This window comes from Odocoileus virginianus, chromosome 27 (assembly GCF_023699985.2).
Source record: "Odocoileus virginianus isolate 20LAN1187 ecotype Illinois chromosome 27, Ovbor_1.2, whole genome shotgun sequence".
Taxonomy (NCBI): domain Eukaryota; kingdom Metazoa; phylum Chordata; class Mammalia; order Artiodactyla; family Cervidae; genus Odocoileus; species Odocoileus virginianus.
In genome coordinates, this window is record NC_069700.1 from 9,194,460 (window position 1) to 10,301,389 (window position 1,106,930).

The following is a 1,106,930-nucleotide window of genomic DNA, read 5'->3' on the forward strand; positions in this document are numbered from 1 at the left end:
ACTCATCACTCCTTGGAAAAGCCTGCTCTAGGCCCACTTAGGAGACTGAACTCTGAATATATCGTGCCGCTTTCCTTTACATTTAACAAATGTGTAGCACTCATTTACTTTTGTGATCGTTTGCTTATTGTCAGCCACTCTAATAATCTGAATTCCATTAAGAAACCTAATTATACCTTGTATTCCCAGAGTCTGGCAAGTACCTGGTGTATAAATATTTGTTGAATCAATGAATTAAGAACTTATAAGTCAGTAAAAATGGGGTTAACTGATACTGATAATATAGATATTCTTGTAGATATTGACAGGTTTTGCCAGTTCGCTTCTATAACCTGAGAAGTCTGAGACGATCTAAAAGAAATCTCACCATTAAACATTTTCTAGTGTTTCTTCTCAGTTAATAATTTGCTCAGTGCTTGGCATTCTTCTGTTTGCTTGCTTCCTTCGTTTGCCCCCTCTACTCCATTCAAAGCCATTTGTTCTTTGTGGCTATTTGTTCTTATCAAGGATGAACTACCACCCACTTGGACCTTTTAGGAAGTTCAGATAGTTTTCAAGCTGCAGGCTAGCTTTATCTAATTTCAGCCAATTTGTAGGTCCTTGGTACTTATTAAATTCAGTTTTTCCCTGTCACCCAACAGAAATCACTTAGACATGTGAAAGATCAGGAATGATGGCATCACTGAAACCCACAAAGCAAATACCACATGTAAACTATAGGCAGAGATGAGGTAATAATCTCAAATCGGTCCACAGCTAAATCACATTGACCCTAGCCCATGCCTGTAATCATGTTCAGAATCTTATAAAACATTGTCACGAGGGTAAATGTTGATTCTTATGTATAATGTAAACTTACCTTTGTGTGATTCAGGATGGGTAAATTCCATAAGATGCATTGTAGGAATATGTTCTTCATATCAACTGCATGTCTGAGAGTGGAACAACACATTCTTTTTTTTTTTTTTTTTAATGCACAAATATAACATAGGCCCCAGGAAAGTAAAAAAGGTTAAAAACAGACATGTATATTATTTTCAAAGAAAGTATTAATTACATTTCTGAATTCTAATTTATTACGTCTTTCTGCTCAGTATATGGGATGTTTATGTGGTTTTATGTTTATTTTAGCCACAGGATGCCCACCTGGGCACCTTCAGTCTCTTTTTGAACTTCTGATACTTATATATACATATAAAAGATCAGAGAACATTGAGAAATTGATTTTTATGTAGCCAAAATGAACTTTTCATTTTGAATGTCATTATAAATAAAATCTGATTATTTAGAGGGCACTAGGGGGTCAGACCCAGGGTGACCAGTAGGATTAGGTTCCAGGTATGTTTATTCTCTGAGTCGTGTCCCTGATTCCAGGCCTCTAATCTAGATTGCTGAGAAAGAGATCATAGTTGACACTATGAAACTCTGCGATTGCCTGGATTGTTATTTGCCCAGGGACAGCTATCTCCAGTGAGTGAATAATCATACCTTTTAGAAATGAAGTTTTATGCTTCCAGGTATTTTTCTGGAGTGAGTTGTAATCAATTTGAAGCTCGGAATTTCTTTTACCTGTACCCTCCTTACCATTTAACTGCTTTGGAGACTGAGAAGGAAGCAAATTTATCAGTGATTCCCATTTTACATTTTGGGCTTTGAGAAAGATTTCCTTAAGCCTGAATAGAAACCTGACTTGGTAATTATTGGCTGTGACAGGTTTCTCAGTTGCTAGCTTTCCGTGAAGTGTGTTAGATTTGCTGGTTCATTTTAGTTATGGCTCCTCATTTGAATTCTGAACCTTGACCCTAAGGGATTTTTACTAGTATTATGTTCTCAACCTCTTACCATAAAGATTTTCAGATGTACAGATCAGTTGAAGATTTTTACATTGAACACCAAAAACACCTAGATTCTGCTATTAACAGTTTAATATACTTGTTTTAGTGCATATTTATCCACTTATTGGTCCCTCTACCCATCTACCAGTCTATTTATTTTTGATGCCTTTCAAAATAAATTGTAAGTACATATCCCCCTAAATACATCACTATGCATACCATTAACTAGAACTCAGTCTTTGCCTCCAGTTCTTTTTTTCTTTTGATATAAAATGTATATATGATGAAATGCATAAATCGTAATATTCCACTTAATGAGTTTTGGCAAATAGATGTACCTGTTTAAACAAAACCCTTATTATTAAGATTTAGAATATTACCATCACTCCAGAAAGTTCCCTCACGACCTTCTGCAGTCCTTCCCCACTCTCCTTCCCTACCTCCACCCACCTCACTCCACAACCAGGTTGTATGTTTTTCCAGCGAAGATTAGTTATGCCTGTTCTAGCTCTTGTCAGTGGAATCACACAGTAGGTATTCTTTTGTGTCTGGCTCCTTTTGTTCATCATAAATTTTTTGAGACCCATCATCTTGTTTTATACATCAGTGACTTATTGCTGTTTATTGCTGAATAGTATCCCATTGTATGTACTGCTATTTATCCATAGTCCATTGATGAACACCTGTTTTCCAGCTGTCATGAAGAAAGCTGCTATAAACATTCACGCACAAGTCTTTTTTTGTAGACATGTGTTTTCATTTCTCTTGAGTAAATAAGATTGAAAAGCTGGGTCATAGAGGAGGTAATTGTTTAACTTATAAGTAACTGCCAGACCTTTTCCAGAAGCAGTTGTCCCATTCTGTGCTCCTGTCAGCAGTGTATGGGGGGCCAGTTCCTCCACATTCCTGCCAGCCTTCTGCTGGGTTTGCAGTGCTAGCACATTGTGGTTTTAATTTCTATTTCTCTATTGATTAATAACACTTTTTCATCTGCTTATTGGCCTTTCAAACATCTTTTGTGAAATACCTGTTTGGGTCATTTGCCCATATTTATTGAGTTGTTGCCTTTATTTTTGAGCTGCACACATTCTTTGTATATACCAGTTTTTTGTCAGATATTTGTTTTATAAAGTGTACTTTTTTCCGTGATTTGCATGGTCTTTTTTTCTTTTATGCCTTTTGACTGGAAGAAGTTTTTAATTTTGGTGAAGTTTCACTTATGCACTTTTTTCTTTTATGATTTTTGCTGACTGCGTCCTGAGAAACCTTTGCCTGACTCCCAAGTCATAAAGATAACTCTCCTGTGTTTTGTTCTAAAAGCATTGCCATTTTAGCTTTCATATTTAGGCCTGGATCCATCTTGAACTGATTTTTGTTGCACTGGAGTTTAAGATACAAAACAAACGTATAGCAATTCTGTTCTGGTTTGATAATTTTTAAATATAACCTTGCAGTTAGAGCTTGTGGTTTAATGACTCATTGAACTGAGGCAGGCATTCAGGTGACCACAGTGGGTGTCTCACTCTGTGAGGAACTAATCAGCTGTTAAAATGGAGAGCCAGGTTCAGTCAGTCTCTTGAGGAGAGATTCACTTCAGTTATTGGGACTGGAGAGTTTAAAAAAATAACAATTTAGCAATTTGCCTGCAATGCAGGCGACGTGGGTTCAATCTCTGGGTCTGGAATATCCACTGGAGAAGGAAATGGCAACCCACTCTAGTATTCTTGCCTGGAGAATTCCATGGACAGAGGAGCCTGGTGGGCTACAGTCCATATCCGCAGAGAGTCGGATGCAACTGAGCAACTAACACTTTCACTTTCAGTCATTTTAGAGATGTTTTAGTTGGTTACTTCATCTGGAGTGTAATAGTGAGTGTGGATATAGTTGTCTTATATTTGTGTCATGAAAAACTTTTCAAAATTACATAACCGGCAAGATAACTGGAGGGCAGTAATAGAGAGTAGCTGTCTGTGATGAGCAGATCCACAACTCCCGATTGGTTTGCAGAAGATTCTGCTTTGATTATTAGATGATTTCTTTGTGAGACAAGCCAGAGTTTAGAGGAGAATACTCTGATTACAGTTCTTAAAAGATAAAAGACCTGATGTTATGGCTTAAAATTGTGGAAAGGAATTCATTTTAAACATAGAGGAAATTCTAAGTATGTACTTCAAAACCAAACATATAAAGGATGTGTGGCTCTTTCTTTTAAATTAAAATATGATATATCCTCATATTTATTCGTATTTTCTTTTTTTTAATCTTCCCTAATGCTGCAGTAAGTGTGAATTCATGAATGCAAAGACATGAATTAGCTAGAACTTTTCACTTTGGGCTTCCAAGCCCCATCCTGTGCTGAAAGTATCCAATTTCTTAGTAACTGAGTAAAACTGGAAGAATCATGAATTTCAAGGTTCAGCTAAAGGAATGTTTAGAAAATGAGCTTATGTCTGTTAGGATGTAGTCATAGACATTAAGACAAATTATTTTTTCAAAGGCTTTCTTTCTGTTTATGCTTCTAGCATGTAGCCTAAATTGAATCAGATATGCCAATCACGTTTGATCTTTAGTTTAAAAAAAAAGCAATTCACTGCAGGTCTGACTCCTTTGAACACATCTACTTATTTTGATACTATTGGTAATCTTTAAGCCAGCCTACAGAAAAGGAGAGGGTGAAATCCATGAACCAGTCAGTTACAGGCCAGATGATTCAAGGAAAAATAATAGAAGAAAATACTTGATTTAGAACCACACCTAACTATTGAGCCATCCCTGGATTTGCTGCTGGCAATGGTTCTGCATGCTCTGTCATCCTCCTTCTTGGGAAGAGCACATTAAATAAAGTCTGCCGCCGGCCTGCCGCCACTGTGACCTTTGCTGTTGCTGCTCCACTCCTGGAGAGCATAAACTTGTCACCTGAGTGCCAGTTTGCAGCCAGAGTTATTGTGATAGGATACTTTCCTTCACACCAAAAGGCTGTAAGTTCCATCGAAAAAGGAACTATCAGATATATTCACCCTGGAACCCCAGAACTCCAGCATAGGACTTGGCACAGAGACGATGCATGACAGACTTGTTGACTTGAAAAGTTGCTTGATAGCCGTGAAATGGCAAAATGCAGGAAGCGCCCTGCCAGAATGTTTCTGTACAGAGGGGGGTTTTTGTACTTAAGAGGGTAGCAGTTGCAGTACAACCTAAAACGTGGAGTATGTAGAGAAGGCTATTGCCCTCCACCCCCTTTTTAAAAATTCCAGCTCACATGCCGAGGAAGGATCAGTGTTACTCTCAGGCCGCTGACCACCTGTTAGTATTTTGTTATTGCTTCTCTGCCTTTGATTTTGGCAGCTGTCTGTCTAGAAGTTGGCATGGATAGTTTAGAAAAAGAAATTGGATTGATTTTGAACCTCTTCTTTTGCTGGCTATACTAGTCTCTAACTTAATACCTAGGGAATCAGTTAAAAGACACTTTCACATAAGCAGTGATTAAATCGAGAAGACTTAGTTTGGGTGATACCCTTAAAAATCTTTCAGCACATACTTTCTTGTTTAATGTAAGCATATACTGAGGTTTTTCTTCACTGCTAGCATGTCCTCTGATGACTGCAGAGACAGAAGTACATAAACCAAGATGAAGTTTACTGAATGATTGTCTAAAAAGCCTTCTGGGGACTGAAGAAGTGTTGCAGCACCAAGATTTTGTGGGACTGCTAGATCTGTCTTTGGATATTTCAAAACGAGTTATTTTTGTAGTCATTTCTTACCCCCAGTAGGGACCCCCTTCTCAGTTTAGCAGTATGTCAGAAATACTTTAAAGACAAGCACATGTTTGGTTTAATAAAAACCATGCTTATCTTCTCTCAGTGCTATTATGCTCTCTTACTGTGATTTCTTCATAGGGGGCTTTGGATGAAAAAAAAAAACTGCAGTGTTTGGCAGAGTCTGATAATTTTAAACATTTCCTTATCGTTGTAGAAGGGACAAAACGTTGAATTTAAGCATTTTTTAAAAGAGGATTAATGGCTCTTGTCAGCCCAAAGTTTTGAGACACTCAACAGACCCCCTGCTTGTCTTTTCTAGCCTCAGGTTCTCCTACCTCCTTTTCTTGCATTGTTCTCATTATCCCTTCTACCTGGATGTCAGACACAAAACTAACATAAATAAAAGTGACTTGAGGGCTAGAATAAGGATATCCAACTGAAGGGGGAAGCTGAGTGTAGGAACCCTGTTCAGAGCTTTACAATGATGATCATAATTCATTTGTTAATGGAGGGAGTAGTGTGGCATTTCAGCATGTTTGAGAGGAATGTATTGAGTCATCAGGGAAAGTTATACTTCTACATTTGCCAGAGACAAATTTCATAACCCTGGCCAATCTGTCTATGACAGTTTAAACACTCTGTTCAGAGTCTTAGGCAATACAAACTGTCAGGTAACAACATCTGAAGTTTTCAAGGATTCTAAGTTTCACTTACTTTTTGGTAAATGTGGAATGCAGTGTTGTACAATTAGGACAGGGTCAGATGGAATGAAACTAGGATGGGAATATAAACTAATTGCAGACAGTGTGTAGTTTTATGTACATTTATAGCACTCTCTGATGTTAGACGCACTTAGAAAGTCAGTTTACATGCAGCTAAATGGTTTGTGTGTGAATTAGACAAACAGGTATCCAGATGAGGGGATAGGAAGAGTGGCCTTCAGGACAGAGGAAACAGCAAGACCAGAGACGTAGGAGTGTGAATAAGTTTGGTTTTTCCAGAAAAAAAGAGTTGTCCCTTTCCTGGGGCATAGTGGCTGGAGGGAATGACAGGAGTGCACATGTGTTTGCTCAGTTGCTTCAATTCTGTCTGACTCTCTGCGACCCTACTGACTGTAGCCTGCCAGGCTCCTCTGTCCATGGACTCTCCAGGCAAGAATACAGGAGTGGATTGCCATGCCCTCCTCCATGGGATCTTCCTGACCCAGGAATCGAACTCGCGTCTCTGATGTCTCCTGCATTGGCAAGCATGTTCTTTTATCACTAGTGCCACATGAGGTGGCTGCAAATCTGGGGCAAGACGTTGAGAACTCTGGGTTCATGCTGACAGTGTGCTTCCTTGGCAAACAATGGGGATGTCTTGAAGGATTCTGAGCAGAGGAGTGGCAAGTCTATATCAGAAGCAAGCAGCTTGGAAGATGGATTCATGCAGAATCTAGAAGAGAGATCAGCTTAGGGGATATTGTAAATTCTCTGACAGTTGAGAGCTACAATAGGACAGAGGAAGTAAAAACGGGGAAAATGGAACTGGATTTAAAGAATTTTCAGAGACAGAAATTAGGCAGAAAGAAAATGAAGAATTAAAATTGAGTCTGTCGTAGAAATAGCAAATCAGTCTCTGGTTTCCACTGGGAGAAAAAGTGGATTTGGGGAGGAAGATAGTGTTTGGCTTCGAACAAGGTGAAATTGGGATGCTGAAGAACATCTAGGGGAGAAGTCTATAAGCTCTTGCACATTTGAGTATGATCCTTAGGAGAGAAGTTAGGGTGAAAATGAGAGATTTGAGTGTTATTTGAATAAGATATCAGTTACACATCAAGAAAAAGTTTTTCTGATTAAGATCATTTCTTTTGAAATGTATAATGCAGAGACGTGTATATAGTTATTATATGTGAATGTAATCTTTAGACTTATTTTGCCTCACTACTCATGATTTTAATAAAAGGTCTGTAAGTGTAAGCATTTCCCAGGTAGCTTTCTCCCCTGCTGTTTTCCTTACTTAAAAGGGATTATGGAATTGCCAAGCAGTGGGTCTGATAACCATGTTAGTCCCCCAGCATAACCTCATTCTCATATTACTTTGTAGGCATATCTTTTTCTTGCATATCAAGGAAGCCCTCCTGGCAGGCCACCTCCAGTGTTCCCCAGAGCAGGCAGTGGAGCTCAGCGCCCTCCTGGCCCAGACCAAGTTTGGGGACTACAACCAGAACACAGCCAAGTACAGCTATGAGGAGCTGTGTGCCAAGGAGCTCTCCAGTGCCACCTTGAACAGGTGAGGCCCCACTTCAGGCTCCTGTTTGTTGTCATGGATCTAGCAGATTTATAAGTATCTCCAGGAGAAACATCAAACTATGATAGATACAGGTATTTTGTAAGGTTGAGACTAGACCATTGCCCATTCTAACCAACTGTTTTCTAAAGATTCTTATCCTTTTCTTTGAGAAACTAATAAACACAAAATATAATCCACAAAAATAAATGCCCTTATACAAAATGCTGTATAACAGAAATTATAAAGTCTCTGGCCTTTTAAGAATGTAAGTCTCTTAAATTAAAAGTCTATCAGGTATGTTGACCTTTTCTTCATCCCAGAAAGGACTAAACCAAGAGACTAACATAGGTGTTTTAATTATCTCTTCCTGGGTAATGAGTTGCCCTCCAAAAGTTAGTGTTTTCAAACAAGAAACATCATCTCACAGTTCCCTGGGTCAGGAGTCCGGCCGTGGCCTGCCTGGGTTCCCTGGCTTCAGATCTCTCAGGAGGCTGCAGTCAAGCTGACTGTGGGTTTCAGCCTCATCTGAGGGAAGGATCTGCTTCCAGTTGGGCTCAGGTGGTTTGTTGTTGCCTGGCCTGTGCCCTCACCACATGGGCCTCTTTCCAGGGGCTGTTTGATAGCATGGTGACTTGCTTCCCCCAGGACAGGCAATCGGGTCAGAGCAAGAGCGAACACCCAAGATGGAGTCTATAAATTAATCTCAGAATTGAGTGACAGCCCATCCCTTCTGCCATAATCTGTTCATTAGAAGCAGGTCATTAATCCAGCCTATACTCAAGGAAGTTACACAGGGGCGTGGATACCAGGGGGTGGGGATCTTTAAGGACTATATTGGAGGCTGTTCACCCCAATAAATAAAATAAGTCCTGCGTAGTTCAGTTGCAAATAACCTAATCAATGCCGTATAATGCTATATTATAATGAAACTTAGAAAGTAAACCTAGACAAATGCATGAGACATTCCTACGTATAAATTTCTTACATATATTTTTAGAGATTTTCCATAGTTCTTTAAATTCATCCTCATATGGCATCCCCAATAGTTTTTTCTACTAAATATTTAGTAGTTGAGATCTTGAACGGTGCCTTAAAAGTATTTTACAATAAGTTTGCTAAATAGATGAAACATCAATAATATATAGCTTTTAAGTTTTTATGATTCATAAATGACAGTGTCAGTCTAATTCACTAATGAAAATAATAGATTTCTCTCTGAAGACTGCATCAGTTAACCTCTCGGTACTCTCTGGCTTTTTGGTGTCTTACAGCATTGTGGCAAAGCATAAGGAGCTGGAGGGGACCAGCCAGGCTTCGGCCGAATACCAAGTTTTGCAGATTGTGTCAGCAATGGACAACTACGGCATTGAATGGCATTCTGTGAGGGACAGCGAGGGGCAGAAGCTCCTCATCGGTGTTGGACCTGAAGGAATCTCCATTTGTAAAGATGACTTCAGCCCAATTAACAGGTATCCCAAGTCTTAACATTTGTTTAGACCCAGGTGTGTATATACTCTTGTAGCTCTGATCGTGAAAGTAGGAAATGGAGAGGAATTTATTAGACAGTCATCCTTTAGGGATAACATGTTTCATTTGGGGTAGGTGCATTCATTTTATTCAGGCCTTGATAACCATTCCATTATTTTTTTTTTAATGCAGGCCTAAGTGTACTGATGTGGCAGAGTTAATATTTCTCAAATGTCATTCACGGCTATAAAAATCTCATTTCACCTACACACAGTCCCCCCAAACTCACTCCAACGCTCCTCTTCACTTACCCCAAGTGCTTTTCAATGATCCTTTATAACTTGCGAGCAGAGTGCTTATCTGACGGTCTTATCTGAACATCTGGTTTTATGGCTGGGCCACAGCACATGGGAACCTCACTAGGTGTCTGTGCAGTGGCGGACCTCCCCTGAGCTCGCTCACTTTTCTCTTACCCCCTTTCAGGATCGCTTACCCCGTGGTGCAGATGGCCACCCAGTCAGGGAAGAACGTGTACCTGACCGTCACCAAGGAATCTGGGAACAGCATCGTGCTCTTGTTCAAGATGATCAGCACCAGGGCGGCCAGTGGGCTCTACCGAGCCATCACAGAGACGCACGCGTTTTACAGGCACGTACACCTCTGTGCTCCATGACCCCAGTGTCTGCCTCGGGGCTGAGGTTTCCAGGTGACAGCAAGCCTCCTACAGTTCCTGGGATCATTGTGTCAGTGAACTGTGTACAGAGTTTAAGAAATCGGCTATTTGTGAGCCCTTTGTTTCTGCCCTAGCAGGGGTCCTTCTCAGCATCATCCTGCTTTCCTTCAGGACGTGTGCATGTGGCGTGGAGGGTATGAGTGTGAGCTGCACGGACTCGCTCCACTGCTCAGCTCTCAGCCCTTTTCCTCACCTCGCGCCTGCCCCGCCGAGGTAACCCTGAGTGAGGGCTTGTTCAGCCGCTCTTTTTGCCCTTTCCCTGCAGGAAGACCCAAGTTGTTTTTCCTCCCTGGGAGGGTAGCTGCCATGAGTCCTCGGTGTGTGGTGAGGATCCCTCGATAACCATATTGATTCCCTCATTTCTGAGGGTGCTTTAGCGTTGTGATTTGACTCAAATATTTGGAAAGTCAAAAGCTACAAAATGTAATTGGCAGGCAACCGAACTTTTTTATGTTAAAATAGACACATTGTGAAGCAGAATGGAAAATTTGTAGAAATTTTTAGCATAAATCCAGGGTTACAAAGAAAAACGTCCCTTTTCTTGCCATAAGCTGCTTTGGACTGTAGCTGCTGTCCCTGGAGGGGGAGGTGCCCTCTGTGTCCACCACTGCCAGACCAGAGGTCCTTCCTCAGGAGACATTTGAGGAGACAGAGGTGGCATCATTGAGATGCTTAACACATATGAGACTGGAGGGATTTATTTTCAAGCATGCAGACAAGTGTGTTAAATGTCCGAGGACGTGAGCCGCCCTGTTCACTGCAGCATTTAAGTTCCGGCTTGTGGGGACCCCCAGGCCTGTCAGCACTGAGTTGGGTGTTGCGTCTCTGTAGGTGTGACACGGTGACCAGTGCCGTCATGATGCAGTACAGCCGAGACCTGAAGGGCCACCTGGCTTCTCTCTTTCTGAACGAAAACATCAACCTGGGCAAGAAGTATGTCTTCGATATTAAAAGAACCTCCAAGGAGGCATATGACCACGCCAGGCGGGCCCTGTATAACGCGGGTGTGGTGGACCTCCTGCCCAGAAGCGACCCCAGCCCCCCGAGCTCTCCCCTGAAGTCCTCGGAGAGCAGCACCAGCTGCAGCAGCTGCGAGGGCCTCGGCTGCCAGCAGACCCGCGCCCTCCAGGAGAAGCTGCGCAGGCTCAAGGAGGCCATGCTGTGCGTGCTGTGCTGCGAGGGCGAGATCAACTCGGCCTTCTGCCCCTGCGGCCACACCGTGTGCTGCGAGAGCTGCGCCGCCCAGCTCCAGGTGAGGGTCCGCTGGCTGCAAGGGAGGGGGCCGCCTGGCTCCAGGTGAGGGGGGCTGCCCGGCTCCAAGTGAGAGGGCCGCCCGGCTCCAGGTGAGGGTCCGCCGGCTCCAAGGGAGGGGGCCGCCTGGCTCCAGGTGAGGGGGGCTGCCCGGCTCCAAGTGAGAGGGCCGCCCGGCTCCAGGTGAGGGTCCACCGGCTCCAGGTGAGGGGGGCTGCCTGGCTCCAGGTGAGGGTCCATCTGGCTCCAGGTGAGGGAGTCTACCTGGTTATAGGTGAGGGCGCCGCCTGGCTCCAGGGAGGGTCCACCCAGCTCTAGGTAAGGGGGCCACCTGGCTCCAGGTGAGGGTCCACATGGCTCCAGGTGAGGGGCTGCTGCTTAGCTGGCTGCCACGGGCCAGGGGCTGACCTGTGTGGAGGCACTGATGGAGAATGTCCATGTCCACCCAGGGAAGGTCTTTGTATTTGGTGACTAGGAGGGTGTGGCCCTTAGGAAACCGTATAGGTTAGCACACTCTTCTCGACAATGTAATTACTAAACCACAGGCTTCTTTCCAGTCCTGGAAACAAGACTCAGATTCACACAGTAAGACATCTAGTTGGTTGGCTGAGCTGGGTACTGGGTTCCAGGCCTGTTGGGCTGGTCAACTTCTTTTCTGTTTCATGTTTTCTCTGCTTCCTGACATTTAGGAGGATGGTGTCTTTTACTTATTATTTGGGTAAGAATTCTTAAGAGTTTTGGGTGATGGTTAACTCTCAGTAGGTTGTTGCCTGATTATTTATGATTCATTTCCTTTTATTACCAACTGTGCCTCTCAGGTCCCCTTAGATTGGCTCTCAGTTAGCAAGTCAAACTACTTTTAAAATTTGTACACAAAATAAAAGTACCTCTTACATAGTAGGTTTTCCTTTCTTGCACCTTGTGTTTCCTTTTACAATAATTTTTTCAGTTTGTTTTCATCCCCCAGAAATGTTAGCTACATGTCGCTGTAGTTTTATGTAAAATTAGTCCTAAATAACTTCTAGTCCTTAAGAAGCTGCTAATTTCAGAACTATTTTTAGGGCTACACATGAGCCAAGAGTATGCCTGCGTCCTTCCTTAAACTATGCAACACACTCTTCCCAGAAGTGGTCATGAATTTGCCTTTTTCTGTCCACATAGTCTGACCCTCACACCTAAGGCTCCCCCTGTGGTTGAGAAGGGGATCTGCTTGCTGAGAGGCCAGCCTTGGGGTGGGGGTGGCGGTGGGGGTGGGGTGGTGTGTGACTGTCCTGTGACTGGAGCAGCCATGCTCCCTGGCCACGTGGCATCTGCCCAGTGATGTTGCCCAAGCCAACTAGCCAAGGACAGTCTCTGGAAGGGTCTGACTGAAAACCTGATTAATTTCCTTCAGTTTATACTTTTTCATAATCTTTAGTTTTATTTACTTTTTAAACTTTTTATTTTGTGTTGGGGTTTAGCCAGTTAATAATGTTGTGATAGTTTCAGGTGAACAGTGAAGGAACTCAGCCATACATAGATATGTATTCTTTCTCCCCCAAACTCACCTCTCATCCAGGCTGCCACATAACGTTGAACAGCATTCCCTATGCCATACAGTAGGTCCTTGTTGGCTATCCATTTTAAACATAACAGTGTGTACATGTCCATCTCAAACTCCCTGACTATCCCTTCTCCCCATTTTCCCCCCTGGCAATCATAAGTTCATTGTCTAAGTCTGTCTCTTTCTGTTTTATAAGTAAGTTCATTTGTTATCATTTCTTTTAACTTTTTACCTATAAAGGATGTCAGACTTCCCTTGTGGCTCAGATGGTAAAGAATCCGCTTGCAATGCAGGAGACCCAGGTTCGATCTGTGAGCCAGGAAGATTCCCCTGGAGAAGGGAATGGCAGCCCACTCCAGTATTCTTGCCTAGAGAATTCCATGGACAGAGGAACCCTGGTGAGCTACAGTCCGTGGGTCGAAAAGAGTCGGACACCACTGAGCAATCACACTTTCACTTTCATAAGGAATGTCATATGATATTTCTTTGCCTGACTTAGTGTGTATGACAATCTCTAGGCCCATCCATGTTGCTGCATATGGCATTATTTCATTCTTTTTAATGGCTGGGTAATATTCCATTGTATATGTGTACCATAATCTTTATTTTCAGTCCTTTGTCAAGTGCAAACTTACAAACTGGTCAGAAAGCAAAGATCTCTCCCAATGAAAAGCTAGAAATAATTGTGACCACAGCGTATTCAGAAAATGCACTGTAACAGGTACCACAGGTAAACACTGAAGACCCAGATCCGTGAGGGGGTCCTAACCTGTAGTACCGGCTTCTTTTCCAGTCGTGTCCCGTCTGCAGATCACGGGTGGACCACATCCAGCACATCTACCTGCCAACGCACACCAGTCTTCTCAACCTGACTGTGATCTGATCTACTGTGCACTTACCGGACATGCCATGTCTGCATGAACTGCACTAGTATAAGCTATAAAAATGATAGATTGTGGAGAGAAAAACTACTCCAACACCCATCTGCCATGCAACGTATAGGGGGAAAAAAAAGGAAGAATAGAAAGAATATAACTACTACTCACCGCCAAAATGTACCATGTGTAGAATCAGCACCTGTTGGGTGGCGACCAGGAGGAGCTCTGGGACCCAGACACATTCCTTGGACTTTCCTACTTTTTATGATCAAGTAAGGAATCAGGAAAAATCTTTGACATCAGTTAAGTGGCAGCCTAACCCTAAAGTGGGTACCTTTTAGAAAATGATGTTTTAAGTCTCCTTAACGTATCCCAAGGTAAGTTTCCTACCTGCAGCCAATTTTGTATGAATTTGTTTTAAGGATTTACTTGGTTCTTTTTATACGGGTCATGGAGCTCCGGACGTTTTTAATAGGAAAATTTTTCTTAAGAGATAGTCATCGTTTTAATGTCATTTCTGTTTTTTCTAACTTGTTCAAGAATGATTGGGAGGCAAACAGATTTGAAAATCGATTTGGGGACTTTTTTTTAAAGTGGGCAACATAGTTGTCAGATTTAAACCAGTCTGGCCAGTGGAAAACAGATCACTCCACATGGATGGTTTCCTATCCCTTCTCCCTCCCTTCTTCTTACCACGTCCCCAAGCCTTTCAGTGATAAAATGCTACCAGTTTAGTTAGACAATTTCTGTGTAGTAGTTGGCACTCCTTGGACCTCTTGAGTTGGGGGAACATTTTATTTTAAGATTGAAAAGGGAGCCCATGTTCCTTGGAAGGGAGAGCATTGCTCACCAAGACAAAGCTTCGTGGCATACAAACTAGGGGTGGTTTGTGACTTCTCCCGTGCACCCTGCTCCAGCTTCACCCAGTGGGGTTGCTTTTGCTTGAGCCATCAAGCCTTTTACAGCCTTATTGTAGATGTCCTAGATATTGTGTGCTTTTTTCTTTTTTGGTAGTAAATGCTTAAGTATTAACTTTTTGTTGACCCTCTATCTTATAGAGGGATTTCGGGGTTTTTGTTTGTTTCTGTATTCTTAATCATGTTTTTCCACTCCCACTTGGGAATTTTGGACGCTGGTCAGCTTGTGGGTTTTCTAGGATGTTGGGAAACCTAGATGACCTTATCGGGTGCAATACTAGCTTCGTTAAAGCTAGAAACCTACACTGTCACTTTACTGAGATTTCTGAGTATACTTTCCATATTGCCTTAATGTAGCAGTAATGTGTTTATGCATTTGTTTCTTTGCACAGACATTTTGTCAATATTAAAACTCTACTTTTTTATGGCACATATTAGCATATAAGCCTTTATTCCAAGAGGTATTTATTTTTTCACTTGTAAAAAAATAATGTTTCCACATAAAGAACTCTGTTATATCCTAGAGGACGTCTGTCTTTTATATTCAGGATAATAAAGACTTTAAAGCAAACATGGGTGCTTGTATCATCATAGTGATTGTCATTTAAGCCAGTTTTTAATCATTTAAAAAGAACATGGATAACATCCTGGTTGGTATCTACTGTGGTCTTTCATGGAAAGTTTGAAAATGTTCAGGGTATTGGCTCTAACTGACGAGACTGTTTACCAGTTACTCATTCATCTGTTTTCTGGTTTATAGGATTGGAATGTAGGTGACAGTGGGGTCATATGCACAAGCAGAAAAGAAGTTGGAAAAAGGACTTTAAAGTATTGGAGAAGGAAGGGAGTGGCAAAGTCAGAAGTTAAAAATGTAAACCCGGGTGGTACCACTAGTGTGTGGCCTAGTCAGGACAGGTGTCTTCTTGAGTCCCAGCAGAGACAGCCCCAGACTGCAGACCCAATGGCTGCCTTCCGTAGGACAGCTTGCCTGCTTCTGCCAGCACCTCGCTGCCCTACGTGTGCCAGTGTGTGCTCACGAAGTACATTGTGGAGCAGAGAACAGCACATGTGATATAAAGAACTCAGAACTATCTGTGGCAGTTGAGTAATTTCAGCTGCTGCAGAAGTTCAGTACAAGTGCAGTGACTTCAAGTAAATAATTTTCTAAAAGTCAAGAAAAGCAAGATTTGTTTTCCACAAGTCAGCCCCCCATCAATTTCTAAGAATTAACTCATTTGTTCAATCAATATATTTATTGAGCACCTGCTAGGTTATTATGCATCACTGGAAATTTAATAATGATCACGACATGAATGATATAGGACTTATAATTTACACTGTTTTCTCTATATATAGAAATTTAATATTCAGAATCATAGACTATTAACACTGGAGGGAATCCTAAGGGTGGTAGTCTCAAAATGGTGGCCAGAATAATGGATGGATGGATGGATGGATGGATGACAGGCCAAAAAATGGATGAGACCTCCTCTAGACCATGGACTCCTAAAGTTTAATGACTAACATGGAAACCACTGTTATTACAAGGTGACTTAATAGAGCTATAAGGAAAGTGCCATGGAGGCACAGAAGTTGATGGTTAATTCTCCTTAGGAGCCAGAAACCCTTTAAGCTAAGCCTCAACATTATAGTGGAATTTTACTAGGTGGTAAAGTATATGGTGCACATGGGGTTAGAGTGCAGTTTGGGCGTCTGGACCATCCGCTGTTGTCAATGATGTGGTAAGAAAAGAAGCTCAGAACGGAACGTGGTTAGAGTTACAGTAGTGGACGACATTGAATTTTAGGCTTCATTTGGACTTGCTTCTCCACTGTGTTCAGAACCAAGAACTTTTGGGGATGAGAGGGTGGCAGTCAGATCTTGTTCTTGTACAGGGAACTCCCACCTCAGAGGAAAGGATGCACAAGAGCAGGAAGAGAACAGAAAACTCAGTTTTGATTATCTGACGACAATTACTTTGCCAACAAAAATCAGTATAGTCAAAGCTAAGGTTTTTTTCAGTAGTCATGTATGAATGTGAGAGTTGGTCTATATAGAAGACTGAGCATCAAAGAATTGATGTTTTTGAACTGTGGTGTTGGAGAAGACTCTTGAGAGTCCCTTGGACTGCAAGGAGATCCAACCGGTCAATCCTAAAGGAAATCAGTCCTGAATATTCATTGGAAGGACTGATGCTGAAGCTGAAGCTCCAATACTTTGGCCACCTGATGCTAAGAGCCGACTCATTAGAAAGATTAAAGGCAGGAGGAGAAGGGGACGACAGAGGATGAGATGGTTGGATGGCATCGCCGATTTGATGGACATGAGTTTAAACAAGCTCCAGGAGATGGTAAAAGACAGGGAAGCCTGGCATGGTGCAGTCCATGGGGTCAAAAAGAGTTGGACATGACTGAGCGGCTAAACAACAGTTAATATGGAAATGAGACAGATAAGAAACTTCAGAAGTATGATCAGTATTTAGTGAGATAGATGAGTCATACACCAATTCTAATTTGTATAAAAACCTGGGTTGGAACTTCCAGAGGATGAAAATGGTAAAGAGAAGCATTTGATGACCATTACATTTAATTGCTATTTGAAGACATGACAATTTTAGAAGTCATGCACAGGAGAGCCTTAAAGGGAGGAAAGAATAACGCTGGAGAGGACCCTGAAATTACCCAGATCTAAGGTGAACAGTGAGACTAGGAAGGAGTCTGAGAAAGACAAAGGGATGAGGAAAAATCAAGAGATTGAAAGCTTTGCCTGGAGACAACTTCAGTCAGGTCTGCTGCATCCAAACAGGCCAGCAGAGTCAAGGAGCTGGGGAACCGAGAAAGGTCCATACAGATGTGGCAGTATTAGGTGGTCCCAGGTCCCAAGAAAGAATTGGTGCATTGTGAGACTGAGGGGATACTCCAAGGTTGCTAAGTTGTGGTGAGCTGAGTACAAATGAAAGAGACATGGCAGCAATACAGTGGGGCCGACATGCACTGATGGAGAGGTAGAGTCAGTCAAGGTGGTACCATAGGACATAAAACTTTACAAGGGAGTATGAATCAGCGATGCCACATGAAAGGATGGTTGTTCCATAGGTTTCTCTCCTGTCACTGCTATTTGACACTCCCAGTAATGCAAAAGCAGTATACCATTCTTGCTTCACTGGGTTGTGTGCTTTGAAAAAAGTTGCACCATGCTATTTCCTTTAGTGTTATAAAGCATTATAGAAAGCACTTTTTACAAAATCTAGGAAGGGTCCACTTTAATTTGGAAATCGGTGTGAGCTAAGAGCCAAGTTACTGCCTCTTTCCAACTTTTAAGTTTATTGTTAAAGCATCTTGCTTAGAAAATTTTAAATATTTATGTCTGAAACAGTTTTCCCAAAATAATGAACTGTGCAGTTCTGGACATTAAAAAAAAAAAAAAAAATGTTACCATAGGAGGAGGCAGGCTCCAGAGAAGCATTTGGGTTTTGCATTTTAAATGGGAGGGTGTGGAAGGCATAGAGGAGGGGGCCCTAGAGAGGGTGAGTCAGAAGGTACAACAGAGAGGAATCAACTTTGGAACTCTGGAGAAGCTGTGGCTGTTCTGCCAAAAGTCACGGTTTATGAGGTGTTGAAAAAATAGCATTCTTTCATCTTTTTATTAAGGGCCACAAAAATTAGCGGAGAGGCTAGACCCCACTTGAACCCATTCCGGTAGGTCTGCACAGATCCTGTTGCAGATGTGGAGCTCAGATGCAAAGCGGGTACATTCTGGGGTACCCTGCCAGTGAACACTAAGTATTGGAAGCCCCACAGGTTCCTCCTGCTGGGCAAGGCATGAACTATATTTCAAGAAAAACGTGAGAAAGAAATGCCCCATAGACAGGAAGTTTGCGCAGTTTCCAAACTCAAGCACGGGGAAGGTGTGTGTATAAGCTGCTGCAAGTTTGCCTAAATCAGGGAGGCGCAGAGGGTACTCAGGTTGAGAGAGCCCAGAATAAACCAGGAAGTCAACATTTTTAAGGGAGGTTTTTCAAGCAGTGGGAAACGAAGCCTAGATGGAGTCTGAGCACAGTCAGAATTTAAGACAAAATGCAGCCATTGTTGCCTTTATCGTATTTAGTGCCTTCTGACAGAAATCCTACAGCACTGCAAACTACTTTTATTCACATTTGCAGAATCTCCTTGAAATGAGTTTTAAAACTACAAGATGAAAAAAAAACACAGAACTACAAGATGTTAAAGATGGAGCCCTATGCCTTTTAAAAGCAAAACTATGTCAAGACCACACCAATTATACAGAGTTAGCACACCTGCCAGAGATTTATGGAAAAAAATTCACTTCAAACATAAGCTAAACATCTGTTGCTCATAAACTTGGGCTAATGCTAAGGGGAAGGAAAATCTCAAAGGCAGAAGCAGGCGAGTCATTCTTCTAGTTGAGAGGAAATTTCCTGTACATGTGTGTGAAACAAAAAGATGATAATAGCTCTAAGACCAAAAATACTGCACATAGAAGTATGTATATATATGTATGTATGTATATGTAAGCATATATACGCATATGCATATAATTTTTCATCAGTGAAATAGAGTCACTGTGGATTGGGTACACTTGGGGAGGCTTTTTGAAGTAGACAAGTTGTTCTCTGTCTTGCAGTCAGTACAGAATTTGGATTGGCAGGAAGGAAAGCAAAGCATGAAGATCTGGAAGTGCCTGCAGATGAGGGACAGAGGATGTGAGATGAAATAGGAAGAAAGTAGAACCAGTTCACGCAGAGACTTCTGGAACAAAGATCTTAAGTTTGATTTGGTGAGTGTGTCAAAGATACCGAAAAAGCCTTCCTTATCTGTGGTTCGCTCGGTTTCTATTCATTAATTTGGACGTTGATTTATTAACTCGACAAATATGTATTAAGCACTTGGTACATATCAGGCTCTCAGTTAGGGCCAGAGCTGTGGTTCTCATCCGAACTAACTTTCTCCCCCAGGAGGCGTTGAGCAGTCTCTGGAGATAGTTTTTTGTCATCACATTGAGGATCATGTGCTACTGGTATTTAGTGGGTGGAGATCAGGGATGATGCTAAACATCCTACAGTGCACAGGACAGCCCCCACACCAAGGCGTTTTCTGGCCCGAAATGTCATTATCGCTGCTGTTGGGAAACACTGGGCTGGAGAGTTCAGATATCCCAGGGAAGGTCCTTGCCCTTTCAGGATCACAGGGAGAGCTGACACTGTGAAATATTCATGATAATCCCGCTGTCCTAAGCGCCACAATGAAGTGGGTGCTGGGTGCTATGGCAGAACAGAAGAAGATGTCACTGACTGTGCTCGGGGTTGAAATGATTTTTGGAAGAAAGCCACATTGGAGATCAGTGGCTTAAAAGATAAGTTGAAACTTACCAGGAAGTTTGGAAGATAGGAAGCGTGGGTGGAAGGAGAGTATTCAAACATGTGGCACATTTGGGACCAGTGGCTGGTGTGGCGTAACTGGAATACAAGGTGTGTAGTTGGAGGTGATGGTGAGTGATGGGGCTGGGCAGTTAGGTTGGGGCTACATCCAGGAGGGTGCTCCAGGCCCTATGCCTCTCTTCTCCAGTGTCCACCAAGGTCACGTAAGGTAAGCTAGAAGGTGCTGGGTTCCACAGTTCTCTTCACGACACTCTTGTCTGTAGATTTTATTTCCTCATCTGGGCTCCGGTAAGCATGTGTCCTCTGAGTTTTGAGTAAAAGTAATAGAGAAATAAAACCCTTGCTAGTAATTTGCCCTAAAGATGGAATCTGTCAGATAATCATTCAGAATTTAAAAGCTCCTCTCAATATTCCTTCAGATGAAGAAAATGGTAGGATAAAAATATAGCAGAGCTTATTAGTAACATCTTACCCATTTTTTCCCTAAATGGTTAGAACATACTGCCTTTCCCTGCTCTTTACATCAACGTTCCTGTTATTAAAGCTGTCTATATTTCAGTTCTAAATCCTGGGAGGATTTTCCCCATGAATTTAACATGACTGAGGAAACTTGCTCCAGGGTAGAAACCTTGCTGCAAATTATCTAACTGAGACTAGGCTGCTTAATAAAGAGACTAAAAACGAATCATAGCCTTTTTGTAGCTTCAAATGTGGAGTTATCTTTCTCCTTCACCCTCAATTTCATGATTATTCATAATAGAAAGAGACCACCTTTATACAGTGATTGCATGGAACAAATGTCCTTTGTGTTCAAAACCAGAGGCTGCTGCTGATACGGGCCAGGAGGGAGTATGTGGTAGAGAGTTAGGGGTACTATCTAGTTATAGTTAGGGGAGCCACCATTTCTAAGATTCTCCAAAGACCATTCTTGCCCATACAGCCTGATGCTTATAGGGGGGCATGTATGACACCTCTAGGGTCAGGCATTGTCTTCTGAATGACCCTCAGGTTATCTGTTCAACCCCAAATCTCTACTAGTGTATAACCATGACTTTCCTGGGTTTGAAACTGAAACTGAAGTTGCTCAGTCGTGTCCGACTCTCTGCGACCCCATGGACTGTAGCCTACCATGCTCCTCCATGGGATTTTCCAGGCAAGAATACTGGAGTGGGTTGCCATTTCCTTCTCCAGAGGATCTTCCCAACCCAGGGATCAAACCCAGGTCTCCTGCATTGTAGGCAGACGCTTTACCGTCTGAGCCACTGGGGAAGCCCTTCCTGGGTTTAGATATTATGTAAGTTCTGCCAAGAGTAGGTGTATACAAATAACCCATTATGCTGGAAAAGGAAACTTAAAGCAGCATTACAAATGTTTCTCAGTGCCCCCCTCTTCTGCCCTCTGCATCTTTGCAGGGGAAAGTGTAAGGTACACCCTACACTCCAGTTTGTGGGAGCTGTGAGCCCCACCCTCATTTCAGTCACTGATTCTGGAAAGCTTTTCCCTCTTCATATCACCCCAATATTTGAAAGGTGTTTATCCTTTGGATAAGCTTCCCACCAAGCTTCCCATCTCCCCGCTGGTATTTAACCTCAGTTTATATACAGTATCACCTAAGACTCTTCGGAGGGTCTTAGCACAGGTGTCAGCAGCGGTCCAGTGTCTGATGCTAGACGGTACTAACGGCTTTTAGGGGAATCAACTCGTTTCATCCTCACAACGTGCCTGTGAGTAGGTACTCTTTTTGGCCTAATTTATAGATGAGAACCTGAGGCCCAGAAAAAGGAAGTGACTTCTCAAGTTCACACAGCTAGAAAGACGGAGAGCCAGGAGTCAAAGTGTGATGTTGTGATTCATAATAAAAGTATATATTTGGTCTTTGTCACCATTTCTGGCACGGAGCCCCCAAAGCCCTTGGGATTTCTTCAGTGATGAGAGCAATGAAGATGTCTTCGGTTTTGTTAATGAGGTAATGTTGGAACCACACCTTGCCAGGGGCCCCAACCTTGAGATTAGAGGGTCAGAACTTTCAGTCCCATCCTCCAGCCTCTGGGGAGGGGAGAGAGACTGGAGCTGGTATCAATTACCAATAGCCAATGAATTGGTCAATCTTGCTGATATAATGCCAAAAGGAGAGCTTCTGGTGGTGAACGTGGAAATAAGGGAGATTCACAGTGCCTAGAGAGGGCATGGAAGCTTGGCACCCCTTCCCACACACCTGGCCCTATGCACCTCTTCCATCGTCTTGTTCCTGAGCTATGTATTCTTTTTTTATAATAAACCAGTGATCTGGTAAGTGAAATGTCTCTCAGAGTTGTATGAGCTTCTCTAGCAAATTAACCAAACCTGAGGAGAGGGTTATGGGAGCCTCTAGTTTGTAGCCAGTTAGAAGCACAGGAAACAACCTGGGCTTTCAACTTGCATCTCAAGTTGGGGAGAGCAGTCTTGTGGGACTGAAGCCTTACCTTGGGGGATCTGACGCTGTCTCGGGGTAGATAGTGTGAGAACTGAGTTGGATTCTTGGACACTCTGCTGGTATCTGAGAATTTCTTGATGTGGTGTGGGAAACTTTCCTCCATCCCCAACACCCACCTTGGAATTGGTGCACAGATGCAGGCCAGGGGAGTTCTGAAGCCCCACCCAACACTGCTGCAAAGGCACATAAGGCCTCAGATGCTCTCTCCCAGAACATCTGAAGGGACTTAATGGGCAAATAAATGGTTTTGTGTCTCTGTTTTTGTTTTTTAATGAGCATGACTAACAGTCCAAATTCTCTCCGCCCCCTTAAGTTTGAGGGTACAGCTGTTGATTACAAGAATCCTCACTGTTAATGATTCTTATGCTTTGAAGCAGCCTAGTTCCACACCATGAAGCAATTTTTTTTTCTTTTGAACTTATTTTGTATTGGGGTATAGCCAATTAGCAATGTTGTAATGCTTTGAGGTGAATAGCGAAGGGACTCAGCCATACATATACATGTATCCATTCTCCCCAAACCCCACTCCCATCTAGGCTGCCAGGTAACAGAAACAATTTTGTGTGTGTGTGTGTGTGTACACGCTTTATTTGTTAAAATACCATTAGATTATTCCTCAGGACAAGAGCAAAGATAATCCCCTGCAGAAACTTAGGAACTATGTACAGCATTTTACAGAACAGAAGACAACACTTTAGCTGAAGGCTGCCTGCTGACCAGAGAAGGGTGTTCTGAGTGGACTCAGCAGAGAGAAGGCAGGCAGGCAGGGAAGGGAAGGTGCCCTCTGGATCAAACTTCAGCCGCCAGCAGGGCAAGTCTCGTGATGGTCACAGATTGGAGGCTGATTTTGAAGGGGTCGAGTACAGCATAGGAGTTCCACGTGTCTTCACAGGCTAGACCCCAGGCCGAGGTGCCATTAGGTCAATGTCACTCAAATTTCTGGCCAACCAAACTCCAGCAGCAAAGAGTTCCAAATTGAGAATCAAGTTCCTCCAGAAGTCACTCCTGTCAGTGGCGAAGCGGTAGACGCCCCTAAGCCAGTCCCCACGTTGTCTGGAATTTCGGGAGCTTCATTTGCTGATCCCGCAGCGGTCATGCCTGCCCCACTGTGCTCCGTAGGAACGCTCACCACGCACCGGGCGGGTGCCCACAATTTTTTTTTTTTTAACACTCCTGTGTTTTCTAGGAAATAAAAAAATTTTAGAAAGTATACAGGTAGAATCAAATGGGATTAGGAGTCTGGGATTTCTAGCACTGTGTTTTTTGACCAACAGAAAGGATTGTTGAAAACAACTGAAGGACTTAAATCTTGGCTGGCTTTTTCCCTTTCAAAATATCAGTGTTAATACCCATTTCTTTGCTAGCCCTCCTCTACTGGCTTCATGTTACCACCACTAATCCCGAGGAAAGAACAAGAGCCTGGGCGTGTTAGGCCTTCCAGTTGGAGGGGAGAATGTGTACCTTGCATCCTCTTTCTGGAACTAGCACAGTGGACCCCCGGAGGGTCGCCCCTACTCCAAATCCACACCCACCAGGAAGAAAGCCAGCATACTAGAGCCAACTCCACAAAGCATTCCTGAGACATGGATACGTCCCTCAAGACCGAGGAAAAATGGAAAAAGACTCTCATCACATATACAGTGTGGCAAAAACGTCTACAAACCCTCATCCGATCGTTATACCATAAACAGCAACAAAGAGAGGAAGCAAGAAAATGAGCCTCATAAATTTAGGGAAGGAAACTGTGGAAGAAGAAAGAACAAAGAAATGAAAAATATTTTTCTTTACTCAGGTGAACCAAATATATTTGTTTGTCTGAGTTAGCAAAGGAGAGTCAGCTGCGGGGCGGGTGATCGTGACATAAGCTTATGAAATGGAAGTACTGGTTCCTTCTGTTCGCGCGCGTGCTAAGTCGCTTCAGTCATGTCCGACTCCGAGTCTCATGGCTCCTGCGTTGGCAGGCAGGTCCTTTACCACCAGCACCACCTGGGAAGCCCTCTCTTCTCTTTAGGGCTCCTTATTACTTATGAACCATGACGGTCAAGTCCAATGTCAGGAGAGGAAAGATGGTAGAATTCATTGCTTATCATATGTCTCTGACCATCGACAGCCATCCCTCAGTATCCACAGGAATTGGTCCCAGGACCCTCCACAGATTCCAAAGTCTGCACATACTCATGTTTGTTATGGTATCTCAGGTGGTAAAGAATCTGCCTGCAATGCAGGAGACCCGGGTTTGATCCCTGGGTTTGGGAAGATCCCCTGGAGAAGGGAATGGCTACCCACTCCAGTATTCTTGCCTGGAGAATTCCATGGTCAGAGGAGCCTGGCAGGCTACAGTCCATGGGGTTGCAAAGAGTTGGGTGCAACTGAGCCACCTTCACTTTTAAGCACACCTTCCTGTGTGCTTTAAATCCTCTCTAGATACTTATAATAACTAATGATGTAAATGTCATCTAAATAGTTGTCAGCATACAACAAATTTCAGTTTTACTCTTTGGAGTTTTCTGGAATTTTTTTTTTTCAAAATTTTTAAATGTTTTATTTATTATTGGGAGTATAGCCAATTAATAATGTGATAGTTTCAGGTGGACAGCAAAGGGACTCAGCCATACATATACGTATATATATTTCCCCCCAAACTCCCTTCCCATCCAGACTGCCACATAGCAAATATTTTTGATTCACAGTTGGTTGAATCTTACGAATATGGAACCCACAGATACGGAGAACTGACTGTATATGCAGTTTGTCAAGAGAAGCCGCACCTTTTATTACAGGCCACCTCAGAGGCTTGGTGTAAGAAATCAGTAGGCTATCAGTAGATCTCAGCTTTTCAGCTCCCTAGTTGCTCAACTGCCCTTTAAAAGAAGAAGCTGTGAGTCTGTCAGGGCCTCAGTGTGTACTGCCCTTAAACTTGGATATCCGTGGCTTAGGAATGAAGGAAAGATCATGTTTGAATGTAAATGTCTAACTTGTTATCCTGAACCATCTGAGTCACAAGATAATGTCATCTGTTTTTTAAGGAAAACCAAAGACTGCTTGTGCTTCCTGGTGGTTCAGTGGTAAAGAATCTGCTTGCCAATGCAGGAGATATGGTTTCGATTCCTGGGTGGGGAAGATTCCCTGGAGAAGAAAATGGCAACCCACTCCAGTATGCTTGCCTGGGAATCCCATCAGAAGATCCTGGTGGTCTACAGTCCATGGAGTTGCAAAGAATCAGACATGACTTAGCAACTAAACAACAAAGACTGCTTATCTCAATGTTACTGGGTATCAGCCACCCAGCAGGCACCAGCCCAGGTATCTCCTGCACCTGGTCAGTGCATCTAGCTGATGTATCACTGTGTGACACATTGCTATCTGTAAACATATTAGCTCAGGGTACTCTCCGCTGCCAGCCGAGCTCAACCTATACTCCCTGAAAGTCAAAATGCTTCATCACTTGGCCTCTACATACCTTTCCAGACTGTGTTCCTGTCCTACCTGTTATCCCACTGGTGCTGAGACTGGACTAAACTATTCAGCTCTTCTGAATGTGGTTTGCATCCCCTGTCTTCTCACTCCTGGACCTTTGCTGAAATGTTTCATAATGTCTGAAAGCTTTTTCTTCTTGCCTATTTGCATTGTGGCTATATTCACCTGATCCAAACTTTCTTCTGAGTCCAGCTTAGATCTCCTTGCTTGCACAAAATCTTCCACAAATCTCCCCTCCTCTGTCAAAGTGAATTTCTTCTTCCATTGTAATTGAGAGCACTGTGCACCAACAGATAGCATCAGGGTTTTGGTTGCTTTCCAGTATAAATGCCTGGATTACAATAGTTCCTCCTTTGTACTTATTATCTAGCATGCTTTATATTTTGTCTGCGTCACCAGAAAGTACTGGGACTTGATTGGCTTTTTAAAATGCTGTGTCCTCATTGCCTGAACAGGGCCTAACAGGTAGTAGGTGCTCAATAAACATTTATTAAGTTAATAAGGGCATGACTCATGGGAGCCTAGAGGTCCCAGAGTGCCCTCATCTTTCCATCACCTCAGAGTGGCTGGCAAAGTGCTTTGCACATGCTTCTCAAATCCAACTGCATTCAAGAGCCAGCCACCTGGATCTGGCTATGTATATCTCCTCTGCTTTGAAGAGAGGATGTGGATTTAACTGCAATTATACAGCTGTGGTGCTGTGAGGCAGGCAAACACGATGGAGGACGAGTCTTTTATAGGAAAATTCTAGGTTAATGGGCAACCCTAATTGCAAAATCTAATTAGGAAGAGGAAATCAGTTAAATTAAGAATCCTTCATGTAAGAGAACCAAATAAGCTGTTGGGCAAAATTTTTCATTCCTCGTTCACTTCAATCAGCTTCCTCAGAGAAGATGGCAAGACAGCAGGACTTCTGCAAGAGGATTTTATTGGCCCAAAAACTATACTCTCATGACTACAGAAACTAAGAAGAAAAGAAAACCTGGCCTTTGGTCACCAGATTCCTCTTCGGCATGTGCTCAGGAGGAAGCTGCCATGTCGCCTCTCCTAAGATCGAAAGGATTATCACTGTGAAAGCCAAGGCTCTCATGCTTGAGTCTCTGCCAGCATGCTTCCAATTTGAAGAACTAATCCTCCTAATTGGTCACAATCACACCCATCTCCACTGAAGCAAGCAACACAGAAGCCCCATGCAATTCACCTCTATTGCTGAAACAGTTATTTGTCTTCTTCAGTCGTTGGTCTGAAAAGACAGATTTTTTTCCCCCTTAATATTTGCAAGTATAAAGTGTTTATATCCTCATCTTCTGTAGCACCTTAAGAATCACGGAATCTATTCCTTTTTTCCTGAGAAATCCAATGGAAATACATTAAAATAAAGAGATATGATTAGATGAATGTAAGAATTACCAACATCAATTCCAACAGAATTATTTTATGTAAATATATGTAGTCAGAAGCAGAATGGTAACCTTAATATCAGCTCCATCAAGACTCTAGCTAAGCTTTATCACTAATGGTGTGAATTAGGGCAAGCAATAACTCTGATTTTGTCATATGTAAAGCAGGGATAAAAATAATACTTGTTCACAGTTGTTCTGCAAAGATTAAATGAGATGACACTCACATAGCACTTAGCACTGCACCTGGAATATAGTAACCGGTCCATTAGAGCTGAATGAATAAATTAATAAACTTCCAGGTATCCTTCAAACCACTGATCCAGACCTGCTTTGTTTCTGAAACAAGACTTATTCTCATACCCCAAACCAAGTAGATCCCAAGGCTTCTCTTTACAGCTCTGCTACTTGTAACTTAAGGGGCACCATTCAAAGTTCACACCCCAAGGATTTGTATATTGACTGTTACAAGTTTACTGCATATTACAATGCTTTTCTAATAGATGGGGAAGTATTGTGAGGAAGAGGAGACTTTTTCTACTTTGCACAAAGGCACTGTATGGACAAGGGCTGGCCCTGGATAGTAGAGACAAGCAGTGGCGCCAGCTCCCTGGGTGAAAGCAAGCTGGGTTAGATGACTGGTTTTAGCCATAGTTGGGCTCATTCACAGGACTCTAAACACTGTAAGTATTGTTGAGAAGAGCTGAAAAGCTGCTCTTGCTGGTCAGTCATTTGGTTTGTAAATGTTAGCTACTGTGTTTGCTGTCCTTATTATAATCATCATAGCATCTTACTGTGTGATTTATTATGTTCAAATTCATCACAGAGGCCATGCTTCTCTTCTAAAATAGTCTGCCAGCATCATCTACCTGCCATATTGAAGATCAAAAGGCAAACCCAAGTCAGCATCATGTTGTCCTGAAACCAGTCATTCCTCCCTGGAATCAGACCCTCTGCAGATCCACTTCCCTCTTTGAACTGAAAACAGGTCCTGAGTCTGGACAGAGTACTTGAACTACCCCCAGCTGCCTAACTGGTTGATGACAAGTTCAGTTCAGTTCAGTCGCTCAGTCATGTCCGACTCTTTGCAACCCCATGAACCACAGCACGCCAGGCCTCCCTGTCCATCACCAGCTCCTGGAGTTGTCCATTGAGTTGGTGATGCCATCCAACCATCTCATCCTCTGTCATCCCCTTCTCTTCCTGCCCTCAATCTTTCCCAGCATTAGGGTCTTTTCAAATGAGTCAGCTCTTCACATCAGGTAGTCAAAGTATTGGAGTTTCAGCTTCAACATCAGGCCTTCCAATGAACACCCAGGACTGATCTGCTTTAGGATGGACTGGTTGGATCTCCTTGCAGTCCAAGGGACTCTCAAGAGTCTTCTCCAACACCACAATTCAAAAGCATCAATTCTTCTGCACTCAGCTTTCTTTATAGTCCAACTCTCACATCCATAAATGAAAAGAAGGATGGGCAAAATTAAACAAGGGTTGTGAGTTCTGGGAAGCCAAGTTAGCCCTCAGGACAACCACAGGGCAGCAACCAGAGATGGCCTTCTCAGTGGCTACCTGAGCACGGTGTCCCGGGAATCAGAAGTAGTCACAAGGACAGGACAGGCTATAGCTCCAGAACCAGGAGTCTCTCCCTTCTTTAAGCCCCCATGACACGCTATTTGTACCTCCTTCTATCAGACTTGTACATGGCCTGGTCATCTTCTTGGAAGTGTGTTCATGAAGGACAAAGGTGGGAAGAACCATGACTCCTCCTCCTCCTTGCTGCTACCATGATAGCAAGTCCATGCTGGTTGGTCAACCCACTTTTGTAATGCACTTTTCTATACCTTGATTGTCATGGTGCTGGTTACACAACTCGATGCACTTGTGAAAACCCATTGAACTGTACATCACAAAGAATGACTGTTACTGTGTGTAAATGAGGAGAGGTGATGACAGACACCATGGTTGCCTACCCAGTAACCTTTCTCCCGCACCATGCTTCCTTACTAATTTTGTTGTTCAGTCGCTCAGTCGTGTCTGACTCTTTGAGGCCGCATGGACTGCAGTACACCAGGCTTCCCTTCCTAATATACCCTGATTGTATTCAGGTATCTATTGGATTTAGGGGAGGCTGGACCCTCCCAACCTCCCTTGGAGATAAATTGTGATTAACCTAAAACAACTGGGAATCTAATTCCTCTTGTCATTGGTTGGTTTAAGAATGATCTTTGAGAATGAAAACACTATGTCAGAGATATCTGCACCTCCACATTCACTGCAGCATTATTTACGATGGCCAAGACATGGGAGCAGCCTAAGTGTCCAGCAACAGATGAATGGCCGAAGAAGATGAGTTCCGCCATAAAAAAGAAGAATATCCTGCTATTTGTGACAACATGGATGGACCTTGAGAGCAATATGCTAAGTGAAATAAACCAGACAGAGAAAGGAAACTACTGTGGCATTTGACATAATTCTTACCAATCTAATATGTGAAGCTCTGTAAGCTTCTGCTTGAGTTCTGCCTTTTCTTTAAAAAGGGGTTTAGGGTGCTCCTGTACCCTCTTCTTTTGTGACTTTCAGTTGTGTGAGGATGTGATGCCTGGAGCTGCTACTGCAATCTTGCGAAGATGAGGAGAACTAGCACACAGGCAAAGGATGGCAAATCGGACAGATGGAAAGAATCTAGGTCAACCTGACAAGCACTGAGCAGCTGAGTTCACTGCTCCTGAAGACCCAGCCCACCCCACCACCCCCTGACTTAACCACTATGGAAAGTAATACATTTTTTTTTCTTATTATTAAAGCTGCTTTATTTGGTTTTCCTATTACCTAGAGCCAAAAACATCATGATTAATACACTGGTGCCATGCTGCTAGAAATGGGTCAGTAGTTCTCCTGTGGGTTGTATCCAACAATAAACCCATGTCAGGTGTCTATTACACCATCGCCAAGATGCCTTGTTTGTTTTGTTGCAGAATTGTCTCTTGATTACAAGTTGACTTTTGCTACCTAAGGAGCCACTTGTAACCTAATTCAACCAATGACAAATGCTAGAAACTAAAGCCAAAAGCACCTTTAAAGCTGTCGAAATTTGTCTTCATTTCTATGATGATCTTTTTCTTCTTTTTTTTAGGCTCTTTCCTGCTGGATAGAGCATTTTCAGCCCTTCACATGCACAGTGTCTGACGAGTCTGCTCTTAATGAGACTTTCTGAGGACTTTTTGTTGTCTTCTGTCTAAAGCTTCATCTTTCTTTAGCATTCATTTTCATCTAAAAATTCTATATTCTTCCTTTCCCTACATAAAATCAAGATTGTCCACTGAAAGTAATGTTTAAGAATAATGTAAAGAAAGCAGTCTTTAAATCCTTGATGTCTTTTTTAAAACCACTTTATTCATCACCTTATTATTTTTGTTTTTCATATTCTTCTCTTGGTTGAAAATGTTTATCATCCAGGAAGCCTTTTTATTCCCCTTGAACTCTTTCAGATTTGACACCTTTGTCCTTAATTAACTCAGATTTGATGATTGCCGTATTAATCCAACAGAAAGGGTTCCTCCCATATCCTTCCAGCTCCACAATTGCAAGATAAAAAATTATCTGCTGCTGGCATCTTTCAAGCAGTGTGCCAAGCAAGCGAAATATCAGGCAGCCAGCATTTTTCATCAGAACTCAGAAGTATTTCATCAGAACTATTTCATAAAAAAAAAAAAAAGAACTATTTCATATATCTCTCCATAAAATACCTAGTGTAATAATTTGTTAAGTAGATGCTCAATAACTTAAATTTTTTTAATAAAACAAAGTTGAATGTTTATAGTCACTACTAGATGACAAACAACACGCGTGAATTTTGGCTGTTTTGGAATGCATAGTAAAAGGACCTCAACACTGGCAGCATCTTGAGACCCCAATATAATTCAAGCAATTCAGGACCATCAAGGTCTGAATATTTATGATGTGAATTATCTAGTTCTAGTTACTTCACCTTCTGTTGCTGACACCTCTCGCACATTTTATTCTAATATTTAAAATATCATCTGGACTTCCCTGGTGGTCCACCAGTTAAGACTTCGTGCTTCCACTACAGGGGTCACAGGTTTGATCCCTGGTTGGAAAACGAAGATCCCACATGCCATGTGGTACAGCCAAAAAGTAATAAAAATTATTTTTTGAAATTATTATAAAATATCTAGAATGTATAAATTAATTAGTTAGATGCCAGGAGTTTGACCCTAATAGTAAAGATTTGGGAATGTTGGAATTGCAATACCTAGGATCTTAGTCTTCATGTGGAAGGAGGCAGGATGAAATTTGTATGAAGATTCTCAAAATGTCGACTCAGTTTATAATATTTTGTTATTGCAATATGATATCATATAGCCTTTTCATCTCTTAGTTTTTATTCCTTCTTACCTTTGATGGCAGCTGGATTTCATTTCATTCATTCATTTTTGTCCATTCATTCAACAATTATTTTTGTGCATCACCTGGGGGACCAACCACAGTTCTGGGTGCTGAGTACATAACAGTGAATAGAATAGACAGAACCGCAGCACCACTGGAGCTTACATTCTAGTTTTGGAGACAGTAGAATGTAACACAACCATAAACTCATGAAGTGCCCTGTTCTTTTCGGATAAATGAGGCTGAGTAAGGAATGGAGCGATGGCCTCTCTAAAGAGGTGCCATTTGAACTAAGGCCTGATTTTAAGAGATTTCTTGTTTTTTGGACACTTTTTCGATAATCCCTTCTTTTGTTTCTATTACAAGTATCTTGCAGCAAGGAATAGAAAGACTGAAGTCTAGTGATGTGATATTCTCTGGTCCCATGACAGCAAAATAAGGAGCCTGGATCATCCAGAGCCTGTTTGCAGCTCTGAAATAATAACACTTTGTTCCCACAGAACACACGCAAGAAATCCATCTCATTACTTTTTCAGTATCAGAAATCTAAGTGGCCAATACTCTTTTAATGACTTTATCTTTGGGATCACTTTGTTTTGTAAACTGTGTAATGACAAGTTGGTACTACCCGAACATTTTCATGACATAGAAAACAGGATTCAGGCATGTTGGCAAGATACCCAATACTGGGGATATGTCTTCCTTTGGGGTTTGGATTGTCAACTAACTAAACCAGAGACCTATCTAAAGGGGTTCTGATCTTGTCTACTTCCGCTTGCTCTATTATTTTAAGGGATAAAAAGTTCAGAAAACTCAGGAGAAAAATAAGTGAAGAGATAAATATTCAAATTTCTTAAGGCAGCTGTTTCTGATCAGGAAAAACCACCATTAAATGTTTGTCAGTGCAGGGGTCAGTGTGGGCAGGGGAGGAGGGAACAGTGTTGCTATTTACAGACCTCTGATGCTCATTTTACCTCGGGGAACTTTATGGACAGCAGATGCCAATACTCAACAACAGTCAGGACTGCCTGGTTAAAAGTCAGGTCTCATTATCTCCTGGTTAACAATTCACATTTTGAATCAGACGACCTAGACTCAAATGTAATCCTGTCTTCAGGCTTGAAAGGAAGTAAAACGCTATTTTAATCTAACACGTAAGTAAAAGCAGGAAAATCCTCGCCAGAGAGTGGAAGAGGTTCATGGTTCTATTGTACTTCCTGACTGTAAATGTGTGAAAGAAACCTTCAGGAGAAGATGTTCCCCAAAGCAGCCTTTTTAAATGTTAAACCACTGCACTTTGGAAACCGAGATAAAGAGCTTTGTACGGGGAGCTGTTTCTCTGTTCCTTTCTCCCGAGCTAAACCTCCTGTGTAATAGCTTCTTCAGCGTGCTTTGTTCTGCAGAGACGTTTCATATTGCTGCAGTGCCTTCTGTCAGTTATCAAAGGCACACTGAGTCAGACTTGGCCTTTGGAAAACAAGCAGGATAATGACTGCCTGTAATTATATAAATGTTTAAATAACAATGGGTTTTTAATTTAATTCAATGAAGGCAAAACTGAGCATATTCTAACACAATGTCTCTGCTTGTCAGTGGCTACCTTGTCCTTTGGGTGATCTTCGGATAGAACCTGGTGGCACAATTAGAAACATAGTAGGTGCTTTAAATATATATATTTTTTAATGAATAAATTAATGAATGCTTAATAAATGTGCTTGGTCTGATTCTGAAACACACTTATCTTCCCTTTAGAAATTTGGCCTTTTAGTCATCACTTTTTTAAGTGTTTATTTCAAAAGCATGTGAATATTGAAGAGTAATTAACAACTGAAAGTAACATACAATATGCCTTCTTTAATGCTGCTACACCCTCCCACATAAATTCATGTGATATGACTCTCCAGAGATTGTTGTTGTTCAGTTGCTCAGTTGTGTCCAACTGTTTGCGACCCCTTGGACTGCACCAAATCAGGCTTCCCTGTCCTTTACTGTCTCCCGGAGTTTGCTCAAACTCATATCCATTTGAGTCAGTGATGCCATCCAACCATCTCATCTTCTATCGCCCCCTTCTTCCCTTGCCCTCAATCTTTCCCAGCATCAGGGTCTTTTCCAATGAGTCAGCTGTTAGCATCAGATGTCCAAGGCATTGGAGCATCAACTTCAGCATCAGTTCTTCCAATAAATATTCAGGGTTGATTTCCTTTAGAATTGACTGGCTTGATCTCCTTGCTGTCCAAGGGACTCTCAAGAGTCTTCTCCAACACCACAATTTGAAAGCATCAATTCTTCAGTGCTCAGCCGTCTTTATGGTCCAACTCTCACATCCATACATGACTACTAGAAAAACCATAGCTTTGCCTATACAGACCTTTGTCAGCAAAGTGATATCTCTGCTTTTTAATATGCTGTCTAGATTTGTCATAGCTTTTCTTCCAAGGAGCAAGCGTGCTCGCCTAGGCAGCACATATACTAAAATTGTAACAGTACAGAGAAGACTTTAGGGGTATTAGTTCTACAAGAAAGAGGAGCAGTCCCTGACATTTGAGAAGTGGCCTGCCACAGCTGGACCTCAGAGCTACCAGGAGTTTGCCTGGTACTGATGGCTAGATGGGTGTCCCCTCATTGGATATAAAAATCACAAAGAACATTAGCATCAGATAGAGTCACTTTGCAACCACGACAGAAAAAGCAAACCAAAACAAAACACCATTTGAGAATCTTGTTTAAGCACAGACAAAAATACAATTCCTGTGTAAACCACAGAAACAAAACAAAAACCAAAACCCATGGACATCTTCCTATACTGGCTAAGACGAGTAACTGCTGCTTCTCTAACAATTATGGCTTTAGCCTTGATTCATTTCTCCTGCCCTAGAGATAAGAGTTTAATAGGATATTCAGTAATAGATTTGCTACTGTTTCCTGACAGGATCCAGTGCAGAGCAAAGCTCCACTTTCTTGAATGTTCTCCAAAGGTGCCTAACCAAAGCCCAACTCCTACAAAAAGTCACTTTCAAGACAGTCTTCCTGAATCCCACTGTGGTGGCCCCTGGCATACAGTCTCCATTGTTACAAGGGGCTTAAATCCTAACTCATTCATCTGCAGATGTGTGTTCTGTGGTCTCTGACTGGAAGGTATTGATTACATTTTGTGATTTCAGTTGTGATATTTTCCCCAGTTCGTCATTTTCCATTTTACTTTACCAAAGTCATCTTTTCACTATGCAAGTCTGTATTTCTAAGAAGTAAAAAATACTTTTAAATGCTCTGGATTCTGAATCATAGCAAAGGAAAATTTCCCCACCCCCAAGCTATAAAGATATTTATTCATTTTTGCTTCTAGTACCTGTATGGTTTCACTTTTTACATTTAGATCTTTGATTCAGTTGGAATATATCCAGATATGTGATGTGAAAAAGACATTAACTTTTTCTAAGTAGTCATTCAATTATCCCAGTACCACCAATAAAAAATCCAACTTTTCTTCTCTGATTTGAGAGGCCACCCTCATTACATCCTACATTTGTGTATATAATTAGGTCTATGTCTATATTTTCTATTTTCTTCCACTGGTCTATCTGTCCATTCTTGTGCAATATCACATTGCTTTAAGACAGAAGCTTCATAATAGTTATTTCTGGAAGGGCTAGCCCCATGCTATGCATTATGAGATTTGCCTACTATTCTTGTTTTTGTATTTTTCCCCTTCTAGATGAATTTATAAGCAAGTTGTCTTGTTCTAGGGGAAAGCCCTAATGTTAACTTTATTGGGATTACATTAAATTTATAAACTAACTTAAGGGAAATTAGCGTGTTTATGCTGTTGAGTCTTCCCACCCAAGACCATAGTGTGCCTTTCTTTTTCAGGTCTTTTATATCCTGAGCAGAGGTTTAGAGATGACCTCACATAAGTTCTAAGTGTAGGTTCATACCTAGTTCTTTTTGTCTTTTTACTGTCAAAAATAGTATTCTCTCTTCCATTGTGTCTTATATTGGATTTTAATTAGCATATGATGTGGTTATTGGTTTTATATGTTAATTTTATAACCTGAAACTCTATTTTTATTGTTTAGGGTAGTTTTTCACTGGATCTTTGGAATTTGCACATAGGTAAAATCATCACCTGCAGAGAGTTTTGCCTCTTCCTTTTCAATTTTTACCCTTCTGACTGCTTTTTCTTATCTGATTGTATAGGCTAGTACCTCCATCCCAGTGTAAAATAGTAGTAAAGACAATGCATCCTTGTCTTCTTAATCATGTTATTGAAGAGTTTTTAGTGTTACCACATTACTAAAATTTTGGCTTTCTATCATAAAAAGGAAGTATTCATCAATTTCTATTCTATTGAATACTTTTAACAGGAGTGAAATTTCACATAATCAGATGCCTTATATACCTCTGTGGAGATGATTTTATATAATCTTTCTTTTTAGGTCTCTTAAGATAAAGAATTATATTATTGAATTTTCTAATAATGAATCACCCCTGCTTTCTCAGAATAAATCCCAGTTGCTTGTTATATATTTTTAATGAGCTGATATATTGTGTGTTTTAATATTTCATTTAAGATTTTTTCCTATGATATTTGAAAGTGATATTGGTGTGGCGTTTTCTTTTTGATGCAATCTAGTGTACTTACTAGTATAGTCTTTCCAGATCTGGAAGATACAAAAACAGTACTGGGAAACAGTGTCAAAGATAAAACCTGATTCCTGTAGCAATTAAAATTAAAAATGGAAAATGACACAAATTATTTCAGAAAAAAATCCATATCCGATATTTGACAAGGAAAGAGAATTTATATACCATTCATGTTTGTGACTAAAATAATCCAATGCTACTTTAAAGTTTTTAACTCTCCCTGCACAGCAACTATAATTAGAACTGAGTTCTATACACACCTTTTTTTTTTTTTTTAACAGCTATCACCAAGCACATCTCCAATTTCTAAATCTGCTTTTATTCTTTAGCTGAGTAAACAGCAAAAAGTGCTGGAAGGCAAATAATAATAAATGTTCAGGGCACAGATCAGCAGCCGCTCTGGGTTAAGTTTCTTGCTGTGTAAAACAGTTTGGTGTTGAAGAGAGTTAAAGAAACAAACATCTGATGTTCAGAAGTTAAGATGAAAAAGTTAAAGAGCTGCCTCCCCCAAACCCATAACCCCAGTCTAAACATAAGTAAAGCATCAGTTGAATCCTAATTATGGGACAGTCTACAAAATTCCTGACCAACACTCCTCAAAACTGTCAAAGTCGTCAGAAACATGGAAAGTCTGAGACACTTTTACAGCCAGGAGGTGCCTAAGGAGTACTGAAGACTAAAGGTGACCTAGATGGGTTACCGGAACAGAAAAAAGACATTAGGTAAAAACTGAGAAAACATGTAAATTATGGGCTCTACTTAATAACAATATTATTGCTTCACTAATTGTGACAAATGTGATATAAAAATGTAAGATGTTAATAATAGAAGAAAATGAGTGTGACGTACAAGGCAACTTTCTGTACCATCGTCACAATTTTTCTGTAAAGCTAAAACTATTCTAAAGTTAAAAGTGTATTTTTTTTTTAGGTTAAAGGAGCTTAAAATATAATATAGGTGTGCCTTTTCTCCTGCTGCCCAAAAAGTACAGAATTAGACCAACAGGTACATACAGAGGCGCTCATCACTAATCATCAGGGAAATGCAAATCAAAGCCACAATGCCATATCATCTCACACCTCTTAGAACAGCCATCATTAGAAAGACAAATGATAAATGTTGATGAGGATGTAGAGAAAAGGAATGCAAATTAGTGTAGCTACTATGGATAACAGTAGGAAGTTCCTCCAAAAATTAAAGACAGAATTACCATATGATTCAGCAATTCCACTTCGGGTTATATATCCAAAGGAAATTAAAACAAAATCTCAAAGCGGAATCTGCACTTCCATATTCATAGCAGCAATATTCCATTGTATAATGGACTATTATTCAGCCATGACAAAGAAGGAAATCCTACCATTTGCAACAACATGGATGGACCTTGAGAGCAATGTGCTAAGTGAAATAAGCCAGACAGAGAAAGGCAAAATAAATGACATTGCTTGTATATGGAATCTTAAAAAAAACAAAAACAAAAACGAATCAAAACAGATAACAGATTAGTGATTGGAGAGGCAGGAGACTGGGGTAAGAGAAATGGATGCAGGTGGTCACAAGGTACAAACTTCCGGTCATAAAGTAAATAAGTTCTAGGGATGTAAAGTACAGTTTGTTGACTACAATTAATAATACTGTTTTGTATTTTTGAAAGTTATTGAGAGGATACATCTTAAAAGTTCTCATCACAAGATAAGAAAATCGGCCACCAGGTGAAGCAATGGATGTTAACTAGCCTTCCTGTAGTGACTACTTTGCAATATGCACAGGTTTCAAACCATTATGTGGTATGCCTTAAACATATACAACTTTATATGTGCATTATATCTCAAAAAAACCTGGAAAAATGTAGAATCATATTCTCCAGTTCTCTACCAGGTTTTTCAAACTACTTACTAGTGTCAGCTCAATTTGCAGTTTGCTTTTTCACTCAGAAGTATATTTAGGCTTGTTATGGTGAAGACGAATGGTGGGTGGAGTGAAATGGGGAAGTGGTTTATTTGGAAGAAAATCAAAATGCAGAATCAGAGTCCCAGGAGGGACAGACTCGTTTCCTTCCTTTTACAAGAATTTGTTGATCAACAGCCCTCTCTCTTTTCTTTCCTCTGATCCTTTTCTGCTTCTCCTTTCTTTTTTCATTCTGGGGACTTGTTCGGTCAAACCTGCAAAGTAAAACAGAAACAGTCCCCTCTCCAGGACTTGCTAGCTCATAATCATGAGAATGTGGAAGCCTGCCTTGAGGCCAGTCTGGTGGCTTCAGGTCATGACACACTTTCTGCGTTCCTGTTTATCATTGGCTCTTGTTTTCCACAGTCTGTCCTAGAAAACAGTCAGTCCTTAACCGTGATCTCTGAGTTAGTATTTTCCAAGACCCTTAGTTTTGATTGTCCTTCTATCCTGCCCAACATAGAGATAAAGCTCTCTTGTTCTTTTGGAAGCAGCTGGAGTCACTACCAAGAAGATGTAATTGCGTCTTCCTCAAGATATCCATAAAGAGGAACCAGGCCCAATTCCTCAGATGAATTTCAAAGACACGCAAGCCACTTTTGCTCTAATAGCCATTTAAGTATATGGTGCTTGTTCAGGAAACCTGGGACAAAATCCATTGCAAAGGAGTTCATTATTTTAACTAGGAAGCAAAACTATCCTGAGTTTTGTGACATATCGAAGTACACAAGAGAAAAGATAGAAACATGAGGCAGGTCTAGACATCACCCACGACGGCTGTTGTCCAGACAGCTGCGGGGCCTGGGGCATAGCCGGCTGCCCAGGCCAGCTGTACATTTCAGTCCCCTGGGGATCTTAACCTTGGCCCTAGAATATCCTTACTGTAGTTTGGTTCCCTTTCCTTTGCATTCAGATTCCATTCAGTTCCTTCTTATCATAGAATAAAAAAGAGGACTGCTTGTGGTTTGATTCTGGAGTGAGACGGAATTTGTTTGAGTTAACACAAAAATGATGTTAGAAGGGGAACGTTCTGTTAGTCTTTGGGGATACCTACCCAATACCATCAGGCTTTTAGAGAGGATGGCTCTGGTGTTCAAAAGATCACAGCATGATATAACGGGGTTTTGCCATTAACATTTTATTATGGAATATTTCAAATATATACAAAAATATGTATGATTTGATTGTGCTGTTATCCTGGCCAACATAGAGATAAAGCTCTCTTGTCCTTTTGGAAGTTGTACCTATAAAGAACCCCCAACCTCAACAGTTATGCTCTTAAGGCCAATCTCATTGAACATATACTTTCAATCACTCCCTGAAAGCCTCCCTCCCTCTCCACCTGCCCCAGTATTCTGAAGCAAATCCAAGACTGTAATCTCTTCTAGAAAGAGTAGGGCTCTTTTTCACAGCATAACCACTATTCTGCTATCACATCTCACACATGGACAGTAATTCCTTAATACGATCACATATCCTGTCAGTGCTCACTTTTGCCCATTGCCTCATAAGTATTTTTTGAATTATTTAACTCATTTATTTTAATCTGGATCAGAATAAGATCTATACTTTGCAATTGTTTGGTATGTCTCCAGTCTCTTTGATGTACAAAATTCTCTCTTTGTACCTCTCTTGCACTGGGCACAACTTTTTTTTTTTCTAAGTGAAACCTGATCATTTCTTCGCAGTCTGGACTAGCGGAATTTTTCTACAGTCTAGATTTTGCTGTCTACATCCTGACATTGTTTAACGTTTTACTCCTTTCCCTTGCAGACTTCCCACCCCCACCCCCACATACCTGTTTCTTCTTTTTTAACTTGGATTCAGTGAAGTAAAGCTTTTGAGCTTAAACTCAAGGACAACAGATTGCACTGAATACGTTCTCCTTTTGAAAAAGGCAGGGCTTCCCTGGTAGCTCAGCTGGTAAAGAAACTGCCTGCAATGCAGGAGACCCCAATTCGATTCCTGGGTTGGGAAGATCCCCTGGAGAAGGGAAAGGCTACCCACTACAGTATTCTGGCTTGGAGAATTCCATGGACTATACAGTCCTTGGGATCGCAAAGAGACACAAGTGAGCCACTTTCAGTTTTGAAAAAATGTTTCACTTTTTTCCCACAGACCCCACCGGTCTACCAGGTCACCCCTTAATTTGTCTGGAGGGTTGAAAGGAGATCAGTAAATCCCAGAACACAAGCAAATCTATTTATTTTCCAGAGTTTTAAATAGAAGCACTCAGGTCCTGAGTTTCAAGCAATCAGCATTTGTCTATACAAAGTGTACTCTTCTTTATGGCAGCATTTGGTTTTTTAAAATAACCTGTTTTAACTCACTCCGCCCCTCTCCTGCTTGCCATTCATCCAGCCACAAGGGGGGTGGGGGGAAAGGAGAGAAAAAAAAGTTGAAATATTTAGTTTGTTGCCACCTGAGTCCATTTTAGTTACATCACACAAACTTAACACAAACAACCTGCAATGTTGATCTTAAAACAGCACAACAGGCTCCTTCCAGAAAACTCCCTGCCTCTCTTTTCCTTTCCCTTCCTGTCCCATCTGCCCCTCAATCCCCAAATGGCTTCATGGAAAAGCAGTGGACTAGCACTGTTGAGAAAGAAATGCCGAGCACTTTCCCAACTTGAGATTTGATTCAGATACCTGTTCTACACTCCCTGACCTGACAGAACACTGACCTCAAAAAATTAGGACTGCTGTCCAAGCACCTGAGGTTTCCTGTTCCATTACAGACTGATTATTATTCAGTTCTCTAAAACTCCAGGGAATGATTTTTTTTTTTTTTTCCTTCTAAAGCAGGGTCTGGCTGGAAGAGGAACTTTTCTAGAGCACTTGGCATGGCCTTTAGTTATGCCCACTGCAAAGCAGATTAACTACATCCTCTCCAAGGAGCCCCACCTGGGGGCTTCTGTGCCCTCTTCCTCCCCACCTTCCTCAACACCCATTGTCTCTACTCTCCCTCCCCACTGGGCTGCACTTTGGATGAAAGATTCTTGGTTAGTTGAAGGAAAATAGTAGCTGGTCAAGAAACCTGACCTCTGGTGTTTCTTCTAAAACAGAGAGCAGCTCTTGAATTAGAATAGGGGAGATAAAAGAAATGGGTTTCTACTAAGATCTGCTAGTTCAGGGGAATTATTCAATGAGGGGTGTGATCCCCACTCTAGCCTGCCCTCTTGTGCTGGGGATTCCAAGACCTTTGTGATCAAAGCCCTGACTACTTTTGTAGTGTGTTAACGCCTCACACCGTACAATGGTGAATGCTGTATGTGATCTGGAATCTTAAAAACCTGAAATCAAATTCTGCCTCTGCTATTTATGACCTTTCCTACTTTGGGCACCTTTACCTCTCAAAAGTTGAATTCATACCGCATGCCTACTTTTTGGAGTCTTTAAAAATTATACATGAGCCAGAAAGAAAAAAATACTCTAGTTGACATATTGCCATAAAGACAACTTAAGATAGATGTTTAATGCTTTCAGCTAATTTTCCTAGGCAAATGAATCTTTCATATAACAAATGGCAATATCAAAATCTTCTGGCTTGAATTGGAATAGCTATACCTGATTTTCTCCAGGGGAAAAAATAAGTTAACTCTCCAAAGGACCCATCTTTGAGAAGGAGCCAGTCCAAACCTGAGGATATGTAAAGTTGCACCCTTCAAGCAAATAGGGGAGAAGGGAACTAACCCAAGTTTATTTCCATGAAAGTAGAAATATGTTGCGATTGAGTTTACTGTAATGGTTGCAATCTACCGTTTAGTTTATGTAGTCTCATTAGAGCTGTAGATTGGTTGTATAAAACATACATATGGAACCTATAACACATCCTCTATTTCCTCATCAGCAAAAGGAAATAAAAACAAAATTGAATGCCTCTTAAGCACTCGATTCTTCATACAACAGTATGGAATTAGATTGTGGTAAGAATCCCATTTTTCAGCCAAGGAATCCTATGTCCGAGAGCAACTTGCCTGAGGTCAGTAGGTTAGTAGGCAGCTGAATCAGGAGTCCAGCTCCAGTGTGCCAGTTCCAAAGTCCATGCTCGTTTTGTTGCCGTGACACAAATGAACAACACACCGGAAAATTGTGAGTAGGCATTTAGTCCTCTCCTGGAAAATCCCACGGACAGAGAAGCCTGATGTGCTGCAGTCCATGGGGTCGCTAAGAGTCGGACACGACTGAGCGACTTCACTTTCACTTTTCACTTTCATGCACTGGAGGAGGAAATGGCACCCCACTCCAGTGTTCTTGCCTGGAGAATCCCAGGGACGGGGGAGCCTGGTGGGCTGCAGTCCATGGGGTCGCTAAGAGTAGGACATGACTGAGCGACTTCACTTTCACTTTTCACTTTCATGCACTGGAGGAGGAAATGGCAACCCACTCCAGTGTTCTTGCCTGGAGAATCCCAGGGACGGGGGAGCCTGGTGGGCTGCCGTCTATGGGGTCGCACAGAGTCAGACACGACTGAAGGGACTTAGCAGCAGCAGCAGTAAATGTAAATATGCAGTAAAAACACATTCTACTGAGAATCAGGGGGAATAAAGGTGATACTAAACCACAGGAGAGCAGTCCACTTCCTCCAAGTCCTGTCAATTAACACTTTAAGACCCTGTAGAGCAATCGGAGGACAGCCATTCAATCTGGTCATAAATACTGGTTGGAACATTTACCACCACCTAGAGGTCATTGGACTGAACTGCAAAAACAAAGGGAAAATGTTACTGAAGTGACTGTAAAATCGTGTGCATGTTATGGTTTTTCTATTACCATGTTGAACTGGCATAATATTAGATCCCTGGGAGAACCAGATGATCCTCAGAAGAGAGATAGTTTCCAGCCTCCGGAACATAAGTAGGTCAAGGAGTGGGGAAGACCATCTGGAGAAAGAGGTTGTTCCAAGAATATTCCTGCCTTAGTTTAAGTTGCCACTTCCTGTACCAGCAGCTACATTTTGAAGAGCATATGTTCAACACGTGCTCTAGAGAGGCAGCCATTAATACCGTCATCTTGCTTCCTGGAAAAGATGATGTAAGGGGCAAAGAGAAAGGAATACATGGGAATCCAAACTTTTACATTACATATACTCCTTCATTCTTGATGTATTTAGGCAAGATCAGAAGAAGCAAGTTTAATATGTATTCCATGATTTTATTTCCTTGAAAAAATTTTTATTTTAATATTTGTGGAACAGATCAAAAACCTCCCATCTGATACTTGAGAGAAAGAAAAGGGAAAAGAAAAAGAATAAGGAAGGGTCTCATACTACTTTAAAAGAAATACGTCTTGTATGATTCAGACTTTGCCTCTCAGTAAGGGTCTCAGTCCATTTTGTATCTACACAGCCAGGGTGCTGGTGACTCTGAAACCACCTTAGACCTGCTCTGGGTTTGGTTTGACTTCTTCTCTATGGCACACCAGCGGAAAGTTTGGTTGTGAGTCATTGCATACCAAGACCCTTCACACAACCAAACAGGCCTTCTGGTGGAGGTTCTGGAATTGACTCCTTCTAGACTCACACCTACACATTTTATAATTAAATTATCAAAATCTAAAGACAGGGAAAGACTTTTAAAAGTAGCAAGAAGAAAGCAACTTATTATATACCTGGGAATCCTCATAAGACTATCAGCAGGTTTTTCATCAGTAACTTTACAGGCCAGAAGAGAGTATGATATATTCAAAATCTTGAAAAAAAAAAAAAACTTGCCAATCAAGAATACACTATCAGACAAAGTTTTGCTTCATAACTGAAGGAGAGATAAAGAGTTTTCCAGACAAAAGCTGAAGACAAGTTCATCACCCTTTGACTAGCCTTCAAGAAGTTGTTAAAGGGATTTTTTCAAGCTGAAACAAAGACACTAATTAGTAACAGGAAAACAAAACAGAGTTATAACTCATCTGTAAAGGTAAATATATAGTTAAGTCCTGAATATGCTAATGTCATAATAGTGGTGAATAGATCATTTACAACACTAGAATGAAAGTTAAAGGACAAAAGTATTAACTAAAACTATAATACAATTGGTTAATGGAAATACAATTTTTTAAAAGTTGTAAATTGTGACATCAAAATCACAAAATGGGGGTTAGTGTCTAAATGTCAAATTTTGTTCAAAATTAGATTGTTATCAGCTTAAATAGACTTATTAATATAAGATGTTTTATTTTAAAAATACAATAAAAATACATGACCATCAGCAGGCCAACATCATTAGAGTACCACCTAGTGGTCCAGCCTCTTGCCCAGAGCATCCTACTGTAAGTGGAACTGATTGAAGCTATGCCTATGGATGGGCTACTCAGAGCGTGAAGAAGGGGAGAGCACACAGAATTCCTCATGTCTTCTGGGTGCTGTGTGTGGTATAATGAATAACTGCTCGACATCCAAAGTGTTTGAGGTTAGTGAACAAAATTAATAAGTTAGACTTCAAAAAGAAGTTTACTTCTCAATTGGATGACGTCAAAATGAACTGCCTGCAGATGGTTTTCATTGCAAGTAACTGGAAAGTGTATGCTTTTGCCAGGTTTGCCCAATTTTGCATCTGGGGACTGTAGTGGGGTATGTAGTGGTCTTCTGTGGTTAGAAGCACTCTCCTTTTATAGTGATGCCAGAGGCAGAGTTGGCTCCAGGGATCGCAAAGCATTCATCTTTCCACTCAAGAAATTGCCTTCCACCCAATGTGCTCCTTTGAAACGCAAGAACAACACAGTTCCCTGAAATGCTCTGCTAGTAATTAACTGCCTTGGGGCCCAGGATTCTCAGATGGGAGCTCAGCATCCTTCTTTCATTTACAGGGAAACCATTCAGACCTCCTTAGATGAAAGCAACCAGAGTTGGCCATGAAAACAATTAGTGTACTTCAGAAATAAGCAATTTAGAAAAACAACAGACAGTAGGTTTGAGGCATCTCTTTAAAAGTAATCAAAATGGGAATGGTAAGGAAAATGCCATGGGAAGAGTTTGGGCATGTTGTATGTTTGTGACAAATACAGGGCAACAGGGGGAAAAAGTGTCACATGGGTGTCAGATGGTGTCCAGTGAAATCTCGGCTGGGTGAGAATGGCATTGGACTAAGCTGGAATCCTGTGACGGTGGGAGTCTCTTGAGTTAGAATGTGGTGGTTCTAAGTGTAGAACTTTCCTGGTGGCTCAGACAGGAAAGCATCTGCCTACAATGCGGGAGACCTGGGTTTGATCCCTGGGTTGGGAAGATCCCCTGGAGAAGGAAATGGCAACTCATTCCATTACTATTGCCTGGAAAATCCCATGGATGGAGGAGCCTGGTAGGCTACAGTCCATGGGGTCGCAAAGAGTTGGACATGACTGAGCAACTTCACTTAAGTGCAGACTAGAGCAATGACAGAAAGACCAGTGTTATACAAGAGAGATTCTCAGGGAGGTCTCTTCAACCATGGATAAGTCAAGGAACTGGACCGAAGGTAGGTTGTTTTGTTGAAAGGGAAACTGTACAACCTTTACGGGAAGTTAGAAGGGGAAAACTAGGAGAGGGTTGGGGCCCAAAGCATCCATTGTCCTGGTGGATACACCCTGATTAGAATAACTCCTTTTCACTCTCTAAGAGCTCTCCAGGCTGTGTTTTTCATTAAGAAAAGTACAACTCAGAATCTATTTAAATTACGCTGTGAAACTTGAGGCCCTTGAACTAAAACTTACAGAGGCTTACGTCTAGTAAAGTGGTTCCAAACATAAATGCCTGAGAAATTTGATTCTTTTTTTTTGGAAGGCTTGGGGGTAGGAGGAAGCAGAAATAAGAACTCTTAAAAAGTACCTGGGACTTTATTATATGGAGCTCTCACTTTCCTCTAGGGTTTCAAATGGAGTGTTTGCTCTTATATTCTTGATGGTGATTGGTAGTCAGGATTATTATAGCTAATTATAACCATTTTGGGGGATTGCTGGGCATGAATTGAAGTATCAGATTCATGGGCTCTGTGGTACACCCAGCTTAAGGAGTTTGGTGTTTTCATCTTTTGCTTTCATAGTACTTTAAACTGCATCAGTCCCCAGATACCCCGTGAAAACATGCAATCAGAAACACTGTTTACACATGCAGAAACGAAGATGTGCATTGTTAATGGAGAGATTCAGGGGAATCCATGGTGTCCTGTTACTGTGGACATTGCTCCTGATTCTTGTCCTGTTACAACCACTGCAGAATACAGCTCTCTCTCAGCCCTCTCCCTGCCTATGGTTCTGGGTCAGTGAGATCTACTCTCCTGTGGAATTTTAATCATGCTTGTTTGAGTCTATGCTAACCTCCTGTTTGTGCAATGACCTGGTCTTGAACATATAAAAGACTAATGTCCCTAGGAAGGGGGTGTGCTTGGGTGTGCTTGGATGTGCTATGTCCACACGCTCCTGCATCACTGAAAAACTGGATTCGCAGATGGGTTTTCCATTTTATCATTTAGCTGTCCTTCTAGAAGACCAGTCTGTTTTTTCACTTCCACACCACAGAAACCACAAGTTATAAATTCTTTAAGTTAAAAATTGATACAAAAGGACAATTTTTGTACATTCAGTCAAAGCTATGGTTTTTCCAGTAGTCAAGTATGGATGTGAGAGTTGGACCAAAAAGAAGGCTGAGCGTGGAAGAATTGATGCTTTTGGACTGTGGTGTTGGAGAAGACTCTTGAGAGTCCCTTGCACTGCAAAGAGATCAAACCAGTCAATCCTAAAGGAAATCAATCCTGAATAGTCATTGGAAGGACTGATGCTGAAGCTGAAACTGCAATACCTTGGCCACCTGAATGTGAAGAGCCGACTCATTAGAAAAGACCCTGAAGCTGGGAAAGATTGAAGGCAGGGGGAGAAGGGGATGACAGATGGTGAGATGGTTGGATGACATCACCGACTCAATGGACATGAGTTTGAGCAAGTTTTGGGAGACGGTGAAGGACAGGGAAGACTGGCATGCTGCAGTCCATCGGATCACAAAAAGTTGGACACGGCTGAGTGCCTGAACAACAACAAACATTCTCAACCTGAAGGCTGTCCCATTCCTCCTGTACCTCAAAGTCTACGTGCTTGACCAGTAATAGTGACCCCTAGGCTGTTCTAATGGCAAAATCTTCCCAAACCAGGTCTGGATACCTGTGGAGTTAAAGTATGGTCACTCTGTCCAGTTTCCCATTCTTTGACTGGTTTATAAAAATTAAATTGGAATTGAGTTGAATGGAAATGAATTGAAATGTTTAGAATGATGGCAGACTCATACTTAGGGGAAAAACATGTATTCATTCATTTATTCATGCAACAAAATTCTGCCATTGTGAAGCTCACGGCCAAGCAAATGTCTCTCAAAAAATATGCCCAAGGTTACAATGAGTATGGAGAAAGCACTGAAAAATCCAAAAATGAGGAGCCCAATCTTCCAAGTAAGAACGACAGTCTACCTTATTATAGCAATGGAGAGAGAACTATGTCGGAAACAATAAAAAATTACATCTAAAATTTAGCAATTTGAAAATTTTTTCAGTTTTATTTATGCGTATTTCTACACAACCAAAGAGTTTCAAAAAAGAGCTACATCAGAGGAATCTTGGGGAAATGCTTTAAAATAATGAGGCTTTTGAAAGCAAAGTACGTGTTCCAGAACTGGCTATTCATTTTGCTTTTGGGTGGAATCATTTCCAGAAACATGGACCATCTGAGTTCATAAAACAAAAACTTGCTTTCCAGCAGTATGGACTTTGAGCAGATTTCACTACTCAGTTCACATAAACTTAAAAGGAAACAAGTGAGGCTCAAGGCCCAACTTCAGGCTTTCCAAAGACAGCCATTGGTGCTCAGAGATCTGAGATCGGAAAATGGAGTTCTCTAGCCTGAAGTACCAAGTGTGCTGTGACCTCTCCCTGCAGGGGAATGAGCTATTCCTTTGACCTCAGCCTGCCAGCTTGATTTGGGACTTTGGCAGCAGTTACTGAATCCTGGCATCATCAAGAAGCCCAAAGGAACAACTGCTTATTCAGTGCAGATGGCATAAAGACAGCTCAAAGGTCAGAAAGGAGACCCACTCTAATACCCTGCTCATCGACTCCAGTAGAATTTCCAGAGCACTTAAGACAACGTGCTTTCCCCTTTCTTGGTAGAAGCAATGTCAGAGTCTGCGGGCTTGAGATACTTGTACAATATGAGAAGAGGGAACGGTGTCCCTGAACTAATAGTCTTAGAATATCAGGAAACTCAAGAACAGAAACCAGTGAGGCCCCAAAGGCCTGGGGCATTTAGTTAGGGTATGGCAATCTCTCTGGCTCTTCATGTAAACTGTGAGCCACAGTTAATACTGCCCTCTATATAAATTAACAACATTTAGACTCAATAAATAAGGTCAGTAAATATTTGGTGAATGAAGGAATGGTGAATTTTGTGTGATAGAAGCCAGTCAATTATGATAAGACCTCAGTGGGTGTTCCAGGGAGTGTTTTGATCCATTCTCCCCCTCCAGCTCCAGAGGTAACAAATCCAAGAACTTAAGCTTAGCTTGAAGGACACGGGTGAAATGAACTGAAAATAAAGGCACAGGTCTAGGTCAGGCACAAAGTGAATAATCAGCACAGCCACTGGTATGTGCTGGCCATAGCTTGGCAACCATTGTGGCTGGGCTTTTCTGAGAAGCAGGGATAAGTAGATGGTTAGACTCCCAGAGTCAAGAAACAGAAGGAGGAGGGAAGTTAAGGTCCTTCTGCTCCACCCAACAGATCTGCACTGCTTTGCTCCTCAGACCATATGCCACTTCTCATCCCCATCTCTACTCTCACTGTCCCGGACTTGAAATGCCCTCACTTAAACCCTCTACCTGTTGAAATTCTACTCATGCTTTTTCTTGGAAATCCAAAAAGATGGGGTATGTGTATATGCAAAACTGATTCACTTTGTTATACAGCAGAAACTAACACAAGATTGTAAAGCAATTATACCCTAATTTTAAAAATTCATTTAAAAAATAGAAAACAAAAAGTGAAAAAGATAAACAAAAAACCCTAAAAAAAAAAATAAAATAAAATAAGTCCCACGCCCGGCACAGGGAAAGACCAGCTGTTGACAGGCTCATTCAACTTTCCTCCAAGAATGTAATTTCTTGGACCCACTCATGTAATCAAGATGTCAGCAGTCTCCCTGCTCCCTCAGGTCTGATAACCTCATCAAACTCCTACTTATATGGCCTGAGATAATGCAAAACCCACCTCATAATATCTTCAAATACGTGCATCCTCTTTCCTTTTGCATCTCAGTCTCAACAGTCTCACCACCTCCAGGCCTGTGTGTGCATGCTAAGTCACTTCAGTCATGTCTGACTCTCTGCCACCTCATGGACCGTAGCCCCCCCAGGCTTCCTTGGCCGTGGGATTCTCCAGGCAAGAATACTGGAGTGAGTTGCCATGCCCTCCTCCAGGGTATCTTCCCGACCCAGGGATGGAACCCGCGTCTTCTGTGTCTCCTACATTGGTAGGCGGATTCTTTACCACTAGAGCCACCTCCAGGCCTGCTGACTCCTAAACAGCTTGCCAAGCTGTCTCTTCTCATTTTAGCCAGAAGCTCAACCACAGCAAGCAGCCCTGGTTGTTTTGCAGACGTCCTGCAGTCCCAGGAGAGGGGCATTCTGGCAAGTCTGGGCTCCTGGACATGCCCCACACTGCCTTTTCTCCTCCCCTGACCATCCTGGAGTTATCAATAAATCCCTCCTCTTACCACCGTGCCCATCCCAGAGGCCTTGGGGCTCTCACCTACTACCTCAAAGGACTTATTAATGTATTTCTTCCAGACCTATACAGTGGTTTTATATGAAGAATTCTGGAGAATATTCTCTCCATTCATTGCCTAACTGTATGGTATGCCACTGTATAGGACTATGATATAAGGAGCCTATTTGAGGTCTTCTGGTTTTCCATATTCTTAGAACCAGATCAGTCAGTCTTGTGTGCTTTTTTTTCTTTTTTGCTCTTTCACTTCAGTATTTCTTTTTTCCAATTCTTAGCTCCTAGTTCTGTTTTTGTTCATTCATTTACCTCCCTGAGATAGATTTATTGAGACTCTACTATGCGCCATGGGGCTCTCTGGGCAAGAATGCTGGAGTGAGTTGCCATTTCCATCTCCAGGGATCTTCCCAGATCAGGGATCAAAGCTGTGTCTCCTGCATTAGCAGGTGGATTCTTTACCACTGAGCTGCCAATAGCAGCTGGTAAAATCTATCATTTTGAAATTCAAAGACAGACATCTTCTAGTCCAGTATTTCTCAAAAGTGGTCTGTACACAGGTTAATCAGAATCACTTGGTCAGTGTTGTAAAAATAAAGATTCCTGGGCCTCTCCCAGGTCTTCTTCAGCAAAGTCTTCAAGGCAGGATTCTGGAATCTGTATTTTAAAGTTTCTAATTTGTTTCTCCTCATGGCCTGCTTTTGGAATCACATTTCCAAGGCTGTCTCCAACTCAACAGAAGAATCCACCCAACACATTTCTGATGTGTAAGCAAGCAGCCTCATCCTGGACATATGCAGAGATAGAGCATTTACAACTTCACAGAGAGGATTTTTTTGTGCGTGGGTTTTTGTTTAATGGGATAACACTATTAGTTTCTTGCGTGCTAAGTGCTTCAACCGTGTCCAACTCTGTGCAACCCCATGGACTGTAGCCCTCCAGGCTCCTCTGTCCATGGAATTCTCTAGGCAAGAATGCTGGGGTGGGTTGCCATGCCTTCCTCCAGGGGATCTTCCCCACTTAAGAATCAAACCCACATCTCTTATGTCTCCTACATTGGCAGGCAGGTTCTTCCCACTAGCTCCACCTGGGAAGCCTTTAGTCTTTCTTATCAGTCACAAATCCAATAGCCTTCCCTCTATCAGAAAGACAATCCGTAGGAGATCAAATCCAGGGGCCACAAATATATAAACATTAATAGTATGGAGTATAAGTTAAAATAACATTTTATTTTATACCCATCAGAATGGCAAAAATTAAAAAGAGCAATAGTGTTTATTGTTGGTAGAGATGAAGGGAGAAGAGTATTCTTTTATATTCTTAGTGAAAATGTGCAGTTATACAGACCTTTTGGAAAACCTTCTGGTCACATCTGTTAAAGTTAAAAACACATACACACTTTGACTTGGTAATCTCACTTCTGACAATCTATCCCACAGAAATTTTAAAAAACAAAAACTTATGTACAAGAAAAATGTCAACTTTTGGCAAAAGCAGGGAACAAGCAAAACTATCATATACTCCTGGTAGAAGTGTAAACTGATACAGCCACCTTGAAAACCTGTTTGTCCCTGTCTTCTAAATCTGAACTTATGTATGTCTTGTGATGTATTCATACCACCCTTGGTATATGCCCACCGGAAATGTTTACATATGTTCACCAGAACAAGTGTAGAAGAATGTTGACCACAGTATTGTGCATACTGGAAGCTACACAAACAGTCACGAAGAGTAGAATGGGCAAATGAATTGTCATATCGATTTACTGATATACTGTACAGGAATGAGAATGAACACATTATAACACCAAACATCAGTGTGGGTGAATCTCACAAAGGAAGCCAGGTATGACAGAGTCATAAAAACCCTACGATATTGTAGGGTTATTATTCCCATTTACAGATGAAGAAAGAGGCAAGAAAGATTAAGTGACTCACCCAGAGTCACAATGCTGGCATATGGTGGAATTTCTGAAGCTAGAAAAAGCAAAATGGTGGAAATTTTCAGTGACAGTAGAGAGAACCACACAGAGAACTCTCTATCAATATTTAGTCACAAACCAAAACTCTTTGGAAATGAATGTTCTATAAGGTGCAAAACCATCTGACCACGTTACCATCCAGTCAGTGTTTAAATATCTTCTCACAAGACTAATAATAAGTTAATATTTGTGGAGCACTAACTGACCAGGAGTCAGCCACGGGTCTGAGCCCTTTACCTACCTTTTCATTAAGCAACCCAACCACACACGAGCAAGTACTCCTGATCGTCTGCATCCTGTTGATCAGCAACAAATTTCCGGGCCTTGTCTTCTCTAGCCCATGCTCTTTGCCTCTGAAGTGGGTGATCTGGGTCTGGATGAAGTCCCAGGTTTTTACCAGCTGTAGGATCTAAAACATGTTATTCAGCTTCCATGTAAAATTCTGTAACAAGACCTTCATGGAGCTGTGAGGAACTGATGAGCTGAGGAGTATGAATTAGGAGCTCCCCAGCTGGGACACTGAAGGCTCTCTGTAAAGGCTGATGTCCTTTGGAACGTGAAATACCCTTCCATTGCCATATTCCACCCCTGATTTTTTAAAAATTGTTTTATATTAGACTGTAGTTGATTTACAATGTTGTGTTAGTTTCAGATGTACAGAAAAGAGATTCAGCTGTACATGTATGTATTCTTTACCAAATTCTTTTCCCATTTAGGTTTTTACAGACTATTGAGTGAGTTCCCTGTGCTATATAGTAGGTCCTTGTTGATTATGTATTTTATATACAGTAGTTTGTTAATCCCAAGCTCCTGTTTTGTTCCCCCACCTTTCCCCTTGAAGTAAGAAATGGCAACCCACTCCAGTATTCTTGCCTGATAAATTCCATAGACAGGGGTGCCTGGCAGGCTACAGTCCATAAAGAGACTCACAAAGAGTCAGACATGACTGAACGACCGAGCATACACACACCATTCCACTTGTTGTTGTTGTTCAGTCACCCAGTCGTGTCTGACTCTTTGCAACCCCATGGACTCCAGCACTCCAAGCCTCCCTGTCCCTTCACCATCTCCCAAAGTTTGCCCAAGTTTGTGTTCATTGCATCAGTGATGCTGTCCAGCCATCTCATCCTCTGACGCCCTCTTCTCCTTCTGCCCTCGATCTCTCCCCGCATCAGAGATTTTTCCAACGAGTCATCTGTGTACACCAGATGACCAAAATACTGAAGCTTCAGCATCAGTCCTTCCAGTGAATTTTCAGGGTTGATCTCCATTTAGATTGACTGGTCTGATCTCCTTGCTGTCCAAGGGACTCTCCAGAGTCTTCTCCAGCACTGCAGTTCGAAGGCATCAATCCTTTGGCATTCTGCCTTCTTTACGGTCCAGTTCTCACGACTGTTATTGACCACTGGGAAGACCATAGCCTTTGTCAGCAGAGTAATGTCTCTGCTTTTCATCACACTGTCTGGGTTTGTCATTGCTTTCCTGCCAAGAAGCAATTGTCTTCTGATTTCATGTCTGCAGTTACTGTCCAGTGATTTTGGAGCCCAAGAAGAGGAAATCCGTTACTACTTCCACCTTTTCCCCTTCTATTTGCTATGAAGTAATGGGGCCAGATGCCATGATCTTAGTTTTCTTAATATTTTGTTTGAAGCTGGCTCTTTCACTCTCCTCCTTAACCCTCATCAAGACATTCTTTAGTTCCTCTTTGCTCTCTGCCATTAGAGTGGTATCATCCCCATTTCTGAGGTTGTTGCTGTTTCTCCCGCCCATCTTGATTCCGAGTTGTAACTCATCCAGTCTGGCATTTCTCATGATGTGCTCAGCATATAGGTTAAACAAGCAGGGTGACAGCAGACAGCCTGTCGTACTCCTTTCTCCATTGGTTGTTCTCCATGGAACAACCAATCAGTTCTTCCATTCCGGGTTCTAACTGTGGCTTCTTGACTCTCATACAGGTGCCTCTTACCTTTCCCCTTAGGTAAACATAAATTTGTTTTCTACACTTCTGACTCTATTTCTGTTTTGTTCATTTGTATCACTTTTTGATTCTGCATATAAGTGATATATGATATTTGTCTTTCTCTGTCTGGCCTACTTCACGTAGTGTGAAAAATCTCCAGGTCCATCCATGTTGCTGCAAATGGCATTACTTCATTCTTGTTAATGGCTGAGTAATATTCCATTGTGTATATATATACCACATTTTCTTTATCCATTCATCTGTCAATGGACATTTAGGTTGCTTCCATGTCTTGGCTATTGTAAACAGCATTGCAATGAACACCTGGGTGCATGTATCCTTTTGAACTGTGGTTTTCTCTAGATATATGCCCAGGAGTGGGATTGCTGGATCATATGGTAGCTCTAGTTTTTGTTTTAAAGTTCATCTTGATGGGAAAAGCACCATTTTGTTTAATTTTGAAACCTATTGTAGTTAACTTTGCAGCACAAAGATGCATATCCAAATTCTGCAGATTTAATATTAATACTACTGTGTGGTAGACATTGAGCTATGTACTTGCTATACATTATCTCATTTTTTAATGAATTAATTTTAAATATTTTATTCTGAAATAATTTTAAATTTACAGAAGAATGTCAAGAATCATATCAAGAACTTTCCTATACCTTTCATCCAAGTTCTTGAGTTTTTAACCGGTTTCCAATGTCTGCCACATTTGAGTGCTGTCTGTCCTACACTCCCCCTCCCTCCCTCTCTGCACACACATACATTAATCTTCTCTGAACAATTTGAGAGAACTCTGCAGACATCATGTCCCTTTACTAGTTCAGTGTGTATTTTCTGAGACCAAGGCAGCTATCAAATTCAGGAAATTTAATACTGATGTAATACTTTAATCTACCATATTATGTGAATTTCATCCGTTGTCCTTATATTCTGCAAAGCAATTTTGGGTACATTATCCAGTCCAACAACACATTGATACTTTTTAGGATAGCTAAGACATCTGTATATTATTTTGAAAATATTTTGTTGTCATGAATTTATTTTTAGTGTGGGATTTTCATCAAGTTTCTTCAAAGATTAATTGACCAATTCCTCTTAAAGAGATCAGTCCAATCTCGAAAGGACCAGGTTTGTGAAGATAAATTCGCTTACCCATTCACTGAAGCATCAAGGCAAAAATAAATAAGTAAAAAATTCAGAGGGAAAGATTTGGAACTATCTGTTTGCTATGTGCCTGTGGGCCAAGGGGTGAAGGAAAACAAACCCGTTTTCCACTTCTCTGTCAAAATCCTGGTATGTGGTAGACCCTCTGTTTTCACAATTAGCTGCAGAATCTTGACTGATGAATGGCTATTTTTTAACCCATTTCTGATCATTTCAAATTTAGAGATAGCAGCATAACTCCATTTAGTGGGCCACTGATTGAAGGGAAATTGCACTCAGCTGATGAATTTCCATGTTGCAAAATGGGTCATAGCAGCAGATGGCCTTCGAAGAAGCAAAAAATAACTTTGGAGTTGGTTGCTTTTTCTCCCAGCTTCCTTAATTGAACCCTGCTGCCTGGGAATGTAACTCCTCAAAGTAGGTCAGGGGAGTTTGGGGTGTTGGATAGTCAAAGGGAACTGTGAGTTGTCAAAGAATAATAATTTGACCTTAAAATAAATCACCATATGTTGAGATCTGAGTACAAAACTAATGCTAAGTGTCAGATCATAATTAATGTTTATTAAGTACTCACTATCACTGGCGCTACTCTAACAACCACACGTGTATTGACTTGTTTAATCTGTAAACCTATGAGTAAGGATTACCATAGTCTGCATTTGACAAATGAAAAAACAGATTTGGAGAGTACACTGGTCAAGTTCAGAATAAATGCTTTTCTCTTTTGTCATAGGAAACATTTCATTGAAGGACCAAGAGATCTATGTGCCTGCGTGCTAAGTTGCTTCAGTTATCTCCGACTCTTTGCGACCCTATGGACTGTAGCCCACCAGGTTCCTCTATAGGATTCTCCAGGCAAGAATACTGGAGTGGGTTGCCATTCCCTCCTCCAGGGGATCTTCCTCACCCAGGAATCAAACCCGTGTATCTTACATCTCCTGTGTTGGCAGGTAGGTTTTTACCACTAGCGCCACCTGGGAAGCCCAATGTTTTTTAAAATTGATACTATTGATATAATTTTATCTATATTAAGCTCCAAAATATATTTATACTGTGTTTTCTAAATACATTTCCCAGTTGAAAAACAGAAACAAAACAAAACAAGGACACCTTGAAAAAAAAGATTCATTCCAGGTCTGGTGCTGGAAATGTACAAGAACCTGGTATATCGTACCAAAATACCAGAAACAGATCAAAGGTTACGTGGATTGTGTGAAAAAGACTTGGGAACTTTGTGCAAAAAGGGACAAATTTGAGCATCAGTAAGTGTGATAATTTTAAAAAATTTTAACACATAGAATATGTTTCTATAAACACATAAGTGTTAGTCACTCATTTGTATCCAACTCTATGATCCCACAGACTCTAGCCCACCAGGCTCCCCTGTCCATGGAATTCTCCAGGTAAGAATACTGAAGTGGGTAGCCATTCCCTTCTCCAGGGTATACAGTGGTTCATAATAATAAGAAAACAGTAACATACTGATAATTCTTTAATGGCTCATGGGAGCCAATACAATATTTTGAAAATTTAAAAGTAGAAAGAATCTGATTTTTTTTCTTTGCCCTGTCTATAGAAATTGTATCTCAATGTAACCAAGTATTTAAAAAGAGGGTGTTTATTTTTGCAGAAGTAATCTAGATAATAAATGAAGAAGGGATGATAGAAACATCACGAATTGAAACACCTAATGAATTAGTGTTTTTAGGCAATGATCAACCGTGGCTGATAACGTCAAAAAAGGAACATTGCATGTCTCTCAGTGGAAGTATTCCACCTACCTATATGAGAGTGTTGCCAAAGAAATCAAACCAGAATCTGTGTAAGTGGCTGTGTCTTATAGGAAATACAGAGGACAGAGGAATATACTAAGAGACACCATGGGGATGTCATCTGGACTAGGGAAAACTTAAGACAAAGGGGCCAGTTTTGTTTTTGTTTTTTTAAACAATAACAAAAGCAGAAGTATAAAGGTGGCACTAGTGGTGTAGAACCTGTCTCCCAATGCAGGAGATGTAAGAGACTTGGATTCGATCCTGGGTCAGGAAGATCGCCTGGAGGAGGGCATGGCAACCCACTCCAGTACTCTTATCTGGAGAGTCCCATGGACAGAGGGGCCTGGCGACTACAGTCCATGTGGTCACAAAGAGTTGGACATGACTGAAGTGACTTAGCACGCACACATAAAGTGTAAAGAGGGAGAATCTTTACTAAAATAGACTTAAACAATTATTAACCAATAGTAACATATGGACCTTTTGGTATCTTATTTCAGACAAACTGTAAAACAGAACACAACAAAACATGCTAAACACAGAAGTGTTAGAACATTTATAGACAATCAGGAAAATAAGAACAGTGAAATTAAGGATTAGTGTTGTCATTTTCAGGGTGTGCTAATAATTGAAATTGTGTTTAAAAAAAGAGATTCCTTGTCTTTAGAGATACATACTGAAATGTTCTCAGATGAAATCATGTGTCTAGGATTTGCTTCAAAATAATCATGAGTGGTTGGGGAAATGAGTGGTGGTATGAAGAAGAAGGATAACTAATTACAAGTGCTGAGTTAGGTGATATGCACATGAAATTTATTATACTAGCCTCTTTGCTTTTGCATACAGTTGGACTACTCCACATCAAAAGCATGTTTTTAAGTTGCCTCATACATCTAAAATTGAAAGCTTGTTGTTTATTTTGTTATATGATAAAATGCAGCCATGACATTAAAAGATGTCGCTCCTTGGAAGGAAAGTTATGACAAACCTAGACAATGTATTAAGAATCAGAGACATTACTTTGCTGACAAAGGTCCGTATAGTCAAAGCTATGGTTTTTCCAGTAGTCATGTCCGGGTGTGGAAGTTGGACCATAAAGAAGTCTGAGCGCTGAAGAATTCATGCTCTCAAATTGTAGTGCTGGAGGACTCTTGAGAGTTCCATGGACTGCAAGGTGATCAAACCAGTCAATTCTAAAAGAATCAACCCTGAATATTCACTGGAAGGACTGATACTGAAGCTGAAACTTCAGTACTTTGGCTGCTTGATGCGAAGAGCTGACTCACTGAAGAAGACCCTGATGCTGGGAAAGACTAAAGGCAGAGGGAGAAAAGGGTGGCAGAGGATGAGATGGTTGGATGGCATCACCAACCTAATGGACAGAAATTTGAGCAAACTCCAGGAGGTAGTGGAAGACAGAGGAGCCTGGCATGCTGCAGTCCAGGGGGTCACAAAGAATTGGACACAACTTAGCAATGAACAGTAACACCACCAGCATGATATAATGCAATGTTTCTTAAACTATATTCTTTGTAACATTAGTTCTGAAGATGTTAATAAATACCCTTCATGTAATAGATTCTGCTGTTAGATTGTGTGCATGTGTTGTTAGCCACTCAGTCGTGTCCGACTCTTTGCGACCTCGTGGACTCTAGCCTGCCAGGCTCCTCTGTCCATGGGATTCACCAGGCAAGAATTTTGGAGTGGGTTGCCCTTGCCTACTCCATGGGATCTTCTCAACCCAGGGATCGAACCTGGGTCTCCTGCACTGCAGGCAGATTCTTCACCATCTGAGCAATTAGATTCGCAAATACCAAACTAAACAGATTTCTTAACTGCTCAGAATCTTAAAGATGTGAATGTAATTCTTCAAGAGGATATAATGTGTAAAATTTCCTAACTTTACTTGGTCCATGTAAGTTTTGTATATCCTTTTATAGAGTTGTGTCCCACACAACGTATTTTAGTAAACTCTAGTGTGGTGGGCTGAACCATAGATGAGGAGTCATTCAGAGATCTGAAGTTGAGCTGTTAGGTGCAGACTCAGCACTATCGTTCTGGAATGAGCACAAGACAGAGGTCAGGTCTAGAGTCAGAATAGTTATAGAGCTTCTGATTACTGCAACAGTATTTGTGCTGGCAATTATGGTTGTGGTCCCACTCTAGGCAATTTAAGGATCTCAAATTCCAGCAGTGCATAAAAATGAACAAAGCGTGCAGTACAAGCTTTCTTTCCCCTGTGAAAATCACCTTTGAAAGGAAAAATGGCAGCCCTGAGTGCTGTTTGGTGCTGTGAGCTTTGACCACTCCAAGGTTTTGCCTCTCAAGGTGAGATGTTTGCAAAGCTCAACTTCTCACTCTCCTCAGAGATTCCTCACTGTCCTGTCTTCAGGAATGACTAAAACAGTTTAATGAAACCTCATGTAAAGTGTCATGTGATTGTATTTTAAATTGATGTCGGCTTTTGTTGCTGTTTCTTGGGGTTTGTAGGTCTATATCTTTAGTGTCTGGGAGTCATGTACTCACAGGAGGTGCAATGCACTTCATAGTACCCCATCCACGCCTCATCCACACCAATGATCTTGGGAATTGACCCAACTCCAGACATCTAGGGCTTCCCTGATGACTTAGATGATAACGAATCTGCCCACGATGCAGGAGACATGAGTTCGATCCCAGGGTCAGAAAGATCCCCTGAAGAAAGAAATGGCCACCCACTCCAGTATTCTTGCCTTGAGAATTCCATGGACAGAGGAGCCTGGCAGACGACATCCAGGGGGTCGCAATAGAGTCAGACACGACTGAATGACTTTCATTTTCCAGGCATCTAAGTTAATTATAGGAAACCAATTTCCTATCTTCAAGTTTGGGATGGTTACGGGGTCCAGAGATGGCAAGTGATCCATGTTGGCTTTATCAGATTTCAAGGAAGACCCTTTCTTCCATGATGACAAAGAGCCTCCTTTTCCCGCTATGGATGGGAATTACGGAGCTTGAGCCTCACATGCTGCTGACAGCCCTCCTCGAAAGGTGCCCAGCCATAGCGCAAAGCTGACTCTAGAACAGTGTTAACAACAGGGGCCAGTAACAGGATCCTTTTAAACACCGTTGTTTGTCAGATGGATCCAAAAGCCTCCTCATACTTAAAGTAGTGAAAGCTAGAGCTGGGTTTGCAAACTGCAGTTGGCAAACTATTCTTCCTATGAGATACTCTTGATAATTAGCTGAAGGAACCATATCCTTGCCATCACATAGAATTATAAGAATTTTTCATTTTTTTGTCCATCTCCTCTAATTTACATTTCCCTGATTATTAGGGAGGCTGAAATTCCTTTCTGTATGTGTATTAGCCAATTGGATTTCCCCTTCAGTGAACTGCTTAATTGTATCATTTGCCTATGTTTCCACTGCATAGTTCTTCTTTTTCATGTTGATTTTTAAGTTATATATTATTTATATAATTCTTGGTATTTATTTGTATTCATTGCAAATACCCTCTCCCACTCAAAGTTTGTTTTGACCTTTGCTCTTGGTCTTTTACCATGTAGAAATTTTTAATTTTAATGTAGTTGAACATATATTTTTCTCTGTAGTTTGTGCTTGTCTGATACATTGCTTTAAAAAAATCATTTTGTATTTATAGAACATAAAGATGTTCTTTTTCTTTCTTTTTTTCCCCTTTGACTGTGCCTCAAGGCTTACAGGATCTTAGCTCCTCAACCAGGGATTGAACCCTAGCAATGAAAGCTTGGAGTCCTAACCACTGGACTGCCAGGGAATTCCCTTATTTTCTTAATAAAAATAAGCTTTTGCTTGTTTACCATTATATATTTATTGTACCAGGGATCTATTTTATATTTAAAGTTGGATGGAGTCCCAAGTTTTTTTCTACGTGGATTACCCATTTTTCCACAACCATTTATTTAATTTGTTGTTCAGTTGCTAAGTCATGTCTGACTCTTCTAGACACATTGGACTGCAGCACACACGCCAAGCTTCCCTGTCCTTCACTGATTCTCCCAGAGTTTACTCAAACTCAAGTCCATCGAGTCAGTGATGCTATCCAACCATCTATCCTCTGCATCAGGTGGCCAAAGTATTGGAGCTATTTATTCAATAGGCAATCCTTTTCCCCACTGATATGTAACATTAACTCTGACAAATACATTTTCCACATAGGATTGTCTTTTGTTTCTCGGTTTCTATTCTGTTTCTTTAAACTATTCGTGTATACCTATACCTGTGTTACACAACCATAATTAAATATCAGGGCTTCCCTGATAGCTCAGTTGGTAAAGAATCCACCTGCAATGCAGGAGATACTGGCTCAATTCCTGGGTTGGGAAGATCCCCTGGAGAAGGGATAGGCTACCCATTCCACTATTCTTGGGCTTCCCTTGTGGCTCAGCTGGTAAAGAATCTGCCTGCAATGCGAGAGACCTGGATTTGATCCCTGGGTTGGGAAGTTACCCTGGAGAAGAGAAAGGCTACCCACTCCACTATTCTGTTCTGGAGAATTCCATGGACTACACAGTCCATGGGGTAGCAAAGAGTTGGACACGACTGAGCAATTTTCACTTTCACACTGAACATCTGTATCTTGATCTCTTACTTTTCTATATTCATTTCAGTATCTATCAAAACCATTCTGTTGGCATACAAAAGCCATCCTTGAGGACACTAAAAATTCACATCAATGGTACAGTTTAAAGAATAACAATAAAATGGGGACTTCCCTGGTGGTCCAGAGGTTACTATTCCATGCTTCCACTGCAGAGGGCACGGGGAATTCCTCTCAATTCCTGGTTGGGAAATTAAGATCCAGCATGCTGCAGTGCCAAAAAATAAAATTTAAAAAGAAAAAAAACAGTGCACCCATTCTTCCTAAGATTTATATATTGCTGAATTGAATCTTCATATTTTATTATTTCGTATATATCTTTATGCATATGAAATGTACAAAGGCTAAAAGAACAGTGGTTTAACAGTGATAGAAATGTATTTTCTCTCTCCTAACAGTTTCAGCATTCCAGGTAAACCTGGAAGCTTCATGGTGTCAGGATAAGATGGACTCTGTGGTTTCTACCATCCTCAATGTGTGGCTTCTATCCCAGGCTCTCAGATACTGTATCCATGTCCACTGTTCAGCTCAATATTCCAGCCAACAAAAAAGAATGAAATACACTCCTTTTGTTTAAATGACATCACATGGTGGTAAAAACATTTCCGTTCATGTACTCTCCTTCATTATTTCTTTATTCTACTAGGAAAGCAGTAACCAACTTCAGCTTTATTCTATTATTGTTTTCCTACCCTCTAGAGTTAAATCTTATTTTCAGTCTTTCTTGTTTTCTACTTAGTATATTTGTGTCTGCCACTTAAATTACATCCTCAGTCCTTAAGATGCAGTAATTTCACTTTTTAAAAAACTCCCAGTATTTGCAAATGTTTACTGATAATTTTTGTTTAAATTAATATCTATCTATAAAATTTTTAATTGATTCTCTTTCATACCTTCCCAGTTTATATTTGGCTTATTTTTAGAAATATGATTTCCTGTTCTAGTTCGTGGATATAATTTCCTTATCTCTATGAGTATTCCAGGCATAACATTTTCTATTCCTGATCAAGACAAGTATTAACTGCACAGAAATATGAAATGGTGTTGTCATTGAAAACTCATAACATTGTTACTGTGAATTTTATCTCTACCGCTATAATAACACACTGTACCTGAAGCAAAGAATAACTGTTAGGAGATCTTGATTCATTTGCTGCTATTTTAGGAAGCTTCCGGTAACAGACTCCTCAACACAAACCTATCAATTTCAAACTGCTTGACTAGACATGTTTTTGCCAAACCCCTTTAATATATATTATTGCTAGACCATTGGCTAGCATTTGGAGAGATCCCAAAGTACAGTTTGTCTGAAGGCAGTAGGCACTCGCAATGCATCTTCAGTCAACCTGTATTTAACCAAGCCACCCCATGGCAGGAGAGAGCTGCCCTTGTTTCATTAGGAATAGCAAAGAAGTCTGAGTCATCTCAGCCACTCATAGCAGGTTCTCCCTTGTGGCTTGACCATATGCCTTCTCTTCCTTTGACACACGGTGGCATCTCAAGAGCATACTAAATATGTCGTCTGAGACTTCTGTTTAGAGATGACAGCAGAAGTAAATGCCTCTGCCTGTCAAGTCTGATTCTGTCACAGGGCATCTCCTGCTGGGGTCTTTTGAATTCAGACTTTCCTCTCCCAGCTGTCTTCTCACATGCTTGCTTCAAAATGTCAGCTTCCAAAAAACAATTTTGCAGATCATTTTATTCTGGGGTCCTCCCTTCCCGGGTACTGATGAGGTCAGGACAGAATGAACTCCCAGGTAATGTTACCACAGGACGTTTCCCATAATCTTTTTGCAGTTTTTCCTATGTTTGCTTATTTTCATTTTTGGCACCTCGGCTTCCTTTGAGTTCCCCTACTATCTTCCTTTCCCAATTTTTTGGGCAAGCTTTCATTTCTTTATTTCAATTATAAAGAAAAAAAACTTCTAAATCCTCCTTAAAAGTTCAGAGCTTCCTTGGTGGCTCAGCAGTCAAGAATCTACCTGCCAGTGCCAGAGACACAGAAGATGTGGGTCCAATCCTTGGGTCAGGAAGATCTCCTGGAGTAGGAAATGGCAACCTGCTCCAGTATTCTTGCCCGGACAATCCCATGGACAGAGGATCCTGGTGGGCTTCAGTCCATGGGTTCACAAAAAGTCGGACATGACTGAGCAACTGAGGATGCACCCACTTAAATTAAAGCTCATTTCCAAAGATGCTGCTGTAGAACCACAGTTTTGCATCAGGAGACTTCAACCAATCTGTTCTAGTTCCATAGAATAGCTTTAGGGAATCTGTGTTTTTGTGTTCATGTAGAATTTTCTGGGACGAAGGTCCATAAATTTTATTAGAATCTCAAAGTCAACTAGAACTAAAGAAACTTAAGGACTATTATTGTTGTCAAACTAGCTTTTTCCTGCAGCATCCTAGTAGTGAGAGGTGGAGAAAGTTTGTAGGACCAGTTATTCTGGTTTACAATACACCTTGTCTTTGGTGGGTTCCTCTGTCAACCACACCAGTAAAAATAATAGACATTTGAGCCAGAAGTCTTGAGCTTTCTTAAATTTGATAACAAGGGGGAGGGGGCGGGTAAAAAACAAGAGCAATGTCAAAGACTTAAGACTGAAAGATAATCCCTGTTCTGTTTCAATTGCAATAAAAACTCTTGTGTTTTGAATTAAGTGATGAGATTTAGAAGAAGGGAAAAGAGTGACAGAGCAGGGAAGAACTCTTTGAAAAGCTCAGTTTGAATTGTTTAAAAATCCTAATTATAAATTTAAAGTATAATTGCAATCATTTCATTACATGTATACAGTAAAGATACAAACGGTCACTCATAAAGGAAAGTGAGAGAGGTTAATAGAGATATTACAGTCCAATGTAATAACATTAATCAGTCTTAAACCTTCAGTATATTAATATAAAAGTTCCTTCTAAGAAACCTTTATTAAAGGAAGGTATTTCTTAAGTCATAAGACTCTTCTGCCATTAATTCTATGAAAGTTCAGCCCACTTTCCTCCCCAGTCGTTAAGGCTCCTGTGGAGTAATATCTTCATTTTCCATTTCCTTGACTTTCTTGGTTTTTGGCTTCACCAGATGTCCTCACCGATCTGTAATTCTACTTCTGGCCTCTTGGCCTTGGTTACTGACCCCCCTCAAATCATCGTTACCAAGTATCTGATAATTTGGTGTCAATAAACTGGATGGAGCCTGCATCCCACAGCAGTGCAGGAAATACAGGAAACATGCGTTCAGTCCTGGGTCAAGAAGATCCCCTGGAGGAGGGAATGGCAGCCCACTCCTGTATTCGTGCCTGGAAAATCTCACGAACGGAGGAGCCTGGCGGGCTGCAGTCCATAGCACCGCAAAGAGTCAGACACGACTGAGCACACACGCAGTTGGAGACACATGAGCAGCTGTAGGCCAAGCACAGTCAGAGCCCAGATGTTTCTTCAGGGTCTGTTGCCTTGCTTGACTATCTGCAGTCAACATTCCTTACTGTGAGCCTGGCTGGCTGCTCTCTCCCATCCTCACTTCATGAGCACTGCCTTCCAGAGCTTTGCCCAGCAAATCTGCTATGGAGTCTCAACAGCAGTAGGGGCCCAAGACAACACATACAGAGAACAGAAAAGGAAATCCTGCCCCCCACCAGCAAGCCCCAGATTCTATTTTAACCACAGAATTTGCTCCCTTTTCCTGATCAGATTGCTTACAGGAATTGCTCACATATGGTAAAAATATTTTTAGTCTCTTTTTCATTCTTTCTACTCTTTGGCCTCAGTTGAACAGCAACATCCCTAAAAGTCAGAAAACCCTTTAAAAGGAGGAGAAGCCCAAGGCCAGTGAATCCATGAAATGGATAATCAGCCCCTGAATAATCAGGATCTGACTGTACCGTAAACAACTCCTGGCCCCCTTTTCTGGGAGCCAAATCAAAGCACAGCCAAAAACTCTCTCTGCAGGAGATCCAAGAGATTTCCTTCGGCATGCACCCTGCCCCCCACCCCTCCAGTGCATTCAGGGCCATAAACAATTCCCCTTCAGCTCAGACATATCTTTCCCCACATGAGTAAATTTTCTGGACTTGAACAGGAATGCAATTGACTGCCTTAGAGTTTGCATAAGCACCGCGCCGTGGTTCTCTGAGTTTGCCCCAGTGCACAGATTTTACATCTGCCGGCAAAGCTGGGCAGCGGTACTCAGAGGGGCATTTGGAACCACATTTTTTGGCTCATTAAAGCTATTCTACCGATGTTGCTCCCCATGTCATTCAACCTATTTTCAAGCCGTTTTCTCAATGGGGCACTTCAGGGAGGTTGGGCATGGATTTTGCTAAAAACTGGATTGTGTCCATAAGCTGCATCAAAGCCAGTTTATTCCCGAGCTCTGGCAGCCTTTGAATAGCTCTTCCACCTTTGCAGGCTCCCCCACAAAGCCGGCTCTGCACAGTTTGCCCACGAACCAGAACGCTGATTTCATCTTGTTGCTGAAGTTGTGGGGGACAAGATGTTGCCTCCAGTGAGGGAGAAGGATCTGTGACCACCTCACAGCAAACAGCAACACTCCCCCCACCCCCCGGCAAAGATATACAATCTTAGCTTTCTTTGGCTATCTTCCTGAGCCCAGCCAATCAGGGAAGTGTTAGGAGCACAGAATGCTTGAAAGCAATAGAAAAACATGCTTGGCTTGGCACTTTCCTCATTAATTAGGATGGCTTACAGAGTTTGTTGACTCCATGTCTGAGAAGAAAAGAGCCTACTTGGTTAGTAGCCTGAAAAATCAGTGATTTTATTTTCTGTTTCGACCTGCAGTGGGCAGTGCAGACGGCGAAACCTGGGAGGTTTGTCCAGGCCATGGCTGCAGTTCTGTGTATATGTGTGAATCCCAGTCTCCTCCTCTGTGAGCTCCACATGTTATAGTTCAGCCACTCAGTCATATCCGAGACTTTTTGCTACTCCGTGGACTGCAGCACGCTAGGATTCCCTGTCCTTCACTATCTCCAGGAGTTGCTCAAACTCATGTCCATTGAGTCAGTGATGCCATCTAACCATCTCATCATCTGTCGTCCCCTTCTCCTCCTGCCCTCAATCTTTCCCAGCATCAGGGTCTTTTCCAGTGAGTCAGCTCTTCCCCCAGGTGATCAAAGTACTGGAGCTTCAGCTTCAGCATCAGTCCTTCCAATGAATATTCAGGGTTGATTTCCTTTGGGATTGACTGGTTTGATCTCCTTGCTGCCCAAGGGACTCTCAAGAGTCTTATTCTACAGCACCACATTTTAAAAGCATCAGTTCTTTGGCAATCAGCCTTCCTTACGGTCCATCTGGCCCTTCAAAAAGGGCTCCCTGTCCAAAGCTGTCCCTCTTCTCTTTCTTTTCTGGTGTCCCAGCATCCCACCTAGGAACATGGTAGTAAACTGACCAAGCATGTGTCTGATTAGTGCAAGAGCCTTGTTTTGCTCTACTGAAATATACCCTGAGAAGTATCTATCAATTTGGGTGGTAGGCTAAATATTAAGCATTAACTGCCTGGTTGAAGGAGCTGGAGCATCTAATTCATCCTCTGTGATGGCTGATAACAGAAATCCAGCTCCTTGGACAGCTGAGATACAAAAGACCTTGGCCAGGGCAATTAGGGAAGAAGGAAACAAAGAAATCCAGATTGGAGAGGAAGATGTTAAACTATATTTTCAGATGACCTAATCCTGGTGATAGAAAATCCTAAGGAATCTGCTAAAGAACCATTAGGATTAATAAATGAGTACATCAAGGTTATGCAAAAATCAATTGTATCTTAATGCAGGAGCAATGAGTAAACCAAAAATAAAATGAAGAAATTAATTTCATTTATAGCATTAAGGTAATAAAATACTTAGGAGTAAATTTAACCTGCCAAAAAAGATAGAACCAGTATACTCTGAAAACTACAAACACTGTTGAAACAAATAAGATGTAAAAAGATACCCTTTGTTCGTGGGTCAAAAGCCTTACTGTTGTTAAGATGGTCATACTACCCAAATTGATCTATAAATTCAACACAATCTATCAAAATCCCAGCTGACTTGTTTTCAGAAATTGACAAGCTAACCAGAAAATTCATATTTAAATATAAATTGTAGGTATCCAGAACAACTATAATCATCCTGAAAAAAAGAACAAAGTTGAAGGAATCATACTCCCAATTTCAACACTTATTACAAAGCTACAGTAATCAATGCAGTGTGGCACTGGTTTAAGGACAAATGTATAGATCAATAAAACAGATTTAAGAAATAAATAATAACTCTTACATTTATAGTCAGTTGACTTTCAACCAAGATACAAGACCATTCAATGGGGAAAGAAGAATTTTTCAACATATGGCACAGAGACAATGGATAGACATATGCGAAAATAAATTTAAAACAAAAATTTGGACCCTCTCAAACACCATATACAAACCAGAATGGATCAAAACCTATGCAATAGTTAAAACTAAAACTTTTAGAGGAAAACATAGGTATAAATTTTTGTGACCTTGAGGTAGGCAGTGGATTCTTGGATATGATACTAAAAGCGTAAGCAATTAAAGAAAAGATTAACTGGATATAATTAAATTTTGAAACTTTTGTATTCCAGCTGATATCATCAAGAAGGTGAAAACAAACCCACAGAATGAGAAAGTTTTTGCAAATAGTATATACAATAAGGGACTCGTATCTATAATATACAAAGAACTATTGCAACTCAACAACAAAATGACAACTCATTTGAAAAATGGACAAAATATCTGAATAGACATTTCTCCAAAGAAGATATAAAAATATCCAACAAGCAGATGATGCTTTACATAATTAGCAATCAGGAAATGCAAATCAAAATTATAGTTAGATACCAATTAGCACCCACTAAGATGGCTGCAATTTAAGGGGAAAAAAAAAGCAGAAAATAACAAATGTTGTCAAGAATGTAGAAAAAATTGGAACCCTCATATACTACTGGTCATCGGAACATAACATGGTACAACTGCTTTGGGAAACAGTCTGTCAGGTCCTCAAATAGTTAAACAGAGTTATCACATGATCCAACAATTCTACTCCCATATATATCCTCAGGAGAAATGAGAACGGATGTCCAGGGACTTCCCTGGTGGTCCAGTGGATAAGACTCTGTGCTCCCAATGCAGGGGGTGCAGGTTCAATCCCTGGTCAGGAAACTAGATTCCACATTCCACAACTAAAGAGCCTGCATGCCACAACTAAGACCCTGTGCAGCCAAATAAATACATAAAAATAAATATTTTTTTAAAAATAAGTAAAATAGCCAAATACAGGAGGCTCAACGCTCCTAAGACCTTAGAAAGAGCAGCTTGAGGGATAAGAAGAATATCAGGTAGACACAGTGTTTGGGGAAAAAAAAAAGGTATGTCCACATAAACAATTATACACTAATATTCAAAGCTACATTGTTCATAACAGTTAAAAGTGAAAACAACCCAAACGTCCATTGCTAGATGTATTAGGAAAGGTTCTGAAGAGAATAGAAACAATGGAATATATAAAGGTGTATATATGTAAGATGAAATTTATTATAGGAATTGGCTCACTTAGTTATGGAGGCCAAAAGTCCTAGAGCCTGCCATCTGCAGACTGGAGAACCATGAAAGCTGGTAGTTAATTCAGCCTGGGGCCAGGAAGCCCTGAGAACAAGGGGGCCACCAGCATAAGTCCCAGAGTCTGAAGGCTTGAGAACCCAAAGTTTGAGGTCCAAGGGCAGGAGAGGATGTCGTCTTAACCCAGAAGAAAGAAAAAAAAACATGTGTCCTTCCTTTGACTCCTTGTTCTGTTTGGCCCTTCGATGGATTCAATGATGCCTGCCCATACTCGTGTGGACCAGCCTTCTTTACTCAACGGAAGCCAGGCCTTATTTGATTTTTCTTTTTCTCCTCTATGCCTCGAAAATCCTTCTGGTTTGTAGAGAGAGTGGTCTCACTTTTGGCTTGTAAAAGCCAAAGTTGATGTTTTCTGTTGTGTTTTGTTTTCAGGGCTCAGACTAGCAAGCAACAAAGGCTTGCTGGACCTCACTTCCTGTCTGGTTCCCCAGCTCCCTGGAGACTTGAATCTCAAATAAATGTTTCTGTCAGGAGACTGAGCTCCCAGCTGTGTAAATTGGTCACAGATGTAATTGCATTTGCCCTCTGCCCTGGAGGAACACAGGCCTGTGGTTGGGGGGTTTAGGCATCTCAGAATGAAAGACATTACTCCTGACTCTGGGTAATAGCCGTGAAGCCCAAAATCAGCTGCCCCAGAGACTAGGCTGCAGTGTGGCCAGATGTCCAGGGCTGTTGCTAGCCAGACTCCAGGCCTACAGCCTGTTACCCAGTTGGGACCATTCCATTGGCCAGTTGGGCACAGTAAAAAACACCAAAACAAAAAACGGCTTTTCCATTGGTTCCTCTTTCTTCCAAACGTGACTCCGGCCACGCTTCGTCCCCTCCCTACCTAAGGCCCACAGGACCTCTGCCAACAGCTCCAATCCCCATTTTCTTGAACAGTAGGCAACTGCAGCCCCAGTACATCCACACTGCCTATGGGGTAACTGCAAGAATCCAATGAAAATAAATAGAGAAACATGCAGCTGACCTCCATCCAGTACCTCGAGATCCTAACACAAGGTTGACTTAACCGACAGCATTTCAGTGGGGCCTGGCAGAGAAACTGAAACCTAGAGACTTCAGTAGGAGGCAACGAGGCTGCGTTAGGCCAACTCTTTGGGCATTTGAAGCCCTGGATTTAGGAAGAAGGCTATCCAGGATGGAGAGTCAGAGCCAGTCTGTACTTTGCTGGGACAGAAGGTGAAAAACACTGCCTGACAGTCCCTGAAAATACTCTTACCTCACGGCAATCCCTCCAGCTAGCTAGCAGTCTAAAGATCACCGGCCAGGCAGCTAGGTCTTTTGTTCAGGAGCTGCTGGGTAGCAGATCTCCGGGAGATTGAAGATGGGTTGAATGAACTTTTGAACAACGTTTATGGAGCTTTCCTATTTCTGGGGTTTTTGCCTTCATTAGAGAACCAGACAGCAAAGATGTGCTTCAAGTGCTGGGACAGAACTGGACTCCATTGTGGCACCTGGTGTGATGGGTCGTGGCTGGGAGGGCAGGCTCCGGGGTCATGCTGCCTGGCTTTGAATTTATGTTCTGCCATCTATTAACCTTGTGACTTGGAGAGTCAATCTTCTCAATTTCTTCATTTGTATAATGGGAATAATAAAAGGCCTTACTTCATAGAGTTGCTAGGAGACTACATAAAATAACTCATGTAACATACTTTGGAGAGAACCTAGCATATGAGACAGAGAAAGAGTGAGAGAGAGGAGAAGGGGGAAGGAAAGAGAACATTATATGATTCTTAGCATATAATTCTATTTTCAAAAAACATGCAATTTGCTATAACAGAAGTGTACCAATTCTCATTCAACTATTTTTATGAGCTAGTTATTCAGTGTTTACATTTAGTTATAAAAGAATAGGAATAGAACTAATGTTTAACTGTGTCTGAGAGCTCTAAAAGTAATATTCATTCGTTGATATATGACTAAGTGGAGGAAACACACATCTCATTAATAGATGAATTTCTAGTAAAATTTTACTTTTTACATGTAGTTATCCTTTTCAAAACATACTAAATTTGTAGATTGTTTTGATCAGTTGTGTAAGAATAATAAATTAATAATAACTCAATCCAGATTACAGTTTAACACTTTAACCATTAGCCACAGAAATTTAAAAAAAACTAATTTCAATTGTTTTGTTGAAGAAAAATATAATAGGGTGATCAGTAAATGACTCTGAAATATAAAATGTACTATTACAATAGGATGTAATTATTTGGGGAAGTGGAATTGAGATACAATTTCAAGGAGAAAAAGGAGCAATTTACAATTTATATTCATTAAAAAAGAACTTGTATTTTTTAAATGGCAAATGAGCGATGTTCTTACTTCTATTTTAAAATTTCAGTGTTCCCAATACATCAAACCAGACATTTAATCTTTGGCAACAACTTAAAACTTATGATAAAACCTTTTAAATGACAGTCTAAAAAATGCAAGAAATTGGATAGCATTACTATTACTATCAAAATTACTATGGTCTGTGTGGAAAATGTTTGAAGAAGACCTATTCTATGTGTGCATGTGCATGTAATTATTTCATTGAGACAGTTTTTTACCTTCCTTGTGTTCACAGTCACTTCAGTCATGTCTGACTCTTTGTGATGCCATGGACTGTAATCTACCAGGCTCCTATGTCCGTGGGATTCTCCAGGCAAGAATACTGGAGTGGGTTGCCACTTCCTCCTCTAGGGGATCTTCCTGACCCAGGGATTGAACCTATGTCTCTTGTGTCTCCGGCATTGCAGGCAATTATTTACCACTGTCCATGGAAATAACAGTTCAGTTCAGTCGCTCAGCCATGTCTGACTCTGTGACCCCATGGACTGCAGCAAGCCAGGACTCCCTGTCCATCACCAACTCCCAGAGCTTGCTCAAACTAATGTCCATCAAGTCAGTGATGCCATCCAACCATTCCATCCTCTGTCATCCCCTTTTTCTCCTGCCTTCAATCTTTCCCAACATCAGGGTCTTTTCTAATGAGTCAGCTCTTTGCATCAGGTGGCCAAAATATTGGGGTTTCGGCTTTGACATCAGTCCTTCCAATGAACACCCAGGACTGATCTCCTTCAGGATGGACTGGTTGGATCTCCTTGCAGTCCAAGAGACTCTCAAGAGTCTTCTCCAACACCACAGTTCAAAAGCATCAATTCTTCAGTGCTCAGCTTTCTTCATAGTCCAACTCTCACATCCATACATGACCACTAGAAAAACCATTAGCCTTGACTAGACGGACCTTTGATGACAAAGTAATGTCTCTGCTTTTTAATATGCTGTCTAGGTTGGTCATAACTTTCCTTCCAAGGAGTAAGCGTCTTTTAATTTCATGGCTGCATTCACCATCTGCAGTGATTTTGGAGCCCAAAAAAATAAAGTCAGCCACTGTTTCCACCGTTTCCCCATCTATTTGCCATGAAGTGATGGGACCAGATGCCATGATCTTAGTTTTCTGAGTGTTGAGCTTTCAGCCAGCTTTTTCACTCTCCTCTTTCACTTTCATCAAGAGGCTGTTTAGTTCTTCTTCACTTTCTGCCATAAAGGTGGTGTCATCTGCATATCTGAGATTATTGATATTTCTCCCAGCAATCTTGATTCCAGATTGTATTTCATCCAGCCCGACATTTGACATGATGTACTCTGCATAGAAGTCAAGTATTACTTTCTAGATCCTTTTTCTTTTCCTGTGTCAGGGCTCCCCAGTCTTTTCCTGGTGTTATGGATGAATTGTATCCTCAACAAATGTGTATGTTGAAGCCCTACACCCCAGTGTGATAGTATTTGGAGACAGGGCTTTTAGGGAGGCAGTTAAGCTTAAATGAGGTCACAAGGATGGAATCCTAACCTGATTGGATTGATGTCCCTGTAAGAAGAGGAAGAGATACCAGAGATCTTTCTGCTTTCTCTGTCTCTCCCCACACACATTCAGAGGAAAGGCCATGTGAGATCACAGCCATAAGACAGCCACCTGCAAGACCAGAAGGGAGACCTCACCAGAACCCAACTCTGACAGCACCTTGATCTGGGACATTCAGCCTCCAGAACTGGGAGAAAAATACGTATCTATTGTTTAAGCCTCTCGGTCTGTAGTATTTGGTCTTAGTAACACTAGTAGACCAATAGACATGGTGATGATCCTTTAAATGATCACTTGGAAAGATATGTTGATAATTCAAGCTGGCAACAGTTGTAGGTGAGGCAGGGTTATGAGATAGGCTGCAAGACCAAGATGACCCTGGCAGCTGGTGATCAGACTGCCAGCAGATACGCAATGACTTCTGTATGGTGAGACTTCCTTAAAGACACAATAAGAAGAGAGCACTCACTGTGGGCAGGATCACTGGGGAATATTTCATAGAGGATGGAGGTGAGCAATGAAAGGTGGGAGAGTTATGGGGTAGCATTTAGGATGGAAGGATAGTATGACCCATGGCTCCAAGGAGGCGAGGCCATGACTGCGCCAACTGTGAGTAGACATAAGGTAAATCCGGTCAGCTGAGTGGTGGGCTCTGTCTCTACTCTGAGATTCACCAACACATTTACACAGAAGGACCCCCAGTTGCTTTGTGCATGAATATGCTTTGCTCTGCAATTGGATTTAAACTCTTATGAGGCTAAAGACCCCTTGACTGACTTCTTCCACCTGCTGGACCTTCTGCTCTCTGCGTGTCCGTCTTAGTATGGAGGGATCACACACTCCCACAACTTTCCTTTTCACCTCTGCACACTCTCCTTTATTTCTCTATCCTTTAGGACGTCATTATACGGCTGCCCACTCTCCCAAACTCCACCTGCATGCCCTTCATTCATCAACCCCCTGAGTACCTTCATGGACCTCACGTCACCTGTGAGTATGCTAAAAACCATTGAATTGTGCACTTCAAAATGGTGCATTTTATGGCATATTAAAGTTAGACTATGGGCTTCCCAGGTGGATCAGTGGTAAAGAATCCACTTGCCAGTGCAGGAGCCACAGTGGCTAAGACTCCTTGCTGCCGATGCAGGGAGCCGGGGTTTGAACCCTAGTCAAGGAGCTAGATCCCACATGCTACAACTAAAGATTCTGCATGCTGTAATTAAAATAAGTAATTAAAAAAAATCTTTCCTATACTAAGACCTAACACAGCCAAATAAATAAGTAATAAAAAAAAGTCTTTCCTATAAAAATGCAACTAAGAAACAGGTTGAAGTACAGAATAATTATTATTCTGTTTAGACTAAATGTTGGTGTTAGATAATCAATATAAAGTTTTATTATATTTGTTTTATTTTTATTTTTTTGATATTTGTTTTAATTTTTAAAACCCAGTGGTAAATAACTAAACAAAAATAGTAGAAACATGGGAGAATGAAGGGAATGGAAGGCATTTCTGTAGGAATGAGAGAGCTGGGTGGGAGACCAATCTGGAAGGAGAATAAATGCTGGCTGAATAAATAGTTTCACATTTTCGTATTAGGGTAAACAGCAAATTAACAGCAATCGCTTGCATTAACATTTGAACAAGTTCTAACACTGCCATGCATGCCAATGGAGCCAATTTCAAAGACTAAACCATCTTTTATGGGACATGAGCTTGCAAATGGAATGAAGAAGAATTCTGAAAACATATGCCAGTGTCAGATTTTACAGGCAGTGTTTGAATTTGCATTTTAATGTCATAAGAAACATCTTTAGTGAATAAAACCCGTGCTTCTGGCCAAAGGGTATCTTTCTATCAGGGGTTTTCAGTTCTTTGACTGTCTTCATCTGGGAGTTCCTGGACTTTCTACATTCTAAAGCCTGTTCCTCCCCAAAAGATTACCATCTCATAAAAAGTACAGTGGGTTGATCTTTCCATTGAAGGGAACAGTGATACCATCTCAGGAACTTTCTTTTGTTTCTCCCCATCCAAGCAGAAATCATGTGGGGGTGAGTAGATACAGTATAAAGTTGGAACTAGAAAACATGTTTCTGGCATAATGATTACATCTCCCAGGAAACACAAATAAAGGGCAAATGAAGATTTAATATATCACGGAATAATATACTGAGCTTAAAAGACCTTGAGAGAAACATTTAAAATATGAGAAAACTGAACTCTGATGACTGCCAGTTTTATGCCTATGTCAGATAGAGCTTACCCTTTAGTCTGTGCTGTTTGGTAAATCATAGTATTATTCCAGTGCTTTCCTACTAAGGCAGACAGCCAAAGCATAGGCACCATCTCTTCTGAGTTTTTTCCCCCTAATTCCTGCATTTAGAATTCTGCCCACCACTGGAGGGTAACACTTATCACTTTCCTCTTAATAAACTAGAATCCCTTGCAACTATCCCCATCATCAACCAATATTTGTTAAGAATCACAGAGTGTTATCTTGTAGAGGGAGAGCATTTCACTAGAGCTGCTACAAAACATTACTAACGTGTAAACACAACAGGTACAGATGTTTGCAATTCGGGGAGTCTGAAAAATTGTAGTCAAAAACAAGTGTCAAAGTGCCCTCTAGTGGTAAATACGGCGCACTGACACAGTGCCCTTTCTCCAGAGCAAAGGAAAGAGGTTGTAAACGATACGGGAGGGTTGGATGCCTGGCTTCTTGAATCCTATTTTCTTCCAGAAACCCTGAGGTTCAGACAGGATGTGACACACACAGATTTAAGTTAACTGGAAGAGACTTCCAGTACCCACGATCAGGAAGAAATAATGAATACTGAAAGGCGGCAGAAAACATTCATTGTACCCTAAGGATAAGCCTTCTCAGTGTCTCTTGCAGTCTGTTCAGAAAAACTGAGTTCTGGTTAGCAGTTTTTCATTCAGGAACGACACTCTTTGATTGGTTAATGATGCACTGCTTCATTACACGTTGACTTAGAGGGAGTACCTCCTCTAGGCCATTTCTTCAGTTTGGTGACAAATAACCAAGAAATATTCCTTTCTGAATTCTTTGAGAAGAATGCTTAATTTCAGTTATTCAAGTTCTTCTGGTACAGGTAACAAGATTGTACCATTTTCATTAAACCTTAAATCCAGTACAAATCATCTAGGGTTGATTAAAAACCCTAATCTAGGGTTTAATAGAGTAACTGAGTTCTTACCAAGGGGCAACACAGTCTTCTGGAAACAATACTGGCCTGAAGACAGAGATATGGACCATGGCATTGCCTCTACCTCTAACGAGGTGACTTTGAGCAAATTCTTTAACATCTCAGGGCCTCAGTTTTCCCATAAATAAATGCAAGAACTAGACTAATAATTGGTTACCTTTTTCAGCTCTAAAATAGTAAAATTTCTAAAATTCATTTGGCAGGTGATATTTTGAAGCATTAAAACTTCCCCGGTGGCTCAGATGGTAAAGAATCTTCGTGCAGTGCAAGAGACGCTGGTTCAATCCCTGGGTTGGGAAGATCCCCTGGAGGAGGGCATGACAACCCACTCCAGTATTCTTGCCTGGAGAATTCCATGGACAGAGGAGCCTGGCAGGCTACAGTCCACAAAGTCGCAAAGACAGACAAGACTGAAGCGACTGAAATGACTGAGCAAGTACAAATGCATTTTGAAGTATTATGTTTGTCTCGTGTGTGTATTTTTCCTTCCTTGATTTCAGGAATCCTCTCCTAGCCTGCTCCTCAGCAGAAACCAAGATTCAAAGAAGCAGCTGACTAAGAGGGAGACAAAGAGTAGGATGCCAGCCTAGAGAGACAGCTTTCCTCTTCCTGAACCTAGAAAACACAAGGGCTGGGGAAAGGGGAAGGAAGAGAGACAGTGATGAGTTACTCAAGTGAGAACAAAAGGCCAGGATGGGTGGAGCCAGGAGATAGAAAAGAAGAGCTGGAACTTTTCAGCATTAGGGTCAGGACCCAGCAGGAAGGGACAGCAGGAAGGATCAGCCTCCTGTGTGTGAACCCACAGACTCACCACCCCATCCTGGACTCGGGTGTCATTCCTGAGCAGAGGTGGGGCGTGGACGCTACATGTGGGGTCACGGCATAAAGGGAGCACTTCCTTCAGCCCTCCCCCAACTGCAGAAATGCTGAAGAGGGCAAGTTGGGCAGATGTCCATGAGAGGGACCCCCGTCCACTGCAACTGACCCACGACAGAGCCCGTGACAGAGCCCGCAGGTTTGCGCAGGTGTCCTTGGCAACGCCAGTAATGGACATGGAGATGTGTGCACATCAGTTTTTACCAGTCTGTCCTGTTTTAGAGGAAATTTCTATTTCCTTTTTAAAATGGGAAGCAGGTTTGGCTATAGAGTTGATTTCCCCTCTCAATTGAATGAATTGTCCCGCAAGAAACTAAGGCTTTGGTGATCTCTGATAACACTTTCACATGTGAAATAGAAGTATTCTAGGTCTTCTCAAAGCTTAGGTTGTTATATGTTGGGCCTTAAAGTAGGCTTACTCGTACCAGAATTTTACTATATGAGATATTACTTAAGATGGGTCACTCACCACCTGAAATGTGGAATTCTTTCTGTCATATGGCAGAGTTGTATGTGGTCAGGTTTATGTATTATAAGTTTCTATATGAAGCTGTTGGTCAGAGATGGAGCACATGCCCCAAATTAATTTAAAGATTAATGTAAATGTACTAAAGAACGGGTTTCCCAGGTGGCTCAGTGGTAATAAAAACAAAACAAAAAACAAAAAAATCCACCTGCCAATAAGGGAAACATGGGTTCAATCCCTGGGTTGGGACGATCCTCTGGAGAGGGAAATGGCAGCCCCCTCCAGTACTCTTGCCTGGGAAATCCCATGGATAGAGGAACCTAGTGGGCTACAGCCCATGGGGTCGTAAGGAGTTGGACACAACTTAGCAACTGAACAACACCAAGAGCATAACAACCAAAAAATTACATTCCATCAATACACTAGGTACCACAAACAAAAATTACAGGTGGCCTTGAATTTTATTAGAAACAGAGAAAACAATGCACCAACAAAAAAGATAAAAAAGGAAGAGTCTGATTCATTCCTAAAGTAAATAGGCATATTTGTATGTGTTTGAGTTTTTCAAGGAAGACTTCTTAGGATGCATTTGATGCCATTTTTATTTTTAAAAAGAGGTTGAAAGAAGGCAGAGAGATCAATAAAACCCTCTTGGCTGGAAAAGAGGAGCTGTTTCCAGGGCAACAAGGGAGGATGAAATGTTATGGATTTGAAGGAGACAGCATTTGACTAATGCAAAGAGAGAGGTGAGAGAAAACAGACCAGATGCGGGGCCAAATGGAGAATAAGAGACCCGTGACTCAAGTTTCTGCCGCTTCTCTGTTTAATGCCCCAAAGTGCCCTTCCCCAGCTCCCAGCGCCCGGCTCCCCTCCCAGCTCACAGGCCTGTCAGGCTTTCCCTCCTGGGAAACCTCACCGCAGAAAGGGACCAGACCCACTGAAACTCTCGACTTCTTGCAGAGGCTGTGGGGTTGCAACGTGAAGTCACATCTCCTGCTAGAGTTTCTTCAAGGATGGCAAACACTTCTCAGGAGCTGGGGTGGCAACATCCAAGACTGGGGAAGAGTGAAATGTATGTGAAAGTCTATGGTCAGCCATTTTTTTTATTCCAATTTATTTTTTAAAATGTTATTGAAATATAGTTGATTGACAATGTTGTGTTAGTTTCAGGTACACAGCCAAGTGATTCCTAAATATATATATAGGATGTGTGTGTGTATATATATATATGTATGTCTATATATAGGATTCTTTTTTATATTCTCTTCCATTATAGGTTATTATAAGATATTGAGTACAATGCCTGTGCTATACATACACAGTAGGTCTTTGATGGTTATCTATTATATATATAGAGTAGTATGTATATTTTAATTCCAAATCCCTACTTTATCCCTCCCTTCCTACCCTTTGGTAAACCTAAGTTTGTTTTCTATGTTTTTGAGTCTATTTCTGTTTTGTAAAGAAGTCCATTTGTGTCATTTTTTTTTTTAGAATTCACATTTGTCTTTGTCTGGCTTACTTACTCTGATGATCTCTTGGTCCATCCATTTTGCTGCAAATGGCATTATTTCATTATTTTTAATGGCTGAGTAGTATTTTATTGTACATATATATATACTACATTTTCTTTATCCTTTCATCTGTTGATGGACACTTAGGTTGCAACATATGTTTAGTCTTTAACATGTACACACAAGTCCACATTACTCATTAATTAGTCTGAGTTCATTTCTACATAAATGATATTAAAAATAACATATTATTACAGCTACTGTTTATTAAATTATATGTTCCAAGCACAGTGATGAAGAATATATATACATTATCTTACTTAATCCTCTCATTGAACTGGGTATCAGTATTATCTGAGTGTTTACATGAGCAAACAGGCTCAGAACAGATGAAAAACTTGCCCAGGAACAGTTGACAAGTGGCGATGCTGGGTTTCAAACCTAGGTGTGTCCTGTCAGCAGAATGACCTTGAAAGCTGGGATTCATCAGTCAGATAAAGTTGTGAGAGAAATCCAAAAGTCAGCTCGCTACCATTAGTAATATCTGTGAGAGCGGCATGACCTTAAGAGGCAGGAAGTTTATAAAAACATTTCAGGATTCCATCAAGTTCAAAGATTTTAAAAGTTGGCCAGAATAGAGATCATATGTTAGACAACAAAATATATTGAAAAGGTCTCACTTAGCCAAAGCCGACATGATTTAAGCTTCAAAAAGAGAATAATGACTGTGCCCTCTGATATACATTAAATTTGGAAAGCCATGGGGTCCAGAGTGAGATGCAAAAAGTGAGAATTAACAGGATTTTAAAAATTTGTGTAAGCAGGTGAATAGATGCATTTTTATTGAGCCTTGTTGCTGTTATTGGCTCATTTATTAAATCAATGAAGAATACAGAATGTGGAAAATTGAACATTAAAAAACATCATCTGGCTGACAGAGAATATCAGTTAGTTAGCTTCATAAGTAATAACTTCCAGTGAGTGAAAAACACCTAAAAATACAAAATTTAATTGATAATGTTTCAATGTCTGAAAGGGTTATAACATCTCGTTTTTAAATGTGAAAGAATAGAAGGTTCTGTGAGGCCTGGAGATCTTTAAACCTGGTAGGGTCCCATCATGTTCAAGGTCTCCAGGGTTACAGGAAAAAAAAAAGAAAGAAAGAAAGTTCACTTATCTAAAAGTTTATCAGTGAGGTGGAACTGGGGTCTCCTGCCTACTCCTGAAAAAATTAGGTCAGGTGCATAATTTAAACCCAAGGAAGGGGGTGAGTGACCACTGCTCTGTTGTTGCTGTGGCATCATATAGAAGTAGCAAGAACCATGCCCATTTCGTCAGGGTCCCAGATGAGAATCTGGGAGCTTCAGCTGTATGTCTTGCAGTATAGAACTTGGGTTAACTGGTAACAAAACCATCTTCCTTGAACAAATAAGTGTTTTTCAACCTGGGGAGATTCAGAGTTAAATATAGAAATGCTTAAGAGAACTGGATGGAGAAGGCAATGGCACCCCACCCCAGTACTCTTGCCTGGAAAAATCCAATGGACGGAGGAGCCTGGTAGGCTACAGTCCATGGGGTCTCGAACAGTTGGACACGACTGAGCGGCTTCACTTTCACTTTTGCAGCCCACTCCAGTATTCTTGCCTGGAGAATCCCAGGGACGGGAGCCTGGTGGGCTGCCGTCTATGGGGACACAGAGTTGGACACGACTGACGTGACTTATCAGCAGCAGCAAGAGAACTGGAACACTAGTGTTAACACCCTTATGTTAAGAAGGTGTCTGCATATTTGGTATTTTGCCTTTTGACTATAATTTGAAATGTGTGTTTGTGCAACTGATTTCAATAGAAATCAGTTTTAAGGTGAAATCTTCCAAAGTCATTTTCAGTATTGAAACATCTAAGATAGCGTCATTGTCGTTGTTCAGTTGCTAAGTTGTGTCCGACTCTTCTGCCGCCCCAGGGACTGTGGCCCAGACTTCCCGGGTGGCTCAGATAGTAAAGAATCGCCTGCAATGCAGGGTACAAGTGTTCGATCCCTGGGAAGATCCCCTGGAGAAGGGAACGGCCCCCCACTCCAGTATTCTTGCCTGGAGAATTCCATGGACAGAAGAACCTGGCAGACAGCAGTCCGTGGGGTTGGGAAGAGTTGGAGACAACTGAGTGACTAACACATGCACCTTTGGCATACGCAGACTATAGCCCACCGGGCTCCTTCTGTCCATGGGATTTCCTGGGTAAGAGAACTTTGTTTACTTTAGTTAAAGGATTTTTGTTAATAACAGTTCCTTAGTGTTCAGGAACGTTGTGTTTGGAAATCAGGTCACTGATGACTTAAGAGGGAAAAGCTGGGGTTGATGCAGTTGCTAAAGGCACTTCCCCCACAGAGCATCAGCCCTCCACCTCGGCACCTTCGTCATTTCCTGGTCCAGTGCCTGCCTCCAGGTCCTAGAAGGGTGCCTGTGCTTCAGCGGGCTGCTTCCTCCATGCGGTCATAAATTCTGACCATGACCAGGTGGGTTTTCCACGGCCCCATGTCCTCCTCCCTGTCCGAGACAATGCATAACACTCAGCAGCATGTTTGGGGACAGAGAGGACAAGGGAGCAGATTAAAGACACTTGTTTGTGTCTGATTTTTCCAGTTATTAACTCATCATTTGCTTTGGCCTGTTTGTGCCCAGTGTCATCCAAGGAACCCAGTCCCACCTGGCAAAGCACCCAACAGTGACATTATCATACCTGCCCACCCAACCTGACAACTAACTCTATTAAACTTCCTTGGTCAATGTGATATTCCCATGTCTTAGTTGTAATACTCGAGAAGGCAATGGCACCCCACTCCAGTACTCTTGCCTGGAAAATCCCATGAACGGAGGGGCCTGGTGTGCTGCAGTCCATGGGGTCGCTAAGAGTCGGACACGACTGAGCGGCTTCACTTTCACTTTTCACTTTCATGCATTGGAGAAGGAAATGGCAACCCACTCCAGTGTTCCTACCTGGAGAATCCCAAGGACGGGGGAGCCGGGTGGGCTGCCGTCTATGGGGTCGCACAGAGTCGGACACGACTGAAGCGACTTGGCGGCAGCAGCAGTTGTAATACAACACTTCAGTCTGTATGGCCTGAGGCTCTCCCCTGCAGGAAGGCAATGCTATTATTACAGCAAAAAATTGCTCCAGAAATAGTCTCACTAGGCAATTTCCTTGCCTGGGAATTTCTCTTAACGTAGGCTCAGCCCACGGTTCTCATTCTAAATAGGTTTTCCAACATGCATGCAAATGTCAACCATGTAACCTGTACCACCCTCAGAGCCCTGGCAAGGGAGAAAGGAAAAAAATGAAACCTGAAAACAAAGGTTAAGTAAACATGTTTTAAATCACCCTTCCAATGATCCTGTTGAACAGGGAGCCACAATTCAACTGCCCAAATGACTCAAAATGCACGCAGATAACACGAGAGGAGCCGTATCCTCCAGTTCCTCTAGCACTTGGAGGACACCCTGCGGTCATGACCATAGGTCATTTGTCCTCCAGGGATTTTAAAGAGTGGTGTGGGTGTCCCGACTCAGTTACTCCTGCCAGGAACTAATGTGAGTTAGGATTCTTTTTTTTTTTTTTTTTCTTTTTTTTCATGGCGGCGGAGTTAGGATTCTTACCATCTTCACTTCATAATGTGCTCCCGGGGCCAGGGTGAGGCCAGCAAGCCACCTCCAGTGCAGACGTGAAGGGGGCTCTTGGGGTCAGGGTCCCGTGTGCTGACCCCACCCTCCTTCCCCCCTCCTCTCCATGTGTGTTGTCTTCAAGACTCTCTGTATTCACTTGCTAGGGTTGCTGTAGCAAAGTGCCACAAACAGGGTGGCTAAACACGGCAGGAATGTATTCTCTCACAGTGCTGGAGGCTGGTGCTAAGTTGCTTCAGTCACGTCCAACTCCTTGCAACTCTCTGGACTATAGCCTTCCAGGCTCCTCTGTCCATGGGATTCTCCAGGCAAGAATACTGGAGTGAGTTGCCTTGGCCTCCTCCAGTGTCTGAGTGAGTTTCTGAGGACAGTCATCAGCGCTCAGCATTCTTGGGCTTGGAGATGTATCACTCAAGTCTCTGCAGCCATCCTCACCCTGCATTTTCCCTGTCTCTCTCTCTTTTTCTTTTCTTTTCTCTCTCTCTTTTTTTAAGTTCACCAACTCCACTGGATTAATGACCTCAGCTTAACCTGATTATATCAGCAATGATCCTATATCCAAGGAAAAAAAGGTCACAGTCATAAATTCTGGGAGTTGGGACTTCAACGTATCTTTTGGGAGAATCTTAGTTCCCGACCCAGGGATCAAGCCTCTCAATTGGAAGTGCGGAGTCTTAACCACTGGACCACTAGGGAAGTCCTTTGTTTGCTGACTTTTTGATGACAGCTATTCTGACTGGTGTGAGGTGGTATCTCATTGTGGTTTTGATTTACATGTCTCTAATAATTAGCAATGTTGAACATTTTTTCCTGTGTCTGTTGGCCATCTATATCTCTTCTTTGGAGAAATGTCCAGACCAATGGTTTTAATAAAAAGTACATCTTAATGATATTTTACTTTTGATCCTTATTACTTACATACATAATTTGTTTAGGTAGTTTTGATCAGTGGCATCAAATAAAGGTTATAACTCAACCCATAAGAAAACATAGGTGATTAAATCATTACAATCACAGGAAATAATAAAATATAAATTTTGCTGGCAGATATAGATTTTTCTGATGGAGAAGCATAATGGGGTGATTGAGAGAAGCCTTTTATCCCAATTCAGTTCATTTCATGAAGCTTAAAATGGGTTATACTAGGATAAATTCTTGTGGGGAACATGGAATAGAAATAGGAAGTCAAGGACAAAAAGGAACAGTATGAATTTTCAACTCTAAAAGCAGAATTTTTTTCATGTATTTTGCAAGTGAATAATGATAAACCCTAAGTAGTCCCAGTGTTGTTTTCATTTGATATGTTTTAAAATAATATAATGTTTATACTTGAAATAAGCTAGGAGTTACATCTTTTTCAACTAAACTTACAATGAAAAGTTTTAGATTTCAATTAAAAATATGCAAGAGAGGGACTTCCTGGTAGTCCAGTCGCTAAGACTCTGTGTTCCCAATACAGAAGGGGGCCCAGGATCAATCTCTGATCAGGGGATTACATACCACATGCCACAACTAAAGATTCCATGTACTGCAATGAAGATTGAGGATCCCACGAGCTGCAAATAAGACCTCGCTCAGCCAAATAGATAAATATTTAAAACATACGAAAGAGAATAGTTTTGGAGGGACACTTGGGGAAAAAATTAAAGGCGACAATCTGTATCTATCTAGGGCAGGGTGTCTAAACCTCAGCACTACTGAAATTTTAGTTCTGGTAATTCTTTGTGATGGGGGCTGTCCTATACATTGCAGACTATTAAGCAGCACCCTGGGCCTCTACCTACTAGATGCCACTAGCATCTCACCTTCCCAGCTGTGGCAACCACAGAGATCTCTAGACATTGCCAAATACCCACTGGGAAAGCAAAACTGTTCCCACAGGAGGACCACTTGATCTGTGGATAAATGCTCTTCTGTCTTTCCATTTCCACTCTCTTCAAAAGCATTGAAAAGTGAAAGTGAAAATCGCTCGGTAGTGTCTGACTCTTTGCGACCCCATGGACTGTATAGTGAATCTTCAGGCCAGAATACTGAAGTGGGTAGCCTTTCCCTTCTCCAGGGGATCTTTCCAACCCAGGGATTGAACCCAGGTCCCCCGCATTGCAGGTGGATTCTTTACCAACTGTTGTCCCCAGACACTGACAGCGATCCTAGAATCCCCTCAACCTTATTTCTATTCTTGTCCAGGCTTAAGAGAAATGGCTAAGAAACGACAACTTATACCAGGATTAGTAACTTATTTATATTTCCTGCCTGCCTCTGCCACACATGTGTGTGTGTGACCCCTGGTATAAATTGAATCCAGTTTTGGATGAAGAATGAAAAACTTGAGTTAGCATTGCTCTGGGCTGTTCCATGCCAACTGCATTATGTCCAATATTACATTAGCTATATGAACACACACAACAATACACAATAATCCAATATGTCCAGGAGAAGAGAGATTCTGATTTTTTGGAGATCTTACTGATTCTTGAAAATGGGATCTTTTTAGCTCTTGAGGAGTAATAGGTAGGGGAAAAGAGATTTTATAAATCAGTAGAAGCAAAATAAAGGCAGTTCAGCACAGGAAGAAAATGGGCTAAGGGTCAACAGCCAAATAGAAGAAAAGAGTGGCCGTCACCTTGTTTTGTACATTCTGCACGTAAACCAGCCTGAAGCCGAGAGCCGAGGTCTTCATTCATTAACACAGGAGGAGGGAACATCGTGGTCTCATTAAACGTCTGCAGAAGCCAGATGCTGTGTGGATAGTTAGCTTTTTTGGTCTGAGTGTGGGGTTGTTTTTCTTGCCACCCTATTTAACAACTGCAGTCCTGCAAGGACAAGAAAAACAGGGAAGAAATTCAACTCTTGGTTTTGGAAAGTCCAGAGAACCTAATTGTTTTGATACCCAAAGGGTTATGGGAAGAGCCAGAAGAATAGATTTGATTTGAGTTTGCCCCCTCTGGTACTGGAAGAGACAAAATTCTGCTGCTTAAGGTGCCCAGCATAGCTCAGTGCTTGGTTTCTTAACTGCTCTCTGTTCTCAAAGAGGACCCCTTCCCTTTAAAAAGTATAACGGGACTCCCATGGTGGTCCAGTGGTGAAAACTCAGTGCTTCTAATGTGGGAGGTGTAGGTTCAGTTCCTGGTCAGGGAGCTGAGATCCCATGTGCCGCTTGGCATGACCAAAAAAAAAAAAAAGTTAAAAATTATAATAAATCAAAAGTATGATGGGGGTGCTATGAGAAAAGCATGCTGAAATGCTCCCTTGTGCTTGCTCTCCCTCCATTTTTTTCCTACAAATTTTCATAACTTCAAGGGAATAAAAAAAATCCCTTGGACAGCAAGGAGATCAAACCAGTCAATCCTAAAGGAAATCAACCTGAATAGTCATCGGAAGGACTGATGCTGAGGTTGAAGCTCCAATATTTTGGCCACCTAATGCGAAGAACTGACTCATTGGAAAAGACCCTGATGCTGGGAAATATTGAGAAAAGAAGGAGAGGGGGCAACAGAGGATGAGATGGTTGGATGGCATCATCAACTCAGTGGACATGAACTTGAGCAAACTCCGGGAGATGGTGAAGGACAGGGAAGCCTGGCATGATGCAGTCCATGGAGGTGCAAAGAGTTGGACACAACTGAGTGTCTGAACAACAACAAATGAGAAAAAAAAGCAAATTAATTATCAGTTTCTCAGCTGTAGGAGAAGCTTAATTCTTCCTACTGGTGGTCCCAGGCCACCTAGTCCTGGAGACAAGAGTGTAGCCATCTTGGTAGCCAGCTGATAGCAGATGTTAGAAATTAGGTGATTTTCTCCTTTCATTAAAGCTAGCAAGAACACTAAACAACGTTTTTAAAAATGAGGAGAGCCTGGGTATTCGCCTAGGACACAGCATTGAAAAAAACTGAGCCAATACAATCATCCAGTCTCCATGCAACTCAGCTGGAAGTCCTCCTCACCAAGAGATTTAACAGCACCTTTCACTTGAAGAGATCCTAAAATATTTTACACGGTGTACCAAAGATGTGTCACATACTTATGTTACATACTTAGAGCCTTTGTCATTCTGTTTGCTCTTCCTCCAAGGCACACTTCTGCCTAAAATAGCTCTCTGGTGCTCCTGGGTTCTGTTACAAACCCCAGAGAAACATTCTAGAAGTAGAGATCAAATTAGATGGCCTTTTGTTTAAAGTTTCTTAGAAGCATTGGAGAATGATGCCCTGTGAATTCAATGAATCAGTAGATGTGGAATGAGATTGTCATTATCATCACAAACGCGTAGCTAATGAGGACAGAGGCCGTGGGAGAGAGGGGATGTTGGACACTTTTATTTAAGCCCAACTTCTTATAGTAATGGTCAATGAGAAAGAGAAAAGCTTATCTCCTATGAGAAGATCCTAAGGTCTGCAACACTGAAATAAAACAATCTCAAACCAAACGTGATGCCGAAAGGTCACTGAGCATTGGCTTTTGTATCACACAAACCTCAGTGAAATCCTCAAGGTGATGAAGCAGAATAACCCTAATCAACTGAGTAATAACAGTAAAAGCCAGGGTGAATTATTTTTACAGCAATAATTAACAGCTGTGAAGTCTTCGAACAGTGCAAGTAAAGGTCTGCAAAGGTCAGGCAAGCAAGATAAATACATAAAGCAGGCTGGGGGTAATATGGTGGAAATCGGTGGGATCTGCTCTGAGTCAGAAAATGCATCCTGTGCTAACAGCATGCACTTTCGATTGAAAGAAAGAAAATAAATAAAAGCAAAACAAAAAAAAAAAACAAAAACACAGTACTAGTTAAACCAGACAGGTGAAGTTTAGGTGAGAGGGCAAGTTTGCAAGCCCTTAAACAGCACTGGCTCTTTCTTAGTCACTAGTTTCTACCCTGGTCCCTGGATGAAATCTTTGAGGATAGGTTGCGAATTTGTCATATTGATGCAAACAGCTTAGTGATTCAAGAAATATTTGTTGACTTATATAACATAAACTTTTACCTACAGAATTGCTTCCCTTGAATTATTGCTGTGGGTTTACCTATACAGGCAAAATGTCATAAGAAAAAAACCATGGGAAATTCTCACATTTCCATCACACAATGTTCTCTTAGCAGAGACCCATGAGAAAAATGCCTTTTAAATCTCAGTTCAGGAACAGGAAGAATCTGGGACTTGGTTTTCATATTTATGGACATTGAATACTGTAGCCACATTTTGATCCTAGAAATCTGAATGCCATATTTGGAGGCCTTTTTTTTAGCTTTAGGACCATGTAATGCATTTCTATGTCATGAATTTACACTGGCTTTTTTTATTCTCCTAATACAATTTTCCTCTCTCCTTAATACCCTGATCTATATATCCTTTTGAGTAGAGGTTTTTGTTTTGTTTTGTTTTGTTTTTTGGTGTGCCATTTCAAATCCATTGAGAATTGAGTATACATTAATTGAGTTACAACTGGAATATGGTAAATCTACATAGAAAATCTACCAGAAAACCTCAGTAAATGGTTTTAGGATTGGGACCATGTTTTTCCATAACCCCAAATGACATTGCTTTAGAAGAACTGAACTAAGGTAAAATATGGTGGGGTTGGGGGAATGAAATATTTTATATCAACAAAGTACTTAAAAAAAACATGATTTACTGCATTTTTACATTTTGGTGACTTTTTACAAAATACACATAACACAAAATTTACCATTTTAACCATGTTAAAATGTACAATTTGGCAACATTATGAACATTTATAATGTCATGCAACCATCACTACTATCTCCAGGAAATTTTTATCACCCAAGCAGAAACTCTGTATGTACCTATCAAACCCTAACTCCCCTCCTCCCAGCCCCTCGTAACCTCTATTCTACTTTCTGTGTCTGTGAATTTGTGTACTCTAGATTCCTCCTGTAAGTGGAATCTTACAATATTTTTCCTTTTGAGATGGGCTTATTTCACTTGGCATAATATATTCAAGGTTCATTTATGTTAAAGAATGTATCAGAATTTCCTTCTTTTTTAAATGTTGGATACTATTTCATTGTATGAATATAGCACATTTTGTTTATTCACTCATCTATGGACAAGTTATGTATTTTCATCTTTTGGCTACTGTGAATAATGCTACTATGAACACTGATGTTCAAATGGCTCTTTGAGTCCCTACTTTCAGTGCTTGGGGTATATACCCAGAGCTGGAATTGCTGGGTCATATGGTAATTCTGTGTTTAGCTTTTTGAGGAACTGCCCAGTTGTTTTCCACTGCAACCTCACCATTTTGCATTCCCACCAGCAAGAACTAAGTGTTTCAATTTCTCTACATCTTTGCCAACAATTTATATTTTTAAAATAATATCTATCGGTGGGAAGTAATGTCTCCAAGATATAGTTTTAATTAATGGAGTCTCTCTTGAGAAATCTGTATGCAGGTCAGGAAGCAACATTTAGAACTGGACATGGAAGAACAGACTGGTTCCAAATAGCAAAAGGAGTACGTCAAGGCTGTATATTGTCACCCTGCTTATTTAACTTAGATGCAGAGTACATTATGAGAAACGCTGGATGAAGCACAAGCTGAAATCAAGATTGCTGGGAGAAATATCATTAATCTCAGATATACAGATGACACCACCCTTATGGCAGAAAGTGAAGAAGAACTAAAGAGCCTCTTGAGGAAAGTGAAAGAGGAGAGTGAAAAAGTTGGCTGAAAGCTCAACATTCAGAAAACTAAGATCATGGCATCTGGTCCCATCACTTCATGGCAAATAGATGGGGAAATAGTGGCTGACTTTATTTTTGGGGGCTCCAAAATCACTGCAGGTGGTGATTGCAGCCATGAAATTAAAAGACACTTACTCCTTGGAAGGAAAGTTATGACCAACCTAGACAGCATATTAAAAAGCAGAGACATTACTTTGTCAACAAAGTTCCATCTAGTCAAGGCAATGGTTTTTCCAGTAGTCATGTATGGATGTGAGTTGGACTCTAAAGAAAGCCGAGTGCCAAAGAATTGATGCTTTTGAACTGTGGTGTTGGAGAAGACTCTTTTTTTTTTTTTACATTTTTAATATATGAAGTTTATTTGTTTACTGTAGTAAGTTACTTTAATAAAGCTATAGAATTTCTATCATGAGAGTCCCTTGGACTGCAAGGAGATCCAACCAGTCCATCCTAAAGGAAATCAGTTCCAGGTGTTCATTGGAAGGACTGATGTTAAAGCTGAAACTCCAATATTTTGGCCACCTGATGCAAAGAGCTGACTCATTTGAAAAGACCCTGATGTTGATGAAGATTGAAGGCAGGAGGAGAAGGGGACAACAGAGGATGAGATGGTTGGATGGCATCACCGACTCAATGGACATGAGTTTAGGTAAACTCCAGGAGTTGGTGATAGAAGGGAGGCCTGGTGTGCTGCAGTTCATGGGGTTGCAAAGAGTCACACACGACTTAGTGACTGAACTGAACTCTCTCAAATTCAACAAAGACTTTTGTTTTTCTATAGGTAAGACTGTTTGCCTAGGGGAAGTCTGAAGTCAGGCAGATCCTAGTTTGAACAGCTCTATTTTACTTCGTTTCTTCAACTGTTAAACGGGAATAAAAACAGACTGTATTTCATAGCTTTGTTTCCACAATCCAAGGAGACAATGCACCTCAAGGGCTTAGCATAGGGGCAGGTGGAGAGTAATCACTCGAGAAACGGAAAGGACCCATGGCCATACTTTACCAAATGTGACTTTCCTTCAAACTTGTGTCTGACAAATGACAGCTGGCCCAGTCACTGTTAATCCATAAACCTTAGTGCTTTTTAAAAAGAATTTTATTTATTTATTTATTTTTGGATGTGCTGAGTCTGTCGCTGCAGTGGGCTTTCTCTAGTTGCAGTGGGGGCTGCTTTTTGTTGTGGTGTGCAGGCTTCCCATTGCAGTGCCTTCTCTTATTGATGAGCACAGGCTCCAGGGCATGCCAGCTTCAGTAGTCGCGGCTCCCAGGCTCTAGAGCACAAGCTCAGAAGTTGTGGCCGTATGTGGGAACTTCCCAGACCAGGGATCGAACCTGTGTCGCCTGTGTTGGCAGGCAGATTCTTTACCATGAGCCATGAGGGAAACCCTAAACTTTAGTGACTGAGCGACCATTGTCAAGTTCTAATTGCTGGTTAATGATGGACTAGGTCATACAGATCAACCCTCCCTCTGAAAACAGTGAAAAATATCAGATGTCACAACTTGAAGCCTATTCAGCATCGTAGAACTGAACATGCCGGGAAGCTCACAGGCCAGTGCTTGGCCAGACATCAGTATCTGGAGAGATAAACACATTATTGGAGCATCTGCTGACACCCCTCACCTCTGCTTTGGGTCAGTGTCTGTGTCAGGGGAAAGTGAACTGTCAGAGCTCAGGTCTCATGCAAGGAAGAGGGTCTGATAGAAGACCCTGCCAGCACAAAATGGGGACACCCGAAGGTCCCCCAAAGCTTCAATACAGTACTGCCTCCATTAAAGGATGTACAGGTAGATTTACAACTGACTTCTTCACAGCAATAATGGACACCAAAAGGCACTTCTCAGAGAAAGATTATCAGTGTGCTGATGAAAGTAACTAGCAATCTAGAATTCCATACCTGGGAAAAATATTATTCAAAAATGAGGACAAAATAAAGACATGTTCAGATAAACAAAAACAGAGTTCATCACAAGGAAAACCTCACTAAAAAAAAGAATCCTAAAGAATAGTCTTCAGAATTAGACAGCCATCCCAGCTAGCAGACCTGAGATCAAAACGACTAAAGTGGTAACATGGGTGAAACTAATCAGTGATTTAAAAGTAGCAATAGCAATGACATTATCTACTGGGGTAAAATAAATAAATATTAATAACAAAGAGACTCAAAATATTGTGCTAAAAATAGCATGTAAGTCAGGAATGTGATGAATGGACTTGGAGTGTTTTGCAGTACTTTTACTATTTGGGGACAGGGGTAAAGATTTTAATAATTTAAGAACTTAATAAGCCAAACAGATGTTATTCAGTTCAGTTCAGTTCACTCAGTCGTATCTGACTTTTTGTGACCCCCATGGACTGCAGCACGCCAGGATTCCCTGTCCATCACCAACTCTTGGAGCTTGTCAAACTCATGTCCGTCGAGTCAGTGGTGCCATCCAACCATCTCATCCTCTGTCATCCCCTTCTCTTCCTGCCCTCTTTTCCAGCATCAGGGTCTTTTTCAATGAATCAGTTCTTCGCAACAGATGGCCAAAGTACTGGAGTTTCAGCATCAGTCCTTCCAATGAATATTCTGGAGTGATTTCCTTTAGGACTAACTGGTTTGAGCTCCTTGCAGTCCAAGGGACTCTCAAGAGTCTTCTCCAGCACCATAGTTCAAAAGCATCAGTTCTTTGGCACTCAGCTCTGTTCATAGTCCAACTCTCACATCCATACATGACTAGTGGAAAAACCATAGCTTTGACTAGACAGACCTTTGTCAGCAAAGTAATGTCTCTGCTTTTTAATATGCTGTCTAGGTTGGTCATAGCTTTTCTTCCAAGGAGCAAATGTCTTTTAATTTCATGACTACATTCACCATTTGCAGTGATTTTGGAGCCCAAGAAAATAAAGCCTGTTACTGTTTCCATTGTTTCCCCATCTATTTGCCATGAAATGATGGGACTGGATGCCATGATCTTAGCTTTTTGAATGTTGAGTTTTAAGCCAGTATGAAAAGGCAAAAATATATGACACATGTTCTAGTTTCTAGGAACTGAATAAAAGAATAGAAACAGAGACTTCCTGGTGGTCCAGTGGTTAAGACTTTGACTTCCAGTGCAGGGGATGTGGGTTCCATCCCTGGTTGGGGAGCCGAGATCCTACATGCTTCACAGCCAAAAAATCAAAACATGAAACAGAAGCAATACTGTAACACATTTAATAAAGACTTTTAAAAAACATAACAGAAACAGAGAATATAACTTTAATATTAGTAGAGGAGAAAAAAAGCAAATAGTAAAAAATTTTCAATCATGAATGCTAAAATTAATAGAAGAAGCTTCAGTGAGAAATAGGATAGTTGTACAGCCTCAAAATATCTCCCCAAATTTATTTACTAATTACTGAGCAGTATTAAGGACTTCCCAGGTGGTGCTAGTGGTAAAGAATGCACCTGCAAATCCAGGAGACGCAGGAGACACAAGTTTGATCCCTGTGTCAGGAAGATTCTCTGGAGAAGGAAATGGCAACTCACTCCAGTATTCTCACCTGGGAAATCCCATGGACAGAGGAGCCTGATGGGTCCCAGTCCATGGGGTCGCGAAGAGTCGGACATGAGTGAGCACAGGCCATTAACACACATCATGAATTTTTTGACACTCTTCCCTCCAAGAGGTGGAGCTAAATCCCCTCTGCCTGAGTGTAGACTGGCTTAGTAACTCGCTTCAAAAGGAGCATGAAGAATGGAAAATGATCACTTTACAGTATAGAAACCTGGCAGACATGACCTTATCCAAGCCATCAACTTCCACATCACCAGTAACAAATCACATTAATATCATGAACCCCTGACACAATACAATGAGACGAGTGCTTCACATCTGTGGTATTCTTCACACACACATACACATCCTAACCCAAGTCTTATGTTAAGAAAACATCAGGTAAACCCAAACTGAGGGAGAAAATACATGACCAATTCTCTTCAGACGTGTCAAGGTGATGAATGATAAGGAAACCCTGAGAAACTGTCACAGACTGGAGGAGACTAAGGATGCTTTTGGTGCTGAGAACTAAGTGAAATACAGTTCAAAATTCTGGTTTGAATCCTGGAATGGGAAAAGAAAAAGTAGAAAAACAGCTATGACAGACAGGCCCTAAAGTTCCCTCCATGCCCCCCACCTCCTGGACCTCATGCCCTTTTAATATCCCCTTTGTTGAGTATGGGCAGGACCTGAGCTTCTTTCTAACAGAATATAGCAAATTAATGAGACGTTACTCTAGTGATTACATTTGGTTGAACAGGACTCTGGGCTTCCCAGGTGGCTCCAGCGGTAAAGAACCAGCCTGCCAATGCAGGAGACATAAGAGACGCGGGTCCAATCCCTGGATCAGGAGGATCCCCTGGAGGAGGGCAAGGCAACCCACTCCAGTATTCTTACATGGAAAATCCCATGGACAGAGGAGCTGGCATGGTGGTTATAGTCCATAGGGTTGCAAAGAGTCGGACACAACTGAAGCAGCTTAGCACACACGCACACATGCAGACAGGACTCCATCTGGCTAGTAAACTCAAATTCTATTTCCAGTTTTGAAGAAGCACACTTTTAGGAAATACGCGGGTATGTTGGAGAAATCTATATGGCAAGAATCTGCAAGCAGTCGTTAGGAGCAGAGGGGTTTCTCAAATGGAGCTACTGGTAAAGAATCCATCTGCCAATTCAGGAGATACAAGAGACATGGGTTCCATCCCTGGGTAGGGAAAATCCCATGGAAGAGGAAATGACAATCCACTCCAGTATTCTGGCCTGGAGAATCTCATGGACAGGAGCCTGGCACGCTACAGTCCATGGGGTCATAAAGAGATGGACATGACTGAGCGACTGAGTATGAGCAGGAACAGAGAAAGACCTCTGAAAGATTGAAATCCTGTTTCACAGCTGCAGGAAATGTATTCTTACAACAATCTGAGAAAGTTTGAAAGCAGGTCTTTCCCCAGTTGAGGTTCTTATGAGATCACAGTTCTGGCTAACACCTGGATTGTAGTCTGATAAAACCTTGAAGTAAAGAAACTGACTAAGCCAGATGCAGACTTCTGACCTATAGAAATCGTGTTTTTAAAACTAAATTTTTTTTGATAATTTGTTAGACAGCAATAGAATTGAAGACAACTGTTAAACCTACCCCCCCAAAAAAGTTGCGCTTTTAAAACCTCAAATTCTTTAACTTTTCCAAGTTAGGTTCCTAATCATCTTTTTCTAAAGTTAGTAAATTTTACCATCAAGAAGACTTTGAAAGTGTTTAGCCCTGTCCATTAATGTAACTAAATTTCTATAAACATGTTACACTGCATATTTAAATTCAATATATTCATTTTCCTTTTAGTACTTCAATTAAGTCAAATCTTCCCCTGTATTTAAATAACTTGTAAATCTATTACGTTTAAATTATAAATAGGTTGAACCTTATGTTCTCCTATTTCAACTCTGCATACAGACTTGGTTAGACTATAACTTAAAATGACACATTTTAGAGGAGAAGAAATAATTGTTTCTCTGCCCTTCTGAGTTCTTAGCTGAGACCCCTGGAACATGATTTTGTGCCTGGGAAGAGGAAAGGTATGATGGAACATTCCAGAAGGAAAGGAAATGGACTGCACAAAGTGGGCTTCTGTCTCTATCCTATAAAAAGGGAGTGGGCAAGAGACCAAGAGGAGAGGTACCTTCCTGGTTAATGAGCAAGGTCACCAAAAGGAGGCTTTTCCTTTAAGATGTGAAAATGTAGTTGCTCAGTTGTGTCCAACTCTTTGTGACCCCGTGAACTGTAGCCTACCAGGCTCCTCAGTCCATGGGATTTTCCAGGCAAGAATACTGAAGTGGGTTGCCATTTCCTTCTCCAGGGGATCTTCCTGACCCAGGATCGAACCCAGGTCTCCTGCATTGTAGGCAGACGCTTTACCGTCTGAGTAAGATGTGGTAGGTAATAACTATAAAGCCCACATTCACCCCTGTTACTGTAACCCCAGGCAGATCCTTCATAAGCTTAGTTTCTCTTCCCTGTTGGGAGTATCGTTTTCAAATAACCATACCATAGATAATTACATTTTACCTTGTTTTTAGTTAGGAACTTAAGATCAGAATTAAGACTTTGAAAATAAGCAGCCCATCTGGCTGGCTCCCAACAAATGATTCCATAAGGGTCATAAATATTTAGCCTGCCCAGCTAATTGTGGTGACTTTCACTCTCTCCCTGATAACTTTCATTTCCTTTCATGAAACTTCAGGAACTTCCTGTGGTGCAAAGGTGTTGAGAGCAAGTGGAACTGGCTGAGAACTTTATCATTTGCAGACATTTGTGTTAAATGAACATTGTGATGTTTCTTTATGGTCGGCTGTACCAAATATGAGTTCCCTGAGAACAGGTCAAGTCTGTAGACAACTGAAAGAAAGTGAAAGTTGCTTTTGCGCAGTTAGCAATCCAGTTTGAGGATGCAAAGCAAAAAGCACATGATGTAACATGTGACCCCAAATAAACAGTTCCCAGGTATTAATTATGGGAAACCCCCCCCCCCACACACAATTTAATTCTCTCCCAAACGTGGGAGAGGATAGTGTTAATGTTTTTCTTCATCTTTTAACTTATGAGAAAACAGGTTTAGATAAATTATTAGGTGGTTCCACCAAGGTCATCCAGCTAGAATGTGGTGGGGTCAGGTTTTGAACCCAGGCAGAGAGAGGTCCCAAGACAAAAGCAGCTTTAACTAAGGTTGTAATAAGTTTTAAGGACTGAGAGATTTATATCTAACTTTACTGTAACCTTGGGCAAGTTATTTCCTTTATATGTCCTCAAGTTCCTTATCTGCAAACCTGCTCCTTCTTCATTGGGTTGTTGTGCAAGTGAATGAGCAGGTGCAGGGCGGACACTTAAGCACATTCCTAACGTATAATGACCGCTCAGCGTGGTCAACAACTAAAAATAAACTGACATCCCTCATTCTCAGAAGGACTAAGGTCCCTCGAATCTCAGCATCTCCTCCGACTACAGACGTCACGCTTTTATATTAATACAAACTCTTGAAATCCAAAGGGAACGCAAAGATTGCCTCAGTAAGTCCACTACGGCTAAATAGAGTCACCTGCCCACTCTCTTTTTCCAATTCTCTCCAACTTCCCAGGGGTTTCTTCGATTTTGGCATGTGAGAGGTGTGACTCAGCACCTGACGGGCACACGGGACTTGAAATGTAGGGAGAAGGGAAGCCTTTCAAGGAGTGGACTTTTCCGTGGGTGAGGGGGTCACAGGCCAAGTCTCCTCCCTACAGGGGACGTCGGTGACAGACGAGACGGTGTGCACTCCTCCCCCCCCCCTTTGGTCACCGCAATAAGCAAGCCCGTAAACAGGGACGGGCGGCGGCTAGAAGTGTCACACGAGCGGACTCCTTAGCGTCCATCTGATCTGTCCCCACCGCGTCAGTCCCCGGCTCCGCTCTTCACCTCGCCGCCGCCGTTGGGGGCGGGGCCTCCGGAGCGCGGGGCGGGGCCGAGAGCGGCTGGGGGCGGCCCGAGGCCTTAACGGGGCCGAGTCAGCGCGGGCAGAACACCCGCCGCGGCACAGCCTCCCACCCTCGCGCTCCCGCTGCACCGCCCCTGCCAGCCGGAGCCCCGCCCCACCCGCCGGAGGCCCCGCCCACCCGCCGGAGGCCCCGCCCCCGCCCTCCGGAGCCCTGCCCCTCCCGCCGTAACCTTCCCGGCTCCCCGCACACCCCGCTGCTCGCGTCCCGCGCCGCCAGTACTGCAGGAGGGAGCTGCGGGCTCCAGCCGCGCCGGCCCGAGCGCGCAGCCCGCACCATGCCCCGCATAGATGCGGACCTCAAGCTGGACTTCAAGGATGTCCTGCTCCGACCCAAGCGAAGCAGCCTCAAGAGTCGAGCCGAGGTCAGGGCCTTCGAAAGCCGCATTGGGGTGGGATTGTTTGTTTTTTTTCCGGGGTGGTGCGGGGGAGGTGGGTGAGAGGCGCTGTACTGTGCGCCCACCTCGCCTGCTTTTCGGTGTGTCTGGGGGCGAGCGGGACGCGGACCCCCTCTTGCTCTTCTCACCACTGGTGAGAGGGAAAGCCAGCTGGTCCGCTGCCAGGACAGAAGGTGTCTGTAAGAGGTCCGAGGCGTCCTTAAGAGGTCCGACTCCGGCCTGAAGTCCTCCATGCGTCCGGTTGGGGCGGCGAGGGGAAGCGCACAGCGGAACGAAACCCCAGAGGAGCGAAGGCCAAGTGGTCAGCTGATTCAGAAAGAGTGACGGCGAGGCCAGGGGCTGTTTGAGGGGTGCATATAGGGTGAAAAGGACGCGGCGGAGCCCGGGTGTACAGGGACGGGGATTTTTTTTGGCAGCGTCTCTCTGCGGAGAACTCCGACTGCTTTAGTATCAGGTCCAGCCATGGAATTTATTTTAGGAGGTCTGCAACACAGGGAAACTCCAGGGCAAAAGTTCAGGGTTTACTTTCTGCGTTTCAGTGACTTCTGGGAGTGAGGCTGGGGACCTTTGTGCCTGGCGGCATCCTCTTACTGGACAGCTGGAGTCCAACCCAGTCTTCCAGAAGCTGGAAACACTGGGGTGCGGGTGTGGGGGCTAATGGGACCTCTGGGGGGCAGGGGTGGGGGCAGTTTGGCCCATTCTGCCTTAATAATGAGAGCAAAGCCCGAGGAACAGGTGGAGACCAGACTGGAAAGAGCTAGAGGTTGGGGGCAGGAGGAAGGGCAAGTCTTGAAGGATAAACTAGTTGCACAGATAGGCAGAGTCCCCTGGAGACCTGTGTATGGGTGATGGTGGCTTTGCTTGTGGCTTGGAGCTGGAGAGGAAGGTGAGGAAACTGCTGTGTCTGGAGGCAGGGGTTGCAGAAGTAAACAGGGGGAGGCTGAGCCAGCATAGGTTTCTTCCCCCCGCCCTTCCAGGACCATAAATAAATCCCCTTGTGAGGATCTGGGCTGCCTGCCTGCCTGCCTGCCTGCGCTGGGCTGGGACTCCTAACTGCAGTGCCTGGTGCTGCCAGCTGAGGGCTTGTTTGAATTAACTAGAAGCCTCCTGCTTTAGCCAATAATCACAACCAATCAACTCACCTTCTCAAGCTGGAGGGTTGGCAGCTGGAACCCAGACTGGAAGAGGCGGAGAATGAGTAACCCTTTTCACTCTGGGTTGGTCAACTCTGTTTGTTCCTGCCCTTCACTTTGTCACTTAGAAGAACAATGAACAGCTTGGATGGCAGACCCAGACTCCTGAGGTCTCAGCAGTAGCTGGTACCTGAGTCCACACTGAGACGAGATGTGGGGATTTGGGGCAGAATAATAATTTGGTGGCCGCAATAATCTAAATATTGGGTGGCAATTCACTTAGTAAAGAAAAAGTTGTTTTGAGAAAAATCATATATTCAAAGCAAGGATGTATTATGTGTATTTTCTGAAGCAGGAAACCTCTTGTAAAGGTAAAACATTCAGAATTTGTTAGTTGTTGTTGTTCAGTCACTTAGTTGTGTCTGACTCTTTGCAACCCCACGGACTGCAAGCTTCCCTGTGCTTCACTATCTCCCAGAATTTTCTCAAACTCATGTCCCTTGAGTCGGTGATGCCATCCAACCATCTCATCCTCCGTCACCCCCTTCTTCTCCTGCGCTAGAATGAATTACCCTTATCCAGGGAATAGTATGACGTTGTCTTGGGTCACTTGGTTTCATAATTTGGGCTGACTGAAGCTGTTAAGGTCCCAGCTTCCCATGATACATTGCAATCTACATGCACACACAGCAGTGAGATCTCGGTGCCCTTGAGAAGTGTTTTCATATTTCCACGTTTGTGGGAGTTTACCAGCTCCCTTCTTGGAAACCTGAATTAACTGGCGTTGCCTTTCCGTTTGGTTCCCATCATGGCTTAGCTGCCTACTGGCCACCCCCATCACCTGACTGCCTGTTTCGTTGATATTGAGGGATCTAGGAAGTGAAGTTGCTCAGTTGTGTCCTACTCTTTGCAACCCCATGGACTGTAGCCTGCCAGGTTCCTCTGTCCATGGGATTCTCCAGGCAAGAATACTGGGGTGGGTTGCCATTTTCTCCTCCAGGGGATCTTCCTGACCCAGGGATCAAACCCGGGTTTCCTGCATTGCAGGAAGAGTCATTACCGTCTGAGCCACCAGGAAAGCCCATTTGGATCCCATCATGGTTTAGCTGCCTGTTGGCCACCCCCATCCCCTGACTGCCTGCTTCATTGATATTGAGGGATCTAGGAGGACCTCTAACCCCCTCTCAAGGCATGCTCAGTTGGCTGTGGATGCCTGTGAAGTTTCCCATAGGCAAATGAAAACTTTGCATTGTACGACCAGGTAGAATCCTGAAGTGTATGCCCCCAGGCACGGAGATACCTGAATGTAAATTCAAAACTAAATGTTAAATGGCCGGACTTTGAGCCCAGCCTGAGAGCAGAGGTGAGTGGAGCCTGCAGAGCAAACACCCGCCGCGAGAGCAGTCTGGCTGGGAAGGGAGCCTGGTGACTGTTGACGAGATTCATCACTGCAGCAGTTTTGCTCAGAGCTGGGCCAGCTGCTGGATCCGCCGGGCGAGTGAGCAGGAAATGGAGAGAGAGGCAGGGTGCCCTCCCACTCAGGTTTAGTGCTCCTGCCAGGGCATTGCCACAAGTGTCACATGAAATGAGCTTGAGATCAACTCCCGGAGGCTAAGGGTACTGGAGGTCAGGTGACCTTTCTGTGGCTGTACCACATCCACAGTCATCGTCAACTGTCCCTGCATTGTCTGTGTTCCTGTCTTCACAAGTCCTCGGGCCACCAGAATGGAGGGCCGCGGGGCTGCATTTAGGTATATTTTCAGAGGAAGTGACATGTGGGTTGGGCAGGGCCTCCAACATGCTGAGGGGGTGACCTCATCCCTGACTGCCTGAGAATTCTCTTCCTTGGGACCCATTCCTTGCGACTCATTCCTTGCTCCAGTGACCCACCCTTGTCCTTACGCCAGTAAGATGTTTAAAGAAAACCACAAACCTCACGGCACAACTATAATGTTGGAAGTCGGAGTTTGCAGCGGAAAACTGGTCACTTGGGCTGGGACAGAGATGACAGGACCCAATGAGTCTCCTAAAGACTCTGTAGTCTTTTTCTCACCAGAGGTCCAGTGAGAAATGGACCAGCTCCAGTGAGTTCTGGTCCAACTTCAGTGGACAGCAGGCTGGCCTGAGGGGAACAAGACCAGAGCAGAGTAGAGAGGAGATTGGCTGGAGGAAAGGAGACCTGGGTTCTTCCAGGCTCTGAGCCAATTGTGTTATTACCTGGGTCCTGTGCTTGCTGGGGCTGCTGTAACCAAGTGCCACAAACTGGCTGACTCATGCAACAGGGGTTTATTGTCTCTCGGTTCTGGAAGCCCTACGTCAAGATGTCGACAGATTGGGTTCCTGCTGAGAGCTCTGAGGGAGAATCTTCCGTGCCTCTCCCCTACCTTCAGATTGTTGACACACAACCTGGATGTTCCTTGGCTGCAAGCATTGTTCCAGTCTCTGCCTTCCCCTTCAATCAGCATTCTCCCTTGCTGCGTGTCTCTGTCCAAATTTCCCCTTTTTATAAGAACACCGGTCATACTGGAGTGGGATGTACCTTAATGATCTCATCTTACCTTGATTACCCACAAAGACCTTAACTCCAAAAAGGTCGTGTTCACAGGTACTGATGGCTGGTATTTCAATGCCTTTTGGAGGAGAGACAGTTCCAACTGTAACAGCCTCTGTAAATGTTGCTCTGTAACATTGGAGGGTTTGACTAGGCTTGCTTTTCATGAATGCATCAGAATTACCTAGGAAGACACCCCTAAATACACTGTCTCCATCACAAAGGTTCTGATTTATGAAGTTGGGGCGGATTTTGGGGTGATATTTTGCAAATCATCGTACGTGATTCTGATGTGCACACAGGTGCCGGGGCTGGCCACTGGAGCCTTTGCGCAGTGGAGCACCGTGGTTCTGTGGTGGTATGCGACTGCATGTGCTTTCCTGAATCCTGACACCTGATGGTGAAACATCCAGGGGACCAGGCACGTTCAGAGGGCCGGGCTGGGGCCCACCACACATTGCCCTGAAAGGCTGGCAGCCAAAACACAATCCCATCCTTACCCTTAGCCAGACATTAATTCTTTGCACCCTTTTTGAGCCACCCACAGAGGGGAAAGGCATTGCCCCTGCACTTACAGTCTACACGTGAGACCGGTACCGAGTAACGTAATCACAGAATTGCTTTAATCGGCACCATCCGTAGGTTTAGGCAAACGAGGCCCCTGCCCCAGACCCCAGTTTTGTCCCCTCCTCATGGGACAGAGCTGAAGGCTGGGCCTTTCCCTCTGGGCCTGCTCTAGATACTCAGAATCCTGGATTTCCTGCCCAGATGGCTTCGAACTGATTCCAGGGTCTGCACAGGGCAGGGGGGTAGGGGTGGAGGGTCTTCCCCAGGTATGTTTTCTAAGGGCCAGCCATGCTGCTCAGATGCTTGCCTCTTTATCTCAGAGAGTGGCCAGGTCACTGCTGTTTGAGGGATAGACGTGTGGACATGGAGGTTAGCATGTAGGCTGAAGTGTCGCTGTGTGCACAAAAGGATGTGTGTGAGAAGAGATAGCCAGGACCGGCTCCCATGACCCCATGTTCTAGTGCTTTCCCTCCCCTTAATGAAACTTGTCCAGGAAGGACCACAGAGCAGAATTTGTGTAGCAGCTTCTTATACGTTGCTCATGACATTGAGGTATTTAAAAACGTGGCAGATGAGCTTCTGGTTGTAGTTTTGGGGCCCTCAAACACTGGGCTATAGACTGACTGTGACAAAAGTGAAAGTGTGTTGTTTGCCCAGTCGTGTCTGACTCTTTGCGACTGCATGGGCTATAGCCTATCAGGCTCCTCTGTCCATGGGACTCTCCAGGCAAGAATACTGGAGTGGGTTGCCATTCCCTTCTCCAGGGAATGTTTCTGACCTGGGGATTGAACCTGGGTCTCCTGCCTTGCAGGCAGATTCTTTACCGTCTGAGCCAGCAGGGAAGCAAGAGCAGTGGAAACGTGTATTTTTGAGGCGGAGGAGGGGTGGCTTATTACTTTCTGTGCCCTTTCAGATCAGGCTTAGCAGAGAGGGAGTTTGGAGGTGCTATATTTGGTGCCTTGACCAGCTGTGGCAGATTAAATGCCAAGTTTAGTTGCTGGTGACAAGGATATTTAAAATATTTCTCTCAGTAAACAACTGGTCTGTTTTGGGGTGTGTGTTTGTGTGTGTGTCTTTCTGTGTACATAAGATCGGAGCAGATATTTTATTTCTCATTCCTAGAATTAAGGATTGCATAGACTCTGCCATGTGGAAGAGACTAGACGTGAGGGGAAGAGTTCCTTGTCAAGGCTGACCTCCTCCATGGAGAACAGTTTTTTGCCTACTGCCTATAGGTTTTTGGAGTGCCCCCCCCCAAAAAAAAAACCATTGTGAGCTCAGCTGGGTGCAGAGTATAGCTGCTCTTCCCATGCATCTTGGAAGCAGTATTAGTAATTTGAGACCAAGAAATCCTGATTGTTGTGAGCCTGCGGAGCCAAAATGTTAGAAGGCCATTAGCAGCCCAGAAGGGTGCAATTAATAGTTCCCCTCAGTTATCTTTTAGGATGCAGATCGAACTTGCTTCACTGAAGTAGAACCAAGCATGGTAATAAAGGAAGTGGGGGAAAGGGATGTGCTGCCTCCCACCAGTGCCCCCTCGGTCACAGCATCTCTTTTCCCCTCAACTGATGCTGTTTAAGGCCGGTGCCACCGTGTTGATGACCTCATTCGCTCAGGAAGCCTTCTGTGTGTAGAAGAGCAGGAGATGAGAAAAGCCCAAAAGACCTAGGTGTCCCCTGGTGTCTTGACATGCTGATGGCAAAGTGAGAGTTACTTCCTAAAAATCAGTTCATAGGTACCGTTTTTTTCCAGATTTCATGTATACGCGTTACTGTGTGATATTTGTTTTTCTCTTTCTGACTCACTTCACTCTCTAACAGGCTCTAGGTACATCCACCTTACTGCAACTGACTCAGGTACTGAGGAACCTATTTGCAGGATAGGAATGGAGACACAGATGTAGAGAAGAGGCTTGTGGACACAGCAGCGGAAGGGGAGGGTGGGACAAACTGAGAAAGTAGCATTGACATGTATACACTGGTGGTGGTGATGGTGGTTTAGTTGCTAAGTCGTGTCCAACTCTTGCGACCCCATAGATTGTAGCCCGCTAGGCTCCTCTGCCCATGGGATTCTCCAGGCAAGAATACTGGAGCAGGTTGCCATTTCCTTCTCCAGGGGATCTTCCCAACCCAGGGATTGAACCCAGGTCTCCTGCATTGCAGGCAGATTCTCTACCAGCTGAGCCACAAGGGAAGCTCAAGAATACCGGAGTGGGTAGCCTATCCCTTCTCCGGCGGATTTTCCCGACCCAGGAATCGAACCAGTCTCCTGTATTGCAGGCGGATTCTTTACCAACTGAGCTATCAGGGAAGCCATGTGCACACTGTTATGTGTAAAACAGATAGCTAGTGGGAAATTTCTATATAACACGGAGCTAAGCCTGGCGCTCTGTGATGACCTAGAAGGATGGGATGGATGAGGGGAGGGAGGATATAATTATGACTGATTCATGTTGTATGGCAGAAGCCCACACAACAGTGTAAAGCAATTTTTATTAAAAAGTAATAATAAAAAAAAGAAAGTTACTTCCAATGAAAAATAAAAGGCTCTAGATAAACACTGGTAGGAAATGATTATTGCCATGGTCCTTAGTAAGCCGGGATTAATGTGGGTCCAGATTCTTGCAGCAGCTTAAGATTCACACCTGGGTTTGTGCTACCAGTTCTCCTTGGGGAAGCGCCCCCTTCCACGAGGGGGCCATGTCCCGCAGGGTCCAACTAAGGAAACAGACAAGACTGAATATTTAAAACAGGAAATTTAATACAAGGCAGTGTGGCTCAGCGGAGATGCCAGAGGGGATACCACGGACCCCAGGGACTGACTGCAGAGAAACCACTTCCAAAGGAGAGGGTCCCAAGGCCTGGGATCACTCTGTGAGCTAGACCATGACCCAGCAGGCCGTGGCCGAGGGGGTCTGCAGAACTACTCTGCTTGGACCCAGGCCCGTCTCCTCCCTTGTCCCACCAGTGGCCCCATTGGCCAAACCCAGCCAGAAACCAGCCTGGGAAGTGGAGCCTGGTGGGGTGTGTGTGTGTAGGTCCTTAGATAAGAGCAGAGCAGGCGTAGGGTGAGCACTGCATCTGGGCATATACATGGCTGTCTTTGTTTGGCAGCTGGGGATCTGCCCCGGGATAAAGCCATGATTTTGATTCTGCTAGCTCTTGGCGAACACCTGGCCCTACTGACTGCTTTTGCTGAGCCCGCCTTCCTGGCTTAGCTCTGTTCTGGATTCCCAATCTCTTGAGTTAGTCATAAATACCCTGAGGTTGGAATTAGGGTAGAATTGGAGCTGTGTTTGCAAATCAGAAACCAGTAGTCAGGTGCACAGACCTGGCTATCTTTGAAAGATGCTGGTAGTCACGAAACAGTGGAGAAGGCTGAAGGGCACAGGGCTTAATGGGGGTTGCAGCTGACTGCAGGGTGAAGGTGGAGTGCCTGGTTCTCTCAAAAGGTGGGATTAAAGGGAGGGCCTTGGGTGGCGGGGAAGACTGGAGTGGATTTTCCCAGAAGGGGAACCATCCCTCCAGAAGTGGAGAACGGTGACTTGTGTGTGGGTGTTTGGGGCTGGCATGAAGCAGGCTGGGGACAGAAGGTGGCTGGGGGGAATGGGAGAAGCTATTAAAAGAGAGAGCTTCCAATTTGGAGGCTGGGCTTGATGGCAGAACACGTGGTGCCTTGACCTGGTTTCTTGAGGATCAGAAGGATCCAGGTTCAGTTTTTGCGCCTGGATAACAACCCGTGTTTCCATTTCCTCAGGGACTCGCTTGTGTTTGGAACCCCTGGCCCAACCCCTAAGAGGACCCAGGGACATACACTTCCTTTGTGTCTTTTTCATTCGCTCCAAACTCTAGAAATTCTGCCCCAATCACGTAAAGAGGACTTCTTTCCCCTCTTGCAATAGGTGGACCTTGAGCGAACCTTCACATTTCGGAACTCGAAGCAGACCTACTCGGGGATTCCCATCATTGTGGCCAACATGGACACCGTGGGGACGTTTGAGATGGCGGTGGTGATGTCACAGGTAGGACGGTGGGCTGTTTCCCTCTGGTGCTCACACTGGACAGGTTGTCATACACAGGAGAAAAGTGAGATATTTCAGGTCATTCACTGTGGCCAAACTAATTAGTTCTGCATCTGATTGTTGCTGGAGGCCCTTCTTTTTCTGTCTTCCATCAGAAGGTAGGTGGAGTCTGGACTTGGCATTCAATGAGATGGTCTAGATCTGATGCCCAAAGCTCAGCTTCTCTGTACACTGGTGCCAATCAAGTCTTGGAGACCATCCTTAATCATTAACTTCTCCCACCTGGAGGGTGTTTCAGTATCTGCAAAATAGCTCAAAGATATTGTTGTGTGTATCCCTTGATGGGGAGTTTTGGGTGAAGTAGAAAAGGATAGCTTTATTGCTTTGCCATTGAATCCACCTGCAAAGCAGGAGACCTGGGTTCAATCCCTGGGTCGGAAAGATCCCCTGGAGAGGGAAATGGCAACCCACTCCAGTATTCTTGCCTGGAGAATTCCATGGATAGAGGAACCTGGGTTTACAGTCCATGGGGTCGCCAAGAGTTGGACATGGCTGAGCGACTAACTCACTCATTGCTTTGCCAGACAAAGGGGCACACAATGGGCTAACGTCTTCAGAACTGTGTGTCTGCACTTGGGAAAGACAGTGACAAGTTGTGTAGTCATTGTTCTGAGGGTGTGACCAGCTCGCAGACATTCTTCTGATGGGTTGGTGGTGAAGTAAGTAGGAGTCAGTGTTTTCAACCTTCAGGGCCAACTGTCTATGGTCTACAGGCTTGTGGGCAGCATGAAAAGTAGTGTCAGTCACTCAGTCATGCCTGGCTCTTTGGCGGCCCCTGGACGGTAGCCCACCAGGCTTCTCTGTCCGTAAAGTTCTCAAGGCAAGAATACTGGAGTGCGTTGCCATCCCTTCTCTAGGGGTCTTCCCAACCCGGAGATCAAACCGGTGTCTCCTGCACTGGCTGAGCCATCAGGAATGTGGGCAGCATACCATCCTTAATCATTAACTTCTCCCACCTGGAAGGTGTTTCAGCATCTGCAAAATAGCTCAAAGATATAGTCATGTGTATCCTTTGATGGGGAAACAGGACTTTGCTCCCAGGCTGCTCTTCATTGTTTCTTACTCCCTGGTCTCCCCTCCTTTGCCTAATTAATAACTATTTCAATCTGCCCGTTGGAACTCAGGGAAGGTCATGGAGGCTAAGTAAAGGCTGTTTCCTATAATCAAAGCAATGGGGGGCGGGGGGCGGCACTGAAAACCTGTGCCCAGGAGCCTCACAGGACCCTGCTCAGTTTCAGACCTGTATCCATTTCTTCCTTGAAAATTCCTGTGATAGTTTTGGAAATTAGAGATTACAAAACGAAGTTGGACGTCATGCCATATTATAATGTTAGAGAAGTGTCGTATTTAGTAGAAGAGTGACAGCACCTTTAAAAAGACAGAATCACTTTGTTCTATAACATTTATTATATCACAATATAGGAAACTTCGGTGCCAAGCACTGGACGGAATGTGGATGAAGAGGTCACAGCTCCACCAGATGGTTTCCGAGGAAACCAAGGCAGAGACAGAGGAGAGGTCACTTGGCCCAAGGCATTTGGGCAAATAGACATAGAGCTGAGATGCAGACCCAGACTGACTCCAGCATAAAGGGTCTGCCTCCCAACTTACTCTGGCAGATAATAGTGTAAGCTCAGGGTCCCTGGAGTCGGCTGCTGTCTTTCTGCCTATAAAAGGAGTCATATCCTGGGCTTGGGAAAATAAAGGCAAAGTTACTGTGGGCAGAACCTTCATCTCACGCATCTGTGTCTGCATTTGGATTCAAGGTTCAGTGCATCTTAACTCATCATCGATGTGAAATGTGTGCTTCTGATGCTCAGAGTCTGTGCATCTATTTCCATAGACAATGCCTGCCAAGTGAAAAGATAAATCCAATTAGTTGAAAGAGCTTCTTGCTGTGGGCAGCACGTCTAACCTCAGGAGGTGCTGGGATTCATTATTAGCCAGTGATTAGAAGGAAGATTTTCAAACAAATTATGAACTCACCAAATGGTGTAGGGGGTGGTCTGCCTGAGGTCTGAGTCCAGGATCAGTTGCATCGTCTGTCCGCACTCAGCCCCCATTGAGCTTTGGGCCGAAGGCTAGCAAATTAATTGGAAAAGGAATTTGTGTTTTTTTTTTTTTCTCCCTATCTTTCCCTCACTCTGCTGTGATCAGCCATTGCTCTTCATGAATTATGTATTTGTGTAAAAGTGCATGAAATCAGGGAGGGATTAATAGCCCTGATTAATTCACATATCAGATTACTGTTTCATGAGAAACAGAGAACTTGCTAGGCTCTTCCCATTTGCACAGGAAAGACTTTCCGTAAATGAAAATAGCTAATCATATGTGGGTCCTATGAATTTTCCATTTCTAGAATGCTGAGTTAGTTCCATGCATCAGTAAAGTCAGAGAACTTTTTATTGGGGGAGATAGACTGAGAGAAGTTAGGAGTGAGGCCCCTATACAGGAGGTGGAGGAGCCTGGGTTCCGCATTCAGATTTGAGTTTGATTCTGTCCTTTGCCCGCTTTTTGGCCAAGCATTTGTTAAATTTCTTAAATGTAAGTTTTTCAAGCCCCATCTTTGCCTGTGAAGTTACTGTTGTACAAAGTTGTTCTGAGAAGTACATGAAATAATGTATGCAAAATTCTTGTGCAAAATAAATGTTCAGTAAACCCTTGCTGGGTTGATGTTCGTAGTTTTAGAATTAGGATTTATGTACTTCCTTCCCTCAAGAATACCAGCTGCCTGATGGGTTTAAGTACATGAAATAATGTATGCAAAATTCTTGTGCAAAATAAATGTTCAGTAAACCCTTGCTGGGTTGATGTTCGTAGTTTTAGAATTAGGATTTATGTACTTCCTTCCCTCAAGAATACCAGCTGCCTGATGGGTTTAGCTTTTAGCAGGAAATGTTTAGGTCCTGAACACAAAGAGCTTTCAGGTAGAAGCTGAGGTTCTTTTGGGTTGACTAAGCATCACTAAGCACCGATACTTTGGCCACCTGATGCGAAGAGCTGACTCATTGGAAAAGACCCCGATGCTGGGAAAGATTGAGGGCAGAAGTGGGCAGTGGAAGAGGATGAGATGGTTGGATGGCATCACCGACTCAATGGACATGAGTTTGAGCAAACTTTGGGAGAGAGTGAAGGACAGGGATGCCTGGCGTGGTGCAGTCCATGGGGTCGCGGAGAGGCAGACATGACGTAGCGACTGAACAAGAAGAAGCAGCATCACTTTGCCTTCGGGCTGTGCTGCTGACCAGCAGGAGACCAGCCCTCTGTGCTGCTCTTGGCCTGTCACATGTGGGCTGGACCAGGGCTCTCAGAACCCTCCCTCCTCTCCCACCCCTGCCTCTTGGCATTGCCTTGTCAATCTTGAATGCTGTGTTGGCTAATGAGATTAGAATGGTCCTGTGATTTCCCCGGTTACACCTTCCTCTGTTTGGGGCCCCTCGGAGCATTTTCAAAGCAAATGAAGCGTGAAAGGCTGGAACACTGGATGGTTTTGTGTTGGTGGTTTAACCTCACCATGTGGAGGAAGGCAGGGTGGGGCGCCCTTGACTTCTTGTCCTGATGGTGCCTTTCCGTTTTGTTTCCTAGCACGCCATGTTTACAGCGATTCACAAGCATTATACCCTGGATGACTGGAAGCTCTTTGCAGCTAATCACCCAGAATGCCTGCAGGTAAGACTCTATCCTGGTTATAAATGACCTTTGTTGCCCCGGAAGGGAAATGCCAGGGTAGTCAAAAGGATTTGAGTTGGCAGCAGATAGACACACAGACTCCCAGGCGATAGTGAAAGACAGGGAAGCCTGGCGTGCTGTAGTTGACTTAGCAACTGAAGAGTAACAACAGACACACAGTCCCAAAGAGAAATTGGGGAAGGCAATAGGGAACCCACAGCCCTTGATCGTTGCTAGGAATTTGCCAAGGAAACCTGTTCTGTACTCCTTTTTAAAAATATGATGATTTACCTGTAAGGAGCATATTTTTTCCCCTTGGAAAGTGAAGTGTTTTGTCATGAGAGCTAGCAGAGGTCCCAGCTAGGTCAGTCCTGCCAGGGATTGAGTCCATTCCGAGCATGCCTTTTATCTAGAAAAAACATCTAATTATAATAAGTTGTTATAATTGGAGCTGAATATGATGGAGCAGAATAAAGAGTATGCTCTCCAGGATGACTTTAATAAAAAAGGCAGATAATACAAAGTATTGGTGTAGATGTGCAGAAATTGGAACCCTCTGACATGGCTGGTGGGAATGTAACATGGTGCCGCTGCTTTGGAACACAGTTCGGCAATTTCTCAGAAGGTTCAACATAGGAGTTACCATATCACCTAACAATTCTATTTCTAGAGTAGACCCAACAGGTATAAAAATATATGTTCACACAAAACCTTATACAGGGATATTGATGCATGCTTAGTCACTCAGTCATGTCCGACTCTTTGCAACCCCATGGACTTCAGACCACCAGGGTCCTCTGTCCAAGGGGATTCTCCAGGCAAGAATACTGGAGTGGGTTGTTGTGCACTCCTCCAGGGGATCTTCCCGACCCAGGGATTGAACCCAGGTCTCTCATGTCTCCCGCATTGCAGGCAGATTCTTTACCATCTGAACCACCAGGGAAGCCCACACGGATGTTCATAGTAGCACTATTCATGGTAGCCAAATGGTTCATGTGTCCGGCTGATGAACAAACAAAACCTAGTATACCCATAGGGTGGAATATTCAGCTGAGAAGGGCAATAAAGTACTGATTCATGCTACAACATGAATGAACCTTGGAAATGAAACTGTTCATCTCAAACTGGGACTTGGACCCACATGGCTGGGACTCACGCCCAACCAAACCCATGGTCTTTCAACTGATCTCACACACTGGGGTTTCAGGACCTAATTAAGCTCAGGTTGTTGATGTTTTATCGCAGAAAGAATTCAGTGAGAGACAAAGTGATAGGTGTGCTGCATGCTAAGTGGCTTCAGTTGTGTCCAACTCTTTGTGACCCCATGGACTGTAGCCCACCAGGCTCTTCTGTCCATAGGGATTTCCAGGCAAGAATACTGGAGTGAGTTGCCATGTCCTTCTCGAGGGGATCTTCCTGATCCAGGGATCAAACCCACATCTCTTATGTCTCCTGCATTGGGAGGCAGGTCCTTTACCACTCATATCACCTGGGAAGCCCAAAGAGATAGGTAAGAAGCGGGTTTATTTGAAAGAAACACATACTACAGAGTGTGGGCCATCTCAGAAGGCAAGAGTGACCTTGAAATGTGGTACGAAGTGCTCAGTTCCCTCAGTTTTGTCTGACTCTTTGCAAGTCTCTGGACTGTAGCCTGACAGTCTCCTCTGTCCAGGGGATTCTCCAGGGAAGGATACGGGAGTGGGTTGTCATGCCTTTCTCAAGGGGATCTTCCCGACACAGTGATTGAACCCACATCTCTTATATCTCCTGCATTGGCAGGCAGTTTCTTTTACCACTAGCATCACCTGGGAAGTTTGAAATGTGGTGTGGTTAGCTTTTATGGGGCACTTCCCTGGTGTCTCAGTTGGTAAAGAATCTGCCTGCCATGTGGGAGACCCAGGTTTGATCCCTGGGTCGGGAAGATCCCCTGGAGAGCGGCATGGCAACCCACTCCCGTATTCTTCCCTGGAGAATTCCATGGACAGAGGAGCCTGGTGGGCTGCAGTGCATGGGGTCGCAAAGAACCAGACGCGACTGAGCTGAGTGACCTAACACTTTGAACTTTTCACTTTCACTAGCTTCTATGGCTTGGGTAATTTCATAGGATAATGAGTGGGAGGATTATTCCAACTATTTTGGTGAGGGGGTGGAGATTTCCAGGAACTGGGCCACTGCTAACTCTTGGGTCCTTGATGGGCGGCCTTGGAACTGTCATGGTGCCTGTGGGTGTGTCGTTTAGCTTGCTGATGTCTTACAGTGAGCATGTACTGAGGCTCAAGTTCTAGCTGAAGTCTGCTCATCCTCCGACTTGAACGTATTTGGTTCTAATCAGTTTATGTGGATGGGTTCCAACATCCTTCTGTCCATGGTTAGTCAGCAGCTAGTTGTGATTTTGATGTTCTCGCAGGAGAAGATAAGCACACGTCCTTTTACTCCACCATCGCCGTGGCGTGCAAAGTCCAATTAGTGACGGAACAACAGCAATGACTGTTTACGTTGTGTCCTTGGTCTGTGTCATTCTTTTAAAGGTTGTGCCCTGCCCGCTTCACTCCTGTTTCAAAAACATTTTTCTAAGTGAAAAAGCCAGACACAAAAAGCCCTGTATATGATTCTATTTCCATGAAATGTTGAGACAAGGGAAACCTATAGAGACAGAAGTGGATTAGTTGAGAGTGAGGGCTAAAAGGTGTGGAGGTTTCTCTTGGGAGCTGATGAAATGTTCTAGAATTGATTGTGGTGACGGTTGTACAACTCTGAATATACTAAAACCCACTAAATTGTGCACTTTAAATAGATGACTCATATGTAACTACATCTTAATAAAGCTGTAACTGAAAAACAGAAAGGTGGTTTGAAAATAATAAAGGCCCCAATAGAACATGCCAGTCTTCGATCCTGGCACCCTTGGGTGGTCCTGTGTCCATGTTAAAGAGACATCTCTATGCTGGGGATGATTTCCTCCATGGTCAGATCATCTGGATTTGGAAAATGACATCTTAATGTACTGCTTTTGAAGTTATGCTAGTTTCTGGCTATTTTTCTTTGCTGTGCCATGACTGTGTGTGGATTTTGATTGGCGAGGGAGGTGGTTACAGAGGTAAAATAGTTCTGGCTCACACTTGAGTCCTTTCTTTTCAGCATAATTTATTCTAATGGATTATCTCTGTTTCACCTTATCCCCCTCTTCTCTGGAGGAAGTGTGGGGAGCGTGAGTTTCCAGCAGTGCACTGTGGATCAGAACCGTGGCTTTCATTACTAAGGGCAGGCATTTCACTTATTACCCCACTGCCACCGAAGTTAAATCTCATTAAAAAGGGAACGCATGACAAACCCAGTGGCACTGAGAGAAACTTAACCAGTCTCCAGTTCCACCTGCCAAACTTTAACAGAAGTGAAAGGAAAGGTAAAAGAGATAGCAGAGCTGAGTGGGAGGGAAAGAGCTTGTGGACTTGGGGAACCAGTCAGACTGTCATCAGGAATGAAGGTGGGAGTCAGTATGTATCACATTATCAGTCGGCTTACACTAAGTCTGGATGTGAGAGTTGGACTGTGAAGAAAGCTGAGTGCTGAAAAATTGATGCTTTTGAACTGTGGTGTTGGAGAAGACTCTTGAGAGCCCCTTGGACTGCAAGGAGATCCAACCAGTCCATCCTAAAGGAGATTAGTCCTGGGTGTTCATTGGAAGGACTGATGCTGAAGCTGAAACTCCAATACTCTGGCCACCTCATGCGAAGAGTTGACTCATTGGAAAAGACCCTGATGCTGGGAGGGATTGGGGGCAGGAGAAGAAGGGGATGACAGAGGATGAGATGGCTGGGTGGCATCACCGACTCGATAGACATGAGTTTGATAAACTCCGGGAGTTGGTGATGGACAGGGAGGCCTCGCGTGCTGCGATTCATGGGGTCGCAAAGAGCCGGACACGACTGAGTGACTGAACTGAACACTAAGTCTATGGGGTGTAGCTACATTGTTGTGATTTGTGGTTTGGGGGAGTAACAAAGGAGAGTAAGATGTGCTGCTCACCAGCATTTATAGTTTAGAGGTGTGAGTTAAAATATTGAATTTACACATTTTAAATTTATAAAAAAGTAAATACATCATAGAAGGTGAGATGCTAACTCTGGGCACAATCCCACAGGCTAGTTTTAATGAGGCATAAACTGCTAAAACCCTCAGAGCAGATTTCGAGAGCAGCAGAGGGGTGGGTTGGAGGCACCGGTGCTGAGGAAGGTTAGGGGAGAGGGTATCACGGAGGAGGAGGTGGCGGCATCAGATGTAAACACATCCCAGCGCAGACAGGAAGGATCCTTTCAAGCTTGTTCATTCTTATGCTTCGGGATATTTATTGGAGGCATTAAGACTTGGATGTCATCTTCCTTTCTTTTATTTTTAATATTTACTTATTTGGCTGCACTGGGTCTTAGTTGCGTCATGTGGGATCTAGTTCCCCTGACCAGCGATCGAACTTGGACCTCCTGCACTGGGAGGGTGCAGTGTCTTAGCCACTGGACCAGGGAAGTCGCACAATTTGCATACTGTGATAATGTTGTAGTGGGAGTAAAAATGAAAACAGGAAGGAGTTTTATCAGAGAGGTTTTAGACATCTTTCCCTCTGTCCTCTCCCACCCCCACCTCAGTGGGATGCTCGGGGTAACGGCCACGGCTTTGGCATGAGGAACTCGAGCAGACCAGCCACCCTGGTTTTCCTCTCCTCTCCTCTGCTCCAGGAGGAGAATTTGCACCAGCCGCTCCATGGTTCTGCATTCCACGTGGCGTTGTTCAGTTGCCAAGTCATGTCCGACTCTTTGTGACCCCATGGACTACAGCACGCCAGCCTTCCCTGTCCCTCACCATCTCCCAGAGTTTACCCTGGCTCATGTCCATTGAATGGATGATGCTAACCAACTACCTCATCCTCTGCCATCCCCTTCTCCTTCAGCCTTCAATCTTTCCCAGCATCAGGGTCTTTTCCAAGACTGGCTCTTCACATCATGTGGCCAAAGTATTGAAGCTTCAGCATCAGTCCTTCCAATGAGTATTCAAGGTTGATTTCCTTTAAGATTGACTGGTTTGATGGCCGTGTGAAAAGCTTGAGGAAATTAAAAGCCATGGATGAGATTGTGTGGCCGAGGTTCAGGTCCCAGCTTAGTGTTTATGTGCAGTTGAGTGCTGGAAAAGACAACAGTCAGTTGAGATAAATGACCGTGAGACTCTCCTTTGCTTCTGCTGCTGCAGGTTTCTTGAGTTGGTCCACTGTGTGTGTGATCAGGGTGAACCTCAGGGGGGCACGGTACTGTCCCCAGAACTGGCGGGTGGATGGAGGCAGGGTCTGACCTCTGAACGCCACTTACCGTTCCTGTCTTACACCTCTTGCTTTATTCGGTACAGCATGTAGCTGTGAGTTCGGGCAGTGGGACGAATGATCTGGAAAAGATGAGCAACATCCTGGAAGCTGTGCCGCAGGTCAAGTTTATTTGCCTGGATGTGGCCAATGGGTACTCGGAGCATTTTGTGGAGTTTGTGAAGCTGGTCCGGTCCAGATTTCCAGAACACACCATCATGGTAAGTGTGATGGGATGACCCTCTAGATGGGGAAGAAGAGAAGAATTACATGGTGTGTTGGGGCAGCTGTGTTCTCCTGGGAGCTTTTGGTGCCTTCTTTCTAGAAGAATAGTTGAGAATCAGTGGGAAAAGGACAGGCAGCAGCTGCGAAGATCTGAAAACTGGCTCAGCTATAAAAAATAAAATCCAGATCAACGTCATAGGGTGTTGGCTCCTTGTCTCTGCTAGATATCATCAAGTGTTTCATACCATGTGAGACCTTTATACCAAGGTGTATGTCACTGCTTAACAGAGTCTATTTTAAAAAATAAAAACAACACAGTTGACTTTCTCTTTATCATATTTGTCATCTCTGCCCCACTCTCCTTGCTAGTAGAAAAGTCTGCTGTGAGGGTTGAAATCCACAATATGAACATTTTGCAATAGTCAGCTATTTGCAAATCAATTGGTGTATTGTTTTATCTAGGATCTTTATCTTTGAACTTTCCTACCTTTTAAGGGGGTTATTTTCACTAATTTTTAACACTTTTACTGGTGAGAATGTATATGTGTTATCCTTGGGAAACATAGATTTATAGAAAAATGAACTAGAAGCTTTAGGGTTAAATTCGGGCTTCTGGAAAATCTATATTGTAGTTATGTATCTTTATTGGTCTTAATTAACATGGTGATTATTGATTGATCACTAGATAATTTACCTAACTCTCCTAAGTTTTTTTGAACCCAGTTCTTTTTTTGAATTTATTTTATTGTATAGTTGATTTATAATGTTGTGTTAATTTTTGCTGTATAGCAAAGTGCTTTAGTTATACATATGTGCATGCTACTGCTACTGCTAAGTCACTTCAGTCGTGTCCAACTCTGTGCGACCCCATCCCTGGGATTCTCCAGGCAAGAACACTGGAGTGGGTTGCCATTTCCTTCTCCAATGCATAAAAGTGAAAGTGAAGTCGCTCAGTCGTGTCCGACTCTTCATGACCCCATGGACTGCAGCCTATCAGGCTTTTCCGTCCATGGGATTTTCCAGGCAAGAGTACTGGAGTGGGGTGCCATTGCCTTCTCTGACATATGTGCATATATACATTTTTTCCATAGTCTTTCCTGTTATGGTATATCACAATATGTTGAATATAATTCCCTGTGCTATGCAGTAGGAGCTTGTTGTTTATCCGCTCTGTACATAATAGTTTGCATCTGCTAATCCCAAACTCCCAAACCATCCTTCCCCAGCCCCTCTTCTACCCTGACAAGCACAAGTCCGTTCTCTGTGTCTTCCTTTTACAAATTTTTAATTTATCTTCATATTTCATCATTTTAAGGAAGTTGGAAGACAGGAGTTAGTATTTCTTTTGACAAAGACAAATCACCTGTGAAGGATTTCCAGAACATTTAAAAGATGCATTTTTATTTATTTCTGGGCGTGCTGGGTCTTTGTTGCTGCTCGAGCTTTTCTGTAGTTGTGGCCAGTGGGAGCTCCTCTCTAGCTGCGTTGCACGGGCTTCTCATTGAGTGGTTTCTTCTCCTGTGGAGCAGGCGCTCTAGGGAACGTGGGCTCAGCAGTTGCAGCTCCCGGGGTCTAGAGCACAGGCTCAGTAGTTGTGGCTCTCAGGCTTAGTTGCTCCGTAGCATGTGGGTCTTCCTGGACCGGGAATTGAACCCGTGTCTCCTGTATTGGCAGGCAGATTCTTTACCACTGAGCCACAGGGAAGCCCCCCAACATTTTTGAGATAAGTACTTTTATGCTTTCCAATCAAGTGAGAAGAAAGCATCAAGTATTTTCCCGAAGTCAACCAACTGTGCCATGTTTGAAGTTGGGGGGGGGAAACAGTAAGATTCATTTCACCCCAGTAATAGTGCTACCAGCATTGTTGTGTTTGATAAAGAAACACCATTTATTGAGTTCCTCTCATGTTTTTCAGAAGGTCGAGAATTCACCTGCAGTGCAGGAGACCTAAGTTCAATCCCTGGGTTCGGAACGTCCCCTGGAGAAGGGAGTGGCAATGAGCTCCAGTATTCTCGCCTGGAGAATCCCATGGGCAGAGAAGCCTGGCAGACTATGGTCCATGGGGTTGCAAAGAGTCAGACACGACTGAGTGACTGACACTCTCACTCCCATGTTTCAGGAGGCTTCCGTCTGTTCTTTCTTTTTACATCTCTGTAGAGTAGGAACTGTTGTCCCAAGTTTATTGCAGATGAGAAATCCTTGTTCCTGATCCTTCGACTTTGGGATTTTCACAAGGTCACACCCTTGTGAGTGTGGCACGCCTTGTGGAGTGGCCGAGCTGAGGTTTGAGGTCAGAGTCCAGAGTCCAGGCTCTGCCCCTGACGACCTGTAAACATGCCCCATCCTTGTTTACTTTAGTCATGAAGCTGCCTCCATCCACTGGGCCATACACGTGACCAGTTTCCTGTTTCTCAGTCCTGAGCTGGGCAGCTTCCTCAGGCTCCTGTCATGACCCAGCAAGGCATATGTCTCTAGTCCTGAGGCCCCAGCTGGCTCTTGTGCCCCAGTCATCTGTGGAAACGGAGGAATGAGAAAGCTGGCCTCCTGGGAGGGCAGAAGCCCCCTCCCCTCAGCTGGGACCTGGGAGCCCTACAAACATTTGGTGTTAAACGCAAACTCTGTGCAGTGAGGACTGAGATGGTAGGAAGAGCAGGACAAATATTTGCGCAGGAGGAGTCCTTTGTCGATTCCTTCTGGTGAGTACTTCTGGGTTGCTGTTGACGTTTCCTCTGATCTGAGGTAGTGGGATATAGATCTTTCCAGATCATTCCAGTTCACCTCCAGTTGTTAGGGACCAGAAATTACACTTATTGAATGAAGCAACCTCGTGACTCTACTTCTTTGTCTTGGATAATTGACGTATTCAGTTGTGAAATATGACATACATACAAACAAGTGCATAAGACACGGGTGTTTAATAAACAGTCATAAAAGCAGGGGCCCTTCAGCATGCCTCTGCAGCGCCTCCTCCCACCTCGGACAAAAGCCCCTCTCTGCCTGATGCTCATTTCCTTCCTCGAGTGTCCCCGGTTTTGCCATCTACCAATGCATGCATAAACGACACCGCTTCAGTTTTGCCCATTTTCGAACCTCATGTAAATGGTGACTCTACTGCATATCTCCTGGGTCTTCTTTGCCTCTGTAGTCCATTGCGATGGCCCACATCGTTTTGTGGAAGCTGTGGGGTCATATACTGTTCCTGGGATGAATCTTAACCCCATTTCCCAGATGCCTCCCTTGCCCTTGACCTCGTGCTCTGCTTCGATGCTGGTTGTACCAGCATTAACATCGCTGAGGGTGCCTGGTGTCGGTGTGGCCGCATGAGCAGCATGGTTCGGCTGAACCACGTTGGGGACATCACCTACCTTCTGAAGCTCATTCTTCTCCCCTGTGAAAAGCTGGTCGAGATAAAAATGCTTGGAGCATCATCATGGGGATCAAATGGGCTGATGGCAAGGGTGCACTAGTCACCCAGTGGCAAGTGGGCAAGTACTGAGGGCACGTGCTCTGGGAACTGAACCAGAGGCGGAAGGCTGATGGAGAAGAGAAATAGGGGTGGGATGGGGGGTGTTATATGAGTTTTAAGAAGGAGAAAACATGAACCACTTTTTGAAACAGGACAGTGAGAGCAGAAATTCCCCAGCGCCCCAGAGTTTGCCGTGCACCCTGCACACAGTTGCCGGGGAGTTTTAGCTCACAGCTGGGTGTACTCACGGCTGAGCGGGCTGCCTGGTGTGGAGCCTGGGTTCCAGCTCCAGGGAGAGGACCAGGGAGACGGGCGGTGCAGGAAGGAGGTGGGCTGGCAGGGCAGGGGAAGGGCGTCAGCAGTGCCTGGGGGCTGCTGGGGTGGGGGTGAGGCGAGGAGGGGGAGATTGACACTGAGTTCCCAGGCCCCCTGGGCGTCCAGGAGTGCTGAGCCACATGGAGGCCCCGCCTGCTCTGTGCATTTTCCCCGGGGAGGCAGGGGTGGGGTGGGTGGGTGGGGGGTGCGGGGGTGATGCTTCTCAGTGTTCCTCGGCAGCTCCTGCTGACTGCCCAGGGGGTGTGTTCCCAGTGTTGGGATTGGTCTCCCCAGTGATGAGCAGGAGGCTCTAGCCTTTCTCCCCCAGCTGCTTTACCTACACTGACCCCTCAGATTCACGTGGAAACCTCCAGTACTCTTAACACCCTTGGTCTTTAGGAAGATAATTTTCCTTGTGGCATTTGGAGGCATTGTGAGGATGCGTTTGTCCACTGATGGGGAACTGAAAGGTATATAACTCGGGATGCCGAGTGCTGTCCTGACGGCTTCTCTGCAGTGAATGGAAGGGCGGCTCAGAAGCGTCTTGGCAGAGCCCCAGTTCCAGGCTTGCTGCTCCCATCGCCCAGCACATCTTGGATTCGCATGGACCCTTTGCCTCTTACCTTTCCCCTAAGGAAAGCACTGCTGCAGGTCAGGAGGGAGGAAGTGAGGTGTTTAGAGAACGTCACTGGCAGAAAAGGGTCTTGTGAAGGTGCTGGGTGTTAGAGTGGGACACGTCCTCTGGGCCTCTGCCTGGTGGCTTTCCGAGAGGAATGGGAATGGTGTGTTCTTGGGTGGATTCCAGGGACTGTGGAAAGAGGCACTAACAAGGACCAGGCACTTGTCTTTTATGGTAACTCGTGCTCGAGTAAGGCTAAGAGCACCTACTTTAGTTGGTGGGAGGCTTCAGCCTAGAGGGGTCAAGAAACTTTTTGATGTTCGCGCAGCCAGTGAGAGGTGGGACTGAGTTAGATGGTGTGTCCTCAGGGTCTGGAATCCTCCATTCCAGCCCCCCCCCCCCATTACACCATGCTGCAGCCAGACCCCCTACCAGCTCAGGCTCCTTGTGGCAGAGAGGTTCCTATGTTGGGTCTCTTGTGTGTGTTCAGTTGGGTCCGACTCTATGGACTGTAGCCCACAAGGCTCCTCTGTCCATTCAGTTTTCCAGGCAAGAATACTGGAGTGGGTTGCCATTTTCTCCTCCAGGGGCTCTTCTCAACCTAGGGATCGAACCTATGGTGTCCCCTGTCTCCTGCATTGGCAGGCAGATTCTTTACCACGAGAGCCACCTGAGAAACCCAGGTTGGGCCTGGAAAGTGCTTTTGTGCTGGTGGCTCTTTCTGATCTGGCCCTCAGGACACAGGCTTGTGACACCTAATCTGTTCAGAGAGACTAGCTCTGCTCCCCTGGGGAATGTCAAGTCAGCCACTGTTGGCAGACCCCTGGGAAGCTGTGGGCATGTCCTTGGCCTTTCTGTGTGTGGCCAGTGGCTCAGGCACCTGTCTGGATCCTTTCTCCAGCATTTCATGGTCAGACGAGGTTCTGAGTCACATGGAGGCCCCGCCTGCTCTATGCCTCTTCCTGGGGTGGCGGTGGGGTGGGTGGGTGGTGGGGAGATGCTCTTCGGTGTTCTTTGAAGGTGGTGGCCGTGGGCACCCGAATTTACCTCCCTGAAGTGCAGACACCCTCTCAGGCCAGGTTAGCCTAGATTTTTTGGTTCATCCTCTCTCTGGAACTGGTGTAAACTGAAACTGCGGCAGAAGCTAGGAAGGGCCCCCGAGATGCAGCTGATGTGTGTCTCTGAGAGTCACACAGTAAATTCAGTTGCTTGTATTTTTCACGTGAAAGGTGGTTATTGCCTTGGTGGCATCTCCTCCTCCCTGGAATGCCCAGGTAAATAGAGGGATATCCTCGGGTGCATGAGGGGAAGACTTTGGCATTAATGTTCCAGCCCCTTCTGTTAGGAGTTGGCCCTTAGGCCAGATTCAGTCTGCTGCTGTTGGCTTGTTGTTCATTTGCTCAGTCGTGTCCAACTCTTTGCGACCTCATGGACTGCAGCACACCAGGCTTCCCTGTCCTTTGCTGTCTCTCGGAGTTAGCTCAAACTCATGTCCATCGAGTCGGTGATGCCACCCAACCATCTCATCCTCTGTCGACCCCTTCTCCTCCTGCCCTCAGTCTTTCCCAGCATCAGGGTCTTTTCCAATGAGTCAGCTGTTTGCATCAGGTGGCCAAAGTATTGAAGCTTCAGCATCAGCATCAGTCCTTCCAATGAATATTCAGGGTTGATTTCCTTTAGGATTGACTTGTCTGATCTCCTTGCAGTCCAAGAGACTCTCAAGAGTCTTCTCCAGCACCACAGTTCAAAAGCATAATTTCCTCTGCACTCATTCTTCTTTATGGTCCAGCTCTCACATCTGTACATGACTAATGGAAAAACCATAGCTTTGACTATATGGACCTTTGTAGGCAAAGTGATGTCTCCGCTTTTTAATATGCTGTCTAGGTTTGTCATAGCTTTTCTTCCCAGGAGTGAGTGTCTTTTAATTGCAAGGCTGCAGTCAGCATCTGCAGTGATTTTGGAGCCCCCCAAAATAAAGTCTGTCACTGTTTCCATTGTTTCCCCATTTGCCATGAAGTGATGGGACCAGATGCCTTGATCTTAGTTTACTGAATGTTGAGCTTTAAGCTAACTTTTTCACTCTCCTCTTTCACTTTTATCAAGAGGCTCTTTAGTTCTTCTTTGCTTTCTGCCATAAGGGTGGTGTCATCTGTATATCTGAGGTTATTGATATTTCTCCCGGCAATCTTGATTCCAGCTTGTACTTCATCCAACCCTGCATTTCAATGATGTACTCTGCACGTAAGTTAAATAAGCGGGGTGACAACATACAGCCTTCACATACTCCTTTCCCAGTTTGGAACCAGTCTGTTGTTCCATGACTGATTCTAAATGTTACTTCTTGACCTGCATGCAGGTTTCACAGGAGACAGGTAAGGTGGTCTGGTATTCCCATCTCTTCTAAGAATTTTCCACAGTTTGTTGTGATCCACACAAAGGCTTAAGCATAGTGAATGAAGCAGAAATAGATGTTTTTTTCGAATTCTCTTGCTTTTTCGTGTAATCCAGTGGATGTTGACGATTTGATCTCTGGTTCCTCTGCCTTTTCTAAATCCAGCTTGTATATTTGGAAGTTATCAGTTCACATGCTGATGAAGCCTAACTTGAAGAATTTTAAGCATTACCTTGCTAGCATGTGAGATGAGTGCAGTTGTGCAGTAGTTTGAACATTCCTTGGCATTGCCCTTCTTTGGGATTGGAATGAAAACTGACCATTTCCAGTCCTGTGGCCACTGCTGAGTTTTCCAAATTTTCTCATTCTATAGAAAGGAATTTTTTTGGCAAAAGACTTCTGAAGAGCCAGTAAAAAGTGGGTAGAAAACTTACTGTTTAACGGGTACAAAATTTCAGTTTGGGATGATGAAAAAGTTCTGGAGATGGATATTGGTGAAGTTCCTTTGTAAACCTTCCAGTGACAAGGACAGGTGGATCTGATCCGCCCCACTTTATAGCAGGATAAATGGAGACTCGGAGTGGATGTGATATTCTTAAAATTACCCAGTAAGTGGGAGGGCCGTCAGTCAGGCCCAGCTTTCTGAAGTTATCTTGCCATAGATGTCTGGGTCCAAAGGAGAACTGGAAGAATTGGGGCTGGTTTTTGCCCAGAGGACTTTTTAAATTTATTTTTAAAAGTTTTAATTTTTAAAAAAAATTTTAATTTTTGGCTGTGCCGGGTCTTTGTTGCTGCACGGGCTTTCCTCTAGTTGCAGCTAGCGGACGTCTCCTTCTGGTAGCTTCTCTCGTTGCAGAGCATGAGCTCTAGGGTGCTCAGGCTTCAATACTCGTGGCGCAGAGGCATAGTCACTTGTCAGCCTGTGGGATCTTCCTGGACCAGGGATGGAAGCCACGTCTCCTGCATTGGCAGGGGGATTCTTAATCACCGAGCCACCAGACAGGCCCCGAGAGGCCTTTTTAAAATGATACAGAAGTACGTAAAGTGTTCGTTTTGTCCATTTTCTGTGTGTTCTCTGGCCCCTCCCACCTGCCCTGGACACGGAGGAGCAGGAGGTGGTGCCCGGACAGCGCCTGGCCTCCCTGGGGAGAGGGGGGCCTAACAGAAACCTCCACCTGTGCGCTCTGGGACCCAGCTGGGGGCTGCAGCTTCTCTTTGTCCTGGCTGCCCCGGTCGTGACCGAGCCGGACATGCTGCCACTTCTGAGCCTGTGGTATCCACTCCCCACAGGAGCTGTTTCTGGTCAAGATATGCCGACTGCTCGCTAATCATCCCCGGCCAACTAACGCCGCAGCCCGAGCCCGCCGGCTGCCTGCGCTGTGGGCTGGGCTTCCCCCAGAACCTAACCATACTCCTGGAGCTTCTTGCGTTTCCGAACTTGACTTCTCCTTTCAGCTTTTGTGTTTGCCCGTCTTGGTTTCAAACTTGGATAGGTTTTTGTTCCTGCCAGTGGACACTCACCGCCCTCTCCTAGCCATTGGCAGCCTTGTTGTGTGGTCCTCGGGCTGGAGGCGTTTCGTCATCGCTCTGGGTTTATCCATGCTCAGCCCTCAGGTGCCTGCCTCTGGTTCAGGAGCCCCGGCGGCAGCTCAGGGGACGTGGGGACACCTTGAGAAGCCCCTGGCCTCTTACAATGGCGTCAGCTCCCTCCACACTTTTAAACTTACCTTGACCTCACATGGTTATATTTGCTATGTCCATCTGAGGTGACTTGAATTGACTTATTTGGTATAAAGTGAACCCTTTTAAACTGGTCTGTAGGCAGTACCAGAATGGAGAGAAAAATCCACAATGACAGTGAAACCTTGTGAGGAGCTTCGAGTAGCTTCTTCAGGTGTTTTATTTTTAACTTATAATTAATTTTTATTTGTAAAATTTATTTTGAATTTTTAGCAAGTCAACCAGGGAGGAAGAATGAGAGCTTGGCGTGCCGTTTCTTGGGTTCCTGTGTGCGTGCTAAGTCACTTCTGTTGTGTGTGACTCTCTGCGACCCTGTGCGTTGTATCTGCCAGGCTCCTCTGTCCATGGGATTCTCCAGGGGAGAGTACTGCAGTGGGTTGCCATGCCCTCTTCTAGGGCAATCTTCCCGACCCAGGGATCGAACCTGTGTCTCCTGCAGCTCCTGCACTGAAGGCGTTCTTTACTGCTGAGCCACCAGGGAAGGCCTTCTTGGGTTCCTACTAAGTTCTTTTCCAGGTTCAGAGCTGTATGCTTAGGAGGAAAAAAAAAACAACCCTAAGAAAACAGAAACTATAACTTTCAATTGTAAGAGTAATGCAGTTTCTACTGTCAAATCCAAGAAATTGTAAGGAATTATTGATAAAAGTCAGAATATTCCCTCACCAGGACATGTTTTATGTTTTTTATGTTTTTTTTTATGTTTACATGTTTTTTGGTGTATGTCTTCATCTACACATATACTTGTTTAACAAAACTGAGATCTTACTATTTCCTTCTGTTTCTCCTAACATTATACTGAAAGCATTTAAACATTTTCCCATGGCATCAAACCAACCTTATAAGCATCACATGGGTTGGCCAGAGCTTGTCGAACTATTACCATTTGGGGGAATATATTTGCAGTTTTGCACTGTTAACAGTGATACATGTTTGTAGTTAAGTCCTTGACCTCATCCATAATTATTGCCTTGAGAGAAAATCCTGAAAGTTATTGGATCAAAGGATATACATACTTTTCATTTCTGTATACGGGCAAATTATTTTCTAGGAAAACTTGTACTGGAATAGGCATTCCACTGGCAGAGAACGAGTGTCTGTTTCCAGCATTTAGTTTTTATAATCACTGACAATTTGTTAAGTGAAAAGTGGTACCTTGCTGATAGCTTCATTGAAATTTGATTGCTGGTGAAGGTTAAACACTCTCCCTGTGTTTATTGGCCACTTTTATTTCTCTCATTAGTTCATATCCTTCGGAAGTTATTCTGTGCGGTGCTAGCATTTTTCTTGTAGATTTGGAAAAGCTCTTATAATGTTAGTCTTCTTCGTAATTTTAAATCTTTTTCTCCACCAGGTTGTTTATTAGTTTTGTTGATTGTATGTATGAGTGTGTGTTTATGCAGGTTTTTAACTTTCATGTAGACACATCTGTCTTTATGTTTCTTCACTTGTATGTGTATTATAAGTAATTCAAAGCTTTCCTCTAAATCTGGGAGGAGACAACTTTTAATTTATCTGAAGCTTATTTTGGTGCAAGGTATGAGTGATAATCCATATCTGTTTCTGAAAGCTCCCTTCCCCCCCAAATTTCAATATTTATGTCTATTGAAATATTGTTCCTTTCCTCTGTGACGTGAAATGCTGTCTTTATCATGTACTGTATTCTCATATCTTCCTATCCTTTCTCTAGGCTATCATTTTCCATTGTCAAATGCTGTTGGGATTAAAGTAACTTTGAGCCATCCTCATCACCCCTTTCGAAGATCCTTTTATACAAAGTTAAAAGTCATTGTTGTCTAGGCAGAGAAAGAAAAATTCTCCTTGGAATCAATTCAGTGAAAAGACACTTGGGGCTTCAATGCCAAAAATGAAGTTGTATGAGTTAGGGATACACTGCCCAAAATAGGACTTTGCACAGTTGTGAAAATTCAGACAGGCATCCTGCCAAGTATTCTATGTACCAACTGAAGAATCCACAGGCTAGTGAGTTGTAATAAAAAGGGCTGTTTTTATGTTCTCAGGCTCCTGCAGTGAAAGAACATGCACTGTTTTCAAACCAGATGCATCCTTCTGGTTTTTAGTTTCTACCACTTCCTGGCTTATGGGTTTATTCTTAGGACCACAGTTTCATGTTGCTCTGAAAATGAAGTATGTTCCAGTCCCCACGGTGCCTAGGGTTCATCTGCCTTTTCATATCTCAGCGGGAGCCACTTGACCCTAGGATGGGTTTAGTTCAACCCAGTCGTTCAGTTGTGTCTGACTCTTTGCAACCCCATGGACTGCAGCGTGCCAGGCTTCCCTGTCCATCACCAAGTCCTGGAGCTTGCTCAAACTCATGTCCATCAAGTCAGTGATGCTATCCAGGCATCTCATCCTCTGTTGTCCCCTTTTCCTCCTGCCTTCAATCTTTCCCAGCATCAGGGTCTTTTCGAATGAGTCAGTTCTTGGCATCAGGTGGCCAAAGTATTGGAGTTCCAGCTTCAGCATCAGTCCTTCCAATGAACATTCAGGACTGATTTCCTCTAGGATGGGATACCCAGGTATTTCCCCAGCTGTGAGGTGGTCAGTAGTTCCCTAATTCTGGGCTCTATTGGTTCCATAGAAGTTCTCCAGGGGTTTTACACACTGTGAACCACAATTAACATTTTAATCAGCTCAGAGAGTGTTTCATTGTGTTTATTTTTTTTCATTGTGTTTATTTTATATATTTGTGTTCCCTGTAAGAGTTTGTCTTGCCTGACCTAGAAAGTCTTAAGGTCTCTTGGAGTTCTAAAGTTATGTAGTGCTGTAAATTCCTCATGCTGTCAGCTCACCCAGCCTGGGGTGTCCAGTTCTGTGTTCTTGTTAATTGTTGTTATTTAGGGTTGTTTCCAAATTTGCTGGCGCACTGAGTGCAGCACTTTAACAGCATCATCTTTTAGGATTTAAAATAGCTCAGCTGGAATTCCATCACCTCCACTCACTTGGTTGGTGGTGATACTTCCTAAGGCCCAGTTGACGTCATACTCTAGGACGTCTGGCTCTCGGTGAGTGATCACACCATCACAGTTGAGAAGAAAGGAAACCTGGAGAAAACCCTAAGCCACCAGTTGGCTGAAAGTTGATTCAGGGATTGGTCCCTTGTCTTCTCCCATTTTTCACTTTTGTCCCCTTGGCTGCCTGATGGCCTCAGAACCGGCTCCTCCTTGTGTTCAGGTGTGGGGCTCCCCCATCACTCACCTTTGTTCCTCCCGGAGTAGTTCCTGATCATGAACTGTATTCTTTCTATCCCAGGCAGGGAATGTGGTGACGGGAGAGATGGTAGAAGAGCTTATTCTTTCTGGAGCAGATATCATTAAAGTGGGAGTTGGACCAGGTAAGACTTGCTGGGAGCACAGCGGAGGGTGTGTTGTTGGGGAGGATTGGGGTCTAGCACTTGTGGGGACCAGAGATGCCCAGAAGGGACCTCAGGAATGATCCGGCCACAGGTTTAAAGCACATTTCTTTTGGAAGTATTGTTGAGCTTCTGATCAGAAGAGGCTCCTGATTGGAAATATCACTGAACTGCTTTCTGATGCCTCTGGGAATTTCTGAATGAACTTGAATGTGGTTCGGTTCAAATAAGGTCTTGGTGAGCTCATGAGTGATCCCATTCACCTTGAAGGGAAAGGTGAGGGATGAAGAGCTCATGGGGACAGTTAATGGATGTGAATGACTCCACTTTATGTGAATGTTTGAGGGACCCCAAACATTGCAAATAAGCATGCAGCTGAGGCTCCGTGTGAACCTGATTCATGGCCCAGGCAGTTATCACCTTTGGCTCTTCAGCTGATCCATATCCATCTCAGATTTTGCTGCATCCTCCCAGGCCTTCCCTCCCAGGACCACCAGTGGCATTCTGAATGGAAGAATAGATCTCCCCTCTTCTGGGTAGATCTATTTCTCTCGGGGCCACTTGATGCTGACTTTCCCTTTTGGCCAGACAGGTGCATGAGCTTCCATATTTTTAACTTCTTCATATTAAAAATTCCTCCTTGCACATCCATGATTAACCAAACACTAAAATGGGAGAGGAGGAAAAGAGATATACATTTTCATCTGGGAATAGAAAAACAGCAAAGCTTTTTTTTTTTTTTTTTTAACAAATACCATGCTCTCAGAAGACACTACCAAAAAAGGAAGCAAACCATAATCTAATATGAGAGGGAGGCAGAAAAGATGGTTGTGTTGTGACCCGGCACAGTCGTCAGCCTTGAGGGACTAGGATCGGCAGGAAGAGACTCTAAGGAAAGGAGAGCCCTGTAGGCTTGTAAAAGGCCCTAAGCATTTTTTTAAAAAATGATTGTATCTATTTATTTTTGGCTGTGCTGGGTGTTCATTGCTGTGCAGGCTTTCCTCACATTTTGGTAGACGGAGGCTACTCTCTAGTGTGATGCAGGGGCTTCTCATCGTGCTGGCTTTTCTTATGGAGCACAGATTCCAGGCCCGTGGGCACAGTAGTTAAGGGCTCCCGGGCTCTAGGGCTCAGGCTCAATAGTTGAGTCACATGGGCTGAGTTGCTCCACAACATGTGGGATCTTCCTGGACCGGGGATCAAAGTTGTGTCTCCTGCCTTGGCAGGTGGATTCTTTACTACTGAGCTCCACCAGGGAAGCCCAGGCCCCAAGCTTTTAACACACAGCGAGGTTCTCAAGGGTGGGCTTTTGATATTGCCACTCACCCAACAGTCTCTAATAGTCTGAGCAAGAGGAAAGAGAGCTGTGGTCTTTACTGAGTGTCTGTCATTATTAGAAACTCAGTGCTTAAGGCCTGTTCTTGCTTACAGGGCACTGTCCTCCACTTAGAATGGGCTGTAACAGACCAGGCTTGTGATGGAGTCAAATAGGCTAACAGTTAGACCAGGAAGACTCTTTCTCTCCCTTCAAAGTAGAGCATGCACCGATCACCTATTTCACCACATAAATGTATTGAGTGTCTCCTAGCTGCCATAGAGCTGGGTGGGTGCTGTATGTACAGGGTGTGAGGTTGTGTAAACCATCTTCTTGTTCCTTAGGGCTGTTCTCCATGTAATCTTGAGTATCCAGCTGCCCTTGCTTCCTTCCCACATGTCCTCTATGTACACAGTCTCTTTCCCCCGAAGATTTATTGTCCTTCTGCTGTCAATGTGTGCCTCCCAAGCGGTCTGTTTAGAACAGAGGTGACCAAAGGGAGTAAGAAGCTTTCTTTGAGCCTGATGTATTGGAGTCATTTCTATAAACCGATTGGAGATGATGTTTACATTTCATGAGCTCTTGAGCATAAAAACAGTGGACTTTGGCCATCTAGATGACAGCATTAAATAAGGTTCGTCATGGAACAACTCCTGGGACCTGGGGGAAAAAAGCATTAAAAATGTGCCCCATGGCCACCAGGGCTGGGAGGAAGTGGGTACCCAGTTTCTCCTTTCAACTTGGGGGTTCATCAGGACCACTCCCCCGCCTTATCCCTCACCCATGCAGAGCTCCGGGCCACTGCAGCTGAGTCCCTGCCCGCCCTCGAGGATCTGGCAGTGGAGTGGGAAAGGAGGAAGGCCGATTCTGAGCCAGAGGTTGTAAAGCTCCACTTGTGCCTCGCACAGTGCGTGTCTGGGGCAGGGCTGCCTTGGTTGGGAGGGAAGCTCCACAGCCCCCAGGGAGCGAGTGGCCGTGTTGTGAGGATGGACAGAAGGAGATGGGTCCTCCCTGCAACTGGATGCGGGAGAAAGCGGCTCCCCTGGTCCCGGTGTCCCTGCGGAGCCAGGCCTCAGAGTATATATATAGCCTTGACTCTCGACCTGTCGGGAGAGGTTTGTGGGCAGCTGGGAAGCCACTAGTGATGGTGGGGAAAAGGAGAGGAGGCAGAGGCTTTGCGCAAGTCTGGTGGGAGTGGAGGAGTTCACGCTCAGCCTTTACACTGGCCCATAGGCGACACCCCCAGACAGGCAGGAGCGACGGAGTGAGTGAGTGAGTGGTGAAGCGTGGAGACAGAGATGTGACTCATTCATTCTTGAGTTCAGGCATTCTTTCAGTGACTATTTATAGCGGCCTTATTATGCACAAAGGTCTGTTCTCAGCGCTGGATCGACAACAGTGAACATCCATGGAGCTTACCCTCCAGCGGAGAAAACAGATCCTCAGTTCTTACACAAATAATGACTTAAATGCTCTTTTTGAAACGAGCCGCTGTGACGAACAACGTCCCTGAGGCAGTGACATTGAAGATGAAGCCTGGAAGATGAGAAAGGCTTGGCCAGACCAGGGGGCTGGTGCAGAGGGGAGCGCTCGGGAGACAGAACGTCACATACAGGGGTTCCCTGAGGTGGGAGGAAAGGAAAGGTCAGTGAGGCTGGGGGGTGCCAAGTGGGGCGGGCGGAGAGAAGAGGGGACAGGCGGGTAGACAGTCCAGAGCTTGAGCTGGCTGGCCTCGGAGCAGGCGCTGGTGTGCTGGGAGGGAAGGGGAAGCTTGGGCACGGAGACGTGCTGGACAGGCCCGTCTGATTCGGCCTGGACCTAACTGGGCTGATGCACTGCAGACAGTGAACTAGGACTGGGGTTGACCATGGGGAGGGCAGAGGTCGGGGGGAATGAAGGCATCGGGGTGGCTGGTTTGAGTTCTTCAGTGGAAGCTGACCTCAGTGGCTGGGCTGGACAGGGTGAGAGATGGACCAGGAGAGGGTGAGGACCAGGAGGCTGGCGTGTGTAGAGGCAGAGCCGAGGCAGAGGGCGGCTGTGAACATGCCCTGGGCACCGGCCCCTTTGCTCAGTGGCTTACTGGAGGCCGGGCAGTCTTTATCCCCTCATGTCATTTCATCTCCATCACAGCCCCATGAGGTCAGTGCTTTCATTTCCACTTTTTAAGCGAGGCACTGAGGCTTAGAGAAGTGAGTCATTTGACAGAAGTTGAAGGTCAAGGAGGCTCAAGGCCATGGGAGGCGTCTGAAGGTCCCTTGTGGTTGTGTGGGAAGTGAGGGAAGGTGGGAAGGAGTAGAGTTGAAGGTTGGGAAGTCAAGGGAGCTGATGTCATGGAGAGTGATGGTGACCGGTGTAGGGGGGAGTGTCCCGGACCTGAGCAGATGTGGGTGATGAGGCCTGGAAAGGATGAGTGGTCAGGACGGTGGTTATAGCCACCTCCGCTGAGCTTCGGGGGCCACCCCGCCCCGCGCCCCGCCTCCGCCCCCCTCCCCCACCCCCAGGAAATGGGGGTGTGGCTGCGTGATGGGAGAGAAGGCTCATTGTGTCGAGTCCTGCTCAGTCCTAACCATCTCTCTCTGGGGTCCCCCTCCTCCTCCATTCAGGTTCCGTGTGTACCACCCGCACCAAGACGGGGGTGGGCTACCCCCAGCTGAGCGCCGTGATCGAGTGTGCAGACTCGGCCCATGGCCTGAAGGGGCACATCATCTCGGTAGGTGTCCGAGGGGGGCTGGGGGGGCTGTTTCCGGGAGGCCCTTGCTCCCTGGCTGCCCTTCACCTCGTTGGTGACCCTGTGGTCTCGGGAGCCAGCTGGGGACCATGCTCGCAGCATTCGGTGACACTCAGCAGAGGTACAGGCCCTGCTTCCTGGGGACTGCGGAGAAGGGGGCAGCTCCTTGGTCAGTAGCTACTCTGTAATCAGTAATAGCTGGAGGCGGTGCATATCATGACGGGGTACATGGGGAGCTTTGAGAAAATGGGAGGGTCACGTGTTCTCTTGCTAGGGCTCACTGTAACAAAGTTCCTCTTACTGGATGATGCACAAGCTGGAATCAGGATTGCTGGGAGAAATATCAATAACCTCAGATATACAGATGACACCACCCTTATGGCAGAAAGTGAAGAAGAATTCAAGAGCCTCTTGATGAAAGTGAAAGAGGAGAGTGAAAAAGCTGGCTGAAAGCTCAACATTCAGAAAACTAAGATCATGGCATCTGGTCCCATCACTTCATGGCAAATAGACAGGGAAACAGTGGAAACAGTGGCTGACTTTATTTTTGGGGGCTCCAAAATCACTGCAGATGGTGACTGCAGCCATGAAATTAAAAGACACTTACTCCTTGGAAGGAAAGTTATGACCAACCTAGACAGCATATTAAAAAGCAGAGGCATTACTTTGTCAACAAACGTCCATCTAGTCAGGGCAATGGTTTTCCCAGTAGTCATGTATGGATGTAAGAGTTGGACTATAAAGAAAGCTGAGTGCTAAAGAATTGATGCTTTTGAACTGTGGTGTTGGAGAAGACTCTTGAAAATCCCTTGGACAGTAAGGAGATCCAGCCAGTCCATTCTAAAGGAAATCAGTCCTGAATATTCATTGAAAGGACTGTTGCTGAAGCTGAAACTCCAATAGTTTGGCCATCTGATGCAAAGAACTGACTCACTGGACAAGACCCTGATGCTGGGAAAGATTGAAGGCAGGAGGAGAAGGGGAAGACAGAGGATGAGATAGTTGGATAGCATCACCGACTCAATGGACATGAGTTTGAGTAAACTCTGAGAGTTGGTGATGGACAGGGAGGCCTGGTGTGCTGCAGTCCATGGAGTCGCAAAGAGTTGGACAGGATTGAGTAACTGAACTGAACAAATAAGAACTATATTGTCTCACTCTTCTGGAGGTCAAAGGTCCAAGATCAAGGTGTCAGTAGGACCATGAAGCCTCCAGGGAAACCGCCGTTCCAACCTCCAGAGTTTATGGTAGTTGCTCCGCTAAGGACACCAGAGCTCCAGTTTTCACAGGGCATCCTGCCCGCATGCACGTCTGCCTTTGTGTCCAGATTTCTCCTTTTTATAAGAACATCAGTCATATGGGACTAGAGCCCACCCTTCTCCAAGGTGACCTCACCTTAGCTACTCACATCTGCAAAGCTCTCAGTGCTCTGGCCGGTCACCGGTTTCTGTAGTCGGCGTGGGTTCGGTGCGATGCTGGGGGCAGAAGTTAGATTATGTGGGTGGAGGGGTATATGGATGGAGGTGAAGAGAGTCAGTGATCTAACAGCACTGCTATGGAGCTCCTGGAAGGACAACACCCCAGTACTCAGCAACTAACTATTACAGATTGAATGCGTGTCAATTTAACCCTCAGTTTGTCTGTCATTCTTCTCTACCTTTATCGACATGACCATCATTCAAGTAGTCATCACATCTGTCTCCTTCTAGGTGAGATGCCCAGAACAGGCAGAACTTGTCAGATATAGCTGGATGGACTTGGACAGAGCTATGGCTTCAGCTTATGTGGGTGATATATATATATATATAATAAGTCTCTCAGTCATGTTCTCCTCTTCGCAACCCCATGGTGTGAACAGTCCATGGAATTATCCAGGCCAGAATAGTGGAGTCGGTAGCCTTTGCCTTCTCCAGGGTATCTTCCCAACTCAGGGATTGAACCCAGGTCTCCCACATTGCAGGCAGATTCTTTACCAGCTGAGCCATAAAGGAAGCCCATGTATATCCTATAAACATTTGAATTATATATATTTAATAATACATATCTAAATTCCGAACTTTTGCCATGTTTTTAGTGGTGCTATAACAATGGACTCAAATATAGTAAATTAAATCTTCAGTCCTTTTCACTTGTTCAGTTGCTAAGTCACATTAAATAATTGACAGGCTATTTTGGTTAAAAAAATGGATGTAGTAAATTAACATTCTGGTGGAATGATCTGTTATTGGTTTTGGTTCAGCATTGAAACTAGTGAGATTTTATTTCTGGACTTGCTTTGAGGACATAATTTTTTGTTGTTCAATTACTCAGTCATGTCCGACTCTTTGCTACCCCATGGACTACAGCACAACAAGCTTCTCTGTCCTTCGCTGTCCCCTGGAGTTGCTGAAACTTACGTTCATTGAGTCGATGATGCCATCCATCCATCTCATCCTCTGTTGCCTCTTTCTCTTCCTGCCCTCAATCTTTCCCAGCATCAGGGACTTTTCTAGTGAGTTGGCTCTTTGCATCAGGTGGCCAAAGTATTGGAGCTTCAGCATCAGTCCTTCCAATGAATATTCAGGACTGATTTCCTTTAGGATGGACTGGTTGGATCTCCTTGGAGTCCAAGGGACTCTCAAGAGTCTTCTCCAACACCACAGTTCAAAAGCATCAGTTCTTCAGTGCTCAGCTTTCTTTATGGTCCAACTCTCACATCCACACATGACTACTGGAAAAACCATAGCTTTGACTAGATGGACCTTTCTTGGCAAAGTAATGTCTCTGCTTTTTAATATGCTGTCTAGGTTGGTCATAACTTTCCTTCCAAGGAGTAAGCGTCTTTTAATTTCATGGCTGCAGTCACCATCTGCAGTGATTTTGGAGCCCCCCAAAATAAAGTCAGCCACTGTTTCCACTGTTTCCCCATCTATTTGCCATGAAGTGATGGGACCAGATGCCATAATCTTTGTCTTTTGAATGTTGAGTTTTAAACCAGCTTTTTTACTCTCCTCTTTGACTTTCAACAAGAGGTTCTTGAGTTCCTCTTCGATTTCTGCCATAAGGGTGGTATCATCTGCATATCTGAGGTTATTGATATTTCTCCCAGCAGTCTTGATTTAAGCTTGTGCTTCATCCAACCTGGTATTTCACATGATTTACTCTACATATAAGTTAAATAAGCAGGGTGACAATATATACTCTTGACGTACTCCTTTCCCCATTTGGTATAGTCTGTTGTTCCGTGTCTGGTTCTAACTTGCTTGACCTGCATACAGATTTCTTAGGAGGCAGGTAAGGTGGCCTGGTATTCCCATCTCTTAAAGAATTTTCTACAGTTTGTTGTGATCCACACAAAGACTTGAGCACAGTCAATGAAGCAGGTGTTTTTCTATAATTCTCTTGCTTTTTCCATGATCCAGCAGGTGTTAGCAATTTGATCTTTGTTTCCTCTGCCTTTTCTAAATCCAGCTTGCACATCTGGAAGTTCTCGGTTCACGGACAGTTGAAGCCTAGCTTGGAGAATAGTGAGCATTACTTTGCTAGCATGTGAAATGAGTGCAATTGTGTGGTAGTTTGAGCATTCTTTGGCACCCCTTTCTTTGGGATTAGAATGAAAACTGACCTTTTCCAGTCCTGTGGCCAGTGCTGAGTTTTCCAAATTTGCTAGCATATTGAGTGCAGCACTTTTACAGCATCATTTTTTAGGCTTTGAAATAGCTGAGCTGGAATTCCATCATCTCTATTAGCTTTGTTCATAGTAATACCTCCAAAGACCCACTTGACTTCAGACTCCAGGATGTCTGGCTCTAGATGAGTGATCATACCACCATGGTTATCTGGGTCATGAAGACCTTTTTTGTATAGTTCTTCTGTGTATTCTTGCCACCTCTTCTTAATATCTGCTGCTTCTGTTAGGTCCATACTGTTTCTGTCCTTTATTGTGCCCATCTTTGCATGAAATGTTCCTTTTGTATCTCTAATTTTCTTGAAGAGATCTCTAGTCTTTCCCATTCTATTGTTTTCCTCTATTTGCATTGTTCACTTAAAGCTTTCTTATCTCTCCTTGCTATTCTTTGGAACTCTTCATTCAAATGGGTGTATCTTTCCTTTTCTCCTTTGCCTTTCCCTTCTCTTCTTTTCTCAGCTATTTGTAAGGCCTCTTCAAACAACCATTTTGCCTTTTTGCATTTCTTTTTCTTAGGGATGTTTTTGATCACCGCCTCCCATACAGTGTTATGAACCTCCACCCATAGTTCTTCAGGCACTCTATCAGATCTAATCCCTTGAATCTCTTTGTCACTTCCACTGTATAATCATAAGGGATTTGATTTAGGTCATACCAGAATAGTGGTTTTCTCTACTGTCTTCAATTTAAGTCTGAATTTTGCAATAGAAAATTTGTGATCTGAGCCACAGTCAGCTCCCAGTCTTGTTTTTGCTGACTGTATAGAGCCTCTCCATTTTCGGCTGCAAAGAATATAATCAATCTGATTTCGGTATTGAGGGTATAATAATATACTTTAAAAATCCCTATAAGCACACAATCTCTTTCAAATTTTACTACAGCATCTGAGCCTTGCTGCCAGTGCTTCCCCCACATGACTTGATAAACCGAAATTAAGATCTAGGTCTTTGATTCGTGGTCCCACGCTCACTTCCTGTGTTCCTTCTGGTTTCTCATCCAGGCTTTCCATCCATCCATCCATTCAGTTAGTTCATATTCATTGAGCATCTACTGTGTGCTGAGGCTGGAATAAATGACCGAAGATTTATCGGGTGCTGACAGAGTTCTTTCCCAGGTGGTGCTAGTGATAAAGAACCCGCCTGCCAATGCAGGAGGCATAAGAGATGCAGCTTCAATCCCTCGGTTGGGAAGATCCCTTGGAGAAGGGCATGGCAACCCACTCCAGTATTCTTGCCTGGTGGGCTATAGTCCATAGGGCCACAGAGAGTCAGACATGACTGAAACGACTTAGCACGCATGCATGACAGTTCTAAGGTCTTCAACTCAGTATCTTTCTCTTTTAGCTTTTGCCGCAGTGAGCAAATTAAGACCCGTCTGTTGAACAACTTGTGTATAAAAGGCTGACAGAGAGCCATCAGCCTACATTTATGGAGTGAGTTGATTGACATCATTGGAGTTAACAAACAGTGCAGTCCTCCAATGTGGTTCTTGAACGCTCACCATAGCTGCCTCTTGGGCTGGTTGTATGACAGTCACCAGGGAAGCTTTTCACTGTACACATTCCTGGCCCCCATTCTGTTTAATTAAAAAAAAAGTTTTTATTGAAGTACACTTGCTTTATAATGTTGTGTTTCAGTTGTACAGCATAGCCACAGGTATACATATATCTCCTCTTCCCTCCCGCATAGGTCACCACAGAGCATTGGGTAGGATTCCTTGTGCCGTACAGTAGGTTCTCACTAGTTACCTATTTTACGCATAATAGTGTATAAATGTCAATCCCAATCTCCCAATCCATTTCACCCTCTCCTTTCCCCCTTGGTCTCCACTCCATTTGTTCTCTACATCTGTGACTGTTTCTGCTTTGCAGATAAGTTCGTCTGTACCGTTTTTCTAGATTCCACATATATGTGTTAAGATATGATATTTGATTTTCCCTTCTGACTTACTTCATTCTGTATACAGGTCCATCTGTGTCTCTGCAAGTGGCACAATTTCATTTCATTTTATGGCCGAGTAATATTCTATTGTGTGTGTGATTGTGCATATGTACCACATCTTTGTCCATTCATCTGTCGATGGACATTTAGGTTGCTTCCATGTCCTGGTATTGTAAATAGTGCTGAAATGAACATTGGGGTGCATGTATCTTTTTGAGTTATGGTTTTCTCTGGTATGTGTCCAGGAATGGGATTGCTGGATCATATGGTAGCTCTATTTTTAGATTTTTGAGGAATTCCCATACTGTTCTCCATAGTGCATGTATCAATTTACATTCCCTCAATCCTGGTGAATGAGACTGTTCATAGTTTGGCCCCTAGAGCACTATATGTAATTAGTCATAATTCTCCACTCACTATCAAGAGTCTTAATAACAATTTAGACCTTATATATATTCCTTCAATGACCACCATTTCTAAATTGGTAGAGGTCAAATTAATGAAGTGTTACTATGGACTTACTCTGAGATCCCATATTTGTGTCTTTCTGGAAATTTTACACTTGCTTAGTTTACAGGATTTTGCAGGGGGAGCAGGGGTGGAGGCTGTGTTTGCACCACAAGTCACTCTGAAAATCAACTGGGGATCTCCTTACCCAGCACTCTCTAATTTATAGCTTATGTCAGCTGTTCTCTAAGTGTGTGCCCAGACCAGCAGTACCAGTATCAGCTGAGAACTTGTGAGACGTTCTCAGGCCTCATCTCAGACCTAGTGAATGAGAAGCCCTGAAGGTGCAATTAACAAGCCCTCCGAGTAATCTGGGTCTGTTCTCAAGCTTGAGAGACACTGGCTTCTAGAGTCGAGGCTCAACACACACAGGCTGGGTCCATGTGCCAGAGCCGCCATCTGACACCCACAAAACAGTTTCTCTGAGTTTGCCAGGGACAGTGACAGCCCAAGCTGGTGGTCCGGATGCTCTGAGGTTCTTATTTTTCCATGGGTGGCCAGAGCTTTCCTAGATAGGGCTAGAAGTTCAATTTGTAACCAGCAGAGACCCCGTGAAGTTCACAGACTTACATGGGTTCTGCATCTCTGACTTCAGCTCATTCCTCTGATCAGCTAAGTATCTTGTGGTTCAGAGCAGCTGTTTTTCTTGCTGTCCATTTGTCTAATGGAGTTTCACAAACAGGTTTCCCCCACTTGCCAAGAGACCTAAACCCAGTGGAAACCTGTCAGTTGTTTGGATCCTGCCACTTTGTCCGGCTTCCTTCCAGCTGCCTTATTTTATACTCTCATTGCTGAATTTGCACATCTTTGCTACTGCAGTTCAGAAGGAAGCTGTCAGGGGGTTGGCCACACCCAAGAGGCTGGACTTGAACTGAATTTCTATTTATTGTGATTCATGTGGGCTTCTGAAAGGCAGAGGGCTAAGAAATCCAAGACACCCCCTGAAGAGTAAGGTGTGACCAATTCATTTTGTCTTGTCATCTGCTGGGGACGTGACGCAACGGAGAGCATTTTAAAGGTAGAAACAGCTTTCGAGGTCATGATGGCTGTCAGGTATTGAACATCTATCTTCTGGGCACGGTATACCTATAATCTCTAATCCCTGGAACCATCTAGGTATGAGGTAGCTGTTATCTTCTTTGGACAGGTGTGTTAGTCAGGGTTCTCCAGAGAAACAGAACCAGTAGGGGGTGTGTGTGTGCATATGTGAGTTTAGATAGAAGTAGATTTATTATAAGGAAATAAATTGGTTCACATGACAATAGGACTGAAAATAATTGCAAGATCTGTAGGGCGAATTGGCAAGCTGCAGACCTCGGAGGGCTGACTGTGTGGTTCCAGTCTTGAGTTCCAAGACCTGAGAACCATGGAGAGCCTGTGTTTCAGTGGGAGTCAGTGGCCCAACTCTAAGGCAGTCATTGAGGAAGAATCCTCTCCCCTGGGGAAGTCTCAGCCTTTTCGTGCCATTCAGGCCTCCAGGTGATTAGGTGAGGCCCACCCACATGCGGGCAAGCAGTCTGCTTTACTGATTTGCATATTACTCTCATCCACAAAGGGCTTCCCAGGTGGTGCCAGTGGTAAAGAATCTGCCTGCCAGTGTAAGAGACATGGGTTCAATCCCTGGGTTGGGAAGATCCCCTGGAGAAGGGCATGGCAATCCACTCCAGTATTTTTAACATGGAGAACCCCATGGACAGAGGAGCCTGGTAGGCTACAGTCCATAGGATTGCCAAGAGTTGGGACATGGCTGAAGCGACTTAGCATGCACACACTCTTATCCCCAAAACACCCTCTCAGAAACACCCAGGACAATTTTTGGCCAATCTACAGCCCAGTCAAGTTGACATATAACATCATCATACCTGGTGAGGAGACTGAAGCTTGGAGACCGTAGTGATTTGCTCAGCATCACACTGCTGGTGGAGGGCAGAGCCAGCTCTGAAACTGAGGCCTGTTCACCTCCTGTGTTCCACGCCTTCCCTTGATCACCCTCATTTAGAAAACATGGAGACTCAGAGGATTAGGGCTCGCTGAAGTCAACAAGAATGCAGGGTTGGCCCAGCGTTCCCGGTCCGCCCCTTCCCGACCCCGGTGCTTTGGGGGAAGCTTCAGCTTAATCTGTGCTTATAGCTCGGCCTTTCCCCTCAGGGCTCCGAAGCCTGTGTTCCAGTGAAGGGATCAGAGTCAGGACCTGGTGAACCCTGAGGAAGGTGAGGGATTGGACCAACCAGATGAGTTCACTGTCCATACCCAAAATAGTCTGGACTCTGTAGTGCTTCCCAGGACCTAAAAAAAAAAGTCCTGTGATGAGGTTGGCTGGAATCACTTTTGTCTCCCTACTCAGGGCCAAAATTTTAACCACTGTATTTGATAAAGACCTACAGAGCATGCTTCCCCAGTTTGAGGAGAGAATGATAGAGGTGGGGCTGATTCAGAATAACCTCCAACCCCTGGCTCATCTCCACCCAGTCAATAGGGCTCTCATCCACTCCCTGACCCTCCACAAAGAGGGATCCATTGATCCGCAGATTTCTTATTTTGTTGATTTAATGCATTAGCTTATGGTTAGTTTAGGAATGGTCAGACCATTATTTGAAAAGATCTAAACAAAGTCATTCAAAAAATTTAATCTTTTTGAGGCTTGAAAAATCCCTCAACCAAATACGTTTAGCCTAATAAAAGTTAGAAATATAAAGGAAATAAAGACTACGAGAAATGCCATCTTTTAAAAAAAACTTATTAAAGCACAGTCGATTTACAGTGCGTTAATTTCTGCTGCACTGCAAAGTGATTCCGTTACACACACACACATACATACTTTTCCATTATGATGTATTGCAGGATATTGAATATAGTTCCCTGTGCTATGCAGTAGGACACTGTTTACCCATTTTACATATAATAGATAGCATCTGCTAATCCCAAACTTCATTCTCGCCTCCCTTCGACCCCTCCCTCTCGGCAAGCACAAGACGTCTGGTTCTCTATGTCTGTGAGCCTGTTTCTGTTTTGTAGATAAGGTCGTTTGTGTCATATTTTAGATTCCATATATAAAGGATACTGTATTTGTCTTTTAAAAAAATAACCTATTTCGGGCTGTGCTGGGTCTTTGTTGCTGCGCGGGCTTTTCTCTAGCTGTGGCAAGCAGGGGCCCTCTCTAGCTGCGGTGTGCAGACGTCTCATTGCGGCGCCTACTCTTGTAGGGCGTGGGCTCCAGCGTGCGCAGACTCAGTAGCTGTGGCGCCCGGACTCTAGAGCGCAGGCGCAGTACTTGTGGTGCACGGGCTTAGTTGCTCCACAGCATGTGGGATCTTCCTGGATCCAGGACTGTACCCGTACCCATGGCAGGTGGATTCTTTCCCGCTGAGCCACCAGCGAAGCCCCTGTCTTTCTCTTTTTGACTTGCTTCATTTGGTATGATAATCTGTCGGTCCATTCATGTTGCTGCAAATGGCATGATTGCATTCTTTTTAAGGCTGCGTAATATTCCTCTGTGTGTGTGCGTGTGTGTAGAGAGAGCTTTATCCATTCATATATCAGAGGACAGTTTAGGTTGTTTCCATGTCTTGGGTATTGTGACTAGTGCTGCTGTGAACATAAAAGTGTGTGTTTCTTTTCAGATTAGAGTTTAGTCTGGATAGATGCCCAGGAGTGGGACCAGCTGGATCACATGGCAACTCTATTTTTAGTTTTTTGAGGAACCTCCATGCTCCATATTCTTCCATAGTGGCTGCACCAATTTACATTCCCACCAACAGTGTAGCAGAGTTCTTTTCTTTACACCCTCTCTATCATTTGTCATTTGTAGACTTTTTAATGATGTCCATTCTGCCTGGTGCAAGGGGTACCTCATTGTAATTTTGATTGCATTTCTGTAATAACTAGAGATGATGAGCATCTTTTCATGTCCCTATTGACCATCAGTATGTCTTCTTTGGAGAAATGTCTATTTAGGCCTTTTGCCCATTTTTTGATGGGATTGTTTGTTTGTTGTTGAGTTGTATGAACTATTTGTATATTTAGAAAATTAAGCTCTTGTTAGTTGTATCATTTGCAAATATTTTCTCCCAGTCCATAAGTTGTCTTTTTGTTATGATTATGGTTTCCTTTGCTGTGCAAAAGCTTAGAAGCTTGATTAGGTCCCACTTCTCTATTTCTGATTCTATAGAAATGCCATCTTAAGATAACCACTGCTAATGTTTTGATATGTATGCTTTTAGACATTTTTAGAATTTCGTCTTAACTAGGGTTCTAATCTCATTCATCCATTATTATAGCTGTGTGACCTTGAACAAGTCACTCCACCTTTGGATTCGTAGAAATAAATGGTTGTCTTTGCCATCCCGACATGTAAGGGTTTCTTGCCTACCAGGTTGTAAATGTTATTGCAGACTTCTAGCTAGGGTTACCCCTATGCGATGGTTATGGGGTCTAAATTATCCTGTTTTGAGCCTTGTTGCATTCACAAATCCCATGCACAGTGAAGATCGAGGTGCAGTAGGTTCTCTCCAGCACACTTCGAACTTGGCTCTTAACATCGTGTACTATCCTGAGGACAAGAGCCTTGGTTTCTGGGGTACCTGAGAAGGTTCAGTCAGCCTCTTACAGTGACATTTGCAAACCTAGCATGAGCGAATATTTCACAGTTTGACTTGATCGCTTTTGTCTGTGGTAGGTGCTTACAATTTTTAAGTAAGCCCTGCTGCCTTTATTCGAAGCATTTATTTAACTTCTTTTTTTCTGGCCTTACTCATGGCTATGGTGAAATTCCTCGGCCTGGTTATCTTAATAGGACTGCCAGGCAGTTCTGAGCCTCCCTCTTTGTTTTTCCCCACCTACAAAATATCAGCCTCTGGTACTTGTGGTGTTTGAATAGAAAAATGGAATTTGTAAGAACCCCTTGTTCATAGTTGGTGCTTGATTTAGTTCCCTCTGTCCACTGCATGCTTGTTTTCACTGCCTCTTCTTTTAGGGCTGGGCAGGTATTTTTAAGAAGAGGACATGCTGACAGTTCACAGATTGAATCACCACTCATGTCATGTGATACCCTTTCTACTTAAATACTTCAACACTCTTGGAAAACAAGTAACCCTTGAAATATTTGCATGTTGTTTTTTTTCCCTGCAAGTGTGTGTGTTCATGTATGAAAGTAAATGGATGTCTTTGCCTCCTGAGAACATGAAGGATGCTTTGACCCTCCTTTGGAGGTTACCTGTAAATGTAGTTGGGGGCAGACTCCTTTGCCCTAAGGCGTTATGTGACGTTGGGTTGCACTGGGTTAAACTGTAGTCCTGCCTTTTGGCCGTGCATTGCCTATTTCATAAATCCCACCCTGACACAGTGAGTAGACGAAGTGCTATGTATGGTTTCCTCTCCCAAGCACATCATGAAGTCCTGTTAACTGTGGACATCTTAACATCTGTGTACATCCTGGGAGGAGAAGAGCTTGTTCTCTGGGGGTCCCTGGAGCGCAGGCTTTCTGAGTCAGGCCTCATCACTGACCACACAGGTGTGACATTTGCAGAAGCCTGCATGAGCAGTCACAAACTATTCACAAGTGAATTAAGACTTAAGAATACACTTTTGTGTGTGTGCGTGCAGGTGTGTACACATCTTTTAAGTCAGACCCTGCTAGGGACCTTTTTATTGGAAGCATGAGTTTATTTAACCTTCTTTTTTTTTCTGGCCATACTGCATGGCATATGGGACATTAGTTCCCCACCCAGGGATCAAACCCATGGCTTGGGAGTCTTAACCATTAGACTGCCAGGGCCAGTCCCTATTTATTCTTTTGAGGTTATAAGTTTGAAACCCTACTGTGGAGAACTGGTTTTGATAAAAAGATAAAGCAATTTAAAAATAATTAGCAAGTCAAGTGAAGGGCATAGAGGGGTTGCACCTTTGAAAGAGAAAGTTAAAAAAAATTTTTTTAAAAAAAATAAAAGAGAAAGTAAAAATATGTGGGAAATTTGAAGCACCAGCCGGACACACGGCTGTGTATGTGACTGTATTCACGTGAAGGGCTATGGCCACATCCCTTTTATGGAGAGCCTGCCTCTGAAATCAATCCTTGCTTGTGACCCCATGGTCCTCTGGGGTCAGGAAAGCCAGACATGAGTGATGCACTTGATGGAGGAGGTAACTGCAGTCAGTAAATATTCATAAAAACAAGAGATTGAATCCCCACCCCTGCCTTTTGATCAGAATTGCAATGAAGCAGTGTTTGAGATTCAACCAGTCCATCCTAAAGGAAATCAGTCCTGAATATTCATTGGAAGGACTGATGCTGAAGCTGAAACTCCAATACTTTGGCCATCTGATACGAATAACTGACCCATTTGAAAAGACCCTGATGCTGGGAAAGATTGAAGGCAGGAGGAGAAGGGGACGACAGAGGATGAGATGGTTGGGTGGCATCACCAATGCGATGAACATGAGTTTGAGTAGGCTCTGGGAGCTGGTGATGGACAGGAGGCCTAGTGTGCTGCAGTCCATGGGGCTGCAAAGAGCTGGACACAACTGAGCAACTGAACTGAGTGTTTGAGGTCTAGCTCCTGGAAGGACAGGCTTAAAAGCAGATCGGAAAAGGAGGGCTGAGTCACAGGGACCCACGTCCTCAGTTAGAGACGCTGTTTTGTAAAGTTGTTCCATGGAGATGCCCTCCACCTTCCTGCCATCACCACGTGGGTAGCTCGGGTGGCCTGGGTCTTCTGCATCTTTCCCAAAGTGGGTCCCCTCTCCTGGGGACAGGCACTTCCCTTCAAGACCGGCCCTGGGCTCTGTCATGTTGCATCTGAGCACTGACCTGGATTCCCAGGGCCGCTGCTTCTCTGCCTTTCTCTGTTGGTTGGGCGGCTACCCCAGGCCACGTGGCTGGCCTTTTCCTCCTCGAACCTCACACAGGCCACATTGCCAACAGCAGGTAGCAGCCTGGTTATTTTGTGCGCCTCGGGCTTGTAAGCAAACCCAGTAGGTTTTGTCCTGTGGTTTTGTATTGGGTCCCTGGTGTTGAAACATAACCCTCACAGCCAGACTGTGCCGGCAGCCCACAGTGACGGGCACTGAACCAGTGCAGGGCGCTCTGTGGGTCACGTGGGTGTCGGGAGCCTAGGTTTGACTTGAAGGAAACTGGGGACCTTATAAGAAAGTGACCAGGAGACACAAGGCTCGAAATATAAAAGAGAAAATTCATTGTCCTTTGTGGCTCATAAAATACTTGTGCTCTTGTGCTAAATAAATCTCACTTCATGCCGGGCAGCGGGGAGAGGTGATGAATGATAGTTACGTGGGAATGGCCATTGGCCAGCCATGTTGTGCAGGGGCTGGTGGAGATGAGGTCCGGCCCCCCGGTCCTGCCTGCTTAGTGGCCCCTGCATCCTAAGTGGAGTACTGATGCCCGGTGGGGGAGCGGGGGTCTACTGGCCTGAAACAGGACTGATGGGGCCTGGGAATGGCAGGTGCAGTGGCGAGGGTATTAGCACAAGTTGCAGTGCCTGATGCAGAAAGGCCAAACAAACTGAAACATTGGAGTTTGGAGCAGAGAAAGGTTAATTGCAGGGCCATGCAAAGAGACAGTGGCTCATGCCCGAAAAAAACCCTAAGCTGCTGGAAGGGTTTTGGCAAAGCACTTTTAAAAGCCAACTTGGGGTGGGGAGGGCGGAGATTGCAGGGTCACGTGATCAGCTTGTACACAATTATCTGATTGGTTGATGGTGAGGGAACAGGGTGATGTCGCAGGGGTTCATGTTATCAGTCCTTAGGTTCCAGGAAGCCTGGGGCTGTGTGCTCATGGTCATCAGATATTAATAGAGTAGTTAACATCTGTTTGGTGGTGGGTTTTCATATCTGCAAAGCAACTCAACAACTGTGCATCAAATAGGGGCTTCCCTGGTGGCTCAGATGATAAAAAATTTGCCTGCAATGCAAGGGACCTGGGGTCAATCCCTGGGTCAGGAGATCCCCTGGAGAAGGGAATGGCAACCCACTCCAATATTCTTGCCTGGAGAAGTCCATGGCCAAGAGGAGCCTGGCAGGCTACAGTCCCCGGAGTCACAAAGAGTTGGACACGACTGAGCAACTAACACTTTCATTTTTCACTTTCATATCTGCAAAGCAACTCAGGAACTGTGCATCAAATGCTATTATCTAGGTACTTCAGAGAGGAGCTTGAGTAGACAATACCCCGGAAGGCCTGTCTCCCAGGAAGGGCCCCATGGGGTCCTGCTGGGTTGCAGTTCCTCTCTTTTTTTCTGATACTCCTCAGTCTTGAGGAGAACAAGTTTTTGAACAAGAAAAGGAATAAAAGTTCAGAGAAGGAGGTTAATCATAAACTTGACAGAGGTACCCGCACGGTCTAGCTTCGTTACAAGGGGAGTGTTGGGCCTGGGCTCTGCTGATAGCGTGCTTGTCTGCAGGTGAGGTGGATGGACGGGGCTAGGCCAGCAGATACCATCTCATTTCCCCGGCGGAGATGGGGGACTGCGGGGAATGGCCTGGACAAGCTCCCACTGACCTCCTCTGTTTGCTCTTCCCCTTTTTGAAGGACGGAGGCTGCACGTGTCCAGGAGATGTCGCCAAAGCCTTTGGTAAGAGGCCGTGGAGGGGAGGGAGCATGCAGGGAGCGGGGAGCTCCCTGCGGGGGTGCCGGAGGGAGGGGGCAGACACATTGGGAGAGGATTGGGGCCAATCCTGAGTTTCCTCTCCCTGGATCTCAGCCTCTGATTGGCCCACATCCTGGCATCGTTTGGTTCTAGCTGGTGGCAGAGAAGGCTCAGGGGACTCATTGGAAGAGGACTGTACCAGGTCTGATGCCCCCCAAAACTTCAGCGAGAGGGTGTTTGGAGCCTAACCTGGGGTTAATATCCCCAGGGAGGGACTGAAATCCCACCGCAGTTTCACAAGCCAGATGCTGAGGAGCCTGTTTCCCACTAGGGGGCAGCAGCGTCCGGCTGTGGTCTGGTGGGGCTGGACCACGAGGCCTGGCTGGCCAGGTGTTTTCTTGGGAAGGCACTGGGCCATCCAGAGTCTCTGCGGGCTGTGCCCTGTGCTCGCCACTGAACCTTTGCCAACTGCGGTCCACAGCTGTGAGGTGTACCAGCCGGAGGCGGCCACTCCCTCCTTTCCTGATGCCAGGACATGGTTTGCTGCTGGTTTATTTTTCCTTTTTCACTGGAGGGAACTTTTCTGCCTTGGGCACCCCTCAGAGATGCCGCCGGCCCCTCCTCTGACCTGTAAGCGGTGACATCCCCTGCTGTCCTTCTTTATCGCTGTTTCGGTTCAGCCTGTAGAACGTCTTAAGTTCATTTTTAAAATTATTTTTTCTAAATATTAAGATAATTCTAAATATTTAGAATTTCATCTAAATATTTAGATAATTCTAAATTATCTAAAATGGTTTTTTTTTTTAATTGTTTTTTTGAACGCTGCTCATGACAATACAGGGCAGTGTTCTTAGCAGTTAGGTTTTGTAGCAACCCTGGAGAACAGGGGCCGGAGGCCCCCGAGGCGAAGTAAGGGTCCTGCACTCGGGGGCAGTCGGGATTCCTGCTCCACTGGTTTGTTCACTCACCTCTTATAATAAGGATCACAGCAGCCAAGGACGTTTCTCCTGTGGGGTTTTCAGCTGCAGGGACTGAACACTGAGGGGTGTTGTGTCTTGGGCTCCCCTCTAACAGTGCACACGGACACCCTGCGCAAAGTGGTCTCTGGACTCTGGCTCTGAAGGCTTGCCCGCACCCCCCACCCCCATTCCAGGAAATGTAGCCATGCCTTCGGACGGAGAGGAACCACTTTGGGAAAGAATGCTGGTTGGGAAAGGACACAGGAACGTTCAGAAAGGGACGTGATTGGAAGCCTGAGTGGTGGTCATCAGGAGGCCTGACCGGACACCAGTTGTCCTGCCCCCTTATTATCCTGGCAGGGGGACCGAGGAGCTGGCATTTGTGTTGGGGACCCTGCAGGGAAGCCGTCGACGCTTGCTGCCAAGTCGAGAGGCCCTGTGTCTTGCTTGCCTGATTGCCAGGCCCAGGGTCCAGCCTTGCAGAGCCAGCCTTCCGAGATGCTGGACGGAAGGGCCTGGAACACCTGATGCACACCTCGAAGTCCTCTTGCAGATATTTAAGCGACCAGCTGGAAGCGGTCAAGGCCACTTTTTAGGGGAGTCTGTGCTTGCTGCTTCTGATCCTTCATCCTGGTTGTGTAACACTTCTGTACTCTGATATCCTCCGATTCTGAATGTAAACCCTCAGTAGGACTGATCAGGGTGGCAAACGGTGACTATTTCTATTTCTTCCATGTATGCCTCTACTTTCTTGACAACTAGTCACGCCACCTCTGCTGTGTGCTGTGATAAACACTAAGGACAGAGCAGTGAGCCAGGCCTGGTCCTACTGCTCCTGGTTTGGATCCAACATAACCTTCAAAGGCAGCTGCAACACCCCCAGTCTCCTCTGTACCTGTCCTGGAAGTTTCATGTCATTCGGTGACTTATATGGGGTGTTGTTTACTCTAGAAGTCAAATGGTTATCCCAACAGAGGTGTGAGTCGAGTTTTACAGGATATATCTATAGATATATGTGTGTATATGTGTTTGATGTACACAGACATACACATGTGTACACACAAATGCACAGACATATACATATATGTACACACAGATTTCTCTCCTTCAAGCCCAAGCTCTCGGGGAGGAAGTTCTGTCTGTTCTGAGGTCCCTTTATGTCTATACAGAGTGTGAGTGTGCTGAGACCTTCATGTAGACCAGATGCCCAATGGGGACATGGCGGAGTACTTATTGCATTAAGTATGAGATTGGAAAACACGCTGAGGTGCTGCTCACTTCTAATGTTCCTCTGATTTTAACACAGTTAGACCTGTGGACGTTGGTCATAGAAAGTCAACAATAACCGTTAAGGATTTCCCAGTGTATTAGTCACCAAGCTTCAGTAGGCTGTGTTGCTCAGAATGTCTGGTGCCTGTCTGCCTTTAACTTTTTTTCCTGAGTGGGCAAGTTGGGCTTTTTCTTGCTATAACCAGGAGGAGAGAAGGGGAGTTGGTAGTACTTGCATCTTTCTGGAGCTGACTTTTCCCTGACCCTTTTCTCTGCTGCTTCTTTTTGTCCCCACTTTGGGGTGCAGGAGCTGGAGCAGATTTTGTCATGCTGGGAGGAATGTTTTCGGGCCATACTGAGTGTGCCGGAGAGGTGATCGAGAGGAACGGACAGAAGCTCAAGCTGTTCTATGGGATGAGCTCAGAGACGGCAATGAAGAAACACTCGGGAGGGGTCGCGGAGTATAGGTATGTGGGGGTGGGATGGGGAGTGGGTACAGCACCATCACTGGTGAGGTTACATTCCCTTGATTCTTATAGAAGTGGGATGGAAGTAGGTCTCAAAGAGTGCAAGTTTGTTTATATTATTGTGGCTTCCCTTGTCGCTCAGCTGGTAAAGAGTCCGCCTGCAATGCAGGAGACCCTGGTTTGATTCTTGGGTTGGGAAGATCCCCTGGAGAAGGAATAGGATTCTTAAACTACCCTAGTGCCTCAGCTGGTAAAGAATCCACCTGCAATGTGGGAGACCTGGGGGATGGAAGTAGGTCTCAAAGAATACGAGTCTCTTTATATTATGGAACCATGGGAAAGGCCTGGGAAACATTTTTAAAATTAAGATATTTAATTAAAGAACTGTATGGCTTACATTTTTTTAAATTGAGGTATAGTTGATTTACAACATTGTTAGTTTCAGGTGTATAGCAAAGTGATTCAGTTGTACATGCATATACTTTTTTTTCAGATTCTTTTTCCTTATAGGTTACTGCAAAATATTGAGTAGAGTTCCCTGTGCTATAGAGTAGGTCCTTCTTGGTTATCTGCTCTAAACATAGCAGTGTGTACATGTCAATGCCAGACTCTGAGTCTGTCCCCCCATCTTCCTTCCTGGTAACCATAAGTTTATTCATAAATTCATTTGTATCATTCTTTTTAGATTGTGCATAGAAGCCGTATCATATATTTGTCTTTCTCTGACTTCTTAGTAGGTCTATCCATGTTGCTGCAAATGGCATTATTTCATTTTTAAGGGCTGAGTAATATTCCATTGTGTACATGTTATATATGTACCATATATTCTTTACCCATTTATCTGTTAATGGACATTTAGGATACTTCCATGTCCTGCCTATTATAAACAGAGCTGCAGTGAACACAGGGGTACATGTATCCTTTAGAACCATGTTTTTCCCCAGATATATGTCCAGGAGTGGGGCTTGAGCATAGGGTAGCTCCATTTTTAGTTTCCTAAGGAGTCTCCTTACTGTTTCCGTAGTAGGTGTACCAGTTTACGTTCCCACCAACAGTGTAGGAGGGTTCTCTTTTCTCTACACCCCTTCTAGCATTTACTCTTTGTAGACTTTTTGATCATGGCCACTATGACTGGTGTGAGGTGATCTCTAATATTGAGCCACAAGAGCTATTTGTAAATTGTGGAGAATTGTAATCCCTTGATAGTGGCCATCATTTGCAAATAATTTCTCCCATTCTGTGGGTTGTCTTTTCATTTTATGGTTTCCTTTGCTGTGCAAAAACTTTGAGTTTAATTAGGTCTCATTTATTTTTATTCCTGTTACTCTAGGAGATGGATCAAAAGATACTGTTGTGATTTATGTCAAAGAGTTTTACCTATGTTTTCCTCTGAGTTTCATAGTATCAGGTCTTACATTTAGGTCTTATATCCATTTTGAGTTTCTTTTTGTGTATGATGTTAAAGAATGTTCTGGGGTTTTTTTTTGTTTTTTTTACATTTTGCTGTCGTTTTCCCAGCCCCATCTATTGAAGAGGCTGTCTTTTCTCCATTTAGAGTCTTGCCTCCTTTGTTATAGATTAATTGACCATAGGTGTGTGGACTTATTTCTGAGCTTGCTGTCCTGTTCCATTTACCTACAATTGTTTTTGTGCCGGTACCATATTGTTTAGATAACTGTAGCTTTGTATATAGTATAGTCTGAAGTCAGGGGGCCTGATTCCTCCAGCTTCCTTTTTCTTTCTCAAGATCACTTTGGCTATTTGGGATCTTTTGCGTCTCCATACAAATTGTAAGAATTTTTTTGTTGTTCTGTGAAAAATGCCATTGCTAATTTGATAGAGATTGCATTGAATGTGTAGATTGCATTGGGTAGTATAATCATCTTGACAATATTGATTCTTGCAGTCCAAAAACGTGGTTTCTTTCCATCTATTTATGTCATCTTTGATTAGAAAACCCATCTTGGCCTCTTTCAAAACAGCCATAATTTTTATTCAGCTAGCATTGGCAGTGTTTGGGGTCAAGGTGGAAATGGAATTAGGGGTATGTGTGAGTAGTTATGACTCTTGTTCAGCCAGCCCTGGAGGGGACCAGCTAGGCTTCCAGGGGGTTAGGCCGGAATGTCCCAGCCTTGTCCTGAGAGAACACCTGTGGGGCCTGGCATGAGTCAGATGTGCATGTGAGATGGGGTGGGTGAGACCCCCTCACGGGGGTCAGACCTTTGGGGAAGAATGCCCTGCGTCACCTGCAGCAGCGCCCATAGGACTCGCCCTTGCCTACAGGCTTGGACAGTTGACAGGCAGCATGTGTAGGCATTTAATCATATCAGTCTGCGGAAGGGATGCTCACTTATCTGTTCCACTTCCGTTTTAATTGTGTATACGTGTGTTTGAAGAACGTTGCGGCTGAATTTACTCACCACCTCACCCTGCTCCGTAGAGTCCGCCATTGCTTCTCATCAGAGTTGGCAGTGATGAAAAGCCCGCGCCACGTGGACAGGACAGGAGCTCCTGAATCCTTAGAAGGATGGGAATTCAGGCCACCTGCCATGGGCTGATACCCTCCATTTCCTACCACTTATTCCACACCCAAAAGCTTTCATGAGAATATGGGATTTGGATGCATTATGTAAGGTCTGAGGCAAGCTCAAGGTACACAATTCAGTCACTGAGATATTTCAGGTGGGCAGGCTGGTGGGAGGGGTGGGGTCCCCCACCAGAGCTGTGTTCCTCGGGTACTGGTAGTCTAACTCCACTCCTCTTTCTTTGCAGTCTTTTTCTCTTTTGGGGGGAATCTCAATAAGGAAAAGACGTTGTAGTTATGGGGACAGTGGGGTGGAAATGAGGAGCCGGGGGCTACATTCATACCTTCATCCTAGAAGTTGCAGACAGTTTAGGACAAGAGGGACACCCTGTCCCATGCAGCCTCCAAAGGCCTCTTTCTCCTGTGTGATGACTGGTGGAGGAGGCCAGACAGTGTCGGGGGAGAGACAGAAAGGGGTTTACCACCTCCCCTTCGACCTGAACCTCTGCCAAGCAGCTTAATGCTTTACTAGGACCATTGTTCAAGGGCCTGTGCCTTCTCCCATGTGCTGGTCTGGGAGAGGAGCCCTTGCGATTGTGTGACAGCCAGATGCTTTGCCTGGAGGACTTTTTTTGCCCTCTAGCCACTGCATCTGTTTTGGGTTTCTAAGAAAAGCAGGTAGGGAAGGCCGGACCAGGCTAGAGCATGAACAGAAACCAAGGAGCTGAACAAAAAACCATCTTCTGTGATTCCAGCAGGTTTTAGACAAAACAGAAAATAGATTCAGGAGTACCAAGACTCAGTTCCGGAAGTAGATTCAGTCAAATCTTAGACACGGAAGGAAAGTGCTGAAGGAGTGAGAAGCGTAATCAAGAGGCAGCGTGGGCCCTCTAGGCTGCACCCGTGTTGTCTCTTTGCACCCCCCTGCCCCCCACCATCTGATCTCCTCCTAAGACTGGTTCTCCTACTTTGACATTGTATTTAATTAAGGCAGAGTTATTTATGCTTTGCTAGTTCCTTCCCAGTCATTACCCACTTAGTTCTCACGCTGTCCTTGGGAGAAACATCAAAGCCCTTCATTTTACAGATGAGAAGACTTGGGTGTCAATGATAAATGACTTGCAAAAGGTATCATCGCCACTTAGAGAAGAAGTGATGCTGCAGATCTGGAGGGTGTGTGTAAGCCTGGAGAGGCCATGGAAATGTTTATTAAAAGATGAAATTGTCATCATTTCTGGCGCATCATGCACATGTTGGTCTGCGGTCACAGAATACAGCCGTATCAGTCATCTTGGATGTGACCAGTGACCGGCTTCATGAACTCAGTGCTGTAAAATAGCCACTAGGCCAGCCCTTGGTCTGGTCAATGGGTTGTGTTTTTGTTTTTTTTTTTTTCCTTAGTTTTTATTGGACTGTAGTTGTTTGTTTACAGTGTTGTGTTTCTGCTTTGCAGATAAGTTCCTTTCTACCATTTTTCTAGATTGCACATATGTTATTACATATTTGTTTTTCTCTCTGACTTCACTCTGTATGGCTGTCTCTAGGTCTGTCCATGTTTTTGCATGTTGTACAATTTCATTCCTTTTTATGGCTGAGCAATATTCCATTCTGTATATGTGCCACATCGGTAGCCACTCCTCTGTTGATGGACATTTAGATTGCTTCCATGTCTGGGCTGTTGTAAACAGTGCTGCAGTAAACACTGAGGTGCATGTCTCTTTTTGAATTAAGGCTTTTCTCTGGTATATGCCCAGGAGTGGGACTGCTGGGTCATAGGGTAGCTCTACTTTTAGCTTTTAAAGGGACCTCCATACTGCTCTTCTTTACCCGAGGAAAGGTCTTTGCCTCAGGTAGGTTTATTCCAAGGTATTTTCACTTTTTGTTGCAATGGTAAAATGGTATCGTTTCCTTAATTTCTCTTTCTGATCTTTCATTGTTAGTGTATAGAAATGCAAGAGATTTCTGTGCATTCATTTCGTATTTTGCAGCTTTGCCAAATTCATTGATTAATATCTGTAGTTTTCTGGTGGCCTCTTTAGGATTTTCTACGTTAGCATCATGTCATCTGCAGTTTTACATCTTCTTTTCCAGTTTGGATTCCTTTTATTTCTTCTCTGATTGCAGAGGCTAGGACTTTGAAAACTATGTTGATTGACAGTGGCGAGAGTGGACATCCTTGTCTTGTTCTGGTCAATGGTTTAAATTGCTAGATCTTACCTGAGGGTAGTCTTCCATGTGTAGATTTCAATGCACAAGAGTTAATACACTTTTGAAATTCTAGGTAATGACTTTTTGATCAAGAGATGCTGGTTTTTCATGTGAAGAGACCAGCTAAAGTTCCAGTATTTAGTAAATTGTTTGGGCTTCTCTTGTAGCTCAGTTGGTAAAGAATCTGCCTGCAACGCAAGAGATCCTGGTTTGATTCCTGGGTCGGGAAGATACACTGGCGAAGGGAAGGCTACCCTCTCTGGTATTCCTGGCCTTCCCTGGTGGTCTGCTGATAAAGAATTTGCCCACAATGTGGGAGACCTGGGTTCAATCCCTGGGTTGGGAAGATCCCCTGGCGAAGGGAACGGCTACCCACTCCAGTATTCTGGCCTGGAGAATTCCATGGACTGTATAGTCCATGGGGTGGCAAAGAGTCGGACACGACTGAGTGACTTTCACTAGAATTTCCAGGTTTCCTGACCCTTGGATGGGGGCTAGTTTTGCATGGACTGGAGATTCCCTTCTTGTAATGCCCCTTCTAACCCCAAGTCTAGATGGTATCTTTAAAACCTGTAGTAAGGGGGTGTGATGCGGAATCTGGCAGTGTTGCTTGGTGGCCTTAGGAAGAGTGGGACAAGGACTCAGAAGGACAGTTTGATGTGGTTTAACGTTTGTGCCATGAGCCAGACCTGAATTTCTGAGCGTCACTCAGAAAACGTGAAGGATGCTTACCAATGCCTTGGGTGCTGAGGAGGTCCTTAGTTCTGCTCTGGGTCCACCTTGCAGAGGCCCCACACCACATCTAGGCATGGGGATTTGTGCAGACACACAGGAAGGTAAGCGGAGGGGTGCTCAACAAAGGCCGTGTGAGTGGAGACACTGACTTCACTCGTGGAGGTTTCCATGTAACCTCGCAGTGCCCACTTGTCCATTTTCTCTGTCCCTTCTTCCTCTCTCGATCATCTCCTGTGAAGATGCTCTGTCTGATGCTGATTGGAGGGCTGGCAGGGGTGCGGGGGAAGGGGACACACTGGGCTTGTTCTGTTATTGGTTAGGTCGGGCCAGCAGGAGAGGCCATGCTAGGAGGTCTGTTCCCCCACCCCGCCGGTGTTCTGGACTCTGGGTCAGGTGGAGGCCTGTGTACGGATTAGCGGAGGATGGAAAGGTGGGGCTGGTTTCTGATGGAAAGATTGGTGTACCTGCAGGAGGTGGTGGGATGCTGGCTGGGTCTGCGACTCTTCCAGGAGTTGCTGATGGAGACTTTGTGTTCCTGGCATTCTGAGCAGTCAGCAGCCAGGCTGTGTGTCTTGGGTGGGAGGAGTGTGTCCACCCGAGATGCTGGCCTGACCCACGTGGCGTGTGCAGCAAGGCCGAGGTCCTCCCAGCGTGGGTCAGATCAGAGGGTGGCATGCAGCCGCCCGAGTGCCTTGGGGTGGGTTCAAGTGCCAAAGCTGGGGATCCTGGCTGGGTACTTCAGGGAAAAGAACCAGACTGAAACAAATACCTCCTTATTCTTCTAGAGCCTCTGAGGGCAAGACTGTGGAAGTGCCTTACAAAGGGGACGTCAAGAACACTATTCTGGATATTCTCGGGGGACTGAGGTCTACCTGCACCTACGTGGGGGCCGCCAAACTCAAAGAGCTCAGCCGGAGGGCCACGTTCATCCGAGTGACCCAGCAACACAACACCGTGTTCAGCTAACCCCGAGGACGAGGACGAGGCCACCTCCGGCCAGTGGAGGCGTCCACACACGCCTGCTTTTCCATCTCCTTGTGTTAGGGCAGAGGTTCCAGCAGGTCCTGGGGTGTGGGGGCTGCCCCCTCTTCTCCTCCTGTCACCTGGAGGCCACAGGACTCCCCTAGGTCAAGGGGCCCAGAAGTTGGGCACTCAGAGGGTTCGCGGTTGGAGCTTACCTGCCCGGAATGTGTAACCTCATTGTTGAAACTAATATTCACGCCTTTTTCTTTTTTTTTTTTTTTAAAGAAAATGGTTTCACTTTAATATAATGCTACGAAGACTTGCTTGCGTGCTGGAGTTTGCATTTACAGGACCAAGTTGTTGGGGGAGCTGGGGGTTTTCTGCTTCCTTCCCACGATTGGCTCTTGGTGGTCAAGGTACCTGGGTGGGAAAGGCAGAGGGGCAGGGGGAGGGGGCCGCAACCAGAGGAACCAGCCCCTCCTCCATCCAGCTCACAGATGCTGCAGAAGAATGAGAGCAATCAACTGGACAGGTGAACTTGGTTTCCTGCAGGTGTCCCCAAGGTGCGGGGACACCCTTCCGCCACATCTCTTACACATGCCTTTGGGGACGGGTCCTCTGTCACTGTGCTCATGCTGTTTCTAGTCTTGTCCTGGGTTTTCGTTTGGTTCATTTTCCTCCATCTCTTCCCTCTCCTCCTCTCTCTCAAAGAGATAACATATTATTTTGAAGAAGTTCCAGGGATCTTTCAAGGTTATCCGCTGAAAAGCAGCTGAAGCCTTGACATTGGTTTAGAATCGGAGATAGAAGCGTCCCCTCATCACAGTGATGCATACTCTCCAGGAGGGACCATGGGCACTGCTGTCTAAGGGTCCATTCATTCATTGATGACATTTGTACTTTCTTGGAGAAAAGACTCACTGCCTTGGTGGGAGTCCCACCCCAGTGCACTGTGACACTTGTCTAAACAGTGAACCCTCATGCATTAATGACGACCGGCCACTTCTTTTGAAGCATTGAGTATTAGGATTGGGAAGTGTATGTAGCCCAGGATGTTTATTTCCTTTTAAATGAGGCTAAAGAAGCAGATACAGGAGTTAATTTTTCTTTGAAGAGACAAGTGACGGCCCTGGAGAAGAGAGGAGCCACTCACTCCTGCTGCGTGAGAGCGAATTAACAGTCTGATGTTCATGGTGACTGACAATGTGTGAAGAATCCGAACAAATCACCACACTCCAGGGACTTACAGGCCTGAATTTGTAGTCTTTGTTGTTCATGCAGTTGCTCAGTTGTGTCCGACTCTTTGTGACCCTAAGGACTGCAGCATGTCAGGCTTCCCTGTCCTTCACTATGTCCCGGAGTTTGTTCAGATTCATGTCTGTTGAGTCAGTGATGCCATCCAACCATCTTATCCTCTGTTGCCCTTTTCTCCTGTCCTCAATCTTTCCCAGCATCAGGGTCTTTCCCAGTGAGTCAGCTCTTCGCATAAGGTGGCCAAAGTATTGGAAAACTTCAGCATCAGTCCTTCCAATGAATATTCAGGGTGGTTTTCCTTTAGGATTGACTGGTTTGAGCTCCTTGCTGTCCAAGGGACTCTCAGGAGCCTTCTCCAGCATCATGATTTGAAGGCATCAGTTCTTCAGCGCTCAGCCTTCTTTATGGTCCAGTCTCACAGTCTTAGAAGAATACATTTAAAAATCCAGCAACTTGAGCTCCGTGGTAATACGTTTTCCTCCTAAATCCACCCAGAATAATTCTTATAGGAACACGAATGCCCACACACTTGAGATGAGGGTCTGAAGGATACTGAACCTCTAGCTGGCTGTGCGTTGCTGCTAGAGGTACCCCACCTTTTCTGCCTGGTTGTCTGAGTTGTGAACCCCTGTACCTGTGGTAGATGTGTGTGACACTTGAGCCCTTGAGTTCATTAGTTTTAAGAGATCCTTCATGGCAAAAGAAGGGAAAGAAGTAGAGGAGAAGTCTTAGAAAGCTCTTAAAAAGGGACTGCCAGTAAGGTAGTCAGGAAACTTCCAGAACAGCATTCTTCATACTCCTGTCTCGCTTGGGGCTGTCCAGTCCTATCCGTGAGGACGTGTGCCTGCTTTATCCATCTTGTGCAAAGACTTTCCAGACTACCTGCTCTGTTTCCACCAAGGGAGTGAGGCAGGTTCCTCCCTCACCTGGTTTTTAGGGAAGTGAAAACATGATCGCAGAAGCCAGAACCTCATCAGGACCATGTTGAAGCAGAGGCTTCACTTCTAAGGCTCCCTGGCCCTCTGCAGGTTCATCCCTGCCTCCAGTAGCGGTGGGCGTGGGGGAGCCTGCCCTGGACGCCCTCAGACCTGCTGAGTGGACACGGCTTCCTGTGCACTCTAGGCTCCTGGTGGTTTCAAGGTTGACCTCGTCACCACCTGCAAAGCAAGGACTTTCTTCTCATCAACCGGACTGGTTCAGGTACGACTCGCAGCTCTTGGAACCCAGACTTGTCAGGACCATTAGCAGCTACTATTAACAACAGTAGAGCAGGCGGTGGTTCAGACTGCTGCACCAGAGCGGCCCACGTCTGCCCAGACTGTTCTGGAGGACGAGGGCTTGGACAGCCTTGTTGTCTGGGTTTCAAGTCTCAGTGCATCACTAATTTACACACCAACATTCGTTCACACTAGCATTCTTAGTACAACAGGACCTCGATGCCGCAGGCCTAACAGCAGAGTCCTGGTGAGATGTCCCCATACACCGAAGCAAGATGACTAACCGGAAAGGAGATACCCATCCCTGCCTGGGATAAGCGACAACGCTGAACTGGACGCCAAGAGTTCTCTTCCAGCACTGCAGAACCTGAAGGCTGGAAGGACTGGACAGCCACATGTGCAGATGCAGGCAGAGGGCCTTACCTGACTGGGTCCTGGAGGAATTCCCTTCTGGGGCAACTGCCAAGCCTCCTCCATCTGAGAGTGGGCACCATGCAAAAACAGGCGTGAACTCCAAGAAACACAGATGAACTTTCCACCTTCAGACCATTAACCAGTGTGCAGCAAAGCATACAGAAACATATCGATAATGCTACGAGCTCACAAAGATGCCAAATACTGCTAAGAAGCAAAAAAAAAATCTCTTGTAAAAACAGCAATGTGCAGAGAGGAGAAACAAATGGAACAAGCTGAAACATCAGATGTTGAAACCTGCCTTTTATCTGATTCTCATCTCAAGCACGATGGACCTTCTTCCCACTCCCCAAAATTAGTAAGAAAGGCAAAGCCTTATGTCACCCTTGCCACCACAAACCTACCCAGGGATCACAGTGGATCAAGAAGGAAGAAGGACCACCACTTCCTCAGCCTCCCTGGTTTCCGAGGACCTGACACACGCACAGACACATTTGCAATTGGCACGGTTATTTTATTAGTACGAGTATACTGAAACAATAAACTTGTACTGGTTTACAGACAATTTATTTAAAACAATTTTGTTCAAATTTTGAATCAAACATTGTTTTATTATAATAATGAAATAATTTCTACCTAGAAAACCTGCAAGCACCATCAAAGAAAGGGACCATAAAATTCAATAAACAGACTCGAGTGTATCCTACAAATAGACACACCACGATTAGAAAATAGAATAGGAATTCTTCCATTTTTTTTTTTTAATATTTGTTTTAAAAAAGCTAGTGCAAGTACAATATTTTACACTGGAATTACAGAGAGTATGCACGCATATGGAAAAAAGTTCTCCTGTCACAATAAAAGCTCTTAACTATGTATGCACTTAAATTTTTCTTTTCAATAAGGTGCAAATCATCATCCCTTCCCTAGTTCTCCTCTGTACTGGCCATGTCAGTCTGATAGTGCCCTCAAAGTTCTGGTGTCTCTTTTTCCTTGGCCGGTGGGAGGCATACGATTGGAAGGTTGGTAGGTCGTGAGCTGATATTAGAAAAACAACATCAGTGTGACTCTCAGAGATGGCCCCGGGACCAGGACCCCACTGGCTAGAAATTAGGACTCTTGTCTTAACCAAAGGCCACCAGAAAATACTGGCAGGGCGCTGCTAGAGCCTTTCAGCTGACACTAATTTGGGTATACAGGGAACAGTGAAGGCTGAGGAGGAAAAAAAAAACCTCCCCTAAAAGGCCAAAAGGGCAGTATTCACAGAACTGATGCACACAGGTATCAAGTTTAATGTTCACTGACAATAAAGAAATTCACCCCACTCCTGAACTGGATTAATTGAAGAGTAGGCGGTTCGAGTTAGGAACCAGAGAAAACCTACACACCCAGCTTGGTAACCGTTCAGACTTGCCATTTATTCCAGAGGACAGTTACTGTTACCTCGGCAAGGATGACTGTAAACAGCACTTCCAAAGGGGGCCTTCAGACTGGCCATGGAAAAGGAGACTGGCTCATCAGCCATCCCAGACAGCAAATGAACAAACTAAAGGGAAAGAAAACTTGGGTGAAGTCTCCAATTATCTGCAGTGGAAGACTGGAGTCCTTTCAGGTAAGAAAAGTGACGGAAATCCTTAAGAGAAGGTTACTGGAGAGCTACTACCTATTGGCCAAAAGCACTTAATTTTAATACAGCTGAACCATTTGTATGCAAGTCGTGAGGACATGAGAAACTGAAGCCGCAGTTCCCTCCCACCATCGTACAGGTGAATGTCAGCTACCAGAAACATCGCGTGTAATGTGAGGGAGGGGCTCAGATTCTGAATTTTAAGAATTGGAGGGGGGATCTGCTCAACATCCTGCCCCTCCCCTGCCAGCTGTCCAGTTTCTGCTGGCTGGCTTGATTTCTGGACAGAATATGACTTCTGAGAAGTTGCTCCACATTAATTTTGGCCTCTTAATGGTAAAGAAAAAAAAAGTCAAAATAAAAGTCAATGTGAAACGAGGCATCTCAACTGAAATTCTTGCTTATCCCCCCCACCCCCACCACCACTGAAATGAGGTGTCGGGGGGGAGAGAAGGCGGAACATTTTTGTGTGTGTGTGTCCTTGTGATGAGTCCCATTTTCTTGGTAGCCAGGATCCCTTGTTACAAACACTTCTTGTTCAGAATTATATTCTTTGGGTTTACTGGAACAGGAAGTGCTGAAAATGTCAAACATCATCTCTGGAGAAAAAGGAGTTGCAATGGCTTAAAGAGTTTAAACTAAGAAGGGAGCTCAGAGAAGTACTTCTGGCATAGGAATGAACAGTATTCTCTAATTGCAAAATACAGAATTACTCTCCCTCAGAAGAGGGTTCTATGTAACAAAAACCTAGAGGAAGCATAGGTATAGTTGAAGAGCCTTTTAAGTAGTAATTCTTTCAGGCCATAACCATACAAATCTGATCATTTAGACATGACATATTTCTATATACAAAAAAACATGTAACTTTCAACCTTTTTTTTTTTTTACAAACAAGGTATGAAACTCATTGTTTCAACAGATCCATATCTTTCAAACACTGAATGAATCATTTTGACATTCATTTTTCTTTTGTGCAATTTTTTAAAACATTACCTGTACTCCTCAAAGTGAGTGCTTCAAAGTTTTTTTTTTTTCTTCAGCTTCTCAAATTAGGTGTACATTAAAAAAAAAAAAATTCCCACAAGGTATAGTGCTACAAGAAAAGATCCTATCATTAAGGTAACTTATTTGAAGCGAGGTCATCTATGTAAAAGAAATCTTAGCTCCGGAGTAGAGGTGTGCAAACAGTTTGGAGTTCCCCTATCAACAGAAACACAACACTGTCCGTGGAGAAAAAAAGAGGAAACCAATGTAACACAATGGCATAGGCATGTGCTTTATAGAAAAGTATGTTCTCTGTATAGTTATTACTGGATGTATTCTTAAATTTTCTATTTCAGAAATTCTGGGTTGAAAACAAAGATGGAAGCAAAGACTTCTGCTTCACTTGAAAAGCCACACAGTGTAATTCCCCTTGCTTTCACATCACCCTGAAGAAGCACGATTGGACCACAGAGACTGCTGGCCCTTTTTTCACCTGGGATTATCATGGGTGACTAGGAGACAGGACGTGCAAAGGGTTTTAGGAGGAAACGGACCACGGTTTGTCGAGCTGCTTACAGTTCATCAAACAGTAGCCATGACAACCAACACAGCTCCAAAAGCCTGGCCTTCTGTCCTCAGAGCTCTGCTTCTTCACCCAGATCTGAAATAGCATGGCATTTAGTGTCTTCAAAAGCATTTGAGATTTTTTTTCTCCATGAAAGAAACAGGTTTCCTTAGTAGTCACAGATGTTAAAGGGTATTGTCAATTGTTTCCTTAAAAAAAAAATTCCAAAGCTATACAACAAAAATAAATTTTGGCAACGTATTTCAGTAAAGATCGAACTATGTGCAAAGAGTGGATTTTATGATTTCTAGGAGCTACTGTTCATCTTGAACATGCAGCATTATATTGCGATCTATGTGGTATCTAAGGAGAAATCCACTAGATGCAGGAAATCCAAACATTCCTTGAAGTTGTACAACCCTACTCCCAGAACAGTCAAAGTGCTGCTTCTGGACACGTCAGTGTACCACACACACGCCAGCCCCGTCCCTGAGTTAGAGGTGTGAAAGGTTCTGCAGAGTTCCTTGGGGGGAGGAGGAGTGCTGCCATTTCCCGGTGGGCGAGAAAACCCAACGCGCTCACCTAACAGGACACACATAGGGTCATGATTCAGGGTGAGAAATGGGATTGAGGACAGCAATGGGGGGAAAAAAAAAACATTCCTCCCAAAACAAACGGGGGTGAGTTGGAAAAGACACAAAATTGACTGACATAGAAAATCATCCTGAACATCCAAATGAAAAAAGCAATTTTGGATTTCCACTTGAAAAGATTTGAGGTAAGTGGTATCCATCTCTCTAGCCGCCCCGCCCCGCCCCCAATGTGGCCCAAACTGAAATAATTCTGAAGTTGAAACATCCTAAGGAACAGTCATTTTATATATTTAGAAATCCCTAGAAAGAGAGGTCCTTGTTTGTTGGTGTTTTTTTTTTTTTCTTTTCGCCCTGACTAATTTGGTGATTGTGTTCCACTGTAAACGCAAAAGGCCTGCTGTTACTAGTTTAAAAATGGAAAATGGGTAGGAACAAAAGATGGGTTAGGTAAATATTGCAAAGTGGACACAGTACAGAGGCACATGGCTGCTCCTCGCAAGCTGCGCGGCTCCGGAGGGTTTCTACGCCCGGCACTGCTAGGTGGGCTACGCGGGCGCGGTGACTGGGCTGCTCTGGGGGCCTCGGGGCTTGCCCACGCCTGCCAACGACAGGAGGGCCTCTGTCCTCCGGATGGCCTTCCTATTTGGAGGCGAGAGCTGCCACAGAGGAGCGGTGGCCACTGTCCGCAGGAGGCCCGGCCCCTCCGCAGCCACCCGCGCCAGAGGCTCGGAAGGCGCGCACGCGGTGGACCACGCTTCCCGCCCAGGCTCGGAGGAGGCGCGGCTCCGAGTCTCCAGGACACAGACCTGGGGGTGGGGGTGGGGGGGCACCTACTCGAGGAAAGGACCGTGGAACAGGGGCTGATCCTGGCTCGATTGCTCCAGAGTGCGCCTTAGAAACGAGTCTGCCTCCTTCCTGTCTGCGCGCCACTGTTCCTCGCGGTGAGGAGGGGGAAGAGTGCGTTCTTCCCTTCCATCTCTTTTGTTTGCTCCTTTCCGCAACAGGGCGAGGGAAACGCGGGGCTCCCCCCAGAGCTCCCTGCCCCGGGGCCTTGGCTTCCCGAAGCAGGGCAATCGCCCAGCAGGAGGCTCTCCCCTTCCTGGCTCCTTCCTTCCAGCCCTTCTCTGGCCGTCACAGGAAAAGGATGGAGAGAATAAGGAAAAAGCCAAGAGGGGCCTACCTACACTTTCTCTAGAGCGCACACTGATCAGACTCTATTGGCACGGAAAGTATTGCACACGCTAAAGAAGCAAGAAGGTAAATGGGACAATGTTTAGAAAGAACCGATTCTTCGATAATTCCTATACCTGAAACAGAAGCACGAAAAACAATGATGATGTTCCTATTGCTCCAAACCACGCATGTTTTCTCGTTTTAGTGTTGGAGGTGTGGATCCGGTTAGTTCAATACTCAAAAGAAGCCAAAAGGTGGTGGGTGTTTCTCTGAGTCCACGTGAATCACTGTCGTTAGTGGTACTGATGAGGACAGTCTGTATGGCAGCCCCGTATTCCTCTTACCGTCAAAACAAAAAAAGAAAAACAAAACCTAATAATTGCAAGTGCCCTGAGCAGAATATATGGAAGATTAAGCAAGTTCTCTGAACAGAGACGTTTAAAAAAAATACAGCACTAAATAAGCAATATGACTGCAAGAATGGACTCACTCAGCTCTCTGCTAGCATGCTGAGAGGGTAATGAAAACCAAAGAAAGTCAAGGACTGGATCTAGCAGTTCAAAACCTATTCCAATGTTTTTGGTACACCCCAGAAATGGTTTCTAAAAATCATCAGTTCTGCTGAGAGCTAAATGTGAAGAATATTGGAAAGCCAGAATGTGGGCTGACGAGAATTTTTTAAAAATCTGTGAAATGGAAAAAGTACTATTTTCAATGGTAAAAGAAAAATCAGGTATTTGTTCAGATTCGTTGCAGCCATTCCAAGTAAGAATATTTAAAAATTACTCTCTCTTTATAAAACTTTTAAGCACTTGAAAATGCACAATCAAAACCCACAAACAATATTTCAGATCTCTGGGGATAAAAGGTCTCAACTGTGAAAGACCCTTTCTGGGTTTGTACCAAACATTAAATCTTGATTTCAGATGGAAAAAGAAAGTCATTTTGAAAATAACATTAATAACAACAATAATAATTGTTTTCTTAGAAAAAAAAAAAAACAAACTTGCTCACATATATAAATGTCTTCATGGAAAACTCTCTCAATGAATCTGAAGAAAATTCTCAGAGTTGTCCTGCTAAGACCTGGTTTTATGTGACAGATACGGTAAGAAGACCAAAAATGAATCTTGAAAGGAACATAATCTTATAAAAGGCCTAGAGTTTAGGCAGGTTAGAAAGTAATTTTGCTACATTTATTTATGCTCGTTCAGTCCCCCAAGCCTTTCCCACAATGTTATTGAATAAAAACTGCAGGAATTATCACACAAATTTATAAACTCAAGATGTGCAAATCGCAAGGTTCTTTAAAAGTTCGTCTTAAAAAGAAAAACACTGGACAAAAGTGAGTATTCTTTTTTTTTTCCCATCCCTTCCCTCTCAGTTCGTCTGCCAGCTCTGCATATGCTTTTTAAATCCTTTCTGAGACATCAAAGTGAAGAGTGCCTCCTGTCAGGCTGTTTACTTGGTGGTCATTCACTGTCACATACAAGTTCATAATTCACATTCATTCCTTGAAACCACTTTGAAACTTTCAGCATCTTGCTCCGTGAGAAACTCTGCAGAGCTGAAATGTAGTTACAGTGTTTAAAAAAAAAAAAAAAAAAAAGAAAGAAAGCAACTTAGTTTTTTTTTTTTTTTCTTTTCTGTTTTTCTTCCCAAAGAGTTTAAAGTGAGATACAGTACTTGTTGAATGAGAGACCAAGATGCTTGGTAATAAAGTGTGAACGGCATTTTAAGTACTTAGAGATAGTAATATATATGCTTATCTTCAAAATCTTAATTCCTCACGTCACACTGGAATCTGAAAAAAGTGGCACCCGAGTTGTCCATTGTCATGAACTATAAACAGTACTAGAGTTAAAAGACAAAAGATTTGCAAACCCAAAGCAAAGAGCTTCTGCAGCTCTTTTGAAGGGCAGTTTGTGTCTTATCTCTTGGGAGCGAAGTCAATGCAATTAACCTGATTGGTTCTCCTAACACTGCACAGAGACCGGAGGGGATGTTCACTCTCCCCACCCCTGCTGCCCAGCGCCCCCCCCCAACCAGTGCGGAGCGAAGCCAGCAGGGGCCGCCTGCCCACCACGACGCCCTGGAGACATCACTTACTGCACTGGTAAAGCAGAAACGAAATCCCATGGGTGGCAGTTGCTCTTTAAAAAAATATCAGTGCAGTCAGGCCCCATAGGGGGAAATATATATATATTTATCTCTACGATTAAAAGTTGCTTTTATTGTAAAGTAAGTTGGGGGGGGGGGGAAATGTTCTTTCACACGGTTAACTTTCCATCTGCTGTCTGGTACCTCTCTCAAGAGGCCCCGATGCTGACTTTGCACAGGGGAACCTCCTGAGGACATTCCCCCAGACCTCCAGTCTGGTGCCGAGAGCAAGACAGAGGGAGGCAGAGAGAGAGACGCCCTCACGGAAGTGCCACCCAGGCACCCGCCCTGGCACACAGGCACGCGCACACGCCCCTGACGCAGCTCCCTTCCCGCAGACCAGCCCTCTGAAGCCAGTGGAAGTCGGTGCCCCCGGGGGTGCATCCACGATGCCAGAAAAGGTGGGTGCCATGGGGCCACCTTCATCTCAACCAGGATGCCCACCACCTGCCTGGAGCCTGGGCTGGACCTACCCTGGCACCCCACCTACCCACCCGCTGAGAGACATGCCCGGAAAAAGCATATGCACCAAATCACCTGCCCAACGCCCGCTGTAAGTCTAATGACAAGGTTATAACAGAACCCTAAAGTAAGAGGATAACATGTAAATACTGAGTTATTTAGCCTACAGTACATCTGTAATCTGGATACAAATGATAAAGGAGGGCCAGCTTTCCCTTCCCCACGCGGCTTCTACTTGCCTACGTTCGAGCGGCCTTCGATGCAAATCTTAACCTCCTGAGAAATGAGAGAAGGCTTGGGAAGAGTCAAAGGTGGTTCGTCTTCCGACTTCTCCAGTTTGCGGGTCTCGGGCGCTGACCACCTCCTCTTCCTCGTGGCCGCGGGCTTGCTGGGTTCTATTTTGGTGAGCAAGGGTGCAGCCGGCAATCCTATTTTTTCAGGAAACTTCAGTTCGCCGTTCTCAGAGAGCATCTGGGCGCTTCCCTGACTGATCCCGTTTTCCTGCTCGGCATACCTGTGTCTACTGCCCGCGAGGCCGTCGGCCTTTGAGTGCTTCAGCAGGACGCTGGCTGGATCCACGGGCTGGCCCTTTTTAACAGAGCCGTTCTTCAGGTTCTTGAGGGTGAGCGAGATACAAACGTCCCCGACGGAGAGTTTGGAACACGGCAAATCAAAGAGCTGGCTGGTCCTCTCTGGGCAACAGGATGACCAGCCCTGTCCGAACACAAAAAAAGGATACTCTACCAAAACTTCCACGCTGACCTGTGGGAACAGTAAGAGACAGGGAGAAGGGAAAGAAGGGAAAGATGAAGACGTTTTATCCTTGTTTTATTGCATATACACATGTACACAAACATACATTTGCACATAAGCTGATCGGAAGAAAAGACTCAGTTCCCCAATCTGCCTCTACCAACACATGTAAGTAAGCCTCCTAATTTTCTGCTATACCTGTGTTTATCATATAGAGAAGCCAGTCAAAGTCCATTCAGTATTCAAAAATATAGTTTTACTGGGTATCCGCTCTGTAGCTGGTCTTTGTTAAAACAAGTCAATGCCACCCCCCCCACCCCACCCAGGATGACGGAACACCTGGTTAGTGTTCAGGCGCTGGGCGCTGCATGTGACTCACACCCAAAGTGTGTTCCTGTGCTTTATTAACTCACTGGACAGATGCTATCCTCACCGATGACAGCGCTGAACAGGCATCAGAGTTAAGACTGTATTTTAGCTTCATGAGGCAGGCACTTAAGTGTTCATCACTGTGTCCCTGGCCCCGAAAAGAATACCTGGCATGTAGTTGAAAATAAACATTTGTTGGACAAATGAAGGCGTATTCTAGGAATTTAGGAAGAGGAGAACCAGAGAGAGCTGGAGAAAACAGGGAGGGCTTCCCCAGGACCTGAAACCTGGGCAACACTTCAAGGGGTTTGAGGGTGCAATGAATACACAACAGTTCACGTGCTTGGCCCAGCTACATGGTCAAGCCCCAGGTATTCCAGTCAGCCTCTCTTTTATCTGGAAGACAAATATCAAAAGCAGGGGAAGCCCAGCATCCTTTCAGTAGCTATTGTTTTTTCTAGGCTGCTTATGTGCCATGCAGGCTTCCCAGGTGGTACTGCTGGTAAAGAAACCACCTGCCAACACAGAAGCTGCAGGATACCCAGGTTCGATCCCGGGGTCGGGAAGATCCCTTGGAGGAGAGCATGGCAACCCACTCCAGTATTCTTGCCTGGAAAATACCATGGACAGAGGAGCCTAGCAGGCTGCAGTCCATGGGTCACAAAGAGTTGGACACAACTAGAGCACGCACACGTGTGCCATGTACTACCATAAATTTCAATAAATTGAAATGATTGAAAGGATACTCAAGTCCATATAAAAGGGCACAGTATTTGCATATAACCTACACACATTGTCTGCACACATTAACTCATCTACATTACTTGTAATATAATGTAAATGCTATGTAAATTGTTGCCTGGAAACTACTCAAGTTTTGCTTTTTGGAACTTTGTAGAATTTTTTTGCCCATAAATATTTTCAATCTGTGATTGGTTGACTCCACAGGTGTGGAACCCACAGATATGGAAAGATGGCTGTATTGACTAAATACAATAATATTGAAAATGTTCTGTTGAATTTCATGCACAGGCACACACACATCCAGAAACACATAAATAATTAAAATATCTCACTTTAAAAGTAGTAAATTTTCATGTAATTTACATGGACTATGGCTTTTCTACTTAACCTATTTTTTTTGATAACTGTGATTTATCTTGTTTTAGATGCATTTCTTGAATGATATAATTTTATTTGCTCCATAGAAGACTAAGTGTTTTTTAGAAAAAACAACTGGAATGAATTTATATGAAAGCCTATTACTATAGTATGTGTGTGGGCATGGTGGTGGTTTAATCACTAAGTTGTGACCGACTCTTGAGATCCCGTGGACTGTAGCCTGCCTGGCTCCTCTGTCCATGGGATTCTCCAGGCAAGAATACTGGAGCGGGATGCCATTTTCTTCTCTAGTGTGTGAGCATGAGCCCATATAAATGTTCATATTATCTGGGGAAAATTTCATTGTTATGGATTATCTGAATAATGAAAAGAGAATTTAAGAAATTTTGAGTTCCAACTATCTGTTGAACATTTAGGTACATACTTCACAAAAACTATTTTATTTGATACTCACAGTAAACTAGTGAGAAAAATTCTGTTGTTCCGATTTTACAAAAAAGGAACTCTAAGTGTCAAAGAGATTGAATCAGTGACCTAATGTCAGTACTATACCCTGATGGAGCTGGGATTTAATCCCAGTCTCTGTGGCCCCCAAACCCGTTTTCTTTTTTCCTATGTTACTGATCTCTGTCCCTGTGAACAAAGATACTGTAGTATCACCAGAAGAGATGAACTTAACATTTCCACTATCCCAAAAGTGGTGAGTGTTACTTGGAATAAATAGAATCCAATGACCCCAGGTTATGGATTTGTTCCATGATACGAAAAATTGTGAAATAGCATCAGCCTTACATCTGCTAGGCGAATCAAGTGTCTCTCTATATATGCCAGCAGATATTCAATTACAGAGCGATGATCCCAGCATGCAGACATATACAGACATACCTACAAGTTACGTATCAGATGGGGACGCCCACTGAGTTCCGAGTGGGAGGACCAGTCCGGAGCTGGCTCCATGAACCCTGTCCCAAACCGCTGAAAGCCATGAGCCTCACACACAGAGTGGAGGGAATAAATCCGGCTTCAAGTGGGGTCTGCTAGCTGCATTTCCTAGGTGACCCTCTGCTCCTGGGCAGAGCTGTGCTGCCAGTCAGCCCAACAACTACTAACCAAGAGGTTCTTGCGGTGTCAGCCATATTACACACATTCCTCAGAGCAGCCAATATTCACATTCTGAAAATAACTTCTACTGTGTACAAATCTATCTGAAGACTTTTACATGTTGCCAAGTGCGACAGACTTAAGACAATGGCTTCAAAGCCTTTGTGATGAGTAATGTTACTGATGACTCCATGAGAAATGATATAGATGTACCTGCTCCCCCATTATATACACCATATTTGGGGGCATTTTAAAAGCCCTTCATTGTTCTATCATCTCAAAACTCCGAGAGCAGGTCTTAGAATGAAATTCTGTGAGGTAGTTGATAGCTTGAACAGCTTACCTAAAAATGCATGAAAGAAAAGTGAGGAGGAGAGAGGAGAATATTTGAGAGGTATGCTGAAAAGGGCGATGATAATGGGATTTATTTTAACCTAGACAGCTTTGGGGAAATCTTCCCTGTCACTTCAAAGGCTTGCCTTTGGTCCCTTCCTCCTAAAAGCTTGCTTTGTCTTCTCCCCAGAGAGCTCTGCCATCCCAGGAAAAGATGCCACCCCTTCAGCTGGGTCCATACAAACTAGGAGCAAAAGATTCAGGTCATCTGATCACAGTAAGCAGTTGACTGCATGGCTCAGGCCCCGTGTTATTTTTCTCCTAATTATTTATCCTCGCTAATACTTATCCTCATGAATATTCTTCCCTCCCTAATGCTGTAGCCTGAATTATCTAGATAATGTACTTTTTTGGGGGGTCTGGATATACATGAACTAAAGTAAGGTTTTGCCTGTCCTTGGGTGAAAGTTAAACTCTCATTGTACATATCTCAAATAAGCACACTGAAGTAGTCATAGCAAAAGTATTTTCATTTTGTAATTAGGTTTGTGAGAAGGACGTAAACATTCTCAAAGGTTAACTGATCATTAACAGTTAATGAAATCATACTGACAGATTTTTCAGTGAGAATGTATATGGCTGGGTCTGCCTGCTTGAAATTCCCTTACAGAGGAGCATTATCTGCCTCAAAACATGCTGTCAAGGCCAACAGGTACTACTGTGGATATGAAATGGACATGGTGGGATTTTGTGACATGATGTCGCTTTAAACCAGAAATGAGTCTGAATTCCTTGAACTTGAGGCCCATGTGGGGCTCCCTCTGGTGCTGAGAAATATTAAGTGTTTCACACTCCAGGTTTTGCAGTTTGAATCAAGTTCAAAATATAACACTGAGACCGTGAGACTTACTGTTTAAGACCTAGTTCCTGCCGTCAATGAGGAGCCAGAACATGCATGCAAAACCAGTAATTTCACCAGGGCCTGTTTGGATACTGGCAACCACGTCACCTGGCGATGTCCACTTGGCTGTATACTGGCAACTAACTGAACGTGTCCCAAACAGACCCCTGATACGCCCCTGCCCACTGGCACCTCCTGGGTTCCTCCCCACCTCCAAGAGCCGCGTCCCTACAGTTTCAGCGTTCAAGTCAACAGCCTGGGCATACTTTCCTGGGCTCCTCCTCCCAGACCACATGCATCCAAATCACAAGCAAGTCCAAGGGGTTCTCTCTTCCAAATGCAGCTAGGATGAGACTATTTCTCATCCTCCACAGCCACAGTCCTGGCCAAGCCAGCTTCCCACTGGGAGAAAAAGCCCTGTGAACAAACCCGGCGTGGTCTGCATCCCACCCCTTCATCCCTGCACCGCAGTAACGCTGGTCTTCTCCTTGGTCCTTTCACTCCAAAAGACACTTGTGCCTCTGGGTCTGTGCGTCTGCTATTCCCTCCATTTGAAAGCCTTCTTGCTCTGTGTCCTGTCGCCTCCTGCTCCCCCTCTCAGAGAGAGTGCCACCAAACACCCTGTTTAACTATTCCCCATCCTCTTTGGCCTGCTTAATTTTTTCCCACACCACGTGTTATCTTTTGATGCATCATTTTCTTTCCTTCCATATTTCTCTGTTTCACCTCTGCCCAGGAACTCCCAAGAGATTGTACGTTCTGGAGTGGGGGTGCTGTGCTGAGACACTGCCTGGTTTGCTCACCGTTCTATCCCCAGGGTGCAGGACGCCTCCCTGCCTATAATGGGTGCTCAGGACAAATCTGAGACTGGTTCTGTGTTTGCCCTCCACGAGTGAAAACACCGCAATGTACCACTGGCCAACAGAGGCCAACGTTTAGATGCTATAGAGAGACTGCCTGGGCCTGCGACCCCAGCTGGGACTCCACCGGGCTCACGCTCCTCGCCCAGAGAGGAGCTGCACCTTCCCTGGGTCCCGCTAAGCCCTTCACAGGCGCCGTTCCAGGAGAACCACAGCTGCCTCACTCCACAGCCCCATCAGACGTGGCGCTCACCCTGATCTCACTGAGTCATACTTGAGTTACTTTCTCCCCAGGCGTGAGGTTCCTTTCTGCGCTAATAACCATGAATTCATTTTATGGCCTTGTCGAGGCTCAAATGGGCTCTGATTAAACCCCAATGAAAATATATTCATGAGGGCAGGACCATACAAGACCAAAACCTGTTATATAACTCCTGGCAGCTCAACACAGCCAGTTTCTCTTTTTTCATCACATAAATACATCCTTTTCCAAACACTTGAAGCAAACTGGAGGATGAAATGGGAGCATGAAAAGCCTTTGTCCTGGTATCAGCTTGAGGCCCCCTCTGCCTTTCATCCCTGGATGCCTTGTATCCAGCACCTCTTTTTTTTAGGGGTGGTCACCTTCCATCCTCCTGTGCCCTTTCCCGCCCTCCTCCCGTGGCTGCAGACACACCCACTGCTCCCCACGGCTCCAAAGAGGAACCTGCCCTCCCCTCCCCTCCCTCTCTCCATCCCCACTAAACCAGCTCCTCTAAAACGATCGCCTGCAACTTCTATTCAAGAGGAAGAAACCAAGACAGGGAGGTAACATCCTCACTTTGGGCTGATAATTATTTAGTGTTGCCTCCTGATCTGGCTAACGACCGCCTTTTATGATCATTCTTAGCTCTTGTGTAAGTTCAGTAAAGTACCTTTAGCTACTTAAAGACCACCATATCTAAACCGTGCATGCCTATACACACATCTATGCTGTTTGGTTGTATTTTTCAACAGTAGATTAGTGCTCTGTCTATACACACACATATGTATGTATCACCAAAAGCAAGATATAAAGAAAACAAAACGTCTGTTGTTTAAATTTGTCTCCCTTTTCCTTCATGAGAATCCCTGTTTTCACAAATGTGAAGGGCATCTGTTTTACAAAGCATTTTCTTCTCGAGCCTATTGCAAATGTACACATTCTGCCTGCATCCAGGAGTGAGGATATGACTCAGAAATGGGCGTCAGTGAGGACCTCTCACTTTTGGTGACATGCTTATACTGGGAATCCCTAACTTTGTCTGCAAGTGAAGTTCTGGGTCCTGTTTCACCCATAGAGAAAAGTCCGCCTGCTCTCCTCGAAGGCTAGTTTGCATGACCACATTCTCCATGTCAAAAAAAAAAAAATTGAAAACACTGGAGCAAAGATGGAGGGGTTGACAGAGGCCCCATTTACTTCACTGTTGAAAAATCATTAATAAAAACAGTCACACCTCTTCAGTCGAGTGTAAGAGAGTCTGTGAGTGTTCTATTTAAAACATTTCATCACGTTCACGCTAAGCCTGACTCAGTCTTTGGTGGAAGCTGTTTCATTAAACCCACATCCCAGCACAGAGACGCCTCCAAACACAAGCCCCACATGACGGATGAGCAGAGTTCTCGCAATGTCGCTTGGCTCCCAGAGACCCGACTGGCAGGTGACCGGGGCGGCTCTGGGGCACACGGGTCTGTCCCACTTGCCTTCCCTCCCTACCAGGGTCTGAAAATGCGTGCCTTAAAGAACAAACATGTACTATTCAGTTCTATAAGGAAATGAGCTTTCAAAGCCACAGAACAACATGAAGGTACTATAAATTTATGTTCCCGAGTGACAGCAGTCAGTCTGAGAAGGCTACACACTACAGGAGTCCAACTGCATGACATTCTAAAAAAGGGAGAATTACAGAGATGGAAACAGATCAGTGATTGCCAGCGTTGGGGGTGGGGTGGGGAACACCTATAGGTAAAGCATGAAGGATATTTAGGGTGGGGAACTATCTTCTAGGACACCGGAAGGCTGGATATGTGATATTACACATTTATCAAAACCTACAGCATGTAGAGTGCAGAGTAAATCCTAATATAAAGTATGGGCTTTAGTTAATAATAATGTATCAATATTAGTTCATCAATTACAAGTCACACATGTACCATTAAAATGCAAGATTTTAATAACGGGAAACTCTAGGTGTCTGGGAACTCTGAACTTTCTGCTCAATTTTTTATAAACCTAAAACTACTTTCAACAATAAAGTCTACTTAAAAAAAAAAAAAGCTATAAACTACAATGGTCCCAGATAATCTGCTTCAATAACACATGTAAGATCCCCAAGCTGGGGGCACTTATATCACACACATGCTAGAGCAGAGCATTTTTCTTCTTTTGAGGAGAGGGGGAGGGAACACAGACAAAAATGTGTTTGATATTGCTTCTCTGCTGGAGCCTTTCTGGCATTAGAGCTGGGAGGATTATCACCAATCACTGGACCCCAGGGCCAGCAATGAGCTTTGCATTGAGGGCGGCCGCAACCCATTTTCTGATTCATCAGGGTTCACATCCACCAAGCCCCAAGTGTAAAATGCTTGGCAATCGGTCTGCCTTGGCTGCCTAGGGACTATACAGGCGTCTGTGCTGCCTGCAGGAGGGCTCTGGCTATTTTAAGGCACCAGTTAACCCATTAAATGCATAATGCAGCCAATGATGGCTCACAGAACACGGAGGTCAAATGAAAAAATAGTGGAATATGAAACAGTCATTTCCTAGGCAGGTTGATAAGAAGTCTAGGGGTCCCCAAGGAGAGAGGGGTCTGGAATTCTCAAGGAGGAAGAAAGGACAAACATTTTCCCTCTAAATTCCTTAGGATTATATAACAATAATGTATCCTGCCTGCGGACAGTCTCTGGAAAAAACCTGGCTAATCCTATTACCTTAAAATGTAAATTATGGGAGTAGGTCTAGTGAGGTCTTTACAACCTCCAGACATTCTTTTAGATTCATTGTAATAACTAATTAGAGAGTGTATAACTCCATGGCTAACAGTAGCGAGGGGGTACTCTTTCTGCCCCCTTCTGATGCCTATGTCAGAAGCTTTCTCTATCTCCTTTATACTTTAATACAACTTTATTACACAAAAGCTCTAAGCAATCAAGCCTCATCTCTGGCCCCAAATTGAATTCTTTTCCTCTGGAGGCCAAGAATTCCAGTGCCTTTGCGTGGTTCAGCAACAACCTTTCATCTTGGGGGACTCATTTGGGATTTGAACCTGGGACTGTGCAGTGAGCACGTCATTGTAACATGCTGTATGGGTGTGTGCGTGCAAGCACATGCGTGCGCGCACACACACACAGACACACGAGTTGGGAGAAGAAAATGACACGGAATATTAAGCTGCCACCGAGGAGATAAAAGGAGGCAGGCAGCTCCTGACTCTGGGAGGCGACAGACAGCCCTAACGAGACACAGGGCCCAGCGCTAAGGGAAAAAAGCAGCCTCATCACAGAGAAAACATCCTGCGATCATACTGACAAAATGTCGAGCACTCTTCAGAAAAGTCGAGCCTGGGAAGCATGAGACGGAGGGGTGCGGCGGCTGCTCAGAGATGGAAGCCCAGGGCTCCCCAGGGGGGCCGTCCCGGGCCGGGGGTCCCTCAGTGGGCAAGATGCCCGGATCCTTTCTGCAAAGGAGAGGTGCATGAGCCCTCATTTCTTCATTGGTCACTGATGTGCAGGGCTCAACCGTCAAATGACCCCTCCAGTCCAGCTCACACTCAGGAAAGGCAGACAGTGTTACGTGCACACAGGCCAGCGTGAGATCATGGACCTTCCTTCATAGAAACAGTGATGGCGAGGGATGCTCCTGGACCTCTCCTAGGGAATATGCCGCAGGAACACAGGCAGAGTGAAATGGCTTATGAGGCTCACTGGAGAAGTTCAGCCTCCTTTTCAGACTTTGCTAAACTGGCCCTCCTTCCAAAAGCTCTTGTAAGAGCCTGAGGCCTTTTACTCATTCACTTTTCAGGACCTAACCTTTCTCTTCTCAGGGTCAAAGTCCCACCCAAGCGGAAGCAAGGAAGTAAAACTAACACTGCTGAGGACCTACTACCCACCTACTGAACTGGTTCTTTTGAGCTAATTTTCTTTCTTCCCTGGTGGCTCAGAGAGTAAAGAATCCGCCTGCAATGCAGGAGACCCAGGTTCAACCCCTGGGTTGGGAAGATCCCCTGGAGAAGGAAATGGCAACCCACTCCAGTATGCTTGCCTGGAGAGTTCCATGGACAGAGCCTGGCAGGCTACAGCCCACGGGCTTGCAGAGAGTAACACCACTGAGTGGCTAACACTTTGGCTTCACTTTCCTTTCATTCTTACAACCACTTTCATTCTTCACACTACAACATGAGCTGGATGGAGGGTGCATGTGTCATCTGCACCGCGAAGCGTGTGTGCACCAAGTCCCAAAGCTCAGGTGCTGGAGGACAGATTCAGCCTCGGGGCTTTTCAGCTCCAGGTCTTGCATTTTCTGACCAGTTAACCTGCTTCCCACCCAAGCAGACGATGCTCTGCCCTCCAGTTGAATCACACTGGCTCCCATGTGGATGTTATTATCATCTCAGGATCCCTTCTGGGCTCACCATAGACTCAGGAGACCATGGGTGACTACTGAGAAGCTTCGTGTGGTGCACACAGGCTAACAGACAATGCCTGAGATGCCCCTTTAATTCTCCTGGAGGAGAACCAGCCTGGGAAAACTGGGATGCAAGGACACTTTGCCTGGGCCAAGGAATACTGCTCTGGGAATGACGAAACTACAGGGATGGGGACGAATATGCAAAAGGTTTTTTCTCCTACACTGCCTCACACGAAGCTTCAGATCCACCACCCTGGAGGTCTCTTATCACAATAATAATTAGGAATTTGGCTCCTAAAAATAATCCCTCAGTGAAAATCCCCTCGTTTCTATACAGGGTGGCTTTCCTTCTCACTGGATCTATATGCTATTAGCATGAAGTCAGGTAACTTTCCCTGTATATCCCCTCCCCCTTTTTATTATTTTATTTTTGCTTAGTGGGTGCCAGTAAATTTTACAAGGGCTGTTCTGCATGGCAGGAAAACAAAGGAATACAAAAACCAAGAGGATGCTGAGGATATGATCTCATATAAGGAATCATTTGCCCATTTTAGTTATTAGCAAAACCCTAGCTCAGAGAGAAGTGGGACCATTTCCTCCTACCGTCGCCCAGACCCCAGGCTCGGGGCTTCTCCCACCAGCCACACCGCGTTCACCCGGGACGCCCGGGGTAGGTTATGAAGTCAAGCGTCCCTGTGGTCCTGCTTCTATGCAGGATTTACGCCAGGGGTCACAAAGCCATCCATCCTTTAGAAAACTACCCCCTTCCTCCCACAACTTCCCCAGTCAAATCCATGATTTGGCTAATTCAGTGAAAACGCTCTGCACATCTCTCAACCTCCCTAATGGGTGCAAGTGTTAAAGAGATTTCTAATCGGTTGAGAAGACCGAGAGGGGATCTCCAGGCCAGGGGAGAAAACCCCTCAGAGACCCCCTGGGGAGGAAGGGAGGCCCTCAGCCCTTAAGAGTGTAAATTAAATCCGGACCTTCCTTCTCTCGCCCGCCCCTCTCCCCGCTCCCTTTCTCTGATTCCCCCGTCACTTGTGGCAAACACAGCTGGTGGAGTATTTTAGCTGGGATGATGTCAGCCTGTTTCTGATAGGCTTCTGGGTAAAGTGACACATCACTGGCGTGCCGGGCCCTGCACTTGTGTTTCTGCAGCTTGGAACTCCAGCCACCCTTTTGAATACTTCCCAGGGGGCGGCCGGGCCACACAGGGGCGGCCTGACAGGCCTGTGAACAGGCCCTGACAAACCCGCTACCTTCTAATTTGCACCTTGGCCGTCAGTAAAGAGACCGGTGGCCTGGCGACAGGAAGGAAATGAGACTTCACACATGGAAGCCGATCGTTTAAGCATTCACTTTGCAGAGGATCGGGCAGGACGAGCACGCAGAGATGCTACCTCCCTCCGCAATGCCAGTCAATCTGGAACCTAGAGGTCTGTAAGGCTCTGGTCTGTGGGGGCTCCTGCTGCCTTGGAGATGAGCCTGCAGCTCAGAGCTGTTCTTTACTGAAAGCTGAAAAGAGGTGCTGGGTAGGAGATAGTTGCATTTCAAAATAACCCTCTTCCTCTGCTTACCTCTGTTCACAGTATTGCTTTAAGGATTACAAGGATCATGAAAAAAAAAAAAAAAAAAAACATTTATTTTTCCTTCTTTTTTATTTCCCAGGCTTCACTTGGGGTCTGTTAAATGACAACTTTGCTAGTAAGTCAGCTCATTCTTTTTTCAATGAGGATCCATCCACTCATAATCCATGTAGGATGCGGATAGGGAGCAGAAACTCAGACATGGGTAGGGAGTTCTACATAATGATGCCCTTTTCCAAATATCCTGATTTTTTCTTTTTTTTTTTTTTGGCATCAGAACCCTGAGAAATTTTTCTTCGGCCTCACCAAAGTTCACAGCGACATCTCACCATTAAAAAGAAAAGTCTTCGGGGCTAAAAGCTTCTGGCAACGCAGGCCATCTGATATTGTGCAAGATCCCACATCCGGACATTCACAAGCAGTCCTGGAAAACGCTTTGGAAAATCAGACTCCCCCACCTCACTTGATCTTTTTAAAAATATTCTAAAAACAATTCAAACCATTAACTAGTTTGTTTATCTTTGACTGTCCCAAATACCAGCTACGCCCTGACCATTTTTCAACTCATTTCAAACTGAAGGAGGTGCTGTCATATCCCATTCCCAGAGGCACTGAGGCTCTATAGCTTGGGAAGCTCCCCCCTGGGGGCCAAACCTGACTTCAAGCAAGTTGGGCAGTGAAACTGCCATTTCCATACACATGAATGCGGAATAAATGCATTCAAGTGATTTAAGAAGCTGGAAAAGAGTGGACTGGAGGAACGCATGGAAATTAAGAGCTGACCACGGTTCCAGTTTTAACATGACTCAGCTTGGCTGCATCTGGCCCTTGGGGCTCCTATTTATCAGAAGTCCAGATCACCTGGGACAGCCTTGACCTTCCAGATTATATGAACCAGGCCTTTTATTCTCTGTATCTGATGCTTTGACATCTTGGGGTCTTGCTGAAACTGGAGAGACTGTCCCTCCCTGGGTTAGCTAATTCCTAGACATAGCTAATAGCGCCTCTGCCGGGGATAATGCTCTTCACCTGCAAAGAAAACACCCACACCCGAGCTTCCTCCTCACTGAATGGGACTTTCACTCTCTGGGTCACTATCAGACACCTAGGATCAGCTCCTGTACCCAGAGCCTGTTGAAATGATTCCAACTAGCCAAACCTATGCTTGCTGCCCTGCCTCACCCACTTCTTCCCACAGAAACAACAATAAGGGCTCTTGTCCACGTTTTCTCCTCCCCTCTAGTGCCTTGTAACAGACCCTGGGCTGCTTCCGCACGTCAGCCCACTTGGCCTGGCATATCCCCTCTTCTTGGGATCTGAATATAACACACCACCTTTTCAATGGCAGATGTATTCTCCTCTGTTGGCCTCACCACACCTAAATGATAACAAAACCTACACGTTACAACATGGATGTTGGGACTTCCCTGGTGGTCCAGCGCCTAAGACTCCAAGCTCCTGATACAGGGGGCCTGGGTTCGACCCCTGGTCGGGGAGCTAGATCCCACATGCTGCAACAAAGAGTTCACATGCCACAACTAAAGGTCAAAAATTCCGAGTGCGGCAACTAAGACCTGGCACAGCCAAGTTAAATAAATAAATAAAAACAATAACAAAACACTGTTATTTTGTTATTACAACACTGTTGTAATGGGATATCGCAACTCTGGGCACCTAACATTCTCCCCTGAACCAGCAGTGCCTTTTCCTGACCGAAAAAAAAAGGGTGGGGGGGAGTGGAGGTGGAAAATGGCTTTTCTTAATCAGGGTTACTCATCTAAACCACAGAACATCATCAGCAAAATAACCTGAGTGGTGATCTTCTTAACTGTCCCAAGCATGGTACCTGACCAGCCCCCATTGGAGAAGCAGAGAAATTAATTCATTACAAACAGCGAATGCTTTGGGGTGCATTAGGGCTTAATTCTCTTAAGAGAACGGTGGTTGGGGGTAATGTGAAAAGTCTAACCTTTAGGTACAAAGTGAAAGTGAAAGAAAACCCTCAGTCACCCCCACAGCTGCAGACAGGCCTGCCGCTTGGAAGAAAGTCACGGTGCCAGGAGGTAAGGGAGGTGGCATGGCGCGGTGTACCCCTACCTGCGTGATGCGGACGCAATGTTACCTGCGCTCGGTGATCCCCGACGGCAAACTGGATCACGGCGACGCCGGGGCTGTGGCTGTCCGCGATCCTCTCCACCGTGCTGGAGTCGATCTTCAGGTCGGTGCTGATCTCCGCGCTCTGGATGAAGTCCTCCGTCTTCAGGTCCTCCACTTTCTTCAGCTCCCCGTTGGCCAACTGGATGATGGAGCCTTTCATGAAGTAGGGCGGCAGCGTGGGGGGCGCGGCGGCGGCGGGGGAGGCCACGGACTGCGCCACGGGCAAGTGGATCTGGGCCTGCACCATGGCCGGGTAGGCAGCCTGAGTGACCAGGGCCTCGGGGCTGAAGTTCTCGCTCTTGGGCAGGGCGGTGGTGACGAACGTGTGAGGCACTGCAGCAAACTGGGGTGACGACGTGACGATGGCCGAGGCGGCGCCCGACCCCTCCAGGTCAGCGCTGCCCACCGGGATGAGCAGGGGCTGGGTGCCTGGGATGACCAGGTGCGGGGGCAGGCCGCCGGCGTAGGTGATCGCTTGCTGCTGGCCGCTCAGGTAGCCGATGACCGGCGGCTGCGTGCCCGCGTAGAAGGCCGTGGCCGGCAGCCCGACCGGGAGGGCCTCCGAGGCGCTGTGTGTGGTCTGGATGACCGTGTGCGGGGACAGCGTGGCGACGGCCTTCACGCCTTCGGGGCCCAGCGCCTGCTGCGGGGACAGCGCGTAGGAGCGGTGCCCGGGCTTCCCCAAGTGCAGGCTGCTCTTGTCATTGAGGGCGGACGGCGAGTTCTCCCGGTGGGTGACCTGCTGCCCCTCGAGGTCGGCGGCGGGGGTGCTGCTGTTGGGCAGGACCATCACCGAGGCCCGCACCCCCGACGCGTCGCGGACGCTGTAGTCGGCGGGGCCGGGGTGGACCACCACGTGCCTGGACTCGTACGGGTGGGGCACGGCCTTGCCGGCCGCCTTCACCAGGCCCAGGTCGGCCGCGGGGGGCGCCCCGTACCGGCGGCCCTTCTCCACCTCCCCGTTCAGCATCTCCTTGGCCTGCATGGCCTGCTGGAGCCGGCTGCTCTCCGCCTTCTTGGTGGCCTCGCGGGTGACAAAGTGGCTGCCGGAGTCGGTGTACTGCACGACCACCTGCGGGGAGGGCCCCAGGGTGAGCGTGTGCGGGATCATGGTCGGGTGCGTGTGCAGGTGGACGGGGAGGGCCGGCGGCGAGGCCGGGCGCGCGGCGTTTTGTGGCGAGCTGGAGATGCGCACGTACTGGCTCTGCTGCGGGGGCGGTGGGGACCCCGGGGGGAGGAGCCCCGCGGTCCGGCCTAGGTGCTGCGGCGGCGGTGGCGGTGGCGGCGGCTCAGCTTTGTGTCCGGAGGCTCGGCTCAGCCCGCCCATGTCGGCCAGCAGACTGCTATAGGCCTCCAGCTGGGAGCGCTGGGCGGGCGTGGCGGCGCCCACGGCCGAGGCCACCGCGCTGGTGACCGGGCTGGCCGTGGGCGAGATCAGCTGGGAAGGGATGAAGCCGGCGTAGGGCCCGCTGTACTGGGAAGACCCGATGAACTGTAACGTGTGCGGCAGGTGGGCGTACTGCACCGGGGACACGGGGGCCCCGGACGGCGGGGGCGGCGGGTATGCAGCCGGCATCGTCGTGGTGGACGCCACCGCCGGGACGGACCGGGGCGCGCTGGGCGGAGAGTAGTCCAGCCCCGTGGACAGCGCTTTGTGTAAACCTATTCCCTGCTGTAAACCGAGCTCCGCCGGGGGCCCCGCCGGCCCCAGCCGCCCGCCCACGTGGCTCCGGGCGCCGGGGAGCCATGCTGCGTTCTCCGCGCGGTGGTTGTCGCTGGGCACCGCCTTGTCCTCCGAGGAAGGCCGGCTGGTGGCGGGGATCTCGCGCTTCTTGGGAGGCAGGCATTCGTTGCTGCGCTCTTGGTTGGATTTCATTTTTCGCCGTCCCCCCTCCACGGTGACCGTTTCACTGTCGGACTGGCTCTGGTTTTAGTCTGATAAACGGAAAGTCACATTTGATTTCTGTAGGGGATCCAGGCTCTTCATGAGGAATCATCTCCCCGTGGGTGCGATCCTCCAGCAGCTGCTCTGGAATCTGGGAAAAGGCAGAGGGTCGGGACCAAGGGGGAGAGGGGTGGGGGTGGGGGGAACAGGGCGTCAGAACATCAACACCGGAAAAGAACACCCTCCCGCGAGATTCATGTGAATCCCTCAAAATCCTGCCGCCAGCCCCACTATTAGAGCAGGTGAAACGCTGGCCGTGTTGGGTAGGACATCGGGAAGATCATTAAGGCATGGAGCAAGTCAAACCTTTTTTATGGATTTAATAAGTCTTCTAAGATCTCTCTCTCAATGCCCTCTTTTCCCCCACCCCCCCTTTTCTTGTTGGGCTTCCCTGGTTAAAGCGGTTAAAGCGTCTGCCTGCAATGCGGGAGACGTGGGTTCAGTTCCTGGGTCAGGAAGATCCCCTGGAGAAGGAAATGGCAACCCACTCCAGTATTCTTGCCTGGAAGATCCCATGGACGGAGGAGCCAGGCGGGCTACAGTCCACGGGTCGCAAAGAGTCGGACACGACTGAGCGACTTCACTTTCTTTTCGGAGGGCAAACAATGCATTTCTCAGTTTCCCTCCCAGAAGTGGCCCTCCCACTCCTCAGCTCTATGTTTACCCAGCCTCTGGAGGATCAGATGCAGCCCACAAGGAGGATGGCACCAGCGAGTGTCAGCCGTCCTCTGAGCCAGCGCTGAGAGGACCAGGTTAGGAACGGAGTCCCCAGGGGATTTCACAGGGTACCTGAGTCCTCCTCTGCCATAGTGAAAGTGAGAGTGGGAATGGCTCAGTCTCCTAGGACTCTTTGCGACCCCTTGGAACTCTCCAGGCCAGAATACTGGAGTGGGTGGTCTTTCCCTTCTCCAGGGGATCTTCCCAACCCAGGGATCGAACCGGGGTCTCCTGCATTGCAGGCAGATTCTTTACCAGCTGAGCTATCAGGGAAGCTCTGCCATCGGCGCTACTCAAAGATTCTAGTGGCTCTGGGTCCATACTGGATACACAACAATTCTCTCTTGCCTAACACATACACACAGATAAAAACACAGACACTATATACAGGCCAGCTGAGCAGGGGAGCCCCCAATAATTCTGTTCTCTACACGTTTCCAAACAGCTCCCAGTACAGCTACTCATATGGTAACAGCCAAAAGGAATCTAGGAGACAGTCAAAACAGGAACATGGTTTGGTTTTTAAAAATGCAATAATCAGGCATTGAGGGTGTCCTTAATGAGGGCAACATGCTTGCTTCATCTCTGCCTCTTACTTCCTTTCCAAGTGCTCTTTGAATTTTCCGTCCATACGCTCCACCCTCTTCTCCTTGGAAAGGGCCAGTCCACCATGAACCCTAGAGATGAAGCCTCCGCTAGACCAATCAGGCCTCTGTGTTTCAACCTGGACATACAAGGAGGGATCCAGTTTTCATGGACACCTATCTCAGTCTTTGGGAACCACTGAACTCTGTTACCAGGACTGTGTAGGCAGACAGATGTCCACCTGAGAAAAGGCAGATCATCAGTGGAACCAACAGGAGTTAGGCTAACAGGAGGCGGATGTGACGGCTGCCTACAGGCTGTGAGCAGTCTTGTGCTGTGATCCTGGCAAGTTGCTCAATCAGGCTCTGGGAATTCTAGGACCTGGGTTTTAGCATTTCTTCTACCCAGACTCACTTTCTATAGTCTGCTGTTAAAACAGACACAGTAAAGCAGCAGTTTTCAGCGTTACCCTCCCAACCTCCGGCTTTATTAAGCCCCAGGTAACTGCATTCTGTATAGTCTTCTCCTAGGAAGTGCGTGGCATGTAATTTACACCCAATATACACAAATCTCCTGAGATGCCAGTGCTGTTTTCAAACCAACGACAGAATAAAATTAAACTACCAAAATTGAAAACAGTTGACCCTTTTGAGTGCTTAAAAAGTGCTGATACTGATCTTTTATCTCTAGGTTTCAACTTACTCTAAGAGAACTGCATAAGCTCTGGCATTCCCACTGGGACTAGCAAAGGAAAGTAATTTAGGAGATGGACTCGACGTGAACTGCTCCATGCGCCCCCTGCTGGCCCCACAGTAGCGCTGCTCCAATAAAACCCCACAGGATTTCATTAGCGATGTTCATGTAAGAGTAGTGTGTCAGAATCCAGAATGAGGGTATTTGCATATAGTAGGCCCAGCCAGTAAGGGAATAGGTTAATTAGCCCAAGGCAGCTCTAGGGAAGAAAAAAATAGCAGCATAAAAGTCCTTTCAAAGCCAAGTAAAATGTCAAACACGTTTGCAAAGAGGGCTATTAGCAATGCAAATGTAAAACTGCTGCACAATGGAATGCACCATACACAGAACTAGAAAACCCCTCTGAAGGTACTTTTTAAAACAGAACTCAGCTTTAGTGAATTTGAAAAAACAATGCCGACTTGGTTCTTAGCAGTGCCTTGGTTTATTTACACTTTTTTTGTTTGTTTGTTTTGAGAGACACTGGGTGGCTTTGTTGGCCTTAAAGATCTCATTATAGATTCCATGGCTGGTTTTTCTGCTAATGGACCACTAAAACATATTGGCCTTAACAGACAAATTCAAATGCACTCTTCTAAAAAGTGGTCCACTGATAAACATCTTTTTCCAGATAATACTGACAATAAGTGAAGGATACAAAGATTAACTGGAGCAACCCTGGGGCCAGACTGATACAAATTTCAACTCACCCTCCTACATTTAGAAGGACCATATTTCCTATTTACCAGTGCAGCTACAGAGTTGGGTCTCTTAATTCTGGGGCACGTGCCCCTGTCCTGTGCTTCACTGGCTCTCTCTGCTGTCTGTATCTCTCAGCAGGGGAAATCATTGTGAGAGTAGGGACTGTGTCTAGCTATCTTTTCAGAGAACCACGAGAGGGCGCCACAGGATGCCACTGTGTCCCTGGTACATCAGATGGTGGTACACGGGATGAAAAAAAACAAACGGAGAGATAAACTATGAAGGTGGAAAGTACAGGAGGGAAAAAGGAGAGAGAAAGAGCCTAGGAAGAAGAGATGAAGAAAGGAGAGTGGATGTCTGCTTTTAGAGTTTCCTTCTAGCTGCAGACAAGTGGCTTTCATGTCCCTAATTGCCTTTTCAGTGCTGAAACACACCAATGGTTCATTCACCTGAGTCCCCCAGAGGAGGCGTGCGCCTCCGGATGCACCTGCCGCAACAGAAACATGGGCTTGCGCACGATTACATCACTGCAAAGTTACCAAAGAGCCACACATGCAGATCACATTTAAACATTATTATTAGGAAAGGGGAAGTGAACAGGGAGTCAATAGATGGATCAAGACAAACTTATATAAGGTTTACTACATATGATTTGCCTGCTAATCACTGTTCTTTTTTTTTTTGTCCCCACCCCCCTAATCACTGTTCTGAATAGATTCATCTTAAGCATCTTCACATCTACATTTATAGCTCTCTCTCCACCAGTACCTTAAAATTTAGCTCAATGGCATATGGCCTTGCTATTCCAAGTGTGGTCCTCAGACCAGCTCCCCCAGCAGCTTTAGAAATGCAGAGACTCAGGTCCTACCCAAAGCTCCTGATTCAGAGTCTGCATTTTAACAAAATCCCCAGATAATTCATATGCACAGCAAGGTGTGAGAAACTCAGCCTGTACACCTAAGCTCCTAAGTAAACATCTCAGCCTCTTTCTAATGGAGTAGGTGCTGGGAAACCAAACTAGGTGCTGTGAGCAAACAGAACTGATGGTGCCTTGGAGACAAGCAGCTAATATTTAGGGTTATTCCCCTGGTGGCTCAGACAGTAAAGAATCCACCTGCAATGCAGGAGACCTGAGTTCGATCCCTGGGTCGGAAAGACCCCCTAGTGAAGGGAATGGCAACCCACTCCAGTATTCTTGCCTGGGAAATCCCTTAGACAGAGGAGCCTGGTGGGCTATAGTCCACGGAGTCGCGAGAGAGTGGGAAATGACTCATCGACTAAGTACATACAGGAATATTTAGGGAGAACTCAGCTGTTTCCTTTGGGGTCACCTAAACCTGATACAGTTCTAAATAATAGATGCTTCTTTTCTTCTGGTTCTTTCTGTCTTCAAAAACTCTAAGGAAACACACTTTAAAAAGACTATTATTGTAAATTATACATATGATTCAGTCATCTCTGGGAGGAAAAACAAACTTTAATAAAGGAAGACACTTCTATCTTTGCTATCATTCAAAAATCCCTGTAACCCCTACCCATTACCATGGATTCAGCTTGTTTCAGAAGTGACAGGAAAATGAGATGATCCCGACCAATTCCAAGTCACATAAATAACAGCTAACTGCTCTGAAAGGAAGACACGCCTAGAATCTGATACATACAGTCCTAAACATGCATTCCAAGGTCAGGGCGATCCACTGGGCTGCTCGGCCCAGCACCCTCCATCCTGCAAGATTCTCAGCTTGAGTGAAACCCCTGACTGACTGGCATGTAATGTCCATGCACAACATAGTTTCATTTAAAGAAGAGGAAATAGAGCCTGGTGAGCGGCCATTTAAAAGGCAGGACAACTGGACTGGATGGGAGGGGCCACTAGGACTTGGCAAGGATTCTTTAAGTCCTGGCGTGCAGATCTCTTGTTTTACTGAATTATTAAACAGGTTGGTCTGTGTAGTGCAAAGGCAGAATGCCTTTATTTATTAGGTTAAATGTCAGAAGTAGGCCCAACTCTGACATGCTCGAAATTTCCTGAATGGAGAAAGGTCTGCGAGATGATAGCATAATTAGATAGCTTCATGGCTGGCTGAACAAGTATACCTCAAAAGAAGTGTATCACATAGTCATTCATCAAACACTTAGTTTCCAGTATGTACTATGGGCCTTAATTGTTCAATGTCAGTGTGGGGCAAATGTATGCAAGAATTCTATTTTCAGTTCTATTCTGCTCAACATTTTATTAAGCATTTTGGTTATCATATTTAGAGGTAACAGAAGGCTGGAAGGGGTGCCTACTATATTATATGGAATAATGGAGCGGGTAGCCTATCCCTTCTCCAGTGGATCTTCCCAACCCAGGAATCGAACCGGGGTCTCTTGCATTGCAGGCGGATTCTTTACCAACTGAGCTATCAAGAAGCCGGCTTAATATATTACCTGAAATTAATATTCAAATATATTCTAGGAAGTTGGAAGTGATGGCACAAAGTCAAAAATACTAAAATGAACAATAAATGAATAAATGCCCTACCCTTGGTTTCAACAGCTCAATTAATAGTAGGGTTAGAGAGATCTGGTCGAAGAATAGTTCATTTCAAACCACCCAGGAATTTTGTTTGACTGCCCATTCAATCTGAACCAACAGTTGGGTTTGGTGCCTAAAAGTTGGTATAGCTTCGTTTAAAAAGCACAGTATTCCCAGTAACAGAATAAATAGTGCGATAGTGTACAGCATTGGTAAGGTCACAAAGTCCTGAGGCAAGGGGATACTGGCGGGCATGCCCAGGATGGAGTGATGGGGTCATCAGGAGGTCTGGACCCAAGACAGGTAAGTAACAGCGGCAGCAACTGAAGATGTGTGGCCTGGGGAAGGACACGAAAAGCCGGAGCAGAGATGTGATGCTCAGATCTACGAAAGGCTGTCTGTGAAAGACAGCAGAACAGAACTGAGCTCCAAATTACATTGATATACACTTTGCGCTTGAACAATGCGAGTTTGAATTGGGTCCGTTTACATGGGGATTTTTTTCCAATAAAGACCTGTCGTGTGCTGTGCTCGGTCATGTCCGACTCTTTGTGACACCATGGACTGCAGCCCACCAGGCTCCTCTGTCCCTGGCATTGTCCAGGCAAGAATACTGGAGTGGGTTACCATGCCCTCCTCCAGGGGATATTCCCGACCCAGAGATCTGAACCCACGTCCCCTGTATCGCAGTACTACTTAATCTTCGGTTGGCTGAATTCCAGAATACAGAACCACTTATATGGAGGGCTGACCATGGGACTTGAGCGTCAGGGGCTCCTGGAACCAAACCCCTGCAGATACTGATGGATGAGTGTATACAGTAGAAACTAGAAACTAATCAAATGGGCTGGGCTGCCTCATGAGGTAGGAAGTCCCCGCGCCATCCTAAGCGTTGCGGCAGAGTTTGGAGACACTTGCCGATGGTCCCATGTGGAAAAGAGAATGCAAAGGGATCAGAGGGGGAGATGATTGTCCAGGGCACCGCGGCATCCCTCCTAGCTCTAATCACGGACTGTAGCAGGTGTCGGGTGTGGCATTCCAGATTAGAGGTTGAGTTCAATAAGGAAGACAGCAGGATCTTTAGCCTTCCCGGGCGAGGGAGCCAGGGACCCTCAGCCTCACCCAGCACCAAGCTCAACACTCTCACCTAGTGGTGATCCAGGGCACAGCAGTGCTGAAACTCCCCCAGAAGGAATGTCCTACAGATCAGGCTTGGAGAACCACGGATACCATCATGCGGTTAACAAGCTCTCTCTCTCTAGGGTCACCAAAAGCAAGTTTGGTACCAGGGTCTGTACCAGGGTGCAGGACCCTTCAGTCAGAGCAGTGATGCACGCCACACAGGGCCGGGGAAGCCCTGGCCTGCCACTGCCATCCACACTGGGATTTCAGGGGAATGAGGACTGGCAGGAGAAAACAGTCCCCTTCTTTCTATTAGAACCAAGAATAATAGTTTTGGAGCAGCCTGTTCATCTATAGGGTGGCTCAGATGGTAAAGAATCTGCCTGCAATGCAAGAGACACAGATTTGATCCCAGGGTCAGGAAGATCCCCTGGAGGGAAAAATGGCAACCCTCTCCAGTATTCTTGGGTGGAGAATTCTATGGACAGAGGAGTCTGGTGGGCTACAGTCCATGGGAATTTGGGGGCAATGAATACAATGACTCAATGTCATATGTTAATGCAAAAATTTAAGTCTACCCAGAAGAACACAGCTGCATTTGGGGGCTCCCAGGCTCAGGGAAGCTCTAAGGGCAACAAACGGACTCACAGTCTTGGTTCTGATCAAAAATCCACCTCCTCGACGCAGACGCGGAGGGGACTGCTTCCAGACACACTGCTGCTCTGCTCTCCTCCTTCCACTGAACTCCTCCGCTTGGCGTGGAGCTAACCCCCATCCCCCTCCTCCCCAAGTCGGGCTCCGTCATCTGCTTCTACTGTCCGCATCACAAGGGACAGGCTTCATCAAGCCCAGGCGAAGCTTTCTTTGGCTCCTGGCTTCTGCCATACCCGTATCACATCCATGTGATAACAGTGTGACACTGGGAGTGTTTCTAGCGGGTTCTGCCACCTCTGGAAAAACAGGGAGGTCTGTCCTGTGGGTGGGGCGCACGGTATGGGGATATGGTCCGTGTCTCTGTCTGCAGGAGGCCAGGCCCGCAGCTGGGCTGGCCTGTCCCTGGCTCACGTGGAATGTCGCTGCAGCATCTGGGCAGCCAGTGTCCCCTGGCAGCCTGCCCATGCTGGAATTCCTGGAAAGGCTGAAGATGGAAAAATAATCACTTGGAGGGATCACCATCTGGATTGAAAGCGGTCCCAAATGAGCTGTCCAAAAGACGTTTTTAAGAAAAGCTGGAAATGCCTTCCCTGGTTCCATACATGAGCAAATACCTTTCTTCTCTCAAGTGTCCTGTGTGGCAGGTAAGCTACCCCAGGAGCGACGCCCGAATCTCCATTTACCCACCGAAGGCTGCGAACCGTTCCCTGGGTGCTTTCCACAACCCTGCAGCAGTTCTCACCCCACTCCAGAGTGACCCGCTTTAAGGACAGAGGGACTGTGGCGACAAGGTGCAAAGAACCAGCCATAGTAACACGGTGAGAACTGGGGTTAGGAGACAAGTTACTTCTGACTCTCAACTGAATGTGCTTATTAGCACGGCAGTGGAAAATCTCACTATGGAAGTCATTCCGCACTCACTTCCACTGGCATTTGGAATACCAGGATAAAATATTATTACTGATAGGAAGGTAACACGCATATTCTTACTAGCACTAATAAGGAGGAGAACACAGAGAGTAGCAGGAAGAATAGCCTCCTCCTGGGGTGGAGGGAAAGGACAAGTTCAAAGCCTGGCTTCATCCACAAGTAACAAACGGAGAAAGGGAACCCTGGTGCACTACTGGTGGGAATGTAAATTGGTGCAGCCACCGTGGCAAACCCCTGGAGTAGGAAATAGCAACCCGCTCCAGTATTCTTGCCGGGAAATCCCATGGACAGAGGGGCCTGGCGGGCTGGAGTCCATGGGGTCGCGAAGAGTCAGATAGGGGCTGAGCATTCACACACGTTATGACAAGCAGTAAGGAGGGTCCTCAAGAAACTAAAAATAGGACTACCATATGACCCAGCAGTCCCACCCCTGGGCATGTACTGGGGGCAAAAAAGCAAAAACACTATTTGGAAAGGTACATGCACCCTAATATTCATACCAGTATTATTTACAATTGCCAAGATGCAGGAGCAACCTAAGTATCCCCTCAACAGATGGATGGATAAAGAAGATGTAGTGTGTACATATAATGGAATATTACTCAGCCATAAAAAAGAATGAAATTTTGCCATCTGTAGCTACATGGATGGACTTGGAGGGCATTATGCTACATGAACTAAGTCAGGCCAAGAAAGAAATTCAGAATGATACTTCTTATATGTGGAATCTAAAAAATACAACCAACCAATAAATACAACATAAAAGAAGCAGACTCACAGCTAGAGAGAACAAACTGGTGGTTACTGGTGGGAAGGAAGGAAAGGAAATATAGGGGTGGTGGAAGGGGAGGTACACCTGGTGGGTGTAAAGACAGGCTCAAGGATTTATTGTACAACATGGGGAATAGAGCCGGTATTTTGTAAAAAACTAAATGGAAAGTAACCTTTAAAATTTTTATTAAAAAAAATTTTTTTTAAAAAAAGACCCCCAAATTGAAAAAAACAATGGCAAAAACACCCTGGTTTCTCTGCTACTGCCCGTTTTCCTTCTTTTAACGTCATCCTTATTTTACTCCAAATTATATATGTGTCCCTACAAAGTGTCTCAATACCGTGTGATCTTGTAATGAGTATCTCTGCCTATAAAAGGGGGAGGAATTAACACGCCCGGTGCCTGGCATAATGTACACACTCAACACACGGTCGCCCTCCTAACTGTACTTCAGCACACGTTTCCTGTGGAATCCCTTATTTTCACCAACACTGATTTGTCACTAATCTCTCCTGGTTCCATGATCAAATCAACACGATACCCTCAGACTCTCAATCCTTTCTAGCATCTGGGTCTTTTTTTTTTTTCCCCCCTCACACCTGTGGTTCACATAAGAAAAAGTCATGGAGCATTTATTCTCTTTCTTCAGCTGACAGAAGAGATTATACTGATCACAGCTCCCAGCGCAAAGGCCCCCACTCCCGCCCCAGAGCAAGAAAGCCGCTCAGCCTACACAAACAGCATCCACAGCAGGGTCAGCCCGCGAGCTGGAGCCTGGCGTGTCTCCGCGAGGGTTAACCATGATGCTTCCTGGCTCCACGTGGTCCGCCTTTCCACAACACGTAGATGAGTAATTCCCCAAAGGCCTGGTGGGGAAACGCGGAACCTTCTCTCCCCACCCCACAGGGCAGGCTGCCAGCTGTCTTCTGACACATGCGCTCAGCGGCCCTGCTACGCAGCACACAGCAGAGGGCCCGCGGGAGCTGGAGGAGGCTTGGTCAGATCCCACCAGTGACCAGGGTGCCGGGGGGCTCCCACGCTGGCAAATGGAGAGCGAAAATCCCCATCGGGTCAGAAAAATGCCTTTCTGGGACTAAGGCATTCTGAGAGCGTCTTGAGGCATCTGCTGCCCTGGGATGTGGCTGAGTCAAAGGACAGTGGGACGTTCTAGATAACCATGAACTAACAAGTCACTCCCCCCTGGGAGTTCCACGGCAGCGTCCCCTCTGTGGTTGTCTTCTAGTCTCTGGGACGCTATGCCACTCTGCCATCCTTCTTAGCGACAAAGGCCCTGAGACCTCCTGGGACCCAGCGGCCCCCAGCAAAGCAGGTTATGACAGAAGCCATTGAGGTGTGTGTGTGTGTGTGTGTGTGTGTGTGTGTGTGTAAAACAGAGCAACACTTTTTCCTGCAAGCTACAACCAGTGTGTGATCATCCCATTGTAAAGACCAGGACACTGAGGCTTAGCATGTTAAATGACTCCCCTAAGGTTCCAAGAAGGGCTTCCCGGGTGGTGCAGTTGGTAAAGAAACTGCCTGCCAATGCAGGAGACCTGGGCTTGATCCCTGGGTTGGGAAGGTACTCTGGAGGAGGAAATGGCACTCCAGTATTCTTGTCTGGAGAAACTCATGGACAAAGGGGCCTGGAGGGCTACAGTCCACGGAGATCATCCACGTGCGAGTCTGTTACTTGGCTCATAAATGACAGAAATAAGATGAAAATCTTGGTTCATCTGATATGAACACCGGGGTCCCAGTGCTCAGACCACGCAGTGAGCCGCTGGTATGTAGTGCAGGATTAATTTCAGCCACAGAGACGTCTCACCTTTGCCTTTGGCTACTGGGAGGTGACCTTTAGGCCTCTGGAATGTCCTGCCTAAGGGACTATGTTTGCCTGGGGGCTTTGACCACTGGACTGTCTAAAATATCATTTATGATGGGGGCTTTGGGCCGCAGGCGGTAACAGTGCCAACCTCTGGAGGAGGTACTAAAGGTACTCACGCAGCCTCCGGGAGGAGCTGGGGGTAAAGACAGCCATGTGCTTGGTTTGCGACTGGGCTGCAATGAGTCTCCAGACACCAGGGCTCGGGGAAGCCTCGCTGGGTGACTGTACCGCACGTGAGCTGTCACAAGTAAGGGGTGGGAGAAGGGGACACCCTCCACGACCCGCCCCGCCCGAGGAGAGGACGCCCGGAAGCCTCCAGACCTCTGCCCTATATACCTCGTCCTTGGTTGATCTTTTTTTAAATTGTGCTACAAGTCCCCTAATATAAAACATACTATTTTAATCATATTTAACTGTACATTTCAGTGGCACTAAATACGTTCACATTGTTGTGCAGCTCTCGCCGTCAGACATCTCCCGAATTTTCCCTTTCCTAAGCTGAAACGCTGCCCCCATTAAACACTAAGTCCCCATTCTCCCTCTCTCTCCCTAAATCCCATCCCCACTCCTGGCCCCTGACCTCCACCACCTACTGTGTGTGTGTGGTGTGTGTTGCTTGCTCAGTAGAGTCCAACTCTTTGTGACCCCATGGACTGTAGTCCACCAGTCTCCTCCTCTGTCCATGGGATTCTCCAGAAAAGAATACTGGAGTGGGTTGCCATTTCCTTCTCCAGGGGATCTTCCCGACCCAGGGATTGAACCCACATCTCCTGCACTGCACGTGGATTCTTTACCATCGGAGCCACTATCTACTGGAATCACATCCCCTAAAATCCTGGCAAAGGCACTTAAGGCACTGCAGCGTTGCCCAGCCCTTCTTCTGAGTCTCTCCATCACTTATGTAACGTGTTCACTGCGTTCGTTACCTACTTCCACGCATCTTTCTCACTAGATGGTCAGCTCCCTGGAGGCAGACTGAATTTCATAACCCGGTGGGATGCTCTGGCTGCTGTCCTTTCTTCGTCAGCTGACTGTTCTCATCCTGTGTCTGTCTGCTCTCCTTTAGAAGCTGGCTTCGAAAAGGCAAAGTGCTTCTGGATCTTCTTCTAAATTTCTGGACGTGATCATGCGGTGTTGGATTGAAAGTGAAACTCATGACAGAGGGACGTAAAATACTGTGTATCCGAAAAGCATCTGGCCTGAGAGATTCCATTTCTAAGCACAGATTCCCATGTGAGATTATGAACCCCGGATACTTCCCGGAGCTAGGCTGCAGCCTCTTTAACCTCTAAAAATCCACATCCCATGATCCAAAACTACGTCCAGATTGTCCCCCATTTATCCCAGGGGAATGCCGAGGATCCTCTTTGGATTTGCTGGGAGGGATACGTGTTTACAAGGACAATGATCTTCTTGAAACCAGCTTAAATCAAGCATAGAAAAACCAGGGCGAGGAGCTAGTAAGGATCAGCCAAAATAAGAATTCTCCCTGAAATAAACGTTTGTTTTAAAATGAGGGCTCTGACTCACACTCACTGAATGGGTAGCTGAGTTCTGACCCTCAAAAGATGAATGGTTCATTTTGAAAAGCGGAGCAAGTGGGAAACCTACTCTCTACCTTGTTCCCCGCATCCCCAACCCCCCCTCCCCGGAGTGAGGCTGCGCAGTGGAGACCAAGATGCCCCCAGTCATTTCCAATCACCAGCGAAACGGACAATGGGATGACGTGCTACCTGCAGCTGTTTTCCATCAAAACGCTGAGTAATTACCGGCGGCCCCTCCCGGGGGCTCACAGGCGGCCCAGCGTGAAGCTGGTGGAACATTAAGGACGTTGAATGAGCTGCCAGGAATTCGGCTGCCAAATCGCTCCTCCTCGCCCTGGCTCAGCACCATTAACTTAATCAGGTATTCATTCAATGAGAACAGTTTACACTCGCCCTGGAAGGATGCCGCCACCCTCCGAACGAGGCACACGGTCAAGTCGACAGCTTTCAGCAGGAGATGTCAGGGACGGGTTTTAGATTCTTTTATTCAATCTCGAAAGAAGGGAACCACCACCCCCCGCCACCCCCCACCCCCCCCCCCCTCCCCCAGGCAGGACTTCTTGGATATGCCATGAAGGGAAGACTCTGATAAAAAGCTGGTCAACGACGGAAGAGAAGACTGGCTTTGCTTATTTCTCTGTTCTTAGAGACATCCCATCCGGCACTTTAGACTACAGCTTTGACTGCTGGGCAGCCCACCGATGATTGACTTTGATGCTGCAGAGACCTGGGAGAGACTTCTGGCATTTGGTAACTGGTGACTTTAAGGAAGATATTCAGCTTTCTAAGCTTTGGTTTCCTCTTTAAGAAAACGGAGGTAATAATGAACTCTATTTCATGGGGCCGTTAGGGAAATGGTGTGGGATCAGGCAGTGCCCAGCAAGCAGGCTGAAGCAGGCCAGAGAAGGTCATCCCCAGCCATGAACTGCTTCCAGGCATCAAATGACCTCCCCTTATGGATGCTGAGGGTGCAGGCTTGGGATCCCAGCTGCTGGAGTGGGAATCCTGGCTCCTTCACCCACCAGCTGTGCCTCAATTCCCCCATCTCTACAGTGAGACTAATACCAGTCCTCAGCCCACACGGGCTTCCCAGAGGACACAGTGGTAAAGAACCTACCTGCCAATGCAGGAGACCCGCATTCTATCCCTGGGTCGGGAAGATCCCCTGGAGAAGGGAATGGCTACCCACTCCCACTCCAGTATTCTTGCCTGGGAAATCCCCTGGACAGAGGAGCCTGGCGGACTGCAGCCCATGGGGTCGCAAAGAGTTGGACATGACTTAGCGAATAAACAACAATAAATCAGCCCATATAGACTTGTTGGGAGTTCACACATTCAAAGAACTCAGACCAGGGCCTGACGCGCTACACGATCGATAAAGACTGTAGGCTGAAGTGATGGTTCTCTCTTGAGAAGGGCCCTCCTCCTCACTTCCTTCACTGGGGTGATATTTTCATCTTTATTAAAAATACACACTTTCTTCCTTTGACTTCTTTCCTGGATTACTTCAGGCAACACAGGTGCCAGTGAACTGCAGCAAAGATGATGTGTGCACAATCTCTGATTCCTTGCCTCACCTCCACTAATGAGGAATTTCAAGTCTTAGCTGCTTAGAAAGTTTACTATTAGTAAGCCTCTAAAACTTCTTCTAGAAAATAATCGATATGAGTGCATTGATATTTTCCCCCCAACTGGACTAAAGCTTTGCCTGCAGAACAAATGATCAATCACATCTGCATTCAAAAATAAAATTCAAATTTGCTCATATTTAAAATTTGGAGTTGTTTGTGTTATCTGCTTTCTCCCCACAGTCATCAACAGAAGCTTTCTGGTTTCTTTGAATGTGGAGCACGGTACCTATTTTACTCACAATTACTCATTACAAATGAAATAAATCCCTTTCCTATTTAACCTCTTTAGAATACCCAGGCCCCACTGGGCCACAAAAATTGGCCAGCTATTTTATTTAAGACCCTCATAGCAAATGAAAGAAAACAAGCGATGCTGCTGGAAGCTGCGGGCATCGAATGACTATAATCTAAAAAGGCAATAAAATGTGTACTGGAAAAGCAGAAACGCAAAAAAGCAAGTCAGCGTCCTGTTGACAACAAAGCTCATTTTCTTCACTAGCTCTGTGACCTCTCTGAACCTGAACTGAACTGAAATCTCTCTGAACTGAAAGACAGTTCACCTCTCTGAACCTCCATTTCCCTCATCTATAACATGGGAATGATGATGATAACGTTTCCAAAAGATTGCTATGAGATGAAATAAGATGACGGATGGGAGAAAGTGCAACATCTATCACAAGAAATGCAAGTATGTCTTCTTTCCTGAATGTTGCTTTCAGCTCCAACTGCCTCTTGGGAACCTTCATGTAAATGCTCCAACTTTCTGTCCGACTCTTTGTTACCCTATGGACTGTAGCCCACCAGGCTCCTCTGTCCATGGAATTCTCCAGGCCAGAATACTGGAGTGGGTAGCCATTCCCTTCTCCAGGTGATCTTCCCAACCCAGGGATCGAACGTGGGTCTCCTGTGTTGCAGGAGGATTCTCTACCGTCTGAGCCAAAGGGAAGCCCTTCATGGGAGAAAGTGCAATGTCTATCACAAAAAATCCAAATATGTTCTGTTTGCTGAACATTGCTTTCAGCTCCAACTACCTATAAGACAGACACCTCCATGTAAATGCTCCAATTTCCCTTTATCATCCCTCTCAAGCCAGCATGCCCTCTATATCCATGCTGGTGACACAGTTCTGCACTCTTTCCCTAAGTCTAGAAGCACTGATTTTGAAGCCTTCTTGCCACTTAACCCCTATACCCAGCTACTCCCCTAGAAGGGTCAATCTTTCTTCAAAACGTCTCAACCATCAGAGAAAAAAGCCCCCATCTATCCCTTTTTTCCCATCTCACCACGGAGAAAGGAATTTAGTCTTGTTCCTCCCTAAATGGACTAGGCTTTGCCTTAGGCTTCTGGGAGATAATCTATGTTATACCTGATGGCTATAGGGTAGGCGCCTTGAGTCACAGCAGGTTATTTAACCCAGGGCTCTGCTTCCGCATCTTAAAATATCTATCTGCAGGATTAAGTAAAAGTGTTAAATGCTCAGTCATGTCTGACTCTTTGTGACCCCATGGACTGTAGCCCACCAGGCTCCTCTGTCCATGGGATTCTCCAGGCACGAATACTGGAGTGAGTTGCCATTTCCTCCTCCAGGGCACTTTCCCGACCCAGGAATTGAATCCTGGTCTCCTGCATTGGCAGGTAGATTCTTTACCATTTGAGCCATCAGGGGTGATCATGTATATTAATTAACTAATGAGATCATGTATATTAAGCATTCAGTGCAATGTCCAAATTCAGGGTATGATGCAATATGTTAGCTAAGAAATGCTCCTTATATTCAATAGGAACTACAGGCATATTAGGGCTTCCTTTGTGGCTCAGTGGTAAAGAACCTGCCTGCCAATGAAGGAGATGCAGGTTTGATCCCTGGGTCAGGAAGATCCCCTGGAGAAGCAAATGGCAACCCGCTCCAGTGTTCTTGCCTGGGAAATCCCATGGACAGAGCAGCCTGCAGGGCTACAGTCCATGGGGTTGCAAAGAGCTGGAAACGACTGAGCAAGTAACCACCACCACCAACAGTATCCACATTAACTTCTTTTCCTCTATGAGAAGATGATGGAAATGGTCACAACTCTTGAAAAATCTGTCAGCATAGTCAGTAGTTGCCTTATCTGCCACAAAGGATTTTCATTTTGAGTTTTGCCTGTGTTCTTTTCTAGGAAGTCTATTTTTCCCAATTGATTTTTTTTTTAAAAAGTTCTGCCTTCAGTCTGGAGAATGTAGGACCGATGCGCTTTCCTTACAATGTAATTCCAGCAGAGCGAAGGGAAGCCATGCCTCATTTCAGGGGTTTCAGCTCCTATCCATCAGTGTCCCCTGGCTTCAAGGTGTGGGCTACACACAGTCCCAGGTATGTGCAGAGGACCACTATTTCTCCTGACCTCTTGGGGGAAAGGGCCTTTATTTCACTAAGAGATAATTTCTTAAAATAAGTTAGGCTTTTCCTAAAATAAACAAAAATATAAATAAAGGAGCCTTCCATTAGAAAAATGTCTCAATGTTAAGTAGAAAAATGCGCCCCTTCCATTTTGAGACATATGATCTCCTTGTCTGACACATCTTTCCCCCACCCCCCCAAGAGCATATTTCAAAAATTGGGATCTTTCTCCCCTTTGTAGGTTTGAAAAATATATAGTTAGCTTCCATTTTGCTGGGGTTACCTCATGAAGTGGTGGGTAGCCTGGTGAAGACCAACAGGAAAGCAGTGACCAAGTCGATTGATAATGTTTCCAAATCAAATAAAAACGAACCCATCCTAAACATACGTAGTAAAACATACAAAGTGTTAACTCCTGAGAACTTCACAGAGAGCTCTCAATGGGCGATCAGGACCGGCTTGGGAGGCTGACATGAGACCCAAGCAGCCAGGCAGGAATAACACTTCAGATGGGTGGGTCTTGTTTTCTATTTCAGAGCTGTCTTGAAACTCTCCTCAAGGTCAGTGTGGAAGACATTTAATTAAATGCATGGATTTATCAGCTCCCCCACACTGACTGCCAGGATCGCTTTGTGGTCAATGAATCTCAGGATGGTGGGAGATCTTTAGAGGAAATGACCATAGCCAGACACATCCCGACGACCGGCTTTGTGGTTCCACAGATGTGAGACAGGAAAGTTACAGATTCAGTAACAGAGGAGGGCTGTAGATGCGTCTAGATGGGGACAGAGGAGCCTGGTGGGCTATAGCTCGTAGGATCACAGAGAGTCGGACACAACTGAAGCAGCTGAGCATGCACGCACACAAGAAAACACCGCGCTCAAAAGGGGTTATTTTAACAAGGCTGAAAACAAGTTCCCTGACAGACACATGGCGGAGAAAAGAGCTCAGAGAACGGGGAGAACTGTTGGTGAACTGGTAGCTTTAGAATTGTGAAATTCTCATTAAGAACCACTACAAACGCTTGGCCATTATCCAAAGGAGTAAAAATGGCTTTGTCTATGAGAATAAAGGAATCAAAACTGTTACAAGCATTATGTTTCTAGATCACAATCATGCATGAGGCCATCACAAGGGGGCGGGCTCCCCAAGCTGGTTATCAGAAACACTGGTGACTCTAAAAATACACATTCCCTGTAGCTTTCGAAGATTTAGCAGATTCACGCCATGACCCAAGAATCTGCATTTTAAAAAACTCTGGTGATTCTGATCAGCAGCTCCGTTTGGGAACTTACTCCACCAGACCCACTGGCAGCAGGTTAGGAATGTTTGGGGAGCTTTATAAAAATCCTGCTGGTAAGGCTACACCCCCAGCACATCATGTCATAAAGCCTGCACCAGGAATCCGGAATTTCAGCTCAGATTGAGAACCATCACTCAGAGACTAAGTTCACATTCATTTAAGTACCAGCCACTCCAGTACCTAGGACAGTGGCTGACATACAGCAGGTCCTCCACTATAAAGCCAGACATGCACTGTTCTAAAGTCTACAAACGTCCCAACTTCAGAAAAACATAAATGAAATGCTGAGTTCCCGAACAATCTATGAAGCTACTGAGCTCCAATTTTATTTGTCAGCCCATGTGGCATTTGCTTTTATTGAACCATGCTTTTCCCAGAAAACAAAACCTAGGTTTTTGTTTGCAGATTTTTTTTTTTTGAGATGTTTATAGAACATTTTCTGTGACTTTGTGGGGGCAGAGCCCCAAAAGAAGCACCGAGTTGCTCAAGGGCCAGCCTCGAGGTCAAGAGGAAAGACTGGCTGGAGCCTGATGTCATTTGGGCTGTGATAGGGACCACAGATACTCCTCATTGACATCAGGCCCCCAGTTCTCTGATAACCAGGAAGCTCCGTGTGGCCAGGGCCACTCTGTTCAGCTCACATCTTACGATCAGGGCCACAGCCGGCCTCAGCCACCAGGCCTTGCCAGCCGCATGCTCCCCTGTGCTGGGACGTGTCCGACTTTAGCGCACCTTGAGTCTCCAGTTACCCTTCGTGCGCGCATCTCCTCCCTTTCCCTCCCTTCAGAGAAGACCTCGGTTGTGTATAGCATCTAACAGCCTCTTCCGGGCTGCATAAAAGAGAAGGCAGGTCCACAGCTTTTTTCCCTTGGCCTGATCCAGGCTTGCTCCAGGTCTGAGAGCAGAATCCAGTCTGCTTTGCTGCCCACAGGCACCACCAGCCTCAGGACAGATATCTGTCACTCGCCTGGGAGGACAGAGCAGGTGAGGGGAGCAGAGATTTCAGAAGCAGAACCATTAACATCCCAGGGTGGAGGTTGAGGCTGACAGAGATACCCAAGAAGGACAGTTTAAAAAAAAAAAAGCAAGGTAGGAGAGCAAACATCCAATTTTGGCTCAAGAGAGGAAAAGCGGTCAAGGAGGTAGAAGAAAACTAAGACATCAATTTTATTAAATGGAGCCAAGAAACTGAGCAAGACATGAATTAAGGAAGGCCACTGATTAGCCCAGTGGCTGAGTCCATGCTGAACATGAGAAGCACTGGTGAGCTTCCAAAAAGATATCTACTCAGAATCTGGGTTAATGACCATCGGATTAAACTGTATGATTGCAGATGATTTCAGAGAGAACACTTTATAGTCCTCCTGAAGAGGAGGGGAATGGATATATGTACTAAGTGACGTCTTAAATGTGTTCTCTGGCCCATAGGTTCAATGGCGACATTGCCATTATTGATTATCTTAGTTTAAATTTAGGTATGTCAATGGGAAATAATGTCCTTGAATAACATACTCAGCATTTGGAAACCTCATGCCTGGGATTATTCTGGATGAGCCTCCCACATCATCAAGCAAGTGCTTGAATAAACAGATGGGCTTTGTACAAGTGCCCCAAGAGCTACAGAACATGATTATGCTTCAATTCAAGGGAAGTAAACCTCTTGGAAAATACTGTTCTTGTGGTTTGCTCCCTCTTCAACCGAGTTTTAAGCCTAGGGCTCAATCATGGGAGCCCCTTAGCCAATTTCAATTCCTCTGATGGTAAACTTGGTGAGAGGTAATGCAAATTATGAGTAACATGATCTCGCAGGTTTACATTTGAAGAGAGACAGTGGAGACCACACACACACACACACACAAAATCTTATCTCCATCATCTCAACACATCACTAGAGTCCTTCCTTAGAGTTGAAAACTGGATTCTAGAATAGCCCTGTCAAACTGTGATGGACCAACACGCCAAGGTAAGAAGTTTGAATCCAACAAGTGAGAATGTCTTTACCTATTCAGCACAGGTAATAAATGACTCCTAGGGATCAGGATGCATGTGGATAGCAGCTTCTTCAATGCTGTTGTACATTTATAACAAGCATTTGTTTAGGGTAATTAAAATACTCGATAGTTAATATTTCTCTGGAAAGCAAATTGTGTAATACCCGAAGCCATAAAGCATTCTAAAAGGCAAGAAAAGTGAGGAAGATGGCTCTATACAGGGACATTAACTTCATAGCCTAGAAGGTACTGGCGATGATTATAAAATCTGGAGTAACATGGGAGAAAAACAAGGAGAGAGAACTTAATGTTTCATTCAAGTTCTGTTTTGAAACAGGATTCAGAAAGGATATTGTACCATTTGGTATTAATTATTTTGGTTCGTGCACATGGCTAATTATTTCTACAGCATCTAAGATCTCTTTAAAACAAACATAGTTTGCACATACACACCCACCTCTTAAAATATGCCTTTTATCCCCCTTTCCAGAGCCTTGAGGAAATTTCTGATGGACTGTCTCAAGGGCAGCACTCTGGGAGTAAGTGTGGATTGCAGACTAAAACATGTAACTGGCCCCTAACACATGTATAAACAAATTAACTAAAAGGACATTGCAGCATTTAGGATATAAACAAAATGACTCTCAAAGTTAATTTGCAGGTTTTTTTTTTTAATGTTCCATAATAAATTTTACTCCCTGAACATTCCACCGACCTCTCTCTTCCCAAAGTTCTTCTCCTCCATTCCTTCCGTTGTCTTAATTGTCAGACTCACAATTCCATTGTCCAATTTGAACTCACTGCATGAATCCTTATATTAGATTTTCCTGTGAGGCCAATCTCGAGTGAGGATCTTCTGATCCTAAATGATTGATGTTTCTGGAGTCCTAGGAATCATTCATTTAAAGTGTTTCACCTTACTGAGGCTGTGTGCATGCAGGTGTTAAGAAAGCAGTATTAACATTGCATAATGACCTGGTGAATTTGGGCAACTCTAGAAAATCCATGGATCCCTTTACCTGAATTGCCTGATCTGACCCGTGGATGCCCTTAGTTTCTTTTAATAAGCTGGCCAAGTGTCTGGTCATACCTGCAGACTGCCAGTTCCTCATGCCCTCCCAAACTGCTAAAGCTTGCTTCAGACCAATGCACAAATTGGAGACAACAGAGGCCATTCTTATCTATTCACCCCTCACTCCCCCAACATTAATCAGCTCAGGATGATAGAGAAACAGGGCAATTAAATCTCCTGATCAGATAGCATTGGAGGCTGGCTCACAAAGCTATTGGGTTGGCCAAAGAGCACGGGTTTTCTGTACAATGTTGTGGAAAAACCCAAATGAAGCTTTTGGCCAACCCAATGTTTGTAATCATCTGGAGCATTAGGCTTCTAAAGCAAGAAGCTAGCTCTCGTCTGGGCACTTCGGATCAAGGATGGTGCTGGCATTGAGAAGCATTCCAGGTAGTCACTCAAGTGCCTACCTGTCAGCCCTGTCTGCTGGTCCACACTCTCCCGTGCCGCTCCTGGTCCACACCCTCCCGCTTACCGCCTCGGCCTCCATCACCACCGTCACTCATTCCTGCCTGCTTCCTCTTCCATTATCACCTTTCCTCTCCAGAGTGAAACAGAAGGACACTTTCCCATGCCTCTTCCTGCCAGCAGCACCTTGGAGATGCTGTCATTTTTTTTTTTCTTTTTAAAATGAAAGCTGATATTGGACAGAGAAACATGTTTGAAGCCTGTGCAGTTATATGAAGATTTCTGATCATCTTTGTCAGGGTAGAATGTGAAAATCTTACTCATACCATACAAGGTTCTCTATTCATATAGATATCATACTCAGTTTATGTACAGGCTTAAATTCCAGTGCTTAATTTCATCTCCTAGTCACTCATTTGACAAGTTTTATTGAGTGTCTACAATGTGTTAACAAGAAGGAATAATAGCTAATATGTATAAAGCACTTAGTACATGCTAGCATTTTATATGGAATGTCTCATTTAAGCAAGCACTTGCCTAGTTGCCATTATAATATATGATTAAGTGAGATGATTCATGGGTACAAGTACAGACCTATATCATATAAATATGTGTAGTTCCTTTGTAGGATTGGGCTTCCTTGGTGGCTCAGTGTTACAGAATCTGCCTGCCAACGCAGGAGATGCAGATTTGATCCCTAGGTTGGCAAGATTCCCCAGAGAAGGAAATAGCAATTCACTCCAGCATTCTTGCCTGGAAAGTCCCATGGAGAGAGGTGTCTGGTGGGCTACAGTCCATGGGACTGCAAAGAGTCCAACACGACTTTGTGACTAAGCAACAACAGGGCTTCCCTGGTGGCTCAGTGGTAAAGAATCCGCCTGCCAATGAAGGAGACACAGGTTCAATCCCTGATCCAGGAAGATCCCACATGCCGTGAAGCAACTACGCCCATATGCTACAACTATCAAAGCCCACGCGCCCTAGAGCCGGTGCTCTGCACCAAGACAAGTCACGGCAGTGAGAAGCCCGTGCACCACAAAAAAAGCCCACAAAGCAATCAAGACCCGCACAGCCAAATTAAATCTTTAAACAACAGTTTCTTTGTAACTATATCTCCCCCATTTCCAGCCCACCCCTGCCTATTTTTTCTCATCTCTCTTACTACATTATTTCATCCCTAACAGAGTTTTTCTGGAAAAATGAATGCTTACTGGATGTCAGTTGGCTGTTCAGCTTCAGAATTAGAAGCGGAAAGACACAGAAAACCTCTAGACTCTAAGATCCTCAAGGGCCAGCAAATGTTTTTCTTTTTCCCAACCTGAAGGCCCTGGCATAGTGCCTGAAACATACTTGATAGATGCATGCTAAATATTTGTGACACAAATCAGTTCCCTGATGTGCTAAGTGTCATGTCTTGTAAATAATCCTGAGTGTTTCATAGTGTTTGCTGACTGGGCTTTTCTGTTGCCCCATGTGCCACTGAAAGATACAGAAATTTTGGATCAATTCAAGGTTCCACTAAGATTAAATCAGGTATGAAGTGGGACTTAAGCCAAGGTTTAAATAAGCAAAACCTGATGCTCTCTGATAGAACCTGATGGTCAGTTTAACCACAAAAGAAGGCAAAGTTTTTCCTCCACACAGAGAATTGAGTTCCTACTGAGATTTTTTAACATGGAACAAAACCAGAGGCAGGGACATGTTTCTACCTCCACCACCTAAAACTATTCTCAAATTTTCCCCATTTTCCCCTTGCCCTTAGCCACTCCTCTTTCCATTCTAGTTTATTTCTTGGATTGATGTGGGGAGTGAAGGCATGATTTGAGTTTGTAAGCTTTTCATTTCACCCCAGGTAAAGGGGACATGACATAATCTGTGGGCCTGCTGAGATAACCACCAGAACAAGAGTTAACGGATAAATACTGCAGTCATGACAGCTGGTGAAATCTTTCTATTAAGTGACTGTGAAATACAGTTACAACCTGATCCTGCCATGTCAGTGGGAGTTTCTCGGTGTATCCGCCATCAAGTAGGCCCTAGAAATAATTTTGATTATGAGACAATGCATTCTGGCAGCAGGGGCTAGCTTTAATTTCCAAGCTTAGAGCTGAAGAGTGTCCAGTTTACTAAATCCACCATAGAGTCTATTAAAGGTAGATCTCTAATAATGACCTAAGACCTCCTGGCATTTTAATTCCACTCAACACTGGCACTTGGGCAGCTGATAAAACTGAAGTCATACTATCAGAAGTACCTTCTTTACAAAAAATAACTCCCCAAGTTGAACTTATTTTATTTGATGGGGGGGTGGGGGTGGGGGGGCGCATTGTTTTTAAATTGATTTCATGATAACGTTCTGGATATTTTTAGGTTGTAAGACACAAGCATGGTTTCCCCCACAACAGCCCAATCAATAGAAAGTGTGGTGCTGCATGAACCACACTGTTCACGAATGTAACCTTCTACTTACACCCCACTATGCATAGGGCTTCCTCGGTGGCTCAGTTGGTAGAGAATCCACCTGCAATACAAGAGACTGCCTGCAGTGCAGGAGATGCGGGTTCAATCCCTGGGTCAGGAAGATCCCTTGGAGAAGAAAATGGCAACCCACTCCAGTATTCTTACCTGGGAAATCCCATGGACAGAGAAGCCTGGCAGGCTACAGTCCATGGGGTTGCAAAGAGTCGGATACGACTTAGCAACTAGACCACCACCTCCGTGCATTAGAAAGTGATCCATTCACTGAGATTATTCAATCACCAGGGGAGGGACCAGGAAGAATAGGGTCATGGGAAATGAGGTGGAAGAGGACTCCTTCAAAGAGGTTCCCATCCAGAAGTGGGGACAGAGGGCATGACTGCCAATTACAACCTGAATCTTTTCAGGACGATCGTGTGAAGCTAGGGCTGTGCACGATGTGGATCAAAAACACAGAGGTGTGTCGTAAACCAGCACTGAGTTTTTTAAAAACAGTGGGAACGAGGAGGACTAACTCTGAACTGTTGGTTTTCAAAGTGCTGTGTCTTCCTTCTGCTTGGCACTAGAGAGACGACCAAATGACGCTGCAGGGGCTTAACCTCCCCAGATCTGTTAGTGAAAAAAATCACAACATAATCAAATAGAAGAGCTCTTGAAAAAGTATTTTCTCATTTTTTCCAATTCGAATCAATTCACAGTACATTCTAAAGTCAAAGAGTACATTCAAACTTGCAAACTGTTTACAAGCAGTGTTTAGGTAAAACAATGGGAATCCTACCATGTCCAAACAACCTGTAATGACCTCATATTGTATTCTCTTTTCTTTTCCTTCCCTTCCTCCTGCTGTGGAAACCTCCTGCTATTTCTCCACACTGAAGTAGAATTCCTTCCGTCCTTGTCTAGCTACTAATCATCTCCACTAATACACCTGCCTCTGGTGGGTCCATTCAGTCTCCCATATGTACCATCCCCATCTACACCAAAAGGGAAAAAAAAAATAATTTTCTACTTACTTATTTGTTCCCCTGACTTTCAACTTATTCTGACCTCGTCTCAGCATCAGGGATTAAATTTATTTTTATTGCTAAATCTTGGTCAGACCAATAGTGGCATTAAAAAAAAACTCAGCTGTCTACCTTTTATTACCTATAAAGCCTTGTTGATATATGGAAAGGGGACCTTTGTGGTGAGTTTTCATAACATGTCTGTCTGTTAAAGACAACAATAAAAACAGTTCTAATACCACCTCCACTGACTTGACCACTTGTGCTCCTGGAAGTTAGCCGGATACTGGCAGTTTCCTAGGAAACGACATTATACCACACAGCAACACCACATTAATTCAGAACCTGCCACCTAGCTAAACTCAGGCTCTAGCATCCTATGGAGCTACCCCTTTGCTACCATTAGGAGCAGAAACAGACTTAACAAAAACAGAATATAACAAAAGAGACTCCAGGATGTTGTGGGTTGATCAAGAATCTGAGACACTTAAAAATATGAATGCATTCAATAAAACAGACCCAAACCTCCAGGCAACCCACATATGACATATTCACAAATGTCCTGTGGCGATTCTGTCACAGAATAGAAGAGTCCTGGTTTTAATTAGCTATTAAAATAGGGGACAGATTTTATAAAAAGTACAAATGTGTGATTTCTTTTTTTCTCTTTGATTTGCAAGAATGATCTTGTGCATAGAGCCCAAACCAGAGTTGTAACTCTTGTTGACTTTCTCCCTTGGTAATCCCAGGGGAATCTTCTCTTCCTCCTTGGCCACCATGCTTGTTTTAACAGACAAGAGTGCTGTAATTACTAGTAATCTTAGCAGATGGGTGCAACTCTCATGGAAAGCATACATTTCCCAGTCACTATTAATCATGTGAAGTGTTGACAATGTGGGGTGAACATCATGTGTTCTAACCTGGAGAGGGAGGTAGGACAGCTCTAGACTGCTGAGTAATGGTGCATATACACATCACACCTTGCAGGACAGATTTCATTTCTCCCTCCTACACTGTTGGTGGGAGTGTAAACTGGTACAGCCACTATGGAGAACAGTATGGAGGTTCCTTAAAAAAACTAAAATTAGAGCTACCATATGATCCAGCAATCCCATTCCTGCATATATATCTGGAGAAAACCACAATTTGAAAAGATTCATGTACCCCAATGTTCACTGTAGCACTATCCTACAACAGCCAAGACATGGAAGCAACCTAAATGGCCACCGACAGATGAATAGATAGAGAAGATGTGGTGTATATATACAATGGAATATTACGCAGCCATAACATGAATGAAATAATGCCATTTGCAACAATATGGATGGACCTAGAGATTGTCATATTGAAGGAAGTGAGTCAGACACAGAAAGACAAATATCCTATGGTATCACTTACATGTGGAATCTAAAAAAATGGTACAAATGAACCCATTTACAAAACAGAGTCACAGATGTAGACAGCAAAATTACAGTTATCAAGGGTAAAGAGGGAAGGGATAAACTGGGAGATTGGGATTGCATGTACACACTAACTATTATAAAATCTAACGGGAACCTACTGTGTAGCACAGGGAACTCGACTCAGTACTCGGCAATGGCCTCTGTGGGAACAGAATCTAAAACAGAATGAATTAAAAAAAAAAAAGGATTTCATTTCTCTCTCTCTCTCATACACACACACACAACCAAAGAGTCAACCAAAGGATTCTGAACTAGGGCTAAAAATACAATCTCAAGTCTAAAAAAGGGGCAGAGCTAATGAAGGCAAATAGTGCAAGTTGCCTGATTGGTATACACTTGGTATATATTCACCTTGACTGAACAGGTCAGATTATGAGATCAGTAATATGAGATTGCACCATTCTGAGCCTGAAATTTGTGGTTAATCATCGTTTCTCCCAATATCCATTCTCCCCCCTTTTCTCAGAAGTAGAAACCTTGAGGCCCACTGTGCTACATGTGGAACTCTGCTGAATGTTATGTGGCAACCTGGATGGGAGGGGAGTTTGGGGGAGAATGGATACATGTATATGTATGACTGAGTCTCTTTGCTGTTCACCTTAAACTATCACAACATTGTTAACTGGCTATACTCCTAATACAAAATAAAAAGTTTTTTAAAAGGAAGTAGAAACCTTGATTTTTGAACTGCACACATTTCCGCTTACCTGAAAGGCTTATCTTCATCATCACTTGCAGCTAAGGTTACTGAGACTAAATTCTGGCTGATATGCAGTAAACAAAAACATGTTATGATACCTCTTGCAAGGATCTTTGAAAAGGTGGCTAGGCCTTTCTTTTCCTTTCCCTCTTCCTGGAATGCAAATGTAATGGCTGGAGCTTACGCAGCCATTTTGTACATAAGAGACACACTAAGGGTGGTAAAACAGAAAGATAGGATTGGGTCCCCACTCCTGGTGAGCTGCCATATCTGCCCTGGAATCCTACCTCCCAATCTCTTTTTTTGTGAGAGAAAAATAAGTGTCTAATTTTCTTAGCCTGTGTGTGTGTGTGTGTGTGTGTGTGTGTGTGTAGGAGTGGTGGTGGCATGGAACTGCACCTAATCCTGTTACAAACAGACCTAAACAGTCATAACAGACTTCATTTTACACATAAGTAAATGAATGATTAAAGATCCACATTGATAAATGTCTCAATCAGGGAAGCAGAGTCGGCAAATTAATTACACTTCTGTTTAATCTTCTACTTCTAAAGATAGATGATGGAGGTTCTATTATATATGCCCATCAGTATCTGTTAAATGAATATCATTTTATATTTCACATCTTTGAATTTCTGAACCTCCAAGGTTTTCCAATTGGCACATCTAATCCCAAATCACACATACTCAAGGAATGAGATATTAAACAATAAAAAATGTAACAAGGCATAGGAATGAATAGACTTGAGAAATTTTTCTTTCCTGTTATATTCACTAGCTGGCACATGTCTTAATCTGCATCTTAGTACTTAAATTGATAAAAACTCTATTAATTTGCGCTGATATTTTAGAGAGGGCTAAATGAAGATTTTCAAATTTGGGGGATGAGTCAGACTCTGGAATGTTAAAAAGTACATTTCAATATGTATGCAAGATAATCAATACACCATAGCTTTAAAACACACTCCTAGATGCATTTACAGAACAACCCTCTGAAAGTAATGGATATGACTAAGCTGACAAAGCTCTCTAAAATTCAGATAGTGAGAAAAGATAAGCTAAATGCTTCTACCTGGGGTACCCCCATGCCTCATCCTACAACCTTCACTTCCAGAAATCACTCTATGGTCATGACAAATGGAAAGAAGCCTTCCCCCTTTACATTACAGTAACTTCAGACTGTCTACCCAGTCTTCTAAAACTCTTTAATATGCAAAATGAAAATGGTAACACAGGGACAGGCAATATGCAGTTCCCCCATTCTGCTCCACCTCCAGTAACATCTCTGCCCAGTCCCCAAGGACAAATAAACCTGGTATCCAGCAGAGTTCTTCTGCTCCCTAGTTACTGTCCTGAGGTGTAGCCTTAACAATGTGCATCCTTGCAAATAAGAAGCATGAGCCATGGAGAAGCCGAGTCAGAATCTTGTACTGTTTGATCAATTTTACTTACTTGGTGAATGCCTGCAGGTGGGGTTAACCTGTAACACTTGAGTGTATCTACTGTTTCACTCCTGGCTTCAGAGCAATTACAGACATTTAAAGATGTACAAAAGGTCATAGTCTACAATCCCCCCCTGCCTTCCACAAGCATGTCTGATAATCTCCAGCATCTGTTTAAATGCTAGCTTACCTTTAAGATAAACTGCCTTTCTTTAGTTCATTCCACCAGGACTGACTCCTTCACTGGAGACTATCTGCCTTGGAAAATGAGTTTTCCTACCTCCGTACAGGATGACTACTGTGTATAATGGTCTCTGAAATGCTAACGGAAACCAAGAAATCACCTGTCACGAACTCGGAGGCTATTTAGTTATGAAGAGCAATATTGATATTTACCTTCTGACTCGTCATGCTGGAGGGCAAAGCAGAAAAAAACTTGGGTTTCCCTAGTTTCTATGCCAAGATAAAGAAAACCTCTGCATCTCACCTCTTCTACCTTTTCAGATGGGGAAATAATGCCAGTGGTGATAATAATGTCATGATTGTCATGCAGAGTACTTCCACCTGCATTATTATCTAACTTGCTCCTCACAGGAATCCTGCGCGAGATGGGTATTACGAATACTATCATGTCCAGAAGAGAGAACGGATGCAGAAGGTTAAATGATTCGCTCCCGGCAACCCAGATGGAAAACAGCAGGGCTTCTGCTTCCGCTGTCAAGTTCAGGAGGAGCTGTTCTTTCCACATTAACTATTCCCCCTGCCCCCATCTCCCCGCCAGACATACTTTTTAAATGCAACTGTTTCTCATTTGAGTCCATTCTTCTCTTCACTAATAACAACCAAAGCTCTGAAAGGTAGAGCTCTATGAAAGAACAGAAGCTACTCAAACTGCTTTCCCATTGGTTTTATAAAGTTTCAAGAGCAAACATTAAAAACTGAATAATGTCTAAAGAGAACAAGCATACAAAGGTGGTCTTAAGAAAAGTCGAGACAGCCATGAGAAAATAACAATTTTTTTCATATACCTAGATTATCACCAAAACTAATATTTGTAATGTAGGACTAAAATATTTTTGCTTTTCTGATACAAAAACAAAATGGGCTCATATTTAGAAATACAGAAACTTTAAAAATAAAAAAATTGTTCATAACTCCAATCTGATATATCCATTATTTACATTCCAATTATTTTTGGCATGTGTATATATATGTAAAACATATTAAGTATACATGTAATAAATATACTCCATGTATATTTAAAGCTCACATTTACCCATGTATTTTTTAAAAATTAGAATAAATCTGAATATATAGTTTTAAATACTACCTTCACTTAATACTGTATTATAATTCAAATTATAGGATGGAATCAACTATTTTTTAAAACTAGTTAAAGACAAAATAAAATTGGAAAAACCTTACAGTACAGATTGCAACTAACTTTCAAAAGCACTTGGTAAGTGATTTTGGCATATAATTTAACGGAGCTAAATCTTAATCAATCAGCAAATACTGACTGAGTCCTAAGTAGCTGGAATCCTTGTGGGAGGCAGGCTTGGGGATGTGATGGGTAAGACTGAGTTCCTGATGGTGGGAACTTACATTCTAGAGTCTCAGAAATCAGAGAATTACAGTAAATTTGAGTGACCTGGGCTCAATTTGCCTTCACATTCCCTAGAAAGAATGATTTTGCAAAGCAAATTAATGATGTAAATCATGCTCTAAGAATAACACTTAATTTACCTACAAGAAGGAACCATAATCACTTAAAAAATATCCAACTGCATACAAATATTTTATTAATTAAAACTGAGTACCATTCAAGCATCTGTTGGAGAAGGAAATGGGAACCCACTTCAGTATTCTCGCCTGGAGAATCCCATGAACGGGGGAACCTGGCAGGCTACAGTCCATGCGGTTGCAAGAGTCAGACATGACTTAGCGACAAAACTACCACCACAAGCATCTATATATGCTAAATATGAGCTAATACAGGAACTAAAAGTGATGTAGTTATATTCTTTTTATGTTTTTGACTTTTTCTAAGCACGTGTGAATAAGTGGGGATTTACTGTACCAAGAAAACTTATGATTTTTGAAGATGTATTTCTAATTAACACTAGTCCCATTTTTAGCAAGGCAAGTAAAAGGAAACATGATAGCAAAAGATATACAATATGCTGATCTATTCTTCAAAACACCAATATTTAAACTGAATTGACAGAAATGTTTTAACTTGGTTTAACCTCAGGTGTCTAAAGATGTCCTAGAAATTTACACATTTCTTTGACTCCTTTCTCTACTGGACCCAGTGATTTTTTCAAAATTTCTTTAATAAAATGACTGATTAAACCCAGGGCAGGCTAGAGTCAACAGCCAGTTATCTCTACATTATGTTGTTGATACACATTTCCTTAAATCACATTTTCTTAACATCAACCAGTCAAGGCATTTTGCAAATCTGACCTACTTCTCTTTTATAAAACCGGAAGGGATATTAGAAAAACAGAAAGTCGAGCATCTCAGTGAATGCTAAGAAGAAGACTATGCTTTGGAAGAAAGGTTGGCATGGAGCCTGAATCCTCCCACATCCCTGGGCTCCTCAGATCCAGGGCCAGACCAGTGAGAACGAAGAGAATGGCAACTAAAAGCAGCAGAGGGTATGGAGAGAAGAGAAGGAAAGAAGCTGAGAGAGAACAGGAGAGAAACTCACAGGAGGGACAGATGGGTGAGCCAGGAAGACGCCACAAAGAGGGAAATTCCCCCAGCACAGAGGTACAGTAACTCCTCTTTGTCCACAATACATGTAGCTCCAAGCCTGTCCATCTGGAGAGGGTGAACTCCAACTGGTGATGGAAACGGTTATTTCTGAGGTGCTGGAGGCCCATTATGCAATTCACTGACTCCTTCGTAGTCTTCTTAACATCTAAGACCCTGAAACTGTGGCTAGGGTGGAGTGGAGAAGGTAGAGATGAGGGCCTTCTATGGCAGGAAGGCAGCGTGTGATATGATGCTGGACAAGAGGCTTGAGTGAAAGTCCTGATCTCGCCACCTGAGCCGCCCCTGTTTGAGGCTCACTCAGTGGAGGACAGAGAAGCCTGGTGGGCGACAGTCTGTGGGGTCGCCAAGAGTCGGACAAGACTTAGCGACCGAACAGCAGCTAGTCCTGGAAGTCTGCAACCATTGCTTGTAATCATATCTCCACTCTGGCTTGACAGTATGGTTCTACTTACAGATGATCCGGCCACCACTTAAAAAAGAACCTAACATTTCTTATTTGTGCCTTAGTTTTTCCATTTATACAACTGTTAATTTTTTTTCTATCTGCCTCATGGGCATGTTGATGTGTACCAACGAAAGGCAATTATTAGCTAGAGAAAGGTAAATGACAAATAGACCTTTTGATGGGTTCTCCCCTTATTTCTGGTAGAGCAATCCAGCTCATTCTGGGAGGCAGTCTGGAAGCCACTTGTTTATCAGGTTAGTGACAACACACCCAGGTTAGATCTGTTTATCCCCTCCACATCCCTATGAACTTTGTAGCACTTTCCCTACTGTGGATAACAACCTAGGTACACATCAACATGCGCTTTCAGTGTTTTCCTCCAAGCACACACAACCCTCATGTGCATCACGATGACATAAACCATGTGATAACACTGTGGTGATATTCAAACGATATAGCAATCACTCAATAAACAAATTCCTAAGCAGCTGCTCAGCACCTAGAAAGGCATCAGAACCTGTTAGGATGGGAGCAGGAAAAAAAGACAGTGTCCCTGCTAAAAAAGAATTTATGACCCAGTTGGAAAAAAATAATGCTCACCCATAACAAAATTAGAGGACAAAATCATATTCAGTTAAGTGCAAAATTGCAGAGTGCAGTCAATTAGCAAGCTAGAAGGTTTATTAGAAGAAACAGTAGCTTAACAACTTTTCTTACTATAAAGCCATAGTGCAAGTCGGCTTACACATCAAATCTGGTTTCCCACAACTGATTAACCTGAAAATGGTTTAGCACAACACTAATCCTTTAATTTAACAATCTATAAATGCCTTCTCTAATAAGTTCCGCAGAGCCCTTCCTTGGATTCATAGTGACGAGGCAACTCTAACAGGTTCTCCAATGCTTGTTTTAATGAGCACCTCTGGACCTTAATAAAATATCACTGGTCCAACTGAGCATCAATTAAAGAGAAATCATCTCAAAAGGTATAAATGGTGATGCATCAACAGTGGCACACTGCTCCAGGCTAGCGGTGTTGCAAGGGTGCTGTGAGGTCAGAGGGTAAATGTGCCCCAGAGATCAGCCGCTTCCACCTCTGCCTGACGTGGACATAAGGTGGGTCATGGGATAAAACGAGGAAACCCCAGCACATAAGTATTATGGGAATACTATGGAAGGAGAAACTCTGAAGGAACAGAAATACATCTGTTCAACACAGAATACCTTTGATGCAACCTGCATGTTTTCTTCTATTTTCCCAAGGCAAAGAGGAGAGCATGGCATTAGCCGGAGTCCCGGAAAAATGTCCAATTTTTGCAGAAATGCAAAAAGCCTGTGTGGCAGCAGTGAGCCCTGCTTAACGCTGCTTCCGGAGAACACTTCTTAGATGGGCAGAGAGAAGGCGCCCACTCCCCCACGAACCTGGTGACTTGGCAGAAGTGCCGCGGAGGACAGAGGATTAGAAAGGTTGGATCAAGTCAGGACGGTTCCCTGCTCCCTGCAAACAGAGACCAGATGTGCCCAGACCCCAAGACCACATCAAAAGAACTCCAAGGAGAAAGGCGTACTAAGGAAAGCTCTGGGATTAGCAGGAAGGCAGGAGGATTTGGAAATAATACATTATTGCCCAGACTCAACTTCTCTGATTCCCACGACTAAGCCATCTTCAACAGACTACTCTCCCCACCGACCCCAAGCACAAATAGTTAAACTTGAAGATCTACAGCCCTGTTGCTTAGGGTCCAAAGCAAATATCTGCAGGAAGTGTCTCTGAGGACACAGCTGTCAACGATTCTGCAATTCCTTTATCTACTACAGATGCTACCCCCAGCTCACCAAATGTCCCTCTGTGTCTGGTTACGAAAATAGGAGAATTTAAAAATTCTTTTTTCATCCTCATTCTCTCACCCTGAAGATCACGGCAGTTTCTGGGGGAACATGGATGGAACCCTCTATTTAATTTTGGGTCCTGGGAAAAGGCTTGGCAGTACAAACGCCTTATGATTTGTAAATGAATGCTGTGAAAATTCCCCTGATAATGTTTGTAGCTTTGGTTTTTTTCCTGTTTCTTGCCCTCCTATGATGGTTAAAAACTTAAGGGCTCTCTCTAACCCCAATTTAGCCATCTGTGCCCTGTTCTGATATGGGTCGGGCACCATCCGTGTTAGGTCAACACTGATTCGAGAATCCAAACAGTTCAAGCTACTTGCTTTGGAAAATATACTCCCTTGTGAATAGATTCCATGGCCTCTATGTTTCCTTCTGCTACAAGAAAAAAAAAAAAAAAAAGACTGAACAGGAAAAGGAGAAAAAAAAAAAAGCCTGACAAAAATGGACTCTCTGTCCAATTAGCTATAGAGTTTCCAGCAGGGTTTTGCTTCAGACACTGTGTGAGTTAAATATCTGCACCAACCCTGGGCACGGGTGTTCCTAACCCCCACAGCAAGGCTGCCTGCAGGATGGTACATGGAACACTAATAGCACACTTATTATTAGATTTTCTGCATGGTTACATAAGCCTACAAAAGGGGAAAATGTAAATGATTCAGGAAGATATTCTTCATGTGGTTCTCATGAAATCTTTAATATCTTAAGACTTAGGAAGAACTCTCCTGGCAAGATACAATCAATTTTCATGCTTCATTAGGGGGGTGAAAAAAAAAAGTCCTTCCAGTAATGTCAAGGAAATGGCTATAGACCAAAAAAAAAAAAAAAAAAAAGGGAAAAAAAAATTACACCCTGGACTGAACAAAACCCCAAGGCACTTTGGACTAAATCTTTCCTTCGTGCCCACAGCATAGTGGAAATGAAAAGGAATATTCACTTGGGGTCTGTGGGGATTGTCTTTGGACTAGCCTGTCTACCCAGGATTTCACTTCATCTGGCAGAACTCATTATCGATCAGCCAGTTTTTTCATGAATCTGAATAGACTGTAGGTTAAACCGACCACAGTGCCCCCTTCCAAAAAAACAAAACATACACACACATTGCAATGACAGGAAGGAGATAACCAACGTGGGGCCTGAGGAGGTGAGGAAGGACTGGAAGGGAGATCCCCAAACACCGAGTTTCTTCAAAGGTAAACTAGTAAACCATACCAGTGTATTACTTTCATTTTCATTTAAAAAACAACAGCTTTTCAGACAGTTTTCCTTCATTTCTTAAAAACTAAGGATACAAAAATACATTTTTTAAAATGCATTTCTTAAGAATGCCACTTACCTTATGTTTTCTACCACTTGAATAATAAATGGCAAACTCTAAATTCCCTCCTTTTTCTAAACCAGATGTTGACCAAAGTAGAACCAAATTCTAATTTTTAGTCTCAAAATAACCCATCTTTGGAACTGTTCAATTTAAAAGCACTGCCATTCTGTAGTTACACTAACTCAAAGAAGTCACTGTGCAAAAGGAATAGTTTTTCCTGAAAGGTGGAAAACATACACAGAAATACCTGACATCTAGGCTAGGGACCAAGCCAGCTAGTTTCAAAATGGTTTCATTCATTCATTCACTTACACAAGTGCTTTCATCAACTTATTTCCAGTATCCTCAAGAATTATACCATAAAAAAAGGTACATATTTAAATAAAATAAAAACAGACCCTATTTATAAATGCAAATAAAAAAAGCAAGATGATCACTATTTCTGCCAAAAGCCCCAAAACATGTCAACTGCTTCCCTGCTGGCTCAGATAGTAAAGAATCAGCCTACAATGGAGGAGATCCAGGCTTGATTGCTTGGTCAGGAAGATCCCCTGGAGAAAGGAATGGCTACCCACTCCAGCATTCTTGTCTGGAGAATTCCATGGACAGAGAAGCCTGGTGGGCTATACAGTCCCTGGGGGTCACAAAGAGTTGGACACAACCAAGCAATTAACACTTCCACTTTCAAAATAAGGAAGGCTGAAGCCATTCCACAGGACTGTAAACGGCAGCTGCTTAAAAGGCTGTTGTGGATACAAGTCAGCTGACTGGTCACATGATCCCATTCAATGCTTAACATCACTGAAGCCATTCCTGGTGGTAATTCAGATACTCCTCATCCTATTGGCAAAGATCTCAAGCCAAAGCACTTGCCTTTATTGAAAATTAAGCACAGAGCTTGAAATGCATTTCCTGCCTCCCGCTGTCCCTCCAATCACTGAGCACCTACCAGTGGGCTGTGCTCACTCGCTCAGCCGTGCCCAACTCTGTGCGACCCCACGGACTGCAGTCTGCCAGGCTCCTCCGTCCGTGGATTCTCCAGGCAAGGATACTGGAGCAGGTTGCCATTCCCTTCTCCAGGGGATCTTCCTGACCCAGGGATCGAACCCACATTTCTTACGTCTCCAGCACTGGCAGGCGGATTCTTGACCACTAGTGACGGGAGTCAGATTATACTGGCTCCTGAGGCGCTGGAGGGTCCCAGGTGGACAAGTAACATTCCCGGTCCTCCAGGAGCCTGAAGTCCTGTGGGGGAGATACACGCTAATCAAGCTGTCCCGGCACACCGTCAGCTACACTGCTGCAGGGCAGTGGAGGGGAGCAGTGCTCAGAGCAGAGAGACAGACTTGTCTCTGCAGAAGCAGGCAGTCACAGAAGCTGCCATCGGAAACAGAGAGGACAAGACCTCTAGCTGAATCTGGAGAGATGAGCAATCACCAGAGAGAGGACTGCATTTCCAAACCGGGGAGCATGCATGTTAAACAGTGACGGCAGAAGAGGGTGCATGGGCGTGGGGGACGGCCTGTGATTTCCTAGGGCTCGGAGAGTTACAGCTCCAGGCAAAGGCAGCAACACCGTGAATCACAGCAGGAAGGGATGAGCAGTTTAGCTCATCTGGAGACAGTGAAGCCCTGAGCACCTTCCTCCTCCTCCGTGATGGGACAGCGACCTCGGGGACCATCCATCAGCCCTCTGCTCTGGCTACGGGGGGCTTGCCCCTGGCCCCTTACACACATGCTCCCTGCCCGTGGCTTGCTGAGTGTTGCTACTCAAGCCACTCCCCTCCGCCTGCCCATCCAAGATGGCCTTAGTCTAGCAAGCTCAGGTCAAATTCCTCTCCCCCTATATTACTTGAAGTTCAGACCATTTACTGCCCATACCTCTCTGCTGACCGGTGCTAACCTAGATGACACCTCGTGTCATAACAACAATATACCTTATATTTACACATCATTTCATCACTCACAAAGCTCATATATGTCATTCCTTTTAATTTTTTACCCACCCAGTAATCCTTTAAAAGTGCCATCAGGCCCATTTTCCAGACCAGGAAACTGAGGGTCAGAGAGGTTACATTGCATGGCTGTAGAAAACATAACTTGTGGAGCCAAGACTGGGCTCTGAATTTCTGGAGTTTACATGCAGTGCTCTTTCCATTATACTACTGGGCCTGCCTACCAACCTATTAAAGTATTAGGATGCTATTTGCTTGCAATATGTCTATGTTTTATCTTTCGGTGTAAGCAGTCTGGAAGAATGCCCTCCCGCCAATTACACTTCTTTGAGTCCTCCGCAACACGATTCGATGCAAGTGCACAGCAGGGACTCATTCATTCATTTAGTCAGTTTATCAATGACCACGTACGCAACACCTAGCTTGTGCTAGCCACGCACTATTCTAGGTATTAGGAAAACAAAGCCTCCCTCCCCTGCTCCCGCCAAAATGCAGCTGAGACTCTTGAGTCCTAGTGGGAGACAGGTGTGTGTAGAGGTCACTATAGTGCAGGCTGATAAGTCTCCTCAGAGGCCTCCACGAGATGCTGGTAGGACAGGAGGCAGCAGCAGCTGACTGTCCCCAAGGATACAGGCAGACAAAGACGGGTCATTTCTGAAGATCCCCTCAAGATGGGGCTTGAAAGGATAGACGTAAAAACTGGCTTAGGAAGTAAAGAAAGAGGGAGGAAGGGAAAACAAGAAAGAAAGAAGGAATGAATGGTTCTGCTTTCCTCAGGCAGGCCTCAGTTATGCTGCAGAATTTCTGCCAAATCAGGCTGTGGATGTCTCTGACTGCATTCAGGATGCAATCCAGGCTTCCATCACTGACTCATGAGCAAACAGCACGCCCGGATTGTGTGCACAGGGTGATGCAACCCTGGGTGATGCGACATCAGGCTGCCCCCTCCTTAGAAGAGAGGCAGGAGGAGGGAGCAAATGCAGGGACCTTTACCATCTAAGCCCAGGGGACAGAGACCCCAGTTGTCAACTGTTCACAAACTTCCAGTGGGTGTCTCCTGCATGCCAGGTGGACTAACAGTAAGAGAAACTAAGCTTAATGGTCCTTAAATATTAGGAGGCAGCAGACACTGTGCCCTCATTCTAGGCTTATTCAGAGGCTTGATGATGGTCTGAGAGCCCAGCAGGTCCTGGTGTCTGGATCTCTGTGTTTGGGCTCTTGCAGGGAGACAGTAAGGAACTGGCATCCTCGTGATGTTTTTTTAAAAAGGTTTCTCTACCTGAAAATGCCAGACACATTTCAGATGTCAAGTCTAATGCGATGCTCGGGGTGGGTGACTGATCCATGTGAGGGCTCTTAAGTGGGAGTAGAAGCCTGTCTGGCTGATTGTCTTTCCTGCACACGCGCATTCCGGTGTTCACAGACTTGTAGGCCATAAATAGCTCTTAGGGGAGTATGAGAACACATCACAGACTCGAGAGGGCCTTGGCACCTGAAATCAATGAACGCCTGACACGCGTCTCCTTGGACGCTGTTGAGCTAAGGGCCACTAGACTCAGCCTGAGCCCTCTAAACCATCACTTGGGAGCATCGTTAGGGGCTGAATTGTGACCCCTTAAATGCATATGTTGAAGTCCTGACCCCCAGCATCTCAGAAGGGGACCATATCTAGAATCAAGGTTGGCACAGATGTAGTTAGTTAAAACGGGGCTGGACCAGAGTAGGGTGGGCCCCTGACACGGAGCAGCTGGCATCCTTACAAACAGGAAAGTCTGGAGTTAGGCTGCCATAAGTCAAGGGATCACAGAGGCCTGGGATGGATTCTTCCCCAGCACCTCCAGAGGCAGCACGGCCCTGACATCACCTTGATTTTGGATTTCTAGTCTCCAGAGCTGTGAGAGAAAACATTTCTGTTGTTGAAGCCACTCAGTTTGTGGGGCTTTGTGAGAGCATCCCCGGCAAACTAATATAGGGATGTGATGCTCTGTGTGTGTGAAGGAAGCACTTGAATCATCGAGCGACTGAAATTCAGTTTTCATGCAATAATATTTAACATCACCGAAGTCCTCTCAGCTTATATTGTGCCCACGCACCCAAACCACAGAATTCCTACCGAACACTAAAGACAGGTGTATTATATAATACAATAACCTGAGCTGTCGCCCTTCCAGAATGGACAACTCTGTCGGCCAGGTTTATCCACCCTGGATATCACAATGCACTGCACTGTCTCTGGTAGGGACAAAACCTCCCGCAGAAGTTCCCGGCGGTCAGACCGATACGGAGTATCATTATTAATGTATTCAATCTAAGAGCTGCTGACATTTCTATGTTGATTACACTTCTACACTTACAGCTTTACAACACTGAGTCATACGGAAAGGAAGCTTATTCAAAATAGACCAAACAGCCTGAACTGAGGCTCCACTATCGGTAATTGACTATTATTAGTAATTTTACCCAATGAGGAACTAAGAATTCGCTCAGAAGTTTGTGCTTTTTCTGGAAACAGGATGGACTAAGAAAGTGAATAATGCAAAGAAGATAGGGATAGGGTAGGCTAAGAGGATAGGAATGTTTAAACTATTATTTACCTATATATTCTTAAAAATGCAAAACTCTTTTAAAGTTGTCTTCCCATTTCCCATTCATCCATGGCCGTGGAAATGCTGACTTTCAATGTCTGTGACTTAGCCCACGTAGAGATGAAGGCTGGTCTTCCACAGTGTGTATTACACGTAATTTTTCTTTAGTGCTCAGTCATGTCCGACTCTGAGCGACCACATGGACTGTAGTCCACCAGGCTCCTCTGTCTATGGGATTCTCTAGGCAAGAATACTGGAGTGGATTGCCACTCCCTTCTCCAGGGGATCCTCCTGACCCAGGGATTGAACTCGGGTCTCTTGCATTACAGGCAGATTCTTTACTGTCGGAGTGTTACATGTAAAGGAAACATAAATCTGACACCAGGAAGCGCTGGTTTCAGGCTGTTGGGTAGGTCTGAGCCCTGTCTTCCGAGGAGGCACGGAGGAAGCAGGAGTGGATGGAAAGGTGGGGAGTAGGGTGGAACCACTCTAGGGTGCCACGTACAGAAAGACTTCCTGAAAACCCTTTTCACACCTCTCTTCCTCAAGTTTCAGTTCACACGGTAACTGTTCCTCATCTCGCCTCTCACCTCCCCCGACGGTCTCTCGGTGGCCCCCACGCGAGCTGCTCTCATGGCCCTCCCTCAATGGTCACGGGACTTCTCTCGAGGAGCAGTCTGGCCTACTCTCAGCTAAGCCATTCAGAACTTTCTGATCTCACGGCAAAGAGCACGGTAGATAAGCAGGGAACTAGTCCTCAGGTGGTGTGGGATGGAGAGGACTGTGGATGTTATACGATTTGTCCTTTTTCTTCTTTTACACGTGGCACACCCCATATTAATACAAGCAGAGCTGGGAGGGCGTCTACTTGGGAAGACTCTGTCATACCAAACTTATTCCACTCGAGCTCTTTACGCTACTAAATGCACTTTTAAATTATACGTCCTTTTCTTTCTCGAAACTATAAAATTTAGTCTTTCACACTTAATGAGAGATGCAATAAAGCTTAGTACGCACAGCAAATGCTCAGTATATTTCATCCATTATTGATGATAATTAACACTGGATTTACACCCCAATAATTCACCACTTATTAAAACATAATTCTTGAAATATAAGTTGCCCCCACACACTTTCTTATTTATGGTCATTAGATCATTCTGCTAACAGCTTTGCCTGAACAATATATTCTTTTAACATCAAAGTGCCAGGCATTCAGCTAGTAACCTGGAGGCAGAGATGGTTAAGATCCCATAATTCCTGCCCCACAGGGATGATGGACTTGATACACAAGGAAATTAGTTTGACTTGGGTCAACTGTCTTTTGGCCAATGAGGTAAAGGCCAGTGTGCTAGTATACTTAAAAAAAAAAAAAAAAAAGAGTAAGTTGCCCTTGAAAGGTTTATGAATGCAATAACAACTATAGGATACTTCAGTTTACTATCATGAACTTGAGTCTATAAAGGAATTCATCATTTAAAATTTAAATTTAATTAAATTTAAATTAAAAAAAATAAAAGCATAAAAGGAAAACCTGGGGCAACTTCGCTACTCTGTGAGCAGAAAATTAGCCAATGCCACTTTGTACCAGCAATTTTCAAGTGGTCATGCCAAGGTTATACGTGGACTGGATTCTCTCTGTACTCTGTCTTAAATTCTATTTTGCACTTCCAGGTAATTCAAGGGACTCATGGACCGTACTGCAATTTATGTAACACTTTTACTGTTTATGTAACAATATTTTTATTATTTATATAGCAATACAAAAGATACCACTGTTTGAATGGCAAGATGATTCCATCTCTTTCACTATCAGAAAGTTGTATCTAGGCTGCTTCAGATACCCTGCCTTTTCTGATTTTCTCCATGTATCCAAGACAAGTGAAGCTTTCAAAAATATTCTCATTGACTATTTGGGACATGGACCCCATATAGAGAGAACTGTGATTAAAAAAAATAAAACTGAACATGAGTGAATCCCCAGAAGGTTCTCTAAATATAGTGTACAACCTTCCTTGGGACGAAGTGACTATGAGATAGGAGAACGAATGGTGCAGGTACCCAGGAATAAAAATGTGTGACATCTCTTCATAGTCAACGCCACTTGCATTCAGACTCAAGACCTCATCCACTCACTGAAGGAGTAAGTGCTCGCGGACTGCCTCCTCTGTCCCAGGCACATGAAAGAGAAGATCTAAAAGACATGGTTCTTACTCTCAAGTCCACGGTACCTACTACGCAAACACTCTCAAGAGAACAGACAGTAGAAATCCTACGTGGACAGGAAGCACACACAGCCTAGTTCAGTAAGACCACCAGGGGGCAGTGAAGCTGGACCCCTTGGAGGAGATAGCAACGATGGGTTTGAAGAACACACACCAATTACCTATCTTATATGAAACTAAGGAAAACAGCTCTAGACAGAGGAAGGAGCATGTGCCAAGGCACACGGTGTCACACAAGGGATCACAGCACACGGGGGAAGGTACAAGAACACAGTGTCAGGAGGGGAGGAAGGAAGACAGCAGGCCCCTCCCTACACAAGGTGTCTCCTCCTAAAGGCCACGAAAAATCTTCCAGGGGCTAAGAAGGGTCATTTTCATATTAAAAAGGCCCCATATGTACACTGCAGATGGTGACTGCAGCCATGAAATTAAAAGACGCTTACTCCTTGGAAGGAAAGTTATGACCAACCTAGATAGCATATTAAAAAGCAGAGACATTACTTTGCCAACAAAGGTCCGTCTGGTCAAGGCTATGGTTTTTCCAGTGGTCATGTATGGATGTGAGAGTTGGACTGTGAAGAAAGCTGAGCGCCGAAAAATTGATGCTTTTGATCTGTGGTGTTGGAGAAGACTCTTGAGAGTCCCTTGGACTGCAAGGAGATCCAACCAGTCCATCCTGAAGGAGATAAGTCCTGGGTGTTCATTGGAAGGACTGATGCTGAGGCTGAAACTCCAATACTTTGGCCACCTCATGCGAAGAGTGGACTCATTGGAAAAGACCCTGATGCTGGGAGGGGTTGGGGGCAGGAGGAGAAGGGGATGACAGAGGATGAGATGGCTGGATGGCATCACCGACTCGATGGGCATGAGTCTGAGTAAACTCCGGGAGTTTGTGATGGACAGGGAGGCCTGGCGTGCTGCAATTCATGGGGTCGCAGAGTCGGACACGACTGAGCGACTGAACTGAACTGATGTACCCTGTGTGTGTGTGTGCGCCTAGTCACATCCAACTCTTCGGGACCCCCCAGACTGTAGCCTGCCAGGCTCCTCTGTCCATGTGGATTCTCCAGGCAAGAATACTGGAGTGGGTTGCCATGCCCTCCTCCTGGAGATCTTCCTGACCTAAGGATCGAACCCAGGTCTCCCGTATTGCAGGTGGATTCTTCACCATCTGAGCCACCAAGGAAGCCCATGAATACTGGAGTGGGTATCCCTTCTCCAGGGGATCTTCCCAACCCAGGAATCGAACCGGGGTCTCCTGCACTGCAGGCGGATTCTTTGCCAGCTGAGCTACCAGGGAAGTCCATACGTATATTAGTACGTATAAAATAGATAACTAAGGAGACCCCACTGTTCAGCAGAGGGAACCCTACTCAAGGCTCTGTGGTGACAGAGGGGATATATACATACGTACCGCTGATTCACTTCGCTGTATGGCAGAAATGAACACAACATTGTAAAGTGACTATACTACGATAAACATTTAAAAAAACAAACAAAAGGTCAAAACAAACAAGAAAAGGGTCACTCTGGTCACAGCGCCGAGGAGGGTGGGAAGGGCCCATGCTCCGCAGGCAGGGGAACGGCTGGGAGGATCTTGCTCCAGTGTTGCTGGAATATCATGAGGTCCAGCCTGGTGCTGGGCAGTGAGGGTGGTGAAGAGGGGCCGGGGGAGAGAGGTTGTGCAGGTGGACATGCACACGCGCAGGAGCAGGAGGGGGGTTTGGCTTGGCCACTGCCACTCACACAAGGGACACAGGAGAAGTGATGCAACAGCTTCTTTCTAACCCCAGAGCTCTAATGTCCCATTTTGACTCTAGGATAAAGTTAAAAGATGTTAACTTTGCATCGAAGGCTCTCTCCAGTCCTCTACACACGGTGAGTACTCAAGACACATCAGCTGAGCACTCACTGGAGACTTGAACAGACAACACAAGAATCATTTTCTCCACCTGACAACACATCTGCCTTTCCTGAATTACTCTGCCTTCGTGAAAGACGAGAGACAGTTTGCAACTTATTCAAAGAATAAATGCAAATATTCCTCTGATAACCCTCTCATTTCCAACACATTTTCCCTCCGAATGCAGGATTCCAGTCCATTCATCTGATTATCACCAACAACCCGGCTGATCTTTTTCTTGGATAGGGTCTCTGTCCTCTCCTTCACCCTGAAGGCTATTTATCTTCCATGAGATACAGGGTTTCCTTTATCCAGGTGGCAACAAACGCTGGGTCTCAGAGAAAAAGCCGTCATCCCCAGACACAATGACACTTCCCAGGCTCTTAAAGCAGTCTGCATTGCTGGGTTTTTTTTTTTTTTTTTCTGGCAAAGAAGCCACAATTCAGGAATCTATGCAAAAATCATTAAGTGAAGGCTGCTCCTCAAAGGCCCCATCCATCACTCCTCACCCCCATCCTGCCACTCCTGGGATGACAACACGCTGGCTCAGTCACTCGTGCGGATGTCTGCAGCAAGGCTTCTGCCTTGCATCTGCAGCTGCTCTGCAGACTGCTGGGGAGGGGCGAGAGCTCGCTTGCCACCAAAAACGTGAGTTCGGGACTGGAGGTGGCTGAGAACATTTTAACATATTGGCAGAGGCATCAGAGAGTGAGAATAGTTATGCTGAGAATGTTCACATTCTCTTTCAGATCCTCTGAGCCCTCAACTTAAAACTTTTTCACAAAAGAAGGAGACATGGATGATAAAGCAACATGTGGGCAGGGATGCTGTGATCTTCTAGAAAGTCTAGAGAGGCAAATGGGAGAACTCCCTGACCTGCTGCCTCAGGCCACCTGGATATCAGCTCCCTGGTGAAGAAGCATAGTGGGAGAGTAAATAAAAGAAATATAAAGAAACGTCCATCATGACTAAAAGAGATAAGCATAGAGCAATTAGCATAACCCATTAGGCTGACAGACTGAATGCCACCAAATAGGAATGGAACACCCTCCCCCATATCATTTACACTTTCCTATTATTTGGGGACAAGGGTCACATCTTAGTCATTTTAAGTACGACGTGTTTAACAGCACCTGACATATAACAGATGCATAGTAAAGTGCTTTCGGAACAAGGGAACAAGCAAATCCCTGAATTACAGATTGATTAGGAAGATCGATGGCTCGATGGTGGTCAAGGACTCGCACTTGAATGAACCAAGAATCCTGCTCAAAGTGTGTGTACAGATGAAGCAGAAGGAAAGTCGTCCCCCCCACCCCTCCACTGCACTAAACTGCCTCTGTTCTCTGCAGGGTCATCAGAAAGCTTAGCCCTAGCCCCTCCGGAGGTACAGAACAAAAAAGACAAGTCAGAGAGATCAGAAGGTCCTGTCTTTTAAGCTCAGAATGGAAGACCTCTGCGCTGGCCGCTGGGTGGGGGTGGTGGCCACGTCACTTTGGTTCAGAGTCAAGCTCAGACTGTGCTTGCCAGCGATTCTCAACCAAGGAGGGACATCTGAGGAGGAATGGGGGCTTTCTGGATTGCTACAGTAACTTGGGGACAGGACTAGAATGTCAAGCCTGGACCAGGGGTACTAACGGCATTATAATAAGCGAGAGGGTGTTCATCACTGAGGACTGCCTGCCTGCCTCCCTTATGATACGCAGACAGTATAAACATTCTCTAGAACAGATGGCACTGTCCTAGGGTCCTTGTCTATTTAATTCTCTCTGCATGGAATATCGAATCAGGTTATCCAACATCCTCTGTCCGAGTCTTCTATCTGAGGATATCTAGGAAGCCTGGCGTACTATAGTCCATGAGGTCGCAAAGAGTCGGACACAACTGAGCAACTGAACCATGTAATAGTAATGTTGGTAGCCAACGCTTATTTTGAGCATCACTGCATGCTGGTGGTGGCTATCTCACACACAACTGAATCTTCACAGCAACAAATTTGGTGGACACTGTTTTTTAATTCCCAGATGAATAAACTCATTCTGAGAGAAAAACACAACTTACCAGTAAGTGGAGAAGCCCAAGATGTGAACCCAGGTTCCTCGGGTCCCCAAGTACACATACTTAACCGTCCGACAACCATCCTGGATCTCAGTTCAGGCAAGAACCCAAAGCCTGGTACACGCAGTCCAGTTCAGTTGCTCAGGCATGTCCGACTCTTTGCAACCCCAGGGACTGCAAAACACCAGGCTTCCCTGTCCATCACCAACACCTGGAGCTTGCTCAAAGTCATGTCCATTGAGTCGGTGATGCCATCCAACCATCTCATCCTCTGTCGTCCCCTTCTCCTCCTGCCTTCAACCTTTCCCAGCATCAGGGTACACATAAAGGAGCCTGAAGATGGCCAGGAGCTGGGGCTGAGCCGGAACCACTGAAAAAGTCTCCTGTGCAAAGAACCTGCAGGCAGGGTGAAAGGGACTGCAGGCGCCCAGACAGTGCTGACCTCTGGAGTCCTGGGGAGAATCCAGGCAGCAGCACTGGTGCTCTACTCATCACGTGCATTTGACTCACTTCTTGCTGAGGTCTCTGCTACCAAAACATAGAACTTGCCTGAAAGCAATTCTTCACATAAAATAACACATGAAATTCCTGGAAACAATGGAGAATCCAGAGGTTTTTCTTTTGAGGAGCACTAGAAGAAAAGACCCTGATGCTGGGAAAGATTGAAGGCAGGAGGGCAAGAGGATGACAGAGGAAGAGATGGTTGGATGGCATCACCGACTCAATGGACATGAGTTTGAGCAAGCTCTGGGAGTTGGTGATGGACAGGGAAGCCTCGCGTGCTGCAGTCCATGGGGTTGCAGAGAGTCAGACACAACTGAGCGACTGCACTGAAGTGAGATAATATCTGGGCCTCGCAGGTGGCACAGCGGTAAAGAAAATACAGGAAGCATTTTCTTCCTGCAAAGTGCCAATGCAGGGAAAGCAGGAAACATGGGTTTGCTCCCTGCGTTGGGAAAATTTCTTGGAGGTGGAAATGGCAACCCACTTCAGTATTCTTGCCTGGGAAATCCCATGGACCAGAGGAACCTGGCGGGCTACAGTCCACGGGGTCACAAAGAATCAGACATGACTGAGCGACTAAACAACAGCAGCAACAACCTTCATTTACGTAATTACCATTTATCATCCTTCCCTTTTCCTGAGCCCAGTGTGCCCAGGTTAAAAAGACCTTAGCATCCCTCGGCGGCAGCTATACAGAAAACCTCCACAAAGACTTGCATTGCCAGCAGAGACTGCAGAAGGAACTCTAAGTGGCAGGCACTTTACACAGCACTGACGGTAAAGCCCCTTCCCAGGTTCACTGGACTTACTTCCGTCTTGACAGCCCTTAATTTTCTTGTCACCTTGAGGCTGTAAAACTACTGAATGAATGAAGAAGAGGCAAGAGTCATGGTTTCTGGGTTTATTGGAAATCCTTTCCCTAAAACTACACAGCAGATAATATGCAAGTGTGTGATGTACCTTCTGTTCACCTTCCTTCTCGTGAAAGAGAAAACAATGGCAGCAAAGAGGGTCAACAGGGTCATGACCATCACAGGCATTGCGTTGCTCTATTCCAGATGAGTGGGACCAGTCCACGGGGCTTACGGGCTGGCAGTGCATTCACTGGGCTGCAACTAACTGTTCAAGCTGTTCTCCACACATGAAAGGAGATGCCCCTTGCAATAAGGCCAGTGTCCCAGGATCAGTGCTGAAAAGCCCTGGATATGGGTCACCTTCTGTCAACCCCCCTCACCCACTCACTGCCCTAAGCTACATTCTTGCTATTCATTTACCAAAGATAGATTTCTTCCCTGTGAGGCATGTATACAGACTATTAATTTGCCAGCTCCTTATTTTGCAGCTGGGGAAAGCAAGGCTTGTTCAAGGTGATGTAACAAAGTATATGCAACATCTTGGCTAACCTGAGCTTCCTGGACTTCAAAGAAGAGGTGGTACCAACCTGCTGGCACAGGACCACCCTCATGCTAGTCCTCTCAGTATGAGATCCTTGACCCAGAACCCCCAAAACTCTGGTTTTACTTCCCAAATGCTGGTAATGGAAATCCTTATCTCTGAACTCTGGTGTCCTCATTACTATGTCGTCAGTATCTGTTGCTCTATCACCTTCCTAACTAAGCTCCATCACCCTCCATGGCCTGGATCTTGGGCCTTACTGGACCCCACACATGCATACATTTTTCTTGTACATTTCTCTGGATGGTATGCGTGCAAATAATCTCCTCTCCTGGACCCATCTGTTTTTTTGATGCTTGCTTTTCCCCTATACTCACGATAGCCCGGCTATGCAATAGATGAAGTCTGGCCTTGCTCCCTGGCTCAGAACCTGGGCTGTGAGACGCTTGGGAGTCCCTTAGCCTCCAGCTGCATTCAATCTGGCTTCTCCACTTTGATCATCTCCCTGATGATCCGTGTTAATGGCAGTCATCCATTCGTGGAAAGCAAAATGACAGCCTCAAGGTATCAAAAACAAATACCCACAAGGGCAAGCAACAAAGCTGCAGTCGTGGAAAGTGCACAAGACAGGGAGCAGCAGGGTCCGCGTCTCACTTCGGCTCCTCCCTGCAGAGGCATCTCAGACCTACAGTGGTGCCAGGAATACATGTCCTGTCCTCCCCCTCCCAGGAGCATTGGCAGGAACAATAAAACAATCATTACAAAGGCTTTTCAAAAACAAGAGAACACTATTCAAATGAAAACAATCAGAGTTATGGATTCTGGCCCTTCCTAAAGAAAGAAGCTTTTCTCCTTTGAATTTCCCATAAGGCAGAGTCACCATCACCATCAAACCTGAGCACTGCTCAGAGGTCTCACCCATGACTGCCCTTCAGAATCAGGGCCACGCCTTACAGGGAACACAGATGCTCAGACAGCCCCGAGGACCTGTGGAACTTGAATTTTCTGGCTAGGTGCAAAGGAACTTTTAAAAATTCCCCAAAGGATTCTGATCAACTAAGTTTGGGATCCCCCTTTTAAAAATAAGTTCCTTGGGACTTCTCTGGTGGTTCAGTGGTTAAGAATCCGCCTTCCAATGCAGGGGATGCAGGTTTGACCCTGGGTCGGGGAACTAAGATCCCAGAGGTGGCAGAGAAACCAAGCCCACCCACTCTGGTGCCCACACGACACAGAGAAGCCTGCAGCTAAGACCCAACACAGTCAAATAAATTAATGAAAAACAATTAAAAAAATAAGTTTCTCTGTAACAGAAGAAATTTAAGTGTAAATGTGATTCATGAATTTGTTTCTTCCTGCAGAGGCTATCTGTTTAAGTATAGGTTTTCTAACTGGAACTCTGGAGTTGAACAACTTCCCTGGCTAAAGTTTTCAGGAAGCATGCTGGCTCTGGAAGGCACTGGAAAAGCAGTGTCTCTGGTGAATCAAACCTTGACCCACAGGTATGGTAGGAGGAGTGTGTACATGGCAGCCGATGACCCCAGGGGCTTCACTGTGGCCTCCAAGCTTCGCATCCCTTTCAGATCTCCTTCCTTCTCTGCGGTCCAGGCCCAGCGACCCAGAGAGGAGAAGTTAGCGTCCTTCGTGGCTTCCTGATGCTTCCGCCCACCCCGGGTGTGGCCCTGTGTCTCCTCCACCTAGCAGTCTAGGGATCAATTCTTGCAGTGAACACCCAGTAGCCAGTTACCAGGATCAGCAACATCTGAGAGATGGTTTGAGAAGCAGCGGCCAGGAAGGGGAGAAGCTGCTCAGTGGCAGAAAACCCTCCGATCCCTCCAAGGGAACCTGCACCTCATCCCAGAGGTGAGCAAGTACGTGCCAGAAAGCTCTGTGCCTGCCTGGCAGTAGAAATGACGCTCGCCAGCAATCATCAGTAACCTCGCTGCCTTCTCCTTTTCAGAGAGCTATTCTGTCAGTCTGTTCAGTTTGAGGGAAATCCCAATGCCACCAACAGAGGCACGCCATGTGGAGGGGGCAGCTACAAGCACAGACAGAAATAGGGCTTCCCAGCTGACACCCAAGGATGCAGAAACGGGCAGTCTTAGAAGTCCCCTAGAACTGAGTTTAGCAGCAGTTGTGAACTGGAAAACTGCCAGGTATAATAAATTAAGTGTTTCTAAAATAGCCTAATACCTTCCCTTCCTCCTTAGAGTTCTGAATGCCTGATGAGCTAGTAATGGTCATTTTACGCTTACTGATTTGCTTGACACTTCTCCAACCCATTCATTATCTCTAAAATCACTAGTCAGTCGTTCTCCACGTGTGGTCCCCAGGATAAGGAAGACCACCATCACCTGGAAACATCAGAAATCCCAATTCTCAGATTTCATTCGGACACATGGAATGAAGAAGCGCAAGGCTGGGGTCCGGAAAGCTGAATTAAGGAGCCCTCCAGGCAGTGTGCTGATCCACTAGAAATTTGACAGCCATTAGCATTGAAGTCCCCTTAGTGTAAATGCACCCGAAAGAAGTAAGAACCATTTTCTTTCAAGAATCTTCAAAATCTTAGTTGATCTGAGTGAATTTGTAAGCAAAACAATAACAGACTGACATTTTTGCTTGATGAAGGTTATTTCTTTTTAGGATGACTAAAAGATCGCATATTTCCCCAATACAAAAAGTGCCTATGATTTACAAATTTTCAGATAGGAGAATTATGATGAGTTGTTTCATTCTAAAATGCATGACTTGACCACCACATTATTTGCCTGCAAACAGGTCTACCAAACTCATGATAGGCAATTTATGTGTTTAAAAATAGTGGGCCTATGGCATTAATGTTTTAAGTCCTGTTCAGGAAAACAAAATGCAGTATTTCACATGGGACTGAATTTTAAAATATATTTTTTTTTTTTTGCAATTCACCTACAATATACTCTATATATTGGCCTCCATCAAATCACCTTCTGATTAAAGAAGCAGGTACAAGTCATCTGAAGGTCTCTTTTCAGGATGAACAATATACTTTATATTGTAGGTTAATTGCAAAAAAGAAAAAAGAAAAAAAGTTATTTTAAAATTCAGTCCCATCTGAAATGCTGCCTTTTCTTGGGCTTCCCTTGTGACTCAGCTGGTAAAGAATCCGCCTGCAATGTGGGAGACCTGGGTAGGATCCCTGGGTTGGGAAGATCTCCTGGAGGAGGGAAAGGCTACCCACTCCAGTATTCTGGCCTGGAGAATTAAACCAACGTCTTTTGCGTCTCCTGCATTGGCAGGTTGATTCTTTACCACTGTGTCACCTGGGAAGCCCGAGGCTTTTAGGTCTTTTGATGTTAACTGTAAGGCTGCCTTTCCTCTGTGTTAGCCCAACTTCTCAAATCCTCCAGAGTCACAACATGGCTGGTCAGACATGAGGCCTCCATCAAATCACCTTCTGATTAAAGAAGGAGGTACAGTCATCTGAAGGTCTCTTTTCATGATGAACATGTACATCACGGATGGGCTAAAATCTTAACCCTTTGTTCCCCCATGGCCACTTCCTCCTGGACCTTTAGGGAGAGCTTAAAAGAAGAAAACAAAATTACCCTTTTCTCCTTGGGAATAGTTTCTAGATTCTTCTTTCAATGATCAACAAAAAGATCCTGCTCTAAGTCTTCACTAATCTTTCAAATAATTAAACAGTTGAAACGTTCAAATACTAACCCCGATAACTAGACCCATAGATCATTCTCATAAACCAATACTCACTTTGTCAGCTGAAGGGAAATACAATATAAAACTGTGAGACCTAGAGTAGACGGCTCATCCAAAGTCCACAGAAATTAAAATCCATTTATGGCTGCACTTCCCATGCCAATTTTCCAAGACGGTCCTTGCTGAACTTGCTGACTCACGGTACGAGATTGTGCTTTCACGTAACTGAAGAGAAGCAGTGGCATGTCGGAGCCAGCTTGTACCAGCTGGTTACTAAATTTGCGAGTGTCAAACAGCTAAACACCACAATTATTAAACATTAAATTACATGTAACTTACAACTTAACAAGTGATATTCAAAACTCATCACTCCCTCATTATTTTACCCTGTTTTACTATTATCTATATGATTGAGGTTAATTCCATCATCCTGCATAGTGGAAATACTGCATAGTGGTGAATCACTATGGAGCCTTTCCTGAACTCTCACTGGGTGATGTCCTGTTGATGATGTGAAATTGGTCACTGTGGAAGTATTAATATTTACATCACAGAAATGACCAAAACGCTACCAATCGGAATCTCTGTCATCTCCAAGCTAGGAGCCAAGCTTGGAATTGCTGTTAGCAACTAATGGCATTCACTCTAGCTTTTTCTTAATGGGATGAGAGTTAGAATTCTGAAGGTGAGAAGAGACGGGCCAGTGGACTTTCCATCCTAACAGGTACAGGCACATGCCAGCAAACCACCTACCACCAGATCATTACCGGTCCAGAGTTTCCAATTAAGCTATTGCTGATTTACTCTTTCCATAATCTGCAACAAAAATTAGCCTGACTCAGCACGGTAGCTGTGTGTGCATCACCAAGACCTCACTAAAGAATAATATCTGCAGGAAAAAAAAGGTCACTTGACAATTGTACGGTCTTTCTCCATGCTCATAGAATTTGATGGATTAGCTCAGTGAGTTCCTATAACCACTCTTAGGTTGGGTTTCACTATCCCTATTTAAAGGTGAGAAATAAAGGAGAGAAATAAATAAAGGGGTCAGGTGGCCCACCCAAGGTCACAATCTAGTACGTTGCACAGCCAGCACTCAAAGCCAGAAACCCAAGTCTAGTCAGTGTTCCTCAGTCTCTACCACAGATTACTGCTTTTCCGTCAGTCTGTTTTGAAAATAGGAGTTTTCCTTTTCAAACGATTAACATCTGGGTTCACTTTCCTCCTGCCTTTGATTAGCAATGCAGTCAGCCGGGACAGTGCACCCATGTCTCCGCGGATGGATAACCACCCCTCACAGCCCTACTCTCTTCTTGACCACACACAGAAACTATGTCCACACTGCCATATTCCACATAAATCAGACCCAAATATACTTCAACTTGAATTCCTAAAGATGCTGTAGGCAGGTGGGAATGATAAGGAAATGTTCCATGCTTTGGATCTGACTTATTCAAATCTAGGGGAAAGATCTGCAGTATGTACTTTAAGTAAAATCGTAACAGTGAATTAAAAAGCCAGATTCTCAGTGGTAAAAATGGATGCATATGTATGTGTGCAAGTATAGTTTGTTTTATATAGTTTATTTTATGCACACACATACATACTCCATACACATACATATACACAAGTATGTGTACACATGTGCATACACACACACACACACACACACATATATGCTAAGTTGCTTCAGCCATATCCGACTTTTTGCAACTGTATGAACTGTAGCCCACCAGGTTCCTCTGTCCATGGGATTCTCCAGGCAAGAATATTGGAGCAGATTACCATGCCCTCCCCTCCAGGGGATTTTCCCCACCCAGGGATCAAACACACATTTCTTATGTTTCCTGCATTGGCAAGCAGGTTCTTTATCACTAGTGACACCAGGGAAGCCCCATATATATATACATATACCTGCTTTTCCCTAGTTTTTTCCCATCCTTATGGAGCTATATAGCAGAAAAGAAAAAAAATTACTGCCTTTATCAGATATGTACACATTTTATCCTTGCAATATGTTTAAAATGATTTTATGACTAAATCCTGGGAAAAATGTGAAGAATGCCTGGCTAGATACATGCTTTTCCAGTAAAAACACAGCATTGCTTATTAACTGTAGCATTTGGAAAAGCCTTTTCGACATGATGTACATTTTTGTTTTAGCTTGAGACTAAATCCTGTTTGGATTTAAGTTTTCTTTGGCTTTAAGAGAAAGTTTAACTGATTGTACAAGATGGGCCCTTGGGCTCTCCAGGGCATGTTCACTGGTTCCCCCCTCTCCCCCCAACAACCCCCCCCCCATCACCCCCCAAGGCCAGATAAAGTGCTAGCCTATTAAAGTGCCTCTCTCCCAAGACCGAGCCAGGGTTAAAACCTTGAGATGTTTTCTCAACACATTAAGCAGAAATAAACGCTAACAACGGGGAAAAAAGCAAACCCATCTGTCCCCTTGTCAGGATTTTTGAGATTGTCAATTGACTGACCTGGGACTTGGAAAGCATTTTAGAGGCAGTGGAAGAAAAGTTCAATGTGGCTGGAGATGGATACAGAAACATTCTTAGAGGTCACAAGTGAACCATGAATACTGGGATCCTGAGAACAGATGATGGAGTTTCCATTTTATCTCACAATTTTTGGTGGGTGTGTGGTGATGACTTAAAATGATGTTAGGTTACTGAGCCAACATATTCTTGGAAAGAAATTTCCCTACTGTTTTACTCAAACTGTAAGTAAAGGGGGCCGAGGTGCGGGGTCTGAGCTGAGGACACTTTAAAGTAATCAGGCTGTCAAATTAAAAGCAAACACTTTCTCAGCATTTCTGAAGACTGAAATAGTGAAAAGTGCCTTGCCTTCTAAGTATATCAGAGTTAAGTCATTTCTGCCTCGTGGTTCTGGAAGAAAGAAGATGTGCATGTACAGGATGGCCCCTAATTCTCCTCCTAACTTACTGAATCTCAACCGGGGAAAACTCTGTCCCCAAAGGAGAGGGCTCTTGAGAGTCCCTTGGACAGCAAGGAGATCAAACTAGTCAATCCTGAAGGAAATCAACCCTGAATATTCATTAGAACGACTGAAGCTGAAGCTACAATACTTTGGCTACCTGATGCTAAGAGCCTACTCATCGGAAAAGACCCTGGTGCTGGGAAAGACTGAGGGCAAAAGGAGAAGAGGGCAGCCGAGGATGAGCTGGTTAGGTAGTATTACCGACTCAGTGGACATGAGCAAACTCCAGGAGATAGTGGAGTACAAAGGAGTCTGGCACGCTGCAGTCCACGGGGCTGCAAAGATTGGACACAATTGAACAACAAGGGACACTTGGCAATGTCTGGAAAGGTTTCTGTTGTCATAAACATGGGGATGGAAGGTGAGATGGTGCTACCAAGCATTCAGTGGGCAGAGGCCAGGGATGCTGCAAACATCTTACAAAGCACAAGACAGCCCCTTGCCTCCAACCTCTCACTCCTACAAACACTTATCATGCCTCAAATGTCAAGAGTACTGTTGCGATTCCCTGCTCTAACGGGAAGCAGAAATGATCAGTTGCAACAGAACCTTCCATCGATATTCAAACTGGTTCCCCGGCTTCCTGGGCCCCCTCAACACCCTTCTCTCCCACGACCTAAAGAGATGCTACTCACAGTGTGGTCCACAGACCAGTACCACCAGCGAGCTTCCTACAGATGTAGGACTTCGAGCCCCATGCAGGCCAATGGAACTAGTATGTGCATTTCAGTAAGAACTCCAGGGGACTCCTAGACATTTTCCAGTTTGAGAAGCACTGTGGAAGTAGAACCCCTTCCCCCTCTCCTTCAGTCCCTCCCCACAGGGCCGTCTGTCCTTCTCCTGTTCACTCAGCATTAACTCTGCACTCTGCCCTCCAAGGAAGCAGATCTAGTAAAAAGCAGCTCTCCTCTCCAACACTTTTTTTCTGAAGACTTCCCTCCAGCAGAGGCTCCCCCTGGCCCCCTGCAAACACCAGTTCATTCTACAGCCCTTTTAGGAGAAGGCAGCTCATCCCCCACAGTCCCTTTGACTAGTCAAGGAGCATGCCATTTGGAGAAAAACACCAGAAGGCAAAATCATTAAATTTAAGAAGATATCAGGTAAAAGCCAAAAGAGAACTTTTGAAAAACATCTGTAAGGTCAAGGTGCTCAATATCTATATTCATCTATTTATCTGTCTAATGCTGGATACAAGGCTTCCCAGGTGGCTCAGTGGTGAAGAATCCACCTGCCAATGCAGGAGATGTGGGTTCAATTCCTGGTAGGAAGATCCCCTGGCGAAGGAAATGGCAACCCACTCCAATATTCTTGCCTGGACAGAGGCGCCCTGGAGGGCTACAGACCACAGGGTCGCAAAAGACTTGGACACGACTTAGCAACTAGATGATAACCATGTTGGATACATGAATGCATTTTCTTCTCTGGATGCATGCTTTATAGAAATTTGATTTTCTAACTAGAATCTAATGTAGAAGGTCATCCTTGAGTCTCATGTGAAGCAAGGTATCAAACAGAGAAAGGAAAAAGGAAAGAAAATTCTTGGCTGAAGCACTGAGAACTACGTGAACTTCTGCGTTCTCTTCCTTGGATACCTTTGCCAGGTCATAAAAGCATAAAAATTGGTCTAAAAAGGACTGGGAAATAACTGCTAAGTTATCAAGACAATAATAAGTCTAGTTAGCTAAACAGGAAGCTTCTTTCATTAATACCATACTTTTGTGAACAGGGGGTCAATTTCTCTTTTATGAGGCATGTGAAACATGCTGTCATAATTTGGACAGTTAAGTTTCCCGAAAGTTAAGCAGCTGGTGAGGATGACCAGCTGACAAGAGTTTAACACATTACATGTTGGTATAAACTACTTATCCACCAGTTAAGACTGTTTTTTAGGAAATGACACTGGTATGGTTGCAAAGCTGTAAAGAGTGGAAACAGAGCGAGCTGTGGCTGAGACTTTTATCTCAGTTGGAGCAGATGAGATGGTGTCAAGAAAGGTTACATCACCAACAAAAACAACCTCTACAGATTTTGCCTCTAGTAGAAGGAGCGCCCTGGCTTCCGTGGTGACTCAGCTGGTAAAGAATCCGCCTGCGATGCAGGAGACCCTGGTTTGATTCCTGAGTTGGGAAGATCCCCTGGAGAAGGGATAGGCTACCCACTCCAGTATTCTTGGGCTCCCCTGGTGGCTCAGATGGTGAAGAATCCAACTGCAATGTGGGAGACCTGGGTTCCATCCCTGGGTTGGGAAGACACCAACCCAGGTGAACACGGCAATCCACTCCAGTGTTCTGGCCTGGAGAATCCCCATGGACAGAAGAGCCTGGGGGCTATGGTCCATGGGGTCGCAAGAGTCAGACACAACTGAGTGACTAAGCACAGCACAGGAGAAGTGCCCACTGGTAGAAACCCTTCGAGTCTCTGGTTAAAGAGGAAAATAATCAATATCGACTCTTAACAGGTCAACTCTCAGTGGCTGCAACAGAAGTACAACTGACCCTTGAACAACATGGGTTCAAACGCATGGTTCCACTTATATGTACATTTTTTCCCCCCAACAAATATGCAGACAGCCCTCTGGGTTCTCAGATTCGACTAACCTATATGCTATCTGGACGAACCTGTGGGTAATGGTGGGGGTGGGGGGGGGGTGGACCACAGGACTTGAGCATTCCTGGAGTTTGTTATTCATGGTGGAACCAATGGAACCAGTCCTCCACAGATACGGAGGATTGACAGTACTGTGTTTAAATCTCATGAATGTAACTGAGTCCTTTTCCCCTTGGAGGGCCAACAGCTCTGCCCCAGGGCTCACTTGATTCTGAAATCTCAGGCTGCTACATTTTTCTCAATCACCAGTTGATCCATGGAGTTGAAGAAAATAAGCTCTTCCTATGTTGCCCATTATTTGTTTCTAGGCCTATCACTTACCACTCATGTATTTCCTTAGAATTTAGAGTATTTTGTGTGCACGCTTCTGACTGCCTCCCTTTCTTTTCATTTGCCCTTTTAATGTAGTTTCATAAAACAGGGACAGTGTATATTGCTCATGGAGTTTTTATGAGTTTTCTAACTTTTTTAAAAATTGAAGTATAGCTAATTTATACTGTTTCAGTTGTATAGCACAGGGATTCAGTTATATAAACTATGTTCTTTCTCAGGTTCTTTTCCATTAACTTGGGCTGTTACAAGACATTGACTATAGTTCCCTGTGCTATACAGTTGCAGGGTGTTTAGTCACTAACCCATGTCTGACTCTTTGCAACCCCACAGACTGTAGCCCGCCAGACTCCTCAGTCCATGGGATTCTCCAGGTAAGGGTACTGAATAGGTTGCCATTTCCTTCTCCAAACCTGCCATACAGCACTCCGCAGTAAAGAATCTGCCTGCAAAGAGGGAGATGTGGGTTTAATCCCTGGGTTGCAAAGATCCTCTGGAGTAGGAAATGGCAGCCAACTCTAGTATTTTTGCCTGGAAATCCTATGGACAGAGGAGCCTGATAGGTTACAGTCCATGGGGTGCAAAGAGTCAGACACAACTGAGAGACTTCACTTCACTATATACAGCAGGTCCTTGTTTATCTATTGCATACATAGGAGTGTATATCTGTTAATCCCCAAATGGTTTTTAAAATGTAGAGATGACTGGCTTATAGCAATGTTCTGGGTGACAACAGACACAGCTTCATGAGCTAAGAACGAAAGAAGAGGAGAGACAGAACACACTACTTCTGAGACTCTTGCTGCCCAGGATCAGGACTATAACGCATGCAAGGCTTAGCTGGAACAAATTTGGAGAGCTGGGTCTCCTTTTAAGTGAGAACCATTTCCATAGGCTCAGGCCTCTCCTGTTCTCATTAATCCAACTTCCAGCTCTCACCAATGTGAAGCAGGAACAGATATCATCCCTGATGTCAGAGCCGGCTCCTGCCCACCCAGGGCTAGAGTCTCCGCACTGCAGAAAGCAAAGAGGACGCCGGTGCACATGGAGGGCATGGCCTCAAAGTCACTACGCTTTGAAGGAATTACCCAAGAGAACTCCCTTCCCTCCACCCCACATCAAACGGTATCTAGAAAGATTTTACAATACCTAAAACCTTTCCCTCCCAGCCAAATGAAGGAGGTGGTTTGACCCTGGGCTGAATTCAGATTTGCTGATAAAGAATTTTTAATAATTGTTAGAACAAGGTTTTGGATTTTGAATGTCACGTTGGTTATGTATGCATGTGCATACATAGGTGCATGGGTGAGTCTGTATATAAACATATCTATACACCCACACATGCAAGTACAACACAGAAAGACTGGGACTCTAGAGGGAAGCAGAGCTTTGCCACATCCCAAACCTAGAAGACATCCAGCTGCGGACAGGCCCTGCTGCCTTCACAGCAGAGTTGAACATGTGAGACATTTCATGTGGCTTCATATAACGCCAGGCAAGAGGACGGAAGCCCAGGGCCCTGGCTTGTCGGCTCAGAGATGGTGCTTCTGCCACTCCCTACGGCGGGGAGAGCTGCTCGGCTCTTTAAGCTATGCCCCTTGGACAGCACATTTCTGCTGTGTTCCTTCTCAGCACCATCCTCTGAACACCTCTTCATCCCCCTCTGCTCTGCCCCTCAAGCTTGCCTGATCCTGAAAGAAGCACAGACAGCAGGAATAGCTGGTCTGTTGGTGCTGGGGAAACACAGCAGGACCCTGGGATCCTTGGCCCCCCATGCCCTCTGCCTGCCTTCTGTCCGCAGAAAAACTTCAGTTTTTCTGATTAAAAGAATAAATTTAATCAGAGAAGTGAGAACATGCAGGAACAAAGGAAAACAGTCAAAGGAAACCAAATAATACTTTAGTCATTAAGCATAGTTGAGGACTTCCAGTTACTTCTCAAGGGCTGCTGCCGCCACTGCTGCTAAGTCGCTTCAGTCGTGTCCGACTCTGTGCAACCCCATGGACAGCAGCCCCCGAGGCTTCCCGATCCCTGGGATTCTCCAGGCAAGAACACTGGAGTGGGTTGCCATTTCCTTCTCCAATGCATGAAAGTGAAAAATGAAACTGAAGTTGCTCAGTCGTGTCCGACTGTTAGCAACCCCATGGACTGCAGCCCACCAGGCTCCTCCGCCCATGGGATTTTCCAGGCAAGAGTACTGGAGTGGGTTGCCATTGCCTTCTCCTCTCAAGGGCGACAGACAATATTCGGAGCCATATCCTGTGAACTGTTTGGCAGATACTGAAACCCCTACCAGGGAGAACAAGTTAACTGCATGATGACCAGACTGCAGCCATGATATAAGCTGCCACTATTCTGAGAATTGGCCACAAAGAAATAGAAACAAATCAGTGCTGGAACTGAAGACTAACTGTACTTAAAACAATTAAGATGATGCTGATCAGACCACCGATGACCAGTTTCAAGATGACTGTACGCTGTTTCTGCATGTAGACCCCTCCCTCTGCCTGTAAGAGCTCTGGCCCATTGATGGTCAGTGTGGGGGGAGATGGCCTCTGGACAGGTGGCCGCCCTCCTCCCTGGGTGCAGGCCTCCAAAATAACACAGACTTTCCTTTCCACCAACCTGGCCTCTCTAATGACTTTTGAGTGGCGAGCAGTCGGACCGCACTTTTGGTTACACTAGGGATGCACGAGACACTTCCAGGCATCATGTGCAGCTCTTGAAATGAGTATAAAGAAAATAAAAATGCTCTCCCTGATATTGTTAAATTAATATGACAACATAGTGACACTGGAGGGAGCTCTAAACATCTAGTGATAGAAAAAATACTGAAATTATATACTTTTAAATTTTAAAAGAGATGTTTACATTTAGGGGATTGATACTGTGCTGAATTCTGGCTTTTGCTGGTCAGTGTATGCATCTTTGATATGGATTCGGAGCAGCTGACTGTTAGTGATACGAATATACACGTGTGCACGGGGTTGGGGGGAGCAACTCAAACTTGCCTTGACTTCAGTCCTCGGCCAAAAAAGGAGGCCAATTATTCTTGGCTTCCACAGGACCTCTAAAAAGCATTCCCTAGAAATCTTTTCTTGGAGAGTTCTTTTAAGCAAGAGTATTTAAGAGACAGAGGAAAATGACAACAACAAAAAAAGGATCAGAGAAAGTGAAACTTGTTGAACCTGGGCATGTTTTGGCTTCTCCATTTTCCAAAAGAAGATCGTGCGGGAGGAATGTGCCCTCTGGCCTCACCTATGCCCTCCCAAAGCCTCCAGGGATGGAAGGACATGTGGCCCACATCTGCCCTAGGGGCCAGAACCTAACCAGATACAACAAGTTCCAAACCGGCAGGCCACATGAAATACTGGGCAAGGGGCCCTTCCAACATGCTGGGCGTCTCACACTCAGCCACCTACTTGACTTTAATGTCCAAGCTCACCGGAGGAGGGCAGAGGCCGCCTGGTGCTGTCTAGTTCCTGGGTTGTCATCAAGCTGTGTCACCAGCCCCCCACCCGTACGGATGCTTGTATACACACGTTCCAAGTGGGCTGTTTTCTGATCCACACCCTGTGAAATGTCAGTGCACCCTCTCAAGCAGCTCATCTGTCAGCCCTACGAGTGTGACTACAAGCAAAGGGCTGCTGGTGCAGGTTGGAACGTCTGTCCAGCCAAGAAACACAGACTCTATCTTATACGCATGATGATCACTTTTCCAGTCCCCGTCTCTGAGTCTAGGAAATTTTCTTCCTTCATTTAACAATATTTATTGAACATCTGAGACATTCATCCACCGTGCTAGGCTTGGAAGATGTCCTGGGATTTGTCTAATTTCTCCAAAGAAAGCCGTTCGCACTTGGATCTTGTGGAATACCAACTGCCACCTGGACACAGAAAGCCACACTCCAACCTACTGCCCCACCCTGCCCTGGAATAAGAGTCGGATCCACATGTGAACTGCATTTGCATCAGCATTCCCCTACACACACATCAGAAGATAAATCTGCTCCAAAATAAGTACATCGCAGGCACACAAAACTTACTAGTCAACATTTGACTCAAGACAGTCTCTACTCTTAAAGAGTCATCTATTTATATCATACTGATAAAAGTCAAAAGTCCTTGCTTGGGCTATAAATGACTATAGAGTGAGAGTTCGGACCCACATGATATTTTGTATTTTAATCCGGAAACACCTTTCTTTGAATTTCCCAGCCTATCTCCTCTCAATTTCAGTTAACATGGGTTTGACACCATTTCACCAATGTCCACTATGATGTCACAAACCTTGTAGATGGAAATCACCCAAGCTATAATTCAAAGCGCTCTCAGGGAGCTGAGTAACAGAAATCCAGCAGACTGGTCATACAGGAAGCAATAAAACAATCTGGTTTAATAAAGCCTGGGTTTCATAAAACCAGATGAGAAGCGATCTCAGAGGTGAACCACGCCAAGTGCTCCTCTTGGCGGCTGAAGCACCAGGCTCCTGGTTGCCGTGGTGGACTGGAGGAGACGCAGTCTTCAACCACAACTCCTGCCCTCCACCCCTCCCGCAGACCACTTACAGCACATCCTGTCCCTCTGTCTTGGCTAATGTTCATGCATTCCATGTGCAAAGTCTGCTGATGTCCTTTACAGAACATTCATAAAAGCGGCGCTCGAATGGCAGCGTTTAGTTTACTGGAGGTGATAGAAGAGACAGCAAATGGGGAAAGGCACTGGCGTCAGGGGGCTGAGAAGGCAATCTGGGCTTGGGAGCCTAAACCCTGCTACCTACTACTTCGTGAAATGACAGTGCATCAGCTAGCACAGGAAAGAGCATTTACCCCATGCTGTCCATTTGGGGAAGGGAAAGACTATAAGCGTGTTTGGGATGTTTTCTTCTACTTTAAACGCAGACAAAGCTGATGGTCCACAGCCGCATCTTCTCTTTCTTTCCATCCTCCAGAGGTTTCCCTCACTCAATTAAAATGACAGGACACCCAAGAAGTGGAACCCCTGGAGGAATGGTGAGGTGGCTAGAATTTTTGGATCTGTTTTCTCTCTAAATTAATCATATACCAAAGAACCCAAGTGAAATAGCTTTTCAAGAATCTAAAGGGAACTCCAAGCAAGCCTTACTATGATTCATTCCTAGTCCATTCCTAATGGAGCCATTTCTATATTCAAGGCACTGGGAAGATGGAGCTTGAACTTAACACATGTACTGCATTCATAACCTTTGAAGGCATGATTAAATGTCCTGCTTCCTTCATTATCTGCCACAGGGAATCAGGTTGGTACAATTTCACAGCAGGAGGTCAGAGGTCGTTCACGGGGAGTTGTGGCTCGGACAGAAGATGGGACGTGCCCAAGGTCACAGAAGAAGTAGCAATGATGAGTTAACTTGGCTCAAGTTTAAAAGAAAACATTCCAAATGTACTATCCTTATCTGAAAGTTTTAATTTCAGGTTAAGGACAAAACACATTATTAAAACGTTTTTTTTTTTTTTTTAATTCTAAGATTATGTTTTAATGATGCAAAATAATATGGATGGAATGACTGGAATGTGATATTGCATGCAAACCAATGTCTAGGTCAGTCCGTCCTATGAATACATCGATACACGCTCCTCAAAAGTGTCTATATCATCCTTTGGATACTGAAGATGGTTTCATTTACAACATTTTATTTGCTTATATATCACTTTCAATTAGATATTGCAAGGTGTTTAGTAAAAGCCATGCTTTAGTTAAAGAAGTGGAGAAGCAAGGAGGTGACTAAAATGCCAGAGGGCACTATACTGTTAGCAAGTCAAAGAATTAGCCAGAAACCTCTGCTCTAAATCCCAGGTCAGTAGCTTCTCACCATTGGCTCACATGTAGCAAGAAGCCCCATGCTGCACACCCACCATGAATCTGGGGGAGTCTGGGTGGTCTGTGACGTAAGTAGAAATACTCTCTATCTGTATAGCAGCCTGTCTGATGAGGCTCATGGCAGAAAACCAACAGTGACCAACGCACAGTATCTGAAGGTCAGTATTTCCTGTACGTTCTCAGGACTGAGAGTCTAAGGAAGGAACTGACTCTGAGCAGAGGGTCAGGTGTATCTGCGAGGGATGCTGGGGGAAGGCAGAGTGACGTTGATAAAAAGGGAAGTCATGGTGGGAGCACCACCAACCCAGGCTCTTGGGAAGGCGGAAGGAAGGCAGTGGGGTCACAGTGCTGTGCTTCATGGTCTAAAAAGATAAATTATGACACGCAGGAGGGAGGGGACACATTTCCCTGTCTCTGCTTGGCCAGAGAACAGAAGAATGGCCCATCACCAACCCTTCTGACATCAAAGGGCAGAAACAGGAGCTGATGAAATATTCCAGAAGGGTGTCTGGGGGCCACACCATGAATGTACAGGGCAGGATGGAGGGAGGAGGGGGTCACTGCAAGCCTGCCAGAGAGCAGGGCTGGCAGGTGCTTGGGAGAAGCTTGGTGACATCCCCGGGACGGGGAGGACAAGCAGACTAGGGGGTGGATGGGAGTTTGAGGAGGAAGGTATTGACTTACAGGTACCTTAATGCGTACTCCTCGAATGCATCCTTAGGATGGCATAGCCCTATGAAATGTGAGTTACTGTCTGTTCTAGATTTTTAAATAAACTGTAGTTATTTTAAATAATGGCTTTACCAAAGCTGGCTTTCACATTTGCTCCCCCTTCCCACTTCTAAATCCAGTTCGCTGTTAAATGTGTTAATGTTAAGCTGCTGAGTTAAACATTTCTTTCACCAAATTGGTACCCTGAAGATAAAAACGAAGAGTATGATGAGAAAAAAAGAATATGATGATGATGGTAATGAAAGTTAATGATAACTTAGGCCTTGCATTCTGATAGGCAGACATGCATTTTGTCATTTAATTTTCAGAATAACCTCTGTGGCTTTAACGTAAGGAAAACAAGGACAGTGTGGTTACGTGAACTTGCTCAACTTCTCACAGCTAATTGGTAGTGGCAGTAGAATAATTTGAACCTGGGGGTATCCAATTCCAAAACCGATTTCTTACCCTGGCCCTTAGCAGAATGTCTGGCACACAGTAGGTGCTTAATAAATATTGGTGACAGAACAAATGAACCGGCTAGAACAAAACATGGCTTTCTAACGTTTAGCCAATCAAATGGCACAGTGCACTTCATTCTTCATTGAAATTGGTTAAATATACCTCAGTCACTTAACACAATAGAAACAGTTATTATAATCGAACAATGTCACCAGATCAATATTTCCTGCCAAGGAATAAATGACTCTGACTTGCTTTGATGTTTATTTCTCAAAAAACGAACTCCACTTTGCCTCGACATTTACAAACCAGCAGGAGATGGGTACCCTGAGAGGTTGCCTGTTCTCCAGAATTGCCTCCGCTTTTGTCTTCTCTATGCAAAGCACAACAATAATAAAAGGAAATTTTAAAAAGAAACAAACATAGTAATTGTTGTTATTGTGTACCTACTTGTTAAACCTAGTTAAGAACCTGACTTGCAGTTTGTATAATTTAAAAAGCCAGTTGATGGAGGTCTAGGGTTGTTTCAAGACCATTTTAAAAAGCTCTCAGACATGCAGAAGCCAGGCCCTTCTTGGCCCCTTCACCTCACATAGCGTGGTCTGTGGTTTGGTTTTTTGTTTTTTTAACACAACAGTTGGTTTTGTAGACGGTCCACACAAGTGGACTCCCCCTGCTGGTCTTCTGTGGAAGTGCTAGCTGGACTGACTCATGCTGAATGACAAAGGTAAAGCAAAGAGCAGGTTGAAACTGGCTGTACAAGGATGCTTTACAGAAACCCTTCAAGAACTAAGCCTGGGCTCATGCTCTTTGGCTGGAGGGGGTATGCGTGTCAAATTATCAAAAACCTATGACGACCCTGACATGAAAGTGTTCTTATGTTGCTTCCCTCTCTTATCTTCTGTGACCCTGGGCAAGTCACAATCCCAAGTCACCTTCCTCTCTCCTGATTATACTTTCTATTTTGAAATACTATGCATCCACTGTGTGCTTAATTGAGGTCTCTTCCCTGAAGGAATTTATAATCCAGCAGATGATTTAAGACCTATTATCATAAGCCAATTAGAGAACCAAACAAGTGATGAAAGGCCTTTCAGGGAGGAGGAGAACCCTAGATGACCTCTGAAGAATGCATCTGATTTACGAAGATGAGGAGCAGGAAGACATGCCTTGCTGATCTTGCATTGGGATTTCCAGCTGAGACTCACTTCACAGGCTCTGCCTGGCTTTTTTTTTTGTTTTGTTTTGGTCAGGTAGCAACATTTGAGAGACGACAATTTAAACAGTGGTTTGTTGAAACCCAAGTAAGGGTATGCCTTCTACCATATGGCCCCTTGCTTTCAGAGAAGATGACGTGCACAGAAATCAGAGACTTTAAATGGTGCAATCCTTTGCTTTGCTAAATTTTTCTTTATTTTCTAAAGCCTTCATCATGAGCTTCCTTTAAATTGGGAACCTCCGAAGAATGACAAATATATTGGAATCACGTATATTCAGGTCATACACGACATCTGTGGAACAGAATGAATTGAAGCATTCTCTGAAGTCTAACAGCGGTTGTTTTGAATGAGAATGACCAATGCTAAAAGGTGTGCCATATTTAGAAAAGAAAGTCTAAAGGATGCGTGCTGATATTACCCACAGTCTATGCTCTTGAAAATGACTTCTATCAGGCATAATCAATAATACTTAAATCAGGCATAATCAGTGATAGTTATATATCACTAGTTTTCATGTCTTATTGACTCTAGGTCTGGCTGTCTCTGTTCATCTTACTAATATCCCGTTGCTGATACTGAATTAAAGTCAAGGGTAGATCTGTAATAACTTAATAGGTACATAGGGAAATGGGAGATTGAGACACTTACTCATGGGTAACGCTCAGTGAAAGCCCCTGACCATGTAGTTACTGCTGAGCTAGCACCTGGAGCTAGTGCCCTCAATCATAGCAACGTGGACCTGGCATTTTCCTATGAAGACAAGCAGAAATCCTAGCGCCTGGAGCTAGCACCCTCAATCGTAGCAACGTGGACCTGGCATTTTCCTATGAAGACAAGCAGAAATCTAGGAGCCCTCACCCAGATTCTCCTTGAAGGTAAAATACAAAACAACCCTTGCTGACTGCATCAGGATTTAAGGAGCCTGGAGGGCTCCAGTGCATTGGGTCGCAGAAGAGTCGGGCACGACTGGGCATCTGAGCACACGCTAGGGAGGGGGTGAGGCAAGGTCAGGAGGGGATGAGAGGAGGGATGCAGATCAATGATGAGGCTCAAGGATGAGGAAACTCCTGGCCATTATTGACCTGGGAGAGAAATGAATGTCATCACAGTGTGGAGGTTGCTGGTCCACAGTGTGGAGAGAGGGGACCCGGTTTCTAGTGAGTCAGAGCCCCGACTCAGAAATACCTTCTGCCTTTCTCTGATTTCCTCAGAGAGAAGTAATTTCTCCACCCACTAGAATCCAGTTTCTCTTCATTCATAATAGGATTGCATATCCCTGTGTTTAAGCTGTTCCTACAAGAGTCCTCCCTCCCTATGTAGGCTGTCAGCCTTCTCGAAGTCAGCTTATATGTTTTAACTCATTTCTCTCAAAGTTTAATATATGGAGATAATAAATATTAGATGAACATATAACTAAATGCATGAAATACAGTTTTGCTAAATCAAGGCAGCGGTGGTGGTTTAGTCGCTAAGTTGAGTCTGACTCGTCTGTGACCACATGAACTGTAGCTCACTGAGTCTCCTCTGTCCACGGAATTTTCCAGGCAAGAACACTGGAGTGGATGGCCATTTCCTTCTCCAGGGGACCGTCCTGACCTGGGGACTGAACCTGGGTCTCCGGTGTTGCAGGTGATCTCCTGCATTGCAGGCGGGTTCTTTATTCTGAGATGCTGTCACCTAAGTTAATGTAAATGTTGACTCCCGGAATTGTGAACTACAGAATACAAACTCTGCCAAATAGCAGAGAACTTTCTAAAAGCCTTCCTTGTTGCTGGGCTTGCTCCCTGGCATCCAATCCAGACCCTGCCTCCAAACACTCAAAGGTAAGAAAAACGTAGCTTGTAATAAGTCAGGTCTTCATCGGGAGAGACTATTAAGATGAAAACGCCACCGTGGGCAGCCTCCTGTGTGCCCTCATCTCTTAAGGGTTTACTAACACTGTTACCTCATCTTCCTTATTGCAGGAGACCATCAGATTGTTCTAACTCCATTGCCCACATTCCTCTCTGCCCTGACTTACCCCAGTTTAATTTTCCCTTTCCAGAAAACAAAACAACAAAATCAAACTCCACCAAGTACTTAACTGTATTCAAATATCCATACAATTCTATCTATGGCAACAGTCTCTGTCTTCCAGAAATTTAATTGCCAGCATCCCCCACCTCCACGGACAATAGAAGAAAATGGGCCTCAGTCTCACAAACTTCGGCACCTCTCAAGGAACTAATTAAATCTCCTAGGACGCCCTCACCCACACCCTAAGAAATTTGAAGGGTGTGCAAAATCCCAACCCAATTCAACACTCTTATAATAAAAGCCCTTTACTTGATATAAAGCTTCAGCTTGAATTTCTTTGTCTCTCTCCCCCCACAGAGTAGTAAATTTCCAAATTCCCGAAAGGTCATGCGTTTGGCAATGGAACAACAGCGTCCTGATGGGGAGAGTGTTAGTCAGTGTACTTTTCTCCAGGCCACTCCGCGGGGCTGCTGTCTCTCTTGGGAGCTACAGGCGTCATCAAAGTGGATGAACTCTGGGAACAGCGGGAAGTAGTCTCTGGGGGTGATGGTGGAAAACTGGGTACCTGCACCCAGTGGGGGACGAAGCGAACCAGACCTTCTGGCATCAGGTGCTGCCCCCTGGGGGCTGCTGAAAGTCCTACCCAGCTCTCAAGTATTGGGGTCATGAGGTGTCTATTCACAAGAGGAAAAGGGCTCTCCCAACTCCTACCTTGGGGAGCTTGAAAACAAAGAGGGAAGGGAAACAGCACTTGCTGAAATGGCTTAAATGCGCCAATGATCATGCCACGTGTTTCATCCTCTTCATACAACCCTACAAAGTAGGAACCATTACTCCATTTTAAAGATGATCTGAAGCTCAAAAGAACATCCTCAAAATGACACAGCTAGTAACTTACAGATGCAGGATTCAAACCAAGGCCTGTGTAGGTCTTTAACCCCTGTTCTTACCACATAGCATGTTGCCTTTCCAAAGGAAAACCTGGCTTTTAGGTGCAAAATAGAATGTGTTCATTTGGTAGAAGGTAATACTCCGAATTCATCCTTTTTGTTATAGACTTATCACACCCACTTATTCATACCTGACCCTCTTGTACTGTGAGCTCTTGCCCATGAAATAGGAACCCAGTAATGGAAGCCGATCTTACCATTTTATCTTATGCAACAAATGTTTAATGACTGGATGAATGAATGTGAGTCAGTGGGTGAAAGAATGAATGAATCTGACAAGTCCATATGGGGACTGAATCAGCAATCTTGGTCTTTTTAGTGCATCTTAATCACTTTTTTTTTTTTAAACCCACATGACATGACATTTTGGTGTCTAAAGAGAAAGCCTGGAAGTATGATACTGGTCTGGGCTTTTTCATTGACACAGCAGCCTGCCTGACACAATGCTGATTTCTACAAGACATTGAACTTAGCCTCAAGCCATGATGTCCTTTGAAAGGATGGTGCCTGAGGAAATAGATATTAAAGAGGTGGCAAAAAAAAAAAAAAGAGGTGGCTATCTAGGCAAACGAGTTAATTCAAATTCCTCTCTACATTCTAAGAGTGAAACACAGTCTCAAAAAGTCAGAGAGTCAGGAAAATCAAACATGGTTTCATTTTGAAAATAAAATGCTGTTTATAGAAGAGATGTTTAATTCAGGGGATAAAAATTGAACTGCTTTTTGGGGCCTCAAGGAGCTAATTAAAATGTGACCAGGCGGTGATTATATACTCAGAGGTGTCCCATGGGCCCTTAGATTTCCACAGCTCAGATAATCTCACTCACAACTATCATTCATTTATACCAGATGTCGGATACTTGATACAGAAATGGATTTCTACCGTCTCATCTCACTGTTCAGGGAATCCTGGTCAATTCCTTGATACGTTGTACATGAAATGAGGTGGTGAGACACTAGATCTAACTAACTGAACTGTCAGAGAGTGAGGTTATAAGGCTTATTCAACCAACTCATTTAGGTATGATCCCTGAAGCTCCTGACTGAAGCCCTGGCCTTCATTCTCTCTCTACTCAGGATTCACGCGAAGCTATTATAAGGAAGCCAAAGATAAAACAGCTTCTGCATAATGAAACGCTAATCCCAGGAGTGTGACGCCCACGACACAAATGAATGCTAGACAGAAGATAACCAAATGTCTAGACTTATTCAAACCTGCTTCTCAGAGTTCAAACTCCTATTCCAGGCTTTATCAGCTTATGAGGCGTAAACTGGTTTAAAAACACACAACTAAACAACAATAAGAAGCTAAATCCTGCAGAACCTTTTCAGTGAAGAGGTTTTAGTCAGTGATTTTAGTCATTTTAGTGATTTTATTCAGTCTGTGTTTATCTATCCAAACATAGTAACACCATCTGAAACTGATAGCCATTTATTGAAAGTAATACACAGTTTGAGGATGATGACTTTTGTCCAGACTTTTACTAAACATATTGGTGGATGGGAATATTCTCTGTTAAGTCTGTTTTTCTGGCTCCTTAAAGTTAACAAAATTGTACCATTTAAGGGTCTGTGGCTTTGTGTTCAGTACAATGGACTGAAAGTATGGCTCTCTGAGTTCTAGAATTATACTGTTAATATATCTCAGACATTTTACCAGGAGCCTCATTTCATTCCTATTATAACTCTCCCAGGGACTCAATTTCCTACCTAGGATACCAATCATGTCCTCTGGCAAATTACCTTATGCTTTGATTTCTCCAACAGAAAATGATAATTTTAAAATAGGAAGGATTATGTGGAATAAAAGGATGGCCAATTCATATTAAACAGCAAAACAGTTGGTATATAGGTATATATAATATATAATTTTAACATAAGTAATATTTTTTTGAGCTTCCAGCACAGGTTCCCACTAGCTATCTATTTTACACATGGTAGTGTATACATTGGAGAAGAAAAGGCAACCCACTCTAGTATTCTTGCCTGGAGAACCCCATGGACAGAGGAGCCTGGCGGGCTACGGTCCATGGGGTCACAAGAGTGGGACATGCTTAGCAACTAAAGAGAGAGAATATATATGTGTCAATCCTAATCTCCCAGCCATCCCACCCTTCTCTTCCCCCTCTCTGCATCTCTAGTCCTTCTCTACAAATAATTTCATCTGTATCTTGCTTCTAGAATCCACATATGTGTTAATATACAATATTTGTTTTTCTCTTTCTGTCTTACTTCACTCTGTATTAACATAAGTAATTCATTTTTCTTTTATGCCTTTGTTAAGGCACCTCCTAGAACAATTTCTAATAAACGTAAACACTGTATTTGAATTTTGGAGATCACTTTGACAGAGATTAGATATTAATGTAGAAGGCCTCACTGATTTGTACCCCAATGGAATGTACTCATTTATGCTGGGGCTTTAACATTTACCTTTCATTATGTACAGAAATAAAATCCACTAAGAAAAGTGACAAGTTAACTGTATTATCTACCTCTTTGGCACAAATATTTTTATTGTACAACTGTAGGTTCCACAGGAGTTATTTCGACATCTAAGTCCTGGTTTTCCCTAGGTAGGTGGGAAATAGGGCTCCGTAGGAAGCAAAAAGCAGAAGCAACTGAGAAAAGCGTCCATGAGTGAATTCTGCCCAGTTTGTGACTCCCTCGACTCCAGCGCCTGGGAGGACTCACTCAGGACAGCACATGTGAGAACCTTAATTTACCCTTTGCCAGTTGAAGTCAAGGTACAGTTAAGTAACTTTGTTTTTTTATCCTCAGCTTACTGCTTTTATTTTTGCTTATTTATGTTTTTAAAATTTTATGTATTTTTTAATTGAGGTAGAATTGATTGACAATATTATGTAAGTTTCAGGTGTACAACATAGTGATTCACAGGTTTAAGGGTTATTCTCCATTTGTACTTATCATAAAACATTGGCTATATGCCCTGTGCTGTATAGTATATCCCTGCAGCTTACTTGCTTCATATTACTAGTAGTTTTTACCTTTTAAATCCCTCATCTCTATCTTGCCTCTTCCCACTTCCCTCTCCCCACTGGTAACCACTAAACATTATTATTCGTGGGGAAAAAAAAATCCCTTAGTTATAGCCAGAATAAATACTTAAATCTCATTTGTTCCGCTCTTATCTAGAGCCTTCCTGCCTTAAGTATGGAACAAAATGGGGTTCTGAGAGCCCCTCTTCCCATATCTCTTTTGGAAGCAAGAATTATCTCAAGGCAGGAAAAATAAAGTGAGGATATTTTTAATTGTTTTTGTTCCCCTCCTCTCAAATGAGTGAGGGGAATTCTACACAGTGAGGGGAAATAGGACCAGTACCTAAGTCAATAATGTAAATAGGATTGTAGATAAATGTTTAATTTATTCATGGGGAAAATACCAGACTTTCTTTCGCATCCATTTTTGCACCCAGTGTGCTGATAACAAATAGTCACTATCTAATTTCTATAAAGCAGTGTTTATGAATCGGAAAAAAAAAAAAAAACTTTAACCAATAATTTATATGCCTGGGGTGTACATGAAGTAACACAACTTATTTTTTTAGGAGGATCCCATAATTTAGATCAAATGAATGTAAAATGATTTTTCTCCCCCCAAACTTAGAGAGATTTTCCTGGCCCAATAATTAATACTGCATTACATAAAATGACTTTCCTTTGTATCCTCTACCTGTGTGGCCTTTTAATAGAGACAAAGCTTTTGCTATAACCATGGAGCATACAAAAGAGCAATCTGTAAAATATCACAAAGAATAATGTCTGTCTTACAGGGTTGTTGTGAGGATTTAATGAGACAATTCACAAAAAGCACTTAGTGTAATGCCTGGTACATATTAAATATTCCATAAATGTCAACTATAATTATTATTCCTCTCAGTGTATAAACTTCTATTTAATAGAGAGCTATCTTCTAAAGAAATCTCCAAGTTATCTTGCACACCCTAAATTTTAAGAGAGTTTCTCTACATATAATAGTTCAGACCCCCCGAATCCCATCCCATTTCCAATGTACTGCTTTCTGAGTTCCTATTTTGTTCTCCTTGTATTATGGCATGTACATATCTGAACTCCTCTATCAGAGCTTTAGTTTCTAGAAAGCAGAAACACTACTTATTATCGTATACTCAGTAGACTATGGTTTAGCGACATGTACAGTATAAGTTTTTAGTAAGTATTTATTGAATGAATAAATGAATATGAGTGAATATTTAAATATTCGATGACATAAATCCTAGGGTCCAACAGCCAACTACCCTACCAATATTTATATTTTTTGTCAACTTCTTCTAAAATGAACATTTAGTGTTCCTTTCGCACATCCCAAATTGTTAATTCTCTAGGATATACCTTTAAAAGAAAAAAAAAAAGTTTGCCTGTAAAAAGGAGAAGGTCCATCCCACCTTGATTAACTTTTGTACCCAATGTACTAATCCCATTCCCAGTTTGGTTCTTAGACAACACTGCTGGGATTTGGGGAAGGTTTTTTGTCATGAAGGCAAGGCAAACACCAACAATAATTTCTAAGCCATAGTTCCATAGGAAATCAGAATAAGAAAGCATTTGATTTGCAAATCAAAACCACAATGAGGTACCATTACACTCCAGTCAGGATGGCTGCTATCCAAAAGTCTACAAGCAATAAATGCTGGAGAGGGTGTGGAGAAAAGGGAACCCTCTTACACTGTTGGTGGGAATGCAAATTAGTACAGCCACTATGGAAAACAGTGTGGAGATTTCTTAAAAAGCTGGAAATAGAACTGCCACATGACCCAGCAATCCCACTTCTGGGCATACACACCGAGGAAACCAGATCTGAAAGAGATACGTGCACCCCAATGTTCATCGCAGCACTGTTTATAATAGCCAGGACATGGAAGCAACCTAGATGCCCATCAGCAGACGAATGGATGAGGAAGCTGTGGTACATATACACCATGGAATATTACTCAGCCATTAAAAAGAATTCATTTGAATCAGTTCTAATGAGATGGATGAAACTGGAGCCCATTATACAGAGCAAAGTAAGCCAGAAAGATAAAGACCATTACAGTATACTAACACATATATATGGAATTTAGAAAGATGGTAACGATAACCCTATATGCAAAACAGAAAGAGACTCAGATGTATAGAACAGACTTGTGGACTCTGGGAGAAGGTGAGGGTGGGATGTTTCAAGAGAACAGCATTGAAACATGTATATTATCTAGGGTGAAACAGATCACCAGCCCAGGTTGGGTGCATGAGACAAGTGCTCGGGCCTGGTGCACTGGGAAGACCCAGAGGGATCGGGTGGAGAGGGAGGTGGGAGCGGGGACCGGGATGGGGAATACATGTAAATCCATGGCTAATTCATTTCAATGTATGACAAAAACCACTGCAATGATGTAAAGTAATTAGCCTCCAACTAATAAAAATAAATGGAAAAAAAAAAAGAAAGCATTTGATTATATGCCTACTTTAATCAACAGAGGGAGTTACACTCTTTTTTTTAATGGCCCACCCTGCTTTTCAGTTTATGAATACTATATCTAGCTATCAAACAACTGATGCCCCTTGGGTTCAAAGAGCAAATCCATACCTCTGTCCCTAAGAAGGCTAACCATAAATTATCACCATCTTATACTTTAAGGATATTGCCATTCATGCAATAGTACTCTGGACATTGAGATCTGAGCCAAATAAGTATATGTTCAGTAGAACAATATAATCAAACTCTACACAGTGTAATTGAGAAGTACACCAGCAACGATGATCCATTCAGGTAGAATTATATTCAGTAACAATAACTTACATAAATGTGTACTTTTTGCCAATTTACAGGCTCTTGTAGAAGGGCAGGACGACACAAGTCTAGCATGGGATGACTGGCTGCCACTGGTGTGGGGTTTCTAAGTTTTAGCTTTTTATCAGGAGGAGACAAATTGGAGGAACATGTGACTTCCATGTTTAGAATACGATTCTCCAGTTTGGAATACCTTTAAAGACTTGGTTCAAAAGCCAACTTCTCAGAAGCCCGCCATATTAATTCCATCTTTAACCTCAGGGTTCTTGAGATTAAAAACTGTGTGAATGAATGAATAAATGAATAATTAAAAGGAAAGAGTAATGACCTAGAGTGATTAATGGGAATGTGCATTCATTTACTCTGGTACAGCAAAAGACTGAGAAAAGATATTTGGCATATAACACATGCTTAAAGTGTTCATTAACTGAAAAAATTAATGACTAATTCTCATTTGAACTGTTTATGTGTAGAAGATGCAATTTCTCAAATTATTGCCACTATCAAGGTAGATACTGTTCCCTGTGCTATTATTTTCTTCCTCTCATCTTTGAATCCCTGGTTCCCTGTAAAAAGTTCTTATAGTCATACAAAAATGGAATTGTTGGGGCGGCAGTAATACTAAGTGGTACCTCTCTCCGTAACATATTAACTTCCCCTCCACCGCCTTCAATAGAGCACTTCCAGAAATGCTTGGTCTCTGGAATAAAGTGGCAAGTGCAGAAATCCACTGCAATACAGGGCATGGTGTACGTCCCACCAACGACGAAACAGGGAAGCATGAGTCACTCAAGGGCCTGGGACAGTGTGACCACGCAGTCCTCCGAGCACTAGTAACTGCAGGTATTAACGGTAACGACTTAGTGGAAGTGATATTACAAATTTCTATTTCTTTCCCAGGTATTTGATGTGGACATCAGGCATGGTCTGGACCTGACCAGTACATTCCATTTCAAGATGTTTCAGAGTAGAGTATGTACCACATATCATCTATGTGGGAACCCCATGCTGTCCCCAGCCTGGACATGTCCACAGAGGGTTGCCTAGTTAGTCGTCTTCAATCGGCTCCTCCATTTACTACCCACCCTAAGCCCTTAACAAGCCTCAAAGCCTCATTTCTACTGAATAAGGCTAAGAGGATGTCATGAGCTTCTGATGAGCTGATGCTCATAGATATTTTAGCACAGTGCTTGGCACATAAGAAATGCTCAGTAAATGTTATTATACTCAATTATTACTTTACAAAATGATTCTCACTCTAAATTTTAAAATATTTAGAATCAATGAATGAACGAATCACTATGTCCAATTGCTTTGTAATAAGAAGGGATATTTTCCTCCATGGGAGAGGATCTGAGTCTTGGGAGTGCCATTTTCAGAGGAGTGACACCCAAGCTGGACCACAGAAATCAGCAAATATGATGATCAAAGGTGCACAGGGAGCTTTGAGGGGGAAAGCACCCAAGGGAAACAGCTGGATGTGTGTGGTGAGCGGATTCCCAAGGCTGCCACTGAGGTGCTAAGGGCAGGTGAGGTGAGGCTGGGAGGGGAAGAGGCGGTAACACATCTGATGGACTCTCAAGGCTTTCTGCCAGCATTTGGCAAAGTCCACTCTCCTATCCCAGCGGAGGGAATGTGTGGGGGCTGGTGACAAACAAGCCACTGCTGGTTCTATTATCTACTGAGCTTCTAAATGGTGAGCCCTCAGTCTTTGGCCCACTTGGCCATAATCAGAACACACGTGGTACAAAGATACAAGGATGGAGGATGGTTTGGGAGACCAGTTACTTTTTATATAACACACACACACACACACTCTTGGAAGATACAGCCGGCAAGTACTCTGTCGCAACATAAATGTACTCTTAAAGCGATAGAAAGTCGCACATTAATGCAAATTATGTAAATCCTCACTAAGTAACTTGAATCCAATGGAAATTACAACCACACCAAGATCCTCTATAAACGTTGAACTGGAGTATTCTATGCTGTATTTTGCTTCTGTGGTGTGAAGGTGGCTAGAGATATGGTGGTATGACTGTCACTGTCCCCAGGGACTTTCAAACAAATGAGCTGTCTGGTGAAACAGTCCCAGGATGCCAGTTTTCTAAATAAATATTAAAATGCATTTACTGTCTGCATCACTTAAGAGGTTGAGGATGAGGGGGGCATGCACTGAAAGACTCACATGGTTTTATTTGACAAAAGCTCAGCTATTAGACAACCAAGAGAATTAGGAAGATAGTCTCAGAGTTATGCTGGTGTTCTGAGGGTATCATCACAGCATCCATGGACTATATCCATAAATGATCTTGTTGTTGTTTAGTTGTGAAGTTGTATCTGATTCTTTCATGACCCCATGGACTGTAACCCGCCAGGCCCATCTGTCCATGGGATTTCCTAGGCAAGAATACTGGAGTGGGTTGCCATTTTCTTCTCCAAGGGATCTTCCTAAGCCAGGGATCGAACCCCAGTCTTCTGCATTGGCAGGCAGGTTCTTTACCACTGAGCCACCAGGGAAGCTCCACATGATCTTGTTATTCTGCCCCAAGTGGTTGAAACGCAGACTCAAACAATTCACAGTTGACTAATCTGTATTCACTGTGACAAGTCCTTACTGTCAGACCTGAAGTAATTATCAGAAAGTGAGAAAACAGACTTTCCTTTTGGGAAGCTGGGAGATGGCTTTCTACTCTAAGTTGGCACTAAATAGAATGACCCATAAAAATAACTTGGAAGGCTACTACCTTACAACCAGAACTTATAATATCTAACAGTTACAGGCGGTGTCTTTCTCCTGTGTGTTTTAATTAAAGATTTCAAAGACACAGAAACTGAAAACGTGTATATAACCCATATAATTCTGCATAATCTCTCATTAGTTGCATAGCGGATTGTCACCCTGTGTGACCCTGATTTATGTGTGACACACACACATTTACAAGCTGCTGGCATTAAAAAATGCTCTGGATGGGTATCAGTGTCCTCTTTTTGATTCACACATGAAACCATCAGGTTCCCAGCTGGAATTGAGTAGAAGCACATTTGGAGAGGGGACAGTTTTGGATTAAGCTTGTCCAACGCAAGTTGCCAAGGGAGCATGCGCTTTTTAACAACTGCTGTTTCTGGCCTTGCTGATTTAGAGTTTTATCTACTACAGTGTGAGAAGGCAGAAGTTCACAGGCATCTAAGGGTGCGATTATTCAAACAAAATGGAACACAGCACACGGCTCCCACATATCAATCAGTAGTGTCATTTTAACAGTGGCAAGGACACAGAAGCGAAAAGAAGCAAAATCATTTACTGCACTAACAGTTACATTTGCCTGCCAATCCTTGGAGAAACAATGACTAAAATCAGTAATTTTTAAATAATGGATGAGTACAGCTCTGAGATCAAGGGGATGGAAAGTAAAGTACGAATGCTCAGACTTGTGAGCATTGGAGTCTTTCCTTTTCATCCGAACAAGCATTTTTCAAAAACATTTTGAACGTGAAAAGCCTATAGAGTTAAACACTGGGCTGCCTCCTACTTTATAGTTATACACAGGCCCAGGGCGAGGTCAAAGCAGACACGTGCAAAGCTTCACACATGTGCTGGGGAGGGGCATGAGCTTGCACACATACACACACATACTTGCATACCAAGGTAGGAATTAGGACAACCACTGTGACAAATTCAAATCAAGCACAGTTAAGTCCCAAACTGATAATTTTCTATGGAAATTAACAGGGAGAACAAAGTTTGGCCAAGACTGACTTTTAAGCCTATTTCAAGGCTATGGCACATGTATTTCTTCTAATATTCGAATCTCAGCACCTGTTGCAAAGTCAGAGCTTACGCAGGATATTCATTTTCTGAAGGACATGAGGGCTTGCTTTTTACCTCTGTGTGCAAAATGAAAGGCAAAGTCCTATTCCTGCTCGTACCCAATTGGAGCAGAGCCGCCTAGGTTTGCTGCCGTGCTTCTCCTTAGAGAGACCACGCAGCTGGAGCTGGGCGGGGACTCGACTCTAGTCTGATACACGCATCAAGATACATGACATTCAGTGGCTTTGGCAATGCACTGAACAAACGCTTCTGTCAACAGGGGGGCTTCAGTGGGCTCACCACGTGGGTGAGGGGAGGGGTTGTCCACAGTAATTGGGGCCAGGAGAAGTCCAGATCACACTGCTCTCCTTCACCTACAATACGTTCATCTCTCATCTTCTGATACCTTCGAAACCTTTGCCTTCAATGAATGGAAGCTCTGAGATATCTATAACCTTGTTGGGTAAGGTTCTTATTCTTTGACTTGAAAAGATCCCCCATTCTTAGAGTGAGACTTAGCAGACAGGGGTTCCAAGTCCCTCCAGTCCTGGCTGGCAATTCTGCATCAGTGAATCGTATTCCTAATTCTACAGTGAAATCTCCCTAAGAAATTGAGGGGCAACAATAGAAAAGAATGAAACACTGCCATTTGCAGCAACATAGATTGGACCCAGAGACTGTCGTACTGAAGGAAGTATGTCAGGCAGAGAAAGACAGAAACTATATGACATCACTTGTTTGTGAAAATCTGAAAAATAATGCAAATGAATCTATATGCAAAACAGAAATAGACTCACAGATACTGTAAACAAACTTATGGTTAGCAAAGGGGAAAGGAAGTGGGGGGAGAGATACATTAGGAGTATGGGAGTAACAGATACAAACTATTAATACTATACATTAAATAGATAACCAACAAGGATTTACTACATAGCACACACAGGAATGGTCCCCAGTATCTTATAATAACTGATGAAAGTGAAAGTTGCTCAGTCATGTCTGAGTCTTTGCAACCCCACAGACTATACAGCCCATGGAATTCTCCAGGCCAGAATACTGGAGTGGGTAGCCATTCTCTTCTCCAGGGGATCTTTTCAACCCAGGGATTAAACCCAGATCTTCCACATTTCAGGCAGATTCTTTACCAGCTGAGCCACCAGGGAAGCCCATTTGATTATAAGTAACACCCTGCTTACTTAACTTATATGCAGAATACATCATGCAAAATGCCAGGCTGGATGAAGCACAAGCTGGAATCAAGGCCGTTGGGAGAAATATCAATAACCTCAGATATGCAGATGACACCATCCTTATGGCAGAAAGCGAAGAAGAACTAAAGAGCCTCTTGATGAAAGTGAAAGAGGGACTGAAAAAGTTGGCTTAAAACTCAACATTCAGAAAACTAAGATCATGGCATCTGGTCCCATCATTTCATGGCAAATAGATGGGGAAACAATGGAAATAGTGACAGACTTTACTTTTTTGGGCTCCAAAACCACTGCAGATGGTGACTGCAGCCATGAAATTAAAAGATGCTTGCTCCTTGGAAGAAAAGCTATGACCAATCTAGACTGCATATTAAAAAGCAGAGACATTACTTTGCCAACAAAGGTCCATCTAGTCAAAGCTATGGTTTTTCCAGTAGTCATGTGTGGATGTGAGAGTGACTATAAAGAAAGCTGAGTGCCGAAGAATTGATGCTTCTGAAGTGTGGTGTTGGAGAAGACTCTTGAGAGTTCCTTGGACTGCAAGGAGATCAAACCAGTCAATCCTACAGGAAATCAGTCCTGAATATTCTTTGGAAGGACTGATGCTGAAGATGAAATTACAACACTTTGGCCACCTGATGCAAAGAACTGTCTCATTGGAAAAGACCCTGATGCTGGGAAAGATTGAAGGCAGGAGGAGAAGAGGATGACAGAGGATGAGATGGTTGAATGGCATCACCGACTTGATGGACATGAGTTTGAGCAAGCTCCGAGAGTTGGTGATGGACAGGGAAGCCTGGCATGCTGCAATCCATGGGGTCGCAAAGAGTTGGACACAACTGAGCGACTGAACTGAACAACTTATAACTGAACATAATCTATAAAAAAAACCCACAAATGAATCACAATGCCGTACACCTGAAACTAACACAATACTGCAAATCAACCATACTTCAATTTTTTAAAGTTACTAAATAAAATTAGGCTTTCAAATAGTAAAATAAATATTTGGATTTATGTAAATTTTTTAAAACATGAGGGACAGTAATAGTAAGAGGTCCTACAAGTTGCCAAATCAAATATGGAATTCATTCAACCAGGCACACCCTATCTCTCATTATAAAGACCCAGCTGCGAATTCTTTCCTTCCAAAAAAGTCTCCTTAGGTGGGGACATGCTACCCAAACAAATGCAGGGCACTAGTAGGGGTTGGCAGAGGGTGGGGGCTCCATTTTTTACAGAGACATGTTTCTTCCATCTGTATTATCTCTGCACTTTACATTGTTGAACTTGGGCCAATGACGTCTTATTTTCATTTTTTTTCATATTTTTCTAAGGTAGAGGGAAACCAGAAATGTTAAAGTTTTACTACTGAAAATTACTTTATTTTTAGTAAAGTGCTTCAAAAATTGCCTTAGCACTTTTGAAGTTTATAACACAGTGCTGTTGACTATAATCACTGTGCTGTGTATTAGATCTTTAGGATTTTTATTTATCTTCTAGTTATAGGTTTGTATCTTAGATAACATCTCCCCAATTCCACCCCCACCAAGACCCTGTTAACCACCACTCTCCTCTCTGCATATCCTAACTGCTCTTACCATGAAGAAGAAATGATAATTATGTGATGAGACAGAAGTGTTAGCTAACATTATGGTGGCAATCAGACTGCAATATATAAATATATCAAATCAACAAAGTGAAGTGTTAGTCGCTCAGTCGTATCCAACTGTTTGTGACCCCATGGACTATAGCCCGCCAGGCTCCTCTGTCCATGGAATTCTCCAGGCAAGAATACTGGAGTGCGTAGCCATTCCATTTTCCAGGGGAACTTCCCTACCCAGGGACTGAACCCAGGTCTCCTGCATTGTAGGCAGATTCTTTACTGACTGAGCCGCCAGGGAAGCCCATCAAATCAACACGTGTGAGTTAAACTTACTGTTACATGCCAATTATATCTCAATAAAAAGAATAACACTGTCAAATGACATCTGATTTAGGTAACGGATTTTGGAGAGGGAACTCAAATTCATTTTTAAGGAAGGGGCAATTAGTGACAAAGCTGGGGCAGGGTAGGATACTTATAAATACTTCTTTTGTTAATTCACAAGTCTGAGGGTTGTAGGGATGCCCCTGATCTATTATCTGTTTAAGAAGGAGCTCAACAGTCCTGAAATTTGGTGGTGAGCTCAGTCTGGAACCCGGGGGTTCTGACCTTCAGTTCCATCTGTAACTGTTGCTACAATATAATTGCTCCTAGAAGCCAAAGCAGAGGTAGGCATTCAAATGAAGGCAGAAAAGAGGCATATAAGTGTGTGTGCACAAGTGTGGGAGTGGGCTGCAGACACCATCATTCCGTGATTTAGAACTGTCCACATGACTCACGTGGAAAATAACTACGGCAGAAAGGTGACTTTTGAACCCTGTTGGGAGCCTGACCGCTGATTGTACCTCCCTCTACAACCTGTAGTGGCTGCATCAGCGAATCCTGGCTATTTAACATTGGTATGGCGTTGACTTACTTCCAGAGTCTGCCCTGTGTTCTAAGCACAAGCACACATCGGCTCATGCTCCCCCAAGAAAGTGGCCATTTCATGGAGAATAAACCAGAATTCTCCTCATTGTTCTTCCTCCCTCACCAATTTGAATGCTGGTTTGAGGGATGTTTGTGGAAGCCTCTCAAAAATCTTGCTGCGTGTGGCTTTGATAGGATCGCCTGGGATCTCTGAAAGGGTTAGGAATCAAGGGGTTGAGAAGAGAAAAGTGTCCTAGGGACTAGGGAAGTGTGGGTGCTCTGTGACTAACCATCGAGAAGATTCTGAGCAGCTCAGGTCGGGCTGGACACACCCAAGCCCTGGTGCTGTGTCTCCTCTGAGGACCTTCCAGAATCTTCTGACAGTGCTGGGTCTGGGCAGGGACTTTCCACTTCATTGTGGGCCTGAGGTCTTCTATGAATGGCCATTTCTGGTGCCTATGCAGACAATGTCACCGTGTGCCGGTGAATAAAATGAACAACCAAAAGCAGAGCAATATTCTAGCTACTGTTTCCCTTCCCTCTAAAATGCTTCCAAGTACTAGCTCTCCTTAATTCCTTCCTATTTTAGACACACAGATATGCTTGATTTCAGGGTCTCATGGAGCAGAACAGAACAAATATCTATGGGTGCTGTCTCTGGACCTCTCTGAACTCACAAACCTCATATTCGGGAAAAGAAGGACCCCACGTCACTGTGCCAAGCTGTTCACCCAAAGTAACCCATCAGGTGCTTGCAGTCCTCACTCAAGTGTATTAGTTTAAAATGTCTTTCTGTACAGCAGCATTTTAAGCATAATTATCCCTTATTATCTAGAAAAGCTCTGAATATATTATACTGGAAAACAAAGTCTAGTTACAGGTCACAGAAAAGCATCATTCCCATCCCCTGCGTTCTTCAGTTTTCCTACCTTCTTAATCATCCTTTAGATTTTCCCCCTTTCCTTCAAAATGGCTTTTTTTTTTTTTTTAAACAAAGCCTTTCCATTATAATCTGGGTCTGTAAGGCTTCTGGCTTGAACATTTATCTCCTAAACACCAAAGAGTTTATCATTACATTTACTTCTTGGTTCTCACGATATCCCTCCCTACTCGTGCTACTCGCTTTTTCAAAATTTAGGAATGAGAAGCTGTTTGGGAGGTCTCTCCCATGCCCATCACACGTTCCCTTGCTCAACCACAAACACGCCTGCGATAGCGGAGTTAGTGGGCCACGTCCCACACCTTGTTGGCCAGTGAGAGCTGACCCTGCGTGTTAGAACGAGGCATGTGCGCTTGTTTTGACATGACCACACTGGAGTCAGACTTCAGAGCTAGCCTCGAGATGCTCACAGACTGATATTAACCACGGTCTGCTGCAAGCATATGGGGAAAGACAGGCTGGAGCAGATCCCAAGGAAAAGACGCAGTGGCATATTTGCCCACATTACTGCTACGGTGGCAGAGCTTGGAGAGAGTGAGAGGCAGGCGCCCACCCGCTGCGTCACCCTGGAAGGGGGACCATGCGTGCGGAGAGCGGTCCGCAAACCTCGTGAGGACCGAAGGCAACACTGCCTGAAAGTTGGGAGTCATGAGCCGTCGGGGCGGGGGGAGGAAGTTGCTTCTGTCATTCATTCTGACAGGGCTTCTTAACGGGCATGCAGAGGGCTGAGGGTGGGGGGCGGGCGGGGGAGACACAGAGAGAGGACAGAAGGGTGAAGCCAGCCAGGCAAACGAGAATGAGAAATTGCAATTACGGACCTTATGGAGGAGCTGCTGGTAAGCTACTCTGGCCAAAGGAAAATGTTGATTGGACCGGTTTTCTGAGGGAAACAGACAGCCCTTCTGCAAGCAGATGGATGACAAGTCTCTGGGAGGAGGCTGTGTTGTTCATGTGTGAAACGGTCTCCGCCGAGGAGTAAAAGCGCCAAGCCATGTATGTAAGCAGGAACCACCTGGCCTGCGTGTGGCGGGGTGTGTGTGTGTGTGTGAAGGATGGAGACGTTGGCAGCCAGCGCTCTAGCTGAGAACTGTGGCGGGGTGTGTGTGTGTGTGTGTGTGTGTGTGACCTGGCCTGCATGTGGCGGGGTGTGTCTGTGTGTGTGTGTGTGTGTGTGACCTGGCCTGCATGTGGCGGGGTGTGTGTGTGTGTGTGTGTGTCTGTGTGTGACCTGGCCTGCATGTGGCGGGGTGTGTGTGTGTGTGTCTGTGTGTGACCTGGCCTGCATGTGGCGGGCTGTGTGTGTGTGTGTGTGTGTGTGTGACCTGGCCTGCATGTGGCGGGGTGTGTCTGTGTGTGTCTGTGTGTGTGTGTGTGTGTGTGTGTGTGAAGGATGGAGACGTTGGCAGCCAGCGCTCTAGCTGAGAACTGTGGCGGGTGTGTGTGTGTGTGTGTGTGTGTGTGTGTCTGTCTGTGTGACCTGGCCTGCATGTGGTGGGGTGTGTGTTTGTGTGTGTGACCTGGCCTGCATGTGGCGGTGTGTGTGTGTGTGTGTGAAGGATGGAGACGTTGGCAGCCAGCACTCTAGCTGAGAACTGTGGCGGGTGTGTGTGTGTGTGTGTGTGTGTCTGTGTGTGTCTGTGTGTGACCTGGCCTGCATGTGGCGGGGTGTGTGTGTGTGTGTGTGTCTGTGTGTGTGTCTGTGTGTGTGACCTGGCCTGCATGTGGCGGGGTGTGTGTGTGTGTGTCTGTGTGTGTGTCTGTGTGTGTGACCTGGCCTGCATGTGGCGGGGTGTGTGTGTGTGTGTGTGTGTGTGTGTGTGTGTGTGACCTGGCCTGCATGTGGCGGGGTGTGTGTGTGTGTGTGTGTGTGTGTGTGTGTGACCTGGCCTGCATGTGGCGGGGTGTGTGTGTGTGTCTGTGTGTGTGTGTGTGTGTGACCTGGCCTGCATGTGGCGGGGTGTGTGTGTGTGTGTCTGTGTGTGTGACCTGGCCTGCATGTGGCGGGGTGTGTCTGTGTGACCTGGCCTGCATGTGGCGGTGTGTGTGTGTGTGTGTGTGAAGGATGGAGACGTTGGCAGCCAGCGCTCTAGCTGAGAACTGTGGCAGGGTGTGTGTGTGTGTGTGTGTCTGTGTGTGTGTGACCTGGCCTGCATGTGGCGGTGTGTGTGTGTGTGTGTGAAGGATGGAGACGTTGGCAGCCAGCGCTCTAGCTGAGAACTGTGGCAGGGTGTGTGTGTGTGTGTGTGTCTGTGTGTGTGTGACCTGGCCTGCATGTGGCGGTGTGTGTGTGTGTGTGTGTGTGAAGGATGGAGACGTTGGCAGCCAGCGCTCTAGCTGAGAACTGTGGCGGTGTGTGTGTGTGTGTGTGTGTGTGTGAAGGATGGAGACGTTGGCAGCCAGCGCTCTAGCTGAGAACTCCAGGACCACCCAACCAGGCGAGTCTCCATTTGTACTCTGCTCTTCCTCTCTTGCCCCCGCCTCCTCTCTTCCCACCACCCCCACCCACCCAGCACCCTCCTGCCATTTTAACCCTTCTCTAACTTCTATGCGTCTCATATCTCATGGCGCTATTCAGTATAAAACTAAGAAACTAGAAGCAACTCAAATACAAGGCAGGAACTGAGATGAAGGGACCAGAAATGATCCGCCAGCCAAGAACAGAGTCAGAACCAGCCCGTCCTCATGGACTAGGATTTCCTGGGGAGCAAGACCAGGACGGGGCCTGTGTGGAAGTGCTCAGTCTGGGTCCAGAGGTGAGCCCCACGTGGCCTGCAGTGAGGTCCGTGGCTCTCTTCTGGGCAGATCCAATAGCCATGCCTCACCAAGAATTCCTATGGTTCTTTGGAGGCTAAAAAGTAAACCAGGCTACTCAAGAAATTCTTTGATGGACTCAGAGCTTTCATTGCCGGCCTGGGTTCAATCCTTAACTGGGGAACTAATATCCCACAAGCCATATGGCCAAAAAAGAAAAAGTAAAGTAGGCTTCTCAACCTCAGACGTATTGGCATCTTGTACTGGATAATTCCCTTGCAGGGGGGTGTCCTGTACTTTATGGATGCTAAACAACATCCAGTAGCCAGTTTCTACTCCCTAGATGCTGATAGCACCTCACCAAGCTGTGACAATGAAAAATGTCTCCAGAGATTGCCACCTGCCTCCTGGGTGGGGCGAGATCAGAATCACAGAGGTAAACATTACATAGGGTTGGCTGGTTCCAAGTGGAGATACCACCTTGCTCTGTGCGTGAAGGTTAAAAACACACACACCAACACACTCATAAACACACCCTCACATAATATTACATACAAAGACTCAGGGCAGGTGGTTCTCGCTTCTGATTTTTTTCATACTTTTATCCATCTGATTTGCTGTAAACGCTTCCAAAACTGGAGAACAACTTCCAGGGCTCCATTTTCAAAGTGCCCTCCAGTGTTTACAGCCTCGAGCCTTGGAAACTGGGAAGGAAACACTCATTCTTTCATTCGGCTTCTGCAAAATAACGCTGCACACAGACGCTTGCCTTATTGCCGGGCTCTGCCGAGTGTCTGCACCCAAAAGAGAAAGCAGACGCCTAAAGACGGCTGGAGATGTTCCCCACAGGGCTTTGCGCCTGTTTTGAGATACCCTGACTCTGCACAGATTTTCAGTGACTGGAAGGATCGGGCTGTGGGAGGGGAGGCTTGCTGCACTCTGAATTACTTAGCTGACTCAATGGAACAGATTCACATATGGTCAGATGTACCTGAACCAATGTGATATGTATGGATTGGGTCTTTGCTATGTGTAAAGTCCAGTTACAAGGGCTAAAGGCATGTACAAGACATCGGGTCTACTACTGCTAGTATTTAAGTGCTTACACAGTGCTGTAAGAACAGTACATGCGTTTAACCCCCACAACGCCCTTTGAGAAGGAGCTACGGTGGCGCTAGTGGTAAAGAACCCACCTGCCAATGCAGGAGACATAAGAGACGGGGGTTTGATCCCTGGGTCGGGAAGATCCCCTGGAGGAGGAAATGGCAACCCACTCCAGTATTCTTGCCTGGAGAATCCCATGGACAGAAGGGCCTGGTGGGCTACAGTCCATAGGGTCCCAAAGAGTTGGACATGACTGAAGCAACTTAGCACGCACATTAGTAAGGCACGTCTGCAAATGAGGAAACTAGACAGAGAGGTTAAGTACTTAGCCCAGTCACAGCACTAGTAGATGGCGAGTGAAGGGGCATTTGAACTCAGGCAGGCTCATGCCAGCGCCTGCACATCTAGCCAGCATTCCGCGCTGTCTTTTCTGCTACAACAGTTATACAGAACCACACGATCAGGCAGGCTGTGCTAAGTATTATAAATAGCAAAGAAGTACAAATAATAAAGGGATCTGGGAGCCCAACAAAGAGGCAGACTAGCTGGCTTTGCAGTTGGAAGTGTTCCTGGAGGAGACGGAGTGTGAGTGGAGTCCGGAAGCCTGGGGAGGATTCTGTGATGGGCTGGGGTCAGAATGAAGGGAATGTGGAAGTGAATATGCAGGGAATGTTGGAATTATGATGGGAGTCAGGGTTGGCTGGAACGTGGGCTACCAGTGGGGAGAGGAGAGAGAAGGAAGGCTGGGGAGGGCGAACAGAGGTCACCTTCGCCCTTGTGCCCGCCTCGTCATATTGCTGAGAGCTTAGGGGTTTCTGAGAAGAGGAGCGGCACTTTCTGAACTGTCTCTCTTCCCAAGAAACTGGAGTCTGCCTAATACTTCTTCTCCTATAAAGAGGTGTCCCTCTCCCCCTTCTTCCGAACACCTTTTTCTCTATTGACCAGGGACTCCCCAAGTTTCTCACATTTTAAAGTACACGTGCCTGACAGACTTGCCACTCCGGCAAAAATCACGAGTCTCAGAAGAAGTAAAGCAACTAAATCCACCTGGAACGACATAATTTTCATGGTGGGTGTTGAGATTGAGAACAGTTAAATGCCGAGAAGGGAAAGAATTCCTGAAACTGAGTGGCTTGGACCCGCATTTGCTGCACCCCTGGGACCAGCACTAGATGGAAACGATCCAATCAGGGAGGTGGGGTGGGGTTATAGTAGGGTGGGGAGGGGGGGCTAGTACATTTCAAGATGTGAGCCCCCAAGTCACCCACGTTTTTGATGTAGCTTTCCAAATCACAGCAACTAGTGTAATAAAGCTATATGGTTTGTTCGACAAGAGCCACAAAGAATAAAGGAAGGAGGGAAGGAAGACAGAACAAAAAAGGAAAGAAGAGAAGAACAAGAAAAGGCGCACCCTGCGGAGGCCACAAGGTATTGAGGAGCCCAGCCTGCAATCCCCAAAGCTGACAGCTATTATGCATAATTAGCACAAAGCAAGATTCTGTATATACACACTATCTCCAGACATGTTTTTAAAACAAGGGCTCTGCCTTTTACCACCAATAATTTGTCTTGTTGTATGTTGTTACTTACACAGATGTTCCATAATTTTTTGCATATGGCTCAGCCAAAGAAAGCTTTTCCCCCTTCCCTTTTTGGGAAAGATGCAAAGATGCAACCGCCTGTGTGAGGGAGAGGAGGATGACTAGTTTTTACAGAACTTTCATGGTGATGATAGGGGTGGGGGTGGCTGGGGCGTACATGTGCGCGCCTGTGTGTGTGTATCTGTGTATATAGTAACAAGATTCTCTACCCAATCCTGCCAACTGCACTTTATCTGACTCTCTTTACTGAGTCATTCCAATGGGATTTGGGAGTACTCAGTACATCCAGGGTTCATGGCATTTGCCTGGGATAAGACATTATCAAAAGCCTCTCTAAAAGGGTTTGAATATTTACAGAAGAAAAAAAGAGGCGGGAGAGATGCAAATATATTTGAGGTTTTTTTTTTTTTTCTCTTTCTTGGCAGTCTTTGCAACTGAGAACAGCAGAGCCCGCTCATGTTTCTCTGACCTTGCTCAGCGCCGTCCAGTATGCACATATACGGTATCAGAGAACGTCCCTGCTCCATGCTTTCTTGGGAAGGACAGTCTGTGCGGATGTGGTTTATTTGGGGTGGGGGCTGGGAGTGCAGATATCAAGGGGAGGGATGAGGTCAAATCCAAGCAAACTGGGTTTTTAAGATAAAGAAATACAACTGGTTGAAGAGAAGAGGAAGAAAGGCAGATTTAAAAAGATACATCTTTTTTACTGCGATACCACCAATTGAGAGAACATTCTGCTGGGTGGGGAGGGGGGGGGGATGTCTGCCAAGGACTTCTAATTCAGTTTGTTCCACCGTTTTATTTTTAAACTCAAGTGCAGATTTTATTCCTGGAATGTTATAGGATTGGTGTGGGCAGAAATGGGCAAATTTACTTCAGAGGTGTTTTATAACAACTTGGAAAAGACCCTCTAAATTCCTCCAAGTCCGTTTCAGGGGTGAATTTCATTTCCTTTCTCTTCTTCGGAAAGTTACCTTGACGGTTTAAAAATTTTATATTACAAAGGAAAACCTGATTATAATTTGGAAAGCATTTCAAAATTCTGATAGTATCTATTAGACATTTACTACGAGCCAGGCACGGTAAGAATTTGCCTTCTCTCTCATTTAATGTTCACAGCTCTCACATACGGGTGAGAAACCAGGTGGGAAGGGATGTCAGAGCCTATAGTTCAAATCTCAGTCTCAACAATAGCAAATCCTTCTTGGTCACCATGCAATTATGCTTCCATGTGTCAAAGTCTGGCAAGACATACAATTAATCAAATATATACACAACTTGGCCAGTAGGCTACCATCTCTTATTCTAATAAGATGGTGGCAAAAGCAGATTCCTTAGCCTGCTTTTCTGGTGTTGATACAGCCAACAGAGGCTTGCAAAATCTCTCCAGTCTCTGAGCAAAAGTTTTGGTGGTGGGCATGTAGCGCTCTCAAAAGAACAGAGGAAGGCTTCCCAGGTAGCTCAGTGGTAAAGAGTCTGCCTGCAATGCAGGAGATGAGGGTTTGATCCCTGGTTCAAGAAGATGTCCTGGAGAAGGAAACGGCAACCCACGCAAGTATTCTTGCCTGAGAAATCCCACAGACAGAGGTGCCTGGCTACAGTCCATGGGGTCATGGGGTCAGAGATGACTTAGCAGCTAAAACAAAAGAGCAGAGGAATTGGTGGGTATATATTTATTTCAAAATGCACTGGCACCAGTACCAAAACTTGCTCATCCTACCCTGGCAACGTTAAAGACTGATAGAACGTCCCTCCCCGCCCTGTCTGCCAAAGCATTTACTTCAAAAATCGGTTTCCTCTGTCACTATTTATTGCCGCATTTTGCTCAGTGGTTCTGAGAAACCTCATGGAAAATCACAATGTTACACTTGTTAAATTGACCCTGCAGGGCGCTCTACCACGAGTACATGCCACATCCCAAGAGGTAAAAAGGCAAGTCAGCCAGGCTCACGCTGAGAATATCATCATGAAACCAACAAGGATATGCAAATCTGTCTGCTCTAGCTCATTTGCATAGCCTTTCATTGGTTTTGTGGAACCTCTATACTAAATGTCAATTTCCTTTTCTTTCCTAAAGCTTATTAGCTGCTTGTGATGTTTACAGCTTGAAGACCAAACAGATTTAATAGGTAAATCATTTAAGCTATATAATTAAAAAGCATGTGAAGAAGAGGGGGAAAAAAGAGGTTCTGATATACATCAAACACAGAGAACTACTTGGGCTGTTAAAATATGCTTTCCAAGTTTGGAAGCTGTAGGGGCCTCATGCATGTCTGTGCACGCATAAGCACCACCACAAAATTTGCTTAACCTATTTTTTTTTTTTTTTGGCAATGATTTAGGAAAAGTAGAAAGATTTGCTTATAAACGACCAAGGGCTTGAACCTAGTCACTGAGTACACATTTTACTCACGACAAAATCTGAATGGAAGTCTGCCAGCATCTGGGCTGACATTCAAACATTCTGAGTTTCTATGTATCCTGATCCCTCAAAGCTATGTTTTAGAACTTAAAAGTTCTGATCTTTTCTGAGGCACCACAGAACTCAGCCCTCACCTCTCAATGCAGATTGAATATATAGCAGTAATACTGGGCTCCAAAGAGGTGCAAAGAAGTCCTTTCCCACATAGCATTTATTGACAGCATCAGTTCAACTAATACATGATGGGTTCTGTACCAAATTATTTTCCCGTTTGGGTGTCAGATTTAGGAACTGGGTGAAGGTTTGGAGAAACCTTGGCAAAGTCTATAAATATTCCTTAAAGTCTATAAATATTCTTTAAAGTAATCACCTAAATAGGAAGCAGTATCATTCAGACACACTTCGCGGAATCAAGTGTAGAATCTTTTGTACTTTGAATGCAGCGGCTGAGGTCAGTACCTACTGCTATTAGTCCTTAGTTCAGTAGCTCCTCCAAGAGGTAACTAGTGATTCACACTTTCAAAGTGCTTCTTTTTTTTTTTCCAAAGTGCTTCTTTACTGGCAACTTTAACACAATCAGCTGACATCCCAAATTTCACATGGGCTACAGGAGAAACAACTATTCCATCTCAAATTAAATTTTATGATTGGCTTTACAAAAAGCCACAGTCTTAGGAGGTTCTGGAGGTGGGAAGACGAGAGCAATCTATCACTACAAACAGAGAGAGAGGTCTTTCCAGGTTGGACCCGTCCTTGCCACATGGAGCCCTGGTAGAGCCATGATAAAACATCACCGGAATGTTTTAATACCCCCAGGGCTACAGGTACTTTTATGTCTTGATGGAATTAGCTCTGCAGCTCCTTACTATCACACACAATCCATCCTGTTGTAAATTCCTTTCTGCCTCTAACAGTGATGGGCAGCAGGGTGAAACAGGTTGCATTCAATGGCATGAAAGAGAAGGGAGGCAAAGAAAACACTGAAAGTAAAGGCAGAAATGGTGAGGCTTCAACCACAGTCCACAGACCTAGGTCTCATTGGCTCTACTGATGAGTTATTTCCAAAGCTCAGGCAAGCCAGTCATCAGCTCCACGCCTCCATCCTCATCTGCTAAACAAGGGTCACCACACATCCTTTGACCTCAAGGAATTTTTGTGAAATTGAGAATCTTACAAAAAGCACTGCAAGCACGGATGCCAAACTATTATCTCATAATTCAGCATGCCCACATCAGACCGAGACAAGTGAAACCCCAAATTAATTTGATACCATATGCTATGGGTTGCATTTTCCAACAGCCTTCAAAAATTGGCATTTATAATATTTGTGGGTTCCTCCTTTTCTGTGTACAGAAACATGTGCACACATCAAAACAGACCCAGTTAAATCTTAATTATCTGGTGAAGGATTATCCAAGAATCTTACTGTTTCTTCTTTTCCCTTGATGCCCATTTTTTAGCCTTTCTGGCAGTTCTTATATGAAAGGAAAAGAGATGGCATGGAAATCAATAAATCCCTTTCCTTATTCATTGTAATTTCAATGTTCTGTGTTCCCTCAGCCTCCATTGGCAGAAATAAGGGGCTCACAGTGGGATGAAAACATTTATCTGCATTATTGGGAAATGAAGTATTTACAAAAATTAACTGCTCTTCACTTTCTAAAAATTCACTTACCAAATTGAAATTTTTCTAAGATCTGTTTCCTTCATAGTGTTACATCTAGGTATCTCTCTTTTATTTATTTTTTAAAAAATATGTATTTATTTGGCTGCTCCAGGTCTTAGTTATAACATGTGAGCTCTTGGTTATAGCATATGGGATCTAGTTCCCTGACTAGGGATCAAACCTGGACCCTCTGCATTGGGAGCTCCGAATCTTAACCACTGAACCACCAGGGAAGTCCCAGTATCTGCCTTTTAAAATAAAGAATAATAATTTTAACCTTTCTTTGATGACTCAGTATTATCAATAACCATCCACTTATTATGATGCTATACTTCACAGCATAATTTTCTATCTGCTCTTGAACATTCTTTCTTCTCCTCTGATCTCAGTCTATCATGTGATACATGTTATTTTTTTCATTCAACAAACCAAATCTTATGCAGTGTCTCCTATATGCCAGGCACTCTGCTACTAGGAGCTAAAGACTTAATGAGAAAAACAAGCATGGTCCCTACTCTTGGAGAGCTTGCCTTCTCTTTGGGGAGAAAAGACATTAATGATGTTATCACACAAATACATATGCTTATATGTGAAAACTGACCTCAGAGAAAGGTATAGGATGATGTGAAACACGTGAAAGTGGTGTAAGGAGGACAGGAACTTGGGGCTCCGAGAGAGATGGGGGTGCATTAAGGGTATTATATTAAGGAAGGTATCGTAAACATTCAGAGAGGAACTGTTCCAGCTGACCCCAGCACACTATGAAGTAACTTTACATCCTTAGCCCAAAGGACTAAAAACCAAAACCAAAGTGAAAAGATTTTAGTAAACATATTGTTGGGGTGTCACTGGTATTTTTATTCAGAAATTATGGTGAGTGTAGTGGGGGTAAAATGAGTAAATTGTGTTGGTGTGATTGAGAACTGCTATTTTCAGCTTGAAAATAGAAAATACTGGAGTAAGACAAAAGAGATCAAGAAGAGCTTGCACACCAGTATAAACTCATGCTGTATTTCACCTTAAAAATATATAAATCTATAAATACTTAAATGTATATATATATATAGAGAGGGAGAGAAATTGATTCATTTCCTAACTCTGGCTGTACCCACTGAAAAGGCTGAGAAACAATGACAAACCCAGTCATAATGAGAACACCTGAGCCCAGACTGTGGTCTCCAAATGCCATTGCTCACTAATAGGAAGTGAGCCTTTTTCCAAGGCTTCCTTGGAAAAAAAGGTGATCCCAGGTCCGAGGCAGGAAATGTACAAGAGGAGTCTAGAACTTACTGTCATATTAGAAAGCAAGACAATTATATATATATATAAATCCCCCCAAACAAAAAAACAACTAGTATTACATGGAAAGAACTCAAGAACCAAACTGAATAGTGAGCAGTCAATAGTCAAAATGAGGCCATTTGAGTATCAGTTAATGGTAAAAACTACAACTGATTGAAACACACCAGATATAAATCATTTAACTTCGAGAGTTTATAGTAATACTTTTAAAAATGATGACTAGGGGGGAAATTATGAACAAATTTTATGTTGAAGACCGGTAAATAAAAGAGTCAAGTATTCATCCTGCTTTTCACACAAAACTGGAAGCGCTGAGTAAATAAATAGTAGGTGAGGGGAAGTTTCTCATCTCGAACAACGGGTCCTGGTAACAAGTGAACAAAGAATAATAGAATTAGACTAGCATCATTTCGCAATCCCCTGTAAATTTAGGAATTTAAACAAAGGATCTCATTGCAAAAAGATACACTACTAACCAATGACCTCCTAACACAAGACCAGCTATGAAGCTGTCAGGCAAAACAAAGCGAACCAAACAATGCCTCTAGGGCTTCCCAGCAGTTCCCTCGGAAGACAGACGACAAAGGAGCATGCCCAACACCACCATAGAAATCCACTATCGAAGTCCAGACGGTGGAAATTCTACTGGACAAATGATCTGGTTTCTTCTACAGAAAAAAACTATAACATTAAAAAAAAAAAAAAGGTAAGAGATGGCACCAGTAGCTTATAAGAAGTTTAAGGGACATAAATAGACTATTTATACTCTGATTCGAGTAAACTCAGTGAATTCTGGCATAAGAAGTAAGTGTGTGGCAGAAAATGGTGGAACAAAATTGATGTATTGGCATTGCAGTGACTATGTACAATAGCAAAATGCCAGCATGAAATTCAAAGATTGGACTCACCATGCCAAACAAGGTAAATTGTACCTTCTGGAATTGAATAGACAGAGATGGGCCCCCAGGTTTGTAAATTTCTTCTTCTTCTTCTTTTTTTTAAAGACATCAGTGAGCATCTTATTAATGTTATGATTTGAAAAATATTTTCTGCCTCTAATGGAAGATTTGGACTAGCCGAGGAAACGACCATTGGTTCCCCAAATTGCAGCCTTTCCAATTAAAAACTGCAAATTGTTTCATATCGTTAATGATTTCAACTTTGAAAGAAGCCGTTTCTACTCTTCCTTTTGTTTTAAGTGAATAAGTTCTAAGTGGAGAAGTTTAAATGTACAAATACCCTGAGATTGCAAGGTAGCTCTTACAAAAAAAACCAACAACAACACAATACCCTATCATTACTTGCAACTCATTTTTTTAGGGAACCAAGATTATTTTCTCAAGACTGTGCAACAATATTTAAAAAAAAAATCAACGACAACAAAAGGGAATAAATTGGAAACTGAAGTTAGAAAAGCCTGCAGCTGTCATCCGTAACACTGATTTTAACTTTCTGTGTTCATCCACAAAGCCTCATTGTTCTTTTTTCTGGGTTTTATAAGTCAGCATTATACATTGAAATCTAACAAACATTATACTAACAAATTTTTCCTTTATTGCTTTTATATATTGAGGTTTCACACCAGATTGTGTTTGAAAAAGGAGTTGATACTAAAAATCAACAAAGTAAAGAGGGTCCTGAGTGTCGGTGGGGTGGAGGAAATCTTAGAATTTGCAAAGTGAAAAAGAGAATAATGTTTGCTGATCTGTTTATTATCATATTAAATTCTATACTTGTCTTTTTAAATGGTTCATCATTGCATATAATGTATTGAATACTATACATTATATGGATAGCCTTTCCCTTCTCCAAGGGATGTTCCCAACCCAGAGAATCGAACCCAGGTCTCCAGCATTGCAGGGGATTCTTTACCAGCTAATCCAGCAGGGAAGCCCAAGAATACTGGAGTGGGGAGCCTATCCCTTCTCCAGGGGGATCTTCATGACCCAGGAATTGACCCGGGGTCTCCTGCATTGCAGGCGGATTCTTTACCAACTAAGCTATGAGGGAAGCCTTATTGAATACTTATACTATGGAAAATATCAAATCAATGTTATAAAATAAATATTTTGGATTCAACTGCAAAAAGGAAGAGAAAAGAAAAAACGTAATAAAAATATTTGTAAATCATCAAATAAAGGTAGAGGATGATATTTGTACCTGTGGGTGATTATTGCTGTAACTCTACAATGCCTAAATACAGGAAAGAAAAGGAAAAAAAAGAAAATGGAGTTCTTGTATAACTTTCCTCCCACATGATAGCAAATACTTGGATGGCCAAATAGTGTCTCCATGGTCTCTTTAATCTTTTTCACGTGTAGAGTTATGCAGGAGAAGGGCTGGAACCATCATGGATGCAACGCATTTGCATACGTGAATGGGTTTTCAGAGAACAGGAGGAGGGCGGCATAAAGCATTTCATCTACCTGTGGTATCATGGCCCCTGCCATCACTTGTCCTGCCGGGTACTTTCTGATTCAAGGGAAGGAATGTGATGCAGCGGAGAGGGCATGGGTTCTCAGACTTACTTAGGGTCAAAACCAGCATGTTTATTATTAGCAGGGTAGCTTTGAGCTGACTCACTTCCGTTTTGCACAGGCTCTCTTATCTGCAACATAGAGATAGCAATATCCACCTTGTCAAGATGTCTGTATATCTTCTAAGAAATAACATATAAAATTCACCAGACTCAGTGTTCAGTAAATAGCTTCCACTCTGTTCTTGGGACCTTGCAGGAATGCTGATCAGCCTATTGGCAGCAACAGGGATCAACGTTCTATCTTGGAAATGGACTTTCCAGGCCACAGATGTAGCTCATCCTGTTCCTGGGAGTCATGGAGAAGCTCTGCCAGAAATCCAGCCTTGGATCTCATCCTAGCCTCCCTCCCTGAGCCCCACTTCAGTGGTCATCTGTGAACACACCTGATACAGAAGAGAGGAATAAAAAAAATGGGAGGGAAAGAGGAGCCGACTCCTCCAAAGGCCAACACCAGGAAAACAAAAAGTCTGCTTCTTAACAATACCAATCCCCATCACTAGGCCCTAGAGACTTTTCTTTTGTTTAAATCAAAGTCAATATTTTCTAAGCCTTAAATGAAAAGTGAAAGTGGCTCAGTTGTGTTTGACTCTTTGCGACCCCACAGACTATACAGTCCACGGAATTCTCCAGTCCAGAATACTGGAGTGGGTAGCCTTTCCCTTCTCCAGGGGATCTTCCCAACCCAGGGATCAAACCCAGGTCTCCCCTCTTGCAGGTGGATTCTTTACCAGCTGATCCACCAGGGAAGCCCAAGAATACTGGAGTGGGTAGCCTATCCCTTCTCCAGCGGATCTTCCCGACCCAGGAGTCGAACTGGGATTTCCTGCATTGAAGGTGGATTCTTTACCAACTGAGTTATCAGAGAAGCCTAAAATGAGAGGGCACCTTCTCTCCACATTTAAAAGCAAGCACTTGCCACTTCAGCTTTCAAATTATGTAGCATTGAAAATAGTATAGCTGAAAGAAACGTGGCCTTTGTAATTAAGAGCTCCTCTCTTTTCTTCCCCCTTCTGAAAGCCAGCAGGGGAACAACTGAACTGAAACATGGTTGCTGAAAAGGTTCAGAGGTTTTCATGCCCCTGTGTCCTATCTTTAGCGGTGCTTTCTTTGTGTAAGACACAGAAGATGTCGCCCCAGTGTGTGGCTGTTGCAGGGGCAACAGCAATCCCAGCATCACCGGGGCAGTCCTCGTTCCAGGAAACCAAACAGCACGCTCCTCACTGATCCCTTTGCCTTTCTCCCTCAAACTCTCGAGCTTATACAGGGCCTAATGAGCAAGATGGCTGCTCACTATAAGCAGGAAGAATTCTGCAAACAGCATTCAGTTGTATCCACACAGAGAGAAAGTCTGGAATTTGGTGGAAGAGAAACAAGGTGTTTGGTTGCATCGAGAACCAGTTCACAAGACTGTGAGCTTCTTTAGGCCAAAGATTCTGTGGCTGGCATTCAATAAATATTTGGAGAATTACTTAAATGCAGGGATGAATATGGGATGTCCAGAACTGCTCATGAATTATATGAGAAAACCTTTCCAGATTTTGTAGATAGTGTAAGATTAAACTCAGCTGACAAAACAAGAGGATTTAGGAGTATCCATCATGTCCCAGTGATTGTGTCGGTTTTCAGAGAAAAAATTAAATATTTCATTAAAAAAAAACAAAACAGGAGGGCAGTTTCTGAAAACTCATTTGTGAATCAAAACCGAAGTAGACCAAAGTGACTAAACATTCAAATGAAAGGGTAAAAAAAGAAGAGAGATTGCCGATTTTCTTTTCCTCTTACCAGTGTGAAATTTTAAAGGCACTTCTTCCTGTCAAAAGGATGGCATCAGATGCATTTCAAGGGTCCACATAAGCCTGCCTCTTCACATCCTTCTTGCTCTCATAGTACACCATCTATTCTCATCTCATCTCACCTCACCAAGTTCTATAACAGCTGGTAGCTTTATGCTCTAATCACTTCATTCTTTGAAAATGCGACCATTAATTCACATTAAAACTCCACTAACTCAGACCTTAAAGAGTGAGTTAGACCTGAAAAACTCTCACTAGCATTTAGCTTAAGCCTACATTTTTCAAAAAAGGTTTAGAACTGTTTACCTCATTTAAGCATTCCTAAGTTTACTTTATCACCATCATTTGTATCAAATAATATGATAATTGAAGGTGATCTAGGCTTTAAAGTGAGTCTGTGCTGTGCTTAGGCATTCAGTTGTTCGGACTCTTTGTGAACCCATGGAGCCCGTCAGGCTCCTCTGCCCATGGGGATGCTCCAGGCAAGAATACTGGAGTGGGCTGCCAGGCCCTCCTCCAGGGATCTTCCCAACCCAGGGATCGAAGCCAGGTCTCCCTCAGTGCAGGCGGATCCTTTACTGGCTAAGCCACCAAGGAAGCCCTAAAAGTGAGTCTAGATTAAACCTCATGATGTTTGGTATAGATGAAAAGCCCCTGAGATTTGAAGCAAAAAGTTTAAATGTCTGGGCTCAAGTTCCATTTATGTTATGTACCATTCGTGCAATCTTCCACAACCATTTAACTTTGCTGAGTACCAGTTTCATCATTTATGAAAATGGGAATAGAAAGAAGTACTTCTCTCAGAGTCGCCCTGAGGATTACAGTGATGTAAAGCAAAAAATTTTATGAGCTGTATGCAAATTATATAATTATCATCATCACAATTGTCATCCCCACAATTGTCCAGACTTAAAAATCATTCAAATGAGAGAGGGTAAGAAAGAACCAATGGTTCCTCAACCTCCTTACCCAGCACCATGCTGTAGTAAGCTGTAGACTGCACCACTTTAGGTCACAAAAAGAGCCATATTATGTACATATAAACTTCTACTTGTTACATACAAATAAATTGGTTCCAGCTCTAGAAATTGAGGAACAGAGAGGGTGAAGCAACATGTGTGATGCATTTATTATTCAGGTATGTTTCATGAATTAAATTGATACATGTTTATTGAGCACTTATTATATACCAAGCACTGTTTCAGGTGTGAGGACAGAGCAGTGAGCTAAGCAGACACAATCTCTGCCACTGGAGAGCTGACAATGAACTGATACTTGTGAATTCTAAATCGCTATCTTCCCCACTTCACATTATGCCAATGAGTGCTGGGGCTCTCTCCTCCACGTGTTTTCTTTTTCTCCCCTTCCCTCTCTCTGTTGGCACAACTTACAGAGAAACTAACACCTGGCCAGCAACATACCAGCACAAGTGGTCAAGCCCCTGCCTCCCGCCCCCACCAGGGGCTCTATAACCTCAGGGTTCAAGGATGCCCAAAGGCTGACGCATCGGTAGCCCACTGTAACACATGGGCTGGGAAGCTCTGCATTATCTATAATGTAGTCAGTGATTCAGAAATTTCACTAATTAATACGGACTTCCTCCCACATTAACTATTACTGTACACAAAGAACATGCAATTCCTCATATTAGATACACAGCAGCTTATATCTCTCACTTATTGCTGTCAATTTACTGCTTTTAGAAGGTCAGAAAGATGCAGTTAAAATGACTTTTGTAGTCTGCAGGGAAAACTAAACAGGCATCCGAAATAACATTTTAAAAATACACTATTAAATCATTACAGCAAAGAGTAAAATTTAGGAATTAATGTAAAAGAGCCAAGGAATTTTTCTTTTTTTTTTTTAGGAATTTCTGAAATTTAACACCAGCTTCAGAAATCGACCTAAACACTGTGATCTACGTTATGCAAGCTACATTCTTGATTCTTGCTCTTGTCCTGGATATTTCTAACAAAGCAGCAGCCAAAAGGAGGTAGATAAGTTCACATGCAGGAGGACTCAGAGTGAACACCACTCTGGGAGATACACGGGATATACATGGGATACATGGGAGATACATCAAGGAAGGAGATTGTGCCTTCCAGTAGCAAGCAATCTAATGAGCAATAAGAACCAGGTTGAATTAAAAAAGAAATGACAGCAAAAATAGAGCTACAGGAAAAATGACACTATTAGAAAACAAACAATCTAATTAAAAAAAAATACATAAAAGACCTAAATACACACCTTCCTACAGAAGATCTTTAGAAAGCAAGTAGGTTATGAAAAGATGCTCCAAATCATATGTCTTTAGGGAATTTCATGTTAAAACAACAAAATACCACTCAACACACTGGCCAGAATGACCAAAATCCAGAATACCAAATGCTTGTGAGGGTGTGAAGCAATGGGAACTCTTCCCTCATTGCTGGAGGGAACACAAAATGGTACACTCACTGTGGAGTTTGGCAGTTTCTTACAAAATGAAGCATAGTCTTACCATATGATTCAGCAACCACACTCCATGGTATTTCCCAAAGGAGGTGAAAACTTAGGTCCATATAAAGACTTGAACATGAATGTTTATAGCAGCTTTATGAACTGCCAAAACTTGGCAGAAACCTAGATGCCGTTCAGCAGGTGATTGGATAAGTTGCAGTAATCTGTGCAATGGAATATTATTCAGTGATTAAAAAAAATAAGTTTATTGAGCTATGAAAAGATATGGAGGATCCTTAAATATATGTTACTGAGTGAAAGGAGCCAGTGTAAAAAGACTGAGTACTGTACTGGTCCAACTGTCTGACGTTATGAAAAAGGCAAGACTATGATGATAGTGAAAAGGGTTTTGGGGTTGGGAGGGAGATATAAATAGATGGAGAACATGGAATTTTTAAGATGGTGAAACGATTCTGTATGATACTGTACTGGTAGATACACATCATTATGCTGTTTGGTTGTTGTAGTTGCTAAGTCATGTCCAACTCTTTGCAACTCCATGGACTATAGCCCACCAGGCCCCTTTGCGCATGGGATTCTCTAGGCAAAAATACCAGAGTGGGTTGCCAGCCCTTCCTCCAGGGGATCTGCCTGATCCAGGGGTTGAGCCCCTATTTCCTGCATTGGCTGGTAGATTCTTTACCACTGAGCCACCAGCGAAGCCCATATCATTTTACATACGTTAAAACCCATAGACTGTATCAGAACAATGGAAAAATCCAGATGACTTTTATGGCCAAGGCAATACAACAGAAAGAATGAACTCAACTGTAAATCTTGGACTTCAGTTATAACCAATACATCATCATTGGTTAATAACAGAGGACACTGGCTTGGGGCGGGAGTGGGGCAACACTCTGTACTTTCCCATCAACCTTCTGTAAACCTAAAACTGCTTGAAAAAATTAAAGTCTGTTAATTAAAAAAGCAAAACTGGTTTGAGGTTTTTCCTTCCAGATTTGATTGGAGCCCTATGGAAGCCATCAAGATGACCCCTGTCCAGGTTTTGAAATCCCAGCAGGGACAGGTTTGTGGGTCAAGAACTAGGAGGACACGATGTTTCAGATGGAGGTGACGGCACAGGCAAGGCTTGGCGGTAGAACCCACTGGGAAGTGGTCAATGGCACTGCACTTGACCGCAAGACAAAGGTCACAAGTTGACAAGTAACTGGAGATCAGGTTGGAGGTGCTGGACTTTGCCTAGGAATTCCAAATGGGATCTGAAAGGTGAGTGAGGTCACTCCAGACAAACGGAAAGAGACACGATGGAGTCAAAAAGAAGTCTCTCTGCTTGATTCAGGCCAAAGGAGAGACCCAAGAGAAAGGGAACCCCACTGCAGGTGAGGTAGTGAGTCATCAGTCCCGAGGGGAAGTCAACAGAAGGTACTGGGAATCTAAGGGAAAGTAAAATTCCCAAGAAAAGGCATGCTGAGCTATGTCGAGGAGGCCAAGATGGAAGAGTAATACTTTCTCAGAAGTCCTGATTCAGAGATGAGAACTCAAGAGCACAGCTCTCTATCAAGTACGGGTCCTAGATCTTGTCTTCACTCGGGTTTTTCATCTGACCATAGTGAAGAGCAGAGCAAGGGGCATGTGATGGATCCTGGCGGAAAAACAAAAAGGGCACATAAAATTGGTGAAGTCAGAGAATCTTCACTCTTACATCTGTGCACCAGAAAGCTCAGAAGCCATAAACATATTAAAGACCTATATTTATCAACGAGGAAAGATGTTCCCAATGGACGACAGAATGAGAAAAGAAGGTTCAGAAGTGTCTATCAATTACAATTCCGTTTTTGTAAAACTGCCCTTCATTTGTACACATACCCATAGAAGAGATTCTGGAAGCAAACACTCAAATGCCAACATCTATAGGTGACAACCTGAAGGAAATCAACCCCGAATATTCATTGAAAGGACTGATGCTGAAGCTGAAGCTTCCAACACTTTGGCCACCTGATGCGAAGAGCCAGCTCACTGGAAAAGACCCTGATGCCAGGAAAGATTGAGGGCAGGAAGAGAAGGGGATGACAGAGGATGAGATGGCTAGATGGCATCACTGAGTCAATGGACTTGAGTTTGAAACGCTCCAGGAAATCGTGAAGGACAGGGAAGCCTGGTGTGCTGCAGTTCATGGGGTCACAAAGAGCTGGACACGCTGAGTGACCAAATGACTACAACATGGCAGCATTTTCAAGTTGCTACTCTAGTTTAACTCCTCTTCAAGCTACTGCAGAGATTACTTGTAAGACACAATTGTTTCAAAGGAAAGAGGTAACACTCCATCTCATAATTCATTTCCAATAACGTTCTCCTTGTTAAGGGCAGAATAGCTAGTGCCTTACACAAAAGTCACATTGGCTTCAGATCACCATGGTGCAGCCTCTCATGACATAAATTACTTCAACAGCCACGTTCTGATGTCTAAGGAAAAAAAAAAGAAATGGAAATTCCAAAGAACTAAAGTTAAAAAAGTAATGGCAAGAGCAGCAAGAACAGCAGCAGAGGGAAAAGTCTGAGGAGGAAAGGAGACAGAACCCCCCCTGACATATTCTCAGCACTTGTTTCCTTGACTCTGGAGGAGGCTTCCTGATTAGTCTATTCAAAAAACTGTTATTGTAAAATAAAAATTCCTGGCTAAAAATAGCATTAAAATGCACAAGATATGCAGAAACACCCCACGAGGCAAATTATTTATGAAGATAATGTAGCAACATGACCAGAAATTAGCATGACTGAGTTGTTTTACAACTGAACTGGGTTCTCCATCCACAAACCAGAGGGATGCATGAGCCAATCACCAACGTCGGATTCAGTGTTTGTTCTTACCCTTCAAAGCTGTTTTTATATACAGAGGAGGGAGTGGTGGTACTTAGGGTGCGGAGGAATCGTATAGAAAAACTGGTACCCCAGCACCAGTGTTTTTAAAGACTTTTCATCTTTGCTAAACTAACAATTTCATCTTGAAATATGTTACAGGAAATACCTTTAACCAACAGCCATCTGTTTCAAATTCTTCCTTTCTATGGGCATAGATTCACTATAGCTATTTACTGTAGTTCAGTATTTAGGCATATTGCTATTATCTCTTCTGTAACTTTCACTTCGACTGCATTAAAGTAGAAATATGAAAGAGCCAGAAGGGGAAATGTCTTAAAAACAGCTGACTTTAAACTTTATTACCTGCTAACAACTCTGTCCAAATGTTTAATAGAGGAAAAAGCCAAACTATGGTTTAAAAAATTGTCTGAAGATTCCACTTATTCCTGTTTTTTTCTGTTCCTTATAAAATGAATCCTATGAATCCTATAAATATGTTCTTGGTAAAGATGTCCAATTTGTTTCAATCTAGTGACCAACGAATTTTTAACTCTGTTTACCTACCAAATAGGGAACTGTACGAATAATCACAATTTCATCTTGAAATCTGTCACAGGAAATATCTTTAACCTTTAATGTCACTGTTAGAATAACAGTGACAACAACAATATAAACCCAGATGATAATTTATCTATTAGCCTTGATAGTAACATCAACTGAGTACTAACAGACTCTGAGGCTAGAGCCTAAAGTCGTAGTTTAGTCTAGGATAGATTCATTTACAAGGTAATAACCATCATCTGATGAAGGGGGACATACCTTAAGGGAGTGCATGTTATCCCTGGGCTGTGAGTTGCTAGTATACAGTTACAAGTCAACACAGAGCATGCTAACCCAAGGACTGGAACCCTGGCCCCCATTCTAAGGAGATTACTATTAACAACATGCTAAGTGAATGCACACAGTTATAAAATGTCCATGCTTGATGTTGTTTGGAGATAGGGACACGGTCTCCTCATCTCACTGTCTCAATTTTGAACAGAAGAATGTAAACTTACTTAGATTGATGTTGCTTCTCAACAGAAGCACAAGAAACTGGGGAGATTTGTGATAGAAAACAGTTTGAGGTTGAGTGACTTATCTGGTGCAAGATTCTGTACCAAAAAGTGTAGAAAGGCAGATCTGAAGGTTTCTAAAATCTTCCAAAACTGTATGGTTGACAGAGTTGATCTTTGGCCACCCAAAACTAGAAAGGCAGAATTTTAAGGTTCACTTGAAGACATAGAGTGGGTACTCAATAAACGCCTGGTGAATAAATAGATCAATTTTTATTCAGAGGTATCTGTGGGGAACATTTACTAGGGCCTGAAAAACCAACATAAATTGTACAAGGATCTTGTCCTTAAGAAGCTTCTATTCTATCAGGAGAAGCAAAATAATATCAAGGAGTAATTTTAATATAGTGTGATACTTGCAGTAATAAGGCAAACCTATATTTATTGGGCTTCCCAAGTGGTAAAGAACCCGCCTGCCAACTCAGGAGAAATAAGAGACACAGGTTTTATCCCTGGGTCGGGAAGACCCCCTGGACAGAGGAGCCTGACAGGCTACGGTCCGGGGATCACAAAGAGGGGGACACAGCTGAAGGGACTTAGCAAGCACACACAATAGGGAACCAACAGTTAAGAACTAGGGAGAGGGACAGATAAGGCTTCTAAGATCAGATCAGACTAATTCACGCCAAGGTGCTAACAATCTTATCTGTAGCTTCAGTCCCAGGGTTATCTGCATTTTAATGCAAAACAAGAGGAAGGCTTTGCTCAATTCTGGAGGAACAAATGAATGAATGTGATAGTGGTGCAGTTGTGTCTGACTCCTTGTGACCCCATGGACTGTCTGTAGCCCATCAGGCTCCTCGGTTCATGGGATTCTCCAGGCAAGAATACTGGAGTGGGGTGTCATTCCCTTCTCCAGGGGAGCTTCCTCACCCAGTGATTGAACCTAGGTCTCCTGAATTGCAAGCAGATTCTTTATCATATGAGGCACTAGCGTTGAACTGCAATTAGTGGCATTTCAGGTTATCAGGTGAGATTTAGCAGAGAAGATACTTCAGGTAACACTCCTGGGCAAAAAAGCTACCTAGTTCTATTCATGAAAAAGATTCATTGAGGGTAAATGCATGTCTTCTTCAAGCAACTGTATACAGCAAGCACGTAAAAGAAAGTTGGTGAAGTGTCCTGAACAGATATTTGCACACCCATGTTCACAGCAGCATTACTGAAAATAGCCAAGAGGTTGGAAGCAACCCAAGGGTCCACCAATGGATGAATAAATTTAATATATATTCAGTAGGCTACATATATTCTATATGTTCAGTAGAATGTTAACCAGCCTTAAAAAGGAAGAAGATTCTGACACATGCCCCCAACATGGATGAACCTTGAGGGTATTATGCAAGATGAAGTAAATTAGTCATAAAAAGACACGCATTGTAGGATTCCACTTGTGTGAGGTACATAGAAGACAGAAGGCAGAATGGTGCTTGCCAGGGGCTGGGAGGAGGGAGAATGGAGAGTTAGTGTTTGATGGTAAAGAGTTTCCATTTTGCAAGGTGAAAAGCATTCTGGGATGGTGGTGATGGTTTCACGACAATGCTAATGTACTTAATACCACTGCACTATACACTTAAAAATGGTTAAGAGGATACGCATGGCCAGATCCCTTCACTGTTCATCCGTGACTATCACAACATTGTTAGTCAGGTATACCCCAATACAAAAAATTTAAAAAAATTTTCTAATTTACATAACAAAAAAATGAAAATGGTTAAGATGGTAAATTGTGTTGTGTGTATTTTAATCACAATTTTAAAAACTGGAACAAAAGAAAGTTGGTGAAGCATACCATAGCTTTGAAATTTATATGCAAAGTTCTTAGAGTATTATAAAGATTGCCATCAGTTATGATGCATGGAAATGTATAGCATAGAAGACCAGAATGGATAGCATGTATTGACTAGATGGGCAGGTGCTTGCTTCCTAATATGTTTGAAAAAATGACACCTAAAGGACCTCCTCCAGAATCAACTGAAATTCCACCATTAAAAAATTCCAATCCTGGATCCCTGAGCTTTTGTAAAGTGTGACTACTCTGGCTGAGGTCCCTATCAGCTTAATACGTTGTTACCAGACTATTTCTCCTCAGCTCAATCAAGGTGCATGAGCTGATTGTAGGCATCTGGGAGAGAGAAAGATGAGATCCGAAATGGAAGAGGGAGTCCAGACAGTGAAAACCGCGGGTCCGCAGAACTGCTGGAATCCAGATGTGTTACTGGGAAATTCTCCCCATGACACCTGTGACCTTTCGACACAGGTGTTTATGGACACCTAGCTTGGCTTTCTCATCCTGTCTCTCTCCCTTCTGTCTGAAAAGGCTCTCAGCAATGCAAAACGTCACAAGGCAGAACTTGGAAGGAGTTTTATCCAAAGACTGAATGTGGCCTCTGCTAAACAATTTTCAACTCTGGCCATATATTTCATCATGGAAACTTATTTGGAGTTTTCAGTTTCGTGAACTGAAGTATGGCCAGTAAATCTAAGATTGAGATGGAATAAGTAAATACATAGGCTTCAGAGCTCTGCATTTCTGAGTCAGCTGCAATGAAGAGGTTAGGTTCAACGAATCCAGATCTGTGAACAGTGTAACAGATAAGAAACTGAATCAGAAGGGCTTTAATGTGAAGATAAGCTATGACCTTATGCCCGTTATCCTAAAATCTGGGCCTAAAAAGTTAGCTGTATGCAAGGCTGCCATGCTCTCTGTAGCTGGTTAGCCTTCAGTAGAGCATACCAGGGGAATAGGTGTCCATGTACGTTTGTGTTAGAGACAGAGAGAGAATCTACTGTGATTACAGAGAGTGTACCCAAAATGGGGAGAAGCAGCCATATTCTGAACAGGATAGCCTGTTTCCCATTATAAGACATTCAGAATGTTACCAGGCATCACAGTCTCCACACCCGCTGTCAGACCTTAGCTGACTACCTCTGGAAATTCATCAAGGAGCTTCAAAGAAAGTTCCACCTGTTCAGATTTCAGCGATATTATTAAAACTTCTCAAAAAGTCTTTAACAGGAGGTGGTTTTGATCAGCGTTCATTTTAATTGCGTACCCATGTCCCTGGTGGCTTCCTAGCCTTGTTACGTTGCTTAAGGTACTGGAGAAAGCACAGCTGGGTGAGAAAATAAGCTGACAAACCCTGTGAAATAAAACACAGGTGGCAGCGACACACTGCCATCTTCATCCCATTTAAAAATAAGATTCTATTTTCCTCCTCCATACGCTACGCGTGCTCAGACAGACTGAATAGGTATCTGTAAAGAGATAAACATTATTTTGATTAATATTTCATGATAAACCTCCTAGAAGGTCCTGTTTGTACTGAAAGAATACAGGAGTTGGACCTTCCTTGATCCACACGGCTGGGCTCCCTCCCTCACCTGGCCTCACTCTAGACTCTGTGACGTCACCAGGCTGAGCACAGTAATCATATCTTCCTCTCAGGATCAGATACAATCAGTTAGTGTGTGTCCTGTGATCCTCCAGTAAAGCAAGTAAGTAGGATAGAGAATTCCCCACTGGGACTTTCCTGGCGGTCCAGTAGCTAAAACTCCACACTCCCAATGCAGGGAGCCTGGGTTCAATCCCTAGTCAGGGACCCCACAGGCTGCAGCTAAGAGTTTGCATGCCACAACAAAGGTCCAGCGCAGCCAAATAGATAGATTTTATATATAAATATATATGTTTATATATTATATATAAAGAATTTCCCAACACATCACATTTTCATTTCCATTTCACAGAACAGTGAAGCTCACCCCACTGCAACATTTTAAATCCTGAGGTTCCCTTCCTTTACATAATTGTTTGAGACTTTCTGCTAAAAACATCTAAAATGCTAGCTGTTTCTCAGGAGCAAACAAATGCCTTTATTGCCTCTGACCCCGCATCGGCGCTTCTGAAATCCTCTCCTGTTTGAAAATGCGTCCCATTCAAGTAGCAGTGCCTGGCGATCACGCCTGCCAGGCACAGGGGCTAATTCTCCGGTCCCAGAGGGGCAAAGCCGTCCCCTCAGTAGACTTCAGTGGCTACCCAACACTTGTATCAGAAAGCACAAAACAAAGAGCTAATACCATTAAGTATCCTCACCAGAGGTTGGTTTTGGAAACTCTCTAAGTGGAGAAAATATAGGACTCTGAGCTACAGAAGTGGCCCGCCTGCTCCCGGAGGACCGGGCTCTGGGTTTTCAGTCCTCCTTGTCTGACTTCCTTTCTCGCCTTGACTTGCTGTCAGCGTGACGGTCAGGGAAGGTGGCCCTCAAGGCACAGAACAGAACTCAGAGGCCACCCCCACTGCAGCCTGCACCACCCTATCTATGCTCTTCTTCCCATTTTTTTTTTTGCTGGAAAATTAAAAAGAAAACATGGCAAATAATATCTGCTTAATGCACATTTAGGTGTCCCCTGCCTCTTTTTCTTTTTGTTTAAAAAAAAAAATTCTATAAAAGATAGTACTTCCCACATCGGAGCTATAACCTCCAGGCCTGAACAGGATCGTGCCAGCTCCCACCCGATATCACACAGTTTCGGTGACAACAAACTGGGTCCCAAACGGCCCGGTGAAAACCACAAGTTCTCGGTCTCGGTGACTCGAATTTAGTGAAATGAAACAGTCACTTCTATTTTAGTATTTTTAAAGAGTGACGCTGAATAGCATAGTTAAAAGGTCAGTTCTTGAAATTAATGAGCGAGCCCTGGTCCCGTCCAAGGATAGAGACGGATTTTTTAAAGGGTCCGAGAGCCCTGCAAAATACTACCTATTTTGAGGTAACAGGGAAACCAGTTGGAAAGAAGAGTCTTCAGCTGGGGTGATGCGGTAATATTACCTACCAGGCAAAGACACACATTTTTTTATGAGTCTTTCAATCAACCCATCAGTAACCCATCAGAAGTCAGGCAGGATCCCACCAGGAAGAGATGCGATGAACACTGCCCACAAGGTCCAACCCCCTTCACAGGTTCCGAGCCCTCCCGGCAGACTTCGCCGGGACACTGCCCACGACCTGAGCCTCTGACCTTCCTGACGCAGCAGGAGGCTCTGCACCCTCTTTTCTGGTCTCTGTTTAGAAAGCACATGTCAACTTGGAACCACCTCTCAATTGCAGTATTTCCGTCTTCTCCAACGATCCCTGGGACGTCTAGGTTGGGATTAGAAAGTTTAGAAACTTCCCCAAATTGTCTAGGCTGACAAATGCTTTTAGGCATTTGCCATCACCCATGTTTTTACATATGGAATTGATTATGTCCACATCCTGCTTACCAATCTTTCAAGGACTCCTGTCTTTAGGATAGATTTCAAACTCCTCCACAGAGCTTCCCGAAAAGAAGCTCTTGGTGATCTGGCTCATCCCTTGACACTGCTTCGCTCTAGACACTCTGGACTCTGCACACTTTTCCAAGAAGGCACATTCTCTTTTGTCTGAGCTTGGCACACCGTGTCCCCCATGCAATCAACTAAAGTTGATGCCCATGTTTCCCCCATCCCTTGAATCTGAACTTATCATATGACTTGCTTTGGCCACAGGGAGATTAGCAAGGATTTTCCAAGGAGCAGTTTAAAAGCACTTGTGTACTGGACTTTATCCTCTCTTGCTGCTCCTGGAAACCCTGAGACCAACCCTGAGACCCTGGGAACCCAATATGAAAACTCAGACTAACCACCTGGCGGATGAGAGACCATGTAAAGCAGGGACCAGCTGTCCCAGTGGACGGTCTTGCCCCCCAACCAGGCTTACAACAACTGGACATAAGAGTGAGGTCATCATGGACCAACCAGTCCTAGTCAAGCTACCCAGCCTAGAATAGCCCAGCTGGCTCACAATACTTGTTTGTTGTCTCAAGTCATTAAACGTTGGGGTGGCTTGTTACATATGTATGCCAAATGATACACCCATTTTGTTTCCAAGTTAAAACTTGTCAGTTCGTCAGGTCTAGGGGTAAAGGCTTCTCTGAGCCCAGAAGAGGCCACACCGGTTTGCATCCATAGCATCCTCTGGGTACCACTAAAAGATAGGAATTGCCTATCTTCTCACCTCTCTTTTTCCAGTGACTGGAAGCTCTTTTTAGCGGTTATGGAAGCTTTCCTTGGTGCACACACCAGGTAAATATTTGCTGAAAGAAGATACAGGAATGTATACATCCATCTTCTGACGTATTCTGTCTTTAATGTCAAAGATTTAACCCAGGTAATTTTCACCTATTTCCACCTAGACACGGTGACTACATCAAAATATTGAGTTCCACTCATATCAATAGCTTTTGGGAATCTCCCCACTCTTTTTAGAGACGAGACTAGTGTCTCTTCCAAACTCACTGTGCCTTTCAGTTTGACTAATGCTAAAAAATTTACCTAAAATACCAAGGCCCCTTAGACTATGCACATGGATAATTCTGACAAATGCTGCCACCTTCACTGTCATAATTACTCTACTATACATGTCAAAGCAGCAGAAGACTTTGACAAGACATAACCAACTTCACTGGCAATGCAAAGACACTGACAATTCCCATTACAGAGAAATATCTCCACAACAAAGAGACTAGCAAGTTTCAACTGCTCGCCTGTTCTGTTCACCTGTTTGTTTCAACAACACATCATGATACATTTTTTGTGCAATTTATTATCATAACAGCATTATAGCTGCCATGGTTACTAGGGAGCAATCTCTGGGCTAATATTTAGCACACATTATCTCATTCAGTTCTCTCAACAATTCTGCGGCATAGGTATGACCAGCCCTATTTTATAGATGAGGTAAGTAAGACTTGGAGAAGGTGGGCAGTTTCCTCAGGGACACACAGCTAATGAGCGGCAGATCTAGGATTTGAATCCAGCTATGAGTCCCTGTGGCTTATATGGCAATGAATCTGTCTGCAATACACGAGACCTGGGTTCGATCCGTTGTCAGGAAGATACCCTGGAGACGGGAATGGCAACCCACTTCAGTATTCAAGACTGGAGAGACGAACCTGGCATGGTACAGTCCATGGGATCACAAAGAGACAGAACTGAGTGACTAACACTACACTTATGAGTCCAAAAGTCCTTAGTTGGATGAATACCTTTAAATCTGATGCTGTCAAATGGAATAAAGAACTACCTTCCTTTGGAAGACATGGGAATAGGAGCACAAAGAAAGTGGCTTGCCCTTGGTCTCACAGGGGTGGAAGCGAAAGAAAACCCAGGTGCCCATTCTTAGTCTGATGCTTCTGCACCAAGCCCCAAGCATCCCCATCTTCTCCTTGAGTTATTAATATTTAGATTCACACCTACTTCTGTGACTGACAACAAATTCAAGAGGAAGAGATAACCCAGTCTTTCTGTACTAGGTGTGCTTCCAATTACTGTATATCTAGATAGGTTGTGAAAAAAAAATGTAGCATGAAGCTCATGAGTCCTAATTGGGCTCTCATCTGCTTTTCCAGATTTCTTTTAAAAAAGCAACCAACCTAGAGAAGGATTTTAATCTTCCAACTTTAATGTGATTCACAGTCTGTATCTATTATTCATATCAATATGAGAGAGCTGATTTCATTGCCTGTGTACCATGAAGAATGATGACTATTTAGCATCAGATATTGAATTAAGAGTTACATAATGATCCTTTAAAAAAAAAAAATCAACCTTGCTTCTCCACTGTATCAAAATGCACCTAAGAGTTATTTATTGTTCGAGAAACACAATGTCTTCGAGAATGTAAACCATTTCAACAACTTAAAATAATGACCTGGTTGAGCACACCACATGCTTGTTAAACAAAACTGATTTATTCAAGAAACATCTTGGAAACACAGGATGCTCTGAAAGTACAATCAACTCCCGTGGAGTTTCTTTTTTCCTCCAAATAGTATTTCTGTTAATTTCAGTTCCAGATCTTCAACATTTATCCTTATTCTAGCTATGAAAGGGGGCATTTATATATGCTGAGTATAAATGTGCTGGGCTTCCCAGGTGGCTCAGTGGTAAAGAATCTGCCTGCCAATGCAGCAGACTCAGGTTGGATCCCTGTCCAGGAAGATTCCTTGGAGAAGGAAATGGCAACCCACGCAAGTCTTCTTGCCTGGAAAATCCCAAGGACAGAGGAGCTTGGAGGGCTATACCCCCCTGGGTTGCAAAGAGCTGGATGAAACTAAGCATGCAAACAGCAAACAATAAAGTGTGCGGGAAATATCTGGTTACACCCTAACTGGCTTCCCCATCCTGAAGACACAGGTACGTGCTATTATCTCAGCAAATACTAAAAGATCTCTGTGAATGCAAAAAAAAAAAAAAAATTCTTTAAGTAATGAAAGGTACTAATAATATTTTATGTCATTGGTGGGTTTCAACTGTTCTGGGGGCATCTTTCACCAGATTCCCTTACTCCCCAGCACCCAAATTTTGTGGGTAGACCCACCTTTGATTTTTTTGTGTGTGTGTGTAAAACATATCCTGACATCTCCATGCCAACAGAAACAGATGCATTCCTGAGGAGAAAATGTCAGTCACAGGCACTGGCCAGTGGCTTCTCTGATGAAATGGTTATAGCATGCAATCCCCAAGACATCCACTGTCAGTTGACTGCCCAATTTTAGACTCAATCAAGGCAAGGCCAACTAAATGAGGGACTTTAAGATAGACAGCTTCTGTGTTCTTTTGGATCCAAATCAGGAGGGAGGGGCAAGTCATTTAGTGCCAATTCAACTTGACATCAAGGGAGGAGAGGAACTAAAGAGAAGAGGACCAGGGGTGCTCCTTTGCAATGCTGCGAACACGGATAATTACCGGAGCCCAGTCAAAGAGCTTTAGTTACACTCAACTGCTTTTAGGCCAGACCTGTCAACAGGACAAGTACTCACGATCCACTGTGGTGTATCCCTTCAACCTTCCTCTCTTGACCTCTGACTCTGCCCAAACATCTACCCATGTCCCCAACTCCGAACACCAGTGCTGATGAACAACAGGAACATTAACCCAATTCACAAGAAAAACTGGTACCATCTAACGTCCTGAGATCACCTAGCACCCTGGTGCGGCAGTCCCCACACCCTGCCTGGATCAGCCACTAATCAGTCTGTTATTCTCCACGGGATGCTATCTGGATGAGAAAGACCACGTGGTTCACAGTCCCAAGTGACACTCCCATGATACGGACATCCTCTTCCTGGAGGCCGGCCCAGATGAAGAAAATGGAAAATCCTCTCTGAGCAAGGTGACTGCCAACTCCCTTCCAACCCTCTGGAGGCCACCCTGGTCCACTGCCATTCCTCTGGCCTTCAGGGATGCGCCAGCCAGCAGGCTGCCAGGACAACTGGCGTCATCGCTCCGAAATAGATCACCAGCAGAGCTGGGGACCTGGACTGCAAACTCCAATGACAGCAACAAGATACCAATTGGCAGCTAATCTGCTCCACGAAAGGAGCGACAGACTAACATAACCCAGCAGACAGCTCTCACCTCGACGTACTACCCTTAAATCTACACGTGTACTTGATGCGGTGGTGACAGAGAAAGGGCAAAAACCTCACTGAAGATGGAGGCTCTATTCTGAATTATGTGAGCTGGTAGATTCACAGGAACCAACTGACACTTGTGTATTTAATTTATTAGTCTCCTGAAAGTGGGGTGAGGGAGAAAGGTTGTTCACAGCAGAAAAAGGAGAGGCAGAAACAGGTAGAACAACTGCAGTTGCCAAAGAAAGGGAAGGGAAAAAAGTCTGTTTGCACAGGCCAGAGCTGTCCCCGTTCTGAACAATAGCATCCTAATCCCATCCCTCCCTTTTCTTGGAGAACAAAGAGGAAAAGACAAAGGGCCCTGGGAAAGGAGGGCTTGCCAGGTCAGAAGAAGGGGACGGTCTTTGGGTCCAGTTCTCTTTGTTCTGCAAGGTAAGTCTTACGATGCTTAGAATGGGCAGCAACTCATAGGAGCCCCAGGCATTAAGACTGCCTATCAAAGTCTTGGATGTTAGCCCTGGAGAAATTACAATTTTTCAGTTGTATGTAAGCTGCAAAGGCTTCGGGGAAAAAAAAAAAGAAAAATGAAATGAAGAGCCACCTAATACAAAATTTTTAGAAAATAATTTTAGCAAGAGCATTTTCATTTCCAATATGCAAAACATCGACGTCCCGATGTGAGGATGGCTTATGTCCAGAATGAAAGATGTAGCTCAGCCCAGTACCTGTGTGGGGGTCTCAAGCAGTGAATTCTGTTGGCATTGTGGACATGTCCTAATGCTAGACACTCATGGCCAGAAGGGCTAGAAGGTCATAAGATGTGTGTGATAAATATATTGGGAAAGATGTGTGAGATAGAGGTGGAATAAGATGATGAAGAGTCCAAAGAGCATGACTAGAACTTAATTGAGTTTTAGAAATAAAAAGATTCTGAAGGAGTTTGCCATTTGTATCCTATTAAGGTTTCTACTTTGGGGGAGTCTACTTAAAGAAGTAGTTTCAGAACAGAAGCACAAATAGAAAACTGGGGACTTCCCTGATGGTTCATTGGCCAAGACTCTGCGCTCCCAATGCAGGGGGCTCAGGTTCAATCCCTGGTCAAGGAACTAGATCCCACATGCAACTAAAGATCACGCTGGATGCAACCGAGACCCAGCAAAGCCAAATAAATATCTAAAAAAATAGAACTGACACTGAAACACTAACATCCTCCAACACAGATGTCAAACAGCTAATTTTACTATCTCACCTTAAAAGTAGCTTATACTTGTTGCAAAAGACGTTTTTGTTTTTTTTTTAATTATATAACATTCTTATTCAGGGGTCTGCAAAAGGTTAACAAAATCCTCAGGACACAGAGAAGATGGATTCATTCTTTCACTCTACAAGTCCACTTACCATCATTTATTACATAGCTAGCACTGGAAACTTAATATGAATATATGTTGAGGGAGGGAGGGATAAATGATTTTCTTTAAAATATGACTGTTTCACAAAAGTTAAAAATGTGGGAAATTAAAAGAGTGAAATTATTCTTTTGTCTTTATACATTTGTCCCCAAAATTGATATGTTTGCTGGTAAGAACCATCAGATTTTGTTTTGGCTTTATGACAAAACAATGTCAGTTAGTCCCTATCTGTGCCTCACTCTTTCCTCTAAGAAAACAAAAGAGAAACAACAGTCTTTTAGAGGAAGAATGAAAACAATACCATGATATGATATACTTGGAGAGAAAGACATACATCAGTCATATTTATACATGACCATCATGTTCATATATATTTATAACAACGATGGTAGAGCTGATCAGTCTCCAAGTTATTGAGTAGGAGAAAGATGTGATCTCTGTCTGGAAGAATGTGCAGTGGTTTAAGACTCCCCGTCTTGGCATCACCCCCACCCAGTCACCCTCGCCCTGCCTTTGGTGTATACACTCTTCCACAGCGAGTGCTTCAAAGGCACTCCACTTGAGAAACACATTTTTAGCCCTGGGTGTGGATTCAGTCTGAAGTTCAGTTGAAAACACTACATTTTACACGGGTTGGGGAGATACCGCTTCTTTAAGTGGCCCAAATTCTTGCTTTAGCTATTGCTTATAAACACACAAAATGACTCCGAAGAGGAATGGGTCCCACATACCCTAAGCCCCCACTCTACGTCTGGATCAGTGGTCATGGCACATCAGTGGACAGATGTGGACAGATGCTTCTGAGGTCTCACCTGCCCAGGTGAAGAAGCAGTTAAACAAAAAGACTTGTATTATCTTCTCTCGCTCTCTTGCCTTCTCAAAACACACACAAATATGGGGTTGAAATCCAACCCCTGTTTCAAGGCCAAATTCAGATGCTCAGCTGTCTGTGAATCCTTCCTTCTCTGAAAACCCAAGTCTCAGGAATCTTACTCACACTGCCTTCGGAGCACTGACTCTGCACGGACCAGCAGTGACCAGCGGAGTGGGAGGGAAGCCCCAGAGGGCAGTGAAGGCAGATGCCTCACCCCTGCCTCCCTCACAGACTGGAGCACACCTTGGCACACACCAGTCTTTTCATAAATAGGATCCGGTCAGTGAATTCCAAACAGTAAGTAGAACATAAAACCTTTTTACTTCAGCACTACTCCGTTAGAAAGCGGTCTGACCAGGCTGTGGACACGTTCCTTTACAGGACAGAAACACTGCAGAAGATCCATGAATGTTTTTCCTACCACAACTCCTGAGCACTCTGGGTATTTCTCCTTTCCTCTCTGAGATGCTAAGGCAAGGAGACTGAGCCGGTGGGGAAGATGATATCGAGGGAAACAGGTGTGCCTGGGATAGGCTGCCCTCGGCCAAGCAATTCAGGAAGTAGGGCCAACATCAATTCTTAATTCTTAGCAGCTCACGCAGAGCCCCTACCACCACCACCTGCCGAAAGGCAGCAATGGCCAGGAATGAGTGAGGCCATCGATAAGAAGCAACAGGAGGAAGTTTGGAAAAGGGAAAGAAATGGGTGAAAGAGAAAACTCTAGAAGACTTGAGGCTACATAAAGAACACCCAGAGTGCTTGCATGAAATATGAGAGACTCTTTGCCTTTATAACACTCAGATCAACTTGTAGGGTCATTATAAGCAAAGATTTAAAAAAATGAGACTTTCCCTTCATTTATGTAATAGTAAAATCTCTTCCCTTGTGATCCCTTTTATCGACTTTATTTTTTTTTCTATGATAGCACTAGAGATCATAAAAAAAATTGGTATCACAGATGGCAAATCTAAAAGGTACAAATTGACAGACACATAGGGAAATTCCCAAATCGCTCTGATTAGAGTGTGTATGTGTAATTCTCTCACTCTGGAGACTAGAAATTCAGTTCCCATTTTTCAAAGCTTATAAAGACAGCATAATGCTGTCTAAATAGGCACAGAGGTGTTTATTTTAGTCTTTCCATTTCTCCCCAGGAATAATGTAACTTCTGCACTCTGAAAAGGGAGTTGACAAACAAAATATTCAAGAAACCTTGATACCTGCTATCCTCAAAAGCCAGAGAAGATGATGCCTCCCTAAGAAAGTGATTGTCAGTGTCTCCCTTCCCACCAGAGAGACATTCGATGGACTCAATTTGTATCAGCTCACTATTTTTTCATTCCAAAGTATGCATCTCTCAAAAGGAAAGAAAATGAAAATGATGCTATTCAGTAAATGGTGAGTTTCTAGGTAGACCGGACGTGCCAAGTCCATCTCTCACTTTGGAAATCAAGGAAAACATGAACGGTGATAAAATAATGGGATTGTAAAACACAACACCCCACCTTTCACAGAATGCCAGGGCAGGCTGCTCACAAACAACCCATAGAGCAAACCACTCAAATGGAAGAGGAGAGGAAACACACACAGGGCAGAATTTAAGTATCAGAAAATTCCCAAAGGCTATTGATAGCTCCATAAAGCCTTTTTGAAAATAAACAGCTTCCCTTCCCATACTGACTTATATACATTGTAAACATTTGACATCTACTTCTAAGGAAAAGACAGGAACTAGTTTTTGCATGTCACCCTCTACCTGACCAAACTATCAGATTGAAGCCGTTTGCATAAGAACAATGTTTTTGGTTCTTTTCTGAATGGCTTAGGCTCACACAGGAGAAACCCAGGCAGAGGCTCACTCTGTCCTTAGTTGCTCAACAAATATTTACTGTGTGCCCCGCTATAGGACAAGCAGCATTTTTAGGTGTTGTGGATTCACCAGGAAAATACTAAGAACAACATCCCTGTTTTCATGGATCTTCTAGTCTAGTTGAGGAGATGGGACAATTAACAAATGCATGTATACAATGTAAGGTGCTTAAAAGAAAAAAGAGAAAGTAGGCTAGAGAAGCAGTCCCCAGCCTTGGTGGCATCAGGGACCAGTTCGTGGAAAACAATTTTTCCACAAACCGGGGAGGGGGTGGGAGATGGTTTGGGGATGATTCAAGCACATTACATTTACTGGGCACTTTATTTCTATTAATATTATATCAGCTCCACCTCAGATCATCAGGCACTAGGATCCCGGAGTTTGGGGACCCCTGGCCTAGAGGACACAGAGGGGCAGGGTGATGCTTTATATAGGCTGGGGAAGGCTGCTGACAAGAGGCAGCTGGAGAAGATCTACCCAAGAAAGCAGAGAAGCTCAGAAGAGAATTACAGATCACGGCCTCCTTGCTTCTATACTGAGTAATATCTGAGAACAGAGGTGGGTTATTTTTCAAAACTTAAATTTCAAAAGTGGTTCATATTTAATTTTCAAGAAGACCAATAAGTATGGGTCCTAAATTTAAATGACTAAAACTGCCTTCTTAGAAAAAGTGCTCAAGTGAACACCTTTCGACTGTCGCATGGTCCCTGGGAGGGTCCTCTGCTAAGGGTCATGTCGTTCTGACACACACAGTAATTCTGTTTTTGGTTTTTTAACTACAAGACTGTGCTCAATGTTTTAAATGCTCTTGTATCAATAAATTGAAGTTGTACCAGATCACTGACTCTTAGAGGCCAAACAGGGGAAAGTGAACTTCCAGCCTGCCTCATCCAAGGCTGATATTTGAAGCAATGTTAGAGTCTTTAAAAGACTCATCAGAGCTCACTACATTCAACCTTCTCATATTACTCAAGATAAAATGGGTTCTCAAGGCTTTAGGGTTAATTGCAGCACCACGGGTAAAATCCAGGTCTCCCAACTCCTACGTCAGTTTTCTTGCCTCCCCTCTCTGTACAAGATACCACACCTTAGAGTCAGTTTGAGACACTTTGAGGAGCAAAGTCCATCTGCAAGAACCACAGTGGCATTTGACAGGTGGATAATGGGGACAAGCAGAGAGCTACAAAGGTAGTGGGTCTGAGGCAACAAGCTGCTGAAGACGGACACCACTAATTCCAGTGGCTGCCATGATTATCACTAACATGTTCATCTACCCACCACCATCTACATGCAAGCTCATGTCCTTTGAAAAATCTGCCTTCTCTATTATGATGGCATAGCCTTGGGGCACCAGGATACCAAAATAAGGAGAAAATATTAACTCGGTGCTGTAAAAATATAGCAAGACTGCAAAAGGTTACTAACTTCAAAATTTACTAAGAAAACTGGGACTTCCCCCTACCTCCCCAAGCGAATGCAATTTGGAAGAAAAAGTCCTTTGGAGTTCAAAAGAATTTAGCATTTTCTTCCTCTCGCTCAACCCATTCCGTTTACAGAAGGATTTTTAAATGACTTTAAGTTGTGGCATCTGAAGGTTTACACTCGAGAATGTCTTTGAAAACCTCACTTAATGTTTGAGGTCTGACAGGGTATCACATGAGCAGTTCAAAGCAATGGTTTAAGACAAAAACAAACACCACCAGATTCGAAACAAAAGCTGTCTTGATTATAGTTCCTGCACTGTTCTTTTAAATGTAACCTGAAACCTACAGCACTTTTCTGTAAGATACTTGTTTCCTAGGATAAAAGATGCTTAAAAAAACATCATTAGAAGTGCATTCTGTTGGCTACCTGATTAGGAAATACTTTCTAGAAAAACATACAGCTATAGTAGCACCCAGATCTAATAGGGCCCCCTGAATTATTCCTTAATAGTGATAGAAACTTTTTGAATATGAGTTTTTTTCTTTATAATAAGATTCTGCTGCTTGTGGGGACCCCAAACTAAGATGTAGACTCATCAATAAACAAGCAGCATAGAGCAACACAGACTTATAAACCAACACTTCGCAGGGGTCGGTGACTTGCCCGAGGTTGCAAACTTACTTGACCTTAGGACCAGGAAGAGAATTGAGGTCAATGATTCTAAGAGCCCTGTACTTTCCACCAGAACCAATGTGATCATATGTGCAAAATGAGAATCCATGAAAACACCAGCATTCCCCATCACCCACTTACCCTGAGGCACTGGGAGTTCCTGAGTTCAATAAGCTTATTTTAATATGACTATTTAACCCTCGGGGAATATGGATAAACATGCATATTTAATAAAAAGTTTTAGAAAACCAAGAAATAAAATTTCAGTGGGAATTTTTCTTTTTAATGGTAAATGCTTTTTCTCCCTGATACATGCCCTCATATCGCTGCACCTTGCTCTCTCAAAATTGTTTATGCAACTGGAAAAAAAGAAAAGGTAATAAGTGCCTGGAAAACTTTCCTGACCAAATTAAGAAACTGAAAACTTAATACAGTTATTTATATATATATACACACACATACATATGTGTGTATATATATATATACACATTTATACTTAATACACATACACACAAATATATAAAGATGTGTGTGCACAAATATATATGATAGATATTTCCACATACAAAAAAAAGCCTAGTCAAAGATGGCTCTTTATGTTCTAAAATTTGAAGGTGATATGTTCATAGGCCAGCCTGGACTTCCTGTAGTTTTATTCTTTCCTGGTCAAAACTCTTCTAAGCATTTTTTTCTTATGACACAGTCTAGCAATGAGGTAAAATCTCCAGAAAGCAGCAGAGCTGAGCAAACCCTTAAGTTTTGTGTTAAACTAAAGCTTCTGGAAGCCCACAGGGTGCCTTCTCTTCAAGTACTGGATCCTATACCTCCTCATGAAAGGTGACCAGCAGCTGACATGCAGAAACCACTAATCTCAAAATCTCAACCCAGTAGCCTGACAAAAACCAATAAATCAGCCAATTTTAAGCAAGAGAAGCACCCTGAAGAGCTCACTGTACTAGCTTGCATACCTCAGATTTTTGAACGCCAGAAACATATTTCCTTCCAATCAAAAACTCCATGTAAATAAGATAATGACAGGGTGTGATTCCCTGGTTGGGAATCCTTACCCTGAAAGGTTTTACCCCATACCCACTAACCTAAAAGAACTGCAGAGCCGGATTTAAAGAGGCTGCTATAAACTTGGCTCTACACTGAAATAATCAGTCTTCCACGCTTTTATTCCAGAAGGAGAGAATGAGCAGTGTCCAACAGAAGCTAAGAAAGTCAAGTTCACAGCAAATAACAACATAACCTCTCCCCTAAAAAAAGTAAAAAGAAAAAAAGAAGAAGAAGAAATTAATTGGAGGATCACCTAGAGCTAACGCTAACACGTCTTCAGCACCCTGGCTCGAGCATCCAGTGATTCACAAACCGTTGCAAGGCAAGCCAGTGCAGATTCGACTCTTGTTAACTTACAACATTCACTGTGCGCGGTTCACAGGTAGCCCCGGCTTGCACTTCACCATGGAGACTTCCCACAAGAAGCTGGAGTGCTCCTGGGCCCAGGTGTGCTCTTTCTTCCTTTCACAGAGAAGGGAGAAGTATCTAGCGTGGGAACGCAAGAAAAAATAAAAAGCTGAATACTCCGTCAAATCCCTTGTTATCACAACAAATGAAGATCAATTAGACTGATGGGTAATTCACCAAAGACCATTTTCCAGTACACTTTGCTTAAAAAGGAAATGCGATATTTTTGCTCTTGCCCCAGGAGACGGACGGCATGGTGCAGCCAAGCCTTTTCCCCACCCCCACCCCAAAGTTGAAGCCAATTCTGGGAGACTTCAGATGCAATCCCAGCAGAGATGCAAACTTGCGAGTTGACACTCTTGCAAAAAGGCGGGTGCACGGACTATGACCTTTTGTCATTTTCATACCTCACCAAGTTATTGGGAAGATCAATAAGAACACTTTGGCAAGGCACTCCAAGTTCCCAAGAAGAAAGGCGCCCCGTAAACACAAAGGATTATTTGCCGTCAGAAGGCTGTAGCTTAGCTTGGAGCCAGAATATAAAAGTCAGCTTTGGCAAGGCAGCCACAATCAACCATCACCGGCACACCCAAGCATCCAAATGTTTCTCCTTCCACCTAGCGGTCAAGGGGTTCACAGGGCAGGAAACAGAGCTGTCTGGAATCTCAGGGAGAAAGAAAGTAAAGCCTTGGAACAGGAAGGGAAGAGGAAGAGGAGACCAAAACTAATGAGGAAGGCATGTGCAGGGGACACGACTGTTTGGTCCACACCACCCAGCTCCCCCGCACTGCTGGTCTGCAGTGTTTAGTGTGCTGATGTTTGCAGGGCTGGGAACTTTTCCACTTGGCCATCTGCCATTTCCACCCACCAAGGATAACACGACAGAAGTGGCACGTGGAGTTCTGCTGACCACTGCCAAGGACGGACCCTCCAGTCATCTGTTGCAATCCAGGGAGGCCCGTCCACGTGGTAGGCAACACCGAGTTATCTGCTGAGTCAGAGATCTCCGTTGTGTTCTTGAGCACTGGTTTTTGGAACTCAAAGGCCCTTTCATTTCAGGTGAAATTCCTTTTGGTAGATTGGACCTAGGCTGGTCTTTGGAGAGAGATCAAGCCCTGAGCCTTTGAAGTGGAAGCACTGACTCCAAGACACTAGACAACCAGAGAACCAGCCCTAGGGGGTATCAAGTAGTGAGAACTCACACAGAGGAAACCACTTGAATACAAGACCGGGCATCACCCAACCACCAGTAGCACCTGTGCAGGACACCTCATCTAAACAACAAACAAAACAAAACTACAAACCCAGTCATCAGCAGACAGGATTACCCACCTCACTCAGCCCTGCCCATCAGAGGAAAAGCAAACAAACAAAAACCCAGCACAGATTTCACCCTACACAAAGCTTACACAGACCAATGGACCAACCTTAGGAGGGCAGAAACCAAAAGGAAGAAAGAATTTAACCTTGAAGCCTGGGAAAAGGAGACCTCAAACACAATAAGTTAAAAAAAAATAATGAAAAGGCAGAGAAATACTATGCACATGAAGGAACAAACCAGAAACACAGAAGTCCAAATAAATGAGGAGGAAATAGGCAAACTACCTGAAAAAGAATTCAGAATAATGACAGTAAAGATGATCGAAAATCTTGAAGACAAAATGGAGAAAATTCAAGAATCAATTAACAAACACTTAGCAGAATTAAAGAATAAACATACAGAAACAAACAACACAATTACTGAAATTAAAGATACTCTGGAAGGAATCAATAGCAGAATATCTGAAGCAGAAGAACGAATCAGTGAGCTGGAAGATAAAATGGTGAAAATAACTTCTGAAGAGCAGAATAAAGTAAAGAAGAATGAAAAGAACCAAGAACAGTCTCAGAGACCTCTGGGACAATATCAAATGCATCAGCATTCGAATTATAGGGGTCCCAGAAGAAGAAGAGAAAAAGAAAGGGTTTGAGAAAATATTTGAAGAGATTATAGTTGAAAATTTCCCCAACATGGGAAAAGGAAACAGTCAATCAAGTCCAAGAGGCACAAAGAGTCCCATACAGGATAAACCCAAGGAGAAACAGGCCAAGACACATACTGATCAAACTAACGAAGATTAAACACAAAGAAAGAATATTAAAAGCAGCAAGGGAGAAGCAACAAGGAACATACAAGGGAAACCCCATATGCTTAACTGCTGATCTGTCAGCAGAAACTCTGCAGGTCAGAAGGAATGGCAGGATATATTTAAAGTATTAAAAGGGAAAAATCTACAACCAAGATTATAGTACCTGGCAAGAATTTCATTCAAACTTGATGGAGAAATAAAAAGCTTTTCAGACAAGCAAAAGTTTAAGAGAATTCAGTACCACCAAACCAACTTTACAACAAACGTTAAAGGGACTTATATAGTCAAGAAATACAAGAGAAGCAGTAATGATGTAAAGTAATTAGCCTCCAACTAATAAAAATAAATGGAAAAAACAAAACAAAACAAAAAAAAAACAACAACAAAAAAACAAAAACAAACAAAAAAAAAAGAAATACAAGAGAAGCAAAAAGATCTACAAAATCAGCCCCAAACAATTAAAAACATGGCAATAGGGACATATATATCAATAATTACTTTAAATGTAAATAGATTAAATGCTCCAAACAAAAGACACAGACTGGTTGAATGGATACAAAAACAAGACCCATATATATGCTGTCTAAAAGAAATCCACTTCAGACCTAAAGCCACATATAGACTGAAAGTGAAAGGATGGAAAAATATATTCCATGCAAATGGGAAGCAAAAGAAAGCTGAAGTAGCAATCTTCATATCAGACAAAATAGACCTTAAAATAAAGATTACAAGAGATAAGGAAGGACACTATATAATGACCAATGGATCAATCCAAAAGGAAGACACAACAGTTGCAAATATCTATGCACCCAACATAGGAGCACCTCAATACATAAGACAAACACTAGCAGACATAAAAGGAGAAATTGACAGTAAAACAATAATAGCAGGAGACTTTAACACCCCACTCACACCAGTGGACAGATCATCAAAACAGAAAATTAAAAAGGAAACACGTCTTAAATGATACATTAGATGAGATGGATCTCATTGATATCTTCAGGACATTCCATCCAAATGCAGAAGAAAACACCTTCTTCTCAAGTGCACATGGAACATTCTCCATGTGATTCTTGGGTCACAAATCAAACGTCAGTAAATTTAAGAAAATTGAAATTATATCAAGAATTTTCTCTGACCACAACACTATGAGACTAGATATCAATTATAAGAAAAAAACTATCAGAAACACAAACACATGGAGATTAAGCAACACATTTCTAAATAACCAACAGGTTACTGGAGAAATCAAAAGGGAAATCAAAAAATTTCTAGAAACAAATGACAATGAAAACATGACAACTCAAAACCTATGGGATGCAGCAAAAGCAGTTTTAAGAGTTTGTAGCAATATAATCCTACCTCAAGAAACAAGAAAAAACATTGAATAGACAGCCTAACTTTCCATCTAGAACAACTAGAAAATGGACAAAAAACCCCCAAAATTAGTAGAAGGAAAGAAATCATAAAGATTTGAGTAGAAATAAATGAAAAAACAAATGAAAGAAATAATAGAAAAGATTAATAAAACTAAAAAATGGTTCTTTGAGAAGACAGACAAAATTGACAAGCCTTTAGTCAGACTCATCAAGAAAAAAAAAGAATCAAATCAACAAAATTAGAAATGAAAAAGGAGAGGTTACAAGAGACAATGCAGAAATACAAAGGATTATAAGAGACTTTTATGAACAACTATATGGCAATAAAATGGATAACCTGGACGAAATGGACAGATTCTTAGAAGAGTTCAATCTTCCAAGACTGAAGCAGGAAGAAATTATGAACCCAATTACAAGCATTGAAATAGAAGTTGTGATCAAAAATCTCCCCCCAAAAAAGCCCAGGACCAGATGGCTTCACAGGAGAATTCTATCAAACATTTAGAGAAGAGCTAACGCTTATCCTTCTAAAACTCTTTCAAAAAATTGCAGAGGAAGGAACACTTCCAAACTCATTCTACAAGGCCACCATCACCCTGATACCAAAACCAAAGACAACACACAAAAAGAAAACTACAGGCCAATATCACTGATGAACATATAAGCAAAATTCCTTAACAAAATTTTAGCAAACAGAATTCAGCAACACATCAAAAAGCTCATATACCATGATCAAGTTGGGTTTATTCCAGGAATGCAAGGATTCTTCAATATATGCAAATCAGTCAATGGGATACACCATATTAAGAAACTGAAAGATAAAAACCATATGATCACCTCAATAGAAGCAGAAAAAGCCTTTGACAAAATTCAGCACCCATTTACAATAAAATCTCTTTAAAAATGGGCATAGAAGGAACCTAGCTCAACATAGGAAAGGCCATATATGATAAGCCTATAGCAAACATTATTCTCAATGGTGAAAAACTGAAAGCATTTCCCCTAAGATCAGGAACAAGCAAGGGTGTTCACTTTCACCACTATTATTCAACATAGTTCTGGAAGTCCTATCTACAGCAATCAGAGAAGAAAAAGAAATAAAAGGAATCCAGATTGGAAAAGAAGATGTAAAGCTCTCACTGTTTGTAGATGACATGATACTGTACATAGAAAACTCTAAAGATAGAATCAGAAAATTACTAGAGCTAATCAGTGAATTTAGCAAAGTTGCAGGATGCAAAACTAATACACAGAAATCACTTACATTTCTATATACTAACAATGAAAAATCAGAAAGAGAAATTAAGGAATAAATCCCATTCAGCATTGCAACAAAAAGAATTAAATATCTAGGAATAAACTTACCTAAAGAGAGAAAAGAGCTGTACACAGAAAATTGTCAGTCACTAATGAAAGAAATCAATGACGACATAAAACAGATGGAGAGATATTCCATGTTCCTGGGTAGGAAGAATCAATATTGTGAAAATGATTATACTACCAAATGCTATCTACAGATTCAATGCAACCTCTATCAAATTACCAATGACATTTTTCACAGTACTACAACAAAAAATTTCACAATTCATAGGGAAACACAGAAGACCCTGAATAGCCAAAGCAGTCTTGAGAAAGAAGAACGGAGCTGGAGGAATCAACCTTTCTGACTTCAGACTATACTACACAGCTATGGTCATCAAGACAGTATGGTACTGGCACAAAAACAGAAATATAGACCAATGGAACAGACAGAAAGCCCAGAAATAAACCCAGGCACCTATGGGTACCTTATTTTTGACAAAGGAGGCAAGAATATACAATTAATTTTGGAAATTAATCCTTTGTCAGTTGTTTTACTTGCTATTATTTTCTCCTATTCTGAGGGTTGTCTTTTCACCTTGCTTATAGTTTCCTTTGCTAGGCAAAAGCTGTACAAAAATAAGCCTCTTTAATAAATGGTGCTAGGAAAACTGGACAGCTACATGTAAAAGAATGAAATTAGAATACTTCCTAACACCACACACAAAGACAAACTCAAAATGGATTAAAGACCTAAATGTAACTATAAAACTCTTAGAGGAAAACATAGGCAGAACACTCGATGACATAAATCAAAGCAAGATCCTCTATGACCCACCTCCTGGAGTAACGGAAATAAAAACAAAAGTAAACAAGTAGGACCTGATTAAACTTAAAAGCTTTTGCACAGCAAAGGAAACTATAAGCAAGCTGAAAAGACAACCCTCAGAATGGGAGAAAATAATATCAAATGAAACAACTGACAAAGTATTAATTTCCAAAATATACAAGTGGCTCATACAACTCAATGCCAGAAAAACAAACAACTGAATCAAAAAGTGGGAAAAAGACCAAAACAGACACTTCTCCAAAGATGACATACAGATGGCTAAAAAACACATGAAAAGATGCTCAACATCGCTCGTTGTTAGAGACATGCAAATCAAAACTACAATGAGATATCACCACACACCAGTCAGAATGGCCATCATCAAAAAGTTTACAAACATTAAAAGCTGGAGAGGGTGTGGAGAAAAGGGAATGCTCTTGCACTGTTGGTGGGAATGTAAATTGATACAGCCACTACGGAAGACATTGGAGATTCCTTAAAAAACTAGGAATAAAACTACCATATGACCCAGCAATCCCACTCCTAGGCATATACCCTCAGGAAACCAAAATCGAAAAAGACAGATATATCCCATTGTTCACTGCAGCACAATTTACAATAGCTAGAACATGGAAGCAACCTAGATGTCCATCAACAGATGAATGGATAAAGAAGCCGTGATACATATACACAATGGAATATTACTCTGCCATAAAAAGGAACTCATTTGAGTCAGTTCTGATGAGGTGGATGAACCTAGAACCTATACAAAGTGAAGTGAGTCAGAAAGAAAGATAAATATCATATTCTAACACATATAAATGGAATCTAGAAAAATGGTACTAAAGAATTTATTTTCAGGGCAGCAATGGAGAAAAAGACAGAGACTTTATGGACATGGGAGAGGGGAGGAGAGGGTCAGATATATGGCAAGAGGAACATGGAAACTTAAATTACCATATGTAAAATAGACAGCCAACGGGAATTTGCAATATGGTTCAGGAAACTCAAACAGGGGCGCTGTATCAATCTAGAGGGGTGGGATGGGGCAGGAGATGGGAGGGAGGTTCAAAAGGGAGGGGACATATGTATACCTATGGCTGATTCATGTTGAGGTTTGACAGAAAACAACAAAATTCTGTAAAGCAATTATCCTTAAATAAAAAAATAAATTAGAAAAGAGGATCTAAAAAAGAAAAAAAAAGTGGCACGTGGAGGCCCTTCTGGGAAAGGGCTGGGTGATTTTTGTTTGTTTGCTGCTTTTAAAGAAAAGACCTGATTGCGTTTACTCTCAGTATCTGATTATTTCTTGAATCTGGAGTTCTTGCTCCCCCACCCCCCCTTCTGTAAGACAGGGCCAGGAACAACTTCTCCTGGGCCAATATTATTCAAGGTATTTCGACGTGTGTACTTTTGCAGAGTGCGACTTACAAGAGTGGCTTTGGGGATGACAAGAAATAGAAGTTAAATACTACTCTAGAGTCTTGTTTGCTTCCCAGATAAATCATTCACAAGTACCAGCTATATTTTTCTTTCAAAGTCATAAGTGCTCAGTGAATAAAAATTGGAATCCCATCATTAGCATGGTCAGTAAAGAATATTTTCGAGGGAAAAATGTGATCTCTTGTCTCAAAAAAAGGGCAAGAATGAAAAATACCAAGTCTTAGGTTTGGAACTGGCAAAACAATGACAAGCAGACCTTAACGAAGTAAAAAATTGGAGAGAAAAAAAGTGAGGATTAAAGAGAGAAAGGTGTCTTCTGTGAAAATAATTAACCATGACTTTTATAGTGAATTCAGTTTACAAAGTGTCTTCTTTTAAAATAGAGGTTATAATTGACATAAAACATTGAATTGGTTTCAAGTGTACAAAGTGCTTTCTTATTAATTCATTCATTCACTGGACACATTTTTTACTTAGTGCTTACTATCCCAACAAGTTCTTTATTCATAATGGTGAACAAAACAGACAAAGGGCCAGGCCTTTAAGGACCTCATTGCCTCAAGAGGAACAGACATTAAAAAATCAGAGTATATTATTTTTAACATATGCATACAATTAAAAAATCAGATAGGTATCAAGAAGGACAAATAAACACTGTGATTTGCAATCACCCTATAATGGGTTATGTCACTTAGAAGGAGGGTCTTTCTTACAAAAGCAACACTTAAACAGAGAAGTAAAAGATGAGCAAGAATTACCAGGCATCAAATTTCTAGGCAGAGGAAACAGCCTCTGCATTATGTGATCTCACTAGACCTGTACTATTAGTTTCTGTTATTTCATCCTTTTCCCCCCTGGCTATTTCAAATGAGTCTCCTTGATCAAAAGATAATCAACAGAACTGTTCTCAATACCTTCAAACAGGAAACGATTCTTCTTTTCAACTACTGGGCCATCAGAGCAACAAACGCTAGTAATTTTTGCTAGGGGAACATCATTCAGTACAGATATTATACTTAATGTGGCCTCCTAATGCATCATAAATAACCCCATTATCACAATGAAGTAAAGTGAAGCTCCCTCTTCATACCCACATGCCACAGCTGGAGTTAAGAACTACCCCCCAAAGGGCTAAAATCAGATCACATTACATGTAAACTTCTTAAAAAACAAAACAAAACAAAACACTTCTGACCACCTTCTATTAGGTTCCAAATTGTCTGGCTTCCTCTTGACTATTACAACATCTTTATTATTTCTTTCCTGGCTAAAATGGCATTTTTAGAGTGTCTGTGTGCCTTCTCTTTTGGTTCTCGATTTGGTATCTGTTTATTTACCCAGGTAAGCAGCATGGTATATAGAAATAAAAAGCCTCAGAAATACTGTGTTCGTCTGAACCGTTTTCTTGTTCCCTACCATCCCAGAACGGCATGGTGTATTGAACTAAAAAGCCTCAGAAATATTGGGTTCATCTGAACTGTCTTCTTGTCCCCTACCACTGCAGAACTGGTACCACTTAATTTTTTCACTAAGGAAAATCAGTAATTTGCTTTCTTCATCCTACAAAATGAAGGCGTCCTCAGACAGGCTCACTCATGTTCTTCCATGAATGGAGTAAGTTTGAAAGTCTGTTTGAAACAAATAAGCCTAACTTCTGTTTGAGTCTCTTTTTACTAAAGACACCAGATAAAATGTAGTATCTCCTACACATTTGGTTTTTCCTATAAACCCAAATATCAACAACCTCTCAAGTTCAAAGTCATGAAGTATAAACCCTCACTTTGACTCAGTAGTTCTGACAAGCTTTCACAAATTCGGGAATAAAAGAATGAGCAAGACTGTTATACTGTCTTTTCATAGCCCACTGGATTGATTTAAGTCTTGAAAGGCGCAAAAAGTCTACAAGCTCCCTGATGAAAGAAGCCTTGCCATGCCCTTCTTCTGCAGTTTCCTAAGAGTGTCGAGTAGAAGAGCCTGAATTTAAATTAAACGATCCATATCCAAAACCAGTTCTACCACTTCATCCTTACGCCAAAGGAAGCGCCGCTCTCAGCTATTATGTCAACCCTTCTCACTCTGTCCTCCAGGGAGGGACTTAGGAGGTCCCATGTGCCTGTCATCCAAAGAAAAGCCCTGCATGAACCTGAGAACAATTAAATTATAACTTACCCTTCTCTCTTCTATTCTTCAAATCTATTCTTAGTCACTAATGGCTTTTGAACAGTTGCCATCTCCTTTCAAGATCTGCAGTCCCCTCCCCCACCACCAGGAGCCTTTATCCTTGATTTTCCTAGCTTCTCAAAAGCCATCGTTAAGGAAACCCTTGTAGTATATGAAGAGAATCACTACTCTAAGCCTAAGTCTTTCTGTCAATGACACAGCCGGACAGAGACTAAGGATTTTTTTTTAGTATATTTAATCACTATAAGATGATTACGTTGGAAGGAATGATACCTGTGTATTCCAAAGAAGTGACAAGTGACCAAACCACCCCTAAACCCCATACCACTTTAAAATCCGGGAAAACTTTAGGGGGCTCTTTGTCTCCTACTGGCTCAGGTCCTGTTGGGGTCAATTCTGCCCTCTGTCCCTCCTCCTTCACAGCCTACAAACATACCCAATCATTGCTCTCTGCAGACTCTGATACCTTCCCAAATCTTCCCCCATTCACCATAAAGCATGTTAAAGTGTAGTATAAATTCCACACTGTATTTCATCAGGTACCTCTTAAACCCATATAGTTTGATTTCAACACTTTAAAAGTAAACTTCTCTTTTAAAGGTCAGGAATGCTTTCCTGTCCTCTAAATGTAGTGGCCTTTTCCTGACTCTCTTATAACACTTGATAAAGGAATTCTTTAAAATTTCATTTTATTTAGGACTAGAACTTTTCCTAAACAGCATCTTTCTAGAATATGACCTTTACCTCATTTTCTTTGTTATTTGGGCTGGGTCAACCTCAAGCCTTGGGTCCAGAGATGGTCATATGCAAACTATCATATACAGGATGGATAAACAAGGTTCTACTGTATAGTCAGGGAACTATATTCAATATCCTGTGATAAATCATAATGGGAAAGAATATTAAAAAGAACATACATATATGTACAACTGAGCCACTTTGCTATACAGCAGAAAATTACAACACTGTGACTCAACTATGGGCATCCCTGATAGCTCAGTTAAGAATCCACCTGCAGCGCAGGAGACCCCAGTTTGATTCCTGGGTTGGGGAGATCTGATGGAGAAGGGATAGGCTCCCCACTCCAGCAATCTTGGGCTTCCTTGGTGGCTCAGATGGTAAAGAATCTGTCTGCAATATGGGAGACCTGGGTTCGATCCCTAGGTTGGGAAGATCCCCTGGAGAGGGAAAGTATTCTGGCCTGGAATATGTATATAAAAAGAATATACACGTATGTACAACTGAGTCACTTTGCCATACAGCAGAAATTTAACACTGTGAATCAACTATACTTCAATAAATTTTAAATAAATAAATAAAGACAGGCACGTGATCTAGGCTTGGAGAATCAGAATATGTATCTCTCTTGTGATGATGACTGGATCTAGGTAGGGATGGGCGTGAACCAAAGGCCCCTCTCAGACTGACTGGAACTAAGAGGAGTCAGGAAGCCAGGTCTACTCACAGAGCTATTCTTTACCACCAGTGAAGCCCGCATGAGGATGAAGTTCTGCAGTATGGAACGAGGTTGAAAGCCAGGACGTCTGAGTCCTGGGGATAGTGAGTTCCCTGGGATTTGGCTGTGCCAAAACTCAGATTCATCCCTGGATTTTTTAGTTGTGCTGTGACAGACAAAATTCTAAAGTAGCCCTCAAGATTGCCCGGTCCCCTAGTGCACATGTACCCTGAGTTATTTAATCAAACACAATCTGGGTGCTGCTGCTGTGAAGAATTTTGCAAATAAAATTAAGGCCATAAATCAACTGACCTTAAAACAGAAAGCCCATCCTTGGTGGGCCTGACCTAATCAGGAGAGCCCTTCGAAAGAACAGGCTCTTCCAGCAATGAGGTCCAAAACACAAAAGATCACACTGAGGGAGGGGGGAAACTCCGTGTGGCAAGAAACTCGAGATGGACACCAGGAGCCAAGAGTGATGCTCAGTGCATTACCAGCAATAGAGTAACAGTCTCAGTCTTACAACCTACGAGTGAGAATCCACGGCATACCTACCAAGACCCACTCAAGTCCTACTTCTTCCATCACTTTTTCCTCTACATCCTCCTGTGCTACAACTTCCTCTGTCAGAAGTATCTTCTGTTTGTTTTTTTGGAGGAGAACTCCTCTCGTTTTGATTTCTTTTCCTGAGGATACCAACCACTTTATTCTTTATCCTCACACAGGCACCAGTTCTCTAGACAGACTGTAGTGAACTCTGAGAAGGTGGGGTAAGTGACATAATGCCTTTGCCGATGGTAAACCTTTGACACATACTTGGTGACTTCACTGAGAACGTGTTTTCCTCTGACATGTCCTCAAGTCTCCTCACTCTGTGAGTTCCTCTCTGGTGCCTTGGAGAAAAGTCACGACATGAATCAATATGGAAACTGCCCCATCAGTCAACCACAGAGCCTCTTTTCCCAACTCAGGACTAAAGGCTGACTCTTGGTATTTTCATCCTGAGGGAGGAAGAAGAACAGCTACTAACTACAGAGTTCAGAAATGCCTCTTCCGGGTGAGCTCAGACCAGCAGGTCCAGAGCTTCCATCTGCACCCTGCTCACAAAGGAGCATCTTTGGCGGTTGTGGGGGGGGGGGGGGGGGTGCCCCATGCTCCCCTTTCCCAGGGATGGCAACAGAACTTCCCCGAGAGTATGGGTGTCCAGTCAGATTTCAAGTAGAACTAAAGGGAGCTGACTGTAGCTCAAACCTAGGGTACTCTGAAGAATATGACTCGTTCATCACATCATGCCATCCTTTTCAATCAACCGATCAATAATTTGTTTGATTTATCCATCCTTTTCCAAACTGGCAGTCCATGAATATCTAGCATGCACTTGTGGACATTCTCCCTGATATTAACTGGTTTGTGCTTAGGTAAAGAAAACTAAAATTAGCATCTACCGAAAGAACACATAATCAGAGAGAGAAACATGCTGGGAAAAAAACCCACGATGAAACTTAAAAAAAAAAAGCCAAAAAACTCATGTTGATCCATGCCACTGTTTCCTAGGATTAGCACAGCTTATCACAAAAGGTAAGTCTCTATCCACACACATATAGACCTGGCAGGTGTCTATATTTGTATGCTGGTTATATCTCCTTACTGGTATAAAGCAAAATTTGCTAAGAAATACAATTATGCATCCAGAGAAATGTATGTCTGCATATCAAGAAGTAAAGGAAAAGAATATGAGAAATATCTAATCTGCACTGAACAGCCACAGAATGATGTTTCCAGGAAATTAGGATTTTAAAGATCAAGATGGCATGTGCTTCTTATTAACAGTTCCTCCCCAGCCTTATTTGTCTAATACTCTGCTTTCAAAGGGGGTTGCTAAGACCCAAGAGAAGGCACTGTGGCCCAGGAGACAGAACAATCTAGATGAAGAAACTTAAAGACCATACTGTAGCTCTGCATCCCCTGGGTTGCAGGTCCCTTTCAGGCTGCCAAGAGCCATCACACACCTTCTCCCAGGAGGAGAGTTTTATTCACACCTGCTGGAGAAGGTCAGTGAGAAGTCTGGATGCATGCTGCAAAAGTGCCTGATAAAAATGGCAAAGGCAGGGACAGAAACTGTTTGATACCCTGATCACTTATAAACCATTTATAAACCATGGGCTTCCCTGGTAGCTTAACTGGTAAAGAATCTGCAAGCAATGCAGGAGACCCCAGCTAGATTCCTGGGTCAGGAAGATCCGCTGGAGAAGGAATAGGCTCCCCACTCCAGTATTCTTGGGCTTCCATTGTGGCTCAGTTGGTAAAGAATCCTCCCGCAATGCGGGAGACCTGGGTTTGATCCCTGGGTTGGAAAGATCCTCTGGAAAAGGGAAAGGCTACCCACTCCAGTATTTTGGCTTGGAGAACTATACAGTCCATGGGGTTGCAAAGAGTCAGACATGACTGAGTGACTTTCACTTTTTTCATAAAACATGAGCTAGCTATCGTGAAGAGTCCCCCTGGCTTTACATTTCTTTCTGTTTCTGCTCTATTTTCTCTCCTTGATAACAAAATCAGTAAAAATCTCAAGAAAAAAAAAATCCAATATGTTGCTCTCATTCTCTCCTCACCATAATATTAAGAATAGTAAGACAGTACCGTCAAGTATTTTATCTGGCCTGACTTCTCAAAATATCAAATTTCAAGTCATAGTAATAACGACAAGACAGAATTTGCATACACTCTCCAGCCCATCCTTTTGGACAGAAACAAGGAACAGAATTCACCACAGGTATTAAAATTCTGGAAGCACCCTATTAAAGCCATGATTTCATTTTCATTTAATTTCATTTAATGAAATGTTTTACACAAAAGCAAAGTTCCAACTAGAACCTCCAACTATGCTTTGGATACATGTCTACATATGGCTGAGTCCCCTCATTGTTCACCTGAAACTATCACAACATTGTTAATAGGCTATACCTCAACCTCAACACAGAATAAAAAGTAAAAAAAAACCAATAAAAATATATTAACCTCTTTTTTTCACAAGCCTCTGATGCAAAACAGAGGTACTTCTTGACAAAGACGCTATTGAAAACCTCTTCTTTTGGAGGAGGCTTAATAAAACTATGCTAGCTTAAAACTGAGATTTCAATGGTTTCATCTGAGATACCATGAAACAGAAATGCCACTTGGCATTAAATCTGGGGATTACCTGTTGAAACACCAAAGGCAGGTAGACTTTGATGTGGGTTACTTGGTACTGAGAAAGTACCAGTAAACACAATTATCCTTTTCTTTTTATTAACATGTAGTTGAAGATTTGATACGATATATGGAGCTAAGATTTGTTGCATGGAGGGTGGGGGGAGGGATGGGGGGAGCAAGCATACACACACAGACACATGCCTGCTTCAACTAGCTACAAGTAATGTTGAATAACAAAGTACCTTCTATTCTGTAACTGGGAAGAATCTTTGTATTTTTTTAAAAAAAACTCTTCATTTTGTATTGGGGTATAGCTGATTAGCAATGTTGTGATAGTTTCAGGTGAACAGCAAAGGGATTCAGCTATACATATATATATGTATCCATTCCCTTCCAAACTCCCCTCCCATCCAGGTTGTCATATAACATTGAGCAGAATTCCCTGTGTTATACAGGAGGTTTTTGTTGGTTATCCATTTTAAATATAGCAGTGTATACAGGTCCATTTCAAATTCCCTAACTATCCCTTCCCTCCACCCTTCCCCATTCCCTGGCAACCATAAGTTTGTTCTCTATGAGTCTGTTTCTGTTATGTAAATAAATTCATTTGTGTCATGTCTGTTTAGATTCCATGTATAACTGAGGTCATACGATGTTTCTGCTTCTCTGACGGACAGACTTCCGTCAGAATGACAATCTCTAGGTCCATTCAGGAAGAACCTTTATGTTTTATTACAAGTAAGTGACTAAAGATGTATTGCCTATAAGCTTAAAATATACCTAACGGGCCATCCCTGAGAATCCTGCCTCCCAGGTAATGAGCATTAAGCTAAGCTCACATGAAACAGCCAGACCAGGTCCTCCTGTGAATGACTGCAGAAAAGACAAAATTAACACATCCCCTCCAGAGGCTGACCTAAACCAGGAAATGTTTGACTTTACTTCCTCCCTTTTTAGTGTAAAAGAAGTCTGAATTCTAACTCAGTCAAGATGTTTCTTTGGGACAGGAGTCCACCATCCTCTCCATCTGCCAGTTCTCTGGATATCAAAGTAACTATTCCTTTCCCCAAAAACCCATGTCTGAATTTATTGGTCTGTTGCCTATGGAGCACTAGGAGCTTGGACTCAGTAACAATTCCATTGGCTACAATGTCAAATAAAGGGCAACTGTCAACTACTCTTTTCTAAGCAACAGGACCCCAGCAATCCCAGCAAGATACAGTCACAGCTGGCTTTCAGAGTCCTGTACCAGATGATCACATTTCATGAAAAATTACAAGGAATTTCTTAGATACTGAGCATCTTAAAAGGGTCCTACATCTCTTTAAAATCAAATACTTAAAACTGCTTAGAAGGAGCAACAGCTGGGGACTTCCCTGGTGGTCCAGTGGCTAAGACTCTGGGCTCTCAATGCAGGGAGGGTCCTGGGTTTGATCCCTGGTCAGGGAACTAGATCCCACATGCCACAACTAAAGATCCCACATGCCATAACTAAGACCTGGCACAGCCAAATAAAATAAATAACAAATATTAAAAAATAAAGAATTAACAACACTTGGACACATGCCTCTGGAACCCACATGCTAGGTAGTGGCGCACCCCACTCTTACTAGAAGAAAAAGTAACAGACATTCTACCACCACCTTCGTCTGCCAGGTTTATGGGTTTATCCTAATATCAAGGCTCAGGGGATTCTCACACTTAGAACTCCTCACATATCAAAAGAGGAGAAAAATCTCTCGCTCCTTAATTGTTTTGTCGAATGAGCTCTCCGAAGTTCATTTCTGTTACCTTTTTCAGGCAAAATAAGAGGCCTTTTACAAAAATTCTATTGCTAAAACAATGGAATTCTCCTAGGAATGACTTCGTTATGGAAATGAAGTGACAGCTTCTTTTATCTAGCCAGGCAGAAAGTCTGCATTTATAAAAGGCATTCAGAGCACTCAAGTGCTGTGTGTGGGAGGACAGAAAATGCTATTTTTAATTCAGATCGCAGCATTCCTCCCATACAGGTCTTTCAGTATAATCAGAATCATAATAATACTGATCTAAAAAGAAAAAAAAAAAAGATTCCCATTTCTGCTGACCCCAGCAGAAAAAGAATGTGGGGAGGGGAGGAAAGGGGGAGAAAGAAATTAAGAGAATGTTGAATACAGCTTCCTTCCACTTTTAGACCACTCTGTAGGCTCTGAAATCAACCTCCAAGGCTATCAGAGCTATTATCCAAAATGAAAAGGACTAAGGCTCTGTGAGTAACAGCCTTAGATCTTCTCATACAAATTTACATTTTGCTACCTGTGACTTTTACTGTGCTGAGCTTGCAGGAATCACCACCGGCCTGCCAGGAAAGGTTAGGTGGGTTTTCCCATCTGTCCCTAAGAGCTTACATTCTGTGGGGATGCTGTGGGGGATGAGTCCATTGAAACCCAATTTCCAGTTTTAGAAACTGGAAGGCCTCATGGGCAATGCAGGAGGCACCCGAGCTGCCGGGTGGGGGTGAGCAGATGCAGAACTTCCCAGGTGGGGTGTGGAATTGGCAGAGGACCCTTATACACGGCTGCTGCATTTCCGCTGGGGACCAAAGCTTGAGGAGTGATGAATGAGATCCTGGTAAGAAGTGAAGACCAGTGTTCTGGTCCCTGCAGAAGCTGACATTGGAGGGGGGAAAAGCATAGGATGAGAGTAGAATTACAAAGGACAACTGATGGAAAAAGACCCTTCAGTAATAGCTAAGCTAGGGCTTAGGTTTGGGCTACCAGATTTGCGCTTCCCTGGTAGCTCAGCTGGTAAAGAAACCATCTGCAAGGCAGAAGACCTGGGTTCAATCCCAGAGTCGGGAAGATCCCCTACAGAAGAAAACGCCAACCTACTCCAGTACTGTTGCCTGGGAAATTCCATGGACAGAGGAGCCTGGCAGGTTACAGTTCATGAGGTTGGCCATGACCTAGCGACTAAACCGTCACCACCACCAAGGTGTTGGTTTACAATCAAAAGTGCAAAATTGAAGAACAGATGGGGTCAAATAGAGAGTTTTTAACTGAGGTAAAATTCACTTAATATTCGCCATGTTAATCATTTTTAAAGGGAACAATTCAGTGGTTTTTTATTACACTCATGATGTTGTACAACCATCACCATTATCTAATTCCAAAAGATTTTCATCACCCTGTCCAATAGCCATAAAGCAGTCACTCCCCATTCCTTCCTCCCCCAGCCCCTGGCAACCACTGACTTGCTTTCTGTGTCTAAGGATTTGCCTGTTCTGGATACTGCATTTAAATAGAATCATACAATACGTGGCCTCTGGTGTTTGGCTTCTTTCACTGTGCATAACATTTTGAGGATTCATCCATGTTGTTACATGGATCAGCACTAAATTCCTTTTTTGGCTAAATATTGGCCACATTGCATGTGTATACCATATTTTGTTTATCCATTCATCAGTTGATGGACATTTGAGTTGTTTCCACTTTCTGGTCATTATGAAGAATGCTGCTATGAATATTCCTGGACATGTTTTTGTTTGAATTCTCCGGTTTTCAATTCTCTTGGGTATACACCTAGAAGTGGAACTGCTGGGTCACGGTAATTCGGTAACCTTTTGAGAAACTGCCAAACTGTTTTCTATAGTGTTTACACAATTTTACAGCAGTGCATGAGGGTTCCAATTTCACTATATCCTTGCCAATATTTGTTATTTTCTTAACTTTTTATTACGGCCATCTTGATGGACATAAAGTGGTATCTCATTGTGGTTTTTATTTGCATTTCTCTAACCACTGAAGATGTTGGGCATCTTTTCAACATGCTTATTGATCATTTGTATTTCTTCTTTGGAGAAATGGGGCTGCCCTCAAGGCGCAGGCAATAAAGAATCTGCCTGCAATGCAGGAGACCCCAGTTCAAACCCTGGGTCAGGATGATCCCCTGGAGAAGGGAATGGCTACCCACTCCAGTATTCTTGCCTGAGAATCCCACGGACAGAGAAGTCTGGTGGGCTAGCTGCAGTCCATGGGGTCACAAAGAGTCAGACACGACTGAGCAACTAACACTTTTGCTTTCGGAGAAACGTCTATTCAAGTCCTTTGTCCATTTAAAAATTGAGTTGTGTTTTGGTTGTGCAGTTCTAAGAGGTCTTGACCTACTCCAGAAACTAGACTCTTATCAAATACATGATTTGTAAGTATTTTCTCCCATTTGTGGGTTGTCTTTGGACTTCACAGTGTCCTTTGATTCACAAGTTTTTTTTTTATAATGAAGTCCAATTTATTATCTTACACTACTTGTGCTTTTAGTCTAAGAACCCATTATCAAATCCAAAGTCATGAAGATCTGTCCCTATGTTTCATTCTAAGTTATATACTTTAAATAAATAGGTTAACAACTTAAATAGGAGGACCAATTTTTTGCACATGGTGTTGAGTCCAACTTCATTCTTCTGCATGGATCCCACGTGTTTTTCCAGCTTTCCCAGCACCTCTAGTTGAATAAAGGTCACAGAGATTTGAATATGGAGTGATTTTAGTTTTTTCTTTTTCTTTAAAAAATATGTCATTTTGCAAATTTCCTTAACTGACTTTTGGTTACAGAGAAGGTAAGTGAATACATTTGTTTTCCTCAACCCACATTCTGAAGATATAGCAAGTTTTCAAGAACCTTGACTCCCTAGGGCCATAATCCTGAGCTTTCCAGGAAGCCAACCTGTTCTTGGGTGGTGCTTTTGCAAGGGCCAATTTCCAAAAGCAACAAGTAGCTTGAAATTGCTGGGTTTTCCATTATTTTCATTCCATTTGTCACCTGTTTCCTTGGCTCTAGTGAGCTGCTTCTGTCTTTTCTAGATTCAGAGATCTAGAGATCTCTGTTCCTCTTAATATTGGCTCCTTGCAGAGAACTTAAGTGAATTCACACTAAGTCAGATATAATATTCTTTCAACATGATGTTCAAGTCCTTGTTTTGTTGTGTTGTGTGTTAGTCGCTCAGTTATGTTTGACTCTTTGCCACCCCATGAACAGTAGCCTGCCAGGCTCCTCTATCCATGAAGAATACTGGAGTGAGTAGCCATTTCCTTCTCCAGGGGATCATTCCGATCCACGGATCAAACCTGGGTCTACTGCACTGCAGCTGGATTCTTTACTATCTGAGCCATCAGGGACAGATACAATATTTTTTAAGCATGATGCTCAAGTCCTTGTTTTGATAAGCCAAAAGAATGAAGTATAGGTTGCAGCAGTCCGGACGTCATCCGTTCAGTCAGTAGCGGAACTGGAGACTTTCAAATCCCTCTAAAGCGTCATTTCTCAAGCTTGGCTGCACATTGAGATCACCTAGGAAGCTCTAAAGATGCTATTGCCTGGGAACCCCCAGCAGAGATCTGCACTTAACTGAGCTAGGGTGTAACCCAGGCAAAGGGATTCTGACACGCAGGCGGGGGGAAGCCAGTGCCCTGCAGTTGGGCACCTGGGGTTGCTACGTACACCTCGGGGTCTCAGAGCCCGCTCTTCCAGCCACTTCCCACTGCTTGCAGACAGTTAGGGATATACATTCATTTTTTTTTTTTTTAAGTTTTATAGTTGCAGATTAAAACTAACAAAAACAGTTCTCTGTATTTGCTCTCATTTAACCTTCGTAAAAGCCATGGACAAGGAGGGCTTCTCTTATTTTTATTCTCAATGATCACTGAGGAATCACACTCCGACAGATTAAGCAACATACCCAGATCACAATTTCTGAAGTGGTAGGGAAGGGATTTCAGTGCAGTTCTTTCAACCCAAAAGTCTGTATCCTTTATGTCCTGTCTCTCAGTAATTTTCAAGGTGGTGGAAGTTATGGATGTGGTCACATCATTTGGTACCAGGGCCCACAGGGGAAACAGCAGCTTTACATCTTGCAATATATCCATCAGTATCCATCTTGCAGGATATGTGTACTCACCGAAAAGAACAGTGGGCGCTGCCTCTGCTGTTAACTGCTCTTTCTTGGTTGTACGTACATGGGTGTGTGAGGATGTGTGGGTGTGTAAAGATGTGTGGGTGTGTGAGTGTGTGTATCCATACAAGGGAAGCGGGCCTCGGGGGTACGTCTGACTTCAGGACAGTGCGACATGACTCCCAAACTGTAATAACTGCGGAAGGTTTTCAGAGATGGTGGGGGAACAGTAACTCTTTTCCCAGTGTAGGATAAGACTGGCAACACGCCATGAAACACCTTTAATCAGTATAGAAATAACAAGCACAGAGGAAGCTAACACTTGGTTCACTTGTGAATTTAATCTCATGCCTACATATGATTACAAAGCTCAAGCAGCTGAAAACCACAAGAGTCAAGAATATCAGGCAAAAACACCAATACTTAAATATTTAAATTCTTATAGCAGAGAAGACACAATAGCAACATAACATTGTCTTGCCTATCAAAGCACAAGGCACATTCACAAACCTTTCCACCACAATAGAAAAAAGTCAGAATTGACAGAAACATATTAGTTATGGTGGGAGAAGCTGAGAAGTGAGTTTCAAGTTACTTTTTCCTCCTTTTTCTAACTGGTGCACTCAAACAAATGTGTGGGTCTATGCATGAAAGTGTGTGCACACACACACACACCAGGCCTGTAGAAAAAACACATTTCAGTCTGATCATTTTTCATAGATCTAATTTATTCATCCTTTTAGACTAGGGGCAGTGGGTTCCAATGCTATTATTCTATATCTGTTATTACTACATAAGGAAATTGGGCGAGTTTCTATACAACAAACTTGGAGCTGGAAAGGAATAAAAATTTATCCGAGGTTTTCTTAGGCCAGTGTCAGAAGTTGGCTAGAAGAGAAAAAGTTCTCACAAGTGGGAGTCGTAGCTGCTTGTCTCTTAATTGTAGTGAATCTGACAAGTTTCCTTCCAGTGTATCAAGACTTTACTCTTCAAAATCATTCTGTGTGCTCTGAATTGCTACACTTTTAAGCTAACTACTTCTCAAAGCGCTGTTTAAAAACTGACATTTTCAACCACATCCCAGGCTTAGAATATATCTAAATTTGCAAAGTCTCATTGGCTCTTAGGAGAGTGCTACTTTAAAAAATACACTTGACAGCCAATCTCTTGAAAATGATTTGTGCAGAAATTGTGTTCAAATTACTTTATATCAAGAGATTTAAGAGAAAATGTGGTTTTCTTTGTAATCGGCTAAAAATAATGATATCCTTTATCTTCAACTGAACATGTACATATGTTGTATAAGCTGTTGCGTTTAAACAAATTGAAAAACAGTAGGAATCTGGCTATCGTCCATAAAGAAACAAAACTTGCCCGGAATATCATTGTAAGCATTAAAAAAAAAAATACAATTAACTATTATTTTCCGCTAAATTCAGTCCCACATACAGAATCAGATTGTCAGCTGGGTCCAAGGCATCAAATTACAAAAGCTAATGTCTCAAAAACAGAAAGGAAACTCAGTTAAAAGAAATGACTCCAGTACAATTTTTACATAAGGAAAAGAGAATAAGGGGAAAGTGCATTTATATTTCTACAAATTCCTTTTGAGTTACTGGGCAGTATGTTATTAAAATTCACCCTTATAGACACAGCACACAAGTCACATCCTTAAAACATTCCCAGTGAACATTTTACTGAATATCAAGTGCCAAGTGCTGCCAGGTGAGGTTCAGACATGGAGAAAACATGTTCATCACTCTGAATCCTGAATACTGATTTTTAAAACATAAAACTAGTCGTCACCAACTTTTATCATTTTGGAGGATTTCTCATCACCGTCAGTGATTTTCAAAAGTGTTTTTTTCTTTTAATCAGAACCCTGCCTTCAAATGAAATTTTATCTAGAAATCTAACACACACACAAAATAAATAAAATTGAGACTATTCATAGTGACCTACTGGTTTCTCCATTCCCTACACATCCCCTCATCACCACCAAGGACTTCTGGAGGCAGCCCCACGGGGGTCTGGGGGGTGCTTTGAGAGAGCCTTAGGCCACTGGTCTGAGGGGTCTGAGCTCCTTAACATGGCATATGGAACCCTCTACACTTGGCTCCTTTATTTCACAGACTTATGGCCTCACCACCCCACCTGTCACATGATACGTCCTCATGTCATCATGCCTACTGCTCACTGCACGCATTATATACCACGCTGTTTGCTCCCCACGTTTGGTCTAACCTGTCAGCGGCATTCGGTACATTCATACTGCATATAACCACTACCATCATCCATCTTCAGGACTCTTCATTGTGCTAAACTGAAATTCTGTACATAAATATGTTATTTAAGAAAACTCTTAATCATGTGCTTTAATGATCTAGGGTATGATCTAGGGTGTGGAATACCCAGCTTCTTCACTTCCCCTTTGCCCCCACCTGCTGTATCTCTCACCCCTTCTCATCCACACTTGGGACCTTCTTTAGTGAGAAATGTGGTCAATGTGGTTAAGACATATGGTCAGTGAAACTCCTAGTTACCAGCTTAGCTACCAGCTAGCAGTTCAGGTTGCTAGAAATGAATATTCTGGATTTTTTTTCTTAAGCCCTCACTGATCCCTATTAACATAAACTGTTAGGAGTCAGTCTGCACCCCAGCACTGTCTGGGCTCCACTGGAAAGTACACCTTTAAGGAGCAGATGCATCCGGGTCCAAGAGCCTATGGCTAACACATAGCTTATATATGAAACCCATGCAATTTTATGTTCTATATTTTAACACCTCTGAACTTGGGACTTACTTTTTTATAACCTCATGAGCTCATAAAATAAAGTGATAGCATTTCTTTTATTCCCCCAGGAAGCTAATCATTACATCTATCATGCATCTTATCACCAGAGGATCACAGAAATTAGAGAAAACTGGTACATGTTTTACTTTTGAACAGAGAGACTTTTAGTTTAAAATGCTTGCATGAACATGATCATATCTCCGATCTTACAGTCAGAGGACTACAAAGCAAAGCAAAGTAGAAAAGACTTAAAAAGGGTGACAAGTCATTTTAGTGGCTGGCAGAGGCCAGCGGGTGACCTGGACGCCAGGCTGGGACCCCATGCTAACTGCTACCCCATAAAAGTCTCCACTGCTTGGCCTCCGGTTCACCATGTGTAAATTACACAGGGCAAACTAAAATTCAAACTGTGTTAAGCCAGTCCTGAATTCTTTCCTACACCAGCACTCAACAGATCTCTGACCTCGCCAAGAGTCCTCAAGGCGAAGAGTCCAAGTCTGAACCACTTTGCACGGCTGGTTGAGGCGCTAGATGAGGGCAAGAGCCCACCCCTTCCTGTGTTCAGCTCCCCCGCTCCCACTTCTGCAGCTCTAGTTCTACTTCCCAACTTGGATCACAGTTACTGCTTTCTACTCCATATCAGCTCTGTACCCCTAGACCGCTGAGCAAGGGGCCCAAGCCCAGCCAGACACCATCTATACAGCTCTCCCTCTCAGCTGTGATCAGCCTGGATACCTTGAAACACACAAGGTGGGCCACCAGTCCTCACAGCGAACACGGCGAACACATCAGTAACCCAGATGCCAACCTTGACTCATCAGCACGCCTACCATGTGCCAAGTTTAACCAGCCAGCACCAATGCCACCAGACTTTTTGTTTTCACCAAGAAGTTAAAAGAGCGTGGAAAAGGTCCTTCTATCAGGTGTGCCTGGGGTGCTGGTATCAGTCCTATTTTTGAGTTTCTATCATTAGGTTAGGCTGGGCATCCCCAATCTTATCAAAGTTAATAAGGTAAAGAACGCCTGTGGGCTTCATCAGAAGGGAGAAGGGTACCTACAGCCTTCTAAAATAGGAAGTTACAGTCAGCAATGAGGTCTGGAGAGTACCCCTTCCAAAAAAGGGGAGGAGGAGGGTGGCATTTAATATGAACTCAAGAGAGATTTGCTGAAAAAGCAGGCTTCATTCCTTAACAAAACGGCAGCTGACTGCTTACCAAGTACTTAAATTTCCTGAAATACTGTACTATAACTGACCCATGGGCGTTGTCACGAGGCCCTTATTCCAAAAGCACAGTCAGGGGCAAAGCAAAGTAGGGTCTTAGTGATAACTTCAGATGATGGAGAACAAACTGCTATGCTCCTATCTTTCAGACATTTAAGGAATTTCAGTGTTGCTTCACTTGCCAGACTAAGTGAGTTATAAAAAAATCCCTGCTCTCTCATAAAAGCCTCCACAGACCCAGGCACGATGAATGCTGTCCCAGGGAGGAGTGCTATCCCATTTCCTCCTGGAACAAATAATCCTTTTTTTGTGATTCTCCTTTTCGCTTCATCTGTGGGACAGTGCCTACTCCCAGGCTGAGAGCATCATGCTTTTGGCAGGGAAATGACTGAAAAATCTTGGCATCAGAGTTTATTACAAACTGGTTACACAGGACTGGAAGACCATCGGAAGCCCTGGAAAAATGAGAACTATTATTTCCAGGGTAACAGAGAGGTTGGGCCTTTTAGCTGGAGATTTGTTTTCATTTGTTCACATGCTGTGATTCATCTTTTGGGTGACAGCAAGCAGGCTGTATCATTTTTAAGTTCATCATTTTATAAGGAACCAAATCCAGTGGAGAAAGTGTTTTAAGGAAAATGGTCATTTGGGATTCTAATGATTTTTTTCTAGTATGGTCTCTAATATTTTTACAAGAGCAAAGTTGATGTTTGCCCACCCCTTCCCCCCTTTTTAATTTCCAGAAAATAAGACTTTTTTTGTGTGCAGGTCAGGCCACCAAGCAGTAGTTTAGAAATGGAGGATTTTAGCTTTAATTCCCCTCCTCCTTCCTTATTTAATGGTAGTAGCTAGGCCAGTCCACAGAACCCATTTTTATGCTGAGTTCAAGAATCCTGACGTCTTGTTCAGAAGTGTTGGAGGATTGCTAAGTTAATGTTGGTAAATCCCTTGCAATTCCCAGGTCAAAGATGTGAAATGAGTAATACCAGTATTTGTTTTAGTGGAGTCAAGGTGATGGATTCAGTCCAGTGGGCCTAATTAGCATACAAAGCTTGTAACTTAAAGGTAGGAGAAAAGTCTTTTGCAGTACTTACTTTTACCCAATTCTCTTCTATGCTCAGAGCACATGGTATGCTATGAGTAAAGGGCATGCTCATGAGTATTGATAATGCTGTATTAAGTTGATGAAGGTAAAAATAAATGAAAGGATGAGTGGATGAGTAGATAAATGACCCACTGGCAATCAAATATATATACTCCTTCCAGGTTATACATGAAGGCTGCTTCTTTAGAGTCCTGTCTTCCTCACCCAAATTAGCCCTGCAGAAACATATCATAGGGCTTAGAGTCTTAAAATATAATGAAACTCCTTAAGTCAAATCTTTAAGATTTGGTTAAAAACTTTCCATATGGATTTGTCCAATATTTTAAGTAATACAAACATTTTTGGTTTAATATTTGTTACTATTCTTCCCTCTGTTGCCTAAACTGATAAAAATAAAGTTTTTCTATTACATTGTACTTAGAAATTCTCTACACTATAGAAGGTACTTGAAATTAATGAATAAGTAAGTGGATGGACAAATGGGTACGGGATAAGAGGCATTACCCAATCTCAGCTTTACAAAGTCAGAATGAGCCTTGAAGGCTTTCTTATGCCTCGAGGAAAGGCTGAAGATGTACTGAAGACAGCTACTATCAAAAACACAGAAAATAACAAGTGCTGGCAAGGATATGGAGAAATTGGAACCCTTGTGCACTGTTGGTGGGAATGTAAAGTGATGCAGCCACCGCAGAAAACAGTATGGAAGTTCCTCAAAAAAAAAAAAAAAACCAACAAAAATAGAACTACCATACTATCCAGCTTGTATTTTTCTTAACAAACCTTTATGAGAAATGGGCTCAATCATGATTTTAGTGTTTAAGAACTTCTACTGTGTGGAAACTCTTCTTTACACTGAACACTCCAAAGCCAAGTTTATAATTTACTATGTATGCCCTGAATACAAGGGGAAGGCTTTTTCCAAATGCACCAAAGATGGAGTTCCCTTAATTTCTGAGTCCACAGAAAGCTTATCTTACTGTTGCTCTCCTAAATTTTAAACAGCAAAGTACTCTCTATGGAAAACATATTTTCTTGAAACCACCTCCGTCAAAGCTAGTTTTTGAATACTTACAAAAGTCACCTAAAAAATTTGTTTTTTCTTTTAAAGGAAGAAAACAGATTTAGCTAGTAATTATTCTTGGGAGTATGACTTTACAGTTTCAAACACTGGATATGTCATTATAAATTTAAAAGCATTTTAAAGATTGCTTTCTAAAGCAACACAGTAAGAGGTTAAATTGTATAGTTGTGAATACATACTCACTGGAAGAATAGAAAAAACTCTCCATATTGTTTGGTCCCCCATATATCATACCTTCCTATATCTATGTTCACATTAACTGAGCTTGGTTATGTGGTTTATTTTGGCTGGGAAGGTATTTAAAATGTAACCAATACATATAGACCCAGGTATACTTGTGACTTGGGATAAAATTCCTGCTGACAACAGCATCTCACACAGATTCAAAAGATATTGTATCTTAAATGACTTAAATGGAAGTTAAGATCATCTGCCCTCAAAAAGTATTTATCAGATGACTTATAAAGTGGTTCAAAAGATGATAATGATACTGTAGATTAAAGTTGTAAGTAAATTTTACATAATATGAAAGTAGAAAAGAAAGAAATGTTTTTAAGTTAATCTCCTCTGACTCCAAACATACTTGTGAGTTTAAGTACAAATCTGATTCTTTGAACTGAATCGCTAAGTCCTTAAAATGTTTACAAGTCAACTTGGCAAAGGATAGAAGATAGCTTAAATCTGAACCTATATCTCAGATCCAAATCTCTTTTTGATCTGTATATCTGAAAAGATACAACATCCTACCTGAGATATCTACTAAAAATAATTTTCACCACCTTAAGAAAGCTACTATCCAAAACTGAAAATAACAAGTGTTGGCAAAGATGTGGAGAAATTGGAATCTTTGTGCACCATCGGTGGGAATGTAAGATGATGCAGACACTGCAGAAAATAGTATTGAGGTTCCTCAAAAAATTAAAAATAGAATTACCACACAATACAGCAATTGAACTTCTGGGTGTGTACCCAAAGAATTGAAAGCAGGAACTTGAACAGATATTTGCACACCCATGTTCATAACAGCATTATTCACAAAAACCAAAAGATGGAAGTCACTCAAATGTGAATAAACAAAATGTATACATGTACAGTGGAATATTATTCAGCCTTAAAAAGAAGGAAATTCTGACATATGTTACAATATGGATGAACCTTAGGAAAACTGCGGTAAGTGAAACAAGTCAGTCACAAGGACAAATATTTATATGGTATCGAGAATCCATTTACATGAGGTATTGATAGTAATCAGCTTCATAGAGACAGGAAGTAGAATGGTGTTTGCCAGGTCCCCAGGTGGAAGAAGAGTGGGAAGTTATTGTTTAAAGAATGTGATGTTTCAGTTTTACAAGATGGAAAGAATTCTAGAGACTAGTTGCAAGACACGTGTGTGTTGATACTTAATACTACTGAGCTGAACATCTAAAAATAATCAAGATGATAAACTGTAGGAGTATTTTACCACGATTAAAAAAAAAAGAATATATCTTAAACTCAACATTTTCAAAACTCTGTTCTGTGCTTCCTCGTCCCTATGAATAACACATTCCTTTCCTTTCTTGCTCAAGCCAGAAATCTGGGAATTATCCTGAGACCACCTCCCTATCCTTCATCCACATCAGAAACCTACAAGTCCTACACAGCTGACCTTGAGAAGACATGCATCTTGAACTCCTATACTTCTAATGTTGCTGCCACCATTCAAGTCTAAACCACTATCACTTCCTCTCTTGTCAGCTGCAGGTTCCCCCCAGCCCCCCAGCCCCCCAGCCCCTGTTTTCTTGCCATCCTCCAATCCACCTGTCTACCAAGGCCCTCATGTGACTTTCCAGGTACTTACAATAAAATCAAACCTCCTTGTCAAATCCAGGGCTCTTCATTACCTGTGGCTTGCCAGCTCTAACTTAATCTCCGTCTCACTCACCCTGGCCTTCAGTCACTTAGGTTCAAGTTCAGATTCTTTGAAAGTGCCAAGCAGTTCTCACCTCAAGGCCTTTGCATATGCCACTTGCTCTGCCTATCCTCAGTTCAATGTCATCTCTTAAGCACATAAGCTCCTTGAGGGCAAGACTTTGAATACTTAGCACAAATTTTAAAAATGTCAGATAGCAAAAAGTATCATGAAAAGAAGCAGAGCAGGGTAAGAAGCCTGAGGTGCTATTAATATTTTAGATATAAAACACAAGGACGGCCTCTTGCAAGTGGCCTTTGCATATTCATCCAGGTCATTTTCCTGTTCAAACATGCTTAAGAGCTCTTTCTGACTTTCCTATTTATGGTGATTATGCAACTACATTTCTAATCATCCAGGATTCAAACCCTGATGTCCAACTTCTGACCCTTCTCTATCCAATCTATTCTCTAGTCTCCCTACTGCTAATTTTAATCACATTATCTCTCTTATCACTTCCTGTCTGGAAAATGATGTCCCTTCCCACTCTACTCCATCCTTTACACATGCTAGATTAATCTCTTTAAACTACAGTCCCAATCAACTTACTTTGTTGTTGTGAAATCTCTTGTTGTCTGATTTAAGTCCAGACTGTCTCTGCCTGACAGTCCATAGCCCCACTTCTATTGACCTTTCCAGCTGCATCTCCCATCTTCCCCATCCCAGGCAAATGGGCTGCTTCTTCCTTGGACATACTCTTTGTTTCCTAGAATCTGTGCTTTTTGACTCATTGGCCTTCACCATCCTACCCACCCCTGCTGCAGACTAACCTAAACCTCAAGTCCACTTTCAAAAATCACCTTCTCCATGAAAAATTTCCAGATCTTCCCAATCAGAAATGATCACTTCCATCTCGAACTCCCTAGGACATATTTTTTTTATCTTAATTATACATTTCATTACATTGCCTTTTATGCCATAATTACTTGTATACTTTTTCCTGTCACTTTTCAGCTCATAAGATTCTGGAGGCCACAGCCTGTATCACCCGCCACCTTGTTTGTTGTGAAGTCACTAGCTCTTGTCTGACTTTTTGTGACCCCCATGGACTGCAGCATGCCAGGTTTCCCTATTCTTCACCATCTCCCCGAGTTTGCTCAAGCTCATGCTCATTGAGTCAGTGATGCCATCCAACCATCTCATCGTCTGTCATCTCCTCTCAACTATTATTTTGTTTCCCTGAGTTCAGTCCTTGGACCAGCAGCACTAGTATCACCTAGGAGTTTCTTAGAAATCCAGAATCTTGGCCCCACCCTCAGTCCTGGGTGAGGGAACCCAGAACCTGCATTTTAACAAGTGATTCCTATGCATTTGATCAAGTTCACGCTAGCCACTCATTTCATATCTTATTGTCTTCAGATATCTTCATATCTTATTGTCTTCATATCTGACTGTCTTAACTGACTAGGGAAAAAAATGATCAAAAACAGAACATAACTTACACAATCCAAAGATAATTGTGAATGAATAAGGCTTTCATTATGTAAAACTGTATTAAAGCTCCACAGTCAGTGGAAGGTTAACTATCAACCTTCTGAGTGAGGAAGACAAATCTTGCCTTGGCCAACAGCTGAGAAGATTTTGTGGTTATATAAAGCTCGTCCACTTGTGAGTAGGAAGCCAGCTGAGGATTTGACCAAATGCTCCCCTGGTGGCTCAGCTGATAAAGAATTCTGCCTTGTTACTATGTGGGAGACCTGGGTTCGATCCCTGGGTTGGGAAGATCCCCTGGAGAAGGGAACAGCTACCTGCTCCAGTATTCTGGCCTGGAGAATTCCATGGACTGTATATAATCCATGGGGTCGCAAAGAGTTCGGACACGACTGAGTGATTTTCACTGGCCTAACTTCACTGGCCAACATTATAATTCTCCTGTAACACATTGGTTGTGAAAATATTTACATTAAAGCTTTGAGGAGTTTTCCATCACATCCGGTAGATTATAACACAAGTGCGCTGTAGATACAAGGTTTCTCATTTGGAGGAACAGCAGCACTAGTTTTCTCTGCTCTGTAATAAAGCTTTGGATTTTTTCCTACCTGGTAGACAAAGCATAGTAAGGAAATACAGACGTGATGTGACACGTACTCGGCTCCTGGGAAGTAGGTGTTTCCTGGGGGATGGGAGGCAGTGGCCGTGGGGACGGGCCTTCTTCAAAGGCACCGTGCTGGCCACTAGGGGGCATCCGCGTGCGAGTCAAATCAGCCTGACCAGATTTCAAACAGGAGCTACTGGGCAGGAGAACTGACAGGGCAGCCACCCTCCACGCCCCCTCATAAACGGGCAGGGAGCAACTTCCGCGGCGGGAACGATCCCTAGCCTCCTTGTAGCAGAAGAGACACTGTGATGAGCTGGCGTCTGCTGCAGGACGAGAGGATGACTCGTGATACTCTTGCCTGCAGGTCGCTCCATCTCTGTTGTTGGGGTGTCTCAGACCTTCCGCTCTCCCTTTCTCTCTCAGAACCATCCCAGCCACACAGAGAGCCTGGGCCATCCCCCTTCTTCTCCAGACTACCGTCTCGTGATCTCGGAAGTTCAAATTGATAGACACCGCTTGCAAAAGTGGCCTCCAGGGAGCGGGAATACGAGACACGAGGCTGGGGAGGCCTGGGGCGAACAGGATCGCCTCTGAGGGGGAGCAGCAGCGGGAAGTGAGAGGGTCAGTCTCAGGCCACCGCGCTGCCCGAGCCGTTAACCCACGGACAGAGGAGCGGCCCAGGCGGCTGGCTGGCCCCCTGCACCTGTGTGGCTCAGAGTGGGCCGCGGCCTCGCCCCACTTCTCCTCACCCGGTCCCTCTCATCTCTGGGCAGACTCCAGGGTGGGTCTAATTACAGGATGGGACGCCCGGAGGCAGCCAGGTGTGAGCTGGCAGAACACAAGGGGCCGCCCCTCCCCGGGCCTCAACGACAGGGATGCTCTCACCCTCCAAGCCGCTCCTCAGCAGCTCTGCCACCCGGGGCTGATAGGAAAGGTTTTTACCGCAGAGTTTTCATACATAGCCCCCCTTCCTCAGAAAGCCCCACTGGTTTGCGTGTCCCTAAATAACTCCCGCAGAAAACACCAGTGTCTCTGATGCTGTGGAGCTGTGGCATCTATGATCACAGAACCAGGAGACAGCTGGAAGCGACGAAAGGACGACCTCCAATCCTGTCCCCACACCCTCAACTCTGCGGAGAGTAATGCACTGTAAATGAAAAGGGAAGCGATGGCTTTGTTTACTGTTTGTTCTCTTGCAATTAGGAGCCTGTACTCCATGGACACCCATTTTGCAAATACTTATTTTAAAAAAAAGCACTCCCAAGTTCTAAACATTTAAAAGACACCCTCTTTTAAGACAGAAACAACTTTAGAATGCAAGCCCTATTTTTTCCCCAATATGTCAGTAAGCAAAGAGCAACAGAATGGGCTGAGCACCGTCTATGGCCGAGCCTGTGATGTTTGCCTGTAGGTTTTCAGACACCAAGAAGAGCAGTGATGGCCTCCCTCCTGCGAGTCAGAGAGTCAAAGCCCAAGTCAATTAGCAACAGAAGAATATGCATTACAACAGTGACCTGAAGAGTGGCTCAGGTCCTCCCGCACCCCACTGCCACCCCCTAAAGAACAACGAACAGCCAGCATCACTTTCTAGGAATTTGTCAGTGGCTGTGATCACATGTCCTCCTTAAACGTAGATCTCCTTTGACCAAATATTGCATAGCAACGATGTGGTTAAGAGGCCCCTGGGACTCACCGCTGACACGGAAGGCTTTGTAAGTGACATATCTGTTCAGTATCTGTTCTTTTTAGCAAAGCACATTTCCAAAGTTCAGCCAATGGCTAGGGAAACGTTTGGGCCGTTGAGAATCCCCTCTCTGGCAACAGAGAGCTAATCTCATGTATGAATTTTTCAGTCCCTGCATTGGGAAGATGTCTTAAATACCCAGCAACATGTTTATCTTCATTAAACAGTGAACGCCCTTTCGAAATCTGCCAGGACAGAGATTATTGTTTGTGCTAATGGAAAGTGATCAAAAGCCCGCAATGCTTTAGCTAGCTTACTCTGAAGCCTGTTCCTGCTTGAGTTTCTCTGAAAAGTACATCAAAAGAACATAGATATCACTGGAAACTCAAAATGTTTACAATCTTCTAGTAACGAGTGAGACACTACACATGAAACTCTACAAGATGGGGGAACAAAGTGGATCTCCACCTTTTCCCTGAAACACAATACATTATAATCTATACGCAGTTCAGCCTTTCTGTCTAAATGTACTCTCTCCCCCATCCCAGACATATTCTAGGCCATCTTGCTATATCCTATCCTGACCATCTTGCTATATCAAATGAATATTGCTTAAGAATCAATCTAACAAACTGGCAATTTTATGGTTTGGCAAGAGGGCTTGAAATGAGGAGGAATGCCAGGTATCTCCCATGTCAAGTGGGACCCTTGAAGTTTGAAGAAGGGGCAAAGCTTTCACAGAGAGGCAGTACAGATGTCAACGAGGGCAAGCAGGAGGGTCTAGCTAGCAAGGGATGCATCAGGAAGGTCAAGGGCTTTCGAGGAAGACGGACGGCAACCTGAAGGCCTCCTCCTCTATCACACTTTCTGCATCCCTGGCTGGAGATGCCTGCTTCCAAGAACCACACAGAAAGCAGAGAATAAAGGCAAGCGATTAGGAGTTTTCTTCTCCCCTGTGAGCATCTCTCCAGCCTATAGTCAAGGAAAAGAGACTGGGGCTGATGAACTCCTGAGTCCCAGGAATCTGGCACCCAGCCTGGTTCTTGGGAGCTGAGTTTAAATTGTGTGCAGTTCATGCACTTTGCTCCTCTCATTAGACTGTCCTCTACCATTAGAGACAGGAGCCTATGAAATGTGACAGGACGAATCCCAGGAAGTAAAAGGGGAATGCAAACTGTTTCTCCTCTCTCCCATCAAACAGCCTCCTTTCTCCTCTCCTTCAAATCAAAACTGGCACTCTCCTGTTAGACCAAAAAAGAGAAAATGGTGTGCAGTGACCTGGTGAAGCTCAGATGAATTGTCAGCTTACAAAAATTTGACCAGCCAGTAAAATGTTACCACGTACCTCCCAGAGCCGTGGGAGCTTGTGTCTGGTAATGAGGCAAACCAGCAGGAAAGAGAGACACGGTTCTGAGTGTGGACCACAAGCCCTCTCTCATCAGCGACGAGATGCCCCAACATTAAATTCTACTTTTTTGCTCATGTTTAAGCCATTTGATCTCCACCAGAGGGCCAGGATGGAGATAAAATTGTAATCTGATGACTTTGCTGCTGATTTAAGAACTGATCCAAGACCTTGGGGAGGGCAGGGCAGCGAAGGGAGAGAGATGTGAAAAAGTTAGGGTCAAGACAACACTCAGTTACTCAAAGGGGGCTCATCTTAGTCCAAGGTGATCTTCCAGTTCTACCCAAGAAGCCTCAACTCACAGAATGACATTGTCATTAAAATAAGCTCAATATATATATTGCTCTCTCTCTCTCTCTCTCTCTCTATATATATATATATATATATAAAACACATAGGATACCTTCAATGGCTACTTGGGCTCAGAAAAGTCCATTATCTCCGACTCCTTCCACTGCTTCTTACATCCAAACAATCACCCTGTCCTGGTCAAGTCTTTCCTTGTAGAGTCGACCATATCTGCCCCTTCAAAACGCTCCCAAGTTTCCAAAATCTTATCTCCTTTTCCTGTAATAACCTCCCAACCATGGCCCCCATCTCTGGTTTTCTCCTTACCACCTCCTACGCTGTGAACACAGCTATAAAGCTAATCTCACTGAAACAGGAGCGGTTCCACCACCAGCTTGCTGAGAACACCCAGTGCCTACCAACCTCCACTTGAAGACTGTGCCCATAAGCACTGCCCCGTCCATGCTGAAACAGCATGCACTCAGAGCCCGCCCTCTCCCCTGCATGACCTGTCCCTACCCCCAGCCCCGAGACAAACAAGCACCATTTTCAAGAATCTGTGAGTGAGCACAATCATGGGCCCTCCAACACTCAGGCTTCTCTGGATCAAATACTACATCTGGAGACGTGGTTGAAAGGCACATTCTTCACATGCATAGTATGAACCCACCCTACGTTTCCAGTACAATCTTCCCACATCTATGAATGCACCACTTTCCATATGGATTCACACCCAGAGCTTCCAACTCATTGTTCACATTCAGCTGCTATGCCTTGCTCAGCTATGTTTTGCCCTTGGCTAGATATCTCTTCTGGGGAAGGAAATGACAACCCACTGCAGTACTCTTGCCATGAATGGAGGAGCCTGGTATGCTACAGTCCGTGGGGTCGCAAAGAGTCAGACACGACTGAGCGACTTCACTTCAGATGTCCCTTCTCCATTAACCTGGAGCAGGATGCTGCAGTCTGCCAACCCCAGGATTGGGGGGTGGGTAGCAGGTACACCCTTGACAGCCTGATGCCAGAGTGCAGTCAGATACTGCTGGGCTGGAATTCCAGCAGCATCCCGGACAAGCTAACGTCTCCTGAATTCAGTGTCTTCATTTTTAAGGGAGGATAGCTATCTCTACCTTGTTCAGGAGGAACCAGGCTAGGAGGGCAGCCAGATAACACATGAACCAAGAGGTCGGGCTGCAGATAGACAGTGACTGTCTGGTCCACTGTCCAGATGTGGCCGAGACAGGGCTGAAGCCTGGAAGGCTGGGGAGTGGAGCTCAACCCCCAGCTGACTTGGATCTAACCTGCCCAGGTCTTCATGACTTTCCACTCACTGTGATGAACTAACGTTAGCTCTGTTACTTTATTATTATTATTAATGCTCTTTTGAGTCAATAACATTGAGGCAGGCTTAACTTCATCAAGTCTGGGTTTGGGGGCTGGCATGTGCATTCCTGATACAAACATGATCAGGGATGAGTGACACCTCATCCCTAGGTTCACCCACTCCTTCGCCCTACAGGTACTCATGAGACACCTACTGTGTGCTGGGTGAAAGAAAACCAAAAATGAATGAGCAGACTTGAAAGATGGGAGCTTATGTATAAAAGACTGAATGCCACGTTTAGGACATAGCAGGGGGCACATGCCTCTTGCAAGGCAACGCTTTCATCACTGGTACAATTCTGCAGGTTTTCTCTCTCCCCCTGTGATCATGAGGAAGGCCTCCAGGATGAAAAGATCCACGCAGCCTGCACTGGGGAGCTATGTGTGGAGAACAGGGTCTTGCAGAGACACCAGATCCACAGTGCACACTCGATGAGGGAGGAGGGAACTTCTACTTTAAGCCAGTGAGAGGGCAGGACAGACTGTCTGCAGCGCAAGCCCATCCTGCCCTGACTAATATGATGGCTTTCATTTCCTCTATCACCATTTGGCAATTAATCATGTGTAATAATGCCTTGTGATCATCCTTATACTCATTGCCCTTTACTTTCTTTAAAATTTCCTTAACTTTATCTGTCATCATGCCTCTTTTAAGCAAGAGCCCCTTAAATATGGTGACCTTCGTTTCTACTCACAGGGCTCTCCTCTTCACCCTCCAATCCCCCTAAATTTAGCAGTGAGCCTTCCCATACAGCAACTGTTCAACTCATAATTGATGATTTAACATTTTCCCATTAAGAAATAATCCCCCTCATATAATGACAATTATTTACTCTCAGTAACTAATGCCACTCCACTGGCATGGATAATTAGGAATTAAGCACAACAGCTACTATAAAACTTTAGGGACTCACCTGGGGCCTATGTCAGCATGGTCTCAGGATTCTTTGTCAACTAATCCTAGGTTGGCTTGGTGATCATCTCTTATTTGTGTTGATCCCAGCATCTGTGGCCCTGTTTAATGATATGTTTCTGGGCTTCCTATTCATTCATCTGTACATTTAAACAGTCCTAAGGACCAGCAATGATAACAGCTATGGAAACACACTAGCCGTGAGACCGTAGGCTAGTCACCTCATCTCTCTCTGCCCCAGTGTCCTTATCTGTAAGGTGAGAGTAAAAAATGTATCTTGTAAGGTTGTTGTGAGAACTGCATATGTTAATATGCATAAGGTACTTAGGAAGTTAAGTACTCAGACACAGTGGTGGGGCTTCCTAGGTGGCACAGTGGTAAAAAACCCACCTGCCAATGCAGAAGACACACGAAACGTGGGTATGATCCCTGGGTTGGAAAAATGCCCTGGAGGAGGAAATAACAATGCCTGGAAAATTCAATGGACAGAGTCTGTCGGGTACAAAGTCCTGCAGGGTCGCAAAGAGTCAGACACAACTGAGCGCGCACACACACTAAACGCTAAAATCATTTCCTGAGCACCTGCTGTGTGGCAGATATTAGAGGAACAGGCATGAATAAGAGGCTCCCCGGTTCCTAAGGAGTTTACAATCCAGTAAAGGTGATTAAATATTGATACAAGTAAGTGAATTGAAGTGTTACAGAACCGGATCCAGAAAGTACACACATACACACACAGAAAAGGCAGACTTGCATGCACACACACAGTCGCACACACTCACGTGTACACAACTCCTGGAGACTGCTTACAAATAAGACAGTGCTCCTTTCCCCTGGAAGAAAGGAAATTGGAAGGTTCCATGGAGAACTGACAGCTGACCTGAGTTTATGATATGAATAAGGTACATGCCAGGCAAGATAAGACACAAAGACATTCCAGTAATTAAATGTAAGAAGAGGCAAAAAAACATTTATTCACGTATTCATTCAGCAAAGATTTATCAAATGCCTCCTCTGTGCGTGTATTGGTTTAAGTCCTGGGACACAGCAGTTAATGATTCTGGCAAGATTTCTGCTTTCGCTACCTTCTAACAGAGGAGACTAACAATAAACCAGTTAACAGATACACAAACCAAGGAGCTAGGAAGAAAACCCAATGGGCTGAGATGGCCAGAGGAAGACTGGGGACACACCAGACTCCCTCCCTCCATCTGTAGAAGTGTAGAGAGTGAGAGGCGAGAGCAGAGCCACGGGCCAACACCTGACTCTATCCCTTTGTTTTTCCACTGGGAAGAATTTTCCCTAAACCCTCCTGGCCTCCCATTCCATCCTTTTTCTTTCCCAGGAATGTGGAGTGAGGTACCTGGCTGGGGGCTAAAGCCAGGGTGGACCACACCTCTCCCTGGGAAACCATAACTTCACTGGGTAGAATTACGCTACCGCAGGGGTGGGAGGGGGAGAGTTAGGTTCTCTTTTTCCTTCCTTCTTCACACAGACAGTAGCCCACAGGCTCAAACCTTTCCTGCAGGTAGACTATGACCCAGCCCAGACCAGAGAAGCTCTTTGAGATTCTCATCCTAAGATACAACTTCTCAGTTAACAGTTGCCAGTCCCAGAAGTCCACCCTGGCTCCATCTGCCTTATTTCACTTGTCTTATTTCTCAGTTGGCTCAGGACTTGGGAAGGAACGAGTACTCTTTGAAAATAAAGGTTTTCATACAATAAAAACCTTCCCTCCCTCAACAGACCTCAAAACTAAATTAGGAAGCACTATCCTCATCTATCAAACCTGTCATCTTAATGAAAAATCCTTCAAATCTCTTACTTAATAGCTCCAAAGACACGGTTGGGGTTTGACTGAGAGTTCTAGCTCAAGAGGTATAATAAGGCAAATACAACAGAAATAGCAAATATTGGGGGAGAAGGGAGATGACTTCAGTGCCACTGTGAAACCCTAGGGTACACAGTTCATGGTCTGTAGCCACAGAGAGGAAGAGGAAATGTGAAATCTTTAGATAGTCTTACCTTGTGATTTCATATCTGCATGTTTTTTTTTAAAACCACACCAGGAAACGAAATTTTTGAATGTATCTTTTCTCTTTTAAAAATTTAAAAACATTTAGTATTTACACACTTGCCTCATTGCTTCCTTATGAAGCTGGATAAGACCAAAACATTATCATGAAGAAATATCAATGGTATAGTTACTATCTACAAGACCCAGTTCTGAGCATTCGAGAGATAATAATTTTTAAAAAGATGAAGAGTAAAAAGGATGGCTCCTAGGTTCTTTACCTAAAAAGACTGCTCAGGCCCCCAAGGTGTTATGTATCAAAAAAAGGAGATACAAATCAAATGTCAAATAGATGGTAAAGATTTTTTTAAATGAGTCAGGAGTTTGGTGGGGGGAAGCATCTGCTAATATCTGGAGGGATTACAATGGTATCATGGACGACTTTTTTTTTCGTTTTTTCCCCACACACATGGCATGTGGGATCCTAGTTCCCCGACCAGGGATTAAACCCACACCCCCTGTATTTTAAGTACAGAGTCTTAACCACTGGACAGTCAGGGAAGTCCCCATGAAGGATTTTAGAGATGAGAAAACGCCAAAGAAATGTGAAAACCCCACCCACACACACACACGCTGGAGAGACTGCAGTTAGAAACTGCACCTCTCGTGGAAGCCCCAAGAAGATACGCCATGTGCGAAGGATTGCTGGGGCCAGCCCTACAGGGCCTGGCCTCGCACAGACCCGAGGGGGCTCTCCTCAACCCCCCGTGGACCACGTTAAACGTGGCCCGCTTCTCTGGATTCCACCCCGCTCCGTTTCCCTGTCCACTTCCAGCCAGGAGCAGCTGAGCACCCCGTACAGGAAGCACTCTGCCCACCATGCCCCTGTGCCAGGGCCGCCTGGCCAGAGGGCTGATTAGGAGAACAGGCTCTCACCGACTCGGGCTGGGCGGTTCTCTGCCAGCACACTCGGGGACCCGCAGAATTTTACTACAGACACCGCCTTCCCCTCGTCGAGCCCCCGGCTCGGCGGGGACAGGAGGCAAGTGTTGATAGCAGAGACGGACAGCAATGACCCAATCCACACGCCCTACAGGAGAGGAAAGGCGGGCCGGGATAACATGGAAAAAAAGGCGGGGGGCACGGGGCTGTGTTCATCCTGCCCAGGACACACGGGCTGCCTCGGCCATGATATTTTTTCTGGCTGCAGAGACATGTTGCTATGTAACCAATACATGCCACTGCTACTTGGCCTCTGGCAAATAAAATCGCAGTGCTGGCGGGAGTGTTTCCCTTAAAGGGATACCATCGAGTCGGGGCTCTGTTCCAGCCCCACCGAATACCGTGAGCTGGAGCCCACTGGAGCCCTGTTTCACAAAGTGGACACTTGTACGGCACATGAGCCTGGATGGTACCAACACGAGGCGTGGGGATCAGCCTCTGAGTTGCTTTTTAAGAAACTCACAGCTTCGGTGTATTTTTGGTTCCCCACAACCAGTAAAAGCAAACAGCGTGTAGTTCTGGGGAATAATGATTTGATGCCTCCTGACTGTGGACTTCAAACCCAGCAGGAAACCGAAGTTGCCGTAAGAGGCTCGGCGTGGGTTCAGGTGGTCCTTATTTCCCTGCTTTGCCATTCCTCAGTTCATACCCATCTCTACCAGTTTTTTACTTAAAGAACAGCACAAAATAGGCAAGGAATTCGGCACTTTCCCCCTTTCCCCAAGGCCCTTAACTGTCTCCTGTTCTGGTCATGATCAATCTCTTGGTTCCACCGAGAGCCTCCAATCTCCCCAGGGAGCAGCAGACCTCAGCGTTCCACGTTACGGGGGTGTGCTCTGGGGGATAAACCTTCTGAGCTTTTCTTGGATAAGATGAGGGAATGGAAACCCTCACAGTTCTAATGATGCACAGTTCACGCACAGGGAGTACGTGGGGACAGGAGACATCAATTCTAGAGTAATAAGCAGGCGAGATAGGCAGCCCCTCAGTGAGTCAGCAATCCATGTTCTAAATTCTATACAGTACACGGGTAGAAAGCGGACTGTCTCTGTACCCTGATGAGCAGAAAAATCAAGTTCCTTTTCAAGGACTCCAGGAAGGGCCAAAGAGAAGCCCTCTGTCTGTCAAGATAAAGTGATTAGGTTGAGAAGTGGGATACAATGAGGGACGTGGGCTCTCAATACTAGGTTTAGACCAAACTCTAGAGGTGATGAGACGTTTCAGAAATAAGTGCACTTAGATCGTCCACCTTCTGGGATTCCACATTTGTACATCCTCCATAGTACCCCCCAATGCACTCTCATGTAAAAAGCATCCCCTTTTTTTTTAGAGAAGGAGTGCTCCTCTGAGAGTCTATGACTGCAGGCCAAATTTGCACAGCACCGCCAGAAAGCTGCTCCGCCCCGCTCTGCAGGTGCGGGCGGTCCCGGGCGGGGGCGGGCCGCTCTGCAGCTGGCCTGCACGCACTGCAGGTGCGCCTCGGAGTCTAGCAGCAAAGCAGGTGGACCACGGAGCCCCAGCACGTGACGGGGTGTTGCAAATGCGGTGGTTTGGGAAAGGGGCAAAGGAAACAAAAAACAGGCCTTTTCAGAAGAGGTCCCAAACAAAATGGTTCTGGATACCGCCATGCCATCAGCTTCTCTAGGTAGTAGCCAAGTACGAGAAAGTTAAACAGGAGAGAGTGCTCCTCCTGCCACTTGTCTTGAAAGACAGAAGCTAACAGCAACAAAGAAGACCAACTTAGAGGAGACAAAACCTGTGAACAGCCAAAACAAACGGCAGGAAAACACCAGGGGGAACCGCCCCCTCGGAAGGGAAGAGGAGACGCAAGGAGTAGGAAGAGTATCTCGGCCCCAGGTGGGAGAAGGTCTACGGTTTATGAGTGCCTTCCGAGCGAGGCAAGTAAAACACACACGTGAAGGAGTCAAAGGATCACTCACCCTGTGAAAACAGCAGTCTGGTCTCTCTTCACCCAGAAAACGGACTAATTTCTTTGGAAAACTGGAAGAGAAAAAGAGATTAAAAATAAAACGTTAAACCCATCCGATAAATTGGCTCGGGGACGCGAGCCAGGGAGATGAGACCCCCCAGCCCCGGGCCCCTGGTTACTTACTAGGCACACAACTAATGTCTGAAGACCGTGGACCTCCCACTGCTTGGCTGACTATGCGGATTTTAAAGATGGAGCTCTGAACAATTAATATGAAGAAAACAATCGCGTGCATGATTCCTTTATCTCCGGAGGAGTGAACCTTTGAAAAAGGAGTGTCATGGGGCTGCACCCTGTGGGTCTTCAAGCCGTGTAGTTGCCCAGGCTCGAGATGGGAGGAAGAGCCCAGCGACAGTGACATCTGGTTTACTGGACAGGGGGGTCCTCCACCGAGGCCGTGGAGAGACAACCCCACCGTGTACGATAGACGGTGAGCAAGACACAGACATGGCCGCACTCATTAATTGGGGAGGAGGCTACCATTTATAGGGGGAATTGAGGGCAGGTGGGCTCCACCAGTTACCAGGGAAACCCAGAGGTTAGGGCAGAGCAAGCACGTAGGCAGTTACTGATTAAGCCCTGTAATTAAGGGATTGGAGAGTCATGTGAGTGAAGCTGAGCCTGGTCGGGCAGGTGATGTAGAGACCAAGGGAACTGCCATCTTGATCAGCCTGACCATACAATACATAGTCCACATATATCATGGTGCCTGGGAAATCATTTTTAGGTAGACCTTTAAAAACCCCATATCTGCACCCCCACAATGGGGCTAACTGAAGATGTCTTCAGAGTAACCAGAGCATCCCATCACGTCACTCTGCCTTCTCCCAAAATGGGGCAGCCACAACGCCAACCACCCCTCCCCCGTCGCCGCCACTGAAGTCCATGACCCCAACGGGATCCATAATTAAGCTCCTACGGGAAGGGGGACTTGGCAGAGAGGCGCCCACATATCAGGCGGACTGAGTAATCCCGTGAGGAAGCCACGGTGTCTGAGATAAAGTGTGGGAAAGAACCGAGATGATGTGAGTGTTGGAAGAGGAAGCCTGGAAGACAAAGGCAGATAAGGCGGTGACAGCCACAGACCGTTTAATCTGCATCACCCAAGGAACTCGGCGCAAGATCCAAGTTTTTAAATATTTCCACAGGCTGCTTTCAAGACGGCTTTGCAGGCTCAGGAGGGGAGGAGGCAAGGCGAGCCTAGGTCCCCAGCCTGGTAATTTTCACACGATCCCAGAGTCCCAGGGATCCAGTCTCCGGCCACTGCTTTTGCTCCCTTTTCCCTAAAAGGAAAACAGCACTGTGACCTCCAGGGCTGGATGGGGAGTCTCCTCCCAGAGAGGTGTCCACTGGCCACAGATTCCCAGACTCGGTGCCTCAGAATCTTCTAGGCTGCCTTCACAGCCCCGGGGAGGAAGCCCCCTCCCCGACTACCAGCCTGTGCGGGGAGAGGAGAGGGCTACTGAGACCACTCGATCCTGCCTCTTGGGAAGTTCACACCCTGAAACACTGCAATCCCAGAGAGATGGTCCTGCCCCCACTGGTGAAATCTCTGAGCGCCGTCTTTCGAAAGCAACACGCTATAATTCACTCGCATACATTAACCTTTTCCTCCTCAAGGCAGACAGGAGGTTGAGAGTGAGATTCACCAGGACCCCACACACTGATTTCAGAGTCAAACCCGAATCTGAGTCTCAGATGCGTCACCCACCACCTGTGCGATGCCGGGGACATAAACTCTCGGAACCCTTTCCTCATTTGCATTGATGGCGGTCATAATACCGACTTTACATCATGTCTCAGGTTCTCAGCATGGTGCTTGGCACACAGAAGAGACTTAATAAAAAGAAAATCCCTTAATGCCATGCAGCACAACACGTTTACAGATCTGTGACAACAGACTAGAATGGCAGAGAAAACTGTGGGTATCTGTATTGTATTCTCTTTTTCTCCACCCGCCAAAAACAAGATGAGAAAAATGAAAACAAAATAAAACCATTTACTGTGAACAATTAGGGCTTGTCAGGTGGCTCAGTGGTAAAGAATTCATCTGCCAATGCAGGAGACTTAAGAGACTCAGGTTTGACCCTTGGGTGGGGAAGATTCCCTGGAGAGGGAAATGACAACCCACTCCAGTCCGCTTGCCTGGAGAATCCCATGAACAGAGGAGCCTGGTGGGTTAGTGTCCACGGGGTCACAAAAGTCGGACACAACTAAAGCGACTAGGCACATGCCCATGGGAACAATTAGGTAATACACATAAGGAGGGAAAAAACCCCAAATAATACAAAGCAGCAAAAGTTCCACTAATAACACTTTGAACATTTTTACTTCTACAGCGCCAAGCTCTCAGCTATGCTCAAATATACAGAATATAACATACACATACTTATATAAATAAAATTATATACATACATACAATGTATTCATAACATTCTATGATACCATTCATATTGTTCTTGTCTAATATCTTACTTGTTATATTGCAAACCTCTTTTAACATCAACAAATCCATCCCCATCATAATTGTTTAAGGACTACAAGAGTATTGCGATGAAAGAATGAACCACTAAATCCATATTTGTTGAATTTACAGAATTTATCAGTATCCCACATTTATGAGAAACAACTACACTTGTGGGAGTGTGTGATTCTTTTGCTTCTACATCTTCAAGATTGAGAAAGGCAGCATGCATAAATATCAGAAGCCTTAACAACAAAAAATTGTTTCGGTTTGAGTGGGTGTGGCTGAGAAGACTACAAACTAGTACATTTACTGCAGGGAATAATATCACAAATCACAATATTCAGTGAGTTTCCAATATATCGAAAGGGGACGAAATTTTAAAGACTAGGACTATCAGTGGATATAGATGCCTCTTTCAAGTGTGAAAATTGTTAAGTCTGAAGTTCAAGAGGTGTCCTGTTTGCGGCCCGATTGTGGTGGAGCGACTTCATGATACAGAGAGAAGTAAACTGGAAATTGTAGACTCCTGTGTGAACCTAAAAATTATAATCACATTATATTAACTAGAAAACTTTTTTAAAAAATCAGAATTTACCATATTTAGAAGATATCAAGAACGCGAATGTTTGTGCGGTCTTTATAGTTCTAATCTAATTTCCTTCTGAAGGAGAATGGTTGGTTTGGTAAAAAAAAAACATGTGTGATACAGCTTAACTGAGTTGCACCACACACGCTTGTCCTCAACTGAGAAACTTGTAGCTGGGAAGTGAAGGTATCCCCACAATCAGCAGAGTGTAGAGTGAACTCTTCCTCCAGTTATGAATGGAACCCTTTAATGCATTGCCAACCCTGCTCCTACAAGCAGGCAGGAGGTGGGAAATTGCCAGGGAGCACAGAGAAAGAAAGACAGGACGCATTGTGGCAGCAGATTAATGCCAAATCAGATACCAGCTGAAAAATTCTGGTATCTGAGACCAAAAGTGGAGAAACACAAGAGTTCGGCTTGTGAAACCGGAACCTGCAACAAATGCACAGGTGATAAACCCTTCACACGCTACGTTCTAAGAAAAGTTCATGCTTTGTCCAGCTTATGCGACTTTTAGGGGAAGCAACAATTTGTGGTGGGGAGCATGTTCTTAGAAGAGATTTCTACTGTTCTATGTTGTCCATGAGTAACAGCATCAACACCTGGAGATAAGAACTTAGATCTTAAATTTTAGCACTGGATGGAAGCAGAGAAAGTTTCTCTTTGACAACTCCCACTAGGGACTTTACTGTATGGAAGAATATGGACTGAGCTATGTTTAACAGATCTCTTTTGATGGTACAGTTCAGGAGCTTGTGAGAAGTTCCTAGATCTAACCATGAACTTCTTACAGGAACAGAATTTCTGCTTTGCTTCACTGTGTCATGGTCCCTGGTTTCTGCATGAGAGAAAACCAGATGGTCAGGCTGTGTTGTGCACTATCCAGTATAATGTCTCTTTTATGCAGTGGAACCTAAATGACACAGATTCTTAAATGTGCTTTCAAAGGGACCTTTGCATCCTTTGATGGTGTAGGTAGGCTGGCCCAGAGAACATCCTTTGATGGTGTAGGTGGGCTGGACCAGAGTACATTCTGTAGGGCAGACCCAGCCATGGAAAATGAGAGTTTAGAGTCTAAGACACCCCCATCCCATTGTGTGTCTCTGGCAAATATGACCTAGCTAGGAAAACTGGGCTGTTACTCTCTATTCCACACTTACAACATATTTCTGGACTACTGATTTAGAAAAGTTCTGTGTTGCCATTGTATAATGTCATCCTGAGTAAGAACTGTTTTCCTTAATATTAACTATTCCCATTTACTGGGTGGCTAATTATGCCAACAGGGGCTTCCCTGGTGGCTCAGTAGTAAAAAATATGCCTTTGATGCAGGAGATGCAGGTTCAATACCTGGGTTGGGAAGATCCCCTGAAGAAGGAAAAGGGAACCCACTCCACTGTTCTTGTCTGGGAAATCCCATGGACAGAGAAGCCTGGCAGGCTACAGTCCATGAGGTCGCAAAAGAGTGGGACACGACTTCGCGACTGAACAACAATACTTATGCCAACAAGTTTTATCTACTATCTTTAGTCCTCACAAAATCTCTGTAAAACAGGTTCTCTTAGACCCAGTGTGCAGATAAGGAAAAGAAGGTTCAAGGCAAGTGGCCTATCCAAGGTTACATAACCAGTAGGTGACAAAGCAAGAATTCTAAGCCAGGTCTGCCTGGGTTTCCTGGCCAGAAAGAAAAAGAGAGAAGCACTGTGGCAAGAAGCATGTGGATTTCTGTATGGAAGCCCTGGTACGCAGCATTCTGTTGAACACAAAAGACAGCACTTGCTCCCATTAAATAAGCAGACATTTCTTTTTCAGGTTATAAAATAGATGGGGGCAGCAAGTGAGGTTGTTAGAACCAAAGTCACCCACAACAATGAAGGGTGACTCGTACCATCCAACAGGCGCTGGGCAAACACACTTCAGGCAGAGGAGCAGGACCAAACTGCTGACAGTTGCAATGACACAAAACATAGCCATGGCAAGTCGCTCGAACAATTACTTCGCATCATTCTGATTATGAGCCACAAGCATGCAATCAACAGCACAGAGACGATCTCAAATGATCTCCATCAGCATTTTACTTCAGCTATCAAAGCAGATGGAACAGACTCTCATCTGACCTAAACACAATGTTAATGACCCACATGCAAAGAAAGTGCAGGCAGAATAGTGGCAAGAGGGCAGTGGCCTTGCTGGATGCCAGTGGTCATAATAGATGCATTTTATTTCGTTCAACTTTTCCATTTACTACCTCAGAGTAAATAAATACCATTTATGTGTTTCTCATCTGATACACTTATCCACAGTCTAACTCAATTGAAAGACTTAAGTAAGCTTACAAATTCCCCAGACTTAATAATGCATGTGGTACACATCTCTACAATCATATCCCATTGTACATTTTTGTGAGTTTGCATCTCCCCCGCTCAATTGTGGCCCAGCCCTGAGAGCAAGGAATTGACATCATTTATTTCTGTATTCCCAACATCAAGCCCAGTGTCTGGCATCAACAGTTGACAACCAAAATATGCAGAAATGAATGAAGTCTCATTGGACCATAAATAAGAAGGTACACTTACTGAGTGCATGAATGACCCCCAGGTTGTTCTAAGGGCAAGATCTGAATTCCAAAATGTGCCTACAAATTGAAAAGATGATGGTACAAGTTGAAAAGATTTGAGGACATATATACCATGAAAATCTGTTCTTAGGGGGAAAAAACCACACAGATACAAAAATAAGGAAATACTGCCCTCATACCAGCTGAAGAAAATCATTTGCAAGGGGACTGTCACCAGACTGTGCTCAAATTAAAGCCTATAAACTCATGGAGGAGAGAGTATTCTGGGAGCGGTTTCCAAGGAGAGTAATTAAAATCACTATAGGTTAGGAACCACATCTGGAAGAGAAATACTGATTATTAGATTATGGTGGGATGGGGAAGAACTCAACTTTTCTCTCAAAAAGTAAAGGAAAACGGCTACAAAATTTTCAATAGGTCAGCACTAAACCAATGGGCTTTCCTGGTGACTCAGTGGTAAAGAACCTGCCTGCCAATGCAGGAGACATAAGAGACCTGGGTTCGATCTCTGGGTCGAGAAGATCCCCTGGAGAAGGAAATGGCAGCCCACCCCAGTATTCCTGCCTGGGAAGTCCCGTGGACAGAGGAGCCTGGTGGGCTATGGTCCATGGGGTCGCAGGAGTCGGACATGACTTAGCAACTAAACAGCAACAAATGAAAACTAACACTTTCACTATGAGTTGGGGCTGTAAGACTCATGAAATGGGATAAAGCCTCTATTTTGCCTTTAGATAAATACGACAAAATGTAACATCTCACCAGATTCATCCATTATTGAGATCCTGTTTGGATTGTACTGAGTGGTTACCTGCCACTCTGTGTGATAAAGCATTTTCAGGTAGACGTTACTCCGAGCTTTATGATTTCCAGGCAGCCTGTGTTTGTGGGTGATTATGAGTGTATGTTGAGAGTCCCTCGGACTGCAAGGAGATCCAACCAGTCCATCCTAAAGGAGATCAGTCCTGGGTGTTCATTGGGAGGACTGATCTTGAAGCTGAAACTCCAGTACTTTGGCCATCTCATGTGACGAGTTGACTTATTAGAAAAGACCCTGATGCTGGGAGGGATTGGGGGCAGGAGGAGAAGAGGATGACAGAGGATGAGATGACTGGATGGCATCACCGACTCGATGGGCATGAGTTTGAGTAAACTCTGGGAGCTGGTGATGGACAGGGAGGCCTGGCGTGCTGCAATTCATGGGTTCACAAAGAGTCGGACATGACTGAGTGACTGAACTGAACTGAACTGAACTGATGAGTGTATGTTGTATGTGTGCAGGTCTAGAATTTCCAATGATCTCAAAGGGTATTATAAATAATCTTTTTTTAAACTTTTATATTGGAGTTTATTAATAATGTTCTATTAGTTTCAACTGCACAGCAAAGTGATTCAGTTATACATATACATGTATCTATTCTTTTTGGAATTCTTTTCCCCTTTAGGTTGTTACATAATATTGAGCAGAGTTCCCTGTGCTATAGGGTAGGTCCTTGCTGGTTATTAAACAAAGGAGGGATATAGTTTGGGAGTTTGGGATTGAGATGTACACACTGCTATGCTTAAAATAAAAACCTTTTAAATTGAATATTTAATATCCTTGAGTTGCTAAAACATACTATATAAGCTCCTCAAAGTATGTACCCATACACTGTAACAATTCTCCTAGTAATTAGTATAAGTTCACTGCCTGAACAGCTAAAGGGTTGAACAGAGGGCAAAACAAAATCAGCAAACCAATAGTACCTCAAAATTCCAAAATTGGCCATTACTACCTTAGCAAGGCTGCACCTCTGGCTTGGAAGGAGGGGGTAAAAGAAGCAGGATGCTATTTTTACAGTAAAAAGCCACAAGTTTTCTGTGCTGTACACTTCACAGCCCTGTCCCTGCAGTATAACTCCTCTTACTGCAGGTAAAGATCAGAGCTACTTCACCAAAGTTTAGTATAAATAGGAACTTTCACGGGGCAAAGGCAAGCGTCAGATACTGTGACTTTTTTTTTTTTTGGCTGTGGCGTGTGGGATCTTAGTTCCCTGACCAGGGACTGAACCTGTGCCCCTTGCACTGGAAGTGTTGGAGTCTTAAACCACTGGACCACCAGCAAAGTCCCCTAGATACTGTAACTTTAAAAACGGCTGCCTGTGTTAGAAACATTTCAGTCACCCTGGGCAGGAGTCCTGGTGGTTCTAGATGCAAAAGTTATGGCCCCAGTCAAACAAAAAAGGCTTAATTAAAGAACACATCTGGACACAAAGTTGGAGTTCAGCAAATTCTCAAAAGTCATATTCTGTTACATCTACATGAGCTTTACAGTTTTCAAACTACTCGAGTGTAGAGTGAATGGTCAGCAGTCAACACCACTATATTGTATTGACTGTTTGGAAAATGGTACTTCTTAAATGTCTAGAATAGTCAAGGGCTGGCAAACTTTTTCAAAAGTAAAAAGAGCCAGATAGCAAATGTCTTAGGTTTCGTGGGTCCGACAATCTGTCACAACCACTCAGCTCTACCACTGTACCACAAAGGCTGCCATAGACAATACTATACAAATGGGCATGGCTATGTGCCAATAAAACTTTATTTGTAAAAGCAAGAGAAGGTGGCATATGGCCCATGGGCCAGAGTTTGTCAACCCCTGGTCTAGAATATCACTATACTGGGAACTTGAAAAACAGAATCTGTTTCCTCCTTTTCCCCAAAAGAGATTTTATTTTTACATAGTAAAAAGTCAGATGACAATATCACACACTATTCAAAAGCAATAACTGGCTTATTTTTGCAGCACTCACCACTGAACTTCCTTTACAATAAGCAGGAAGGGCAAATCTTTCAATGTCAGATAGAATTTCCCAGAGGGGCATTTATCTCTGCATGACATACATGTAAAGGGAAGAGGGTGCCCCAGAGAACCCTGGGTAAGTGCCCAATAGCCTCGAGAAGCAGGGAAGAGGCTGCCCCAGAGAACCCTGGGTAAGTGCCCAATAGCCTCGAGAAGCAGTGACCTTTCTAGGCAAGCAGGGAGACACCTGTGCCAGGGCAAAAAACAAACCACCTGATTAAAACTGGGCAAAGGACTTGAACTGACATTTCTCCAAAGAAGATACACAAATGGCCAACAAGCACACGAAATAATGCTTAGCATCGCTAATCATTAGGAAAAGGCAAATCAAAACCATACTGAGATACCACTTTGCACTTCTTAAGATGGGGGCTATTATCAAAAACAACAAACAAAACCAGAAAAATACCACATATTGGCCAGAATGTGGAGCAACTGCAACGCTTATGCATTATTGGTGGGACTGTAAAATGGTGCAGATATAGCTACTGTGGAAAACAGTATGACAGTTCCTTAAAAAAATTAAACACAGAATTACCATATGATCCAGCAATCCCACTTCTGAGTATATACCCAACAGAAATGAAAGGAAGGACTTGAACATACATCTGTACATGCATGTTCATAGCAGTCTTATTCATTAAAAGCAAAAGGTGGATGCTCTCAAGTGTGAATGAGCAAACGGTAGTCATCAAACACACAGTGGAATATTATACAGTCCTTTAAAATGAGGAAATTCTAACACGTTACAAGATGGAGGAATCTCGAGGACATCATGCTACATGAAATAAGTCACAAAGGGACATACACTATATGATTCCACTTATACAAGGTACCAAGAGCGATCCAACTCATAGACAGAAAGTAGAATGGTTGTCAGGGGCTGGAAGGAGGGGTAATGGAGGGTCTGTTTCATGGGTACAGAGTTTCAGTCTGGAAGACAGAAAGCGTTCTTCAGATAAATCTATGATGATAGCTGCACAACACTGTGAATGTCTTTTATGTTAGTGAATTGTACACTTAAAAATAATAAATTTCATTTTATGCATACTTAACCACAAGTTTTAAAAATATATATATATATTTTAAAAACCACATTTTTCAGGTGATCTGTTTGGACCAGGTTATCCCAAGGAGGTCCAAGTCTGTCATGCTTGAGAGGGCTGGTTTACAGGAAGCAGCTGAGGAATTGCAGCTGGGTTTGAAAATTTGACAGTTCTTCTTCCCAGGTGGATCAGAATGGTAAAGTGTCTGCCTGCAATGCGAGAGACCCGGGTTCAATCCCTGGGTTGGGAAGACCCCCTGGAGAAGGAAATAGCAACCCACTCCAGTACTCTTGCCTGGAAAATTCCATGGATGGAGGAGCCTGGTAGGCTACAGTCCATAGGGTTGCAAAGAGTCAGGCACGACTGAGCGACTTCATTTTCACTACATCTAAAATCATTTGGACTAGAAGAAAATACGAGGGTTCCATTAACATGGAATAGGACTCTATGGTCCCATGGTCCCTGACCGCCCCACCCATGTCCTCCACCTACTTTTTGTCTGCAGAAAAACTTTAACCAAAAAACATGTTTAATCAAAGAAATGAGAAAATATAGAAACAAAAGAAAACAGTCAAATGAGACCAAATAATAATAGTTCTGTCATTAAGCAAAGTCAAGGACCTTTTAGTTCCTCTTCAAAGGCTGTAGATAATATTCTGAGCTGTGAGAATATCCTGTTAGCTGTTTTGCAGATACTGAAACCCCAACCAGGTGGAAGGAGCTAACTACATGATGTTCAGACTGTAGCCATGACATAAGCCGCCACGATTCCAAGAACTGAACTCAAGGAAATGGGAACAAACCGACCTGGAACTCAAGATTAGCTATACTTAAAACAGTCAAGATGACATAGATCAGGCCACCCCATGGCCAACGGCAAGACGAATGTCGGACCTGATTGTACTGTATCTGCATGCACCCCCCTCCTTCGTTGACACATCCCTGAAACCCCCATTAAAGGCTCTTGCCCACTGACTGCCGGGAGATGGGAGAGAGTCAGCCTTTGGGCACAAGTCTCTCTTCTCCTCCACCTGCACGTTGCAGGCCTCTGAAATAAAGCAAACTTTCCTTTCCACCAACCTTGCCTCTTTATTGGCTTCTGAATGGTGAGCAGCCAGACCCCACTCTCGGCAACACTATGACTCAGAGTGAACTTAGCATCTAAGATCTGTGATGCGGCCAGAAGACGTGCACTCTGCTCTCTGAATGCTACACCCTCAGAGATTCAATATGACAGCGAGTCAGTCAGTGACAGCTAAGAAGAAAAGGGAACTCTACCTATCTACTTTATGGAAGGATACAAGAAAGAAGAGAGAAGTAAAAGAAGTCCCTGTAATTAAGGCAAAGCAACTCCTGAGGATGAAGGTGATAACTCAGAATTTCCAGCTACAATAAGAAAAGTCTTTCCCTCCCTAACCCTGCTCTCCTTGGTCACACCCATCTGACCACTTTTAGTTGACTCTCTTGAAATGTAAGCTCCTCTAGTTCTGAACAACGCTCAATACCATAGAACCATACCCAAGAGGTGACCTTGTGAGAATTGTCTGTATCTGCACAGCGCTCTTCCAGGGATTACTAGGGTATCCTTCCATTCTGGCAAAGTCAAGCTAACAGAGGGCTGCATGACCTACTACCAGCAGGGTGATGCTGAGTCATGGTTTCTCAACTGAAGGAAAATGATACTTCTTCCCATATTCTTGATAAGAAACAGGAAGATCCAACTATAAGGAAGGAGAAAAATCCTACAGCCACGCTGCTTATATATGACACAGAAAACAACCTACTAGTGATGATGGATCTTCTCCCACCCAAAACAAGGAGGAAGGCTGGGTCATCTTCCAACTCAGTTATCCAGGATGGCCATCTGAGGGCCTCAAATATCCCCACTAACTACAGTATTTTCTAACTATCAGAGTTTTAGCCAACATGATGGAAAATGCAATTTTTCTTCAAGGGCACACATCTCTGTTGTAACCTTGTTTTTGGTTTTTTTTTGCCAGTTCTTGTCAGAGAATTCAAAGCACTCTGTATATGCGGGGGGTGGGGGGGGGACTGCTGGAGGAAAAAAATAAACTCTGAGCAGGGGTATAGACAAGATTTTTAGAGAGCAAAAGCCATTGGTAAACAGGGTAATGTTGAATAATCAGCTGGAGGGGAGAGAGAAGCCCTGATTTGTAGCGTTTGCAGATTTCTGTAAACTCTCTCACCATGACTGACTTCTGGCTAGCAACATGATGCCAACTTGTCCTCAAAATTCCTAAAAATTTAACAACTAACTTGTGAAAGCCAATGCAAGCTGGCTCCAACACACCGCTGGCTGAAGCCCATTTCCCTCATCTCACCAAAATCAATTAGCCCTGTTTCATATTGGAAATAAACCCCCAAAGCTAAAGTCCTGTCTTAATGTCAGGCCTCTTCTTATCTTTGTTGTTTTTGTTGTTGAGTCACTAAGCCGTGTCTGACTCTGCCACCCCATGGACTGCAGCACACCAGGCTTCTCTGTCCTCCACTATCTCCCGGAGTTTGCTCAAACTCATGTCCATTGAGTCAGTGATGCCATCCAACCATCTCATCCTCTGTTGTCCCCTTCTCCTCTTGCCCTCAATCTTTTCCAGCATCAGGGTCTTTTCCAGTGAGTTGGTTCTTGGCATCAGGTGGCCAAAGTATTGGAGCTGAAGCTTCAGCACCAGTCCTTCTGATGAATATTAAGGGTTCATTCCCTTTAGGATTGATTGGTTTGATCTCCTTTCAGTCCAAGGGACTCTCGAGTCTTTTCCAACACCACAATTCAAAAGCATTAATTTTTCAGTGCTCAGCCTTCCTTATGGTCTAACTCTCACATTTGTACAGGACTACTAGAAAAACCATAGCTTTGACCACATGGACCTTTGTAGGAAAAGTGATGTCTCTGCTTTTTAATACGCCATCTAGGTTTGTCACAGCTTTCCTTCCAAGGAGCAAGTGTCTTCTAATTTCACAGCTGCAGTCACTAACCACAGTGATTTTGGAGCCCAAGAAAATAAAATCTGTCACTGCTTGCACTTTTTCCTCTCCTATTTGCCATGAAGTGATGGGATCAGATGCCATGATCTTAGTTTTTTTTTTTAATGTTGAGTTTCAAGCCAGCTTTTTCACTCTCCTCTTTCACTTTCATCAAGAGACTCTTTAATTACTAAAAGATATCTGTTGGGATTTCCCTGGTTCAGTAGTTGGGACTCTGCCTTCCAATATAGAGGACATGGGTTCCTACCCTGGTTGGGGCACTACCCCTACATGCTACAGAGCATGGAAAAAAATTAACAAAAATAATTTTTTTTAAGATATCTGATGACACTTTCATATCTTTCCTTCCGTCTCCCTATCTGGAATGAAACTAGCTCAAGCCCAATAGTGTATAAGAAGCCTTCTTCAAATACTCTTTGATTGCACTAGCTTTTCTCTGTTCTGATTTTCTACAGCACTTTTATATTACTCCTCTTGGATTCTAGAGGGTTGGGTTCCATGAGGGCAGAGGTAGTTCTCACAGCACTTCGCCCATCCACAGACTGTGACCTGGGTTGAGCTGAATGAAATCCTGCTGACTTTTCCAGCTGGGCTGATGCTGTCCACTGAGTGAGGCTCACCACCTAGGAGCCACTGGCACAAGGGTGCTCACTACTGCACATGCCAAACTTCCACGGCAGGAAGGGAGGAAACTAATATTTGTTGAGCAGGAAATTTCTGTAAGTCCTAGTGCCCAGACTTTGGTTTCTAACACCGTTTTGTAGTAAAAGGAACCAGGGTTCTTTGGAGAAATAGCGAATTCCAGAACTGGGGCAGGGAATATTCAAGATTAATATGAAAGGGATGCTTTAAAAAAAAAAAAAAAGCAAAACAAAACAAAAAAACACAATGATGAAGGCATATCAAAGCGAAACAGGAGTCAACATTCCTAACACTCCCCATGGCCAAAACTGAAACAATTTAAGAAACAAGATAACTAGTACTGGATTATAACCTAAAGAATAAAAGTACTCATTAGTTTATACTGATATAAGAAATGAGATGGCTGGATAGCATCACCTACTCAATGGACATGAGTTTGAGCAAACTCTGGGAGAGAGAGAAGGGCAGGGACGCCTGGCGTGAGGAAGACCGTGGGGTTGAAGAGTCAGGACACGACTTAGTGACTGAACAACAAAGAGATGAGAGTCAATAAATAAACGGAGGAGACTACACAACGCCGTGCAGAAGAATTCATGAAGATACACTGCTCTCAAGGACGGGGAAGGCAGCTCCCCACTCCTTAGGTGTGGTTCTTTCCAAAGAGTGTAACGTGGAAGGTGGGCAGGTGGGGGTGTGTACGCCAAGAGTAACTGACATGGGGAAAGGGCACAAATGCCACCTCAGACAGGTGATCAAGGTCAGCATCAACAGGGATAAGTCACTTTGATAGCATGTGTCCCTGATAGATATGATGTGACGAAAATGGCAACTTACCAATTTTGAGGAGTACTGATCAGTTCTTTTGCTGAATGTCCTCCAGCTGGGGTTTTTCTAATCCTAACAGAAACAGAGGGAAACTCCCCAGTGATCAGCACTCCTCAGAACTGTCAAGGTCATGTCAAGTCTGAAAAACTGTCATGTTCTAGAGGAGCCTCAGGAGAGATGACAGCTAAATGTAACACGGCGTTCTGGATGGGGCCCTGAAACAGGAAAAGGACATTGGGTAAAATCTAAGGAAATCTGAATTAACTATGGACTGTAGTTACTATGTATATATAATTTTACTTAATACCGCAAGTGCTGTTCAATGGTTTCATTTTCATTTTACAGATGAGGACAATGAGGAGAAAAAAAAAAAAGATATAACTATTTTGCCCAAGATAACAAAGTTAATAACTGGTGGAATTCAAGTTGAAACTTGACTTGTTCTAAGAGATTTAGAAGTTTTAACTCATTAATCCTCACAACAGCACAATAAAGCAAGGAAGACTAAGATTATTCCTTTTCCTGGAAAGGAAACTGAAGCTCAAAGAGGCAGGGTGAGTTGTTCAGGGTTGCAGAGCTAAGGTTGCTCACAGTAAAAAAGTTTCTCAGGAATTGTTTATTTGACCCAAATGTAAATGTATCTGATTATTCTGGAGCATCTCATTTTAAAAAGTTAGTTTCATGATTTCTCCTTTTAACCTCTTTTACAGAAAATCCACCCCCAACCCCACCATCAGCAGTGAAAGCTGCACTTTTGCCAATGTGCTGCAATCAGGCCATTAAGTAACAGACACGAGGCCAATGTTTGTTAATTAGCCAAAAGCCATATAGGATATGAGCTCTAGACTCTGCAGTTTTATATTCCACATGGACCCTCCAAATCATGCGTGTGGCTTGGATGGATTCCAGTACTTGCCCTTATCACAGTTTAAAAACATATCATTATTGCTCTGGTCAATAAACATCTTGAATAGTGCATTCATAATACATCTACTTCTTTGATAATTTCCATTTACTTGGTTATTTACTCACTTGATCTTCAATTCTTAGTTGACCTTACCTACCTTAGGACTTTTTTGTGTGTTTGTTTCATATGAAGTTTTTCTTGAGAGACAGGAGTTAATTAAATGATATAGGAAAAGCGTGCCTCTTCTGACTTGAATACTGGATTGTTATTATATTTTAAGAAAGTTAAAGTTTACTCCAGATCATTTTAAGTGTGCACTGTCCTGAGTTTAGATGCCTGACAGACTCACGAGTGCCAGCAAACATTTAAGCTGTCTAGAAGGTTTCCCTGCTCTCCTCTTCTGCGAATCGACAGCCTTGCCAACTGCCACAGGAAAAAAGATGTTTCTCTTCTGCCACGTGATTCGACCAAGGGCGAAAGTCAGTTCTCTGCTTACCCTCAGAAAAGGGCTCAGTGCCTGAGTATCTGTATACTAGCAATGACTTTCTAATCAGAATAAATACAATTCAGGCAAAAAAACAGATGCTTGACTAGGAAGGGACAAGTCTTACTTCCCAGAAGTGATGCTACAATCACTACATTCTTCCAATCAGATACAATGAATTTAATGGCAACATGCCAGATTAGGACATTTGATGAAACCCTTTGAAAGAATTAAGTTCCTTCCTACCTGCATAAGAAATCTACCCTGGGACAGGTATTCCCTTCTTCTCTACACCCCCAACACCCTGCCAGCCAGTGAGAGACTATAAAGTGGTCAGGGCACCAACTCTGGAGCCAAAGTCTGGGTTTAAATGACCTTGGACTAATTACTTTACCTCATTGTTCTTGAATGCTGAATTTGCATAATAATGGTTATAAGGATTAAAGGATTAATATATTAAAAAGCACTCAGAAGAGTTTGGCACACAGTTAAGTACTATATTTGCTGTTTCTTGTTTAGTCGCTCAGTCGTGTCCGACTCTTTGCAACCCCATGGACTATAGCCTGCCAGGCTCCTCTATCCATGGGATTTCCCGGGCAAGAATACTGGAGTGGGTTGCCATTATGGATAAACAACAGAACAGCTGACTGCTGCCCAATGATTCCAAAATAAGTATTATAACCTACCCTCTCCCCACTACCTCCCCCTCACCCACCCACTGCCCTTCACCTGCCCACCTGCTCTCAAAGTTTGTTCATTTAAGACCTGTATCTATTCCAAAGCCATTAAGGCATAGTCTGCAACCACAGGGATGTTGGCAGATAGAAACCCCTATTTGCATGGCTAATATATTTATCCAGATTAAACGTATGGCTAACTATACAGTTCACTTCTCCTTTTTTAAAACTCGGGTTTTTTGCATGCAGATTTTATCATCATGCTTACTTCCTCTCTTTTCTTGTATTAAAAAATCTCTTCATCTTCTGCTCTGTCCCACCCCACTGTTGAATTTTTAAAAAAGGAAAGAAACAGCCAACAGACTCAGAACCCTAAGTATTTTGCTCTGAACTTCACACTGACAGTATTATACACTGTCATGGCCGTTTAACAGAGAATTGAAATTTAATGAAGAGAGATAAGAGAGAAGTACAGATAAAGGAACTCTTGAAAATCAGCCCTAACAGTCCCACGAAGGCCTGGGCGGCCTCAGAGCTTATTAATATAGACTGCCTCTCACCAAGGGGCATGTAATTTCACTTTGCAGTCTTTTCTTTAAAACACCATCATACCGCTTTACCTTTAAACAAGGACATTCTGTAACCAGGGATTCACCTATGGGGCTTAGTCATCCGATGGGCCTCAAGGTCGCCGACTTGAGTAACACGATGAGAATGACCTCATTCACCCACTATAGAACCGTTATATCACCGATCGATACAGGAGGCCTCTGCGCATTGTCAACAAAGCCTTCTCGAGGGAGCGCCCTGCATACATCAGAAACAAATTACACCCTTAAAGGCAGATGACACACAAACGCAGAAAGATCCTTTCTGCAAGGCAAAGCCTTTGTTCAGTGTGAAAGGAGCGCCAATCCAACCTCATAAAAGGGTGGGGGGTGGGGGTGAAGGAAGAGAGAGAAGAGAGAATTTTTGTCATACTTCTCTTGCCTTGCCTCTTGGATGCAAGATGCATCTTCGAGGGGCTGACGAGGCAGGAGGGGAGACAAAAATGGGAGTATGATTACAAGGGACTGCAATGTTCAGGACCAAGAACCAGCACACTTGGCACACCCATTGGCAACAATTTCACGAGGCATGGTGTGAAATAATAACAGTGTCAATAATAAACGTGGGAGATGGGTAACCACATATTAGTTGTTATTCAAATTAGTTTACAAGTATTAGCTCTAATTTTAGCTCTCGGACAACCCAGTGCCCCAGGGTCTAATATCATTCCCATAGTACAGATGGGAACACTGAGGCACAATAAGGTTAAGTAGGAGTACTGAAGTCACACTCCTAAGTGGTGGGAGTTGGGATTCAAGCCCAAGCAGTTAAGACTCTGGAGTCACCATATTAAACTGGGTAGTTAACACCAACATCACCAGCACCAAGAAGTTATATTTGTACTTTTCCTGCAGGTGCTTCTTCCCTCCTCTTGGAAGAACAGTCCCATAATTTGCTTATGGATTTCTCTCCCAGCAGAGCCTCCCCGAGGAGGTGTTCTGTACATGGCTGTGGAATGAAGGAATGAATCATTGACCCTAGTCAATCCTTCTTCACTAATTTTGTGAGACAGGCTGAGGATCTTCAATTAACTTTGTTTTCAAATAAGGAAAGTGAGGCTTAGAAATCAAGTGACTTATCCAAGGCCATATTGCTTTGAACATGGTTCCTTGCACAACTTAACAGTGGTTTTTAAATTTTAAAAACCATGGGACATTTGTAAGAAGTCAAGATCTACATAATCTCAGAATACAACTATATAAATATAGTTAATGTAGAATATTCTATTTATAGACTGTAAATATATCCCTTCAGAGATGAAGGAGAGGGGCCAAGCCCAGTGCACAGGTCTGGTCTCTCTAGCGACTCAGAACAAAGCCCACTGGAGAGGGCACTCTGCCCGAAGCCCCCGAAACTCCGAGACAAGGCAACCCACCTTTTCCTTCACATTTCACGGAACTTCTGACCCACAGAAGGAGGCCCAGGATGGCATTCCTTCTCCTTCCAAAGCTTCAGGGTCCGGTTCTTTTCCCCTTCAACGGGGCGAGGCTCAGCTTTCTCAGGCACCTCTTAAGCTATTTCCTTCTCTGGAGTTGCTCTGTATCTGTTCCTGTTTCAGCCCTGGGGGTCTCCCCTACTGATAACTGGAAAGGGGGCAATCCCCTGTGACCTAGGTTTTCATCACCAACCAGAGCAGAGGAGGGCAAAGCACGCTCAGGAGTTTGACAAGCTGCTCCCAAGGGCCGGACACCTTCGACCAGACCTGGAGCCCTTCGCTGAAGGACCTGGCTCCACAGCGGTGGGAAAGCTGCTCAGGCTGAGGCAGCAGTTTTGCAAGGACGGTGCTGAAGGCTGACCCGCATCCAGTCGCACCCCATAGTGCTGAGTCTCAGCAGGCAGGACGTCCGAGCTGAAGGGAACCTTCGAAAGCCTTGGGTCCAGCCTCCCATTTAACAAATAGGCAGCCCGCGTCTCACTCATAAAAAGTGACAAGACCAAAGCTAGACACTGGCATGGCTCACACTAGGGGACTTCTGACCTCCTGCCCCATGCACCCAAAACTCTAAGGAGAGATAGTAGGAGGTGACTCGCAGATGGAAACCAAAACGATTTTCTCCCAATGTCAAATGGCGAAGTGAAGCAAAAGCCGCTCAGTTGTGTCTGACTCTTTGTGACCCCAGTCCATGGAATTCTCTAGGCCAGAATACTGGAGTGGGTAGTCTTTCCCTTCTCCGGGGAATCTTCCTGACCCAGGAATTGAACCAGGGTCAATGCAGGTGGATTCTTTATGTATTGAGCTAAATGAGAGACAGTAAAATGCTTAGGATCTAACTGAATTCATGTGTGTGTGTGTGCTAAGTCATTTCAGTCATGTCCTATTCGTTGCAACCCTACAGACTGTAGCCTGCCAGTCTCCTCTGTCCATAAGATTCTCCAGGCAAGAATACTGGAATGGGTTGCCATTTCCTTCTCCAGGGGATCTTCCCGACCCAGGGACTGAACCTTCATCTCCTGCACTGCAAGCAGATTCTTTACCACTGAGCCATCAGGAAGCCCACTGTCAAGTAAAAGCTAACCCTTTCCCAGGGCCTCAGTTGCTCTGGAACATCGAGTGGATGGACGAGGGAGACGGGAGAAGCACCCAGGTTTCCGCTGGGCTCCCTGTTTCTGCTCCACTGTGAGAAACGGCCCCACGATCGTTAGCATACCCGATTTGCATTCACTCCAGATGAGATTTCATCACTGCATCCTATTTATTCATTCCTTAATATAAATCTAAATTGCTCTCTTCAAATAGCGGAGAGCACTCTTGCCTCCATCAGGGGAAAGAAACCATCACAGCAAGGGATGTGCCGCGTCGTCATCTTCTCCCCTCCCCCACACCCGCCGCGGCTCAGCCCAGGGCTCAGAAAACACGCCTCTGTCTCGGGCGTGTCATACTGGGGCTCTCGGCGGACAGGAAAACTGGTGGCCGGCCAGGGTTCCAGACACCTTGGGAGCCTCTGCTTGGTCCTGCTCTAGGTGAGCCCTGGCAAATGCAGTCATTCTCAAGGAGGAAAAAGTCTACAATCAGGTGTTAGAACCTGGAAAAGGTTGGGACTTCCTTAGGGTCCAGTGGTTAATTCGTCTACCAGTGCAGTGGGTGCGAGTTCAATGCCTGGTCAGGGAGCTAAGATACCACATGGCTCACAAAACACCAAAGCATAAGACAGAAACAATATTGTACCTTTAAAATTGGTCTGCATTTAAAAAAAATCTAAAGAGAAAGGAAAGACCCTGGAAAAGGTGGCTGGGAAGTCAAGAGGCAAAATCTTTAACAGAAAGTGAGGCAGTGAACTATGGCATGTACCATCTTCGGGGAACGACGTTCAAACACGTGGGATGCACCAGCACACGGGACCACAGAAGTTCCCGCTCATTCCTCCCCACCATGGCCACCCCTCGTTCAGCTATGGAAGCAGCACATCATCACCTGAGCACCAGTTTTCCTGATGGAAAACAATTTCTGATGCCTTTTCCTATGAAAGGAAAGTTGATCCCATCATCTAGAAGTTTATATGCAAACGAGCCGCTTCTAATTCTTTGCCCTTTAGGATCAGACACGTTTTCTCCCTCCTCTGTGTGTATTTATAAAACAGCAAAAATATTAAATGAAAACCTTGTATCAGCTTGCACCTATGCCAAAGAAAGTTCCCGCGAGACTCTTTGAAGGAAAACATGCGAAAAGAAAAAGAATGCTCGATTACCTATAAATTCAACTCCTCAATGCCTCTCCAACCAGGGTATATGTGACAAATTTTATCCAGTCATTCTGTTTTCCTGGGTCCTAACCACAATATTTTTAGCTATTTTCTAAAGAAAGAGTTCAAGTGTGGTCAGAACTCAGAGGAATTGAGCTGTTTTCAAGCATTACTACTTGAGTGCTTTTACAGCTTCATGCTTGAGTTAAAGATGAGCACTTAGAAATTAACTCTCACTTCTGGGCTTGGGGCTGGAAGCCAATGACATCCCCGAGGGTCACCAAAGATGAGCTTGCTGGTGAGACTCTGTCTGGTGGCGCTTGAGCATCTTGGCCCAAAAGTAACAGAGATGGTCACTCCTGAACCTGATTCAGTTATGGAATGTAAAGACACAGAAAATATAATGCCTTTACCAATAATCTCTTCTCACCATGAGTCTGAAACAATCAAGACATGCAAAGAAACATTAGGGCCTTGGACTTTTTTTTTAAATATATGAATCATTTTTAAAGTCTTTATTGAATTTGCTACAACACTGCTTCCGTTGTTTATATTCTGTTTTTTTGGCTCAAAGCATGTGGTATTTTAACTTCCTGACCAGGGATCGAACTGGCACCCCCTGCATTGAAAGGCAAAGTCTTAACCATGGGACTCCCAGGGCAGTCCCAGGGCATTGGAGCTTGAGTTAGAAAATTCCAGTCCTGGGTCTGCCATTGACTTGACAAGGGGAAGTCACAGAACTTCTCTAGGTCTCAGTTTCTCAGCCAGTAAAACAAGGGGGGTTAACAGATTTCTAAAGCCCTTCGCGTGCTCCCAGCCCCTGCTTCCACGCTCCTCCCGCTTTCCCTTCACCAGCAGGGACTGAGCGTGTTGGGGAGGTTGTGCCTTTGACCCGGGAGGAATGTGACAACGGCCTTCCTTGCATTGTTCCCACAGTAACCAGAGCCAGCTGTCTCTGCTGGCTGGCCAAGTTAGGGTGCAGGATCGCATACAACTTGGAACTCTGCTGGCAAGACCAGGCCTCCAGAGTCCCCACCTTCCTCGGGGCCCTTGTCTGCAGGTTGGTACACCCCTAGGAACACAAGAGTGGGTCTGTGATCTTTATTAAGTAACAAGTGATTTTTAAAAACTGGAGTGTCGCCACCAGCACTTGGGACTTCCCCCAATCACAGCTGGACGATTCAGGTATGTCTTTACCTTCCTTGGTCCATGAACCTCTCTCTGGGGTGCTCTGGAGTTGGTATCACCTAGAATCAGTTGGGACTTTCCAAGCCTGTTGGCATGGTCTGACACTAAGGCAAAGATCCTGGGATTCAAGTGAGACTGAAAATCTCAGATGACATTTTTCATCTGAAAATCTCGGGGTGAGCCAAGACTTAAAAACACACACTTCTGAGCAGGACCGACAGTGAAGGGTTTCCTTTTTGCCTGCATCTCCGATACTAATAAGGGAGGGTCACTGGAAAGCACAGACATTATTTTTAGCTTTTGTAAGGAGGGAGGAGCTTCTGAAAGGGCAAAATGGAAAGGAATTTAGGGCAAGGGTGGAGGGAGGAGGAGAGATTAGGAAAAATCAGGACTTTCAGGAGAGATAAGGAGCTTCCTCCTCCTTTCTTAACCGACTGGCTCCAGCATCAAGGATTTTGGGTCTAGATAGCTGGAGACAAAGAGGCTGCTGGAAGGAAATCATTTTTTTCTATGAGTGTGGTGAATGCGCCCTTCACGCCCTGGGATTTTTCACTTTCCAAATGTAGCAGATGAGGCCACTCGTGGAAGCTTTCTTGGGAAAGAGTTTGGAAATTCATGTTGGATTTGAACGCCGCTTTAACTTTCACAGGCCCCAAAGAAACACACGCTTTGGATCTGCAGAGATCATGAAAGTTCCAGATTAAGAGGAGATGAATTCCTCTTAAATGGCCTTGTTACTTTAACAAATAGCAAGGTAGAGTCCAGAAGCTTCTGGGGAGACCATGGTATGGGCCAAGAACATACTATTTTTTTTAAATTTGTTAGTTTATTTATTTGGCTGCACCAGGCCTTCAGTTGCACACATGGGATTTTCAGCCTCCATTGCAGCCTGTGGGATCTAGTTCCTTGACCTGGGATCAAACCTGGGCCCCCTGCATTGGGAGCATAGACTCTGTGCCACTGGGCCATCAGAGAAGTCCCAAGAGCATACCATTGTGAGATTTCTTTTTTCTTCTTCTCTCTCTCCCCCACCTTTTTTTTTTTTTTTGTCCCCACAATAAAGTGGTAAAGTGGAAGTCGCTTAGTCCTGTCTGGCTGTTTTTGACCCCATAGACTACAGCCCGCCAGGCTCCTGTGTCCAGGCATGAATACTGGAGTAGGTTGCCATTCCCTTCTCCAGGGGATATTTCAGGGGATTGAACCCAGGTCACTTGCATTGCAGGCAGATTTTTTACCATCAGAGCTACTCTGCTAGATAGTAAAATATCTCCTTAAAGAACTCCAAAAGTCAACTCATGTATTCTTCAATTCAGATCTCCTGGTAAATTGCTAGCACCACAAGTCCAAATGCCATTGAGTTCATAAGAATCCTTAAAAAACACAAACCACTTCATCACAACCTATCTGCCTGCTGAAATTTTGAAAGCAAGACTGCAAAACATTCAAGTAATCACCCTTGTGGCATGACTGACACCAGCCCAGAGCTAACAACAAGGGAACACTAGAATTAGTTCCCCACTTCCAGAATAGGACCTAAAGAAGTCTGTGCTACTTCTCCCGTAGCTGTGTTTTGTTTAATGGAACTAAATTTGTGCCCATTTAAATCACAAGCAGGTGGCATTTGGTAGCAAAGAAAGGCCTGAAAATATTCGCATTTAGTGAATGCAGTTGTATGTATAATTAGCCGAGATGTATTTTAAAGTACGCTAATCCTTTGTACTCTTTTCTACAATTCAAACTGGTGAGGAACAGAAAGCAGATTTTGAATTTATTATGAAAGCACAGCCATCGTATTACCAGTTACAAAATAAAAAATGAGAAAAGCATCAGAAAGTCTTATTAATATATGAATGTTTATATAATATATATGTATATAATAATACATACATTAAGGTAAGTGTAAGTGGCTCAGTCGTGTCCGACTCTCTGTGATCCCATGGACTGTAGCCCACTAGGCTCCTCTGTCCATGGGCTTCTCCAGCCAAGAATACTGGAGTGGGTAGCCATTTCCTTCTCCAGGGGATCTTCCTGACCCAGGGATCAAACCCCAGTCTCCCACATTGTGGGCGATTCTTTACCATCTGAGCCACAGGGAAGGCCAGTATATACATTAGGATTTATTAATATATACATATTAGTCAAAAGAAGAAGAGGGCAGCAGAGGATGAGATGGTTAGATAGTATCACCGACTTAATGGACATGAGCTGGAGCTGACTCCGGGAGATGGTGAAGGACACGGAAGCCTGGCCTGCTGCAGTTCACGGGGTCGCAAAGAGTTGGACATGACTTAGTGACTGAACAACACATTAGCATCCAACCAAAGAGAAAAGCTTGCTTGCTTGCTTTCAAAGGACTTTGTGTTCAGGAGAAATGAGCGAGCTAAACAATAGCATCTGGTAGCAAAGGAGATGGGAAGAGCCAAAGGTACACATTTATTTTGCTTTTTGGCCATGCTGAGCAGCATGTAGAATCTTAGTTCCCCAACCAGGGATTGAACGTGTGTCCTCTGCAGCGGAAATGTGGAGTCTTAACCACTGGACCACCAGGGAATTCCCAAAAGCACACATTTTAGAAGCATAACATTTTTTCTGAACTTTTTCTATAGAAAATGTCAAACATGTATAGAAGACGTTCAATAGAACGCCGGATATTCACTACCCAGCATCAATACTCGTCAACTCACAGTTCATCTTACGTCTTCAAGCAAATCCCCGAAAAATCATTTAATCCCTAGATATTTCAGTATGAAGCACAGAATTTTTAAGCACCCTCATTGTCCTGAGATCTCTGAGAAGCTGAAGGCCCCAGGGTCATGCAGTCAGACAGTGACAGAGACAGGGCTGGAACCCGAGTCTTCTCACTGGAGACCGAGGGGTCTCCGTTGCAAGTCCTCTGGCTCTCTTGCCCCTTACACCCCCCACTATCTGTGTTAACTGAACCCTGGCCCGCAATAATATTAGCATGGAAAACAAGCGTTATACTGGTTGGAAATCAGGAAATCCCGAATTTAAATCTCAGCTTTGCCATTTTCTCTGAACCTTAATTGCCTCAACTACTAAGTGAGTGAGTGAAGTCGCTCAGTTGTGTCCGACTCTTTGCGACCCCATGGACCATAGTCTACCAGGCTTCTTCGTGCATAGGATTTTCCAGGCAAGAATACTGGAGTGGGTTGCCATTTCCTTCTCCAGAAGCTCTTTCCAACCCAGGGCTTGAACCCAGGTCTCCCACACTGTAGGCACTTCACCATCTGAGCCAGCAGGGAAGTCCTAAGTAGGGATATGAAATTGCCACTACTCACAACACACTAATGGGCTTCCCAGGTGGCGTTAGTGGTCAAGAGCCAGCCTGTCAATGCAGGAGACTGAAGAGATGTGGGTTCAATCCCTGGTGGGAAAAATCCCCTGGAGTAGGAAATGGCAAACCCACTTCAGTATTCTTGACTGGGAAGTCACATGGACACAGGATCCTGGTGGGCTACAGGGGTCACAGAGTTGGACATGACTGAAGCCATGTAGCATGCACACACAACATACTTATAAAACTAGTGAATTTTCAACTTATAACAGTTATTTTTAACATGTTTTCATGGAACTTTGGGAAAAGTTGTTAGAATCCATGAAATCTTAGAAAACTATTAATACGGGGAGGTGGGGTCTACTATGTGAATGAGTTGGGGTGGGCATACATAACTATTATGTAACTGTACCCTCAGAGCATTTCCACGACAAGTTCATTTCTTTTCCACATATAAATTAGAACCAACTATTTCAACATGTTGAAATGGAAGCTTCTATGAAAAACAAATGTTTCATGTAATACAAATCAACATTTCCCAAAGAGGAAAGAAGTTGCTTCCTTCCCCTCCCCGCCCCCAGAGGAGGGGAGGGAAGTTCTAGCATCCTTTAGAGAAGGAACAGACAAGCCCAGGGAAAGTGAAAAGAAATAAGAAACACTCCCTCTTTGTTGTGGACTTGGCAAAACTCTAACCAAAGCAGATTTACAATAGAACACAAAATACTCCCAAGAAAGCACCCGAAGCTGGAAAAATAATAACCGAATACAGGACTTTAAGTAAGTGACCATAAAACACAACTCAATCACACCCGTTTTCTGTCTCAACACACACAGAGGTACCGTATTTGAGGAGATAACGAAAGTGAGGTAATGACAACCTTTAAGCAGCCCCATTCTAGGGACTTTCCTGGTGGTCCAGTGGCTAGGAACTCCACACTCAAAAAGCAGGGGACCCAGGTTCGATCCCTGGTCAGGGAACTAGATCCCGCATGCATACAGCAACTAGGAAGTCATCACACTGTAGCTAAGACCTGGCACAGCCAAATAAATGCACATTTTAAAAAAAGAAAGAAAAGAAACTCCGTTCTAAGTCAACTCCAATCCTTGAGATTAGACATTAAACGTACTTGCTGCCAAAAGCCAAACCACAGGAAATCTTGTCATTTTTAAAATACACTGGCAGCAAATGCGTACCATGTGTAGCCTCACCATAAAACCCAGGCTGTGGACCAAGTGTCACAGAGAAGCAGTCGGGTCTGGGGAAATGGCCCACATGCTTGTGTTAGTTTCCTGGGGCTGCCAAGATGAAGTCCCATAGACTAGGGGCCTGCCTTAAACCGCCAGTGTCTACGGCCTCACATTCCGGAGGCTGGAAGTCCAAGATCAAGGTGTCAGTAGGGCTGGCTCCTTCTAACAGCCTTGAGGGAAGGTTCTGCCCTGTGTCTCTCTCCTAGTTTCTGGTGGTCTGCAAGGCATCTCGGGCTTGTGACAGCAGAACTCCAATCTTAATACGGCATTCTCCCAGCATCTCTGTCTTGGTGTCCAAATGTCTTCTTTTCATAAGGTCACACTGGATCAGTGCCCATCACAGTGACCTCATCTTAACTTGATCATCTGCAAAGACCCTATTCTAGACAAGCCACAGTCACAGACACTGAGGGGGAGGACTTCAGGATCTTTCTGGAGGGACATGGCTCAACATATAACATCACTTCATCCCCACCCAACTTGAGAGAGGTAAAGCTGAGCCAACTTCCATGGAGTTTCCAGTGGTCTCACTGAATACATCACCAGTGCCCCACCACTGCTTAGAAGGAACACTCAAGAACAGGCATGCCATGCCCATGGACACCCCTGGCAAACCAGCACTTGGCTTTCACATGCTATCATGGCCCCTTTCCACTGCCTTCTCTCCCATGCCCATCAGCTTTGGCCATGTGGCTCCCATGCAATCCACATATCAACTTGGCCCCTTTCAACTTCAGGGTAGGAGGGACATCCATCAGAGTCTTCTGCCAACTTTGCATCCTCTTCTACATATTCAGCTCACTTTTGTTCCTCCTCCTTTTATCCCTTGCATGTTTGGGCCAAGTTGAGAGGTATCTTAGGTTTCCCAGGTGGCGCTAGTGGTAAAGAACCCTCCTGCCAATGCAAGAGACATCAGAGTTGGGGGTTCAATCCCTTGGCTGGGAAGATGCCCTAGAGGAGGAAACGGTAACTCACTCCAGTATTCTTGCTTGGAAAATTCCACAGACAGAGGAACCTGGCAGGTTACAGTCCAGAGGGTCACACACAGTCAGACATGACTGAAGTGACTTAGTATGCATGAGAGGTATCTAATAAAAGAAAATCAGAATATATTTTTGACCTCTTTCTAGCCGACATAATTATTAGGCCACAAGAGAAGTCATGATGGTTATGCTGAGTATGTTCTTTGGCAGTTTAAAAAGTATTTTTCAAGCATGATAGTGGCAGACCATAATTATTCAACAACCTTAATAGATAGCAGCAACATCATTATCCCCAATATACAGAGGAGGAAAATGAAGCTCAAAAAGGTTAAGTAATTCAGTAATGGACACACTGCTCATAAACCAGAACCAAAACATGGATTCATCTCATCTGATGTCAAGTTCTGCAAAGCTATATAATAAATAATATGACATGGTCTATATGAAATCATCAAGAAGGACTAAAGGTTTTTTTTTGTTGACTAGAAGCAGTATGGTAGCAAAAATAAAGCCTTATGTTTACATCCATGTTTTAAAACATTTTCCGAAATGTTTCAATGCTAGGTTTTACGCATCCTTATAAAAACCAGATGCGTTATTCTTAGGCTCTTTTCACAGATGATAAATGAAGGTAGAGGTTATATAACTTGCCTAAATGAACCAATAAGCTGAGAATGCAGCTAGAGTAAAAATCTCTGCATCCTAAGTAAAAAATGGGCATGCCTTTCCAAAGAGGAAAATTCAATAGAACTTCCTTGGAAAGAAAACATCTGAAAAGAAAATAATGTAAATGAAGGACAAGTAGAAAATTGGATACGTTTCCAATGTATAGACACCTATTTTCTTGCAAGCAGAAGCAGCACATGTATGTGTCATGGATGTCAGGATGAATCCCTGAGCCCTGAGCTCGGCCAGTCCAGTGGTTACTCATGTCCCTGAGAACGCATACAAGGCTATTCTAAGCAGGTCACACAAGACTTGTGACTAGTGATGAAGGAGGAGAAATATTCTTTCTCGTTCATCACAGGCCTCGGGATTCCTTTTGGTTTTTTACCACCTGAATGCATGAGAGAAGGCTTTCAGAAGGAAGGGAATCTGAGCTAATTCTAGAAGGATAAACAGCTTTAGAAAACAGAGGTAAGAGGCACACGTGTCTCAACGTGGCCAGTGGACCATTGTGGTTGGAGGTGCGTGGGTGGAGATGCAGCAGTGGATGACGAGGTGGGAAAGAAAAGTGGGGGCCAGATAATGAAAGACCCCAAAGGCCTTTCTGAGTAATTGAGATGATTCTGTAAAATGAGAAGGGGTTTAAGAAGGTTTGGAGCAGGGGAATGACTATCAGAAGTACTCGGTTGCCTCTACATGAAAAACTCTGAAATCCACAAGTCTAGCCCTGCCCTCTCTTCCGAGATCCAGATGTGTTTTCCAGAACACCTGCTGAGCATCTCTAGATGGGTCCTGCTGGCATTTCCAACTGGGCACGTTAGATCTCTACAGTCCCTTTCAGACCTAACAGTCTGTGATTCTAGTTAAAATTGACATTTCCCTTGGAGGGACTGAAAATGAACAAAAAGCACAGAAGCCATATTCAAGAAGCAGGGCAAGAAGAGCAGTGTCTTTGAATCGAAAGGAAAAAAATCTTTTAATCATCTCTCTCTGACTGCCCAGGCCCTCAGAACTAGGTAACGCATCTGAGAGTGTATGTGAACCTGCGGTGTGCATCCGTGGTGGGGTACCCGGGAGGTAGAACTAAAGCGTTCTCCAAGGATATACGGTCTCGATGACAAGCCAGAATAGCTTTCTGGCCACTCAAAGCTGCTCCCTTGCACCCAGAGAGGTTGGTTCTAGAAACAACAATTAAAGTTCAGAATAGGAATCCTGCTTTGCAAACTATTTTAAGCATTCCACACTTCTAGACAACTCATGCTCATCTCTAGCCAACTCAGGCCATTTCTAAGTCACTCCTGAATTCCTATGAGGTGGTAGGGCGTATCCTGCCAGAGACGGGTGAAAAACCTCCAAGATGGCCTTTTATGAGGAGTAAATATGTTTCCCTGTTAAATTTGCCCTCTGCCATTGCAAAAGGAACAATATTGTGAAAACCATTCCTTTAGTAGAGAGCAGTAATTCACACAATGTGTTTTGAATAAGGTGTAATTAAAAAGGTAGAGGCATTTTGCTTCTCTTTTCTGGACATAAGTTCTGAAAGCAAAAATTAAGAGTGCAGATGGGTTACCACGCCATGCATGTGTGTGTGCTAAGTCACTTCAGTCGTGTCTGACTCTGTGTGACCCCATGGGCTGCATGTAGCCCGCCAGGCTCCTCTGTCCATGGGATCCTCCAGGCAAAAATACCGGAGTGGGTTGCCATGCCCTCCTCCAGGGGATCTTCCCGACCCAGGGATTGAACCCAGGTCTCCTACATCTCCTGCACTGGTAAGCAGGTTCTTACCAGTAGCACCACATGAGAAGTTCTTCTACTCCATACTCAGAATTTAGAAAAGATACACTTCGCACAAGCCCACATCCAACAGTCTGCTTGGCTGTGACAGAAACCATCCTTATTCACTGGCCAGTCTTGACTAAAGGATTAGGTCAGCGTGAGGTCTCCTTGGGCCCTGTTACCTTGATGCCTCTGTACCTGCTGGCCTACATCAGAGCTCTTCAACTCAACAGAGCACCTCAATCATACACTGAATTCTCACTGAGTCGCTTGACCTGGGCTCTTCTGCCTGAAGGTGGGGCTGTTCCATGTATTCCAGAGGATGTGATTCATTGTTGTTTAGTTGCAAAGTCGTGTCCAGCTCTCTTGTGACCCCATGAACTGTAGCCTACCAGGCTCCTCTGTCCATGGGATTTTCCAGGCAAGAATACTAGGGTGGGTTGCCATTTCCTTCTCCAGGGGATCTTCCTAATCCAGGGACTGATGGAATCAATCCAGGGATCTGGCTCCTGCTTGGCAGGCTGATTCTTTTTTTTTTTTCAGGCTGATTCTTTACCACTGAGCCACCTGGGAAGCCCAGAGGATGGGATACTAAGTCACTAAAAGCGCAGACAGCAAAATGGCTTCAACTTCAGAAGCTGCTGTGGGCAGCTGTGCGTGTGTACCCTGACCTAGAGTCTCTCCAGAGATATTATTCAGATTCCATTTTCTTTCAGGTGTCCCTAGGATCCTGAAGGGATCTGTGTCCCACAGATCCTGTAGGATCTGTGCTTCTTGGCCAGCTGGCAGTGCTGAGACACACAGGAAAGAAAACTATGCATCTGATAAGAGATCTGAGCCAGCTGACCTACACGATGGTGGCCTAGCACATACTCCAAACACTGTGCAGCTCAAAGGCTATTTTGCTGGATTTACTAAACTTCTGTAAAATATTCATAATAAAATCCATGATACTCCAATGTTTCCTTACAGATAATAACTATCACCCCCAAGCTCTCTAAGATCTATTTTACTCCTCTTCCTGTTCATTCTCTGGATCATCACGGCAGTCTTCCCTGGCCTCCCAAGTGGGGCTCAGGTGCCCCTTCTAGATGCTTCCTCCATATCCTGTATTTCCCCCACACCCTGCTTATCACTGTGGATTGTAACTGACTAGTCCCTTTTTCATCCACAGTACTAACATAACTACAACCTAGCATGATGGGGAAAGAACTCTTTACTCTTGTACTAACTTAGTATTTCAGTACTTAAAACCCTACTTGGTACCCAGTGGAATCTCAAAGAATGTCAGTTGAATGACTGATGGAAAACAGAATCCAGGCTCTGAATATCTGCTATTTATTCAGGTGACACTAGTGGTAAAGAACCCACCTGCCAAAGAGACGTGGGTTCAATCCCTGGGCCAGGAAGGTCTCCTGGAGGAGGGCATGACAGCCCACTCCAGTATTCTTGCCTGGAGAATCCCATGGACAGAACAGCCTGGGAGGATGCAGCCCACAGAGTCACACAGAGTCAGACGTGACTGAAGCAACTTAGCATGGATGCACATTCACCCGGTACACGACAGGAACACTTATGTCTCCCTCCATTCAGCGCTATCTGTGGCCCTCAACGGCTGGCGGCGCGACCACAGTCACTGCTTTGGCCACCTTTACTAGAAGGGTATCATGACTCCAAAGTAAGACCGTGAGCTTGCTCTGTTTGAAGTCAATCAAGAGCTAAAAGCTTTTCGAGTTTTCCCCTTCAAGAGCACCAGGAGGCTTGAAAGAATCTTAAAACAGAGAAAGCTTTGAAAGAGAGTTATGGGCAAAGCCTAAAGTGTTTAGGGCTGGAAACAATTATTCCTCTGCACAGAAACCATTTCAGGGTGGTGGCGGGGGGCGGGGGGGGGGGGGGAGCATTAGCGAGACTGGTGATTTTCACACAGTTCTAGGCCAGTGCCCTTTAAATAAGAAGACATCATTCATGAGACAGATGCTTGCACAATAAATTAGAAATAGATTAGGGTAAGTTTATGCCACAACACACAGTTGTTTAATAAGATAATTTAATCGAGGGTCAAAAATAATTGGGGGGGAAATGATCAAATCCACAGGAGAATCATCTATGAATGCTAAAACAAACGAATCGTGGAGAAGACGATCTTGGCCAAACAAGCACTTTGGTCCGAGTCTTTCAGGCAGCTTTTCCTGACCACCTACTGTGTGCCCGGCATTGTGCAGGGTTTGTGGGGGATGTGGCAGGAATCACTGCCACGGCCCAGAGTTCATTTCCTCCTGTGGTCTCTAAAGACACCCCACTGATGCTGCTGCCATCTCTCCAAAATGCAGACGCAGTGGGGTCCCTCGGGGTGACAGCCACCGTCGGCGTGGTCATGACTCAACAGAACAAACAGGACGCTACTCACTCCCAGGGTTGAAGACCTCTCCTGACCTTTACTCACAGCACCCCCCACCCGTAACCTGAGACTCAGCCATACGCTCTTACTGCCCTAGCGCGACCTGTCCGCCCGGGCTTCGTGGCTCACCTCTCTGAGACGTCTTTCCTAGAAACACCCCTTATCCCTGGCCCTGGTGTGATATTCTTTAAGAGTTTCCCCAGGACTCTCCACTTATCAGGATTGTGGAACTCGATACATGGACTTCTCCCTTCCTTCCCTCCGCCCTTGCTTCCTCTGGTTCATCTCTGTCCATCTGGAACACCTACTTAGCAATTACTCTCTACCAGGCCCCCTGCGATGCTAGGTGCTTTGGGTCCAACACCTCTTAATAAATCCACACGAATTGTAAACATGCCTTGCAGATGAGAAACGCAGCTCAGAACGGTTCGGTAACTCGGTCAGGTACACACGGTCAGCAAGTGGCAGTGCCGGATGCCTCTGTTCCAAGCCCGAGCTCTTTTCTCCTCAACACATCAACTCACAAGAAGGCAAGGGGACCCGCCCAAGACGCCCACCCAGACCCCAGTGGTTCTTGCAAGCTTCAAAATCACACACGTGGTTTTGACAGGTACAAGCTGAAGGTGTGCACGGCCAAAACCAACCGATGGGCACACCCACACAATCTGTGTGCTTCCCCAAACTTTCTCTTTCCTGCATGTCATAGAAATGAATCCCCAACACCACCCATGAGCCCTCCACTTTATGGAGTCAGTCTAAATGCCTTTTGTTTATAAACCACAACTGCACCAACTCAGGGTGGTAGATGTTTCCAAGAAGCCTCAAAGCCTCAATTGTTACTGTCTTTCATTTTGGTTTCGGGTTCTGCTCATGTAAGGGATGCCCTGTCCTATTTACTACCATTAGAATAATGTCAGGTTCCGGGTTAGCACATAAAATAGATGTTTCTCTGATTTCTATTTCTGTGCAAAAGATCAAAATGCTTTTTTTTATGGCAACATCAAAAAGAATCAACATGTAAACATGCTTCAACAGGCATTCTTTTCCCCTTCGGTGGTTTCTCAATATTTGGAAGGCTTTATTAGCCTGTTTTGCTTACTAATGGTAAAAGAGTTCACTACTTCTTCTAAGCCTTTTCTGAGACTACTGTATTTGCTGACAATTCGTGTTCGGTGCCTTTCTTTTGGTAATATTTTGCGGGAGAAAACTACCTGGGAAATATTTTGGCTTATCACACGACCTGATCTGGGAGGACAGTGAGGAGAGTGGTGTATATTTTTACCTCTTTCTTTTCATTAATTCTCCCTTCCTGTCCTTCTTTTCCCCTTTGTTGTTCAGTTGCTAAATCACGTCTGACTCTTTGCAGCCTCTTGGACTGCAGCACGCCAGGCCTCCCTGTCCTCCACTATCCCCCGCAGTTTGCTCAGATTCATGTCCATTGAGTCAACGATGCTCTCTACCCATCTTATTCTCTGATGCTCCCTTCTCCTTTGGCCATCACTCTTTCCCTGTATCAAGGTCTTTCCCCCTTTGTGTGATCAGTCACTTGTGTCCAACTTTTTGCAACCCCATGGACCATAACCCACCAGGATCCTCTGTCCATGTGATTTCCCAGGCAAGAATACTGGAGTGGGTTGCCATTCCCTCTCCTAGGAGATCGTCCCAACCCAGGGATTGATCCCAAATCTCTTGCCCCCTGCATTGGCATGTGGATTCTTTACTACTAGCACCTATTGGAAAGCCCAAAAGGAAATTATTTAATTGACGATAGCTTAAAGCCAAGTTAACCATTTGATCAGTTGTTCTTAGTTGGACACAACTGCAGCGACTTAGCACGCACAGTGTTCTAAGTTCATAACTTTGAGGCATTAACAGGCTGGTGTGTGTCCTTGGTCATGGGCTGCAGCCCACCAAGCTCCTCTGTCCATAGAATTCTCTAGGCAAGAATACTGGAGTGGGTTGCCATTTCCTTCTCCAGGGGATCTTCCCGACTCAGGGAAGATTTTTTTTTTACCATTAATGTCACCTGGAAAGCCCCATCTCATGGTGCTACCTATAGCTTCTTCGACTTTTCACTTGATTGGCAAAATAAACATAGCATGAGATTCAAGTATAATTGCTGCCTCCTTCCTCTAGAGCATGGACTTCCCACTCACACGCCTGTCAGTGCCAGTGAGGAAAATCAGTCTGCTATTTTATCACTGCAGGAGAACTGGCAGAGCAGGCCGCTATCTCTGCAAACCATTCAGTCAGCTCCAGCATTTCCAAAAGGCTTTCTGCTCATGATAAAGCCCTGCAAATGCCCAATGAATATTACACATGCCAACCCCAAACTCAGCCTCACTCTGAGTGGTGACACATAAGAAGCGTTCTATTAAACTTAGAACCTACGCAAGGCTGTCTACCATTATAGCTGTTAACACCATTCTGGTGGAAGTAGCCAATTAAATTATGTAAGGGAAAGAGATAAGAAGTCTAAAAACTAGCAAAGAGCAGCAAAATGATCATTATTTGCAAAGGTTGTGGCTGAAAATCACATGAGCAAGTCAGCTGAACAACTGTTATAGACAATTAGAGAATTCTATAAGGTAATTCACAAGTGCTGGTTTAATTGTTAAATTGTGTCCGACTCTTGTGACCCCATGGACTATAGCCTGCCAGGCTCCTCTGTCCATAGGATTTCCCAGCCAAGAATACTGGAGTGGGTTGCCATTTCCTTCTCCAGAGGATATTCCCGACCCAAGGATCGAACCCTGGTCTCCTGCACTGCAGGTGGTCTCCTGGATTCTTTACCAACAAGAATAATATGCAAACGTCAGTAGCCTTCCTAAGGAACAACCAGTAAGAAGACATCCCATTCTTTAAAATTGCAAATAAAAATGAAAAATGGCTAGAGATAAACTTAAATAAAAATATGCAAGAACTAGGTAAAGAAAGAAAACTTCACACTATTGAAGGACAAAGAAGGTATATTTACCCTGCTGGTCTTTGATGAGGAAATCACTAATTCTTCCCAAAGTAACTGATAAATGTGATATGATATCCAAGAGTACCATAAGAAAGCGAAGTCTGAAGTTTATCTGGAAAAGTGCATAGGAAGGAATAGCCATAAAAATGAAACAAGAAATACGGAAAGAGGACTTCCCAGGTGATACCGTGGATAAGAACCCACCTGCCAATGCAGGGGACGTGAGTTCAATCCCTGGTTCGGGAAGATTCCCATGCCACAGAGCAACTAAGTCTTAGCACTACCACTAACTGAGCCCACAAGCTGCAAGTACTGAGGCCCAGACACCTAGAGCCTATGCTCAGCAACAAGAGAAGCCACGGCAGTGAGAAGCCTGCATAGCTCAACTAGAGAGAAGCCCCCACTCTCGGCAACTAGAGAAAGTTGCCGAAGCACAGCAACGAAGACCCCGTGCAACCAAAAATAAAAGAAAGAAGGAAAAAAATGAATAAGGAAAGACTAGCATACCAGATACGTAAAATACTTTAAAGCTCCAAATATTAAATCAGTATGCACTGGCACCCAAATAGAAAGCAAGATCGATGGAAAAGGAATAGACCCAAACACATACTGTGAGTCAGTGTATGACAAAGTTGGCAGTGCATGTTATTGGGAGAAGAAAGTCTTTCAATAACTGGATGGCCCCCTGGCAGAAATAAAGTCAGATCCCTAGTTCAGATCCTACACTAAAATAAATTCTTGAGCGACCAAAGATTTAAACGTGAAAAATGCAAATGTCAAAGCCTTCAGATAAACCTTGATAACATGACGCTAGGTGGAAGAAGCCAGTTACAAAAGACTATGCATTGTATGAGTCAATTTAAATGAAACGTCCAGAACAAGAGAATCCATAGAGAAGTAAAGGAGATTAGTGGTTACCAGGGGCTTTGGGGTGGAGGGAATGGAGAGTGACTGCTTAATGGGGATGGGGTTTCTTTTTGGGGTGATGAAAATGTTCTGAAATTAGACTGTGGTGATAGTTGTACAATTCTGTAAACAGACCAAAACCACTAAACTGTACACATGAAAAGGATGAATTTTATGGTATGTAAATTATATCTCAAAAATGCTATGATTTTAAATGTACTAAGAAAAAATATAAGACAATTTTTAAAATATAACATTTGAGCAGAGAAGCCCTAAGTATGTCAAAAAGTTAAAAGTAAAAAAAAAAAAAAAAGTCTGATGAGTAAGGCTACATAATTTTAAAAACAAATCCTTCAAAAAAAAAAAAGGCCTAAGAAGTCCAAAACTAAATGGAAAAATTAAAAAACTCAGGACAAAAGGACTAGTTTTGGGTTTTTTTAAGTTACTTTGTGCTCCTAAAAATGAATTAGCTGGAAAAGACCAAAAACCTAGGGAAAAATGGGCAATAAAAGTCAAGTCAATACACATTTCTCAGAAAAGAAAATAGGACTGGCTCTTAAACATATGAAAAGATATTCGATCATTTGCTTGTGAGAACAAGCAAAACTCTATATTAAAGCTACTAAAAGATAGAAGTTTGCACCTCTTAGATTGGCAAAGATCATGCCGTTTAGTAACACTGTCTGTGGGGAAAAGGCACAAGCCCACGGTGTTAGTGGGAGCATGCATTAGTACAGATGCCAACTCTGAGGGCAATTTGGCAAGGTTTACCAAAATTAAAACTGCACATTCTTCTGATCCAACAATTCCACTGTAGCAATTTCTCCTCCAGAGAGCCTCGCTGACATAGAAAATGCTATTTATAGATAGTAATTCACTGGAGCATCGTGCCTAGTATAAAATGATTGGAAACAAGCAAAAGTCCATCAATGTGGGGCTGAAGAAATTAAGGCAAAACCCTTACAATGGAATACTATTTAGGTACTAACAGGAATGGGTTTCCCTGATGGCTCAGTGGTAAAGAATCCGCCTGCAATGCAGGAGGCGTGGGTTTGATCCCTGGGTCGGGAAGATCCCCTGGGGAAGGGCATGACAACCCACTCCAGTATTCTTGCCTGGAGAATCTCACGGACAGGGGAGCCTGTCGGGCTACAGTCCATAGAGCTGCAAAAAGTCAGACAGGACTGAATAGACAGCATGCACACACTAAAAAGAATAAGACTACTCCTTATGTTGTGACAAGAAAGATTTTTGAGGATACAGGCTTAAGTCAAAAAAGGTAAAAAAAAAACCAGAACACTGTGCATGGTGCAAACATTATGCTGAAAAAAACCTGTACCAGAACTTCCCTGGTGGTCCAATGGTTAATAAGACTCTGTACTTCCAAGGTAGGGGGGCACAGGTTCAATCCCTGGTCAGGGAACTAAGATCCCACATGCCATATAGCCTGGCCAAAAAATATATATAGATTAAAAAAGACTCTGTATTTTTTCTCCTGTAGTTTGCATAGTTATAAAATATCCCTATATTTATATTGTGTTTATATTATGTATATTTGTATTTTCTATTTTCTTTATATTTTATAGTTATAATTTAGGTTTTTATATTTTTAAAATATCCCTAAACAGACCCACAAGAAAATGGTAATGAAGCATGCGACTAGGAGTGAATTTGGGTGACTTGGGAACAGAAATGAGAGACTTACTTTTCTTCTACCTCTTATTTTATCCTTTTGTACTTTTAGTGATTTAAAACAAATTAGCTAATTCTTTCAGTTAAAAGAAAATAAAGAGAAACAAATATGACAGAGATACTGAAATACAAAATGAATAAAATATGTGATCTAATTCTAGAAAACTCTGTTGGTTATTTTTAATATAGGTACATTCAAGAAAGAAATTAATAACTTAAAAAAAAATCCCTCACAAGGGATCACCCATCTGCAAAACAGATGCATTCAGCAAAGCTTCCTGTATGCCTGCCAGTGGTGAGGCCCCACCCTACTAACACACCCACCTCGAGTGGGAGGACTGTCTCCAAGACCAAGGAGCTAATTCAGTCTTCATAATTCACTTAAACTTGAACTCTGCTGCAGCAGGAGACTTGCCAACTAGACAGGTTTCTCTGGATTTATCCTCAGCTCATAAAGAAAAAGACCAATTTTGCCTATTTCTATTCATTGAACTGTTAGGTCTCCCATTGACCATCAGCTGAATTAAGAAAAAACTAGCTGTAAAAATGTCTTGACAAACACTACAGTGACTTCAAAAGAAGTTCCCTTAAGTGTTTGTTCTAAGAAGGGTGGAGGGGAGGAGGTGTGACGATGAGAGAGAGGAGACGTGGCCCCCCAGCTCCCCTTTGAAGGGGTCCTGGGTGACCGGGCGGAACAGAGTGGTCCATGGTGTTCAGTTCAGTTCAGTTGCTCAGTCGTGTCCAACTCTTGGCGACCACATGGACTGCAGTATGCCAGGTCCCTGGTGATGGGTCAGCAAAAGGACAGGATTCTGGGCTCACACAAAACTTTTCATGTTAACCCTCTCATAGACATTACAGCACATCTGTGTATTTTCAATCTCACCGGTCAAGCAGAACTTTTTTGGATTCCCTTGAAGACACACGTCTATTACAGCAAGAGATGGCAAGGCTTACTCAGCAACCCCCATCCAGCCTTATAATGTTCCCGAGCCATTACAGCCATCTTCCATTGTCCGGTGGATAGAACGGAGGGCAGGGTTGTAGACTGGCAAACCCCAACTCTAGTTTAGTCAAAAATGTCAAAAATGTACAGGGTGGCCTGTACACGGCTTAGAGAAACTGCTGAAGAAACATAATCAAAAGAATTTTGAGAAACGTTCTACAAGACGCAGGCTTCCCAGCCATCTGGCCTTCAGAAAAATTTCTCTGAATTCTTGATGTTGTGGTTATCTAGCACTTGGTAACATCTGATACTAAAGACCAGATCCACTTGTGGGTCTAAGATACGCAGGGCGGGGACGATGCACAAAACTCAAGGCGAAAGGGGAGAAGTGGATGAGTCATTCCAGGGCCCCTCGAGAGTTTCACAAAGCACAAGGAACAAATGTTCGTTCACGGAAAGCGGGAGACATGGTATGTTTTGAAGAGACAAGAAAAGTTAGGAACAGGTTCCACGGGGAAATGTGACAGTGTGTCTGCTGGAGAAGAAAACCATGGGGACCTGTCTCAAGTGAAGAGCAAGGACTGACAGCAGGCCCAATCCCCCGGGTGTGGGGACCTCTGGGCAGCTGTGTGAGTGGCGGGGATCACCCAGGGTTGGTGTTTAGAAAGGACTGTGTGACACTCAACTGTCGGGAGACTATAGTTCAGCCGCTCAGTCGTGTCTGACTCTGCAACCCCATGGACTGCAGCACGCCAGGCCTCCCTGTCCATCACCAACTCCCGAAGTCCACCCAAACTCATGTCCATTGAGTCGGTGATGCCATCCAACCATCTCATCCTCTGTCATCCCCTTCTCCTCCTGCCCTCAATCTTTCCCAGCATCAGGGTCTTTTCAAATGAGTCAGCTCTTCGCATCAGGTGGCCAAAGCATTGGAGTTTCAGCTTCAACATCAGTCCTTCCAATGAACACCCAGGACTGATCTTCTTTACGATGACTGGTTGGATCTCCTTGCAGTCCAAAGGACTCTCCAGAGTCTTCTCCAACACCATAGTTCAAAAGCATCAATTCTTCGGCGTTCAGTTTTCTTTATAGTCCAACTCTCACATCCATACATGACTACTGGAAAAACCGTAGCCTTGACTAGACAGACCTTTGTTGGCAAAGTAACGTCTCTGCTTTTTAATATGCTGTCTAGCATATATTGTTCATAACTTTTCTTCCAAGGGGTAAGCGTCTTTTATTTTCATGGCTGCAGTCACCATCTGCAGTGGTTTTGGAGCCCAAAAATTAAAGTCAGCCACTGTTTCCCCATCTATTTGCCATAAAGTGATGGAACCGGATGCCATGATCTTAGTTTTCTGAACGTTGACCTTTAAGCCAACTTTTTAGTGAACCTTTTAAATCATGAGCCAGGCAGGGAGAAAGGGAACCTGAAGGCAGCTGAAACAGTGAGCGTGGCGGCTGGATGCAGAGGAGGGGAGGGAAAGCAGGGCATCCTGTGACCAGAGAAGGGAATTGCAGAGTCTGAGATTTCAAGACACAGAAAGGCCCAAAGGTCTTTCAAGGTGATACACAGGTGATGAAGAGTCTCGGAACCACGTTCCTCACTTCTCACAATCACATCAGAGTAAGGCCCGTATATAGAACTCTCTGACAGACAAACAGGTACATGACCTGGGTTAATATTATCCTGAGGGACGCAACAGAGAGCAGTGCGACTAAAACAGTGGTGGGTTCAAGTTCCAGCTCCCCACCACTGACCGGCTGGATGCTTCAGGCTTCATGGAGCCTCTTTAAACATGAGCCATCACCTCGGTGGGCTTTCCTGGTAGCTCCGACGGTAAAGAATCCGCCTGCAATGTGGGGGATGTGGGCTCAATCCCTGGTGGGAAGATCCCCTGGAGGAAAGCATGGCAACCCACTCCAGGATTCTTGCCTGGAGAATCCCATGGACAGAGAAGCCTGGCGGGTTACAGTCCACGGGGTCACAGAGTCAGACATGACTGAGCAAATAAGCACAGCACATCACATTGGTAAAGAAGAAATGCTGCAACATGTCCATGATGCTTAGATGAGAAGCTGGTGACAGGGGCTTTCTTCAACATCTTGTAATAAACTATAATGAAAAATAATCTGAAAAATTATAACAGAACTACTTTGTTATATACCAGAAAGAAAGCCACGACAAATCTAGACAGTGTATTAAAAAGCAGAGACATCAATTTGCCAACAAAGGTTCACATAGTCAAAGCTATGGTTTTTCCAGTAGTCATGTGTGGATGCAAGAGTTGGACTATAAAGAAAGCTGAGCACCGAAGAACTGATGCTTTTCAACTGTGGTGTTGGAGAAGACTCTTGAGAGTCCCTTGGACTGCAAGGAGCTCCAACCAGTCCATCCTAAAGGAGATCAGTCCTGAATATTCATTGGAAGGACGGACGCTGAAGCTGGAACTCCGATACACTGGCCACCTGATGAGAAGAGCCGATTCACTGGAAAAGGTCCCGATTCTGGGAAAGATTGAAAGCAAAAGCAGAAGCAAGTGGCAGAGGATGAGATGGCTAGATAGCCTCAGCGACTCATTGGACATGAATTTGAGCAAACTCTGGGAGAGAGCAGAGAACAGAGGAGACTAGAGTGCTGCCGTTCGTGCGGTGGCAAAGAGTCCAGCATGACTTAGCAAGTGAACAGTAACAAATACCAGAATTAACACAATACTGTAAATCACTATACTTCAGTTTTTTTAAAAACAGCTTCAAAAAAGAAGAGATGCTAGGGCTTAGTGATTAGTAAAGGTTAATTGATGTTCTTACTCTTCTACAACAATGTTCTCAAGGAAAATTATTTTTAGGAGAGCGAGATGGGTAAGAAAAAAGAAACAGTAGTGAAGCAAACAAATGTATGAAAGGGGAAACAATCATTTGCTCTCTCAATTCCTAAGTGTTTAAAAGTAAGCTACCCAGAGAAATAAAAACATGGCCCCACAAAAGCTTGTTCAGGAATGTTCAGAGCAGCATTATTCATGACGGCCAAAAAGCAGAAACAACTCAAGGGACCACCAACTCACGAGTGGATAAACAAAACCTGGCCTCTCCACACAATGGCGTATCATTATCACAACACGCACCGAACACTGATAACAAGCTTTTAACGAGGATGGACCTTAAAAACAACAGGCTAAGTGGAAGGAGCCAGGCACGAAAGTCCACACAGCGCATGATTCCATTTATAGGAAATGTCTAGAACAGTCAAATCTATATGTAAAGAAAACAGATTCCTGGTTGCCAGGAGCTGGGAGCGAAGGGTCGGAGGAAAATGGGAATTGACTGCTAACGGATATAGGGTTCCTTTTGGGGCTGATGCAAATGTTCTAAAATGCATTGCGGTTAGAGAGGGGCACAATTCTGTGAATGCAGTAAAAAGCACCAATTGTACAGTTTTTAAAAGAAAAACGTTAGCTGCATGTTCTGAAAGCGTCCCGCTTCCCCTCTCTGAATAAAGACTCTTGGTCTGCCCTGGGTGAGAGGCCCTGATGGGCAGAGCGTAGGAAAGGCAGCATTCCAGCAGTTCCCTTCCTTATGAATATCACAAGATATTGATCCTCCTCCTCCTCCAGAGACATTCTCAGGTGGGTGCCAGGGAGGTTATTTCTCTTCTTTCTCTCTGTTTCTTTCAATCTTGGCTACTGCCTTCTGTTTCCCCAGGCGCACAGTGGGTAAAAATCAATCTCTGCTTGATCTTTCACAGGCAAAAGCTTTAAGGTGGACGGGCCTTTTATCAGGAGTTTAAAGCTCCTGAAAAATACCGAGGAGGGTGCTCTGAAGCACTGGTTTTGGTTTCTCCACACCACGAGGACAGGGTCCTTAAAAGCAACGTTTACTCCAAACGACTCCACTGAACATCATTTTCTTTGGGGAACAAATTGCAAAGAGAAAGTATTGAAAAACCATTCCCCACCGTGCATCTGAGGTTTGATTTACATGCTAATAATCGCCTAAAAAGTGGCCTCATAATATTATTGGTTCCAGGAAACCAAGCTTTTTCATAAACGTCAACAGTGTTTTTAAGGGAACACTGATGTTAAAAAATCAGAAGGCCAATTTACTCATTTGCAACAATAATAATCACAACAATAACAATGATAATTATTATTATTATTATTAACACTTCCACATGACTCTGAGGGTCTCTGGGTAATGCTGGCTTTTGTCCACACACAGAAAACTGCCTTTATTATTTGAATGGTCCAGGAATCAAAGATGGAAGCATTGCTCAAAGAATTCTCATGTAAACTGTCTTAAAACATAGGCTTAATAAAGCCTTTTTAAAGTCTCTTCATGTTTCGGCTTTAATGCTCAAGGCTGAAGACGCAAAACAAATGATAAGCATCATTTTTATAACAAGTTACTGTGGTCAGTGGCATGTCAGTTACAAAACGTCAATTTCTACTGAGGCAAGCACATTAGGAAACTGTGAAGTCGCCCACTGAGCCCAATTTCCATGAAGAGGTGCCAACCCCATTACGTCTACATAATCTACAAACGCATCCAACTCCTCTCGGAGCCGGAAACTTCAGGACTCTCCCTGGTAGGGGGATGGGCATAGGTGTCTAGAAAGACATTTTTTCATGACACTTTAAGAGAAATTTATACAAGATTTAAGTTTACATAAGATTTAATAAGAATAAACCTACCACGTATCTCTAGGTATCTAGAAATCTGTAAAACTGGAGATGGCCATAAAACATAAACCCATTGAACTTAACAATTTATATTCTACATTCAGCATTCATGCTTCTGCATCCAGATATAAAAAGCATGACATTCCGTTTTGCTTTTGCTTGGGTGAGGTTGAAACATTCAGATGGTACCGTGTTTTAGAACTCTTCAATTCCCCTAAACGCCCACTTGAATATTGGAATAACTTCTAGCTACTCTTGTAACATTATCAGCGGAGTACTTACAGGAAAATATATGTCTTTTATATGTTTTGACAGTCAACGTTCCGTAAAAACCTAAGAGTATTTGATTTTAATGCCTCACTTTTATATAGTACTCCACTGTTCATAAAGTGCTTTCTTTCACAGTCATATGGGCTTCTTTGTACTAAACCTCAGCTTTCTGTCATTCAATTTCTATAAAACACTTTCAAAAGTATTAATTAATGAATATTTGGTGGTGGTTTAGGCATCAAGTCCTGTCTGACTCTTGCAATCCCATGAACTGTAGTCCGCCAGGCTCCTCTGTCCATGGGATTCTCCAGGCAAGAATACTGGAGAGGGTTGCCATTCCCTTCTCCAGGTAATCTTCTGACCCAGGGATCTAACCTGCGTCTCCTGCATTGCATATGCATGCTCTTTACCGCTGAACCACCAGGGAAGCCCAATGAACGTTTAACATAAAGTTAACCTGGAATCTATGAGGAGAATTTGGGGGACAGTGACCGCAGCCTGGGGATGGCAGAAAGATCATGACATCAAAATTATTCTCATAGTTTCAACAGAAAAGAAAAACCATCAAGAGATACAATAAAGTACGTAAACTTAAAACTAAAAGAAAATGTTTCTTGCATGGGCTGCAGTACGGTTTTAAATAGAAGGGAAAGATCATTACATGTGACTGCTATTCACTAAATGTTAACTACGCTAGCATCAAAATCTGAGCCTGCGAGGAGAAGTCAGAGTAACAGCCGAAGCAGTTGCTTAACATTACTGGGGTGCATGTATGTTCAAAGGTGGGAGGGAGACACAGTATTCTTTTTAATATGGAAGCAATTCACTCTGACAATCGTAACTATGACAAGCTTACACAGTTCTCAGCATACCTCAGAACAGAACAGCATCAGTAACATTTGTGATCATATTCTGTCAGCTGCTCTGCTAACAGTAGAAATTTTTACTTGTATATGGATAGCAAGTTCTCCAAAAAGAAGCATTTCTAAGATCAGGGTTCCACGATACCAGAATATTTCTGTGCTCATGTTACACATACTACAGATTAGAAATAAATGGGTTTGTAATCTGCAAATGAGCTCCATGGAGCAAATAACTGATTCATCAGATATTAGAGAAAGCAAATATAAAATCCATGAATTATGTCTCTAGTAGACAAACTGTAAACTGCTCAGAACTTTTATGTTAACAAGGCATTTTGCAGCGATCTGTCGGATTTCTCCCTTTATGTGTGAAACACACATGCAAAAGAGAATTACAAACTTCAGAGTTCTTTAACCTTTACAAACCAACACAGTAATTACATTGCAAGATATTTGACAGCCCAGGGTAATATGAGAAGAAAATTCCTCCCCCCCCCCCCACTTCCTTTAAATAGCTCTCAATTTTTCTACAATTTAAAGACTGCCTGAGCAAAAGACTTTCACAGCCATGAATCCCACTAAAGATAAACAGGGAGATAAAATAAAATCACTATTCCAATACACAGAATATTTAAGGCTCCTCCAAAGAACATGTTTCTCAACACATAAAGACAGTATTAAATTTTAAGAGGGAGGCTATCAACAAAATGAAGGCAGAGAAAAGTAAACATAAGTTAACTTGACAAGCCCATACTGATAAGGCACAGATAGATGTTATCTCTGGGTTACACGCCTCATACGGGCAGTCCTCAATTTATGAATGAGTTGTGTACAGAAAGTTCATTTCTAAGTCAGTTGTTTGCAATTCCAGACTCATTTTCTCAGAGAAATGATGCTATAAATAAGGCTTGATTTTGTAGAAAGGCAAACAAGATCTAGTAAGCCCATAAGGTAGACAAATTCTAGTGCAGACAGTTCTCAAGCAAGTTGTCTCTATGCTGAACAATAGGTTCCAGAATCAGGAGGAGTTGGGGGAGAAGAAGATTTCTTCTTCCTTACCTGGAACATTCAAGTTTTTTCTGGCAACTGCCTTTTTTATATGCTCCCCACCCTCTTCCATCTAAGTGCCTAAGTAATAGAGCATGAGAATAATTTTAAAGTTAACCCTCAACTCCTCTCCCCAAGCTCCCCTTCTTGTGTTCAGTCATCTGATAATCAAAGGCCAATAAATAGCTCTGCTTAATCAACACTTGTTTCAGAGTTTTGATAGGAGATGCAATCTTAGGAGAGAGGACTGAAAAATACAACCACACTCTGAGATTAAAACATGGACAGTGAGCCATCTGGAAGGACTGGGGTAATCTCAGGAATTCCTTTGGAATTTAATAACGTTAACAAGAACATGACTAGGAAGCTCAGGTGGACAAACTAAAGTAGACACAGGTTTCTGACCAATAGGCATGGATAAAAGCCTGGGATTGTGGAGGGGGTGCCATCTCCTAGGGGCAGCATGTACAAAGGTCCTTGCTTTTCCTTCTGAAGCCACACAACTGCCTGCTCTTCTTTCCACTGAAGATAATATCAGGGAATGTACGTTCAGATAGCGATGGTTTAAAAGATGAAGAGTCCTGCTCTGTGGGAGATGGCGAGGGTGGGATGTTTCGAGAGAACAGCATCGAAACATGTGTATTATCTAGGGTGAAACAGATCACCAGCCCAGGCTGGATGCATGAGACAAGTGCTCGGGCCTGGTGCACTGGGAAGACCCAGAGGAATCGGGTGGAGAGAGAGGTGGGAGCGGGGATCAGGATGGGGAATACATGTAAATCCATGGCTGATTCATGTCGGTGTATGACAAAAACCACTACCGTATTGTAAAGTAATTAGCCTCCAACTAATAAAAATAAATGGAAACACACACACACACACACACACACACACACACAAAATAAAATAAAAGATGAAGAGTCCTGATACACTGACTCGTGAGACCCTGATTTTCATACAATGGATGTGTTGTGATATCCTGCAAATAACTGTGTATTCACTGGGGTATGTAGCCACCCCAGGGTGTGGCTAGGATAGGGGTAGAGGATGATATCCTGCTCATGAAGGTATTCAATTGAAGCAGAGGCTGGTGTGTGTTCAACAAACCAACTTCCCTGGCATATAGTTTGACATTTCCCAGTTTTAGTTGCAGTTAGGTATGTCCATGGTACTAAATTCTGACCCAGGGAATGTAAACAGAACCACATGTGCCATGGCCACTAACAAACCTCCAGTAAGAATAGTCACACTCTCTCTTCGCCCTGGCTGTTGGCCAAAGAGCTGCAGAAGATGGCTGAAGTCTCCCACTGACCCTAGGGAACAGCTGAGCCATGAGATGGAAGGACTCGGGGTCTGAGAATTACCACTATGTGGATATCTCTACCACAAGCTGTGGAATCCCCCAAGTTAGCTATGCGTGCATGCATGCTCAGTTGCTTCCATTGTATCCAACTCTTTGAGACCCCATGGACTGTAGCCCATCAGGCTTCTCTGTCCATGGGATTCTCCAGGCAAGAATACTAGGGTGGGTTGCCATTTCCCCTCCTGCAGGGATCTTCCCAACCCAGGGATCGAGCCCGCATCTCCTGCATTGCACGTGGATTCTTTACCACTGAGACACCAGGGGAGCCCCAAGTTAACTATAACATGACTGAAAAAGAAACTCCTATTGTGTTCCTCCTTGAGGGCTGGGGTATCTTACCACAATAGCATTGCCCTCTGCACCTTACCTTTTCGTTGCATCTCAGGAAAAGTCTTTTATGTTTGCCTACCCTGAATAATCCACCAAGTTGGTCTGCCTCCAAACTAAATGGCCCCACCCTGCTGAGATTTATATTGCTTCTAGTTTTACTTCTTCCTTCACTGTGGTCTGTATATTTACACTAGAAAGTCTTCTCTTTTTAATTTACTTGGGGAACTGGATAAGCAAACGTGGTAAATCATTAACCTTATGTTGAGTGTCCTTCTAAGTCAACAGGGCTCTGAGTATCTCAGGGCCTCACCTACAGGGTCAAGTGCAGGATTTCTGATCTGTCATTTTTGTCTTTGCTGAGACGGCTTTTCCCTATTATTTCCAGATTTTACAAGTGGATTAAGTATGTGCGCTGGATGGGAAAACGAGGATTATATAATTTTTAGACAAAATTCACAGGAGTGGCATCACTCGAATTTTGTTTAAAGCAGCTTGTTCACTACATTCACTTATTCTTTCCTTCAGTTTACTTTTAATGGGAAAGGGGAGAAAAGAGACTAAAGAAGGAAAGATGAGAGTGAAAAAGGGAAAGAATTTTAACTATCTTCCACCTCTTGCTCTGTAAATATCCTCCATATTTCATTATTGAGTTGTTATAAGGTACAGTAAAACTCTACTATCAATTTAAACAGATTTGGTCTAATCCTAAAAATTGGCTTTCTATCTTTGCTCCTTCCAACAGCAATTATCTGGCACATTCCACGCTCATTTCTTTGTTGTGTCTCTGAAAGGCCCATGAGGTTAAATGGTCATGTACTTCCCACGTGGCACCTTAAGAAATAATGAATTACCCTGTATGGTATGTGTGCACCACCTCGTTGACAGGGGATGTCTTGATGGGTTTCCCCATCCTATGGAACTCCACTGAGGGTTACAGAGCAAGGGTCTCGCTCGCCTTCGCCTTGCAACATTTTTGAGAACAAGTTCAGAATGGTTCCCTGAGCTCAGCATGTGACTTCCACCTCGGCTGCCAAAAGAAAATGAGACACCCACTGCAGTAAAGGCACTCTGAGAAGGGAGGAAAACGGACTGGCATCTATGGGACTGTAGAAAGACCCACTGCACATATTTTTCTATAAAATCCTTACATAGAACCACTGACTACAATTTTGAAATAAGTTCCCTATGAAAAAATCCTGAAGTCGGTACTGGAGTTAAAAAGGACATAAAAGACTTTTTATCCTGCCAGTTTGAATATATGTGCCCCCACAGCAGGCCCATAAAGGGGACCCAGTAGTCACTTACCCGAGTGTTCTGCCATTGCCAAAAGATATCATTTCTTTTTACATTCTCCAAAAACACCTATTCATATTATTCAACACACTGCCATTTAAGTCGTGTTTTGAATCCACCATGGGCAAACTCACATTCCATGGAGAGTTCTCATTGTTAGAAACACATGTGAAAGTTAAGTTTACATGCTGCGGGAACGTCTCTGGTGGTCCAGTGGCTAAGAATCTGCACTCCCAATGCAGGGGACACAGGTCCGATCCCTAGTCAGGGAACTAGATCCCACATGTCACAACTAAAGATTCCAAGTGCTGCAACTAAAAGCCAGCACAACCAAATAAAAATTTTAAAAATTTATTTTTTCTGATACCCCCATCCTTCCCAACCCAGGCCTCAGACGTATAAGCTCTCATCACCTATTTCTAACTCCTAACCTACCGACCTCCATCGTTCCCAACTCCAGTCACTCTGGATATCTTGTCACCAACTGCATGTATATATCATGTCACTGAGTCATTTCCTTTAACAAGAACTTGCAGTTCTGCATCAACCGCCCTATTAACTTCAAACTCCTCCGCAGAGTCTTAATGATGCTCCGCTCTGTCTTTCCCAAAGCTGCCCAACGCGCTTTCACACTGATCTCCAGGAAAATGCACACATCACTCAGCCACACAGTTCACCAGCATTCCCGCCCCGTGCCTGTGTCCCCGCTGTGCCTGCAACTAGAACAACTTCTCAGCAAGCACCATCCGTCACGTCCGCCCCGCCTCTCAAGGCGCAGATCAAGTTCTCCTTCTCTAATGCAGCTCTTGCTGGCCACTCAAATCCCAAGCCTACTCTCACTCCCCTCAACACCAACTCAGCCCAGAGCTGGCCCCTCCATCCCAAGCCGTCAGCTGGATACTGTCATGTGCGACTCTCTACTTGCTTCCTGCGGGTCGGTTTTGCACCTTCAACTAAATTTTCATAAAGATAACTTTAGACATATAGGGCGCCTGATGGGAAGAGTCAACTCACTGAAAAAGACTCTGATACTGGGAAAAATGGAGGCAGATGGCATCACTGACTCAATGGACATGAGTTCGAGCACACTCTGGGAGATAGTGAAGGACAAGGAAGCCTGGGGTGCTGCAGTTCACGGGGTTGCAAAGAATCAGACATGATTTAGCAACTGGAAAATGACAAGATACACAGAGAGCTGCCAGACCAGGAGCGTTCCCTTGCACCCATCACCCAGCTTTTCTTTAAGTCAACATCGCACATAACCAAACGATCAGACTCTAGATCGACAATGATCAAAACTAGAAATTAACTTTAGTCTATAATCCCATGGGCAGAGGAGCCTGGTGGACTACAGTTCATGGGGCTGCAAAGAGACCCAACTGGGCAACGGGGCACACACACAGTACTGCTAACTAAACTATAGAATGTATTAAGATGCCACCAGTTTTTCCAAACACCTTTTCTCTGTTTCAGGATCCAGTCTCAGGTTTTACCTTACATTTAGTTGCTATGGCTCTCTTCCAATTTGTGGCCATTCCTCAGTCCTTCCAGATCTTTGAAGAATCCTGATACTTTTGAAAAGTAGGCGTTTGATACATCGATTGAGTCATTCATTTATTCATTAAACAAATTATATTTAGGGCCTTGGCTTAGGTGCTAGAGGAACAGCAAATAAAACAGTTCCTTTTTTCAAGATGTTATAGCCTAGTTAACAGAAATTCATGTTACTGTCTATACATCTCTGATAAAAGTATTTGGAGAATACAAGTATTGCCCACTTCTCAAAAGTCATGATACCTCCTTTTTACGAAAGGCCTATATTAGCACCTATTTTTGCTAATGGAAAGAAATCCGAAGAGGATTTTGGCTTTCACGAAAACAGCTGAAAAGTGAACACAGTTTCAACACTGGTTTTGCCGCAGCAGTTAACACCCCCAGCAAAAGAGCGGCACTGCCAAGCTCCTTCCTGGGAACTACAGTCAGCACCTTAGCATCCCCACCCCAGAGATCTGAACTGCATCTGTGAGCATCTGTGCTTTCCCTCCATTTATTTTGTGCAGCCGTTAGCAAGATGTGTCCTAAGGTAATAGCTTCTTCACTTTAAAGCCATTTCAGCTTACGTAAGATTTTTCACAGGCACTCTCTACTTGCGGGTAGTGGGGGAAACCTGTATAGTGATGGGTCAAATGGTAAGACTGTAAATTTTACCTGCAGAAGAAAATGTGGGGTGACAGGTAGACAGGAAAGACTTGCTTAAGAAAAACAGCATTTTGTCTTCCCTGTTACTGCACTGCTCACTCTATAAAAATAGTAGGTATATGAAATAAATAGAGACAAATACCATCACACAGTTACCAGATACACTCTGCCTCTGCATCTTCCAAACTAATTCCTAAAATCAAACCTCAAGGACACACTGTTTAGGAAGATCTAATGTAGTAAACATAGACTCTTTATATAGTGACTCTGTGCTTTACTAAAAAAAATTGCAAACAGTTAAGGTTAAAAAAAAATCTGAGAAGCCATTTGTCTTAATCCAGTTTTCAAATCCAATTTCATAGTTTTTATTCCTTCACAGGGAATAATGAAGAGCAAATAAGAAGCATCATCCATCAAAGATGGTCTCCCTAAGTTTCTTTACTTAATTCAATTTTCTTGTACTGCTCCTACTGCATTTTCCAAACAAAGCTGTTCTTTTCTACATGTGATAGTTCAGTCCTGCAAACATTCTCAGGAATAATAAACAAACAAGCAGGGCACATTTTCTGCCACAAATTGCACTCTGCAACATTCTTTATCCAAAGCATTTTGAATTCCAAGCAAGCAGACACGTTTGTATTGCAAGACCTGCACACAATAGGGAATGCCTATTTTTAGACACTTATTGACACTTAAATCTGTTAATATTTAACTCCTGCTATTGTTCTAAAAAATGAATAAGCAAACTCTACTGCGCACACAATGTTGTATCAAGCACTTTAATTCTAATAGTAACGGCTGCTAAAAGGAATTCTACTTTCACTATTTGGTATCATCCTTTCTAATTAACATCAATGTGTCTTTTCCACAGAAGGTGTATAGAGCAGATGCACCTATGTGCCGTGTCTGTGGATATCCACACAAATGCACGCGTGTACATGAGTGCAATATACAAATACACTCACATGCATACAGACTGGCCCCTATGGTAATATTCACTTATAAATAGAGCTCGTTCCACACCCCCAACTTGCATGGGAATACACACAAACAGCATCTAATCCAGTTGATTTCCTTTCATTAAATTTTGTAGCAGATTAAGACAAAATGCTTTAAAAGAGCCAAGTAGACACTTCATGGAGTCTGTGATTAAGAGACACAGAAGCTAATGAGACAGATGGGCTGCTGCATAAAGGGAATTTCAGCATGCCAGCCCAGACTGTGGAGAAATTTACTGTGCTTCACCTTTTCCATGGCAAAGTCTTCATCACTTATCACCCTACTTATTTAGCTCTTGTCTCTCTCACAGACCTCCTCCTAGTTCTGCCCAAACCTTCTAAGATGCTGCTGCTGCTGCTGCTAAGTCACTTCAGTCGTGTCCGACTCTGTGCGACCCCATAGACAGCAGCCCACCAGGCTCCCCCGTCCCTGGGATTCTCCAGGCAAGAACACTGGAGTGGGTTGCCATTTCCTTCTCCAATGCATAAAAGTGAAAAGTGAAAGTGAAGTTGCTCAGTTGTGTCTGACTCTTAGCGACCCCATGGACTGCAGCCTACCAGGCTCCTCCGTCCATGGGATTTTCCTGAGATGAGGATTATTAAATAAAACAAGACAACATTCTTTTTTTTTTTTTAGTCTGTTATTCAAAGTTTACTCAGAAGCAATATTTACTATAAAATCATGTGGTTTCTAGCTCAACAGAAAGTGGACAACTCTGTTAACAGAGCTAGCTGGAAAATTTTTAGAAAAATACCGTAAACATAGAATTTCTGGGCCAGAAAAATGAGGAGTCGAAAAAAAAAATTCACGTATATTTTTAAATTATTCACAATAGATTTTTCCTCCAAGTGGTTGGTCCCCTAAGTTATTCTTGTACACACAGGGGATTACTCTCCCTATCAGCTTCTCCATAATAATGCCACATATTTACAAAATAACATATGCAGAGGGCCTTACAACTCACCATACAGTTTTTAAGCATTCCCACACTTGATCACAGCATACCTGTTAGGTATAATTATCTCTGTTTCATAGATTAAAAAAAAATCTCAGATTTTTACGTGCTTCTAAATGAAACTGCATACTTTAAAATTTTCCCTATATATATATATATATATATATATTTTTATTTTAAAAGTTCCCTCTTCTTTTCCCTGGTTCCTTTAGTATCTGCTTCCTTTATTCCCTGGAATCTCCCTCTCGAGAGATCTGATGTCCTATGAACTGATGATCTGATTATTTCTACGTTGACAATTCTATCCTCTGGAATTTAAAAAAATAGTTTTGTGCACACTGTTGACTATTTTTCAATTTTTTCAATTTTACTACGACTTCCATGATCTTATTCTAATATTTATCACAATGGTAACTTGCACCCCTAGAAAAATCTGAAGAAGTTGCCATTTTTATCCAACTGCATTCGTCTGCCAGGCCCATTTCTTGAATCTTCTTCCCAGTCACTGTTACTGCAAAGATCTTTGAATTAAATATAAGGGTTGTCCTTTCTTTTTTGGAGGTGGTGGGGGCTGTCCTTTCTGATCTGCAAGACCATTTTGCCTGAGCCATTTAAAAGGTGCTTTAATATAACAACTGTTCAGCATGGTACATTCTGGTGTCATAAATACTGCACCATGATATTATCCTATGCAGGGGGCAAAAGGAGGAGGTGGCCCTAAAAGACAGATCTATTTAAGTGCCAACACAGCCTAATAATTAGACCACTGGGAATAGAGAGAGAAAAATCATAAGATTATAGCCCACTGGCCTAGCAGACAAGCCCCCTCTCCAGCGGGTGTAGGAGATTTTTGAGTGTGGCCACCATTGAGCTTCTGGACCTGAAGTCTATCCTTTCTAACCCACAGAGATAATCCACCTTCGGGGCATCCCATCCTCCCTTTCTGTTGCCCAACTCCGCTTTCCCGGCTCTTTTAATTGGATTATTTTGGAATCTGCTATTTCTGTCTCCCTCCTTTCCCCAAACTGTCATATAAGTGCTGCAGCTCGACTGTTACACAGCTGCCAAATTTCACTCCAGAGATGGCTGTATTTCAGTGGCAAGCGAAGTGCTTGTCCTATGCCATCTGAATACCCGTTTAAGAGGTTCGGCATCTGGAGGGGGTTGCCTTGATGCTGGAAGGCAGTGATTTGTTTGGCTTTATTTTGTATCACCATCGCCACACTGGAGGAGCAGGTCATTCTTTAGCTCCACCTGAACATGAAGGAGGAAAAAAAACCAGAAAACACTCAATACATACACAACAAACACACGGCGAGAACAGAAACGGTGACTGGGGCTTTTCACAGGTGCTTTTCTAAGGGGACTTCAAAGCCTTAAAACATCAAGGGTGTCAGCTGACGATCTTTTTCAGAAGTGGAAGACGCCTCAGAGAGTAGCCCACTCACGAAACAGATATTTCATAGAAAACTTGGAGGCACAAAGTGAGTACTTTGTTCAAAGCTCCCCTGATCCCCAGACCCAGGGCGTTCCACTTGAACTTGAGTTCAGCCATAGATGCACTCAGAGGTTCACATCTCTGCCAGGGGAACAAAACGTGCCCCCAGCTTATAACGCATATGATATCAGCACTCAGTTGCTTGTTTTGTTCCGTTATATTTATTTATTTTAGCTACTCAAGAAAAATCTCTACCAGAAAAAAAAAAAAAAAACCAAGAGTGTGAAATAGCACAGAGAAACAACAGAGGAGAATTAGCAGTAGCAGATGCTTTAACCAGGCACCAGGACAGAAAATGTTCTAAAAGTTTATATGCATATAATCCTCACAGTGACCTGTTGTCCTCACTTTAAAGAAATGAAAAATGAGAAAGAAGAAAGAGTACTCCCAAAGAGAAAACAGGAGGCAGGGTAAATTGCCAAGTCCTAGAAACAACCTTCCCAAATTTTATTCAGACAGTAAAAATCTAAAAAAATATCACTGATATAGTTCTCATTTAATCTAAAGAGATCATCATAATCCTTCTTGATTCCGCTTGGCCTCTAGAGATATGAGTCTTCCGTTTCTTGCTAACTCAAGAAAGTACATTATTTCCCCAAATGTCTGTATACTATATATTTCTAAATCTTATCATGATAATGGCTCTTTTAACAATCGATGAACAATCAATGACTCGGTATTTGAACCTTGGTGAAATGAAGGCACTAATGAGTTTTGAGGGGGTCCTGAGTTAGTGGGGGAAGGGGTCTAAATGATTTTCATGTTCCCTTCCATCTCTAAGGGCTTCCCTTGTGACTCAGCTGGTAAAGAATCCGCCTGCAATGTGGGAGAGCTGGGTTCGATCCCTGGGTTGGGAAGATCCCCTGGAGAAGGGAAAGGCCACCCACTCCAGCATTCTGGCCTGGAGAATTCCATGGACTACATAGCCCATGGGGTCGCAAAGAGTTGGACACAACTGAACGACTTTCACTTTCATCTTTCACTTTTCACCTCTATATACTCTAACACCAAAGGCTACAGTAGGTAATAGTCTAGAATTTAGAAAACATATTTAAAAGCTTCATCTCACTTGATAAATTCTAAGAGGAAAAATGAGAGTAATTCGAAAAGTACCACTGAATACTGACACTTTGATATTTTTACGTTTAGTCATCACTCACACTTTGGATAGTACAGTTTGCCAACACTGAGAGCAGTGTTAGTATATTAGAAGGGAAGAAATTTCTGCAGCATTCTACTTTAGCATCCCAACACGGAAAGCAAAAAAAAAAAAAAAGGTAGGCTTTGGTATCAAACATTTTCTCATGTGTTTCACTGTCATATGACAAAATATTCTACCTCATTTCAGGAAAGGTAAAAGAACTATGTGAATGCTTGCACACTGACACAGTAAATTATATTATTTATGAGACTCTTGAAAGAATAAAATGCTTTATACAGAAGTCTGGTAAATTATTTTAGATACTCGAATACACTCCAAAATAGTTTTGAAAAGCTATGCCTACATATAAAACACTATGTACCCTGGAGTCTTTGTCTCTACGTTTTCATTTTGCCATGAAAAATATCATTAAGTGGCTCAAAGTAATTTTTCGTTGTCTAAGTTGCTAAGTTGTGTCCAACTCTTTGTGACCCCATGGACTGTAGCCTGTCTGGCTCCTCTGTCCATGGAATTTCCCAGGTAAGAATATTGGAGTGGGTTCCTTCTCCAGGGCATCTTCTCAACCCAGGGATCAAACTGGCATCTCCTGCACTGGCAGGGGGATTCTTTACCACTGAGTCATTGGGAAAGGCTGTCTCAAAATAATACCTTTCCCCAAACTGGCTACAGGTTATGGAGACTACCTTCAAATGGAAGAAACCAGTATAGAGAAAGGAAGAACATATTTATTCTAAAAGATAATTTAGGAGAAGATATCTATTTTAAAGATTTAATAAATATCCATAGGGTTTTCTTGACCATGGAAATGGACATTGCAAATCCCAGTGTGTGTGTTGGGGGTCTGGGTGGGTTGGGTTAGGGAATGGGGTGGACAACTAAACTAAATGAACTGGGCTTGTCAAAGAAAGCAAAAGTATTTGAGTCATATATATGACAGAAGTTTGAGCACCAGAATAAGGTGACTAGGAAGGAAGAATACAGAGAAAAAGGGTCCCTCCATGATAGTAAATCCAAAGCCAAAAATGCAGCCTTTACCAAACCCCTGTTGAAGGTCAAAGGAGCTAAAATAAATCTCTGAGTGGATTTTATTATTTAAGAGACCACTAAAAGCATCCAGGAATGGAGGGAGGAAGGTAAAAAGAACCACAATCCCACAAACAAGCTGAGGGGAAGGGTATCGAAAAACCAAAGAGGCCAAGAGGTGACAACTGGAGACTCTTTGGATCCAGAACTTGAACCTGTGTAAAGTTAACTAAAACTAATGGCTCTTGCCCACAGAAGGGAAAATTAATTATATCATGTCTCCCTCTCTAAGGATGCTGGATAAGGTGGGAACAGGGAAATAATTAGTCAAAGTTAGAGTAAGGTCAATGTGTTCTGGGACAATGCCACCTCAGTTCTTCCTCTGAGTGGCAGTTGAAAAAAAGAAATACCACCCTGCACTGTGAGCCATCCACTCTTCTGTCTACTGTGTTTATACAGTCATAAAGTAAAATGTACCCATTGCACCATTTGTTAAAATACAGATTATTGACAGTGTGCACTACTTCTAAAGCAATGACAAACCTAAACAGTGTGTTGAAAAGGAGAGACATTACTCTGCAGGCAAAGGTCCATATAATCAAGGCTATGGTCTTCCCAGTGGTCACTCACAGGTTGTAAGAGCTGGACTGTAAAGAAGGCAGAAACACATCAAAGAACTTGATGCCTTCAAACTGTGTTGATGGAGAAGACTCCTGAAAGTCCCTTGGACAGCAAGGAGATCAAACCAATCAATTTTAAGGGAGATAAACCCTGAATATTCACTGGAAGGACTGATGCTGGAGCTTCAGTATTTTGGTCACCCGATATGAACAGATGACTCACTGGAAAAGTCCCTGATGCTGGAAAAGATTGAGGGCAGGAGAAGAGGGCATCAGAGGATGAGATGGGTGGAAGGCATCACCGATGTAATGAACATGAACTTGGGCAAACTTCAGGAGATGGTGTGGGACAGGGAGGCCTGGTGTGCTGCAGTCCATGGGGCTGCACAGAGTCAGACACGACTGGGTGACTAAACAACAACTGCTTCTGTTACCTACACTGAGAGACTTTTTTGCCAGCAAAAGTCCATCTCATCAAAGCAATGGTTTTTCCAGTAGTCATGTATGGATGTGAGAGTTGGACTATAAAGAAAGCTGAGCACTGAAGAATTGATGCTTTTGAACTGTGGTGTTGGAAAAGACACTTGAGAGTCCCTTGAACTGCAAGGAGATGGAACCAGTTCATCCTAAAGGAAATCAGTCCTGAATATTCACTGGAAGGACTGATGCTGGAGCTTCAACATTTGGCCACCTGAGGCGAAGAACTGACTCATTTGAAAAAACCCTGATGCTGGGAAAGATTGAAGGCAGGAGGAGAAGGGGACGACAGGAGACGAGATGGTTGGATGGCATCACCGACTCAATGGACATGAGTTTGAGTAAACTCCGTGAGTTGGTGATGGACAGGGAAGCCTTGTGTGCTGCAGTCTACGGGGTCACAAAGAGTCAGACACAACTGAGCAACTGAAGTGAACTGAAACTGAGAGATCAATGGCCACAAGATTTTTACAGACCCTGACAACTGGGCATCCAGCCAAGTTTGACACTTGTCTTCTCTCTGCATTTCCCAATCTGGTCCTGCCGTCAATAGTCACAGCCTCACTGCTGGTCCTTATCCTCTGGCTCTTTTTGCCTCTGCCTTCCAGATCAACAGGTCTTTCTCCACTGGTTTCTCCAGTCTCTCATTTCAGATGCACTCTAAACCTTTTCTTTTTTCAATTTTTTAATTTGTTTCAAAGTTAAACCCAAGACACAGCGACATCATAAGAAATCCATTAAGAAACATTTTTCTAGGTTGAACACCTGTTGCCCCAACAGAGTGTGCACCTGTTAATTACTTTCATTTTACAACCACTGTTGCCTCACCACTATACCAACATCACCTAAACTGTATGTGTGGTATTCCCAATATTATCCATTATACCCTAACTTCACTAACTGCAGAAGGTTTTCTGGCACAACCTGTCACTTGGATTCTTTGGCTACTTTTGAAGATGAAGTCCAAAGAACTCTTAAATGATTCTCCTTTGGAAGAATTTATTTCACTGGTATTAGCAACTAGCAACTGGTCCAAGCCTCCTTTTGAATGGTCCAGATCATCTCCCCTCTTAACCCAAACCAGGTTCAGATGCCATCAACAGTATCTCCCTTAGATTTGTAAGCTCCATCAGGGCAGGCCCCGTGCGCACATTCTTCCATTCCATATCTCCAGTGCTTAGAACTCTACTAGTACCCGTGTGCGTGTGCATGCGTGTGCTGTCACTCAGCCATGTCCAACTCTTTGCGGCCTCATGGACTGTAGCCTGCCAGGCTCCTCTGTGCATGGAGATTTCCAGGCAGGAATACTGGAGTGGAGTGCCATATCCTCCTCCAGGGGATCTTCCCAACCCAGGGATGGAACCCACTGCTCTTGCATCTCCTGCATTGGCAAGCGGGTTCTTTCCCACTAGCGCCACCACCCAGTAGCCCGCAAAAAGGTATTTGAATGAATACATGAGGGATGAATGACTAAATGAGACCAGGATTGAAAGACATCATTTCAAATTGCTTTCAGTTCAAAACTTGCACTCTCGCTCTGCACTGGTGAAGTCTGAAGGCACCCCCAGAGGCCCTAGGGGACTCTATGCATTGAGTTTTCAGCAATGATTTGTCCTGGCCTTGCAGGGAAGTGTCTCACACGACTGCAAAAACGGTTTGGTTATGGAGGCAACCCAAGCTGCTGTGAAACGTGGTTAAATATTCCCACTCTTCTGTCTCCCTAGAGAAATTCATCCGTAAGCCCCTAATAATCAACGTGCCTGCGTTTCTGCACATCAGCCAGCAAGGCACAGCAAGAGCATCCTTTCTTCCTCTCTGTCTGAGTCCCTGTTGCTTCTGCAATTGGGGAGGAATTGAATGCTGTCCAAATACCAAACCTCCCATATGGCCGCTGCCGAGATGCATGGCCGTGCTACCTCCGCTCGCTGGAGTCTGGCAGAACACGATGCACTCCTTCCCCGACCTATATTTGCTGACACATTTGTTGTACCCTCTCCCTTTATGAACTTATTAATTTTGTTGGGATAACATATGTACGTGCATAAATACAAGTTTCGTTTTCTTAGGCGTCCTCATAATCATTTGGAGGAGAATAATTTATGGCCCACTAAAGAGGAGTTCTTAAGCTAAACTGTCTTAATTAGGAATTCAGATGTTCCTCTCTTTACTGAAAAATACAGAGCTGTGCAAATGAGACTGGAAACCTGGGCCAAAACAAATGTACATACACAGGACTTGCGGAGTCTCCGGTGTAAAGCATTAGCTTTCCTGAAGCCAGACCAGTCGCCGTGGGTTTGAGTCCTTAATGCCAGATCTCACTCTGCCTCTTTTTCCCTTCTTCGTTTCAGCCCTGTGCTGTGGCTCAGAGGTTGAGGGATTCGCACCTCCACAGTTTTCTCATACGCGCTTATGAAGGATAAAGTATATATTTCCTAAGAAGTATACATTTCCTAAGACCTTCTTCCTTCCTAAGAAGGTCTCTGATTCTACCTTCTCTTGCATTTTTTTTTTTTAAGTGAAAGGAAGCTTATTTAACACCACTGAGGGAATAAGATGAGCCTAGCACGGCAGCATGCATATGTGGAGCTGAATGGTTGGGGATTCGGTGCAGCTCCAAGAGGCCAGAAAGCTGGCCTGACCCAAGGTCCTCGCTGTATCTCAGGAGCAAGGCAGCCCAGGGAGCGGGAGCGGGGTTCGAGGCCCTGCTCGCACACAGGGCTGCTCCAGGGACCCACTGGCCGGGTGTCGTAGCAGTTCTGAGACTTCAGAGCTTTGTGGGAAGTGGCAGTCTGACATGAAGACTTCAGTCAGCCAGTTTCTCCAGAACTAGGATTACTCCATGAATTCTAACTAAGACCATTCGGAAATATACTATACCCTTTCTGCATCCCAGAGGAGGATGAAACAATAGAGGAAGAAGGAAAAAAACCAATTTTACAGGAATGGGATTACACTACGGTTACTCTCATACTTTGCCTTTTTTTTTTTTTTTTTTTTTACTTTGATCATGACCCATTTTCTCATAGCATTACTCTTTTGGAATTACTCAAATGATTTCATGCTTCTTGATTTAGTCTTATTTCTCAAATGTCAACTGTTCGTTAAGTTTCAAACATGTTACTATCTACAGAGAACGATCCTTCAAAATGGTATGATTTACAAATAATGCACTGCCCCACGCCCACCCCACCCAAAATAACCCAGCATGTGGAAAGACACTGGTTCTCATAATCAACTGGCAAATATTCTTCCTTTTTTCAAAATTCTGGGCACTAGCAAAATTTTATGGAAGTAGGTCTCTCCTACACTGCACCTCTGGAAATATAAACTGGTATGACTTTATTGGAAAGTAATTTGGCAACATGTGTCAAGAGTCTTAAAACTTGAAAATGCTTAAATTCAGAAATTTACCCCTAAGGAACTATCCCAAGGAAACCATCAATAATGGCAACTAACATAAAGCCATAAGAACATTCTTGGTAGCATAAAGACCAAAAAAAAAAAAAGAGAAATAAATGTCCCACTAGAGGGGATCAATTAAATTACTTTAGGATACGTATTCAATGGTATACTGTATAACCACTAAAATCATATTATAGATAAATAACTTGCTATGAAAAGATGTGCATCACTGCACTGTGAAAAGGATCAAAAAGATTATATAACAGCATATATTGCATTGCTCCCTTAGACCATCTGATAGGACATGGTCTCTGTAGCTGAATTTATAAACACAATTGCCAGTTATCCCGTTTCTTATTAATGGCTCGTCATCATCCTAGTTGATGATCTCAAAATAAGTAGAAGTTAATTTCTTTCCCACAAAAAAGGAAGAGTTCCATTTTTATAAAGAGATGGAAAGAATACAGAGGTGGAGAACACATGAATCTACAGATGTATGTTTATATTTTGTGTCTGTGTGTGAGTGTGCACAGGAATAGGTATGTAAACATGCCCACGACTCCCTTGGATCTTTTACAATTAAATGAGAGCTATTTTTGGTTAAAGATGTCAGAGATATTTACCTGTACCATGTGCTTTCATCACAATGGAGAATTCTAAGCAGTCAGTTCCTTCCCATCAGATCTTCTCAGACAGAATTTGCTTGAGCAGAAGGGCAGGCAGTAGAGAAAGTCAATGTGAAAAGCCTAGACCTGTAATTATAAAAACAACATTCCCACTGAGTTAGGCCGTTTTCTGCGGTCTTCATTCACATTAGCTGAATTCTCAGAAAAGAGAAACATATTTGCATAATCTCTCTCGCCCTCTCTCTTTCACACACACACACACACACACACACACACACACACACACACATCCCACAGTTCTTAATTCAGAATGCCAAAAGCTCAGCAAGCAGACCCATGGCAGGTCCTCATCTCCGGGGTTGAGAGGGTTGAGATTGTTTCCCACCGCATCTCCTGACCTTAGGAACAACGCCATCAAAACACTCTTTTCCTTCCCCTCCTTCTCTGCCTATTGATCTCAAAACTTCAGAGAAATGAGAAACAATTCTTCTGCAGAAAATGTCATAAACATTACTGAATCTGATGCTCTCCGAGATTTTTTTTCTAACCACAGAGGTAAGCAAGTTCAATATATGTATTTACATAGCAGCCTGACTTTCACTTTCAAAACTCAACAGTGCCTCTCTGTTGATGACTCAGGTGAAGCCTGGAATCAGTGATCATCAAAGTCATCATGGACATTTATTGAACACTGACTATATTCCTGGCACGCCACTTCACCACACCCTGTGAAGTAGTGAAAAATCGTTATTACCTGTTATTGACAAGAAAACAGGGCATTTGTATGGCTAACAGATGAGAAAGGCAGTATTTTAAGCCACTATTTTTCACACAAGCCATGCTCATAATTTCAGTGCTATAGATTTCTCCAAAACTGATCTGACTATCAACACTCTTACTATAAACACGTCAAGCATTAATTCAACATCACCTTATTTTTCCCCAGAGTTGATATGTCACCTAAGTTTTAGCATTACTAACTCTTTTTGGATTGGATTGTCCTTTGATTTTAGTTTCCAAGCAAAATCAAAATCAACATGTTCCTATTTCCATCAGAAGTAAATTCATAGTTATTTCAATAAATTTAAAATGTCAATCAATCCCTAATCCAGATGCCAAAACATTAAGGAAAAACCTAAACTCTTAAGTTCTACCCAAATGACTAGATGACTAAATTTGATTAGAAAGAAGGCAGATAATAAAATCAAGAGCCATATGTGAATTCCTCATTTAAAATATGGAAATAAAGACAGGAATTTCTGTACATTATGCCTATGGAATAAAAATAAAACATTTAAACATTTTAACCTATGTACAAATTCTACCTACTACAGGTCTTACGATGACTGTGCACAAAATAGAGACGAGCGTATCAAAAAACCAACACAGTTATTTACGGGTCATATTAATTTCCCTTTCGTACCTATGAACATTTGCAGTTACTTGCTTGTGCTATTCTAGTTATGCCCCTGGGCCTTTGCACATGCCCCGCCCTCGGACTATCATACCTTTTCCCTCTTGCCAACTAGAAAATGCCTACTCATTCTTCAAAGGCCAACCTCCAATCTCAATCCCTTTTGATGACTTCTTCATTCTTCCCTGACGTCTCCTGGAGATCCAAGCAGAGCGGATTCTGCCCTCTCCTGTGTTTCCTTAGCAATGGTACCGGCGGAACGTTAACATCTTCCTTTTTCAAACTATACCCCATATCCAACCATCCAGTCATTGAATCTGCCACCCTCCCCTTCTCCCCTGACCACCACCTCTACTCCAGGCTGCCCACCATCACGATTCATCTGGCCTCTCAGGTGGTCTCCTTGCTCCCACCCCACCACCCTACAGCCCATCCTCAGAGCCTGCCTAAAGCATGGCAATGGCTTTCTACTGAGCTTGGATTCTGACCATGGCCCCCAGGGCCCAGGGTGGTCCAGCCCTTGCATTATTTTCCAGCCTACATGCAGCTTTCCTGGCTTACTTTTAATTCCTGGGAAGTACCTTGCTCTCCTAGACCTCAGGGTCTTTGCACATGTCCTCTTCCTTGCTGAGACGTCCCCTCAAATCACACATATTCTTCACCAAATAACCATGTGCTCTTCCGTCCTTTGGCTCAGTCCTTTTCTCCTCAGGGGTGCCTTTCCTCACCTCCTCGGCCAGCTCACTACCCCCTTGTTATTGTTTAGTTGCTAAGTCATCCTGACTCTTTGAGACCCCAGGCACCGTAGCACACCAGTCTCCTCTATCCTCCACTATCTCCCAGAATTTGTTCAGATTCATGTCCATTGAGTTGGTCATGCCATCTAACCATCTCATCCACTGCCACCCCCTTCTCCTTTTGCCTTCAATCTTTCCCAGGATCAGGGATCAGTACCAGTAGCCCTTGCTACATACTTTACAGAATCACTCTCTCCTTGGTTACACTGATTACATTTGTCATTTTACTTTTTAAATTTTTAATTAATTTAATTAATTAATTTTTACTAATTCAGTAAGCTGTTAAATTCATTGATGAATGGTTGTTTCCCTAAACAATTAGTAAGTTCCAGGAAGGCACAACTGTGTAAGTTCTTGCCCATGCTTTTATCCTATTTCAACACAATGCTGCATACATTATAGGCATTTACTAAAAATTTGCTGAATCCTCTGTCCTCCACTGTCTCCCAGAATTTGCTCAAATTCATGCCCAATAACACCTTGTACCTACTCCTATTAAAGCAATTATTATATTTTCTTGTACTTGTGTCTTAGGCAAGTTCACCACTCCCAGAACACTGTTGAGTTTCTTAAAGGCAAGAGGTGGGGGGTTGGTACCGCCTCGTTCCACCCTCCCCATGAGCTTAGCACGGCAGCCTGGCACATAGATATTCAATAAATAAGTATCTGTTGAATGAACAAAAGAAAATGTGTGTGTGTGTGTGTGTGTGTGTGTGTGTGTGTGTGTGTGTGTATTCAGTCATGTCTGACTCTTTGCAACCCTATGGACTATATAGCCTGCCAGGCTCCTCTGTCTATGAGATTCTCCAAGCAAGAATACTGCAGTAGGTTGCCATGCCCTCCTCCAGGGGATGGTCCTGACCCAGTCTCTTATGTCTTCTGCATTGGCAGGCGGGTTCTTTACTACTAGGGCCACCTGGAAGCTCCATATATATATATATATATATATATATATATATACACATATATGTGCATATGTATATACATATATATGAAATATGTGTGAAGCTGCAGACTTGTGTATTTTAAATAAAAACACTATGGATATAGTATATTTAAATTATTATTATATGTTGTGATGCATAATGGTTACAAATTCGTCTGTAAAATGGGCATTAAAACACTCACATAGTAGTTGGGAAAAAATATGTGTAAGTAAAAATTATATATGTGTATATATATAAAATATGTGCAAAGCTCTAGAGTTATATGTTTAAAATATTATCATATATTTTATATATACAGAGAGAGAAGGAAGTGGCAACTCACTCCAGTAATCTTGCTTGGAAAATCCCACTGACAGAGGAACCTAGCAGGCTATATTCCATAGAGTTGGACATGACTGAAGTGACTAAGCAGCACTGCATATATTACATATATATAAGTAAAATATTTGGCACTGACTTCAGAATACTGGAAGCACTTTATGGACATTATCATTAGGGCAACCAAGTTGAATTTACAATTCATGCTTCAAATTTAACAGTTTTACTCACTAACATTTTTCCCTATTAAACCATTCATTAGCACTAGCATCTCCATAAGGCCATAGAGAGATTATCAGAGAGGCCCTCAGTAAACTAAAGATAAAGGAGAGTTTTACTGTCTGTAGCTGAAGGGCCAGTATTGTTTCAGTAATCTGCAATGTATGTGTAGAAGTATAGACACTCCAACAGAAAAGAAGTGTGTCTGTCCAAAAGTTATCTATAAAATCTAAATGACAGAAACAACAAATATTATCATTCAAGTACTATAAATATTTAGCTGAAATAATTAGAAACACTTACTGTGAATTATTTCTTTTGCTAAAAAAAACAAGAAAGTGATACATATTCATCTATTTCTTTTAATTACTAAACAGACTTTATAAATATTATGTATTTCTCTAATGAATACACCATAAATGTTCATGCTATTCTGGTTTAGAATTGCTAAAATTTAACAGATTATGCAAAGAGGGAAAAGAAGCAAGAAAATTTTGCAACTGTTTTCTTTGAGGGGGAAAAACAACATAAGAATGAACTGTTTACAAATGCTACCAGTACACAGTAGAGCAGAATGTACTGATAATAGTTTATTCTACAAAACAAACTTATAATTTAGTCTTATATTGCTCTTTCTGTTGCACACTGGCTGAAGTTAAATAATAAATACTATCTTATATATACTGTGTGCTACTGAAATATAAAGTACTATTGTATTTTGCACTATTGTATTGTATTTTGAGATTTCTATTCTCAATTCATTTTTATCTCCATGATAAATAATAAAACTCAAAGCAAGTCAGATTTCTAATTGGGGCTTACTGTCTTCTGAGAAGTAACAGAGTTACAGACGGGAAACGTCATAACAATGCTAACTTCCTTTTTTATTGAAATACAGTGGATTTACAACGTTGTGTTTGTTTCAGATGTACAGCAAAGTGCTTCATTTACACACATACATAAACATATCTTTCTCAGATTCTTTCCCATCATTATTACACAGTAATGAATATAGTTCCCATTGCTCCACAGTAGATGTTTATTACCTATTTTATATATAGCAGTATGTATCTGTTAACCCCCAACTCTAATCTATGCAAATTTATCTAAACACTAAACTACCTACATTTACTTAAATGCTAAGCTCCTAATTGTTTTACCAGGAGGATTTTAAACTGAGTTATAATTCTACTCGTTGGCTACAACTATCAACCAGTTTAATATGATGCAAATCTAGTGTACCTTGCCACATAATTATAAGATGAAAAGGTAGGACAGAAAAATTTAGCAAAAAAGAAAAAAAGTCTTAAATCTACTTAGATAATTTTTCTCTGAATTTCTGAATAATTTCATTATTGTGATGCTCGTGTTAGTGTCAAAATCTAGAGAAATCTTAGGAATTTACAAGGCAAAATTTCTTTTTACTTATGCTGGTCCTTTAATTGGGAATGCCCTTCTTATTCATTCAAATGTTACTCTTCCTTTAAGATTCAGCTCAGATGTCACCTCCTTGGTGACATGCTTCCACATATACTGGATTTGTCCTACCATGTAATGAATGATCTGTGTCCCTCTCTAGACTCTGAGATGCTTAGAGTCACTGATCAGGTCTCGAATTTTTCATAACAACCTGCACAGTCCTCTGCACATAAAAATTCTCAGAAAAGACTGGTTTGATGTGTCAATGAACACACACATCCCGATACTCTTAAGACTATGATGAAAATGTCCCTAAATTGTGATCTAAAGTTAGAGGTTAAAGTAAAAAGAAAAAAATTCACTTTTAGTGAAATGAAACTCTTAAGCATTTTCACTTCCAGATGCATCAGCATGACATAAAAGATGTTGGAACTATTTTAGAAAATAGACATTCTGCACATTTTCCCGTCTGAGAATCAGTCTGAAAAATACCAAGCTACACAGGGGGCCTCTGGGTGTTCTCAGGACAAATGTTCAGCTGGGTATTGATTTCACACACTCGTTTAATGGAAATCCAGAGGAAGACTCAACATCCACCATACTGGCACATCACGCTGGAGAGTAAGGGGGGGCAGGGGGTGGGGTGGGGGCAGAGAGGTTCCCTGGAGACGTCTGTCCTCCCTTCCCAAGACCAGCCAGCACTTCGGCGATGATGCATCCGAGCAAGAGAGAACGTAGGCGCTCAGAGAAGCCCCACACCTGGCCTGATGGACATTTTCCACCTTCATGGTCATTCTTTCTCCCATGTGGATCAATTTCTCACATATCCCTTTTAATTTTTCAAGACTGAGCCTTTGCAAATATCTGCCTGGCTGCATTACCTAAGACATCATCATACACATGCCAAGTCCCACCTCACTCAAGGCTAGTTCTGCTCAGAAAAGCACATTGGGCAGCAAAAGAACAAGTTCCTCCTAACAAGGATCCAAGCTGATCGTCCACATTCAGAACCATTCGTCACCATTGGGACAACAACTAAGGATTTTCCAGGAGGTCAGGCCAAGCCTCCCTTTATGGTTTCTCCTTCCTCCACGGCCCAAGATTTTCTAGGCATTATGCAGGAAGAGGAGCAGAAGGCTTGTCAGCCTCATCTTATATCCTCAGCCAGCCAAAACGACCCCAGGGATTTCCCCGTCGGACCACATCTTTTAAGCACTCTGTGTGATGTCAAAACACTGTGGATGATGAAAATGGACTATGATATGAAATGGGTAAAATATGGGAGCAACAGAGAGATTTCTGACTTACGCTATCACCTTAAAAATTTTGTATTTTACAAAGGTGATAATGTACAACAGGATGACTGAAGTTCACACTAGTGTATGATATAGATGAAACTTGAGAGTAAATCCTCAGAGTTCTCATCACTAGCTTAAAAAAAATTTTTTTTCTCTTTTTCTTTTTTTGTGTCTATATGAGATGATGATTGTTAACTAAACACTGTGGTAATCATTCCATGATACACGTACAGTCAAACCATTATGCTATACACCCTAAACATACATACTGCTGAAAATCAACTATATCTCAAAAAGCTGGAAAATAATGTTTAATCCCCCCATCTTTAGTATTATGCAAACTGTGGAACCCACATGGTTAGGGAACTGGATCCCACATGCTGCAACTAAAGATCTCGCATACCACAAAGAAGATGGAAGATCCCGAGTACACCAACTAAGACCAGCAAAGTCAGGAAAATAATCTTTACTTTCTTTTTTTTTTTTGGCTTTACAATGTTGTGTCAGTTTCTGCCATATGTCAGCATGAATCAGCCACATGTATGCCTATGTCCCCTCCCTCTCGAGCCTGCCTCCCATCTCCCATCTCATTCCAACCCTCTAGGTTGTCACGATGCACCAGTCTGAACCCCTTGAGTGATACAGCAAATTCCTATTAGCTGTCTATTTCACGTACAGTAACGTATGTTTCCATCCCACTCGCTCCATTCGTCCCACCCCGTCCTTCCCCCACTGTGTCCACAGGTCTGTTCTCTAGGTCTCCGTCTCCATGGCTGCCCTGCAAATAGGTTCATCGGTACCGTCGTTCTAGATTTCATATATATGTGCTAATATACGATACTCGTTTTTCTCTCTCTGACTGACTTCACTCTGTATGACAAGCTCTAGATTCATCCACCCATTAGAACTGGCTCAGATACATTTCCTTGTATGGCTGAGTAATATTCCACTGTATTCACATATGTGCCACAGCTTCTTTACTCATTCATCTGTTAATGGATGTCTAGGCTGCTTCCATGTCCTGGCTATTGGAAATAGTGCTGCACTGAATATTGGGGTACATGTGTATTTTTCAATTATGGTTTCCTCAGGGTATAAACCCCGTAGTGGGATTGTTGGGTCATATGATAATTTTGGGTTTCCCTGGTGCCTCAAAATATAAAGAATCCACCTGCAATGCAGGAGACTGTGGTTTGATCCCTGAGTTGGGAAGATCCTCCAGAGAAGGGAATGGCTACTCAGTCCAGTACTCTTGCCTAGAGAATTCCAAGGACAGAGGAGCCTGTCAGGCTAGAGTCCATGGGGTCACAAAGAGTCAGACACGACTGAGCGACTAACACTTTCCCTTTTACTTGATGGTAGCTTTATTTATAGCTTTTTAAGGAAACTCCATAGTACTCTCCACAGTAGTGGTATCAATTTACATTCCCTCCAACAATGCAAGAGGGCTCCCTTTTCTCCACACCCTCTCCAGCATTTATTGTTTGTAGATTTTTTGATGATGGCCATTTCTGACCACTGTGAGGTGATACCTCATTGTACTTTTGATTTGCATTTCTCTAATAATGAGCGATGCTGAGCATCTTTTCATGTGTTTATTAGCCATCTGTATGTTTTCTATGGAGAAATGTCTGTTTAGGTCTTTTGCCCACTTTTTGATTGGGTTGTTTATTTTTCTGGTATTGAGCTGCATGAGCTGCTTGTATACTTTGGAGAAAAGACAGCCCTCAGAATAGGAGAAAATAATAGCAAGTGAAACAACTGACAAAATAAATATTTTTTTAAATAGCCATTAAAACCTCATGAGCTTTTATGTTAGAATAGCAATTTTTTTTTTTTTAAATCCCTGTAATTACGTTTTGCTAGACTTAGGCTTAGAGGAAAAGGCTTCCTCCCTCTCCCAAAGACCAAGGTCAAAGCTGGAGTCTACTGAACTCCAAGTCTGAGGTCCAGATCATCCAGTTCTAATCTTTCTCCCACATGTATCTACAGATCTGCTGGGTCTCAGGGTAGACTTAGCAAACCGAGGGCAAAGAGTACAATGAACAGAACCTCATCCTGGTACAACGGCAACAATGGCGGCACACCACTGCAGCGGACCGGGAAGTTAACTGGAAGGGAACTAGTCTACCTTCTTTGACTAACAGGAACAGAGGCCAGGGCAATGGTCAGTGAAACCCAGCCAGCTTCGGCCAATATTGTTGCCAACTGTTTCAAGTTTCCTCCCCATGGCCTTTTACTATTGGCTGTAACCACTCTCTGAATTTTAAATCATCTTGACCATGTTTTCACATCCCTTCTACATTCTGGTCTCTTTCTTACTGGTTAACCCCAACAAGGGCTTCCCAGGTGGCGCTGGTGGTAGAGAACCCGCCTGCCAATGCAGGAGACTTAAGAGAGGAGGGTTCGATCCCTGGGTTGGGAAGATGCCCTGGAAGAGGACATGGCAACCCACTCCAGTATTCTTGCCTGGAGAAGCCCATGGACAGGGGAACCTGATGGGCTACAGTCCATAGGGTCACAAAGAGTCGGACACAACTGAAGTGACTTAACATACATGCACACAACCCCAACAAGCAGGGATGTGTATGAAAAGCAGACGGTGAGGGAAGGAGGAGGAACTGCGCACCTTCACCTACGCCAGTGGTCCCCAAATTTTCTGGCAACAGAGATCGGTTCCATGCAAGAAAATTTTTCCACAGACTGGGGTGGAGGGGGAATGGTCTCCGGATGGCTCAAGTGTGTTACATTTATTGTACACTTTATTTCCATTATGATTAGATCATCGCCACCTCAGATCATCAGGCATTAGATCCCAGAGGTCGGGGACTCCTCACCTATACAATGAGTGTCTCTGAATGTCTAGATGTGATTAAAAGTCCAACAAACAATTTAGTGTTAGTAGTGCCCAAGCCACCTATTTGAGAGATTTTGTTGTCTATCGGTGAGGTCTTCTGCTTCTTACTAAGTTCTTACACTGTTTAAATTAAGCAGGGCCACGGGGCCTTACATTAATCACACTAGTGATGCTGCCTCTTTTTAGGTCAGAGAGCTGGAACCTAGCCAGGCAGTGTTAAGAGAACAGTCTTTCCTTCTTGGTCAAGAAACCTCTCCCATTGATTTTCTACTAAGAACATGGTACTGGATGCCCACAAACAGGATGGGGGAAAAAATGTGTCTGTAACCGCAGGTGAAATTCCAGATTATGAGACAGCTCTCCAGATCTGCAAAAATACTAAAATCATCACATTTTACAGGATCCCTTTGTTACACTGCTATGTAAAAATCCTATTAAAACATCATCATTTGCCACAACGACAGAAAGCTTTTATTTCAAATGACTTTGTATTCTGATGTTATGATAAAAGTGCGTCTGGCTTTCTATTCAACGACTAGATCATCTTTTCAGGAGAATGCCTGTACTTCAGTTGTAAGTGCTTAATGAGGGACTAATTAGTGCTCCCCCTCCATCCCTTTAAGCTCCGATGGGAAATGAGGTCATGCCCAAAGCGCCAGGTGGAGATGCCATCAACTACTACAGCAGCACAAAGGGCGGCCCTTTCCCGAGGCAAACAGGTGTGAGGTCAAGTCTCCCGCAAGGGCTCTGTTCTCCACTACCAGGCACAGAGTACAAAGAAAGCTAAGTATTTATTATTAGACCTTGCGAAGGCACTGTTGCAGCGCTGGACCAAGGTTCATTGATCTTAGCTCCTCCTCTCCGTCACTTACTGCCACGTGACCCCTTCCCGCTCCCTGGCTGGCTATCCCCTGGGCCCAGACGCACACCTCCAGGGAGCCGGGCAGAAGGCGGGACTGTGGGCTGCTGTTCCAACCTGCATCCCTCCTCCTTCCCATCTGCATACCAGCATCCTCTCAGCTCTAAGACACCATCCCGAGGCGGCTCCGTGGCAGCCTGCCAGTGGTTTGAGCTCCTTCCTACTCCCTTCTACAAAAGGCATGGTGAGCAAATTAGAGGTTATAAGCACCTCCGGAGGAAGGAGGAAAATTCCTTCGGGCTTTGTAAGGGAACTTCGTCAGCGGTGTCTCCAAGGTGGAAGACGGATGTGTTCACCCACGCCCCTGAGCCCTGCCGACATGGGTGGACCGCCCCCTTTTGTTGGTTACAATCAAGGGAGTAGGGCAGGAAAATGTTTTCTTTGAGAAGAATGTCTTTCATGTACAAGGTCACTGCGGACCCAGATAAGCAACATAAATCTATTTTCAAAGTAAGGTACAGCATATTCCTAAACGGCGGTGTTGCCAAATTCATCCTGAAAGAGATGATGTTGGTTCAGTTGCTAAGTCATATCCGACTCCTTGCAACCCCCGGAATGCAGCACACCAGGCTCCCCGTGTTTCGCCATCTCCCCAAGTTTGCTCGAACTCATATCCATTGAGTCGGTGATACCATTCAACCATCTCATCCTCTGTGGCCCTCTTCTCCTTTTGCCTTCAGTCTTTCCCAGCATCAGAGAGAGATGGCTGGGAATAAAATATTCAGCTCCCAACATGGGTTAAAGTTTTATTAGAAAACCAGGAGAGCACACATCCTGGGCAACAGGCAGCAAGTGAAGCTGGTGAGTTCTACACTGTGCTGGAAATAGCACCAGCGGGCAGTCTAGGATTAAGTAAAAGCAGCAGTTAAGAACGATGCTTTGATGCCTGTTACATAGCTGGTCACACCCTGCAGGGGCTGGTTGCCACTGGGGTGTGGCTTTAAGATGACAGCCTCCCCAAAACTCAAGGATACCTGAAATTCCATCATTGGAGTCTTTCCTTTGGTTTAAAGATCCCCTTCCTCTCTCTCTTCAAATTTCAGGATAATATGCTGTCTTGGAAGTAGACTATCCAGACATCCAAAAAAAGAAACACACACACAAACATACATGGAAAGAACAAGTTTTGAGTTAAAGCTGAGTATTAAATCCTAGCTTTACCACTTTCCAGCTCTGTAACTTTGGGGCAGTTACTTATCTGCTTGACTCTCAAGTTTGTCAGCTGTGAAATGGGACAAACACCTGTCTCAGAAGGTTGGTGCAAAGATGAAGTTCCATTAAAAGTACATAAAAGTCCGTGGCTCAGACCACACACATAGCAGACATTCAGACATTAGTTTTCCTCTGCTTTTTTTTTTTTAACAGAGCAGGTCATAATAGGGGAACAACTGAGGACAACATGAGGACACTAGCTTCCCAATGTGGAAATAACAAGGAGGTCAGCAAAGATGGAGAAGGAGGTGGACGGAGAAAGACTCACTTGGGACCCAGGACAGGACCTGTTTCACAAATGTGCTCGAGTCAGCTCTGCTCAGGCCATGTGGTGGCTGCAGACCGACATTCGTTTGCAACGTAGACTGGCTGACAAGACTGTTAGCCTAGAAATGGGCCTTCACCAAAAGCCACACCTAGCCCCTCCCAAGGCTCTCCATTGCTTGGTGTCCAGCTGGGGAGATGAAGTATCAGGGTACATATGAACAGCTGTCCTTTAGGGTCACCTGCAAGGGTGTAGATTAGGTGAAGCCATGAGCAGGTGGCAGGCAGGCAAGACAGTAGAAGAGATTAATGTAGCTTCCAACTTGCTGAAGCCCAATGATGTCAATCAGACCCCACTGACCCACAGGCCAGATCACTGAGGCTAGAGACTTTCCTGCCAACTTACTGAGGACAGATCCCACACCAAGGTGTACATCCAGAGATGGTTCTCTTTTCCTAGACATCAGCACCTCCACACTTAGGGATCGCCCCTTACTCACCCTGGAGAGCCAGCCATCCTTGACTTACAAGGCATGAGCCAAGCCATCTCACCAATCTCTCAGGTGAATGGACCAAACCAAGGCCTAAAAATGGCAGGAGGTGAGGGGCTCTAGAGCAGGCTGATGCTGAAATACATTTTTAGGCTAAGAAGACTTCAGAAATCCAAAAGGCCACTATGTGACTTCCCTGGTGGTCCAGAGGTTAAGAATCCACCTGCCAATGTGGGGGACACGGGTCGGATCCCTGGTCCAGGAAGATTCCACATCAGTTCAGTTCAGTCGTTCAGTCATGTCTGACTCTTTGCAACCCCACGGGCTGCAGTACACCAGGTTTCCCTGTCCATCACTAGCTCCTGGAGCTTATTCAAACATGTCCATCGAGTCAGTGTTGCCATCCAACCATCTCATCCTCTGTCATCTCCTTCTCCTCCTGCCTTCAATCTTATCCCGCATCAGGGTCTTTTCCAAAGAGTCAGCTCCTTGCGTCAGGTGGCCAAAGTATTGGAGTTTCAGCTTCAGCACCAGTCCTTCCAATGAATATTCAGGACTGATTTCCCTTAGAATGGACTGGTTGCATCGCCTTGCACACGTGCCACTGGGCAACTAAGCCCATGCGCCGCAAGTACTGAGCCCGTGCCCTAGAGCCTGTGCTCCACAACAAAAGAAGCCACCGCAGTGAGTAGCCTGGGCACTGCAGCTAGAGAGTGGACCCTGCTCTCTACAACCAGAGAAAGCCTGCACGCAGCAATGAAGACCCAGAGCAGTTCAAAATAATTTCTTTTTAACAAAAGCACAAAAGGCCACTATGCAGAACATAAACTTTCCCCAAATTTCCTTCTATAATTGCTGCCCATAAAAATAAGCTTAACCTGTACAAATAGGAAGGAAAGAGGGATTTTTAATAATAAACAGAAATAGCTAATACAAGTAACAGGGACATTATTTAGAAACATTAATAGGTCAGGATACCAGCCCTTCTGTTTCCCCAAAAGGCCTCCGTGGAGCACTGCTAATGTGCAGAACACATTTTGGAGATCACTAAGCTGACAGTGTTTACTGCTGGTAGTGGTTACTGGAGTGTGACTTCAGCAGATTCACTTTTAGAAAATTTCACAATGCAGAACTGGGAAACAAAAATATAGGAGCATGGAAATCTGGTTAGTGGTTTATTGTGCCTTTTTCCTTATGCAGCTGAAGTGAATTACTGGCCATTATTTTCTATCTAATAAGCAAGATGAATAACCTTGGGTTGATTCCTTCTGTGTATTATCAGTAATAAATGAAAAAATTCCAGTTGACCTTTCCTTAACCCTTAGTATACTTTTGGCCCATTCCTTCCTTCCTTCCTTTGACTAGTTGTGCGCATGAAGAATTTGGGCATCATTTCAATACTAGTTGAGCAGAACCATTATGGAAAGTAAATAAAAACATCATACAATGATTCCCAAAGCCAAAGGAAATTATTTTGGAATATACACATCACTGATTATATTCCATCAGTACAGATAATTAAAAGTTGACTATAGAATAATATTAAACAGCAGGTACAACTTTTTGAAAATTTCTCCCTGGTTTTAGCTATGCAAAAACACCAACTGAATTGTTCAACGCTAATCAAATTCATCTCTTCTTAAGAGCAGAGTATAATAAGTGGGTAGCCTAAAAGGAATGCTTTGAACAGAATGCTTCACGATTGTCTGATTAGTCTAAATTTAAAACTCAAACAAAGGCAAGATTATTCTTCTTGAGGTTCAAGATTCACGAGGATTTGGTAATGAAATTCCTTTAGGAGAGCAAATTTTTTTTAAAAAAAAAACCTGCTACCTACAAGCTGCCAGTGTTTTATGTTGGTAGAGTGTTTTTAAATCAAAGTCACCATTCATTCAATGACAAATGTTTGTTTGAATAAATGAATGAAAAAAAAAGGCCTCAAAATACTTTACAAGTTCAATCACCTCTAAGTTATGAATCAGTCAGGAACTTTAATCATCCCCAAGCACACAGGATGAAACGGGTTAAATGTCAGCACTCACCAAGCCAGCCAAAGCCAAACCTGGAAACTGAAGTCATGTCCTTTGATTCTTAGAAAATGACCCAGCTGTTAGGGCCCGTTGCTTAGCGGCCTCACTGCAAACTCTCAATACAATTTGGAATGCATATTATCTAGGCCAGGTGAGGTAAGATGAAGGAAAACATAACAAAGCCAGCCTTGTTCTGGAAATTATTACAGGTAGTGACCAAAAAAAAAAAAAAAAAAGAATCAAGGGGAAAAAAAGGCAAAAGCTCCATCAAAATGCTAAAATTAAAAATGAAATTCTTAATATTGACATCTTCACTCTAATGAGACACCTAGAGTGAATTACTAAGTGCTAGAATTGATACTATACCGAGAGTGAGGGAAAAAAAAAAAAAATGAGACTGCAGGATATCGGATAAGAAGTGGAACCCAGAGTCTCCCCAAGGACTTTCGAGTTTATTCTTCCAGGAACACTGCTAACACCCATCTTTTTTCCATTCTGACCTTCTAACAGGATGCAATCCCAGAGCCAGCCAGACATTTAAAATCTATTTGTTTCAATAACTCAGAGGAGAAATGTAACTAGAAGATTGTTTTGCAAGTGGAATCTATTTGGCAAGAGGAATCTGTTTCTATGAGAAAATTCTCATGCATTTCAAGAGCGAGGGTTCTCAAATCGTAAATCTTTAAGTTTTCAAAATTCATGCCAGGGGAATGAATATTACCCCCACTCTAAACTATCTTTGGTGAGCTAAGCCTAAGCAACAAAGCAAGTGCCCCAATATCTATTTCTCTGATCTCAGAGGAAGGTGAAACAGTGCTGTTCAGACCCCAGTTGTCTGTCACAGGATCCTTCCTTAAGGTGCCTCCCCTTAGGCCTCAGGAGTTTCTGCTCCATCCTTTCCCACCCCTACCCTGTGGACATTAACACCAGTGAGACATCATATAGTTTCAAAATGAATATTCATCATTGTTTTGCCTCCGAAAAAATTTTCGTTTAAACCTTTTCATTTTTAAATTGAGGAGTCAAAAGCTGTACTTACCTTTAAATTCCAGCATCAGCTAGCAGCCAACCTTCAGATCTGGGAGACAAGATAAGGTAACTCCCCTATTTTTAAAAGCTTATTTTGTTTCGTGTGCAGGCCTGCCATAAAAATCGCTGAAATCGCAGGCCGGGTTCATACTCCACTATGACTGTGGGCAAAAACTCTGTAACTGAGTCTCAGTTACCTGTGTATGAAGTAGGAATTCTTATCACCGAATATAATAATAATTAGGAGACAATGATCATAAAGTGGTTGGCACGCTGTTATCTTGAAGGCTAAACCACGCCTGGAAAGGACACAGTGGTTCCCAAGCGTAGCTAAATGTGGCCCAGGGCTGATCCAGCCACTTTTGCTAAGGGCCGGAATCACTGAGAACCTAAGAGCCTGTTTCTTACCGGTTTCTCCAAGCTGGTGGCCTCGGGCCATGGAGCCAGGCGCCCCCTAAAGGCAGGCTTGGGATTAGTCCTTCTCTGTTACTCTTTTTCTCTGGCCTGCCTGACAGCATCTCAGCCCTTCCTCACTCCTCTCCTCTCCTCCCCACACCTTGGTCCAAGAAATCCAGAGATACCCTGCCATTCCGCACTGTGCCCCGCCTCCCAGTCTCCACCCTCCATCCTGTAGCAGTGGAGACACAAATTCAACATGCACTTTTGAGTGGGAAACCCAAAAGTCCGTGTGACTGGCTTTACTGCAATATTCGCTTACAGACCGAATCCGCAGACTCTCTGAGGTCGGCCTGTAATGGATTTTTCATGGGGAAACCTCCAACAGCCCCCGCAGTTGAGTTTACACAGCCTTGAGCCCCTGGTAGCCAAGGGCCTAATTTAAAACAAATTTTCCACAAGGAAAGGCACATTGTGAGAAGGGCAGAGAGGACCCAGGAGAGAGAGAGAGACAGGGCCCCACCCCACCGTAAATGGGGGAGGAAGGCTTGCAAAAACACTAGGTTTGGCTCAGGCCTCTTGAGGCAGTCTGAGCTTGATTTTGTTTTCTTTTTTGACCATGCCACATGGGGCAATCTCAGTTCCCTGACCAGGGATCAAACCCATGTCCCTCTGCATTGGAAACACACAGTCTTAACCACTGGACCACCAGGGAAACCCCTGAGCTGAATCATACAAATCAAATATCACCATTCTGCAAGGTTTGGAGAGGCAGGAGAGGAAAAAACCACAACAGAACAGGGAGGCTTCAACCAGAAAGGGGAGGCAAGGATGCTGAGAGAGGAAGCTGCCGAGAGGGAAAGAAACAAGGGGACTCAGGCGGGGGGCGGGGGAAGGGGAGGGCACCCCGAGGTGAGACTCCTGGAAGGCAATGCAGGGGACGCTTGCAGGCAGCAAGCTCTCAGGTGGCATCAGGGATGCAGGCTTGGACCCCAACAGTCCCGTCGTCTCTGCCAGGATTATGCAGCTCAGCATCTGGAGGCACTTCCCTGGAAGCATCAGAACCTGGTGGGAAGGGCCACAGAAGCCAAATCCACAAACCAGGCGGCTCCTTGTCCGGTCCTGTCCTGGAACAAAACCTTGTGGACTGGAGATCAGTCAAGGGCCTTTGACCAGGTCTGAACACAGAAAGAGGACCGTGGGGAACAGCTGCAGGCACTTCCCTCAATAGAGAAAGAAGAGTAGGATCACAAAAATGCTTCACTCTCAGGTTTTTGGAAGAGGTGGATTCGGGGAAGCCCAGCTGTTTCAGGTGGGGCTCAGGTCGGGCACACGTGATCCTACATCCACACACGTGTATGTATCATACAGTGTACTGTGTCGGGAGAAAGAAAACCACACTAATTATAGACATTAGGAAGTAAATCAAGGAGTGAAAAATTATCCAAATTACTTTAATGGTGTAAGAGTAGTATAGATTAGAGTCATTTACAGAAGAACTGCTTCCACTAATGCCCCAAGACCATGCAGCACAATACCAATAAATGTATCATGAACTGCGTGTGCGATCAACTCACTTGTGTAAGTTACATTTTATGACAACACTAAATTCTGTTTTATGTGTTCAGGCTTCCAATGTTGCAATGTATATAACTGCAGAGTCCGGGAGTCTGCAGAGTCATGGACCTTAGGGATAGCCCTCACTTTAACCCTTTCGTTTGAGATGAAACAGAGGTGAGATGAAGAAGCCAGGGCTTACAGAGGGTCTGGCTTTCTCAAGGCGGCAGGAGGGTTTGTTGAGAGCAGGGGATATACGAGCTGCTCTCGATCCCTGCCCTGCTACGGTGCGTGCTACGTGCTTAGTTGGTAAATCATGTCTTTGCAACCCATGGACTGTAGCCTGCCAGGCTCCTCTGTTCGTGGGATTTTCCAGGCAAGAATACTGGAGTGGGTTACCATTCCTCTCTCCAGGGGATCTTCCCAACCCAGGGATCAAGCCCATGTTTCCTGCATTGCAGGCAGATTTTTTACCCGCTGAGCCATCTGGCAATCCTGAAAATGCTGTGTTCTTGGACAACACAGCAAGGTCATAGTCCCTTACCTTTCATTCTGCAAGACCATTTGCTCAGAATTCAGAGTTAATTCAAGGACCTTGAGAAAGAGGCACGATGCTTGGAGGGATGGGGTAAGCTCAGAGAGATGTTGGGAGCTTTCCGTTAAGCAACTTTGGGATGATACGACCTTTGGAAGAATTTACAGTCTCTGTTAAGAAAATCAATTGGAGAGTAGCATGAGTCAGTAGGAACAATATAGTTTAGCCAGTCAAATATCACAGTGCGAGCCTCCAAGCTTACTAGCTATGTGGCCTAGGACAGTTATAGAAACTTTTCAAGCCTATAGTCTCTTTTCCAAGCCTATAGCCATAAACTTTTCAAGTCTTTAGCCATAAAATGGGCCAAAACGGTCATTTATTCAAAGAGTTATGAGTAGACGAAATTATATATTAAGAACACCTAGGGAATTCCCTGGTGGTCCAGCGGTTAGGACTCTGTGCTTCCACTGCAGGAAGCATGGGTTCAATCCCTGGTTGGGGAACTAAGGCCTTGTATGTTGCAGCACAGTCCAAAAATAATAATAATAAAATAAGATTAAACATTTAAAAAAAGCACCGAGCACAGCTAGGTGAAAGGGAGAGAAGACAGACGTATACCTGGATGTTCTGGCAAGCAAGCAAGCAAACCAGTTCTACCTCTGTCTTCTCTCTCTTTCACAGTGTCTTACACACATACACACACGCACACGCACACACAGTCGCCATGGTCTTCCTTTCCTGAATCACCTTTGCTGTCAATAATTGAAGCTCCGCCAGTGAAAAGGAAGAAAACGCAAGCCAATAAATGAGACTCCTCCAGATCCATTAAGCCCCGGCCCACCTTCTGCCTTATGTGCCCTTCGCTTCTATTTGCTTGCTTCTGATTATGCTATGTTCAGATGTGGAGAGAACTATTTTCTTTCACTCTTACTCAAAGACATGGGACATTATTGTTCTTTGTTTCCTTAAAACATGTTGGCATTCTTGCTCTTCCTTCTAGGAGAGGGACTGCAAGGGTCCCTGAAGCTTCTGGGGTGAAGCAATCATCTGCCGGGCTGCAAAACCAGAACCCAGCTGCCACTCGCCACCAAGAAAAGTACACAGGGTAAAACCAGCATCCCTCGAAGTCATCAGTGTCAGTGAAGGTGCGGTGACTGGTGCTACTCAGATGTGCTGCGTATGACTGGACCGCACAGCCTGAGCCTCTTGGGGACCACCATAAGATACAGGATGCAGGGGGCTTCCCTGGTGGTCCAGTGGGTAAGACTACGCACAGGGGCCTGGGTTCACTCTCTGGTCACGGAACTAGATCCTACACGCCACAACGCAGTCATCGCTTCAGTTCAGTTGCTCAGTCCGTGTCCGACTCTTTGCAAGCCCAAGGACTGCAGCACGCCAGGCTTCCCTGTCCATTCCCAAATCCCGGAGCTTGCTCAAACTCGTGTCCATTGAGTTGGAGATGCCATCCAACCATCTCATCTCACAACACAGACATACACATAAATTTTTTTTAAAAAAGATACAGGACACAAATGTGGCTCTTATTTTCTTCTCATGATGCTACCATTTCAAGAAGAGTCACAAATCACATGGCTGCATCAGCCCCCTATGTTACGCTTTCTACAGTCTTTTGAATGATGATGGCCTATGTCTGTTGCCCTTCTCTGTTTTCCAGCCCTGATGCATATTTCCCCCTATATTTACAGTCTTTTGTTACTGATATTGAGATTGGTGATCGGCTTCAAAGGCAGCAGATACAGAGGAGCAAGGTAAAATAATAAATAAGGCTGATCTGATGATTAGATAAACTCGATTATCTGAGCATGCATGGTCTGTACAGGGACCCATGGAATGTCAACAAAAAGTAAGCACCTGTCAGGACGCCAAGGAAACTTTACTACGTCTTGATATTCTGTGATCCTAATGCAGAAAAACTCTCCAGTAATAAATGGAAGCATAGACAATTCAAATACATTTGTATACACTTAAAAAATACCCTTCGAAAGAGATTTAGAGTCTGAGAAACACTAAATTATGTAACTTCAGCTTGAGACAATAAGGATAAAGAGAACATAATGTAACCAGGACTCAGAGGCAAAGACCTGAAATATTTTCAATGTTAAGGAAAACCCAAAACTAAAGAATAATTAACTCAAGAAATTAGAAAAGGGAAATGAACCTAGGGAAAGCAAAATGAAGGTAAAAAAACACAAAAATAATGAAAGACGTTCAAATTTTTACATAGAAAAAATTTCAAAAGGCAGTCCTTAAAATCCCTAAAGAAAATAGATTTACTGCTAGCTAAATGGATGCTCCAAAGAATGAGCAATTAAATCAAATTGAAAATGAGAAGTAGGATAAAACTAAAAATATTGAGGGTATTCATAATTTTAAGAATGTGTAATATTTTTCTATGTTAATAAAATTTTAAATATAGAAATGGCAGATTTTCAAGACAAATTGAAATCTCTAATATTAATTTCAAAAGTAAAAATCTTGATCAGAAAACTTCCTGTGGAAAAAAATTGTAGGTGGTCTTGCATTAATTTGTTTTTTTTAAAGGACCTGTGTCAAATAATTTGGAGGACAAATAATTTCAAAGCTTTCCAGAATGGACATGATATGTGAATTACATTATGCAATTCACAGCATTGCCAGGTTAAAAGAAAAAAAATTATTGTATTAAAAATGTTTAAAGACATTTTATAAATAAATTCTGTAGGAAATGCTATTAAAAATTCAAATAGAAAAAAAAAAAAGAAAATTCAAACAGAATACTATTTATTAGCCACAATATAGGATGCTTGCCACAAACCAATAACCAACATCTCATTAGAAATTAGTCAATAAAGAGTTAATAATTAAATTCAGGAAGTCAAGTATAACTTGCCTACCATTGTAATTTAACATGGCATTGGGATGTTCAAGGAGAAATGAAAATTAAAACACTAAAATGTAGGAGACAATATCTTCATTAGTAGGAATGCTGTGCTGTGCCTAGTCACTCAGTCGTGTCTGACTCTTTGCGATCCTATGGACTGTAGCCCACCAGGCTCCTCTGTCCACGGAATTCTCCAGGCAAGAATACCAGAGTGGGTGCCATGCCCTCCTCCAGGGGATCTTCCCAACCCAGGGATCAAACTCAGGTCTCCTGCACTGCAGGTGAATTCTTTACAGTCTGAGCTACTAGAACATCTAAAGGAGTTAGCTGAAAGATTACCAGAATTTAGCAAGGCTGATAAGATGGCCAGTTATTAGAAGATTCACAAGTGCGTGCACATATGTGCACACAGACATATGTGTGTATATACACACACATATATACAGTTTTTTCTATAAACTAGCAATAAGGGAAATATAGAATATAGTATAAAAACATATATAATATATAAAAATATAATGGAAACAAAGATCAAATGCAATATTATAACCAATACTGTAAAATCCCCAAGGAAAACTTATTAAAAACTCAAATCCTATGAAAACAGGAATGTAAACTAAGGGACAATAAAAGTCTTGAATAAGACTATATACGTGGATCAAAAGTTCCAAGCATGTAAAGACTTAAACACTCTCCAGTTTAATATGTAATCTATGACAATTAAAATTATTCTGAAAAAAAGTTTTAAAATCTGAATGTAAGGGCCAGTTGGTTCAATTTGTTAGTGTGTGGTGCTAGTAAAATCTGACCAAATTAGTCTTATGTTCACATGGAAGAATAAATGAATAGGCTTAAAATAGCTCTTCGGGAAAATTTTGGGAAAAAATTATATGGAAGAATCTAAGACTACTTATGCTAAAAATATTAAAACTATAGAACCACTAATGTGCAAAATCACAAAGATCAAGAGAACAAAATATAGTGCTTAGAAATAAACTCAAGTCATAAAAGTATTTATTACATGATAAAGGTAGTGTTTCCTACCCATTGGGAAAAGAGTATGAAATAAATGACATGCGAAGAACCAATAAACTACTTGGCAAAAGTTCATTTGATTCTCACGTCTGAGATCACACATCAAAGATTCTAAATATAAACTATGGGGTAGTAAAAAACCATAAGAAAGTTATAGGCTATTATTTGTCCGATTTCAGTGAATGGAATGCTTTTCTAGGTTAAAAAAACAAAACAAAATCACTAATATATTTCACTACACAAACACTTTTAATATTTGTTACATCAAAACCACCACAAATAAAATTCAAAGGAAAGTATCAAAGTGAGAAAATACTTGTAACACCGAGAGTTAATATCCTTAATATAAAATGTGTGTCTATACACAGACATCTTATATATGTACACTTATATGTATAATGAGTAAACGAGTTCAAGATATATGTCCTAACACAAAAACAAGCAAAGAACATAGTAAATTTAAAAAGAAATATAAAAAAAGAACAAATGTCCAACTTCATTCAAAACCACATCAAAAAAAAAAAAAAGCAAATTCAAACAAGATGCAATTTTTAATTTATCAAATTGGCAAGGTTTTTCCTTGTTTTTGTTGTTTAATTATAGTACTTGGCATTGTCCAAGAGTGCAGACACATGGACACTCTTTATCCTGGTTAGTAAAGGATAAAATATAGTACTTGAATGCTATATATCAAAAATCTTATAAAGACTTACTATTTGAGCCAACAGCTCTAGTTCTAGAAATGAATCCCAAGGAAACAATCAGAAATGTCCAAAAAAGATAGACGTCCAAGAAAATTCAGCACAGCCGTACTAACAATAGCAAAAAATCTGGAGAAGTAAATGTTCAGCACACTAGATTGCTTATGTAAATTACAGTATCCATAAGAGATGTGGAACTCTATAGCAATAAAGTCATGCTATGTGGGATTGAAAAGACATGGCAACATGTTTGTAATATATGGACCACTGATAAAGGCAGTTCACAAACAGTCCAATCAGCGTGATCCCTTAGTTATAAGATGTGTATGCCTAGAAACGCTAAAAATGGTCGCAGTTATCTTGCGGGTGATTTGCCCTTCGTTTTCTTCTCGTTTTTCACTAACTGAATATATATCACTTCTGCAATCAGAGGAGCCAGAGATGGAACAGGCTCTTCAGACTGCTTCGACTCAGATCACAGCTCTGCCATGGAGGCTCTGCAACCCTGGGCAAACTACTTCCCCTCTCTGAGCCTCAACTCCCTCATCTCTCGATGGGACTAGCATCAGTACCTACCAGGCTGGGCTGCTGTGACCATCGAATTTTACAGTGTACACAGAGCACTGAGTACAATATCTGGAAATAATAGTGCTCTATGAATATTATTGGTTTTAAACATTTTCGTTTTAAAACAACAATTACATACACACACCACCACCCGCCCCCCACCCCCCCGACAACATTCAGAAAACTCAACACTCAGAAAACTTAACATTTAGAAAACTAAGATCATGATATCTGGTCCCATCATTTCATGGAAAATAGATGGGGAAACAATGGAAACAGTGCCAGACTTTATTTTTTGGGGCTCCAAAATCACTGCAGATGGTGACTGCAGCCATGAAATTAAAAGATGCTTGCTCCTTGGAAGAAAAGCTATGATCAACCTACACAGCATATTAAAAAGTAGAGACATTACTTTGCCAACAAAGGTCCAACTAGTCAAAGCTATGTTTTTTCCAGTAGTTATGTATGGATGTGAGAGTTGGACTATAAAGAAAGCTGAGCACTGAATTGATGCTTTTGAACTGTGGTGTCAGAGAAGACTCTTGAGAGTTCCTTGGACTGCAAGAAGATCCAACCAGTCCATCCTAAAGGAAATCAGTCCTGAATATTCATTGGAAGGACTGATGTTGAAGCTGAAACTCCAATACTTTGGCCACCTGATGCAAAGAACTGACTCACTGGAAAAGACCCTGATGCTGGGAAAAATTGAAGGCAGGAGGAGAAGGGGATGACAGAAGATAAGATGACTGGATGGCATCACTGATGCAATGCACATGAGTTTGAGTAGGCTCCGGGAGTTGGTGATAGACAGGGAAGCCTAGTGTACTGCAGTCCATGGTGTTGCAAAGAGCCGGACACAACTGAACTGAACACACCACACCCGCCTCCAAACTTTTATAATACGAGAAACCTTGTCTGAATTTATTTCTACGTCAGAGAAAAAGTAGAAACCTTCAAAGCTTGTATAGTCTTTCTCTCTCCTTCTCTCTCTCTCTCTCTCTCTCTCTCTCTCTCTCTCTCTCTCTCTCTGTCTCTTTCTTTTCTCACACACACACACACACACGGTCTCCATGCCCTAGGATCCTGAGAAGTTTGGGCCACAGTTAATAATGCAGCCCTAATGGAGACCATCTGAGCTCTGCCAACTGTCTGCCATGGTCAACCAAGGTCAAAAAAAGATGGCTTTGATAAAGAAGCCAGATGACCTAGGAGAACAGAGGCTGCTGATAACCAATTGGCCAACATGTGATCTAAGAAGAGGCTTTTACTGTTCTGCGGCACATTTGGCTTTACAGCTGAAGGAGCAAAGCCCGGGGGAAGGAGCCCCAGACATGCAGTCAGGACACCCAGGTTCTAGGACCCTCACCAGCCTGCAGGACCACACATTCTCACTGACCAAATGAGAATGCTCTGGGCCTCCATCAAGATCTGGGGTTCTATTAAAAGGATGACAAGCTCAGATTAGAACATTAGTTATTTTATAGGTAACTTCAAATCTGGCTCCTGGATCCCAAAACATGCCAAAGAAAAGTAAAAGAATAAACAAAGCAGCCCAGGCATCCTAATTTTTCATTCTGCTTTCCCCGTCTGTGTTATTTCCCTAAATCGAGCAGGGGTGGAAAAATGACAAATGAGTACAGATTACAAGGCAGCACATGTTCAGGACAAGGCCATTAGATGCCATCAGAAACGGTCTAATGACACATGCATTTGAGAGATAACACAGCTGGGTGGGTTATCTACGAACCCTTCCCACTCAAAGTCTCGTCTGTTGCACTCACAAACCCACTGTGGTCTCCAAGCCTAGACAGTGGCATTAAACGGGACATGTGATGTCAGCTGGAGAAGGCAAGACAATCCAAAGAAAAATAAATGGCTGACTCTGAAATGGGGTGGGGAGGAAATCTTTGCACACAAAAAATAGTCCTAAAAGGGGACACAATGATTTGTTATAAAGGTGCATCCAGGTGCATTCATCTGAAAAGGAGAGATGCTATATGCAAAAGAAAAAAAAAAAAGCCCCATCAGTGACAGATGATAGAAGGCAGCAAACTGGAGCATTTAGAACAGGCTTTGGAGTCAGACAACCTGGCTTTAAATTCCAGTCACCACCACTCATCTCTGAACCTTCATTTTTTCAGACCAACAGAATGGTTGTAGCACTATCTATCTCAGAGTTACTGAAATGATTCACAGTCATTCACTCTCAGTGCGTAATTACTAAGCTTCTATATGGGGTAGGCCCAAATGCTGGAGTGAAAAGAGTGAGAGAGACAGGCAGGGCCTCCACTTGCATAAACTCTATGTCTTTCTTAGATTTGAGTGGAAGAAGAGAGTCAAAGAAATATATGTAAGGGCAATAAGGAAAAATTAAACCAGTTACAGGGATGGAAAGTGATGGGGGTGTTATTTCAGTTAAAGTGACATTTGAGCAGACACCTGGATGGAGAGAGAGAGAGTGAGTCATCAGAAGGGGGAAGAAATCAAGTAGTGGGACCAGTAAGGTAGAGACCCTGAGGCAGGAAGAAGTTTGCATTCAATGGGATGTTTGTAAGCAGCGAGTGAGCTCAGGGCTCAAAAGAGCATGTGGTCCAGATGGTGAGGGTGGTGATGGTGATGGTGATGGTGCTGATGCTGATGATGGCTGTCATGCCGGTGGTGATGATGGCGATGTTCATAACGATAACCAAACAACAGAGTTCAAAGGATGTGAGAATAGACACAGCCCACGTTCACTAAAGTAACAGAGTGACAAAATTAGTATTGAACACAGGAAGTACTGATTAGGATCCGGACTAATTTTCATTTATTAAAAATTGCAGCTCTATTTTTAGTTATATCCTTTAATCTGACTTCATTCAAGAAAAGCTTCTCTCTGAACATTCTATTTCGGGAATGCAAAATTTTTTAAATAACAATATTCTTTATGCATGATTTGTTTTTTACTCAGCCATCTTTCTGTTGGCTTTGAGTCTGCTAGTGTAGCATGTATGTGGTGTTTTAAAGAGTTATTATGCAGGGTACTTAGAAATTTCATAGGAGCATTTAAATGGCAGAAAGAGCTGGTAGCTTTCATTTCCACATATATACTCTCCCACAGAAGAGTTTTAATATACATCCTTTGAGGCTTTTAGTCTTATCTGAACTGTCTCAGGGTGAAATTCTACTTGACATAAGTTATGGATATTTTTGAAATTTTAGAAACAGATTCATTGATATTGTAAGAATTCTTCTGCAACCATTTTTTTTTTTTTTTGCTTAATATCAGGTTGTTGAGATTTATTTGTATCACTCAGTCTCGTTTTAAGTCATTTCATTTTCACTGCTCTACCATATTCTATTATTTGATCATATTATAGTTTGCTGTTCTGCTTTGATAAACATTTGGGTGGTTTGCTTTTATTTTGTAAACCATTATTAATGTCAGAAGAGCTATAGTGGACAGCATACATGTTCTCTGGTACATGTGTGCCAAAGATTTCCTTGGGAAGAGACTTAAAAGGAAAACTGCCTCATCACTATATATATATATATACACACCCATCTTCACTGGATAATGCTTAACTGTTTTCCTAAATGTTTGCACCAATTAACACTCCCACCAGAAGTAGATAAGTATGAAATGCCATTTTTCTAACTTAGACCAAAATATCCTCTTTGCCACAGGGGATTCCAGACCTCAAATAACTCAAGTGCCTGTTCCATCTACAGCCTCAGTCAATTCAAAACTGGTCTTTGAACAAATCTAGACTTAAGGAAATTTCAGTTCTGTTGAATTTCTGGCTCACTCATTACAATCAACTTTGCAAGCAAACAATATCCCCACAGAAACAATAATAAATAATCACATATTGCTGATGCCAAGATGCAAAATGAAGATGTTTCAAGGAAAACAAACATGCTTACAAAAATATTTTGGTTATGTGAATTAATCTGAACCAAACTAAGCATCATCTAGATATTTGTCCCTAACCCTTTATTAAATAAAGTTGCCTTTATTCCATGGCATTTTTATAACTGAACTGACCAGATTTTTTTTTTTAAGTGTGCAATAAGGAAAAAAGTATTGAATTTACTCTCTTCAAAAATTTATCAGTTATGAATATACTAAAACTATATAGGGATGCACTTATGGTATGTGGGTTATATCTTAAAACTGTGGTTAAAAAGTATATCAACTAAGCGAAATAAGTCAGTCACCAAAGGACGAATACTGTATGATTCCACATATATTAGATACCTAGAGCAGTCAGATTCATAGAGACAGAAAGTAGAACGGCAGTTGCCAGGGGCGGAGAGAGGTGCGAATGTGGAGTTATGGTTTAACGTGTACAGAATTTCCGTTTTGCAAAACGAAAAGAGTTCCAGAGATGGATGGTGGTGATGGTGCCACAACACTATGAATGCATTTAACGCCAATGAACCTTACACTCCAAAATGGTTAAGATGGCAAATTTTATCTTGTCAGTATTTTACTACACATCAGAAGTGAAGTGGCTGTGTTTTGTTTCAGTATCAGGTCAAAGTCAAGCAAAGATAGGAGTTCTTTTTGCATAAAGTCATAGGGATTGTGCACCATAGATTGGCGACTGCATTCCTTTCTTTAATTTTCATAAGCAATGCCAAATTCCAGCGCACAAATGCTACAACAGCATATACTGTGGGTGAGAAGAAGGTTTAAAAAAAATGGTGAGAGTCTAAAGTTACTGCTCACATTGCAACCTTGACATGACAATTTTGCAAAAAACAAGGGCTTAAATTTAACAGAATATGCCACGATTCAGAAAACGCTACTACCATATGCCCGAGGGGACTGAGTCACGCCTGCAATTTAACTTTAACTCCTGAATTTTTTGACTTTCTGTATGTTTAAATTCTCATCACACCGCAGCTTCGACCTTTGTTTCTGTCACTGATCGTATAATGCCTCTCTTATCGTTTGACATAATCTCTACCATGCCATGCTTGTTTTTCAACAGCCCTGAGGTTCAGAGGACACCATGAGAAATGTTAAACAATAAAAACTGTCAACGATGACTGGAAATGGAAAAACAGCCCAGCCTTTTTTTGATGCCATCTTTATGCCTAGAACAACCTTCCCACTCTCACCCCCACATCCATCAAGTGAGCTGTATCTCTTCCTTCTTGCAAAGTTCACCTTAATTCACTTCTCTGGGATTCTATAATGAAGGCAGCTGTGATTACAGCCGAAGCGGAGAAGAGAATCCTATCCACCCCTGAGGGGGAAAGAAATGAGTGCTAATTTCTGTCCATAAGTCTAACAGGGGTAAACTGCGCAGATGACATTTTTTTTTCCTTGAGATGATTTTTTTAATTACATTTTTTATTGAAGTATAGTTGATATACGATCTTTCAGGTATACAGCAAAGTGATTCCGTTATATATCATATGCTATATATATTCTTTTTCAGATTTGTTTCCAATAGAGGTTATTACAAGATATTGACTACAGTTCCCTGTGCTATATGTAGGTCCCTGTTGTTTATCGCTTTTATATATAGTAGCCTGTATCTGTCAACTCCAAATTCCAAATTTATCGCTCCCCACACTTTCCCCTTTGGTAACCATAAGTTTATTTTCTATATCTATTTCTCACAGATTACATTTTTAATGTGCATGCGCATGTTCTAAGTAGCTTCTTCAATCGTGTTCAACTCTATGATGCTATGGACTGCAGCCCACCAGGCTCCTCTGTCCATGAGATTCTCCAAGCAATAACACCGGAGTGGGTTGCCATGCCCTCCTCCAGGGCATCTGCCCAATGTGGAGATCAAACCCACATCTCTTACATCTCCTGCATTGGCAGGTGGGTTCTTTACCACTAGCACCACCTGGGAAACCCTTTTTAATGATGGCTGGGCAATAACTTATATCTGTTTTTTCCATCTTTTCTCTAAGAATCTTCCATGATCCCCAACAACTGGGCATTCTTTAGGATGGCCTATCTGTCACTTACAAGGCACTGAGTCAAACAAACAGTGTGTGACTCACAGTGTTCCTGCTCGGAAGCCCACAAGCTTTCTGGGGAGGCAAGGCAAGCATCACATGCAGAGAGTTAGTAATAGTAGGCGATTTTTCAATTTACACACACTTATTCAGCAAATATTTACTGAAGACCTACTAAATGCCAGGCATCCCGCCAGACGTTTGGGACAAAAATATGACTAAGATGTGGGCCCAGGAGAGAGACAGATGGGGTTCAGTGTAGAACCGTTTTATCATGGAGCCATCAGAACACTAGTAGGTGGTAAAATTAGCAGCTTCCCTCTCTCCAAAAAAAAAGCATTGAGCACTTAAGTAATCCAGTTACTGACTGAGTGAGCATTCTGGCCATGAAAGAACATATTTGGAATGAACATAGTGATGCTGAAGCTTGAATACTCGGACCACTTGACGTGAAGAGCCGACTCACTGGAAAAGACCCTGATGCTGGGAAAGATTTGAGGGCAGGAGGAGAAGGGGGCAACAGAGGATGAGATGGTGAATGGCATCACCGACTCAACAGACATCAGATTGAACAAACCGTGGGAGATGGTGAAGGACAGGGAAGCCTGGCATGCTGCAGTCCATGGGGTCGCAAAGAGTTGAACACAACCGAGTGATTGAAAAACAACAGGGATACCTTCTGAGGCTTTCCTCTCTAGAACCAGCATTCCAGGCACACGAATGTTCCAAATATCACTGAGAGGCAAATAACCAGCCACCCCTGATGCAAACTTGCCCCCATGGAAGGACAGGAACTCAGGTTGGCACATGGACTTCCTCTTTCATAACAATCTTCAGAAATCCCATTTTTCCTGTCTTCCCTGAAAGGTCCTAACCTCAAAGAAGGCAGAAAGTGAGTTCTGTGTGCATTTTCCCCAGCAGCTAGCAGGATGCATGATACAGAGTGAGCAATTAAAAACATTTATGACATTAGCTGGAGAAGAAAATGGCTACCCATTTCATAACTCTTGCCTGAAGAATCCCATGGACAGAGGAGCCGAGTGGGCAATATATAGTTCATGGGGTCGCAAAGAATCAGACTCGACTGAAGCAACTCAGCACGCATACACGCTCAATAGCGTATATGTGTATCTGTTTCATCTGCTTCTTGAACCACTGCATCAACATCACCCAACATCCAAGTCCAAGATCCTCTCCCAACAAATCTTCTAACTCAAAAGGGACAGACGCTACCACTCAGCTCCTCTGGACCACACAGCATCTGAGGAAGATCAACTGTTGGGAGTAAGTTGAAGGAAGGTGAAGAAGAAAAAAGGACAGGCTGATGAATGACTCTACATATTGGGTGATTTTAGCATATTCCAACCAGAAAAGAACTGATCATTCCGAGCAAAGATGTTAATGAGCCCTGCAAACAGAAATTACCACAACAGAACCATAGACATCTTAATTAATTCTTCTCCTCCGGCAGCATTAGCACTAATGATCACAAAGTCTTCAACAGCAGTACAAGCGAAGATACAGACATAATCACACACTTTTGGTACAACTTCAGTACAGACACACACACACAGGACTGTTCAACATCCGTTTTTCTGAAAACTGCCTAAACACACAGGTGGGAGCAGTCCTGTTCATACTATATGATTCAAACCCCAGAAACACTGTGGGTGGGTAATTTTGGGAATTTGTTTGTTTTGTCTTCCAGCACTGAAGGCCCATCTGCCCCACCCTTTACTAAAGTTCATGAGACATCCTTGTGTTCTTATCAAAATCCTCCTTTCTCTGAAGCTGACTCTAATGAGGCAATAAAAAGAGAACTAATTAGTAACACCAGATTTCAAAAACAAACAGAAAAGCAGGACAAATTTCTTGAAAATAAAAACCCAGTTTTTCAAAAGTTGATCAGTGTTGTCTGCTTAGAACCTCTATAACCCTCTAGTGGAAAGAGGAATTTATTTTTTCAAGTCCTGACCAATTATTAGATATTTTTAAGGTGACAATGAGAAAGCTTCCTGGGAGGGTGTCCGCCATGTTCTTCCTGTCCAATAAGCCTGTCTGTCCCTGTGGACAGAATCACGGACCTAGACTGGATCTTAGCACTCCTCTTACTGGGGCAACTTCCTTCCAACTATCGGTGTTTCAACTCAGTTCAGTTCAGTAGCTCAGTCATGTCTGACTCTTTGCAACCTCATGAACTGTAGCATGCCAGGCCTCCCTGTCCATCACCACCTCCCGGAGTTTACTCAAACTCATGTCCATTGAGTCGGTGATGCCATCCAACCATCTCATCCTCTGTCATCCCCTTCTCCTGCCTTCAATCTTTCCCAGCATCACGGTCTTTTCCAATGAGTCAGTTCTTCGCATCAGGTAGCCAAAGTACTGGAACTTCAGCTTCAGCATCAGTCCTTCCAATGAATATTCAGGACTGATTTCCTTTAGGATGGACTGGTTGGATCTCCTTGCTATCCAAGGGACTCTCAAGAGTCTTCTCCAACACCACAGTTCAAAAGCATCAATTCTTCGGCGCTCAGCCTTCTTTACAGTCCAACGCTCGCATCCATACATGACTACTGGAAATATCATAGCTTTGACTAGATGGACTTTTGTTGGCAAAGTACTGTCTCTGCTTTTAATAGGGTGTCTAGGTTGGTCAATAACTTTTCTTCCAAAGAGCAAGCATCTTTTAATTTCATGGCTGCAGTCACCATATGCAGTGATTTTGGAATCCAAAAAAATAAAGTCTGTCACTGTTTCCACTATTTTCCCATCTATTTGCCATGAAGTGATGGGACCAGGTGCCATGATCTTAGTTTTCTGAATGTTGAGTTTTAAGCCAACTTTTTCACTCTCCTCTTTCACTTTCATCAAGAGTCTCTGGGTGTTTCACCAGGTCTTTCTCACTCATTCATTCCTTCAATAAGCATTTGGGCCTCTCTGTATTTTGTGACTCGCTTGCTGGAGGTCAGAGCCAAACAGGAGAAAATCATATGCCACCAACGGGAGTTCTCCCCAGGGAAGGACACAAGTCATTCTGTTGTTAAGTTAAAGTGATGAGGCTGACTTAAAGAATCAGTCTTATCACTTAACAATATACCTCATGTGTATGTGTATGTGCTCAGTTGTTAAGTCATAGCTGAGCAAAGACTCAGTGTCCAAGTATTTGTGATCCCATGGACTGTAGCCCGCTAGGCTCCTCTGTCCATGGAATTTTCCAGACAAGAATACTGAAGTGGGCTGCCATTTCCTCCTCCAGGAGATCTTCCGAACCCAGAGATCGAACTCGCATCTCTTGCATTGCAGGCAGATTCTTTACTTCTGAGCCACCAAGGAAGCCCATATCTCACATACAGATAAAGAAACCCAAGGGCCCAAGTGAGTACAGGACAGTGTGGGCCAAATGTCCACACAAACATGTGCTGAAGTACTGAATAGCGTGACTCACAAGGGATTCATTAGAAAAAAGCTGATAGAAGCAATCACTTCAATACATAAAGGTAGAGAGCCTCATTCTCCAAGCACCATGCTGACCAGAGCATTTTATGCTCATCTGTAAATCTGCACAGGAGAAAATAAGCAATGATCTTAGATCTTACCTCCTAAGCACTGACATTAAAATAATGCATTATTTAAAATGAGCTGCTTAGGTAGTAAACTAACATTCAATGAGCTCATGAAATTAGGAACACTAGAAGAGGAAGTAAGATAATGATACTTGTCAGAAGATATTAAGAAGACAAGTCAATAAAAGGGGTCTGTTCACAGAATGATTCTAAATACAAAATGGTCAGATTGATACTCAGAAGTATGGCTTTTAACAGAAACAACAATAGAGAGGTTTCATTATGTAAATGGCTTATATGTCCGCCCAAAGTGCATGAAGAGGTAATTTGCATCTTTGCTAATTTGCATTTTTGTTGTCACAGAAATGTCAAGGATTTCTCTTGCTGACTTACGAGGGAGGCTTTCATTGGTATACCTTAGCCTTTAGTTAGTTAGCGTTAGTTCAGTCATGTCTGACTCTTTGCAACCCCATGGACTGTAGCCCATCAGACTCCTCTATTGAATTCTCTAGGCAAGAATACTGGAGTGGGTAGCCATTCCCTTCTCCAGGGGAACTTCCCAACCCAGGGATCAAACCCACATCTCCTGCACTGAAGGCAGATTCCTCACTGTCTGAACCACCAGGGAAGCCCATTGCCTTTATGACAGCAAAAAAAAAAAAAAAGAAAAAAAAAAAAGACCACTGTGCTCTCAAGTTGCTCTTAGATAATAACATATGCTCCTGGATGACGATAATAACATCTGTGCTGGACACTGCTCATTGCAGCAGAAGCAGTCATACGAAGCGTGATTATCATCCCAGGTTCAATGCTGAGAGATGGAAATCGCTTGCCCAGGGTCTCGTGGTCACTAACAAATGCAGGCTGGATTTGAATTCCCGTCTCACTCATGGACCCCCAAGCCCAGGCTTCTTTCCACAGTGCCCTGCATATCCAATGGTGCAAACTCTGCAGGTATCATGACCATAACGCTTCAGAAGTTATACAGAAAGATGGCTACATAAGGTCGGTCCTGTGTGTGCATCTTGCTACTTGTCCCACTCGGTGGCACCCATATTTGCCAGCTGAGACCCCTGGATAATTGGTGCCACACTCTGGTCAGCTCTGGAAATGATGCAAATCACACTGATCACATAGGGCTCACAAGTCCACATCTCACATCAGTCCAGAGCTAAATCATATGTCTCACATCTCTTCTGGAGGTCTCGCTGGACTTTCCATCAACATCTTAACTGGATTTCCTCCTCACCACTCCTCAGTCAGACTCTTGGTTTCATGATCCACATTTCATAGGACCCTCCTCTCCTTAGTTCTCAATTATGATGATGATGATGATTAAAATCAGTGCTCTGAAATCCCAAGGTGATGGGCTGTAAACCTCTCTTCTTAGTCACAGACTTGCATTAGAAAGGTCAGTCAACAAGTTTCATTTCAGCTACCTTGACTTATTTTCCCTATCTATCTGCTGAACAATTCTTCAGTTCTCCATCAAATAACTAAAAACAAATGGAAACCCACTCCAGTATTCCTTCCTGGAGAATTCCATGGACAGAGGAGCCTGGTGGGCTATATATAGTTCATGGGGTTGCAGTCTGACATGAGTGAGCACACAAGACATCAGAAGGAAAGAGGAAGAGAGGAGAAGCTCTAATGCTTGAAAGAAGAGTGTGAGTTTAACTTCAGACTGCGCTGGTTTCGAGTCCTTATTCTATATCTCAAGAGGCAGCTATTCATCTTATTCCCTAACCTTGGTCTTGTCAGTCCTCTCTAGCGGTGAAGAACTCGCCTGTCAATGCAGGAGACATAAAAGACATGGGTTCAAGCCCTGGATTGGGAAGATTCCCTGGAGGAGGGCATGGCAACCCACTCCAGTATTCTTGCCTGGAGAATTCCATGGACAGAGGAGCCTGGTGGGCTGCAGTCCATGGGGTCACAAAGAGTTGGACACGATTGAAGCGACTGAGCGTGAGCATGATGAATGGTCTTGTATCATCTGTAAAACAAAAGCAGTAAGGCTCACCTCCTGGGGCGGGGCGGGGCGGGGGGGGGGGGGGGGTTCAGGTTTAAATAGGTCATGCTCCCAGTGTGGTACTCAGCAAAGGATAAAGTTCCTTCCTCTTCTGTTTTCTTTGGTTGAAAAGGAATAAGTAAGTGTTGGCTGCTCAGTCGTGTCGGACTCTGTGCAACCCCATGGACTGTAGCCTGCCAGGCTCCTCCATCCATGGGATTTCCCAGGCAAAAATACTGGAGTGGGTTGCCGTTTGCTTCTCCAGGGGACCTTCCCCACCCAGGGATCGAACCCGGGTCTCCTGCACTGCAGGCAGATTCTTTACCACCGGAGCCACCAGGGAAGCCTTTGACAAGGAGTCGATTCGCCTTATTCGCTCAGCCCCCTTCACTGTCTCCCTTAGGGAACCCCCAGCCCCTGGCCTGCATCCTGCAGGCTGGAAGCATCCTGGGACAGTGAGAGAGGGAGTGAGTGTCTCGTCACCCAGCGAGCGTGGCCGGCCAAACCTGCTCCTCTGTCAATACTGCCACAGGCACACAGATGGCTGAGACAAGGACGTGTGGGGCAACACGCCTGCAAAGGGAGAAGGTAAATGCTAGTTGACACTCTTATTTCCATGAGATTAGGGGGAAGACACTGAGTCTCTGCTCTCTTGAATGTCTTCTGAGCTGAATTCCTACAGGCAAGATTTTTGTCAATGACCCAGAACCGCTTAAGCTTCCAAGAAGCCAAGCAACAAAACACCGCCAGAGCAGATAATAAAACCCGGGTAGCGGGGGTGGAGGAGGCAGTATGGGTCCCATTCACAGGGCTCCAAAAGGCAAGAGGGGCTTCCAGGAAAACAAAAACCAAGAGTTACCATGTCAGCACTACAGCTTCACAAACACCAGCCTCAACAGCAACCAGAAAATGTGAAGCTGCTAGACAATCTGGAGTTTAAAGGAAAAGCATCTTTTTTAAAAATGGAAAATAGGTGAGAACTGCCAATACATGCTGCTGCTGCTGCTGCGGTTAAGTCACTTCAGTCTTGTCTGACTCTGTGCATCCCCATAGACGGCAGCCTACCAGGCTCCTCTGTCCCTGGGATTCTCCAGGCAGGAACATTGGAGTGGGTTGCCATTGCCTTCTCCAATGCATGGAAGTGAAAAGTGAAAGTGAAGTCGCTCAGTCGTGTCCGGCTCTTCTCGACCCCACAGACTGCAGCCCACCAGGCTCCTCCGTCCATGGGAGTTTCCAGGCAAAAGTACTGGAGTGGGGTGCCATTGCCTTCTCCGGCCAATACATAGGGCACTCATTTTTAGAATATCTTCCCAGGTGGCGCTAGTGGTAAAGAATCCACCTGCCAATGCAGGACACCTGGGTTCGATCCCTGGGTCAGGAAGATCCCCTGGAGGAGGGCATGACAACCCACTCCAGTATTCCTGCCTGGAGAATCCCATGAACAGAGGAGCCTGGCAGTCCACGGGGTTGCAAAGAGTCAGATACAGTTGAAGCTATTTAGCAAGCACGCACATTGATACTGAATTTCTTATTAAATGTTTTCATTATGAAGACACACCTAAAAAGAGGCATAGATAGCTCGCTAGCCCGGCCACTTCATAAGATTTTCTTGTTTGATAGATTTAAGAGATTGAAGGCACAGCCATAAATCTTTTCCAAACAAGGAGGATTATAAGTAAAGTAATTAGTTCATTAATTAATTAGACAAACCAGCCATTGACAAGCCTGGGGAAATTCCTCCCACTGCTTTTTTTTTTTTTTTTCCTTTTTCCAGTTTAGGAGGGAAAAACCTGGGAAACAAACATGACCTATTGTAGCTACAGCTCCTCTTTTTACTTTTTTTCCCCAAGCACCCACAAATCCGGGTCACCCGTTTGCTTCCAGGTCTTGCCCAAGTTTAAATCTCTTACCTGCTGCCGACCATCCGGGGCCCTCAAGGGGCTGCCACCGTATCCTGTGTTTGCCCACAGATGCTGCTACACGTCCCGCCCCCAGAGGCACCTGCCTGACCAGACTGTGTCACAGTGGCTGCCAGGGCAAGAGAGATATGTCGGAAAAGGCAAGTGTCTCCCGCTGTCCAGGAGGGGCTGGAGCAAGGATCCCGAACAGCTCCAAGTGATTACAGACCTAAGACTCGAAGCTAATTAATGGAAACTGAAGGGAAGATGGTGACAGCTGAAAGCTAGAGTGTGAAGCTCATGTCATCTGGTGGAGAGAACCCAAGGAGAAATCTCCTAAGGGCAGGACATTAAGGCTTGCACTTGATTTGCTTTGCAGACCTAACACATTGCTGTTGGAAACATGTCTTTACACCCTGGAGAGACTTCATAAGGTGCTGACCTGCTACTAATTCCGGCAGCGCCTGCGCTACAGCCCACAAAGTAACTCTTTGCTCACTGAATTCAAATCACCCAGCTGTCGTCACAGGGAGGGAGGCCCTTCACTCCAACTAAACAAACCGATTTGTTGTCCAGCTTCTGGATCTCCGATCCTCACAAGCAGTCATCTCTAGCATCAAATGCCCCTTTGTCTTCCACATGACACCATCAGGACTCTTTCCTCCTATAAAACATAGTTTAAACCACCCTCTCCCTTAATCCCATCTAAACGAACCCTCTCTCACATCCACACAAGCAATAGACTTAGCTCTTACTTCCCACTGACATAGATGTTTCTATAGTGAAAACATTAATCCAGGGACTTCCCTGGTGGCCCGCTGGTTAAGAATCCATTTGCCAATGCAGGGGACATGGGTTTGGTGCCTAGCCCAGGAACTAAGATAGCACATGCTGCAGGGCAGCTAAGCCCACATGCCACAACTACTGAGCCTGTGTGTTCTAGAGCCCATGCTCTGCCACGAGAGAAGTCACTGCAATGAGAAGTGTGCACGCCACAACTAGAGTAGCCCCCACTTCCACAACTAGAGAGAGACTGTGCCCAGCAATGAAGAGCCAGCACAGCCAGAACACATCAATAACTAAAATTACAAACACAAGCAAAAAGACACAGTCATCCAACTCATGCTTAATGTATAAATCTGGGCAATTGACTTCTTTTCCCAGCCTTAGTTTCTTCGTCAGTAGAAGGCAGATATCAGCAATACCTATATCAGAGAGCCATTGTGAGAATGAAACATTTATTTTTAATGCGTGTATGTATGCAGACATACACACTTAGAGCATGCAAAGTGCTTAGCACAGTACTTTGGGTACATGGTAAGCACTCAGAAAGTGTCTATGCTTTCAGTAGCGTGACTGTTATTACTGTTACTCTGTCACTCGTGCTCACATTTGCATTGGTCTCCACCACTTGATTACTAAACTCTTGAGAAAAGGAGCTATTCTTACACACAGCCCAGAAAATGAGGACGTGACAGGAGTTCAGTACGTGTTAACTGAACAACTAAGCAGCAGCTTGGCAGGGATTCAGGTATTTCAGACTCAACCTACACTGCTGATTACAAAAGCTCATAACCATGTGTGAGTTTGGGCAAAAACAAGTACAATAGTATCTGACTATTTAAGGAGGACAGTGGCAACATACATAAATACTCCTGAGTCTTCAGGGAAATGAATTGTAAGAAGGATTTGGAATAAGAAAAAAGGTCTACTAGGGCCCCCAGACATCTCCAGAAGCATCCTGAAGATAAAGACTGAAGAAAAAGTGAGAAGGTGGCACGGGAGCCACCCAGTCCTGGGCACAGGGACAAAGCTCAGCCTCATGTGCTGGGGGAAGGGAAGGAGCATCTCCCGTGCAAGAGAAATACAGTTCCCTGAAAGGTGTTTTCCAGGCGTGAGTAAGGTAGCCCAGGTCCCAACCCTAACCCCAGCAGTGCTCAGTTCTCCTGCCCCTGGAGACAGACATCCACCTGAATTTACACGGACAGTATTTCCACCCCATGTTCTAGACCACCCTCTCCGTTTCTGCCTGCCTGCCACCTGCTTCGCTTCCACCTGCTTCACAGAGACTTTCTCTGCGAAGTCTCTTGTCTCTCTTAACCTTCAGATACAGACTGTCCCAGGCCAAGGCAACCTCCCAGAACTATCCAGGCTCCTACTGACCTCCCCTCTATAGAGGAGGAGATTGTTCTGGAGAGGTTAGTCATTTTCCAAAGGTCACAACAGTAGGGGCAAGAACTGAGCAAGAATCAAGACCTGGACTGTGACCAGTGCCCTCTTCCCAAAGCAACCTGGTTTCCAACTCTGCAGCACCCTGCCTGCTTGCTGCTTCCATTCCCAGCCCTTCCCAGACTTAGAGATTGCTAAGTCATGACGATAAGCTGCGTTGTCAAGTAGGCCACTGAAACAGGCATCCTTGCTCTGGGAGGACTAAACGATTCGGCTGTTTCTACTCCGTGGTCCCCCTTCTCTGCATCACACATAGGGACCTCCTGCCCATACCAACTGCTGTTCACACGTAGTAGTCCAAGACATCACATCTCCCTAAGATTTCTGAATAATAAGCAAGTTAAATGGCTAATCAATAATATCATGAACTGATTTAAAACTTTTCTTACAGACAGATTTGGATTGGCCAAAAAGTTCATTTGGGTTTCTCCATTAAAAAAATCCAAACAAATTTTTTGGCCAACACAATACTTAATTCTTTTTTTTTTTAATAGGTTATATTTTGCTGGGGTCTTTTTCTCTCAGGCCATGACAATGCTAGTTCAGCAGGAAATATCATACTTTGAATGCCAGAGGCATTAAAAAAATAATCTAAACTAAATTAGCTGTTTTACTCCTAACAACAGACTGGGAACAATAAAAGAACTCAAAGAAAGAAACGAATTTAGCACACTAGAAATCAACAGCTGCTTCTCAAATCAAAGTTACCTGGAACAAGAAACTGCTTAGCAGGGAGAATAATTTACCTTCAACTAACCATGTCAAGCTAGGGGAAAAAAAAAACATTTTGCAAAATAGCCATTAAATTAAATTTTCTTTAGGTGGCATGGGGAAAAGAGAAGAAGGTATATAGTTCAGTTTTACTAAACTCCTAAGAAACTCTGATATACTGTACATACTCCAGGCAAATGGCAAGCTGGGGGGAGGGAGACTCCCAGGAATATATGAATCATAACTGTTAGTCATCCGTTTGGGAAACTCAGGAACAGTTCCTATCAGTTAAATGCATTATTATTTGCTTAGTGGCCAAGATGTAAATTTCCTTGGAAACAACTGGTGAAGACACTACAGACTATGCCCAGCCTCTTCACTGTCCTACTATGTGGCCTGGCAGATTCAGGGTAATTTCATATACTAGTGTGAAGGAGAAATGAATATATTTAATTAATATACACATACACATAGGCACATGCATGAACACAGAACTTTGGGCTTCCCAGGTGGATCACTGGTAAAGGATCCACCTGCTAATGCAGATGTGGGTTTGATCTTCCTGGGGTGGGAAGATCCCCTGTAGGAGGAAATGGCAACCAACTTCAGTATTCTTGTCTGGAAAGTTCCATGGACAGAGGAGCCTGGCGGGCTACAGTTTACGGGGTCACAAAGAGTTGGATACAACTGATCACATGCACACAGATAGGCATGTGTATACATTCCTAATCAAGAGGAGGATCTAGTGTTTGGGGTCTGAAGCTGATAAAGTTAGATAAGGGATGGAGGGGTGAATAGGGACAGGAGTGGGTCTTTAAACAAAGAGTTCACAAAATTATCCGCATAAAGTTCGATACTGGGCCTTAGACGGGGTCTGTACAAGTGAGACACTTTGAACTTGAAGTGGTATTAGCTTGCAGACAGCTGTGCCTGGTCCATAACACACTCACGTGTATTCGAGCAACTCAGGGTGGGGGGCGCCTGTCAGAGGCCAAGTTCTACATCGTTCATTACAGTCCTCTTTCAGCATCAAGTGTATCGTAAATACTTTAGCACACATTTTTGCTGAGTTCAGGTGGCCATGGGAGAAATGTTTACACAGTGTGTTTTAGACAAGCTGCTAAGTGAATTCCAGTATGCAGCTTTCCTACCGGCAGGAAAACCTGCCGTCCACAGTAATGGATTGGGCAGCCATGCCTACTGTCTGGAAACTCACCTAAAGGTACCTAAGAGAGTATCTTGGACCAGAGTCACCGTGTAGCTAAACACAGTGGTTACAATTAAATGTGGACGGCGTGGGTTGGAACGGCACCCCTGAAATCAATGAGCTTAGGTTGGGGCTCAGGCGAAGCTGGGGAAATGACCATTTGCAACACATGGTTTTCCGCCTCCGCCCCACACTGGGAACCCAGGGCAGGGAGAGTCTTCTATTATAGCCTCTTAGTTATGGCCGGAGAAAAGGAGAAGAGAGAAAAACTCTGAGCGCCTCAGCATGAAATCAATCCATAGAGCTCTTTTTCACCATAAGAAAAACATGTACCCTGAAAGAAGATTCGAGAATCACAGGCTTCTGGGATTTGAGGCAAATGTCCACCTTAGGCCAGCAGAAGGTCATTCCTGTTCCATTAACTTTCAGGAAGTAGATTAGCCCCTTCCGGGCTTTCTTTGTTCAGGCTCTCGGAGCTCCAGGGTGCCAGTGGAGTGTCGCTTAGATCAGCAGCGGTGGCTAGAATAGAAATCTGAAAATAACACGATCGCTCCGCCACGCCAACTCACTACTTTTAATTGTGGCTTATTAAAGATGTAAATAGAAGAAGAATTATGTTCACCTCTACTACAATCTCATTGCTGCAGTAAAATGACACTGCTTCTGCTTCTGTGCAAAAAGGAATACTTCTACTTTGCGTAATTATCACCGCAAGTGGAAGGCAATGATTCACCAATTTTCCAACAGCAGCATGATTCACATGTTTCTGCCTGTTGTTGGACAGAGGCAGGTAGACAGAATGATTCATTTAAAAATCGCCCAAAAGAAGAAAAGGCACGTCCGTCAAAAGATGAAATCTAAAAAATTCTGAACCCTTCTTAGTAGGTAGTACAGAAATGCAAGCCTGCTTGAGGAAATTCTGCAAAGAATTTAAGCCAAAAAGGGGCTAAAACCAAAGTGAGAAAGAATCAAGAGGGAACGTGAAACTAACTACCCAACAGGAATTGAATTTTGTCTTAGAAATGTCATTTTCTTCAGTTACTAATGAGAAAAACAATTTCCCAAATCTTCTTTTACCCATATTCTCACAGGACCTAGTTTGTGAAATTAGAATGAGACTTATATCTTGTGGATGATTATTGATACAATATAAGATTGCAAACAAATACACAAGAAAAGTATGCTTGAAACACCGTGTTAAAAATTAAACTAAGGGCCAGACACAAAAGGACAAATATTATATGATTCCAGGTAGACGTGGTACCCAAAGTCGGCCAACTCTTAGAGGTGGAAGTAGAGTAGAGGGCACTAGGGGCTGGGAGAGGAAGGAACGGGGAGTTCACGCTTAATAGGTACCGACTTTCTGTTTGGGGAGATGAAAGAGCTCTGGAAATGAACAGTGCCGATGGCTGCACAATATTGTGAATGCACTTAATACCACTGAGTCGTTACACTTAAAATTGGTTAAAGTGGCCAATTTTGTGTTATATATACTTACTGCAATTACATGTATATATGTGTGTGTGCGAAGTTGCTTCAGTTGTGTCTAACTCTGTGCAACCTATGGACTGTAGCCAGGCTCCTCTGTCCACAGGATTCTGCAGGCATGAATACTGGAATGGATTGCCATGCCCTCCTCCAGGGATCTTCCCAACCCAGGGATCAAACCCACCTCTCTTACCTCTCTCTTGCATGGCAGGTGGGTTCTTTACCACTGGCGCCACCTGGGAAGCCCTATAATATATATATATATATATATAATAAATATATATATCTCATATTTAAACATAAAATTCAGGACACATGCTGGATTTATGGCTGGGTTCCCAGGAGACAGTGCTGCTGCTTCCCTGACTCTCTCAAGTGGATGAGGGTAGGACAGGCAAGGGAAGGGATGAGGCCAGTGTGGATGCTCACCACTCCTGCAAAGCGGGGGACAGCTGCAGCTGAGATAAGCCTCTGAACATTGGCACCAGCATGGGAGCCAAGCATTCAGAAGTCCTGATTTAAATGCATTAAGCGGATCTGATCTTTTGCAGGCTCTTACTCAATTTCATAGAGCAGACAAGCACTCCAAAATTTGTCAACTTAATAAATACAGATTTGGGTTGAATTTGTACAGTATGCGCTTGTAGGTTCACTGGCCATGACCTTTGATGGTCGGAACTGAACTTCCCCTTTCACTAAATGTCACTCCAAGTTCCAGACGGCATTTGGAAGCAAACGGCACTCTGTGCCCATTACTAAGTGTTTCTTAGTATCCTAAGTTTGGTTTCAAACAGGCAGAAGAAGCAGAGCATTTAGCGTTCCTGCAATGTACTCACTCCCAAACTCTGTTTTACTATGAAGAGCAAGTTCCGTCTACATGACCGCCCAACACAGGGAACAGGCCCTTACACAAGTGGCTAATTTGATGACCTCCCAGTATCACTGAAAAAGGATGCTGGTCCTGAAGACAGTTGAAAATAATCCCTTTCTCATCAACTCCAACCAAGTAGATTAGGTCCTTGGAGGGCTCTAGTTTCTCTGAAAGCAGCAGAGTGCAAGCCAAGTGCCCTTAAACCAGTGGAAGAAACCACCCGAGTGGAGATTGGAAATCAGAAGTGTTTGAAAGAGGTAGGGGGTGATGGCAGGGTACAGGCAGGGGGTCGGGGAGAGACCATGGTTGGAATGCTAGCTTTATTCCTACAAGCCCATGTGATACCCTTCAACACCAATAACCTCATCCTTTATAATAACATATAATTTGAATGGAAAAGTCACACCCATTGTCCTTCAATTTTGTGTGTGTGCATGTGAGGATCAGATGAGATGAAACAGGTACAGACACAAAGAAATCGATGTATAAAGTATTCTTAAATTAATTTTCTCCTTAAAGGGGAAAATGTACAAAATGTGTCTCCCAGGTTTTGCTGAGGAAGCTTTTAAAAAAGACTCTACTAGTATTTATGGGATATCCACCATTTTAAAGGGTTACTGCTATTGCTCACAAGCAACACAGGGCAGGTAAGACATGTCTTTAATTTTGAGAAACTTTGAGTCTTAACAGCAGATAAGTAAATCTTGGCTAAGTCTGATCACGACCCTCTCCCATCCCCAGACCTTCAGTGGCTCTCCACCATTTCAGAATATATTCTGACCTTAATATGAGAGTAATTCAATTGTTCATCTGTAAAATGGGGATACCTACGTTGCAGGGAATTGTGATCAGAGCTAATTTATGTAAAGCACCAATGAATGGCACAGGCTGGTGTAAGGTGGCTATTCAATTAGTAATTCACATTAATTAGTATCATCATCATCATTATTAAATCAGCCTCTTTCCTCCTAAGCTCTCATTATTGCACCTCACATACCTTACCCTGGACCCAAAGCAGTCCCTGGGGTTCCTCTGGCACACAAGGCCCGTCCCTTCTTACCTCTGCCATCTGGGATCCTAGCTCGCTTCCATGTCGGGCTCAGAATGCCTCCTCCAGATCCTCACCACCAGCAAGGAGACCAAGTCTGTCACTTCTCTGTTTTCTCACAGCATTTCCTCACCTTCCCTAACTGAACTCACTCATAGTTTCCCCTTCCGTAACTAATCATAAATTCATAAACTCAGTTTGAAGGAAGGCAAAGGTTGGAAAAGTTTGATTACCAAATGAGGACCAGTCCAACTGAATACCATTGACAGTAACATGATGACATTGTTTAGTCACTAAGTCATCTCCAACTCTTTGTGACCCCATGGGCTGTAGCCCTCCAGGCCACTCTGCCCATGGAATTCTCCAGGCAAGAAGACTGAAGAGGGTTGCCATTTCCTTCTCCAGGAGATCATCCCCACCCAGGGCTTGAACCCACATCTCCTGCATTGGCGGGCAGATTCTGCACCACTGAACCACCAGGAAAGCCCGACATGATAATAACAGCTAACATTTTGTCACAGCTTTAACTTTTCATTTCATTCTCACAACTCTGATAGATGCTGCGTAATTTCTCCTAGTCCACGGATGGATGAACCAAGACCCAAGGAGGTTAAGGAACTTGCTGAACATGACACAGCTGGTTAGGGGCAGATTTGTATTCAGACTCGGGCACTTTGTCTCAAGAACCTCTGCTCTTACGCTGCATGACATTGTTTGCCAACAGCATTATAGCAATTTATTATGTCCTATTTTAAAAAACCTCTAAGGACCGTAATCAGTTCTCTCAGGGCTGGGTTTTAAAACTTTAGATCCATCAAGGTGTCCTGTTCTGTACTGAGATCCTTAAAGTCTCAGGAACGGACTTTCTGATTGGGCTACTCTAGCTTGCAGACTCCTCCGCGTGCACGCACCAACACTAAACCACCTCAGGGAACTGGGGCCACAGGATCAGCCGGTGGACCCACACTCGTGGTCTGCAGAGGGCAGTTCAAGATAAGCACCTACCACCCCAAGGAGCACCCGAAGCTGTAATGAAACGTACAGTTGTCTGTTGCCTACTGGAGTTTCTGTCACAAGGTAGTTAGGATGCTTTCGAGTACTGGCTCTCACAAAAGGGCAATTCGACAGTCAGTACCTCCTGCTAAATGAACCGGAGCAGTCACTGCGCAAGGCCGCAGCCCTGTTGCCAAGTGCACCAGAGAATAACCAACACTGTGCATTCATCCACCTAAGCCCTGGTCTGTTTCTTAATGCGTCTTCTAGAGAGCCGAAGGGTCTGGCTTTCACATGAACGCGATGCTCAGGACAGGAAAAGAAGAAAATTCAGTAAAGGTTTCTTCACTGTGGCAAGCAAAGATCAACTCACATGCAAGGCTGAGAAGTGATGTGGTGTTTAACGCATCTCATCAGTAGCCAACGTTGTTGACTGGCCAATTTCTTAAAATCTGCTCATCTAACGCTGGCTCAACTTTTAGCATAATTTTATATACAAGAAAACAGAAAGCTGGGTAAGAATAGCATGCAAAGAAAAAAAAACTGGCAAATATCAATCTTGCTGAAGAACTCGTTAATTCTAATAGTTTTGTCTATAGATCCTCTTGGACTTTTATGTAGACAGCTATATCACTTATTCAATATTAATGAAAATATTTTGGTTCCTTTTTTTAAAAAAAAACCTGGCAAACCTCAAATTGAAATTCTCTATTCCCAGCTTACTGACTGTAACTAAAACATTAATAAGAAAAATTATGTTATAAAATAATATACAGTATTAAACATTCTTACCCTGATGACAAAATATTCTTTAAAAAGATGTGTAACATGCCTCACACATTCATCTCCAACAAATCCCATTCTGAATTCCTTGCAAACAAGTGCCAATGATGATGGTTTTAGTGGCATTTTTAACACGTGACACTAAAAAAACCATTCTACTCCCCCATTTGAAAAAGAAATTTTGAGGATGTCAAATTAATTTTGAAGATGACTTTTCATTCTATTTAAGCCAAGATATTTTTTCTCCTTTGATATTTTAACCAAATAGAATTCTTAGAAATGAAAAAATAGTAACAAGTATATTTCCAGAGCAGAATAGCCTTTCAGAATTGAAAATGTTACATCAATGCTTTCCTGCTATCCACTCTTGGCTTTTTAAATTCCCTTAGGAAAAAATACCACCTATTCATAGTACGTTGCCAGCACTGGATGTGTTATTTCTTTGGATTTATGATTTGGCTGATATGATTTTTCATGACATAATACAGTTTTTTTTTTAAAAAAAGCAATTTCTAGTAACTTCACAGATATGGCTACTGAGAAGCTGACATGATCCTCCCTGATGTTAGAATTTTCAAATACCAAAGATCCACCCTATTTCTTTAATGAAAATGGTCTGATGCTGAATCCAACAACTTTTGTAAAAATTATTTAACCAAAACATTTCCTTTATATCATTTCTATAACAAGGTAATTAGCACTGAGCTTATCTGAAAAATGTTACATCTCACCTGAAGGGTTACTTGTATATTCAAAAATGAATTCTTTCTTTTCTTCTCACCTTCCATAAATATGCACTGAGCTAAATTATGTGGCAGAATGGGCTTAATACTTGGAATACAAGGTTTAAAATAAACCAATCTCTACCGTCATGAGCCACCCACAGAGATAGCTATGTAAACAAAGAGCTGCAGGACATGGAGAAGGAAGAGGGGACATTTCTATTTGCCTCAATGAAACAGGAGTCCACTGGGTAGAGAAACAGAATTTCACGCAGAAGAACCAACGTGAAGAAAGGCGTGGTTATTAAAATACACAGCATGTTCAGAGTAGAGAGAAGTGTGTGGAGAGATGCGAGGGGTGGCAGATGAGGTTTAAACACTGAGCTGATAATGAGTTCCTGCTGCTGCTGCTAAGTCGCTTCAGTCGTGTCCGACTCTGTGCGACCCCATAGACAGCAGCCCCCCAGGTTCCGCCGTCCCTGGGATTCTCCAGGCAAGAACACTGAAATGGGTTGCCATTTCCTTCTCCAATGCATGAAAGTGAAAAGTGAAAGTGAAGTCGCTCCAAGGGGGTCTCAAATATCATGCGATGAAATTCACATTATCTCACAGGGAAGAAAAAGCTAATGAAAATGCTTTAAATTTTTCCTTTCATTTCATCCTATTCATTCATTACTATGAAAAATACCAAGAGAGCTTTTTTTAAAGAAAGAAGTACCGATCACTCTCACGCTGCAAACATCTTTCCTGTTTGCTTTATTCACTTATAGTCTTTGTTGACAGGCACCCATTCCCATCATGACTTTGTGACCAATATGCGTATGCAATTTTAAATTACGAATTTTACGCTTAACATTGTATTAGAAACCAGTCTTCTGTACTTCCACACACTGTCAAGGGTTTTCAGGAATAATTCAGTCTGATCCTTTTCTTTAAGATGGTAATGCTCAAAATAGTAGGATGAATGGAATACAGAAAGGAAAGACTGGAGGCAAGAATACTCTTTCGGGGCTTCCCTGGGGGTCCAGTGGTTAAGAATCCGCCTTGTCACGCAAGGGACATCAGTTTAATCCCTGGTCCGGGAAGATCCCACATGCTATGGAGTGACTGGGCCCACCACCCCAACTACTGAGTCCACACGATACAACTACCAAAGCCTGAGTGCCTAGAGCCGGTGCTACAACACAAGAAAAGCCACTGCAATGAGAAGCCCGTGCACGGCAGCTAGTAGCCCCAGCTCACAGCAACGGGAGGAAGTCCACGCACAGCAACGAAGACCCAGCACAGCTAAAAAGTAAAATAAACCTTAAAAAAAAAAAGGCAGAATACTCTTTGGAAGTGGCTGCCCTGGTCCAGGCAAGTGATGCTAACAGCCTGAAAGAGAACTTAGGTGAGGAAAGGAGGAGAGTGGCTAGTCTGTAATCTATTTAAGAGGCAAAACTACAGCATGTGGTCAAGACATGACACACAGGAAGAGGAGGAGGTGACCGGCCTCAGTGACTAGCCGGTTGGTGACCTTGTTTCTCTAAACAAAGAACCCATAAAGGGAGACAGGAGAGTGACAGGTACAGGTTTAGACTCAAGGTGAAGACACCTTTGGAATATTCAAATCAGAGCCATCGGGGGGAGTTGGAAGTCAGTGACCTTAAACTCTGCGGAGAAAGGGGAACAATGTTAGTCATTTGAGCGGAGCTGATAATGATGCCACGAAGCAGTGAAGCCTTCAGGGCGCGCGCGTGCAGGAACCAACATGGGTGAGTTTCAGTTTTCACTCCGACAGTGTGCAAACGTGGCCGTTTAATTCTAACTTCTTTTGAGGCTAGAGCAAACACCTCCCTTCAAAGCTCTCAAACTGTCACCAAGGAAGGGTACCTTCCAAGGCAATCAACGTGAGCTTTGATGACGCCTATTACAAGACAATTCACTGCGTTTCCTGAACTGGTGTGGTTTCACTCACAGTTAGACCAAACCACACAGCTGCTCTGAAGGGCTGATGTAATTATTAGCCCGTGATGGTATCAGGAGAAGAGCGAGTTGTAACACATCTCATCGAAGGCATGCCTGGTGCCGCTTTACCGCCCAGCGGCTCAGGGACGCAGAGGGTAACTAGCTCCTCTGAACTAGAACATATTCTGAGAGCTTTCCGACCATGGTCTTCAGGGAGGGTGCTGAGCTTGCTCTTTCCTTCCACCTGCCTTCCAGAAGCAGGGCCCAGGGGTTAGGAGGCCATTCGGAAACCCTGCAATTCTCAAGCCTGCCTCGTGCTAAGCAGCACAAGTGACATAGTTTCTAGCGAGACACATGCTCTTTTAAAAGCAGTTTTTCTCTTTTCCAACTGTGGACAGCTACTTGAAATACTCCAGGCACCGCTAAAGACCTTCCAAACAGCAAAGCCAGCACCTGGTGTTTTGCGAAAATCACACACTTTATCATTTCTTTAATTTTCTCCCCGGTTATCGCGTAAAGCCTTTAACAAAGGCTCGAAGATGCTTATATCAGTAACTTATATCTGGAAGAGGTCACACAGAGGAAAATCGAGTCAGGTCTCCACGAAGCATATATTAAAAAGCCTCTTTTGCCCTTAACACTGCTTTGGAAACCCATGCATTTCTTTCCTTCCCTTAACTGAGAATCTGAGAAAAAGCCCCATCCACGCTGGTCGACTCTCTGCTTACCAAACCCCCAGCAGCTGAGGTTAGGTGGAGACCCAGAAGAAGATGCTTTCCTGTCCCCAGGCTCAAATGTACTCTTAACACAAGCTTAAGTCAGCTTTGGCACAACTGTGCTAGGAAAAACCGAGACAAAGCAAGAGTCAAAAGAAAGGCTGCAGAAAGTGTTTGGTGCCTGGGGTAGTGGTTATCTTGGCAGCTAATAAATTTCCTGATTCCCCTACTTGTTCCCTCCTCGGCCAGCCAGACTTCTGTGAGTTCTTTGGTTTAGTTTCTGACTTGAACTAGCTGTCCGATGCTCTGCCGGTTGTGGATCCTCCATCAAAGCCCTGCAGGAGACGCCCCAAAAGCAAACACCACATCTCTTCTGGATCACCCAAGGCTGGGCTGGAGGTGGAAGAGGGAAGGAGAGGGTCAAGCATCACCATCACCATCTGTCAAAGTGAGAGTCAGATCCTGAATCTGCCACCACCACTGCGGGTGCATTGACTCTGTGTCCGCTGCAGCTCAGCTTTATCCTTCCAGCAATGGGACCGCTCTCCTGCCACCCAAACGGACAACCTGTGAGCCGAGCAGCTCAAAGTAACAGCATTCAGAACGAATGGCCACAGAAGCAGAGGAGGCTCTGGGAACCAAGGATACAGCATCCAAGTGACAGAGCACCATGCCTCCCTCCCGTTCTTCTCCCATCCTATCGGCTCCCTCTAGTCCTGCACCCACAGCTGATATTTCTGCTCTGTGAGACGTGGGGTTAGGGTTCCTGTCATTACCAGGGAACAGTCAAGAGTCAGCGGTAACACAGCAAGAGACATAACCAGGTTTCTAAAGGAGCCGCTGACCTAGGGGAGCATTTCACACATTTAGACATAAAGGGGTTTCTCAGGGGTTCAGAGAATACGCTGACTCCACATCCTGATAAGGTCAGGAGATAGAAGAGCGATCACAACCCTCAACGGTTTGACACTGCTCAGATCAACGAGCAAGTATTTCCTGGGCACATTAAGATGTGCTCAGATCTGGACCCTCTGCTGCGGGCAAGGAGACCAAGAGGAGGATGAAGTAGCCTCAGAGAGTTACTCGCACACCTCAGTGCGGAAGAGCTCTCTGCGAGGAGTTTCCTGGGCTCAGCACCCTCAGAAATTGTGACTCATCGAGCCCCGTGTTGCTAAATCTGCAGCTTTAATACACACATCCCGGCGATTCTGCTGCAGGGGGTGCTGGGGCTTGGACCACCTTTGAGAACCACTGGGCTATGACCTGATTCCTGTCCTCAAGTCTACAATGCACACAGTGGTGCACAGCCAAGGATTTAAAAAAAAATTTTTTTTTAAGATGCAGGCTGTCATTGGTACAGGAGTTCATAAGGAGAAGTCAGTCGTTAGGTCCTGAGGATTCAGGGTAGACATTCTGAGTGTGAGCCAGGCTTGGTGGTCAGGAAGGACTTGAATAAAAAGAGACAGCCCCATGCAATCATCTTAACCCAACCCCTCTGTTCAGCAGCACAAGGCATAATAGAAGACGGAGAAGGGGCTACAAGGCCACCACGGAACAGGTAGAGAGGCTTCGTACATCGACTGCAGGAGGAGACGGTCACCAGGAAAATCATAAAACTGGCATCTCCAGCTAACACTGTGTTTGCATTTTTTCATTCTGCCACATTCATGTGGTTTCCTGCACTTCGTAATTTAACATTTGTAAGAGAAAAAAAATGCTGTTATGAAACCCAAATAATGCACCACTCTGAGGCTGACAGCCAGCCAGCTGCTAACAAGAGTGACATGTGAACATCATTTAACGTGTCATTCACAGCTCTGCTTCAGAATAAGGGATACCGAGTAAGAAAGAGAAATCATAAATTCCATTCAACGTGAAACAAAGTTTGGGGCTCTTCGGGGTTAAAGGACTGACAGAAAACCCATGACACAGTGACATCGAGCACAGAGAAGGAAGAAGTTAGATCCCCAAGAGAAAAAATAGAGGATAAGAATTCAAAAGCAACCTATCTTATTTATTCTAATATTATATTCATAAAACACTATGCCATGTTTTCTTTAGTGCTGCAAAGGAATAAATTATGAGCCAGACACTGCAAAGCCTGCTTGTCCAAAGGGCTGTGTCACCAAACAGAAGGAAGGAGCAACCCCTGGTGCCTGCACCCGTTTCTTCGCAGCGGCTGGTCCAATGAGCCCCCTGCCAATGACGACTTCCCAAGGGCACACCATAAATTCAGAGAAGCAAGAATCAAAAGGTATAATTATTTCATTAACTTCACTAGAGTGAACCGTGGAATTTCACATTTGCAAGCCACCCTGGACACCCTCAAGACAGTGGTGCTTTTACAGGTGACTCATTCCAAGAGGGTGGATAAGTGGTCCGAGGTCACCAAGATATGTGAGCAGAACTGGGCTTCCATCTGAGGCCTTTGTTTCCAAGAAATACATTGAAGTAGGCTGATAAAACTTCCTTGGAAGTCCACATTATTTTGGTGTTGAGTTTGGAATTTATTATTTATTTATAGCTTGGCAAATTTGCATTCCACCGCCCCACCTACCCCCAAATCAAGACTGTCGTTCCAGGACACCATGTTTAGTTAAAAGGTTCACAATAGGGACTTCCCTGGTGGCTCAGTAGTTAAAAATCCACCTTCCATGCAGGGGATGCAGACTTGATGCCTGGTCGGAGGACTAAGATCCCACATGCCTCTAGAGCAACTAAGTCCTTGTGCTACAACTACTGAGCCAACACAAGACCCTGCATGACACAACAAGAACCCCACATGCTACAACTAAGGCCCAACGCAGCCAAATAAATAAATATATATATATTTTTAAAAGGTTCACAATAGATCCTGTTGAATAGGCTCTGGAAACTCACAATGCCTCTCACCTTGCTCATCCCAATACTTCATTTAAAGGATAACAAATGTGCCACTAGACTGAATCTATTGTCTCTCATGTGATTAATCCAATATTCTCTCCAGTGAAATGCAATACATGGAAGATAAAGTTTGTTGCCTATGTGTTTAGTTGGGCTCTTCCTGGTCTTTCCTAAAACCACCAATGCATTCCGCTCAAATCCTACTCTTCTGCAAATTTCAGAAATGAACACGCTAAGTCAACTTCATTGTTCTTTCGGCTCTCTGGCACTTGATCAACATCTCCTCAACATCCTGTTGCTCGGGTTGTAGAGAACTTGAATAAGATGTCCTGGGACACCAAACCAACAATGATGGATGAAATTTACTGCTGATGGATGCCAAGCCCTTCGGATGACTTACCCAAGACCATTTGCATTTCAGGATCGTCCGTGCAGACCGAGGTCTCCTCTTCCTCTCTTGTTCATGGTCTGTAGCAGCACCACTTGGGAGGCCTCAACATCAGCTCTCTCATTTTGCTCCAGACTGCTGCAGTAAAACAAAACACAACACCAAGTCAGAATGAAAAATAAATGCCACTTCAAGCAGTTCGTTGATATTCAGGGGGAAATCCCTGGCCTTTCTCAGATGTATATTTTATAACCTCAAACAAGCATGTTAATTACCAGAACGAATCTATCGCACAACCCATCTCCATATGGTACTTTGAAATGCCGGTGACAGGGAGGGTTGGGGTTGAGGGGGAAGACAACAAAGTCCCTACTTGTTAGATGCTGCATCTTAAGACACTTACCACTGGTAATGTGCTTGCAAGATTTCAAGTTTACTAACTGAAATAAGAAATTAAAGAATTCGTGATGTTGAAATAGAGATACTGACGTGCAGTTCTCGAGGGCAGAAAGTAGAGAAAGTTATGTTTTGAATTAAAATTCATCTGATTCTGCCCATGAAAGACTCAAACTGAAGGAGCTAATATTAGTAGTTTTCAACGAAGAACTACTAGGATTAAACAGAAATGGCAACGTGTGAGAGAAAGGACTTTTTCCATTTTGTGCTCCAAACAGGTAATTGATGGGCTTTCGTTCTGACTTGGTCTATCGTGACAAATAACCTCCACCCAAGCTGGAAAGAGGCATTTACTTCACACACTGAATATATAATGAATGGGTAAAATATGCATGCCTCTTAACCCCCACTCAGAGCAGCTGATAAAGCCCACACATTAGAACTGTGTGTGACAAGTCACTCTGAAAAGTTCTCCACTGGGCTGTGAGCTTCCAAGGCTCACTGGTCACAGGGTGCTGTTCAAGCTTCTTCGGATGCTTAGTCAACCCCCCCCCCCCCTTTGTTCTTTGACAATGACCATTTGAGAGCCTGGAAATGATCCTCAAAAGATGTCTGCACCCTTTCTGAGGCTTTTCTGAGCTCTTCCGCATCGATTCTGAAAGCCCACTGGAAGGCTGTCACCCCGTTCTCTAACTATGGTGACTGCACCCCACTTGTAACTGGAAAGCCTCTATGCATCTCCAAAGGTCCTGAATCAAGGAGCTCACCACGCACTGACCCAGTTGTAAGAGACAGTATACACGTTTTGCACCTCACTAGGCTGCTGTGTGAATAATCAATTCCTTGAAAGCCTTCTGAAGCTATTACTTTATAGAATACTCAATGTTTTTTAAGAGGACTTGGGTGGGGGGTGTGGACTGCTGGTTAAATTTATGTTGGCACTTCAACATTTTGAGGAGGAGAAAGCCACTTTGGTTAATGTTTAAACAAGTGAGTTGAGTGTAAGGCCATTATATTTTCAGTCTAGCTGGAAGAGCAAATGCCTGAAAATGGCCAAAGCTCTTTTATTTTTCTTGATGCTATCAATACCCACTGAAAGTGAGGTTGTAACGATTTTATTAGTTTTCTGAGCAGTTTTCATGAAATGTAACTCAGCTCCCACTCAAATGTGTAACAGTAACATATTGATACAAATCAACATGAGCCAGGAAGTTCAAAGCATGACAAACTGTCTTCAGTTTACCGTTTTGGTAAAAACAGAATTTGGAAGAGAGGAGGATTTAAGCAAACCCACTGAGAGTTACTGGCTGGTATCAATCTTCTTTTACTAAAAATAAACTGCTGCAATTCTCTTGTTACCAGCTTTATGTACTGGTATTTTAGAACTAGAAGTGTCTTTGTCATCTAGTCCAAGATTCTTCTGCAAATAAAGCTGCTGGCCCAGAGAGGGTGAAGGACCTCTTAAAGTCACCCAGCAAGTTAATTTGGGCCTTGACTAGACTCTGGGTTTAATCACTCATGCCCTCTGACTCTTAATGGGCATAATAATGTCACTGAATACAATGTAATATGTTGCTTTGAAAAGTTTACCAGAGGCACAGTACTTTCTCATAGTATTCTTTCTCTTTTTCTGTTTTATTTTTGTGTAAAGAAATTCATTTCTGGATTATATTCTTGTCACCAAGCAGAGTCAAGTGATCTGGGAGAGGTGATAAGTCTCCATTATTAGCTCAGGGCCCTATCTCTGGCTTCGAAAACCAGGTGTTCAGAGGAGTAAGGTTTAGACTATTTGCAGAGGAGAGAAAAGAAAAAAGGACTCATCTGAGTGACAAGATTTCCCACTCTTATCTCTGTAGATGTGAAGAACTTGGAAGTGATTCATCTTGTTTTATAGCTGACCCTCAATTACACATAGTGCAACAAGCATGAAACCATTTATATCAAAAGAAAACCACTGAAAATTCTACACACCTCCTTTTAAGCAAGAATCGTAATACACTTTCCTCCTTCAACAAAACTTTTCAGCAGTGCTGCTAATCACCCACAAAACAAACTGGCTTGAGTTTAATCTCCTTTGCCTGCCCATTCTTGCTTGCCGGTTGAAGTTATAAATAGAGATAAGACCAAAAGTCCAGAAAGACAAAAGGAACACCAGAGGCCTACAGCATTCATTGATACGCCTGAGCACTGAAAGTTAGCTACAGAAGCAGGGATTTCACTCTAGATGATATCCTAACAGGGTTTTAAAATTTGATAAGTGTTTTGTGATAATTTTCTGAACAGTTATAAGCAGCAGCAACAAAGTATAGCATATCAACAATAACTCAAAAGCAGTGATCTAAAAGCCATGAGTGGTTTTTTTTTTGGTCTGAGTTTTGCAGCTTAGTCTATTTTTAAATTTAAGTCATAATCTCCTATGCAGAATTAGTTCCTTATCTATCAAATAAAGGGACCTAAGTAAAGGCTCTCCATAATGAATTCCTAGTGAAAATTCAAGCTGTTTTTATATGCAATTGAGTATACCACATCAAATTAAATTTCCACAAACACAATTTTATCTTATATGACCCATTAAGATTCATTTTAATCCTAAATTCCAACAATTAGACACAGATTGCATAGAAGGTGAGTAATGGGTTCGTGGCGGAATAGCCCCTTGGTGGGGAACGAATGTTCTTGTCTGTCAATAGTGCTGGGCAGATTAGCTTTCCATCTGAGAAGAGTCAGATCACTCCCTTACACCATTCACAAAACAGAAAGGCGGTAATGACAATCCTACAGGCAGGGCAGCAAAGGAGACACAGATGTAAAGAACAGACATTTGGACTCAGTGGGAGGAGGTGAGGGTGGGACGATCTAGGAGAATAGCATTGAAACATGTATAGTACCATATGTAAAACAGATGACCGGTGCAAGTTCAATGCATGAGGCCACAGATGACCGGTGCAAGTTGATGCATGAGGCCACGGATGACCGGTGCAAGTTCGATGCATGAGGCCGGACACTCAAAGCCAGTGCTCTGAGACAACCTGAGAGATGGGGTGGGGAGGGAGGTGGGAGAGGGGCTGAGGATGGGGGGACATATGTATATCTGTGGCAGATTCATGTTGATGTATGGCAAAAATCATCACACTGTCGTAAAGCAATTATCCTCCAATTAAAACAGTGTTTTAAAAAAAAAATAAAAGAGAAAAGAGGGTAAAAAAATCAATTCTAGGTAACTTAAACATATTAAGATGTGTTTACCCAGACATAGATTAATATAGTATTTATTATGCATACTGACAACATTTTATACAGTAATACACAAAAAGAATAATGTTACAATCACAAAAGGCCTAGGAGGCCACTGTAAAGACTGGCTTTTTACCTTAAAATAGACACTAGAGAATTTTGAAGTGAGCAGGATAATGATCTGCCTTATGTTTTAAGGGATCTTTCTATCTGTTGTCTGAAGAACAGATTCTAAGGAGGCAAAGCTGAAAATAGAGTCCACTTAGGCGACTGCAAAAATGCAGGTGAGACGCTCAACACGTGGACCGAGGTGATGATAACCGGAGAGGAGGCTGTGAGAACGGGTGATATTCTGGACACATGGTGAAGGTCAAGTCAACAAGTGGTAGGAGAGAAAGAAAAGAGTAAAGGATCTTTCCAAATTTTTGACCCCATCATCTCTAAGAAGAGAGTTGCCATTCACCTAGATGGAAAAAACTGGAAAAAGCAGGTGTCAAGAAGGTCCATTTTTCCATGTTAAGCTTAAGATGCCTATTAGACTTCCTAGTGAGCTATCAGGTGGACACCTGGATGAGGAGGTTTGGAATTCACCGACATGTAGATAGGAGAGAAGATACACGTGAAAGCATGAGTTACTGTTACAGGCAGTGTCCAAGACGACGGTGCCCGGCTATCCTACCCCTTGGTATTCATGTCTTTATTACAATCCTCTCCCCTGAGAGTGGACTGTATTGAGCGACTCCAGCAGGCAGAGTGGGGCAGAGGTAATGGAATGTCACGTCCAAGGCGACAAGATTGTGGCTTCCATCTTAGGTGCCCTCTTGCGTTCTCTCCTGGATTACTTAATCTGGGGGACGCCAACTGCCAGACTGTTGAAGCCATCCTGCGCAGGGGCCCATGTGGCTGCTGCCATCTGTGTGGGTGAACTCAGAAGCAGGTCCCAAGCACACACAGCCCACCTCCACCCTTCAGATGAGACTGTAGCTGACCCTTCACATTAGCATGGGCTAACGGCTTGACTGTAACCTTAGGAGAAGCTTTGACCCAGAGACACTCATCTAAGGTGTGCCCTGATTCTTACTCATGGAATTGAGAGATAGTAAGTTTTTGCTACTTTAAGCCACCAAGTTTTAGGGTAATTTGTTACACAGAAGTAAATAACTAACACAGTTACTATGCACAAGACACTGTCTAGAAATTTTACAGGACTTATTACAGTTGGAGACACTGAGTCACAGAGAAGCTACATCACTTGCCCAAGATCACACATATGTGACTGGGCAAGAATGAAGCCCAGGTCATCTGACTCCAAAGCTTCAGATCTTAACGACCACATGTCAAGACTCCTCTACAATAATCTATTCTCCTGCAACAAATGTACAAACCTGAAATTTGACTTTCTGCTGCAAAAAATGCTAACATCACATAGTTCATACAAGCAATGGTCCAAATGCATTTTCATCAGGTTTCTTAAGCTGCTTAAGATTTCATAGCTTTACAATTCTTCAGTCTTTGCTATCTCAGCTACATTGCGCTTAGTCGCTCAGTCATGTCTGACTCTTTGCAACCCCATGGACTGTAGCCCACCAGGCTCCTCTGTCCGCAGGGATTCTCCAGGCAAGAATACTGGAGTGGGTTGCCATGCCCTCCTCCCGGGGATCTTCCCAACCCAGGGGTCAAACCCAGGTCTCCCACACTGCAGGCAGTTTCTTTACCATCTGAGCCAGCAGGGAAGCCCAACAGTGCTACAATCTATACTCACCTGTCAAAGAAGAGACAAAAGCAGCCTCTTGCTGTCTGAACAGCAACCTTAGTCTGGTTAATTTCAATCTGGTTAACTAGCTGATTTAGCTATCAAAGAATTGCCAGTAGTTTCCTAACACTCTAAAATATTCCCATAGACTGAATGTGGTCCCTTTGAACATGTAAAGAGTTCTCTCTCAAACTACTAAAGTGGTAAGGAAAAGAACAAGATACTGAATAAGATAGTCACAGTAAATTCTGCTTGAATTTTTTAAATAATAAGGGAAAAATCGATTTTGAGTTGGCAACATAAAGTCACTAAGGATGCCAACAATATTAAGTTTTTAACTAGGAATTGGCAAGACCAGAATATTAAAAACGATAGCCCTTGAACTGTATAAAATCCAAAGGCTGTTGTCCCTTTAACTATTGTAACACATTAAGACGTTCCCATTCTTTCCTTGACACAGGCATATGAAATACAGAAAGAGAAAGAAGTGACCTCTGAACGTTTGCCTCAACACAAATTTAGAATGTCACTGTCGTCAGAAAGGCCTGCTGCTGGCTAATCCATCCCTCTTATTTTCCAGGAGGAAAACACCCATGTAGTTGCAGCCAGCAGCATGTTCCCCATCCACACTGTGGAATGCTTTGCTTTTGTCAAAACTCTTAGGATTGTACCCACCACCAATGGGAGCCAAAGAGCTGGAAAGAAAGTGTCATAAAAAAGAAATACAACAAAACCCACTGCCATTTACAAATCTGTTACAAAAAGTGCCTGTGTTTTATAAAGGGGCATGAGACACATCACCAAAGGTATCTTTTGCCATTTAAAAACACCAAACAGTAGTAACAGCTCCATTGCTAGGCTGCTGGGACTTGATCTGCAGTCTGGACAACTTGTGTGGGGAGATTACTTTGTCTTAGGACACAGGGAACAGATGCTACCAATTAACGCAAAGAAGTGTTTACAATAGTCTAAAAACATATGAGTTTGCAAACAGAAGTTCAAAACAGCCTCAAAGATGATAAGAAAAATAGTTTAATACAAGGAAGAATGAGTAGTTTTCCTTTTAAAAAGAGAGGCAAGGAGATAGGGTGGTGAATTTCCTTGGGCCTTCCTCTAAGTAAAGCACGAATTTTAAGGAAAGTACCTGAGAAAAACTGCTTTTTATTTTTGAAAAATGGGGAGAGGGTAATCTATATGATAATTAGTCAGTGTAGTTTAATGAGCTGATAAGAGTTCATTGTGGGACATTCCATTATCCTAAAAATAAAAGAGAGAAAAAAAGGTTGCAAAAAATTTGGGAAACACACTTGAGGGACTTTGGTGTATTAACATGTATGATAAAGCTCTAAGAGGGGACAAAGTATCCATCTTGGTCCAAAATATATTGGCCACAGAATAGTTTTTTCAAATAGGCAATCAGTGTACATGCACGACAAGGATACACCCTGGTAAACAGCACACGAGGCCAGGGGTTCTCAAAGATTTTGGTCTCAAGTCCTCTTTACACTCATAAAATATACTGAGGACCCCAAAGCACTTTTAATGACATAGATCACCTATAATGATATTCATATTAAAAATGAAAACTGAATTTTAAAATCTGTATTAATTCATTTAGCTTAAGTAACAAGGTACCCACTGTAATCTTACACAAAACAGCAAAATAACCATATTTTTTCAAAACAAAAAAGTTAGTGAGAAGAGTGATACTGATTTTCAATTCCAGAAATCTCTTTACTGTTCAGGTTCACAGAAAACAGTTAAATTTTCAAAAGTGTCTCTGAATTCAAGTCGCTGTGATATGCTGTTTGGTTGAAACAGGGAGAAAATCTAGCCTTCATTTTCAGCTAATGGTGGAAGTTCTCCTTTAGTGCTACACCAAAACTCAACAAGGGCTAGTTTCTTAAAGGGTGGGAGCAGAGTGGAATCTGAAACTTAGCAATGAACTCCTTGTACTCGGTTCTATTAAAACCCATCGGTTTGTCCTGCACATTGGATGGACCCTTTTCCATGTGTGGTTTCATAGCATCATGCACTGGTGTGCACGTGTGCCTGCTCGGTCGCTCAGTCGTGTCTGACTCTTTGCAACCCCCTGGGCCGTAGCCCACCAGGCTCCTCTGTCCATGGAATTTCCCAGGCAAGAACACTGGAGTCGGTTGCCATTTCCTACTCCGGGGGGTCTTCCCGACTCTGGGATCAAACCTGTGTGTCTTGCATCTCCTGCATTGACAGGCAGATTCTTTACCACTAGCACCACCTGGGAAACCCCATGCACTGGTCACTGGAAAATAAAATTAGTTCACTGACTTACACAGACTTTCGAGCAGTGTTCACCATACAACATCATCACACATCATGCAGCTCTGAAAAACTCTTCTACACACCTGTGAGAGAGCAGGAATAGATACCCAGTGCTATTATAAAAATAGCTATGACCCTGCAGACCTCTCTCACCCACCCAAAAAGGTCTTGGAGGGTCTCAAAGCAAGAACTGCTGACTAAGGAGACTAAGTTCTAAAGATCCCTCCCACAAGAAAAGCACAGAACATTGTTTCCTTTCTATCCTAGGATTCTGTGACCCTAAACAAGGTCTGTTGATCCACAGCCTTGGCATAAACCGTGAGGGGTCAGTTGGATAGGACTGGCTATGAAGAAAACATTTAGTTACTTGGATTCTCCCAGGTAGGAATCTGTACACTTTAGAATCTTTGGGCAAACACTTTCTTCCAACCTAGGCCTTAATAATCTAGGAAGGATTTGTTTTAACCAACAGCAATCAATGTTTTAAGTACCGTACCCTGAAAGAGAGTCAGAAAGGCCTATTTCAAGAAATCAGTTAACGAAGTAACTATGTAGTTATAAGGGAGTAGCAACCCACTCCAGTATTCTTGCCTGGAGAATTCCCAGGATAGAGAAGCCTGGTGGGCTACAGTCCATGGGGTCACAAAGAGTTGGACATGACTGGGCAACTAACACTTAGCTTAGCACTATGCGGTTATAAACCATTATCTCTTTAAGAACTAAAAAGAACTACTAAACAACACTGGTTAACTTTGGGTGTCAATGTACACATGTAATAATAATAATAGCTAACATTTCAGTATTAAACTTTCAAATGATCTCCTTAAGCCTGACAACCATCCTAGGTGACTGACACTTTCCTATTATTTTGTTGTTTTTTTTAATTGAAGTGTAATTGCTTTACAACGCTGTTTTAGTTTCGGATGTACAGCACGGAGAATCAGCTATATGTATACATATATTCCCTTTTCCCACTTTCAATAAATGAAGAAATGAAGTTGAATGGGGCTAAATAATGTATTTAAAGGGCTAAATAACTAAGAGGAAGATTCAGGACTTTAACCTCTATCTGTATCTGTCTGACACCAAAGTGTCTCTCCAGTCTTCACTATGCTGCCTCATTTCCAATTAATCATTTACTGAACTTCCCAGGTGGCTCAGCAGTAAAGAATCTGTCTGCTATGCAGTAAACTTGGGTTCATTCCCTGCGTCGAGAAGATGCCCTAAAGGAGGGGATGACAACCCACTCCAGTATACTTGCCTGGAAAATCCCCAAAACAGAGGAGTCTAGTGGCTCCATAGGATCGCAAAAAGTCAGGCCTGACTGAGCACGCACACACAAACTTCAGTAATCCAGATTCTTTCGCTGGCAGTTATCCCCAAAATCATGAAACACTTTCATCACTTTCCTGTTGCAAAGTGAAGAGGTGCTCAATGAATTGGCTCACAGGCCACCCCAATAAATGTACAAAGCAGGAAGGTTCTTTTGCCTCCCAAAGCGGAAGGGTCACCCCGTGGAAAATGAAGTCTCACTCAAAAGCCACATAAGCAGGATGCTGTGAAATCCAATCTTTTTATGCCTAAAAGGTCATGAGGCTGGAGCACAGAGCAAATATAATGATGTTCCGGGAGCAAGACCCAAGGTGCCCTCGGCTCTATTCCCTCTCCATTCCTCTGGAATTTAAATGTATTAAACAGGGCAGTGAAATGCCTGTCATCTCTAAGGCACCCCAGTAAGGCAAGGGAGATAGGATTATTCTCTTCAAATGCTTTCTAAACCCTTAGTTCCCTCAGGTCACTATAACCTCTGCCCGTTATTTCTTGTGCATCAATGCCCTTTCTTCTGCTAATTCAGAATCAATCAAAACATACTGAATACCAACTTTCTAGATTAGTCCTAATAATTTTCCAATGCCCAGCTCAAGACATCTCCACTTGCAGAACTAGTCCAGCTCTTCCTTTCTTCAAAGTGCCTCTGGCAGGGACCCCCATCAACATGGATCTCCTGTGTACCACCTGGTGGTGGGTGGCATGGCTCCATTTGTGTGTCTCTTTCTTTGACAGTCAGAAGCTTTGACTGTGTGGATCACAACAAACTGTGGAAAACTCCTAAAGAGATGGGTATACCAGACCACCTTACCTGCCTCCTGAGAAACCTGTATGCAAGTCAAGACGCAACAGTTAGAACTGGCCGTGGAACAATGGACTTGTTTACAATTGGGAGAGGAGTATGACAAGGTTGTATATTGTCACCCTGTTTATTTAACTTATATGCAGAATACATCGTGTGAAATGCCAGGCTGGAGGAATCAAAAGTTGGAATCAAGATTCTAAGGAGAAATAGCAGTAATCTCAGATATGCAGATACCACTCTAATGGCAGAAAGTTAAGAGGAACTAAAGAGCCTCTTGATGAAAGTGAAAGAGGAGAGTGAAAAAGTTGTCTTAAAACTCAACATTCAGAAAATGAAGATCATGGCATCTGGTCCCATCACTTTATGGGAAATAGAAGGGGAAAAAGAGGAAACAGTGACAGATTTTATTTTCTTGGGCTCAAAAATCACTGTGGACAATGACTGAAACTATGAACTTAGAAGACATTTGCTCCTTGGAAGAAAAGCTATGACAAACCTAGACAGTGTATTAAAAAGCAGAGAGAACACTTTGCTGGCAAAGGTCTGTATAGTCAAAGCTGTGGTTTTCCCAGTAGTCATGTATGGATGTGTGAGTTGGACCATAAAGAAGCTTGAGTGCCAAAGAATCGATGGTTTCAAGCTGTGGTTCGAGAGAAGACTCTTGAGAGTCCCTTGGACTGCAGGGAGATCAAATTAGTCAATCTTAAAAGAAATCAACCTTAAATATTCATTGCTGAAGCTGAAGCTGAAGCTCCAATACTTTGGCCACTTGATATGAAGAGCCGAATGACTGGGAAAGATCCTGATGCTGGGAAAGACTGAAGGCAAGAGGAGAAGAGGACGGCAGAGAATGAGATAGTTAGCATCAGCCAAGTCAATGGACACGAATTTGAGCAAACTCCATGAGATGGTGGAGGAGAGAGGAGCCTGGCATGCTGCAGTCCACGGGATGGCACAGAGTCAGACACGACTGAGCAACTGAAAAACAGCAACATCTTTGACAACTATTAGTAGATGTTGAGCATTCTTGGGACTTTCTGGAGAATCTCTCACAACACTTCCCACAGCCCAGAACACAAAATATCATGTTTGCTCCTATTTCTCCTCACTTGGATGAACAGTTAAGAACATAGGAATGTATTTTTATGACAATTTTATTTTTAAACATCTTTCCCTTCAGTCCCAAGATTAAACAGAATTAGCAGTACACTCAACCGGAAGTTTTAGGTATTTTGAAAGAGAGTAATTAGTCTATAGTACAATCTACAGCATTCACTGAGGAGCTCCAGGACAGCTTATCTGTGAGAGTCCATCCTAATGTGAAGTGACTTTAGAAGAAGGAAAGATAATATATACTAACTCGTGGCAAAAAAAAAAAAAAAAAGAAAGATGGATTTGGAGTACAACTTAGAACCCATGGATCAGTTGTGTCTTGACCTTTCTAAATGCTCAGCCATTCTTAATGACACCCATATCTGGTAGTCCCCACACCCCACTGAAATGTTCTATACATCTCTGTTTCCAATATGAATGCCACAATCGGCCATGGAGCTTTTCAATGAATACTAAAATATCCAACTCACTGAGCACCTCTTCACTTTGCAGCAGGAAAGTGATGAGAGTGTTTCATGATTTGGGGAATAACTGCCAGAGAAAGGATATGGATTACTAAAGTTCGTGCGTGCTCAATCATGTCCAACTCTGCGACCCCATGGACTGTAGCCCACCAGGCTCCACTGTTCATGGGATTCTCCACGCAGGAATGCTGGACTGCATTGCTATTCCTTTCTCTAACCCAGGGATTGAACCCAAGTCTTCTGTGTCTTCTGCATTGGCAGGCAGATTCTTTACCACTGTGCCACTTGGGAAGTTCAGTAATATTTAGAAGTCCGTGGGTCAAGGACGACAAGATACAGAAGAATCCAGTTCATTCTCTTAGCATTGTGCTACACACTTGGTATAAAATGACACAATCATATCAAGTGATAGTAACAAAAGTCCTTCAATACTGTGTCCAACTCATGAGATTTTTTCCTTCTCCTCCCAAATGCCTCTTTCTCTCAGACAAACCAAGTAAATTCAAGGTTTGTGTATTTGCAAGCAACACAGTTAGGAGCTAACCTGTGTCTTGTTCTGTTTTGTTGCCATACCAAACTTCTGTACAGAAGTTAAGAAAGGAAAGCCACCGTAATGGCACGTATCTAATTACGATGACAGCTTACCTAACTTAAATACTGGACTCCCATTTGTAAGGTACATCATTGGATTTTAATTTTGTAAAATTAAAGGCTATGGAAATGCTGGCCTTGCTATGAAACTTCACAGCCTGACCTTAACCTTCTTTGCATATATCATTCTTGGTGGAAATTTTCAACAACCACAAAGGTGGGGGCAAGAGGGTGTGTCACATCTTGACTTCTTAGTCATATTTCCTGATGTTGCCATTTTTGTATATTTAAAATATTTACTTATGGCAACGTTGAAGTAATTATAGTTTAGGAAGCACTGTTCTCTTTTTCTATCTTGGTAGAAGCCCCTCAGAGTGCTGCACCACAAAAGAAAGTTCTCTGAATCAGGCATTACTAAGTGAAGGGCTGATGTTCCTAGGTGGTAAATACTAAACTTCTCTCTTGGCTCTTGAAACCTGAAGTGAGTAATTTTAGTTCAGCAAACATTTTTATCCTGCCTTTCATATTAGGCACTAGGACAACTCTAAACTAATACTTCTCTTTTGCCTCTACATTTATATCAGTGAAGCCCACACGCCCCTGGTCTCACTTCTAAGCCCCTGACACCCGAGGCCACCCAAAGGAAGCTGAAGGTGCCATTAGCCGTGGTTCCCAACCAAGAAGGGGTAAGCTAAAGGGTCATGAAGGAGAGCAGGCAAGCAATGCTGGGTGACAGGTGAGTCTGGGGGCCCATCATGTCTACAGATCCACCAAGCTACTTCTGCTCCCTGACATCCCTGAGTTGCCCAAACTGGGAACAACCAGCATCCACACCGCCACCTTCCCTCATGTTACTCTCGGGAGCTGCAGCAAATTCTACCTGCTCTACTTCCTGGTCACACTACTCGAATTCTTCCCTTTCCATCCCTCCAGCCTCGCTGCCTCTGCTCTGACCCAGCTCTCCCACCCTCCCATCGAGATTTCCGGCTGTTCTCACGTTCCGCCATTCGCCTTCCCAGGTCACCATCAAAGCTGCCTCTAGAAAACCCAGGTCTGATGGCTGCACCTCCTCAACTATAGTACATTCTTCAAACCATCAGGAAGAGAAAGGAGAATGCAAAAAATACACCAATGGGACAAACTCGGAGGGACCTCAGACCAAAAACAAAAAGGAAAAAAAAAAAAAAACAATAAAACATACTCTGAGATCCCCATCACCTTTCCCCTTTTGTGGTGAATGGGCCAGAAAGAAGAAATCTGGAGAAAGTAGATGTGGAGAATATACAAAGGGCCAGGAACCCACATTTCATTCATAGATTTCTTTCTGGGTTTACTTGGCTCATCTGTATTTTAGGTCTTTTTTTCTTAAGTTCAATTTGACTTTTAATCATTAAACACAATCCTAGAAGCATGCTCTGTTATGCATTGCCAAGCTGCATTGATGCATTTCATTACTTCTTGAAAGGTCACATATTAAAAACACTACTAGCAGTCAAACTAAAGAAAATAAAAAGATTTGAGATATTTTTTAAAAGCAGTTACTAAAACAGAAACAACTGTTATTTTCAATCTCTGGCTCACTATAAACTGACAAGATATGAATATGAATTTTACCAAGTAATGTATAATGACTGCTTCTGTTCACCACAACCACTTGCCAACAACTCAGTGTTATAGTTCATTTGGATGTTACATGTGGAACATGTCATCTAGATAACAAACCATCCTCGTTAAAGTAGATCTACTCTAGCTAATTTTTGATATCGTGACATCATTAACATAAAAAGCTAAGTAAATAACTATTCTCAAATTGTTTTTACAAAAGTCATTGCAACATTTTCAATTTTCAAACAAGTGAGAGACAATATCTGAGAAGTTGTAAGATGGTGCCATAATCGTCTAAATCATAGTCATTCTACCAACAAATGTACTGAATAAGTGCTTTGGAAAGAGATTCTGCTAGGGGCTTATCTGGAGTATAAAGTAATTGGTACGATGGGTCATGGCCTTGGGAAAATTAGTCTTCATCTGGGAAGAGAGTGTGTATAAATGGTACAACCTCTTTGCAATAAAATAAGAGAAGAAAAGAAGAACCATGGCACTTCAGAAAGGAAACCACTTATTCACGAGAGGTATCGGGGGCAGCACCATAACAAAGGTAGGCCTTATGGACTCGATGGATAGGAATTCTGAACTCTTAAATTTCTATTCTTGAAGTCCCAGAAAAATTCTCTAGCAACTTGTTTGTGAAGTTAGCATTTATTGAGCAACTACTCTAAGAAATTCACAAATGTTACATGCACTCCTCTATTTACAGCAGCACTATCTATAACAGCTAAGACATGAAAACAACCTAAATGTCCATCAAGAGATGAATGGATAAAGATGTCCTATACACACACACCAGAATATTACTCAGCCATAAAAAAGAATGAAATAATGTCATCTGCATCAACATGGATGGACCTAGAGATTATCATACTAAATGAAGTAAGTCAGAAAGAGAAAGACAACTACCATACGATATGACTTCAATGTGGACTCTAAAATATGATATAAAGAAATATACCAAAGAAACAGATAGACTTTAAGAACAGATTTGCAGTTGCCAAGGGGAAGGGGTGGGGCGGGGGGGAGGATTGGAAGTTTGGGATCAGCAGCTGTGATCTATGGGCTTCCCCAGTGTCTCAGCAGCCAAAGAATCCACGTGCAATGCAGGAGACCCAGGTTCAATCCCTGGGTTGGGAAGATGCCCTGGAGAAAGAAATGGCAACCCACTCCAGTATTCTTTCCTGGGAAATCCCATGGACAGAGGAGACTGGCAGGCTACCGTACATGGGGTTACAAGAGTCAGACATAACTTAGCAACTAAAGCTACCACCACCAGATGTAAACTATGGATGAACAATGAGGTCCTACCATAGCACAGGGAACTGTACTCAATCCTTTGATAAACCACAATGGAAAAGAATATGAATTGAAAGATTTTGAAAAAGAATATATATATATGAGTCACTTTGCTGTACAGAAGAAATTAACACAACATTGTAAATAACCTATACTGCAACAAAAACCTTTTTCAAGAAAGAAATTCATAAATGTTATCTCTTAGCTTCCAAACAAGCCTGTAATAATAGCTTGGTTATATCTGATTTACAAAGGACTCAGAGAGTCACTGACATTCCCAAGAGTCATTAGTTCTTACTGAACATTAGTAAGCCAAAATCATGTTTATATCAACACAACAATTAATCACACAGGGAAGATGACAGTCTTAACAAGAACAATCAAGGGTCAAAATCATTATATACTTTGAAAATAAATATGATTTGATATAATAAGGATTCAAATATGCCAAAAACAAATCACATCCCCCAAAATGTAACTGAAAGGTCAAGAATTTACTATGCTTAATATACTTCCTTCTTCTGTCCTCTAACATTAGTATTATGTAATAGTTTCCTTTTACACTCAATTATTAAAATATGTATGTATTTTAAAATAGTCATTTACATTGTGTTTCTTAGAGTGTGATCCAAGAACTTTTTGTGCTAAATGTATCACAGGAGTGTGCTGTGTTAGCCATTCAATTGTGTCTGACTCTTTGCGGACTATAGTCCACCAGGCTCCTCTGTCCATGGAATTTTCCAGGCAAGAATACTGGAGTGGGTTGCCTTTCCCTTCTCCAGGGGATCCTCCCGACCCAGGGATCAAACCCGGTCTCCTGCATTGCAGCCAGACTCTATCATCTGCGCCGCCAGAGAAACAAGAGAACACATTAAAAATACAACCCCCAGAGCCCCACCCTAACCCACTTACCCAGGCTGCAGGGGCGCAGGAATCTGAATCTCCCCTTATCCCCAGGTGAGCACACTCAAGTTTTCAAACCATTCATCTGGAGTTTCCTTGGCTATTCATTTCCCTCTTGGTTTCTCTTCTATTGGAATGTGTCATTGCCACTTTAAACAATTCCTTTCAACATTCTCCAAATGTCTTCTAGAGAAGTCACAACACACTAACTAAAAGAAAAACGGCTTCTAAAACACTGAAGTTATACCACTGAAAAGAGGATTATTTCAAACCCCTTTTACGAACCTTCTTTTCCTGTCTCTCAGCAAAAGTGGCACTGAAAAATGCTTTGGGTTCTGGGTAGGCAGAATCATGCCCCACCCCGACCCCAAAGGAGAGGGAAGCCTGGCATGCTGTGGTCCACGGGGTCACAAAAGAGCCGGACACAAGTGAGCGAGTGAACAGCAGCGGCGGCAGCATCCGGACCTCTACCGACTAGACAATCGAAAATGTCTCCAGACCCGGCCAACTGTCCCCTGGGGACTCGGAATGGTCCCAGGCTGATACCCACTGGTCTAAGGCATACATCAGCCTACCTGGTGACCTGTGCTCTCTCCTTCCCTCATCGGTTTCTCCCACTGAGGCGGAAGCCTCCAGCATGCATGTATATTTCACTTACATTGCAGCCGGTCTCACTCAAACTCTCCCATGAGTTCAGTCTGTCTGGCATTTTTAAAACAGCTCTAAGTCAAAACTCAACCACAGGCCTCTACTAACGGCCCCAGTACACATACTCCCAGCCACAGGCCATGGAAACATGGCTGCTCCACAGCGGCCTACAACCCAAGCCTGACAGCGAGCTCACAACCCATTCCACCGCTAGAAAGGCCAAAGTCTGCTACTCGCCTCTTACAAAGAACTGCCGAAAGCCCTCTGCAATGTATTATCTTGACATCACTAATAAAAATTCTTTCAATCACAAGGTTTAACACAGTGTAAATCAAATACCCATGTGATTGACTTAGCCTGACTCTGATGACAGAACAGATGTCTGGGAAACAGATCGCAGGACATAGCCACCGTCTCAGAAAAAGAAATCAGTCTACCAAAGAAAGAAGAGAATTTCCTCAACACATTCTCTCTAAGAAAATGACTTTAAACCAAGGTTAAAAGATCCTGTTTTATGGAGTTCTTAATTCCGCTCAGACTTTTCCACTTCGATTTCAAAATAGCAAAACCGTAAATGGAAAACACAGCTCCTATTCTTACTGAAATCTTAAACAAAAAGTACAGCTTCTAAGACTGGATATTAAATTCATAAAATCACCATCAGTCTGTTTGAGATGGAGGTGGTCGTCTGAACTGCACAAACGGGTGACTTGACACGATGTTCTTACAGGGAATATAAGCGTACAGATCCTTGGTAACGACAAGTAACCAAGAGCATTTTAACAGACCAACCTCAGTGCATCATCCTCTGTAACTGTGGCCATATTAATTAATTCTGAGACATTAGAATTCTACGTTTTTCTCTCAGTGGCCTTTCTTCAAGGCACAATAATCTCATAAATTCTGCAAATAATGTCACCTTACTCTGAAGTACTAAGGGCCCAGGTCCTGAACCAAACACCAAGCTCCTTCTGGATTCTCCTCCATTTCTGTGATGATACTGGCCTTTTTGCATGCTCGCTACAGACTCACAGTTTCTCTTTTACCTTTTGGGAAGGTGGCGCTGTTTAGTCACTAAGTCATGTCCAACCCTTTTTGGACTGTAGCCCACCAGGCTCCTCTGTCCATGGGATTCTCCAGGCAAGAATACTGGAGTGGGTAGCCATTCTCTCCTCCAGGGACCTTCCTGACCCAGGGATGGAATCCATGTCTCCTGCACTGCAGGAGGAATTTTTTTTTTTTTTTTTTAAACTGCTGAGGCACCAGGGAAGCCCTCTGGGAAGGTGTTATACATTCTTAATTTGTTTCAAGGATTTGAAATTCAAGCCTTCATGACACCTGAAGGGCTAACGGACAGGCAGGGAAAGAGTTCTCAGGAAGAGGTGAAGATGAATCCCCTATGCTATTTATTTCTAATGTTAATTTATTTATTGATTTGGCTGTGTCGGGTCTTCGTTGCAGCATGTGGGGTCTTCACTGAACCGTGAGGGGGCTTTGTGCGTCACGGTGCACCCTCTCTAGTTGTGGCACTCAGGCTTAGTTGCTCCACGGGATGCCGGGTCTTAGCTCCCAACCAGGTATTAAGCCCCTGTCCCTTGCATCGCAACGTGGATTCTTAACCACTGGATCACCAACAAGTCTCTTCTTTGCTATGTAAAATTGGGTGCAGGAGCTGCCAGGAAAGAAGATGACAGGATGGGGTGGGGAGAAGAGAAACTCAGACATCATACGTACTGTCTTCAATATGCAAAATACCAAACTCTAAAGTGTTACATGATGAATGAAAACATCAAGACAGATAACAGCATGGAGACTGTGTCTCCAATCTGGCTACCCGCCCCCACCCCCCCCATCAAGCTGATGATGACAGCACCTTTGATACTAAAGTACAAAGGGTGGGTGAGTTTACAATCAGGTGGAAATACATACAAGCTAAGATTCCCAAAGACTGTCTCCTAACAAACAGCTTTTATCTGGCTCATGGAAAAAAGCTGGGTGATGCTCTTAAAAGGATTGAGCAACAGAGCTTTGGTCCCTGCCAGATTTAATACCCCGTATCTGTAATTTTTACTTTGAAAGTTACTCAGGTATACAACACACTTTTCAAAAAATAATGTATATAGTAGCTCCTTATTTCTAAACCCACAGTTACTAGCATATGAAACCAATTCTTGTTAGTCTTAGCACCAGTTTTATGTATCTTGCTCACTGCTAGGGAAATTGAAACATCTTATTTCCTCATTCAGCATTTGCTGAGTACCTAGGCCCCAAGGATATGAATAATATATGGTCCTTGCACTCTTCATGTAGTGGTGGGAGAATAAACAGTCAATAATAACAAATAATAATAAACAATGGCAGAGCCATAAAAGAAAGCAGTACAAGTGGCAGAATAGGTATTTTTTCCATAAAAAAGGATATAAACTTGGGTTTCCCACCCTAACTCCCAACTCACAAATTACATTTTCCGTTGTGGATGGCTCATGGTGACCAAAGAATTTCAGTGTGATTCTTTTTGGTTCAAATGTTTTGGTTTGTTCCATCTCCAGAACAGATTTAACTACAATATTGGCCTCTGCTCTGGAACGTTCAGCTGACCAAGACAAGTTTTATGCGAGCATCAATCATTGATTTTCTTCTAGTCCACCACAGGATCTAGAATAGCAAGTTCATTTTATCCTGTGCACACGGCACCCCTACCTGATTTTGTTAGCATTTCAGATCTGAGCTTTTACCTCATTTGGCTCTTTTATTTTCACTTACTAGCTAGCAATTTTTTAAAAAAATCAATGAATAGCGTCTGAGTGGCCACAGGGCATAAAGCATCACGGAAAATGTACAAGAGTTTGTCCTTGTCCTAAAAAAGCTCTCCACCCTTAGGCAGGGAGACAAACCTGTAAACAAACAATAAGGCGTGAATCAGGGGATCGCGGAGGAGTCCTGGGAAATGACAAGCAATGAACTTGGCAAGTGACGGGCTCCAAGTTGGAACACAGGTATTAATTATGTGCAGACTGGGGGAAGGCGTCTTCTATTTTTAAATCCCCCTTCCCAGTATGAACAAAGTTTGAAAACCCCACCTGGATAAGAAGACAGGGAGTCACAAAACGCTTGGCCCACAACACTTATTTTTAAAAGTCATGTAATTCTTGAGATGTCTGATGATAACACTCGACATGAAATTATCATTTTGAATCTTGGCTTATTTTCCCTCTGTACCCTCATCATTAGGTCTAGAGTGGTTTCTCAGAGCTTTCTCACACATGGCTAGCTATTGGAGAAAACAATATTGAGGAGGGGGGAATTTAATATACTACCTGGATATTACACAGGTAAGATCAAAAGCCAGCTTGCAGGCAAATCTATTCTAGGACTAGCATCAAACACGTGCAAAAAGATTTTACTATAAAGAATGCCTTATCACAAGCTTATTTTTGAAGTATTTTGTTATAAATGTCTAAACAGTATTAGAAGGGTTGAATTAATTTTTTTTAAATTTAACCCTGTATATTAGGATTTTTCTCCAAATCCTGTTTATTCTACCCATTTTACTTGTATCCTGCTTCATTCATACTGGCGAAGGTTGATGTGTTTTCACAATAGTGTTTGGAGAGTTACTCTTCAGGTAAATTCAACAGGAACATTTGTCTTTTCAAGCAGCTAATTCCTTTTTAAGAAGCTAAATGTTCACCTGCATTTGTTTTTCAATAGATAACTAATTGTGAATGTAAGCAAAAAGCAATTGATGAAATTCAGAAAAAAATTGTTTACAATTTCCTGTTACTGCTCTTAATTCACTATTTTCCTCAACCATCATGCCCTGTTTTCTGTATCTATCATGCACTTCAAACTGTGAAATTTTTAGACACTAAATGGTTGTCTGAAAATGTTTGGTGCATGCTGAACTTACGAGTTTTTTTATTTTTTTCTTGCAACTTTCATCCATGACTGTTTGCCTGAAAGACCTTCTGTTTGAGCCAAAATGTTGTTTGTTTGGTTTTTTTTCCCCTAAATTCTGGCAATAACTTTAGCTGTAGCTTTCATTTGTGCCACTGAATTTTGACAATGGCAAAAAAGGCTTCTTTATAGGACTGAATTATTTTAATTTTGCCAACCAGAGATGACAGAAATAAATTAATGGGGTTGATGTCACATGGCAAAAGTGCAGGGTAAAATTAATCTTCTGTGACAGATATAAGTGAAATATGTACAATGTCAATGTTTAAATTACTTTCAGGATTTTCACTGACATTCTTACTTCATAACCCAACTTCTTGGGTACTAGTTTAATTTCTCTTGATTTTTGAGAAAATGCACATATCTGTATAACATAAGTCTTGACTTACGTGGAATATCTTGAGTTATTTATAGGAAAATCTTATTTTCAAATTCTTAATACCGTATACTCTATCAATCATTATAATTTTCATTCCGTCTTATATCAGAAGGTGGCTTTTAGGCTAAAATGTTATTTTTTATCTACAGATGGTTTGATATGCTTTGCTTCACAAAGAACCTGGCTGTCTTTTGGCTGGTACACTTTTCCAGCTAAAAATGAGAAAATGAAGACAGAAAGCTGAGTAGGAACACAGGATGGGGAATTCAGATAGACTTTTACTGCATATTTTCATTATTTTCTCTAAGAGATCTGAATATTCAGCAAGCTAGTAAGGTTCTGGTTTGAATACAAATTGACACCACTATTTTAATTTCACCAAAAAAAAAAAATAATAATAAAATAATAATAAAAAAAAAAACCAGAGATCTGTAGAATTGAAACTACCAAACAGGGAGGGACAGAGGAAGGGAAGAAAAAAGTTAATCTTTTTTGAAAAAAGAGGGGATACATGTATGTGTGTGTCTGATTAACTGTGCTAAACAGTAGAAACTAACAACATTGTGAAGCAACTATACACCAATGAAAATTAATTTTAAAAAACTAAAATTAAATCTATAATATTCCCCAAAAAAGGCAAGGAGGTAAGGAAAGGAGGGAAGGAGGGAGGGAGGGAGTAAAATAGTAGAGTCAATCTTTATGTGGGAGGTTAAGTTCAAACATTAAACAAATGTCATATATAATTCAAATGCACTTTGAAAACCCCTGATCTTTCCCATAAGGCACTGCAAACATGATTTTGTATAGACAACACGTGACAGCAACTTTCACATCCACAGAAGTCTGGGACCCACTGAGTCAGACTCATCAGAGGGACACACAATAATGTCCAAACATTCAAACCATTCCTCTCTTATTATTACATCCCTCGAGTGAAAGGCAAGAATTAGCTGAAGGATGCTAACGTGGCCGTGTTTTCCAGCAGGTTTTAATTCATTCTGTTGTAACAGGAAACCCTTTAACTCTAATGCCTATTAATAAATTTATTGTTATTGTTGTTTAAAAAATTGTGGCTTCATATCTTGTGTTCTTAATGCTGTGGCATGAAGGGTAACTTTAAAAGTCTTTTCTTTAAAACAAACCAAATCTGGTTGCGAGTTTGAAAAATGAAACATGTAACCAAGTAAGTACCAAAGATTTTCCAAGGTCCTTCATGCCTGTATTTTTGTTTTCCCTTGCTTCTCCTCTGATTTGGAGTATTTTACCCCTGGTCTCCCCAATGAGGTACAGATAATAAAACTCTAACAGAATGTGAAGGACTTAAGTTAGATGAGGATGCTGTCCTGGCTCCTGGCTCTGTACCCCAGATTTCTGGCAAGAGCAGACAAGAACTTATCCTGTGCAGGCAGCCCTGGGACAAAGCTACTGTTTACAGCAGCCCCCAGAAGTCTGCTCAGCACCCCAGCACCTCTTTCTACTCCTCCCCTTTCTTCCTTTTCATTTTCTGGTCCACAGTGTCCTGCGCTCCAAAATAAATTCTCATCCATTATACCTCCACTCCAGCAGCTTTAAAACTTTAAAGTGAAACAAATCACATTGATGAGTTTTATTCACTATTACCCACAAAGAAGCCCACTGGCCATTTAATTCTTAAACAGCCAGAAAGAAGGGTGAGCATTACCACGAATGTGGGACACAGAACGCGTGAAAGGACTCTCTTTATTTTTTTTTCTTTATGAATGAATTAGCATGTGCCTAGGGAAACAGTCGATCATTTTAGAAAACACCAAATTCCTAATGTTTTAATTAGGAATGATTTGAATTATTACATCAAGGAGAGACTAGCTTCTAGAGATTGAAGGATGTCATCGAAAAATTGAAACATTCAATTGGTGGTGGAGCTAAGAAAAAAATTTTGTATGGGAAAGGGATGGATGGGGGAAGAGGTATAGAATTTAGGGGCTCTCTAATAAATCCCTAAGGAAAGGAGATGAGATACTGATGACTGATACTCCTGCTGAACTTTTCTGGGGATCCTTTCATTTTGGGGGCGGGGCTACTCAGTTCCTTGGTAAGTCTCTCCCTCTGTGCATCTCAGCCGCACATTTTGGAAGGAAAGGTGCCGCTGAGGATGACAGAACATGTCAATCAACCATGTGCCCAGGTAAGTCTTGCAGCCAGGCTGGCATGGTTTCTGCTGTCATTCTAGCCTCAGACCCCAGGATGACGCCACAGAGGACACGTAGACCAGCAGCCTCTCCAGAGCACCGTTTAGAGGAAAGGCACAGAGGTGCCACAGGTGTAACCTGCACGTAAGGAACACCCGTGAGAGCCACTCAGCATGACCCTGGGGCACTCCAGACTCAACGCGGGGGACAGTGAACGATGACGCACCCCCAACAAGCAAGGCTGCAGCGGTTTGCGGGCTTTGCGGGCAGGCTCTGACTTCAGTCCCCAAGACGCAGCTGCGGCTGCACACCTCCGTCTTTCCCGTTCCCATTAGCTCACCCTTGTCTGGCTGAAAAGAGCTCAGTGAATCAATGGCTTCTGTTGAACTGTTTATATATTTTTCAAGTCCTGATTAGGCCATTAGTCACTGAACATATTGCACAGTCAACTCGAGTAGCTGCAATTATGCAACTTCCCAAGAACATACCGGGAGCATTTACAGTGAGACCACAGTGCCAGCAAAATGTGAAATGGAGATTATTTGTCAGCAATTTTAAGAACGCTGTGCTTCAATGCCAAAGAAAACATACATGTGGCAGATAACAGAGGCTGGGAGGGAAAAAAGATGCGTGATGAAAGTACCCACGTTGACTCTTCTGAACGCAGCTGGGACCTGAAAAGGAGAGCTCCCCGTACAACAAACAACCGCCAGAAAATCCTGCTTGATGTCACCTATCCCCTGAACGGTAACGTCCCCAAAACTCGAGGGACTGCAGCCGCCAAAGGCCCAGAACTCCTGAGTCCTGACCTCATTCTCGGGCAGCAGCTGATTCGCCTTCAGAGGGCCCCCCCCACAATATGTGCCCACATCTGTATCCAAACACAGTGAACATCAGCTCCCACACGAAGCATCTCCCTCCTCCTTTCCACTCTCTGTTCTCACTTTTCATTTTCAAAATCAGCAATAATCATGCAATTTGATATTCGAGGATTTCTCATTTGAAGCAACAAAGGACATTCACGAAAGAAAAGAAGGAACATTGAAGGGGAGGTCACACAATCTCTTTTTATCAGAGAACCACTGATAAAGCGGTTGAGTGCTGAACCATTTCCACATGTACTGCCTGGGATAAACCAACGGCATACATGACATCAAGGAAATCTGCAAGGAGTTGGCAGTTCGCAACCTCCCAGCAGAGAAATCTGAAATGATCGGTCATGAGAAGTGGGTCAGCGCCTCTACATTTGCTGCACAAGTAATAACATGAGCAAGAACCTTCGTAAGAGTGTTTTATAGTATTTTTCATGGCACAACTGATACTTTTTGGTCTATTAATCCACACTTTCCTACTTCTATTCATATACTTTATATGTATTTATTTGTTGAGTTATATATTTAAGCTGAACTTGGAGCGACAGTTATTTTTAAGAGGCTGCCAACATGAGTCAGGAGGAACCTCAGAAACCTGGCTTGCACTGGCTCTGGCATAAGGAGCCTTAACAGCCAAAACCAACCAGAAGGTTGATGAGATCCAGGTTTCCAAAACATGAGAGAAAAGAAAAGGCATCCTTTGCCTTCTTCCATCAGGCCCTTAAAAATATGTATCAGGCTATTTACCAAAAAGGACTCCTTCTGTAAGGTCACCAATCACTTGCTGGTGTGTTCAGAGTGCAAAACTAGATGTCCATTCATCAGTCTAGCTTCAAGAAAGATACAGCTTTCTTCACCTTGGATGGAGACGAGGTACAGAAGAGATATGGTACCCAATGGGCCAACACACGGGAGGCATCCAACACAGCTGCTTTCTAAATGAACGGCCCTGAGTCTCTGCACAGACAGCCTTCCAAAACTAATTGTGGCTGTGGGGATGAAGAGGACAGTTTCTCAGCTTCTGTGCCTTTAAGGTTATTTCAACTTTCCACCTCTGTTAACCCTCCCGCAGCAACTTTTGACAGAGAGCTCTCCTTAATTCTCACAGGCAGCGACGTCTAGAAGAAAAACATCTCGTTCTTCACTAGAGAGCTGAAAACTCGAGTCCTCTGTCTCCCCTCTTTTGGAGATCAGATTCAAGGGGGCTTGAAGACGACCTGAGAGTGTTTCTGACAGACAGACTCCTCCTGGATTTCAGCTTGGGACAAACAAACCTTTCACATGAGTCCTTGCAAACAGACAGTGCTCTGTTTGAATGTCTGAACTCCATTCTAGTACAAACATGCTTGGCAACTTAGTGCCAGCATTTTCTTCTTGGCAAACTGCTCGGCCGCCACTATGGATATTACCACCTCGGATCCCTGCGACTCTCCTTTCCTCCCCACCGGCCCCGTCCCCATTCCCCTGAGATACTATCTGTGCCCAGAGGTCGGGGCGGAGGCTGTGCCTCCAGGTGCCAAGGAGCTGTCAGCACCCCTGGCAGGGGTCTGGTCCGCGCCACACTTCTTCTCCTGGCGCCCCCGCGGTCTGACACCAGGACAGTATACGGCCACTTTTTCATCATCTGACTGTTAACGCAGATGCAGACCACAGGGCCGACAAATCAGCCCTTGGGGGATAGCGCGAAGGCATGGGGACATCTAGCAGTATCTTGACTCCAGGGATTTTCTTCTCTCATCTCCTAAGTTTCTCTTCACAGGGGACATGGTAGAGAGAAATCACCTTTCTCAGCTCTCATCTCTGTTCCTTTGGGAAGATCTTAGACTCCTCTGACAGCAGGAAAGCTGCAGCCTTCGGAGATGATGAATCCATCCCCCCCCCCCCCACCTTCTCATTTAAAACTCTCTCTTATGAGAGGCTTAATTCCTTACTGGATGATCAAGAGCTATTTTTTTATAGGGACTGAAACAGAAGAGTTGGAAGTGCTCTTAAAGATCATTTGATTTTGTGGCTTCATGAACTGAAACTCTAATTTAGAGATCCCTGGGTCTCAACCTCTGCTCACTGCCCACTCCCCGCCCCCCACCCCCAAGTCTCTGGCTCATTCAGCAGAGGCTGGTGGGAGGCCTAGAATTCTCCAGGGGCTTCTGAAGCCACATTTGAAAACCACTGATGTAATCCAACTTCCTCATTTTCCTAAGGTCCAGAGAAGTTAGGTTATTTGCCAAAGGCCACACAACAGTTAATGACAGGCCAGAGACTTCACCCTAACCCCTGCTGTGCCAGGCCAGCGACACTCTTTCCTGCTCCTTCCTAAGGATTTAGCCTTCTGCAAGACCATAATCGTGGAGTCTCTGCTAATAAGGATAATGCCTTCTTAATGAATACATAATTCAATTTCTTTGAATTCATTATACAACCTCTACATTTTTAGAGTCTTATATGCGAGTGAAGTGTCACCTTCCTAGGAGTGTTTTCTAACAGAATAAAGGACTCCTCATTAATTCACCTTCATGTTCTAAAGGTGGATGGAGACTTCACAGAGGTATACTGAATGAAAGTTTCTTTCTGAAAACCTAGGAAATAATCAACGGACCGGCATATTTGCTAACTACTGCAAACAAAACACACACATACACACCCCCGTCAGCTTACAGCTCCAGGAATTATTATGTGAGAAAAGAAAGTTAAAAGCTTTCACTGTCATACCAGGTGAACTCGTAAGTACATAGGAAATTTTGTTCACTACTATACTCCATTTTCATCACTCGTGTCATTTATACATTAGCTTGGAATACACACTGGAGAAGGAAATGGCAACCCACTCCAGTATTCTTGCCTGGAGAATCCCATGGACAGAGGAGTCTGGCAGGCCGTGGTCCATAAGATCACAGAGAGTTGGACACGACTGAAGCGACTAAGCATGCACACACTGGAAGTCAAATAATAAAACTGCATTTTGCTAAACTATTCTAAAATGAAGCCTCTGGCCAAATGATCGTGGCATCTCCAGCCCCTCTCCCCCACCCCCATTATTGAGAAGGAGTTGGGTACAGAGCTCTGGGTTTTCCCTTTCATGGTGAGGAACAATTGAATGAGTAACAAGTGAGGGCACAGAGGTGGTTCCCCCGCCCACAGACCCGGACGCATCTCTGCACATTTTGAAAGGCAGGCTCAGGATTACTGCTGCACCCACACCACATGCCAAAAAACCACCACTTTTAAAGTCAACTTATGTAAAACCCAGCAGTCTTCCCTGTTAGAAGCTGGAGAAGCTTGCTCTCTGCTCGTGGTAAAATGCATCAAGAAGTCAGACTTTGTTAGGTCTGCATCTAACTTACACAGCTGATATTAAATGTTTACAGGTATTCATTGTGTACAGGTGATTAAAAAAAGAAGTTAGTCTTTACTGCATGGCAACAAATCAGGAAACAGAGAAACAGGTCATTGCTCAACCTTTAAACTGTTAAAAGCTGAAACATGCTTCAAGTGGTACAAAGCCCCTCAACAAAAATATAAGTGAGATCTTTTCTTTTTCAGTTAGTTCTTTTGAGAGTAGAAAGTATTAACTTTAGCTCCACCTGTATATGTATTTACTATCTCTAGTCTATATACAAACTTTTAAAAATGGAAGAGTTCCAGGAACAAAAAATTTAAGTAATAGATGGTTAAGATGGTTAATATAATTGCATACAAATTTGAACTATTTTGGATAATTAAAAGAATATAATGCCAAATTTCCTTAATTGAAATGTTTGTATTTTTTTAATTTCTGTATTTTTGTATAATCTTTCATACATGCCTACAAATTCACAAGAATGCAAATTCAAAAAATTACTCAAAACATATTGACTTTTAGCTTCTTAATACTATATCTTGCAGGGCATGATGGTACAGGCAATAGTGCTTCCAGTAATACCTTGTTATAAAGATTATATATAATCATCCTACAGTAAATAACACAGACTCTAAAATTTTAAAACCATATCAGATTCTGAAATATACAATGTCTCCTTCTGAACTTCCAACCTTATAGTCTTCTGAAGTACTGTGTCCAGAAGCATGAAAAACAGAGGCCATTTCCAGTCTGGTAACACACCATGAATTAGTGAATTATTCTCACAGTTCTTGCTCTAATTAAGGTTAAATAGAAAAGCACCCATTTGCTATTCCAACAGACACGAGAATTTCTGGTTGTGTAGTTATTTCCCTCATAGGGGTCCACCTCAAAGGTATGAGACACACAGGTTTTCGAGAATTATGCTGGAAACAGATGTTTACATAAGACGAAATACACAGGATAGTCAAAGTTGCTGAAAATAAAGATTCTTGGACACTGCTGCTGCTAAGTCACTTCAGTCGTGTTCGATCACACTCTGTGTGATCCCATAGACGGCAGCCCACCAGGCTCCCCCGTCCCTGGGATCTCCAGGCAAGAACACTGGAGTGGGTTGCCATTTCCTTCTCCAATGTGTGAAAGTGAAAAGTGAAAGTGAAGTTGCTCAGTCATGTCTGACTCTTAGCGACCCCACGGACCGCAGCCTACCAGGCTCCTGCATCCATGGGATTTTCCAGGCAAGAGTACTGGAGTGGGGTGCCATTGCCTTCTCCGTCTTGGACACTAGACCCACTCAATATTATACTTCAAGCTAGAAACAAAGAAGATTACTAACATATTCATATGGAGGGCCAATTTTTTTCCATCAATAACATGCAGAAAAACCTTAAGAGCCTTTTCCGATAAGATTTCTTTTAAGCCCTACAAATACTTCTAAGTACAACCCTCCCAGACTTTAAAAAAAAAAAAAAAAGTTTATTTAAAGGTGTAAATTAAGTCAATCAAATAAACAACAAATATTTACTGAGAACTTTCTATGTGGCCAGGATTATGTTTCTAAATCCCATTACAAAATTATTTAACTTTATAAAGCACGTCAATAAATAGTCTTCCAAAATGTGCCTGGGGCTGTAATTCCATCTAGTTTCTATGATGACACCGTAAACCCTGGATGGAATTACAATCTTAATGTGGACAATCAGGGTACACTACTCTTCGTGCTTGGGGAATCCATGATGAACTCAACTTCTAAAATAATAACCACCAAGCCTTTGGCATGTAATTACAACCAGGAAGCCAAGCCATCCATGGCTAGTACATGAGAAATGTTCCATTGAAAAGTACCTCTCATCTCCCTGTAAAGAATCTAGTTAATACATCTGAAAAACCGCTTCATCTCCAAAATTAAACTTTCTACTTTTGTCATGAGAAAATTCCACAAGGGTTTACTTCACAGATACGGTAATATATTTGGTAGTGACTAGACCATCTGATATAACCAGTAAATTCTTAGAATCTTCCAATCTCACCTTCAGACACCTAAAACGAAAGTCCATAAAGGGCAATATATTAAGAAACAAGGGGGAGCTCGTTTGCTCTACGTGCGGAATCGATATAAAGAAACAAGTGGGAAAAAAAATCATACTTACGAGCCCTAAGAAATTACTAGCATTTCTTCTAATTCTTTGAGATGAACCTGACTTCTATTAACAAACAAAGTAAAGTGCCTTGTGTCTGCAAGAGGGGGAACAAAAAAAGATTTATCTGGAGAGATTAAACTCAGGATTATAGAAAAATGAATTTAGAAACAAACTCAGAGTTTTCCTGGGAAAACAAAAAGACAATGATACTATGAATCAGCGTCTTTTTTTTTTTTTTTCCTCAAGAAGCCTGGATAAAAGAAGAACCACACACACACACACACACACACACACGATAAGAAGCACTATGGAGAATGAAGGCAAACATGCATATAAATTCAATCTATATATCTGTACTTAGGACACATATGGCTTCCTTTATCATACCTGACTTTATCTGGTACTTGTAGAGGTCACCAAACCTCTGTAAAAATCAGTATTGCCATAGCAACTAAGAGGCTAAAAAAAAACCTCTGTCAGAAGTCCTCATCAAATCCAATATAAGGCATACAGAAACTGTCCTTTATGTAGCCACCTTTAACACCATCATGCTTCTAGCAGCAAAGGTATGTGACATTCCCATGAAAACTCAGTTCCTCCAGGGACCACTTGTGGATTATGCCCACTGGGTTCCCACAGCACCAACAGTTGAGAACTTACTAATAGCATCAGCTCTTCAACTTATTTTCAAACTCCAGGCAATTGTATCACAGCGGTTACCTAAAGTAAAAAGCAGTCAGATAGGAGACAGTAGGCCAAAACAACCTTGATGAATTTCCAAGAATATGAAACATATCATTTAGTGGCTTTTCTTAAAGAACTTTCTTTTAAAAAAAAAAAAAAATGGACTGATGAAATGTCTGTCTCTTGGGAGCCCATCCCTCTCCTATAACCTGAGAAACACACATGGTACAAGTGAATAATTTTTCTTAGAAGAAATATTTCTTTTTTTTTTTTTGGCTATGCTGGTCTTAGCTGAGCATTTGGGATCTAGTTCTCTGACTGGGGATCAAACCCAGGCTCAAGTGGTAGAATCTTAGCTAATGGACCAACAGGGAAGCCCCAAGAAATAATTCTTGAAATAGCTCTGAAGTCACAGAAAGAATAAGAAGAAAGAGGGCTCTAAGCTTAACTCCAGAGATAAGGTGGTACTAGTTTACCAACTCAGTTAAGAGTTCAAGGCTTTCCTGGTTGAGGCCTCTATATCAGAGACAGGCAAAACTTCTGGCTCTGGCCTTTGCCCACGGTTCTCCAAGGAAACTCACAAATGGTTAAGTGAGTACCTGTTCAACACTGAAGCACGTTAACATTGAAGGCTGAGTAATTTTCGACAAGTTGTAACATGCTGTGGATGGAATATAACCCATCCTCGCTCAACATACTACAGCAAACCAAAAAATAAAGTAAGGGGAATGGGGAAAAGAAGGAATTCCTTATACACCCACTTTCTACAGAATATTCCTGGTGACCCTTGATGTCCTGCTCAATAACAAATGAAAATGAAAATGTTAGCTACTCAGTTATGTCCAACTCTTTGCGACCCCATGAACTGTATAGCCTGCCAGGCTCCTCTGTCCAAGGAATTCTCCAGGCAAGAATACTGGAGTGGATTGCCATTCCCTCCTTTAGGGGATCTTCTCGACCCAGGGATTGAACACAAGTCTCCTGCATTATAGGAAGATTCTTTACCATCTGAGCTACCAGGGAAGCAATGGCGCTACCTAAAAAGCACTGCCATTCTAGAACTACCAATAAACTACTTCAAAAATTAAATTTAACATCTTGAGATTCCCACTAATGACATGCCTGACAACTACCAAAAGCTGGTTAAATAACTCTTCTTCCTTCCTCTCAATGCTTTACTGAAAGGAAGCATGAAAATAGATATGCTTGGTGGTGTGCGTGTGTGCGTGTAAACATATACCTTTCCTATATGCAGCAGGAATTTCCTGTCTGGTATATTTTAAAGCAAATCAAGACAATACCCTTCAGGACAGAGCCTGTGAGTCAGGCAGTATTATGGGACTAAAATGCTTGGGACTGCTTAAGTCATAGGAAAGCAAGTTTAAAGGCCTGGGGCTATTCCACTCCAGACTGAAAAGAATGGGAAAGAAGATGAACTGTGTTGGCAATTAGAATGCTTTTTGACAAATGTTCTCATTTGTTTCCTCATTTGGAGGTTTTAGCAGCTACGGGAGAACAAGATGAAACAATAAAAAATGGTACTATTTAAGACCTACTGTATAGTACAAGAAACTATAGTCAACATCTTGTACTAATTTATAATGGAAAAGAATCCAAAAATGAATATATATATATATATATAACTAAATACTTATATATAACTGAATCATTTTCCTGTATATCTGAAACACTACAAATTAACTATATTTCAATTTTAAAAATTTTAAAAAGTTTAAATAGTAAACCATGGAGGAATAAGTTGTTTTTTTTTTTTTTAAGTATTATTTGTTCTCTGGTTGGAGAAGCTCTCGGAGAATACGGGCAGTCCTGATGGATCATGATATTCAGTACTCAGTGCCATCGGCAACTTGACCTTCTCCAGGCTACACAGCCCAGTACTGTCATGCCTCCACTTGGAAACTAGATACGTGGCGGACATTTGTTTATTCACATTACCGAGGAGGTAAACTCCAAAGCGCTCCTGGATGTGTGACAGGTCTCCAGCAGCTCCTTATTCTTTACAAGTAATTAACCTCTTGATGGGCTTAGAGCAGTCACAGAGTTGGAAGCCACAACACACAGCTGATAAGTTGTAAACCCTGGGGAGAGAATAATTGCAAAATAGATTTCCAGGCTCATTGGAAAATAGATTTCTACTTACTGAAAAAAAAAAAAAAAGTACACTCAACTTTTCAGGAATATCTGAATCACAGAATTGCAGCATTGGCAGGGAATTTAGAAAATGATGTTACTGCAACTTCTGACACCAATAACAAGAAAATGGAGGTAACAAAGAGTGACTTGCCCAGATATAGTTTACTGGACACAAATTGGGTTAGCACTGCCTCAAGTCAGACCTGACTATCCAGCGTGGCAAACTTTCACATCCAAGCCCCTTCATAAATCATGCTGGTGCCATTCAGACAACCTTCCTGCCCTTAGGTCACCCGATTACATTTTAGGAAAGGACTAGGAGATAATGACTAAGCTATGAAAACTGAGAATGCAACAAAGGAAAGGCGCGAGATAAGAGAGACAATAAGAAAAGAGCCGAAAGACAACTTATGCTTTCAGAGCTTGCAAACACCACTTGTACTGTTCCCTGCATTTAAGTGCATGATGAAATCTGTGATACAAGCCTCATGTACTCTGCACTGATGAGGACAATTTCTGGCCGGAATCTCGTGGAACGTATCACAGAAACGTTCCTTTGGAAGCAGATCCCAACTCTTGACATGTTCCTTTCACCATGGTCTCAGGGCAAAGCTCCTGAGCATAGGGACCTGGTCTGTCTAGTTCACTATGATACTCCCTGGACCTGGGGAATATGCAGCCCAGAGCACATACTCTGTAAAATTTACTGAAAGAATGAATAAAAACTCCTAAGAGGAAAGAAGAAGAAATATGCATAGTTTGGAAATGCATATGCAGTATTATCATTTCCTCTAAGGAAAAATGAAAAAGATACCTATTTGAAATGTAAACAAATGTGAAAAGATAGGGCTTTTTTAAATATTTGTAAAGTTAAAAATGTAAAGTACCTATTAAACAGTTACCATCACTTCCATTTATTAAGTAGGTACCATTAGTTAAGCCAATACAGTTCTCATGTTATAAAGAGCTTACAGCCCCAAGTACAACATCAAGAAAACACGTTAATTAAAGGATGGTAAATAAATAGTTTCCCTGGTGGCTCAGAGGTTAAAGCGTCTGCCTGCAATGCGGGAGATCTGGGTTCGATCCCTGGATCGAGAAGATCCCCTAGAGAAGGAAAATGGCAACCCACTCCAGTATTCTTGCCTGGAGAATCCCATGGACGGAGGAGCCTGGTAGGCTATAGTCCACAGGGTTGCACAGAGTCGAACGTGACTGAGCAACTTCACTTTAAATAAATAGTTACTGGGAAGATATCCTGAACAAATAATAAAAGAAAAAGCAACTATAGTTGGAATAGAATAGAAATGGAAGCTCTAGGCACTGGGTGTTCAGACAGAATAAAGGTGATCATTGTGTGTTTTCTAATGACCACTGTATAGTTCATATAACTGACCTGTGTGCAACCACTGAAATCAACATTTCTCTCTGTGCTTTTAAATCCAAACTTATACTTTAGCAGCTCTATCTCAGCCCCAAATAAACCATCTGACAAATAATTTGGACAGTTACTTTGGGTCCTAATATAACTTGCTGGCTCTCTAATGAAATAAACTTATAAATTAAGTATAGGTAGGTATAATATGAACAAATATAATTATAAGATTCGCCAATTTTAAGGATTCAGGAAAGACAATTAGATCCAATTAATATACTCACATTCGCATATTGGGAAGTAAATACAAATAACTTTTTCTCTGAAAAAAATTAATATGATTTTAGCCATTATAAATGCCTAATAATAAAGGTAACAAAATCAGCAACCACTTTGAAAAATAAAGGCTATGGAATAAGCATCACCAATTCAATAGACATGAATCTGAGCAGACTCTGGGAGATAGTGAAGGACAGGGAAGCCTGGTGTGCTGCTGTCCATGGGGTCGACTGAGCAACTGAACAACAACGTGGAATAAGCACCATAGCAGGTGCTTTACACGTATCTCAAGTGGCTATTCTACCTTTTTGCTTTACACATGAAGAAACAGGCTCACACGCTAAATAAGGTGGCAGATCTGGCTTCAAAACCTCAGTCAGAATGACCTCAGACCTAGCACAGGTCTTTAAAGATAGGAAGGTACTTTTGGACGCATAGCTCTTGATCTATTCAATGGTGGTGTATCTGTACACCGAGCAGTCGGGCAGCATGATGGTGAGACCTAGGCTTTGGAGCCCAAGCTCCTGGGTTTACACTTCAGCTCTACCATGTGCTAGCTCTATACCCTGACCCCTCTGTGCCTCTGTGTCCTCATCTCTTAACATGGAACCACAACAATACCAAAAGACCTGCTACCTACCAGCTCATCAGTGGTTGAAAGGACTAAGCGAGGTAATACACATACAGCCCAGAGAACACAGTCAGGACTCAAGACTGGCACCTTGTGCCAAGGTTTAGTATCCTTGGGGATGCTAAAAAGAACACTGAATTTGGAGTCAACTGGCCTCAGCCACACACACACACACACACACACACACACACATATACATTATCTAAATACTGTGTGACCTTTCCCAAGTCATTTAAACTTGCTGAGCTTCATCTGTAAAAATGAGATGCCAGCTGCCTTGTATTTCTCCCCAGGATTGTTATAAGTAACAATTAATAGACAATGTATGTGACAGTGCATTAAAGGATTCAAAAAAGTGCTCTCAACTACCACGGCCATGTGAATTATTAGCAACTTTCAGCCTCTCAAAACCAAAGAGCTCATCTTTATTACATTCCCTCCAGCCTGAGAATTTAACATTGAGCATTGGTTCCAGTCTTCACACTGGACTACTTATAATAATAGAACAAATGTCTGGTCATTCAGGACTCGATCAAACGGAACTCTATTAACTATCTCCTTCTGCACACCCACCGTGAGAAGGTAATTGATGTTCACCATGACCCCAGAGCACTCCAAGACTCTGAAGTACCTTCGGGGAAAGATTAAATTATGTTCAGCCTAGTTTATTAAGGAATGTATTTAATTATACTCAAGATCTTTGAAAATTCATGACCTAGAGAGTAATCACAGGTTCTCTGGTCACTGGAAGCTTCTGCTCACCATCCCAACCCCAAATGCATTTTATCAGAGTTTACTCTAAGATACAGCCCACCCTGGGATAAGAAATCCTGGGAATCCAGTGTGTTAATTATACAAGTCAAAAGAACTTTGTCCTGAGCAATCCTCAAGGACCACAGAAATAGTAAAGTCAAAATCTTGAGACAACGAAAAATTTAAACTATGTAAGATTCCAACATGTTTCGAATATATTATAATTTTGGCTTTGCTAATAAGGAATTTAAACATTTGAACAAGGAATAACATAAAAATACACCATTAAATATCTTATTATTCTCAGTACTTAGAAGTGTAAAAACAGATGAGTCATACTGAATATAACACTCCTCAAGAGTAGGAAAATAACATTTTGTTCATTTTTGTCCACTGTTTCACAGAAATTATGTGTATGCTAACAAGGAACATAATACACAAAGCCAAAAGTTAGACCATATTAGGGGTATAGCTATTTGCCTTTGTCAAAATTACTACAATGCTGTTACGTTATCTTTTCCAATTAAAAACTGGGACACAAATGTGCCTTAAGTCCTGTATCTCAGTGCTGGGAGAAAAAGGAATAGTCATCCATTATAACCCTCTGTTCAACAGACAGCTTACCTCTAGAGAATTTTGGAGAGTTAAGGAGGTTCTCCCACCTCTGCTTGAACATCTCCAGTGACAGAGGTCTCATTACCTCTTCAATCAGCTTGTTCTATTTTTAGGCAGTCCTGATGTTAGAACATGCTTCCCCAAGTGGAGTCCAACTCTCCTTACCTCTAACTTCCTTCCTGTTCTTAGTTCTTAGTTGGGCCCTCTGGACCCACTTCAGTAAAAGTGAGTTCACTTCCCATCAGGCTCTCTGCCAGTTTCACTCATTTTATCAGTTAAATAACGACCTGCTTCTACTCATATTTTTCACTGTTCTCCTTCAAACTATGAGGACCATTCTTCAGAGTCATATACCACCAGCTAAGGGGCTTCCCTGGAGGCTCAGTGGTAAAGAATCCACCTGCCAATGCAGAAGGCGTGGGTTTGATCCCTGGGTCAGGAAGATTCCCCTGGAGAAGGAAATGGCAACCCACTCCAGTATTCTTGCCTGGAGAATCCCATGGACAGAGAAGCCTGGCGGGCTACAGTTCATGGGGTTGCAAAGAGTCAGACACAACTTAGCAACTAAACAACAAGGGGCTCCTGGGCCCCAATCTCCATGAAGACTGTGATGACCAGGGTCCTATGGCCATCAGGGTATTCTGTGGACTTTCCTGGGACCCCGCTATCACATACACTGTTTCTGTGAGAAATGTATTCCAAGTTCCCAAGGTATGACTTATCATCTTTCTGAAAAGGATCCATTTATAAACTACTATTTCTACTTACGGGGAAAATACACTTAAGAAAAACTCCACGAGGTATAAATTATCACTCTGTCTTCTTACCTGTCTTATGAGCCAAGTAAGTATTTTGGTGTGTGCATAAAAATCCTCAGTTACTCCTCCCTCAGCTAAAAGGAGCCGACTAGAAACAGCGTTAGCAAACTCATACTATTCAGATCCCCACCTCTCCTTTGCTTCCTGGGATCACAGAGGCTGAAGACAAATGCCCTACATTTCTCTAAGTCACCAGTCTCCCAGGCGTTTACCTACGTACCCCATGCCCAGCCAGGCATGTGGGACAAATCCAGCACTCTGAGACCTGCTGGCATTGACATCCCTTCTGAAGCTCCCAGTCTATATCTTAACAGGCCTTTATGCATACCTTGCAGTAAAAACAATGAAGTCCTATAAGATGTCTTACTAGTAGCTTTGTCTTGAATCGTAAACGGCTTAAGCAGAGAAGTGATCGTATTTATTTTTATTATTTTATTCAATGCCCGTTTCAGGCTGTTACTAAAATTTTTAAATGTCATGCACACAGACAGCCCTTACTTTATATATGAATGGCCCAATTTAGCTGGAAACCGTCCTTCCTGAATCTCTCAGCCTCCACCACCGAGAACGCAGCCAGCACTGCCTTGGGCCAAACAGAATAGCTGGAGAGAGTCAGGGGTTAGAATCAGGGTATACAGTCCAGCCCAGTAATTTTATAAGCTTGCTTATCTGGTTTCCCTTAAGTTTACAACAGATCACATACAGGCAAATGAAAGGAGCTTTAAGACAAGACAACCAAGAAAAGTGGATAAGGCAGAGGCCACGGCATCAGAAAGAATTATGAGCTTCTGGGGCCTCATGCACGACTCTACTATATCAGTGTAATCACTTCAGAGAAATGACAATAAATCTCCAAGAAGAAAGTTAAATTATGTTCTCTCTACTGTACTCTATTTAGGAAACTTTATACCGCATTTTGCATTGATTTCTGCCTGAAAACATTGAGGTTTTTTTTTTTCCTTCTAACAAAGTCAGCACTTGATGTATTTAAATATTCTGAGTCAATATACTATTATCTGAAAGCAGTTAATTTCAGGAGTACACAAAATTGAATATTTAAATCTTTACTAGGGAAATCTGAAGTAAGAACAAAAGTGAATAATCATTAAGAAACTCTAAAGAAGTAATGGGTTTGCCTTTTCTTGTGGAGAGGAACATTTGAAGGAAAGAAACTTACTTGCAAATCTATAACTGCTCAGAAGTCCAGCTGTCATAAAAGCCCTTAGGTTTAGGTGAACCCAGAGAATTCTGACGTCTCTCACAAGAATAATGTGAAAAGAGTTCTCTCCCCTTCTCATTTTCAAGAAAAAGATGGTTTTGATTCTAAAAGCTAAGAGAGGGAAAAAAAACTAGGGAAGCTTTTAGTGTAATACTTTGCCAGCTCATCTCTTAAACATCCTTGCTATGTGGATATGATACTTCCATCAGTAAGAGTTTTAGGGAAATTCTGGCATGGCTTATTTACTCTTGGAGGACACTGCCCTGGGCTTATATAGTGTCAACATCACCATTTTAAAGTGGAAATACCTCAGTGAGGTGAGGAATGGGGGTTCGTGAAACTAGCATACCTATTGATGTATTTTATTTTAAGTGGATTTCAACTGCAGCATATACATCAGATAATTTTGTTTTAGATTACAAATCAGGAAAATTCTTTAACATATTATTAGTGACCATATAGTCAGGTCTCCCTATCCATGGGTTCTGCATCCTTGGGTTCAACCAACAGCAGGTTGATAAAACTTGAGCATCCTCAGATTTTTGGTACCTTTGAGGGACCCTGGAATCAATCCCCCTTGGATACCAAAGGAAGACTGTATTATTCAGTGCTAAGGACAAAATAATTCTAAGAAGAAGTAAATCCATCATTACCGAATTGTTACAAACTCCACTTTTTAAAATATCTATTAACTTTTTCACCCTTGGACTCCTTGAAGACCCTTCTCAAGCCTTCAGTTCCCTTTAAATCCATCTCAAAAAAGTTTGTGAGATGCCATTTAGAATACCGCTGTTTATTCATCTCTCTAAACACTTTTTCCATTCTTTTTCTGTACTAAAAGTATTTTAGAGCTTTTATTAGCAGCTTCTTTGCACTTAAATTTTTTTAGAGGGGGGGAGATGGTGGTGGTAATCTGTGGAAAGCTAGCCTAATTTATTTTCCTTTTTAAAAATTTTTTTTTAATTTTAATTGGGATATAGTTGATTACAATTGTCGTGTTAGTTTCAGGTATACAGCAAAGTAAATCTGTTATACACATACATGTACCCACTCTTTTTTAGATTCTTTTCCCATATAGGCCATTACAGAGTATTGCATATACAGAGTATTACAGAGTATACACAGTTTTATAATACAGAGCATTGCTATAGCAGTAGGTCCTTACTAGCTTAGAATTCTTATTCTTTTTTCTATAATTATTTTTCCTTCCAGTTGCCCCTCACTCCCCAAATCGCTCATAAAAGAGACAAACTCTCACTGGGCTTAATCTTCAGTATTTTTTTTTTTTTTGGTTGTTATCAAAAGGATAATTTATTGTTTTTTTTTAAAAGAGCCAAAATAGTGATTAATGATCATCTAGCACAGCATATTCTTTTCACAGTGGATGAACCAAGGCAGCAAGCTATAAAGAGTGGGAAAAAAACCCTTTATTTACAGAGGTCCACCACTGAGAGTATAGGTACTGTGTGGGCGTTCACAGATGTCAGCCGATTTCATCCTCAGAAGGAAGGCACCAGCGAGGCAGGAATTATTATCCCCATTTTACAGGTGAAGAAACCTGAGGCTCCAAAATATTCCATAATTTGTTCTAGGTCTTTCAGTTAGGAAAGGAATGAGCACAGGACTGATCTGTTGTCATCCACACCTCACTTTCTGCTAGGACCTTGGCCTGAAGGCCTGGGCTAGTATTCCTCTGACTGCATCAGCGTGTTTGCGTGCGCAGTCGCTCAGTCATGTCCAATTCTCCTGTGACCCCATGGACTGTAGCCCACCAGGCTCCTCTGTCCACGGGATTCTTCAGGCAATAATACTGGAGTGGGTTGCCAAGTCCTTCTCCAGGGGATTTTTCCAAGCCAGAGATCGAACCCGCACTTCCTGCATCTCCTGCATTGGCCGGCGGATTCTTCACCACTGAGCCACAGTGGAAGCTCATCAGAGTTTCATTAGCTTCAGATGTTTTTAATTTACTCACCGGGTGCTGCTCTCTGTAAAGAAATGACCAACCTATGCCTTCCTAAAGGAACCAAAGACTTCTTCCTTCCAAAATTTTAACCCACTTCTAACAAAGCCACACATGGAGTAAACAGCATGTCTCTTCACAACACCCAAGTCCAAATAGTACAAATAAATAATCAAGTCCTGAGAGTCCGTGTGTACTGTTCTCATCAATAAATAGCTTCACCCACTAGGAAGAGACCCCCCCAGGCCCTGGGAAGCTTTGCCCAAGGTACAGAACGAGGTCCCTTCCTGCGTCTGTAGGGCCGTGCTGCACACACGTCTCACGCGATGCTTCCTGACTGCTCCGAGCACCAGGAGCGTGGACTTGCCCACCCCGACCATCTGTCCCAAGGTCACAGCAGAGATAATGCCACAGAGGTTAACAAGTGGGGGGAGAAAAACTACAACCTCTTGGAGTATAACTTTTAAAACTTGTGAATCACTGTGTTGTACATCTGAAAATTATATAATATTGTATATCAACTATTCCCCAATTAAAAAAAAAATTTTAAACAATGATGAAAGAGAAAAAAACCCAACCAACAAACAAAAGTGGCAACCAGGTCCACTTCTCAGTGATTAACTTTTCACTTGCATTGCAGATTGACTGCGTTCATTATTTCTTTGAGCAGTGCTTAGAACCTTCAAGTCTCAACACATCACTCTATCATTAGTGAGTCCGCTGAAGAAGGACTTCTCTGATAAATTATTGTGTTAACATGTGAGAGGCTAGAACAAAAATGTGTTTGAGCTGCCCACAGGACCGGCCACTCCCTACCCCTCCCACTCTCATTCCCAATACCTAGGAGGTGATGTTTTATTGTTCCAAGTCTATACTTAACACAACACTGGGCTTTTCTTAAACAAATCAACTTTTTTTCCAGAGAGGATTAAAACACCTAATGGCTATGGCACTGTTAAAATCTGTGCAGCATTTGTGTATACATTTTCCATGTTATATGATGACATAGATATATTTCAAGTAAGCAAAAATAGTAAATTTTCAAGGCCAATCTATTTAAAAAAATAATCTCAAAACGAAAAAAAAATCCTAACTGAAGCTAAAAAGCTATGTCCAATGAAGAAAAAAACACTCATCCAGGTGTCTCTGCAGAGATGGTTTTTTTCAGCCCCAGTCTGAATACACACAAGCTGTGTGTTGTGGGGTTGGTCATTTAACTTCTCTATGCCTCAGACTTCTCATCTGTGAAATTAGAACATGAGGATAGATTAAAGCTCTTTCAGCTCTAAGGTTCTGATTCTATGACTGTCCTTCCAATTCAGAAAAGTACAATATAGTGTTTAACACGGCCTGCCTTTTCAATGAAGCTAAATTTTTTAAAAGGCAGCAAAGCTCAAATAGGTCAAGAAAACACATCCAGAAAAGAATTTTTCAAAATGTAACCCATGCAACACCACGTCTGTCCAGAAATTATTAATATCTGATCTTCCAGAAAGAAGCCCCATTTTTGTTTTATGCAATGTTCGGTTCACTGGACAAGAAATGACGAGCCTGTTGAAGTTCTCCTGTGTTTGCTGATCTGCTGTGTATAGCACCTTCCGAACAGAAAGGAACACCTCTATTACTCACTATTAAACTGCATCGAAAAGACCGTGGAAAACAGCTCAGAAATAAGCAAGCAAAATCTTGCTGTCAACCGTCTGAAACTGTTACAAATTACAGGCTAATCTCAGAATCTGTGACCTCACCACCCAGCCTTTGACAAATTGAGTAACTATTTCCCTGTCAGAGACTATGAAAAGAATAAAAATAAAAGGGGAGTGGAACACAGTAGGTGAGGACAGGAAAGCAGAAGGAAAAACGAACACATCTCTCTGAATTCAGAGGCAGATTCCAAGTGGTTTTCAAGGAGGGCTGAAGTCAGAAAAGCAGAGATGTTGTTGCCCTGTTTATTCGTGGTTTTTACCTTTGGCTCCTTAGAGTGAAGTCTGAAAACTGTTTGTGGGTCATAGTAAAAGAGAGCTCTAAAAGCACAATGTGACTTCCAGGGAGAACTAAAGCCAGACCACACTGCTTGAGCCAGCCAAGCAGATACTGAGAGGCGATAAGCAGAAAAAGAGGCGCTTGTTTTTATTAACAGAAGCCCTCACCAACTTCCTTAGACTTCCCCAAATGAAATGTCAGACTTGCCCGATTTTGAATAAGAATCAGCAGTGCCCCTTAGCAGAAACAACATTCAAACTTCAGGACTTGACCACCTAGATGTTGCTCATCGGCAATAAAAAGACATGTATACATTACATTTCCCAGGAGGAAGCAACACGCTACAGGGTTGAAAAAAAATAAAATAAAAATTCTTCATCCGATTTGGATGAAACACACAGCTTAAAATACATTGAATGACACCAAAAATGATCTGCTGAATGAAAAGAAAAGCCATTCTGACTCAAGGAAAAACAAGCTATTATTCAGCGAGGGGGGCTTACTCTGGATTCCCACTCTCCTTTGCAATCACATTTTCGTGAACCGCAGGTGGCAGGCAGGTCCTGTGTTTCAGCTTCCCTGACTCTACACAGGCTGGGGTCTTCCCTCACTTCCCTCCTGGCTGCGCCCTCTCTGCCGGTCTAGCTGGTCACTTGCACACACGTTCTTTGAAGGCGCTCAACCAAGGGTCTGGGGAGGGACTTCTCTCTGTATCTGGGGTACGGACGAGAAAACACTCCCCCTTCTGCCTCTCTGGTCACTATGTTTCTGCTGGGTACACGTCTCACCGTGTTCTGGGCTCCCTCCCCACGTCCATTCCTGCCTGAGGATGTGATCAAAGACGGGCAGGAGAAGAGAGACAAGTCTGAGCTTACCAGGAGATCAGGTTGTCTGGTGCCAAGCAGAAAGTCCAGAGATAAGTGCTGAATCCTGGCCATCTACAGAGCAGCGCAAAACTAGTCCTGTTCCTTTTTACTGCTGTGGTTGCCATGGCCGACCCAAACAATATACCCCGCTTCTCTCTCTCTCTCCTCCAGCTTCCTAACCACCTCCCACAGACCTCCAGCGTGGGCAGGACCAGGCCCTAACTCCTTGTTGATAGGAATTTAGAAGCTGGAAAGGATTTGAAAGGGATCATACAAGCAGGTCGGCCCTGAGGGGGTAAAGTGGTCAGCAGATGGTCGGGTTTTAGCTGCAGGGCTCCGCTTCCCTGAGTTTCCACCTAATTCAAAGTGGCAAACAGATCTTAAGAAGGACAAGAAACTGGCTTAAAAAAAAAAAAAAAACCTCATCTTGGGAAAATGACAATCACCTTTAAATTGTGATTTCACCACACTCAGCAAAATAAATGGGGGTTAAAAAAAAAAACAAAAAGCAAGTAACATCCTGGATTTAGAATATCTGGACAGAGACAAGAAGGGAGAGAATTCACAGTCTCAGTCATGGGTGATAAGCCCTGGGAATGGCATGAATGTTGTGATTTTCTTGTTTAAAACAAATTCCTGCTTGAAGACACCACTTAAAAAAAAAAAAAAAAATCCAGACATAGAAACCACACAAAGAGAGAGAGAGAGAGAAGGAAGATGACCCTAAAAATAAACCACAGATGAATTTTTTATAATAATTTTGAAACTAAAGACAGAGCAGCCCAGGACAGAGGGAGACCCAGCTCGGCTACTGTCCAGCTATGCAAGACATTGTCACTTTCGGTCACTCATTTCTTAATCTAAACAATGGGGGAAATGGAATGAAGCATCTTTAAATTCCCTAAGAATTCTAAAATTCTCTTTATGAAGAGTATGAACAATATTGCAACTGGGCTTGAACAAAACCGTATGAATAAGGAAAAAAAGAGATGTGAGACTGACTCTTAACAGTGGTTACGCTGCACCCTGGGGTTAAGGGTGACACCACCCTAATTCTCAATTTGCTTCATTTAGGAAACCTGGGCCTAAAATAATAATTACAACGACAGGATGGGGGTGATGTACATCACTGTGATGCTCCCGATGTCACTGAATTGCACATGGCATGTTTTATGCTCTATACATTTTACCACAATAAGAAAATAGAAATCTGCATCAAAAAGGGGGGAAAACTGTGATGAAGCCCACACTGAGTGAATGTTTTGAAGGTGGGCACCGAGTCGAAAATAAAAAACAGAGTTGAGTTTCCATTTCCTATCTCCTTTAATTTGGTCTCCAGGGCCTGCTAAGCCCAGTTCCCACTTCTACCCGCATCTGAGAGAAATGGCTTATTTGCTGTTTCACAGAGTGGTTCCTTAGCCATCTCTGCCTCTCTCCCCTTCCCCACAAAGATGGGCTGTCATTCTACAGACCAAGACAAATGCTGCAAATCACTACTAAAAGCTCCTGCGAGGCGCTCCATCGAAGAATCTGTACAGATCAAAATCTCAAGTGCTTACTTGCCTAGGGACTGCCATAATTTGAGGTGTTGCTTCTTTTTAAAGAATAAAAAACAGATGCTCTGAGCTGATGAAAGTAAATGTCCTTTCAACACATCCCTTCTCTAACACTTGAAACTCTTACCAACAAGAAGGGCTTCCCACACTCAGTTCGGTAGTTTCTGCACTCTTTTATTCTTTGAAGTGGCAGTGCAACGTGATTCTCCACCTGGGGTCAAACGACGCCTTCCAGGGAACCTTTGGAGGGTACCCTGAAGCAGGGGCGCGCTCAGGGAGCTGCCTGCATCTAACTGTGACACCCAAGGACACGTCTCTCTGCATCAGAACTAGAATAATCCAATGCTTCTTGACAGGCTTTACAGAGTCTCAAAGTTACATACACAGGCTTAGTCATTTCCAAACTTCTGCACAAATATATACCTAAAAACATTTCTGCCTGGATCTGTAAGCACTCCAATGTGAACTAAAAAAGTGGGATGGAGGGTGGGTGAAGGCAATGGCAAAGAGGCCAGTGAACTGGGAGATCTAATCTCAGCCCTGCTCATATTCTGAAAGCCCCAAAACCTCCCAGGCCTCGTCTCTTATCTGTAAAATACATAAATAGGGCCAGATCATCCTAAAACCCCTACAAGCTGGAGCACTCATGAATATGACCACGGCCCACAGCAACCTACATAACAAGCCAAAACCAAGTAGTGAGCTCACTCCTGGGCTGGAAAGGTGAAGGGACGAAGGGTGAGTAATGAAATTAATGGTACTGGACCTTCAGATGTACCTAAAACAACTAAACCTCCTGCTTTGCCCAGCTGCACACTAAGTTATGGAAGATATCTAGAGAAGTCTGCTTCTCAGGGAAGCAACTGTAACAGAGACTGAAACTGAATCATGGAACTGAACAAAATCAAGTGTATTAAACACCTAGTTCACTTCTTTCACTTAGTAAGCTTCCTAGGTGGCTCGGTGGTAAACAATCCGCCTGCCAATGCAAGTGACACAAGAGACACAGGTTCGATCTCTGGCGGGGGGAAGATGCCCTGGAGGAGGAAATGGCAACCCACTCCAGTATTTTTGCGTGGAGAATCCTACAGACAGAGGAGTCTGGTGGGCTACGGTCAATGGGGTTGCAAAAGAGTCGGACACAACTTTGCGACTGAGGACACACACAAACTGCAGAGGTCCCTCCAGAGGTCTGGACCTAATTACGTGCTGGACACATTTGCCTGGAGCCTCTGCTGGGCTCTGCTGGGTTCCCCACCAGAGTGAATGGGATCATCATCCACCAAGTAATCCAAACTACAAACTCCTCCCTCTCACTCCCCTCCAACATCTGATGAGTCACCAAGTGCACCGGGTGCTGTCTCATCGCCACCTCTCCAATCTACCCCCTCCTTCCACCATCACTCCAAGCTCTCTGAGGACCAGGGACCTGTCTGCGTGGGGCCAGGTGGGGCCCCCAGCACACAGGCCGGGGATGAGCATGGAGCAGGTGCTTCATGGCTGTTGAGTAAGCATTCCTCTGTCACCTGAATTTCTAGAACTGTTTCTCCTCTGGGCTCCCAGCTCACCACCCAGTCCCTATCATAGCACATGCCCAGTACAAGAATAATGGGATTTCTAAAACACACACTTGATTTTTCACATCCCTGTTTCAAGTTTTTCAGGGGTCTGCATTCCATCCTAGATAAAACCCAAACTTCTTCTGGGTTTGGCATACCAGGCCCCTCCTGCCCTACTTTGAACCTCTCCAAGGCGGTCAGGCCAGCTTGACTTCAACTGCTTCTTCAGCCCAGCTGTATACCATTCTGCACTGTTTTGCTCCTTTTTGCCCATGCTGCCTAAATTACTTCGCATACGCTTGTCTAAACTACCTCTCATTCTGAGAAGCTTAGTTTGGAGGACACGTGTCCTGAAAGCCTTCTCACACTCCCCTTTTCCCTCTCGATCCGATTTATTTTTCTTAATAAACTAACAGAGAACTATTGTGTTTTATTTACGTATCTACTTTTAAATATTTATTTTTATTATTTATTTGGCTACACCAGGTCTTAAGTTGCAGCATGCAGCATGTGGGATCTAGTTCCCTTACCACGTATCAAACCCAGGCCCCCTGCATTGGGAGCATGGAGTCTTAGCCACTGGGCCACCAGGGACCTATCCATGTTTTTTTTTTTTTCCCCCCCAAAGATCTCTACTCTTGAATTTCTCTGGTGGTCCAGTGGTTAATATTCTGTGCTTCTGATGCAGGGGGCATGGGTTCAATCCCTGGTCTGGGAACTAAGATCTCACATGCCACACAGTGCAGCCAAAAAAATACTAATAACAGAAAAAAATAAAAAATTTTAAATACAATTTAATAAAAGGGATCTCTATTCTTTTGAATCCTATCACCTTCTCCTGGAAGACCCCTTATAGGGTCTTTACAAACTACTCTCAAATCCGTCTCTCCTATCAGCTCTCTCTATATAGAATTATATATTCAATTATCTGCTATCTAGATGTCCTACTGATGACCCAAATTTAAAACAAGAAATAAATAAAAATAAATACATTGCCCCCTGCCTTCTGCAAGAAAAAAAAAAGCAACAACTCAAACTAAAAAGCAAAACACTTGTTCCTTCTAAGTCACCTGAGCTTCCCTATGCCCATTCATACAGTCATCTGAGACAGAAATGTGGAAGTGAGCACTTTTTTAATTACTTAATTTTTTTCTAAATTATTATTTCCATATCAGGATATATGCTGTGGATATATTTTGCCTCATATAACCTTGATAAGAAACCAAATAACTGGAATTCAAGAAGGGGACAGGGCGAAAAAAAAACCAGAAATTTAATATATTGGCCATTCATGCTTAGCACCATCACCTTCTCTTTCTCTCACATATGAGAAGACCTACTGATTATTTCATTACACAACACACCCAGTCTGACAGCCACTGTCTTCACTAGAAACCTCTGAAACTCTCCATGACTATTACAGTAGGACCCCTAGGTAGTGTCTCTGTCTCCAGAATCACCCCCATCAATTCAACAGTCCACTCTGCAGAAGAATAAACTTTCTTAAAGTACCAGTCACTTCTGGTTCCCAACAAGATGGGGAAGTTGCATGGACTAGAGGTTGAATCATCTTAGAGTTATGCCCGTTAACTTACTTAAGTATTCCGGGAACTCTTGGAGGAAAGAAAGTAGTAGTCTCAGGAGGGGTAAAATCTCAGACTGAGGCAGGAAAGTTCTAATGGTTATGAAGTGTGGAGCAATTTGGGGAACAGAGAAGTTATTGATAAGCCTTAGAGAAAACTAAGTTTATAGAAACGTAAGGCTAAACATGATAAGAATAAAATAAAATATATTCCGTCAAAAGCAGCAAAAGAAAATTCAGTCTGTCTAAAGAAAGGAAGGAAAGCAGTTTAAAAAAAAAGAAGAAGCAAAAGGAAATGGCAAATAGAAAACATTAGTAGCAAGGCTAAAAAGTCTTAATAAAAATAACTTAAGTGAAATTGGGTGTAAAGTCAGTAACCAATAGAGACAACATTGCATTTAAACTACATACAATAAGTAGGGGGGAAAAATGAACCACTTTAAAGTGAAAGTATAAACCAAAGTTGAAAATAAGGAATTATAAAAAAGAAAATATGAACAAAAATAAAAATCTAGGATAATACTTTTAATATCAGACAAATGGAATGTAAGTTATAAAGCATTAAAAATGACCATGAGGGATATTATAGATCTGCAAAAGGAATGCTCAATAAAGAGGATTTTATGACCATGAACATACACACAGCTAACAAAATTATCTCAAAATTTTAAGGCAAAATTATGGCAAAAATCAGGTAAATAAAAATGTATTTAGCAATCAAGAAAAAAGAAAACATTCTGTAAAGCAATTATCCTTCAATTAAAAAATAAATAAATTTAAAAAGAAAAAGAAAAAAGGAAAGCTTAAAAATATTTCTGGGAATTAAAATACTTAACTATTAACCTGGGGAGGAAATAAAATAGAAATAACCAAATACTGACTTAAGCAACAATTAAAGTATTATATATCAAAATCTGTGCAGTGCAGCTGAAACATGAGAATTCACCCTAAGTCCTTGGCTGAAGCCTGAATAGGCTACAGCTATTAAGGCCATACCCATATCGCAGGCTTGTAGAAAAGGAGAATTACCAGAGTTCTAGAACAATGTCATAAAAACTAAAGAGCATTCATTAGAAAGAAATAATTCTAGAAATGTATGTACCTGTACACCTAGGAAAAGAAAAGAATAAAAATTTCAAATCAAATGATCTACAAAAAGGAGAGAAAATTATACCAAAAATAAGAAGTATTTGAAAGAAACAGTAAACCTAAGAACAGAAATCAGTGAAACAGAAAATCGGCAACAGTTCATTCTTCAATTCCTAGCAAGACTAATTACAAAAATGAGAAAACAAAATAAAAATATTAATAATGAAAAAGATATTGCTACAGATCCTACAAATAATAAATGTCACAAACAACTTTATCCCAATAATTTTGGCAACTTACAGGAAATGAACAATTTTTTGAAAAATGGATACAAAATTTACCTAAACATAACCAAAAATATACAAAAACTCTGCTAAAAAATTAGGCTACCATCAGTTAAGAAAAATTGAATTCCTTATCAAAATCCTCAGCACACAGTGATATAACTGCTTTGAAACCTGATTACAGTGACAGTTATGCAACGCTACACATGTGTTAAAACTCAGAGCTATAACCAAAAAAGGATATTTTGCTGTATAATACTTTTAATTAAATTAAATACTTTTAGAAATTAAGTACTTTTAGAACCTTTGCACAAAGATAACTCCAGGCCCAAGTCTTTTCAACTATCGAATTTCACCAATTATTTTTAAAAGAAATAAAATCTTACAGAAGTGCTTTCAGAAAGTAGTGAAAACAGGAACACTCTAGCACACATTTTATAAGAGCAGCATAATGCCAATACTAAAAGCTAGCAAATACTACACAGGGGGGAAACTTAAAGACAATACTTAATGGGCATATTTGTAAAAACAATAAAATATCAGCCAAAAAATTCAGTAATAGGTAAAAAGAACTGTACATAATGATAACTTGTTCTTATCCCAGGAACTCAAGGTTGATTCAAAGTCTAAGATCAATCAATGTAATTTACCAGATAGAGGAGAAAAACTATATGATATCTTATTAGAGGCAGAAAAAGAACTGTACAAAATCCATTGCTGATAAAAACAAACATCCCTGATAAAGCTAGAAATAGAAGGTGCTTCCTCAATCTGATAAAGGACAACTATGAAAAAGTTATAGTTAACATCATACTTAATAGTAAAAGAGCAAATTCTTTCCCTGTAAGGTGAGAGACAAGGTGTGGTTATACATCCTCACTCATAAATGAAGTTAGCAGTCCACAAATATAAGGTCAATAAAGTAAAATTCAACTGTCTTTCCTTATATAACATCAAATAATTTGAAAATGAAATTCTGAAAAATTAAATGGATCACAGTATCAAAAAAAAAAGCAAAATGCAATTACATTTTACAAAAGACAGGCAATGCCTTTGCACCAAAAATAGGGAGCCATTGTTGAAAAAAATTAGTAAACAAAATGACAGAGATATTCTGCTTTTGAATTAGAAGTCTCAATATTGTTAATATACTTATTTTCCTTAAATTGATACCTTATAAGTCAATGCAATCCAAACAAACTTCTCAAAGGCTTTTTAAAAAATTAAAGTCAATTATAAAATGTGTATGGAGCTCTAAAAGAGCTGGACCACCAAAAACCATCTTGAAAAAGAAAAAATAAAATTAGAGAATACACAACACGTGACTTACCATGAAGCTGTTTTAGTTCAGTATCGACCTAAGTTTAGCATGCATGTCAATCTAACAAAACAGAGTCTTGAAACAATAAATATTCTCAACTGACATTTGACAAAGACACTAAGGTAATTTGATGAGGAAAGAAAATCTCCTCAATCATTTGATACATTTCAATAAATGTTTGGAAAAAATGGAACCCTGACCCCTACCTCACACCATACATTAAATCTAATTTGAGGTGGGTTAGAACTTTAAATATTAAGACTAACCCAAAAAGCTTCTAGGAGAAAATTTAGGAGAACATTTCAGCAACCAGAAGGTAAGCAAAAGCTCCATGAAGAAAAAAGAAAAAACATTTATCTTAAAAAAATGATAAGTTGAGACTTCATTAGAATTAAAAACTGCTTATCCAAAATCACAGTTTAAAAAAGAAAGATAAGCCAAAACACTGGGGGAAAATGCTGTAATACATACTTTTGACCAAAAAAAAAAAAAAACCTTATATTCAGAATATATAAAGAACTCAATACATCAAAAAAAGGCAACCAACCCAATTTTAAAAACTGTCAAGGAATTTTAAACAGACACTACAAAAAAAGAAGATACACAAATGGCCGAAAAGCACATAAAAAGATGCTCAATATCATGAGTCATCAGGAAATGCAATTAAAACCATGTGATACTACTTCATTTAACCACTAGAATAGCTAAAATTAAAAAGAATGGTTGGGGGGGGCGGGGACCAGACGCTGGTGAGGATGTGGAATGACTGGAACTTTCATATACTTGGGGAGGGAACACAAAATGCTGCAACCACTTTAGAAAACAGATTCTTATAAACTTATACATCTAACCTGTGTCCCAGTAATGCCACTCCAAAGAGAAATGAAAATATATGTCCACAAAAAGACTTGCAAAAGAGTATTTACAGCTGCTTTCTTCATAATAGTCAAAACACAGAAACAGCCCAAAGGGCCATAAACAAGTGAATGAATAAACTGTAGTATACACACACACAGTGGGCTACTAGTCCAAAAAAAAATTTTTTTTTGAATAGTGAACTGATACATGCAACAGCGTGGGTGAATCTCTAAAATGAGATGTTAAACAAAAGGAGGCAGATACCAAAAAAGCACCTACTGAATGATTTCGTTTGTATGAAGTTCAAGACTAGACCAAACTCATGTATAGTGAAAGAAATCAGAGCAGTGGTTGATTATGGGCGGGGGGCGGCGGTGGGGTATGGGACAGACAGGAGAGATAAAGACTCTCTTTGGATAATGGACATGCTCTGGATCTTGAGTAAGGTGCTGGCTATACAGACATATCCAGTTATCAAAACAGTGAACTACACATTTAAGCTGTGTGCATTTCACTGTACGTAAACTCTTCCTGAATACAAATGAATTTATTAAGTTAAGATAAAGATGTACTTTCCATCTGGAGCACCTGCCTGGGGATAACCCATGCTCTTCGTAAGGAAAAAGTGAACAGAGATGCGCTTCAGTGAAAAAAAAAAGCCGTGCAAGGGAGGCCAAGTAAGAAAAAGCCAAAGGCAGAGGAAGAACAGTGGTCTGGTCGAGTGAGAAGAGAAATCGAGAAGACTGAGTCAGAAGAGGAAGGTACAAGCCAAACAGGAAGAAGCGAACGAGCTGAACGTAAGGAGCAGAAAATAACAGACATACAATTGTGTTTTAAAATAATACAGCTACTGCGTTACACTCTGAAAAGAACTGAAGGCAATTTTATTTGGAAACTGTCCTCTTCTTCCCTCCACACCTCAGTTAATCAAGTGGGAAACAGGCGAATTCGGGGAAGGCATGAACTTAAATACATCCGTCTCTTTTCTTTTTCCAAAACCAACCGCCTTCAATATAATCCAGGGTTAACACATTCCTGCCTATGGCATTTGATCATTGATAAACATCACAAGGTCACATGTGGCCGTTAATATATTTACGTATAGACATGCTAGGATCATGAGATTCACCATCTATTCATTCCTTTAAGAAGTGAATGAAACCATGACCACAAGTCCCTCTGAGGGAGTATCCTAGTTAACTGAAGCTGGCCTTGGAACCAGAGATAACATTTCTCCTCCTTCCAGTTGAATTAGTAAGACGAGCAGGAGATGACTAACTCGAGCAGTTGATGAAGCAATTAATGCCAACTCTCTCTCTTACTCATCCCCTCCAGCAAAAGAATTAACCCTGGCTGAAAAAGTAGACACCATGTGAGCAAAGTGAACTTTACCACACCACGGAGCTACAAGCGATGAGCAGGAGGGTTCCGGTCCAAACTCTCTGAATCTAGGGCGACCTCTACGAGATCAAATTTCAATAAGGTTGCATTCATCAGGGCTGCTTCCTCCATTTCAATTTACCAATGCTGGCTTTACAGGAATAGCTTTGAGACATTCCTACAAAATTAGCTGACTCACTAAATTTTTAAAAAAGGAGAACAAAGCCTTATATACAAAGGAGAGCAAAAAAGACATCACTGGCCTCTGGTGCACATACATGTGTGAAAAAGCATCTCTGTGTTGGAGTGGATGCTGAAGAGTAATGATCTGTCAATGTTATTTAGGCTACTCGTGGGAGAACTGCTTAATCCCAAAGTCCCTTCTTGTTTCTACTGGCTGAGGTATCGAGAGAGAACCAAATATTCAGGAGGAGCCAAGAGTCTCAGAAAACGTCTGGTTCAGGTGATTTTGGTGTGTGTGGATGGGGGAAGGTGGGGACATTGAATATTATTAAATAAATTATATATATATACTATATGGCTGTTGAATATTATTTATCATATTATATACTAATGTATCACATTAATATTAATAAATTCAATTGGACATGTTCATATATATTAATAAACTCAATGTATTAAAATATTACATGTAATGTGTTAATATTAATAAATTGAATTGGATGCTTTTCCATAATGCATTCAGTTCTCCCACCACCTGAATACCCACCCTCACCCTCAGAGTATGGTCGCTAGGACCACAGCATTGATACCATGAGGAAATTTTGTTACGAATGCATATTCTCAGATGCCAACAGAGGAAATCAGAAATCCCAGGGCCCAGGAATCTGCAGTTTTACAAGCCTTTCCAGTTAATTCTGATGCTGTCTCAGTTTGAGACCTACTGCCCTAGGCGATGCTCCTCTGACCCACTGTTTCTGAACCTCCACGTCTCCACGGTCTCAAGACAGAAAGTGAAGACTCGGTAGCCTTCGTTTTGCAGTACCAGCCCCACAGACCTTGAGTCACCTGCCCACGACCACGGTGTTGAAGAGGGGCCACGCCAGCACTGAAAACAACTCTCAGGTGTATGGGCTTTTATAATCTGTTCAGAATGGATTTCCAAAATAACCCTGGGAGGTAGTCAGAACTGGGATGGATATCCCTCATTCCCAGATGAAAAGGCTGGGCTCAGGGAGGTTAACGACTTAAGTCTATTACAAAACTCAGTAACAGGGTTGAGACCGTTTCCTGATTCCTGGATTGGGGGTGTCGCTGCTCCTGGCGACCGCCCAGCACCCCTACTCTGTGTACGCACACACGTGTGCCAACACCCAAGTGTGAGAATCTGCACACTGAGAAGGGATGGTAAAGTAACAGGAATCATTTGTCTTCGCCTGGATTCTAAGATTAAAAATAATTCAATAGAATGTAATAGTCAAATTCTGACTGGCTCCATTAGCATGTACTACTGCTACTCTCCTTTCTCACTTCCACCCACCTTTATGAGCTGGTCCCCATTGCCCCAGATTTAGAAGAACACCATCTGACTGAAGCGAAACACTCGGGAGGGCACCCACTGCCACTAGGATTCGTAAACAGCTTCTCAAAAAGATGGGGAAGGCGACTTCCCTTCAGCCTTTCCAGTCCAGTCCTTTTTAAAGTTTCCCTTTTTAGCACTTTAAAAATACGTGTTGACACGTACACACTGCTACACATAAACGAGAAACCAACAAGGACCTACTATATAGCACACAGATGTCTGTTTAATATTCTGCAATAACCTAAACAGGAAAATAATTTTAAAAAGAATAGGAAAATGTATATGTATTAATATAATTGAATCACTTTGCTGTACATCTGAAGCTAATGCAACATTGTTAATCAACTCTTCTCCAATGTAAAATAAAAATACTTCTCCAAAATGCATATTTTCACTTTGGAAAATACAAAAATGACCAAAAAATACAAATCTCTCAGACAACACTTAACATTTATCCTGTTTGATTTTTTTAAAAGTACAGACATCAATAATTCATGATATGCAAATAGAACAATTTTTTAAAATTTGGACTATGCCACTTATTGTCCTATATACATTTCTTTGAAAGCTTTATGATGGGGATAGGCTGAATTGCACAGTTATACTACATCATCATGAAGCAAGATACTTATATTCTAATTCTAGTTTTAATATGTTCCAAAGAGGGCTTATTAATTCATTAAACTAATAAAAAAAATTTATTCTAGGTGAATTCTTACCTAGATCAATTCTAGGAACTAAGAGCTATGGAACCTGCCAGATAATTCACACTATATACTGCCAGGAAATCACAGGAACAAGGTTCACTGAAGTCTAATCTCTACCTCGTCCATTGCTCTGGGCATGAACGGAAGCTGGGTTCTTTCATTTTCCACGTCATCACCTGAGGTGGATATTCACTCTCTGTACCGCTGCCCTCTGCCCATGCCAGGCCCATTGTTACTCACTTGAGTAACAAAAGGTCTTATAACTCTCTGCTTGGAATTCATCCTCCACACTGGGTCAGATCTAATACACATCTGCACAGACTACCAGAAATAATAAAAACAGCTGACATTACTGGGCACATCTCATGAAATTAGCACTATGCTAATACTTTTCATACATCTTTATGACAAAGAGGCAAATGCTATCATGTTACTATTAGAGATAAGGACTCTAAGGTTTGGAGAGGTTAAATAACTTGGTCCAAGTCACACAGCTAATTAGATTTGGAGCAGCATGACTCCAGAACCAATCCCATTTGTTAACTCAAAAAACTGCATGCCTATCTGTCATCAACAGCAGTGCTTTCCAATATTATTTTTTAATCCAAAATTTTGCCGACTGTGAGCAACAGATATTTTGCTCTAAATATCTGTTAATCAAAAAAATACACTGGGACCAAAAAGATACTATGAATTTAGTAACGCTTTAAATGGATTTGGGGTTGATGAATTATCATATCAACCAGCTACAAATATTTGGGAGAAAGCACTGATTTCTGTTAGTGATATTAATTACTAAACCCACACAAGAGGCTTACACTGCATACGGATTTGTGTGCATGCTAAGTCACTTCAGCCGTGTCCCACTCTGTGAGATCCTATGGACTGTAGCCCACCAGACTCCTCTGTTCATGGGATTCTCCAGGCAAGAATACTGGAGTGGGTTGTCATGCCCTTCTCCAGGGGATCTTCCTGATTCAGGGATCGAACCTGCATCTCTTACATCTCTTGCACTGGCAGGCAGGGTCTTTACCTACTAGCGCCACTTGGGAAGCCCATATGGATGGGTAGGTCCTCCTTCATAAAAACTGTGGTCTCCCATGTCCTAAAATCTACAGGTTAGAGACCCCCAGAAAGTAAAGTCTTTATCATGAAATATCACGAACTCCACTATTTAGGCCCAATCTACATTTCCAAGTGTGTTTCTTATCCCCTCTTCGCCACATACCCTCTGCCCTACCTCTGGATGTGGTAGACAAGTATTCCTACACTATTGGATTTCGTGCCTAGAGGCCCCCAAGCTACATCCATCGCAAGCCTCTTTTGAGAGGGTTCTTCAGCTCAAACATCTTCAACTCTGTGGAGCCACCTCTGATAACACCTCTGTCCCCCATGATCAAATGAACACAGTTTTCCTTTTGATTGTGGCCCTATGATGGCATTTAAACACACTGCAAATCTGACTCTTTCTCTCATCCACATTTCCAGAGGGTAAGGATAGCATTTATTCATCAGGGTCCTGAGCCCTTCCCTCCACTCTCAGCCTCTGGTAGGTGCTGTCAAATGACTATCAGTACCAGCCTGGTTGGTAATTTTATCCGGGGGAAGTCAGTTTGACAAATAGCTCTTGCCACTAAAGCAGCTCTATTCTGTGTGTCGTAACGGCTGATCATCTGTAAACTGTAAAACTCCCAACGTCCCACCTCCAGAAGCAAAAGGCAAGTACCGACACTCGGAACCGGAAAGTCTGAGTCCAGATTCTGGCTCTCTCTCTGAGCAGCTCTGTGGCCTTTACGCAAGGTTCATTCTTCTTTAATCCTCCATTTGTTCACTGAATTTCGGTGGGAGGAGGGGGACTAAGCTTCCAGTTCTTACTTGTTGCAATTCTATGACTTGCAAATTCTACAGACCAAGGTTGGCAAACATTTTCTGAAACGCACCCAAGAGTAAATATCTCAGACTTTGTGTTGGTTTACGATCCCTTTCTCAACTACTCATCTCAGTTCTGTAGTTACATACTGCGAAAGCCTCCATAGACAGATAAATGAATGGACACAGCCTGTTCCAATAAAACTTTATTTATAAAAAAGTGGCAGCAGGCCAGATATAGGCTGCAGGCCATAATCTGCCTACCCTTGCTCTGGGCAAATGCCTCCATGTTGCTGTGCAATTCCCAGTGCTTGATCTGAAGTTATAATTCATGGGGTGTTTATTACAAAGTTTCCAAGGGTCTTATAAAGAGTATAATGAGGAGTATAATAATATATATACCACCACTCCCCACCAGGAACTTGAAAATGGGAAAAAGAGATCGCCAAGTCAGAGGTTTACAGTAAGAACTAGACTTAATGGATGAGAATATACACATACAAAGTCAATGAAGATAGCAAAGTGCCACTTCCCACCACCACAGCCCCCTGCTCCAGCCAGTACCTGTGAATTACATTCATAAATTTAAGAAAAGATTGTGTCTTCCAAAGGGGCCATGGGTTGGCTCATCCAGGGATGAGTATAGTCACTGAAGCAAATGTGAGCAGCACCAAGGCTGTTGTGGGGAAGAAAGTGGCTTCACTATTCTAGACGACCCTGGTGAGATGACTGTGGGTCCCACTAGAAAAACGTCTTTTTCCCGAGACAAAGAGAGCAACAGCTCTTCCCTGTTCTGATTCCAGGCTTACCAAGCAATTACCTAACTCCCTATGAAACATTTCTTAAGGAGACGGGAGTGCTGTAACGCTTACTGCTACCTGCATTGAGAAAGCAAGCAATTTCTCAAAGTGAATCAACATAGTAGCTTCCACTTGTGATTTACATTCCAGAGTAGCTTGACACAGAACATACGCTGATCTCGGTGCCCGAGGATACGCAAGTGACGCATCTCACTGTGAATTACCACGCCGGCATCAACGTGCGAGCTCCGGCCCAGACGTTACTTAGCTCTCTGAGTCAGTGTGGCAAGTCCTGGACACAGACCTGAAGCCATCTCTGGGCTGCGGGGCGGAGGGCGGCGGGCGGGTGGAGACCCAGCCAGCCCTCTCCCAACGGCCTGGCTGACACACCATTTCCAGCTCTGCTCACTTTCAACTGATTCCCAAAGTCCTTAGGGGACAATGAAGCCAGAGCGCTGGCGGGTGCAGAACAGGGCTTGTGTCTGCCTCCCTACGCATGTGTACAATGAAAGTCAGCAGCAGCTCTGAGTAAACAATCTACAAACCAGACCTAAGTCGAAAAGAGCAACAGCCAAGTATTCATAGTCCTAATGAGTGACTGGCTTGGCTGCCACCATAAGGTGCAAGGAAGTTTATATAAGGGGTTTGGGGGGGGGTTTGCCCTAATATATTGTCTTCATTGGAATGTAGTTACCTTACAATGTTGTGTTAAGTTTCTGCTAAATGGCAGAGTGAATCATAAACCTCAATTGTGGTGAAGGGTCAGCGATGGCCAGAAAATGCTAGCTCTCTGGCCCTACTCAGCTGAAAAACAAAAGCTCAGTCCTGAAGTCGGAAGAGTTCTAGCCACACAAATACAACACTGAATTTTGCCTAGTAATAAGCCTGGAGCGAAATGAAAGAGAGGGCTCCAGAAGGTCAGGGCCTGCTTCCTTAAATCATGCCAGGATATCTGAGGCCAAGCGGCCGCAGACCTAGGAGGAAAGGCAGAGCAGAGCAGCTCACTGCAAAGGAGCAGGAGCACGGAGCACCTCCTTTCCTGTTCGCTGCGACACGATCCGATTTCCACCTTCTGTTCCAGAACTTCTAACGCACAGGTCACGCTCCTACTCACAGAAGAGCCGACGGAGTGAGCACGTCCCCGAGGAGAACTCTTAACTTCCTCATTTGCAGTATATTCTGTTGGCAATGCTGTGTTTGGTGGCACACAGTCCAACTAGGAATTAAATATTATACGCTCACCAGTAAATTATCAAAATGTAAACTAACAGCTATAGCCGACACCATCTGAAACCGCCAAGAACTTTCACACTGTGATTCTAGGGGGAAGGAACACCCCCCCCCACCTGGCTCTGTTTAGTCTTCGGCCAGGTTTGCCCTTGATGACAACATGCTCACGTATGTGTGTGGATAATGTAGACAAAAAGATGACCGTGCACTTTGGTTCCTGGCTTTTCACTTGGAATTTCCAGCAGGATTATCCTGGGTGCAGATAATATTCAGCAAGATAAAACTGTAATTTTTCTAAGCATTTCCACTCATCATAATTTTGAAAACTGCTTTCTTTCCCTGACTACTATACTTCTTGGAGTGTGCGTGCGCGCGTTCACTCAGTCATGTCCAACTCATGTATTAATTTCTCATCACATTTAACATAGTGCCTCACACAATGAGTATTCAATAAATATTTGGTGAAGGGCTGACCTCACAATATCAATTCCAATTAACAGAAATCCAGCCTTTCAAGTGAATTAATGACAGGAACAAAATGCTACATAAAAGAAAATGTGAATGTTCTACAGTCCTCTATCTTCCTACATGGAAAACTATGAAGTTCTTCTATATTAAAAACTCCCTAGGAAAGAGCAAAACATGTCTATTTTCCTATGCCCCCCCAAAGTAGAGAATGAAAGAGCAAGTTTACTTCCCTTGTACAGACTGAGAAATCACCTTTTAAATTCACGCTAAACAGCTAAATGGAGCAGCAGACTGTCAAAAACTGTCAAGCGAAATAATTATTGATTGGAGCATTAAAATTAAAAATGAATGTAGGTTAATAGATGAAGATGGCTGGAAGAAAAAGCATATCATTTAAAACTAGAAAAAAATCAGACAGTGAATCTGCCAATCAGGCTTGTCGAGCTTAGAATGAAACAATTCAAAGAAAATAAAGATAGCAGTGAAATAAAAATTAACCACACAGCGGCCTTTGTGACAGAAGGATAACTGAGCCAGGTTCTCCTGATGGCTTGCTCCCCTCCTGCTTCCCTCCCTTGGTGTTAGCCGCTCAGTCATGCCCGACTTTTTGCAACCCCATGGACTATAGTCTGCCAGGCTCCTCTGCCCATGGAATTCTCCAGGCAAGACTACTGGAGTGGGTAGCCATTCCCTTCTCCAGAGGATCTTCCCAACCCAGGGATTAAACCCAGGTCTTCCAAATTACAGGCAGATTCTTTACCATCTGAGCCACCAGGGAAGACATTGACATAAATGCCAGGGCTGAGAGATTGAAACCGCTGGTCATCACCTTGGTGATCTTCATGCCAATGGACTGAATCGTGGTCTCCACTCCATGACAACCCTCTTCCTGGAGAGGAGTGTCCTTCAGTAAGATCCCGTCTCTACGCTGACGATGCTCACCTTTATAGATCTGCTGAGCTGCAGATCCACACGTGTAAGTTAATGAACGCCCAGCATCTCCCCCTCTCAACAGTTCATGTGCCCCGAACAGAACTCTGGATGGTTCTGCCTTGGCTTCCAGCCTGAACCCGACTCCCCACTTCTCCATGACAGGCACTGCCATCTTGGATTGTCTCTTTTCTTTCCTCGCTACTTCCAATCCATCCAACAAGCCCCCTCTGCCCCGCCGTGATGCAGAACTGAATCCGCCCATCACTCTCCATCTCCCCTGCTCCCCTAGCTCATCTGGACCAGTGCAACAGCTTCTCCTGGTCGATTCTTCTTTCACCTACAACCGCTTTCCCATAGGATTCGAGCCGTCTTTATGAGACACCGCAGACACCACCACTCCCCCTGCTTAAATACCCTCCATGGTTCCCATGATGAGTTGAACTGCGGGCCCCAAAATGATACGTTCACATCCAGAACCTGTGACTATGAGCTTCTATGGAAAAAGGGTTTCTGCAAGTGTACTTAAGTTAAAAAGATCTCAAGAGGAGATCACCCTGGATTAGCTGCGTGGGCCCTAGATCCAATAACCAGTGTCCTTAAAAGAGACAGAAGAAGATAAGACACAGACACAAAGGAGAAGGCCGTGTGAACACAGTGGCAGAGACTGGAGTGATCCTGCCACAAGCCAAGGAATGCCTGGAGCTACCGGAAGCTACAAGAGGCAAGGAAAGATTCTCCCCTGGTAACTTCAGAGGGAGGGAGGGAGGGTGACAGCTTGGCTTCAGACTTCTGTCCTCTAGAATTGTGAGAGAACAAACTCCTGTTGTTTCAAGCCACCAAGTTTGTGGTCCTTTGTTAGGACAGCCCTGGGAAACAAATTCAGTCTCCTATCACAGGGAGAATAACATGCAAGTCCTCTTGCCTCTCACTCCAGAGTGAAAGCTTCTTCCTGACTTCAGGGCCTTTGCCTGGCCATTCTCTCCATCTGCAAAGCTCTTCTGATGATGTCACCCCCGCAGCATTCCTACACATCACTGAGCTCTCCGCATGAGCGTCACATGCTATGAAAGGATTTCCCTGACTTCCCCAAATAAAATCACCCTCTGTCTGCCACCATCACTCTTTCTCCCCTGATGCACCCTGCTCTGATTTTTGTCTGAAATACACAGCACACTTACAGAGGGACAAGCAGTCTGCCTCCTCTACGAAAAGGCACGCACTCTGAGGGCAGGGGCCCACACTGCATTTGTTCAGTTACATAGCCAGTGCACACACTCTGCCTGGCACCTGAATATCTAGTTGCATAAGAAGGAACAGTTTTCTTTTCTTCTGCTAAATTATAAAAACCTGACTTGACAGCACCATCAAGAGATACTCACTTAAGATTTTCCCTCTGTTACACGTCCAACAGGCCACTATGATTTTTGAAGTCTCTGAGTTACAACCCCCATCCATTATATCAAAACGCAGTTGATCAAAGTGTGGCTTTTCCACTTTTATTACTGGAGTTAAGATAAAGCACAGTGTCAAGGAGAGATCTAGATCCTTTAGCTACTGGCCATGTGACCCTAGGTAAATAATTGCCCTCTTTGAACCTGGAGAATGGAATGCTGAAACTTGTTGTGTCTGAATCCACAGGACGCCCCTGAGAACCAATTGAGGTCATTTAATCAACAAAGTATTTCTCTGGATATTGTGCAGGCCAGATGTTGTGCCAGCATGGTGACACAGCCAGAACCTAGACAAGGTATGTCTGCCCTTATCAAATACAGATCCAAGCGTACAGCTTTGCAAGTGGCAAAATGTGCACGTGTAAAAGCGGGGCGGGGGTGGGGGGGGGTGGGGGGGGTTGCAATGTGTGCTGGACACTCCAAAGTAACCGGCTCGCCATTTTCAAACTGTTCAAGGGTTTCTGCTCTGCATACTTCTTAACACAAGTGTGAACAAGAAGATGGATCGCCAAAGACATTGATTACCCTCTTCACTCAACTTCATTTCTCCTGCTGAGCAATTTCTAACATAGGAAAAAAAAAAAATCAGAGCTACCACGAACAAGGTTATAGCATTTAGTCATCTCAAAATGAGGACGGGACAAACCACGAGATGGTATTTATTTATTCATTTTACTTATTTCAAAATAAACATGCTGTTTTAAATACATACCAGGGGTGTGTGCAATACCAGCTAAAGGTAGTTCCTATGCGGCCATGTCATGATAGGTTTTTGTATTTTATTGAAGCACAGTTGATTTACAATGTTATGTTAGTTTCAGACGTACAGCAAAGTGATTCAGCTATACATTTCATGCGTGTGTGTTCAGTCGGTTTACTCCTGTCTGACTCTTTGCGACCCCATGAACTGCATTCCCCCAGGATCCTCTGTCCATGGGATTCTCCAGGCAAGAATACTGGGGTGGGTTGCCATGCCCTCCTCCAGGGGATCTTCCCGACCCAGGGACGGAACCCACGTCTCTTACATCTCCTGCACTGCAGGTGGATTCTTTTACCCACTGAGCCACCTGGGAAGCTCCCAGTTATACACACATATGTATATTCTTTTTTTCAGATTATTTCCATTATAGGTTATTACAAGATTCTGAATATAGTTCCCTGTGTTATACAGCAGGTCCTTGTTGTTCATGCATTTTATATATAGGAGTGTATATCTGTTAATCCCAAACTCCTAATTTATCCCTCCCCCACACCCACCTTTGGTAACCATAATTTCTTTTTCATATGCTATCAATTATATGTGGAATCTTAAAAAAAGAGATACAAATGAACTTACTTAAAAAACAGAAATCAACTCACAGACATGAAAAAAACTTTTGGCTGCCATGGCCATTTTTAATCATCTAAAAAAAGGTAGCCCACAGCTTGCTTTCTGTAACTCAGACTTAGTATCTTATCCTCGAAGCTGTCCAGACCTTTCAATTCTACATGAGTGGTTCTTATAAAACTCTGGAGGGACAGAGAATTCTTTGAGAATCTGGTGAAAGCTATAACCCTTGCACCAGAAAAACACACATTCACATAAAGTCATGCAAATACAGTTACTGGGGAGTCATGGGGCATTCTGAGAAAATCCAAGGACCAAAAATGCAAACTCCCCAATCATCCTACTTTACTGTCATCCCACAGTACCTCGCCCAGCCTCCTCACCTGATCACTCACCTCTTTCTCTCTCCTGCTCTCCCCTTGGTGTATGCGAGTGCTGAAACCACAGTATATAAAAAAATTAAATCCAAAACAGGGGAAAAAATTAGATTATACAGAGAAAATATGTCAGATTATAAAGTCCTGAATATTCATTGGAAGGACTGAGGCTGAAGCTGAAACTCCAATACTTTGGCCACCTGATGCGAAGAACTGACTCATTTGCAAAGACCCTGATGCTGAGAAAGATAATGGTTGGATGGCATCACCGACTCAATGGACGTGAGTTTGAGTAAACTCCGTGAGTTGGTGATGGACAGGGAGGCCTGGCGTCCTGCAATCCATGGGGTCGCAAAGAGTCGGACACAACTGAGCGACTGAACTGAACTGAGTCATCATAGTAACCAAATCTGATCCTATACAAGCTTTGCTAACTAAGCTCTACTATTAATATTTTCTATAATAAAAATTAAGGCTTTGTCATTCAAGTTCTTGAAATGAGTAAGTTAATGCATCTAACTTGCTAAAGTTGAACATACAGTGTTGCTTCACCTCTCTGTTAGTAACAATACAAGTAGTAAATGTGGGTAACAACACTAGTGCTAAGTGTAAGTAACAATACTGGTAGTGAGTGTGAATAACAATACTATAAGCATGAATAACAACACTAGTGGTAAGTGTGAGTAACAATACTAGTTTCCCACTCTGTTCAAAAGTTCTGTTATGGTAGGAATTAACAGGGGAAAAAAAAAAACTAAGATTTTTCTTCCAAAAAAGGTACAAAGCATTTTTATCCAAGAACTTTGAATGTGCACTGTCATGCATAAAGTTGTCTTTAAGGAAGGTTGGTATGCTACATTTTAAATACTTAAGGTTATGTTCATATAAACATTTATGCAGGCTTCTCAGAAATAAAGAAGAATTCTACTACGGATTAAAAGCCAGCCCCATGATTTATAAATTATTTCAACTAAAAATTCTAAACTATGAATTCTTTAAGGTTATTTTCCAATATAAGAGGTCATTCCTTCAAGAGATAGACTAACTTACTATATTACCTTTCTTTCATACTTTAAGGTCTCAGGCAGGCCATCTCTGGGGACATTTTCACTTGAAAAAAAAAAAAAAAGCCTTTTTGAGTTCCTTTAAAAGGTAGTCTATCCTTATGCACTTAAAATGAGTTCAATTACCCATGGTCAGATTGCACAAAACCTATTACTATAAATCAACTACCAAAAAACAAGCTTCAACTATTACTTAATCCTAAAAAAGGGTTAAGAGACAAAACTCAAAAGCAATCTTTTATAGATAAGATAAAATTCTGTTATGTATCATCCCTTTAGTTAAACCTTTTATTTATAAATCTAGCAAATTTCCCTGTGTAGGCTAAATTTCCTTAAGCTTTTCTGGACAAATTCCCTGCATTCAACAGCATAAATTCCAATGTTTAGTCAGAAAAGAGGCTCTGGAGCATTAAGATAATTACACAACTTGAACTTCTAAGTATATATTTTTTAAAAATTAATAATATACTGTACTTCCTTGCTTAGAAGTAAATTTAAATTACAAAGAATCTGACTTTCAAAATTCCTGAACCCAAAAGCCATTAAAGAAAAAAAAAAAAAAAAACAGCCCATGAGCCAAGGAGCTTCACGAAATATTTATCAGAGTATAACATTTCTATAATATGAAAGCTTCTGGCTTTCAAACTCATGTCCATTTTTACTCCATGGTGTTTTTTAGCATAAAACAAATGCATGTTGATTATGGTACAAATCATAAAAGAGACTGTGAGGAATGTTCAAAGTAACCTCAACTATGATGACTTCACGTTCAAAAGATTTTTCTTATGTTAATAACATTTAAATCTTTGCTTCTGTCTGACTCACACGCTTCAGACTGGAAAGTTAACCAAATGGGCTCTCCCCGCCAGGTGTGGGAAGAACTTCATTGTCCTAAGCACAAAGTGGATGGCATTCCCTTTTTCAACTGGACAGGCTAAATATGGGCACATTTCATGAGGCAAAAAAAAAAAAAAAAAAAAAAAACAGCCCCAATTCCTCAATAGGAATCTAGAGAAAACTCATGAAATCTCAGCAGCTTATTTACGGTGTCTTTTTGATTAATGGGAAATCCAAAAAGTCCCCCGGCATTCAGATTCTGTGAGCACCAAAGTTCTCCTCCAGGCATGTTTGGTCATGAAGGAGCTGTAATATCTCCCATGATAATGACCTCTAACCAAGTCAAGTGTTCATCCTGAGACAGGCTGGGAACCTGGGACCTGGGACCCTTCGCGGCAGCACTTGCATCTGGACAGACATCTCCTTGAGCGACAAAATACAAAGGAATAACATGGGACTGAAAATAGCTGGGTGCATGTGCAGTTAAGGCAACATATGGACAGCAAGATACTAAAAGACCAGAAACCCAACTGCCACTTCTGAGGAGCTGGGAACAAACACAGGCTACTGAGGACGACAGCCAGGTACGATGCATGCCCCATGCACAGAGCATCACTGAGGGGGTAGGCAGACCACCTAAGCCACCCTTCAGGCCCGACCCCTGAACCCACCCGGAACCTCACCCCATATATGGAACCAGCTCGCCCCACCCCCGAGTGAGCAAGCAAGGGAAATTGTTCCTTGTTTTGGCTCCTGCCCGCTGCAGCAGGAGCCCCAATAAAGTCTCACCAGAATTTCTCATCTGGCCTCTTATCAGTCTCTATTGACTAGGGAGAGTCAAGAACCCAGGTCGGTAATGATCCCTAGGAGATTATATGTCTGCTCCACCTACCACCACCAGAGTGAGCAACCCTCTGAATAGAGTGGATGGACATACCCTCAGGAACTATTTATAATCTCGTTGTGATTGAAAATTCCAGTGGGACACTCAATGGGCCGACCAAGGGGCACACGGACAAGCAGAACATGGGCAGCATTCCATCTCAGGGCTGGGCTCACTGCATCTCAGGGCTGTGCTGATTCACGTCTTTCCCACCAAGGTCAAGGCCCCGGGCTATTCCCAGTTTCGCCAGAGAAAGACAGGAAGTGAAGAAGCCCCAGGCCACCGTGGGGCTCCCAAACAAATACAACCCATTTTAACAAGTCAAACCCGCTGATCCTTTATGGTCCATGTGAGGGAAGGAAGGTGAGAAGACGGAAAATAACTTACTTAGTAAGTTCTTAAAGAATGAAAGTGGCTCTACGGTTTTCAACCCACAGTCCCTTGGACAATTAAAATGAAAGTACATTCATGCCTTTTTCCTTTACACGGTGTATCTTGCCTGTAACTGTTGGACGTTAGATTCCTTCTCTAGAGCCTTCTTAAGCAGGAGAGTGGAGTTTTCTGTTTACTCAGGTTTCCAGAACTGCTATTTATTACTCCGCTACCGAGTGTTTTCATTCCAGTGGAGTGTGATTGTTAATTTGTTATTGCGAGTTTCTCAAGGAGTCAAAACAGCCAGAGAAAAGCCTGAGCTACACACAGCAATAAAGGCTGGAAAATATCTCAACAATATGGAAATGATTCGCTGCCTAAAGATCTCAGGCTTAAGAAACACCCTACCCTTCAATTCATTGTAAATTTGTTCAGATGAAACACAAAAACAGCCCGGTCCAGTTTTCAACTCAGAAACCAAATTCAAAAAAACATCTTGCTTGAAATATCCTGTGAAAAGGACTTGCAAACCATTTTTTCCTCCTCCCTCTAGTCAGTGAGGTCAATTATCACTTGCACCCAGGATTCCGATTTTACTACCTACTCCCACCTTTTCTCCTCCAACAAAACTTTGCCCAGATAAGAGAGAAAGCTATCTTCATACAAATGGACTACACACTTGCCAGCATTTTTCTGAACTGCTTCTTAAAAAAGAGGTAAAAGCAGCCAAGTGAAGCTTAAGCATTTCTACGAGGAAAGACTCCACACATGCGGACCTTTCTGATCAATTCAGATCCCGGTAGACAAGGAGCACAGGGGTAGAAATGATTGGTAAATATTAATATTTGCTAAATAAAAGCAGCTGATGTTTCTCTACCCTCGTGACCCCATGTCCTGCAAGCTCTCCTTCCCCACAATACCGAGAGACACTTTCCTTTTGGTTGTAACATGGAAGACAATCACTGGATTCAGATGAAAATACTAGGAAGGAGCTTCTTACTCTTACGCTCAGCGAGCTATAAAAGGTTTGAAGTGTGTGTGTGTGTGTGTGTGTGTGTGTGTGTGTGTGTGTGTTGGGGGGGAGGGGGTGTCCCTAGTAATGTGAAAGAAATTTTAATATAAATCTTAGTGTCACTGTTAAGCTGAATCAGAAAACATCTAAGGTCACAGATCTCATCTGTGAGGATGACGCCAATTATCATTTTTCAATGCAAATTACAAAGACCTCTTGAACATGATAATGTACGACACAAAATAATTTCTTAACAGGGTCCTATTTCAGGTGGCTCTCGGAAGAGTTAAAGCCATATGGAGCCTAATCAGGCAATCAACTTACACCCTCCTCGGTCTGAACCTGTACGACAAATAATATTTCAAAAGTTTTTTTTTTTTTCCAGAGAGTAATGTGTTCGAAAACGTCATGGTTTATTACCATAAAGTCTCCTCAATCATGAAGTCATTTCTCTCATACACAAAGATGGTTACAGCCATAAACAAATGGCCAAATTCTATTCTATCTCTCTTTCTCCCTCCCTCTCTCTTTCCCTAGTAAATTAAGATCAGTTAAGTTCAAAACCTCTCACAATTGCTTAAAATTTTCAAATATTAGTAAAAGCATAAAGTAAATAGATGCCTTAAATATGATCAAGGGGCAATCAATTTTGGATACAGATGTAGATATTCGGAAAGAGGAATAAATGAAATGCATAAATAATTCCAAATTATTGAGACCTGATGCTGAAAATTTCAGCCACTATAAATGTATCAATTCTCCTAACATACCAAAAACAATAAAACATACTCAGCAAATTGGGTTCAGATAAGACACCTAAATGGAGAAGGAAACAGCAACCCACTCCAGTATCCTTTGCCTGGAGAATCCCATGGACAGAGGAGCCTGGTGGGCTACAGTCCATAGGGTCGCAGAGTCGGACACAATGTAACTGACTTCGCATGCGTGCGAGATGCCTAATATGAATAAAAAATAAGCCCAAATTACAAATTTTTAAAAAGAGATATAGTTTCAAAGAAGCAAACTCACAGAGGAAACAAACTAGTGGTTATCAGTGGGGAGAAGGAAGCGGGGAGGGGCAATATAGGAGTAAAGAATTAAGAGGTTCAAACTACTGTGTATAAAATAAGCTACACGGATATATTGTACAACACAAGAAATACAGCCAATACTTTAAAATAATTATAAATAAGCACAACCCTTATAAATTATGAAATCACTATATTGTACAGCTGTAATTTATATAATATAGTACATCAATTACACTTCAATTAAAAAGAAGATATAGTTTTAAATTTCTTAAGTACTTATAGAAAAACCTCAAAATGAGCAATAAATTACTAAGTGAAGAATATGCTAAGAGCTTGTATATATAAACTAAAATAGATAATATATATATAATACATAAAATAGATGCATGAAAATAGGGACTTCTAAAGTGCTTTCTGGTATACTCTTTTCCTTTCTAATGTGCTCACTATTTTGTCTGTGATATAATTTGTACTACTTTTTCACAGAAAATCTTTTATCATTGGCAAATTACTAATATAAACTCAGATGTGGACATGAATTCAGACCACGAAAGGATCAAAACGAACAAAATTTCTATCCAGTGAAAGTGAAACCATCATCTAGCCTGTTTCCTCCATTCACCAAGCAGAGATGCTACTGGGCACAAAAATAACTAAAGCTATCCTGAGCAAATGGGAACATGGACACTCGTTCACTCTTTCCTCACATTTGTATGCACATGTGTACTACCCTTAAACGATGAAGCTGCAGGGGAAAATTTAGAGAGCACTTAGTCCAGACCCTCCTTTTACCTGCGATGCTCTGAGGGTTAGAGAGATCAAATGCCTTGAGCATGCTGAGTTGATTAGTGAGAGCAAAGCAGGTTTCTTTCCTTCCTGATCCTTGCTCTTTCTGCCTCACTGCCCGGGATGCTGAGAGGTGGTCAGAGCCTCCAGTCACATGGAGGCTGACTAGGAAGCAAGACTTGTAAGTAACAGAATGAAGCAATAATGACCTGATAAAACGACCTGTGCAGACAAGTACACAGGAATTGAGGGAAGTGGGGAAGGAGACTGGCTGGAGCAGAAATAGCTGGGGAAGGCATTCCGTCCTGGAGAAAGGGAGGCTCATGCTGGACATTCAGGGTGGGGCAGAAGGTGGGGGTGAAAGCAGAGAGTGAGGGAAAAATCTGAGCAAACCCTGGTGGTGAGAAATAAACATGATATGTACAGGCAAAGGCTGACGCCTGGGGTGGACACCGGATTATGTCCACAGTCTACCACTCTCAGTGTCCCTTTCACCAACCCCACCACCACCACCTCCTCCCACACACCTCGGAGTCTGCCCTAAACATGATAGAGATAAATTAGAAAACACCAAAGGAGAACAATGGGGATTTCCAGGTGGCTCAGTGGTAAAGAATCCTCCTGTAAATGCAGGTTCCAGCCCTGGGTCAGGAAGATCCTCTAGAGAAGGAAAAGGCAACCCAGTCCTGTATTCTTGCCTGGAGAATCCCATTGACAGAGGAGCCTGGCAGGTTACAGTCCATGAGGTCACAAAAGAGCTGGACACGACTGAGTGCTTGAACAACAACCACCACTCTTGGTCTCCCTGTCAGCAACCACATGGCCACTGCCTCCCACAGACCCGGTATGCATGCATGCAGGCTCAGTCACTCAGCCGTATCTGACTTTGCAACCCCATGGACTGTACTCTGCCCTAAACACACACAAATACTACACAAATAAATTAGAAAATCTGAAAGGAGAACATTATCGTGATAAAAAGTAACTAAGCCATAAACAGCATTTACTAGGTACCAACGGCTCTTCTAGGTGTCATGAAAAAAAATGTAAAGTGAAAGTGTTAGCCACTCAGTCCTGTCCGACTCCTTGGCCAACTGTAGCCGGCCAGGTTCCTCCGTCCATGGGATTTTCCAGGCAAGAATACTGAAGCGGGTTGCTATTTCTCTCTCCAGGGGATCTTCTGACCCAGGGATCGAACCCTGGTCTCCTGCATTGCAGGCAGATTCTTCACCATCTGAGCCACCAGGGAAGCCCTTCTAGGTGTCATACATATCCTCACTCATTTAATCCTCATGCTGATTATAATCTCCACTTTTCACTTTTCGGATGAAGAAACTGAGGCCTTAAGTGACTTGGCCAAGATAGTATATGTCAGGGCTGGTGTTTAAATCACAGGAGATTTCAAAATTCTGGGATATCCAACGATAACAGAATATGTGGGCATAACTGGCCAAGTTTAAGCTGCAGTTTCAGAACAACTTGGCACCCCCTGCCCCACCATACAGGCTTCATTCCTGCCTGTTCTCTGATAATTCAGTCCTCACTGCTAAGGAATCTCCAGGCTGCAGTCACGCCTGCGGGACTACTTCCAAAAGCCCAGGAGAGCTGATCCAAAAGGGACCTCAGCAATCCAGACCCGGTGGACATCTGAGACAAGCCCTTCTACAGAGAGATGGCTGCCTGAGAACAAATTTTATAACATCCTCTCTTGCTGTACAGAGTATCTTGTCATAGAGTTTGTTATCGGCAGAACCAGGATTAAAAAACTGTGACCTGTGTCTTTTCTCTCTCTCACCCTTTTTCTCCCAAGGTGTATATTTATATTTTTGGCAAAGCAGTCAAAGGGAAAACATCACAAGAAGCCTTCCTGTGGGGTTCGCGGTAAAATGAGTAACAGCTGGAAGGAGAGAGCAAAGAGAAAGTGAGTCATGGATATGGAGTTTAATCTGTAAGTTTTTTCCTCTGGCTTTCTTTTAAACGTTTTCTCTAAACTCAGAGCTGGAGGCTTATATTTACACACTCCAGAATTCCACCTGAGATTGTAGCATCTCAGCCCTCTGTCCTTTTCACAACAATGCAACTTAAATGAGGCCATAACTGCAAGAGATTGGCCAGGGAGATGTGGGTTAGGGTGACCTGTCCACATTTGGTTTACTAAGACCTCACAAACTCCTTTTCCAAAAAGTCAGGGTCTTTTCCAATGAGTTGGCTCTTCATAAGTATTGGAGCTTCAGCTTCAGCTTCAGCTTGACCTTCCAATGAATAGTCAAGGTTGATTTCCTTTAGGATTGATTGGTTTGATCTAGTTTGAAAAGACTCTGAGTCTGGGAAAAACTGAGGGCAGGAGGAAGGTGACAGAGGGTGAGATGGTTGGATAGCATCACTGACTCAATGGATGTGAGTTTGAGCAAACTCCGGGAGATAGTGAAGGACAGGGAAGTCTGGCGTGCTGCAGTCCATGGGGTCACAAAGAGTCGGAAATGACTGAGTGACTAAACCAACAATACAACCTCCTGCATTGATGTGCAGCTCTGGGTACCACAAACTAAAAAGCTCTCCTTTGATTATTAATCCCCACAGTCCTATTTTACTTTCTTCTATGAATTCTGGTCCTTCCAACTAATTCTTGACACAGTAGAAAGGGGAAACAGACCCACTGACCGTAAATCACATGGGCACTTCAGTGTTTTTGTGCTTACTAGGGCTTCTGGCATATTAAATGTTGAATACTCTTCTTCCTGACTCCCCAGATGAATGAAAAACCACTGAAATCATCAATGCAGGGGCAGCAACAGACTAAGAAAGAAAGAAATAATAACTTCAAGTATCTTTTTAAAAATAAAATTAAATGTCTTTGTATAGTAAACGAAATCTCTTACTGCACAATTACAATTTAAATTGTTAACAATCTTAAAGAAAAAAAAAACCTTTATATAAGGTGGAACTTATAGGGGACAAAAATATGAACACAAAGCTTTCTGGAGTTAAAAAGCAGAACACAAAATATAGACATATCTACACTATTGATACTATGTATAACAGATAACTAATGAGAGCTTACTGAACAGTGCAGGGAGCCATGCTCCATGCTCTGTGTCCACCTAAATGGAAAGGAAATCCAAAAGTGGGGTTATTTGTATACATATAGCTAATCTGGGGCTTCCCAAGTGGCTCAGAGGTAAAGAACCCACATGCCAGTGCAGGAAATGTGGGTTCGATCCCTGGGTCAGGAGGATCCCCTGGAGAAGGAAATGGCAACCCACTCCAGTATTCTTGCTTGGGAAATCCCATGGACAGAGGAGCCTGGTGGGGGCTCCATGGGGTTGCAAAGACTCGGACACGACTTAGTGACTAAACAATAACAGCAACATAGCTGATTGGCTTGGCTGCACAGCAAAAACTAACAAAACATTGGAAAGCAACTATATGCCAATAAGAAAGCTTTTTTAATGCTCATCGTAACAAAAATTATAATAGCTCTTTAAACATCACTAAATATATGATTTTTAATTCTACCAAATACAAGAAGAGTATTAGAAGAAAACGCTCTATCATTCTTAGGAGCCATGTGTACCAAGCCTTATTAATCGTACCCTACTTAAGGCTTGCATTCAAGTCCACTGCTCTTTTCTAATAAAATTTTCCTTCAAGTTCTCCTTTTGTCGTGAACTTGGGTTATGGCCTTCCCACTGGCTATATACAACCACACATATCTTTCAAAAGCTAATTGAAGCATAGAGAAGTTAAACATGATTTATTCAAGGTCAACTCTCCGGTCGGTGGAAAAGCCATAAATACAGCCTCTCCATAAATACAGAAAGCAAAGAGGAACTAAAGAGCCTCTTGATGAAAGTGAAAGAGCAGAGTGAAAAAGCTGGCTTAAAACTCAGCATTCAAAAATCGAAGATCATGGCATCCAGTCCCATCACTTCATGGCAAATAGATGGCGAAGCAATGGAAACAGTGACAGACTTTATTTTCTTGAGTTCCAAAATCACTGCAGATGGTGACTGCAGCCATGAAATTAAAAGACGCTTGCTCCTTGGAAGAAAAGCTATGACAAACCTAGACAGCATATTAAAAAGCAGAGACTGCTTTGCCGACACAGGCTCATCAGTCAAAGCTATGGTTTTTCCAGTGGTCATGTATGGATGTGACAGTTGGACCATAAAGAAAGCTGAGCACTGAAGAATTGATGCTTTTGAACTGTGGTGTTGGAGAAGACTCTTGAGAAACCCTTGGACTACAAGGAGATCCAACCAGTCTATCCTAAAGGAAATCAGTCCTGAATCTTTATTGGAAGGACTGATGCTGAAGCTGAAACTCCAATACTTTGGCCACCTGATTCGAAGAATTGACTCACTGGGAAAGACCCTGATGCTGGGAAAGATTGAAGGCAGGAGGAGAGGGGATGACAGAGGATGATGGACATGAGTTTGAGCAGGCTCTGGAAGTTGGTGATGGACAGGGAAGCCTGGCGTGCTGCAGTCCATGGAGTCACAAAGAGTCGGACATAACTGAGCGACTGAACTGAACAGCCTCTCCACCGTGAAGTTTCTGGGTGCTGGGCCATACTGCATGGTGAAGTTTTGACTCTTGATTGTTGTTTTCAAAATTCCCTTTGGTATTTTAAAGCAGCTCATGTTGACAAGCTAGCAAATTTCATTAACACTGCACAGTTTCACATTCTTGGACCTATCACACATGCCAATTTGTTTTTAACACGTGCATTTAAAACCTTTAAGATACTGTGTAACTGACTCAAAGATACAGGAATGGGAGTGGGTTTAGTAGCCTGAAGTATATTTTCTTCCTATTAAATACAGCTGAATCACAGTACAGGGTAAGCAGTTGCTGCAAAAAGAAACCCTCTGCATTTAAGGCAGCACTCAATCATAGGAGACCATGTCCTAGGATGAGACTGCATAAGCAGTGTCTGGCAAGGGTGGAAAAGGAGGCTCTGGGAGTGCAAGACACATTTAGGGGGGAAACATCACGAGAACTAAACTGTATCAAGAAATGAGGGCACCAGAGCTGTCATAAAAAAAAAAAAATTCACAAGCGTGTGCCGATTAAACAGATAACAAGAGGGATTTTTTTTTCTTTCTGTTTTATGAAAAGGGAGGTCATTCCTTTTGCTTTCAAGACCTTAAAAATTAAACCAGAGTTTAGCCAAGGGCTGGAAAGTTTTGAAGAGAACCTGAGCAGAACTCTGGACCTTAAAACAAGGAGAAACCTAACCCCAGGGAAGTTTTACTTTGCTTTCTGCTACCACACTCAAAGACAACTTGATTGAACAAATGGGCTTTTTTTTTTTTTTTCTGGTATCGCTCTATCATGAAAAAGCTCATTTGCCATTTAATTTTTATCTAATCATGCTGGCTGTTTTCTGTCTGTCTCTTTCTCTTGTCTACCCCCACCCCACCTACACTGGCATTCTCTGTGGTCAAAGAATCTGTTTCAGAATTAGTGTTCAATATAACAAATGTCAAGTAAACACTCTACACATTTCCTGTGCTATTTAAAGCATCCTAAGCAATTATTTGCTCTAAAGTATTAAACTGTAAATTTTCTTAGCTGTGCCAATTCCTATAGTAATAGCTGTCACAGAACAGTACTTAGAATCCTCAAATACAGCTTTTAAATTAGCTATACTCTAAGTCTACATTTGCCAAGATTTTTCTAGTTTCCATATTTTTACAGCATGTTTTTGAGACAATGTACAAAACTGCAACAAAGTGTTATATGTAGCTCTTTTTTTTCATACTTGAAGCCTATTAGTAGGCACATTGGTATCTTTGAATGGAGATATTCTCTAAGCAAAAAGATGAGAGCAAGAAGACACACAGACCCTTGCACCTTAACCTCAATACTATACTGTTTTTTATTACAGGCCAAAATCATGACCTTTGAAAAATCACATTTGATAAAGCTCCAAATCAGAGTTGGTTCATAAAAAGGTCTCCTAACATTAGGTCTGTAAACAATGCATACTGTATCTATACATACAAACACATGCAAACCCCAGAAAAATATTAATACAAGACAAACATATATAAATGTGTATGTGGCAATGACTATCTACAGATAAGTATATGCCTTTATAAACACTTTTATGTTTAGCTAGATGCAATTTTTTTTAAATGTTTTAAATTCATTACATATTTCTGTAATGCCATGAGAGTAATGTAAAAGTAACCTAGGTCTATGCTCTTAATAACTAAGAGTGCATTAAACTGCCACCTTCTACAGAACTGTATGACCTTGGAAAAAGATAGAGTATGATTTACAAACAAAAAACCAAAAATCGCCCTTGCTTATTTTTTTCAAGTAGTTAATTATTAGAATGTATCTTCCAAGTGATGAAAAGAATTATATTATTCCTACCACACCCGAGCCCATTTTGATTTTCACACACTGCACCAGGTATTATTACTACTTGCTGAAAGATAGCATGAAAGCATTAAGGGACAACAAGGTTATATTATCTTAACATGTTCCACTCAATGGCTCTCGACTGTGTTATGAAGTGCCCTCACATTAGTTACCAAAAACGTATTGCTATTTTAAGAGTCACACTATTAAGGAACCACATGTCTGTAGGGCTAATATTTGTGACTTATAACCTGACAAGATTTTTAGAGAGGTGTCTGCCCAGTTACATGAAATCAGCCTCTCGGATGGCCTGTTTCTTACCGTCCCTCCAGAGCATGCCTTGCCTGGGAGAGGATGCATCCTTCGAGAGCCCCAAAGAAACCATCACCCCACCTCAAAATCCCCTCCACTAGTCCTGGCCCTCCAGCCTGCACAACACAGCAGAGGACACGCTCCCTAACCTCTTTGTACAGATCTGACTCAGTTCCTCTTCAAGCCCACAATGGTGAGAACAAGGAGGAAGAAGTAAGAGATGACTGAGCCACGAGCAGAGACGAGAAAAAGGAGGGAAAACAAAACAAACATCTGACTGGGGATTCATCTCTGTGCACTTTCGTTAAAAATGTTTTCAAACATCACTCTTCTTCAGTGGCTACTACTTGCTTTTTTTTTTTTTTTGCCTGCATCATGCAGCATGGGGTATCCTAGCTCCCTGACCAGGGATTGAACCCCTGCCCGCTGCCTTGGAAGCACTGGATCACCAGGGACGTCCCAGCGGCTACTGCTAAGGTGGGAAGAAAGGTGACGTGATGGGGAAGGGCCCCACGGAGAAGACGTCAAATTCGTGATAATCATGAAATCTGGGTGGACGGTTACTAGAGTGCTCATTGAATTCTTATGCTTTATTTATCTTAATTTTGCAACGATGCTTTCGTATAGAGCTCACATTGATGAAAGCAATTTTACAAGTCTCACAATGACATTGGTGGTAAGCAGTAAAGTATAATTGGTGAAGAGCATAGAGTCTGAAGTTAAAATGGTATGAAGTGAGTCACAGTCCTACCACTTACTGGTTGTATGACCTTGGGCAAGCTACTAACCCAGTTACCTTATCTGCAGACTGGAGATAATAACTCCCAATTAAGTTGACTGTGAAGATTAAGTGATCAGCACAGTGACGGACACATCCTAAATCCGCAGTGTGCCAGCTAGCCGTTACTATTATTAAAAGGGTAGGTTCTTTGCACAATCACCTTTCTTGATTGTGTCCAGTAGATCATGAATCTGGCAGATAAATACTGGTCAACCAATTTACAGTACTGAATAAAGATATCCACAATCAAATGCAGACTTTTAAAAATGAAATCCCATATGCTGTTGTCTAGAAGATGCCTAAATGAATGAGGGAAACAAATTTAACAGTCTCACAAGTAAAGTGTGAGGAACCTGAGGGTCAAGGCACCCTTTCCAGGGAGTCTAATTAATATTAGCAATGTTAGCTGCCTCGTGTAAGGGAAGACCAACCCAGCATTGACTTTCAAGCTTAAAAACATCTGCCATTCACCCTTAGCAGTACTCACAGTGAACAAAATATGTTAAGTCCTGATATCTTACGTGAGCAAAGAATAACAATTAGCAAAATCCATGTATATATCTTTCTAAAAGTTAGTCCCCTAATAATAATGAAAAGGCAATCAAACATGAATTTGTTTGAAGCCACAGGCCACAATTTATTCAACTTTATTGTTCCCTCTGAGCAGTGTGCTTTGCACATACATAGTAGGTTTACAAGAAATGAACAAAATTAGGTTGACTGTAAAATGAGGAGGCTGGACAGAAAAATGTGCACATCATGAATGACAAACTATTCAAACTATTAAATTCTGAATGATCAAACTATTAAATTCTGAATTTCATGGATGATCAAATGTCTCAATAATCAAACTATTAAATGTTCAACTTCCCAAATGCAAACTGCCTATATGATCAAACTATCATCAACCTTAGTTAATCCTCACAGCTAAATTCAACAATGAGCTGCAATATTAAGAATGACAGTTATTGAAGATATTCTTCCTGCCTCAATTTCAATTTATGTGAGCATGGTCAATCCACAGCTCCTGGTTTCAGTATTTAATTCTATTATCACAGTATTAAGAGTATGCCAAGGCGCTAAGTCCCTAGAAGCATAAAGAAACTGGCAACTCTGAGAAATACATATGTTTTGGAGCCACAGGAAGAAAATTAGGACATTTCCTTTTTTTCCTCAATAATTCCTAATCTCCTTTTAGTGTATTTTTTGAGCATTAGTTGTTATTTAATACAATGGCTCTCCAGGGAGAAAGAAAATTGACCTAAAAATAAGACTTTTCCAGAGATAAAGAGAGATAGTTGCAATAGAAATTCACCAGAAGGGAATAATCTTTATTTTATATAGCAGTTAGAACTTTATAAATAGAAAATATACTTTTAAAGTCATAGCATAGATTTGTTTAGAACTGGCCAAAATTGAGTTTGGTCAGTATTTGATGAGTTACTGATTACTGATGAAAGCAAAGGAAAATCCTAATTGAAGGATTAAATTTATCTCAAAATCAGCCACCCACATGTCTGTACCTCTGTCATAAAGTGTTTATGAGTTTGATGTACAATATAGTCCAGACATAAGTCTCCTTCCAGAGAGCAGAAACTCTGAATTATCCACATTCCAAACTGAGGTAGATCCACTGGCATTTCACCTAACTAAGAACAACTCCTAAAAGTTATTAGCAAAGGTTATTTGTAGATAAAGAATTGAAAGATATAAAGATTTCCAAATCAAAATGTAATGCTCTTTAATTTTGTGAAGCACGTGTTTAAAGAAAACTAAAGAGAAAAGCAAGAACAAAACCACGTTCTCTTTATAGAAACTAGTAAATAAAGAATATATGCAAAGAACACCTGGATTTGCTTTCCTGTTTCCTTGCCAATGACTTTCATATATCCATATATATGTATACACACAGACACACAGACACACACAGATAAAACATTAACTAACAGTCAAACATTTGGAGCATTGAATGACCTACAGTCACACAGATACACTCTCACACGAAAGAGAGCAAGGCTGATGCTATTTCAATATCATGAAATACTTTCCTAACTGTGCACAGATGGAAGTACAGACTTTTCTGCCAACGGCCTGGTTCAGAAACTTTGCTCTATTTTTAATTATTTGGTTCAGAGGACCCATTTGTGATTAACTTCTGTGTTGGATGGAAAAGCAAGTAAAGTTCCTGACCCCACAGCAAAGAACACTGAGAGAAGTTTAATTATTTTTCAACAGTGAGTGTAATATTGTAAACCATGTGTAGGGACAACTAATTTACCAAAGACCTGTTGATGGTTCTTGTAGTTGGAAGCTATGAAGTGTTATCAGTAAAACAAAAATTCAGGAAGTCTTAAGGAAGTGACATCAAAATGAAGTTCTGTTTTTGTCTCTTTTTTTTTTTGTTTTTTAAAACAATTGAGATATCGCTAACATATAATATTACATTCGTTTCAGGTGTACAACATCATGGTTCAATATTTGTATACTCTGCAAAACAATCACAGTAAGTCTAGTTATCATCATCTAATGACATCTAATGATGTGCTTAATGACAAATAAATGTTCATCTTTGAGAAATTCCAATGGAATGAGAAATGGGGAGGAAAGAATTAATAGTATTACAAGGCCTACAAGAAGTTTCAGTTTTGACTGGGATCGGAGAATGGAATGTCAAAGTTTTACGCACAGGAAATGGACTCAGATGCAAGGAGAAGTTGGTCAGGAAACTCAAACCATAGAATTCAGAATCACACACCAGAATCGCTGAGCAAGATAAAATCCCAAAAGAGAAGTAGAAAGAGAAGCAGAGGTTTAGCAATAAGACAGAAAAGACAGTCAAGGTAAGAGTAGAGCAGGTTGGAATTGATTCATATTTTTAAGAGCTGTGTTACTTTTTAAAAGTTGTTTCAAAAAGAAAACAGTAAATCCAAGGAGCAAATTAATATAAATACAGAAAGAAATAAAATAGAAGGGATCCAGTTAAGAACCTTGAAGGTAGAATAGGGCTAAAACCTAAAAAACCTTTACTTCTAGAGAAGTTTTCTTTTGATCCATTTCTCTAAAAGTTTAACACATCCTGTATTTTAGTCTTTGATGTACCTGTACAATCTCAGATTCTACCAAACCATACACCACAGAGAGCCAAAATGTTTTAGGGATAATAGTCATTGCTAAAAACCATGTCTGCAAATGAGTCCAGGATCAATGCCAGAGTGATCTGGGGATTGAAAATACAAAGCAACAAGCACCTAATTTCTCCTTGAGCAGTGCAGATATGGAGAGAGCCTTTGCAGGGTGGTCTTAATTCTGGGCTTTCCAGGTGGCGCTCGTGGTAAAGAACCCACCTGCCAGTGCAGGAGATGTAAGAGACGAGGCTCAGCTCCTGGGTTGAGAAGATCCCCTGGAGAAGGGCATGGCAACTCACTCCAGTATTCCAGCCTAGAGAATCCCAGGGACAGAGGAGCAGTCACAAAGGGTTGGACACGACTGAAGCAACTTGGCACACATGCACTTAATTCTGAAGTTCAGCTTCTTAAACTACTAGCGCTGGCTACTAGCTTGGGACTGGGTTGGTTGACATGTCAAGACCCTTAAATGGACACATACACAGAAATTGTTGTAGGCAGTTATGAAACTTCATTAACTGGAAGCAATTCAAGGAGCCATCATATGGAAGGAAGAAAGGTGATCTGTTCCAGAACATCCAATATAAAGCTGACTCCTGTTATGCATACTCATGTTCTTCCTTCTCTACTATGCAAATCAGAGAAGAAGATGCATGGGGATGTGTGTTGGCAAAAGACTAGAATATTTTTAAAAAAACAGAATTAGAAAAAAGCACATCTAGGACTGAATTATTGATAGTTGCAAATGGCTTCATAATTCCAATGTAGTATGATTACTATGGGCCACAGGCCATGGCTTAGAAATGGTTTTTATTTCGTTTAGAAATGTTTCTATTTGCTCTAACAATAGCCACTATGCTAGGATGGGATTTGACCTGTGTCTTTGTCCATAAAACAATCCTATGAAATATGTAAACACGAATTCAATTTTCTTTAAGTCAAGAAAAGCAAAAATACGGTTGTCAGAACAAGAACGGCTTTCTGTGGGATATTCTAGTTAAATGAAAGCTATTCAACTTGAATCAATTGCTGTATCCATTCTCCAATACACAGCAGATTTATATTTCACAAGGTTTTTGACACAGAACAAAATGTTACTGAAATATCTCTTCCATTCCTTTTGTCCTACATAACATTCCAGGGGCTGAACTCCCAACATGGGGCATATATTTGTCAGCTTCTGTTTGCACTGTTCTATTCTAGTTGGTCTTTGTTGCAAATTTTCTGTGTTGACCCCTTCCTGGCCAAACATTAATATAGACCTTTGGCTGTGTTGCAACTCATAATTTAAAAATCTTATGTTTTTCAGGATGGGGAACACATGTAAATCCATGGCTGATTCATGTCAATGTATGGCAAAAACCACTACAATATTGTAAAGTAATTAGCCTCCAACTAAGAAAAATAAATGGGAAAAAAAAAATTGTATGTTTTTATTCTGCACCATCTTTAAGCATCGATAACTTTTAAAAATTAAGCCCTGCTGTTTACATCAATGATAGAACTTTTTTTTAACATACATCTGCTTATATAAACACTAGACATCCAGGGAGAAAATGATTGTGATCCAACAATCCACACATTCCTACTCAAAACCAATCACTTGAGGATTTAAAAGCTAGATCAGTGGCGACAGACAGGCTAGAACTAGCAGGAACAAGTCTGTACAAGATGAATTTATCCTCCACTGCCTCTGTGCCAGGTCATCCCAGGACTAGGCTTGTGGGCAAATGCCAAGATGGAAAGAATGGGTTGGTGCCTGTTCTCTAGCATATCTGTGTAAAGACTCAATAAGAGCTCAGAAGGAGTTGCTGCTCTGAAAGCAACACAAGGTGTGTAGCTGCCACACGGTCCTGGCCACTGAATGCCTAAAGCTGGGGCAGCTCAAACTCAGTCAGAAATAGATTTCAGACAGTGGGGAGCTAAAACACTGGATCTCAGAGATGATGTCCAAGAGGAGGTCTCTGAAGCTGGGTGTCATCCTTTAGGGTGGCCCAGAATTAAATGGTGACGCATTATGCCTCCTGGTGAGTTCATATATACTTTGAATGGCCCAGACACCAAGTCCCGTGGACTTCCACCGAAGATCTCGGGGCAGGGAGAGATGTCCACCAGCACTCTCTGTGACCTGTTAGAGAGAAACATTCTTAGCTACTCCGTCACCAAGCAAAACTCCCCAGCCAGGCTCTAGTGCTTTGACACCTAGGAAAAATCTGTAAAGAGACTGCGGCGAGGACACCAAAAAGAGACGTGGTCTTTGTGTGGTCTGCAGAATCACCAAGGAAGATTCCACATCTAAAATCTAGCTTCAGTAAGTCTCAAGGAGAATCAGACTCCAAATATTTTTGAAACCCACAGCACAGCCGACCATCAGCAATCAATTACTTCTGCAAAGACAGAAAAGGCTCCGTGATAGTTGTTATATGTGCTTCTGACATCAAGAGATGGATGGTGATTTCTACTCAAAGATGAACCAACCACTAGATGTCATGGGACCGTACAGGATCATCATCAAAGTGATCACGACCCAGTGTCCCAGTGTCTCTCCGAGCCAGAAGGCGTACACTGGATTCACAGGGGGCTGCATGGGATTCCTTAACTCGCTTCTGTATCATCCAGCAGAAAGACACGCAGACCTATTTATCTGGAAGTGATCTGTCTTCCCTTCCACACAGGAAAGGACTTCCCAGAGAAGATGGCATCAATTTTCAAGATTCCATAGACAAGATCGATACAATTTCCTGATTTTTTTTCTTTTTTTGCTGACACTGTTGCATTAAAGGAAATAAAGCCTGAGAAGCTCAACTTTAAAGGTGCAGTGACTGCAGAAGTAAAAAACAAACACTCTCTACCTATCCGTCAAAGCTAGGCACAGGAACTAACATCAAAACTTATAAAGAAATGTTTCAACAGACAAGAAGGGCTGGCTTACATTCAAGGGGCTATCCTCTTTGGCCATCTTTCCAGCTCTATCTCAAAGCTGCTATTAGGTCACTTCAATTAAGCAAAGTTGTCTTTTCAGTCTACAAATTCAGAGACACAAATGCATAAGACTTGAGAGATCTTGGCTCCACAAGGTGATGAAGAAAGTCCTGAACTTCATGCAAGTCGAAAGGTCTGGGTAGACAGCCCAGGCACATGCATTTTAGTCCCTTGAACCTAGGAAACCTGTCAACCTCTTTGGTTTTGTTCCCTCCTCCAAAAAGTGCAGAGGATACCCTCTGCTCAAGGAGTTATGACGACTGTCCAAGGAAACCCTTCATTCAAGGCACTCCAACTTCTGTGATATGCTATTATCATCTGAGCTGGACCCATGACATGCTAGTCACTGCACACAGTCCAGATGACTATGGTCCTTAGGGCTGTATTTACTAATCAGAGGCTCAGACTGTCAAACATTGCTAAGAGAAAAGGGTAGTTGTGACTAGTCGTACTGGAGAAACAGGAAAACACAAAACTTTTATCTCAGCAAAGTCTGAAGACCCTGAACACTTAAAATGGAAAAGGATTTTTTTATTTTTTTTATTTTTTAAGGAAATCATTTCTGGAGACTTCAGGGCAAAGAGTAAAAAGGGTAGCATTTAGAGAAAGAAACTCTGAGATTAGTCAGGTCACTGAATGTTCTCTGCACAGCAGAATAGCAAACAGTGAGTGTTTGTTCATTTCCATAGATTAATAACCCTCTCTCCAGGGCTTAAAGATGATATGAACTGTGACTTCCAGGGTTTTGTTTGGAGAAGGCTCATCTACTCCTGGTAAGACTCATGTTTCAAGGACACACTCAAAAATATTTTTCTTCATTTCAGATTGTTTCTTAATCACATTGGCCCATTCTAATCTCTGGGATGACCAAAATGGATCAAAAGCTTGCTGTGGTGATGGGGGGGGGGGGTGGTGGCAAGGGTGGTGCAGGGAAACAGTTTTTCCTTTTTCTTGGATCTCTTTACAAGGATTGTTAAAATAGTCTTGTTCATTCAGATGACTCTGGGATGGAAAAAAAAAAAAATAACCTATTCCTTCTGAAGAGGAGACAGAGGTCTAAAGGGTTACAGAGGCTTCAACAGAACAGGAAAGCCAAAATAAAACACAAAATTTGATCTTAGATGCTATCACTGTATTTCCTTCAAATACATAAAAAGCCAAGTTTTATGGATGGAGATTTTTAAATAAATAACTAGATCATCTTTTTTCCTGTCAACAAACAATAGATAACTGGTCTTAGGGGCCTAGGGCCACTTATAAAAGAAAAAAAAAACCTGCTAATCTTATGAAAAGTGTCGGATCAAGCAGCAGAGGCAGCCGCCGAAAGGAAACATTCTTTTCCCAGCTCCCTATAGAAAGACTGTCTCCCCACAAAAGCCACAACTCGGGGTCACACTTCTCAATGGGGTGGTGACTGCCACGGAGGCAGCTCCAGAGGTGAACCGGAAATGGAGCCCTGAAAAAGGGAAGAATATTCAAAATGCACCCAGCGGTCTTTCTGCCCCCCCCACCCCCCCCCCACGAGAACCTGCCAGAACAGAGCCAGGAAGAAAGCGCTTTGGGGCACTGGGGTGGACAAAGGGCCCTCGGCCGCGGTTTCTAACGACAGACTCCCTACCCTCTACCTGTCAGAACCTTCGTCAGAAACACACACACCTTCACATCAATGATCACCAACAGACATCCTCTACCTGGAAGAGGTATTGTCACCCACAGCAGCAGGGCAACTTCTACAAACTCACAAGACAAGACAGAGGAGGTGCGCACTCACTCACAGGGGCAGGCAACACCACAGTCAGCGGCTGGCCCACCCCACCAGCCCCCTTCCTCCCGGGCGGGTCAAAGCAGGAAGGTTTCAGGGCTCCCTGGTCCATGGGGCGCTTTACTTCCACTTGACCCACCTCGCTTAAGCCTCCAGAGCTACTCTCTCCCAGATAAAACGATCTCCTTGGGGAAATTATCCCATCAAGAGCTTCTACCTGAATTGGAGAGCGGGGTCACAAGAGCAGGTGCATAGGGGGACTGATCGACGTGAAGGACAGATGTTAAGGAGGTGAGCCTCGAATCCGCTCATTCATCCCACAGGATGGCGGTGTTCCTAAGAATCCTCTCACATAATCAAAATCCAACAGGAAAATATTTTCATTACAGAGAAAGACAGTTTTAGGCATTCAAAAACAAAAGTAATTTTTCCCCTGCACTGATGTTCAATAATAATAGTGTCTGGCATGGCTATAAGTGTAGTATTACAAAACTGAAATATCCCTGAGCAAATCTAGCATTCTAGTCCATTACTTTTATTCCAGCAAATTCATCACTGGGCTTTTCTTTTTCCTGAGCATAGCTTTCTTACAAATTTTGCTCCCCTTTATCACTTACTGTTTGATGGACAAACGACGGTATTCAAACCAAAACGGTATTCAAACCCAAAGACACCACAGCTTTTTCCACCACTGAGGTCCATGAGGCCCCAGGCTGGTTCCAGACCACAATCCTTTAAGTCATGGTCTGTATAAATAGACAGAATCACATCCAATTTGTATCCTAAAAACCCACATCAGAGGGGAAATGCTTAACATTTATTGCAGCCCTACTGGGTGCCAGCTGCCAAGAATGGGGGGGAAGACAAAGGTCCCGGCTGTCTCCACGCTGGAAAGGAGATGTGGAATGCTTCAAAAGGAGAATAGCAGGCGGCCTGACAGGCAACATAAAACCAGTCCTGGGAGGAAAGGACTCCAAACCCAGACTCTAAGAATGGGCCAGAGTGAGCCCCCCAGACAGAGGCGGGCAGGGAAGGGGAAGAGCATGGCTAAATGCTGTAACATAATGAGAAAGGACAAGGCACTTGGAAGGAGGAAACTAAACGACTGAAGCAAATAAGGGGCAATAGGTAAGGGACAGGGCTAAACCTGCAGGGCGAAGTTAAGTGTTCAGAAGTTCAATGAAAAACCAAGGAGAGGCGGACAGAAAACAGAGACGCAAACAGATGTCTAAGAAGAGGAAATGTCCACTTCGGCCTCAGAGAGGAGCACCACTGAGGCGGGATTTAGCAGATCCCAGACCACTGCAGGTCAGCAGGGCCACTGGGCCCAGTGCAGGCCTGGAGGCCCGATGCCCCTAGAGCTCCAGACCCAGGGAACTGCTCCCAACCTCGTGCCCGAACCGCTTTCTCCAGGGAAGAGCTGCAGGGAGGCTGGGCAGGGTGAGGAGCGTCAGACCCGCAGGTGGCCTTTAGGACCCAGGGAGCAGAAGGTGTGGGGAGCCCTGGAGAAGGGGTCAGCCTCGGCCGGGCCTGAAAATCCCGCCCGACAGCTCCAGGCCCATGTGAGGCGGCTGCCAGGCCTCCTGCACGGCCCCCATGGCAGAGTTCCCTGAGAGAAATAGGGTCAGCTACAGAGGGCGGAGAGCCCCAACGGCGGGCAGAGGAGACGAGACACCTCGAAGAGCCGTGTCCCCAACCTTTGTGGCACCAGGAACCGGTTTTGTGGAAGACAATGTTTCCACATGGGACGAGAGGGGGCATGGTTTAGGGATGACTCAAGTGCACCACATTTATTGAGTTCACCGAACGGGAGGCAGCGCTCAGGCCATAATGCGAGCCACGGGGAGCGGCGGTAAACACAGATGAAGCTTCCATAGCTTGCCCGCCCACCAGACACTCACCTCCCGGCCCAGTTCCTAACCAGCAATGATTGGGACTGGTCTGTGGCTGCAGGCTGGGGACCCCTGACCGAGAAAACTGGCCCAGAATGAATCAAGGTCAAGGTGTGAGAAGTAGGTGGGAAAGTAGAAAGGGCCCTACGCAAAGGAAAAGCACTAGATGGCGCTAGTGGAAAAGAACCCGTGGGCCAATGCAGGAGACATGAGACACGGGTTCGATCCCTGGGTTGGGAGGATCCCCTGCAGGAGGCCCTGGCAACCACTCCAGTACTACTGCCTGGTAATCCCATGGACAGAGGAGCCTGGTAGACTGCAGTCCGTGGGGTCACATAGAGTCAGACACAACAGAAGCCACTTAGCACACATACAGGGTTTCAACGTGGAGCGGTTCCCAAGGGGTGCAGTGGGCAGATGAGAAGGAGAACTATTCCAGCCAAGCCAAGTTGCTGACCAGCCTGGTGCAGAATGTAACCTGGGGTCATCCTTCTTTGTCTTTCCAGGTTGGCCCTGGGTACAGTCACAGAAGAAAAGAGAGACATCCTACAAAAAACTTGAACTTTCAGACAACACAAAGTCAGAGAATCCAAATAAAAGAACATCAGACTGGAGAAACAGCTGCAGTACATATGACTTTAAAAAAGATCAGTATCTAGAACACACAAAAAGCTCAAAGACACAGATGAGAAAATATCAAGACTCATTGCTAACTGTGTAAAAGAAAATCAGTAAATAAACACATATGGAAATGTTCTATGACTGAGAGAGATCAAAGGAATGCATATTTTAAAGCCAAGGAGGCTATTAAGTTAGCCAAAAAAGAATAAGCCTCACCATTAATCAGGTCGAAGCAAGACAATCATATATCATCAGTAACAATGCAAATACTGTCTTTTAGAAAGTAATTCAGAGCAAGGGCCCCTCTATCAAGGAATTAAGTCTTCTGCTGTGACTGTAATCCTAAGAAAATACTTAAGTGTACAGAGGTATTTACTGCAGTTCTCTAACAGTAAACAATGAGAACCAACTCCAACGTCCACAAATAATACAAAACTGAAATTAAAAGGAAACAACTTGATAGTACCCTTGCAAAGGATAACTGTACAGTCAAAGTTGTAAATTAGAATGCTCATGCTAAACAGAAAAAGCAAAAGTGAAAAAAGATGTATGTTAAACTGTCAAGAACTAAAAGACAACAGTTCAGTTCAGTCGCTCAGTTGCGTCCAACTCTTTGCGACCCCATGAATCGCAACACAGCAGACCTCCCTGTCCATCACCAACTCCTGGAGTTTACCCAAAGTCATGTCCATCGAGCCGGTGGGCCATCCAGCCATCTCATTCTCCGTCGTCCCCTTCTCCTCCTGCTCCCAATTCCTCCCAAAAGACAACACCTAACAGCTATTATGATTTATGGACTGGGATGGCAGACTCAAAAGGAACTTTTGCTTTTATTGGTTTTCTCTTACTGTTGTAAAGTATAGGCAACAGATGTTTAAAATGTAATATTTCTATCCATTCTATAGCAGTGAACTCCCTCTTCTATGGAGCAAATTGACCTTCTAGACAGCATCTCATGCAGATCAGGGAAGGCTGTCTAGGTCCTCTCAAGTCTCAATGGTCCATGTAGGATTTAAACCTGACCACAAAGGGCTCGCTCTGAAGAGATCCTCCTACCCTGAGTACCCACCCCCCAAAGACACAACCCTTTCCTTTGCTTTTTTTTTTTATGGCCCTTAAATTCCATACCTTCCCCTTCTTTCTTTTTATAAAATTATGTACTGATATTCTTTGTTGTTGTTCAGTCACTAAGCCGTATCTGACTCTGCAACCGCATGGACTAGCACACCAGGCTCCTCTGTCCAGAGGATTTCACAGGCAAGAATACTGGAGTGGGTTGCCACTTCCTTCTCCAGGGGATCTTCTGGAATCAGGGTTCAAACCCGTGTCTTCTGCAGGTGGATTCTTTACCACTGAGCCACCATGCAATATAAAGTGAACATTCATCTGATTCTTCCAACAGTCCTGTGAGACACATGTTGTCATCATCCCCAGCTTACAGATGAGAAAACTGAGAATCACAGACTTATGAAAAGTGAACATCTATCTGATTCTTCCAATAATCCTGTGGGATAGATGTCATCATCCCCACCTTACAGGTGAGAAAACTGAGGATCACAGATTTAAGAAATGGGGCCTGGGACACACATCTAAGGAGCCAGAGCCAGAATTCGGACCTCCATCTCCCTGTCTTCAAAGCCTTCACTTCTTACCATAATACATCCTGCTTCTTCCCTTCCTTCCTTCCTCCCTCCCTCCCTGTGAAAACAAATAAGACAACAAAACCAAGAGACTCTTAAACGTCACCTCTTCTTGCACTGGCTGCCTAGAAACACCAATCCATGAATCAGGAGACATCAGTACCAACTGCTTACAAATTAACCAATAAGACAAGGTAATGGTTTGTGCACACCGATCGGGAAAGTTGATGCAGAAGAAAAAAGAAATTACCTCCAGCCTCAACGCAGGTAAAAGCCAAACGGCATCCAAAAATGATTTCTACTTGCAAATTAAAAGCCAAATGTGACCCTTGATGCTACTGCAGAGAAGAGGTTCTTCACTCTCTTTGCAAAGAAATTATCCATAATTAGCAGAAAGATTCCTTCCAGCGATAACACAGCCACTCCAGAAAAGGATGTTGTTTGGGGTATGGTAGCAAGAAGAGGGAAAATAAGTTGAGGAAGTAGTAAGGTATAAAACTAATAGAGATGGGGTGATAGATGATTTTAGGCACCCCTTCTGACTTACTTTATAAACAGTGACACAATAATAGCTGAAAATGTAAATTCTAATTAAATACAAAACGGAACAAAGTCAAACAACAGCAAATGATGTTTGACAGAGCAAAGGTCTGGTGGGGGGGCGGGGGCGGGGGAGGTATGGAACCAAGAGGAAGAATGACAATAAAATCTATTCATGGAACTGTGCCTTGTGAGAGATAGAAGGGGCCTGAGTGCTTATTTCTTTCACCCACTTGCTTTACTGTAAATGGAGAAACTGAGGCCCAGCAAGGTGGGTGGCTGGTCCAACTCACCTTGCAGCAGGGCAATTAAAAAGAAACTCGGTCTCCCCAAAACTGGTCTAACAGCTTTCCACCACACCCCATTCAAGCCACAGAGTCCTGGAAAGCCACCCCATGTGAAGTCTTTTTGGGGAAAAAAAAAAGCATTAAACATTTTGTAACTATTAAATTCCTTTTTAAATAATTTTCAAATGCACAGGGGCACGCTGAAAAAAAAAAAAAAAGCAGCAGCCTGGTTTTGACTTCTTTTGGAAAATTGCACAGCGCTCAACACTTAACCTCGTATTGAGTGAAATATTAACAGGCCATAGAATGGTTTCAGTGTTCCTTCAGTAAAGCTAAACAGAATTCGAAAAACATATCCCCCAGGCCTACAGTGGAGTTTCTGGAGCACACATTAAGCTCAACGCTCCGCTCAACAAGCCCGTCACTGTTAAGTAACTCATCAGAAAATAAAGAGGGAATTACCAAAGGGGAATTGCCAAGCAATTAGTTCTCTGAAGCAGATGACATACAACTGTTGTAAGGGCGGAGCTTCCCCGTTAGTCATATGTCAGAGTCAGAGCTTCCTAATCTGTAAATAAAATGCATCACATATGATTACAGCTGGGCTGTAGGCTGGGGTTGCCAGCCTCACGCACAAAGAGTAAATCCCAAATCCTTCTGTTCTGTGTGTCTACAAAGCAAGATTGGGCTCTGAAGACACTTAAAAAAAAAAAAAAAAAAATTCATGGTAATTTTCTTTCCTTTATGGAAGTATAACTGACCTAACACTTTGTTAGATCCAAGGGCATGAGAGAGTGATTCGATATTTCTACACGTTACAAAATGATCACCACGTTGGTAATTTTCCTTCCACGTAAGAAAGACAAGCTCTCTGTTTTCCCTGAGCAGGCTAAGAGAAAAATGATCTTGCTTTTCTATCCTGTTGACTTGAGTTGGTGAGGATTCCTCTCTGGTCTGGTGGAGGTGAGACTGGGAGGGGCAGAGACAGGAGGGGACCCAGCACTCGCTTCCCAGTGGATCCCAGACGTAGGTGTCACCTCCCTTCACCACATGCTTTGTTCTTAAGAGTTGGATTCGGTGCCACCCCCCATGGAATTTCTGTCTCAAACCGGAGACAGAAATAGTTCCAATCAGCCAAATCTGGCAAGCGGAACGTGGAACCAGAGAAGCTCTTTTTGAGAGTCAAAAGTTCACCACCTCGCTGGGACTGGACGCCAAACATTTGGAGCCCGACTTAAGCCAATCCTCTGAAACGCAGATAAGCATATGCCATGGTCATCATTTTCTTCCATTAATAATTATTGAAAGTGCATAGGAATCTCAGGGAGGTAGGACGAAAACTGAAAGAATGAGAAACAACACCGCAAAATGGCTCGTAGGTGACTCGGGACAGACAGGCAAGCCTGGAAAAGGAGGCCCGTGAACCTCCCCTGATCCCGACCTCCGAGGGCCTGCCACACCTCTGCCGTGGGGCTTTAAATGCTACTCCTGGGCACTACCCTGCCTTCTTACAGACGGGGCTGGGGGCTTGAGAGACAGTGCCTGGCAGCAACAAAGAATGCAGACTGGAGTCCCAGCATGACTCTACCACTTGACAGCTGGGCAGTCTTGGGCAAGTGACTTAACCACTCTGTGCTTCAGTTTCCTCACCTGTGAAATGCAAATAATAGCAGTGACTACCTCGGAAGGACCACAGTGAAGATTAAAAGAGTTAAAACACAGAAAGTGTGGACTATGGATCATCTCTATATTTCCTTTAGGGTCTAGCTGGCCTAACACCCTTCACACCTTAGATGTTCATTAAATCTTTACAGACAGCACTGTCTGCACCCCTCTGGAGTTGCTGAGCTGTTTTCTCCAGTTATATTACTCCTGTCTTAACCTTCAGGTCTTTTATAAAAGTTAGGTAAGTCACAGCCTCATTCTGGGCCATTTAGGGACATACAGAAGGCCCAATGAAATAACACAGGTTAAAAAATAACTAAACAGTCCTCAAATATTCCTTAATTATATTAAGACTGAGTCCCCAGTAACAGCAATACAACTAGATAAAGTCCAGCCTTCTCCTTCACTTTGAGCTAGTCTTAGGATCTTTCGCTCCAGAGCCAAGGCTCACTGATTCTATATTTTCTATAAAGTATAAATGAGAAGTCAAACTGTTCACAAAGCCATGGCTAGCAGCTGGAAATATATATGCTGTTGTTGTTGTTTAGTTATAAGTCATGTATGACTCTTTGCAACCCCATGGACTCTAGCCCGCCAGGCTCCTCCGTCCATGGGATTTCCCTGGCAAGAATACTGGAGTTGGTGGCCATTTCCTCCTTCAGGGGATCTTCCTGACCCAAAGATTGAACCTGTGTCTCCTGCATTGGCAGGTGGATTCTTTACCACTGACCCACCAGGGAAGCCCAGAAATACATGATGTGGAACCAGAGATCAAATTGCCAACACCCACTGGATCATCGAAAAAGCAAGAGAGTTCCAGAAAAACATCTACTTCTGCTTTATTGACTATGCCAAAGCCTTTGACTGTGTGGATCACAACAAACTGTGGGAAATTCTTCAAGAGATGGGAATACCAGACCACCTGACCTGCCTCTTGAGAAATCTGTATGCAGGTCAAGAAGCAACAGTTATAGCTGGACATGGAACAACAGACTGGGTCCAAATAGGGAAAGGAGTACGTCAAGGCTGTATATTGTCACCCTGCTTACTTAACTTATATACAGAGTACATCATGAGAAATGCTGGGCTGGGTGAAGCACCAACTGGAATCAAGATTGCCAGGAGAAATATCAATAACCTCAGATATGCAGATAACACCACCCTTATGGCAGAAAGTAAAGAAGAACTGAAGAGCCTCTTGATGAAAGTGAAAGAGGAGAGTGAATAAGTTGACTTAAAATTCAACATTCAGAAAACTAAGATCATGGCATCCGGCCCCATCACTTCATGGCAAATAGATGGGAAAACAAGGAAAATGGTGACAGATTTTATTGTGGGGTGGCTCCAAAATCACTGAAGATGGTGACTGCAGCCATGAAATTAAAAGACACTTGCTCCTTGGAAGAAAAGCTATAACAAACTTAGACAGCTTATTAAAAAGCAGAGACATTACTTTACCAACAAAGGTCCATCTAGTCAAAGCTATGGTTTTTCCAGTGGTCATGTATGGATGTGAGAGTTAGACTCTAAAGAAAGCTGAGCACCGAAGAATTGATGCTTTTGAACTGTGGTGTTGGAGAAGACTCTAGAGAGTCCCTTGGATTGTAAGGAGATCAAACCAGTCAATCCCAAAGGAAATCAGTCCTGAATATTCATTGGAAGGACTCATGCTGAAGTTGAAGCTCCAATATTTTGGCCACTTGATGCGAAGAACTGATCCACTGGAGAAGACTCTGATGCTGGGAAAGATTGAAGGCAGGAGGAGAAGGGGACAACAGAGGATAAGATGGTTGGATGGCATCACTGACTCGATGGACATGAGTTTGAGTAAACCCTGGGAGTTGGTGATGGACAGGGAGGTCTGGCGTGTAACAGTCCATGGAGTCCCAAAGAGTCAGACACAACTGATTGACTGAATTGAACTGACTGATACATACATCAATATGTATACATATGAATGTTCACACACATTGGAGAAGGAAATGGCAACCCACTCCAGGATTCTTGCCTGGGGAATCCCCTGGACAGAGAAGCCTGGTGGGCTGCTGTTCATGGGGCCACAAAGAGTCGGACACATGACTAAGCACATACATACACGTAAATGGACTAACACACACACATCACATTCAAGAGTCCACATGGAAGTTATGAAACACACCCATATTGCTGTGATTTATCAAAGTATAGTAAATGAATTACCACAAATGAACAATTGCTCCCGAATCAAGTAGGTGGCACAATGTGATTTATGCATATCATATGAGATGAATAAATCCACGGTGGAAAAGATCAAAGGCAAAGCTGGAATTGTTGTTAACATGTACAGGGCTTCACTGAAAATCTTCTTAATAAAACTGTTTAGAGGAAAATAGAGGGATCATTTGTTTAAATGAAAAGAGATACTGCATGTGCTGAATTTCAAAAGCAGCATTCATTTTCATACACACACATTAGATCTGGCTAAAATTAGCTCCAGTTTCTACCTTATTTTTTTTAAGGTCTTAAAAGAATAAAGGTTTCAACAAAATTTCATTGAGCTGAAACTCAGCCCTAAGTTTCCAAGGTGCCGGAGCATCTTTGGAAGACCCGCCCCCCCCACCCCCCCCAACTTCGCTGCACTCCATTATCTACTTGGGCATCATCCCAATTTTTCCAGCCACTCTCCCTTTGCCTCAGGTCTTAAACAGGAAACATACGAAGGTTGGGTCACACCAGTGTTCCATTTCTGCTGCCCCCACTGCCTCTTACCTTCCCTCATATATTCCACTCTGGCTGACTTCATTGCTGAGAGAATACTCATTCCCGCCTGCCTGGTAAACTTCCTACCAGGCACAAGAACCCAAAGCCCAGACTCAAAGATCACTTTTAGGCCAGTGGCTCCTCCAAATTTCCTTCCAGATTGGACCTCCCTGCAATCTTCTTCTCACACTCTCTAGTGCCTGCTGGACTCCAGAAACTCAGATGTCCACCAGCATCTGGGCTTCCGCCAAAACGGCCTGATCGATCACACACCATGCTACTTGCCTGTTAGGGCCCAGCCACCAAAACAGTCATCCTTCCGCCCTCTCCATTTCTTCCCAAAGAGATGTAAACCAGCCTCCAGAGTTCAACTCAAATGGTGCTTCCTCCTCCAAGTTTTTCCCCATCATCCTACTCAGCACCATTCTTCTGAATTCCGTCTGTGTCAGAATCTACCCCAGTAAGCACAACCCACCCCCTTCTGCTCTGTATTAGTAATTTCAGAGCATGTCTTCTTTCCCCTACTTGACCATGAAGAATATAACCTCCTTCTGGTAGCTCTTACTCACTCTGTGCAGTAGTAAAAAAAAAAAAGTTCACAGTGAATAAATGAATGAATCATTTCTTTATATAGACAGTGCCTGTGAACGAGGTAAGTCATAACTTGCTATAGCTATATCACATTGATATGGCTTCCCTGGTGGCTCAGTGGTAAAGAATCCACTTGCCAATACAGGATATGCAGGTTTGATCCCTGGGTTGGGAAGATCCCCCAGAGAAGGAAATGGCAACCCACTTCAGTATTCTTGTCTGGGAAATCCCAGGGACTGAGGAGCCTGGTGGGCTACAGTCTATAGTGGGTCACAAGGATTCAGACACAACTTACCAGGTAAACAACATTGTATTGATAAAATAGCTAGAACCTAAAATAACTATAATCTAGGTTTTATTTTTTTAAAAAATCTAATAAATATAACAAAGTACAACATGAATGATACTGTTTCCCTGCTCACGTTTAGCCATCAACTGTGAGGACTGTAATGAGGCCATTATTTATGCAACATGTTTAGCTAATAGATATAAGCTTCCTTTAAATGTGATCCCAGGACATGTCAGCTGCTTAAAACTCAAGGTGACTCTGTACTACTTTGTCAGTAATACAATACTAACATTCCTACAACCTTTAATGCACTGTACTATGTACTACAAAAACCTGGATCTCTTCTCAATAAGCTTCACGTACTGAGAGACAGGACTCGTTGCTGCCTGATTTTTTCATAATAAAATTCTTGAGACATTCTTGTTTTAACACATGACTCTCTTTAAAACACCGCAGGTTTAAAAAAAATTGCATATGTATTAACCACATGTGCAATTAAGCTACTTCCCCAAAAATGTCAATGTGAGAACTTTCTGCCTAAAATGGATAATACCCCTAAGAGAGAAACTAGCAATAAGACATTGCACCCCTTTCAATGGAGTTGATACTTATAGACCTCATGAGGCTTCCCTCTGCACATAATTCCGGAGTTATTCTATTTCTTTTAAAAGACACCTCCCAACCCACAGCCCATAAAATATAAAGTACTCAGTTCCATATTTCACAAGGACAGAACGCGTGTGATAACTTCTCCCTCCCCTGCCTTGCACCCCAGAAGGACTTTACTGACCCCCCTTCCTGAGGCACCGTACTTCAATCATTCAGAAGTGTGCGTGTGCGTTTTCACTCAGACCACAAATAACTTCACTTACGCCTGCAACTCAGCAGTTCATCCTACAGTAGAAAACACACAGGGATCCTGTGTCAGGAATCGAGGCAGACACAAAACCCAGAAAAATAAATAAAAGGCCCTTTGGCTTTGCAGGGCTGCGAATGTCCACAGTGTTGGTCCAAAGACCAAGGTACAGGAATATTTACTTACTCCTCGTCACTTATGGTTAAGAAGCAACCATCACCAAACAAGAACGTTACAATCACCCTGTCAAGACAAGTCACATGCTCACAGTGATAGCTTATGTTAAATGGATCATAAACCATATACCAGGTCACTATTCTGCCCAGGATACAAATATTACATCATTCCAACCTCACAGCAGCCCTAGCGAAAGTTCTCATACGATCTCCATCTTACACATGAAGAAACTGAGGCCCGGGAAGGTTACAGGAGTGCCCCGGGTCACAGCAGCAGTTCCAGATCTTAAATTCAGACAGGCTGGTTCCAGAGCCCCGCGTCCTTATTTTAAATACCATGGAATTTATATTGAACTTAAAAAACTGGACCTTAGAAGCCACAGTGTCGGGGAGGGGGGCAAGTTCTTTATTTAAAGAAATCTAGTGAATCAGTTTCAAAATGAACATTCTGATAAAAGAAGGATTCGCCTCTTAAACATGAGCTGAAAATCCAGATTTCTGTATGTAAGGCTGGATAAAAGTGGTTGGTGCAACTTATCAGGGAAAGAAACAGAACATGACTTGGGAAGAGCTGCCCAGAGACCTCCAGATCCAGCCCATGCCACAGCAGTGTAATGTCAGTGTGACTCCAAAAGACCATTCCGGTTCATTTGGATTCAGTGGGTCTAGGGTGGAGTCCCGGTTCTATTTTTTTCTTTTTTTTTTTAACCTCTCCTGGCGATTCTGGTGTCCCGCCAAGCTCAAGAACCTCTGAACTAGTCTATTTCCACAGCTTGGAGCAGGACTACTCCCAAGGCAAACAGAAAGAGGGGATCGATTTCACAATCTCCTCCGGTTGCAAATACCAGTGTTCCCAAGCCCTTATTGCCCCAACTTCAAACTAACTTCCCCTGCTCTCCTGATTCTAGGCAGGCAGTCTTCCCTTCAACAGAGAGCCATGAGTCATCAACCCATCCACCCTGTGTCTGTATGACTCTCCAGGTCAGAAAAATTTACTGTACATGAAGAAAGCAGGAAGTTGTCAAATCCAAAACAGACACAGAGAAATTCAAGATCCAACCAACACGGGTTGCTACCGAACCAACAAGCTGTCTCCCTGCACCACAGTCACACAACCACCACAACCTAAAACGTGGAGACAATGACTTAAGATAACTGTTTGGTAGCAAAACTTGCTCATCGGCTCCAAGTACAGGTGACGATTAAAACAATCAAGCTCAAGCCCAGCACACAATAATTAACCATCGGAAAGACAGAGGCAGACTACGTCATCAACCAAATAAATCAAAAAAGAGGATACCTTAATCCGAGTTTAAAAAAAAAAACACCTCTCTGCAATTTCTCAATTTCCCACACAATACAGTTTGCAAAGACAATTATCTTCAATAGTCTGCAAAGTGCTAAAGTATGACTAGTAGGCGATTTTCCCAGGCCAGAGATTATCCTCATATAGAAACCAGAGAGCATCGCAAAACTCTCACCTGATGGGTGTCGGGCTCCCCCGAAGCAGCCGTGGAGGAGGAGACTGCTGTCCAAAGATGACAGACAAATCTGCAGCTTGAATGGAACACCTCGGTGATTTGCAGCCGGATCCTCCTGCAATAGTCCAGGGGGTGCAGAAGAGGAAATCCAAAATGAGAAACAGCACGAATGGCTTTAAAAAATAATAATAATTACACCTGAAGACACCATGCAGGGAAATCTAAACTTCAAGAACATCAAATTTTGCATTGTTTTATGAGAATTACACAGGTACCAACCAGCTCAAACGGCAGGTCTGGTTTGATTCAACAGGGCTCGGAGGGAGGCCAACACACAAAAAGGTCATCCCTTCAATCAAATTAAAAGCTTGGTCTCTCCATTTGAGCCAGCTACTGTCAATCTTTTCTCTGAGATTTTAATGAATCACCTCATAAACACATGCTGGTCATCACGGGACTATCAGGTGGAAATGGGCATGGACTGAATAGTAATTGAGCCAAAGTCTAATTTTCATGAGGCATATCTTACTATCAACATGCAACTTTAGGCACAATCATGACACAGAGCACAGTTGTTAGCATACCAGTCTAATGGGATAGAAAAAAAGAATCAAATGCAGAAAAAAAAAAAATTTAAGTATGCATATACTCACTAGAGTTTCCACTGAACTTTAAATGATTTAATTACTGACTGTACATCTACTTGATTTTCATTCTGCCATAACATCTTGAGCATGTTTAAGTAAAGATTACCCACTGTAGGATGAATGAGTGAATGTGTGAATGGATGAATGAAAGAGAATGAATGAATCTTCCATATACCTTTCCATCAGGGAGCTTGGCGCTCGCAGTAGTTTTTGTGAGGTAAACACCTATGCATAGAAACGGAAGAAGTTGAGGACTTGATTGGCTAACATACTTTCCTATCTATTCAAAACATATTTTTAAATACTGGTAGTTCCCAACTGTCCACATTAAATAGAATCAGGAGCACAGTTATTATAAACTAATCCCCAAACTCATCATTGCTGGACTGATTTTTTTTTTTTCAGCCTTTCATTACTGGAGCTGATCTGCATATTTGCTTAGGCTGGTTTTAAATTTAGTTTGGGTTTCCTAAGCCCACGCCAGGTAACAGTAGGAAGGAGAAGGCCCAGGATTATATTGGGTGTCAGAAAGAAACTATTCTGGAGCTATGAATATGATCTTCAATGTGAATAATCTGTAAACAGGTAAGTGAGCCAATTAGCCTTGGGTACATGGCAACACATCTCATGATTATTTTCATCCATACACACTCACTATTTTTAAGAGCACAGCCCAGCTGGAAAGGAAAATAATGTCGATTGCTTTCCAACACTTTGCAAAGTAATGAATAGTAGCCAAAGTATTCTTACTTCTAGCTAATCCATTCACCAAGTATTTATTTAAGCATCTTTTGCATGCCAGAGACTGATATGCAGAAGGAAGTTTTCCAGGCCTTGGTTTCCCCATATATAAACAGTTAAGTCTGCGTGCTAAGTTGTTTCAATCATGTCCAACTCTTTATGACCCTGTGGACTGTAGCCCACCAGGTTCCTCTGTCCATAATACTGGAGTGGGTTGCCACACCCTCCTCCAGGGGATCTTCCAAATAGGTCGAACCCAAGTCTCTTATCTCTTAGGTTTCCTGCATTGGCAGGCAGGTTCTTTACCACTAGCGCCACCTGGGAAACCCCAAACAGTTAAGTGTGTAGAGGAAGAAGGAAGCCTTTCTAGACTATCACATCTCTGTAGTCCTTGGAAGACAAGCCCTCCAGTAAGAAGCTTGTTGAGTTACAAACATTAATAGTGGCCAAGTTAAATAAAAGCTCATAATATTCTATTTATTCTTATACAGCACTTGGTTTAAGGGCTAGGGGGTGATCTTGATTTTATCTAGTAACATCTCAAATGAAGCCTCAAAATCCTTGATCATCACTTTCAAACAATGTGCAGGTACCATGGATTTGCAGAGTGCTTGCTTTATGAGCTAACGATTGAGAGTGTTGGCTTGTGTATCGATGTGTGTGCACACTATCCTATTTACCTATCACTTGGCAGATAAGATTTTATAGAGTCCAAATTACAGTCTCCTCCTATTCTGCTGAAGTGCAGAGAACAGCCAAACATGATGCAAATGCTGTAAAATATTAATTTACTCTCGTGTCAGTATGCCTACTTATTTCAAAAGCATCTGTGTTGCTACACTGGTTAGGGTAACTAAAGAGTTAACATAACTTGCTGGGTTCTATCAGAGGGAAGAAACCAAAAATAAAAGCAAGGCAGAATGGATTCACTGCAAAAATATACAGACAACATACAATAAAATTGCCTATAGACTGTTTAAGACAATATATCTACTAAAAATGGAATTTTTAATATTTAAAAAGCACAGCAGAGCAACATAACACAATACTATAAATAGCGGGAGACAGAAAGGTGGCCTAAGTGATACTGATGTGACAGTCAGAAAAGAGGAGATAATATATAAATAATGCAGATACAGAAGAAAATATCAATACTTCAGGGAGAGTAGGCCAAAATTAAGGGTGCAGTAAAAGAAAATGTGCCCTACACGGTGACAGAAAAAATAGATTTTCTTTGAATGCTAGAAGCATAAGCGTTTACAGGTTAGCAGCTCTAACAGCGATGACTAAAAACTTCTGATAGATAACTCAAAAGGTATCCGTTAAAGAGCACCTAAGTAGAAAAAAGAGAACTTCCTCTTAGCCTGAACCCAAATGCCATCACCAAGGGAGCCTCTGCCCCCTGAAGCCTCAAATTGTGATTACACTACAATGAGTTTTCTGAAAAGTAATTTTCAGGTTCAGTATCCAATGTTTGCTTGCGTTATTGCCATTACCAGTGCTTTTCCATTACTTCACAAATGGGAGGCATTAAAAGTTATATTTTAAAAAAATCAGTGAAACAGTTCTGCTCCCATCAAAAATGTCAAAGAGAATATAAGACTTGTTGCTTTTTTGTCTTTAATAGTTCTAAACATGTTTTAGTACATTTGAGATGGTAATAGGTAGTACACATATTTATAATGCATTAGCCTGAAAAGTTCAGATTTATAAGGATTATAAAATATACTATTACACTGATAAAGACAAAGATACATAAATTATGAAATAGGGAAGAGATTTCTGAAAACTGTTTCCATCATTAAAGATTATTTACCTAAGCCTTTTTATTATTCCTGGAATTTTAAGCATTTACATATTTTTAAAACCTTGATCCAATTATAACTCTTTCAGCCAACATTTGAAAATATTCTCTTAAAACTAGCACAGAGTATACACTTATCACCTCTTAAAGAAATTTTGAATGTGTATTTTATTAAACTGAGTTAAATGAAATTAAAATCTGAACAGAGTAAATGAGGACTACAAAATTCTTTCTTTAAAAAAGGGCAGTCCTGCGTGGAACGCCCTAGAACAGAAATTACTATCTCTTTTGGGATTTCTATGATTTCTTATTTTCGATGCTTTTCACAAAATAAGGAGAGACTGCTTCTGATAAGCTGGGAAGTATAAGCAGAACTAAATCTGCTCTTTGAAGCAGTTAAGCTGCACATATCAAAAGATATAAAGCAATGGAAATCAAATCATCTGTCTCCCCATAAAAATAATATTCTGTCTTGCTCCACTATGTCATCTTACATATGCACGTATTTAAGCTTTTCAGAAGTGAAACTGTGTGTTACTTGCAGACAACTATAGTTTAAAGAATTAACATTCACTCCTACCTTCGCTAAATTTCAGGCTTTTAGTAAAAACATGTTTATTGACTACCTTCTCATAGGAAACAAAATGAGCCGGTGTTACCACGCGTTAGTCATCAAAAACTGTCATTCAAGGTAAATGCAAACAGAAAATCCACTTGACATTTCAGAATGGAAAAAAAATAAAGGCACATTATACAAAAGGAATGTGAATCAAACCCTGTAATGACAACAAAACAAGAAGTCACAGAAGCATGTTTGTTAATATTTTAATAAGCTCTTAAGGCTGGCCTTTCCTGGGACCCCCCAGACAACTGAGTTAGGCCTATTGAAACATAAGGCCAGCTACAGACATTTCATGTACAGTCTGATGGCTGAAGAGTTGTTCTTGAATCTATTTGCAAGAGTAAAAGACAATTTAGAGGCCAGGAAGCCTAGTTATAATATTTCTGATTAAATATCACTTCTATTTTATCAAACCCTCTTAAAACGAAATCCAGAAGGGAAGGGGAAGATACTGATTTTCACAGTTCCCAATCAAGTACATTTTTCATACTTATTTTAACATAAATTTATTTGTGCACTCAAAAATACACATTCACATCTGGCTGCCAGTAAAGTGTTTTTCTGTGCATAGTAATATGTAATTCAGGACCTCCAAGGTGTTGTGTAAAACGTAAACTTCTGTGCTTCCTTTTATATCCTTGCCTCTCCCATCTACCTCCTAGAAATAATGGCTTGCTTTAAACACAGCAACACTTGATCTGAGCAGGTCGCAATCATGTTACCAACTGCATAGACTCACTAAAGGGTAGAAACTCATAAGCCCTCTGTGAGGAACACTGAGGAGCTCTCTCAATCCAGGCCCCAGAGGTTAAAAAAAAAAGCATTTACCAGTTTAGCTATGGGGTTGTAAAACTGTAAACTGACTAGCGGGGTCACACAGACATCCAGACATTATTATTCTCAATTATTTTTTCTTCAAATATCAGAGTAATTAAAATACTCCCCCCTTATTTGGATTGCCTGAGCAACACAGAGCTTCAGCAACCAAAGCTACTTTCCTTTTTTTCCCCAACAGTATTATTTTTCTTTGCATAGCAGGCTCATTAAGGTGGTCGCCTAATGCAAAGAGCAGAATGTTGTTTGTTAAGTTATTAAATGCTCATTAAATTTTACCCCCAAATAGAGTACAAATTATACAATTTGTACTTTGCATAATTGTAAAGTACAATAAAATTGTACTTTATTGCAATTTGCAATTTGGTGCAAAAGCACCAAATATTATCAGTCTACCAGCTAAAGGCCTGTATCATCTCTTACCTGAAACAAAAACCTTTTAACTTACTACCTCCAAGGTAAGGATCCTGGCCAAGAAATCCAAGTTAAGAATGAATACATTCAGAATGACTGCTTACTTCCAGTAGCATTTTTTTTTTTTTTTTGTCATTAGGATGGCCATAAAGTTTTTAAATATGACAACGGGGATATCCTTCTCAAATAAATTACTTCCGCTGAATAAATCCTTTAGAAAACCCCGCTATTGGCAGCTTGGGTTCTAAAGGATGAGTTCTTTTGCACTTGAAAGGGTTAAGTGCCTGCAAGGCCAAAGGCACCAGACTGCAAGAGAAACGTTGCTTTCCTCAGTTCGTCAGCTCTGAAAGGTTTCTAGCAAGTAGCAAATACTTGTTGATGTGTTCACAAGCAGGATTGTCAGGCTCCTTTCACGGTCTGGGGAGATGCATTTACATACTGCACCCAGTCAGCACAGCTTGTTGGTCTCCTTTATAAAAGTTGAGTAGCTAGAAGCCTCATTCAGCGTCTCCCATCCGAAAGTGACAGAAAGAAGAAGATGCGGCTGAAATAGTAAAAAGAGTCTCTCATCTGGTTGGGGCAGCACAAATACTGTGCATCAAACACTTGGGAGTAGTCCAGGCACAGACAAACCCACCTGAATGGACGGGAGAACACTGTCTGTTGCCATGGCAGCCTGATCTAATTACATGAGTGATCAGGGATGGAGTAAGTGCACCGAAAACCTACACCCGCTGACAGGTATCTACGAGATGAGAAAGGCAGGCAGGCGGAAGGTTCAGGGGAGCCCTTCGACCTCTGCTTTCTGGAGAAGGTGGCACTCAAGCCCATTTATCTGTGGAGCTGCTGCTAAAATATTGACTGATGCAGGCACAGTTAGAGGGCACTCAGAGGAGATTAAACGCCATAGCATTAGCCCTTACAGTGCAATCCCTTTCCAAGAGTTCATGTGCAGGGTTTTCCTCCTCTCCGGTGGTTTCCTCAGGCAGACGCTCCATTCCAAAAAGAGCTCAAGTGTCAAACTACCCTCACCCACCAAATAAACCACAAGGTGGGCTTAAGACGGGGGCTTCCAGGAACTGTAGGGTTCCTCAGAAACCCGAATGAAATGGCTTAGCTAACACGGTCGAAAAAGTAACTAGCTGTGCCTAAAAATAACCCATCAAGTACCCGCTGCTGCGAGCGACATGTAACGATGATGTTTAAATATTAAGAACAGCCTGCATTATAAAACACAAATGTCATTGAGATGTGACTACGAGATTGCCAAAGGAGAACTTATTTGCATACACACATTCCCGTGCAAGCGCCAGGATGTGCAAGGAGCATGCCACTCTAAGCCATTAGTTTTTATTCTGTGGGTGTAATAGGGTCTTCTAATTTTGCTAATTGTATCCTGTGGCTCTCACAGGGAAGCTAAGGATCTCTTCGGGGACAGAACCAGTTTGGAGGAGTCCCTACTGCACAGCATACGGTAAACAAAATAAAAATAGCTTGCCATTCTCCTTAGCCACATCGCGCATTATATAACCAGCTTCCGACTGGCTTTCTGTGTGTGTGTGCGCGCCCTTACTACTCTTCAGCAATTTCCCAATCTCTCGAAGTATTTATATTACCCTCTTATCTGTAGAATTATATACCAAGAAAGCAAAACAAAACGGAGCAGCCACGGGACTGAACTGAACCCCACTAGTCCTTAGAAACTGATTTTTTTGTTGCTGTTTGTTTTCTGGCAGGATCTCCACCACCACCCTACTTCCACCCCCCACTAAGGTTCTTGCTCAATCTCCCTAGAAAACCTGAATTGTTCCATCGCTTCCAGTCAGCCCCCTACGTGGTCTGAAATAAAATGAAAGCACCAGCCGCGGAGTTTAGGAAGGCGGCCTGAGGGCGGGGGTGGCCGAGGAGGGGTCAGGGCGCTGCGGAGTCAGCCAAGCAGCCACGGCCGGGCCCCCTCCCCACCGCGATGTCCCGGCCGCCCCCTCCCCCGCAGGCGCGCGCGCGCACACACACACACAGACACACACACACACGCACGCACGCACTCACACACTCACGCCGCGCTCCGCCGCCGCCTCACCTCTCGCTCCGCCCGGCCGGCCCCCTGCCCTGCCCCCTGCGGGACCGGCCTGCGCGCAGCGCTGGAACCACGTAGGAGGCGGCGGCGGCGGCCGCGGGAGTGGCGGAGACTCCGGCCCGGCCCAGAGTGAGCGAGCAGCGGGGTTCCGGGCGCATCCCAGCGCCCGCAGCGCCTCCTCCGCCGCCGCCGCCTCCCCCCTCCCCTCCTCCCGGCTTCATTCACCCTCCCAGCAGCCGCGCAGCCGCTCACTCCCGGCGCGGGCAGGGCAGCGCCTGCCGCGGCTTCCCGGCTCCGGCCGCGGGCGCTGGCGAGGGCTCCGGCCCGGGCTGGGGCGCTCGCGGGCTCCCGGCTCCGGGCGGCGGCGGCGGCTGCACATGATCAGGAAGCGGCCGTACCAACAGGGCGGCGGCGGCAGCCGCCCGGGCCGCCACCGCCACTCCGGCCGCGCTCCCGGCACCGCGCGCCTGCCCTCCCCGCGTCCACCTCCCTTGGTGCCCCCCGCGATCCCACCGCCCGGCGGCGCGCGCAAAGTCCCGGCCCGGCCGCGGGCGCAGACCCTCCCGGTCCGCAGTCGCACGCTAGCCCAGGCCGGCCTCCGCCGGGAGACCCCCGCCCCAGGGGCTCCGGGGCCACGCGGCCCCCGCGGTAAAGCCAGCCCTCTTCCAGATCTGCTCGCTCTCGCCGCCCTCTGCGAAGAGAGGAGTGAGGAGGGGGCGGCGGGAGGAGAGGCAGCGCGACCCCCGGCAGCCACCTCCCCCCTACGCCACCTCCTGGGAAGAGGACACGGCTCTCCCCACTGGCGTTCGGACCAGCAGCCGCCGTAGTGGGGAGCCGCCGCGGATCTACCCGCCAGCCAGCGCCCCCCGCCCGGGCGCGCCCCCTCGCCCGGGGGGCGCCCACCCGGCCCCTGCACACCACCCCCCTGCCGGTGGTCTCAGCGCCCACAGCTGGGGATGTCGGCCCGGGAGGCTGGAGCCGGGGAAGGGTGTATGTATACACACACACACACACACACACACACACACACACCACAACACGACGCGTCGATTTCCTTCGTTCCTCTTCCAGCTGTTTTCCGTGCCGCCGAATGGGGTTTGGGGTTTGTTTGCTGGTTGTTGCTTTTGCCCCTCTCGGGAGAGCGGGGTAGGGGGGGATCTTGATCTAAATCAGGGGAGAAGGAGATGGGGGGAGGGGGGAGAGAAAGAATCAGGAGAAAAAAAATAGCCACTTACTGTAAAGTGTAAATGGATCTGGGGTTGCGTGGGGAAGGGGGGGCAGAGGGAGAGAAACAGTGTCTTGCGGCTGCTGTAGCTCTGGCTGCTGCTCCACGGGGCTTGTTTTGGATCCCCCTGCAGTGAAACAGGTCCTGAACGGCTCCGCCACTGTAGTAGAAATGATGTCTGCGGTATACTCTGCTCTCTCCTCCTCCTCCCCCCCCCCCCTCCCTCCGCCCGCCCTCCCTCGCGCTCTCTCGCGCTCGCTCGCTTGCTCGCTCCAGTATGTAAATGTGTAATAGAAGCCAAATATGGAGCAGTTGGCTGCCGCCGCCGCAGCTCAAGGATCCGACTTCGGGGCGGGGGGGGGGGAGGGATGGGGGGGCCACCCTCCGGCGGGGCGGCGGGGCGAGCCGCTCTGAGCACCAGGAGCGCCCGGCGCAGCCGCCGGCCGGCGCCCTTAACCCTTGGGTGCGCGCATCCCGGGGCTCGGCAGCCCCCCGAGGAGGCGGGCGCGTTTCCCCGAGACCCGCTCGGGATCGGGGTTGGCGGTGGGGGGAGGGGGGGACGCGGGGCGGGAGCGGTGACCGGGACCGGAGGGGACAGTTCTTCCAGGTTTGGGAAAGGGGCGGGGAGCTAAAGCGATGAGGTAATTGGAGCGGTGACCGGTCGGTCCTCGCGCGCCTCCCCGGGTCCCTGCATCGAGTTGTGAAGGCACTGGCTGGGCGCGACTCAGGCACCCTGGAGGGACTCTCCGAGGGGTGCCGGGCTGCAGAGCGGAGCCCGAGAAATCCCCTCTGGGGAAGGAGAGGTGGGCCGGTTCCGATCCCGACGTTCCCTTCGTCCCGGGCGTGCGGAGAAGCCTCTAAGAGGGCTGACTCCGACCTTCACGCACGTTAACCCTCAAACCGGTTTAGCCTCGGCGTTTTGGAACCCAGCCCACCGAGCCGCGGAGATCGCCTTGGCGTGCAACTCAGGAAAGTTTGAAGGGTCCTGCCCCCAACCCCCCGTCTGCACGTGCACCCTCACCTTTCCTGCCTGTGAAAGCTGGTGACCACCCTGCTCTCCTTTCTCTTTCTGCAGGTCCGGAAATCTGCTTGGAGCACGGAACTACCCAACTCGAGCCTGGGTAGACGACCCGCGCGCTCCTCTCGCAGCTAATTCGGGATCATTAATTTCATCGGAAATGAGGTAACCAGTGTAGGAGATAGAGAAAGCAAACCGAGCATCAGATGGCAGTTCTCGTGAATCCGCGCGGTAAGAACTTCCTCTGGACTCAATTTTTTTAAGTGCGGTTCTCAGCTCCTCGCCACCCGTCCCTCCGTGGGTACCACCGCCAGGCATTAGCTGGAAGGGAAGGACTCTTATTTGGACCGGTGGTACCTGACCAACAGGTGTGCCACCTGGAGGAGGAGAAGGCACGGCCATGCTACAGGGAGTTCAGTGCGGCGGCGTTCTCCTGGCTGCAGATAATTCTGGAAGGCCGGTAGGTGTCGGGCAACATTTGACCTTTTTCAGGTGCTTTGACCAAATGGCTAGAAATAGGATCCCTCCACCTAAGTTTCTCTCTGGAAGTCTCCACTTGACTGCAAGTTGTATTTGAGAAATCTTTTGGCTTAATTTACTTATGATCTAACCGTTAGTCACCAACTGAAGCAGGATGCAGAATCACCAAGAGAAATGTGTCAATTTAAACAACTGTATTGTAGAGCCGAGGTGCTGCCGAAATAAAAATAAGCATCCTAACTAGGAAGGTGTAGTGCCCTGGAAATATTTGTTTCTCACATTTTGAAATACCATGCACATATACATGGCTATTTTAAAAGAACTACTACTGTTTACTCGTTTTTACAACTTTTTTTTTTCCCACTTAAAAATCAATGATGGTTACAGTTTAAAGCCCGGGTTGGTCTAAAGTGACATTGTTGGTCTCATTACAGCCTCTAGTGGACAATTAAAATCAGTTTCCTGAAAAGGCTTTGCCTGGCGTTGTGTTCGTTGACAAGCATTATCAAGGTGAAGGTTAATAACCGGGTAATAATATCTTTTCTCCTGTACTGGCAGACCCGGTTTCTGAAAGGAGTAGAAGCTGTTGGCTCTGCACGGAAAAGACCTATGCTTTGTGAGGCAGGTATTATTATTACTGGCCTATGAATAAACAGAGAACTTCTACTCTTCATTTCAGATTCAGACAGCTTTCATAAAAATATAAATTCATCTAAAATATTTTTATAACAGAAAATATTGGTTGCCATGTTTTTGGCTTAACTGAGATGCTTTCATTCCAACTCCTAATCTGCAGATTGTCCAATCCACCTCCACTCTATTTTTAGACATCTTACATTTAGACAATTGGGGGTAAAAAAAAAAAAAAACACAGCTAATACTTTCATTATTACTCCGATACAAGCAGTTATTATAATAACCTTAGACAAATTAAAACACATAATTCAGATAACAGTTAGTCAATTAATTTAAATGTTCCCTCAAGGAAGGTAAATATGTTTATTACCCAAACAGTAAGAACAATTAATAAGAACCGTGTCATTTACTTACTTAGCCATTAAGGTTAAAACCATAATCCGCCATTAAAATCTGTAACTATTTCTTCCTACAAGGTCCAACATAAACATAATACTCACAATATAGTTTCATCACCTTTAGTACTGATATGTTGTATTTTCAGATGGCAAAATATGAAACGTACAATCACAACTGGCCCTGATTTCTTTAAAAACAATACCTTCTCCAGCAAATAAAAACTCAGTGAAAGAAGGGTTTTCAAGAAACCAGTAAGCAACTCTGTAGTACTATGCTTCTATTCATAAACCTGGTACTACATTCATACCAGCATGAGTTGAACTTTGCAATTAAAGGAGATTGAAAAAGAAGGCCTGCTGAGCCTTCTTTCTCCTAATCTGTGTTCTGTATTGCTTGAACACTCATATCTACTTCACTGTTAGGGTAATGTCTACTTTTAAAGGTTTAAAATGGCCTATCAAGTATATTTTATATCATATAATTACATATCACATCGTGCTTCTGAAAGCATAGTCTTCAGAGCAGCATCTGGAAGCTCTTTAGACATTCAGAGTTCCACCCCAGACCTACTGAATCGCAGTGTAACCAACATCCACACCTCACCCCAACCCCCCACCCCACAGTGATTCCTGAGTACATTACCCTGTCCACACTCCAGGGCTCTGTCTAGATGAATTTGTTCACAAACGTGGAACTTGATTCTTCAATGTATTCCTTTTTATTCCCTTCCCTTTTATTACTTTGCACTTTTCAAATGAAAAATCATTAACATTGTATGCTTTGGTCAAACAGTACTGCATTTCAGAAGGGCCCTGAGTTATGCACAAATCTGCATCATCATTGCCAAGGGAACACTCTGTAAGGAATATACCAGGGTCTTGGACATGGAGGTTTTCTTCACGGCAGCAGAGGGAGCACAAGAGTGCTTAATAAAGCAAGTGTACAGGCCCTCCAAATCGCAAGGGCTTTTTAATTGTAGAATATGTCTTCACTGGAAGTAGCCTCTTACACAGTTCAAAGACAAAGCAAACACAAAGGGCTCAGCAGCTTGTAACAACTAAATAACAGAATGGATTGGAAGATAAATAGTCAGTAGCATATAGATATAATTATTTACAGTTTAAGATTTGAATTCTTAAAGTGGGCCTCAATAGTCATACTTGAGAAAGATGCCTTATCTTTTCTGCCATGAAAAATAAAGATATACAACATGGAGTAAGGCAAGTGAGAGTCACTCCTGTTTCTCACGGTCATCTTAGGGGGTTATCCTATATGTTTGCAGTGGGGTAGATTTAAGTTTCAATTTTATCAATGTAGCTTTTCATACATTTTACAGCCCTTCCACACTGCATCTTCCAGTGCTTCTGGGAGATGGACGAGACAGGCTATAAAACTCAGCCTCTAAAAAGTTTTGGGACTGGCTCATGCCTGAACGGTATTGAGTTGTTTAATGATGAACAAGTCATTAACTTGTTACTAATGAACAAGTCAGTAACCCACTGACTTGTTCAGAAATGAGGGAAATCATAGAGGTTGAAGACCCAGCAACATGTTCTTTATAGTTTTTAAGATTTTTCAAAGTTATTAGGTAGTAAATATCTAATAAGTGAATATTTAAATGAGAAACTTATGAACAGAGACAGTCTTCATTCTCAAGCTATATTTTTATGTGTTTATCACTTATTTACCAGCAGCCGTTCATTTTGCATTTACAATAACTAGGCCCTGAGACTATAAAGATGAGTAAGACATTTCCGTCTGCAAGGAGCTCATAGCAAAACAAATCTTATCTTTTGAAAAATGTCTATTTTTACCTATGATGAAACTTAAAAGATTCATAGTTGATTGTTCCAGTACCTCTCAGAAACAGTATATTGATCAGACTTCCAAACACGAGGCTCAAATACTAGGATCATTGAAAATTTGGTTGGGGGTCAGGCAATTGTGTAAATCATCAGTCAAAGTTATTTATAAAGCTAATATTAATATTTCAATTTGTAAAACAACCAAAATATAAAGATACAACATATATTTTATCTGATATCCTTGCCTATCCAAAAAAAAAAAAAAACCAGTAAATTTAAATGGTCAGCATTTAATAATTTATATATTTTTCTTAAAAATTGTTAAAAAGAATTTCCTCCAGGCTAAAGAAAGATCTGCCAGATTTCAACCTGCAGCAATTTGTTACGGTTGTGTGATAACCACCCCCAAAGTTAATGGAAACACTGACAGTTCTTTAACCATAGTATTATAAGAAGAGTGGTAACCTAATATATATATCATTTAAAAATCTGAGCAAACCATAGCATGCTTACAAAACCAATATGCTTTCCTTAGACTGCACTTCCAAATAAAGTTGAGAGGCCAGAAAAGTAAAATAAACTCAAAACAAAAGTGAAAACCACTCACACAATAGACTCTGAGGTCAACTCACCACACCCAAATTGAAGTCACCGGGCTTTGCTCTTGGCATGGAGACTCTTAAAGGACTTGCTTCTGAATCAGCTTTCTTGACCCTCCAACAAACTGTAGCAACACAGGTTTCTGGGTAATGAAAGTAACATCAGCAGTAGTCAAAAGTGAAATTAAAATCATTGTGTTTAAACATCTGCTGACAGTTTATGACTTAGTAGTACACATATTAGGCAATTTTAAATAAGATTCTGTCTACAATGAAAACAAAAACAAGTGCATTAGCATAGGTCTGTACTGTCCAATATGATTATTAAGCACTTGAGATGGGCTGTAATTGTAAAATATACCTTGGATTTTAAAGACTTAGAACATGTACATACATACACATGCACATATATACACATAAATTAATATAGTATCTCAATTTTTATATTGATTAAACGTTAAAATGAAAATATTATACTATATTAGGTTAAATTAAAATATTGTTAAAATTAACTTACCTGTTTCTTTTTACTTTTTTAATGTGGCTACTATAAGATTTACAGTGACATGTGTCCATTATGTTTCTAATGGACAGCACTGGTAAAGACAATGGGCTGGGGAGGTGTAGGAATTAGTTCCATAACCATAATTGGAGACCTTATTGCATAGTGTAGTAGGTAATTTGGTTACTTTTCTACCTTCCTGAGGTTCCCCCCTTGCAGTATATAGCACTGACCTTGAATAGTGAGTGTTAGTCACTCAGTCATGTCTGACTCTTTGGGACCCCATGAACTGTAGCCTGCCAGGCTCCCCTGTCCGTGGAATTCTCCAGGCAAGAATACTGGAGTGGGATGCCATTCCCTTCTCCAGAGGATCTTCCTGACCCAGGGATTGAACCCAGGTCTCCTGCATTGCTGGCAGATTCTTTACCAACTGAGTCACCTAGGAAGCCCAACATGGACTTTACCCCTTATTAAAATGATCTCTGAGAGTAAGCTGTTGGTAAAGGCGTAATCTTGCTGGTAGATATGCTATGGGCCAGTGAAACAAAAATTTATTAGGCTTTATGTTAGACTAAAAATTTGTTAAGAGTCAGTCTCTCAGGGTGGGGTAGGAACAGGCCTCAGATACTTCGCCACCCTGGGAAGCTGATGGAAAACTTGTTCTCTGTTTTAGAAAGCACATGCTTTCTGGAGTGACAGCTGAATGGTTGAGGATGACATCTTTTAATAAGAAATGGCTTTAGACGTGGATAGTGAAAAGTATACAGTTACTGCTTCACTAGAAAACAAAGCCAAAAGAAAAAAATGTTTTTAACAATTTCTAATATATTTAGTACAATAGGACATGTCAAAAGGAAATGAGATGAATTTTAACCATTACCATTGATTTTGCAAGCAAGACCTAGATACATTTTCATCAATATAACTATTATCAACATTGAATCTACTGCAGTGACTTATGAAATAACAGAATTTGTGGTTTTATGCATCTCTAGAACGTAGCTCTTCTTACATGAAATTAAAATGAACAACATTTTAAGGCTGAGAATCAGTGAGTTGAACTTTGCTCAGTATTGGCCAGGAGCATTTGGAAATCTATTAAAAGCACGTCATTAACAACTTGGCATTTTGTTTCCTCAAAAGAAATACATTTTCCAAATTAAAACTAAAGCCCAAAGCCACCATTGTTTACACTTAAGATAGAGGCAGTTGATGGGTTATGAGGTTAAAGCTTGGGGTGCCTTCAAACTAAGATCAGGGACAACAATAGACATCAAATTGTTATTCTGACTTCAAGACATTAAAATACATAGCTATAAGCTCTCACCGTGCCTTTGTTTTTGTTGAGTCAGTTTCGGCTAGGAAAAGCTGATCCAAATGCAGGTCAGAGTTTAAGACAGTTACTTTATGAGGAATTTACCAAGTTTATCCCAAAGAGGAAGAGTCAGAGAAAAATGCATTGGCAAACTTTGCCTTTTGACATAAACAACGAGAGGAAACTGCCCGTGTCAGGATTTCAGCAGGGTTTGTCAGGCATTTTGTTATTTGCAGAAGCCCTGTGCCTCAGGGCCGCTCCACAGTTGAACTGCTGGGTAACTTTGGGGAGCTCTCAAGACTGATGACTGAAGATCCAAATTTGCTTTGTGTGCTGGCACTGACATGGAGTGACTGCTCCTGCTATCCATGCTCTCTGACCGAGCAGACCAACAGCACTCAGGCTTCAACTGTAAATTACAAACAATTCCTTTTTAAGTACAAAATGAATGCACAGAAGGGAAGACCCTGTCAGCTAGAATGCGAGTAAATCAAGTAGAAAAAGACCAACGGTTCACTCACACCACTTACAGCCAGATTCTTATTCTGCTAGCCATACTGTCACAGGAGAGCTTTTCTTTTTTTTTGTCAGATAAAAAGAGAAATGAATACCCCCATTGTAATTCTAATCAACATGCCAGCCATCAACGGAAGCATCTCCTCTGAAAGCCGATCAAGCTTCAAGGTGATGCTTCCCAACCCCTCCCCCTACCTCTGGTTTAAAACTTGTAGCTGAAATACCAATAGTAAGACCATGTGACCCCAGCGCTCCCAGCGCCAGCTTTTCTGCAGTCAATTTCATAATGACTTCGCCCCGCCTCTCAGCTCAGCACTTCCTTCCCCCTCACTCCTCTCGCCCCCACCCCCAGCAATGAATCATCGCGCATTTAAAGAGACTTAGATGACCCAGCGTGAACTTTACTGGCATCCTGTACATTCTTATGCCAAAAAAGGGAGTTGCTCTGTGGCAGAAACCTCGCCAGATCCCGGTGCTGATCTGAGAGGCAGCGAGCTTGGGAGCTTATCTAGGAAGATCAGTGAGGAGTTAATTTTCCTAGATCCTGGTGGTGATTCAGAATTGCCTATCTCAGTTCACGATCAGGTTTTTAAGAACCCAGTTCAGCTCTCTGTGCAGAAAGGAATATATCAGAGAAAAAAATGTTGGCACATCTCCTTTATGCAATCAGGGCAGAGGAATTTATACCACATCAGCCTTTTGATTTCTTCAGATCTGGCTGAGGGCGGGGTTTCCACATTTGTGCTTTGGCAAATGTGTCCAAGAATGAACTCCGCCTTAGAGATGCTCCTAAAGTTCTTTCAGGTTACTGTGTGCTGATTTGTGCATTTATCAAAACCAGAAACATCTCTGCCCCTTCCTTTCTTTAATACCATTTCTTAGTAATAGAGATTAAGCAGACAATCTGGGCCTTGCTTTTAGAGACTCTTCACCCTACTTAAGGCGTAAAGGGTGGATCGCCGAAATAACATTGTGCTTTTCCATATACTTTCTCCCTACCTGGGAAGCCCTTCTTTGCAGGGCAATTTTATTCCCATCCTCCAGGATCCAGCTTAAGCACCAACATTTCTGCGAAGTCTTTCCTGATTATCACAAGAGTTTGTGGCTCTGCCCAACGTGTGAGTCAGCGAAGTGCTATTTTCTTATTCTTTTTATTTATACAATTTTTTTTTAACTCTGACAGAAAAGAAAAAAATCAGGGCCGTAAGCACAGATGGAAAGACTCTCCTAAATGAGAGCGTCTCTTATCTAATATTTCCTGTTACTCCCAAACCCGTCTGACCTCCACTTACAATTTCACATGTCACTGTTTTCCTTTTACTGCTCCATTTATGTGGCACCCCCACTAGTCCGTTCTCCTTGAGAGTTCCCATTGTTGTGGGTTGAATTGTGTTCCCAGAGAGATACATCTAGTCCTCAGTGCAGTGAGTGTGGCTTTTTTGGAAATAGAGTCTCTGCACATAGGTGGCGCTAGTGGTAAAAAGCCCACCTACAATGCAGAAGACACCAGAGATGCTGGTTCCATCCCTGGGTTGGGAAGATCCGCTGGAGGAGGGCATGGCAACCCACTCCAGTATGCTTGCCTGGAGAATCCCATGGACAGAGGAGCCTGTCCATAGGACAGGTCCATGGACAGAGGCTACAGTCCATGGGGTCCCAAAGAGTCGGACACGACTGAAGTGATTTAGCATGCACAGATGTAATTAGTTGAGATAAAGCCTTACTGGATTAGGGTGGACCCTACGTCCAATATGACTACTGTCCTCCTAAGAACAGGAATCACAGAAGAGACACGGGAGCGGGGGAGCAGGCCCCATGAAGACAGAGGCAGACTCTTGCGCTGCTGCCCCCAGCCAAAGAAAGCCAAGAATGCCCAGCAACCACGGAGAGCTAGAAGAAGCAAGGGAAGATTCTTCCTTAAAGCCTCAGAGGGAGCAGGGCCCTGCTGACATCTTGATGTTAGGCTTCTGGTCTCCAGAACCATGGGAGAATAAATTTCTCTTGTTTGAAGCCAACCAGTCTTTTTTTTTTTTTTTTTTTTTTACCGTAGCCCCAGGAAATTCAGACGCCGTTTCTACAAGAGCTATGGCAACAGATGTGTTGCATTCTTCTTTCTTGTCTTTATTTACATAGATGGCCCACTATCTTTCCTGTATAGATACACATCGGTAATCAGTTCTGGATGTGTGTTTGGTCTTTTAGCCATGACCACAACAATAAACAAAAGTTGCAGTGGAATAGGAAAGCTGGCAAGAGAGTTCTAGAACTACCTCCTCATCCTCCCAGAAACACCCGGCTTCTGGCCCAGGCACAGAGGTCTGAGATAGACCTCTCCTCCCACCCTGGGCCGCAGCTCAAAGGTCTTCCCAGGGCTCCTCGGCTCCCTCTACTGGTTCCAGGGTGCCACAGCAGCTCTCCTCTTGAGAAGTGGCATTTCAGGAACTCCTCTGGTGGTCCAGTGGCTAAGCCTCTGCGCTCCCAATTCAAGAGACATGGGTTCCATTCCTGGTCAAGGAACTAGATCCCGCATGCTGCAATTAAGAGTTCACATGCAGCATCTAAAGATCCTGCATGCCACAACAAAGATGGGAGATCCTGTGTGTGGCACTAAGACCCACAGCAGCCAAATAAACAAATATTTTTAAAATAAATAGATAAAATTTTAAAAGAAAAAGAAGTGGTATTTCTATGTGTGGAGTAGGGGTGAGGAAAATACTAAAAAAACAATTAATTGTTTGGCACGGAGGAGGAAATACAACCCCCAAAACTGCTGCCCTTTTTGTAAACTGTTCATTTGAGTCTTATAAAAGTGCTTAGGAAAAACTCAGTCTTTCTGAGTCCCATCTTTCAAAAAGCACACCTGGAAGCTCACTGGTTTCAAGAGGCTTCCCCCAGAAGGTGGAGGGAGGCCTTCCGCCGGAGCCTAGAATCCCTAGGTGTCTGTTCTCAGAGTCTCCGTGAGACGGATGACACAGTCCTCGCACACTCATCTCAGCAAGTGGCAGCTCCGTCCTTCCAAGGGCTCAGGCCAAGAAGCACCTTGACTCGTCTCTTTCTTTCACACCCCCACATCCAGTCTGCCCCCCAATCCCAATTTTTACCCTCTAAAAATGTATCCGGAATCTGACCATTTCTCACCACCTAGGCTGCTGCCGCTGGAGCGGAACCACCACCACCCTTCATCAGGATGTTCAGACTGAACTCCTAAATCCTCTCTCCTTCCACCGTGTCTGTTTCAGGCCTGACTCGGGCGTCTGCGTGAGGCGATGCCACAGCTCTGCTCGGAAGCATGTGAAATGTCACTCTTCCACCTGGAGTCAAGGTCAGAGTCTTCCCATGACCTCCAAGGTCGCCGTGGGGACGCCCTCTGTCTTTCAGATCCCCTGCCTCTCTCTCCTTCTCGGTCCCACAGCTCCGGCCCCAAACAAGCCAGGTGCTTCCTTGCCTCCGGGCCTTTTCTACTTGCTGGTCCTTTGGCTTGGAATGCTTTTCCCTGAATATCCACATGGCTCACTCCATCACTTTCTTCAGCCTTTTTGTTTAGGAAATTAAAAACCTCCCAGCAAAGCCTGCTCTGACCACCCTACTTAAAACTGTACCCCTGACTTTCCTGATCCACTTTGTTCTGCTCTGTTATTCCGTCGATATATTACCTTAGAACATTCTGAGTCATTTCCTTTATTTATTTTTTGTCGAGAGCAGAGGTTTTATCTGTTGTATTCACAGATAAACCCCAAATGTCTAGAACAGTCCTTGGCACATGACAGCTACCCGCTAAAGATTTATCAACCATTTACATGAATTAATGAGTCAGTAATATTTTTCAGGACCTACTATGTGCAGAGTTTTAAGTTCTAACACAATGATTCCCTCATTAGAAGCTAATCCAAAACCAACACATTGTGTCCACATGTTCTATTTACTTGATCTTTGACTTAATTATATCTGGTACACCTATTAAGACTGAGTCAAAAAGAGCTGAATTCATATTCAGGCTCAGATTTGTGAAGGACTTCTTAAAAACAAAATTTGAAACTAGAATGGAAGACAATGTACAAACCTGACAGCAAGTATTGAGGAAAAACAGAAAAAGCATAGCAACAGCTTTCAATAATAATAATTGTTAAAAGCTACCATTTATCAAGCTGTTATTCTGTGCCAGGCAATGTGGTGAGAGCTTGGCAGATGTCATTCCATCTAAATCCCCACTGCAGTCCGGTGAGGTTGAGATCATACTTCCCATTTCTGAGATGGTTAAACTGAGGCTGGCAGTTTAAAGGACCTGCCCAAGGTCCGAGCTCACCCAGCACTGGTTTCAAGGTAGGAAGCTATCCACTTACGCAGCCTGAGAGTTTTTAACAAGTCATTATCTGAATGATGTAGGCCAAGTGGAGTCGTAACACTGCATTGTAATTATTTTGGCTAAAGCAACATTTTTAGTACTACTCTCTATTAGATTTTATTTTTGAGTGAATAATATATGTCCCAGAAATTAAAACTAGTGATGCTTATTGAGGCCTGAATATTCCTACATAAGCCAAGTGGCTTCAAAGCTACCTAACTGGTTTCCCAACGTACCAAACTACACTCCAGCTTACGATTTTTATCCACGCTGCTACATGCCTGCCATGACTCTCACTTGAAGTCCATGGTCACATTCTGAGGACTCTTTCCTCTCAGAAATTTTGTCTGGAATCTGACACATCCCATCATAGTAAGGTCTAAATAGATTGTAAAGGGCCCACATGAGTTTCCAAGCCTAACTGAAGAATTTAATTTCCTTTCAGTTGACCTGTGTTTGACTTCTCTTGTTCTACTCTTGAACTTCCCAAAGGCCACTGTCACCAGAACTCAAGACCAGGATCTGAAAGTAACCTGGCCACACAAAGGCATATAAAACACTACCACCCGTTCACAGACTCACTCCACTTTATATTTGTGGGAAACGATCCTAGAAGCTGAAATACGTTCAGAGTTCAACAGTCTGGGAAATTTAAAAGAGGGAGGAAAAAAGCCCTTCATCCAAGGATCTGAGGACAGAACTCTGCTCTTTGAGGATGGGAGGAGGCAAGAAGACCCTATTCATGGCTGCAAGAGAGGAAAAGAGCCCCAGAAGGAAACTACCAGCAGATGGTAAATACATTTTTAATTCTTCTGTCATACTGTGTGGACTTGTACACATTTGTCCTGCTGTGTTAGGCTCCCGAAATAGCTAGCCATGGAATTGCAGAACAGTTCGGCTGCAATTTGAGATTTAGGAAACCATGCTGGCTGACAAAACAGGAAGGGCTCATGGTAGGATGGAGTGGATTTGCTCCCAGTTTGCAGCTCTTCCATGTGGCATCCGAGATAGTTCTTAGTGCAGGAAGAGTCTCTCACATGTCAGGTCTCATTGATGACGTTTTAAAACATACTATTTCAAATTGTCCTCCGAGCTCTAGTTAACCATTTTTAAGCACTGGCATGATCCACTTGGTAACTCCCAAAGGTTAAAAGGAGTGCAGTCCATTTATTTATGGACTCTGAGTCTTCCAGGGAACATCACAAACACCTATGGCAGCCTGGAGCCCTAAACCTAGCCTTTCTCATACTTTCTGTTGTGACCTCATGTTCCCATAGAACATCATGGGAATTCTAATGCCAGAAAAAGGACCAAATATGATAGTGGATTTCTCTGAAAGGAACCTAGGCAGATAGGATGTTAAAGCATATTCAATTGACTCTGCATCTAAAAAATGACCTGAGATGGGTACTGGAAAATGAGCTAGGTTCCCAATCCCAACACCATCTCTCAGTGCATTAGCAAGAAAGAAAAAGTGGATGTGGAATAATGGGGAGAGGGTGAGCTATTACTTGATCATGGTCTAGAAATATAACAGACAATTATTGGACCTGGAAGGATCCTTACAGAATCTAGTTCAATTTTTTTTTTCTTTCATTTTATAGACAGGAATCTCCGCCAAAGAGTTGCAAGAAATTGGCAGAGATTATACTGGTTGGTGGCAAATTCAGTTCTGGAACCCAAGACATCTATTTCTCAGTTCAATGTGTATTCTGTTTTAGCACCCACGGACATTTCCGTGATAAGCAAAGTCCAATTCTAGAAGACCTTTCTCATAATGATCTTCCCTCTTGAGTTCTTGTAAGAGGATAGAATCTCTGACTGGTCTGTGAATGTTTGTAGATATTCTTTATAGCTAAGGTTTCAAGTTTAAATATTTTGGGTTAATTTTTGTTCTAAGCCCCTGGGGATTGTGCTTAGATTATATAGCTATCACACAATTTGGCCCAGCTGGGATCCTCTTTTCATGAAATAGCAAGGAAGACTGGTACATGGGGATTAAGAAGCATTGGCAAAAGAGAACAGTCTTAATACAATAACTTCCCACTCTGAGCCTTTCTGGCCTAAGAATTTCTCCTGGCCTTAACTGAAGAGAGGGGTGTGTGTGTGTGCTAAGTCTCTTCAGTCGTGTCTGATGCTTTGCAGCCTCATAGACTGTAGCCTGCCAGGCTCCTCTGCCCACAGAATTCTCCAGGCAAGATTACTGGAGTGGGTTGCTATGCCCTCCCCCAGGGGAATCTTCCTGACCCGGGGATCACACCCATCTCTCTCACATCTCCTGCACTGGCAGGTGGGTTCTTTACTGATAGCACTGGAAGAGAGGGGTAGATAGAAGCAAAAAGGGATTTTTATCTTCTTAGTGAAAGGAGATATACCAAAACAGTTCAGAACTTCTCAATTTGTTGAAATCTTGATTTTGCTTAGTTTAAGTTTATATAATACTAATTATATCCTTGTCTGACTGACCTATACATTCATAGATCATTTTTTCCAGTGGGTACGTATGTTTGCTAACAAAAACTATTCTCAATCAACTATTGTAAAAAATGTTATTTTTTGCTATTGTTTTTTTTCTTAAGAAAGTTAATCAGTAATTCATGACTACTTTAGCAATAAAGTCTCCTAAATTTTGCATTTTTATTCAGCCTTTTAATTTATTGTTCCTGCATGTGATTTTGGCAATGTTTTATTTTATTTTATTTTTTGGCAATGTTTTCTGCTATTTTTATGGTGGAGAAATATTGGCATTCTTTGCTTTGAGAATCAATTTGACCCTTTTGACTACTCTGGCTAATTTTACTGGCTCTCTCCATTGCCTGGTTACAGATTTGTGGGTGGGGGGAGGGTAGAATTATCTTAAGTGAATTATTTCTAGGAAAGCAGTAATGAAGGCACTCTTCAGGTTATTTCATTCCTGTGATCCAAATTTGATTATCTAGCTGATATCACTGGGGACACTTGCAGCTTTAATAATTACATCTCAAGGCCTAAAGAAAAAAAGAAGAAAAATTACATTTACTACATATTCACATGCAGCCTTTCAGAGAGTTCCCATCTGAAATCCTGTTTGGCTGCTTTAAAAAAAAAAAAAAAAAGATTGATATCAAGATTCTGCTTTAAGAGTTCAAGCTCAGTTGACACTTTGTTCTTTCAAAAAAAAACAACAAACCAAAAGCTAGATTTAAACAACTGTTTTGGTAGAAGTGTTTAGTATTGCTTATCTGAAAGAGTGAAAAACCTAAGCTATTGATTTTACCTTTCCTTTTGGAGGACAGTTTTAGGATTTTTTTTGCCCCTAGAAAGTTTTGAGGCTCTGATTCATGTTAAAAGTGCCTTATTCCATTATAAACCAACACAGCTTTGAAGCTGTCTCCACTTCTAGGTCAAGGGCTCTCCCTGTGGCCAGATGCCAGTTTTATCCTTGGACTCTCATGATCCTCAGAAATAAATCAACTTTCCAGTAAAATCCTGTGACTGCTCTGTTTTACATAAAAGTGTGCAGCCTGGGGCTGTGATATTATTTTGCATTTTAGGTGGAGAAGAAGGGAAAGAAAACATTCGTTATTGCTGAGAGACAACTCCAAGCGGAGCGATAATTATGGATATGAGGGCAGCTGGGTACCATACTCACTCTCCCAGCAGCATCTCGAACCCCAAAGCTTATTATTGATGTCGAAACAAACATACAGATGACTGTAAAGTGTTCTAACCCACATGTGGCAAGGGTCAATACAGTCCATGAGTTAAAAAAGCACTGAGTAGTTTGCCTCTTAGGTAAAAATTTCTTCCTCATGGCAAGAAAAAAAAAAAAAAGAATGAATTACTACTATACATAGCAATACAGATGAATCTCGCAATGTTGAAAAATAAAAGAGGCTACACATGAAATAAGGTCTCCTGTATTGTTCCACTTGTATAAACTTCAAAGTCATACAAGACTAATCTATTGTGTTAGAACTAAATATATAGTTTACTTTTGATGAGGGAAAGGACTGTACCAGATAGGGGGAATGAAGGTGCTTCCAGGAGGCCAGAAAATTCTATTTCTTGACCTGGCTGATGGACCCAGAGGTGGGTTCACTTTGTGATAATCTATTAAGCCATATACCTGTGATCTGGGTGGCTTTTACTATAAGAATTATTTACTTCAATTTAAAAGTTTAAAAATAATATTCTCATTGGGAAAGACAAATTTAAGAAGCATTAGAAAAGCATTTCGCTAATTAAACAATGGATATTTATATTTATAGAGGAAAAATAGACAATTCAAACGAGCTAAAGGAAAACAACATGCAAAACTTCAGTGTAGGGCGGTGGGAGCCTCCTACCCTGCTGCAGGGAGTGTTCCCTGCTGCCGCTGCATGTGGCTCTATCTGTTAAAGACATACCTGGTGACCCAGATTCCCACGCCTGGGTGTATATGCAACAGAAACACGTGCATGTGAGCACCAAAAGAGGAGCAACTCCATTCATAATGGCCCCAAACTGAAGACAAGTTGTCTCCCAACACTAGAGTAGATCAAGTGTGGTATTAATATATCCAACCTTAGAATACCATACAGCCTTTTAAAAGAAATGAACCATAGTATCCTTAGCATAAATGAAACTGAGAAACCTAATGTTAAAAGATAGAAGTTTTTTTTTTTTAAAAAGGCATATGTTTCCATTTACTTAAAGTCCAAAATATAGGAAAAGATAAATATGTGAAAGTATCAATATACACTTAAGTGGAAAAACTAAAGAAAAGGAAAAAAGAAGTTATCATAAAAGTCAGGGCATTGAGGAGAGGATGGGTTGTGAGTGGGAAGGGGTGGATGGACAGCCCCTGGGCCATATTCTATTTCTTGATTTGAGTAATGGTTATGTGAGGGCTCACATAATAAAAATTTATGAAATTATACTTTTATATATCATGTATTTTCTCTAATGTATATTTCACAATAAAAATGGAATAAAAATCACATAAAACCCAATTAAATACTCAGAGATAGTTATCTATTTAACACTTTGATATGTATATTTTCCAGACCTTCTTTAATGCAATAGGTACATCTTATCCACATGACTTTGTAGCCTTTAATTTTTGTTTTCTTTAATGATAGGATCTCCCAGAAGAAACTCTTGGGTTCTTTTGTTTTCAATTTCCATTTAATTTTAACTAAGAGTAAATATCATACAAGCTTTATGCCCCTCTGGAAGGCTAAAGCCATGGAGTGGTTTTCAGGAAATTAGGTTGCTTTAACCTAAGCTACAGTGATTCATAAACCAATCTTCAGGATTTTGCCATAGCTCATGGGAGACTTTTACTTCTCTGTTAATAATGCTGCAGCTTCAAAAGAGAAAAGCCTCTTTCCACCTCTTCAGTGTGCTGCCTCTTCAAAAGGAAAGGCCAGGCAGTGAGGGGAAAGGCCAGTATGGGAGTGGTCAGGACGCCTGAGGGGAGGAGGAGGTCACCATAAAATGTATTCTAATCCTCACCATGCTGATCCTGACCTAGGAAACATTATAAAGTACTGAAATCTAACAAAAAATGATCCGGGTGCTTTATAAAAAATAAAGTTGTTCCGTTGCTCTCCTTGCCCCGAGGGCAGTCCAGGTTTTCTCCCCTCTGCCTGGAACACACTACCCCTCCCAGTCGCCTGATCAGCAAGCATCCTCCACTGTTCTCCTTTCCTTTTCATCATCTGCATATTTCACCCTCCTCAACATTACATGGTTGAAGAAACCTTCTATAACCACCCAAGCAACAGCCTCAAGGCACCCTGGACCTACCACATCACAGCACTGGTCACCATGTTTTGAAACTGCCTATTTTCTCGTCCACAAATACACTGCTAATCTATAAGCTTCACACATGCAAGGACGTGCATGTCCTTCATGCACGTGTGTCTGTTTCACCATCGTAACTGCCAGCTCTAGTGCATATTAGTACCCAATAAATACAGTCATTGAATGGGTGGAAAACAGTTGTGAAATGAGATGAGGTGTGAGCTGGGATTTAAATTAGGCTCTCCCAACTCACTTCACCCATTAAACACAAATGGCTTCAAAGAGTCCAGTCAAACCAATGCAGGATGGTGTGAAGCTTTAAATTTTACCATGGCTTTATTTCAAATACTTACTGGTGAAAGAATCTACTGGCCAATGAAGTAGACCCAAGAGGTGTGAGTTTGGTTCCTGGGTCAGGAAGATCCCCTGGAGAAGGAAATGGCAACCCACTCCAGTATTCTTGCCTGGAAAATTTCATGAACAGAGGAGTCTGCACACTACACTCCATGGGGTCGCACAGAGTCGGACACAACTGAGCACACATACACATACACCAGTAATAGCAGTTTGTATCTTTTTTTATATTTTGGGAAGCAGTTTCACAAGTCTTACACAATTCCAACAATAAACCCTCCAACATGAACTGGGAAGCTATTAATGTAACCATTTTATAGATGGGAAAACTGTCTGAGAGAGCTTAAGTAATTAGCTTCATATTAAAAGATTATTTTTCAGTCTAAGCCAGGAACAGTAGGCAAGAATACACAGAAGAACTATACAAAAAAGATCTTAATGACCCAGCTAACCACGATGGTGTGATCATTCACCTAGAGCCAGACATCCTGGAGTCTGAAGTCAAGGGGGCCTTACGAAGCATCACTACAAACAAAGCTAGTGGAGGTGATGGAATTACAGCTGAGATATTTCAAATCCTAAAACATGATGCTGTTAAAGTGCTGCACTCAATATGCCAGCAAATTTGGAAAACTCAGAAGTGGCCACAGGACTGGAAAATGTCAGTTTTCATTCCAATCCCAGAGAAAAACAATACCAATGAATGTCCAAGATACCACACAATTACACTCATCTCACACTCTAGCAAAGTAATGCTCAAAATTCTCCAAGCGAGGCCGCAGCAGTACGTGAATCAAGAACTTCCAGATGTTCAAGCTGGATTGGGAAAAGGCAAAGGAACCAGAGATCAAATTGCCAACATCTCTTGGATCATAGAAAAAGCAAGAGAGCTCCAGAAAAACATCTGCTTTATTGACTATGCCAAAGCCTTTGACTGTGTAGGTCACAACAAACTGTGGAAAATTCTTCAAGAGATGGGAATACCAGACCACCTTACTGTCTCCTGAGAAATCTGTATGCAGGTCAAGAAGCAACACGTAGAACTGGACATGGACCAACAGACTGGTTCCAAATAGGGAAAGAAGTATGTCAAGGCTGTATATTGTCACCCTGATTATTTAACTTATATGCAGAGTACATCATACAAAATGATGGGCTGGATGAAGCACAAGCTGGAATCACGATTGCCTGGAGAAGTATCAGTAACCTCAGATATGCAGATAACACCACCCTTATGGCAGAACACAAAGAACTAAAGAGCCTCTTGATGAAAGTGAAAGAGGAGAGTGAAAAACCTAGCTTAAAACTCAGCATTCAGAAAACGAAGATCATGGCATGTGGTCCCATCACTTCATGGCAAATAGATGGGAAAACAATGGAAACAGTGAGAGACTTTTTTGGGCTCCAAAATCACTGCAGATGGTGACTGCAGCCATGAAATTAAAAGATGGTTTCTCCTTGGAAGGAAAGCTATGACAAACCTAGACAGCATATTAAAAAGCATAGACATTACTTTGCTAACAAAGGTCCATCTAGTCAAAGCTGTTTTTTCCAGTAGTCATGTATGGATGTGAGAGTTGGACCATAAAGAAAGCTGAGCAAAAAAAAATTGATGTTTTTGAACTGTGGTGTTGGAGAAGACTAGAGAATCCCTTGGACTGCAAGGAGATCAAACCAGTCTATCCTAAAAGAAATCAGTCCTGAATATTCATTGGAAGGACTGATGCTGAAGCTGAAACTCCAATACTCTGGCCACCTGATGCGAAAAACTGACTTATTAGAAAAGACCTTGATGCTGGGAAAGATTGAAGGTGGGAGGAGAAGAGGGCAACAGAGAATGAGATGATTGGATGGCATCACCGACTCAATGGACATGAATTTGAATAAACTACGGGAGTCGGTGATGGACAGGGAAGCCTGGCGTGCTGCAGTCCATGGGGTCTCAAAGAGTTGGACATGACTGAGTGACTGAACTGAACTGAAGCCAGGAACTGGTAACCCCTTAGAGCTGGAAGTGTATACCACAAAGAGACATGTTTTTAGGCAGTAGGGACATAAAATAAATATGTGACACCATTCTAATTTTTTTATCTTATAGTAGATATTTCCTTTTTTAAAGCATTAATTTTTTAGCTTTATTTTTATCACAAAACTAGCACATTTGATGTAGAAAAAAGAGCACAAATAAGAAAATCAAAATCACTTATGATCACATTAGGTAGAATATCTATCATTACACCGTTTTAATAACTGACTACATATTCAGTCTGGAGCTTCGCTAGAGTGAGAACTCCCCTCCCACACTCTCCTCTTTCCACCCACCCCCGACTCTATTCTTTATCTTCAAATTTTTCTGAGCTATTCATGCCCATTTGCTCTTTTATTTGAATTTGAGAATTAGGTTTTACTAAAACTCTGTTGGGATTTTTATTGGATTTGCATTCCTTTTATAGATTAATTGGAGTAGAACTGAAAATTTTACTATCTTGGTTCCTGTCTTTCATAAACACAGTATATTTCTCCATTAATTTATGTCTATTTTAATGTCTTTTTAAAAATATGGAAAGCTTCAGAAATTTGCATGTCATTTTTGCACAGGGACTGTGTTCATCTTCTCTGTTCTGCTCCAACTTTAGTATATGTGTTGTCGAAGCGAGCATTCAGACGAATTTTTCTTTTAATGGTTGGATTATATTAGGAGGGAAAAGTAACATATCCTTCACTTTCTTTATGAGACCAAAAAGGAGATTAATCTGAAGTAGTTATTTCTATCAAACATAAAAGCATTTAGTTGTGTGCTAAAAATGGAGGAAATGTTTCTGACTATGTTATCTTGCACCTTCTATCATCTAAATGAAAGGTTTTTTTAAAAAAATTATTTATGTTTTCTTTGGGCTAAAAGGGAGGAAACATTTTATTTATTTTTGTGTGTGTCGGATTTTTAAAAATTTTATTTATTTTTTAATTGGTGGAATATTGCTTTACAATTTTGTGTTGGTTTCTGCCCTAAAGTAACACGAATCAGTCACAAACTGTATATATACCCCTTCCCTCCTGAGCCTCCCTCTCCTCCCCCAATATTTCTGTATATCTTTTACTTTGGCTGCGCTGGGTCTTCGTCGTGGCAAGTGGGCTTCAGTAGTTGTTAAGCGAGGGTCGCCCTGAGGCATGTGAAATCTTAGTTCCCTGACTAGGGATCTAACCTGAGTCCCTGCATTGGAAGACAGATTCCCACCAGGGAAGTCCCAAAGTGGAAATTCTTTGGTGGTCTTGACAGAGACCTGCAGCCAGACAAAGGGGTTGGGACGACAGCGGAAAAGGAAAGGAAAGGAAAAGATGGGCAGACGTGACTTGGAGGAGGGCTGGCGAAATGGGTGGAGAACAGTGGGGTGGGCGGAAGAAAGTGGGGAGGAGAAAACGACAGCAAGTGTGGATTCTCTGAGTTCTGCTGTTCTAGAAAACCAGCAGCATCCCGTGGGATCTTGTTAGAAATTCAGAATACTGGCCCCAACTCAGATTTACCCAATCAGAATCTTCATTTTAACAAGATCCCCAGGTAATTCTTAGGCACAGTCAAGTTCCAGAAGCTCTCAGTTGCCCCCAGCCAATCTGAGCCAGTCCTGATCAATGTCATCAGCCTTGGCCCTATTAATAGACAAAACTGGTTTGGTTGCCTAGAGACCTGGAAATCTGGTTCCTCCTGTAGCCTCTGCATCTCGGAGTGCTCCTATCACTTTGGCCAAAGCCGTGTGACTCCAGTTGGCCTCAGTTTCTCTGCTAGCGTGTCAGTTCTCTGCAGGGATTGGATCCTGGCCGGGACCCCAGTTTTCCTCAGCACTGTCCTCACGTTCCGCCAGAGGCTTGCACTGCCCCTTCCTCTGGGACGCAGGGTGTGATTTTCTACTCTCTTCTCAGCTTCTGCTGGGGACCTGCCCGATCACCTGGAACTGTGCCTGATTTTGAATACTGTCACCTGGACTTCTTCCAGAACTGTGTTCTGCTGGCAGAGAGTTCACACTCAGATATCCAAGTAGCCTGGCTCAATCTGACTTAGTCACGGCCTTTGACCGCTGCACACCAGTCTGCCTCGCTGCCTCCTGGGGACGGGCTAGCTTCTGAAGACACACTCTGTCCCCTCTGTCCCCCGAATCTTGGCTTCTTCCCCCTTCCCAGGGCCTGAGCTGATGCAGTCTCAGCCTGCCTTACACACAAATGTCTCCTACTAAAGAGAAGGAGGCCAGCACAGAGCGAGGGCAGCAGGACTTAGGCCCTTCTCTCTCTCAGCATCTGTGATGCTGGGACTTCATGGCCCTGCTTGCCTGTGTAGACCGTGAGACGCCAAGCACTGCCCTTGGAGCCCTTTAGGTAAAAGATATCCTAAGAGTCTTGGAAGACTACTGACTACAAAGGGGCCCAGCTGTTTTGTGCAACTTGTAGTTTTGGCTCCTTTCTCCAAGGTGGAGAAAAATCTTTGTGGCCTAACTTACTTTATGAAAGTGAAAGTGAAAGTCGCTCAATCGTGTCCAACTCTTTGTGACCCCATGGACTATACAGGCCATGGAATTCTCCAGGCCAGAATACTAGAGTGGGTAGCCTTTCCCTTCTCCAGGTGATCTTCCCAACCCAGGGATTGAACCCAGGTCTCCCACATTGCAGGCAGATTCTCTGCCAACTGAGCTACGAGGGAAGCCAACTTACTTTATAAATATAGGTCAATGCATACAGAAGCTCAGTCATTTCTCTGGTTCCCATATAACCATTTCACTTTGACCTATGGCGTTACACCTCCTGCCCTGCTCAATCTGTGGTGGAGCATTATACAAAGTGTATCACATCTGCTCCTGTGTTTTAAGCCAGCACAAAATGACATGAAGTTCACGACAGTCAGGTTGGCCATCAGCTAGAGAGGCCAATTTTTATTACTCTCTGCTAATTTATAATGAAGCACTGACTTTATCTTTAAGATTGTTGCATCATTTCTATTCCTAAGAACGATTCTTATGGTGATTTAAGGAAAAAAAAAAAAAAAAAGACGATGAGAAGGAAGAAAGAAAACAAGAAGTGTGGCAGCACCCACAGCAGCTAAGGAATGGTGTGGGTGTTGTTTCCATTATTTACATACATAACACTTTCACAAGAATCCAAATGTCTTACAAAAGAAAATACAAATTGCAGGAAAGACGCGATAACACAGCAAGACACAAAGAAAACAATTATCCAGAGGAAGATTTAAATTTGGCATCAATCGTTTGCAGCAAAAGAATGGATAAGTATCCACTGCCTTCTTGCACATAGCAAGGTAGGCATGTAGTGGCATTTGTCATGGTCCAAAAAGAAGTTCCATGTAAAATAGAAGGAAATACATGCTATGTAATGTAGTCACTCCAAGTTTCTAAAGTTGCATGGCAATCTCATTAAATCAGCAAGGGTACGTGAATACATGGTTTCCCAAAGACACTCTTGGCCAAGCAAAATCAAAGGTCCAGGAAGAAGTTACTCAAAATTAGCAAGAGTGTTTGGATAGGAAATAGAACATACACAAGCATGAACCATTCACTGGATCATTCTAAAGGTCCAGGTTTTCTCAGGACAGAATTTATTGATAAGTCATGAAGAAGCTGTATTTGAAGTTAGTCTAAAAAAATCCCAATTTTGATGGACAGCGTGAAAACTCTCCTTTAGTGATTTTCAGTTCTATGCCTGATGTTATGTCATTCTTTGAACAGGGTTCCTACCAACCATTTAAACTTTTGGCAAAGGGGAAACCTGGTACGGGGGTGGGGGGGGGCAGGAAATACTCTCAGGAAAAATGTCTAAAATGTTGTAGAGGCTTAAAAAGGGATAAGTAGACAAAACAACACATCACTACTAGTGTAGTATGTGCAGTTACAGTCAAACCACTCAAAATTACAATGTCATTTGTCTTCTTTGTATCTCTTTTGTTTTTACAAGGCACATGGCAAAATCAACAAATACTATATCATCCCTCTGAGGATTCAGCTGGGGAAAAAGCATCGGTTAGCTCATCTCTAGAGTAGCTATTATTAGCTTGCTTCAGTTCTCTCATACGATACGCACCCATGCTTATTAAGCTGCTTGTTTGCTTCCTTTGTCATATTCTTCTACGATTAGGACTACAGCTATGCAGTGCACTCTAGCGCAGCCCAGAGGTACCCATTTCTACAGGTTTTTCCAAAACCGATGTAAGCTCCATAGTTTTCAAAAGGTTATTCATTGGAAGAAACATGCAAAGTCATATTTGCACCTGATGTTGAACTTTCCTATACATAATATTAGGGACTTCCCTGGCAGTCCAGTGGGTAAGACTCCATGCTTCCATTTCAGGGGGCGTGGGTTCGATCCCTGGTGGGGCAACTAAGATCCCACATGCTGCACAACATGGCCAAAAAATAAACAGATGAAAATAAATGTATAGAAAATATTACTGTCCCTGTACTGGATTGTATATTCAGTGTTACCCTTACCTCTCCCCAATCCATGATCACTCAGAACCTGTGAATATGACCTTGTTTGGAAATAAGAGTCTTTGTCAACGTGACCACATTAAGATGATTTCATACTGGATTAGTGTGGGCCCTAAACCCAGTGACTGGTATCCTTGTAAGAAGGTCCTTCAGAGATGTAGACATGCAGGAAGACCATCATGTGAAGACAGAGGCAGAGACTGAAGTGACGTAGCTGCAAGTCAAAGACTGCTAGTAACCCTCAGAAGCTAGGAGAGCAGCTCAGTACAGGTTCTAGTCTGAGTCTTTGGTGGGGGGATGTGGCCTTGGTGACACTGATTTTGGGCTCCTAGCCTCCAGAAACAGTGAGATATAAATTTCTATTGTTTATACCAGGGGTCCCCAACCTCCTGGATCTGAATGTCTGATGATCTGAGGTGGAGCTGACGCAATAATAATAGAAATAAAGTGCACAATAAATGCAATGTGCTTGAATCATCCCCAAACCATCTCCCCCGACCCCTGGTCCATTGAATCATCCCAAAACCATCTTCCCCCCACCCCTGATCCATAGAAAAACTGTCTTCCATGAAACTGGTTCCTGGTACCAAAAAGTTGGGGACTGCCCAACCTTTAAAACACCCAGTTTGTCGTATTTTGTCATGGTAGCCCTAGGAATCTCCAGATTATGAAAGTGAATACTTCAAATTACATAAAGACTTGATATTAACTTTCCCTTAGATGATGAAACCAGGGGAAGAAAAGGCTACTTGTCATGGTGACAGGGCAAGTCTAAACCAAAGATGGGATTAGAAACTGGTCATTCTAGGATCACAAGGCAGGTAGAACTGTAGACGAATGAAAGTTTCAGCTAACGCACTATGACACTGATATCACATTTAAAAGTGAGGTATAAGACCTCCATGTGCAAAATTTGCAAGGGAGGTTATCAAAATCTGATCACATGGCTTTCAACCCCTCACATAAATATAAAGTACATAAAAAGTGAAAACTAGAAATCAAAGATGAGAGTTGTTTTGTATAGAGTAGTCTGTGTGCTGGGTGTCCTCCCCCCACCAACTTCTCTAAATCTTCAGGGGCAAAGAAAATGTGAGTAGTTCCTCTGGATCAAATGTGGGTCACCCACAAGAGAATGCAAACATGGGGTTATCTTGCATCCTTTCTAAAAGGATCATTTGGATAAACAAAAAAGTTGGAGTTGATAACAGATTCCTGGGGCCCCAGGAAATCTGGGTAAGTGATCAGCCATATTAAGATGGATCCATCTGTTCGCAGGGAAATCTTGGTGAGAGAATCCTACCCTGGAGCATCTCCAAAAAATTCATAGAAACCAACAGGAGAGGCAACTTTATATACCTGTGAAGATCAAAGAACTATAACACCAGATCTTCACGAGAGGACCAGACAAGTAAGAACTTTCCTGCCCCACCTTCTCCTCCTCCTCCCAGTATTCTAACTAGAGAAGAGCGTGCAGTCGCCTTCTACAAACTGCAAGGGGCAGGGATGTGGAAAAGAAAGGGAACACAGGTTTCTCTCCTAACCCAACTGCAGCTCTTTGTAGGAGGTTGAGCTGGGGATGGGAGAAACCTGTCGATGTTTTTTGTTTGTTTGTTTGTTTGTTTACTGTGACGTGAATCCAGACATGTTAGTTACTGACCAATGGATATATTACCTGGGAGTAACTGGAAGAATTAAAATGTGCTCTAAATTTCAAACCCAGGAGCTGAGAAAGTGCTAACTCTGAGGAATAAATTTGAAGTGTTGCTTTATGATTGATTACATCCTATGAGTCATGCTCGTTCAGTATAACAGTTACATAACCATTTCTAAATGCAATTGAATAGAGCAGTTCTTATAGAGCCTTCTACAGAGTCTTCCTCTATGAAGTCACCGTGTTTCTGTCTGAATTTGGAAAGTTATATGTCAAATTGTCCTCATAGAGAATTTTGTCCTTTTATCAGCACTGGTCAATGCTCAGTCAGTCGCTCAGTCATGTCCAACTCTTTGCGACCCCGTGGACTGTAGTCCACCAGGCTCCTCTGTCCATGGGATTATTCTTGCAAGAATGCTGGAGTGGGTTGCCATTTTCTCCTCCAGGGAATCTTCCTGACCCAGGGATTGAACCCCCACCTCCTATGGCTCCTGCACTGGCAGGCAGATTCTTTATCACTGAGTCACGTGGGAATGAATTGTCTAAACTGAAAAGCATTATATGCTTGGTGCATATTAGATTCTCAACAAATGTTGCATTAATAAAGAAATGAATGGGCCGTGAAGAGAAACCCTGCTTGCCTGGGTTCTTTATAAACCCAGGCTATCCCCAGATTTCTTTATGGTAGAGTAAGAAATATTTCAAGTTGATGATTTCTGAGAAACTCCAACCAGACACTTATGGTCTCATAGAGTATATGTTCTTCATTCACAGTGGGATTAGACTAGAAACTGATAATTGAGAAATAACAGAAAAGTCTCCCATCATTTGCAAACTAAATACCATGGTTCTAAATAATTCAAGGGCCAATGACAAAAATTTCAAGAGAAATCAATACATCAAACTGAATAAAAATTAAAATACAACATAGCAAAATTGTAGGATGCCATTAAAAGTAGTGCTGAGAGGGACATTTATAGCTCCAAAGGCATACATTACAAAAGGGACAAAGTCCTAAATCAATAATTTAAGATCTTACCACAAGAATGTAGAAAAAGAGAAGCAAAATAAACCCAAAGCAAGCAAGAGAAAGGAAACAATGAGGTTAAGAGCAGAAATCAATGAAACTGAAAACAGGAAAAACAATAGAGAAAATCAATGATACAAACCTTGGTTCTTCAAAAAGATCAAAACTGACAAACTTCTATCAAGACAGACAAAGGAAAATGGAAAGAAGACACAAATGACAAATATCTGGAATGAATAAAAGATATCACTAAAGACATCAAAAAGAAAAGAGGATACTATAAAAAAAAAAGTAACATATAAATTTGACAACACAGATGAAATTAACCATTTGTTCAAAAACACAAGCCATAACAACTCCCCAAAAATGAAATAGAAAATTTCAATAATCCTAACATCATTAAGGAAATTGAATTTGCAATTTTAAAATATTCCCCCACAAAGGAGAAATTCTACCAAACATTTGAGGAAGACTTAATACCAATTCTACACAATCTCTTATAGAAAAAGAAAAAGAAAAATCACTTCCAGTTCATTTTAAATAGCTAATATTATCCTCACACACAGACAAAGATGGCACAAAATAAGAAAACTGCAGACCAATATTTCTTGTGAATAATGATGCAAAAAATTTTAACAACATATTAGCAAATAGAATTCAGCAACATTGCCAAAGAATTATACATCATAGCTAAGTAGGGTTTAGTCCAGGAATGAAAGTCTGGTTCAATATTTGGGAGTTAATCAACATAACCCACAACACTAGTAGGCCAGGATACCTGGATACATGCACACACTTACCTAATTGATATTTTACAATGGTACAAAAGTGATTCAATGGAGGAACGGTGAAGAAGGAGGGGAGGAGGAATAAACGGAAGAAGAGAGGAGGAGGAGAAAGGAGAAGAGAAAACTGAGACTCCAGAGTTAACAAACTGGAATGTTGCTAAGTCCCAAGAGCAGAAGAGTTCATGGTTTCTGCAAGACTTTGGAAAGGACGATTAACCACTTAAAGAGATACTTTTCTCATTCCAGCAACTGGATTGGATTCACTGGTACTTTGGTGAAGCTGTCCTAAGAAGCCATTATCTTTTCCCTTTTTTCTTGCTGCTCCCACATCTAAAGAACACAATGTAGTCTCCTTGTTTTATGTACTTTTTTATTAATTTGTTTGCTTTCCCAATTGTTAAGTCAGCTGGGGAAGATCAGGGGTGGAAAGTCAATCTGGGCCAGCCAAATGTGGAATGGATCCTGGGTCAGTAGCCACCATGGAGGCCGCCCCTTCTGTCATTTTCCTGCCCCTTGATAACGGGTCCTGGATTTCTTGGGTAGCCTCACCTGCTGCCCCTGAGCCCTTTTATGAGGGGAGATGCATCCTGGGGAGTGGAGGATGTTACGAAGGCTGGGACCCCATCAGTTTGTGTAAACCTGAGTTCTGAACAAAAACACGATTCCCTTCTGTATCTTGGGTCCTGAGTTAATGGTGGCATCACCCACCTAACCATCCTCAAATACAGAGAAGAACCACGTGCAGACATTATCAGGCCCAGGGCACGTCCAGATGTTCCATGCTTCTGGAGATCCTTAGATGTAATCACTTCACAAAGCACTATACAGTTTAGATTTCAACTCTGCAGGAACCTCCAGGGCTTTTACAATAAATAGTGCTAGAACAGTTGGACATTTATAGACAAAAATTGAACCTTGACCTTATACAAAGTTAATTCAAATGAAAGTACAATATAAACAAAATAAAACAGAAATCTATGTACTTTCAGGAAAGAAAAAAAAAAAAAAACCTGGAGAATATCTTTGGAATCTAGGGCTAGACAAAAAAGTCTTAGACTTCATGCCAAAGTATGATTCATAAAAGGAAAAACTGATAAATTAGACTCCACCAAAATTTAAAAATCTGCCTTTTAAAATTTATTTTAATTGGAGGATAATTGCTTTTCAATGTTGTGTTGATTTCTACTGTACAGTGAATCATCCGTAAGTATACATATATCCCCTCCCTCTTAAACTTGCCTCCCACCCCCCATCCCCCATCCCTCTATGTTGTCACAGAGCACTGGGTTTAGCTCCCTGTGTTATATAGCAACTTCCCACTAGCTATCCATTTTACATATGGTCATGTATATGTTTCAGTGCTACTCTGTGAAAGACCCTGTTAGGAGGATGAAAAGATAGGATATAGACTGTGAGAAAATATTTGCAAACCACATATCCAGCAAAGGACTAGTATCTAGAATATATAAAGAACTTGGAAAACTCAACAGTAAAAATACCAAACAATCCAATGAGAAAATGAACAAAAGACACATTTCACCAAAGAGGTCAGACAGATGACAAATAAGCACATGAAAAATATGTTCAACATCATTGCGTACATGCTCAGTAGCTAAGTCGTGTCTAACTCTTTGTGACCCCATGGACTGTAGCCTGCCAGGATCCTCTGTCCATGGGATTTTTCAAGCAAGAATAGCAGTGTGGGTTGCCATTTCCTTGAGGGGTCTTCCTGACCCAGGGATGGAACCTGCGTCTCCTGCATTGGCAGGTGGGTTCTTTGCCACTGAGCCACCAGCAAAGCCCTCAACATCATTACTCACGAGGGAAATGCAAATTCAAACCATGAGATATCACGACGTATCTATGAGAATGACTAAAATAAAAAATAGTGACACCACCAAATGTTGGTAAAGATGCAGGGAAATTGGTTCATTCCTATATTTGGTAACCCCAAATAGAACAGACACTCTGGAAGAGTTTACAGTTGCTTTAAAAAAAAAAAAAATGTGCTGGGGATTTTCCTGGCGGTCCAGTGGTTAAAACTCCATGCTACTTGTTTGATCCTTGGTCAAGGAACTTAAATTCCCACATGCTTTGGGGTGTAGACAACAAAAAAAAAAAAACCCAGCAATTATCATGCAACCCACATATTGTACACTACAGTATTCATCCCAGAGAAATGAAAACTTAAGTTCACCCAAAAACCTGTCCATGAATGGTTATAACAACTTTATTTGCAATAGCCAGAAACTGGAAACAACTTGACTGTCCTTGAATGGGTGAATGGTTAAACAAACCACAGTATATCCATACCATGGAATACTACTCAGTGATAATCGGAACAAACTATTGATGCAAGCAATGAGCTGGATAATGTCAGTATCTTTTATTTAACTCCTGAGAAGTATGTTGAAATGTCCTTCTATTTAGAGGTCATGCTTTTACTCTTGGCATTTGAATGCACTATTTTAATATATTCATTTATAATAATTATAGTGTGTTCTTCACATAAGAAAAATACTAAAAAGAAAAATTGAAATAATAAGTAGATTATATTTATGTAGCATGAATTATGCCCAAAGCACTATTCTAAGCACTTTCTGGGCTTCCCAGGGAGCTCAGCGGTAAAGAACCCCTCTGCCAATGTAGGAGACACGGGTTCAATTCCTGGGTTGGGAAGATTCCCTGGAGAAGGAAATGGCAACCCACTCCAGTATTCTTGCCTGGGAAATGTCATGGACAGAGGAGCCTGGTGGGCAGACTACAGTGCATACAGTAGCAAAGAGAGTTGGACATAACTTAGTGACTAAACCACCACCAAGCACTTTTTAGGTATTGGCCTCTCCATAACCATAGGAAGCAGCTCCATTATTACCCCCCATTTCACAGATACCATAACTGAGGCATAAATAAACTTGCCAAGGTTACCTAGAAACTATATGTCAGAGGTGAGATTTCTAACCTAGCAATCTGGTTCGATATTCTGGGCTCTAAACCAATCAAAAACACTGCTATGACATTAATGGAGATGTTGCTATTTCAAAAGTCTAGGTTGTTCCTATTGGCCAGTGAGGTGGGGTGAGTGGCTTATGAGGTCACTTACTAGGAAATAAAAAAGCTACTTTTACTATTCACATCTTTTCCTACCCAACAACCTACCTAACAACACCTCCTATAATAAATGCCTTGTTTTCCACCTTTATACCTTCATCCATAAGTCTTCACCATCATGTGGAAAAGCACAGAACTGGCACAGTTCTGCACCAGTAAGTCCATGGACTTGAGCAGGGCTGAGCCTCAGTTTTCTTCCTGGTAAAACGAGAGATGGTTGTTTGAAAAATCTCTAAGAATTTTTCTAGGTCTTCCAACCTATGACCCTATGAAATATCCTCATCTTGCAGCGCTGCCTTGAAAAGTTATCATTGTTGCATGCTAAAAATAAAATGATACCAACCAGAGTTTATCTTAGACGGAGCAAAACAGTCTTTAAGAAAATAAAACACCAATGGGTCATTTGTTAGGAAAAGTAGGCCATGGTTCCCAGTGTAAAGGAAAAGTGTAAACTAAAATTTAGGTTGAAATTCTGTGTTTAAGAAAATGAATGGAGGGGCTTCCCTGCTGGTCCAGTGGTTACGAATCTACATTCCAATGCAGGGGACATGGGTTCAATACCTGCTCAGGAACCTAAGATCCCACATGCGAGGGGCAACTAAGCCTGTGTGCCAAAACTAGAGAAAGCCCATGTGTGCCATCAAAGACCCAGTGCTGCTAAAGTAAAAATAAATTAACTTTTTATAAAAGAAAATGAATGGAATTTGGGGTTTTTTGACCAAAAGAGAGGCCGAAAAAGGGAAAATGAATGAGCAACAGGGCGAGGCTCCCAAAGGATTTTTAAACACAGAGATGAAGAATGTTCAGTGTTAAGATCATTGTGTGTGTGCGTGCTAAGTCACTTCAGTCATGTCTGACTCTTTGCAACCCCATGGACTGTAGCCCGCCAGGCTCCTCTGTCCATGGGATTCTCCAGGCAAGAATACTGGAGTGGGCTGCCATGCCCCATTGAGATCATTATTGGACTATAACCCATCTCTCCAACACCTTCAATAATAATGGCATCTGAGAAAGGCTTGTGTAAGTAGTTTTTTGTGGAAATCAAGAAAAGAGATGGGATTTCAGCAGAAGGAATGAATGAATGGTGACAGACACCCCTCAGAGCAGACAATGGGCATACGAGGTGGGGGGGGGGGGGGAAGCTGGATTTTCCAGGAGGCCTGGAGTGGGCATTCAGGCCTGTCCAACCTAGAGCTTAATGGCAGGGAGGCCCCAGCTGGCATCTGGCTTCCACAGCTTTTTCCCCCCTTACCAGTCTCTATCCGAAACCTCTGTTGAGCCTTTTCAAATGGTGATCCACCCACTCCTCGATTTTTAGCACCTTTGGAAAGACTCTTCCCTTACTTTGTCCTGATTTATAGTTATTAGTATATCTGCCCTACATAGTCTGCTGGATAACATGCTCTTTAAGGATGCTGGCCTCATAGCGCCAAACATAGTAAGTACTCAACAGTAATTTATTGAATGGAATTTGCTTCTTAGCCTTCCTCCTCTGTTCTCCTGGGGGCTTTTAGTTGGAATGAGTCACACTGTTCAGACACAGCAAATAATAATAATGACAATGAATGTGAACATAAAAGGTATTTCTTATTTTAAAAAAAAAATTCTGCACTGCCTGCAAGGAGGAAAGCAAGTACCTCTGATGGGGGTGGGGAGTAAGCCTTACGTATTGAACCACTAGTTCTTCAACCATATTTTCAATGGACAAAGATCCACGTGGAATATAAACTCATCCCCCGTATAAAATCACAGATGTTTCAGAGAAAAACCACAAGAACAAACTTGAATTCATGACTTCTATTATTTTGTGATAAAAGGTTTAAAACACAATGTGAGCTTTTTTAAAATGCTAAGTTCCCTGTGAGGAGTATGATGTTAATTTCATCTTGATTCAGGGTGCCAGCAGAACTCAGTACAGAATCAAGAAGAGAAAAATTACTTTCCTGCAGCTCTGGTACCTAATGACCAAGCTTTCGCTGATTTTTTTTACTTTCTCCCAGATGAAATGAAGGCTTCCCAGGTGGCTCAGTGGTAAAGAATCTGCCTGCGAAGCAGGAGATGGGGTTTCAATCCCTGGGTGGGGAAGATTCCCCTGGAGAAGGAAATGGCAACCCACTCCAGTGTTCTTGCCCGGAGAATCCCATGGACAGAGGAGCCTGGTGGGCTACAGTCTAGGGGGTCGCAAAGAGTCGGACACGACAGCAGCAGATGAACAGCAGCAGCAGCAGATGAAATGAATATCCTTCCCACAATGATGCCCTTTAGACATTTGTAACACGTAACACTGGTTCTCCCCATGGAACTAAAGAGAATTTCTCTACTAAACCATAGCTCTGTTACCAGCAAAGGTGACGTCCCTACTAAGCATGAATTAGTATTTGTACCCCATGACCTGCTGCTTCTCTTTGTGAATGAAACCTTGCAGGTTTTCCTGTTTCTACGCACTGGGTATAGATTCCTACCTGCCCTTATCATATTCCCGGGAGTTTGATATCAGGAGATACTGTTCTCGAGTATTTCAGGGAAATTTTGACAACATTCACATCATCTGCTTACTAATGAGCTTCCTGGGATAAAAGATGATAAAAAAGCTAAATCTAATCATAGTCATTTCTCCAAACATGCCACCAGTCTGTTTGCCTAGTTCATTGGACAGCTTCACAAAATTCGCCCCCACCCCCCACCCAGATATTAAGTTAGAGTCAGTTTCTTCCTGATCACAGTGTTTCATTCGAACTGAAGCCTTCCGCTGGAGGTGATATGTTCCCATTCTTGCCCAATCACTGTGGTATTCAATGACAATGTTTTCTCCTTTCATAGCTCTCTTACAGTATTTTCTTCTTGCTGTTGTTTAGTCGCTAAGTCGTGTCTGACTCTTTTGTGACCCCATGTAGCCCGCCAGGCTCCTTTGTCCATGGGATTTCCCAGGCAAGAATACTTGAGTGGATTGCCATTTCCTCCTCCAAGGGATCTTCCTGACCCAGGGAGTGAACCTGCATCTCCTGCATTGGCAGGTGGATTCTTTACCCTTGAGTCACCAGGGACCACGCGATTCAATGTGGCTCTTTAAACAGGTAAAGTGTAGGACAGATAGGCAGGTAGTCACCGAGCAGGCCAGATGACCTGGACCCCAGGGGACAGCAGACCATTTGAAACCCTCTGTCCCCGTCATCGTTCCTCAAAATTTTGAAAAACTTCAGGACAGAAGGAAAACAGCAACTGAGGAATTTTCAGCAACAGGTGGTCTCCTCAACAGGTACTTAGGATGGGTACACCATGTGAGATGCTCAAGCATCCCATGGTTTGTCCTGGGGTCCAAGCCTTCACCTCTTCTTTACCCTTTTCTCTTCTTCCTTGTATTCATGATTCTTGTGGCTAATCTAGTGAAAGCTAAAATAGCTGTTCTAAATAGAAACATTTACAAACCTTCATGGGGGGAAGAAGGAGGAAGATGTGGCATTCCAATGAATAGTTTGGGTTTGCTTCTACAAATTCCTCTAGGGCTGCCAAACTCTTTGGAGTGACACATCGCACAGCATCACTGCATCCAGGTGTTTCATAAGTCAATGAATACTAGTTAACAATGAGAGACAACATCACAATGCCTGCCACATTTTACTTCAGTTCAGTCACTCAGTCATGTCTGACTCTTTGCGACCCCATGAATCACATCATGCCAGGCTCCCTGTCCATCATCAACTCCCGGAGTTTACCCAAACTTATGTCCATCGAGTCAGTGATGCCATCCAGCCATCTCATCCACTGTTGTCCCCTTCTCCTCCTGCCCCCAGTCCCTCCCAGCATCAGGGTCTTTTCCAGTGAGTCAACTCTTCACATGAGGTGGCCAAAGTATTGGAGTTTCAGCTTCAACATCCTTCCAATGAACATCCAGGACTGATCTCCTTTAGGATGGACTGGTTGGATCTCCTTGCACTCCAAGGGACTCTCAAGAGTCTTCTCCAACACCACAATTCAAAAGCATCAATTTTTTGGTGCTCAGCTTTCTTTATAGTCCAACTCTCACATCCATACATGACCACTGGAAAAACCATAGCCTTGACTAGACAGACCTTTGTTGGCAAAGTAATGTCTCTGCTTTTTAATATGCTATTTAGGTTGGTCATAAGTTTCCTTCCAAGGAGTAAGCATCTTTTAATATCATGGCTGCAGTCACCATCTGCAGTGATTTTGGAGCCCAAAAAAATAAAGTCTGACATTGTTTCCACTGTTTCCCCATCTATTTGCCATGAAGTGATGAGACCAGATGCCATGATCTTAGTTTTCTGAATGTTGAGCTTTAAGCCAACTTTTTCACTCTCCTCTTTCACTTTCATCAAGAGGCTCTTTAGTTCCTCTTCACTTTCTGCCATAAGGGTGGTGTCATCTGCATATCTGAGGTCACTGATATTTCTCCTGGCAATCTTGATTCCAGCTTGTGCTTCTTCCAGCCCACTGTTTCTCATGATGTACTCTGCATATAAGTTAAACAAGCAGGGTGACAATATACAGCCTTGACATACTCCTTTTCCTATTTGGAACCAGTCTGTTGTTCCATCTCCAGTTCTAACTGTTGCTTCCTGACGTGCATGTAGGTTTCCTAAGAGGCAGGTCAGGTGGTCTGGTATTCCCATCTCCTTCAGAATTTTCCACAGTTTATTGTGATCCACACAGTCAAAAGCTTTGGCGTAGTTAATAAAGCAGAAATAGATGTTTTTCTGGAACTCTCTTGCTTTTTCGATGATCCAGGGGATGTTGGCAATTTGATCTCTGATTCCTCTGCCTTTTCTAAAACCAGCTTGAACATCTGGAAGTTCATGGTTCACGTATTGCTGAAGCCTGGCTTGGAGAATTTTGAGCATTGCCTTACTGGTGTGTGAGATGAGTGCAATTGTGCAGTAGTTTGAGCATTCTTTGGCATTGCCTTTCTTTGGGATTGGAATGAAAACTGATCTTTTCCAGTCCTGTGGCCACTGCTGAGTTTTCCATATTTGCTGGCATATTGAGTGCAGCACCTTCACAGCATCATCTTTCAGGATTTGAAACAGCTCAACTGGAATTCCATCACCTCCACTAGCTTTGTTCATAGTGATACTTTCTAAGGCCCACTTGACTTCACATTCCAGGATGTCTGGCTCTAGGTGAGTGATTACACCATCGTGATTATCTGGGTTGTGAAGATCTTTTTTGTACAGTTCTTCTGTGTATTCTTGCCACCTCTTCTTAATATCTTCTGCTTCTGTTAGGTTCATACCATTTCTGTCCTTTATCGAGCCCATCTTTGCATGAAATATTTCCCTTGGTATCTCTAATTTTCTTGAAGAGATCTTTAGTCTTTCCCATTCTGTTGTTTTCCTCTATTTCTTCGCACTGATCACCGAGGAAGGCTTTCTTATCTCTCCTTGCTATTCTTTGGAACTCGGCATTCAAATGGGAATATTTTTCCTTTTCTCCTTTGGCTTTTTGTTTCTCTTCTTTTCACAGCTATTTGTAAGGCCTCCTCAGACAGCTATTTTGTTTTTTGCATTTCTTTCCCATGGGGATGGTCTTGATCCCTGTCTCCTGTACAATGTCACAAACCTCTGTCCATAGTTCATGAGGCACTCTATCAGATCTAATCCCTTGAATCTATTTGTCACTACCACTGTATAATCATAAGGGATTTGATTTAGGTCATACCTGAATGGTCTAGTGGTTTTCCCTACTTTCTTAAATTTAAGTCTGAATTTGGCAATAAGGAGTCCATGATCTGAGCCACAGTCAGCTCCCGGTCTTGTTTTTGCTGACTGTATAGAGCTTCTCCATCTTTTGCTTTAAAGAATATAATCAATCTGATTTCAGTGTTGACAATCTGGTGATTTTACTTGGGCTGTAAAATTAAAACAGAAGCCACTTTAAATTATTTTGGGGGAAAAAAATAGGAAACTATCTATTCAACCGCATTAGCCTTCTCCATTCCATCTGGTTAAGCTGTCCACAGAGCACTGTCTGCATCATTATGACTGCTTTCCAGGTTAGGTCCTCCTAATTCTGTCTTCCACCATTGGTTCTTTTCTCTTCCTCAGCACTGGACTCTGCTCCTGAAACCAAAAGGCCATTCTCAACCTGGGGTTTGACCCCCTCCATCACCTGTCATCTCATAGGGTAGTCTGGGTCTTTTCTGCCCAGTGGTCATCACGTCTTGGGTACAACAACCTTCATTCAGCTTTTTTTTTTTTTCATTTATTTTTATTAGTTGGAGGCTAATTACTTTACAATATTGTAGTGGTTTTCTTCATTCAGCTTTTAAAATTAATACCCACTGCAGGGTGAGGCTTGTGTGAGTGACCCTGCTGATATACAACTGTCAGCTCACCTGTGGCCTCTGTTCTTACATCTATGAGACAGAAGTCCTCAGGGAGTTAGATTGAAGAAAGAGATGATGGTTTGCCAGAGATGATGTAAAGATCTGGACTGTCCCATATCACGAGCACAACCAGCAATTGTTGTGTGTCAAATGCTGATTCCAATTTCTATCACTTTCCTTTTTCTTCTCATTTCTCCCATCCAATGTGTCCACTGAGCAACTGGGAAAAGGGCAGTACCAACAACGTGGATTCCCTGATAGCTCAGCCGGTAAAGAATCCATCTGCAATGCAGGAGGCCCCGGTTCAATTACTGGGTCAGGAAGACCTGCTGGAGAAGGGATAGGCTGCCCACTCCAGTATTCTTCGGGTTCCCTGATGGTTCAGCTAGTAAAGAATCTGCCTGCAATGTGGGAGACCTGGGGTCGATCCCCTGAAGAAGGGAACAGTTACCCACTCTAGTATCCTGGCTAGGAGAATATAATGGACTGTATAGCCCATGAGGTTGCAAAGAGTAGGACACGGCTGAGTGATTTTCACTTTCAACAACATGAAAGAGATGCCATACATGTCAGGATAGTTAAAAATTTTGCTCATGTTTCCCTACTTTAAAACCGTTATACGACAATTTTGCCAACACTTACCGATGTGGTACCAAATGTGAATTTATGTGAAGAATCATGTGTGCATTTGGGAGTGATAACTCCATGTTTACCATTTTCCATAGGGTTTCAAAGAGTTGGACATGACTGAGCAACTGAGCACACACACAGTTCTTCCGTTTAAGAAAATTTATCTAGTCCTTGATGAATTATATTCCATAAACCAAGCTCTGAAAAAGATTGGGATGCTGGGGTGAAACTGAAAGTGGTGGATTTAAAATACAGAAGCCTTTGGTAATTGAGAGGACTTCAGGGTAGAAAACTCATGAAAGCAAAATATCTTGACAACTTAAAAAATAAATAAATAAGGGGAGAAGCACTCCGAGCACGAAGTCAGAATTGTCACAGGCATTTAATTTTAAATGGTGTTTTCAGATAAATACCAAATATTTCATTTTAGGTTCAAATATAAGAGTTAAAAGGAAAATTTCTCTCTTCCTTCATATTTGATAGCAGCCCAAGTTGATTCAACAAAGAGAAAACATTGTGGTTTTAGGTGGGAAAAGTTGATAAACCAGTTCCCATTCTCTTCATATGTCTATAAACAAAAACTTCATCTTAAGAGTCTTATCAGATGATAAACATTTCAGTTCAGTTCAGTTCAGTCGCCCAGTCGTGTCCGACTCCTGGCAACCCCACGGACTGCAGCACACCAGGCTTCCCGGTCCATCACCAACTCCCGGAGTTTATTCAAACTCATGTCCATTGAGTCAGTGATGCCATCCAACCGTCATCCTCTGTCATCCCCTTCTCTTCCCATCCTCAATCTTTCCCAGCATTAGGGTCTTTTCCAGTGAGTCAGTTCTTCACATCAGGTGGCCAAAGTATTGGAGTTTCAGCTTCAGCATCAAGTCCTTCCAATGAATATTCAGGACTGGTTTCCCTTAGTTGGATCTCCTTGCAGTCCAAGGGACTCTCAAGAGTCTTCTCCAACACCACAATTCAAAAGCATCAATTCTTCAGTGCTCAGCTTTCTTTATAGTTCAACTCTCACATCCATACATGACTACTGGAAAAACCATAGCTTTGACTAGACAGACCTTTGTTGGCCAAGTAATGTCTCTGCTTTTTAATATGCTGTCTAGGTTGGTCATAACTTTCCTTCCAAGGAGCAAGCATCTTTTAATTTCATGGCTGCAGTCACCATCTGCAGTGATTTTGGAGTCCCCCAGAATAAAGTCTGTCACTGTTTCCATTGTTTCCCACCTATTTGGAAGCTACTTATTCTGAATTCAGGGCACTGCTTTGAAATTTTTTTTTTTAATTCATTTTTAAACTGATTTACAAGAGCAGATAATTTCCCTAGATTCAAAGCTGGCCTACCTTTTGAAGCAGGCAGTTCTGAAAGTAAAGAAAAAAGGGATTAACTCGAGCCATCACTTAAAGTACAGGAATCTTGTGACTGCCAACATTTCTGCCCCCTGGTTTTTCCCTTTCCCATACCCTACAGACATCCATATTGGCTTTAAAAATCAGATACTCAGAGAAAAATGAACCTGGGTGGAAGGGAGGCTTTTGCCAGTGCTCCACGTTGGGGCCAGGATAGAGGCCTCAGGAGGTCCCCGCTCTGTCATTCAGCTCTGAGTCCTCGTGTCCCTCCAGGCTTTGCCCTGGAAAGAGCAGTGCCTGGTTGAATTGAGTTCCTGTTTGTTACAACTTCAGCAGTCTGCAGCAGGGAGATAGCCAGAGTCCTGCTCTGATTGGCTGCCTTTCTCTGATGTAACAGCTGACCCAGCCAATCAACAGCCGGTGCTCCGAGAGCAGAAAGATGAATTGTAACAGGCAAGGCCCTGGGAATTAAAAAAAAAAAAAAAACTACCCCCCACCCGCCAAACACAACCGTACACACGGCTTCTGGAGGGTCCCCCCGAGAGGGAGCCTGCTCTGTTCTGCTGCAAGCCCTCTGGGCAGGCCTGTTTGCCCCTCAATCCCGTGGCACTCGGCCGAGTTCACACCATTTTCAAAGTAGGTCATTCAGGTAGTCTGAGCAGAGGAGGGCTACGCTGTCAGCCCCAGTCCACGGAGCCTGCGTGGAGGCCCAGGCCTTGCAGCGGAGGGCTGCAACCGAATGCCCGGCTGCCCCGGGGGACGCGGTTGCTGCGAGGTGCACGCTCGCCCGCCAGCCTGGCTTGCTTTTAGTTAAATCCACTTTCTTGGCCGTTTACAATTGGTCCGGGACTAACCATTCTGGACAAAGCTCCAGCTGGACTTAAATGTTTTCACCTGAATGAAAATTCACTACAAGGAGGATGATGTCATCTTGATTCAGTTCTTTGTTCTTCGTGCTGAGAAAATTCATCGTTATTTCTAAGGCTAGTGAGTTAAGGCGGGCTGACACCCCCAAGGAGAATGCAAGGAAAGAGAGAGAGGCATGAGGCATTTTCCTGAATAACATACTCAGGAATATGCATATAAAATGCATTTCTCATTAAAAATGTAAAATACATGTTCATAAACACATTGAACATATACATTATTATTCAGGCACACGCTGATAACAAGGTAAACTTCCACTTTCTTGATCAATGACATGCATAGATACATGTCAAATAATGTTTGAAAGGTAAATATTGTCTTTAAACATGACCTACCTTCAGGTATTATTTCGAAGTTATCTTGCTCTGCTGTTTCTTCAGTCTGCAGTACCCTCCTCTGCTCTTAAACCCTCCTCTTAAATTCTTCCTCTTTAGGAAACCTCTGACTTCTGACTCTCAGTCATTACTTCTCCCTATTCAGACACTCTGCAGCAATAAAAGCGGCTGGGAGCACACACCTAGGTATGACGTGGCTGTTCTTTATTACACAACTCCTGGAAAGCCAGGGCCAGTGTGGGGTATTTCAATTGTTTTTGTTGAGTTGCTAAGTCCTGTCCAGCTCTCTTTACAACTAGGGGGACTGGAGCCCACCAGGCTCCTCTGTCCATGGGATTCCCCAGGCAAGAATACCGGAGAGGGCTGCCATTCCCTTCTCCAAGGGATCTTCCTGACCCACGGATAGAACCCCCATCTCCTGAATTAGCAGGCAGATTCTTTACCACGGAGCCACCAGGGAAGCCCACATTTCAACTGCACATCTCACATACTTAGCACAATATTGCTTTCAGGACAATGGGAAAAATGAAAGGCAGGAGGAAAAAGGAAAACTAACCGTGGCGTGTGCAGTCCATGGGGTGCAAAGAGTCGGACACGACTAAGCGGCGGAACTGAACATTTATTGGGTGCCTGGTAGGTACCAGCCACTGCACCAAGATTTTGATCGGCTTTTTTTTTTTCTCTTCATTTAAAACTTGTAACTGCCCTAGAGTGGAAGATTTGCTTTTCATCATTTTAAAGATAAGGAAGCAGAGGCTTAGAAGAGTTACATAATTTACCAGATCAAACAGCCAATAAGCAGAGGAACCAAGATTCAAACACAGTTGTTGGACTCCTTGCCCTTTCTGCTACTCCCCAGTTCTTAATCTTGGCTGATCAGCTTTTAGAAATTTCAGATGCCTAGGCCCCACTCCTGAAGATTTGGACTCAGATTTCTAAGCCCAAAAGATCAGGGAGTGTTTATTTTCTTAAGTGCTATGTTTCCAGCAAGGCCTGGCACACAGGAGCAGCCAGTCCTTATTCATGAAATGAATAAGTGAATTCAATCCATCTCAAGGGGTGGTTTTCAGGCCTGGCTATGTATTCAAATCACCTGGAGGACTGATTAGGCCCTACTCCCAGAGGCTGATGCAATTGGTCTGGGGTGGGGCAGCTTGGCAGGCATCCTAGCTTTTCAAAAGCTCCCCAGGGGATTCACATGTGCAGCCCAGGCTGAGAACTTCAGTCTGGAGTGAGGTCCTGGCTTCTGCAGAGGTTTAAAAGCTCCACAGGTGATTTTGATTGGAAGCCAGGGCTGAGAACTACCACCTACACATCCCGATGCCTCTCTCTGGGTTTTAAAAATGGGAAGGCATTACTTTCTAAAAATAATTCTGTCAACAAGTAGGGGCGTGTTTACCCATGCACTGCAGTGTACCCCTTTCGGGGACATTCTACAAGAAACAGTGGGGCCTGCTGTCACCTGATTTCTAATCTGTAACTGGTTCAGTGCTAACATGTTCTTTGATTTTTGTCTGTCATGGAGTAGATGGGGAATGATTTATGAGACTGACAGATCAAGAGTCCTGTTTTGCAGCTAGGAGGGAGAGAATGAATGTTCTATCTACTGAGCTAACCTTCATAAGTTTCAATAATCAGTTTGTGTTATGTTTATGCCCTAATGTGCATTTTTCACTCAGGAATATATGTGGGGGGTGAGGGGAGAGTGGGGAAGAAAGTATTAAAATGTACAGCTCTCTGCAAATTGAGAGATGGGCAAGAGAAGAAAAAAAAAAGACCCATGCCTTCATGGAAACCCCAGACATATGTTTTGTAATGCCTCTAAAGACCTGGAAATCAAGGAAAATCACATGCCATGAGTTTATACGTTGTCAGCTTTAAATATTTCGTAAAGTGCATTATCTGGAATGTATCAGAAAACAATTTAATACTGGGGAGAGATTTTATTCCTCAGTGTAACAAGTCCAGCAAAACCTGATGCATTAAACATTTCTGTGTAAGTCATCTTGCCATTATATAATATTATTATGAATACATAACCAACATACCCTGTTAAGGATCAAGGATTGGGGACATTTTAAAGAGCAAATTGTTTTACCGTTGGGGGAAGCAACTTTTTTATATTAATTTGTATGCAATTAATAATAGGTGACATTATTGAGCCCTTAACTCTTTGCCTGGCAGTCTTTGACATGCTTCTCATGTATTCTTACTTAATCCTCACAACAGCGAGATGAAATAAGTAGTATTATAATCTCTTTTTGCAGATAAGAAAACTGAGGCCCAGAGGGTCTAAGTAACATATCCAAGGACCCACAGCTAGTAAGTAGTAGTAACTAAACCAGGATTCAAATTCAGGCAGTCTGATTTCCTAGCGGATGGTTTAACCAGTAATACATGAGAAATAATATTTTCCTTATGCTGATTTTATGTTCTTTTAAGCAAGTGCATCTTTTCCATTTTATGTGACCCTGACACGTGGTAATCAGAGAAAACAGATTTCTGGAAGGAAAGCAACCATTGCTTCCTCCCTAATGTCATTCCATACCCCCTCCGTTACTTTCCACCGCTAAACACAATTTCTAAAACACCTTTCTTGGAGAACTGAAGCGCAGTTCAACGAATGTGTTAAGCACCGATTGTATGTAAGGATACTGGGCACAATTAGAAAATGAGCAAAAGGCAGTCCTTGCCTCTAAGAATCTTTTAGAAATAAAGACAGATCCTGGCATCATCCTGTCTCTTTTCTCTGTTCCTCTGAGTTCCAAATCCCAATCCAGCCTTAAAGACCTGGCATGATTATGTCCCTCCCTCCCCTTCATGGGAGTGAGCTTCAACCCTACTGGGCTTCTCTTGGAGATGTTAATGCACCACAATCTTTCCAAGGTCAAGGTCTCTGTGGGGGCGCTGTTCCCACTGTGTCAGGCATCCCTCTCTGCCCACTCTTGCAGCTGAAACTGCGCATCCCACAGATTTCAGCTCTAACATCACTTGCTCAGGAAAGTCTTCCCTGACCAGTGGGAGTCAGGTCCCAGCCCCCTACTGAAATCTTTTTCATTCAATCTTCTTTTCATTGATGGAACTTAACTGCTGTCTGTGATATTTATTTGTGGAGTCATCCATTGAGTGTTTCTGTCTCCCTCCTGCTTGTAATGTCCCAAGAGGAGGGAGGGGGGTGTGTATTACTCAATTTTCTGCATCTGGCAACCTACATTCTACCACGGAGAATGTTTTTTTTTGTTTCAGGGACTTCCCTGGCAGTCTGGGGGTTAAGACTTCTCCTCCCAATGCAGGGGGTTGGGAGCTGAGATCCCACAGGCCTCCAGGCCAAAAACCAAAACATAAAACTGAGGCAATATTGTAACAAATTCAATAAAGGCTTTAAAAAATGGTCCACATTTTGGGGAAAAAACCCAAATATTTGTTTAAAGACATGTTCTTCCATTTAAAGGACTTCCCGGGTAGCTCAGCTGGTAAAGAATCCACCTGCAATGCAGGAGACCTGGGTTCAATCCTTGGGTTGGGAAGGTCCCCTGGAGAAGGGAATGGCAACCCACTCCAGTATTCTGGCCTGGAGAGTTCCATGGGGTCACAAAGAGTCGGACACGACTGAGCGCCTTTCTTCCATTTAAATGTCATCTGTCCCTTTGGTCCTAGGGGTAATGATGGCTCGGAGGTCGCTGGTCCCAGGGTTAGTCAGTCGCTTGTTCTTCCCACATGCTTTGCTCACATGTCCTCAGATTCCCCTATGTTAGGGTATCACTTGTTTCCTACTGGGACTCTGATACAGGTGAGAATTAGACAGGTGAAAAATAAGATAAAATGAGTGGTTCAGAGAAAAATAAATTAGTGGTTTTTAGAAGCATAGACAGAATTGAATGCTCTTAAGCACTTTAATCTTTTCATTTAAACTACTAAACATTACAGTGGCTAAGAATTTACTGGAAAATTAAACATGTATTTGAAGAGGGAACTAATACCAAGCCAGATTACAGCATATTAGAGGGTGAAAAGCACAATTCAGTCCTTGTCAAACAGGCTCCAACTTCGATAAATCAGATAAGGGGAACCAGATGTCAAAGCACACACTGGCTCCTACTACAAAACCCCATGTGGATCAGGAGGGGGCTTTTTAAAAATTACAAAGCAAATTCAACTTTTTTTTCCTCAAGACAGAAACAATCTTTCCCCAGTTTTTGAAGGCTAGAAATCTGAAATCAAAGTGTTGGCAGAGCCATACTCTCTTTGAAGTCTCTTTTCTTGTCCAGCTTCTGCTGGTTGCTGGCAATCCTCAGCTTTCCTTGGTTTGTAGCTGCATCACGCCAGTCTCTGCCTTTGTTGTCACAGGGCCTCCTTCCCTTTGGGTGTGTCTGTGTGTCTCCAAATCTCTCTCTCCTTATTAGAACCACAGTCACTGGAGTTAGGGGCCACCTAATCCAATATGACCTCTGCTGAAAGTGAAAGTCGCTCAGCTGTGTTCAACTCTTTGTGACCCCATGGACTATACAGTCCGTGAATTCTCCAGGCCAGAATACTGGAAAGGGTAGCCTTTCCCTTCTCCAGGGGATCTTCCTGACCCAGGAACTGAACCAGGGTCTCCTGCATTGCAGGCGGATTCTTTACCAACTGAGCTATGAGGGCAGCCCTCTAAATATCTGGGAAGATCACATTTCCAAATAAGGTCATATTTACAGGTATTGGGAGATTAGGACTTAAATACGTTTGTTTTTCTTTTTTCTTTCTTTTTTTTTTTTTTTTGGCGTGTGTGTGTGTGTGTGTGTGTGTTAAGTTGCTTCAGTTGTATCTGACTCTTTGTGACCCTATGGACCGTAGCCCACCAGGCTCCTCTGTCCATGGGATTCTCCAGGCAAGAATGCTGGAGTGGGTTGCCATGCCCTCCTCCCGGGGATCTTTCTGACCCAGGGATTGAGCCTGAGTCTCATGTCTCATTATGTCTCTTGAATTAGCCGGCAGGTTCTTTACCACTACCGCCACCTGGGAAGCCCAAATACATCTTTTAGGGGGGACAATTCAACTCACAACACTTGTTAGCACATAAAACCAATTCTTTTCCTCCTTTCTCCTTCTCCTATTTTATATAAGGAATGCTGGTGGTTGTTTGGGTCTTTTCCCTCTCTTTTTATTGGCCAGTCTACTTACACATCTGTCCGTTTTGTTGGCAGTTGTCAATTTTGCAATTTAATCTTTAGATTATAAAATATCCAGGAGGGATTGCGGCTGAACTAGAAGTGGAATTAATATCTCCGAGACATGGATGTGGTAATGGATAGGATTTTGCACCTTCTGTTTTGGGGAAGAGGAGGGGGATATCGTCATCTTAATTGCAATAGTTGCACACTAGAGGTGATGCATGATGTTGCCACTGTTCTTATTATTTGGAAATTTAATCATGGTGAGAAGGCTGCTAAGTAGCCAAAGGGTAGACTATTTTGGTTACTTATGTGAAACTGATAGGAAATTGACTAAAGAGAGGAGAAGTCTTTTTTTTTTTTTTTCCTGCTTCTAATGGAGCTTCTGAGGCCGGGCACTTCCAGCAAACCCTGTGGCAGAGTGTACCTGCATCCATGGAGCTCTGATTGGCAGGTGACTGTGCTCATGGTTTTCTGAATCTTCTGTGTGAGTATGGTTCCTTACTAACTTCATTTATTCCTTCTTTAATGCTCTTCCTTTCTTTATTTAGACCCGAGTTTCTGATCTGTATAATTTTCCTTTCTTCTGAAGAATTCCTTATAATGTTTCTTGCAAAGTAGGTCTACTTGTGACACATTGACTTAATTTGTGTTTGTCTGAGAAAGACTTCACTTTTGAAGGATCACTTTATTGGACACAGAATTCTAAGTTGTTGGATTTTTCTATCAACACTTTACATATTTCTCTCCATTGTTTTCTTGATAGCATGACTTTTGAAGAGAAATATAATTCTTGCTGTGTTTCTCTGTAGGTAGGGTGATTCTTGGTTTTGTTCTGTTTTCATCTCAAGCTTCTTTCAAGAGTTTCTGTTTGTGTTTGGTTTTCTGAAGTTTGAATATGATATGAAAGAGTGTAGATTTGGGGGTATTTATCTTACTCAGTGCTTTCCAAGCTTCCTGGGTCTGTGGTTTCATATCTCTTATTAATGTTGGAAAATTCTCAGCCATTACTACTTCAAATATTTCTTCAGTTATTTTCTCTCCTTATTCTCCTTCTGGTATTCCCCTTATATGTATGGTATATCTTTTGTAGTTGTTCCACAGTTCTTGGATAGTCTGTTCTTTTTCTGTTTTCCTCTTTTCGATTCAGCTTTGAAAGCATTTATTGAAATATCTTCAAGCTCACTGATTATTTCTGTGGCCATGTCTAATTTACTGATGAGCCCATCAAAAACATGGGCATTCTTCATTTTTGTTAGGGCATTTTAATTTTTTTTGGTCTCCCGTGCAGCTTGTGTGATCTTAGTCCCCTGACCAGGGATTGAACCCGTGCCCCCTGCATTGGAATTGCAGATTCTTAACCACTGGACCACAAGGGAAGTCCTCTTATTAGGGTATTTTTGATTTCTGGAATTTCCTTTTGATTGTTTCTTAGCTGCTTACATTACCCATTTGTTCTTGCATGCTGTCTACCTTTTCCATTGGAGCCCTTAACATGTTAGTCAAAGTTATTTTTAAATCTCTGGTCTGACCACTCTCAAATCTCTGTCATATCTGAGTCTGGTTGTGTTATTTGCTTTGTCTCTTCAGACCTTGTTTTTTGCCTTTTACTATACCTCGTAATTTTTTGCTGAAAGCCAGACATGATGTGTGGGGTAAAAGGAATGGAGGCAGATATGACTGTAGCATGAGGTTTTGTGTTTGTTTAGCTAGGAGTTAGGCTTTCTTTACTCCTTGTTATGGCTGTGGTGTCAGGGGCTGCAGTTTCCTCTGATGTCCTTATTTTTGTCTCCTCTGTTGTTTGGGGGTTTTCCTAGAGACTACTTAAATAGCCTCTGAGGCTTGCAGTTCTTCTTGGTGCAATCCCCTGTTATTGTGCAGGAGCCCTGACTATTGTGGTGAGATGTGGGGGGATGGAACGTATTCTCTGATCCTGTTATTACAGGTCTCAGTCTACCAGTGAGCCTGAGTGGGTATTTCCCTTCCCCCGTGTCAAAGGCTAGACAGGACTGGAGTTGGGTATTTCCCTCCCCCTGGGTGTGTTATGATCTGGTAAAATCCCAGTCAGTTATACTTGGTTAAATAGGGTTCCTTGAGACTAGACTTTAATGAAGGAACTGGATGCTCTGGGCAGATTTCAAAATGTTTACTTACCCCCCTAACCCTACTGGAAGCATGTAGGGATTTTTTTTTTTCTTCCATTTTCACAGTGGGAACCTGGTAGGGCTCCTGGAGATAAAACTCAGGAAAGTGTGGGGGCCCCTATCCTAGCTTGAGAATTTTTAGCTCTAAAGCTAGGATAGACTGTTGTTGTTTACTTGCTAATTCATGTCCAACTCTTTTGCAACCCCATGGACTGTAGCCTGCCAGGCTCCTCTGTCCATGGGATTCCAGGCAAGAATACAGGAGTGGGTTGCTGTGGGCTTCCTCCAGGGAATCTTCCCAACGCAAGGATCAAACCCACATCTCCTGCATTGGCAGGCAGATTCTTTACCACTGGACCACGTGGGAAGCTCAACAACAGCTAGGGTAGACTGAGCCTCCAGCAGTTTATCCATCACGGTTTTTAAGTGTTCACACAGACACTCGCTCCAGTCATGGGCTTCTGCTGCACAGAAGCTGTGATTCTCTGTATCTGCCTGTTTGTCTCTCCAGCTTGAAGGCGGCAGTTTTGCTCTGCCGAGTTCTCTGATGGGTAATTGAATTTTAGTTTGTGCAGCTTTTTTTTCTTACTGCAAGGACAGAAGTGACAATTTCCAAGTTCTTCACAGGTTGGACTGGAAACTGAAAGTTCAATGCAGCTTTTTAAGTTTTTAAGTTCAAAGCTTTTAGAAAATCTGAAAAATACAGAAAAATTCTTAAGTAGACTATAAAAATCACCAATAATTCCACTACCCACTGATAATCAGTTAAATTGTGAATGTATATATTCTATGCCTATAATGTATATGTGTTAAATGCATGTAAAATACTTTTAAATAGAATTATGCTATGCTATCCATAGTTTCTTTATTTATCCACAAAACAATATGTTATATATTTCCCCATGTCAGTAACTCTTCTTATTTTTAATTGTTTATTAGTTGCAAATATTGCAAAATATTTGGTCATATAAACATATCATTGTTCATTTTGCTTACTTAATTGGGGATAACATAATATAAAAGTTAAAATCATAAATTCTGGGATTAGATTGCCTGGCTTAAACCCTAGTTCTTCCACTTACTAACTACATGATATTGGGCAAATTATTTATCTTCTCTATGCCTCAGTTTTCTCACCTGTTAAATAGGGACAATAATTCTTAAGGATTTGGCAAGATAATAAAGAGTATTAGAACAATCGCTTATTCCAGCATTTCAAAATCAATTTTAAAGTAATATATTTTGCATCCTGTTTGAATTCAAACATGTAAAGTATTTTAATGCCGGCTACAATGTACTTAGGGGCTTCCCAGCTGGCTCAGTGGTAAAGAATCCGCTTGCCAAGGCAGGAGACTCAGGTTCTGTCTCTGGGTTGGGAAGATCCCCTGGAGAAGGAAATGGCAACCCACTCCAGTATTCTTCCCTGGGAAATCCCATGGACAGAGGAACCTGGTAGGGTACAGTCCATGGGGTCGCAAAAAAGCCAGACATGACTTAGTGGCTAAACAACAATGTACTTGCCCTTTGGTAATTTTTCTTGGGGACATGAGGGCAGCATTAGTGGTTTAACTGACTTGCCAGCTTTTATTGCCTCTCCATCTCAATTTATGATCAAGGATCTGCTCTGTCTTCTTTTTATGGAAAAACTCAGTCTTGAAGATTTGTTAAATGAGAAATGGCAGAGACCAAAGAAAAGTACATACCATCCACCCGAAACCATGAATAGTGTGGTGGAGAAATGCTGGTTCTTTTGCAGTTGGAATGTTCAGACTCTGCTGTGGTATTATTGCATCATTTCCATTCAAAGGTTAATAACAATATTTTATGCAATATTTTTATGCAAAAATACACCATAAAAATTAAACCAAAAAAGTTTTTGTTTATTCTCGAAGGTTCACACAGAGCTAGTTTTGGAATTTAATGCTTCCTGTTGTTGTTGTCATCAGTGGAGTTTCAGGAATTGAAAATTGTGTTTCACTGGGGCAGGACCATCTAACTACTGCGAGCTGCTCTTCCTTGCCTGCAAACGGCAATTCTTTTGCTTGAGGGCTACAGAGACACGCATTAGAGAAAGTAGATACTGAACTGGTAGGGTCCCTCGAGGCAAGTTAGCTCAATACTTTCATTTTACAGATGAGAAAACTGAGACCTGGAGAGGTTAATGATCTTGGCCAATGTGAATGGAGGAGGGAAATAGAATAGAGATCTCATTCCAATTCAGAGTACTTTTCATTAAATCAGACCTTTAAAAAACAAAAGCTGTGATTAAATACTTTGGTTAATTCAAAGCTAGTCTTTTCCCTAGTTGAACTGAATTAAGGATCTACAATTATAGCTGATTTTTTTAACTGCTTCAAGTTTTATTAGAAAGCCCTGACCCACATATGTTAAGACAAACATAGATCTTATTATTTTTTCTCACCAGTTATCATCAGAGGAAGCTCAAAAAGTATAAGTGAAGTGCCCCCTGAACTTGAAAACACAAGCTTGACAGCACTAAGAGTTCATATACAACTGGTGAGACCAACGGTAAGAGTCACTTAGGAAAGAATATCTGAAAAACCACCAACACTATTTGAAGTACACTGGCACTTCAAGTATATGAAGTACATAATTTCAGGGCCATGTGAGTAGAATGTGATTTTACTAAGTTGATCAGTAGTAGTATAACATACAGGCTGGCCTGCTTAGGGTTTCTAAAAGGGAAAGTTAGAGTGTAAGCATTGTGTTATCTAGTATTATCCAAGGACTGAACCACTGGATTTGGAATTCATAAGCATAATGATCACTAGAGAAGGTACTCCAAGGTAAAGCAAGGATGGTTTGTTCACCAGGCTTTCCTGTGACCTAAATAAAGTTCTCCAAAGGATATCCAGCCACCCTCTTTTGTTCTGTGTGTTCCCCAAACAGTTTTTTGGTTCCAAATGGACTTTTCTGATATTGAAAAGGAGGTGATCTCGATGATCAATTTAACATTTTTAGCCATAAGAAAGGAATAGCTTCTACTGTTGTTCAGTCACTAAGTCGTGTCCAACTCTTTTGCAATCCCATGGACTGTAGCCTGCCAGGCTCCTCTATTCATGGGATTTCCCAGGCAAGAATACTGGAGTAGGTTGCCATTTCCTTCTCCAGGGGATCTTTTTGACCCAGGGATTGAATTGCTTCTACTACAACCTTTTACATTGATATTATTGCTTATGCATCAGTCTCTTCTGAGGTTGGTTAATGAGAACCAGACCTCCTGAATCTGGGCATACTGAAAAACTCAAATGTCCAGATATACAAAGTTGAAAACTAGAACTTAGAATATCATTACTACATAGGATATTTCCACTGATTGGGTACTCAGTGGTAGTTTTGTGTCTCCCTTCTTGAACGTCAAGCCTAGATTTGTACTATATTTTAAGTTGAAAGGGATAACTAAAAAATGGCAACAAAGGGTATTAATCAATAGTATTCCCAATATCCACTTGCATTTTAGGTAGGAGTGTATATATTCTATTCTCCCTTCCTTCCTTCTCGGGACCCAAATTTGAAGATGATTTCACTGCACCATGAATAGGTTAGAGAGGCAAACTGATCTCCTTGGCCAGTGTAAACAGGGAGGGAGGATACTGAGGTCTTTGAAGCAACACCTGTGGTCTAAGGACTGCATTGAGGCTCACTGATGTCCTTATCCAAATATTTGTTTGCAATGTTTTGTGACGCAACAAAAGGCGGAAGAGACGCACTACTGGTAAGGAATCTTAACGTTTGAGAGAAGCACAAGCGCCCACACTCCACAGTCAGTCACCTGGCTGCAGCAATTCCAGAAGAAGATGGGCAGATGGCACCATTTTTCTCTTGAGCTCCTGCTGGCCCAACGCCCACAACTCGAGGTTGGGCCTTGATGCTGTTCCTACCTCCTACTGCAAGAGTGTCTGTGTTTAGCCTAGTTTTCCAACATCATTAATTAAACCACTACTCCCGGGGAAGGAAAAGCTATGGGAGCCAAATCATATTTTTCCCACCAGGAACCACAGATTTCTAAGTCTCTCAACTTTGAAAAGAGCTCATGGTGCCCCAGATGCCAAGAAGGACTGGGCACATTTGTTCCTCGGCACATGTACCAAAGACCACTAGACAAAATGATTCCAACCTAGGTCTCCCTGGTGCTATCTTCTGGGTTTTATTACATTTTTCCCCCCTCCAAAAATAGGATTAAATAAATAAACAAATAAGTGGAAATAAGTGAAAACCTCCTGGGTATTGAAATATGCTATGCAAATTCCACAATGTTTTTATTAGACAAAATAAATGTCTGTGACTGAGGCCTCCAGGTTTGTTCCAACAGCTAAACAGACCTGGAAAAAAGCCATCTTTGGGGCAAAAATTAGACTATGACCAAGCACACAGAAAATTCTCCCTTGAAAGGTTTCACTTTTTAATTTGTTTTTAGCTCTCCATAAAAATAGAGCCTTATGAGGAGACTTTTCAGAAGCCTTTAGTGAAAGTACAGGAACAAATTAGGACCATATACCCTAACACTAGAGAATCAGAATGTGAAAAAGATACCTTTTTTCCTCCTTTGGGGAATGTTCTTTTATCATTTTCTATTTTAGGTTATGTAACACTATTATCTATCTCTACTAAATGCTAGAAGAATTTTATTTTATATGCAATTTACCAAATGTAAAATAGTAGAATACTATTTATGTATAGCATGGAATTAGAACAAGGATTCTCTTTTTAAATAATATCAGGGTTACATGTCTGTTGTTACTTTCACTATTTCCCCCCAAAGTAGAAATGTATCCACTCACACACAGGTCACCTTAGTTCCAAATTATCAGAGCTGTTTACTCAATATGATTCATAACTATTGGGATCAACCAGAAATGAAGTACGCCTGAAAAAAGACGAAAGCGTTGAAGTTATACAAAAGATGGTACAGTTGTCACAGTGGAAAGACCTCTCAAAGCTAGAATCTAATCGTGTTACTTTCGAGTCCAAGATTTCCATTGACCCAATGTTTGACTTTGGACAATTCTTTAAAACTCTCCGGGCACCATTTTCCTCATGAGCAATACGGTATTAAGAGTTCCCTCCTGTCTCATAAAGTTATTGTGAGACTCAAATGTACGAACGTTCTAAAGGTCCTTTGTAAACTATGACCGCTGCTGCTGCTGCTAAGTCGCTTCAGTCGTGTCCGACTCTGTGCGACCCCATAGACGGCAGCCCACCAGGCTCGCCCGTCCCTGAGATTCTCCAGGCAAGAACACTGGAGTGGGTTGCCATTTCCTTCTCCAATGCATGAAAATGAAAAACGGAAGTGAAGTCGCTCAGTCGTGTCCGACTCTCAGCGACCCCATGGACTGCAGCCCACCAGGCTCCTCCGTCCATGGGATTTTCCAGGCACGAGTACTGGAGTGGGGTGCCATTGGGGGCATTATTTAACTTAAACACAAAAATCAACCCTACAGTTTATTGAACACCTACTAAGTGCCAGGCATTGTAATAGGTGATTTGCCTACATTTGTTCAGCACAACAGTTCCAGGAGGCAAGAACTGTTGTGCACATGTAAGGACAGAGCTATCGCTCACATGGCCCAAGCCTTTCTTTGCCTTCTAATCCTAGTAATTCCATTTCAGTCCTCCAATCTCAGCTCTAGGGCCATGGGGTTTCTGGAAAGAAACACCAGGCACCTTGCACTTGGCTTTATCTCCCCTGTCCTGCAGTGCTGTATACGCGGCCGCTTGGCACAGCCCGGGGGTGAAAAGGTTGAGCCAATCTTTAACTTTTTTCTTCCACTCCTCTCACATGTGCCAAACTATGGAAAAATAGATTGTGACCCTTTTGTTAAAACAAAGTAAAACCTGAAATGATGATGCTGTCCTTCCAGGCAGTGACCTGTGATATGGCAAGTTCTTTGGGTACCCTCAAATTCTGTCCTATCCCCGCTGACCCCTCTCTGCAAGTGTTTCTCTTTTTCTCAGCTTGCCCTTTCTTCTTGCAGAGCCTGCTCCTAACCCATCAGTACAGGGCTTGCTTTTAGCTCCTGTTCTGAAATATTTATGATCTAGCAGCCAAGTCAGAATATGGGATAGAGTTTGTTCTGGTGTTCTCCTGTCCATATCGATTGGATCAAAGGGAGATCCATCTGGAACCCACTTAGAGTCCTTCCAGATGGTAAGCTTGCTTCCAGATGGTATATTTAGTAGGAGAGAGAGAAATCACTGAACATAAACACCCTAGCACCAGGGAAAGTCCTGTGACCTTATTTCTTTCAGGGTTTTTCAGGACTTGGAATGATTTTGCTTGTCTTAAATTTTCACAGGAATTACTTCCTCTGCCTGAACCTCAAGCTGAAATTAGGGGCCTTTGGAGAATGATGGTGTTACTGATAGCCAAATACTGACCATCTGCAACCACAGTTATGGATTGTGGCTTGATTCTTCTTATTTTAAAAGTTGAGATGAATTTAAAAAGCTGTTGTCAAATTTCTCAAGGAGTTCAGGGACCTTCGTTGTCAAAGTGCCACCTACTGGATGCAAGCTCCTATTTGGTTAATCCTGAAAAGCAGAAGACTGACAGCAAACCTGAACTGCCCCCGGTGCATCGTCATCTTAAAAAATGATAACTTCCACTCGCAAGATGAGTGACCCTAATAAAGATCGTAGGGTTGTGTCTCAGAAGAGGCAAAGTGGTGAGCGTTCCTATGAACGAGTGAACCCTGGGTCTGAGGAACCTGGGCTCCTGAGCAAGCAATTGTATTTATTTATTTGCATTTTCCTCATTAAAATATTTTTAAAATTTATTTCATTTATTTTTAATTGGAGGAAAGCCAGCAAGTTTGGAAAGGACACACACTGACTAATTCCCTCAGCTGTCACCCTTCTAAATGCGCTTTGCCCCAGACTTGCCAATGAATGGCCTTGTGTGGTCTAGACACTTTGATTCATTCAACAAAGAAACAAATATTCAGTCATTCATTTGTTCACTCACTTTATTGAGCACCTACTCTGTGACAGGCCCTGGGCTTGCATGGTGATGGGGAGGAAACTGCTGGCAGAGCCTGGATCATCCCCGCTGTTGCTGGCCGGGTACCTTTCCTATTTTGACTCTAGGATGAACTTCCGGGCAGTGTGCATGGGCGGACCCCTCTGCACCCCTCTTCCTCAGCACACCTCCCTGGGACAGTGGGAGTTGCAGGGTGGAATCAGCACTTCTACCCTGAACTTATCCTTGTTCTCTACAAACCCCCGCAGGAGTCACTCGGGGCAACCCCACCTGATTCGGTAATCTATGTGCACGTGCTCACAGGCCCCTGGCTTTCAGCCCAGCAACAAAAGGTCTGGACCTCGACAAAAGTTCTTATGGAGCTGAACCCACACACCACACAGGACAGCAAGCCAGTCTCACTCTTGTTTTCTGCTAGCCGGTCGGCAGGAGATTGCAGGCATTTTTCTGCAGCCCAGCTGCCAACTGCCATGTGGTCAGAGAGAAGGAGTGACAAGTGAGGGGTTCCTATGGATTGACCCACACTCGCTCCGGGAAGGCCGCAGACCGAGTCCTCAGCATTCCTGTGGATTTTAATTTCAGTGTGGGGGTCTGCAGTCCTTAGGAATGCAGATTCCATAAATTAGAAATTGTGGTGACTGAGCTAGCCTGAAGTTTACATTTGCAATATCAATGAAAATAAGGTTTGCATAGCAAACCAAAGGAATTCCTTTATAGAATGTTTCTTTTTTGTTTTTGACCGCTCCATGCTACATGCAGGATCTTAGTTCCTTCCATGACTAGGGATTGAACCTGCACTTCCTGCATTGGAAAGGTGGAGTCTTAACCACAAGACCACCAGGGCAGTCCCAGAATTCTTTTGACACCTCACAGAAAACGGAACAACAACCATACTTCCAAGATTGGGGGCCAGAGACTGCAGACTAAAGTTTACATTAATTAAGAGAATAAATGGTTTGCCAATACCCTAGAACTCTCTATAAACACCTACTCAGGTATGAGCAACTGCATGTAATTTACATCTATTTCTAAGAAAACATCTCATAGGAACACTGGGTTAAAGGCCCACTTTTTAATTTTTTAAAAGGGCTAGATTTGATGGACTAATTGCAATAAAGTTCTGCTCTTCACTAATTCAGATGGGCTTCCGCCTCGTTCTCCTGAAACTGAAGAAATTGTACGGCAGTCAAAGAGAATCGTTTAGAAGGTGCTTTGAGGTCATTTAACCTCTAGGCAGAGCTGTTTCTAAAACTATTTTAGACCTATGGTGGCTTCTATTATCCTGCTATCCGTAAATCATGACTATTAAATGATGCCACCCCTCTTTAGATCATGTTTTATTTTTGCCAAGCGCTTTAACCTTCATTTTGATTATACCCAAACCAGTACTAAAATGGTTACTTCCTGCTCTCTAGTAGGGAAACTGAGGCACAGTGAGGACCTCTCACTGGCTTCATGCCTCAGAATCTGCTTGTTTTAAGATAGGAAGAGAATTCTTGCCTCTTACCTTCCAGCTCTTTGTGTAAGCGATCCCCCAGTTTCCTCAGTCATAACTGCCAGTTGAAGGAAGCTTCAGTGTGTGTCTCTTTCAGGTTTGAACACTTGGGGCTATGTTTTCTAACCTCCAGAGAATGCCCTGGTTCTCAAAGTATTCAGAACACTGTCATCTCCTGCAGATGTGGAAACCAGCAGGGAGGAGTGGGGAGGGGAGGAACGGGTTAAATAAAGGTGGGAGGGAAGCAGGGAGCACTGCCTCCCAGGTATCCTTCCCAGGCATCAGCTGGCCATTCAGAACCAGGGCGAGGCTGCCCTTAGCCATCACGTCAACAGATACCAGGTGCTGGTCCAGAAATCGTAAAGCTATTTTTGTTGAGTGCTGGTTCAATGGGCAATATGCTGAGCATCATCCTGTTTCATCTTCACATCAACCATGGGAGCTGAGAATATTACTGTTATATTTCCATTGTGTAGACAAGGAACCCAAAGCATAAGGGGTGGAAGTCATGTGCGTAAGCTCATGGGATCCATGAGCCTGTCTGACTCCGGAGCCAACTCTTAACTGAGTCATCTCTTCCGAGAGCCTGGGCAGGGGAGCAGGAACAACAGGGCAGAAGTTTCAGGTCTCATGCTTCTTGTGCCCAGAGATAGGAGATGCCCGTCCATTATTGACTCGGAGGTGTCGGAGGGGTCAGACAGCTCCAAGTCAACAATGGACAATAGACAAAGCTTTATAAAGGCAGTGCTGTGGTTTGCTGGAGCCTCTGTCACTGGATTTTTTTTTTTTTTTTAATAACACCTATTTTCTGTAGGGGCTTCCCTGGTAGCCTCAGATGGTAAAGAATCTGTCTGCAATGCAGAAGACCCAGGTTTAATCCCTGGATTGGGAAGATCCCCTAGAGGAGGGCATGGCAACCCACTCCAGTATTCTTGTTTGGAGAATCCCATGGACAGAGGAGCCTGGTGGGCTACAGTTCATGGGTCTCAAAAGAGTCAGACACGACTGAGCAACTAACACACACACATTTGCCAGAGAGCCTGAAAGCCTCGGATGGAAATGGTCTGTCATTCCCAGGAACTCTTTTGTCATGTCTATTGACAGAACTTCAAACTGCGCATTTCAGTCTGAATAGGTATGCCAAAGTCCACTGTTTAAAGGGATGAAAAACGCTTCCCTCTGAAGTTATTCATTCACTCAGAAATTCATCACAATGTGAGCAGCAAGTGTGTGCCAGACAAGATGCTGAGTGGTAGGATGTCAAGGTGAACATGATGAGGTTTGGTTCCTCTCTTGTGGAGTCTATAACCTGGGTCGGGGTTGGGGCACTCTAGCTGTGGACCAAATCTAGCCCACTGCTTGGTTTTGTAAATAAAGTTTTATTGGAACACGGTCATGCTCATCAATTTACATATTGCCTGTGGCTGCTTCTACCATGACAGTACAGTACTTGTGACAGAGACCACAGGGCCTGCGGAGTCTAAAACATCGACCATGTGGCCCTTTACAGGAAAAGTGTGCCAACTCTTGTCCTAAGATAACATTGACTTGTCAAGTCTGCATTTTTTTTTTTTGGACTGAACATGTATTAAATCCCTAACTGGTCATACATGATCATTCCCGACTAGCAAAGTTACTTCCTATGTAGAAAAGTGGTCATCACTAAGGAATTCAGAAATGCCGAGAAAAACGTAAAATTATCATAACAGAGCAACCCTCAACATGTCCTCAGCGTCTGTCACTTGCCAGTCAGAGTTCTCATTCTCAGCACTGCACATATATTCACTCAATTTGTTCTTGTGATCCTTCTATGCAGGAAGCACGGTCATTATCCCCATTTTACAGATGAGGGTTGGTTAAGTAATCTGACTGAAGTTCAGGGCTGAGCTGGGTTTAAGCAGAGGCAAGCTGGCACACACTCTAAATGAGGACAGGCCGAGGGGTGGAGGTGGTGTCCAAGTGGGTTGGAGAAGAGAAGGAAACCCCCTCCCCACACAACCCCAGAAGTGGCAGGACAGTGCTGGCCTGGTGACTACGAGACCTATTTTTAGCCCTAAGAAAACCCTCATCCAAGGGAGGATGAGTCTCTCTGTCGCTTTCTATAGTCAGACACTCTCTGATTAGAGGAGGATGAGCTCTGAGCTTCACTGTAATTAAAGCGCTTCTCAGATTCGGATGTGTCTAATGCCTCTGCTAATGCTGATCCATGGAGGATGCCTTGAAACTCAGTGCAAAAAAAAAAAAAAAAAAAAAACAGAAGCATTGATTGTCAGAAAGAGGAAACAGTGCAGAGCCCCCTTGTAGTTTATTCCTGTATCTCTTTTGTGGGGATTCCCAAGACCCTAATTGGCCGCTCTTCCTTTCCTTCTGACACCCTCTGTGTTCCTTCTCCCCACTCCCGGGACATCCTTGCCCCTCCCCAACAGGGTTCTTTCTAAAATCTGGAGACCTCTCCTGGGGTTCTTGCTACACACTGGAAGTGCAAAAGGCATCCCCCCATGGTTGGGTAGGGGACAGTAATTTACTGAACTCAGGAGGCATTCATAACAGTCGAGAAGTCTATGTTCCTTATATGTTATATAATATGTTCAAAATTATTATGAAAGTATAACCCCTGGGGTTATTCACACTTTCTCTCTGAACATGACACTCACTAGTTGATGACAGTCTGGGAAGCTTCATTCATGCTATAGTTGTCCATAAAGAATCACTGGTGCCATTCATAGGACCTTGTAGAAATGTAAGTTGCCATAAGAACGTGTAAATTGGGATGGGGGTCCAGTGGTTAAGACTCCATGTGCCCAATGCAGGGAACCTGGATTCAATTCCTGGTCAGGGAACTAGATCCTGCATGCTGCAACTAAGATCTGTTGCAGTCAAAAATTAAAAAAAAAAAAAACATGTAGATGATCTTTTCTGGATCTCCCATGCACTGGAACAACTGGAAAGTGGATGGATACTTGATTAATCTGGGAAATCAGAGACACGCCCACATAGGGCTTACTCTGTCCTGGGAGTTTACGCAGTCACAGTTCCACTGGTCCGTATAACGGGACACTCATCCAGTAAGCCTTCTAAGTTATACCTTATTTCAGACATCAGCCTGAGTTCACTCTCAACCCTGATACAGACGTAAGTATAACAAGCAAATGTATATAGTCTCTGAAATATGCATAAAATTACAAAAAAATTAAAGGTACCTACTTTTAGGTCTGACAAGCTATTCCCTCCATAGAATTATGCACCGCAGTTCCCGCTGCTCTGTAAAATCTCTGGGAGGCCATGCATATCATATGCAAACCCTACCAGCAGGCATTCCTAGAACATTTAAATAGCCTCCCTATAGAATTAGCTCCACAGCCAGCATTGGACAAGCTAGGAGATAATTATGTCTTCCATAAAATGAAGTTCTGTTCTGAGGAGGGAAGATGGCCAAGATGCCAGGTATATTTTTCTTTTTCTTTGTATCTTGGCCATCTCATGCCAAGACACATTCCAAGCCACCCTTTGGCTCATGTTTCTCTCTTTCCTGAAATGACTTTATTCTCTCGGCGTTCACTAGTAACTATCATGTTGAAAATATAGATTTCATTTATCTCCAGGATTTTATCTGGGACACTCTTTGGGCTCTTACATAACCTTTTTGCAAAGAAATTTGTAAAACATAATGATCTAGTCATCTGCTTTTCTTTTTTAGCTCAAATAATCAAATTAGCAGGTAGGAAAGACTGGAGCTCTCTATTTTAAATTTGTGCCAAATTGATTCAAAGTTAACATATTTTTAAGAGGGTTTTCTAAATAATCTCTAATGGCTCTTGGGTGTATGTGTTAGTTGCTCAGTTGTGTCTGACTCTTTGGGAACCCATAAACCAGCCTGCTAGCTTCCTCAGTCCATGGGATTCTCCAGGCAAGAATGCTGGAGTGGGTAGCCATTCCGTTTTCTAGATGATCATTCCAACTCAGGGATTGAACCTGGGTCTCCTGCACTGCAGGCAGATTCTTTACTGTCTGAGCCAGGAGGGAAACTCAAATGGCCCTTGCTTAGGGCCAATTCTTGCTTAGCCCTGTTTCTGATCCCAGTTATGTAGTCAGTCTTTGAGACACTAAGGAACTAGTGAATAAGAAGGTAAGGGAAAAAAGCAGGAGGGAAAAGGGAATCAGTAAATTAAATTCATGTCTTTTGTGTGGTGCCTTTAATGTAACAGTCATTTTATACCAATCTCAGGGGAAAAAAAGACATTATTTGGAAGAAATAGGAGGCCAGCCCCAGTTATATCTTCTGGTATCATAGCCATCATGAAGTGCTGCCATGCAGTTGTTCAGTTCCAGCACCGCACAACTGAAGGGAGCACCATTCCTATTTTGATCTGCATGTATGGACCTGATGACTGACATTTCTTCTCTGGCACTGACCCCTGGCTTCCTGCCTCCCCTCCCTAGCTGTAGTCTGTCCACTGTCTGCAAAGTGAGCCCTTTTTCAGCCACTGTAGTTATCAGCCCAGGCTGGCACAGTCTGCTTCCTGAAGGTCCATCCACACAATCAACTGTTCTCCTAGGTTTGTCCCATCTGAAGACAGAAACTTGGAAACTAGCTCTATTCTTGGCAATGCCTAGTGACTTCCCGGTGCAGCCCTGGCTCCCAGCCAGAACTCTGGGGCATCAAGGAATTTACTGCTTATATTTTTACTTCCAGTCATACCCTTAAACCCCTGCCCCAGGCTTCGTGTCTACCTAGTTCAACTTTGTCCCTGGTGTGTCTGGAAGCAGGAAAACGTTTCCCAGACTTCTGCTCTATTTACAAGGCAGAGGAAGGAAAAAGAGAAAAGAAGAAAACACTGGAGTCATCCCCCAGAGATCCAAGTCTGTCCCATTCTAGTCCACCCTGTCAAGTGCTGAACTGGCCGTTAACATAATTTTCGCCATGGAACCTGCAGACAGCTACAGAGTCTTTTTATATATATATAATTTTATTTATTCATTTATTTTTTGCCGTGCTGAGGCTTCGCTGCTGCGAGGGCTTTCTCTCTAGTGTGGGAAGTAGGGGCTACTTTCCAGTTGCGGCGCGTGGGCTTCTCATTGCGGTGGCCTCTCTTGTCGCCAAGCATAGGCTTTAAGGCTACAGGCTTTAGTAGTTGTGGCACACAGGCTCACTAGTTGTGGTTCCCCGGCTTTAGAGCACAGTCTCAATAGCTGTGGCACATGGGATTAGTTGTTCTGCAGCATAGGGGATCGAACCTAGTGTCTTCTACCTTAGCAGGCAGATTCTTTACCACTGAGCCACCAAGGAAGCCCCTGCAGAGTCTTTTATTTTGATACCAAAATGTTTTGAAATGGTCCTTTCATCAAAATCCATTTACATCTTCCCCCGAGATCTTAAGAAGGCTTGTTTCAGTCACCAGTGGAGAAATACCAAGTGCTGCTTGTCCTACATATTTGATTCGGCTAAAAATATTTCACGGCCACCTCTAGAAGCCTTACTTTGTCTTCTGGAGCATTAGCTAGCTGGCTCTTCATCACACCAGCCTCTTCTGATTCTTTCCTTTTCTCTCACTCTCTTTTTTTTTTTTGTTTCAAGGACTCATTTTCTCTAGAGATGAAAGGGACCTCAAGAAATCATCTAATTCAGCACCTTGCATTGAGATAAAAAAGATAGGGTTATCCCCATTTTGCAGAAGAGGAACCCCGGAAGAAACTGGCTTCAAGGCACAGAAACGTAGATGCCGTAAGCTGTGGCTATGAACTAGTATCATCTGAGGACCAAGCTTTCAGAGCAATTAGATTAGGATCTCCAAGGATGATGTTTAAGTCTAACCTGCATCAGAATCCCCTGGAGTGCTGGCTGAAGAACAGATTGCTGGGCCACCTTAGAGTTTCTGATCCAAAACCAAAGAACTTGCACATAGCACCAGATGAGGGGATGTTGATGCTGCATGTTCTTGCCCCACTGTGGGAACCCCTGGTGCTGGGAAGCCCCATTATAGGTAAGTTAGCAAAGGAGACCCTGGCTTGGAGGTGAGTCCGTGATTTCCTGGCCACTTCAAAATGCTTCACTCAGTTCCTGGTCAGTGGGACCCAGGAACTCTGGCCCATGTGAAGACCCAATCTCGTGTCTCCCAGAAGCTGACAGAAAGTACTGAATCAAAGGATTCTCTGTCTCCATCAGCACTTTCTTCCTTGTCTTTGGTCTCAGCATCATACTTCAGCTTATCCCCATGACCTCAGGGTCCTGCCATACTTCTGACATCTGGGTCATTATGTGTCCAAGGCCCTCCCTCTGACCTCAGAGAGTCTTTCCTTAGGCTGGGCACCATCCTACCAAAACCTAATGCACAGCTCCTTCACATCCCCGTGACTTCCCTGGTACAGGGGGGCGTGTGTCTCTCAGCCCTGTCCCATTGCTTCTTCTCACTCTGTAACGTGCATTGAAAACATTCACTGGCCAGTTGCAAGGCCTTTTTTTTTTTTTTTTTTTTTTTTGGCTCAATATGCTTTCTTATGCAGCAGCCTAAGAAACTGATCATTTCTGCTTCAAATGTCCACACCCCTAATGGCTCATTAAGTAGATCTTTTTTAGTCCATTTGCAGAGCAGAGCTGATTAACATACTTAATGCATTCACCTGTTTGCCAAACATTTATTGATTAATTAATATGTGGTTAGCACTATCCTAGATTTAATGACAAGGAAAGAAATGGGACACACTTCCTTCCCATGAGGAGTAAGAGGGCAGATAGGCTCATAATAGGCATCCTAGTTCAGGGTAATGGGTACAAAAACAACCTCGCGCCAGACTGAGTGGTTTATCAGGGCAGACAATGCCGTTGAACTCCAGGCTCAGCTGGGGTTGGCAGGTCCTCCATTCTCCTGGGACCTGGGCTGGCCGGTTTCTAAGCATGACTTTGGCAATACAAGGTTGATTTATCTATGTAGGAACAACAGCATGTATGTACAAGAGACAAACGTGAAGATCCAACCTTGTGTCTCCCACAAGTTGTAAATCAACTACATTTCAACTTCAAAAAAAAAAGAAAAGGAAAAACAAAACCCGGGCCAAGTGCCCGGGGCTGAGAGCAGGAGCGGCTTGGGGAGAGGATGCTGAGAGCCCTGAGGGTGGGCGGCTCAGGAATGGTGGAAACACCAAGTGCAGTCCTGAGATGCGCGCCGTCTAGTGCAAAGAGATAAGAATGACTCACAGAGCAATCCTGTCATTATTCTCCCATAATTTACTGACCCTGTCTGGGATCCAAGGTGCTTCCTTCTATGCTGTAGATGTGATTAAGGAGAAATTTTTGTAAATAGAATCTTTTGAAAAATATGTCTGGGCGGTTGCTATTTAAAGGCAAAAGATTGCAAATCTTTATCTAAAAGGAGGACTTCTTTGGCAAGATGAATAATCACCTCCTATTCTACCTGTCTCTAAAGACTGAATTAAAACAGTTTTTTTGAAGAGCACTACAGTGCTTCAGCAACATTGCTCAGTGGACAAAATCTCTCTTGAGTACTTTTCCACTTGCTCTAACTTGCTGAGGGCAACTCTAGAGCTTCATCTTCCTGCCTGTTTATGAGCACTCTAGTTTTATTCTTACCGTCATACAGGTCCCTTCTGAACTGTACACTCTTGTGAAAAAAGTTGCCTGTTCTGTATCTCTGTCAGCCTTCTTACTCTTTGCAAATATGATGAATGTTAGTGGATTAAATTCTTGGGGGAACATTTGATAAAGGTTTGGGGGGAACTGGTACCTTAACCCAAATGAATATTTGTAATGATCTAATGGAAATGGAAGAGGTACTTTGGGCTTATATGGTTTTCCAATAGCTCCTCACACTGGACATGAGTTGAGCAAATTCTAAGTGCAAATCTTTACATGTACTCTAAGTTCCACCATGAAAGAGACTCAGAGAAGAGCAAAAAGGAAAAAAAAAAAAAAGAAAAGCCTTTTGTACTGGAAAAATGATTTAAGGAAAAAAGTGAAAAGAATCGGTACTCTTCAAGGTAGGCAAGAGGTTAGAGAGGAATGATTAGTAGTAGCTTAAAATATGTCCAATAAAAATATATACAAGCTGCATAAGTAACTTTAAATTTCCTAGTAGCCACATTAAATAATGTAAAAGGAAATAGGTAAAAACAATTTGAATAATATATTTTATTTGACCCAATATATCTAAATGTAATTATTTCAGTATATAGTCAATACAAAATTATTTTAATGAAATATTTTATGTTCTTTACACTAAGTCTCAGAAACCCAGTATGTATTTTACAATGTGAAGCCTTTCACACCACATGTCCTGGGTTCAGTGGTCACATGTGGCTAAAGCGGCAGCATAATGGACAGTGTGGGTCCAGACCGTAAACGAGGCTGCTGAGAAGGCCTGGGTGGCTGTTCAGAGCATCCATGAGAAAGAAACAAGAAGGAATTAAGCTGGGCAGATGAAGGCCGTTATACAAATACGGAGGGCTGGGTACCACCATTTTTAAGATTCTGACTTCGTTGGTCTGGGGTTGGGCCTGGGCCTTAGGAACACATGGGATTTTTGAAAAGCTCCCCAGGTGATTCTAATGTGTAGCTGAGGCTCAGATCCACTGGGTTAGAGGAGGCATGTTCCCAAGGGAGAGAACTCCCACATTAACATGAAAGCTTTAGGGGCAGGGGGTTCATCATCTCTTATGTCCATATTTAAGAACTGAAAGGAAACGTCAATATCTCAGAGTCTTCCATCTTGTTTTACAAATGATGGAAGGCCAGTATTACTGGCCTACTGGTATTACTGTTTGATGTTTATGGATGATGTTGTTTGCTTGCTTGTTTTTTTTTTTACATCCTCAACTCCTCCTCCCCCCTTTTCCTTTTTAAACCTAGAAGAGATTTTTCAAACTCATTTCTGTCTGAGTTGAACTTGGGAGTATGTGCTGATGATTCCCAAGCCCCATCCCATCCTGAGAGGCCATGGTTATCTTCTCCTAGGCTGCCTCCAGGAAGCTTTACACACAACAGTGCCACTGGGTCCACAGAATGAGGAGCTAAGTCCCCAACTTCAAGCTGCTTGTGGGAGGATCTCTGTCCATTCCCTGACTGCCATCTTCCTTCCCATTTCCCTGAGACAGAGAAGGGTTTAGATCTGTGGGTGTGATTTATAACCCACACATGCAGAACTAGTGCCTTTTCTCAAGTTCTTGCTAACATAACGGGCAATTTCTGCCAGCAACCTAAATATTTAGAAATAAGAAGACATATTCTACCGCCCAATAAGAACAGCTTTTAATGAAGGTCATATGTGGAGTCTAATATGTCGAACAGAATCCTGTGTGTAGTTGCCCTGTAAATGTCATCGTGTCAGGAAAATTGAGTACATAGGGTGCTGTCGCCCCAGAGAGGATGGCAGGATCGATGCTGAAAACAGACTTTGTCAGGAGCTCAGATAACCACCTTCAACACCCCTCTCACACAACAGTAAATCACTCTCTCACAGGTTCTTGTTTCTAAAAGTGGGTCATCTTCACTGCTTGCCTTTCAGTTTCTGGAAAATGTCTATTGTCTTCTATCCTCCTGTTTAGCAGCTCTGGCCAAAAAGAATGAAATAGGCAGAGACTAGCCACTTAGATCATCGAAAGAGTAAGCTGGAATTTTGCCTTTTGTTCTTTAAGGCTTTGCAACTGATTTGTATGGGATCAGGTTTATACCAGGAGGGCATAAGAATAGATTATTATTTAGCTTATTGTTCTCTGGTTCTAATAGATCTATAAACCAAGATTCTTAAGAATCTTCTTCAAATTCCTTTAAAACACACACACACACACACACACACACACACACACACACACACAGTTGTCTATTTGGGGCCGCTTTCTGAGGATCTCAGGGGAAGTTCTCTGGTGATAAATGCTGGAACCCTGGAACAGAACAAATTGGTCTCACAAGCAGTCGGTGACAGCCTTTCTGAATACAGCTGCTTTCTTCATTAGAAAACTAAAAATAGCCCCGATCATTGCAGGCTGATTTCACTTTAAGCCTCCTGCCGCATCCATTTGTCTGTTTCATTCAGGGTTTCTGCGTGTCTGTGACACGGTGATACTATTTCAGATGAAAAGTGCATTGAAGAAATGTTTGCTTTCCCTTCTCCATGTTCACTCCAGATGTCCCCAACTGTCCAAGGCTGTTTCCTATTAGGAGAACTCATGGGAATCTTCCGGCATCCTTGCCATCCCCATCTGTTTCACTCATTTTTGGAAAAATAAACACCATCCACGTTGCAAACAAGAGTCTACGATTATTAGGGATTTTTTTTTTCAAGGAAATGTTCATTACATGTGTGATTTTCTATGGATAGCTCATGAAATATTGAGTACAACTACCCTTTCCAGCTGATGTAGGATTTTACTAGATTCGCTACTCAGGCTTAGTTTGAGGAGACATTTCCCCCCCCCCCCCCCACCCCCGGGAGCTGGTGGACTCTGTGGCCGCTGGCATAGCCAGCTTCTTTTCTAGCTTTCAGAGTGATTAGGAAGCTCTCTACGGGAGGTAGCCTATGTGAGTAGGTCAGTCTATGGCTACGGGGGAGAATGTAGGCTTAGTCCCTGCCTTTCTTCATCCTGCCTCCCAAAGGAAGTTGGTTTTGCAATATGCATGGAGGTGGTACCATGATGATAGCTAGGTGGGTCCCTTGTGAGGTCTATAGCAGTCTGATTCTGTTATCTTCCCTTCTTTCAGCATCCAGGGTATTGAGGGAATGGAACATAAAAGAGGAAGAAATTGGGGGAAGAACAAAAGAAATCAACCAGCTGCTTAATACTCTCCATTTACAAAAGGTCCATTCAGGAAACAGGCATTCAAAGCTGTACCAGGAATCATTTATAATTAAAATATGGAAAATAAACCTCAACCCCTTAAATCCGATCACATTGTATATACCCTTGTATATATCAAAGTATGATTTTAATGGCTTTAATAGAACTGAAAATCCTAAAGATGAGAGCTAATGTTGCTATGGAAACTTTTACATGTCTTGACTGCAGAACTCTTAGTTTAAATTTGCAAACTTAGTATCACATTAGCTTTTTTTCACATTGGATTTCTGGTTGGTCTTTTAAGAAGATAAAAGGAGAAAAACTACATGTCATACTAGTACTTCTTATTATACTCACAGCCAAAGAAGAGAGTGGTTTATCATCATTTGACACTTCTTTTTTTTTTTTTCCTTTCTGTCTGCACAGGGAAACCTCCATCAAGGAGCTTACATAAGGGCTATGCAGGGTGAAGATTCTGGAGTCAAGCATGATTAATTCAATGCCGACAGTTTCAAAATTTGAATGATTTCCTTTTTGCATGGAATTAGATATCCAAAGTCTGAATCAATAGCCAGGGGGTTGTGAATTTAAAATTCCAAATTTTACAGAGCTCAAATCCCTAGGAAGAGTAGAAAAAGCTCTGAATTCAGCCCTCAGAGGCATGGTGAGGCCCAAAGCCTGGACTCATTTGCTGTCAGCACATACAGCGCTGGACAGTTGGGCCCTCCTGAGTAAAAGTGATATGAGAAGAATGCCATTTGGAGGACTGTGCAATGATCGTTTGGAAGGTTTGAAGCCCCTGTCCTCCTCTTTCTCCATCATCTCCTCCCCTAGTGTCAGCCCATCCTCAGCCAAGGGGTGGGGGTAGTATCAGCAGAAGGTATGGCAAACTGGAAGCTTTGTAAGCTTTAGGGTCAGGTGGGCCTGGATATAAAGTGAGCTCCACTGTAGGTTGGGTTATCTAACTTCGCGGATCCTCAGTGTTCTCACTAAATGAAGATAATGATGCCTATGCCACATGGATGTTGTTAAAAACTGATTGGGATAACATGCCAGATACTGAGTACCTCACTGGTGCACAGCAGGCTCTCTGTGAATATCTCTGCCTCCATATGAAACACATAATCTTTGGGGCCAGGATGAGGCAAACTGTTGGGTTAGCCAAAAAGTTTGTGTGGGGTTTTGTATAAGATGTGATGGAAAACCTGAATGAACGTTTTGGCCAACCCAATAGATCCAGGCTGCATCTACTAAGTCCTTGTGAAGTGGTCATAAACTCTTCTTCCATCGCTACTATCACGTATTACTAGTACAGACTTTGATTGTTTTCACATAGATCAATCCATTTACCCTGAAACAGGCACCTGGGCTCTGATGGCCTGGTTTTGATCCCTATTCTATTCTCAGCCCTTGCATAAGAAATACCTACTGGATGCAGGGGTGAGATGTAGGGGTATGAGGCATGTATAATTTAGGAGGGGAGCTCTAATTTAAATTTTTAAAAAATACACAAACACAGAATCTGGTTCAGAGCTAAGGAAGGAGCCCATGCGAATGCTCTGAAATTAAAGCTTCATGAGCATGACAGTACATCTACCTTTGTCTGAGGAAGTGAACACACTATCCTGAGAACTACTAATGAATGATCACCTGCTTCTTTGCGACTTTGTACAGTGCCGGCACCTCGTTTTGGTCCTATGACAATTCAGTTTAGGTCTGTCACTTGATATGCTGACTCATGATGAGAAATCATTATACCCACAAAGTATGTCCAAGTGGAGTGGGATGGATATCTATGGGACCATATAGTGTCATGGGAAAAATTCAGAATGTGACTTTTATCAATAACCTATATATCTGTCTACTGGGGCTGCCATAACAAAATCCTACACACTGGGTGGCTCAAAAAGTAGAAAGTTATTTCTCACAGTTGTGGAAGCTGGGAAGTCCAAGATCAAGGGATGAGACAATTTAATTTCTGGTGAGAGCTGCCTTCCCCACTTGTAGATGGGACCTCCGCTCACTGTGTCCTCACATGTCCTTTCTTCTGTGAATTCCCAGAAAGAAAAAGAGAAAAACCTTGTCCTTTTCTATAAGGCCACCAGTCCTATTGGATTAGGGCCCCACCCTTAGGACCTTAGGGCTTCCCTGGTGGCTCAGAGGTTAAAGCATCTGCCTGCAATGTGGGAGACCTGGTTTCAATCCCTGGGTCGGGAAGATCCTCTGGAGAAGGAAATGGCAACCCACTCCAGTATTCTTGCTTGGAGAATCCCACGGATGGAGGAGCCTGGTAGGCTACCAGTCCACGGGGTCGCAAAGAGTCGAACACGACTGAGCGACTTCACTTTCACTTAGGACCTTATTTAAACTTAATTACCTTAAAAACCCTATTTCTAAATCCAATCACATTGGGAGTGTATGGGCTTCAGTGTATGGACTTCGCAGGGGACAGAATTCAGTCCATATCACTGATCGGGCGCTACTTCTGGCTTGCTCTCTGACTCTTGAGGTCTCACCTCTTTTGGACTCAATACACTCAGATCTGAGGATAATGTTAGAGCAGGGTGGAGTAGAACAATGACCTCCAGGAAGTAGAACCAAACGGCACCCTGCACAGAGCAACTTTCCCAGCAGAGTGTTGAAAGGAGAGACCAGGCAAGTCCCAGAGAAATGATTTCCTTGACCCCTAACCCCTGTGTTTCCTTCCCTTTTCTGTTCTTTCTCTTTCATGTTTTATTCCTCTTTTTTCTTCCTTCCTTCCTGTTTTCCATTTCTTCCTTTCTCTCTCCGTTTTTAATAGTATACAGTCAGACACAGTGGTTCTTGGCTCTCTTAGTGATGGTTATCTGCTTTTGATTTTCCCAGAATGAAAGGAGTGACTTACGGGTAAGGAGTAGGGAAGCAGAGAGAGCTTAATAGGTGGGAAGAGGGTGGGAGGTCATGGTGGTGTTGGTATAAGACACAAGACACAAGCATGTTACCCCACAGCAGGGAGCAAAGAAGAATGACAGTGTGAAAACAGAGTGGTAGGTGCAGACACAGCACGAGAAATACCCCCGGTGATAACTCTGGGTCTCAGTCGCCTCATCAGCCAATAAATACATAAATAATGCTGGAGCAGAAAAATCCCCGAGGTGCCCTCAATCTCTGCTATGCTGTACTTCTTTCTTACCTTACTGGGAAATGGCATTGATAAATAAAACTCTTTGTGTGACTTGTAAGAAAATCATTATGTAAATTCAAAGTATCGCTCAAATTAATTCTAATGAGGTTCAGGGGGAAAAAACAAGTAACAACCAAAACTCTTTAATAAAGTGTTCTAAAAAGAAAAAAAGAATTATCGCCCACTTCTGCACTTCCTGCTTTTGGCAGGGACTCGAAGTGGAAATCTGAAAACACTGTGAGACAGTCTGTTCTCATGGTATTTCTAGCTGAGAACAGGAAGGAGGGGAAATCTCATATGAGTGAGAGAGCCTGTTTTTCAGTGATTAGCAGGCCAAAGAAGTTTCGCTGGGCAATCAAGCTTGACAGCACCTCTAAAAGTTCTACCTTTATGCGGTCAGCGGAGCAGATTTTGCCAGAAGCCCCACCCCAATCACCAAGATACAACTCTCATCCGCCATTTTTGCTGAACGGCTATTATCCCTGAGGCTGGTATCACGTGCCGGAGACCCAGACAGGAGCCGTGTGGCCCCTACCCGTCTGGAGCGCAGAGCAAAGTTGGAAGGATAAGGCATTTATAAATGACAAATAATCACAATGCTAAGCAGCATATGCTGAGTGCTAACTGAGCCATGCAGACAGTTAGGAAGGAGCCTTCCGCAGGCTGCACAAAATTCATTATTGGTTTGCATTTGCTCTCTGCCTCACCACTGGGCTCTCATCACTCCTCGCTGGTGTATTCTGCACCTTGAGGCATAAAATGTTTCTTAACTCCTTTAACTCTTTTGCTCATCTCAAGTCACAACACACTGTCCTGTGTGTGAAGCTGATGAGTCACTGAGGCTGAATCTTGTTCACTTGAGGACATAATGGTTAACACATATTGATTGGCTAGGCATGCTAGAACCAGAAAAATCCCAAAGTCTAGACTAGTTGCATTGTCCCTAAGTACCTGCCAGAGGGGTACGTGCACTGGTGTCTAAGGCTGCAGCAGACATTCCAGGGAAACACCCTTGGTCACCATGATTTCAACCGAGCCTCATAAATCACTTGAGGCCTATGGCAAAGGCATCATCTTTACGACCAGGGTCACTTGAGGGCTCTCGTGGAGGGGTGAGACGTCCCCCGCACTCCATCCCATCCCCAGAGAAGAACATGGAAATCCCCCATCTGAGAACAAGTCTCTCACTTACTGAGGGGCCAACTTCCCCGGAAACAGATAAAAATGACTTGATGTTCTCGTTGAAATAATGTAATGATGAAGATTATGTTCTGAACAAGGGACTAACAGTGTTTTGTTAAAATGACCATGACCACCATTACCATCTTTAATTAACTATTTATTTATACCTGGGTGATGTGCTTATATAGCGAATAGTAAAATGCTTATGAAAGGGCACGCAAATCAGACAGATCTAGTTGGAGGTCAGCGCCTTGTATTTACTATAATGCTTTAACTGACGTGACTGCTTTGTGCCCACGCCAGATGAAAGGCTGGACGGATGTGTTGGTGGCATGGAAATCGGGGGTTTCTCTGGATTGATTTTCTCTGGTTCTTTGAGAAAATCTAGGATCGCTTCATGGGTTTTTACTTATTCTCTGTTGGGAATATGAAAATGAATTAGACACAGATTCGGCCATCAAAAGAGCATGTATGATCCACTGAGTAAGGCAGATACCAGATAATACAAAGTAGGCAAGAGGACATCGGATGGGAAACTCTGCAAAATGGGACTGTAGAATGTGATAACCTCCAAGCTTACAAACTAGAACGCTGATATAAAGTTATCCTTTTATAAATATAAACTTTGATTGCAGGTTCGTTGTAGAAAATGTATAAAATAGAGAAATGCACAAAGACAAAAGGAAAAAAATCACTCCTAATGTCACCTGGTGAAAAACATTGCAAAATGTTGCTCTATGTCATTCTAGCATAGTGTTTCTGGGCTTCCTCTGATAGCTCAGACTGTAAAGACTCTGCCTGCAGTGCAGGAGACCTGGCTCGCTCCCTGGGTCAGGAAGATTCCCTGGAGAAGGGAATGGTAGCCCACTCTAGGATTCTTGCCTGAAGAGCTCCCTGGACAGAGGAGCCTGGCAGCCTTCAATCCATAGGGTCACAGAGAGTTGGATACGAATGAGTGACCAACACGAAGTCACTTTTCTACGCATATCTATGTACTTTAAAACAACAGTAGAATCATATTATATATTGTTTATAAATAGTACTTTCCTTTAGCAACAGGCTGTGAAATATACTGTGATTATCTTCCCCACATGATTTTCTGTCCTTCTGCACTGTGATGTTTAATGGTATAATGTTTCGTCCTACAGATACACTGCACTTTCTTTATCCAGTCTCCCAGAGTAGCCCATTAAACTGTTTTCAGTATCTCACTACTATAAACAATGCTGTGAGAATCTTTGTATATAAATATCTGTGCACCTAACTGATTATTTCCTCAGGATAAATTCCTTAGATGTAGGACTGCCACATTATAGGTATGGAAATTTAAGTCCAGCAGCACAGCTGATATGGTGATTAGGAAAACAGACAAGATGAAAACTTAACCCTTGTATTTCAGAGACGCCTGGCTTTTCTGTTTGTTTTTGATTCCTTTATGTTGTGTAAACACTGATAAAATATAAAGATGTAAAGATAAAAGCAAAATCTAAAGATAAAAATGTAAAAATGGTCATCCTAGGTCTGCTGACTGAAAGCTTTATTAGATTTTGGCTGCCATTTTGTCAACACCAACCAACTTGACTCTGCATTTGGCTGATACAACATGTTACCTGCCTTTAACATGCATAAATTGACCCTTCCTTACTTTCTACTTGCTGTCTTTTGATTCCTTATGCATTAGTACTTCGTAGGGTCAAAAACATCACCATTCTAACTGATATGTCATCAAACTCAAAAGCAAACAGTGAATTTCATAATATATCCACAGTATCAAAAAAAAAGTTTTATCTCAGATGTATTAATTTAAAAAGAAAAAAAAAAAGAAAAAATAGTTACAACTTCTACTAGAGCTCTCCATGTTGGTTGTCATGTTTAGGGTGAAAACATCATATGACTGTGGGCTAAAAATGCTGATATCTTCACAAACATACGGAAGATATGCACCTGAAATGAGGTGGCCAAAGGCATCTAACATGTTTCAGAGCTCTGCTTTCAGGACTGTCAGTTTTAGAGATCCATAAATAATTCTGTATTTTCCACTTTGAAAAAAGTGAAAGTGTTAGTTGCTCAACTGTGTCCAACTCTTTGTGACCCCATGGACTGCAGCCCACCAGGCTCTTCTGTCCATGGGATTATCCCAGCAAGAATATTGGAGTGGGTAACCATTCCCTTCTCCAAGGGATCTTCCTGACCCAGGGAAGGAAACTGGGTCTCCTACATCCCAGGAAGATTCTTTCCTATCTAAGCCACCAGGCAAGCCCAGCTTTTTTTTTTTTTTTTCCACTTTAGGGTTTCAAAACTCTCCTCTTTGCTCCGTCTCTTCAATAGTTACTGTTTGAGTGTCTATTCTGTACCTGGAACATAAGTCAGCTGATGCTCTCAAAAGGTCATAGTCTCTTCAGGATATGGTGGCATCATTGTTAGGACAGGGATCAAATGCACGAATATCTCCTTTTGCCTGTCTTCCACTTCCTCCCCTGTGCTCTAGCTTCTTGGAGTTTTCCATTCGCTGTCTCTCCCCTCCCTCACATCAACCGGTTTCAGGAAGGGCCTGGACTGGGGGTTAACACAGAGGTGCAAGATGGTGGCGGAGGTCCTGCAGGGCCGGCTGCAGCCAGGGACCAGGAAGCACACGCTCTAGCAGGCTGCCTGCCGCAGCCCCACCCTGAACATTTGTGGAGCCCGAGGCCAGAGCACAAATGGAGGCCACTTACCATCTGTGGAAACACATAAAAGTTGTAAATCAAGTTAATAAGCTGTTAACTAAAATACAGCTTCAGATGGACAAAATCGAAAAAATATGTGTAAGCTATGGCTTTATGTGATAGGAAGTTGGAAGACTATCAAGCAATTGGATTTAATTATTGCTGTTCATATATGCATGTTCTGTTGATGGGTTGGCAATGTTTGGATAAGAATGAAAGGATACATACACTTCTGGGGAAAACAGTGATTGTCCCTGGGATCGGGACTGGTGGCGTGAAGAGGGGTTTTTTACTTATTGGTTTAGGTAAATTTTTTAGAGACATGATGAGAGGATGGGTAATTTTATTTTCTTTTTCTCTGCTTTTCTCTATTTTTCAAATTTCTAAAGTAATCATATGTTGCTTATGTAATTTGAAAAAAATTTAAAAAGAAAGAAGTCAAGACTAGAAAACTGTTCTAGGATTGGAAAGTATCTCATTAAGCTGAATTCCTAGAAAAAGATTGTATTTCAGTTTTTAGGCTTATCTGACTTAAGGAACTAAAATTAACCCCAGAAACACCAAACATTTTTCTTCAAGAGGTCATGGGGGAATTGGAGAGGTACCCAACTATCAAAAAATGACAAACAGAGAATCTATATTTTAAAGAGAACATGTGCAGCCATAGAACTTATTGCCTGACTCTTTAGGCATATTATTTTTGGTGGCTCAGTGGTTTAAGAATCAGCCTGCCGATGCAGGAAATGCAGGTTCAATTCCTGGGTTGGGAAGACCTCCTAGGAGAGGAAATGGCAACCCACTCCAGTATTCTTGCCTGGAGAATCCCATGGACAGAGCAGCATGGCAGGCTACAGTTCATGGGGTTGCACAGAGTTAGATGTAACTGAGCATGCATACATACAGGCTTTTACAAAATAATCAAATATTTTTTTTTCAATGACCTTAGACATTTCAGAATTACTTGTATAACAAGATGTTGCATTTACTCAGTGATTCCAGCTTTTCAAAGTGTTTCGTGTTAGTCCTTTCATTTTTATCCTCACAATAATCCCACAACGTAGGGAAGATGTCACCCCATTTTTCAGGTGAAGATAAATGAGACTCAGTAAGTTGAGAATGGTCCCCAATGTTACAACTAGTTCCTGGTGGAACCGAGACTAGAATATAGGGCTCTTGGATCAGAGTAGAGTTCTCTTGCTACTGCTACTAATAAACTTACAGAATGAATTTTCTGGAATGTACACTTATTTCTCAGAAATTTTTGTTAAGTGTCCCCCATTCTTCTTTTTTCTTTTTAAATAAAACTTATCTTTAAAAGGCTGCCAAAATTTCTCTATGGGCTATGAAAGAATATTCAACACCCTTTTAAGAGATGCCTGACTCCCTGTAAGTAATTTTACAAATGAGGATCTTTATAGATAGTGCTAATTAGTACTGAGTACCTTTAGAGATGCCTTGCAGGCTAGTGTCCAAAGAGGCAACACATGGGGGAGGGAATTGTAATAACCTTTCCCTCAGGGTCTCAGCTGACTTCCTGTGTTGATGAGAGACCATAAGATTATTTTACTCAGTGCTTAAAATATGCATAAGGACTATGTTAGTATTACTCGAAGATAAACAGTATTTCATTTACTTAATCTATTTCTTCAACTGAAATTGTTTTATAATAGCAAACATTTTACTCATACTCTAGAAAGAGCACACTTTTAAAAGATAATTTGGATGAAATAGATAAAAGAGATCAAAAGGTACAAAGTTACAGATTAAAATATGTCATGGGGATACAATATACAGCATGGTGATCATACTGTTTATAGGGTTCTCAAGGCAAGAATACTGAAGTGGTTTGCCATTCCCTTCTCCAGTGGACCACGTGAAGGATGAGATGGTTGGATGGCATCACCGACTTGATGGACTTGAGTTTGAGCAAGCTCCAGGAGTTGGTAATGGACAAGGGAGCCTGGCATGCTGCAGTCCATGGGGTCGCAAAGAGTTGGACACAACTGAGTGACTGAACTGAACTGAACTGATGGTGATTATAGTTAACGATACTATATTGCATATCTGTAAGTTGCTAAGAAAGCAGATCTTAAAAGTCCTCAATACAAGGAACAAAAATATTTTTGTAACTATGTACAGTGACAGATGTTAACTAGGTTTATTGCGGTGATCATTTTGCAATATATACAAATATTGAAACTTTATGTTGTACACCCGAAACGAATGTAATGTTATATGTCAAGTATACCTCAATTTTTAAAAAGCTTAGGTGGTTTTTTTTAATTAACAAATCTGTGGTGCTATTAAAAGAAAGATAACTTAATTTTTGTAATATATATTTTTGTAAATTAAATTTTTTAATTTCAAAATATTGTACTTCAAAATGTCTATAACTTGACTTATAGTTTATTTATCATTATTTTAGTGAGATGTATATAGAGCAGAAGTCAAAATGACCCCCCATTGACTCTCATACCACACCATACAGGCCAACAGACATAACTGATTGAAGTTCTTAGCCATGGCAATTAGAAAACAATCTTTTCACTAGAAAAGTGTTATAAAACAAAACCAAAAATATGTGATTTTATTTTACTTTATCTCAAACTCTTAAATATGGGACTTCATGTAAAAGGTTACTGCACAACTAAAACCTAGCAAATAAAAATAAGTCCTAATTTTTTCAGAATATGCAGGTAAATCATGAAGTTACCATGTAATTGAACCAGAGTATTTCTGCTCTCCAAGGAAAAGGTCTGTGCTTGATCCAACTATCAGATCCATTACAGAGCTATTCTATACTTAATTAAACAGCAATTTAGAGAATAAAAGAATAGAATTTTAGGCTTGTAAAAATGTCTTGAACGTCTTTAATAATTCCATAGAGAGCCTTGGTTTTAAGGTCTAAAGATTCTTCAGTCATGCAGAATCATGGGTCAACAAGAACCAGTGTGTTCACTGGCATAGCTGCTTCAGGAGGTGATGACATTGGCCCCAAAGGGTAATGTGAAACCAACTCCCCACATTAAATCGGGGCTTCCCAGGTGGTGCTAGTGGTTAAGAATCTGCCTGCCAATGCAGAAGACGCAAGAGAATATGAATTTGATCCCTGGGTCAGGAAGGTCCCCTGGAGGGGGAAAATGGCAACCCACTCCAGTACCCCACTTCAGTATTGAAGAGGAGCAAAGAGTAGGACACGACTGACCACGCAGCACACACACAAGTCAAATCACTCTTCAAGTGCTCCTCACACTTATGAGTTCAACTTACTATCTGCTACTAGTGGTCTATCCCATGGCCTTAAGTTTACTCTTGAGTCAAGAGGAAGAGGAAAACCAGTCATAGAAGAATGAATACTGCATGATTCCACTTACACGCGGTATCTAACATAGTCAGACTCAGAGCAAGAGTGGTTGCCAGGAGGAAGTGGGAGTAGGAAGTAGGGAGTTGATAATTGATAGGCATAAAGTTTCAGTAAGTTAAGATGAGTAAGTCCTGGAGATCTACTGTATAACACTGCCTACAGCTAACAACTCAGTTTGTACACTTACAAAGAGGATAGATGTCTATATATAGAGGATTCACTTTGATTCACAGCGGAAACTGACAACATTGTAAAGCAGTTATACTCCAATAAATTTTTTTTTTTTTTTTTTAAGAAAAACTGCTTAGACCCTGGAAGGGGTGGGGAATCTGTTGAGAGGGTAGATCTCATACTGAGGATTCTTATCACAATAAAGTTAAATTTAAAATTTAAAAAAAGGAAAAGGAAAGCAGATTAGCAAAAATGTCAGGAAGAGAACTAAAGGGATATATTAGTAAAACACCTCTTTGTGAATGTAAGATAGGGCCTAAGGCAGGTAGTTCATGCTACTGGGCCATTCCCGAGTTTTAGTTCAGAGAGCTCGAGCTGCTTGACTCAAGTCACCAAGATGACAGGTGTGCTCCTCCGGCACACAGACCTCTGCTTGCCTTTGTTTATAATGCCTGACAAGTGAAAGGGCATCCCATGTTACTACCTAGAAATAGCCAACTTTATACTCTAGGGACGCTCTTCAAGTCCTGTGTGGCAGCCCCAGGACAGGCACTGATTGGGCAAGAGGAAGAGCCAGATAATAGAGACGAAACAGAGAAGTTGTCCTTGTGACTCTATTAGTGACCTCAACACCATCTCCTTGGATGGGTGCTCCTTGATGGAGATCCTCTGGGATGTACAAGGCTTCTGTGCTTGTCTGAAGGTGAACAGAATTCTAACCGTAACAATCTGATCTTTGCTCTGAGAGATTGGAAATAAATTAAGAATACATAGGCACCAGACCTCTCCCTCCTCGGGGTGGACTTCAACAGCCCCTAGGCAAATACATTTTATTCCTATACATTCATTTTTCCCATATCCTTATCATAATTAGGTTGACACATTACTATAATTAATCTGTTCTAATTGGAGAAATTAGCAGGCTCCTCATAGTCTGAGAAAAGGAGTGCCTCCTTCCTCCATTCACTGATTTCATGCCAGCTTCGACCACGGTAGCAAAATGTGCTGTGCTATGCTTAGTCACCCAGTTGTGTCTGACTCTTTGTGACCCCATGGACTGTAGCCCACCAGGCTCCTCTGTCCATGGGATTCTCCAGGCAAGAATACTGGAGCGGGTTGCCATACCCACCTCCAGGGGATCTTCCCAACCCAGGGATCAAAACCAGGTCTCCCGCATTGCAGGCAGATTCTTACCATCTGGGCCACCAGGAAAGCTAGCAAAAAGCCACCAGCAGATCTTAGCATTTGCAGGGTAGGGTCATAACTGAACAAAGACTGTTAAGAAGTACGAGAAGGTCAGCTTTCCGCTGTCCTTAGCATTTGTGTAACACCAGGGAAATCTTAGCGCATCTGTTATTTTTAAGTGGGCACCAGCAATTCAGAAATCTAAAAGCAGCTATATCTAAGCCTTTTAAAGTTTTCTTAGCCATTGACTCATGTCTTATCCCTTTGGTTGCTGGCAACCTGACTTTTAGCCAAGCAAACAATAAACTGAGAGCATAAACAAAATTGGTCCCTCTCATTTTTATAGTTGAGGAATAGACATAACAAAATCTATAAATTTCCATGGACATAAATCCCTGAGCACTACCTTTCAGCTGCTTAAAATCTAATAACACCAGGAGTTACTCTTCTGAGCAGGCTATAAACCTAAGCAGGGTGATTTTGGCATAACAGATACAGTTTGCAGGGAGATTTAAACATGATTATAGCTCATAACTGTCAACAACTAACACAAAACTGTATTCCCTCAATCAGAAAATCTGCATTTCAGGTGTTTAAGTTTAGCGGGGGTTGGAAGGGCTGCTCCATCTGCCAGAGTTGCCTGACAACCTACCATGTGAGGATGAACAGCCTTGCAAAATAGGTATGGAGGTCCAGCTCTCTTTGTCCCTGTGTTCTAGAATTTCCAGGAAGCTGGCTTCCCATGCTTCACGGACAAGGGTAGGTGGGCATCTAGGAGACCAGCGTGGAACCTAAAAGCTGACACTGCTAAACCTCAAAGCAGTTCACGGGGGCAAAGGGATCGTGGCAGAACAGCCTGGGGTGGGGGGAGGCACCAGGACAGTGTCGTGGGAGGGCTCCGTTCTCCTCCCCTACCACCTCAAATGTAGAGTTAGGAGAAGTCTCCTACTCCCTCTCACCAGATTGTCACTCATTAGCTCTACCCACAAGACATTTTGTGATTAATAGCCCCCCCCCAAAAAAACTGACTTGTCTAAAGTTATTGGCAGATGTCCCAAACTTTGACCTCCACCTAGAATCTCCTAATGACATACGGTAATAGAATAAGCCAGTCTGAGTAGTATGGTATATAGTATAGTATTAGACTAAATCTAATTTTCGATGACTAATCCATTTGAGCCATGCAGCTCGAATTACAGAGGATGGAAGATTGAGCACTGCATATTGAGAGACTCAATAAAATGTGTTACGTAATGAATCATGGGGACATAATCCCCTGTGCAACAGTGGTGAACTCAACACTGGCAATTCCTCACAGAGTTCCCCAAGCTGAGGAGGGAGAAGAGAGAAAGAGTTCTTTGATGGGGGGGATAAAAAAGCAATCTTCCACGATGCCGTCTGGATTGGACCAGAGGGACACCCAACTCAGGCATGCGGAAACTAGGAAGATTTCCCAGAGGGAGTCCTAGGGAAGTGGGGTCCTGAAGCAGGTGTTGGCGGCAGCAGTGGAGGGGTTGAGGGAAGGAAGAATGCTGCAGGCAGAGGAGAGCCCAGGTTTAGACGTCAGTGGTGAGACCACAAAAAGTAGGCAAGACATGCTCAGTCACGTAGGGCTTTGCAAACTCTTGCAAGATTTGGGCTTTATCCTAACAGCAGTGGGGGCCATTGGAGGGTTTAAGTAGATCAGCAATATGATCAGATCTGGGGATGGCACCTCGACAACTGGGCCTGTGGCATTGCTGACCTATGTAATAACACCACAAGCCCACGTGGGATTTTATCCCTGTTAGACAACTGATGTGCTTCTCCAGCCCGTGTTACCAGCCTTAGCTCATCATTATTAGTGCATGCTCTTCTTTGAGAAATCACCTATCATTTAATCTCATGTGTGATGGTTGCTTTAGAGGAAGATAACTTTGTGCTTTTGTTAATTGCCTGCTTATCTGGGCTGACATTTCTAAACCCACACAGAAAGCCCATAACTTTCTGTTCAGGAATATTTTAGTGCAGCTAAATGAGCATATAACTGTTGACATACTAAACAAAAGGGTTGACTCACACGGTACTCTGGAACCAGTGCTGTATTCTTAGATGGTGTCACCTTACAGGGCTTGGGTGTCCTTAAAAAGAATCTGCCTCTTCGCGGCCTCTCATGAATTTCCACATCCCAGCCCTCGGAAATCTAGAGGCCTGCTAAGTGGTAACAACTGAAATGAGATGCTGTCGTGTGGGAATACTAAGCATGATAGGCTAAAGAAAGCAAAGAACTTCCTCGAGAATAATTGGATTTAACATCTTGTTCGTAGAACAGACGTGATCTGCAGAGGAAGACAAAATTGATTTTTATGTGGCTTACTGGCTGTGCCCGCAGAAACCAAGCTCTCCTCCCGCCCGCTCCTGCAGCAGTTGTGATCAAGAAATGACAGTCCTCTCTCCCCTCTTCAGCTCTGGTTGTAGCACAGGCCGCAAATAAATTGCTAACATTTAAGTGCATCTGTTGCAAAGACAGAAGCTCAGAGGACACTGGGGAAATTTCAAACCAAATTTCAGGACTGAGCTCATAAAAGCATGCACCATCTGTGGAATTTTGCTCATATGCATTGCTATAATGGGGGGGGGGCAATAGAGATGGGGAAAAAAGAGAGTGATAAAAGGATTGCATAGGAACCAGCTTTGAAACTGAAGTCTCTCTTTTCAGATCAATTCACAGGTGGCCTTTGGGCCAGGCAGGATCCCAAATACCCTTCCTCACCCCTAGAGCTCTGACCCACAGAGGCTTAACTGCATGAAAAGGTTACCACGAATTTACCCTATGTCTATACACAGCCCCTTCCCTATACTTTACTTATGCAAGGACTCAAGACTTTCCATCTTTCATCCTTCTGGTTTACTTGAGACTGAGGCTGAGTCTAGCTCTTTTTGTCCCATGGTCCATGTGGCAAAACAAAACCAATCCAGAGCATTTTCACTCAGCCTGTTACACTGTTACAGTGCCCAGGAAGGCAAGTTCCTTCAGAATCCCTTTATAGATGATCAAACTCATGGTCTAACAAGCTTTTCGTTGTTTGTGATTTTCATTTCCCTCCATAGTTTAGGGCATTTTGGAAAAAAATTTCTATTCAGCACTTCTCCACTCATAATTCAGGAGAAAAAGAGTCATGTGGTATAATAAGGATAATTAGCTCCGACTGAAAATAATAAGCTTGGCAGCACAGAGACCCTCCACTCAACACACTCTCCCATTTATCGTTTTGTGTACTCTCTGTCAAGGCTAATTACTACTCCTGTAATTACTAACCTGTTGAAAGAACAAAGGAAAATGCAACGTGGTACTTAAATAAATCCGTTTCTTCCAATACCATCTCAATAAAACTTCTTAGCACAGAATGTATCCTTGCAATCTTACAGTTAAAAACTGCTGCAGTTTGTCCTCAAAAGTATGATCAGCTGTTATTAAGAGATGAATGATTTTTGGTGTGTGTGCATGCAAGTGTGAGTTGAGTTTCTCTCATTTAGATTCTTGTAAAATACAGACCGCTGGAAGTGATGATCTCATGCTTAAAAAGGTTCAGCGTTGATATAGCATGTTTCCTTTTTGTTAATTTGTTAACCCTGGTGCATTGTGGGAACAAGCACTGTTTAAATGACCACAGGCTTCCCCTGTGAATGTGTCTTAATCCAGACCAGACACTTGTCTTCTCCCCAAGAGAAGAGATACTGCTGACTATGCCCAACCAAAGTAGAGAAATCTGGAGACAAATGTAACTCCCTCTTTTTTTCTAGGCGTGATGCACATTAGGAAGTTTTAAAACACAGGAAGATGTAAAAAAAAAAAAGGGAGCCCTCCTACATTGTTGGTGGGAATGGTAATTGGTGCAGCCACTGTGGAAAACAGTACGGAGGTTTCTCAAAAAATTAACGTATGACTCGGCAACTCCACTCTCAATATACAGCCAAAAAAACCCAGAAAAACTAATTCAAAAAGATACATGCACCTCAATGTTCATAACAGCATTATTTATAATTGCCAAGGAATGGAAATGACTTGTGTCCATCAAAGAGGTATGCATAAAGAAGATGGTACATACATACAATGGGATATTAGCCATAAAAAAGAATTTTGCCATTTGCAACAACATGGATAGAGCTGAACAGCATTATGCTAAGTGAAATAAATCATACAGAGAAAGATAAATACTGTTTGGTATCACTTATTTGTGGAATATTAAAAATTAAACAAACTATTGAATAAAACAAATAAAAAAGCAGCAGACTCACAGATACAGAGAACAAGCTAGTGATTACCAGTGGGGAGAGGAAAGGGAAAGGGGCAATATAGAAGTAGGGAATTTAAGAAAGGGTTATTATAGGATTATATGAAATCACATGTGTGCAAAGTTTGTAAATTGAAAAGTACAATAGAATTGAAAGAACTTTCTTTCAATTATTGGGTTGGCCAAAATGTTCATTTGGGTGTTTTCATAATATGTAACAGAAAATCCCAAGCAAACTTTTTAGCCAACCCAATAATGAGAGCATTCTGGGAGCTTAGAAAAAGCAGGTTTTATACAGAAAGGAGTGACCACACCAGTCACACAGAGTTGTTTATGCCTCTATTCTTCTACCCAGATGGTGTTCCTCCCTCTATCTCTTATGAAAAGACAAAAATGAGAAATGGTGTTCGAGAAGTTACTAGATCAGTTATTAATCTGTGAGGAATTATAGAGAATAAGGAAGATTCGAAATCTGAGATGATATTATGATTTCCAGAAAGAGAAATCAAGTGGTTTCTGGGTAAGATGTTAGAATGGATTAGTGAGAGAAGAATCAGTGATCAGCAGGAATTAGCACTGATTCATTAAGAACAAGTCCTGTCAAACAAAATTCATCTCTTTCATTGACAATGTATTAGGCTTGCAGATAAGGAAATCAGCAAGACATGGACCTCATTCTTAGCCTGTATTTAAGCCTTCATTAAGAAAACCTCAAAATCACTCACAGTGATCTTGTCAAGGGATTGGCAAATCATTAGATGAATATTAGTACCAGTAATTATTATGAGTTATTACAAACAAGCTAGAAAAATTGGAGGCATTTAGAGAGAAGAAAATAGGGCAATGAAGAATTGTGACAATGTATCTATGAGAAACAATAGGAAAAAAAAACACAGATAAAACAAGTTTCCTTGGCCAGAAAAAAATATATATATATGCATACTTATAAATATTTGTGCTCAGTCATTCAGTCATATCTGACTCTTTTGTGACCCCATGGACTATAGCCCAACAGGCTCCTCTAGAATTTTCCAGGCAAGGATACTGGAGTGAGGTGCCATTTCTTACTCTGGGGGATCTTCCCAATCCAGGGATCAAATCCATGTCTCTTGCATCTCCTGCATTGGCAGGTGGATTCTTTAGCATTGCACCACCTGGGAAACCCCATATATAAATATTTATTTACATATAAATATAAAATTATATACATAAATAAAATGTATAATTATTATGTGGAAGAGTGATTAGACTTCTGTATGGCATTGATGAATAGTACTTGGACCACACTGAGAAGAGTGACAGAGACCCAGATTCCAGTTCAACCACCAAAACTCTCCAAAGATGGAATGGACCACCTCTGAATGCTCACTACTACTGCACAAGCCATAAAGAAAAATTAAAGATCAGATGGCTAATTTACTAAAATGACCTTAGCAGTGGCTCCTTTACAACAGGATAGAATTATCATACCGTTTATAGCCCCTTCACATATATTCTTGTCCTAACACCCTTCCAGGCAAGCTGAAGCCTGAGGCTCAGGCCCAAGCAGAGTTTTAGGAGAAGCAGTTGAGCCTACGTTGAAGTGGTCTAGATTATGACTCCTGGATATGGATTGAAAAGAGGCTGAACACTACATTTGGGCCATCTTGGGAAGTTCCAAAGTGTTTTGCAAAGATTATGCTGAAAAGAGAGGTAGAAGGGCAGCAAACACTCATTAGAAGTGAAGTCTGTAACTGGGGTTGGTTGACACACAGCTGGCAGAATGGAGAGATGGTTGACATCTACAACTACCTCTGTGGACAGAGGGAGGGAGCCTTTGGGGAAATCTCCCTTGGACTTGATCTGTCAGTAAACTGACAGAGAACTCTTATGCATACCAAGCTGTTTCCAAGGTTATCACATATTATCTTCACAACTACCCTCTTGGGCAAGACAATGAACACACTTGTGTCCCCACTTTTCAGAAGAGGACCCAAGACTCAGAGATGATGTAAAATTTCCATACAGCAAGCTTAAGGGATAGCCAGGCCTACAACATTGTCCTTCTGACTCCAGTGGACTGTGTCATGCCGAGGGGAACGTGAGAGCACAGACAGCATATCAATAGCTAACAGAAATAAATGGTTCTTATTTCCCTGGCATCCTCTTGCATGGATTTCTATCATTTCTGCAGCTGTACGTAACTATAAGGGCTTCCCTCCCTGATAGCTCCATTGGTAAAGAAACTGCCTGCATTGCAGGAAACCTGGGTTCGATCCCTGGGTTGGGAAGATCCCCTGGAGAAGGGAATGGCAACCCACTCCAGTATTCTGACCTGGAGAATTCCATGAACTGTATAGTCCATACGGTCACAAAGAGTCAGACAATACTGAGCGACTTTCACTTTCAGGTAACTATAAAACATTATGGGTCTCCCCAAGGATCCACTTATAGGCCTACCTTTTTTATTTATTTTCAAGATAGAGTTCATCACACTACCAATTACTTTTTTGAACTTTGTCTTAAAATCATACTAGGTGGACATTCATTTCCCTTGTTTATGATTACAGATGAAAGGAGATTTTCTCAGCCTCTGAGGAGCCGGACATTTGCAACTGCTCATTTGCAATTAGACAACATAGAGCTATCAGCCTGAGAGTAAGACAATGAGTTCTTTACTAGCCCCCAGTCAGATTCCCAGTGTGGAGGCTGGGCCTCAGTGCTTAGGAGTAGTTTGGCTTACTAAGTCACCTGGGCACATTGTAATTATTGCAGGAAGAAACTTCACTCCCACATTTATATTTGCATCTTTAAAAGCCAACGATTTGCTGAATCATTTATTGGGGTTAATCAAATATCATCTTTAAGAAACCACTGCTTATCTTTCTGAAAATGATCTTTTTAAACTGGAAAAGATACAGCTACATACAATAAATCAACAAAAAGCTATGAATATGTAAAGAGGGCAAACTCATCAGGCCTGGGCATAAATTATTTCAAAGGAGAGGCACAATTACTGTCTGTGATAATGAGAAGAATTACAACCAATCTAAGTTGGGCCCCATGCTCTTTGAAACATGAGTCTCAGTTTCCCAAGGACTGTTGAGGCTGATGTTGAGGAGAAAGAGGAAGAAAGTTTTTTTTTGGCAGAGCTTTCTTCTCACTTTAGTTGAGCAGTACCATGAGCTGAGAGAAGAAGTTTATAAGGAGGGGCTCACAATCTTAATTCCTGGGGTCTTTGTTATGATTATTTGATGGGGGCATTAGAAATTCTTGGAAGACTCTTGTCTAATTTGTCCAGTGTAGGTAATATGAATGAGGAAGGTAATTCTGAAAACCTTGTGGGACAAAGGAAATGGTAGTGTTTAGTTTAAACCGAACTCTCAGAACAACAAGTTGAACTTCCCCTTTAGCTTCCTCACTCTGCCTCTAAACACCTTCTTTCCTTTCCAACAATTCCCCACAGTAGTCATGTTCTGTCTCAATTTCCACTTCACTCAAATAGGTAACTCACTGCCCCATATCACATTGTTCAGCTGATGGAATCTATGAGACTATCTCCTTGTTACTTTCTGTTCCGACATATTGTGGGAGATATAAAAATTTGTTAGACACAGTCCTCATCTAGTTAGGAAGACTATCTCTGTGTAAAAATAGAGCCAATGAGATAATCAGGGAATTCAATGCCAGACAATGGTAAATTTCTGGCACTTGGTACCGACAATCAGAGCTATATAAATTCAGAAAAAAGAGACTCATTGGGCTCAGGCAATCAGGGAAAGCTTTTCGAAGATGTGACTTGAGTTGAACCATCCACTGTGTCTAGAGTTTGTATAGATGTCACGTCCATGAAACTATACCTATATGACTTGATACAAGTGTTAGTTAAACGTAGCCATTTAATTATAAAATGACTCCATCCAAATGCTATGTCCTTAGTATATATGGGGCTTCCCTAGTGGTAGATGGTGGGGCTTCCCTAGATGGTAAAGAACCTGTCTGCAATGCAAGAGACCCAGGCTCAATCCCTGGGTCAGGAAGATTCCCTGGAGAAGGGAATGGCTACTCATTTCAGTTGTTCTTGACTGAAGAATCCCATGGACAGAGGAGCCTGGTGGACTCACTTTAGCTGAGCATTACTATGAGCTGACAGAGGGGTAAAGAGGATTATAAAGAGGGGCTCTCTGGTGTCTGTTATGATTGCTTGAATTCTAGGAAGTCCATGGAGTTGCAAAGAGTTGGACATGACTGAGTGACTAACTTTCACTTGGTTTATTTGTGTGTACTCAACATTCTTTGTTATTCCTCTATGCTCCAGCACACCTAAATGGACCTGTTAATATAATATTGTGCTGTGATTGTAGTTGGATTCAGGTTAGCAAATCTAGGTGAACCAAAGCAAGATAGAAACAATAATGGAAAGGTTAACATAGAGGTTGTTTCTCTGAAAACAGCTGAGCTGTCAGGAGCGCAATGGGATGGACATCTATGCAATGCCATGTGTAAAATGATGATGGTGGGAAGCTGCTTGGTGCTCTGTGGAGACCAAAATGGGTAGGCTGGGGGTGAGGTGGAAGGGAGGTCCAAGAGGAAGAGGATATATGTATACCTATAGCTGATTCACTTAGTGGTACAGCAGAAACTAACGCAACATTGTAAAGCAACTATACCTCAATAATGAAAAACCAAAAACAAGGGCAAGAGAATAAAACTCAGCAAATAAACAGGGTCTAGGTGAATCAGGATTTCAACAATCATGTAAACATAAGGTACTGGTCAAATGGACACCTCAAGACTAAGTCTGCCTTCCATAGACTGTCTTTCAGACCTCATGCTGGAATAAAAACTAAGGCAAGAATTGGATAGGCTAGGCTGGGAAATAGGGAGTGATTACTTAGGAGAGAAGGTAATTAGATTATGAAATTAAGTATATGGGGCAAAACATAAAGGCTAATTTTCATACTTAATGTGCTTTTGGGTCTCAACTAGCTCACAGCTTACTCAGCTCAATTCCAAATAGTAGAGCAAGAAATACATGATATATTTAAAAATTGATTATGGGGAAAAGTAGTCTTATTGGTCCCAAAATGTGACTTACGTTCAGTGTGCTGAGATTTGATCTAATCAACACAACAGGAATACCAAAAGCCTGCTGCAACTTCCAGGTCAATTTTTCACATACATCTAACTAGAGCATTCATCTTCTCAATGTAAACGAGTCATGATTTTCAATGAAAGTGCTCACATCAGACCTTTAAAAACCAAGACCTGCATGTTCTTCATAAAAATGTAAGAGTCCCTGACATTTAGGGTAACAGAAGGAGTTGCTCTGATACTCTTTGCTAAATTTACAAGATTTGGCTAAAACCCCAAGCGTCTGTCCTATCACAGTAGAGTATTAGTCACTCTTGAAAGGATTTAGCATACTGTACTCTGGTGTGTGTGTTAAATGCCATGAACTATGTGACTAGTGGGCAGATCCAACTCCCAGATTCAAACTGAAGCAATTAGAAAAAAAAAATTTTTTTTTTTTTTTTTTTTACTATTGACTATATAGCGTCATTTAGTTAGATTAACTGAGCTGAGATCTAAGCATTCAAATTCTTTGTGAGAAGAAGAGTACAGTGGCAAAAGGGAGTCAGAGAGTGTCCATTTCAATTAGAACAGTCATTTAAAGATTGTCTAGAGTAGCATTTCAAAATGACTTCCTGCTGGTTCTTAATGATGGCAGCATATTTCCAGGAAGAAGGTGTTGAGATCATATAATTTGAGGGACATCAAGTTAAGCAAAGATAAACCAGTTTCTTTGCTGTAGAACTTCTTAGAGTCTTTCATACACTAATATGCCTTCTGAATCAAGAGGGGTCACAAGCTTATTTCACTGAGATTCTTTTTCATTTAACAGACAGATTATTCCAAGAAATGCTCATCCATCTTTTTTTCAAAAAATAAAGCAAGATCCAGAGTGGGTGAGGGCTTTGTCTAAAGCTACAAAACTACCTACATATAAATAGGACGACTTGCTTGAATAGTGGACCACAATGGTGGTATAACACTGAATGAAAAGTGGAGAAAGAAAGGATGGTGGCCACTTCTGGAACAATTACAGGCTACAGATTTGAGGTTTGGATGTACTTGAAGAAGAGGCACAGGAAGTGAGGAAGCAGTCCTGTGCTGACCGGACTGGGTGAGTGCGTGTGGGCTACTGGATCAATCAGAACACCTGGGCAAAGCCATAGCTCTCAGCTACCAGAGAAACTTACCATCGGTTATCTTCATAATGACTATAATCTGCATGGATAATTTGGCCTCAAGAATAGAACTAGATGCATTGACAGATGAATGGATAAAGAAGATATAGTACATACATACAAAGGAATACTACTCAGCTGTAAAAAAGAATGAAAAAATGTCATTTGCAGCAACATAGATAGACCTAGAGATTATCATACTAAGTGAACTAAGTCAAAAAGAGGACAAATATCCATATGATATCACTTATATGTGGAATTTAAATGTGACATAAGACACATGGAACAGATTTGTGGTTGCCAAGGGAGAAGGAGGGGTTGGGTGGTGGATTGGGAGTTTAGGATTAACAGATGCAAACTATTATACATAGGATGAATAAACAACAAGGTTCTACTGTATAGCACAGGGAACTATATTCAATATCCTATGATAAGCCATAATAGAAAATAATAAGAAAAACAGTGTATGCATGTATATATACATGCATAACATATACATATATATATAACTGAATCACTCTTCTATATAGCAGAAATTAACACAACTTTGAAAATCAACTATACTTCAATAAAATAAGTTTTTTAAAAAACAGGACTAGATGGATTTCCAGGGGCAGTATGTGGACCTCCAATCAAAAGAGGGTAGTACTCTCCAAAAATAAGCGTTTGTGGTAATTTCTAAATTGGGAAAATAGTAACCCAGTGTATAATAGCAATGCATTTTTTCTTTGTTTTAAAATTTTCACTGGAATATTTTTCCAAGCATATCTGGAAAAAACACTATTAAAGAAGGACTTTACTTTCCAGTAACAATTTTAAGAGGAAAAGTTTATAGTAGGATTTGTGACCCACAGATCCCAACGTGTTACATAAATAATACAGGAAACTGCAAAATGATCTTATGTGAAGTCACTGTACAAGATGCATGTTTAATTAGCACCTACTAATGAAACAGATGCATGTGAAATTATTTAGGGTGACATGTACTATTCTGAACAATACGATATCAGCTCAGAATGCCAAGGGCAGGCAACATAACCTGTTTTTAATTGAGCATTTCAGCACCAAACAAAATAAGAGACAGCTTGTGTTTTATATATTTCTGTAGTACAGCATTATCCAACAATAAATTCAAAAATAATTTACCAAAAAAAAACAAATTTTAGGCAGAGAAAAATTTAAAGGCACAGAATATTTTTTGAGTTAGCTGTTCCACTATTTTATAGGGAAACTAAGCAGTGGATCAATACCACAATGCTTATTTTAAAAGTAAAACTTTAGTACTTTTCTTTTAACTTGACCGCATTATTTTCAATAAGTTATAAGAACTGCCTTTGAAGAATAGCCCAGAACACTCTTAAAGATACAACTCTCAAATTCAGAGTTTATTCTGACATTGTAAAAATTAAAAAGGAAGCTTTCTTTTAGTTGAAATGGGTTATCTCCTCCCCAGCCACCCCCCCCCCCCCCCCCCCCCACACACACACAGCCAAAGAAATGACTAGCAAATGAGATGGTGGAAAATAGCAGAAAGAGAATATATAGCAAGACTGACCTTAGGAGGTTTTAGTCTCCACTGCTATCCTGGGAACTTCTGAGTAAGGGGTTGCTTAATCACTCTTTGGCAGCAACTGTGACATTTATAACTGGAATGAATGTCAAAAGCAATCTTGAAGAGGAAAAAAAAAATCCACAGAGTATTGCTTCTTGAGATATAAATATGAAAAGGTTAAAGGGCAGCTCTTCCTGTTTGCCTTGAGACCACCCATGGTGGTGACTTCAGTACTGTGGGTATCTGACCCTCATATCTTTTTGATTTCAGGACCAATTGGGTCTCCTCTTTCTCACCTAGCAACTATCTCTTCCTCTGGGCCCACCTACGTGCCCTGTCAAGGTAGCCCCCTCTTAAAAGTCAATACTGAGCTGCCCGGGGTCTCAGTCCTGCAGCATCAGAGTGGGACCCTGAAATGAAAATGCATAAAGGAATGTAAATTTTACTTTGACTTGTAAGAACTATGGATTCAGAATTCAGTAATGAATGTTTTCTTTTCTATTCTCCTTGCAAAATTCAGAAAATATTTCACGTGTCCACTGTATTTGCGGTGCCGACCTGAGTGCTAACAGATGAAATAAGCCTATACTCAAGGAGGTTACAATCTAGCAAACATCACAGTAAGAATTTTTAGCAGATGAAGAGGAAGAAGGTAGGATGAGAACTTACAAATGTCTGATTCCCGCCTTAGCAAGGCAGCCTATATCTCTGAAGTGGAATCCTGGCCGAATTGGAGAGACCTATGTGTTTGCTGTTCTCCAACTGGTTTCCTGCCTCATCATTCATATTTCTGATTAAATATTTTCAAGGCAGTTGTCAGTAGCATGTCCTATAATGGTTGCTGTACACTCACATCCTAAGCAATAAAAGTGTTAGTCACCTGGTTGATCCAACTCTTTGTGACCCCATGAACTGTAGCCCACCAGGCTTCTCTGTACGTGGAATTCTCCAAGCAAGAATACTAGAGTGGGTTGCCATTCCCTTCTCCAGGGGATCTTCCCAACCCAGGGATCAAACCCGGGTCGCCTGCCTTGCAGGCAGATTCGTTACCATCTGAGCCACCAGGGAAGGCCTCCTAAGCAATAAGGTATGATTTATTCATGCCTGTTTCAGCAGAAAGGATGCAAAACATCATATATGGATACACTGAAGTTTCGTCTACAACAACATGAATGTATTTTAAATGCAAATGCCTCATTATTTGAAGAAATATAGTGATGAATTGTTTTGTAAAATGAAAAATACTTCTGAAATGTAATTAGTCTAAGTTCTCTGGCTTTAAAGTCTGGATTTGTATATGTTTAGTTCTCCAAAAGTTAGACAGACATAGGCATATTTCTTAGGTGAACTATTCTAGCATTGACTTAGTCTTTGCATCTTAAATTTCATATAAACTTTATACACTTCCCTCATTTTCCTCTGGCTTCAACTTTCTCACATTTCTTCTGTTTTATTTGTCTTCCTTCTATACTCTTAAGTCTCTATGGAAGCTGCTTTAAATCTTTTCTGTAACTAGATGAGGTATTAATAAATAAAATATAACTGTATATCTTCTTCCTTCTATGACACAAGACATCCTTATGTTGAAATGCTAAACATAGTTCAGAGGCAGAAGAACCCTATTCAATTTCATGGTGCCTTTCAAAATATTCACTATCTAATGGACAAAGAAGGTGTGGTATATATACAACAGAATATTACTCAGCCATAAGAAAGGATGAAATTCTGTCATTTCCAGCAACATAAATGGACGTACAGAGTATCATGCTTAGAGAAGTTCAGTCAGAGAAAGACAAATATTGTGTGTTTTCACTTATATGTGGAATCTAAAAAATAAAACAAAGGAATGAAAGTGATAAAAGTGGACTCATAGATCTGAAGAATAATTTAATTTGTAAACACATTAAGATGATAGGCATGGGGCAGTGTAGGGAAAGGGGATTAATGGGTACAAACTGTGATATAAAAGAAATAAGATAGAAGGATTAATGTACAGCACAGGGAATATAACCAATATCTTATAATAACTTTAAATGGAACATAATCTATAAAAATAATGAATCACTTGTGTTGTACATATAAAATTACTATAACATTGTAAATCAACTATACTTCAATAAAAACAAACAGAAAACATTCACTCCCTGGGTACTGGCAAAGCTCTGTGTGGCATATAATTGATTAAACACTCTCTGTTAACGACTGGTGGCTTTTGTGGCCCTGAAAAAGCAGGACACTTGTTTTCACTCTTGAAGACACAACTAACTTATGTCACAAGAGTGTTTTCTGATATAACTTTTGCATGTGAATAAGAAAAAACCCTGTTTCTAGCTCTTTAGCCTCCTTGAACATCAGAGGCCGAGAAAACAACATTTTCAAACCTTTTATGTATCAACAGAATAAAATATTTTGAAGACACACTAGTCACATATGGCTCTCCCAGAATATCACAATCCATGAATATGAGTGTTATTGTTTTTTGTTCTGCAAGAGAGCTTCACACGCTCTTTCACAGATATGCCAAGTATAGCTTGATTCATAATAGATTCATAATAGACGCTGAGAGATGAATACATGAACTGACTACAAAGTAGTTACCCATGTTTTATTTGCTGTTGACAAAGCTAGCCACATTTTTTCGCTTTGGAGAGGGAATGGGGAAATTCAACTATGGGTCTGAAAAGCAATGAGAGAAGTGTAGGAACCCAACTGTGTGATGAGTTTTCAGTCTTTTTTCACCTCAGTGAGTCCTTCAGGAAATCTTGGTTTCTTTTAACAACAATTTCTCCCTACTGAAATGTAAATGGTAAAGGAGAAATTATTTGCAAAATCCTTCAGTACACTTTGAGGGAAAATATGATAAGATACACAGAAGTATGTTAAAGCTGATATTGTATACTTTGTTTTGTAATTCAGAAAATCCAAGAAATCAGGAAACCTGAGTTCTGGCTGCCACCAGCTCTGTGACCTTGGACTTGAACTCAATTCTGATCACCTGGCTCATTTAGTCCACTAGCATTTAGCAGGAACTTCAAGGTGCCCTTCTGCATAGAAGATGCATGAGACGGAGCCCTAGTTGTCTTGGAACTTACAGTCACTAGGCTATAAGAGGGAGAGAGAAGATATATATAAAAACAGACTATAAATTGGTAAAACTAAGTGCTATTGGAGTCTAGAAGTACGCACTAAACCACCTTGTGAAGTCTGAGCTCTATGATGCAACAAAACCCTTCTCCTAACTAGGAAGACAATTTCTATATCTTAAGAAATGATTGACTAGTACAAAGGTTGATTACATTAGGAGTGGGACAGGCCCCTTACAAACTTTGGGATAGGGGTTAGGAGGAATGAGCACTGATCCTCCAAGTAGGGTCAGGGCATGGGGCTAGAGGTTGAGGCTCACCATCAAGGCAAGTAATTGGGAGTGAGAAGTCCAAAATGAGATGGCAAAGCATCCCAGGAACTGGCCAACTCAGTGTGGAAATTCAGAGCAGGAGACACAGACTAACAAGACAGAGCAGACAAGTGGCTGACATGGAAGAAGGTCACCGAAAGGAATAGGTTGAAAGCTTCCGAGAGGGGGTTCATGGCCATGGTTGTAGCCGGGAAAGGAAGAAGCAGCAAGTCGGAGTCACGGGGCAAGTAGAGAGCTGGACAGTTCCCCAAACAGGAAGTCAGGAGCCAGGATCAGGGCAGAAGGGGCCGACAGAGGCAAAGGGATGTGATGCTACAGACTCAGCTGTTGGTTAGAAAATTTAAGTTGCCACCCAAGCAATGACTGAGAAGTGGAGATAAGGCAGAATCTGAAGTGAGAGGTCCTGGCTGGGGGGACACGGGGCTACGGGACGAGGAGAAATTCGGAGCCAAGAGACCAGGCCAAGGACTGCTTTCATAAACTAGGCTTACTCAGATATAATGAAGCCTTTCTTCACTCATGGATGTCCATTAGTCTTAAATGTGGTGTATTACGGCTCTCCAGAGAAAGCAAACCAACTGGGGGATTTCTCTGGTGGTCCAGTGGCTAAGGCTCCATGCTCCCACTGCAGAGGGCACGGGTTAGATCCCTGGCCCTGGTTGGGGAAGATCTCACATGCCTCACAGTACAGTCAAAAAAATAAAAGAACCAATTGGGTGCATGAGTTTGTGTGTGTGTGTAAGAGAGACAGAGAGAAAGGAACAGAGAAAGATTTGTTACAGGAATTGGCGCATGTGATTATGGAGGCCGTCAGTAAACTGGAGAATCGGGGAAGCTGGTGTAACTCAGTCCTGGTCCAAAGGCCTGAGAGCCTGTAGAGCTCCTAAGGACGGGGGAAATGGATATCCCGGCCCAGGCAGAGAGAGCAAGCCTGTCCTGCCTCCACATTTTTGCTCTCCTTGGACCCTCAGTGGACTGGATGATGCCCACTCACAGCAGTGAGGGTGACCTACTCTCCGTTATTCAGTCTACCAACGTCTTCCAGAAACACCCTCACAGACATACTCAGAAATAATGTTTTACCAGCTATCTGGGCCTCCCTTAGCCCATCAAGCTGGCAATAAATTCAACCACCACATGTGGCAAGAAGAAGCTTATTAGAGGCTCCAGGTAAGGGTCTTTGCCCCTCACAGAGATGCAGAGCAAGAGGGACTCTGCCCTTCCCCCCACCTCGCAGAGCGCTGGCGGGAGTCCTGGCACTATGACGGCCTTTTCACTGCCAGTTTGAGGACCAGGAGGAGGGTGGGGCCTTGGGATCACAGGGGGAGAGGTAATGAGCTATAACAAGTCACCTGTAACACCTAACTCACCTGTAGACTTCCAATTATGTCTTTATTAAGGCAATTGACTTAGATTTTCTGTCACTTACAGTCAAGTGCATCTTACCTGACATAGTAGCTTAAGTGGGGGCCATTTCAACATTAACAAGCTACTCTATAGATCACATCTGATCCTAGATAATTCTAAAAGCAGAACAAAGTTATTAAGAGAGAGTCAATTTAGTAACACTGGACCTGCTTCAATTTTGGGGTTGTGTGATATAGAGCAATGGACCAGACTTGGCTAGTTCTGCCACTGACTACCTGTTCATCCATGGACAATCCACCTGGCTTCCCTGATCCTCTTCTGTCATACAAGGTGTTTGAGTTACATCCTCCGTAGATTGTCCCTGCTCTACAATTTTTTAAAGCAATTCAGTCAAACTCAACAAGACTGTGAAAAGAACTTATATTCCAGGCATTGTCTTAAGCACCAGGAATAGAAGGAAAATCAAAGCAGAGAAATTTAGAAATTATAAAATGCTTTCATATAGTGTGCACTCCTACTGTGACATAAGGTTTTTGTTTCCTTACTGCATTGAAAAGACAGCAAAAATTATTTGTTGAATAATATTTTTTGGCAATGAAAATGATAATTTGCTAGAGCAACAGGAAAGCAAAATCACACTTTAATTGGAAAAAAGAATATCCAAAGCTGCAGTTATCTCATGGTCTGTCACACCCAGAAATTTCAGGTGAGGTAAGAAGAACTAGCTACGTCCCCTTCTGGAGTTCTGAGGGCAAGCTGGAGAAAATAATTAAGGGTAGAGGAAGAATAGAGGAAATGAATGAGGCCCACAGGAAACTGAAGTCTAATGAGCTAAAAGCCACCATGAACAGCCTCAGCCACCTTTCAAATGCTCTGTTCTCATGTCCTACCTAGCAATGGATCCTAAGGAAATAAATCATTACATCTCTGTACATTTTGCTCACCCATCAATGGCCATAAAAAGTGACTTAACAGAGGCTTCCCTGGTGGTCCAGTGGTTATCCACTCTGCAACGCAAGGGACACTGGTTTGAGAAGTGTCCCGGTCTGGGAAGATCCCACACGCCCCAGAGCAACTAAGCCTGTGCACCCCTACTACTGAGCCAGCACTCTAGAGCCGAAAGCTTCAGCGACTCGAGCCCATGTGCCGCAACCATAGCCTGTGCACCTAGATCTGCGCTCCACACCGAAGAAGAGCCCCTGCTCGCTGCGACGAGAGAGAGTCCTCGGGCCGCAACAAAGACCCCCCACAGCCAAAAAATCAAATAAATCAATCTTTGAAACAAACAGAATGACAAATTCTCTCCTCTCTTGTCTCCAGCATCTTTCCTAACAGATTTCTAAAGAAGCTCAATTGAGATTGGGTTAAAACCCACTTGGGGGGGGGTCTCCTCATCCACTGTCTCACTGAAACTTATGACAGGTAGCTTCAACCCCTGCACATGCTTGCCTGAAATCTATAAGAATGGATGTCCTGGGGAAAAGGCTCTAAACTAGAGGTATTCATTTTCTCAGGGGGAAAGATAGTCTTGGGAGATACTAGTACCTGAAGGCACAGGATAAACTTCATGGTGTTTGTCTTGTCAATTTTATCCAAAGATTTGGTAGATGGACTATTTTAATTTTAGTACAAAAGCAGAGAAGTGCGTGTGTGTGTGTGTGTGTGTGTGTGTGTGTGATAAAAAGAAATTTGAAGCAATTTTAAAGAAAAAACAAGAAACTTTAAAAAATGTTCAGACTTGCCTATGCCTCCTTGCCTATGCTCTGACTTCAGGCCCTAAGATGTACTCTTCAACTCTCCCTTGCCATTAGGGGACAATTCAATAAAACTGTTTAAAAAGTCACATCCCTCAGGAGTGTAATTGTCTTTCCCCACCTTACCAACACTCTGTCGTACCTTCCAACCCCCAACTCACCCTAATATGAGTTGTTGTTGAGCTGTTATAATTTTTGAGAGAAGACAAGGATAAATTTTCTAAGGTGTACTGGAGGGTGGAGAGAGGAAAGGGAAGAAGAATGAGAATCAGTGAACTGTGCCTCTGAGAGGTGAGAAGAAAACTGACCTTCTCAGCATAAGAGTGTGTAAAATTCTACCCCCACTTCTCTGGGAAGAACTTTGAGGTAAAGGCTGGAATTTTCCAATTCTAGGGAATTAAATTAGCTCCTCAAGTTGAAAACTTCATAGAACTCACTGCAGTAAGTAGAAGACAGAAGGGCGGGGTGCGGGGGGTGATGGGAGACTTTTATTCCCCTGATTTATCTGTTCTTTGTTTTGGTTCCTAACTGGGTCATCGTATTGGCAGGGGGCCTTCAGTTTCAAACTGTGTCTTTTCACTGTTTCCAGTCATTTTCATTGAAGGGGAAACCTTTTTCTTTAATGAAGGCTCCCAATAACCTGTTATCTGGAAGAAATCTTGTGAGAAGTGGGTCATCCTTAGAAAGAATCTGAAGGAGGGTGGGTGGGAGGAGGGACAGACTTCTTGAAAGGAGGTCAAATCACACTGGTAAAACTCCAAGTGTTTTTGGAGAAGCATTGTCTCTTAGAATCCTTCTTTGCTTCCTAACACCACTGTCATCATACCAGCTCCAGCCATTGTCACAGGGAGATTTGCAATGTCACTATTTCTTTCATCCATTTATATCAGAAACATTCATTGACCACCTATACGTGTTGGTATGCATGCTGGAGATTAAAAAAGATGAATGGATTCTTTTTTTTTCAGAAAGTTCATTGTCTAGTGGGTAACCAACACAAAAAAAGATAACCGTAAGATAGCAAAAGAGTAGGAACAGCTGCAAACTCGGGTTACTATGGAAGCTCCAAAAAAAGAAAAAAAAAAAAAAAGGTACTGAACTGAGTTGGTACTGATCATGGTGAATATTTAAGATGGTGACTTCCAGGAAGACATGATGGCTGAGGATGATTTGGCTCCATCTACTTCTTCAACTCATCTATTCCATTATGGCTTCCCAGGTGGCGCTAGTGGTAAAGAACACGCCTGCCAATGCAGGAGACATAAGAGACTTGGGTTTGATCCCTGCATTGGGAAGATCCCCTGGAGGAGGGCATGGCAATGCACTCCAGTATTCTTGCCTAGAGAATTCCGTGGACAGTGGAGCCTGGTGGGCTACAAGTCCATAGGGTCATGCTTTGGCCACACTGGCTTCTCTTTTTTTGCTCTTCTAACATATGATGCTCTTCCTTGGTTCAGAGCATTTACTCTTACCCTTCCCTCTGCCAGGACCACCCCTACTCCTGTCTTGGCTGGTTCCTTCTCATTCTTTATTCACAGGGCCTATGTCTTAGACTTCTGATCTCTGACATCATTCATTCATTTCACAAAACTGTATCTTAAAGCTGAGAATCAGAGGTGTAATCTGCTCTGTCACCCCACCCTAGCTATGCTTCTGACAGTGACAGATACTGGAGATGCAAAATTGTTAAAACATCTGTTTTCTTGATACATACACAGCCCTATAGGGGATATAAGTAACTGCAGGACCAGAAATAGGGAGCTATTTTCTGCAAAGGATTTAGGAAGTATGTGTCCCAGTTGCAAAAAAAAAAAAAAGTTCCAAGGGTCACATATCCACTTGTCAATCCTTATAGTCTCTCCTACAATCCACTGGGTAGGAAGAGAATCGTTCTGAATTCTAGCTAATAACTCCAGTCACATTGCTGGAGTGCTTCAATGCTTTCAAAGAAAACTGAACTTTCAGTTAAGCTCAAGGAAAAGTACACTGCCTATCTGTTGATTTATGACCAGGAAGATAAACCCATTGGTTCCCTTTGGTCTTATTTAAGCCACAGGAAATAAGCCGTTGGCTATCCATTAAGCATTAGCCACTGGCTGGGCAGAGACAACGGTTTGAGGACCGCTTTTGGTCCTGCTGAGTTACCAGAGGCCACCTGTGCTCTGAAAGGAGCAGAATTGGCAGTGTTGCACTTTCCCGTTTTCGCTTGCCCAGCCTGGCTTTCTAATGTGGTCATTGTTCCTGGTTTTGACATTGTACCTTCTGAAGGGGAAAGGCATAAACATGGTGGTGAGATGACCTGGAGGAGTCCTGTAGCAGGATGGGATGGTCTGGTTTCCTCAATAAAGTCATATTGTATCAGATGCAAATGTCACAGTGGTTACTGTGGCCATCCAATGCTTCCATACTATGAGTCTACGCAGATACCCTGAATTTATTTTATTCAGCTATATGCAAGAGTGAAAAACAGCAGGAGTGTGAGTGAGTGAATTCCATCTTATTTCATCGGAAGTCAGCATCTCCTCTACTGTGCCTCTGACAAACAGAAAATGTCTCTATCCTTTCATACTGTTATCTCTTTATCTTATTCAGCCCTCTCTCCAGTAGCCTGGAAGGGATGACCAGAGGGAGAAGGGGGAAATTAAATGGCTTGGATAATTCCTAAGATGGATATTTATTTATTAATTAAACTTCTCTTTTTCAAGTTACTTCATGTTTATTTAACATTTTATAGCTTATTTATTTTAGCATACCACACAGCATGTATTGAATCTGTGCCCCCAGCACTGGAAGCATAGCGTCTTAGCCACTGGACCACCAGGGGAGTCCCCTAAGATGGATATTTAGATCCAGAATTGTTAACCATATGGCTTTCCTTGCCTCCCCTCTTCATTTGATCCCACCCAATTCACCCATCGAGTATGTCCTCCCCTCCCCCAGCGTGACAGCTTACTGCCAACACAGGGAGGTCTCCCAGCTTCTAGCCTTGTTCTTCATTACATGCATGTAACAGGGACATTCGGTGCTCAGTAAATGTTCCCTGTTGCTCCCCTGGATTCCCAGTCTTTTTTGAGTTAGATTGGGGTCACATGCCTGGTTCCAACCAATGGATTTGGAACAGATGTGCTAGGTGACACGTCTGGGTTAAGGCTGCTAACTGCCCAGTGTCTCTTCTGTTGGACCATGCCTACTCCAGATGATATATCTTCAAGAGGAAATAAATTATATTGTATTGTATAAAAGCAAGCAAGGAACCGTATTCAGTCTCTGAGATAACATGGATTTGTCTGGTGCCGCAGTTACCTTTAATTATCCTAATAACCCTACAACTGAAAGTAGTATTCTCAGCACTTACGTGTTTCAAAACTTATTTTAAAATTCTGTTTTTTGGAAGCACATTTAAAGGACTATAAACACATAAAGCAAGTCAGCAATAATTACTGCAGATACAGCAGTGGCGTAATTATGGCTTGTAACATCTACAAATGCATCCACAATTATTGCACTTACTTCTTTCCGTATGCCCTTCACCATTGTTCTCAATTGAAAAAGACTGTTTTCTATCTGGGCAGGTCCTCCTATAGACTTATGAGGAAAGTTTTACACGTTTCAGTAAACATACAATATTTTGTGTATACCAGCCTATTCAGTTATACCTCTTAACTCTTTTCTTTTTCCCCCTAAAATTATACTCCTATCTTTTAGACTTAGTGTTCCAGGTCAGATAAGAAAGACAGGAGGAGAAACAGGAAGAGAATTTCTGGAGGGGAATAGTGGAAGAGGATGGCTCACTCATAAAGTTAAGGTATTTATGGGATATAAGAGCTGTACTTCTTAACATTAATGCAGCCAATTCGTGCCTTGTGCTATATTTTGTGACCTGGTCAGTTCAATATTGCTTCTACAGGCACTACGATGATTGCATACATTTTTGGTTAAAACACACTTAATGTGCATTCCCACCAACAGTGTAAGAGGGTTCCCTTTTCTCCACACCCTCTCCAGCATTTATTGCTTGTAGACTTTTGGATAGCAGCCATCCTGACTGGCGTATAATGGTACCTCATTGTGGTTTTGATTTGCATTTCTCTGATAATGAGTGATGTTGAGCATCTTTTCATGTGTTTGTTAGCCATCTGTATGTCTTCCTTGGAGAAATGTCTGTTGAGTTCTTTGGCCCATTTTTTGATTGGGTCATTTATTTTTCTGGAGTTGAGCTGGAGGAGTTGCTTGTATATTTTTGAGATTAATCCTTGTCTGTTGCTTCGTTTGCTATTATTTTCTCCCAATCTGAGGGCTGTCTTTTCACCTTGCTTATAGTTTCCTTTGTTGTGCAAAAGCTTTTAAGTTTCATTAGGTCCCATTTGTTTATTTTTGCTTTTGTTAGTACAGCCACTATGGAAAACAGTGTGGAGATTTCTTAAAAAGCTGGAAATAGAACTGCCATATGACCCAGCAATCCCATTTCTGGGCATACACACCGAGGAAACCAGATCTGAAAGAGACATGTGCACCCCAATGTTCATCGCAGCACTGTTTATAATAGCCAGGACATGGAAGCAACCCAGATGCCCATCAGCAGATGAATGGATGAGGAAGCTGTGGTACATATACACCATGGAATATTACTCAGCCATTAAAAAGAATTCATTTGAATCAGTTCTAATGAGATGGATGAAACTGGAGCCCATTATACAGAGCGAAGTAAGCCAGAAAGATAAAGACCATTACAGTATACTAACACATATATATGGACTTTAGAAAGATGGTAATGATAACCCTATATGCAAAACAGAAAAAGAGACTCAGATATATAGAACAGACTTGTGGACTCTGGGAGAAGGCAAGGGTGGGATGTTTCAAGAGAACAGCATTAAAACATGTATATTATCTAGGGTGAAACAGATCACCAGCCCAGATTGGGTGCATGAGACAGGTGCTCGGGCCTGGTGCACTGGGAAGACCCAGAAGGATCGGGTGGAGAGGGAGGTGGGAGGGGGGACTGGGATGGGGAATACATGTAAATCCATGGCTGATTTATTTCAATGTATGACAAAAACTACTGTAATGATGTAAAGTAATTAGCCTATTAAAAAAAAAAAAGAAAAAAAAAACACACTTAATGTGTTACTTAAGGATCAAAGATACAACAGTGTTTGTGGTGTTCCAGCATGCTGCTAACCTGGAGTGTGAGTCCATACAGATCACATCACACTCTTTTTCTAGTCTTTCCCAAACTCTCTAGTCCCACTACTGTCATAATCAAAAATCCAAACTTCCATTACTACTACTTTTCCCCAAATCTTTGCTCATGCTATCCTCTCTGTTACTATTGTTACTGTAACAAATCTGTTACTCATGTTACTATTCTCCTATTATGCTCTTACATTCCTTATTTTCCCTGTCTCTCTTCTACAGGACAACTTCTACCTATATTTTAGAATCCAGCTCAAGTATCACTTCCTCCATGAAGCTTTCCCTCACTTTCCCATCAGCTCCCAGAGCATCCTGTGCTTATTTCTGGCACAGCAAGCATCCAAATACAATTCACTGGGTTTTAGGATATTCATGCATGTGTTTGCAACCACCACCACCACCATCAATTATAGACCATATTGTTCACCTTAAAAAAGAAAGCCCCTACATTTGAGCTATCATTCCCCCCCCCCCCCCTTCAGCCCTACGGAACCACTAATCTACTTTCTGTCACTATAGATTTGCTTCCTCTGGACATTCAAGTGCAACAGTATAATATTGTGTATGGCTTCTTTCACTTAGCATAATGTTGTCAAGGTTTATTCATGTTGTTGCATGTGTCAGTATTTCATTCTGTTTTTATGGCTGAATAATATTCCATTGTATGGATAGCATATTTCTGGATGAGATTAACATCTGAATCGGCAGCCTGAGTAAAGCAGATTGCTCCCACTTAATGTGGGTGGGCCTCACCCAATCAGTTGAAGGCCTGAAGAGACCAAAAAGGCTGCGTCTCCTCCAGAAAGAAGGAATTCCTTCCGCCTGACTGCCTATGAGCTGAGACATTGTTTTTGTTCTTCCTTAAGACTCGAACGGAAACTCTGGCTCTTCCTGGGTCTTAAGACTACCCATCTTCAGACTAGAAATACGCTGACGGGTTTCCTGGTCTCGGGCCCTCAGACTCAAACTGAAACTACAATATTGGCTCCTCTGGGTCTCCAGCTTGCTGACGGAAGATCTTGTCAGACTTCATAACTCCATGAGCCAACTACTTATAATAAATCTATTCTCTAGCTGTCATCTGTCATCTATCTACCTAGCTCCTCCTGGTTCTGTTTCTGTTGAGAACTCTGACTAATACAGGAGGGAACATGCCAAGAACTAACATTCTTGATGTATTAATATTTAGATGTCAAGATGAACATTCTTGGCATGTATAGAATTTCATGACACTGTCTCTTTTAGTTATCATAGTACTAAAAGTAGCATCCTCACTATCTTCAATGTTTCCTTGGAATCATTAAACTAAGCTATCTAATCATTTTCTATATCTCCTTTAATAAAAGATCCATTTTCAAATCAATTACTCCTTGTCTATCCAAGTGAAATCAGTGATAATCATATCCACTATTGTTGATTTCAAGTGCTACCTTTAAAACATGTGCAGTATAAAAACATAGTGTAAACGAGTATTTGTAGGGAATACATATCAAGCTTCATCAGCCTAACTTCTTGAGAGTTAAACTGGTTTTGTTTTTAGAATAATCTTCCCTAAAGCTTGGAGAAATCACAACAAAATGGCAGTTGAGAGAGAGGCATTTTTATATTATGTGCCCCAGTAAATGAAAGTCTCAGCTGAATAATTTCTATTCTGCATTACCATGCACCCCGCCTTTCTCTCTCTCTTTTGCATTACATTCACATAGATCCTATTATCTGGTCCAACAGAGATCATGTTTACAGTACACAAAACTTCCCTGGAGGGTTTTCCATTTAAATCTAAAGAACCAGATCAACAGTACTCTAGTGCAATGCTCTAGAAAGATGCAAAGCCTCCATTTGATTTCCACTGTGGGGGACTGTATGGCATTTACGTGTTCACTAGCCTCAGTTCAAACTCAGCAGTAAAGCTAAGCCAAGGACTGGGAACTGGCTTCTGAGAACATCAGGGAAACAACAGCCTTTGCTCGACCATCTATTTTTTGCCCAGTTTTAACACTGAAGGACTTGGGAAGAGAACTGACAACATTTTCAACATGAAGCTTATTCAATGTTTCTCTGTTGCCACAATTAAGCATTTCAGCAGCATATGGGCTGCCTTTCAGTTCAAACCCAGTCGTCCGTTCTGACAGGTCACAGACAAAAACCAGGATAATGACATTCTATCTTGATCACAGGATCCAGACACACCAGTCTGGTGGAGAACAGAAAAGAAAACAACCACCCAAATGCTGATTTAATTTCCTTTTCCTCAAATATTGAGTTCATATTGAAACTGAGCATACCAAGTGTGAATTTTGCTAAGAATAGCACTCTCAGTGTTATATGAAATCTGCAAAACCGCCTCCAGGTAATCATAAAGTCCTAACATGTTATGGACAAAGATCATTTCCTTTTTTGTATGTTCAGATTCAAGCCTGCACATTATCCTATCTGTCTAGGGGAAATGAAGGGGATAGTTGAGGAGATTATCTAGGTATTTTGGACATTTAAGGAAAAATGACTTTCAAAGATCCAGAAAACTGAGGGGAGAGTGACATAAAATATTTTGACTACGCATATAACCTCAATGAGCTTGATCATCTCCTCAATTCTCCCTTATCTTTTAGCCATTCAAAGTCATCAATAGTCCAGTTTGCATGGTACCATAGTGAGACCAGGGTTCTTTCTCTGGAGCCGTGGTTGAAAAGGGAATCAAGCTGTCTCAAGCACTGCAGCGCAGTCATTTCTTCCCATTGCTCAGATTTGGTTCCCACCCAGTAACTTCCATGAGGATAGAAACTTGGAGGACTTGATAAGTCAATGCTCACTTTCAATTTCCGGTTAGCTCTTCTACCCAGAACCCCTGGTCCTCTGCAAACTAAAACCCTTCAAGCACCATATGGTAGTTTGAATAATGGCCCCCAAGGATGTCTACTTCCTAAATCCCAGAACCGGTGAATATGTTACCTTACACGGCAAAAAGGGATTCTGCAGATGGGAGTCAGTTAAGGATCTTGAGATGAGGATGTTATCATGGGTTACCCAGATGGGTCTTCTGCCATCCCAGGGTCTTTATAACAGGGATAAGAGGGGGTCGGAATCAGAGAAGGAAGTATAATGATGAAAGCATAGGTAGGATGGAGCGGGCTCTGAGTCAAGAAGTTTGAGCAGCCTCTAAAAGCCAGAAGAGTCAAGGAAACGGGTTCTCCCTGGGAACCTCCAGTGGGAATACAGCCCTGCAGAACAATTCTAGGCTTCTGCTCTCCAGAACTGTAAGACAATTAAATTGTGCTGTTTAAGGCACCGTATTTGGAATAATTTGTTATAACAGCGATAGAAAGCTAACACACACTCCTTCCCCATTTTAGCCAGCAGAAAGTATAAACCTAATAAGGATCACTTCTTGCTGTCTTTCCCTTAATTCTTCAGAACTGAGCTCTTAAATTGGGTTAGTAGTAGTGGTCAGCCTTCCAAAATTATATTTGTAATTTTGTGTCACATGCATTTTTAAAGAAAAGGAATCCATAGATTTCATCAGGTTAAGACAATGATCTATGAATTCTAAATTAAAAGTGTTCCTCTTGACTGGGCATTCCCATCTTCACATCTTAACCCCTTACAGGCTGTGGGTGGAGTAAAAGAAAAAGTGTGAGAAAGAGAACTTTTAAAGTATCTTCATTCTTTCACATGGACGGAGAAGCCTGGTAGGCTACAGTCTACAGGATCGCAAAGAGTCGGACACGACTGAGCGACTTCACTCACTCACTCACTCACTCACTCATTCTTTCACATGTGGTCCTTCCTCCATGGTTAGAGCTGATGCTGTGTGGGGTTTGGCTCTAAAACAGTGCCCCATGTGCCCTCTTGGTGCTGTTCTTGTTTTTCTTCTTTTAAAACAATAATTATTTATCTGGCTGCATCAGGTCTTCGTTGTGGCACCCAGGGTCTTCACTGCAGCATTTGGGGTCTAGTTCTCTGACCAGGGGTAGAATCTGGGCCCCCTGCATTGGGCAGGCAGAGTCTTAGCCACTAGACCATCAGGGAAGTCCCTGTTCTTGCCAAACTCTGTTCCTCGGAAGGAGGCCTCGCTGATTTCAGGGAGCTTGGGGTTGGGCGATTCTGCTGGACTCCTCACTGCTCCACTCTGCATGGTGGTGGTGCTGGTGGTGGCAGATGGGGGGTCCATATGGACACAGCATCACTCAATTATTATATGTGATTCTCAGTTGCTGTCTTGACTGCTACATGGAGTCTAAGGGCATCTCTGTGATGTGGAGCCCTTTTCCCTGCCTGAAAGGATATGGGGGAAGCAGGAGAAAAAAGTTTCTCCCCTCCAACCCCCAAAGGATATTATTATTAATATAATGAGTGGGAGAAACAAGTTGTTCAGAAATAGAGACAAGGTATTATCTGAAGAGGATTCTATTGACTGTCAGTAAAAAGAAAAGCAGCGACGAAGCTCCTCTGCCCTTCATCGCGTAGCAGTTGCTCCTTTGGCTCAGATGAGCGCAGTTCTACTCCATTGTGATTCTCTGGTGCCTGCCAGGACAGAAAGGCTCTGTTCACTTTACATCTGCTATACCTTTAAAGTAGCGACATGTGGGGAAATTGCTGTCTTGTTTGTGTCAGACAGCCATTTCCCCCTAAAATACTTATTGTTACTCCATATTTAATGAGTGCCCACTGGGTACTGGGCAATGTCCAAGACACATTGACAATCCCTGCCCACACACACACTCTGTGCCAAGGCAAGTTGGCAATTGGTGCTGCGATGTGCTTCTCTGACCACTGTGGATGGCATTCTTCTGAGACAAAGAGCGTCAACAGCAATTCAGCTGTAGGTTTCTTCCAAGAAAGCTGTAAAAGAAACTGAATGCGCTTTGTTTGCTTAGCAGCAAATTATGAAAGAAGCCATAACAATGACTTGACAGTACATGCGATAAACATTGTAGTTGCCAAGGACTTTCACATTGGCTCTGTGTCCCTGATTTTTGCCATTTTTGGAGGCATTCGGGGCAGTTGTTACTATCTTTCCAAGGAGATTGAGTGACTTGTCCAAGGAGAATATGGCAGCAAATGTCAGCCATGAGCAGAACCCAGCTATTCTGACTCTGATTTCAGCAACTTCCCCAGCGACTCAGGTATTATAGGGTCCCTTACCAATTAGGGAGCCTCCCAGGAGAAATTTGGAAGTCTTATATTTTAACCCTGCTTTCCTTCATACAACGGGAGAGGCTAGGGAAAAGTCACTTAAATTGTCTTTTCCTTCAGTAAAAAGCTTACTCCAAGCAATCTGTACGTGCCCATCAGTAACTATTTACTGATGTTTTGGTATGTGTAAGGCAACTTGGTAAATGCTCAGTTAAATGGAATTAAAATTATCTTTGGTTGTGAGTTGGGCTTCCCTTGTGGCTCAGCTGGTAAAAGAATCTGCCCACAATGCATGAGATTTGGGTTCAATCCCTGGGTTGGGAAGATCCCCTAGAGAAAGGAATGGCTACCCACTCCAGTATTCTGGCCTGGAGAATCCCATGGACTGTATAGTGCATGGTATCGCAATCTGTATGTGCACATCAGTAACTATTGACTGATGCTTTGATATACATACGGCAACCTAGGTAAATGCTCAGTTTAAATGGAATTAAAATTATCTTCGGCTGTGAGTTATCTTTGAAGATGGGAACATTTTCTAAAACAGAATTTTGTCGTTAGGCATTAATTTGATTTAAACATTTAGAATCACCTTTAGTTCTATTGTGTGTGTGTGTGTGTGTGTGTGTATAAACTCACTGAGTTCCCTAGAGCTCCACAGAACATGAATAAACATATGGACTGTTCTCTTACACCTACCCCACAAGTCTGAGTATTGAGGATTTATATAGTTAGAGACTATGTGGTGTAAATATGTATAAATTTATATTGTGTTAATTTATGGCATGTGCTACAGAAGGCTGTTTGCAAGTTGCAGTGTACTTCTTCCCACGTTTCTGCTGAAATATTCATTTCTGGGTTCCTTCACCATGTTTCCCTTTGTCTCCCCACAGATGTTTAGGCAGCTCGTTTTCAGGGGAGTCTGTGCGTCTTGGAAGTGTGCTTACTGAATGCAGGTCAGGTGAAGAATGCACGACCCCTGTCTGGATTTGGCTGAAGGATGCTTGCCTTTCCCCTTTGGATCTTCTTGCTTCTTTTATGAAGACCATGGCTCCAAAACAGTCACTCTGGGCGACTCCTGGTCCCTGGCCTCATGCCCCTACGGTCTAAAGAGCAGTTTTCAGGAGACAAACAGCATTTCATTATTCGTAAAAGGGAGAAGAGGGCACCCTGACACTTTGTGGCTCTCTGCCAAAGAAGCTGAATTTCTGTGAGAAGGGCTACAGTTCAGCCCACCTCTAGTTTACTTGTGGTTATGTTGGAGGGGAAAGGATGGTGAATGAATGCAATTCACAGAGTGCTCACAGACCACATTTTATGTGACCTGTTCTTTCACCAGTTTGAGTTGTTAAAAAGGACTCTTATTGACTTATTTGAGTTAATCAATGTCTTCTTTCCTGGCCCTCCCTTGGGGAGGTGTACTAATGGGTAGGGGATGATGAAGAAGGAGGCCGTGGGCAGGAAGAGGAAGAAAAGCAAAGTCCTAAACGGAGTGAGCAGTCCCTGGATGATCAAAAGCTGGCTGTCGATGGAAAGAGGTTTGAAGTATCTGTGAGTGCTCTGAGGCAAGGCAATTGCCTGCCTGGATAATATCTGCTCTCCAAATTTAAGGAAAATTAGTGTTTTGGGGTTGTTTAACTGCATTTCTTCTGTCCTTAGATTGGCTCTGCTTATGACAATTTGAGGACAGACCTATTGAGGGAATGATGGAAATATCTATCCGAGGGGATTACGCAGAGCTTGTTGATCAAAAGAACTGCTCTGCAGGTGTCTGTCAAGCACCGTGAATTCACCTGTCCTCACAATGACCCGTTAATGGCAAACTAGCATTTGTGTGATCCTTTAACATTTTCCTTTAACTTTATTTTTAACATGCATTGCCTCATCGATTCCTCCCAACAATCTGCTAACATTCAAAATTTTAACAGAGGAAGAAAGGAAATCTTAGGGCGCTAAAGAGAGCATCCTAAGGTCACACACTTGGAAAACAGTGCCAGCCAGAAACCAAACCGTGGTCATTTTTTGCCAAGATACGGAATTGGTACACTCTACCACGAGGAGTCAAGTGAGGAAAAAAGTCTATGTTTAAAATGTGTGTTTAAATCTAAGTTTTGCTAAGTCATCTGGTGTTTCTGCCATGTTTCTTCAATGTCCTGAATTTCTCTGGACTTTATTATTCCACACCAGCCACACCCAATGAGAATATGGGTACATATGTCCAGCTGGAAAAGAAAGTTTGTATCTGGGGGGCATAGAAAATCAAAACAATAAAGAGGTGTTTGGGTGGGTTTTGGACTTAGAGTCGTTTAAATACCAGGGTGGAGTTTGAACTTTAAGTAATGAGAAGCCACAGGAAGATCTTGAAAACTAATGACCACCTGCTAGGGACCCTTTAGAAAGCCCTTCATGTACAAGCTTTCAGTGAATCCTCCTAACAGTCCTTCAAGGAAGAAACATTATCATCCTAATGTTACTTTTCAGGAAGGTGAGGCTCGGAGAAGGGGCAACGTTAATAGATTGGGTAGCCAGTCAACAGCAAAACTAAGTCTCTAAGCTGAGCATAAACTGTGCTTTCAGAAGTTTGATCGGGGAGTGGTTTGTAGAGTGCACCAAAAGGAAAGAAACACTTAAAAGCTACTGCGGAAATGCATTCAGCAGATTTAGTTATAAATCTAAATGCAAGCAATTCTCAGGACCATGATGCAGATCCCTTCTTAAGGGGGTGGAGGCAAAGGAGTGGCCTCTGGATCTAAAAACAGCTTCTACTCATCTCTGCGTCTTTCTCTTCATCTGACAGATATGTGAGTAACTGACTTTTCATTTACCAAACAGTCTGAGCACAGCGTAAAATCATGCTACTCATCTGAACTGAAAAATGTTCTCTATTTTCCAGAAGTCTCTGAGCACCATGTGTGAGAGAACATGACAGAATAGAAACTGATTATGCAAAATGTGTGAGAGCGAACTGCAGCTCTTGGTGACATGTGGCAGCCTCCCTGGGAAGGAAGAGCCGTGGAACGGTGGTGGGTGCCGGCTCAGGCTGACTGCGGCGTGTCACGGGCTGAGTGGCAGGAGGGGTTAAAATAGTTTACGGGCTGTAGCTCCTAGCCCTTGGAGGCATTCACGTGCTGCACACACATGCAGGAAGATATCCTGAAAGATGACACTCAACTGCCACGCTCACAGAGGCAAAGAGAGAAATGCCATTCATTTCTTTGTTTGTTTGATGCTGTGTCCCAGGGTCCTTATTCTAGGCTTTGTACATCCTTCTAAAGATATGAATATTCCATGAGAGAAACTCTCTTTCAATATGAAACTCGCAAAAAACACTCTTAAGAGGATTGTATCTGAGTTCTCCAGAAAAACAGAACCAATAGAATATCTATCAATCTATCCATCCACAGATTTATTATAAAGAATTGCCTCATGCAATCATATAGGCAGAGAAGTCCCAAGATCTGCGGTCAGCAGCTGGAGACCCAGGAGAGCTGGTGGTTTAAGTTCCGACGCAAAAGCTGGTAGGCTCAAGACCCAAGAAGAGATGATGTTTCAGTTCACGTCTAAAGGCAAGAAAAAAAAAAACCTGATGGTCTAGCTAAAGGCAGTTGGTCAAGAGGAGTTTCTTCTTATTCAGCCTTTTTATTCTATGCAGGCCCCATGTTGACTGGATGAGATGCTTCTGCAAACAGGAAGGGCAATCAGCTTTACGCAGTCTACCAATTCAAACGTAAATTTCACCCAGAAACATCCTCACAGAAACACCGGGAATGACCATCATCTGCTCTGGGACCCAGTCAAATTGACACACAAAATCAACCATCGCAGGAATGGAAATGGTCACCCGTTTGGGTAGAGGAAGAGAGGGAACAGAGAGGGGATAGGAGCTTTTAAGTGCCTGAGAATTCCAGATAAAGCAGAGAATCAAAATGGCGTTCTGAAGCAAAGCAAAGCTATTGAGCTCAGGGAGCTATCCAGGGTACTGGGCTGCTTCCACCTTTGATTCGCCCTGATCTGGAGGCCAGAGCCTTCTGTTTCGTTCCTGAAGTCTAGCCTCTACCCTGGACTTGACTTAAGTTCTAATTCGTTCTGGCTTCTGCCCTCATCTGTGTTCTGCTGGACTTCACTGATCCCAGTAGCAACCTCTTGCAAGCACCAAGCTTAGTCTGGAATTGATAACCAATTGTATCCAATGCTACTTTCACTGTGGTTTTAATAAGGGATAGCCTGTTCCCTGGATGGTTTTCAACAATAGTGGACACACTTGTGCGTGTGTGAACACACATACACACATCATATTAGACTGTGCAGCCATAAGGTTCGTATTTTTAGATGGATATTTGCATAAGCACGTTTGAACTTATGTTCAAAATGTCAGATCTTGCTTTATGATGATCTAACCAAAAAAAAAAAAAAATCAGATCTACAGATTTCTCTAATTTAGACACATGCAAGTATATACAGAAGCTTGTAACAATCAGTACAAAAGAATAAATCATCAGAAAAGACTTGAAGAAATAGAGAATGAACTCAGTAGATTGCCGTCTAATGCCTAGTCTGGCCATGGGGGAATATACAAAGAGAAAATGATGGTAGCTTCTAGGACAGGCTGATAATTTGAGCTTAGGAATCTTATTCCCTGCATGCTAATTTTTTTGGAAATGAGCAATTGAATGTCAAGAGAGGGGGTGTCAGATTGAAAAGGCTTGCACTGGATAGGTCTGGGAAAATTTGAATGTGAAAAGAAATTACGTATAGTAATAAAATGTAAACCATTGAAAAAAATCAGAAATCCTGCATCCATACTTACAACAAATAGATAAATAATTCAGGGAGAAGAGAAAGCTCTTGCTTACAGTTGAGTGCCAGAGACCAAGCAGTAAAATTTGGAAAACCATCATTTTGAAAGCATCATGGTAAAGATAGAATCAGACAAGAAATGTTACTGAATGATAAATCTCATAGGAAAATTTGAGGAACAGAATATTTTCATGGTCTCAAAGTTTGCATGTGGTGGTGGAGGGGGAGAGATAGGGGGTCTTCTGAAATAAGAACTCTTCCCTGAAATTTCAGCTGGATGCAATGGGAAGGAGGCTAGTCAAAGAAAAACTGGGTTGGCCCCAGACTACTTCTCCACTATCTTAAAATATAGTAGATATTGGAAAAAACATGTAGAGGATCTGAAGGGATGGTGATTCATGAATTTTATACCAAGCCAAAGCATTGTTCTGAGAAGGGAACAGAAAGATATTTTAAGATATGCAATGACTTTTAAAATATACAACTCATATATTCTTTCTGACAACCACTCTAGGTAACTGAGTGATTAAGCAAAGGAAAGTATTCAAGAATAGAGTAGACCCAGGATAAAAGAACTAAAAATGAGCCTTCAAACCACTTAAACAAAAGTTATTCTAAACATTAATAAGTATCACTGAAGAAATGCAAATATCACTAACATTTCCTATAGACAAAATCTCAGTTTAAAATAAATGATAATACTAACAACTGAAAACTATGAAATCTCATCTAAAATTCCATATTAAGAAACAAAAATTGTGGTTGGAAGGGAAAAGGGATGCAGAAGTGTGAGTTAACTTCAATACTATAAACAGACATTATATGAATCAGGAAACAGAGGACTCACTCAAGTGGTGACATCAAGGAGAGTTTAATGAGGAGATGATTTCAACATTTATACTTTATACAGAGTTACATGGAACAGCAATGGATGGTGAAACACCTTGGCAGTGTTAACAGCAGGTAGCTGTTACCAACTGCTAAGCCTGAAGAAATAATGGAAAGGAATAATGGTTTCTGGAAGCTAGAGACAGCTGGAGCTGGAGCAGTTACTGTAGAAGTTGCTTCCCACTAGAAGCTGTGGCCTTCAAGAGAAAAGCACTGCCAACCCCTGGCCCAGAAGGAAGGAAACTAGGGGAGTGATATTGGGCTCTTTCTTTATATATCTGTTTATTTGGTTGTGCTAGGTCTTAGTTGCGGCCTATGGAATCTAGTAACTTGACCAGGGATCGAACTTGGCCCCCTGCATTGGGAGCAAGGAGCCTCAGCCACTAGACCACCAGGGAAGCCCCATAATGGGCTTTCTTCATAGCCTCTCATCTCCTGCCAGGACCTCCCATTGGCTGGCCCAGCTGAGAGTCTGAGGATGAGGGAACCCAGAAGAACATAGAGGATAGCCTATGAGCTGTCAAGCAAGTTGGAGATGGATGGAAAATAGACCCGGGGAGGAACAGAATATTTAGTGCAGACAACAGAGGCATTTTAAATTTATTAATATTCACATGAATATAGGCTGCAAATTTTTTTAATATTAGGAAATCACTAGTATAGCATTTCTCAAGTAGGCTTTATATAATCATTGTTTCAGTAAAGGTTCACTGAAAAAAGGATTCTATGGTCAAATAAATTTGGCATAGCCTGTATTCTACTTTTGGAGTCTAAAATTCATTAACATATTGAAAGTTATAAGAAGAACTACAATAAGAAATATTTTTAACTTTACATCATCCTGAATTTTCCAAACTTATTTAATGAGAGAATTCTTTTAAAAAAAATTAATTTATTTGTTTTAACTGTAGGCTAATTACTTTACAATATTGTGGTGGTTATTGACATGAATCAGTCATGGGTGTACCTGAACCTCTCCTGAACCTCTCCCACCTCCCTCCCCACCCCAGCTCTCTGGGTTGTCCCAGTGCACTGGTTTTGAGTGCCCTGTTTCATGCATCGAAACTGAACTAGTGATCTATTTCACATATGGTAATATACATGTTTCAATGCTATTCTCTCAAATCATCCCACCCTCACCTTCTCCCACAGAATCCAAAAGTCTATTCTTTACATCTGTGTCTCTTTTGCTATCTCGCATATAGGGTTGTCATTACCATCTTTCTAAATTCCATATATATGCATTAATATACTATATTGGTGTTTTTCTTTCTGACTTCCTTCACTCTGTATAATAGGATCCAGTTTCATCCACCTCATTCAGTTCAGTTGCTCAGTCATGTCTGACTCTTTGCAACCCCATGGACTGCAGCACCCAAGGCTTCCCTGTCCATCACCAACTCCCGGAGCTTGCTCAAACTCATGTCCATCCAGTAGGTGATGGCATCCAACCATCTCATCCTCTGTTGTCCCCTTTTCCTCCTGCCTGTGAACTTTCCCGGCACCAGGGTCTTTTCAAATGAGCCAGCTCTTCGCATCAGGTGGCCAAAGTATTGGAGTTTCAGCTTCAACACCAGTCCTTCCAATGAATACTCAGGACTGAAGAATTCATCAATTCTTCGGCGCTCAGCTTTCTTTATAGTCCAGCTCTCACATCCATACATGACTACTAGAAAAACCATAGCCTTGACTAGACGGACCTTTGTTAACAAAGTAACGTCTCCGCTTTTTAATATGCTGTCTAGCTAAAGTGTAAGAAGAGTCAATATTAAAATTCTGACATGTAAATCTAGAAAGCTAGGCTATATTGGCAGAGAAAAGTATTATGATTTTTAAAAGTCTCCACCTTTTATATTGTAAGAGTTATAAATGGTGGGTCAGTTTTAGTTTATACTTGCAGTCTACAGTAGAAGCACATGATAAAGAGAAAGCCCAAGTCCCACCTCTCTCAGCTCCCTGAGAATGGTGAGAAAATAAAGAACTATAGGTGAAAGAAATCAATGGTCAGACATGCATCCTGATGGACCCTTCCCAGGATCAAGTTTCAAGTTGGCAAGGTATATTAGACAGGTTCACTGCCTGTCCCTACAACAAACTGAGAGTGACCACATCAAGCTAAATTCAGTGGCATCATGTGGTCAGGCAGAAAAAGCTCCATGGGAACTCCCAGGTTGGGGATAAAATGAAGTATTTCCAGTGTGCCTTATGGAGAAATGCCGAAGGCAGCTAGGAGTGCTACCTGGAGAGCTTGCCAGTATGAGCCTTCACGCAGTGGCCCTGTCCTTGAGGTTGTAGGTCAGATTGTTCAAGCTGAAGAACAATGAGTGTCCTTATCAGAACATGTGGGTTCCCTGGGCCAGTGAGACTGAAGCAGTTCCTATTCATCAAGAGTAGATGGCCACTGCTCCCTAGACATGTGGCTACAGTTCCAATAGAATTACCAGGAATGGAACCAATTGAATCTTTGTTTACCAGTTCTGGCTAGTGGCCAGTAAGAATTACTGCTCAGTCTTTCTTCTGCAATCACAGGGATAGGAAAAATGTACCACTGTCTCAACACTCAGGCACCATCTTGGAGAGGAGTAGGGGATGATGTAGTGACCACCTGCTTCAAATTTCCCTGGAATTGAGAGATTTTCCAGGATGCAGACTTCTAGTGCTAAAACTAGAACACTTTGGAAGTGAACTACTACCTGTTGATTACCCAAAGAGGATGTGAGACTGAATATAATTTTCTCATCCAAACAAAAATTGAGCCACTAAAAGAGATAGTTTAAACTGATGCAATGGAATGATTCATCCATATTGAGCTAAAATTTAGTCTCTGATCCTCCCCTACTTCTACTAGTCTTCAACACTTGAGATCAGAGCAGTTAAGACCAGTTTTGCTGTACATATGAATGTCTTGTGACATATCATTCAAAAGAAAAACTATCACCACAATAGCAAACCTAAATAGCACCACCAAAATATAGTGGAAAACCTTGCTTCTGCTTGTGAAAGTTTAACTGGTATGGAATTCGCTCTCCTGCTGCTACAACTAGAAAACCAGATAAATTTTATGAAACAGTTGTCAGACATTGGACAGCATGGAGTTCAGAACAATGACCTCTAAAGCAGGAAAACAAATGAGTGGGTCCTATGATTGCTGCAGTTTTTACCTGGAGCAGTTTCCAGGTCGTAGCACAGGCTGGGGAAACCCAAACACAACCCAGCAGTCTTGCTGAGTTCAGAAAGCCAGAGGTGAAGCTCAGAAAGGATAACACAGCCAAATTTGTGGACATACACTGGAGGAGAGGGAGGGAGAGTGAAGGGTGGGGGAGAATACAAATGTTTCAAAGATGTGCAGAGAGATCCCTTGATATATTTTGGGGGGGGCAGAAAAAGTTTGGTGAAAAACCATCAGAAAGAAGCTGAAAAATCCCCAAGCTTACATAAGACTGGGAATAGGCCACATTTTCACTGTCACAGGGAAAAACTTTGTAATAAATGGGCTTTGGGTACAGAGTTCAGAATGGTCTCTCCCAAGCAGTGGGGCTAAATTAGTCCCAGACTAAAGGCTTCTCAGGCTTATCAAAAGCAAGTCATAAAAGAATCAAATTGACATGAAGTACTTAACTGCATATAGAACAAAGTCACACACAAAATGAATACAACACAGTCTAACACCCAATAATGTTTAGTATCTTATAAAAATATTAATAGACATGCAAAGTAGCAAAGAAAGTGTGACCCATGATGAGAAGAAAATAAACAATAGAAACAAACCAAGAAGTAGCAGACATGCTGAAACTGGCAGACAAGGACCTTAAAACAGCTTTATGAATCTTATAAACATGGCCCAGGATATTATGAAAAAGATGAACATGATGAGGATAGAAAGACTAAAAAAGAACTAAATAGAACTTCCAGAAATGAAAAACTCTATAATTGAAATGAAAATTATAGCAAATAGGATTAACAGCAGATTGGACAGAGCGGTAAACTTGGAAACATAGCAATTGAAACTCCTAAAATAAAACACATATTTTTAAAAGCCTGGAAAAAGTGAACATACCATCAGTGATCTGTGGGAAAATATCAACAAGTTTGACATATGTGTAATCGGAGTCCCAGAGGAAAGGTAAGAAAGAAAGGATAGGGGAATATTTGAGGAAATGTTGACTAAATTTTCCTGAAACTTGATGAGAAGTATAAACTTAAGATTGAAGAAGGTCAATGAACTCAAGCAGAAGAAACATTAAAGAAATGATACTAGGTCACATTATAAGCAGATTGCTTAAAACCAGTGATAAAGAGAAAACTCTAGAAGCAGCAAGGGGGAGAAAAAAAGACACAGCATGTGCAGAACAAAATAAGCCTGATAGCAGACTTCCTGTTAGAAATAAAGCAACTTAGACAACAGTATCAACACCTTTAAGATCAAAACCAAACCAAATCCTGTCAACCTAGAATTCTATACTAAGAATATCTTTCAAAACGAAGACAAAGATTTTTTAGACAACTAGAAGCTAAGAGACTTTTTGCCAGCTATACTACAAGAAGTTTAAAGAAAGTTCTCCAGGTGAAAAGAAATTAATAGTACCTGGAAATTTGGATCCATACATAAAAATGAAGGAATAAAAAGTGTGAGAGATGAAAAACATGTGGATAATTATAAAAGACAATGTTTCATTATTTTAAAGTACCTTTAAAAGATAAGTGATTGCTTAAACCAAAATTAATAAATAAAATATATTTTGGAGTTCATGACATACAGAAGTTAAATATATAACAAGAGTGGTGTAAAGAAAAGAAGAGTAGAAAAGAAAGCATATTATTGTAAGTCTCTTACATTGCATATGAAGAGATATAATAGTATTTAAACATAGATGGTGATGAGTTAAAGATATATATTAAAAACTTTTGGTTTCAGCACTAAAAAATAAAATAAAAGAGGATAGCAATAATGGAGATGGAATCCTGACTATTGCTTAATTAACCCAAAAGAAGGCAGGGAAAGGAAAAAAATAACCAAGAACATATGGGACAACTAGATAATAAATAACAAGGTAATATATTTAAATCTAACAAAATAAAATATTACATTAAATTTAAGTGGTCCATATATTCCAATGAAAAAAGGCAGTGATTGTCAGACTGGATCACAAAGCATGATCATATATATGCTATCATATAAGAAACTAATTTAAATGTGAAGATGCATATAGGTTAAAAGCAAAATGATTAAAGAAAGTTGTGTCACTAGGCTATATTAATATCCAACATAGTAGACTTCAGAACAAAGAATATTATGAAAGATAATGGGAAACATTTCATAATAACAAAGGGATAATTTCATAGAGGAAGATATAAGAATTTTAAATGTGTATGCACTTCATAGAGCAAAACAGATGAAGTAAAAACTGATAGAATTGCAAGGAGAAACAGGCAAACCCCACAATTATAGTGGAGATTCCAACACCACTCTCTCAATAACTGATAGGGCAAATAAGCAGAAAATTAGAGTTTAGGAGACTTGAACAACACTATTCACCAGTCTGACCCAACTGACATTTATAGAACAAGCCATCCTACAACACCAGCAGAATTCATATTCTTTTCAACTGTGTGTGGAGAATTAATCAAGACTTACCACATCCTGGGCCATCACACAGGTCTCAATACATTTTTTAAAAATTGGGATTATGCAAAATATGTTCTCCAATGACAAAATAGGTTCTCTGGAATTCACTGAAATAGAAATTAACCTTTATACACTGACATATTTTCTAATGTAATGAGAAGTGCTCATTTAGTTGTCAGATGAATCAGAAATACAATTCAAACTAACTGAAGCAAAAAAAGGGATGAATTGGCTTATGCAGCTGAAAAGAATGTGGCGTCCACAAAGTTAGAGAAATATATAGGATAGGGATGTAAAGAGTAACACTTGGGACTCAGGGCCACAGGTCACAGTGTTGTTCTGCTCTGTCTTTCTCATTTATACCAGTCTCTGTGTAGAGTCATTCTAAGAACAGTCTCAACTAACATGGTGGGAAGATAGCCCCAGAAGGGTGTTGTCACATCCAGCAATTCCAGTGTCTATATATCAGTCCCAGTGAGGGACTCTGATTAGCCAAGCTTGGTGCACCTGCCCCGACCTGCGGTTGGAAGACAGGCACTAATAAGAGATAAGAAAAGAAATTTTGTTGGGAATTACAAAACCAATAGCTATCATTGTCTATCATATCAGAGTTCTGTGAAAAAGAAGCAATATTTGATCTGAGTGTTTTTATTTTTAAGGTATTCGTACTGTGGGTAAGATCATCTCAGTTTGTGAAGCTGGTATGCTCAGAGGCTGAAAAAAAAATTGCCAAGAGATCAACCAGAACATTTTAATAGATGGTAATCTCCCATCTTCTTCAAGCATGAGACTCTACTAAGAGCCAGGTGTCAAGAAAAGACTCTTTTCATTAAAAACAGTAGGAGATGAAGACAGGACTGGTAAGCCACATATGCTCTATGAAATGGTTAAGAAGCTGAAGGACAGAGCTTTGTTTATTCTAGGTGGTTAATTCAGATGGTTAAGACATCATATCTGCCTCTTAACCCTCTTGGTTCTAAAAAAAGGAGATAACTGTATGGAACCTACTTTTTTCCCCCCTAAACTCAGTGTTTGTGGAATTGCTGGAGACCTATTCTCTATCCTTGTGCATAAACCCTGCCTCCCACCCCATCCCCTAAGCTTAGTTTTGTTTTGTTTTTTTCTTTTAGCCACACTGCACAGCTTGTGGGATTTTAGTTCCCCAACCAGGGGTCAAATCCAGGCTCTCAGCAATGAAAGCAGAGGCCAAACCACTGGATGGCCAAGGAAATTCTCCCCATACCCATTTTTGAAAGAACCATTCCATAAAGTAGGTTCCTCTCCTGCCTCTATAAAATGCAAAGAACAGGGTCCATTTTTTTCATACCCATGCTGAACTCACTCTAAAATTATATTCAAGCAACTATTAGAAAGCTGCTTATGCAAGAGACACAGGAGATGTGAGTTTGACCTCTGGGTCAGGAAGACCGCCTGAAGCAGGAAATGGCAACCCCCTCTGATATTCTTGCCTGAAAAATCCCATGGACAGAGGAGCCTAAAGGGCCACAGAGAGCTAGACACAATTGATCAACTAAGCATACACGGACATTCATTAATTACTAGCTGTATTCATTTCCCATTGTGTTATGGTGAATACCATAAACTTAATTCAGTTCAGTTCAGTCACTCGTTCGTGTCCGACTCTTTGCGACCCCTTAAACACAGTTATTCTCTTACATTTGTCAAGGTCAGAGGTCTGAAACAGGTCTCAAGTCCCATCTTTTTCCTATTTTTTGACCCTCCTTCTATCAACTCGTATGATTATATCAGGTCCAGATAATCCAGAATAATCTCCTGATCTCAAAGTCCCTTTTGCGAAGTTTCAAGTTTCGTCTTTTTGTGCCATCCCTAGAATGTTCTGGAGGTTTGGATATAGAAAAGGGCTCTATTTCTGGAGTTTAGTGATAAATTTTATGGATGGGTTTTACTTTACTGTTACACTCCATCATTGTCTACAGGGAGATAGTCCCTGCAACCAAGTAGAAATTAATTTCAGGAACTAAGTGACTGCAATTAATTTTAGGAACTAAGCAGCTGTAGACTCACCCCATCCAGTTTCTGCTTAAAAGGATATCTTTCGGAAAGATGAAACTTCTAAGCCTAAGAGAGGGAACCAGGAGCCAGAATGCCAGAACTCAAGGCTACTCTCTGAGACTCTTGTTTCTTTGTCCACTCACCCCCAGATCGACTTTCTGAGCACCTGTAACACCAGCTAAAATACAGATGGCCAGTCCCAGCTTTATCTCATCTGGGAGTTTAAACACTCAGTAAAGTCTACCTAGTATTTTTGAATCCCAATATCTAATTTCTTGGAGAGAGCATCTGATTTGCTTAGCTTGGGTTTATGTCTAATCTGGTTTTATTCAATTGCGACAAGGAGTGGAAGAAGAAAGACATGGCGTCTACTGCTGCCCAGTGGGGTCCAAATGACTAGACTTTATTAGGAGGGGTGAGTGGTTCTCTATGAAGAAACATGAGGACAGGAAGGATGGAATATTTCTCCTATAAGTCTTCTACATCTTGGGAAAAGGAGCATCTGACTTGCCACTCAAAATAGAGAAAGCACCAATGTTACCAAGTCCAAACTTGCATTGCTTACAGAACAATAGGCCAATAAACTGAAAGAAACCACTGTAAAACTATTAAAAGGGAGCTTTTTGCTTTGGTATCCAACAACAGGGACTACAATGTAGTTCAAAAGAAAACTGGTTATTTCTGTAACATGCAATTTAATTACCAAAATTATGACTGATACCAGTTACCAGGATATACCAGAATTTTAGGAGTTCCAGATAATTTCTAGAATGTGTATATTAATAATATTTACCCATATAATACAATCTAAGATATGTTATCAACTGCTTATTTGACAATGCCTCTCACATGATTTAACATACCAAATAACCCTAGTTAGTTTAATATTTCTCTCTCTGAGATGAAGAGAGAACAAATGATTTGAGGTGTTCCAGGGACCCTTTGGAAAACCTCAAAAATTAGCCAGAGGTCAAATGAACTTCATTTAGAATTTGATCTTTGGAAATTTTGTTAAAAATATCAAAAAGTTTTAACGAGTGATAAAAAAAGATCACAATGACAAATACAGATCCACTTAAGGAAATTCACAATTATTAAAAAGCAATTCAATATTTAAAGAACTTTGTTCCCTTAGAGAATTAAATTCAGGTTTTGTACCACTTTACCTTTAAAATTCATTTTCTTAATTAATTTCATTCTTATCTTAGCCAATCATGACCATGTACAAAACTCTGTGTTCCTCCTCCAGAAACCTTCCATAACTTTCTGTATCCATGTTTTTCTGTCCCTCATTTGGCACAGTGGTAAAGAATCCACCTGCCAATGCAGGAGATGCAAGAGACGTGGATTTGATCCCTGAGTTGGGAAGATACCCTGGAGTTGGAAACAGCAAACTGCTCCAGTATCCTTGCCTGGAAAATTTCATGGGCAGAGGAGCCTGGTGGGCTAGAATGCATGGGGTCACAAACAGTAGGACACAACTGAACACACATTTTCTTTTCCTCTCAGGAACAACAGAATGCATTTCTATTCCTCAAATCTTCTTTCCTGAAACCACACATCCTAAATCTTTGCATATTAACTGTGTCTCTTATAATTCTTAACCTCTATCTCTAGTGAAAAGCAAAGAGCAAGTAATTATCAACTATCTGTCATACCAGCATTTCCTAATTGACAAACTTACACTTTAATCTTCCTCGTCTAGAAAGGCAAATGTAGACCTGCCTGGTAATTAATGTTCTAATATTTTATTCTATTTAAAATGACCCAGTATACTTATAGCTGATTCATGTTTTTGTACAGCAGAAACACATTGTAAAGCAATTACACTGAAATTGTGTGTATATATACACAAAAAATAAAATAAAGTGATCCAGATAGTCAGTGAATTCTCTTCATTCGACTTACTTCAAAGACAAGAAGATCTGGAGAGACTATTTTGGATGGACATTCAAGACATTCCTAAGACATGATTATTCCTATGGAGTTTATCTAAAACTCTAACACCTCATTCACCTCTATTTTATTTTCTTAAAAGCTCTGTCATATTGTTATTTTCTTGTTGACATGCTTTGTAACAGTAATAATAAGGTCTTATTTGATTTCTAGTAAAACCTAGGTACAAAAAAGCAATATACTTAATCAAACCAACAAGCTTAAGCTAACTTTAGTAACAGATACCAAAATAATTCAATACTGAATTTTAAGATCACAGGAACCCAAAATTCATTCTGATCTGTTTCTTTTATACTTGAATGTTCATATAAGGGCTTAATTTCCTTTAAGCCAATTGAATACAGCTCTTTTACAAATTAACTGTGGCAATGCCACACATCTATAGCACATGTACAGACAGACAAACACAGGGGCCTCACAGTTCCCATTCCAAAATTTCAGGCATGAGTCAGGTACAACAATGTAAAACCCATTAATTACAAAAGAGGTTGGATTCAAATTGGGTTTCTGGCAGATGGGACATATCCAAGTTACCTGCCTAAATGGCAAAATCCTCTTTACTAATATTTATGGAAAAGACCTTTATGTCTATTTGTAGCTTCTGATGATTTTAGAAAACTAGTGGAAATTTCTCTTCTTCCTGAGAATGTCCCATTCTTGGATAAGGACAGTTGTTTTTTTCTCCTGTTCCTTTTCTCCATTTCACATCAGTAAAAGTTTTATATATCACAAAACTGATTTGGCTATAAATGGAGAAACAGTACCAAACAAAATGAAATGAAAAACCCAAAAAAGCCAATCAGAAGATCCTAAATAAACCCTCAAGTTTGGTCTTGGGGTTTCGACACAGGCGACCGCAAACAACATAATTAATAGACAAGGGTAGCAGGACAGGCCAGAGAAGGCAATGGCACCCCACTCCAGTCCTCTCGCCTGGAAAATCCCATGGACAGAGGAGCCTGGTAGGCTGCAGTCCATGGGGTCGCAACGAGTCAGAAAGGACTGAGCGACTTCACTTTCACTTTTCACTTTCATGCATTGGAGAAGGAAATGGCAACCCACTCCAGTGTTCTTGCCTGGGGAAACCCAGGGATGGGGTCGCACAGAGTCGGACACGACTAAAGTGACTTAGCAGTAGCAGCAGGACAGGCGCACAGTGTCCCAGGATAACTCTGCCTCAACCCCTTGCGGAGACCCTAACAGTACCGCTGCCACACATTGTTTCAATTAAGTATCATCCTTCCCTCACACATGGGTTCAGAGCTGTCATCAGATCACTTACCCAAAATGCACCGCGGAGGACTTTCCTCAGGGATGGTGAAAACACTGCCCGGGTGCTTCCCAGGTGGCGCGGTGGTAAAGACTCCGCCTGCCAATGCAGGAGATGCAAGAGACGAGAGTCCGATCCTTGGGCCGGAAAGATCCCCCGGGGTAGAAAATGGCAACCTGTTCCAGTATTCTTGCCTGGAGAATCCCATGGACAGAGAAGCCTGGTGGGCTACAGTCCACAGGGTCCCAGAGAGTCAAACACGACCAAGCACGCATAAAGCATTTCCCGTTTTAAAGACAGAAATTCAAGACAAGATACATATGGCGCAGGTGTGCGCCGGCGCGCGCACACAGACACACACACGCGCGCGCGCTAGCATCCAAAGAAACAAACGAACCAGTTCACTGACTCACAAATCAGGTAGAAGTCCAACAACTCCTCTTTCCAACAAGGCACCCCAGTCAGATACAAAACAAATCGGCTTATTCCAGAGAAAAGGCCCCAAATGCAAAGAGAAAACGCAACTATGTCCTCTCTCCAATAGGGTACCCCCCCAAAAAAATTAGCTTATTCTGGAGAAAAAGCCCCAAATAGACAGGAAAAAAATTTTCTGGCTGTACACACCAGCGCAACTTATCCGTCTGTATGCACTCTCAGAGCCTGGTCACCTCCGGAATGTCCATTCCTCGCTCCAACTGCCAAGCACTGCCAGCCGGTGCCGCTTTGGGGAACTCTGAAGGGAAGACCCGCAGGACAAGCGATGGGCAGCTGCTAGGGCCTCGCCTGAAAACTCCCCAAACGGGGCTGCGGGCCACAGGCAGCAAGGCTCCTGGCTGGCTGCGTGGAAATTCATTACCGAGTGTACGCTCGCCTCCTACTGCTCGCTGCAAGACAGGCCAATAAATCGAGAGACGAGATGTCTGCGCAAGAAATAGAGACTTTATTCAGAAGGCCAGCAGACTGAGAAGATGGTGAACTTGCATCCCAAAGAACCAACTTGTCTGAGTTAGAATTCAGGCTTCTTTTACTCTAAACGGGAAGGAGTCAAGTTAAATATTTCCTCCTTCTGGTCAACCTCAGGAGGGAATGTGTTAATTTCTTCCTCCCTGCAGTCATTCACAAGGGGGCCTGGTCAGGATGTTTCCTATAGGCAAAACAAAGGCTTTTCAGCTTTATGTTCATTACTTGGGAGGCAGGGTTCCCAGAGATGGGCTGTTATGTATGGTTTAAGGTTATAGGCAACATCCTTTCAGTGATTAACTTACAATAGACTATAAAGGTTCTTCCCTATTACTGAAGGCCTAAGGGCTGAAGATAGCTCACAAGTCTGAGTTTCAGATTCAGCTCCTGCCTTTTCCCTCACTCTAAACCCACAGAAATATTCTATTTGGGATTATATGCCCTGTGCCCATACTTCCAGTAGCAGGTCAGCTCTTTGCTGACAGAAAAATCTGTGTCCTTCTTTCCTGGTGTACAGCTGTCAGTGGGCAGTAGCATCTTCAGGGTCAGGAGCAACCGTATGGCTGAGCTCTTTGTAATGAAATGTGAACTAAAACCTCTCATGGGACACTCTTCATGCTCTTTTCCAGTTGCTGGTCTCCAAGGACTCAGCTACTGGCTGGAGCAGCCGTAATATGGAAGGAGCCTGGGCCCCTGAATCGCCACCAGAGGAAATCTGTCCACCCATCAGGAAACCTTCACTGGACTGTTGAATGAGTAGTAACTAACTCCTGTTGTGTTAAACCACTGACAGCTCTGTGATTTACGGATGGCAACTAGTACTTGAAAATAATTTTAAGTCAACAAAGGATAGCACTGGAGAATTATTAGAATTTTCCTGCATCTTTACCTAAGACTGAGCAAACATCCACTTCTGCTGAACTCTACAAACTGAAGGTGTAGCAAATGATTGTGCATAGGCTGCGCAGTCTTCTGATGGGTAACTATTCTGGTACTTTTGCCTGGGGAAACCCACAACAACGAGGAAAGAGGTTGCTTCCATTTTCTTCCTTAAATAAATAAATAATTTAAATATAATGTACTTAAATATATATAATTTATAAATACATATTATATAGAAATATATATATATATATATGCACATATATACATTATATCAAGAGTAGCCCTGCATTGCAAGGGATAATGAAAGTTTGAAAGTTTGCTCAGGGACTTAAAATTCTTAGGTTCATCACTGAGTCATCAATTTGCTGTGATATAATAAATAATAGAATGGGGGGGGCAGATTTTTCTCTGTGGTACATAAACTGGTAATTCTCCTGTGACTTAGTTTGAAGTTTGGAGAATGGAGGGGATATATTGTGAATTATATTCTCAGTAGGTCATAATTTGAAAACTGCAAAATTTCTTATATTGGTAAAAAGCAGCTTGCCAGACATAGGAAAGAAAGAACAGCTTACCTCAGAATTTCCAGGTAATTTCATAGGCTGCTAATCAGTTTCAGAAGAGTGCAACACACAGCTAATAGGTAGGAAATACCCTGGCGAGGCAGGCTCACCTGGTGACTCAAGCGGTAAAGAACCCACTGAGATGTAATCCTTGGGTCTGGAAGATCCCCTGGAGAAGGAGATGGCCAACTCACTCCAGTAATTTTGCCTGGGAAATCTCATGGACAGAGGATCTGGTGGGCTAGAGTCCATGGGACCACAAAAGAGCTGGACACGACTGAGCAACTAAACCACGACAAGAAGCCTAGAAAGAGCTGAGAGGCAGAACCCTTCATAGGAAGGAGACGGGAATCCACGGCATTACTCTGTGCCCCTCAAGCTTCATAGCTCTCAACGTACAAGTGAGTTACATTTCAAGGCTCACTGTCACTTATTCATTCTTTCATTCACTTAATAAATGCTTATAGTGCCTTCTGTACTAAAGATTATAGCTTTGGAAATAAAATGATAAATAATATAAAGGTCTTGTTATGAGAACAAGTATACTACTCTGGATATTTAAATAAATAATCGTGATACAAGAAAAATCTCATGACAAAAGTATCAAAGCTAGTTGTTAGGGCAAAGAACATGTCGTCTTCAATAAGTAATGTATTTAAAATGGCTGGAATATAAAACCAAAAGACCAAAGCCTCTTTGATCTGTAATGTACCTAAGACACAGTAAAAAAAGAAAAGGATTATTTCAGTTACTTGTAACTGGCATCTTACCACCTTATTTTAATGAAGGATTAAGACAGAGTAGGCAACCCTGAGTAATCTGTTATCATTCTATATTTAAATAGAATAAAATCTTTACACGTCAGATGCTTCTCTAGCTCTGCCATATTGGAGATTTCCACTGTATTAGATGAACTATCTGAATTCTTCTTTTCTAGGTGACACAGAGTCTTCAGTAGAGTGAGGAAATAGTCATTGCCAAACAAACATGGATCAGTGGGTGAGAGGGCCTGGAGGCCAGCAGCTTTGGAAAGGGGTCTTTAGGTACCATGGGGCTCAAGGGCTCTGAGCTCCTGTGTCCTCCCAGCCGGAATAGTAAATGGGAAGATGTGCCATTCAGGCTACCATCTCTGTCAGGCTCCTGGCAGGAAACAGATGCCTACTCAACCAGGATTTAGGGAAAGTTTATTGAAGGGATTATTTACAGAGGTAGGAAGTGTGTGTGTGTGTGTTCAATCACTCTATCATGCCCAACTCTTTGTGACCCCATGACTTGTAGCCCACCAGGCTCCTCTATCCCTGGGATTTCCCAGGCAAGAATACTGGAGAGGGTTGCCATTTCCTTCTCCAAGGAATCTTTCCTGACCCAGGGATCGAACTCACATCTCCTGCATTAGCAAGCAGATTCTTTACCACTGTGCCACCTGAGAAGGCCTTGCAGAGGCGTGGGCAGTGTTAAAGGTACCAACAAGCAATGTTGAAGTACGCAGAGTCTGACAACACTAAGAAGCTGTTACCATCTCTAGATCTGAAGGGGTGTAGTAGTCAGGAGAAAAAAAAAATTAGCCAGAGAAGCAAAACCAAAAGGGTATGTTGTGTATGCATGAATTATAAGGAATTGGCTCATGCAATGATGATGGTTAAGAAGCTTCATGATCTGCGGTCAGCAAGCTGGAATCCAGGAGAGCTGATAGAGAGCCGAGGGTGTAAGTTCTAGCCTTAATGTGAGTCCAAGGACAGTTAGAAAGAAATCATTTTCTTTTTTTTTCCTTTTAAAAAAAGTATTTATTTCTATTTTTCGACTCAATGGCATGTGGGATCTTAGTTCCCTGACCAGGGATCAAACTTTCATCCCCTGCATTGGAAGCACAGAGTCTTAACCACTGGACCACCAGGGAAGTCCCAAGATTTATTTTTCAAATGTGCACCACTTTTTAAAGCCTTTATTGAATTTGTTACAATATTGTTCTTGTTTTGTGTTCTGGATTTTTGGCTGAGAGGCATATAAGGTCTTAGCTCCCTGTGTGTGTGTGCTCAGTTGTGTCGACTTTTTGTGAACTCATGGACTGCAGCCCGCCAGGCTCCTCTGTCCATGTAATCCTCCAGGGAAGGATACTGGAGTGGGTTGCCATTTCCTATTCCAGGGGATCCTCCCGATGTAGGGATCAAGCCCACGTCTCTTGCGTTTCCTGCAATAGCAGGTGGACTCTTCACCACTGGGCCATCTGGGAAGCCTGTGACCAAGGATCAAACCCACACCCTCTGCTTCGGAAGGCAAAGTCTTAACCCCTGGGCTGCCAGGCAAGTCCCATATCTCTCCATCTCTATCTATCCAATCCCTCACTTGGTTTTCTCTCCTACCAACTGCTTTAAGGTCTTTTGCTCAGTAGTGTGTGTGTGTGTGTGTGTGTGTGTGTGTGTGCGCACGCACACTCACGCTGAGTTGTGCCTGACTCTTTGTGACCCCAGGAATTGTAGCCTGCCAGGTTCCTCTCTCTGTGGGATTTCCCAGGCAAGAATACTGGAGTGGGTTGCCATTTCCTACTCCAAGTCATTTTCTTTTGCTCAGACTTTTATTCTGGCTGTCACCAGACTGGATGAGGCCACAGTGGGCAGGGCAATCTGTTTTACTCAACTGACTGATTAAATGTTAGTCTTTTCCAGAAACATCCTCACAGGCACACTCAGATATAAGACTTAACCACTTATTTGGGCACCCCATCAACCCCATCCAGTTGACACATGAAATTAACCATGACAGAGGCGAAGGATGAATACTGTTCCCAGAGCCTTGTGTGAGCTGGAGTCATGAGTCTTGAGACAGGATCTGTGGTTGAGAGAGGTGCAGCCGCTGTTAGAACAGCTCTCAGGCAGGGAAGAAGAGAAGTGAATACACACCCCATTCTTCCTCCCTGCACCCCCATCTTCTGCTAGTGTATTCCACTGTCCCAACCCAACCATAAGCCAGTGGACTATGGAGCCTGGGTGATACAGTCAGTAGTGTGGGGAGAGGTCCACCTCCTGGGGCTCAGAGCAGGCACACAAAAGAGGAGAACGGGAGGAGGGACAAATAGAGACTACTAGAAGAGAAACTCCAGACACTTTTTGGAAGTACTTAGTAAGGGAAATTGTGGAGGAAAAGACTGTCATTTATAACCATGGAGAGCTTAGAGTCATTCTAGATCTCAACATTAAACAATATGATGCAGGGACTTCCCTGGTGGTCCACTGGTTAAGACTCCATGCTCCCAACGCAGGGGGCATGGGTTCCATCCCTGGTCAGAGAACTTGATCCCACATGGTGTAACTATGAGGTGCAGTCAAAATTTTTTTAAGTGTCTGTATCAACATTAAAAACTAAAAAACCAATATGAAGCATCAAACCAAAGAGAGACTTATTTTATAACCCTTTCATAAGCTTGGGGTATATAACTGCATACAGATGCATTTATCTTAGAAAGCTGTAGTTCTGAGAATGTATATGTGCGTACATATCTTCTCTTTGAGGATATAAGCTTTTGTAGGGAAAAGATTATCTTAGAGTTTCAGTTTTCCTACAAGTGCCTTGAACATGGTAGGTTTCCATAAATATTTGCTGAAGAACTGTTTCAACTTCTTTTCTTTGACTCTAATAGGAACTGATGAAATGCAATATAAAAAAACCAAGAAAGGTCTCCTAAGTGTCATATAGAATCAGCCAAGGAGATTTTTAGCACAGCAGGTAGTGAGGATGGAACTAAGTTACTTTGTCTAAGACTTCTTAGAGCTCATTCATCCCACAAATATTTATGGAGCAGCCATGCTGTGCCAGACACTGTGTTAGGCTCTTAAGATACAAAGATCATGTTTCGAAGGAAGAAATCTACTAAGCACACGAACTGCTCCTTTTTTATGGCATGCAACCAGCCAACTGCCACACAGCTAATTGGATCAGCCTTATAGAGATCTGAATCAGTTAAGTCAATGAAATGGGTGGCTTATCCTTTTATTTTAGGCATGTAGAAACAGCCTTCATTCTGCTGGCCTACTGCCTGTTTACTCCCTGACTGAACTTGGGGAACACAGAGTCAGAGCCATATAGATCATGACCACACAAGCTTAATAAAGTTACTGCTACATCACTTACTCAAAGCTCTCCCAAGATTCAGGCCTAATGATGAGAGGTCCTTGAACTTGAGAAGTCCAAATAAGAATCGTAGTCACAGAACAGTCAGGCTTTCCTTGTTGTTGTTCAGTCACTAAGTCATGTCCAGCTCTTCGCCACCCCATGGACTGCAGCACGCCAGGCTCCCCTGTCCTTCATGTCAAATGCCAGCACCTCTCTTGGGGGTGCATCTCTTATATCAGCAGACAAAACAATGTCCTCATCCGCTAATTTCAGCTGGCTTTTCCTTCTGGACCCTGAGGTATGAAAATGAAAAGCTGCTGTTTAGAAGCCAAGAATACTCAATGAGGGAAGAGGACAATCTCTTCAATAAATGGTGTTGGGAGAACTGGAAAACCAAATATAGAAGAATAAACTTAGACCTATATCTAACACTACTCACAAAAATTAACTCAAAATGGATTGAAGACTTTGATACTGTAATTTATAATAAGAAATACATATTTAGTCTTTGACCTATTCCTAGCACAGAGTTGGATTTCTTAAGTGATGAAACCATAATAGTGTCTCTTATTCTGTTAATTAGGTGACTTTTGGAAAGTCCAAGGTAGCCTAAGATGGGATCGTTCTTCTGAGGAGCCAACCAGATGGTTAGATGGTTGGCAATGGTTAGAACTGAAACTTCAGTCCTAGCTCCTAACTTCTGGGAGGGGTGAGGGGCTAGAGACTGTTCGATTACCAACAATCAACCATGCCTCTACAATGAAGCCTTCTTAAAAATCCCGAACGACGGGGTTTGGTGATCTTCCACATGGAAGTGCTGGGAGTATCAGACACTCTGAGACGGTGTGGAAGCTCTGAGCCTTTTCATGTACACTTCCCCTGTGCATCTCTTCCATCTGGCTGTTTATGAGTTACATCCTTTTATAATAAACCAGCAATCTGTAAGTAAAATGTTTCTCTGAGTTCCGAGAGTGACTCTAGCAAATTAATCAAACCTAACAAGGGTTTTCTTGGAACCTCTTATGTACAACCCATTGGTCAGAAGCACAGGTGACAAGCTGGACTTGTAACTGGCATCTGAAGTGAGAAACGGACAGACAGTCTAGTAGGACTGAGCCCCTTATCTTGTGAGATCTCATAGCATCTCCAGGTAGGAAGCATCAGAATTGAATTGAGTTGAATTGGAGGACACCAGGCTGGTATCAGAGAATTGCTTGGTTGAATGGGGGAAAACTACACATATTGGAAAGACTTAAAATGAGAACTGAAACTGTACAACTTCTAAGAGAAAACACTGGGCAAAACCCCCTTGACACTGGTCTTAGCAATGATTTTTTAGGATGTGATGCCAAAAGCACAAGAAGCAAAAGCAAAAATTAATAAGTGGGACTATATCAAACTAAAAAACTTCTGCACAGCAAAAGAAACAATCAACAAATGAAATGGCAAACTACAGAATGTGAAAAAATGTGTAAATCATATATCTGAAAAGCGGTTAAGATCCAAATTATATAAAGAACTCATAGGACTCAACAGCAAACAAACAAACAACATGATTTAAACTAGGCAGAGGAACTGAATAGACATTTTTCCACAGAAGACATACAGATGGCTAATAGGTATACGGAAGTACTCAACATCACTAATATTCAGGGAAGTGCAAATCAAAACCACAATATCACTCACACCTATTAGGGTGGCCATTATCAAAAATACAACAGATAAGTGTTGGTAAGGATGTAGAGAAACATGTGCTACTGGTGGGAATGTAAACTGGTATACAGTATTAAGTTTCCTCAAAAGATTAAAAATAGAACTACTGTATGATTCAATGATCTGACTTCTGGGCATATATCCAAAGGAAATAAACATTAGAACTGAGAAGATATCTGCAGTCCCATGTTTATTGCAGCATTATATATAAAACGGAATATTATTTAGCTATAAGAAGGAAAGAAATTCTGCTGTTTGAGACAAGAGTGGACCTTGAGGGCATTACGCAAAGTGAAATTAGTCAGAGAAAAGCAAATACTGTATAATGTAACTTATATATGGGATTTAAGAGACAAACTTATAGAACCAGAGAGTAGAATGGTGGTTACAGGCTCTGGGTGTTGGGTGGAGGAAATGGGAAGATGTCAGAGAGCACAAACATGCAGTTACAAGATGAATAATTTCTGGGGATCTTATGTACGGCAAGATGACTTTAGTTAATAATACTGTATTATATACTTGAAAGTTGCTAAGAGTGTAGATCTTAAATGTTCTCACCACAAAAACAAAATGGTAATTATATGACACTGAAGTGTGAGCTATCGTGGTAATCATTTTGCCACATCTAAGTCCATTAGATCACCCTCAAACTACACAAAGGTATATGTCAATTACTTCTCAATAAAGCTGGGGGCGGGAGAAAGAAAAGCCACCTTTTACTTGAGTGGGTTTTCTCAGAGCAATGCAGCCCTATTTTCCAACTTCCTTTTCTAGAACCCTGTCTTGCTTCCATAGTGCTGGGAACGTGGATTGGAGTCCCCTGCTGTTTGTGTCAAATAGCAATTCTTTTGTGTTGATCCATTATAAATGCTGCTTAGACATTTTGAGTCAAAACTGTGAAATATCCCTTCTTGCCTTCCCATTATCCATTTTATTACTAGATTTAAGACTGGTGAATAATCCCATATGTGACCTTGGTTAGGGGATTCTTTTTTTAACCAGGACAAAAACCAATTAAGTGATCTCTTCATGTAAGGTTTGCCAGTAGTTGAACATCCTACATACTTGTTAAAGAGCTCTATTATTTGATCTCAAAATATTCTGTAACAGGATGGAATATATTTTCTCCAGAATTTAACTTTATGCTCATTATATCTATCATGGGCTCTGAGACATGTATTAGAATGACTGAATTGATGTCAATCAAAGTTTTACCTTGAGTAGTGTCAATCAAACTTGAGAATTTCTCAGCTTTCTTATTATGATCATTAGTAATGTCTTTTAATTAATTTGCTGATAATCTCATTAGTTGCACTTCTGGTTGAGAAATGAGAAAAATACTGATGGCATTTCTTCCTTCTCTACTTTCAGATTTGTTGACTCAAATTAATGTAGCTTTTATTTCATAGATATTTCTATATATGTTTATATATTAAAAGCTTTTTAAAAATTTGTCTACAACTCCCAACAAACCATTCCCAACTGCAGTAAACTTAATATAATAAATATTCAACAAATGTTTGTGGAATTGAATCGATATGCTTTTTTGAAAATGATAACATGTAATAATAGGAATAAAATATTCAGTAGAAGACTTGAAGGTAAGCTTGAGAATTTCACTCAGAAAATATGAAAATGAGACATATATATATATATATACAGAAAATAGAAGAGAAGAAAATTAGAGACCCAAATATCAATAGATTAACACAGTTCTAGTGAGAGACAAGAATACAAGAGTGAAAGGGATATCCAGTAAAATACTTTAAGAACAGAAAAATATGTATTCACAGATTTAAAGGGGCTCATTGAGGGCTAAAGGGCTTCCCTGGTGGCTTAGCCATAAAGAATCCACCTTCAGTACAGGAGACATAGGTTCAATCCCTGGGTCAGGAAGATCCTCTGGAGAAGGAAATGGCAGCTCACTCCAGTATTCTTGCCTGGGAAATCCCATGGACAGAGAAGCCTGGTGGGCTATAGTCTGTGGGGATCTAAAAGGGTCAGACACGACTTAGCAACTAAACACCACCATCAACAATAACACGTCAGTTCACATAATTGTGACATTCCAGAACCTGGGATAAGGAGTAAGTGTACAGGCTGCTACAGGAAAAAGAAGATCAAAGACCCGTAATTAGAAATCACTTGTATCTGGTTTTTTGAACAGCAAAATAGATAGCTCTAAAACAGCAAAGTGATATTTGAGGAAAATGAATCCAACCTAAAATTCTGTGCAATAAAACTATATTAATCAAGTATCAGAAGAAAATAAAAACATTTGGGGGCATTCAAACTTTCAAAAACCTGCTTTCCACATACCCTGTCTCATGAAGTAACAGGATGATGTGTTCCACCCAAGCAAGAGAGGAAACCAATAAAGAGGAAGACAGTAGATCACGGCAACGAGAGATCAGCAAAGGATCACAGGGATTAATGTCGTTAAGACAGACATGGAGACCAATGTAATAGAGAGTCTGGAATTAAATTCATATATAACTGATCTTTGACAAAAAAGGCAAGAATAGAATGTGGGAAAAGAGAGTCTCTTCAACAAATGGTGTTGGGGAAACTAAATCCATATGCAAAAGAATGAAACTGGACCCTTATCTTACACCATAGATAAAAATCAACTAAAAATGGATTAAAGACTTAAATATAAGATGGAAAACTCCCAGAAGAGAACTGAGAGAAAGCTTTTTTGACATTGGTCTTGGCAACTATTTCCTAGATATAATGTGAAAAGCACAGACAACAACAACAAAAAAATAGACAAGTTGGACTACATTGAACTAAAAAGGATCCACACAGCAAAGAAAACCGTCAACCTATGAAATGATTCTTCCATTTCTGTAAATCCTATATCTGATGAGAGGTTAATATCATTAGCATACTTTTACTTCAGTTTAATGTTAATGATAATATTTGTTATATATTAGGTTAAGTGAAATAAATTATTAAAGATGATTTTACCTGTTACTTTGGCTTTTTGTTACACGCGGCTAGTGAAAAGTTTAAAATTACATGTGTGGCTTGCATTATATTTTTATTGACTTTGTTCTTTCAGTACAGGACTGTATTTTATCCATTTTTAATCTACATTTAGCCTAGCATAATTTGGGTGATAAAAATTATTTGTTTAATGAAGTAATGAGCAAGACAATGATTATTAGGATAGAAAGAAAGTGAAAGTGAAGTCGCTCAGCTGTGTCTGACTCTTGGACACATGACTCCCCATGGACTGTAGCCTGCTAGGCTCCTCCATCCATGGGATTCTCCAGGCAAGAATACTGGAGTGGATTGCCCTTTCCTTCTCCAGGGGATCTTCCTGACCCAGGGATCGAACCCTGGTCTCCTGCAATGCAGGCACTCTTTACCGTCTGAGCTACCAGGGGTTCCTTGAGGATTGCTGTTAGTCAAAATTCGATCTCACTACATTTAATATAAAAATCTCATAATAACAGTGGACTGAATAATTCAGAACTTTATTTACCATGATAAAAGTAGTTTCAGAGATAGGTGACTGAGTGCTGTATGGTGATTCCATCAATTTGTGAGAGGCATAGTCCCCTCTAGCTTTCTGCACCCTCATCTTTGTTCTCAAATATGCTCATCAGATACAGAATTGCAGATGATGCCAAAATAAACTACAAGTAAATATGTGTTTACCTCCATTATAATCCATTTCGCAGAGGGAGAACTTCTGTGTGAGGCTCATAGAGCGTCCAGATACATTATTTTCGAAATGTTTACACGTAAGAGGGAAATGTTTTAACTTAGGTACCTAAAGGAATGTGTAGTTAGCATGCCTTAAAGACTCTCCTTCAAATATCAGATGTTTCAAGTGAGCTTTTGCCAAGGGCTGGATCAGAGGCAGGACTGAAATCTCCTAGGAGCGCCTGAAGAGCCTATGTTTTGTGTTGTTGATTAAAGAGAGAGCCATATGCTTTAGATAACAGGTGTGCAGGTGGCAAAGCCAACATTCTGTTGTGTAAATTTAGCATCCTGACTTGTATGCTAGCCCAGATTGGGGGGGGGAGCGCCACCCTATTGGTGTACACACTTGATAACAGGGTAACTGTGCAAAGCCAGACTTTACTCAAAAAAAACTTTGAATCAGTGCATGCACTTGAATAAGAACTTGGTTCAAAACCCTTGCCCAAAGAACGGATTAGAGTTTGGGACTGGGAAAGGGCAGATGGAACGATCTGGCAGTTCTAATTATAAAATCACTTAATCATAGTCTGGGTAGAAGAATGAATTTTAGAAGGGGAACCCTAAAGAGTTCACTGCAAAATATATTCCGAGATTCTGAATAAGTCAACCTGAGGCTAAGGGCGCTGTCTATTTGAATGATGGAGACTGTCTAATAAATTCAGTGATTATAGTTTTTGTTTAGGAAATGTGTGGTAGCCTGATAGTTACTCACACTATAATTTGAGTGTGTTGTATAAATTCAACACTTCTTGTTTCTTTTTGGTTTTTCCTCCAAGGTTCCTTCCATTGTATCATCCTACCATAAAGCTTCTGGGCTAGCTGAAAAGTGGCATCTTCTCTACAATTAGAAGAAATCTGTGAACTAGGTCCTTTTAAGCTTGGCCAATGCCACACTAAAGGGAAAGATGAAGAATCTGGAAACTCTAAGATAGTAGTGTGGATTCCTTGGTTTATACCTGGCTGCATAATCCCTCTGAATGACAAAAGTTGAATATTATTATAGCATTTCTCTTTGTATTCTATTTGTAATATTTCTTCTTTTTTTTTTTTAAGATAGATGGATTCCTATGGAGACTAAAATGAAGGTCATCTATTTGTTGAGGCAAGTGAGGAGATTGCATTGAACTTTTTAAAAAATGTGACCACCCTTTCAGCTAATCTCTACCTACTTGATTCTGGCAGTTTATTGTGGGCACAAGCCTGGCAGTCTAGTAGATCCTAAGTCTTCTGAGAGCAGAGATCATGCTTGCTGTTTCCCCACTGTACACCAGGCTCCTAGGACACTACTTTAAGGACTCAGCAAGCAACCAGTAAATATTTTTTGAATGAACAAATAAACCATGAAAAATCTGGAATCTATACTCAAATGGAACAGATTAACCCAGAGATGACTCATGTTCATCTAAATCCAAGAAAATTTGTCTTTTGTAATCTTAAGAAGAAAGCTGATGTAGACCACTGAAGAGATGAATAGTAAACCAATGAGTCTCTAATTTGGGGCAGATGTGGAACATTCTAGGTTAAGTGTGGGGTGGATTTCACTTTGAAAATACCCCAAATGAACTATATCTGAGGAGAAAATTAGAGCAAATAAGTTGGCAAAAATTGGAGGTCACCAATAAAATAGTATAGGACTTACTACACACACACACACACACACAATCTAAATACAATCAGTGAATTGCATCAATGTCAATGTCTGGTTGTGAATATTATACTTAAGTTTCGCTAAATGTTACCATTAGGGGAAACTGGGTCAAGTGTACAACAAATCTCTATCACTTTTTATACTGCATGCAAACCTACAATTATCTCAATAAAATTCCAATAAAAGAAAAAACAGAGGGTGAGAGAGATCAATGTGACAGTACTAATGAAAACTGTCAAAGACTCCAAAAATTGGGGACCACTGAATTAAGACGGAACGAAAGCAATTTTTACTACACTCCTGGGAGCTTTCTCAGCTTTAGATGACGGAACAGATGCTTAAAACAGATATTTTTTCCAGAGTCAAAACTGGGATCTACAAAACATTAAGAGATTGTGGAGATTTCAAGTTGATAGAAAGAATTCGTGAAGAAAGACTGATCCTCCTGGTAACCATTTTTGCAGAGATTACATCAAAGGCAGCTACTCTATCTCTACATACTGTTGGCCCTGATAGTGAAACATAATACTTTGGAGGTCTATAAAATTCAGTTTCGTAAAAGGATGTTTTTCTTTTTAACTTTGCTATTTTTTCCTTTTCCTTATTAAAAGCCTCTATTAAACTAAAATATACGGCTTATCCAAAGAGGACAGTCAAGATGAATTCCAGCTTATCTATAATTTTTTGTTAGATTGATTGAAGTAGATATCTTGAAAGCTTGCTTTAAATCTTTTGATCATCTCATGATATTATTAGTTTTCTTATCTCATAATCCTACATCTGTAAGTTTTGTTATCAGATTCATTCATTTTTAGTGTTGTTTTGTTGCAATAAGACTGTTGGACATAGCAAGATGAAAAATTCCTTCAATTTGATTACATAACAAAATCAATATTATCATTTGTCCTTGCTATCTTTTAAAGCTGTCAATATATATATTTGGTTTTCAGACATTTGAAGCAATATTATAGCCATAAGTTAAAATTATTTATTTTTGTTCCATGGATTCATTCATTCATCTTTTTATTCATTCAACATTCAACTAGCATTTTTAATTATTAATAAGCATATGCCACTGTAGTCAGAGTAAATTTAAGAGAGGAACTAATGTTGTTCAACACAACTTAAAATATCCACCTTGAAAACAGAGAAAAATGAAAAAACAAAGATTACTAAAGGGTATGTTCATTCTTGATTAAAAATATAAGCAAATTTCATAACAAATTCACCCAATATGCCATCAGTGAGTCATCATGGCATGCATTTAGTCCTTATTGATTCATGCAGACATCCTAGGGAAATGACCAATGGAGATAAATCTCCACTTTTCTTATTTTCTGTAGATGAAATTTTAAAGAACCATTGCCAAACCTGTCATTCAATTTTCCAACAAGTGTTCAGTAAGCTAATGTATGCTGAAAACTGTCAGAGTGATTCCACACATTAAAGGATTCTGTGTGCCCATTAGTAGGTAGGATTGATATATGATGATAGACCAAGCTGGTCCCATCAGGAAGCCAGGCCAGAATTAGGAGGTGTACATTCTTGCTATCTGAATAAAATGAATCACATTCACTTGATATTCCACCAGCTGACCCTCTAATGACAGCACAAATCAATGTAGCCAGAGCCTTTACTCCCTCCCACTAGAATACCTCTGCCTTGAAGCTTGAGAAGAATACAAAGAAGAATTGAAGAGTCAGATAAGGAAGGATTTTCTGAAAATGGGCGATATTAGCATCTAAAAGATACCTTTTAAAATCAGAATGTTTGCCTCTACCTTCCCACTTTCAAGGCAAAGATGAGCTGTTACCAGAAGACACTTCCAGGTGTCAGAAAGAAAGGCCATATTTCTCTTTAAGGACTTGACCTTAAACGGTTCTAGTCTTGTGGACCCGTGGTTGGCGAGGCCTGGCTTATCAGGGCCAACCATATCAGTCAAAGGAAGGATTTGGTCTATCAGGCCATCTTTGGAGGGAAGGTCTTGCAAAGAAGTCACGCAGATACAGGGCAGGATATTGTTCTAGAACTGCTGAGAAAGAGATTGGCTGAGAGTTAGGGTTAAGCTTCCCGGGGAGAGATGAGCAGAGCAATTTGCCTGAGAGTTTCTACTGAAGAAAATGTTATCACACAAGATTCTGCCTCATGAGGAGAGTCGTGGTTAAAGCCTTGACCCTTTTATTCTGTTCGCTCTCAAAGAGCGTGAAATCTTTCTGCTCATCCTCAGGAAGGCATACAGAGGATCCTGACCTTTCTCACCTGACCTCCTTGACTCAATTTCCTTTCTTGGGAGGTGAGCTAAGCCTTATTTGGATGTGTGCAGAGATGGGTACAGAGTCTTAGTTCCTGATGGGCTGCAGATTTCTGTTCAGTTTCTTGTTGGGAAAGAAAGTTATGGGTCTTTTATAAAGAGGGCTATATTAGCGGGCCTTGTCTCTCTCTGCCTTAAAGATACTATGGGAGTTGACTGCATTCCTAGCTAGCTTCTTTTTAAAAAATATTTATTTTTATTCATTTGGCTGCACTGGGTCTTAGTTGTGGCATGTGGGATGTAGTTCCCCTACCAGGAATCGAACCTAGGCCCCCTGCATTGGGAGGATGGAATTCTACACATTGGACCACCAGGGAAATCCCCACCTAGCTAGCTTCTTAATTCTTTTCCCAATAAAGAAGCGGGTAGAGACACCAGTACATGAGACCTCAGAAGTCTAGATTTTGGGACAAGGGATTCAGTTTACCCAGTTCTTGCTTTAAAGGCTAGCAGTTGTTAAAAGGCTTCTAATGGTATCATGAAGTGTTCTTTATTGGTTCTCTGTGTCTGAGGACCAGAGATTAGTTTCCAAATTTAAATATCTGACATGCTCATGTTGATGAGCCTTTGCTGAGAGTGAATTCTCAAACACTTCTTCCTCAGTTCTTGACATGGTCTACTGGGAAGCCATCATCATCTACTGGATGATGCTGGAAAAGCAAACATAGAGCATTTTGAGTGTTAGTGTACACTCTTTTCAGGTGAGGACTGTCTTACGTTATACAAGAAATAGTTTCTAAGAGCTTATCTGAGTGACTGTAGAAGCTGAATTCTGTTCTCCATGCAGGATATTTTTGGCAGGTAATTTTTCTTGCCAGGAGCTATGATTTTAGCTGTGGAGATTTAGCCTTACCCAGGGGACTATCTCTATGATCTGAAAGATCTTTTGGATCTGTTATGAGTGACCTGACTCTTCGCAGCTGCTACAATGACCAAGTAAGTCTTATATTCACTAAAACAGCTAAGGGCTAACAACAAGTGGGTCCTACCACCAATGTGAGCAAGTCCTGTTTGATTTAAAGCCAATAAACAAATAGCATTGTAAAGGAGAGGTTCAAGCCATAAACTGACATCTTTTGCTGAGGTTTCTGGTAGAGATCTCCAAGGGGCCTGGTGATTCAACTGATGGATCTGATTTAAAACTAGAATATAATAAACCTGTGGGGCTTCCCAGGTGGCTCAGCGGGTAAAGAATCTGCCTGCAATGGAGGAGACGCAGGAGACATGGGTTTGATCCCCTGGAGGAGGGCAAGGCAGCCCACTATAGTATTCCTGCCTGGAGAAGCACATGGACAGAGGACTCTGGCGGGCTGCAGTCCACAGGGTCACAAAGAGCTGGACACAAGTGAAGTGACTGAGCACGCACACGCAGAATGAACCTGCAAGGGAAAGGGAGTTGGTGATGGACAGGGAAGCCTGGCGTGCTGCAGGCCACCTGAACTGAACTGAAGGGAAAGGAAAGCTGTAGCCCGGGGTGAGGTTGGGGTGTGAGAGGCTGATTCAGCTACTCTGTCAGGCCAGCTACACTCAAAATCTGGCAAGCCAACAGACGTTTTTTTTCCCTTCACACTGAGTGCCATTACTATCCCCTCTATTCTGTAAGACCATGAAGTGCTTTAATTTGACTTGCTTTATAGACTCAAGGTTATAGAGTTTATTGATCTTACCTCCAATAAATCATTTTTAATTTTCATTAAACAAAATGACTAAAATTTGTTATGTTATGAGTAATAGATGTGTATTTTCCATCTTTACAATAGGTTAAACATGCAGTTAAGAATGAAATCAACTTAAGTTCCATTAGAGGTTTCATGAATTATTTGAATCGAATTACAAGTCAAATTCATATATCAAAAAAAAATCCTCCAAAGCCCATATCTAGTTTTCCCAATTCTTCCTGGGGCTGAAGTGATCTTTCATATTCTTTCTGACTATAAGAATATTATTGACAATAATAAAGAATATTATTGTAAAAATTTTTAAATTTCAGAAAGGATAAAGAAGAAAGTAAAACTCAGTCTGAATCCATTTACAATAACACCAAAAGAATAAAATACTTAGGAGTAAGTTTAACAAAAAAAGTGTAAGACTTATGTACTGGAAACTATAAAGCTTTGTTGAAAGAAATTAAAAGAGATTTAACTGAATGAAAAAGCATCTCATGATCATGGATCAGGGGACTTAGTATTATTAAGGTAGTAATAGTCTCCAAATTGATCTACAGGTTCAATGCACTCTATATCAGAATCCCAACTGCCTTTCGTTGGGCAGAACTGATAAGCTGATCCTAAAATTTATATGGGAATTTAAGGAACCCTGAATAGTCGAAACAATCTTGAGAAAGAATAGCAAAGTTAAAAGATTCTTACTTCCCAATTTCAAACTCTACTACAAAGCTATAACAACCAAGACACTGAGATACTGGCATAAAGCTGGACACACAGATCAATGGAATAGAATTGAAAGTACAGGATTAAATCTATTTATTTATTGTTTTATTTGTCTGTGTCAGGCAACAGGCATGCAGGATCTTAATTCCCTAACCAGGGATCAAACCCAAACCCTCTGTAGTTGAAGTGAGAGTCCTAACCACTGGACCACCAGGGAATTCCCCAAATTCATACATTTATGAATTTGTTTTGGACAAATTTATGAATTTGTTTTCGACAAGGGTGCCAAGAACCCTTGTTCCATTTGATGTGCATGAAACAGTCTTCTCAACAAACAATGTTTGGACACCTAGATATCAATGAAAATGAATGAAACAGAACCCTTTCCACAACTAAAATATAAAATTAACTCAAAACAGATCACTGACCTAAATATAAGAGCTAAAACTATAAAACTCCTTGAAGAAAACACAGGCATAATATTTGTGACCCAATCAGACAACAGATTCTTAAATATGACACCCAGACCATAAGAAACAAAAAGAAATATAATTGGGCTTAATGAAATTTAAAACTTTTGTGCTTTAAAAGACACTGTCAAGAAAATGAGAAGACAACTCGCAGAATAGGAGAAACTATTTGCAATCATATATCTGATAAAAGACATATATAGACTATATAAAGAACTCCTCCAGCTCAATAAGAAGACAAACACTCCAATTGTAAAACAGGGAAAAGATCGAATAGACGTTTATCCTAAGAAGACAAACAAATGGGTAACAAACACATGAAAATAAACCTGAAATCCTTAGTTATCTGGAAAACATATAATAACCAAAACCACAATAAGAAAACCATTTCACATCCATTAGGATAGTTAAAATCAAAATGACAGACAGTAACAGATGTTGGCAAAGATGTGGAGAAAATGGAATCCTCAGTCACTGTTTCTGGGATTATAAAATGGTGTAGCCACTTTGGAAGACAATTTGGTAGTTCCTTAAACTGTTTAACATAGAGTCATTATATAATTCAGCAATTCTACTTCTGGATAGAGACTCATAGAAATTTAAAACATATGTCCACATAAAACTTGTACATAAATATTCATAGCAGAATTATTTTATAATAGCCAGAAAGTACAAATAGCAGAATTGTCTACCAAATAATGAATAGATAAATAAAAATATGATATATCCAGGCAGGGGAATGCTATTCTACAATAAAGAGGATCGAAATACTAAAACATGCTCCAACATAGATGAACCTTGAAAACATTATATTAAATGAAAGAAGCCAATCACAAAAGGCCATGTATTATATGATTCCATTTATATGTAATTTGCAGAATATGCAAATCCATAGAGACAGAAAGTAGATTAATGATTGCCAGAGGCTGGATGTAGGGGACAGTAGGATAATAACTCCTACTGGGTACAGAGTTTCTTTTGGGGTGATAAAATGTTCTAACACTAGATATTATTGGTGGTACACAACTTTGTGAATATGCTGAAAACACTGAATTTTTATTTTAAAAGTGTGAATTTTCTAGTATGTGAGTTATATCTCAATAAAGTTCTTATTAAAATTAAGCCAATGAGTTAACCGTCACTTTTAAATAAAAGTGGCACTTGTAAAAAAGACATAACTCAATCTGAGACCATATTACATATTAATAGAGCTAATGCTATTCCCATATTGGGGTATATGTACATTTTTCACACACACACACACACACACACACACACACACACACACACACATTATCTCTGCAAGATTTTGATCAAGTAGTGCAGTCTGCATTTGCTGTTTTTCAGGTAATGACGTAGCCTTTCCCCCAAGGACACCAAATACTCTTATAAAGCAGGGTTTCTCCAAAAGGTAGGAAGAAGACCACTGGGGATGCTCAGGACAATTTGAGCTGATACTTGAGTGAACTTTTTTTTGCCATAGGGAATGTGAGGTCTTAGTTCCTTGACCAGGGATTGAACCCACACCCCCTGCATTGGAAGCATTGAGTCTTAATCACTGGACTGCCAGGGAAGCCCCCCAAAAGTTTTTATTTTAGTTGTCTATTTATGTTATTGTGTACTAAAAAAATATAACTAGCTCATCAAACTGATGTCACACATATAAGTGCTTAGGGTCAGGAGAGGAGGGAATATATCTTTTAAAAACTGAACAAATTTAAAGAAATACACAAAGTATGTAATAGTAGGGCTAAACATAGGGCAAACGCTCTGAAATGGTACTGAAACAGTGGTAGTTTAAAAAAACTCTTCCAAAAATATTATTTTTAATCATGTCATAGTGTCCGTTGCATGGATGATATAGCATGACTCAGTCTCTCTTGATGGGCCATTGGGCCATCTACAACCAGGGTTTGTTATCCTGGTGAATCGCTCCAGGGCCCAGCTGGTGTCCTCCTTGCCACAGCTGGCCTGGGATGGCTCACAAAGGAAGAGCAATTCGCCAGAGAAAACCTCTCTAGCCATCCTCGAAAGCAGACTCCCTTGGAAAAGTATTGCTCTTGTTAAGTTCAGAACGTGAATTTACCTGATGGATGCACTGGAGTATATTTTAAAGCTACATATTCTCTTGGTAAGGCAGGATAAATGAGGGGTGGCCAGGAGTCATGATGGGTGAAAACCATTTCCCTTCCCCTCAGTTCTCTTGCCCTCCTCCTTGACTCTCCAGGACTCATAACCTGATGAGTCCTGAAACGGGGACACAAAACTCGGGGCTCTTCCCATAAGAAACCTCTTTCATTGTAGTCACTTCCTTCCATTCCCGCCCCAAGCGAATGGGCTCAGAACAGCAAACCCACTTTGTGAAACCAGCTCTGAGAAGGACAGAAATGCCTGATCTGTGTTTAAAAGGCAACACCATGTATTTAGAAATAACCTGCTTTCAGGAAATTCAGAACAATCTTCTTAAAGTTCTGCTGGAGCTAGCCAATTTCTCTTTTAGGGTCACTTGTTTGTATTAATAGAAATCCATCTGCATAAAGTGACAGTCTACGTTCCTGCTCCCCCGCCTGTCACCAGATGGAGACTTGGTCAAAGTGGGATGCTGTCTTTCACACAGATGCCAGCATATATAAAAAGACAAGTTATTGGTGGAAATTATAATAGATGGAGATTAGGACCATTCTAAAACAGACTTGGATCTCTGCTTTTGACACAGGAAATGTTGTTTACACCATTTCAGTGGGATTGCCAAAAATATACCAGTTCCACGCTAAAGATAATTACTTACACTACTTACTAACAGATAATGCATCCTTCTGAGTAAGTTTGAAAAAAATTTAAAAAGAAACTCTCCCAGTTAACACTTATTTATTTATCCCTTTTTACTCACCTTTCCCTGACTATGGAGATTTTTTTTTTTTAATTAAGAAAAGTAAAAGTAACAGAAATGAGCAAGTGATGGTGGGCTGTTCTAGGAGCGTGGTCACCGGAGTAGAACTCTTCCCCTCCCCCATCACTTCCAACATCAGGTCATTGGCTCTGCCGAGCCAAACACCCATGAGCAGCTGCGTGCAAATGATGCCTGAAGCTCTGAGTCCTGGCAGAGAAATGAAGGCAAATGATACAGAGATTTCACCACCATGGCCTGGACAAGCACCTGAGAATCAAAATCAACCCCACAGGTTGAGGACCAGAAAGCAGCTGATCCTGGCAATAGTGTGGACCCTTCTTTCAACCCCTTTTAATACCACGGCTAGAAGTCACCCCACTTTTTGTTACCTGCAGGATCCTGCTCTATAAACAGGCCGCTGATTTTCAGGTGCCTCCGAGGCACCTACCAATATGCAGCCTCCCTTGTGTTTTCCCAGGTCCTTGCCTGGCCTCTCCTGGAGTTTCCTGGTCTATTTTCCAGACTTCCCTACTCAGCAGGATCACAGCCTATTTGCACAGAGCTTTTGTGACCCATCCAGAACTGAACAGCCCCCTGTTTCCTCTCATCTGAACCTTTTTGGAGGATCCAGAATTGGGTAGAATTAATTACCTTTGACCACAGACACCTGATGTCAACAGCTTAGCCAAACAGAGGGCCATTTCTCTTATATGACTGCAGCTCCAGAAGGACTCCCAGGCTACCTCTGAAAGTGCCTGAGGTCCTCATGGATGACCTGCTTTACCATCCTTATAGTTTGATTTTTATCTTTGTGGTGCAAGGTGACTTTTCTACCCCCAGAACTCTTCCAATCAGGTTGATGAAGGCAAAAGGCATAAGTCACTGAATCTGTCCTTTTTATTTTATCAGGAAAAGAAAAATTTTCAGATAGTGTTACCCAAAAGTCTTAGCTTTCAAGCTATTGGCCAATACTGAGTAACTTGGTCACCTCTAAGATTAAGAAAACCTGTGGAAGTGGTTGTGTTTAATTGGGTACTCTGTGGCCCCAAAAGAAATTCTGGCTCTGTAACAATGAGGAAAAGGAGAATAGATATTGGGTACAGTGGTAAATAATCTGCCTGCCAATGCAGGAGACACAAGAGATGTGGGTTCAATCCCTGGGTCAGGAAGATCCCCTGGAGAAGGAAACAGCAACCCACTCCAGTATTCTTGCCTGGGAAATCCCATGCAGAGAGGAGCTCAGTCCACTGGTTGGCAAAGCGTCAGACACAGCTGAGCAACTGAGCACAAGCACAGCATTGCAATAGCAATGTCCACTGCAAACCAAGGAAAAAGTTGGACAATTTGGAAGGATGATGCTCCACGTGCTTGACTTCCTGTGTCCCCTCCTCCTGATAGCGCCTACACCCACTTCTGATCAGGATTTTCTTGACATTGCCGGTGACTGGAATATCTCATCCCTCTAGATATGACTCACGGACCCACTGGCTGCCTCCTTCATCAGTCAACCCCATAGCGCATCGAGTTCTGTGACCTCTATCTTCTTTACTTTTCCAACCAGTCTCATGCAAGCTCATATCCTGTGGCCAGTACTGTATGATTTATGACAATACCAGGTCTCAAACATGATGGAAAGCAATGAGAACTGGAGGATTTGGGAAGAGTTGACATAAAAATACTAGGAGTTAGGAAATATGAGTAACGAACAAAAGTTTCCGTTTATCTCTAATTCTTTATCCCAACCACAGAGGAAATTTTTGGGTTTGTCTGTTTCTGATATATCCTGCCATGAAATTAAAAGATGCTTACTCCTTGGAAGGAAAGTTATGACCAACCTGGATAGCATATTAAAAAGCAGAGACATTACTTTGCCAACAAAGGTCCATCTGGTCAAGGGTATGGTTTTTCCAGTGGTCATGTATGGATGTGAGAGTCAGACTGTGAAGAAAGCTGAGCACTGAAAAATTGATGCTTTTGAACTATGGTGTTGGAGAAGACTCTTGAGAGTCCCTTGGACTGCAAGGAGATCCAACCAGTCCATCCTAAAGGAGATCAGTCCTGGGTATTCACTGGAAGGACTGATGCTGAAGCTGAAACTCCAGTACTTTGGCCACCTCATGCGAAGAGTTAATTCATTGGAAAAGACCCTGATGCTGGGAGGGATTGGGGGCAGGAGGAGAAGGGGACGACAGAGGAAGAGATGGCTGGATGGCATCACCGACTCGATGGGCATGAGTTTGAGTAAACTCCGGGAGTTGGTGATGGACAGGGAGGCCTGGCGTGCTGTGATTCATAGGGTCGCAAAGAGTCGGACACAACTGAGTGACTGAACTGAGCTGACTGATATGTCCTGCCAAAATGTTCTAATCCTTTACAAACATATATAATTGAAAGAAGTGTAACACAAATGGGAGTACCACTAAACATCTGTTCTGTAATGATACTTAAATGAACAATGTATCTTGGCTATTTTCTCAGACCGGTACATAGTGTTCTACCTGACTCTGCTTGGTGTTATATTATATGGATGTATGGAAATTTCTTAAACTCTTCTCCCTACTGCAGGATGTTTAACTTGTTTCCTGTTGTTTACCATTACCCACAAAGGGTGCAGTGAACAGCTTTCTACAATGGACTTTAATCACCTGTGTGAATATGTGTGTTGGACAATTTCCTGTAAGTATAATGGAAAGTCACATTTATTGAAAAGAATGAAATTGGGACTGTCCCAGAAATTTTGGTTGCACAGTCAGGATAATTAAAACTATTTTCTGCTCACAAACAGCCATGTAGATCTAAGTGAGAAGTGATTTCCCATTCACTATCAGCTACAATTGAAAACTCAGAGGAAAATTTCCCTCTCACTTGGTTTCTCCTTAGGGAATATTTAAACAATATTCCTACCCCAGAAAAAACCTGCAAGTTAATAAAAAATTATAATATTTCTTAGTATTATACTTATGCAAAGTGCGGGGCATGACTGGGTATGGAGATCTGAATAATTCAAAAGAAAAAATAAACCAAAACACTTGGCCTGAAAATAGCCAGAAGGTCGAATCAAAAGTGTTGTGGGCTTTCTTTTTGTTATATTGTACTGATGGATGCAAATCATACAAAATAATATAGAGAATTTTGGAGGAAAATATTATTTCAACAGTAAAAGAAACTTGTATATAACCAAATGTATATTTTTAAGATAATATTAAAAGAAACTTACATATATCACAATGTACAATTTTAATTTTGTGTAAGTTTCTTGATAAACAGGAGATTTTGAAGAAATTTTATTCTTGCTATAGGTCAGTCTGTGATCCTGATCTCCTATATATTTACCTCCACCATTAGGGGTACATTTATGTCAAGGTTTCACTGGACAAACCCATTAATTTTTCTTTCCATTCCTCATTTTGTAAGAATGTGTGCCTGTGTGCGTGTATATCAATTTTAAAGAGTCCTACAAAGGCTATTATTTTCGAGAGCCAAATGGAGAGCTCATGGCATCAGCAATGTTAACTATTGTTAGAGTAATACATTGTCCTGTGTTGAAGTTAATAAATATTAAGGCCAAAGGTATAAAATTAGATGTAAATTTCCAAAGTTATGGATTGTTTAACCCTGACTGATCTTAGATCAAGACAGAGAGTACACTGGAGAGCTCTGGGGAAAAAAATTGTTTTAAAAAGATTTAAAAGAGAGAAAACGATATTCAATATTTTGTAATAACCTATGAGGGAAAAGAATCTGCAAAACACCCAAAACTAACACAACATTGTAAATAAACTATACTTCAATTTTTTAAAAGATCCCCCCAAAAATGAATTTAAAAGAAATAGTGGACAAAATTTTCTGTCCACATCAAAAGGCCTTTCATGATGTCTCCAAGCATTTGTTGAAACCAGAAGTATAGCATTTCATAGCATATTTCCTAAAGCTTTGTATTTCTCTGTCATGCTCAAGGCCTGTGGAATTATAGCTATTTCTTTCACCTGTCCTGGCGTTATGTAAAAGTAAACGCTTTACCTTATTCATCTTTGTTCAGTGTCTCCTTTTATAAAGATGAATGATGACCTTGTGACTTCTGAACACCACTGATAGGTTATTTCAGGGCTTTTTTCCTCAATAGAGCAGCCTCTCTCTTTTTAAAAAAATCTTTTATCTATTTTGGAGTTAAGCATTGGCAGTATTACCCTGTCCCTCTTACTTGTGGAATGACTAAGAAAAAAAATCAGCTTCTTAAAAGGATTATCTTTTTAGTTTTTTATTTTTTTTAATCCTTAAAACTCTTCATACTTTCCCAGCTTTTTTCTGTTCGTATCTGAAATCTGTTTTACCTAGTGGCTGGTCGATATGCATTCCATTTTTGTTTCCAGAGTTCCTAGCATCTTCATCGTCCTTTCACAAGTAGAAACACTGAGGCACCAAAGGCAATAAGGGCTTGGCAGCACCCTTAACTCAGTTTTTTAAAGAATTGATGAGAGCGTGAGATGCTGAGCTTTTCTTTCCAACCACGCTTTCCCTCTTGGTTCATAACTGATTCCCTCTGAACTCTGGTACTTCAAGTGAAGGGGTTATAAACAGTGAGTAGCTAGTGAGGCAGAAGTGGCTGGGGTATCCAGCCTCAGGCACTCAGGAAGGGCTAGTTGAACATTAGGATGACCTTCCTAAGAGCTCCTTAATTTTGCGGGAGGAGAACAGCCGCTTCAAGGATGTTAATCAACCAATCTCTGGCCTTCTATTCTTTCAGTAATGCTACATTTGCAGCACTGAATTGGAGGAAACAGGAACCCCAGAAGGAGAGCTGAAAAATAACTATATTCTAGTCTGGTTCAATGAGTGTGGGATTGGAACAGCCTCTTAATCTCTGAGTATTCTACTTTGTAAAATTAGTTTGGTCTTTTGGTTTTAGGTTTCTCTTCCTGTCCTATCTATATGCTGTGATTCTTCTGAGGATGGGTAAATACCAAAGAATTGTGAAAAATAATTCTAAGAAATGTCAGTGTTTTGTCTTCTAACTTTTGTATCATTTGCTAATTAAAGACTTGTTTTATCAAGCAATTAAAAAAATTAAGACAATTCATATTACTCTTAATGACTGGTAGCATTTTAATTGGTTTGGGAGGGAAAAAATGGTATTCTCTCAGATAGTTCATTAAAAGTATTAATAAGTACGTTTAAGTCACCATGATTGACCCTGGTGGTAACATGAAGCTGAGTAACAACTAACAACCTCTGTCCTCAAATATCAATAATAAACATGCTTGTGGCTAAATCTAAAATGAGTACAATGATTTGCTACGAAAATTCAGAGGAGGGGGAAATTGCTCTCGGTGGGAAGATCTGGGAAGTCTTAATGGAGACGTTCACTTGCTGGTACACAGTAAATATTCTGCAGAATGAGTAAGGTTGCATGTGAACTAGACCACTGAGGATAGGCAGAAAATTAGTCATACTGAGTTGAGAAAGTAGCAGACCAAGGCAGAGGCAATGGTATGAACAAAGGTGTGATATTTTAGACACATACAAAAAAAAGAGTTAGTGTCCAGCCAGGTGTCCCAGCCTCTAGAGCCCTCCTCTCCTGAAGCTGTGACTATCTGACCTCTATCCCAGCTTACTGGATGATCTCTTGGCCCCTGGGTGTCCACATGCACTTGGGTATGCGCACGTGTGTGTGTGTGTGTGTGTGTGTGTGAATCTGATATTCAGTTGCTAATCAAGCCTTGAGCCCCACCCTAGTACTAATCTCTAGATTTCTTCCCCATTTCCTGAACCTGAACCCATACTGAGTCATCAGCATGCACTCCAGACTCTCTCAAATGTAAGCACCACCTCATTCTTGGTCTTTCAGCACTTTCGAGACGTTGATCCACTTTCTTACGACCTCCACGGTTTCTGAGATGCTCACAGTCCTTCAAATCACTTTGCTCCTATGTGCAATGTGTCATTTTTTCCCTAACAGCTTTCAAGATTTTTTTTTTTTAATCCTTGGTTTTCAGTAGTTTGATTATGATGTGTCGAGTGCAGTTGATTTTGAGTTTAACATACCTGGAGTTTGCTGATCTACTTTAATTTCTAAGTTTAGGTCTCTCTCCAATTTTGGAAGTTTTCAGCTCATATTTTCTTTCTGTCCCTTTCTGGAATTTCCATGACATATATGTTAGACCTTTCAATATGGTTCTATAGGTCCCCAAGACTCTCTTTTCATTTTATTGTTTCTCTCTGTTCTTCTAATCAGATAATTTTTATTGATCTCTGTTCAAGTTCACTGACTCTTTTTTTCCCCTGTCATCTCTATTCTGCTGTTGAGCCTATTCAATACATTTTTAAAATTTCAGATATTTTCTTTTTCAACTCTATACTTTCTAATCTAATTACCTCCCTTTTATAGTTTCTTTCTCTGCTAAGAAATACTTTCTGTTCATTGCAAGGACTTTTAGATTTATTTAATGGATCATAGTTATAAAAGCTGCTTTAAAATTTCTATCTGAAAGTTTTAACATCTGGATCATCTCAGTGTTGACCTATGTTGCTTCTCTCTTCCACTGCGAGTTGATCACATTTTTCTGGTTCTGTGTGTGTCTGAGTAACTTTGCACTGTCAATGGCCACCATGAGTATTATGTCATGTAGGTTCTTGTTCTCATTCTCTGGAAAGTGTTGATTTTTAAAATTCGTTTGATTCATCAGGTAATCAACCTTGTTCGATTCAGATTGAAAGTTCTGTTTTACCTCTTGTGGGCGGTGGTTCTAATCTCAGCTCAGCTTTTAAAGCCTTTAGTATGCTGCTTTGAGTATGTCCCTTGTGTGTGCCACTTAGGGATTAATGAGAGTTGGGCTGTGGTTTATATATCAGTTCAGTTCACAAAGCCTTGGCTACGTTGGTTTGGGTCTGATCCACACGTGCACTTTTGTAGGTTCAAAAACAGAATTATGGATCCCCTTGTGTAGTTCTCTCTTCTCCACACTCTCTGGCCCATAAAACCCCCTTTTCCAAGTCTCAGTCCAAAAAGCTGGAATAGCAGTTTAGTTTTAGGCACCTGCAACACTGACCCCAGTTCTGTGCTGGGGGTCATCCTCAGGGCAAAGCCAGGGTAAAAAAGACCTGAGAAATTAATTCACTTGCAGATCACCTCAAGTTTCAACTCCTTTCTCCAACCCCTGCCTGCTTAGGTTTGGTTCCCAGTTCTCAGATAATTACTTTATGTGCTCTGCCTAGAGTTTTTAGTTGCAATCTGCCAGAGAGGTAGGCTGCGGTGGGCTTGCCCTGCTCTGCCAGAAAAGGAGTCTAAGCTCACGTGGGAAAGAACAGTTTCAGAAGCTTGGAGAAAAGAAAAAGAGAGCAGGATGGAATTTTGGTACAGAGGCAAGGTGGAGAGAGGGAAGTTTTATAGAGGAGGACTTGCTTAAAAGTCACGAGCAGAGACAGAGACCCACAGGAGAGAGAAAATAAGAAAAATGACCTGCCTCAAAGATGAAACTTTGCTAAAAGATGCTAAAAGGACTCTGAAAATTAGGTCCGTACAAGCAGATATGGGATAAGGTTGAAAGCTGAAGAAATCATCTGCAAGGGAATGAATTTCCCAGGTTTCTTTCTTTTTTCCCCCTTTCCATGACTCTGATCTCCGAACTATCTCAAGCACAGAGATGGAAGGGGAGTTCTGAGGTGCCAGCTGCTAAAACTCAGATAATAATCCATTTTTCCTGATCTGAAAAGCTGAGTGAAGGGGTACTTGTGGGCCAGAATGCAAAGAGGAGAAAGTCATGGAAGGAGATCCATAATTCTGTTTATGAACCCACACATGATATGGATGGTCAGATTGGGGAATCAAGAAGGAGATGAGATTCAGGGCAAAAATGGTGGGTGTGGCTTTGAGTAGACGAAGGATGCTTTTTTTTAAAAAAATATTCATTTACTGATTTGGCTGCCTGGCATCTTAGTTGTGGCACACAGAGTCTTCCTTGTGTCATGCAGGAGTTTTCATTGCAACGCATGGGCTCTCTAGTTGTGGCGAAGGGACTCCAGAGTGTGCAGGCTAGCAGTTGCAGCTCGTGGACTCAGTTTCTCTGCGTCCCCCACCAGGGATGGAACCTGCACCCCCATATTGCAAGACAGGTTCTTAACCACTGGACCACCGGGGAAGTCCCAAGGATACTTTTTGTCTCTAAGATGGATGAAAGGAGTTGAGAATAAATGAGGATCCCCAGAACTTTGGGGTGAAGAGAAAAGAAGCCGAGTTGGCTGATACCTTACCTGCTGCTGAGATCACCTGCCGAGAAGGAGGGGGGCCGGGCTGATGAGCCTTTGGCTAATCAAACCCTCGTGAAGGGACTTGAACTTAGTTGCTGTGCTAGCTCCGTTTCCTCTCTGACTGTAAACCACCACAGTTCCCTTAGGAGCTAAATGCTGGGCAGGACTTGTCAGGGCACAACTCGGTCTAAACTTGGGTAGCATGTGCATTGCATATTCTCTCCATTTCTAGAGTTGAAAATGGCTTTGGAAAAAAATCATACAATTATAATATGTGGACCGCAGAAGAAAGAAAAGTTAGCAATGTTCTGGGAATCCTGCCCAGCTCTTTTATGATTCTGAGTAGTAAAGTTACAACATGCCACATGCAAACTTGTTTGGCAGAGCATGTGCTGAAGCGTGTGTGCTTAGTCAAGGCCTCTCACTGATCTATTTCATTTTTTGCCAGCATCCCCATTATTAATGAAGAGCAACTGAGCCTCATGGCAGGTTTGAGTTAGTTCTGATGTAATTGTCCATTATCTCTCTTGTAATCGCTTTCAGGCAGTTCAGATGTCTCCCTCCTATTCCCCAAGATCTGACTCTCCGCACTCCGGTTCTTGGTGAACCAAAATGCCAAGTCACTTTAGATCAGGTTTCTTTCTGCCTTTCTCCTCTGAGTATGAAACTGTGGACTCTTTCCACGTGTAGAGAAAAGTCATTTAGAGATTTAACGTTGATTTCATTTCTATTAATCATGGTACAATATCAACATTTTCCTCCAGGCAAAGGTACAAATGACACATTTTTTCCATGTGTGGTTGGTGCGTGTGTATGTGCTCTAAGATTGTTTTTATTAAAACAAAGCAAGATCTACTTCCTGTGAGACTCAATGTTTTGTTGTCAACTGATAGGGCTTTGTGTTTCTGTGTTAGAGTCTCCCCCGCTGGGTACGGATGGGAGGGGTGGGTACTGACCACATTCACCTGAGAGTGTCAGAGTGATGTCAGATGAACCTAAGGACAAGGAAAGAATGCTTTGGAGAATGGAAAATGACAAGGAAATGGGCTATCAACCACCAACTGCCAAGTTGATTAGTTTAAAATTAATAATGTACCGAGTGATGATCTCCCCTTGACTTTGGTAGGGATTTAATATGTGTTTTAGTCAAGATAATCTTTATTTTTTAAGTGAATTCCAATGTCAAACTCAACAGGACACAAGTCTCATGAACAAGTTTTTGTCTCAATAAGTTAGAATCCAGGGGATGGGTTTATGAGCTCTGCCAATGCTACTAAGTTGCTTCAGTCGTATCTGACTCTTTGCAACCCTATGGACTATAGCCATCCAGGCTCCTCTGTCCATGGGATTCTCCAGGCAAGAATACGGGAGTGGATTTCCATGCCCTACTCCAGGGGATCTTCCTGACCCAGGGATCAAACCTGAATCTCTTATGTCTCCTAGAAAGAAACTAAGCTGTAGAAGCCTAGATATTAAGGGCTAAACAAATATTTTGAAATCTAGTTCAACTTATTTCATAACCAGAAATGGAAACATAAGAGAAATTAAGCAACTTGCTAAAGGTCACAGAGCCAATTACCGATAGAGTCAAAACTCAGACACGTGTGTATTTACTCCCCATGTGCTTTCCGCTGTACCCTGAAGATTCATGCTTGTCTTGCTGGCTTTGCTTTGTCTCTTTCCATCGAAAAGTTAAAGGTAGTGGAGCGTGGGAGGAAGGGGAGAGTTTGCGAAAAGAAAGTCCCCAGAAAAGGACTCGGTTTCTCAGAAAGAGGTGGCTTAAATGTGTTGATACAAATTTATTATTAGATTTTCGTTCACTGAGGAGAAATCCTATGTTCTCACTATAGAGGACGCTATGGACTTAGAGACTTCTAAGACCCTCCAAAATTTAGCAGTGATGCCAGAAGACCAGCAGCTTCCTTAAGCTCAAAGCACTAACTGCTATTGATGCTTTCTGCCAGTGCGTCTTCTCCACACGCCCACCCCTCTGACAAGCTAACACACATAGCTCATCATCTGACTGTAATGGGCATGTTGCAAACAGAATTAAGATTTTGGGAGTGTCCTGAGATTCAGTCAGTAGGAGGCTTTTCCCTCGAAAACAGTCTCCAGAAGAATGCTTCAAGAAAAAGTCTGGTGACTTCCAAGCAACTTAGAAACTGTGGATTTTATTTACATTTTCAATGATCATGCTCTCTCCTACATTTATTCTCATCCAGGTGGGCCAGTCTGATGAAGATAAAACCAGGTAAGAACAGTTTTTAAGGTGTTATTTTGGAAGTAGCCATCATCAGTGTTGTGAAATCAGAGCAGGCAATCAATCATTTCCCAAGTCAGAGATAGGGAAGTCAGACTGTCCAGATGACCCTAGAAATTCAGTCTCAGGACCTAGCCACCTGGACGTGAGCTAGCCTGTCCCAAAACACTCATAGGCAGGCTCCTGGGGTGAGACATATATCCTGATTCAGGCTGCAAAGGTTATTTTGTGGGATGCTCTGAGTGCTGTACCTCAACTGGACCCCCAATTCCACTTCTTTCTCACTGTTGCAGGAACCAGATATAGGCCACCTGAGCAGTGATTCAGAGAAAGAAGGTAGCTCGGCTATGTTACCCGAGACCCAAGATTCATTTACACTAAGGCTGTAAGCTTAGACCACATCCCTGGTCTCTGCAGGACATGTTCTTCCTCCCATAGATAAAGTGACTGCTCTTAAATTTGTTAATCAAAGTAGACACCTTAACTTGTGGAGAGAACAGGAGGTTTAAAATCAGAAGTTCCAAGACCCAGACCCAGTGGGAACAAACCACAACTAGCTGGAGGGCTTCAGGAAGGTCATTTTCAACCTCTTCATATCTAAGGATCCACACCACGCCTCCAACATAATCTCTACAGCTATTTCCAGATTAAAAAATTCTGTGTTTATAGCCCTGTCTTGGTCACATGATGCAGTCCTTATAACTTCTCTGCCTTGACCTGAATACCACTTTTGCTTGGCAGTGCATGCTATGTCTCCGCACTCAAGGAGTGTTCCAGGGACCACAGTCAGTGGAAGTTTGTAAGAAATGTACATCTCAGACCTTGCGCCCAGACTTACTGAATCAGAATCTGCAGTTACACAAAATCTCTGTGATTGGTTTTTAGAAGCATTGTACTATTAGAGTCTCAGAAAAACAGCCATGAAACTGACAAATTTCATCAATCTTGTTCTGGGGGAGGGCGGAGTTCTCTATGGGTAAAAACAGGGCTTCTTTGGCAGCTCAGATGATAAAGAATCCGCCTACAATACAGGAGACCTGGGTTCAATCCCTGGGTTGCAAAGATGCCCTGGAGAAGGTAATGGCTACCCACTCCAGTATTCTTGCCTGGAGAATTCCATGGACAGAGAAACCTAGTGGGCTACAGTTCAAGGGGTCACAAAGAGTCAGATATGACTGAGTGACTAACACTTTTACTTGCACATGGGTAAAAACAAACTAAAAAGTCTGTTTGTTGTTTGTTACATATGTACATATAGCAGATAAACTGCGTGCATGAATCTGTTTGCTATACTTTACATATTTGGGTATGTATATACATACGATGAAAGTGTTAGTCGCTCAGTTATGTCTGACTCTGCGACCCCACGGACTGTAGCCCGCCAGGCTCCTCTCTCCATGGGATTCTCCAGGCAAGAATACTGGAGTGGGTTGCCATTCCCTTCTGCAGGGGATCTTCCCAACCCAGGGGCTGAAACCAGGTCTCTTGCGTTGCAGGCAGATTCTTTACCATCTGAACTACCAGCCATTTTTGTACAGGGAGGCATTCTCTCATTAAGGAGTTAAACAAGATTAACTCTGTAATCAAGTTCTTGGATCACCAAGTAAGTAGTCTGGAGCACCCCATTTGCAGGACTGTGCTAGGAACCGGTTACACAGTGATAAACAAAGAAGATGCACTGTCTGCCCTCCTGGAATTTGCAGTCCAGGAAGAAGCTCTCACAATAACTAGAAAACAGAGACCAACTCTTTTATATCTCTTTGCCTTCCAAAGGGCCTAGAACTAGAACAATACAGTGTTCAATAAGCTTTGCTCCCATGCAAATAATGGCAGAATGCCTGAAAATTACCTAAATAATATTTTGCAATTTTTCAAGCTATTTGGACAAAACCCATCAGGCAGCTGAGAAAAATGTGGTTTACCTTTAATTTATTCCATTTCTCCTCCTATTATCAAACTTGGAACAGTTTGTCAGGTTTTGTTTGTAACATGCAACTTCCTAAATGTAATAGAACCATGTTTCTCATCACACATAAGTAATATTTGGTTAAATACTACCTAAGCTGTTTCTCCACGACAGGGGAAAAAAGATTTCAGCAGAAAATAAAGCAATATGTTTAGGTGGAACTTGTTCTACTGTTGCTTTTTCCATATTGGTTTCCACCTTCGTTTCAAAGCGTTTCTGTCTGAGGGGAGATTTCCAGACCGCAGCCTTTGGACTGCGTGACAATGACTTAGTTCCCTACCCTGTCTTATCTTTAATACTTTCCTTGCAAATTGAACAATAGAAAGATGGAAAGATATTTTGGCTCTACCAGTACAGAACAATTTGAAAACAGCAGCCTAGGGGGGAAAAAAGTCACTGGAAATAAAAGCATAGGGAAAATCACAGAGCTGGAAGAAAACTTGGATAAAGTCTGATCCTGTGGGAAGAGTTTAGGGTGAGTGGGGGCAGCCCCCACCCCCTCACTTTGCAGAGAAGTAAAAGAGGGCCCTGAAGGGAGTAAGGTCCTGCCTAAGGTCAATCATATTTTAGGGGAATGAATGGAAATTCTTTTAGACAGGGTTTGTGTGGAAGGTTCTCTAATGAAAGCACTATATGGATTTTCACTTTTATAACAGACATGTGTGTACAAAACAAACTGGGAAGTAGGTGATATTTGTTTGCAATAGTCCAAAGGCCTTTCTTCTTTCATTACTCAAATTTTATGTTATTCTGTTCAATTTTCGCCAACTCCCCTTGCTGATTTTTTTTTTTTTTTTGGTTTGTCTACTTGTTTTATCAATTACCTAGAGATATGTTGAAGTCTCCAACTATGACTGTGGATGTGTCTATTTCTCCTTTCAGTTCTGCCAGGTTTTGCTTCATGTGTTCGGAAAACTGCTGTAAGATGTATTCACATTCAGGACTCTTATGTCTTCTTGGCGAATCAATTGTTCTATCATTATGTAAAGTTCCATTTTATCCTTAGCACTTTTCTTTTCTCCGACTCTACTCTGATTATTGATACAGCTACACAGTTTTCTTTTGATGAGAGTTTGCATGACTTTGCCATCCTTTACTTTTAATCCACCTTTATCATTGTATTCAAAGTGAATCTCTTGTAGACAGTATATATAGATGGGTTGCGGACTTTCCTCTAATCTAAAATCTCGGTCTTTTAATTGGGGTGCTTCTTAGCACCCCAACTTAGTTCTATTTAATATAACTGTTACTGTGTTTAGATTTAAGTCTACAGTTTATTATTTGTTTTCTGCTTTATTCTCTTTTCATCCCTCTCCTTCCCCATCCCTGTGTTCTTTGGGGTTATTTGAATGTTTTTTCAGTATTCCACTTAAACTCTTTCACTGTGTTTTTGGATATATTTCTTTGCATAGTTTTGTTGCTTGTTATTTTGTTCTTGTTTTTATTTTTCAGTGGTTTCTCTAGAGATTATAATAAGTTTTATAGTCTACTTAGGGTCAATACTTTATCACTTCAAGTGGAATGTAGAAATTTTATCAATATATATTAATAGATTCCTGTGCCTTCTGCTATTCATATTGTAGTTGTCTTATATAGTATATCTACATATTTTGAAACCCAATCAGATGTAATTATAATTTTTGCTCTCAATCATCCCACATATTTTAAAGAACGAAATAAGTGTAGTCTACATTTCCCTCTATACCTATCATTTCTATGGCTCTTCCTTCATTTTTAATATTATAAACTTCCCTCTGAAATTTTACAAATATCTGTCTGAGCTTTCTTTTAAGAGTCTTGGGTTTGTTTGGTTTTTGTCTTCTGCGGGGTTTTCGTTTGTGATTTGAGGGGACAGAGCTGCTGGTTAAGAACTTTCATAGTTTTCCCTCAGAGACTACCTTTTGCTTTCTTTCATTCCTCAAGATTATTTTGGCTGAATATACAATTCTGAATCGATAGTCCTTTTCTTTTGGTATTTAAAAAATATCATGACATGCTTCCTTCTGATATCCATGGTTTTTGATGAAAAAAATAATGACATTTTTAAAATGTCATGCCACTTTCTTCTACTTCTAGGATTTCTCATGAGACTTCCATGGTCAATTGAAATGTTGCCTTCCCTGCTTTTAATACTTTGTCTTTAGTTTTTAGCAGTTTGATTATAGATGTGTCATGGCATGGATTTCTTTATGGGTTTTTTTCCCCCCATTTGGAGTTCTCTGAGTTTCTTGAATCTGTAGGCTGATGTCTTTCACAAAATTCAGGGGATTTTCAGCAACTCTCTCTTCAAATATTTTTTGTGCACTTTACTTTCTCCTCTTTCTGGAACTCCAATAACATGAATATTAGGTATTTTGGTATGGCCACATAACTTCATAATTCTCTGTTGTTATTGTCTTTTCCAATTTTTTTTTCTCAGTCAGTTCAGTTGCTCAGTCATGTCTGACTCTTTGAGACCCCATGGACTGCAGCACCCAAGGCTTCCCTGTCCATTACCAACTCCCAGAACTTGCTCAAACTCATGTCCATCCAGTTGGTGTTGCCATCCAACCATCTCAACCTCTGTTGTCCCCTTTTCCTCCTGCCTTCGATCTTTCCCAACATCAGAGTCTTATCCAAAGAGTCAGCTCTTCGCATCAAGTGGCCAAAGTATTGGAGTTTCAGCTTCAACATCAGTCCTTCCAATGAATATTCAGACTGATTTCCTTTAGGAAGGACTGGTTGGATCTCCTTGCTGTCCAAGGGACTCTCAAGAGTCTTCTCCAACACCACAGTTCAAAAGCATCAGTTCTTTGGCGCTCAGCTTTCTTTATAGTCTAACTCTCACATCCATACATGACTACTGGAAAAACCATAGCTTGAACCAGACAGACGTTTGTTGGCAAAGTAATGTCTCTGCTTTTTAATATGCTGTCTAGGTTGGTCATAACTTTTCTTTCAAGGAGCAAATGATTTTTAATTTCATGGCTGCAGTCACCATCTGCAATGATTCTGGAGCCCAAGAAAATAAAGTCTGTCACTGTTTCCATTGTTTTCCCGTTTATTTGCCATGAAGTGATGGGACTGGATGCCATGAGCTTTGTTTTTTGAATGTTGAGTTTTAAGCCAGCTTTTTCACTCTCTTCTTTCACTTTCATCATGAGGCTCTTCAGTTTCTCTTTGTTTTCTGCCATAAGGGTGTTGTCATCTGCATATATGAAGTTATTGATATTTCTCCCAGCAATCTTAATTCCAGCTTGTGCTTCTTCCATCCCAGCCTTTCTCATGATGTACTCTGCAAATAAGTTGAATCAGTAGGGTGACAGTATACAGCCTTGATGTACTCCTTTTCCTATTTGGAACCAATCTGTTGTTCCATGTCCAGTTCTAACTGTTGCTTCTTGACCTTTATACAGAACTTCTCAAGAGGCAGGTCAGGCGGTCTGATATTCCCATCTCTTGAAGAATTTTCCACAGTTTGTTGTGATCCACACAGTCAAAGGCTTTGGCATAATCAATAAAGCAGAAGTAGATGTTTTTCTGAAACTCTCTTGCTTTTTCGATGACCCAGCAGATATTGGCAATCTGATCTCTGGTTCCTCTGCCTTTTCCTAATCCAGCTTGAACATCTGGAAGTTCATGGTTCACATACTGTTGAAGCCTGGCTTGGAGAATTTTGAGCATTACTTTGCTAGTGTGTGAGATGAGTGCAAATGTACGGTAATTTGAACATTCTTTGGCATTGCCTTTCCTTGGGGTTAGAATGAAAATTAACCTTTTCCAGTCCTGTGGCCACTGGCTGAGTTTTCCAAATTTGCTGGCATACTGAGTGTAGCACTTTAATAGCATCATCTTTTAGGATTTGAAATATCTCAACTGGAATTCCATCACCTCCACTAGCTTTGTTCGTAATGATGCTTCCTAAGGCCCACTTGACTTCACATTCCAGGATGTCTGGCTCTAGGTGACTGATCATGATTATCTGGGTCATGAAGATCTTTTTTGTATAAGTCTGTGTATTCTTGCCACCTTTTCTTAATATCTTCTGCTTCTGTTAGGTCCATACCATTTCTGTCCTTCATTGTGCTCATCTTTGCATGAAAAGTTCCCTTGGTATCTCTAATTTTCTTGAAGAGATCTCTAGTCTTTCCCATTCTGTTGTTTTCCTCTATTTCTTTGCATTGAATCACTGAGGAAGGCTTTCTTATTTCTCCTTGCTATTCTTTGGAACTTTGCATTCAGATGGGTATATTTTTCCTTTTCTCCTTTGTCTTTAGCTTCACTTCTTTTCTCAGTTATTTGTAAGACCTCCTCAGACAACCAGTTTGCCTTTTTGCATTCCTTTTTCTTGGGGATGGTCTAGATCACTGCCTCCTATACAATGTCATGAACCTCTGTCCATAGTTCTTCAAGCACTCTATCAGACCTGATCCCTTGAATCTGTTTGTCACTTCCAATGTATAATCATAAGGGATTTGATATAGGTCATACCTGAATGGTCTAGTGGTTTTCCCTACTTTCTTCAATTTAAATCTGAATTTGGCAATAAGAAGTTCATGATCTGAGCCACAGTCAGCTCTAGGTCTTGTTTTTGCTGACAGGATAGAGCTTCTCCATCTTTGGCTACAAAGAATATATTCAATCTGATTTCAGTGTTGACCATCTGGTGATGTCCATGTGTAGAGTCATCTCTTGTGTTGTTGGAAGAAGGTGTTTGCTATGACCAGTGTGTTCTCTTGGCGAAACTCTATTAGCTTTTGACCTGCTTCATTTTGTACTCCAAGGCCAAACTTGCCTGTTACTCCAGGTATCTCTTGACTTTCTACTTTTGCATTCCAGTCCCCTATGATGAAAAGGATATCTTTTTTTGGTGCTAGTTCTAGAAGGTCTTGCAGGTAGGTCATCATAGAACCATTCAACTTCAGCTTCTTCAGCATTAGTGGTTGAGGCATAGACTTGGATTACTGTGATATTGAATGGTTTGCCCTGAAAATGAACAGAGATCATCCTGTCATTTTTGAGATTGCACCCAAGTACTCATTTCAGACTCTTTTGTTTACTATGAGGGCTACTCCATTTCTTCTAAGGGATTCTTGCCCACAGTAGTAGATATAATGGTCATCTGTATTAAATTCGTTCTTTCCAGTCCATTTTAGTTCACTGATTCCTAAAATGTCGATGTTCACTCTTGCCATCTCCTGTTTGACCACTTCCAATTTACCTTGATTCATGGACCTAACATTCCAGGTTCCTATGCAGTATTGTTCTTTACACCTTTGGACTTTACTTCCATCACCAGTCATATCCACAACTGGGCGTTGTTTTCACTTTGGCTCTGTCTCTTAGAGGGGACACTTCAACTCACAACACTTGTTAGCATATGAAACCAATTCTTTTCCTCCTTTCTCCTTCTGCTATTTTATATAAGGCATGTTGGTGGTTGTTTGGGTCTTTTCCCTCTCTCTCTCTTTTTATTGGCCAAACTAGTTACACATCTGTCAGTTTTGTTGGCAATTATTAACTTTTGCAATTTAATCTTTAGATTATAACATATCCAGGTGGGATTGCAGCTGAACTAGAAGTGGAATAAATATCTCCAAGACACGGATGTGGTAGTGGATAGGATTTTGCACCTTCTTTTCTGGGGAAGAGGGTGGGGATTATCTTCATCTTAATAGCATAATTTTTTTTTTTACTCGATTGTTAAATTCTATTGCTATATCTTCATTTTACTGCTCTTTCCTTTGTCATTTCATTCTACTATTGAGCTCATCTAATGAGGTTTTTTGTTTTGGTTATTCTATTTTTTAGATCTCAAATTTGTATTTGGTTCTTCTTTACAATTTTTACTTTTAATGAAAAATCTATCATTCTATCCCTCCAGCCACTTCAACAGGATTTACTCTTACTTCTTGGAGCATATTTGTCCTAGCTGCTTTAGAGTCTTTATCAAATTATTCTGACAACTGTATGACCTCAGTGTTTACATTTGTTGGTTGCCTTTTTCCATGTAAGTGAAGATTTTACTGGTTCTTCACATGCTGAGTACTTCAGGGTTTTATCCTGGACATCTCTGATGGTTATGAGATCTGAGTATTATTTAAATCTATGGAGATTTTTGAAGTATTCATTTTACCAGTCAAATAAGCTGATTGGCTCCAGCGAGCCTTCAGGAGTTTTGTCTCTTCCATAGTCAAAGCCTTGAACTGCTATTGAGATCAGTCTTACATATGCACCATCCAGTGGCCACTCTAGGACCTGGGTAAGAATCCACGCCATAGGTCAGCTCTCACAACTTGTGAGGTGCTGGTCAGGATCAAATTTATATGTGAAGAGTTCATGGGACTAGAGGTACAAAAACACTTTTTTATGGGGATGCTTCCTGGATCTTCTCCCTCTCTGCCATCTCCACCATACATGCTAGTTTCTTGAGGCACCCTTTATGGTCTTTTGAGGCTTTATTTGTCTACGCTGTCACATACTTCTTACTATGTACCCATAACCAGGGTGGAGAAGTGAGAGGACAGAGAGAGAAAAATAAGTAGGAGGATTCCCCTTACCTTCTTGGGACCACAGTTCTCACCTGAGAGGAAGGACTCCCTCCTCTAAAGTTCAAAGTGCCTACTGGTCACTGGGATCTAAGGATCAAGAGAATAGAAAAAAGAAAAGAGAATATTATAAAAACAAGATTTCTCCTACTCTGTCTATATATTGGGAGACCATTTTTCTTCTTGTGCTGGAAATAAAGGGCTTCTTGTGGAAATATTTCTGTCTGTGCCACTGGGTTTCAGGACACCTTGAGTTCAAGTGGAAAAAAAGAAAGAAAGAAAAGATAAACTTATGCTTTATCTTTTGACAGTTTAGTGGGACTGAGAATTCTGGTATTCTTCCCCAATCCACCTGCTTTTTTTCTTATTACTTTTTACTTTTCAGAACCCTCAAATAGCTGCTCCATGCAATCTGTTCAAGTTTTATAATTGCAGTCAGTGGGAGAGATGGGGTGGCATGTGCTTCTCCATCTTACTGGGAATCAGAACTCCAGAAGCTTTAAAAATACAAAATAAAACACATACCTAGGTCTCAAAGATTCTGAAAATAAAAATAAAACATATACCTAGGTCCCAAAGATATCGATTTCATTTGTATGGGAGGAAATGTGAGCAAAGGTTTTGTTTTGTTTTGTTTTGAGATAGCCCTTGTGATCTGAACATACAACAAAGTTGAGAACCTCTTTCATAAGCAAAGATACCTAAAGGCAGATTTTATTTTAAAATCCACAGCCACAGTTTATTACCGTTTTTGACAGACACTCTACTCTGCTGGATATGTGAAGGGTTATTTAACTTTATTGAACATAGTTGAGTTTATGCTCTGGATTATGTTGTACCTGATCTTGAATTCCTACTAGGACATTCATTAGTTGTGGGATTTTTAACAATTCATTTGAGCTTCAAGTCTCAGTTTTGCATCTGGAAAATGGGGATAATATTAAAACATACATTAAAGGATTGTTGAAAGTATTAACTGAGATAATGAATGTAAAGCACAAAGCAGAGGGTCTGGAATGTGGCCAATATTCAATAAATGTTAACTATTAGCACCACTCACATATTACGGGCAAGAAATTTGAAACTCAGCCAGATAAATAACTTACTGAAACTATTTTTTTCTAGTGTCTTTTTTTAATTGAAAAGAAATTAACATTTACCTTAAAGGGAAATACTAGCATATTTAGCAGATTAAAAAAGAAATTATTGACATACAGTTGCAAATGCTCAAGCTTTTCCATAGTGACAGAGAGTAAGTAAATCCCAGACCTGTCATTCCCCCTTCTACCAGTTCAAGCCCAGGAACAATAATTTTTTTGAAAAGTTCTTGAATGGGATGCATGTAAATTTAGGATTGTGTTTAGAAGCATCAAGTAAATGATTGATGGACATAATCCATGTGTATATATGATATATACTATTGCCAGGAAAAATATCAATAACCTCAGATATGCAGATGACACCACCATTATGGCAGAAAGTGAAGAAGAACTAAAGACCTCTTGATGAAAGTGAAAGAGGAGAGTGAAAAAGTTGGCTTAAAGCTCAACATTCAGAAAACTAAGATCATGGTATCTGGTCCCATCACTTCGTGGCAAATAGATGGGGAAACAGTGGAAACAGTGGCTGACTTTATTTTTCTGGGCTCCAAAATCACTGCAGATGGTGATTGCAGCCATGAAATTAAAAGATGCTTGCTCCTTGGAAGGAAAGCTTATGACCAACCTAGATAGCATATTAAAAAGCAGAGACATTACTTTGCCAACAAAGGTCCATCTAGTCAAAACTATGGTTTTTCCAATAGTCATGTATGGATGTGAGAGTTGGACTATAAAGAAAGCTGAGCACCAAAGAATTGATGCTTTTGAACTGTGGTGTTGGAGAACACTCTTGAGAGTCCATTGAACTGCAAGGAGATCCAACCAGTCCATCCTAAAGGAGGTCAGTCCTGGGTGTTCGTCAGAGGAATTGAGGTTGAAGCTGAAACTCCAATACTTTGGCCACCTGATACGAAGAGCTGACTCATTTGAAAAGACCCTGATGCTGGGAAAGATTGAGGGCAGGAGGAGAAGGGAACAACAGAGGATGAGATGGTTGGATGGCATCACCGACACAATGGACATGGGTTTGGGTGGACTCCAGGAGTTGGTGATAGACAGGGAGGCCTGGAGTGCTGCAGTTCATGAGGTCACAAAGAGTCAGACATGACTGAGCGACTGAACTGAACTGAACTGATGACAGTATTTGTGATTAATGTATAATGTTCTGTTACCCAACAAATTTTAAATAACCAGGAAGATCTCCCAAGTTTCCTAAATTAAAGGTGTCTAGTGTTATTTTCATTTCTTTGCTTCTCTTTAATTTTAATTTTCCTTCCTAGTCCTTCCTTTATTATAATTTTTAAACAGAAAAAAAAAAATGTTTTTCTTCAAGGTGGAGGAGGTCCTGGTGTACTCCTAGGAGAAGTTTTATCCTTACAACATGGTTCGCTACTTCAGAATCAGAACAGTGGCTCACTCTGACATTTTATCAGCCAGTTTTTTAATAGGAGTAGCTCTTTGGAGGTCTTCATTCCATCATGTAGCATTATCCATGTCAGAAAGATGATCTCTAGAAAAAATTTAAAATACCTTTTAAAACCACACTGCTAAAATAGTCACCAGCTGTAAATGTTTTCCTGGTCTGTATGTGTAGGTGGAGGGAGGCGGAGTGGTGGTAATAAAGTGGGAGGGTTGGAGGGGAGCCACTAACTGTACAGGGGAAATGACTCTGTTGATTCTCTGATGGTAAAGGTCAATGTTTTCCCAAATCCAAATCTGACATTCAGAACAAATCTAATTTTTGTCACATCTTCATGGAACAATGATGAGTCCTTTACTTCGTGATTTCTATTCCTCAACCTTCTAATAGCGTCTTTTGCTTCTTTGTCAGCCAGCCCTGGTAACTCACAATGTTGAAGACTCAGCATTGGCAGTCAAGGGTCTCACATGACCAACTGGTTTTTGCAGAAGTTGTATTTCATGGGAACAAATTGGTACATGGGCGTGTGAACAGTAAGGCCCAGTAACTCTCTCTCTCTCATGTAACAACTATCATCAGCACAGATGGCAATACCTTGATCTTAGAAATGATTCATGACATAGTTGTAGTGTGCCACAGGTTTTCCTGGGAAAGGCTGTGTGCTTCTGACACAGGATGGGAAACCTCAGTTCTGTGCTGCCCCTACTATATGTACACAAAGGGTAGATGAGTCTTAAGATGTAATTGATCTGCTAATGCAGCTACTCTGAACAGAGATTAGGACTGGATACACAGACTTTGAAAGTTGAGTTTTAAGCCAGCCTTTTCACTCTCCTATGTCCCTTGGACTGCAAGGAGATCCAACCAGTCAATCCTAAAGGAAATCAGTCCTGAATCTTCATTGGAAGGACTGAAGCTGAAGCTGAAGCTCCAATACTTTGGCCACCTGATGTGAAAAACTGACTCATTGGAAAAGACCCTGATGCTGGGAAAGATTGAAGGCAGGAGGAGAAGGGGACGACAGAGGATGAGATGGTTGGATGGCATCACCAACTCGATGAACATGAGTTTGAGCAGGCTCTGGGAATTGGTGATGGACAGGGAGGCCGGGCGTGCTGCAGTCCATGGAGTCACAGAGTCGGACACGACTTCAATTCAGTGACAACTGAATTGAACACAGGCGTAGATGAATATTAGATAGTTTCAGAAAAAAATACAAGTGTGTCAAGCTGGCTTTTGATTTTCATTTGCTAACAGTATAAGATGGCGGTCTAGGAGGAGCTGTGGTTGGAAAGAAAAGACAGATGTCCATAGCTGATCCCAATTATACACAGCGTGGATGCCTCACTCTGTGGCATTAGTCCTGCCAGTTCTTCTCTTTGTAGCAGACAATATGGAGGAGATGAAAAAAGTTGGATTTGACTAGGCTGAGTCTTGAACCTACTGTTTAGTAACTCAATTATTACTAACTCAGAAATATAGTCATATCTGACTCTTTGAGACCCTATTGACTATAGCCCCCAGAATCCATGGGATTCTCTAGGCAAGAATACTGGAGTGGGTTGCCATGCCCTTCTCTAAGGGATCTTCCCAACCCAGGGACTGAATCTGTATCTCATATGTCTCCTGCATTGGCAGGCAGGTTCTTTACCACTAGCGCCACTTGAGTCTTGAGCCTACTGTTTACCAGCTATCAGTGGGACACATCTCTTCTCTGAGCCTCTGTTTCCTCTTCTATACAATAGGAGCAACACCAACAATGACTCACTAAGTTGTGATGATTAAGACAGAGAAAGCAATTAAAATACATTGAAAAACATCATGCTTTAAATCAATGCTGACAGTAACAATGGTAATAGTAATGAACATTTTTAATGGTAGACACTGATCAACCATGTACAACGTGCCAAGGTTTACCATAAACACTTTTTGTGGGTCTTCTCAATTGATCTTCACAGCAACTGAATTTATTCTTTCTTTCCTCTATTCACTTAATGTCCACATTCATGCATTTCATTTTGCAAATAAAGAGTTCAAGCTCCGTGAAGGAAGAAAACACGTATCTCTCCAATTCACAGGATGCCTGATCTGAATGTCTGAATACATTTAGGTCAATGAAGGGTAGTTTTGCCACGTCAGGGACTTTGAGCAATGTTCAGAGACACTGTTACTCGTCACGCCTGAGGAGCGATATGGCGTTTAGTCCATAGAGGCCAAGGATGCTGCTGAACACCCTACAATGCACAAGACATTCCCAAACAACAGAGAATTATCCAGGCAAAATGCCTGTAGTGCTGAGGTTGAGAAATCCTGATTTAGATAAATGGGGGAAAAAATCACTAAATGAATGCACGTGCTGAACAGTCTCCTAGGACATAACGTGTCATGAAAACTCTATCTAGACGGCAAAAGATTGCAAGCTCTTTATTTTTTTCTCATTCTGGCCTCACATCATTCCTTCATGCCCCCTAATTCTTCATTTTGTGTCTGATGAAACTTCTCCCAGCAAAGGTAACTGCTTCATTCACTTTACTGATACAACAACTAAATAGAAAACAGAAATCCAGACAATCTTTTCTCCAAGGAAGATAATCTTCTCCACTACCTCTGACAAAGGGGGGCTTTGCTAAAACAATCTCTTTGAATACATCTGGTCAGCTGAAAGGAAAAGAGGAGCCGATATGAGCAAGTTTAAAACATGATCTGTTCCTGGTTTCCATCTTTATTTTTCCTTTTATCCAACTTCTGATCTGCTTTTAATTTACTGTATCTTTCCAAATGATCCCTATTTTTGTGAGTGATCCTTAATTTCTGGCATAAGGCAGGGAATAAACAAATTAAACAGCAAAGAGAGGTATTCCAAAGTAACATTTTTTTCATACATTTTCTCCACTAGTATTTCTTGCACAGGGTTAGAGTTTTCTGTTAAGTATCACTCACCTAGTGTGTAAGGAAGCTATAAGTAAAAGAAGCAGCCAACAACCAACCTACAAGGGGTGAGGAGGGTGTGGGGAGAGACCAGGGTGAAAGATACAGAATACATTTGATCTGCTTTACATTTTTGAGGGAAAAAATACAATTTTGATTCTTAAATGCAAAAATATTCACATGCTTCAAGTACATACTTTCCAAAGAAATGAGACAATGCATAAGAAACAGGCTGAGGGCAGCTTTCAGAATGGGAGAAAATAATGGCAAACGAAACAACTGACAAAGAATTAATCTCCAAAATATACAGGCAGCTCATGCAGCTCAAAACCAGAAAAATGAATAATCCAATCAAGAAGTAGGCCAAAGAACAGGAATTTCTCCAAAGAAGACATACAGATGGCTAATAAACACATGAAAAGATGCTCAGCATCACTCATTATCAGAGAAATGCAAATCAAAACCACAATGAAGTACCATCTAACGCCAATCTGAATGGCCACCATCGAAAAGTCTACAAACAATAAATGCTGGAGAGGGTGTGGAGAAAAAGGAACCCTCTTATACTCTTGGTGGGAATGCAAACTAGTACAGCCACTATGGAGAACAGTGTGGAGATTCCTTAAAAAACTGGAAATAGAACTGCCATATGACCCAGCAATCCCACTGCTGGGCATACACACTGAGGAAACCAGAAGTGAAAGAGACACGTGTACCCCAACGTTCATTGCAGCACTGTTTACAATACTAGGCCATGAAAACAATCTAGATGTCCATCAGCGGATGAATGGATAAGGAAGTTGTGGTATACATGCACAATGGAATATTACTCAGCTATAAAAAAAGAACGCATTTGAGTCTGTTCTAATTAGGTGGATGAAACTGGAGCTTATTATACAGAGTGAAGTAAGCCAGAAAGAGAAACACCAATATAGTATATTAACACATATATCTGAAATTTAGAAAGATAGTAACAACGATCCTATATGCAAGACAGCAAAAGAGACAAAGATGTAAAGAACAGACTTTTGGACTATGTGGGAGAAGGAAAGGGTGGGATGACTTGAGAGAACAGCAGTGAAACATGTTTATTACCATATGTAAAACAGATGACCAGTGCAAGTTCGATGCATGAAGCAGGGCACTCGAAGCTGGTGCTCGGGGACAACCCAGAGGGATGGGGTGGAGAGGGAGGTGGGAGGGGGGCTCAGGATGGTGAGATACATGCACACCCATGGCTGATTCATGTCGATGTATGGCCAAAACCACCACAATACTGTAAAGTAATCATCCTCCAATTAAACTAAATTAATTACTTAAAAAAGAAAAAGAAGCTGAGAGAAAGAGGAAAAAGAAGGAAAATACAAAGTGTGTGTGTGTGTGTGTGTGTGTGCGTGCGTGTGTGTGTGCATGCATGCACACAAAAGGAAGAGCAAGTCAGAGGAACAGATGAAGGCCAATAGCTTCTGCAATTAAATGATTCACTGCCACTTCCATCCCCTAGTCCTGTTCCTCCAAGCCTCACTCCCCTGGCAGGCAAAGCCTCTACAGAATATCTGTTCATGTAAATTTTATGGTGGGACCTATGAAATGTCAAATGAGAATAATCCTTTTCAATTTTCCAATATTTTCTTGGTCTTTTATTGCCTACAGGAAGCAGGAGGCTCTATTTCTTACTTAATTATTTGCTAAGCAGCCCCCTTTTGTCCCGCCCTTCCTCCCAAGCCACCAACAATCCTCTTTCCCTTTGGGATGAACTAGGATGACATGGGTCCTGTCCTCCTACCAGTTACAGTCTCCAAAATAAATAAACAGAACACACACAGAGAAGCCAACTAAGGAGAAGATAGAACAAGTTGCTTTCTCAAGTATAAGCAAAAATAAAATTCTTTTTTTTCAATATTGCAAATGCTTTTTGGCAATGTTCAGTTCTTCAGGGGCAAATGGTTGGCAATTTTACACACGCTCACACACATACTCTGTCATGCACACACACACACATACCCCCCAATAATTAGTTTGTTGGTTGAGTTGACCAACATTTGAAATAATAGGTATTTTTTTTAGTCATGGCTCTTATGTAAAAATTCCTGGTAAATTAATTGCTCTGCTGTTTGACTGTTGAACATTAAATATTTGATCTCCCATAATTTCAACATTAAAAGCTTTTCTAATTTGTTGTGTTTACATCACCAAAGTAAAATATCTTTGACTAACCAAAGACATGTTCAGCTCTTTCAAGATTCCAATAATAAACAACTCTAAGATAAAACATAAATTGACCCTAATACTGAGTATTCACAAAACTGGCAAAACAATTTTGTGGAGAAATGTTACAGAAAGCAGGGGATTCTCTGAGGGAAAAGAATGGGATATGTATCTTATCATCATGGAATAGGACATTCTGAAGTGCTTGGAAAGAATTATTCATTTTCCTATGAAGGTAGAAGTGGTTCTTTATTCCTGTGTTCTGAACCCACCCTAATAGCCTAAGAGTGAATGAGCGATATCACAGGAAATCATGTAGAAATTTTACAAGCCACAATGACTATCTCATTTGGAGTGGCAATTGCTATTTGTGCCCTTGTCTCTAAAAGTGTCGTCGTGTCTTAGACTGGTGGATAGTCCAAGACTTTGTTAGAAGAATATCACCTAAGTTTTCAAAAGTGATCCCAAACTCTTCTTATTGCTAACTTCCCACTAGAAGATCATTATAAACCTTCTTCTTTCCAAAGGTATTGCCTATTTTGTGATTGCTAAGATATTGAAATGTGTCATCACTAGGAATTCATTCACACGTTCTATAGATAATAAATGCCTCCTGGACATATGAGAAGACAAATTACAATCCCTTTCCTCAAAGAGTTTGTGGATTTGTGCTTGAAATAAGGCAATACTGGATTCTGAAAGTCCATTTAGGAGGCTACATGATTCCATGTACATGACCTTCTGGAAAAGGCAAAACAATGTGATAGTAAAAAGATTAGTAGGTTCCAGGGGCCAGTGAGGAGGCAGGGAGGAATAGGTGGAGCATGGGGAATTTTTAGGGCAGCAAACTACTCCACATGATACAATAATGGTGCATTTGCTGTTGTTGTTTAGTCACTAAGTTAGTGTCCAACTCTTTTGTGACCCCATGGACTATAGCCCACAGGAATAGAACCCATGTCTTCTGCGTTGGCAGGTGGCTTCTTTATCACTGAGCCACCAGAGAAGCCCATAATTGTGGATACATGTCATTACATATTTGTCAAAACCCACACAACACCAAGCATGAACCCTAACATGAACCATGGACTTAGGGTGGTTTTTATGTGCTAATGTAGGTTCATCAATTGTAGTAACTGTGTCACTCTAGTGTGGGATGTTACTAATGGTGGAGGTTATGCATGTGTGGGAGCAGGGAGGATATAAGAGATCTCTGTACCTTCCTCTCACTTTTACTGTGGACCAAAAACTGTTCTAAAAATAGTCTATTAAAAATATCCACTAGTAAACTGTGATCTATCTGGAAAGGGCAAAGCCTTCCACTGATCAGCTCTTCTGAATTCTAAGAAACCATCAGTTACTTCAGTTCTTTTCCACCGCCAACAGCAAAGAACAGAATTTGAAGGGAACCTGAAGGGAGCACGATGAAAGATTTTGGTGGCTGGCACTTTTACAAAGATCTGGAGAATGGGGCACTATCCAGAGAAAGAAGGTCTAAATAGACCGTTGTGGGAAGGTAGTGAGCAGGCAACACTTGTTAGAGGAGGTTGGGACATGGAGGTTGGTAGGGCAACTTGGGAACAGAGTTCTACAGAAGGCAAGATAATTCAAAAGACAGTATGACTCAAAATGGATCAAAGATCTAAATATAGGAGCTAAAACTATGAAACTCTTAAAAGGAAAGAGAGGGATAAATTTCCATGACCTTGGATTTTGCAATGTTTTCTTAGATGGACACCAAAAGCAAAAGCAACAAGAGAAAAAAATAGATATACTGGGCTTGGTTAAAATGAAAACCTTTTGTGCACAAAAGGACACCACTGAAAGACTGAAAAGATAACCCACAGAACGGGAGAAAATATTTGCAAATCATGTATCTGTTAAGGGTTTAGTGTTCAGAATATATAGAAAGAATTCTTACAAGGCAACAAATAACTCAAAAACTGAGCAAAGTAATTGAATAGAATTTCTCCAAAATCAGATATACAAAAGGCCAACAAACACATGAAAAGATGTTCACAGTCATTAGTTATTATGCAATGAAATGCAAAACAAAGTCACAAAAAAATATCACTTTAGTCTTTAGTCTCACTAAGATGGCTATAACCAAAAAAAAAAAAGAGAGAGAGAGAGAGATAAAAACAAATACAGATGATCTCAGTGTGTTTAGTAAAGTAATAGAAATACCCTAACCCCCTGGCCCCAAACACTGGAATTTTGGGGTAATAGATTGACAGCTTTGTTGTTTGCAGTTATAATCTGCATTGTATACACAAAGGATACAGCTACCTTTTGTTAAATCTGTAATTTCCAAATATAAAAAAAAGGGGAAGTGGGGGATATATCAATTTTTGTCTAATCTGGTTGAAACATGAATTCTATTTGTTTAAAATTAGGACTTTACTCCTTTTTCTGTAAGTCTCTTGTGATCCTTTGTAGAAACTTTTCCTTAAACCCCAGTTAAGTCCATTCTCTGGTAATAGCTACAAATTTGGCTTCATATTCTACTTAACAATTTAAATAAACTGAAATTTTTCTAAAATGGAAAAAACAATGTGATTCCATTTACTATTTTGCCTGGCTGGCGACTAAGAGGCTAGATGTCCCAGCACTGTGGTTGCGTTGAGAGATTGGCTCGTAAGGTTGTACAACTGTCTGGTTTCTTCTTGAACTGGGGGGAGAGACAAGTCTCCTACAGTCCTTATTGTCAAAAGAGGAATAGGATCATGTACTATCCTGATCTTACATAAAGCACAGATGGCTATCATAGTATCTCTAGCTAGGGAAAAGGTAAGAAGTATTTCCAGGATCTCACTATAGGAGGTGGAGGCAGGCTGCAATATTTCTTTTGCCTGGTTCCTAAGACTTTCCACTCCACCACACTACAGTCCAAACTTCTCAGCCAGATGTTCAAAGCTCTTCACAATCTGATACCACCTGTTTAAACACCTATTTCAAAACTTCATAATTTCAGTTTCCTGCTATAGTCAGGCTGATCTTCCTTTCAGCCTGCAAACATGGCTTTTCTTTCCTAACTTCAAGCCTTAGGTTATTTCCCCTTCCTGACTCTTATCACCTACTTTCCTGTCTCAGCATATAGTGATTCAATCTTTCACCATCTTCAGAATGCAATTCGTTCCCCATGTCATTCATGAAAAATTCTGGACCCTCTCCAACTCCTGCATAATTGATGTTCATTAAAAATAAGTAAATAAAAATCCCATTGAGACTAATTATTTGTATAACTAATCTGGGTCCTTCACCATTGTTTGACACAACGGTTAGGTTTAGTCAATTTCTATTTCATCCTCTTTCTACAACAAAGTTTCTGTAACCTCAGCACCATTGATATTTGGAGCCAGATCATTCTTTGTCATGAGGGGCCATCATGTGTACTGCAGAGTTTAATGACATCCCTAGCTTCTACCCAGATGCCAGTAGCATTCACCCTCCAGCTATGACAACCAACAAAGTCTCCAACATTACCAAATGTCTCCAGGGCAGTGGAGAGGGCAAGAAACTCTCTCCCAGGGGAGAACCACTCCTAGGGTACCTCTCTGAACCTCAGAGGCAAGAAGGCTGAAAAGCACATTTCTCAGACTGTTTCATCTAGGATTCAGGACAGGAAACAGGTTTTGACAAGCAGGTGAACTTGTGCTAGGTTTGAAAGGCTATAGTGAGGTGGGGACCATATTCCCCTCCTTTTGGCTGGTTTCAAATGACAGAAAGGGTTGTGAGGATGCAAAATATTTTCTCAGCAATATTCCACATCCATTTTCCTGGGTGTTGTAAGGAAGCTCTGTGTGTGTGTGTGTGTGTGTGTGTGTGTGTGTGTGTAGGGGGTGTGGGGTGGGGTGAGGCATGGCTGGACTCAGTGTTCCAGATCCTAGTATCCAGTTTTTCTCAGTGTTAAGAGACAATTTCCATAATTGCCCAGTGCTGGCCACTTCCAGATTCCAACTTACTGATTCCTGAATAGCAGTTGTTAAGGCGAGGTTTTGAACTCGCCTTAACAAAAAACTCTGTTTTTGAACAGATGCACTGGTGCCTAGCTTCCTGGTGGTCAGTTCTTTAATGTTATAGGAGTCAGTCCCAGGGCCCGTTGAAAGTGAACTCCTGAAATCTTCCACAATTTTTTATGCACCTAGTTCACTTAATCCATCCTTTTTTTCTGAATAAAGTAACTAGTTTCTCTTTCCTGCACTGAACCCATATAATGCCTTACCTATGATTATTTTACTCTTTCACTAACTTCCTTTCTTTCTTAGTAGTTAAGCTTTTTACAGGGAAGAATTACACTTCTTTTTCTTATCTGCCTGCCATAATCGCCATCTAGGGCTTTGCTCAGAGTGGGAAGAGGAAAGCAATTCGATTCATTTGCGTCTAGCGTTCACTGAAAACTTGTTCAATGAACACAATCTTGGAAAAGGGGATGGAAAAAAAAGACACACACACCCTCAACCCAGTTCTCCCTCTTCCTCAGTGTGTTATAGAACCCAGACGTGCACATCTGATCCAGGAGAGAAAAATTGCTTCTAGTGGGAAACTGTTGTAAGACTCTCTTACTAATGGGCTCAATCATACACTCCATTCCAGGCAAAGGGCCATGTAAAATATCCAGAACACACACTCTCCCTAGAATAATATCAATCAGGCATTTGGCTCTAAATATCTATTCGCTGATGACTCCCAGGTTTACTTCCCCAGGCCTGGCCATTTTCCTGGATCCCAAACTTGTGTACATAAATGCCGATCTGACATCTCCATTTGGATATCTGATGTTCACATTAAATACGTGCAAAACCAAACTCTTCTTCTCCTAGCCTGGGCTGCTTCTTTGACTGTCTTCTGCTCTTTCTCTTGTAAATGCCAATATCCACATATCCACGCATGTCAAAAGCAACAAGAAATAAAGACTAATTTCTCCCTTTCCCTCAGCCTCCACTGTCAGACTATCAGCCATTCTGTGTTTTAACTCAAAAATACATCTAAAATCCATCCACTTCACTCCATCTCTGCTGCTCACTGACTCAATGGACATGAGTATGAGCAAACTCTGGGAGATAGTGAAGGACAGAGAAACCTGGCAGGCTGCAGTTCATGGGGCCACAGAGTCAGACACGACTTAGTGACTGATGAACAACTGCTGCTGCCGTCACCTTGGTTTAAGCCACCATCGCCTCTCATTTCCTTACTGGGCTCAATGCTTTCTCTCTTACTGCCATATTTTGAAACAAAAATTAGATCATGTCTCTATTCTGTTTAGATATGTTCTGTAGCTTCTCATCAGAATAAAATCAACACCCTTTTATCTAGGGAACAAAGCTTTACATGATGTAGCCACTGCCCAGGTCTCCAAACTCACTCCGTCCCGTTCTCACTTCCTGCTCCAGCCCCAGGTCTCTCTTGTGTTCCCTGATTTCCCAAGCCTTTTACGATGTCAGGGCCTTTGCACTTGCTTATCTTATCTTAACATATCGTATACAAAGGTCTGTACAGTCAAAGCAATGGTTTTTCCAGTAGTCGCGTATGGATATGAGAGCAGGACAATAAAAAAGGCTGAGCACTGAAGAACGGATGCCTTTGAACTGTGGTGCTGGAGAAGACTCTTGAGAGTCTCTTGGACCAAGCAAGGCGATCAAGCCAGTCAATCCTAAAAGAAATCAACTCTGACTGTTCACTGGAAGGACTGATGCTGAAGCTGAAACTCCAATACTTTGGCCACCTGATGCGAAGAACTGACTCACTGGAAAAGACTCTGATGCTGGGAAAGATTGAAGGCAAGAGGAGAAGGGGGTGACAGAAGATGAGATGGTTGGATGGCATCACCAACTCGATGGACATGAGTTTGAGTAAGCTCCTGGAGTTGGTGATGGACAGGGAAGCCTGGCGTGCTGTAGTCCATGGGGTCGCAAAGAATCGGACATGACTGTGTGGCTGAACAACAACATCTTATCCCTACTCAGGCTCTTTGCATGTCTAGTTCATTTCCTCTTTCAGATCTTGGCTTACATGTCATTGTTCAGATATGTTTTGCTTGGTCAGTCCATCATAAGTAAACCCCAGCCTCTAAGTTATTCCAATCCTATCACCCTGTTCATTGCCCTTGCGCTCATCCGTATCGAAACTGCCTTGCCTACTTCTCTGTTTTCTTCTGTATTGCCTGTGCCCTGCCCAACCCTCCTCCCATCAATTAGACCAGAGCTTCCATTAGTGCAGGACATGCATTTGTCTCACCGCTGCATCTCAGCACCTGAAACAGAGCTTGGCACATTACAGGCCCTCAGGAACTATTAACAGTCGTTGAAGGAATGAATGGTTGAATATGTTCTTATCCAGGTTATTTCACTCTGGCAACATACATAATACATGAAATTTATCACCTGAACCATTGTAACTGTTCTGTTCGGTGGCATTCAGTACAGTCACATGGTTATGCAGTCATCACCACCATCCATCTCCAGATCTCTTTTCATTTTGCAAAATGGAAATTCTGCACCCCAGAAACAATAACTTCCTGTTCTTCCCTCCCTCCAGACCTTGGGGACCACCATTCTACTTTCTTTCGCTATGAATTTGACGACTCTCAGTACCTTATACGACTAGAATCATATAGTATTCGTCCTCTGGTGACTGGTTTAGTTCATTTAGCACAGTGTTTACAAAGTTCATCCATGTTGTAACATGTGTCAGAATTTCCTTCTTTTTAAAGGTTGAATAATAGCCCAATGTATGTATAGACCACATTTTGTTTACCGATTCATCCTTCTATGTAAACTTGGGATGCTTCCACCTTTTGGCTATAACGAATAATGCTGTGAACATGTGTGTGCAGATATCTCTTTGAAGCCCGGCTTTCAATTCTTTTGGGTATATACATATCCAGAAACATAATTTCCGGTAATTCTACTGCTAATTTTTTAAGGAACTGCCATACTGTTTTCCATAGCAGCTGCATCACTTTACATTCCCACTAACAGTGCACAAAGTTTCCAATTTCTCTACAATTCTTGTCAACGTTTGTTATTTCCTGTTCTATTTTCTTATAGTAGCCACCCGAATGGATGTGAGGTAATATCGCATTACAGTTTTGATTTACATTTCCCTAATGATTAGCTATGCTGAATGCCTTCTCAAGTACTTTTTGGCCACTTGTATATCTTTTTTAGAAAAATGTCTTTTGAAATCTTTTGCACATTTTAAAATCAGGTTTGTTGTTGTTATTGAGTTGTGGGGGTTCTTTATATATTCTGAATGCTAAACTGTTACATGACATATAATTTACAAATATTTTCTCTCCTGTGGATTTCCTTTTCATTCAGGGGACTGTATCCTTTGATGAAAAGAGATTTAAATTTTGGTGTAGTCCAGTTTAGCTATTTTTTTTTTCTTTGCACTTTCAGTGTCATATCCAAGATATCATTGCTAAATCCAATGTCATGAAGCTTTCTTCCTATATTATCTTCTAAGAACTGTATAGCTTTAGCTCTTATACTTAGATCTTTGATCAATTTTAATTTTGCCATATAATGTAAGATAAGGGTCCAACTTCATTTGTTAGCTTGTGGATATCCAGTTTTCCCAGAACCATTTTTTGGAAAAGACTGTCCTTTGACCAATGAATGATCCTGACATTTACAAAAAATATTTGTCCATGTATATGAGATTTATTCTGGGTTTTCTATTCCAGTTCATTGGTCTTGTTGCTGTTTGTTCAGTCATGTCTGACTCTTTGAGACCCCATGGACTGCAGCATGCCAAGCTCCTCTCTCCTTCACTATCTCCTGGAGTTTGCTCAAATCCAAGTCCACTGAGTCAGTAATGCTACCTGACCACTTCATCCTCTGCTACCCCCTTCTCCTCCTGCCTTCAATCTTTCCCAGCAACAGGGTCTTTTCCAAGGAATCAGTTCTTCGCATCAGGTGGCCAAAGTATTGATACTTCAGCTTTAGCATCAGTCCTTCCAAAGGATATTCAGGGTTGATGCCTTTAAAATTGACTGCTTTGATCTCTTTGCTGTCCAAGGGACTCTTCATTGGTCCAGGCGACACTGTATTTATGCAAGTACAACACTGTTTTGATTAGTGTGATTTTGTAGTAATTTTGGAATCACGAAGTGTGAGGTCTCCAACACTGCCCTGTTTAAGATTGCTTTGGTTATTCAGGGTTTCTTGAGATTTCATTTGTATTTTAGAACGGATTTTTCTATTTCTGCAAAAAAAAAAAAAAAAAAATTGGGATTTTTAACAGGCATTGCATTGAAGCTGTAGACCATTCTGGGTGGTATTGACTTTTTAATAGTATTAAGTCTGCTGTTGAATTCTGTTTCCTACTATCTTGTTAAGAATTTTTCATCAATATTCATCAGGGTCTGTAGTTGTCTTTTCTTGTAGTGTCTTTGTCTGGCTCTAGTATTAGGGAGATGTTGCCCTCCTAAAATGAGCTTGGGAGTGTTCCCTCCTCTTCAAGTTTTGGAAGAATTTGAGGAGGCTTGATGTCATTCTTCTTTAAATGTTTGGTAGAGTTTGCCAAAGAAGCCATCTGGTCTTGGGCTTTTCTTTATTGGGAAGCTTTTTATTACTGATTAAATTTCCTTACTAGTTATAGTTCTGTTCAGATGTTCTATTTCTTCGCGATTGAGTCTTGATAGGTTGGGTTTCTAGGAATTTGTCCCTTTCATCCAGGTTATTCAATTTCTTGCCTACGATTGGTCACAGCGCCCTCTGACAATCCTTTTTACTTCTGTAAAATTGGTAGTCATGACTCCTCTTTCATTTCTGATTCGAGTTATTTAAGCACTCTCACTCTCTCTTTTTTTCTTAATCAATACAGCAAAAGATTTGCCAATTTTACCGATCTTTTCAAAGAACCAATTCTTGATTTTGTTCCCTTACCCACGTTTTTCAGGCTTTTTATATAAAGAGAGGTGGGATGAAAAGAAAATAAACACTTTAAAGATAATTATAAACCTGACTGTGTAGGAAAGGAGAGACTTGTTGAACTGAAAATGGTATTGTCACCACTTAGGTATAAAATTGGAAAAGTTTTTTTCATTCTTTATTCCAGACACAGCCAAGCATGGAAAAGAGGGGCTTTATTGTGATCTTTGTGCAAAGCAGATAATTTTTAAGCTTATATTTACATATGCACTTACTATGTACCACATGCTATTCTAAGCACTTTACATATAGGAACTTGTTTAACCTCATGAAATAAGTGCTATTATTAGTCCCATTTTTCAGATGAATAGACTGAGAGAGAGAGTTTAAGTCATGCCTAGTAAATGTCAGAATTGTGATTTCCACTGAGGGAGTCCACCTTCAGAGTTGCTATACTACTAATAAATGCATCCTTTTGATGGATGACATACACACAAATTGGCCTTTCTTTTAAAGAGGTCTGAGTGCTATTTAGAAGTTACCAATGAGATGGCCTTGAAATATGTTATTCTAGCCCAGAAAGTTTGTTCTTTGAGCTTTAAGGTCCAGGTCTTCTTTACTCCAAGCTTTCTTCCCAGTGTCTGGACATTCATTTGAGTCTCCATGATGGACACATCACTTGCTAAGCTCTACAATCACTCTGACTCAACCAGTGTCAGGGTCACGGTCTGCAATGCCAACGTGACACCATGCTGGGCCCTTGGGTGTGCGTGATCAGCTTTCCCTTAGGTCTTTCCTCTTCTGCCCCTCCCACCTGCCGTGGCACCTGTCCCATTTTCAGACCTACTGTGCTCCCCTCATATTGTTGGGCTCAGCAAGTTTCTCAAATAAAACCTGACTGCTGCCTTTACTTCAAGGCTGAACAACTTGATAAGGCCTGTTTTAAAAGGTCATTCTTGTTATTCATTGAAAACAACAGTAGCCAAGGCAAAACAGAGTTGGGGCATCAGTGCCCTGGTCAGAACCTTCCTGGGAGCTGGTGGAGAGGAGAGCAGATGGAAGCCTACCTTGACACAACGCTGGACCACGGACCTGATGCAATAATCTGTAAGGACACACACGTGTGCGCACTAGTCACAGATTTCTTCTCCCTCCTGCTGGAACACTGAGTCAGGAAAAACATTCAGAGCCTGAGCCGGGATGTTGCTAGTGAAGCAGAGATTTCAGGTGAGAAGTAAAAGCGCAGAGCAGAGGCAGTGACCTTTCTTATTTGCAGTGTTTTCATTCTGCAGCTTGCGCGGCAGGGACCCTGACATCAGAGGCTCTGATGGCCCGAGGCTGTGTTGGAGAGGAAATAAATGAGCCTGCCCTACTTCCAGAGGCGCTAGTCCTCCGTGTGCGGCGTGGAACCTGGGCAGGGCGAGAGGTGTGGGGCCGAGCGACCTCTAGTGCCTGACAGTGGGAGCTGCATCGCCTGCTGCCAAGGCGGAGGGAGTTTGAGGGGAAGCCTGAGTTTAAAAAGCACAGGGTCTATTGTAAAGACCCTGTTTGTCCAGCACCGTCCAGGGTGTTAGGGAGGATTCAAAGGAATTACAAGTAGGCAAACTTAAGGAGCTTATCCTCCGGCCTGGGGAAATCAAAAGAGCATATGGTTTCTGTATTGACATGATGTCATGGGAGGAGCTTCTGAGAAGGGAAAGGACACCACGGATCAGAGTAATCCAGGAAGCTGAACCTGGAAGGACGAGTGGACTTTACATGAAAAGAGGGAGGGCATCCTGGGATGGGTGGAAAGCAAGCCAGCAGGAAGAGGAACCTTGACGACGCAGGGCAGAGATTTCCAATGAAAGGATCTGTTAGTCCGCAGTGTTAGGATGATTGACAGCAAAATTCAAGAATAGAAGATCCAGCCCCCGGGGGTTCACCGTAGAGGACCCACCTCACCACCCAGCCTGCCCGGCTCTTCCAATCAGAAGAGAGCCCAGGAGTTGCTTTCTGCCCCCAATGCCTGGGGAACGATGGGCATGTTGACAACAGGACCACGGGCTGCAAACTCAAATACAGCCCCGGCCAAAGAGTCAATGCAAATACCCGAAATAGATGGGTGGAAGATTCTGGCACTTGGGAGATGTCCGATTTCGTTTTTAGCCCACATAGAGTCCTGAATTGCAGCGGGAAGGGGTGGAGGCTTCCTCCAATGGGCAGCGGTGACTCAGGCCTGGCTAGTTATTATGGTCAGGAATGCAGGACCCAGTGCCAAGTATTCCAAGCCTGCACGGGAAGTACATTATCTTAAAACTTTAGGTGAGGTCTCTCCATGTTTAAACGTTGGGTCAACTGTTTATTTTATTAATTCAATTTTTATTTTATATTGGCGTATAATTGATCTACAATGCTGTGTTAGTGACAGGTGTATAGCATACTGTGAACATTCAGTTTCATATATGTGTGTGTGTGTATATATATCTCCATTCTTTTTCAGATTCTTTTCCCATGTAAGTTATCACATAGTATTAAGTAGAAAGCATTGCACAGATCAAACAAACAGTTTGGCTTGCAGGCTGTCCCCTTATAAATTGGGATTCAAATTGATCACATTTGTTCTAAAAAATGTTTTAAGATGCTGAATTAATAGACAAGTTTTACTCTAATTCTTATGACTTAGGGGAAATCTACTGACTTTGGGGGCTGCTTAAATTTCTTCTTGATGAGAGAGGGGACTTCTTTTTCTCATGAGGGCCTTGCAAAGAGCTTGGGCTGAGTTCCTGAAGCCCTTTGCTCCTCTCTCTCTGCCCCTCATTTGCAAGTCTGGTTATCTTTCTGACCCACTGTTTTCTTTTTTTAAATAGGTGTATAATTGACACGGGGCTTCCCAGGTGGTGCTAGTGTTAAAGAACCAGCCTGCCATTACAGAAGACATAGACTTGGGTTCAATCCCTGAGTCAGGAAGATCCCCTGGAGGAAGGCCACTCCAGTATTCTTGCCTGGAGAATCCCATGGACAGAAGAGCCTGACAGGCTACAATTCATAAGGTCACAAAGAGTTGTACACAACTGAAGTGACTTAGCACGCATGCACTGATACATGGAGCTCTGTCAAAAACCTTGACCCACAGAATCGTGGACATAGTAAAATGTTTTCCTTTTATACTACTAAATTTAGGGTTGGTTTGTTATGCAGAGAAAGTACCCAGAACATAATTGACATAGTATAACTGACATATAGTATTATACATATTAGTTTCAGGTGTACAACATAATGATTTGGTATTTGTTTATATTGCAAAATCACCATAATTGGTCTAGTTAACATTCACCATACATAGTTACAATTTTTTTCTTATGATGAGAACTTTTAAGATTTACTCTCCTAGAAACTTTCAAATATACAGTGCTGTATCATTAACTATAATTACCATGCTGTACATTGTTATGGCTGATTTATTTTGTAACTGGAAGGTTGTACATTTTGACCACTTTCATCCATTTTGCCCACCCCCACTTCTAGTCTGTTTTATGTATCTGGGAACTTTAGTTTTGTTTTATCTTTTAGATTCTTCATATAAATGAGATCATACAATATTTGAGCCTCTGTTTTCTCATTAGTAAGATTGGCAATCTAATTAGAGGTCCTTTTAGTTCAACAATCTATGATTCCTCAGGCACCATCTAGATCTAAAATTCTATGATTCTTGTTCCAGTCTGAAAGAGGATGTGTTTTCCAGCCAACTTCACCTTACAGAAAGTTCAAAGAGAGCTTCATTTTGTGTGCTGGATTTCTGTCATCCTTGAAGGGAGGCAGTGCAGAGTGGCAAAATCATTGTTAACCTTGGCCACACATTAGAATGAACTGGAGAGTTTTGCAACAAACCCAAAGCCAAGCCCCATTCAGAATCACTCAGGCAAACTAAAAGGACTCTGAGGATGGGTCCGGGGCATGGGGATGTTTTGATGGTTCCTCAGGTTATTTGAATGTGCAGCCAGTATTCAGAGCCACAGGTGTAGGCCGAAGTAGACTTTCTAACCCAGAATCTAGAATCTAACAAACCTGGGCAGTGGCAAGCCACATTTGCAGCCTGAGGCAAAAGAAAAAAAGTCTGACCTCTAAGTGAGTGAATGAAATTCGCTCAGTCGTGTCCGACTGTTTGCGACCCCATAGACTATATAGTCCATGGAATTCTCCAGGCCAGAATGCTGGAGTGGATAGCCTTTCCCTCCTCCAGGGGCTCTTCCCAACCCAGGGTTTGAGCCCAGGTCTCCCACACTGCAGGCAGAGTCTTTACCAGCTGAGCCACCAGGGAAGCCCCTGACCTCTAATAAACGCTTTTATCAAAACATCCTCCTCTAGTTCAGACAAAATGAGAAATGTTTATAAAATCTCTATCAGAAAGCAAGACTGCATATAATGTCTGTGTTGTCCAATCTGTTCATGAACTATGGTCAACCTTGGGCATCAAGGCAGTGGAGACTGAAGGTCTTGCAGTACTGGGAACAATGAGTTGACTGAAAGGAACCGTCCCTGTTGCACAATAGTGCAGGGTCGCAACCAACAGTCTGTCTTTATTTCAAATTATGGCAATTTGTTCATCATGGATATTTTTGTATTCAGATTCTTTAAAATTATTGAATTTAAATATTATTTACCTTGATTACTGAGTTTTTTCTGCCCATTTCCCCTTACAGTTTGCACTTGAGAGTACTTCACTCATTCCATCCTAATCCGAATTCTGAACCTGAGTTTAAATTCTGCTTCTGCTTGGGTAGGTTACTTGACCAGTCTAACCTCACTTACTTACGTGTAACAATTGTGGTGTTGGAGAAGACTCTTGACAGTCCCTTGGACTGCAAGGAGATCCAACCAGTCCATCCTAAAGGAAATCATCCCTGAATATTCATTGGAAGGACTGATGCTGAAGCTGAAACTCCAATACTTTGGCTACCTGATGCGAAGAACTGACTCCTTGGAAAAGACCCTGATGCTGGGAAAGATTGAAGGCAGGAGGAGAAGGGGATGACAGAGCATGAGATGCTTGGATGGCATCAGCGACTCAATGGACATGAGTTTGAGCAAACTCCAGGAGTTGGTGATGGACAGGGAGGCCTGGCGTGCTGCAGTCCATGGGGTTGCAGAGTTGGCTGAGCAATTGAACTGACTGACTGACTGACTTGTGTGTAAGATGCTGTTAATGCCAGCTCTCCTATACAGCCCTGTGAAGTGTATATGAGGTGATGTGGTGAAGTGCCCAGTGCAAAATGGGAAGCTTCTATATGCCCTAATGTGGGTTGGCTAACATCACACACAAAGATTGCACAATACCATGGTTACCATGGTTCTTGTGTGTGTATTCCAAGAAAGTTGTCTTCCCTGGGATCTGTCAGTTTTAGGGTATAGGATTGGTGTTGTCTTGACATTGCAAACTGTCTCCAACCAAAGAATTCTAGACTAAAGGTGTTCAAGCTCTTCCATAAAATCCTAGGGATCCACAAATAGATGGAGAAATATACCGTGTTCATGGATTGGAAGAATCAATATTGTGAAAATGGCTATAATACCCAAAGCAATCTATAGATCCAATGCAATCCCTATCAAGCTACCAACGGTATTTTTCACAGAACTAGAACAAATAATTTCACAATTTGTATGGAAATACAAAAAACCTCGAATAGCCAAAGCAATCTTGAGAAAGAAGAATGGAACTGGAGGAATCAACCTGCCTGACTTCAGGCTCTACTACAAAGCCACAGTCATCAAGAAAGTATGGTACTGGCACAAAGACAGAAATATAGATCAACGGAACAGAATAGAAAGCCCAGAGATAAATCCACAAACCTATGGACACCTTATCTTTGACAAAGGAGGCAAAGATATACAATCAAAAAAAGACAACCTCTTTAACAAGTGGTGCTGGGAAAACTGGTCAACCACTTGTAAAAGAATGAAACTAGAACACCTTCTAACACCATACACAAAAATAAACTCAAAATGGATTAAATATATAAATGTAAGACTAGAAACTATAAAACTCCTAGAGGAGAACATATGCAAAACACTCTCCGACATAAATCACAGCAGGATCCTCTATGACCCACCTCCCAGAACATTGGAAATAAAAGCAAAAATAAACAAATAGGACCTAATGAAACTTAAAAGCTTTTGCACAACAAAGGAAACTATAAGCAAGGTGAAAAGACAGCCCTCAGAATGGGAGAAAATAATAGCAAATGAAGCAACAGACAAAGGATTAATCTCAAAAATATACAAGCAACTCCTGCAGCTCAATTCCAGAAAAGTAAATGACGCAATAAAAAAAAATGGGCCAAAGAACTAAACAGACATTTCTCCAAAGAAGACATACAGATGGCTAACAAACACATGAAAAGATGCTCAACATCACTCATTATCAGAGAAATGCAAATCAAAACCACAATGTGGTACTATTACATGCCAGTCAGGATGGCTGCTATCCAAAAGTCTACAAGCAATAAATGCTGGAGAGGGTGTGGAGAAAAGGGAACCCTCTTACACTGTTGGTGGGAATGCAAACTAGTACAGCCACTATGGAGAACAGTGTGGAGATTCCTTAAAAAACTGGAAATAGAACTGCCATATGACCCAGCAATCCCACTTCTGGGCATACACACCAAGGAAACTAGATCTGAAAGAGACATGTGCACCCCAATGTTCATTGCAGCACTGTTTATAATTGCCAGGACATGGAAGCAACCTAGATGCCCATCAGCAGACGAATGGATAAGGAAGATGTGGTACATATACACAATGGAATATTACTCAGCCATTAAAAAGAATTCATTTGAATCAGTTCTAATGAGATGGATGAAACTGGAGACCATTATACAGAGTGAAGTAAGCCAGAAAGATAAAGACCAATACAGTATACTAACGCATATATATGGAATTTAAAAAGATGGTAACGATAACCCTATATGCAAAACAGAAAAAGAGACACAGATGTATAGAACAGACTTGTGGACTCTGTGGGAGAAGGTGAGGGTGGGATATTTCAAGAGAATAGCATTGAAACAAGTATACTATCAAGGGTGAAAGAGCTCAGGTTGGATGCATGAGACAAGTGCTCAGGGCTGGTGCACTGGGGAGACCCAGAAGGATGGGATGGGGAGGGAGGTGGGAGGGGGGATCGGGATGGGGAACACATGTAAATCCATGGCTGATTCATGTCAATGTATGGCAAAAACCACTACAATATTGTAAAGTAATTAGCTTTCAACTAATAAAAATAAATGAAAAAAAAATCCTAGGGATCCACAAATAACCTGATATTATTTAAGCTGATCAATGATTACATAATTGCCTAATGGGCATAATTATTTTCATCTATTTTATATCTTTGAATCTGTGCAAATTTTAATCAGTTTAAGAAAGAGTCTGTAGATTTAAAATGTTTGAGAATTATTCTTCAAGATCCTGGTTCTCAAAGTTTAATGTCCATAAGTCATCTGTGCTCAGTCAAGTCCAACACTTTGCAACCCCATGGACTCCTCTGTCCATGAGATTTTCCTGGCAAGAATACTGGAGTGAGTTGCCATGTTGTCTCCAGGGGAATCTTCCTGACCCAGAGATCGATCCTGTGTCTCCTGCATTGCAGGTGGTTCTTTACTACTGAGCCACCGGGGAAGCCCTAAGTCATCTGGAAGTCTTGTTAAAATTCAGGTTCTGATTCAGCAAATGTAATTGAGGTTCTACATTTGTAACAAGCACCCAGGCAGAAGCAGTTGCATCATTTGTGGGTCTCGAGAGGGAAGGAAATTTCAGGATTTCTTATTAAAAAATCAACAATTTCAAAATAGTGACAACAAAGTATTAAACCACGATCAGAGTCCTAAGCATGAGGTCTTTTGCCCTTCTATAGGCCACATGCCCATGGAGCCATCCCTGCTCCTAGGAGAGGCCAGAGCGATTATACTTTAAGTAGAAAAGATCTAATCAGTGGTGTCCAGTAGAACTTCCTGTGATAATATAAATGTTCTATTCCTGTGCTATTCAGTATAGCAGTCATTTAGCCACATTGGGCTGTTAAGCACTTGGAATGTGGCTAGTATGACTAAAACTAGTTTTATCAAATTTTAACTAAATTTAAATAGCTCCATGTGTCTGGTGGCTGCTACATTGGACAGCACAATTTGGTTGTCAGCTCTCTTCAGCAGAAAACATGCTATTCTGGCATATTATCTGTCTCCAGGCTGCTCATGGAACATCACCTTCAAGGGAAGTCAGACGAGATCTTTTTCTTTATGCTTTAATAAGTCTATTATTATCATTATTGGGTTGGAAAAACATTTTTTTAAGTTTTTTCAAGTTTCTCCCTTACATCTTCCAGAAAAACTCTAACAAACTTTTTGACCAACCCAATATTATTATTTAATCTGACAGGTAATGAATACTATTCCAAATATTCTCGTGGAAAAAAACCTGGTCTTTTGGTCCAGCAATTTTTTTTTTTTAACATTAAAAGCAATTTTCTACTTACCTTACTGTGGAAAAATATTGGCAATTCATATGTTAAAAGTTTCTTGTCTCCCCTCAAGGGAAATGATTGACAGCCTTTAAGTGCTTGTCTGCATCTTTTAAGACGAAAGTGACTGTCACTCTGATTCAAGAAGAACACACTTTCCTGCATCCTGGCAATGTGACTTGATTCTCCTGATGTGAAGATAGTTTTCAGGTGTCTGAGCTTCTCAGGGTGTTAACCCTCTGTGGTCAGACATCTTGTTTCTTGGACTGAGCATGCACGGGAAGAACGCGCGATCTCGCGGGAGTGCCCCCAGGCTCACTGTTAGGAACCGAGAGGCGCTACAGTTCTGAAGGTGGGTTTTCTGTTTTTTGTTTTTTTGGTCTGTGTGAAATCTTCAAGTTGCTAAATTACTAATCTCCAGAGAGGTTTTCTGGTTTCCAAACTCTGTTCAAGACTTCAAACTTCGTTTTTGAAACAGGATGAATTGGGCACTCAATGAGACAGGGAGACAGAGAGAGATGTAAAATTTGACTTCTTGGGACTTCCCTGGTATTCCAGTGGCTAAAACTCCGAGCTCCCATTGCAGGCGGCCCGGGTTCCAGCCACATGCTGTAGCTTGCTGCTGCTACTGCTAAGTCGCTTTAGTCGTGTCTGACTCTGTGCAGCCCCTGAGACGGCAGCCCACCAGGTTCCCCCGTCTCTGGGATTCTCCAGGCAAGAACACTGGAGTGGGTTGCCATTTCCTTCTCCAGTGCATGAAAGTGAAAAGTGAAAGTGAAGTCGCTCAGTCGTGTCCGACTCTTAGCGACCCCATGGGCTGCAGCCCACCAGGCTCCTCCGTCCATGGGGGTTTCCAGGCAAGCGTCCTGGAGGGGGATGCCATTTCCTGCTCCATGGTGTAGCTTAAGATCCGGTATTCCCCAGCGAAGATCACAGATCCTGAGTGCCGCAGCTAAGACCCAGCCCAGCCAAATAAATAAATATTGAATAATAAAAATGTAACTTCTTGCGTCAAAGAGATGGAACAAGATGCTACAAGAGGTTTGGGAGACCAGGATGGAGGAATGTGAACGGGGCTCGCTCCTTTAAGGATAAAAGCCAGAAACCAGAGTTCCATCCAACAGGAATTTATAACTATCAGGAAAAAACAGCCCTTGGTTTCTGTGACTGTGTTTCCTTTGGATCTGTAGCTAGTACATGACTCTTGACATCAAAGCACAAAGCACAAGAGGGATTAAACATTCTCCAAGTGGGTCACTGCTTGGCAACCCCAAGATACACTGTTTAGAAACCTAAAACCTGGAATCAGACCCAGGAATCTATAAGAAGTCAGTAAATGATAGACAGTGGAGGAAAAGGTAGTGTCATCCAAAAGTGTTAAGTCAACTGGCCAAACATTTGGGGAAAATAAATATTGCTCAATACTTATACTCTACAACAAAATAAATCCCAGATGGATTAAATATTTATGTGCTAAAAATAAACAAACCCCCAAACGATAAAAGTGCTGGTGGAAGAGTGGAATTTGGGGTCAGGAGTGTGTATGCACTTAATTTGATCGCAGTTTACACTCCCACTGGCAGTGCAAGGGTTCCGTGTGAGCAGATCCACACAAATATGTGATATTATCTAGTTTCTGGGTTTTGTCATTCTAAGAGCACAAGTTTGCTTAAAAATGCACATCTCAGATTATTAATAAATTTGAACATCTCTTCAAATACTTTTTAGTTTTTTTACTTCCATTTTTATAATACCTGTTTACCTCCTTTGCCCAATGTCTACTGAGGTTTCTGTATTTTTCTTCTTGATTTGAGAAGGTTCCTTGTGTGTTGTAGATATTAACCCCTTGTTAATTTTCACATTGTGAATACCATTTTCCTCTTTGTCATTTTAAAAATGCCAGTTTTATAAATGTTAGTCTTTGTTGAACAGAAGTCCTTCATTCTGATAAATGAAATCCATCTCACACAATCCATAAGTGGATGCCGTGTTGTTTGTGCTGGGAAGCTGGAGGCAGTTGGAATGTTCAGTGCTGGGACAGCAGATTGGTAAAATGTTAAGAGGCACACCACGGAAGGCTGAGCAGAAATTAGAAGTGATGGACCAAGTGCACACAGAGCATCTTAAACATGCAATGCCGAGTGAAACAAGTAAGAAGCAGAGTGAGATATATAACACAATATCGTTCATGTCAGTTAAGATGTGTGAATCTCATACAATACATATTTAGCAAAAACATATGCAAATGAAAAAGATACATATTCAATACCTTAGAATGGTTTTATGAAGCAGAGGATTGGAATAGGAAGTGAGGACTACAGGAAAAAAGTGAATAACAGAGGAGCCTAAGAACTTATTATTGTCAACCACTGATAATATCTTAGGAGATGAATCCATTGTACCTGAGTATCCCACACTCAACCACAGAAGAAAAAAACACAGGTAAAAACGTTTTTCATGTGGAGGTGAAAAAAGACTTCCTAAACATGATTGCGAAAGGCAAAAACTATAAAAGAAGGATTTTCAATCTAGTGAAAGAAAATATATTTGAATTATGGTAACTATACATAACATAAAATATATTATCTTAACTATTTTTAAGTGTGCAGTTTGGTAGTATTAAGTACTTTCTCATTGCTTCACAGCCAATCTCCAGAGCTCTTTTCATCTGACAAAACTGAAACTCTGTAACCCATTAAACAACTCCCTGTTGTTCCCTCCTCTCCGCCCCTAGCAACGACCATTCTACATTCTATCTCTATGAACTTGACCCCTGTAGGTACCACCGTATAAGTAGAATCATACAATATTTGTCCTTTTGTGACTGGCTGATTCCCTTTAGTATAGTATCCTCAAGGTTTATCCATGCTGTGGCAAGTATTATATTTTCCTTCCTTCTTAAGGCTGGTTAATATTCCATTGTACTGTGTGCTGTATTTTGTTTATCTGTTCGTCTGCTAATGGGCATTTGAGTTAGTCCCACATTTTGGCTATTGTGAATAAGGCTGCCATGAATGTGAATGTACAAATATCTCTTTAAGACTATGCTGTCAGTTCTTTGGGGTCTATATCAAGTGGAATGACTGAATCACCTGGTCATTCTATTTTTAATATCTTGAAAAATTGCTATAATGTTTTCCATAGCACTTCATCATTTTACATTCCCATCAACTGTACACAAGGATCCCAAATTCTCTGTATCCTTGCCAACAATTGTCATATCTTCTGGCTTTTTTCGGATAGTATCTATACTGATGGCTAAGGGACATAAAATATTTTTTTAATGGTAAAATTTTAAAAACTGAGGAAAAGTTTGTATGGTATATGGTTTATATTTCTAATATATAAAAGGCTCTTAATAATCAGTAAGAAAAAGTTGAAAGAGAAAAGTAGGCTATGGATATAAAGAGCAACTTATCAGAGAAGACTACGAGTAGTTAATAAATATGCAAGCATGCTCACCCTTTACAGTAATGCGAGAAACATAAATAAAATAACATGATACCATTTAGAGCATGTCATTTGGCAAAGATGTAAAGAAACAGTAATACTCAGTGATGGTGAGGATATGGGGGAGTAGGTGCTCTCGTACAATGCTGGTTGAGGAGAACAGAAACTCTAATCATCTTCCAACATGCATTCTTCCCATTTTCCTTAGTCATAGAATCCTTTACTTTTTAAACTGACTGTACGTTGCTTGGAATAAAGACAAGATTTTTAAGCCTTCCTCACAGCTATGTTGCCAAAGTCTAGCTATGACTTAATTTTGGTCAATAAGATATAAGTGAAAGTACTATGTAGGAACTCTGGGAAACTTTCTTAAAAGAATGGAGAAGTGTGTCCATTTCTACTGTTTTGCTTCTTCCCACTGCTTTAATGGAACAGAACTGTGATGGCAGGCACTCAAGTAGCCATGTTGGAGCCCAAAGACACTTTGAGGATGCTAAGAAAGAGAGACCTTGAGCATAGATTTGTGTGTCTGAAATGTGGCCTTTGGGTTCCTAATAGTCACTGGCTCCTAATATGGAGGGTCTACGCTCAGCCCCCTAACCATGGAAAATTCCCATTATGTGCAGGTCAGTAAGGGGAGTCACACATCTTCTGAAGATGGCCAAGGTTGCCAGAAACAAATATTCTCTTAAAAATGTTTCATTAAAAGTTTATAAGATGTAATAAATACAATAGAAATGTACACAATTTAACTTTCCAGTGGTGTGATAGTGTAAGATTTTAGCATATATACTTCTGAAGTTCTTAAAGCTGCAGTAAGACTTGAGGGATCCCTCATATGGCAGGCAATGTAGCTACTTGCACATATGTACGAGTGATATGATTTTCATCTCCTCTTGGAGCCTTTCTGCCTCTCTTAAAGTGGTACTCTTTGTATGTAGATCTGCTAATGTGAACTCACTCCCTGCTTCCCAAAGCTGTGCTGTGTCCAGGAAGTTACAAACTGGAAGTAGTTACATCAAAGCAAAGGCATCGGGACAGTTTTAAAAATGGGGAAACTGTATTTCTTTGGCCTGGAGAGGAAGAAATTCAGTACAGGGTAGTGGTCTTTAAATATCGGAGGGGCTTTAAGAAGCAGAGATGACAAAAGGAAGTGCTTTCTAGGAATGAAAGCTGTCCATCCAAAGAACTGTGCTCCTTTAAGAAGTAGTGAGCTCCCTGTCCCTGGAAATGTTTGTCTGATCTGGATCAAGGTCCCGTGATACCCTGGGGTTTTGTGACTGACTGAACATGATAGCTTTATGAAAAGACAGGAAGAAAACGTCAGTGGGAATTGTGTGTCTGAGGAGAATGCTTTGTGGCACATGCCTGGCACCCTGTGGAGAGCAAGACTGAGTGAGGTATAAGTTTAATTTTCTTAATGTCCTTTTTTCCAGACAGTTAACTGGGACTGCCCTGCCCGCCGTCTCCCAGTCTGTCTCCACCATCTAAACATCCTTTCCCTTTGCCTACTCAACCCTAATGATTTTTGAAAGCCTTTCTTCCTCCCCAGAACCTTCTCTTAAAACTTCCTCCTACAGCTGTCATGGAGACATGTAATGGAGGTGTGGTTCAAAGTTACTGACAGACATCATGGGCTCTACCCGCATGCCCACTCAGCCCAGAGAAGTAAGACCTCAAAGTTAAGGGAATGGCCTTGGGATTCAGACCACTGTTTGAATTCAAGTTTTCCCAGCAACTATCTACAACTTACCACACTCAGCTTTGGTTTCCTCATCCATCATTTGGGGAAGACGATGCAATTGAGAGCTCACATTAACACCAGGAGTTACTGAAGGCATCGTATGGACAACCTCTCCTGAGAGGTAGCTATTCTTCATTTTCTGCTCTTGACCACACACAGCATTGCAGTGAGGCCTAAAATGCTTCACTCCCCACCCCCTGCCCCCAGCATGCCTGGTGCTGTCTGAATGCTGCCTGTGATGGTGATAAGACAGGTCGTGGAATGTGATGCTATAGCAATGGGTGCCTGTGTGCTAAGTCATTTCAGCCATGTCTGACTCTTGGCGACCCCATGGACTGTAGCCCACCAGGTTCCTCTATCCCTGGGATTCTCCAAGCGAGAATAACTGGAATGGGTTGGCATGCCCTTCTCCAGGGGATCTTTCCAGCCCAGGGATTGAACCAGTGTCTCTTAAGTCTCCTATATTGGCAGGCAGGTTCGTTACCACTCGCACCACCTGGGAAGCCCCCCATAGCAATGGTGGCCCTAACTCCACTTTTTTCTCTCCGCGTGATCATGACAACCTTGAGAACAGCTGGTCCGTACACCAATTTGGCATATATTCACATTCAACTTGGACTCATACTGGGTTGCTCACAAGTCTGTGTGTGTCTTGTCTCTGGAGCATAAGAACTATTTGTGACACTGCAAGGCACCCCCTTCAGAAAGTGCCGAGCCTCCCCAGCCCATGGGGTTACTGTCACTGGAGAGTGCATGTGAGATTAGGTGGATCCCAGCTGGGTATTTCCTCCAAGTCAGCCTGGGGAACAGAGCCTCTCCAGGTTCCAAGCAGGTGCCTTGGAGAGAAATGACAGCTGTGGGTGGGACTCAGATACTGGAGAACTCTGGGGTCTTACAGCCTTGAGCTCGCCTTGGCAACAGCTCTTTTCCCTGTTCTCTTTTGAAAGGGAACTGTGTGACTGCTGGCACTAGGCAATTATCATTTGTGAACATTTTTTTTTTCTTGTGTCATGTCAGAGAAAGACACACACAAACCTTGCCTGTGAACAGTACATTGAGGAATTATAGGCATAAGCCAATCTAGTTTTTAAAATGATGTTGCCATCTAAATTCTATTAACCCTACAATGCAATCTCCGTTAGACCAAAATATTGCAATTTCCTTCTCTTTCCACTTTCTTTTTCTCCAGTTTAATTTGATTTTTGCTCTCTTTGGAGGATACACAGTAATCGGGTTAGTCTGTTGCCCATTCAGCGTTGCCCATAGAGTTCCTTGCCTTTCTATTTCAGCCCATTCTATACTTCTTCCTTAATCCACTTTCTGCCCAGTGAATATCCCAAGAAGAACCAGACAGAGATAAATCATTTCGCCTTGGAAACTTATCAGGTTGAAAAAAAATAAACAATCTGCTGCCCTCCAAAACTCAGAAAATCATGTTAGCTTAAGGTACCAAGTCTGTTTATTTTCCTTTAATCTAAGGGATAGATTTCATTATGAAAGCTGGGCCAGATTGAATGGCCCAAGAAGTCCCTCACACCTAGGGAGTGCCAGAAATAATAAATGAATGTTTTTGCGATTGAAATTGTCCAATCTGAATTTCAGAAGGGATTATGTTTGATTTTTTGGAGGAGGTGAATCATATAGATTTTAAATAATAATTCTGCAATTTCAGCTCTTTTTGAGGGCATGCAGAATTGCTTGCCAACTTCTGAAAGCCCAGAGAGTAATTGATTTAACAAGATTGAAGGAATATTGCTTTTTATGCAGCTTAAGGTGTAAACAAATATTTCCTCTTAACGCATTTCTAAAACTGGGTACAATTACATTTATCAGATTCGATGAAAACAGACATATCTTTTCAAAAATCCAGGCTTCTCTCATTCCCTCTCTTTCTATAACCGATAAAATGAAGAAGAACATACAGAAATTAGAATAGGACAAGTCATGAAGACTAAGTGACTTGTTTATTTCTTTCTTATAAATTTCAGTTACATGTTGACTTGTAAAGAAGGAAAAGGGCCCTCTACCTACAAGATCTAGTCAAAATGCCTTCTGTTCTTTACAAAAGGAAAATGAAGAAGTAATAACAATATGATAATATTTCCATCCTGGCAAAGTGGCCCCATGAGTGGTCAGTACAGTTAAGGTCTGGAATCATTCAAAGGAGCATCTCTGGCCATTAGGACACTTTGGTGAAACCCCACATAAAAACTCAGACACCTGAGCCTGTTCACTAGCTCCAACGTTCTGGTGAGCTTTGCTACAGTCCTTGGTCTGGCTTTACACACTGGCTTTCTAGCGCACGTCTTCCCTGGTGGCTCAGATGGTAAAGAAGCTGCTTTACCAGATTGTGGTGCAGGAGACCAGGGCTCAATCCCTGGACTGGGAAGATCCCCTGGAGAACGGAATGGCTGCCCACTCCAGTATTGCTTTCCTGGAAATCCCATGGACAGAGGAGCCTGGTGGGCTGCAGTCCATGGAATCACAAAGAGTCAGGCATGACTGAGCAACTAATACTTTAACTTTCACTTTTCTAACCCACTGGGATCCTGCCACCCTGAGACATGATGGAGTTGACATTGAGATGACCTTAAAAAACATCATTCAGGTAACAGGACTTCTAAGTTACAGACATCCTTGGTTACAGCCCAAGCAATGTAGCTTGAAACATTCTTCAACCAAGAAGGCTGAGCATAAACCAGCAGGCATTTCCTATAGTCTTCAGGTTCCTCCAAAAAAGAGTACAAGTCGTTTAATCTACAGGGACAAGAAAGAACATATAAAGGTCCATCAGCAAAATCTTGATCTCTATGTCAAAATTAGATTCATCACTGATAAAGAGATGAATGGATCTGTCTAGATATGTATAAACACAAACCAACCCAACTATGTCTGTCTGTATATCTATCTATCTGTCTAACTATCTCTACCTCTTTTTGTTTAGCTGTCATGATATGAATATAGTTCCAGGTAATACATTTTGTTAATGCTTACTGTATTTTATTTATGCAACTTGTATGTATGTGCTCAGTTGCTCAGTCGTGTCTGACACTTTGTGGCCCCATGAACTGTAGCCCACCAGGCTCCTCTGTCCATGGAATTTTCCAGGCTAGAATACTGGAGGGGGTTGCCATTTCTTACTCTGGAGGATCTTCCCGACCGAGAGATCAAACTCACATCTCTTGCGTCTCCTGCATTGGCAGGCAGGTTCATTACCATTGCACCACCCTGGCACAATAATGCCATGATGTTTACTCTCTCTTCTTTTTAAATGTGCAAAAGTAAAAATAGCTCTTCCTTAGACAATGCAGCACAAAAGTCTGTTATCAAATCATTGTCAGTGACTCAAAGCGAGCTGTAGAGAAAAACCCTCAAAAATGAAAATTGACTGGAAAAGAAGGCTTGTACACGTTGCGAAGCAGACATGAACACAATTACAATTTGTCTCAAACTTTGCAGGCAATTTACCTTTGGATTGATGTCAAACAGGGAAAATTTCAGCCTGAGGACACTTTTTAAAGGAACTGATCAGTACTGGAGAACAGAGGAAACAGAGAGAACTCGGATGGGCGTGTTAATGGAACCAGCATCTCAGTCCTGCCTGCAGTGTTAATGGGACCAGGACTGTGGAATGAGTATCATTCAAGCAGATAATTCCTGTTCCTATTAACCCACCTTCAGCCTGCCAATCTGTCATTTTTCTAAAGCTAGATTTTTTTTCTTCTTTCCTATTTTTAGTTGGCAATTATATCTGAGCACTAAGGTGCCACCATCATGTTTCTGTGAAACATCCTGGGAGGGAAGCCAAGGTCCACGACCACAAAGAACGTTTGAGGATCTTCAGCATAACGAGAGGTACGGCAGAAAACTGCCTTAGTCAAATCATCCTACTGCACCCCTGAAACTCACACGGTATTGTGTGGCAATTATATCTTAATAAAACTGGAAGAAAAAAGAATTAAATAAAAAAAAACACATCAAAGCAACTTTATCGTGATTTGTGCATGCTAAGTCACTTCAGCTGTGTCCAACTCTTTGTGACCCTAAGGACTGTAGCCCGCCAGGCTCCTTAGTCCATGGGATTCTCCAGGCAAGAATCCTGGAATGAGTTGTCTTGCCCTCCTCCAGGGGATCTTCCTGACCCGGGGATTGAACCCCATCTCATATATCCTGCATTGGCAGGCAGGTTCTTTACCACTAGGGCTACATGGGAATCACTTTATCATGATGGACGATCTTTATTTATCATGCATCTAGTGTCTCAGTTCAGTTCAGTCACTCAGTCGTGTCCGACTCTTTGCGACCACATGGACTGCAGCATGCCAGGCCTCCCTGTCCATCACCAACTCCCGGAGTTGGTGTCTAGATGGTGTCTAGCTTATCATCTAGTCTAGTGTCTAGCTTATCATCATTGGCTACCTTTGTTTATTAAGTGGCCACCTATTAACTTGTTCAAATGGAAATGATGGGTCATTAACATTATCTGAAACCAGTGTAATTCATTCAAAGGGTCCCCACTGTCTGGGGAGGGCCTAGGTCCTGATGCCATCTGCTGTTTCAGCAAACAAGCAGAAGGAAGAACCTGGGATTAGGTGATTTAATGGGGTACTTTAGCACCTTCATGACCCAGAGCAGAGCCTCTGTCTCTCTGGCTGCTGGAGGAAGTCGAAGCAGAGTGCTTGGGCAAGCACTGATGGCGTCTCATCCTTACTTCCTTTTTATGGGGTAAAAATCACAGAGAATGGAAAGTGCAGTTGGAAAAAGAAAATAAGGTCCAGGGGATTGGAGTGTGGAATTCTAGGTGAGGTTCTCATCAATCCTCTCTCCCTTTTAGGGAGCTGTTTGTGCAGTAGTGGGTGGATAGCTTTCTCCCTGGCTTTCAATTCATTCTAGTCCATTCTAATCCAATTTAATCTATCAGCACGTGCACGCGCACACACACACACACACACACACACACACACACACACCTTCATCTCCACATGGGGAAGACAACAGGGAAGGATAACCAAGGTGACAGTGGAAGTCTTGAGTTAGGCGATGAGTGAACTAAGAGGATAGCCAAGGATACAGATGAGGCAACAAGAAGATGCTTTGAAACAATGGCCTTGAGAGGTACCAGTTTTGCATGAAGCATGGATGACTCAGGAGGTGAAATCACATCAAAGCTTTTTCATCAACCCCATCTATAGTGTCACCCTGTTCCCCAGGTTTTGCTTTTCTCCATCCATGGGACTTTATGCCTATGTGCTGGGGGCAGAGAAGAACAGAAGCTGGGTTTGGAGGGGTAGAAGGCAAATACAGAAGAAGAAAGAAGAAAGAAAGAAAGGTGAGAACTAAAGGAAGGCCAGCAACCCCCTTGATTTCCCCACTTTCTGGACATTGCCTCTATGTTTACTCTGCAGAGTTTGTGATGATGAGAAGCCAGTCCTGCAGATTCAGCAGCTGAGGCATGAAAATTGGAATTACTCACCTTTGGAGAAGGACACATTTGTGATGGGCTAAATGGAATGACTATGTTCATTCATCAGAGGCTTCGATGCAATGAATTTCCAATTGGTTAACTTCTAAATAACAAGATTTGCTGTAATGAAGGCTGAAGGGTACTTGAGTTTGGTTTTTATACTATAAAAGGCATCAGAATTTGCACTTCTTTCAAGCTCGGTAGGAAGCTCTTGATATTAAAAAAAGAGCAAACTCTGACCAGTGGGTCTTCATCTGTGTGGGCAAATATCTGAGAAATCAATGGCCGAAAATGAAAAGACTATGGTGCAAAGAGAAAGAAAAGTTGTAGAGATAAGCTTGGCCATGCCTGTCCAAGCACCTCAGAGGGGAGAGGGTGAAGTTATGTTCCCATCTTAGCGAGGGGACTGTCAGACTCTATGCCAATAAACATTCCAATCCAACTCTGATGCCACACTCACCAAGCCCCCTGTGGTGATTTCACTTTCTAGAGAGCTTGCTTAAAGGGAGAAGACTGCTCAGGCCAGTGCAATTTCTGACCTAACCAGAGTTACATTTTCTATCATCCATCAATACACTCGCATGTTATGGATCTATTCGAGTATTTTAGATGCAATTCTCTGGTTATCGAGCTGAGTCAAAAATGACATCTTGTAAGCTCACTGGGGGAATTCCCTGATGGTGCAGAGGTAAAGAATCTGCCTGCCAATGCAGGAGATGTGGGTTTGATCCCTGGGTTGGGAAGACTCCCCTGGAGAAGGAAATGGCAACCCACTCCAGTGTTACTGCCTGGAAAACTCTATGGACTGAGGAGCCTGGTGGGCTACAGTCCATGGGGTCACAAGAGTCAGTCACGACTGAGCATGTACACACACACCTAAGCTCACTTCCTTCAGTCATTATCAAGATCAGCAATTGTTTCCAAATGTGCTGCTCCCCAAATCAAGGGAAGCTGACATCGACAAGGAAGTAAAACTGTATAAGATTAGTCAATTTTGAAGGCACTGTACATAGTTATTTTGCACTGTTGACTCAATCAGTTTTTTAATGGTTTTGAATTTACATACCATACACTTTACTTTCCCTTACTAACTTCATCTTGCTCTTTAGCCTCCATTTTTGCTGATGGCACAAAATGCATGAGCTTGTCATCTCTTCTAGCTTAAAGACATCTCCTTGAGGTAATTATCCAGTCATTTGGGATTTCTTCTCCTTGTTGATGGAGCTATTCTCTGAGTCTTTCCAGAATCTGCAGTGGTGTTGCCTCACCTACAACCTGATGTTCCTTTGGGCATCAGGTTAGCTCCAAATTCATTGCCTCTGAAGCTTAGGCCCCTACCCTCTATGATCTCCTCATCTTGACCCCAGTTTTCTTCCAGGCAACCAGATCACTGAAAACACTTAGAGCTCCCAAGGAAGTTCTAAAACATGTCTGCCATCCCCGGGGGTTATTGGCTTTCTCCCCACCCCCACCATGTCAATTGTAGAGCCATGCTGCTTGATTCAGTTTTTGTTCCAATTCATGGTCTGAGTGATCTTTTAAAAACTCAGATTTTTTTTTTTAATCACTCCATCCCCCAAAGTATTTGAAGGCTCACCATTGCTTTGACAAAGATTCTTAGCGGGTCAATGGAGCTCCAAATGGACTGCTCCAGCCCTGTCTCCACCCCCATCGGGTTCTGTATTCTCTCTGACCCCTGAGCCTGCTCCAGCCCCACCAACCCTCCTTCTTTTTATACAAGCTATTGTGCACCTGCCAACCACAGGGACTTTGCACGTGCTGCTTCCTCTAAGTTGAATGAGCTTTCTCCCCTCTTGCCTGGTTAACTCCTGTTTGTTCTTCAAAACTCAGTTCATCCATTAAAAATTCAATGGATGAATATGCTGTTAAGGTATTTGGACATACCCTTATCGTGCCAAGGGATTCAAAACTATTGTTCAGGTTCTAGTATACTCCAAATAATTCTCTTTTCTGAAATAGTGAGGCATACTATTAAGGTCTAAAACCGCGGAGGGAGATCCAAGAAGGAGGGGCTATATATATACATAGAGCAAGTTCACTTTGTTGTATAGCAGCGACTAACACAATGTTGTAAAGAAATTATACTCCAATGAAAATAAATACAGAGTCTGTGAATAGTGGGAAAATGCAAAGAGAGAGAGGGATTTGGGAAACAGTTTACCACTAATAAGAAAGCAGGATAAAAAAGGAATGAAATAATGTCATTTGTAGCAATCTGAAAAAACCAGGGATAAGCATAACTAAGTGAAGTAAATCAGAAAGAGAAAGACAAATACGGTATCACTTACATGTGGACTCCAAAAACTTAATACAAGGAACTTATTTACAAAACAGAAACAGACTCACAGTTTTTTAAAACAAACTTATGGCTGCTGAAGGGGAAAGGTGGGGGTAAATTAGGAGTTGAGAATTAACATGTACTCACTACTATATATACAAAATAGATAATCACAAGTATAGCACAAGTAACTCTACGCAATATTCTGTGATAACCTAAATGGGAAAAGGATCTGAAAAAGAACAGGTATATGTTTATGGATAACTGAACCACTTTGCTATACACCTGAAAACTAACACAACATTGTAAGTCAACTGTACTCTAATATAACATAAAAATTAAAAAAAAAAAAAAAAAAGAAAGCAGGAGGAAGTGGCAAGAGAGATGGAAGGTCACTAAGATGGAGGTAGAAGACTTTCCAGTTGGCTGAGATCAGGGTTGCTGAGACCCCACCCCACAGCTCTGCCCTTCTTGTAACTTAATCTCCGCCCTTGCTTCTTCGTCTATGAAATGCTGCAGAGGTGATGAGGGGTCCAAAGCCCTGGAAGATTCTTGAATTAAAAGGCAAGACGGAAAGGCCAAAGCACCACCATTATTATTATAAAGAATGTGTCATAGACAGAAACAGACACCACAATGCATAATTTTTTAAAAATAAATACCGTGCTGTCAAATTGGAGAGTGACTGGCTGTGAGATAATTTGGCAACTCCAGTAGAGCAAATGTTCAGGAGAGGTGAGTATTTTTCCACTCTTCCAGAAGGCTGGGAGCATAAACAGCAACAATTTTTTTTTTTTTTGCCTCAATCTTTCAGTCGTGTCCATCAAATGAAGCTTTCAAGTTGAATGCTGAATAAAATACCCTAAACACAGCACAGAGCAAGCCCAGACTGAACATCTTGAAACTGGTAAGCTGAGAGAGAAAGCATGCATATTCCACGTGAATGGTTTCGGCAGTGTCAGAGAATGAAGCACGTTAAAAAAAAAAAAAAGAAAATCAGGCTGTGGTTCTCTTCAGTGCGTTCCCTTTTAACAGTCAGTCCAAGGGGAATTCACATTTTTAACCATAGGATGGACTGTCATAGCAGTTTAGGTGGTGTTGGTAGCATCAGAGAGGGGAGCAGTTAGCCGTATACCCTATACTCTGTGACATACTAGGACGCCCTGAGAGCAGAGAAAACTTACAGACGGGTCACGTCGTTTGCACAGGCCAGAGCTTCATGCCAACCACAGGCAAGGGGTGAAGCAAGCGCAGCCGTGTTTGTGTGGATTCAAGACCAAGGGCACAGCAAGAGAGTGGATACTGCAGCGACAGACGTGCCCACCAGCAAAGAGATTGGCTAATAATAGTTGTGTTTATACCAGAGAGAATTGAAGCCACAGCAGAAGGGGAAACTAAAGACATTAAATTTTAGTAGAGCTAATTTTGGAAGAAGGGGGTAAGTGCTGAGGGAAATGAAACAGGATAAAGCTGTTGAAGAGAAAGCCACGAAGGAAATAGAAAGTGTGCAGAGAGAAATGAATGCATGGCCAAAATCACTACAAGCTACCCAGTCATAAATATTCCAACAGGGGGTGGGGGGGGGGGTTGTGGGGAGAAAGCCGAGGTGGATTGAAATCAATGGTAAGAGAAATAGAAAAGCTTGTATAAGAAGAATCTGTAGAAGGGTAAGAAATCAAGGATTGGCTAAAAGGTGATGATTGAATGCAAATAAATTCTGGAGAGTTCATTCTTTGGTTGAACAAACTCCTCTGTTTAAGCCTATGTGCATTTTCTTCCCAGTTCCCTTTCTGTCATCCTATGCGCTGTGCTTAACGGCCCAGTTGTGTTCAGCTCTCTGCGACCCCATGGACTGTAGCCCGCCAGGTTCCTTTGTCCATGGGGATTCTCCAGGCAAGAGTGCTGGAGTCGGTTGCCATGCCTTCTTCCAGCGGATCTTCCCAACCCAGGGATGGAACCCAGGTCTCCCGCACTGAAGGTGGGTTCTTTACAGTCTTAGCCACCAGGGGAGCCCAAGAGTGCTGGAGTGGGTAGCCTATCCATTTGCTAGGGAATCTTCCAACTCAGGAATCAAACCAGGGTCTCCTGCATTGCAGGCAGCTTCTTTACCAGCTGAGCTACCAGAGAAGCCCTGTCATCCTATCAATACTCCTATTTGTACTTTTCTGTCTGGCATCCACTTCCGTCCACATCCATCGTGATTCAGGTTATGTTTACTCCCATATGTTCTTGATTAAAGTTAAGGAGGTGTTTTATCTGAAGGTAGGATGATGAGGGGGCCCCACCTTTGGGAAAATACTAAAGATTTAGGCAATGGCTACCCTGCCTGTTAAGAATGGCTTCCCTCAACATCAGAACAAGAGGCGAGTGAAAAGCTTCTGAGGTACACACCAAATTAGTCAAGGTGTCGGCAGTGGATGTTTAGATCAACATGATGTGATGGGGAACACAGTCACTGAGGAAGGCACAGGCCAGCATCTCTGCGCCACTGTCCCCTTAGAACGGTCCCTGAATTCAATGGGAAGAAGGCATACATCTCTCTGTGTAGCTTTGCATAGGGTGAGAGAGACACTGAAGGCCTACAGCGTTTAAGCCTTAACTCTCCAATAAGTAGGTCAAGTGGAAGTCTGCAAATTAAAAATGAAAAATCAGAAAGGGACAAAAATTGTACCTCATGGCTACATTATCAGCAAATAACCACAGCTCAGCATAGTGAAAATGGAAAAAATAAGAAAAAGAATCATCTGATCTGTGGAAATCAAATACATTTATCAGCAAGCACACATACTCTGAAATCCGAAATAGCATGAGTTTTAATCTTTCATTTTAACAGATTTTGAGAGTCTCAGTTTGTTGGGTAGCTTTCATTTGGTACAAGAGTCCAGAAAAAATTCCAGGCACTAGGAATTTCTACTTACAGGTAGGCCCCTGTACCCTCGTTCTAGAGACCCTGTTGGAAGCTGGCTGTGGGTTAGGAATCCCCAGCCTGCTCCATCTTTGTGTGAGCTACACTAAGAGAGATAAATGGCTCGGCTTTCCTCTTACACTTTTACAGTAGAGGTAGTAACATTTCCTCACTCAGAAATTTGGGGGCTAGAGCCAGCTTGATGACTGAGGGTTGCAGGCTGCAGGCTGACGTCTTCTGGGGAAGAAGAGGCTATGTTTGGCTATAGTATTAATGTCCCAGCTTGTAGTATTGGGCTAGCCAAAATTCTCCTTCAGGTTTTTCCATAATATCTTACAGAAAAACCCGAGCAAACTTTTTGGCAAATCCAATATATGAACAACAGGAAATTAGAACAGGGTTGTACAAGGTTACATAGTGTGCCCCCCAAATGCATTATCCATCCATCTGAAATCTGAGTGTAACTTTATTTGGAAATAAGATTGTTACAAATGTGATTAGTTAAGCTGAGGTCATACTAGATTAGGACAGGCCCTAAGTCCAATGACTAGTGTCCATATAAGACACAAATACAGACAGACAGACAGACAGACAGACAGACACACACACACACACACACACACACACACACACACAGAGGAAAGATGACCATATGAAGAGAAATAGAAGCAGAGAGTCAAGTGATGCAGCTACAAGCCAAGGAATGCTGAGGCTTGCCAGCAACCACCAGAAGCTAGAAAGAGGCTAGAAAGAATTGTTCTGCAGCTTCTAGAGAGAGTGCAGCCATGCTGACACCTAGATTTTGGATTTCTAGCCTCCAGTATATGATGTAAAAGAATAAATCTTTGTTTTAAATCATCCAATTTGCGGTGCTTTGTATGACAGCCCTAGGAAACGAGTATATAGCCTCAAACGATTGTAGGCAGAGAGTCTGACAATAAGTGACAAAAGGAGTGAGGAAACAGAATAGCTACAGAAAAAGACCTGAGGACAGTAAAAGCACAGTCTCTCAGGACCTTTTACCACAGAGTAAATAACCCGATGGAGCCCACACACACAGCTGGTGATGGAGGGGAAAGCGAGAGGACATTTTAAAATCAAGTCTCAGGACAGTTTTGATGTGCATGAAAGTAACACTTAAATCCTCATTGGCCAGAAGCTGCAAAGGGAACAGTGGGCAGGGGCAGAAAAGAAAGCGTCTTTTGTTTCCAAGGGGCCGTGTTTTTAGCTGCACTCTGCTGGAAGCTATTCCTTCCCACTCAGAAGCACAGAGGAAAGATAAATTGCTCCTCTTAGCAGGTTGCGAGGAGAGATCAGAGGGTTTGCTGAAATCAATACAGTAGGAGATGCAGGGACTTAGAATAAACCATGGAAGTCAGGCTGGGCAGACTTGTGGGGCAATTGCTTCTCAAGTATCAGCCTACATGCCCAAGGCCAATTCCTTCTTCCATTTTACAACATGTGGTTCTAAGCCTTCGAGACTTTCCCTGAAGCCCCAGACCTCCTCCTTTGGTTTTTTTCTTTCTTGGCTTGGTGCGTCTTTATACTGCAGTACTCTGAGAAGGTTTAGGCCATCCACTACACATTCATTCAAGCTCCTGCCCCCTTTCCTACAAGGACCCATTGTAAGTCCTTCTTTCCTAGTCTGAAAGAACGGAAGTCTTCCCAGTGTTCAAAGTCAGCTCCCTGACCTGGTCTCTGTATCTGCCCGTCTTCTCAGGAACCGTGCTCCATCAGCTATCTCCTCTTTCATGTCCCTTCAGTATAAAATATATTCAGTCCTTCTCAGTTGAGGAAATCGCACCCTGGCTTCTGGGGTAGCTCCCATCAGCCTCAATAATGACCCTTTTCTTCTCCTTCTCTTCTGAGGCTTCCTGGAAGAACAGACTTCATTTTTGTACCCTCAGGCTGTTGGCCCTGACATTACACTCAAAGCTTCCTAGCCAAAGGTGACTGCCAAATAAGATGGTACATCTACTCTTATCTCTGTGGTATTTAGCGCTGCTCTCCTTGAAACTCTGTTCTGTGACCTCAGTGACATTATGCTGTTCTTGTTTTAAATTCTCTTCCCTTGATTTCTCCTTTTCTTTGGGGATCATCCCATGGTCTTCCAATAGCACTCCCCCTTTTTATAATTCTGAGCCTTCTCCTTTTTACTCTGAGAGGAAAATGCTTGGGAAGCCTCTGCCCAAAGACTGTCATCTATACACAGATTTTAATACATGCTGATGAACCCAAAATGTATATCTAAAGAAACACAACAGAAAACATAAAAACCAAATATATATATCTAAAGCTCTGTTATTTCTCATTACATTCATATTCCACAAGGTCTCCCAATTCAGTATGTTCAAAGTTCAGCTAATCATCTTCTCTCTATTACTCCTTTACCCACCCCTAACCCCCAATCAAAACCCCTTGCTCTCCCCCTAAGCTGCTTTCACTCACTACTGATAATTCAACTAAGGTTTACTGCAGTACCGAGTATCTTAGTGTCTGGTCCTGAGCTTGCAGAGATAAACGAGATCTCCGAGAATAGTAGGAAAGAAAGAAAAGTAAACATACGTTATTGTTTAATAGCAGAAGCAAACCTAGACGGTATACAAGACAAAGAGGTAGCGTGGAAGAGAAGATGATTATCTGGATCAGAGTAGGAGAAAGATTAGGTCAGCCGTGCCCAAGAATGCTCCCAAAGATAGATGAGATAGTCTCTTTCTTACATGAGCTGCAGCTCTGTCTCCCTTAATCCTCACCACCACCAATCTGAACCTAAGCCTGACTCCTGGGAGTTTTCCTAGAGTCATCTTCTACATCTCTATAAATTCCTATCAGATCTTTGTGCAGAAATCTCTCAAAACTTGTCTCTTGGATGAATTCAATTTATTTCCTAATGGGCTTAGCTCCTATTTCACTTTCAACTCTACCTCCATAAATGCAAGGAATTCACCCACTTTGGTTGCTTGACAATCATGCTTGAATAGATCTATTTCTGTAGAAAGTAGATGCTTAATTTTGTTGAATGCAAAAATGCTCCAGAGTGAGATTCCTAAAACTTAGATCTGATCATGCCACTTTACTTTTTATAAATCTTCAGGGCTCCTCGTCGCAATCAAAGTAAAACTGAAAACTGTCTTGGCAAACAAAGCCATCTTTACATTCTGGGCTCTGAAGATTTTATCAGCAGACATATCACTCAGTCAAGTGTCTGTGTTTTCTTTTCTATGCCCTCTCTTAGAATTCATTTACCTTTCTGGTCCAGATGGACTTTTTTATCATTTAAAATTCAGGCATCTTCTTTTTATTTCTCCCATTCATCCTTTCTGTCCCAGCACAACTCTAACTTGTCCTAGACTGTCTATCTTCTTAGGCTTTCACAATATGTATCACTAATTATATCTTTGATATATTCACATACCTACTTCTGCCCCAGAATTGTGAGCTCTGAGCTTCTTGAAGACAGAGCCCTCCAGTCAGAACAAAAAAAAAAAAAAAAAGAAATCAATCTAATTAGCTTGTGATGGTGTCACTCTTGGGTCAAAGAGAAAACCACAAATATAAACAAATACAAGCTGATTGGAGATTCTCCTTCTACTGTACACATACTGCTATCTCCCAGGGTGAAATTATATTATGTTTATATAAGAAGGCAATCAAGTGTGTAATATATTTGAAAAGATTTCTATCAAAATGGTTGAGATTTTTTTTTAAATATTTGGGAGCTTACAGAGGATAAGCTTTAATTATCTAAAGACTCATTGGTATGGAACACCTCATTGCCTTCTAAAACTAGATAAATAGATAGATACAAAGGTTACAAAACATACAGCAATACCTTCAGAGCAAACACAAGATGACAAACTCTGCTGATGTGATCTGCACCATTAAACCCCAAAGGAGAAACTAGAAAAAACATGGATAAAAGCCACAAAGCTGAGGCGACTATAAAACATTCAGCAGGAGAAGGGAAGGGAGGGCCAGAGTTCTAGATGCCTGAAAGAGATCTTTCTTCTTTCAGATGTAAAGAGTAACTGCTGCTTATAAAGTGTTTTCAAAATCATGATATTTTAGCATAAAATCATGATTTTAGCATGCCTTTGACTCTCTTGATTTGCAATGCATGATTGTGAATATCAACTAATTGATCAACCTGCAAAACAGTCTTTAGAATTCAGTAATTTGTTGTTGTTTTTCAGTCACCCAGTGGTGTCAAACTCTTTGTGACCCCATAGACTGCAGCACACCAGGCCTCTCTGTCCCTCACCATCTCCTGGACTTTGCCCAAGTTCATGTCCATTGCGTTGGTGATATTGGATCCCAATTAATTAATTAATACTGGATCCCAACTAAAGAAGAGCAGACATGCCTGGAGAAAATGAAAGTGAAAGTGAAATCACTCAGTCGTGTCTGACTCTTTGTGACCCTGTGGACGGTAGCCTACCAGGCTCTTTCATCCATAGGATTTTCCAGGCAAGAGTACTGGAGTGGGTTGCCATTTCCTTCTCCAGGGGATCTCCCTAACCCAGGGATTGAACCCGGGTCTCCCACATTGTAGGCAGACACTTTACCATCTGAGCCACCAGGGGAGTCACAGAAAATCCCATGGTTGGGTTCCTCGAATCCTCGAGGAATGAGATCAGCCAGTACAGATGTAAACATGTAAACTGGTCAGGTCTTGGTCTTGGGCCGGTGTCTCCCAAGTTCCGGAACCTCCATAAGATGAATTTAGTTGGAAAAGGACAGATTTTTTTTTTCCTAGCTTTATTGAGATCAGATATTTTTACTTTTAATAGTTGATTATTTTAACATGCCTTTGGACAATTTATAAATATAGCATCTTACTCATGATTTTATAATGCTCAAGATGGATAAAACATTAAAAAGGAAATCTCTTCAAAGAAAAACAGAGATCATACTGACATTGTGTGCCTATGGAGAGAGTCACCAGGGTGAGAGGTGACTAACTGAAGTTTTGGCAAATGCTGAGTAAGAACAAGTCTGACTCTTATTATCTCAAATCTGTGCCTGTTTAATCTTGATGTCCAAGCTAAATGATTCCAAATTTGTGAAGCTTTTATTTCTGATGTAGAGTTCAAGGAAAAAGGATAAAAAAAGGGGATGGTTGGAGGGAAAGGAAGCAAGTAGGGAAAGCCTTAGGCTTCCCAGGTGGCACAGAGGTAAAAAGAATCCGCCTGCCACTGCAGGAGATGCAAGAGACATGAGTTTGATCCCTGGGTGGGGAAGATCCCCTGGAGTAGCAAATGGCAACCCATTCTAGTATTCTTGCCTGGAAAATTCCATGGACAGAGGAGCCTGGCAGTCTACAGTCCACAAGGTCACAAAGAATCCAACATGATTGAGCACAACAACAGAAAAAGCCTTATATGCAAGTTCTAAATATCAGATAAAGAAAACCAGCAGAAACAAATCCTTTGAATTCAGTGCACAAAACAGTCTTCATGAAGATGCAGCTCTATTTCATTTAGAATCTGGCTCTCTCGAGTGTCCTGGGGAGACAGGCATCTCATTTTCAGAGGGCCCCAGAGAAACAGCAATCGCTCGCCATTCTTCTTGCCAACATCTTGCACAAACAGCACGCAGCAGTGGCTTATCCTCACAGACAGTACAGAGCGCTCAGAAACCGGCTCTCGCGGCAGAGGCAAGGCTCTTGGACGGGTTGACTCAAAAAACAGGACATTTTTCAAGTTCCTTCCCCCACTCCCCATTTTCAAACTACCTCTTCTAATTGGATACTTGTAGTTGATAGGAATTTAATAGAAAAAAAAGCCCAAGAAATGTCAGAGGTGACATAGTGATGTGCCAGATCAACTCTGCAAAGGTCACAAAAGCCAGGAACCAGTCAGCAGATTTGCCAGAATAAAGTCCTAGAACCTCCCATTTTAGCTGCTAAGGGATGCTCTGTGGTCTCCTACAGGAGGGCCCAGTCTCTGCCCTCGGACATCCTCCAGCCTCATCTCTGACCACTCCAGCTCAGCCTAGTGGGAACCTCTTCGGTTCTCAAGACTCAGCCCGACTTCACTTCTTTCAGAAGATCCCTTGTTCCCATGTCCTGAGTTGGATCCTGTGCTCTGGGCCCCTGCAGTGCCCTCTGCCTCCCTCCTTACCTCCCTTATTAGATCCTTCAGCAAATGTTTACTGAGCACCTACTGTGTTCTGTATTCTTAAGAACCAGAACTATACAAGCAGCACCTGTTTTCATGAAGGGTATATGGGGATACAGCTTCCAGAAACCACTCCAGTTTATCATCCTTTGGGGTTTTGGTTTTTGTTTTCTTTTATTGAAGTATAGTTGATTAAAAATATTGTGTTCATTTCAGGTGTCCAGCAAAACAATTCAGTTTTTTACACACACACACACACACACACACACACACACACATTTTCTTTTTTCAGATTCTTCTCCATGGTAGGTTATTGCAAAATATTGAATATAGTTCCCTCTGCTATACAGTAGGTCCTTGTTGTTTATCTGTTATATGTATAATAATGTGTATCTGTTCATCCCAAGCTCCTTATTTTTCCCTCCCCACCTCTTTCCCGCTTTAGTAGCCATCAGTTTGTTTTCTCTGTCTCTGAGAAGAACCGGCTTTTTGATAATGAAAGTTCAGTGATGAAAACAAAAAGGGTCCCATGTGGTGACCTGAGGAGGGAGGGTGGTTTACTGAGGTTGAAGAGACAGACAAATAAGTGGTTGTTGAAGGGAGAATTTTAAGCTGAGACCTTGATGATACAAAAGAGTCATAAACAGAAAGACCTGGAAGGTCAGTGGGGACAGGATAGGAAAAGGTTTTAAGGCCTCTTAGACCTCTTGAGAGTTTCAGGATCAGAAACAAGGCCAGTGGGGCTTGTGTGGACCAGTAAAGAGGGGATCAAGATGAGGTTAGACAGGGAGGTAGGGGCCAGGAATCACGAGCTTTCTAGACCATGGAGAGGCATGTGCATTCCATTCTGAGGGTGGTTGGAAGCCACCCGAGGTGGTTTTCAACCAGGAGGAGGTGGGAAGATCTTCTCAAAAATCGCCACAGGAGTTAAAGACACACTTGTTTGCCAGACATTCTAAATCCTCAGGTCTGAGGCAGGCTGGGCATCGCAGGTGGTGAACCATTGACCAGGATCTCGGTCACATCAGACTTATGTTCAAAGCCAGGCCCAGCATCTTCCTCACTCACCCTGCCCTTCCCTGCACCTAACCAAACTGGCTGCTCCTCCTGCGTCCTATTCCGGCATTGGCAGTTCACGGCTCTCTGAGTCCTGCTATATGCCGCCTACACGGCCTCGAAGAAATTAACCAGACTCACTCCTGATCATTTTATCATCAAAATATCTTTTGATTTGGCCTCTCATTGCCACTGTCGACTGCTGTAGTTCAGATCAGTGCATCATCTCCCATGTGACAATCACAACAGTCTCCTAAACTTGCTCATGGTCTCCGCATGCCAAGTATTAATATCTTCTGTGCTGCAGTCAGCGTTCTCTTCCTATAAGAAAGAATGGGATCATGGTGAGCAAATGTCCATCTATGAGGACGTCTGCTGACATTTCCTCCCCAGATGTTATTGACTCTCCTGCCTGTTAAATATCACTAATAACTCCGTATGCTCACAGAACAAATTTCAAGTCTTTACCATGGTTTATCAGACCCTTTTGAATCTGCCTTCAATGTATGGTCTCTTACATCTCTTTCATTCTATTTCCGATAGTTACTTCTTGCTTCTAGAACATTTCCTGCCTTTTCATGCCTGTCTTCTCACAAGCTCTTTCCTCCACCTAGAATGCCCTTCTTCTCAAGCAAACTTCACTTGTTTTTCAAGTTCCAGCTCAAATGAATCCTCTAAAAGTGTAGGTGTGGCATTCTCCATGCCCCCACCTACAGCATTTAGCTCTTTACATTTAAGAACTTCTGGTTTGGGTTATAAATATTTGAATCCCCATGAACCTCTCAAGAGCAGAGCCTGGGTCTTATTTATCACTTTATTTCTAGCACCTAGTGTAGTGTCTGGCACAGACTGCTTAAAAAGATACTTGTTGAGTGGATAAACCAGTGAATTACCTTCAACTCCCACCCCCGTTTGCCATACATTTTGATATCCGCCCCCTCTTTGCAAGCAAACACAAAAAACAAACAAGATCCAAAACTTCAAGCCAGTTCTGTTAGATGGCCCCTGTGGATGCTTCCTCAGCCACAGCTTTAAATAATGTAAGGTGATGCTAAATTGGAATTATCTTGGCACAGTTAACTGCATCTGAGATTTAACTGAGTTTAGGCCAAAAGATTTCATTTTTCAAGTGGTTTGCCAAAATGGCTAAAACAGAAACAAGAAGGCACTGCTTTAAATATAGTTTGCTTCCTCTTCTGTTCAGGGAGTTATTGGCCCACTTTGAAACTGGAGAAAGCTCTCCAGGGGACAAAAGCAATGATCACTTCTTTTAGTTTAACTACAGGTAGGACAGCCACTCAGAGACACTGAAGGGTTTGTCATGGCACTTTCGTTTGGGTTTACCTGAGACAGGACTCTGCTAAGAACTTGCTAATGAAAAAGCAATACTATGAATGGTTGGCTGTGCTTAGAAATCTAGGCAAAGGGGTCAGCAAGATCTAGAAAGATGTGTATCTATCTCCCTTAAACAGATTTGCCCACTGTAATCACAAAGTAGCAAAGGTGGTAGCTTCAGAGCTGAGCTGGAAGACTTCTGATATATAAACATGGAGAAACACAACCAGAGCCTGGGGAAAAGAGGGCTGCCATCACACAGAGAAGACTCCCGTTGGTTTCCTTGGATTGTTCAACTGTGTCCCTCTTTGCCTCGCCAGTAGGAAGGGGCTTCACTGAACTGTGCTCTCACTCTATACAGTGTTTGTTGCCCAACTTTAGGATGAAGCCAATCCCACACTGGTGCTTTTCCATCTGCTCACTATAAAATAGAGGAATTCCAGTCCAGGAGGATAAGAGTCTTTGTGATCAGATGAACCAAAGATTGCTGACAAAGGGATAAGGCACATCCCAGGGGAGGCTGCATGGGAGCTCTGGACTTTGAGCAGTACCTAGAAGAAAACTAGGGGACTTTCCTGTAGCTCAGATGGTAAAGAATCTGCCTGCAATGCAGGAGACCCAGGTTCAGTCTCTGGGTCAGGAAGATCCTCTGGAGAAGGGAATGGCAACTCACTCCAGTATTCTTGCCTGGAGTATCCCATGGACAAAAGAGCCTGGCAGGCTACAGTCCATGGGATCGCAAAGAGTCAGACACGACTGAGCAACTAGCACTAACACTACTAGAAGAAAACGTGAGAATTAGATGTTAGAGAGGAGGGGAGTGCCGCACTGGAGGGAATGTTGATAGACAGAAGGCAGAGACAGGGCAGGGGGAAGCTTGTCTGAGGACAGCTAGTAAACCCATCTGGCAGGAGAAGTAAGTCCCATCTTATCTGTCATTTAAATCTTTAATCTGCTAAAATTAATCGAGTTCTTCTATAGGTTGAGTACTATACAAGAATCCTGGGGAGACAGGAAAAAAAGACAGTTTATAGCCTCAAGTAACTCAGAGTCCAATGGAGGAATCAGCCTGGTAAACCAGTTCAGAGTGATTGTGATCGATGCCGTGGTAAGAGGTATCAACAAGTGCCTTGGAAGCTCACAGAGAGGACGGCCTGATTGTCTGGAGGATCACAGAAACCTCCATGGAAGTGATGACATTTGGATGGGGTCTGGAGGCTCAGACAGCAATGAATCTGCCTGCATTGTGGGAGACCTGGGTTCAGTCCCTGAGTTGGAAAGATCCCCTGGAGAAGGGAATGAATACCCCCATCAGTATGCTTGCGTGGAGAATTCCATGAACAAAGGAGCTTGGCAGCCAAAGGAGTCCATGGGGTCACAAAGAGCTGGACACGATTGAGTGACTTTCACTTTCTTAAAGATAAGCAGGAGCTTGCTACGTCTGCAGAAGAGAGCTCCAGCTAAGAGAATGAGTTTTCTCTAAACCTTTCCTCCATTATTGTTCACCACGAACCTTCCAGTTTCCTTAATGATTCTCATCGATGCCAGACTCGCTTTTGGCCCACTCTTTGACTTATTACCTGTTGTATATGCTACACTCTGGATGCCTGTTCCTTTATGCCAAAGCCCAGCACCTCCCTGAAGCTTTCCATATGATCTCCCCAACTCTAGTTCATGGGAGAAATGACATGAATGCTGATACATCTGAGATTTCAGCAATCAGGCAAGACAGTACCCAGCAGTGTAAGGACCGGCATAAACTCATACGAAAGAACCGTTCATGGGGGTCCTTCTATGCCTGTTCCCAAAAACATCTCAGGAAGATGTAATGCCAAGTTAGCAAGTGGTTGTCACTATTCCAGCTCACGGTGTTCTTTCTCCGCTCAGAAATTCTAAAACGCTCTTAGTTTGTACTGCCAACTTAGAATATATAAATGCTTCATTTTAAAAATAAATTCATCATTTTAATTGTCTGTTGTGTGTCACTAACTAGACAATAGTTGGTTGTATAGTCAGCTGTTATCTACCTAACTTGACCACAAGGTCCTTCATGACAAGAACCAACTCTCATATTCTTCTATCAGGAGCATGACCCTGAACCACACAGCATCAGTAGCAGTCCCAGTTACAATGATTACTTGATGGCCCTACTCAGAAAATCCCACTAACCAGCCCTGTACTGGAAACATCCATCCACTCAACTGAAGGTGCACAGAAAATATTCGATTAGTTGCTTTTCTCCAAAATTTCCCAACCATCTGGTCCTGAAGACAAGATGTCTCAGAGCCTTGCCTCGTATGTGACAGCAGCTCTAAGGTATTGATTGGATCTGATACCATTTCTTTTTTGCAAATGATCCTTAAAGCTACATCTCTGGCCCTGACACCTCACAAGATCTTCAAGATTCCCATTGTCCTCTAACCTCAGTCACTAAACTCAATGTGTCTGGAATGTCCAGTTTGTCTTCATCCTTATCCCTGCTCTTTCTCCTTCATCCTCTATTTTGGTGAATGGCATCCATTCTGTGGCTCAAACTGAGACCCCACGAGACATGTTTCACTTCTAACAAGAGTAACCATAACATTTATCACTTAAAGTGTTGTGTTCTTAAGAGTGAAAGGAGGCGCTAATAGTAACTACTCTGATGCAACCAGGATCCGTGGTGACTATCCTCCTTACTTCTCTCACCACTTGATGACCCATCAATCAATCATCAAGTCTTGTCAATTCCATCTCCTAAAAATCTCTCAGACTCCGCTGACCCTGTTTTTGTTGCCTTTATGTCTTGCTCTCAGTTTTACAGTTTCCAGTCCATCTTCTACCTACTAGAGGGATCTTTCTGAAATATACATTTGATCAAAACTCTTAAATGGTCTTGGATATTACTTTTAAACAAGTTCAAGCTCAGTATTGTCCCCATTTACCACCTTTAACCCCTCATCACCCTCATCTCTCATTACCCTTACGATTTACGCCACAACCAGAGTACGGTGCTTTAGGTTCCCAGCAAATGCCATACTCTTTCACCGTGCAGCCTTTCCACACACTGCGCCCAACGCCCCAAACCCTTCTGTTCTCTCACATCTTTCACATGGTGAACTCTTCTTTATCCTTCAACACCCCTTCAGTCTTAGCCCAAGGTTTCCAACTAACCTCCACCCAGCGACTGGAATGCCTTAGCTAAAGCAGAAATCTAACCATGTCATTTATTTGAGTGAACAATTCAGTGATTTCTGGTCTCCTGCAGCAGAAAATTCAACCTTCTTTAGATCTGTGCAAACATGGATTTTCACTGCTCTGCCTTTGCTGTCACCATTCCTTGTGCCTGAAATGGCCCTCCATATTTCAGGGGGTAGTGCTGGGTTTCCGTCTTGGTTCTAACACTTATTGGTAGGTGATCTTGGGAAAATTTTTAACCTATCTTTGTGTGTTAGCTTTATCTTCAGTACAATAAAGATAATCATACTATTAATCTCAGAGAGTTCGGGGGGAAGGTGACACAAATGAGGATTTTAAACGATGAACATAATAAACTCTCTGAATATTAGCTATCATTATTAGTATCCTTATAGTTACTGATGTTCTAGACATTATCTCCTTCCAGAAATTCCTGCTCAGTCTTCAGGTTTCATTCATTCTTTCAATATATAGTTTTTAAGCTCAACAAATCTTCCAGACATTCCCTAGATGCTAAGAAAGAAAGCTGAATCAGGTAGTGCTTGCAAGAATATCGTAGTCTAAACCTCTTCCCTGATCCAGATGGTGGTAATTTCATCATAATGTCTCAATATGATCTGTTCATATGGCACCTTCTCATGAGGTGGTAGGATCTTCAGAGACATAAACAGATATATTCACTCTTGATCCCCCAGGGCCTAGTACACTTATTGGCACACAGTAGGTTCTCAAGTAATATTTGTTGGAATGTATACTGCAGTTAATCATTCTAGTCTTACACAACTCTTGGCAAATATTATGCAAGCGAGTCTCAAATTCATAAAAACCACTTTATACCAGTTCTAAAAATTGTCCCCATTTCTGCTATGCTGTACAAAATAAAAGTGCTACTGTACCCTTTGTTATTTCTGATCATTTCAGAAGTCTGAAAACTTCAGACAAAAATATTTGTGATTGACAGCCTGTTAAAAGTTATAGGATGGGACTGCAACGTTTATTTAGGCTAACTTTTCTGAGTAAGCTTCATAAAAATAAATATTGTATATTTCTCTGAAGCATTAATATCAGTACTGTATTGTGGGCAAATTACAGCAAGGATCATCCAAACTTCAAATCATCTGTCTGTCCTTCTTTCCATCAAGCCATCTGTCCACCCATTCATTCACCAATTAATGTCAGTTAGGCTTAAACTCTATCAAAAAACAGTGTCAAATCACTAAGGTCTTGGGCTTCTCAGTCTTTCTTTTTTTAATATTTCAATTTTATTGGAATATAGTTGGTTTACAATGTTGTTATTTTCAGGTGTACAGAAAAGTGATTCAGTTATACAGAAACATATATCCATTCCTTTTTGTATTCTTTCCTCATATGGGTTATCAGAGTGTATTGGGTAGAGTTCCCTGTGCTGTAAGTAGGTCCTTGTTCGTTGTGTATCTTATGTTAACATATAGTAGTGTGTGCATGTTCATCTCCAGTTTTATTCCTTCTTCCCCCACATTTCCCCTTTGGCAACTGTAAGTTTGGTTTTGATATCTGTAAGTCTGTTTCTACTTTGTAAATAAATTCATTTGTATCTTTTTAAAATTAGCTTCCACATATGAGTGATATCATATATTTGTAGTATTTCTTACAGAGTCATCAGCATTAGAGGTAGGAGAAAAGAAAAAGACAATATGGATGTATAATTTCTCCTTAACACATTTATTATGGGTGTTTTTATCTCATCATTAGCACTTTTATCAGTGTTTAGGAGCATCACCAACTCAATGGATATGAATCTGAGCAAACTCCAGAAAACAGGGGAGGACAGAGGAGCCTGGTATGCTGCAGTCCGTGGGATCACAAAGAGTCAGACACAACTGAGGACTGAACATGCCATATTTGGGGAAAAGTTTTTTGGAGAAAGAAAAATAATTTTTTTACATTGCTTTGGGAAAGCAAACCTTAATAAATAGGTAAAAGTCTTGAGAATTTAGTAGAGCTAGGACTTCAAGGCCTAATCAGCAAATGGAGAGAGATGATCATATGGTTCAAAGTTAGACAGTAAACCTCCCAATGCTCACTTGGCAAATTGTAATCTTTATCAGTGCCAAGTACGCTAATAACACTAGTAAATCCAATCCCCCAAACCAAACTTAATCGACCTGGAATAATTGCAAAGACTACCAGTCGTAGTAAAAGGGAAAATGCTTATCATGGACTGTCTCTATGGTTGCACACTCTCAGAAGCAATATGTCAAGACACACTTTCTTTTAAGGAAACCCCACAAGAACAAGTCAGTCACCATAGTCCAAAGTGTTCTACCCTCTCCAAAAAAGTCTGATCTGTATTGAATCAAAGAAAACTCTCCAGGCTTAGACATGTCATTCCCTGAATAGTTACAGAGCTCCACCTGCTGAACAAGGAACAGAAAGCACACCCTAAAACCAGGAAATCTCAAAGGTGATAAAAAGTTGGGATCAAACCTGTGATGACAAGAAAACCATCACATAGTCTTGCGAGACCTCATTTTTAGAAGCCCTGAGCCTGCCACATTTCAGCCAAATTCAGTTAACTTCGTTAAACAGCAACAAGCAAAAGTTGTATTGTTTACTTGGTATCATCTATCCCTATGAGAATAGTCAGTAAGTTGGAGGAATAATATAAAGCAGTTTCCAAGCTCAACTATCTTCCTGCTGTATGTGGGGACCTTTAGCTCCTAATCCTATACAGAACCAAGACAAATATATCCAGCTGTGAATAACTGATGACAGCATCACAGAAAAGTTTGCTTTTTCTCTCTGCTCTAAAACCACTGCCACACTTTTCAAGTGTTTCCCTAGGGGATGGACCATCAGCACTTCCCAATGTATGATGGCCACTTGCTCTTCTAGAAGCAGCGACCCATGAGCTCAGAGGCAGCATCTGAAGTCATTTTCTTCTTTGGGGTGCTTTTTAGTAGCATGTGTCTTGAACTCTGAAGAGGCTGGCAGTTAAGACTTCTTCCATGGAGGACCTTAGTAAGACATTCTGCCAGAGAACAACTCTCGAGCCTTCTGGTCTCCCTTGTCCGAAAGTTTCTAATTCCTCATTAGCAATTAGTCATTGTTCTCTAGGATCCCAGAGGCTGTCTAGTTACCCCTAAAATGTAAATACTTTCTTCTATGTTTTTTTTTTTTTTTAAGTTCCACCAGTTTATTGCTACCAACCCATCTCCCTCCACCATCGTGTCCACATGCCCAGTCATGTAGCCCCATGGACTGCAGCCTGCCAGGCTCCTCTGTCTATGCAGTTTTCCAGGCAAAAATACTGGAGTGGGTTGCCATTTCCTTCTCTATTCTTCTATGTTTTATCCGTGACTTTTGCTCCTTCACTTTATATTCTATTTTACTGTTTGCTGACTTATTCTGGAATCATCTAATGGAATCATCAGCTCAATAGTTGGATGCCTCCTGTCCTCTCCTGCTGCCCAGAAGCAGCTCTCTGCCTGGAGGCAGTCATCTACAAGGGGACTCGTGGATAAGGACCACGGGAAGCCTCTGAGAGACCATGCGAATCAGGCCAGCCTTTCCAAGTGCTGAAATGAACCTGCAGGAGCCTTGCAGGCAAAGGTATATTTTGGGACATTGGCACTGTATATTGAAAGTTAAATCCCCTGTTTCACATGAGTATCTTTCTCTCTCTCTCTCTCTCTCTCTCTCTCTCTCTCTCTCACACACACACACACACACACACACACACACACACACACACACCCTGAGACAAAATAGATAGTCTTTCATTACATCTTGTTGTCTCTTTCTCTATCTGTCTGTCTGTTTCACTCTTTCTATTTCAATCTCTGTGACACTGTCTCTCTGTGTCTATCTTTATCTACTTCTCCCATGTTATTTTCCCCAACGTATCCCTTTAAATAAAATAAAGAAATCCTATTGTCAAACAGCTGTAACTAATTGGTCACATGAGCCAATGTGACCTACCCCATTCACAAGGTATTCTTCTTGAACTACAGAAACCTGAATGGATAAGGGTTTTCCAGGGAGGAAGAAATGGATGTTTTTGTATTCCCAAGATTTGGATGCTTAAGAATGGTCTAGCATGGGAATTCCCTGGTGGTCCAGTAGTTAGGACTCTGATCTTTCACTGCCAAGGGCGAGGGTTCAATCCCTGGTCAGGGAAATAAGATCCCGCAAGCCACGCCACGTGACCAAAAAAGAAAAAAAAAAAGGAACGGTCTAGCAGTCTGCCAAAAGATATCTAGAGAAGAGGAATGCCTCTGGGAATACAGAGTGCCCTTCTTCTAACCATGCCCAAGCAATAATCAGGAATTTGATAACTTCTCAAGGAGTGCTATGGAGCTGAAGCCAAAGTCACATGATGCCATCAGGATTCAGATTAAGACTCCTCTGATGATTTTAGAAAATTGATTCTATTCAACCTTTACTATAGGAATGTCTCACACTAGCCTTCCACAAGTTTCTGATGAAAAGAACTAAAGGCAATTTCTTGTATCCATCCCTCCTCCACGTCAGTGGCCACATCAACATCTGGTGGACATTCTGAGTGGAATGTTAAACAGCCTTCCTGGTTGGGAGGAGGAAAGTGGAGCGTTAGTAAAAGAATAGGAAAGATAATCAGAGAGGACAAAAACAAAGGAGAAAAGCACTTTTTAAAAACTTGGAATAAATATATTCCAGCTTGAGAAACGAGTGACAGTAAATGAAAATTAACTAAAGGTACTCATTTCTAAAGTAGATTCTAAGAGAGTGGTTTTCACATTAAATTGGCATAGATTCTAAACTGAGACCACCTAGTGCTGTTAAAGATACAGTGGAAAAGGGACTTCTAGGCTTGTCATAAAAGGGTGTGAAGATTTTGGAAACCAGTCTGATGAAGCATCAAGACCCTTAACTTTTCCTTTCATGTCCCTAGACACAGTAATATAGAATTTTGGATAGGATTCTAAGCATATATTCTGAAATAGATTTAAAAATTAGTGCACAGAGATGTTCATTACAGCATTATTCATCTTGGTTAAAGAAAGAAAAATTGGAAACAATCTGAATATCTACCATTAGGGACATAGTTAAGGAAAACTGGTTTGCAGGTAGCTTTAAATATAGAGAGATGTTATAAAAAAAAAAAGATGCTAGGAGAAAAGATATGATCTAAAGTATGATGATAGGAGTAAGAAAAACTGAATGTGGACTTATAAGTAATTTTTTCCTTTTGATTTTTTGAGGTCTTACAAAATCTCTTATAATATGCCAATGTTTCTTCAACAATCATCCTCAGAAAACTGAACTCAAAGGCAGAAATGCAAACACTTGTATAAACCTTCTGACTGGACACACCAACTCTCTGATGCATGACTCCATGAGGAAAGAAACTGTATAAATGTTTCCTTCTGAGGTTCTTAGACTCTCTGACAACTTTCTGTGTTTATCCTTTATTGGATTAAAATTACCACAGCCCCGATTACCAAACCACATGCAGAATTTTCAGAAATCCTTTGGAGCAGCTGTCCAATCCTCCAGGGTTTTTCTGCAGTTGCAGATTTCAGAGGGTTTAGCTAAATGGGGTATTGCATGAAAATATCATGTTACCAGTTGAATTGCAAAAGTTCTTTGGTAAGATTTTAGTAACCAAGTTTTGGTGAATAAATGGAGCGAGGAGAGTGAATCATGTCCTGAGATGCCTTTGTCTGGGAAAACCTATTTTTGGTTAGAAACCTCTCCCCTTAGGGCCTTAGGGGTGGGTCCAGGGAACCATCAGACTGTCAGCAGTACCTCCATCTGTCTAAATGTAGTAGACTCTATTATACAGAGTGAGGTAAGTCAGAAAGAGAAAGACAAATACTGTATATTCATGCATATATATGAAATCTAGAAAGATAGTGCGATGACCCTACGTGCAGGGAAACAAAGGCATCACAGACATAAAGAACAGACTTTTGGACATAGTGGGAGAAGGAGAAGGTGGGATGATTTGAGAGGAAAGCACTGAAATATATACATTGCCATATGTAAAATAGATGGCCAGTGGGAGTTTGATGTGTGACGCAGGGAATCCAAAACCAGTGCTCTGTGTCAACCTGCTGGGGTGGGGTGGGGAGGGAGGTGGGAGGGGTTCAGGGGGAGGGAACATGTGTATGTCTGTGGCCAATTCCTGTTAATGTATGGCAAAGGCCGTCACAATGTTGTGAAGTAATCATCCTCCAACTAAAATAAATAAATTATTAACAAAAATAAATGTATTAGGCTCCCACAGAAGCTGTGGGTCTGCTAGTTCAACCTTGTTCTTTTTTTTTTTTTTCTTCCATTTATTTTTATTTGTTGGAGGCTAATTACTTTACAACATTGCAGTGGTTTTTGTCGTACATTGAAATGAATTAGCCATGGATTTACATGTATTCCCATCCCGGTCCCCCCTCCCACCTCCCTCTCCACCCCATCCCTCTGGGTCTTCCCAGTGCACCAGGCCTGAGCACTTGTCTCATGCATCCAACCTGGGCTGGTGATCTTCAACCTTGTTCTTGATTTGTATATTCTGGAGAGTTATAGTTGTCAGATATAGGTACAGGGAATATTTTCATAACCATAACCTTTTTATTGGTAATCTTTCTTTACCTTTTTATTTTATGTTGGATGACAGTTGATTAATACTGCTGTGTTAGTTTTAGCTCTACAACAAAGTGATTCAGTGACACATATACATACATATACATGGTTTTTAAAATTTTTCATAGAATACAGTTTGTTGGATTTCTTTCCTGTTAGTTTTAGTGGTTTTATGCCCTTTCTAAGAAATATTTACCTACCCCAAGTCACAAAGATACTCTTCTATGCTTTCTTCTAGAATCTTCATCGTTTTCGCTTTTAATTATAGGTCTGTGATACATCCTGAATTAGGTTTTATGAGGTATAAGTTCAGGTTCAAAGCTGATTTTCCTATGCATTTGTTCAACTGTTCTGAAACTGTCCTTGTGGGCCCTGTGTAACCTGATCGCTGATTGCCCATCAGCATCCTGAGGTTTCCCTGCCATAACTCTAACTGCACGATAATATCTCGAAACGTCTGTCTTTGTGCTTTCCTTTCCCCAGCATCGTCGCACTTGCGTGACTTTTCTGTTTGTCAGAGGCATTTGCTTTGCCTGGAGGAAAAGTAGGATAGTTAAAGTAGGAATTTAAAAAGCAGGAAACAGTCAATGTTCAGTATTTCTTTTTAACCTCTAAACAGGCTTTTGAATATCTGAAGAGAAGTCCGGAGGGAATCAGAGAACAGAATTTAGACCACAAAAATAGAAGTAGAAAGAGGATGAAAGAAAAATGGAGCAGAGCTTCCCCACCAATACATATAAATAGAGGGTCCTTTGGGTTGAGGAGCAGGAGTGTGTGGGGTAGAGGACGGATGTGACCTTAGAAGAGGTGGGGACTGGGAATGAGAGGTCTGAGTGGGCAGGACAAATACAGATAAGCAGGGTCAGCATCAGAAAATTTACTAACCATAGTGAACAGCGCTGGGGATTCCTGGTGAAGCTGAACCAGTGCCTGTGGGCCATTTGTTGCCTTTCTGGGGCATTCTGCAATCTACCCAGTTGGGGAAGCTCATTCATCTTGTCCTTGGCAGCTTCCATTTTAATAGTTCAATTGTTTGTTGCTTTCCATCTGAAATGTATAGGTAGTCACTGCTCCCCTCCATTTATTTAAGAGCTTAAGATCCCCATAAATTCTTCTCCCAATTCTTCTTTGGGGTGTTTGGGCCCTGACACCCAGAGGTGAGATGGTAGACAGTTCCTGCATTAAGACTTGGGTGTAGGGGGAACAATAGTGGAAACACTTGTGTCACACACTTACTATATAGTATTGTAATAATTCTTGCACTTTTCCTATCTTCCACTAGATTGTGTGCTTAGGAGGACAAAGACCTTGTCGATCTTGGTCAATATCAGACCCCAATGCCCAGCACAGTGCCTGGTATGTTGTGGGTGCTCAATAAGCACTATTGAGTTAAATCAGTAATTCAGTAAAGAATGAGTGATTTCTCGACACATTGACTTTAGTGGGTTCTTTAGGGAGAATATCAAGATGACGATGCTTTTTATCCTGAACATATAAGGTCTAACACTTGAAAAAATTAAGAAACTAAACTATTAACAATTTTATTTTTAGACTCTCCTGCTTTGTTGTTAAGACTTCCCAACCTTGGAAGTCTGTTTACAGTCTCCCATAGTCATCCTTTGGAGTCTTGTATATATTCAGTGTTTCAAATGGTGAAGTCATTGTAAGCCCGACACCCAGAGAGTTAGAGCAAGCGTACACGCCATCATGAGGAAACTCCATTTCTTCTATTTGCAGGAAATAGTTTGACAAACACAAAATTATTAAACTTTTTCTTTTGTACTTGTGGTAGAGAGAATAAGGGTCCTCCAAAAATGTTCATGTCTTAATCCTTGGAACCTCTTACCATGTATAGCAAAAAGGGATGTTGCAAATGTGATTAATTTCAGGATTTTGAAATGAAGAGATTACCCTGGATTCTCTAAGAGGGCCCAATATAATCACAAGGGATCCCTTAAGACAGGCAGGAAGTTCAGAGTCCGAGGAGCTGTGATGACGGAAGCAAAGAGGGAGATTTGAAGTTACTCTGTTTCTGGTTTTGAAGGTGGAAGAAGCAGCCATGGACCAAGGAATGTAGGCAGCTGCTGGAAGCTGGAAAAAAACATTAAACAGATTCTCTCCTAAAGCTTTCAGAAGGAGCACAGTCCTGCTGACTCTTTGATTTTTAAGACTTCTGACCTCCAGAATTAGAAGATAATAAATTTGCATAGTTTTAAGCTACTAAGTTTTGGGTCCATTATTATATAACAATAGAAAACTAATACAGCCCTATAAACTTTACCAGTTGCATTAGGCACATTCAGAATGCTGGCTGAGAAGGGCTTGAGAAGAACTTAATGAGGTGATGCTCAACTGGGAAAGAATAGGAATTCTATAAACAGATCAGGTGATGCTAAGGAATTTAAATTATTCAGTTATGTATAGATTGCCTCATGAATATTTATAAGCATATGTCTGGAATATTATAAACATCCAGATTTTATATTTTTATATATATACATATATATATATGCACACACATCACACCCAAATACACACATATATACTATCTTAGGAGAGGTGTAAACAAAGGAGTGTGATATAAGAGTACCTAATCCATTTTTAATTACACATGCCTTACCCAGACTTTCCACATATAGTACTGTACTTAAAAAAATAATGTTGTAAAAGTTAGTTTGAGAAGGGGGAAATAGAGTTCTTGGGAAGTAAATGAATGAATAATTAGAATTGGTTAAATTAGCTTAAATAATGATGAACCTGTGTTTCATGGTGGACCAGTGATTGATTTCATTGGGTTTTTCCTAAGACTGTGAAAAATACTGATCTTTGAGTAAAGCTGAAAAAATTCTATTTGCTTTATATAATCCTAGGGTCAAGTTTAAATGTATAAATAGAAGCCATGAGTTGTGCTGCCAACTTCTAAGTCTGAAATCTACCCCAGTTACAATGTTTTGAGAGATACCAATGAGACCCTCATAGTCAAAATACACTCTCCACTTTCATTGTAATGCCTGAAATTCAGCTAGCAGCAATTTGTTCAATTAGGTTACTAAGATTTTTCACCTTAGTTTTCTCTTAAAATGCCAACATCCATATGGATAGGGAACCTCTCCAGGTCATTATCACCAGCTACCTTAGCAGGAATAATTCATGTAGATTCCTTTCTAGGGGAGTAGGAGGTGGGAAAGGTGGGGAATACTAAAAAGGAAGAAAAGAGGACACCAGAATCTGCCTAAGGCTGGCCATAGCCAAATTTAAGAACTCCGCACTCAAACAGTTACCAAACTTAGCTGCAAACAAAATTGCAAAATAATAATTGCTACCAGATTGCTTTGTCATCTATCCCTGCAACTGCCTTGTTTATTCGGTGGTAATATGATTCCAAACTTAAAGATGCACAAAGTGAGATATAGAAGTGAGCTTGAAGTGAACAAGTCAGGACTAAGTTTAAGTGCCAAGTCTGTAGGACTCATGATGCTGCCCCCATTCCTCTCGTGAAGCTTCTCTTTGGTACCAGCCTCTTCCGGTGCTCCCCCCCGCCCCCACCCCACCGACTTTCCATCTCAGATGCTCTGTGCTCTCCTGTCACCCCGTCACCCAAGCCTTTTCACATGAGAGCCCCCATTTCGATTGACTTCAGACTCCTGTCCTATTTTTTCTCTCGGCAGAAGAGCTGGGATTCATTTAACTCAAGGAGAGTTGCTGAGGGCGCAGAGACACGCCCGAGAGGTCTGTCATGGGCTTAGCAGGAAGCTCAAAGGGGCGGAAAGGTAGCAAGCCACTGATTCAGTAATAAGCCGCAAACCATGACCACACCTGTGTCCATTCAATGACCAGTGAAGGCCACTCTACGCAGGGTGCTACAGTAGCTGCCAGACAACTGAAGTCAGAGTTTGGGAAATCTGAGAGCACCGAGTGGAAATCCAACCACACAAGCAAGCCTTCAGTGCAGGAAGAAGAAAACACAAAAGAGAGTCTTGTGCCGGAGCCCCAAACAGTGGTCCAGGATTGGAGTTCAGTACAAGAAACAAAGCCAGAGTCTGATTGCTGGAATAGGACTCCAGGTGAAAGTCAGCTGAGCAGAAGTGTGCCTTGACTTCGACTGACTCATCTGAGCCTCAGAGTTTCTGCTGGCTTCCTAGAGCTCAGCCTGCAGCTGATGTTGTATAGGCTGGGCCAGTGTTTTTCAAGCTGTGAGTCATGACCCATCCATGGTCATGAAGTTGGTTTAATGGGTAGTAAACAGCACTCATGAAAATAAATAAAATAGGGAGAACACCATGTGAAGATGAAGGTAGTTTGGGTTGATGCTTCCATAAGCCAAGGGCTTCCCCTGTGGTCCAGGTGGTAAAGAATCCACCTACAATGTGGGAGACCTGGGTTCCATCTCTGGGTTGGGAAGATCCCCTGGAGAAGGGAAAGGCTACCCACTCTAGAATTCTGGCCTGAAGACTTCCATGGACTGTATAGCCCATGGGGTTGCAAAGAGTCAGACACAACTGAGCAACTTTCACTGTCACTTTCCATAAGCCAAAGAATGCCAAAGATAGCCAGCAAAACACCAAAAGCTGAGACAGAGGCATGAACAATCTCTCCAAAGCCCTCACAAGGAAGCAAATTTAAGAACTCTGCACTCAGTTACCAAACTTAGCTGCAAACAAAATTGCAAAATAATATTTGCTACCAGATTGCTCTGTCATCTATCCCTGCAGCAGCCTTGTTTGTTAGGTGGTAATATGATTCCAGATTTAAAGGTGCACAAAGTGAGGTGCCTATTGGCACCCGTTCATGAACTTCTGGTCCCCAGAACCGTGAGACAATATGATTCTTCTGTGGAAGGCACCCACTTTATGGAACCCACTTTGCTACACAGCCCAAGCAAACTAAGACACATTCTCCAAGATCTCACCCAAGTTGGCATTTGTGCTGGAGGAGAACAGAACTTTTTCTAATACCACTTCTTTCCCTCTACATGAGATCAAGAGCATACCTCCTGTTTCTTCTCCTCCTTCTCACCACTGCCCCCCACCCATCAGTCCCTATCCTGGAGGCATTTGGGGGATGGAGTGAGCTTGTAGGGTGGTCAGGGTAGGTAAATTAGGGTGGAGGGGAGGGATGATTATTGCAAGTTCCTTTTTCCTACTTCATCTCCCACCAGCAGTTCAAACAAAATAAGACAAAAGGCCACTGATCAAACTTAGCTCTGCGTCAAAAGACCAGCTAGTTCTAAGACTAAGGCAGACCATCAGGGCTGATGTGGCTTGGCGTCTCAGAGGAGCAAAGAGACCTTGGGTAATGCCTTCTCACTCCTTCACCTGTTTTCCAACAGACCCTCTTTGGGTAATGAGAGAAGGAAAAAGCAGGTCTGTGGAAGGCAAGCCGGCAATCCATGCTGGGCCGCCCCAAATTAGACTGGAACCCTCACCGCCTAGGAAAGCGAGACACCAGCCCCCTGTGTGAGCCTGGATCCACACGCACATGTTGGGAGCGGGATGTGCAGTGTAGATCTGAATTGTTCCAGCTTCCAACGTTGCACCCAGGCCTTAAGTGGAATCACTGTCTGTGGGAACTTTTGACAAGAGCTGGCAAGCTGAGCTTTTCTTTGAAATGTAGCCGGGGGCGTAGCGCTTGCTCTCACATGAGAAGCAGGGCTCTGCAGGCTGTGTGAGTGGCAGGGCTTGCCCAGCATCAGCAGGAGGGGAAATTGCCCTGGTAAATTACCAAGTGAGGGCGAAATAGGAGTCAGAATCTCCATAGCGGAATTTATTGTCAAGTTCCCAGGTTTTGCAAGAAGAAACCGTCTTGACGTGTCGTGTCGTGCATGCTGCAAGCTCTCTTAAGCAAGGAAAGCTTTAATTTTGAATCACGAGAAAAGCCGTGACACATGATTTGAAAATATCCGGCTGTGCTTTGCTGTCCCTTAAGGCAAATAAAAGTCTTGAAATAAAAATGTTTCCATGGATTTTCAGATCTTTGCATGGGTTGCTCCTTTCGTCACACATTCTCTTTGCTATTACTCACCGGCAGCTTAAATGGAAGTTATTAGCATGAATGAATACTCTTTTCTTAATGGCTGGATGAAATCCGTTGTGAAGCCCAAACAGTCAGACAGAGAGAAGCAATTAATAGAATTTGCCTTCCTCTAAAAGAAACTTGGAGTGTTTGTGCAGTCATGTGCTGGGGGAAATGAATATGGTGGTTGGTTGTGGGGAAAGGGGGCGGATAGAACAAATCCTGCCCACAGGTCAAGTCACAGTTGCGCTCCAAGTGAAAAACCCAAGTCTGCGACCTCGAGGAATTGCATAAATGTATCACAAGACAAGATTTGGCTCAATGCCTAGAAGCCGATGAGGTCACAAAACTCAGTACTCAGAAAATATGCCGTGGACCAGACTCTCATTCTATTGCTTTCCACCATAGAGAGAGGATCTCTTCCTCTTTTCTCCTGCCCCCCAACTGCCTGTTATTAGAAGTAAAAATGGGATTGCCAGGTGTTTAACTTATGTAATCTTACAAAGATGCGACATGTACTCTCTCATCCCACACTCGAATTTTAGTTGTGGCTCTTCTTGCTCTGTCTGGAGGCATCTCAGCAGTTAATGGGAATGATTCAAAAGATGCTACTCCAATTCTGGCTATTTTAAGATCCTTAGCTTTTCTTAGCCGTGGATTTCTTCTGTCTAAATCTGCCCGACTGAATTGGAAGCTGCCCAGAATCATCTTCTTTGGAAATTACATTTGTGCATCTAGGGTATATTTGTCGTTCCGCCCACACTCAAGCCACTTTTTGAGAAGTGCAGAGCAAGTCATGTGACAGTCATCAGTGTATTTGCACCCTTTTTTGTTTAAAAACATAATCTGCATTACAAATTGCACCAATTCCTGTATGTAGTAAGTCATCATTCAATAAAAAGCCCAAATGTATGCCTGTCACATTCAACATAATAAACTGCAAGTAAATACATCTTTTCTTAGTCCAAATCAGTCAGTAAATGATGTCTTTATTTTCTCTGTTATGCACCAAGTTTGCAATCAGCTTGATTCTTGATTCTCTGAGGCCAAGACCGCACAGCTTCAGAGCAGGGGAAGAGCGTGTTTTGTCAGAAGCGTTTGGACATCTGAGGACAGGAACGCAGCCAAAGCAATCCATGTCTCCAATTCACTTTGCTTTACTTCCTTCTCTTCACTCCAGTGTTATCACCATCACCATCTTAACCTCCAGATAGAAAAGATTTATTACACAGTGTCTTCATCGGAAGTGATGCTATTAATATGAACGAGACATTGTTCCCTGTGTGCTGAGGATGAGTCTATGATTTATAAAGAAGTATGGTATAGAAGAAACAGGCTTTTTAAAATTTCTTAATTGGAATATAATTGCTTAACAATGTTGTGTTAATTTCTGCTGTACAACAATGCACTTGTGCTTTAAAGTAAAACAAAACTGGGTTAGGACTGCTGTCTTGTAACATACTTTAGATCTTTGTCTTTGGAAATATTATTTAACCTCTGAGATCTTCTGGCTAGTGGTCTACAAGATGAGGATAACGGATGCTTTCCAAGATAAATGTGATGACTTTAAAATACATGTGTGTTGTGCTAGGTACCCAGTACCTGCTCAATTAAACTTTAACTAGTAGCACAGATGTGGTCTTATGGGAAAAGGCAAGCTAGCCAGGCTATATTTACATGGACAACTTAATTTTTTTTTTTAATTTAAGTCTTTATTGAATTTGTTTACAGTGTTGCTTCTGTTTTATGTTTTGATTTTTTTAGCCATGAGACATGTGGGATTTTAGATCCCCACCAGCAATTGAAGCCACACTTACTCCATTGGTAGGCGAAGTCTTAACCACTGGACTGCCAGGGAAGTATTAATAACAGTGATTATTATTCTGGCTGCCACAGTCTCCTTTAATTGTGTAACAAGAAAGGTCGACTTATCATTTCCTTTTTATAAATGAAACTGAGACTCAAATATAAGTCAGATTTTTCTGCCTTAAATTTGGATTCTTTTTTATGAAGATTATAACCACTCCATTGCTCTCTGTTGGTACTTCAAACAATTCAAGCTTATTTCTGCCTTCAGATCCTTATACTAGCTGATTTCTCTGCCTGGAAATCACTACTTTCAGTATTTTACATATCTGACCACTTCTCTTTACTTAGGTTTCAGCTCAAATACCCTCTCCTCAGAGAAGTCTTCCCTGACTACCCTATTTAATGCAAGCTCCTCATCCCAGCCATAGCGCCAAGTTCCCCTGGGAACTTTATGTTTCCCTGACTCAGGGTTCTCCTAGCAGTGCAGGAGTCACATGACATAATGGCTAAAACTGAGGGCTCAAGAATTGGGTGGTCTGAATTTAAATGTTACTTGTACCACTTGACTGTGGCCCAGATCATGAACTCCTTATTGCCAAATTCAGACTTAAATTGAAAGAATGTAGGGAAAACCACTAGACCATTCAGGTATGACCTAAATCAAATCCCTTATGATTATACAGTGGAAGTGAGAAATAGATTTAAGGGACTAGATCTGATAGACAGAGAGCCTGATGAACTATGGACAGAGGTTCGTGACATTGCACAGGAGACAGGGATCAAGACCATCCCCATGGAAAACAAATGCAAAAGGGAAAAATGGCTGTCTGAGGAGGCCTTACAAATAGCTGTGAAAAAAAGAGAAGCCAAACGCAAAAGAGAAAAGGAAAGATATAAGCATCTGAATGCAGAGTTCCAAAGAATAGCAAGGAGAGATAAGAAAGCCTTCCTCAGCGATCAATGCAAAGAAATAGAGGAAAACAACAGAATGGGAAAGACTAGAGATCTCTTCAAGAAAATTAGGGATACTAAGGGAACGTTTCATGCAAAGATGGGCTCGATAAAGGACAGAAATGGTATGGATATAACAGAAGCAGAAGATATTAAGAAGAGGTGGCAAGAATACACAGAAGAACTGTACAAAAAAGATCTTCATGACACAGATAATCACAATGGTGTGATCACTCACCTAGAGCCAGACATCCTGGAATGTGAAGTCAAGTGGGCCTTAGAAAGCATCACTACGAACAAAGCTAGTGGATGTGATGGAATTCTGGTTGAGCTATTTCAAATCCTGAAGGATGATGCTGTGAAAGTGCTGCACTCAATATGCCAGCAAATTTGGAAAATTCAGCAGAGGCCACAGGACTGGAAAAGGTCAGCTTTCATTCCAATCCCAAAGAAAGGCAATCCCAAAGAATGCTCAAACTACTGCACAATTGCACTCATTTCACATGCTGGCAAAGTAATGCTCAAAATTCTCCAAGCCAGGCTTCAACAGTTCATGAACCATGAACTTCCGGATGTTCAAGATGGATTTAGAACAGGCAGAGGAACCAGATATCAAATTGCCACCATCTGCTGGATCATCGAAAAAGCAAGAGAGTTCCAGAAAAACATCTGCTTTATTGACTATGCCAAAGCCTTTGACTTTGTGGACCACAAAAAACTGTGGAAAATTCTGAAAGAGATGGGAATACCAGATCACCTGACTTGCCTCTTGAGACACCTGTATGCAGGTCAGGAAGCAACAGTTAGAACTGGACATGGAACAACAGACTAGTTCCAAATAGGCTGTATATTGTCACCCTGCTTATTTAACTTATATGCAGAGTACATCATGAGACACGCTGGGCTGGAAGAAGCACAAGCTGGAATCAAGATTGCTGGGAAAAATATCAATAACCTCAGATATGCAGATGACACCACTTTTATGGCAGAAAGTGAACAGGAACTAAAAAGCCTCTTGATGAAAGTGAAAGAGGAGAGTGAAAAAGCTGGCTTAAAGCTCAACATTCAGAAAACTAAGGTCATGGCATCTGTCCCATCACTTCATGGGAAATAGATGGGGAAACAGTGGAAACAGCATCAGACTTTATTTTTTTGGGCTCCAAAATCACTGCAGATGGTGATTGCAGCCATGAAATTAAAAGACACTTACTCCTTGGAAGGAAAGTTATGATCAACCTAGACAGCATATTAAAAAGCAGAGACATTACTTTGTCAACAAAGGTCCGTCTAGTCAAGGCTATGGTTTTTCCAGTGGTCATGTATGGATGTGAGAGTTGGACTGTGAGGAAAGCTGAGCACCGAAGAATTGATGCTTTTGAGCTGTGGTGTTGGAGAAGACTCTTGAGAGTCCCTTGGACTGCAAGGAGATCCAGCCAGTCCATCCTAAAGGAGATCAGTCCTGGGTGTTCATTGGAAGGACTGATGCTGAGGCTGAAACTCCAATACTTTGGCCACCTCATGCAAAGAGTTGACTCATTGGAAAAGACCCTGATGCTGGGAGGGATTGGGGGCAGGAGGAGAAAGGGACAACAGAGGATGAGATGCCTGGATGGCATCACCGACTCAATGCACAAGAGTTTGGGTGAACTCCGGGAGCTGGTGATGAACAGGGAGGCCTGGTGTGCTGCGATTCATGGGGTTGCAAAGAGTCGGACACAACTGAGCAACTGAACTGAACTAAACGGTACCACTGACTGGCAGGGTGACCTTGGAAAGTGACTTAATCTTGCTTTCTGTACTTCCATTTCCTCCTCTATAAAATGTGGATGATAATAACATCAGTGGCAGCATAAAAGTGTGGAAGGGATTAAGTGAATTAGCACGTGGAAGGGATGTGAATCAGTGTCTGATGAAGACAATAAATGTCGATGAAGCTTTTAGGGTTATGGGACACACCTCATCCTCTGACATTATCTTATCTGCGTTTATTTGTTTATCATCGTCCTCACCACAGGGAAGGCATGGAGCCTCCCATCGTTTTCACCATTCTGTCCCTAGAATCTAGAATGGCACTTAGTAGGGACTTGATAACCAGGTGATGTTAATGAATGAAGGAACGTGAGCTGTGTGTATATTAGAGACCAGCAAGCAAAGGTGTGATGAGAAAGAGAAGGATAGAATAGCTGCATATCTGGGTGAGATGGTTTCTGGGGACTTTCTGCTTCTGTTTCACTGTGTATCAAGCATTTGTTCTCTCAGTGCCTTCTAAAGCCCTCTGTTCCTCTCTGATCTTGTCTCTGGGCACTCAGGGAAAGACCTCATCTAACCAGCATCCCCACAGGTGTGCTCAAGACCCACGGGTGTAACGTCATAAGCCATTATGACTCAGGGAAAAAAGTCAAGTTGAACTCTTTAGAAATAATAGCAGATTTAATGGCTACTCAAGAAAGGTGAGCCATGATCCATAAAAGATCAGTATCCTTGTAAAAATAGAGCAGGATCCAGAAAGTGAGCAAAGGTGGGGTGCGGGAGAGCCTTGACAAAAGCTGCTTCACACACACATACACACTCTCACACCATTGAATACTCTCCCAGGCAATACACCAACTGTGTTGGTCATTGTTTTAAGGCATTTTTAGTGTATAGAGCCAGAAAAATAAAATATGAGATAAAATGCCCATGAGTTCACAATGATATTTTCTATTTAAATTCAAGATTACAGAGTTTTTTTCCCTTGAACTTTTCTATGTTACATTCATATCTCCTTTCTCTCATAGTAAGAATCCTGGTTCCAAAGGATACTGGGAACAACAGACTTAGAATATAGCATAATTATTTGTTTAAACTACAAAGCATACACAACAGTCTCAAAAAAGCAAGCTAATTCCACCATCACCCATGTAATTACAGAAAACATTTTACAAAGTTTTCACACATTCTCTCCATTTTTAACAATCATCCAATATCTCTATTGTCAGAGCATATATCCATTACATACTATATTCTCTTCCTTTGAGTCTCTTTTGGTCTTAGTTCTAAAAGTAACAATATGCTTAATGTTTGACAATTGTTCTTCTGTCAATGTCTCTCTAGTTATTTTGGTTGTCAAAAGATCATTCTTTTTTTTTTTTTTTCATTTATTTTTATTAGTTGGAGGCTAATTACTTTACAATATTGTAGTGGTTTTTGCCTTACATTGACATGAATCAGCCATGGATTTGCATGTGTTCCCCATCCCGATCCCCCCTCCTGCCAAAAAATCATTCTTTAGTAGATCTTCAGGAGGAGTTCATACAAACAATATTCCCTGCATTCATGCATGTTTACTAGTTTGTCTTAGTTATATTTGAAAGTTTTGCTGGAAATAAAATCCTTAGCTCACATTTTTCTTTCTTTAATATATTATATATACATGCATGTCTGAGTGCTAAGTCATTTCAGTCATATCTGACTCTTCACAACCCTATGGACTATAGTCTGCCAGGCTACTCTGTCCATGGGATTCTCCAGGCAAGAATACTGGAGTGGATTTCATGTCCTCCTCCACTCAGGGATTGAACTGGCTCTCCTGTCTCCTGAATTCGCAGGTGGGTGCTTTACCACTAGTGCCACCTGGGAAGCCCTATATGTACATACACATACACATATGTTATCTATTTACTCTTTGTTATTAAACAGTCTGACGATAATCCAATTTTTCCCTGTATAAATTGCATGTTCTTTTTAGCTAGATGTCCAATAGATTTTTTTCCAGTAATTTTATTGCCAAAAGCCTTGGTATTGATCATTTTAGGTTGATGTTCTCACATGTACTGTGTGGTTTTCCCATATATTATTTCGAAACATTGCTCTTTCAAAAAAGTTATCTTCAGTTATAGGACTTGAGAGGATAAATGAGATCACATATAGTGCTTAACACCTTATCTTACATATATGAGAACTCAATTAATGTTAGCTATAATATAAACAGGGCTTCCCTGGTGGCTCAGTGGTAAAGACCCTGCCTGCCAATGCAGGAGACCTGAGAGATATGGGTTCGATCCCTGGGTGGGGAAGAGTCCCTGGAGGAGGGCATGGCAGCTCACTCCAGTATTCTTGCCTGGAGTATCCCATGGACAGAGGGGCCTGGCGGGCTACTGTTTATAGGGTGCAAAGAGCTGGATGTAACTGAAGCAATTTAGCAACACACGTAATGTAAATAAAGAAATTCAGAATCCCTCCTCCTCGCCCTGAAAAAGATAAAGGAACATCTTTAGCTTCAGATTTCTAAGAATTTGAATACGATGCTTGATGGTAAGAGGAATGATGGAGCTGAAGCAGCTGTGTTCACCAGGGGCTATCTTGAGCTAACATCCCCACACAGGCCCATGGTAGCCAGCAGGACTCTATAAAGATGTGCTGTGATTTTTGAGCTTTCGAGCCAGAAACCCCTTGAAAATTAACCATAGTCCTTGGAAACCTGGAGCAATGTAGAGGTTTCACGTGTGCAATGTATTGTCTCATCATCCCTGATAGGCCTGGTCTTATTTTTATACAGTTGGAAGTTGGGATCAATTATGTCTATATGAAGTGCTGAACATTTTGCCTGCCCCATTAGATCTCTCTCACCAGACCGATCCAAGGTTTGAAATCTTCCCCCATGAACTTGCCAAGGCTAGCTCAGGTAGCAAACACGCAGCTGGTCTTTGAATCTTTCTCATTCTGATGACAAAGTCCTCTGCATTCTGGTCTGCTTGGTTCCACATCGTTTAACGCACCCATCAGAACTGTAGCATCTTGATGGGGTATGTTCTCCCAGCCTGTCTTGAAGAAAACCATACATTCATTCCAAGCATTTTGCCTGTAGGTCCCCAGTGTCAGTCTTACTAGTCAGTCCTAATGATGCTTGACTTCACAACTACGTGTGCTCTACTGACTCGAGCTATATTAAACCTGTTGGAGTCAGCTCCACAAATGCCAGCAGCTTTGGCCTGTGTTACCTCTTTTGCCCTTAGTCTTTTCCTGCTGCTTTGCTCCAACACAAAGAGCCCTCTTGAATGCTTTTCCCTGCCAGGCTAGCCAGGCTGCAAAGTTGCTACCCACATGCCATAGTCAGGCTGCTTTGTCGGGCATTATGTTCCAGTGTTTACTTAGAACGATGGTGGGGACCTTTTTCTCTACAAGGTCACTGACTGTGATAGAAAGTTTTTCAGAGGCTACATGAGCAAAAAGCAGGTAAATATCAAATACAAGCCTCAGCCACTTTGTGTATTTAAAACAGTCAACAAGAAAACACATTACAAGAAAACAATAATAAATATTATTTATAATTTTATATATTTTATTATATATTTATAATAATAAATAATATTTATAATATTATTTTATAATATTTTATAATATTATTATATATTATTTATAATAATAAATATTATTGTTTCATATCTTGGCTCTTTTAAAAGCAGAGATTGGGAGACAAATGGAAGGAGGAGAGAAAATAGCATTGAAAGTTTAAAAAAAAAATAAATGCTGATGGATGGAGTTAAGACCCAAGATTTAAAGATAGCAATTGAATATACCTACATACGTACACATATATAGGTTTTATTCATACACACACACATATGTATATACATATACATTTAATACTGTGATAGTTGATTTTTTTCTATTTATGTGCTGCTTATAAGAAAAACAATCAAAATATTAGGATCTAGAAAGGTTGAAACTAAAGGACAGAAAAAAGTACTCTGTACAAATATCAATTGTGTTGTTTTCTATGGTGTATAACAAATCACCACAAACTATACTGCTTAAAGAATTTCAGGGGATTTCCTTGGTGGTCCAGTGGTTTGGGCTCTGTGCCTCCACGGCAGGGGGCAAGTGTTCAATCCCTGGTTGGGGAACTAAGATCCCACATGCCTTGTGGTGCGGCCAAAAATTTTTTAAAAATAGGTGGCTCAGTGAGCAAAGAATCCGCTTAACAAGGCAGGAGACATATTCTAATGCACATATACAGAATCTAGAAAAATGGTTCTGAAGAATTTATTTACAGGGCAGCAATGGAGAGACAGACATAGAGAATAGCCTTATGGACATGGGGGTGGGGGAGAGGGTGAGATGTATGGAAAGCGTAACATGGAAACTTACACCACCATATGTAAAATAGAGAGCCAAGGGGAACGGCTGTATGGCTCAGAAACCTGAGAGGGATGGGGAGGGAGATGGGAGGGAGATTCAAAGGGGAGGGATATATGTGTATCTATGGCTGATTCATGTTGACGTTTGACAGAAAACAACGAAATTCTGTAATTATCCTTCAAGAAAAAAATAAATTTAAAAAAATTAAAATAAATAAATTTTTAAAAAGGTTCAATCCCTGGATTGGGAAGATCCCCTGGAGAAGGAAATGGCAACCATTCCAGTGTTCTTGCCTGGAGAATGCATGGCCAGAGAAGCCTGGTAGGCTACAGTCCATGGGGTTGCAAAGGGTTGGGCACAGCTTAGCAACTGGACAACAACAGCCAACAGCAACATGTATTTTCATACGTATTACACATTTATAACAGATCGCATCCCTAGATAGATAGGGAAGTCCACGGAACGTTGCCTGCTCTTCTGGCCTCCCTTGTCCTCTGTTTCTCCCTCTCGAGCTCGTCGGGCTGCTCTTCCCTGAGGACGTGCTGCCTCCGTGTGGCCCGGTTCCTGAACCAGCTGTGAAAAGGGAGACAGGACAGGCACCATCCCACTGATCGTCGCTGAAGCATCTCAGAATTGCCTCTCAGGACCCAGACACGGCTTCCAGTGGCCCAGCCTCATCTGCTGCACAGCCTCATTTGCTGTGAGTCTCTGTGACTCCTGAGGAACACCTGGAAGCTTGCGGGAGTTGGGGGGTCACAAGTTCTGGGGCTCCCTTCCCCACCCAGTTACTGCGGGTGCCATTATTTTATCATGGCCAAAGCTCATTCCTCCAGGTGAGGTGGGTTCCCTCCTACAAGAATCACTTTAGGAAGGAACAGAGAACACAGAAGCGAGCCTTATATTGGAGTGAGCAAAACTGTCCTCTTCTCTTTCGGGCCTGGAGTAGTTTCGGCCCCACCTCTGAGCTACAGAGCAGTTTGGAGCTTTTCTTGTGGGGACCCAGCAAGGCACCTGGAGTTTGGCTCAGACTGTGTGCTGTGTCGGTAAATTTCTCTCTGAATTATGCTTCCTACCCACTATTTCTGAGTTTCCAGTAAGCTCTCACTGAGATGCAAGCTGATGTCTTTTCCAGTGATGGGGATTAAGAGAAAGGACTTGTCCCAGGTGGGTGACAAGATAAACCAGAAAAAGCAATGCTTTTTCTTTTGCCGCCAAAGTGGCCAGACAGCATCAACAGTAGCAATGGAGAGCTGAGCCCAGAAGGATGAGCAGCAGGAAATGACAAGAGGAGGATTCTGGGGAACAGATCCGACAGACCTGCACCAACTCCCAGAAATTGCTGGCAAACACCTTGGGACGAATGATTTAGGTAACAGAATACATGCTGTCAATGCCGTTGGGTCACCATAACATCCACAGCTGTTTACTGTGTACAGAAAGCTTTCCATAAGTGATCCCACTTAATCACCCCCAACAGCCCTAGAAGGTCAGCATCGCTGCTACTGTTTGACACCTGAAGAAACCTTAACTGAAGCGCAGAGACAACTGAGCGCAGTTGAAGCAAACAGCTATTAAATGGCACTCGAGGCTTTGAGCTGGGCTTTGAAAGTCTAAGCCCCGGGTACTTCCCACTACTCACCCTGCTCCCTCTTCACCTAACAGATGAGAAAATGACGTGAGAACAGTGCCAGTACTGCATGCTGTAAAGAACAAGTTGCAAAGGGCATAGGCTGGGCTCAAGCATGTTTCTCATCCTGTGGATTTGAAAGAAGTTGCCAGTGGCCCCTTGTATGATGTCACTGTGTTTGGGTAACCGTGGAGAGGGGAGAATACAGGTTCTTGTTATTTGTCTTGTGCAGAGAATTAAATTGAAGTTGCAGAATCGATTTAGCTCCAAGTCCAAAGTTTCCCCAAGCTGGTCCAAAATCATTTCCTCTCTTTATTCTACATGTAGACACCTGGCCTCAGCCTAACCCGAGTGACTACCACCTCAAGCTATTTTGTTCCTTGGCTTATTTGTCTTCTGAATTATCATCACGACTCTTCCACAATCCCCCCAAAGTAAATATCAGTTCCTGAAAGAAATTAATACGCCACGGAGACGTCTTTCAACAACAGAGAACATATTACGGTCACTTTTCAGTACCAGGAAGCTGCTAATTCAGACACAAGATGTTTAAACAGCCATTAAAGATGGACCTTGAAGCACTTTTCTTTGAGAAGAAAACATAACACAAAACATAGGTTTTAAAGTGTATTTGCATAAGACTCCGTAGATACCATTATTTTCTCATACCTGAATCCTTTCATTTCACGTTCATTTCTGAACCATTCATGTCACCATTGATTTGCAACAATTTCAGAAGATTCTAACAGATATACCACTTTACACCACTTATATTTGCTGTAAGGATAAGAGTATTTAAATACTGTATTAAAATTTGTGATGATGTTTTAAGGGTCAAGCAGCTTTAGAACGAGAAGAAAAGCATTCCAATCACCTGGACTTCAGCCCTATTTCCTCTGCATCTGAAGTAGACTATCATCTGGTCATTTGTCTTTGAGTGGTGGGATATTTTTGAGGTTTCAGTTCATACAGTATTTGTGCAGGCATAATCTCTCAGATGCCTTGCCCTCTCATACTGTGATCCTATCACATTTAAATGGAAAACAAATCAAGAGAAACTAAAATTATCCAGGTTCCCATTATTAGGACACCTATTAGTGCCTTGTCTGGATGTTCTATGGAGTGATGCCAATATCCTCTCTGTTTAGGAAGTCCATGTTTAGCACGGGCCATTTGGATGTTGACTAACACACAAAAATGGCCTTTATGCCATAGGAACAAACTTTAAATAGTTTATTAAACTGGTGCATAGGAATTTTCCACCTGAAACCATATTCCCAGGGAGCAAGTCTCCCTGGTTACAGTTTTTATTGGTTGCTTTGTTTATATCTGCCCTGTCCCAGAAAGAATTTTAGACAGCTAGTCACCGCTGTCAGTCTAACATGGTGCCCCATGTATTATTAATAAAAATCCTTCCAGTGCCCACTCTGATGACTTGAAATGAGGATAAAGCAAACATTTTGGAGTTTTCTAGTGCACCATTAAGATATCACTGAAACATCACTCTGACCCTAGCTGTCACTTTTAATACTTTAACCCATGATATAGATTTTTATATATAGATACAATTGTTTTCATTTAAATGGCTAGGAATTTTTTATGTTCACAAGTAAAACAAAACAAAATGATAAAGTATTGACGGAGGCATTCTAGGTAATTCTGTCTTCTGGGCAGATTCATTCACTCTAGGGGAGTGAGAAATAAGGAAGACTTATTTGCCCAATTAATGAAGACCAGGAAGTGGTGACTTAAGTTGTATACGCTTCTGCGATAGCAGTAATATCTTCCATTGATCAAATACATATTCCATAGCAGGCATTATAATAGGCAAGGATTTTACAAATGTTTGCCCTTTACCATGATCCTACTATTATCAACAACCAACAGAAGGAAAAAATGGAGGTGAGGGAAGGTGTGGATGTTGCTCAAAGTGATTGAACAATATTGGGCTTCAAAGCGACATCAGAGGACTTCCCTGGTGGTCCAGTGGTTGAGACTTTGCCTTTCAGTGCATTGATCCCCAGACAGGGAGCTAAGAGTCCACATGCCTCATGGCCAAAAAAAAATAAAATAAAACAGAAGGAATACTGTAACAAATTCAATAAAATCTTTAAAAAATGGTCTACATGTACAAAAAAAAAATAAGAAATCTTAAAAAAAAAAGCTCCATCGATCTGGCTCCTGGCCTCACCTTTTAACATGGTGATTATGCCTCTCACAGGATTCTATGATAACACACATTTGGCATCATGAAGTCCTCATCTGCTTTTGAGATGGCTGAAATAAGTTTGGTAGATTTCATGTATACCCACATCATAGCTAATATTGGCCATCCTTTGGGATAAGCCTGGAGTAACTGGAACCCTCTGAACAACCCTGGTTCTAATTTGGATTATCAAATATTTTGAGCTTCTTAAACAGAGACTAGGTCACAGACACTCTCATGTAGGACCTAGTTGGAAACATTTCTCTTGCCCTTGTCATTCATTAGCAGAATTTGCAGGATTAGATTGGAAGAGACCAACACTTGGAGAATTTGGTAGAAAGAGATATCAGGATCAACAAGAGCAGTGCTGTCTACCACAGTCCACCCTTTTTGCAAGATGAGTCAGCAGAGAGAGAAGGAAACCATGGGTAGGCACCTTTGTTGTGGTTTTGGGGGAAAATAATGGACTTGGCATGGTAGCAGGCAAAGCAGACTTAGGGTCAGCTAGATTGAATAATTTCAATGCTCTCTGGGACATAAGGACTGTCCCTAGTGATCTGATATCTGGCCCTGGGGTGATTAGGGCAGGATGAGAGGGGTTCAGAATCTAGTCCTCATCCTTAGGAAGTTTACAGTATCCTTGGTGAAACATAACTAATATGCGTGAAGCAGAGAACAACGAAATAGTAACTTGTTGAGCAAGACGCATATTATAGGCTTTCTCCTTTAGAAAAAGGAGAAACTAATGTGGACTACCCCCTTCATGAAGCTGTAACAGGAAGCCTTGCACCTAAAAGGGTTTAAATAAGCATAGGCCAAAGTATATCCATCAGTTCCTATTTTATCTTTCAATGGCTTAGTTTTCACATTTAAAATAGTGGAGGTAAAACTTGCCCTTTCTCATAGCTGGAAGGATAATTACAAGATCCTTGGGGTGAGGGTGCCAGGATGCAGAGATATCTGAAGGAAGAACATCATTCTGTTAACCAAACAGAAAAGGCAAGAAAATAAGAGATGGGCATCACAAATTGCGGGACTTCCCTGGTGGTCCTGTAGTTAAGACTCTGCACTCCCAATGTAGGGGAAGTGGGTTTGATCCCTGGTTGGGGAACTAAGACTCCACATGCCGTGCGGCATGGCCAAGAAAATTTTAAAAGTAAATTAACTTTAAAAAAAACTGAACCAATCGCATCCTTTGACACAACCTGGACTTGCCCAATGCCACAATATTGAATGCTTCCTGTATGGTGTTTCTCTAACTTTGTGTTGGCCAGAATTTAGCATGTCAATCTTTTTTCACACGTTTCTTATTATTTGGCAAACTTTGTAATCTTCAGCAAGAGCAAGCAGTTATCTAGTGCCAGGGACTATTTCAAGAGCTTGAGGGATGTATCAATAAGCCCAAACCTCTTGAAACAGTTCTGTGTGGTAAGTACTATTAACACTCTGTTTGACTAATAAGGAAACTTAAGTATGGAGAAATAGCTTGCCCAAGGTGTCACAGCTGATGAATGAAAGCAGTGATCATCTAACTGGAGCCCATGCACTTAACCTTCAAGCTCTAAAGAAATCTCTCAGCACACCATTGTGAGGTGCTGCCAAGCAAAGGAAGAGCCGGTATAAAGTTCCTATTTTTATGGACAGAAGTGTTGTAAGAGATATCGTACAAGAGGTGTCCACAGATTGCAGTTTCACTGGTAGGGTAAGGGGCCACTTTTACCATTGAGGTGCCCTATGAGTGATTCTGCATGCAGTCTAGTATGGAGGCCATGGTGGGAGAGGATTGGGCTTTTAAGAAACAAAAGACGATGGCAAGAGGAGGGATGTAGAAGTAGGACAGCTGGAATGGATGCAAAGTGGGGTAAGAGACTGGAAAGCACTGAAAATCAGGGCAGTAGTTAGGCATCCAGGTCTCATTCTGTTCTTGACATAAAGTAAATAAATTATCTGAGTATCTCAGGCCCTTTTTCTGTGTTGAAATGTTAATGCAATCAACCACAAGGAGTGTGGTTTCAAAACTAGTGGCCAGCAGCACAAACTGGGAAACTGCTTATTTAAACCTCTATGACAGTGAGATTTAACCAGGATGATTTTGTGATCTTTGGCATGTTTACAAAGGCATAGTCTGGGTAATTTTCCTCTGGACATTGTTTATCCAATTTGCAGATACTAATATTGCAAACACAGGGGTGGACACTCTGGTAGATGCTGGGGAAACAGATGGAGAAGTTCAGCCCCTGCTCTCAAGGATCTCACAGTCCAGTGAACAGGCACACCCATATTTCATCAATGTAAATGCAACAAGCGTGACAAGAAAGGGTACAAGGTGCCTTAAAGGCACAAAGGGAAAAAAATTCGACTGTTCTAGAAAGTTCCATGGAAGAAGTATCATGGCTGACTATCACAAGATTTGGAGTCTTCCAGATGGTGGGAAAGGATAAGGAAGGACATTCTTGGTGGAAGGGATAGACGGACGAAAGACACAGGGGTGAGAGGGCATGATGAATTCGTGCACTTATAAGCTGGTATTTGTTTTCCCAACTTAAACAGCACACGTTCATTGTCTCAGGACGCCATGGTCAGGAGTCTGAGTGTGGAGTAACTGGCTTATCTCCTTCATAGTTTCCCCCTGGCCTGCCTTCAAGGTGTTGGCCAGTGGTGGGGTCTGATTTTAAGCCTTGACCGGGGGAGGATACACTTCCAAGCCCATGTGGTTGTTGGCAGGATTCAGTTCCTTGAGGCTGTTGGTTGAGCAGCCTCATTTCCTTGCTGTTTGGCCAAAGGCTGCCTTGAGGTCCCAAGATCACGTGAACTTCCCTGACACAGCCACTTACTGCATCAAAGCCAGCCATGGAGAGTCTGCCAGCAAATGGGACGTGACCATCTTAGATCATTTAATCCAGAAAGGGAACCCTATGTCTTGATGGATTTCATTGATTAGAGGCAAGTTACTCCACCAGCTCACACTCAAGAAGAAAAGATTACACAAAATCAAGTGTACTGGCAGGTGGGGATTTGGGAGGGTGAAGAGCATCAAGTCTCCTTGCCACAGAGGCAGTTCCAAGTCTAGAAGGAGACTGGTAATTTTCTATCCATACACCCTGCATTGTGAAATACCGTCCCAATTGAAAAACATGATGAAACATTCTGGCTGGATCTGTAACAACCTCCTCATTTGCTGCCCCCCCCCCCCCCATCTTCTCAGTCTCTGCTGAGAAGAACTGGTGCACCTCTCTTGTACCCCTGAAACCAAGCTCTTCCTGGGATGATAATGGCCCTGTGTTATTAGGCTCTGTTATCATATTATGCTTTTCAGCGTATAGATAGAATTTGGGATTTTCCTAAATGCTTGAAATAATTTTAACCCCTTTAAACCCTCATTAAATGCTTTTTCAGTGAATGTTACTCATTACCAGTGAGATGTATTTACCTCTGGCTCTTTCCAAAGGGCATAGCTTTAAGGCGATAACAGATTTTGACAAGTTTTTAAAGAAGGGTTAAGTCCACAGATTTCATTATCATTTCTGGCACAGAGTTTGAGGTAATGTTTTCTTTTTATTTTGTTGTGTGGGTTTGAACACATGAGCCCCCACCTGCCACCATCACCCGAGGACCTTACTATGTGAGAGTTTCCGTGACAATACATGGCTTGTGAGCTGCCTGAAAGAGATCAGAGAGTATCTTAGAAACAAAGTAGAATTTGTCTCTCTCTCTCTGATCACGATAACCAGAAATGGAAAAGAACACCGAACCAAAAATAGTAGCACCATTTACTCTGACAGAATAGGAAGCCAGCAGCTTCTGCTTGTGAGTTTTAGGACTTCAAGCAAGCAACACCTCTGTGACTCCTTCTACTCATCTGTCAAACAGCAAGGATGACAGAGATGCAAATGCATTTCCCTAAACAGAGTCCAGATTTAGTACAAGGCTGAGCCCAGTGTGTACAGCTCTGAATTTTACCAAAAGAGAAGCCCAAAATAACCGAGTGGTCCACCCTCCCAACAGCAAGCAGGGGTTGCCACGGGTTTCAATAAAATTCTATTTATAGCCAGCATTCTGGAGCCACAGTCACAATTGTCTGTTAAATAGAAGAACTACAGGATTATTGTACGGATCATTTAGACCACAGTTAAACAGAACCTTCTAACACAAAAATGAACAATCTTTAAGAAGAATCTTTAGATGTGCATGGGAAGGTAGAGAAATCATATGCTTTGGGGTCCAGAATTATGGTTCCTAACTTCCACTTGGCCTCTGGGGGAATCCCATACCCACTGTGGTCTACATCATTTGTTCTCAGATTTTTTCACCTGGGTACTCCTATCTGTAAAAGGGAGCAAGCAAATCATTTACTCAGGAATTTGAGGGAGAGTCTGGAGCAACTTCTTGTCATCATAATATCCCATTTAAAATATCCTCTGTCCCTGGGATTTCCCAGGGAAGAATACTAGAGTGGGTAGCCATTCCCTCTTCTAGGGGATCTTCCCAACCCAGGTATTGAATCTGGGTCTCCTGAACGACAGGCAGATTCTTTAGCAGCAGAGCCACCAAGAAAGCACAGAGAACCAACTGGTGATCGCCCGCAGGGGTAAATTGGGGGAACAATAGAGAGGGATAATGGGATTAGCAGCTGTAAACTAATAGAGTGGATAAACATCAAGATCCTACTGGATAGCATAGTAGAACTATCTTTAGTACCTATAATAAGCCATAATGAAAAAGAATATTTTATAAGGATACACATATGTATAACTGAGTTACTTTGATGTATACCAGAAATTAAAACAATATTGTAAATCAACTATACATCAATTAAATTTTTCTTAAATTTAGCTGTTTTATCTTGAAATATAGTTAATTTACAATATTGTGCTAGTTTCAAGTATACAGCAAAGTGATTCAGTTATATGTATATATACACAATTTTTAAAAATTTTTAAATACTCTGATTTACTATAAAAATCTATCAGAACTTTGTGTTCTAATTCATGTTTTATGTGTTCTTGGTTTTTAAATAAAAATGTTTCAAATTAATTATTGTCATGTAAACTCACCTTCCAAAAGTTGTGCAGTGTTTATCCTGTGGCCTTGAGTAGACACTGTGCTTTGCTATGTATCTCAGGGAAGTGGGGAGGGGTACATATTCCCTGGTTTTGAAAGTTTCTGTTAAAGCAATTATACAAATGAAAGAATTGATATCACCATAAACTCATGATTCCCAACCTCAAGTGGATACCTGACAAGATCCAACACTACAGTGACTTAATTCGTAATGTCCCCACGCTCAAAGCTTTGATTCTCTCTCCCTAAACATTCTCAAGATCATGACATCTGGATCCATCACTTCATGGCAAATAGATGGGGAAACAGTGGAAACAGTGACAGACTTTATTTTGGGGAGCTCCAAAATCACTGCAGATGGTGACTGCAGCCATGAAATTAAAAGACTCTTGCTCCTTGGAAGAAAAGTTATGACCAACCTAGATAGCATATTAAAAAGCAGAGACATTACTTTGCCAACTAGGGTCCATCTAGTCAAAGCTGTGGGTTTTCCAATAGTCATGTATGGATATGAGAGTAGAACTATAAAGAAAACTGAGCGCCAAAGAACTAATGCTTTTGAACTGTGGTGTTGGAGAAGACTCTTGAGAGCCCCTTGGACTGTAAGGAGATCCAACCTGTCCATCCTAAATGATATCCTGAATATTCATTGGAAGGACTGATGCTGAAGCTGAAACTCCAATACTTTGGCCACCTGATATGAAGAACTGACTCATTGGACAAGACCCTGATGCTGGGAAAGAGTGAAGGCAGGAAGAGAAGGGGACAACAGAGGATGAGATGGTTGGATGGCATCACCAATTCAATGGGCATGAGTTTGAGTAAACTCCAGGAGTTGGTGATAGACAGGGAGGCCTGGCCTGCTGCAGTCCATGGGGTCGCAAAGCGGTGGACATGACTGAGCGGCTGAACTGAACTGAACTGAACTGAAACATTCTCCTAGCCAATGATCCGTTCTCAGTGATCTCTTTTCCCCTAAAGAGAATGATGAGTCCATTGGATAGGACCTTTCTCACATCCCCTCTCCCAACAGGCCCACTTACCTCTGTCTGCCTCTGCCCTCTTCCTCATCCTTTCTGTTACTACATACAAAGTGTCTACCCTCACCCCATCAAAGGTATGTGATCCCTCCTTCCTCATGCCTTCTCAAGGACCATGGTCTGGATTTTCTCCCTAATCATCTTTATCCTTGACCTCCCCTCCTTGGATGGACTCTTCATGGTAGTGTCACATGGCGGGGTGGTGACTCAGTCGTGTCCAACTCTTGCGACCCCATGAACTGTAGCCCACCAGGCTCCTCTGTCCATGGGATTCTCCAGGCAAGAATACTGGAGTGGGTAGCTGTTTCCTTCTCCAGGGGATCTTCCTGACCCAGGGATCAAACCCCAGTCTCCTGCATTGCAAGCGAATTCTTTACCTCTGAGCCACCAGGGATGCCCATTAGTGTCAAATGTATTTTAACTTAAAAAAAAAAATCACAACACATATATAAACTACCATATATAAAACAGATAGCTAGTAGGAGGCCGCTGTATTGCACAGGGGGCTCAACTCTGCACTCTGTGATGACCTGGCGGGTGGGATGTGGGGGTGATAGGAGGAAGGCCCAGGAAGGAGAGACTATATGAATATATATATATATATATATATATATATATATATACAGCTGATTCACTCCATTTCACAATAGAAACTAATACAATGTTGTAAAGCAATTATACTCCAAAAAATAATAATTAAAAAAACAGTCAAAACAAACAAACCTCCCTTGATTTCATCTCCCATGACAGCTGACCATCCTCTCCTATTTCTGTTCAGAACCAATGCTGTTCCCAACTGTTCCTCATAGTTTCCATTTCTTCATACCTCTCCTTCATTTAAAAATTATTTTCACATTTTTAAAATTAAAATTATACACATACACAGCTTTTAAAATTCAACTATTACTACAGAATATATTGAAAATAGTCTTCTGTCCTACTCTCTGTGCCCAGGCCTACTGACCAACAACAAATACTTTCAATTCTCTCCAGCTTTTTCTTTGGATAGTCACACTTCTAAATGATATCCTTGAACTTTGTATAACTGGGTGCACGATGTAATATTCTACACATCAATTTTTTTTTGCTCAATGTTATGTCGGTGAGACTTCCTTGGTGGCGCAGATGGTAAAGCATCTGCCTACAATGCGGGAGACCCGGGTTCAATCCCTGGGTCAGGGAAGATCTCCTGGAGAAGGAAATGGCAACCCACTCCAGTGTTCTTGCCTGGAAAATCCCATGAACGGAAGAGCCTGGTAGGCTACAGTCCATGGGATCACAAAGAGTCAGACATGACTGAGCGACTTCACTTTGTCATGTCGGTGAGAAAGGCCCATATAATCCAGTCACTTTCATTACATGTCGTGTTGTGTTACTTTCTGTTCAATAAATATAGCAATTCTTTTGAGAGTGGTCATCTGAGCTGTTTATAAACGACATTACTATGAACGTTCTTATACATATCTCTGGGCACATGAGTAAGACTTTTTCTGCATTTCTAGATGTGATATAGGACCAGTGCAACTTGTGTTTTTACATTCTTTATGAAACAGAAGCTCTTAGTATTAACTTCACAATAAAACAGTCTATTTTGTCAGTTTATCTTTTATGATTTGCCCTTTTTTGGTATTGCTCAAAAAAGTTGTTTCTTACGCTAAAATCATGAAAATATTCTCCCACATTTTCCTCTAGAAGTTTTAATTTCACCTTTCACATTTAAGTCCCTAAGCCTCCTTTGATTTATGTTTGACCATCGTATGTCCTTCTTCTCTTCAAACCTGTAATCTGGATTCCATTTCTACCACGTAACTGAACCAAAGGCTTCCATATTGCTTTCCACATGGATTATGCTAAACTCCAATTCTCCTCTCAGGCTTCATCTTGCTTCATAATCATTCAGAAACATTTGCACAGAGGATGACTCCCCTTCTTCTTGAAAGATCCTCTTTTCTTGGCTTCCACAATGCCACATTCTCCTAGCTTTTCCTAAACACATCTGGCAGCTCTTTCAGAGTCACTTTTGCATGAGTCCATTTCCTGCCTGACTTCCGAATATCAGGATCCTCCTGGGATCACTTTTCAGCCCTCTTCTCTTTCAATTCTCTTTTCCTAGGTGATCTCATCTACTCTCGGGGTTTGTGTGGATGATCCCCTAAATCTGAATCTCTAGGCTACATCTTCCTTCTGCGTGCCAACCTTCTATCCACTTTGAACAGATTCCTGACCTCCCAAATGATCATGTCTAAAATTGAACGCCTCCTCCAATCCAGTTAATGTCACCCATCCACCCTGTCCTGTGCCAAATATTTGGGGAGAGTCATTTTCGATACTTCATTCTTTTAACTCTAGCATACGAGACAACGACAGATCTAGTCTCACTCAAACTACACAGGGAATCGGTTTAATTCTCTCCATCTTCACCACGAGGCATTCATTGTTTATCACCTGATGATTATAACAACCTCCTAATCATTCTCCCTGCTGTAACTCTTGTGCTCTGTCCTTTTTCTTTTTTCCTCCAAATAGAAACCAGACTGATCTTACAGAAATATAATTGGATTCATGACAATCCTCTCTGCAAAACCCTTCAACATTTATTATTGTACTTAGGATGAAATCCCAAACCCTCGACACGGCCTAGAGGGCACTCTGCACTGAATGGCACCCTCTCTCTATAATCCAGTCTATCTTGGTGTCAGCCTAGAATACTCTCCGGGTCTTTGTCTCTTCCCTTAAGCCTCAGGTTAAGTGTCTAACCCTCACCCCCATCCCATCACATGATCTCACACGAACGTGTGCTTCCCTTTACATCATTAGGGCTTCCCTGGCAGCTCAGTCCTGCCAATGCAGGAAGCAACAGTTTGACCCCTGATCCGGGAAGATCCCACATGGAGAGGAGCAGCCAAGCCCGTGCGCAACCCTTGAGCCCAGTGCTCTGGAGCCCAGGAGCTGCGACTCCCGAGCCTCTGCCCTGAGCCCATGCACCCTAGAGCCAGTGCTTTGCAACAAGAGAAGCCGCTGCAATAAGTAGCCCACGCACTGCAACTAGAGAGGAGCCCCCACTCGCCCGACTAGAGAAAAGCCCGCACAGCAACAAAGACCCAACACAACCAAAAACAAATAAGTATATCATTAAATACAGTTTGTGATCAGATGCTTATCTGATCATCAACTCATTATCAGCATCCCTGCCAGACCCTGAGTCCCTGGGGGCAGGGTTCACGTCTTCATGGTTGTTACTGTTATTATTATTGTTCCTCTCTCCAGTACACTTCGGTGCCTTGCCGTGTTAAGAACTCGCTATGCCCATGTCAAATAGTGACGGCACACAAAGATGAGCCATGCCCCGTTCTTCACTGAGAAGGCGGCATAGTCTTGAGGGGGTTCCTAGCAGGTGCGATTCAAAATCTCTGGGCTCTGACCCTATTTCTAGGAGGAGGATGCTGGAAGCGCCACTTTTCCTGTCGCTGGGCCTCATTGTCCTTATCTGGAAGCTTCCCTGCTTCTGTCTATATCCACCTCCCCTCCATGATTCCATCATCATCCCTTTTAAGGCTATGATTTCTTTCTAGGGGGGGAGGTAGCCTGGGGGAGTAAGTTTCCCCCACAGAGCCTGCCCGACTGTACTGCCCAGCTGTGTAGGCTATTATTACTTTAAAGCAGTAATTAGTGTATTTGTTCTTAAATTGCATCGTTGACCATGAGTAGCACAAAATCCATTCACCTGAGATTATCTTTGTAGATGATTTGGATACAATAAAGGCAAGCTGATTGCTATTCCAGCATCGCTGTGGTTTTATTGCCCCCTGGTGGAGATATTAATTACTTAGCGCTGCCTGTTTGAAGATGCTGCTGTTTAAACAGAAGTCCACAGATTTTCCCCTGGAGATCACGGTATTCATTCCTCTCCGAGTGAAACTAGAGACAAAAGGCATAAGAGAATTTTCTTGATGAAAACTTCTATGTTGACTCCATCTGCATTTTTTTTCTTCAAGGGAAATTTCTTCATCCATTTACTTTCCCTTCGCCCAGGAGACTGTCCCCTTGGAGACACTGTCCAAAGAGGCAACCACCAGATTGGTTAGCTGCCGCTGCTGCTGCTAAATCACATCAGTAGTGTCCGACTCTGTGCGACCCCACAGACGGCAACCCACCAGGCTCCCCCGTCCCTGGGATTCTCCAGGCAAGAACACTGGAGTGGGTTGCCATTTCCTTCTCCAGTGCATGAAAGTGAAACGTGAAAGTGGAGTTGCTCAGTCATGTCCTACTCAGCGACCCCATAGACTGCAGCCTACCAGACTCCTCTGCCCATCGGATTTCCCAGGCAGGAGTATTGGAGTGGGTTGCCATTGCCTTCTCCGAGACTGATTAGCTATTTGGTCTCAAAGAACAATTAGTTGAGGACCCCCATTTTAGAGAGTAATATTCAATCTAATGGAAGCTAGTTTTCCCAGGGGATCTAAATGCTCAAGCTGTAAAAATTTTCAAATGTATAAAAATCACAGAAGTACTACCAACACACACACATGAAGTTATGTGTAATAATTGCATTATAGGGACATGTCCCCTGTACACACGGTTTTCTGTTTCCAGATGCATTTTCGCTCTTCAAATCAGAAACTTACCCATGAGACACAATTCAGCTACTCACAACTGTACATCCTTGTTTTATGAAGCAGGGGAAAGGTGGATATGGGGAATGACCTTTCTAATTGACAGAAAATACTTTAGCAAGTTTTATATACATATGATTTTCCTGGTGGCTCAGACGGTAAAGCGTCTGTCTGCAGTGCTGGAGACCCAGGTTTGATCCCTGGGTCGGGAAGATCCCCTGGAGAAGGAAATGGCAACCCACTCCAGTACTCTTGCCTGGAAAATCCCGTGGACAGAGGAGCCTGGTGGGCTACAGTCCATGGGGTCGCAAAGAGTTGGACACGACTGAGTGACTTGACTTTATATAGATAGATTATTCTTTCCAACAGATAGAACATTTCCCAAAAGCTAGAGATGGCTACATTTATCATTAATGGAAAAATTCAATGAGAAATGGCTGACTGTTCAAAAAGAAGAACCAGCAGTGAAATGCAGTTTTCCCTGTTATTTGCATTCCCATTTTTTCCTGTAGCACTGGCTTTAGCATCAGACAGCTCTGGGTCTGAATTTTGACTCCTTCCTAACTAGTTTTGTTCCTTGAGGCAAGTTACTTAAGATTTCTAAACCTCAGGATCTTCTTATCATCTACAAAGCAGGTATAATAATACCCACCTCATAGACTTGTTGTGAAGCTTGAATGTGATATTATATGTAAAATGCTGTGCAAAATGCCAGGCACATATTAGGCATTCAAGCAACAGTACCTGATATCATTACTGTAATTATTCTTAAGGTTATTCAGAAGGTTATGAATGATCTTGAGGGGGGAAGAAATAACACAAAGCCAATCAAAGGTAATTGTTTGCATTCAGGAGCAGTATTTAATCTCTTTTAAGAAAAGACTCTCTTTTAGAAGAGATTATGAATAGCAAATAATTAATAAGTAAGGTTCATTTTCTACACTCATTTCTTCCTATCTCCCTGGGGCAGGCAGAACTCTAAACTGACTCCTAATATCCCAGGGCCCTAGTGTGTACCCCCTGTATAACCCCCTCTCCTTGAATATGGGTGGACCCTGTGAATATGACGGGGCATCACACTCTTGGTTGCAGATATATTTAGGGTTCCACATGGGCGGACCTGGCCAAATCAGGTGAGCTCCCTTTTTTTAAGGGATTGACTTTTAAAATTTATTTTTTACTGAAGTATAGCTGTGTTAATTACTGAGCCCAGCAAAGTGACTCAGTTATACATATGTGTATACATATATGTATATATATATATATACATATATTGTTTATCATATTCTTTTCCATTATGGTTTATTGTAGGTACTGAATATAGTTCCATGTGCTATAGGAACAACAGTAGGACCTTGTTGTTTATAAGTCATGCAGTCTAAGGTAGTTATAATAGGATGCTGAATGGATTAGGACTGTCATTAATCCCATTCAGAGTATTTTTTTTTTAATCTCAGACATTAAAAATTTCATTTCCAAAATTTCAGTTTGAGTCCTTTAACTAGCTTTCCTGTGTCTAATCTTTGCTCTTGCTCAGTCGCTAAGTCGTGTCAGACTCTTTGCAACCCCATGAACTGCAGCACGGCGGGCTTCCCCGTCCTTCACTGTGTCTCAGAGTCTGCGCAAACTCATGTTCTCTCTAATCTTCATGCGCTTAAACTTTCCTCCTTTGAACATATAGAATATAGCAAAATAAGGTTTAATGCCCTTGTCTGCTAATTCCGACATCTGTGTGAGTTTGGGGTCTGTTTTAGTTAACTTGTTTTTCACCTAATTGTGGATCGTTTCTTTGCGGATTGTTTCTTTGCATGCCTGGTCCATTTTTTTAATTAGATTTCTAACATCATCAGTTTTATCTTGCTGGGTCTGGAAGAGTTCTGTGTTTCTATAAGTATTCCTAAACTCTTGGGTGCAGTTGCATTACTTGGATGCAGCTTCCACTGTTACTTTTATGATTTGTTAGGTGCGACTGTAGTGATACTTGGTTGCTGCTGGTGTTTAGCCGCTGAGTCATGTCTGACTCTTGCAAATCCATACACTGTATCCTGACAGACTTCTCTGTCCATGGGATTCTCCAGGCAAGAATACTGGAGTGGGTAGCCATTCCCTTCTCCAGGAGATCTTCCTGACTCAGGGATAGAATCCTCATTTCCTGCATTGGCAGTTGGGTTCTTAACCCCAGAGAAGCCCATGGTGATGCTTAGTGAAGGGCTAGTTTTCCCCACTACTAAGGACAAGTACTTAGTACCCTCTGAGTACTCGAACCTATATCTCCTGAGGTTTTCTAGTCCATCTAGTGAGAACAGGCACTGTGAGAGCTCTGGGTACCACTCCCTCTAATCCCTTTGGGTGGTCCTTTCCCCAGTCTTGAGTAGTTTTCTCACCTGCCTGTGTTGACTAGTCCTGTGCTGAGTACTCAAGGGGACCCTGTGCAGTCCCCAGAGTTCTCCCTGTCTGCTCTTAGGTACTTTGCCCTGCAAACTCTAGCCACCTTTTCCCTTCCTGAACTCCCAGTATCTTCTTCCCAATTCAAGGACTCCATTGGCTGTTTGGGGTTCTCCTGCCCTGTGCCATCAGCTGGAATCTTTATCAAGGCAGTTAGATAAGGTACTCACTCTAGTTGCTTTCCATTTCTCAGGGACCTTTGTCCTTTATTGCCTGATGCCCACTGCCTTAAAAGTCACTGAGGGCTTCCGTGGTGGCTCAGTGGTTCAATCCCTGTCAATGCTGGAGGCACAGTTCAGTCCCTGGCCCGGGAAGACCCCACATGCTGCGGGGAACTAAGCCAGTGAGCCACGATTACTGAGCTGGCACTCTAGAGCCTGGCTGCCACACTTACTGAGCCCAGGATCCCCAAGAGAAGCCACGGCAATGAGAAGCCTGTGAGCCGCACCTGGAGAGCAACCCCCTCTCAGCACAACTAGAGAAGAGCCTGTGCAGCAAGGAAGACCCAGCACAGCTAAAAATAAATAAAATTATTTTTTAAAAGTCATTGTTTCACATATTTTGTTTCTAATTGTTTCTAGTGGGAGGGTCAGTTCAGTTCAGTTCAGTCGCTCAGTCGTGTCCGACTCTTTGCGACCCCATGAACCGCAGCACGTCAGGCCTTCCTGTCCATCACCAACTCCCGGAGTTCACCCAAACTCATGTCCATTGAGTTGGTGATGCCATCCAACCATCTCATTCTCTGTTGTCCCCTTCTCCTCCTGCCCTCAATCCTTCCCAGCATCAGGGTCTTTTCCAGTGAGTCAGCTCTTCGAATCAGGTGGCCAAAGTACTGGAGTTTCAGCTTCAGCATCAGTCCTTCCAATGAACACCCAGGGCTGATCTCCTGGGAGGGTCATCTGGTCCCTATTATTTCATCTTGTCTGCAAGTCTACCTGAATCATGTTACCTCAGGGGAAAGGGAAGAAGGTTGGAGGCATCCCTTTACCAAATTTCTTTTAGCTGTCAAGATACATAATAATCATACAATTCAGACAATTTTTGTTTTTTAAAAATACATAGCAGATTAAGGAAATAGGACAGGGGAGATGTCTCTCTCTCTCTCTCTTTTTTTTCCTCCTGTGGCAATGTTGAAACATTCTTTGCCTTTTCCCTAATAGAACGGGAAATAAAAGAATTTTTAAATTGTTGCAAAACAGAATTCAACTGAAGCTAAATGTAGAAGATAACAAGGTGAATATTTCCCTCTAGCAGTTCGAAGGGATATCATATCTGCTCTGAACAACTGAAAGCACAATTTACTACATCGTGTGGTGTCCTTTGAAAGTAAGATTCTCCCTGCTAGGTGAACATCACTGCTAATATCACTGCGAATATCTATCACTGTCACCCTTTCGGCACTTAGCTGGTAAGTACCAGTCTAATTAATAGTCAGTTGGGATTCACTCTGGAGGAGGAATAAGAATTAAACTCAGAAGGAAAGTTGTAGGCTTGCCCACTGTGGACAGTTCTTCAATTACTTCTTTTAATTCTTCAGACGATGGGCTGAAAGAGACTGATGGAGCCATTAGTGATAAACCTTCTCTCAGGAGAGAATGTGCTCCCCCTTACAGTGCTTCTGGGGTACACCACTCTCTGGGTACCATCTTGGGGTCCCCATCACTACTAATACCACCTGTTTGAAAAGTAAAAACACATTTGGAGAAAAATGGAGGATTGGTGTCATGAAATATACTGTGATCCTCTGCTGAGGGCCAGAGAAATGCTAAGGGAAGAAGAGTTTCATGCAGGATCCATGCAAGCGACATGGACTTAGGATAATTGGGTTTAACCATATCCTGGCCCCATAGATTGATAAATAAGCCCCTTTCTGACCAGCAGGCACCTTATGTGGTGCATAAAATAATACAAGACCTCTCCAAGATCAAGAACAAGATGATACTTACTTTTCCTGGGGTCCCATTCCAGCCCTCCAAGCCATGATGCTGACGCGAGCTGCCTCACTGACCTGGACCCTATATTCTCTCAATTCCCTGGTAGCCGCACTGGACTCCATGCTCCCCCTTGCATGGTCTAAGCATGCTCTGAAGCAGGGCATCCTTGTTCATTGTTCTCTCTACTGAGAACCTGCCACCTCTCTCCAGCCACAAGGGTCATTTCCTCTCCACCTCCCTTGACCCCCAATCTAAAATTATGCACCCTCCAGTTACTCTCTATCCTTTTCTGAGCTTTTATTTTCCTGCACAGCACTTTTTACCACCTCCCAGAGTATCCGTCTATTTGCTCGTTTATCCCATTGCTGACCTTGACTTTAAGCTCCCCAAAGGCAGGGACTTTGCTTTGGTCTCTCCTGGACCCACAGCACCTGGGACCATGCCTAGTGCACAGTAGGAGCTCAATAGACATTTGTTGAGTGAATAAATAAGCAAGCATGTAGAACAAATGGAAAGCTACATGTGCGTGTGTGTGTGTGATAAGAAAACTGGCTTGCCTAGGTGAAAGTAACAAATGATGCTTGGCCATAAATTAAAATTTAATACACCAGCCAACTGGAGGTGTAGAGAGATGAGGACCCTACAGGTATGGGGTCAGCTGAGTGCCTGAGGAGCAATCCAGGAAGATGATGAAGGATTCGTGAAAAAAATGAGCAGCTTGTGTCTGAAACACTTCCCCAAGAAAGAATTAGTAAGAAGAGCGTCTGAAAGGAGAGGGGCTGCAATTCATCTCATAGCTGGATGATGTATACTCCATGGAGAATGGAACAACACAGGCTTTTTTCCGACCCACACAGTTACTTAATCTTAGCATCAGAGAGTCTGATGGCTGGTACCCAACCATGTACAAGAACTGACCATCGGCTGCACTCAGGACCATTCACAAAACTGAGCTGGAGTTTTGCATTAGCTCTTGAACTGGCCTTCTTTTAATTAAAAAATAATTATTTATTTTACTTGGCTGTGCTGGGTCTTAGTTGCAGCACTCAGGATCTTTGATCTTTATATCTTTATTTCGGCACATGGGATCTAGTTCCCTGACCAGGGATGGAACCCAGGCCCCCTGCATTGGGAGCGCTGAGTCTTAGCCACTGGACCACCAGGGAAGACTTGAGCTGCCCTGCTGAACACAGATCTTTTTGTTTTTAAGAATGATTAACATTTTTTCATTCTAGCTCCACAGTCTCTGCCTGATCATTGTACTCCTAATAACTGGCCCTAAAAGAATGTCACCCACTGACCCATGACTGAAATGTAGAGTTAAAGCAGACATTACCATAGACCAACTATGGGCTCAGCAGAGCTCCTGACAGTTAGGGCCCAATCCGAGTTTAGAGCATTCAATAAAAGAGCCATTTCTGCAAGCAATGACACTGGTGCCACCTGGTGTGTGGATGCAGTCCATACAGGCAAAGAACCGAGTTCCTCTTTCTCAAAGGGGTTCCCAGGTGGTTCCAGTGGTAAAGAACCTGCCTGCCAATGCAGGAGACATAAGAGACCCAGGTTCAATCCCTGGGTCAGGAAGATCCCCTGGAGGAGGGCGTGGTGGGCTACAGTCCATAGGGTCACAAGGAGTTGGACACTAGCGCCCACGTTCCTCTTTCTCAGTGGAGGCTGGCCCAGAGCATACTCAAGACACACACATTTCTTTATTTGGGAAGGTCGTCCTGGCCTTTCCCCAGTATAAACAGTCTCCATCTCTCTCCCTCTCTCTTTCTCTTTCTGTCATTATCTCTGCCTCCTTCCCCCATCCCTAACTCCCAACAAAGCTGTTGTACCTGAATTTCAGTCTTCACACAGAGAGAGAAATCTGTAGCAGCCTCCCTGTGATGGATCTCCTGGAGAGACTCAACAGACTTTCCAAGGGGAGAAGAGCTATAACTTCCTTCCAAGTAATTCTGACTATCAAGCCCTCACTGCAGCTTATTCGGAGAGCAAGGAGCAGGCAGCTCGCTGGAGCTGCTCTAATTGTAGAGCCTGATCAAAGACAAGACGGAGGGAAGCAGGGAGTCATGCGGCGTGTGTGACCCCCACCCGCTCAGAAGGGGGTTTCTCCAGAAGAAAGAAAATTGGCAGCATCCACTGTGAAAAGGGCAATGCTTGCTTTCGGTTGGTGGTAAATGACAAGTGGTACTTGCACTCTTTTTTTTTTGTCCCCTAGAGCTTTGAGGCCTGATACATGAGGGCTAGAGTGCAGCTGAATTGTCCTTGTGGGTGTAGAAAGGAGAAGGAAGCAAGCTCATGGCTAAAAAGCAAAAAGAATAAATCTTGTTCAAAAGCTAGATTAGCCAACAAGAATTTTCTTCACTTGCAGTTATGTAAAATTGATAAAGTTGTGGGCTTTCGGCCAGAATTTAGAATTTTATCTCCTTTACAAGAAAAAATAGGTCAACTCTAAATGTCAAAGTGCAGTCCAAATCATCTTAGCCACCATGAATTTTATAATTACTGTGGATAAGTGAAGCATTTGCCATGCCTGTATATATTTAGTTAGTCATTAAATATATATGTGTATATACATTTAATTCTCCTGATAACTTTAGGAGGTAGACGTTGATACTATTGCCATCTACTATTTTAAAGATGAGCAAGCTGAGACTTAGTAAGGTGGTATAATTGGTTGGCCTTCTCAGAGCCCAGACTCTTCTCCTCTCTGCTCTCCTATGTACACAAATAATTCCAAATGCTTCTTAAAAATGCAGACTCTGGAGCATCCATATCAGAGATTCTGATCCAACATATCTCTTCAAGTCGCTGGGAATCTGCATTTATGACATGCCACAGAGTTTATTCTGAAACAGACATGGCAGTACCTCACTTTGAGAATCAGTGCTCCAGGGGTTATTAAGCATTCAGCATATTCCTAGTCGAGTCCTTCTACTAGAAAATCGATGAGCTGGCCCCCAGAGGTTAAGTAACTTCCTGGAGGCCAGTCCACTACCCAGCCAGCTGGCCCAGCATTCTTGCCACCACATTCCAGTGGAGAAAAATTCAAGTCTCTGAGAGAGCTTTGTTCTCCCCCTAGTCTTTCAGTTCTTGCAAGCAGCCAAACTCCCCTGGAGCGTCCAACAATATGTTCAAGGCCAGCGCAGAAAAATCACACCACTCATTCGAAAAGTCGCCGTGCTCTGTGCCCACGTACTGCCAAAATTGGAAGCAGTGAAAATCACTTAAATATTACTTTTCTTTAATTGTGAGAATATCAGTGTGTGAAAATTACCATGTGTAACCTTAAAAGCTGTTACAGCTTTCTGAAAAGCAAGCTTGCCTTTCCAACTGCGATTCAGCAAGGACTGGCTTTCCTCTTAAACATCCCTGTTCAGCCCTCAGCATCGTCTTAGACCAACATACTACCTAAAGGTGGTTCAGAACTGGTTCTTCTGGGTAGATGTACAATAGAAGGCTTATAATTCTATGAGATTATTATGGCTACATTTCCGGTGAAGCTGTTATCCTCTGAGCTATTCCTCTGAGATGGGTGTTTTCTCTGTATTTGCCCAGTTTGTGTTGAATGAACCAACATCCAGATCGGTGGCTTAATGCCAAAGTCTGGAAAACAATTGTTCCCCTGTCTGTGGGCTTATTCATTTATTTCTGAGAGTTCTCTGCCAGAATCTGTCCTGTCAAGTCCCTTAGAGGGAGGCGTAAAATATGCTTGCACTCTGCATTTTAGGCAATTCCATTAATTCATCACTGGTGTCATGGCAAGCTTTCGCACATGGATGTCACAAATCTCAATTATGCAAATGTCTTGTGTATTTCTTAACAATATGCTGGTACAACTTGCCTTGACTCATAGTAGTTCCCTTTATCGCATGACCGTTCACAGACCGATTTGTGAGGTTTCTAAATGTGCTCGGTTCTGTTACTGAGGCAACCTGCCCCAGTGGATTCCGCAGATAGAAACTTCACATCTGAGCGACACAACGTGTGCAGGAAGGGGAGGACTGTTTTCCAGAAATACAGTGTTTGGGTTGAAGCGTCTGACAAAAGGACATGACGAATCAGAACAATACCGGGTTTTAAAATTAGGTCTTTAAATTCAAGATGACACCCGAAATACCACCCTGTTTCTTACAATCTGGTGCTCTCTTTTCTTTTTTCCAGAAGCTGCAGGGCTGCCTGTGCTCTGTCTCAGGATGCAAAACAGCTGAGCCTTACGGGGGAGTCTTGTTCCCTACTCTAGAGCCAGCCTGTTGAACAGGGCTCTCCATGTGGCAGGGGAGGGTTTCAGCAGTTGAATGAAGCCACTTAAAATGTTTCATGCGCCTGGGAGTTGTTAGTTAATGAGATAAATTCCCCTCCTATAGAAGCTATTTCCTGGGAGTCCTGCACCTTCGTGGAAGTGGTACAAACTCTTTCAGGCCATTAGGGTCTCACAGAATCACTTCATGCTCTTGTGGGAATCATTTTATCATTTTAAATCAGCGATCAGCAAATATTTCCCATAAAAGGCCAGATAATAAATATTCTCCGCTCTGAAAGCCATATGGTCTCTGTCACAACTATTCAACTCCGTAGCAGAAAGCAGCCAGAGACAGCATGTGAATGAATGGGAGTGTCTGTGTTCCAATAAAACTTTATTTATGGACACTGGAACTTGGACGCCATGTAATCTTCATGAATCACTAATTAATGTTCTTTTTCCCTCTATTTTTTCAGCTATTTAAAATCTATTTTTAGCTCATGTGTCAGATAAAGACAGGCAATGGGCCATAGTTTTCCCCATCCTTGCTTTAAGTCAACTGACTGATAAAATAGAAATACCAACACAGTCATCAAGTTCTCTCATTTACCTAATCCTTAGCAAGCACTCGAAAAATGTCAGCTATTCCTGAAATAATCAGTCAGTTGGGACATGTTTGGGAAAGTCAGCACATAATTTTTCTTTTTTCTTTTTTCTAGGATTTAGATTTTGATGTTTTAATTTCTTTTGAATACAAGTCACTTTTTGCAAGCTAGGAGGCAGATCAAGCTAAGGCAGTCCAGTCCTCTAGAGATCCAGGCCAATTCTTAAAATCTTCAGCAGAATGACATTAATACAAGGTGCTAACAACAGGGTTATAAACTCTAAATAATAACTATTCGTCTACATTTTTTCCTTAGGAAACAGCCAAAAGTCTAGTCCATAAAGGTATGATATAAGAACATCTTGATCTACACAGGACAGAATGATCCAAATTATATGTTGGTCAACCTATCAGTGAGCCAGATCAGAGCTGGCCAAGGATTGGTGTACACAGAAAAGTGTTTACATTTTGAAAATTTGCTTTGAGGTTTAAAAAATTCCTAGTTGTTGTTAATAAGAAAGCAAGTAAAAAATATTATAGATGCACCACCATGATATTTGATTGTGCCAAGGTCTTCCACTAGAACACAAAGTTAAATAGTATGGGGAGAAGACACTTAGATATTTTCAAAATAAATTTCTTAGTAATAAGAAATCTGACATATTGCATTCTTCCATTTGCCATAAGAACATTCTGACTATGTTAAATAGTCCATGAGGACTATTTAAAAGAATGCTCAAAAAAAAAAAAAAGAATGCTTAACTCTAAAAAGGGTGGTGGCAGAACACTTTCCACTACAGCATAACCTCCCACTTTCCCATTCAATTAATATTGCTACTCTCCCATGAGGCATATTCATACAGAAAAACTTTTGTCAGGAACTTTTTGCCAGGGCCAGAAAATGAAAAGTAAGAGAATGCCGGAATGACAGTTACTTGTGAGCTCAGTTAACATCTTTCAGGATGGACCCATACAATTTGGCCACTGTTTGGTTAAACATCTGCAAACTGCAGAACTCCTTAGCCCGTAGTCATAGTTTCTGCTCAATGTCTTAAAGCTGGACTCAGTTCATCTGTGACTCTTTTCTTCAGGGCTGGGGTGGGTGCTAGTCATCAAAGTCTGGAATGTCATCATAGGAGTATCCCCGGTAGCCTTTGGATGCATAGTAGGTGATGCACAGGTGGTAAAATCCTGGCAGGAACACCAGGATGCCAATGATCAGGACAGGAACAGGCCCGTCTGGCCCGCCTTTGCTGATATAGCCTGCCAGCAGGAGGGAGCCTATGATAATAGGAAAGGCGCCAATCAAAAACAGCACTGTAGCAAGGGCAATGGCCTTATGTGGGATCTTAGGAGGGCTTCTCTTAAACTTTGATAAATTGGATCTCATGACATCAGGAAAGAAGGAAGATTCCCACAATCTGCTGGCTTTAGCAGTGAGTTTCTCCCTGAAGGTCAATGTAGCCCTCATCTGTACTAGAGAGTCTTGAGTATTTCACTTTGCTACTGGGAATTCCAGTAGCCAGGTTGGTACGAGACGGCATCATAACACGCTGACACAGCTGCCCAACAGGCTTTTTTACCAGCCTCACCGGAATCCCAAAATTTCTTCAGCACCTGAATGCTGCAAGAATTTTTAAAGCATCTGCAAAGCACTTGGCACACAGCTTCGCACTACGGGCCTCTCCACAGTACTTCCCCGTCCGCTTACAGACCCAGCCAGCAAGAGAAATAAGAACCGACGTGAATTTAGATGGAAAAAATCTGGTTTCAGGAAAGCGGCCAGCCGTGCCCCGGGAGGGTGAATGCTCCACACCGCGGACTCCAGCCTTGACCGGCGGAGAACGCAATCTGGGCTGCGCCGCAAGCCTCAGGCGAGCGCTTCCGCCGAAAGTCAGCACATGATTTTTCTATGCATAGGAAGAATGCTGGTAAACTCAGTGGATTTGGTGGTTGGGATCAGAATTTATTTCTCTGATGTCCCACTGCCTAGAAAATCTCAGAGTCTGAACTAAACTTGGAGAGTTTTCAATGTGAAATCTAACGCCCCTCCCTGATATACGAATGCCCCCAGGGCTGCTCTCTCGTTTTCCCATCATCCTTGGAAGTATAACTTTCAGAACAGACCGAAGAGGAAAACTAACTCCACAGTTTGGGCGATGGCAAGTAAGGATTTTCTTTTCTTCTTCACTCTGACACAGTAACCCACAAAGATCCATTCTCTACCAGGGAAAAGGAATAGAAGAAGCTGGTGTGGCAGCCAGGCTCCTAGTTGTGATTCGATGTAATCAAGTTCCTTCCTGGAGGGAGAATACCTTGATAAAATGAGCCCAGGGTTTCTTTTTCTCTGTGCTTGATTGTCTAACGATCTTCATCTTATTCTTCCCTGTCATTTTCCTGCTCAGTCCTTTCTCCTTCTAGCCATTTTTCCTTTCTCCTTTCTGTCTTTTGAAGTAATGATGAGGGGATTCCCTGGCGGTCCAGTGGCTAGGACTATGCATTCCACTGCAGGCAGCACAAGTTCAATCCCTGGTCAAGGAACTGGGATCCCACATGCTGGGCAGCACAGCTAAACAAACAAACAAACAAAAAGATAACCAAACATAATGAAGTAATGATTTGATATTCTGATGTGTTCTATACCTTTCCAACTCCAAGTGTGATCCTCTACCAACAGTGACAGAACCACTGGGAGTCTTTCAGAAATCTGGGATTTGAGGCCGCATCCCTAAACCTACTGAATCATAATCTGCATTTTAACAGGGCCTGCACGGTAAACTTTAAGAGGCACCAATCCTTATGATACCCACATCACTCCAGGAAAAAAAAAAAAAAGACAAAACTCAGGATTACATAGATTCCAAATGGAAGTAAAGACTTGACCTTCCAGAGATGACTCATAACTGATGAGAAAAATTGGGCTTCTCCAGTGGCTCAGACAGTAAAGAATCCGCCTGCAGTGTGGGAAACCCAGGTTTGATCCCTGGGTTGGGAAGATTCCCTGGAGGAGGGCATGGCAACCCACCCCAGTATTCTTGCCTGGAGAGTCCCCACGGACAGAGGAGCCTGGTGGGCTATTAAGTCCATGGGGTCACAGAGTCGGACACGAGCAGCGAAGCACACACAGCACATCCAACTTTAAAGTGAGCAAGTGATCGCTCTGCTTCGGTGAGCCTTGAAGGACTTTTTGCTCTAGGAGTCTTCAAAGTGGAACATACCAGAGCAGGATAGTTAAGGACACAGAGCCTGGAGCCTTAGAAGAGGGCTCCAGCTCCAGTGAAGGGAGACATGGAAATGATACCAGCACACATTCTGTGGCTCAGGCTGGGGGTGACAAAGCCTACTTCACTGCAGAGAGGGGTCAGAGGAGAGTGAACAGGACAGAGTCATTCCTTGGCATTCTAGAAAACAAACAGGCAGTGGTGTGTCCCTCGGGGGCCATGGAGTTGGGGTAGGAAGGAGGGTAAGGAGAAAGCCTTGATTTGTAGCATTTATCAATTTTCATGGTGTACCTGGGCTTCCCTGGTGCCTCAGACAGTAAAGAATCTGCCTGCAATGACGGAGACCTGGGTTTGATCCCTGGGTTGGGAAAATCCCCTGGAGGAGGGTATGGCGACCCACTCCAGTATTCTTGCCTGGAGAATCCCCATGGGCAGAGGAGCCTGGTGGCCTACAGTCCGTGGGGTTGCAGAGTCGGACACGACTGAGCGACTCAGCACAGCACGTAGTATACCTCGTCCTACCTTGGCTGATTTTAAACTATCAATGTGGTCATGAAGATGGAGTTGGGAAGAGACGCAGAGTGGCACACCATGATTCAAGAGACGTAAATAAACTCAGAAACGCAGGAAGTTGTAATGAAATAATTAGGACCTGATGAGCTGTACTTATTACCTTTGCTTTTAATATAACTAATTGTGAGTTTATATAATGTAAGTTTTAGCAATGGCTGTGTTGAACAGCTAATCCAAACAGTCCTGAGAACTGGCTCTCATGAGACACTATGAGCAGGCTCGAGCACATACCTTTAAAAGGGGCATTTTTCACACCTTTGGACTATAAATCGTAGGAAGTCTCAAAAGATACCTGCACAATGCATTTGGGTATCATTTCTTCACACTGATATCCTAGCAAACATCTGTTCACAGCTTGCCTTCAAAGGAAAAAAAGAAAAAACATCTGTAGAATTTCAGTTTCAAGGTTCATCCTACAAACTTTCCTTAAACTTTCTCCAGAACATTTTATAGGCATCCTCTTTGTTGAGTTCTTCTAGTTGAGAATTTTCCAGTTTGTAGTTGGAACGTTTCATGTGACTTATTGCACCCATGAGTTAATACTTTCGGAGATGTTTCTAAAACACCACATTAGCCTTATTGCAACTGTCCATTCACAAATTTTTAACGTCTGTTGCTCAATAATCATAAAGCCTTGGCTTGAGTTTCACCTTATCTTTCTTCTTCTTCAGTTTTAGTCAAAGGAAAATTGACAGGCATCACAGCCGTAAGGAGAGAGAAAGGAGTTCAAATGCTATAAAGCAAATAATCCTATAACAGAGCTGACCATTTATTTCCTTAGCAGAATCCAGAATTTTACTACACTTCCAAGAATCCATACTAGTATTTTCCCGGTGTTGTGGACACATGGGACTGAAGAAGGTCACCCGGTTCCTCTTCAGGGATTCCCTCATTAACTCCTCTCCCGCCCCCGCCTGAACACACACACACACACACACACACACACACTCCCCATCTAAGTCACTTAACCTCTCTGAGCAAAGGTTTGCAGCCTGTAAAATAAGGGACCGGTAAACAATGTCTAGATCTCTTTCAGCTTTTTAACATTTATTTAATTTAGCCTTTCAAAATTTATTCTGGAAAATTAATATTTATTGGAAATAGGATAAAAAGAAAAAAAAATCCAGTAAAGAACAACTTGTTGCTCATTTGGGCAGTCCGCCTGGTCTGCCGTTTGGGGATGACACCATGTTAATTCTTTGAGAGAAATAGGTACACTCATCCACAAGGCTTTCCTTACAAGGCAACAGCTCATAAAAATGCCTCTTCCATTAAAAAAAAAAAAAAAAAGATTTGCATGACCCATTTCGCTGCTGCTGAGCTGTTTGTGATCCTAAAAGTCTGGTTTTCTTCACTGTGTGGGCTTCGGTTTGCGTCACCGTCCTCTCCAAGGTGGCCCCGCGCGACACTGCCGTCTGGGGCCATCCGGGCCGCCTCCACCTCCCACCTGTCCTCCAGGGCTTCGGCGGACTGGACCCCTACGCCGCCTTTCTGCAGCCGCCTCCTACCCTCCCCTCGGGGTCTGTAACCCCAAAACCAACAGCTTGAGCGCCCGGCTCGGGCAGCAGGGGTAGGGGCGTGTCCCACGGTGCCTTGGAAAAAATAAGACGTCCCCGAAGGATGCCAGCGCCTAGGATACTTTTAAAACTAACTCGGCGGGGCAGCGGGAGCTCCCCCTCACTCCTTTCTGGAGAGAGGGCATCCCGGGTGTGCCTTAAACGCCTTCGATCTTGCAGTTTCCGGTTACAAAGGTCCCATCGCCGCGCAGGTCCCAGGTCCGCGTGATGTGTTTTATTGTGGCAACAGTTCCCTGGCGTCGACCGCCTCCTGCCGAGCCCTGAAGCGCGCGAGGCTGCGGACAGCGGAGGCGCGGGGCGCGGGGTCTGGGCGCTGGGCGCGCGGGGGGCGCTGGGCGCACGGGCAGCGCGGCCGCAGGAACCGCGCGCACCGCGCACGATGGGCTGCGGAACTTCCCAACCCGGTGAAGAAAGGGGACGCGTGCCCGCGCCCAGGAAGGGCTGGGAAGAGGGATTCAAGGTAAACACACACACACACACACACACACACACACACACACACACACACACAAAACAGACAAACTGTACACGCCTTGCCTGGGAGGCCTGGCGAGTCCCACGCCTGGCGGAGACCGGAGACGGCCACGCGGGCGATCACAGCCCGCCTGGTGGTTGAGCACTGGGCGGACCGGGGGGGAGCGGCTTGCTTCAGCGGGGATTTAACTGCCGTCTCAACCAGGACTCAGGTTGCTCCAGGCCTAACTTTTGGGTTTCAAGAGCCCACGAAGGTGGTCACACACCCCCCCACCCCCGGGCCAGAGGCGGGACTAACGGGACAGCGGCGTATTATGCATAGAGCTGGGCTGGTGGTGATGCTCCAGGGAAGATGAGACTTCCTGGGAGCCGCCCTATATTATCGACTTCCCTTATGGGAGTAAGACCCGGAGGAAACCGCAGCCGCTGTCTTGCTTCTCACAAGAGGATCCCGAGGCCCAGGGAGGTGGACCACTTGCCAAAGGCTGTGCAGCTTGTTTTGGGGGGACAGCCTGAGACAATACCGAATTGTCAGGTGTCTCATTCCAGAACTCCACCCACTCTCCCATAATTCTTCTAGAGACACGATGGGGGCATTTCCCCTCCCAGGGTAGGGCATGGAGGAATGGGCTGGTGGAGGCAAAAATGAGGTCCATGATTCCTGACATCGTCACTACCATCGCGAGACTTCCACAAAGAGAACTGGGAACCCACCAAGGTCCCTTCCAGAGGGCTTACCCCAAGATCATGTTACCATAATTTATCATCAAAAACAGGATATTCTTAACAGTGAAAGGCAACCCTATTAATAAATTTGCCCAGACAATCCAATATAAGCCCATACTGTCTGCCGCCAATCAAAATATAATGTCGCCCTTCCTGTATTCCCTGGTGCCTCAGTCCGTAAAGAGGCTGCCTGCATTGCAGGAGACCGGGGTTCAATCCTTGGGTCAGGAAGATCCCCTGGAGAAGGAAATGGCAATCCTCTCCAGTATTCTTGCTTGGAGAATCCCATGGACAGAGGAGCCTGATGGCCTACAGTCCAAGGGGTCACGAAGAGTTGGACAGGACTGAGTGACTAACACACACACATTCCTACAGGGCATTTTTGGAAATACAGTTTAAAGAGCAGACACTCTCTCAGCAGGCGATGGGTAAGTCATTCTTCAGTATCAGTTACAGCACCTACTGTGTGTAAATACAAAGGCTGGGACTTAGGCTTGGTCCCCCCGGGGGACTCCCTCTTAGGAAACTATTGCCTCTTACTGGGTCTTTCTGCCTCTATCATCACCACCCTAGCCAGTCTGTCTTCCACACTGCCACCTATCTTCCTGAGAAAAAGTTGCCTTTGTTGTGTAAAAGTTTACATTTGGTCTCATCAGTCTCTCTGATGTCATCCTCTCCTCACCAGTCCCTCGCATTCGTCTGCCAGGCCAAGAAGCTGCAGTGCCCAGTTCTTCTAGGCTTCATCACACTCCGTGCCTTTCCCCCTTGCCATTCCCACTTCCTGGAATATCTTCCCTGGGCCCCATTCCTGGTCCTCTTGATGAACTCCTACCCGTCCCTCCACACTGAACCCAAGCCCCATTGCCAAAACACTGTGACACTCCCTTATTACATGGTAGATGTTTGTTTAAAGCTCCTTTGCCCTCATAGATTTATGGACTTCTTGAGAGCAATTTGATCATCTTTGTTATTCATCACTGTTGAATAATACTTTAATACTTTTTTTTCTCTTTTTCCCAAAAATATATTAATGTGACTTTAAAGTACTAATCCATTCTGTTTTTCCTTTTTTTGGTACAAAAATCTTTTAAAATCTATTTTTACTGGCATGATTACATAGAAGACTTCAGTAGAAGAAAATTTTTACTGTTTGTGTTTGTTTTCTGGCCATTATCATTTGTCCCATCTCATGGTTATTACTGAATGGTTATATATTATGTATATATATACATGGGACTTCCCTGGTGGCTCAGATTGTAAAGCATCTGCCTACAATGTGGAAGACCCGGGTTTGATCCCTGGGTCGGGAAGATCCCTTGGAGAAGAAAATGGCAACCCACTCTAGTACTCTTGCCTGGAAAATCCCATGGACGGAAGATTCTAGTAGGCCCCAGTTCATGGGGCCGCAAAGAGTCAGACACGACTGAGCGACTTCACTTTTTTTTAATAGAGGAGGAGTGCTGAAAAGCAATCGTCTCCAAGTGTCAAATACACTGGGTCCCTTTGGACCAAGCATTCCCAAGGCTGGGGAGGGGTTCTGGGTTTCTTCCTGACCTTTCCTGTCATTGCCCCTTGCCTGGATTTTTGTACAACACTCCTAACTAGTCTCCCTGGGTGCTTCCTTCACAACCAGCTTCCACCTGCCCTGTGGCTCCAGTCTTCCACGTGACCTCCAGAAGGATCATTCTAAAATAAAATCTGATTATGTCCATTCTCTGCTGGAAAAAATTCACTGACCCTCTAGATAGGCACGTCCACCGAAAGTCAAGAGTGTTACTAGCTAGGTTTGATTTCTGGATTCACCACTTGTCAGCTGTGTGACTTAGGTCCAGTTATTTGACCTCTCTGTGCCCTGGCTTCCTTTTCTGTAAAATGAAAGTAATGATAGTTATTTTGTAGAGTTGCTGGGAGGAATAAATGAATTTAGTTCACATTAAGTGCTCATACAGGAGCTTGGCACAGGATATGCACTTAATATTAGTTATTGCAATCACTGTTACTGCAATTATTAGTTATTGCAGTCACTTAATATTAATTATTGTAATCACTATTATTACAACTATTAGTTATTACAGTCACTATTAATGTTAGTTACTGCAATCGCTATTATTACAATTATTTATGTGAGATAAAACGCGAAGTTCTTAGCACACCTTACCAGCCACCCTCAAGCTGATGCTGGTCAAATGCCCCAGTTTCGTCTCTCCCTACTTCCCTGTTCTAATCAAACCTCACCACGGGTTACCCAAACCCATTCTGTTCCTACCTCTGTACCTTTGCCCCCACAGCCTCTTTCCTTCAGCTCCACCTTCTACATCTTCCTGGACCACAGGCAGATATGCCCCCAGGTTTCAAGATGACTCAAGACCACTCTCCTCCGTAACCTTCCCCCTCCCCCCATGCTGGCAGAGTGAACCTCGTACCTTCTTCCATCATATTTCAAGACATTTATTGTGCTTATTTCTTTCCGTGCTAGCCTCCCATCAGAAGCTATTACTGAAGAAAAGAACTGTTTTTTGTCTTTTAGTTTCCAGGGCTCACCACAGTGTCTGGGGCAGAGCAAACATTGATGAATGTTTTGGGGTGACTGCATGTAGAGCTGATGCTGACATGAGCTCCTCAGATTCCTTAGCCTCTTCTTGTCTCCTAGGAGCGTGAGTGAACTAATGACAGTCAGCAAGGAGGAAATTCGGTATGAAAATGACCTGAAAATAGACTCGGACTTGACTCTCCCCACTCCAAAAGTTTGACTTTGGAAATCCAATCTGTGAAAAGTGTAATTATTAACTAAATAACTCTTTGGCTATCAGAACAGTACTTTTTTTACCTTCATAAATGCATAGGGCTTGAGAGTTCCCTAGTTACGCAGTGTCTTTTAAATGAGATGAACACGTTTGCTTGCCTAGGAACATTTATGTTTCTTAGCAGCTTGACTTTAAAATATTCTGAATCAAACTTCTTGAGATCTGACTGCCGACTTTCTGCTCACTGTACCTTAAAGTGGCAAGAAGATGTGGTAATAAAATAATACATAATAAAGAAAGCATGGGAAACTGTTCTTAGAAGAAATGCTCTTCTTCCATGTGATCAACTCAAAGTTTCTTGCCTTATATAAAAGGGGAGAGACTAGATTGGAATAGATGATTTCTGAGTATCCTTTACAGTTTTCCCCTAAACTTTGACAGGAAAATTCTTGTTTGTCATCAGTAAAGGGAGTTAACTTTTTTAAGTGCATTAAAAAAAAAAAACAACTTATATTTCTAGTTGTTTTTGATTCATTTCAGTTCAGTTGCTCAGTCGTGTCTCAGTTTGTGACCCCATGGGCTGCAGCACGCCTGGCTTCCCTGTCCATCACCAATTCCCGGAGCTTGCTCAAACTCATGTCCATCAACTTGGTGATGCCATCCAACCATCTCATCCTCTGTCATCTCCTTCTCCTCCTGCCTTCAGTCTTTCCCAGCATCAGGGTCTTTTCCAAAGAACCAGTTCTTTGTATCAGGTGGCTAGAGTTTTGGAGCTTCAGCTTCAGCATCAGGCCTTCCAGTGAATATTCAGGATAATGTTTTTCAGCGTTGCTATTTATTATTATGTTTATTTGAGTAAACTAGAGAAAATCAAAATTTGACAAGAAAAATTCTTCCCATATGTTTACAGACAAATACATTTATCAATTATCTGCCAATAATTTGATTTAGGAAGGTTTCAGCTCCAGGGAACTATGACAGATGACTCTCTCCTTCCAAACTGTTTGTCAAATTTGTTTCCACAAAGCATTAGAACACAACATATAATGTCATCAGACCAACCAACCCACAAACAAAACGCCTTTCTATAGTTAAAATTATTACCTTTCTTGGGATGCTGATAATTCCCATGCATAGCTGTTACTTTGGAATTCACAGCTTTTCACTTCTGTCTAAAATTGGTAGATTTTTATCCCCAAGATAATGAAGCATAAAATAAAATTGATACAAAATATGGAAACATTGATATGTACTTCTGCTACAACTTCATCTCAAGGAAAAAATAAAACCTTCTACCTGCCTCCCCACACCCATACCATTACAGTTAGACTTCTTATTGGTGTGAAAATATAAACTCTGCATGCATAGACAGACCAGGAAAACTGTCTACACCATATCCCCATGAGGCATAGATCTAATTAATTTGTAAATATCTCTCATCTTTGAACTACATTTTTCTCAAGTCTAGATTATGAAATTGGGTGTTAAAACTTCCAGAATGTGTTGCACATAGATAAGATATTTGAAAGACATTGTTGGTTTGCAGAAGAGAAAAAACCTCAAATTTCTGCTCTAGAAACTGAAGGCTGTTGCTATATGTTCTTTTATGGTGGAAGATTGTGTTTCATTGGCTACAATTTGAGTTTTGGTCACTGACAGAGCTTGAAGGCAGACTGTATTAAAATAAGCATAAATGGGAAAGATCCTTGCTCAGGCCTGCATGAGCTGCTTTGATGAAACAATTGGGAGGTTGTATGGCATGTAAATCTATTCTGACTTGTAGTTGACAGATATCTTTGTGAAAAGCACGTGTTAGGCTGAAAACATTCAAACTTGCTCTCAGTTCCAGCGTGGGCATTTGCTTTCTTTTGTTGTTGTTGCTGTTAAATCAGTTCCCCGTTTCAGGATCTCCCCTGGGAAATCTTAAATGGCAAAATCAGTCCCCATGTGTAACTCAGTGGTTTGCTATGTTCAAAAAATGATGGATCTGTGAAACAAAAGGAACTTGTAAAAATATCTGTCTTGCTATCACTTCAGGTCTTGGGTTTCAATAGTTCATTTGGCAAGAGGAGCAAGAATGCTGGATATAATCATCTTTACCTTCCATGTGAACTGTGAGCCCCTTAAAGACATACATCAGACAGGGTCTTCTTTTCCTGTTACATGAAATATAAATATAATATGAGATATGTATACCTATAGCTATGTATATATATTTCATATAACAAAGGAAAAGGAGGCCCTGTCTGATAAAACATGACTGTTATTATTTAATAACATAACATGGAATATGTTATATATAAAGACTCTTTTCCTGGGTCAGCTTACTATTCAGGGGCTCTATGCACAGTAACTGAGTCTGAGAAGAAAGAGGTGAAGAGACAAAGAGAAAAGCCTGTAGTTGTTCTCACCCTTTATCCTTGAGCTGAGTCATATTTCAGGACCATTGAGTTTTTGTTTGTTGCTTACTTCTTTGTTTGTTGAGTTGGTTGGTTTATCATATTTTCTCGTGTAGTTCTGAACCACAGAACTAATTAGCTCTCAACATAATAAACTGATGTTGGTTTAGCTGGAGTGATCGTGTTCTGTAAACAGAATGATAAGCAATGCGAGTCTCCCTACTAACAGAACATACAAGAATGGCTAATAGAATTATGAGAACCTGTGGATGATGGGGGCCCTCAACCTATCAATGGTGGTTCCTCCTTAACCTCTGAGGGAGCTTTGGAATGCTTCCAGAAAGTGGTCAGATTGACTCAACTTTTTAAAATTGGTATTTTTTTAAAATTTTATTGTGAAAGTACCAAGAGCCAACTCACTGGAAAAGATCCTGATGCTGGGAAAGATTAAGGACATGAGGAGAAGGGGAAAACAGAGGATGAGATGGTTGGATGGCGTCACTGACTCGATGGACATGAGTTTGAGCCAGCTCCAGAAGATAGTGAAGGACAGGGTAGCCTAGAGTGTTGCAGTCCATGGGTTCACAAAGAATCCAACACGACTGAGGTTAGAGTTTTATGCTGATGTCCTGGATTCTTATTGTTTTCCTAGAGGGAATGTTTTCTGCTTGGTCCCTAGAGTCAGAGTTTAGAGCCAGAGGGGCCTCCTTCCTTTATAAACTGAAGCTCTGACAGGTCTGTTACCCCTCCTTTCTAATATTCTGGGGCCCACTCTTTCCCCCACTTCCACGGCCAGGGTCCCAGCTCCTGTTTAATCCAGTCTCACCTGGACAGTTGCAGTCCTCATACCTGGTCACCCCGTTCTGTCCCTTCCTTCCCTCCACTCCTGCTGTGTGCACTAACCCAAGAGCAATTTTTCTAAAAATCACACCTGATCACTTTATTTTACTACCATGTATAGAAAGCCTACAAAGGATTCCTGTTGCCTTCAAAACAAAATGGCATGTGTCTACTTGTCACAAAAGACTTTCCTACCTCAGCAGCTACCACTTTCTACCTTAGTCTATTTCTGCTTAACTGGAATAATTCAAGTTTCTGAGCACGCCATGTTGTTTCACATCCCATCGTCCTGCGTACTCTTCCTATGTCTAGAATGACCTTTTCCCCTTCTGTCTGGGGACTTTGGGCTTCTCTGGTGGCTCAGTGGTAAAGAATCTGCCTGCAATGCAGGAGACCTGAGTTCGATCCCTGGGTTAGGAAAATCCCCTGAAGAAGGAAATGGCAACCCACTCCAGTATTCTTGCCTGGGAAGTCCCATGAGCAGAGGAGCCTAGCAGGCTACAGTCCATGGGGTCGCAAAGGATTTGGACATGACTTAGTGACTAAACAACAACTGGAAACTCATTCATAAAGACCCAACTCTTTCAGATCTGGTTTCCTCGGTGTGTATGCCCAGAAGTGGGATTGCTGGGTCATATGGCAGTTCTATTTCCAGCTTTTTAAGAAATCTCCACACTGTTTTCCATAGTGGCTGTACTAATTTGCATTCCCACCAACAGTGTAAGAGGGTTCCCTTTTCTCCACACCCTCTCCAGCATTTATTGCTTGTAGACTTTTGGATAGCAGCCATCCTGACTGGCGTATAATGGTACCTCATTGTGGTTTTGATTTGCATTTCTCTGATAATGAGTGATGTTGAGCATCTTTTCATGTGTTTGTTAGCCATCTGTATGTCTTCCTTGGAGAAAAGAGACATGTGCACCCCAATGTTCATCACAGCACTGTTTATAATAGCCAGGACATGGAAGCAACCTAGATGCCCATCAGCAGACGAATGGATGAGGAGGCTGTGGTATATATACACCATGGAATATTACTCAGCCATTAAAAATAATTCATTTGAATCAGTTCTAATGAGATGGATGAAACTGGAGCCCATTATACAGAGCGAAGTAAGCCAGAAAGATAAAGACCATTACAGTATACTAACACATATATATGGAATTTAGAAAGATGGTAACGATAACCCTATATGCAAAACAGAAAAAGAGACTCAGATGTATAGAACAGACTTGTGGACTCTGGGAGAAGGCGAGGGTGGGATGTTTCAAGAGAACAGCATCGAAACATGTATATTATCTAGGGTGAAACAGATCACCAGCCCAGGTTGGGTGCATGAGACAAGTGCTCGGGCCTGGTGCACTGGGAAGACCCAGAGGGATCAGGTGGAGAGGGAGGTGGGAGAGGGGACCGGGATGGGGAATACATGTAAATCCATGGCTAATTCATTTCAATGTATGACAAAAACGACTGCAATGATGTGAAGTAATTAGCCTCCAACTAATAAAAATAAATGAAAAAAAAAAAAAAAAGACCCAACTCAAGCATCTTCTCATTGACATTTTCCTTGATTTTTCCAGCTTCTAGAGCTGCATTTCTTGGCTGCTGGCACTGCAGTGTCTTCAACTGTGTCCTGCTTCTGACATCACATCACCATCTCCCTCTCTGTAGTCGTATCTTCTTCTGCCTCCCTCGTCTAAGGACACCTGTGATTACATTCAGAACTCCCTGGATAACCAGAATACTCCTGCTATCATAAAGTCCTTAATTTAATCACACCAAAGAAGTCCCTTTTGCCTTAAAAGGTCACATCGACAGGTTGCTGGATACTATTCAGCCTCCCACAGATAACCAATTGACTAAATATTCATAAAGCAGACCCTGTGACATTTTCATTTTCCAATAAACCATTTTCTGGGACTTCTCTTGGTGGTCCAGTGGCTAAAACTCCACGCTCCAAATGCAGAGGGCCCGGATTCAATCCCTCGTCAAGGCACTAGATCCCACATGCCACAGCTAAGACTTCAACTGCTGCAACTAAAGATCCTGCATGCTGCAACGAAGATTTAAGATCCCACGTGCCGCAGCTAAAACCGGGTGCAGACAAATAAATAAATAAAAATAAATTAAAAAAAATAAAAAATTGCATATCAACTGTACTTCCATAAAATTTTTTAAAAGAAACCATTTTCTAGGAAGTCTTGACTCTCACAAAGCCATTCCCTTTTCACAGGCTGATGTTGGTGTGGCTCATTCTGGGGAGAATTACAGACCCCAGATTGAAACTTCACTGCCCGAGGATGCTACGGGCAACCCCGGAGACCTGGACAAGCAGGCCCAGTTGGGAAGCTTACCTGGAGCTATTGCAGAAAGTTTCCCATCTCCTAGTGAAAGAAATGGAAGACTAAATTCAGGTAACGATCCCCGTACGTGTTGATCTCTGTAAAATACTGTTTCTCTGAATACATTTTATCATGTGTGTTTGGGGACTCACATCACTGCTTTTTGTGTTCCAGGCAGTGCTTCCAGTGATAAGGTCCCATCACTAAGACATTAGGAGTTAGCCTTAGGCCTTCATTATATGAGTAATACTAACCATTACTTACTCACATCATGAGTTAATAAGATACTAAAAATTTTGTTGATGACATAATTAATACTTTCTTTTTAATTTAAAACTAAAAGCCCTTAGGACTTGCCTGGTGGTCCAGTGGCTAAGACTCCGAACTCCCAATGCAGGGGGCCTGGGTTCAATCCCTCGTCAGGGAACTAGATCCCACGTGCTGCAACTAAACTGCATACTGCATCTAAGGTGGAAGCTCCCACGTGCCGCATCTAAGACCCGGCGCAGCCTAATTAATCAGTTAATTAAAAAAACTAAGAGCTTTTATTGGTGGTTGGATAAGGCCTTGGGAATAGGAGTTGCCCAGGCTTTAGTTAAATTCCTCAAAACTCCCACCATACTAACATCTTTCCAAGGCAGAGTTGTACATTTAAAAAATTACCTACATCACACTACTTCTCCTGTCTCTCCCCATTCAAAGCTATCAGCAGATATATCGTAAAGGTATCTTCCAAAAACATCAAAGACATAATTTTTACCTAGTGTGTTCTTTAGAAACTGTTAGTGGGCTTTTTTTTTTTTTTTAATGGTGTGTTTTCACTTTACTTGAGCTACCTTCTGGTGTTGAGAGCTGTTATTTATATTTCTTCAGCCTTTAAAACAAATTGAACTTATCAGACTCCCAGGAAGAGTACTCTCTTTTATTCAAAGGGGAAAGCTTTCATTTCATTCCTCATTCCCATAGTTTCTTCCCTAGGAACCAGTTAGAGTTGGAAAATAGATTGGATAGTAAGTGACTTTCTTGGACTTTTGTGGCAACTTGGGTTATGACAAACCTTTTTTTAATGCCCATTTTATTTATCTTTTAAACTGAAGCATAGTTGATTTACAATATGGTATTAGTCTTAGGAGTACAGCATAGGGATTCAGTATTTTTACAGATTATATATGCCATTAAAACTTATTACAAGATAATGGCTATAATTCCCTGGGCTGTAAAATACATCTTTGTTGCTTATCTGCTTTATGCACAGTAGGCTGTATCTCTTCATCACCTCCCTCTATCTTGCCCCTACTCTTTTCCTTCTCACCTTTGGTAACCACTAGGTGTCTTCTATATCTGTGAGTCTGTTTCCGTTTTGCATATACATTTGTTGGTGTTGTTTTTTAGATTCCACATGTAAGTGATATTGTATAGTCTGTGTCTTTCTGTGTCTGATATTTCATTAAGCGTAATATTCGCTAAGTCCATCGCAGGTTTCACATTGCTCCTCGTCTTGTGCTTCTGACAGTGTGTAGCATGACCTCTAAGGATGAGGGATGGGTAGGGGAAGCAGGGCAGAAATGGGCTCCGCCCCCCTCTGTGTTGGGCCAGCACATGTGTTTTTTCTCTCTGATAATTCTGTTGAGAATCCCTCTTAGACTGCAATACGAACACTCGCTATCCACGTATTAACAGACTACAGATCGTCAGGAGGACAGGGACCTGGGTACCTCCGGACAGGCAGTCCTGCCATCTGTATACACTGTTGAGAGCAGTGTGGGGAGGGAAGCCCCGGGAAGGCAGGAGAGAGAGACCAGTGGGTGAGGGGCTGAACCACAAAAGCAGGTGTTTTCAAAATGCAGTACCAATTTGTTTTCAGGGAAGAGCTTCCCACAGGATGAATACAAACCAGTGCCCTGAGCTTTCTATTTGTTCTCATCCCAGTTTCCTCTGGGGCTTCCCAGGTGGCACAGTGATAAAGAATCCACCTGCCAAGGCAGGAGACACAGAAGACGTGAGTTCGATCCCTAGGGTGGGAAGATTCTCCTGGAGAAGGAAGTGGCAACCCACTCCAGTATCCTTGCCTGGGAAACCCCACGGACAGAGGAGCCTGGTGGGCTACAGTCCATGGGGTCGCAAAGAGTCAGACACGACTGAAGCGACTTAGTATGTACACAGTTTCCTCTCTGTCTCCTCTCTGCATCCCTGCTCTTCACAGCTACACAGTATATTTGTTAAAAATTTCAAGAAGGTTAATATTCTGAAGTGAGAGACAGCTGGTTTGTGTGTGTGTGTGTGTGTCTGGGAGGTTTTCCTATCTGCCCATTACAAATTCATGAAAACTGTCTTCGTTAAACAGTGATGTTAGAAATTTTCGTGAGAAGACTTCATCCACTGGATGGAAAGAGCTTCTTAAAATACAAGAGAGCTCATTTCTTTCTTTAATTTTTTTCAAGTGTCAGTGGCTAGAGACTATTTATTTAATTTATTTTGGCTGTACTGTGCAGCTTGCAGTATCCTGACCGGGAATCAAACCCATGCCCCCTGCACTGGGAGCACGGAGTCTTAACCCCTGGACCACCAGGGAAGTCCTGAGAGCTCATTTCCAATGACCCCTCACTGCACCTTTATTTTATGAGGTTGTGAAAACGGATGCTTCCTTGCTTACTTATATAATTGGGTGATGTGTAATGGGGCGGTCCCTTTCATTAGTGCTCCATTATAAACTGTTTCTGTGCCATTTTTAGAATCACTGATAAAAACTTAGCTACCACTTGACTCCAATTCTGATTTGGTTCAAAGACTCTTTTCAAAAAGGCATGCTTTTACTTATGTAGATTTAGCAGATGGCGTAATTGTAAACTCAGGGTTGCAGAACTAGAAGTCTCTTGGCAACATCACGCTGTTTATCCTTTGTATACAAAGCATAGAAACCAAACTGCAACTCGTGAGAGTCACTGAAAGACTATCTCGTTTGTGCCTGTGGTTTAGCTTCATAATTATTGCACAGAACCCGTGTGATCGTACCCAAGTGTATATGTGTTGTTACAACAAAAATGTAGTATATAGCAGCACATGAAAGACTTTTTTGTTATGTTAATATTCCAACCTGCTAAGTAAACATTATATTATGTTGATACTATCCTCTGTAAGAACATTAAGGATTTCAACTTCAAAGGATTATAAAGACTTGTAATAGAAACATATTTAGGTACAAGTGTTGAGACTAAGAATTAATTATTTAGCATGATTTACAAAGCATGTATTTAGCATTTGATTGATAAAATCATTGTGCTTGAATTTCACTTTCTCTTTTTCTTTTCCTTTGGAAGACCTAGCGATCAATGGATTAATCCATAAACCCCAACCCTTAGAGAATCGAGAGCGACAAAAGTCATCAGACATTCTGGAGGAGTTAATTGTTCAAGGAATAATACAGAGCCACAGCAAAGTATTTAGAAATGGAGAATCATATGATGTCATGGCAAGTAATTTTGTAATTAACACTAACTTATAGGAAAAATGAGCTTCCCAGATGGCTTGGTGCTAAAGAATCTGCCTGCCAGTGCAGGAGATTCAAGAGACTCAGGTTTGATCCCTGGATCAGGAAGATCCCCTGGAAATGATAAGCTACTCTAATATTCTTGCTGGGAAAATTCCAAGGACAGAAGAGTCTGGTGGGCTACAGTCCATGGGGTCACAAAGAGTTGGACATGACTGAGTGACTCAGCATAGCCTACATAGTTAAAGATAGCAACAGGATATGACTGATCACAAGTTATTTTTTCCAGCAATATGCATCTTAGTGTCACAATACAGATTATACTATAGCATTTATCTAAGCCAGTTTTTTCCTCCCATTAACTCCCTCACCCTTCCACACACCATCCTTCTCTATGGATTCAGGAATTGCCTGATCATTAATGATTAATGAATCCAATAAGACATATCTTGGGTTTTTACCAAACTTTGAAACCTAAGACCCACTGAATAAAATGCCTTCCTTCTTTCAGCAATTTTTGTTAAACGTTGCCTCTGTATCAGGTATGTGAATATAGAACTGAACGCTGGCTTAGCCAATAAGAAAATAGGCCTAAATACCAAAGCTAAAGCAGATATGCTTATCATTTATATACCCACCTAGAGGTCAATCATGAAGAAATAAAATGAAATGATAAAAATTGTTATACCCTATTTTTCTTTGTCAGTTCACCTTAACTAATCAATCATTGTTTTTCTGTAGTGTGAGCAGTTTGTTTTAGCTTGATTTTAACTGGTTGTGGTCAAAGTCTTGAGTTCTTCACTTTTTATTAAGTTCTTTGCAAACCTGTGGTGAGGATATCAGGCTTGGTGTTATTTTGCTTAGTTCTCTTGTTTGTTTGGGTTTCTTTTTAAGTCACTACTCCCAGCAGTACCTGTAATCCTAAAGCATAGACAGAGGGAAAAAGAAGATAAAAAGAAGAAATAACACAGAAAAGAGGCCTAAGGGAAAATGAATAAGAAAGCAAAGAAGGAAACTGAAATGATGGAAATTGAGGCCTGAAATTATATCAAAGCCACCTCAGTGGTGGCCAGTCTCCTTTGTTGTAGGGAAAACAATCAATAGGGAATAAGAAGATTCATTATTGAAATCAAGTTTGCCACCTAGACTAAGTCACTAAGTCACTTAGTATTTCAGTAAAGGTAATTTCCTTCTCTGTGTGTGGGACTTGCTGAGAACTCATGAATAAAAGCCAACATGGCATTTTCTTTCAAAGAAGGAAAAAATAAGTGCTACAGAAAGTATTCAGCAAATGGAAGGAGATTGTTAAGCCTTATGAATGATATTATCAAGCTGCTAATAATAGGAGGAAGTGAGGGAAGGTAAAAATGGACCATATGATGGAAAAAATGATGCCAACATAATGACAATTTACATTTGTATAAGGCCAGCTATCAGGATACAGGGCATTTTGGAGTACCTTGTCTTACTTCAATGTACTAAAAAATGATGTGTCTTTAATATGAAAAAGGCTAGGAGAGATTTTTTTTCTCGCTATAGATGAATCTCTGGGGAATCAGAAAATAAAAGGTGGATCAAAAAAAAAAAAAGACAGGAGAGCCATCTGGAGGAAGATAGATTGTGTGGACATTCAGTAACTAAGCAATGCCTTCTGAAGAGAGATGCTATGGTCCCTTGATGCTCACACCAGTGGGAGTAGCATTAAAATATTTTTCAGTGATTCTAATGCTCGAGATGAATGAATTCAGACTCAGACCTCACTAGGGCACCAGCAAGGTTAATTAATATAAGCTACATCGTGAAAGAGTCATATCTATTAAAAAATGAAAACTGCAGGCTTGACTTTCAATAACATCATTAAGAGAACCAAAGATGAAGGCTGCATTTGTATTTGTATTATGCAGAAATGGAATGGTGGGGGAGCATAGTTGGAGTGTTCTCAGAAGGATGTAAATGTGACAGAACTGCAGAGGTAAGCAAGAATAACACAGTTTAGTGTTGTTGTTGTTTTTTTTTTTGGTTTGAAATTGGGCCAAGATGTTCAACAAAAGCCAGACTTACAACAGGTCAGAATGGTAATGCATCTTATTACCTTAACCTGAACCTGAACATTCACATCACCCAGGAAGCTTTCAGAACTCCTGGGACCAGTGGCAGAGGCTGGGCCCCAGAATGTGGTTCTTTGAAAGCTCCCAGGGTCCTCCTGAGCAGCCCAGGTTGAGAAGTACTGCCCTGAAGTGTCAATAAAGGTGTACACCAAGCCCTCAAATTCATGATCAAGCTGGGAAGGGTTAAAGCTTTTGAAACTGAAATTCCCCCATTCATCCTGAAAGAAAGTCCTAAAATATTCCAGAAAATAGAGCATCTGTTCACTAGAGGACTGAGATGGTACCTAGGAAGCGTATGGAAATGAAGAGATATAATTGCTCAGGGTCACGGGTGAAGTCTCTTTCAATTCATGTGTAGCTGTGAACGTGTATGTCAGATACCAGAGATCTTGAATATCTGGGGGAAAGTTATAAGGCCAATGTAAAAAGATGAGAATGAATATTGAAGGACTAAAGGGGAACCATATTAAGAATGAAAATATCATGAGACAGTTAATACTTTTAACTAAGAAACAAAGAGCCAAAGGAAACAAAAAGGGAATAGTCCCAAAAAAAGGCAATGTTAGTGTCAGTCGGTACTACAATAGGTTGGATTCAGACATGTAAACACCATTTCTTCACTGGGGGCTTTAAAAAAAAAAAACTTTAAATGAAATATTATGAGAAAAAAAAAAAAACAGAACAGTAAATGTGAGAATACTTTAAAAATAAGACTTCTTAAGCAGACCAATAGTTACTTAAAAATATAAGGGAATTTTAGACGTAGATCTGTCCCCGCCTTAGCCAGGTTGTTATCTTTAATTCCATTATCCTTTAGAGTGAAATAGAACAAAGGATGCTGAAAAGGGGACTCCCCTATGACGTAGTCTCTTCCGAGAGGTCCACAGGTGTGTCTTTGTCCAGGGACCCCCGCTCATTTTCTTTTTGTTTGTTTGGAAGTGCAGAGTCTTAACCACTGGACCATCAGGGAAGTACCTCAATTTTTTCTCAATTTTTTTCATCATCTACTTTTTAGCCAGTACTATGTCCATTCCTGGATAACCTGCCTGAAAGCATATTCATATTAATAGATGTTACGCTCACTCAGAATTATAATGATATGTAAGAAATACAATGTTAAGAAGCTAAATTAAAAAAAAAAACAGAAGCTAAATTATCAGACCAAGTGAATCATCCGGTACATTTTAAAGCATTCTCATGAGACTCCAGTGATTATATTATAAATATAAACTGGTTTTATGTACACATGTAAATATGTGTATGCCTTGGTACAGATCTCTTTAAAGAGATGGGATTGGCTCTCATTTATCCACATAGGTATTATCCACTTTGTTGTTTAGTCACTAAGTCAACCAGTCCATCCTAAGGGAAGTCAGTCCTGAATATTCACTGGAAGGACTGATGCTGAAGCTGAAACTCCCATACTTTGCCTACTTGATGCGAAGAACTGACTCATTAGAAAAGACCCTGATGCTGGGAAAGATTGAAGGCAGGAGGAGAAGGAGACAACAGAGGATGAGGTGGTTGGATGGCATCACCGACTCAATGGACATGAGTTTGAGCAAGCTCCAGGAGTTGGTGATGGACAGGGAAGCCTGGCGTGCTGCAGTCCAATGGGGTGGCAAAGAGTTGGACACGACTGAATGATTGCACTGACTGTTAATTGAGTCTCTAAGTCATGTCCAGTTCTTTGCAACCCCAAAGGAACCCCACCAGGCTCCTCTGTCCATGGAATTTCCCAGGCAAGTATTCTGGAGTGGGTTGCCATTTCCTTCTCCAGGGGCTTGAACCCGAGTCTCCTGAATTGTCAGGCAGATTCTCTACCACTTAGCTACCAAGGAAACCCATTATCCACTTAAGATTCTTTTATCCCAAACTCATTTCTCCCATCCTGGGTTTTCCTGCACAAGGCCCTCAGTTCTCTGTTGAGTCCTCCTATCTCTGGTCCAAGATGATTCCCATTTCAAGCCAACTCCTGTCCTTGATAACTTTCAATACTGTTAGGGAATTTGTTGACACCTTATCAGAGTTTCTAACATTGTTGAACCTCATGGGGAGTTTTTTTAAAGGGGAGGAAGTTGACCAGATAAAGACAAAATAATGGCAGTTCACGCTCAGAATGACTGTCTTGGAGGTTTTAACAATGAGCAGGAATGACAGATCTCTTCTGAGAATCTGCCTTACTTTATGCACAAGACTCTCACTAAGGGAGTATAGCCAAAGTAAGTTTGTCGGTCAATAGTTAACTAGAAAAGTTCGGAGGATGCCAGAAGTAATGTATACAAGGTAGGCTGGCTAGAAACAAGACCCCTCAATTTATTATAGCATCTTTGGGCATGCCATCCCCTGCTGCTTCTCGTAAAGAAAATAGTTGAACTAATAACTTCTATAGGTTTTGAAGCTGATTTTTTGTATGGTTTCTATGGGTAACTCTCTAGGTATAATGTGATCATATAATGCTATCATTTTTTATAAATGATACAGAATGATAGTTGATTAACTCCTGACTTCACAAAATCCAGTGGTAAAGAATACAGATAGATTTTCTCAGGTCTTTGAAGGCTTTTCTTTAAAATGTCAAACTCAAGAAAAGACAGGGGTTGCCCAGATAGGATTAACCTCCACAAGGGGTAGGAAGTACATGATTTCTTAAGAGTCATTTTTGGATAAAGCCACAAGAAGAGTCCACCCAAACCAAACAGCCCAAGATCTCTGGAAACTGTTGATCTCCTCACTTAAATCAAGGTTCAGATCCTGTGTAAGCCTGAAGGAACCTTTGTTTATTGGATTTTAGATGACTGTATCATATTCTCCTTAGCCCTCTCTTGAGTGAATGTCCCTAAAAAACTGTCTTCTAATTTTACAGTATCTTCAGTTGAGCCCCCATAGCAAGCATATCTGTCTTTTCAGCAGATGGCTTTCGCCAGCAGGGAGCCTAAAAGCCAATGGTCATACAAAAATGAAGCAAGAGTGGGGGAGGGGAACTTGCTTTGACAAACATCTCCCAGTTTTCCTGCAGTGCACAATTTCTCACCACATAAAACTGTCTGAAGGCTGCAGCTGAGCCAAAACTTTAATAAATGTTTTCCTTCTAAAAGGCTTTCCAAGAATCATAGATTTTAAAGCTGGAAGGAACCTTAGCCATCCTCAGCAGATTGCAAGGCGGCGTCTATCGTATAATTTTGAGAAAAGTGAGTCCAGAGAGACAAAATGCTTTGTGTCAGGTCACCCAGTGGATAGCAGTGGTAGACTCAGGATGAAATAGAGCCCAGGACCCCTGCCTGCTGGCCTCCGAGCTTCTCTATCTCATTTGTCCCCTTCTTGATAAGTACTGTGTTTGGTGTGATTCCGTGTGCTGTCATTGAACAAAGTCCATGCTTTCACTGAATGAAAAGTAATCACCGTTTATCGAGCGGCTATTGCATGCTTTGCTTTTATAAAAACAAAGATTGTGAAACGTGTATTACTAAACCTATTTCACAAATGAGTAAGGGAAAGCCTACAGAGTTTACGAGTTTGTGCAAAGCCACACCGTGACTGAGCCAGGATTCAAACCCCAGGCTGTGCGAGTCTGGGTCTGGTGCTCTTCCTGCTGTGCTGAACTGTCTGTGTTTGTGAGATTTATCTTCTCAGTAACTACCATCTTGCAATCTGAAGACACAGTCTTTTAGATATGAAAATGAATATCAATAGCTCCTTTGTCTTTAAAAGTCTTTAGAGAAATTAACTAAAACAATGTATAGGGGTTTTATTGTATACCTATACAATATATATAGGTAGGGCAACTACCTAGTCTGGAGATACTGTGGATTCAGTTCCAGGCTACTGCAATAAAACAAGTTAGTGTGTTAGTTGCTTAGTTGTGTTAGTTTAGTTGTCCCCAACTTGTTGTGATTCTATGAGTTGCAGCCTGCCAGACTCCTCTGTTCATGGAATTCTCCAGGCAAGAATACTGGAGTGGGTTGTATATAGTATAATTTCATTGAGTGGCTGAACATGACAGATGCACTGTGAATATATTAATATATGTATATAGATGTATGGGCATGGGGCTCCCCTGGTGGCTCAGATGGTAAAGAATCTGCCTGCAGTGCAGGAGACCCAGATTAGACACCTGGGTTGAGAAGATCCCCTGGAGAAGGGAATGGCAATATGAGCACAGAGAATATCTGGAAAGACCCACACCAAACTCATGCTGATGAATGCATTCAAGGGCCAGCTGGTTAACAGAGGATTCAGTTCAGTTCAGATCAGTTGCTCACTCATGTCCAACTCTTTGCAACCCCATGGACTGCAGCATGTCAGGCCTCCCTGTCCATCACCAACTCCCGAAGTTTACTCAAACTCATGTCATTGAGTCAATGATGCCATCCAACCATCTCATCCTCTGTCGTCCCCTTCTCCTCCTGCCTTCAATCTTTTCCAGCATCATGGTCTTTTCCAATGAGTCAGTTCTTTGCATCAGGTGGCCAGAATATTGGAGTTTCAGCATCAGTCCTTCCAATGAATATTCAGGACTGATTTCCTTTAGGATGGACTGGTTGGATCCCCTAAACAGAGAATTAGGGGACTATTTATGTATCATTTTAATTTTTCATAACCAAGGTATATTATTTTTAAAAATTAAACTTTCTTTGCAAACCCTTTACAACAGTTTAACCTTTTTTAATAACTAGAAATGATAAAGTCATTATCACTGCTGTAAACTATAGAAATGATGGCCAGTCATAGGAGATATGCATGCATGCTAAGTTACTTCAGTCATGTCCGACTCTTTGCGACCCATGGACTGTATGTAGCCCACCAGGCTTCTCTCCATGGGATTCTCTAGCAAGGATACTGGAGTGGGTGGCCATGCCCGCTTCCAGGGGATCTTCCTGACGCAAGGATAGAACCCATGTCTCTTATGTCTCCTGCATTGGCAGGCAGTTCTTTACCACTGGCGCCACCTGGGAAACCCTCATAGTAAATAGTATGGGTTTTTTTTTCTGTTGTCATGAAAACATGTGGAAAGAACCAACAGCAAAGCCCAGCGCAGAGCAGAGTTGCAGTGATTGTTAAACCTCTCCTGCATAAGACCAAAAGTTCTAACACTAATCTCAATCCCAAATGAAAGTCTTTGGTTGCTTGTGGAATATTAAAAAATCATGGGGTTTAACTTTTTACCTTGAATTACAAATGCATCCAGCATTCAGTTGCCACCTTCTCCCATCTTGTTTATGTTCTTCGGGCTTTTTTTCCTTCTTATGAGCCTTCTTCCATATCTGCATTTTTTCATGTTTGTTTTCTGTTTTGTTTTTTTTTTTCCTAGACATCCAGTAGATATTTTTTCTTTAGGAATTAGTTCTGTTGTTAGCAGGAATTAAGACTTTAGGAGTGAGTTCAATTTTTACCTGTTTTCACATCATTGTTTTTCAAATCTATCCAAAAATCTGTTTAGATTTTTAGGGCTAACACCTTAAACAATGTTTATTCACTCTCTCTTGCATTTCTCTTTGCCAGTGAATACATTTATCTCTCCATTTTAAAAAGTGTCTTCCCCCAGGTGAGCACTACCGAGAAGCCGCTGAGAAAGCCACCAGCCAGGCTGAAAAAACTTAAGATCAAGAAGGAAGGAAAAGATTTCACGATGAAGGACATAGAAGAGAAGATGCAGGCAGTGGAGGCACGCAGGAAGGTAGCCCAGCTCTCACGTGAGGGGCGCTGCTCTGAATGAGCGCATCCTCTCTAATCAGCAGCTTTCAGACAAATTGCATGGATTGTATTAATTCTTTTAGTGATCCTGATGCTTCCCATGCTGTATACTTAATTTTTTTAAGTTCTCTTTGTGTGGTGAAGAAATGAAGCACCATCTTGAATTTGGTCGAATTACAGCTTCATCCATAAAGCCTAAGGAAGCAATATCTACTTCTGAGAATTAAGTGTGATATTTTCTTCCTATTAAGAAAAGAGAAGGAAACATCAGTTGGGGCCCCGGGTGGCAGGAGGTGTCGGTTGGAGCATGGGAGCTGAGAGGAGGCTGTGCAGACCTCAGACAACGCCTGCCGCATTCACACACGCATGGTCCCCTTCACGCTCTGTTGGCCACTCTTTTGGGAACCAGCCTTCATTGCTTTTGTCTGACAGCCTGTACTTGCGTGTCTCTTGTTGCCATCCCAAAGAGCAAGGACTAGACCATAGCTCCTTGAGAGTGTCTGGAGGGTATGGGGGTGGGGGGGTCTGTCTCCTTCAACAGTAATTCCTCAACCTCTGTTGAATGACTGCATAATGAAATAGAGAAGCCAGAAATGATGGTTACAGGCAGTATTAATGAGGACTTGGAGAGAGTTACTTGGACTCTTTTTTCACCGTTTAACCCTGCTTTTCAGACTAAAGAAGAAGAAATAAGAAAAAGGCTACAGAGTGACAGACTTCCACCCCCAGCCCATCATTCAGATTCAGCTGAACCGGTTGGGGAGGAGGTTCCATTTGCAAAAGGACTCAAAACCGTGAGTTGTGCCATATTTGAACCATCTGACCTGCAGGAAGGAAAACTGCTGAAAAGGAAGAAGAGTAAAAGTGAAACTACCTCTGATGATAGAAACTACAGTTATGAAAATATCGGGGTTGTGGAATCAGACACGTCCTACAACCAAGCAGACGACATATTCTGATAAGACTTAAGCCATTTTATGTGAATTTCAGGAAAAGACATCCATTTCCCGGGGTGTGACATTCTTAGTCTGTCCTGTGTTTTCTTTGACTGCCTGACCCCTCACCCCCTGGGATGTGCCTCGGGCCTCAGGAATGATTGTGTGAGCTCCCTGGGCTGGAGCTTAGTTGAGTAGACTAAATGGCTAGGCTAGCTTTCAAAAAAAATAAAAGGAAAATTTGACCAACTTTGTTGGTTTCGTAAGTGTGTCTTCAAACATTGTGAAAATGCCTTTCATTTGTGAGCACCTTTCAGCTTCTGTTAATGTGTTTGTGCCAAATGAAATCCTTTTTTGTGGTTCCTGCCCCTTGACTGTGTCCACCCTCTGAAGGTCCTTTAAGACAAATTGTTTGGATTTGTGTTAAGTATTTTAATGATCTGTAGGCTTCATATGCTGTATGTTTAGGTGTGGGTTTTTTTTTCCTTTTAATTCTTTTTGTGTTGTGATGAAAGCAAAATCCTAATGTTGGCTAAATTACATTTCATTCACAAAATTTAAGAAAGCAACATCCAATTTTCAGAATTAAGTGAAATATGGAATTTTCTTCATGTGAGAAAAGAAAAACTTTAATTGGAGCTGGTTGGGGAGGAGATCCAGCGCCTGACTTCCCTGAGGAGTTTCTTGGCCCTCATCTTCCTGGAATTACACTGTGGTTCTTCTGTTCCCTCACCACCCTCGTCCAATCAATTATCAGGTCCTATGAGTCTACGATCTATGAAGATCTCTTGTATCCATGTTTATACTCTCTCCTGTCATTACCTAGTTCAGACCATCTGACCATCATTCAGCTAGATTACTTCAATCATCTTTCTTAATATTTTTTCAATGGTCTTGAGAAATGGGATATTTCCTGCCATGTCAGTAAACAAGGATGTCACAGTCAACAGACTGCAGCCCTGCAGTGTGAGTCAATGAACCCTGAGGGCCTCAGGAAGGAAAGACTACCTGCCATCTAGCAGCCATCAGATTGCAGCCACTCCCTACGATGAGCCCTGAGGAAACTCAGAATATGAAAATACAGGATCCTGGCCCCAGAGAGCTGAGGTGCATATCAAAGCCATGATTTCAGTGAGCCCATACTCTTGCATCTCCCCATACACAGGAAAGTGCTAAATTCCTTAATTTGACACATCTAGTTTCTTTAATTAACAGTAATCTTTTGATGTTCCAAACTACCTGCCCTTTATTGTAAAACTCTTATCTATCCTAGCTCCTCTTCTCGCAGCCTAGGAGGAGTTTCTCGAGCTATCTGAAATGCTGTCTCCTGGGCTACAGTCCTCATCTGTCCCAAATAAAACTTAACTCTCAGCTCTCACGTTGTGCAAATTTTTTTCTGACAGTAAAAAAGTCTGACTTTTTTTTTTTTTTACTGATAAAAGAATCTTTTCAGTATTCAATGGTCTTTTGCTGAAACCCTTTGTTGTCTCCCTTTCATGGTCAAGGTAAAGTCCAGGCTTCTTTCTCTGACTGGTAAGACCCTCCGCTTTCATAATTCACTCCTGAATTTCTGCTTCTTCAGACTTCACACACTCCCCAGCCTCTGGGCCTTTGTGCTTGCTGCTCCCTCCTTCCTCTCTCCCCATCTCCCCGTTTACTTCACTAATACCCCTTGTTGCTCACCTCTCCACTCAGACACCACTTCCTCCGACGCCCCTGGTCTGGGTTGGTGGCCTTCTCTCATAGTGGCCCTCTGGTATTCCGGATTGCTCACTGTCACACCTGCCACCCTCTGCAGGAATTAGCTGATGCGTGTCCACCTTCCCCACTAGACGTGTCAGTGCTGACAGGGCCGAGGATGGGTCCGTCTTGACCTCGGTTGCAGTTTTGTACCTTGGAAAGTGACTAGCACGTGATATATGCTGTGTGAATATTTCTTCAGTGGATGAGTCATTCATCCATAGTAAGTGTAAGTGAAAGTTGCTCAGTCGTATCCGACTCTTTGCGACCCCATGGACTCTAGCCTGACAGGCTCCTCTGTCCATGGAATTCTCCAGGCAAGAATATTGGAGCAGGTTGCCATTTCCTTCTCCAGGGGATCTTCCTGACCCAGGGATTGAACCCGTGTCTTGCATTTCCTGCACTGACAGGCAGATTCTTTACCATTGTGCCACCTGGGGAGCCCCAAAACTCTAGGCATGTTACCACTCATGAAACACTCTGATGGTTTAGGGAAGAAGTGAAGGAGGTTCAGAGGCTATAAGTCCTTCCTGCCTTCCCAGAGCCACAAGCATCAGCAGGGCACAAGGTTTGTGTTTGAATCTGCTCTGCCTCCAGTAAGCCACCAACCCCATCCCTGCAAAATTTAAAAAATGAACAAGGCAAAACCAACCACTTCAAATGTAAATGTGACTTTTTACCAGGATCAATTTTCTTTCTTTTTTAAAGATGATTAATACTAAACAGTAAGGACTGAGATTTCTAAAATATAGTCTCTAGGAATAATGTTAATTTTATCTATTGAAGTAACATAATTGGTTTTCTCATTCTTATAACAAAGTTCTGAACAATCACCAGTGTATTTCAGTTAAAACCAAACCACAACCTTCAGAAGTTATGAGTCAGGAAGGTGAGATTAGGCAAATGTCTTTATAATAATTTTAATTGAGGGCAGCTGAAAAATGCCTGTATTGATTTTCCTTGTGAAAGATGGCCTTGCTGTGTCTAATAGAAGGTACTTTGATATCTAGCAAAAAAATCCTCCAGTTTTTTCTGGGAGGGAAAAAACTTGCAATAATTTATATTTATTTAAAATAATGTATAAGAGGTGTGTTTAAAAATATTTCACATACATTTAAAATATACACGATGTAAGACTGTTAGCAAAAGTAATTTTGTAATCATGAGGACAAAAATAGAAGTTCTCATAGGGTGTTGCTATGGTGACTACCAGTAATTTATGACTGTGCCTATTTCTGTGTTTGTTATTTCATTATCAGTAAACAGCTAGTATTTGAGGGAGTAATTATATAGTAAATGCCACATACTAAAGACGTTTAATGCTGCAGTATGTCAGCAGACAGATCACTTTTGCATCCACACAAGCTGTATATGCAAACCTTCTTGTAGGATGGTGGAATGTTTGTCTCAGGAGATCAAAAAAGGCATTATTTTAAAATAAACTGTGGGAGATAACTATTATGGTCTCTCTGTCACTCCTATCTGCTTCTTAAAAATAATAGCCACCTCTTTGTTTTTATTTTTCTAAATCCCGTAAGTAATATGTTACAGGCAATATGCACTGAAAAACACAGGAATCAAAAAATACCAAGAATCCAACATTTTTCCCTCCTGTCAAGAAAACCACTAGAAATATTTGACTGTATGGACTTTGATTTTTATTTCCTGCCATAAATGGACTTGTACAACATAAACTGCTTTGTAACTTGCATTTTTCAACTCAGAAGTACAGTATCTTTTCATGTAAATAAATCTACTCCCACTGTATCATTCTGAATGATGTAACATTGTTTAGTTTCCCTGTTATGTGTTTAGGGACTCTCATCCCTAAAGAGGATCATAACACATTTCTGTTTCTGGTTTTTGGCAAGTTGGTAAGTAAAATAATTTGAACATTGCTCCTTTAACAGCAGCCTACACCACTGGGAGGGCAGACAGCTGCTTGCTCACCCAGGACCCTGCTTCCTATTGTCCTTATTCTTGGTCACTGCCCGTCAGAGGGCAGAAGATCCATCTTGCAAATTCACCTCGCAATTCTCGCCCTGTCCAGGAAGCTGCATTCCCCTCATCACAGTCTGCATCCTGCACACTGCAAACTCAAGTATGCTTGAAAAGTCCACGAGATAAAATGTTGCAAAAAGGCAACAGTTTTATCTTACATTCCAGTTGGCTTTTCATTGTTGTAGTTGTTCAGTGGCTAAGTTGCATCCAACTATTTGCAACCCCACGGGCTGCAACACACCAGGCTTCCCTATCCTCCACTATCTCCCAGAGTTTGCTCAAACCCATGTCCACTGAATCAATGATGCCATCCAACCAACTCATCCTCTGTCATCCTCTTCTCCTGCTCTCAATCTTGCCCAGCATCAGAGTCTTTTCCAACGAGTCAGCTCTTCGCATCAGGTGGCCAAAGTATTGGAGCTTCAGCTTCAGCATCAGTCCTTCCAATGAGTATTCAGGGTTGATTTCCTTTAGGATTGATTGGTTTGATCTCCTTGGAGTCCAAGGGACCCCAAGAGTCTTCTTCAGCACCACAATTCAAAAGGATCAATTCTTTGGTGCTCAACCTTCTTTATGGTCCAACTCACACATCTATACATGACTACTGGAAACACCATAGCTTTGACTCCATGGACCTTTACATTGATCGGGGATAAAGGCTACCTGCCTTTGCAAAGTGTTACATACAGAAGAGTGGTTGCAGTTAAAGATCCATACATTTTTCTTTTATCATTTAGAAACAAGAAATTAGTCAGGAAAATAAAGTGATCAGCTATTTTAAGCACCAAATACAGTCATTCTAAATGTCAAGATCATAAAAGCAATGATTGTTTCTAGTAATTAATACATACATTTCCTCTCTATGGAATACAATTTAATTCCTGAACCAAACATATTGCTTTAAAGGGTATATGACAGTTCACACTTTATCCTCCTCACCCTAAGGAGGAAAGGCAGTGCTTAATTGTTAAATCCTATATAGCGTTAGCCCTTAACCATCACACCAAACTGTGGAAAATTCTTAAAGGGATGGGAATACCAGACCACCTGACCTGACTCTGAGAAACCTGTATGCAGGTCAAGAAGCAACAGTTAGAACTTGGACATGGAGCAACAGATTGGTTTCAAATCAGGAAAGGAGTATGTCAAGGCTATTGTCACCCTGCTTATTTAACTTACATGAAGAATACATTATGAGAAATGCTGGACTGAATGAAGCACAAGCTGGAATCAAGATTGCTGAGAGAAATATCAATAACCTCAGATATGCAGATGACACCACACTTATGGCAGAAAGCAAAGAAGATCTAAAGAGCCTCTTGAGGAAAGTGAAAGAGGAGAGTGAAAAAGTTGGCTTAAAAGTCAACATTCAGAAAACTAAGATCATGACATTTGGTCCCATCACTTCATGGCAAATAGATGGGGACACAGTGGAAACAGTGACAGACTTTATTTTGGGGGGCTCCAAAATCACTGCAGATGGTGATTGCAGCCATGAAATTAAAAGATGCTTGCTCCTTGGAAGGAAAGTTATGACCAACCTGGATAGCATATTAAAAAGCAGAGACATTACTTTGCCAACAAAGGTCCGTCTAGTCAAGGCTATGGTTTTTCCAGTGGTCATGTATGGATGCGAGAGTTGGACTGTAAAGAAAGCTGAGTGCCGAAGAATTGATGCTTTTGAACTGTGGTTTTGGAGAAGACTCTTGAGAGTCCCTTGGACTGCAAGAAGATCCAACTAGTCTATCCTAAAGGAGATCAGTCCTGGGTGTTCACTGGAAGGACTGATGCTGAAGCTGAAACTCCAATACTTTGGCCACCTGATGTGAAGAACTGACTCATTTGAAAAGATCTGGAAGCTGGGAAAGGTTGAAGGTGGGAGGAGAAGGGGATGACAGGGTGAGATGGTGGATGGCATCACCAACTCAATGGACATGAGTCTGAGTAAACTCTAGATGTTGGTGATGGACAGGGAGGCCTGGCGTGCTGCAGTCCATGGGGTCGCAAAGAGTTGGACACAACAGAGTGACCGAAATGAAATGAACTGATGGGATGGACCCGTGCCAGTGGCTCTCAGCCTGTGACCCCCTACCAGTAGCATCAGCATCACTTGGAAACTTGTAATAAATGCAGGTTCTCAGCCCCTCTCCAGACCTTCTGTATCAAATCACAGGGCTGAGCAGCCTGAGTTTAACAATCCCTCCGGGTAGTGCACACTCACATTTACCCTATATTTTCATTCACTCCATAAGCCTACCCAGCCATGCCCATGGAAAGCTGCTCATTTATGACTAAAAGACCACTTTCCAGCAGGTTCAATTAATTACCCCTGCAGCCAAGGATCAAGTTGAATATCTACCAAGAGTTGATTATATCTCTTCTGAAACCTATTTTAATGCTGGAGTATGGTCAGACCATTCAAGATGGCTCTTCCCTTGCTCTTTGTACATCTCCTACTTGACCAGTGCCTGCTTCACTCACATGACTATCCAGTCCTCTTAATTATAAGTCCTAATCAGTAACTGCCTACGTGGTTGTCCGCTGCCCCAGACACTGGTTTCCCTGGTGACTGATGAGAAAACCTGACATTGATTGCCCATATAAATGGCAGTCTCCTCCCTCAAGTAGTGAAGGTTGTGATTGTGTCTTGCCTGCTCTTACTGTCTGCTGTTCACAGTGGGGTGTCACTCTACGACCTTTTGTTTCAGACACAGAGGATCCTCTGTCCAGTAGCAGTTGATGTCTCTGCCCCTGTCTCTGGGCTCTTTCTTTCGTCTAGAAGGCTCATAAGCCTGTGGCGTCCAGCCCAACTACTAGCTATTACATTTAATTTTGAAAAGCATTTTTTCTTAAATATGATCTAAAAGAATAGACAAGATTGTAATAAAAAAAATCTTTGAAGCTTCTATTCATATGGTTTCATAAAATGTACAAATTTCACCCTCCAATTCAAGGAAAGTAAACCTGCAATTAGAGATAATGCATTACAATGTGGTCTTTGTAAGAATTCCAACCATGCTTTCGTGTTACATCAAAGTACTTTCAAGTGAAAATGTTAGTCGCTCAGTTGTGCCCGACTGTTTGCAACCCCATGGACAGTCGCCTGCCAGTCTCCTCTGTCCATGTAATTCTCTAGGCAAGAATACTGGAGTGGGTTGCCATTCATTTCTCCAGGGGATCTTCCTGACCCAGGGATTGAACCTGGGTCTACTGCATTGCAGGCAGGTTCTTTACCGTCTGAGCCACCAAGAAGTCCATTTTCAAGTGAAAGTAAAACATTTATACTTCATTTTCAAGTGAAAGTATATATAATTGTTTTAGGTTGAAACAAAATATTTAGGGTATATATGCACTGTTTTGTTTAAGACTCCCTATTTTTATTAACTAATAATCTCCACACGTGATTCATCTATTGTATTTTTAAGAAATTTTCTAAAAAAAAAAAAAAAAAAAGAAATTTTCTAACACAATCCTTAATATATTGACCCTAAAATGTGTGTTTCATATTTTAAATTTAAAATGAGGGTTTTTGTTCTCACATGCCATTTAAAATTATAAAAATATACTTTTTAAACCGCTTAAGGAGTTAGCAATTTTTAAAAAGTTGAAATATGCTATCATATATTTAACCAATGCCTGTTTGTTGGAGGTTTTGGTTATTTTCAATTTGTCAGTAAATTATTGCAAACAATTTTACAGTCAACACCAAAATGCCAGCTTATTAGTTTTAAGTTTCATCTCATAAATTCTACAAAATGAACATTTTCATTTTTACCAATGCAGGAAATTACGATTTCCAGAGGCATATTATGGCAACGAGCAATTGCTGATTAGTCCAGAATACTTGGGGCCATTTATTTTGTTTAATTCTCCAAGAAAGGACCACTTATCCCTTTGTCCTTTCTAGACTGGTTGAAATCTGTACAACTTGAATGAGGGAAATCCACACCAGAAAAAAACCAAACAAGCAATTACCAGCTGCAGCTGATGTAGAGAAATTCACCTGGACCTTCATCCTTGACTTCAGGTGCTGGGGGCCTGCCAATTAGGTGCTAGAAAGAGTAAGTTCTCTAGTGCAACCCATCTACAGCAAAGCAACATCTAATTTATTCATGCTCTGGTCTTGAGGCAGTTTATTTTCAATATCAAATCATTCTATTAGATAGCCTTTTTAATTGAATTTTTTATTTTGCAATCGTAAGAAATACTACAGTGAAATACAATATGCCCTTTATCCAGACTTTCCTAGGGGTAACATCCTGAAAAACTGTAGTATAATACAATACCACAACCAGGATATTAACATAAATTCAATCAAAATCCAGGCTATTTCCATCACCACAAGGACCCTTCATGTTGCCCTTTTAAAATTATTTTATAGTTTTTACGGGGCTTCCCTGGTGGTCCAATGGTTAAGACTTTGCCTTCCAACACAGGAAGTGAGGGATCCCTAGTCAGGGAGTTAAGATCCCACATACCTCAGGGCCAAGAAACCAAAACATAACACAGAAGCAATACTGTAACAAATTCAATAAAGACTTTAAAAGTGGTCTACATTTTAAAAAAAATCTTTTAAAAAATAATAAATAAGATTATTTTATAGTTTTAAAATTGTGTATTGAAAGTCACATAATATGTACCATCTTAACATTTTTTAGTGCACAATTTGGTAATAAGTATATTCATATTGTTGTACAACTGTCTTCACTCTTTTCTTAACTGAAGTATAGTTGATTTACAATACTATGTTAGTTTCAGGTATCCAACATAGTGATTCACTATTTTTATAGATTCTACTCCATTTAAAGTTACTACAAAATAATGGCTGTATTTCCCTGTGCTACAATATATGCCTGTTGCTTACCTATTTTACATAGAGTTGTTTGTATCTCTTAATCCCATACCCCTTTCTTGCCCCTCCCCCATTCCTTCTCCCCACTGGTTACCACTAGGTCTGTTCTCCTTTTCCGGGGGTCTGTTTAAAATATCTTTACTGTTGTTTCTTCTTACTCCAGTTCAGTTCAGTTCAGTTCAGTCACTCAGTCGTGTCCAACTCTTTGCTACCCCATGAATCGCAGCACGCCAGGCCTCCCTGTTTATCACCAACTCCCGGAGTTCAGACTCATGCCCATCAAGTCAGTGATGCCATCCAGCCATCTCATCCTCTGTTGTCCCCTTCTCCTCCTGCCCCCAATCCTTCCCAGCATCAAGGTCTTTTCCAATGAGTCAACTCTTCGCATGAGGTGGCCCAAAGTACTGGAGTTTCAGCTTCAGCATCAGTCCTTCCAATGAACACCCAGGACTGATCTCCTTTAGGATAGACTAGTTGGATCTTCTTGCAGTCCAAGGGACTCTCAAGAGTCTTCTCCAACACCACAGTTCAAAAGCATCAATTCTTTGGCGCTCAGCTTTCTTCACCGTCCAACTCTCACATCTATACATGACCACTGGAAAAACCATAGCCTTGACTAGATTGACCTTTGTTGGCAAAGTAATGTCTCTGCTTTTTAATATGCTGTCTAGGTTGGTCATAACTTTCCTTCCAAGGAGCAAGACTTCTTACTCCAGTCTTTGAATATTAAGCATCTACACTTTACCGGGCCCTGTCCTAAATACAGTGGTAGGATAGGCATGTCACTAGCAATATATAAGGTGGGGGACCTGATTATGAAAATTTAACCTCTTGGGGAGGAGAAAGCACATGTACACATGAGACTTTCAAAATTGGATAGCATATGTCCCAATTTCTAAAGTGGATAGTATATTTTCCAAAAGACAAATCATAGAATAATTAAACAATCCTTCTCATTTCTACTTCTTTCCCTTTGTGTGCCTACTTTTTAATTTCTAAATTCTGCTTCCCTCTTTATACACCCCCCTTTTCTCTATTTTTTCTTTAGATATTTAAGAAACAAATCTTGAAATCTTGGTGAAACTGCAAAGTGACTATCTAATTACTCTCAGTACACTAAGAACTTTTTTATTTTCTGTGAAATTTTCTTAATCACAAGGACTTCCTTTAACAGCTTCATCCTTCTGTAGTTATTTGCTTTGGTCTGTGTCCAGCAGGTGGCACTAAAGGATAGTTAATAAAAGTCAATACGTGTCTCCACTGTAGACTAACAATCTACTGGAGTTTATAGCATTTTTCAGTCCTACTTGACTGTATAAAAATCAAAACTTTGGATGGTCTATCTCATGAATATTTTAGCTTCTGGGTCACTATTACATTCTCCAACACTTCTCTTAATTCTTGATGATTTCAATGTCCTTGTGGAAGATCATTCCTACATCCTTCACTTATTCATTTGGTTCCTTGACTTTCTTATGTCCCTGATCTTTTCCACTGGACAGCTCAGAACATTTACTTTGTACTTGTCCTCTTTTCTATCTACACACTTTTGACCTGAAACAACCAGACTACCAGACATTTCTCGGGCAAAAATGGGTTAATTTGGGATCAACAGAGAATTGAAATTTGGGGTCTGCAACCATGGCAGGCCACATGCAAGCCCCCACCCCACCCCGCTCCAGAGCAGTGGAAGACTTTTGTAAGAGGAAAAGAAAGCAGGGAGGGCTATAGTAAACAAAGAGTCCATAGCTTTTGGCTGAGTCCTTGCCGGGAAAGGAGTCTTTTTCTTCCTGCTGGGTCAAACATGTTCCAGGGTGTGAGAACTCCTCCTTCAGGTTTCCCAACTCTATTTAATTGTTGTTTCTGCTTATTATTATTACTTTACAATACTCTCCTTTAGAGCATTCATCCTGTCTGATAGCTTTAAGTACCAGCTACATGCAGAGGATCGCCAAATTTGTGTCTTCCTTAAGTCTAGGCTTCATTTGACTGTGCCATCAGCATCTCAACATGTTCCAAATAGAACTCTCTCTCTTCCAAAGCCATTCTCTTCTCCACTCCTCCCCAAACAAACCCTGACGGCATCCATGATTTCTCTCTTTCTCTCATGTTTTCTACCTGGTCCTTTAGCAGATCCTATCAGCTCTTCATTCAAAATACATCCAGAGTCTAATCACTTTTCACCACCTACACTAAATCTCTGTCTGAGCCAAAGCTATCTCTCACCTGAATTGTTGTCATAGCCCTCTAATTCACCTCGCTGCTTCTGCCCCTTCTCCCTTCAGTTGACTGTGAAGACAGCAGCCAGACTGACAATTCTAAAATAGGAAAGATCTTATTACCGCTTTGCTACTCAAAATTACAAAGTCTTCTCATCTCATACCAAGTAAAAGCCAAAACAGAGGTCTACAAGGCCGTGTAAGACCAGACTCCAGCCCCCACCTCACCATCCTGTTCTCTTGAATCTTTTTCTAACACTCCCCTTTCATCCCCTCCAATCACACGAGTCCTTCTACTGTTGATCCCACAGCAGAATCTTTGTACCTTTTGTTCCCTCTGCCAGGAAGGCTCCTCCCCCAGACAGCTGATTGGTCACTCTTCCCCCTCTCCAGGTGGGACAGCCAATGAGCTCTTCCCTGGATGAAAACTGTAGTCTGGCCACTCCCATAATTCTCTAGCCTGCACCAAGCTTTATTCTGGGGTGGTTTATGCATACACATGTGCACTCATGTACGTGCACACACACGCACACACATTTTATTACTCATCTCTCCCCAGCTAGAGTAAGCCACATATGGGAAAAGACTTGTGTCAGTTTTGTCACTGCTGTATCTTCAGGGCAAACAAGGGTGCCTTGCAAGCAGTTGGCCTCCAATAAAAACTTGTTGAATGAGTGAATGAATGATTACTGTCCATTGAATTAGTGTTTGAATCCCAGAATATTTCTCAGCAGGCCAGTCTCACCTAGCCCTCGTGACATAGAGTACTTTGCCCTTTTGAAGTATGTACAAGCAGGGGCAGATCTCCAAGCCCTTGGTCAAGGTTTTTGTTGAAAAAGAAGATTGAAACTCAAAACAAACGAACTCATTTTTTGTGAATCATTCACCGACAAATACTCTGAAAACTCTCCCCTTTCTTTGATCCGGCTTTTATCTGAAGGTATGACTCCTAATGGCATAAATCCTACAAGGCTGAACATGATGACATGCATTATAAAATACCAGCCAGTGAGAGAAAAACATCTTCACTCAGAATCATCTATAAATTTGGAATTTCCTCAGCCTAGCCAATATTTTAGAGCCCTGAAAATGGATGACTGTAATTTGTTTCTGTGAACCAGGCTAAGTTTCTCCAGTGGCCATGTACTTGTCTTTAAGCCCTAAAATATTTGCACTAAGATCAATAAACAGGAAAGATTTTGGGCTTCTGTTCTCCAAATTACATGTCCTATATTTCAAATGTGATGGGTATTATTAAACCATTTCTCTTGTCAGATGAAAAATTTGTATTTACTGTATATTTGCTTAGAGGAGAGAGAAATCACACCCAATCTCTTTTGCATCAGATTTTAAATACTAAAGTCTTTTTGGGAGGTTTGGGTAAGGAATGGAAAATGTGACATTAATCCTTCTATAGAAAGTATAGTATTCTAAGGATGTTCATTATGGAAATTTGTGTATTTCCCACAGTGTCCAGCCTTAAACAATTTCCAGAGCTAAGTAACTGATAGCTCAGCAGCCATCTAAAGAATGATTCTAATATTGTCAAAATGGCTATACTACCCAAAGCAATCTATAGATTCAATGCAATCCCTATCAAGCTACCAATGGAATTTTTCACAGATCTAGAACAAATAATTTCACAGTTTGTATGGAAATACAAAAAACCTCGAATAGCCAAAGTAATCTTGAGAAAGAAGAATGGAACTGGAGGAATCAACCTGCCTGACTTCAGATTATACTACAAAGCCACAGTCATCAAGACAGTATGGTACTGGCACAAAGACAGAAATATAGATCAATGGAACAGAATAGAAAGCCCAGAGATAAATACACGAACCTATGGACACCCTATCTTCGACAAAGGAGGCAAGGATATACAATGGAAAAAAGACAACCTCTTTAACAAGTGGTGCTGGGAAAACTGGTCAACCACTTGTAAAAGAATGAAACTAGAACACTTTCTAACACCATACACAAAAATAAACTCAAAATGGATTAAAGATCTAAATGTAAGACCAGAGGCTGTAAAACTCCTAGAGGAGAACACAGGCAAAACACTCTCTAACATAAATCATAGCAGGATCCTCTATGACCCACATCCCAGAATGTTGGAAATAAAAGAAAAATAAACAAATGGGACCTAATTAAACTTAAAAGTTTTTGCACAACAAAGGAAACTATAAGCAATGTGAAAAGACAGCCCTCAGATTGGGAGAAAATAATAGCAAACGAAGCAACAGACAAAGGATTAATCTCAAAAATATACAAGCAGCTCCTGCAGCTCAATTCCAGAAAAATAAATGACCCAATCAAAAAATGGGCCAAAGAACTAAACAGACATTTCTCCAAAGAAGACATACAGATGGCTAACAAATACATGAAAAGATGCTCAACATCACTCATTGTCAGAGAAATGCAAATCAAAACCACAATGAGGTACCATTACACGCCAGTCAGGATGGCTGCTATCCAAAAGTCTACAAGCAATAAATGCTGGAGAGGGTGTGGAGAAAAGGGAACCCTCTTACACTGTTGGTGGGAATGCAAACTAGTACAGCTGATATGGAGAACAGTGTGGAGATTTCTTTAAAAACTGGAATTAAAACTGCCATATGACCCAGCAATCCCACTTCTGGGCATACACACCGAGGAAACCAGATCTGAAAGAGACACATGCACCCCAATGTTCATCGCAGCACTGTTTATAATAGCCAGGACATGGAAGCAACCTAGATGCCCATCAGCAGACGAATGGATGAGGAAGCTGTGGTACATATACACCATGGAATATTACTCAGCCATTAAAAAGAATTCATTTGAATCAGTTCTAATGAGATGGATGAAACTGGAGCCCATCATACAGAGTGAAATAAGCCAGAAAGATAAAGACCAATACAGTATACTAACGCATATATATATGGAATTTAGAAAGATGGTAATGATAACCCTGTATGCAAAACAGAAAAAGAGACACAGATGTACAGAATAGAATTTTGGACTCTGTGGGAGAAGGTGAGGGTGGGATATTTCGAGAGAACAGCATCGAAACATGTATATTATCTAGGGTGAAACAGATCACCAGTCCAGGCTGGATGCGTGAGACAAGTGCTCGGGCCTGGTGCACTGGGAAGACTCAGAGGAATCGGGTGGAGAGGGAGGCAGGAGGGGGGATCGGGATGGGGAATACATGTAAATCCATGGCTGATTCATGTCAATGTATGACAAAAACCACTACAATATTGTAAAGTAATTAGCCTCCAACTAATAAAAATAAATGAAAAAAAAAAAAGAATGATTCTGCTTTTTCACTTTAAGTACTTTCAGGCTTTAGGGAAAAAATCAAACAACCCCTTGCCTAAATAGTGTCCTTGACTCTCCCGTCTTTAAGGCAACAAGTGTGAATTTAACATGTCTTCTGTGCTAGGTCTTTGGGGTATAGAGACTAAGCAATAAAGAATATAATTGAGCTGTATTTGAAATGCTCATGATGCATTAGCGAATTCTGCCAACAGGTAATGGAGATATTCAGAGAAACAAAATGCAATGCACTGGGGGACTTTCCTGATGGTCCAGTGGTTGGGATTTCACCTTCCAGTGAAAGGGGTATGGGTTTCCACATGCCTTTTGGCCAGTAAACCAAAATGTTAAAGAAAGACTGGAAGCAATGTTGCAACAAATTCAGTAAAAACTTTTTCAAAGGTCCACATCAAAAAAATCTTTTTTAAAAAATGCGATGTGCTGTATTCCAAATCAGAGGCACAGAGAAGCAGAGAGAGAAAAATGCTATTTCTGAAGGATCCTGTGACAGTTTCGTGGAGAAAGTGACATTCCAGCAGAATCTTGACTGATGAGTGGGAGTTGACCCAGTATAGAAATAGAAGAATCTCTCCAGAGAGAGACTTGTATCTGCAAAGACTGGAAGTGTGAAGGAACACATCATGGGGTAGGGTTTGGTGCACACGGGGAAGTGCTTGGTGTGCCTGAGCCAGAGATGTGAACAGGAGAAGGAAGTCTCTAGAAAAGCTGCAGTGTCTATGGACTCTGCTCAGTGGCTGGGCTTTTCTGCTGTAAACACGCAAGTCTTCAGGTGATGGACAAACTCACCATCTGTTTTAGGACGACTCTTCCAGTACAGCGCTTCTCAAAGTGTGGCCCCGGACCACCAGGAGCAGCCTCCCCCGAGAACCTGATGAAAAATCCAAATTTTCATCCCCAATACCAGCCTTCAGAATCAGAAATTCTAGTCATGGGATCTGGGAATCTGTGTGTTGTCTCACGGCACCCAGCCTATGCTGATGCACACTCAAGTTTAGGAACCACTGTTCTGGTACCTGTATGGGAGATGCAGTGGGTAAATAGGGATTGAAGCTCAATAGATTGTTGCAAATAGCTCAGCCTTTGGGGGAAAAAAAACAAACCAGAGGCATGAGTGTGGGCAGAGCAGGATGTATGAGAGAGGACTTTGTGAAACCTTATACTTGGCAGGAGATAAGCAAAGGACATCTGGAGCACCAGTTGTCACATCTCATTGGTTCCCAACATTTTCTGGGTGGCTTTTAAAAACTATAGCTTCTAGGACCCACTCCCGACTCATCAAACAGAATTGGCATCCTGTTTGGGGATCCTCTTTCTCTGCTGCTCCTGTGTCTTCTTGGCGTTTTGTGGTGTTTTTTCCTGGAATCATTCATCTGGCTAAAGTTGTTCAACTCCTTGCACTTTGGGGGAGTTTTTGTTAAGTACCACCTGCTTTCTTTAGGGAGCAAAAGCACTCTACAGAAGGAGAGCTTGGAGGTGCTGGCACGAAGCAGAGCCCCAGGACTCTCCATTCCTGCCCCTCATTAAATCCCCTGTGTGCGTGCTAAGTCACTTCAGTCCTGTCCGACTCTTTGCGACCCTATGGACTGTAGCCCACTACACTCCTCTGTCCATGGGGATTCTCCAGGCAAGAATACTGGAGTGGGTTGCCATGCCCTCCTCCAGGGGATCTACGCAACCCAGGGATCAAACCCGAGTCTCGGGTCTCCTGCATTGGCAGGCGGGTTCTTTACCACTAGTGCCATCTGGGAAGCCCTTACTTAGCATTAGAGCATAAAGATTTTGATACAAAACATTTTCATTTCTAACAATGTTTATAATGGCTGCATAATGTTCTACCCAATGGTTATGTGATTTATCTTTTTAACCTTTCTCTTACTGTTTATATTTTGATTATTTTTCATATTGTACTATTAGGAATAACTATGATGAACCTTTTCATCCATGTAGATTTTCCCATATTATAAAATGTTTCCTCAGATTTTCAGGGGAATTAGGTGGTTAAACAGGAAACTTTTTTTTTTTTCCCATTGGGATATAGCTTATTAACAATGTTGTGATAGTTTTAGGTGAACAGTGAAGGGACTCAACCATACATGGACATGTATCCATTTTCCCCCAAACTCCCCTCCCATCCAGGCTGCCACATAACGGAGCAGAGTTCTATGCGCTGTACAGTAGGTCCTTGTTGGTTATCCATTTTAAACAAAGCAGTGTCTACATATCCATCCCAAACTCTCTAACTATCCCTCCTCCTCATTCTTCTCCTGGCAAGCGTAAGTTCATTCTCTAAGTCCATGAGTCTGTTTCTGTTTTGTAAGTTCATTTGTATCATTTCTCTTCAGATAAACAGGAAACATTTTTATCAGCCCTGACCCATGCTGCTCAATTATTTTCCAAAGTGGATATAGTGGATATAGTCAATTGAAAATGAGGTTCACTCTCACCCTGTTAACACAGAATATCATTAAAATAATTTTTATGGTAACTAGGAGGGAATATATGTTCATTTGTACACATATACTTACTACTGAAATTAAACATATATTCTTTATTAATTTATTTCCCTTTTGTGAACACTTTTCAGTGATAGCTTGTAAACCAATGACAGGTTTGTTTCCGGAGCTTTCTGCTGTCCTCATGTTCTTCCTTTCATTCATTTCAACTACCTGTGACTGGCAGGCCAGAAGACTACCCGTAACGCTCTATGCTCACACGGGGTGGTAACTCGGTGGGTAGCACCAGGTAACCAGTTAACTGCCAGTTAACAGCACTAGGTAACCAGTTGATAACCAGTTCATTGTGTATGTGTTTGTCGCTCAGTTATGTCCAAGAATTGAACTCGTGTCTCCTGCGTTGCAGGTGGATTCTTTACCATCTGAGCCACCAGGCCATGAGCTTCCAGGCAAGTCCCCAGCCTCCTTTTCATTACCCTCTTCCTCCTTGCCGACATCTGCTCTCTCAGAGGAGTGATACTGCCATTCTGCACTTAGGAGAAGTTACTCCTGAAATCTGTGGTTGCCAACATTGAGGGCACATTAGAATCATCTGGGGAGTGTTTAAAATTCCCAATACTCAGCACCTTCTATACACCAATTAAATCAGAGTCTCTGCGGGTGCAACCTGGCATCACTGCTTTTTGAAAGCTCTCCTAAGGATTCCAAAATACAGTCAAGGTTGAGAACCACAGCTTTAAATCTGCAGCCACAGGCTGCAAAGCCCGATATGCAGTGGCCCCTGCCCTCCCAGGGGCTCACAGCGGGGCAGTTGTGGTGGCAAGTTCGGTTCAGTTCAGTCGCTCAGTCATGTCCAACTCTTTGTAACCCCATGGACTGCAGCATGGCAGGACTCCCTGTCCATCACCAACTCCCGGAGTTTACTCAAACTCATGTCCATCGAGTTGGTGATACCCTCCAACCATCTTATCCTCTGTCATCCCATTTTCCTCCTGCCTTCAATCTTTCCCAGTGTCAGGGTCTTTTCCAATGAGTGGCAAATTCTCCAATGGGTGGCAAAGCACATTCTGCATGCTTTTATAAGGAAGTGACTATATACCCTACACACATTTGTGTATACATGCATATGCACACACACACATATATATGCCTGAATGCGCCACTTAAATAAATGCTGCCCTTAAAGCATGATCGGATTCTGACTTACCTAAGAAATGGTTGGTTACATTCAGTATGCTGTATTTACTGAGGTTAAACATTTATGCTCACTGGGAAAAAACCCTGATGCTGGGAAAGACTGAGGGCAAGAGGAGAAGGGAGCAGCAGAGGATGAGATGGTTGGAGGGCTTCACTGACTCAATGGACACGAGTTTGAGCAAACTCAGGGAGATAGAGAAAGGCAGGGAAGTCTGGGGTGGCGCAGTCCATGAGGACACAAAGAGCCAGATACAACTTAGTGACTGAACAACAAAAACAGATTAGAAAAATCATTTACAGACTACAGGTTAGAGAGAAATTGAAATTTACATTTACAAACTAGCGATTTTAAAAAGGGTTTCACACTATTTTTATTAACAAGAAATTTTGATTTCTCTTAAGAAATTTAAGCACCATCACCTGCTCAGGTTTCTGCAGAAATACGTCTCTCCACTAGGTGGTGCTCCGGACAAATTCATAAGTTGTTGCCTTTGCCACAATGCAAAGGTCTCCAGAGAAATTCAATTTTCCTGTGGCAGAAATGGCTATTCATTCACGGCCTGGATCGACAGCAATCAGAAACGGTTTTCTTACCTTTTTCTAACTGAGAAATAAAGTTAGGCCTGCTTGTACCGTATTCAAATGATCAATCCAAATATTGTCTTTAGAATTTTTAAAAATCCACATTATGTTATTGAATTCTATTGCATCTCCCATTCTATTGCATTATCAAGATAATTATAGGCTTTAAAATGGCTTCAACTGGCTTCATTTTACAGACACTCGGGGCCTGCTTTTTCTATTAAAGCCAATATTGAAATATAGTCCCCATCGTCTATATATAAAGATCCAAACACACATTAGACCTCCAAGAATTGAATTTATTTTTATGGGCTAAAGCATTTGAATGTTATCTGAGACAGGATTAAATGGAAAGCATTCCTGACCCTTCTCAACAGAAATAGGACCATCCTTGGCCCCGGGCCTGGGCAGTTGAGCCCTGGGCTAGACAAATATACAGTTTCAGCAGCAGACAGGTCTGGGTGGAGCTGCTGCTCACAGCCTTGTGGACATTCTCAGGAACCTCCATAGAATTTCCAGAGGCAGCCGGTCACTTGTCATCCCTTCAGTTGTGCTGGAAAGGGCAGGATTCTTGACCATCCAAGAGGTCCAAATGCCACAGTGTATCCTGTGTTCATCCACTTCTAAGCATAGGTCCTGCCCCAAAGATTCTTTCTGCCATTTTTGTTGACGTGGTAAGTCATTGGAATGAGCCTGGGCTCATCTGTCTAAGCTTGATATGAAAAGCCAGAGAAGGACAAAGACACGTTTGCTTTCTTCTCGCGCTAAGAGCCATGTCGCCTCAGGAAACTGAATATTAACGAGCAGGGGGAAAACGATAGCAGTGTTTCATCCTTCCACTGGCATGGCCAGAGTTTGGCTGGTCTCTGAGCCTGCCTCAGCAAAGACGTTGCACTTGACGTTCGTAGCAGCTTCTTGGATAAGGGTATTGGTGCCTGAGTGTTAACATGGCGCGCTAGTTTTTTCTCCTTCCTGCCACTCCTGGAGTCCAGGTCAGCTAACCTCTCACGTCACAGAGCCAAGTCCCTCCATCCGTGCATGCGCTTTTACACCAATGCTATTTCTTCCTTCTAAGAAATGTTCTCCAAGGACACGAGTACTTGGAATGAACACAAAAGTTAACATGGGGGAATTCCCTGGTGGCCCACTGGTTAGGACTCTGTGCTCTCACTGCTGAGGGCCTGAGTTGAATCCCTGGTCAGAGAACTAAAATCACATAACACCCTCCCTACCCACTCCCAACCTCCTCTTTAAAAAAAAAAGAGAAAGAAAGTAAACAAGGAAGGTGAGAGGACACAGAACTGAAAGTCATGGGGTTTATTGATTTCTTTTTAGGCCTCACCCTGCAGCCTGTGCAGTCTCAGCTCCCCCAAACAGGGACTGAACCTGTGATCCCTGCACTGGAAGTTCTAACCATTTGACTACCAGGGGAGTCCCAAGTCATAGGTTTTAAAAGAGCAGTCTTGTGCTCAAGGCCGGCTTCTCACCTCATGAGGGAGCTGGACTTGCAGGACAGGTGGACACGCCACATTAGAGGGGTGCTCGCCCTGTGACAGACCAGCCAACTCACAGGGACCTGCAGTTCATGTGAAAGCAACAGAGAAGGAAGGGATCTCTGGGTGCCCCTGAAGTCAGGCTAACGTGGGTGTGGTCAGGCTCTCCCTCAATGCCCTCTGCCCACCCCGTGCTGGGGGAGCAGAGGGGACCAAGACGGAATCAGATGATCCAGCAAAGGGAAGGAGGTCAGCATGGCTGGGACGAAACACGACCCCCACCAAGTCATCGTGTGCCGTGTAGTTTACATCGACCATCTCCTTTAAAACCTCAGTTCAGGGCTCTGTGATGACCCAGCGGGGTGGGGTGGGGAGGTGGAAGGGAGGTTCAAGAGTGAGGGGCATACATTGATCATACAGCTGATTCACTGTGCTATACGGCAGAAGCTAACACAATCTAGTAAGACAAGTATATTCCAATAAAAACATTTTTAAGGTTAAAAAAAGACAAGTGCTCAGGGCTGGTGCACTGGGAAGACACAGAGGGATGGGATGGGGAGGGAGGTGGGAGCGGGGATTGAGATGGGGAACACATGTAAATCCACGGCTGATTCATGTCAATGTATGGCAAAAATCACTACAATACTGTAAAGTAATTAGCCTCCAACCAATAAAAATAAATGGAAAAAAAATACCCCAAACAACTCTGGGTAATAGCATCATCCCAATTTTACAAATGAGAACATAAAAACTTTATAATGGTGAGTATCCTATTCAGTCCCACATAGGAAGTGGCCATGTGTAAAACTCGAATCCAGGCCTGTCTGCCTCTACGTCTCACCCTCCATGAGATCAAGGTTTTCTGCTTGGTCTTTCAGAGTCAGTCCACATCCTTCAAAGGAGGCAAAGGAGTGGTCGCAAATGAAGTGCTCCTTACCCTCAACGAACCGGGAGTGGGGAGTGGACAAGATAAAGGTAGATTTCTGCTCTGTGAAGTGACGGTTGAATGCAACAAAGCTGAACCTAATGGTAGAATCCGGCCTGCTTTTCTGTTTCAATCGATACTTGGCTTTTTCAAGGATGGTGACATACACTACTAGCGCTCATTCCTATTTTAAAATATGGGGACTTAGCCCAGAGCTGCTATTATCAACTTTCCCCACTAAAACCTCAGCTTTAATTCCTAAATAAATAAAAAGTATATTTAAAACCGCTTTTTTCTTGCTGGAAACAATAATGTAGTCTTATGAAATCTATAGATTATTCACAGTACTAAATATTCTTTAAGTAATAGCATTTAACACAGGATTTTAAGCAGAATATCCCACCCACTTTAAAAAAATGGCAGATGTCTTTGCTGAAATGGATATTTCCACATGTGCCAGGAAGGTTCTGTTGAGGGAAGGAAACACTGTATTCAAAGCACCTGTTTTTCCAAAGGCGACACGTGCACTGGGAAATCATCAAGATTTGCATTACACAAAAGAGGAGATGATTTAAAGTCAACCACTTGATATAATTTGATAAAACTTTTCCAGATACTGAGGGCTTTTGCCTCCAGGAGTGACGTGCTTAAGCCAGTTGAACAAATCACAGCCCTTCCCTGGCTGTGATTATTTAACCTTGGGACCAAAGAGAGTCAGTCCCAGTCCCGTTCTAGTTGTGGGAACAGCAAGATGTGAAATGTGGGCCAGCGTGTAGTGATAATGAAGTCGACAGGAGAGAGAAGCAGAGACAAAACACAGATCCTTGAGACATTTTGGTCTCTCATTATGGTTTCTCAAGTGGGGTTTGGCTGTCAGTTTCCTTTGATGATATAAGAATCTCCCATATCCTATCAAACCCCTCTTTGTATAGAAGCTCATTTGAGCTGATCTTTTATCACATGCAGAGAAAACAACAACTCATGACTAATGTGCCATCAAACTGAAAATACATGAACTATTTGTCTCTAGAAATTTCAGGGCTATTGTCAGGCTTTTAACTTCTTGATAGAAGGAGGCCAACTTATCTGTGACAGAGCTGCCACATGGTCGCTGCCTTGAAAGGGCTCTGCGAGAGCCGAGCAAGATGAAAGCGGGCAGAGGGGAGTCCTGTTGTGGATCAGACATTTACAGAGAAGGAAAGCACTCGGCACATCTGCATAAGAGCACACAGCCTGGCGGTGGGAAATGCTATTAGGGACGCTACTCCACCCGGGGCTGGGGCTCTGTCCCCAAAAGAAGCCGCGTTCAGGAATCTGTGCAACACAAGCCTTTGAATCTGGAGATGCAGCTATCCAAATATAGCCCAATAGAGAGGTGGAGAGGATCCCATCCAAGTCACCTGTCAATAATTAACAGTTAGGGACTTTTCTGGCGGTCCAACGGTTGAGACTCCGAGCTTCCGTGGCAAAATAGGGTGGGGGAGGAGACACAGGTTCAAGCCTGGTCAGAGAAGTAGGATGCCAAGGATCCGGGGACGCATGGCCAAAAAATAAAAAATCAACAATTACTCTTGGACAGTTGGAGAATGCCATTTATATGCGTGAATGCCACTCGTCATCTCTTTCCTGGGAAGAAACCTCCAACACCAGGCTATCACGTTCAGAACACTTCAGCTCTATCCCTGTGAAGCCTTCCCAGGCATCTTGGGATCAGGTTCTCTGTAGGAGGAGCGAGCAGGCAGGGGAGAAAGGGCTGGAGAAAAGCTTCCAGATATACAGCAGGTCTAAGGAATGGAAGAGCGCTTGACACCCCAAGTGGTCATCTGCAGGTACCATCTCCTACTCCCTTAGGCTTGATTTTCCTACAGGAGAAGCCAGGTTTCACCTGGAAAGAGGAGAAAAGACCAGTTCTAGAGGAAACATTTAACTTTGCAGCTTGTCCACATCCTATCCATCACCACCTATAAGGCCTCGCCCTCTCTCCTGCTCTTGCAATAGTGGTTGAAGACTCTGCCATCCCTCTCCTTCCAGACTTGCCCTGGGCTTTCTCTTTATTTCTTTTGTCTTTCTTGCTCCTCCCAGCCTGTCAACTGCTCCTAATATTAAAGTCTTCCCAGTAGAATCTGTTGTTATGTTAGATTTGTTTCATGTTCATTATCCAATATTCTTGCTGGGAGAACCCCATGGACAGAGGAGCCTGGTGGGCTACCATCTATGGGGTTGCTCACGACTGAACACACACACACACACACACACACACACACACATCCTTACGTTAGAAAGCAGGTGAGTTAAATGTTTGGGCATGATCCCTATAGAAAAATTCTCACAAAATTAAAATGAACACAAAACCAAACAAAAAACCAACCTTCCCCATCTCTCACGTGATTGATTATACTCAATGTTCTTCACATGAGGGAAAGAACTAGCAAAAAGCAATATCCTACAGGGCTCTCTTTGGTTTGGTCTAATTCACTCAGCCCTGGCAAATAGTACAAAGCCATATGGGCTATGATGAAGCCCAGTGAATATTCATGTAGCTGGATCCTTCAGGTACTTGGCTACTGACACAGAGACCTGGTTTGGAGCTAGCACTGAGCCGAAGAGTCCTGCAAAGGGATGATATGGGCATGAAGGCACATCAAGAAGGTGGCTGTCCACAAGCTGAACCAGCCAGTACCTTGATCTTGTATTTCTCAGCCTATGGAACTGTGACAAACTTAATTTTCATTTGTCAGACCACCTTACCTGCCTCCTGAGAAATCTGTATGCAGGTCAAGAAGCGACAATTAGAGCCAGACGTGGAACAGCGGATTGGTTCCAAATTGCGAAAAGGGTACGTCAAGGCTGTATATTGTCATCCTGCTTATTTAACTTATATACAGAGTACATCATGTGAAATGCTGGGCTGGATGAAGCATAAGCTGGAATCAAGACTGCTGGGAGAAATATCAATAACCTCAGGTACACAGAGGACACCACCCTTATGGCAGAAATCAAAGAGGAACTAAACAGCCTCTTGATGAAAGTGAAAGAGGAGAGTGAAAAAGCTGGCTTAAAACTCATCATTCAGAAAACTCAGATCATGGCATCCGGTCTCATCACTTCATGGCAAATTGATGGGAAAACAATAGAAACAGTGACAGATTTTATTTCTTTGGGCTCCAAAATCATTGCACATGGTGGCTGCACCCATGAAATTAAGAGACATTTGCTCCTTGGGAGAAAAGCTATGACCAACCTAGACAGCATATTCAAAAACAGAGACATTACTTTGCCAACAAAGGTCCATCTAGTCAAAGCTATGGTTCTTCCAGTGGTCATGTATGGATGTGAGAGTTGGACTATAAAGAAAGCTGAGCACTGAAGAATGGTGCTTCTGAACTGTGGTGTTGGAGAAAACTCTTGATAATCCCTTGGACTGCAAGGAGATCCAACCAGTCCATCCTAAATGAGATCAGTCCTGAATATTCATTAGAAGGACTGATGCTGAAGCTGAAACTCTAGTACTTTGGCCACCTGATGCAAAGAACTGACTCATTGGAAAAGACTCTGATGCTGGGAAAGATTGAAGGCAGGAGGAGAAGGGGACGACAGAGGATGAGATGGTTGTATGGCATCACCGACTCAATAGACATGAGTTTGAGCAAGCTCCAGGAGCTCGTGATGGACAGGGAAGCCTGGCGTGCTGTAGTCCATGGGGTCACAAAGAGTCGGACTTGACTGAGCAACTGAACTGAACTGAACTGAAGCCATCCAGGCTATGGTCTTTTGTTATGGTAACCTGAGCTGACTGATATAGGGGACATAGTGTCAGAGCCAAGATTAGGACAATATGGGACCATTTCCTCATCCGCTAAAGATCCACCTCCCAAGGAGGCTTTGCTTGTTCACTATTGAATCAACAGAATAAACTATGACTTCTTGGGGGTGGGGTGGGAGGGTATGAAACATTCCTGAAGTTAATTTTGCCTCTTTCATATCTGTGATGAGTTCTCTATTTCTGGGATGATTTCTTTCTTTTTAAAATTTTGTCCAAGATTTCCCTAGCAGTCCAGTGGCTGGGACTCCACATACCCACTGCAGGGGGCTTAGGTTCCATCCCCTGGTTAGGGAAATAAGATCTTGCATGTCGCCCAATGCAGCCAACAACAACAAAAAGATCTACTTTAAAATTTTGTCCATAAAAACTTTAGTATGCATTTCCAAAAGATAAGGGGCCTTTAAAAATAACCATAACGATCACATCCCAATAAATTTCCAGAAATTCCTCAATAGCTCAGACAGTAAAGAATCTGCCTGCAATGAGACATCTGCCTGCATAGAGACCCATACCCAACTGCCCTGCGTTGGGAAGATCCCCTGGAGAAGGAAACAGCAACCCACTTCAGTATTCTTGCCGGGAGTATCCCATGGACAGAGAAACCTGGCAGGCTGCAGTCCATGGGGTCACAGAGTCAGACACGACTGAGCAACAAGCACTTTCCTCAATACCATCAACTATGTAGTACCTATTCACATTTCCAATTGTTTCACAAATGCATTAATGTGTGCATTTTTGTTTTACAATTTTTTTAATCAAGATCCAGTTAAGGGTTATCAATGGCAGTGCTTACGATGCCACTTGAGTCCTTTATAATCTGTTGGTCCTCTTTCATTGTTTTATTCACTTGAATTTGTTACTGTTGTTGTGGGGAAAGACAGATGATGTCTCATATGAAGTTTCCCTGTTTGGATTTGCTCATTATATCTTCATGGTATTTTTAAATGTTTCTCTTTTGTGATTTCTTATAAATGGCTAGTTGGATACATAACTTAACAAGATTCAGGATGACTTTTTTAAAGACTGCTTTATAAGAGTGATGCAATCTTCCATATCAATGAATATAATATTTAGTTGTTTCTCTTTGTGTGATGTTTGCAGTCACTGATGATTAATACATAGATCCATTATTTCATTAAGGGATGTAAAATGATAATATTCTGTTGATCCTTCATTTATTCGGTTCAGTTCAGTTCAGTCACTCAGTTGTGTCCTACTCTTTGCGACCCCATGGAATCGCAGCATGCCAGGCCTCCCTGTCCATCACCAACTCCCAGAGTCCCCCCAAACCCATGTCCATCGAGTTGGTGATGCCATCCAGCTATCTCATCCTCTGTCGTCCCCTTCTCCTCCTGCCCTTAATCCTTCCCAACATCAGGGTCTTTTCCAGTGAGTCAACTCTTCGCATGAAGTGGCCAAAGGATTGGAGTTTCAGCTACAACATCAGTCCTTCCAATGAACACCCAGGACTGATCTCCTTTAGGAAGGACTGGTTGGATCTCCTGGCAGTCCAAGGGACTCTCAAGAGTCTTCTCCAACACCACAGTTCAAAAGCATCAATTCTTCAGTGCTCAGTTTTCTTTATAGTCCAACTCTCACATCTATATGTGACTACTGGAAAAACCATAATTTTGACTAGATGGACCATTGCTTTGTTGGCAAAGTAATGTCTCTGCTTTTGAATATGCTGTCTAGGTCAGTTGTAACTTTTCTTCCAAGGAGCAGGCATCTCTGAATTTCATTCACCATCTGCAATGATTTATTAGCTGAAAAAATTCTATAAATTTTCCCTTTTCTATTATTTAATTATCCAATATAGTGCATAGAGTAACATCAGGATAGATACCTTATATTTTCTTTGTTTATTGGCTTTAAATTAATTAATTTGGTCCCCAGCATTCTCTAAAAGGGACCAACTGGTAATTAGTCTGAGCTATTTTGGTTTTTTTTTTTTAACTTGTTTTTTATATCATTATGAACTCATGGATTTTAACATATGTGTTAAATCCACTGCAGTTATTATCCTTATTAATGTTAAAATATCTCAATCTTTAGTCAAGGAGAGCCTCTTAGTTTGGCCCCTAAGTCCTTTTGACATCCCTCAGTAATGTCTTTGCCATTGTCCTTTCTGCCTTGATTTCTGATTCAAAAAGATATTCCAGGTTTTTCCTGTGCATTTTCTGACCCAGACCTAGAAGTCATCTCTCCAAGGAGTTCCTTCCTAATATTGGGAAATGAAATTGTACAATCACAATCTGGCCATTTGGGTTATACATTGTTATGAAGTTGGTCATTATTTTCTTGGTTATTTCTATGCATGCATGCACACTAAATCGTTTCAGTCATGCCCAACTCTTTGCTACCTGACAGATGGTAGCCCACCAGGCTCCTCTGTCCATGGAATTCTCCAGGCGAGAATACTGGAGTGGGTTGCCATGACTTCCTTCAGGGCATCTTCCCGACCCAGGGTTCGAACCTGTGTCTCTTATATCTCCTGTGTTAGCAGGTGGGTTCTTTACCACTAGCACCACGTGGGAAGCCCAGTTATTTCTTACAGACAGAACTGTATTTTAGAAAATTTTTTTTTACTTTTTAAAAGTTGAAATACATCATGAAAGTATATTGATACATCTTCCAATTCAAATTCAAGAAGTAAAGTTTTTATTTACTTTTTTGATCTTAAATATATCCTTTCTCCTATACCAATAAAATTTGTTATCAGTGACTCTGGAAATGATCAAGTTAGAATATCATGTCATTTTTCATTTCTTTTATCTTGCAATATATTCACAACACTCTCAGAGAAATAAGGCTTCCCTGTCCTTCACTGTCTCCCAGTTTGCTCAAACTCATGTCCATTGTGTCAGTGATGCCATCCAACCATCTCATCCTTTGTCGTCCCCTTCTCCTCCTGCCTTCAGTCTTTCCCAGCATCAGGTGGCCAAAGTATTGGAGCTTCAGCTTCAGCATCAGTCCTTCCAATGAATATTCAGGGTTAATTTCCTTTAAGTTTGACTGGTTTGATCCTTTCAGTTGAAGGGATTCTCAAGAGTCGTCTCCAACACCACAATTCAAAAGCAACAGTTCTTTGGTGCTCAATCTTCTTTATGGTCCAACTCTCACACCCACACATGACTACTAGAAAAACCATAGATTAGATTATATGAACCTTTGTTGGCAAAATGATGTCTCTATTTTTTAATGCGCTGTCTAGGTTTGTCATAGCTTTCCTTTCAGGGAGCAACCATCTTTTAATTTTAGGGCTGCAGTCACCATCCACAGTGATTTTGGAGCCCAGGAAAATAAAATCTGTCACTGTTTCCATTTTTTTCCCCTTCTATTTGCCATGAAGTGATGAGTCCAGATACCATGATCTTAGTTTTTTGAATGTTGAATTTAAGCCAGGTTTTTCACTCTCCTCTTTCACTTTCATCAAGAGGCTCTTTAGTGCCTCTTCACTTTCTGTCCCATTAGCACCAGGAAACTGTCAAAATGTAAGCCTACATTTTCCTGGCTGAGCAAATACCCTCATGGCACAGGACTTTTAAGAGCTCAGGTCGCCATTTAGTCCTCTCCGGCCCCGTTTAACCTGTCAATTTCTTATTATCTTCTCAGTTTTTTAATGTTTTATAACCTCTTCTGGAATAGTAAGGGCTTCCCTGATAGCTGAGTTGGTAAAGAATCCGTCTGCAATGCGGGAGACCTGAGTTCTATCCCTGGGTTCGGAACATCCCCTGGAGAAGGGAAACGCTACCCATTTCAGTATTCTGGTCTGGAGAATTCCTCAGACTGTATAGTCCATGGGGTCACAAAGAGTTCGGACATGAATTTCACTTTCACTTTTCACTTAACTTCAGTAAATAGAACAACAATTCATCAATGTTATGGAAATATTTTCCTACTACATTTGTGTTGTGTTTTTATTTTATTTTTCAATGTACAGAGATGGAATTACCAAGCCTAGCAAGGCCTCAAGCCCTGAGCACAAAGCTAGTCACAAAATGAGAGTTCATTAAATATTTGTTGAATAAATTAATAAATAAATGTTCTTTATAACTATGTGGTCAAATACACTACTCTTTCCCATTGTGAATTTTCCTGTTTGCTGACTCCAAAGTTTAAAAAGCTATTTCTATTATTCATACATTAAATGTAAGATATATTCTGAAGTAAGAAAAATTAATCATGTATTTCTAAAATACATGGGAGTTACAAGAACTTTCCTGGCAGTCCAGTGGTTAAGATTCTATGCCTCCAATGCAGGGGGTGTGGGTTCAATCCCTGGACAGGGAACTAAGATCCCATATGCCATGTGGCCAAAAAATAAAAGTAAAATAAAATATATGGCAGTTACAAATACAGGTGAAATTAATACAGACCTTAACTTTAGCCAACCTGACCACATGCCAGGCCTCTGAAGACACTCTGTGATTAAAGACTTCATCCCGGGTGATTAACACCTTGGTTTATGTTTTTCTTTTCTCCTAAAGTCAGTTAATCATATTAGGAGATGGGCCTGAAAACCACCAAGGGCATTACACTGGTTTACTCACTGTGAACCTTTTTCCAAGCCATTTTCAAGGACCTGAACCTTGGAAACACCAAACTAGTTTGACACAACTTGGCAAAGGAATTCACTTCTCACAGTTCTCTCCCCACTTCCCCTCAATTCATAATCCCTTTCACCTTTCCCATCTGCAATGACTATGGAGCAAGAGGAACAGTAAATCTGCATCTTAGTGATGGTGACTAGTACTCACTTCATGAGATCCCTCACTTCCAAAAGTTCTGGGAGCATGTGGTGAGGCGTCCTATTTATACCAATGACCTTCCCCATGTCCAGAACTTGAACAGCTGCACAATATATATAACGGAATGGAAAGTAACATGACACACATTTCAAAGAGAAAATTGGAAAGGCACATATATCCAACCTTCCTTTTGGCTCTATGTGACTGTTTCTTTGCATCTATGTCATAAAAATAACAAAGGGACCAGCATGGGGCATGAAGGCAGAGATCGTTTTAGGGGAAATTATTTTGACTCCCAAAAATGAAAGCCTGAAATAAAGAAGAAAACATTTGAGGAAAAAAATGGATTACTGATAAAGACTCTTATGGAATGATATCATCACTTTCTGAATTGGAATGGTACATTTTGAAAGGTACCAATCATTCCACTTAATAGAGTTTAAAATGACTACAGATTTTTTTTTTATTGGAATCCTTGAGCTCCAGGATCCTGTGTGCATGACTCTGTATCTTCAGGGGGTATCTATAATAGTCCTACACATATAATAGTCACTCAATCCATGTGTTGTAATTAATAAATTGTGAAAATCTCAAGAGTAATGGAGGATATGTGTGTGTTGTATACACACAACTATAACCATAGGAAATTATTAGTTTTTATGGAGTACCTATTGTATACATCACACTGCTCAAGGGGAGGAGATAACCCAGGTCTCAAGTAGCATGAGAACACTACACTTTATAAAAAGGAATGGAATTGGGCCATTGATAGAGATGTGGATGGATCTAGAGTCTGTCATATACAGTAAAGCAATTCAGGAAGAGAAAAACGAATATCGTATACTAACACATATAAATGGAATCTATCAAAATGATACCGATGAACCTATTCGCTGGGCAGGAATAGAGACGCAGATGTAGAGAACAGGCATGTGGACATGGGGTGGGTGGAAGGGGAGGATGAGACGAATTGGGAGAGTAACATTGACATATATACACACCATGTGTAAAATAGACAGCTAGTGGGAAGCTGGTGTATAGGCAGGGAGCTCAGCTCAGTCCTCTGTGACGACCTAGATGGGTGGGATGAAGAGGGGGAAGGTCCAAGAGGGAGAGGATATATATACATATAGCTGATTCACTTTGTTGTGCAGCAGAAACTAATGCAACATTGTAAAGCAGTTATATTCCACTTAAAAAAAAATAAAGACACTGGGCTTTGTGGCAAGATAATGACAAAGAGTAAAATCATTTTAAATCATCATTTTTAAAGTCAAATAAACTCTTTTCCATCAACAAAAGAACTCCCCTGTCTGTCCATTTACAAAAATCAGTGAACTCACCTCTGGCTTCCTGAGTTAGAAAATCAAGGTTAAAGGCAAGGACCCCTTGTCTGCCTGGCACTCACCTCCTTCCTCACCCCCATGACCCATCTTCTGGTTTACACACTTACATCAGTCTGGAAGCAAGTGTGCTCTTTGCTCAGATTGCTGCGATTGCTTAGATGAGGCTCTGGAAGACGCACTCCCACACTTGTATCATCCTTGGCTCTGAAACACGCTCCTTCTTTCTAATAGTGTCGTGGGAAAACAGTTAATGTTGTTTTGCCATCATTAAACTGTCAGTGCTGCTCAGCTGAAAGCACAAATAGCATACACACACATAAAAACGCTCAAGAAGCTTGGAAATAGGTTTATTTTTCTCCGAACACAGAAAGAACATAGGGACTTATTTCTGTTACACCTCACCCCATTTTACCCCCCAACCAATTTTTGGGCTAAAAATGTAGTTGTTGCTCTTAGTCTTCTCAGAGAAAGCATATATTGAATAGAAGTGTGGGGAATGTCATTTTACCGATATGAAGAAAAATCTTGTTTCTAGAATTCAAATGAGCACCACCTTGGTGGTGGTGCACTTGTCAATACAGTTTGAGGATGGGGGTGGTTCTAGACAGACTGTATCTCCCCTTCCTGCTCTAGAACTCTAAAGGTCTGTGATCTAAAAGAAGAAACGTGGTAAGGAGGGAAGACAGGTGAACAAAACGCTTGGAGCTATATCAAGAGATGACTTTCTGGGACTTTCCTGGTGGTCCAGTGGCTAAGACTTCTTGATCCCAATGCAGGGGGCCTGGGGTTCAATCCCTGATCTGGGAACTAGATCCCCCATGCCGTCATGCTGCAACTAAATACCCTGCATGCAACCACGAAGGTAAAAAATCTCGGATGCCGCAATGAAGACCTGGTGCAGCCAAATAAATGAAATATTAAAAAAGAGAGAGAGATGACTTTCCTTCTCTGTCTTAGCTACAGCAGGACAAGGCTGATCAGGAGGAACTAAGACCCAAAAGTAGAGTTAGCTTCTGCCTATTTGTTGGAAAGGCCTTTGGAGAGCATGCCTAGCTTTAGAAGCTAGAATCACACTGGTCAGACAATACAGAGTGGATCTCAGAGGGGTCAACAACAGAATTAGTGAGTCTCAGCACAGGAAAAACAGGGACTTTCTGCTCCCCTTGTACATGAGATGCAAGGTCCTGGGGCCAAAACTCCACTTTTTCAGCACTTACATCTACTTCTAATAGTAAAGCTGTTACCATGACTAGTCGCTTTTTCAGCATCATGAGAGAAAGGCAAAACAAAACATATTCTTGTGTTTTTTACTTGTTGTACTGTGTTTTTTACTTGTTGTACTGTGTTTTTTACAAACTGAAATCTCATGGCAACCCCACATTGAACAAGTCTATCGGTGCCATGTTTTTCCAACAGCCTTTGTTCACTTCCTATCTTTGTATTGCAATTTGGCAATATTGAAATAGTCAAATGTTTTCATTAGTGATCTTTGTTGTCACTACTACAACTAGCTCAAGGCTCAGGTGATGCTTAAGATTTTTAGCAATAATGTATTTTTAAATTAAGGTAGGTACACTGTTTTTTAGACACCATGCTATTGTACATTTTACAACCTACAGTATAATGTAAACATTACTTTTATATGCACTGGGAAACCACAAAATCTGTGAGACTCATTTTATTGTGATTTTATCTTTATTGTGATGGTCTGGAATCAAACCACAATATCTCCAAGGTATGCCTGTGCTCTATTGGAGATGTAATCTAAAATTTAAAATATTTTGTAGACAGTCATAATAGAGAAGCAAGGAAAACGTTCTCTCAGTAGTAATGCAAACCACCATCTATCTTGTATAAACCTGATTGTTCAAGTGGAAAGACTTCTTTTCATTTGGTTCACAATAACTGGACAAGGGCATTGGTGAGAAATGGTGCTGAATACACTCCTCGGGGACAGAGCTAGTTAACATCCCCCAAGTATGGGTGGGCGTCCCTACATTTCCCTAACTCCTTACAGCTGGGTTAGGTATTTAATGACTAGATCAGTACAATGAACTTCAAGTGGAAGTGACATCATTTCCAAGCCTGGATACATCAACGCCAAGTGCTTCCTCTCTTCCCCTCTCCACGGTGATTTGGAAGTATGATGCAGATGGCACAGCAATAAGATGGAAGCACAGGCTCCAAAAGCCTCTGCTTGATGAGAGCTGCCCAGGAAAGCCTGCATCAACCTGTTACAAGCACGAATACATTTTTGTTACTGAAGCATAACCTAGCATTATCCTGACTCACATGGTTCAGGGAAGAGATTCTGCTCTCCTTACTGGAAAACTATGGACCGAAGAAAGACAATGACTTCTCCTTCAGAAAGGCTACCTTCCCACTCGATGAGAGCTGCAAAGACAGGTGACATAGAAACATGGTGAAGCAAGATAATTCTGCATCTATTTGTCCAATTCTCTGAGGTCCCCACCGATCTCCTGACCAATGCCATTTGTGACCAACTTTTCCGTAAACCTTACTACATTTACCTGGAATTGAGCCTGGACAGAGTTCTGTGCTGACTTGGAAGAAGATGTGGCAATACCTTTGATGAAGCCATGGGTCTTAATCTGCTTAATGATTTCAAGACTGCCTTCTCATTTATTCAATTGATGTTGAAGACTTTCTATAGCAGTAGACTGCCTCCAGATTTCCAGGATCTTTTTTTGTCCAGGTCAGGTGCTTCAGAGAAATACTGACCTCTTGACTCTAGGCCCCCAGGGTTTCAAAGTAGCACTACAGAACATAGCATTTAGTCAAAAGGACATTTCATTGTTGCACAAATGAAAGCCAGTGGTAAACTAAAACAAATGAGATCTCAAAATCAATCCTTTTTATTTAAAACTAAAAACTTTAAGGACCTGATGATCAAGATGATGTTTTTGAACATCCAATGGGTAATGTACTTGAAAGTGTTTTTTGAAAGGAAAAAAAAATTTGTTTTTGCTACAGTGCATAGAAATGCTCTGTTCCTTAGCTTTAGAGAAATGGAGAATACTCACCTTATTTTTTTGAGACTATTTAACCCCAATAACAATTTCGAATTGCTGTCATGCAGCCGGCTGTCTCATAGTCTCTTTTGTCTTTATCTGCTAGAGCTGTGGTGTCTCCTCACTGCCTGCCTCTGTTTCAATAGTGTACAATCTGGTTATTATGTGAGTTTTATTTTTTTAAGCACCAAAACCCAGCTTTTAGCCCATGGGTTTCTTTATTACCATCTAAGGAGCCCTGGCAGACTGGAGCCATTTTTCCCTTCGACAGACCTTTAAATGATTCTTCATGCTTTTGTCACATAATTAAAATTAGATTACTTTAACTCCCTGCTGGCTGGCCTGAGTGGGGGCCCTTGTAAAGCCTCCAGCTGGCGGAGGGGCCATTGAAAGGTAGAATATGGTCCAAACACACTCAGCCGCTGCCTTCCCCCACCCCCAGCCAGGAGGCCCATTGTGTGCCTTGCCAGTTAGACAAGATTTACCCCGAGTTTATCAATGGCTGCTTATTTTCTAAGGGCTGGATTTTCTTTTCAAAAGGCTTGGAGTCAGGGATTGGTATGTTTGTTTCTAAGGAGCTGGAGCTCTTCTAGTCCCCGTTTTCCAGCCCCCAGAGAGCTCAGCTCTTAGTGCTTTGCCTGGTGGCTCAGCAAAATGGACCAGAAAGACCAAGCACCTGAGCGTATATACTGTCGTACATGTTAGTGTCCAAATATTTGCTTGGTTTCCACGCCAAGGCCGAATGCAAAAATTCCTTCTCTCTTCTCTGGGCTGTTCTCCTTTAAACCTCCCCCTTCCCCTGTGTGATCAGGACACTACTTGGCTGCATTTCTAAGCACAGCCTCAATTGGGTTTCCACTTGGAACAGCAGTGAGAGCTCCCATCAACGATAGATCTACAAAACAGCTCTTCACAACACACCTACTGCTGCTGAATTTTTAACACTTGCGTCTTTTCGCTTCTCCATTTCCTCCCCAAAACAGAGAGGCAGGACAAGTGAAGTCCAGCGCTACTATCCATCAAGGAATCTCAGCTCTGTCTGCTAAAAGAACAGCTTTGGGTCACTCTTGGCATTTTCTCTAGCCAAAGACCTCCTCACAGCCTTTCCCTGGATCATTTCATCCATCCATCTCTCTGCCTGCCTTTCACTCATCCACTTTCTATTATACAGCCCAGCCAAGAGAGAGGGTTTGAACTTGTTCAGATGTGGACTAGACTCCTGTGTTAAAGACTTATTAGGGCTGTGACCTACAGTGAGTGATTTAATGACTGAATTCTATTTTCTTATGATAAAAGTAGGGATAATAATACTGCCACCTTATTACTGAAGTTAACAGAATTTCTTCTTCCAAACTAAGCTCTGATTATAATGTGTGGTGCCCTTAAGACAGAATCTTCAATTCAATTCCCAGAATTTCATTTCTTAGTGGAAAACTACCTACACTTCACATAAAGTCATCTGCTAACATTCACACAAGTGTGCTTGTAGGAATGTCTTGAGATCACAAGGAATCAGCTTTGTTCTGGTCATTGTGTCCTCCTTTTATATCATCCAAGAAAATAACTGCCATAATTAGAGGGAATATGACAAAACCATCCAGCAAAAACCAATATTCCTATTTTTAAGTGGTACATTTGTGGTCCAATTCTTGTTTTCAGTTGTTATCAGGGTTGCTACAGAAATTTCTTTAAAGACAGACATGCTAAGAAGAATGTCAAAAAACTTATTTTTAAGTACTTTAAGGTTTTGATTTAAGGAAAAAGAATACATCAAAGGCAAGAAGGTGATAAAAACAATGACAGCAATAGAAAGAGTTCTAAACCATCAATGAAGAGCTCTGAAATGTAGGAAAATCAAAGGGGCGGAATTAAGTCTAATTTATAACTTCCCTAATTTATAATTACTGAGATATTACAGTAATGCACTGTTTCTGGGATATAAAACAATACATTCTAAAAATTTGACCTGTTCTAGAATTTCTTATCCCTTTCAATTACTTCTTTGTTTTGAGGCATTATTTAAAACAAAACAGGGAATTCCCTGGCAGCCCAGTGGTTGGGACTCATTGCCAAGGCCCGGGGTTCAATCCCTTGTCAGGGAACTAAATCCCACAAGTTTTGCAGCCTGAACAAAAACAAAAAGAAAGAAAGGAAAAAACATGAAACAAAATATTCACCTATAAATGCTGGGAAGCCTTTATCCTGCATTTCCTTTATCCTGCATTCCTTATAGGTTGTCACCTATAGGAATTCTGAATGGGATACAAGACAATAAATTTTGATCATTTTATTTATCATTTGGAAGATAGAAGCACAGCCCTGGGTGAACATATTCAGTCATTCAGGAGAGAATCTTGGTTAGTCAAAAAGTGGCATGATACCATAAGTAATTGATGGAAACTTCACAAAGGAGAATTTAGTGTATGCTAAAGGTGATATTTCAAATAAATGGGGAAATTTCAAGCTATTCAATAAATGGTATTAGGACAAGAAGGTAGACACCTGGAAAAAAATTAAATAAACCCACATCACATTTCTTGAACCAGAATAAATTCCAGATAGAAAATATATTTAAATAAAACCATAGAGTATTAAAGAAAACAAAAATGTTTTAAATAATTATGCAGTGGCAACAGCTTTTCTGATTCAGAACACAGAAACTATAAAAGAGATAAATTTAACCATGTAAAAATTTTAAATTCTGCACATCAAAGAAAAAACAAAAAATACAAGACAACCATCACACAAAAAAGTAACTGCAACCCATATCACAGATGTAGAGATAACTTCTTTCTTACACAAAGGCTTTAAAAATAGCTCTTAAGTACATAAAAAATAGTCTTAACCTTACTCATATTAAACAAAATGCAAAATAAAACCATAAAGAGACACAAAATGACGTGTCAATGAAAAGTCAACTGTACTTAATTCTTAGACTCGGAGGAACCGCCTGGAGATGGGCTTAACCTGCAGAATCTGACAGATCAAGTCTGGAGTGAGGTCTGAGAGTTTGCATTCCTAACAGGCTCCCTCCTGCCAGCAGCCCACTGACCACACCCTGCGCAGCATACATTGCTGATGGGCATGTATATTTATATTAGCAGGCTGGAAGCAATTTGGTAACAGCTTTCAAAATAAAAAGTGCACAGGCTGTCAGCAATTCCACTTTAGTCATTCACAAAGGAGCCTTGGATACAATTGAATATGCAGATGAGAGAAAACCATACAATCCAGATACAATCCAGGCAATTGAATATGCAAATAGAAAAAAGAATAAGGTTGATACTGATGCAGAGAAATCTCCAAGATATTTTAACTTGATAAAGAAGTTTCAGAAAAGAAAAACCACCTACATTTGTCTCTGTGTGTGTGTGTTATTGAATGGGCTCAAGACCTCTCTGAGTGTTTTTTCCATCCTCACCACCTGTCCAAAAGCACTCTGATCTAGTTCTTCTGTTTCAGATAGTTACCATAACTTCTTCAAACTTGCTTGGTAACACACAAGCATGCAAAATGCTATTTGCTTTCCATGGAATTCTCTGCTCCACCACTGTGGGCAGAGGGTCACAGCTTCCTGCTTTTTGATTGTCCAAATATCAATCATCAGACATGCATTATTTTCCCTCCAGCTCCAGGAGACACACTTCAAGCTCTCCAAGTAGGCTCCTTGAAGTCCCTCTCAGGTTTAAGGGTTGGTAAGGCAGAATCTTGTATCTTGTTTAAACTGCTATTTCTGGAGCCTCTGCCACTTGCTTCACTGAAATAGATGCAGCTAGAGATCCTATTGTTGTTATTTAGTTGCTAAGTCCAGTCCTACTCTTTGGTAACTCCATGGACTGTAGCCTGCCAGGCTCCTCTGTCCATAGGGATTCCCCAGGCAAGAATACTGAAGTGGGTTGCTATCTCTTTCTCCAGGGGATCTTCCTGACCCAGGGATTGAACCCTGGTCTTCTGCATTAGCAGGCAGATTCTTTACCATCTGAGCCACTAGGTAAGCCCCTAGAGATCCTGTTACATAGACTCTAATTATGTTAAAGACCACAAATCTGTAACCTAGGCCATGTCTGGCAGTGGAGATATTTGGATTCTTTTTGTTTTTGTTTTGTCAAAAAATTTCCCCAACCTTATTGAGAGAAATTGACACATAATACTGTGTAAATTTAAGGTGTACAACATGTTGAGTTGATACAGTTATAAATTGCAAATGATGGCCACAGCAGTAGTGGCTACCACCTCCAACCCATCATAGCATCACACTTCTTTTTCATGCTAAGGATATTTGATGTGTACATTCAGTGACATGCAAGTATAGGATACAGAATTATTACCTACAATCACCATGCTGTCCATTAGATCCCCAAACTGCTAATCTTCTAACTCCAAGTTCACACCATTTGAGCAATGTATCCCCATTTCTCCCACCCCCTCACCTCCTAGTGACCACCACCTCTACTGTTTCTCTAAATTTGCCTTTTTAGAGATTTCATAAAAGATGTGAAATTTTGTTTGACTCTCAGAGTCTTGGCCATTATTCTCCAACCAGAAGATTTTACATGAACTTCCAGATTTCTGAAAATCTGAAAGATCTGCCAATAAATGGCCTGCATTCCTCCTTTGCAAGATTTGGCTGGAGCTAAGCTATGGCTGGGGCTTCCCTGGTGGCTCAGATGGTAAAGAATGTGCCTGCAAAAAAAAAAAAAAAAAAAAAAAGAATGTGCCTGCAATGCAGAGACTCAGGTTCGACTCCTGGATCAGGAAGATCCCTGGGAAAGGGAATGGCTATCCCCTCCCACCCACTCCATTATTCTTGCCTGGAGAATTCCATGGACAAAGGAGCCTGGCGGGCTACAGTCCATGAGGTCACAAAGAGTCAGACACAACGGAGCAGCATTCACTTCACTTCAAGCTGCGGCCGTTCCTTTAGTGGGACCCACAGGGCGCCATGTTCCAACCATTGCCTTGTCTTGGGTTCACCCATTATTATGCTGGCAGTGTAGTTTCCTTCTATCCTTCTGTTTCTTTTCCAGTGTACATTTTGGTGTGTGACACCCCCCACCCCATGCCACAGAGCACATTCCCAGTGGAGCAGGGCTGGCCCAAAGCAAACCTGCAAAGCTCTGGAGCATCTTATCACTTCTTTCTAAAACACTTCCCCACACTGAATGCCTTTTCCCTCCCTCCACATCCACCAAGTTAGTGCTTTCTTATTGCCCCAAATTCTCTTTTCTGAAAGAAATAGATCATCTCATTCATTCACACTAAATTGTTAGTGATTTAATAAATCTTTGGGGTGGGGGAGGTGTTCAAAAATGCTTAGCATTTGCAAATGGTGAAATTCCAGCCAACCAGACATTTTGGATGAATGAGGCATTTGGGGGCAGGAGACTAAGATCCTCCAAACCACACCTAGTGGACAGTTACTTCCCCACTTTACATCAGCCAGCTAAAATATTTGCCAACACCATCAGAAGGGCTGTTCCTTTTTGTTTCACTGCCTAGGGGTTTGCCAAGGAATCCCTACCCTAGCTGGTTCTTCCTGGGAGAAATATTTATATAATTCATTCCTATTCTGAGATGGGGCGCCCTGTGTGTTTTAGCCTACCAGAAGCTTAATATATGCCAACAGTGCAGGATGGCTCTAGGCAGGCACATACACATGCATGCATGCACACACACATAGACACACACACTTGAACATAAACTTAGCCACGTCATCCACAGATAAAACATAAGAAGTAGCTTCACTGAAACCTTAACCCACCTCTGGGGATTTGTATAGCTCATTCTGAGAGTCCACATTTTGAGAAGAATGTTGATAGGTTATGAGCTTTCTGATGAAAGAAACCAGGAGAGGGATGATGTTGGAACCACACCAGTAACAAGGCAAGGTTTAAAGAAAGACTCAGTGACTGTCTTCAAAGGTTTGAAGGGCTGTCACCGACAGGGAACCAGATGGATTAGGTTTTTGTTGTGCCAAGGAACAAACTAAGACCAGTGGAGAGATGCTAAGGATGAGAGTGGGAGGCAATTTTGGCTCTGGAAAGAAATTTTAACAGCTACTAGATAGAGATTACAGGAAAATGACTTTCCCTTTCACTAAAAATATCCCAGGAGAGGCTGTCTGACCATCTGTTTGGAATGCTATAGAAAGAAACCTTACAATAGTTGGTGGTCTGACTTGAGTTTGCTGGGACTTTTGATACCAAATCCCACTTTTTGTATGATTCTGCTTGCATTTCACAGAGAACATATCATCCACAAATGCAGGATAATGCCTCTACCTATTCCGTTGGAATTTCAGTATAATCATTCAGGTCCAATTACATTAATGTTCTCTTTCAGACCCAGCATCTGGGATTTTTATAATTTCACCCTCATGGCCCTTGGATGTGCACCCTTTGTATTCTTTTTTTTTTTTCACCCTTTGTATTCTTGTTGTCAGTAAGTATGTGAAATGGATTTTTGCTCAGTGGGTCTTTCCTAAGCATGCTTGCAAAGCAAATGATGTGGCCAATTGTTTATTTTATGGAAGCCTTTTTTCTGTCCCCAGAACATGGCTAACATGTCTATGACTCACATTCACAGGACAGAAGGATTGTTCTGGCTTGTTCTTTTACTTCTTTTGGCCAATTGGAGAGATATTTATAAACATTTATTGATTTGGATTCATAAGCCAAAGGGGGGGAGGGAGGTAGAAATCTTGCTGGGCTGGTTGCTATGGTAACTAGCATTTCACACGTGTACTCACCAGCCAGCAGTCAGGGCTCAGAACAAAACCCAAAGCCTACCTGTAGCTTCAAACTGCGTATTTGCTACTTTTACATTTCTAACATTATTGAAAGGATGCATAACATAGATAACTAAGGAAAACATACTGTATAGCACAGGGAACTCTACTTAGCATTGTGTGGTGACCTAAATGAGAAGAAAATTCAAAGTATGTATAAGCTAATTCATTTCGCTATACAGAAGAAAGTAAAACAACATTGTAAAGCAACTATACATCCATGCAAATTAATAAACATTTTATGTAGCAGGCTACGCTTTTTATTCTGTCTACTAAAATATTCACCGTCTCTTCATAGATGTACAGGGATACTTCTGTCATATATGAAGTCTCCTTACATGTGTGTTGTTCCAGTGCTGTCTTTGTTGGTTCCCACACCAGTACCATGGGGCTTCCCCGGTGGCTCAGTGGTCAAGAACCCGCCTGCCAATGCAGGAAACTCAGGAGACGGGGATTTGATCCCTGGATCAGGAAGATCCCCTGAAAGAGTAAATGGCAATCCACTTTAGTACTCTTGCCTGGAAAGCCCCATGGACAGAGGAGCCTGGCAGATTGCAGTCCACGCGGTCGCAAAGAGTTGGACACAACTGAACGACTGAGCTCACTTGCTTGCACACAGATACCTTTCTTTAAAAATCGTTGATAGAAATGTTCTCTTAAATCAAATACTTTTTAATCAAAAAAGAAAGAAAATCAGTTTTTTTCTTCCATAGTGCCATATGATAGCGTATTGCATTGAAATAGAAAAAAATTGTTTTTATTTATACCTGAGAATAATAATTGATTCTGTACCTCTCTTGGGGACATTTTCCAGATGTATGACTTCTAATAAATTTGATTGTCAAGAATTTAAAAGATTCTATCTCAGTTCTCTGCCCTGTGTTGCAGTTGATTTGGAAGTTTGGGTTGTATTTTTCATCAAGGAATTTACAGCTGGAATCAAGGACCACAAATATAAAGCAGCAGACAGACAACTCAAGAAAAACATAATTAAATGAGATATCAGGGAACACAGAGGGTGACAGAAGCAAAGCATGCTTGGTGGAGCACAAGAGCTGCAGAATCAGACAGAACTAATTTGACCCAAGTGTTGCCTGGAGTAAACAACTTCATTTTTCTGGAACCCTCTGAAATGAGAATTGTATCTTCCCATAGGGTTGTCTTAAGGATCAAACGTCAGATTTACACAAAGTGCCTAAAATAATGTCAGACCCAGAGCGAGCACCCAAGTAATAAGAATTATTATTTTTGTGTTGGGCTAATTTATTGAGATAATAAATTATGTTTTGTTTTTACCAGAAAAGATCCAGGTTTTATGATGTGGTGGAGCTTATACAATTTTTAAGTCCTGTTTTTAAAAACATGCTGAAAACTTAAGAATATAGAATCAGGTATAAGGAAGAACTATAAATGCAAATTCAAGCAGACAAAACCCCCCAAAGTGACACATTTTATTATTTAATCACCTGACACAAGTCTTTAATATTTCTTCCTACACCTTCTGACTATATACTCTTTGATTGCCTCTTCATACAACATTGGTTTTGTAACACATTCTACGAAGCAAATATGGAGATAACTCAGTCATTCTTCCAACGGGGTTAATTGAAATTCGCTTTTTGTTATTGATAGCTGGGATGCATAAAACATGTGACTTCACATTAGTTATACTTGCTGTTTATACTACTGCCACAGGCTTATGTCTTACAAATACAGTGATTATGATCAATTTTATTTTATGTGATTGCCATAAAATAGGAAGAAAATAAAAGAAAAATAAAAAGAAAATATAGTGCATATAAACTGTATGTATAGCATCGCAGGGTATATTCTAGAAAGCTCGTGTCTTGATTAGGCATCCATGAGAACAGAATAGTTGGTGTATATTTTTCTTTTTAACATTTTTCTCCTTAACATTCAGTTCCAATATCTGTGTTGTCAGCACCAAGAAGAGGTAACCTATCATAGTTTCTCAGGTTGGGGTAGGAACGCGTGAGCTAAGTCACTTCAGTTGTGTCCGACTCTATGCGACTCTATGCACTGTAGCCCACCAGGCTCCTTGTCCATGGGATTCTCCAGGCATGAAACTGGAGTGGGGTGCCATGACTTCTTGGTAAAGAGCAGATGGGGAGACTAGTCTTTCCTCTTTGAGATTTTCTTCTATCCCTCCTAAAACTTGACCATTTCTTCCTACTGACAAGAAAAGGAGAACATGGCTCTATGGCAGAATTGATTTTATACCATGACAAAATGTGTGTATGTCCATATAAATGCTTTCCATATGGGATGTGTCCATGTGCAGCCACACTGTTTAAGTAGATGAGACAATACCAAGACAGGTTTCGTATGCATATATGCAGGTATGTAAAAATCCTATTAAAGATTCATTAGAGATGGTGAAATACAACTGTTCTATGAGATCACATCAGACTCAAGGTGATCTTTGTTTAAAAGATGCTAATCAAGGTTGCATGAGAACTGCTGTAGGCTTTTTAGGGGTTAATAGGAGAAATTAGAGATAGATGAGACCATTTAGGTGATTCAGCACTTCAAGCTCTTGGAGAAGATTTGCCTGGTGCGCTATGCTCACTTATTCTTCTCCCAGGTAAGTTGTAATAGATTCAAGAAACCAGGCTGCATCAGCTCCTCGGGAGTTTCTCCTTTGTGGAGTTAAGACCTCTGGCCTTGTTCCACTCTGGACATACAGTGAAATTCCTGAGCCTGTATTCTGCTTATCCCAAATCCCTTCAGAATGTCTTCAAGGAAAGAGGGAGGGGGACTTCCCTGGTGGTCCAGTGGCTAAGACTCCACGCTCCCAATGCAGAGGACCTGAGTTCAAGTCCTGGTCAGGGAACTAGATCCCACAGGCTGCAACTAAGACCTGGTGTAGCCAAATAGAGCCCTTCCTACTTGCCATAAGGACCAATAAAGAGAGCATGCCAGGTCTCATAGGAGGATAGTTAGCTTGACAGGAGAGGCCATAAATAAGTAATTCACTCCCAGGTCCGATTTCCTTTGTTTAGTTTAAGTGTCCCGATGCTACCCTGCTGTTTTATTCATGCAAGTGTCTCATTTCCATCTCAGTTTCAGAGTCAATGGAATTGAAAAATTAAAAACAAACCCCAAACCAGACCTCTATATCTGTCAGTAGGCCAGTCCATCAATCTCCGCATGAAAAGTATGTTAATTTGGTATACTAAAGACAAAAACTCTATCGGCATTGTCTCTAGTTGGATTGTTCAGGACGCATATCTCCTATCCTATCTTGGTTTGCTACATCAGTGCTGCCATACAACAAGAAACCATACCTGGCTGACTGTAAAGCGGACTCTACCAATCTGTGTGATCAGCTGGTAAAGGAAAATTGGCTCTCATTCTCTAGGGTGGATCATGAAAATGAACTCCAGACATGCCTGAGTGATGGTAGAGGAACTCGGGAGAATATTGCCCACAGGCAAATGCCAACATTGAACTAAGTAAGCTGAGGACCTGGGAGAGATCCGTGGAGGCTCAGAACTGGAAGGAGCTATAGAGATGGTCTACTTCAATCCCCTACAGGCAAGAAAACAGAGGTCTAGGCAATTCAAATAAGTTCTCTGACATTAGCATGAACTGGGAGCAAAGACAAGAATAAAATCTAGTCCTCTGACCCCCAAGCTAACACTATAACCTGAGGTTCTTAAACAGAATGACCTAGCCCTGGGAATATGAACTCACCTTCTGGGGACTTCTCTGGTGATCCAGTGTTTAGGACTTTGCCTTCCAATGCAGGGGGTACAGGTTCAATTCCTGGTTGGGAAGTTAGGACCCCAAATGCCCCATGGCCAAGAAAATATCCACAACATAAATACTGTAGCAAATTCAATAAAGACTTTAAAAATGGTCCACATTAAAAAATAAATTCACATGCTAGGAAATACCCAAAGCTGTAGCATAACTATGCCACTTCTTTTAAATCTTAAATATTGCCTTAAGATGGGCTCCCCCGGTAGCTCAGATGGTATAGAATCTGTCTGCAGTGCAGGAAACCTGGGTTCAGTTCCTGGGTAGGGAAGAGCCCCTGGAGAAGGGAATCCCACTCCAGTATTCTTGCCTGGAGAATGCCATGCACAGGGGAGCCTAGCTGGCTACAGTCCATGGGGTTGCAAAGAGTCAGACATGACCGAGTGACTAACACACTTAAGATAGGTAACTTAATATTCATTTTTAAATGGGCATGTATTTATTTTGCAGAAGAACAGGGAGGAGAAAGCAAAACTTCCATGAATTTTTAAAAAGAACCCAAATATCACAGGATGTTTACGCTTGGGGCAGCCAAGCCTAGACTCTCAGAAGGAATGTGTTGCCACTGCCCAGGGCACATAGCAGGCTGGTCTAATAAGCATTACTTTACCTCTCACTGGCTCAAATGCCCAGGAAGTCCCTTCAAGAACCACTTGGGCTAATTTCTTTTCATTCTGGCCATTTTCCCCTTCTCTGCCCCTACATAAGCAAGTACAAGTGACTCAAGCCCATATGTAATAGATTCTGGTTGGTTTCTTTCTTCTTAGATGGGGACCGGGGGTGACACCAATGTCTTATGTTGAAACTTCAATCATTTTCATACTTCTCTGCCATATTCTTTTTGAACTATAGGTTCAATTTAGCATGGCTAAGTTAGGGAAGGAATAAGTTTATATATTTTTAATCTTCTCAATTTTGCATAGTGCTTTTTCTTAGTTTGGATAACAAAGATATTACTCAAATTCATATCTACTTGTTTTCCTTTATTCCAATTTACTATCAGTCCTATGTTTCAAAGAGTAAACACAAATTTTCCCCTTCACTGAGTTTACCTCCTGTCCTGCTGAAGCTGCTGTTATATTAATAGTTAAAGAACCTGTGGTATGAAGCATCTACTTTCTGAAAGTATAAACTGAAAGAGTGAATACTCTTTGCACCTCTTATCAAACCTCTTGAGATTTGTTCAGAACAATGACTAGGTTTAGTTAGGTAGGTATTCCTGATTTATTTCTGCCCAGAGAAACAGGTGACAAGCATTATCATCTATATAGCTCTTCACACTGATGTCTCCAGTTCGTTACCACTTATTTTATCCATGTATTATACTTTCCCACATTCCTTTAGACCCCTTCCTATGAAGCAGCAGAACACACTTCCCTGTTATTTGATTAGAAGTTTAGTCAGGTGAATTGCTTTGGCCAGTGGTATCTAACAGATGTGACACTGGCAGAAGCTTAAAATGTGCTTTCATATATCTGCTTGCTCTCTTGTGTCTCTGCCATAACATAAGATCATTCTCAAAGCCTGCTATACCCAGAGGAGGATGAGAGACAGATGGAGCACAGTCACCTCCGGTCAGCTCCAGATGTCTGGGTGGGTCCAGCCAAAACCAGTATTTGGTTATTACATTTGAGAACTTCGAAGATATCATCCTACTGGCCTCCATTCTTTTGTTGAAAAATCAACTGTTACTCTAATTGTTTCCCACCTGGTTATTGCAAGATTTTTTTTCTCTCTTATTTTTCACATTTAACTGTGATGTGCTTAGACATGGTTTTCTTTATATTTATTTTTCCTAAGGGTCTCTTAATCTGTGGCTTGATGTCTTTCAGGGTTCTTGGTCTCTTGTTGTTCATTTTTATTCTCATCCACTGTCTTTCCATGTATTGTTTCTGCCCCATTAACTCTTTCCTCTTCTTGTAGAACTGCAATAATACACGTACTAATGTTTCACTATATGTCCTGTCTCTTATATTCTTATGGGTATTTTCCACTTTTTGTTATTATGCTGTTGCTCTGGGATTCGGGATGGATATTTTCTTGTGATTCATCTTCCACTTATTAAGTCTCTTTTCATCTGACTCTAATTTGCTAATAAACTCATCCATTGAGTTCTTAATTTCAGCTATTGTATTTTTTTACTTCTAAAGTTATCATTTGATTCTTTTTATGTTTTCTGTTCATCTGTCAAAATTCTTATCTGATTTTTAAAAATGTTCTGAACTTTCTAAACCTCATTTGATACTCAATTTTCTATAGATTTCTATTTTAAATTATTTCTCTTGCGGTTTTTCCATATCATGTTGGATCCTCATGTGACTGGTCAGTCTTTATTGAGTGTGGACATCAGTTGATCTCAGATGATATTATTTTCCTCTAGAGACATATTTGCTTCTAACAGACTAAGACACTTGCAATCCCAGGTCACCTGAATCCAACCAAAGATTGAGATTATTCAAAACTGGTCCAAAAAAAACCAAAAAAAAACTGGTCCATTTCTGGTTTGCCCTACTCTAAAGATATAGTTCTTCTGGGTCCCAAAGCTTAGGTGAGGGTTCCCAAGGTATTCCTCATCCTTGCAGACCAGGATCTTCATTTTTTGTCCTCCTAGATTTGTGAGTCAATGGAGAGCTTTTCTTTTTAAATTTTATTTGCTTTTGGGTCTTGTTGCTGTGCACGGGCTTTCTCTATTTGTGGTGAGCAGGGTCTACTCTCTAGTTGTGGTGCGTGGGCTTCTCATTGCAGCGGTTCTTCTTTGTTGAGGAGCACGGACTCCAGGCATGCAGGCTTCAGTAGTTGCCGCATGGGAGCTCCAGAGCACCAGCTCAGGATTGTGGTGCATGGGCTTAGTTGCTCCCTGGCATGTGAGATATTCCTGGACCAGAGTTGAACCTGGTGTCCCCTGCATTGCAAGGCAGATTCTTAACCACTGGACCACCAGGGAAGCCCTGGAGAGATTTTCTTAAACTCTCAGCTGCCTTTTCTGAAATTAACAGCTGCCTCCAAGAGAAAGTAGTTACAAATACTGAGCTTAGTTCTCTGGGTTTCCTTTTTTTCCTTCCTTTTTTGTCATGACTCTAGCTTTGAGTTTCTTGTCTATGACACCTAGACATTTCCCTTTCTATTAAGCAATGTGATGTATTCTATTTTATTATTGGTATTTTCTTATGATTTAACTTCATTCAGTCATTAAAAGCGTGAAATCAAACCATCTGGAGTCTAATCCCAGCTCTGCCACATATTGGCTATGTGACCAGGAGCAAGCTACCTATATTCTTTGAACATCAGTTCCTTCATTTGTAAAATATGAGTAATAATAATACAGACCTCATATGAGGATTAAAAGGATTAATAGGAGTGGAACATCTACAGCAGAATGTGGCACATATTAAAAGTTCAATAAGTTATTAGCTGTTATTTTTCTCGCTATTATACTCATGATCATCACCACCATTATCAACCCATGCATTTCCATGTGTTTATACCAAAAATAAAGCCCCTTTTTAATGGAAATGCAATATATTTTCTTTTTTTATTTTCTTTTTAATCCCCAAACAGTAGCACCCTGCCATCTGCCATACAAAATAAGACTCCCTCCTCTCTAAGCTCAAGTAGGCTCAGAAGATGCAAATCAACTTTAGACTATGTAAACCATAATCAGCAAGTGCAAAGTGTTTCAAGGGTGATTTATATATTTTCAAACTAATTATAAATAATTTTTATTATCTTCTCTTTCTTTGAATCATCTGAATCATGGCTTCTCTACATCAGGGCAAATAATTGAAAGGAGGGACTTGCAGATTAGTGATACCACCAATGGCTCAACTATCAAAACATGCTTTGAATTGAATACCCTGTTGTGAATCCCCTAGAGACAGAGGTCCCCAGACCTGTGAAGGCGTAGCAAGAATGAATGAAGTGGAGGATAATGAGGGAGGCTTTGTAGCAAAGTCTAATGAATGACTCCTTGACATTCTCTGATCTCTGACATGACAGACATATGGTGTTTATCAATAAATAAAAAGGATATAATTATGTTGAGGCTGAAGCATTCAGGTCTTGGTAACATTTGGTAAGCTAGAAGCCTGTCTGACCCTCTCTTTATCCTGACAGGTAGACTAAAATAAAGTATCTCCATAAAAATCTATTCATGGTACACAACAATCTTTGATTGTCTTTCGCTTCCTCAAAGAAGCAGTGGGTCATGCTCTAATTTGTGTCCATGAATGTGTGTTAATATATTATTTAAATGACACTCCAAGGTAATCACAATGAGTCTTTACAGCTTTCAATGCACAGCTCCTTAAAAATATCCCCAGTCTGAAGGTCAGGGCTTTTCATGGCGTGTCTCTTAGGGTAAGATCTTTGCTATCATCCATTTCTTTTTATGGTCACATCTCCTATTCAGTCTTTAGGAAATCTCATTGGTTCCATCTTCAATATGTTTCTGGAATCTCACCCTTTTCCCTCCTTCTTTATTTTTTTATTTGACTGCACCCAGTCTTAGTTGCAGCACACAGGATCTACTTCCCTGAGCAGGACTCAAACCCTGGTCCCCTGCACTGGGAGCATGGAGTCTTAACCACTGGACCACCAGGAAAGTCCCCCATTCCCCCCAGTTCTGCCACCACCATAGTCTGTGCCCGTTCAACTCTCACCTTGATGATTATGAAAAAAAAAAATGTGAAAGTGAAGTCGCTGAGTCATGTCCAACTCTTTATGACCCCCGTGGACTGTGGCCTGCCAGGCTCCTCATCCATGGGATTTTCCAGGCAAGAATACTGGAGTGGGTTGCCATTTCCTTCTCCAGGGAATCTTCCCGGCCCAGGGATTGAACCTGGGTCTCCCTCATTGCAGGCAGACTCTTTACTGTCTGAGCCACCGGGGAATCCCTTGAATGATTATGATCACCTCTTAATAGTCTTCAGCTAACATCTAGAGTGGTGTCATATCACACCCCCACACAAAATCCTGTAATGACTCCGAAGTCCTTACAACGGCTTCCTAGTTCCTGTGATCCGGACCCCCATATTTTTTCTTCTACCACTCTCTTTACTCCAGCTGATTGGTCCCTTGCTGTTCCCCAATATTTTAGACACTGTCCCACAGCCTGGAATACTCTTACCCTAAATACTAGAAAAATGCTTCAAGTACTCATTCAAATCTTGCCTCCCAATGAGAATTAACTCAACAACCCTACTGAAAATGAGAACATGCCCTCATACAAGTATAGCCTAAGTAATATTAGTAAAAGAATGGCAAAGAAATCAGGATACTGACGAACATCATACACACCAAACACTTTTCAGAAAAGTGCTTCTCTGCCTTATACCAGTAAGAAGTAACATAGAGGGGACATATGTATACCTATGACTGATTCATGTTGGGTGATGTATGGCAGAAATCAACACAATACTGTAAAGCAATTATCCTTCAATTAAAAATAAATACATTCTAAAAAAGAAATAACATAGAGCAATCCATCTTCTTAACTCATCTTGTCTGTGGATCTGTATGATCTGGGGAGAATTCTGGAAATTCCTAACCAATGTATTTTGACATTTAGTCTTTTCTGATAGAAGTATCCAAAATGGTTCCAGGATAACAGAGGGAGATTTGGGTTTTCAGCTTCAAAGGTGGCTCAGATGGTAAAAAGTCCACCTGCAACACAGAGACCTGGGTTGGATCCCTGGATCAGGAAGATCACTTGGAGAAGGGAATGGCTACCCACTCCAGTATTCTTGTCTGGACAGAGGAGCCTGAAGGGTTATAGGCCATGGGTTGCAAAGAGTCAGATATGAGTGAGCGACTGACATTTCCACTTTACTTAACTTTTCAACATTTAAAAAACCTCCAAACCTACAATATTTATCAGTCATAATTGTTTTATTCTTCCCAAGCTTACTGATATGACTGAAATAATCAACATGAGTAAGAGGGAAATAGATATATATTATATTCATGTATATATATATATATATATATATATATATTCACTAAGAAACATATTTTTAAGAAAAGTTAAACATTTAAAGGCCATATATGCATACAATATTTGGACCTAAGCTAATTTATTTTGATATACAGTACTATGATATTTCTTATAAAGTACAAAGCAGCCTAAGAAAACGTTTTTTTTTTCCATGTAAAATTGCTTGTTGGTCTTCTTTTCCTAAGAAAAAAATAATGATGGTTTTTCACCCATAACAGTGCAAGAAAAGGAAAAGGTAAGTTGAAATTGGAAGAAAAATACAATTAGGAAAAAAAAATCTGTTTTTAAAGCTGTGAGGGAAAATATTTTATAAACATCTTTCTAGGATTAGAAAAATTACCAACTGTGCAGTTTGTTACTTAAGTTAAATAACTTTTGTATCAGTGATTCATCTCTTGAATTACCCTTTTAAATTAAGACAAAGGATTTAATTGTGATAGCCTATATTGACACGTAATCTCGGTGCACATTGAAAATGACATTGTTCCATATCCAAATAGGGGCTGAGTACTTTCATGCAGTGTAACATAAATAGGAGCAGAACAGATAAGCCAAAATAAATTATTTTCATAAAATGTTTGGGTTGTTTCACTGTGTTTTTATGGGTATAATTAGATGAATTGCTTTGCGTTGTTAACAGAAAGAAACAGATATCGTAACCATAATTATACATATATACGTGCATATTAATCTTTATATCTTTATTTTCACTGTTTATGTGATTAAAACACAGTACAGAAAGGTTTATTTATTTGCACAAGATCGCCTCAGAATCATTGCCAGAATCTGACAGAAACTCTGATTGTGTTTGACTGTTCAGTGTGTTTTTTGGCTCATTTACTGGTACTTGTCTCTTTGGCAGAGCCTAATATAAGAATAAACTTTCAGGTGGCTCAGTGGTAGAGAATCCGCCTGCCAATGCAGGAGACCTGGGTTCGATGCCTAGGTTGAAAATCCCACATGCCGAAGATCCCACACACCTGCAACTACAAAAAAGAACGATCCCTCATGCGCAGTGAAGACCCAGTGCCACCACAGAAATTTTATTTTTTAATTTTAAATTAAAAAAGTCAGTCCTCAACAACCAATAGTCTATAGAAAAACAAGCAACGAGAAAAACTTTTACCTCAGAAAATAAATATATTTTAAAAAATAAAGGCTAATACTTACTGTAATTTTTATTGCTTCCAAAACATTCATTCCATGAAGTCTTCACTTCATGTATGTCTTCTTCCCAGAAGAACCCAGAATATTACCACCATTCTGTTCAGTAGGTTTCCGCAGTTTTGGGCCATCCTGTGAGGTATGCTCAGTAGTTCAGCTGTGTCTGATTCTTTGAGACCCCACGGACTGTCGCGTGCCAGGCTCCTCTATCCATGGAATTCTCCAAGCAAGGATACTGAAGTAGGTAGTCATTCCCTTTTCCACAGGATCTTCCAGACCCAGGGATCGAACCCAGGTCTCCCACATTGCCAGATTCTTTACCGTCTGAACCACCAGGGAAGGCCATCCTGAGTCTGCGCAAATCAATGTCATCCATCTCGGTGCCTGAGGCATGCGTGTCCCAGGACGGGAAAACAGAATGGAAGCCAGGCCTAAGAAAAGCAGCAAATCAGAGTCCTTGACCTAAGTCTGGTTCAAAGGTGAAATTGCAACCTAAGATGGTACAATCAAAAGGAAGATCAGACTTTGGTTTGAAAATTGGGCAAAAAGGACCTCTGATTCCCCCTGCCTATGACCAAGGAGGCTCCTGGCTTCGAGAGCTGCCTCTTGAGGGGATGAGCTCAGGAGCAAAGCCAAACAGCAGAGGATGGATGATGAAGGCAGGAGGATCTCATCGCCTCGGTGACAACATGACCCTTGGGGCTGGGTCACACCTGAAGCCTGCTCTGCCTCTGGACTTTCCAATTACAGGAGGCAAAAAACTCCTTTTGATTACTTGCGTCAAAGTGAGTTAGGATTTTTTCTCACTTACAAACAAAATTATTCTATTTTATACAGCAATGTCAATGAGGATTCTAGAAACTGACATTAACATGTTCCTGCTAGAAGTAAAATCTGCCTTCCCTTTTGAAGGGTGATTTGGCAATATATATCAAAATAGATATCTAAATACGGGCTTCCCTAGTAGCTCAGATGATAAAGCATCCACCTGCAATCCAGAAGACCTGGGTTCAATCCCTGGGTGGGGAAAATCCCCTGGAGAAGAAAATGGCAACCCACTCCAGTATTCTTGCCTGGAGGATTTCAAGGACAAAGGAGCCTGGAGGGCTACAGTCCATGGATTCACAAAGAGTCGGACACGACTGAGCAACTAACACACACTTCAATCTAATATATAAACTTGAAAGAATTTATTCATTCATTCCACAAGTATTTAAGCACTTCTTAAGTGCCAAGCACTATTCTAGGAGTTGTGGGTTCAGCCATGGAGAAAATAAATTCCCTTATGGAAGCAGCTTTATGAAATAATAAATAATGTGTAAAAAGATTTATCAACAAGGATGTTCATTTCAAAGCTCTTTATAATAGGGAATAGTTGGAAACAATAAAAATGTCTAACAAAAGGGCATTGCTTAAATAAATTTGGGGGCATTGACATGATAAAATGCTATTTAGGAATTTTAAATAAACTGTAGAAACTAACAGACAAAACTATTTACCATGTACTATTAGGTGAAAAAGACCCTGGTGCTGGAAAAGATTGAAGGCAGGAGGAGAAGGGGACAACAGAGAATGAGATGGTTGGATGGCATCACAGACTTGATGGACATGAGTTTGAGCAAACTCTGGGAGTTGGTGATGGACAGGGAAGCCTGGTGTGCTGCAGTCCATGGGGTCGCAAAGAGTCGGACAAGACTGACCAACTGAACTGAACTGATTAGATGACAAAAGCTGATAGTAAAACAGAACGTAGGGCTAACTTATGTTAGCACATTTATAAGTGTGTATTTATGTACAAGAAAAACCTGATATTAGGCATTCTAAAATATTATGTTATTTTGAGTAGAATTGTGAGTGATTTGGATTTTCTGTGTACATGTTTATGCTTTTTCATAATTTTCTGCCGTAAATATCCCTCTCCTTCATTAGCAGGGAAAATAGCAGTCTTACCAACCTTAAGTAGTTTACATTAAAAAGTAAATAAATGACACTTGAGTGCCAACATGCGGCTGTCTCATAAATCCGAGGTGACCCTCTAAACATCTATAAGTAAAGGGTCAGATTAGTGTTCTCCATTCTAGGGCATATTTGCTCAGGCAGCACTGTCTACCGTTTTTGCAATGACATTTGTACTTTATATATATACATATATATAATTTTATTTATTTATTTTTATTTTTTGCTGTACTGTGTCTTTGTTGCTGCATTTGCTTTTCTCTAGTTGTGGCAAGTGGGGGCTACTCCTCGTCGCAGTGTGCAGGCTTCTCACCAAGGGGGCTTCTCTTGTTGCAGAGCACAGGCTCTAGGGCGTGTGGACTTCAGTAGTTGTAGCATGCGGGCTCGATAGTTGCGGCTCCCAGGCTCCAGAGCATAGGCTCAATAGTTGCGGCGCACAGGCTTAGTTGCTCAGAAGCATGTGGGATCTTCCCGGATTAGGGATCGAACCTGTGTCTCCTGCACTGGATTCTTTACCACTGAGCCTCCAGGGAAGCCCCCACATTTATCCTCTGTAACGGAGTAAACCAAACCAGGTCTCAGAGTTGGTTAATGACTGCTTGGACTAGGCCCTAGGTCTCCTGTTCTTGGGATCCACAGCTATTTCCACCACGCTGTCCTCTGCCTCCCAGCAACATCATTAGAATGAATCTGTCATCAAGAGAAAGTCATTCAATCCATTCGGAGTGTTCATCAGTTCCTTAAAATAACTTGGCAGCTCCAAGGCTTACTGTCTGAAGACTTAAAAGCAAAGCCGCACCCTGAATTTAAAATGTGAAGAAACACACAGAGGATTTAAAATGTTTGCACTCTCACCATTCCCTTTCAGATTTATGTAACAGAATTCAAAGTGTGCGAACACTTAGTCACTTCTACACGGAAGGCAGAGTGAAACTATCCCAAAGGCGAGGTTGGCAGTGAGCACTCCCTCAACTTTCAATTTTGCCCTATTCTCATCCTCCAAAGTGACCTTGTTCTTTCTATTTTCTGGATGCTTGATGTAAAAGAGGCATTATGACTTTCATGATTGAATAACAGTTACAAATTTCCATTTCACTTTTCTTACCAGCTTAGATGTGGTTTAATGCAGCGTGCTAGAATTCTCCCAGAGGTGGATCTGAGCTGAACTGACTAGGTTTCTGACTGCCAACTCTTCTGCACACAAAAATAGCAGCATAACCTATTACACACATTTGTTATCTGTTACTAAGAGAAAATTACCAACCCACCCAGAGAAACAGAAATACATCTGATCATGGGACTTCTCCAAAGGCCAGAAAACCTGTTAGTTTTACATCAAAGAGCTCACACAGACTCTCAGAAAAAGGTAAACGTTTCCAAACAATCAAAACAAAAGATTTCAAGGAGGCCATATTTTTGTTTTCCAAATTAAAAAAAAAAAAGTGCCTGGCCTAAATACTTTACAAGTGGTTAGTGCTAACTAAGAATGCATTTCCTTTCACCAAGCTTGCAAGTAGATGTCTTTAAGATAGCAGTTCTCTTCGGTAGATATTTCTTCAGTGTTTATGTATGTCGAACCCTGGGGATGGACATGATTGTGGATGTACTCAGTCGTGTCTAGACTCTCTGCGACCCCGTGGACGATAGCCCGTCAGGCTCCTCTGTCCATGGGATTCTCTAGGCAAGAAATCTGGAGTGGGTTGCCATTTCCTTCTCCAGGGGATCTTCCCGACCCAGGGGTCACACTGGCAGGTGGATTCTTTACCATTGCACTACCTGGGAAGCCCCATGTAGAACCCTGCAGGGGACTTAATTGACCTACAGGAGATCCAGTAACATCTAAGCGACCAATCCTGCCTGGAGAAGACTTACTGTCCAGAGCAATACTACTTCTAATGTAGGCATCTCCCTAAACCAGACTAGTATAATGCTTCTCTCCCTTCATGAAATATCATTACTCTCTTTTCTCAACATTCTTCATAGGAGTTGATTTCCATGATTAATTTAAGAGGAAGAGGGAGCGGAGTGGGGCGGGGGCTGAAAGAGATAAATGAATGTGAAACTTGTAACTTTGATTTTGACCTTTAATAGTCAAATAAAGGTTTTTAACAAAGTGGACAATAATTCACTGTAAGTAATAAAGTCATATCAATCTTGCCATGGAGTAGGAACCAAGAATATAGGGCCATACACATGTAGTCGCTGGAATATGACAAGCTTGGAACCTATTTATAACTTTTAAAGTACTTTATGACTCTTTCTTTCCAAAGAAGCACACATCACATTGCATGAGGTCTGTGAATATACAAGTGTTCTTCTCTGCCAAAGGCAGCTGAGAAAGCAAAAGGATTATCCAAGTATTGTTTTTCAAACCTGAATCTATGAAGGGTAATTATACAGAAATATTTGGTACTTAGTAACCTTGAAACTTTGAATTCAGGAAGATATTCTGTCCCCAGGGCTACATGGTCTGATGGCGCAGGTTCATAAATCCAATGAGAATGGATCTGGCTATTGTAACTCTACCCACCTTTGTGCAGTTGTCAAACAAACCCAGTGTCCATAAAGCCTCACCCTAGCCCAGTGCCTGCCTTTGGGGGGCGCCTGATGTTTTGTCAAGCAGAACCCAGTATGAGTATGGCTGCTTTTTAAATTGGTTTAGAATACATGTATATGTATGGCTGAGTCCCTTTGCTGCTCACCTGAAACTATCACAACATGCTTAATCAGCTATACCCCAGTACAAAATTTAAAAAAATTTTGTTTTAATAAACTGGTTTGGAAAATAAGGAATCTCCATTCTGCTTAATCTTTGTTTTCAGTGAATCACATAACACTAGATTATTAGTAATGCTTCCATTAACTCTGGAGTTCAAAATCAGGGGTATCCAGGTAATATTTAATACAAAATGAAGGAAGTTTCAAACCAAACTATCAAATACTGTTGGACTGAAAAAATAAAAGCAACACCAGGCAGGGGTTACATGGGCTAGGAAGAGGGTGGCTGAGTTATTTCCTTTGGGACAATTGCAAGGGAAGCATCTTATTTCCAGAAGCCGAGTTCTGTACACAGTTATCCCAGTGTAGGATCGGAATTTCCTTGTAGACTTCACCACTTTACCTAGTGAACATCAGAGCTGCTGGCTACCCTCCCAGACACACTTCTTCCCTTATCACAGTCCCTCTGGGGTAAGTTCCCTGTCTGGGTAGGAAGAAAAGTGAGACGGCCAAAGCCAGTCTGTTCTGTAAGTAACTTCCCTTCACAAAAGATTTGCCTGAGCGTCTGGGCTTCTCTGGTGGCTCAGACCATAAAGAATCTGCCTGCAACGTAGGAGACCCAGGTTCGATTCCTGGATGGGGACGATCCCCTGGAGAGGGGAATGGCTACTCACGCCAGTATTCTTGCCTGGAGAATTCCGCGGACAGAGGAGCCTGGTGGACTACAGTTCATGGGGTTACCAAGAGTCAGACTAGACTGAGTGGCTAACACATGGAAGTACAGTAATTCTTAAGTGGCACCACAAGATAGATGTCCTATATTAAAAAACATGCCTCTTCTCTTTCACAGTCTGCTTTGTTTTTCTAATTTTTAAAAATCATCTTTATTGTACCAGTACACACAGTTCCTTTTAAACCTGTATTTTGCTTCAGCAATGAGGAGAGGATGTTGTTTACAATTTGACTTTCTGGTTCTCATGCGCCTGTAAAATATTTTTCTTCAATTGGTTTTAAAAGCTTTTTTTTTTTCCCAAGAAACTTTGGATTCTATCTTTTACTGGGGGTTCAAACTTAAAGTAACTGATGACCTCCAAAGGCCAACCTCATGCAGATGTCAGCAAGATGAAAAACAGAACTTAACATTTTGCACAACAATATTTGCATTCCTATTAGCTTTTGCAAATGCAGTACATCTCATCCTCTTGGGCTGACTGCAAAGGTGCCCTGGCAAGAGGAACAGGACTATGTGACTCTAATAGGTTAACATACTGAACTGAGCTGTTTTAAAGGGAATAAATGCTGTGGCCTAGGGGCAATTACTGGGTGGACTTCAGTGAACATTCTTGGAAATGACTTAACAGCAAACTGTGTGTCAAGAGGGGGCAGGGAGACACATTCTGCTCTCGTTAAATATCTTCATCGAAACCTCAAACACGATCATGATTTTACAGCCTAATTGAATGTAATCTTGATTTTAAAAAGAAGCTGCAAAAAGTCGATACAAAAAAATAAATATATACGAGCTGCACTCAAGTCTGTATTTCCACAAATGCTTTAAAGGTTTGCTGTGTAGAAATCAGTGATTATGTAACAAGCCGATTTCAAAGATTACATCTCTTACAGTTACATCCTGATAAAACAGTTGAGATCAAGTCACTAAACATTCTTGCAATTCAAATAGAAGAAAATAGATTAACTCTTTGCTTGGGAGGGTCGGGGTGGGGGGGAGAGGATATATGATGAGAAATCTGTACCAATCTTCCTGAACAGTTAGGGAGGAATAAGTTAAGGAGGAAGCACAAATTTGGTGACTGTGAGGTGAAGCACTAATTTATGGTCCTTTGAAGGCGGTGTCTGACAGACAGGTGTCTGCCGTTGCTTAGCTTGGCTGGGCGGCGAGCAATGAAAGCTAGTGGCTCCCCCTGCACACCCGAGGGTCAGAGTTTTTTTTCCTCCTGGTGCTATCTCGCTGACTGTCCCCAGCACTGGCTCTTTGGGTCAAGGGAAGTTGAGGGCCCTCATTGTTGCCCTCCAGACCCCAGAGCATCCAATTCCGGGTATCGTCTGCAGAGCTCGCGGGCCCCGGCGCCCAGGGTGGAGAACTGGCCTTCCAGCGAAACCGCCCCAGGCCTCCGGCCCCCCAGCTCGTCTGTCCGGGTCTCCGGCCCTGTCGCCGAGGCCGAGCGCACAGAGCTCGCGTCGCCGTTTTGGAAAGCGACGCAGCTCCCTGCTCCGGCGCGCTCCCCGCGCCCCGGGTCCCCGCTGAGGCCGCGCCGAGTCCCTGGGACTTTGACGGGTTAGGACAGGCGACGCCGAGGGCCAGGCGGCCTCCAGCCGTCCCCAGCCCTGCCCCAGCGCCGGTTCCAGCGCCGCGCCGGCAGAGAAGCAGCTGTTCCCAACAGCTGGGGGGCGGCGGCGCCGGGCGCCCCAGGTGCGGCCGCGGCCAATCGCAGGCGTCCGGCCCGCCCCCTCCCCAGCCGGGCGCCGACCCCCGGCCCGCGGGGGGAAGGGAGCAGAGAGGTGGAGAGCCGTCCTCGCCACTTGTCTTCCAGCTTCCGCGGCGGGAGGGACAGGACACGGAGCCGAAGCCGCGCGGAGTCTCCCCCACACCGACCCCCCCGCACCCCAATACCCGGGGCCCCGCCACCGCCGCCGCGCCCCCCGCCAGCCCACCTCCGCGCCTGGACGCTCTCACTGCCGACCCTCCCCAGGCCCCACCCGAAACACCTACCTAATTTCTGCGAAAGAAAAAAAAATCTACCTCTAAACGCACCCCGATCTTCGCTTGAGGAGCACCCCTCTCATTTCACATTTTGGCCTCCCCGCCGGGTGAGTGGAAAGCGTTTGCACATCCTACAGAACCGGAGCCTCAGCCAGACGATCCGGAGGATTTGTACCGTGACCGGCAGGGGGGGCGGGAGGAAAGAGCGAAGTCAGGTCTCCCCGGGCGGCTGCTGGCGACTTCGGCAGCCGCGCGCCCCGCGCCCTCGGTCGCCCCCGGGCCGCTCGCCCCCGCCGCCGCGCCGTCACCCTCGCCCCTGGGCTCGCCCGTAGCCCCCGGTGGCCGCGAGAGGGTGCGGGAGACGCGGAGCCGGAGGAGGACGCGCAGCCGCTGCCCGAGCCGCAGCCGCAGCCGCAGCCGGAGCCCCAGCCGCGGGGCGGGCGCGAAGATGCACACCACCCAGAAGGACACGACGTACACCAAAATCTTCGTCGGGGGGCTGCCCTACCACACCACGGACGCCAGCCTGCGCAAGTATTTCGAGGTCTTCGGCGAGATCGAGGAGGCTGTGGTCATCACCGACCGGCAGACGGGCAAGTCCCGGGGCTATGGATTTGTAAGTTGCGCGGATGGGGGGGGGGGGGTGGGGGGAGCGGGGGTGGCGTGTATGGAGGGGGCGACCGGGAACCTGGAGGGGAAACTGAGGACCGCGGGGGCGGGGAGAGAACGGAGTGGCGCTGGGTCGGAGGGGTTGGAGTTTGGAGTGAGGGGCTCGGCGCGCCGGTGCGAGGACCCCTGCGAACTGGAGCGCCGCTGCCCCTTCGCTCCCGCGGCTGAACTGAAAGTTTGCGCGCCTTGGCGCTGGGGACCGAAGGCCGGCGCCTGCCTCGCGGGGTTCCGGGGGGACCGAGAGCGCGGCGGCGGGGTCGGGGGACAGGCGGAGCAGGGGTGGAGGGGAGGGAGAGAACTGTGATGTCTGCGGGATTTGGGGGTGCGGAGATCTGGGAGGGAGGGGCCGCAGCCCCTGGGAATAATTGCACTCCAGGGTTGGAGGCTGGTGGTTAAGCGCGCTGTTTGCTTTGTAAAAATGAGTGCGTCTTCCTGGCGTTCCGGCTGGGGCCGGGAGGGGACACTCCAGGGGGTCTGGGGCTCTTCTTCTTAGGCCACCCCCCTCACCACCCCCACCACCCCCCCTTTTTTTTTCGTAATTGCAAAGATGACTTCTTTTAAAAGATGAGCCTCTGGCTTTTTGCCAAACTGAAAGAGAGCATAGTTAAGCTTCCCGGAGATTTCAGCGTGCGAATTCAGCTGCCGAGGAGCAGGAGCCCCATCGCAGGACAATAGCTATTGTGGTTGAGGAGTGTTTGCGGGGTTGGGAACGCCGGGCGGACGCGAGGCCAGTCTTTCTTGAAAGCAAACCGTGGCCTCCGGGCCGGGTAGGGACACGGGGAATGGTCGGGGGAAGGGGAATCTGGAGGAGTTCTGAGACGGAATTCTGGCTTCCGAGTCTCTGTTAGGCCCTACCAGCACCCTTAGAACTTTAGAGGTGGGGGGAGGCGGTGGTTCTTTCTTTACACCTTTCTGTATTCTTATTTTTGTGTGTTTTGGATGGAGGGTCAAGTATAATTCTATAGTTTCCTCTCCCCCTACAACCCCCACTGCCAGGAAAAAAAGAAAAAGTTAATGAACCAGCATAGTTTTACTAACACGAATAACTTCTCCATGCGATTCTTGGTTTCTTCGGAGGTTGATTTAGAGCTCTGTGTGTATGTCTGTGTGTATGTTGCTAAGGTCACCATGGCTGACCGGGCTGCTGCTGAAAGAGCTTGCAAGGATCCCAACCCCATCATTGATGGCAGGAAGGCCAACGTGAACCTGGCATACTTGGGAGCAAAACCAAGGATCATGCAACCAGGTGAGAAAGATCCCTGGAACCACCTCCACCGCCCCCTCCCCCTCCATAGAGACCCCCCACTTCTGAATAGGGTGAATCCCTGATTGAGAAGACCCTAGTTCCCTGAGCATCTGTAGATGTGTTGAGTAAAGTTGAACTGTGGCTGGTTATTCTACCAAGACATGAAAGATAGATGAGAGTTGAAAAGACTCCTTTCTTGACTTGAAATGTACCTGTGGGCAAGAAATAGATCTTGGGGTTGGGTTCAGTTTGTACACACCCAGACTTGGGCTTGACTCCCCTGTTTTCTGTATACATAGTTCAATCTCCATTTTCCTCTTCTTGGCCACTTGTTGGCCATTCCAGTGTGGATGACATGGGTCAGATTTGTCAACTCCAGCTGGTTATACGTCTCTACATGGTGGTGTTTCTTCTTTGGCCACCAGTTGCCCTGTGCTCAGAGCGGGCAGTTCAACCAGAACACTGACCCAAAAGAAACATAGGGGGCTGGTGGTGCCCAGATGGTAAATGTTTAAAATAAAATCACAGCATATTTGTAATGATAGAAAATAAAGAGATTCCATGCACTTCAGGACCCTTACGTTACAGATGAAGATACTGATGCAGAGATGAGAAATGGTTTACTCCAAAGTCATACAGCTGTTAGTCACCAAAAGGGAGAGAATTTCATCTATGTGAAAACATGACCTTTTGGATTACTTACTACACTGTCTTTTGCATTCGCACAAGTAATTGTGAATCAACTATTCAACAAACGTAATCTTTTTCTTGGGCATGCAACTTTAAATATTTTCTCTTCATTCTTAAGTCTGTCCATCTGAAATTTTGGAAAGAGGTAGACATTTCTATCCAAACAGATTTGCTAGGAAAGTAGATCGTCAAGAAAGGGTGTGCATGTGCAAATATTCATGAGCATTAAAAAAACATGTATTTATCTAATACAGTGTGTGTGTTTTGCTGTCCAGAAGAGTCTGTTTTGTAAATGTTTAATACTATAATCTGTAAAAGCCATAATCTTCCAAAGCATTGTCCCAAACATTCCAGAATGTCCCAAATTAAAAAGACTTTTTTATAGATCATGATTCAGAATTGTTGGAAGATCTGCCACGTGTAACTTCATTATCAAGTCCTGTTGTTCTTGGTTTCTTTCCATAAGAACGTTTTATGTCTGATTTTCTAAGGTCTTACTCTGTGTCTGTCAACTAAACTTTGAGGATCATTTCTAGTTTCCACTTGAAAATTTTATTTAACTTAACAATAACATTAGTAAAATGACTTTTAAAAACCTATTTATAATATTTTCTCTAAAGTATTAAAAGAATGATTACCTTTTCTAAGTGAAAGGTGTGATTGCGTTTTATTTGTAGAAGTAATAAATGCCTAACATGCACAAATAGAAAATGTGGTATGTTTTATTGTTAGGTTTTGCCTTTGGTGTTCAACAGCTTCATCCAGCCCTTATACAAAGACCTTTTGGGTAAGTCAATGAATCAGGCCTTCCTAAGTTTCAATATGACTATCATTTGTTAACCTGTCTTTTTGTTATATCCAGACCAGACCATCATGTTATAGACTATTCCTGGTTTACATATTTATATATGTTTGTGTATTTTGAATGCTGATAATGTAAATATTTTTAGATGAGTCAAGTTATCTGACCAAGTATGCAGCCTCCCAACCAGACCCATTTTGAGCTTATGATTAACAAAACAAAACAAAAATACCAGGTATGACTTGTGTACAGACGATTGTGTCCCAACACCATGACTGCTGTTCAACTTGACTCAATTGTATTTATCTCTTTCTAACCTGACAGGGCTCGTATACTGTTAAGCTAACTGATCAGAAGGATACCATGATAAGAGGTGGAATAGTTCTGTTTGGAATTAAACTCTGTAACCAGTAGACTCAGACACACAAGCTCAGATGGTGATTAACGATGCATGGATGTTGGTGTTGTTTTATTTTTTCACCATAGTCAATAGACCTCCGTGTGCTTTATTTTATTACAGTCATGAAGTGGTGTTGATAGCTAAACTGTGTGCTTTTTTTACTTAATTGAAAAGAGCTGTAGTGAAAGTGTTTTCTTTTCCTCGGGGAAGGGGCTCTTTGTGTTTTTGGTTTTGGTGGTGGTGTTGACGGGTGTTGACTTTTGACTTTGCCATGGGAAGCAAAGGGCCTTTTTTTATTTCCTTGCTTTTAAGCTGTAGCCTGTAACTTCCACTTAACCATATTTTTGTAGTGAGTGCTAAATGGTGTGATTTCCCTCTGTAAGAACACAGATTCATCGCTTGCATGTCCTAAGTTTCTGTTTTACTGGGGCGTTTTTCTGGGGATGGGGCTCTTTCTTTGGCAGTGTGTATCCACTTTTAGGCCTTCTAATTTAAAGGTTCAACAACTCTCATCAGATTTCATTAACACTGGCCAGTTTTTTTGAGCAGAGTAGCACTAACCTTCACCTTTCAGATCTGACTCGGGTGAACAGCCGGCTTATATTTGTGTTCTCTGGGTTCTGTGATTACGAGCCTTCCCTGTCCAAGCTCCCCAACTTCCCTTCCATTCAGACACTATATGGGGGAAAAAACATCTCCAAGCACCTCAATTTATTCTGAACACCTAGGGTCTGTTTTCTGCCTGATTCACTTGGCTGTAACTAATGCCAGAAATTTACACTCTCCTTTTGAATATTCTAACTGTTTAGAAGTGTTTCATTCTCAACAATATTAACAGTTTCTTCTGCATCTTAGCACCTGAACATCTACATGTGTAACCTGAAAGGTTAGATTCTATCTGCCAAGATAGATATATACCAAGAGTAGATCCAAAGAAGCAATAATAATTTGACTTGGAAGATTCAAGTTATATTTTCCGTGAATACCTTCTTTATAACCTTCCCTTAACCATATCAAGATTCTCACTCTTACTGCCAACCCTTATTTTTTTTTTAAACCACAGAAGAATTTTCTGTCCAATAAGATTAGAAAGGGCCTTCGTGTATCCATAATGACACCCCATCCAAACCATTCTGGATATGACAACAAATAGTAGTTGATGGGTCCAACTACTTCTGGGGATGCCCCCTCTCATTGGTCTAGACTGTTTAAGGTAGAACTGGGGAGAACATACATCTTAAGAAGTGACGGTGAACTTAAATCATGGTTTCACATTACTAATCCCAAGAAAGCTGTTATACAGCTAAATTGATCAACCGGTATTAGCATGTGTGTATTTTTCTCGGTGCTAGTGGATGGTACAAAGTAAGGAGACTGCATTTTGGTTTGGGAAATGAAACTAACACAAATCCATCAGGAACTATTCATTGCTAAATTACTTGGTATTATTTGAAGTACAAGAGGAATTATGAATAGCAAGAAAATAGATGAGTCGGAGGAGTTGGACAAAGCTTTGTGGGGACTGGAATAAGACTTGGACCAGTGGTATGTCTGGACAGGTGAAAGGAAAAAAGGGACCTGTCTAAAGGGTATAGGATAGGGGAATATCAGCAAAGGCACAGAGGAGAAAAGACTCAGTGCATGGAGAAATGAGACGTCTATGGAGGGTCTTGAGAGGTAGACACAGAAATTTGAACTGGCTGTGATAGTCCTGTGGATCCATGAGAAAGAAAGCAGTATATGGGAAAAAAGAACAAACAGAATGTGTCATGTGGAAGTTTTAAATCAAGTATATTTGGATAGTAACCTTTAGTTGTTCATCCCTTCTAATAGCAGCTGTCTTTATAAAGGATGGTGATTATTACTGTTTGGATAAATTGAACTTGAGGTTCTTATTAGAAATAGATAGCATTCCAGATAGACCAAGCAAGGCTTCTCTTTCTTTTTAGGGGTTCTTAACACTGCTCTAATTCCCAGAGTCTGTACCTAACAAATCACACCTGGTCATCCTCAATTCTATTTGAATGCCACATGTTCTTATTTTTAGGCCTGGAAAGAAGTTTGAGAATTTTTAATCTTGACTTGTTTGAAATTCTAGAACTATTTTTTATATGGTCTTTAAATGACCCCTACATTACTCTAGGCTTTTAAAGAAAAAAATCTTGGCCTGAAGGAATTTCCGATGTAACACAGTGGGCAGATGTATAAAAATTGGTGGATTTGCCAAACCACATCTTATAAATATTTTATATTTGAAAGAATCATTTTCTTACTGAAATCTTGGAGAGGAGAGATTATGGATTTGTGAGTAGAAAATTCCAGGCTAGTTTAGACCAGGTTGAAATACACTTAAATATTTACTCAGTATTCCTTTAAGTGCTAAGTTTTATTCTAGTTGTGTTAATGCATAATAAGTATTACACTGTCCGCTAAGTGGGGCAGGAAGGACAGTTAACCAAACATCTGCTACTTGCCTGGTACTGATAAAGGATTTACATAAATTATGTAATTTAATTATCACAGTAATTATCTGATAAAGACACTGTTAACGTCCTTTCCATGGGTGAAAAACCGAGATGCAGAGAGGTTAATTAACTTCCCACAATGGCTACTACGGGCTAGAGTCTGATTCTAGGTTCAGAATCACGGTTTGCATGACTTCCAAAGCCATATTCTTTCCTCTGTGTCAGTCGCTAGCCCCAAAGACACAACTGTGCTCTCTTATAATCTAGTAAGAAAACTGAGAAGCATGCGGAAGGGCTGTCCATATCGTTTCAGATAAGGGAGAGAAACATCAGGTCGGTGAGATCCAGGAAGTCTTCAAGAAAGAGGTAGAATCTGAAATAGATTTTAAAACATGATGGAGGCCAGGGAACTCTTGTAGTGAGTATATTTCTCATTGTAGGCTTTTCACACTGATAATTTTATTTAACGCACAGCAGTTCAGGGTTGGAACTATTAGGTTCATTTCACTTATCAGAAATATGGGAGGCTAAAAAGGTGAAGCAAATTCTTGAAGGCTTTAGACATGATGTGTGATAGAGCTAGGATGAGTAGGACTGGGACTGCAACAGAGAGAGATGGAGTGAGGGCTGGCGTCCCTGGCCAGGGGATGTCATGAGCCAAGGTGAAGCTCTAGGTGTCTGTGGTGTGTCCAAGAAATCTTGAGGAGCCTAGCTGAGCTGGATTCAAGGCAAGGTGGGAAGAAATACTGGAAGAAGTATTTTGGAGCCAGAGTATAAAAGACCTGTCGTGCCAAAGTTTAATTAAGAAGTTTGCACTTAGCTTGGTAGGATGTTAGGGACCTAGGTTATTTTAAACAGGTGAATGAGATGCAGACTGTGTCAGCAGTGTATGTGATAGGTTGGAAGAAGAAACCCTTTAGGATGTCCAAAGTCACAGAGAGACACCAGAGGGACTTGAAGAGATAGGAAGAAAAGGAAAACATAGTAAATATTTTTTGAAAATTGTCCAAGGTGTCAGCTTTGCTCTTCGCTTATATTACTACTGTGCTGTGCTGAGTCGCTCAGTTGTGTCCGACTGTTTGCAACCCCATGGACTATAGCCCACTAGGCTCCTCTGTCCATGGGATTCTCCAGGCAAGAATACTGGAGTGGGTTGCCATGCCTTACTCCAGTGGATCTTCCTAACCCAGGGATCGAACCCAGGTCCCCCTCATTGCAGCAGTTTCTTTACCATCTGAGCCACCAGGGAAACCCCTTATTGCTATTAGGCATGTACATTCTATGATTCATTGAGGGAAAGGATGTTGGTAGATCTCTAGTGGGAAGGAGATTTCCAAACTGCCTTAATGGGTTCCGCAGACTATTAATACAAACAGGAACTGCTTGAGAAGCACCATCTCCTGCTTTGGTCTGATTCTGCTTCCCTTCCTGAATTGAGATATTTCAGTCTGTCCATGGTCTTCTGGATTCTCCTTTCCCTAAAGCCTTAAAAAAAAAAAAAAAAGCTCCATGGTTTCATTTGCCTTCCAGATGGCTTCCTAACCCTTGCCAGACTTTGTGTAGGTTTCTGATATTCCTGGGAACTTTATACTTATTGGTTGGCAGCATCAAATGAAAGCTATTAATGTAAAATCAAATGCAGACAAGAGTCCTATTAGAAACCCTGTCTAACTTATCAGTTAAAACGTTCTACACACACACACACACTGATCCTGCCTTTTTGTAGGCTAAACTTATTTTTAGTTACCACCTTTATTCAGAGATAGAAGCCTAGCAACCCTCCTGTTGTCTCTGGAACTTTGGGAGCACATGGGTTAATGTTTCAGTATCAGTGAGATTCATACTGGCTGGCCTTTGCAACTGATAGATGTTTTACTTTGGCCTTATAAAGACATTTTACCCGCTGGAAACCCTTGTCGCATGACAGGATCAAAAATAGCCCGGCTGCAGCCCCTGCTGTCCATCACCACATGTAAACTGGCATGAGTGAGGCTCTCTTATCCATGTCTGCACATCGTGGACACGGCAGCCTCCAGGGACAGTGTTTCATAAAGCCACACCTGTCGCTGTGAGCAAGTCAGTCACCTGACCTGCAGAGAAGTTCTGAGTGTGTGCATGACCATGCGTCTGGTTTCTGACAAGCAATTAAGAACATCTCTAAGTGTCCTCAGAAACACTTGATGACGTCGTTTCTTCTGGCACTGGGAAAGAGCTACAAGTCTAGTAAAATCGAGTGTATTTTTATCATTGGGGTCAAAGTTCATTACCCTCTGTGATAAATTCATCTTTTCCATGGATTTTCCTTAATGAGTGCTTTCAGTAGAACTCTGAAGAGGCAAAGCAAAGTTTATGTTTTTTAAAATCTTAATGTTCAGTTTTCTGTTTTGAGTTCTTTAAAATTTGAAAATTGTCACTTGTGCTTGTACTTCTTATATGTTGCTTTTGGCAACAAGCAGATGGCATTATGGTGTCATATTTTTAGAAATACAGAGGGTTTTGATGGAGATTATTCTAAAGAAAGATGAAAATAAATCAGGTATTCATGGTAGTGTTTTAACTGAGCCATTATGAATGGCAAGAGTGAGAATTGAGATGCATGGGTTTCAAAAATACCTCTTGTGAATTTTTTTTAACAACATTAACTTTTAAGTAAGGCCATTGGAGTGTGTTTTGTATGTGACCTCTGAATGTGTAATTTTAAAAGGTACTTAATTTTGTTTCACGTTAACTTTTATAGGATAATACACCATGATAGAATTGATTTGTATAAAATATCTAGCAGTAGGGAAGATTTAAAACAGATATGCTAAGAAATCTGTTTCTGTTGAGTTTGAAGGTGAAACAAGAGTTATTAGATGCCAAAAAAAAAAAGTTTCCTTAGTCTTACTATTGTAACCCTATTAAGTTGATATTAATCTGAGAAATATTTAGTTTGTGTTTCCCTGTCCCTACCTTTTCCTTCAACCTCATCATTTCCCCCAAAACCCCTTCTGTCTGTCTTGCATAGAGATAAACAAGCTGGCTGACCTTCGGTTGCCTGATAGTCAAACAGGTTTGATTGACCCTTGTGTCTTTATGAATTTAATGGAGAAAAAGAGAGAAAGAAAGACCAAAAGTGTGCTGCACATTCTTTTTGGGAATCACTGCCATGAATGTTAATAGCATTTCTGTAGCTTTTCCCACAACAGCCTCTTGTGATAGTGAGCTGCACTACAGTTCGTTTGAAAAAGTGTGATTCTGCTGTGTTTACCACACTTGTGAACTTTTAAATTCCTTTTTTTTTTATTTTGTCGCCTGCTTTTTTTTATTATCATTATCTTTAATAAGGGTGACTGAGGTTGCAGAGAGATTAATGTGTGCTGAGTCTGCATAGCAATTTCCAGTAGGGTTGCCATGATAATAAACAGACAGATTTTTGTGGAAATTGATTGTCGTTGTGAGAAACCGGCCATCACCCTTACGGAACTGAACAATCACGGATTCCCTTTGGAGTCCTCTGTTCACACTTAAGAAACTTTCCATTGGCTGAACCGTTTGTGTTGTACGAAGTCATCACAAAATTTTCTGAAGTCGTAATTTAGCACTTAGGAAATAACCTCCTCTGTGCGAGGCCCTCCTGAACCGTGATTTCTTTTTTTTCCCAAAACTTTGGTTCCATGGTTATTTCTTGGTTCCAAAATGATCCTGAATAAAAAGTTCCAGCAGGGAGGGTATCCTATTTTCCTTGTTGAATTCTTTCTGGGGCACTCCGTGATCTGGGCTCTGGCCAGACTCCTTTCGCCGATGACTGGCAAGTCGATATTGTGGCAACCCTATGCTCATAATAACCACTAAATTGGAGTTTGTCTGATCTCAGAAGAAGCCAGGCTCAACCCAGGAGGCCACTCCTGCCTGACTTTTTTCTTTCCCATTTCTCAACAGGATACCTGCACACTATGTCTATCCGCAGGCTTTTGTGCAGCCTGGAGTGGTCATCCCCCACGTCCAGCCCACCGCCGCGGCCGCCTCCACCGCACCTTACATCGACTACACGGGAGCCGCGTACGCACAGTACTCGGCGGCCGCCGCTGCCGCCGCCGCCGCGGCCGCCTACGATCAGTACCCGTACGCAGCCTCCCCGGCCGCCGCGGGCTACGTCACGGCCGGGGGCTACGGCTACGCGGTGCAGCAGCCAATCACCGCCGCCGCACCTGGGACCGCGGCCGCCGCCGCCGCCGCCGCCGCGGCCGCCGCCGCCTTCGGCCAGTACCAGCCTCAGCAGCTGCAAACAGACCGGATGCAATAGGCCCGTAGCCCCTGAACAAAGTCTAGTTGCTTTCTCTTTCCAAAATGTCCCAGTTTTCAGTAGCTAATGAGAGTTAACTTAACAGCTTTAAAAAAAAAAAAAAAAGGCTATGCTATTGTGAAGCAGAATTATGATTTTTTTTATATACTCCAGTAGTCATTCTAGACGTGCAAAAGAAGGAAGGGGAGTGGGCGCAGTTTTTGGAAATCAATCCCAAAGAGCCTGAGTAAATACAAGGCCGCGAAGAAATGGTGGCAGGAGAAAACCATGGAACTTCACTTTTATAATGGGATTTTTACTTTTGCTCTTTTTATAGTATCAGGGAAGCAAACTGCCTTTTACAGTTAGGAAATGCTATTTGAATCTAGTTGAACCAGGGAATACAGAGTGAGCAATATGTAGCTTGAATTACATTGAAAAGCAGATTTAAAAAAAAAAAATGGTGAAAGCACTGATTGTCATTTTTAGCCGTCACTATGGCCTAGAGAACTTTTCTCAAGTAGGAAGGTGATGTTCTTACTCTCTCAAAAAAAAAAAAAAAAAAAAAGGGCATCGAACAATCAATCTAGGAGCGTGGCAGTGGGTGAAGTGGTGGACAGGCACCAAAGCTATTTTCTCATCCACCCAGTGGATGAGTGGGACTGTGAAACAGGTGATGTGGAATGAATGGGCGCAACAGCTGTACAGACAATCAATAACACACACAGTTCTGGAAAGAACACATCACTTGTGCTTGTTTGATGAGCTTGTCACATTCTAATCCCTCTCCCCATCCTGTTTCAATTTTGGGAAACTTGTATCTGCTGGTGTCAGCAATTCTGATTCTGAAATAGGATCAGGCTTTTACTACATACAACCGCCTTCTCTTTCTATTTATTGTGTCGACTCGTGGCTTATGATTAAAGGCAGGCAAAGTTTGCAGACTCTAAACCCTTAAGAGCTGTCTTAAGGACATTTATTTTTTTTCCCTTTTTAAGTAATTTTACACTTTTTAGTATCTATTTCAGAGTCATATTTAAAACTATTTATTAGTGAATACCGTACATGAGACACCAAGGTTACCGAGATGACAGTTCTTCAATGGTTAATGATAATGTGGTTTATACTGTGCCTTAATAGTAATGCTATTTAAGATATTTATTTTTAAGTTTTACTATGCTGCACTCTAAAGAAAGGAACTTTAGATGTGACACTGTAAAATTATGTATTCATCTCATGGCATAAATTATTTAGTAGGTCTAGATGTAGCATATTAAATATTAACCTATTCAACTAAAGATGTTGACTTGGATTTATTTAAATTCATATGTGCACTGTATAAGAGAATACTCTTACATTAACACATTTTAGTTTATTTTAGTTTTTAGGTTTTTTTTTTAACAGGATCTATTGCTAGTTTCATGCTTCCTTCTCTGATTTTGCTCATGCAGCTCTCATTTACTGATACTTCATTAGTTTAACACTTCTTATGTAGTTTTTAAATGCTGCTTTACATTTTTCTTCTGAAACTGCAATACTTGCAATTTTTATTCTTAAACTAAATTGAATACTATTTTACACTGTATTGGATTTTTATACTTGAACAATTTCATACAAGGGAAGACAGGTTAGCATTTTTATGGACTTTCTCCATTATCACTGGATTTAAGTATTCCCATACTAGACAGTGTTATGTAATGTAGACATGACTCTCCTGTGCAAATTATTTATTCATTGTGTATATTGCTTTATAACATTTCAGATCTTCTAATCTATTCACTTGTATTAAATATAATTTTTAACAACTTCTGTTGCACTGATTGTTTCTCCTTTTGTGGTAAAAGTGGAATGATGTCTCTTTAATTAGAACTAATGGTGTGATTTCCAGGTAGCATTTTCAGTGAGCAGAAAGCTTCCCAGATGCCTTCTTTTTATACTTTTTAAGTAAATTTCATTAATTCAGTATCTGCCTTACATTTAGCACATGATATAGGTCTTTCCCCAGTAGTGAATGAACCCTAAACGACATTCATGTCACTGGAACTTGGTTACTTGAAGGTTGTTTGGAAGGAGAGGGCTATAATGGGAACGGTCAGCTCAGAGCTGCAGTGATGCTGGGCTCAGATAAACTTAGGTTTGGTACTAATCTCTAACCATGTACTGGCAATGTGACTAAAACACATTGCTTTTTGTAGTCCACTTTTGGGGTGAGGTTTTTATTGATTTCTCATATATAATTTTAGGACAGAAATACCTATCTTACATGGTTATTTTAAGTATTAAAGTATATCAACTATTGGGTAAAAAGTTCATTTGGGGTTTTCTATAAGATGTTATGGAAAAACCCAAACTTTCTGGCAAACTCTATACTTGGCACAGAATCAAATGCATTACTATTTATCTAGAGAAATGATTACTGTCAACAGTTTCTGTAATGTCCTATAACAAAAGCTAACCAAAGAGGAAATCACCTCTTGGAATGTTTATATTTTTAAATTTTTGTCCACAGTGATGTGGCCATGACTGTCATATTGCCTTAAAGTATACATGTTACATTAGTTATGGAATGGATTGTCTGCTGGTCCCTAGGTCTTAATGTTTTCCAAATCCATGATATAATATCTTTTATTGAATTCCATTAGTTTTTGAAAATTATAAAGTTATAACAGATTCCAGCATGCTTTCTACTTGATGATAACTATCATCCTATTTAGAGCCACCACAATTTTCAACCTTAATTGCCTTTAATTTTCCAAAGAAAATTAGACACCACCAAACACCTTGGGAGAGATTGTATTGCACCTCAAGGTATTATCTTGGATCAGTAAAATAATTTCTAAACTACTTAGTTCAGTCCATGCATCAGTGATCATTATACTCCAAAAGACAAGCTCTACATTTAATGTTTCAGATTTATGAAAAGTCGCTTGTGCCCTCTATAAGTCATGTGTTTATTGCTGAGCTTTAAAATGAAACATTTGATTTATCAATTAAAAATAGGTCAGATGATTCTGGGAAAAGCTTGTCAGAAATAGCCATACTCAGGGAAGCCAGAAGTTCATGTACACCTGACTACACCTTGGAGGTATTTACTGATCTATATAAATGTCAATATTAGCAGTTAGAGAGGACAAGATTTTTACTTAATAATGCTAGAGCACATATTTCTAAAAGTAAGTAAAAGTTCTTAATTTCTAATAAAGAGGGGGGCGTACCCATGACACAAGTTCTCCATTGGTCAGGAAGCTAGTTATATTTGTAGAGTTAGAGAACACGATGATCTGAGATTCAAAGAGCTGGATGAGTCCTCTTTTCTTTACTTACCAGCAGGGTGATCTTGTACCCCTCTATGCTGGTAACCTATAAACTGATTGTATCTAACATGTTGCTTTGTTAATCTCTCAGGTCGTACTGATCAAATGAATTAACTGATATGAGAGCATTTTAGAAATTTTGAATGTTAGGCAAATGGAAGTTATACTGTGGTAATATACACAATATTAATTTGGAAATAGACCTCCGTTGTCTTCTATGAAATGACTCTTCCAAAAGAGGGCAAAATCGTTATTTCATGATGTTATTTTTCCTCTTCCTGACCAAGTCGCAGCTAAACTTGCTGTGCAGTGTGAGTGGCACAAAAATCACATTGAAAGATGAAGGGATTGCTCAAGGGAAGGAAGGGAAGATGAAAAGATTATGGAATATATTTCTCTCACAGGGAACTATATTTTTAGCTTCTTCACTCCTGTCAAATATTGTTCTTAATTCCCTCTGAGGCTTGAAAGCGTTTATTAAGATGACAGTCTGAAGTTTACAGAGGCAGAGGTGAAGAGGAACCAAGAAAATAAGTAAATGCATTTTTATGCTTTTGTGCTCTTTTTTTCCTTCAAAAGTTCCAGGTTGTTTCCATGGAAATTCTAACTTCGCTTTGCTTAAGCACTTCATACAGAAGAGGTTTCATTTTGGATATCTGGTCCAAGTTAAATTTTATAAGTTCAATAATGACTTTAGATAAGTCATTTACATTCCAGACTTTGAAATCCCAATCACAAATCAAAATGAGAAAGAAATTAGACAATACATATATAAGCACTTTAGAAATTTTAAATACAAAGGATTTTCAGCTTTGATATCATGTATTTATTCTGTCTCAAAATTGCACAGTATCTGGTAATTCTTGACCAACTTCTTCAGAAAGAAAGTCTATAAAGTACCCTTCTTGGAAAGTCTATAAAGTAACCTTCTTGGACTTCTCTGGTGGTCCATTAACCAATGGAGAATGCAAGAATCCAGCTGCCAAAGCAAGGGACACAGGTTTGATTCCTGGCGCAGGAAGATTCCAAATGCCGCAGGATAACTAAGCCCAAGCACCACAACCACTGAAGCCTGTGGACCTCAGAGCCTGTGCTCTGCAATAAGAGAAGCCACTGCAATGAGAAGCCCAGGCATTGCAATTAGAGAGTAGCTCAGTCTCTGTCGGAGAAGGCACCCCACTCCAGTACTCTTGCCTAGAAAATCCCATGGACGGAGGAGCCTGGTAGGCTGCAGTCCATGGGGTCGCTAGGAGTCAGACACGACTGAGCGACTTCACTTTCACTTTTCACTTTCATGCATTGGATAAGGAAATGGCAACCCACTCCAGTGTTCTTGCCTGGAGAATCCCAGGGACGGCGGAGCCTGGTGGGCTGCCGTCTATGGGGTCACACAGAGTCGGACACGACTGAAGCGACTTAGCAGCAGCAGCAGCAGTCTCTCTGTAACTAGAGAAAGCCCACAGGCAGCAATGAAGACCCAGCACAGCCAAAAATTAAATACAGTACGCTTCTTTCCAGTTACTTGTCTCTTGGGAGATGAATGTCATAGCTTTTTAAAATCCAAGATACTACCTCTAAGCCATCAATATGCTATCAATATACTTTAAGTGAGTTGGAGTGCATGCATTGTTTTTCCTGTTTCCACTCTCAGAGGTCATTCTGATTACATCATAGCAGGGATTGAGTAGCAATTGTTATTTCTTTTCATTTAATAGCTCAGATAATATGTTCATAGAAGGGCAAACTGACTTCCAGAGTGAGTGTGAAACACAAAAACCTTGTTTTGCCAAGTATGGGCATTTATGCTCAGTCCCTCAGTCAGGTCCTACTCTCTGTGGCCCCATGGACTGTCCTCCACCAGGCTCCTCTGTCCATGGGATTTTCCAGGCAAGAATACTGGAATGGGTTGTTATTTCCTCCTCCAGGGGGATCTTCCTAACCCAGGAATTGAACCCATGTCTCCTGAATTGCAGGCGGGTTCTTTAAGCACTGAGCCACCAGGGAAGCCCAGAAATAATGAGGCTTATCTCTAAACTAGGTTCACCTGACAGTCGCAACCAGGTATGAACATGTTTACTTTCTGAAACTCTCTAAGCCGCACCACTTGTGCTCAAGGTGCCTCAGGTCCTCACCTGAGATAGAAGATGTGAAGAGATGTGAATTAGATAGAAAAGATTCTTCGGGGCATCTTAACGAGCACGCACTTCCATTCTGCGTTGTCTTGTGTCCATTTTGAAATTTGAGAAAGGAGGGGTGTGAAAAGGAAGTAGAAGAAAATAATGAAGAAAAGAAAAAAAGCGTGTCCTAAAGCCACGTGGAAGGGGGTGAGATGGAGGAGTGGGAGTCAGGTGGGCGGATCACGTGTGACGAGGACCTGCCTGTGGGAGAGCAAGCTCTCGTGTGGCGAGGACCTGCCTATGGGCAGGTCACGTGTGGTGAGGACCTAAGTGGGTCACATGTGGCGAGGACCTGCCTATAGGCGGGTCACGTGTGGCGAGGACCTGCCTGTAAGCGGGTCACGTGTCGTGAGGACCTGCCTGTAAACAGGTCACGTGTGGCGAGGACCTGCATGTGGTGGGCCCCGTGTGACGAGGACCTGCCTGTGGGCAGGTCACCTGTGGTGGGACCTGCCTGTAAGCGGGCCATGAGAGCAGGAGCCGCGAGGCCGAGGGGGCTCGGCGGCAGGAGACTTCGTCTAGGGGTGAGGAGAAGCAGCTTATTTATTTACACTGATCAGCTATCTAGTTTTCTAATTCAATACAGAACAATAGCTGAATTTTTGAACTATGCTCCGAAAGGTTTAGACATTTTTTAAAAGGTATATTCTTGGTAACTGAAGGTTTAGAAGCAGGCACGAGTGCCTCCGGTAGTCCCAGACGGAGTTTCGTCATGGCCCTTGGACCTCCAGGGATAGGACAGCATCCCGTCCCGTGTCACTTTCCATTTTAAGCAGACAAGCTGGGGGGCATCGGGGGAAGGGGGTAGGGGTGGCACGGGACTTCCCTGGCCGTCTTGACTGTTAAGCCACCTCGCTTCTTAAAAAACAAAGGGGAGCCAGTTTGATCCCTGGTAGTGGGGGACTAATATCCCACATGCCAAGGGGCTTTAAAAAAGAGAGAGGGGGGAAGGGGAAGATTAAAGAGAAATGTACTTAACTTACTAACCAGTATAGTTTTCCTTCAACACGGGAACAGATCATGTGTGGCGGAGGAAGGTGAGCTCTGCACATCTCTTTTTGCACATGCTTCTGCCTCAATGCGGGTCACTCCTACTGATGGGTCTTTGGGAGAAGTAAAAAAGTTGAAGAAGGGGTGTGGCCTGCACTGCTAACCACACATCAGGTACCAGGTACTTAAATGTGAAGTAAGTAATGGTATCCCCGGTTCGATTCCTGGGTTGGGAAGATCTGCTGGAGAAGGGATAGGCTACCCACCCCAGTATTCTTGGCCTTCCCTTGTGGCTCAGCTGGTAAAGAATCCGCCCGCAATGTGGGAGACCTGGGTTCGATCCCTGAGTTGGGAAGATCCCCTGGTTCTCCAGTGGGAAAGGCAGCCCACTCCAGGATTCTAGCCTTGAGAATTCCATGGACTGTGTAGTCCATGGGGTGGCAAAGAGTTGGACATGACTGAGCAACCTTCACTTTCACTTTCAATGGTATCCCCAACTGCCCCAAGCCACAGCTTCAGCGTGGCGCAGAACTGGGTTTCAAGGTGGGGTGGCCTGAAACCACCTCCTCTGTGCCTGCTACCTCACCACCTGCTTCCAGACTTGTTCTTTCTAGTGACCCCTAGGTGCTTCCCCTGGGTTCCTCAGACAGAGCCATTTGGCAGTGGGTTGCCATTTCTTTCTCCAGGGGATCTTCCTGACCCAGGGATCCAACCCGGGTCTCCCACATTACAGGCAGACTCTTTACCATCTGAGCCACCAGAGAATCCCTCAGACAGAGCCACTGGCCCTCAATCTCCTTTGACATATGAGCAAGTGACCACGGAATTAGTGGAGGCAAAATTCCTGCACAGAGGTGAATGTCTGAAAAGAATGGGAGTGGAAGATTCCAAGGGGCTAAAGAAGCTTTCAGTGTTGCTCTGAACAAGTCCGAGTCATTCCCAGTTGCAAGAAATCCACTCTTTCGTCCTTTCACTTGACATCTAACTGTAGTTTGTGTATCTGCTTATCAGTGGGGACCCAATATTACAGAATCTAATGCCAATTTTCTGTACTCTGCCTACTTCATCAATCAACAATACTTTAAAAACACTCCATGTGGGACTTACTTACCTGTGGTCTAGTGGCTAAGACTCCTCCAGGCTCCCAACCCATTGGATCCCTGGGTTAGATCCCTGGTCAAGGAACTAGATCCCACATGCCACAGCTAAAGATCCTGTCTGCTTGCAGCAACTAAATCCAGGAGCATCCAAATAAATACATATTAAAACAGAAAACAAAAAAACAAGCACTATGTGTAGAGAACAGTCTAGTGGCTACCAGTGGGGAGAAAGGAAGGGGGAGGGGCAACATAGGATTAAGGGATTTAAGAGGTACAAACCACTATGTGTAAAATAAATAAGCTACAAGGATATATTGTACAGCACAGAAAATATAGCCAATATTTTATAACTATAAATGGAACATGATCTTTAAAAATTGTAAATCACTGTTATATACCTGAAAATATGAAAGTGTTAGTCACTGGGTTGTGTCCTACTCTTTGCAATCTCATGGACATATGTTACAGGTATACACTATGATTCACAATTTTTAAAGGTTTTACTCTATAATTCCCTGGTGGCTCCGATGGCTAAGACTCTGTGCTCCAAATGCAGGGGCCTTAGATTCGATCCCTTGGTAAAGAATCTGCCTGCAATGCAGGAGACCCAGGTTCGACCTGGGTTGGGAAGATCTTCTGGAGAATGGAATGGCAATCCACTCCAGTATTCTGGCCTGAAGAATCCCATGGTGGGCTATAGTCCGTGGGGTTGCAAAGAGTTGAACAAGACCGAGTGGCTAACACTACTACTCTATTTATAGTTATCATATATAAAACATTGAATATATTCCCTGTGTTATACAGTATATCCTTGTAGCCTATTTTATGCCTAATAATTTGTACCTCTCACTCTCCTTACTCTCCCCTATCTTGCCTCTCCCTTCTTCCATCTCCCCACTGGTAAACACTAGTTTGTTCTCTTAAGTCTGCTTCTTTTTTGTTTTATTCACTAGTTTGTTGTATTTTTCAGAGACCAGGTGTAAGTGATATCACACAATGTTTGTCTTTCTGATTTATTTCACTTAGCATGATGCCCTCCAAGTCCATCTATGTTGCTGCAAATGCATTATTTCATTCTTTATATGACTGAGTAATATTCCAGTAGTATATATGCACCACATCTTCTTTATCTTTCATCTATTGATGGGCACTTAGGTTGCTTCCATATCTTGACTAATATAAATAACTGCATGTGTTATCTTAAATCCTCACAGTCTCACTATAGACTTGGTGTTATTATCTTCACTTGTTTTGGAGGCTAATATAATTTCCTTAAAGTTGTAACTCAAGGTGATAGAACTGTGAGTTGAAACCCAGGTCTGGGTGATGCCAAAGACTAACTGCCACAGGATTATTTTAGCAGTCTTTTTCTGTGTCACTATGAATTTTCTCAGAAATTCTAAGCAAGTTTAACAAACATGCTTTCAATCTATAGATCCTTGAAAGCCAAATTTAAGGACCCTGAGGCAAGTTATTTACATGATTAAAACCCTTTAAAATATATAAAGATACATAGAAAGATAGCATAGCAAAATGCCTCTGTGCTCATTCTCTGAATTTTAATTTCTGTGGTCAACCTTTATGTAGTCACTATACTAAGGGTTATAATGACTGTTTAGTCATCTTGACCTCTATCCATTTGTGCTTTTGGGGGAAATGTATTATACTGTGATTTATTATTAGAAATGACCATAAAATTGAATGAGTATATGTCAAAGAATGTCAAATAGTTATGCACTTTTAATAAATACTGCCAACTTTAATAATAACAACATGGAGTTTAAATGGAGAATATGGATATTAAAGGTATATGGTTCAAGTCATCTGCCATGCATGAGCTAAAGCAGTAAGCTTGACTGTCTCCATGCCAGTTAAGAAAAAACAAAGGAGGAAAGAACTTGATGAAGAAATAGTGCCCAAACCAGGAGCCATAGTAGCTTGGGAACGGCTGAGTGGGAGGTACATACTTGCAGAGTTTGAGGACTGAGACTGACCGGTGAAAGAAGTCTCTGTGCTTGCCTCTCAAGCACACATGGGGAATGGCTTTCCGTCCAGGGCATACCGGGAATCTTGATAATTCACACTTTCCTAACAGCTGCATTCCTTATCATCTTTGGCATATTTCTCCCGATTGCACAAAGCCTCTTATCTTGCAAACACTCTCTCTCTGGACTCCTGTCTCTTTCAGCTGCTTAGAAGCCACGTCTCTTAAATCTCCCAGCTGTCTTTCTTACCTTTCAGCCCTTGTTTCCTTTATCTGTACTTTTTTTTTTTTTAATCTTCCCCAGCTGCCACTTTTGGCACAGTAGTTGTCTCTCTGTTCTCTCAGAGTGAGACATTTCAGCACGCTGATGTGGGGAGGGAACATAACCATTATAACAATGCATTTGCCAAATTAGCCCTGAAATCTAGCAAGAAAAAAATTCATCTCAGCATTCCTCCAACCTGGTGCACTGCATGAATCAACTCACGCAATTCTGAAAAGATGAGACATCTAAAAGACTTGCACAGAAAAATGCCAAAGAGAACCACAGGGCACTTAATTGTCCAAAACAAGAGATTTCTCCCCTTAGAAATGCAGAATCTCTGTGGCAGCAGCTTCGCCAAGTTTATGTAACACTTTCTCAGTGGCATAAAATGTTAACTGTCATCCCAGCTGTGTACAGAAAGGTGAATGCCAGAAGCTGGTGACAAATTTCATTTTGTATTGGAAACTCCTTAGTTTTACTTACCTATCACCAACACCTATAGCTGATTCTAAGTTTTTGTAATCAATGTGATTGTCACACCTCATGATAATTCTCTTGAGAGAATATTAGTTGTTCTGTGGGGTTATCAAATTTTCTTACCATGATGGATCCTGAGGGATTGAGAGAAATAATATAATTTTAGTTTGAGGGATTTAAAAAAAAATTATATAATAAGGGTTTGAGGACCTCTGAAAAAGAGGGAAAACTTTTGGGATGCTACACTGCTAGGCAGCTAGGAGTTTCTGGTTTGGCAGCGATCATTCATTTATTCCCACTCAAGAAATGCTCCAGGACTTCCCTTGAGGTCCAGTGGTTTAGACTCCCAAGTTTCCAATGCACAGTTGGCATGTTCAATTCCTGGTCAGAGAACTAAGATCCCACATGCCACACAGTATGGCCAAACAAATATTAAAAACAAAACAACTGAAAAAAAATTAAAAACCTAAAGAAATACTTCAAAAGTAAAATGTCCTTGGTAATCCCTAGGTTCTCTTTGGAGCTGGCCAATAACCTCAGAAATTTGAACAAATCTGTTAAACTATCTTTGCGTTGCTAGTATGCTGATAAGAATGTCATTCCAAAGAATGATATCAACCAATATTGAAGGTAAATCTCTTGATTGTCTGAAATACATACCCACTATGCTTTGAAGTAAATGGGAACTTTTTAAATACTTAATAAAGTCCAGGTTCTTGAGATGAGGGGAAAATCAACAAGCAAGGTCCATTTGAATTGGATTTACTCACTTTGACTGTCGTCTCAATCAGATCAATTGCCATATCTGAATATATTCTATAAAAACCTGCATTGATTATAATATGCCAGAATGAATAGTTGAACACACACACACATATCTCCAAGTTATGAAGGGCAGACTCTTTCTGACTATTGCTAATTAGATAACAAACAATATGGATCCTGGGAAAAATAGTTTTTGTTGGAAGGGTAGAAGCTCATAGCTTGGTGCTCTGTGATGACCCAGAGGGGTGGGATGGAAAGCAGGGGAGGGAGGTTCAAGAGGGAAGGGTTAGAGGTATACATATGGCCAGTTTACTTTGTTGTACAGCAGAAGCTAACACAACATTGTAAAGCAATTGTACTAAACTAAAAACAAATATTTAAAAAAAGGATAGAAGCTCTGTAACTCTAAATGATGAATTGATATCATATTTGAGATCCTGAAGTTCCAGACATTATCAGCTCAGCACTTCATAGCTCCAGGGAAGACAGCCAGTGGATTCTATAAACTACAATTTAAACACTAAAGTTATAATTATTTTTCAGAATCATTCATATTCTTTTTTTGTCTTGACAGTGTTCCACTTTCCTTTTCTGTTACAATGATATCAACACTGAAATCTCATCTTCCTTGGGTATTACTGGGCATTTCCTGTGTATGCATGCATGTGTGCTCAGTCACTTTAGTCATGTCCAACTCATTGTGACCCCATGGACTATAACCCGCCAGGCTCCTCTGTCCATGGGATTCTCCAGGCAAGAATACTGGAGTGGGTTACTGTGCCTTCCTCCAGGGGAATCTTCTGGACCCAGGGATCAAAAAGCATCTCTTAGGTCTCCTGCATTGGCAGACAGGTTCTTTACTACTATCACCACCTGGGAAGCTTCTTTACTGTGTATAAGGTATGTTAAATATACTATTAATGCATCTCCCTGGGATTTGGCTTCTGTGGAATAACCAATGTATGACAGCTAACATTCCCTTGACATTATTCATTTTTGTGAGATCTTTGAATAAATGACTTTTAAAAATCTCTGATAGAATAAGGTAGGAGTAACTAAAGTCGTGGGAACTAGTTTATTAAAACTAAAATATTCACTGTCTTATAGCTCAGTTATCTTTCTTATAATTATTCCAGAGGAATTATTTGCAGTGGTAACCATAAAATTGTAATCATTTTTGTGATTTCAGTTATGTTGAGTTAGATAGCTAGTATGTGTTTACAGATTCTAAAGACACAGAGGAGATGTCAGTGCGGCCGTGAATGCAAGCGTAAAGGCTATAAAAAGACTATGGAAACATGCAAGTGCATTGAAGAATGATGCAAATTATTCTCTAAGGGTGGGAAAATAAGACAAATGTGCACCATAGTGTGAAGAATTGTAAATCTGAACAAAGAAACACTGAGCTGTTGAACTGTTCCAGTGTCTATTGCAGTGTTACACACCACTCCAAAACCTAGGCGTACAAAATAAAAAACATCCATTTGTTCATATTTGCTGTCCTGTGGGTCAGAAATTCAGAGGGGGACAGTCCTTCTCTGCTATACAGTGTCTGCCCTAGACCAGTAGTCATGGTTAGAATGGCCAAGGTGTCTGGAATGCATAGTGACCCAAATAGCTGGGCCTTGGAGGATCACTTCCAGGATGAGCTTGAGCATGGCAGTCTCAGGGCTGTCTGACTTCCTGCACAACACTTCAGACTCCGCTGAACAGGTGAAGGTTGGGTGACCTCTCTTGGCCCAGCCTGAGAAGTTACATAGCACTGTGTATGCTGTGTTCTGTGGTTTCCAAGTGAGTCACGAAGACCATGCTGCACTTAGCAGACAGAGGACTTAGACCCTACCTCTTGATGGGAGGAATAAAAAATATTTGGTGCCATCTTTAAAACTACCATCTTAGGGACTTACCTGGCAGTCAAGTAGTTAAGACTTCGCCTTCCAATGCAGGGGGATGTGGGTTTGATCCCTGGTTGGGAAGCTGAGATCCCTCCATGCCTCATGGCCAAAAAAAAAAAAAATATATATATATATATATATACACACACACACACATATATAATAGAATCAATATTATAACAAATTATAACTTTAAAAATAGTCCACATTAAAAAAAATTTTTTTAAAACCATGCCATATTAATAAAGGTTTTTTTCAGTGTAAATTCACTTACCTTGAATGCTTTTTTCATTCTAATACCTAATTTGTAAGTAATAAGTTCTTTTCCCCTTTCTGTGGCTGTGTTTGCTCATTTCTGAAATGTAGAATTGGTGTGCTGAGTTATGAGTAGGAGAGCCCTGGGATATAGCTGTATAAAAGGTTATTTCTGATATATACTAGTTTTAATAATAATCAAATATTTTAATAACCAGTACTTTGGCCACCTGATGCAAAGAACTGACTCATTGGAAAAGACGCTGATCCTGGGAAAGATTGAAGACGGGAGGAAAAGGGGACAACAGAGGATGAGATGGTTGGATGGCATCACCAACTCAACGGACATGAGTTTGAGCAAGCTCCGGGAGTTGGTGAGGGACAGGGAAGCTATGAGGTCTCAAAGTGTCGGACACGACTGAGCGACTGAACTGAACTGAATAGAATAATCAAATAGAAATTCAGATGTCAGCAGGGTATAGTAGTTATTAGATATAATTTATCACAACTGTTTAGGAGACTGACAGTTTTTCTAAATCTGATAACCAACTAGCCAGATGTTAGGATATGAGTCCAAATTCCTAGAGCTGGGATATGCAATGGAAGAAAATTAGCCAGATCTATGGAGCACAGAGTGACTGTGACGCTAACAGCAGGAACCAACATCCTGAGGAAGCCAGCAGCCTATACAATTAGAAGGACAGTGAAGGGGGAGGTCAAAGGCTACAAGTTCAATTCCTGCCCCACCAGTAATCGCCATTATGCGTCTGGGCAAGTCTCGTATCTTTGTCTTCTGTTTCCTCATCTGTAAAGGATTTGACTAGGGAACCTCAGGATTTCCTTTCTTCCAGTTACAGTGACAATGATTTTCATGCAGTTCCCTCCTACTGTGCTCCCAACAGGGCAGCTCTTAAAACATGTATGAAAAGAAGCTAGGGAAAAAAAAACTAAAAAGCATTTTTTTGGTGACTACTTTATCTTACAGTAGAGCTTCCAGCCCTTTGCATGTTTCAGTGCATTCTTGCCTGTATTAAAATATCTACATGAGGAAAAGAAAGACATGAGATAGAGCTTGAAGAGAAGGTATTTGGTGCCAGTAGGCCATAATTAAGATAATGGGTCCGGATGACTCAGACAGTAAAGAATCTGTATGCAATGCAGGAGACCAAGGTTCGATCTCTGGGTGGGGAAGATCCCCTGGAGAAGGAAATGGCAACCCACACCAGTATTCTTGCGTGGAGTGTTCCATGGACAGAGGAGTGTATGGGGTCACAAAGAGTTGGACACGACTGAGCGACTAACACTACATCAATTTAAAAATTAAAATAAAATGGCAGGTTAAATATATTAAAATTGAAAAAAAAAAAAAAAAGATTTGAGTCTAAAGAGAGCTTCCTGGTCAACCTGAGAGGTGCCCGAGAATGATATCTCTCCAGAGCAATGAGGACAACGGCCTGGTCCCTCCCCACCCACTCTACACACTCAGCCAGGGTAAAGCTGCTCTTCCTCTGAGCGGTAACTTAAACAACAGCCACCGTCACATTGCCTGGGGCAAGTACACAAGTAGGCTGCTGGAGGGGACATCTGGGCCTGCTGAAGTGAGGCTGAAAAGCTATGTCATATTTGTCTAAGGCAACAGGGGCCTTGCTTAACAGTGAGATTCATCAATAATCCATGGCCCTGTGGAGAAAGAACCCTATTAATAAGATATGTCGCTGTTTGTGGAAGACAGAGCCAATGAGGCCCTTGTTCCAGGGAAACTGAATACACTCAGAGTGACGCAGCACTCTCTGAACTTTCCAGTGACACCACCAGATAGCTTAGATCAGAAGCAATTTTAGAAGATGCGTTCAACACAGTCCTTTCTGCCAGCCTCATTTGTTGGGGTCAAAGGCTGGTCAGAAACACACTTGACCAATGTGTCAATTATACCTCAATAGAAAGAGGAAAGGGAACTTCCCTGTAGCTCACAGGGTAAAGAATCTGCTTGCAATGAAGGAGACCGGGTTTGATCCCTAAATCAGGAAGATCCTTTGGAGAAGGGAACGGCAACCCACCCTAGTATTCTTGCCTGGAGAATCCCATGGACACAGGAGCCTGGTGGGCTACCGTCCATGGGCTCCGAAAGAGTTGGACATGACTGAGAGACTAAGCACACAGAAAGAGAAAAAGAGTGAGGGTGGGCGGAAAGGGAGAGAAAAAGAAAGAAAAAGAAAGGGGGAGGGGACAGGGGAGGGAGGAAAGAAACTTGACCAGAGGTTTGCTTGTTTGTTTGTCTTTAAGAACGGTCAAGGGCACTGAGTTATTTGGGGGCCCTAGGCTTTATATTAGGTCACTGTTTAAGCATAAAAATGTTATCTGCCTGATTTTAGACCCAATATGGAAGACTGAAAATCAACAGAATTCCCAAATCTATTTTTCATTCCATTTAGAGCTCATCATCTTCTAGATCTGTCTAGTTCTTCTTTATGGTAACATTTAATTATTAATTCTTTCTTACTTTTAGCTTCTAATTTAAGAATGCATTAATAGATTGCTCACTAGGGAGTTTGCCAGAATCATGGCAGGACAAGGTCATTAGTGTATGATGGCTAGGAGCTCGGACTTGGAGGCAGATGGATCTGGGACTGAGACTGGGCTCCACCATGCACCAGCGAGTGACCTTAGGCAAGTTCTAGACCCTCTCTAAGTCTCTGTTTCCTCCTCTGTAAGAGGGGGATGATGCCTTCCTCATAAAGTATGATAATGTAAAGCATTAATAAAGGCAAGGAGTAAGCACTCAATAAAGGTTTTATATTTTGTTTTTCTTAATTATTCATCTGACAGATATTAAGTGTTTAATATGTGCTGGATATTGTCTTAGGCACTGGGGACATAGGAGTAGAAAAAGTACAGCTTTGGTGCTCATGGAAATTATATTGGAAGAGAGGAGACCAAAAATATACAAGTAAATATAAGAGGTGAAAAAGTAACGATAGAGAATAAAAAAGGAAAAGGGATTGAGGGTGATAGAGGTGGGAAGGAGGGTAGTGGCATCTTATTAGTTTCTTGATAAGATAACATTTAAACCAGGAATAAGACTATATAAGGAGTAAGCCATGTGGACATGTGTAGGAAGATCATTTGAGGTACAGGGCACTGCATGTTCAAAGGCCCTGAGGCAGGAGTGTGCTTGATGTGTTCAAGGAAGGGCAAGGAAGACAGTGCACCTAGAGCAGAGAAAGTAAGGGGAAGAGGTGGTAGGAGATGAGGTCAGGAAGATGGAAGGGAGCAGCCAGAACATCATACAACTTTATAGACCATGGCGACTTAGGATTTTACTGTGGGTAGGTAGGGAGCCACCAACAAGTAGAATAGTGTCGATGTCATTGACATGCAGAGGGGGTGAGCTAGCATTTAAGAGTTGAGGCTGGAGTGCGAGCAGTCTTCCATGGTCAGAGGAGAGAAGACAAATTGTAAGGGCACAGATACAGATAGGGTAGTAGGTGGGGTGGTGAGGGACAAGTTCACTTGGGATTGGTTCAGTTTTTTCAATGCAGTGTGTGAATAGTAATGTCATTATCTAAGAGCAAGGGCGGCAAATGAATGTTGTGCAAGGTTCTGTGTATTCTGGGTGCTCCCTGCCACCCCCCTGACCTCATCTCCTGCCACTTCTGCCCATTGCTTTCTCCACTCTAGCTGTGCTGTCTTCCTTGAACACACCAGGCACACTCCTGCCTCAGGGCCTTTGCACGCGTAGTTCCCTGTGCCTGGAATGATCCTCCCACAGGTGCCCACGTGGCTTACCTTTCTTGTTCTTGTTCTGTGTTTCAATGTCATCTTATCAGAAAAGCTTCCCAGACTTGCCCGCTTCCTATCTCTGTCTCTCCTTTTCTACCCCCTTTCGTTCTTTATTCCTCATTATTATCTTTATCACCTATCTAAAAGTATATTTGCTTGGTCACTTATTTTTGGTCTTCCATGCCCCCAGAATTTAAGCAGCACAAGTACCAAAATTTTGTGTTTTGAGAAGGGAGGTGAAAAAGTCTAGGAGAGTGGGCTTGTGGTGAGACACAGACTAGGATCAATAAGCAGTTGTTCTAGTAAGGTTAATGGCCATGAAGTTAAAGCACTGTATCTTATTAAAAAATATGCCAATATTTAGTAGTATCTTGTTTTCTATCTGAAAAAATATATGTACAGTTTCATGAACAAACAGAAGTTAAAAAAAAAAAGTCATGAGATTCCTAATGAAACGTTTCAGTTGTCATTCAAATGATGCTGCCAAAAAGTATTCCAAGAGTATTCCAGAGTATTCCAAAGTATTCCAAGAACCTGATATCTTAGTTTAGGTCTTTGCTCCCAGGATGCTTTCCCACTCCACTTCATCTACCTGCCATTAGACACTATCTTTTTAGGAGACTCAGAAAAGCCATCTGGACCAAGGAACAGACTTTCCGACTCTCATAGCAGAAGTCTGAACGATAGAAAGGAACTGCCTTTACTAGAGCAAGGGACAGTCTTTGTTTATAATATGGCTAATTTATACATAAGTGTAGATTTGCAATTGTGTCAACTTTTCCCTGGTGGCTCAGACGGTAAAGAGTCTGCCCACAATGTGGGAGACGTGAGTTCAATCCCTGGGTCAGGAAGATTCCCTGGAGAAGGAAATGGCAACCCACTCCAGTATTCTTGCCTGGAAAATCACATGGACGGAGGAGCCTGGTGGGCCACAGTCCATGGGATCGCAAAAAGTCAGACACGACTGAGCGACTTCACTTACAATCTCAACTAAACTAAAAGGATAATATGACAGAAAATGTTTCCTCATCACCTGCTGAGAGAGAAATGTGTTTCTGTCTGGAACAAAGGTGAACTACATCAAGATAATATGCTCTCCTTCCTGGGATCTATCTTGGGTTGCCTTGTTCATGAATGGTATTGTTTGGGTGCTGCTGATCCCTGATATTTTAGTAAATTATGGCCTTGAATTTCTTTCAAGGGAAGAAATGGGAAAAAATGATGGGAAGACTCAGCCCATCATTGATCAGCCCCCAAAGGTGTGCAGTGTGAATAGATCCCCAAATCTCAGTGGCTTAGAACAACAGAGTTGAATCTCAGTCAAGCTACAAGTCCATTGTGTTTGGCTGCCATGCTGTTTCATGTCATCTTCACACTATGACCAAGGATACCCTGGCAGAGACTATCTGGAATGTGGCTGGTGACAGGGGAAAAAGATGCAGCAAAGCCCAAACTCCTCAGGAATTCCCTGGTGGTCCAGTGATTAAGACATGGACTTTCAGTGTCATGGGCCCAGGTTTGATCCCCAGTCAGGGAACTAAGATCCCCACAAACCATGCAGTGTGGCCAAAAATAAATTAAAAAGCACAAACTCCTCTTAAACTTTTGAATGAATGTGATACATATCACTTCTCATACTCCACTGGCCAAGCATGATTTCAGAGGGTTGAGAAAGTAGAATCTCCTCTAGGAAGGATAGATATTTGTAAACTGTAGCACAATCTACAATAGATGCTTTATTGAATTAAGCAGTACTGGATGGATTGATTAAGATTGGATGAATTAAATAGATTTGGATTGGAGCAGACTGATGTAAAGCAGAGTATTTGAATCAGTGTGTTGGTGTGTAGTGTCGATAATTAAGCCTGAATTGAATATACCATAAGACAAAATTGACTTAGATGGGACTTTGAATGCAGAGAACTGTTTGCTTAATGATGATGCTTTACTGATGAGAAAATTAAAGCCTACATAAGAGAGTTGCCTGGTCCCACATCACACAGAGTCAGTGAAGAAACCAGATTTTCATTTTCCCTAGTTTGGTTCTCATTCTGTCATAACTGGAAGCCCCTCTGGAAAAACAACAATACCACCACAGTCCCCACCTGTGTATTTACCTGATATTTATTTACAAAATGCATATTTGAGGTAAAATTTGAAATAATAAAAAGAGATAAGCAAAAATCCACCCTCCTCACATCGTACCTCAGCTTTACCTCTAGCCATGTAACCTCCATTGACACCTGTTTATGTATCTTCCAGAAACTTTCTGTCCATGCACAAGCATGCATATGTGATGTTTTTACACAAATTATATGATACATGTGCCATTTGCTTTTAAAATTTAACAATATGGACAGCAGAATTTAACACAATATTGTAAAATCAGCTATATTTCAATAAATAGATAATTAATTTAACTATTATCCTGAACATATTTAGTCTCTGTCTCTGTGAATCTAACCCTTGTTTAATGGCTACGTGATATTCTCCTATGAATACCACTATCTATATAACCAGCTAGCTATTATACACATTTAAACATTTCATATATTTTTCACATTACAAATGATGAAATACATCACCTATATGCTTAGACTCTGTAATTTATGTCTCAAGCCTTGACCTTTCCTGTGGATTATTATACTACTACTTATATATATACTATTATATATATATATATAATTATATATATATTACATATATATATATAATTATATATATATTACATAATATATACTTATATATACTACTACTTATCTACTATGTATAATACTTATACTACTTTGTATTGTCAACTTTTTTCTTTTTTTAATTTTTTAAAAAATGTGGATCATGTTGAAAGTCTTTATTGAATTTTTAAATTCACTGGACTTTATTGAATTTTTAAAGTCTTTAATGAATCCCCAGCCAGGGATTGATCCCATATGCTTTGTGACCAAAAAGTCAAAACACTTAAAAAAAAAAGAGGAAGCAGTACTGTAACAAATTCAATAAAGACTTTAAACATGATCCACATTTAAAAAGAAAAAAAAGTGAAGATCCAAGTAGATAAGTACTATAATAATCCAGAGGGAAGGTCAAGTGGGAGTTTAGCTCCCCAACCAGGGATTGAGGTCTTCCCTGGTGGCTGGTAAAGAATCCATCTGCCTACAATGCAGCAGACCTGGGTTCAGTCCCTGGGTTGGGAAGATCCCCTGGAGAAGGGAATGGCTACCCACTCTAGTATTCTGGCCTGGAGAATTCCATGGGCTATATAGTCCATGAGGTTGCAAAGAGTTGGACACAACTGAGTGACCTTCACTTTCACTTTCAACTAGAGATTGAACTCACACCCCCTGCATTGAAAGGTGAAGTCTTAACCACTGGACTGCCAGGGAAGTCCTTGTATCTTCACTTTGAATATCTAATAGCTATCAAAACTGAGATGGTCAGAAAAGAGAATTTTTGTGCGTCCCAATCAAATTTTTCCTTTCCTAATCTTCTTCTTCGCAGTTAATGACATTTCTGTCCACCCAATAATATAGGCTAGAATATTAGCAGTCATTCTTATTTCCTATCTTTCTTCCGTTCTTATATCCAATTTCTTGTTGGCTCCCACTCCAAATTAAATCATGACTTCAGCCACTTTCCCTGACCTCCATTGCTGTTACTCCAGGCTGTTTTCATCAACGCTTCACTTAGTTCACTGCAATCGCCTGCTTGCTGGATTCCCTTGACCGTTTTGGTCCATTCACATTCACCACAAAGTAGCCGGAGTGATCTGTTATTTTTATTATCAAACAGCAATGTATTGGGTTGGCCAAAATGTTCATTTGGATTTTTCCAACCCAAACGAACATTTTGGTCAACCCAGTATATAAAAATGTATAAATGAATATATACATCCATAAAATTTAAGTGAAATGAAACTTACAAATTTTAATTATTTTGTTTTATAAGCTTTATTCCTAACATAATATATCGGTAGAACACTAACATAACATCAGAACATTTTCTCACGCCTCTTTATAGTCAGTCCGTGTCCCCTATCTCCAGCCATAGTGATGTAAAAAAATTTGTTCAGATTTTTTCCTCCTTAGATAAATTTAGCTTGTTGTAGAATTTCATATACATAGAATCAATTGTGTTCTTTTGTGTGTATCTTATTTCACTTAGCATAGTGTTTTTGAGATTTATTCACGTTGTTAGATATATCAATAGTTTGTTCCTTTTTATTGCTAGCTAGTACTCTATTGTATACATATACCACAATTTTCTTATCCATTCTTGGGTTAATGAACATTTGGGCTGTTTCCAGTTTAAGGTTATTAGAAATAAAGCTTCTGTGAGCATTTCCATACAAATCAATTTTCGGACATATATTTTCATTTCTGTTGGGTAAAGACCTCAGTAGTGGAATTGCTGGGCTATAAGGTAGGATTATGCTAGGCTTTATAAGGAACAGTCAGATCATCTTTCAAAACTGTTATACTATTTTATACTCCCAGCAACAAAGTATGGGAGTACCTGCTTTCTCTTTCTGCACTGTGGTTTTATTTCTTCACTCTTTTAACATCCAGCATTTGGGGATGTGAGCTTTATATAGGCGTTCCCTACCTACTCCCAGGGCTTCCCTGGTGGCTCAGTGGTAAAGAATCTGCCTGCCTGCCAAGCAAGAGATGTGGGTTCGATCCCTGGGTGGGGAAAAATCCCCTGGAGAAAGAAATGGCAACCCACTCCAGTATTCTTGCCTGAGAAATCCCATGGACAGAGAAGCCTGGTGGGCTACAGTCCATGGGGTCACAGAAGAGTTGGCCACGACTTAGTGACTAAATGACAACACTCCTACCTTGACTGGACAGTAGACTTTATCTCCTCTATGCCCTGAGCATCAATCAAATTAGAGATTAAATTCACCAAAGTTAAGCATACACCCTTAGAATAAAAGCCAGTTTCAGGGATATACCAACTAGGATTCTGGTGTTATTTCATTTTGACATCTGCAAATCCCTTACTTATTTGCTAGATCTTGAAAGCATTAAACATATAAAATTATCCAGAATTTTTAGTTGTTTTTAATGAGAGAGATTCATTTCACATTTTAATTGGATTAGATTTCATTTGGGACATCTAGTCTGCCTTGGTGTCATAATTTGAAGTCTCCAGAATGCATTTTAAAAACTGTAAACATGGGTTACATCACATCTCTCCCATCCTAGTACTAACCAGGCCCAACCCTGCTTAGCTTCCAAGATCAGACGAGATCAGGCGCGTTCAGGGTGGTATGGCCGTAGACACATCTCTGATTAAAATTTTCCAACGGTTTCCTATGGCCCTTAGAACAAAACTGCAACTTCCTATTTGACCTTCAAGGCCCTGTGTTGTATGACCTGTGCTTACTCCTGTGATTTTCATCTTAAAACACTACACTTCTGCTACGTGGGCTTTCTTTCTGGTTCTGAGACACAGCCAACTTTCTCCATCTTAGGATATTGCTGATTCTTCCACCTGGCTGCCTCTTTCTTATCTTTAATATCTTTTCCTGACTTGGGCATTTGACGTAGCCTTCCTCCCTCCCAATCACTCTTTATCCCAACAGTCTTTTATTTTCTCTTAGCTCTATCACCATAAGAAATTATAGTATTTATTTGCTTGTTGTCTGTCTAGCCTTGTGTGTGCATGCTAAGTCGCTTCAGTCATGTCCAACTCTGTGCAACCCCATGGACTGTAGCTTGTAGGCTCCTCTGTCCGTGGGATTCTCCAGGCAAGACTACTGGAGTGGAGTACTCTTGCTATGCCCTCCTCCAGGCGATCTTCCCAACCCAGGGATCAATCCCATGTCTCTTATGTCTAACCTGCTTTGGCAGATGGGTTCTTTATCACTAGCACCACCTGGGAAGCCCTAGCCCTGTAAGAGAGTGTAGATTCCATGAGCACAGAGACTGTGTCTCTTGTTTTCCTGCTGTTTTCCCAGTGCCTAAAATTGTACTGATAACCTGGAAGCATTCAGTGAGGACTTGTTAAATGGAAGCAGAAATAAACACATTGTGCAGGGACTAACCTCTGTTTACAATAAATGTAGCCATGCTGGAATATGTAAATATTAAATTTCCATTTAAAAATGAAGCTGACTTTCTTTTATTTCTCCTTTACCTAGTGTTATTTGGATTCTTAAGAAATTTACTAGGGACTTCCTGGTGGCCCAGTGGTTAAGAATCCGCCTTTCAAGGCAGGGGACACAGGTTCAATCCCTGGTTCAGGGAGCTAAGATCCCACATGCTGTGGGGCAACTAAGCCAGTGCACTGCAACTGCTGAACACTCGAGTTCATTGGCCACAACTAGAGAGAAGCCCATGTGCTGCAACTAAGCCCCAGTGCATCCAAATAAATAAATTTTTTAAAAAATTTACTATATGTTATCTATGATTTACAGGGGCATTGTTATTTGTTGTATAAAGAAGATGCTAAAAAAAAGAGGGGGGGATTTCCTGGCAGTCTGGTGGTTAGAACTCTATGCTTCCACTGCTGGAGGCCTGGGTTCAATCCCTGGTTGGGGAACTAAGATCCCACAAGCCTTGTGGTGTGGAGGAAAAAACAAAACAAAAAAAATGGTTTTCAAAGGGTTGAGAACCGTTGTGTTAAGTTCTCATGTGCTGTGCTTAGTTGCTCAGTCAAGTCTCTCTGCAGCAGCCACACTCCTCTGTCGACGGGGATTCTCCAGGCAGTAACACCGGAGCCGGTTGTCCCAACCCAGGGACCGAACCCAGATCTCCTGCATTTCGGGTGGATTCTTTACCGTCTGAGCCACCAGAGAAGCCCTACGTGCTCATGATTGCCTGTCGTCTAAGGACCAGACCCATGTTTCTCTGTGTTCTACTGAACACTTTGCCCTCAGACACTGCATGGTATTCTAGATGTGTCCAAAGCAAATTTCATCATCTGGCTTCACAAAACTTTCTCTTTGTGCTTGGTTCCTGCGTGTTTCACTCTTGGTCACCATGTCCCTAACCCCACCATCATTTAATCAGCCATCTAGTGTTATTTTTGTACCTCTTCAAATTACTTATGGCTATTCTTTTCCATCCCCATTTCTGTGACTTAGTTCAGATGCTCTTCATCTTACCTGTAGAACCTTGAAACATTCTTCTTTTGCATCTTCTCGCCACCCTCTGTCTCTGTTATTCATAGACTATATAAATATCAGTCATATTATGGGCATGGAATAACAAAGAGGCTACTATGTATGACATTGACCATATTACAAAATTCACATTACACAGCGCTCTTTCTAAAGTTTCAAATCTGGTCATATCCCTGGCACCACATTGCCTGCCAAAGTAAATCCATTCCCCTCAGCATGGTTATACCACCCAGGCTCCATCTTAGTTCTTTAGCTTCTTCCCCAACTCCATCCATGCCCTATACTCCAGCCATACAGACCAGATCTGCAGTTCTCAAGACAAGTTCTTATGTTTCCTGAACAGACTTGTACATATTTGCTCAGCCAGAGTCATTCCCACCTCATCTCCTCTATCTTGCTGCCAGAATCTATAAACATCCTCCAAAACTTAGCTCAGCCTTCACTCCCACTGTGGAGTTTTTCGTCTCACTAGATTGGATTGCCTGGGTCTGAAAAAGCCTGAAATCTCCCATAAGTCCTTGAAGTATTACACTTCTGTGCTGTCCTGTAACTCCTCATAATATCCCCCAACTGTAATGCCAACTCCTCATAAAATCACGACCAGCCCCATGTTTATAAGAGACTAGACAATAAGAGATATATAACAAGCATTCCTTGAGTAGATTAATGAATCTTGCACTTGTATGGTATATTTCTTCTAAGGAATATCATTTTCGATCTCTAGTTTGTGAGCTAGAATTAATATTTCCCCATGGTACTTGAGATTTCTTTTATACGTCCTTAGAGTGGAATTTAATTAAACCATACTTAATATAATTACCGCATATCTGCCACAGGCAAAGCAATCTGGGCTTGAAAACAAACAAACAAAAGACAGAATCCATAGTGTTGTGAAGCTCACAGTTGTGAGGTCATGGTGGCATCATAGACTTTTGGACTTTAGTCAAAGTTCATTTTACAGGAGTGGAAAGTAAGTGAGGTGAAGTCTCAAAGACAGCTTGTAGCAGAATTAGACTAGAGCCAAAATTTCCAAGTAGGAAAAACACAACATAACACACACAGACACAGAAACACAGAGAGTAGAAGAGTGCTGTACGTGCAGGAAACATTTATATTTAGCCAGTAAATGACACCTATTTTATTTTTTTATTTTCAAAGATTTGCTTATTGTTTCTTATGTTTGGCTATGCTGGGTCTTCGTTGCTGCACACAGGGTTTCTCTAGTTGCCATGGTTGAGGGCTACTCTCCAGTTGCAGTGCACAGGCTTCTCTTGTTGGGGAGCACAGCCTCTAGAGTGCTTGAAGCTTCAGAAACTGCGGCACCTGGGCTCTAGAGCACAGGCTCAATAGTCGTAGTGCATGGGCTCAGTTGCTCCCCAGGAATCAAACCCGTGTCCCCTTCTTTGGCTGGCGGACTTCCAAACCGCTGAACCACCAGGGAAGTCCTGTTTTTATTTTTTAATTAATTTATTATTATTATTTTTTTTTTTTTTGCCACACTGTGTGGCATGTGGGATCTTAGTTCCCTGGCCAGGGAGTCAACCTGCGCTCCCTGCATTGTAAGTGCAGAGTCTTAACCACTTGACTGCCAGGGAAGCCCCATGACACCTTTTTAAAAATTGGAAACACTAATAAAGTGATGAGATCGTTCGCAGCCTCAGACAAGTCAGTTAGGCTCTGTGCCTCACTTTCTGTCATTTATAAAGCAGGGGTAATAATGGCTGCCATCTGGAGTATTGAGGGAATTATAAATGTTGCAGATGAAATACTCTATCAGCTAGGCATGCTTTGGCTGTGAGCAGCATAAAACCCAGTAATACCTGAAGAAGGAAATGGCAACCCACTCCAGTATTTTTGCCTGGGAAATTCCCTGGACAAAGGAGCCTGGTGGGCTCCATGGAGTCGCAAAGAGTCAGATGTGACTGAGCGACTAAACACATTGAGGACTAGGAAATACAAGATATATCACTAATATAACACTAATTTGTACATATTATCACTTATTAGAACATCTTTAGGATATGTCAGCTATCACTTTGTAGAATCATGTTATCATACTGAAATTATACTCAAAGAAGCCTAGGAAAAACAGTGGAAATGTTTAAAGTATATTTTCCCTATGAAAGAGTCTTCATAAATCTTACAGATTTCAAAGAATATAAAACATGAACTGGAAAACCCATGAAAAATATATAAAGTCTTTGGGTATAATTGGGGGCAGGAGGAGAAGGGGACGACAGAGGATGAGATGGCTGTTTGGCATCACCGACTCGGTGGACGTGGGTTTGGGTAGACTCCAGGAGTTGGTGATGGACAGGGAGGCCTGGCATGCTTTGATTCATCAGGTCACAAAGAGTTGGACATGACTGAGAGACTGAACTGATTGGGTATAATAATTATATCTCTCAACTAATTGATGTATTATATGTTGTATCACATACTTTTCACAAAATAAAACATGAGATTTAATGAATGTTTTTATTGTGGGAAAAAAAATCATAGCATCTTAAGCAAATAAGCATTTTTATAATATATATTAAAAGTCTGAATGGAGGAAGGTGCTGGCCTTAATCCAGTAGCATGAGTCTTTGAAAGTTTCTTGGCCTTTTCTTTATGTTGGTGGCCTCCTACTGATCATATGAGGGTTAAAGGGCCTGCCATCATGCCTACATTCCAGACTGGAATGACGGGGAAGGAGAAAGGTCCTGCTGGAACACCTGTCCCTTGTTATGGGGACAGCAAGTTCATCTAGAAACGCCCAGCAGAATTCTGCGTATAACAGTGCTATCCTGTCACCATCCGTAGCTAGACAAAACGCTACAAAAGCAGCGGTGTGACTTTTAAGCGTCTGGAGTAGAAATGTCAGGAGAAAGGGAATGGGGAGTAACTTTAAATTTTTTTTTAATTTATTTGGCTGTACTCGGTCTTAGTTGTGGCATGCAGAATCTTTTAGTTGTGGCTTCTTGTAGGATCTAGTTTCCTGACCAAGGATAGAACCCAGGCCCCTGCTTTGGGAGCATGTAGTGTTAGCCACCGGACCACTAGGCAAGTCCTGGAAATAGCTTTTCAGTAGCCAACGAACAAGACTTTTCACAGGCACCTACCGTAAGAGGCTTAAATGTTGTTCTTGTTGTTTAGTTGCTAAGTTGTATCTGACTCTTTGTGACTCCATGGTCTGTAGCCTGCCAGGCTTCTCCATCCATGGGATTTCCCAGGCAAGGACACTGACTGACTGATTGTGACACTTTTAAAGCTTAAGCTAAGAAAAACATTTCTTCCTGAAACAGTGGTGAAATATTGTTGTTTAGTTGCTAAGTCATGTCCAACTCTTTTGCCACCTCATGGACTGTAGCCCACCAGTCTCCTCTGTCCGTGGGATTTCCCAGGCAAGAATACTGGAGTCGGTTGCTTTCTCCAGGGTATCTTCCCCACCCAGAGATCAAACCCACATCTTCTGCATTGGTAGGTGGATTCTTTACCATTGAGCTACCTGGGAAGCCCCAAGAGGGTTAATGATGAGCAGTAGTTGAACTTTTAAATAAGTCTTTGAGGTTTGCTGTGAATTTTGCAGTCGTCTTGATATCTGCGTTCTTAAACAATGAACTTCTCATTACAAAGAGTAAACAAAGTATTGGCTCGTTTTGGTGTGTGGTCTGTGGCTTCACCACATATCTTACACATTTCTTGAGACTGCCTGGGATGGTCAGGATTTGGTGACTTGGGTCGTGAACGCCACTATTTTGTCATTAGCCTTCAATGTAAAGATCCAGTATTAAGCTGGTCTTTGTATCTATTTTTAATACCTTGGATTTGGAGGTAGAGGAAATTAGATGAAACACACCGAAGATTATGAAATAATGAAAATGTAAGTGGAAACATGCAGAATCAATGCATCCTTTATCATTCTTAACAGCTTAAATAAAATGACTGACTATTCCCAAAGTCAAAAATAATGCAGAATTTAATTGGCAAGGGTATTTTAAGGTTCTGTCTTTTTCTATTTTTCTCCCGCTTTGGTGAAGCTCTGAATTATGTTGCAGGCACTGAGCATCTTGAAATAGTAGTTACTAAGACAACGTCTTGAATTAAGAATTAATTGAATCTTTAAAAATTCTTCTATATGCGCATACAAACATACTGGTACTGTGCTTCTCATCTTGCTTTGGCACAACATCTTCCTAAGAAGAGATTATATTCTTTAAATTTTGAAAGTTAACATTTTCACACCTCCATAAGTAAGTAGAATCCTTTCCACATGATAGAGAATCTTCTTCCAAAAGGAAAGCTACTTGCTACACATAACGGAGTCATATTATATGACTCCATTTCCACCAAATTATGGTAAATAGCTGCTGTTATCTGAAAGTTGATTCCAGAGTTCCCATGATTACTTGTCAATGATACCTGGGCCTGTTGACTGTTTGCATTTCTTAATTTCTTGTTGTAAGCATGAGGTTCCTCCAACGTGGTAAATTATGGACGTTGAATTTGAGCTATGTAAGAGCTAGAAGACGCTCCTAATGATATGAACTAAGTATTCCAGCAGAATATTTCTGTTCTTTAGGGAAACATAAGTCTTCTTATAGTCCCAGAGTTTACAGGTAAAAGATACTGTCAAGGACACACGACTCAACCCATTTAATATTATTCATAGAGAATCAAAGTACTGATTAGCTAAGTCACTTTCCCAGCACTGTAAACTAGTGGCATAGGGAAAACAAAATCCCAGGTCTTCATAAGCTTGAACTGCTTCACACTGTTTTACAGAAATAATAATGGTCCTCTACCCATCTGCTTCATTCTCTACCTCCAGGTTGTGTCAACCACTGTAATAGGTGCTATGGATACAAAAGGGGTTGAGATGTGATCTTGCCCTTAAAGAGCTCATAATCTTTAGAATCTTTGAGAGGAATGAGAAAAATGGGAAGGCCCTGGTCTAAGTAAAATCATCTCTGCCCATATAAGAGAGGGAACAGTCACAGTGGTAGTCATTTAAATTAAATGAAGACTTTTCTCTTACTAATTCTGTCTGCTCTACAAAATCTGTCTTAAAAGGTTGTATAATGGCCTTGTGTCCAGCAGAATGAGAAAACAAATCTTGGCTTAGCCTTTTGTCTTTTTGCATCTCAGTGTCTTTGTCAATAAAGAAGGATGATGACAGTGCTTAACCCCAGACTTGTGACAGTTATAACACAGATCCTCTAGTGTGTGCATTACAGGAAGAACTTACTATAGACCAGATGGTCTTCAGAGAATCTGATTTTCTTCTTATATTTATGCAGTCCAGTTTTCATCTCTCAAACAATTTGCCCTTCAAGACTACAAGGAAAGTTTTCTCAATACCCTTCCTTTTATGCCTTCAGGATCTGGTGGCTCCCAAAGCTGTTGGCAATGCAAAGCTCTTAGAAATTTACAGAAGAGACTGTGGATTAGGGGTGAGAGTGGGAAGAGTTGAGTAGGATGTGTGGAGCGGGAACATGGGAAGAAAGTTGTAGGCAGCAGCCACTGCAGGCTCCCCTGCCATGATAGAAGTGTGGCTGCCAGTCCTCCTATCCAGGCCAACTCTAGAACAGTCAACTGAACTAAGCGCCTTCAGCCCCAGTGTTCAGGATTCCTGCTCCATTCTCATTTCTCACCCACTGCCATGTGAGTGTCAACAGGGGCTAGTTTAGCATGATTTAGGCAAATGTCATTCTCTACATTGGGAATAGTTAGAAATTTCTGAGGGTGTTTTTTTATTTTTATAAAATAAGGATGGTTTTCTTCATTGTAAAAAGAATATGTCATTTTTAAAAATTGGAAAGAAAAATGTTGAAATAGAAACACAATATTTTGAAATGTCATCATCTTCTAAACACAAGCATGGCAGTGAATTGCTGAGAAAAGATCTGATATATGAATAATCAGTATTTCACCAGGGCTTCCCTGGTGGCTCAGTGGTAAAGAACTCACCTGCCAATGCAGAAGACATGAGTTCGATCCCTGGGTGGGGAGGATCCCCTGGAGAAGGCAACCGACTCCAGTATTCTTGCCTGGGAAATCCCATGGACAGAAGAGACTGATGGGCTACAGTCCATGAGGTGGCAAAAGAGTTGGACATGACTTAGCAACTAAACAACATTTCACCACTGTTTCAGGAAGAAATGTTTTTCTTAGCTTAAGCTTTAAAGTGTCACAATCAGTCAGTCAGTTCAGTTACTCAGTCATGTCTGACTCTTTGCGACCCCATGGATTGCAGCACGCCAGGCTTCCCTGTCCATCACCAACTCCCGAAGCCTGCTCAAACAATAAATATATTCAGAGAATTCATTTGCATCATTTCAGGTATCTTGATTGGTATGTATATTATTATGTATATTAGTATAGTAAGTATATTTTATTCCCATAAATTTGGGAAATGTAAGTGAATATGTGTATGTCAAGGACACCTTTGATCTGTAATCATAATGAATTAATATCTAGTACTCTATGCTTTCTGGACATTATGAAATACAAAAATAAATGCCCTCAAAATGCTCAGAGTCTAGTTGGGGAAACAACCATTTCATTGCTGCCAGAAACTGACCTCATTGTCTTGCTAGCAGCTACTGACTGTGGTCCAAGATTCTAAAAAAAGACATCCCAACTCACAAGTCAGCTCCAAATTGCAGAAGAAATACAGTTGCACATTTACCACCAGTTCCCTTGTCTTCCTTTTCTATCTCCCGGTGCTACCTCATCTACTGTCTGTTCAAGGAGAAATGTGTTGCTGAGCCTTTGTTCTACTTACACATTAAAATGTAGGATTGAGGACATCCATTCACATGGGTCAGGACACTGGGCTTTAAAATTTTTAGATTATTCATAGAAATTTTTGCTCTGAGTTACCTGAATATCTATCTGCCTTAGTTCTTTAAAAGTATACTCGTAGGATAAGATTGAGTCATATTCAAAAGAATGTTTGTTTATCCACTTATCTGGTACACCAGAAAAGGGAGCCATATTTATACAAATCTGAGTTCCTTGGCAACTGCATCAGCTTTTCATTCTAGTTAACCAGCTGTGGATGGAGCTGTTAGAGTCCAAGGACTGAGCTAACACTCACATATTCACAGAAGGCCTAAATCTACAGCCAACCTGGCCTACAATCTCAATAGAATCAATGCTTCTGGCATTTATAAGATAATAAGCTCCCAGATTTGAAAGGGGCCCAAAATGTTATTTAATCTAAGTGCCATCCTGTCTATAACTTCACTGCTGAGCTCTGGACCAACCGCTGCATAAACATCTGCCAAATTCAATGAACTATTAAACTCAAAACTTTTTTCAACAGTGCATTAGCATGCTTGAGTTTAAACAGATGGTGAGATTTCCAAATAATAACAGTGTTTATGTTTCAACATTTTTTGTTCTCTGATTTTCTTAAAAGGACACATATTCTTTTTACCATGAAGAAAACCATTATTGTTTAATCCCATCTTTGGACAGTTTTTACCCTTAAAAATTCTTCCTTAGACTGAGACAAAAATCTCTCTTTTAATTCTCCCCATTAAAGATAGTTTACCTCTTGGTGCCTTATAGATCAAATCTAATTTCTTTCCCATATAACAACCTAGCAGCATTTTATCTTCTAAGTTTTTCTTTGAGGCTAAATTCTCCTTTTCTTTAATCAAACCTTGCATACACAGTGCCAAGTGATTTTGATTACTTGTCTCTAAATTTAAACTAGTTTTCATATATTGTTTTGAAAGTACTACTCTACGAGTAGATCATAGCCTTCCAGGGGTCACAGAATAGGTTGGGACTATGCCTTAACTTGAATTGATGCCTCACTTCTAGTAAGGCAATTCAAAATTGCGTGACTTGATTAATACACATAATATTTGAACTTGATACATTTTGAGTTATTGAAGACAAAAACTTCTGTGGCTTGTCCACATACACAGCTGTTGAACAAAGTCTCCTCCATCATGTTCATATATTTTAGAGTTTGGGGACCCAAATGTAAGACCTTAAATTTACGCTGCTAAATCTCATCTTATTTAATTCTGTCCCTTGGGTTAATCAGTCAGAGTATCCTGATTCTTCTCTCCAATATATCCTTTCTTTCAGCTTAGGGTCATATAAATATGTGATGAACCACATTGTTTATTCTCTTCCACAAGTAGATGACAAAAATGTTTAATGGATGCAAAGGACAGAATCCCAATGTAAATCTTGAAACCTATCACCAGGCTGACAGTGATCCATTGATCCACCTTTGATTACAGTCATTGAAGCAGTTACTCATCTTTGCCTCTAGCCCATAATCCACTCTTCATGAGGGATATATGTATCAGGAAGAACCTTGTCAAATGCCTTCCAGGAGCCAGAAGAAGAGAACTAAGATATACTGGCCACCTCTTGCCTTCAAGTAATTTATATTACCTCATTTAATTCATTTGGTTAATTAACAAATATTTATTGATCATGTATTATATTCCAGGTGCTATTCTAGGCTCTGGGGCTATATAACAAAACAAGATTTTTTTTTTTTTTAATTCCCATACATACAAGTATTATCCTCATTTTGCAGAGTAGGAAATTGAGGCCTCGAGAATTGAACCAATTCCCAAAGTGAACATATAATTTCCACCACTACACACACACACACACACATACACATAATGAGGTGTGGAAGAACACAGAGATAATTACAATCAGCAGTTGTTTCTGAGTGGCACAGAGACTTGGGGATTGGGAGGCTTCTTCTTTTTATTATTATAATAACATACCTTTTTTTCTGCTAAAAATATTCAGTTCAGTTATTACTTTTTCAATAAAAGTCTGGTTCATTATGGTTTTATTAGTGGCAGGGTGGGGGGATGGGGAAGGGTAATGGTGAAAGATTAGGGACATGAACTTAAATTCATTACCTAGAAGAATAAAGACAAATATAAGATATTCTAAATTACTTTGCTGGTATCTTCTGAATTAAATATAGTATTAATGTTCTCTTTGGGAACTGAGAGCACTAAACATCCTCAATCCTTATCCTCTTCTAAGCCATAACTTGGGGCCATGGCACAGTATATATTGGGCTTCCCTGATAGCTCAGTTGGTAAAGAATCCGCCTGCAATGCAGGAGACCCTGGTTTGATTCCTGGGTTGGGAAGATCCCCTGGAGAAGGGATAGGCTCCCCACTCCAGTATTCTTGGACTTCCCTTGTGGCTCAGCAGGTAAAGAATCCGCCTGCAATGCTGGAGACCTGGGTTCGGCCCCTGGGTTGGGAAGATCCCCTGGAGAAGGGAAAGGCTACCCACTCCAGTATTCTGGCCTGGAGAATTCCATGGACTATACAGTTGCAAAGAGTATCAGACACAATGGAGCAACTTTCACAGTATATATAAAAGCATATGTGTATCTTTTTTCTTCCCATGTAAGATAGGGGAACTTGCCACATACTTGCATTGTATAATCCTGCAGGAATGTACTATATCTGATTTAATACCAGCCTCCTATTGATGGACAGTTGCCTTTTTTCTAGCCTTCACAATTGAGAGCAATTATTTTAATTTAGTTACTTCAAAATATATAACATATACCAAGTGCCAAGCTGTATTCTAAGCAGTTTACAAAAGTGAGCTCATTTAATCTCTAAAATAACCCTTTGTGGTAGGCACTGATACTGTCATGTCTGCTCTACAGATGAGGAAACTGAGAATAGAGCAATGAAGTGATTTGTCCCTGGTCACACAGCTTAAAAGCAAGAGCCGGCATTCAAACCCAGGCTGTTCTGGCTAAGAATTCATCTTAACCTTTGATGGGCTTTGATTCCTCTTCATTGCTGCAACATAATTGTCTATTCCTGAAGTAGATTGGTTGCTAGGCATAAGGAATGAAGCATGCTTTTAGTAGCCAGCATTAGCATGTGGGAAAAAACTGAGAAGAGAAAAAATAGATGACAAAATGCATCTAGAGCCACTTTCATTCCACTCTACTGTGCTTACTCCCAACAACCTCTGCAAAGCATTTTGAAAGGCAGGCAGACCAAACCCTCCCAAGTGCTAAGTTTCCCTTTAAGTAGGAAGTCTCTTCAGCCAGGCACACTGAAGTAGAAATGACAGCCCAGCAAAGATCATCAGCTTTTAAATCTTGCAGAAAAATAGTACAGGCACTAATGTAATTTTGTATAAAGTTTCATTAGGGTGCATAATTTTAAGTTAAGGGTTAACAATCTAAGTTTTCTAAAAGAATTTGTTTCAAGAATTTTTTTTTTTTTTCGGAACTACAATTATAGCTTCTCAGTCAGAAGAGAAATAATTTTGTTGTGATGAAAAACTCAAAAGCCAAAATGCACTCAACTCTTTTTCCCAGATGTAGTGCCATTGGTTTTCTGGTGCCAGTTTTTATATTTCTTAAAGATGACATTGCATGCTGCCAGTAGTAATACTATTTGAATCTCATAAGTCTTCAGGGGAACCTTGTCAACGCTTTGGGTTTTAAACTTGACAAGCTCCACTCTCCCATGCTCAAGTAGTAAATACAAAAAATAACTTCCAGTTTCTTTTAGTACATACAACACTAATTAGTTCACTGCTCTAATTTTACATCTGGCCTTTCGTACAGCTGAAGCTTTGCCTGTATATTAGTAATGACATAAATGTTTGCACGTCTTTGAAAGTCTGAGAATATGAATCACTTTAAGAGAAACAGATTTGATTGGAACACAAGAGCTACATCTGAACAATTTGTTTACTGTTGTTAATGGTGGTAGGAATGCAATGTGAACTTCAAGATAAAAAAAATTATGGAGAATAAATGAAGAGAGGGAGTTACTGCAAAGTATATGCAACTCTTGGCAGTCAAAAGAGAAAACTTCAGAAAATTAATGGCTCATGTGGGAGACGTGAATTAATTTGGTGTTCTAAGCAAAAAGATAACATTTCCCAAGTATAGAAGAGTTTATAAATTTTGCCGTTTTGAATCAAGGTGTGGTGTCTGCACATGGCAGACAGAGCTGTGCTGCCAGATAAAGCTATTTCACACTAGGAGCTCTGGCCTGAAGTCGTGGTTGCAAGGCTTCTAAACACAGCACCCTATAAGTAAGCAGAATGACTAAGCACAAAAGAAAGAGTAGGGGGAAAAAGATTTTATTTTATTACCCAGATTCTATTTTTATTTACCAGGAATTATTAGTGGGCTTTGCTGGTGACACTTTCCCAAGTAAACAATGAATCTTTACCTTCCAAAACATAGATGTAATTCATTGCTCTGTGTATTTGGAATGAAATCAAACCTGATAAGGCTTCATATACATCAGATATGCTAAGAACTTTAGATAGTCATGGGAATAATTCTGCCTGATCTCATATCACCTGTGTAGGAAAAAAAATCTGATGGCCTTTGAAATGTACTGAAAGGTTCAGTTCATTTCAGTCCAGTTGCTCAGTCATGTTCAACTCTTTGCGATCCCATGGACTACACTACGCCAGGCTTCCCTGTCTCTCACCAACTCCTGGAGCTTGCTCAAACTCATGTTACTGGTGGTTTTCACGGAAAACTACGTTCAGTTTAGAGCACATTCTTTTGGACTATCTCATTCTAGAGGGCTTGTGTCCTTCATTGCCTTTGAGCTATTTTACAGCTCTGTAATTTGTAGATAATGAATGCAATGCAAATATTTTTTGTCAGGAGTCCCACAAATAAATTTTGGAGCATCAGGAGACAATTGCTTTCTGTCTCTTACCCTACAGACATAGCCAATTTTTGCATCTATTTGCATATTTATTTCATGATTTTCCTATGCCTCCACCTTTGAAATTCTCCTTGAAACCAACTGTAACATCTTATTGGTTCCTTTATTAATTAATGAGTTAAATGTCTTGGTACTTATTAATTTTAGATGTACCATATAAAATTCACGGTTTTCTCTTTTGTGAAAATTATTTTTAATGATTTAACAAATTGCTATATATTCCAATTTAATTAACATTTAAAATTACTCAAGCCATCACTTCATTTTGCAAGAGAACCTCCAGGTTCCATTTCCAAAGAACAGAATATGGAAATACGGCTATTCACCCCAGCTCTGCTCATCATCCTTATCTTGCAAGTAAATTTTTTCTCATAATTTAATAAGATCTTTTGTTTTCCTTATAAATGTTTCATTCATCAACTTCCTTGGAGCTTTAAGTCAGGAAAACTCATCAAAGAGACACAGCCATTCTGTGAGTGGAGTAGGTTTTCTTCCCCCCCCCCCCCTTTCCTTGTTTTTGGTGCTTTTTAATATATACTTTTAATATCAGTGCTACCCTTTTTTTCTTTTTATTTTACAATGTCTAAGCCACCTGATATTATATATAGTCTAATATTTATGTAGAAAGTATACTTGTGGTGGGGCCCAAATTCAAGAAATGGCCCCCAAGGAGGTCTTTCAATTATATAGGTCTTGCATAATCTGTTCAGATTCTCCTGGTGCATAAATTAATGCTAGGTATTGAATATTTGAGAAAATAGAATCTTTAGCTTCCAGGAAATCTTTTAATAAATGAGTATCACAGATCTTTCAGCAATTATTACTGAGGTCTTATGTATTAGATAACCACACACACATATGCCCTCACCACAAAATACTGAAAAGAAAACATATATTTTTCATTGAACTTGATTTCAGTTTGAGACTTCCTTTAAATCTGCAATCAGTATACCTTTGAAATAATGGGCTTCCCCGGTGGCTCAGACAGTGAAGAATCTTCCTGCAATGCAAGAAACCCAGGTTCGATCCCTGGGTTGGGACGATCCCCTGGAGAAGAAAATGGCAACCCATTGCAGTATTCTTGCCTGGAGAATTCTATGACAGAGGAGCCTGGTGGGCTGTAGTCCATGGAGTCGCAAAGAGTAGGACACGACTGGGTGACTAGCATACACACACACACACACACACACACACACACACACCTTTGAAATAAGTGGAAACATTTGGGGTGTTCCTATAGTATTCTGATTACCAGGAGCAAACAGGAAGCAGCAATTTGTAGTGACAGAATTTTATTAACTGCTTAAAACTATTCTTATGGAATCTACAGCTCAAGGTCATAGGAAGACTCAAGAAGGACTAGGAAGGTTCGGTTAGTTAACCCTCATAGTGAACCATGGTACTTCTTGCAGCCACAGCAATCTTTTCAAGGATTGAGAGTCCTGTTTAGTTTTTTTTTTTTTTCTCTTTAACTTACTCTTTTAAAAAATCTAGAAATAGGAACTGTTGTCAACTCTGTTCCCTAAGCTCCCCAGGAAACAGTATATTTGTAAGAATAAATAGACCCAAGAATGCCACTTAAATTTATAGCTAAAGCAATTTTGTTTTAGTTTTATATTTCCTAATGCTATAAAATTTGCTGGAGCAGCCATAAGGAGATACCCCACGTGCAAGGTAAGAGAAACCCAAGTAAGACAGTAGGTGTTGCGAGAGGGCATCAGAGGGCAGACACACTAAAACCATAATCACAGAAAACTAGCCAATCTGATCACAGGACCACAGCCTTGTCTGACTCAGTGAAACTAAGCCATGCCGTGTGGGGTCACCCAAGACGGATGGGTCATGGTGGAGAGGTCTGACAGAATGTGGTCCACTGGAGGGAATGGCAAACCACTTCAGTATTCTTGCCTTGAGAACCCCATGAACAGTATGAAAAGGCAAAATGATAGGATACTGAAAGAGGAGCTCCCCAGGTCAGAAGGTGCCCAATAGCTACTGGAAATCAGTGGAGAAATAACTCCAGAAAGAATGACGGGATGGAGCCAAAGCAAAAACAACACCCAGTTGTGGATGTGACTGGTGATAGAAGCAAGGTCCACTGCTGTAAAGAGCAATATTGCATAGGAACCTGGAATGATAGGTCCGTGAATCAAGGCAAATTGGAAGTGGTCAAACAGGAGATGGCAAGAGTGAATGTCAACATTCTAGGAATCAGCAAACTAAAATGGACAGGAATAGGTGAATTTAACTCAGATGACCATTATATCTACTACTGTGGGCAAGAATCCCTTAGAAGAAATGGAGTAGCCATCATGGTCAACAAAAGAGTCCAAAATGCAGTACTTGGATGCAATCTCAAAAATGACAGAATGATCTCTGTTCGTTTCCAAGGCAAACCATTCAACATCACGGTAATCCAAGTCTATGCCCCAACCAGTAACGCTGAAGAAGCTGAAGTTGAACCGTTCTATGAAGACCTACAAGACCTTTTAGAACTAACACCCAATAAAGATGTCCTTTTCATTATAGAGGACTGGAATGCAAAAGTAGAAAGTCAAGAAACATCTGAAGTAGCAGGCAAATTTGGCCTTGGAGTACAGAATGGAGCAGGGCAAAGGCTAATAGAGTTTTGCCAAGAGAATGCACTGGTCATAGCAAACACCCTCTTCCAACAACACAAGAGAAGACTCTACACATGGACATCACCAGATGGTCAACACCAAGATCAGATTGATTATATTCTTTGCAGCCAAAGATGGAGAAGCTCTATACAGTCAGCAAAAACAAGACCAGGAGCTGACTGTGGCTCAGATCATGAACTCGTTATTGCCAAATTCAGACTTAAATTGACGAAAGTAGGGAAAAGCACTAGACCATTCAGGTATGACCTAAATCAAATCCCTTATGATTATACAGTGGAACTGAGAAATAGATTTAAGGGACTAGATCTGATAGACAGAGTGCCTGATGAACTATGGACAGAGGTTCGTGACATTGTACAGGAGACAGGAATCAAGACCATCACCATGGAAAAGAAATGCAAAAAGGCAAAATGGTTGTCTGAGGAGGCCTTACAAATAGCTGTGAAAAGAAAAGAAGCGAAAAGCAAAGGAGAAAAGGAAAGATATTCCCATTTGAGTGCAGAGTTCCAAAGAATAGCCAGGAGAGATAAGAAAGCCTTCCTCAGTGATCAGTGCAAAGAAATAGAGGAAAACAACAGAATCGGAAAGACTAGAGATCTCTTCAAGAAAATTAGGGATACCAAGGGAACATTTCATGCAAAGATGGGCTTGATAAAGGACAGATATGGTATGGACCTAACAGAAGCAGAAGATATTAAGAATAGGTGGCAAGAATACACAGAATAATTGCACAAAAAAGATCTTCACAACCCAGATAATCACAATGGTGTGATCACTCACCTAGAGCCAGACATCCTGGAATGTGAAGTCAAGTGGGCCTTAGAAAGCATCACTATGAAAAAAGCTAGTGGAGGTGATGGAATTCCAGTTGAGCTATTTCAAATCCTGAAAGATGATGCTGTGAAGGTGCTGCACTCAATATGCCAGCAAATTTGGAAAACTCAGCAGTGGCCACAGGACTGGAAAATGTCCATTTTCATTCCAATCTCAAAGAAAGGCAATGCCAAAGAATGCTCAAACTCCCACACAATTGCACTCATATCACACGCTAGTAAAGTAATGCTCAAAATTCTCCAAGCCAGGCTTCAGCAATACGTGAACCACGAACTTCCAGATGTTCAAGCTGGTTTTACAAAAGGCAGAGGAACCCGAGATCAAATTGCCAACATCTGCTGGATCATCAAAAAAACAAAAGAGTTTCAGAAAAACAGCTATTTCTGCTTTATTGACTATGCCAAAGTCTTTGACTGTGTGGATCACAATAAACGGTGGAAAATTCTGAAAGAGATGGGAATACCAGACCACCTGACCCGCCTCTTGAGAAACCTATATGCATGTCAGGAAGCAACAGTTAGAACTGGAGATGGAAAAACAGACTGGTTCCAAATAGGAAAAGGAGTAGGTCAAGGCAAGGCTGTATATTGTCACCCTGCTTGTTTAACTTATATGCAGAGTACATCATGAGAAATGCTGGGCTGGAGGAAGCACAAGCTGGAATTAAGATTGCTGGGAGAAATATCAATAACCTCAGATGTGCAGATGACACCACACTTATGGCAGAAAGTGAAGAGGAACTAAAAAGCCTCTTGATGAAAGTGAAAGAGCAGAGTGAAAAAGCTGGATTAAAGCTCAACATTCAGAAAACTAAGATCATGGCATCTGGTCCCATCACTTCATGGCAGATAGATGGGGAAACAGTGGAAATAGTGGCTGACTTTATTTTTCTGGGCTCCAAAATCACTGCAGATGGTGACTGCAGCCATGAAATTAAAAGACGCTTACTCCTTGGAAGGAAAGTTATGACCAACATACACAGCATATTGAAAAGCAGAGACATTACATTGCCAACAAAGGTCCATCTAGTCAAGGCTATGGATTTTCCAGTAGTCATGTATGGATGTGAGAGTTGGACTGTGAAGAAAGCTGAATACCAAAAAATTGATGCTTTTGAACTGTGGTGTTGGAGAAATCTTGAGAGTCCCTTGGACTGCCAGGAGGTCCAACCAGTCCATCCTAAAGGAGATCAGTCCTGGGTGTTCATTGGAAGGACTGATGCTGAAGCTGTAACTCCAGTACTTTGGCCACCTCATGCGAAGAGTTGACTCATTGGAAAAGACCCTGATGCTGAGAGGGATCGGGGGTAGGAAGAGAAGGGGACGACAGAGGATGAGATGGCTGGATAGCATCATCGACTTGATGGACATGAGTTTGAGTAAACTGTGGGAGTTGGTGATGGACAGGGAGGCCTAGCATGCTGCGATTCATGGGGTTGCAAAGAGTCGGACACGACTGAGCAACTGAACTTAACTGAATCCTATAAATGATAACACTTTCTATAATACTGTTTACTTAACAGCGGAGTCATCCTTCTCGTTAAAAGTCCTCAGTCCTGCTGAGTCCCTTTCTGATCTTCCCAGTAGTTCTACTGGTCACCTGGGAGAAGTATAGGGTGACGTCTGAGAGTCAAACTAGATCCCACCATTTACTTAATCACTTATTTCAATCCCCATTCTGGAAAATGACTAATAATGGTGTCTGTCTTAGAGGGCTGGTTTGAGGATTAAGAAAATCAATGTGGGAACTTCCCAGAGGTCCAGTGGCTTGGACCCTGAGCTCCCAATGCAGAAGGTCCAGGTTCTATTCCTGATTGGGGAACTGGATCCCATATGTAACTGGGAGTTTGTCTGTTGCAACTAAAGAGAGAAAAAGAAAAAAGATCCTGTCTACCACAACTAAAGATCTTGTGTCCCACTACAATGATCTAAGATCCCATGTGTCACAGTAAGACCCAGCATAGCCAAATAAATAAAAAGAAATATTTTAAAAGGAAAATTGCTGTGTGTAAATCATGGTATCTGGGCTGCAGTAGGCACTCAATAAACATTAGTGCGTGCAGGTCAAAGATTGACCCCAAAACTGCTATGTACCAAGGCAAAAACCTAGGAATAACCCACTCCACTTAACAATCCACTCCACTTAGACTCTGCTTTCCTCCCCTAGGACAGGTAGCAGAAATGAGCTCTGCCTTGAGACCTGGTAAATGTAGAAGACAAAGGAGGAATCCCTCCCCAACCCCCCTCCCCCGAGCATTTGTTAAAGCATCCTCTGAGGCAGTGGTTCTCAAGGTGGCACGACTGTTTCTCTAATGGCTCTTCAATATCCTCCAGGTGGTTTGTGAACATCCTCCTAGATTCAAGCACAAGCAAGAAGACTTAAAGAAAAAAATCTCACTGCTCTAAATAAATTCAGGTCTCCCAACCCAGATAAATTATTTGAAATTTTTTTAAACAAGGTAATTTTTTTAACAAGTTAATTTTTTAAAAAACTTTCTCTCTATATAAAATCATCTCTGTGCTTTATTCATCCTATGCACTTCACATGTAAAGATATTTTTCTGCTATATCCTACAGGACAGCCAAACGCTATACTGTCCAAAACAGTAGCCACTAGCTCATGTGGCTATTGAGCCCTTGTAATGTGTCCAGTGAGGAGCTGAATTTGTCACTTAAGTCAATAAAAATTATAATAGCCACCTGTGACTAGAAGCTACCATATTGGGCAGAACAACTCTAGAACCTTTGTTACCAGAAATCTATTTCATCTTCATTCTTTCCCTGTCTGGTTGCTATTTTAACTTTTCAGCCCTCACCAAAGGGCGACTGATAAAGATGATTCCTGGCAGCAGTGGTGGACATTTCTGCTCCGGTAGGTGAAGTGTGTGGGATGGGGTAGGGAAGCACACCTGAACTTTTCAAATCACACGTAGATAAACACCTCCATCATTACAGAAAGTTCTTTTGGACAGCACTTCTCTCTCAGTTCAGTTCAGTTCAGTCACTCAGTTGTGTCCAACTCTTTGTGACCCCATGAACCGCAGCATGCCAGGCCTCCCTCTCCATCACTAACTCCGGGAGTCCACCCAAACCCATGTCGAGTCGATGATGCCATCCAACCGTCTCATCCTCTGTTGTCCCCTTCTCCTTCTGCCCTCAATCTTTCCCAGCATCAGGGTCTTTTCCAATGAGTCAGTGCTTCTCATCAGGTGGCCAAAGGATTGGAGTTACAGCTTCAACATCAGTCCTCCCAATGAACACCCAGGACTGATCTCCTTTAGGATGGACTGGTTGGATCTCCTTGCAGTCCAAGGGACTCTCAAGAGTCTTCCCCAACACCACAGTTCAAAAGCATCAGTTCTTCGGCCCTCAGCTTTCTTTATATTCTAACTCTCACATCCATACATGACTACTGGAAAAACCATAGCTTGAACCAGACAGACGTTTGTTGGCAAAGTAATGACTCTGCTTTTTAATATGCTGTCTAGGTTGGTCATGACTTTCCTTCCAAGGAGTAGTGTCTTTTAATTTCATGGCTGCAATCACCATCTGCAGTGATTTTGGAGCCCAGAAAAATAAAGTCAGCCACTTTTCTACTGTTTCCCCATCTATCTGCCATGAAATGATGGGACCAGATGCCATGATCTTAGTTTTCTGAATGTTGAGCTTTAATTCAGCTTTTTCACTCTGCTCTTCCACTTTCATCAAGAGGCTCTTTAGTTCTTCCTCACTTTCTGCCATAAGTGCGGTGTCATCTGCACATCTGAGGTTATTGATATTTCTCCCAGCAATCTTAATTCCAGCTTGTGCTTCCTCCAGCCCAGCATTTCTCATGATGTACTCTGTATATAAGTTAAACAAGCAGGGTGACAATATACAGCCTTGACCTACTCCTTTTCCTATTTGGAACCAGTCTGTTTTTCCATGTCCAGTTCTAACTGTTGCTTCCTGACCTGCATACAGGTCTCTCTCAGCATACAGCACTGCTCTCTAGAGGGTGGCTAAAGGTGTTTGAACATGACAGGTTTGAACTAATGGACAAAATGAAATGTGCCGTCTGCACACTTCCAAAGCCAGGATCTGGAAGAATTTACTGAATTATACCGACTGCCTGTCTTAAAATACCCAGAGCAAATGCTACAGTGAATCAGCCATCCTCAGGCAGGCTCGAAACACAACCTGGTCATCATTGCTCTGGACACCAGGGAAAGATGAGCTCTGGGACCTTGGCACTCAGGCTGAATTTTATGTGGATAGTTGAAAAACTATCTACAGAATGTACTCTTACATAATGAATAAGCTTCCCTCACTGATAAATGCCAATTTTCCAGTGGACCATGGAAAATTGGCTATTTTTGGCCACTCAGTGGGAGGCCATGGAGCTCTTACTTGTGCTTTGAAGAACCCTGGAAAATGCAAATCTGTGTCAGCATTTGCTCCAATTTGGAACCAGTTCTGTGTTTTTGGGTGGGTGTGTTAGTTGCTCAGTCATGTCCGACTCTTTGAGACCCCATGTACTGGGGCTCACCAGGCTCTTCTGTCCGTGGCATTCTCCAAGCAAGGATACTGGAGTAGGTTGCCATTTGGGTGTGTGGGAGGGCAAAAATCTCTCAATGGACATTTGAAATCAGACTGAAATAGTTGAAAAGCTTATGTCGCTGCTGTTCTTTGTAAGTTTTATTCAGGTTCTTGTTAGACATGATCAAGGAGGCAATGACTAAACATTTCAGCCACACAGCTACTCCCTGACATCAGTTGTTTTTAGATTACAAGAGGGTTATGATTATAGTTACTTTTCTTTGAAATCTTTTTTAATGACCACATCAGTATTTAAGCAGTATTCCCAAATTCCAGAAAAATCAGGCACTAAATCTTTTTTGAGGTATAGAAGTTGAAATAAAGAAAAATACAGGTAATTTTATTTTAAAATATGAGTTTTCATGACAATCAAAGAGTTTATGTAGTTGAGTGCTTCAGTCATGTCCGACTCTGCTACAACACTATGGATTGTAGCCCGCCAGGCTCCTCTGTCCAGGGGATCCTCCAGGAAAGAATGCTGGAGTGGGTTGCCATTTCCTTCTCCGGGGGATCTTCCTGACCTAGGGATCGAACTCACGTCTCCTGGATTGGCAGGTGGGTTCTTTACCACTAGCCCCACCTGGGAAGCATCTAAATACAAGAAAATACATAAGACAGGAAAAGTCCAAGTGCACACTTAAGATTGTAGAAGGCTTATCAAAAGTGTTTGAATGGTACCACACAATTATTCAGACTTTTCTGTAGTTACTTTTTTAAAGAATGTGGGCAGGCTGGTCTTGTTTTACAGATCTCTTTGACACCTTTTATGAGGTTATAGTAAATCATTCAAGACTTGTCTGAAGATCAAGTTTCATTTGAGTGAAGAGTGAATTTTCATTGCTGCATCTGTGAGAAGTAAGAAATTAATCACTTTTTTCTCCCCAAAGTCAACTTGGAATTAAGCCCCGCATCTTCTCTCTCTTCCTCATCATGTTAGAAACTGGAATTATAAACTATACTCCATTCTGGGCTGTAGATTCCTCTCCCTTCCCTGGGTCCTTCCTGGTGGTCCAGTGGCTAAGACTCAGCACTCCCAATGCAGGGGGCCCAGGTTCCATCCCTAGTCAGAGAACTAGATCCCATGTGCCACAACTAAAGGTCCCAAATGCCACCCCTAAAAAAAAAGATCCTGCATGATGCAACAAAGAGTGAAGACCCCCAAGTGCCACAACTACTACCTGGCACAGCCAAAGAAAGAATCCTTCTTCTTGTCCATCAACCTTTCCCACAGATATTTGCAGAGGTTACACTGATTTTATTTCATCCACTATTATTTCATCAACACTGGGAGAAATTCACAAAAGTATACTTATTAAAGCTTCAGAAATACAGAATTTCACCCATTCATGCTTTTATTACCCTTAAAACAGGGAATCGAAAACGTAGCTCTTCTAAACTCCTTCCAATTAGATTCAGGACTGCATAGGGAGACATGCCACATGGTCACAGGTGGTGAACTTGGGGGTTTTTATCCAAGGCCTTGGTTCGCCCCCACCCAAGACACCCACAGCCATGCCAGCCAATGTTGGCACCACAGGCTGGTCCTGGCTCTGGCTCCATCCATCTTGTCTGCCCTGTAGAGTCCCAAGCCTTTTCTGCTGCCCCCTCCAGGCCTCCGCCATGCATGCACAGCCAGATGGATCTAAAGTATTTTCACCTTTGTCCCCACTGTTGCATACCTCCATTTCTCCAGCCTGCAGCCCTATTGATCCTTGAAAGGTAGAAGCGTGGTCCATCCTAGAGGCATGGTCCAAGGGCCACCACTGAGCCAGGTCCCACCCAGCTCTTCAGTCAGAGCCTCCTCCCTTCCTCCCACCACTGGTCCACCAACTATCAACAGGTCCAACAGGACCCAGAGAATTTCTGCAATGGCATAAAGTGAACAGTATGTTCTCTCTGCTTCATATAAAATCTAGCTGCCAGTGGTCCATGGGGATATTCAAAAGGACAGTTATGCAAAAGCTAGAAGAATAACAACAACAACAAGCTGAGTAGTTACTGTAGCTTCAGACATGCTTTAGGGAGCACTCATGGATGTAGGCAGAGGGACCACCATGACCACAGCAGAAGCCCCCATGGTATACACAGAAATGTGCATGCTGACTCTCTGTCCTTAATTCCTCTGTATGCTCAGGTTCTTGTGTCGGCAGCTGAGAAAGCCACTGACAGCTGGGGAGTTATTTTCTCCCTTGGTCACAAGATGATGGAGATGATCTAGGGTGGAAAGTGAGGGGGAGAGAAGGAGGAGACAAATGCTCACTGCTCTGATCAGAACTGGTAAGAAGGCTCATAGGTCTTCCTTTCATGTAGGTCAGACACCTAAATAACTCGAGTCTGTCCCTTGCATTTGACTAGAAACAGCAGGAACACACCAACAAAACTCTTGAGGTATCATAAAGAAGGATCAGGTTTAAATCAGCCTTTTTTTTTTCTTTTTCTTTTCCCTTGGATCATTACAAAATACTTAATCCAGATTGTATTATTTCCAAAAAACCTGAGGAATCCACAGAACTCAATAGAATACTATTTTCCAAGTATGAGAGCTAGCCAGGAAAATTATTAAAAGTTAATCTTTCCTGTTTTGTTGATGACTGTTGAACTATAACAGGCAAAAACTTGGATATCTAGAGTCGTCCATTGCAAAATGTTTTCAGGTACCCTGACTAGGAATATACCTGATGAGAGGGAGCTATTGTTTTGGAATTTTCCACTTGCTGTCTTAGTGAGTCCATGAATTTGCAGATCAACCCACTCTTTATTTTACATGTGTTAAACATACTCTGTATTTAATACATGCTTCATATATAATACATCTGTACAATGTTAAATTCATAATGGACCACTGATTGTTATATTTACTGCTTAGAATTATCTTGAACAATGAAAGTTTATCCCAGACAATGCATATTTTTTAGATTGTTCCCTAACTGAATGTTGTTGTTGTGGATAGATATTTTGGCATTTCCATCACTTAAGAGGGGGTTGTTAATTCTGGCCACATTCTAGGTAGACTTCTCCACATCTTTCAGTCTTTCTTCCCCATCATTAACTATTTCTCTTATAGCAGTTCTATGTGATCTTATTTCTGCTGTGATCAAATTAGGCAAGTGTGTTCTACTTAATAAACATAATCTTATTTTTTTAAGTAAAATATAATTCTCTATTTTAGCTATACATTTTTACTTCACCTTCAAACTTACAGTGACAAAGTACATCATGTAAAAAATATGAAAAGTGGAAGAACATACAAATACTAGTGTGTCATGTTAGGATGATATGATTATTTTTGCTGTGTATTTTCATTATTTTTTGTTTGTTTGGTTGGGTTTTTTGTTTGTTTTTGGCTGCACCATGCAGCTTGTGGGATTTTAGTTCCCCCACCAGGGATTGAACATGGGCGCATGGCACTGAAAGCACCAAGTCTTAACAACTGGACTGCTAGGGAATTTCCTGTTTTCTTTAGTTTTAAGATATCCCATTAAAATGAAAGATAAACTTGCCTTCTTACTAATAAAACCTTGTATAACCATTGGTCTCAGGCAATTCAATTTCTCAAGCCTTCTTTATACTCAGAATTAAATACTGTGTTGGCACCTTTCTCTATCCTCTTTCTGGATTCATATTGAGACCACTAGGTCTCTTAAATTCTCTCAGATAATCTCTTTCCCTTAGGCTGCCTCTAAACTTTTGAATCTGGCTCTTATTAATTCTGTTTTATTACTGTGATTTATTTTTATAATTACTGATTGAATGTTAGTCACTCAGTCGTCTCCGACTCTTTTTGACCCCATGGACTGTAGCCCACCAGCCTCCTCTGTCCATGGGATTCTCCAGGCAAGAATACTGGCATGGGTTGCCATCCCTTCTCCAGTAATTATAACAAATTATAATTAATTCTGTCACTTCTCACATTCATCATATTTTCAAATTCATTATCTTATTTCTTCTCAATAATTAGAATTTTTAAAAATATATTAAACATTATGGACAATAGTTTTATTTTCTGTACTATCTCAAATGGACTGGTCTATTTCTCTGAGCTCTGTCTAAATCTGGATTTGTTCCAGTAAGCAAACCAATGAAAACTGCTTACTGACCATGGATTGCTTGTCATGTTCTCCTTGGTTAGGACCACTGTGTACAGCCATGCAGGTGTGCCCTGCACCAGGGCACCTGGCCAACGGATGAATAGAGGCTATTTGTTAACATCTGTCAAGAGGAGGAGGCTATGGGCAGCCCTTTCTTTAGCGTTACATAATGATTAACAGTAAATGTGAACTGTGTATGGTTCTGCTTTTAGGCACTTAAGTATAGATAGATGAGACCTGGAAAAAAATTTAAGAGAGTGATTTCTATATATTGTAATGAATAGACTGTAAATGTATTCAATTTCAAAGGTATTTAATGACAGAAGAGATGAATGTGGACTGGAGTATTTAGGTATAACTCCAACAAATCAGCGGAATATAAAAAGAATCCTTAGGTTTAAGCCCAGCAGTCTTATCTATTTCTAACTACACAGAATTTTCATGCAGGGACAGTCTTATCAGCAAAATGGGTTAATAGAGATGCGCCCAGTGGTCTGAGTGGTGTCCACCAGCCCTCTTCATTGTCTCAAATGCCGCTGAACCTTTCCTTATGCTCTCCTTGATGCCTGTGATCAGTGAGTTATCCCTTGAGTTAAGGCATGGCCATCACAAGATGCTCTTTAAATAAAGAAGATATTTCCCAGGGATTGAACATACCAAACATGGTTGGCCAGGATGATTCTGATCAGCAAGGCTGATCACACCTTTGTTCTGGAGAGCTGGAGCCTCTGTTCACCTGAGCCTGCTGCTGCTGCTGCTGCTAAGTTGCTTCAGTCCTGTCTGACTCTGTGCAACACCATGGACTGCAGCCTACCAGGCTCCTCCGTCCATGGGATTTTCCAGGCAAGAGTACTGGAGTGGGTTGCCATTGCCTTCTCCGCACCTAAGCCTGAGATGCTGGCTTTGTGGAGGGACTTGCAAAGAAAAAGCAGGAAGGAACCTCTTCTCTGCACTTCTGTAAAGTCATTGATACCTTGATCAATTTTTAGACATAGATGACTCTGAAAAACATGATGAAAGCTATAGAGTATCTTCTCAGATAAATGCATAAAACCTAAAACATTGCACACACCTTATGGAGCTCACAGACTCCTGAAGCCTGTCTAGGCATCTTGGGTTGAGAATCTCTCTTCACTGAACGAATTAAAAGTGCTATTTTTATTGTCTGTGGTGCTGTGAAAACTGGCATTGCTCCCCTTCATTTTCTTCCATTTATAGTTCATCCACTCACCTTTCATGCTCGTCTTTCCCACCCCCTACCCCCATCCCCAGCCTTATTGGTGGGTGGACAGAATCATCAAAATAATGACTAAGAATCCTCACCTTGGGAAGGAGAGGTATGCTTCTACCTCCAATTTGTTTCGGTGTGCTAGAACTATGTAACCAAGAACAAGGGGTAGCCAAAGGAGGCTGGGGCTGTATGCGGTGGTGGGGGCAAAGGTGGGCAATGGAGGTGATGATCCGAAGGTTATATGGTGTGGCCAGCTCTGCCATAAGTTGTAACTGCCCCATCCAGTGAAAGCTCAGTTAGACTCCTGCACACCAGGGAACGACCAGACCACAAAACGTAGCCGTCAAGGAGTCCCACAGACGCTGGGTCAGGACAGACAGGAGTGAGTTAGATAGAAACCTTTACCGAAGACCTTCGCGTGGCAGAAGTTTGGGCTATTTTAAATTTGTCTTTAGAGTCTTTGACTTCTGGAACACACGCTTCCAATGGAGAACAGAGGGTCAGGATGTAAGAGCTGAACTCCCCAGTTTCCCTATTTGAGAAGAAACAATTCACATGGTAAGTGCTAACTTTTCTCTATGATTATCACGCTCTGTTTGCTAAAAGTGTGATATTCTCAGTACCCACAATGTGTGGATCAGCTGCTGGTAAATTACCATTGATAACTTCCCACTTGGGAGTTATTAAAATGAAATGCAATGTCTCATTGGACATTGGTAATGTTTTTTTCTTCAAAACTCTTTTTTTTTTCCTTTTTTTTTTTTCTTTCTTTCTTTTGTTTTTTTTCAAAACTCTTGAGAAGGAGTGTTTGTGGAGACCTGTCATCATTATTCTTTCTTCCTCATGGGCTGGGAAAAGCTCCAAAAAAGCTGTGAAGATTTCCCCAGTGGTCCAGTGGCTAAGACTCCGTGCTCCCAATGCAGGGGTTCAAGGTTTGATCCCTGCTCAGGGAACTAGATCCAATGAGCCACAACTAAGAGTTTGCATGTTGCAACTGAAAGATCTCAACTGCTGCCACTAAGACTTGGTGGGTGCAGCCAAAGAAATATTTTTTTTAAAAAAGGCAACCTTGGCCATTCACTCATTAAAAATCTGCATTAAAAACTAAATATTAAAAAAAAAAAACCCAAAGAACCCTGTGTTCATTAGCTGTTTTCCACTTACTGGTATGTTCTCTTACTGGAAAACGGGGAAGGGGATTCAGGTAAAATAGCAAAGGAACTATAATCTGGTCTCAGTATATCAGCAGCCATGAGGGTAGGAGATCCTAGCAAAGCCCCTTCACAAAAAATTGTCAGTTTAAACATTTTATACTATATAAAGAAATGTAGAACAGCAGAACCATTCCAGTGATGGGTTCCTCTCTTCCCCATGTGTTTGTCATGTTATCAGCTTTCTGGTATAGCGTGGCTGATAGCAACCAGAATGTTATCCAGAGAGACAAAATCAGTGGGGAGGAGGAGTCTCAGATGCAATGTAGAGGTGGAATAAAACAAGAATATTATTAGCTTAGGCAATGAAGGGGACCTTAATTCAAATGTAATATAAGGAAAGGGTGTAGAGGTTAACATGGCACCGGCCTCCTTGTAAAGCAGATAATAAGATCATCTGTTAAGGAGAAAGGCAAGGGTTTGGGTTGGAATCTCAAGATCAAAAAAGATTTAGAAGAACCCAGTGTCTTCCCTGTTCTTTCCAACTCTACCACCTTCAGAACTAATTCTGTAAAATGTATCAATAAATATGTACTCAATGATTTTTTAAGTGTCAGGCTTGAGAAAATAGCCTTGAACCTTTAAACAGACATGATCCTTGCTTTCTTGGAACTTTCTAATCTAGTTGGAAAATATGGACAGTAAGTGTTAGAGAGCTGTGAGGAGAAAGAGTTCACTGGGGGGTCCCCCGTGCAGGCATCCGTCACATAGCAGACACATGCTATACCAGGTGCAATTAGTGAAGGGAGGTATTCAGGCACCAGGTTAAGACTCATTGCTTTCCCATTCAAACTAGTGAATTGTTTCTTAGAAAACTTCTCTGTCTCCTATCTCTTTCCAGTCCTGGATGACACCACCAAATTAACTGTGTCATGATTCTCGTCCAAAACTGTCAGTAATACCCCAGTGCCTGCCCCTTAGGGTTCAGAGAACTTAGGCTAAGATTGAAGGTCTCCATCTGCTGGGGCCTATCCTTTTTTCCCCAGATCTGGGTCCCACAACTCTGCTTTCAGCTGAGTTCACTGACTCTCCTTCATACATGTCGCATCCTTCATCACCTCTCCGTTTTTGTCCCTGTCGTCCTTTCGTCTTGAGTGCCCTTTCCCTCACTGCCCTTTCTTACTGTCCTATTTCTGCTTGAAAGATCAACTCTTACTTCACCAGAATGCATTCTCTGGTTCCCAGAACTAGAAGAAACCTCCCTCCCCTGCATATCCACAAACTTTGTTCATACTTCTCTTGGGCCTTGTTTTAAAGTTTTCCTTACACTGTGGTTACTTTTATACTCTCTTCATCTTACAAGCTTATAAATCCAAGGGGAGGATTTGTGCCTCATTCATTCACCTTTATACTCCATAATACTTTATACTCCAGTGCAAAATACACTTAGGCAAAAGAAATGCTCTATTAATGCTTGCTGAAGTTAATGCTAGAGAGAAAAAAAGTCATGTTAAACTGGAAGCTTGGAAGTTTCCTGTGAACCTGTAAAAATTGGTTCTTAAGGATATATTATTTTTTGTACTCCTGGAACATATATATATATATATATATATATATATTTTTTTTTTTTTTTAAAGATTCATCTGTTCATTCATTCTTCAGTAAAAACGTATTGAATACCTGTCAAATGCAAGGCATGTGCATGGCAGGGACAGCACTGATCCTGGATATGTGTAATGTATGTATTCACATAGCAATGTGATCAATGTCATAAACAATGTCATTCTGTTTCCCTTCTTTCCAGACAAAGGGGAGCAAGAAGGCACCCCTCATCACCAATGCTGGACAAAGAACAGTGTATGATAGGAAAAAACCTTAAGTTGTGACCTCTGGGGTCAGAATAGCCTTGTCATGCACAGAACCAAATTACATGCAATTTTAACACCAACAGAAAATACTGGCTTTTTAGACACTCATGCTAGTATTTGCTTAGAAATTTTGCTTTAAGAAATATCGATACAACCCCGCCTCCTTTCTTCTCTGTAATTATTTTCCTAGCATTCATTCAATGAAGAGCTTCAAGTCTACTTTTTCAGATTGAAATAAACTAATGAAAATTGAAAATCAATATTTTCTTTCTAACAGCATTACAAAAAAAGTAAAAATCTCCAGTTTTGTAATTGTAGTCAACATACCAAGGGGAATGGCCACAGATACAATAAAAGTAAATTGGTTTAGGGTACCAGGAAGCAGGCTTTCCTGGCGGCTCAGACAGTGAAGAATCTGCCTGCAATGTGGGAGACCTGCGTTCCATCCTGGGTAGGAAAGATTCCCCTGGCAGAGGGCTTGGCAACCCACTCCAGTATTTTTGCTTGTAGAATCCCCACGGACCGAGAAGCCTGGTGGACTACAGTTTAGGAGGTCACAAAGAGTAGCACCGACTAAGCACAGCACTTTTATCCTTAAACAATCAGGCAATTTTTACAAAAAGATGTTGTATGTAAAGTACACTTTAAAATACATTGTTAAAATGTTGTTGCAAAATATGAATGCATCTGGTGTCTAGCTGAAGTGTTGCTTCTCTACCTCCCTCTCCAGCCAGGAACTTTATCCTTCTACTGAGGTTGGGGAGAACACTGGCCGGTCTGTAGCTCCCCAAAGGATCCATCCTTTTTCTGCACAAGCCTTTGAGGATCCAATCTTTGGCTCCTGCAGCCAGGAGCCTCCCGGATCTTTCCAGACTTCTTTGCAAGGCTGCCTGATGCAGCGAATTCATTCCTGTCTGAGCCTGCCGCCCTCTGCCTTCCTCCTCTCGCTCTTTTCTCCCACGGCCCATCTGCCCCTCCTCTCCTCCATCCCCCTCTCCCCTCCGCTCCCCTTTATTTCCACTCCCTAACGGCGGAGCTTGGCTCCCCTCCCTTCCCCCCTCTCCCTCTCTCTCCCTCTCGGCGAGTCAGTATTTGGAGCTCCCGGAAGCCGCCGGCCACTCTCCCCGGGAGCAGCGTGACCGACACCGACTCCTGCTTGGGGGGGTGAGGAGGAGGAGAAGGGGAGGAGGGCGCGCGAGTGGCCGAGCGCGGATTGGCATCGCCCAGCACCGGACCGCAGAACCCGAGGGCAGGTAATCCAGAGCTGCCGGGCCGGGCCGGGAGGGGCGCGTGGTGGAGTGGGGGGAGCACCCCGCGGCCGCGCTCGGAAGTTGCGCTCCATGGGTGGGGTGCAGAGGGGCCCGGGCCGAGGCGCGCGGGGAATAAAGGCGCTTGCTGGCCCGCATGCGGGGGAAGCGGCCGGCCGCGGGGCCTGCGTGCAGGGCCGGGACGCGTGGGTGCGGGCGTGAGGGGGACACCCCATCTGGGTCAGCGCAGCGGCGCTCCCCGCCCCCGCCGCCTGCCCGGTGCGCGCCGCGCAGGCCGGGCTGGAAGGCGGGTGCGGGCGTGGAGCGGGCTCGGCGCTGGACCCGTGGCCGAGGCCTCACAGCCGCGCTCCAGGCGGGTCTAACTTTGGGGGTGCTCGCCCCCTCTGCTCTGAGCCTCAGGGGGTGCCGGGTATTGGGGAGAGGGGAGTTATAATTGGACTGAATTTGATCCTAGCCAGGAAGTGCTGGAAAGAAATGGACCTGGCTTCTCTGCAGAACCTGACCTGAGGTCTTGAGTCACTTTTAAAAAAATGCACTGGCCACTCAGGCATTGAGGGACAGCTCCAAAGAGGTCACCTCGCCACCACTGGGTCTTTCCTTGGGTAGAGGGGTTTGGTGGAAGCAGCTTCGTTATCTTCGCTTTGGGGACTAATAATCACAAATGCAAATAACCTTGCCTTTATTGCCATCAGAGTGATTGATGTCGGACATCACAAATAGGCTGCAGGGTTTAGCGATACTTGATTTATTGCATTCTCTAAAAGGAATGAATGTGGCTATTGAACTAGAATTAGGTCCAAACAGCCAAAGCGGAGATGAACACAGCAGAAAAGATCAAGAACCTCTGGTTACATAGTCAGAGGAATGCAGAAGTCTATGGTACTTAAACCACAGAAGTTAACCAGAATTGCTTGCAGAGTACTATTTCTTTACTGCTTATATAAGACTTTTTTTATTTAAAGAACAAGGCTTAGAATTCTTGGCAAAATATCTAAGCCCGTTTAATGTAAGGTTACAGCTGTGGAGTGATCTTTGGGGAAATTGTTCTTATAGTTATTAAAGTCCAGTTAGACTGTAAGCCTCCTGAGGGCAAGGGTGGGGGTTTTAGCAGTTTTTACTGCACCAAGCAGTATTTGACTCACAGCCTGTAATGAGCAGGCAGTAAAAGTTTGCTAAAATGATTAACCCAACAGTTTGAGTGTGGTTGTGACTTTTTGAAGATACTACATTATTTTTTAAGGAAACACTTCTCTTTGATCTCCAAATCTAAAAGTCCCTAATAAATTAGAACTGAGGGATCATAAATATTTATTAAAATTAAAGAGGAAAAAATTGACTATGAGAAATCATGAAGGTAAATGTCATTGGCTAGTAGGAAATAGGTTTTTGCTGCTCATTGTAGAAGTGAAAAGTATTTTAACTTGTTGATATAAGGTAAAGTTTGGCAAACGTTTGGAGTAAAGGGCTGGATAGTAAACTTGTATGTAGGCTTTCTTGGCTCTGTGGTCTCTTTAGTAACTACTCATCTGTGCTGTTGTAGCTTAAAACCAGCCACAGAAAATGACTAAAGAAATGATGTGGTTGTATTTCACTTTATTCATGAACACTGAAATTTAAAGTTCATATAATTTTCATCAGTATTGAAATTTGTTATCCAACTCTGTGACCCCGTGGACTGTAGCATCTGCCAGGCTCCCCTGTCCTTGAAATAGTACTGAAATAGTCTTTTTTTCAGGCAGTAAAAAATGTAAAATTCATTTTTAGCTTGGGAGAAGATGGGGAGACACAAAAGCAGCTGGAGAAAACGGGCAGGTTTGTCACATTGGCAGTAGTTTACTATTCCCCCCTACCATGTGTAGAGTTTGGAGGAGAACCTGTTTTTTTTTTTTTTTTTAAGATTTTTTTTCTTTTTTTTTTTTTGATGTGGACAATTTTTAAAGTCTTTATTGAATTTGTTACAATATTGCTTCTGTTTTATGGTTTGGTTTTTTGGCCACAAGGCATGTGGGATCTTAGCTCCCTAACCAGGGATTGAACCCTCACCCCCTGCATTGGAAGGCAAACTCTTAACCACTGACCTCCAGGGAAGTACCTGGAGAGGCACCTTTCGAAAGCGTCAATGGGCCAGATTAAGCGGGGGGGCTTAAGTGATACCCAAGAGTTAAGTTAATGCCTTCAAGAGTAGCAGTAACTTATTTGGGGCATTGCAGTGTTTCGTTTTGTGTCGAGTATTTCCTAACAGACATCTTTATGTATGAAGTTTCCTTTTTAATTCATCAATTATGTGATATACATAAAAATAATTGGGTAAGTTTATGTAAACTGTAAACATAATATTCAAATAACTGCCTGTAGCCCTGGAAACCGCGGGCTTCCCAGGTGGTGCTAGTGGTGAAGAACCCGCCTGCCAATGCAGGAGACTTAAGAGATGCAGGTTCGATCCCTGGATCAGGAAGATCCCCTGGAGGACAGCATGGCAACTCACTCCAGTATTCTTGTCTGGAGAATCCCATGAACGGAGGAGCCTGCCAGGCTCCAGTCCATGGGGTCTCAAAGAGTCAGGCACCACTGAGGCTACTTAACATGGCAGCCCTTTCACAGCTTTAAAAACTAAGGTTTATGCACTAGATAATTGTGAAAATATAACCCATGGAATGGGAGAAAATATTTTAAAATTCTATATTTGATAAGGAACTTGTATCCAAATATAGAGTTCTTACAGCTCAATAATAAAAATAACCCAATATAGAAATAGTCAAGATATCTGAATGAATATTTCTCCCAAGAACATATGCAAATGGCCATAAGCACGTGAAAAGATACCTCCACATGGTTATTTGTCAGAAAATGCATATCAAAACCACAGTGAGATACCACTTCACACCCACTAGGATAAGTGTTGGTGAGCACATGAAGGAGTTGGAACCCTTGACACCCTTATATGTTGCTGGTAGAAATATCTCTTGTACAGTTGCTTTGGAAAACAATTGGTCACTTCTTCAAAAATTAAACAGTGTTACCATGTGAAACAGCAGTTTCACTCTTAAGTATATATATCCAAGAAAAATGAAAGCACATGTCAGCACAAAAAACCTGTACATAAATGTTTACACCAGCACCATTCATAACAACCAAGTTAAAAATAACTGAGATGTCCATAGACTGAGGAATGGATAAATAAAATATGGTATATCCATACAATGGGATTTTATTTGGCCATAAAAAAGAATGAAATATTGATTACATGTACCTTGACACCATTATTCTAAGTGAAAGAATTTAATCTTGAAAGACCACACATTGTATGGTTCTATTCATATGGAAATGTTCACAACAGGGCAGTGTATGGAGACAGTAGGTTAGTGGTTTCTTTGGTATGGGGGTTGATGGTGGGGGTGGGGGTGATAATGAAGGGTACAGGGTTTCTTTTTGAGCTGGCAAAATGTTCTAATGATGGTTCTAGTGATGGCTGTGAATATCATCAGATGGTACACTTCAGATGGGTGAATTCTACAGTAAGTCCCCTATATACAAACCTTCAACTTGCAACCTTTCAAAGATGCATATGTATTATAAACCTATTATAGTACTATAGTCATAGGCGAGCCATACCTCAATAAAGTTGTTAAACAGAAAGCTAGAAAAAGAGAACTAGATTGCCACCTCTCCTGTTGTATATTTCTTTATGCCCTTCTCCTATGACATTCATTGTACCCATCCTTACACTGGATTTTGTATTGACCTTTCCTGATTTTACTGTAAAATAGTTTTGTGACATGTATATGTTCCTAATCAATTTTGTCAACATTTGCTTGTTTTTCTAAAACCATATCTTTTATTTTGCATTTCTTTAGGAGGGACCTTTTATTTTGTTTCTGTAGTTGAAAGGGTTTTTTTTGGCTGCGCTGGGTCTTTATTGCGATACTCAAGTCTTTCTCTAGGTGCAGCGCACGGGCTCTGGAGCACGGGCTCAGTGACTGTGGCAAGCGGGCTTGGTTTCCCCTTGGCATGCGGGATCTTGGTCGTTAGACCACAGACCGAACCTGTGCCCCCACAGTGGAAGGAGGATTCTTAACCACTGGACCACCAAGGAAGTCCCTTTTTTGTGTGTGTGTTTTTTTAAATTTATTAAAAAGGATATATGTATATTATAACCTCACTTTTAAACAGCTCAAAACTAAGTTTTCAAGGATTATCCATGTTGTTGCATGTAACTAAGAAGGCAGTGGCACCCCACTCCAGTACTCTTGCCTGGAAAATCCATGGACGGAGAAGCCTGGTAGGCCACAGTCCACGGGGTCGCGAAGAGTTGGACACGACTGAGCAACTTCACTTTCACTTTTCACTTTCATGCATTGGAGAAGGAAATGGCAACCTGCTCCAGTATTCTTACCTGGAGAATCCCAGGCATGGTAGAGCCTGGTGGGCTGCCGTCTATGGGGTCGCACAGAGTCTGACATGACTGACCTGACTTAGCAGCAGCAGCAGCATGTATCATTGTTGGCAAATATTCCAGAGTTTATCCTTTCTCTTATTGATGGGCGTTAGGGTTGTTCCCATGTTTTGTTGCTTTGAAGATTTTTTTCCATGTGTCTTGGCACACATGTGTCTTCTGTGTGAATGTGAATGTGCCATGTATTTTAGTTACAAAAAAGAGAGTTGATTGACGTATACAATAGTGGTATAACCCCAGCTTATTCATTCCTCTAAACCAAGTGGTTTAATCTGATACCCTATTATAAGTCTCATTCTATTTAAATTCTAGTTGTAATATCTGGTTTCTTATCTCCTAAGAAGCATGGAAAAACACTATTCTAAAATGCTAAAATGAATTTGCTTGATAGATATAAGCAAGCTTCTTCCACTGTGGAAGAGGGAAGTCCAGTGAAGTTCCACAGGATAAATGTTACTTGCATGAAAAAAGTGTTGGTCGTTCAGTCATATCTGACTCTTTGCAACCCATGGACTGTAGCTCTCCAATCTCCCCTGTCCATGGAATTCTTCAGGCAGGAATACTGGAATGGGTAGCCATATCCTTCTCCAGGGAATCTTCTCGATATTTGCATGCCAATACACAATTATTACTTGCTTTATTATCAATTTTCTACAAGTTAACTTTTAACTACAACAGCAGAGTCGTGGACCAGAAATTACTGAAATAACTCAGAAGGATGAGTAGTTACGCTACTCAACTAAATTTCAGTCTCCCTAAATTTTTCCTTACATTGATCATTTAAATAATTTTAATATTTCATCACCATGTCATGGGTTAAGTATATAACTCAAGGAGTTCAAAAAAATTGAGTGACATTTCTATTACAAAATTTCATCCATTTGCATCTCATTATGTGAACAGCTTGCCAGGATTTACATTGATAAAAACAAAAATTGAGAATCAAATTGATTTTCAACCTTGACTCTTTCTAGCAATAAGTATACTGATCCCATATACATGAGACAATTGAAAAATAAGAGCTCTAAAGAGAGAAGTTTTCAATGAAAAAAAATACCTTTTATCTACATTTACTAATATTTGTCAACATCTGTAGTATTTGTTTTGTTTTGGTAAGTTCATTCTAGTAAGAGTTAAAGTGGTAACAACCAGGAGAGCACTCTTTACCATTGAATTTAGTTGGCTTAAAGCTCAACATTCAGAAAACTAAGATCATGGCATCCGGTCCCATCACTTCATGGCAAATAGATGGGGAAACAGTGGAAACAGTGGCTGACTTTATTTTGGGGGGCTCCAAAATCACTGCAGATGGTGACTGCAGCCATGAAATTAAAAGATGCTTACTCCTTGGATGGAAAGTTATGACCAACCTAGATAGCATATTGAAAAGCAGACATTACTTTGTCAACAAAGGTCCGTCTAGTCAAGGCTATGGTTTTTCCATTGGTCATATATGCATGTAAGAGTTGGACTATAAAGAAAACTGAATGCCAAAGAATTGATGCTTTTGAACTGTGGTGTTGGACAGTCCCTTGGACTGCAAGGAGATCCAAACCAGTCCATCCTAAAGGAGGTCAGTCCTGGGTGTTCATTGGTGGGACTGATGTTGAAGCTGAAACTCCAATACTGTGGCCACCTGATGCGAAGAGCTGACTCATTTGAGAAGACACTGATGCTGGGAGGGATTGGGGGCAGGAGGAGAAGGGGACGACAGAGGATGAGATGGTTGGATGGTATCACTGACTCAATGGACATGGGTTTGGGTGAACTCCGGGAATTGGTGATGGACAGAGAGGCCTGGCGTGCTGCAGTTCATGGGGTCGCAAAGAGTCGGACACGACCGAGCAACTAAACTGAACTGATATATATATGTATGTGTATATATATACATACATATATATACACATATATACTTTTGATACAGAAAAGTCTGATAGGGTAATGAATAAAAGACATTAAAGCATAAAATATGTAAATCTAGGATAAACTCTTATAGAGTGAGAAGAATGGAAATGTAAATTAACAGAGAAATATAATCATGCAAGATTTTTGACTGTCAAAGAACAACCTCTTTATGTATTCTTTTAAAGTAAATGATGATGAGTTTCAATGGATGTATTTCAGCAAGTGATAAAGTAGTTTTAGTTTTACATATCAATATTTACAGAATACTGGCAGCTACATTCTTCACAACAGTTCACATTTTGGTGAAAATTTTTACATGTCAACCTCAAAATGTAAGAGGGATTTACAAAATTCTTTTAGGTTATATACACGTAAGAATTTGAAAGTCCCTTTGAAACTCATCCTTCTTCTGTTTTCTGACCAAAAATAAGATGTCTGTGATGTGGCAAACCATTTCTGCAGGTTTAGTGTTGATAAATTAACCAATTCGTAGATTGATAGTGACTCCTTGTTCTACTAGATTCAGAGAAGATTTTTGAAAACTAAAGTTCCTGATACTTGTGACACCTCTCCAAAGAGGATGATAGCCCACCACATTTTATTTCTTTCTTTTCAGGCAGTTATATTAATATCTTTATCATTTTTCTTGTTCTTCCCTTGCAGGCATTCGCTGTAATGCATTGCATTTGTGTATATGTATGTGTATAATAACCAGACAGATAGCACTCTGGATCTGTAAATGGATAGCTTTCGCCAAGTTTGGGAAGTTTTTGGCTGTTAGTTTTCAAGTGTGTTTCCTACCTCAGTCTCATTATCTTCACCTGAAATTCCAATGACACTAATATCAAACCTTTTAGCATTATCCCACAGGCTTTTTAGGCTCAGTTCACTCTTTTGTTTGACTTTTTTCTCCTCTTTAGATTGGATAGTATCTCCATCAAGTTTACTGACCCTTTGTCATCTCTGTGCTGCTTTTTATTCCATCCCATGCATTTTGTACTTGTTATCATATATTTCAGTTCCAGAATTTTCACTTGTTTCTTTTGTAGGTTGTGTGTCTCTGTTGAGAACTCTGATCTTTCCGTTTATTTGGAGAGTGTTTACCTTTATTTCTTAGAGCATAGTTAAAAACAGCTGCTGTAAATCCGTCTGATAATTTCAACATCTGTATCATCTTGGAGTTGGCATGTGATAATTGTCTTTTCTTTTAAGGGTTGACCATGTTCTCCTGGTCTCCTGCATGTTATTGATAATTTTTTTTTAACTGAATTCTAGACATTTTGAGTATTATGTTGTGGGACCTCTGGGTCCTTTTGAAATGCTCCATGTTTTCTTTTACCAAGCAATCAACACAGTTCTGTCTTGCATCCTGTAGGAATGATTCCAATATCAGTTCAGTTTTCAAAGCCTTTGCTCTGTTGCGTTGGATCCCATGGAAGCACTTTTTAGGGGTTAGTCTGGAACTTGAGCAGTGGGATTTGAGCAGAACTTAAATCATAGTTTAGTTCTCAGAGCCTTTGGATCCATCCTACACATACATAGCTCAGGGATGAGACTGGGGGGGTGTCCACTGGTTCATGTACAATGTCAGGGGACCCCCTTCTTCAGCTGTCTCCATTCTGAGATTCCTCCCACACTCTCCTGCCCCTGGGAGCCTTTTACTGCTCTTCTGGCCAGAAGGACTGGGTTTCTCTTGAGGTGTTAGCTGCTTCTGCTGCTGCAGTTCGGTTTCCTCAAACAGAGGCCATCCTTAGGACAAAGCAGTAACAGAAAATAAGAGGGAAAAACGACAGGGATTCCTACTATACTCTTTGGATCACAAAGGGCTGTTTTCCCCGCTCCTCTGGCAATGTGATTAGGACTTTTTGAAGCTATTTTAGCTGTCTGTGCTGCTGCTTGCTCTTCTACCATGCAATTCGCTGATGGGCAGCCACTCTTGGAAAAGAAAAAAGGGAAAAAACCCAAACGATCCAGACTTTCCCTCACATTTTTCTATTTATATGGGCCTCCTTTTCAAGGAGGAGGGTTGAAAAGAGGAGGGTTCTCTCAGAGATTTTTTGTTTGTTTTTTATTGGCCACACCATGCAGCATGGATAACTACCCCGACCAGGGATCAGACCCACACTCCCTGCATTGTCGACGCAGAGTCTTAATCACTGCACCACCAGGGAAGTCCTCTCTCGGGGTTTCTGTTGCTTGTGTCCTGTGTGCCGCTGCAACTGCTAGTCACCTCTGGAGAGAAAAGAGGAACACTTCCAGGAATGCACTCCCACATGGATTCCTTTTCCCAGTTTTGACGGCCCCTCTCAATACTCCTGCTGCTGTCTGTCCTTCAGGGCCAGGAGCTGCCTCTTGCCTTTTGAACACAGTTTAGAGATAGGCTGCAGTGAGCATATTCCCTCTGAATTGTCTCTGGGAGCCCCTCCTCCCTCCTTACTCCCCTTTTCCTCTCTTTCCCCACCCCCCACCATTCTTTCCTTTCTGCTTCTCCCTCTTTCTCTCTTTCCCCTTTACTCTAAGCTCCCAGGTCCAAACAGCGAAAAAGAATTTCGCGTCTTCTGGTGGTCACAGCTCTATCTAAAAACTGATCTTGTCATAAGTAGTAAATCAAAGTCAAGTGTGGAAGTGGTCAAGTATTTTGAAAGTCAAGTATTTTGGCCTCTACAACTAGTTCCAGGAGCGAGGGGAATGGCCATTCAGAGCAACCTCTGGTCAAGTTTAATTACTACCTATGACTTTGTAGGGAGATGAGAGTGGCAGAATCACTCAGATTTAACCAGTTTTCGACTACCTCTTTAGAAAAAGAAGTACTTATTTTTGTTTTGTTTTTCATAGCTTTGGTGGTGGTGGTGGTTTAGTCGCTAAGTCGTATATGACTCTTGCGACCCCATGACTGTAGCCTGCCAGGCTCCTCCGTCCATGGGATACTCCAGGCAAGAATACTGGAGTGGGTTGCCATTTCCTTCTCCATTTCGTAGCTTTTTTTTTTATTTTTATTTTTTATTTTTTTCATTTCGTAGCTTTATTGAGGTATAATTTTGCATACCATAAAATTACCCACTTAAAGTGCACAATTCAATGATTATTAGTGCATTATGCAACAGCCACTACAATCCTGGCTTAGATCATTTCTGTTTCTTCAAATAGAAATTTTGTACCCATTTGCAGTCACTCCCCATTTCTCTCCCCAGCTCCAAAGTGAAAGTGAAAGTCACTCAGTTGTGTCCAACTCTTTGCAACCTCATGGACTGTAGCCTGCCAGGCTCCCCTGTCCATGGGAATTCTCCAGGCCAGTATACTGGGGTGGGTAGCTGTTCCCTTCTCTAGGGGATCTTCCCAACCCAGGGTTTGAACCCAGGTCTCCTGCATTGCAGGTGGATTCTTTACCTTCTGAGCAACCAGGGAAGCCCCTCCCCAACCCAAGGCACCCACTAAACTACTTTCTGTCTCCACAGATTTGCTTTTTCTGGAAAGTCATATAAATGGAATTATAGAGTACATGGTCTTCTGTGTCTGCCTCTTTCACCAAGCATAGTGTTCTTGAGGTTTGTTTATGTTGTAGTGTGTGTCCATACTTCATTCCTTTTAATTGTTGAATAATACTTTATTGTATGGATAGGCCACGTTTTGTTCATTCATCCATCAGTTGATGGACATTTGGGTTGTTTCCATCTTGTGTGTGTGTATGTGTGGCCATTGGGAATGATGTTGTCACAAACATTTGTGTACAAGTCTTTGTGTGTGTGGACACATTTTTCTTTTTTTAGTGTTTATTTATTTGACTGGGTCTTAGCTACGGCATGTGGGATCTAGTTCCCTGACCAGAGATCAAACCCAGGCCCCCTGCATTAGGAGCAGGGAGTCTTTGCCTCTAGACCACCAGGGCCATCTCTGGATATATGTTTTCTTTCCTCTTAAGTAGGTAAATATGAGTGGGATGGCTGAACAGTATGGTAGAAATGTGCTTCACTTTTTAGGAAACTTCCAACCTTTTTCCACAGCAGCTGCACTATTTTACATTCCCACCAGCAATGTAGGAAGGTTCCAGTTTCTTCACAACCTTACCAGCACTTGATATTATTTGTCTCTTTGATTGTAGCCATCTTAGTGGGTATTTTCACTTCCCCTAGTGAAGGTATAACCTGGTGGTTACAGATAGAAAAGATAATCTGGTGTCATTGTGGTTTTGATGAGGATTTTCCTGGTGTTGATGTTGAGTGTTTTTATAGGCAGTGTTGGCTATTTGCATATCTTCTTTGGAAAAATGTTTCTTTAAATATTTTGCCCACTTTTAAGTTGGTGTACTTGTCTTCTCATTGAGTTTTAGGTGTTGTTTATGTATTCTGGGTACAAGGCAAACAGTACATTTACTTTAAGGAGGAACAAAAGGTCCCTGGACACCCTGCCTGGGCCCTGGTAGCCTGGCCAGTGGGGACTCCATTTTTCTTCTTTTCCCAGTGCTAGAATGTGGCCCTGGGGGGACCTCCTAGGAGCATCTCTTCAACCTCGACCTCCTCCATGGCCTCAGCAGAGCAAAACGACAGCAAATAGAAAAGCTCAGGAATAGAAAGAGTCCTCAGTAGCATAGGAGTGCAGAAAGTGGGTGGGAAGGGAGAGCAAAAGGTCTCCAGCAAAAGGTCCTTACCTCATGTTTAGCTAAGGGAACACCTGCTTCAGGAAAGGAATCTGTTAGGGGTCTGTTCTGGTCCCAGTCAGCATTCAGAGTCTGTGATTTTATGTCTCTGTCCTTACCCAGCCCCACCACCCTGAGTCAGGGCACAGCACCAGCCTTCAGGATGTAGTCAGACGTCCCACATGGTTTCTGATTCCACTGGACTCCCTTCTGCTGAAATAGCCCAGCGCCCTGTGGTCCTGCTGTCCTTCGGGGCCAGCCGTCCTCAACAGCCAAACTGTCTGCTCCCCAAGGAGGTCATGCTGCCTGGAAATAGGATCTGCGTCTCATCCACATATGTCGCCCCAGGAACTCTGCTCAAGACACATACAATTATCATAAGTCCGAATGAAGAGGAAGGATGAGTTCATGTATTGGAAGTGAGAAAACTGAGACTCTACCCAGAGTCACACAGGTTGCCAATGAAGGGATTGGGTCTCAAATTAAGATTCTCTGATGCCAAAAATACTTTTTCCACTATGTCAAGTTACGAGTCTTAGCCTCTCATTGTCAGAGGTTCCAACTTAGAGAAAAAGTATTTATGCTAATAGACTGAACAGGGATGGTTCTGGGGAGTGATGCCACAGTGTGGAGCGGGCAAATGGGCTGGGGAGGTCATTTCTCTATGTGGTTTGTTTATGAAGTCCTTCTGTATCCCACTCTGGATTTGGTGGACATGACAGGAAGTACTTCAAGGAAGGTTATCTCTGATGTGTAGAATGAGGGATGACCTCTTAGAGGGTTGGGATTGGAAGATTGGGTGCAGCAGAGCCTGAAGGGGCCCTGGGAAAAGTGGAAGTGGCAGGACTGTGGTATAGAAGGACTGGGGGCTGTGTTTGGGAAGGGGTGAGTTGTCTCGCTGATGGACTCTTAGGAACCTGGTGAGGTGTAGAGGAAGGGTGAGGGCCTTTTGAAAATCAAGCTGAAGTTTGCTTGTCTGCTTTTTCCTCTGCAGTGGAATATTGTTAGAGGCTTTATAGGAATCCGTTGGCTAATCAGGATCATAAGTATTTTCTCCAGTTCTGATCTCTCCTCTTCTGATTCCACTGTTTCAGAGCTCAGAGACTCTTGACACTTCTTTGCAGTAAAAAGAAAACAGTGGCTTTGGGACCTCCCTGGTGGTGCAGTGGCTAAGACTCCCACTCCCAATGCAGGGGACCCAGGTTCAAACCCTGGTTGTGAAACTAGATCCCACATGCTTCAACTGAAAGAGCCCATGTGCTGCAACTAAGGCCCGGTGCAGCCAGATAAACAATGTAAATACATATTTTAAAAACAATAAAAATGGTGACTTTTTTGCTGTTTGGTGAGAAACTGGCTCCAGACGGTCCCTTTGGAGACTAAGGGAAAGATGAAGGCAGGCACCTTGACAATGGGAGTGTGTCTCATAGAGGAACAACTCCCTGACTTGACTGAGTAGTGTCTGCTTGCAGCCTCCTACCACTACGGCTGTCAGGATATGTATTTTAATCGCTCTTGATTTTCCAGGTGTGAGTATTTTCATAGCAGATAGTGGGGACCATCTTGATTAATAATACAGCATATTCAATGAGCCAGTCAATGAACGGATGAATAATACCATGGTTTGTTTCTTCTATACATACCATTACCCTAATTAGTAATAGTGAACCACAGGATCACTTCCCCCAGTGATTGGTAGTTTACAGAGGAAAGAACAAAGATAATTGTCTCAATAGTCTCAATAAAGAGAAACCACAATCTAGGAAAGTCTGGTGTGATGATAGTTAACCAAATATTTTTGAGTTTGGGTGGATTTATAGAGAAAGTAGTCCACTTTGACTTTATATTGTTTGCAGAGAGCTCACATAAAAGCCAACTGCCCAGCCTTACCATAAGAAAAAGTTTGAAAGTCTTCAATTTCCTGTCACTTCAAGTCTATTTTCTATTTAATCTTAGGCTCATAATCTTTGAAATCCCTTGGATCTAGGTTTCTCTTACAGAGGAGAAACTCCACACCATTATTTCTGCATCTTTGGCCTGGTGAGACGTTTAAACCAGCAACCCAGAAGACTTGGCTCTTTTATTAACCTGAAAATGTTACCAAAGGAGTATTTATTTGTTTTATGAACTTGCTGTGGGAAATTTATAAAACTGTATAGACAATGTGGAGTTTTTTAAAAATTTGAAGACCTAAAGAAAAAGAGCTATGGAGAGACTTCCCCAGTGGTCCAGTGGTTAAGACTCTCCCTTCCAATGCAGGGGGCATGGATTTGGTCCCTGGTCAGCGAATTAAGGTCCCACATCCCACAGGGTGCAACCAAAAATTAAAGAGCAAACAAAACAACAACAGCGGAAAGAACTATGGAAAACCCAAAGGTTCACGTTGGAGGGAGCAGGTGTGCTCTTTCATATCACGGGAGGAAGCCACTGTAGGTCTCCGTAGGAAAAACTAATCTTGTGTCTCCTTTTAAATGGAAATATCTTCTGCGAAAATCTGGCTTTCCGCCTGATCTAGGATTATGCCAGTGAGTGCGCAGGCGAGGGAAAGGCAGTGAGGGGTAGCCAATTAATTAGTCAATCAAAAAATATTTATAGAATTCTCCATGCACCCAGCAGCATGCAGACTCAGTGGGAAATACAAAGAAAGTGAGATACGACCTCAGCCCATGGGAAGCTTGTACTGGTTTCTTTTTGAGGCAAGGTATACATGTGCTAGCAGAAAAGATGGCACGAGGCAGCATTTGCATTCGGCAGTCTGTCTCGTAGATACCAAATGTTTAATACAGACAGATAGACTGTTGTTCTGGGCTTATCACTACTTCCTCTGTGCCATGGGATGTCAATGTTCAAGGTAGCTACGGAAGCTGCTCTTCATAACTGGTTGGACTGAGTAGCTAGGAACTTAGCAGACCCCTTGCCACCAAACATAAGATGCTTTGATTGAGAAAATAGGAAGGATGAAAGAGGGTTTTTTTCCCCCCCAAAAAATAGTCCCACAGAGATTGTGCTTATGTCCTCAGAGGACTAACTAAAAGCAAAAATAATATAAAAATGTTTGGGGTGGGGGGAAACTTTGTGACTACAAAATTACTAATTACACAGCAAGATTTTTGTTTTTATAAGTAACCATTACACATAGACTTGAGAAAACGTCTTTTAGAAATGTTGAAGGAATAAGTACATGGACAGAGGAAAGTGAAATGTTGAAAAAAATAATGATAAAGGTGTATTGACCTGAAGTTTTCAGCTAGTCATTTCCATTGTTTAGACCTTCTAGATGATTGCTCAGTGTTTCAAGTTCACGACAGCTTGATGTAGCAGTAGGTAGGCTAACTATTCTCATGAGAGCAAGGTGAGATGGGAGATTTTCATAACAGTAGTTGACATGTCTGTCACTGACCTCGTGCCAGACTTTTTATGTTTTGGCATGCTTGTTTATAGCAATCCTGTGTACAGGTGGTAACTAAAGTAAAACAAAATTAAGCTCTTTTCCCAAAGTCCTCCAGCTAATAACTCCAAAGCCGGACCCGCTCTATACTACCCCAGTTAAAAATGAGCAAAACAACTGAGACTTTATAAAAAGGTTAAAAAGTGTAGGGGACTCTCCCATTCTGGAAACCACTATGAAAAAAGGATAGGAATACTGTTTCTCCTAGTGTTTTAAGTGTAGTCATTGTACTATTGGCATAACATTGGACACTGGACATAAAATTGGACTCTGTGTGTATGGTGTGTGTGTGTGTGTGTGTGTGTGTGAAGTCGCTTCAGTCGTGTTGGACTCTTTGCGACCCTATGGACCATAGCCCACTGGGCTCCTCTGTCCATGGGATTCTCCAGGCATAAATACTGGAGTGGGTTGCCATTCGCTCGTCCAGGAGACCTTCCCAACCCAGGGATCAAAACTGTCTCTTCCATCTCCCTGCACTGGCAGGTGGGTTCTTTACCGCTAGCACCACCTGGGAAGCCCTAAAGTTAGATAATAGTAGGAATGAAATATCTGCAGTTTAACAATGGGTTTTATAAGATGACCAATGAGGAGAAAAACAGTATTTTTAAACAATAATAGCTTTCCTTGGGGACTCAGTGGTAAAGAATCCACCTGTCAGTGCAGGACACACAAATTCAGTCCCTGGTCTGGGAAGATCCCACATGCCTCAGAGCAACTAAACCTGTGCACCACAGCTACTGAGCCTGTGCTTCAGAGTGCAGGAGCCGCAGCTAGTGAACCCATGTATCCTGGAGCCCGTGCTCTGCAACGAGAGTACCTACCGCAGTGGGAAGCTGGAAAACTGCAACTGTCCAGTAGCCCCTGCTCGCCACAGCCAGACAAAGGCCACACAGCAGCGGAGACCCAGCACATCTAAAAATAAACAAATAAGTAAATAAAAACAATGACAGCTACCGTTCCTCCTAGGAAGCTGTCTCCGGAACACCTTATCATTCCAAGACAGTATATGAAAAAATACTGATTGGCTGTATTCTTACTGAGGTGCATGAAGTTTTTGTAAATGTATGCAGTTGATGTAAGAGAAGTTTGAATTGTTTAAATATTTAGAATGCCAACTTCTTTATTTGAAAACAAGTAGACTTGTTTTATTAACTCACCCAGAGACAAACTATATGCATTGTTCATTCTCCAGTCTTTTCTACACTCCTGAAAATCATTGATAAGAAAATATTTGGGGGAAAAAATGTTTGATCAACAACAGAGCACATCATCATGAAAATTCAAAACACTGGGGATAAAGAGAAGATCCCATAAACTTCCTCCAGAAAGGAAAACACAGATTACATCCAAAGGAAGAAGGATCAGAATGGCTTTGGACATCTCAGCAGCTGTCTAGGAAGCTAGAAGAGAATGGAGTGAAAACTTTAAAATTGCAAGGAAAATTTCCAGCCTAGAATTCTACACTCTACCAAACCAGCACTCACATGTGAGGGCAAAATATACATATTATTGGACTGGTAAGGTCTCAAAAAAATTGCCCTTTCATGTACATGTTTTCAAGGGTAATACTCTTCCCAGTTAAGAAAGTATCTCAAGAAAGAGGAAGATGTAAAATCCAAGAAACAGGTGATACTGCACTGGAGGGGGAGTAGGGAGAGTGAAGACAGAGGCAGACCCCAGGTGACAGGTGTGTAGCAGGCCCGCAGAGCAGTCTTGCAGTTGGAGTGATTCTCCAGAAAAGATGCCTCTGAAAAGAAAAGGCTAGGACAGTTCCGAGTGTGTTTGGCCCCATGGAAAGGAGACTTATTCAACTCCGGGAAAAGCTTGGAGATGAGTGATTAAATATAAAGAAAACTGAGAAGCTGAACATCATGGCTGTAGGAAAACAGGTTGTGCAAAAAATGGAATACGATCTTAGCATAACTCATGACTCAGCTGTGAATAGTCATAATTGTTTTAACACTGATGACGAGTCACAGAAAAATTGTGATATCATACTGTTGGGAGGATGGGACAAGAGGAAATGTGCGTGGATGTGCTGGTGGAGATTAAGCAAGAGAAAAGTAAACCCTCATGTTTCTGGAGGGAACTCAAGGGATAATGCCTAAAACTGAAGAAAATAAACAAGATGTAGAGATAGAACCATGCTACTTAGAGATAAGGAGGTAATTACTAAAAGAGACAGCTGAAATAATTGAACATGGTTGACTCTTAAGACAAAGAATGGAAGAAGGCATTCAGGGGACTGTTGTGGTTTTTGTGATAAGCCTTGTAGAGCTATTGACTCTTTACATTCTGTGCATTCTTTGATAAAAAATAAAAAACTTTTAAAAAATAAGGGGTAATTCAGATAAGAAAAAATGACAAGGATGAGTTACCATTCCCATTATAAAGAAACTCAAAATAAAATACTTAAAAATTAATACAAAATAAGAAATTAAGATTCATCTCAAGTATAATTTCCTAAACATTCAAAAGAGACAGTCATGAAATTCCATGTTCCTCTCCCTTTTTTTCCCCACCCATCCTCACTCTCTGCTCAAATGTTTGTGCTGCTTCTCTGTAAGTTGTAGGTTATAGGGGAAGTTCAACTTAGAGTTGGCTTCTACTTGAATAGAATGACTAGAAAATGTGGAGGCCAAGTTTGAGCTGTATTGTCTAAGCTAGTCTCTGGGTTGTCCAGCTGTGTGTCTAGTTTCTCTTTGCTTCTCCTCAGAGTCTTAGAATATCTTAAGTTCAGCCATTCTGCCCTGTCCCCCTCCCCTGCTGGCTTCCTGATCCAGGCTCATCTGTCTGTCCACCTGGCCCTGACACATTCCTTTCTCTGACCTTGCTGCCTACATTCGCTTTGACCATCCTCTCCGCTTCCTCAGCCTAATTCTTAATTCCTGGCTCTCCACCTCCTCATCTGAACGTGGCTAAATCCACTTTGGAGAACCAAGGCGAATGGAACTGCCTGGGAGGAATGTGGAGAATCTGTAGCTCTGTCCTTTCTTCATTCTTGAGAGCCCAGCTGCCAGCTGAGGGCAGCATGTGGGGCAGTGTGTGTGTGGGTGTGTGTGTGTGTGGGTGTGTGTGTGTGGGTGTGTGGTGTGGGGCAGTGAGGGGGTGGGGGGGAGTGAGGAGGAAAAGAGAGCACAGCCGTCTTGGACTCCGTCATTTGCCCTGGGAATGCTCATGTGTATTTTTGATACCCTGGTGTCGTCTTTCTTTTATTTGTTCTGCATGTCTCTTAGATACCGCTCTAAAATTTAAAACCCAGAGGCATCTTTCCAGCTTCCTTGCATGAGCAGTGTTTTGACCTCTTAAGAGGCCGTGGCCAGACTTCAGCTCCTGGTGATCTTACATGAAGTGACATTTGGTTCGCTTTTAGACTGCATTCCACACCAATCTGCTCGGCCCTGCAGTTTATGGGCTCACTCCTGTTGTCTTTCAACATATGGAGTACTGTGAGATAGTGTGAGTTTGAATCTTGTCAGGGAGGCTGATTAAGCCACCGTCAGGGACAGCGATCCTATGTGTGAAATGTCCCAGGTCTTCCTGAACAGCTCTGGGAGCGACTGGGGGTGGTTGGTGCTTCCCCATTGGGGGGCAGAGAGACCTTGCTAACAAAGCAAACACATTGTTTTTCTATCACGGGCTGGGTCCGTGGTGGTAACATTTGGCACGTTGAGTAACAGGGAACATAGATAACTGTGAACAGATGGGCAGCTATTAAAAGATCCAGGGGCTTTTATCATTTCTCAGTTGGCCTTCACCCACCTACAGGATACCCAGTTCCCTTGTTAGATTATGTAAAGAGCTCGAATAAATTTCTTCTCCCTCCTTTTTTTTTTTTTTTTCAATTGCGATGGAAGCAAAAGCTCTGACGTTGAAGAAAAGAATAGATGAGAAACTTCTAATTTTGAATCCCCTTGGGATTAGATGCTGATTTCAGCTGCACACAGAACACTGCCCCATATTTTGAAAGAGTAGCTGCTGGCAGTTTCAGAGGAGATGACTTTCCAAAATAGACAGTGAACTCCCCTTTCCGTATCTGGTGACCATCTGACATTTGGGACACAGAATTACAGAGCCATCCACATGTTTCGATACGTATAACCTCGCTGTTAAAAATTGGCAGTGGCATGTTATTATTATGCTATGCTCAGAACTGATGGAATACAAAATACAAAAGAGAATGCCTTACCTGGTTCCCAGAAGCAGTGGAAAGTATTTACACATCTTAGAGCAATAAAATTTCTCCACACTCTGGGGAAGTGTTGTCTCTTGTGTATGAGCATGCTAGTCTTCTTTGGCTCAAAATGATACCTGGAGAGTTCATAAGAGTAGAAGCCGGACTTCCCTGGTAGTCCAGTGATTAAGACTTTGCCTTCCAATGCAGGGAGTGTGGGTTTAATCTCCGGAAGCTAAGATCCCACATGCCTCATGGCTAAAAACCCAAAACATGAAACAGAAACAATATTGTAACAGCCTCAATAAAGACTTAAAAAGAAAGAGTGAGAAGTCCGGATACTGATTAAAATGAGACATGCCCCTCTGTCTGGGGCAGCAGCCTGATTTTGCCCAAAGCAGTCATAGGTTGGTACGATCAGTTATGGTACATATACCTGAATCTGATGAACCTGGCCAAATTAGATTGGGTTCATCAGAGGTGGCCTTAATGACGTTACATTCCAGGGCCAGTAATTTTAAAGTATATCCTGTGTGGGCCTCCTCGTGGTCCAGTGGGAAAGAATCTGCCTGCCAGTGTAAGAGACCCAGGTTGGATTCCTGGGTCAGGAAGATCCCCTGGAGGAGGAATGGCTATCCACTCCAGTATTCTTGCCTGGGAGGTTCCATAGACAGAGGAGCTATGGTCCATGGGGTCACAAAGACTCAGACACGACTGAACGGCTGAGGAAGCACACGCACGTACACTAAGTGTAGCTATCGAAGATCTGTTTGGAAGCAGGAAGGGTAGATTCGCAGCCCACTTTTATTCTCAGTCCCTTAACTTCGAAACCAATTTATCCCAGCCAGGAGTGCTGGGTAGCTAAAGATCCATGTGTCCAAAAACAACCCCAACAAAATCTAAATTTTTTTCTAAAAATAACCAGCGGAAAATGGAAATAACCATTTTTATTATTTTATTTATTTATTCATGTATTTTTTATTGTTATTTTTGGCTCTGCTGGGTCTTCGTTGCTGTGCATGGGCTTTTTCTAGCTGCAGCGCGTAGACTTAGTTGCCCCATGGTATGTGGAATCCTCCCGGAACAAATATTGAACATGTGTCCCCTGCACTGGCAGGGAGACTCCCAATCACTGGACCACCAGGGATGTTCTCTCATTCTTATTATTTTAAACTAAAACCTACACTATTAAAAAAATTTAATTTAAAACAATTCATCTACAAAAACACTGAAACCAATGATAATAAGTAGAAGACAGTTAGCTCTTGAAGGGAATGGCATCTGTTGCCAAATGATAGAGTTTGATAAATGCATACTTCTTCTGTGCTGGGCTCTTTGGTTTAAGATAATTGAGTAAGCAAGTGTTATCACTGGGTTTAGTGTCCCCTGTAGAATTATACTTTAACAGAATTATTGGAAATAGATAAAACATGTTGAAACCATTTAGCAGGAACGTTGGTAATGTTAATTATGAGATATATGTTCATGGGCTTTTTTCTTTTCCTTATTTATTAAATTATGAATGTATGGTACATTTATAGGAGACTTGGAAAATATAGCACACGGTTACATACAGTTCCTATATATTACAATTATTTTTTTAGTAGATAAATTGGGATTTTTAGTTGGAGTTTGAATATCAAACTCTCAAAAATTAACAGAATGAATACACAGAAAAGTAGAAGGATATAGTAGACCTGAAAAGCACCATGAACCAATTCAACATAATTAAGATTTATAGAATTTTCACACAGTAGTAGGATATAAATTCTGTTCAAGTTCCCATAGACTATAAACTAGGAGACACTGGAACATATCTGGGGACATAAAACAAGGCACAAAATTTTCATGGTCCGAAGGTATTGAAATCATACAGAGTCTGTTCTCTTATCACTATGAAATTATGTTAGAAATCAATATCAAAAGATATTTGAAAATAACCCACATATTTTCAAGTGCAGTGGTTCACAGGCTTTTAAGTAAATGTTATATATCAATTTATCGTAGAATAAAGAAGCATACATGGAGACACATGATAACAGTATAAAGAGAGTAAATATTTGTGTATTGCAATATGATTCTTATAAACATCTCCTGGAGAAGGAAATGGAAACCCACTCCAGTATTTTTGCCTGGAGAAGTCCATGGACAGAGGAGCCTGGCAGTCTGTAGTCTATGGGGTAGCAAGAGTCAGACACAACTAAGTGACTAAGCACACACACACAGTATTCTCAGGGCTTCTTTTGGGAGCCAAGGTGGGTGTTTTTCAGTGGGTCAGATATTATATAGTCTGTGGTTATAAATTGTTATTTGAAAAGCATTTTGAGGCAGCATTATCAAGTTTGCTGGTAAGGAGCAATGAAAAGTCTGAGTCTGACCTGACGCTGACATACTCCACTCACAGTGTTCCAGCATACTCTCTTACATACTCTTTGAATTTGCTCTATGCAAAACTCTCAACTGGATTTTGCAGTGTTTTTGTTTTTAAAATTGGGATTTATTGTTAATTACATACAATTCAGAAAATACCTGGTAATGGCAGGAGAAAAATATCTATGGTCCCATCACCCATGTTGAACACTGGTGTTTCAATGTATAATCTTCTCTTATAAAAATTTTTTCTACATTGTAGGGGTTTTCTGTTTATATGTATTTTTTATATTCCGATTTTTTTTTCAGAGTAGTAACTCAAATATTTTTCCTGTATTATTTATTGCATACTCTGTAAATACCAATTGTAATAGCAAAATAAATAAATAAACAAACATCCCTGAATTGAATAGAAAATAAAATAATCTCAATATAATTAGTTTTTATTCTGCTGTGAGTTTTATGTTTTTTTGAATTTCACCTATTTCCCTGACATATAAAAATACTCTCTAAGTAATTAAAGCCATAGCCATTCTGAATAATTTTTATTTTCCTTCTCGCTGCTGTTAAGTTTAATGGTGTCAGCTTGCTAATCCTCCCTGATGCTCACATGGCCTCCATTTGTGCCTGCATTTTCCTAGGATGGCAGAAATGCAGGGGCTCATGGAAAGACTGGAGCGGGCTGTCGGCCGACTGGAGCTGTTGTCTGCAGGGTCACACAGGCCTCCTGGGGACTGCGGGGAAGTTAACGGTGTCAACGGAGGTAGGACTACACAGTTGTCATTACTGGTCTCTTTGTGGTCACTTAACTTTGTTCCCACTATTGGGTTCTCATGGAACATTTCTGTGAACTTCTCCTTTCTCTGTCACCATGACATTAACCAGATGCAAGTGATCCCCCAAAAAGAGAAAAAGAAAGTCTCAATCCACAGTCCACAAAAATTACCTCTATCTGTGCCTGTTAACAGCACAATCCATGAACTGAATGTCATTGTTCTGTCATCTCAATGTTTATACTGCTCTTCCACATTCAGTGACTAAATATATTATCTAAGTCATTACCAAAGAGAAGCTAATGTTCTCGATTAGGCTGTAAATTGGAAGAAACTATTATTCTGTACCTTTTAATTTTAAAGAGAACAAGTCATTAAGTATAAGAACTGCAGTTTTGAAGGAAGAGAATCTGACGTGAAACCAAGTATTATTTCGAGGTAGCATGATCACATCACATTGCTTTACATTTACCGTTCCTCACCAAGTATGTTTTTAAAATTATATGCTAATGCCACACGTTTTTAAAAAGTTAAAAAAAGAGTTTAAAAAATTATGTGATCAAACGTAAAAAGTTAACATACTATGCATGGCCAACTCTGTTATCTACAGTAATTTTTCCAACTTCTTTTTGTCTAAGGTTGCAGATTTAGCAAATAAGAATACAAGACACCTAGTTAAACTTGCATTTCAGACAGACTACCTTTTTTTGGTAGAAGTGTGTTCTGAATACTGCATGGGATATACTGCATGATACATACTTCCTCTAAAAATTTATTCAGTGTTTATTTGAAATTCAAATTTAAATGGACAATCTGTATTTAATCTGCCAACTCTATTCTTGTCTCACACCCATTTCCTCCTTATCTGACCCATTTTGAATTTTGTCAGTCTTTTGGGGCTTGAGAAAAGGCTTGGGGAAGAGGGGGCTTCAAAAAAAAAAGCTTTCACTGGGCAAGATCCACATTGGTGCTTCTAGAATTTCAGACGTATTTGGAGCTGTGCCTTGCATTACATGCCCTGGGACAGAAATTACTGTGTGAACACAAATGCACAGGCTGGGTTTTTTCCCCCTCCCTACCCCTCAAACATAATGAAAATTAAAATGCTTTGAATGAATTGAAAGGGGGATGTTGTTTAAAGGAACGCTGCCAGGGGCCTGTAAGTTTTTTCCGCATCAAATGAGACACATCTATGATTTCATTTTAAGCTTCTTTTTGTTAACTATACAGTTGGTATATGAGATTCAATAGACTTTATTTGTAAGGAAATATTTTCACGTTCTCTTCAGTAACTTTGTTTCCTTATGCCTTTGGCATCAGGTGATCAAAAGGCATTTCTGAGATTGCTGCCCACAAATATAAAGCCTGTGAATACATAAAATAAACTCCAACTCCCAGGAGGCTGTGTAGTGTTACTGAGTTAAGGAAAAAAAGAAACTCCAATAATTCAAATCTCACTTACACAAAGAGGTACTAGACTGCTCTTTTCACTTTCTTCATAGAAAAAGAATTTCCTGGGAAAATTAATAAGCTAAGCAAATTTGGAAGGCATATACTTAAATTAAATTACTTAAATATTTAAACACAGTTTCTAGTATAACAAATCATTCCAAACTGATTATTAAAGTTCTCTTAAAACAACTTAGTGAGCAATTTACTATCCTGTTGATAGTATGAAATGAAGACAGATACTTAGTTAGTAGGATAGTTAGTAAAAGGTCTGAATGATGTCCATCCTTAAAGTCTTGTCTTATCCTAAACAACATCATTTCCACTTCTTCTGAATTAGTCAGCTTTGGTAATTTTCTAAATTTTATTTTTAACAAATCCTTAAGGACAATCTTTTCACCTTAAATGTAAACACCATCATTACAATGATGTTATAACTAAAGTTAATTTTTTTAATTTAAAAAGAAATTTGTAGAAGGAGCCAGTTCATTACAAATATATAGTATGCACAGATCAAAGAACTGTCCTAAGAGACTGGTGTTATGTTGTGTTTTATGATGTGTTTTTTGCTCACTTTGACAATCAGGTAAGTTAGGCCCAATACTTGAAGAAATATTTTCATTCCTGCCAATTGACAAGTACTGTGGTAGATACAGGGGAACCTAAGATGAATTATACACAGTCCTAAATCTTCCAAAATCTTTGGTCTCGATGCATTACTATTCTGGACCTCAAATGCTTTGATTAAGAGATGCTCAAAGGATGCAGACTGGGGAGAAAGACAGGTCATTAAAGGCTGCCCGGAGGAGGTATGGGCAGAGCTGAGTGATGGAAGGAAATTAAAAAATATTCCCTTTTATCATTGTCCCTTCTGCTATGTAGAGGCCTCCATCACATTTTAAAACCTTTTCCCACTTTAAACACTAGGCAGAGACCCCTCAGACCTCTTCCACGGCAACAAACAGGTTTATCTGTTTCCAAATGGATCCATAAGGAATCTTTGGGTTTGCACGTCTTTTATGTTATAGAAGTTGGTACATACTGCATTTTAAACTTAGGATGATAACTCAGCTTCAATACCCTGCTTAGAAGTGAGACTTAGAAGTAGGTGCAGGGAACTCTGAACAACTGTTTCCATCACTCTCTGGACCTGTGGAAAGGGCAACTGGGAACCAGGGAGAAGAAAGGAAGTTTATCCTATGCATTTATGAGCTTGGATATTTCTGTCCAGTATAAGAATGGGACTCCTAAGTTTGACTTTGAATCTTAATAGGCTGTACTGCTAAATTTGTCAGTATTATCTTTCTCAATATTAGAGATGCAGTCAGAGACTTAGACAAAAGTTTCTTTAATGAAAAGTCAGGGAAAGAAATACAGAGCACCTCGGGTTGGGCCATTGCCACTTCAGCTTTTGAGTAATTTAGCAGATCAGAATTCATTGTGGATTAGCACACTGGTCATTTTTACACCTACCCTCAATGTCGCTCTTCCCCTGGGAAGTGAAGGGGGAAGTAAATAAATGTGTGAAATCAACTGTCTTCCTACTTTGCCCAGAGTTCATTATTACCTTTTAATTGTCCTGAATAATCTTGGTAACTATTTGCAAGGTCATTATAGAACTTGGACAGGTCGGTGTAGAAGTAAGTACACTGGCTTTGGATTCAGGAGGTGTGATCAGTTTTTGGATCTGCCACTTACTTGGTGTATAGCTCTTAACAAGTCATATTCTCTGTTTGCATCTTCATTTCCTCATCAGTCAAAGTATGACAATGCTACCTGCCTCATGGGTTTGGGGAAGAATCAAATGAAAGTATGCAGGTGAAAGTACCTACTCACCAAAGTATGTCAGAGAAGAACGAGTATTGAATATTAATGCATATGTATGGAATCTAGAAAGAAGGTACAGATGAACCTGTTTCCAGGGCAGGAATAGAGACGCAGATGTAGAGGATGAACATGTGGCTCCAGGAGGCAGGGAGGAGAGGGTGGGACAAACTGGGAGATTGGGACTGATGTATATACACTCCCATGTGTAAAATAACTAGCTGGTGGGAACCTGCTCTATAGCACAGAGAGCTCAGCTCTGTGATGACCTAGAAGGGTGAGATTGGGTGGGTGAGAGGGAGGCTCAAGAGGGGGATATATGTATACACGTAGCTGATTTACTTCATTGTACGGCAGAAACCAACACAGCATTGTAAAGCAATTATATTCCAATTAAAAGATTACTTATTCAGGAGGACAAAAATATAGGAAAACACTGCTTTCTTGAGCCATTGAGAAGTGTTTAATAAGTACTGACTGGGTGAATGAATGAATTAGTGAACAGGAAGAAAATGATGTGAATGACATGAGACTTCCCTATTACTTATGGCAAAGCAGTTCCAGCTTTCACCAAATTACCAGGAATAACACAACGTTCTTTTCTAAAGGTGTGGCACCCTCTGTGGAGGCCTTCGACAAGCTGATGAACAGCATGGTGGCTGAGTTTTTAAAGAAGAGTAGGATCCTGGCTGGTGACGTGGAGACCCATGTGAGTACTTTCTTCTGTTGTATTCTGTGAAGAAATTGACTGCTATTAAAATATTTTTAAAATAATGGTCATAACCAGGGCTGGCGAAGGATGGAGGGATTGAGACCCTTGTGTGCTGCTGGTGGGAATGTAAAAGGTGCAGCCCATATGGGAAAGAATATGGCAGTCCTGTAGAACATTAAAAACCGAGTTATCATATGATCCAGCCATTTTACTTCTGGATATAGACCCCCAAATAATTGAAAGCAGTATCTCAAAGAGATATTTGTATACCCATGTTCATAGCAGCATTATTCACAATAGCCAAAACGTGGAAGCAACCCAAGTTTCTGTTGACAGATGACTGGATAGAGAAAACATGGTCTGTGCATACAATGGAATATTATTCTTTCGTAAAAGGAAATTCTCACACAATGAAAACATGGATGAACCTTGAGGATGTTATGCTAAGTAAAGTAAGCCAGGTCATAAAAAGGTACTGTACTGGGGAATTCTGGTGGCCCAGTGGTTAGGAATTGGCACTTTCACTGGTTGGGGAACTACAATCCCACAAGCCATGCGACATGGCCGGAAAAAGAAAAAAAGTTACTTAGGATTTCATTTACATGAGGTATTTAGAGTAGTCATACTCATAGAAACAAAAAATAGAATGGTGGTTGCCAGGGGCTGGAGGGAAGGATAAAAACAGGAACTTGTTTAATAGGTATTGTTTTACTTTTGCAATGCAGACTAAACTCCAGAAGAAATTCTGGCAATCTGATGCATAACAATGTGGATATACTTAACGCTACTGAACTGTATACTTTAGAAATGGTTAATGTGATACATTTTGCATTATGTATATTTTACCACAATTTTTGTTTTTAAACTGCAGCCTGAGGAAAAACAGAGTTGTAGAATTTGATAATCTCTGGATTGGTAGAGACTTTTAATGATACCTAGGCTAGCCTCCCAGTTTAGACACTTTCTGTACATTTTAAAAATCTTTAGCATTTTCCCTCTTGCGTCCTTTTAATGAAAGTAAAAGCCAAACCAATTAACAACCTAGAAGAAAAAAAAATTTATTCAAGTTCTTTTTATTCATTTGCCTTTGTTTCTCGCAGAGGATTGAATTCAAAATCCATCCGCTTATAGATTTCTCAGCAAGAGAGCATCCCGGCAAAACCATTTTCAGTATAGACTCACAGAAAATCTGATTCTTGAATAAAGTTGTGGTTTGCGGTTTAAAAAAAAAAACAACTCTTTTTGCTCCTTCTTCAATTAAACGTTATACGCAACACTCAACACCAGTCTTCCAGGGGATCTGGCAACTCAGATTATTCCCTTGGTTCCAGAATTGTAATTAAATAGGTGTTTATCTCATCACATTTGAAATGTATTTGCTCATTACATCTAAGAAAAATGAAGATCAGTCTCATGGACCTTTTTATTAAATATTCCTGTTGAAATCCTCACTGGCAAAAGAAAGGAAGCTCTGATATGCAGGAGTTCTAGAAAAGTCTGTGTAGTAGGACCTACTTGAGATGTATCACAGAACTCTAGAATTGCCCTGGTTTGTTCTTGAGCTTGATGTCTCTGTTTACAGAAACCAGGTCTGCAGTAACATGGTGGCTGAGCTTCTGATATGTAGACTCATGATCGTACTTGAAATCTAACATATAAAATGGAGTATCAACCCCAAGACACTAAAAGAGATTCTTAAATAATTGAAGAACAGTTTACTCTCTTGAAAACTATTATAATAATTATTATATTAGTATTGTTACCATTAATATTGACATTATATTATATATAATGTATACTTCTGAGGTACACAGTACATTATAATTCTTATTAGTAATGTCACAAAATTCTATATAGTGTTCTTTTACTGAGGAATAATGAAGCCTGTAAATATGTATATTTAACTTTGCATTTAAAAAAATATAGGGTTTGCATACTAAGTAATTCTCTTCAAGCTGCAGATAAACAGTTCTTTTAAATTCTTTGTAGAACGAAGAGATTTATCAATAAAGTGTAGCTTGATTCATATGAAGTTTTTTCTTCTCCCTGTTCATCAGCCTGAGAACAGCATGACTCGAAGGAATATTCTCAATAATGAATAGATAATGCTTAAAGAAATTTGCGTTTTTCACTAGTTAGTTTTTTAACAAGGAAGGAAGGTGGGGAAAGAAGAAAGAAGGGAAGCAAGAGAAGAGAAAGAGAGAAAAACACTTGTCATCTGAAAATGTAGACTTGGGTTCTATAACACAAAGAGAAGTGCAGGCAGCTTTTGTCCATCTGCCCATGACTTTAATACATTGAACAAGCAGTTTATTTTTTCTCTCTTATAGAACCATGTGTCACTGACATTAAGCTTGCAGCTGCTGCCTCTCCCATAAGCCAGAAGTGGGGGTTGAACTTTGTTCCAAGAACACACCTGTTGCTTAGGGAAAAAAAAAACCCCACATACCTGATTGTACAGTATGGAAATTTGAGACTGACACAAATGTGCATCATGTTAACTCCTGTCCCTGTGTGTAAAAGCTATTTCACAGACACTAACAATGAAAAAGGGCAGCCAAGCTATGATTTAACGTCTGTCTTGATGTGTTGGCTGCTGGTCGGGTTTAATTTACTGAACACTCAATAGTCTATTGACAGAACAGACCACAAAAAAAGGGAACTAATAGCTACAATTAGGAAGCTCTGTTGAACCAAAGAACATAGCAGGTTTAGAAAAGATTAGATCTTGTAAAGCTGCCTTGTATGCAGCATAAACTGAAGGGCTTATTTAAATTACCCTTCAACCCAGGAACGCTGACACAGCTTGCACCCTTTTTAAGAGATAAACAAACAATGCACAATTTTATAATAGATGTTTAGGGTAAATATAGTCCTCAATGTCAAAGAAAAGGATCCCCCAGAAACTGGGCCTACAGAATTGTAAGCCCTTGGTCAACAATCATTTATCCTTAAATGGATGAATGTGGTTTGTTTTTTTTTAAAAAACAAAGCTGTCCTATTGTTATTCATGGTATGTGTAACTAATCTTGAGTCTGTTTCTAAATGATTTGACCATCATGAAACAACTGCAAATCATATAGCTCTTCCTAACTCAACCCCTTTTTGGAGATTTATAGAATTTGCATATTAATGTTTGTAAAGGTCTAGAACGTTTATTTCTTATCATGATCAAGATGGATACAAAAGAAATATTCTTTTATTAATTGTTCAATAAAAATGAGAGACCCACAGTTTGAACAAAAGGGCAATAAAATTCAGCAAAAAAGTATAATACACTAAACACGGTAAGATTAAATGGTATTAAACAATATTATAGCTTTGAGTTCCTGGACTTTATAACAAATGGACCTATGTAGACAGTTATTATAGCTCTACTTTTAATGGGCTGTGGTTACTCTTGTCGATATTCCTAGAACTTGTTACTTACTTAAATCATCTACAAAATGTCTTGTTCATTTTATGCCTTGCTGGTTAGGTAACATGTCCAAAGGATGTGTAAGTTAAAGATGATCTCTTGTTTGTATTTGAATTTCAAAGCTGGCTCTTACTTTTTATAGCATGACCTTGAGCTAGTCCTTACCCTTCTCAGTAATGAGACTGGACCATATCACTTCCAAGGGCTCTCAGAGCCCCTTTGAGTGACTCACCCTTTGTCTCAGTGTAAAAGCATGAGGGAGTTACTCAGTTGCCAAATGAAGAGCTTGAGATAGAACAGCTTCATCACCAATATAAAGAAAAAAAAAAAATCTTGAGCCATGCCAGGGAAAGAACCTTAAACAAGCAAAACAAGCAGAAGGAAACATGTCAGAAAAAGGATACACAGAACACTAAAGATAACATATCATCCTGCTTTATGATAATATAGAAAAAAATCAGACTCCTTCATTTAAAAAGACCTTGAGAGATTTCCCTGGCAGTCCAGGGGCTAAGAAGACTCCATGCTCTGAATATAGGAGCCCAGGTTCTATCCCCAGTCAGGGAATTAGATCCCACATGCCACCACTAAAGGTCCTGCATTGCCACAGCTAAGACCTGGTGTGGCCAAATAAATAAATATAAAAAAATAAAAAATACAAATAAAAGAACTTGCAGGCTCCGTGAGTCTGTCCTTCTTGGTCTTATTGGTTCTTGCTTCTTCCTTGACATGGACCTATCCCTAGAATAAATAATGTAAAAATGGCTATATATTTATTTTACTCAGTGTATCCATATTCTTTCTTTGATTTTAGAAAACCTTTATGGGTAGTTTGTACTCAAGAAGAACAACCATTTGCATTTTTGGTGCTTTATAATCTGGGTCTATGTAGAAACCCTTCTGCCCCCACCAAAAAAAACCAAAAAACAATCAGAAGCACAAGTTTGGTGCCTCCTGAGAAACCTGTATGCAGGTCAAGAAGCAACAGTTAGAACCTGACATGGAACAATGAACTGGTTCCGAATTGGGAAAGGAGTGTGTCAAGGCTGTATATTGTCACCCTGCTTATTTAACTTAAGGGCTTCCCTGGTAGCTCAGCTGGTAAGGAATTTGCCCGCAGTGCAGGAAACCCTGGTTCAATTCCTGGGTCAGAAGATCCGCTGGAGAAGAGACAGGCTCCCCACTCCAGTATTCTTGGGCTTCCCTGGTGGCTCAAGTGGTAAAGAATCTGCCTGGATTGTGGGAAACCTGGGTTTGACCCCTGGGTTGGGCATATCCTCTGGAGAAGGGAACAGCTACCCACTCCAGTATTCTGACCTGGAAAATTATTTATATGCAGAACACATGATACGAAATGCCAGGCTGGATGAATCACAAGCTGGAATCAAGATTGATGGGAGAAATATCAACAACCTCAGATATACAGATGATACCACCCTTATGGCAGAAAGTGAAGAGAAGCTAAAGAGCCTCTTGATGAAGGTGAAAGAGGAGAGTGAAAAAGTTGGCTTAAAACTCAACATTCAGAAAACTAAGATCAAGGCATCTGGTCCCATCACTTCATGGCAAATACATGGGGAAACAATGGAAACAGTGACAGACTTTCTTTTCTTGGGCTCCAAAATCACTGCGGATGGTGACTGCAGCCATGAAATTAAAAGACACTTGCTCCTTGGAAGAAAAGCTGTGACAAACCTAGACAGTGTATTAAAAAGCAGAGACATCACTTTGCCATCAAAGTTCCATTTAGTGAAAAACCAAAGCTATGGTTTCTCCAGTAGTTATGTTGGGTATGAGAATTGGACCATAAAGAAGGCTCAGTGCCTTTGAATGTGGTGCTGGAGAAGACTCCTTGAGAGTCCCTTGGACTCTCTTGCAAGGAGATCAAACCAGTCAATCCCAAAGGAAATCAGCCTTGAATATTCATTGGAAGGACTGATGCTAAGTTCCCAATATTTTGGCTCCCTGATGTGAAGAGCCCATTCATTGGAAAAGACCCTGGGGAAAGATTAAGGGCAGGAGGAGAAGGGGGTGACAGGGGATGAGATGGTTGGATGGCATCACTGATTCAATGGACATGAGTTTGTGCTAGCTCCAAGAGATAGTGGAGGACAGAGGAGCCTGGCATGTTGCAGTCGGTGGGGTCGCCAAGAGTCAGACACAACGGAGCAACTGAACAACAACAGCAGTGAAACAGCCCATCCCACACAGATCCATCCTCCTCAATCTCCTGCTTGCCTTCAGTCAAATTGGCCCTCCCATTGAATAGTTTCTTGCTAATAGTTTTAGTCTGAACATTTATTTTTATTATAATTAAACATAAATATACCTTGGCAATCTCAAGCTCAAAGGATCATGTGACATGTGTCACATTCTCCAGATGGCAGAGACCCACCCCCCCAAAAAAAATTACTTGTACAAAGAATTCTGCATCTAGGTTTCAAACAGGCTTATATTAGGGATCTTCTGTTTTATAGTCTTAGACAGTTACAATAGAATTATTAGAGAAGAAAATACCATGGAAATCATCCATTCCAATATACATCCTCATTTCTTTTTCTTTGTCTTTCTGCCTCCCTCCCTCTCTCCATCCCTCCCTCTCTCCCTCCTCTTCTTTATCTCCTAACACCCAGGGACAACTCTCTGAAAGAGAGTGTACCTGAAGGTGTTAGTCACTCTGTCATGTCTGATTCTTTGGGGTTCCATGGACTGTAGTCCTCTAGGCTCCTCTGTCCATGGGATTTCTCAGGCCAGAATACTAGAATGGATTGCCATTTCCTTCGCCAAGGAATCTTCCTGACCCAGGGATTGAACCTGGGTCTTCTGCATTCAGACACTCTTTACCATCTGAGCCATCAGGGAAGCCCTCCAATATACATCCTCATTTCTCTGTCTTTCTGCCTCCCTCTCTCTCTCCATCCCTCCTTCTCTCCCTTCTCTTCCTTCTTTTCTTCCTCTCTACCTGTCTTTTTCTCCTCCTCTCTTCAAAGAAAGAAACTGCAACCTAGAGAGGTTGGTGATATAGGTGCCATGTTGTATATAGAACCATGACCCCAAGGCAGAGGAGGAATCTGGTCTCCAACGTCTCCATCCGTGGTTTGGGAGATGCCTGGCTTAGACCCCCTGGGTCAGCTGTCTCTCACTGCCTTTGTAGGCAACTGAATCACTAGTAAGATGCAGTGGCATGTATCTGCCACCTCTTCTTGTCCCCTGCACTCAATAGCTGGCACCGTCCCCCCTATCAGATTTCCACAATAGGTCAAGAAAAGGGCGGACTTGGGCTCAGCAGGTGAGGAGAGGAGTTACAGTGAACATCACCGTAATTCATCTCTTTCATGTGTCTCCTCAGAGCAGTGCTGAGTGAGGCAGCAGAACAGTGACCTCCAGGACAGACGACCTGTATCCCTCATGGTCTTCTCCCCAGTCGCTAAACCAGCCTGCTCTCAGCCTGGTCATCGCTCACTGTGCTGTTGACACCAAATTGGCAGAATTCAGAAAGATCACAGATCAATCCATCTCTGTTATGGTTTCTTTCCAAGAAGGTGGAGAATTTTGACTCTCAGCACTGAACACATACTTTGTTTTTAACTTAAGGATGTTTGCTTTTAGAACATCTAATCCCCGTCTCTGCCCTTAAACATCCTAGTTTCATAGCACATTTTAAGCCTAGGGAAGGCTCTATCAGGAACTGGACTTGGAATCTCAGCATCTCTTGAAGAAACACCAGACATCACTAATCGCCAGAATCTCCCTGTTTACTCCACCAAAAATAAATGTCTCCGGAATATTTTGCTGAGACAGTGAGTTGGGTTCCATGAATCTCTCAGGTTAAGTTGAGAGATGTATTTTTCTTTCTGCTTCTTAAAGGAAACCTAAGGAAACCTGTGGAACACCAGCCTTGATTATTCTTTTCTAGTCTGTGATCACTGGTGTAATCAAAATGGAAGAACTGAAATATGCAGAGATGTGTTCTGAATGTACTCAGATTTCTGTGTGCACATTGTTATATTTAAATTGGATGGGCAGCAAGGTCCTACTCGATAGCACAGGGAACTCTACTCAATGTTATATGGCAGCCTGGATGGGAGGGAAGTTTGGGGGAGAATGGACACATGTATGTGCATGACTGAGTTGCTCTGTTGTGCACCTGAAACTATCACAACATTGTTAAGCAGCTATACTCCAATATAGAATAAAAAGTTAAAAAAAAATAAAACAACGAAATACCCTTTCAGAAGATTGTTTCCATGTGAGAATTGAATCATGTTACTTAGTACTGCACGATAGAGTTCCTTTTCCTTTCTCTTGCCTTTTTCTTTTCCCCCCCTTTCCTTCTTCCTAAAACTATGCCAATAATGCGAACACTTGTTGTTGTTTTCTATCTAGACTTCAGGATAATTTAATTGTTTGCCTGGAGGCTGCTTCAGCATCTGAAAATTAATACTTTGTCTAAAAGTAATGACCTGATCTCATTTACATTATCTTATTATGTCTATTCTAGCAACCATACCCACAGAACACACCACACACACAGACACACACAGAGACATGCCCCTCCACACATGTATATCTACTGTTCACCTAAAAAATCCTTATAATGCTGTATTAGCTACATATAAGAAAAAACAGACTTGATCAAATAGATGGGCACTCTGACCTGAGTCACTCTACTCGTAGTGTATGCGTTTGCAGATTCCTTAGTGTGCATAAGCCAACTACAAAATATGCTTTTTAACCTGTAGTATATTTTTCCCATTCCAGTTGTATTTAGAATATGGTTGAAAATTGTAAGTTTTGAAACATGGCAGTTTACACTTTCATAACATATTACAAGCCAATTCTTTTTAATATATAAGATGTTTTAGTGCTGTAAAAAAAAGCAGGGTATTCAGTGAATTAATAATTTGTCACTCTGTGTATGTGTTTGCAATAGAAATACTTTCCTTTTCAGAAAACACTTTGCAAAATAAATATTTTAAATGGTAAAGTACTTGGAATGCTGATAGTTGACTTTCAATGGCTTTGGTTAAAACAGCCCAACATACAGAAAAGATGGTATGATTTATCCCTTCAGACCCACCTGTTGAGTGTTGGGGACTAGTTCAAGGTTCCAAAAGTATACTGTTCTCCTCTTGCCTTCTTAGTGTCCAGCACTTATCCATAGTAAGTGGTTAATAAATGTTTGCTAAATGAATGAATGAAACCGAATGTGTAAAAGAATCAAATTACTGAATCAGTGGACGCATGACTGTACTATGGCTGACAATTTGGATCAAGCAGTATTGTAGATGAGGAGTTAAAAGAAAATCAAGGCCAGGTTGTATGTCATGAATTAGCAAGAGAAACATAGATTCGATAGATATTTATCATGAATGCATACACACGTGCACACAAGCCCTGGTTTTATCGTAGCCCTGACAATGTATCTAGTACCCTCTTCATTCTCTTTATTCTCATTCCTCTTTTATAGTTGAGGGAAAATGAGCCACTGAAAGACTGGAGCTCTAAGGCAGTTTAAGAAAACTATGGAATTTAGAAAGACGGTAACAATGACCCTATGCAAGACAGCAAAAGAGACACAGATGTAAAGAAGAGACTTTTGGACTATGTGGGAGAAGGCGAGGGTGGGATGATATGAGAGAATAGCATTGAAACATGTATATTACTATATGTAAAGTAGATGACCAGTGCAAATTCGATGCACGAAGCAGGGCACTCAAAGCTGGTGTGCTGGGACAACACAGAGGGATGGGGTGGACAAGGAGGTGATGGGGGGTTGAGGATGTTGAGACACTCATGGCTGATTCATGTCAATGTATGGCAAAAACCACCATAATATTGATAAGTAATTAGCCTCCAATTAAAATAAATAAATTAATTTTTTAAAAACTAAAAAAAAAAAAAGAAAGCTAGGTGGGAATTCATAAATAACAGGAAAATCCATCAGTGTATTGACTTGTAGTCCAGTGGAAATCCCATGAGCTGTCTGTGACAGTATATTTTTGTGAGCCTTACTGTAAGTATTTTAAACTGAAGGTCAGAGTTAGAAAAAGGATAACTCTGGATTTTGTTTGATTTTTCTGTTTGGATTGGGTTTTAGCATGTTGCTTTCCCCTCTGATCATTAAAGTGATAGCGATCAGGCAAGAAATAACTTGGGAGTCAAAAGGGCCAGTTTAATTTTTGTCCAGGACTTCTTGGCATCATATTTCTAATAATTAGTTATTCCTGGTTTCATGAGTCTTTAGTTGTATTTATATAATTTTAAATATCTGGGTGAAAAGTGAAAAATTCAGTTGTTGTTGTTTAGTAGCTAAGTCGTGTCCAACCCTTTCATAGCACCACGGACTGTAGCCCACCAGGCTGCTCTTTCCGTGGGATTTCCCAGGCAAGAATACTGGAGTGGGTTGCCATTTCCTTCTCCAGGGGATGGATCTTCCTGACCCAGGGGTTGAACCTGCATCTCCTGCTTGGCAGGCAAATTCTTTACCACTGAGCCACCTGGGAAGAGAAGAATTCAGTAGATTGTCTCAATATATCCAGGTCAGACAGTCCCAAACTTTTAGGTGAGGACTCTCACCCCAAAGTTCATCTGTAAGTTAGCTCTTAGAAACTTGGAAAACATTTGCCTATAGACCTAATGTAAGGGATGGGTGGTTCATTTCATATGCAAAGATGCAGAAGAATATTACTCTGTGTGTGGTATACAAACCACTGCCATGCACAGACTCTGCTAATGGTCTGCCATGAAATGAGTACAGAAATCGTAAATAAGACATTGAGAACTTTTATAACAATCCAACAGAGTCATTTTAAAGGCTGCTAAATCTGATAATTTAAGAAACTTGGACTTGTGCTTTGTGTGTCTTTATTTCATTTTTCTAATAAGGCTCTTTTATTAATATTTCTTTTACAAAACTATCAGTCTGTGAGAGATGAGAAATTAAAGAGAAAGTCTTCACCAAAGGTTTTTTGAGTAGCACCATGTAATACAAAATGTTGGGGAGGAAACATGAGTCAATGACTCTTCCACCATGATTTCAGTTGTAGTTAAATGAAGCCGGAAAATAATAATATTAAATGAAAAACACTCATTTATTATGAATGCTGATACCTGGGGGAGTGAGCATTTAATTAGAGAAGGACTTAGCACCAGATAAGGATTTCTGTGCAGATTCTGTGTACTTCCAGCTGACGATGGGCCTGCTTCCTTTCTACTTGGGCTACCATGCATAGGATTTTTCTTTTTCTTTGTATGAGTATATAATTACTCTCCTTTGATTATCAGAATAAATTCAGAATTGACATGTGGGACCAATAAAAAAGGAAAGAAGAAATTTCTTCAAGGATAACAGAACAGGAATTGAAAGGGTAGAGAGATGGTATACTCACCAAAAGATTTGGCTTATTGAAAAGTGAAGTCTGCTGACTCCCCTGATGGCTCAGAGGTTAAGACTCCAGGCGCCCAATGCCAGGAACCTGGGCCTAATCCCTGGTCAGGGAACTAGATCCCATATGCCAAAATGAAGAGTTTGCACGGCTCAACTAAAGGTCCCACATGCTGCAGCTAAGACCCAGCACAGCCAAATTCATAATAAATAAATAAAAATAAATATTTTAAAAACATTATGATTATATAGTTTGCTTTAAAAATGATGAAATGTTTTTATTTATTTTTTATTTTACAAAAAGAAAGTCTGGAAAGATACTTATTAAATTGCTGAGAGTGGTCATTTTTCGGGATCAGACTTACCAAAATCTTTACATCCTAAACATCCATGTCTTTTGAACTTTTGTAACAAGCATGTGTAAACTGTTCTCAGAAGAAAGGGAGAGGAAGATGTGGTATTTTAAGAAAAAGATCTTGGAATCGAGGTATTTCCTGGAAGGAGTTCACTGAGCAGCAAAAGACAGGTGAAGAAAACATGGGTACCAAGTAGTGTTGGTCCCACACAGCTTGGCTGCATGGTGGTCAGGAGTGGTCAGGAGTCCAAGATGCTGCAGAATCCATGGGGACCTGGGGAACCAGTGTTCAGCAAGGACTTTCGTGGACTGAGTGTTCCATCGTAAGATCTCAGTTCTTGTCAGGTCTGTACGGTTGATGAATGAACAAAATCTGGTTTGTAGCTAAATTCTATGGTCACCAGAGATCTATTTCATTTCCCTGCCTTATTTAAATTTTCTGTATCAGTAAGAGAGGTGAAGGGGAAAGAGAACTAACATTTATTGAGGACCTGCTATGTCAAGCTCTTCGTACAGCTGCCAATGCATAGCTTTACTTGATCATCAGGAGAACACTTTAAGGTAGGTAAATTCGAGATAAAGAAACCAGGGGTCAGGAAGGTTGGATAACTTGCTTATAGCCATACGTCGATGGGTAGAGTTGGATTCTATCTCAGCCCTATCTGAAGATCTGAAGCTCACGGATTCTCTGCTGTGCCACACCGCTTTCCAAGAATTTCGAATCATTCATTATTTATTGGTAGTTATTGAGCTTCTGGTGTAGTGGAGGCCCTTCTGTGTAGGCACTGGGCTTCCCAAGTGGCTCATGGTTAAGAATCCTCCTGCTAATGCAGGAGACATGGATTTAATCACTGGGTCAGGAAGATTCCCTCGAGAAGGAAATGGCAACCTGATCTGGTATTCTTGCCTGGGAAATTCCATGGACAGAGGAGCCTGGTGGGCTACAGTCCATGAGGTTGCAGAGTTGGATACCACTTAGCAACTAAACAGCATGTAGGCACCCAGGGGCCTAGTCTTCAAGAGCTTATTACCTACTTGGAGACTTAAGGCATACACACATGCATGAAACTTAAATAAGCATATGACTTAAATAATACCAAGTGAAAGGACAGTGCTTAGCGTTACAGTGCATTCTAGAATAAGGAGTACTTGCTGCCTCTAATTTTTCTGTTTCATTGTAGCAGCCAAGTATCCTTTACTTGTATAGACCCCAAAATTCATCAACCGTGCAGGACTTCTTGCTTTGAGAGTCAAAGGATTTAAACATGTTGGTAAAATGCTTTCGATTCCTTAAGTGTTAGAAAGCAAGTGAGACTTCTGGTCATACACACTGAGGAAATCAGATCTGAAAGAGACACGTGCACCCCAGTGTTCATCGCAGCACTGTTTATAATAGCCAGGACATGGAAGCAACCTATATGCCCATCAGCAGACGAATGGATAAGGAAGCTGTGGTACATATACATCATGGAATATTACTCAGCCATTAAAAAGAATTCATTTGAATCAGTTCTAATGAGATGGATGAAACTGGAGCCCATTATATAGAGTGAAGTAAGCCAGAAAGATAAAGACCATTACAGTATACTAAGACATATATATGGAATTTAGAAAGATGGTAATGATAACCCTATATGCAAAACAGAAAAAGAGACACAGATGTACAGAACAGACTTGTGGACTCTGTGGGAGAAGGCGAGGGTGGGATGTTTCGAGAGAACAGCGTCGAAACATGTGTATTATCTAGGGTGAAACAGATCACCAGCCCAGGTTGGATGCATGAGACAAGTGCTCAGGCCTGGTGCACTGGGAAGACCCAGAGGGATCGGGTGGAGAGGGAGGTGGGAGGGGGAATCGGGATGGGGAATATATGTAAATCCATGGCTGATTCATGTCAATGTATGACAAAACCCACTACAATATTGTAAAGTAATTAGCCTCCAACTAGTAAAAATAAATGAAAAAAAAAAAGCAGAAAAAAAAAAAGAAAAGCAAGTGAGAGAATTTTGAGAGGGGCCAATTTGCCAAGTGTTTTGTCACTATGCATTGACTAAATTTGAAAATGAAATTAATTTCAGAGAAGAGTTGTGTTCAGATTACAAACTTATTCTGCCTGTTGGAAAAGCAAACAGATTTAAATATACAATAGTGTTTTCTTTTTTTCTATTCTGATATCTTAAGAAATACTCACTGGTTTTAATTATTTCAAACAGTTGGTTTTTTAAAAAGGTCATCTGCTACAATTAACTGTTTAGAAAAGTTTTATATTGGGTTTTTTAAATTACAGTGATTAGTTTTATACTATAGATTTTACAAACTTTTCTACACATTCTATTGTTTGTGACCTGCTTGTTTTGACCATGTGTTCTGGGCCTCTTTCCATGTCAGTAAGTTGAGGTCTGTACTATCACTTTTAATGACTGCATAGTGTTTCATTGCATGGTTATACCATCATTGACATAAACAATCAAAATCATAGGTGGAGGAAATAATATGTACAAGGATGCAGAGCCCAGATGAAGGTGAGACGAGTAAGGCCCTAGGGTGTGACTCTGAAAGGACGTACACCTGGGCTCCACGACTGCCTCACCTGGTCTCTTCCCTGAAAGGATCAGCATCTAATGGTATTTCAGTTCAGTTCAGTCGCTCAGTCATGTCCAACTCTTTGTGACCCCATGGACTGCAGCATGCCAGGCTTCCCTGTCCATCACCAACTCCTGGAGCTTGCTTAAACTCATGTCCATCCAGTCGGTGGTATTTATAATCATTTAAACAATTACTGACATTTGACTTTTTTTCAGTTTTTTCCCTATTATAAATGAAGTTACAGTGCATATCCTTTTACAAATACTATTCTATAATTGTACAATTATTTTCTCAAGGAAAAGTCCAAGGATTGGTAGTGCTGGGTCAGTGGTAAATGCTCCCTAGTACTTACTGTTGTCCCCCCTAACCCCATCCCGCCCTTCCTGCCCACCACAGACATTGTACTGATTCATACGCTCAGTGTCTAAAAGTGCTTTAGGCTGTTGCGTGATAATTACAAACTAGCAAAATAAGAATTTTAGGGACACAATGCATGATTTGAACTCACATTATTATTCATGGAATTAATTGTTTAAAAAACACTTTGCCCTCTGTTACACTAGCAAGAAGATAAAAACAAAGCTATATGTCCCCCTGTAAATCTTTTTTTTTTTTTTTTTTGCCAGAGAAGATCATTTATCAGTTCTACCTTTTATTTATTTGACATGGGAGGAAGTTTGTTTAAGTTGGTTCTCTGGGGCTAGATGTGACATGTTCTGGATGGGGTGTTACTTTAATGGAAACCGATAATGCAGCTGAGCTATGTGATAGAAGATTTCAGGTCTGAATGTAGAAAGGACATGTTGGAGCTGTTCCTCAGTGTCAGAACTGTGCACTGTGGCTGATGTAAACTACTTACGTGAGCTGGAAGTTGCCAAGGCAACAGTCCTATTAATGAAGAATGAACCTCTCTTATTATCAGTGCCTGGATGAATTTTTTTTTTTAATAAAATGTGCCTAGTAGTCTCACATTGACATTTTCAATCTACCTACTCATCTTTCCTTTCTAGGCTGCAAAACTATTTAGCTGTATTCAATAAGGATGCATTCTTTCTCTGCTAATGAAAGTGGAATCACTGGGGAAAAAAAAACCAGTCAACTGTAAGGGCAATAAAAATACTAATTTATAACAATTACCTAATATAAAATTATTGTCCTTTTGATATATGCTTTGGCTAAGGCAGAGCCTGAAATTGACTGGGACTTAGTAGGTATTTGAGCAGGCCAGAGTCTTAAAATTAACTTGTCTTTATGATTTAATGGAGCGTTTCCAACATATTTATAAATAAGTGGAGTGTGACATTGCTCCTTCCTTCTCCTGGTCAGACTGTAAATTTAGACTCCATTTTATTGTGTGCACACTAGAAATTAAAAAAAAAAGAAAGCTGTGGTTAAATTGTAGGTTTTAGGGAACCCTGTTGTCTTGAAAAGCCAGAGAGCCATGTTAAGGGGAACAATGGTTAGAATGACTGGGTACCAAGCATTGTGCTTCCTGGGGCCTAGAAAGAAGGAAATCATTTCTTAAAAAAAAAAAAAAAAATTACATTCCTGGGACTTCCCTGGCCGTCCAGTGGTTAAGACTCCACACAGGGAATGTGGGTTCAATCCCTGATCAGGGAACTAAGATCCCACATGTATGGGCAAAATAAAAAAAAGAATACATGCCCTTCTTTAATGAGAATACTTCTTGTGTTTTGTCAAGCTAACTAGATGAGGAACTTACCTTTCAGTTATGGTTATCAGCAACCCATTCCTTTTAAAATGGAATGTTTGTTGTCTGTTCCACCTGACTAGCACCTTGTTGCCTGTTACAATCATTAGTCATTCTTGACTTGTTTCCCCTGAGAAGGTACTCAGAACTTTCTGATTATGAAATTAAATAATAAACTTCAATTGTGTTCTCATCACATCTTTTTAATAATTTTTTTCTGATAATAAAATTTAAATGTTTGAGGTAGAAAATTTGACGATAAATGTATGAAGAAGAAAATTTTAAAAGCCACTCATAATCCCACTACTCAGTTAACTGATATCGTGGCATATTTACTTCACCAGGACATTGTTCAAAGTCCTCCTTGGTAAGATAGAATCAACACTGATCTGTAAGCGCCATATGTATAAGGACAAGTGACACATGCCAAAGGCTATACGAAGATGCTGACTGAAATTAAGGGGACAGTTGTAGTCCAAGCAAAAGTTGGCCCTTCTATGTCACTGTGGCAATTCCAGGGTCAGCAACAAGTAGCAGTCAATCTGATTTCTTAACTTAACATCTTTAGACTACATGGCTGACAAAACAGATTTTGCCGTCAGAACAAGTTTTATCACAAGCATGCCTCCAGTTTTCTTTGTTAATAGTAATCCTGGCTTGCTTCTTTGTGCCTTTCCTATTGGCACATAGGGAAGAGAGAGCTGTTTCCCAAACATATGCAAAATAGGCAAAAGTTCGTGGGAACTAAAGATGTCATAGTGAAGAGACATTGTGTACTTGCATGTTTTATTCTTGGCAGTGATGGCATAAAGAGGCAGTTTGGGTGTTGCTTTAGTCCCCTCCAAGCATCCCCAGATAAATATGATAAAAATAACAATAATAAGCACAAAGAATAAAAGTCTCATGCACTGAGGATAAAAGCTTCTCTAGAGAACTTTGTTATTTTTAAGAAACTGAAATAATCCAAGTAAAAATAGAGTGTTTATCATTGCGTCTCTTAGTGACCCCCAGTCAGCACAGTCCCACCATCCTTTCCACCAGATAATACCCCTAAGCCCCTCTCACATAGCCATTCATAACCACCCCTAACTCAGATTCCATAATCCAATATACATATAGCACAAGGCAGGTAATGGGGAAATGCTCTGTCATCAGAAGGATGAAGCTGGGATGGAAGTTCCAAAATTTCTGAAAATGGAAACAGAATACATTTTTTCTCATTTGAAAAAGAAGCGGAAAGTTCATAGCAATGTCAGTTCCCTGGTTTTGATGTTGCACTATATTTAAATAAGATATAACTAGTGAAGTAAATTAGGGCTTCCCTGGTGGCTCAGAAGGTAAAGAGTCTGCCTGCAATGCAGGAGACCCAGGTTCGATTCCTGAGTGGGGAAGACCCCCTGGAGAAAGGAACGGCAACACACTCCAGTATTCTTCCCTGGAGAATCCCATGGACAGAGGAGTCTGGAGGGCTACAGTCCCCGGGGTTGCAAAGAGTCAGACACGACTGAGCAGCTCACACACACACACACACACACACACGCATGCACACACGCACACATGCACGCACACGCGCAGTGGAGTAAACTGAGTGATGAGAACACAGCACCTCTCTGTACTATCTTTTCAACTTACTGTGAACCTATGATTATTTCCAAATAGAAAGGTAAAACAAATCTTTTGATCTGTAAAGTGTAGGAATTTTAGAAAATTAGAGCAGTGTAATAGAAACATTTTTAAAACTCTTAAGATGTTAGTGAACTGATATCTCTTTATAAATAAATAGTTATTTCTTGGAGAAAGAAATGGCAACCCATTCCAGTGTTCTTGTCTGGAGAATCCCATGGACAGAGCAGCCTGGTGGCTACAGTCCATGGGGTCACAAAGAGTCGGACACAACTGAATGAGTGACTGAACAGTTATTTCTTGAGAAAATAAAAAAGAAGTGGAAGAAGGACTTTCAGTTTCTGGTTCTGCATGTAAAGAGCCTGGAAGTCACCACTCCATCCAAATAACAAGGAAAAAGCTGAACTCTGAAAAAGCAACTCTTGTTGGGTCCTTAAAGGAGGATGCAGGGAAAACTGCTGTCCCTAAGACCAGAGAAACAGGTGAATATGGGAAGTTTGGGCTTAATGGAGCAGCGACTCATGAGTGAAACTGTCAAGGGAACCAGTTGTTTAGTCGCTAAGTTGTGTCTGACTCTTTGTGACCCCATGGACTGCAGCACACCAGGCTCCTCTGCCCTTCACTATCTCCTGGAGTTTGCTCAAACTCATGTTTCTTGAGGGGATGATGCCATCTAACCAGCTCATCCTCTGCTGCCCTTTTCTCCTCCTGTCTACAATCCTTCCCAGCATCAAGGGCTTTTCCAACGTGTCGGCTCTTCATATCAGGTGGCTAAAGTATTGGAGTATTTGTTGAGGTTGAAAAACCTGAATTATAATTGGCAAATTATTGGAAGCTCAGTGCAGACAACTCACAGTTAAGAACTCCAGGGGAACCCAGTCATAGGCAGCCCCCACAATATTTTGAGATTTACCTCTAGCAGCTCAACTTGGTTCCCACAGTAAATACTGGAGAAAAATCTGCTTCGGCTTTTGGCAGGTGGAGGGGAAAAGGAAGCATTTTGGTTTTTTGGGGTTTTTTTTGTTTTGTTTTTTAAAAGGAAGCATTTTGAAATAAGCCAGAGCACTGAGTTATTGGTAAGGCCCTAGCATTACCCTACTACCGAAATAAAACAAAGACATTATAAGAAAACTATAGACCTATAGTTTTTGTGAACATAGGTTCAAAAATCCTCAGCAAAATATTAATTAAATCTAAAAAAGTATTAAAAAAAATTATATACTATGATCAAGTTGGGTTTTTTCCCAAGTAGGCTAGGTTGGTTCAGCATTCAAAAATCAATTCATGTAATCTGTCATATCAGCAGACTAAAAAGGAAAAATCACATGATCATATCAATAGATGCAGGGAAAGCATTTGACAAAATCCACCACCTATTCCCTGGTGGCCCAGCGATGAATAATCTGCCTGCAATACAGGATACACGGGTTTGATCCCTGACTCAGGAAGATCCCCTGGAGAAAGAAATGGCAACCCACTGCAGTAATCTTGCCTGGGAAATCCCATGGACAGAGGAGCCTAGAGGGCAACAGTCCCTGGGGTCACATAGAGTCAGACACAGCTGAGCGACTAACAACAATAACAAATTCTTTGTCGGGAAGATCCCCTGGAGAAGGGATAGGCTACCCACTCCAGTATTCTTGGGCTTTCCTTCTGGCTCAGCTGGTAAAGAATCCACCTGCAATGTGAGAGACCTGGGTTTGATTCCTGGGTTGGAAAGATCCCCTGGAGAAGGGAAAGGCTACCCACTCCAGTATTCTGGCCTGGAGAATTCCATAGACTGTATAGACCATCTTTTAGGACTTGAAATAGCTCGACTGGAATTCCACCACCTCCACTAGCTTTGTTCGTAGTGATGCTTCCTAAGGGCCACTTGACTTCATATTCCAGGATGTCTGACTCTAGGTAAGTGATCACACCATCGTGATTATCTGGGTCGTGAAGATCTTTTTTGTACAGTTCTGTGTGGAATTCTAGTTGAGCTATTTCAAATCCTAAAAGAGGATGCTGTGAAAGTGCTGCACTCAATATGTCAGCAAATATGGAAAACTCAGCAGTGGCCACAGGACTGGAAAAAGTCGGTTTTCATTCCAGTCCATAAGAAAGGCAATCCCAAAGAATGCTCAAACTACCACACAGTTCCACTTATCTCACACGCTAGCAAAGTAGTGCTCAAAATTCTCCAAGCCAGGCTTCAACAGTACGTGAACTATGAACTTTCAGATGTTCAAGCTGGTTTTAAAAAGGCAGAGGAACCCGAAATCAAATTGCCAACATCTGCTGGATCATCGAAAAAGCAAGAAGAGTTCCAGAAAAACATCTATTTCTGCTTTATTGACTATGCCAAAGCCTTTGACTGTGTGGATCACAATAAACAGTGGAAAATTCTGAAAGAGATGGAAATACCAGACCACCTGACCTGCCTCTTGAGAAACCTGTATGCAGGTTAGGAAGCAACAGTTAGAACTGGACATGGACCAACAGACTGGTTCCAAATAGTAAAAGGAGTACATCAAGGCTGTATATTGTCACCCTGCTTATTTAACTTATATACAGAGTACATCATGAGAAACGCTGGACTGGAAGAAGCACAGGCTGGAATCAAGATTGCAGGGAGAAATATCAATAACCTTAGCTATGCAGATGACACCACCCTATGGCAGAAAGTGAAGAAGAACTAAAGAGCCTCTTGATGAAAGTGAAAGAGCAGAGTGAAAAAGTTTGCTTAAAGCTCAACATTCAGAAAACTAAGATCATGGCATCCGGTCCCATCACTTCGTGGCAAATAGATGGAGAAACAGTGGAAACAGTGACTGACTTTATTTGGGGGGGCTCCAAAATCACTGCAGATGGTGACTGCAGCCATGAAATTAAAAGATGCTTACTCCTTGGAAAGAAAGTTATGACCAACCTAGACAACATATTAAAAAGCAGAGTCATTACTTTGCCAACAAAGGTCCATCTAGTCAAGGCTATGGTTTTTCCAGTAGTCATGTATGGATGTGAAAGTTGGACTATAAAGAAAGCTGAGTGCCGAAGAATTGATGCTTTTGAACTGTGGTGTTGGAGAAGACTCTTTTTTTTTTTCCCAATTATTTTTATTAGCTGGAGGCTAATTACTTTACAATATTGTAGTAGTTTTTGCCATACATTGACATGAATCAGCCATGGATTTACATGTATTCCCCATCCTGATCCCTCCTCCCACCTCCCTCCCCATCCCATCCCTCTGGGTCATCCCAGTGCACCAGCCCCGAGCCCTTGTCTCATGCATCCAACCTGGACTGGCGATCTGTTTCAGCATCGAAACATGTATATTATCAAGTGGAGAAGACTCTTGAGAGTCCCTTGGACTGCAAGGAGATCCAACCAGTCCATCCTAAAGGAAATCATTCCTGAATGTTCATTGGAAGGACTGATGTTGAAGCTGAAACTCCAGTACTTTGGCCACCTGATATGAAGAGCTGACTCATTTGAAAAGACCCTGATGCTGGGAAGGATTGAAGGCAGGAGGAGAAGGGGACGACAGAGGATGAGATGGTTGGATGGCATCACCGACTCAATGGACATGAGTTTGAGTAAACTCCGGGAGTTCGTCATGGACAGGGAGGCTTGGCGTGCTGCAGTCCATGGGGTCTCAACGAGTGGGACCCAACTGATTGACTTTCACTTTCACTTTCAACACCTATTCATGATAAAAACTCCGTAAACTAGGACTAGAGGGAAACTTTCTCAATTTAAAAGTTTCCTTCTAGTCCTAGTTTATGGAGTTTTCTCACAATGACAAGAAACTGACAGCTAACATCATATTTAATGGTGAGAAAGTCAGAGATCAGGTGCAAGGCAAGGATGTCCCCTCTCACCAATCATTTTCGACATCAAACTAGAAATTTTTTCTAATGCAAATACATGAGAAAAGGAATTAAAATGCACTCTGATTGGGAAGGAAGATATAAAACTATCTTTTATCACAGATGACATGACCTTCATCTATGTGGAAAGTTCAAAAGAATCAACAGAAACTCTCCTGAAACTTAATTAAGCGATTACAGCATGCAATATTTGTTAGAGAATTCATTAGAAATGTGAATTCTTGGGCCCAAGAATCTGAATCTGAAATCCTGGGGGTGAATCGTGACAATCTCTGTTTTAACAGAGCCTCCAGGTGACTATGTGACTCAGCTGGTAAAGAATCTGCCAGCAATGCGGGAGACCTATGTTCGATTCCTGAGTTGGGAAGATCCCCTGGAGAAAGGAAAGGCTACCCACTCCAGTAATCTTGCCTGGAGAATCCCATGGACAGGAGAGCCTGGGGGACTACAGTCCCTGGGGTCGCAAAGAGTCGGACAAGACTGAGTGACTTTCACGTTCACATTCTTTGACCAGGTGAATATAATGCAAACTTAATGCAAACTGGTTGAGAACTGCTGGTGTCAGCCTTCTTCATGGCTCTCTATGTCAACCCAGACAGCCTTGATAACCTGACTTTGTAGGGTTGGTCATTATGTTCATGTCTATAAAATTAAGCATCTTCAATATTGTTTTAAGCAAAATCATGAAGTGAGTGAAACTTGTCTTTGGCATCCTATCACCTCTTTTTGTCAGCTCATTTTCCTGCCTCACTTTCATCTGTCAGGTTCTCTTTTACCTTTTTGTTGGGTGAAACTCAAGAGACTTCACTGTTAGGATAGATGAAAGGGTCCTAAGGAATCAGATCTAAAAACACAGCACCTCTAATTATAAAATATGGGACTTTGGCAGACTCGTTGAGGAGGAATGTGAAGGTGGTGTTGACAGTGACCTTCCCAGAGCCCCCAAATTGCAGCTGATGAGCAGATGCCCATTCCCTTGACCTTCAGTCAGAGAAAGAGGACCCCCTTCCCTTTGCTGTCTGTTTCTCAAGAAGAGGGCTGATACAGTCATAAGAGCTGGAAATATCTTCAGCACAGGCATCCTGACTGGATGCTTTCTGCATCTCCTCCAAGTCTTACCTGTACCCTTTCTCCCAGTTGCACCTTGCTCATTTTATCATCCACTTGGTGCTTTGTGGCCTGTAGATTTCACAATGAAATAATGCAAAGCTTCAGTGGTTGTTCAGAGACCAGTTGGGCTTCCCCGGGGAGCCAGTTCTCTCTCAGGGGGATTAGATGAAAATAAGTCATATTAACTGGTGTCTGTTTATCCCAAAGCTTGCTTTAAACTGATGACTGAAATTCATTCTCCTACTCTTTCCCCTCAGACCACAGGTCAAAATCGTATCCCAACCTGTCTGTCTAAGAACTCCAGTCACCTAAGTGAAAATTGATACAATTCTATCAAGCAAAATGCACAGCTTTGCCTCTTACCAACACTGTCCCTTTCCTCTCTGCACACACATGGTCACAGGCAGATAGATGCGCATGTATACCCACAAAGGTCACTGAGGCGCTCTGAGCCTGGCACACGTGTGATGAACAAACTCAGCAAAAACCCTCAATTATTTGTCATTACTGAAAATCCCTACGTTGGACTTTTTCTTTCACAATGTTTTGAACTGCCTGAGTGAGCCAAATTCTCCCTTTCAAGTTATCAGAACTCAGCAGGTTCAGAGGAATTGTTACTGATGCTGTCTGGTTGAGGGGACTCGTGGAACTTTCCAGAAGTAAGAAGCAGGTGGATCAGAATGCCTCAAAGGTGGAATAAAAATTCTTTGAAATGTGAATTGATCAGGTTAAAAATGCATGTAGTTTAAAGCCTGCTAGTCATACCCAGAGTTCCAGGGAGCCGGAAGAGGTACACAGCTGAATCCTCAGAAAGATTTGTCTGCATAAGCACATCGAAAGGGAGAGTGGAAGCAGATAGCTAGATATTCAGCCCTTCTGTGCTCTGACCTCCACCGCCGTTGTTGAGTGCAAGGCCATGTGGGGGGAGAGACTAATTAATGAAACTAGCCATCTTCATTTAATCAGACCTGCCAGAAAATTGTTCAGTTAACAAAGGGCTAAATGTTGTTGCTCAGGAAAGTAAAAAAGGGCAGTGATAGTGTTCATCTTGGGATAACTACAAAAATATTAATGCCACCTCTGAGCTGCAGTTTTAACTGTAGAAGTCAGGCCATCGCAAATTACTGTTCTCACAGCAACTATGATTTAGCTGACTCCACAAGGCTTGTCATAGATGAGGACCATACTTCTGTATCATCATTGTGGGAGAAGTGCAGTTCTTTTATTTATGTCTAAGCCATGGAAAGTTTTATTTCATAAGCATCTATTTGGAAATGTGGTTATTAGAGACTGACAAAAGTCCTTCTGAACCACTGAAAATAAATGTTTTGATGTATGGATAAGCATTCACGCCACTCTTGAACTTCATGTTCAGGAGGTCATAATGGTCTCCAGGACAGTAAAATTTGAAAATTCTCTATTCCCCTAAGGAATATCCAAAACTTGAGATTTTTGAGCAACATAATTCCAGCACTCAGGCTGACGGGACAAAGAGGAGATGGTGTACTCCAAAAAGGAAAATATACCCTAATTTAAATATTCATAAGACTTAATCTGTTATGTTTATGATGATGAATTTGTCATTCTAAATGTAAATGATCTACAAATCTTGGTTTTATTTTAAGCATTTTCTTGTCAGTAAGGGGAAAAAAAAGCCCTTGGGTGAGAAATGAGAAAAGTTAAGCACTCCCTTTTCCTGTCTTCTATTCCATCAGGCCCTAGAAGATTAGGAATAACACTCTTGTTTGAAACGGAAAATAAACCAGTCTCCAGTAAGGTGGCGAAATGCTCAAGGAATCACCCACAGGGTTACTAGAAATAGTGTGTCAGAGAGGAATAGAGCATGCAAAGGAAAGTCATGGGCTTGCCCTCAGAGAAAATAAGACAATGAACAGAAACAGATTCCTCGCTATGGCTTAATTAGAGTGTGACTTAGACTCTTAAAACTTAATAAGAGTATTAGCATATTTTAAAAATATTTTTCGGGGGCTTCCCAGATGGCACAGTGGTAAAGAATCCACCTGCTAGTGCAGGAGATGCAAGAGACACAAGTTCAATCCGTAGGTTGGGAAGATCCCCTGGAGAAGGAAATAGTAAGCTGCTGCAGTTTTCTTGCCTGGAAAATTCCATGGACAGAGGAGTCAGGTGGGTTACAGTCTGGGGAGTTGTAATGAGTTGGACGTGACTGAGTGACTGAGCACACAGCATAGCTTAAGGTGATAGAAGATAAGGATGAAATACAAAGGGAAATTGAAGTCTAATGAATCAAAATCAAAAACAACATTAATACAGAAATGAAATATAAATTAGAAATGTTAATGTGTATGAGACCCTACTGAATATCCGTTTATCAGCAATAGAGATAAGTATTGATATAATCACAGTAATTACAGATGACAGATAAGGAAATGAAAGGCAGAGAGAATCTAAAAAGTATTAAATCATTCAAATATTATACAGTATGAGGATAATTGTTGGAACCCCTGAGTGGAAAGTCTAACAAATGGAACAAAACGTATTTTGAAAGATAAAAAGTTATGTAAGAAAATTTACCATAAATGAAAGGACCAAATCTATTCTAAGAAATATAACACAGAATGCTCAAAATCCAGCCGTAACTTAGTTAAGCTGCTAAGCTTCAAGGATAAAGAAATAATTCTTCAGGTGTCAGAATAGAAAAGTCAGTTTCCTACAAAGGAGAAAAAAGTCAAGCTGGCTTAGATTTGTGCATTGCCACATTCACTGCTATCCTTTCTGCACATGGTGAGAGAGAGAGACCCAAGGATGTTATATCTAGCCAAGATGTTGTTAAAATATATAGACAACAGGGAGACGTGCTTCAGACTGAAGAACTTAAGCAACTTTGAGACCTTTTTGAGGAACATACTTGATAATGGCAGTCTAGCCAGAAAAAAAAAAAAAATCAAAACTCAGAAATGGAGAAGTCATGGTAAAACAACTGGTGAGAACCACTAGGTATGTCTAAATGTAGAACTAATTCTCAGTAGCTATGGGATTAGCATTACAGTAAGAATAATAACTGAAACAAAATGGAGGCCAGAGATAGAAAGCAGTTGGAAAGGCCTGTGTTCTTATCTTTCCCAACAAGGAGTCAATTAGTATCGTCTAAAATTATCTTATGTCATTTAAAATATAAATACATAAGTATTCCAGTCTCTTAATATTTTATATTTTTATCTTAAAATGATCATTTGTGTGCATGCTCGGTTGCTAAGTTGTGTCCAACTCTTTGCATCCCCATGGACTGTAGCCTCCAGGCTCCTCTGTCCTTGGAATTCTCCAGGCAAGAATACTGGAGTGGGTTGCCATTTCCTTCTTCAGGGGATCTTTCCAACCCAGGGATCAAACCTGCATCTTCCACATTGATAGGCGGGTTGTTTATCACTGAGCCACCAAGGAAGTCCAGAATGATCATTTATATTATTTAGAATGATGCATGATATAGTGCAGAGACTTTTATTTGAAGCTTATCAAAGCTTCAAAGAGAAGTTCTTTCTCTTTCATTTTTAGTATTCACTTATAATGAAAATTTATACTTTCATTTAAAAAAAATAGTACTTAAGGTATGGTCCCATTTTACCAATGTCTGTCTGCATATGGATTTTTAAAGGTGGATGCTGTGATGTTCATCTTGTATTAATAATGATTATTTCTAGGTTATGAGATATTTTTTTTAAAAATTTAATCTTTGTAACTTATGGCATTTAAACAAATATTCTGAATCATTGTGCTTTGTCTTATGAAAACAACTGTATGACTTTTCTTAAAAACTAATTGTATGTGATATAAACATTTGGAATTATTTTCTTCTTGGTACTCTTCTGTAACTTTTGAATTTAAAAATATTGAAGAATTAATCAACTAGTTAAGAGTGAATAGATGGTAAGGATAAGAGAATATGGAACCATTATTTGAAGACATTCCCACCTGCTCAGTTCCTTTTGGGGTGTTGAGTCCAGGTAGATCTGAAGTCTCCTCCAGAGCCATCTGACTAAACAGTCGTAGCAACCAGTATTTCTTGGTGAGCATATCTTAAATATTTTTTTTTGTTTATTTATTTGGCTGTACCAGGTCTTAGTTGCCACATGCAAATCTTTAGTTGCAGCGTGGGAACTAGATGTGGGATCTAGTTCCCCAACCAGGGATCAAACCTGGATTTTCTGCATTGGGAGCACAGAGTCTTAGCCGCCGGGCCATCAGGAAAGTCCCAGGTGACCATATCTTTCTGGGGATGGTTTAAGGGACAATTTTCTTTCCATTATCAAGTGTAGAACAAATTGGAGTGTGAAAGAGGATAGTAGAGACATCCTTTGGAAAATAGTTACACTTTGGGGCTCAAAGATTTTTTTAATAGCTTTGTTGAGATATACTTCACATATCATAACCTTCACTCTTTTAAAGTATATGATTTGGTGATCCTCAGTATATTCACCACATTGTGAAACCATCACCACTGTCTAATTCTGAAACATTTTCAATATGCCCTCAAAAGAAGCGCCATACTCATTAGCAGTCACTGCCCATTCCTCCCTCCTGCCAGCCCCTGGCAACCACTAATCTACTTTCTCTCTGTAGATGTGCTTATTCTGGACATTTCATATAAACGGAATCATACGAATGTGGTCTTTTGTGACTGGCTTCATTCACTCAGCATAATGTTTTCAAGGCTCCCCCCACATAGTAGCATGGGTCAGCACTTCATTTCTTTCTATTGCAGAGTAATATTCCATTGTTATGGATATATCACATTTTGTTTATCCATTCATCAGTTGATGGACATTCTGGTTCTTTCTGCTCTCTGGCTATTACAAATAATGATGCTGTGAGCATTTATTTACAAGTTTTTTGTGTGGACAGGCATTTTCATTTTTCTTGGATATATACCTAGAGATGGGACTGCTGGATCATATGGTAAGTCTCTGTGCAGGCACTCACACAATTAAACTGTTCCCTTTTTGTTTTTGTTCCCAGGCAGAAATGGTGCATAGTGCTTTCCAGGCCCAGCGAGCTTTCCTTCTGATGGCCTCTCAATACCAGCAACCCCAAGAGGTAAGAGTGTACCCTGAGAACCGAGAGTGCCCAGAGGAATTGGCAGTGTAAGACAGAAAACAAGCAAGCAACAGAACCAGTTACTGTGAGACACGTCCCAAAAATGAGATGGATAGGACTGAAAGTTTTATCTCTAATCCAGATTATAGTACAAAACCTTTCTTCGGCCTTTACAGTCTTGTTATGACCAAATTTACACTGTGACATTCGACATCACCTATTTAAAGGGTCAGTTTATCTATGCACCTGTATTCTATCCGTTTTTACTAGTCTCACAACCAATTTGTGATTAAGGGAGTATTTACTACTAATTTTTAGTTCATACTTTGTGCCTCTTTGTTATAAAAAACTGCTCGATGTATGCTTCTCAAAGTCTAGTCTTCATCTGAGTCCAGACGGATTTGTTAAAAGTGATTTGTTAAAGCGCAGAGTCTGGGTTGTAGGTCTAGAAGAGAGCCCGGGACTCTATAGATCTAACAAGCTCTCAGTGTGCTGCTGCTGCTGGTCTGTTGCTACATTTTGAGCAGCAAGACTCAGGCGTCCCCACCTGAAATGCCCACCAGCATGAAATTCTTTCGTAGACAAATACCAGGCTCGTGTTCTTTTTTCCTATCGTGTCTATATCAAAGCAGGCTGTTATGCTGCATTAACAAACGTTTGCAAAATCTTAGTGATTTACAGCCCTGATCGACAGTGATGACGTCCAACTCCAGATTTCCTGTCTCATTTTGGACTAAGACACATGGTTCTTAGATTCTCTATTAGAAACGATTTCAAATTTTTCAACCTTGATTTATAGGAAAAAGTGTATTTTATTTCACCATCCAGTTGCACAAAACAACAGTTGTAATGTGCATTTCGTTATGATATATTTCACATAGTCCATTGTATTGCTTTGTTCTTTTCTTATTTTTCAAAGATTGTCACCCACTGAACTGATTTCATGATGTACTAATGAGTCATCCCATCTTGCACCTTGCAAGCACCCCTCTTGTCTTACAGACATAATACAGTGATCCTGATACAGAACAATTTGTGAAACATGTGCAGAACATCTCATGCTTTTCTTCTCTCCCCTTGTTGTAATTTCTAAAAATGATCTTTAGGCAAAAGATTGTTCTAATCCTTACAATATTGTTGTTAAGAATTCTAGTGACACAGAAGAGCAAATATTGTATAATCCCACTTATATGAGGGATCTTAATTAGTCATATTTGTAGAGACAGAAAGTAGAATGGTGATTACCAGGAGCTGTGAGGAGAAACAGATTGTTGTTGAATGGATAGATGGTTTCCCTTTTGCAAGATGAGAAGGTTCTGGAGATCTATTTCATAACAGTGTGCATATACTGAACACTGCTGAACTGTGCACTTAAAAAAGGCATATGTAGGAAGCCTTTTTAGGTATTACAGACCAGGTGCTGCCAAACTGTGGCCCGTGGCTCAGATGCCTGCTTTTTTAAATTAAATGTTACTAGAACATGACAAAAAAAAAAAAAGAACTCTAGTGACAATTTATCGTGCCCATCTTTTTCCAGTTGATAGAAGGAGTCTCACATAAAAAATGGCCAAGAAACCCCTCTTCTATATGTGTAGAATTTTGGTGCATTCAGCTCTTCACTGGGTCCAGGGAAAATAGGATATTTCTAATTTTCAAGCATGAAAAATGAAGTTCAGTGATACATTTTAATGCCCTGGCCATGGGATCTAGACCTGGGCCCATTACTTTACTCACCATCCAAAGTTCTCTTCATGGATACTACACATAAAAAGAGCTGCAATGCATAGTCACTTATAAGAGTTACGTGGTAAAATAAAATGTAGAAAATGTTTGTAGTTAAATAGGGAGAGGTGAAACAAGTGCTGTTGGCATGGAGACATCTCCCATCACCTGGGAGAGATGTGGAAGATGATCTTTAATCATTTCTACTGTTTGTTGTTGTTCAGTCGCCCAGTCATGTCTTACTCTTTGTGGTTCCATCGACTGCGGCATGCCAGGCTTTCCCATCCTTCACTGTCTGCCGGAGTTTGCTCAAATTTATGTCCATTGAGTTGATGATAGCATCCAACCATCTCACCCTCTGTCACCCCCTTCTCCTCCTACCATCAATCTTTCCCAGCATCAAGGTCCTTTCTAATGAGTCGGCCCTTTGCATCAGGTGGCCAAAGTATTGGAGCTTCAGTATCAGCCCTTCCAATGAATGTTCAGGGTTGATTTCCTTTAGGATTGATTGGTTTGATCTTGCAGTCCAAGGGTCTCTCAACAGCCCCACAATTCAAAAGCATCAATTCTTCAGCTCAGCCTTCTTTATGGTCCAACTCTTACATCTGTACCTGACTACTGGAAAAACCACAGCTTTGATTATATGGATCTTTGTCAGCAAAGTGATGTCTCTGCTTTTGAATATGCTGTCTAGGTTTGTCATAGCTTTTCTTCCAAGAAGCAAGCGTCTTCCAATTTGTTAGTTGCAGTCACCATGTGCAGTGATTTTGGAGCCCAAGAAAATAAAATCTGTCACTGCTTCCACTTTTCCCCCTTCTATTTGCCATGAAGTGATGGGACTGGATGCCATGATCTTTTTTTCTTAATGTTGAGTTTCAAGCCAGCTTTTTTACTTTCCTCTTTAACCCCTGTTAAGAGGCTATTTACGCTGTTTATTGTTGGTGGCTGCACGTTACATCTGATTGCTCCTGAATTTAATAAGAAGTGTAAATAAAGCCTTGTTGATTGAACAAAAAAAAAAAAAAAAAGAGGCTATTTAGTTCCTCTTCACTTTCTAAGTTAAATAAGCAGGAAAGAAACAATATACAGTCTCATCATACTCCTTTCCCATTTGAACCAGTCCATTGTTCCATGTTCAGTTCTAACTGTTGCTTCTTGACCCACGTATGTGTTTCTCAGGAGGCAGGTAAGGCGGTCTGGTGCTCCCATCTCTTTAAGAATTTTCCATTTTGTTGTGATCCACACACTCAAAGGCTCTAGCAGAGTCAATGAAGCAGAAGTAGATGGTTTTCTGGAATTCCCTTGTTTTCTCTGTGATCCAACGAATGTTGGCAATTTGATCTCTCATCTCTACCATGAATGACCCCAAAACTTTGCCCACAGCTGAAAATGTAACTTCTGCTAGCCCAGTGCCTCTAAAGTCCTGGATGGGCACCACTCGGAAGGAAGACGTATCATAGGGGTTTTGGGGAGGTCTTCTACCTGCGCCCCCGACCTTAGTTTCAGACAGATGGGCAGCACCTTTGTGGTAAAGGACCACACCTGTTGTGTTGTAACTACAGCGGGGAGTGTCTTCCCACCTACAGACAGTTCCATATTTTCTTCAATACATCTTATGCTGCTGAGGACCTGACAATGAAACTGTGTGTGAGTGTGTGTTTGCATGAAATTAATGTGTACTGGTACATAGTGGAAGAAATTAACCCTAAGTTTCCAGCTAAAGGGAAAATGATTTATGGCCTTTGATTGGCCTGTTGATTTATTCTATTAAAAAGACTAGGAAATCTGAGTTTTTTAATCTTCCATAAGTAAGAAAGAGTTTCTTCCACCTGCCCTCTCTTTTTCTGTCTTTATTTGACTTGTATTTTAAAAGGAAATATTGGTCACAGCACTGTTTACAATAGCTAGGACATGGAAGCAACCTAGATTTCCATCGGCATATGAATGGATAAGAAAGTTGTGGTACAAATCCACAGTGGAATATTACTCAGCTGTTAAAAAGAACACATTTGAATCAGTTCTAATGAGTTGGATAAAACTGGAGCCTATTATACAGAGTGAAGTAAGTCAGAAAGAAAAACACCAATACAGTATATTAATGCATATATATAGAATTTAGAAAGATGGTAACAATAACCCTGTATGCGAGACAGCAAGAGAGACACAGATATAAAGAACAGACTTTTGGACTCTGTGGGAGAAGGCAAGGGTGGGATGATTTGAGAGAATAGCATTGAAACACGTATACTACCATATGTGAAATGGTAGTATACACTGATCAGTCCACGTTCTATGCATGAAGCAGGGCATCCAAAGCTGGGACAACCCAGAGGGATGGGATGGGGAGGGAGGTGGAAGGGGGGTATGAGATGGGGGACACATGTACACCTGTGGCTGATTCATGTCAGTGTATGCAAAAACCACCACAATATTGTAATGTAATTAGCCTCCAAATTAAAATAAATAACTTAGTTTAAAAAAATAAATAAAAGGAAATATTGGGACTTCCCTGGTGGCCTCGTGGTTAAGAATTCACCTTGCTATGCAGGGACCACAGGTTCGATCCCTGACTGGGGAACTAAAGTCCCACATGCTGTGCAGTTACTGAGCCGGTGTGCTCAGGAGCCTGCACTTACCACAGCTAGAAAATCCATGCCCCTCAAGGAAAGATCCTACGTGATGCAACAAAGATCCTGTGTACTGCAACTAAGACTTGAGGCAGTCAAATAACTATTTTTTTAAAAAAGGAGATAGTGCCTTCCTGTGCACTGAACAGGAATCTAAAACTAATTTTTTGTCCTTTCATTATTTAAAGAGTCTGAGAAATTAGAAGAGAAAGGAGGATGAGAGACCCCTTCTGTCCATTCCTCCATCTAGTGATATGCATGGCCCAGCACAGTGCTCCGCCAGAGCGCTCACTCAGTAAGGATTTTCTAAGCTGTGGGGCAATAATCCAATTTGTTGATAACTTATTAATCTTAAACCAACCAAGAAAGCCTAGTAGTTAACCTTAGGACTTAAGCTAATTACTTAGGTATATTGAGAGATTCCGATATTTATGCCCATAGGTTTGAGATTTTTTTAAAAACATTAATTTGTGAGGGTAGAATCTTTGGACTTGGGCCTACCTGGATTTGAACCCCAGATCTTCTACTCTTTAGCTTTGTGAATCCAAATGCAAGAAAAAAAAAAGGATCATCTTTTTTTTTTTTCTGGATGGCTACTGGAAAATTAATCTGGTAAAGTCCACAAGAAACTCCCACTGAACTGAGCCACTCTAACCAAACCAACTTGTCAAGTTACCCACTTAAGAAAGCAGTTAAGTTCTCTTAGCCCATGTTTCCTTATTTTTAATAGGGATAATAGTTCTTATCTCATAGAGTTATTGTGAGGATTGAATGAGAAAAAATATGCAAGGGTCAAGTGATTGAATAGGAGACTTTAGTACTAGTTAGGTTAGTCCAATTGCTTTAAGCAGAAGTCCCTGATTCTCATTTTTCTTGCTTACCTGAGGTCTGCAGTAGCGTTTTTGATTGACAGTCTTCCACATGGTCATCCAGGGACCAGGCATCTTCCATCTTTTAGCCCCTTCCTGACTCCAGGTCCTCGGCCACTGACTTGGGAAAGACAGTGCAGGATCATTCCTGGGGAGGTTTTATGGGTCAGACCTGGAAGTGGCATATGTCACTTCTGCCTTCATTCAGTCTCTTGGGCACTTGTAGTTGCTGGGGTGGCTGGGAAATCTAATCAGCCTGTATGCGGGGAACGAGCAATTCATGGATTTGGTGAGCATTTAGCCAGTCTGCCAGAGTGGGTAAGTTGGCTTGACTAAAATGAGGTCTGTCTCAGTAGAAATATCTTTCTAAACTCTCAAGTGGGTTTTTCTGGGCTAATCCCCTAGGAGGCATCCAGAGAAAGACAAGAAAACTTTCAAATCTAACCACTGAATTTGTTTTCACTGTACCTGAGTATAGAGAGATCTAGAGATGTAGATACATATATATAGAGATCTCAGCGTTTCTTTTAATTAGAGTGAGTTCATCCCCCCCCTTTTTTTTTGCCTCTGTAATGTTTTCCACAAGGTGTCAAATTATTGTCCAATATTTTGAAATGCCAAGCAAAGTAGTCATGTGACTTTGATCTCAGAACATGCCTTGAGTAAATTAGGTGGGGCTAGTGGCAGGTCTGGAAATTGTAAAGAAAAAGCAAACGAATGAACAAAGACAAACTCCCAAGTGTTCCTTAAGTCCCTGCCCAGAAAATGTCACAGCATAGCTCAATCACAATTGCTGAATCTTGAAAGATTTGGCCACAATCAGTGCTGCCAAGTTCTATTGTTAGGGGGCATATGACAGGTAACATAATGCAATAGAGCAATTCTGGCCCTAACACAAAGTGAAATGCCTACTTTAAAATATTGCCTTAAAGCTTTCTGTCTTCATGTAAAGGTATCAAGAAAATATTCTGTGGAGTAACTGCTGTTATTTATATGTGTTGAACAAGTCTTTTTAATGGTTTTTTAAATATATAATTCTACATTTATCTGGAAAACAAAAAAATAAAGCTGCAAGAGAAGTAAAAGGTAACAAGTTTTCATCTTTTATGTCATGGTCAGTTATATTTTCATTTGACAGTAGTATTTCCCAGTGTTCAGAGTTTCAAAAGGGAATAGCATCTTAGAACCTAATCAGTGACTCACTTTATGGCCTTTTCCAAATTAACTGTTTAGTCCCACTTCATAAATATGCATAAGTTTGGACTCATTGATATTACTAAGTGGGTGGTTCTCTTAACTATCAACTCAAAAGCACTGAAAGGCAATATATGCTTCTAATTTCTGAAGAGATAGGCTTAAACCTAACTGAAATGTCTGCCCAAGTACAATCTATGATGAGCAGGTAAAAACAGGTTACAGAGACCTACAGGATTGAATTTTTTGTAACCAGCAGCTTTCTGAATAGCATTTTGTGTTGTATTTGGAGAAGTGAGGCAAAAAGAAGCCTTTGCTTTTGCATGAGCCTTTCCAGGCCCAGAAAATTGCCTTGGTAATTACACCCGGGCTCCATGTGTAGGCTGGATGTTGATGCTGGTTCATGAAGAATGAAGCACCCGGGAAGGAAGGAGAGGAAGAGGTTTGTGTGATATCATCAGGGTCTGCTTGAGTTGACAGCTTGAAGCTACCCAGTCGGGGCTGAATCCCAACAGGAAAGCAAATCATTAGTTTATCAGGATGCAGAGAGGAGGATAATCAGAAAGGAGGGTAATGCTGTCATTCTTCTGCCCAGACTGTTTGCTTTAGCAACATAAAGCTGTGAATGAGCCTGTGAGCTGTGGCCGTGAGTTAGTAGCTTTATAGGCATTTAGAAACCCAGGACTATGGAGGCAGAAGGGATTTGCTAAGATCCTGTCCCGTTGGACATCACTCATGGTGACTATTTTTTTTTTTTAATCTGATAAGGCACATTAGCTCATTTCTCTTTGTGTAAGACATGAATTAGATAATGAATGGCTGCCCAAAGGAAGTGAGGTGGTTATCACACACAGGGGATTTAGGGGATTATCCAAGGGGGTAAAGGTTAATAAAGAAGGATAATATCCTTTGTTTTATCCACTATTTCATACTAAGTTTGTTACAGTTCCAGACTGCCTCAATGGCAAATTCTGCAAAGAGGTTAGGGCTATGTATATGGCTAGGGAATTTTTCATTCTCCCTTTAGTCAAGTTTTGGGATCACATTGTATTTTTCATAACATGATTCTCAACTATTTTTCATTCTCCACTGTGAAGCTTCCTATCTGTTTGCTAGAAACCATAAATCTGATATTTCAAAATTGGTGGGGTTACAGGTTTCTCTTACAGCCTGATTCAAAAATTAATTTTAAAATAGGTTATTGACATCGTTCAACAAATCTTTTTAAAAGCCAAACATGTTTTAGCCTTTGGATTTGCTACTTGTTCATCATTTCAGCAGCCTTGACATGAGTCCTCTCTGCAAGACGTAGCTTCTATCATCTGTACAAAGCTGTATATGCGAAAATAGCAGACAGGGAGAAGGTAATTCCAGCTGGCATTCCAGTCTGGATCCGCTGTCATAAATTACTTAGCAGAGGGCATGGTCCGTTACTTTTTATGGTCATGTTCTATATTTGTATGTGCTGCGGGTTGGATCACATGACAAAACCATCATTTGATATTAGTGTTTATGTGCACCAGCCAGTGAGGACTGGATTTAAGCTACACTGTGCAGCACTTTTAATTTGTATACTTAGCTCTTAATTGAAAATGCAGACACTTCCCTAAGTACTAAAATTACAAATAACTCAGAATAAATTTTACATAATTATTTTTAGGAGAAGACAAACTACTGTAGTCTCACTAATTGAAATGCACTCTGCCTTCCAGAGATTTTAAAACATAAATTTTGAACATGAACAGGCCAACATTGCCAGAATAATAAAGACCCATATTCACCACTTAATATCTTCCAGCCCCTCTCCTAAGTTGAACAAGAGAGTGTCTTACTGATGACAATTTTTTTTTTAGTGAAGATGCATTTCCCAAACTAATGGAGAGAAGAAAGCACACACATGATTTACCCCTTCTGTTTCTCACTTTGCTTCCCCCCAGCTGGCAGCAAACACCTAGAGAATGTACTCCTTCCTGGACGATTACCTCTTTTCATAAACTGAACAGGAAAAAAGAATGTTCTTGTCAGGTTTTTGGTAGATTAACTGCTGCCAGGATTAGTGTTTCTATATCTGGAATCGCTTATTAGGTAAGTTACTCTTAAGTAGTTACTTCAGATCTTTGTTAAACCCTGTTTACTTTACATATTCCAGCCCTCCTTAATTTCCTCCACTCTATTAATTTATTTCTTGGTCTTTTTTTTTTTAACCAAACATTTACTGGATCCCCTGCTATATAGCAGTCACAGCATTTGGCATTTCTGCATCTACCATTAGCTCATTTGTAGGAGAAAACACTTTGGAAAAATAGGGTCTGGGTGATGTTATTTATCATGATTCATATATTTCTGTACTTTGCACTTATCTTTGTAATTACTGCCCTCATTACCACCATGACCACTATCCGAACTTTCCCACCCACTCTCCTGTATTAAGGAACACATTCAACATGCCTTCTGCTGGTCTCTTTATAGCTTTGAACTTCCCAGCACCTTTATAGTAGTTTCTGTCAACACAGAATTAACTTGTTTACATGTCATTTTAGAAACATTCCACCGTTACTTTTTGTGCATGTTTTCCATCCCCTCAACACGATTCTAAGAGCTTCAGGGAGCTTGAGAGTTGATGTGTCTTTGCTTTTATGAAACGCTGTGGTCTTAACTATATTTTATTTGATGTCAAGTTTGATTAAAAAAAGACCAGCTCCGGCTTCTGACACTTTGGGTTGGTTTGAGGGATAAAAGCTAGGTTAATAGATTCCAGTAGTAGAGGAAAGAAACGGAAGAACAGAGTGAAATGACATTTTTACTTAGTGGTACTGTTATCTTAAAAAAAAAAAAAGAACTTGATATTTGGAGATTTATATAGTATGGATTGAAATATCAGCTGAGGGTATAACTGCTAAAATGTAAGTTGTGGATCAGCCACATCAGATTTGCCTTGAAAAAGTATTCTTCAGGGGAATTTGGAAAAGGGAAAGTTAGAGGAAGAACTAGGAGCCTGGGGTCAGGAAGGCATTTCATTTCAAGGATGCCGTTTCACTACTGCACGCTTTCACAAAACACGTGCCTCTGAGGCTACCACCGAACGTTTTGTTTCTGGATGTTCAGAGTGAATGACAAGAAACGAGCATGGCCAGATTTGGGTGACAGATGTAGCTCAAGCATTCAGTGATGATAGAATATAGGTTCTGAGAAGTGTGCTGATTCAATTCACATGGGCTGTGGAGATCCAGCTGGCCTGGTATTTAAATGCTGTTGAAAAATATTCTAATTAGATTTCCCTATATAGAGTTTTCATGTAAATGTGAAGAGTGGTACTTTCTTGAGGCAGTGACATTGTTGTGAGTGTCCAGCATCAGTCCTCTAAAACTGGTAATTTCGCATTTAGAACCAAAGTGACTGCGGTGCAGAACTTCAGGCTTGATCCCATCTTCGTCCATCTGGATTCCCTATATAGGATAATGGGCAGCGCCTCACCCAAATTGGATTTCAGTGGTTCAAACAGCAGGAGTCCCATCATTTTCTTTGGCTGGATAGCTTACAGTTGAATGTGTTCGGTATTCCTTTTGGAAGGTCATAAGTTGGAACAGGAGCAAGGTTATAATTTGAAACTTCACATGTTACCACCCTGACAGCAAATGATGCACAGAGAGGGCAAACTACACAAAATAAAAACCAAGGTACAGCCAAACATCATCATTATCTAAAACGGGGGGAGTGTAGCTCCAAGTCCTATAAAGAGGTTATAAATATACTGTTAACTTTGAGTCCCTAATGAATTTTAGAGCTTCCGTGATGGCTCAGTGGTAAAGAATAAACCTGCAATGCAGGAGGCGCAGGAGATGTGGGTTCGATCCTTCCTGAGTCAGGAAGATCCCCTGGAGAAGGAAACGGCAACCCACTCTTATATTCTTGCTGGAAATCCCATGGACAGAGGAGCTTGGCAGGCTACAGCGCATGGGCTGCAAAAGAGCTGGACACGACTGAGCAACAACTACAAATGAATTTTAACTGCATATGCCACTCAGTTAAAAAAAAAAAATATATATATATATATATCTCATAGGTTACCTATCTGAAACTGATAATGGCTAAGGTAAATAGTCATCAATAAAAATTTTACTTGACGTTTTTAGAATTGGAAGGATCTTTTTTAGAGATATACTGGATAATTCATTATCGTTAAAATACGTTTTGTGGGAAAATGAGAACTCTTGCCTTTCCTCCTCTTTTGACAGGATTTCTCTGGTCTGGGACAGAGACATTCAGAATCATTCTGTAATTTTCTAATACTGTAACTGAAACTGAATCATCTTTTTTTTTTTTTTAATGTTGTTGTTGTTCAGTTGCTAAGTCGTGTCAGACTGCAACCCCAAAGACTGTAGCGCCCCAGGCTCCTCTGTCCATGGGATTTCCCAGGCAAGAATACTGGAGTGGGTTGCCATTTCCTTTCCCAGGGGATCTTCCTGGACCAGGGATTGAACCCGCGTCTCCTCCATTGGCAGGCAGATTCGTTACCGCTGAGCCACCGGGGAAGCCCAAGCAACCGAAGAGTCACAGCATTCAGTGATCTGTGTTTGAGACAGGACTTTTGTTTCTGATCATTCCAGTCAACTTTCCTTTGTCGATATCTGGAGATGTCTTTGGTATGGATTGGAGTACCCTCTTGGTTGAGTCACAGAAGAGCAACGGGAAGAAAGAGAGCCGAGAAGGATCCGCATATCTCCTTTTTCATATCAGTCAGGAGGGAGAGAGGAGGTTGCCAGTCAGGCACGTGGCTGTGCTGCTGGGGACTTTTTAGCACATGACTTCCCTCAACCACTCTGCGCTGATTCTCTTCTCTGTGTTTTTGTCCGTCATTTGTAGCCCCAAGGCCCTGAAAGTGTTAGAAAGTAGGTGTTAATTCGTAAGAAGGCAGCGATAAAGGAGTGAAACTGTGAAATACAGGGCCTTCTGTGGTGTTATTACATGTCGTGAAACCACCTTCGTTTCCTTTGATTTGCTATTAATATCTTTATTTCCAGCCAGGTTACCCTAAACTTCGTTGTTTTCCCTAGATTGATTGACTCATCATGTTCTTAGGTTGCCCCTGGCACCACAACAGTTTGATTGTTGACTTAGGTTGTGAGTAATGCCTTCAGTGACTGCCAGTCAGTACCAGGGAGGGATTAATATAATAGAATGTGATTATTCAGTACTGCCGAGTGATGAACACCCAGCCCTGTGTCCAGTGGCCATAGTAGGTGCTCAGTAAGAGACTGAGTGAGTTAACGATCTAAAGCCGCCAGAGCCCTAGACATTCACGATGATTAAGACCTTCTCCCCAGATCACTTATTAAATGAATGCCTGGGAACCTTCTCTTATCTTTGTGTTTGTGGAAATAAACAGTACATGGAAAGTCAGCCCCAATTGCTTTTTACAGTGAGAGAATCTCAGTGCAACTAGAAGAGGAGAGTCTTCTCTCTGTACTTATTGGATAGGTATTCTCTGGCAAAAAGAAGATTCATGCGCATTAAGACCATAGGAGGACCTTAGCATAATCATCTCCTGGTCTATAAAAATGAGTGTTATTATTTCCATATAGATAAGGAATAAAGCACAGAGATTACTTGTCTGGTATCCCTCAATAAAGCAAAAAAAAAAAATTGAATGCCAGGTTTTTCTAATTCTAATTAGGAATGTATCACCTCAGTCTGTCTTTCGTTTGGCTTTTTGGTTCCTTTTAATTTTCTTTAAAATGCTAATTAAATTATGTTCTTCCTACCTGAACATCAAGATAATTGGCTTATAAGAGCTCCCAATGTGTGAGTGTCATCACAAATTTCACCTGTGATCTTTTTTTTTTTTTTTGCTCTGAAAGGTTTTATGTGGTTTTAGTCTTGTTTGTTTTTTTCCTATGTGGAACATTTATTTCACTGATAATGGGACTTCAAGATGGATTTAGCTCATTTAAAAAGAGTACATTTGCTGAAATTTCCATGACCTTCATATTTTCTTGACCTCAAAGAGGATGAACATCATTCCATTTTGTCCCTGATTTTGTTTTTTTTTTTTTCTTTAAAAAGTGAATTTAAGACATTCTAAAGGTAATAAACACTATGCTCAAATGACTTACATTATTTCACACCCTCCTCAGTTCTATGTCAAAGTATTTTTTCTGCTTTTCCCATGGAACATAATTAAATATTCACATTTTCTCATATCAAGCAAATTTTAATAGTGTAATTTTAAGGGACATATACCGTATCCAATAATTATATACAACACTATTTAATTGGGCATTCTTCTATTTTTGAGTTACTTTTGGTTGATCATAGATTCTTATGATCCATATCTTAATATTTTATTCTATTTTCCAATAAATGTTAGCCTGTACATATAAAACATTTTTTTGTATTTATAAAGTAGAATGAGTAGAAAAGATCATCAAATAATAATCAGTCTTTATGCAGTACAAACACCCTCCAATGTCCTCAGCTAAGCTTAGGGAGAAATACTAAAGAGATGGGGTGAAAGGCTTGTTTCAAGAGGTCAAATTCTAAATGAAATTTAACCCACAGGGGTTGGTCATGGCTTGCCTCTTTTATTGATACTGTTTATAAGAAAAAATTTTTCTCATATAATATTGCTTAAATAGAATTAAGTTGATACTGTTTTTCTAATATTTATGAGTACTGTTGGGTCTTCCCTAGTGGATCAGTGGTAAAGAATCTGGCTGCCAATGTAGGAGACATGGGTTCGATCCCTGGGTTGTGAAGATTCCCCGGAGAAAGAAATGGGAGCCCACTCCAGTATTCTTGCCTGGGAAATCCTAAGAGCCTGGTGGGCTACAGTCCATGGGGTCTCAAAAGAGTTGGGTACAATTTAACAACTAAACAACAACATGAATGCTATGGGTATATGTTTATTAAATATGACTTTGTTTCCCATATGTGATAGATATTGGTGCTAGACCTATTTCTATTGAAAAGAAAATATTTTTAATTCTGTCATTCAGGTTGTCTCATATATTGATTATTTCAATTTCCATTTTTGTTCCTCTTCTTTGTTCAGCTTTATCTCTGTTTTTTATTCAGGCATATTTTGAGCAGAGTTTGTTATGCAATTACTAGCTTTATTTCTTCTTGCAACGTCCTCGCTGTTATCATATATATTTTTTATGTTGCTTGGGACATAAATATTTGCTATTTTAGATAGGTTGTGTCTTTTGCAATCCTATAATGATCCTTCATGGAGTTTTATTCAGGATAGTTTTTTTAATCTGATACCATTATAAGTTTTCTTATTTATTTGACCTCCTTCTAATTTCTTTGGAAACTTATCTAATCAATCATTCCCTTCTTTCTCTCCCTACTGACTCCTGTTTAATCTGCAAACCAAATCAAGTTTCTCTCTCCTTTAAAAAAATAAAAACAGCTTCCTTGACCACCTGCACCATCTCTTTCCTCCCTTTGCTAGCAAATGTCTTAGGAAGACTCTGTCCTCCCTCTCTGTCACTTCTCTATCACTGTTCAGTCTCCTGTCATCTGTCCTCTCTCCTTATCGTTTTACCAGAAAAGCCTTTCTCGTTGGCGTGCTATCTTCCTAATTGTCCTCATTCCATTCACCTTCTGTAAAGAATTTTTATCAATGACCGTCCCTCTCCTCAGAGTTTTTCCTTCCCTTGGGAGTGAACTTTATTCTTTCTAAGTTGTCTGTTTCATTTAATTTCTTTGTCTGACTTCTCTTCCTTCTTCTGCCCTTTAAATATATACATTCCTTCACAATTTCATTCTTTGTCAGCCAAAGAGGATTTTCTTGAGTACAGTCTGTCCCGGGTCGATTTCAGCCATGTCCCTGATAGTGCCCATCACTAGTGGTGCCAACTGTCCATGTCCAGACTCCAGGCCTTACTCCTGAATCCTGGGTCTGGATTAACCCTGCATGAGCTGCAGGTGCGCTTCTTTCAGAGCCACACACAGAAACTGTTCTCCCTTCTGGTTCTTCGTCTCAGGTGTTGGAACTCCAAACACTCCGCCCCATCACCTGACTTCTTTTTCTTCACCCCCTCATGTCTAACCCATCTCTGAATCCTGACAACATTCTGACCACAAGAATCTACAGGATCTAAAACCTATGCTCCGTTCCCAGGGCCCTAGTACAGGAAAAAAAAGAGGGGAGGGGGATGAGAAAGAGCAAAGGAAGTAAAAAAGAAAGAAGAGAGAGAAGAAAGGAGAGGAGGAGGAAGAAGGGATAAAGGAAGGTGAAAAAAAGTTGAAAAGAGAAAGAAGAGAGAAAGAAGGGGGAAGATACAAAAAGATCACCTGCTTTTTAAATTTTTTAAGTAAAGGTATTACAAGCATGCCTTTTAAAAAACTAAAATAAAAAGATGTAAAAAGAAAAAAAAAATGCCACCACTCACTGACAAACACTATTGGTTTAGCCCCTTAAGACTGATTTCTCTGCCTTAAAACTTCTCCAACCTGTTCCCCATTCTCTCATCATAGGTACTGTTATAAAACAAAGTGAACAAATAGAAAACAAAATTAGTCTGGAATCCTGCCTTTGTTTCCCATGACCTGTGCAATCAAGTCTATAGGCTCCATAGGATGGCATTCAAGGCCCTTTGCACTGCACTGCTTGTACATGTGAATCCTCTCCCCAAAACTCCTCTCCCACAACAAATCCAATATCCCAGTCACACTGGTGGACCAAGTTCTGGGGAAAGAATGATGGACCTGAAATGTCCTCTTCCTAATCCATACCTTTGTCATTATAATAGATATATCACATTCCATAATTTGATTAGCTGTGCTTGGAAACACCAAGAGCTGCTTTCTTCAAGAGTTCGAAGTCTTATGAGGGCAAAAGATCAGTCTAAAGGGGGTACATCGTAATCTCTGCTGAGCTGATGGGCCCTCGTAGGTGGCAGTCTTGAACACTGCCTGAAGGTTGGAGAAGTTGGAGACGGAGTCACAGAGAAGGGGCCCCTCGAACCAAGTCTTGCAAGATAAGTAGGATTTGAGTCTGTGAAATTGCATCTAACACAGGAAGAAGCCCAGGGATCTCTGCTCTTGTCTTTAAGTGGGTTAAATCTTAGACAGTCCTCTCCCATCCTATCTTTCATAATTGGCATGGTGCTAAATGTGTTCTGTTTAAACAACAGATTGTTGAGTTTTATTTTTTAATTCCATCAATAGCTTCTTTTGTGTTAATAATAAGCAAGTTTCGTCTGTTCACATTTATTCTTTGATGCATTATTTGTCCTTTAGTCCAAGTAACTTTACCTTTAGTCATTTACTGATTTTTTTTTCATTTCTGTGTTTTCTGTGGTGGATTTTAAACTTTTTATTTCTTTTTAAGCTAGGCTGAAAGGTAAGCTTAAGTGGTCTACTTCTTAACACTTTAACATTAATGTATTTCAGGGAAAAACATTTTAATTGCTCCTATCTATTTTATTATTAACTAAATAAACTTTCATTCCCTTTCAGGAAATAAAAGGAGTCTTTCATTTCCCTCATTCAGATGTGTTTGTGTGAATAGTCCCAGGTCCATGGGGCTTTTGCTCATTCCCTTTGAAGGTGCAAAACTATTACATAGAGCTTGGTCTGTTAACTGGGGATTTTGACTTATTTATTCTTTATGAAATTTATCATACGTATTTGTTGAATCTTTTTAAAGTTATTTAAGTATTTATTTATCTTTAGCTGCATTGGGTCTTTGTTGCAGCACATGGCTCTTCACTGTGGCATGGGGCTTCTCTCTAGCTGTAGCTCATGGCTTCCAGAGCACATGCGCTGTCTAGTTGTGGCACATGTGCTGAGTTGGGGAATCCTAGTTCCCTGACCAAGGGGTGAACCTGCATCCCTGAATTGGAAGGCAGATTCCTAACCACTGGACCCCCAGAAAAGTCCCCATTTTTATATCATGTTGTTTCTCTTTTTCAGATCATTTTATTGGCAAGTGGTTACTATCCCCCAGATTTTTCTCCTAAGAAAAATCTGTGTACCCCAGGGTACACAGCATATAGCTCTTTTATTTAATTCTTCTTTTCCCTCCTTTGTTTTCCAATTCTTACAGACAGTTCTGTGAGGATCGTTGTGGCATCCTAAGATGTCATATGTATACATGTCAATGTAAAGGACTTAGTTGGTATGCAAGTGGCCACGCTTCAGGGAGACATAACCAACAATTGACTCGCCCTATTGGGTACAGATAAGGTGATGACAAAGCATCCAATTTAATTCATTATTGGAATGGGATGAGATAGCCTTGGGCACCTGGACCAGAGAACCAAATAGTAGCCCATAAAGGGAAGGTATGAAAGGATGGAAATTCAAAGCTTCATGGAGCCCCAGGACCCCTCAAAGTAACATTCTCATATATCCAGCCTCCATCGCTGGATCACAGAGTCCTTAGAGAGGCTAGCCTTATAGACAGTTTAGAGATCTTCCTCTGGGATTGCCGCAGTATTGTTTTCACATCAGGAACCACCAGCTCCTTGTTCAGTTATAAGAAAAGTGGACCATCCTAATAAATTATATACTAGAGGAGCCTGAATAAAACCAGAAGAGCATATCCTAGAAAAAGCCCCATATAGGTTCTCCGCTGTGTCTTTCCTGTATGTCTTCCAGACACATGCAGGCCACTTCTATTTGGAGTTATGGAAGTTCAGTGGGAAGACAAGTCCAGCGAGCATAGTAGGAAACTCAGAACCATTCCCATGCCTATGTCCGTGGAAGCACATTGTCTGCTAGTCTGAATTGGGAACCATTTTTGCAGACCAAAATTGAAGGTGATTGATTCCATTTGTTTTCCTTCCAGAACGCTCCCCTGACAGTGAGGATGTTTGTGGGTCAGGAAAGGTAGAAAAGATTTATTTCTGTACCACTTTTCATGAGTCTGCTTCTGTGTATTCAATACTTGACGCACCTCCCTTTTGGCAAGCCCTTGTAATGAGCTCCCCTGTCATGAATTGTTGGAAACCACAGCCTGGCTCAAATGACCAAGGGGTGCCTCTTTGTCAGACACACGCTGTGCATCTGGCAGCATCGCCAGGGGTAACATGATAGGGCTCACGATTTTCATTTTAACCAAAAATACATCTGCCGGGTTAATTTCAACTGACAGGATAAATATCGTATTTCTTTACCAGTTTGTAAACACCTTGCTTTTCATCTCCGTCTAACATGTTTCCCTGGTGTTTTACAAATAGAAAAATCAAGCTGCAGCCACATGGGACTGAGCATATGTGCTGTGTCAGTCAAGTGTGGGGGTAGCTTTACGTGGAACTGGGTACAGTGTGAGCAACGCATGTGCACCTGACCAAGAGGTGTGATGTGACAGCACCGTAGAACTGTCTGAGTGAAAGTCTCTCAGTTGAGTCCGACTCTTTGTGACCCCATGGACTGTCCTCCCACGGGCTCCTCTGTCCCTGGGATTCTCCAGGCAGGAATACTGGAGTGGGTTGCCGTTTCGCCCTCCAGGGGCTCTTCCCCACCCAGGGAAGAATTCTCTAAGAAACCCCGACAGTATGGTGTTGGGACCACTCAGCAGCTGCCTGTGGACAGCTGGAGTTGCCCCTGTTACAGATGGGGGGTGGAGCGTGTGATTCCCAGGGTCCACATCCCGTTGCTCCTTTGGACCCAACTGTTCTTAACTGAAGTTGATTTTCTTTCACTGCCTTTGAAAATCATTCTTTATGACATTCTACTGTGGAGATTCTTCTGAATGAATCTAAAATGTGTGTGCTGTGCTCAGTCATGTCCAATTCTTTGCGACCCCACGGACTGTGGCCCACCAGGCTCCCTTGTCCATGGGATTCTCTAGGCAAGAATACTGGAGTGGGTTGCCATTCCCTCCTCCAGGAGATCTTCCAATCCAGGGATCAAACGCATGTCTCCTGCATCTCCTGTGCTACAGACAGATTCTTTACCTCTGAGCCACCAGAGAAGCCTCTGAATGCAAAATGCAAGGCACAAATGCTGTTTTTGATTTCTCTGTTCACAATGAGACGGCCAATAAAGGAGGGATGACACTTATTTTATGAAGTCGGGAAGATAATTTGACATGAGTAAAATGGCATATAGAAATAATAAACAGATTTCCCAGTTCTGAACCACCCCCCCCCCCCCCCCCCGCCAATCCTAACATAAATGGCCTAAGTACTGATGGCATTTTGTGTGAATATTTATGAGGGAACTTTTAATTTAAGAATCTCAAAATTCTTTTATCGCCTATTAATTTTCACAGTGTCACGCTAGAGCACAAGGGTAGTAATGTTATACTCTATCTACAGATGGAGAGATCAAAGCTCACAGATGTTCAGTTTCAGAACTTGCCAGAGACCCGGAGTGATCAGCTGGGCTCTTCCCAGTCCAGAGCACAAGCCTCTGGTTCCCACCCAGCTTTGTCCCACCAGACTTGGTAGCCTGTGGTACTCTGACCCAACACAAGGCTGGTTCTATGGATCAGGTCTAGGATTAGCCCTGGGATCCCATGGGCATGCCGGATTTGGACCTCACCTTCTCAGCATCCTTTTCCTGCAGGACAAGCTCTTCCCTCCCCTCCACTCCTTCTTTTGTATTCAGTGCTTTCTTGCTGTTGGTTGATTTCCACTGACCCTGGAAAAGGGTCAAATGATAACTAAGGAGTTATTAATTATAATAAGTTCACAGTTCTCCAAAAAAGTATAGGCATTTTGAAATGAAAATCTGAATGGCAGTCAGGACTTCTCAACCTTACTTTCTTTTCCCTGTTTTTAATGCTCTTTCCCTTTATTATCGGAAACCAGAGGTTCATAGAGCTTTATATGGAAGTCCCCTTGAAACTACACCTCCATGCAGGCTCTGCCAGGCCCTCACATAGTGCAGGGACTTCTGAGGATGAGAGGGAATGAGGGAAGAAGGAATGGAAGGAGGACATGCATGTTCCCACCATCCATAGTGCCGTCATGCTGTGAAAGCTTAAAAGCCTAAACATCCCTCATATCCACCAGTGTCCTATGCGTGTGTGCATGCTAAGTCCCTTCGGTGGTGTCCAACTCTTTGCAACCCTATGGATCATAGCCCACCAGGCTCCTCTGTCCATGGAATTTTCTAGGCAAGAATACTGTAGTGCGTGTCCTTGCCCTCCTCCAGGGGATCTTCCTGACTCAAGAGTTGAACCCCATCTCACGTCTCCTGCATTGGCAGGTGGGTTCTTTACCACTAGCACCACCTAGGAAGCCCATGTTTGTGGCCAGATAGGTTCTAAGGACCAATATGATAGAAAAATCCAACAAAATGATATGAAGTAAAACTCTGGGAATTTGTGACTGTTGATCATTTAAATTTTTTCAAGAGAAAAATACCTAGATAAATAATTTTTAAGCATGGCCAAGATATCATAAAAAGACCGTAGGAATGCTTCCTTAAAAAGAGTCCCTAATACCATCACATGGGATCATTAAAGGCTAGGGATCTAAAAACGTTTGCTCTTACTGATTCTGTGGCCATAACTGTGACCATAGTCCAAAAGCCAGCTGAAGAATTAGCAGCTACAGAGGTGGAGACCGTTGTATCAGTCCCATCGTGGCATCTCACTGAATAGTAACTGGTGTGCATCACTCAAGTGTGCACTTTGAGTGACCACAGTTGACCTCAAATTATACCCTGCAAAGTGTAGGGAGGAAGGGCATTAGCAACTGTGGAGCACCTGTTGCTTGACACCTGTTCTGTGAGGTGGATATTGTTCTCTTGGTTAATAAGGGGCGGAACCAAGACCAGAATCCAGGACTGACCTTTGCCCAGCCGTGCAGGCCCTCTGCTGTGCTGCCCCTTATGCCAGAGAGTTGATCCCCAGCAAACAGGACCTTCTGCCACTAGAGGGTAATATGTGTTTTTTGCTTGTGGTCCTCTCCTGCAAACATCAAGTCTGGAAACTGATATTAAATAATTAATTCCAGAATTTATGAAGCTGATGGCTGCCATGAACCACAAGAGAAATGGCTTTTGAACAAGTCAGCAGCACAGTATCTACTATTTAGTACTGGTTCCCTCTGGAAAGTCTTGTCCAGACTTGTGGGGTTCCTAACATGGCCTCCTGTTGAGGACCAAAACCCAGTGGCTCAGCTCCAGCCTGTCTCTATGTTTATCCTGGGAGGAACATTCCGTGTACCAGGAGGAAGGAAAGAGTTTGATCTTTTGGCCTGTCCTTTGCAGAATTGTATTTTGTACTTTGTAATGCTGATGCTTGAAAGGTACCTCTTAGATATTCAGAGAAATCGTCTAAAACCGACTGTGGAAAATGTTTATATATTTTACCTCTCTGAAACTTATCAACTTCTCTTATGATGTTGGCCAGTGTATTCATATTTTAATTTTTTATTTTGGGGTCACTGTAAAAAAAACAAGGAACAGATGATATTTCATAAAGTAACTTTGTGGGCTGGAAAACAGAAGGACCCAGAACTGACAAAAAATAACCTAAAATAAAAAACTGAGATTGGTAAGACAGCACGATGATCAAATGGGGACTTGAGACTGCAGCTGGTGGACTTTATTCTGTAATTCTAATCAGCAGCAAGCATCTTATCCTCTACCATGTGCCAAGGTCAAGAGTGTCTGGAATTGAAAGTGAACTATACAGCCTGTGAGTGGCGGAATTCAAGTTAGACAGTTGGGGGAAAGCAACATTTATCCCCTTCTAGTTGCTGTTTTGCCCTCCTGGATGCTCCGTATTCCACTCTGATCAGCTGCTAGCATGTGACAGATGGGCTAGATCAAATAGAATTAACCAAATAATCTGTCAAATATTTCAGCCAGCCAGAAGTTCTTCTTAAGCCTTTTTACATTAATTAAAAACTCCAGTACCCAATCCCTTTTTACTGAGCTCCTCCCTTTTTATAGTATGATGTATTTATTATGTGTATTGTTTGCTGTCTGTTCACTGCTTATAAACGCTGGAGGAGAGGTCCTTATTTTCTCACTGATGTATTCCAAATACATAGGATTATACCTGGTACTTAATAGGTGCTCAGTAAACATTTTAACAGATAATAGGGACAAAAAAGGGCTTCCCCAGTGGCTCAACAGCAAAGAATTTGCCTGCAATGCAGGAACCTCAGGAAATGCAGGTTCGATCCCTGGGTTGGGAAGATCCCCTGGAGGAGGGCATGGCAACCCACTCCAGTATTCTTGCCTGGAGAGTCCCGTGGACAGAGGAGCCTGGTGAGCTACAGTCCTTACATTAACAAAGAATCATACACGACTGAAGTGACTTAGCACACATGCACAGGAACAAAAAAGGCATGATGAGGTCAGGGGAAGTGGACACCAAGCCCCCCAAAAACAGCTTATGAAGGAAAAAAGAAGACGATGTAAAAGAAAATGTCTGATAATTTTTTTCACTTAAGAATAAGAAATACACATATCAAAACAAGATAAACTATTAACATCTTAGATAGGTAAGTTTATTTCTGATACCCAGATTATATCTGATTTTCTCAGAAGGTTCATTTTTATTTGTCACTTCAACATTAGTTTGCTTATTCATTCACTCACCTCTTATGTGACAACCACTGTCTTTGGCATCAAAAGGCAAAGTAGGTCTCCGACGTACTCTCATATGAGTGGGTCTATCCCAGATCAGCCATCTTAAACAGTGCATCTCCATCCGTTACCCCCATTTGATAAAATATGGCACAGATAAAGCCAGGTCCAAAGATGGGATAGCTCTGTGGGCCAGCTTGTTTCAGGATAGAATGAGCAATTAGCCTGGGAAATTAACAAACATAATTTTACCGCCAGCCACAGAACAAACTCATAATCCATGGTGACTGTCTTCACAAACGTTTGCTGCCGGCCAGAGTGGATGACTCAGCACAGGCCCGTCACCGGGAGAGAAACAGCACAGAGCTCACTCCTTGCTGACTGGGGTTCAAAAGCACCATCCTCATATGTGAAAAACAGCTCACTTATCCAATGTGTTGTACTGAACTGAGAGTGTGAGAAGATGCTCCGAAGCAAAGGCATACTGAAGGGTGGACGTCAGAAAAAGACTCAGCTGGCGGAGGGAGGGGGAAGCTAAGGACATCAACAGCTGCATCACAGATCATACAGGAATGAGTGGTAGCCCCGGGAACGGTTGCTTAAGGATAAACTGTGCCTAAACTGGCACTCCTGGCCTTCCTGCCAAATCCTGTTCCTTCTGCACTGTCTCCTTATCCCGATGATGGCATCTCCATCCTTATATAATTTGCTCAAGTCCAGAACCAAGGAGTTATTCTGGACTCCTCCTTTGCTCAGTCACCCACCTCCAATCCAGAATCTACTTCTCAGAATCTCCACTACAGTCACTCTGGTCGTAGCTACCTTCATCTCTCATCCAAATTACTGAAGCCTCTGGGACTTGGCAGTGCAGTGGTTAAGACTCTGCCCTTACAATGCAGGGGTGCGGGTTCAATCCCTGATGGGGGAGTTAGGATCCCACATACCGTGCATCATGGCCAAAAAAAAATTTTTTTTAATAAATAAATAAACTGGAAAATTATTTCAAAGTCTCAAATATGACCTTCCTGCTTCCACCTTATCCCACCCTCTGACAGTCTGGTCTCAATACCGCAGCCAGAGTGATTCTCCTAAAGGAAGACCACATCATGTCATTGCTCTGCTCAAAACTCTCTGGTGATTTCCATTTCATTTAGGAGAAAAGCCAAAGTCCTCTCAACAGCCTTTGTGATTTCTGCCCCTCTTGCTGCCACTTTCCCTCCCACCTGGTACCCCACCACTTTCCCCACAGTCATCCACCTCCTCTGTCCTGCCTGGCGGTCCTTGAGCTCTGGAAACACATTCCAGCCTTAGGACTTTGGCATTGGTTCTTTCCTCTTTTGGTGGTTGTGTCTGCCTCCCCCAGATACCCACATGGCTAAAGCCTCGTCCAACTATTTATGCAAATGTCACCTTCACTGTGAGACTGACTCTGGCCCTATGTAAACTGAAACTCATCCCGGACATATATCTGATTCCCTTTTGACTATTTTCTTCCCTATGGCTTTTAACAGCTAACATACCATATAATTTAGTTATTCATTACATTTACTGTCTTATCTTCCTCCAGTGAAGCATCTTATACGTCAGCTTGACCAGGGCATGGGATGCCCAGATATTTGGTCAGACATTATTCTGGACTTTTCTGTGAGGATGCCTTTTGGATGAGATTAACATTTAAATCAGTAGACTAGACAAAGCACACTCGTGCGTGGGCCCCATCCGACGGGCTGAAGGCCTGAATAGAACAAAAAGCCTGAGCCTCCCCTGAGTAAGGGAGAATTCCTCCTGCCTGACTGCCTTCAAACTGGGGCTATCAGCTTTTTCTGTGTTTGGACTCAAACTGAACATCAGTTTGCTGGGTCTCAAGCCTGCTTCAGATGGGAAAACTTAAGCCATCATGCTTCCTGGGTCTCCAATTTGCTGACTCACTCTGCAGATCTTGGGACTTGACAGCCTCCATAATCCCATGAGCCAGTTCCTTTTAAAACTCTATATGTAGTCACATCCTACTGGTGCTGCTTCTATGGAAAATTCTGACTAATCCACTCCCCACCCTACTCAGACAAAAGAGGACAGGGACATAGGAGACCTCACCTTGTTTTGTTTTGTTTTTTCCATTTATTTTCATTAGTTGGAGGCTAATCACCCCATAACATTGCAGTGGTCTCTGTCATACACTGAAATGAATTAGCCATGGATTTACATGTATTCCCCAACCCGGTCCCCCCTCTCACCTCCCTCTCCACCCCATCCCTCTGGGTCTTCCCAGTGCACCAGGCCCGAGCACTTGTCTCATGCATCCAACCTGGGCTGGTGATCTGTTTCACCCTAGATATACATGTTTTGATGCTGTTCTCTTGAAACATCCCACCCTCGCCTTCTCCCACAGAGTCCACAAGTCTGTTCTATACATCTGAGTCTCTTTTTCTGTTTTGCATATAGGGTTATCGTTACCATCTTTCTAAATTCCATATATATGTGTTAGTATACTGTAATGGTCTTTATCTTTCTGTCTTACTTCGCTCAGTATAATAGGCTCCAGTTTCATCCATCTCATTAGAACTGATTCAAATGAATTCTTTTTAATGGCTGAGTAATATTCCATGGTGTATATGTACCACAGCTTCCTCATCCATTCGTCTGCTGATGGGCATCTAGGTTGCTTCCATGTCCTGGCTATTATAAACAGTGCTGCGATGAACATTGGGGTGCACGTATCTCTTTCAGATCTGGTTTCCTCGGTGTGTATGCCTAGAAGTGGTATTGCTGGGTCATATGGCAGTTCTATTTCCAGCTTTTTAAGAAATCTCCACACTGTTTTCCATAGTATCTGTACTAATTTGCATTCCCACCAACAGTGTAAGAGGGTTCCCTTTTCTCCACACCCTCTCCAGCATTTATTGCTTGTAGACTTTTGGATAGCAGCCATCCTGACTGGCGTGTAATGGTACCTCATTGTGGTTTTGATTTGCATTTCTCTGATAATGAGTGATGTTGAGCATCTTTTCATGTGTTTTTTTGCCATCTGTATGTCTTCCTTGGAGAAATGTCTGTTTAGTTCTTTGGCCCATTTTTTGATTGGGTCATTTATTTTTCTGGAGTTGAGCTGGAGGAGTTGCTTGTATATTTTTGAGATTAATCCTTTGAGACCTCACCTTGTTACCACTCTGTTCCACCTCTTCTCTCCAGCCCCGGCACATAGATATGGTGCTCAGTGTATAAATGGACCAATAGGAGCAGTCTTTAGATATATCTTTAGAGGTGTGAACACAGTCATCTCCACTTTATTACATGGTCAAGAGCTGTAGGCTTTCTATCTACATACCTGAGCCAAAGATCAAGAATGGCCTTCTTGCATGTGCTCATAGAATTCTGGATGTACATCACGTTTTTTGTTTCTTGGGGTGGGGGTGGAGGGTTTGGTAGCTTCACACATGGCGTTAGCCACACTTTCCCTTCGGGGTGAGTGTGGAAAACCAAGCCCAGCCATCCTCCAGCACTAATAGGATTTCAAGTGCATGTGATCTGTGGCATGAGGGAGACTTACTATCAGGAGAAGCTATGGGAGTCCTCTGGACTAGGAAGGAGCCAGAAATCCCTCTTGGGTAACAAAAAAGCATCCCATGGCCATGGGGCAGCACATAGGAAGACTTCAAGACTTGAAGACGAAAGGCAAACAAATGTCATTAGCCCTCAGTTTGCTCTGTAGAAGGAATACTGTGATGCAGGGGTATTGTTTCTAAATGGTGTGCCTTTCCAAACTCAAGGTTCAGTGTGTACAAGAAGAAAGGAAAAAGATAGGAAAAAGGAGAGGAGAGAGATCCTGACTGCCAGTGGTGATTGGAAGTGGGGGCAGGGCTGACCGAAAAATGACCGACTGTGACGCAGCAAGAGAAAATAGACTCTCAGTGCGGAGCGGGGAGGGTCATGCCAACAGTCCTCTCAGAGATGATTGTAGCTCCCGAAAACAGCCTGGGTATGCGTGTGGGTATGTGTGTGTGTTAGAAATGTGAAGAGAAGAGACTTCTTTGCCTCCATTAAATGCCCCTGAAAGTGTTTCCATGGTAATGAACAAGCATAACTGAGAGGACAAATGAACACACAGCGAGCAGCCCAGTGGATCCCAGTGACTCTCTGAAGCCACTTCACAGGCGTCCGCTGCCAACCTTTCCTGCAGTCTGTTCTACAGAAAACCAATTTCCTACAAAACGGAGGGAGACGGGTGGGTGGAATAAAACGTTCTGTGGGCCAAAAATTTGAGAAACATCAAGGTAAGCAAGATAAATGGACTTCTTTAGTGACTCCTTTAGTGTTCTGAGGTGGGTCCTGACTGGCCAAAAGGGAGATGCTGTGTGCAGAGTCCCCTCAAACTCCGTGGACCAGGATGCCCTGTTTGTGTTGAGCTGTTCACCAAACTGGAACCGGGGCTCTGTTGGATGCACTGTGGGAAGCATGGCTCTTGAGAACAGCAATCAGTAGAACCTGACAAAGATTCTGCTAACCTTAACAGAGAGAACCGAGGGACTTCCCTGGTGGACCCATGGTTAAGACTCTGTGCTTCCAATACAAGAGGCGCAGATTCAATCCCTGATCAGGGAACTAAGATCCCACATACCACATGCCCAAAAAATTAAAAATAAATGAAGTGTACAACTTGAAGAGTTTCAACAGACATTTTTTAAAAGGAGAGAGAAAGCTGATTTCTGATTAAGCATGATTAGAGCACTGTATCAGTGCGTGCCAAGTCACTTCAGTCAGGTCCAACTCCGTGTGACCCTGTGGACCGTAGCCCACCAGGCTCCTCTGTTTATGGGATTCTCTAGGCAAGAATACTGGAGTCGGTTGCCATTCCTTCTCCCGGGGATCTTCCTGACCCGGGGATCGAACCCTCATCTTTTATGTCTCCTGCATTGTGGTTCTTTACCAGTAGTGCCACCTGGCAAGTCCTGTGTCTGTATTAGTAGCTGGTACAATTATTGGTAAATTCATCTTGTGAGATGTCTTAAGACATAGAGCAGCTATTGCAGTTTTTTGCACCTCCTGAGACTGAACTGGAAACTAATGATTTACGTCATCTCAGCCATGTCCTGCACAAATGAATCTCAAAGAAAAGATCTAACTATCCCTCTACCATGGGCCCGTTTATCCAGGGGAACAACAATGACCCAGTAAATGCAGTTGACTGTGCAGGGATCCTTCAGATGATGATATTGGTGGTTTAAACTGAGATTTATCATTAGAAAGCAGACAGAAGTAGGGAAAACCAATCAATATGATGAGTGGCATACAGTCCATACTCTACAAACATTGGTAGAAAAAAAATGCATAGTACTTTGGGAAGAGGGGGAGATAAATTAAGAGTTTGGGATTAGCAGACACAAACTACTATATTTAAAATAGATAAACAGCAAGGTCTTACTGTATAGTACAGGGAACTATATTCAATATCTTACAATAACCTACAATGAAAAAGTATGAAAACTAATACACATGTATAACTGAATCATTTTGCTGAATACCACAAACTAACACAACATTGTAAATCAAATATACTTCAATTTTTAAAATGTATAGCAATTTGGATTTTTTTCCATCTCAGAGAACTAGTTTCTGATATATTATTTTAGATTTTGTAAGGCTGGCAAACCTGAATGGTTTTGGCAATTCTCTCCAATTTTAGAAATTGTTAGTTAGTGAAGTCCTATGTATTCAAGTAAAGCACAGTGAGATTGCTGTTCAGCTTTAATGTTCAGAATCCCATGAAGTAAAATTATAGGTGATTATAAAATTCATCATTGTCAGAAGCCAGACAGAGGGAGAATGTTGATGTCTTTTTGGCTAGGTCCATAAAATAAGTTGAAACAATGACAAAGTACAAGATGAGATTCTTCTCAACCATCCAGTCTACTCTCTTATGCTTATTGTGGGTAACCAGGTTAAGCTTTTGATTTTCAACTTAATTTTTGCTTCTGGTTTCTCTCTGCCATGATTTTGTATGTCTTTATTCATCATTGCCCATTACTGACCACTGCTTCCTTCCTGGATCTCAAATAATCTAGCTAATCCCATGTACCTGCCATGAACCCAGCATTTTCTCGGAACACATTTTGTCAAGTCCAGTTGTACAGAAGAGAGGCACTAGAGCTTCATTTATGCCTCACACACAGTTGTCAGCAGCACAATAATCCGTGAATGGAAAAGACGTGTTTTCTGTGACTGGACTATCATCTTTCTGTAGTATCAGGGAAAGACTCTTCCTATCAGAACCTATATAATGAAAATTATAAATCTCAGTATGAAGAGCAGCTAATGTTAAGTTTGTTCATTTTTATCTTCTTCTGACCCCTGTTGTTGCAGCAAGATTCAGGAGATGAGATATTATAAGGACACAAATTACTGTGAATCACTGTGTAAACTTTTAGATCTCTGTCGAACTTGACTTTTTGTATCACATACCTACCCTTCTGAGACAGGTGACACATTGCAAGCTTGGAGAAAATAGCAGCTTATGTATCATGTCAGCAAAACTGTTCTTGTTCTGATAAGGTAAGTTTTAGAGTGCGAGCTTCCCACGATAGTGTAGGACAAAAATTAAAAATGATGAGAAATCGGGCTCACACTTGTGAACAGTGGCAAAGAAAAAAACAAAAACAGGAAGTGGGAACTGACAAACATCCATTGTTCGTTGGGTCAGTGGCTCCAAAATCCTAAAAAAGGCTTTGAATGATTCTGAGAAGTTAAAGTATATTGATAAGCAACAGTGTAAGTTATCTGAAGAGTAAAAAAATTACTTTAGAAAAGGCTCTTTAGCCTGTGGTTTGCTAAATGCTTTGGCAGAAAAAAATTTACACTAAAAATGCCTGATTTGCAACTATTCTACCTTTATAAGAAAAATGCAATTTGGCATCCAGCTTCAGTGCTACCCCTGAGGTTCTTTCTGAAGAGATATCTGTCCTGGGATCCAGACCTCTGCATTTCCAGCTGTTTTTTGGAAATGTCAGTAAAGGGATATCAGAGATGATCCTTGGCCCCAATGAAATATTAAATTATGTTTCATATACAGAGGTGCCTGTCATTATTTTCTATGTTTTTCTGAAATAGTTTATTTCTCAGATATTATTACTGGGGGAGGATGTGCTGATGAGTATAATGGGTGTTGATAGATTTTTATTAAGTAGGAGTTGATGCATGTTGAAAGCGTCTCTCATAGGCATCAAGGCAATGCAATTCATTCTCAAACACAGTTCATGCATTTTACTCTTTAAGAAGACTTGTTTTTAACTGAAGTATAGTTGGGGACTTCCCCAGCGTCCAGGGGTTAAGATTCCCCCTTCTTGGTCAGGGAACTAAATCCCACATGCCACAGAGTGCAGCCAAAAGAAATTTTTTTGTTTGAATTGTAATTGATTTACAATGTTATATTCAGTATTTAACATAGTGATTCAGTATTTTTGTAGATTAAAATCCATTTAAAGTTATTATAAAATACTGGGTATAGTCCCTGTGCTATACATTACATGTGTGTATCCTGTTTATTTTAAACCTAATAATTTGTACTTCTTAATTCCCTTCCCCATCTTGCTCTTTCTCCCACCTCTCTTCCCCCTGGTAACCAGTTTGTTCTCTGTATATATGAATCTGTTTTTGTTTTGTTATATTCATTTATTTTTAATTTTTTTTGATTCCATATATATGTGAAAATGTATAGTATTTGTCTTTCTCTGTATGAATTATTTCTCTAAGCATAATACCCTCCAGGTCCATTCATTGTTACAAATGGCAGAATTTGATTTTCTTTCTTTCTTTCTTTTTTTTTTTTTTTAAAGAATTTGATTCTTTAAGAAGGATTTTTAAGGAATAAAAGCAAAAAACAGCCTTTGGAATTCTTGAGTATATTTTTAAGTGTTTTGTTGTGGTGGTTGTTCAGTTGCTAAGTTGTGTCCGATTCGGCGACCCCATGGACTGCAGCATGCCAGGCTTTCCTGTCCTTCACTATCTCCTGAAGCTTGCTCAAATTCTTGTCCATTGAGTCGGTGATGCTATGTAACCGCTTCATCCTCTGCTGCCCCCCCTCTCCTTTTGCCCTCAGTCTTTCCCAACATCATGGTCTTTTCCAATGAGTTGGGTCTTCCCATCAGGTGGCCAAAGTATTGGAGCTTCAGCTTCAGCAGCAGTCCTTCCAGTGAATATTCAGGGTTGATTTCCTTTAGGATTGACTGGTTGGATCGCCTTGCAGTCCAAGGGACTCTGAAGTGTCTTCTCCAGCTCCACAGTTTGAAAGCATCAGTTCTTCGGTGCTCAACCTTCTTTTTGGTCCAACTCTCACATCTGTACATGACTACTGGAAAAACCATAGCTTTGACTATATGCACCTTTGTTAGCAAAGTGATGTCTCTACTTTTTAATACACTGTCTAGGCTTGTCATAGCTTTCCTCCCAAGGAATAAGCGTCTTTTAATTTCATGGCTGTAATCACCACCTGCAGTGATTTTGGAGCCCAAGAAAATAAATCCCTCATTGCTTCCACTTTTTCCCTTTCTAGTTGCCATGAAGTGATGGAACCAAATGACATGATCTTAGTTTTTTTTAATGTTTAATTTTAAGCCAGCTTTTTAGCTTTTCCTCTTTCACCCTCACCAGGAGGCTCTTTAGTTCCTCTTCACTTTCTGCCTTTTGAGTGGTATCATCTGCATATCTTAAGTTGTTGATATATCTGCTGGCAGTCTTGATTCCAGTGTGTGACTGATCCAATCTGACATTTCACATGATATACTCTGCATATAAGTTAAATAAGCAGAGTGACAATATACAAGCTTGTCATACTCCTTTCCCAACTTTGAACCAGTCAGTTTAAGAGTTTAACAGTCATAAAATAAGACATATATGGAATATAAAGTCTTAAGGACATATAAAATATTTTTCAAGGGATTTGTCATAATGCAATAAAATGGCAGCTACCATAATATCATGTACATCCATGGAGCTCAGTTGGTTTAATTTATTTAGATTGACTTCTGTGACGGGGTTTTGCAGATGTCTTAAATTTTCAAGTTGTCTTAAATGTGCAGATGTTTCTGAAAGTATGATCATCAGGATATTCTGAAACCTCCAAAATATTCCTGGACAGCGGAAATTTCTAAATTAGAGGAACAATGAAGGGAAATTAGTCTTGAGAAATACTTACAAAGCAAGTTAACGCAAATTAACATCTCTGATTAAAAAAAAAAATTTGCTTTTGACTTAAAATGGTAAAAACAATTGCTCCATTTATTAGGATGTGCCCAAATGATATATTTTAGATGCAAACACTGTTGCTGATTTGGATAACCTTTGCCTGAGAAAATGTTAACTGTTCTTCTTCATCTGAATAATTTGTTCTAATAATTTCTGCACATATTTTCCTGAAGCTACTTCCCTAATGGTGAGAGTCTTAATATTTTTATATCTATAAATTTAATAGCACCTATGTAAATTTTTTTCCACAGTTGAAGGTACAAAACTGGTTAATATGCTTTAAAACTTTTCCATTCATTACAAAAGAAGTGTGTGTACTTATTAGAAAATTTAGTGTGTATGGATTAGGCAATAAAATTGAATGAAAATCCTATGTTAACACTTTGATTAGTATCTTTCTATATGTTTTCTCTTATTAGAAAATTTAGTGTGTATGGATTAGGCAATAAAATTGAATGAAAATCCTATGTTAACACTTTGATTAGTATCTTTCTTTATGTTTTCTGTGCTAAATACTCATGTGTACTCAAGTGGAACCATCTGGTAAAATTTGTTGATACAAAAACATGTAAGTCAAAGTAACAGTGATTGATATTTGGTAGTATGGTTGGCTAAGATGTACTGCTTGATATGAGCTTTCTTAGGATTTTTTAACATTGGTGGGATTCAAATATTTTAAAAGTCCAATTTTTACTTTAATGCTGTTAAGTTTGCCTGAGTTGTAACAATAATGTCTTTGTAGCATTTATATTTAAAACATCCTTTCTAAAAATGATAGTTTCACAGAACTTACCAATATATGGGTAGGTTTTTATCTGTCTTTTGTGCTTGCTTGTTTTAATTAAACCTCTTAAATAAACTCAAGACTATTCCTTATGGTCTTAATAGCCATTATTTATAAAGAAAACATTGCTGGTTTTTAAGATATCTCTAGTAATTATACCTCGGAGAAGGCAATGGCCCACTCCAGTACTCTTGCCTGGAAAATCACGTGGGCGGAGGAGCCTGGTAGGCTGCAGTCCATGGGGTCGCTAGGAGTCGGGCACGACTGAGCGGCTTCACTTTCACTTTTCACTTTCATGCATTGGAGAAGGAAATGGCAACCCACTCCAGTATTCTTGCCTGGAGAATCCCAGGGACAGAGGAGCCTGGTGGGCTGCTGTCTATGGGGTCGCACAGAGTCGGACACGACTGAAGCAACTTAGCAGCAGTAGTAGCAGCAGTAATTATATCTACAAGAAAAAAAAAAAACATTTAGCAGTGGTTTTCTCTTTGTGGTGGATTTAGGGAAGTTTATTGTTTACTTAGAGTGGAAGGAGAAGAGGGTGTCAGCGATGCAATGGACATGAACTTGGGCAAACTTTGGGAGATGGTGAGGGATAGGGAGGCCTGGTGTGCTGCAGTCTATGGGGTTGCAAGAGTCAGACATGACTGGGTGGCTGAACAATAACATTGTTTACTTACAGTTTATCCATCTTTATTCTCCAATTTTCACATAAAGAGGATAATCAAGAAAAGAAATTATTTTGAAAGAAATAACAGCAGATTGATCCATTTTCTACCTGACATAGAACTACACAAGAACCATGGATTCCAGAAATAACAAGCTTATTTTTTTTACTCAGTGGCACATCTTTAAGGTCAGACTCCCAGAGTTTGTTCCCTCCCTTACAAAACAGCATGAGTGGGAATTTGGTTTTCCTTTTTGGGTAAAGTTTCTACAAAGCTCGCTGATAAAGCTCTTTAGTTTTACTTTCTGCAAAACAATTATTTCTGGAGCTAAACTGAGATGAATCTGATAATGGGTCTCAATTCTTCAACTTTAAAGCATTTAAAAACTAGGGTCATAAAGACATGGAATCCAGAAATACTCTCCCAAGTACAGTCCCATCAAGCTAAGACAGCCCTTGGAAACACACTCGCTGAAACTCACAGTTTGCACATGCATCTTCTCCAGTTTGGCCATTTTGACCTTCTGTTCAAGCCACAGAAACCTGAAGAAGGGAAAGGGAGATTTTTTGGCTAATTTTCACATAAGTCTTGAAAAATAATTTTCTTTTAGGGAGGTGTCTCTTGGAATTAAAAAAAAAAAACCTCAAGTGATAAGTTTTTTAGAAAGTAATCCGGGTGAGACATATAAAACTGGCCAATTTAAAGTCATTCCAGGCACTTCCCTGGTGGTCCAAAGGTTCAGTTCCTGGTGTGGGAACCAAGATCCCACATTCCACAGAGCAACTGAGCCTGCATGCCACAAACTAGAGAATCCGTGCACCACCACGAAAGATCCTGTGTGGTGTGACAAAGATCCCAAGTGTTGTGGCTAAGACCCGTGGCTACTTGTCTAAATAAGTAGATAAAAATAAAGTCATTTCAAAGCACACTAGCTTCTAGCTCTGTCTGAAAAGCCAGCACCAATGCATTCCACTGGGGGGAAAAAAAAAACAGATGCCTCTAAAATAATCTATCAGTGGGAAGCCTTGATGTAGAGGTAATTGACCTCAGTGCAATTCAAACTCTAAGTATTGAGTATGCTTGTGTGTGTGTTCAGTCATGTCCAACTGTTTGTGACCCTATGGACTGTAGCCCAATTACTGTCCATGGAATTTTCCAGGCAAGAATACCAGAGTGGGTTGCCATTTGTTACTCCAGGGGATCCTTCCAACCAGGGCTTGAACCCACATCTCTTGAGTCTCCTGCATTGGCAGGTGGATTCTTTATCACTGTGCCACCTGGGAAGCTCATGTGCTTGATGCATAAACAGATGGGAGTTCCTCTAACAGCTCCCCTCCCCACTCCCACCATTCACTTTCCCCCTGATATCACACAGGATCAGCCTTGATGGAAATCACACCATAACTCGAATGTTCTCTCTGTGTTTTCGATTCCAGCTATGAAAGTTCAGGATGAGCTGGAAAATGTAAGCCTCCTTTAAAGTGCACAAGAAATCTATTGGCACAGAATAAAAGCTGTACTGTTTATTAGGGTTTTGGAAGTAGCCGTTGTACTTAGTTCTCTCAGCTTTGCTTTTTTTTTTTTTTTTTTAATGAGGACAGTTCTTCACGCAAATGCCAAACTAAGGCAAAAGAAAACTTTCTCAGTCTTTATGGTGCTTTCATCAGATAACCAATATAAAATATCTTCCAGAATACTGTCTCCTCAGACTTTAGAGTTTGTTCTTGGGAAGTTAGAGGTAAACAAGGATGGCCTTAATAAATCTAGCTAACATTGTAAATACAGTTTCTGGTTCTTTTTCCTCTTGGGGCAATAGGCCAGATATCACTAACAATTCAAATATTCTGGCCTTTCTCAAAAATGTCACTGCATCAAGAGCATCATGGCTGAGCAAATCATGGGAGAAAATTAGGATGCTTTTTACTGGTGTTCCATAATTAAAAATCAACCTGCCTTCTGGGGAAACCTGTATAACACACCTTTGATTGGGTGTTGAATTTGGACTAAAAAAAAAAGTCTCTCAAAGAGGGAAATGTTCGCCTTCTAAAGAGTGAAATTCCAAGAAGGGCATTTCAACCTGACTTTGGCCGTCATTAGCCAAGAAGCATGGAAGAGCTGTGTTTCGGGCAGGGACTGTTTAGAGAGGTTTTGTTTGTCTGTTTATTGAGGGTTTGCGGGGCGTTTGCTTTTCCTGCACTGTCATTGTGTGTGTGCTCAGTCGCTCCGTCGTACCCCATGGACTTCAGATTCCTCTGTCCATGGGATTCTCCAGGCAGGAATACTAGACTGGGTTGCAATTTCCTCCTCCAGGAGGTCTTCCTGGCCCAGGGATTCAACCCAAGTCTCCTGCATTGGCAGGGAGGTTCTTCACCACTGACCACCTGGAAGGCCCATACTGTCATTACATCTTTACAGTAGTTTGCCAGTGTTGCCAGAGCAAAGTACCATGGGCTGGATGGCTTAAACAAATAAAGGTGTGTTCTCAGAATTACGGAGATTCGTAGTCAAGGTGTCGGCAGGGCTGGTTTCTTCTGAAGCCTCTCTCCTTGACTTGTGGACGGCCGTCTTCTCTCTGCGTCATCACGTGGCCTCTGCATCCTCGTCTCCTCTTCTTGTGAGGACACCTGTCAGATTGGTTTAGGGTCCATACTAATGACCTCAGATTTAACTTAAGTACCTCTTTAAAGATCCTGCCTCATAATACAGTCACATTCTGAGGTACCAGCGATTAGAACTTCAACATGTGAATTTGGGAAGAACACAGTACAGCTCATAACAACTCTGGTTCAGGGTCTTCCTATCAAATCTCTAAGACCTTTCCTTCATAATGGCCAGGAAGGGACAGTAAGAAGGTAGGAAGGTATTCATGAATTTTCCACAAGACCTGGCTTGCTTCTGAAGCAAACTTTTTTTTTTTTTCCACCTTCTTCAAGATGGAAGAATTTTAAAAGTCTACTGACTTTGAAGGCATCATGTTAAGTGAAATATGTTTGAGAAAGAAATTCTGTGTGATCTCACTTACATGTGGAATCTAAACAAACAAAAACCCACCTAGACTCATAGAAAAAAGAGTTGATTTGTGGTTACCAGAAGTAGGGGCTATGGGGCAGGGGGGTCAGAGGAAGATAGTCATAAGGTATAAACCCCCAGTTACAAATAAATCATAGGATGAATTACAACATGATGACTGTAGTTAACACTGCTGTGTGATCTGTAGGAAAGCTGTTAAGAGAACAGACCTTTGGAGTTCTCATTGCAGGGATAAACGTTTTTTCTTCCTTTTCTTTTTATTGTATCTATATCAGATGGTGGATATTAATTAACTAAACCTATTATAGTAATCACTTCACAGTATATGTAAATCAAATCATTGCACTGGTTTGATTTGCATGTATTTACACCCCAACCCTAAAGGAAATCAGTCCTGGGTGTTCATTGGAAGGACTGATGTTGAAGCTGAAACTCCAATATTTTGGCCACCTGATGCAAAGAGCTGACTCATTTGAAAAGACCCTGATATTGGGAAAGATTGAAGGCAGGAGGAGAAGGGGATGACAGAGGATGAGATGGTTGGTTGACATCACCGACTCAATGGACATGGGTTTTGGTGGACTTCGGGAGTTGGTGATGGACAGGGAGGCCTGGTGTGCTGCAGTTCATGGGTCGCAAAGAGTTGGACACAACTGAGCAACTGAACTGAACTGAACACCTTAAACTTATACAGTGATGTAGGTCAATTATTTCTCAATTAAGCAGAAGAAATAAAAGCCCACTGAGAACTTTAAGAACACTTTGCTTTCTTTCCCTGTATTTCTGTTTCTCCCAAAGAAAAATATTCCTCTGTCCACCTGCAGATCTCAATTTGAAAGTGTTTTGCTTGCATTTATATCACTGATACGTGATAGGAAAGAGCTGGTCAGTGAATCTTGTCATTCAGAGACTTTTAAACTGGCAGAAACCTTGGAGATCACCTACTGGGTTGGCCAAAAAGTTCCTTTGGGCTTTTCCTGTAACATCTTAGTCTTTTGGACCAGCCCGACATAAATATCGTAAGCCATCACTTTCTTACAAAGAACCTCAGTGAAAGAATTCCATTTTTTTTGCATGGGTTATTGTAATTATGGTAAAAACCAATTTTGTCCCTCCCTCACATCACAGGAATAGGAAGATATCCGTTTACTAACCTCTACCTATCCCGATTTTAGGTGTATGTTATTCTGATCATTCCATTAGGTGATATATCTATGTGCTCCATTAGAAAATATAACTTGATCTGCACTCAATTTCACTGTGTTGCATTCAGAAGTCTTCAAAACAGGGGCCATACTTTATGGCTGGATATTTTTCCATTCCTACAAAAGCAGTATTAATAATGTAAGAAATCCATGCAATTTTCATACTTCAGAGAGTGAAAATACAGTATGACCATAAGGAAAAAAAAAAAATCCGCTCTATTCTGAAAGCCCCTGACAAATGCTGAGTCCTGCTTAGGTCAGCGTGAATGGAGGCGCAATGTTTCTGTCTGTCCTCAGTAACAGTGCTCCATGTTTGCTTACAGAACGACGTGGCTGCACTTCTGAAACCAATATCGGAAAAGATTCAGGAGATCCAGACTTTCAGAGAGAGGAACCGGGGGAGTACGATGTTTAATCATCTCTCAGCCGTCAGCGAAAGCATTCCCGCCCTTGGGTGGATAGCCGTGGTGAGTCTGGCTGGAATGTCGCCCTGCGCCTCGGCGAGTTTTTGGAGTGTTTGGGAAAACTCGTGGCCACCTCCAGCTTCCTTCATCCTTCATCCTTCAGTGAAAGGAAGGCTCCTTTCAGGCTGAACACAGCAGCTCTTTCTTACCCCCACTTGAAGTTCAGGGCTTTGTGTTCTGAGATGCAGGAAGCATTTCACCAATCCTTACAGAACAAAATTTGCCTCCAGTTTTCCAGTTGACATCTCCATTGCTTCTCTTCTTCTTTAAGGCATTTTCTTTCTTATCCTATATTTTTTTTCTTTCTATGCTTGGGTGATGGCCCTCTTCTCTCAGTCCCCCAAACCTGGTCCTTATGTCAAGGAGATGAACGACGCGGCCACCTTTTACACTAACAGGGTCTTAAAGGACTATAAACACAGGTACGTACCTTCTTTTACTGACCAAATCTTCAATTGATTGTTTGTTAAACATTTGTCCCCAGACTTCATACTGTTCATTACTGATTCCTTTCAAAGGCTAATTGGCTATAAACATTAAGGAAAAATCCCATCTTTGTAGGTGAAGCAAAGTAGAAAGTGAAATCAATGATTCAGATAATATGTGTGTTTTAGAAAGTCTTGCCTCAATTCTCTGGTGATGAGTAAACTCTCGCCACAGGAATGCATGTCACTCTGTTACCTATCCCCACAATAAGGAGAGGTTTGTGATGGACCAGCCCTAAATGGACAAAACTTGAGTGAGTGTTAGTCACTCAGTAGTGTCTGACTGAAGCCTGCCAGGCTCCTCTGTCCATGAGATTCCTGAAGCAAGAATACTAGAGTGGGTTGCCATTTCCTCCTCCAGGGGATGCTCTTGCCAACCTAGGGATCGAACCCTGGTCTATTGCATTGCAGGTGGATTCTTTTACCATCTGAGCCACGAGGGAAGCCCACTGATCAAAATAGAGTTGGTGATGAGCAGAGAGAAGACAGGGGATTTCAGGAAAGGAGCTAGAAGTGAGGAACAGAAATGAGATGAGACAATAAACCAGGTCAGTGAGAGGGAGACCAGAGCTTGCATTCAGGTGAAATGCAGTTGGGTGGACAGAGACATCCGTAAGAACAGCCACCATCCAGAAAGCTGTTGAAAATTCACAGATGAGGCTGAATCAGCAGGTTTTGCCTGGAGAGTGAGTGTAAAAGGACATGCAGTCTCCAGCACGAATAACAGGTCCTAGAGAGCCTCAGACTGGGGCTAAAATTGCAAATGGGACTGAATGAGGAAAAATATAAAGAAATATCAACTGGGATTTCCCTGGTGGTCCAGTGGCTAAGATTCTGTGCTCCCAGTTCAGGAGGCCCAGGTTCAATCCCTGGTCAGGGAACTAGATCCCACATGTTGCAATTAAGACCTGGCATGGCCAAAATAAATAAGTAAATAATTCTTTTTTAAAAAAGAAATACCAAAAAAAAAAAAAAAAAAAGAAAAGAAATACCTACCAATACATTTCTTACTACAAAAAAAAAAAAAAACCAGTCACACTCAGCAATCCCACTCCTAGATGTATTTCCTTTTTTTTTTTTCTAGATGTATTTTCAAAAGAAATGAAACCATAGGTCCACACAAAAGCATGTACATAATTTCATAGCAGCATTATTTATAGTAGGCAAAATGTGGAAACAATCCAAACGTCCATCAACTGATGAATAGATAAGTAAAATGTATATCCATACAAGGTTATATTATTCAGCCATTTAAAAAAATAAGTAGCAGTATGGATGAGCCTTGAAAACATGCTGAGTGAAAGAAGTCAGACACAAAAGACCACATATTGTATGATTCCATTTATATAAAATTCCAGAATTGGCAAATCCATAAAGACAGAAAGTAGATTAGCAGTTGTCTAGGGCTGGGGAAATTGGGTAGAAATGTGGAGTAACTGCTAATGAGTATCGGGTTTCTTTGGGGGGTGATGAAAATGTTTTAAAACTGACTGTGGTAATGATTGCACGGTTCAAACTGAGCTATTGAATTGTATGCCTTGAATGGATGAATTGCCTAGGGTATGAGTTATATCCCAGAAAGCTACAATACTAAACAGAGTAAGACAGAAAGCAACCAAAAGTACTCTCCTCTCATAGAGTTTAGTTATTCTGTGTTAGCTCTTCCAGGAAGAGCAGCTCTAGAGACTTCTGACTTCAACACACCTTTTTCCCTCCTGAGGTCTCTCCCACCCTAAGGAAGTTTCACTTAAGCTCTGATTCTCAGTAACAGACTCCCTGCACCCATAGAACTGTGGCTGAGGCAGTCCTGCCCAGTGATACAACTCCAAATGTTGCCGATTTGTGTTAGAGACTACAGAACTGTGCAGTATGAATGAGAACAGGCATCAGAAATGCAAGACAATCTGCCCACATAAAAATAGCAGTTCAGGAAAGAACAAGTTTAAGTTGCAAAAGTATGTCAGCATTAACAGCGCACAGTGACTTCCACACCGTAAAAGACCTCTTTACCTAGTCCCTTCTTGGGATGTACAGACACACACCTGTACCTGCCTATTCAGGACACCTTAGTCACCTCCTGAGCCTCTGCCTTTTTGCTCATCACCCTTGGAAGCCACTTTTGTTTTTATCTCAGTTCATCAGCTCCTGTCCTCCCAGTCCCTACTTGAGTGTGTCTTGGGGGCCATGGTGTGAGTGATTCTCTCCAGGTGTCGTACAGCCGAGAGAGTTAAGAGTTTACACTTTTTTGTGCACAAACAAAGAAAGTCTAGTATTTATTGGTCTTGGTCAGCTATTAGGTAGAAAAACTACTCCTGACAGCATCAAGGACAATCCATTTAAACTTAATGGACCACCCGAAGACTGTGTAGTGTGCTGGGGAAATGCATTCAGTCCTAAGTCACCATGGAGCTTCCAAGAGTGCCAACCTGAACAAAGCAGAATACTCCACAACTGCTCACTCACACCCATTTATGTGCACACCCAAGCCAGCCGTGTCTGCACTCTCTGTGGGCTCAGTGAGGGCTGCGGGGTGTTGTGGACTCACTGATGAGGTATCAGCAGTGTGGCAGGCTCGCTGCTGCCTGCCTGACAGACAGGCCGTGGGTGGAGGAGTAGAAAGGCAGGCTTCCCTGTGGTTTACACAGAAGGGCTGTGGGCAGTGGACTCTGCATCTGTGGAGCCTTTTCAGCTGGCTTGACTGGCTGCTCAGCTCTTTTGTCAATAAATGAAAAGAGCAAGTTAATTATTTTGACTTTCCAGAGGTAAAACTTCTCTGAGTCATAGTCATGAAAAGTCACCCGTCCCTCTCATAGCTTCTTCCAGGGGAAGTGGAACTGAGGCTGAGTTGTCAGCTCTGGAAGTATAGTTAAGTCCTCCTCAATTTGTTGTCTCTAAGACAAGGGCTTCCCTGGTGGCACAGTTGGTAAAGAATCCACCTACAGTGTGGGAGACCTGGGTTCAATCCCTGATTTGGGAAGATGCCCTGGAGAAGGGAAAGGCTACCAACTCCAGTATTCTTGCCTGGAGAATCCCCATGGACAGAGGAGTCTGGTGGGCTACAGTCCGTAGAGTCGCAACGGATTGGATACAACTAAGCACAGAGTCTGCCTTTGGGTTAGAAGGGACCATGTTGTTATTCCTTACTACACATTTAGCTAGAACTTTCTTCAAGTTAAATGGTACTATAATAGTTAAAAGAAAAGTAATTTGCCTATGCGGGTTTGGACTTCATGTGTTAAGCTTTTTAATAGAAGTATGTTGAATGTGCAACCTGCTTTTTCTAGAATGCCTACAGACTGTATTGTGCATACATACATACATATGCACATGTATGAATTAAATGACCATATAATAGATAAATATGTGGATTTGGGGTTTTTGACTATAAAATTGAGAGAAAGTGACAATGCAATATTTCATAGATTTGATTAATGTAGTCAGTAAATCTAAAAATGTGGAACAAAATCACTCATGTTTTTCCTTTTTGAGGGGCAGATAGTTATGAGTTCAGTTCCCCATTTTCTTTTTCTTAAATGGCATGACTTAATATGCTGGAGTTCTAAACATGCTCATGGCACTTAGAACTTTTCAAGGAAAGCAAAATATATCCAGAGACAAATCATTATTGACAAAGGCAAAATAATAGAGATTTCCTTCCGATATTGTCTTCAGATTAATGGCTCAGGTTTGTGATTAAATTTTTGTTAACAGATTTCATCATTTTCTCATTTACCACTACTTTATTCAAAGTAGAAAAAAATGTGTGGTTGGAAATTATCCAAAGGAAATGCAACTATTTTTGCCTGTTTATATCATAAATTTAATGTTTCTAACAGTTCTCCCAATTCTTTATGTTAATCTAGTTTTAAAAGGTAAGTATTTTACCACTTCTTGGTTAAGTAAAATAGGAATAAAAATACTGGCCGTGCCCTGCCTTGCTTTCATTGTCATTATGAGTATCAACTTAGGTTAATCTAAGTGATTGTTCCTTTACAATTGTTTACTATTTGTAGGAAATAATTTTTCTTACTATAGCAACTTTTCTTATCAGTGCAAAATTCTCCAATTTGGTTACACTTTCAATCGAATAATTCCACAAATTATTAGAAAACAAGCCAAAGGACCTTTTTTCTTTTTAGTACCATTCTCCTGCCTGAGAGCACATTGTGTTTCATTTTGCATCAGAAGCAGTACAGAAAGAAACGATCTCCCCTCTGTGTTCATCTCCCCGTGAGAGATGACATGAGGATGAACTGACTGGGTTCTGTGGGTGCTCTCTCCGCGGGCCTCTCTGCTCCACACCAGACCTCAGGCACTCGGCTCCTCCCAGGGCAGACCTGGACCATATCCTTTCGAGGTTCTTTTCAGACTCAGTTCACAGTTACTGGACTAGAAAGACCATTGTTCCAGAGTCATCTGGAGCTCTAGTTATTGGATTGCCACGTGCCTTCCAGTGTTGTTAAATTTTTATTTTAGATCCTAATTCCCCTGTCTTCCACTCTCTTTTATGACAAAGTGATCTACGTCATGTGGATTGGGTGAAGTCATATCTGAACATTTGGAGCGAGCTTCAAGCATACATCAAGGAACACCACACCACAGGCCTTACTTGGAGCAAAACAGTAAGTACCCAGCCCTGTTCCCCCTGGATAACAAAAGGTTATGAAGATATTCATTCTCAGTAGCCTGGTAATTTTAGGATTTACCTCAAGGAAAACAGAAGATAAAATATACATGTAGAAGCTGCTTATAAAAAATGCCATTGGCATAGGAAAGTCTGGAAACTGCCTGCATGACAGACAAAAAGAAAATGGTTGAGTTGTCAGCCGTAAGAACCTAGTGGAATGCTCTGCAGACATCAGAATAACAGATGTGGTGATTACAGGTGATGAGATGTACCAGCCATGGTTAAGTAATAGAGTGCAAAAGTTAATGAGCTCTAAGATGGCATGTTTATTAAGAAACTGTGTAAGTAAAATTGAAGGAAACAAGATTTTAAAATAGTTGTAATTTTAAGCAGATAGAATTATGAATATAATTTTTTAATGTTTTAAGTTTTCTTTTGGCATTTTAAAGTTTACTAAGTAGTATTTTTCAATACTTAGGTAATCCTAGTGATTTGAATGGTATCCTAGTCCTAGGATAAAACCCCAACCTGAGTCTGTTCCAGCTTGAATTCCCACAGAAGGTTCTGATTTGATATTTGCCCTCTTCACCTTGTCTGTCTTGTCTTCCCCTCTCACTGATCCAGTGCTACCAAACTACCTGCAGAATTCTGAATATGTGCAATGCTTAGATTGAACCAAATCCCACTGTTGTTTTTCAAATTTTGCAAGTCTCATGTTTAACCTTATTTGCAATGTCCTGAATATCTATGGTATCAGCATTAGTGGCTCAGTGGCAGAATCCTCGCCTGCCGTGGGGGAGGCCTGCTTTGATTCCCAGCCAATGGAAGAGCACACAAGTTTTAGATCTTCCCAGGTGGCACCGTGGTAAAGAACCTGCCTGCCGATGCAGGAGACATAAGGGACATGGGTGCAGCCCCTGGATCGGGAAGGTCCCCTGGAGGAGGGCACAGCATCCCCCTCCAGTGTTCTTGCCTGGAGAGTCCCAGGGACAGAGGAGCCCTGCTGTCCATAGGGTCGCAAAGAGTCGAACATAGCTGTAGCAACTTAGCATGAACATGTATCATGCGCTATGACCTAAGTTCCCGGGGGAACTCTTTTCTCTAAGACTGAGTTCCAACATCACCTCTTTAAGAAACTTCGTTGATCTCCATTGGCACCCTGTCTGGGTTGGTGATCTTCCTCTATGCCTCCTTCACATCTTGAACATACCTCAGGCATAGTCTGTAGCATATAGAATTGTAAAAATTTATGTTTTTAGATCTCTCCCACTAGATTGAAAACATCTGTGTCTCCAGGTCCTCACATAGTGCCTGGCATGGAGTAGGTACTCAGTAAATAGTTTGAACTAAATTGTGACTTAGGAGACTCTTAAGATTTTCCCTGCTCTTTAAAACCTCTGCACTTATTATGAAAAGGCTTCCTGTGGGAACTTCCTTCCATTTGAAATGAATGTTAGGGACTTCCATGGTGGTCCAGTGGGTAAGACTCTGCACGCCTAATGAAAGGGGCCTGGGTTCAATCCCTGGTCAGAGAATTAGATCCCACATGCTGCAACTAAGAGTTCACATGCCACAACTAAGACCTGATACAAATAAAAAATAATAAATATATAATGTTTTTAATTTTTAGAAAAGAAAGAAAAAGAGAAAATGAATGTTAGCTTTCAGTTGTCTAACCAGAATAAATGTTGAGAAGATAAAGTGGCACATTTGTGAATCCAGTTTAGAGGTAGAATGCTCACTCTCCCCATAGTCATAACCAGCAACTAATCCTCATGCTGAATGTTGATGTCAGTAACATAGGATTAATACCTAGAGAGAGTTTGTGATTTTTCAAGGGAGTGTGGAACTCCTGTATTTGTTCCCCAACACTTGACCTCTAATAACTGATGCTTCTTTTTATATCCTACTTGGCCTGTTTTCTCCATAAGAAATGCAAGATATTGAATATTGGTTATTTTTCTTCTGCCCACAATATTTTGATTTCTGTGAAGAGAGTTCAGAAACATTTGAAGAGTTTTAATTTGGATGAGTATATGTGGTAGGTTAGTCTTTGTATAGATTAATTAGAATTATTTTTCATAATTTCCAATGAAATGCTGTTTGGTTATACATCAGTTTGTCATAAAAGGGAATTGTCACTTGTTTGCCATGGAGATAGGACATCATGAGAGAACAGAAAACTAAATATCAAGAGTCCTTGGATATCTTATTATTTCATAGTTAGATAAATGGAAAAGGAATGAGAATCCATTTGTGGAAAATAATTGTGTCAACAAATGCTGGCCTATTAATTCTCTAATAGTGCTCATGGAAATGAATGGAAAATTACTTTTTAAATGGTTTGAATACCTCTAATGCAATGTAAAAAGCTGAGTAATTGTGCTTTGAATATAAAAGAGAAGGATCAACTGTTACAGAAAAGTAAATGTGGTTGTTTTCCTTTGTTCCAGAGTAAATACCTATCTTTACATTATGTTCTTTAGAAACATATACTTTGTAACAATGAGCTTGAAACTTTTAAAGGCACCCCATAGTAAGAAATACCTTTTAGACACACACCTCCCCCCCATAATGCTACAAGTCTCACAAAATATTTTGTCTTACCAAGTGGAATGCATTCAGATATTTTCTTTTGTGTTTTACTTTCTTTTTTAAATAAAATCCTGGCTGAGATCCACAAATTGACATCATGATCAATTTGAAAAACATGTTATGGAACAAAATGTTGTATTTATATAAGTATAAATACTTATTTTGTTGTTGTTCAGTCACTCAGTTGTGTCCAACTCTTTGCAACCCCATGGACTGCAGAATGCCAGGCTTCTCTGTCCATCACTGTCTCCCAGAGTTTGCTCAGACTCATGCCCATTGACTCGGTGATGCCATCCAACCATCTCCTTCTCATCCTGCCTTCAGTCTTTCCCAGCATCAGGGCTTTTCCAGTGAGTTGGCTCTTTGTATCAAGTGGCCAAAGTATTGGAGCTTCAGGTTCAGCATCAGTCCTTCCAATGAATGTTCAGGGTTGATTTCCTTTAGGAATTGACTGGTTTGATCTCCTTGCAGTCCAAGGGGCTTTCAAGAGTCTTCTCTAGCACCACAGTTCAAAAGCATCAATTCTTTGGCACTCAGCCTTCTTTATGGTCCAGCTCTCACATCCAAATGTTTATTTATTTATATAAAATATAATCCTTAGTGCATACATTAGGAGACATGGATTGCCATAATAATAGTGACAGCTGTTATTTATTGACCATAAGTTATGATATGGGCAAATTCTATTTAAAATGGTGACTGTTATAAAGCAGAGCAGCTGCTTCACTTCTTTCATGGAAGTATTGTATGATAAAATTTTGACCAGATACTAAAAGTGAGGAAAGAATGTATAAGAGAATGTTGGCTCAGCAGTCACATCATATGTGCAAAATCTTTAGGCAAACGAAGATATTGCATAGAAATATACTTCCTATTATTTTTGCCCTCTTCTAAAAGTTGAGGTTAAAAAAAACTATTACAAAGTATATTATAAAAATTATAGTTTTTAATTTTAAATCTAAATTATTAAAAATCACATAAAATGTTCTAAAACATAATCCCTAGCATAGATCAAATTAATTTCTTCTCATTTACTGTGGCCTGGTGACTTACCAGAAAAGTAAATCATAAACAATTATAGCCAGTATCACAACATTCTTTTTATTTTTATATCTTTTTCAGTTATCTGTTTTAAATGTAGCAGTGTGTATGTGTCAATACCAAACTCCCAGTCTATCTCTTTCCCTCCACCCTTCCTCCCTGGTCACCAACCATGAGTTCATTCTCTGAGTATCACAGCATTCTTGCAAACAGGAAGGAAAAGGCTATTAGAATTATCTGATTAAATAGTCTTTGGGAGGAAAAAATGAGTAAAAATAATTTCTTTTATTTGCCCACTGATCACAACTCTGCAAAAATATGTATTTCTAAAACAATAAGGATCAGAGAGAATGCAGAAAGGTGGGGTGTTGACCTTCATTGACACTACAATATTCAGAAGTTTTAAGGAATCCATTCCATCTCAGTGGGTAAAGTCAAAAGGCTTATGGTTATGAACATCTCAAGTATTTTGAGGAACCATCCATTTCTTCTGTTTTCAGATTGGCCCTTGAGGTTTGAGCTCTGTGGGGTTTGAGTGACCAACAACACGCTGCTCTGGGCTGTTTCTAAGTGTACATTACTCTGAGAAATCTTTCCCTTGAGTTAACAGTTGGAACTGAACGTACTGCTTCCACCATCCAGCCTTTGCATTCAGACTGCAGCTGTGCCAGACAACTGTTGCTCCCTTCAGTTGTCCCACAAAATATAAATCTTTGAGGCCAGCGGTCTTTTGGGACCGTGATTGGAGAGAAGGTCCATGTGTGTGTGCACGAGTGTGTTGGCATCGGGATGGGTGTGTTTGAGGGGAAGAAGCAGCTGTTTAGTAATGTATCTGGAATTTCTTGTTACATTTACTGCGGTAAATGGAATCTTCTCGTTCTGTAAGCATTTCTTCACATGACCATGGACTAGAAAAACCCTACACCAGAAACGACTTGCAGTTTTCAGTTAGTTTAATTATTGGGAACTCTTTCTCCATATTCATTTAGTCTCCTCAGCACTGGGTTTCAAATGCAGTTTGTTGAATAAATTGATCTTTTGGCAGGAACCCTGTTAGAGACACTGTTATATATTATCCTGTGCAGTTGGTCAGATTTGTAATATTGGTTGGCAGTTCCTGCAAACCAGATAAGCTAAAAGAAGGCAGACCTAATCTTTACACTTATAATGACCGAAATAACTGATTCTTTCCATGAATTGTCCAGATCAGCGTTCCAACTTTTATTCTGTTCTCTGTAGATCTAGCCAGGAAAAGGTCATGAAAGGAATTCTATGAATAAGATATAGCATGGTTGTTTTCTTAACCTTCTGGTGTGAAATTTGTTGACATATTTTTGTCCTTTTATGTGTCTTTTCAAATTAGTTTTGAGAACAGCCAGGGTATAATTATTTATAGAATAGAATAAAACTATACATAGATGAATGTGTATGAAACCTTGTGTTGTGGTGATTTGATTCTTTCTGTTAATAATGTGGATTTTTAAAATCTATCCTCAGGGGCTTCCACTTGCAGTCCAGTGGTTATGACTTCAGCTTCCAATGCAGGGGGTGTGGGTTCAATCCCTAGTCAGGGAGCTATGATCTCAGGTGCCTCATGTCCAAAAAACCAAAACATAAAACAGTAGCAATATTGTAGCACATTCAATGAAGACTTTAGAAATGGTCCACGTTGGAAAAAAATCTAAATAAAAAACAAAGAATTAGTAAAGTCTATCCAGTACACCAGGTGTCAACCGTCCTAACCTCCCCTGAACCTCTGGTAAATGAAATCACCAGCAGTGGTCACAATTAGACAGGGTGGGATTTGGTTTTTTAGGATATTCTATGATCACTTCTTTTCCTCCAGGTAGATAATTCTTTTCAACCTATTTCTCAATGTAAAGGCCAGATGTCCATTAACAGAGCAAAAGTTTAACAGTTAGCTGGTGATCAAATTAAAACACAGCCAGAGGGTAGCCTGACTCATAAATAATGTAGAGTCTGTAGCACATCATTAAATATGTATGTCTCGTAAATTTTCAAGTCTTCTGGTTGAAGAAGAAACCTCTCTGGTTTCTTCTTGATTTTTACAAGCAAAAATTGTCCTCAATCTTTTATATCAAAATTTTCATTTAGAACTTGTACCAAATCTGTGCCATAGGTTTAATAATCAAAGTAAATAGGTGATACTTCAGCCAGTGTGTTGTTTGTCTGGACCACAAGCTCATTGATTTCCTCTTTGGGTCTGTGGAGAGTGGCTCTCTCCAGTCTCCTGACCACAGTGGTGGTCAGTCTAGTAATTACTCCTGAGTTTTTAGCTCCGTGGGGGGGCTTTGGGTAGCCAGTTCCTTTCATTCTCCTGTGGAAGAGATCTAGACTGCTCAGAAGGAGTTAGATGTGTTCTTGACTGAAAATTAGAGATGCCAAGGGAGCATTTCATACAAAGATAGGCACAATAAAGGACAGAAGCAATATGGACTTAAGAGAAGATATTAAGAAGAGATGGCAAGAATACATAGAACTATACAAAAAAAAGAAAAAGAACTATACAAAAAAGATCTTAATGACCCAGATAACCACAATGGTGTGATCACTCACCTAGAGCCAGACATTCTGGAGTGTGAAGGGAAGTGGGCCTTAGCATCACTAGTGGAGGTGATGGAATTCCAGCTGAGCTATTTCAAATCCTAAAAGATGATGCCGTGAAAGTGCTACACTCAATATGCCAGCAAATTTGGAAAACTCAGCATGGCCACAAGACTGGAAAAGGTCAGTTTTCATTTCAATACCAAAGAAAGGCAAAGCCAAAGAATGTTCAAACTATCGCACAATTGCCGTTATCTCACACGGTGGCAAAGTCATGCTCAAAATACTCCAAGCCAGGTGAACTGAGAACTTCCAGATGTTCAAGCTGGATTTAGAAAAGGCAGAGGAACCAGAGATCAAATTGCTAGCATCCAGTGGATCATAGAAAAAGCAAGAGAATTCCAGAAAAACATCTACTTCTGCTTCATTTACTATACCAAAACCTTTGATTGTGTGGATCACAACAGACTGTGAAAAATTCTTCAAGAGATGGGAATACCAGACCACCTTACCTGCCTCCTGAGAAATATGTATGCAGGTCAAGAAGCAACAGTTAGAACTGGACATGGAACAACAGACTGCTTCCAAATTGGGAAAGGAGTACATCAAGGCTATATATTGTCATCCTGCTTATTTAACTAATATGCAGAGTACATCATGCAAAATGCTGGGCTGGATAAAGCAGAAGCTGGAATCAAGATTGCTGGGAGAAATACCAATAACCTCAGATATGCAAATGACACCACCCTTATGTCAGAAAGCAAAGAGGAACTGAAGAGCCTCTTGATGAAAGTGCAAGAGGAGAGTGAAAAAGTTGGCTTAAAACTCAACATTCAGAAAACTAAGATCATGGCATCCAGTCCCATCACTTCATGGCAAATAGATTGGAAACAGTGAGAGACTATTTTCTTGGACTCCAGAATCACTGCAGATGGTGACTGCAGCCATGAAATTAAAAACACATTTGCTCCTTGAAAGAAAAGCTGTGACCAACCTAGACAGCATATTAAAAAGCAGAGACATTACTTTGCCGACAAAGATTCATCTAGTCAAAGCTATGGTTTTTCCAGTGGTCATGTATGGATGTGAGAGTTGGACAATAAAGAAAGCTGAGCACCGAAGAATTGATGCTTTTGAACTGTGGTGTTGGAGAAGACTCTTGAGAGTCCCTTGGACTGCAAGTAGATCAAGCCAGTCCATCCTAAAGGAAATCAGTCCTGAATATTCATTGAAGGACCGATGCTGAAGCTGAAGCTCCAATACTTTGGCCACCTGATTCGACGAACTGGCTCGCTAGAAAAGACCCAGATTCTAGGAAGGATTGAAGGCAGGAGGAGAAGGGGACAACAGAGGATGAGATGGTTGGATGGCATCGCCAATTCGATGGACATGAGTTTGAGCAAGCTCCGGGAGTTGGTGATGGATCAGGAAGCCTGGTGTGCTGCAGTCCATGGGTTGCAAAGAGTTGGACACCACTGAACAACTGAACTGAACTGACTGACAAAGGAACTCTAAATGCACTGATAATGAAGTTAAGTGGAAAGGGCTCTGAGTTCAGCTTGAAAGAGCCTGCAGAAATTAGGGGACTTCCTTGGGTCATGGCAACCCACTCTAGTATTCTTGTCTGAAGAACTCATACTCCCTGCATTGGAAGGTGAAGTCTTAACCTCTAGATCACCAAGTGTGTGTGTATGCTAAGCCCCTTCAGTCATATCCAACTCTTTGCGACCCTATGGATTGTAGCCCACCAGGTTTCTCCGTCCATGGGAATTTTCCAGGCAAGAATACTGGAGTGGGTTGCCATGCTCTCCTCCAGGGGATCGCCCCAACCCAGGGATCGAACCCAAGTCTCCCACATCTCCTGCATTAGCAGGCGGATTCTTTACCACTAGCACCACCCGGAAAGCCCATGTTGGACAGTAAACCTTGTTAATTAGACTTCCTGGTGGGTAGGCAGGGCAACAGAGGGCTACATTTGATTTGAGTCTTGTGTTTTGTTTGTTTTGTTTGGGGTCGGGGTTGTTGTGATTGTTGTTCTGTTCTGTTTTCATTGAAGTGTAGTTGACTTATAATATTATATTAGTTTCAGGTATACTGATTGAGGTCCTAAAGGACGAGTAGGAGTTCCCTAATTGACAGTAAAGGAAAGGGCAGTTCTTAGCAGAGAATGCAGCACATGCCCATAGGACATGAACTAAGTACTTTGAGAGCAAGAAAACTATTCACCTGAGTTTTCACCATGTTGCATTTGAGGCACAGGTGAGTTGTCCATCTCGATGGGGAGGTGAAGCAGGCAGGTAAAATGCAGGTCTGAAATTCAGTGAAAGGTGAGACTTAGAGATAATAATTAAATATTTCAAAGAGAAGTCAGAAAAAAAAAGAGAGTATGATGAAGGATAAAACCCTGTGGTACACTGTTACTTAAAGAATGCAATAAATCAAAGAAACAGAGAAAGATGGGGAGAGCTAAGAGTCCAGGGTCTAAAGCTCTAAGAACAACAGGCTGGCCTATCAACTATGACAGCTGGGGGAGGATAAGGATGGAAGAAAGACTGTGTAATGATCTCTTCATTATTTATAGACCAGGTGTCTGATTTGAAGGATTATTACTTATAGCTTCAATCTCTGCCTTTTGAAATTTGGGTATTATTCGTGGATTTTATTTTTACTTTCACTGTATCTTTAGTAGAGTAAGTGTAAGTCAGAAGTAAAATATCAACAATTTCATAAACAGTAGTTTAGAGTTAACTGTACTATGAAGCTGTATGCAAGCTTTTTATATTTAGGACTATTTTTATTATCTCATAAATACCTTTGAGTTTTGTTAGTCAGAATGCATAAATATTTTTAGAGTATTTAAATCTTCATCTCCCTAAATCAACCCAGTAGTGACTTTTGAAACTGCCTAATTTAATGATGAAGATAACTTTATTAACTAGAACTTTTTCATAACCAAGAATTCAAACTCTCTAAACCCTGGGGCCAACAAGTTAATAAATGTTCTCAATTTATTGCAATCATCACCTCAGGAATATTTTAATTAAGATGTGTGCATTTCAGATTCTTTAAGATGTTAATGTTGAAGACAGTGGTGTAATTGAGGGTGTTCTACTGACTACTCTGTCCTCCAGCCCTTCACAGTCAGGAGGTTGTGGCTTAAAGGTCCAGGCAGAAGTGCTTCCTGGAGCAGAGCTAGGTGGTGGAGACTTTGAGTGAACTTGGCTTTCGGTCCCAGCCTAGAGCAAGCTATTACACAATATCCCCACTCACTGCCCCCCAGGTTTTCATTCACCCCTTGGTGCCACGCCTCTGGGTCCAACCTTTTAGCCCTCACTCCCAGGGGAAAGCCTCTACTTCCTAATAATTGCTGCCAGGGCTGAAAGTCTTTATCCACCTCCTTGTCCCTCCCCACCTCCAAGGAGAAAGACAATGGCAGATGAACTTTTTGGCCCATCCTTCTTGGGATACTAAGTGGTAGCAATTTTTCCTTCTTTACAAGTGAATTTTATCTTTTCAAATGACCAAAAGCTATTGAGACCCTCTTTGGAGATGGATTAATTCAGGTAATACTCTTTGGTCAAAAGGAGCAGAATACAAAGGCATAAGTGATTATTTGGTGTGTGTGTTTGTTTCTGCAAACAGTCTGCCGGCAGTCCTAAAATAAAGTTTTGAGTACTGGTAGTTTCATCAAACAAGAGTGTCTGAGTGCCTCAGAAGCTAGTGCTTTGAAAGACAGTGCTTAAATGGATCTGTAAGTTCTTGGGTGATTAGTAACAATTCAGTTGCATTTGTTCATTGTAATGACAGTGCTCATGGGCCCTCCTCCTGGAATCCCCTTACTCTAGCTTTCCTCTGTCAAATCGGATCCAACTATCTTTCAGGGTCTATTTCGAACGACCTTCCCTCCAAGAACCCTCTCTGACCTCCCCCGGCTTATCACTTTGCCCTTCCTAGCTGGAACAGAACTTCTTTAGTACTTCCTAAAATCTGTACTTCTTTTATGATGTTCAGCACTTTCTACCTTATAAAGCAGTTACTTGTTCACTTTAGTAAATATTTATGAAGCACCTACCGTGTTTCAGGCACTGGGCGCATTACTGGTGACATTAAGATGAATAATGAGTGGTTTTTCAGAGCTCCGGCTCAAGAGATGACCAAGCCTGAACCCACAGACAAATAATTTCGCTCTTAATGTGAAGTCTTATAATAAAGGGTGTTCCTAAGAGGTCCTTGCAATAGGAAAACAGAAAACTTCCTCTTAGAAGAGTTCCAGAAAGCCTACAAAAAGAAGATAACTTTGAGTTGAGCCTTGAAGAATTTGTAAGAATTTTCCAGATAGTAAATTGGGTGAGAGCCTTCCAAACAAAGGCACAGGCTGAGCAGAGATGCGAAGGCTAAGAGGCAGGTTCCTGTTGCCCGGGGGCGCAAACATGTCTTCTCTCCTCCGAGAGAGCTTTTTGAAAGTATCATCCTTCTCCACTCTGCCTGAGGTCTGCAGCAGTGACTAGTACAGGGCCTTAAACACAGACAATATCCAAAAGCTTTTGCTAAATTGAACACAGTAATTGGTAATCATATTTCTTCACAGTGAAATTTACAGAGGGTTATTCCACTAACTACATACTGTGTTCATTGTTTAAGAGCCATGTAAATACTTTTCCTTTGTTTCTTTTATCAAGCGATGGCAGTGGAAATCGACAGTGCCTTGTCTTACCAGTCAGTTCAGTCGCTCAGTCATGTTCTACTCTTTGCGACCCCATGGACTGCAGCACGCCAGGCTTCCCTGTCCATCACCAACTCCCAGAGCTTGCTCACACTCATGTCCATCGAATTGGCGATGCCATCCAACCATCTCATCCTCTGTCATCCCCTTCTCCTCCTGCCTTCAATCTTTCCCAGCATCAGGGGCTTTTCCAAGGAGTCAGTTCTTGCCTTTTCTTACAGGAAGCGGCAGATGCCTTCCCTGCCCCTGTCTCTGTCCCTTGCTATCTGCATACTCCTAATTCCCAGTTGGTATAAACTCAGGAAATGCAAGCTAATATTCGATTAAGCAAAAAGCTTTTCTTATGAAGAGATGGAGGAAAGGTACAGATTGTCTTCTAAAGGTAAAACAAACCGTTCATAGAATATAACCTAGAGCTAAGCGCTGACTTATGGTCCAGGTTGCATCCTTGATTTAAGCAGAGCTAATCACAGACGCTTTGCCAGACCTTTCCCATGAAATTTAGAACTGAAATTGAGACAAAAGTTACTTTATCTTAGTGTGCCTCAACTATAAACCTCAGAAGATGTTGATGCTTCTATTTACTTTTCGAAGTAAATAATGTAAATAATATAGTGTGTGCATTCTGTCATGTCCGACTCTTTGCAGCCCCATGGACTGTAGCCTGCCAGGCTACTCCTGTCCATGGAATCTTCCAGTCAAGAATACTGGAGTGGGTTGCCAGTCCCTTCTCCAGGGGATCTTCCCGAACCAGGGATTGAACCTGAGTGTCTTGAGTCTTCTGCATTGGGAGGCAGATTACTTATCACTACACTACCTGGGAAGCAAATAATACAGAGTCAAATGTAAATCATATCTCGTGACCAAAAAACCAAAGCATGAAACAAACAGAAGCAATATTGTAATAAATTCAGTAAAGGCTTTGAAAATGGTCAATATTGAAAAAAAACCTTTAGAAAAAGATGATTTGCAAATAATACAGAGCCAAACATAAATCATCTTTTTTTAAAGATTTTTTTTTAATGTGAACCATTTTCAAAGTCTATGTTGAATTTAAATATATTGCTGCTGTTTCATGTTTTGGTTTTTTGGCCACGAACTATATGGGATCTTAGTTCCCTGACCAGGGATAGAACCTGCACCCTCTGCACTGGAAGGTGAAGTCTTATCCACTGGACCGCCAGGCAAGTCCCATAAGTCATCTTCATAACAGCTTTCATTTTGCCTCAGCTCCCACCCCAACCTCTGCCATTTACCCTATGACCCTAAAATCCAAAAGCAAAACAAAAACTTTAATGCAGTGATAGTTCAGACTTAGGCTTTTCTGACAGAATGAAGTCATTGTCCAGATAATTCAAGCTGCATGTCACTGTTGGTCTTACAACTGCTGACTATCTGTAGTGTGTGTCTTTGATGGGTATACTCTGCTATCTTTAACTCTGGAAATTTTTCCCCTAGAAAATTTAATTTTATCTTTCCTTTTTTATGATAAATTGTATTTTCAAGCTGCCACGGCTGGCAGACAAGAAGAAAAGACAATCTGGAAATCCCAAATTTGGTCCACAGAGCAATAGCAAAAAAAGGCCAAACTAATCACTAAAGCTACTTATGAAGACAATTTATGCAAAAGAGCTGGGTCACTTGAGCAATTAGATTGTGTTCCATACAGTCTTCTGGAATCCACTTTGAGGGTTTGGTCAGCTCTTGTCAGACTTCTCTGCTTTGGGCATTATAAAGCTGAAATCACCAGCTATGTTTTTGAAGGGTCACATCCAGATCTATAAATTAGGAAATGAGAAGTATAAAGATAAGCTTCCCTGGTGGCTCAGTTGGTAAAGAACCCGCCTGCGCTGCAGGAGACCTGGGTTCAATCCCTGGGTGGGGGAGATCCCCTGGAGGAGGGTATGGCAACCCACTCCAGTATTCTTGCCTGGAGAATCCCCAGGGACAGAGGAGCCTGGTGGGCTACAGTCCTTAGGACCGCAAAGAGTCAGACACGACTGAGCGATTAAGCACACACAAGCCTAAAGACACTAAGTTACTGGTTTGTAGACTGTGTAAGGCATTCGCAGGCTGTTTTCCAGTTTACAGCTGTTTTTCCTTCTCTGAAGGGACTTTGTTTCTTGTTCTTTTTTCATCTGCTGCCATATTTCACATCTTTCCATGTCATCCAAGTAACATACAGAGTCCAGGGAGGGTGGGAAGAATGGAGATGAGGACCCCATCAGAGATCATTAACAAAACCATGAGATCTGGGGTCTCGTTATCTTTCCTCGTGTACGTGTCTTGGCTTAGGGAGGTTAGCCTCTCAAGAAAAGTGATCAAAATGTGCCCTACATTTCCTTCATAATTTTGGAAACACCTTTTTATTTTGATGGTATATAAGTACCCTTGGTATTTTTATGGAAACTTGAAATTCAAGTAGTGTTCTGTTACCAAAGGTGAAATAGAAAATATTCCCTAAATTGACTTTAAAAATTATTAACAAATATATGCTTAAAATATTATGTAGCTCTTCACTGTAATATTTTTTTGACAATTCTATTTTCTTCGAAAAGCCCCCAGAAATTTTGTTTTCCTTGGCAGAAGTCTCAAAATTATAGGAAGTGATAAGAATAGGAGATTAGAGACTAAAATCACAAATTCACTTTGGTTTATACTCATGTTGCAGAGGATGATCATCCGTTAGTTTATGTGCAATCTTTTTTCTTGAATATGGTTGTCTGCCAATAAAAGTGTGATATAAATATGAATAAAATTTGTAAGTACTTATGGAAATTGAAAAATTTGGAAATGTATCAATTTCACCAAGTTCTTAATCAAAGTACATCTTGCAGAAAATAGAAAGAAACTAGTTTTAACATCTAAAATATAAACAACCCTAAATCATGAATTCATGAAGTATTTTTTACTGCTATGAAAGCTAGTTTATGTATATGGAAAGTCAGTCTTTAGTTATCAAACTGTAGTTCTTTCTTTTAATCCCTCCCTCTTATTGTGGTATGTGAGAGGCTTATCCTATTTATGTGCCATGTTACACAAGATCATTTGAGAATCTTATTCTTTGGAAAAACGAATAGACAACATTGGCCAAAAAGTTCTATTATAAAATACTGTGAATTCCTGTAGTTTTAGCAGGTTAATGTAAGTGCATTTGTGACTGAAATGCTTTATGATTTTTAAACGCTTTTTTTAGTGTGTAATTGGCACATGTACCTGGAGAGCATTAACTGTAAGCCAGGTGATTAATGGACCAAGCTGGCTCTGAGATGGACAGCGAAAGAGAGAACCTGACCAAGAAATTGAGGACAGTCATCTGTGTGGGCGTGAAGGGGCGTTGAGGGGGTGGCCATAAGGAAAGGGTGTGGAGTGGGCAGGAGACCCCATTAACAGTGCCACTGTTTGTCAGCTGTTCTATTTTCTCGCTTTATCTGTGATCTCCACAAATACTTAAAGACAGGTGGCTCAAAATATTACTATCACTAAGCTGGTTTTATAGAAGAAACATCGTAACTTAAGCTCAGTTGTGTGGGCCAGAATCCACCTCTTCCAAGAGACTGTCACAGAATATTTTTATTTTCTTCGTCTCTAGCTTTTAAGAAGTCAGTGAAAACACAGACCAAGATGTGGGTTGCCAGGCCTGTTCATGAAGTTGGAGATTACTGTTACCTGTATAAACATCAGGCCCTCAGGGTCTCTCCTTACAGAACCTCTGTGCTCTGTAGGGCATTCGATGCTATGGCCCCAGCTTAAGCCACCCCAGCAATTCTCTGGCTCTCTTGACCCCACTATCCTGAGAAGAGCCAGCCACAGCCCCGTTTGGGCCACCAGGGCCTCCTGTTCATGTGAATCACAACACACCAAACTTCATCTGCAACTACTATTTTGTGCACTCACCATTCCCACTAGATTATGACTTTCTTAACAACCAAGACGCATGCCTACTTCTTCATCATCCACCCAGTTTCTTTCAAGGTTGCTCTTGGCAAATGTTGAATGGACAAATGAGTCTATTCTAATTCACTTTCCATCTATTGAAGAGTTAGGTTCTATTTAGATCAGATCATTTGCTATTGCTATTGTTGAACTTGAAAAATCTTAAACTTTAAAAAGTGAAGTTGAAAATTTCCCCAAAAGGATAATTATTAAGTAGAATATCTTCAACAGAAAATTTTTCTTTGAAGCTGATTTCTTTTTTTTTTTTTGCTTAAACAGCTCTATTTCACATTTTGTTCAATAGTTGTCACAAAGACATAAAACCTCCATATAAAAGCACCCTATTAGTCCTACTGTCAACAAACTCAACAAAATGGATACCTGGAGTCCTGTTTGTAGATTATTTAAATCCAAAGCTAGACTATCCCCGAATTAACTGGATAACTAAGACAATGGTGTGTGTTGTGGCGGATAGAAGTGCTTGTTTAATTACGCCAGCAAAACAGTGTGGAGATTTCATTTAAGAACTAGAAGTACTTTCCCTTTCAGAATAAAACCTAAATTCCAAAGTAATAAAATAAGTAATTATTTCAAGTAACATTTAATGAAAAATTCTGATTCACTTTAGTATATAAATATATTACATGTAGTATAATTATATAGAGAGTATACATAACCAAAACTTTACAAGCTTTCCACATGCCCACATACAATGGTTTCATTATTTCATAGTTATCATTCATATATTTAAAGTCAGAGGAAGCAGCTGTTCCCAAGACAGTTGAAATTAATTTAGAGAAAGGGATTTGCAGACGTTTCTAAAAGTCTTTGTGCCTCCCTTCCCCGACTCAAAAGTAAATAATCAAGCATCTGCTCTCAAAATTAATCTTAATAGAGCTTTCGAAAGCAGCATTTTTAGGTTATGTGCTGTGTTCTTACAAGATAAATGAACTTTTGTACCCTGAATATAGCCATTTAAAATCATAAATTTGACAGCAAGTACCCCATTACTGGCACCAGTGGGTACTCAGGAAAAGTGGATGAGCAAGAGTCTAACTGCTAGAACGAGGGCACAGAGTCTGAACAAACCAGCGTCGAGGGTGACTTGCTGCTGAGATGCCAATACTGAAGACTTCTTTATCCCATGGGATAAAGCCCAGCTCCAGAGTTGGCTGTAGGAGCCTGGTCAGCTGCTGAGGCATTGGAGGGATGGAGCGAGTAGCGGAGATAAAAATTAAATTATTACACCACCGCCCAGTACTTGTATATTCAAGCCAGAGGCCCACGAGCAACACTTCGTACATGTTAGTAGTAGTAGTGTTAGTTGCTCAATCATGTCCGACTTTTTGCGATCCTCTGGGCTGTAGCCTGCTAGGCCTCTTTGTCCATGAACTTCTCTAGGCAAGAATACTGGAGTGGGTAGCCATTCCCTTCTCCAGGGGATCCTCCCGACCCAGAGATCAAACCTAGGTCTCCCACATTGTGGCATTTGAGCCACAAGGGAAGCCCACATATATGTTGGGTAACACATGCCTCTGATTTTTTAATTGATTGACTACTTTTTTTTTTAATTCCTGAATATAGCAAAAAGGATTTCCCCTGAAGAAAATTTTAGGATCAAGCAGATATGTGCTTGAATTACATAGCTGCCATTTACTGGCCATTGAATATATGGTCAGCCTTTCTGACTTCCTGCTTTGTTTTCTGTTAGAGGGGTAATTTCAGTCTTATTAATATTGTGATGACTAAGATTAATCTCATCACAAAGCATAGAGTGTTTCTTCCCAAACTTGTCCACACGTTGGAATCACCTAGGGAGCTTCAGAAAGTACAGAGGCCCATGTTCCACCTCCCCAGAGTGTTCCTGCTTGGGAATTTCTAGCAGATCCCCAGCTGATTCTAAAGTTCAGATAAATTTGGGGACCCTTGACATTGAACCTGTCCTACACTGAGCATTAAGTATCTGTTAAATGAGTGGGAACAACCAGGGCCTGGCGAGTGTGAGGTTTTCCAGAATTCTTGGCTCCCTTCCCTTCGCTGACCATCTCGCCTGTCTTAAGGGAACACTTGAAGACAGTGTCAGGCTGTGATTACAGTCGATGCAGCTGCCACTCATGCCAGGCACAGGAGAGCACAGACAGCTCTGGTCCCAGATGCCTGCGGGAGAGGAGCAGGAGGCAAGGATAAGTTCACTGTAGGGTGCAGCCCAGGGTGAGCCTGCTAAGGGAATGTCTGCTTTGCCTTCGAGGACACTGTGCATGGAAAGCCCTGGGCGCTGCTTGTCACGTCACCCTGGAAACTATAGAGCCTGGGCTGCACCCTCGTTGGAGCCAGAAATGAGCCAGAATGCACAAAGGATAACCAAAGGCAGAGTTTCAACTGGTCCTGAGTTCTCTTATTTTTTTTTGGCTTTTATAGTCAACATTTGTTGCAGTAAATCCTTTGTTTGGTGTTCCCGGGTCAGCCATCCGAATGTATCATAGTTCCAAGAAGTTGAATATGTGGCTTAATTGGTTTCAGTGTCCTTTAATGGCTCTTGGAGAGAGGCTGTGAATTCTGAGAGCGAGGGAACCATCTAAGTCATTTTAAGATTTAGAAGCCGGTCTCCCCTTTCCACAAAATAGGAGATCTTTAAAGCTGCAGTGTTTCAGATGTGGGGGAGGGGCCTGGCCCTTCACTGGCTGACTAAGTTATGATGTGCTTATGAGTAAAAGTAATACGCTGTAGCTCTGAGTGTCTGGAACTGAGGACTGGAATAGTGTTAGATGTGCAAAGCTTGTATTTTATGCTGTTTATGATTCAGAGCAAATTCTCAAATTTCACCCCAGTAACAAAATAGGGAGTATTTAAGATACTGAAAAAAAATTGGTCTGTCTCAAGAACTGTGCAGTTATTTTATACTTGACCCAAGAATCCCAATGGAGTCAGACTGTTCTTCCTGATAAACAAACAAACAAAAAAATCACAAATTACAGTTTCAAGAGATGAGAACTCCCAGCCTACTCAGTTTTAAAGATATTCATTCTCAATAAGAGAAGAATCTCATATTTTCAGGATAATTCTACACTTATTAGGGACTATACACATATATATGGAATTTAGAAAGATGGTAACGATAACCCTATATGCAAGACAGAAAAAGAGACACATATATAGAACAGACTTTTGGACTCTATGGGAGAAGGCGAGAGTGGGATGATCGGAGAGAATAGCATTGAAACATGTATATTATCAAGTGTGAAACAGATCGCCAGTCCAGGTTGGATGCATGAGGCAAGTGCTCAAGGGCTGGTGCACTGGGATGACCCAGAGGGATGGGATGGGGAGGGAGGTGGGAGGGGGGTTCAGGATGGGGATCACATGTAAATCCATGGCTGATTCATGTCAATGTATGGCAAAAACCACTACAATATTGTAAAGTAATTAGCCTCCAACTAATAGAAATAAAGGGGAAAAAATAGGGATTATATAAGTACTTTGAAAATAGTGTGGATTTTTCAACTGAAAACTACCACAGGTAAAAAGTTCCTGATATTGACACTTTGTAATACTGCCATATTTATGAAAATAAGGATCTGCTGTCTTTGTTAATATTTAGCAGTTATGTTGATGTTTTATATATTGTATTTGGTATTGAAAACATATTAATATAAGTCTCAACCACATTTTCATCACTCTCAATTTTTAAAGTTTCTGATCTTTTAATTGAACTAACTTATCATTCTTTATCACAGGCATACAGCTTTACTCCGGGTTTAAAAATAAAATGGTATATAACACAAGGTTATAGTATATGTGTGTTTCTATCTTACTAGTTTTAAACTCTGTGACAACTTTGTCTATGGAGTCCTTTCAAAACATTGAGACAAATCCCTGTATTTTCTATCAATCACCTTTTAGTGACATCTGAGTTTGTTAGAACTTCATATTGAAAACAAAGATTGAACTTTGCATAGCAGGGAAAAGAAAAAGCATGGGCCTTGATCAGGCAAAAATACAGTTTTCTCTGGTTTACGAACACTTAGCATTAGACGAACCAAATCATCAGAAGGATCCCGGACCCTGATTACCTGCGTGTTTGACAGACATGCTGGTCACATATGGTCCTCACGTGGGGTTCAGTTTGAGGCTTGCATACCTAGAAAACGAGTCCTGGAGAATGTTTCAATATTTCTTTTTTGAGTTGCTCAAAAAGCTAACCACTGAAACTATTTCACCTCTCTCTCTTTCATTGGGTGGTTGCAATTCCCAATGTCCCCAAAAGAATCCTCTTATCAGTTGCACCACTTTTTTCTTGTGATCATCAGTTGGCCAAAGCCCAGTTTCATTCACATCCCGAGCTTTGGACATGAACCTGTGGCTTTGTTTTCCTGATGCTGGGAAAGATTGAAGGCAGGAGGAGAGGATGAGATGGTTGTATGGCATCACCAACTGGATGGACATGAGTTTGAGCAAGCTCCAGAAGTTGGTGATGGACAGGGAAGCCTGGCGTGCTGTAGTCCGAGGGGTCACAGGGTGGGACACAACTGAGCCACTGAAGTGAGCTGAGCTGGCACAATCCTGCACGTGCAGTTTCTGCGTCATGCTCTGTGTCCCCGAGACAAACCCCCACTCGGTCCCAGGTCTTCCGGAACAGACACATGATGCACAGGTGTATTCCCAGGTGCCCTCTGTGAATCTCAAACTCCAGTCTCCCACTGACAACGGGTTCTCAGTGATGCTGGCAGGATCTCAGTTCTCAGCAAGGGCATCATTTCAGTAACGTGCTTTCCATCTTCTCTCTCCCGCAGGGTCCGGTCGCATCAACTGCATCAGCATTGTCTGTCCTCTCCCTTGGGCCTGGCCTTCCTCCACCCCCACCTCCCCCGCCTCCTCCAGGGCCACCTCTGCTTTTTGAGAGCGAGGGCATAAAAGAAGCATCCTCTCCTTCACGCTCAGCTTTATTTGCACAACTTAACCAAGGGGAGGCAATTACGAAAGGTAAGAAAACTGAGACTTGAGGCTGTCTCCCTCTGGCTCCAAGCATACAGATCCCCTGGAGCCCACAGTGATGGATACATCATTCCATCTTAGTCTCTAGTACACAGGGAACTATGAAATGATGGGCTCAGTGGGCTTCTGGGTGGATCAAAAAGAACTCAAGAGATTCTAGTTTCAAATTGACCAATGCACTGTATCACCACTTCAGCCTCTGACGCTCCAACACCAGCTCCAACCAAGGCATCAAGATGAAGAATTTAGAACTTCTGTCCTCAAGCAGTGTATGGGCTTGTCAAAGAATTATATCATTGAACTACCTTTGTCTTCGCAGTGAATGGTTACTTTTTTTTAATCATACACTTAATAAAGTCATTATTGACTATGCCAAAGCCTTTGACTGTGTGGATCACAATAAACTGTGGAAAATTCTGAAAGAGATGGGAATACCCGACCACCTGACCTGCCTCTTAAGAAACCTGTAAGCGGGTCAGAAAGCAACAGTTAGAACTGGACATGGAACAACAGACTGGTTCCAAATAGGAAAAGGAGTACTTCAAGGCTGTATATTGTCATCCTGCTTATTTAACTTCTATGCAGAGTACCTCATGAGAAATGCTGGGCTGGAAGAAGCACAAGCTGGAATCAAGACTGCTGGGAGAAATATCAATAACCTCAGATATGCAGCTGACACCACCCTTATGGCAGAAAGTGAAGAAGAACTGAAGAGCCTCTTGATGAAAGTGAAAGAGGAGAGTGAAAAAGTTGGCTTAAAGCTCAATATTCAGAAAACTAAGATCATGACATCCTGTCCCATCACCTCATGGCAAATAGATCGGGAAACAGTGGAAACAGTGGCAGACTTTATTTTGGGGGGCTCCAAAATCACTGCAGATGGTGATTGCAGTCATGCAGTTAAAAGACACTTACTCCTTGGAAGGAAAGTCATGACCAACCTAGACAGCATATGAAAAAGTAGAGTCATTACTTTGTCGACAAAGGTCCATCTAGTCAAAGCTATGGTTTTTCCAGTAGTCATATATGGATGTGAGAGTTGGACTATAAAGAAAGATGAGTGCCAAAAAATGATGCTTTTGAACTGTGGTGTTGGAGAAGACTCTTGAGAGTCCCTTGGACTGCAAGTAGATCCAACCAATCCATCCTAAAGGAAATCAGTCCTGGGTGTTCATTGGAAGGACTGATGTTGAAGCTGAAACTCCAATATTTTGGGCACCTGATGCGAAGAGCTGACTCATTTGAAAAGACTCTGATGCTGGGAAAGATTGAGGGCAGGAGGAGAAGGGGACAACAGAGGATGAGATGATTGGATGGCATCACTGACTCAATGGACATGAGTTTGGGTAAACTCCGGGAGTTGGTGATGGACAGGGAGGCTTGGTGTGCTGCGGTTCGTGGGGTCACAAGGAATCAGACACAACTGAGCGACTGAACTGAACTGAATAAAGTCGTGTTGCCAAAAACCTTATGCAAATGTATCTTTGTTTTGTATGGGCAATAGGAATTATGGTATAAGTGTTCCTATGTGCTGGGGTGGGAGCTAAAGACCAAAAGATTGAACTGTTTTTCTGGTTCCAACTGGCTGTGTTGTCCCCTCACCTGTAAAGGAAGAGAATGAACTTATAACCGTTGAATCGATTCTGACCTATGTTTGCTGAAATGCCCTAACTTTTTAGACTATATCTAGGGAATGACTTGGCCACAACAGAAGTAAATCATCGAATTCTTTCTGGTGAGGTAGCTTTTTGCATAATTTTATCTATCATCTTATCACATTCAAAAAGAAGTTCCTCCAATTAAAAACTACTTAACAGTGCTTATATCAACTCTAAACTTATGCAAGTCTCAGACTCTGCATACTAACCTTGGGAAAACACTCAACTGTTAAAATAGCATTACCAAAAATTCTTAGGCCATTTACATCATGTTGATCCGAAAAGTCAGGAACGTTTGCCTTTGCATATGATCTAAAAAAATGTGCCTCTGTGTTACCTTCCCAGGACTCCGGCATGTTACAGATGAACAGAAGACATACAAGAATCCCAACCTACGGGCTCATGGAGGACAATCTCCATCTCCTACCAAAAGCCACACTCCAGGCCCCAAGTCTCCCCAGTCTCATCCTCCTAAGAAACATGCTCCTGTGTTAGAGCTAGAAGGGAAGAAATGGAGAGTGGTGAGTGAAGCCCTTTAACTTTATTCCTGATATACTCCAATGAAAGGAGCAATGGCTTAACTGTTTGCCAAGGTCTTAAGGATTTCTAAGGCTTACCAGGTGGTGCTAGTAATAAAGAACCTGCTTGCTAATGCAGGCAGTATAAGAGACCTGGCTTTGATCCCTAAGTCGAAAAGATCCCTTGGAGGAAGGCATGGCAACTCACTACAGTATTCTTTCCTGGAGAATCCCATGGACAGAGGAGCCTGGCAGGCTACAGTTCATGGGGTCACAGAGTCGGACATAACTGAAGCAACTTAGCAGTAGCACTAAGGATTTCTAAGTGAAAAGACAGAGACACAAGTCACTGGCTAGAATAGAAACCAGGGCCTTTCTGAATGCTTCCGTAAGTGTTTTTTGGTTTTCATTATTCTCATGCATTTTTTTCTTCAACTTCTTCAAAACTGTGGTAAAGTACATGTGACACAAAATTTACCATCTTAACATTGAAGTGTACAGTTCAGTGGCGTTAAGTACCATCAGACTGCTGTGCGGCCATCACCAGCATCCATCCACAGAACTCTTTTCATCTGTTAGAACTGAAGCTCTGCACACCTTCAACAGTAATTCTCCACTCCCCCTCTCTTCAGCCCCTGGCAACCACCTTTCTACTTTGTGTCTCTGTGAATCTGACTCCACTGTCAGTGAGCTTTCAATCTCTGCCCCATCTGCTGTAGGATGTTTCATTCTGTTCCACTGACCAAGGCACTGATAGAACCTACTGAGTCACCCACCACTTTCACCATTGTCTGAGCGGGACAGGACACTTTGTATGTGGATGGAAGCTGGTACCTCCTGTCAATCTAGTGTGAAAATGTTAGTTACTCAGTCGTGTCAGACTCTTTGCAGGCCCATGGACTATAGTCCATGGAAGGAATTCTCCAGGCAAGAATGCTAGAGTGGGTAGCCATTCCCTTCTCCAGGAGATCTTCCCAACCCAGGGGTTGAACCCAGGTCTTGTTTTGCAAGTGGATTCTTTACCATCTGAGCCATCAGGGAAACCCTGCCAATCCAGGGGGCTTCCCTAAAGGTGGAGGAACACAGTCCCCAGAAAGGTTGCTGTGGTCTGAGAATACACTGGGACTTGGACCACTGCTAATCTATTTACCCAACTCCTATTTTCAGATATTGCTATAGCATCAACTCCAGACTCAGCATCTGGACTTAACCAAAAGGTCTCACATCCCTGGTCCAGCCCCCACCCACCAGCCAGGGTGCCTGATGCCTGACTGTTCGCAAATGGACCCTGACACCCCCTACTTCCAAGTAATCATTCCCAACATCACAGAGACAAAGGCAGGCCTGTGGTTTAGTCTCTAAGAAAATGGTTCCTAAAGAAAGAACATACTGAGAAGCTCTAATTGGTGAATGCTCCACAGTAATTTCAGTATGCAGTGGACTTCATTTATCTATCTGTCCTTATATTTAATATTTGCCTGTGTTTTAATTTTAGGAATACCAAGAGGACAGGAATGACCTTGTGATTTCACAGACTGAACTGAGACAGGTGGCATACATTTTCAAGTGCGGCAAGTCTACTCTGCAGATAAAAGGGAAAATAAATTCCATTATAATTGGTAGGGCAGAACTATAGATCTGTACTCATTATGATAAATTGCTTTGTATAAATATGCTGTCTGTATTTAGGGGACTGTTTTGTTATGTTTTGTTTTCCTAGACAACTGTAAGAAGTTTGGCCTGGTGTTTGACAATGTGGTGGGCATTGTGGAAGTGATCAACTCCAAGGACATCCAAATGCAGGTAAGCGGTCCTTTCAACCTTGCCCAGCCACCACCAGACCACTCCGTCTGTTTATAAGGGGCCCTCCATGTCCAGCTAGAAAACTCATACTGTCTTTTCTCTAGATACAGCTTTGTCTTCAGCTCCTCTCTGAAGCCCTCTCTTCCTTCTTGGACAGTGTTAATTCCCTCTTTTCACCCTCTTATAACTCACCCTGTTTTGCACAGCAATTACAAGCTTACCACTTCTATTTCAGGAACAGCTACTTAATCTTTACAGCTCCAGAAATCTGCACAATACCTGCACACAGTAGGTATTCAGTAAATGTTTGATGAGTGAATGATTGGAATGAATCAACTAATAAATGAACCAAAATAGTACGAGATTCTCTTTGCATAATAGTACCCTGCCAAAGAGGATGTTTTTCCTTCAGGAAAAAAATGATTCTGGATAAAGTTTTTCTGAAGAGTCAATGAGATTATCAGCAAAACAAGCTGGAAAGTAGGATTGGAATTGAATTTGCAAAACAGAAGAAAATCTGCACTGTTTAAGCAATTTTAATTTAGCCAAATGGGATTTTATAATATGCCCAAAGCTAAATGACTTCTTACTTTGGCCAACTGCAACTACTATCTTTGATTATACCCTCTTCATATTGTTAATCACCCCTTATTATCTGATGTTTCCTGATAATGTTTGTTAAACTTGGCTTCCAGTTTTATAGATTGTTCTCTTTGGCTTTACTAGGCTTTTCACCACTGCCTCTTTTAACTCGAGTAGTATATTCAATAGTTGGCACATATGTGGAGATATATTTTAGGACCCTCCATGCAGAGAAAAAATACCTAATCTCTACCTTATACCATACATGAAAAGTGAAGTCCTAATCGTGAAAAGAAATACTTTTAAACTTTGAGAATAAAATATAGAAGAAAAGGACAAATGAATTTAACCTCATTAAAATATTTGTGTTCAACAGAAGACATCAGATGCAAAGCTAAAAGATAAGGCATGGATTGAAGAAAGACACTTGCAATGCAGATTATCTAAAAGGATTTATAACCAGAATTTATAAAGTTAACACAAATAAAATAGAAGAAAACTAACAACCCAGTAGAAAAATGGGCAAAGAATATTAAGAATACTAAGAATAAGAATACTGCCTTAAGAATATTAAGGCAGTTCAGAGGAGGAAAAACTGAAGTGTTTGATAAACATATGAAAATATGCATAACCTCCCTAATAGAAGAAGAAATGCAGATTAATTGGGTATGTCCTCTTCTACTCGTCAGTTTTGAATTCAGGCTGTGCTTACTTTGCAAAGCGCTTGTGAGCTGAAACTCATGCATATTGGAACTGTGCAATTTGAGGACTGCCTATATATTAAAAAGTCTCCTGGTATAAAAGTTGTTATGAGAATCCTGATACACCAGTGTTGAGAGAGCAAAGCTATTACACTCACCATGCAGAGAAATTGACACCATCTAATAAAGTCAAAGACAGTCATAGCCTGTAACTGAGCAATTTCTCTTTTGGGTGTGTGCACCTAAGAAGCTCCAATACGTATGTTGATGAGACATGTAAAACTGTTTATTGCAGTATTATTCATAATGGCAGTGAAACCCAGAACAATTTAAATGTCCAACAGCTGGTAAGTAAACAAATAAATCTACCTAATAGAGTACTGTACAATAGTTAAAATAATTGAATACACTTACATGTTTAAAAACAGGAAATCTCAAAAGCAACCTTGAATGATAAAGGCAAATTACAGAACAACAGGCACTGTATAATGTGTCCCTTTATATAAAGATCAAAAACATGCAAAACAATATGCACATGTTAAATATACTAATGCAGGCTTGAGTTCACCTCAGGAGACAAACCTGCTGTGAACTGTAAACACAAAATTCAGAAGAGTAAATCAGTCTGTGGAGGGAAGAAGGGAGGACAGGGAGATGGTGGATGGTATAGAGGGGGTTTCAACTATAGTATAAGATTATAGCCCTAAAAATAAGGCAAATAAGCCAAAAAGTTAAATTCTGATAAAGCTGTTTAACAGACATACACACACACACACATATTTGTTTTATTAGTCTTTGTGTGCTCCCATGTTTGAAATATATCCTAGTTTTTTCAAGGCTATGAGCCTTAAAATAATCTGGAAAGATGAACCATGGTTATCTGTCCAAGAGGGATAGAAACTTGGCAGCCTGGCTCAGAAACAAGAGATATTTTACTGAACACTTCTCAAACTTCTCGATGTTCAAACCAAGTGAATTTCATTACCTATTTAAAACATTTAATAAACTATTTTAAAAGGGCCTGGACACAATGAAGACGGAAAGCAGATTAGTGCAGGCTGCCTGGCAATGAGGACAAATTGACTATAAATGGGCATTGGGGATATTTGGGGGATGATGGAAATATTCTAAAACTGAATTGAAGTGACGGTTGTACAAATTTACTGAGTACCATTAAACTGTACACTTAAAGCAGGTGAATTTTATATTTGCACATTTTACTTCTTTAATGCTGTTTAAAAGATTCCAAGGGGATTTCCCTGGTGGTCCAGTGGCTAAGACTCCGTGCTCCCAATGCAGGGAGCCCAGGTTCGATCCCTGGTCAGGAAACTAGATCCCACATGCTGCAACCAAGAATTCACATGATGCAATTAAAGATCCTGAATGCCAGGCTTCCACGGTGACTTAGTGGTGAGAAGTCTGCCTGCTAATGCAGAAGACATGGGTTCGATCCCTGATCTGGAAAGATACAACATGCAGAGGTGCCGCTGAGTCCATGTGCCAGAACTTTTGATGAACCTATGCTCTAGAGACCAGGACCCACAAGTGCTGAGCCAGTGTGCTGCAGCTGCTGAAACTCATGCATCCAAGAGCCCGTACTCTGCAGCAAGTGAAGCCACCACAACGATAAGCCTGAGCACCACATCTAGAGAGTAGCCCCCGCTCGCTGCAACTAGAGAAAGCTTGCGAACAGCAACGAAGACCCAGCACAGTAAAAACATAAATAACTTTTTTAAAAAAGATCCTGAATGCCACAACTAAGACCTGGCACAGCCACATTAATTAGTTTTAAAAGACTGAAAGGAAGAAAAGGACACGGATTCATGTGATTTAGTTCAGTTATTCTGTTTTTTTAGCAAACTATCCCAGAAAAAAACAGTACAAATTGTGGGAGAGAGAAGAGACTAAGATATTATGTGGAAATTTTTATAGAGAAATAAATTGAAGAAAAAGAAAGTTAATACAGATACATGCATTAAATGCTACAGCATTGGCCTGGGCAAGGTCACATATCACCTGTCACTCAACAGAGAAGCTACTTGTTAGCCCAGTTCTCCTGATAAGAAACAATCTCTGTTCTCAAAATGTTTACAGACTACAAGGGATAAAAGACATATATTGTATGTAATTTACTCTAAGGAAATACTGACTAAAATGCTGTGGAAATGACAGTTCTTATCCTATCAGGACTATTTTTTAAAAATTGTCCTGTTTTTCAGATTTTTCACAGATCTTCTAGCATTTTTTTAAAGTAACACAGTGATACATAAACAAAAATAAAATGTCTTTGCATACTGTGCTATCCTCAAGTGACCCCACTCTGTCTCATAAACGAATTGCCCAAGACACAGTGACAAATTACTTGCATTCCCTTTGCTTGCCAGGTATTCATACAGTTCTGGGCAGTATGGAAATGCTCTCCATCATTATAAAATAAATCTAGAAATTGTCAAAACATTACTGCTGACACATTCTTGATATATAGATATAGGTATTATTTTATTTAATTTATGGCAAAGCCTTGTTGCTTAGCTGACCTTGAACTACCTCTGCCTTTTATTTTTTCCCTCACTGTGGCTCAGTTCCAAACTCAGTGTCCAGTTTCTACGGGGAGAGGAGAAAACAGAGCAGTGTGGTGACCTGGCCAGGCTCCCCCAAGGAATTCTTTACATCACCTGCACCATCACAAGCCTTGCTCTTTAATTTGCAACCCAGTCTTTTCTTCAGGGTGAAAGAGGAGATGTTTTTATCACTTCAATTACCATTACAAGAAGGAAAGTTATAGAGTTGTAATATGGTCTTTGGGGGAACAGTCTGTCCCTGTAGAGATTTGGGTGTGGTGGCGGTGGGGGGAGGCGGTGGTCGTGGCTGTGTCTGAAAACGGGACTGTAAAAAAGAAATTTTAAACTGATCAGAATTTTTATAGCACTTGATATTTGTAATAATACAAAGAACCACCTCCTCTTGTGTATGATACTATTTACCCATACAATGAGTGGCCTGAACCAAGTCTCCAGTTTGGGCTCCTGAAATGAATACATTTCAAAATACTTAGACACTCATTATCTCATTTAAGCTCTGCATTCAGCCAGTGTGATTTTTATCTAGCAAAGGACTTATGTGAGAAGAATTGTAGTGATTTTTACTTATTCTTACTTAGATTCGGGAAAAAATCTACTCATTTACAGAATAATTTACTCTTAAAGGACAATATTCATGTGTGTTTTCATCCAAGTTTCCTAGAGATGTGTCAAAACTAAAATTTTAAGCACATAAAAGCAAAAGCATCTTGTTTCTTTTATCATGAAATCAAATATATGCTTCATTTCCACTAATAGGGTTGTGAAACGTCTTCTGAACATTTAGCTGCTGTTTTCAAATTAGTCCCTTTGTTTTGTGTCAGGAAAGAGACCCTGAGGTTTGAGAATCCCCTTGTGTGGTCCTTTCATTCTGTCCCCAAATGACACCTACTAATTCACCTTGGAGACACTGTCGTCAACCAGCCTCCCCAGCCCTGACCTAGCTATTCCTAACGCTTGCTTAGGCCCGTGGACTGTACTTATTTGGGGATTTTGGAATTTCTATTTATTTGCTTTGGCCCTAGGTTTTTTTTTTCTATTTCAGGTAATGGGGAAAGTGCCAACAATTTCCATTAATAAGACAGAAGGCTGCCACATATACCTCAGTGAAGATGCGTTAGACTGTGAGATTGTGAGTGCCAAGTCATCTGAAATGAATATACTTATCCCTCAGGATGGTGATTATGTAAGTACCTTTTAGAAGACTGTAAAGGATTTTTCATGATTAACGTTCTTAGAGACTGATTAGTCACCTACCAAGTTTTGAGCTTCCTTTGTAGAAAAATTGCAGTTAAGAAAGGAACTCAAGAGAATGGCCTTTCACATGTCGGCTCCCCTGTTAGATTCTTGACTGTGCCCAGTCCTGGATTTGTGGTTCTCAAAGCGGTTTCCTAATAATTACCTTAATGGGCCAGCTTTCATCAAACAGAAGGGCCCTCGTGGCTCAGATGGTAAGAATCTGCCTGCAATGCAGGAGACCTGGACTCAATCTCTGAGTCAGGAAGATCCCCTGGAAAAGGAAATGGCAACTGACTCCCATATTCTTGCCTGAAGAATCCCATAGACAGAGGAGCCTGGTGAGCCACAATCCACGGGGTCGCAAAGAGTCAGACACGACTGAGCAACTAAGACATCATCATCATCAAATAGCATACCAGGTGTCTGAGCTCATTTTACTAGACTAATTATTCTCCTTTGGTATGATGGGGCGTGGGCTTCCTGGTGGCTCAGATGGTAAAGAATCTGCCTACAATGCAGGAAACCTGGGTTCAATCCCTGGGTCGGGAAGATCTCCTGGAGAAGGGAATGGCAGTGCACTCCAGCATTCTTGCCTGGAGAATTCCATGGACAGAAGAGCCTGGCGGGCTACAGTTCATGGGGTCACAAAGAGTCGGATACAACTGAGGGACTGACACATGGTGGGGGCAAAAGGAAAGAAGGAGAAGTGCTTTGGGGGCAAGCAGAGGGAAAGGAGGTAATAATAAGTGAACCTGTTTGTACGGTGGTTCTCAAACCCAGCATGAGAACCAGCTAAGGACTTCTCTGGCTGTTGAGTGTTTAAGACGCAGTGCTTCCAAGGCAGGTCGATCCTTGGTCAGGGAACTAAGATTCCACTTGCCACGTGGCACAATCAATTAAAAAAAAAAAATCAGCTGGGAAACATGATGAAAATAGCAGGTCCCAAACTTTGCACCCAGAGGTTAGAATCAGGAGGCTTGGAATGGGGTCCAGGAATCCGTGGTTTTAATATATCCCAGATGATTCTGATGCCATCAGCCCATCCAATGGCCTTCTGAGAAACACTCACCTAAGCCACCCGGTATTTTCTTTGTCTCTTCTCCTCAACAAAGCAGTTTCTAAAAGATGCAAGTATATAGTCTCACACTGAAAAGGAAGTATAAACAAATACACTTTTTGTGTCACACAGTGCAAGGGACTTGCTGGTTGTTGCCATTTGGTAGCAAGTTATTAATATTTCTTCCTACTAGTCTTTGCTTCTTGAAAGAGAAATAAATCAAGAGATCATCCCCTCTGGTTCAAGGAATGCAGTGAACCAGGGAAGGATGGGATAAAACATAACTTAGCCAGGCACACGTTTGAAAGGGGAGCCCCCACAACCCCAGCAGCCTGTGGGTCAGTCACCGGTGGTCTACACAGCAGTCAGCGCTTGGGTTAATGTGTTTAAGCAGACAATGAGATTGCTGCCATGTCTTCAGTAAGCCCTTCTCAGCCACACCCAATGTACTGCTGCCCAGAATTCATTATTTAAGTCTGAAAAGCAAAACTGCAAGCATTGGGCCATGCTACATGAGGTAGTTAGACTGCCTAACCCTGAGCTAGAAAGCATCTCGTCTCGGGCACTCCACCTGAAAAAGCTACTGAAGAGTTGAAGCCAATACAAAGCAGCTTCAGAAGAAGGAAGCCAAAAATTAGGGAGACTCCTGGCCTTTGCAGCTGTCTAAGCAGAAAACTCAGCTGCAGGGGAAGTGGATCTGCTAAGAAAAGCTATGAGGGTTTGCACGAGCACTCCAGGCTAATTAAACTAGAACCTCTGGATGTGGTACCCTGACATCTGTCTTGGTTAGAGCTTCCTTGTTGATTCCAATGTGGAGCCAAGATTGAGATCCAGTGACCTAAAGGATGAGTAGAGCTCAAAACCTAAGCTTTCATGCTGAAAATGTAGTCTCCCCTCAATAGGTGGATTATCTGTGCCCTCAGCGCGTGGGCCCACCGTGCGCTTTCCTGTTGGAGGGAGTAGAGAGCAATAGAGGTCCTGCGGTGGGCATGGCAACCTGGGAGTGGATGGTGGGGATGACTCATCCGAAAGAAATCAGTCTCCCAGAGAAGATCTGTCATCCCGTTGCTATCATGGCACTGCCAAGAAAGATCAGGAACAGCTGTAGTACAGTTACAATCAAATAGGCGCCTTCACTCTGGAGCGTTCTCCACCTGGCTTGGTGCTTAAGAGCAAACACCACGCCTGGTTTACTCATGAAGAGCCCCAGAAGGGGTGTTGGACACACACACACACTTATTCAGACTCTAGCTTCTTTGCTTCATGGTAAGACTCCATTGCAGGGAATTCCTTGGTGGTCCAGTGGTTAAGACTCAGTGCCTTCGCTGTCGTGGGTCCACTTTCCATCCCTGGCCAGTGAACTAAGATCCCACAAGCCAAGGAATTGTTGAGTCGATAAGTCGTGTCTGACTCTTTGCAGCCCCATGAACTGCAGGCACAGCGGGCTTCCCTGTCCTTTGCTATCTCCCCGAGTTTGCTCAAATTCATGTCCGAGGAGAGCGGCCGAAAAAGAAAAAGACAAGACTCCATTCCAAATTTCACTCGAGAATTCACCGATCATGACAGGGCTTTCCCTTTAAAGTAAATAAATAAATAGCTTCTTAAAAAAGAAACAGCTGGATCCTATGTCAAGGAAGCTGTGTGTCCGTGTGTGTTTTCCACTGAAACATCACATCTCACCAACAGATGAGCACAGGCCCCAGCCCTTCAAACGGTGGTTTGTACAGGAAGTCCAGGGAGGCCACAAAACCAGAAGCAAGGAGACTGCTCCTCACCTTCCTTTTTTGCTCTCTTCTGTAACGACTGGGGACTCACTCTCTAGGGAAAGGAGAGACCCCAAGCTAATTTTATTTTGTCTATTCTGCAATTTTTAATGCTTTTTTAAAAAGTCATGTGGTTTTTTAGGCTCACGAAGCTTGAGGGGTCTTAGTTCCTTGACCAGGGGTTGAACCAGCACCCCCTGCAAGGGAAGCCCAGAATCCTAACCACTGTCATACTAATTCACTTCAGTCATGTCCAACTCTGTGACCCTATGGACTGTAGCCCACCAGTCTCCTCTGTCCATGGGATTCTCCAGGCAAGAATCCTGGAGTGGGCTGCCATGCCCTCCTCCAGGGGATCATGTCTCTCATGTCTCATGTCTCCTGCATTGGCAGGTAGGTTCTTTACCACTTAGCGCCACTTGGGAAGTCCCCCAGCCACTGGACCGCAAGGGAATTCCCTATTCTGCATTTTTCTGTGTATGTGTGAGTGTGTGACGGAGGGGGGAGGATATGGTGTGTAGTGTATCTGGGTGGCATGTGTGCGTGTATTTCCCAATGGAAAGAGTAGGAAAGCAGGATGTATAACAAATGTATATGCAACTTGCAGCATATTTTTATATTTCATCAAAGAGTAGATAGACATAACACCAGGACAAAGCCCTTATCAGTGTGACTGGGGACCAGCAGCCTCAGCATCCCCTGGGGACTTGCTGGAAGTGTAGACTGTCATCCTATGTGCCAGATCTACTGAATCAGAGTCTGCCTTTCAACAAGGTCCCCAGTTGATGGCTGTGCATGTTTGAGTCTGGTGCAGAGTCATGGGTAAGAGAGGATGTCTAAGGTTTGAACTCTGTCTGCTCAGAGGCTTGACCTCTCAGGCCTCTGTTTCCTGTAGGTGGCATTTCAATAATATCTAGTTCTTAATCTTCTTGTCAGTGAAGGCAATGGCAGCCTACTCCAGTACTCTCACCTGGAAAATCCCATGGACGGAGGAGCCTGGTGGGCTGCAGTCCATGGGGTCGCTAAGAGTTGGACACGACTGAGCGACTTCACTTTCACTTTTCACTTTCATGCATTGGCGAAGGAAATGGCAACCCACTCCAGTGTTCTTGCCTGGAGAATCCCAGGGACAGAGGAGCCTGGTGGGCTGCCGTCTGTGGGGTCGCACAGAGTCGGACACAACTGAAGCAACTTAGCAGCAGCAGCAGCAGTGTTCTTGTAGAGATTAACTTGAGTTCACTCATACCTGGTGTTCCACAGAACACCTGGTTCTTAGTAAGTTCTGGCATTAATGAGGATGCTGGCAGGCATTCACAGAGCTGTCATATGACCATGCAGGTTTGGGTTCTCTAAAATGTCTTTGTCCACCATGTAACAGGGCTTCCCTGGTGCCTCCTGCCAATGCAGGAGAAGCAGGTTTGATCCTTGGGTCGGGAAGATTGCCTGGAGAAGGAAATAGCAAACCAGTCCAGTATTCTGGCCTGGGAAATCCCATGAACGGAAGAACAGTCCCATGGACTGGCGGGCTGCAGTCCATGGGGTTGCAAAGAGTCAGACACACCCGAGTGACTGAGCATGACACCAATCAGCCATCAGTCAATTTGCAAAGCCTTGGTTTAAATAATCTTGCTCTTATTGCTTTTTTCCAGAGAGAATTTCCTGTTCCTGAACAGTTCAAGACAGCCTGGGATGGAGCCAAGCTAATCACTGAACCTACAGAAATCATGGTTTCCGAGAGACCACCAAAGCCCCTGACCTGAATCCCCCCCCCAACATGAAAAAACAAAAATAAGAAAGCAGCATTAAGGACCCAGAAGTTGCAGTAGCGCCTCTGCTTTAGTTTTGGCCTCCGACAATTCTGTGCTGCAGAAACCGCGTCATTTCCGGCACGCCTCTGAGGGCTTTTTGAAATATTTAGCATCTCTTCATGATTTGCCTTTGTGTGTGATTTGAGTTCCACATGATGACTTGTGAGCATTACATATTTAAAGGAAAAAAAAAGAGAATTCTGTTCCCCTCGTATCATTTTCCCAGTAGCTGAGAGGTAAAGGTGCTGCGTGACTCACTGTTACACCTGCGTTTAATTGCTAGTTGAAAAATAAAACCTTTGAGAATCTAAGATGTACATTTTTATCTTTTAGACAATTTCCATATATATAGTAGTAGTATACTCTAAAAAGCTACAATTTCTGTTTTCTTATTTTTACCACCTTTATCAGCATGAATACACTGTCAGCCTGAATACATATTTGTTTTAAAAACATAAAGTTCCATACTAAGAACCATATCCAGTTTCTTGGTCCTTGAAAAGACCTGTATTCTTTACAGTTACCAAAAACCTAAAGTAAACTCTAATGATTCATCTTAAATATTTTTCTGCCATGTCACTTGGGAAACTTTTACTTCTCTGCATAAAGATTTTTATGCAAAAACATTGATAGGAAGAAGCAGGGTTTTTTTGGTTTTTTGTTTTTTTTTTTTTGCTCTCTAATACCTCAGAATTTTGCTCTAGGAACAAGCTCAGTGGTTGTTTTCCAATTTTGAACCTGTGAAATATCAGATGCCTTGAAAGTGATGTCTTTAATGTTTTATTATAGACTTTCTTCTTTTCCACTTGCCAGACTTGCTAACCAGTCTCAAAAATGAAAATAAAATAGCCATAGTTATATTACAACTTCTAAAATCTAAAAAATTGTTTGTTGGCTTGGCTTGCTGCTCCTGTTTTGTGTTATTGATAGTACATGCTTTTTCCATAGAAGAGTAACTCTGATAATCCTTTATCTTTTTAGTACCTAATGCTGAAAGCCTGCAACTTCTTGGATCACTTGTAGTGAATTCTAGTATAATGCTTGCAGACCCAAGACAAGCATATATATTGTGCCTATTACAGCCTTTGGAATACATCATTTCTGTTTTTTAAATGTCTTCTATAACCATATAGTACTCAAATTACTAATGCTCGTGTACCACAGTTTTGCTATAAAACTTTTTGTCCAATGAATAATGTTGTGGCTTTAGTAAATATCTCTTTTTCAACAGTAAACTTATTCTGAAATAAAGTAAAATTCTAATTGTTTAAATACTGTGATGAATTCAGGGTGTTCAAATTTTTTTCCTCTTTGATTTGCCCTTTGCTCGTATGTCAGCTATTAGGAAAGAGAGCTGAGTCTTTCTAGTTGAATCAGAGAATTTGTCCAGCATAGCATCAGCTTCCCTGAAGAATAGCTTCTTCTAAACATCAGATAAAGCCAAATGTAGTTGGAAGGACTGTCAGAAATTTTTAGAATCAAGTGTTTTTTTTTTTAATTGAAGTATAGTTGATTTGCACTATTGCATTCGTTTCAAGTGTACAGCGTAGTGATTCAGTTAATATTTTTTGCAGATTATATTCCATTACAGAGTATTACAAAATATTGACTATAATTCCCTATCCTATACAATAAATCCTCATTGCTCACCTGTTTTTCATATTGTAGTTCGTTGTTGTTTAGTCGCTAAATCGTGTTCAACTCTTTTGCGACCCCATGGACTGTTTCCCCCCAGGCTCCTCTGTCCATGAGAAGAAACTCTCAAAGGTCATTAGCTTTAGTGGCTTCATCTCATTTCTCATCCACTGAGAATTTTTTCCCAATAATTTTATCTGTCTCTTTATTTTTAGCTGTGCTGCCTCCGTTGTTGCATGGGCCTTCCTCTGGTTGCTGTGAGCAGAGGCAACTCGCTAGTTGCCTTCACAGGCCGCTCACTGTGGTGGCTTCTGTCGTTTCTGAGCACAGGCTCTAGAGTGCACAGGCTCAGTTGCCCCCCAGCATGTGGGATCTTCCTGGATCAGGGATCGAACCTCTGTCTCCTGCATTGGCAGGCAGACTCTTCATCACTGAGCCATCAGGGAAGCCCTGAGATTCTTGATGCTGCCCTTTTCTCATTAAACTTCCCTTGATTTGGTGATACACAATATACTTCTCAGACTCAGACCCTTTAATCTTCCCCTCCCTCTCAAGTGCTCATCCGTCTCCCTTAACTTCATCTATCACCTCTATGTAGATGACTCCTCCAGATTCTTAACTCCAAGTATACAGAGTATTTCAGTCTGCCTGTCCCAACTCCATTCAACATGATAAGATGAATGCACATTGCCCACACATACCATCTTTTCCTCATCTGCATTTCTAGTTTCGGTCATAGTCTCCTCATACCTTTCATCATAGATGTAAAATCAGCCATTTCCTGTGATAGGAAACACTGAAAGAGAACCATGAGCTGGAGAAAACCATGGTTCAGTCTTGAACATGTTTAACTCAGGGCATCTTTGTGATGCTTAATTGGAAGAGGAGAATAGACAGTTGAATATGGGTTTGGAGTCTTTTCATTGTGTCTGATACCAAATCTTTAAGGATCATTTCAGAAGTAAAATATATTTAAAAATGACTTATGAAACATGTTCATTTCCAAAGAATTATTTTAAACCATTGGCACTCTCTGTACCACTTGATATACAGATATAATTTTAAAGGCTTTAATTGCCTCAACCGAGACAAGTTGATTTTATAGTCTTTCACAGATTTCTTTTGCAAGTTTTAACTATTTTAATGTTTCTGTGTGTGATGAAGCTTATATCTATGTTACAAGTAGAAAGTAAACCAACTCAGATTAGCCCTCATTTATCCATATTTCTCCAAATGATTTTTTATTCCTGTGCTCTATAGTAACTTGGCACAGAATATGTAACTAATGAAGGATACTGTTTGCTTATTGGTAGAAAATTTTTTCCAGGTTTCCCTCCAGACAAGATATTTATATTTAAAGATAATTTTTGCCTAAAACTACAACTTTGAATATTTGGGTTTTAAGTCCACTTTTAATTTAATATCTTGTTATTCAGTATAATCATAGTTTAAAAAAAAAGATACCTCTTGCTAACATGAAGATCCAGATGAAACACATCATCGACCATGCTCACTTAGCCATGATACTGATTATTAAGTCTCATTCACCAATATCACAAGGGTTTTTTTGTTAAAATTCAATTAGCAATTTCCTATGGTGTCAGTATTTCATCTTGGAAGCTAATCAGAAGATATACATTTAAACTTTTTTGTTATTTTAAATAATAATTCTACAGCCTCATTTCAACTCCTAAGTCAATAAACTTACAATAGGAAGTCTTCCCATGAACATAACAGTTCTATAGATTTGTTTGGTAAGAGTGAGATTCGTTTGGGAAGACTGTACTTTCCTGCTCATGCTCTCTATGGGGCACAGTCGTGCCCACACATAATGAACGGCACACATCCCTAGCAGGGGTGAGCTAATGGCGCACGTTCCCCAGCAGCCTGCCCTGCATACCGCCAATATTCTTCTTCAACTTTAAAGCTATAGAGAAAAGATCAGAGTGAGTTAGATGCAGACAGTCAGTTCCGGGGCA

General features: G+C 42.2%; 6 protein-coding genes, 2 long non-coding RNA genes, 1 other non-coding gene and 1 pseudogene across 24 annotated transcripts in view; 7 read left to right on the top strand and 3 right to left on the bottom strand.

Annotated features, from left to right (window-relative positions):
- MYLIP (myosin regulatory light chain interacting protein) overlaps nt 1-15,224 on the top strand; it is a 20,060-nt gene extending 4,836 nt beyond the window's left edge. Inside the window, exons 3-7 of the mRNA XM_020876016.2 lie at nt 7,679-7,864; nt 9,136-9,333; nt 9,815-9,979; nt 10,896-11,316; nt 13,652-15,224. Coding sequence (XP_020731675.1) covers nt 7,679-7,864; nt 9,136-9,333; nt 9,815-9,979; nt 10,896-11,316; nt 13,652-13,741 — 1,060 coding nt within the window. The 3' untranslated portion in view covers nt 13,742-15,224. The remainder of the gene's footprint in view (nt 1-7,678; nt 7,865-9,135; nt 9,334-9,814; nt 9,980-10,895; nt 11,317-13,651) is intronic.
- Nucleotides 15,225-23,081: 7,857 nt separating this feature from the next.
- On the bottom strand, nt 23,082-23,693 carry LOC139031396 (mitochondrial import receptor subunit TOM6 homolog pseudogene; annotated as a pseudogene).
- A 73,581-nt stretch (nt 23,694-97,274) lies between these two features.
- On the top strand, nt 97,275-155,192 carry GMPR (guanosine monophosphate reductase). Of its 2 annotated transcripts, XM_020876014.2 has the most exons (9): nt 97,276-97,483; nt 105,669-105,788; nt 109,434-109,517; nt 114,909-115,082; nt 126,892-126,973; nt 130,910-131,016; nt 145,691-145,733; nt 148,284-148,443; nt 154,696-155,192. In XM_020876014.2, exons 1-9 carry the CDS (start codon nt 97,397-97,399, stop codon nt 154,874-154,876), a joined length of 1,038 nt encoding a protein of 345 aa, XP_020731673.1. In that variant the 5' UTR covers nt 97,276-97,396; the 3' UTR covers nt 154,877-155,192. The 2 variants fall into 2 exon arrangements, with proteins under 2 accessions (XP_070312277.1, XP_020731673.1); XM_070456176.1 differs by lacking the exons at nt 126,892-126,973; nt 130,910-131,016 and having other exon boundaries at nt 97,275-97,483.
- Nucleotides 155,193-163,874: 8,682 nt separating this feature from the next.
- Nucleotides 163,875-566,802, bottom strand: ATXN1 (ataxin 1). Of its 14 annotated transcripts, none has more exons than XM_070456164.1 (10): nt 561,745-561,930; nt 553,371-553,485; nt 456,315-456,440; nt 403,992-404,120; nt 348,412-348,470; nt 342,733-342,793; nt 302,028-302,156; nt 179,118-181,188; nt 165,562-166,084; nt 163,875-164,267 (listed from the first exon to the last, which is right to left on the bottom strand). In XM_070456164.1, the coding sequence occupies exons 8-10, from the start codon at nt 181,026-181,028 to the stop codon at nt 164,173-164,175; spliced, it is 2,529 nt and encodes an 842-aa protein (XP_070312265.1). In that variant the 5' UTR covers nt 181,029-181,188; nt 302,028-302,156; nt 342,733-342,793; nt 348,412-348,470; nt 403,992-404,120; nt 456,315-456,440; nt 553,371-553,485; nt 561,745-561,930; the 3' UTR covers nt 163,875-164,172. The 14 variants fall into 14 exon arrangements, with proteins under 14 accessions (XP_070312265.1, XP_070312264.1, XP_070312268.1 ...); XM_070456163.1 differs by lacking the exon at nt 348,412-348,470 and adding an exon at nt 356,775-356,980; XM_070456167.1 differs by lacking the exons at nt 348,412-348,470; nt 561,745-561,930 and adding an exon at nt 566,705-566,802.
- LOC110129908 (uncharacterized) lies at nt 562,110-619,306 on the top strand. Its single transcript, XR_011483842.1, has 7 exons — nt 562,110-562,197; nt 562,810-563,212; nt 572,244-572,326; nt 573,839-574,137; nt 587,230-587,362; nt 611,845-611,948; nt 615,737-619,306. It is a non-coding gene; the product is annotated as an uncharacterized lncRNA (long non-coding RNA).
- On the bottom strand, nt 582,023-582,129 carry LOC139031665 (U6 spliceosomal RNA). Its single transcript, XR_011484168.1, has one exon. It is a non-coding gene; the product is annotated as a U6 spliceosomal RNA (small nuclear RNA).
- A 132,459-nt stretch (nt 619,307-751,765) lies between the features above and the next one.
- LOC110129911 (uncharacterized) lies at nt 751,766-766,565 on the top strand. Its single transcript, XR_002311660.2, has 4 exons — nt 751,766-751,988; nt 760,569-760,685; nt 765,408-765,500; nt 766,376-766,565. It is a non-coding gene; the product is annotated as an uncharacterized lncRNA (long non-coding RNA).
- Nucleotides 766,566-830,145: 63,580 nt separating this feature from the next.
- STMND1 (stathmin domain containing 1) lies at nt 830,146-854,771 on the top strand. The gene is made up of 5 exons (XM_070456177.1): nt 830,146-830,284; nt 839,241-839,421; nt 842,667-842,818; nt 850,490-850,621; nt 851,313-854,771. The coding sequence occupies exons 1-5, from the start codon at nt 830,204-830,206 to the stop codon at nt 851,595-851,597; spliced, it is 831 nt and encodes a 276-aa protein (XP_070312278.1). The 5' UTR covers nt 830,146-830,203; the 3' UTR covers nt 851,598-854,771.
- Nucleotides 854,772-910,209: 55,438 nt separating this feature from the next.
- Nucleotides 910,210-922,775, top strand: RBM24 (RNA binding motif protein 24). 2 transcript variants are annotated; one of them, XM_020881586.2, is made up of 4 exons: nt 910,210-911,046; nt 912,222-912,345; nt 913,768-913,822; nt 920,624-922,775. In XM_020881586.2, exons 1-4 carry the CDS (start codon nt 910,879-910,881, stop codon nt 920,985-920,987), a joined length of 711 nt encoding a protein of 236 aa, XP_020737245.1. In that variant the 5' UTR covers nt 910,210-910,878; the 3' UTR covers nt 920,988-922,775. The 2 variants fall into 2 exon arrangements, with proteins under 2 accessions (XP_020737245.1, XP_070312280.1); XM_070456179.1 differs by lacking the exon at nt 910,210-911,046 and adding an exon at nt 911,720-911,866.
- Nucleotides 922,776-974,016: 51,241 nt separating this feature from the next.
- CAP2 (cyclase associated actin cytoskeleton regulatory protein 2) lies at nt 974,017-1,104,976 on the top strand. Its single transcript, XM_070456180.1, has 13 exons — nt 974,017-974,452; nt 996,092-996,213; nt 1,000,105-1,000,205; nt 1,027,263-1,027,340; nt 1,064,504-1,064,647; nt 1,064,981-1,065,066; nt 1,069,646-1,069,751; nt 1,089,407-1,089,596; nt 1,091,612-1,091,787; nt 1,093,280-1,093,403; nt 1,093,505-1,093,587; nt 1,098,495-1,098,635; nt 1,103,158-1,104,976. The coding sequence occupies exons 2-13, from the start codon at nt 996,093-996,095 to the stop codon at nt 1,103,266-1,103,268; spliced, it is 1,461 nt and encodes a 486-aa protein (XP_070312281.1). The 5' UTR covers nt 974,017-974,452; nt 996,092; the 3' UTR covers nt 1,103,269-1,104,976.
- Nucleotides 1,104,977-1,106,930: the final 1,954 nt, after the last annotated feature.

What these genes read in the sequence shown, in the direction of transcription:
- GMPR (XM_020876014.2), top strand. Translation starts at nt 97,397, where the DNA reads ATGCCCCGCATAGATGCGGACCTCAAGCTGGACTTCAAGGATGTCCTG. An exon ending in TGGCGGTGGTGATGTCACAG is followed by an intron (nt 105,789 to 109,433) that starts GTAGGACGGTGG and finishes TTTGTTTCCTAG; the next exon opens with CACGCCATGTTTACAGCGAT. An exon ending in TGAAGGGGCACATCATCTCG is followed by an intron (nt 131,017 to 145,690) that starts GTAGGTGTCCGA and finishes CCCTTTTTGAAG; the next exon opens with GACGGAGGCTGCACGTGTCC.
- ATXN1 (XM_070456167.1), bottom strand. Translation starts at nt 181,028, where the DNA reads ATGAAATCCAACCAAGAGCGCAGCAACGAATGCCTGCCTCCCAAGAAG. An exon ending in TCGGGGATCACCGAGCGCAG is followed by an intron (nt 166,085 to 179,117) that starts GTAACATTGCGT and finishes CTGTTCCCACAG; the next exon opens with GTCAGCGTGGAAGTTTTGGT. An exon ending in CGAAGGCCGCTCGAACGTAG is followed by an intron (nt 164,268 to 165,561) that starts GCAAGTAGAAGC and finishes ACTACATTTCAG; the next exon opens with CTCTGCAGAGTTTCTCACGG.
- STMND1 (XM_070456177.1), top strand. Translation starts at nt 830,204, where the DNA reads ATGGGCTGCGGAACTTCCCAACCCGGTGAAGAAAGGGGACGCGTGCCC. An exon ending in GCTGGGAAGAGGGATTCAAG is followed by an intron (nt 830,285 to 839,240) that starts GTAAACACACAC and finishes CCCTTTTCACAG; the next exon opens with GCTGATGTTGGTGTGGCTCA. An exon ending in AAATGGAAGACTAAATTCAG is followed by an intron (nt 839,422 to 842,666) that starts GTAACGATCCCC and finishes TTCCTTTGGAAG; the next exon opens with ACCTAGCGATCAATGGATTA.
- RBM24 (XM_020881586.2), top strand. Translation starts at nt 910,879, where the DNA reads ATGCACACCACCCAGAAGGACACGACGTACACCAAAATCTTCGTCGGG. An exon ending in AGTCCCGGGGCTATGGATTT is followed by an intron (nt 911,047 to 912,221) that starts GTAAGTTGCGCG and finishes TATGTTGCTAAG; the next exon opens with GTCACCATGGCTGACCGGGC. An exon ending in CTTATACAAAGACCTTTTGG is followed by an intron (nt 913,823 to 920,623) that starts GTAAGTCAATGA and finishes ATTTCTCAACAG; the next exon opens with GATACCTGCACACTATGTCT.
- CAP2 (XM_070456180.1), top strand. Translation starts at nt 996,093, where the DNA reads ATGGCAGAAATGCAGGGGCTCATGGAAAGACTGGAGCGGGCTGTCGGC. An exon ending in AGGGGAGGCAATTACGAAAG is followed by an intron (nt 1,089,597 to 1,091,611) that starts GTAAGAAAACTG and finishes TTACCTTCCCAG; the next exon opens with GACTCCGGCATGTTACAGAT. An exon ending in CCAAGGACATCCAAATGCAG is followed by an intron (nt 1,093,588 to 1,098,494) that starts GTAAGCGGTCCT and finishes TTTCTATTTCAG; the next exon opens with GTAATGGGGAAAGTGCCAAC.